General features: G+C 43.7%; 7 protein-coding genes, 3 long non-coding RNA genes, 3 other non-coding genes and 2 pseudogenes across 40 annotated transcripts; 6 read left to right on the forward strand and 9 right to left on the reverse strand.

Moving 5' to 3' along the window:
* Positions 1–5001: 5001 nt before the first annotated feature.
* On the reverse strand, positions 5002–237083 carry MTHFD1L (methylenetetrahydrofolate dehydrogenase (NADP+ dependent) 1 like). Of its 4 annotated transcripts, none has more exons than XM_050786245.1 (28): positions 236731–237083; positions 227379–227463; positions 225858–225908; positions 225716–225769; positions 220709–220833; positions 217878–217978; positions 215654–215793; positions 197173–197284; positions 184593–184684; positions 180855–180952; positions 176894–177067; positions 167734–167870; positions 165933–165979; positions 160075–160182; positions 159132–159206; positions 157094–157196; positions 149760–149836; positions 145397–145537; positions 141650–141718; positions 133020–133131; positions 94525–94664; positions 90394–90435; positions 89235–89335; positions 88499–88676; positions 69330–69437; positions 66788–66940; positions 13147–13267; positions 5002–5361 (listed from the first exon to the last, which is right to left on the reverse strand). In XM_050786245.1, exons 1-27 carry the CDS (start codon positions 236946–236948, stop codon positions 13178–13180), a joined length of 2931 nt encoding a protein of 976 aa, XP_050642202.1. In that variant the 5' UTR covers positions 236949–237083; the 3' UTR covers positions 5002–5361; positions 13147–13177. The 4 variants fall into 4 exon arrangements, with proteins under 4 accessions (XP_050642202.1, XP_050642203.1, XP_050642204.1 ...); XM_050786246.1 differs by having other exon boundaries at positions 215654–215790; positions 236731–237055; XM_050786247.1 differs by lacking the exon at positions 236731–237083 and adding an exon at positions 235991–236304.
* Positions 165351–165455, reverse strand: LOC126953999 (U6 spliceosomal RNA). The gene has a single exon (XR_007725464.1). It is a non-coding gene; the product is annotated as a U6 spliceosomal RNA (small nuclear RNA).
* A 6273-nt stretch (positions 237084–243356) lies between the features above and the next one.
* Positions 243357–250762, reverse strand: LOC126953440 (endogenous retrovirus group K member 7 Env polyprotein-like; annotated as a pseudogene).
* Positions 250763–256792: 6030 nt separating this feature from the next.
* PLEKHG1 (pleckstrin homology and RhoGEF domain containing G1) lies at positions 256793–501974 on the reverse strand. 10 transcript variants are annotated; one of them, XM_050786242.1, is made up of 19 exons: positions 501854–501974; positions 483018–483220; positions 467402–481150; positions 450433–450491; positions 366987–367495; positions 331537–331637; positions 314046–314115; positions 304949–304995; positions 300017–300167; positions 296123–296254; positions 291406–291588; positions 291208–291303; positions 290950–291036; positions 282852–282885; positions 281280–281375; positions 278718–278756; positions 276275–276348; positions 268983–270606; positions 256793–260937 (listed from the first exon to the last, which is right to left on the reverse strand). In XM_050786242.1, exons 5-19 carry the CDS (start codon positions 367395–367397, stop codon positions 259874–259876), a joined length of 4209 nt encoding a protein of 1402 aa, XP_050642199.1. In that variant the 5' UTR covers positions 367398–367495; positions 450433–450491; positions 467402–481150; positions 483018–483220; positions 501854–501974; the 3' UTR covers positions 256793–259873. The 10 variants fall into 10 exon arrangements, with proteins under 10 accessions (XP_050642199.1, XP_050642195.1, XP_050642196.1 ...); XM_050786238.1 differs by lacking the exon at positions 501854–501974 and adding an exon at positions 395213–395254 and having other exon boundaries at positions 483018–493456; XM_050786239.1 differs by lacking the exons at positions 467402–481150; positions 483018–483220 and adding an exon at positions 395213–395254.
* On the forward strand, positions 437821–440004 carry LOC126951997 (uncharacterized). Its single transcript, XR_007724760.1, has 3 exons — positions 437821–437878; positions 438168–438269; positions 439835–440004. It is a non-coding gene; the product is annotated as an uncharacterized LOC126951997 (long non-coding RNA).
* Positions 501975–686743: 184769 nt separating the features above from the next.
* On the reverse strand, positions 686744–689120 carry LOC126952243 (uncharacterized). Of its 2 annotated transcripts, none has more exons than XR_007724825.1 (3): positions 689016–689120; positions 688068–688159; positions 686744–687008 (listed from the first exon to the last, which is right to left on the reverse strand). It is a non-coding gene; the product is annotated as an uncharacterized LOC126952243 (long non-coding RNA). The 2 variants fall into 2 exon arrangements; XR_007724826.1 differs by having other exon boundaries at positions 686744–687129.
* A 12934-nt stretch (positions 689121–702054) lies between these two features.
* IYD (iodotyrosine deiodinase) lies at positions 702055–736462 on the reverse strand. 4 transcript variants are annotated; one of them, XM_050786277.1, is made up of 6 exons: positions 736147–736462; positions 717669–717860; positions 714735–714894; positions 713114–713270; positions 711758–711869; positions 709499–709581 (listed from the first exon to the last, which is right to left on the reverse strand). In XM_050786277.1, the coding sequence occupies exons 1-6, from the start codon at positions 736322–736324 to the stop codon at positions 709499–709501; spliced, it is 882 nt and encodes a 293-aa protein (XP_050642234.1). In that variant the 5' UTR covers positions 736325–736462. The 4 variants fall into 4 exon arrangements, with proteins under 4 accessions (XP_050642232.1, XP_050642235.1, XP_050642234.1 ...); XM_050786275.1 differs by lacking the exon at positions 711758–711869 and having other exon boundaries at positions 702055–709581; XM_050786276.1 differs by lacking the exon at positions 709499–709581 and having other exon boundaries at positions 711010–711930; positions 736147–736431.
* Positions 736463–782052: 45590 nt separating this feature from the next.
* Positions 782053–782193, forward strand: LOC126954142 (U4 spliceosomal RNA). Its single transcript, XR_007725566.1, has one exon. It is a non-coding gene; the product is annotated as a U4 spliceosomal RNA (small nuclear RNA).
* A 75458-nt stretch (positions 782194–857651) lies between these two features.
* On the reverse strand, positions 857652–965919 carry PPP1R14C (protein phosphatase 1 regulatory inhibitor subunit 14C). 3 transcript variants are annotated; one of them, XM_050786259.1, is made up of 4 exons: positions 964970–965564; positions 893916–893999; positions 891841–891873; positions 857652–859271 (listed from the first exon to the last, which is right to left on the reverse strand). In XM_050786259.1, the coding sequence occupies exons 1-4, from the start codon at positions 965273–965275 to the stop codon at positions 859197–859199; spliced, it is 498 nt and encodes a 165-aa protein (XP_050642216.1). In that variant the 5' UTR covers positions 965276–965564; the 3' UTR covers positions 857652–859196. The 3 variants fall into 3 exon arrangements, with proteins under 3 accessions (XP_050642216.1, XP_050642215.1, XP_050642214.1); XM_050786258.1 differs by lacking the exon at positions 891841–891873 and having other exon boundaries at positions 964970–965391; XM_050786257.1 differs by lacking the exon at positions 857652–859271 and having other exon boundaries at positions 890932–891873; positions 964970–965919.
* On the reverse strand, positions 943064–943167 carry LOC126954092 (small nucleolar RNA U13). The gene has a single exon (XR_007725538.1). It is a non-coding gene; the product is annotated as a small nucleolar RNA U13 (small nucleolar RNA).
* Positions 965920–1011225: 45306 nt separating the features above from the next.
* Positions 1011226–1044456, reverse strand: LOC126952519 (uncharacterized). Its single transcript, XR_007724923.1, has 4 exons — positions 1044101–1044456; positions 1030928–1031572; positions 1030105–1030236; positions 1011226–1011331 (listed from the first exon to the last, which is right to left on the reverse strand). It is a non-coding gene; the product is annotated as an uncharacterized LOC126952519 (long non-coding RNA).
* A 487-nt stretch (positions 1044457–1044943) lies between these two features.
* LOC126952505 (UL16-binding protein 3-like) lies at positions 1044944–1052165 on the forward strand. 3 transcript variants are annotated; one of them, XM_050787181.1, is made up of 7 exons: positions 1045199–1045249; positions 1045407–1046395; positions 1047754–1047924; positions 1048560–1048811; positions 1049037–1049309; positions 1050006–1050134; positions 1051379–1052165. In XM_050787181.1, exons 3-7 carry the CDS (start codon positions 1047918–1047920, stop codon positions 1051387–1051389), a joined length of 672 nt encoding a protein of 223 aa, XP_050643138.1. In that variant the 5' UTR covers positions 1045199–1045249; positions 1045407–1046395; positions 1047754–1047917; the 3' UTR covers positions 1051390–1052165. The 3 variants fall into 3 exon arrangements, with proteins under 3 accessions (XP_050643136.1, XP_050643138.1, XP_050643137.1); XM_050787180.1 differs by having other exon boundaries at positions 1045407–1047924; XM_050787179.1 differs by lacking the exons at positions 1045407–1046395; positions 1047754–1047924 and having other exon boundaries at positions 1044944–1045249.
* A 37011-nt stretch (positions 1052166–1089176) lies between these two features.
* Positions 1089177–1102014, forward strand: LOC126952502 (UL16-binding protein 3-like). 8 transcript variants are annotated; one of them, XM_050787168.1, is made up of 6 exons: positions 1089177–1089300; positions 1092418–1092816; positions 1093042–1093314; positions 1094018–1098580; positions 1098796–1098963; positions 1099846–1102014. In XM_050787168.1, the coding sequence occupies exons 1-4, from the start codon at positions 1089216–1089218 to the stop codon at positions 1094263–1094265; spliced, it is 1005 nt and encodes a 334-aa protein (XP_050643125.1). In that variant the 5' UTR covers positions 1089177–1089215; the 3' UTR covers positions 1094266–1098580; positions 1098796–1098963; positions 1099846–1102014. The 8 variants fall into 8 exon arrangements, with proteins under 8 accessions (XP_050643125.1, XP_050643127.1, XP_050643132.1 ...); XM_050787170.1 differs by having other exon boundaries at positions 1098868–1098963; XM_050787175.1 differs by having other exon boundaries at positions 1094018–1094146; positions 1095383–1098963.
* Positions 1102015–1133777: 31763 nt separating this feature from the next.
* Positions 1133778–1139523, forward strand: LOC126952516 (retinoic acid early transcript 1E-like). The gene is given in 6 exon segments (XM_050787190.1): positions 1133778–1133907; positions 1135865–1136047; positions 1136801–1137021; positions 1137690–1137950; positions 1138211–1138486; positions 1139136–1139523. Coding segments are annotated over 4 exon segments (783 nt in total). The 5' UTR covers positions 1133778–1133907; positions 1135865–1136047; positions 1136801–1136897; the 3' UTR covers positions 1139258–1139523.
* Positions 1139524–1143742: 4219 nt separating this feature from the next.
* Positions 1143743–1147878, forward strand: LOC126952490 (endogenous retrovirus group K member 6 Env polyprotein-like; annotated as a pseudogene).
* The last annotated feature ends 5555 nt before the right edge of the window (positions 1147879–1153433 follow it).

A 1153433-nucleotide genomic window follows, 5' to 3' on the forward strand; every position in this document is an offset into this window, starting at 1 on the left:
CTTTTGTCCTAGAAATCAACCATTTTACCAAGACCTTTAGGAAGGCCCAGCACTCATCAATAGCAGTTCCCTGGACAATCCACTGACTCCATGGTTATGTACATGTATGTTTAGGACATGGTGCTCTCGTAGGCAGCATTCCACCCACAGTTGCCAAGTGGTTGGACTCTGGTCTTTCAGGAATGTACACTGGCTATTCAACTCCGTCCCATCTACCGTGAGCAATGCTGTCTGACCACTAATATGCAAGCTGTGGCCCTGTGTGAGCCAGGTCAGGTGAGAACTCCATTGCTGGGCAGCATCTAAAACCATGTGCAGAAAGCCTGGCCTCAGAGCAGGGCGGGGTGGGAGCTCAGGGGCTGGCTTGGGGGTGGAGTTGCTAACCAAGGCTTAGGCACTCCACCGTGTCCAGAGCTTCTTGTGCATCCTCTGAATCAGGCTGGGGAAACTTTGGTGGCAGTTGCTGCCTGTGTTACCATTACATACAGACCAAGGCTCTATTATAGGCACACCAGGCACGCTGGATCAGGGACCTATAGAGACGGACTGAGGTGCAGATGTAGAGGTAGCAACATTGGAGACTAGGTAATGCTGCCACAGAACCAGAACCTAGGCTGTTAGCATCTCATCTAGTCCAGGGGATTCTAACCTTTTATGTGCCTCGGATGCCCTTGGACAAGCTGGTGAAGCCCATGGATCCCTTCTTAGAATATTTTTTAAATGCCTAAATGAAAACACTTATGATTATAAAACAAATCAATGATAGTAAAATGCTTGTTTTTTTCTTTGAGACAGAATTTTGCTCTTGTTGCACACCTGGAGTGCAGTGGCGTGACCTTGGCTCACTGCCACCTCTGCCTCCCTGGCTCAAGCGATTCTCCTGCCTCAGCCTCCCGAGTAGTTGGGACTACAGGTGTGTGCCGCCATGCCTGGCTAATTTTTGTATTTTTAGTAGAGATGGGTTTTCACCATGTTAGCCAGGCTGGTCTCGAACTCCTAACCTCAAGTGATCCACCCGCTTTGGCCTCCCAAAATGCTGGGATTACAGCCATAAGCCACTGCACCCAGCCTGAAATGCAATTATTAAAGTATAGAAAAGGTACCACATTTGGTTATAGCAATGTATGTGCCTCTTTATTTACATGTGATACAAAGACAGTGGGAGATCTAATAACTACTATAATTTTGATGCAGTGAGAAGCATAAATGCTATTGTGAATATTTGTAGAAACTGTCATGTCATATTAAAATATGTGTGATTGGTGACAAAGACATAGGTACTGTTTCCCTGGAAGTCTAGTGGCTAGGAAAAAAAAAAAAAAAGCCACTCACAGTGGCTCATGCCTGTAATCCCAACACATTAGGAGGCTGAGGTGAGATGATCACTTGAGCCCAGGAGTTCGAAACCAGCCTGGACAATGTGGCAAGACTTCGTATCTACAAAAAATAAAAAATTAGCGTGGTGTGGTGTGGTGGTGTGCCTGTGGTCCCGGCTACTGGGGAGGCTGAGGTGGGAGGATTGCTTGAGCCTGGGAGGTGGAGGCTGCAGTGGGCTGTGATTGTGCCACTGTACTCCAGTCTGGGCGACAGAATGAGATCCTATCTCAAAACAAACAATAGGGAAGGAAATGCTACATTACAGCCATAAAGTTGTTACATTTTTTCCCCATTCAAATTCAGACTCCTGAATTCTAGTCCATTCTGCTGTTCTGAAGTATAGCTGTTAGAGTTTTGGGGTGTATCTGTCTCTGGCTGCATTATGGTTTACAGTGTTATATGAAGATCTGTTGATTGACTAGTTGTTTTGTCATAATGCTTGACTTTTTCAGAGGATACGGATTATAGGTTTGTAACAAATGCTGTAAGAATGCACTTGTTGGCCAGGCGCGGTGGCTCACACCTGTAATCCTAGCACTTTGGGAGGCCAAGGTGGGTGGATCACTAGGTCAGGAGTTCAAGGCCAGCCTGGCCAAGATGGTGAAACCCTGTCTCTACTAAAAATACAAAAATTAGTCGGGCATGGTGGCGGGCGCCTGTAATCCCAGCTACTCAGGAGGCTGAGGCAGAGAATTGCTTGAACCTGGGAGGCGGAGGTTACAGTGAGCCGAGATCACGCCACTGCACTCCAGCCTGGCGACAGAGTGAGACTCCTCAAAAAAAAAAAAAAAAAAAAAAAAATGCACTTGTTACTTAATTTTTACTCCCTTGTGTGAACACATTTATGAAAAAGCAATGTACAAATACATGTATGTGGATTTTCTGGGAATATAGAAGGTAAATTATGATAAAAACAGGCTGGGCACATTCTAGTTACACAAACAAACTAAACAAACCCTGGCTACCATCAGATGGGAGGGAACTAGGATTCTCTTTAAATATCTATTGTGAAAAATACTCCTTATAGCTTTAAGTGTATTAAACATACACACTCTAGTTAAAACAAACAAAATAACCCTAACAATAGGGGAATAAAAAGAATATTAATGAGGCCCAGAGTGGTGGCTCACGCCTGTAATCCCAGCACTTTGGGAGGCGGAGGTGGGTGGATGGCTTGAGGCCAGAAGTTCGAGACCAGTCTGGCCAACATGGCGAAACCCTGTCTCTACTAAAAATGCAAATTAGCTGGGCATGGTGGTGCATGCCTGTAATCCCAGGTACTTGGGAGGCTGAGGCAGGAGAATCATTTGAACCTGGGAGGTGGAGGTTTCAGTGAGCCGAGATCATACCACTGCATTCCAGCCTGGGCGACAGAGCAAGACTCTGTCTCAACAAAAAAAAGACAAAAAAAAAAAAAAAAAAAAAAAAAGAATTCTGAATGAGTGGGTTGGCTCATTGCCTTGCTGCTGTTTTCCCAAGTCCCTATGCATCTCTTCCTCAGTTAATCCCTATAGTGTGTTCTTTGGGCAGCTTTCACAGATGATTCTTCTGGTCTGGGACCTCACCTTGGCAGATGTCACTACTGCCAGTCCTCAAGCAGACGGGGGCATGATCACACATTTGTGCACCACAGTGGGTAGCTGGAGCCACTCACCATCTCTGGCCTATTAGTTTTTTACATTTCAATTAAAGGCAGAAAGAAATCAGTATCCACTCTTCTTGGGAAGATTTCTAACTGAAACCCACCACGCCAAAGGTTATGTGATTTTTCTTTTCTCATGCTGTGGCCTCAGAAGAGATGGTTGATAACTGGCTCCTCCCAATACTCCCCATAATAATACTTCTTTTTCTCTGTGAATGCCCTAAGTCATCGGGAGTTCACAAGCCCATTAATTAACCTTTCCTCGTAATGGAGACTGCATATCACCCAGTGGGAGTCAAATACACGCTACCATCAGTAGGGTAGCGAATGAGCAAAAACAAATTCATCAGAGCCCGAGTTACGACACCCAGAGGACTTTAAATGAGCCTACACAATGGGAAACAGTTTGCGGTTTCCAGCAGCACCTGGATGATAGTCCTTCCAAAGTGAGCAGTGGAAAACTCTCCCGCACTGGAATGCAGGATGCTTATTTACTTTTTGAGTTGATGAGTTGTCTGGTAAAAGTAGGTAAGGAAAGGAGTCCCCAGGCTAAAGCTTTTTGAACGGAGATTCCTAAAATATTAAAAAAAAAAAAATGTTTTCAAAAATCGAAAATTAACTTTTCAGTGCAGAGGAAAAGAATAAAAACATGAGTAGCAGAAGGCAACTGCTTAAAAATCAATTCACGGCTAGGCATGGTGGCTCACGCCTCTAATCCCAGCACTTTGGGAGGCTGAGGTGGGCAGGTCGCTTGAGCCCCGGACCTTGAGACCAGCCTGGGTAACATGGTGAAACCCTGTCTCTACCAAAATACAAAAATTAGCTGGGTGGGGTGGTGCGTGCCTGTAGTCCCAGCTTCTCTGGAGGCTGAGCCTGGGAGGTTGAGGCTGTAGTGGGTCATGATTGCACCACTGCACTCCACCTGAGCAACAGAGTGAGCCCCCCAATCTTAAAAAAAAAAAAAAAAAAGACAGGTTTCTGAGTGGAATATATAGGGTTTTCAATGTATACACCTATTTGAAGATTATAAAAGGTTTACAAATTTACTGTAAAGGGAGAGGGGTACACCCTTGATTTGGGAGTATACCTCTCCAAATATACAGTTAACTGGTGTTTTACTGTATATTTGGAGAGGTGTACTCCCAAATAAAGGGCAGGGATGGGGAAGGACACTTCAGAATTGCCAAGTGAAATTATTCTTGGGACGGACAGCTTTTGAGTGGGAGGCTTTTGAGTTCCTAAACAGTGTTTTGGGACAAATTGTGCATAAAGATGCATTATGGGCTGAGCAATGGCTGAGCAGGGTCACTGGAGGGTGTAGGACAAGAGGACGCAGGAAAGATCCTGCAGGATATGCCTGGAGGACATCTAAGATATTTATGGTGACTATTTTCTTTAGGCTGCCTAGAGGACAATCACTGCTTGTTTCTTCCTGAATCCTTGGTTTTGTTTTAACTTTTACGTAATTTTATATTATTGTAGGAAAAATTGGAAAACAAAGAAGGGTCAGGAACTCCCAGTGAGGGGAATAGGCCACAGAACATTCTCTACCATTAATTAAGGGTTGGGCAAAAGGAAAAACATTTTCCAAACACCTGACCTTTAAGAGCGACTTTTTCTAGCCCTGTGGGCCTTAGAAAGTTTAATGGCCATTGAGACTCATTCCTTGGTGGAAGAAACTAGCATAAACCCATTTGTTTTAGGTAAGAAATAGCAACTTCACTGGCGCTGGAAAATAGCATTGGATACACAGTGCACTTCATTCCAAGAGATATTACAAGAGATCCCTGACAGTCAGATTTCCCGATTGATTAGCTATTTCTCGATGCGTGTTATTGCTTTTCTTGTCACGTTTAAAAAGCTTGGTTGCCTTCCCAGTTTTCTAGGAAATCGGTGTCAGGTAACACTCCCAGCTGCCTCCCGTGAGGAGTTACCTCTAGAGGGCAGAGAGTTTTATCTGGCACTGAAAACTTGCTGGTTGCTTTTCTAGATCCATGTTTATTTTCAGTTCAAAGACAAAGTAGAAAACTTGAGAGTGGAAAATGTTACCTTTTAGTTCACACTCTTTTAATCCCTTAGTCCCCATAAAATAAACATTCTAAAGTGTAAGCAGTAGAAATAATGTAAACTCTACAGAAACAGAAATAAATTAGTTTCTTTCAGTCTTGGTGGAGGTCCTTTTGCTGAATGCCACACTCCGCTGCGAACAGAATTTATCTTGAACCAAGAAGAAATCTTTGGCCTATTTCACTGTGTCTCCAGCATTGCATAACAGACATTTTTCAAATTCAGTTTCTTCTCCAACTGCAGCAAAAAGGCAAAGAGTAGTCTGTTTCAGGAGTCTGAAAAATAGAAAAAGAACCATGTTTGAGTAGTTTAAGAATAGCTTTCTCCTCTGGTGTTAAACCGTTAACACGTTATAGCTCTAAAGTTTGAGGCCAAAAGAAAATTCAAGAGCAGAGCGATGGTTCTGTTCACTAGATAAGGCTGATCTGTGTTTGGAATATTTGACTTAGCAGACGTGGAGAATCAGTCTGCACCACTCTGGAAGGGCAGGCACAGCTACGCCATGCAGCATTCTAAACTTCCCAAGAGATTTACTTGGGGATACTGGCAGAATTCCCAGAACTTCCAAGTTTGTAGGATCCTGTGGAATGAGAATATTTAGGATTTTTTTTTTTTTTTTTTTTTTTTTTTTTTTTTTTTTAAATTTTTTGAGACAGAGTCTCACTTTGTCACCCAGGCTGGAGTGTAGTGGCGAGATCTTGGCTCACTACAAGCTCCATCTCCTGGGTTCAAGCAATCCTCCTGCCACAGCCTCCTGAGTAGCTGGGATTACAAGTGTGCACCACTATGCCCAGCTAATTTTTGTATTTTTAGTAAAGACGAGGTTTCACCATGTTGGCCAGGCTGGTCTTGAACTCCTGGGCTCAAGTGATTCACCTGCCTCGGCCTCCCAAAGTGCTGGGATTACAGGTGTGAACACCATGCCCAGCCTTGTTTAGGATTTTAGATAAGGAATCCTGTTACCTTGGATTTTGGGTTTTATAGAGTAGGCACAGAAAGCAATGTCTGAAAAATACCATTTAGGACAGCATGGAAGTTCATGGTCCTGGAAATTAGTACTAAAGTTTTGCTGCTTTCTCTCAAAGGCTATTAAGATTCGTTGCCATTCTTGAATCCTATAATCTCTTAGAAAGAGAAATAAATCAAACGACATTAAAAACAAAAGCAAAAACAAAAACAAAGAAACAAAACAACACTTAAGTCCCAGAAAAAAATGTGTTCACCACTCTAAAATGTAAATGCAATATGTTGCCTTTAATCTGAATTTATACATGGAAGGACTTATCTTTTAGGCCAAGAAAGTGCAACTCTGCTGAAATCCTGTGAGTTGGCCTCCCAGAGATAACTGAGCGGTTTGGAGCCAGATAGGGTGCTTGATTAGTTTCTAGACAGAAGATATTGATGAAGAGAGGGAACGAGGAGCTTCAAATACTCCCCTAACATCTGATTCAAGTGACGGGAATAAACAGAAAACAGGAGTATTATAAGCACAACAAAGATGAACAAAAAGAAAATATTTCAGAGACACGGCCAGCCTCACTGTAGTGGCTCTGGTATCCCTTGACTTGAGGGTCAATGACTCTGGGGACAGCAGGCGTGCTAGGGTAGAGATCACCCTTTGCTTGGCAAGGCAAGGCTGGACAAGGCCTTCCATGCTCCGGAGATGGGTGGTGGAAGACCAGCTGATTAGCCACATTACATTTGTATCCTGTGATTATGTGTCTAAAGGGGCTTAGAGTTTGTGGTCTGACTTTATTTTTTTTTGAAATGGAGTCTTGGTCTGTCGCCCTCGTTGGAATGGAGCGACGCAATATCAGCTCACTGCAACCTTCACCTCCTGGGTTCAAGCAATTCTTGGGGTTCAGCTTCCCAAGTAGCTGGGATTACAGGTACCTGCCACCATGCCCAACTAATTTTTGTATTTTTAGTAGAGATGGGGTTTCGCCATGTTGGCCAGGCTGGTCTTGAACTCCTGACCTCAGGTGATCCACCTGCCTCGGCCTCCCAAATTGCTAGGATTACAGATGTGATTACAGGATTACCGTGCCTGGCCTTTGGTCCCACATTTTAAGAAAAACAGAAGGACTGGCCAAAGTATAGAAAGTCTCATTACAGATGAAAACAATCAGAGATGCAATAGCTAAGGTGAGAATGTAAAAACGAATCTGTTGTTTATTGCTTATCATTGGAAGAAGCAATTTCAGAAGTTAACTCAGTGGGAAAATATTTTGGAAGATACCATATACGAAACATTCTATTTTGGCATGGGAATAAGAAATCAAAATGTGCTAAGAAAAAAATGTTTTTAAGGGGAATTAAGAATTTCACAATTGTTACCTAAGCTTTAAAACATTCCATTTTAGTTAGATAGGAGAGATTTAATTTAGCAACATAGGAGAGATTTAATTATCACTATCTTTTAGATGTTGATGAGGATTATTTAAGTATAAAGCTGGAGCTTCCATCCTACTTGGCCCCCGCCTGGAAGCGGAAAGGAAGAGGGCACACAGCACTCCTTGGATGGCTCAGGGTAATACATTGGCACCTCTTTTCTCGGAACACAATGGTGATGAGCAATTTTGGAATTGCTCTGTGAAAAGATAAAGTTTCAAGACTAAAACCACAGAGCTCAGGCGCCCTCCCAGGGCACTTTGTAACCCTGTGGTTTGTGACTTGCGACTGAACAAATCATGTTCACAGAAGGGCTGGCAGGCAGCAACCCAACTCAAGATTAATTTATGGTTATTAAATATCATTGAAAATTTCTGCCCATGTTTCCCTTGTATTGATACATTATATACATTTTTGAGACCGAGTCTTGCTCTGTCACCCAGGCTAGAATGCAGTGGCATGATCTCAGCTCACTGCAGCCTCCACCTCCTGGGTTCAAGCGATTCTCCTGCCTCAGTCTCCCGAGTAGCTGAGATTACAGGTGTGCACCACCACGCCTGGCTAATTTTTCTATTTTTAGTAGAGACAGGGTTTCGCCATGTTTCCCAGGCTGGTCTCAAACTCCTGGGCTCAAGTGATCCACCCACCTTGGCCTCCCAAATTGCTGGGATTACGGGCATGAGCCACCACACCCAGCCTAATATTTTATATTCTTATGGGGTATATGGGAGTGTTTATTACATGCCTAGAATGTGTAGTGATCAAGTCAGGGTAACTGGGGTGTCCATTATCTTGAATATTTATCATTACTGTATGTTGGTATCATTTCAAGTACTGTCTTCCTGTTACTTTGAAGTATACAAAATATTGTTGCTGAGTATAGTCATCCTAGATTGCGATCAAACATTAGAGCGTATTTCTTCTGTCTAACTGTATGTTTGTACCCAAAACCAACCTCTCTTCATACCCTCCTCCCAGCCACCCATCCTTCCCAGCCTCTGGCATCTACCATTTATTCTGTCTATGAGGCTAAGCTTTTTAGCTTCCACATGAGAGTGAGAACATGCAGCATTTGTCTTTCTGTGCCCAGTTTATTTCTCATAATAACCTCCACTTCCATCCACGCTTCTGTAAATGACATTATTTCATTCTTTTTAATGGCTAAATAGTATTCCACTGTCTATACATACCACATTCTCTTTAACCATTTGTCTGTTGATGCCATAAGCCAGTTTAGGAAAGAAATGAGTTTCTTTCCTAAACTTATTTCTGCATGTATAATTCAAGAAAAAGCAATTCTTTTGTAAATAACAAACATTTATAGCAGGACTGGAGTAAATCTGATTCCGTACTCAACATAACTTTTCAGAGCGGAATAAAGAAGGGAGTCCCTGAATTCTTTAGGAAATTTGCCAGACTTTATTGTGTGTTCATTTGAATGAATCTTGCCAAAGTTCAGAAATATGATAAAGTTTCGGAATGAGAAAACAGAATAGGGGGAAAAAATATCAAATCCTTCGTTCCAATAATCTTTAAACAAAAGACTCAACAGCCGGATCAATTTCACTGGGACAAACAACTTATTTTAATTAGTTCTATTTAGTTACATCCAAAAGAATGAGTCATGCCCTTATTCTAACAATAGTGAAGGGACTACAGAGAAGTCTTGGGAAGAGGGAGCAAGGAGAGCTCAAATTCTGGTGCTTTTTTGGCATATAACGTTCACCTTTGGTTTCACACGGTTTCCTAGGAGGTGAAACAGGCTAGAAAGGTGAGGAAGGGAAGGACAGAAAGTTGTCATCAACCAAGTGCAATCTTCTTCCCGAGTGGGAGGCGCCTTCAACACTTTCCTGGGGGAATAATGAGTTTGCTGCTCAGTACCTGGGTATGCATGTCATCTACGGTGTGATCCCTGAGGGAGCAAAGTCAGCAAGCCAGACATTTCCTTTCGGATGCCCACGTTTGTCCGAGCTTTAACATTTTTATCTTATGCATTTTGAACAGCCACAGACCTCTGATTATTAGTAGAAGTGGTCCCTGATGGCTACAGTGAGAGGCACAGGAAACAGACAATGCTTGCTGGGTCATTACTGAGGAGCCACCGAGAGGGAACATTTGCTTTGTATGGTGGTTTTATCTTAGGACACTGGATCTGTTTTTGATTGTTCCAGCAGGGTCAAACGATGGGTTTTGAACCACTGCCCACTTAGCCTAGAACAGTATTTAGCAATTCACAAAGAAGAAGGAGGCCTTGGATTGGGGGGTGGGTAGGGGGTGGAAATGCCATTCCATTAGAGAATTAGGAAAGAGCTGGCTCTATTATACTTGGACTAAAAAGAGTTATGACAAAATCATAGCTTTTAATACCCAAACAATCATCTTTACTTATTAAAAAAAAAATTACCCCATTATCCTCAAATACCTGTCTGTTCAAATAGCTGATATCATCTTTTGGAATGGGCCAAAGTTCATTTTGCCCGTGACTGAAATGAAAAGGGCATCTTTCGGTTTGGGGCATAAAGGTTGGGGTAATATCGAGAGTCAACAGATGGGAGTTGAGTCTTGGCTTTTGTAGTTACTAGCTGCACAACTTGAGCAGGTTGTCGACTGCTCTGGGCAGAGTTCTTGCAGCTCTTAAACAAAAACACTACCCACCTCCCTGGGTTGATGCCAGCATGACATGTGATGAGGCTGGCAAAATGACGTGTGCCAGCTACGAAACGAGAGGCAGTGCCACAGGGTGGCAAGGCAGCTCTGTAGCCTTGCAGACCAGGGCCACCCCTCAGTGACCAAGGGGTAGGCTTGGTCCTCTTGAAGCCTTGTGGCCTTATGGGACAACACTTGGCTGCAGAGGTGCTGTGACCCCCCCTGCAAAGTGCTTAGCACAATGCCCAGTGCATCGGAGGTAATTACCACAGGCCCCTGTCCTGCCCCGCAGGCCCCGTCTATAAGATCTGGAGGGATTCTTGTTAGGGAGTAGGTAATAAAGGATTTAAGGGTATGCATCAGTAAAGCTAAGGATGTGTCCCTTCGCATTACCTGAGTCCTAACTACAATGATTAAGGTATAACTGGACTTACGTGACCTACTTGGAGAGCATGTGAAAACTCACCAAAAAGCTGGAAAAATACTGTCCAAGATAGATAGGAGAATTGAACACACTTATTCTGGAGAAAAATGACAAACAGCAGAAATGTAACATAATGGGTTCCTGACATAAAAAGAGAGATTAGTTGGTATTGCTAGGCTAACTAGCAATTGGGGACATAGCAATATTTCCCCACGGCCTTACTGGGGAATGCAAGACATTCGCTACACACAAACTCACACCAAAAGACAAACAACATTTTATCAATGCTTGAGTTTATGGGTTTCTTTGTTAAACTAGTCTCCCTTACTTCATTTTCTAGAGTTTTTTTTTCCTGAAATAACAAAGATAAAAGATGCAGTTATGGCTCCAACTTAACACAGCTCCCGCTTCTCAGCAAAAACCACATACAAACACTACCCAAACAACATCCACAACCCAAAACAAACAATGTCACACCTTGTTTTAATATAATTTCATTTATGGGTCCCTTATCTTTCTCACTATAGCCTAGGTCTTTAGTGTTTTAGCAACAAAGGCTTAACAAAAAAACTTGGCCAGACGAGGTGGCTCACTTGAGGTCAGGAGTTTGAGACCAGCCTGGCCAACATGGTGAAACCCCATCTCTATTAGGCCGGGCACGGTGGCTCCCGCCTGTAATCCCAGCACTTTGGGAGGCCGAGGTGGGTGGATCACCTGAGGTCAGGAGTTTGAGACCAGCCTGGCCAACATGGTGAAACCCCTTCTCTACTAAAAATATAAAAACTAGCTGGGTGTGCTGGTGGGTGCCTGTAATCCCAACTGCTTGGGAGGCTGAGGCAGAATTGCTCGAACCCAGGAGACAGAGGTTGCAGTGAGCTGACATGGTGCCGCTATACTCCAGCCTTGGTGACAGAGTGAGACTCTGTCTCAAAAAATAAAATAAAATAAAATAAAATAAAAAATAAATAGAATACAAAAATTAGCAGGGTGTGGTGGCACACACCTGTAATCCCAGTTACTGGGGAGGGCGAGGCAAGAGAATCGCTTGAACCTGGGAGGCGGAGGTTGCAGTGAGCCGGGATCACACCGCTGAACTCCAGCCTGGGTGACACAGCAAGACTCTGTCTCAAAAAGCAACAACAACAACAAGTCCTCAGGTGGACTACTGGTAGTGAAACAAATGAAATGAGAATCCTGGATGCCTGGCTTGCAGCTGTAACTCAGAGGTGGTTGAAGAAGAGGGTCTTTAGGTCATGGAAGCTCATCTGCAAAGGCTGAGAATATGCTGGCAAGAGGGAGAGGTTCTCGGCTCAGGAACAGGAGTCAGTGGGGAGAAGGAGACGGGGTGCTTGTGGGGAAGGAATGTGTCTTTAGAATATGGTGAGGACATGTTTGATCCCTGGGGTAGGAGAAGCAGCCCTCAGTCTTTCAAACTTCTGATTAGAAGTTGTCCCCCAGGGAGGAGGTTTAGCACTGTGGTCATTTTTCTTCCCAGTGGGGAGTCAGGACAGAAGCCAGCAGGTATGGCTGCAGTGCTGTGGGGTGGACATGAATAAGACGGAGAGTTCCCAGGTCTGGGCTGCCTAAGACAGCTCAAAGTCAAAGCCCAACCTGAGACTGTGCAGACCCGAAGTCATCAAGTGGCCTACTTTCTGCTGCCCTGTCCTTCCTGGGACCCATGGGGCCCTCTAGTGAAATGGTCTGTCCTATTGCTGTGTGTCTGTCCAGGGACATGAGAGCCGAACACACCTGTTGTGCCACGGTCGAGTGTTCTGATTTGGAAGGAGGGTCTTTGCAGAGTAATCAAATTAAAAGGAGGTTCTTAGGGTGGGCCCTACCTAATCCAATAGGACTGGGGTCCTTACAAGGGTGAACAGCATGTGAGACAGACACAGGGAGAAGGCGGTGGGACCACAGAGGCTGAGACGGGCGTGACGCAGCTGCAAGGTGGGAATGCCAGGTTGTGACAGCCACCACCGGATGCTAGGAAGAGGCCAGTAAGGATTCCCCCAGAGTATCGGGTGCGGGGAGGGGGGCGTATGGCCTGGCTGACACCTTGACTTTGGACTTCTAGCCTCCAGAACTGTTTCAGACTTTCCTGTTTTAAGCCTGTTTTAAGCCACCCAGTTTGTGATACTTTGTCATGGCAGCCCCAGGAAACGGATACACCAAGATTCCTCTTTCACAGGATTCTAACTCTGTACCAAGAGATACGTGGCAGGAAGGTAGGAAGTTACTCTTTTAAAATTACAACAGATGCTGGTTTTAATCCTGGAAAAGAATAATGAGTTTACAGAGTTCTGTTACGGTCAGAGATGCTCTAAACATATCTATATTCAGGGATGACATAATTTGGCTATCACTGGACTCACGCACAGGTACACTAAGGGCTGTGTACTGAGCATCTGAGCATCCAACTCACATCCACACCCAGGAGTGAACTCCAGTCATGGAAAGTCATTTGGTAGGAATTTGAGTAACCAAGGAACGAAAGGATTTATCAGATCACTTCTGTGGTATCAGAAAAACAAGTATGACAAAAAAAGGATTCGAACTGGAAAAAAACAAAGAGAGAAAAGGTTGAAGCACATCAGCCTACCTGCATCGGGTCCTGTGAGAGCCTTGTCCACTTAGAACAAGCCTTTAACTTGTTCTGTTTCGGTATCAAGATCTATGTCATAAAAGCAGGGCCGGGTGGGCAGTCCTGGCATGGTGCTCATCTGGGGGAGAAAAACGAGTGTTAGAGATTAGCAAATGCTATAAAGTGGCCACAGCGTCTGATGACGCAAATGAACTCTATCATTCAGTACAGCCTCATAGAACTTTAGGTTTTATATGCATGTATCTCTTTAAATTTGTTATCTGATATTTCAATTTTTGTTTAAGGAAATGAAATAGAAAAGGCAAATGTCAACTTCCTGAAAATTGAGACCATTTATCTTCCCTGTGGCCCCACAACACACCCGAACTACAAAACAGTGATCTTCCAAACCTTTTCTTCTCAATAAAATCTTCATGCTGAACCCCAACAAAGACAAGCCCATCAGGTTGAAGGGGCAGCGGGTGTGGGCAGGGTGAATAATGGTCTCCTTCTCACCCGCAAGACACATTTTTGTGAAACCTACAGCTCCCGGAGCATAGCTGGAAAACTCCTGTTCAGATGCCAGTCGTCACTGCAGTCTCCCTCAGTAACAGTAACTGGTATGCACTGAGAGCTTGCTTTGTTGACGGGCACTGTGCTGCATGCTTTCCTCATTTTATCCTCTCAATAATGTAGGAGGTAGGAACTTTTATTATTTCCATTTCACAAGCGAAGAAACTGAGGTTTGGAGAGGCTAAGTCACTTGCCCCGGGTCACCCTAGTAATAAGTTGCAACACCAGAAATTTGACTTTAGTAGGCCTATACTCTCAAATTACTCATTTCACCCCTACCATACTGCCACGGCCACCCCTACTACTGCTTTTGTGACACTTGATGGACAGTCTAAGGGTTTTACAGAAAAGATCTCATTGAGCTTCCCAGCACCCTAATGAGGTAGGTACTCATTTTAACCTTACTTTACAGATGAGGACAGAGGACATTTAGGCATGAGGGTATGAGCTCAAGGACACACGGCTAGTTAGTGGTGGAGACAGGATGAAAACTGGTTCTTCACCGCTTTGCTGTGTTGGGATGAAAGATCTTCAAACCGCACACTCTCCTCCTGGATCAGAAGCCCTGTGTGTGCTGGGGCCTCTGACGCTGGCCCCCCGACGGATCCTCAGGCCCTGAAACACTGCTCCAGGGTCTAAATTCTGGGGCTCCCAGATGACCCGTTCCGTTTCCATTTCAGCATTTCCTACTGTGCTTTAATAGTGAGTGTCTCATACAAATGATGCCCATGGAGCAATGCTGCACCCAGTCGCACGGGGCAATGCTACACCCAGTCGCACGGGGCAATGCTGCACCCAGTCGCATGGGGCAATGCTGCACCCAGTTGCTTGGAGGAGACACTCGGGTTCTACTGTGCCTGCTCTCCTGAGGGTTAATGCCATGTCATGTAGAACCTCCACATGCCCTGGCCAAGACCGCCTTGGATGAGATGAGGCTGCGATGTGCCAGCACCTGATGGCATCCAGGGTTTGCCTGCTTCTTCCCACATGGCAAAAAGTTCTCAGTGTAAAAGGGACTTCCCTAAGGCCTAGAGAATAGAACTCAGCTCTCACCCTCCACTGCCTTTCAGTCGTGACTCGAGGTTTCCCTCTTCACCAGCCTCTCCTCCCCGCATGGTGTTTAGAGACTCCTGTTACTCAGATGGGTCCTGTGGGCCTGTGCATGGGCATTACCTGGGAGCCTGTTAGATATTTGGAATTTCAGAGCCCACCCCAGACCTGCTGCATTTGAATCTGCAAGTGGAGCAAGTCGCCAGGGGGTTCTGATGTGACCTGCACAATGTGGCCTCAGCCCCCAACAGCTCCAGCCGCCCTTCCTCACTTCACTGCCCAGCCCCTTCAGCACAGGGAAAGGGAAACTGGGGGTGAGGAGAGGGAGAGGAAGAATGGTGAGGGGGAAGAGGAGAGGAAAGCCTGCTTAACCCCTGCAGATGCAGCAGGTGGAGAGCAAATCTGTGCACCTGCAGGCCTCATTAACACCCCCTTCCCTGCCTGGCTGGGCCGGCTAAGAGTGGGACGGGGGGAGGTTGGGAGACCACATAAAACATTGTGATGGATGATGGCTGGTTCTTGTCTTGCTAATTGCACAGGACTGCACTTCAGGTATATAAATGGGCTCAAAAGGCTTCCGCAGCAGCCTGGAATACAGCTGCCATTCATAACACGCCCATGGGAAAATCCATTCTGGGTTCCAAACAATGAACTACAACTACACTTTTGACACAAGACCTGCTTGTAGGTGGGGACTTGCTACATGTTAAAACTTTAGGTATGAAGATGGGTATCATAGCCTCTGACGTTAAAGTTCCCAGCAGGAGGGTAACATTTTTCTCTGGTTACTCCAGTGAGTGCATATAATGGGGGAGACCCCAGAAAGAAAATCACACTTACTGTTCTACAGATTGAAACATCAAACACAAGGGTAACTGGTGGACACATATTTTTTTCCAGCTGCCTAGGTTACAACTCATACCAGGTAATTCCCCTGCCTAACTGCATTTTGAGATGGCATTTGCGGGCATCTTATGGCATTTATAGAAGGTTTTATTTTTATTTTTATTTTTTTATTTTTGAGACAGAGTCTCACTCTCACCCAGGCTCGAGTGCAGTGGCACGATCTCGGCTCACTGCAATCTCCACCTCCCGGGTTCAAGCGATTCTCCTGCCTCCGCCTCCACAGTAGCTGAGATTATAGGCACCCGCCACCACGCCTGGTTAATTTTCTGTGTTTTTGGTAGAGATGGGGTTTCACCATGTTGGCCAGGCTGGTCTCAAACTCCTGACCTCAAGTGATCCACCCGCCTCAGCCTCCCAAAGCGCTGGGATTACAGGCGTGAGCCACTGCACCCAGCTATAGAAGGCTTTTTAAGATGCCTCTGTAATCTGTGCGTAGCTATGGATTTGAAAAAGAACAAGCATTTTATAGTTTAAGAGAAAGAAATGAATAATCATATTTAGCCACAGGGATGCTGTCCCACCCCTGAAATGCACTCTCTAGGTCAAAGGCATCTTACTGGTAAGGATGTCACTGGACTCTATGGCTGCTGCAGCTTCTGAGACTGCAACACGATTTCAGTACGGATGAGGCAGTGTAAATGGAAATCTCTACTCACGGTGACAAAACAAGAAGAACCCTGAAGGCGGTGTATCTGGGTCCATCTGACCAAAGCTACCAATGGAAGATTCTACTGCAGATAACATAATTTGCTGCATGCTTGTTTACATGCACTATCTTTACAAACAACAAAACCCAATTCTCCGCCTTTATCTGCTGATGAAAGGCGGTGCAGGATTCGCGCGGTAACTGGAGCTGTATTTGTTAGCTGCAGTGGATCAGAACGTGAATCTTCTAGTCATTCTGAGTCTGTCACAAAACCAGGATCTAAACCTGGCCAGGCTGGGAGCAGTGGCTCACGCCTGTAATCCCAGCATTTTGGGAGGCCGAGGTGGGCAGATCACTTGAAGTCAGCCTGGCCAATATGGCGAAACTCTGTCTCTTCTAAAAATACCAAAAAAAATTAGCTGGGTATGGTAATGAGCACCTGTTGTTTTAGCTACTTGAGAGGCTGAGGAAGGAGAATCATTTGAACTCACTTGGGAGGCAGAGGTTGCAGTGAGCCGAGAGTGCACCAATGCACTCCAGCCTGGGCAACAGAACGAGAATCTGTCTCAAAAAAGAAACAAACAAAAACTGGCCAAGATATTACATGCCAGGAAGTGTGAAATGTCTTTCCTCTTGTTTTCAACTTTTCTTTCTTTCAGATGGGAGGAAAATGAGTTCAATCAGAAGACTCCCATGACCCCTTCCAGTGACGCAATCATCTCTTCCAAGAAGCGCAGCTACTTATTTGGGATAAGCGACAACAGACGAGAAACCACAAAGAATCCGCGAACGCGAGACTCCCTGACCTGTGGATACACAGCCATCTCCAATAAGTCTACATTTAAACTAAAACTTCTCCTGTTGAGCAAGCATAATATGGAATTATGTTAGCAAGACCTTATGCATTCCCACAAATTTTCTCCCAATAAAAAAACTGTTATCAAAGGATTGTCACCCCCGAGACAAGAGTCAATACAGCACTGCAGGGAAAAGGGAGTCCAGACAGCCGTTGGGAGTTGACCTCTGGCCACACGCCTGGGGTCAGTGGAGATCTATGTTGACTTTATCTGTGTGCCCTTTAAGGAGGCCTCCTGCTTAAAATAACTAAGGAGCCACTAAAATGTACTTACTTGTAATGCTGCATTAAATGGATTCTTCTACAAAGGCTGAAATTCATGGGCGTTTGCCCTTCATGACTGGAATTTTTACTACAATGAATCTTCTGAATCTTTACTGATTTTGGGTTAACTCTATTTTGGAGAAAGAATGAGTTCTATCAATAGCCTTTATGAGCACTAATTAAAAATCAGTACAGAGAGAATAGTTACATATTTCAAACTAGTCATTAAGAAATAAAAGAATATCCTTGGTATAAGTTGAAAAATTACTAAAGATTCTGTTTCATAAAGTGATAGAATCACAATTTCTCAACATAATTTTCTTAACTTAACATTGTACTTAGTTTTGTTGTGTTTCTGAAATAATTTATTTTCTGATTTCTCCTGAAATCTACTACCTTTTCCAACAACAACAACAAAAATCTAATTTTATTTTGGTTCAGAAAAAGAGCAGCATTTTTACACATATCTATTTTGTTCCTGCAGTTCATGATCTGAAGCAGAAGACAGTCCTTCTACACCTTTTTTTTTTTTTTTTTGAGACGGAGTCTCGCTCTGTTGCCAGGCTGGAGTGCAGTGGTGCGGTCTTGGCTCACTGCAAGCTCCACCTCCTGGGTTCAAGCAATTCTCCTGCCTCAGCCTCCCGAGTAGCTGGGATTACAGGCGCGCGCCACCATGTCCAGCTAATTTTTGTATTTTTGGTAGAGGCGAGGTTTCACCATGTTGGCCAGGCTAGTCTTGAACTCCCGACTCAAATGATTTGTCTGCCTCAGCCTCCCAAAGTGCTGGGATTATAGGGGTGAGCAATTGCGCCTGGCTGACAATATAATTTAAATAAAAAAATTTTCTTTTCAATGAAGTAATGAAAAAAATTCAAGTCTTTATTAAGCAGGAGTATTTTCTGAATTGTTAATACAGTGCCTGGCAATATTAGATCCTCAACAAGAATTTTTGGTCAGGCATGGTGGTTCACACCTGTAATCCTGACACTTTGAGAGGCTCAGGTGGAAGGATGGATTGAGCCCAGGAGTTCAAGACCAGCCTGGGCAATATGGCAAAGCCCTATCTCTACAAAAAAAAAGAAAAAAGAAAAAAGAAAAATTAGCCAGGTGTGGTGGTGCACAACTGTGGTCCCAATTACTTAGGGGACTCAGGTGGGAGGATCACTTGAGCCCAGGGGGTCAAGGCTACAGTAAGCCATGTGCACCACTGTACTCCAGCCTGAGCAGCAGAGCCAGACCCTGTCTCAAAAAAATAATTAATATTTAAAAAAACAGATGAGTAAAGATGGAGGACAATTAGAAAATAGGAAACAAACAACAAACAATTGCTCAGAAATTAGGCCTTTTCTTTCTGTTTCTTCCCTTTTCTTTGGATGTGAGGGACAGAATTGTTTATATCAAATGGCCATGTTGATAATTATACAAACATAACTCTAAGATGATGCATGAGGATAAATGGCCCAGTATCAATGTCAAGTGACCAAGGGAAAAGGAGAGAGAGACACACACACGCTATATAATGAAAATAGATTGTGCTGCTACAGTTGGAATTTCTATTTGCTTGACTTAGTAGAGATGGAATCTCCTGGGATTTCTTTGGGGTAGTTGGGAACCTGCACCACTGTGACTGCATTCCTGGTCGGCGGGGATACTCTGGGGTTGATGGTGTGTGCTCTTAGAGTATATTTCTCTCTCGTTGTGGCTGATCAACCCTACGGCGTGGACTCTCTTGAGTGCCTTTTACTGTACGAAAGTACTGAAACGGTGAAGTTCATTCAACTCAGCAACCTTTGCTAACAGCATACTACAAGGACACCCAGGTGACCAGGACCCAGTCCCTGCTAAGAGCTTACTACAAGGACACCCAGGTGACCAGGACCTAGTCCCTGCTTGTGGAGGGGCAGACTACATAAAGCAGACCCTTGGGACATTGAGGTCAAAGTCATTCTTTACTTTTCAGTTTTTTTTAAAAAAAGTTTTCTTTGTTGTTGTTTTTATTTTTTTTTGAGACGGAGTCTCACTCTGCCGGCCAGGCTGAAGTGCAGTGGCGCAATCTTTGCCCACTGCAACCCTGCCTCCCAGCCTCAAGTGATTCTCCTGCTTCAGCCTCCCGAATAGCTGGGATTACAGGCACCCACCACCGTGGCTGGGTAATTTTTGAATTTTTAGTAGAGATGGGGTTTCGCCATGTTGGACAGGCTGGTCTTGAACTCCTGATCTCAGGTGATCCAACCTCCTTGGCCTCCCAAAGTGCTGGGATTACAGGCGTGAGACAACGTGTCGGGCCAAAAAATGTTTTGCTTTCTTTAGTTTTTACATCAAAAGAATGAACAGAATGAATTCCTAACTTACAACTTTCTAAGACGTAAGTCAGGTTCAATTACTATAAAAATTACCACACTGTGTTTGCATATTGTGACAGTACCACACAGCTCAAGCTATACCAATTATTTCAGTGGCCTTGAATGACTGAACAAGTACAACTATTTCTCTTCTTTTGTGAAGAAGACTATACATTTTTTTTTTTTGGGTAGAAAGACTGTTCCTGATTAAATTTCTATTCATTTTCAAAAATTTACTTAAAATATTTTCAACATAGAAGAAAAAAGTCCTCCACTTCTAATACTGCTTCCAGAGGTAGCCTCTGCAAATAATTTTTATGTAAACTCACAGGTAATTTTTGATTCCTATATAAGCAATGTGCTTATCTAATGTATATTTCTAGAGTTATATACAGAAATTGGATAGTTCTACACGCACAGTTCTGGAGTTTGACTTTTAGAAAGATTAATATTTAAAATCAGTAATTAGGCCAGGCACGGTGGCCCACACTTGTAATCCCCACACTTTTGGGAAGCTGAGGTAGGAGGATCGCTTGAGGCCAGGAGTTTGAGACCAGCCTGGGCAACACAGCAAGACCCCGTCTGTACTTAAAAAAAAAAAAAATCAGTAATTAGGGTAATTTCTAAACAAGGAAAGGCACTGGAGAGAGACAGCGAAGAAGAGTTGTGTCACTGGGACATTATTTTTGTAAAGTCAAGGAGCCTGGTTCTTGAAAAATGAGAGATTAAGGGAGTTCTTTTAGAGGGAAAGAAAAATGTGAAGCAGGAGGCCCTGACTGGCCAGATGGAGACAAAAGTTTGAAATAAGTTCTCCAACTTTCTCGCAGCGCTTTGAGCGTAAGTTTAAGAAATCAGGTATCACAAAGGACTAACAGTTGCAAGTTAAAAGACCAGGATGCATTTGAGAAGTCTTTTCCCCAGGTAACTGTTTTATCTTTATTTGTTCGAAGGACATCATCTCCTTGGTTACTCTCACCTGTGGTTACCAGGTTCCTCCTGACCCATGACTGTTGATCAGCTACTTGGTTTCTCAATCACTTACCTGCTTTGTTTTTATTTATTACCAAAAGATACATAAAGCGCCCCCCCCATCCCAGGTATTACATTACTTCCATTTCATTCTTCATATTTTCAGACAACGTCCTGCTCCTGTGCCTGGAAGACAGGCGCGCCAGGCTTGGCTGAGTCCTGCAGCCCCAGCCATTTCTCTCCACGGTCCATGGAGTGTTGGCATCATTCTCAGGCTTGCTGACCCATGTGAGCAGTTCCGGGCCAAATATCCACATCTCGTGAGATGCAGTGTAAGAAAGAATGTCTTCTTTGACAGTACCTTTTTCTTTTGTCTTGATTCTTTTATTTATCTATTTGCAAAGTAATAAATTGGTGCCCTGGCAACTCCAACAGTGACACTTCTGAGGGAGGCATTTAACATGTAGAAAATGTAGCTATAGATGTAGCCAGGCTCAAGGAAGGTTTCTGAGGAAGTGGATTGCTTGTATTTCGGGACCTCATTTATAACTTGTGTTTGTTAAGTTCTGACCATACTCCAGGCACCATGCTAAGCACGTTGTATGCACCATATCTCATTTAATCCCGAGAACCCTGCGAGGTCAGGGTTATTGTTATTTACATTATCCTCATTTTGCTGATTAGAAAAATGAGAGATTTCCAAAATGATACAAATACAGTAACTACTCAAGCTTTTTTCTTAAAAATAACAGGCTTGCTACTCTTTCATGGCCAGCTATAAGACACAGATTATTTGTACCTATCTGAAAAGTATAAATAGGTCGGCATTATGCAATGAAGTAACCAATTTAGTCAAAGTAACATATTTAGTCAAAAATTAAAAAAAAATCAATCATAGTTATGTCAGAAATGTGCTTTGGTAATTCTCTAGTGGGTTGGCAAAATCCAATAGAGACAGTTCTAAAACAATGGCACTATTGATCAAGTAGCTGGTGTCTCTGACACTTACATGCTTCGTATTTATTCATTAACAGATAACAGAAAGGTCATCACTACAAGGGTATAAAATTATTTGTGGCCAGGTGTGGTGGCTCACGCCTGTAATCCCAGCACTTTGGGAGGCCGAGGTAGGCACATCACGAGGTCAAGAAATTAAGACCAAACCCCATCTCTACTAAAAATACACAAATTAGCCAGGCATGGTGGCAGGTGCCTGTAATCCCAGCTACTCGGGAGGCTGAGACAGAAGAATAGCTTGAACCCGGGAGGCGGAGGTTGCAGTGAGCCGAGATCACGCCATTGCATTCCAGCCTGGGTGACAAGAGTGAGACTTCGTCTCAAAAAAAAAAAAAATTATTTGCATTTCATTATTTGTATTTGGAGAGCTATGGAGATTCTTCCCTGCCTTTCCTTATTTAACTGTAATGACCACACCTGAGCCTTTCAACAACCCTGTGAGACAAGTGAGGTGGGAGAGACTTGCCCAGTCCCATCTACAGGTGCAGAAACAGGCTCCGTGCCGTCATGTGAGTTTCCCTGAGCCAGTTAGGAAGGAGAACTGCAAGTGCAAAGGTTCTACTGGAGACCCAAAGTCTGAGGGGTAATGGGAACCAGATGAAGACTTGGAGGTGTGGGGAAAAGCATTATTGGGAGACAGGGGACTCTACCCTATATAAATTGCATCTTGCTGGGTGAGTTACTTCACTGAGCTTTCACTGCTTTTGTTTTTTTGATTGTGATTGCCAAAGGTCAGCCCTGGTTCTTCATCTATAACTACAGCATAACAATATATGATGGAGTGTATTTCAAAATTCAAATGAAATGAAGGACCCTAGTTTAGTGTTTAATACACAGTACCCACTGTTGTTATTTTATTATAGAATTGATAATTGCCTGGATGAAAGGAGAGTTGTAAATTATTTAAGATAGAAATAGGAAAAGATAGCTTAAACAAACAAAAAAAAACTTCTATATCTAATTATATATTTATTTTATGGGGGAAAAAAAGGTTTCATTAGTATTATGAGATTGTTCCTTAATTTTTCTGGGTCCACAATTTTACAAGTCACACTTTCTGTAGTTCTTATTTATGGCAATCAAATGTTAAGCTAAACCAATAGCCAAGACCTAAAATATTTAAATGAACAAGGGTAGCTTGATTGAGGTCAGATAAGGCTGTAAGAGAGAAAGTTTCAGAAGCGTGACTATAAACTCAAAACAGGTGTGATTCTAAATGGCCCTTCAGTCTTTAGGAGATGAAAGACTACCAACTCTTATGCAGCCAAAGAAGATGCTGGGAAGAGCAGAAGCACAAGTTCCATTCCTCACGTGTCATGTTCCCACCTAGAGTTTTTGCAACATACTCATTCACCAGCCGTTTGACCCACAGGTGGTACACCGTGACAATCTCCACTAGGTGTGGCAAAACAAATCAATCTAATAATATATTTTATTGTTTGGAAACTCAATATTAAGTAATCAAATTCTGGTTTCTGAGAAGCTCTTCCCCTGAAAATCAACTGTGATGTTGTGGGTTGGGTTTTATGTCAAGGTCCTACTGGCAACAGAATCATCATTCTGTAGTCCCTTTAAGGAGAGAGAAGCTGGAGGAGATGGGAAGAGGAGGAAGCAGGAAGGAAGGGGTGGGGAGGATGGACAGTGCTTTCATTTAGCCGATCTGGTGTTTCTCTCCAAGGAGGTTGTTATCAAAGGCGCAGCTGCCCAGACCTTACTGTGCCATTTCATTTAGCATTTCCCTTTTGCTTTCACCCCTCTCCCTCGCAACTAGACCCTTGCCCCTCCTCACCCTGGGAAAGCTCCTCCCCAGAGATAATAATAAGCTGTGTAGTAGAAAAACATAAGACAGGGAAATTATTATTTCTGAGACAGTCTCTTTCTGTCACCCAGGCTGGGGTGCAGTGGCAAGATCTCAGCTCACTGCAACCTCTGCCTCCCAGGTTCAAGTAATTCTCCTCCCTCAGCCTCCCAGGTAGCTGGGGTTACTGGCATGTGCCACCATGCCTGGCTATCTTTTTTTTTTTTTTGCAGTTTTAGTAGAGGCAGTGTTTCACCATGTTGGCCAGGCTGGTCTCGAACTCCTGACCTCAGGTGATCCGCCCACCACAGCCTCCCAAAGTGCTGGGATTACAGGCGTGAGCCACCGCACCCAGCCCAAGTCAGGGAAATTCCATCCATTATTTAAGCTTCCCTTTTATGGTTTTCTTGGAACAGTGGCAGAAGAAGAGTTTGGAGAAGGGGGAGTCACCTCATCAGTGCTCACCACTACCCCGAAACTCGGCTGGCCAAGACTGGCTGAACTAGGAAGGAATTCAGGACTACCCTGTGACATAATTAAACTATTTTAAATACCAGAGGCCTACATTGTTCTGTAATGTTTCTTAGGTGATCCAGTCCAGATACCAGCTGAATGCTCAGGACTTCAGACTGGGTCTAGAAGTGGCTTACTGTATATTACGGACTGAACTGCATCCCCTCAAAACCCCTATATTGACGTCTTAATCCCCCAATACGACTACAATTGGAGACAGGAGGTCAAGGCTGTAGGGAGCCATGATCCTGCCACTGCACTCCATCCTAGGTGACAGAGCAAGACCCCATCTCAAAACAAAAATAAAAAACAACCCAAAAAGATCATAAGCATGGGGCCCTAATCCAATAGGACTGGTGTCCTTAAAAGAAGAGGAAGAGATCACAGGGATGTTTGTGTACAGAGAAGATGACACAGAGGGAAGACGGCTGTCTGCAAGCCAAGAAGAGAGGCCTCAGCAGAAACCAGCCCTGCCAGCACCTTGATCTTGGTCTTCCAGCCTCCAGAACTGTGAGACAATACAATAAACTTCTGTTGTTGAAGCCACCCAATCTATGGTCTTTTGTTATGGCAGCCCTAGCAGACTAACACACCTTACTTATGTGGATGTTTCCTTTCTTCTATGTATGTTTTCCTCCTACTTTAGCACCTTCAATTCCTGGACTGAAAGACTCCTGACTATGCTACTTGCAAAGGCTTCTAAACACAGAACACTCTTCTTGTAACTGCAAGGGCAGAGGCAGATAACAATGAAAGGACCAGGTGGGCACAGCTGTCCCTCCTTCTCTGCCCTCTCCTGGGTTTCTCCCTCTATCCTCTCCCTGGCTGCCCTGATACCTACAACACTGCTGGGACTCCGCAGCTGCCCTTCTTCCTCTGGATTATGCCACAAGTGCAAGTGGGAGAAAAAAACGTGGACCAAACATCCTCAAATCGTTCACGAATCACTTTTTCTTTCTGTTTCTCATAAGCACATACATATTATATTAAAAATACAGAGAAACACTATGAGACCAATATGATTTTTTTTTTTCTTTTTTGGGACAGAGTCTCACTTGTTGTCCAAGCTGGAGTGCAATGGCGCAATCTCGGCTCACTGCAATCTCCACCTCCCAGGTTCAAGCAATTCTCCTGCCTCAGCCTTCCAAGTGGCGGGGATTTACGGATGTGCACTACCATGCCCAGCTTTTTTTTTTTTTTTTTTTGTATTTTAAGTAGAGATGGGGTTTCACCATGTTGGCCAGGCTGGTCTTGAACTCCCGACCTCAGGTGATCCACCCACCTCGGCTCCCCAAAGTCCTGGGATTACAGGTGTGAGCCACCGCACCTGGCCTAATTTCTTTTTTTTAAATTTAATTTTTACCAAAGTAAATCGCATGCTGGCTTAAGAGATCACACTGCTCTTCAGGGCTTACTATACAACATGACTATTCCCATGGCCGGGCGCGGTGGCTCACGCCTGTAATCCCAGCACTCTGGGAGGCCAAGGCGGGCAGATCACCTGAGGTCGGGAGTTCGAGACCAGCCTGACCAACATGGTAAAACCCCATCTCTACTAAAAATACAAAATCAGTCGGGCGTGGTGGTGGGTGCCTGTAATCCCAGCTACTTGGGAGGCTGAGGCAGAAGAATTGCTTGAATCCAGGAGGTGGAGGTTTCAGTGAGCCGAGATCATGCCATTGCACTCCAGGGCAACAAGAATGAAACTCCGTCTCAAAAAAACAAAACAAAACAAACAAACAAAAAAACCTGTTCCCTGCCTGCCACTGCCCTGCCCCCACTGGCATTCCCACTCCTGAAAGGCAACCACTGTCAACACTCAGTGGTATCTTTTTGCCTTTCGCTGCTGTTCTGGTCTTGCCGTTCAGATGTTACCCACTGGATTTCTAATGTCAACAATGGGGACTTCGCTCCTTCATATCCTACTACCCCTGCTCCCCACCCCCTCCAGCTCCCAAATATCGAGCTGTCATGACTTTTGATTAGATCAGGATTTATCAGAGCTATGTAACCGTTCACAGCAAGGCCATCTGATTTATTGATTACACTCCTGTTCTGCAGCTTGTTTCTGCTGGAGTCTTGTATCTTTGTTTGCTCAGCTTTCTATGGAGCTGTCAATCACATACCACCACACTGGCTGAACCGTAAGTCAGCTTTCAGTATGTTCACTTATAGGCTCAGTCTTTCACGGAGCCATCCTCCTGGCACCCTGTGTCCCGCAGGCCTACTGAACAAAACGTTTAGTGGGCTCTTCCTTGACCATAGTCCTGGGGATTCCCTGCACCTCTGCACTGTGGTAGTTTCCATTCCTGGAGCCACACTGTGGTGGTGACTCCCAGTGAGTCCCTCCCTGAGTGCAGGTGAGACCTGTGACTTGCTTCTCACCAGCAGAATATGGCACAAGTGATGGGACACACTCCATCTTAGCAGATTCTAGAGAAAACCCACCCCCCCTTGCTGGCTTTCAAGAAATAAGCTGCCATGTTGCCAGTGGACGAGGCAGAAGGTCTCATGGCAAAAACCCACATGGCCTCTGGGACCTGGGTGTGGCCTCCAGCTGACAGTCAGCAAAAAGCTGGGCCCTCAGTCCTACAACTCCAAGGAATGGAATTCTGCCAAATGAGCTTTGATGAGGAACCCAGTCCTCAGATGAGACAATTTTCACAGTCTGAAGCAGAGAACCCAGCTAAGCTGACCCAGAGAAATGGAAGATAATACATGTGAGTTGTTTAAAGCCACTAAATGTGTCTCATTTGTTATGCAGCAGAGAAAAGAGAAAATCAATATTCTTCCGTGGTTTACTTGCTCATTAACTTGCAATCCTCCTACCTCATTCTCCCGAGTGAGTGGCTAGGACTACAGGCCACCACACCCATCTAATTTTCTTCTTTTTTTTTTTTTTTAGACATGGGGTCTCCGTATGTTGCCCAGGCTGGGCTCAAGCAATCCTCCTGCCTCGCTTGTTCATTTGAGTGAAATACTCCTCTAGTGGCTTCTTGAGAAAAAGGGCGCTGCGGGTAGATTTTTCTAAAATGTCTGGCTTTGTCATTATTCTTATCACACGTTATGAATGGTTTAGCTGGGTATATTCTTTTCCTTGAATTTTGAAGATATTGCTCCATTGTAATCTAGCCTCCAGTATTCCTGTTTTGTTTTTTGATAACTTTTACTGTTTTTTTTCTTTGAGGCACAGTTTCACTCTGCCACCCAGGCTGGAGTATAGTGGCACGATCTTGGCTCACTGCAACCTCTACCTCCCAAGTTCAAGCAATTCTCACGCCTCAGCTTCTCGAGTAGCTAGGATTACAGGCGTGTGCCACCAGCCCAAGAGAAAAACCATCCCCCTTGCTGACTTTTAAGAAATAAGCTATTTTTGTACTATTAATAGAGATGGGGTTTCATCAGGTTGACCAGGCTGGTCTTGAACTCCTGACCTCAGGTGATCCACCTGCCTTGGCCTCCCAAAGTGCTGGGATTACAGGCGTGAGCCACCACACACAGCCCAGTATTACTGTTGCAAAGTCTGATGCCATTCGGGTTCCAGATCATTTGCATGTTTCTTTTTCCCCACCTTTGAAAGCTTTTAGTGTCCTCTTTTTGACTCTACTGTTCTTTTTACTATTATGATGAAGTGCGTTGGTGTGAGTCTGTATATTTATTTTGCTGACCCTTTTGATTTGGGAGTCCTTCAGTTCTAGGAGAGAAAATTTCGGGCGCAAGGCTGAGGATTATTTCTCTGATAATTTCTTCCCTTCTGGCTTCTTCTGTCGTATCGGAATTCCCATTATTTAGATGTTAGGTCTCCTGGACTGACTCTCTAACCTTTGAAACTTTTTCCTCATTTTTCTACTTTTCACAACTTTATTTTGGATAAAATTGTATTATTTAACACTTTTATTGAGGCAAATGACATTCAATAAACTGTACATGTCAAAGTGTAAAGCTTACTGTATGTTATTACGAAAAAGCTGCTATGAACATTCATGCACGGATCTTTATATGGACATACACTGCATTTCTCCTGGGTAAATATTTAGAAATAGAATGTCTTGACCATAGGGCAGGTACACTTTAACTTTTTAAGAAATGACCCCAAATTGTTTTCCAAGGGGGTGGTGCTGTTATATATTCCTACCAGCAGTGTATGAGGGTTCCAGTTATTCCACATCCTTGCCAACATTTGGTATGGTTGGTCTTTTTTTTTTTTTTTTTTTTTGAGACAGAGTATCACTCTGTCACCCAGGCTGGAGTGCAGTGGTACAATCTTGGCTTACTGCAACCTCTGTTTCCTGGGTTCAAGCAATTCTCGGGCCTCAGCCTCCCGAGTAGCTGGGATTACAGGCGTGTGCCACCACGCTCGATTAATTTTTTGTATTTTTAGTAGAGTTGGGGTTTCACCATGTTGCCCAGACTGGTCTTGAACTCCTGACCTCAAGCGATCCACCTGCCTCAGCCTCCCAAAGTGCTGTGATTACAGCCGTGAGCCACCGCGCCTGGCCCAATATTTTTTTTCCTTTGGGACAGGGTCTTGCTCTGTCTTGCAGGCTGGAGTACAGTGGTGCAATCACAGCTTACTATAGCCTTGACCTCCTGGGCTTGAGCAACCCTCCCACCTCATCCTCCCGAGTGAGCAGCTAGGACTACAGGCCACCACAACTGGCTCATTTTCTTTTCCTTTTTTCGTAGACACAGAGTCTCCCTGTGTTGCCCAGGCTGCGCTCAAGCAATCCTCCTGCCTCTGCCTGCCAAAGTGTTGGGATTACAGACATGAGCCACTATGCTCAGCTGGTCAATCTTTTTAATTGTAGACATTCTAATAGCTGTGTAGTGGTATTCACTGTGGTTTAAATTTCCATTTCCCTAATGCCTGTGATGGTAAGCATATTTTCATGTATTTTTTTGGGTGAAATGTGTGTTCAAATCTTTCAGTCATCTTTTAAAAGGGTTATTTTCTCATTGAGTTTTGAGTTTTAATATTCCATATACAAATCCTTATATCAAATAGATAACTTGCAAATATTTTCTCCCACTCTCTAGCTTATTTCCAAATATTTGGAGTGTTTCCAGATGTCTTTCAGTGTTGATTTCTAATTTAATCCCACTGTGGTTAGAGAACATATTTTGTATGATTTGAACCCTTACAAGTTTATTAAGACATTTTGTGACTCAGAATATGGTCTATTCTGGCAAATGTTCTGTGTACATTTGAAAAAAATGTGTAATCTGCTGTTGTTGGGGGGAGTCAAGATGAATTGCAGCATTGTTGAAGTCTTCTAAATACTTATTGATATTTACTCTACTTGTTCTGAGAGGGGTTTAAAAAATTCCGACTATATTTGTGGATTTTCTATTTTTCCCTGTAATTTTATCTTTTTTTTTCTTCATTTATGTTGATGCTCTGTTATTATATGCTTAAACACTTAGAACTGCTATTTCCTGTACATGAAATGGTCCCTTTGTCATAATGAAACAACCTTCTTTTATATCCTTGGTACTACTCTTTGCTGTAGTTCTACTTTGATATTGATACACCAATCCAATTTTCTTTTGATTAGTATTAGCACTTTTCCATCCTTTTACCTTTAATCTACTTATGTCTTTATATTTAAAAGGGTTTCTTGTTGACAATAATAGTCGGCTCTTGCACTTTTAGCCAATCTGACATTCTTGCATTTTAGTGTATTTAGAATATTTATAGTGTGATTATCGACATAGTTGAGTTTAAATCTACTATTTTGCCATTCTTTTTCTTCTTGTCCTATCTGGTCTTTGTTCCTTTTCCCCTTTTCTGCTTTCTTTGGATTAGTTTTAATGATTTCATTTTATCTACTTTGTAGACAACTATATATTAACTTTGTGAACTATAACAAGGTTACAATTCTTAACTATAACTTTGTTGAATGACTGAAATGGTTACCTTACATTTATAGCACAGTCCTGTGTTGCTTAAAGACAGGGGTACATTCTGAGAAATGCATCATTGGGTGATTCTGTCACTGTGTGAACATCACAGAGTGTACTTGCAAACCTAGATGGAATAGCCTCCTACACACCTAGGCCGTATGGTACAGCCTATTGCACCTAGGCTACAAGCCTGCAGAGCATGTTATTGTTCTGAATACTGTAGTTGGATGTAACAGAATGGTAAGTATTTATACATCTAAACATACAATAGAAAGGGTACAGTGAAACATACAGTATTATAATCTGATGGAACTGCTGTTGTATACACAGTTTGTTTTTGACCAAAACGTCATTATGCAGCACATGGCTGTATACACATTTCACTTTGCACAGTCTACCTTCACATATAATTATACTACTACATCACATATAGTTATACCACTTCACACAGAATCTAAGAATTTTACAGAAGCATGCTTCCATTTCTCTCCTCTTACACTTTCTGTTATTGTTGCCATATATTTAGCTTCCACATGTTATAAACGCTATACTACATGTCTATTATTTTTGCTTTATGCAGTAATTACGGTATACAGTAATAGCTTTTAAGATAAACAGTAAGAACAAGTCTTTCTATCCATGTGGTTACTATTTTTGGGGTTCTTCATTCCTTTGGGTAGTTTCAGGTTTCCAACTGGTGTCATTTTCTTTCTGCCAGCAGGCTTTCGGTAACATTTTTTGTACTTCAGGTGAGCTAGGGATGAATTTTTTCAGCTTCTACTTGTCTATAATAGTCTTTCTTTCAGCTTTGTTTTGGAAAGATATTTTAACTAGGTAAAAAACTCTAGGCTGTGAATTTTCTTTCACTGCTTTAAAAATATTGACCCGCCGCCTTCTAGTGTGTCTTGTTTCCAATGAGAAATCAGCAGCCAATTTATCTTTGTTCTTCTCTACGTAATGTGTCATTGATCTTCTCTTTTTAAAATGATTTTCTCATTTTTTGAATGTATGAATTTGTAGTTTCTCTCAAATTTGAAAACGTTTTGCCCATTATTTCTTCAAATATTTTCCGGTTCCTTTTTTCCACTCCTGCGGGACTCTAGTTTTAAGTATTTTTGGCTACTTCAAATGATCCCAAAGCTCAGGGTGCTCTCTGGATTCTTTTCAGCCTTTTCCGGTTTCATTCAGGTAGTTTCTACTGCATGTCTTTAAGTTAACTAGGCTTTTCTTTTGCCATGTCTAATCTGCCATTAATTAAGAGTATTTTTTTTATCATTTCAGGCACTGCAGTTTTCACCTCTTCAGTTTATGTCTTTGTTAACATCTTTTTTTGTCTCTATTTAATATGTTAAATCCTTCTTCTAGTTTCTTAAACATATAAACTACAGTCACAACAACTATTTTAATGTCCATGTCTACAAATTCTATCATCGGTGTAATGGGTTAGTTTTGATGGACTTCTCTCATTTTAGGTGGCATTTTCCTAGATCTTTGCATGCTTGCTAATTTTGGATTGGATGTCTGGCAAGACCCTTTTTAGTGCTTCTAACCAGTGCCCCTGCATTCAGAGGTTTTCACTCTAGCTGTCGGAAACAGGCACCTCTTCTCGGCTATTGTGTGGGAGGCAGGCACTGTTCCCCTCAGTCTTTCAGGTGATCCTTTCTCTGGTGATGGGTAGTTTTCTCATGTACACACTTTGATCAGTACGCACTTGCATACTCAAGGAGGACTCTGTACATCTGCAAAGCGCTCTCTCTATGCAGTTCTCTCCTCTCCGGTCCTCCACCTCTGCAGACTAGCTGCCTTGGTTTCCCTTGATGTATTCCCAGCTCTGTCTTCAACTCAGGGAGACAGTTGAGCTCCTTCTCCTGGGTTCCTTCTCTCTACACAGTAGCCTGGAAACTTTTTCTAGATAAGGACAATTACAGGACTCACTTTTTTGTTCCCAATTTCTCAGGGCCACTGTTTTTTGCTGCCTGGTGTCCAATGCCCTGAGTGATGTATTTTTCATATACTTTGTCCAGTTTTTTACTTGTTCAAGTGGGAGGGTAAAGTAAGGCCCTGTTACTCTACCTCCTCTAGAATGCAGTGTGCTTTTAACATAACATTATATTTCAATGGGTGAGACAACATTGGTACTCTTTTTTTTTTTTTTTTTTGAGACGGAGTATCTCTCTGTCATCCAGGCTGGAGTGCAGAGGAGTCACAATCTCTGCTCACTGCAACCTCCATTCACTGCAACCTCTGTCTCCTGGGTTCAAGTGATCCACCTGCCTCAGCCTCCCAAGTTGCTGGGATTATAGATATGCGCCATCATGCCTGGCTAAGTTTTGCATTTTTGGTGGAGATGGTGTTTCACCATATAGCTCATGCTGGTGTCGAACTCCTGGACTCAAGTGATCTGCTGCCTTGGCCTCCCAAAGTACTGGGATTACAGGCATGAGGCACCACGCCTGGCCATGATGTGTACTTTTAACATAACATTATGTATCAATGGGTGAGATAATACTGTCTTATAAATATAAGTGTGAATTTTATAGGCTATGAAGATTTTTTTGGTTATTATTCAACTGTATCTAATTAAAGTATAACATTATGAGAAGCATTATATGATTACATATAATGACAGCATTCAATTTTCAGCTAAGTACTTCAAGAATAAAATTAATAAATAAAGTCCAATGACACGGTACAATGAGCTTAAAATGAAATTGCTTTCTAAACCTAGAGCCAAAATTTCATTCATTTACTAATGTCTAAAATAAATACAAGAAAAGTAATTTTTTTTTGGTATGAAAAGGTTTGCAGTCTTTAAAAGGGGCCATAAAAAATTCTGTACTTAAAATATCGCTTAATATTTACAACGTTTCCAAAGAAAGCTATCTGTAGAAAAGAACAGGAAATAAGGCAACACACATTTTCTATTTAGGTTTATAAATTGAGCAACAACAATAATAATAAAAAAAAAGAGGATTCTTTAGTTACTGCTCCGTTATCTGTCTTTTCCAAACAAAACAAGTCCGTTGTCTCTGAACTTTTAATTTTTGGGCAAGTCAGCTCCTTATTTCCTTGCTTTGCTACTGACACGAGTGGCCAGAACCATCTGAAGTTCAATGTGCTTCCCTGTGCTGCCCTCTCAGTGACCCTGGTGAATGAAAGCTTCCTATGATGGCACATTCTCAAATAAGTATGTGGTTTAGGCATCTGACAAGCGTCTGAGCAATTCTCTTGCATGTTGAAGTAGAGCACAATCAGCCCATTAGTTATTTTTCTCACAGAAATCAAGCCAACAAAGCCTCATTTTAAAAGTACATAAAACACAAATGATCAATGTAGATGCACTTTATAACAGAAAACAGTTCTGCAGCACCCCTTATATCCTGGCTTATTAGGGTGGTATCCAATTTTGACCAAAATTTCACTTTCACTTCTTCTCCTTCTTTCTATCTCCACCCCCCACAACCATTGTACCAATTGCGATGTAATTTTCTATAAAGTAAGTCTGGAGCTTACACAAAAGTTAAACCTCAAGCACATACACCTACTAGACTTGGTAGGATTACAAACAACATTTATTTCATTTGCTGCTGTGTTTTAGAGTTGATGCAAAGTGACCTGGAGCAGGGCTTAGAATTTCCTAAATAAATGGACTGGCTGGCAGCTTCCAAACTAGTTGCTTCTCCTCCCCGTAGGCAGAGGGGATTTCCACAGGGAAAGAAAGAGGGTTGGCTATCTGCTTTAGGGAATGGCATGCCTGGCGCTTTTCATCTGATTCCCACCAGTACTTGGGGATACTGGGAAAATCGTTCCCAATGAGGAAAAGGTTAGGGATTCCTGAGATGGTTTTGTGTGTTTATTTTATTACCCAAACATTACACAAAACTCTTTTCCTCTAGATCAGGGGTTGGCAAACGAAGACCCACACAGCAAATCTGGCCAGCTGCTTATTTTTATGAAGTTTTAGTGGAACACAGCCACAGGGTCATTCATTTATATATTGAGTATGGCTGTCTTTGTACTATAAAGGCAGAGTTGAGTGGTTAGGACAGAGACCGTGTGGTCTGCAAGGCCTGATATATCTACTATCTAGTCCATTAAAGAAATGTTTGTTGACCTGTGTTCTCAAAGACAAGGTCACAAAAGCGTTTACTAAAAACCAAAAGGCTTGAAGAACTTGAGAAGAATGTGGGTATTTTACAACTTTCCCTAAAGACAACAAAAACTAAACAGTAAAGTGCAGATGGCAACTGAAAGAGAGAGGCTGGTTGGTGATGGTGTCCGAATCTAGAGTAGATTTATACATTTTCCAAAAGTGGAAGGTCAGATATCAACCTGGTGTGGTTTCAGTATTTTTGGGGACTTCTAATGGAGAGCAACTCTCAGGTTGAAAGTTATTTAAACATAAATTATAGTACTTTATAGTATTTTAACTTAGAATCTACTTTGTGGATTATCATTTGCCAAACATAATTTATAAAATCTAATTTGCAGATCCTAAATAGAAGTTATATGCGGAATCTAATTCTCCATGATCAGAAAAACAACCGAGTTCTTGCAGACGTGATGTATCTTGCACCAAAGGGCATGCACAACTGTGTGGTCCACTTGGGCCAGAGGTGGTATGTGTCAATCGAAACTTAAAAAAAAACACACCTTGCTGATGCAGAGTCAACACAGGTCCTCTGTGTCAACATAAAAGCAGCACATACTCATCGACGTCTAAGAGGTAGCATTTTACTGGGTGCTGAAATAGAAACACATAGCTTCTATGGCATGTTCGGTGTCTCACTGGGATTTGTTGAGGGATCTGTAACCTGAGAACTCTGAAATGGTGGCTGGGGTGATCGAGCACTTGGACCTGGCTCTCTGTCACCTGGAGTTGTCTGGCAAGTAGCCCCAAAGGTACTGCTGAGCTCTGAGATGAGGGTCACCAGAGAGCTCCCACCAGGGAAGTGATCCGTGGACAGGCTGGTAAACAGAACCAAGGACACCTGATGATAACTACAGAAACACCAAGGCAAGCGGGAAGAAGGAGCGTTGCCACAGCAACATGGTTTAGCTAATAATGCAATGGGAGCACTTTCTTCTGATGAAAGTCAAAGTATATCCAGCAGGGAGGACTGCAATAAGAAAATAACACAGTCAGAAATTTGGTCAAGGGTAAGGAGGGGTGAAGAGGAAATTCACTCTATGGATTCTGTATTTACTTTTTGCCATGATCAGACAGCATCCAGAGGTCCTCTCGCCCACTGAGTTATCAAGAGGGTACCTCCCTTGTTTTTAACAATACCTTACCCTTCCTGGCTGTACAACCTGGAGGATTAGGGGCTCCCTATGAGAGACAGACAGACAGAGAGAGAGAGAGAGAGAGAGAAGATAGTTTTGGGCCTTATGACTGTGGTCACTTTCGAATGAAGTCGTGGTTAAAAAATCATGAGGTTGCAGTGGCTGCACTTATGATATAAAAAAAGTACTCACTGCATTCCATCCCTCTTGCCCCCTGGACCTGCCTTCCCCAGGCTCCCAGTCTGAATTCCTCATCTTTCACCAAGACTGCTCCAAATTATGATTGATGTGAGGACTGCCATAAAACGATACCATAGTTTTAGCTCTTTCCAAAAATGTAATGAAACCGGGCAAACTGGCACTAGTCTATAGAAAAGGAATCAAAGTGGGATCCCATGATCAATGCTTCCAAGAAATTGAGCCAAGTTCAAAAGAAGTCAGGCTGTACACGAGTACTGCTACTATTTTTGGGATATTGATGAGTCCTCCAATGAATATGTCATTGCTGACTGTGCTGAATGTCAGAAAAATGGTAAAGTTCGTGCCTACCGAAGAAAGCGCTGAAATTTACTAGCTTTCAAATACTCTCAAGTTTAACTGTCTCAAGTTATAAGTAAATGATTTTTAAGTTAAAAAAACTTATGCAATTCATATCAAGAAGTTTCTAATAAATTAGCTTTTGAAAAGTAACTGGGCTATGTATACTCAGAATATTTACAGAGTCTCCTGAGATTAGTGGATGGAAACATTAAAAGCCTGAAAAAGTACTGAAAAAAAGAACAAAGGTCAGAGAGTCGGCTGGAAAGCATATGGACGTTGTAATTGAACCCTCGGTTCAAGCAGAATCTGACCCACAGCAGCTACTTGGAGCTATGAGGAAATGCCTCAGCATTTGAAAGATTTGGCAGCATTATTAACTATGTCCAAGAACAAAAAGTGAAAAACGATACTGGAAAATCCTGAGGTGTCTCCATCTCCATCACTGATAAGATCTTGGCTCAAGTTCCTCTTAATGGGTCACCAGACAAAAGGCTTCAGGCCCGCAAAATCACAATGTGGCTATTCCACTGCAGTGTGGTCAGGCGGGCATGCCCTTGTTGCTACAGATAGGACCAGCAGAAACTTTTCTTTGTCATCTTTAGACTGAATCAAAACACACTGCTGTGATCAGATCTGCATTCTAGCTGTTACTTTGCTTTGTTTACCCAGAAGTCTCCTCCATTGCCAATGGCGTGAATGAGAATTACTGTTCTCATCTGTTTGGCATTACTCATCTCTTTCATGTAGCCGTGCCTGAGAATAAATTTGTTATTCAAATGCTACTTTCAAGTCCTCTTGCTTTTCCCTTAGAGCCTCACTAAAAATCACAAATGTGCAATCAAGAATAACCACCCTCTGTTTACATGCACCAGAGTCCACATGCATTACGTGAGACACACCAGAGTTTATTTGGCTGGTGTCCCCATGACATCGGCAGGGGAAGAAAATAAGAATTAATGGCAATGCCAAGCTGGCGGGCTGCCACCATGTTTCAATTCCTGGAGAAGAATGAACCATACAGCGAGGCAGGGTTACCGGGGTGGAGAAACGTCACTCTCTGGGTAGAGGAGATACACATTTGTATACATGGTTACCCATCTACATTTATGTTTAACACACAATCTTGTTTCTGGCACCTACTACTCATGAACGGAACACAAATTGCAATTTAAAAAAACGATTAGCTGGCCACAGTGGCTCATGCCTGTAATCCCAGCACTTTGGGAAGCCAAGGCACGTGGATCACTTGAGGCCAGGAGTTCGAGACCAGCCTGGCCAACATGATGAAGCCCAGTCTCTACTAAAAATACAAAAATTATCTGGGTGTGGTGGCGCACACCTAGAATCTCAACTATGCAGGAGGCTGAGGTGCAAGAATTGCTTGAACGTGGGAGGTGGAAGCTGCAGTGAGCTAAGATTGCACCACTGTACTTCGGCCTGGGTAACAGAGCCAGACTCTGTCTCAATAAATAAATAAATAAATAAATAGATTAAATAATCTGTGATGTTTTTAACTGGTCAAACTAATATAACCTGATTTTATAATAATCAAATTGATGGCCGGGAGCGGTGGCTCATGAGGTCAGGAGTTCAAGACCAGCCTGACCAACATGGTGAAACCCCGTTTCTACTAAAAATACAAAAATTAGCCAGGTGTGGTGGTGCATGCCTATAATCACAACTACTCAGGAGGCTGAGGCAGGAGAATCCCTTAAACCCGGGAGGCAGAGGTTGCAGTGAGCCATGATCGCAACACTGTACTCCAGCCTGGGCTACAGAACGAGACTCTGTCTCAAAAAAAAAAAAAAAAAAGAAAAAAAAAGAAAAGAAAAATCAAATTAATACATTTTTACACTTACTAATATGGACTACAGAGACCTACAAACTGCTTTAATGAGCTGAATATGAAAGGAAAACGATGAATAACTCTAGGAATTTGTGGGAATAAGATGACAGCTTATCCTTGACAGGACGCAGGTTGGGGGTTTCTAAAGCATCAGGGAAAGGATGGCTCTTTGGAAGAACAAACAATAGACTAAAGGGCACTTTTCCTGTGGTTCTTTTTTTTTGAGACGGAGTCTTGCTCTGTCATTCAGGCTGGAGTGCAGTGGCGTGATCTCAGCTCACTTTCAACCTCTGCCTCCCGGGTTCACGCCATTCTTCTGCCTCAGCCTCCTGAGTAGCTGGGACTATAGGTACCTGCCACCACACCAGGCTAATTTTTTTGTATTTTTAGTAGAGACAGGGTTTCATGGTGTTAGCCAGGATGGTCTCGATCTCCTGACTTGTGATCCACCCACCTTGGCCTCACAAAGTGCTGGGATTACAGGCATGAGCCACCGCACCCGGCCTCCTGTGGATCTTTGAAGGCCAAAACATTGTTTTTAAAAGCCCAAAGCTGTTCAACGTTTGTGAGCATGGAGACCACTTTTGATGAAGAAGATGAATTCCCATGGGGGCAGAATCCTATCAACATGAAAATACATAATGAGAAGGAGCTACTATAAATTTAGTTATGCTTCTAAATAACTTTGTATTTCATGGACTCCAACATACACCTGCAATTAAAGGAACTGAAGAGTAGTTTTTGCCTGTGGGAGACATTTGGTTCTTCCACTCTACAGGCCAGGTATGGTCTGAGCAGTGGCCCCTGGCGTCTGGCTTGATCAGCACTCCTGTCCTGGTCTTGTGGTCACGGCAGCCACCGCATGTGGTGCAGGTGGGTGTGCTATTGCCCTGTGCACAGGATGGGCACGTATGGCCACCCCTGGCTAGGCACAGTGGTGGATTAGGATGGGGCACAGGAGGCCAAGAGAGCCTGGCAGGGGATTCCTGAATACTGCTGTGCAGATGGTGGGAGAGAAAAGGTTCCTCTTCCTCTGGAAAGGGAGTTTTGAGTATGAAGCAGACCACATTGTGAATGGAAGGCCTCACTCCCAGGGGGGGCAGGGCTGAGGAAAGCAGCACAAATGCCAGAAGCCTGGATCCAGCTGTGGCTAAGGCCAGATGTGGCCTAGCACTTTTCTGTTATCTGGGTCAACCCATCCCGTCTTTTTGAATAAGCTCGAGTTGAGTTTCTCTTACTTGCAGCCACAACCACAAGAGAGTTCTGACAAACACAGCGAGCATAAGGCCCCATTGTTTGGAGAAGAGGAAGAGGCCAGGGGAACAGTGAGAGGGAGCCTGGGGCAGGGAGTCAGGATGACCTGAGTCCCTGCCAGGCCTTCCCTTTGGATAGGAAAGATGGTCAGCATCGCTATGATCACCCACTCACTTGAAAAATGCCCCCTTTGCTAACATGCCCCCAGCTGTCAGACTGGAGTGGCATTCCAGATATTCCTAAATTAAATGTCATCACCAGGCACAAAACTACAGAGATGTACAGAAGGTCATTTAAGAATAGTGACCAGGCACAGGGGCTCACACCTGTAATCTCAGCACTTTGGAAGGCCGAGGTGGGCAGATCACTAAAGTCAAGAGTTCGAGACCAGCCGGGCCAACATGGTGAAATCTCATCTCTACTAAAAATACAAACAAATTAGCTGGGCATAGTAGTGCGCTTGTAGTCCCAGCTACTTGGGGAGGCTGAGGCAGAAGAATCACTTGAACCCAGGAGGTAGAGGTTGCAGTGATCCAAGATCACGCCACTGCACTCCAGCCTGGGCGACAGAGGGAGACTCCACCTCAAAAACAAACAAACAAACGAACAAACAAAAAACCAGAATAGTAACTCATTTTAAGATTAGCAAACACTTGCTACCTTGAAAAGTTATAATCTATGAGTTAGTTGAATATTTTAAGTTTTTTGGGAACAATAGTGAATATTAAACCAATCTTTAGTAAGTTGTGGGACAATTATTTCTAACAAGTTAAAAATAATTTAACACTGGCTGGGCACAGCGGCTCATGCCTATAATTCCAGCACTTTGGGAGGCTGAGGCAGGCGGATCACAAGGTCAGGAGTTCAAGACCAGGCTGGCCAAGATGGTGAAACTCAGTATCTACTAAAAATACAAAACATTAGCTGGATGCAGTAGCAGGGACCTGTAATCCCAGCTACTCGGGAGGCTGAGGCAGGAGAATCACTTGAATCCAGGGGGCGGAGGTTGCAATGAGCCGAGATCACAACACTGCACTCCAGCCTGGGCGACAGAGTGACTCCATCTCAAATAATAATAATAATAATTTAACGCTTCAAGAGTATTTATCAGGAATTAAAAATGGCATAAAAGCAAAACATTTTAGATTTATGACATACACAGTACATTTTTTGGAAGCAAGCTCTATAAGTGAAATCAGAGATTATAAAGAGACAACTTTTCAAATCGACTATTTTTGCCAAGTATTGGCCGATTTTCATGCTTTGATTCTCCAGAACTTTAAAATAGCATATTTTAAAAGACAATTTGATTTTGCATTTTGAGAAGCTCTCAATCTGTGAGTTCATCCAGGAGTGGCCTGGCCCCAGTAGAAAGATTCATGGCAAAGATACACTGAATGTCTTTTAAAATTCTAAGTAGCATGTGCTGAAAATAAGCACTTCCGGAAATGCTCATAACTTCCTGCAGCAACTATAATATTATACTCTGCTTTATTCAAATCTGAAAAAAAAACCCGAAAGACAAATTCACGTCTTTGATTTTAAAGGTATATTTTCAAACACTTCATTAACTTCCAACATGAGGCCAGTTACTTGTTCCTTTCCTATTCTTGACATTTGGATGTTTAATTATTTAATTCTTACATTCCCTTAACAGTCCAAATACATTTGCATAAGTTTGCAATCGTATCAGATGGAAGGCTTCACGAATGTGTCAATATTATTTTTGGCTAGCTTAATGGAAAAGAAACATGCTATGCTAGGCTAATAGCATAAAATTTTGAACAGGGAAATGAGCAAACTGCCCTTACATTTGCATAAGACATATTTGTTAGTAAAGTTGAAAAGAAAGATGGGCGTTTAACTAGATTACTCATCAAACAAAATATTCAGCCTTTTCCCTTTGCTATGCTGCACAATGTCAATTAATCATGTTTGAAAGTTGAAAGAACAAAGACTGGTTAGATGACAAATGAGGCAATAAATGAAGCTGAGACAGGAATAAAGAGTCAAGAAGGAAAAGTTCTGTTTCTTTTAATATATATATGGAGAAACTATACAAATGACCCATAACTTGTTTTAAAATTTACAGTCTACCATTAAGTTTAACTTGACACCTACTTGTTGATATCCTCCAAGACAACGTAGAATATTGCAAAGTTGCCTATTATTATTATGGGTGGGATGTATGACTGCACGAAAAGCAGCCAGCAAACACATGTAAATGTATCCACTCTAGTCCTAAAAAGGCTGGAGTGAGCATCAGGGAAGGTCAGTTCTTTAGGTATCAGAGTTAATACCAAAGACCAAAGCCAAATCACATGTGCTGAGTGAAGTGGGTATCTTAAAGAGCAACAGCTGTATATATATATATATATATATATATATATGGCTGTCTTTTTTTTTTTTTTTTTTGAGACAGAGTCTCGCTCTGTCGCCCAGGCTGGAGTGCAGTGGCACAATCTCAGCTCACTGCAAGCTCCACCTCCCGGGTTCACGCCATTCTCCTGCCTCAGACTCCTGAGTAGCTCGGACTACAGGTGCCCGCCACCACGCCCGGCTAATTTTTTGTATCTTTGAGTAGAGACAGGGTTTCACCATGTTAGCTGGGATGGTCTCGATCTCCTGACCTCATGATCCGCCCGCCTCGGCCTCCCAAAGTGCTGGATTACAGGTGTGAGCCACCACGCCCAGACTATATGGCTGTCTTGTACCCTTCCTTCCATCCAAGTTAGAGGCCATCCAAGACCGAAATCCAAAACTGGAGAAATGTGTAGCAACAACTTCATTTTACAGTTTGCAGGTTTCACTTTATCTTTTACCAGAGCTTCAAGCAAATAATAAACTTGTTTTGAGTTTGATTTATTTTCATTTCCCATATCCAAAGGGTTACTCTGCCTACTCCTGTCCCCAACACAGTCCTAATAGATAAGATGTGTTCTTCATCTATCTCTTTCTTGGCTTTAGAATATAAGTAACTTGAGGGCAAAGACTTTGTCCCATTTATCTTTTTATTCCTAGTGGCAAACAGAGTGCCTGCTAACATAAAAATGTGTTACACAGACACAAGAGCAAAGAGGAGAGAAAGGTCTTAATGATTCACTGTTCTTTGTAAATCAAGGTGGACTGAACGTGAACAGTTGACTCAGAGGCTGCCTAGAAATTCCTTCCAGGTAGAGGCCTTGATGTGATCAGCTCTCCTTTGGAGGGTCCGAGGACCAGGATCTTTGGGAAATAAGTTGTATTAACCAAACTTACAAGGGCCTGATTTATAGCCTAAATGCCATTTTGTTCATTTATGAACAATGTCTGACTTTGTCACTTTGTGAGGCACTCTGGTATGATGGAAGGAGTCACAGACTTGAAATAGAAACATGTGCAACCAAGCCACATCACTGGGGACTCAGTTTTCTCATTTTTATAATGTGAAGAACTAGATGGTCTCTACGGTGGTTTAAAGGAATACAGGGTTAGACTCTCTCTCTAGAAGACCTGTTTTAATGACCCTTTAAAGAGCTAATGACTCCAGAAACTTTCATTGACAGCACAGATGTCTCCGGTGAACCTTAGACTCAATACTAAACTGTGCAGTGGACATCTTCACTGTAAATTATAACAAACGCTTCAGATCCAACATGTTAGTAACCAAATTCATTATCGTGTAGGAAAGAAATAATGTAGCAGGCCTGAGTCTGAGAACTTGGATTGTGGGAGGGTTTCAACTATCCTCTAACTATAAGAGGTGCTCACTGTGCCTAAATTGTACAAACAATACAGTCTATGCTGAACATTTGCTTTTGTTCTGAGAGACTGAAATTTGGTACATGACCATTACCCAATAAAAACCTTGGGGACTGAGTCTCTAACAAGCCTCCCCTGCAGACAATATTTCAGGTGTCATCACAGTTCGATGCTGGAGGAATTAAGTGTATCTTGTGTGACTCTGCGGGGAGAGTACTCTGGAAGCTTGCGCCTGAGCTCCCCTGGTCTTGACCCCACGTGCTGTTTCCTTTTGCTAATTTTGCTTGTATCCTTGTGCTGTAATAAATAAATCATGGTCTTGGGAGCTCCCAACACCACTATCTTCCTCCTAAAATTGTTTCTAAGTTCTTTATCGCTCATCTAAATAAATGGCAACCCCAGTCACTCGGGGAACAAGTCAGAAATCTGAGAGCCATTTCTGCATTCTCTCTTTCCCGCTCCTGTTCATTGAGTTTAGTTCATTCTAGCTCTGTAATCTCTCTCATCCCCACCTCCCGCCTCCACCTCAGGTTAGGCCCTGGGTATTTCTTGCCTACTACCTTCTAAAAAGGTCTTCATGACTAATTTCTCCTCTTGCCACTCCACCTTCCAGACTGCTGCCTGAATGATCTCTCTGAAACATGAACGTCATTATGATATTGCTGTACTTAAAATCCCCAGGCCCTGCAGAATAAAGTCCCGACTCCTAAGCTTGACACTCGAGGCCTCGCAAGACCCGGCTCTTGCTTTCCTGCCCAGTGTCATAGCTCATTCCAAATCTCCTGTTTCCTCCCCATGCAGGGGCCATGGTAAAGGCTTCTAGCAACGTTCTCTCCTGCCTTCACGCTGCAGACCTGCTGCCTCCCTGTCCCTCGACACCTGGTGAGTCTGTTCTCATTCTTCATGATCCGACTTAGGTAACCCCATTCCTGGCCTGACTTCCCTATCACTGCCAGCCCCCTGTGGCGTCTGCTCCCTGGCTCCCGTCTGTCCCAGACATCAGCTCTTTCAGCTGTCTCTATATTTAACTTGTGTGCCTCTCTAGCCATGAACTCCTCAAGCGCGAGGTCCAGGCCTCTGTTGTTGTTGTTTGTTTTTCTCATGGCCTAGTACCCAGCACTCCTCAATAAATATTCAGCAAGTGAATCAGAAATGAGGCATTTGCGTGGCTGCACAGTGATGCGTCCATTAAGCTAGAATGGCCTAATGAATCATCTCTGTTCGCCTGAGGATTGTGTATCAAAAGGGGGAGGGTTAGGCACTTACAAGGACACAGCTCTAGCACCTGGACTCTCTTGGTGACAACAATAAAATCTCATTCTTCAGGGCTCCCTTTTCTAAATTCCGCATGGTCCTATACCTTCTGGCGTCCCTATTCCAGCCTAAGGCAATGCAATTATTTACTATGTAAACGTTAACTGAGTTGTTTCCGGCAGCAGCACTGCTTCCCACAAATTCAGTCCTGTTCATCTTGCTGACCTTGGCCTGCACTGCCCTTCCCTTAAATCCCAATGTCCTTGCTCAAGTCTCTCTTGGACCTGCTCTACATTACAGGAAGGGTTTGGGTCTGGAACCAGGCAAAGCCAAAACCCACTGAAAGCATCAACTTGCTTGTAAATGAAGCGGGCGACTCCCTAGTGCATGGTGTAAGACACCGAGTTGGCGCCTTCCCTCACCATCCTGTAACTGAGCAGCACAGACCCCCCGTGCAGAGAGCACAGCCACCCTCCAGACTGCGGGTAGGAAATGCAGCATTTTCGAAACTGCTCGGGGAAACGCCAGTCTTCAGGCAGCTTGATTAGCAAGAATACTTCATATCACAAAGAGTGTTAGGAACAAAACTTATTTAACAAAATGGTAAGAGCAGAGCCTCAATACTTTGGGAAGGACCTGATGGCTTTTAGAGCATTTTACTCCTTTGGTAGTTCTCATTTCTCATCAAAAAATAACATTTTCAAATTTTATATTCTAATTTTATAAAAACCACAATCACGGCTGGGTGTGGTGGCTCACACCTGTAATCCCAGCACTTTGGGAAGCTGAGGTGAGCAGATCATCTGAGGTCAGGAGTTCGAGAGCAGCCTGGCCAACATGGCAAAGCCCCGTCTCTACGAATACAAAAATCAGCTGTGTGTGGTGGCACAGGCAGGAAAATTGCTTGAACCCAGGAGGCGGAGGTTGCAGTGAGCCGAGATCATGCCACTGTACTCCAGCCTGAGAAACAGAGAGAGACTATATCTCAAAATAACAACAACAACAACAACAACAACAACAACAACAACAACAACCAGTTTAGAACTGTAGCAGCCTGGAGCTAACAGGGCCTGGAGAACCTCATTCCACCTCAGGGGGGAAGGGAGCTGCTCTGTGGCCAGGGCAGGACTTTGGGCCCAGAGAGCCCTACTCCTTCAGCGCACTCACCACTGCTCCATCCTGCCCCTCACTGAGGCGCTGCCTCAACTTTGATTAAAAAAACCAACACACTTCCTTTAGAAGCTTTGTGGGCCAGGTGCGGTGGCTCACGCCTGTAATCCCAGCACTTTGGAAGCTTTGTGGGCCAGGTGCGGGGCTCACGCCTGTAATCCCAGCACTTTGGAAGCCGACACAGGGTGATCACCTGAGGTCGTGAGTTCAAGACCAGCCTGCCCAATATGGTGAAACCGTGTCTCTATTAAAAACACACAAAAAATTAGCCTGGCGTGGCGGCACATGCCTGTAATACTAATGAGATGCTATCAAATAAGTTAAAACAGTAAAAAACAACCCTTGGTCCATACCACAGGGTCCCTGACCGATGTGCACGTGTCCACAAGACTCACGTGGTCAGGCCAGGCCAAGCCACTCAGGCAGGGGCAGGAGTCCTGGAAAAGGAAGGCGGCATGGGCCCGCCTGAGCCATGGCTGTCCCTTGTCACAGAGGCAAATTACACGGACTCCCATAAATAACAGTCTTCACCATACAGCTCCACCTCAGGGGTTAAATGGGTTTCTGTCGGCTAAGTGCCATCTCTCATACTGAAAATCTGCAAATGGATATGGAATTAATAATTCTGGCTGGCTGTCAGCCAGTAGGTCATCCTTCAAAGCAAGCAAAACACATTTCTGCACAGTGTACCCACAGCTTTCTGAAAGATCAGAAATGCAGCCTTTGCCAGGACAAATGCCAAAAACGGATGTGACAGAGCCTGAGCATCAGTGCTCCCACACCACCTCCTCCACTCAGAGCCCCGGCATGGCCCCAGCTGGCCCTGACGCACCCAGAGGGTCCCGCTGTACTAGATACTCCTCTTTCTTATCTTTCTGTTGAGAAGCTATTTATATTTCATTAGAACGTCAGTGCAGTAAACCAGCTTAAGCTCTTGCTAGGTGTGGAAATGAGCAAGAGAAAAGGCAAAGCTCAAGCCCTCCATGGATAACCCACAGGTTCTCTGAATAGCAGTGAAAATAAGGTTTCCGGCTGGGCACAGTGGCTTATGCCTGAAATCCCAGCACTTTGGGAGGTGGTAGCAGGCAGATCATGTGAGGTCAGGAGTTGGAGACCAGCCTGGCCAACATGGTGAAACTGTCTCTTCTAAAAATACAAAAATTAGCTGGATATGGTGGCGTGCACTTGTAATCCCAGCTACTTGGGAGGCTGAGGCAGGAGAATCGCTTGAGCTTGGGAGGCGGAGGTTGCAGTGAGCCGAGATGGCACCACTGCACTCCAGCCTGGGCCACAGAGCCAGACTCCGTCTCAAACAAACAAACAAAAGGTCATGCGTACCGCTCTCCTCGAAGGTAAGACTGTTCTATGAAATGTTTTGAGAAAGAAAAGGTAGAAATACTATCTTATTGTATACGTATGTGTTTGTGGATTTTTGACAGGGGGTGTCTAGGTCTCTTGGGTCTTTTTGTTTTTGTGAGACAGAGTCTCACTCTGTTGCCCTGGCTGGAGGGCAGTGGCGCAATCACAGCTCACTTCAGCCTTGACCTCCCGGGCCCAAGCCTCCTGACTAGCTGGGACTACAGGTGCACACCACTGCGCCCAGTTAACTTTTTGTAGAGATGAGTTTTCGCTATGCTGCCCAGGCTGGTCTCAAACTCCTGGGCTCAAGCAATCCACCCACCTCAGCCTCCCAAAGTGTTGGGATTACAGACGTGAGCCACAGTACCTGGCCGGTCTCTCAGCCTTAAAGCAGTCTGAGGTACTGCCATTATTATATTTTACCTCCAATTTTTTGTTATGTCCATTCCAGAAAGGGGAGGTTGATTTCAGCAAAGAACATGGGCAGGTTTGCCTTAGAATGAAATTTAAAAATTAGATTGACAGAAATCAGGATCATGGAAAATACATAATGGAGCAGAGTCAAGATTCAGTTAGAAGGCAGGCACTGGGTCCAGCAAGCCTACAATTACCAGAGCTGAGCTGTTCATTAGTGATAATCAGAGCAAATAACAAAGGACAGGACACTCAGCCTCAGCCCCAGCCCCAGCCCCAGCCCCAGGATATGCCTGGTTCATATGGAGAAGGCATTTTCATTCCCTGGGAGAAAAAGCAAAAAACCCGAAAATACAAACAAAACAGACAATAACAACAAAGAACCCCAACATTTATCATCAGGATTGAAAGAAATTCATTCCACAATTGGAACCTACTGTGTGCCAAGTGCTAGGCCTGGCACTTAGGATTCAGAGATGAATAGGATTCCGTCCCTTCCCTCCCAGGTCAGACCACCTTGTGGGGAAACGGACAAGCACACAGGCTTGTAACTGGGGCTGTAAGTCTACAGCAGAAGTCCTGCTTGCAAAAGGAGCAACCCGGAAACCCACTCTGTGAGCTTTCCAGAGGGGAGGGCACGTGAGAGGACAGGGCCCTGCTGTTGCATATTGGGGACCGGGTGGCTGTGGTCCACAGCACCAGTGTCGCTCAAAAGGTGACAAGAACATAATGTTATAGGACACGCCGCCAAAAGCAATTCCACACAATATAAATGCACTGCTCTAAGAGGGTCAGCTTGGTCTGGGGATAAAAACTAGACCATCTCCAGAGGAACGGACAGACTGCGTTCTGTCCATACACCACTCACTGCCCAAGCGGGCCTTTCAGAAAAAGCCGGGTGGCTGTGGTTCAAAGTCCTATTCTCTGGCAATGGCATGGAGTGAATCCACTCTGCCATGCCGATGGAGTGTGCTCCCATGCCCAGCACGTCAGTCACTCGGCCAGCAGGGTTGACAATACTTCAGTGAAACTGTGGACCCAAACCAAGTCTCTCACCTAAAGAGGTGATTAACCCACAAACACAGAAACAGCAGCCAGTGTGTCTCTCAGAAAGTAGTTCGAGACCTGCTTCAAGAATATGAACCTAACAGATGACAGAAAGTCCAGGATCCACACCATGACACGTGGTGGGCCGTATCTGGTTTAGGAGAGTTCCAGAGTGCAAGTGAGGGGTCAGCCAGAAAAGCTGTAGGGAAATCTCCACAAGGCACAACAGATATGTTCCCCTTTGAGCAACACAGTTTTCTAACAGCCAATAGGAAATAACAGTTCGAAAATTTATCCTAAAATTTACTAAACTTTTAAAGGTTATGTGGAATTAATGCATTATCAAGCAAGAGTAGATAATTGGAAGCTACCTTTTCTTATTCTATGGTTCTCGGAATCAAGTTACTTACAGTAACTCATAGGATGTGAAAATAAGACTATAGAATCAGCACAAAGGCCAGGCGCGGTGGCTCACGCCTGTACTCCCAGCACTTTGGGAGGCCGAGGCGGGCAGATTACCTGAGGTCGGGAGCTTGAGACCAGCCTGACCAGCGTGGAGAAACCCCATCTCTACTAAAAATACAAAATTAGCTGGGCGTGGTGGTGGGCACCTGCAATCCCAGCTACCCGGGAAGCTGAGGCAGGAGAATCGCTTGAACCTAGGAGGCAGAGGTTGCGCTGAGCCGAGATCGCGCCATTGCACTCCAGCCTGGGCAAGAAGAGCAAAACTCCATCTCCAAAAACAAACAAACAAACAAACAAACAAACAAACAAAAAACAAAAAGCATCAGCACAAACATGGTGTAATATTTCTGGGGTTGAATCCTGGGTTTGCTACTTTCTATCTTTATGAGGAGGGAAAGTTCCTGAAGCTCTTTGTGCTCTGGTTTCCTTGCATGTAAAACTGAGATAGAGATTTTAACCTACCTGAAGAGGTGCTGGGGACATTAATGAGTTAATACACACAAAGCACTCAGAGCACTAGCCGGCACCTAGTAAGTGCTCAATAAATGTTCTAGTTATTTTGTTTGTTTGTTTGTTTTTTTCTTGAGACAGAGTCTCTCTCTGTCACCTAGGCTGGAGTGCAGTGGTACGATCTAGGCTCACTGCAAACTCCACCTCCTGGGTTTAAGCGATTCTTCTGCCTCAGCCTTCCGAGTAGGTGGGATTACAGGCACCCACCACCATGCCCAGCTAATTTTTGTATTTTTAGTAGAAATGAGGTTTTACCATGTGGCCAGGCTGGTCTCAAAATCCTGACCTCAAGTGATCTGCCTGCCTCGGCCTCTCAAAGTGCTGGGATTACAGGCATGAGTCACCAGGCTTAGCTGAATTACGGTTTTAATTTTTATCATTGTAATTTATTTAAACATTCCTTTATTCCTGCTTACTTTCTATGTATTTTTACATTGTTGACATTATGCTCTACTAAATCTCATTTTTCTCCACTCAACACACTACTTCTTCAAGTCATTAAACATTTTAAACATGTAATCACTGTACATGTACATATTTAGAGACAATCATTCCGGTCCTGAAACTACCTAGGCATTGCTATCTTTAACTTCCTTTTGATGAGTCTTTTTTGGATTACCCATTTTATTTAGGGGAAAATAACTGATTATTTGGGGGTAGAAAGATGTCAGTTCATGTGCTCCATAGAGAAGATGCAGGGGAAAAAAATAACAAGTCAAGATCTTTGAAGATGTACTGAACTGCTGCTGGCCGAGTTTTTGTTTTTAAAGTAATGATGTAGAGAGCAGTGACTGCATGTTGATAACACTTCGGAGAGGGGCCGGGAATGTCAGAGTCTGCTGCAAAGGGGATTCGTGCACTTCGGATGAACCGGAGCACTCCATCACTGTCCTCAGCTTGACTCTATGATCACAAAGAAGTGCTAGAGAAGGATTTATGGACGCGTGTTTTTTCAGTGCTGCAGAGATCACCCATCATGGTTTCCCTGTACCATTAACCATTTACTGTCCAAGTAAGATTTCCCATCGGAAGCTCTAATTCATAAACTTAATTTTATTACTCTTCATGAAACCTTCTGTTCTCTTTCGTGATGCTGTTGTAGCAATCATTTCTTTTTTCTGTCTGAAATACTTCCTACTCCAAAAAAAGATATAAGTTCCAATTCATGCCTCAAATGAAAACAATGCTTCAAAGATGCTGAATGAATCTCCCCTTGGAACCTGGCTGTTAGGTGGTTTGGTGTCTCTCTTCTCTCTCCCTCCCAAAATGTTTCCATCTCAAAATAGGAGCACATTCCTCTTTTTATGACAAACTTATAAAGTTAAAATTAAAAGTTAAAAATCATAAAGTTATCAAAATTAAGATAACCTCCAGATTCCAAACCAGCTTTAACAAAAAGTCAGTTACCATTATCATAAAATAATAAAAGACTGTACAGCTATCTGTGCAATGAATAAGCTTTTTTTTTTTTTTTTTTTTTTGTGAGACAGAGTCTTGCTCTGTCCCCCAGGCTGGAGTACAGTGCTGCAATCTCAGCTCACTGCAAGCTCCGCCTCCCAGGTTCAAGCAATTCTCCTGCTTCAGTCTCCCTGGGAGCAGGGATTACAGGAGCCCGACATCATGGCTGGCTAATTTTTGTATTTTTAGTAGAGGGGGGGTTTCGTCATGTTTGCCAGTTTGGTCTTGAACTCCCGACCTCAGGTCATCTGCCTGCCTCAGCCCCCCAAAGTGCTGAGATTATAGGCATGAGCCACTGCGCCTGGCCAGCGTTTTAAACTATACTTTTTTAGATGGCACAGAGTATTACAAATGAATGAAGTGCTAATTCAGTATGTATTTACTTGGGAGGGAACACCAAGAACAGCATGGACCTGGGAGCTAGACGGACCGCCCTCAACTAGGAGACCTGACCTGTTAGTATTTTCAGGCCCAAAGTAGAAACTGTCTGTTGCTTTGAGCATTGTAGTTGGGAATTACACTTCTCTTGGATGCTAAAGTACAAAAGAGAACTTTTCACTCATCATTGTGTTTTATAGCTCTGACGACAAGTTAACTCTTTGCTACTGGACGTAGTGTCAACCATGCCATAAAAAAACGAGAGCAAAGATAATGGAAACCAGGCTGCTGGTCTCCATGGCCTTATAATAGTTGGGATATAGCAGCAAGTAAGTTGAAAGTGGAGGATTCTCATGGATCAGAAATATTTGTACAAGTTGGACAGATACTGCGTGGCATCTCAAACAGAAGAGATTACCTCCTTTATTTGCAGGACAATTCTATTTATCTGTGTAATATAGTTTCAAACAACTTTTGACCTGTAGCAAATAATAGCCCATTTAGAAACCAAATTATTGAGGCTTAATGACTAGATGGGTATAGACTTATTGTTTCAGCACCCCAAGACGGGCAATCTCAGTGCAGTAATGCTTCATTTGTCCCTTTATTCAGCCTGGAGCTACCTCTTCTGACACTTCAGGCCTTCCTGGTTACCTAGGCTAAGATCCATCCTGGGGCTGGGCTCAGGCTCACACAGTTCGGGTTGGGGGAAAGAGCTGGGAGTTTTGCTTTTCTGCATTAAAGACTGAAGAATGGCCCAGAGCCCTTACATGGTAGGCACGTAAGAGGGGACCATCATTCACACAGGCTGCTAGTAATGGTGCTGCTGGAGCTATGCAATGGTCTGATCCCCTTATTCCCTTGGTTCCTGAACCCTAATTTATGGCTCACCCTACTGCCTTCAGGGTCCAGCTCAACGCCCAGCTGCAGGCTCTAAGGCGCTCTGGAGTCGGGCTTCTGCCCACTGCCATCTGGAATGTGCCACCCTGCCTGAATCATAAATGCTCCTCTTTTTAAGACACCTCAGGGCACTCCTGGGTAGAGAAGCAACCACACTTCTTCTGTGTCCCTTTGCATCCTGGCACCTGTGAGCCTTTGTCTGCATCTATCAGCTTGTCTGCCTCCTGCCAACACTAAGCTTCCAGGACAGGGATTGGGTCTTTCCAGTCTCAGTAACCTCAGTGCACAATGCACAGCAGACACGCAAGAATGTTTTGAACTGGATGGAAATGTAGAGACTGTATATCACTCCCAATGTAAACAACTCCCCAATTTTCAACCCTGGCCTCTCTCCTGAACTCCAAAAATGATTTCTAACTGTCTGATGGCCAACTTGGGAGGAAGTCAAATGTCGGCCTCAGTGCAGGGCACTCGCAGGTCAGTCACTTCACTGCCGTGCTGGTTTGAAGTCGTTGCTCTCTCTGGGTCCATCCTCCGAGGTCCCCAGGACTCACTTGGACTCCTTCCTCACATCCCATCCCTTGTCAGTTCCGGCGACTTCCACTCCACTGCGTCTCCTGGCACACATGCCATCCTCTCCACTTCCAATGTTATTGCTCCCACTGGAAGCTCCTTATCAATGAGCCCCCAGGCTCATGCACAGGCCTCTCCAGGCCTCCCACCTCAGTCCCTGCCTCCCTCAGGAGGGCGCAGCCAGGGTGATGGGCCTGCAGTGTCTCAAATGCCCCAGTTTCACCCCAAGCCCCACTACTTAGCCAGCATTCTTGGCCTACCCTGCCCACTGTGGTCTCTGCTGTATCTGAACATCTACTGCATTTAGCACTTATATCTTTCTTTTGGCAAAGGCTGCACTAACTGTACTTGCTTTAATTCTCCAGGTGTTTATGCCTTATTTATCCGAACATCCTGCTGCCTCTGGGGGGTGTGGCAGCAGGTTTTCACTCCCCTGTGATGTGTCTCAGTGCTCAGCATGCACGGCCCTATGAGTACATGCTGACTGACCTACCGAAAAGAAAAGCCAAGATGTTTAAAGTCCAGTTATTCCTGGGCAAAGATCCCATAAACCATAGTATCCACAGAACGCTAGAACTCTACCTCTTATCACTGACTATGCTCCCAGGGTGAGTATGGAGAGTAATGAACTAATCCATACAAAGCATTTGGAAGGTATGTGACCTTTGCTAAGAACAGGTGATGGTGATGATGATGATGATGATGATGCAGCCTGAAATAAGAATGGCAGTGCATGGGTGGAAAATATGGTCAGGCAGCTTCCACACTAAAGGCTGTACAGCCCCATGATCCAATCTGGTGGGTGTGCTATCATATGAAATATATTTCATCTTTGTCCTTGGTTCCAGTCACAGGTTTCCTAAAACTCTTGAACTTTCTGGTAGGGGTGTCTTTTGCTCTATTCATAAGGAGCTGCTTCAATAACACCTGAGCTTAAGGTAACGGAGTGACGGGGTGGGCCTCCAGCCAGCCTCAGGATGGAAAGACTAAGTGAGTAGAAGATTGGAGGGCTGGAACTTTCAGCCCCACCCATCAACCTCCAGGAAAGGTGGAGGGCGGGGAGTGGAGATTAAGCTCTACAAAAGCTTAAACAAGACTTGATGAGTTTCTGGGTTGGTGAAGGCATTCTTGTGCCAGGAGGGAGGTGAATCCCAACTCCACAGACCTCGCCCCATGCATCTCTTCATCCGATGTTCATTTGTGTCTTTTATAATAAACCGGTAAACATAAGGGTGTTGGGAAAAGCTCTCCTCAAACTGTGTTTTCCTCTTCTGTCACACCACAACAGTCATCCACACAGAAGAATTCTGTGACCAAATGTGTAGGGCGTTTCCCCACACACAAGCAGTGGACACCAGGTGAGGTGGTTTCCAGTTTAGTTCTAACCCTGTCTACCCAGAGATAGTGTCAGATCCCACAGGGCTCAGCGCCCCCCACCATACCAGTCGCAAGTCTGGGCCTCTGGAACTTCTGACCAAGTGGTTTCAAATTGGGGTTCCTCGGACTCCCCTCTTTGAGTTCAATTTGCTGGAGCAGCTAATAGAACTAAAGGAAACACATGCTTAACATTTCCAGTTTGTTATAAAGGATACTGCAGGCCAGGCACAGTGGCTCATGCCTGTAATCCCAGCACTTTGGGAGGCCGAGGTGGGCAGATCACCTGAGGTCAGGAGTTTGAGATTAGCCTGCCCAACATGGGGAAACCCCATCTCTACAGAAATACAAAAACTAGCCAGGCATGATGGCAGGTCCCTGTAATCCCAGCTACTCAGGAGGCTGAGGTGGGAGAATCACTTTAACCCAGGAGGTGGAGGTAGCAGTGAGCCAAGATCGTGCCATTGTATTCCAGCCTGGGCAACAGATCGAGACTCTGTCTCAAACAAACAACAAAGAGATATTGCAAAGGACACATATGAAGAGGTGTGTAGGGCGAGGTATAGGGGGAAGAGACACAGAACTTCCATGCCCGATCTGGGTGCCCTGCCCTCCAGGAAGTTCCACATGTCTGGCTGTCTGGAATCCCCTTGAACCCTGTCCTCTTGGGTTTTTATGGACGCTTCATGATATCCACATTCTTTCCCACAAGGTGTAGGGTGGGACCCTCTCATGGGAGGTTCTTAAGACTCACAAGCAGAAATGGGGGAAACATTACAGTGGAAAGAGGGCAGGGAAGGTCAGAGACCTGCCCCTGAGGCGTGACACCCCCAACATTACAACAAAAGGCTGTAAGAAGGGTTACGGGAGTCAGGAGCCAGGAACCAAGGATGAAAATCAATATATATCATAACACCTTTGTAAATAAGTATTTCTCTGAGTTCTGTGAGCCATGCTAGGAACTTAATTGAACCCGAGGCTCATGCGAACCCGTTTTTTGTTTTGTTGTTGTTCTGTTTTGTTTTGTTTTTTGAGATAGAGTCTCATTCAGTCTCCCGGGCTGGAGTGCAGTGGCGTGATCTCAATTCACTGCAACCTCCACCTCCCGGGTTCAAGCGATTCTCCTGCCTCAGCCTCCCTAGTAGCTGGGCTTATAGGAGCCCGCTGCCACACCCAGCTAATTTTTGTATTTTTAATACAGACGGGGTTTCACCATGTTGGCCAGGCTGGTCTCAAACCCCTGACCCCAAGTGATGCACCTGCCTTGGTCTCCCAAAGTGCTGGGATTACAGGCGTGAGCCACCGTGCCCAGCCGTGAACGCGGTTTTTAGCCAGGCAGTCAGAAGTATGTGTGGCCTGGACTTGCAATTAGTGTCTGAAGTACGGCCGGTCTCATGGGACTGAGCTGTCAATCTGTGGGATCCGACACGATCTCCAGGTAGACAGTGTCAGGATTGAATTGAATAAGAGGAACACCCGGTTGGTGTTTGTGAGAAATGTTTTGTGTGTAAGAAAAAGCCCCCACACAGCCAGCCACAGAAGTGTGCTGTTGTTGAGTGTGAGAGTACAAATGGAAAAAGAGTTTGATTTTTTGTTTTACAGTGGGATATTTGATCTGTAGGTCCGTATCTAAGCACATGAATAGAATGTGTTTGAGCCTGGTTTTTTAGTCTTGCTGGTCAGTAACTGGTTCGACAAGAAAGACTAGCACACTGATCCCAAAAGGACTACGCCAAGAGCAGATATGATTTGCGGACTCTTGAGCCTCTTATTAGCCCCTTAAAAGATGTACTTTTCTAGACTTCTTTGGAGCCTGTGACTCTAGTACTGGTGAGTTTCCACTGGCAGCAGACTCCCTGAAGATTCCCTAGCCCTCTGCAGAGTTGGCAGGCCACTAGCACATTTAGTTGGCTCCTAGGGTATGTTCTACATTGGACTTCCCATTGTGAGAAGGCCAAGAGAACGAAGACACAGTCTCTATTCTGGAGGTGGAAAGTGGGAGAGATGGTAACTTAATTCACAGTAGATGGTGGGTGAGGCAACTAGGTAAGGTAAGAGGACACACAAAGGAAGTAACTGCAGTAAACCTTAGCTGGTGGCACAAGTGCAGAGGTGTGCTTGAAAGAGAAATGGAGTGTCTGGAGGTGGGCGAGTATATTCTGGTAGATGTGACAAAGGCACCATTCCTCCAACACCAGTCCTGGGAAAGGCACGTGATATGGTTTGGCGCTGTGTCCCCACCCAAATCTCATGATGAATTAAGATCTTCAGGGTTGGAGGAGGGGCCTGGTGGGAGATGACTGGATCAAGGGGGTGGATTTCCCCCTGGCTGTTCTTGTGATAGTAAGTTCTCACGAGATCTGGTTGTTTGAAAGTGTGTGGCACTGCCCCTTCACTCTCTCTCTTTCCTGCCACCATGTAAAGATGTGCCTGCTTCCCCTTTGCCTTCCAACATGACTGTAAGTTTCCTGAGGCCCCCCAAGCCACGCCTCCTGTACAGCCTGTAAAACTGAGTCAATTAAACTTCTTTTCTTTATAAACTATCCAGTCTCAGGTAGTTCTTTACAGCAGTGTGAGAACCGACTAATACACGATGGGATCCCAAGTAACTGTGCACTCAGAGAAGAAACACAGATACATCTGGGAACTGGATGATGGAAGCTACAGGGAAGCACAGTAGGTAACTTTCGTGGGTCCTACACTCTACAACATATTCTTGGGGTTGGGATGAGTCAAACAGGAGACTGACGTCCAGGATGGAATTGGCTCTTTATGTTCCCAGCTGTAGGTCTCTTCCTTAACAGATCACGGTACCTTCATTACAAATGGCCTGGGAAGCGTACTTAATGCAGAAACCCCAGCAAATTCTTACAGGGGTTGGTCGTGCAGTTACACATTTTCTTTCTGGGACTTCTAGGGGTTTAATAAAATTCCTACATTGGATCATTTAATCCAACAAATTATTTCCCTTCACCTACTTTATACTTGCTCCCTGATTTTATACCAGTGAGTATAGCCTGATGTAATTAAACATTCTGAATTTTCAATGATACCCAGAGAAGAGTATGTGATAACCAATTCTCTCAAAAGCAATTTACTCAATGCAAATATTTTCATTTACAGTAAGTCCTGACTTAACATTGTGGATAGGTTCTTGGAAACAGTGACTTTAAGCCAAATGAGGTACTGTGTGGCTTCATAACTCAACTCTTTCTCCTATCAATTAGACTATGTGAAAACTGGTTTCATATGCATTATGTCCTTTTGCTTACAGTGGTAGTTTCCAAGAACCTATCAATGACATTAAGTGAGGACTTACTGTAATCTGGTATCTGCGGGTAGATAATTTAAAGAACACATACATACATAGTTAAGCCTGTAAACTGCCATGAGTTCCAGATATTATCAGTTATATTTCTCCACAATTACAATTCCAGTTTTGGGGTTTCTTTTTACTCATTAAATTTGAAAAGCCAATTCCAGTTTTAAAGCTTGATCCTTTTCTTAAAAGTTTAACTTCTCTTTTTATTCAGGCTCCCCACTAAACCCTCAAACTGACTCTGAGGGTGGCCTGGCTATCTAATTTACAAACCCGGTATCTTGGTTTGCATTCATTTTATTTCCCTTGCATACATTGCTTAGCTGCTTCTGATTATATGCCTCTTAGCCACGGCTGGGATAGAAAAGTGTAATAAGAGAAAATTGTAACTAAGAGACACAGAAGAAAGAGAAACTCCATGAGCACCAGATACTTTTATGGGTATCTTTTGGAAGCTCTAAATTGAGATGTATCTTTGTTGTCAATTTATGCTATGAATCCAAAGGAAAAATGGGGGGAAGAAAACAAGTAGGCTGTAGATGAAAGTGGAAGAAGAAAAATGAGTCTATCTATCTATCTATCTATCTATCTATCTATCTATCTATCTATCTATCTTACCAGTGGTATGAAAGTATATGAGTCAATATTTCATCAATACCTAGAAAACGTAATAGATCAATATGCTGATTTTAGGGGTGGACACAAAAGTGTTATAAGCATCTTGGATCTTTTCTTTTTTCCCCTCCTTGACTCTGAAGAGAAACACCATTTTTCTATGTATGCAAAGAGTAAAAAGTCAGAACTAATACACGGGGATTAATAGCAGTGAATTACAAACTCGACTCAGTGGTATAGTACCTGGCAACATTATTACTCAGCATATTTCCCTGGCTGAGGCTGATTTCATTTAAAGTAGTTTTATACTTGTGCTAAAAATAAGTGTACATCACACTAGAGGGGAGAAGATCCCCTACACAAATGGATTGGACCTAGATAACCTTATGTACCAGAGAGGAAAACATCATTCTCATGAGTCACAAAGCTTTCTTCTTCTTGTCAATATGATAAACAGTTTCTGGAAATTGAGAACGACGCCGGTCACTTTCCTTCCCCCTGAACACGCCACACTGAGAAAACAGGGATGACTCCTTCCCTATGGGACAGACACACATGTAGCTTTCCCTGGGTTGTGGAAGAAGGCATGGCCACACCACCACTGGGCAGCCTGCTGCAGGGATGAGAGGAAGCAGTGGATGCCCGGGCTAGGGAAATGCATATTTGGGAGAGAGCAGGAAATTTTGATGTAGAGATAGGGAAGAACCCTGGGGAAAAGGACCTAAGCTGGGCAGGGAGGAGGAAACCACCAGGATCCCAGGATCGGAGACAAAGGACACAGGGACACAAATAAAGTGAGGCCAGACGGGGAGGGCAGGCTCATGGGGAGGGCAAGCTCATGGGCAGAGCACGAGCCAAACCTGGCTTATTTCACACTCATAAGAGAGATTGCACAGATGGGGCCAAACCAGGGCCCAGGAGCATCGGAGAGAGGAGGGCCATTTCAAAGACGTTTGTAAAATAAGCTCAAAGTTTCTTTGTTTATTTGTGGGTGTGGGAGTAGAAAAGCAGGGAAAGTGGAGAATGAGGGGGGAAAAAGGGATGGGTGATTTTGTAGGCAAGATGCTGCCTGCGGAGGTCCTGGCGGACCTGCTGTGGGGAGTGGCGTTCCGCACGCTCTCACATCATGGGGAGCGCAAGACTACATTACTGCTTACACATCTCCAAGGGCAGCTTCGGAGGTGAATGTTTAATTGTCTCACTGTAACTGGCCGTAAATCTCTGGAAAATGTGAAGGGTCATGCATTTGATTTAAACCTATGAGGTCTGAATGAATTCTCCTCCATGCCTAACCGAGTGAAGCAAGTGTATAACCCTAAGTAGGGTCGGTACAAAGGGGAGGAAACACCTCCCCACTGGGCTTGCAAAGAACTTCATCACCGACCTGAATCAGATCCAGCAGGAAACAAAACACTCAGTACATACTTTTACAGCAGAGGGAGGGGGACGGAAAACAAAGCGAGGGGGACGGAAAACAAAGCGAGCTGAACTGAAACGTGAGAAAGAACAGAATGGCAGTGAGTCCACGGGGCGGGGCCACAGCTTGCTTTTCTCATGGCCCTCAGTCCAGTAACCCCACCCGGCATTCGTAGCGGGTGACATCACTGATGCCCCAAACACGCTCCCGCAGTTTCCTGCTTTCCCGAGTCCAGCCGAGCGATGATGTCAGTGGTGCACCTGGGTAAAGATGTGGTAGGACCGGGTCACAGGGAGTGGGGACAAAGGCCAACCCAGTTAAATAAACTGCTGGTCTTCTAGGGCCTGGTCCCTGCGCAGGCTTCCAACATGAGACAGGTACAGCCCAGGCCAATCCCCACAGGAGGAAAAAAAGCATGTACTTGGCCGGGCGCGGTGGCTCACGCCTGTAATCCCAGCACTTTGGGAGGCCGAGGCGGGTGAACCATGAGGTCGGGAGTTTGAGACCAGCCTGAACAACATGGTGAAACCCTGTCTCTACTAAAAACACAAACAATTAGCTGGGTGTAGTGGCGGCCGCCTGTAATCCCAGCTGCTTGGGAGGCTGAGGCAGGGGAATCGCTTGAACCCGGGAGATGGAGTTTGCAGTGAGCTGAGATCGCGCCATTGCACTCCAGCCCAGGTGACACAGTGAGACTCCGTCTCAAAAAAAAAAAAGAGAATGTACCCATGCAGTGACTCCTGTCACCCTCTGCCCATAAAGGGCACGGGGGCCAAAGTGAAGGAGTTACAGGAAGACAGAGGGAAGGAAACCGCGCAGAGGTAACCACATGGGGGCAGGCCCTAAGCTGCTGGGACCTCCACAGTGGACCTCTCTCCTCCGACTGGGAGATGGAAGCACCAATGGTCTTTCTCTACAGTGCCAGGAGCCACCATGTCCCCAGAGATGCCCTACATGGCACTGACTACCATATAAATGCTTCTAGATAGTTTCATTCCTTGTAGGTGATATTCCAAATATTATCAGTTGTATTTCTCCACAATTACAATTCCAGTTTTGGGGTTTCTTTTTACTCATTAAATTTGAAAAGCCAATTCCAGTTTTAAAGCTTGACCCTTTTCTTAAAAGTTTAACTTCTCTTTTTATTCAGACTTCCCACTAAACCCTCAGACTGACTCTGAGGGTGGCCTGGCTATCTAATTTACAAAACCGGCCAGGTTGACTAACCCCTATATTCCAGCCCAGAATGTTGTCATAAATAGCTGTCAAGACATGCCTCTATGTCCCATGTTTGCCAGTACAAAAGGGTTCATATTCTAAGTTCTTCAAGTCTCTCTCACTGCCTCAATGTGAAGCCAATGGAAAACAGTCAAATACACCAAAAATTAACTTCAAATGGATATCTGCTATGAATTCCAACTTGGTCGGACACCTCTCCAGGCCAACTGTTGTTTTAAAAAACACTGTGAAAGACGGTCGGGCGTGGTGGCTCACTTGAGGTGAGGAGTTTGAGACCAGCCTGGCCAACATGTTGAGACCCCAGTCTCTATGAAAAATGCAAAAAATGAGCCAGATGTGGTGGTGTGCACCTGTAGTCCCAGCTACTTGGGAGGCCGAGGCAGGAGTATCACTTGAACCTGGAAGATGGAGGTTGCAGTGAGCTGAGATCATGCTACTGCACTCCAGCCTGGGTGACACAGCAATACTCTGTCTCAAAAAAAAAAAAAAAAAAAAAAAAAAAGAGAAAACACCGTGAGAAGAAAGAAGTCACTCACCCCCTCTCCAACCCCCAACACAGTAAGCAAGAAGGGCCCAGGAACAAATTAACAGGGAAAAACGATCTTGCATTTGCTTAGTGAAATCTTGGGGTTTGCACACATTAGTCAGAGCTAGACAAACCATACTGAATACACTTCTTATAGAAATGTTCTAGCTCTTATGGCCTTTCTTCGCTGTCCCAACTTTTGAGGTGCAAAAACACAGCAAGACAGCCAGGACCGGCCAGGTGATGGCACGGAGCCCACTCCCACAGGCTGCGTGTGTGTTCTCACTCTCTTGCCACGGCCTGAGTTATACATTCTCCCCAAGCACTTGCAGTTTATCATCGCCCTATTTACTGCATTTTCATGTTATAAAAGTGATAGACGCCCAATGTAGTAATTTGATCTATACGGAAAAAGAGAAGAAAAAAAGCTACTCATAATATCACTGTCTAATTTAAGGTTTTGGTGGTGTCTTTCTAGTCGTTTTCTATATGGAATGTAATTTACTTCTCAATAATACCATTTCATATACTTTGCTTACATATTAGTATTTTTGTCATGAAATTTATGCCAACTGATTAAACAGCCCTTGTAAATTATACAAACTTAAAGACAATATCAAAACAACGTGACCACAAGACAAAGACCACCTACTACTAAATTATTTTTGGCATGCGATTATTTTTTGAGAAGTTTTATAAACTATTAGGTTTATTGAACACTATAAACCATAAGCCTTGGAAGAATTTTGGAAGCATACCACAACAGGGTAATTTGTAGCAGAATATAGGGTTGGAAAACCTCAAAAAACAACTTGCTTGTTTCTTCCCATGTCGAAGATTTGTATTAGAAAAACTATTTCTTACAAAAAGATGTACTAAGTGGTACTATGTCGGTCAAGAATCTTGTATTATTTCCTAGCTTCCAATAATACATATAATGTCATAAAAAAGAGGGAAGAATACATAAAATACATACGAAGCTTACTAGGAATGAAGAAAGTTATTTTAGGAAGGAAAAATTGGCTACCATAAAGGAATATGGAAAACGCTAGCAATGCACGTAAGAATGAGCGCAAAGGTCTTAGATGCCCACGAGCTGGGAATGCTTGTGCTGGGTGCTTCAGTTACAACAGCATGGGGAAGTGAAATAGACTAGTGAAGCTGTTACACCAGTTAATAGTATTTATTACTATTTGTGGTCACCAATGTCAATTAAAGCAATAATTAAATAGAACATGATGAAACAATTCAATGGTAGGAAAAAAAATCTGGCCCACAAGGGAACATGGAAAGTAAAAGTAAATATTTAGAAAGCAAAATCTGGAGGGGAAAAAAGCTCCAGCATCTCACCACGGGGTCTTCCGAAGCCAGCAATGCTGGAGATGTTTATTGTTCAAGGACGGACTTGCTTGGGTTGGGATTCTCCAACTAGAGCCAGAGGGGAGCTGCTCTGCCTCCCTTGAGGACATAACAAGAGGGGCTTTCTGCCTTTGTTATAAAGCCCGCCACATTCTGTGCCTGTATGGTTTTATTTACTGGAGTCTATCACAAGGCCTGTGAGGGAAGGGATGAATCTTTCTCATAGCCACGGGGCTGATGGCCCTGTGTGCCGTAGGCATTTAATAATTCACTGAGTAAATGAATGAACCCTGCAGGAGAATGGGAGCCTTTCTGATCTTGAGGTCTCAGTTTGGACTATCTTTCTGGAGTGGATAGATGAATATGTATTTCAGCAGCACTCTAATAAGCCCACACTGGGTGACTAAGCAGATGAGTGATTCATTTTGCTAGAATTTTCCCACCTGCAGGAGCCAGTCCCCCTGGTGTCCCCATTCTCCATCTCCTCAGTCATCTCAGCAGGAAATTACTATCCTGTCTCCCACACGGGTGATGAATGTTCAAGGCATTTCAGCAGACTGTGGCAAGGCCCAGAATGGGGTCAAGTAAAAGTAAATACCAGCCCTTATTAGGAGATCCTGGCCCCTCTGGTACGTGTGTCCCAGTACACATGCAGCTTCCTGCTCTGTCATAGAAAGCAGCCCTCTAGGGCCACCGCCTCCAGTGACAGTTTCCTGACCTCCAGGAACTTCTGTAGTCAGGCACCACTCCCTTCCTCATGCCCCACACCCGATTGTTCCAGATTTCATCACTATGCACTGACGCTCACCGCGACCCCGCGTGTGGCCACAGGAGGAACTTGGCTGAGGGCTGAGAAGACCAGATAATGACACAGAGGGCTCACTTCAGGAAACCCAGGGAGCTGCAGCGGCTTCTCCAGGGCCATTCCACACATTCATTTTCTAACAAGTCATAAGTCAAAGAGTGACGTCAGGAGCGGACAGCCTGGTGTCCAGGCATGAGCCATGGCAACAGATTCTGATTTTCCAGAACGACTTCGGTCGTTACCTGATGTTGGATATGGTGGTGTTAGCTGAAGTGGGAGGAGATTCATATTGTATGTTTGTTTAGTGACTCCAAAGATTTTAAATTATATTGTGGTTTTTATTATTTTATTTCATTTTTTTAAGAGACGGAAGTCTCACTCTATCTCCCAGGCAGGAGTGCAACGGTATCATCATAGCTCACTATTGCCTCAAACTCCTGGGCTCAAGTAATCCTCCCACTTCAGCCTCCTGAGTAGCTGGCGCTCCAGATGCCTGCCATGACTCCTGGCTAATTTTTGTTTAAGTAGAGACGAAGTCTGCCTATGTTGCCCAGGCTGGTCTCGAACTCCTGGCCTGAGGCAATCCTTCTACTTGGCTTCCAAAAGTGCTCAGATTATAAATGTGAGCCACTATGCGGGCCCTGGTTTTTATGTAATGGCTATTAAATGCTCAGAAGTGAATTCAGGTTTCAGTTAAATGCACAATTTTTATATCAAACTATTTTCTTTGCTAATTCACTTCTATCTGCGTCTACCAGCTGTAAATTGCCTGAAGCAGAGAAAGCTTCTTTAGGTTGGGGCTCCCTGTAGCCCCAAGCTGAGTGCCTTATGCAGCACTGGCTGAGTGAATTTGTTGGATGAACTACTGCGGGGTTTAGAGTCTGCAGAGGGTAGGACAGGGCAGATCGTGATCGCAGCTAACCTTCTCAGCTACTCCACCATTTCATGTTCTGTTTGGGCACCTCCGTCACCCCTCACCTCCCCTGATGGTCCGGTCTCTCTGGGCCTGCACTGTCCAGCCACCCCCTCTTATCCCTAAGCCAAGGCCTTCACCAACTAAAGCTCAGAAGTAAAGTGGCCATCACTGAGGCCATTCTATATATGTATGTATGTATGTATGTATGTATGTATGTATATATGTATTTATTGAGAGATGGGAGTGTTGCTCTGTTGCCCAGGCTGAAATTCAGTGGCGTGATCTCGGCTTACTACAACCTCTGCCTCCTGGGTTCAAGTGATTTTCCTGCCTCAGCCTCCCAAGTAGCTGGGATTATAGGCGCCAGCCACCACACCCAGCTAATTTTTGTATTTGTAGTAGAGATGGGGTTTCACCATTTTGGCCAAGCAGGTCTCGAACTCCTGACCTCGTGATTCACCTGCCTCATGATCCGCCCGCCTCGGCCTCCCAAAGTCCTGGGATTATAGGCATGAGCCACCACGCCCGGCCAACTGAGGCCATTCTAAGGAATATAAAGCAAGCTCTTCAGTGCTGATTTTTGTTAACTGAGGTATAATTAAATTATACACAGGCCCGGCACAGTGGCATGAGTCTGTCGTCACAGCTACTTGGGAAGCTGAGGTGGGAAGATTGCTTGAGCCCAGGAGTTTGAGTCCAGCCTGGGCATCACACGTGTATAGGTCTGTGAGTCTGGAAGAATGTATATAGCCATGGACTCACTACCACGTCAAAACATAGGGTATTTCCATTATCCCAAAAAGTTCCCTCCTGCCCCTCCGCAGTCAAACACTTCCCCTCCCCCAACTCCTGGCAACCACTGATCTGAACTGTAGACCCGAAAATGTCATTCAGAACCCATTTCATCTGGACCCTTCTCCCTGTGTCAACGCTGCTGCGAGCGGTGTCTGTGGGATTTTTCTGGACGTTCTCTGCCATGTTGCTGCTCCTTCCTTCCCACCTCCTGGAAGGCACCCCTGCTAGGAGTCGACTGCGTTAACATGGGTGTTTCAGGGATGTCTTCCTTTGCTCTCTTCTCACTGATTTCTAGCTATCCCTGTGTGTCTCCTGTTTAACGACTGCCTTCACCCATATCCTGAAACCCACCAGGGTGACGTTCCTGCCCCTTTCTTTGGAGCGCTGTGTCTGTATTTCCAGTGGAGGCACAGACTGTTCCTTAGATCCCGTTAACCCTCCAAGCTCTCTCTACCCAAGCCAGGCTCATTTCTGGCCCCGCAAATCTGCCTCCTCCTGTGTCCTTTCCGTGACCGATGGCATCACCAGCCAGAGTCACCAAGCTAGAACAGTCCCTTCCCCCGGTCCCCACGGTAGGAGGATACTTTTAGAGTACGTCTGCAATTCACCCCCACTCTCCATATCTACTTCTGTGGCTGAAGTACGGACCTTCATTGCCTCTGGCCCCAGCTGAATTAACCCACCTCTCTGGGCCTGGTTCTCTTTTCACTAAACGTTCTCCACATTGCTGCCAGAGCTATTTTTCTAAAATACACATCAGACCACATTCTTCTCCTCCTCATTTAAAAACAAAAAAACAAAAAACCAAGAAATAAACCAAAAAAACCCCATCCTACTGTGGCTCCCCAGTGTGTACGAGATCAGATTCAAGTTCCATGAGATGGTCTTCAAGATCTTTGGCCATGTGGCTCTGTCCTGCTATCCCAATCCTATTTCCATTCCCATTCCCATCCCCAGCCTTCCCACCTCATCCAACTCCAGCCACACTGGACCACCCCAAGAGAGGATGTCACGTATTAGTACTCTGGTGCCTTTGAGTCAAAACTCACTGTTTTGCCAGTTCAGAGATTGAGCCCTTTTTGAAGAATCCCTTCTCCTTCCACATCCCGGGTAAATTCTGCCCCAGGCATAATAAGCTGTTACCCCCTGCGCTCTAAGGGCATTCAGAATGCCAACGCAGTGCTCTCCAGGCACCTCTGTGCTGTTCAAACCTATGCATCTCACACCTGCTCATCTTAAAATCTCTGTGCCTCACATGCAGGAAGAATTAAAAAAATGCTGATTGAAAAAACATTGTGTCCAGTATTAGATTAAGTATGTAAATATCAAGGTAAGAATCTGCACTTTTTGTCGACCTATTGCTTGTTTGCACAATAAAGCCACATGGTTTATTATAAAAAATTATTATAACGTACGCTGTTTAAGCTCAGATCACTTTGCAATAATGATGATGATAATGATGGGTTAGAATATTTTTTTCTTTGCTTGCCATGGGATCTGCCAGGTTGTAAGAATTCTTTTTTGTTCTAAATCAAATTCAGGAACACTCCCAAAGACAAGAAGTCGAATTTAGGCCACAGATGGTAGCAACGGAAGGTTATCACTGTGTAGCTGTACCAAATGAAGCCCATCTTCATGGATTTTAAGCACTTCGATAAGCTTTTATTTCTCTGCTCATCTCCTTTACCCCCATAGATAACACAAAATAACAGCATAATCATCCAATAGCAGCGAAATCCCATCACAACAACATCAAAAATGAGAACTCATGTGATTCACTGATTTCCTAAGCCAGAGCTTCCCACCTGATGTGCTGGGGAAGTGGGAGAGCGAGAGGACTGCTTTCCTCAGCCCTTGCGGTGACTGGGCAGATCCTGTCTGGTGTGAACAGTAAACGCCACTGTGGTACATCATTTTGGGTGCTATGTGTGATAAAGGTTGACAACCACTGTCCTAAGCCATTCTACCGTTTAAATAACAGGCTGAATTCTCCCAAGTTATGTTCATACTTGCCTTAGGAAGGAAATTAGTATTATGACTCTAAAGATCCTGAGCACATGATCTAAAAAAAAGAAAAACCCAAACCACAATGGCAAAGGTAGGTGAGACAGAGTGTTTGGAAAAATAGCGAATACTGTACTATTAATTACTCCCTAATTCTCCCTCATCCATGATTTTTAAAGAGTGGGTGGAGCATAACGATTTGAGGCACCACGGCAGTGCAGAATGGGGCGGGTTTTTGGAAAATGTGACTCACTCACCGTTCCGACCAAAGGGTAAATGAACCCAGCGCCTATGCTGGCCCGGACATCACTGATAGGTAAGATGAAGTCCCTCGGCACACCTTTTTTGTCAGGTTCGTGAGACAGAGAAAGGTGGGTCTTTGCCATGCAGATGGGCAAATTTCCAAAACCCTGTAAGAAAGGAAAGAAAATGTGTTCACTGACGCAGATGTTAGTTTCCTGTGTTTTTCTGTTTGCACTTTATACAGTCTCGGCCAGCAATGGTATGCCGGCTCAGATTGAGGCACATGCAGGAACTGCCGGTTACTACTTGTTCATTGAAGAAGCAAGAAGGTGAGGATAAAAACTCATCTCCGTGGGATCACTGTTTAGCAGGTCAAGGGTGACTGTTGTTTATTTCGGAGGTTCTCTTTAAGAGAAGGCAGTGTTATGTGCATGTTTGGGGAAAGCACGGCTATTTTCAGGCAAAGCAGCGGCTGTAGAAACCACTTTCCAGGACTATTAATATCCGGGACCCAGCAAGGTAATCTGGAGAAAGGCTCCTCAACGAGGCTGTTAGTCATGTTGTTCACTCATTCTGGAGTCGGCCAGGAAGCAAAGGGCCCCTTTGTGTTGGTTTATGAATCATGGCTATTTGATCTGCGATTACATTATAAGAACTAAGATGAGGTCACTATTTAAGCTTCTTGTTTTTAAGGACCAAAGTCTATGTCTGACCCAGAGTCCCAAAGGTGAAAGAGCAGGAAGTCACATGTGGTGTCTCACAAAAAGGACAGTGTCCTCGAAGCCTGGTTCTGATTAAATGGCACATAGTGTTCCTTTAGAGGCTTTGCTAATTCATTGCAACCACATACTTGACACTAACTTTAAAAAAAAAATAAAAATAGAGATGGAGATTTTGCTATGTTGCCCAGAGTGGTCTCAAACTCCTGGCTTCAACTGACCCTCCTGCACTGGCCTCCCAAAGTGCTGGGATTACAGGTGTGAGCACCGTGCCCGGTTGACACAACTTTTAAGCAATGTTTCCTTGATAGACAGAGATAAAGGGAAAGAAATCTTTAGTGAAATTTTCATAAGACTTAGCCTAAAACTATTTGGAAGATCTTAGAGTCTTATCAACTCAGGGAGGACGTGGGCTTGGGGCCATTTTCTTTTTGAAATCTCCACTCTTCTATACTGATAAGAATTTTGCTGGGCGACAATCACAACTGCCTTTCAGAAATGGTGCCAGAATTTTGAATTTCAGACATGATTAAATATTGAAGTAATTTCTATGAACTAATAGACGTTTGCTAATGTAAAAATTTTGTCAGTAGGCATATTAAAAAGACACAAACAAAAACCAACCAATATGCCATAAACTGTCACCAGATTACTTCATAAAAGAAATGACATTGTAACACTGAAGGCAGAAAAGACTTAATATGAGAATAAATGATAGCCTTAAATATCAGTATTAAAAACTCATGGGAAGAAAAAAACCAAACCAACCTCATGAGAACGGCCTTACTTTACTTGGCTTATTGCACATGAATGAAAATTTCACCACAATGCCTGTGCACGGAGCAGTGCTTGGAAATCCTTTTGGTAAAGGATAAGCCAAGAACATACAGGGAAAATTCTCAGAAGTGAGAACTTTCTGAGTTGCTGACTATTTTACCAAACCTAGGAGAATAAATACCCTGGCTGGCAATGGTAGCATTTAACAAAATTTCAAATGGGTTTACAAGAAAGAATAAGGAGTTGGAGATTTGTTTTAAAGAAAAGGTCAACACACTACCTATCACGAAGCTCTTTAGCCAGCAGGCTCTTAAAGTGTTCTGACTTCTATCTATCTGGTTACGCCAAAGTAGGAGGGATACTCGAGGCATATGGTCCTTTTGGTGAAGGTGGCTGAGCCTCCTGGAATGGAGTTGATTGATCATGACTGTCACTGGACTAGATGGTGACGCATGCTGTCAGATCACAGCCACCTTCCCAGCTGCTTGCCTACTTGCCTTTGTCAGTGGCTAGAGGCAGAAGATGATGGAGCCTTCAACCTCAGTGGACAAGCTCAGTAAAAAGCCACTGAACTGCTTATGTAAGAAGAACACCAAATATTCCCATCTTTATAGGGTGCACTCCTATCTGCCTACCCCGGCACCATGCTAGCATTTTTAAGGTAGTAAGAGGCCTGCAAGGAAGAGGAAGCATTGCAATTCATCTAAATCTGACTCCGCAGCTATACTCCAAAGGATAGTTTCAACGTTCTGGGCTGAGTGGGAGGGATGAAAGATCACACATCACCTACAAACAGGGATACCACCCATATCAGACACATTTATAGTCACAGAAGTAAATGATGCGTGGATCAGAGGATGTATTTCTCACCATAAAGTTCTAAATATAGTCTAATATATCCGAAAGTAATATCCCGAGGATATTACTTTCATCTTTGTTAACCATAAAATAGATTAAGCAAAGGGTAGCTAGTGAGACAAGTACAAATACTCAAGTCAAGTTGAGTATTCTGAGAGCCTACGGTGGATTTTTTCTTTTCCCCTAAAAGTACAACTTTTACCTGTTGAGTGTAACGATCTATTTTGGCTTGTGCCTCAGGAGAGAGTTCAATATCTTTGGCTCCATAGACAGCCTGGGCAATGGTTCTTATCTTGTCCACAACTGGAAGCTGGAGAAACACAAATTATAACAAAATCGTATAAGTTTAATGTGGTTAAAGATTTTTTTTAAAGTTTAGTGAGATTTTCTGTAATTGCTTAAAATTCTCTATCAGGGTACCCCCTCAGCAACTACAGGATTCCTAGCAAACGCTCTTTTTCCCTTTTAGCATCCTAAAGCAATGAAATTTTCAGTGTCAGAAATAGATCAGATGTCAACTAGCAAATAAACCTTAGGTGTTCAGGCAGTTTAGAGGCAGCTTATCTAGTTGTAACCATTTTTATCCATTGTCGCATTTAAAAAAATGTAGTTTACTATAATTTTTCTTTCTTTCTTTCTTTTTTTTAGACAGTATAACTCTGTCACCTAGGCTGGAGTGCAGTGGCACAATCTCAGCTCACTGCAGCCTCAACCTCCCAGGCTCAAGTGATCCTCCCATCTCAGCCTCCTGAGTATCTGGGACTACAGGGATGCACCACGACTCCAAGCTAATTTTGTTGTCTTTTTTTTTTTTGCATTTGTTTGTAGAGACTGGGTTTCACCATGTTGCCCAGGCTGGTCTTGAACTCCTGGACTCAAGCAACCTGCCCACCTTGGCCTCCCAAAGTACTGGGATTACAGGCATAAGCCATCACGCCTGGCCTGTTTACTATAATTTTTAAATAATCATATATGTTAGGACTGGAGCCTCCCAACGAAATTGTGAGTGCCAGTTTTTAAGTGGGTCTGAATACGGGTTCACAGTATTGCTACAGAAAAAGTAGCAATACTAAAAACAAGTATTTTTTCGTGAGCAGTAATGGATTGAGATTTTAACATAAATGCTGATGTGATCAAACACCATATTGGAAAATCAGAGGTTGAACCCACTGTCACTTTAGCAAATTATGAGAAATCATGTGGCATGGAAGAAACGTGAGAAGACTAGATACAGGCAAATAAGTGTGTTGGGGGAGATGATTTCCATAATGTTAGACTGAAGACTTGGACACAGACTACTGGTAGCATACAGCAAGGGATCTTCAGAAACAAGAATGATTCATTAGGAAAGGAATCTTCTACAGATAAAGTAATTCTAAATTTAAGAAATACGTTTGGCAAAATTATCCACAATCTTTCTGTGGGTAAAAAAGCCTATGTGGCCAGGTGCGGTGGCTCACACCTGTAATCCCAGCACTTTGGGAGGCTGAGGTGGGCGGATCACTTGAGGTCAGGCGTTCAAGATCAGTGTGGCCAACACGGTGAAACCCCGTCTCTGCTGAAAATACAAAAATCAGCTGGGTGTGGCAGCTCACGTCTCTAATCCCAGCTACTCAGGAAGCTGAGGCAGGAGAATCGCTTGACTCTGGGAGGTGGAGGTTGCAGTGAGCCGAGATCGCGCCACTGCACTTCAGGCCTGGGTGACAGAGCAAAACTCTGTCTCAAAAAAAAAAAAAAAAAAAAAAAAAAAGCACATGCATGATGCAATTAGTGGATTTACTGTTTGGTGAACAACTGCTGAACCAAATGCTGATGGAACAGATGTGAACCAAGGGGAAGTCTCCTGTGGTATGCCTCAAGGACTTCGCTTGACAACAGCAAATGTCATATTTGTATGAAATACTGTTGATACAAGAGTTACCCAAGAGAAAATAAATAAAAGCCAGCACTCTTCCCCTCCCAACCCTGATAGCACCCAAAACTGCTTTAAAACGTGTTTTTCATTACTACAGTTTTTATTACTGTAGAGGTGTTCTGTGGTCTGGAACTTAAATATTGAATGTTCTAACAAATAAAAAGAAATGAAGGTGCAAGCCTTATAACCTTTCACTGAGGGACATAAAAAGAGTCTGAGTCAATGGAGAAAAATAGTTTGCTCGTGGATGAGGAGACTTAATACTGTACAGACGTCACTTCTCTGAAACTTACTCAGTTCGATGCAAGTCCAATAAAAATCCCAAGCTCATTTGTGGTTACTTGGCCTATTAGTTCTAAAACTTACAATAAAGGGTTGATGTGGTTTGGATGTTGGTCCCTCCAAATCTCACGGTGAAATGTAATCCTCAGTGTTGGAGGTGGGGCCCGGTGGCAGGTGTTTGGATCATGGGGGCGGATCCTTCATGAATGGCTTGGTGCTGTCCTCATGATAATGAGTGAGTTCTCACTCTGAGTTCTCGAGAGATCTGCTTGTTAGCACCTCCCACCCCCTCTCTTGCTCCCGCTCTTGCCATGTGATGCACTGGCTCCCCCTTTGCCTTCTGCCCTGAGTGGAAGCTTCCTGAGGCCCTCACCAGAAGCCCAGCAGATGTTGGTGCCATGCTTGTACAGCCTTCAGAACCATGAGCCAAAATAAATGACTTTTCTTTATCCATTAAACAGTCTCAGGGATTCCTTTATAGTAACTTGAGAGTGAACTAACACAGGGTAATGGCATAAATAGTCAGATAACTGGCATACATAGTCAGATAACTTTAAAAATAAACAAAACCGGAAGAACAAAGAAACAGGACTCTTCTACTAGCTATCAATCATACCCCAAAACTATGCTAATAAATTCCATGGGTATTGGCACAAGTATAGACAAATTAATCAATGGCAAAGAAGAAAGAACCCACAAACACACCTCAGCATGTGCAAGATAGCATATGATAGAGGTGACACAAATCAACAGAGAAAGGCTGACTACCATCTGACTTTTGGCTGGAGAGAAATAAAATTAGATTCCTACCACATACCAGGCCTCCAAATAAACCCAATATGGAACAAAGGCATAAACTTGAAAGTTCTAACTCTAAATGTTGGAAGAAAACAGTGGGAACTCTATTATCCTGAAGTAGAGAAAGATTTCTTAAACGAGGTAACAACAGAATAACCCATAAAGGAAATGATATATAGATTTCACTGCAGCAAAATTTAAAACTTGTTTTAAGAAGACATTATAAACAAGGTCAAGAAATAAGAGACAGACTGGGAGAAGATACATGCAAATATTTATAAAGTCAAAAGATTAGTAATCTTCAAAGACCAACCTTTGTTAAAACTCTCTGAGCTTTCTAAGATCTATCCCAAAGGCCACCTCCTCCACGAAGCCTTCATGGATGACCCTTAGGCACATGTGAGCATCCTCTTCTTTGACATCTAGATGCCCTTGAGGTGCTCCTACCCGCAGCTTCAGAGGACAGGGGTTCACTGGGGCCTGACTGTGAGGGGCTGCCAGCAAAAGCTCATGCACTCTTGGGGTGTGTGAGTGGAGCCCGAGTGTGTGAACAGTCACACAGACTCAGCAGCACCGCACTGACACCGAAATCTCTTGGAGGGCAAGGGGCCTTTTGTAAACCATGCCATATGAAAAATCGAAAGGAGGGCAGAATGTGAACCAAGGGACCAACGTTAGAAGGAAGTAGTTGTTTTGAGTGCAGTGTTTAAGGAAGAATATAATAACCAGAGCTCTCTCACTTAGCAGTGACCTGTCCTTGCCTGGAGGGTTCTATAAAAGCTGAATATGGTGCCAGGAATGTTGTACAAAGAGTTACTGCCTAAGTGCAAAGTTGAGGCTGGGTTAGAGAGAGAAATGTAAGGGTAACTTTTTCTAAAATTTATTTTTGGTAGAGATGGGGTCTCACCATGTTGCCCAGGCTGGTCTCAAACTCCCGGCCTCAAGCAATTTTCCCACATTGACCTCCCAGGTTGCTGGGATTATAGGTGTACTCTGCATAGGCAACTTCTAATGTAAGAGATTCAATGTTCATATTAGCTGAAGAATGAAGAATGGCTATAAACTCTTTAAGGCTTGGGACCATCTCTTATGTACCTAGAGGCAGCCCCTGGAATATATACAAGGCCCTCAATATACAGTTGAACAAATGAATATTTCTATATTTCCTATTGACTAAGCTTGGGTTCCATGTGGTTCAATAGTCACACAAGCTGATAAGAAAATTCAGGTGTTGATGTGCTGCAGGTAACAGCGGAGAAGACGTTTTCCATGAATCTTAGATCATGAACAACCTGTGTTGCTGGGCACTCAAGGGCTTGCTGCCAACATTGTACTGAAACTAACATGAGCTCCTCCGCTGGTCAACCAATGCCTGGCAAGGAGCAACCTTTTTAAGAAATAAAAGTTGGTGGGACGCTGGAAGATACTTCTTGCAGGAAAGAAGACACAAGGCAAGCCCAAGGACCATGCTTTGTCAGAAGTCAGCTCTCAGAAGGGTGTGCTCCCCAGGCAGTAGAACAGCAGTTCTGGGAAGCAGGCAATGTTCCGGTTGCATGCAGTCTGTGGCCTGCACCTACCTCAGCGCGGCCACTCCAACCCTCCATGGGATCTGCACAAAGGAGCTTGGTGGCTATGTGAGGTAGGAGGGCTCAGAGAGAATGCAGCCTCTCCTTATGTGTGGTTAAATCATATAACCTCCCTGAATTTGTTTCCTCATTTCTAAGATGAGGATGTGAATACTTCAGTATACATCACTGTACTGCACACATTGAATCAGTGTAAAACGCAAGCACGTTGCAAATGTCATGCTATACAAATCTTAAGTAATGTTATTATGGAGTGAGAATGGTAGGGAGGACTGAAAGAATTACATTTTGCTTGGAAGTACAGCAAAACAAGATACTGTTACTCATAACACATTTAATGAACAGAAAAATGCATTCTTTACTGAACTCTAGATCATAATTCAAAAATAAAGAGTGTGATTTTTCTGTTAAGATAATAATTTAAAAAACTCACATGGGAGCAAAGTAATAGCAAATGAATGACTAGTGAATAAATTAATGCAAGTGGGTGGCCGATTTGTTATTTAAAATTTTCTTTTTTGATACAGAGACTCACTCTGTCACCCAGGCTGGAGTGGAATGGTGAGATCTTAGCTGACTGCAACCTCCACCTCCTGGGTTCAAGCGATTATCCTGCCTCAGCCTCCCAAGTGGCTGGGATTACAGGCATGTGCCACCACGCCCGGCTAATTTTGTATTTTTAGTAGAGACAGGGTTTCACCATGTTGGTCAGGCTGGTCTTGAACTCCTGACCTCAGGTGATCTGCCCGCCTCGGCCTCCCAAAGTGTTGGGATTACAGGCGTGAGCCACTGTGCCCGGCATGATTTGCTAAACTTGAAAATGTTTTACAAGAAATATACATATGTGTGTGTACATATATATGTCTGTGTATATATATGTATATACATATGGGTGTGTGTATATATATGTGTGTATATATGTGTGTATATTTATACATATTTATGTATATATATATAAATATATATATATTTATTTAAGACAGAGTCTCGCTGATGCCCAGGCTGGGAGTGTAGTGGTACAAAATCTTGGCTCACGGTAACCTCTGCCTTCTGGGTCAAGCAATTCTCCCTTCCTCAGCCTCCCGAGCAGCTGGGATTACAGGCTCCCACCACCATGCCCGGCTGATTTTTGTATTTTTAGTAGAGACGGGGTTTCACCATGTTGGCCAGGCTGGTCTCCAACTCCTGACCTCAGGTGATCTGCCTGCCTTGGCCTCTCAAAGTGCTGGGATTTCAAGTGTGAGCCACTGTGTCTGGCCTAAAATACATATTTTTAAGAACTTTAATTTTAGTAAAATACACATAACATGTAATTTACCATCTTCTTTTCTTTTTTTGTGACCCAGGGTCTCATTCTGGAGTTCAGTGGTGTGATCACAGCTCACTGCAGCCTCAACCTCCGGGGCTCAAGTAATACTCCTACCTCAGCATACGGCGTAGCTAGGACTACAGGTGCATGCCACCGGCTAATTTCTAAAATTTTTGTAGAGATGGGGGTCTTGCTGTGTTGCCCAGGCTGGTCTTGAACTCCTGGGCTCAAGCGATCTGCCTGCCTCGGACTTCCAAAGTGCTGGGATTACAGCCGCAAGCTACCATGCCTGGCCTAATTTACCATTTTAGCCATTCCTAAGTGTGCAATTCAGCAATGTAAAGTCCATTTATGGTGTTGGGCAACCAACTTCCAGAACTCTTTGTATTTAGCAAAATTGAAACTCTACCCATAAAGTAGCAGCTTTCCATGCCCCTCCCCTCGGCCCCTGACAACCACCATTCTACTTCCTGTCTATGAATCTGACTGCCCTAGACCCCCTACAAGCGGAGTCAAGCAGTATCTGTCCTTCCGTGTCTGGAGTATTTCATTTAGCATAATGCCCTCAAGTTTCATCCGTGTGATAGGAGGTGTCCTTCCCAAGGCTGAATAATGTTCCATAGTATGTGTGTGCCATATTTAGCTGATCCCTGCTGACAGACAAGGGGGTTCCCACCCTTCAGCTACTGGGAACAATGCTGCTATGAACAGGGCTGCACGAGTACCTGCTTGAGTCCCTGCTTTCAACGCTTTTGGGCATAAGGCAATGTATATTTTTTTGTTAACAACTAAACTTTCTTCCTTTCCAATGTTTATTGGAAAGTGTTTTGGGAATTCCAAGGAGGTGCCAGGCTGACTGTGTGAGCTGAGTAGTCGTGGTTTACTTCCTGTAGGACAAGTGCGACCACCCACACGTGACGGTACTGTGAGGGGCCAGTAGTACGAATGAATCCCAACAGGGCGGCCCTGCTTCCCTGCCTCAACCTCACTGCCAGGGCTGTGTGCTTCCCAGCAGGCACTGCTATCTATCCAGCCCCACAGCTTCCCAGCACTCAGCACTTCTGATGCCTGGCCTCAGCCTCGCCACCACTGTAATAGATGAAGGTGCATCCTGGCAGCTTCCAGGGGTAGGATACTGCTTCCTGGGACCTGAAGAGAATGCACTGTCTAGAACCTGAGCTACAATCCTGCAGCCACGTGCTGAATAAAGTGCTTCAACTCACAGCTCCAAAGCCCATGGCCAAAGTGCCATTTGTAGTCTTGGGACTCCTGCTACAATTTTTGTTTTTCACTCACAAGTACAAATAAGGAAATAAAAATATCTCAGTTAACATATCTTTTGAGTTTAGTGTAAATACTAAAATCTGCTCTGATAAGGTCCTTCCCCTTGCATGCAATCTATTTATATTGTGTTAGCAGGCAAGGAACTTCCTATGGTTAATCTGCTTGATTTGGGGGAGAAGTGTAATCTTTAAAGAAAAAAAAAAAAAAAACAAGCTCAGCCCAAAGGTCTTGATCTGAACTTGATATTCACTGGTGCTTCTCTGTGGTAAATGATAGCTTTTATAAACAAATAGAATGGCCAAACAATTTATGACTGTTCATGTGTTAATTATTGCTGGCTTTCTCTTGGTTCTGTAAATATTGACTAATATATTTACTTGCCACATTGTGCCTTGGAGAGTGGTCTGCATGAAGTAGGATCCCACAGGCATCTGCTAAGTGACCAAATAACCACCTACGAAGTCCTTTCAAGATGTCAGGGCGTGGTTCTAGAGCTTCAGGGACTTTGTGTACAAAGAACTTCTGATGGACTGGGGATAATGAGACACAGTAAACAACTATGACAGAAGAGAGTGTGCAGTCAAGACTGTATAAACATACTATTAAAGTCAAGAGGTCACAGGTTGCAAAGGGAGGCATGAAAATCAGCAGAAGCTGACAAGACATTAAAAAAGAGCTGGAATAGTGCATTAAAGAAAGGACAGGAGGCTGGGTGCAGTGACTCATGCCTGTAATCCCAGCACTTTGGTAGGCCGAGGTGGGCAGATCATGAGGTCAAGAGACGGAGACCATCCTGGCCAACATGGTGAAACCCCATCTCTATTGAAAAAAACACAAAAATTAGCTGGGAGTGGTGGCGCGTGCCTGTAGTCTCAGCTACTTGGGAGGGTGAGGCAGGAGAATCGCTTGAACACGGGAGGTGGAGGTTGCAGTGAGCCAAGATCATGCCACTGCACTCCAGCCTGGTGACAGAGCAAGACTCTGTCTCAAAGAAAAAAAAAAAGATAGGACAGGAAAAATGTCAATAGGCAAAGAAGGGAAAGAAAGGCAGAAGCCAAGGTGAAATGGTGTCAAACACAGGGCTGAGTGGGGACACAGTGAATATTCTGTCTATATTATGCACAGCTGTTTAACATATTAGCTACTTCAAAAGGCTGGTGTGTACACTTGTATCTTTGGTCATTTTTGAACTAACATTATGTTAAATCTTCATATTCACCAAAAAATGTAACCCTCTTCGTACTCTATACTAATTCCTTTCCAAACTTCTTAAACACGTATTTCGGAAACCGAAATACTCTAGAACAGAGCTGTGCACTGCCACTTCCATCACAATGGAAGATGTATCGTGTGTTCACTGGCTTCATGTGGCTATTAAAAGCATTGGAAGTGGGACTGGAGCAATCCAGAAACTGAACTCTCAATCTTAGCCACGTGGGATATTGGGCAGTACAGCTCTAGAAAATAACCGCGACCAATGGTTATACTGGTGGCACAGTCTCTCGCACAGAGCAGGCACAACATAAACACTAGCTGGGTGACTCCACGAAGAAATAGTAGAGGATTTGGTGACCTTCATGCTTTAGTAAATTCATTTTGTAGGTGTGGTGGACCGGGGTCCTAGAAGCTAAGTCACTCAGTCAGACAGTATAGCCTTCTTGGAAAGGCTCTGGAAATGCTCACTAGAATTCTTCAATTAAATTATTGAAGTCCTGCTTTTTAGTGGAATAAAACTGTTCTGTACATTCTAGGAAAGCCGTTACATTTTAAAATAATTTTTTGGTGACAAAAAATGGACAAAAGAAAATGAAATGGAACAAAAGTTTAAAAATGAACTGTTAGAAATAAAGATCCATGAAGGCTTTACACTGTAGTAGGGATGTCTCATCTTACTTAGAGGCCAAATTCTGAAGTCAGCAACCCTGAAAAATCTTTTAGAAGACCCATGAAAACACTATATAATACTCCATTCTCAATACCCTGGCGTCTCTTAATGAGGCCCCGCTGTTGTTGAAGTATTGGAACACACTGCCATTTCTTCAGCCCTGCACCAAATGAAGTCATTGGCATGCATCGGGGGCCACAGTGAATGAAAAATACATGGTTCTTTCCTTTCACCAAGGCCACAGAGTTGAATTCACATGGGTTAAATCTTCCTACGCTGTGATATCAGCAAAGTGTATTCCAAGGCCCGTAAAACATGTGAAGAGAAGGATCAATTAATAAACTCGTACGTTGAATAGACATTTCCGGATACACAGTAATTATTTCCATTTGTATTTTGTATCTTAAATGAAGCATAAATTTTAAATGATCTACAAATACAGTTTGGCAAGCAGCCTTTCCTGTACTTCAAATTAAAGTACAACATGAAGCTGTCGATATTAATTTATACTGACCACACCACACTAGGTGCAAGGGCTTGCATTACCAGCACCACCTGGAGTCCTGGGAGCGGCTCTGCCCTTGCTACTGAGAACAACAGGCCCCTGTATCGCTGACACAAAGCATGTCCTTGGCTGGAAACCAGCACATCTGAGCTACGTGCCGACTTCCACGAGCCTGCTCAGTGGGCATGGAGCCCTGTGGGCTTGCTGGCCCTGAGCAACAGGTTCACTCTGAAGACGCCTACATGTAGAGAATCTCATCCTCCTACAGCAAACCTGGGGTGCGGTGAGGGTAACCGGACTCTGGGAAATGGAAGAAAGGCTCGCCGCTAGAAAAGCTGCATTTCTCCACATGAAATAGTAAGAAATTCACATGGGTAATCTTTTATTACTCTCAAATAGAACAGTGCAGCAATGCCAAAAAACGGAATATATGGGAATAAGTGATTTTAAAGATCGCATCTCACCCAAAAGAGGGGAAAGGGCTGACTGGTTCGAGCACTCTGCTGGACCCAGGAACACTCATGTACAGTGTTTTGTTTTGCTTCCTTTGAGACAGAGTCTTGTTCTGTTGCCCAGGCTCAAAAAAAAACAAAAACAAAAACAAACCAGGCCAGGCACGATGGTGTGCAGTGGCATGTTCTCCGCCCACTGCAACCTCCACATGCCAGGTTCAAGTGATTCTTGGGCCTCAGTCTCCAGAGTAGCTGGAATTACAGGCATGCACCACGATGCCCGGCTCATTTTTGTATTTTTATTACAGATGGGGTTTTGCCACATTGGCCAGGCTGGTCTCTAACTCCTGACTTCAAGTGATCTGCCCGCCTCAGCCTCTCAAAGGATTGGGATTACAGGAGGGAGCCATCGTGCCTGGCCTGTTTTTTTTTTTGTTTTTGAGCCTGGCTCCGTTGCTCGGGCCGGAATGCAGTGGGGGTGATCTTGGCTCACTGCAACCTCTGCCTCCCAGGCTCAAGCGATCCTCCCACCTCAGCCTCCTGAGTAGCTGAGACTACGGGGCATGTGCCACTATGCCTGGCTAATTTTAAAAATATTTTTAGTAGAGACAGGATCTGCCATGTCACCCAGGTTAGTCTTGAACTCCTAGATTCAAGCGATCCTCCTACCTTGGCCTCCCTAAATGCTAGGATTACAGGCATGAGCCACCGCCCCTGGCCATGCACAGTGTTCTCATGATGCAGCTGCTCATTCCTCTTCTACAAATCTGACTTAGGAACATCAATGTGTTGTAAGAGCAAAATGAATGAACACAGGTGCAACGCTGGTTCCGTGTTCACGTTCAAGGAGCCCTTGTACTTTACTCAAAACATCGCCCCCCAACCTCCGAGAGACTGGGGAGACTGAAAGCCTGTGCTGTTTGAGTGTTTTTTTTCCCTAAACCCTAAGGTCGTAGTTTTCTCTCTCTCTTAAGTGGTCCATTAGTGTGGTACCTTAATGTTTGTTCCTGTGATCATATTTAATGTTCCTCATGAGCTTGCTTTTAGATGAGAAAGTGGACACTCTCTCCATTGCAATGGTCTCATCTGATCTAAATTTAAGTCAGAAAGCCTGGGGAGGGACGGAGTGAGTGGTAGAAGGCAGCCGGCCAACATGTAGTGTGACTTTGATAGTTCATCATTTTACCTTCTCTCATAATTTCAGATGAAATAATGCATTGCTAGAAACTTCCATCATAGTGACAATCATTTTGCATGCTAGAAGACAGCTTTCAATGACACTACAGGGATTCTTGTGACATGTGCAAGTGTATTAAATACAGGCCACTGTTTTTTTCGCATTGTGTGCTATTTCAACCATCGAGGAAAGAAAGCTGGGGCAGGCTTTGCCAGAATCACACAGGGATGAGTGGGATGCTTTGAGAAGGTGGAGCCCGTGCTCACGACAGGTGCAGATCCCTCGAAACTGTCTCACACAGCTGAACGACGTGCCTGGCAGGCTGGGAGGTGGGTTATATACTGCAGGCCAGCAGACGTTTCATAGAGAATCTAGAAGCCAGTGTTGGAGAAGCATCTAGATTTGAGAGGGATCTAAGTGTTTACAGAAGGTCTGGTCAAGCAGGAGGTATCTGGGGCTGGGTGCCGTGGCTCATGCCTGCAATCCCAGCACTTTGAGAGGCTGAGGCAGACAGATCACTTGAGGTCAGGAGTTCGAGACCAGCCCAGCCAACATGGTGAGACCCTGCCTCTACTAAAAATACAAAAATTTGCTGGGCATGGTGGCCCACACCTGTAATCCCAGCTACTAAGGAGGCTGAGGCAGGAGAATCGCTTGAAACCGGGAGGTGCAGGTTGCAGTGAGTCGAGATTTCGCCAGTGCACTCCACCCTGGGTGACAGAGCCAGACTCTGCCAAACAAAACAAAACAAAACAAAAAAACCGCAAACGTAAAGAAAGCAGGAGGTATCTGGAAATTTGGGGTTGGATCATGGAAAGGAGGCCAGGGGAGAAGAGGCTTATGGGAGGCTTGTTGAAGCCGTTCACACACTGGACGATCAAAGGCTGTTTAAAGGCAGCTCAATCATAATTAAGAAAGCAGAATATTAAAGAGCATGGGGGGAGAAACAGGTTTATGAGTGAGATACATAACTGACTGGAAAATTTAAGGAACAGCTTTCCACAGAACACTCCAAACATTCTAATGCACAACAAGAGGAGAAGAGAGCGCTGAAGAAAGGGCTATGGGCTCAGGCTGAGATGGGAGGGAGAGCCAGAGGAGGTCAAAGGCCCTGAGGGGGAGACAGCTTTTCCAGGGACAAGGACAACCAAAAGAAGGGACAGCCTTTCAACCTAGAGTGTGTTTCTTCCTTCTAATTACTGTGAAATGTAAAAGCCAACAGAGATGTGCATCAATACCTTTTAAGTTTTAAGATCCTATTAATTAAACCCTATATGTACAATGTGAATGTACTTAATGCCACAGACTATACATGTAAAAATGATTACCGGGGAAATTGTATGTTATACATATTTTTACCACAATGGAAGATTCCCCCACTGTATATCCATAGATATGCATTTTTTAAATGTTTATTTCAATGTGGAGGCTCGGGTTGCAAATGCTCCAAGTCCATGTAAAGGATAGCTCCCACACCCCACCAACAACTGGTGTAGGTTCCAGCTGGCATTTTCAAAACGTAGAAAATAATTTCTTAAGAACCAACCAGAAAAACAGTAACAACAAACATCCTGCCTTAAAAAAGACCAGCAGAGGAGGAAACACCCCTGGCCATCTGGGCAGGGAGAGTGTGAAGTTCAGAAGTCAGCAGAGCTGGCTGCGGCTCCAGCCTGTCTTCGTGGTGTGTTTTGGTCTTCCTTCATCCAGCCCCCACTGGGATCAAGAGAATGGCTCCACGCAAGGAACAGGAAAGACCTTTTAATAAAAACAAACACTATCCTGTCTTGCTGTCAAGGCTATACCTCAAAATGTTTGCAAGGCTAGAGGAAGGATACAGGGATGATTTTCAACCTTAACTCCTCATTTAACAAACAATATTCAGACTGAAGGCCAAGCTGACTTCTCGGGGTCATACCTCCTTCTATGCAAAAATGACTGACGTTTTATGGTATCACTAAGGGCTCCCAATTCTCATGGAGAAAGAAAAATGCCAATGCCTTGGTTTAGTTTAGTAGTGCTTTAGGAGACTTGGCTTCTAATTCCTGGTTTTAACTCAGTGCAAAATAAACCAATCTTGAAGTTTGACAAAATTACCTTGAGTTACAGGAGAATTGTTGAAGGTGAATTCAGGAGGCCCACTCTCTTTCGAAAGCGAACATGACAGGAGGAAGAGCTAGCACTGACTGACTGCTTCCCCCCCCCCCGCCTTTTTTTTTTGAGACGGAGTCTCGCTCTGCCAACCAGGCTGGAGTGCAGTGGCGCGATCTCGGCTCACTGCAAGCTCCGCCTCCTGGGTTCACGCTGTTCTCCCTGCCTCAGCCTCCCAGGCAGCTGGGACTACAGGCGCCGCCACCATGCCCGGCTAATTTTTTGTATCTTTAGCAGAGATGGGGTTTCACCGTGTTAATCAGGATGGTCTTGATCTCCTGATGTGGTGATCCACCCGCCTCGGCCTCCCAAAGTGCTGGGATTACAGGCGTGAGCCACCATGCCTGGACTTTTTTTTTTCTTTTTGAGACAGAGTCTAACTCTGTTGCCCAAGCTGGTGTGCAGTGGTGTGATCTCAGCTCACTGCAACCTCCACCTCCCAGGTTCAAGCGATTCTCCTGCCTCAGCCTCCCGAGTAGCTGGGACTACAGGCACGTAACACCACACCTGTCTAGTTTTTATATTTTTAGTAGAGATGGGGTTTCACCATGTTTCCCGGGCTAGTCTCGAACTCCTGGCCTCAGGTGATCCACCCACCCAGCCTTCATTGCCTGCTTTCTATGTTCCAGCATTCTACTCTGGGGCATTTCATTTGGGTCTCACAGCAACTTGGTGAAGTTGGTGTCACTGTCAGACACCATTGTACAAATGAGGATGCTGAGGCTGGAGAGATTAGTCAGTTTCCCCAAAATGCGTCCATAGTAGGAGGCCTCCTCAAGGTTTAAACTGAATTTACATGATCCCAAAGCTTTAGCCTGTTAGCTCTATGTAATATGTTCCTTCTCCTATCAAGTATCCATTTCTTATGGACAAGTCCATCACCTTCCCATCTATAATGCAGAGTTGAGCCCACACAGCAGATGGAATGTGCAGAGGCAAGCCTGGAAGAATGTATGGAGGAGGGATTTCTTAGCTAATAAAGTGCGCATGTAGATTAGTGTTTCTTTCAGTCATCATATTTCCCTGCGTCCCTGCAGACATGGAGATATTCTATTAGTGAACGATAAAGATATAATTGTCAAAAGTCACATTAGAAGAGGAAAATTCAAAGAGAAGATGATTTTGAGGGGGACTTTTAACAGTTCTTAAAAGGGATTGCAATCACCCTCAAGAGTCGAGAGGAAATGAGCCACTGTAATTCAAGTTTAAACACATTCATTTTCACACAATAAAACTTCTTCTGAGCAATTAGTCTACTACACCTTATTCCATATTTTTCAATCTTTATTCTAAATTATTCATTGCTGCCTCCACCCGGTACCGTAATTAAAAGTTGCCTACTCTTGAGTGAGAAGTTACTCTGGCAAAAAGAGATGCCAAATCGTTCTCTAGACAGCAGTTGCTGCTGAAGTCAGTTTTCTAAAAAGTTCAGCAGAGACTCCCAAGTCAGAAGTGCAGCCTGTTTCTCCCTTTACCTGTAAGCTCGCCATCAGGAAGTCCAGCACGGTGCTGTCTGGCTGCACAGCGCCTCTGAGAGCCAGGTGTCCCACTCTCTCCAGCGGAACCACTCTAGTGGGGTTCTGAGACAATTTCTACTTCACACTCAAATGCAGTCATGCCCTGGACTCTAGCACTATTTTCCATTACCCTAAATCATCTCCGGTGTTTTCCTTCCACACAACTGGGGTGGAGAAAGAACAGCCCACAAGATGCCATCAGTCTTGTACTGAATACATTCTTGGGGATATAAAGTCTGGGGAGACACCAAGGGGCACACAGAAACCCAGTTTGCTTTGAGAAGCAAAGGTGGGAGAGTGCCATATGCAAAGCACTTACAGCTTCTTTCTCCTGTAGAGCAATGCCACACCTTTCTCACTGCCCAGCACCCAAGGGTTGGTTGTGAGGGTGTGGGGCTGTGGGGGAGGTAAGAAAGGGCTTCCAGAAAACCATTACTTAGTTACTAAAGTTTTACCAGCACCAACCAATGCAAGAAATCAGGGGGAAAGAAGGCTTGAGCTCCATTACTGACTGCACCATTGAATTCAGATTTTTACATGGTGACAAGACCGTAAATGGTCTTAGAGGATCTAAATCTTGCCAGTGTGAGGAACATAGCTAACAGGCAGACAGTACAAAGAGAGCCAGCAGCAGCAGCAGCTCTTTTCATGAACCGTCATGCTGCAGTAGGCTGGGAGGCTGATTATCTAACAAATAATTATGCAGCTCAAATCGAATTTCTGTTACAAGAAGAGCAAGAAGTGTGTTGGCAAAGGAGGCAGGGATACTGGCCTTGAGGTCACCTATCAAATAGAGGACTTTAGACCACATTATTATTAAACATTTTCCTCCTTTCAGAGGAGAGCTGACATTTTAGCAGCATTATCTCCATGAAGAATGGGAATGCAGAAAAAAAAAAAAAAATAATAATTGAAATATCAGTGGAAAGGAAAAGGGTTCATCTTAGGGTTAGTGCATGTCTGAGACAGCGTAACTCAGAAGCATTTCTCCTGATTACTGACCTCTTTTTCACCTGGGCTGTTTTCCTTGAAAAGAGCCACACTTCATGAAATCATTCATGAAAATAACTGCTTTTGCTACGTAGAGTTGGGTGGTTCATGATCAGATGGCAAGATGGTCTGAGGCACACTCAACAGCAGGATCTGGGGGTGACTCTCCCTACAGTGGTTTATGTAGAAAGGCCCTGGCATGTGCCAAGGGTTGTAGGCACCCTGGCGAGCCTTACTCAGGACCAAGGAACAGGAACCCAGGGTCTCCTTGGCCACCCGCCATCTGAGTTGGCTTCAATGCCTGACTTGCCCACAGCAGGGCTACATCTATTTTGCGCTGAACGCCTCTAGGTCTGAGAACTCAAACTTCCAACTGGAACATTTTTCTTTTCACTCATCCAAAATCTTCTCTCTCAATTGATCTCTACCACCTCTGTAGTCCAGAATATTCTAGTTCCTCATTCACAAAATGGCCTCATAAAAATGACAAACCTTTTCTGAGCTAGCCTCCAATTCATTCCCTGTGTCCTTCCTTCCATGAACACTGACTGCGTGCTGGTGATGATGTCCCCTGTGTGGCATGGAGTCTATGCCTGTGCCCATCACTGTCACCCTTCCTCTTCAGGAGGGTCACTCAGTCACTGTTCCCTTTAACTATGTCTCCCCCCAGACCTCCAATACACACACACTTTTGAGCACAGTACTTAGCTCTGAAGAACAGAGCAGGATGATGACCTCAACCATCTGGACATTCTTTCTCCCAGCTCTTCCTCTTCCTAGCTATGGGACACTGAGCAGTTGACTTAGTTTCTTTGTGCTTTAGTTTTCTTGTATGTAAAATGGGAAGATATCACCAGTTCTCACCTAAGAGGGATGTTAGGACCACAGAGGTGAACATGTGCAAAGCGCCCATATACCTGCACACAAACAACTCCTTAAAAGCAGGAGCTGGGGTAATATTAAATATTGATACATCAGCCCCACGCTCTCACCACTGTGACTCCAGGCTTATCAACAACGCTGCTAAGCTCTTGCTTCACTGATTTCTTCTTCAACTTATGCTACTGATTTATGCCACCGAACAGGAAAGAAGAGTGACACACCAATGGAATATGTGAGGGATGAAAGAACAGGAGAAGCAGCAACCAGCTTGAAGCCTGGGCGCCCCACAATCACGCACTACCCCTGAAGACAAATCCATCAGCCAGAACCGGAGCCACAAAATTCAGAATGGAGATGTCAGAGGGCTGCAAAGACAGACTATCTGAGGAGGAGAGTAAGCCCTGGGAAGCTCAGGTCTGACTGAACCATCAACATGTGCTTAAAAATATCCTGGAGGACCCAGCAGTCCCACTTCTGGGAATACATTTCCAATTGAATTGAAAACACGGTATTGAAGGGATATTTGTACATATGCCATAAACAAGCATGCCCATACAGCATTACTTACAATAGCTGAGAGGGGGAGCAAGTGTCCATCCACAGATGGATAAAGAAACAAAATGTGGGATATCCAAAGAATGGGAGTGTATTCAGCCCGAAAAAGAAAGGAAATCCTGGCCGGGAGTGGTGGCTCACACCTGTAATCCCAGCACTGTGGGAGGCTGAGGCAGGTGGATCACGAGGTCAGGAGTTTGAGACCAGCCTGACCAACAGGGTGAAACCCTGTCTCTGCTAAAAATACAAAAATTAGCCAGGCGTGGTGGTGCATGTCTGTAATCCCAACTACTCGGGAGGCTGAGGCAGGAGAATCGCTTGAACCCCAGAGCAGAAGGTTGCGATGAGCTGAGATGGTGCCATTGCACTCCAGCCTGGGCAACAAAAGCGAAACTCCATCTCAAAAAAATAAAAAAAAAAAAAAGGAAATTCTGACACGCTACAACATGCAGGCACATTATGCTAAGTGAAATAAGCCAGCCACAGTATGATGCTACTTACATGAGGTCCCTAGAGTTGTTACATTCATAGAAACGAAGGAGAATGGTGGCTGGCAGGGGCTGTGGGGAGGGGCATGGGGAGTTGTTCAGTGGGTACAGTTTCAGTTTTGCAAGATGAAAAGCATTCTGGAGACTGGCTGCACAACAATGTGAATGTACTTACCACTACTGATGTGCACTTAAAAATGGTTAAGATGGGCTGGGTGCGGTGGCTCATGCCTGTAATCCCAGCACTCTGGGAGGCTGAGGCAGGCGGACTGCTGGAGCTCAGGAGTTCGAGACCAGCCTGGCCAACATGGTGAAACCCTAGCTCTACTAAAATAAAAAAGAAATTAGCCAGGCATGGCGGCGTGTGCCTGTATTCCCAGCTACTCAGGAGGCTGAGGCAGGAGAATTGCTTGAACCCGGGAGGCGGTGGTTGCAGTGAGCCGAGATCGCGCCACTGCATTCCAGCCTGGGCAACAGAGCAAAGTTCTATCTCCCAAAAAAAAAAAAAAAAAGGCTAAGATAGTAAATTTTGTTATATATATTTTACCACAATGAAAAAATATACATACATATATATATGTATATATACACATACATACACTAGATTATAGTTCAATAAAACCACAAGAGAAAAGAACCATAACAGGAATGAACAAGCAGAGGCCAGGTGTGGTGGCTCACGACTGTAATCCCAACACTTTGGGAGGCCAAGGCAGGTGAACCATGAGGTCAGGAGTTCGAGACCAGCCTGTCCTAGATGGTGAAACCCCATCTCTACTAAAAATACAAAAAATTAGCCGGGCATGGTGGTAGGTGCCTGTAATCCCAGCTACTCAGGAGGTTGAGGCAGAGAATTGCTTGAACCTGGGAGGCAGAGGTTGCAGTGAGCCAAGATTGCGCCACTGTACTCCAGCCTGAGCAACAGAGTAAGACTCTGTATCAAAAAAAAAAAAAAAAAAAAAGAGAAATGAACAAGGAAAATACCTCCCATGGTTTCCCAAGCCTGGCGAAATTGCTCTTGTTCCTGTGCAACTCCTGAAGGTGTCAGCTGTCAAATCCTGTTCACTAAAGTACCTCTTCACTTAGGCCTGTGATTTGGGAGTCTTCAAAAGCACAGGCTTTGGGATAAGGAGCTAGGGTCTGCACTTGGAAATGTGACTTTGTGGCTTAAACTCTTCTACCTTCTTGTTTGTTTGTTTGAGACAGGGTCTCACTCTGTCGCCCAGGCTGGAGTGCAGTGGTGTGATCTCAATCTTGGCTCACTGCAGCCTCCACCTCCTGGGTTCAAGCAATTCTCCTACCTCAGCCTCCCGAGTAGCTGGGACTATAGGTGTATGCCACCATGCCCCCCTAATTTTTGTATTTTTAGTAGAGATGGGGTTTCTCTATGTTGGCCAGGCTGATCTCACACTCCTGACCTCAAGTGATCTGCCTGCCCTAGCCTCCCAAAGTGCTGGGATTACAGGCGTGAGCCACTGCACCCGGCCTACACTCTTCTATCTTTAGTTTGCTTATCTGCAGGGTTGTGGCGATAACTGAATGGGACAATCCATGCTAAGGTGTAAGAAATGTGAGCCATTGTTTTTACTAGATCTTACCTGAACATCATACAGGAACTGGAATCGGCTTCTTTTACTCGCAGCCTCTCTCACAGCCCGAGCCAAGTCCACCGACCCCTTTCCACCAACCGACCAGTGATAGCAGGGGACTGCATCAAAGGCACCAGCCCGCTTTGCAAGCTCACACACCAAGTCAATCTCAGCGCGGGTGTCGGTCCTGGTGAAGAAAATGTTTGTGGTTTTGCATCTGTATCCATTTAGCGATGTTTTGAAAGAAAGACTAACCATTTATACAGAACTTCGCTCCCTAACACTGAATACATTTTAAACATCAAAAGTGGTCACATCGTGTTTAAATAAATCAGACTTAAAGAAAAGCATGGAAAAAAAAATCCTCTCCAAAGTGACTCAAATATTTCAAGTTGTTAAGGGCGTTATCAAGAAAATTCCATAACATATCCTTTTGATCACTCACAGTTTGTTTCAGACAAAAATGCTGGGTAGAATTACAAAAAAAAAAAAAAAAAAGCCAAGGAGATAGTAACTCACTATATATAAATTTCACTTCCTTAATAACATTGTGAGAACACATTTGCTAAAATGAAACCAAACCAAATAAACAAACAGAAAGAACTGGGTATTTCTGTATACTTTTAGATGAAGCAATTCTAAATTCTAAAAAATTTTAGAAAGACCAAATACCCCAAGACACAAATATCGTTCACAGGGTGGCCTAGTGATAATGCCCACATTTAAAGGAGGAGGCCGGACTTACTTGAAGACATTCAGAGCCACCACAACGGGAACCCCAAAGAGCTGAGCGATCTGAATTTGCTTTTGGAGGTTACAGCAGCCATCTGCCACCAGCTGGATGTTCTGTAAAAAAGAAAAAAGCAAAACCCAGACCCCTGTGTATTGCCTCCCACCAAACCTGCCAAGCTAAACTGGCAGCACCTCTCTGGCAGGATTTGTGACATCTTTTTTCATTTTTTCCTCCAAGAAAGATGGCTGCAAGAATAAGGAGGTTCGTCTGCAAAAAAATTTCTAAAATGATTCTGGGTCCAATGGCATATGTGTGGGTCTGAAGCCTGGCAGCTCATACTGCTGCGGACAGGCTGCAGGGTCTACGCAACGTGCCCATGCTCTGCAGGTTGGGGCCTGACAGGCATAAGGCCCCAGGTGGGTGAGGAGCTCTATCCAGGTATTCCTGGCTCAGATCCCTGGCGCCACCTGTAGGAGCTACGAGGTACTGCTGCCAGTAAATCAAAGTCTATTTACAGGAAAGTGTAAGCCACTCCTGTAAGTCATAAAGCCAACTGTATATAGACCTTCCATGACAAAAGAATACAGAATTGTAAACTTCATATTTGTTTCTGACCTGGAGACCTTGAGTTCCTGCTCTGATGGCTGTCCTGGGGGTAGACAATAGTAGACAAAGCCTATATCCATCTTTTCTTGATATTTAAGAGTTAATTGAATGAATTTTATCCTTTCACCCCACCCATTTCCTCTTGGATTCTTAGAACAGCACTTTTCTTTTATTTTTTTTGAGACAGAGTCTTGCTCTGTTGTCCAGGCTGGAGTACAGTGGTGCGATCGCAGCTCACTGCAACCTCCGCCTCCCAGGTTCAAGCAATTCTCTTGCTGGGACTACAGGCGTGAGCTACCATGCCCAGCTAATTTTTGTATTTTTAGTAGAGATGAGGTTTTGCCATGTTGGCCATGGGTTTTGCCTGGCTGGTCTTGAACTCCTGGCCTCATGTGATCTGGCCGCCTTGGCCTCCCCAAATGCTGAAATTACAGGTGTGAGTCGCTACGCCAGCCAGAACAGCACTTTTCTAAGGGATCACTGAAGGATGGCTCATTCACTGAAAGCCAACGAGTCACCGGATTTGAGAGATTCTTCACATAAGTGTCTAAACAGCTCCTCTTACCTCCTCTGTATATTCTTTCTTAAGAGGAACACCAGCGGTTACCTGAAATAAGGAGAGAAAACGTGAAGAATAATCCTATAAAAATGCTTACACAACTGATCTGAAAGAAAGAACACCACAATCACATTCAGTTTTTAGAAAGGTACCCCTACATTTTGTCCTTTTAAAACAGTAGCTGGTGGCACTGGCTGAACCTAAACTCTTGTGGGAAGCTTTTCGAAAACACTGATCCCTGGGCTCCACCCAGACCAATGAAAGCAGAAGTTCTGGGAGGGAAACCTGGCATCCGTAACGTTTAAAATCTCCCTGGATGATTCTAATTTGAGCCAATGGAACAGTATGAAACTTCGCAAACATTGGTTCAAATTAGAACATAAAACTAATGATATGTTTAATACCTGATTTATACAGAGTACATCACCATTTGAAATCATTTTACGGTAACTGCCACAAAGCTCTGTTGTCCAGGCTGGAGGGCAGTGCATGATCACAGCTCACTGCAGTCTCAAACTCCAGGGCTCCAGTGATCCTCCTGCCTCAGCCTCCCCAGTAGCTAGGAATATAGGTGTATACCACCACACCCAGATAAATTTTTATTATTTTGTAGAGACAAGGTCTCGCTATGTTCCCCAGGCTGGTCTCAAACTCTTGGGCTCAAACGGTCCTCCCACCTCGGCCTCCCAAAGTACTGGCATTACAGGTGTGATCCACTGTGCCCGGCCTGGTGGTTAATCTTATGTGTCAACTTTGCTGGGCCAGAGGGTGCCCAGTATTTGTTCAAATATTATTTTGGGTGTTTCTGTGATGGTGTCTATGATGAAATGAACATGGAAATCAGCAGCCTTTGAGTAAGCAGGTTGCCCTACATAATGTGGCTTGGTCTGAGCTGATCAGTCAAAGGCCTTTTTGAGTATAACAGAAAGACCGGCCTCCCCTGAGTGCGGGAGAATTTGCCAGCAGACTGCTGCCTGCACACCGCACTAGCACCCCTGGCTCTCCGGGGTCTTCAGCTTGCCAGCCCACAGTGCAGGGTTTGGACTTGCCAGCTTCTGTAATCATGTGACCCAATTCCTTAGAATAAATATCTTTCTCTCTCTATACACACATCCTATTGATTCTATGTGTGAAGAACCCTGATTCATACAATGGTTAGTTTAAAGAATGAATTGTGAAAGAATCTGTGGATCCCAAAGCATAGCAGAATATTAGCTGTTGGATTGCACAGGGAATGGCCGAGCACTTTGGGGGACAGGATGTGAGTTTAAAATGACTGAGGCTAAAATGGGCAAATTCAAGGGCCACAAGGTTTTCCACTGTACAAATTATGGAAAAAAACCAAGCTGAATAAACATAAGAGGCAGCCATGGTTATTTGTGTAATGATCAAAAGGAAGTCGATCCCAGCACAGTATCTGTAGCAAAAAAGAAAAAGAAAAAAAGAAAACAGAAGTAGAAATGAATAATCATGGCTCAAAAATACAGAGCTATTCAATAAGAAGGAAAGACACCGAGATGAGCACTATGGAATAGAGGATTAAGAGGATGAAAGTTCATTTATCTTGCCGTTATTGAAAACACTCCCTACATACAGACTATGCCAGACACTTGGAACATACCAGTTAATAAGACACAGTCCCTAAACTCAAGGAATTGAGAATTACATAGGGAGACACAGAGCAAGGCATTCATGAAACAATATGAGGCAGAAGGTACTACCGGAGCCCAGGAGAGGGATGCTTAGCTTCACCTGCTTTTTGTTTGTTTGTTTGTTTGTTGTTGTTGTTGAGACAGAGTTTCGCTCTTGTCACCCAGGCTGGAGTGCAATGGTGCGATCTGAGATCACTGCAGCCTCCACCTCCCGAGTTCAAGCGATTCTCTCGCCTCAGCCTCCCAAGTAGCGGGGATGATAGCTGCCCGCCACCACTGGTCTCGAACTCCTCAGGTGATCCACCTGCCTCAGCCTCCCAAAGTGCTGGGACTACAGGTGTGAGCCACCGCATCCGACTGGTTCCCACCTTTTCTTATCCTCCAACCATAGCTGTGCCTACTAACCCTATTCCTTGTTACCACGATCACTGGCTGAGAACCATGACATTAAGCAGGAGTGGAAGAGACACAAAGGATTAATGTGGCACAAAAGTGCAACCGCTGAAAAACAGAGCACATATGTTAAGATGAATGAAATAGGATTGTAAAGCATGTAGAGAATTTTTACAGCACAGAGACCAGAGTCTGGAAAACTATGGGACTGGCGTCGGGAGACCCGGACTGCAGATCTGATCAGTCCCTGAAATAGATGTGAGATATCACACAAGCCACTGGGTCTCTCTGTGCCTCAGAGATTTTCTCTTTATAAAGACTGAATGAGATCAGACAATCTCTAAGCCCTTTCCATAATTTTCAGGGTGGCAGGGCAGGGAGGGAGAATTCCAAATGCATCCTACATGGGCAGAAGTAGTTTTTGGAAACAGAAGTTGTTATGCAGACTCAATGTCTAAAATCCAGGAAGGACTGTAGCAACAAGGAGTGTTTTGAGTAATGTCAGAATTCTTTATGATTTACTACTTTTAATCTGTATTATATCATTCTTGCATTTGAAATGATGATGAGCCGGGCACGGTGGCTCACGCCTGTAATCCCAGCACTTTGGGAGGCCGAGGCGGGTGGATCACGAGGTCAGGAGATTGAGACCATCCTGGCTAACACGGTGAAACCCCATCTCTACTGAAAATACAAAACATTAGCCGGGCGTGGTGGTGCGCGCCTGTAGTCCCAGCTACTCAGAGGCTGAGGCAGGAGAATGGCATGAACCTGGGAGGCGGAGCTTGCAGTGAGCTGAGATCGCGCCACTGCACTCAAGCCTAGGTGACAGAACGAGACTCCGCCTCAAAAAAAAAAAAAAAAGAAATGATGATGAAGCTTTAGGCAAAAATGAAATGAAGTGCTTAAGTGTCGGGTACTAGGAGTGGATTTGGATTTAGAACACTTCTGCCCTTCATTAACATCCAGCTCTGCATGGTGGACATAGTAGATTTAGATCTGAAGTGCTCGGCACTCTGCTGGCCTGCTGACATTGTCCACATTCCCTAAGCCTATCAAACCTCAGCTTCCTTATCTGTAAAATGGTATAAAAATAAATCCACTTCTCCCAGGACAAAGAATTGCTTTATAGCGTTTCATGATGGCAAACCTGCTTCTTGTTTTGACTATGTAATAATCACTGAATAGATGACTTTTGTCACATACACAGTACAGTATGCCAATTAAGAAATCAGATTTGGCAGTTCGTCTCATATGTGAATATTATAATGACAGAGAAATTTTATTTTATTTTATTTCAAAATGACTAATCAGTATAAAATGTCTTATTCTACACTTTGAAATTCCTAAAAATGAAACAAACGAACCACAAACAAACAAACAAAAAAACAAACCCCCAAAATCTACGCACAGGTTTTCTGCAGAAAGGAATATATTTCCTTTATAATGTCTGTAATTGCTATATATATTAGGATAGGTAAATATCAAAAGCCTTTAAAGAAGTTAAAATCGAATTTGTGTTTTCCAAGCAAAGCTCTCTTAGAAACAATCCAGTATTATAACACAGTTACGAGAAGAAATCATAATAAACAGAAAGAGAAGGAAAATAGTTTTAGATGAAATCTGATGAGTTACAGCATCAGTGAACCGAAAAACTATCTGTACAAACAATGAAAAATCTCAGTCATCAAAGAACTCACTCTAATCCTCATGTTCTTCGTTCAGGGACAAGAGCCTCTAGCCGCCCATTACCATATGGTTATACAATCTTGGCCTGAGTATCAGATGTGAGGCTTAAGATTAAAAAGTGGTTGCATTATGCTCCTTTCCAAAATGTTGTTTAGGAAAGAACTGTGGGTGTTACTGTTTACTCGAACTTACTAAACTCAAAGTGCCCTATGGTGGCGTTGGAAAAAAAAAAAAAAAAGAGTTTTAGATGTCCACAAAGGAGGTCTACAGGAAAAAAAAAGTTTTAGAAAAAAATACTCTAGAAAACTATAGTCATTAAACAGGCAGGAATTTTTTAAATGCTCAATTCTGTTTTAACATAATGCAATTTCTTTGGTATTAGGAAGGCGGTGTGGGCACTTACACTTGGCCCGCCTCCATGCATCTTCAGAGCTCGCACCGTTGCCACCAACACAACCACGTTGGGCACCAAGCCGGAAGCTCGGCACTTGATGTTGAAGAATTTCTCCATTCCGATGTCAGCACCAAAGCCAGCTTCGGTCACTGTGGAGAAGCAAGTGGAATATGCGCTATTATCTTCTAAAAACAAAAGTAGGTTTTGGCAAACACCACTATGATTCGAGCTCAAAGGACAGCTGACATTCCTTTTGTTTACCAACACAAAGGTGAACTGATTTCCCCACTGTCATAGAAAGGTTCTTCATTCTCTGCCCTAAAGAGACTGCGCCCTTCTCTGCTTGACGCCACCAGGCCTGAGGGATTCCTTGTGGTGACCAGGTCAAGACTTTTCTTCCAATATCAAAGCTCACAGCGAAGCTTTTTTTTTTTTTTTTTTTTTTTGAGACGGAGTCTTGCCCTGTCGCCCAGGCTGGAGTACAGTACAGTGGCGTGATCTTGGTTCACTGCAACCTCTGCCTCCCAGGTACAAGTAATTCTCCTGCCTCAGCCTCCTGAGTAGCTGGGGCTACAGGTGTGTGCCACCACACCCGGCTAATTTCTTTCTTTTATTTTTAGTAGATATGGGGTTTCACCATGTTGGCCAGGCTGGTCTCAAACTCCTGACCCTTGTGATCCACCCGCCTCCCTCCCAAAGTGCTGGGATTACAGGTGTTGAGCTAAGGCGCCCGGCCAGTGAAGCTTTTCTTCATACAGATGGGGATTTTTAACTTTGTAATCAGGTTCCAAATTGTATCAAAGGGTAATGAGAGTATGATTACAATAGAAGATCCTTTCTTACTCTTTTATTTTATTTTATTTTTTTTGAGTTGGAGTTTCGCTCTTGTCCCCCAGGCTGGAGAGCAATGGCGCGATCTTGGCTCACTGCAACCTCCGGCCTCCCGGGTTCAAGCGATTCTGCCTCAGCCTCCCAAGTAGCTGGGATTACAGGAACCCACCACCACGCCTGGCTAATTTTTTTTTGTATTGTTAGTAGAGACAGGTTTTCACCATGTTGGCCAGGCTTGTCTCAAACTCCTGACCTCAGGTGATCCGCCCACCTCGGCCTCCCAAAGTGCTGGGATCGCGTCCAGCCCTTTCTTACTCTTTATATTAAGAATAATTTATTTTAGTGCCACCCAGTCATTTCTGTTAACTTACAAATTTCAAGTTCGTTGAAGAGCATAAGGATACTGATGATCAATCTGGATACAAGACAGCAGCTTTATTAGAGAAACACCAGAAAACACTCATTTCTAGTCTCCACCCCCTCAGTTGCTAGAAAAGGTCACAGCTGCCTTTCGAGAAAGCGAGGCCCTGGGTCAGCAGCATCTTCTTCACACACAGAGAGCTCTAGGGCCTTGCTACTCAGTGTGTGGTTCATGATCAACAGCATCAGCGGTTCCTGAGAGCCTCTAAGAAACGTGGGATCTTGGGCTCCGCATAAAGTTTACAGAATCAGAATCACATTGTTACAAGATGCCCAGGGCAGATGAATGTCCATGAAAATCTGGGAAGCAAACCACTCTAGGAAGGGAATACTACTGATTTAAGAAGAAGTAAATGTTTATGAAATACATACTTACACGCTGATAGTACGAACAGTACACAGATAGGAATTGGGAGAAAAATCGACTAAGATATCAGAAACATTTAACATGATCAGTTTCCTTGCTGTGCTACAAACTTTCAAAATTTTACAATTATAAGTGGCATCTTATAATTCTGTAAAGTTGCTGTAGCAAGATTTACAAAATTGTTCCCCCTGTTACGGAACATTTGGGTTGTTTCCAATATAAACGATGCTGTACTGAAAATATCTGTGCCTATGTGCTTTAATCTCTTTCAAATTATGTTCTTGGAATAAATTCCCAAGGGTAAAGTAATAGGGTCAGAGGATATAAAATTTTTTATGACCATTGATATGCTTTTGACAAATTTTAAAAATTACATTTAAAATGTTCAATTTGGGTAAATATAGCTACAAGCCATTTATCCTTTATTATGTGTTACTTGAACAAACTATGTGGCAGAACAATTTCGAGAAATAAAAGACATTCTTTTTTATATAGTATTTGGAACAAGTCTTGTAATTTTATTAGTAGCGGTCAAAATCAGAGAAAATCACTTACAGTAACAATCCTTACCTCAGTGGTACCCCCTGGTAATGCATTTGTTAACTTTAGCATGTTGGTGGCATCATGGACCCCAAAAGAGGGATAATCCAGGTGACTTTTGTCAGAAGTCATCACTGAGTGGGCTCCTGGAGGTGGAAGGCTGGACAATAAGGCCCCAACGTGGGGCTGTCCTGCAGGTTAGCACACAGATGGGACCTTGGATCCCTCCCAGCTGTGCAACCTTGGCAAGTTCCTTGTTGGAAGGATTAAGTGAGATGGCACAGGTACATTACTGTGTCACTGGGGTTTTTCTTGGTGCATACTGAGAACTCACAAAAATAGTTCACATCAATGTAACCGAAAGGGTAATTCTCCCACTTGCTAAAAACCGTATTGAATTCCTAAGCATTTGTGGGAATTCCTGCTACATCGAGGCATTTTTCTCACAGGTAGACGCTCACTTTTAGGGTCACTACCCTGAAGCCCTGCAGGGAAGCGGGAGAGAGAACATTTGTTATTCAGTTAGAGAGAGCTGGAGGACAGCACACTGGGAGGGGCAGAGTTTGCCTGGGAGGTTCGGAGAAACGGGGTGATGGAGTCAGGCTCTGAGGATCAAGTAGGATTTTTCCAAGCAGAGAAATGCAGAGTTGGGTATGGCAGGCAGAGGGCAAGAGGAGGAAGGAGAGGGAGGAAAGAAGACAGTCACAGGTAAAGGACAGAGCCAGGGAGGGAATGGTCAAGATGACGGGAAATTATCCGTCATGACCGTGGAAGTCATTATTTCACCAGCAAGACTGGTTCACTGGCCTGATCAGTACTGGGGAGTGGGACTGAAGTAACAAAATGTTATGCATTTTTTTCAATGCCATGGTATTTTGAAAAACTGTTTAACGTCACCCTACAGTTGGAGGTAGGTTGTTGCGTACATTTTACATAATGGGGGCTGATCAAGTGATCTCTAAGTTCTTTCCAACTGGATGCATACTTATGTGTTAATCTACCCTTTTAGACTGCAAGCTCCATGATGACACGGACCATGTGTTTGAGACATTAACACGGGAAGACACATAGAAGGCCCTGAAGGAAAGTCATCATCTATCTCCAAACAAAATAAAAAGAGAGTAGCAGAAAAGCACATCTAAAAACACTTGGACACAAATATATTAATGAAAAGTTTCATTTGTAACCATTGAATGCCCTTGAAAAATTGCAAGCTCAAATTCCCTTCAAAAACCTACCTCCTCCCCACTTCGGTGTGCCTGTGTAGTCACCATGTTCTCCTATCTTCACTGGTTCCTGCTTCCCTAAAGTGCCTTAATATGAAAGTCAAGGCCGCCCTCATGTAAAGTTCCTTCCCCGACCTTCATCTTCCTCCACACTCCCTGCCTCAGACCTCATGCCTCTGAAATATCAAGCTTCCAGCACAGCCCACAAATGCTATGTTACTTGTCGTCACCTCCAGACCTCTTTTCCCATGTGGAACATTCTTCTCTCCCCTCTCTGCCTCTTTAACCCGCTGTCCAAGACTCAGCTTGGATGTGCCATTTCCTGGAAGCTTGTCCTGATGCTTTCAGGCAAAGTTGACTACTCCTCCCGCCCGTCCCATCCTCCCGGTCCTGTGGTGTGCTCCCTCGCAGGGCCCTCATCTGTCACCACATGCAGCATCCTAAGTACACTGATGTGCCGTCTCCCATGTGGAGGATGGGACCATGCCTTATTCATCTTGTAGCTCCACTTCCTTAACACAGTACCTGGCACAAGTAAGTCAATGAAAAAACAGGATAAGACTTCGGAGCCAGTAATGATGTCAAGGCCACACATCAATGGAAATAGACACATAAAATAGAATTACATAAAAGTACAAATATGTTCTTAGTCCTCCTTATACTTTCCTTTTTTTCTTATAATACTAAAATGGTTTTACTAAAAGGCACAAATGTCATATCTGACAAAGACGTGACCATCTAAAACATCTACACAGGCTAGCTAAGCTTAATTTCATATTTTTATTTATTTATTCACTTATTTTTGAAACAGAGTTTCACTCTTGTCGCCCAGGCTGGAGTGCAACGGCACGATCACAGCTCACTGCAACCTCTGCCTCCTGGGTTCAAGTGATTCTCCTACCTCAGCCTCCCAAGTAGCTGGGATCACAGGCACCTGCCATCATGCCCGGCTAATTTTTGTAGAGACGGGGTTTCACTATGTTTTATTTTTAAAAAGAGACAAATTGGAAACAAAAAAGTAGTAATAAAGAGAACTCCAGCTAGGGGACGAAAATAACATGCAGAAGTAAAGGTTCGAGGACTCTGGCTTCCAAATGCAAAGGAAATAGACAAAGAACAGGAAGAAAATAGAAGAAAGTGCCAAATTCTTCCACTTTGAAAACTGTCCTGAAATGCTGCATGTAATCACTTTTATGTTGTTTGTATTCAAATATCAGGCTGCCAAGGAAAGAGAACATGGATAAGGTATGCTGATGTGTAATCAGTAATTGTGAAAGTAAAAACTACTTTCATAAGGTGCCACCAATCACTACGAACTTGGACACGGTGGAGTGCTGTGTTTCTGTGCCTTAGGGGGCCTTGACAGGAAGACCCACCTTGTGAGAAGGGGACAAACCACTCTTGGTGGAAGGTTCCATTTCCTAGGTACTTCTTCAGAACTGCCAACATATATAACCTGTAGGTTAAGTTTTCTTAGTGACTTGAAATAAACAATTTATTACCTTATCATATTTGCAGTTCTTAACGAAGCTTAAAAGAGATACAGGCCAAATAATTATTTAATGTTAAATTCAACATAGACTTGCTCTTAAGTCATGAAGCAAGCCCACATAGTAGGATTTAGCTTTGCTGAAAGGCACATCATGTAGACTTCTGAAAGCTGCATATTTAATAAGGCTTGCAATAAAATGTTTGCACAAGCCGTAAGAATTATTTGTCTTGGCAATCTCTTTCCCTTTTGTTACAGCTATTCAACTTACAATATGAATGAAAACAGGAAATGCTGACTAATACTCTTATTGTGCAAGCACAGAAGTTACTAGATAGTGATTCTATAGCATGGCTTGATTCAAACTTAAACCCATAATCAGCTGAGAAAGGAAGGGTCAGTGGGTATGAGTTGGGAGGGGACTGACAATTTGGATAAATACTGGAGCAACCTGCACAGGAAACAGAGCTCCGGGTTCAGATGGACAGTCAAAACCAGTTCTGGAAAGCCAGGCAGCTGCCTTTCCATGATCATCCAAGGTGCACCCAGAGTCGTATTGTAAGAACGAAGCAGAAACAATGACAATGGCAGAAACGAAAACATCAGAACAACAGAACACTCCTGGCAGGCAAATGTGGTATCCATGAAATAATTCAGGGAAGGAGAGACGATTTCTACATCTTAAGTTATTCTGTATGTCCCCAACTTACTGCACACATTAAAGAAAGCTGCAGCGATAATTAGGACTTGGATTTTTTTGTTCCTTTTTGAGATGGAGTCTCATTCTGTTGCCCAGGCTGGAGTGCAGTGGTGCGATCTTGGCTCACTGCAACCTCCGCCTCCCACGTTCAAGTGATTCTTCTGCCTCAGCCTCCCAAGTAACTGGGATTACAGGAGCATGCCACCATGGCCCACTAATTTTTGTATTTTTAGTAGAGACAGGGTTTCACCATGTTGGCCAGGCTGGTCTTGAACTCCTGACCTCAAATGATCTGCCTGCCTCAGCCTCTCAAAGTGCTGGGATTACAGGCGTGAGTTCTGGCCAGGACTCAGATTTTAAAGTAATCACTAATCTCTCTCTCTTTTTTTTTTTTTTTAAAAAGGCATTAACATCCTCACTTCACTAGAAGGCCTTTTAAAATACGGGTTCATAAAACCCTACAGCTACATGGGAACTGTATGGACAATGTACTCCAACTGCCTCCTGTGCACCAGGCCAGTTCCTTTCAGGAGATAATGACACAAAGCCCAGTGTGGGGTCCCCGGTCCCTCTGATGCCCAGCCCAGAGTTCTGTCTGCTACATACGGCGTTCCGCTCAAAAACATGATTAAACACGCACATCACATAATTCAAGAACAACGTTTCTTTCTTCTCATTCAATAATTACTGAACCCCTACGATTGTGCCTAGTGTTTACACACAATCATCTGTGTGCCAATGTCTTAATTTAGTGGAGAAACAGCCGCAGGCACATTTTTAACATGACAAAGATGGGAAAGACTAATTCATCACCCAGTGAAGAAGAATGTCTTTCTGACCTTCCCCCCCCAACCCCGTTTTCTTTTAATGATAGGGAGTTTCGCTCTTTTTGCCTAGGCTGGAATGCAATGGTGCGATCCTGGCTCACTGCAACCTCTGCCCTCCAGGTTCAAGTGATTCTCTTGCCTCAGCTTCCCGAGTAGCTGGGACTACAGGCGCCCGCCACCATGCCCGGCTAATTTTTGTATTTTTAGTAGAGTCGGGGTTTCACTATGTTGGTCAGGCTGGTGTCGAACTTCTGACCTCAGGTGATCCGCCCGCCTTGGCCTCCCAAAGTGTTAGGATTATAGGCGTGAGCCACGGCACCCGGCCGACTTTTTCGTTTTCAATGTGTTTTTTTTTTTTTTTTTGAATTGTTTGGTACTTTCAAAATTGTGTTTATTTACCTGTATCCAGGTAAATTTGAATTCAATTCTATGCCACACTGATTTTTGGATGTTCTCATGCTTTAGTGCATTCACAGAACCCATTTCTACAGAATCACAAATCCTAAGTACAGTTCAGTCCTTCTCCACCGGAGGCGATTCTGCCTATTCCACTCCCCACCTGGACACTTAGCAAGGTCTGGAGGCATTTTTGATTGTTGTAAATGGCATCTAGGACAGCTGGGATTCCCCTACCACCCCCCAACAAGGAATAATCCACCCACAGTCTCTATAGCACTGAGGCGCAGACAGCTTGCTGTGGCTCACGCAGGACAAAGGAGCTTGGCGCTTCCTAGATGCCTCCTCTGAGAATATTACAAACGCACTACATGCTAGGCAGAAAGATTGTGCAAGATCATTATGCTAATCGTTGTAACCCTATGCACTATAAGATCCTGGAATATGAATTATCGCAGTAAAAATTCCATCCAGCGTGGTTGGGATGTGCTGAATCAACAGTGTGGTCACTACAACCCAGCCCTCTCTGGAGAAGAAAAACAGTGATGAGGTGATGGCTGAACTAGCTTCACAGGGAAGAAGGGAAGGTCAATAGAAATGCTCTCAACATGGGGCAGCATGGGTGACAGCAGCTGTCCGCCTTCCCACTCAGTGTGCACATGATGGGGAAACACTATTCTAAGAGACCGAGGCACGGGGAGAGGGTCTGAAGTTAACATTTGTGAAACGTTTTCTACGTAGCCAGGCAATGTACTAGGTGTCCTGTCTCATTTCACCTTCAACATCTGTGAGGTATCTTTCTCCTCTCTTTGCAGTTTATAATACTAAGGACTGGAAAATTTTATAATTTTCCCCAAGGTCACACAGCTATTAAGCGATAGAGCTTGGACTAAAACCAAGGCCTGTCTGCTAGCAACCTCTGCCAAAATCCCTACTCCATACCCCTCATCAAACCATCAACTGATCACGTAGCATTTCCCTCGCTGAGCTGCTCGGTCAGTTTTGCTTTCAGTGAAAATCTTAACCCTTGGTACTTCAATAATACTTCAGCATTTAACAAGTAGCTCTAAATTATTTTCCTGAACTGAGAGGTGTGTCCAGGCTTTTGTTCTAACTGCAATAAGGCCCTGCTGTGATTACCAAAGTATGCAATCTAGAATGTTCTTTATGATCCTCCTTCCTTTCCACCCACCTCCCTCCCTTTACTTAAGTCAGAGAGCTTGTTGTCTGTTTCAGAGCAATTCATTTAGCGATTATAAATCACCTCCTCTGCTAGTTCTTGGTCCATGTGTCAACAGTGATGAGTTCTGGGGCAGCAGCAGGGAATATTTCTCGTTGACAAAGAAACACTTCAGAGAGAGGACGCTCCAGGGACCACTTCCACCTGGACTTGGTACCCAACCCCAGGCAGGAACAGGCCACACAGAGAACACTGGCACTGTAGTCCGGCCTCCTGAGGTCCAAGTATTTTACCCCCTCCCAGCCGAGTGATCAGACCCCCAGACTTGCCTTCCTAACGTCCTCCAGCCAGGCACCAGCTCTCCCTTTGCTGGATGGGAAATGAGTGACTCCAGTGCTCTAGCCTGGGTTTTCTTTTCAAACAGTACTTTCTGATGTCAGCACGTGTGCATGGAGGGAAAAGAAAAGGCAAGAACCGCTTTAGATCTGAAATTCTCATTTCTGCTTTTACACTGGGGAAAACTCTCCTTGGACTTTGAAAAAGAATTAAACTGAAGTGCTGAGATAATTTTTCCTTCAAGTTTTCTTAATTTCTACTTGAAATACCTGGATGTTGCCACCAGAATTGCAAATTAAACTTCTGCCTTGCTATGGCGCTAAGGGGTCCTTTATTCCATGGTTACTCAGAAGATAAAGAAATTAGAACTGTCAGATTTCATAGCTACTTTACAATGGTAACAACTTTTCTCTCCATGTGTGCAACAAACATATATCAAATATACAACATATTGAGTTCGCCATTACGTCTGGACGCGAACTTGAATTTATGGACTGCCAGAGGTCTCACAGAAGAACTAGTCCTTGCAACTAGCTCAGCTCAAAATAGGTTGAGATACGAAATATGAGCGCACGGGGCATATCTGGCTAACTTAATCATCAAAAGAATTTCTTGTAAATAGAAAGAAAAATAAAACTGTAGCTTTCATTCAAGTAAAGGCTATACTTTGCTTCCTCACAACAAATCAAAAACAAAAATAGAAGCTTTGTAGAGCTTCTACAAGCAAGGTGTAGGCTGGACGATACCTCATTCTGAAGGGCTGTGGGTGTTAATTGCCAAACAGTGCTAAAAGAAATAGAGAGTAGAATCTTCAGGTTGCCCCTTTCTGCCCTATGTAAACACATGTATTCAACGGCAGGCTGTCTGCAGATAAACTCCAAAAAAGTCACAGAAACACATGAATTCCGAACTTGAATTAAAGGGGAGACAGTGAGGACCGTAATGACTTTTTCAGCGAGTACCAGCAGACAACACCAGGATAAATCATTCAGTTAGCTATAAGAGAAGTTCGGCATTATTACTGCAGCTTCAAAATAGAACTTTGTTTAGAATATATTAATTTTGAGGATCCAACTCATCTTAAGTCTATGAAATTTCACTAAATGCTAAATCCTTTCTGCTCTTTAGGATTTGTCTATTTAACATATAACCCTGTTTAGTTTTATTAAATATCTTAGAGTCAAATTTACAGGAAGTATATAGAACTAACTAGACACGTATCAGGAGACCTAAAGGAAAAAGAAACCGGTACAAACCTCAATTTTTTTTTTTTTTTTTTTTTTTTTTTTTTTTTGAGACAGAGTCTCTCTGTTGCCAGGCTGGAGTACAGTGGCACGATCTTGGCTCACTGCAACCTCCACCTCCCTGGTTCAAGCCATTCTACTGCCTCAGCCACCCAAATAGCTGAGACTACAGGTGTGCACCACCACGCCCAGCTAATTTTTGTATTTTTAGTAGAGACGGGGTTTCACCATGTTGGCCAGGATGGTCTCAATCTCTTGACCTTGTGATCCACCTGCATCGGCCTCCCAAAGTTCTGGGATTACCAGCGTGAGCCACCACACCCAACCCAAACCTCAATATTAATATTAGCACGTGCCCTTCTTCCTTTCCACCTCTTTGGTGATGGCCAAGTTCATATACATGAGGGGAAGATTGGAGGTGGTGCACAGAGCATGAGGAAGTTACTGGAGATGTATTTGGGAAAAGCAACAGAGAAAGTAAGCAGTGTAAAGAGGAGACAGGTACACATGAACATATTTTTGGTTGCAGTAAAAACTTTGAAAGTATCAAAACCACTTCGATGTGCTTTTGTGTCAGAACTCAGAATTTCCTTCCTCCAGAGCGTTAGTTACAGACAATGGTTTACATTATTTAGAACCATGATGAGTCACCATGTTTTGTAAGATGATTTTGACCAAAGTGAAATTTAATTTCTGAAAAGAAATGTTTCGATATTATAAATGATACACGTTTAAAATTATAATGTATGATTATACATGTAATAAATTATATAGGGTTATTTTTAGGTCCTTTATAAAAATTCAACAGAATTAAATTCATAACTCCATTATCCAAATAGTTCCCATGTTCTTGTAGGGAACAAGAACAATTTGTACAGTGTCATGACTATGACCAGAGCGTTAAGCCTTCTGCTCTTGGCCAACAGTGGTGTTCCCCAATCCTGGCTAGAGGCCGGGGATTTTGGATGATTGCATGGGGGAAGAGCTCTATTCTTGCAGCTCCTGAGAACTGGACACCAGGAAGTTAACTCAAAACAAATGAATTCTGACAGGCTTGGCCACTAACATGATTTAGCCCAAAATAATGGAAAGATGACACAGAACACTTTTTACTGAGCAGTTACGAAAACAAACCCAAAAGGGAAAGAACTACAGAACTATGCAAAATGGTTGCAAAATGCAAAATGGAAAACGCAGTTATGCAAAATGGTTGGTACCAGACTGAAGTGATTTTTGGCTTTTAAATTTTTTCAGATTTTGTAATATTTGCATATACGTAATCAGATATCTTGGGTTGGGACTCCAGTCTAAACATGAAATTCATTTATATTTCATATACCCCTTATAGACATAGCCTATACTATAAACACACACACACACACACACACACACACACACACACACACACACACATATGTATTTTAAGACAGGGTCTCCCTCTGTCTGCCCAGGCTGCAGTGAGTGGCGTGATCTTGGCTCACCGCAACCTCTGCCACCCAGTTCAAGTGATTCTCCCACCTCAGCCTCCCAAGTAGCTGGGACTACAGATGTGTGCCACCATGCCCAGCTAATTTTGTTTGCTTTTTATTTTTATTTTTTGTATTTTTAGAGGAGACAGGGTTTCACCATGTTGCCTAGGCTGGTCTTGAACTCCTGAGCAAGTGATCCACCTGCCCTGGCCTCCCAAAATGCTGGGATAACAGGTGTGAGCCACTGTGCCTGGCCCTGAACATTAGTTTTAGTAATTTTGTGCATATATGAAAGATTTAACCGCATGTTGATGGCAACCCATCACATGAGATCAGGCGTGGAATTTTCCACTTGTGGCATCATGTTGTCACTCAAAAAACTTTGGATTTTTGAGCACTTCTTTGGAGTTTGGATTTTTGGATTAGGGATGCTTTTACCTGTGTAAACAATAAAAGGTAAAAACATTTTGCTTTAAAACTTCCTAGGAAAGAACAGTTTCAAAAACCATGCAGTAACTTTTTTTTTTGGTACCATTAGTGTAACTTGGCAAGAGAAACTATGATTACTGAATCCACAAACAAAGTAAATATGCCAGCATTCCTGGCAGGACAACTGAGATTACAGAATAAATTAAGACAGACAGAAGGAAAATATCTTAAACTTTACAATTATAAGATCGTACAATGTAGTAACTCAATACAAGCAGGCCGATCATGGACTTTTGAACCAAGATAGAGTCCTAGTAGTTGTCATTATGTAAATTTACAGTTTCAACCAACATTAAAAAGAGGAAATAAAATAGGATAGAAAATATTAGACTACATCATATATAGTAAATAGTATTGTTTCACAAGATTTTGATTCAGTTTTTGCACACACACGATGCCATATAAAATGCAATTGCTGCTCTGGATTTCAGTTAAACATTCAAGAGTCGCAGGCACAGAGTCTACTTCTGGCGATTTCTTATTTAAGAAAGGAAGAGATGGACCTGCCAGCTTTGCGGTCATGCCTAGACCTACCAGTTTCTCACAAGCAGATCGATTTAATGATTACTCAGGCATGGCCTGAAAAATCCGCTCAGTTTTGGTACAAATAGCAGAGGCAGCTCCCATGAAACAATGTTGCTGGTGTTATTAGTCAATGTGTGTATTTTTTTTTTTGCTTTGTTTTGTTTTTTTGAGACAGGCTGGAGGGCCGTGGTATAATCATAGCTCACTTCAGCCTTGATCTCCAGGGCTCAGGTGATCCTCCTACACCAGCCTCCTGAGCAGCTGGGACCACAGGAGCACACCACCACACCCAGCGAATGTTTGTATTTTTTTGTAGACATGGGGTTTTGCCATGTTGCCCAGGCTGGTCTCGAACTCCTGGGCTCAAGGCATCCGCCTGCCTTGGCCTCCCAAAGTGCTGAGACTACAGGTGTGAGACACCGTGCCCAGCCTCAATGTATTGACATTTAGGATCACAAAGCACAATCATAGCCCAAAGATGAAGAAAAACATCTTTACTGTTACTCGTACTCATCCTGTGACCCATTGTCACGGACTTGGAGCCGGAGAGCAAAAATGTAGCACGAAAACAAACGATGTAAAAAGAATCTTCAGTCAAGCTCTGTTCAGTTTGAACGTTACTTTGTAGAATATTGGGAAGTTGTTTTTTAGAGAGACCTACACCCTTGTCCAGGGCACAGCACAGTACTAGCAGTGTACTCATCAGTTCAGGCACTCAGCCTGTGGCCCTCACTGCCCTAGAGGAAACACAGGTCCTGGTCCTCAGTATGGATAAAGGAATTGAGCCCTCGGGACTGCCCGGGACATAATGCTGAGAAGCTGGGACAGCCCCCAGGAGAACACGTCAGATCAGTGACAGCGGTAAGAGTCAGGTGATTAAGTGATAGGTTAAGGGCCCCTTTGGACCCCTCTCAGCCCCTGAGGTAGTGAGTCTGGGATTCGGTCATTGTTCTACCCTCTCAGTGGCCCCTGGGAGCACAGGTGGCTCTTTTCCCAGCTTTCTCCACCGCACCTAGAAAGCAGGCGAATTCAAGGCAGAGATCCGTTATCTCAGGATCTTCCAGAGATAAACGGAGGGCCTCTGTCATCAGAGGAACCTGCTTCTGCACGCTTACTTTCAGGGGTCTGCAGGCAAACCTCTATCTTGGAATGTGAGAGCCCAGTTCCCCAGCTTAGGTCTCCAACCCAGCCAGAGAAATGTTTTGCCTTGTGAGGAGGTCATCTTGAGGCTGAGGGTAACTTGGCCCAGCCGGCTGCTCAGGCCTGGGGCCGTAGGCTCAGCAGGAACCAGGACTGAACTGCAGAGTTTGAGAAGAGTCCACAAATGTAATACATGGGGAGAACAAGGGAGTGGATTTGTGTAGAAGACATAGATCAAGGAGGAAATTAACACTGAAGGCTAAACAGGGGGGTTTTCTGCTGCTGGAATGGTGACAAGCACCAGGTGTGATGGCTCACACCTGTAATACTAGCACTTTGGGAGGTCAGGGCAGCAAGATAACTTGAGCCCAGGAGACCAGCCTGAGCAAGACAGTGAGACCTCACCTCTGCAAAAAAAAAAAAAAAAAAAAAAAAAAAAAAAAAAAAAAAAAAAAAAGAAAAGAAAAAAGAAAGATGACCTGGGTGAGCAAATAGTTGATCAAGTCAAGGTTTCCAAACGCAACCCATAACACCTGCTATTTCCTACCCCACTGGTGTAGTGGTCCATTTTGGGGCATGGAGACAAGAACAGTCCACACTATCTTCCTTTTCCTGGGTCCTTCTGGTGTGCCCAAGAAGGCACCCTGCTGCCTGTTCAGCAGTACTGGATGGTAAAAGCATTAACAGAAGCAATGAGGACATCCTGAGGAGGCTGGCAATTCATATTTACATTTGATAAAACCTCAAACTACAGATAATAGCCTTGAAAAGGAGGGATGAATATTTTTTGTTTTGGCTTATTTCCAAAATAACTTCTGTTTATCAAATTAATGTATTATTAGAAATATGTTGGCTGGGCACCGTGGCTCATGCCTGTAATCCCAGCACTTTGGGAGGCCAAGGCGGGTGGATCACAAGGTCAGGAGTTCAAGACCAGCCTGGTCAACATGGTGAAACCCCATCTACTAAAAATACAAAAAATTAGCCTGACATGGTGGCAGGTAATCCCAGCTACTTGGGAGGCTGAGGCAGGAGAATCACTTGAATCCAGGAGGTGGAGGCTGCCGTGAGCTGAGATTACACCATTGCACTCCAGCCTGGGCAACAAGAACAAAACTCCGTCTCAAAAAAAAGGAATATGTTATTAGTGATATGTTATTGGAATATTTAATGTAAGGAAGAAAACAAAAAATCATAAATCATTTTCACTTTAATCTATGTCTCAGGTTATCTTTTTACTGTTGACAGAGGAATAATGTCCTTGAGATGTCCTGGTAAACATATTTTTTTTTCTATTTTGAGACAGAGTTTCACTCTTTTTGCCCAGGCTGGAGTGCAATGGCGTGATCTCGGCTCACCACAACCTCTGCCTCCCAGGTTCAAGCGATTCTCCTGCCTCACCCTCCCTAGTAGCTGGGATTACAGGCACGTGCCACCATACTTGGCTAATTTTGTATTTTTAGTAGAGACAGGGTTCCTCCATGTTGGCCAGGCTGGTCTCAAACTCCCGACCTCAGGAGATCCGCCTGCCTTGGCCTCCCAAAGTGCTGGGATTACAGGCGTGAGCCACCGTGCCCGGACCAGGCATATTTTACAGGACAAAAAGTAACAAAAATCAGGAATAATTCTCATGTCCCCATCTCCCCACCTCTCCCCCATCCCTAGGTCCAGAAGGAATTTGTTATAATTACCATCTTGTATAAAAGAACAGACCCTCAATTTGCCACCTTTCCCTCCTCTTGAGATGTCCTCAGCCTGACAAAAATATGATTAGTTGTATTATACAGGAAAATACTAAAGATATATAAACATTTAATTATTATGTTTATTATACTGGCAAAAGATATGCATTAAAAACAAGGCTTCATTATGCCTAATTGGCTTGCAAATCTCGGAGAAAGGTTCCTGAAGAGCAGTTGGTTTGGGGCTCTCCCCAACAAAGATATCATCCTCTGCCTACATGCTTTATCTACAACGTAACGACGCCGTGCTCTAAAGATGGTTCTGTATCCCGATCGACTCAACTAATCTAACATGAAGCTTTTCTCCAGGACGCTAACTACCACATAATCTTCTACTGTTAGACTGAGTCCTGATTTATAAAACTACACTCTTACTATTGGATATGTCCTAAACTATTTTTCAAAAATGATCCATGATGCACAGAAGAATGAAAGGGTGGGCTGGTCAGTTTGGTTGATTTAGAAGATAATCCTAATCATGTCTGTGTAGAGAAGTCATAGGTCTTCTTGCCTAAACCCTGGCTGACCACCTGGCAGATGCTGTCAAAACGGAGATGATGACACAGATGACTTGGGATTAACTCGACTCTGCGTCTAGGAAAACCTCTTGAACTGTGGTCATGCTGACAGTGGATTGGCAACTCACCTTTCTATTTCAAGAAGAAGAGGTAGAATCTGAATGTCTTCGCTTGTCTTGCAGCTAAGTATGGCTGTGTGACTAAGGTCACTGATGAGATGTAACCAGGAGTGTTGTATGTGATTTCCAGGAAGCCTCTTGAAAAGGGGGTATGCCCTTCTTCCTTTTTCTTGCTGATTGGGATACAGATGCAATGGTTGGGGCTTGTGCAACCATCCTGGACTACCAGGTAGCACAGAACCCACAATGATCAAGGAGTTGCTATATCAGCCCAGACTGGCTACCCTGAACTTCCTTGATGTGAGAGAGAAATAAACTTCTATTATAGTGTTGGGTCACTTTCTTTTTCTTTCTTTCTTCCTTTCTTTTCTTTTCTTTTCTTTTTTTTCTGCTGTTGTTATTTGTGGGTAAAACTAATCCTAACTGACTCATTTGCAAATAGAGAGGCTACTTAGAAACATCATAGCATTTTTCATTTCTATCACTTCAGTTTGCAAACTGCTTCAGCACTGGGCAGTGTTTTCTTTTTCTGCACAACGTTAACTCTGAGACTAAAGTCAAGGTTACAACTCTAATTTAGAAGAGGTGAGACTTGCTTAAAGTTTTGCTGAGGAATAAGCTAAACTTTCAGAGGCTGAGATCTTGCAATAGCTCTTATTGACACCCCCAAAATTACACCACAGAAGGAAACAGAGAGGAAGGATCATAAGCTCCAGACACTGAGTTAAATCAAGACAGCAGAAATCGGTACTTAAGGCACTTTGGAGGGACACAAGATCTATGTGCAGGAATCTATGAGCTTTCCTGTTCAACTGTCCTTAAAAACTGCTTTTACACTAGGCTGGGTGTGGTGGCTCATGCCTGTAATCCCAGCCCTTAGGGAGGCCAAGGGAGGAGGATCACTTGAGGCCAGGAGTTCAAGACCAGCCTGGGCAACATGACAAAAACTCGTCTCTAATATAAATACAAAAATTAGCCGGACGCGGTTGTGCGTGCATGTAGCTTGAGAGGCTGAGGCACAAGAATCACTTGAGCCTGTGAGGAGGAGGTTGTGGTGCGCCGAGATCGCGCCACTGCACTCCAGCCTGGACAACAGGGCAACACTGTCTCAAAAAAAACAAAAAACAAAAAACAAAAAAAAAACCCCACCACTTAAATTCTCTAAATTATCTCACTAAATTACTCTAAATTCTGTCTCATTTGTTTGTGTATGTGCCAAACGAAGAAATGGTTTTTTGGAAGAAAAAACTATTTTCATAGTTATTTAAAATATTTTTAGAAGTTATATCATGAAATTGTTGCCTGTCCCTGAAAAGTAAAAACAATCTACTCTCAACCAAAACATCTATGCAATTTCATAAAACAAACAAAGAAAAAGGGACTAAACAATACAGAGAGAGAAATCAAAAGAAGGTACTCAGATTGCTGGTGTTTACAATTCAGCAACTTTGTTTGCATAAACACTTGAACATAAGAAAAAACTTAAAACCTCATTAAAACCTAACCGAGCATCTCAGTGCTGAATCAGGAACATTGGGTGAGTGATGAAGGCCATGCTCGCTGCCCTTGGAAAGCAGCCTACATGGGAAACCACTGAGAAATCTCAGCACAGTTCATGTCTCTGAGTTTGGTTTGCAGAGAGTCTTAGCCCTGCTCAAGTCAGGTGATTCACCCAGTCACCTACTGCCCGCATCCCTACCATTCATCCCAAGGGAAATGCAGGAATTTGTGCAGCCTCAAACAAAAGCCACCAGTGCTGCAAGAAAGTAATGTAAGCTCCTGGCCCACTAACCATGGCCATTAACATCCAGATTTAGTTCTAAAAAAAGTGGAGATGTAACCACATACTCATCACAACTGCCAATCTTGGCTCTGGCCTCAACCTCTCCTAAATTACAGACCTAAATTTCCTTTCCCACCCCCGAAACTGACAAACGTTAACATTTTACCATGATTGCTTAAGATCGTTCCTCTTTCAGAAGTAAAGCAACATAGCTGAGTTCAGTACCCCATGCGCCCATCCCACCCCTCTACTTCTTCCCATGGTCATAACTCCTGTGAACTCAAGAGCTTATGCAGATCAGGTTTTCAGACTTTTTCTACATAAGCACACATGCGTAAACAGAATATAGCATTGTGTTGTGTGTTTTTCAAAAATGTAACAGATTGTATATACACTTCCACAACCCGTTTTTTCATTCTGCATTTCTGAGCTCCAGCCGTGTGGACACACCCAGAAGTAGCATTGTTGGTTATACCACGTGCACATCTCTTACTGCCGAAGGAGTCCTTTTCTGGGAGGCAGCTCCATTAGATAACAATTTGTCCACTCTTTCCCTTCACTTATTGGACTTTAGAAAAGTAGAATAGCCGGGCGCGGTGGCTCAAGCCTGTAATCCCAGCACTTTGGGAGGCCGAGACGGGCGGATCACGAGGTCAGGAGATCGAGACCATCCTGGCTAACACGGTGAAACCCCGTCTCTACTAAAAAATACAAAAAACTAGCCGGGCGTGGTGGCGGGCGCCTGTAGTCCCAGCTACTCGGGAGGCTGAGGCAGGAGAATGGCGTGAACCCGGGAGGCAGAGCTTGCAGTGAGCTGAGATCCGGCCACTGCACTCCAGCCTGGGCGGCAGAGCGAGACTCCGTCTCAAAAAAAAAAAAAAAAAAAAAAAAAAAAAGAAAAGTAGAATAACTTATCTGATGGGGGGTTGGAAAGAAACAGCATCTTAAAATACAGTCCTGGCAAAATCATTCAGGAAGTCCTCATGGATTAGAAACTATACTGACTCTTCTCCATGATTTTTAAAGACACTGAATGAGACTCCAGTCTATCTGCTTTACCCTGTCTCTGAACTAGCAGAACTATTTTGATTCTTTGAACGCAGGCCAATCTTTCTCCCCTCTGGCCTTCTTCAAGGCTCGCCTCAGTGTCATCTTCTCAGGAGAGCCTTCCTGAAACCACTATTTCAAAACTGTCAATTTCTCCTCACTGGTAATTGAAAGCATAATATATCAGATTAGCATTTATTCCCCCTCCAGAATATGACTTCATCTAATGATGAAACTCATCTCCCCCAGATGTCTTAGACTTTAAACTATGCTCACAATCTGCTGACACTTGTCAGCTACAGTCACATGCCTGTCGTTTGCTCTCTGCCTCGAATGTAATTCTCCCTGTGTCTACATGTCAAATTACTTGATTTTTCAAGTCATTTTTTCTTTTATAAAAAAAAAAAACTACAAAAGTAATACATACTAATTGTAAAAATTTCAGAATGCCAAAACACAAGGCGTGAAGTGAAAATCACTATGATTCCATTACCTCCAGGCAAACAAAAATAATCATTTGATATACTTCTATATCTCTTCATTCCATATACAGATATAAATCTCATACAAATTGGAGATATATTATTTTACAACCTGATTTTTTAAACTTTATATTTTGTGAACGTTTTCCTATGTTCCATATATACATTTATCTTTTCTTTATACTAGTCTCGATAGGATATCAACAATAATTTTTTTTCTTTGCTTTTTCCTGGAAGCTTTATGTTTAATTTGCACACTAAAAAGTAAAAAGTTACTCTATCTTTATTTTGACTACATTGTGATACAAAACTCTATGGTTTATATTTTGGCTGGGCATGGCTGCTCATGCCTGTAATCCCAGTACTTTGGGAAGCCGAGGCAGGTGGATCACCTGAGGTCTGGAGTTCGAGACCAGCCTGGACAACACGGCGAAACTGTGTTTGTTTCTCTACTAAAAATACGAAAATTAGCCAGGCATGGTGGCATGTCCCTGTAATTGTAGCTACTCAGGGAGGCTGAGGCAGGAAAATCACTTGAACGCGGGAGGCGGAGGTTGCAGTGAACCGAGATCGCACCTCTGCGCTCCAGCCTGGGTGACAGAGCGAGACTCCATCTCAAACAACAACAACAACAAACAAACTCTATGGTTTATGTTTTAAACTTATTAGTCAAATGTTCCAACATCATTTAATCAGTATCCTATCCATTCACCACTAATTTAAAATGTCATCTGGCCAGGCGCGGTGGCTCATGCCTATAACCCCAGCACTTTGGAAGGCCAAGGCAGGTGGATCCCCTGAGGTTGGGAGTTCGAGACCAGGCTGTCAACACGGTGAAGCCCCGTCACTACTAAAAAATACAAAAAATAGCTGGGCATGGTGGTGCATGCCTGTAATCCCAGCTACTTGGGAGGCTGAGGCAGGAGAATAACTTGAACCTGGGAGGTGGAGGTTGCAGTGAGCTAAGATCACGCCATTGCACTCCAGCCTGGGCAAGAAGAGTAAAACTCTGTCTCAAAAAAATAAAAGAAAAGAAAAAAATAAAAATAAAAATAAAATGTCATCTTATCAAATTACTACTGGAAGAAGTCTATCTCAGGACACTCTAGGGTATTTCTCTGCTATTAACTGTTTTGCTATAGCATTATCTTGTTCTGATATTTACAGTTAGGTAAATCATCCATCATGGTTCTTGAAAAACCTTTTTTTTTTTGAGACAGAGTCTCACTCTGTCGCCAGGCTGGAGTGCAGTGGTACAATCTTGGCTCATTGCAACCTCTGCCTCCCCGGTTCAAGCAATTCTCCTGCCTCAGCCTCCCAATTACAGCTGGGATTATAGGCGTGTGCCACCTCACCCAGCTAATTTTTGTATTTTTAGTAGAGATGGGGTTTCACCATGTTGGCCAAGCTGGTTTCAAACTCCTGACCTCAAGTGATCTCCTCATCTCAGCCTCCCAAAGTGTTGGGATTACAGGCGTGAACCACCACGCCCGGACTTGAAAAAGCTTTTAAATCTATCCTCATGAACCCATTCTTGCAGAATCTAGACAAATGCTATGATTAATTTAACCACGAAGTTCATTTTCCTCTGCAGTTTTTACAGTAAATACAGTATAGTGTGGCATGATATAGTATAGTAATTTTATAGTAATTTATGTGTTAGTTTGACAGAGGAAGGATGATTGTTCAATACCAGTCATTCCCATCCAAGAGTATGTTATGTGTCTCACCATTTATTCAGGTCTTGTTGTTCATCTTTCAGTGAAGTTTTATAGTTTTATTCTATGTGCTCATTTCTTGCTAAACTTATTTCCTAAGTATTCTATCCTTTGGGGGGACATGTATAAGTAGGACATTTTCTCCATTACAGTATGTATTTATGGCTAACAAAAAAAGAAAACTATTGACATTTACATATTTACATTGCATCCACTAACAAACTAAAACTTTTACTACTTAAAATAAATTGTCAGTTGCCTCTCTTGAATTTTCTAGTTATATAATTATTCTGTACATAATAAAATTTGTCTCTTCCTTTCCAATATTTATAATTTTTGAAATTGTTCTTATTTATGCTTCAGAATAATGATGAATAATAATGGTGCATATAGGTACTGCTGTCGTATTCCTTATGTATTGGATGTGCCTTCAGGGTTACACTATTTAATGCCATTATCACGTTAGTTTCAGTTTTTCAGTTTTACTTAAATTCTTCTATTGCATGAAATCTTCCTTTATCATTCCACTTAGATACCTCTTTCATTCCTAAAGTTACTTTTTTGCTCTGCTTTATTTTGATCTAGATACCCAAGCACTTTGTAATTTACATACTACTTTTAAGTCTTAGGCAGTTTTTAAATTGATATTATTTATACTGAAGCATTAATGGTTAAGACAATATTCACAGCTATGGCTAGCAAGAGGCTTGCAGCTTTTAGAAATCCCTAATAGGACAGGCGTGGTGGCTCACGCCTATAATCCCAGCACTTTGGGAGGCCGAGGAGGGCAGATCACCTGAGGTCAGGAGTTCAAGACCAGCCTGACAAACATAGAGAAACCCCATCTCTACTAAAAATACAAAATTAGCCAGGTGTGGTGGCGCACACCTGTAATCCCAGCTACTTGGGAGGCTGAGGCAGGAGAATTGCTTAAAACCGGGAGGAGGAGGTTGTGGTGAGCTGAGATTACAACATTGCACTCCAGCCTGGGCAACAAGAGTGAAACTCCGTCCCCCAACGCCCCCCAACTCCCCAAAAAAGAAAGCCCTAATAATCTGTTTTTCACCACCCCACAAAAGATATTAAGAGGTACATAGAAAGATACACTAAATGCATCTTCCTTTAGCAATGGCTGGTTTCCCAATATTCCTAGCTCAAAATTCTGTTATGTTTTCTTTGTGTAAGAATAGCACAATATTGTAATTATACCAAACATTGCTAAAAACTTTAAAACGACCTCATATAACTGCAATTTCCTAAACTATAGCTTATATAAGGAAGGGGTAATTTGACTCTTTTTCAGTACCCTCAGGCTGAATGCTCTTGGCCAAGATGGGGTAAGATAGCAATCAAATACCGTAATTTTAAAGTTATTATGTAATGGATATTTTAAAAAATTCTCAAAAAGCTTATGCATTTTATGAATTTCAAAACTTCAGTTTAACCTCTGGATCACATTTTAAAATCATTTAATGTTAACTTTCATAGCACTAATCTCTGCATGACAATGTTTTGACAAGGATCTTATTTTAACTCCACATTTTATGATGGTAAGCAGAACTACATTCTAAGCATATTACTTAGAATATATATAAATCATAAGCAGGGATGGGCTGAATATCTCATTGAAAATCAATCTGTATCTTAGAGCACATAGAAAAACAGCCAAGGTCAGGTTAGACATCCCTAAAGCTCAAAGCTCCTTCCAAAACGTTTTACCTTTTAAATTTAATTACTCTTGAACCTTATTTATTTAATTGCTGCTTCAACATAGCACATGGCAAATATGCCTATGTTCACCATAAAAAGCCTAGTGGCCACGAAGACAGGTTTACCAGTAGATAAGTCACTCAGCTACCAGAAGTGTTACTAGTTTTTCATTCAACAAATGTGCACTTCGTGTCATGCACAGGGCTGTATCATGCTGCTATGGAATGAAAGTGAACATTCAGAGGTGGTAAAGCACAGTGGTAAAAGCAAGGCCAAGGCTCAGATTCAAATCCCTGCTCCCCCTTACACTAGCTGCTTGCCTTTGAGCAAACTACTAACTCACTCTGATGCTCAGTTTTCTTACCTGCAAGATGGGGGTAATTCTGGTAAACTACTCATTGTGTTGTTTGAACAACTGAATGTGTCACAATGTATAAAGCGCCAAGCAGGGTGCTCAGCACATAGCCAGGTCCTCACAGGAGGTAAACTCTTAAGACTGTTAGCAAAGCTTCATCCATGCCGGGAACAGCACCATGCGCATTAGAGAAGTCACTTCTGCTGGCCTCACACTGCCTTGTATGTCAGGTCGTATTATTTCCCACAGCTTTACAGACAAGAGAACTGGGGCAAGGAAGGGCTCTCAAACCTCTATAAAGGAGTCTCGAACTTCTAAAATGTCTATAAAGAATGGATAAATACCCTGCTAGATGCAACTACCTGAATGACTCATAGAAGCCTAATTAAGTGTAAAAGGCAGGTTAGAGAAGATCCTATACACAATACTATATTATTTTGCAAAACTGAAACATTTTGCCAATTTTAGTAGCAAGAAAATAAGACTTTAACATTAAAAGCCGGCCGGGCGCGGTGGCTCAAACCTGTAATCCCAGCTCTTTGGGAAGCCGAGACGGGCAGATCACGAGGTCAGGAGATCGAGACCATCCTGGCTAACATGGTGAAAACCCATCTCTACTAAAAAAAATACAAAAAAACTAGCCGGGCGAGGTGGCGGGCGCCTGTAGTCCCAGCTACTTGAGAGGCTTTAGCAGGAGAATGGCGTTAAAAACCCGGGAGGCGGAGCTTGCAGTGAGCTGAGATCCGGCCACTGCGCTCCAGCCTGGGCGAGACTCCGTCGCAAAAAAAACCCAAAAAACAAAAAAACATTAAAAGCTTGTTTCTGTTTTTCTTCATAATGCATTTGGCATGGTAAGCATACTAGAACAGAGGTCCCCAGCCAGGCACGGTGGCTCACGCCTGTAATCCCAGCACTTTGAGAGGCTGAGGGGGCGGATCACTTGAAGTCAGGAGTTCGAGACCAGCCTGGTCAACATGACGAAACTCTGTCTCTACTAAAACGACAAAAATTAGCTGGGCATGGTACACGCCTGTAGTCCCAGCTACTTGGGAGGCTGAGACAGGAGTATCACTTGAACCCGGGAGGTGGAGAGTGTGGTGAGCTGATATTGTGCCACTGCACTTCAGCCTGGGCAACAGAGTGAGACTTGATCTCCAAAAAAACAAAAACAAAAACAGAGATCCCCAACCCCCTGTAAGGAACTGGGTCGCAAGTGAGCATTACTGCCTGAGCTCCACCTCCTGTCAGATCAGCGGTGGCATTAGGTTCTCATAGGAGTGTGAATACTACTGTGAACTGCGCATGTAAGGGATCTAGGACCGATGCCTTATGATCTGAGGTGGAACCGTTTAATCCCAAAACCATGGAAACGTTGTCTTCCATGAAACCAGTCCCTGGTGCCAAATAGGTGGGGGACCAGTGTATTAGAACACAGCACACACAGTAGGTCAGATGTAGCTCTTGGGGTTCCCTATGACAGTTGGAATTTAAGGGTTATATCACAATGCAAGTTAATTTAGAGTTAATTCTTTTTTAAATGAAAAGTCCTTGATTGGGCCCTTAGACGATACCCTGACTTAATAAGATTGGTTGTAAAGCAAACACATTTATAAAAGTTGCCCAAGTTCTGCATTATTGACTAGCACTTTCATTAAAGGAAAAGAATTGAGAGTAGAAATCAAATTCACTATATGAAACCATAGACTGTACTTGGCTGGGTAAAAGTAACATATACAAAATGACTTAGCTACTCCATTTTTCAATAAAGTTTGCCTCTGGTTTCTCTCCCCTTGGTACTGATGATCTTTCCCAAATAAGGAGTCAAATCCCTCAAATTTTGCTTAACATCCCTTTTGGCACCAAGAGTATATTTGAGATGTCAAATATGCCAGCTGAATTTAAGACCATGTGTCTTTAATTTTAATGTTTAATGCCACTGAAGATTCTCTGCACTGTCTGTAGACAATTTTCATGTTGGAGTTTCTTCTACTTTTTTGCATTCCAGAGTGCAAGGCTGAGGCAAGACAGGCAAAGGCACTGAAATGGCATGAGGCACCAGTGATGTGCTATTTCCCAGTGCTTCCTGTTTTCTCCCAGGTAACAAGGAAACATTTTAAACGAGCCTTTCTAGAAGGATTACCTGAACTCAAAGGAGAGTTTTCTTTTTCTTTTTCTTTTTTTTTTTTAGGCAGAGTCTTACTCTGTCACCCAGGCTGGAGTGTAAAGGTGTGATCTTGGCTCACCACAACCTCCACCTTCCAGGTTCAAGCAATTCTCCTTCCTCAGCCCCCCAAGTAGCTGGGATTAGAGGTGCATGCCACCAACCCCAGCTAATTTTTGTATTTTTAGTAGAGACGGGTTTCATCATGTTGGCCAGATCAGCGGTGGCATTAGGTTCTCATAGGACTGTGAATACTACTGTGAACTGCGCATGTAAGGGATCTAGGACCGATGCCTTATGATCTGAGGTGGTCTCAAGTGATCCACCTCCCAAAGTGCTGGGATTACAGGCATAACCCACGGTGCCCAACCTCAAAGGAGAGTTTTCAAAACAATCAGAGCCCCCCTGATTTCTCAGATCACCTCTATGTATAATGGTCCCAGACATCTTTGTAAGAGGAGGACACACAAGCAGCAGTGTTTCCCGTTGTCAGAACTCAAATTCCTCAGTGAGTTTCATTTACCAAAAAAAAAAAAAAAAAAAGACGGAAAAAAGTATACTCACAGAGGTATTCAGCCCTTTAAAGAATGAATTATGTTTTTGAAACCTTATCCTATAGGTGAAGATCCTTGGCATCCTACAGTAGGAATAGTAGCTGCCAACCCCTGACTCTTCTATTTGTGCCACAGACCGTGCCTTCTCCATCATCACTGCACTCTAGAACAAGCCTGGAGACAGGTATTGGAGAGACCTAGATGTGGGGGAGATGAAGTGACCCACCCAAGGTCATAGACAGCACATGGCAAAGAGCAATTCAAAACCAGGCAATTGGAGTCTGAAACCTCATATGCGCGGCTACTCAGAAGAAAATCCATCTCCATTATCTGGATTTTAATTGTATTATAGTGGAAAATGACACATGAATTACATTGGCATCAAAATGAACTCGAAAAATATTACTCTAACTTAAGTCCACTGAAACTCTGAAAGACAGATTGTAAAATGTATTAGTACTATGTTGATCTTTAAGAAATTCTGTTCCTAATTTTATAAAATATTTTTAATTTTACAAAATATTTTACTTATACAGAAGAATATGTGTAAGTTCAAAAACATGAACATCATCAATATACAAAATTCAGGATGGTGGTACTTTTTTACTTTTACTTTATTTATCTTGCTTTTTTTTCTTCCTTGTCTTTGGTTCCTGTGTTAAGGATGGTAGGTACTTCTAAGCACTGACTTCTAACAGCTTACTATTCCCAAAGCACTGTGTAGAAAGACAGAAACCAGGCTTTTCATTGAAAGTCTTCAGTTACTTTATCGGAATAAAGGGGGGAAAAGGCTTTCTAGCTACTTAATTCTCATTTGTTTTGCATTTTTCTTCTGAAAACTCAATTCTAAAAAATTGCTAAATCACGTACTCCTTTTTCTGCTGAGCCAGGCCATACAAATCTTTCCATTTCTATTATCTTGACAGGCGAAGGTTCCTCTCTTCATGTCATAAACATCTTTCCATTACTTTCCTATTTAATGAACATACTAGCCATACATACAGGACCTACCTGCCTCTAATCCAGTAAGTACACTGAAGGTATTCCAGGTAAAGACATTTTATTCAAAGAATTTTATAAAAATATTAAAGTCAATAGACAATGTAGAATTTGACCATAAAATTAAATCATTTTGGATGGGCGCAGTGGTTCACGCCTGTAATCCCAGCACTTTGGGAGGCTGAGGCAGGCGATCACTTGAGCCCAGGAGTTCAAGACCAGCCTGGGCAACGCAGTGAGACCTCGTCTCCACAGAAAATTGACCAGTTGGCTGGGTGTAGTGGTATCTGCCTGCAGTTTCAGCTACTCAGGAGGCAGAGGTGGGAGGTTCGCTCGAGCCCGGGAGGTGGAGGTTGCAGTGAGCTGTTAGCCTGGGCGACAGAACGAGACGCTGTCTCAAAACATTAAAAAGAAAAGAAAACGAAAAGAAGAAAATTAAACCCTTTCTTTGGTTTTCAAAGTTTCGAGGAAACTTCTTTTATGACAACTGCTCGGAATTGTACCTAACAGTTCCTAGGATTGACTTAGCAAGTAGGAAGTCAAGAGAGACTCTGACTTTCCTGAGGACTGTGCACCCATGTCAGGGGAAGCTCAGAAGGAGCAGGTAAAGGAGAGATGACACTTTTGGAAGAACAGCCGGCCCCAGCTGCACTTGCCTTGGATGCTGCAGAACCTGGGACAACGGGAACAGCACTCTCGGCTGCCTTAGATATATGGAGGCCCGCCGGCCCTTTTCATAGGGCTGGGCTGACAACCACTGATGCACGTATCACCAGGGCAGAAAAGTCTCACAAACTGTAAGAGTTAAGGAAAAAAGACCATTATGCAAACAAATTCTAAGATGATTAAAGGCCTCAATGCAAGAGACAACATTTGTAAGGCAATACAAACGATTATAACCTCCCAAAGCAGAAATTATAAAGAAAAAGGGTGGACAAGAAAAGGTACATCAAGCATATTTAAAAGATAAGCCATACAGGGAGAAGATATTTGTAACTCATAATGGCAAGGTATTCGTATTCGGAATCTATAAAGGATTTCCATTAATTAGTGAGAAAAAGGTAAACAGCACAATACAAAACAGACAATTCACAAATGCCCAGAAACAGCCATAAAGATGCTTAACCTCACAACTATAATGAACTACCATCAGATTAGCAAGAGCTAAAAAAATCTAACAATAGAAGTGTTGAGCCGGTCATGGTGGCTCACACCTGTAATCCTAGCACTTTGGGAGGCCGAGGTGGGCGGATCACCTGAGGTCAGGAGTTCAAAACCAACCTGGCCGACTTGGCAAAATCCCATCTCTGCTAAAAATACAAAACTTAGCCCAGTGTGATGGCGTGCACCTGTAATCCCAGCTACTTGGGAGGCTGACGCAGGAGAATTGCTTGAATCTGGGAGGTGGAGGTTGCAGTGAGCTGAGATCATGGCACTGCACTCCAGCCTGGGCAATAGACAGAGACTCTGTCTCAAGAAAAAAAATAAAAAATATCAGGACAAACGTTGAGAGGTCAGAAATCTCACACACACAATTGGTAGTGATATAAATTGGTATAATGTTGCAGAACAATTTGGCTTTATCTATTAAGTTGTTGCTAAGCATACTTTCAACCCTCCAAATCTCACTCCTATATATAGTCCCTAGAAGACGTGTTGGACTAAATCTCAGAGACATGGACAAGAATATTCCCTGTAGCATTATTTGTAACAGCAGAACACCGGAAGCAATCTGAAAGCCCCTTGACAAATAATGCACAAATGCACGTGCTATATGCACGCACGGAAGACGAAACTGCAAGCAAAATGAGGCTTTTTGGATCACAGCAACATAGACAAATGCAAAACTGTTATGTTGCACAAAAATATCAAGTTATAGAGCAGAGGTTGGCTAGTATAGCTCCCAGGACAAATCCAGGTGTCTCTGAGTTTTGAATATGGTCTGTATCCTTTTTTTTTACATGTTAAATTATTAAGTTTTTAAAAATTATCCTTTTAAAAAGTGTTCTTTTTCTTTCCCTTTCTCTCTTTCTCCTTCCTTCCTTCTTTCCTTCCTTCCTTCTCTCTCTCTCTCTTTCTTTCTCTTTTAAAAAGTATTCTCTCTCTCTCTCCTTCTCCCTCTCTCTCTCTCTTTCTTTCGAGACAGGGTTTCACTCTGTCATCCATAGTAGCTTACCAAGTTGCTAGGTGTGATCATAGCTTGCTGCAGCCTTGAACTTTTGGACTCAAGTGATCCTCCCACCTCAGCCTCCTGAGTAGCTGGAACTACAGGCATGTGCCACCATACCTGGCTAATTAAAAAATTTTTTAAATAGAGATGGGATGTTGCTATGTTGCCCAGTCTGGTCTTGAATCCCTGGGGTCAAGCAATCCTCCCACCTTGACCTCCAAAAGCAGTGGAATTACAGGCATGAGCCACTGTGCCTGGCCACCTTTTAAAATGTTGCCAACCATATCAGAAGAGTATTATTACATGTGAAAATTATATGAAATTCAAATGTTAGAAACCATTAATAACATCTGTTGGAACACAGCCAGACCCACTCCTAAACATGTACTAGTTTCTGAATTCATGCTTTACCTATGGCTGCTTTCTAAATTGAGTACTTGGGACAGAGACTCTGTAACTCAAACTATTTATGATCTTGCCATTTACAGAAAAAGTGCACTGACGTCGTTATAGAACAATGCAGTCAGTTAACATCTATTAATATATAACATTTGAAAACACATACTAAATACCAAGAAAAGCCGCACATCTGTGGTTCTAATGTGCAATGAGGTGCCGTGAGGCATTGCAGCAAACTCAGAGGCACTGTGGGATATTTTAAATTTTTGAGGGAAACGCGGCGATACAGGACATCATTGGACACTGCAAATACTACTCATATGAGGTTCTTCACTGCTTCAACAATAGTGCTCTACATCCCTTTCAATGACATCATATATTTGCAAAGCAAAGTTTTTGGCAGGTACCGCAGCAAAATGCAAAAATCGTGTGAAAATAAACGTGGAGCAGGAAATGAGGTGCGGGTGTCAACTGATTACAAAGGGTCAGAAGTTGTCTGGTGCCTGACAAGGACACATATCTCATTCATAACGTATGGTGGTAATTTAAAAATGAAACGATATAATTTTTTCCTTTGAATTCATATGTATTTTTTTTTCAGGCAGCTACTAAGTTGTAAGGACATAAATATTCATTAAGTTGTTTGGACCTAACTATTTAATAAATGGACATGTTAGGTATTTCCTTTGCCTGGGGTACCATGAAAAAAATTGCTGGGCCATTAATGGTCATAAGCAGAGAAAGTCTGAGAACCTCTGCTACAGATCTTTAGTGTACATATATATACGTGGACAAAGTAGAAACATACACCCGGAAATGATAACCACTCAAATCAGGAGAGAAGCAGAAAAAAGAACGGGATCAGGAGGGTCCACAGGAACTTCAACTGTGTCTCTAATATTTGATTTCTTCTCTTCTCTCTTTTCTTAACTTTCCTTTTTTTTTTTTTTTTTTTTTTTTTTTTTAAGAGACAGGGTCTCACTCTGTTGCCCAGGAGAATTAAACTGTTGGGCTTAATTGATCCTTCTGCCTCAGCCTCCCAAGTAGCGAGGACTACAGGCATGGGCCACCATGCCCAGCTAAACGTATCTCTTTAAAAAAACAAAAAAACCAAAGGACACACAGCGACATGTTAAGATTTTGATGAAATAGCGTGGTGGGAACATTGGTGTTTGTGACATTGCTCTGCATACTTTCCTGTTTCGTGTATATGCAGAACATTTTGCTTTTTTATTTGTTTTTAAAGGACAGAGGAGCAGCTTGAAAGAGGGCTACTTTACACAAAAGCATGGAAAGAGAAAGGTGAGGTAGGACAAAGGCCGAACAGGCAGTGAGGGGAGGAATGAGCTTCGGCACCAAGCCACATAGGAGAAATGGGAGCTTTGGAGACGACACAAAACAACCCTCCCCGAGAGTCAGGCCTTCCTGAAGACAGGGGCTGAAAAACACGACCCGTGATTAGCAGTTTCCTGAGTTAGCACATGACCTTCAGCCAGAGTCTCTAATAAGCCAGCACTTCTCATCCTTGATTTAATTATGAATAAATTTACTAAGGACAAAAAACCTGAAAGTATCATAATAACAAAAGTGGAGCCCAGGCTGAGATCAGTGTTTTTAAATAATGTAAACAGGGCAAGGTCTGGGAGAATTAAAGCTTAGAGCTGTAGGATCACTTGACGTCAGATTTTTTTTTTTTTTTTTAAAGAGTGGATGAAATCATGAGAATGTTTAGTTTTGGTCTGGTTTTCTTCTACCAAACTGATGGGATATTTAGAATTTCAGGGCAATAAAAGTGGAAAGAGAGAACAAGCCAGTAGCTGGGTATAGCCACCAGCAGAGTCCTCTGAAGGCCAAGAAGATTGATTATAAAACGTCCCCTAGGCCGGGCCCGGCGGCTCATGGCTGTAATCCCGACACTTTGAGAGGCAGAGGTGAGCGAATCGCCCGAGGTTAGGAGTTTGAGACCAGCCTGGCTAACATGGAGAAACTCTGTCTCTACTAAAAATACAAAACTAGCCGGGCGTGGTGGTGCGTCCCTGTAAGCCGAGCTACTCAGGGGGCTAAGGCAGTAGAATCACTTGAACCTGGGAGGCAGAGATTGCAGTCAGCCAAGATCGCGCCACTGAACTCAAGCTTAGGAGACAGATGAGACTCCGTCTCAAAAAAGTAAAATAAAAAAATAAAAAAAACTGTCTCCCAAAAATACAGGTTGAGAGGTAGGGCAAGGAAACAGAGTGGGACTTGATAAGGTCATCTTTAATCAGTAACCTACTTGGGAGGAAGGAATGTTAAAGTAGGAGAGAGAAAAGAAAAAAGGACCAAAGTTACCCACCACTGTTGGCACACATTACGATATATTGGCACAATATAGTTATATTGGTACTTCCTGTAACTATGACCATCTGCTACGGACAGCTCACCTGAAATTCTTCTTAGTTTTTTGAGACAGAGTTTTGCTCTTGTTGCCCAGGCTGGAGTGCAATGGCGCGATCTCAGCTCACTGCAGCCTCCACCTCCCAGGTTCAAGCGATTCTCTTGCCTCAGCCTCCCTAGTAGCTGGGATTACAGGCATGTGCCACCCCGCTTGGCAAATTTTGTATTTTTAGCAAAGACAGGGTTTCACCATGTTGGTCAGGCTGGTCTTGAACTCCGGAACTCAAGTGATCCACCCATCTCAGCCTCCCAAAGTGCTGGGATTATAGGAGTGAGCCACCGCACCTGGCTGAAATTGTTTTTTAACAGGAGAGGATGGCAACCAGGTAAAAAGCATTGAGAAAAACACTGAGAGCAAAATAGCCGCCTGATCACCCACAGGCTTTGGCAAGAGGGAGCCCTCGGGTCACATCCTCTGTCACTTATTCTGATTGATCGTGGACATGTATAATCATCTCGCTAAGCTTCTGTTACATCATCTGTAAGATGAGGATAGTAACACTGATCCCATAGACGGTTTTAAGGATTGAGTAAGAAGGTATATGATAGTCTCAGCACCGGTCTAATGCTCAAGAATGGCTTAGAAAATGGGGGCATTTTTAATGAAAATATTAACAAGGCTTTGTTTCCCAATCCCATTCAATTTGTCTTGGAACTGCTATGTCTATTCATTCTGATCTCTAAATCCTAATCCTGAAATGTCTGAGGCAAAGATCACCCTGTGTTTTAATTGGGCACTTGTCTCATATTTCTCCTCTGCTGCATGAGTGTTTATGCTCAAGTACCCAGGAAGTACCTGGGGAACACAGCCGGGTCTGTGTGATTCTCTACAAAGAGCAAGCAGCAGAGTTGCAATCGATTAGGTAGCTTTTTTTTTTTTTTTTTTCTGAGACGGAGTCTTGCTGTCGCCCAGGCTGGAATGCAGTGGCACTATCTCAGCTCACTGCAAGCTCCGCCTCCCGGGTCCACCAGCCTGGTCAACATGGTGAAACTCCATCTCTATTAAAAGTACAAAAATTAGCTGGGTGTGGTAGCCCCTGCCTGTAATCCCAGCTACTTAGGAGGCTGAGGTAGAATAGCTTGAACCTGGGAGGTAGAGGTTGCAGTAAGCCGAGATAATGCCACTGCACTCCAGCCTGGAAGACAGAATGGGACTCCATCTAAAAAAAAAAAAAAAAAGGAAGTATATATATCCATATGCATGAGTCTATATTTAATTATGGGAGGAGTTGTAGATGTAAGTCTATCCATGAGTCCACCAGTGACTGATGACCCTCAGTTAATGACACCTGCCTATAAGGATACACAACTGCATTCTGCACTCCCCTGCAAAGACAAGATCTTTACCTGAAAACCAGAATCAAAACCAACGGAGAGAGTAGAAAACAAAATAAAAAATCCAAAGTTCATGGGTAAGTTTGAAATTCCTACAGTTTAAAGATGAGATAATAATGTTTTTAAAATCCAGGAACTCAATATTGCTTTTTCTTTTCTTTCTTTCCTTTTGCTTTATTTTTTAAATGTAATACATGATTAGAATTCAATGCCAAATATCTGTTTGCCTTTACAGCATGTAAATGGAAGTTAGGTGGACTCCCATGAAGACTGCTGACTAACGGAAGAAACAGCCACAAAGGTGATCACAGCAGTTTTTGAAAAATTCTCATAAAGTGTTTTGCAAATTCATGCAATTATTTAAATAAATGTCACTCTGTTTTAAGTCTAAATGAACTACTGATTCCATTATCTTAGACTAATTATTCAGAATCGACAAAATAATTACTTCCTTGCATGTGCTTTTTGTTAGAACAAAAATTAGACTAAATCAGCAAAACTGGTAATATGGAGACAGTTCTATTTAAGAGATGCCCATCATTCTTTCAAATTCTTAGTTAAGAACCTTAACTAATATAGTACTTAATCAAGTGCATTGTACTTACCACTGAAGTTCTAGTCTCTCACATCACATCATCAATTACTGGGTGGCAAGAAACCTGTCTTACTCATCTTTGATTCCCAGCTCCTAGCAGATAGTACTTGACGTACAGCAGAAGTTCAATAAATGCTCATTAAAAGGGTACTGAAGTCAATTAAGTTTCAAAGGACTTAAATATATTTCCGATTACTTCTTTTCCAGAGTATACATAGAAGTGAAATTGCTAATCATTTGTTCATTTTCAGTTCTACCTAGAAATTCCACCAAATTGCTTGTTTGCTGCGAATCACCTTTTCAAATTCTCTATTTTTGTATTGGATTATTTGTCTTTCTCTTATCAGTCTTTAGTCTTTAGTGTTTTACGTATTCTCAATGCTAATCATTGTCTATTATCTTTGCAAATGTTTCCTTCCAATCCGTCACTCGTTTTTTAACCTCGTATCTTTTATCACATACCGTTTACTTTTTAACGCAGCCCAAATTACCAATATTTTTCTCTTTGGTTTGAGCTTTTCATGTTTTAAGAGATCCTTTCCTGTTATGAGATCATAAAGATAGTCTACTATAAATGACAACTTTCTAGAGAACATGAATTCCTGCTCAGACTTCAGAAACACCTCAGATGTGCCTACTGCATTTAGCTTCTGTAGAAGGATGTTGAAATCAAGGTCCTTTTGTCTCACTTTTGTTTCAGGCCTCAAATTGGTGTCAGTTTGCGCACATGCCAAAGGATGGTGCTGGCCGAACTGGCAGGGTTTGCAAAGCAGTTTGAAACAGATTTTGCATGCCTTAGCCCATTGAGGCTTCAAAAGGGTTGACAGGTTAGAACCTGGGAAAGAATTTCTTCAAAGAAAGTTATCAGTGTGCCACACCCAGCTCCCCTCCCAGCGCCCAGTGAAGAGGATGCAAAGCTACTTTCCCCTTTTCTTATTTTTATTTTTATTTTTATTATTTTTTTTGAGACAGAGTCTCTCTCTGTTGCCGAGGCTGGAGTGCAATGGCACGATCTCAGCTCACTGCAACCTCCCCCTCCCGGGGTTCACGTGATTCTCCTGCCTCAGCCTCCCAAGTAGCTGGGCTAACAGGTGCCTCTTACCACGCCCGGCTAATTTTTTTTTGTTTTTTTTAGTAGAGATGGGGTTTCACTGTCAGGCCTCTGAGCCCAAGCTAAGCCATCATATCCCCTGGGACCTGCACATATACATCCAGATGGCCTGAAGCAACTGAAGATCCACAAAATAAGTGAAAATAACCAGGTCCTGCCTTAACTGATGAAATTCCGCCATTGTGATTTGTTCCTGCCCCACCCTAACTGATACAATATAGTCTGCCCTGCCCTTAAGAAGGTACTTTGTACCATTCTTCCTGGCCCTTAAGAATGTACTTTGTACCCCTATCCCAAATCTATAAGAACTAACGATAATCCCACCACCCTTCGCTGACTCTCTTTTCGGACTCAGTCCACCTGCACCCAGGTGAAATAAATAGCCTTGTTGCTCACACAAAGCCTGTTTGGCGGTCTCTTCACACGGACACACATGACATTCACCATGGTGGCCAGGCTGGTCTTGAACTCCTGACCTCAAGTGATCCACCCGCCTCAGCCTCCCTACTTCCCCCTTTTCTTTTTCTTAAGCCACAAGTGAGGACCAGAAGACCAGTTGGCAAGGCTCAAGGTGTGTCCCCAGCCAGAGGTCAGAGGTCTCTGGTACCCGAGACCAGGTGTGGAACCAGAGGTAGGAAAGTCTAAATGAGGTACTGCTCAGAGGGCTTCTGCCAAAAGTGTGAGGACCTCTGCTGGCAGAGGCTACATGGGCACCATCTCATGCCAAAGCTTCAACCTAGGAGGGGCCAGGGCCAGCCTAAGTGCAAGAGGAGGGTGACAGAGAAGCAAGCAGCCACTTTCCCCTTCCCACTGTCAGCCAGAGGAGGCCCATGTTGGGGAGGAGAGGAGCTCAAGTCTGAGAGACACTTGTGGAGTTTTTGGTTTTGATATAAAACTGGATGTGCATTTTTAATTTTAGGGGCTACTCTTATGATTGAAAGTGACTACAGGAATTAAAAAATACATATGTTAGAGGGACTAGATATTAACTGAGAATGAGGGGAAACTGTTATAAACTTCATCCAAGGGCAAGGAATGAACCAGTCCCACACTACAGGCTTGACCAAGTAATGAGGAAAGAACATTGTCTCCTGACCATGCCCCATTCCCACTGTCCAATACACTGGCTTTGCCACCAGCATTGCAATAGAGCCACAACATGGACACACCACCTTCAGGAGAGTTCAACATTACAGGGCTAGAGTTCCATGGTATGTATTTACGAATATAAGTCATTGCCATCACAAATTTAGACATCATACAGCATGAGTTTTAGACATTAAAATATATTTGTACATCCATGTTCATAGCGGCATTATTCACAAGAGCCAAAGGTGGAAACAAGTTAAATGTCCAACGAGGGATGAGTGGATAAACAAAGTAAGGTCTATCCATACGATGGAATATTATTCTGCCTTAAAAACAAAGAGAATTCTGACACCTGCTGCAACATGGATGAACCTTGAGGACATTATGCTAAGTGAAATACGTCAGTCACAGAAGGACAAATACTGCATGATTCCACTCACATGGGGTATCCAGGAGTCAACTTCATTGAGACAGAAAGTAGAAGACTTCTGCCAGGGGCTGGGGGCAGGGGAATGAGGAATATTTAATGGGCATGGGACTTTGGTTCTGCAGCCTGGTTGCACAACAACGTGGGTGTACTTCGCTACTGAAAGTACACTCAAAAATGGTGAAGATGGCAACTTTTATGTTATGTGTATTTTATAACAACTATAAATAAAATCATCCAAAAAATAAAAGGATCTAAATAAAAAAGAAAATGTAACCTTCATCAGTAGTGTATCAATAGTGGGGATAACAATGATAGCCAGGAGTGGCCAAGAAGGATTGAGTCTTACCATGTGTCAGGTGCCAGGACTCAACCCTGTGATCTCATTCATGCCTCATTTCAAACCTACCAAGTCCTTTCGAGAGGGGAGCCCTGTCCAAAGCCCTGTTTTACAGGTAAGGAAACCAAGGAAGAGAAGCGTTCATGTGCCCAAGGTTATCTGAAAGCAGTTGAGGTTAGGGCTTGCCCTCTGAATCATCTGGCAATGGACAGATTTCATCCTCATGAAAAATTCCCCCTCTTAGGGCATCTTAGACTAGATGAGATCATAGAAAGAATGAGTGTAATTGCTGACCTGCACATAGTTCAGATTTTACAAAGCATTTTCTCACTTGATCCTATTCATTAAAATACTGCAGGTAACACAGGTATTCTCTTTTTATTAAATAAAAAATTGAGCCCTAGAGAAATGAAAACACACTGCCAGTCAGGGCTCCAATTCCACAGCGTCTACCTCTGAGTCCACAGCTACACGTCCACATCCAACTCCTCATCTGGTCCAACTTCTCATTTTTCAGATCAGAATGTCTACAAGGGACACACCCAGAGAGGCTAATGGCTTGTTCAAGGTCACACAGAGAGCTCATTTATTTTGTATACATCATCGTTTATATCTTTAAAAATATTCTGCCATGATAACATGTATTTTATAAATATGTGTTTGACAAAGTAAAAACTGGTACGGGCAGAGATCTCTATCACATAAAATAGAGTGCTTCCTCCTAGAAGCTACTTTATTTGCAGAGCTGATGCATCAGAACCACCACTTCACTTAAGCACCCAACTTTCCAGTGCCCGCCCTGACCCAGCCTCCTCATCCATTAGCTCTACAATTAGGCAGCGATCAATTGAGCAAATTCACTTAGACAGCACATCTAGCCACTCTTGCAGTGGATTTGCTACTGAAGCAGCAAAGTACATGAGAGCTGCAGAATACAGATTGTGGAGGAATGGAACTCCATCAAACCTCATCTGATCCTGACTGCCGGTCCACGAGGAATTCTTAAAAGAGTCTCAATAACCCTGAATGAACTTTGTGATGTCTGAGCATAAAATGCAGTGCTAAGTTCTTTTGTCCAGCATACTCTTTTCTAATAAAATAACTCTTTTGAGTTTGATCCAAAACTGATGACAAGAGTGAAGAAGAGATTGCTATCCCTGATTATAGGCATACGTAAGGTTAATGGGAATTATCTGTTAGCACGGGAAGTCTGCCAATGCAATCCCTCATATGTCAGATTAAGGGACTCCACCACGAATGCTTGTATTTTGGTTTTGTCCTTTGTTTCCTTGCTGCCTTAGTATCATGGGTGAGACTGGGGCTGGTACTGACTTAGTAAACTCTGTGAGAGTCACCCCTTCTTTCTAGCTGGAATATGCAAGAAAAGCCAAAGAGGAACAGGTTCTACAAAGAGCTTGACAGCAGCAAAAGGTGTGCAGTCCTACCAATTAACATTTCTAAGTCTACTGGTTGGGAATCTCTCCTACATTAGCTCACAAAAAACAAGGAGAAACTGTATATGGAAATAAACCCATGACTTCAAGTTATCAGTACTACATAGTAAGGGTAGTAATGGCTGACAGTCAATGAGCACTTTCTCTTATTAAATTACCATTAGACAGTACACTCCACAAGGGCAGGGGCTAAGGCTGGTTGTTTTAATTTTATTTTTTTCACAGAGGCAGGGTCTTGCTATGCTGCCCAGGCTGGACACAAACTCCTGGGCTCGAGCAATCCTCCTGCCTCAGCTTCCTGAGTAGCTGGGCTTAGAGGTCTATGCCACCACGCCTATCTCTTTTGCTTACCACTGGATCCCTAGCTCTCAGTAGCATGCCTTCTAAGTGGTATCTTCTCAAAAAACATTTGCTGAATGACTAAAGTATCTCATTTAGTTTTCATAACAATCCTAAAAGGTTTGATACAATATTGTTACCACAATTTCACATATAAGAAAACTGAAGTTCAGTAGTAATTAAAATGTGTACAATGTCACTCAGTTTGCAAGAGTCAGAGTTTATACTCAAACCCGTATGGACTTGATACCAGAATCTATGATTCAAGCACAAGCATAATTCCGTAGACCAGACCTTAGGGCTTTTCCATTACTAAAACCATTTATGAAAGAGGGGGCCTGAAATAATAGATTTTATGTCAGTATGGATATCACTCCATTCTTGTCATCAACTTTTAGATTTCTTCAATATTCTACAACAACTAAATTTAAAAGAAGTAACTTACCTACAAATCCTTCTTCACCAACCAGTTTCAGGGCAATTTTATCAGCCAACACTGAAGAGTTGCCGTGAGCAATGTTAGCAAAAGGGCCCGCATGCACGAACACAGGTGTCCCCTAGAGAAGTGAAAGAGCAAATCAAAATCCCAAAAGACAAATAGAAGCATGGAAACCAAGATCAATTTGGGGCAAACAGGCTAGGAAAGCTTTTATGAATACTGCATATTTAATGCATAAAATATTTCAAAGACAGTCAAAACACCCTGACTCAATCAAAGGACCAAATCCCCTCCGGATTCTAGAAACATGTTATTCAACATTTAATGAGACACAAAACCTGAGACACAAAACTGTGAGAATATAGTCACTTCCTTCCAAAATATTGTTAAGCCATTTTGTTAGTTGACTCAATGACCATGAAATAAATTATTTACCTTATTTTATGTTGCTATGCACTATATTTTTCAAAAGAATGAAATTAAACCCTGATAGTATAAGAAGTGTATTTATTTTTTAAATTAAGAAATGATTCAATTCAACAAAAGGTAACCATAAAAATCAATACAATTGGCTGGGCGCAGTGGCTCATGCCTGTAATCCCAGCACTTTGGGAGGCCGAGGCCGAGGTGGGCAGATCACCTGAGGTCAGGAGTTCAAGACCAGCCTGGCCAACAGTGAAACCCGTCTCTACTAAAAATACAAAATTTAGCAGGGTGTGGTGGTGTACCCCTGTAAACCCAGCTCAGCTACTCGGGAGGCTGAAGCACAAGAATCACTTGAACCTGGGAGGTGGAGGTTGCAGTGAGCTGAGATCGCACTCATTCCAGTCTGGGTGACAGACCGACTCTGACTCAAAAATGAAAAAAATAATAAATAAAAATAAATAAATAAAACCCAGGGACACATGTTTATGAATACGTAAATACGTATGTTTGGTGTTTATATCTCTGTCTTATCTCGCTTCTATCTAGATTAACCTTTTAAGTGTTCTGAAGAAAGTATTTTTAAAAAGAACTTAAGTCTCCATCCCCTCCTAACCTTGCTGGTCTTCTGATGTCCTTGCCCATAATAAGCTAGTGGAGATGGTCAAAGTTTGACGAGGACAAGGTCACAAACTCCGCCCTGGATGGGCAGCTGGCTTCACTCAGCTACAGGCTGCCAATTGTCTGAGAAGCACCCAGCTTGGGTCTCCAGGGGACAGAAGTGGTGGGGGCTGAATCCGCACAAGCACATTGCTCTTCCTGGGATAACCACCCCAAACAGCTACTAGATCCTCAGCAACATTTTAATTTAAAAAAGCAAAGGACTTTTATCCTTTGTAGACTCTCTCTTATTTTTCAGGCTGGATACTAACCTATTAGCGAAAGCATTTTTAATTTGTAATTGATGAATAATAATTGCACCTATTTATGACGTACAATGTTCTGTTCTAATACATGTATATAGCATGGAATGATTATATCAAGCTAACCAACGTATCCATCACTTCACAGATTTATCCATTTTGTAGAGAGAACATTTAAAATCTAATTTTTTAACACTTAAAACATGCACAATGCTTTTTTCTTTTCTTTGAGATGGAGTCTTGCTCTGTCACCTAGGCTGGAGTGCAGTGCTGCCAACTTGAGTCACTGCAACCTCTGCCTCCTGGGTTCTAGCGATTCTCCTGCCTCAGCCTCCCCAGTAGCTGGGACTACATGTGCATGTCACCACACCCAGCTAATTTTTGCATTTTTAGTAGAGATGGGGTTTCACCATGTTAGCCAGGCTGGTCTCAAACTCCTGACCTCAGGTGATCTGCCTGCCTCAGCCTCCCAAAGTGCTGGGATTACAGGTGTGAGCCACCACGCCTGGCAACAATCCACTTTTATTAACTATGGTCACCTTGCTGTGTAATAGATATTGAAAACTTATTCCTCCTGTCTAACTGGAATTTTGTATTATTTGGTCAACTTCTCCATCCCCCACTGCCTCTGATAACCACTATTCTACTCTTTACTTTGCAAAAGCACTTCATATTTTTGTATAAATGTAGCTTTAGCTAGAAATCACAGAATCAGATAATGTTGAGAACACGAAGAGGCCAACTTCTTTATCCAGAAAGTTAAGGTCCAGAGAGGCTAAGGGAATTCTTCAAGGCCACGGAGGAAATTAATAATTAAGTCAAGATTAGGGCTCTGGTTTTAAAACTCCCAGTATGGAGTTCGCGAGAAAAAAATACTGGAACGTCATTGTTAGACATCCAAACACAGGTACACACACACTTGCACACTCAAACATGGATATAGCTATAAGATACAGTACATCGAATTAAACATGTTGCTTAAAAAATTCTATGACTAACTCAAAGGCATACACACATTTATCTTGAGTTCTGGGTTTTATTTTATATGCAGAACACTTAGGAAAATAAGGCAGGAACTGTTTTGCTATGAATATTCTCCACAATGGCCCTTTCAAACATTTCATAAGATTAATATTTCAATTACTTGTTAGCTTACCAGAATTCTAAGCACTTAAATGTGAGCAGTAAAAAGTAAATAAATAAATGCACAAATAGAAATGTGGCTAACATGACTGAAGAACTGAATTCCAAATTTTATTTAAATACAGGTAATTTAGGTTGAAATGGCCACATGTCCAGTGGCCACCATATTGGACAGTGTGCTCTTGCATGTGGAGTTTCCATCAATGCCACACATGGCTAACCTCTGGGAAAATGTTAAAAGCTCTCATTGTTTCTTGTCTTAAGTCTTCCTCAGTCTGGCGATACATGAGAAGCACTTGGGGTACCCAAGCCTTATCCCCAGACATTACGTTCACTGGGTCTGATGGGGAGTCCGGCATCAATCAATATTCTTAAATCTTCCCAGGAGCTTCTCAAGTGCAGTCAGGATTAAGAACTACTGGTCTCCTGGCAACCTACAGTGATGTAGCCCTTGATGACCTCTTACCAGACTACAACCAGCTGTGTTCAAATGTGAGCAGGAAAGCATAATCTACAAACTAGTCAATGATTTTTGGATTACCTGCTGAGATAGATTCCTAGTCAATGATTAGATACATGAAACCCAGAGTGACAACATAGGATCAGGGTACAAGAGTTCATGTTGCAAATATTTTAAGTGAATGTAATGTTTTATTTTGTAAAAAGGTCCTTATCTTTTAAACTAACCTTAAAACAGCCTATGCCTTAAATGAAATGGATGACATGGAACATCCTGAAGATGGTATCTTCATTTGCCAAGTGACAGATTCAGAAACAAAACCCAAGTCCATATAATCATCTGGCGAAAGTGGTTTCTCTATGGAAAGCTTTGTTTGCTTCCTATAAATACATGCTTATTCTTTAAGGGATGTATTATAGTTACTGTGGATTTCTCTGTTTTCTGACCAACAAGAAACTTGTCTGTGTACCTTCATACTTCGTTTAGGATGAGGAGTTCTTGTGTCCTTGTAGTTTGGAGAATTTCCCCTTCTCTCCCTAGCAAGCCCAGTCCTGTCCTGTATATGAACAGTTTGAGCACTTGTTTTTTTTTTTCCTTTTTTTTTTTGAGGCAAGGTCTCAATCTGTCACCCAGGCTGGAGTGCAGTGGCGAGATCTCGGCTCACTGCAACTTCCGCCTCCTGGGTTCAAGCTATTCTCCTGCCTCAGCCTCCTGAGTAGCTGGGATTACAGGCGTGGTCCACTACGCCCAGCAAATTTTTATATTTTTAGTAGAGGCAGGGTTTCACCATGTTGGCCAGCCGGTCTCAAACTCCTGACCTCAAGTGATCCATCCGCCTCGGCCTCCCAAAGTACTGGGATTACAGGCATGAGCCACCGCGCCCGGCCTGAGCACTTTTTGTAATACAATCTAAACTTGTTATTTCTGTGTTGCCTAATAAATCAGAGATTCAGAACCCTTAAAAAGAAAATAAAAGTCAGGGCAATAAGAACTGCTTGGGGCAACAAATCTACTAATTCATTCATTAAATGGAAACTAGACTTTCCATTTCCTAGGTTTTCAGAGTGGGAAATATCTCAGAAGCGCGAATGATTTCTAATAGAAAAAAGAATTATTTACGCTGGGCACGGTGGCTCACGCCTGTAATCCCAGCACTTTGGGAGGCAGAGGTGGGCGGATCAAGAGGTCAGGAGTTCAAGACCAGCCTGGCCAACATGGTAAACCCCGTCTATACTAAAAACACAAAAATTAGCCGGGCATGGTGGCAGGTGCCTGTAATCCCAGATGCTCAGAAAGCTGAGGCAGAAGAATTGCTTGAAACTGGAAGGCAGAGGTTGCAGCAAGCCAAGATTGCACCACTGTGCAACAAGAGCGAAACTCTGTCTCAAAAAAAAAAAAAAAAGAATTATTTAAAACAAGAAAATGATTAGCACTAATAATAAGTATTCATCTTTGAGGGAGAAGTGTTATGAAGGAATATCACATCACTTCATATTTTTTCTCTCTTATTCAGTTATTTATTAATAAATGTGTATTTTTAAGAGAATGTAGTAAAAATAATAAGCATTCACTTAATTAATCAACAAGTCTTTACTGAACCTCTAATAGGTGTCAGGCACTTTCTAGAAGCTGGAGATATGGTGGTGAACAGGATGGAAAAGGTCCCACTCTCATCCCTGTGGGAGGAGAAATACAGAACATGGATAAGGAAATAGGAAGTTCTCAGCATTCTGTGCTATGCACTGCAATGACAGCAGACGGATGGGGGTTGTATATTCCTGTGGCTTCTCTGAGCAGTTGATGCTTACATGACATGAGACCTGAGGGAGGCGAAGGAGCTGGACAGGAGAGTATCAGGAAGTGGCCCAGGTAGTGGTGTCAGCCACGCAAAGGGCCCCCAGAGGATGAGAGATGAGGATAAGGGAGGAGGGAGGGATGAGGGCCAGATCCCAGGGGCTTTTCAGACCAGGAAGGAAACACGGAAGAACTCGAAGCAGGAAGGCAACAGGGCTTGATTAGGTTTCAGTCTCTACGACTGCTGAGGAGAGAGAGTATTTGGGAAGAAGAGTAGCAGCAGAGAGACTAGTTGGGAGGCTGCTGCACTGCTGCAGGTGGGGCGGGCTGGCGGCTGAAGCCTGAAGGAGGGAGGCATTGAGCGCCGTGGACAGGGCAGAGTCATGTAACCCAGGACGACTTGGCAGGAATGGAGACAGGAAGTGGGGAAGGGAAAACAGGCCTCAGGATCATCCCCGGGTTTCTGCCTTGAATGACTGGGTAGGTTTCAGGGAAGTATCGAGCTGGAAGGAAGTAGGAGGTGGGTCCTGGTTTATGTATGAGTTTGAAATGGCTTTTACCCACCCACATGGCTCCTGGTAACTACACCTGTAAGTCTGAAATTCCAGGTGCATGATATTCCAGACAAGAGTTTGGGAGTCATCACCCGGCTAATCCTGGAGGAGAACGGGGTGAGAAAGGTGAAGGGTCATCAGAGAAGCCAGCAAAGCAGAGGAGGAGCAGTGAACAGGCCTGGGGAGGAAGGGACCCCAGACGCCAGAGAAACCAGATGCTCCCGAAGGAAGACAAGGGCAGCTGTGTCAAACTGCTGAGCTTCTCTGAGGAGGGCAGAGCAACAAAGACTTGGTGTCTCTGAGGGACAAGTGACCTGGACAAGGGCAGTCAGGAGAGGTGGAACCCGAGGTCAGTTAACATGGGGACCCCAATGACAGACAAGAGCCAGGCAGGAGCTAGACGAGGATGCAATAGGGCGGGAGGTTTTTGAAATGTTCTTGTTTGCTTTTTAAGATGGCCTACCTTTGAGGACACGTGCCTGCTGGCAGAAGGATCAGGGGAGAGGAAAGATGGGAAGGACAACCTGCTGCAGGACGGCGTGGCCTTGGCACCTACGCATCCTGCACCCCTCCCCTGGGGCTGCAGACACCTGTTCAAAGGTGTTCAGTCCTCCCTTCCTCAGCTCAGGGGACATCTTCAGGCTGCACCCTCACTGGACACCTTCAGAAATGGTCCCCCCATGTCTTTCTATTCTCTTTTTTTAAAAGACAGAGTCTCGCTCTGTCACCCAGGCTGCAGTGCAGTGGTGCAAACTCAGTTCACCGTAACCTTCGCCTCCTGTTCAAGTGATTCTCCTGCCTCAGCCTCCCAAGTAGCTGGGATTACAGGTGCCCGCCACCATGCCCAGCTAATTTATTTTGTATTTTTAGTAGAGACGGGATTCACCATGTTGGCCAGGCTGGTCTTGAGGCTCCTGACCTCAAGGGATCTGCCCGCCTTGGCCTCCCAAAGTGCTGGGATTACAAGCGTGAGCCACCGTGCCTGGCCAGTCCCCCCATTTCTGTCATATTGGTTCTGATATGGTTTGGCTCTGTGTCCCCACCCAAATCTCATGTCGAATTATAACCTTCAGTGTTGGAGGAAGAGGCTGGGGGGAGGTGACTGGATCCTGGGAATGAGTTTCCCCCTTGCTGTTCTCATGCTGGTGAGTGAGTCCTCATGAGATCTAGTTGTTTAAAACTGTGTAGCACTTCCTCCCTCGCTCTCTCCTGCTCTGCCATGTGAAGACCTGTCTGCTTCCCGTTTGCCTCCCACCATGATGTTAAGTTTCCTGAGGCCTCCCCAGCCATGCTTCCTGTACAGCCTGCAGAACTGTGAGCCAATTAAACCAATTTTCTTCATAAATTACCCAGTCTCAGGTAGTTCCTTACAGTAATGCCAGAACAAACCAATACGGGTTCCTAACCAGATCCTCGGTTCTTTCTGCCCGAGATTGCAAAACACATTGCTGCCCAAGGCCTCTGCACTAAAGGTAACCCTCTGTCCAAATGCTCTTCAAGACACATGCATGGCTCACCCCCTTGGTTTACTCAGCTCTGTGCTGGTACTGCTTTAACAGGCGGGCAGGCACAGACACACACACCCCACGTCACTGTGTCCCTCAAGGCATCTGATTTTTCTTCTCCAGACCTTACCACCAACTAACATGCTGTGTGTTTCTTGGCTTGCCTTTGGCCTGCCTCCTTCACTGAAGTGGAAGCTTCAAGAGGGCAGGGACGTTGAATAGTTATTTCTCTGCTGTGTTCTTTGCCCCTACTATACTGTACTGGTCCATGTGATGCTTTAAATAAATATTTAATCTTCACTGTCGGGTTAGTTGTTGCTACTTTCACCATTTTACACGGGAGAAAATTGAGGCTGAAATACAAAATAACTTACCCCAAGTCATGGTTAGTACGTGGCACAGCGACCATTCAAACTCAGCTTTCTATCAGCTGAATGAATGAATAAACGGATGGCTATTCTGCTGCCTTGCTGCTGCGTTCCCCCAACATACTTGCCTTCTGCTCACCTCCACCACCTCCCTTTGTCCCACTGCAGCTTGAGGACAAATAGGCCATTTGTACCACTTGGTGGTGCAAATTTTCCCCCAATTCCCATGTTTATTTACTGAGATGGAAGGGAGCCAGAGGACTGGCCATGGTGGGATCATTTATAGCATGGAAACTGGCAAATGCTATAACCCAGGAATTCTTTCCCCAGAGTGCTGACTGTTGAACACTCACCAGGACATCACTGTCTCCCTAGTTCCCTACCCCTACCCTTCCATTAGTCTCCACTCAATTTGCCCAGAAACTGCCTCTTTGTTTGGGGTTTGGGCCCAAACCCTGAGGTCTCACTAGCTAGGAGTCGGGAATTAGACAATTACTAAATCAAAGGAGTATGACTAGAAAACCAGATTGAAATGGAGATAACGTGACAAAAAATTTAAGTTCAGTGAAGACAAGAGCAGGGCACGTCATGTACAAAAACAATAGCCTTATACAGTGGAATGCAGTATGCTTTCCTGGAAAGCATTTCTTGGCATTTACTGTATTTTGCTTGGAAACAAATAAACAACAATACAAAAGCAAACCAAAAAATCCACAACTCAATGATGATGAGAGATTAAGGGAAAACAGAAACTGTATTGTAAACATGGCCATACAACCTATTGAAATGTTAGACAGACATTGACATTCTTTTTTTTTTTTCTTTTTCTTTCTTTTTTTTTTTTCTGAGATGGAGTCTCGCTCTGTTGCCCAGGCTGGAGTGCAGTGGCGCAATCTCAGCTCACTGCAACCTCTGCCTCCCAGGTTCAAGCGATTCTCCTGCTTCAGCCTCCAGAGTAGGTGGGACTACAGGCGCGCGCTACCACACCCGGCTAATTTGTTTGTATTTTCAGTAGAGACGGGGATTCATCATATTGCTCAGTCTGGTCTTGAACTCCTGACCTCATGATCTGCCCACCCTGGCCTCCCAAAGAGCTGGGATTACAGGCGTGAGCCACCACGCCCTGCCTCAGACATTGACTTTCTAAGTTTCTACTCGGGTCAATTAAGCCAAGACATAACTCATATTAAAGAAGCTATGAATATACTTTAAACTTTTTTTTTTTTGGTTGGCCAAGAAGTTATTCTGATGCTTCTTCATAAATTACCCAGTCTCAGGTAGTTCCCTGTAGCAATGTCAAAATGGACTAATACAGGTTCCTAACCAGATCCTCACTCTTTCTGAGATTGCAAAGCACGTTGTTGCCCCAGGTGTGCTCTATGCCTGCCTCACATTGGCTAAAAATGTTCACACTGTGTGGCAATTCAGTTAATACAAACAATTACTATAAGAAGAAAACCACTTACTTCCAGGGTCTGCATCAGGTTTGGTTTTATTGCATCTTTCATCAAAACTGTCAAAGCACCTGTCACCCCCTACAGGAGAGAGAAAAACATTAGAGTCCCGACAAAAGATCATCCTGGCAATGGCTAACCCCTTGGCGCTTCTCTCCAGCCTGCTTCTTGGGTGGGCGTCCCCACAGGCAACCCCGGGCCACAGGGGACAGTGCTGCTGTCTCTGTCCATCCCTCCCCATCAGAGCTGAAAACAGATGTCAGTCATACTAAGATGTGAACGGTGATAGGGAAATAGCATTTTGAAGGACATTTGACCTTCTTCCGAAACCTTCCTTGATGGTGTTTATGAGATTTTCCAGAAAACAAATCTTTCAGTGCAAGAAAATGGACTGGCAATTTATGGACTGTGTGTTTTCATAATCAGAGGCTTTACTCTTGCTCAAAGAAATAAGGTGAAGAACAGAAACAAGGCTCTGTACAGAGCGGGAATGAAGTAGGGTAAAGGGAAATGTCTAAAATCACCCACTCTGATTTCTCACCATCTCTACATCAGTCATTCCAGAGAGAGAATAACTCAACAAACCACCACATTTGAAAGCTTTCTAGTTTAGATCTGAAAGGCTTCACGCTATCCCTCTTCCTATAGTCAAGCTGGTGCCACTTATACATGAAATAAGGCGGCTTCCTTCCAATCCTAGGAAGTATTGGATCGGGTTCCTCCTAAGTCCTCTTTCTCTATTACTGGATGAAGAAAAGACAGAGAAGAGAGAGAACAGGGATGATGCATGAGAATTAGCGGGAAAAATGTGCCAAAAAAAGGCCACAAGGCTAAAGTTTATTATTACTTTTTAACGTGATGTCACTATTCACATTCTTTTCTTTTCTTTCCATTTTTTTTTTTTTTTTTTTGAGAATGGAATCTCTCTCTGTTGCTCAGGCTGGAGTGCGGTGGCATGATCTCGGGTCACTGCAACCTCTGCCTCCAGGGTTCAAGCGATTCTTCTGCCTCAGCCTCCCCAGTAGCTGGGACTACAGGCACGCACCACCACACACGGCTAATTTTTTTTGTATTTTTAGTAGAGATGGGGTTTTACCATATCGGCCAGGCTGGTCGCGAACTCCTGACCTCATGATCCACCCGCCTTGGCCTCTCAAAGTGCTGGGATTACAGGTATGAGCCACTGTGCCCGGCCTTTTGTTCTTTTTTTTCCAGTTCCATCTCGCTTTGTAAAGACCTTAACTGGTGTCTTGGTGTTTTCAACATATTAGTTATTGGAAGGCTATAACATGAGCAAATGCCTGTGATGGTAGCTCTAGCGGGGAAAACAGGGTGCCATCCCTTGCTGTACATAGCATCGGAAGACAGTGACATTTTCCCTCAGTATGCCACGGCGCTAGCAGATGCAGTGGCAGCATCCAGAGAATCTTCATCACTCCAAAGTGCATTACATTCTCCCTGTACTTTTATCACCAACAGTAGTAAATGTTTCTCGCATGTGATTGCTTTCTATTTTTACAATATTTAATCATTTAAAAGGTGTAAGAAAATCCAATCTATTTTCTTCCTTAACTTCAAATTGACAGATAAAGCTGTATGTATTTATTGTGTATAACATGATGTTTTGAAGTATATATATGCTGTGGAATGATTAAACCTAGCTAGTTAACTTCTGTATTACCTCACGGTTATCATTTTGGTGGTGAGAACACTTTATATCCACTCTCTTAGCAATTTTCAGGAATACACTGTTATTAACTATATTCCTATATAACTGAAATCTACCTCACTGTATAACACACACATGATATGAATACAACCCACTCATTATACATACACGAAGATGGTTCACTATGAAAACTTCAGGACACGCTGGGCATAGTGAAATACACCCTGTAATCCCAACACATTTGGAGGCGAAGGTGGGTGGGTCACCTGGGGTCAGGAGTTTGAGACCAGCCTGGCCAACATAGCAAAACCCCATCTCTACTAAAAATACAAAAATTAGCCAGGCGTGGTGGCAGGCACCTGTCATCCCTGCAACTCAGGAGGCTGAGGCAGGAGAATTGCTTGAACCTGGGAGTTGGAGGTTGCAGTGAGCTTAGATTGCGCCACTGCACTCCAGCCTGGGCAAAAGAGCAAGATTCCATCTCAAAAAAAAAAAAAAAAAAAGAAAAAAGAAAAGAAGAAAGAAATCTTCAGGACAGGAAGGCTCAGTGAGAGTTGTCCTGTTGTGCTAATGCAGAGCAGGTGAAGAAGAAGAGCAGTTTTCCTACTTCTCTGCACACTATCCTTGCTTACACTTCCCAACCAAATAAACTGATTCAAAAAACTAAAGGAGGAAGGAAGTTAAGAGGGATGTTTCTGTTGGATGTCTCAGGTAGGTTTCTACCTGCTCATCTTTCTGGGACACATCTCAGCACCTGTGCTGTCACGTGCAGGGCAAGCTCTGCCACCCTTTGTGTGCTGCTAGCATTCCACACTCTGTGTCCCTTCAGGAGGGCTCAGACCATTCTTCCAGGGTATATCAGAATCATGCATGTGGCAGAAACCTTCAGCAGTTCCTAAAATCCTCCCTCAATTTTCTATGGGTGGCCAACTCTCAATAGCTCCCACTGGATGAAGCACAATTTGAATAAATTAGGTACCTTTTGCAAACAAGAAACACAAATGATAACTAAAAAGAGTTTATTAAAGAGATAAATAAAGAGTTTATTTAAAAAGATAACTGAAAAGAGTAATCTTTGGGTTTCTTCCAGATCCAAGATTTTTACCATACACTCACACAAAAATACATTTAAGGGCTGGGCGTGGTGGCTCATGCCTGTAATACCAGCACTTTGGGAGGCTGAGGTGGGCAGATCACCTGAGGAGTTCGAGACCAGTCTGGCCAAACTGGTGAAACCCCATCTCTACTAAAAATACAAAAACTAGCCGGGTGTGGTGGTGGGCACCTATAATCCCAGCTACTTGGGAGGCTGAGGCAGGAGAATCGCTTGAACCCAGGAGGCAGAGGCTGCAGTGAGCTGAGATCGTGCCATTGCACTCCAGCCTGGGCAACAGAGCCAGACAGTCTCAAAAAAAAAAGTTAACAGGAAAGGTTGTTATTACACTACAAAGAGGAAGAAGAAAAGAAGATTAGCGTGCCAATTCGAAAAAGCACTAAAAAAGGCAACGGTGTTCCATGAAAGCTTTACAGAAAGCACCACAACTACTCAAAGGGGAACTAGAAAAGCAAGACTGATTGAGGTAGAGATTTGCTTTTATAATAAGAAACCCAAATCTAAGGCCCCAAATTAAATAATAAGCCAAGCTGGTGCCAGAAATGTGCCAATTTTAACTTTACCTTCCTGTTCATGAAAGCAGAGCCACTTCTTTCTGTTCCTTGAAAAGGTGATTTGCCCTCAATTTCAGGCAGGTATAGAAGGTACATTTTAAAAAACTTGCCGAGTGACTGCAGGGGGATGACTCCTCCCCAGCCCAGGCAGAAGCAGAGATCAGGATTAGCAAAGACGGAGGAAAGCTCCTGAAAAAAATTTCACGTGTTTTGGTTGCAGCCAGGTATAAGCATGTCATGTTTGACTATGAGAACATTAGGAAGCGGTCAGACAAACATGCTTGTGAGGAAAGAAATGTGTGTAGAAACTTTTTCTGTATCTTCATTACACCCACTGAGAAAAGGAAGAAAGCCTTTCTTTTTCTGGTAACAAAGAACGAGGACTGCCCACTCCCTGAAGCTTCCGGGTTGGAAATACTCACCAAATCATCTGCTGTCACAGGCTGCCCACTTTTGTCACTGGCCACCACCATCCTTCCCAGCCGTGCCTTCATGTCCGCAAGGCTGTCCGTCAGGGCCAGCACCGCCATGATCTCGCTGGCCACTGCGATGTCAAACTGCGCCTGAACCAGCCCAAACACAGGTAGCAGTCAGTGACAGTGCCAATGGGATGGCCATTTCCACAAGGAGCTGGACTTCAGTCAAGGAGCAAGCGCAGGCCCAGGGAGTCTACCCTCCAAAGGCCATGCATGCAATTCCATCAGTTTTCTGCATGTCTGGACCATGCAGGGTTCGTGCCTGGTGCTCCCTAGGATGGCCTCCCACGGGCAATGTGCTCTTTGTCATGCTCTGCTCAGCAAGGGGTGGGCTGGGTTAGGACCCCTGTTAGTACTACCTGTTAGACCCCTGTTAGTACTCACAGCACTACCACATGGTGTGCTATTGTAGCATGTCTCAGACTTAATTGATTACTAATGTCATTATCAGTTCTAGTGTGGTCATTATCAGTCTAGTGTGGTCATTATCAGTCTACCACTGGACCGCAAGCGCCATGAAGGCAGGGACTATATTAGGCAGGTTCACTTCTGAATCCCCAGCATGGAGCTTGAAACCCAGAAGACATGCAATATGCATCAGATGAATTAATGACTAGCCTACGGACCACCTCCCCGTTAGTAATAGGTCTGTCAAGAAGGCTGCATTGTCTGTCTGGCGCAGAGATGAGGGGCGGTGAAAGATGCTGGCTTCCTACATGTGAGGCTACTTTCCCAGAGATGGATCTGAACACAGCAGGGAGGGCACCCCAGTCAACTGGTGGCACAGACTCAATTTTCAGCTGCCCGGGAGGGTATGGTGACATCAGATCTTGAAGCTTTCAGCAGTGAAAGCTAGAGAGCAGAGACTTTTTGCAAAAAGTTCTAGGACTTCCTATTCCCATCTCTTGGCTCTGGCTCCATTGTTGTACAAAGTCCAACATGAAATAAAAGGGACACAGGAATGTGTACTTCCTCCTCCTCATAATTCAGCCACTAGGAATGTTTCTCTGGACAGAACCACTTCATTACGCCCCAGCTTAATTCTCTTCTTCCCAAGGGGAGTGTGAGCCAGACAAGTTCAAGCTTACGCAGAGAGAGAATGGCCATGCCCTGGTGGGATCACCTTATGAGACATTTTATTATCCATTTCCGTCACTGACAAGTAAGGAAATGAAGGAAATAAGGAACTTTCTGGCTACTTCCTGGTTGAGATTGCATTAGTCACTGATTTAGTGAAAAAATATTACCTGAAAGTCAAATACAACTATATTCAATTATTACATTCTCAATATAACTCATTCCAAACATAAGTGGTTTTTCAATGTATGAAACTTAGGGTTCTCTATACTACCATTCCATTATAAACAGTCCTTATGAGAAAATGACTAATACTGAGATTTTCTGTATAAAACACAAGACTAGATATATTCTTAAAATATTAGCTGTGTAAATAAGAATAATATATAATCCATATTCAAGCTCTTCATTTGTAATTGTTACAATTACAAAATTTCACATCTTGAGCATACAAAAAATGAAACCAACTGGGTCAATTGAGGTATCACTGTTATTCACTTTAACGATTAAATGACATGCATAGCGGAAGGCTGCTCATTTTTGTTTTGCAAATAAAATATTTCAAAAATCATATAAAGATACAAATGAAATTTTTATTGTTTATCAGATTATCATACATTTATTGATTTAGTATTTACCTTTTCATTTTGTAGGTATATAGTAGGTGTATATATTTATGGATTGCATGAAATATTCTGATACAGGTATGCAATGCATAATAATCACAATAGGGCAAATGAGGGATTTAGCACACATTCACACAAAGGCCAATATGGGATATTGGCAAGGATGTGAATTGATATGAATTTCCTAGAAGGTAATGTCAAAACATATGTCAACATTGGAAATTTGTATCCTCTTTGACTCCGCAATCACACATCTGGAATAATATCCTAAGGATATTATCAACAAGTATACACACAAATATATGTGTATACTTCCTACAGCTTACTTGTGATGGCCTGAAACTGCAAACACTCTACATGTTCATTAACAGGGAAATGGTTGAAGCTACTACGGTACCTCTATGAGATATGATGTGGCCATTAAAAATGAAGATACAGGTCTACCTTTATTGACCTAAAAAGATGTCTTCACTATAGTCTTATGATAAATAAAAAGCAGTTAAAGCTCTTAAATACACTATAACCCTTTTTTACTTAAAAATATCTATGCACAAAGCAACACAAGATATAACCTTGGGCAAGTTTTTTAACATAACATCCCAATTTCCTCATTTGTAAACAGCTTTACAAATGAAATGTGCTAATATACATAATGGAACTGTCAATACAATGCACAGAGTAGGCACTGAAATCAAGGCCACTGTGAATCTTCCATCTCTCCAGTACCTAAACACTACAAAACTATGCAGAGAAAGGGCCTTTTTCATTACACGGGCAACTAACGCCAACAGTTGGTATCCATCTTTCTACTTTTCATTCTAGGCACGTATGTACACAAGTAAGTTGTAAGTGCCTATAATGTAAGTAAACATGCTGGGTTTTTCTTAACATAAACAGGTTTACACTATTAGTATTTTACTTCGAATTTTTAAAATGGGTTTTACAGCCTTTCCAATGTGTATGAGAGCTCTCTACTCATGTCATGACACCTATACACACATTTATTAATTTCAACTCTCCCATGGGACAAAATAGCAAACTAAATATATGCAACCATCCCTACTGTTGGACGTTTGGATTGTTTCCAGTTTTCACCACTGCAAATAATGGCACAACAAATATCCTAATACACAGAATTTTTTTCTGCACGTTACACATTTTCTTCTTCTTTTTATTAAAATATTTTTAGTTCCAAAGTTGTAATTGTTGGGTCATTTCAGATTTTAGTAATAACAAACTCATCCAAAAGGGATTTCCACTCCCACTGATGCTGCATAAATGCCCCCATTTCATTGCATCCTCACTAGCATTTAGTACCTCCTATTTTCACTTGACAAGCTCCTAGGTAAATGATACTCCATTGTTTCAATTTGCAGTTTTATGATTACTCATGAATATCTTTTTTATGTTGGCATTTTAGTTCTGTATGCATAAATTGTCTTTTACTTATTTTACTCACTTGTTCAACAGATATTTACTGAACACCTATGACTATATGTAACAAAGTTCTGTTCTGAGCATAGGGAATACAGCAGCAAACAAAAAGGGGAATAACCTCTGCTCTTACAAAACTCCCACTTTAGCAGGAGAGGCTAAGAACATGAAAAGCAAGAATGTTTGTTAAGGATGGAAGTCCACCACATTTTGGGCTGTCCTTTTATTCATCAATCTAATTTCATCTTTCTATTTTTCAGAACTTTCTAAAACTTCATGGCAATGATTCCAGTTTGCTAGCATGGGTATGTGAAATCTGTTTGTGTGTGTGTAAGTTGCAGGACTGGGAGGAGACGAGGTCCACGAACTTAGTTTCTCTTCTTAATCCAATACCTATATTCACTTTTTAATTCAAGACACTTCAAAAGGTCCCAAGTCTATTCGGTGTAAGGATTGGTTATTAAAGTACAAGTGACTCTTTTTTCACTAATAAAAACTTAACATAAAGGACATAAATCTAAAACTGTACTAAAAAGCATAGTTTCTAACCAATTCAAAAGAAAAAAAAAACACAACACAATTTAGAAGCCCACTGTGCCTGGATGAAAAATCATAGGCATTAATTTGTATTCCCTAAGTGCCATTGATGCACATCCAATATCTATTACAGTGAAGTCAGACATCATAATTTTTCTTCTGCATTATCTGTATTTTATTAATAACCCATTTTTGTATTAATAAGCCATTATCCTTTAAAAAAATCCTCATGCTATTAAGTCTAATAACTAGGTGTTTGTTCCTTGATATATGAAATTTGAGTAATGTGTCTGAGATTTTCATTTATCAGTTATGCAGACGTAGTATTACCTGGCTGGGTTCCCAATAAAATAAGTAAGAATTTATATTCAAAGAATACCCTGAGTGGCTCTTCCTAGAAACACAATTGGAAACATACATGAAAAAAAGAAAATGAAATAAACATACATAGAAAAGATGGTAAAAAGACACTGGAGCTATGTCTTCTGATCCTCTCCCAGCCCTGCTGAGAGCCCGAAACAGTGAGAGAACCACTGGCCACAACAGGTTGGGGATGAGACAAAAAAGGCAAAGAGTGAGCTCCCAAGCCGGTGGAAATGAACATAAGAACAGAGAGGGAAGAAAGTACCACCTACCTGCCGGGAATAGCCCTTCTCTGTGTTTCCCTGCCCAATGGTTATTTTTCGTAGAAATCGGTCGTTTGTATCCAGTACTGAAAGAGAACAGATTAGTTCTTCAGTCAACAAATATGGACCAGCCACCTGGTATGTGTCTGGCATTGTTCTGACGCTCGGGAAGTTGCAGAGGGTAAAAGAGAAACGGTCAGGCTCCCCCAAACTGACCATCTAATGGGTAGACACAGAGAAAGAATCAAATAAACAAAAAAATATCTGCTAGAGGCCAAGCATGGTGGCTCACGCCTGTAATCCCAGCACTTTGGGAGGCTGAGGTGAGCAGATCACTTGAGGTCAGGAGTTCGAGACCAGCCTGGCCAACATGGTGAAACCCCATCTCTACTAAAAACATAAAAATTAGCCAGGCATGTGCGCACCTATAATCCCAGCTACTCAGGAGGCTGAGGCAGGAGAATTACTTGAGGCACACTATAATCTCAGCTACTCAGGAGGCGGAGCTTGCAGTGAGCTGAGATTGCGCCACTGCACTCCAGCCTGGGTGACAGAGTGAGACTCTCTCTCAAAAAAAAAAAAAAAGAAAAGAAAACCCAACCAGCAACTTCCCTTCTTGGCATTACTTGAAAGAACCGAAAGGAGACACTCAGATATCTGTACATCCATGTTCATAGCAGCACTATTCAAAATAGTCAAAAGGAGGAAGCGACCAACAGGTGAATGGATAAACAACATGTGGCACAGACAGGCAATGGAGTATTATACGGCTATAAAAGAAGGTCATGTTGATACATGAATGGATGTTGAAAGCACTGTGCATAGTGAAATAAGTCAGATACAGAAAGGCAAGTACTATATGAATCCACTTATATCAAGCACCTAGAATAGGCAGGGGCAGAAGAGGGGAATAATTATTTAATGGATAAGGAGTTTTTGTTGGGGATGATGAAAAGGTTCTGGGTATAGACAGTGATAATAGTAAAATCATTGTGAATGTATTTAATGCCATGAATTGTGTGCTTACAAATGGGGAAAAAATATTATGTTACATATATTTTACCACAATTTTAAAAAGCGAAAGTAAATAAAGTAGTATTGTGGGGGGTGGCGGGGGGAGTCAATGGTGATTAGAGCAAGCACCAGTTCTCTTTATTTTCTTCACTGGCTTATTTGAATTTTAGTTATTGGCTGGGTGTGGTGGCACACACCTGTCATCCCAGCACTTTGGGAGGCCGAGGTGGGAGGATCACCTAGGAATTTGAGAACAGCTTGGGCAACACAGTGAGACCTTGTCTCTACAAAGAATACAAAAATGAGGTGGGAGGATTGCTTGAGTCTGGGGGGCTGAGGCTGCAATGACCATGATTGTGTCTCTGCATTCCCATTTGGGAGATGGAAGTGAGACTTTGTCTCTCTTTTTTTTTTTTGAGACAGAGTCTTGCTCTGTCACCCAGGCTGGGGTGCAGTGGCGCGATCTCGGCTCACTACAACCTTCGCCTCCTGGGATCAAGCGATTCTCCTGCCTCAGCTTCCCAAGTAGCTGGGATTACAGATGCCTGCCACCTGCCTGGTTAATTTTTTGTATTTTTAGAAGAGATGGGGTTTTGCCATGTTGGCCAGGCTGGTCTCGACCTCCTGTGAGACCTCATGTGATCCACCTGCCTTGGCCTCCCAAAGTGTGGGGATTACAGGCGTGAGCCAAGGCACCTGGCCAAGACCCCGTCTCTCAGAACAAAACAAAACAAGAATTGCAGTTATTTACATTTTGTGAAAATTAGGTTTGGTTTAGTGAATACCAATACAACAAAACAAAGCCAGGACACTGACTTTGTTAATTTATGCAGCTTCAAATAACAAGCTGTCCACGTTGACAATTTAGATCCACTTTACTCAATGTATACAATATAGCACTGATGAAAATGGTGATGGAAATTACATATTTGGGACTGCAGGCATCGGTAGGATGAAGAAAGTTAACCTTTGCTTTCACACGCAAAGCACTAGCAGGCCAGCTTGCCCTCTTGGCTTGTGGCTACTCCCTGACTCAGCTGTTGTTAGTCTTTATAACAAGCTCCCTCCCTCTCACACACACTCAGACATACTCACACCCTCACACAAACACCAACTGACACTCACATAAACACACAGAAACCTTCTTTATGAGTTTTCCAGCTATAAGCGGAGCATATATAAAATGAAAGGCCTGCTTTTCAACAGTATCGTCAGCCACGACTATTCTTCTCAAGATGTACATGGGGTGCAAAGTCAATCAACTAAAAACATCTTTCCTGCTATGTAGTATACAAGATCTTGGCACCAGATTGAGGGGATCTTTTTATCAAATTTCTTTAAAATCAACAAGAGAAATTCAGCTGTTTTTTATTTAGCAAAGAGAAAACAAGAAAAAAAAATGTCTGGCAAGATCACCTAGAATCAGTGGCCTCCAAAGACTACCTGTGCTTTTAACATGGCCCGGTAAGCGATGCATCAGTGACACATAAGAAATGTGGAGGTTAAATTCCAGTCCATAAGAAAGATACTGGAAAGTAACCCTAAGTTAGTGATCCAGAATGGAATTCCTGGTCTCTGAACGATAGAACTAAAGGTGGAATAAGAAACACTTATTCACTCCTGGAATATGTATTGAGGGGCTACTTGTGCCTAGTCCCGAGCCAGCTGTACAGAGATATAGCGAAGACAGTGCCAGCCTCTGATGTAAGGCATGCTAGGACAGTGCCAGTGGGTGTGGGGGTGGAGGCAGCAGGGGGAGATCTGTTTGCTTATTTTTTGCTTGGAACCATCCCTTTTAGTACTACAGTGCTGACTATACTACAGTGCTGACTATGTCGTAAGGAACATCCAGAGTATGCCTAATGGCTGAAAAAACAGCCAATACTGGCTGAGAGCCTGGCAGTTCAAGGTGTTCAATCAGGGGCAGGTCTACTGTTTCGGCTCCAGTGGAAGACACGGTACTGATTCCCTAGAGGGCTGTTGGGGCAAGGAACCAGCCACTTGATGGTTGATTCCCTGAGGCTGAGGAAGGCTTGTGGGCCCTTGGTCCACGGCCAGGAGATGGGCATGCAAGGGAGATGGAGAGACGGCAAGCCTGTGAGGCCCCGAGACTCGGATGCTCGGAGAGGCAGAGGCTCATCTGTGCAAAATTGTGCTCTGTAACAAAATGGCTATACGTCTACATTTTCTTCTGCTTATGTTAAGCATTTCTGGAACGGTCTGTGGGTTCCTTGTTCCACTCTGAGTCCAGGAACATGAGGCCTTTAAACTTTCGGTATGAGGCATAAGATGCAACAATCGGCCGGGTGCAGTGGCTACGCCTGTAATCCCAACACTTTGGGAGGCCAAGGCAGGTGGATGACATGAGGTCAGGAGATCGAGACCATCCTGGCCAACATGGTAAAACCCCGTCTCTACTAAAAATACAAAAATCAGCTGGGTGTGGTGGCTCACGCCTGTAGTCACAGCTACTTGGGAGGCTGGGGCAGAAGAATCGCTTGATCCAGGGAGTTGGAGGTTGTAGTGAGCCGAGATCACACCCCTGCACTCCACCCTGGCAAGAGAGTAAGACTCTGTCTCAAAAAAAAGATGAAACAATCAGATTTTGTACACAGGCTGAAAGGAAGGGGTGGTCATTAAATGGCACAACATACATATGGCCTGAGAAGAGGGTCTCACTCCCACCACCATGTACCCTGACTGTCCCGCTCTAGTTGTCAAATCAAATAAAGATCCAATCTCATCACAAGGGTTACATTAGTTCTAGGTTTAAGCCAAAAAACTCTACTAGCAAATGTTCTCAATTCTTTTGATGATATTAATTCATGGTCATAAGAGCCAAACTACTTATTAAATGTCATTCCAAATTCCTCTGACCCAGGTAGCTTGTCCACAGCAATAAAGTTTTCTTTACTTCAGTGCCCTGAACAATAATGGAATTCAAATCTTTTTCTGGAAAAATTTTGTAAAGTTGTCACTTCCATTAAAAGTGATTCACAACCACAAAACACTTCAGTCCTTCCTGGCTCCAGGGAGAAACCAACTGCATACCAGCCCCAGGTATAAAAGATGATGTAGCCTTTCTCTTCCAAGATCCATGTCTAAGCCATTGCCCTGTTTCTGATGACTGCTCAGGCTGGAGCCCCGAAGCAGATACCGAAGAATACCAGTTGGCATAAAACTTTCTCTTTTAGCACATCCATATGCTTGGTTTAAAATACACTCATTTCCACCTTCGTGATTTTCCTATCATCAGTAAACCTCCAAAAAAGTTTTGAAGAGTAACACGAAATCACAAACGCCTTGGAAAAAAAAAAAGATGACAATACATTTTGGACAGGATGACATTTTAATAATAAACCTTCCTAGTTATAAAAAATTTCAGAGAAAATATGTAGGCTTCTCAATAAAATGCTGAAAGTATTCATGTTCATTATTTAAAATGCTATTGGTGTTTTCAAGAACTAAGCCTTGCTTAAGTAAGTTGTGGTTCATCCACAAAGGAATATTCTAGAGTATTTAAAATGGCCATTACCACAAAGAGCTAACAAAATACAAAATGCTTATGATATAAATGAATGAAACTCGTAGGATATAAAATCTATACACTTAAGTTATAACTAGAGTTATACCAAAAAACTAGATGCACACAAAAAACTATGAATAGTTTTATTAGTATAGCAAGGTTTTTAAAATTCTTTTGAGACATTTCCAAAATCTCTATAATGTTATTACTTATTTCAAAATGAAAAATACATCCTTAAAAGTTTCTAGGCTGGGTACAGTGGTTCACGTCTGTAATCCCAGCACTTTGGGAGGCCGAGGCAGGCAGATCACTTGAGCTCAGGAGTTTGAGACCAGTTTGGGCAACATGATGAAACCCCATCTCGACTAAAAATAAGAAAATTAGCTGAGTGTTGCGGCACGTGCCTGGAATCCCAGCTACTCGGGAGGCTGAGGCAGGAGAATCGCTTGAGCCTGGGAGGCGGAGCTTGCAGTGAGTAGAGACTGCACCACTGCACTCCAACCTGGGTGACAGAATGAGGCCCTGTCTCAAAAAAACAAAAACAAAAACAAAAAAACCCCACAAAGTTTCCAAGGAGATTTTCGTTTAGTTTGGGAAACAAAGACACTCAAAAAAACTACCCAAGCCAGGCACAGTGGCTCACGCCTGTAATCCCAGCACTTTGGGAGGCTGAGGTGGGCAGATCGTTTGAGGTCAGCAGTTCCAGACCAGCCGGGCCAACATGGTGAAACCCTATCTCTACTAAAAATACAAAAATTAGCAATGTGTGGTGGTATGTGCCTGTAATTCCAGCTACTCGTAAGGCTGAGGTAAGAGAATCGACTGAGCCAGTAAGGCAGAGGTGGTACTGAACCAAGATCATGCCACTGCACTTCAGCCTAGGTGACAGAGCAAGTGAGACTTTGTCTCAAAATAATAACAAACAAAAAACTCTACCCAGTACAGCTGTCACCACAGTGACTTCTGATGATTGTGTGGGCAGAGCTTTCAGGTCTGGAAAAGATGCTCATGTTTCAGTGAAGCCTCCCAGCAAGGCAGCTGGAATTATGATTCCATTTTAAAGATGAGGAAACTGAGTGAGCAGTCTGTCCAAAGTTGTGCAGCTCATAAATGGCAGAGCCAGTGCTCAGTCTCTGGTCTTTGACTCTCTACCTCATGATTTGTGGAAAAACACTAAATTCTTAATGGACTGGCTGGGTGGATTCCCAGAAGGGAAGCTCCCTTAAGGGACAAGACCTGGGTACATCTTGGAGGGCATGACTGGCCTAGGCAGGAGACAGGATGGAGACGGCCCAGCTAGGGCTGGCAGCAGGATGGAGGTTGGCCCTCCTGACTAGAAAGCAGGCAGGGAGCAGAGGGAGGGAAGCCACTGCGGGTATCCTGAAGGCCAAGCTCTGCGATGGCAACTGTATCCCCCAGGATGTGAGGAGCCACCGGAGGCCTCTGATCACAATGGGATATCTCTGTTAATGTGCACCCTCTGAACTGGGGGATGGAAATGGAAGCAAGGTAATCTATTAGTCAGGAACTGCTATAAAATGTGCATCTGATAAATATGTTTCAAATGTGAGTATAAAGAGGTAAATGAGGGCACAAGTATGAGAATAATCCAGGAAGGATCAGGGATCCATGCCATCGAACATTTCTTTTTTTTTTTTTTTTTTTTTTTTTTTTTTTTTTTTTGAGACGGAGTCTCGCTGTGTCTCCCAGGCTGGAGTGCAGTGGCGTGATCTCGGCTCACTGCAAGCTCCGCCTCCCGGGTTCACGCCATTCTCCCGCCTCAGCCTCCCAAGTAGCTGAGACTACAGGCGCCCGCCACCACGCCCGGCTAGTTTTTTGTATTTTTAGTAGAGACGGGGTTTCACCATGTTAGCCAGGATAGTCTCGATCTCCTGACCTCGTGATCCACCCGCCTCGGCCTCCCAAAGTGCTGGGATTACAGGCTTGAGCCACCGCGCCCGGCCCGCCATCGAACATTTCTATAGCCACGTAGGGTTCATAAAATGTGGTTGCCGTGTTTCTGTGCAGCGTATGTGACCATCTCCATCTCCATCTCCAACGCCAAAAACATGCACGAGACTTGCTCGAGGTCATGCAGTGAGTCAGTGGCGGGGGAGACACACATGCAGGGCTCCTGACTTCCCGTTTAGTGCATTTCCCTCTGTCCCATCCCATAGTGAGTGATAAGACTGAGGGCAGTGTGGGAGAAGGAAGGGGATGTCACAGCTGAGAGGGAAGCAGGGAAGTCGAGGTGGTGGGGAGCTCACGGGGAGTCCACCCAGCTGCATTTGAAGTGGTGGAGGGATGCCTCATTAAGTGGGTGAAAGCACATATCAGATTTGGAGGAAAATCCAGCACTGGAAACACAGAGAGCTGCCAAGAGCTGGCAGTAAGGAAGTGAACGGAAGACGGCAGGATGGTGGGTGGAGGAGCAGGACAAAGCCAGGGAGGCGTGATCTTTAAAAAAATGTTGTTTGATTTTTTTTGGTTTTTCTTAATATAGAGACAAGAGGTCAAAGGAGAGAGCAACAGAAAATTAGGTAATTTTCCTTGGAAATTTGCAAGACATAGGAGTAGATGGGATTGAGCCTGAACAGAATTTTTGTTTTAATCGGAGGCAAGGATAAGGGAGGAGGGTGGTATGATAATAGTAACTGAAATAAATGGTGGGAATATGAAGCACAGGCTGGGAAGACCATTGGACAGGATCAAACTGTGAGTTTCTGAATTTCATCTAAGAGCTTTGGCTCGAACACGCCTCCCCACCTGGCCATCAGCCTGCTGGCACCTCCCCAGCACCCACCTCTCTGCCACGTGATGGTAGACGGGTTGATGTCGAGACGGGCAAATTTACTCACTTCCTCTTCTGTCAGTGTGCTCGGATCAGTCTTATTTATTCCCAGTTTCTAATGATTAAAAAGAAAAAAGGCGAGAAGTTTGAGAAGAAATAGAAAGCAAAGGGTCACCAAAATTATGCCTCTAATTTTATTTTCTCCATGATTAGTAAAGCCTTATAACAAACTAAACTGGCACTTTGGGAGGCCAAGGTGGGCCTATCACCTGAGGTCAGGAGTTCGAGACTAGCCTGACCAACATGGATCAACCCTGTCTCTACAAAAAATGCAAAAATTAGCCGGGCACAGTGGCGCATGCCTGCAATCCCAGCTACTTGGGAGGCTGAAGCAGGAGAATTGCTGTAATCTGGGAGGCAGAGGTTGCAGTGAGCTGAAATTGTGCCATTGCACTCCAGCCTGGGCAACATAGCGAAACTTCGTCTCAAAAAACAAAACAAAGCAAAACAAAACAAAACTAAACTGGGTCAGGCGCGCTGGCTCATGCCTGTAATCCCAGCACTTTGGAAGGTCAAAGCAGGCAGATCACCTAAGGTCAGGAGTTCGAGACCAGACTGGCCAACATGGTGAACCCTGTTTCTACTAAAAATACAAAATTAGCCTGGCGTGGTGGTGCATGCCTGTAATCCCAGCTACTCGGGAGGCTGAGGCAGGAGAATCGCTTGAACCTGTGAGGCAGAAGTTGCAGTGAGCCGAGATCGCGCCATCGCACTCCAGCCTGGGCAACAGAGCAAGACTGTCACCAAAAAAAAAAAAAAAAAAAAAAAGTGATTTTTAATGATGAAGCATAAAAAAGTTCTGTGAGACAGAAACTGCATGTTGTTAGAGCTGCCGAGGATGGAATTACTCACTACTTCAACACACTGACCTTGGTTCAGTAAGAGGCAGGAGGTGAATTTTTAAAACCATTAATGCCAACCAGTGGCATATATCATTTAGGGTTATTTTTTAGTCTCTGAAACAGAGCCAGTAGCAAGTAATATGATTAGAAGACCAGAGGCAGCAAATGGCATCAGAAAAAAAGATAAGACAGGTTTTAAGAATTAAGATGGCATACGCAAGTATAATTGTAGTGTTTGCTGCAACAAAAACGCAGACGAGGCTGGGCGCAGTGGCTCATGCTGGTAATCCTGGAGGCCAAGGTAGATGGATCACCTGAGGTCAGGAATTTGAGACCAGCCAGGCCAACATGGTGAAATCCCATCTCTACTGAAAATACAAAAAGTAGCTGGGCGCAGTGGTGCATGTCTGTAATCACAGCTACTTGGGAGGCTGAGGCAGGAGAATCACTTGAACCAGGGAGGCGGAGGTTGCAGTGAGCCGAGATCATGCCACTGCACTCCAGCTTGGGCAAAAAGAGTAAAACTCTGTCTCAAAAAATACAACACAACAAAACACAAAACCATAAATGAGATAGATGAGTTTTCAAAGGTTATCTTATAATTTCCTAGAAATTTAACAAATTTCATAAAAATATTTCACTTTAGAAAGAGAAGGACTCACTAAAAATCCTAATTTGTTATTTTTTTTTAAAAGATGGGATCTTGCTGTGTTGCCCAGGCAGGCATGTAGTGGCTATTCACAGGTGCCATCACAGTGCACTATAACCTTGGCTCAAGCAAGCCTCTCACAAGCAAGCATCATGAGTAGCTTGGACTACAGGTATGTATGTGCTCCTATGCCCAGCTAACTTGTCAGTTGACTAGGGTACTCATAAATTAGCAAAACAGTCCTCTCATTTCATAGATGAAGAAACTGAGACCGAAAAAGGTTAATTAATTTGTCCACCTGGCTCTTTCGAGTAGAAGGGAGTCAGGCTTCGAACACTGTGCTCTCTTTGCTCTAGTGTTCGGTCTCTATAGAGTTTAACACCCAAAAGGATATCTGAAAACCAAAATCAAATCAAGTTGAAAATTTCAGGCTTTGACAATCTTTCTGATGTGCTTCTAGGACCTTTTGTTTTTAAAGAACTGCTAACTGGAAACTTACTTTCAGCCGAGCAAGTTGAATTTCTGAAAATTCTCTGACACCATTCACTAAAGGAACCAGTCGATTATACAGAGCCTAAAAACACAAAACAAAAATGAGACCACACAAAAGTTAATCGTCCATGAACTTGGACAATTCACAGCATATGACAAAAATTCATTGCATTTATAACCAAACTATTTAGATAAAAGACCCTATTAAAATGTGCGGGCTAATATAAACAATGTTGACTTAAATTCTGTCATTTTCATAAAACTGACGAGATCTGAAATAACACACATTGCAAAGAGTTGGCATAAATATATTTCTTGATCTATATCGCTACAACTACCAAATGAAGATGTATCTGGATTATGGAGCAAAGACTCACTAAGGAACTACTTTAAGAAAGTGAGGACCCTTGTTGTAAAACATGCCAGAAAGTACCCCTTTTATCTATGTCCCATGTCTGTGAGGAATTAGCTTCTGGTGGGCTGTCCCCTTTGGGGGTGTAGTTTAACTCTTAACCTACATGCACATGAAGCCCAGTAAGGGCCCCTGCCATCTTTTCAGCACATCTAAAATAGCTCCACATAACATTAGTCTAAAAACGACATCTGTCCAATCCCCTTAGAATAGATTAGAGATTGGACCTATGACCAGAATGAAGAGAACCAGTCTACCTACCATCTTTAAAACTAAGGCCTCATCTCAGAGAATGTTCGGCTTTTACAACACACTACAATTCTCCCAATAACTTGGCAGTGCCCATAAACCCATTTGAGAATCTGACCAAACGATGGCTCCTTCTCCTCAGGAAATAGGGACATATGTAAAAATCACAAAATTGAATTGAATAACATTTCAGAGTTTGCAGACACCTGAAATCTTTCCACAAACTCCTTAAGAATCCAGGAATTCCAGGATACAATACCCAAAATGGCTAGCAAGGCATCCTTCTCACCTTATCTGTTTGTGTGTTTTCATGAAGAATCCTTGTGTCGATGGCGGCAGCCAGCAAGTTATTGGCAGCAGTGATGGCATGGATGTCTCCAGTCAAGTGAAGGTTGAACTAGAGAAATAAGATATCTATTTACTTATTTTCAGAAATAGGGTCTTGCTTTGTCACCCAGATTGGAGTGCAGTGGCGTTATCATAGCTCACTGTATCCTCAAACTCTTGGGCTCAAGCAATCCTCTCACCTCAGCCTATTGAGTAAGCTGGGCCTATAGGTGCACACCATTGTGCCTGGCTAATTTTTGAATTTTCTGTAGAGACAGGGGTCTTGCTATGTTGCCTAAGCTGGTAATGAGCTCTTGGGCCACTGTGCCCGGCTAAGACATCTTCCTATTTGTTTTAAACAACTGTGGAATTTAAGGACTGAATAAAATAGCACGCAAATTACATATCCCTATGATGAGCTGAGTCTATAGGAACGCCTAAATCAGAAAATCAAGGTCAAAGTCTTCCACGTGACAACAAAGAACCTTTGAGCAATCGCTCAGATCATAAATTCTTCCATCCTCAGGTTAAGGCAAAACATTCTGATGAATTTAATAATGAATCTCCTTATAGTCACTCACTTTACGTTTCTTCCTTGTTTTATTATCTAGAAACAGTATCATATCAAATATACTTTGGAATGAAGCAGGGCATAAAATAAATGGTAACAATAAAATAATATGAAATATCACAGAATTTTGGAGAAATAAAGTATTTTACCCTCATGACTCTACTCATTTTGTTATTTTCCTTCCAGTCTCATGAGCACACATGATTATCACGTGTAGAATCAGCTTCCTACAAACTTCCAAGTTTCCTTTTTCACAAAACTTTTTCTATAATAATCTTGTGTATAATTTATAGAAGCTGTATATGGTAGATGTACCAAAAGTTTCAGGCAGGATACATACGCTACTACCAAATGTTCACTTTTACAAGGAATGCCACAGTTACAAAGAATACACACAAATAGCTTTTCCTTTTTGTAAAAAAATTAATTGCTAATGAGTAATATATTTTCAGGAGAGTAGTTACTAGGTTAAAAGAGCTCTCTTTCTTTTCGTTTTTTTTGTAGAGATGCAGTCTCACTATGTTGCCCAGGTTGGTCTCAGACTCTTGGGCTCAAGGGATCCTCTTGCTTCAGCCTCCCAAAGTGCTAGGATTCCAGGTGTGTGCCACCACACCCGGCCCTTGGGATCTTGATAATATCACCAAATTGCTTTTTGAAAGGGATGAAGTATTTTTGTTTTATTTTATTTTTTTTGAGATAGAGTTTTGCTCTTTCACCTAGGCTGGAGTGCAGTGGCATGATCTCGGCTCACTGCAACCTCTGCCTCCAGGTTCAAGCAATTCTCTTGCCTCCTGAGTAGCTGGGACTACAGGCGCCCGCCACCATGCCTGGCTAATTTTTGTATTTTTAGTAGAGATGTGGTTTCACCATGTTGGCCAGGCTGGTCTTGAACTCCTGACCTTGTGATCCACCCGCCTCAGCCTCCCAAAGTGCTGGGATTACAGGTGTGAGCCACTGCACCTGGCCATTGGGATCTTGATAATATCACCAAATTGCTTTTTGAAAGGGATGAAGTGTCATCCACAAAACACTAGTAGTAGATCAGTTACTTCAGAAATAAAGTAACTTTTAGACTAAGAAATAATTTAATAGTTGACAAAGTGTTATTCTTTTTAAAGCTGCATTTCCTTAATTTCTTGGAAGGTTAAATATTTTCTTGTTAAAATTTTACTTTATAACATAAAATAATGCTAACTGGAGAAAACATGAAAAATTACATATGTGTATACATATATTTTATAAATATATATTTATAATTTTAAATGTTGGAATCATAACACCATAACAGTTTACACTTTAGCTCTTCCACTCTCAATATAGCTAGCATTTTTACATCATTAAATAGTCTTCAAAATATAGTTAACTTGAGGTCCTATTATTATCCCCCCATTTTTTAATGTTATAAACTATGTGAGGGTATATTTAATTTAAAATGATCTATTTTCTCATATATTCATTTTTTCCTTAGGGTGCACTAAAAATGAATTTATTTGGGCCAAAGGATATGCACGGTAAAGTACTTAATATGTATTTCTACCCTTCTCCCAGAAGTGTTTTTATCAACATACACTTCCCAGCAGTGTGTGGGAGTCCATTTCAATTTCTTTGCCAAAATTTGGTATCATAACTTTTTTGAAAAATCCAATTTTGTCAACTTGACAAGTAAAATGGTAACTGATAGTAGTTTTATTTTATTTATTTATTTATTTATTTATTTATTTATTTATTTATTTATGTATTTATTTAGAGATGGAGTCTCGCTCTTGTTGCCCGGACTGGAGTGCAGTGGCGTGATCTCGGCTCACTGCAACCTCTGCCTCCCAGGTTTGAGTGATCCTCCTGCCTCAGCCTCCTGAGTGGCTGGGATTACAGGCGGCTGCCACCACACCCAGCTTATTTTTGTATTTTTATTACAGGCGGGGTTTCCCCATGTTGGTCAGGCTGGTCTCCAACTCCTAACCTCAGCGATCTGTCCACCTTGGCCTCCCAAAGTGCTGGGATTACAGGCATGAGCCACTGTGCCTGGCCTGATAGTGGTTTTAATGTAGATTTATTTACTTGATGATTGGTGAAGATGAATATGCATTTAGTTAATATTTCTTTTCCGATGTTTCTATTGAACCCTTTGGCCATTTCACAACTGGAATGTAAGTTTTTCTTTCCATCTACTTGATGTCCACCTGCATGTTTCATAGGCCTCTACACTGACTCCCTCCTTCTGACTACCACCCTCCACCACACCCCACACTACACAGTTCAAACCTCATACCATCACTCTCCTGTTCTCTGCCTCAACAAATGAGTCTACTGAGTTGCTCAAGCCAGTACCCTGGATGTCATCCTTGAATCCTCCCCTTTTCTCACCCCTAACATCTAATCCTGCACACATCAGCAAACAAATCTTAAACTGTTTTTTCCTCTTTTCCATCCTCACTACCCCATCCTAGGCCAAGCCACTGCCATCTTTCCCTGGGCTACTTCCATAGTCTTCCTCCTGGATTCATCATGTCTACTGAGAGGCCCCTGGTCCCTTCATCACACAGAAGAGAGGGTGATTTTAATAAAACTCAATCTGCATTGTGTTATCTGTCAAGATCCCTTCAATGGCTGACCTTGGCACTTCAAATAAAATCCAGGTTCTTGGCTACAAATTGCAATTACCCAACAAAGCTGGCGCCTGCACACTTCTCCACCTCAACCCCCCAACTCCCGCTGGCCCACGGGGCCCCAGCCAGCCTGGTGTCCTCCACTTCCCTGAACAGGTCACACCCTTTCCTGCCTCAGGGCTTTCCCACCAGCAGTTCCCACTGGCTGAATGCTCTCCCTCATTCTTCACAAGGCTGGCTCCTTCTCATCCTTCCAGTCACAGTGTTTTCACTTTCAATTCCTCAGTCCATCTGGAATTTATTCTAACATTTTCCCCTACGGTGATTTATTATGTTCCGTCCAGTACATATTGTCTGTGCCTGGCACTCAGTCAACAAACATCCCCTAAGTGTCAGGCATAGTGCTCAGAGTTGGGAGGATACAGACGAAGAAGAGACTGGAGGCACTCAACTTCAAGGAACAAACTTGCCCGAGTGTGTCTGGCCCACTCCACCCTCATAAAGTAATCCTCTTGGCCAGGCGTGGTGGCTCACGCCTGTAATCCCAGCACTTTGGGAGGTGGAGGCGGGTGGATTACCTGAGGTCAGGAGTTCAAGACTGGCCTGACCAACACGGTGAAACTCTGTCTCTATTAAAATACAAAAATTAGCTGGGCATGGTGGCAGGCACCTGTAATCCCAGCTTCTCGGGAGGCTGAGGCAGGAGAATCACTCGAATCTGGGAGGCAGAGGTTGCAGCGAGCCAAGATTGCACCATTGTGCTCCAACCTGGGTGACAGAGCGAGACTCCATCTCAAAAAATAAAATAAAATAAAATAAAATAAAAAAGTAGCTCTCTCCTCCAAGCCACACAGCTGATGCCTTAAACCAGTGGGACACCAATGTCCTTCCAATTTGCTGGCTAAACCCGAGCCATTCCCCTGTGTATGCCCCTTGTATGCCACCTCTAATTTGGCCTCCTGGTTCTGGGTCTGGCTTGTGAATGTACCCATCCCCATTCTGACCTGAGGCCCGGGACGATTTTTCTCAGCAGTGCCTCGGACTACTCTTTCTCACTGCTACTCCCAGTACTTGAAGTTTATACTGATTTTCTCTTTAGCTTCCCTGACACTCAGACCTCCCTGGGTAAATACTTCCATTCCTTTAACAAAGTCAACAAATACTTTCTAGTGAGTTCCTACTATGTGCTGGGTACTCTGCTCAATGCTGGGACCTGAGACCTCAAGAAAGGCCCACGACTCGCCACAGCCAACTGAACCAGATAGCCATAAACACAGAGGGAGTCTGTGGGGTAGAGAAGAACCTTGACAAAACTCCTAAGCTGGGTAAAGAGGACAGAAAAGGAAGAATGTTCCAGGCATGGGAAAATCCTGGAACCGAGAGAGAACAGGAAAAGAGTCTGCAAGGGCTGGGCACGGTGGCTCACGCCTCTAATCCTAGCACTTTGGGAGGCCAAGACCAGCGGACTGCCTGAGCTCATGAGTTCGAGACCAGCCTGGCCAACACGGTAAAACCCCATCTCTACTAAAATACAAAAAATCAGTCAGGCATGGTGGCAGTTGCCTGTAATCCCAGCTACTCAGGAGAATGAGGCATGAGAATTGCTTGAACCTGGGAGGTGGAGGTTGCAGTGGGCCGAGATTATGCCACTGCACTCCAGCCTGAGCAACAAAGCAAAACTCTGTCTCAAAAAGAAAAAAAAAAAGTCTGTAAGGAGCTTGACGCGGTAGAAAGAAGGCAGGCGGGGACCTGCGGACAGGGAAGCAGGAGCAGCCGCCCACGAGGACCTCCTGTGCTGTGCTGGAGGGTGACAGGCAATGGCAGAAATGACAGAACAGGAAAGTGACCTGCTCAGATTTGGGTTTTGGAAGATTGCCCAGGCCCTGAATGATGAGGTGGATGCAGACAGTGGAAATGAAAAGAACTGGTCCCTGGTTAGTTACAGGCGACAAAGAAGAGGTTATGCGGAACGAAGGGGGAGTTCTTAGAGAAGTGGGAATTAACAACGTCAGGTCTTTTTGCCCATTTTCCTCTGGAACTCTTTTATTTTGGAGTCTTTCGTTTTTAATGGGACACTTCACAAATTTGTGTGTCATCCTCGTGCAGGGACCATGCGAATCCTCTCTGTGTCATTCTAGTTTTAGTATCTGTGCTGCCGAGGCACACACTGGAGCCTGAACTGACAGAGGGGAAGCGTGAAGTCTTCGTGAACTCGGCAGTACAGCAGATGATCGAGAGAGGCACAGACCCACATTCTCTCATCCAGACCCGCAAGACCAGCAGGGTTTTAGGGTTCAGAATATTTTGGAGTTTAGGAAGGCAGTATGATTTACATGTAGTTTATTTGGAAAACACCCCAAGCAGGGGCTAGGTCAGCACCTGTTAATCAAAAAAAATTTTTCTACAGCAATGTATGTGAATATTCACGCCAAGTAGCACATACAAAATCCATATAATTATAGCTCATCACAGTCAATACTAGGGTTTGCCACTGCGTGAGTTATGCAAACATTTTGGGGTTTCAGAGCCTTAAGGACTTTGGGATCGTGGAGGAGGGTCTGTGGGCCTGTGTGGATGGGAGCGGAGACAAGATGTCAGAAGGAGACACAGTGATAGCTCACCGGCATCTCTTCAAGGTCTTACCTCCTCCATGGGGATGACCTGGGCGTATCCACCACCCGCGGCTCCTCCTAAACAACAGAGCAAGCGGCATTTCAAACGGGTCACCAAGTACAGCTGCCACGATGGACACAGCCCAAGGGACACAGCTCCCCAAACCCAACAGAGAGGCGTCACACCCAAGATGAAGTAACAAAAAGCAGTGAGAGACACTAATGGTTATATCCAAGCAGAATAGAAAAAAAAAAAAAAAGTTGACACTTTAACTATACCTCTGTTTCTTTGCTTAAAAAAAAAAAAAGGTAAAAATAGAGCAGATGTCATTACTGTAAAACATACCAGGATATGAGAATATTTTGTTAATTTATTATTAGATCTCTGTGACTATACTTTATCTAAATCAATTGTACATGATTTCATATCTGAGAAAACTTTGTTTAAAAAAAATACACTGTAGCTGGGCGAGGTGGTTCATGCCTGTAAACCCAGCACTTCAGGAGGCTGAGGCGGGTGGATCACTTGAGGTCAGGAGCTCGAGACCAGCCTGGCCAAAACAGTGAAACCCCATCTCTATTAAAAATACAAAAATTAGCTAGGCATGGTCACGGGCGCCTGTAGTCCCAGCTACTTGGGAGGCTGAGGCAGGAGAATCACGTGAAACTCGGAGGCAGAGGTTGGAGTGAGCTGAGATTGCACCATTGCACTCCAGCCTGGGCGACAGAGCGAGACTCTGTCTCAAAAAAAAAAAAAAACAAAACAAAAACCCACCGCATAACCACCTCAAATGAATAAATTATAAGCTTCAATTTATTTCAGATAATAGTATGTGAGATTTGTCATGCTGCACAGCCCTAAAAATGTTGGTTGTTAGAGTAAAAGGACTCCTCTTTCCTAAAGCAGTAACAGCACCGCCCATGTGTGTATCATTTGGCAGTAGCCCTCATTCTTTACCTGCTTTCTCATTTGATCCTCTCAACAACTGGGTGAGCCTGGTGCCGCTCTCAGCATTTTGGACTTTTAGAGATGCGGCTCCGAGAGGCTGTGACTGGCTCAAGTGGTCAAGGGTCACATCGCGGTAGGAAACACAGCTGTGACCAAAACCTCAGCCTCCTCACCCCAACCCTAGTGTTCATTCCGCTACACGAAGCATGACACTCTGAGTTATCAGTACTTAACGAGATACGTTTTTAATATGTGTAACAGTAATAGAAATATAATATTCTTAAAAAATCATGAAGTGCCAAAGACAAACTGTAATTGCAGCAATAAATACCATTGTAAAGTGAGTTAAGGAATGATTTCATGATAAATCAAGGAAGAAAGAGTAACAAATGGGAAAGTGCCAGATCCCAGCCCAACCACAGCCAAAGAGGAATTTCATCACAACTCGCCGTCCACAGCCAGTCCGTCTCCAGAGAGCTCTGCGGGCCCCACACAGCAACTCCAGTGAGCCGAGACTAAAGCAGAGGGAAAGACCTTTTCCGAGACTGGGATGATCAAACACTGATATGGATGGCCGTGTTTCAAGATCACTTGGCAAAGAAGGTCCTGATGAAATGGGAGACTGCACTGAGGTGGGAGCCTTGAGCAACACAGCCTCAGGAACCGGCTCCCGAGGCGTCCAGTGAAGCCCTGGCAGCTCCCACTGCTCACTTCCATGCCAGAGGGACCAACGTGGGGCGACCACTATGTACTGAGTGCGCAGCGAAGAAATGTATCAAGTCCCCTGAAAAGTCTTAACTCTTTATCTGTTGACAATGTTCTTTTTACAATTTGCTCCCCCCAACTTTGCCCTGAAAAGTACACTAGTTGTTAAAGACAGTACCTTTCACTCCAAACGTTGGTCCTTGGGAAGGCTGCCTCAGACAGGCAAAGGAGTTGACATTCAGGTGTGCAGTCAGCGCCTGCACAAGCCCAATGGTAACTGTGCTCTTCCCTTCTCCAAGAGGGGTGGGTGTAATCCTGAGTCCGGGAGGAGAAAGTGAATTTTATAATATTTCCCAGACAATCAATGCAAAACCAGCCTAAGACACTAGAATCAAATCTGGGGGTGCTCATTCCAAAATGCACTCCAGAATTTAATTTCTCAGGCTATTATGGTCTACCCCATCACACAGGCCAGGCATAAGCTAAAGTCAAGATACAGACACACCTTTACCAAGAGACCAAAAAGGAAAAGTTACTGGGCAGTGCTAATAACAACATCAATTTCAAGAAAGGCCATAAAACCATTTGTCAAAATGGTTTAAATAATTAAGCTGATGGTGGCATATCTTGCCAATGAGTATGTAGCACTTGTTCTTCCTGAGCCATTTATTGGGGCAGGGTGTGGGCACAGGGCCTATGGTGTGGGCACAGGGCCTAGCTCAATGGTCCTTGGGTGAGTAGGGCACTGCCAGACTCTCAGGATTAGAAGGGACCCTGAAGTCCCCACTTGTCCTTCTCCTTCCAGATATCCCTGCCCAGGGCTTCTCCCTGCCATGCTTGAACACACATGGTGATAAGGTCATGACCTCCGGGGTGGCCCACTCATTTCCAGACAGCTGTTATAGTTCGAAAGTTCTTTGTTCTAAAGAGAAGGCATCTGCATTCTTGTTGTGTCCTACCTCTTGGAGTCTACACACTAAGCCTGATCCCTTTCCATATGACAGTCCTTCAAATAGTAAAAAAGTCCACAGCCCCTGTGCATACTACGGCGGAAACTTCTGCTCTTGAGAAGCTTATTGCTGATGACAACACTTTGCAAAACCAAATGTTCCCATGTTCATAACATCACAGTATTAGGTGTTGAAGAGAGCCTATTACATTAGTAAGTAAGGCCTCATAAAATTGTTCTTTAGAACACCATAAGCATCGTTAAAAATTTTAAAGCCTGTCATTTAGGTTTGCAATTTGGTCTTCCATGAGTTACTGTGAGCCACGCTGTCAAGGATACCCAACCACAACAAATCTAATAGAGTTTTCTAACCTACAAAACCTAGGGATGTAACCGCAAAGAAGGAATGTCTTTAGAGGCGTCATCGCACCCTGCAATTCCATGAGTCATTCATTCAGCAAGTATTTATCAAGTACTGCTATGTGCCAGGCACTGAGCTAGACCCTGGGGACACAATGATGAGCCAGTCAGACTCCATCTCTACCCTCACAAGCTTCCAGCTGATCTGAATACATCAGCAGTTATGATAACTGTGACAAACACTAAGACAGGGAAATAGGGCAGTCAGACTGAATTATGAGGGGACATGGAAAAAGGATCTAACTAGATTTGAACATCTGGGAATGTTTCCTGTAGGAGGTAACATCTTAGGTGAGACCTGACAAATTAATAAATGTTAACCAGATAAAACTCAGAGTGGATTGGGGCAGTTAATAGGAGAGGTGATACGCTTCATATTTATGGGGTTAATTATTTGTACCCTCACTTGATAGATGAGGAAACTGAGGCACAGAGTTTAAGCAACCTGCCCACAGTCACACAGCTAGTAAGCAGCAGAGCTGGGAGGCAAAGCCAGCCATCTGACTTACCCAGGTTCTCCATGGATGGAAATCATAACTATAATTAGCCATTTAAAGCATGGAATGGGTAAGATCACCCAAGGACAGTGCAGCAAGTGACAAAAGGGATAAGGACAGAAGAGTTCAGTACATTTGCTTGTAATGAGTTGTCAGAAGAAGAGAGTCCAAAAGGAAACTAGGAAGGCATAGTATAAAATAAGAGAACCCGGCTGTGTGCAGTGGTTCATGCTTGTAATCCTAGCACTTTGGGAGGCCAAGGTGAAAGGATTGCTTGAGCCAGGGAGTTTGAGACCAGCCTGGGTAATATAGTGAGACCCTGTCTCTAAAAATACAAAAAATAAAAAATAAGAGGACCCTGGAGAAGAAGGCCGAACATGATAGGAAGTCTCAGAAGGAGGCCAAGGATAAGACTGTTTCCAGAACAGGAAACTCAAACGCCACCGAGGCAGGAAGCAGGATGAGGACCGAGAGTGGTCGGTGGATTCAGCAAGAAGGAGGTCGCTGGTACCTGCTGTGGCCAGGAGCTGGTGAGCCTATCCTGACACCGCTGCATGGAAGAAACCTAAGACTCCTGAAGCCACACGACCCTGGCTTATCAGTCACCTCTGCATCTGTCTAAATAGCAGATTTGCAGTGGGGTCCACGTGAAGACTGAAAGTTATACAAAGATATTAATACTTCTGCTCGGGGTCAACTTTCTGTTTTCTTGGATACAACATCAACAAGGGCAGTTAAAAGCCCACAGGCATCACAATCTTAGAAGAGTCTGAAAAGAAATTGTGGCATCAAATATGGTGTCATTTAAGTACTGTACTGAGCATTTGTTGTTTGCAAAGGACTAAGTGGTTTACCTAAACTGTGTCACATGAAGGATTACATTTTCATTCCCAAGGATATGCAAGCATAGCTGCCCAGGAAAGCCAAAAGCAGACACGCCCAGAGATGACCTCCTCAAAACTCCAGCTAACCATCCAATTCTTAATTAGAAACACAGGACTGCTCAGCTTTCGGCCAACTAATACAATTCGGGAAAATCACAAAGTAGGAAGTATTTATTGGGAGCAATAAAAGGAGAGCTACAATAAAAAACAACTAATTTCACCTCCTTCCTGCGTTTGGAATCAAAATTTGGTTCAGTTTTTCCCCCAGTATCTTTAGCTCAGATTCCAAATCATCAACAGTGATATAGAAAAGAATGAGCACCAAGGTAATCTAATTTCTCTTTCTTTCTTTCTCTCTTTTCTTTTTTTCTTTTCTCCTTTCTTTCTTTCTTGCTTTCCTCTTTCTTTCTTTATTTCTCTCCTCTCTTTCCTCCTCTCCTCTCCTCTCCTCCCGTCTCCTCTCTTCTCACTGCAACCTCCACCTCCCGGGTTCAAGCAATTCTCCTGCCTCAGCCTCCTGAGTAGCTGGGACTACAGGCATGTGCCACCACACCCGGCTAACTTTTGTATTTTTAGTAGAGATGGGGATTCACCACGTTGGCCAGGCTGGTCTCAAATTCCTGACCCTGTGATCTGCCCGCCTCAGCCTCCCAAAGTGCTAGAATTACAGACACGAGCCACTGCGCTGGGTCCTCTAATTTCTTTTTCTATGGGAGCTTAGAGTTCATAGAGATGGAACTGTGATTTTTGTTCATTACCTTCCTCCACTTCTCCCGGCAGATTTCTGTACTCCCTCCCTGATATCTAGAGCATTGATTACTTGATTATTCTAGAATTTTTCAGATGGCTTCATGATAAGCGTTCTGACGTGCCTGTCTCACCTACCAGGCCACACACTTGCTAAGGTAAAGGACAATGCTCACCCTCTTTGCACCCCGATCACATCACCTGTTCAGGGCACAGACCAGCAAAAAAGGGTTAATGAAATGACGCTTTTTTTTTTTTTTGAGATGGAGTCTCACTGTGTTGCCCAGGCTGGAGTGCAATGGTGTGATCTCTGCTCACTGCAACCTCCGCCTCCCAGGCTCAAGCAATTCTCCTGCCTCAGCCTCTTGAGTAGCTGGGATTACAGGCACCCGCCACCACGCCCGGCTAATTTTTGTATTTTTAATAGAAACCAGTTTCACCATGTTGGCCAGGCTGGTCTCAAACTCCTGATCTCAAATGATCCGCCTGCCTTGGCCTCCCAAATGTTGGGATTACAGGTGTGAGCCACCATGCCCTGCCAGAATGATGTCTTTTTTAAGATGAGTATTATTTATTGGCAGCTACAGAAAGAATTGTCAAAGTACCCGTGACCATTTGGACACAATCTGAAAACAAGTTTGTAATTTACTCAAAGGTCAAAAAGATGGCTTATCCAGAGAGAAGTGGTAAAACTTTGAACTATTCTGAAGACCCAGAATCTTGTTGAATGGTACCACTGCCATTAGCCATAGGCCTAACCATGCACTCCAAAACATATGCTCAAGTAGCATATGAACATAAATCATCCATTCCAGGCAGCTTTAGGGTCTAGGAGGTTTTCAAAGCCTTTTATTATCTAACAGTAAACCCCATGGTGCATTTGGTGATGTTTCTCATTACACTTGACTTAGGTAAACGGTTCAAAGGCCCTGTGGGAAGTGGTTTCTTCTAAATACCTCTGTTTCGTTCTGGAAATAGCACAAATAAAAGAAAATCTCACAGATATTTAAATAGTTACTCAAGGCAGGAAAGCAAAATCTTAGAAAAGTCAGATTATTTTTACGTTGTACCAAAATAAAGGGTTGGTTGAAACATTTTTTAAAAAATCCAATCAGGTATTTGGCCCTCTGCAGAAAAAAAAAAAAAAAAGATGAAATGATGTGAATGATTCAAATTTTTCCTTTTCTTTAATGTGAAATTCAGTCTATTCCGAGATCAGTTTGGGCTTCCTTTTTAGCTGCTCTGTCCAACCAATTCAGGGAAATTCTAGAAACTTCTGCACAGAAATGGGTGCAGGCCTGATGGAGACTGAGATTCAAATGCCCTGCAGCTGCACTCCAAGTCAAGTTCTCAAACAAAATTCCTTTTCATTAGTGTAACTGGGAAAATATGTAAAACTCATGAGTCCCTAAGATTCTTTTGGCGTATTTCCCTGAACAATTCCCAATACTTTTCATTTTGTCAGGCAAAGCAAATAAAGTGATGTGTAGGTGTAAATACCATGCGATGTGTAGTTGATGAAACGCAGATGATTCTGACTGAATAAGAAATCCTAAGGTTTGAAGAATGGCTTTTTAAAAGACTTAATCTGTTCTGCATTTGAGTTATTAATAATAGAAGATTTTTTAAAATCTCATTGTTTTATATTTTAATCCCATTGGTGATATATTTAAATCATATTTCTATATAAATTCAAATATATAATAACAAATATATTGTTATTTAGTTTTATTTAAAAATTACTTGGGTATTTGAATTCTTCTAAAGCATGGAAAAAGATTTATAGTGTTCAGAAAAAAGGACAAAAATGGTATTTATAGCATGATCTCAAAGTGTAAAAAGATGAATGTATAAATAAAATATTGACTTCTGAGAGACTTAGCTATCTCCTTTTTACTTTTCTTTATGTTAAATTTTTTACAATAAGCTAATATTATTTTCAGAATTAGAAAAGACTTATAGAAAAAGGAAATAATTCTCCATTTAAAGGAGGGGTCATTTATATTTTTAAAGAAGTTGCAACAGTGCATATAATGGTTTGATAATGTCACTTCCCCCTAACGCTTGATCTGGTCAAATGTAAAAACATGAAGGTGATTTTTATTTCAAATTAACTTTTCACTTTAGATTACAAATGTTGCTTTAAGCCAGCGCTGCTTTTTGCTGTTTGTTTGTATTTTTTAAAGATCTATGCTGCTCAGACTGGTCTTGAACTCCTGGCCTCAAGTGATCCACCCACCTCAGCCTCCCGAGTAACTGGAATATAGGCACAACCCACCATGCCAGGCCCACTTTAGACTATAGATAAAATATTTGCCTGTGGTCTGAACTGATCTCAATCATTCAGCTATTAAAGGATTAGATACTGATGACAGTTTACAGCCCTAAAAAATATATCATTTGTTGTGTTGGGGAGAAGGAGCTGTTCATTCTTCCCTTATAGAATCCAGTACGGCTATTTCCTAAAACTCTTCAAGCTCTGTCACGAATGCATACATATATCATAATCTTACAAGCACGGTTATTTTTTCCCAATATAGTTAAAAAAAAAAGAAGCCATTTAATTTTGTTCCTTCAAAGGTCTTTGTTAGGTAAAGAAACTTCTATCAGAATTTCAGAAAAAGAATTGTTGATCCCTTGGTGTTTACTCTGTTCTTGAAAATTCATGTTTAATCTTCTTTTTTATTTACAACATGGCAGGCCAATTTCAGCTCAATTATACATATTAATGCTAACAAAGAGCCAATGTGGAGAAATGTTCTACTGGCCATGGACCGCATTGGCTGCAACCCCAGGCAGCCGTGCTAGCTAGCATTCTCCAGCATGAGGCTGGAGGCCCAGCTTTGTTTACAAGTAAGGAGCCTGACAACAATACCATCACAGATTTGTTTTAGAAGTATCAGTTTTGTGTTCCAAGGTAAGGTCAGGGCCATCCATGTCTGGATTTCTGATTTTATTGACAAGCCCCAAATGGAATAAAGCAGAGGGACTGGATAAGAAAATCTGCTGCAGGATTCTTCCTTCATAAACAGACAACACATCCCACCAAGTTTTCCTTAAGTGTTCCTATCTAGACAGGGTGAGAAATCCTGCAAACCCACCTACCAAGATCACCCGAGGCCGGGAAGAAGGGAACCAGTTCCACAAATCAAATGCTGTGTAAAGGTCTTGTCATGGCCACGAGTTTGTTTATTCATTGTAAACAAATATGCATCAAGCATACTGCCATAAAAGCAACCCTGACTAAACTGTGCCCCATACTCGGAGACCCCAGAGCCAATCTAACCAGAGGCAGCTCCTTGCAGGGTTTGGGCCCAGAGGGTGCCTGCAGGTGGAGCCAACCCCTCCCCTCAGCAAGGAACTTTCCCACACTCGATTATGGGGACATTAAGTTTGGGGTTCTAGGATGGAAAGGGCCTCAGGAATCTAACTGCAGTGAGCCTGGAAGCCTGAGGGAGAAGGGTGAAGCCACAGGCAACCAAGGTGTGCAGCAAAGGATGAATTCCTTACAACGCCAACTGCTGAGGGATTCTGAGATGCCCTGGCTGTCTGTCCCTCTTACAAAAATATCTACAGAAGCTGGGCAGGATGGCTCACGCCTGTAACCCCAGCACTTTGGGAGGAGGAGGCGGGCGGTTCCTCCTGACCAGCTGAGGCCAGGAGTTCAAGGCCAGCCTGGCTAACATGGCAAAACCCCATCTCTATAAAAATACAAAAAAAATTAGCCAGGCATGGGGGTGCATGCCTGGAATCCCAGCTATTCGGGAGGCTGAGGCACAAGAATTGCTTGAACTCAGGGGGTGGAGGTTGCAGTGAGCCAAGATCACAGCAGTGCACTCCAGCCTGGGTGACTTTGTCTCCAAAAAAAGAAAAGAAAAGAAAAGCTACACAAAGAGAAGGAGAAAGAGGAGAGGAAAGTGGGAAAGGAGGCAGGAAAAGGGATTTGAAGAAATCACTATATCATTAAAGAGGTGATATTGTTTTGGATGATATTTTTGCTTTATTTGTAGTTATAAATAATTGAACTCACCTCTGGAGATTTTTCCTAAGGAGATAATTAAGCAGATGCACAAATCCACATGCCCAAGGTTGTTAATTCTAGCAGTTTAGAATGACAAAAATTGGGAACACTTTAATTGCCCATCAGTAGAAAATTGGTCAAATAAGTTGTGGAACATCCCTATTCTATGTTCAAATTATTTTTCTGCATCAATGCCCTTGAACGATTAGAAACACTCAGTACTACCAGTGGCTGAGCCAGGGCAGCACTTATTGATGGAACTAGAGGTACCAGAAGATGTGTAAGATGGGATCTCCACCCTCATCCTGGGCATTTTTGCTACTCCCCCAGCCCCTGCTTCCCCAACACGTTTAAGAATCTGGGATGTGGCCAGGTGTGGTGACTCATCCCTGTAATCCTAGAACTTTGAGGGGCCAAGGCAGGTGGATCACTTGAGGTCAGGAGTTCGAGATAAGCCTGGTCAATATGGTGAAACCCCATCTCGACTAAATATACAAAAATTAGCTGGGCATGGTGGTGCATGCCTGTAATCCCAGCTACTCGGGAGGCTGAGGCAGAAGAATCGCTTGAACCCGGGAGGCAGAGGTTGCAGTGAGCCAAGATCACGCCACTGCACTCCAGCCTCGGCAACAGAGCGAGACTCTGTCTCAAAAAAAAAAAAGAAACTGGGATGTGAGTGATAGAATGTTATGTTGTCATGAAAAATGGTAACATAGCTCAATATTCACTCACATGGAGCTCAGTATGCCACATATGCTCGAATAATCAGGTTGCTTACAGAAGAGCATGCGAGCTTGATCTCATGGCTGAGACTCTAGCAGCATCACAACAGTCCTTGCAGGTCAATAGTTGTTTCCTCTGAGTGCTTGGGTTTGGGATGTTTTACTTTTTTACTTCTGTTTTCTGAATTTTTAGAATATTTTTACAATGAAACTACATTGTTTTTATAACCAGAAAAAGAAATAAAGAAAAAAGCACTTATATTAATAATTAAATATGTAAAAACAAATTACCTAGGAGTCAATTTCGGTTACAAGAAATGTCTCTGCCTGACAAACAGGTTTTTGTGCCTGAAGCCTTGGCCTATACATCATAAGCAATAGTCACTGAAATGAAATTTCAAGGCAACAAAGGAATTTATATGGTCTCACGATGTTCCCTCAGGTCACATTGAATAAATATTTGAAATCCCTTGCTTTCTATCATCTTTTCAGCTAGTGAATGTACTTCTTTTTTTAAAAAGAAGAGGAAAAAAGCAAACACTCCTTTTCATAAAAACTATGAATTTGTTTTTTATAAAATAACCAACACAAGTGAAAATGGCTCAACATTAGTTCTGAAATGCAGAAGAAGGCAAATAATGAGCTTTTGTAATGTGAATATATCAGTAAGATCAAGGATATTAACAGGAAAACATGTTTCATACGATTATCTGTACCTTTTCCATTAAAATATTTCAAGTAGAATGCACAAAACAAACTGCTGAGTTCAAAATATTTTACTTTCAATTCCTATCTTGATTTTTATAATGAAAAATGAAATTAAAAAAGCCAAGGGGGAGCAGGGGTAATAACAACATAATATGAGAAACAAAAGAGAAAGCACTGCAACTTGTTTGACTTTATATTTTGTAGAGTTGACTAATTTGCTCTGCACTGAAAATAAAAACTTACCTCACACCAAATAAAGAAATGCCAGATTAAATGGACAAAATGTCAAATGTGAGAATAGGATGGATTGAGGGGTACAAGGACAAGGGTACAGGGAAGAGTTTTGTAAAGATGTCTGCTTGGTCAAGTGGATGTTACATGGTGTCTTACCCAGCAACTAAGACGTATTTCCCATCTGCTTGATTCTTTAACCTTTCTAGCACGGACAAACGTACTTTGGCTTTGCTTTTGCCATAGATTTCAATTTCATCTGCAAGCAATCCAATCTCCTTGGCAAGGACATCCACAGCTTTTGGAGTTTGTCCTCTTGAAATCTCAATGTCACTGAGGGGAAAGACAACACAAAAGAGAGAAGAGGCTTCTCAGCTTAGGTGGTCGTAACTGGAGTGAGAACAGCCTCACATCATGCCAACAATGAAATCAATGCAATTGCTTTGGGGTCCTTTCTCCCAGGCAGTAATAAGCACAACTGCTAACAATTAATGTGTATGAGAAAATGGTGCCTCATGGTAGAAATGCAACTCCAAAAAACTCACAAAGATCTTAAACTTGTGTCCAGGTGGAAGTATAACACCTATGGCATACAGAGAAGAACTGTGTCCAAAGCCCTCCTGCAAGTGTGATTCCACTACAGAGCAAATGCTGTGTGGGCATCACGGTATTCATTAGCCATGAATAGAGGGCCATTGCATAATAATCTCCGACTGGGCTGGCCACATGTTTCTCTTGGCTATTCAAAAATGTGAACACTACTATCACATTAGAGATTAAGTACAAAAAAAAAGAAAAAAATGTGGAAATGCTATTTTGTTTTATCTATGTCCACACTTCCCCTCTCTCTATTTACAGTCTAAAACCATATTTCAAAATATTTTATTAATTACATAACTGTAGGTAAAAGGACCTAGTGCCCTGAGCCCAAGTTCAGACAGGAAATTGTAGGCACTCCAGAGTGTCACTGGGCACCTAACTGAACTCTTCTATTTTACTGGCCACCACTGCTTGTCTTACAGGAGTGGTCTGGATACCAGCATGTGTAATGCTCTTCAGGAAGAGCCCCCTCTGGGGCTCACGTGCTCATTTATTTGCTGAGGAGTCAGGCCCTTCATGTGTCTGAGAGTGAGAGATGGAAGGCACACCTGTTCCCTCAGCAGCAAGACTGACCCAGGGAGACCACGCAGCAGGGAACTGCCCTTAAAGGTTGCATCAGAGAGGACAGCTATTCCTTCACTCACCCCAGGACACTTATTTTTGTTGTGATCTGCTTTCTTTCGGTGGGCAGATCAACCCCCTCAGTGGACTTTAGTCAGCCCCTTGGCCCTGTTTCTGTAGCTACAGCAGGCAATCTACCCTCAGTGTGCAGACCACCCTAGACTCTCCTCCAGGATCCTGTGGGGGCCTGACCTGGGGTAAGAGGTAACAGCAAACACACCTCCACCCAGATTTCTCCAAAGGGCACCACAGAAACTAGGAGTTCAGGTAATCCCCCCCACGGGCCGCTGAGTATCCCTTTCCAGGCCTCCACCCATCCAACCTTTCCTTTCTAGCCTCCTACTTTGTTTTGCCTTCCTGGCCATAACTTTTTTTCTGTCTCTCTCTTCCCACAATCTCCTAAATTGAAGAGCTTAATCTTGAAAAATGTGTAAGCTTTTGGCAGGCCGCAGTGGCTCACACCTATAATCCCAGCACTTTGGGAGGCCAAGGCGGGAGGATCACTTGAGTCCATGAGTTTGAGACCAGCCTGGCCAACACAGCAAAATCCCGTCTCTACTAAAAATACAAATAAATTAGTCAGGTGTGGTGGTCGCACCTGTAGTCTCAGCTACTCGGGAGGCCGAGGCAGGAGAATCACTTGAACCCAGGAGGTGGAGGTTGAGGTGAGCTGAGATCACACTACTGCACTCCAGCCTGGGTGACAGAGGGAGACTCTGTCTCAAAAAACAAACAAACAAACAAAAACAAAACAGGCCGGGCATGGTGGCTCATGCCTGTAAGCCCAGTACTTTAGGAGCACAGGAGGGCAGATCACTTGAGATCAGGAGTTCGAGACCAGCCTGGCCAACATGGTGAAACCCTGTCTCTACTAAAAATACAAAAATTAGCCAGATGTCCTCGCTTGAACCCAGGAGGTGAAGGTTACGGTGAGCAGAGATCAAGCCACTGCACTCCAGCCTGGGCAACAGAGCAAGGCTCTGTCTTAAAAACAAACCAAACCAAACACCTGTAAGGTTTCCTTTTTACTAAAGGGTCATAGAGACACCATCGCGATTTTTTGGGTGATTTATAAACTACTCAGCCTGCTTCTGTTTGCCCAGTGGGTCTAGAAATCAATGATTTCAAAGTAAATTCTTCTTGGGGGAGAAAAGGGTTTAATTATTCAACCAAATTACTGGTTAAACAAGATGAATTTACTTTGAAACTTTGGTACACAATTTGGTGAAATCTATCTTAATCTTTTTTACCACTTTGTAGGTAGAAATTATTGATTTGCTTTCAAAATCTAAGGTCTTATAACAACATAAATAACTCTAAAATAAGATATTTTATGAAACAGATTGCACAAGCCCAGGGATGATATTACAGAAATAACATTCCTCATTGCAACTTACATAATTAATGAATACAGAACATAACTGAGATGTTTTGTCTATTGCAGGGATGAAAACATGTCCAAGAGGGTCACACCCTCCTGGTGGGTAGAATTGAACCAGGGTGTTCATCTGACTGCCCAAGGAAATGGAGTTCAATTCTATAAAGCAACTGGTTATCAGGCAAAAAATGAGTCAGGCTCGGTGCGGTGGCTCATGCCTGTAATCCCAGCACTTTGGTAGGCCGAGGTGGGTGGAATACCTGAGGTCAGGAGTTCAAGACCAGAGCAAGACTCTGTCTCAAAAAAAAAATAAAAAGAGTCAGTTACCAGAGGGATTTTATCTCCTCTGCACTGTGTGCATTCCAACATTGCTAGATGAGATTACCTGGGGATGCACACCTGGCACTATGCACACCTGGATAATGGGGGTGGGGCCAATTTCTTGGAGTGGGACAGACACAGATGACTCATCATCAGGCTGGAAAATGTGGCTGTCTATTTCAGATGTCATCCCTACCCAATCCTTCTAAACCACATGCTGAGACTATGACCTACAGTTTATATTTCCAAATTTACAGATAAAATATGTAGCTTAGACTTCATCAAAGAGCACGCTGAGGAAAATACCCACCTAGACGAACACAGACTATCCTATCAGATTGTTCTGAAGAAAGCTGAGCTCAGTTGCCACGTGGAATGTTTGGTTTGGGTGATCATTTATCCCCAGAGTAGAAACCTACATGGCCCTTAAGACCAGGCGGATATATATGCGTTGGGCATTTCTGACACAGAAAAGCATATTCCAAATATTACATTACCATATTTTATCAGATTTAAAACCATGACTTCATGGACCATTAAGAAGAAAAAACACTGCCAGGCCAGGCATGGTGGCTCACGCCTGTAATCCCAACACTTTTGGAGACTGAGGTGGGCAGATCACCTGAGGTCAGGAGTTTGAGACCGGCCTGGCCAAAATGGCGAAACCCCTGTCTCTACTAAAAATACAAAAATTAGCTGGGTGTGGTGGCGTGCACCTGTAATCTCAGCTACCCGATCCGGGGGCTGAGGCAGGAGAATCGCTTGAACCTGGGAGGTGGAGGTTGCAGTTAGCCGAGATTGCGCCACTGCACTGCAGCCTGGGCAACAGAGCAAGACTCCATCACAAAAAAAAAAAAAAAAGAAAAAACCCACTGCCATTAAATATAGGAAACATCATTGAAATTAAATTAGTTAATATAAATTAGTTTTAAAACATCATTAAAAAACTGCCATTTAATATAGAAAATATGGAAATTTTTAAAATATGCCTTTTTAGAACTGACAGAACACAGTAATACATTCATTAGATTTAATTTTGGAGAATTTACAATAGAGAAAATAGGGTGGCAATTTAATGAATAGAGAAAATTATCTACTATCAAAACCACAGTAGCATGAGTTGTGCTTCTCCCTCATGACTAACTGGGTCTAAGGCACTGTGCTGAGCTGACATCAGTATAAATAAATCACCAGTGTTACCTTGGCACAGGGGAGAGAGGCTGAAGTTTCAAGCAGTGAAGTCTCCACCGCCTGTGCTGCTGTTCACGAAGCCATCTCCTTCCACTACTGACCATATTCTTCACAGGGAGAGGGAGGAAAACATGTCAGAATTGTAAAAGCTGACAGGGCACGCACTTAAACCATGGAAATACTGTTTCTGGATGTTACAAAACAAGATTTTCCAGTTGTACAATAAGCCAAGGGGATATTAGGAATATTTTTATTCACTTGTAACTAGGTTTGTAGGTTTTTCTTAAAAAGGAAAATGTGAAAACCTGCATGCCTAGTTAGAATATACAACTATTCAATACCGTACTGAAGAGTTTGATAGTATTAAAAGAAGCTGCTTTGTTTCTTAAATATGAACGCATGAACTGGATGATCCAGCTTAATTCTATAGTTCCCTTGCAGACTATTAGCTCTTCATACTTACAGCAATGAATCTGAGAATGTTTTTTACAATGTACGTCCAGGGTTATATCAAGTCACAGGCCAGAACTTCTGACTATGTTCATTGTTTTTGTTAAATTTAAAAAAGAAAAACAGGAAAATGTGAGAAAATACACTATTAAAAAATCCAGGTGTGGTGACAAGCACCTATAATCCCAGCTACTTGGGAGGCTGAGGTGGGAGGATTGTTTGAGCCCAGAAGTTTGAGGCTCCAGTGAGTCAAGACCACACCACTGCACTTCATCCTAGCTGAGATTCTGTCTCTTTAAAAATAAATGAATAAAGAGGCCAGGTGAGGTGGCTCATGCCTGTAATCCCAGCACTTTGGGAGGCCGAGGTGGGCAGATCTTGAGGTCAGGAATTCAAGACCAGCCTGGGCAACATGGTAAAACCCTGTCTCTATTAAAAATACAGAAATTGGCTGGGCGCGGTGGCTCACGCTTGTAATCCCAGCACTTTGGGAGGCTGAGACAGGCGGATCACAAGGTCAGGAGATCGAGACCACGGTGAAACCCCGTCTCTATTAAAAATACAAAAAATTAGCCGGGCGCAGTGGCGAGTGCCTGTAGTCCCAGCTACTCAGGAGGCTGAGGCAGGAGAATGGCCTGAACCCGGGAGGCGGAGCTTGCAGTGAGCCGAGATCGCGCCACTGCACTCCAGCCTGGGCGACAGAGCGAGACTTCATCTCAAAACAAAACAAAACAAAAAATACAGAAATTAGGCCAGGTGTAGTGGCTCACACCTGTAATCCTCTTTGGGAGGCTAAGGCAAGCAGATCACCTGAGGTCGGGTGTTCAAGACCAGCCTGACTAACATGGAGAAACCCCGTCTCTACTAAAAATACAAAATTAGCTGGGTATGGCGGCGCATGCCTGTAATCCCAGCTACTCCAGAGGCTGCGGCTTGAACTCGGGAGGTGGAGGTTGCGGTGAGCCAAGATTGCACCATTGTGCTCTAGACTGGACAACAAGAGTGAAACTCCATCTCAAAAAAAAAAAAAAAAAAATTAGCCAGGTGTGGTGGCATGTGCCTGTAATCCCAGCTACCCAGGAGGCTTGAACCTGGGAGGTGCAGGCTGCAGTGAACTGAGATCGTGCCACTGCATTCCAGCCTCGGTGACACCTGTCTCAATAAAATAAATAAATCAATGAATGAATAAATAAATAAAATAGATTAAGTGTTCACAAAAGACATCATGTACATGGATAAACTTATACTGAATAGGTTCGTCATCTGATTTAGAAAAGAAAAATGAAGAAAATACAAGACTGCATGAATGATCAGCTTGGATGCTCAGCTTCCAAATACCATCCTTCTGTAGTTGGTATAAAAGAACAAGCAAATTGAATTACTGAATAGTGCTATGTATGCATATAAATTATAAGTAAATGAAATAAAAATAAATAAAATTTGGCTTTGATGGAAATGTAATTTATAATCCTTACAAAAATGTATAATGACCCATTTTGAGGTAAAGAGTTTCAGTTGTGTATTACCCTGTACAGAAGAAAGATATGAATTAAATGTCACTGCCAGAGGCCACCGTTACTGCAGGCTCCAGCACTATGAGAACACTCAGCTTACATGGTGGAACACTGGTGACCTTCGCCTTTAGGTCACACAGGTGGTGATGGTTTGAAAATGCCTACAAATACTTTAATACTCCTGTCTTGAAGAGGTGAGGACAATTCTCCTTCTCTTGAATATGAACCGGACTTAGTGATATACTTCTAACAAACAGGATAAAAGGAAGTGGCGGCACATGATGTCAGAGCCTAGGTCATCCATACTGCAAGACTCCTTCTGGATTGCTCATACTGGGGGAAGTTAGCTGCCACACTGTGAGCAGCCCTACAGAGAGGTGGACATGATGAGGAAGCAAGGCATCTGCTGATGGCCAATGAGGAATGAAATACACATGCCCACAGCCATGTGAGTATGCCATCCTGGAAACAGATCCTCCAGCCCCAGTCAACCCCTCAGATGATTGTAGCCCCAGCTGACATCTTCACTTCAAATGCATGAGAGATCCTGAGCCCAAACCATCTGATATAGTTTGGATGTGTGCCCCTGCCCAAATCTCATCTTGAAATATAATCCCCAATGTTAGACGTGAGGCCTGGTGGGAGGTGATGGGATCACAGGGGCTGGTTTCTCATGATGGTTTAGCATCATCCCCCTTGGTAGCATCCTTGTGATAATGAGTGAGTTCTCATGAGATCTGGTCATTTAAAAGTATGTAGCACCACCCCCTTACTCCCTGTTCCTGTTCACACCTTGTGAGATGCCTGCTTTCCCTTCACCTTCTGCCATTATTGGAAGCTTGGAGAGGCCTCTCCAGAAGCAGATGCCTGTGTTATGCTTCCTGTAAGGCCTGCAGAACTGTGAGCCAGGTCAGGCGCGGTGGCTCATGCCTGTAATCCCAGCACTTTGGGAGGCCGAGGCGGGTAGATCACACAAGGCCAGGAGTTTGAGACCAGCCTGGCCAACATGGTGAAACCCTGTCTCTACCAAAAATACAAAAAATTAGCTTGGTGTGATGGTGCGTGCCTGTAATCCCAGCTACGCAGGAGGCTGAGGCATGAGAATCGCTTAAACCCGGGAGGTGGAGGTTGTAGTGAGCCAAGATTGCACCATTGCACTCCAGCCTGGGTGACAAAGCGAGACTCCATTTCAAGGAGGAAAAAAAAAAGAACGGTGAGCCAATTTAATCTGTTTTCTTTCTAAGTTAACCACAGTCTTGGGTATTTCTTTTCTTTTCCTTTTTTTTTTTTGGTCTCCCTCTGTCACCCAGGTTGGAGTTCAGTGGTGCAATCTCAGCTCACTGCAACCTCTGTCTCCTGGGTTCAAGCAATCCTCCTGCCTCAGCCTCCCAAGTAGCTGGTATTTCTTTATAGCAATGCAAGAATGGACTAACATACCACCTAATCTGTTAATCTACTGCCAAATCTCTGATTTGAAGAAACTGTGAGAAAATAAATGCCTTGCTGCTCCAGTTATTAAATTGTGAGATAATTTATTACACAGCACAAGATAACATACACACAGTCCCCAGTATGGATCCCCACCCCACACATGCCATGTGATCACAGGCAACTCACTTCGTTTTTCAAAATCACTATTTCTTCATTTATCAAATGGGCCTAACACTCTGTGTATGAAGTGTTTAACACTGTACCTGGTAAACAGAAACCACTTGTAAACTGTTAGCAACTATTAATCAAACTTCCAAACTCAAGGTTTCTCAGACAGCCATGTCGAACAAACCTGAATTCGCAGAGCTGCAGCAAGGAGACTCACATCATCTTCCTCAATGAGTCCACCAAAATGTATTCTCGGAGAGCCACACCCAACCTTCCCTGTAAACAATTGGAGGGAAAAAAAGACTTTCAGCACATTGTCATTTCTAATCCATTAATCCTTGCAAACAGCCAGCACACTGAATAATGGGCTCATTTTTCATCAAGGAAGTTAGGATGTCAGGGCATGGCTGCAGGTTGGTCACCTCTGGTACAGCCCTGGGACCCTCCACTGGGCCTGCTTCACATTTTACATTAGAGAAATGGCCATCTGGCCAGGTGCAGTGGCTCACGCCTGTAATCCCAGCACTTTGGGAGGCCAAGGCAGGTGGATCACCTGAGGTCAGGAGTTCAAGACAAGCCTGGCCAACATGGCAAAACCCCATCTCTACTAAAAATACAAAATCAGCTGGGCATGGTGGTGTGCACCTGTAGTCCCAGCTACTTGGGAGGCTGAGGCAGGAGAATTGCTTGAACCTGGATGGTGGAGGTTGCAGTGAGCCAAGATCATGCCACTGCACTCCAGCCTGGGTGACATAGCAAGACTCCATCTCAAGAAAAGAAAAAAAAAAGTCATCTAAGTTATTAACCTGCGATAAATGGATTTTAAAAATGTAATGAAGCACACCACGTGCTTTGGAAAATCATACCTCACACTGAGCCAGGAAGAAACATCTAGACACACTATCTCTTCACACAAGCCCAAGTATCACTGTGATTTTTAAAATATGGCATAATTAGAGATAGAAATAAATAGCTCAAGAGAATTCATAGTGAACATTTAAAACATTTAATGTGGATGCAACATAGACTGCAGATTAGGCCACAGAATTCAGAGTCAGACTTGCATTAAAAGCATAGCTCTTCCTCTTGCTAGAAATTGTGATGTTGGGCCTGTTAATTAATGGGAGTAATATCAACCTCCTAAAATTTTGTGAAAATGAAATATGATAAGGTACATAAAGTTCTTGGCATATAGTATGTAGTTTAAACTATTAACATGAGAATAGGGCTCAGAAGAAAGGAACAGGGATGTACATTCCACAGCATAATCTGTCAGAATGACTTCATATCCTAATCTTTAGATTTTTTGACACAGTGGGCTTCATCTTATTAGAATGATCTATTTTTTTTTTTTTTTTTGAGATAGAGTCTCTCTCTGTTACCCAGGCTGGAGTGCAGTGGCATGATCTCAGCTGACTGCAACCTCCGCCTTATTAGCAGCTGGGATTACAGGCACCTGCCAACACTCCTGACTACTTTTTGTATTTTTAGTAGAGACGGGGTTTCACCATGTTGGCTAGCATGGTTTGAAACTCCTGGCCTCAGTGATCTGCTCACCTTGACCTCCCAAAGTGCTGGGGTTATAGGTGTGAGCCACCGTGCCCGGCCCAGAAGGCTCTAAAATCTTTACTGTACAGTATGTAGAAAAATAGAAGCACTTTCACTAGTGGATGCAAAGTGTGAGAAGGCGGATGAAAACATTCATAGGGTAAGACTGGTCAAAGTGTTACATGAGAAATCAGACTTTTTCGATAATTTAAAAATTCTCTATCATAGAAGTGATAGAACCGGCTAGGTGCGGCGGCTTACGCCTGTAATCCCAGCACTTTAGGAGGCCGAGGCGGGTGGATCACCTGAGGTTAGGCGTTTGAGACCAGCCTGACCAACATGGAGAAACCCCATCTCTACTAAAAATACAGAAGTAGCTGGGCATGGTGGTGCGTGCCTATAATCCCAGCTACTCAGGAGGCTGAGGCAGGAGAAATGCTTGAACGTTTCTCTTGAACATTTCTCTGAGGCAGAGGTTGCAGTGAGCCGAGATCGTGCCATTGCTCTCTAGCCTGGACAAGAGCAAAATACCATCTCAAAAAAAAAAAAAAAAAAAAAAAAAAGAGAAGTGATAGAATCAATTTTTCATCAAAACTAAAAAATTGCATTTTAGGGTATTAATGTTAGGGACTACCTGATTATCAACATAGAAAGATGTTGATAAGAATTCCACTTCTGGCAGGGCATAGTGGCTCACGCCTGTAATCCCAGGACTCTAGGAGGCCGAGGTGGGAGGATCACCTGAGTTTAGGAGTTCGAGACCAGCCTGGCTAACATGGTGCAACCCCATCTCTACTAAAAATACAAAAAAAAAAAAAAAAAAAAAAAAATTAGCTGGGTGTGGTGGTGCACATCCGTGATCCCAGCTACTAGGGAGGCTGAGGCAAGAGAATCGCTTGAACCTGGGAGGTGGAGGTTGTGGTGAGCCGAGATTGCACCACTGCACTCCAGCCTGGGCAACAAGAGTGAAACTATCTGGAGAAAAAAAAAAAAAAAAAAAAAAGAATTCTACCCTCACTTAGAAAATTTATAAAAGTAAACACACATGTAAAATGCTTTAGCCTGCATCCTCCCTTAGAGAAAAGAAATATTTCTAACAGCAACATTTTTGAAGACACTATTTTCTCCTTCTTTGGATCACTCTACTCTTAAATTGTATTAGGGTGTTGGGTAATCATATAATCATATCCCTTGGGTATTATTTAAAGATTAGAAACACTTCAGCTTTATGAATCATATTTAGGCAAAAGCCAAGAGTCTAGAGGATGAGAGAGATTTGCTGTGTTTTGTTTTAATCACTAGAGATCTGTACTTAAGATCTTGTCCAACTACTACATAAAACAAACAGGCCTCTCTCATTCCTCTATTTTAAGTGATGGAGAAATAAGAAAAAGCATCTGAATGCGGTGGCTCACGCCTGTAATCCCAGCACTTTGGGAGGCCCAGGCGGGTGGATCACTTGAGGTCAGGAGTTCAAGACCAGCCTGGCCAACAAGGTGAACCCCGTCTCTATTAAAAATACAAAAAAACGTTAGCCAGGCATGGTGACAGACGTCTGTAGTCCCAGCTACTCAGAGGCTGAGGCCAGAGAATTGCTTGAACCTGGGACCCGGAGGCTGCAGGGAGCCAAGATCATGCCACTGTACTCCACCCTGAACAACAGAGTGAGACTTCATCTCAAAAAATCTAAAAAAGAAAAAAGAAAAAGTAACATTCCAGAAGCTGGTATTAACTTATAAATGCATATTCCCAGAATTTAATCACAAATACCCTTGTGAATGAAGAATATTTCACTTCCAAGTTTACAAGATAAATAAGTCCTGGTATCGTTTCAGTCACTTACGTAGCATAGAACTTAGCAAAAGTGTGGATATTTTATTTTGAAAAGCTATATGATTCCTGATACGTCTAAAGCTTTCAGGGATGTATAATCTTTTGGCTTCCCTGGACCACACTGGAAGAAGAAGAATTGTCTCGGGCCATAGCCACACGTAAAATACACTAACACTATGATAGCTGATGAGCTAAGGAAAAAAAAAATTGCAAAAAAAAAAAATTTCATGTTTTAGGAAAGTTTATGGATTTGTGTTGGGCTGCATTCAAAGCTATCCTTGGCTACATGCGGCCCACGGGCTGTGGTTTGGACACGCTTGGTCTAAACCATCTCACAAATTTCAACAAGCATAATGAGCCACGTAAGAAGATATAATTAACAAAACCAACTCTATGAAAGGGTCTAGCTCAAGATGGCAGGTGGTACACACAACACTACCCTCTATTTCTAGTCAAAAGTCCATTCAAAGTGAGTAAAAGATATGTTAAAATCAAGCAAGTCCATAAGAGTTAAAAGGGTACCACAAATGACATTTGAGAAATTTGTGGAAGAGACAGGTAAGTAGGGTCGGATTGAGTAACCATGGCAGAGGAATTTAAAACGCCCCAAAATAACAAAAGCCTGAGATGAGGAAGAACCATTTCTTCTTCGTGGACCCTGGATAAGCCTAAAGCTCACAGTCAACAAATATCGAAAGCAGGAATGAATAAAAACTAGGTTCTTGAAACACCAAAGGCTGTCCACCGGCAGCTAGGTAAGGTGACTTCATTCACATACAGTGTTGCTTTCTGATTATTACTGTTATTATTTTTTGAGACAGGGTCTTGCTCTGTTGCCCAGGCTTGAGTGCAGTGATGTGATCATGATCATTGCAGCTTTGACCTCCCAGGCTCAAGCAATCCTCCCACCTCAGCCTCCTGAGTAGTTGGGACTGCAAAGGTGTGCCACCACACCTGGCTAATTTTTAAGTTGTTTTATAGAGACGGGGGTCTCACTATGTTGCCCAAGCTGGTCTTGAGCTCCTGGGCTCAAGCAATCCTCCTGCCTTGGCCTTCTGATTTTTATGTACAGTAGGCTAAGGTTCGCTATCCGCAAAGTTAACTTTTGATCCTTTTAGTTACTTTTTTTTAATTACAAGCAATTAAAATTACAAGTAATTAAAAACAATACTTTTTTTTTGAGATAAGGTCTGGCTCGATCCCTCAGGCTAGAGTACAGTGGCACCATCTCAGCTCCCTGTAACCCCTGCCTCCCAGGCTCAAGCCATCTTCCCACCTCAGCCTCCCAAGTAGCTGGGACTACAGGCGCATGCCACAATGCCTGGCTAATTTTTGGTTTTTGTTTTTGTTTTTGAGATGGACTGTTGCTCTATCACCCAGGCTGGAGTGCAGTGGTGCAATCTCAGCTAACTGCAGTCTCCGTCTCCTGGGTTCAAGAGACTCTTCTGCCTCAGTCTCCCATGTAGCTGAGACTACAGGCACATGCCACCACGCCTGGCTAGTTTTTGTGTTTTTTTTGTAGAGGCAGGGTTTCACCATGTTGGCCAGGCTGGTCTCAAACTCCTGACCTCATGATCTGCCGGCCTCGGCCTCCCAAAGTGCTAGGATTACAGGCATGAGTCACAGCACCTGGCCTTAATTTTTGTATTTTTTGTAGAGGCAGTTTCACCATGCTTCCCAGGCTGGTCTTGAACTCGTGAGCTCAAGCAATCAGCCCACTTCAGCCTCCCAAAGTGCTGGGATTACAAGTGTGAGCCACCAGGCTCGACCAAAAACAACACAATTTTAAAACACAACTTAAAAATAACTCTGGCCTGGACTCAGATTTTCTAATTCAGTTTTAAGATTGCATTGAAGCTGGGTGCGATGGCTCACACCTGTAACCCCAGCACTTTGAGAGGCCAAGGCAGGAGGATTGCTTAAGTCCAGGAGTTCGAGAGCAGCCTGGGCAACTTGGTGAAACCTTGTCTCTAGAAAAGGTACAAAAATTAGCTGGGCATCGTGGCATGTGTCAGTAGTCCCAGTTACCTGGGGGCTGGGGCAGGAGGATCACTTGAGCTCAGGAGGCAGTGGGCCTGTAGTTGCGCCACTGCATTCCTGCCTGGATCACAGAGCAAGACTCTCTCAAAATATAAAATAACATAAAAATAAGTTCTGAATCCAGAGAATCTGAAGCAATAAGACTGGCAACTCAGAATCAGATATACATTTTTAATAAATTTCATGGCTAAAGAAAATTGAGAAAGGGAATCATTATTTCACTCCCTGCCCGTGTAGAGGCAGGACTCCATCTGAAGGTTGTCTACAGTCTGGGCCTGGGTAATATCCTGGGATCACAGTCCAACAAGGATCTCATCCCAAACCGTGGATGGGTCTTTTCACTTCCCAGTAAACACTCATCTAACTCTTGATTTCTCTAGGGACAAGTCAATGAATCACTTTAAAAGATGGCCATTCTGGCCGGGCGTGGTGGCTCAAGCCTGTAATCCCAGCACTTTGGGAGGCCGAGGCGGGTGGATCACGAGGTCAGGAGATCGAGACTATCCTGGCTAACATGGTGAAACCCCGTCTCTACTAAAAATACAAAAAACTAGCCGGGCGTGGTGGCGGGCACCTGTAGTCTCAGCTACTTGGGAGGCTGAGGCGGGAGAATGGCGTGAACCCGGGAGGCGGAGCTTGCAGTGAGCCGAGATCACGCCACTGCACTCCAGCCTGGGAGACACAGTGAGACTCCGTCTCAAAAAAAAAAAAAAAAAAAAAAAAGATGGCCATTCTTCTAACAATAAACTTTCTGCAAAAAGAAAATTTAAGGCCAAAGTGTTATCATGACTTCCTCAGAAATCAGAACCACCCTTTCACTAACATGAGCAGTGCTGGACCACCCTGGGAACTTTGCCAGAACAATCACGGCAGTGGGAGGGATGCAGCAGACTCTTCAGCCTTCCTGCCATCTTGGCTCTGTGGAAACATCTCAGCTTCTATGCAGTCTGGCCAAGGGCATCCTTCTTATCAAAAAACCACTCTCCAAGCCCACAGCCTTAAATATTTTCTTCCCATCTAGGAGAACAAATTACCCCCAAATGCGAGGTTTTAAAATCAGGAACAGTTGAAAATTAGAAACCAGTACAGGTAGAACTTAAAAACAACAACAACAACAAAAACCACTGGTAGCCAGTTTTTGAGTTAAATACATTGACTTTGTAGGATATAAAGTAAAATGCAATAAATAAAATGAGTATCATGATATGGTTTGGTTCTGTGTCTCCACCAAATCTCATGTTGAATTATAATCCCCAGTGTTGGGGGTGGGGCCTGGTGGGAGGTGACAGGATCATGAGGGTGGCCCTTCATGAAAGGCTTAGCACCATCCCCTTGGTGCTGTTCTCATGATAGTGAGTTATCCTGAGATCTGGTTGTTTATAAGTATGCAGTGTGTACCTCCTCCTCTGATATGGTTTGGCTGTGTCTCCACCCAAATCTCATCTTGAATTGTACTCCCATAATTCCCACGTGTTGCAGCAGGGACCCGGTGGAGATGATTTGAATCATGGGGACAGTTTCCCCCATACTGTTCTCATGGTAGTGAATACGTCTCATGAGATCTGATGGTTTTATCAGGTGTTTCCACTTTCGCGTCTTCTGTATTTTCTCTTGCTGCCGCCATGTAAGAAGTGCTTTTCACCTCCCGCCATGATTTTGAGGCCTCCCCAGCCATGTGGAACTGTAAGTCCAATTAAACCTCTTTTTCTTCCCAGTCTCGTGTATGTCTCTATCAACAGTGTGAAAACAGACTAATATGCCCTCCCTCTCTCTTGCTCCTGCTCTGGCCATGTAAGATATACGTGCTTCCCCTTCGCCTTCTACCATAACTGTGAGTTTCCGGAGGCCTTCCCAGAAGCCAAGCAGATGCCAGCATCACACTACCTGTACGGCCCATGGAACTGTGAGACAATTACACTTCTTTTCTTTATAAATTACCCAGTCTCAGGTGTTTCTTTATAGCAGTGTGAGAATGGACTAATATATATCATTGGGTAAAATTTTTGTGACAGTGTTCTCGAGAGTTACACTCCTACTTTAAATTGTTTGAATCTTACTGTCAAATGACAGCATATCACTAGTTTTTAAAAGAATGCAATGTAAGACAAGATAAAAAATATATAATTAAAATATTAGTAAACTGATACTAATAAGCTATTGGTAATAATTTAATTTGGACCACTGAAACCAAATTAACAAGGAAATTTATACAGTGCTGCATGAACCTTTACTTTTTTTTAAAAAAAGCAAAAAATCAAATATATTATATTGAGAACTAATTAAATTGTGCCAAGATGCAGTCTGAAAGCTGTTTCGTGTGCAGTTAACATGGCAACAAGGAAGTGGAGGGAGGAATGCAGGAAGTGGACAAGCATTTATTGGCAGCTACCATCAAAGAGGAACTGCCCCAAGGTAGCATCTCAGTCATTCCTCTCAACAGCCTTCCTCCCAATTTACCCACAAATAAATTGGGAATCTTATTAATTCATCAGAGATCTTATTTCCTCAAAGTCACATAGCCTGTAAGTGCAATACAATTAAGAATTTTTTTTTTTTTGAGACGGAGTTTCGCTCTTGGTGCCCAGGCTGGAGTGTGATCTCAGCTCACCACAACCTCCACCTCCCGCGTTCAAGCGATTCTTCTGCCTCAGCCTCCTGAGTAGCTGGGATTACAGGCATAAGCCAACACGCCCGGCTAATTTTGTATTTTTAGTGAGACAGGGTTTCTCCATGTTGGTCAGGCTGGTCTTGAACTCCCTACCGCAGGTGATCCGCCTGCCTCAGCCTCCCAAAGTGCTCGGATTACAGGCATGAGCCACCGTGTCAGGCCAAGAATTTTTTTTACACAAACAACTCCCTTTTCCTTGAGTTAGGTTAATCCTGACTCCAAAGTCCATGTTCTTTGCACTACATTTTTTTTTTCTTTTAGAGATGGAGTTTTGCTCTTGCTGCCCAGGCTGGAGTGAAATGGTGTGATCTCGGCTCACTGCAACCTCCACCTCTTGGGTTCAAGCAATTCTCCTGCTCCAGCCTCCCAAGTAGCTGGGATTACAGGTGCCTGCCACCATGCCTGGCTAACTTTTGTATTTTTAGTAGAGATGAGGTTTCACCATGTTGCTCAGGCTGGTCTTGAACTCCTGACCTCAAGTGATCCACTGGCCTCGGCCTCCCAAAGTGCTGGGATTACAGGCGTGAGCCACAGCACACCCCGCCTCCAGTAAGTTCTAATGTCTCCCTTCAGGGCCATAGGAGGGAAAGTCTCAAGGTCCCTTGGGGGCTCCCGGCACATCAGCATCCCAGGGCTCTTGCCCTCTTCTACACTAAATAGAAATATATTAGCTTAAAATGATGCTATAAACTACTCTGAGCCACAGAGTTGCTGTTTTGATACTATTCTCTGAGCCTAAGATAGAAGAAAAGCTTTTCCTTGGTCCCATTTCGTACATCAGTAAGTCCTAATATTTAGGGTACAAAATAGTTGTGTTTATGATGAAATCTGCTGTTTAGCAAGCAGAGCACTACAAGAGCAGTGTGTATTTCTTTCATTTGAAATAAATTTTTTAGGCCAGATATGGTGGTTCACACCAGTAATCTCAGCACTTTTTGGAGGTGGAGGCGGGAGGACTACTTGAGGCCAGGAGTTCAAAACCAGCCTGGGCAACACAGTGAGAACCCTGCCTCGACAACAAAAAAAATTATTTTAATTAGCTGAGGAGGGAGGATTGCTTGAGCCCAGGAGTTTGAGGCTGTGATTGTGCCACTGTACTCTAGCCTGGGCAACAGAGCAAGACCTTTTCTAAGAAAGAGGTTTTTTTGGTTGTCTTTTTTATTTTTTTTTAAAGTAGTTACTCTTATAGTTAGAAAACAGAATGTTGAAATTTCCTTGTTTTAAAATCTAAACATTGGACTCATGCAATAGCAGAGTGAACAGAACCAACTAGCTGGGTGTAATTGTTTTCTGAGCTCTGTGTCTGGGATATCAGCCATCAGGAAAATCTCTCCTAGGATTCCATACGTATTCCATAAAATGCCTCTACAGAATTATCTCATCATAAATCACAACATCCCATCTATTTTTACGGGGGGAAGGAGGAGGGACCCTGTACCATGAAGGTAAGAATAAAAATTGCATTATAAAACTCTGCCTTCATCCAGCCACAAGTTTATTAAAAGTTCTTCTTCTCATCTTGAGTTTAAATAAGAGCTCTTTTCTTTTTAATATTTCAAAAAGTTTATTCATTTCTTTACAGTAGTGGGATAATGAAAAAAAGTGGGGGAAAAAAACCTTTCTCCATTATTCCTAGATCAAATTTTCATACTAAAAAAGTTGGTAAAATTAAAACTTGTAGACTATTTAGAAATGTGCTATTATGGACAGCACCACCCCGAAACTGTTCATCTGTTTCATCAACATAGCATTCCTCATCTTCATCTCAATGACTGCCTAGTTGGCCCCATTTTTTTTTTCTTTCCTTCTTTTTTTTGTTTTTTTGAGGAGTCTCACTCTTGTCATCCAGGCTGGAGTGCAATGGTGCAATCTTGGCTTACCGCAACCTCCGCCTCCTGGGTTCAAGCCATTCTCCTGCCTCAGCTTCCCGAGTAGCTGGGATTACAGGTACCCACCACCAGGCCCAGGTAATTTGTTTGTATTTTTAGTAGAGACAGAGTTTCATCATGGTGGCCGGGCTGCGTCTCAAACTCCTGAGCTCAGGTAATCCACCCGCCTCAGCCTCCCAAAGTGCTGGGATTATAGGTGTGAGCCACCACGCCTGGCCATCAGCCCCATTTTTAAGTGGGAGACAAGTTCAAGGAAATGTTTCTAAACATGCCACTAACTTAAAACTACAAGCAGAGTACAATTCTGAGTCATGCTTATTAACTTGTTAAACACTCAATATTCACAAAGTTAACTGGGCCCGGTGGCTCACACCTGTAATCCTAGCACTTTGGGAGGCTGAGGTGGGTGGATCGCTTGAGGTCAGGAGTTCGAAACCAACCTGGCAAACATGGTGCATCCACACCTCTACTAAAAATACAAAACAAAAATTAGACGGGAGTGGTGGCAGGCGCCTGTAATCCCAACTACTTGGGAGGCTGAGGTAGGGGAATCACTTGAACCCAGAAGGCGGAGGCTGCAGTGAGCTAAGATCGCGCCACTGCACTAAAGCCAGGACGACAGAGCAAGACTCCATCTCCAAAAAAAAAAAATTCACAGAGTGGTTACTAAGTGTCAGGTACTATTCCAGACACTAGACATTCAAAAACCAACATGAAAACTATTAGAGTTGGGCCAGATAAATTTCAAATAAATTCTACTTACAGAATCATTTTGAAATACACAGACCATCCCTGATTTACAACCTTTTCGCTTACTATTTTTCCACTTTATGATGATGGGAAAGGGACATGCATTCAGTAGAAACTGCTTTAAATTTTGATCTTTTCCCAGGCTAGCCATACACAGAACAAGGGTGTCTTGAGGCGCTGGGCAGCAGTGACGGCAAATCGCGATTTCTGGTCAGGCATGCAATCACAAGACCAAACAACCAATACTCCGCAATGTACTAAGCTGCCAGCATTTGTGGATGTTGTTTTGTGTTTTCACATCCCATCCTATCTATAAATGCCCATTTTCTACTTATGATATTTTCAACTTCTGATGGGTTTATCTACGCATAAGCCCGAGGAACATCTGTAACGCCTTGGTCTTCTTTCCCCCGGAGAATCATTACATTGAAATCTAATGTTTCAGGGAATACTTTTTCCAAAAATAAGGGTCCTAAAAGGAAACCTTATTAAAAATAAAGCACTTTCACTAACAAAATATATGTCACTGTCATGTAACCACAGAGCTCAAAGGGATTCCAGGAGAACATCAAAGTAGACTCCTAACCCTAGCCATGACTGTGCCAAAACTGTCCTACATGAAAACTTTAATAAAACACAGCAAGTAAATATTACAGCAAAGCAGCATTCATTTACAAGAAACAAATGTTGGAACTGATTTTCCTAATCTAACTGGGATTCTGAACAGAGGAAACCCTGTCTACTATTAATAGGTTAGGCATTGTTTTTCTCAGGGAAAAAAAAGTTATATGAAGAAACTACATATATTTTAAAAATGTTATTTAGCACATGCTTTCTGTTTGTTAAAAAGAGCCGCTAGGGCCACAGTTCTTAATGCAAGAGCTGAGCTCTGGCTCTTTCCTTGGACTCTGATCCATTCCACCCTCTCCAGCCCCCAGGGAGTTTTTAATCTGATCCGTCAGTTCTGGCAGGAGCTACATTTCCTAGAGAGGAGGGTCAGTATCAACCTCTGGCTAGGGCTCACGCTTTTATGGAGCTGCCTATAAGGTTTCAAGATTTCAACCTCAAGTATGGTCCTAGTGGAAGTGAAGGAGAGCAGAGGCTGCCAACCGTGGTGCATGTTCTGCCCAGCTTTAGGGTAAAAGCTGCCCCTGTCCTCCAGCCCAGCTCAGCATAGTCCTCTCTTCTGCATGAACATTTGGAGGCCAAAGCCAGAAGGAATCAGGAAGGGGGGCTCTCCTCTGCCTCCCTGTGCCATTGTCTCTTGCTCACCTGTGCCATTCAGGGACTTGCTGAGGGGCTGGGTGTGGTCCAAGGCTTTCTTAGCCTCAGTCCTTCTACGAACTGGAAAAAGGAACCTACTCTGGGCCTGCTCCTGCTGGATCCCGGGGCTGCTGGCTGCCCTGTTGCGGGCACTGCTTGGGCTGCCCCCAAAGTGGGCCTGGTGTGGTCTTGAGTATTCCTGGATACCTTGGCAAAATGCCATCAAATAGCAGGACCAATCCTAAAACAGTTTCTGCATCTAGTGGTGATTTTCATACTGTTCTGACATGACTCTGGGGCTCCAAGGATGTGCTTCATGGGTCAACACAAGGGGAAATCAGGGAGACACAGAGACTGATCCTATTCCCATCCCTCCCGACAATCTGGCTCTCATCTGCTTTTACATAGTGAAATTCCATGAAGATTTCTTTGGAAGAAAGGATTTTACTAATTTTTAAGAGACTGTGAAAACCGCTATTTCTAGTTTACCTCACACACATACAAATCATCTACTTAAGGTCACAACTAACCTGACTGCTAGAGGCCAGTAGGGGGCACTTCACTGTGGCAGCAGACACCTCAACCGCCATCTTGGTCTCTCTTTGCTCAACAGCATGGTTCTATCAGGTAGCCCACAGTCTAAGTTTCCTACCCTATATACTAATGTTGACGACTGCTAACATTTCAGAAACATACCCTCTTAGGAAAAGGTTAACATTTCTTCGAATGATCTGACCTAATCAGTGGCTCAACACCAATGTGAAGACATTTACCTGACAGGAAGTCATGGGAGCAGTTGAGAACAGTAATTCCTGGTTGTATCCAAGTAAGGGGAATCTCTTCTGGCTTACGTGAGCCTAGGACCACAATGTCAGCCTCATGAAGCTAAAAGGAGAAAGAAAAAAACATGCACAGTTTGATCTGAGGCATAAAGACACAACTAACCACTGATGTCAAATGAGTTCAACACAATCCCAGATCCACAGCTTTGTTCCAAGCTGCTGACAAGGATGGAGTCGCTTTACTAATTCCTTTCAAGCATGTATTAATACAAACAGAAAATGATTATCATATCCTAGAAAGAAAAGAAAATAGGACTTAAAAAATATCTTCAGGGTAGTCACTTCAGCATACATACTGCATGTGGAGTATTATCATTTACATGTTTTCACCACTAACTATAATATCAAGAAAAATGATGGGGCAGCCGGGCACAGTGGCTCACGCCTGTAATCCCAGCACTTAGGGAGGCCGAGGCAGGTGGATCATGAGGTCAGGAGTTCGAGACCAGACTGGCCAACACGGTGAAACCCTGTCTCTACTAAAAATACAAAAATTAGCCAGGCGCACTGGCAGGGGCCTGTAATCTCAGCTACTCAGGAGGCTGCGGCACAAGAATCGCTTGAACCCAGGAAGCAGAGGCTGCAGTGAGCCAAGATCACACCACTGCACTCCCACCTGGGAGACAGAGCGAGATCCTATCTCAAAAAACAAAAAAGAGGAAAACAAGGATGAAGGCCATGAGGTCTGGCCCACGCAGTGGGCTTGTTGGCCTGTATAATGGCACCATCACAATGAGACCCCTATAGAACTGTTACTATACCCATGGAAGGATTTTCAGGAGCTTGAGAAAGAATTTCACTTTCTCTGAGGCCCTGGTTAGTCTCTTGTCCAACCGTTCATTTTTTTGCCCTGAGAAAGTAGAAAGAATGCAACCACTCCAACAAAATGCATTGATCATGTCCATCCTATTTGCATTTTGATCATCCAGTACTGGAGGAACAAGTCTGGTAGGAAGTTGACATTAAGACAAAGAGGTAGGCAAAGAGGTTGGCTCTGACTTTAACCAAAGAATAGCTCCCCAAGCCCCACTGAGCAACTGATGATTTCAAACTGGATCCCTATGCGGAGCGAGGGGTGAATAGGAATATTAGACTTGCAGAAGAGAATAGCTACAATTGTACAGGTCAGCTAGGTGTTGTAAGTATTACCTCACTGAATATTCCAAATGAGTGAGATTGGTGTTACCATGCTCATTTAACAGACAAGGAAACTGGGGCTCTCAGACACAAATAGCTCTATGGTATGTCCTGTGTCTCCTAGTGAATCCAGTCTTAGAGATCCTAGTGAACCTAGGCAGAAAGAGGGGACTGACAGTCCCTTCCCCCACTGTCTTTCCTGTGGACTTTGATGTCCTGCAACTAACCACAGAGTCTCTGGGGTCAAACAGACAGAGGGGCAGATTATGGAACACAAAAGCATCTCCACTGCCACTGCCCCCACCAAACCACCAAATAAACATGCTGGAGACACCCTTATCCATTCTCAGCTTACAGGCTGATCATTATAGATCCTGTGGAAGAACCAGGACAGCTCCTCAGCTTGAGGACGATTAACACTATTTGGGCAAAGGGTGCATCAGCTGATGCCTTTTAGAAATCTTGGGACAAGAGATGATAGTGGGAGCAAACCTTTGACAGTCCTACCTGGTTTATGAACAGAAAAGCCAAGATCAAGGGTAGATCCAAGTCCCCTGACAGAGGAGGAGCATGATAAAAATGTAAATGCATGTCTTTTCATAGAGCTGACAAAGCCAACTTTAAAAGTTAACACCTTGGAAATATTTGATCAATTTGACCATGTGAATAGTGAAAAGTGTATTAACATTCATTGATTGTCCATTAATAAGCCAAACAGTATTCCCTGCTTTTCAGCTTCTGACTGTATGAATCTACTGTATTAATCACCTTAAAAAGAAAAGAGAAAGCCCTACTAAAACATTTGCCTAGGCCAGACATGTTGGCTCATGCCACCATGCTGGGTAATCCCAGCACTTTGGGAAGCCAGGGTGGGAAGACTGCTTGAGCCCAAAAGTTTGAGAACAGATTGGGCAACATAGGAAGGCCCTGTCTTTACAAAAATAAAATAAAATAGAAATGAGCCAGGTGTGGTGAGGCATGCCTGTGGTCCTAGCTACTTCAGAGGTAGAGGTGGAAGGATCGCTTGAGCCCAGGAGGTCATGGCTGCAGTGAGCCGTGATCAAGCCGCTTCACTCCAGCCTGGATGACAGGGCAAGACCCTGTCTCAAAAACAAAACAAAACCAAAAACAAAACACATTTGCCTAAATAACCATTCTTCTGTGCCACAGGGCCAAAATACCACCAAACCTCACCAAGAACTTTGCAGCCAAATGAGAATCGCTTGAACCTGGGAGGCGGAGGTTGCAGTGAGCCAAGATCGCACCACTGCACTCCAGCCTGGGCAATGGAGTGAGACTCTGTCTCAAAAAAAAGAATTGTGCAGCCAATATCACCAGCAATCTAGTCCCTTAAGCCACCATTGTGATGGTGCCATTATACAGGCCAGCAAGCCCACTGTGTGGGCCAGACCTCACCTATCTGAAAAACAGCTAGAGTTCCTGGTGATGGTATATTTAGGGAGAAAGAAGTGTTCTAGTAGAAAGAGGATTTTAAACATCTGTATAAAAAATTGTATTTCTTCATTTATATATAGTACTGTCAAAAATTCAACCACAGTAATCCTCAAGAGAAATGCAAATGTTTAAGCTTTGTCGCAGTTCTGCAGAAAAGAAACACCATTTTGCTAGATTTTCAGGCAGAATAGCAGCAAAACCAGAACATGGTAAAACAACTGTAAAAAGGAGGTTAATATGAACACGGCTGAAATGTTCATTTTGGAGAAAGCCAAGGATCACAGGTTCACACAAGTCCCCTAAGAACAGTTAGTTTCCTACACGTGGTATCTTTGATACAACCTGTTCTTTTCATTACCTATAAATCTTGGAAATCTCATTCCAACTCCTCAACTCCATACCTACACACAACTCTAAAGTGGGATGTGCTCATCCGCAACTGGGGAACAGCTAATTCCACAGAGAAAACACAAAAATCTCCTCGCTTAGCAATGATTGCATCGTAGATGTTAATTCTTTCTGGAAAGGAAAAGTGCTAGATGCTTAAATCAGTAAATACCACGCCGAGGACAAGGTAAGATTTTAATGAGCTAAAATTCAAGGAGAATTTTCGTCTCACTTGCTATTCCTACTCTCCTCCTCCCAAATGGGAAAGACCCCGGCCAAAGCTTGGCTTAAAACTCTACCTCATAACAAAGTATTGCTTTTTCTGCCGAGAAGAGTGGAGCAGCTTAAAGCAAACCACCCCATTCCCCAGGCAGAGAACCGAATTTTAAAACAACAGCAAGACGCAGATACGCAGACACTTAACAGGGAGCGTGTGGGGGTGCAGTAGTTTAGATAACACGAAGATGAATTTTCTCAAAGTCATGAATTTTTAAGCTAGAGAGACAAGCATCTGAATATAAAGAGACGGGGGAAAGGGAGGACAGATGGAATTTGGAAAGTTATATAGAATATTGTAATTTTGTATTTAGCAAATAAAATGCATTAAAATGTTTTAAACTAAATACAGCCCTACCCTCTTGACTAGAAGACAGTAGGTATCTTCTGCTATCAATGTGTTTTGAAACAGTTCATATCAATAAGAATCTCAGGTATGAGATCTGTATATACTTCAAAATCCAGAATGGGTAAAACAAAAGATATTTTCTAAAGAACTGTGGTTTATATCACTTGAGACCTATGACAACTGTTTCTATGTCCTTCAAACATTACCAACAAAGTTCAGAAAACCAAGTTCAATTCCTCATGAGGGTCAGTTGAATAAAAAAGAAAGAAAACAATGTTCAAAATGATGGACATTACTTTTAAAAATTAACAGGTAGGCGCTTTGTCCAGCAATGATGTGCTTCTAAAATTACAACTGAAGACATTGGCATTCTCGACTAGTGCCTGAGTGACGGCTGGTCAATGGTCAGACACAGAGAACAGAGCAGGGTGTGGAGGGCAAGCGAGGGGCTCTACCACGCCGAGGTGGTCCCTTGCTTGATTTTCACTCTAATGAACTGGGACATACTGTAGTTTGTGTGCGCCCAGTTAAGTGGATTTATGGGTTACATTACGCTCCACTGCAGATTCTTCACAAGACTTTATGTAATTAGTTATTTATTTTTGGAGACGGGGTCTCACTCTGTCCTCTAGGGTGGAATGCAGTGGCATGATCTCAGCTCACTGCAGCCTTGACTCCTGGGCTTAAGCGATCCTCCCACCTCAGCCTCCAAGTAGCTGGAGCTATAAATGTGCTCCACCATGCCTGGTTCATTTTGTTTTTTAAATGTTTTTTGTAGAGACAGGGTTTCACCATGTTGTCCAGGCTGGTCTTGAATTCCTGGGCTCAAGTGATCCCGGCCTGGGGCTTCCAAAGTGCTGGGATTACAGGCGTGAGCCACTGTGCCTGGCATACAGTACTTTATGATCAGACAGGGCATGTCCATGAAAATCTTAGGTAGCAAGGGGACTCCTAGACTACCTTGTGGCAAAGTTTCTATAAAGAGTTAGAAGTCAGTTTTCTAAGAAAAACATCACTTTTATCAGATGTCAAAATGTGTGCACTTTTTCTTTTTCTTTTTTTTTTTTTTTTTGAGACAGAGTCTTCGCTCTGTCGCCCAGGCTGGAGTACGGTGGCACGATCTCGGTTCACTGCAAGCTTCGCCTCCCGGGTTCACGCCATTGTCCTGCCTCAGCCTCCCGAGCAACTGGGACTACAGGTGCCTGTCACCGCGCCCGGCTAATTTTTTGTATTTTTAGTAGAGACGGGGTTTCACCATGTTAGCCAGGATGGTCTCGATCTCCTGACCTCGTGATCAGCCAGCCTCAGCCCCGCAAAGTGCTGGGATTACAGGCGTGAGCCACTGCACCCAGCCACACTTTTTCTTAATATAGAAAAGAAGCTATCAGGTTGGGCTACAGTGTGTGGCTCACACAGTCAGATGTGTTTTAGGAATATTCCTCTGGAAGCTGGATTGAGAATGCCTTAGAGGAGGTAGGAAGAAAAGCAAGATACTGAGGAGGCATCTGCAGGAAGCTGGGTGCCCAGGTCTGGAACTGAGAATGGCCTGGGAGCATGAGGATGCGGGTCGGGACACACAGCATTTAGGTGATGGTTAAAACCAGAAGTGTGGATTCCCCAAGGGAAACTGGCAGAATGGGAAGGAAAATGGGTTAACAGACATCCTTGGGGAGCACTAATCTTCAATGGTTAGAGATAAGGAACACATGATGGAGACCATCATGTCCCGGTGGCCCAGGAGCTAGGAAGGGGCATTTTCATTCAGGCCAAGGGAAAAGGGTGTGGACAACAGGTTGATATGACAGCCGTGGTCAAGCAGGATTAACGCAAAAAATACACTTTTGGCAATTAGGAATCACTGGTGACTTTGCTACAGAAATGGGCATTAGGAACCATGCCTGATACAGTCCTGCCATTTCTGTAGAGTGTGTTGCCTGCAAATGGAGATTTCATTCAGGCAGACTGCCTGAGCATTCATGAGCAGATGCCCTGTTTATTCATTTATATATATACACAAAATATCTAAATATATAATGTTATATAGTATATATAATATATATTTTGTGTGTGTGTGTGTGTGTGTGTGTGTATATATATATATATATATTTTTTTTTTTTTTTTTGAGATGGACTCTCACTCTATGGCCCAGGCTGGAGCGCAGTGGCACAATCTCAGCTCACTGCAACCTCCACCTCCCGGGTTCAACGATTCTCCTGTCTCAGCCTCCTGAGTAGCTGGGATTATAGGCGCCCACCACCACACCCGGATACTTTTTGTATTTTTAGTAGAGATGGGGTTTCCCCATGTTGGTCAGGCTGGTCTCAAACTCTTGACCTCGTGATCTGCCTGCCTCGGCCTCCCAAAGCGCTGGGATTACAGGCGTGAGCCACCATACCCAGCCTATTCATTAATTTTTTAAACTCTAAATGTCTAACTTTGTATTTGAAATTAAATGAACATTGAGCATAAGATTATTGCTTCGAAGCTATGAATCCATATCCACCTTTCTCTGCAGTATTAAGCATACCATTAAATAGGAATGTTAAAATAATAGTATAACTACTCTAAACTAAGAATGTCAAACCATCTTCATTCAGATGTTGTCATACTTTGGCAAGATAAGGGGATGACAATTGCAGCAAAAGGTATTTTACCCACTTCATGTCCACCCAGTGATCTCATCCTGGGAGAATTTTTTTCCTTTCAGGAATTGGGTGTATTTCTTTTATTTCTGTGATTAGTAGAACAAATTATTGGCTTTTAAAATTTTAAGACATTTCTTATGATTATTTCATAAATCAAAATGAGTACAAGCCAAATGGACATCTGGGAATTGGGAGTACAGCATTTATCTGCCAAATTTTTCCCCTAAAAAATAGTAAGCGACCTTCCTTTTCCTAAATGTTCCTAAGTTCACCTCTAACTTCACCATTCAACTTAATTTACTGCTTAACATATGAGAAGAAAATATCAAAGATATTTAGTTGTATCCAAAATGCTGGAAAAGACAATTCTTCTGGAAGTAAGCTTCACACTTAAAAAAGTCGTGACAGATGATAAAAGGAAAACTGAAACACCATTCTGGGAATGGATATACTTTAATGACTCATCAAAAATAATTCCCTTCTGCAGGAGAATCACTTGAACCCAGGAAGCAGAGCTTGCAGTGAGCCGAGATCGTACCACTGCACTCCAGCCTGGCGACAGAGCGAGACTCCGTCTCAAAAAGAAAATAATAATAATAATAATAATTCTCTTCCCTATACTTTAGGAAAAACATAAAATTCAAAAGTGGGGCCAAGAGAGAATGTGTGTGTAGATGGGGGGTGGTAACGGCAAGTTCCCTTCACATGACAAAGACTTAGAACCAAAATACCTTATTTTGGTTCCTTTAGTACAAAAACTAAGGAAATGCTCAAGTTGCAGTTCCCAGGGCAACACCAGGCAAGCCAGGCTCCTAGAGGAACAGCAGCCCGAAGGATTCATGCCCGAGCCGCCAGCCACAAACTTTCATCCATACAGCGTCTTCGCATTCATGCAAACTGCCGTTGCCAGGGCAAATTCTGCTTTGCATTTCCTGACATTTATGCTTTTCAGTTCTGAGTCTCACATTGCACATCAACAGATTTCTGCATTCCATTTCCTTTCAGAAACTCTCCAGGCCTCCGCTGCCTCCTTTGAAAAGTGAGGAATTGAGGTGCAGTGGGAGAACACCATGGGTGGAGTTCCTGCGACCTGCATTCAAGTCCAGACACTGCTCCTTGCCAGCGACAATCAGGGTCAAGGCTCTCTGGTAAGCATAATGTCCAGTTTGCAGGGTTGCCAGGTGAGTGCGAGGCATATATGAAAAAGCCGTGAAAAGGAAATCTCCACACAATTATAAGGTGCTTCATTGTTACAGGTTATGTTTAAGATGTTCCCATTAAAAGATTCTAATACTGGCCAGGCGCGGTGGCTCATGCCTGTAATCCCAGCACTTTGGGAGGCCGAGGTGGGCAGATCACCTGAGGTCAGGAGTTTGAGACCAGCCTGACCAACATGGAGAAACCCTGCCCCTACTAAAAATACAAAATTAGCTGGGTGTGGTGGCACATGCCTGTAATCCCAGCTACTCAGGAGGCTGAGGCAGGAGAATCACTTGAACCCGGGAGGCGGAGATTGTGGTGAGCTGAGATCATGCCATTGCACTCCAGCCTGGGCAAGAAAAGCAAAACTCCGTCTCAAAAAAAAAAAAAAAAAAAAAAAAAAAAAATCGAATTCCACGTCCTTAAAAAGCATTCACATTGGAGAAGGGGTGGAAAAGGAAGCCAGACTCTGCTGATGGTGCAGAAAAGCAGATGGGAGATGACCCACCGCCAGTGGGCTGAAGGCGATGCTTCCCGCCTGTTCTCTGCAGGACACAGGCCTGCGGCCCTTCTTCCAGAATTGGGGTAGGCTCTCTTTTGTGCAGTCTACACCTCACTTTCCCATCTGGCCCCTGATGACCACAAAGACTTATTTGTGGTTGGCCACAGGTGACTGCAAAGTAACAAAGACCCCATGGAGGCTGAAACTTACCCCACAGCTAAGAAGTGAGTTAAAGCTTCAGATGAAGTTTCCCACAGAAAAATCGGAAAGGAGGTCTATATGACTCCACTGCAGTGGAATTGGCTTGGCAATCCCATGACCCTAACTCCATTTATACTATTATCTCTATGAGAAAATACATTCCATGTTCAGACCAACCTTCAAACATTTAGAACACAATCCACTGAGACTGAAATTAGAATATTTTGCCTATAAGGTATGGGAAGGGCATCATAAAAGGGAGGTACTTTTGGGAAAAGTGGAGATAGATGGTGTTTTAATTGTATTTTTACTCAAATATTTGGTATAAGAACAATACATCATTTCTTCTCAATTTCAGTTTCTCAGCTTAAATTCTGAACCACCTAAGACCAATCAGTCTATTAATTACATGACCCACTCCCACCATGCTTGTTTTTTGTTTTTCTTTTTGTTTTTGTTGCCCAGGCTGGAGTGCAGTGACATGATTTCGGCTCACTGCAAGCTCCGCCTCATGGGTTCACACCATTCTCCTGCCTCAGCCTCCCGAGTAGCAGGGACTACAGGTGCCCCCCACCACGCCTGGCTAATTTTGTTTTTGTTTTTGTTTTTGTTTTAGCAGAGACAGGGTTTCACCGTGTTAGCCAGGACGGTCTCCATCTCCCGACCTCGTGATTCGCCCGTCTTGGCCTTCCAATGTGCTGGGATTATAGGCGTGAGCCACCACACCAGGCCACACAGCCCCTTCTTGGTCTTATGCCCATTAGTTTGAATATATCATCTCACAAATCCTTCTCTCAGCACTGCTAAGTATAATGGCCTGATTTTTTTTTTGACTTTCCAAAAAGTTCTATTCACCTTCTTCCCTGGTATTAATAAACAGAGCAATGATCAGACAGAAGCAAGAGGGGAAAGTGGGGAGCTGACCCCCTAAATCTGTCAAACAAAGCTCAGGGGCCGACACTATCCAGTGCACTTAATTCCACTCTACTGATGACCTGGGTTACTGGTGACCTCAGTCACTCACTGAGCATGAGGCTGTGATGCCCAGGAGGGTCCAGCGCTTTTATTCTCCATCTCACCCACAGCAGGCAGGGGAGGGAATGAACTCGCATAACTGAGGCTGTCTTGTGTGCTCACCCCTGCCCTTTCCAAAGGTGCTCACCATCCCCTCTGAAAGGGGAGCCTGGATAGCTGGTGATGAGCCCCAGGCCTCAGGGAGGGGACAGCATTCAGTCTACTTCAGCTCAACTCTCTTAACAAGCATGGCTCTGGAATTACAAACATCAAAATAAAATAAGAGTGAATTCAACACAAGCCGAGTGTCTAGGGTCTTGGTCTCTCTCATCTGAGGTGGCAGGTGATTTTTGGTTTTCGAGATTAGAGATTAGACTTTATGTGATGATCTAGAATAAGAGCTGCATGGGACAGTGTTAAAAATACAGGCTGTTGTGCCACCGCTACCATCTTTTAATCACATGATCTTTGCAAAGTCTCCTGAGCCTCAGTTTCCTCATCTGTAATATGGGGAGGATGACAGTCCTGCCTAACAGAATAAGTGTGAAGACCACTGAGATAACAGGAGTACAAGACAGTGCCTGGTTCAGAGTAGCCATTCTGTCAATTAACATTAGCTGTCATTACTGTCACAATAGCACATTCCTTTCAGTGCATTCCATCCTGTTCAAAGGAGAATTGTCATGTAACTCACTAATCTAGTGCAGTTTAAAAGCTAGAGTTCCTCCCTTCTCCTGTTTGAAATAGACATTATTCTTTTTTTCAAAAAGTCATCCTTTCATATGTATAATACAAGTACATTTAGAAGTTTCCAATTCACTTTTAAAAGCCGTTCATGAGCCATGCCATGCACTAAATTTAAACTAAAAAGAACTTTGTGATAGTTCAGCTTTGCTCAAAAGAAAAAAAAAAAAAAAACCTAGACACTTTGATCCTTTAAAGATGAAAAAGACCTATATTTTTTCCTTCTGTGAATACCAGGTTTGAGGATCTCTGTGCTCAGGAGGAGAGGGAGAAATGAGATCCTCTGAGAAAAACAAAATAAAACGCTTCTCTGATTTCTAGGTTATTTCTTCTGCATGCAGCTGAGGTTTACCTCATCTCCCAGCTGGAGACCATTTCAGCATTGTCCAGCTGTGCCCTAACCACAGGTTCAGAGGAGACTCCCGAGGGAGCAGGGCCCCGCCCATACCTGCCTACCTCTTCCTTCCATGCCGAGGGCACCACTCCACCTTGTAAACACCAAATGCAAAACCACGCCCACCTTCAGACTGGTTTTGGCATCAGAGTGAAATCATCGAGGTCAGGAAGAGGTTATCTCCAAATCTAGATTCATTCCTGAGAGTGATACCAACAGTGTCATTCCCCTGCAGGGCCCAGGACGCTGGGTGTGGGGGCCTGCGTTTGGGTGGAGGAAAGGCCGGGGGGGTTCCCTAGCCCTGCCCAAAGGCACTGGCTCCACTGCCTTGGCTTCCTGACATGTGACACTCCACAGCATATGGCTAATTTGGACAAATGCCCAGGTGTTCTTCCCCTCCCCACCTCTAGGGTCTCCGTGGAAAAGCTCAATGCATCTCCAAGCCTGGAAAAGATGCTCAGAAACAGAACAGGAAATTTATTCTCAATTTTCAACTATACACCCCAATAGGCCTAAGTTACAAAGCTACCAAACACAGAAGTCTATTCTGGTTTCTGTGGAACCCTAAGAAGTTCAATTCTTCATGCTCAGGCTCCATGGAGATTTTATACCTAATTAGTGTCCATAAAATATCCTTCCGACTGGGCGCGGTGGCTCATGCCTATAATCCCGGCACTTTGGGAGGCCAAGGCAGGCGAATCACAAGGTCAGGAGATCAAGACCATCCTGCCAACATGGTGAAATCCCGTCTCTACTAAAGATACAAAAATTAGCTAGGCATGGTGGTGTGCACCTGTAGTCCTAGCTACTCTGGAGGCTGAGGCAGGAGAATCATTTGGACCCGGGAGGCGGAGGCTGCAGTGAGCCAAGACTGCACCACTGCACTCTAGCTTGGGCAACAGAGCAAGACTCCGGCTCAAAAAAAAAAAAAAAAAAAAATATCCTTCCGTTTAGATAGACGGACAAAGAAAGGATCGATTTCTATTTGTAACTAACTGGATGTAACTATTCTTTAAAACTACAGAGCCTGAAAGTAATAACTGGCCCATCAGGCATCAGGGATCTCCAGCCAACATGTTTGGAAGTAGAGTGACTTCCGAGTAACAAGAGGCATGGGAAGGAAGAGGTCCACAGTTTTGGAGGAAGGGACTCTGTGACATCACTTAAAGTTGATAATAATCTACTGAGGATTGGAAGATGAGCCTGACTGGCCAAAGCTGGCACCTGCTCTGGTGAGTCCCTCCTCTTTCTGGGACATTGTCTCCTTTGTTTCCTGGTAGTCTTGCTTTTGGTTTCACTCCCTTGGCCAATATTCTGCTGGGAGACCTCACAGACAGAGAGCTAGAGACACTTTCTCCTTCCCCTACCCACACAATGGAAGCATGTAATACCAGGCTTCCAGTGAGGAACCCTAAGTCACACTATTTTACTAGTTTATCTACTTATGATTTGAGTGATTTGCCCAATTGACCCACATTTGCCTAATGGGCCCATATATTTCTTTTCCTCCAGCCTGCACTCCAGGGAGTGCAGTGGTGCAATCTCAGCTCACTGCAACCTCGACCTCCCCAGGTTCAGGCGGTCATCCCACCTCAGCCTCCAAAGTATCTGGGACTACAGCCACCATGCCTGGCTAAGTTTTGTACTTTTTGTAGAGATGGGGTTTCACCATGTTGCCAGGCTGGTCTCAAACTCCCGGGCTCAAGCAATCTGCCCGCCTCAGCCTCCCAAAGTGCTGGGATTACAGGCGTGAGCCACTGCACCCAGTCCCCATTAGTATTTAATTTCATTCCCACAACTGCCCCATAAAGTAGGAAGTATTATTATTATTATTATTATTATTATTATTATTATTTGAAACAGAATCTCGCTCTGTAGCCCAGGCTGGAGTGCAGTGGCGCGATCTCGGCTCACTGCAAGCTCCACCTCCCGGATTCACGCCATTCTCCTGCCTCAGCCTCCCGAGTAGCTGGGACTACAGGCGCCCGCCACCACGCCCGGCTAATTTTTTGCATTTTTAGTAGAGACGGGGTTTTACCGTGTTAGCCAGAATGGTCTTGATCTCCTGAGCTCGTGATCCGCTCGCCTCGGCCTCCCAAAGTGCTGGGATTACAGGCATGAGCCACCGCATCCGGCAATAGGGAGTATTACGATTGCCATTCTACACGAAGAAACAGGCTTAGAGCAGCAAAAGCTAAGGCTTGAGCCCAGAGCTGTGTGTCCCCAAAGCCTGCGCTCTACTGCTTAATGAGAACACAAATGTTGTGCCCGACTGGAAACCTTCAAAGGCAGTTCTGAGTGGTTGCAGCAGGCTGCCTGGTAACCAGAAGGTCAGCCCACACCGCTAAGACTACCTATAGTTTAAGAGATGGTAGATAGAACTCTAGTGTTACACAGTCATACCCGATGCCCAGACCTTTCACCCTTAGCTTTGGAATTCCCCAGCCAGATGTCCCACAGCAGGGATGTGTTGAGGGGACCGGCAGTCTTGTTCCATGTCAGGTATAAATAAGCACATCAGAAATGCTTGTCAAAGATAACGCCCTTCTACTTAGTAGCCATAATCCTAAGCTTGTTCTCTTCTTTTCTTAACTCTTTTACCATTGCCAATAAGGAGAAGAGACTATAATCTTAAAATGCACTTTTATTCTTGGTTCATTAAACTGGACAACAAAAATCCCCATCTGGGCTGGGCACAGCATCTCAGGCCTATAATTCCAGCACTTTGAGAGGGCCATGTGGGTGGATCACTTGGGACCAGGAGTTCGAGACCAGCCTGGCCAACATGGCGAAACTCCACGTCTACTAAAAATATAAAAATTAGCCAGGCATGGTGGTGCTCGCCTGTAATCCCAGCTACTCAGGTGGCTGAGGCATTAGAATCGCTTGAACCTGTGAGGCAGAGGTTGTAGTGAGCCGAGATCGCGCCACTGCACTCCAGCCTGGGTAACAGAGTGAGCCTCTATCTCAAGGGGGAAAAAAATCCCTATCTGTTGTTAAAATTTTTACTTTCAGTGTTTTTCACAGTGAAGCTTTTCCAAGGGTGTGCCAGGTGTGGACAGAGTCTGTCCCGATTGGGTGCCCTAGGACACTAACCCATGCCTAGGTAGCTTTTTGCACCACTATGGCCTCCAGACAGCCATTGAGTGGTACAATCCACATATTACCATGGCTCCACATTACCACGACTCCAAGGAAGGCTGGAATTCCTACTCAGGAAATGAATGGCAAGGGTTTTCTGCCCCATACACTCTTCTTATAAAATTACAACACAAGAATAGTGACAATTCAAATGTCAGGCAGACACAGGGAGGCATATGGGTTATGGGGAGGTATGTGGCTAGTGAAAGACTAGCTGCTAACATGAAAGACACAGGCTGTCGTTTGTGGTGGGACAGGAGCCTGACATAGGCAGGTAGGCCAGGTAGAGGGGGGACAAGTATGGGGTGGGGCCATGAACATTTCTTCCCATGTTTTTGGCCACAAAGATGAAGCAATAATAAGAATGAAAGTTGACCGCCTCTAACATTTGCAGTGGTGCCACTATAAATACCAAGGACTTAGGGGAAAAAAACGTGTGTGCAACATCACTATGAAAGAGAACCTTCTGGTACATATGAAAACAAGAATGTTACCCAATGACTAGCTTCTCCAGAAAGTGAAGTCACTTAATCATTCTCAAAGTTCGGATGAGATTCATCCCAAAGTACAGAGACAAGGTGATTTATTCCCGTAATAAAAAAGTACTTTGAAAAATGTCTTTGTTTTTCAAAAATACAGATACAACTAGCAAAAGTATCTGTGACAGCTGCGAAAACATTCAATTGCCAAGGAAGGTATTTTCTCTCTTCACCACAGCTGTTCAGTGCAGGGCAAGGTTTATTTTCCTCTTCCACTGAGCTTCCAAATAAAAATTTCTAGGCTCTCAAGAGCAAACTATTGCCCTTGAATTTTCTTGGATAGGCTGCCACCACGCGGTGACTGCTAAAAACGCACACAGGTTCAGGTTTCATTGCAAGGCTGCCTTCCTGAGCTGTTTTAACCCAAGCATTACATAAATTAGATCCACCTGCCATGCAAAGAGTCCAAATCTGCTGAGACACCTGGCTTCCCTGGCAGGATTACAATTTACTCCTCATTTCCATTCTCACTCTGCAACATGAGGAACATGTATTTTTAGATCACGTTCTGTAGTAACTGATTGTACTTAATGCATTCATTTAAAACTTCACTTTGCTTGAAATCTGTGAGCTGTACTGTCATTTTTAAAAATGAAAAACAATCATTTCAGACATAAAAATGGAAAACAATATTCTAACATACCTAGACAACACCTATTGCCCAGTTTAAGAAAAAAGGTGTGAAGGTGTCTAGGTTTTCTTTCCATCTATATCCACATCCTTGCTTCAATAAATGCTTTTCGGATTTGGTTTGCAGTTTGCATTATTTCTTTATATTTTTACTTCATTTGCATGGAATCCTAATATACATATATTAGGATTAAATAATTAATATATAATAATATAATATATATTATATATAATCCTAATATATATTAAACAGTGATCTAAATGTCCTGACCTAAATATATATATTGATTCTATATATATAAGGATTATATATAATACATATTATATGCATGTATGTATTAGATTACATATATATATGCTGTGTTGCTTTCAGACATATATAAATGGTGTTATATGAAATACATCCTTCTGCAGATTGGGTCTTTGTTCACTGAACAGTGTTTTAAAAATTCTTCCGGCCTGGGCACGGTGGCTCATGCCTGTAATCTCAGCACTTTGGGAGGTCGAGGTGGGCAGATCACCTGGGGTCAGGAGTTCCAGACCAGCCTGGCCAACATGGGGAAACCCCGTCTCTACTAAAAATACAAAAATTAGCTGGGCATGGTGGCGCACACCTGTCGTCCCAGCTACTCAGGAGGCTGAGGCAGAAGAATCACTTGAACCCAAGAGACAGAGGTTGCAGTGAGCCGAGATCGTGCCACTGCACTCCAGCCTGGGGGATAGAGTGAGGCTTTATCTCAAACAAACAAACAAACAAAAAACAAAATAAAAAAACATGTTGCTATCTACAGCTCTAGTTTATTAATTTTCACTGCTTGTATATCATTCTGTTTTAGGAACATATGTCTATGCATACTCTACGTGCAACTATACTGATTTATCCATTCACGCTGATGGGCACTTAGGTCACTGTTTAAAGACTTGTTGCGGTGTACTTGGTTTTGCAAGTTGCCTGCTTGGCCCTCTTCCAAGTTGTACTTTCCTTCTTTCCCTTCCTTACTGTTCTAGAGCTTTTTGCTAGACTTTCCGTCCTGCTCTGAAAATTGCCTCAGTCTCTCCTTCTATCTTATGGCCCTCAGTCCAATTCTTTCGTCTGAGGAGGCAAGAGCTGAAGTTGCTGCAGACCTGTACGGGTACACCAGCACGAACTCGGGATAACTTGAATAGCTACCACCGGTAACATATTTGGTGCACGTGACTTTGATACACTCCCTAGTGGTCATCAAGCTCCAGAAGACGCTCAGGGAGGGATACCGTCCTCTCAATATTCAAGAGTCACCGTTCTACAGGGGACCTGTGGCCTGCCCATCAGTAAAGGCGAAATCCTGCCCCCGCCTCCCTTGCACCTGGCTGGATACTGCTTTCACCAACTCAGGGAGCCAACTCAGCCCTGACAGCAGAAAGGGGCCAAGACCCACAGAATCACCACCGCCCCTCTGTCTTAAACAAACAAACAAAACTTTTTGCACTATAAACATGCTGCTCTGACCATTTGTAAACACACCTTTGTATATATATGGGCAAGTTTTGTCTATGATGTTTACATATATACTTTTGATTATTATTATTATTATATTTTGAGATGGAGTTTCGCTCTTGTTGCCCAGGCTGGAGTGCAATGGCGTGATCTCGGCTCACTGCAACCTCTGCCTCCCAGATTCAAGCGATTCTCCTGCCTCAGCCTCCCGAATAGCTGGGATTACAGGCATGCACCACCACATCTGGCTAATTTTGTATATTTAGTAGAGATGGGGTTTCTCCATGTTGGTCAGGCTGGTCTTGAATCCCTGACCTCAGGTGGTCTGCACACCTCAGCCTCCCAAAGTGCTGGAATTACAGGGGTGAGCTACCGTGCCCAGCCATATGATATATATTTAGAGTGAAATTCCTGGGTCAAAGAGTAGCTGAAACTCCATTAAACTGCTTTCCAAAATGCCTATTTCAAATTTAAACTCCTGCCAGCAATATATGAATTCCCAGGGCTCCAGACATTTGTCAATATGTCTAACTGGCACTTTTTACCTACTGCCAATATGACTGGTGAGCAAAAACAGTAGGAAACCAGACAGCTTTTCACGTGTCTTTTAAACCTCAGATTCCTCATCTGTTAGTGGCCTGTCGTGTGTCCGTTTTTCTAACAGATTGTCTTTGTCTCACTGATTTGTAGGAATCTTTTATAAAATACTAATTGCTGGCTAAATGTTTGTTGTAAATATCTTCTACACTATAGCTGTCTTTTCACTTTTTTAAGAACTTCTTTTCAGAAAGAAAAACTTCGGGGTTTTTAAAAATTTGGATGTAGTCAGATTTATGTATCTTTTCTTTAGCAATCTGTGCTTTTGGGGTCTCTTAAGCTATCCTTCCAATGCCAACATCTTAAATGCATACGCCTGTATTTTTTTCTATAAATTTTACAGTTTTGCTTTCCACATTTAGGTATTTTAACATAGAAGTGATTTTTTTAATATGTAGTATCAGGTTAGCAATCCTATGCTAGACTCATATACATAACTAGTTAAGTCAGCATGATTTTGAATAGTTAATGTTTTAGTTTTTTGTTTGTTTGGTTTTTCTTTTTTTTTTTTTTTTGAGACAGAGTCTCACTCTGCTACCCAGGCTGGAGTGCAGTGGCACGATCGCAGCTCACTGCAACCCCTGCCTCCTGGGTTCAAGCGATTCTCCTGCCTCAGCTTCCTGAGTAGCTGGGATTACAAGCTTGCACTGACATGCCTGGCCAATTTTTTTGTATTTTTAGTAGAGATGGTGTTTCACCATATTGGCCAGGCTGGTCTGAAACTCCTGAGCTCAAGTGATTCGACCAACTCAGCCTCCCAAAGTGCTGGGATTACAGGCATGAGCCACCACGCCCGGCCTTTAATCGTTAATCTTTTCCCCACTGATCTGCAGTACCTGCTCTCAAGCTTCCATATATGCATAAATTTCCACTTTCTTCTGTTCTGATAGTCTGTTTGTCTACCATATTATCCTAATTACTGTAAGTGCTTAATAATTCACACCATGTGGTTGGGAATGTCTCCCACCTAGTTTTTCCACAAAATTGTCTTGACTCTCTCTGTCCTTTATGCTTCCATTTGGATTTCAGAATCAGATTGTCAAATTCTACAAAAAATATGTCAGGAGTCTGCAGACAATTAATATCTTTAAGACATTGCATCTTCTCCATGAAGATGATACTTCTGCTTTTATATAGGTCTTCTTAATAATTTTCATCAAAATTATAATTACTTTCAAAAGGTCATAATGAATACTAGATTTACCAAATGACTGTTCTGTACTTACTATGGTGAGAATTTAGTTTTTAATCATAATGTGGTGAATTACAGTGATAGATTTTCTCATGTTCAATCACCTGGGAATCCTAAAATAAACCTAACTTGTGCTGTATTTGGTGTTCTCAGATTTCGCTCATGATTATTTCATTTATATTCACAGCTGAAACTGGCCTGTTAATTTTCCTTTAGCATCTTGTCCTTGTTTGGTTTTGGCACTCATAAAGTCTGTTTGGCCATGTTCCTTCTTTTTCCATTTGCTAAAGAAAAGGATTGTGTTAGAATGATCTGTTCTTTGTTTGATAGAGCTCATTTATAAAACCACCTGTTGCCTTTTCTTGTTTGTTTGTTTGGTGAGTAGATTGATTCAATGTCTTTAATGGATATGGGTCTATTCAATTTTCTTCCTCTAACTTCTTGAATTAAGCACTTAGCTTAGACATTTCTAGACTTTCTTCTGTTCTAACATAAGCCTTCAAGATGATATATTTCCAACATGAAATTTACCTTCCTTTGAAGCTGGGGTGTTTTCCACTGGGAACTCATTGTCATGGACCCTTTTCTCTGGAACAGGCATTGTAGAGCAGCTTCCAAAGACCCATGGGCCCCTACTACCAAAATCTTCTTTCCATCTAGGTTGACACCTACTAACCAAATGAAAATTCGATATTATACTCAAAACTTCAGATCTTTCCTTTCAAAACTTTAACTTGACAAAAAAAAAACCCTTTTAGGCTAGGTGCAGTGGCTCACGCCTATAATTTCAGCACTTTGGGAGGCTGAGACAGGCAGATCACTCCAGGTTAGGAGTTCAAGACCAGCCTGGCCAACATGGTAAAACCCCGTCTCCACTAAAAACACGAAAAATTAGCTGGGCATCGTGGCACATGCCTGTAATCCCAGCTTCTTGGAAGGCTGAGGCAGGACAATCACTGGAATCCAGGAGGTGGAGGTTTCAGTGAGCCAAGAGGGCGCCACTGCACTCCAGCCTGGGCAATAGAGCAAGACTGTCTCAAAAAACCCTTTTAAAACTTGACCTTTTTCAGCACCAACCTACAATGACAATGAACTAGGAGTGGGGTGTTATAATCAGCAAAAATTATCTATTCAAACCCTTCTGGTTCCAATTCCTATTCTTTCCGCAATATATAACTATAATTTACCAGCCTAATTTACTCTTTTCTTTGAGTACTTTCTGATGAAGTGGCTCAGAATCTTCATCTTGATCATCCATGTAATGAAAAAGCACTTTATATATGGATTATTTCATAGATTTGAGCTTAATATTACTGCCCAAAGGGCATATATATCCTGAATGTTAGCTTTTAATAAAACTTTGCCATCTATTTTTGAAATTCTTCTTTGATTGTTGCATGTTCAGGGGTAGGAAGGGGCATTTGCCTCGTTTCTATTCAAATTGGAGTAGAGAAAAATATTTAGTTAATTGAATTTTTTTTTTTTCCAGATAAGCTCTTGCTTGTTGCCCAGGATGGAATGCTGTGGTGTGATCACAGCTCATTGCAGCCTTGACCTCCCAGGCTCCAGCAATTCTCCTACCTCAGCCTCCCGGGTAGCTGGGACCACAGGCACATGCCACCACACCTGGCTAATTAAAAAAAAAATTGTTTTTTTGTAGAGATGGAGTCTCCCTATGTTTCCCAAGCTAGTCTCAAACTCCTGGGCTCAAGCAGTCCTCCCACCTTGGTTCCACAAAGCACTGGGATTACAGGTGTAAGCCACTGCACCTGCCCAGTTAGTTGAATCTTTATGTTCTCAGCTAGAAAGCCCTTAAATATATAAATACTTGGTAGTAATTTACTCATTAAATTTAACGATGAAGAAAGAGAAAATATTAATTTCTATTTCATTGACATAAAAATGCCAAGTCAAGGGGACAACAATGGAAAGTAAGTCCTGACTACTGAAAAGCAAGCTGCTCACCAATAAATCCCAACCTAGGTTCCCATGCCCTAAACTACATCTATTGGCTTCTTCATTTTTCTCTTTTTTTTTTTTTTTTTTTTTTTTTTTTTGTTTTTTTGAGGCAGGGTCTTGCTATGTCACCCAGGCTAGAGTGCATTGGTGCAAACATAGCTCACTGTAACCTCAAACTCCTGGGCTCAAGAGATCCTCCCACCTCAGCCTCCAGCATAGCTGGGACTACAGGTGCACATCACCATACCCAGCTAATTTTTAAATTTTTTATAGAGATAAGGTCTCACTATGTTTGTCCAGGCTGGTCTCAACCTGCCCTGAAGTGATCCTCTCACCTTGGCCTTGCCTAGCACTGAGATTATAGGCATGAGCCACTGTGCCTGGCCTCATTGAAGTCTTCAATGTAAATCTTATCTAAGCCTACACATTGACAGATTTAGTAAGCTGCAACTGGAAGCATATTTTACTGTGGTTATTTTGAACTGTTTCACGAGAGAAACTGAGCATGTTTAAAACAGGGCTAATCATTTATCTCAACTAATTTTTCTTTTAATTTATAAGATAGTCTTACTAGAAAAAGTTTCTAGGTATTCATCTGTATCTCCCAAAAGATGAGAAAAATAAAGTCAAAGTGAAATAGCACTTCTATGTTCAATTAGAATCTTCTAGAAACATCTTAAAAGGATATCAGAATAATAATTTAAAAAATTTAATTCTTCCCCAAACAAATCCTTATTTTAAAAAATGTAAATACCAATAAATAGAAAACAGCAGCATTTCTCAAGGAGCATCCTACCTGATTTTTCAAGAAGTTCAATTACAGCTTTGGCAACAGGTGAAACAAAACATTCATGGGCATCCCCTCGCACCAGCTTCCCCAGGTTTATGTCTGTTACTCTAAATCAGAAAATAAGGGAATAGGTTAGGTCAAAGTCCAGTCAAAAAAATCACTCACATGTAATGTACATATATTAACCCCAAATAACATTCAAGTCAATGTTTGATAGAATACATAAAAATGAATTAAAGACGGCCAGGCATGGTGGCTCACGCCTGTAACACCAGCACTTTGGGAGGCTGAGGCAGGTGGGTCACATGAGGTCAGGAGTTCGAGACTAGCCTGACCAACATGGCGAAACCTCGACTCTATTAAAAATACAAAAATTAGCTGGGCGTGATGGTACGTGCCTGTAATCCCAGCTACTAGGGGACTGAGGCAGGAGGATCACTTCAACCTGGGAGGCAGAGGTTGCAGTGAGCCGAGATCATGCCACTGCACTCCAGCCTGGGCAACAGAGCGAGGCTCCATCTCAAAAAAAAAAAACATAAAAAATGAATTAAAGAGAAAGCAGGCAATAAAGGTCATTCATTTTCTAAGGTAGTACCTTAGAAAACTTCACCCTGGCCCTGACCTTGGGTGTCCTGGTTCTGCCAATATACCAGGACACAGCCTAAGGCCATACAGGGCTTCACTTTACAACTCCAGGGAGCTCCTTTCAACGGACCCCAATGGACTAGCATCCCTAGAGTTACACAACAGCACGGTCCTGCAGTTCACCAAAACCCAGAACCAATCCTATAAATCTGGAGTGACCCAGTAAGACCTGGGATTGAGGCACAGGTCTGATTTCAACTTGATCTCAATATTTATCTCCTTGAGAAGTCGGGGTGGGAGGCGGTGGGAAAAATGAGAGACCACACATCTTCTGAAGGGTTCTGCGCCTTTCCCTATTCAAATGTAGGACAAAACATTCCACAACTATCTAGCCTAAACTGAGCACATCAATCCCAGTTAGTAACAGAATGGAGACATTTAGAACCATTTTCATAGTTGTCTCCTTTTACTCTCTGTTGTTGTTGTTTGTTTGGTTGGTTGTTTCCTGGCTGGGCCTCAGCATGAATTCCTCTCCTTTTATGAAAGACTTGAAACTATGTCCTGGGACCTTCAAGTTCTGAAAGTTTTCTCATTGATTAGGACTTCTTCTCCTTTTAAAGTTAGTCTACGACAGGACTGGAGATTGTTGTTGTTTTTTTTAAAAAAATATTTAATTGTTTACTTAAAAATAGAGACGAGGGGCCGGGCGCAGTGGCTCACACCTGTAATCCCAGCACTTTGGGAGGCTGAGGCGGGTGGATCATGAGGTCAGGAGATTGAGACCATTCTGGCTAACACGGTGAAACTCCATCTCTACTAAAAACACAAAAAATTAGCCAGGTGTGGTGGCGGGCACCTGTAGTCCCAGCTACTCGGGAGGCTGAGGCAGGAGAATGGCATGAACCTGGGAGGCGGAGCTTGCAGTGAGTCGAGATCGTGCCACTGCACTCCAGCCTGGGCGACAGAGCAAGGCTCTGACTCAAAAAAAAGAAAAATACAGACGAGGTCTCACTATGTTGCCCAGGCTGGTCTTGACCTCCTGAGATCAAGTGATCCTCCCGCCTTGGCCTCCCAAAGTACTAGGATTATAGGTATGAGCCACCCTGCCTGGCCAGGGCTGGAGGTGTTCGTGACACCTTTTCAGCCTGTGTTTGGGCCTACTCAAGTCACGATAAAAGGCTAGAATGGAAGATTGCTGGGTGTCTCAGGGAGGTGGCAGCCTCCCCATCCAGCCCCTGCAAGGTCTACTGGATCTGGAATCTAACTTTATAAATCTGCTTACAACCTATAACCATAAACACATTGTGTTCTTTTTGGCCAGAGTACAAAATACTTGCTATATTTCCATGGAGTAAAATGGGGTTTTTAATCCCCAGGAAGCATGCTTATCCCCCACTGGAAACGGCCGGTATCCTTTGTTCTATGAAGCTTATGTCACTCTATGACACGAATCACAGCCCAACATTACAGCACCCAATAGTTATGATGTTCCCCTCCAAATTTCAAATAAAACCTGTGTCATTAAGAAAAGTATTTATTTTGCTTTTCTCAACTGGCCTGGGACTAAGACAGAATATGGTACTGCTGGGGAATCCGGTTTCTAAGTTTTTTTCTCTGGTCTGGTAGAATTACCAAGGAAAAATCTATTAGAAGAGTAGAGCTGGCTAAAGATTGTATAAGTCAGACCGGAACTTATTAAATGAATCTGATAGCATAAGATTACATGGCACCGAAGCACTATAAAAGGGCTAATGTATTTTCCAAAATATATAACTTTAGCATGCAGAATTTTAAAAGCCTACAGATGGCCAGGCACAGTGGCTCACGCCTGTAATCCCAACATTTTGGGAGGCTGAGGCAGGTGGATCACGAGGTCAGGAGATTGAGACCATCCCGGCCAACATGGTGAACCCCATCTCAATAAAAATATAAAAATTAGCCAGGTGTGGTGGCGCATGCCTGTAATCCCAGCTACTCAGGAGGCTGAGGCAGGACAATCGCTTGAAACCCAGGAGGCGGAGTTTGTGGTGAGCCGAGATCACGCCACTGTGCTCTAGCCTGGGCAACAGAGTGAGACTCCGTCTCAAAAAAAAAAAAAAAAAAAATTTCCTATCCTGAAATATTTAAAAGAATTTTTTTCATCTAATTACTGAGAGTTAAAATAAATAGGAGAAATTTAGAAAAATAAAAGCAGGCACAACAGAAAAAGTGATTTAGCCATAAAGGTGGATTATTTGATTTTATTTTCTTACCCATCCACATCTTTTTCTGGTTTCAAGGCATTGAGGACTTTGTTGCTAAACAAGTTCTCAGAGATCTGAAGGGCAAGGCCATGTACTCTGGTATCTTCATTAATCTTTAAGATTTCATCTATAATCTAAAGAAAAACAAAAAACCAAAATAAAAATAGTTTTGTGAAAATGAGACACAACAAAGGAAGCTTTATATAAAAAGTGGATTCATGAAAATGCATCTGTTAAAGTTTGCTGTTGTTGTTTTGCTCCTTGTTGAAGACTTGGTGTAAAGCTCAAAAAAAAAAAATTAAAAGGGTTGGCTGAATTTTTTTAGTGACTTCTCTGCCTTTCTATGGCTCTACTCTGTGCCAGAAAAAGACAAAACAGAACAAAACCAAAGCTCAACAGCTATTAACGTTTACATAGACAAAGGATACTTCTCTGTCAACAAGCATACTTTAAGCCAACACACTGCCAGTTTTCATGAAGGATAGGAAACACGAATCTGAAGCCTTCCAACCTGGCCCAGCTAAGCTTGTGTGCTTCAAACACAATGTGTTCAACACAGGTCACTAATCATGACGTCCAAGTGGTCACAGAGGCCCTCGGGTTATCTGGACCTCAGTGACACATAAGAAGCCTTTCCAAAGGCTTGTGCTAGAAAAATTCTTAGCATGCACAGCTCCTTTTATGGGAAACACTAAAATAATTCACTATTTAGGAAAAAGACCAAGCTACATTTTGGGGAAACTAATGAATGTCTGGGTGTGTTTCTAAATAAGCAATGCTTTGTCCTCTCTGTCTATTTCATGCCAGGAGATAAGATCCTGATTCATCTCACTTAACAAAAATATTTGCTCATAAGTGAGAAGATACTTATCTTTGCCTATAGATCTCACTCAGAGGCTCTGAGGAAGGGTTGGTTTACCTTTTTTTTTTTCATTGCCTAGCAAAAATCACTACCTGTTCAGGGGCAGGGGAAACCATTTGAGGTACAAAATCAGAAAGAAAGCTTTGTTTCATTCATTTGGCATTCTTTCATTCATTCAACAAATGGTTTGAGCACCTACTCTGTATCAGTTCTAAGTAAAGGAAATACAGCTATAAACAAAACTGTCCTCATGGATCTTATACTCTAGTGGAGAAGGGAAGTTCCTCCCTTCCAAATTGTAATAATAATAATAAAATCACTGGAAAGAATAAAGGATATGCAGAAAAATAAAGGTTCAGTGGGGTAAAAGGCTAACAGAGTAATGGGTGGAGGGGTGGTCAGAGGCCACAATATCCAAGCAGAGACCAGAATGAAGGAATGAAGTGAGGAAACTATTGTCACCTGTGCCAAGCATTTGGTAGAAGCAACAAATGTCAATACAAATCTTAATTAATACATTGAGGTACTTATTCTTTTTCAATATAATACCATACAAATTCACTCTATTAGAATTTTCCCAAAGAAAAACAGGGAATAAATAATTCCTTGTCAAAAAATAAGTCAAGGTGAAGGTGCTAAGAACACACATTGTGGAAAGAGAGATTCTTCAATAAATAGCGCTGGGAAAACTGGATATACACACACAGAAGAATGAAACTAGGCCCTCATTGCTCACCTTCTACAAAAATCAACTTAAAATGAATTAAAGACTTAATATAAGGTCTCAAACAATAAAACTTCTAGAAGAAAACATAGAGGAAATGCTTCATGACATTGGTCTGGACAAGGTTTTTTTGAGATAGGACCTCAACAAAATAGGCAATGAAAGCAAAAATACACAACTGGGATTAAATCAAACTGAAAATATTCATGGGAAAAGATGTGAACAGCCATCTCCCAAAGGACATACAAATGGCCTGCAGGTATATGACAAAACACTCAACACCACCAATTATCAGGGAAACGCAAATCAAAACCACAATGAGATATCAAGCTAGAATGGCTATTATCAAAAATCACAACAACAAATGCTGGCGAGGATATGTGGAAAGGGGAGCCCTTATACACTGTTGGTGGGAATGCAGATTAATACAGCCATTAGAGAAAATCGTATGAAGATTCCTCACAAAATTTAAAAAAAACTACCATATGACCCAGCCATTCCCACCTCTAGGTATATATGCACGGGAACTGAAACGACTATGCTGAGAAGCCGTCTGCATTCCCGTGTTTATTACAGCACTATTCACAGTAACCAAGAGATGGAACCAATCCAAGTACCCATTAATGGAAGACAAAGAAAGTGTGGTTTGTATACACAATGGAATATCATTCAACCATAAAAAGGAACGAAATCCTGTCATTTGTGGCAACATGAATGAACCTGGAGGACATAACATGAAATGAAATAAGCCAGGTGCAGAAAGGCAAATACCATAGGCTGTCACTTGCATGTGTAATCTAGGAAAGTTGATCTCATAGAAATAGAGAACAGAATGGAGGTTACCAGAGGCTGGAGAGGGATGGAGAAGGGGAAATGGGGAGAGGTTGGTCAATCAGTAGGTACAAAGTTACACTTAGATAGGAGGAATAAATTCTAGTGTTCTATTACATAGTAGGGTGACTATAGCTAATGACAATGTATTGTATATTTTAAGACAGCTAGAAAAGATCTTGAAAGCTATCACCACAAGGAAATGATAAAGGTTCTAGGTGATGAATGTAACTAACCTGATTTAATCATTATACAACATACCCAAGTACTGAAACATCACATGTACCCCTCACGCATGCACAATTATTATGTGTCAATTATAAACAACAACAATGAAAATCAAGGGCTATCAATACCAGTGGCAAGGCCAGATGAGGTGGCTCATGCCTGTAATCCCAGCGCTTTGGGAGGCCAGGGAGGGCAGATCACCTGAGGTCAGCAGCTCAAGAACAGCCTGGCCAACATAGTAAAACTCCGTCTCCACAAAAATGCAAAAATTAGCCAGGCATAATGGCAGGTGCCTGTAATCCCAGCTACTTTGGGAGGCTGAACGGGGAGGAGAATCACTTGAACATGGGGGGTGGAAGTTGCAGTGAGCGGAGATCGCGCCATTGTACTCCAGCCTGGGTGACAGACTGAGACTCCGTCTCAAAACAAACAACAAACAACAACAAAACAAACCAGTGGCAAAACAACCTAAAGAAAAGCAAATTGCAGCTTGGCGCGGCGGCTCACGCCTGTAATCCCAGCACTTTGGGAGGCAGAGGCAGGCCATCACCTGAGGTCAGGAGTTCAAGACAGCCTGGTCAACATGGGGAAACCCCGTCTCTACTAAAAATACAAAAAAGTAGCCAGGCATGGTGGCAGGTGCCTGTAATCCCAGCTACTTGGGAGGCTAAGGCAGGAGAATGACTTGAACCTGAGAGGTAGAGGTTGCAGCGAGCCAAGATTACACCACTGTACTCCAGCCTGACAGCGAGACTCCATCTCAAAAAAAAAAAAAGAAAGAAAAGCAAATTCCACTGCAGACAGTGGGTATCCTGCAAGTGAACAACAACCTCCTTTGCATGCTGTCACTGCTGGTATCACAGGTATTTGTTACATATTTAACACTTCATATTTGTACCATGCTCCAATGGCAAGTGTGGCAAACACTTATCGCCCAATATACAGTTTCCTTTCTCAGTAATAAACTCTTGATTTTTAGCTTGCTAATAAATGATCTAAGGCTTCCTGGTATAAAAACTACACTTCCCAGGCTCCCTTGCAGTTGGTCAGGCAACTAGGTAGAGTACAACTGAATGGATGTAGAACTGCGACTTTCAGGAAATGTCTTTAAAGACAGCAGGGGCCTGTCTTTGTCCTTCCTTTTTCTTGTTGGTGACAGTGAAATTTACCTGAGCCCTGTGATCCTAGAAAAGAGGGAAGTTTAACAAATCCCCTCACCCTCTGTGTACTGCAAAGAACTGCCCTTCCCCATAGGACTCAGATGCCCCCTTGTTTACACAGTACAAGGTCAGATACAAACTCTACAAATTCCCATTCTTTGTCTCACAAATGACTAGCAGACCTGCTGGGCCTCACTGATCAATCAGAACAAAGTGCTTGTTAACTAAACCACAAAGGTGGCAAAGCAGACGGACGGGAGCCCAAGCTCCTACGACTTGGTGATGTCATCAACCAGGGACTGCCTACTTCCAAACTTTATTCATGTCCCGGAAAAATACACTTCCAGGCTGGGCACAGTAGCTCACACCTGTAATCCCAATACTTTGGGAGGCCGAGGCAGGTGGATCACCTGAGGTCAGGAGTTCAAGACCAGCCTGGCCAAAATGGTAAAACCCCGTCTCTACTAAAAATACAAAAATTAGCCGGGCGCAGTGGCTCACACCTGTAATCCCAACATTTTGGGAGGCCGAGGCGGGTGGATCACCTGAGGTCAGGAGTTCAAGACCAGCCTGGCCAAAATGGTGAAACCCCGTCTCTACTAAAAATACAAAAATTAGCCGGGCGTGGTGGCACGCACCTGTAATCCCAGCTACTTAGGGGGCTGAGGCAGGAGAATCGCTTGAACCTGGGAGGCGGAGGTTGTAGTGAGCCGAGATGGCACCATGGCGCTCCAGCCTAGGCAACAAGAGTGAAACTCCATTTCAAAAAAAAAAAAAAGAAAAAGAGAGCGAGAGAAATAAACTTGTATGTTATTTAAGATGCCATTATTTGAGGTTTTCTATCACATGAAGCCAATAGGAAGAAAAGCTAACCACAGAAGGGCTGGGCCCTGGCACAGGGATCTGTGGCCCGAGGCCTCGTTTCCTTGCCTCAGCCTGACAATTTCCACTAGATGACGCTGCCACAGCAGCTGAAGAAACACAACTGAACTCAACAAGTCGCAGCTCAAGTCTTCGGTAGAAACATACAAATGACAAGGAACAAGGATATCATGAAGCATTTACCCTAGAGAAAAAAAGTGAACTCTTCCCTCTAATTCAGCCACAAGCAAAGGTTAGATCTGTCCCAGCTACCACTAAGAGATGCCAATGGGCCTATCAAGTCTTAAGAGGAAAGAAGCAGCAAGAGTTTAGAGCTCTGCCATTCTTACCTCGGCTTCACTGCTATCTGGAGGGAGGCAAATGTGAGCGATGTTCAGACCAGTCTGAAAAAGGAACACAAGGTTATTCGTCACTATAAAAGAATGTATTGTTAAAAGTTATAATGAGTTTTTAAAAAGCAACAGTCCTCACCTCCTCAGCCAAATTCTGGTTGATTTCCTGCATCAAGTTGTCGTCACCTGCCTTAGGAGAGTAAAAACAACATAACAACATAAAAATAGCTTGAAAAGGCACAAAAGATAATCCAGAGATGAATTTTGTGATTACAGATGATCTAATTACAAAGATAATAAGGAAAGTGCAGAAAAACAATCTTGCTGCTTATAAAAAGGGACTCGTGGCCAGTATTTAACAGAGTAATTCTTCAGGCCTTCAAATTATATCACTTTTTTAAGGAAAATAATATCCCTCCTGTTAGAAGACATACATAGTCACATAGCCAGCTTCCCTCTCTAAAAATGAGGATGCTGACTGGGCACAGTGGCTCATGTCTGTAATCCCAGCACTTTGGGAGGCTGAGGCTGTGGATTGCTTGAGCCCAGGAGTTCGAGACCAGCCTGGGCAACATGCTGAAACCCCATCTCTACAAAAAATACAAAAATTAGCCGGGTGTGATGGTGCATGCCTGCAGTCCTAGCTACTCAGGAGGCTGAGGTGGGAGGATTGCTTAAGCCCAGGAGGTCAAGGCTGTGGTGAGCCAAGATTATGCCACTGCACTCTAGCCCAGGCAACAGAGCAAGACCCCATCACAAAAAGAAGCCAAAAAATGGGAACACCAAAGGTAGGAGTTGAAATGGTTTGCCTTTGGATGGAAAGGCAGGGAGTCAGCAGATTCCCAGGAGGCCCGAGTCCTAATCTAATTTTCTTTCCATTGTTCTAACTTGCCTTTCTTTGTAATGAGATGTGGATACAGATCCCAGAGAATGTAAGTAACTTGAGCACAGCTCTGTCATCCTGAAATACGCAGCACGGCAGCACGATGGAACCAGAGGCTGCTATTTTGATACCCTAAGTGCGTGCCAAGCCCCGCGGTAGCAGCCCAACTGTCGGGCTGTGTTTGCTTCCAGGCTTGGCTCACCTCGTTATTTCTCGGCACCTGCCATCACACAAGTGTGCCAATCAGGATGGCAACTGGGGCCAACTGTGGCTCAGAACCAGGGACTGCAGCCAAAAGAAGTATGTGGAATGCAAAGTCCTTTTGACAGGGTAATGACTTTTGTCCCATTAAGTTTACGGCAGGTTTTAAAAGATAGAGTAAAAAGATTACCAAATACTCATGTTTCATCTAGCATCTGCCTCCACTGAAACAAAGTGGGACTTTTTCCCCCAGCACCTTCAAATCACATTTGGTAAGCATTTGTGAGCACACATGGACCACGATATATCCTGTGTAATGCAATGCATGTAAGTACCTATCTCCTAGACCTCTGAAAGCTACTCATATCTCAGAGAGGAAAGTCACACAAGAAGACACTCTGAAGCAGAGCAGTACTTCACCCACGACCCCAAAGAAGCAAAAGACCAAAGAAAACAGCATTGCCAACTGAGCCCTCTCCTCTTTGGCAAGAAATGCAGGTGTTCTTTTGCATACAATCATTTTCTAAATTGAAAAGCATCCTAAAATAGTAGGACTGAACTTTGTTCTCAGCTTACCTGGATAATTGCAAGAACCGGCTTGAAGGCAGGGTTTTTTTCTTGCAATAAACTTAGAACTTCTTTTGAATTCTGAATGACTTCTCTACATTGAGAAAGAAAAACAACATTGTGATTTCTTGGTTAATGAGTAGAAAGGACTGACACGACACAGTTTCTCAGAAAGTTCGTTCCTGCAAGTGAAAATAACTAGACCACAGAAGGACACACTCCAAGTGTACAGTATGGAGTGGGCAGGCAGCATAACAATGAAATCAAGACACTAACTCAAGGTAAAATGTGGCAATCCAGTTTTTAAACTATGCAGAGGGAAACAAACCAGATGTTTACAATAATTTTCTAGGGGTGAATTTTTCTCTTGTATTTTAAAAGTTTACTATAATAAAAACTTTGGGTTTCTACTTTAAATAATCCCTCTCCTCCACCATACTCCGCTGCCATCCTCCCAAAACCCTGAGTGTGGGTCCATGGGGAAAGCAAATAAAGTGGGAAGAGGGAAGTGAAGACAGGGTAGATTAGCGGGGTGAAGACAGGGGGCTTGCTGTTGGAAAAAAAGTGTGGAGCCAGGATAAGATCCAGGTCCTGGAATTTAAAGAAGGAATTAGGTAAGGAAGGAAATGAAGGAGAGGAAAGTTCCAGAAACACTTAAGATCCACTTTGGTAACACTATTAAAGCCTCCTAGGGGGAGAGAGAGAGAGAGAGCGCTTCTCAGTCCTCTGAGAATCCACAACATAGTCTGCACCTGTATCTCCCAAATGCCCAGCAGCAGCCACCTTCACCTCCCACCTCTGAGGAAGGTGCCAGCCTGGGGTGAGCAGGCCTAGGTAAAAGTGATAGAAGGCCTGGCATGATGGCATGCACCTGTAGTCCCAGGACTTTGAGAGGCCAAGGCGGGAAGACTGCTTGAGGCCAGGAGTTTGAGACCAGCCTGGGTAACATAACAAGATCCCATCTCTATAAAAAATTTAGCTGGGCGTGGTGGCACATGCCTGTGGTCCCAGATACTTGGGAGGCTGAAGCTGGAGGATTGCTTGAGCCCATGAGTTTGAGGCTATAGTAAGCTATGACTGTACCACTGCAGTCCAGCCTGGGTGGCAGAGCAAGACTCAATTTCTTCTTTAAAAAAAAAAACAAAAACAAAAACAAAAAAAAAAAAACAGGGCCAGGTGCAGTGGCTTACGCCTGTAATCCCAGCACTTTAGGAGGCCAAGGCGGGCAGACACAAGGTCAGGAGTTCGAGACCACCCTGGCCAATATGGGGAAATCCCATCTTATCAGAAATACAAAACTTAGCTGGGCGTGGTGGCAGGCACCTGTAATCCCAGCTACTCGAGAGGCTGAGGCAGCAGAATCGCTTGAACCTGGCAGGCAGAAGTTGTAGTGAGCCGAGATCATGCCACTGCACTCCAGCCTGGGCAACAGAGCAAGACTCCATCTCAAAAAAAAAAAAAAGAAAGAAAGTGTTAGGAGCTCAGCTCTTTCTGGAATCTTCTGGGATGAGCGATTGCAGAGGTTAACTTCACCACCACCCTGTGATATGTTCTCAGCAGCACATGAGCACTGGGAGCTGGCTTTTTCCCCTCTCACAATAGACCAAAGGTGCAGCCACAGCAGCCCCCAGGCTTCAGTGCTAAGACCACCCTTACATTTTGTTTTCAGTCTCCGACAGGGTCTTCCACCGCACCTAACAGAAATGCAGGGCGAAGAAGTTCCAGGCAATGCCATCAACAGTACATTGCCAAGAGCAGAAAGGCATTGGGAAGCTTCCCCCAGTTTTCAGAGACACAGCTGACAAATGGAACCGGAGGCACTGCAGTTCCCAGACGGGGCTTTAGAGGAGAGGGCTGCTCAGACTCACAACCAGGACCAGCCTTTCTACTGCCAGCTGGGTTGGAACAGATGGACTGGGTGCAGGCAACTGTCTATAACCTGGGAACATTTCAGTTAGTTTTGTTTGGAAACACTTGGGATAAAGCTACTTCATTCCCAGGGAATTAATTGTATTATTGTGCTGAATACATGTGACCATATGGGAAAGTTTACAAAGCACCTTATAAATAAGCACTAAAATCCATCCATCCAATAATGGGTTACTGAGGCCCATATGCCATGCTCTTCCCAGCCTGTTGTGACTGTTAATTTGGCTACGCCAGGTTCTTATTTTTGTCTGGGTCCAGGAAAGCACTGGAGTGTGGGTCCCAAGCGGCTCATGGTATAAGGATCACCGGAGAGTTTGGTAAAAATAAAGGTTCCAGGCCAGGTGCAGCGGCTCACACCTATAATCCCAGCACTTTGGGAGGTCAAGGTGAATGGATTGCTTGAGGTCAGGAGTTCAAGACCATCCTGGCCAACATGGTGAAACCCTGTCTCTAGTAAAAATACAAAAATTAGCCAGCCATGGTGGTGCACGCCTGTAATCCCAGCTACTCAGGAGGCTGAGGCAGGAGAATCACTTGAAGCCGGGAGGTGGAGGCTGCCGTGAGCCAAGATGGCGCCACTGCACTCTAGCTGGGTGACAGAGCGAGACTCTGTCTCAAAAAAAATAATGGTTCCGGTGTTTCACCCCAGAAAGATTGATTCAACGTGTGTCAGTGGAGCCCAGAAATGCGCATTTTTAATAGAGTTCAGGTAGTTCTGAGACACCAAGTGGAAATACAACCCAGGACTGGTACTGGGCATTTCGTTTACTAGCGTGGGCAATAGTTTCTAAGAGCCTCAGTTTCCTCATCTGCAAAACAGGCATACTACAATGGCTCTTTCCCTTTTTTCTTATAAATGTACATGTTTGTTTTTTTCTGTGCCCCAAAGCTACCCTTGAACACTAAAAACATTCATACTAACAGCAATAATTTTCTCAGAAACATTCATAGTCTTGATCCATTCATAGTTGACGAAAGGAACACTTCTTTTTATATTTCTGAGACAGTTTTACTCTGTCGCCAGGCTGGAGTGCAGTGGTGCGACCTTAGCTCACTGCAACCTCTGCCTCCCAGGTTCAAGCAATTCTCCTGCCTCAGTCTCCCGAGTAGCTGGGACTACAGGCACACGCCACCATGTATTTTTAGTAGAGACAGGATTTCAACATGTTGGCCAGGGTGGTCTCGATCTCTTGACCTTGTGATCCACCCACCTTAGCCTCCCAAAGTGCTGGAATTACGGCGGTGAGTCATCTCACCGGGCTGAAAGGAACACTTCTATAGGTAAGTTGGCAATCATCAAAAAGTAATTAGACTTTTAAAATAGTTGGGGGTGGGGGCTGGGTGCAGTGGCTCATGCCAGTAATCCTAGCACTTTGGGAGGCTGAGGTGAGAGGATCACTTGAGCTCAGGAGTTCAAGGCCAGCCTGGGCAAGAGAGCAAGACCTGGTCTCTACCAAAAAAAAAAAAAAAAAAAAAAAAAAAAGGCGTTGGGGGGTAGATGTGGATAGAAAAAAAAGTATAGGCATACATCATTTTTTGTGCTTCACTTTATTGCAATTTACAGATATTGTGTTTTTCTACAAATTGAAAGTTTGTGGCAACCTGTGTTTTAAGTCTACGGGAGTCATTTTTCCAATGGCATCTGCTCACTTTGTTCACATTTTGATAATTCTTGCTTTCAAACTTTTTCATTTTTAGTATGTTTGTTACGGTGATGTGTGACTGACGATCTTTGATGTTACTATTGTAATTGTGTTGGCTGAAACGTGGCCATGATGGTTCATGATAGTGTGTGTTCTGACTGCTTCACTGGACTGGCTGTTTCCCCTTCTCTCTTCCTCTCCTCTGGCCTCCCTATTCTCTGAGAAACAGTATTGGAATTAGGACAATTAGTAACTACAATGGCCTCTAAGTGTTCAAGTGAAGAGTCGCAGGTCTCTCACTTTAAATAAAAACCTAGAAATAATTAAACTTAGTGAGGAGGGCGTGTTGAAAACCAAGACAGGTCAAAAGCTAGGCCTCTTGTGCCAAACAGTTAGCCAAGCTGTGAATGCGAAAGAAAAGCTATTGAAAAAATTTAAAACTGCTACTCCCGCGGACACACAAATGATAAGAAAACAGCCTTATTAGGCCGGGCGCAGTGGCTCACGCCTGTAATCCCAGCACTTTGGGAGGCCGAGGCGGGCGGATCACAAGGTCAGGAGATTGAGACCACGGTGAAACACCGTCTCTACTAAAACTACAAAAAATTAGCCGGGCGCGGTAGTGGGCGCCTGTAGTCCCAGCTACTCAGGAGGCTGAGGCAGGAGAATGGCGTGAATCCGGGAGGCGGAGCTTGCAGTGAGCCGCGATCGTGCCACTGCACTCCAGCCTGGGGGACACAGCGAGACTCCGTCTCAAAAAAAAAAAAAAAAAAAAAAAAAAAAAGAAACTGCCACAGCCATCCTAACCTTTAGCAACCACCCTGATCAGTCAATAACCATCAATATCTAGGCACAATCCTCCACCAGCTCACTGGCATATCTTGGCAATAAAGTATTTTTGAATTCAGGTATATATCTGTACGTTTTTTTGTTTGCTTGTTTTTTTTTGAGACAGAGTCTCGCTCTGTTGCCCAGGCTGGAGTGCAGTGGTGAGCCTCCCCATAACCTCTGCCTCCCTACAACCTCCACTTCCTGGGTTCAAGTGATTCTCCTGCCTCAGCCTCCCAAGTAGCTGAGACTACAGGCGCACACCACCATGCCCGGCTAATTTTTGTGTTTCTAGTAGAGATGGGGTTTCACTATGCTAGCCAGACTGGTCTCGAACTCTTGACCTAGTCGTCTGCCCACTTCAGCCTCCCAAAGTGCTGGTATTCCAGTCATGAGCCACAGCGCCCGGACTTATCTATGGGTTTTTTTTAGACAAAATGCTATTGCATACTTAATAGGCTACAGTATTGTCTAAACATAGTTTTTGTATGCACTGGGAAACTACAAAATTTGTATGACTCGTTTTACTGCGATATTCCCCTTATTGCAGTGGTCTGCAACTGAAGCCACAATATCTTAGGTGTGCCTGTACAGGTGTGTAAAGGAGTTCAATGCTATTACCACCCAAGCGAATAAAACAAAATAGGTTCATGCTCACCACAACTTGTTATATGTGTAATGTTTCATTCTTTGGGGTTACTCATTCCTACAGTGACAAACAAAGCTAGAAAGAAAAAGGAGTAATTAGGCTCAATAAATCCAAAAAGTAGCATAAATGTTTCTAATCAGAGATTTTCGTGTCCCTGGGGGAGAAAAATGGCCTTGTGAGCTTCCACTTTGAGGACAGTGGGAAGGAATGTGAGCGCTCTAGCTAGGCTGCCATGTGTAGCTAAAACTCGGAACTAAGCCATCAGCAGCAGCTTTGTTATTTTCACCATTACTGTGACTATTATACGGAATGTATTGTTACTGGCCAGGGGTAGTGGCTCATGCCCGTAATCCCAAGACTTTGGGAGGCCAAGGTGGGTGGATCACTTGAGGTCAGGAGTTCGAGACTAGCCTGGCCAACATGGTGAAACCCTGCTCTACTAAAAATACAAAAATTAGCTGGGTGTGGAGGCTGAGGGATTATAGTCATCTAGTCTCATCACCAGGAACAACAGGTCACTATGCTTCTGAGGGAGCTCATTCTTTAACTTTTCTGACCTAATACGCTTCGGCTCCTGGATCTCTATTCCAGGTGACTTCTAGCTGACTCACGCCCCCACCCACTTTGCTCCAATCCTCAGGGAATCAATTCAGGGCTAGAGAGTTTTAGTAAACCATGCACATAACTCAACTGAAAGGTACAACATAGCCAGGCGCGGTGGCTCATGCCTGTAATCTGTGCACTTTGGGAGGCTGAGGCAGAATGATCACTTGAACCCAGGAGTTTGAGACCAGCCTAGCCAACATAGTGAGACCTCATCTCTACAAAAAAAAAATTGCAGCCATAAAAAAGGATGAGTTCATGTCCTCTGCAGGGACATGGAAGAAGCTGGAAACCATCATCCTCAGCAAACTAACACAGGAACAGAAAACCAAACACCACACGTTCTCACTCATAAGTGGGAGTTGAACAACGAGAACACATGGACATAGGGAGGGGAACATCACACAGCGGGGCCTGTCAGAGGGTGGGGGAAAGGGGAGGGAGAGCATTAGGAAAAATACCTAATGCATGCGGGGCTTAAAACCTAGATGACAGGTTGATGGGTGCAGCAAACCACCATGGCACATGTATACCTATGTAACAAACCTGCACGTTCTGCACATGTATCCCAGGACTTAAAGTAAAATAAAAATTTTTTAAAAAGTTATGTTTACCCTATACTGTCATCTATTAAGTGTGCGATAGCATTATCTAAAAAATGTACATACCTTAATTAAAAATAATTGCAAAAATAAAAAATAAAAAGGTCTCACTCCATTGCCCAGGCTGGAGTGCAGTAGTGCAAACTTCACTCACTGCAGCCTTAACCTCCTGGGCTCAAGTGATCCTCCTGCCTCAGCCTTCTGAGTAGCTGAGACTACAGGCATGCACCATGCCCAGTTAATTTTTCAAAATTTTTTGTAGAGATGGGTGTCTCACTATGTTGCCCAGACTGGTCTTTAACTCCTGGGAATGCACGTGTTCTCTCACATAATTGTTTCCATAACTCTCAAAGTGCTGGGATTACAGGCATGAACCATGGAGCCTGTCCTAAATTTGTCTTTTCTCTTGTTATAAATGTACCTACTAATAATTTTGATTTTGCTTCTAGGCTCACTAAACCTAAAATACTTACTATCTGGCCCATTATATAAAAAGTCTGTGGACCGCCGGCTTAGTGAATTGTAAAAATATTGCTGGGCGCGGTGACTCACACCTGTAATCCCAGCACTTTGGGAGGACGAGGCAGGCGGATCACGCGGTTAGGAGTTTGAGACCAGCCTGGCCAACATGATGAAACCCCGTCTCTACTAAAAATACAAAAATTAGCCAGCCATGGTGGTGTGAGCCTGTAATCCCAGCTACTCAGGAGGCTGAGGCAGAAGAATCGCTTGAACCCAGGAGGCGGAGCTTGCTGTGAGCCGTGATTGTGCCACTGCCTTCCAGCCTGGGCGACAAAGTGAGATTCCATCTCAAAAAAAAGTAATAGCCACCATTTCTTGAGGAACTTGTCTTGTATGTGACAGTCCTAGGCTATGTATTTTGCACGTGTTCTCTCACATAATTGTTTCCATAACCCCTTGAGGTAGGTACTGTTACTCCTCCCATTTTCCTGAAGGAATTGAGTTTGGGGAACCCAGTGCAGGCCCTAAAGCCCGCTACTAACCTCTCTACTCATCTCTAAGGCAGTCATGGCTTTAAACCTAAAAGTATGCATAAATAGGCCAGGCATGGTGGGTCATGCCTGTAATCCCAACACTTTTGGAGGCCGAGGCAGTCGGATCACCTGAGGTCAGGAGTTTGAGACCAGCCTGGCCACCATGGTGAGACATCCTGTCTCTACTCAAAATACAAAAATTAGCCAGGCGTGCTGGCGCGCTCCTGTAACCCCAGCTACTCGGGAGGCTGAGGCAGGAGAATCCCTTGAACCTGGGAGGTGGAGGTTGCGGTGAGCCAAGATCGTGCCATTGTACTCCAGCCTGGGTGACAGAGCAAGACTCCGTCTCAAAAAAAAAAAAAATACGTATGAATAAAACCCACAGATGACCCCACATCTTGATGCATTTCTTCTGTAACCATTTCACAAATGCCTATTACATGCTGGGCACTCTCTCCAGGACCTAGGACCAAAGAGACAGCTGTCTTTCACGAAGCTCATATTCCAGGTGGGTGAGACAGACAAGAAATGAGCAAACAAGGAAGTTTCAGGTAATAATCAGTGTTACCTAGAAAATAAAACAGCATGACGGGAGGGGGTGTTTTTTGCCGCCTATCCTGGCCTCAGACTAACTGGTAAGACGAGTCTCAGCAACGTGCAGGTTAAAACCTAATGACCTGGCGTGTAATTAATCCCAGCGCTTTGGGGGCGGGGACGATGACTTGAGCCCAGGAATTCCAGACCAGCCTTGGAAACAGAGTGAGACCCTGTCTCTACAAAAATAAAATAAAATTATCCGGGCACGGGAGCGCACACCTGTGGTCCCAGCTACTCTGTGGCTAAGGTGGGAGGATCGCTTGAGCCCAGGAGGCGGAGGCTGCCCACTGAACTCCAGCCTGAGCAACAGAGGGAGACTCCATTTCTAAAACAAAAAGAAAAAGAAGACAGAGAACAGGGCAAACTAAATGAATGCCCCCTTAAAATCAACCGCCACATAATAAAGAGCCTAGGAAACGTATTTTACTACTGAGGCAGGGAAGAAGGGAAGTGGGGAGGAAAATGGGAGAGCAGAGGGAGGAAGGAAAGACAGAGAGAAAGGCAAGCAGGCAATGACCTTAAGAAAGAAGGCTAGAGGGAAAGGGAAGAGGATGTGAATGGAGGAGGTGGGCCGCTTGCTGGGGAAACCGCATCCTGGAATTCGTTCCTAATCCCAGTTCGGAGGGAGGCGGAAGGGGCTTTCTCGCCACCTCCAGGTTGTCCCGAGGGGCTCGCCCTGCAAGGCCCGAGACCTGGGCGCCCCTCTCGGCGAGGGCGGGGAAGGCTGGGGCCCAGGGGCTGGGACCGGGACGGGAAAGGCCCGGTCCAGGGCTACCAGTTCGCTCTGGGTCCGCAGAGAACTCTGCAAGCTCAGCTGCGCGGCGACTCCGTGCGCGCTGCGAGGCGGAGCTGGAAACCAGCGCTGAGACCTCTCCGACTACCCCAGCGGCTGCCCCGAAGGCCCGGCTCCACCTTTGCCGTTCCGGGAAAAGCGGACGTCAGCCACAGACCCCAGCCCAGCAGGAGGGGCGGCGCGCGGGGAGGGGCGGCACGCGGGGAGGGGCGCACAACACCAGGGAGGTTCGCGCGGGCGGCGCTGGGCCCGAGCCCGCCTCTCCCGAGCTCCGCATGCCCGCCACGAACCCCAGGCCAGCCGGCGCGCGGAGCCGCAGCCCCGCCCTCCGTCTCCTTCTCGCCCCCTCCCCCGGTTTCCGCCCCAGCCGCACCGCCCCTTTACCGTCTGGGTCGCGCCCGGCGCCATTGCATCAGAGCCTGCGGCCGGCTGCGCACGTGGAGTCGGGCGTGCGGTCCATGCCGCTCGGCGTCCATCGGGGATGCCCATGCCCGCCTGCGCCGCGGGCCGCGTCGGATCCTGGATCCCCGGTTCTCCGCCAGCGCGCCCGGCCGCCGTCCCCAAGCCCGCATTTCCCGACACACCGCCCGGCGCCCCTAACGAGTTGGCACCAAACACTCGCAGCCCAGCGCCCCGATCCCCACGGCGGCCCCGGGCGCTCCGCCCCTGGGTCGGGGCCGCAGCCGCTGGAGACTGAGCCAGGGGCCAGACCCGACACTCACCTGACGATCGAGTCCCGCGCCGCGGGCGTTCGGCCGCCGGGGCTGCGGCTGCTCCGGGCCTGGCCATCCAGCAGCCGCCGCTGTCCGAGCAGGTCCTCCCGGCCACCGCTGCCGCCGCCGCTGCTGGCGCGACAGGGCACACGGAGGCGGAGCGGCGGGCCCGGGGGATGGGGCCGGCGGCGGAGCTGGCGCAGGACGAGCGGCAGGCGCGTGCCCATGGCGCGAGGCTGCGGGTCCTCAGGGGACACGGAGCTGCGGCTGCAGAGGGCGGCGAGGCGCGTGCCAGGCGAGCTGGCGGCGGCTGGAAGAACCTGGCGCTTCCTCCTCGTCCGCAGGGACCCCTAGGGGGCACTGCACCCGGCGGCCGTGACGTGCGGAGGGCGGGGGCCTGGGAGCCGCCGGACGGGATGTCACGGCTTGGGGCACTTTGGTTTGGTTGGCTGTACCAGACAGAGGGTGGGGTGCGGAATGGGGCTCAGACTCTGCCCTGAGACTTTGCCTCCCTCCCTTCAGCCTGAAAGGCCGAGGTGACTCTTGGTACTCAGTGCGGCAAGTTTAGACGGAAGGGCTTGGATTTACTGTACTGGAGGTAGCCTGAGGATAAGAGGCTTTGCAACCTTAGGTAGGGGCACTTAATCTCGGTGAGCTTGCGGGGCTTCGTTAGTGCTCTCTCTCGTCAGAGCACAGAGGTAACAATGCTCTTCTTAAAACCTTAAAAGGATTTTATAGTCCTGATTGGTTCTAGGGCCCCTCCAGGGGAACCACGTCCACAGATGCTCAAGTCCTTGGTGAAAAAAAAAAAAGAAAGTATTTGCATATCACCTATATTCCCTAGGTCCTCACCTAACATTGTGGAGGGGTTCTTGGAAATTGAAACTTTAAGCCAAATGACTGTAAGGAAACCAGTTTGACCACAAGCTAATTGATATGAGTGAAGTTCCTACAACATATCTGTGGTCACAAAATCGCCCCTAAACTTCTAAATAAAGACCGAAAGCCTTCTAATATTAAACATTGAAATAAGTGTGAGCCATGCATACATTTAAGAAAGGTTTTTGGCTCACACCTATAATCCCAGCACTTTGGGAGGCTGAGGTGGGCGGATCACTTGAGGCCAGGAGTTCAAGACCAGCTTGGCCAACATGGTGAAACCCCATCGCAACTAAAAATACAGAAAATTGGCTGGGTGTGGTGGCGCGTGCCTGTATTCCCAGCTACTTGGGAGGCTGAGGCAGGAGAATCGCTTGAACCCAGGAGACAGAGGTTGCAGTGAGCCAAGATCATGCCACTGTACTCTAGCCTGGGCGACAGAGCACAGCTCTGTCTCAAAGAAAAAAAAAAAAAGTTTTTCTTTTTAAAAAGCACTCCCTATCCCCCTGCTTAGAGAAAAATAAAGATTAATAAAAGTGAGATGATTTTTACCGGCTTATTCCAACTCAGGGCACCAGGCAGGGTAGGACACCATGCCTCACAGGGTGCGCTCACACACACCCACACTCACACTCGGACCATGTAGATGCAATTTCACCTGAAGTGCACTGCACGGCTTTGGGATGTGACAGGAGACCGGAAGACAGAGAGAAAAATCCACACAGACATGGACAAAACATGACAGTGGACCCAACCAGAAATCTATTTTTTTCCTCATCATTATAAGAAAACCACTGAGCAAAATGATGAAATGATGTTATTCCAGGACCTGCTGTACTTATAATACCTAATACAATGTAAATGCTATGTAAATAGATGTTACACTGTACTTTCTTATTTCTATGATTATTTTTAATTTTTCCAAATATGGTCAGTCCCAGGTTGATTGAGGATACAGAGGGCTGACCATAATTTCCAAGTAAAGTGGATATCAGATTGTAATTTTGTAATTCCCAAGTGAGGGTCAGATTGTTAACTTTATATTTTTACAGTCTTATAACTTTACATTCCTATAATTCCCAAATAAGGTGGGAATAAAACTAGTCCAAGTTACAGAGATTGGTTTTCCATTAGCCAAGCACCATACTAGGACAGCACTGGAAGGACCCCTCATCCAATCCTAACAAATGTAGGGAATTGAGAGCTATTGTCTTGATGTTCAACTTCTGGAAACTGGGGTCCAGAGAGGCCCATCTGTTTACTGGCAGAGCTGGGAGATTGAGGCTGCAATGAGCTGTGAGTGTGTCACCGCATTCCAGCCTGGGCAACAGAGTGAAACCCTGTCTCAAAAAAAAAAAAAAGCTTCCTGAAGAAGGCAAAAGAGGTGGCACCTGGACGCAAGACCTTAGCAGTTGAGCTAAGGGAAGGTCAATGTTGGAGATGAGCTAAGGGAAAGCCAATGTTGGAAAAGTGGGAATGTTGGAAATGAAGGAACCACATGAGCAAAAGTCTGGAGCATGATGAATTCGAGGTACTGAGAGCTGTTCAGTTGAGTGGGGAGGGCGGTGCATCCGGAATTGGTTCCTTCCGGTGGGTTCTTGGTCTTGCTGATTTCAACAATGAAATCAGTGACCCTCACGGTGAGTGTTATAGCTCCGAAAGATAGTGTGTCCAGAGTTTATTCCTTCAGATGTTCAGGTGTGTCCAGACTTTCTTCCTTCGGGTGGGTTCGTGGTTTCCCTGACTTAAGAAGTGAAGCTGCAGACCTTTGCAGTGAGTGTTACAGTTCTTAAAGATGGTGCCTCTGGAGTCTGTTCCTTCAGATGTTCAGATGTGTTGGAATTTCCTCCTTCTGGTGGGCTCGTGGTCTCGCTGGCTTCAGGAATGAAGCCACAGACCCTCGCTGTGAGTGTTACAGCTCATAAAGGAGTGTGAACCCAAAGAGTGAGCAGCAGCAAGATTTATTGTGAAGGGCAAAAGAACAAAGCTTCCACGGTATGAAAGGCAACCCAAGTAGGTTGCTGCTGCTGGCCCAGGTGGCCAGCTTTTATTCCCTTATTTGGCCCCACCCATGTCCCGCCAACGGTCCATTTTACAGAGCGCCGATTGGTCCATTTTACAGAGCGCTGATTGGTCCATTTTTACAGAGTGCTGATTGGTGCGTTTACAATCCTTTAACTAGACAGAAAAGTTCTCCAAGTACCCATGCACCCAGAAGCCAAGCTGGCTTCACTTCTCACTGGCACTCACTGTGGGATTTTGTGGCACCTAAGCTGGGGCACTCCAGCAGCCCAGAGGGAACTCATCCCAGACAATCAAGAGGAAAAGAAGGGAAGCGAGAAAGAGATGGAGACCTGCTATTGTGGCCAACGATCCCACAAAGAGGGAAAGGCAGTCCACACATGGGATTCAGCCTCCGATCAAGCCCAGCACTCGCTGGCCAGGGCCAAGTGCTGGGCTTGCTGAGCCCACACTCACCTGGAATCCAGGCTGGCCCACAAGGGCCACACGCAACCCCAGCTCCCGCCCGCACCTCTTTCTTCCCACTTCCCCGAGAGCAGAGGGAGCCGGCTCCGGCCTCGCCTAGCCCTGGAGAGGGACCCTTATAGTGCTGCAGTGGGCTGAAGGGCTCCTGGAGCGCGGCCAGAGCAGATGCCGAGGCGGAGAAGGCATGGAGAGCGAGCGAGGGCTGCTAGCGCCTTGTCACCTTTCAATCCCCACTCTAAACAGGACACCCCAACTGCTGTTGGGAATTGGGTGATGACCGCTCTAGCTAATTCCTGCTGGATTGGGGTGAAGAAGGGGCCCTGCAGTTGTAGCGTTCTCCAGAGGAACTCTTTAGGCCAGTGGAAGGGCCAGCAGTTCGGTCCAGGGGTCCTCTGTAGAAGTTGTTGGTTGAGCTCATTTGGGGTTCCATTTGTAAGACCATCCGTAGCTTGATGGCCTCGATTCTAGAGGAAACAAATTTGACGAGGTTAAAAATACAGGGTCCCAGGTGTGTAACAGCAAGATGGCTGCCATGGGACCTAGAAAGGGGAGAAGCCATGCTGCCCAACTCCAGAGGTTGGTATAAGACTTTGAAAGGTGTTGTCTGATTTCAGAAGCTTTTTCCTGTATTGCCGGGCAGCATCTTGTACTATCCCTGACTGGTTAGTGTAAAAACAACACTCTTCCCCTAAGAAGGTGCAGAGTCCTCCTTTCTCAGCAGTGAGGATGTCTAGGCCTCAGCGGTTTTGGAGAGTCACTGCTGCCAAAAAGTCTATTTGGGATTGTAGAGTAAGGATAGATTTCGTTACTTCTTGCAAACTGTCTGAGAAATCCTTTGAGAGTGTGTGGTAGTAGGATAATGAAGTAGATAAACTGGCTCTTCTGGTTCCTGTAGCAGTAGCCATCCCTAACCCTATAAGTAGAGGTATTAGTTGTATGGCTCTGCGCTGACAGACTTGAGCTTTGAGGGGTACTGATAGGGTCTGATTGCCACAAGATTAGAAGTTAGGATAATATACGTTTACACTGTTCACTTTTAGCGAACTTTACTTTTGTTGAAAACCTTGTAAGTTTGGGATTTCAATTATTCTTTGCTGTTAATAAGACCTTGTTCAGCCCATATTAACTTACAATTGGTATAGATGTCTCCTTCCTGATTCTGTGAGTACTTTAAGGTTTGGCTGAGTACAAACAACTGGCACATTTGAGTAGACCAATTACCAGGCAATTTTCCTAACTCTGCTTCTACAAGAGTTTCCTTATTTACTGAATAGCCATTGTGTCTTTTTTCCTTAATTGCCAGTGAAGGAACCATCTATCCTCCTGTCCTGAAGGGAGCTCCTCCTAGATCTGGTTGGACCTTTGTATGGGTAATTAATTAAGATTTAGATCCCCTGTTAGGAAACCTGCTGGGTTAAGGATTTTTGATTGGAAGGCTACGGGTTGTCAGTGGCCTCAGTGCTTTCAGGTTACGCCCTTGTTTACACTGACAAGGTGATATTGTTGTGTTATAGGGTTACAGAGAAGACCTTCAATTATCAATTATAGGTTTTAAATGTACCCTGGCTCTTAAAGGAATAGGGCACACTGTTTTTTCTTTACTACTTCCATCTCCCTTTCTTTCTCTTTGACTTCTTTGTCTCTTTCTGACTCCCTCTTTGTCTCTGTCTCTTCCTCTCTCTGTCTCTCTCTCTGACTTTCTCTTTCTCTTTCCTTTCTGCCGGTCTGTGCCTGCCTCTGCTAGCCACTTAGGCTGCTGTTCTCCCCTCTCCTTCCCCTTTTTGATGGCTTCGGCAGTGTAAGACTGCCACCTCCTTGGGTTTTTGCACCGCGTGCAATAACTCCATGATTTCCTTGTGGCATTTAATGGGTGTTCCCCCAGAGGTTAGGAACTCCCTTTCTTTCCATATTGCAGCATGGGCATGTAGGATTAGATAAGTATACTTCTATCTGTATACATATTTATTCTTTTTCCCTTTCCCAGTTCTAAGGCTTGGGTACGTGTCACTAGTTCTTCTAACTGGGTGCTGGTCCCTAGCGGAAGAGACTTACTTTCAAGTACAGTTACATCACTAACTGTACTTCCGGGTTCTCAGGACCAGTAACAGGACTAACTTTGTTCGAGGTGATGAGATTCACTTTTCACTCCATTCCCAAGGGTAGAGAGACTCTAACGTTTTGTACTTATTTTTATCTAAACCTTCTGTTAAGTCACTGTTCACAGTTGGACTCACATGTGCACTGGGACACGATTGAGTTTGTCCTATGCAAACTCAATGTCCTATGGCATAACCTGCCCTTTGTATCCCATTCTCCACAAATGAAATTCCATCGGTATATAGGTTAGGGTCAGGATTAGCTAAGGGGACTTCTAAGAGATCATCTCAGGCAGCATAAGTCTGGACTATAATTTGTTGACAGTCATGCCCGATTGGTTCCCCATCCTCTGGAAGAAAAGTGGCAGGGTTGAGGGCTGCACACGTTCATATTTGAAGCACTGGTCCCTCAAGGAGTAGTGCCTGGTGTCTAAGCAGGCGGTTGTCTGATAGCCATAAACTTCCTTTGGCACCTAGTAAGCCATTACATCATGAGTAGTCAAGGAAAGGTACTGTGCCTGGATGTGCATGTAGGCTAGATTTATGTTTCCCTTTACACAAACATCTCAGTGTAGCAAAGAGTAACGTAGCAGTATTGCTGCCAGCGTATCTCGCCTCCAGCCACAGGGCGGTTTTCTCCTATCTCATGGTCAGCTTTACACTGAGACATTTCATTCCCAGGGACGAGCAGGAGACGGAAATCTTCCCCTTATCTGAACTGCAAAGAGGCCTCCCTCTTTCACTACTCCTCCTCAGCACAGACCCTTCACGAGTGTCAGGCTGGGGGATGTAACGTCTTTCCTTTCCCACGAGGCCATATCTCAGGCTGTCTGTGTCAGGGGAAACCTTGGAAAATACCCAGGCTTTCTTGGGCAGAGGTCCCTGCGGCTTTCTGCAGTGCATTGTGTCCCTGGTTAATGGAGAATGGAGAATGGTGATGACTTTTACCCGGCATACTGCCTGCAAACATACTGTTAACCAGGCACATCCTGCACTGCCCTAAATCCATTAAACCTTGATTCAATACAGCACATGTTTCTGTGAGCACAGGGTTGGGGCTAAAGTTACAGATTAACAGCATCTCAAAGCAGAACAATTTTTCTTAGTACAGATCAAAATGGAGTTTCTTATGTCTTCCTTTTCTACATAGACACAGTAACAATTTGATCTCTTTCTTTTCCCCACATTTCCCCCTTTTCTTTTTGATAAAACTGCAATCGTCATCATGGCCCATTCTTGATGGTCGCTGTCTCTTCGGAGATGCTGGGTACACCCGCAGACTAACAGCAGACAGAACAGGCACACCAGGATTAATACGAGATTTACAATAGTGGAACTTCTGATAGTTTTAACCCAAGTGACCGGGTTAAGATTTGCGAGGCCATCAGCAGCTTCTGCGATTGCCTCAGTTCCTGGCACCAAATTTAAACGGGCTTTTGATGCCTCAAAAAATTTGTTCTTTTAATTTTGAAATGTCTAAAGTAAGATTATCTTATCTTCCTTGTAGATGGCATCTAACCATGTCCCAGGGATGCTCAGACTCGTTATAGGCTTGGGGTGTAGTAAAAAAATCTGACGTATTCCAGTCACACTGTAACTGAAAACGATGTTCCAAGATCATGAGCCTATCTCCCATCCAAATGACATTTTGTCTAAGATCATTAATCTGATCTGCCAACTTTTTGATCAATACCAGGTTGTGAATTCCACAATCTTGTAGAATATTTTGCCAATTGTTAACAAAGTGTACTGTTTGAACAGAAGAGTGCAATGCAACTCCTGCCACAGTGGCCATAGCTGTGACTGCAATTAATCCCATAATCACTGCAATCAAAGTAAAAATGAATCTTTTGGATCTATTTAGAGTGCCTTTTAATACTTCAGTCAAAATATGGATGGATGGCGAAGTTGCCCATGGTTGGTCCGCGGACACAGGGATCCACGTGCCCTCTCTTGCTCTAGAATACAGTGCTGCCAATTAAAAGTTGAATCAATGCAAGTAAACAATCTACAATTTTCACAGGTTATAGTTTGGGAATCTGAGTTAATAACTATTTTACCTACAACTAGCATATAAGGGTGCTTTACACAACTTTGCAAAGGAATTATCAGACTGGAATTTAGGTCGATAGCATATGATGGCTTATGGTCTCTTGTTTTTATAGCTTGATTTCCAGACCAAATTCTAGTGTGGTGTGAGGCCACAGTAAGCTTCCAAAGTTCCGGGTTCTCAGGACCAGTAACAGGACTAACTTTGTTCGAGGTGATGAGATTCACTTTTCACTCCATTCCCAAGGGTAGAGAGACTCTAACGTTTTGTACTTATTTTTATCTAAACCTTCTGTTAAGTCACTGTTCACAGTTGGACTCACATGTGCACTGGGACACGATTGAGTTTGTCCTATGCAAATGCGGTAGAATTGACCTCGAGGTGCGCACTCTATAATGGTTCCGAATTCATCGTTTTGTAATATCGCTGCACTATCAGCCACCCATTCTTCTCCAACTAAAACTCCTGGGCCTTTTGATCCTTTGGGAATTTCTTTGGGGCAAGGCTTCCCCTTAGGCCTAGACTTTAATGATCTTTGATAAGAAGGGTCCTGCAAATAATTCACCTGTGGCCTGAGTGACATTCCACTTACCATGTGATAAGTAAATCCACTGGTGGCACTGATAGTAGGTACTTCTACCAACCAATTCAGGGTTGCAGGCATTAAGCAGCCTGGTGCTCTCCCTAGGCAAATAGGAGGATAACGATACCCAGTGGAAATATTCATCATCATTCCTTCTTCCTCGGGTTGGGCAGGGCCACGATCATCCGTGGGGCCAGATACCCATGCACTATTATTAACATATACTTTAATAGGATTATCTACCCATGTAACTGCCCGAATTAAGGGCGGGAAAGGCACATAGGCCCTGTAAGTATAATTAGCTGCAGCTGCTCCTGCAGACATGGGGAGATTTACCACCGTTGATACAATCATCAAAGCTGCAAGCAGCATATTCTCTGGAGTTCATGTCACCTTTGTGAATGCACTTAATGCCACTGAACTGTATATTTAAAAATGGTTAAGATGGCAAATTTTATGTGCATTTTACCACCATCTTAAAAATCAAGAAGGAGGTGGAGAAACATCTCAAATTGGTGATCTAAGTTTGCTAGAGTCAATTTCTATCGTTTACAACAAAGCCCTCTGTTGTTTTGTACAGTGGTTAAAGTGAATGCAGGTGAAGGTCACTGGCCATGAGCAAGTCAAGAAAATAAGAGGCTGGATGTTGGGTAGGTCATCCATCGAAATATCCATCAAATACGGATTTTCTAGATATTTGCAGGATGGTAGTAGTATATAGGGGTGGAGAGTATAGGATAAGAAAACTGACTCTGAGCTGTGGGCTTACCTTCACTGAATGAGATCAATTGGTAAGAAGGTCATTGGATGATAGTAGTCAGGTGACACAAAGATTTGCATTCCAGTCTGGGCACAGTGGCTCACGCCTGTAATCCCAACACTTTGGGAGGCTGAGGTGGGCGAATCACCTGAGGTCAGGAGGGCGAAACCAGCCTGACCAACATGGTAAAACCCCCTCTCTACTAACAATACAAAAATTAGCTGGGCGTCGTGGCATCCGCCTGTAATCCCAGCTACTGGGGAGACTGAGGCAGGAGAATTGCTTGAACCCGGGAGGCAGAAGTTGCAGTGAGTCGAGATAGAGCCATTGCACTCCAGCTTGGGCAACAAGAGCGAAACTCTGTCTAAAAAAAAAGAGAAAAAAAACAAGATTTGTATTCCAAATAGCCACCATGCAATAGTTCATTCATTCATGAGGGCAGAGAAGGAATGGTCTCCAGCCACAGCATGAATCCATGAAGCACTGACTCCACCTCTTGAACTTGAGATATTGTATTGTGGGAGAATGAATAGACTTACCTTTTTAAAAAAAATTTTATTTTTATTTTTATTATTAGACTTTAAGTTCTAGGGTACATGTGCACAATGTGCAGGTTTGTTACATATGTATACATGTGCCATGTTGGTGTGCTGCACCCATTAACTTGTCATTTACATTGGGTATATCTCCTAAAGCTATCCCTCCGCCATCTCCCCACCCCACAACAGGCCCTGGTGTGTGATGTTCCCCTTCCTGTGTCCAAGTGTTCTCATTGTTCAATTCCCACCTACGAGTGAGAACATGCTGTTTGGTTTTCTGTCCTTGTGATAGTTTGCTCAGAATGATGGTTTCCAGCTTCATCCATGTCCCTACAAAGGACATGAGCTCATCCTTTTTTATGGCTGCATAATATTCCATGATAGATATGTGCCACATTTTCCTAATTCAGTCTATCATTGATGGACATCTGGGTTGGTTCCAAGTCTTTGCTATTGTGAATAGTGCCGCAATAAACATACATGTGCATGTGTCTTTATAGCAGCATGATTTATAATCCTTTAGGTATATACTCAGAAATGGGATGGTTGAGTCAAATGGTACTTCTAGTTCTAGATCCTTGAGGAATTTCCACACTGTCTTCCACAATGATTGAACTAGTTTACTGTCCCACCAACAGTGTAAAAGTGTTCCTATTTCTCCACATCCTCTCCAGCACCTGTTGTTTCCTGACTTTTTAATGATCGCCATTCTAACTGGTGTGAGATGGTATCTCATTGTGGTTTTGATTTGCATTTCTCTGATGGCCATTGATGATGAGTATTTTTTCATGTATCTGTTGGCTGCATAAATGTCTTCTTTGGAGAAGTGTCTGTTCATATCCTTTGCCCACTTTTTGATGGGGTTGTTTGATTTTTTTTCTTGTAAATTTGTTTAAGTTCTTTGTAGATTCTGGATATTAGCCCTTTGTCAGATGAGTAGATTGCAAAAATTTCCTCCCATTCTGTAAGTTGCCTGTTCACTCTGATGGTAGTTTCTTTTGTTGTGCAGAAGTTCTTTAGTTTAATTAGATCCCATTTGTCAATTTTGGCTTATGTTGCCACTGCTTTTGGTGTTTTAGACATGAAGTCCTTGCCCATGCCTATGTCCTGAATGGTATTGCCTAGGTTTTCTTCTAGGGCTTTTATGGTTTTAGGTCTAACATTTAAGACTTTAATCCATCTTGAATTAATTTTTGTATAAGGTGTAAGGAAGGGATCCAGTTTCAGCTTTCTACGTATGACTAGCCAGTTTTCCCAGCAACATTTATTAAACTGGGAATCCTTTCCCTATGTCTTGTTTTTGTCAGGGTTGCCAAAGACCAGGTGGTTGTAGATGTGTGATATTATTTCTGAGGGCTCTGTTCTGTTCCATTGGTCTATATCTCTGTTTTGGTACTAGTACCATGCTGTTTTGGTTACTGTAGCCTTCTAGTATAGTTTGAAGTCAGGTAGCATGATGCCTCCAGCTTTGTTCTTTTGACTTAGGATTGTCTTAGCAATGCGGGCTCTTTTTTGGTTCCATATAAACTTTAAAGTAGTTTTTTCCAGTTCTGTGAAGAAAGTCATTGGTAGCTTGATGGGGATGGCATTAAATCTATAAGTTACCTTGGGTAGTATGGTCATTTTCATGATATTGATTCTTCCTATCCATGAGCATGGAATATTCTTCCATTTGTTTGTGTCCTCTTTTATTTCATTGAGCAGTGGTTGGTAGTTTTCCTTGAAGAGGTCCTTCACATCCCTTGTAAGTTGGATTCCTAGGTATTTTATTCTCTTTGAAGCAATTGTGAATGGCAGTTCACTCGTGATTTGGCTCTGAGTTTGTCTGTTATCGGTGTATAGGAATGCTTGTGATTTTTGCACATTGATTTTGTATCCTGAGACTTTGCTGAAGTTGCTTATCAGCTGAATAGCCTTCCTTTAAGAGGTCCCCAGGAGAAACATCCTTAAGGAAGAGCTAAGTGTTGGTTTAAAAAAGAAATGAGTTGGCCGGATGCGGTGGCTCATGCCTGTAACCCCAGTATGTTGGGAGGCCGAAGTGGCCAGATCACAAGGTCAGATTGAGACCATCCTGGCCAACATGGTGAAACCTCGTCTCTACTGAAAAATTAGCCAGGCGTGGTGGCACGCGCCTGTATTCCCAGCTACTTGGGAGGCTGAGGCAGGAGAATTTCTTGAACCAGGGAGTTGGAGGTTGCAGTGAGCTGAGACTGCACCACTGCACTCCAGCCTGGTGACAGAGGGAGACACCATCTCAAAAAAAAAAAAAAAAAAAAAAAAAAGAGAAATGAATTGAGGGAACTGCTTCCATTAAAATATAGGGATGTAGAGTTGTTCAATATGGGACTTAAAGTGATCCAGAGCCTGCAGAGAGATGTGGGAAGAACAGCAGCAGTGAGAAGGTGGGTCAGGAGAGAGAACGCAGGGTGGAAGACTAGCCAAGAAGGATGGTCAGAGGAGCAGCAACCTAGGGTAATGGTGTGAAGCCTGGTGGTTTACGTGGCCCCTAAAATGCCAAGGACACAGACCCAGCAAATACTGGAAGGCTACAAAGGTAGACAGGGCACTTGGATAAAACAAGGGTCAACACAGTTTGCACTTCTATGGGATTTTGTTCTGTGAAAGGGCTGTATATAACACAGTAACCCCCAAATGCAGAAGGAGCCTGGAAACCAAAGGAGGCAGAGAAATCCAATGTGTGGGTTTTGGGTGATTTATTAAGGTAACTTACAAACAGAAATGTGGTCTTGGGCAGCTACAAGATAGGTAGGTCTCTGCACCACAATCCCCCAGACCCAGGGCTTATATCTTGGGGAAAATTATACGTGCTTTGGAAGGAATGTGTAGGTGGCTACCAGCGTCACAGCCTATGATTTCTGTAACAGTAACCAGGGTTGTTTTGAAGGAAACTTACAGTGAATGAGTGTTTCCACATAAATAATAATACATCAACTCAACATTTTGGAGGCATTCCCAGACTCAGGATTAGTCAGTGGATTGGTATTTAAAATAAAGTCACTCTTGTCCCCACCAAAAGTTTTCCTCTTCAATGAATGAGGAAGCCTTGTGTAGCAAGCAAAAGTTCCTCTTCAACCTTTCCCCTTTAATTCACACGTTATTGATATCTTTTCTCAAAACTGTTTCTTATTTTATGGTAATAACTCTGTTAAGCCTTATGTAGCAAATGTAACAGAATAAGCCTACTCTGACTTCAGTATCTATGTTAAACATGCTCACAGACACGTAGTACATTCTATGTCCTTGTACCTCAGTCAAAACATTCGTGCTGGACGTGCCCAGGCATGTCCCAGCTTGCAGCCTACACTCCTCTCTTATTTGGGAATATTATTACTTTTCTAAGTCCTTTCATAAGCAACTTCCTTTTTTTTTCCTTCGTTCCTCACTGCCTTTACCTATTTAAAAAATTTAGAATGTTAGCCAATCGGGTTTTAGTTTACATTGTGAGGTCTGGCTCCAGCCAATGGAGTCAGGACACAGCAATAGGGACCTCAGGTGTAAGGCAAAAATAGTCTAGTATCTTTTTTACTTTGTGGGTACTCCCAGCAGGATTGCTGACAGGCACCAACTTTTCTGCAAAGAGTAAAAATCGCCTTGTTCAGGAAACTGTTTGTCTAATTGTGAATTCCTCTCTGTGACAGTAGGGAATAAGCATTTATTTCCAACACTTTGGGTCTCCCAGCAAGTGTGTCCGGAATTGGTGGGTTCTTGGTCTCACTGACTTCAAGAATGAAGCTGCGGACCCTCGCGGTGAGTGTTACAGTTCTTAAAGATGGTATGTCTGGAGTTTGTTCCTTCTGATGTTTGGACATTTCTGGAGTTTCTTCCTCCCGGTGGGTTTGTGGTCTCGCTGGCTTCAGGAATGAAGCTACAGACCTTCATGGTGTTATAGCTCATAAAGGTGGTGCAGACCCAAAGAGTGAGCAGCAGCAAGGTTTATTGTGAAGAGCAAAAGAACAAAGCCTCCACAGCAGGGAAAGGGACCCATGCAAGTTGCCACGTCTGGTGCTGGTGACCAACTTTTAGTCTCTTATTTGGCCCCGCCCATGTCCTACGGATTGGTTCATTTTACAGAGCACTGATTGGTTCATTTTACAGAGTGCTGACTGGTCCATTTTACAGAGCGCTGAGCGCTGATTGGTCCGTTTTTACAGCGTACTGACTGGTACATTTACAATCCTTTAGCTAGACAGAGTGCTGATTGGTGCATTTACAATCCTTTAGCTAGACAGAAAAGTTCTCCAAGTCCCCACCCGACCCAGAAGCCCAGCTGGCTTCACCTCTCACTGGCACTCACAGTGGGAGTTCAGAGCACCAAGCCCGGGCATTCCAGCAGTGCAGAGGGAGCTGGTTCCAGACAATCAAGAGGAAAAGAGAGGAAGCAAGAAAGAGAGGGAGACCTGCTGTTGTGGCCAACGATCCCGCGAAGAGAGAATGGCGGTCCACGCACAGGATTCAGCTTCCGATCAAGCCCAGCAGGCGCCGGCGCTCACCTGGAACCCAGGCCAGCCCGCGAGCAACGCGCGCAGCCCAGCTCCCGGCCAGCGCCTCAGCGCCTCTCTCTTCACACTTCCCCGTGACCAGAGGGAATGGGCTCAGGCCTGGCCAGCCCCAGAGAGGGGCCGTCATAGCGCAGCGGCGGGCTGAAGGGCTCCTGGAGCGCGGCCAGAGCAGACGCCGAGGCCGGGGAGGCGCTGAGAGCGAGCCAGGGCTGCTAGCACGTTGTCACCTCTCAGAAGGACTACCTGAGCCATGTAGTTTGCTGGCTTGGGGAGAAGCTCGGGTTTGATGCAGCTTTTTCCGAAGCTCCCAGGGAGTGCAGTCTGAGCCTGGTTTCTGATTGTTTAGGTGGGAAAGCGTGGCCCCGGAAGCTGCAAGCCTGGTCCCTAGGAGTGTCGGTAGCATACACACCAACAATGCTTGGCAAAATCTGTCTTATTATTAATAACAACCATTGTATGGTACTACAGGTGAGGCATGCATGGAGACATTTGATACATAAATCTTTAACAGCAGCTGAATTTATTCTCTTAAATTCCCGGAAGTCTAATTACTTGCTCAAAGAGGATGAATTTTTAATATTACTGGTTCATATTGCTAAATTCATTTATAATATTCTATACCAATGTATATTCTCATTCAATTGGGTTTAACAGTCTTTCTCCATCCTTAATCATATTGCGTAAAAATTAAAAAAAATTTCTTTGTCACAAAATTAGCATGGTTTTGAGACCATTCTTTAGGGGTTTCCTGATTTTGTATTTCTTTTTTTTTTTTTTTTTTTTGAGACGGAGTCTTGCTCTGTTGCCCAGGCTGGACTGCAGTGGCCGGATCTCAGCTCACTGCAAGCTCAGCCTCCCGGATTTACGCCATTCTCCTGCCTCAGCCTCCCGAGCAGCTGGGACTACAGGCGCCCGCCACCTCGCCCGGCTAGATTTTTGTATTTTTTTTAGTAGAGACGGGGTTTCACCGTGTTAGCCAGGATGGTCTCGATCTCCTGACCTCGTGATCCGCCCGTCTCGGCCTCCCAAAGTGCTGGGATTACAGGCTTGAGCCACCGCGCCCGGCCCTGATTTTGTATTTCTTAATGTCTTGTATTATTCTCTTACCCCAGACTATCAATTCAAGTACCTTTATAGAGCATACAGTGTTGGAAGATAGAAATAGTGTCTCCCCTTAGGGCAGAAGGCAGATTTGTTTGCCTCCGTAGAATAAAGATAATGTCTCCCTCCAGGGGCAAAGGTTTGGCAGATTTGCTAGTAGCTTCTTTTAAGTTTGGGGATTTCTGAGCTCAGGGGTCCTCTGCTGTGGAATGAACCACTGTGTGTACAACAACCCCCTGGGCTGCTCTGAGACTAGAGCGGCGAGGGGAAGCAATGCATATGTAAAGTTCGTACTGCTGGCTGTGCTGTAATCATGTCCTTCATCTCTTACCCTGGAGTCTTGTGTCTTCTGCCAGTGTTTATGAAACTGATGCAGGTTACCTTGTTAGCTTGCAAGCTGGGTAAAATCTCACAGTTCTTGGCAATCATTTCTGAGCTGGGTTTTGAGGACTCATTTCCCTTTGGATAGTAGGGGAAGGGTATTGCAGGCAGAGGGAGCAGCTCCTATTCATATAAAGGGAGAGACAGATTGTGGAGGGCTTTGTGGAGGATTTTTTTTTTTCCTTTGAGATGGAGTCTTGCTTTGTTGCCCAAGCTGGAGTGCACTGGCGTGATCTCTGCTTACTGCAACCTCTGCCTCCTCGGTTCAAGAGATTCTCTTGCCTCAGCCTCCTGAATAGCTGGGATTCCCGGCGTGCACCACCAAGTCTGGCCAATTTTTGTATTTTTAGTAGAGATGGGTTTTCACCATGTTTGCCAGGCTGGTCTCGAACTCCTGACCTTAAGTGATCTGCCTGCCTCTGTCCCCTAAGGTGCTGGGATTATGGGTGTGAACCACCGCGCTTGGCCCTGGAGGATTTTATTCTGTGTTTAAAACACAGAATAAAAGACAGGAAGTGGGGAAGACCGTGGCAAGACAACCAGTTAGGACACTGTTACAGTAGTCCAACAAAAAGACTGCAAACTAGAGGAGGAGCTTCTGAGGAAGAAAGGAGTCATACATGGGGAAAAATGACATCAGTTTCGGACAACTCAGGTAGAGATGTCCTGCAGGAAAAATCTTCAATCCTCCTGGCACTCAAGAGGGGAGTTTGAGCCTAGAGATGGTGTTTTGGGAAACAGCGTATAATATAGTAGTGAATTCAGGTGAATTCATAATATTAAAGGAGAATGGAGTGGAGATGATTTAGTATCACAAACCTGAAGCCTCTGGAGGCTTCTAGAGGACAGGCACATAATACAGTATTAACTAGGGAAGTGGACCAAGTGTAAAACTTCCTCCAAAGCAGCAATACGTTCTACAGACTTTTGTGACTTATGTTTATTTTACCTTAAGAGGAGAGATTTCTTATTTTCTACCTAAAGCGTCTGTATTCAAGTGTGCCACGGCTGCTTTAAATTTGTTGACCAAGTCCATAATGAAACACAAAGGAACCATTTCCCCCAAAGGTCAAAGCAAGTGTCCGCCTTTTAGGGTGACTTTCACCTTTAGATCCCCTCCTTAGATCTCACAGCATTGGCCTCACCAGAACCCAGATCCACACATACCACATTTTTTTTTTTTTAAGAGGTGGAAATTTGGATTTTATGCTTAAGCCTTTCAAATTACACAAGCCTAGGGCCAGGCATGGTGGCTCATGCCTGTAATCCCAGCACTTTGGAAGGCTGAGGGGGGGGTTGGATCACTTGAGCCCAGGAGTTCGAGGCCAGTCTGGGCAACATGGTGAAACCCTGTCTTTACTAAAAACACAAAAATTAGCCAGGCGTGATGGCACGTGCCTGTAGTCCCAGCTATTTGGGAGGCTGAGGCAAGAGAATTGCTTGAGCCCGGAATGTGGAGGCTGCAGTGAGCTGAGATTGCGCCACTGCACTCCAGGCTGGGCAACAGTGCGAGACTGTCTCCAAATAAATAAATAAAATTGCACAAGCCAGATTGAGCCCCTGGGCCAGCAGTTTGCAGCCTCTGGTTTAACTGTGCTCTAGTAGAAGGAATCGGCTTACTCCGTGGTCTTGATGGTTCCATGAGAACTATGTGGAGAGGCATACATTGCTATGTAAACAGGAGGGCAAACTGGGGGCTTATATTTGCACCTTAGAGCAGATGATTTGATCACCATCCAAGCCCTGTTGTTTTATATTGAACTGAATAAACATGGTTTTGGAACCAATGAGGTGGAACTGCCTGTCTTTCTTTCCTATTGTATGATGCATGTGAATAAGCCATTGTCAGGAAAATAAGACTCTTTTTCGTAGATACATAAAGTGGACTTTGCTCCGTGGGTGTGTACTACAGTTGTAAAGTCAGCAAGTGTGTTTTTTGGCACCTAAAATCTCAGCATTCTGGGCCTTTTCCTTCCACCTCATCTGACTTCAACCCCACATCACGTGCTAGGGTGCTCTGTGCTCTCATCACATCATCAAAAGCAGTTACCAGGACAGGCACTGGTCTACATGGAATTTTGAGGAGAGTCTGATAACCCCACCCTCCTGTGCCCATATAGATGCTTAGCCTAAAAGGTTACTGGAAATCTGCAGAGTAAATGTCTCTGGAATTCTATCAGCCATGAGATGGGAAAGGTGCAGAGTCTTTCCAAAACGCCACCTCCCCTGACCTAAATAATAGGAGCGCTAGAGAAAGTTGATGATACTGGATTTCTGAGTGTGCTGTGAATTTTTTTAAAGCAACTTATTTGCTGTTGTTATTTCCCTCCTTTGTGTATCTGGTTTGAATATGTTTTTCACATGCTTTGGGCTCAGATGAGTTTTTAACTCTATTCAATGATTAAAATGTATGGGGCACTACAAGTTGCCCAGCAGTGTGCGGAGCTGGTAAAGCCATTTCTACCTCAGCCGGTCAAAGCAGACAATGGTTGCATGTGCTAAATTTTAGAATATTATTTCTTTTCAAGATGGAGTCTTGCTCTTGTTGCCCAGGATGGAGTGCAATGGTGAGATTTCGGCTCACTGCAACCTCCACTTTCTGGGTTCAAGCAATTCTCTTGCCTCAGCCTCCCGAGTAGCTGGCATTACAGGCGCCCACCACCACGCCCAGCTAATTTTTCTATTGTTAGTAGAAACGGGGTTTCCCCATGTTGGTCAGGCTGGTCTCGAACTCCTGACCTCAGGTGATCCACCTGCCTTGCCTCCCAAAGTGTTGGGATTACAGGCGTGAGCCACCATGCCTGGCCTAGAATATTCTATCAAAAATGAATTTTTGATCTTCTGTTAAAGAGCTTTCAAATATGCTATACACCAGACATTCCAAATTTTATTACTTTACAGTTATATAGGTTGTGCAATCATATTTTGCATTTAAGCTTTTTAATACAGCATAATTTCCACAGTATCTCTGTGGAGTAAGCATATATATATATATATATATATATATATATATATATATAATTTTGTTAAGCAAAAACATTGGAAAAAAAGGGTAGGCATGATAGCTCATGCCTATAATCCCTGCAGTTTGGGAGGCCAAGGCTGGAGGATCACTTGAGGCCAGGAACTCAAGACCAGCCTGGGTAAGTGAGACCATATCTCTTTAAAAAAACACCAACAAGGCTGGGCATGGTGGCTTATGCCTGTAATCCCAGAACTTTGGGAGGCTGAGGCGGGAGGGTCACCTGGGGTCAGGAGTTCAAGACCAGCCTGGCTAACATGGTGAAACCCCGTCTCTACTAGTAGTACAAAAATTAGCCGGGCATGGTGGCGCACACCTGTAATCCCAGCTACTCAGGAGGCTGAGGTAGGAGAATTGCTTGAACCCGAGGAGACAGAGGTTTCAGTGAGACCCTGTCTCAAAAAAAAAAAAAAAAAAAAAAAAAAAGAATTGAGTGCAGTTATCACAATCCATCCGGATAGAGAAAGTTATCAGCATTAGAGGATCTCAGAGTTCTTGAAGTAGTAACATTTGCTCTTTCAAACAGAGATTTTTTTATTGTTTTTACATCAAATGAAACTTAAGAGACAAATGTTATCAAGTGTTCATGTTCAACAGCTGTATTTATAGCTCATTATAAGCCTGCTCATTAAAATTTTTATTTAAGGACTGAATTTATGTTTATCATTTGCACAGGGCATGGTTCTTCTGTCATTTGTTTCTCTAAACTGAACTTGGAGCGAACCCATCCATTTTCCACCTCAAAGTGGAACAGGAAGGTGAGGCAGATCTGAGGGCTCCTCAATGTGAGGTTGGAAACTCTTCTCTCTAAAATACACTGAAAGCTGAAGGCTGTTTCTTCAGTGTGAGGAAAGTCAGGTAATCCACATTTTCATTATAATGGGGTAGAGCTTTTTGCTTATATTTGGAAAGAGTTGCTTTGGAAAGTGTCTGTAATTATCAACTTATAGCAGTATATTTTTGTTCCCTGTAAACTTTCTATGAAAGAAAATTAACATGAAGTTATATTAAAAAAACCTCAATTTGTGCCAAAAACTTCTATAGTAATTTTTTTTTTTTTTTTTTTGAGACAGAGTCTGTGTTGCCCAGGCCAGAGCACAATGACATGATCTCAGCTCACTTCAACCTCTGCCTCCCTAGTTCAAGTGATTCTCGTGCCTCAGCCACCTGAGTAGCTGGGATTACAGGCATGCACCACCATCCATTTTTAGTGGAGACAGGGTTTCACCATGTTGGCCAGGCTGGTCTCAAACTCCTGGCCTCAAGTGATCCACCCACCTCGGCCTCCCAAAGTGCTAGGATTACAGGTGTGAGCCACTGCGCCTGGCTATATTAATTCTTTGATTCAATAATAAAACAGTTAAAAGAATGTCTTCTGCTACTTACTGCGAATTTTTTAAAAAGGTAATTTAGCAACTGATCTAATTTAGCTGTCTCTCAAGAAAACAAAAACAATCCTAGACACCAAATTCACTGTTTCAAAAGTAATCCAAAGATGTTGAAAATGGTCTATCATGGGCCACTGAGACATAGTTAGATCATTGTGACCCTGAGCCAATTTCTCCATGGTTCACAAGGCAAGGAAAAGTATTATAGCTAAATGTAGTTTGGAAACATCTTGATGTTCTAAAACACATTAACTCACGCTATAAATTACTTTGTACTTTACAAACTTTATTAAATAATGGGCGTTACTAACTTTCATTATCTTATATACAGTATTTAAACTATGTTTTCCTAGATGCATTTTTTTTTTCCCCACAAAGAATAGAGCAGGTGAAAAGTAAACTTATATAAAAAAAAATTGAACCTGCAGTACAGGAAACTAGTAAGAACTTGACATACTTTAAAGTACATATAACTTTTCCCCGTTATATACATCCCCACCCCACCTCTAAAACAAACTATTTTAAACAAAAACAATTGATAACTTTCAGGAAAAAAATACAAACATGATTATATATATACACACAGCTCTCAAAACCTGTGTCCTGGCCAACAGAAATGATCTATAAATCTACATTTGTCCTAAAACCTAAAGCCATGTAGACATTTTATACAGTAAGATACCCACTTATGTGCAGTGAGGTGTATTCCTATGGGTGACATCAAAGTCATGCAACAAGACTCTGGCGTGAAGAAGTAATTTCTGAGAGTCAGACAGAGCAGTAATATGAACTATATAGAATTGGATAATACTAACCAAAAAGCGAAAATGCGAAACAGCTTTCCTGGGACAAGAGTCAGGTGATTTTGCTCATAGGTACTACAAATGCACTTACACACACCTCTAAGAACATACTTTCTTGGCCGGGTGCAGTGGCTCATGCCTGTAATCCCAGCAATTTGGGAGGCCGAGGCGGATGGATCATGAGGTCACGAGTTTGAGACCAGCCTGGCCAACATGATGAAACCCCGTCTCTACTAACAACACAAAAATTAGCCAGGTGTGGTGGTGGGCACCTGTAATCCCAGCTACTCAAGAGGCTGAGGCAGGAGAATCGCTGGAACCGGGTAGGTGGAGGTTGCAGTGAGCCAAGATTGCACTCCAGCTTGGGCAAAGAGTGAGACTTGGTCTCAAGAAACAAACAAAACAAACAAACAAACAAAAAAACTTTCTTGTGGTACTTATTTTTGATTGTTTCATCTTGAAAACTCATATCATGTTCAAATAAAGACAATAAAGAAGGAATGTTTCCAGACCATGCCATTCAATGTGGACTTTCCTTTATAAGCTATAAGAAGAATACTTTGGAGAAGCAAGAAACTTGGGTTATTTTTTGTTATTTAAAAAGAAAATCAAATGCCTTAGGTACCTATTTGTAAGATAAAAATGCTCATATTTTATGTTTTACAATTAAGAAAAAGAGGCATAGGACTTACAAAGAGAAAGAATTATGTCACTTACTCAATATTACTGCTTACCTTTAAATGAAGAGCCCAGGCCTCTTTCCCTACATATATTATTGTATCTTTTAAAATAGAAACTAAGAGCATGGTAGAGAGGCTGTAGAATGTACACCTGATTAAAATGAGAATACAAAGGCCACTGCTTGAGAAAGCATTCTTGCTGCATTAACTGCAATCTTCAATAAAATCGAATATGTTTATAAAGTCACAATTTATCTGCCTTCATTTTTCTTTTTAGCTGCTTTGATTTTGCTTTTTATTCAAAATGTCTTATTTCTGTTTTTTTTGTTGCCTAAGGAGTTAGATTAGTACACAGTGTCACAATGCAATGTCACAAATGGTCAGAACATAAAAGGTGTTAGTCAGCACCTAGTAACCAAAGATTTCATTCTTTTATATACCTGAAAACAATGAAAAAAGGCTCCCATGTTATGTGTGGTTTAGGAAATAGATTCTTGCCCCATTCCTGCAGCCAATGACTCCTCAGGGCCAGGATCAAGGAGGTCATTTGGCAGAATCCCAAACTCAGGAGGGTGCATATGCAAAGCTGCTCTGGAAAGGGTAAGTTTAAAGTGCTTTGTCTGATTTTAGCTCATACTTAACTTTGTATTGATTAGAAACAGGCACACAACATGGTCTGGTGGGATTTCAGTTTTGTTTTTTCTCTTTCAACTGTCTGTCATTTGAAGAGGTAATCAAATGGTTCCCAGAAGGTCATCCCATCTTTTTTTTTTTTTTTTTTTTTTTTTTGAGACGGAGTCTCGTTGTGTCACCAGACTGGAATGTAATGGCATCATCTCAGCTCATTGCAACCTCCACCTCTTGGGTTCAAGGGATTCTCCTGCCTCAGCCTCCCGAGTAGCTGGGACTACAGGCAGGTGCCACCATGCTCGACTGTTTTTTGTTGTTTTTTTTTTTTTGTATTTTTAGTAGAGACGGGGTTTCACCATGTTGGCCAGGATGGTCTTGATCTCTTGACCTCGTGATCCACCCCCCTCACCCTCCCAAAGTGCTGGGATTACAGGCGTGAGCCACTGTGCCCAGATCATCTTTTCTAATAGTTAAGTCAGTCTGCATCTTATTGACCTTGGTTTTCTCTAAGTCATTAAGGAAATCATTCATTTCACCCCAGAAATTATGTATAAACATGATGAGCAGCTCATTCTCTAGGCCTTGTCCAGGAATAGTGGTAAGGGGTTTTGCGTACAGAAAATGGGTCCTGCTACATTTTGATTTTCAACAGTCACACAATTTCTGCATCAAAATGAAATAAAAGAATACCACCACAAAAACTCTAAAATGGGCACCTCAGACTACACACCAATTACAGATCTCTGGCTTACGTTATCCTAAGGTCTTGCCACAAATATAACCAAAATGTGAGATAAAAGCATAATTCTTTCAACAGATTTCGTTGCCTTTTAAAACGTGACAAAGTCTCCTTGCTGCCTTTAAGTCACAGGATAAAACTACCTGGGCCTTCTGGATAATAGGAAAGGATTATTGCATTCTTAAGGTGTGGGCACTATTGTCAGGTTATGGCCATCGTGTTAAGTCTAAAAAATTTCAAGTAAGATTGACTTACATGAAACATGAAGACACTCAGCATGAGAAAATATACTGTTGATGCCAACATGTGCTACAGTACAATCCTGGCTGCATCGTCAGCCATTTCAAAAAGTTGTGCTGTAAAAGAAAGTATATTTTACACCTCTGGTTCTTACAAAATTGTTTTAATCTGGTACACATAAAACACCTCATCAGTATCTATAATGTTTTATGAGCAAAATAAGAAGTTGATTCAGGCAGTTATTATGAAGAACCTTAAGCAAAGCTGCTTGAACTGAGACACTGAAATTTTTCCCTTAGAGACTGGACAATATTTTGTTGATTGGGAGATGGCCCCCTCCAAAGATAGTCATTCAGTTTGTCAGAATCATTATATGGTGTCAGATATGGTGAAAGCTCAGGTTTGCTGTTAACTGGCTTTTTTGGAGTGCGCGGACTATTCAAGGAATGCGATGTATTGCCGCTGCAGACATTATCAGAAAAGTCAGCATCCACAAACTTTGAGTCAGATTTCCTTCTACGATTGTGAGATGGCTCCAACTCTGACTCATCTTCTTCTGACTTGATTTCCACATAGTCATCTTCATCTCCATCAGTCTCTTTGAAATTGGAAAAATAGTTCTGTGTTGCAATTTGGGCATTTAAGGGTAAATTTCTATTGACCACCACAACTTTCTGTGAGTCTTGGAGTGTGAGATCTGAGTTTTTTTCAGTGTCCTGTGGATGCGAGTCAGCAATATCTGGCAGTAAGTCCTGGTGACTCTCACACCTTGAACTTCTGTGTAAAGACAGCAGCTGCTGCTTTCCCATGTCACTAGGGTAGTTGATGGAGTCCATTGATTTGTTTATCAAGACGGAGGAAGATGACTGGGACCTGTGATAAGGCTGAGATTTTGCACTGATCCCTTTCCGACCTAAGGAGTTGTAAAGATGGTCCTGACACCAGTTCTCTTTGCTGGGCTGACTTACTACCACGCTGCATCTCTGCACAGAGCCCAGCAGAGGGTCGGAGGTTTGAAGAGACGGTACAGAGCAAGCTGCGGACAATTGCCTGGGAGTACTTTTTGTGTTGATCTCAAACGTGGGATATCTTGACCTCAAGTCTTGCTCTGGTGGGAGACAGAAATCTGCTAACTCTCCATTACTATAGGTTGAATGCAGAAGCCAATCTTCACTACCATGGTGGACCTGGGAAGGTGACGCAGACCTCAGGAGGGAGGATTCTTGAGGGCTGGCCCAGGCATCCTTCTGAATTTTCAAGGGAGACTCTCTGAATACAATCTGGTCATACAACTGGGAATACTCAGCAATCCTGGCACCTGGAAGGCAAATATTGAAACAGTAAATACACACAGGATGATTCCTATATGTGAAGATTAAAAATAAGAGAATAATATTCTAACCAACATATTTTAAAATTTTGACAGTGGACAAGACTAAGTGATGTTTAAGGATGAGTAATCATTGAACTCTAAGCAACACACACACACACACACAAATCCATGTTTAATATAAATAAAAATGCCACCTAAAAGTTCATTTAATTTCATCTAATTCTCCATTATTCTGTTTCAACAGTAGGTCTGCAAGCGTCCACTATATAGAATGAAAGTTTCTAGTGTTCTTTATAAGCATAAAACAGTGTCAGTGCTGAAAACATGCATCATAAAAATAAGAAAGTCAGCACTTCAGCCTGGTCAATGAAAAATCATTCAAGCAGTGTTTAAAAGCAGCATCGCAGGGCTGGGTGTGGTGGCTCACGCCTATAATTCTAGCACTTTGGGAGGCCAAACCAGGTGGATCACTTGAGGTCAGGAGTTCAAGACCAGCCTCGCCAACATGGTGACACCCCATCTCTACTAAAAATACAAAAATTTAGCCAGGCGTGGTGGTGTGCACCTGTAGTCCCAGCTACTTGGAAGGCTGAGGCAAGAGAATCGCTTGAACCTGGGCGGCAGAGGTTGCAGTGAGCCGGTATCATGCCACTGCACTCCTGCCTGGGTAACAGAGCGAGACTCCATCTCAAAAAAAAAAAAAAAAAAAAAAAAAAAAAAAAAAAAAAAAAAAAAAAAAAAAAGCAGCATGACCACAATCCACAGTGCAATGGCTACCCCTGGCTTCCAATCATTCTTCTTTGCTCTCAGACAACTGCTCCTAGAGGAGTTGGCTCCTGGCTGTTCCTGTACTTCTTGCTTCCAGACAGCCCTTCACCGCCATTGTCTGGGGAACCAATGTCTACTAAGGAAAGTTCTCCCCTCAAGTGCTTCAAAACCACATGTATTGACTAACTCACATCTCATTTCACATCCCCAAGAAGCAGAGCACTAAAGCCTAGGCCGCCAAGACATTAAGAAGGAACTGTCTGTGCATGTACTCAATAATCTAATGCCCTCTACTATTGGTTCAAGAATAGGACCTAACAGTTACTTCCACAAAAGCTTTTGCCACATAAAATTAAGCCACAAGTCCATTCTCCCCTTTGCCCTGATTCTGAGTACAGATATTTCTAAATATTAATACACTAACCATGCTATGGGTAGGAGATTCTTTTCGGCTAGCAATAATTTAAGATGGGAGCCCAGAGATGTCAATTTCAAGATCTGCCACCTTGCCCAATCCAGGTACCTGCACAACCAGCCTAGAGTCAAAAAACTCTAATGCAGGGGTGTCCAATCTTTTGGCTTCGCCAGGAGACACTGGAGGAAGAAGAACTGTCTTGGGGCACACATAAAATACACTAACAGTAGTGATAGCTGATGAGCTTTTTAAAAATCGCAAAAACAAAACAAAACAAAAAAACCCTTAATGTTTTAAGAAAGTTTACAAATTTGTGTTGGGCCACATTCAAAGCTGTCCTGGGCTGCATGCAGCCTGTGGGCCATGGGTTGGACAAGCTTCCTCTAATGCATCCTGTGTCTTGCTCAGACCACATTGACACAATCTCTGTGGAGGAAATGTATCCTACATATGACAACCAGCAGTTAATACTGTTTTCTTCTTCTTCTTTAAGCTATTTACATATTTAATGATGTGTTATCAGTAAACTATTTCTTGAACTTAAACTATTAATAAATATTCATTTAGGTGAGTTTTGCCATTTCTTCTGAGTCTATCTTCTATGAGGAGAGAAAACAACCTGTTATTGTTTGACCTTTAATTGTAATCCCAATCCCTCGCCCCCTATTCCCTGCGATCAAGGTAAATAGTCTAACTTCTCATTACACACCTATACTCAGATCCTTTGAGTTTTCAACTCCAAATTCCTTGGAAGAACAGAGATTATTAGTGTTGAAATTTCTGGTTACAAAAATTTGAGAAATGATTCCTTAAAAGGCGCAGTAAAGACTCTTAATACTAACTAGGGTTTAGCAACATCTTAAGAGAAAGAATGTAAAAGTCTCCACAGACACCAGTGTGCCCATGGTAGCCATCCTGAAACCTATAATATTTCATTAACTATGAAACCCAATCAAAAACATCTGGGCCTTTAATATAGTCATTAGTTAGCAGACCTGCCTGAAAGGTAGATGGTCTGCTCAAGTCATTCTCACATATGGCATAGCCCTGAGCCTGATCCCACAGCTGTATCAGGAAGGCTTTGAACTTCTACAAGTTTCCAAGAAGACGACAATTTTGGAAAATGTAGCAAAACTTTAAAAATTCAAACAAACTCTTCCAGTATCAAAATTTAACCATCAAGTTTTGTAAGAACAATCAGATCTTGACTTTAGCCCAGATAATCTGAAATCACATACCATCTAAAATATCCACAGTATTTCCCAGGCCTGTGTCTTCCTTATTATATGCTCCTTGACCTTTGCTTAATCAAGTCCTACCCATCTCTCAAGATTTTCCATAAGCCCTATCCTTCTCCTTACTTGAATCATTTTCTGATTTCTCTTCTCTGAAGTCTTTTTTTTTTTTTTTTTTTTTTGAGGCGGAGTCTGGCTCTCTTGCCCAGGCTGGAGTGCAGTGGCCGGATCTCAGCTCACTGCAAGCTCCGCCTCCTGGGTTCACGCCATTCTCCTGCCTCAGCCTCCCGAGTAGCTGGGACTACAGGCGCCCGCCACCTCGCCCGGCTAGTTTTTTGTATTTTTTAGTAGAGACGGGGTTTCATTGTGTTAGCCAGGATGGTCTCGATCTCCTGACCTCGTGATCCGCCCGTCTCGGCCTCCCAAAGTGCTGGGATTACAGGCTTGAGCCACCGCGCCCGGCCTGAAGTCTTATACAGTGTATACCTAGCTGTTGCCTATGTGTGCATACACACACATGCAGACACACACAATTTGTATTGCTGTGTTGCTAATTTGCTAATTATTTTATGTAGGTTACTTTATGTAGGTTATTTTCATTTTAGGTTTTTTTTTTTTTTGGGGGGGGGGATGAAGTCTCACTCTATTGCCCAGGCTGGAGTGCAGTGGCACGATCTCAGCTCACTGCAACCTCCGTCTCCCCGGTTCAAGTGATTCTCCTGCCTCAGCCTCCCTAGTAGCTGGGACTATAGGCGTGCACCACCATGCCCGGCTAATTTTTGTATTTATAGTAGAGACAGGGTTTCACCATGTTAGCCAAGCTGGTCTGGAACTCCTGGCCTCAAGTGATCCATCGGCCTTGGCCTCCCAAAGTGCTGGGATTACAGGTGTGAGTCACTGCGCCTGGCCATTTTATGTAAGTTACTTTATTAGTCCTTGAGCTTTTCTTTTCTTTTCTTTTCTTTTTTTGAGACATTCTGTCAGCCAGGCTGGAGTGGAGTGGTATTATCATAACTCACTGCAGCCTCAAACTCTTGGGCTCAAATAATCCTCTTGCCTCAGCCTCCTGAGTACCTGGGACTATAGGCATGAGCCACTGTGCCTGGAAACTTTTAATTTTTAAATTTTTTGTAGAGATGGAGTCTTGCTATGTTACCCAGGCTGGTCACAAACTCCTGAGCTCAAGTGATCCTCCTGCTTTGGCCTCCCAAAGTGCTAGGATTACATGTGTGAGCCACCTCGCCTGGCCTCTGAGCTTTTGGTCTGGGAGAATAATGCTGTACATTTCATTTAACTCCCTATATATCACCTAGCCTGGTTCTAGACAGAAACTGGTCTCAATAACTAATTCATTACTCAGATATTTTTTTCACTCCCTCCTTTATTTTACTTATTGTTCTGACTTCTGTTATCTCTTATTTTACTTATTGTTCTGATTTACTTATTGTTCTGATTTCTTTTGAGACAGAGTCTTGCTCTGTTGCCCAGGCTGGAATGCAGTGGCGCAATCTCAGCTCTCTGCAACTTCCACTTCCTGGGTTCAAGCGATTCTGCTGCTTCAGCCTCCAGAGTAGCTGGGATTACAGGCGCCCAGCACCACACCTGGCTAATTCTTTATATTTTTAGTAGAGACAAGGTTTTACCATGTTGACCAGGCTGGTCTTGAACTCCTGACCTGGAGTGAGCTGCCCACCTCAGCCTCCCAAAGTGCTGGGATTATAGGTGTGAGCCACTGCGCCCAGCCTCCTCCTCTTATTTTAAGCCTAGTTTTAAAAATGGATGCACTTTCCTGAGACCATACCATTGGGAGTGGAAAGGTGGCCTGGAAATCAGGTCATAGCAGAAAAAGGGGAAGCAAGAAGACAGCTAAAATGCTTCCTATAGATAACTCATAATGGGAACAGTTTATCTTTGGATGATAGAGTTGACCATTTATCAATTTTGAATAAAAGGTATCTCACTAGTAGGCAATACAGGTGTGAGTCACTGCACCTGCTGATCTAAGGGGGTTTTTTTGTTTGTTTCAACTTCACCTTCTAAGAGAGTTTACAGCTTGTGTGACATCTATGTGAACAAGAAACAAGCTTCCAGAGCTCCAGCTGTAATTAAACAGATTCTATTAGCCAGATGTATAGGGGAACAGTGAGTCTGAGATGACACCTCTGGCCTAAAAAGCTTCATATTAGCTGAGTTAAGGCTCCCCCATATCCTTAGTTCTAGTATTAACAGCTTGTATAGAACATATACGTTATGATTACATGATAATCGCAAGAATGTCTCTGGTTTATTGCCTTTTTTGAGATTTGAAAGTTGGAGTTCTTATGATCTCAGACAAAAATTTAGAATAATCTTTGCCAAGGGAAATATCAAACAACATTTTAATCCTCCAGACAGGATTAAAATCAATGTTTCTGATGTTGCTCGAGATGCAGACAGAAGCATAAAATTGTGCCTTCCCTACTCTACACAAGGAGGAAAATTTCTCAAGCCTGTATGGAGTTTTCTCCCATGTGAAACGTCACCAAAAAACCCAGAAACCCAAAGGCCTCCTTGCTGTCAAAGACTATCAGGAGGGAGGTCTGGTGGAACAAGATGACCAGCATGCTATGACAGGCTCTAAGATGTGGGAGCAACTGGACCTGGTTGGGTGATTTATAGGCAGAAATCTGACCCGGGGCCTGGAGACCCCGGCTAGAGAGTTCAATAAAGATGCTCGAGAGTTTCAGCAGGTGAATAAGGTGCTCCTCCTTCCGCACAGCACCGAGAGCAAGCTCCTGGCAAAGCGGCAAGGCCCACACGGAGAAGTCTGGAGAATCGGTCCATTCGATTACGACGTCCTGTGCCCAGATAAACAAGAAAGAGAAAAGGAGTCATCATGTCAACTGATGGAAAGCCTAGTGGGCACAGGAAGTGGTCTCGATCACCCAGCTGGAAGAGGTGTGGATATAACTCGTCAGGTCCTAGGGACGTGCCCCTGCCAGATGGCGGGGAAGACAGCACTCTCAGAAGATGACTTTGGAGAGATTTCCTCCTCTTTGCTGGGGAGAATGTCGACAGGAGCCCACCATGTCAAGAAAGGACCCAGACGCAAAGCTGAGAAAAGATCCTGAGGCATCCCAAGACACACCAGCAGGCAAAACAAAAAGGAGAGCCAACCGGAAGTGAAAAGAAAACCCCAATGTGAAATCATTTAATACTTAAAAGGTGGGTAAAAAAGAAGACTATTTAAGGTAGTCATAGGCCCTAATGATTTGGTATCAAAGGACATGCTTCTATCAAGATTGGAGCTTTGTATTTTAACAGGTGGTCCATATTCAAAACGACCTGCCCCAGAGAATTACTACTTTTTCAATGACAGTCTGTGGGCATAACCCATCATCATAAAAAACTCTAGCATTATATTTTCTCTTATTCTGAGGAGCCCCAACCCAGACTTAGTCAGTGCTTGCAATTGCCAATATACAACTGTTTCTAAGGCCATATATATTCCCCTACCCCACCAAAATTGTCCTCCTGCAGCTGGAACTCAGTCACTTTCCCTGTAACAGCAAACCAGTTTAGCAAACGCTAGCATCAGAATAGGGACTTGAATTACTCATAGCGCATCACGGCAAGGAGAAAAATACATGCATTCTGGTCTCACATGCATACAAAACCTTCATTTGATTAAAAAGAACTCAGAGTCTGCGAAATCCTTCAGGCATCAATTCCAGGACTTCGTTTTCCTATCTGTTAAGAAACTGTACTGAAGATTTAAACTTTAGACAATTCTTACTCTCAAAATTAAAAAAAAAAAGTTCCCTACAGATTCTTGTTATGTAACTTGTGGATTCATTTAAGATTTGGATATCTCTTTCCTATACTTCAGTTTCCATGGATGTCAATAAGTCAGTCCCAAAGACAGCATTTAATAGTCAGTGGCATCAACCTGCCCCAACGTGCTGATAATGAAGCTGATGATCAACGCTTGTCCTGATACTAAGCCATCACCCAGCTTTCACTTCTAATTACAGAATAGACTCCTCTCATTTGATACCAAGGTGGTCCTTTGTGAGAAAATCTGGGGCAGGATTTCTTAAAATACGATGAAAAGGGCATACTATTTGAAATGCATATTCCTGAGCCTGTAGTCAGAAATCTCTCTGCATCTGGAGGTAAAAGCTCCTCAGGTGAGAGCCACTACTCTTGGACTTTTCTTTCCATGACAATCAGGGGCTTTATTCACACACAGGCTCTTCCCCAGAGATCAGTGTTAAATTTTGGCCTTCAAAAAAGCCTAACCATGAGCATCTCATTCCCATAGTCCTCATCCTACAATATCACACCGAAGATTCTGGTTTAGTTGTGCTCCACAAAGGAGTCTAACTAAAGCATTAAACTCAGAAGCATATATGAAAATACTAAATGAGATAGTGTTGAATGCATTACAGCAGCTATTTTAAAAAACCGAGTAGTAGGCCAGGTGTGGTGGCTCACGCCTGTACTCCTAGCACTTTGGGAGGCCAAGGCGGGAGGGTCACTTGAGCCCAGGAGTTTGAGAGCAGCCTGGGCAATATGATAAAATCCCATCTCTACAAAAAAACTACAAAAAAAATTAGCAGGGCATGGTGGTGCACACCTGCAGTCCCAGCTACTAGAGAGGCTGAGGTGGGAGGATCACCTGAGCCCAGGAGGCAGAGGCTGCAGTAAGCCATGTTCATGCTACTGCACTCCCGCCTGGGTGACAGAGCCAGACCCTATCTCAAAAAAAAGAAAAAAAAATTGAGTAGTAATGGAAATATGTGAGGAAACAACTGATTTATAGTGTGAGCAACTAAGGAAAGTATAATGGCTGGCATGGTGGCTCACGCCTGTAATCCCAGCACTTTGGGAGGCTGAGGCAAGAGGACTGTTTGAACCCAGGAGTTGAGATCAGCCTGGGCAACATGGTGAAACCCTTTCTCTACAAAAAATTTAAAAAGTAGCTGGGCGTGGTGGTTAGTGCCTCTGGTCCCCATTCCTCAGGAGGCTGAGGTGGGAGGATTGCTTGAGTCTGGGGAGGCTGAGGCTGCAGTGAGCTGTGATTATGTCATTGTACTCCAGTCTGGGTGACAGTGAGATCCTGTCTCAAAAAAGAAAAAAAAAAAAAGTATGCAAAAAAAAAAAAAAACAAACCCCTCTTTTTGTTAGCATGAGTTGGCATTTTTGTTGAGATCCTGAAGCAAGAAACAATGTTATTCTATATGCTTCCAAACCTTAGAAGATTACACACACCCCTCCTCCTCCTAAGAAATTACTGATGTACTGGAAAAATTGGAGATATCACAGTTAAGTTAAAACTGATTGCTTGTTTCATACTTTAGATTACCTCAGAGAAAACTCTTCCTTAAAACATTATCTCTGTAGTTACAATGTTACATGCACACCACCACCTGCCGAGGCCAAATCCTGCTACAGTGTGCGTAATTCATAGGGGGTGATGTGGGAAAGGCCAGGATGGCTTTGTGGTCTTACTTTGAGATGACAAAGTGTGTCAGTGTTCTCACAGGTATGTCCTTTTAAAGGACATCTGAAATCTGAAAACCGCTCTCCCCTCTTACTTTGGAGAAGGAAGAAGGGCAGGGTGCACATACCAATGGCGGGCCCTCCTTGCTTCTTCTCTTCCAAGATGGCAGCCAGGTCTTTGTGCACGGATTTCTGATGCTGACTGGCCGGCGGCTGCTCCAACTCTGGACTTTTCACTTTTAAAAGTTGATTTGCCTTCTTAATCTTCTGACTGTACTGCCGAGCCATCATAAACACCCTGCTTTTTGTCTTATCTGTGGCCTCCATCCCCAGGTCAGGGTTTTCTGGGTCTGTTTGAGACAGGCCACTGTTGGCCAGGTCATAGGGATTGTCCATGAGGGGCAATTCACTGGCCAGAGAAAGCCGGTTAAGGCTCATAAAAGAGCCTTCTTTAGAAATCAGGTCTTCCTCAAAGGGGCAGTTGGCATGGCTGGCTCTGCCGGCCCTGCTCTTCACTGGCGTGAGAAGAGCCTGGCTCTCGGGCAGGGATAGTGTGGACACAGAGTGCCCTGCCTCCCGGCTCAGCTCAGGGGTGCTCTCTGCGTACAGCCTGTCTGGCACATCATCCTTGCTCACAGGAAATGCTGCCAGGAGACGGTCTCTGGCCTTGTCTTCGTTTTTCTTGATGTAATTTTCCAGGTCATTCCAGATTTCATCTACTTCTTCGGACAGTTTATCAGATACAGGCTTATCAGGCATAGACAAGTTACAGCTGGGAGAGTCGTACAGCAAACTCAGATAATCATGATCAGGGATGTCCTGATGGTAAGGGGCTTCGTCCTCACTGAACTGGAGGCTGTCTTGGGAAACAAACGGCCTCAGGCTGTCACAGCACACGAAGTCAGCCTCCAGTCCCAAAAAGGTGCTCCGCTTTGCACGCTTTAGGCTGCTGCACTTAAAACCCAGCGACGGAGGATCTGGGAGCCCTATGGTGTCATAGATGTTCTCCTCAACCGCTTGGAGTTCATGCGTGCTTTGGCTGGATGCCTCCCCACCTGAGAGAGTGCCATCTTTTTGTGCGTAAAGAGAGCCCTTACTGTGGCCAGCTTGCCTCTTTGTGAAGGCTAACTCTGGGGTGCTCTTGGGGCGAACAGAGTCCCTGGCTGATTTAGAGGGCGTGGATTCAGCTTCTTCCCGCTTAGCAACCATTAGTTTTAGGTCCTCATAACTGATGTTATCATAGACATGGTCAATGTCATCAATGGTCAACTCGATGGATGACCCAAAGGGAGCCATTTCCTCCTGCCCTCCTGTTTTGGGGCCGTTCTGCAGTTCCCTAGTTCTGTCACTAGGTCCTATTTCAGGAGGGCACGTGTTGCTCTCCCCAGCACTGCTGGCCCGCCTGACAATCCTGTGACCAGAGCTGGAGGTCTCTGTGGACTCCATCTGTCCCATGTGCCAGCTGCAAGGGCGACTAGAAGTGCTGTCTTCACATAGTCGGGTAGAGTTCAGATCTGAGGAGGAAAAGGACGGCACGAACATCTGATAATCATCTTCGTCATCCTCGTTCTCCTGCGGGGACCGCCGGCTGGGAAACAAGGCTTGCCTGATCTGGTGATCGGTCCAGATGTTTCTGAGGGCTCCACCCGTTCGAAGCACGCTGATCATGGCGGAACTGCTGGGCTGACTGTTTCTCTGGGCAGGAGATGGCCTTGCTGAAGTCAGCTGGGGAGATCCTTCCTCTCTAGAAACCTGAGGAAGATGGAAACATATCAACTAAATCACAGCACCATGGAGAAGACACATAACTCAGGAATTTCTCCTGTGTTTACATGCTGCCTCCCCCACTAGGCTTTAACATTCTTTTATTTTTTTTTCTGAGATGGGGTCTTGCTGTGTTACCCAGGCTGATCTCAAACTCCTGGACTCAAGCAATCCTCCCACCTCAGCCTCCGAAGTAGCTGGCACTACAGGTGTGAGCCACTGCACCTGGCTGAGTGTTTAACTGACTTGAAAAGCACTTCAGATATTTTCAAAAAAGGAAGGACAGGAACTAATATATACTTAGGAACTAGGCTGGGCAATGTGCAGACATTCTCCAAACTTAATATTCACAATCATTTTATGAATTAGATATGATCGTACCAATCTTATAGTAAGGAAATCTAGGTTCCTGAAGCTTCAGTAACTTGCTCTAGTCAGTAGTAAGGCTGGTGCTAGAACCCAGGTCTAACCCCAAACCCCTTGCCCCAAAGCACGATATAAGCTAAATACAGAAAACTCTTAGATTCTTCAAATAAGTCTGGTGTACAGTTGGCAAATATTCATTGCATAAATTAATATATATAGAAGTGAAGGGCTATGCTATCTGGTTTCTATTTGAGCCTTTCTAAGAAGCTTTAGAGCCAGTGCTTGTCTCCCAGGGGTTTTAGCGTGGTTTCTGGTATACGAAAAGCCCCTGCTGCTGACCTGACCGCACACTCCAAGGATTTCTCTTAAATCTGCAGACCCACCAGGAACATGGCCAGCACTACCTTGGTTTATAGGTTCTAGGCAAAGAGTTTTTATTGTAGGAATGTAATTTAATCCTCTGTTGAGTTAACGATATTTTTACTTATTTCAAAATACATTTAATTAGCATTTAGTTGCCTATAAGGAAGAAAAATAGGAACAATATTAATAATTTTTTAATTTTAATTTTTTTCTTTGAGACAGAATCTCACTCTGTTGCCCAGGCTGGAGTGCAGCCTGGGTCACTTGGCATGATCTTGGCTTACTGCAACCTCTGCCTCCTGGTGTTCAAGCAATTCTCGTGCTTCAGCCTCTGGAATAGCTGGGATTATAGATGCCCACCACCATGGTTGGCTAATTTTTGTATTTTTAGTAGAGACAGGGTTTTGCTGTGTTGGCCAGGCTGGTCTTAGACAAAGTCCTGGCCTCAAGAGATCCGCCCACCTTGGCCTCTCAAAGTGCTAGGATTATAGGCATGAGCCACTGCACCCGGCCAAATTAGTGATTTCTAATCAAATAAAACAATGGGTCTTTTATAACGTGGAACCCTTCTGGATGGAGCTCGGTGGTGCAGGCAGGAGCAGATACCCTCTGATCCTATTCTGCAGATAGAAGGATTAACTTCAAAGGCGTGAAAGGGTTAAGACCTAATTAGTGCCAGGGACATATATTCTAATAAAACACTATAGTAACCTACTGGAAATGTCAAATAAGCAAGAACTTTTCATCACATGTCAATGAAAATGGGATATATGTTAATTGGAATATCTATTAGGGAGGGAAGAGAGTAGAGAGACAATAATAAAATTTCATCCTAAATGTTATTTTTCTATTAAAACTTAAGCAATTGAATTAGTCATTTATTTCTTTTCACACATACACACACACACAATATTTATACCTAATATTTGTTCACATATATGTTTTTCACATTATTTAATATACCTTCTTCTTCACCTTACTCAGACTGCACTGTGTAATGTTACAAAAATACAGGCAGTCAGTAACTACTTTTTATACAGTAAAACAAGGTTAATATTAACTAGTTAAATTATGACAAAACACTTTTAAAGTGTAACAAAATTATTTCGTGTTTCTCAGCCAAAAGTGATCCATCCCAGAAAATTCCCATAGGTTTTAGAAAATTAGGAGACCTGAATTGTTAATATTGAAGTTATCTTTTTAAGGTAATTACACTTGAAATGAAAATAGCAGTTTTGGCCAGGCACAGTGGCTCACACCTATAATCCCAGCACTTTGGGAGGCTGAGGCGGGTGGATCACCTGAGGTCGGGAGTTCAAGACCAGCCTGACCAACATGGAGAAACCCATCTGTACTATAAATACAAATTAGCTGGGCGTGGTGGCACATGACTGTAATCCCAGCTACTTGGAAGGCTGAGGCAGGATAATTGCTTGAACCTGGGAAGCAGAGGTTGCAGTGAGCTGAGATGGCACCATTACACTCCAGCCTGGGCAACAAGAGCAAAACTCCGTCTCAAAAAAAAAAAAAAAAAAAAAATAGAGCAGTTTTTTGGAAGCTGTAAATTTACATAGAATTAATCATTAAGAAAATTGAAGATGCTCTTAAATTAAGAAGTAATCATCCAGGCACGGTGGCTTATGCCTGTAATCCCAGCACTTTGGGAGGCCAAGGCAGGCAGATCACTTGAGCCCAGGAGCTAGAGACCAGCCTGGGCAACATGGTGAGATACCCCGTCTCTACAAAAAAAATTTTAAAAAGAAAGAAAGAAAGAGAGAAAGAGGAAAAGAGAGAAAGAGGCAGTGAGTGAGAGAGAGAGAGAAAGAGAGAGAAAGAAAGGAGAGACAGAAATAGGGGGCGGGGAGAGAGAGAGAGAGAGACAGACAGACAGACAGACAGGCAGGATGGACACAGTGACACACACCTGTAACCCCAGCACTTTGGGAGGTGAAGGTGGAAGGATCACTTGAGTTAAGGAGCTTGAGACCAGCCTGGGCAACATAGTTAAACCTTGTCTCTACAAAAAATGAAAGAATTAGCTGGGCGTGGTGGCGCATGCCTGTAGTCCAGTTACTTGAGAGGCTGAGGTAGGAGGATTCCTGAGCCTGGGAGGTGGAGGCTGCAGTGAGCTGAGATTGTGCCACTGCATTCCAGCCTGGGTGACAGAGTAAGACCCTGTCTCAAAATAAATAATTTTTTTTTTTAAAGGAAAGAATCAGCATATGGTTGGTCACAATATTGAAAGTCATGGTAAAAACCGCACTTACTTTTGCACCAGCCTCATAATTTCAATACCTCAATTTTACCACAGCCTGAATGAACTTTTTTCCTATCCTTCCACATTCTCAGCATTTGAGCTATTTAACAATGATATTAGCTATCATGTTTTTATTTTTTGAGATGGAGTCTCACCCTGTCACCCAGGCTAGAGTGCAGTGGCACGATCTCGGCTCACTGCAACCCCTGCCTCCCGGGTTCAAGCAATTCTCCTGCCTCAGCCTCCGGAGTACCTGGGACTACAGGCGCATGCTGTCACGCCTGGCTAATTTTTTGTATTTTAGTAGAGATGGGGTTTCACCGTGTTCGCCAGGCTGATTGTGAACTCCCGAGCTTAGGCAATCCGCCCGCCTCGGCCTCCCAAAGTTCTGGGATTACAGGCGTAAGCCATCGTGCCTGGCCTATATTAGCTATAATTTATAGAACACTTGCTTTGTGCCAAATATTCCATTAATAAGCACTTTTAAGAACATGTTGCATTTAATCTTTATAACAGTTCTGTAAATTAGGAAACCAAGTCCTGGTAAGGTTAAGCAATTTGCCTGCAATCACACGGTTTATAAATGGCAGAAATGGATTTGAATCCGTGTCTTAAACCACAGCTTACACATGAGCTTAACCGCCTCATACACACATGTACGCAGTCTCAGAATATATATTCTGGGAGAAATAGTAAGCTATTATTAAGAAATATTTCCTGTTATAAACTACTTATTTATTTATTTATGAGACAGAATCTCACTCTGTTGCCCAGGCTGGAGTGCAGTGGCACTATCTCAGCTCACTGCAACTTCTGCTTCCCGGCTCAAATGATTCTCCAGCCTTGGCTTCCCAAGTAGCTGCGACCACAGGCACAAGCCACCACACCTAGCTCATTTTTGTATTTCTTTTGTAGAGAGGGGGGTTTTGCCATGTTGCCCAGGCTGATCTTGAATTCCTGAGCTCAAAGTGATCTGCCAATCTTGGCCTCCCAAAGTGCTAGGATTACAGGTGTGAGCCACCTGTATGACATGCCTAGTTGTTATAAACTCTTTCATTACCAGTAAATCTGATCTCCTTGAATTTAATGTACCTTCAGCACATTACTATTAGGAGATGGAATTTTATCACAAAAAGAAAGCATGGGTATTTTCTTTCTTGCCTTCTGATTGTATCAGGTTTGGTTATGCCCATATGGACCTGGCTTGAGCATTGCTGTAGAAAGTTTCCAAGCAGCTCCTGAGATTGAATTTCTAGAACTCTTTGACAGGGAGATTCCTTCTTTTAGCACTGAGAGGGGCACGGCTCCACAATGCTACTATGGCTGCTTTGAAGAGCAGGGAGCCTTCTGCAGTGACCCCACTTATGAAATCAAAACCTTATGCCATATTTCAGGACAATGAACCAATTAATATTAACAAGTTTCACACGTTTCCAAACAAAAACATCTATTACCTGAAAAAAAATGCACACGCCTCAGCCATGACAATCACTTAAAGGTAAGACTATGTTCGGCCGGGCATGGTGGCTCACGCCTATAATCCCAGCACTTTGGGAGGCCGAGACGGGTGGATCACCTGTGGTCAGGAGTTCCAGACTGGCATTGCCAACTTGGTGAAACCCCCAGCTCTACTAAAAATACAAAAATTAGCTGGGCATAGTGGTGGGTTCCTGTAGTCCTAACTACTAGGCTACTCGGGAGGCTGAGGCAAGAGAATTACTTGAACCTGGGAGTCAGAGGTTGCAGTGAGCCGAGATTGCACCAGTGCACTCCAACCTGGGCAACAGAGTGAGACCCAGTCTCAAAAGAAAAAAAAAAAAAAAAAGACTACGTTGATTTTTAGACATTTTCTTGGTTTTAATGGAAAGATACAACATTTATCAACAGGGTCACTTTGTTTCTGTGCTAAGCCATGGTGGAAATGAGATTGTAGGGATAGGTTTTCATAGCCATATTCTTCTAGATACAGAACATTAAACAAGGAGCCATGATTAGTTCTCTAAGAATTGTTAATTAAGCCCACTGCTCAGTAGCCACACTGGACAAACCACTGAGGTCAGGAGAAATTACCTATTCTTCATAGGTAATACAGTTGGATATAATACCTTTCAATACAGTATACAATTCTTATTCTCCCTCTCCTAAGCTTTTGTCAGGGGAAGAAAAATCAAAACTTGATATGACAGGGTCTCATTCGATCATATGTCATCATCTCTTATGTCAACAGCAGAACCATATTTTTAGAAGGGGGCCCCTCGCCCTTGTGAATGAAGGCTCGCGCTTGCAGGAGGGGTTATATCCAGGAGGCAGGGGCCTTGGTCTTACACCGGTGGAGGCAAAGGACAAGGTGAGGCGGCTCACGTGAGCACCGGGCAGGTATTACACCCTAAGATAAGGTTACAGCCTCTGAGGTGTGATGCGGGGCAGAGGATGAATAAATAATCACCATGGTTCTCAGATGTGGGCTGGGGGAATGGAAGAAGTTGATAAGGATGAGTCTTTGCTTAAATCAAATGTAAATAATTCAAAATGTAAAATACCAAATTTCCAAAATGTAATATAACTGTTGACACTTGCAATACGGGCTGGGGCTGAGAGAGATGGGGAAGCGACACCTATGAAGGGCGTCTGAAGCGAACATTTCCAAGTAAGAAATGGGATAGAGCTTACCTTTTGGATGTCTTGTGCTGTTTCTGAAAAATAGAAGGTTTCTTTTTTCAAGTTGGAGAATGAAAATGTACCTCCTATATAAGTAAGCACTAATATTTTATAGAACTTAGAAACTTATTACTAGTAATTGAAACCCAACAGACTTCTGGGCCCTATACATCTAATTTTCAGAAAATCCCTGTCAGCTCTCCCAGCTGCATACCCCCACGCTACATCAAACAACTTTAGATGCATCTGAGCGCTAGGTGTCTTCATTAATCCCTGACAGCCATTAACTAACTAGTTCATGCTCAAGATGTTTCATAAGCTTCCGAACAAAAATGTGTTGTTTCCCGAAAAAAAAAATGCACATGCCCCATTCCATGACAATTATGTGAAGATGATACTGCTTCTGTTGATTTTGCAACATTTTATTGGTTTTAACTGAAAGATGCAGCCTTCTTGCAACAAAGGGGTGTTGCCAGTGGAGTTGTGGGGAGAGATTTACATAGCCACATCTTACAGAAGACACCCTTAGAGCTAGCCTAATTATGGTGTCTCCTCTTTAAAGATGATCACAGAAGCATATGAGGTCCTTCCCTCTCCACAGATCCCATCCTCCGAGGAAACAACAGTTAACAGCTGAATGTTTATCTTTCCAGCTCTTGTACTACCCCCACCCCACCACAATAACGGTTTTGCTTTTATTTTTTATTTTTATTTTTTGAGATGAAGTCTCGCTCTGTCGTCCAGGCTGGAGTGCAGTGGCACAATCTCGGCTCACTGCAGCTTCTGCCTCCTGGGTTCAAGTGATTCTTGTGTCTCAGCCTCCCCAGTAGCTGGGATTACAGGCATAAGCCACCACACCTGGCTAATTTTTGTATTTTTTGTAGAGATGGGATCTCGCCATGTTGGCCAGGTTGCTCTCCAACTCCTGACCTCAGGTGATCCACCCTCCTCGGCCTCCCAAAGTGTTGGGATTACAGGCGTGAGCTACCACACCCAGCCTGTTTCACTTTTAAAATAAGGATTCAATATGCAACTTTGAATATTCTGCTAAATATATGTGGACACTCTTGTGAATAGGTAGAGATCTGCTTTATTTTTGACAGCTGTAGAATATTCCATTGTGTGTATGGATGTTCTACAATTTCCTTAAGTATATTTCCGACTGCATGGGCATTTTTATAGTGTCCTATTACAAATACTGCAAACAACAAACTTGTAGATAAATCCGTCTACATGTGGGTAAGTACATCTGTGCAGGTGAAACTGTTGGGTTAAGGGCAAATGTACATTTTAAATTCAAACGACTATTACCAAATTTTGCCCCTGAAGCATTGCAAAAACGTACACTCCCACCAATACTTTTGGAGTGACTATTTTTCTATATGTTTTGGCCAAGCTCATAGTTTTTTCCCTTCTATTTATTCCATTTAAATGTATGGATTTTCTGATTATGAATGTGGATGGCCATTAAAAAATTTTATTGCCAGTTTGTGTTTTTGTGAAACAACTGCCCAATTCTATTTTTTTTTTTTTTTTTTTTTTTTTAGTCCTTTGGACTGGGTGCAGTGACTCACGCCTGTAATCTCAGAAGTTTGGGAGGCCAAGGCGGGTGGATCACCTGAGGTCGGGAGTTCGAGACCAGCCTGACGAACATGGAGAAACCCCATCTCTACTAAAAATACAAAATTAGCCAGGCGTGGTGGTACATGCCTGTAATCCCAGCTACTCGGGAGGCTGAGGCAGGAGAATCACTTGAACCCAGGAGGTGGAAGTTGAGGTGAGCTGAGATCGCGCCATTGTACTCCAGAATGGGCAACAAGAGTGAAACTCTGTCTCAAAAAATAAAAAATAAATAAATAAAAGAGTCCTCTGTCTTTTCTTTTTGATGTATGGAGTTTCTTTATATAATAGGAATATTAATATTTTTATGCCTGTCAAATATATTACAAGTATTTTATGTCATTTGACTGTACATTTTATTTCAAATTTTATTATTATTATTATTTTTTGTGACGCAGTCTCACTCTGTTGCCCAAGCTGGAGTGCAATGGCGTGATCTCAGCTCACTGCAACCTCTACTTCCCAGGTTCAAGCGATTCTCCTGCCTCAGCCTCCCAAGTAGCTGTGATTACAGGCACGAGCCAGTAGGCCTGGCTAATTTTTATATGTTTAGTAGAGACGGGGTTTCACCATGTTGGCCAGGCTAGTCTCGAAGTCCTGGCCTCAAGAGAGCTGCCTACCTTGGCCTCCCAAAGTGCTGGGATTACAAGTGTGAGCTACTGTGCCTGGCTTTGACTATATATTTTACAATGGGACACTTTAATTTATAGAAGTTAATCTTTTTGTAATCAAATCAAATCTGCCAATCTGTAATTTATCTGGTATTTATTTTTGTGTGATTTGATTTAGTGAATATCAACAAGAATGAAACAAGAAAATATATTTTATTACTTACCACTAGTCTTCAAAACTTTATGTGATCGTGAGGAAGGTTCTGGGAGACAAAATAAAGCCAGCATCATTTGCAAAACCAAATCAAACCTTTGTCTTTATTCTTTATAAAAGGATTATGATTCTACTGACAGATTAACAGAGCTCTATAATTTTTGTATCAAATTTAACAAAATCCCCTTTGCTCAGAGATACATAGGAGCAAGACATTCACTCTGCTAAAATGGTAGAATAAATGTTATGCTGTGTTATCAGGAGTCACCCAATAGAAAAGCAAAATCTGACTTTGTCAATCCTGTCAGTAGCAGAGCAGCTTCCTCAGCTTTCACTAACACCTACAAGCTGATGACGTTCAATTGTACATTCTTTTTTTTTTTTTTTTTGAGACTGAGATTCACTCTTCTCTCCCAGGCTGGAATGCAATGGTGTGATCTCAGCTCCCTGCAACCTCTGCTTCCCGGGTTCAAGTAATTCTCCAGCCTCAGCCTCCCAAGTAGCTGGGATTATAGGCACGCGCCACCACACCCAGCTATTTTTTGTATTTTTAGTAGAGACAGGGTTTCACCATGTTGGCCAGGCTTGTCTTGAACTCCTGACCTCAAGTGATCTGCCCGCCTCGGCCTCCCAAAGTCTTAGGATTACAGGCGTGAGTCACCGCGCCCGGCATCAATTGTATATTCTTATGCCAGACCCTGCCCCAAGTGTCAGCTTCAGCAAACTCAACATCTCCATCCCAGCTCCCCTGTCTCCCCTAGATCTGCTCCTTCATCTGCATATCCTCTCTTGGTTATCGCTGACATCACCCTCCAGGGTTAGTGACCAGGCTGTTATTCTACATTTCTCCTGTTTTCTTCCATCACAGTCTTGGGGGTTCCCTGTAATCCTTTCCCTGAGTCACCCCTCTCTTAATCCAAGCCTTCATCTCTCAACAAGATGAGCACCACAGCCTCTTATCTGGTCTCCCTGCTCACTTCATTCTCCGCACACAGCCAGAGTTATTTCTTGACAAGGAAATCGTTCTCTGAGTTCACTGCTTAAAATCCTTCCACAGCTTGCAGGATCAAGTTCGAACCCTATGCATGACATACTGGGCCTCCAGAATCAGGCCCCCATCTGCGTATCTCTAGCCACATCTCTTTCCATTTCATCTCACCCACCTCTTCCTCCAGCCCCCAGCACCATCCCACTCTCTCCCCAGGCTGAACGACTGGCAACAGATGTCTGTCCTAAAGTACGCTGGCTCAAGCCTCAGGGCCTCTGCATATGCTGTTCCTGTTCCATCTGCCTCCCCTGCTGCCAGATTCTGTCTTGGGTACTGGTTCTCTGCTCTGTGAAGCCTTCTCTCTCTTCCCTACAGGGTTAATTTCTCTCTTATTTCTCCTGTTTTTGTCTCTCTGCTCTTCCTTCCATCCAACCAACCTCTGGCACTTCCCCATCACACGGACTAGTATTTATTTATTTATTATTTTTATTTTTTGAGACTGAGTCTCCCTCTATCACCTAGGCAGTGGCGTGATCTCGGCTCACTGCAACTTCTGCCTCCTGGGTTGAAGTGATTCTCCTGCTTCAGCCTCCCGAGTAGCTGGGATTACAGGTGCCTGCCAACACACCCTGCTAATTTTTGTAATTTTAGTAGAGACGGGGTTTCACCATGTTGGCCAGGCAGGTCTCAAACTCCTGACCTCAGGTGATCCTCCCGCCTCAGCCTCCCGAAATGCTGTGATTACAGGTGTGAGCCACTGCGCCCAGCCTTATTTGCATTTTTTGTCTCTGGCACCATGAGCTCCCTGCAAGCAGGAGTCACGTGGATTATTGATCCTTGCATTCCTAGTCCTTAGCAAAGCATAAAGGGGGTAATGAATAAAGACTGCTTCAAATAAAACTCCCAACCTGTCTGAACTATACTTCATGGAGTCTGGTGCAGCAAATATGAATTAAAATTTTAGCTTTGGATAATCTTTTGTGTGTGGAACTCATAGGATGTGATTTTTCATTAGCAACAGCAAATACAGTTTAAGTATCTGAATGCCAATGGTAAGACGTACAAAGCAAAATTAGTTGACTGGCATGCTTGATAGTCATGGGAAATATTAAGTAGAAAAGAGGCTTTTTTTTTTTTTTTTTTTTTTTTAGACAGAGTCTCACTCTGTCACCCATGCTGGAGTACAGTGGCACGATCTTGGCTCACTGCAACCTCTGTCTCCCGGGTTCAAGTAATTCTCCTGCCTCAGCCTCCTGAGTAGCTAGGATTACAGGTGCCCGCCACCAGGCCTGGCTAATTTTTATATTTTTACTGGAGATGTGGTTTCTCCATGTTGGCCAGGCTGGTTTCGAACTCCTGACCTCAGGTGATCCACCTGCCTCGGCCTCCCAAAGTGCTGGGATTACAGAGAAAAAGAGTTTTAGATCAAAAGCTTGTGAGTCCCATCTTAAGGCAGCCGCAAATGTATTCAGACCAGCAGTGAGCTGAGAAACCAGATAGAACATGCCCTTTCGTCAGACTCAAAGGGACTTTCATTTCCAGTCCCCTATTAGTATTAAATTTTTATGACAAAATCCTATTTACCAGATTTTCTTCTCAGCCGATACGGAGCAGAACCTTCTCTAGAGCCATACAGTGCTTTCGTCTCTCCCTCAGGACTGTAACAGAAGCCTGGATGATCTGTAAAGATAACCACATGCATCAGTGGGACTGCGCTGTCGGGGGCTTCTCAGAAAATGGTTATGGCTAGCGTAGATTTATATGGATTTATTATTATTATTATTTTGAGATGGAGTCTTGCTCTGTCGCCCATGCTGAAGTGCGGTGGCATGATCTTGGCTCACTGCTGACCTCCACCTCCCAAGTTCAAGTGATTCTCCTGCCTCAGCCTCCCGAGAAGCTGAGACTACAGGTGACCGCCACCATGCCTAAGTTTTGTATTTTTAGTAGAGACGGGGTTTCACCATGTTGGCCAGGCTGGTCTTGAACTCCTGACCTGACCTCAGGTTATCCACCCGCCTCGGCCTCCCAAAGTGCTGGGATTACAGGTGTGAGCCACCATGCCTGGCCTATATGGATTTATTCTTTTTCATCTGACATGGATATGATCCTTCTCCCACAATTGGTGCTGTATATGTATCTCAGGGCTTTTTGTTTACATTGGGACTTGTAGGAGTCTGTTAGCTGGGATGACAAGCTTGAGCCACCACACCCGGCCAAAAAAAAAATAATAAAAAATAAATAAATAAAAAAAATCTGAAGGCAATTTCTGCTGGCTGAAATGTTGAGGTCTAGAGAATACAGCCTAGCACTCTGCTGGGGTGCTCCAGGCATCATTTCTCAGGTCTGTTGGATGGGAGATGGGAGCCTCAGCTGCAGCGATGGTGGGACTGCGCCTGTTTCCACTTTGCTGATGCTGCTTTTCCCCCTGGGGAGTTAACAAGTGCCAGGCTGGACGGAAGGGAATCAACGTTTGTACTTGATTCCGCAAAGTAAGGTATTATGAAAGGGTTAAGTAAAAGTAGAAGTGTTTTCAGTGCAAGTGTCCAGAAGACCTGATTGCATTTAAAGCCATTGTTTTCTCTTTTAATTCTATTTAATCTGAAAAATAACAAAGACGTGATAAATGCTGTTGAATAAGGTCTCATTTAGTAGGAAGAACCTGGAATATTTCTTCTCTTCTGCTTTTGTAAGCCTAGAAATACACTCACATATGTGGGGTGGTTGTGATTTTAGAATTTTCTGCTGCATCAGGAAAACCAATACTATGAAGCGATTGAGATTCTTGCAGATAATCAATATTCTGTTAGGGATGAAGTGAGAAATGCATTGTGAAGCCCTGGTTTTTGGTGGTGGTAGAGGTTGGGGGTGGGTGGGGGTAGAGTTGACCCTGGAGACATAACTGACATTGTTAGTTGATGCAGAAACCCAGACTGTGGCCAGCCATCAAGGGACTCAGATAAACCTGGGAGAACCAATGTAGAAACAAGCCAATGAACTAAGAAGGGATTATACTGTCCAACCAATTTGTGAAAAGAGTGAATAGAAAGATATTATTTTCTAACAATTGACATTTTCATGAACTTTAAGATAGAAAATGTGATAGATACAAATAGACAATGAAATTTCAAATTGTGTTAAGGAAATAAAACTTACGAATGGCATCCATTTCAAGGATTGCTTGCTTGGCCTGAAAGACAGAAAGTGGGGCTGTAATTCCAATTGCTTTGTTTTTCTTTAAACTCCAAATCTCAACACAGATCTTATCCCACCTGAATAAATAGAGTTTTAAAAACGTTTAAAAACTCGCTATTTATTTTAAGCATTTACACACAGTTCAGGGAATTCAAGCAGATGAGCGCCCTCATGTGGGCAATAGCTGCTACACCATCAAGGCACCAGAGCTAAGACTGCACCACCAACCCTGTGAAAGAGGACGGAGGGAGGCTGGTTCCTAAACCCGGCTGATCATTAGCACTCATTGGCCAATTTATTAAAAATGCAGATTCTCGGCTGGGCGCAGTAGCTCGCACCTGTAATCCCAGCACTTTGGGAGGCCAAGGCGGGCAGATCACAATCACAAGGTCAGGAGTTCAAGACCAGCCTGGCCAATATGGTCAAATTCCATCTCTACTAAAAATACAAATATTAGCCAGGCAAGGTGGCGGGCGCCTGTAGTCCCAGCTAATTGGGAGGTGGAGGCAGCAGAATTGCTTGAACCCAGGAAGCGGAGGTTGCAGTGAACCGAGATTATGCCACTGCACTCTAGCTTGGGTGACAGAGCAAGACTCCATTGCAAAAAAAAAAAAAAAATGCAGATGCTTGCCACCCAACCCTGACCTACTGACCCAAAAACTCAAGGCATGGAGCCTGGTATCTTTATCACCAGCCCTCACCACGACTCTAGGGCTGTGTAACTACTTTGAGTTAATTGCAAAATGGCTGCTGGAAGTTTCCTCTCATTGTTGTCTTTCCTCCTGCAGAATGCTATGTGATTATTATGAGTTAAGTCTCTCTGTTACCCCAACTCCCTGCACCTCTCATCTCTTTTATGTGCCCCAGAGTCTCCCAGAGTGGGACAGCCCTGAAGGACAACGTCTGTGATCCCAGCTCAGGCACTTCACTAGGTGGGTGCTCTCCCATCCCAGAATGTGCTTCCTCAACTGGACAGTGGGATCATGGAGCCTCTCTTTCAGAACAGTCATTAGGATTCAATGATCAGCTCAACTGGTGAGTTCCACCCACCCACCCTCATAGGCAGGGGTCCCCAACCCCCGAGCCATAGACTGGTACTAGTTCATGGCCTGTTAGGAACTGGGCCGTACAGCAGGAGGTGAGTGGTGGGCAAGTGAGAGAAGCTGCATCTGGATTTACAGCGGCTCCTCAAGGCTGGCATTACAGCCTGAGCTCTGCCTCCTATCAGATCAGTGGCAGCATTAGATACTCATAGGAGTGTGAACCCTACTGTGAATTATGCATGCGAGGGATCTAGGTTGCAGCACTCCTTATAAGAATCTAATGCCTGATGATCTGAGGTGGAGCTGAGGCAGTGATGCTAGCACTGGGGAGTAGATTAACGTTAGCAGAGAGGTTTGACTGCTCAGAGATCATAATAAATCAATTGCTTGCAGATTCATATCAAAACCCTGTCAGTGAGTGACAAGGGGCAATTAAGCTGCATCTGGTGGCAGGCTTTATCGTGGCAAGTGAGTTGATGTACTTCAATTGTACGGCTGCATCCGGTGGCCTTAAAAGTATGTTCGAGGCCGGGCATGGTATCTCATGCCTGTGATCTCAGCACTTTGGGAGGCTGAGGCAGGCAGATCACGAGGTCAGGATTTCAAGACCAGCCTGATCAACATGGTGAAACCCCATCTCTACTAAAAATACGAAAAATTAGCTGGGCATGGTGGTGTGCGCCTGTAACCCCAGCTACTCAGGAGGCTGAGGCAGGAGAATTGCTTGAACCCGGTGGGCAGAGGTTGCAGCACCGCTGCACTCCAGCCTAGGCAACAGAATGAGACTGCATCTTAAAAAAAAGAAAAAAGTATTTTTGAGACAACTTCCAATGTCCATACATTCTGGACTAAAGTCCAGGCGAATAACCTGAGATTGCCACAAAAGCACAAAAGCCTGCTTCCATTTCCAACATCCTATCTTTGTAAAGCAGGGTTTTCTGCAGTGACAGCCACCAAAATAAGATTAGAACAGATTGTACATAAGCAACACACTTGGGGTGTCGCTGTCCCCCATCACCCCCAGATGGGACCGTCTAGTTGCAGGAGAACAAGCTCAGGGCTCCCACTGGATTCTACATTATGGTGAGCTGTATAACTATTTCATTATATATTACCATGTAGTAATAGAAATAAAGTGTGCAATAAACGTAATGTGCTTTCATCATCCCAAAAGCCTTCCCCTGCCTCTGTCTGTGGGAAAATTGTCTTCCACAAAACCAATCCCTGGTGCCCAAAAGGTTGAAGACCACTGTCCTAGGGGATTGTAGCCTTTCTTGCCTCTTTAAAGTCATTTTCATTTTTTAAGGGTAGTATAATTTAACCTAGAAAACACTACGCTAAAAATAACTTTTAAAATAATTTTACTCTAATTTGCTACCATCTGTGATATCACAGTACAAATATTTCGGCTAAGTGGTGATCATATTTAGTGAAAAAGCGTGGGGCTGAGTCACCTTAGAGGAAACAAATGCTTCAGTTTTTGTAACACTGATAGCTATCTCTCTTGTACATTCAGCGTCTGAGATTATGAGTTGAAATTAATTACAAACACAAATGTTAGCTTAGTCTCTGGGAAGTGCAATTACAGAACTATACTAATATATAAAATGCAAAATACCTTCATATTTATTCTCAATTAATTTGGAGAAGGGTTTAATTTATTTACCACATATACTAATGGGCAATATGGCTATTTCCAAGAAGTTCCCTGGTATCTGTAGAGCTGACTTCAAGAATGTATTTTTTAAGTCTTGACATTTAATTTTTAAAGTACTGTTTCCAGGTTTTCCACTAGGTGTCAGCCAAGGACCATCATTGAATTAAAAGAACGGACGGCAGCTGGGAGGCTGTAACTAATGAGTTTCCTACAGCTGTGTTGATATTATTAGACTGGTGATACATTTCTTGATTTTAAAAATTTCCCACTATGCATTTATTTCATAGAAATAATAGAAATACATTTTGAAAACTTTAGGAAAATAAATAATCTCAAGGAAAGATGTGGAAAGTTCACTTTAATAATAATCCTGCTTAAATAGAAAATTATGATTACATTATAGTGAATAAAGTATATTAAACACGTGCGTTTGAGGCTGGGTATAGTGGCTTCTGCCTGTAATCCCAGCACTTTGGGAGGCTGAGGCGGGTGGATCACTTGAGGCCAGGAGTTCGAGACCAGCCTGGTCAACATGGTGAAACCTTATCTCTATAAAAATACAAAAATTAGCCAGGTGTGGTGGTGCGCACCTGTAGTCCCAGCTACTTAGGTGGCTGAGGCACAAGAATACTTGAACCCAGAAGGCGGAGGTTGCAGTGTGCTTTTTCTTGTATGGAGACCGCGCCACCGCACTCCAGCCTGGGTGACAGAGTGAGACCCTGTCTCAAAACAAAACAAAAGAGAAAAATGTGTTGTTATTGCCAGTGGGAACAATGTGGTTAGGATGCTCTTTGGAGCCAGATAGACCCAGGTTTGGATCCAGGCTTGGTCATGTACTAGTTTTACAAACTTGGGCAGTTTATTTAATGTCTCTCCGCCTGTGTTTTTATTTTTTCTAGAATGGGAAGAATAAGAAGTACCTCATAACATATTTTGGTGAGGCTGAAATAAGAATATAAGTACTCAGCACAGTGTGTATGCTCAATAAGTTGTAACTGAAAAGATGTTTTTAGATAGAAGGGATCGACAACCTGGGGAGAAAGTATGATGTTATACTGACTATATCAATCATTTCAGTACTTAAAGGGAACTTCCTGGGACACACACACCTACTGTGGAGAAAGACAGGTATGTAAGGTGGTCTCGTTTTGTAACTGCCTTTCAGAATCTTGTTAGCAATTTTGATTTTCCCACTAGACAGGTAAACAATAGGTGGGGCCCATCAAAGACGCTCTGCCATTGCTCAGAAGGGCGTTCTAAGGCAGCAGGCCAGCAACAAAATGACTAATCATAAAGAAAATGCAGCCCCTCTCTGCATGAGCTCCCTTTCATCTCATAACACCCTGATGAATCGAAAACTCATGCTTAGGTCCCAGTCCACACCTATGCACATTCATTTCCTGAGGACCAAATCATTGCTGGCAGTCCTGAGAACAAGCTTCAAAGATGCTGTCAAAATACACAGAGAACAAAACAGACTGTCCCCCTTTCTCAGAAATCTCAGCCCTTCTTATTTTCCACCCAGTTCAATTTTCATAATCATCATCCCATTGTCTGCTCCACCTCACTCCTCCCAGCCTCAGCTTGGACCATTTCACCATCCATGTGAATAATCCACCCACCACCCTCCCTCTAGTTCCTTGACCACTTTATCTCTAATGACCTTTCCTCCACTCCAGAGCAGCAACACAGAATCAGAGCCACCTCCAGAACCTGATCACACTCAAAACCGCCCCACCTCTAAGGCAGGACTCCAAAAGTCCCTTCTTCAACCACAGATTGGTGTATTTCCTTCTCTCCAACATTAAGTCCTGCTGAACCAGGCTTTATGACAATACTGCAGTCCCTCAACCCATGCTTCTGTTGCCAGCTGGTTTTCCTCTCCACTCAGCCTGATATCATGCCCAATTACTGCAACTTCGTGCTCACTGGCACCCTCCCCACCCCCGCCCTGGGAACCTTCCCCTACCAGCTCTGCCGGTTCCCAACCTGGAGGAACCCACACGCACCAGTAGTTTCCAAGTTGCTGAGCAGATTTTGAAATGACGTCATCACACTGATTCATGGGGGCCAGCTTCAGTTGGGTCTTCAATGCCTTCCACAGATCATTCTAGTCATCTCTAGTGACTGGTCCATTTTCTTTCTTTCTTTTTTTCTTGAGACGGAGTCTCACTCTGTCACCGAGGCTGGAGTGCAGTGGCGCGATCTTGGCTCACTGCAAGCTCCGCCACCTGGGTTCACGCCATTCTCCTGCCTCAGCCTCCTGAGTAGCTGGGACTACAGGCGCCCGCCATGACGCCCGGCTAATGTTTTGTATTTTTAGTATAGATGGGGTTTCACCGTGTTGGCCAGGATGGTCTTGATCTCCTGACCTCGTGATCTGTCCGCCTCAGCCTCCCAAAGTGCTGGGATTACAGGTGTCAGTCACCGCGCCAGGCCTGGTCCATTTTCTTTAGCAAGTGTTCTTCTGATCCCTTCCACTTTCCCTCAGACACCCCTGATCTCTGCTTCATTCACCCAGCAGATGACTTTATCACCTGCATGAGTGAAATCAAATGCTTTGTCTTCCCCCAAGTCTACCTCAAAGCTCCTCTGTCTTTCATCTTTTTCTCCCTTGGCTCAAGAGAGATGCTTCCGGCCCTTTCCAAGATAAGCCCCTATTCCTCTGTGTCCCATCCTCTCCCTTCCCACCTCCCCAGGCTCCCTTCCAACAGGAAGTGAGCCACTGTCTCCTCTCCCATCTCCCTTCTCCTGCCGTGCCATCCGCTCTTGGACTCAGCATTCGACCCAGGCAAGGAGTCTTGCTTTGCTCTTGCCTCTCTCTCCAAACTATCATTTTTTTTTCCTTTTGTGAACTTTACATATAAAAAAGTCTATACGCATTCTGTTTCTTCTTAATCCCCCTTTTTCTTCAACCCACTGTGACCTTTCCCTTTTCTCTTAGTTGCCAAATCTAAAATTTGCTTTTCTGTTTAAATCTCCTTGACCTCAGCAGCCTTTGAGACTGTGTCTCCCCGCCGTCTCTGAGATGTGCTTTTTCCTGTTAGCGCAGCGCCTCCTCCTCAGGCGTCCTCCCTGCCTCCTCTGCTACTCTTTCCATCTTTCTTTGGCTGTTCTCCAAATCCCCCCACCTGCTTGCGGATAACTTAGATGTTAGGATTCCCAAGGGTTTGTCTTTCCTTTGCATATTTTTTTGGGCCATCTTTTTAAACCTTTTTAAACCTAGGGCTTCAATTACTGCCTCTAGCAAATGTCTCCTGATCCTTAGATTCCAAGACCTGAATTTCCACCTGTGGCTGACCTTGCCCAGCAGCACGGGTGCCAGTGACAGCAGAGGGCTCCTCTCTCTCACTCCCATCTCACGGGTTCCTCTCCCTTTCTGTCTGTCTCAGAACCCACAGTACCATGCTCTCCTTCAGCCCGACTCAGCCTTGACTCTCAGTGGGCAAAATCCTGCCCTCTGCCTCAGTGGCACGTTCTGCATTTGTCCCCTCTGTCACTGTGGCTCCACGGCAGCACTGCTCAGCTCCTTTCTAGGCCATGGTGGTGGGTTACCATCTTCTCCAGCCTCCAACCTCACTCCTGCCACTTATTTGTCACCCTGTCCCCAAAGTTACACTCTCAGAACACAGGACCGACCATGCCATCTCCCCTTCCTCCAAAGCCTGCAGTAATTTCCCAGTGCGAATGTGTCCAGACTCCTCAGAGTGCATGCCCACAGCCCTCCAGGGGCTCCTGCCCTTCCCCTCCCTGCCCCAGCCCCTGCCTCAGCCCCTGAGAACTCAGTCCTCCCATCCCGGCACCATCTGTGCACCCTGAACACACTGCATTCATTCTTTTTTTTTTTTTAATGCAGGTCTCTAGGTCTGGTTTCCTTAATTCCTTTTTTTCCCACTTATAAAAATATTACTAAGACTGGGAACAGTGGCTCATGCCTGTCATCCCAACACTTTGGAAAGGCTGAGACAGGCAGATCACTTGAACCCAGAAGTTTGAAACCAGCCTGGGCAAGATGATGAGCCCACACCTTTCTTTACCAAAAATACAAAAATTAGCTTGGCGTGGTGGCACACGCCTGTGGTCCCAGCTACTCTGGGAGGCTGAGGTGGTGGGATCTCTTGAGCCCAGGAGGTCAAGGTGGCAGTGAGCCATGTTTGCACCACTGCGCTCCAGCCTGGGCGACAGAGTAAGATCCTATCTAAAAAAAAAAAAAAAAAAAAAAAAAATCTCATCCTTTAAGACCGAGGTAAAAGATGTTTTCCTTCCTCTCTCCACTTAACTGAACACTCTATTCTTCCACAGCATCTGTTACGTCTTCATGGTTGGCAGATGGTTCGTGGCATCCTCTTCTAAGCCCCAAAAGGAAAAATACCACCACTCCACAGAGCCCGCGACTCATGTGAATCTTTTTTTTTTTTTCCTTGAGATGGGATCTTGCTATGTCACTCAGGCTGGAGTGCAATGGCAAGATCTCAGCTCATTGCAACCTCCGCCTCCTAGGTTCAAGTGATTCTCCTGCCTCAGCCTCTTGAGTAGCTGGGACTACAGGCATGTGCTACCACACCCAGCTAGTTTTTGTATTTTTAGTAGAGATGGGGATTCACCATGTTGCCCAGGCTGGTCTTGAACTCCTGACCTCAGGTGATTTGCCCACCTTAGTCTCCCAAAGTGCTAGGATTACAGGCGTGAGCCACCATGCCTGGCCCCATGTGAATCTTTTCAATGTTAAAGGCTGGTTTAGCTGAGACATAGTTCCTACATTTCCTACCTCTCAATTTTCTTTCTTTTTTTTTTTTTTTGAGACAGTCTTGCTGTGTCACCCAGGCTGGAGTACAGTGATGCAATCTCAACTCACTGCAACCTCCACCTCCTGGACCCAGGTGATCCTCCCACCTCAGCCTCCCAGAGTAGCTGGGACTACAGGTGCGTGCCATCATGCTGGGGGTGAACTTTTATATTTTATGTAGAGACGGGTGTCTCACTTTGTCCAGGCTGGTCTCAAACTCCTAGGCTAAAGTGTTCCGCCTGCCTTGGCCTCCCAAAGTGCTGGGATTACAGGCATGAGCCACCATGCCAACCTTTTTATTTTGAAATTGAACATTTATCCTATCAGGATGCCTTGCTGGGACTTCATTAGTAATTAGATGATCTGATTAATGGTTGTCACTCCCAGAATCTAATTCTAAACATTTTTTTTTTTTTTGACCCAGTCTCTTTGTATTTTTTTGAGACAGTCTCATTCTGTCACCCAGTCTAGAGTGCAATGACGCGATCTCGGCTCACAGTAACCTCCACCACCCAGGTTCAAATGACTCTCCTATCTCTCTCTTGTTTCACTGTGCATTATTCAGTGTCCTACCTTAGCTGGGATCTTGGCTGCATGATTCTCCAGAATCAGTCTCTTTAGGTGCAGAACCCAGAGGCGTTTGTCTTGCTGGGATTTGGCCTGCCAAGACGAGATGTAGACAGTCAGACAACTTGATACCACCACCCACAGGACCCTCTGATGAGATGGGAAATGACCATGTGGCCAGAACCCTCTCAAAAAGCTGCCTGGTACACAGCACTCATCATTACACAAAGGGGCCTTGCGGAGAGGCCAGGGCCTGGCCGCTACCTGGACTGTGTGCTGCAGCTTGGGATTCTTGTAGTGGAAGACGCTGAAGCTGAGCGGCTCCTTCGGAATCACCTCCACGAGCATGAGGTTGCCACACTAGAGCAGAGAGAGCAGAGAGAGCAGAGAGGGTGAGGCACACTCAGGAGGGAATGGAACTGGGGATCTGAGTCCCTGCCCGTGGCCAGCGTGCAGACCTACCAGGATGTGAGCTTTGTATGTAAACGTGTCGTCTCTCTTCTTCGTGATGAGCAGCAGCTTGTCGAAGAGGAAGAGTGTCCGCTCATTCTTGGCTCGCTGGATGCGGAACGTTCCCTCAAGCACCAGTTCCCCATAGCTGGTCAGGTCTGGCCCCTTCCAGTTAGTGAGCAAACTCTGTATCTCCTGAGAAACGGAATGGGCCATGGCATTTAACAGGAGGCAGAAGCCAGACACCAAAGGCTTGATGGCCCATCTTTTGAGCCTCAAGAATGGTGCCAAATCGTCCCCGATGGGGTCTAACGATCTACGTGGTATCTGATGGTCTATTACATGGATCTGCATTTACAGGTGGTGTCACTTAAGGGCTAACAGAAATGAATCAGGCTGTTAGTTGATGAGCTGCTACTTACTTATTTCCATTCCTTCATCATGCCATGCTGTGGCTCACAGCAGCCCTTACATCTTTCAAAAGCCAGGTCCAGGGGCCACCAGTATGGGACCCTCTCAGATAGGCCTCCTTCACTTGATTTTCTTTGTTTTGTTTTGTTTCCTTGAGACGAAGTCTCGCTCTGTCACCCAGGCTGGAAGGAAGTGGCGCAATCAGGGCTCACTGCAACCTCCACCTTGCCGGTTCAAGCGATTCTCCTGCCTCAGCCTCCTAAGTAGCTGGGATTACAGGTGCCCATCACCATGCCTGGCTAAATTTTTTAATATTTTTACTAGAGATGGGGTTTTGCCATGTTGGCCAGGCTGGTCTTCAACTCCTGACCTCAAGTGATCTGCCCACCTGGACCTCTGAAAGTGCTGGGATTACAGACGTGAGCCACTGCACCCAACCCCTTCCCTTGATTTTTCTCATCCCCTCTTCTCTGGGGAAAAAACCCTTCAGAGTTGTTGACTTGAAGACTTTCTTCGAGATACCAAAGTTCATACCACACGTAAGTAATTCAAAACTAAAGCCTATATAAATCATCCACGTCATTTTCTCAGAAATTTCTTGAGTTTAAATTTACTTACTCAGGGAAAGGAAAGGAACCTTTCTTTGCCCCTAACTTATGTTTCAGTACTTTTTTTGTTAAAATTTTAAAATTTTATGGGTTCACGGTAGGTGTATATATTTATAGGGTACACGAGATATTTTGACAGGCATACAATGCATAATAAACACATCAGGGTAAATGGGCCTCCGTCACCTCCAGCATTTATCATTTCTTTGTGTTATGAACATTCCAATTACACTTTCAGTTATTTTATAAGTTGTTGTTGACTATAATACCCCTGTTGTACTATCAAATACTAGATCTTATTCAACATTTTTTTTTTTTTTTTGAGACAGAGTCTCGCTCTGTTGTCCAGGCTGGAGTGCAGTGGCGCAATCTTGGCTCACTGCAACCTCTGCCTCTTGGGTTCAAGTGATTCTCCTGCCTCAGCCTCTCAAGTAGCTGGGATTACAGGCACCCACTACCATGCCTGGCTAATTTTTGTATTTTTAGAAGAGATGGGGTTTCACTATGTTGGCCAGGCTGGTCTCAAACTCCCAACCTCGGGTGATCTGCCTGCCTCGGCCTCCTAAACTGCTGGGATTACAGGTGTGAGCCACCGCATCTGGCCTAGATCTTATTGTCTCTAAGTAAAGTTTTGTATTCATTAACCACCCCCACTTGCCCCACTCCCCGTTTTAGTGCTTTTAATGGAAATTGATAAATATAAACTAATAACATGACTTTGACTTTTCTGTGGAATTTATTGTATATCAATATCAGTGTTTTTAAAGGAAGTTGATTTTATTATTTTGAAAAACGAAAATAGTCACAAGCACCATTTAATTAAGGAACCCACAAGACAACAAAAACTTTACTGGTTGAAAACAGAAATGGAGTATTAGTTTGAGCCAGAGTCTGATTCAGTAATGACCTCAGAATGTCAAGCAGCTTCACAGAGTATGAAAAACCAGCCATTTAGACATTTCTGAATACAGTAGTCCCCCTTATCTGCAGGGGATATGTTCCAAGACCCCCAGTGGATTCTCAGAACTGGGGATAGTATCAACCCCTAAATATACTATGTTTTCCCTACAAATACATACCTATGATAAAGTTTAATTTATAAATTAGGCATAAGATATTAACAACAATAACTGATAATAAATTAGAATAATTATAACAATATGTCAGCATCACTGCTCCGTTTGGGGGCATTATGAAGCAGAATAAGGTTGACTTGAACACAAGCATTGCAAAACAAGACAGTCGATCTGATAACCAAGCCAGCTACTGAGTGACTAACAGGTGAGTGGCCGTAGGCAGTGTGATTGGACAAAGGGGTGATTCATGTCCTAGGTGGGAGGGAGAAGGGCAGTGTGAGATTCCATCACGCTACTCAGAATGGTGCACAATTTAAAATTTATGGATTGTTTATTTCCAGAATTTTCCATGTAAAAATTTTTTTTTTTTTTTTTGAGATGGAGTCTTGCCCTGTTTCCCAGGCTAGAGTGCAGTGATGTGATCTCAGCTCACTGCAACCCTGTGTCCCGGGTTCCAGCGATTCTCCCACCTCAGCCTCCCAAGTAGCTGGGGTTACAGGTGTGTGCCACCATGCTCGGCCAAATTTTTGTAGTTTTCTTTTTTCTTTTTTTTTTTTGAGACAGAGTCTTGCTCTGTCACTCAGGCTGCCGTGCAATGGCACGATCTCAGCTCACTGCAACCTCCACCTCCTGGGTTCAAGCAATTCTCCTGCCTCAGCTTCCCAAGTAGCTGGGATTATAGGCATGTGCCACCACGCCCAGCTAATCTTTTATGTTTTTAGTAGAGACAGGGTTTCACCATGTTGCCAGGCTGGACTTGAACTCCTGACATCAAGAAATCCACCTGCCTCGGCCTCCCAAAGTGCAGGGCTTATAGGTGTGAGCCATCACTCCTGGCCCTCATTTAAAATGTTCTAACCTTGGTTGACCAAAGGCAAATGAAACTGCCGGAAGTGAAAGTGCAGATCAGGGGGAAGACTGTATTCAATGGATTCTGATATTATGTCTGCAAAACACTTGTATGATAAAGCATTAAACTTTTGTTGCCGTTGCCAAAAAAAAAAAAAAAAAAGCAGCCTGGAAGATTAGAATGTCATCTTCCTCTGAGTTTTGATAGTCAATGACATCACACCACACTCTGGCTGCTTATACCTGAAGCCTACAGAGTTTGTTCTGACTTATGAGCCAAATAAGGCATCCTTTTTCTCGAGTTAGGCAAGGCCACTCTGTATAGCGTGGAGTCACTTTGGGCTTTTCTCTCTCACTCTAGGGATAGCCAGGAGCCTGGAACTGGCCTCTGGGCCCACGCAGCCTCTTGTTTTGTTTTTCATAGTGCATCTATTGAAGTCCCCAAGGCATGATCATTGGCCCAACATCTGTCAAAAGTTCCTTAAGATTTAGGGCTCAAAATGTTTGTGCTGGATAGGCCTTTAGCAAACTTCTCTGTCTTATTTTAAAAATGAGGAAACTGTAGGGCGTGGTGGCTCATGCCTGTAATCCCAGCACTTTGGGAGGCTGAGGCAGGTGGATCATCAGAGGTTAGGAGTTCAAGATAAGCCTGGTCAACCTGGTGAAACCCCATCTTTACTAAAAACAGAAAATTAGCCAGGCGTGGTGGTATGCCCCTGTAATCCCAACTACTAAGGAGGCTGAGGCAGGAGGATCGCTTGAACCCGGGAGCCGAAGGTTACACCGAGCTGAGATTGTGCCACTGCATTCCAGCCTGGGCAACAGGAGTGAAACTTCGTCTCCAAAAACAACAAAAAAAGGAAACTAAAATGACACGCTGGAGGGTCACGTCCCAAGTGACGGTAAAGGAGCTGGTTCAGCCTTGGCTCCCCCTCCTCTGCGTCCCCTGCCTATGACCACCCACGCACCACCTCATGATTTTGCAGGAACTGGTGGCAGAGGAATAAAGGCTTAACAAGTGTTTATATAGTTTAGGGAAAGTTGCTTTAAACAAGAATTACTAAATTTGCAATTAATAGAAGTAGGAGACTCAAAATTTTAACTTAGATCATCAAAGGGGCTATAAGCAAACAATTAGCTTAAAAGTTATAATTTTGGCTGGGTGTGGTGGCTCACGCCTGCAATCTGCAATCCCAGCACTTTGGGAGGCTGAGGTGGGCATATCAACGGAGGTCGGGCGTTCGAGACCAGCCTGTCCAACATGGAGAAACCCCGTCTCTACTAAAAATACAAAATTGGTGGCTCATGCCTGTAATCCCAGCACTTTGGGAGGCTGAGGCGGGTGGATCACCTGAGGTCAGGAGTTCGAGACCAGCCTGACCAACATGGAGAAACCCTGTCTCTACTAAAAATACAAAATAAGCCAGGCATGCCTGTAATCTCAGCTACTCAGGAGGCTGGGGCAGAGTAATTGCTTGAACGCTGGAGGCAGAGGTTGTGGTGAGCTGAGATTGTGCCATTGCACTCCAGTCTGGGCAACAAGAGCGAAACTCCATCTCAGAAAAAAAAAAAAAAAAAAAAAAAAAAAGTTATAATGTCACTTTCTCTTAAATAGCCATACTAGACAATGGTCAGTATTACTGATGTCCTGAACTTTTTTCAGGGAGAACTACACTGAAGACCGTGAGTGTAGTGCAGTACTTGCGCAGTCTTAATATTTTATTGGGAAAACAGTCAGTCAGTACACCTGCAACCCTGCTGGGCACCGACACCTCGCAGGCTCACCTGTAACCGGACCGCGTGCTCATGTTTCCGCTTCATGTCATTGATGTGCCAGGCGACTCGCTGCATTGTGTCTATAGCATCAAGCACCACATCATAGCCTTCTGTGTCCTTATCAAGGTGATTTTCTATTTCCTTAAACAAAAAAGAACAATTTTTTTCCCATTTTTTTCATACAGCCAGTGAAACAAATGCCACCTCTATGATTAGTTCCTTATATTTTATTTTTACTTATTTATTTACACACTACCAGCTGGGTGTGGTGGCTCACGCCTATAATCCCAGCACTTCGGGAGGCCGAGATGGGTGGATCACCTGAGGTCTGGAGTTCGAGACCAGCCTGGCCAACATGGTGAAACCCTGTCTCTCCTAAAAATACAAAAATAAGCTGGGCATGGTGGCGCATGCCTGTAGTTCCAGCTACTTGGGAGGCTGAAGCAGAAGAATCACTTGAACCTGGGAGACAGAGGTTGCAGTGAGCCAAGATTGGGCCACTGCACTCCAGCCTGGGTGACAGAGTAAGACTTTGCCTTAAAATAAATAAAGAATTAATTAATTGATAAAATATTTACAGACTACCATCATTCTTTAAGATTTTGAGGCTGGAAATATCTACAACAAAATGGTAAGACAAGGAGAAAAAAAAAAAAAAGGATAAGAAAGATAAAAGTAGAATAGAATTCCAGGATAAACAGGATAAAATACAACATGCATGTAGCCCACTGAGTATCACAGTGATATTACAGTTATTACAACAGATGTGGGAATTGATCTCATAGCTGTAGAGTTCTGAGCTTCCTGGTGGCCAATGTTAAACAGTTCTCAGTAATATAGTTCTCACTCTTATAAGATAAAACGCATACTTATTTTTTCCCTTATTTATTTAGGAAGCAAATGTTTCACACAGGACCTTAATATTTAACAGACTCAAAAATATAGTGAAAACTATCTTTACAAAACGATCTCTATAGCAAGTAGGCATTTTAGCACATTTTCCTATAGACAAGGTTTTAAAGGCCAAATGAAGTGGACTAAAGACAATCCTTCAGAGTGTTGAGAAGGATCTCATGGTTTCAGCACTCAATTCTCTGATGGTCAGAAGTATGTTACATTAGCAATCATCTTACCACTGGAGGCCCACAATCCCAGGAACATGAGAGAGGGACAGGATCTTTGTTCTAATTCTTTTGAGCACATAGGACACTTGTCCCTTGATCCTCAACAGTCTAAAGATAGAGACTATTGTATAGAGTTCCTTTGATTCTTTATCTCTCCTCAGTGGCCAGCAGAGAGCTGGGTGGCAAATAAGTGCTTATTAAACTGAAACTATTGCCTTCTTAAAAACAACAATAACAGTAATCCTATATTAGTGCCTAAAACAGTAAGAAAACACTAATCAATTAGATCGTTCTTGTTACATTTATCATACACAATCAGCTAACAGGTAGAGGTTAAATGTTATAGTACAACTTGAAGATTAGTCCCATTATTTTATAGTAACGATGTAGATCTTTGTTTACTTTTACTGAATACTCAACTTTTTCATCTAGCTAGAAACTGTATAAGAATTTACATTTTCTTTCCATGCTTGGACTCAGCTGTTAACAAGGTCCTAAACGGCAAATTTAAAAACATAATGATTTCTTCTTTTAGCCTGAGAGACAATTGTGCTCATCAGTAAACAGACTGGGAGGTACAGAGGATATTTCTGTGGGGATTTTCATGGATGGCTACATAACTTTGAAATGACGTGAATGGGCTGGGCGCGGTGGCTCACTTCTGTAATCCCAGCACTTTGAGAGGCCGAGGCAGACAGATCATGAGGTCAAGAGATCGAGACCATCCTGGCCAATATGGTGAAACCCCATCTCTACTAAAAATACAAAAAATTAGCTGGGCGTGGTGGTGCGCACCTGTAGTCCCAGCTATTCGGGAAGCTGAGGCAGGAGAATCGCTTGAACCTGGGAGGCAGAGGTTGCAGTGAGCTGTGATTGTGCCACTGCACTCTAATCTGGCAAAAGAGAGAAACTCCATCTCAAAAAAAAAAAAAAGATAAAAAGAAAAACAAAAAGAAAGAAATGATGTGAATGACATAGAGGGAGCCCTCTAATCATCTATGAAAACAGAAAACACTTCAAAAGCAACCAGAAGTCAGTTTTGGATTAATCTAACCACTTTTTTTTCTTCATTGCCAGCCCTTAATATGCAGGATAAAGGCTGTTTTTCCTGTTAATTAACTTTTTGTAAGGATCTTGACTCGTTGTCTCACACGCTTAACTGAGATCTTAAACTTTCCTTTCGATTAACGGCCATCTCACTGTCTAGAAGACCACATTAGAGATTTTTGGGACACACACATCTTAGACATTATATTAACAGAATTCAGCAGAGATGTGTCCTGAGACAAATCTTATTTAAGAGTTATTTGGACACTGATTTCGCAAATAAATCCCACTAAATCTAAGAGGTCATAAGGATCAATTTAAAAATTAAAATAATATCCCCAATGTGACTTCAGGGAACATAAGATTCTCCAAAGATAAGCCACCCAGGCAAACAGACGAAGTTAAGAAATTGCTAGTAAAGATGGACAAAGTTCTTGAAATTTTAAATATATATGAACCAAACAAATCTGGAATAATTATCCAAGTTAGAAACTTGGAATCACTTAAAAAGAGATACCTGTAAACTGCAGGCCTGTTGATGTGGAGAGGAACTCTGAATTAAAATTCCTTTAAAAAGGGGATTTTAATGTATCATAAAAATAATAAAAAACAATAGCTTATTTTTATCAAATGCCTGTGAGTCACAGTGAATGTGGGCAATTGATAAGATTTAGACCCAGGCAGTCTTTCCCAGAGCCCTGTTCCTAACCACTCCACTGTACTGTCTTTCTCCTGCTACAAAAGCAAGCAAGCCCTACTTACAGAATGAAAATTACCTACTATCATAGGTTTTTGTTTTTTTTTATTTTTTTTTCATTCGCATCAACTGTTTTGGAGGGTAAGAAATAAGAACTTGAGGCCAGGCGTGGTGGCTCACGTCTGTAATCCCAGCACTTTGGGAGACTGAGGCAGGAGGATTGCTTGAGCTCAGGAGTTTGAGACCAGGCTGGGCAACATGGTGACATTCTATCTCTACCAAAAATACAAAAAAATTAGCCGGGCATGGTGGTGCACACCTGGAGTCCCAGCTACTCAGGGTGCTGAGGTAGGAGGACTGCTTGAGCCCAGGAGGCGGAAGTTGTAGTGATCTGTGATTACACCACTACATGCCAGCCTGTACAACACAGCCAGACCCTGTCTCAAGAAAAAAAAAAAAAAAAAAGAAAAGAAAAGGAAAAACAATTTAAGAGATATGATTATCTTTGTTTCTAAAGCCTTCTTGAATTTTGTAAAAGTAGTGGAAAATAATATAAGAGGAGAGACACCTGAAGTGACGCTAAGCCCAGCGTGGAGGTCACTTATGACTCTGCTCATCTGTTCTCTCCCTTTTTAGCCCCATCTCCTTGCTCTCCATACAAAAGCCAATCTATGACAAATAGCTTTCCTTTCCAATTGCCTACTGAATCGGGGCTGATGGAAACATTACAAAATCTGTTTTCCATTTGCATGATAGCTCCCTGCCTGAAACTGTCAGTGCACAGGGCGAGGCACTCCTAAGCCCCATCAGAATCAGAGCTAAGATTAATCTCTTCTCTTGGCTGTTGTCAATGGGGCTACGGGCCTAGAATATAAATATCTCCAAATCCTCAAAGCAGATTAGTCAGTTGTGAAATATGAGTGTGGGAAATGTTTCCATATGTCCACAGCATTTTCTGGTATTTTCCACCAAACTTAATATATACACACAAAACTCCCATCCCCTGGAAAGTACTCACGCCAGGCAGAAACTTACATGCAGAAGGAGATGATACTTGAGAATCCGCTGCACTGGTTTCAAGAGATAGGACCCCAGAGGCAGCGAGTGCTTCAGAGTTTCCTGACGTTCCCTGAAGAATTTGGCCAGTATCTTGTTCCTCATGCACTCTGTTAGCACAGCCACGGATCTGCAGGAAGAATCCATGTTTTTATCTAAATTGTAATGCTTTATGTGGATATTCAAGTTTTAAATGCCATTACAAGTGTAAATGCTCTAAAATGGGTAGGGTAGTTCCAGAGCTGCAGCCAGATCAGCACGCCTTTAGGTGAACTGGAGAAAGGGGTCCCTCTGGGCGGGTGAATTAGAAAAAGGCACTGGACCCAGTGGCAGTGGCACCCTGGACTCATGGCTTCTAAGGAACAAGTTCCTTCTTTCTAGGAGACGCAGCCTTGTGCCAGGGCCCATGGCTTGGCAAAATGAGTGGGATTTTAGCCCCTAGCTGTGCCCTATCTGGGTATCTCTGTACAGTGCTCACACGGCACGTCTGTATTCCATTTCCACAGGTTAGATTATAAAGACTAGGCAGACTTTCTTTCTACTAAGAAAAAGGAGTTCCTTCCTGCTAGGAGATCCAGCCCCCTGTCAGAGCATTTATCACCCCCTCTGCCGGCCCCTTTTATATGATGCACAGACTGTGACCCTATGTGGTGGCCTTCCTTAGAGATCTCTTCCCTTGGGGGAATCTTCGCACAGGTCTCCCTTTCCACCTCCAAATTGTTATCCTTACATATAATACAGCTTCTGGGAAAGCCAGAGAGTCTTGCTCCGATAGAATGCACCTCAGATCAGGGTGTTCCAACAGTCGGTTAGAATTCCTTCAGCCCAGATCCCCCCGAGGTGCTGGGCATAGACAGCCCCAAAACATCTTAAGGCAATGGTTGAAACAATGCTCATATCACAAAGCAAGCTAATGGCTTGTGCAGTCACACACACGTAAATTAAAAATCTTTTGTTCTCAAAATGTAGAAGGAAGCAGGTGGAAATAATTTCAGCCCTTTTCTCCCTAAGTCAGTAATATTTTTAGGATTAATTGAGAAAATCAGATAGAGCCAAACAACAAAATAAGGCTCTGAAAAAGTTAAATGGAAGTTTCATAATTAAACCATTAGAATCCCTTTTGTGCCAATCTACTTTGAGAAAAATCTATTCACACTGATTTATTTTCCCCTTGAGTCAAGATTTCAAAACTCCATCATGTAACCTAGGAACGCTTCTAAGGTTCTTTAGAGTCAGAATCGGCTGCTCTGTAGCCCTTTGGCCACCTAAAGGCTTGGGCTCTTGCTTAAGGGTAAAAACCTGCAACAAATTAGGAGTACGCTGAGCTCCAGGTTCCTGGAAGTCTTGGGCACAGGCAGGCATCTGAGGACAAGGACCTGGCCGGGTTTGAGCCCCTCCCTGGGGAACAGAGTGTGGGAGCTTGTGTCTCTTCACAGTAAAATCACTGAGGTGTGACTGGTATGAAGATAGTGGACACTGTCAAGATGTGCCTGCGACATTTAATATCATCAGCCTGGCTCCAAAGGGGGAAGGAAAATTGTCAGATGGGCTGAAATACCTGGCACTTTTGGCTTGTTAAGTGGGAGAAAGGAACTTCGGGTCTCAGAGAGCAAACTGATTGGATACAAGCAGACAAGTTAAAATATTTCTCCATGAATATGAAAACCACACAATTGGGCAAGAAATGGACATGTCTTCTTCACTGAGAACAACTTTTGAGTACCTCTCTGCTAACATGTTTCTTCAGAGTCAGACTCAATTTTTTTTTTTTTTTTTTTTAAGACAACTGTCTCACCAGGCACGGTGGCTCATGCCTGTAATCCCAGCACTTTGGAAGGCCGAGGCGGTGGATCGCTTGAGATCAGGAGTTCGAGACCAGCTTGGCCAACATGGTGAAACCCCATCTCTCCTAAAAATACAAAAATTAGATGGGTGTGGTGGCACGTGCCTGTAATCCCAGCTACTTGGGAGGCTGCGGCAAGAGAATTGCTTGAACCTGGGAGGCAAAGGTTGCAGTGAGCTGAGATCACACCAATGCACTCCAGCCTGGGCGACAGAGCGAGCCTCTAACTCCAAAAAAAGACAACTTTCTCCAGAAAATTATCCTTAACCTTGAGCTTTTATTACACATTACTGAGTTTGTCCTGTGTTAATTTATATTTATTTGATTTTCCAGAACGTGCTCTTTCACCATGGCATTTAGTTGCATCTGACCTTCAAAAGAATAGAAACTGCTTGAAGGCAAGGGTATTGTTTGCTATTTCCTGCCAACTTACACCAGGCTTGGGACAGTGCTCCATGAATGACAAGCTCTTAAAAATGTCCTTGCGCAAATGATTTTGCCTTTTCCCTGGCTCTGAGGCAGCCTAGCATATATAGAGAGGCTGTTTTTATTTTGTACTCTTCTTAGTAAATCACAAAATCTTCTGAATTTGCAATTTTGGAAGTTTAAATTAAGAAGTTATTTCTTCAAATGATATGTTTATAATGAAATTTACACAAACATAATTCCCCAAACAAGCTCCTGTATCGTTTTAGATTCTCATAATTGGGTCCGGAACTTTGTTGATTCTTCAGAATCTGAACGTTTATTCCTTCCCTGAGGAAGAAGTTTTGTGGAGAAGTTGAGGGCCGATTCTGTGACCCCTCTGAGTTAGGGTGTGAGGCACGCTGGCTTTTGGTTTACAATCATGGGATTTAGCTGGGGCTCCTGATGTTTTCAGCATTAAGATGGAAACAAATCCTTTAAGAGAGAAAATTGCTTAAGTGAAACCATGTAAATTAGCTATGGGTGGGTCTACAGATAAGGATGTATAGTAAATGTTCTAATATGCACGTGGGTCTATTTATTTATTTTTTGTTTTGTTTTTTTAGGGGAAACTGGGGAAAGCAAGGATCCTCCAAGTGAAAATATTTGCCATGAGTAAGTTGAGCCTCTGAACTTCTGGCTTCTCAGGTTTTTTTTTTTTTTTTTTTTTTTTAAGACAGAGTCTTTCTTTCTCTGTCAACAAGGCTGGAGTGCAGTGGTGTGATCTCAGTTCACTGCAACCTCCGCCTCCTAGGTTCAAGGGATTCTCCTGCCTTAGCGTCCCAAGTAGCTGGGATTATAGGCATGTGCCACCGCGCCTAGCTGATTTTTGTATTTTTAGTAGAGACGGGCTTCTGCCATGTTGCCCAGGTTGGTCTCGAACTCCTGACCCCAGGTGATCTGCCTGCCTTGGTCTCCCAAAGTGCTAGGATTACAGGCATAAGTCCCTGGACCTGGCTGCTTCTTGGGTCTTTAAGATATAGGATCTTGCTCTGTTGCCTGGGCTGCAGTGCAGTGGTGCGATAATAGCTCACTGTAGCCTCAAACTCCCGGGCTCAAGCTATCCTCCTGCCCCAGACTCTTGAGTAGCTGTAGAACTACAGATGCATGCCACCACATGCAGCAACATCCTGGCGGTCTTTAATCTACACTGGCTTTCCGAGGTTACTCCTGACAGTGGGGAGCAGGGGACCTATTTATTCTTCCTTCCAGAAGTAACACTCAGGGCTCAGCCTGTTGGCTTCTCTTCTAGGTGGATCCCACCATCCACTTTATCATCAGGGACCTGTCTACCAAGACTGGCTACAGAATGTGTAAAGTCTCCCTAGCGCTCTTCTTCCTGGCTGGTCCTTAAGATAACTCAAAGTCTGGCAGGGCGTGGTATAATTGCAGCTACTCAGGAGGTTGAGGTAGGAGAATCGCTTGAACCCAAAGGTAGAGGTTGCAGTGAGCTGAGATCGCGCCACTGCACTCCAGCCTGGGTGGTGGAGTGAGACCGTCTCAAAAAAACAAAACGAAACAATCCATAACTCAAAGTCTGCTAATCATGTGGAAAAAAAGGAAAATTAAAAGGCAGGGGGAGAATCACAGTTTCAGCAACTTTTACAAGGACATATTCATAGTAGCACGAGGTCTTAGAAGTTGGAGAAGAAACCCTGGTTCAAATCCAGGTTGGGGCATTCATCAGCTATGCACCCCTCAGAGAATCACCTTACCTAGCAGAGCCTCAGTTACTTCATCCATGAAATGGGGAAGGGGCAGGGATGATGATGAACTAGCACTTATGAAGAACCTAGGAGGGGCCAGGCACTGGGATGGGTGCTCTGCTTTAAAAAAAAAAAAAAAAATCCCTCAATGTCTCTGGATTGCTTTGAAAAGTTAAATTTAGTATTTTGTATGTACAGCATTTAGTACAGTGCTTAGGAATTAGTAAGGGCCCAATAAATGTCTTCTGGAGAAAAAAAAGAAATTCCTACAGTTGTAGCCCATCATCTTAGGCCCAACTCTCTTACTGAAATGGTCAATACATTGTCCAAGGATGCTTCCTACACGGCCCTTGTGACATTGATTTCCAATGCAAGAAAAACTGAACCAACAACCCAGGCGAGATGATGAAGCCCCTCTTCTCATCTAGGCTTATGATGATCTGTCCTTCCTCTGAACTCCCTTAAACTTATATAGTTCGTAAAATTTATTTGGAAAAAATAGAACCTGTTCTCTCCCCACCTAGATTATAAAAACTCATCAGCAATGTTTCCAAAATTCTTAAAAACATGACACACACAGAAAAGGGCTAGCAGGCAAGACTTACCCTGATGCGACAGCTTGCTTAGTTTCCTTTTGGAGATACCTAGTCACCTTTTTGGTTTCTCCATAGACTTTTTCAATTTTTCCCCACACTGGCTCTGCAGGGAGCCCCAAAGCCCAGATGGATCCATATCTGGGTACCCCTATAATCTGTTCTCAGCACGTTTTGCATTCTTCCCATATTATTCAGCACAAGGCCAGGCACAGAACACCTAACAACCATGTGTACTGCACCAGCTGACTTGAAACAATGTGAAAGTGAGCAAAAGTACTCTTGTCCCATTCTTGATCCATACCTTGGATAGTTAGTGCAATACTGGGTATAAATGTGGAACTCTTCACTCTGCAAGGAAACAGAAGACATTTTTATAGGAAACAAAGCACAGACACATTCATTTGAAAACAATAAAAAGAAATAGCATTTGGGCCTTGACATTTCTACATATATATATATATATATATATTTTTTTTTTTTTTTTTTTGAGGCGGAGTTTCGCTCTCGTTGGCCAGGCTGGAGTGCAGTGGCATGATCTCGGCTCACAGCAATTTCCGCCTCCCCGGTTCAAGTGATTATCCTGCCTCAGTCTCCCGAGTAGCTGGGATTACAGGAATGCGCCACCATGCCCGACTTTGGTGGATTTCAATGTCTTTCACAATTTTTTCCTAGACTCTCAAAGAAAAGAGGTATGTAGACAGGGAGAGGAAGTGGCCGGAACTTTTGATGGTAAGACCGTCAGTCAGAATAACTAATTCAAGGCCAATGAATTCCTAGCTCTTGCAAAATCTAAAATAAAATTACTTTTTTTTTTTTTTTGAGATGGAGTCTCGCTCTGTTGCCTAGGCTGGAGTGCAACGGCACGATCTCTGCTCACTGTAGCCTCTGTCTCCACCTCCCCAGTACAAGCAATTCTTGTGCTTCAGCCTCCCGAGTAGCTGAGATTACAGGCATGCGTCACAACGCCCAGCTAATTTTTTGTATTTTTAGTAAAGATGGGGTTTCGCTATGTTGGCCAGGCTTGTCTCTAATTCCTGGTCTCCAGTTATCCGCCCGCCTCAGCTTCTCAAAGTGCTGGGATTACAGGCATGAGCCACTATGCTTGGCCTTGAAATTATATTTTGAAAAAGAGCCACAGATTATTTTGGTGGGGTTTCATATTCTGCAATTTTTTTTAACTTTTACTTTCTTTTACTTTTTAGACCACTTAATGCTAGATTCACATGTGACTCTAAGTGCCTATTTTTCTGGCAGCTTTAATGCTTTAATTTTTTAAAATTCTAAAATCTCTACTTAGAATCCTTCCTGTTAACCTCAACTGGAATTAGGTTAAACTTTTTTTTAATGGAAAGTTTCAAGTAGAGAGAATGGTATAATGAATCCCCAAGTTTCCATTGTCCAACCTCAATAATCATTAACTCCTTGTCTCTGTCCCCCGCCACTCCCCTGCTTCCCCATCATCCTGAATTAAATTCTAGACATCATTTTGCTTGTAAATAGTTTAACATGTATCTCTAAAATAAGGACTTTATTTTATTTTTTGAGACGGAGTCTCACTTGTTGCCCCGGCTGGAGTGCAGTGGTGTGATCTCTGCTCACTGCAACCTCTGCCTCCTGGGTTCAAGCAATTCTCCTGCTTCAGCCTCCTGAGTAGCTGGGACTACAGGTGTATGCTACCACACCCAACACATTTTTTGAATTTTTAGTAGAGATAGGGTTTCGCCATGTTGGCCAGGCTGGTCTTGAACGCCTGGCCTCAAGTGATCCGCCTGCCTTGGCCTCCCAAAGTGTTGGGATTATAGGCATGAGCCACCGTGCCCAGACTAAAATAAGGAAACTAAACAGAATACCACTGTTACACTTAAATAATTCCATAACATCATGAAGTTTCACCAGTCACTATTCATATTCCCTTTTTTCTTTTTAAAAGATTTTGCCTGTTTGATTTGCAAATAAAAATCACACAGAGCAGTCCGGGCCTGGTGGCTCACGCCTGTAATCCCAGCACTTTGGGATCACGGCAGGTGGATCACGCGGCCGCGGCAGGTGGATCACGAGGTCAGGAGATTGAGACCATCCTGGCTAACACGGTGAAATGCCATCTCTACTAAAAATACAGAAAATTAGCCAGGTGTGGTGGTGGGCGCCTGTAGTCCCAGCTACTCGGGAGGCTGAGGTGGGAGAATGGCGTGAACCCGGAAGGCGGAGCTTGTAGTGAGCCGAGATCGCACCACTGCACTCCAGCCTGGGCGATAGAGTGAGATTGTCTTTTAAAAAAAATAAAAATAAATAAAAATCACAGAGAGCAAATGGTTGCTATCTCTTTAATAGTCTCTTTTAAGCTTTCAGTTCTCCCCTATTTTTCTTCCTTTTGCAAGTGAGTTGAAGAAACCATACTGTTGTGCTGCACAGCCCCAGTTCCAGTATTACTGATGACATCCTTAGAGTTTCCTTGTTATTTATGTTTTTGAGATGGATTCTCACTCTGTTGCCCAGGCTGGAGTGCAGTGGCATGATTTTGGCTCACTGCAGCCTCTGCCTCCCAGGTTCAACTGATTCTCCTGCCTCACCCTCTCAAGTAGCAGGGATTACAGGAATGCGTCACCACACCTGGCTAACTTTTGCATTTTTAGTGGAGACGGGGTTTCCCCATGTTGGCCAGGCAGGTCTTGAACTCCTGACCTCAAGTGATCCACCCACCTTGGCATCCCAAAGTGCTGGGATTACAGGCGTGAGCCACCACGCCCAGCCTGGTTTCATTTAATATGCCCTGTCCATTATAGTCGTACTGGTTTAGTAGAGACTTGCTCAGATTTAGGTTCCATACTTTGGCACGATACACCAGTGGCTATTTTGTGCTTCCTCTAATGGAAGTACAATGGAAGTCTAATGGAATCGGGAAGTCCAATGGACATAAAGTCTGGTTGTCTCTCTTCTGTGATGCTAACAACCATTGGTACTTATTGGCTAGATCTATTAATTTATTAGGGTTTGGAAAATGGTGGTATTTCTAATACTTTATTCCTTATTTATTAGCTGGAATCTTTCCAAAAATAGAACCTCCTTATATTAACTCTTGGTTACTCTGCAGTTTATGGTTTGTATGGGAAAGGCAGAATAAATGCTTAATTCTTTCCTTTTCAAGACAGGATCTTGCTCTGTCACCCATGCTAGAGTACAGAGGCGTTGTCATGGTTCATTTCAGCCACAACCTCCTGGGCTCAAGTGATCCTCCCACCCCAGCCTCCAGAGTATCTGGGACCACAGGCATTGCCACCACCTCTGGCTAAGTTTTAAACTTTTTTATGGAAACAGGGTCTTGCTATGTTGCCCAGGCTGGTCTCAAACTTCTGGGCTCAAGTGATCCCCCTGACTCAGCCTCCCAAAGCGTAATGGATTACATGCATAAGCTACCACACCCAGCCAATTCTTTCCTTTAATTTTCAAAATAATGCATTGATTCTCCAGTATCATGCAAATGTGATCAATTTGGTGTTTTAATATCACTGCAAATTCATTAATATGGGCCTATTTAATGAGTTTTCATTGTTTTCAGTTAATTATCTTCACTGATGCTCAAATTATCCCGTTTTTGGCTAGTAGGAGCCCCTTCTTGAGCATTCATGACCTGGCCTATGGTGTTTTGTAGCTTGTTTCCTGGTGTGACAAGATGTTCCAGACTATCGTGTATATTTCGTGCCCTACAGTCATTCTTCATGGAGTCCCTATTCCTTCTGGCAGGAAACAGTGTTGGGAGACCACAATCTGGGTATCAGGGACACTCTTGCTGTAGGGTAATCATCATTTCTAGGATTTCTCAGCAGACAGAGGTAGGAAGTGGTGTGTGTTTTTTTGTTGTTGTTGTTGTTGTTTGTTTTTGAGATGGAGTCTTGCTCTGTCACCCAGGCTGCAGAGCAGTGTTGTAATATCGGTTCACTGCAGCCTTTGCCTCCTGGGCGTGAGCCACCAAGCACAGCCTGCTCTGTGTGATTTTTATTTGCAAATCAAACAGGCAAAATCTTTTAAAAAGAAAAAAGGGAATATGAATAGTGACTGGTGAAACTTCATGATGTTATGGAATTATTTAAGTGTAACAATGGTATTCTGTTTAGTTTCCTTATTTTAGTCTGGGCATGGTGGCTCATGCCTATAATCCCAACACTTTGGGAGGCCAAGGCAGGCGGATCACTTGAGGCCAGGTGTTTAAGACCAGCCTGGCCAACATGGCGAAACCCTATCTCTACTAAAAATTCAAAAAATGTGTTGGGTGTGGTAGCATACACCTGTAGTCCCAGCTACTCACTACGGCCCAGCTGATATTATATTTAAAAAATATAATATATATATATATATTTTTTTAGTAGAGATGGGGTTTTGTCATGTTTGCCAGGCTGGTCTCAAACTCCTGGCCTCAAGTGATCTACACACCTCGGCCTCTCAAAGTGCTGAGATTACAGGTGTGAGCCACCGCTCCCTGCCTCCAAAGAAGCCTAATCTCTATTCTTTTCCCTTCTAGTCTGTTCCCTCCATTCCTGTATCAATTTTTAATCATTTTTAACCTACTTTTTATTATCAATTTTTAATCTTACAGGCTTTCATCTCCTAGATAAACAAATGTTATACCAGTGATCCTCAAACTTGAGTATCAGAATTACCTGGAGGGCCTATTAAAACATAGATTGCTGGGTTTCTGATGTAATAGGTCTTGGAGTAGGGCCTAGGAGTCTGCATTTCTAACAAGTTTCCAAGTGACGCTGATGCTGCAGGTCCAGGACCACACTTTGGGAACCACAGTGCTGTACACACACTTTTATCCACTCCCTTCGCTGAGGAGTGTAAAAAGATTTTTTTTTTTTTTTGAGACAGAGTCTTACCCTGTCGCCCAGGCTTGGAGTCCAGTGGCGCAATCTCAGCTCACTGCAACCTCCGCCTCCTGTGTTCACGTGATTCTTCTGCCTCAGCCTACCTAGTAGCTGGTAATACAGGTGCCTGCCACCACGCCTGGTTAATTTTTTGTATTTTTAGTAGAGATGGGGTTTCATCATGTTGGTCAAGTTGATCTTGAACTCCTGATCTCAGGTAATCTGCCTGCCTCGGTCTCCCAAAGTGCTGGGATTATAGGCGTGAGCCACCATGCCCGGCCAAGATATTCTTTACTGTTATTGCTTCACAGTACTTCATTATGTGGATACCAAAGTTGATTCAAACTGGTTCTTGTTTAGGGACTTGGCTGTTTCTAGTCTTTTGCAGTAACAAACATTAAACAGTATTATGCTTACATGAATTTCTGTCAGTGTATCCTTGGAATAGATCTCTCGATGTAGGACTGATGGGTGAAAGGGTGAATTCAGATGCCAGATACACAGCCCAATTCCTCTCCATAGGGGCCGTGCCATTTTCTTTTCCTACGGTTGTGAGAGTGTCTGTTTCCCCATGGCCTTGCCAACATTTCAAGCATTGTACCAAATTTTCAAGCACGCTATTTTAAAAAGTCTAAATTAGTTGCCAACTTTTAAAAGTTGAAAGATACAAATATTTTTATTTCGACCAGGCACGCTGGCTCACGCCTGTAATCCCAGCACTTTGGGAGGCTGAGGCGGGTGGATCACTCCAGGTCAGGAGTTCAAGACCAGCCTGACCAACATGGAGAAACACTGTCTCCACTAAAAAAATGCAAAATTAGCTGGGTGTGGTGGCACATGCCTGTAATCCCAGCTACTCGGAGGGCTGAGGCAGGAGACTTGCTTGAACCCGGGAGGTGGAAGTTGTGGTGAGCCGAGATCGCACCATTGCACTCCAGCGTGGGCGACAAGAGCGAAACTCCGTCTCAAGAAGAAAAAAAAAATATTTCAATTTCTAGCTTCTCCTGAAGAAGCATAAGACCCACCAGCCCTGGGCCTGCCGTTTCACACAGCAATGACCATCTCCAGGAGACCAGGCAAACACCTCGATCGCTACAGATTCTACCTGGGCCCCTCTATGCACCTGAGTTCGCTTATGGGTTCTTGAAGCCAGCTCTGGCTCCATGGATGAAAATGCCAGAGTGACTTGCCCAAGGTCCGTGAGCAAGCTAATGTACCAAATGGGGACTTTTCTCTGATTGGCTCATACTTTCTGAGTTTCTTGCTTTTTCTTTCCTGCCACTTGCTATACTCAACCTGGAATAGAATAATATCAAGTTGACTTTCCTTACAATTTGGGACCTGCAGGATCATTTAAAATACAAATGAGAAAACAATGGTTTCAATGAAAGTAGGTGACATTGCATAATATAGTGACCTACTTGTACCCAGCTATCATAAGACCTCATGACTTATGCACGATTGAATTTCTGTGCATTTTGTGATATCATGGCTCTATTCCTATTTTAAATTGGAGGGTTTTGATTTAAATCAGCTATATGTCCTTAATTGGAATTAAATGCAAGTTTGCCCTTAGGTTTGTGAAGCTCTGTGGACCTTAAAAATGACGGTTTCACATAAAAATCAACAGTTCCTAGTTAGATACCATTATTTATTAAATATGCCACCCCAGATCTGCTTAGAAGGATTTAGGGGAATGTGTTATACAAATATATACAAATTACAAGAAAATATATTCCTTCTAGTTTTTCAAATCTTTCAAATTGTAATTAGAGATGACACAGAAATGAGACATTTAATTATGAAAGAGCCAAAATATGATATAATCAGTGCTGACCAATCAAGCACATGGGTCCTTCAAATATTGATTGAATAGGGAGCCAAAGTAAAGCAATATGTATGATTTTAGGGTTTCTTCTGCCACAGGGTCCTCCTCTCCCTGATTCCTGAGAAGTTTTCACTGGACACTACAAGAAAGACTGAATATGTAAATAGCATACGGGAAAGGTAACTTTGACTTAAATTCACGCTAATCATATGACTATCCAATATCCACACTTCCTTGAGGATAATTTTAGAAAGTGGGTGGTACATGTGCATGCTTTCGTGTGTGTGTGCATGTGTGTGTGTATATATGCGTGTGTGTGTGCACACACACTTCCTGGGCTCTAAAAGGAAGAAGACACAACACAACGAGGGAGAGTAGGCAGCTAAGGGGAGGTTGAGGCTCTAAAGACAGACTTTGTCTCCCTCCTAAATGTTGCCCTGGGTCAGCCTTGCTGCCAGTCAAGAGGAGGGATGGGTGTGAAGGTGGAGTTTGTAAAAGCAGCAAAGTGAGCCATTCTAGGTGTTTCCAGGGACCTAAAACAGCCAAATGTTTACTGGAAGAAGGTTTGGCCTGCCCAGTAGGAAACTTTAATTTCCGTCCTTCGAGAGAACTGTGGGTTCATTCTTCTATGAGCATCAGGTAAAAAGCGACCATGTTCTCCATTTGTTGATAAGGACTTCTGTAACCTACACATACCATGACAGTAAGCAAGGTCAAAGATGAATCTCTGTGCAGGCCCCAGTGGTTCAGATAAAAGCAGAAGTCAACTGTCAGCTTCACCTCTTTCATTAATGGCCTCCCAATTAAAGCAATTTTCCATTCCTCCCTAGAGTTGAGCAGCTGGTTGTGTTTCAGAAGATGTAACATCTTCTAAATGTCAGGGTGCTGAGTGAAAGGCAGGCAGTGCCTGAGCCCAGCACTCCCTCACGATTCCCCGTTACCATGTGAAAATGCAGAGTGCTCAAGTCAGTCTTCTAATTAAACTTGGCAATATTACAATGAAAAGGAAGATTTGGGAGTTGGCAACACGGCACATAAACAAACTTTTATGTGAATAATTAAGCGAGAGCTAAGCATACGCTGGAACATCTTTAATCAACTTGTGATTACAGTTACCAGTAAAAGCCCAAACATTTCCGAAAGCTTCTACGTTGTTTATGTGCTGTGGTTATTCTAACATATCTCCTTTGATATACTCAGCATATCTTTTTACCCATTTCGCCTTCTTTCATTTTTCTTCTTTTTTTCAAATCCCTGTCCAATTTTGACACAGGCAACTGTGAAAAGGATTGTAAGTTTAAGCTTACACATGGGTAAACGTGTGTGCACAAACATTTTACATGTGAACACACACACACAAAGTCAGGAGAGTTTTATATACGAGCCCATGGATTGCCTTTAAGGAACTTTGCTCCAATAAAACCCAGGGTGTTGTGTTTGGAAGCCATCCGGATGGATCTGCCGCCATCAGAAATGACCCTGTGGAACAGTCCAGAGCCAAGTCAGACTGGAACCACGTCTCCCAGTTCACACCCGACTCCGGAGCTCGAAATACAGTGCTAATTCCCAGTGGGTCTCAGAGCGCCATCATGAACTTTTATTAAACCTTCGTGCATTTCAAACTACAACTGCAGAAACCACATGAAAGTCTGCTGCAAAACAATTTCTGCTAAAGGCTTTCCAAAGCTGTTGAATATTTAAGATAATTTAAACAAGACAGGAATCTTTATATACTAGGTAGCATGCTGAGAAAGTAATGTAGGAAAGGCTCGCCGGGTAGGTTTCAGAATTCCATCTCCTATTCCAGTTCAGAGCACGAGCTCACTGTCATTTAAGCTTTGAAAGTCAAATCCTTTCCTTGTATTTTTTTGAAACCATTGATGCAGCTTAAGAAAACAGTGGAAGAGTACATTTTTTAAAATGCAGGAGATTAATTCTGCGTCTCTCTATCCCTCAAAAGATAATTATCTATATTAAAGATAATCACAGAGACTAGGCTAGTGCCACATATATTATACGTAAAATATTTAGATTCTCTTGGACTTTCACTAAAACTAACCTTTCACTTTCACTAAACTAAAACAGTTTAGTGGTGTTTTATATTTTTCTAACATTCATCTTCTTTTTTTTCTTTTGAGACAGAGTCTTGCTCTTGTCACCCAGGCTGGTGTGCAATGGCATTATATCGGCTCCCACTGCAACCTCCACCTCCCGGGTTCAAGTGATTCTCCTGCCTCAGCCTCCCGAATAGCTGGGATTACAGGCATGTGCCACCACACCTGGCTAATTTTTGTATTTTTAGTAGAAACGGGGTTTCACCATGTTGGCCAGGCTGGTCTCGAACTCCTGACCTCAGGTGATTCGCTCGCCTCAGCTTCCCAAAGTGCTGGGATTACAGGTGTGAGCCACCGTGCCTGGCCTATTTTTCTAACATTCTTCTACTCCGGGCTGTCCCCTCCCAAGCTTTAAGTTTTTCCCAGCAAAGAGTAACATTATTCAGTTACTATACAAGTTCTAGAAAAACTACGAGATTAGCGTCTCCCTGGCTCCAGGAACAATACATTTTTGCTACTCAAACAAACAAACCAGAGAAAGATTAGTGGCTAACTCTATCTGATATGAAACAAACCAGTCATTTTAACTTTAAAATGAAAAATTCTGTACTCTGTATCTGTCTCAGTTGGCCCAGAAGGATGAACCCTGCTTACCTTGGACACAAAACACTCTGCTATGGCCACAGGATCATTTTCACAGTTTTCCAAATCTTGCAGAAGTTCACTAATAAAAAAATAACAGCCAGGAAGTATTAGATTGTAGTCTTCTGGGTGAGTATATTTCGTATAATTTAAAAGTTTAAACATTTCCATGGCATTTACAAGGAATCATATAATTGGATAACTGAGGACCTGCTGTCATTGTATCCAATGATACAATGTTTACAATGATACAATGATACAATGTAAGGGACTTGCCCAAGGTCATGCTGGAGCAGGGGATTAAACCCAGGTGGAACCCGTAGTTCTCCCACCAGAGCTAAGCCCTGCCTACCTTTAAGTTTTGTAGACATTTGTCATCATCTACATGAATGCTCATTGATGCTCATTCAGACATCAAATAGCTGCCTGGGTACCAGGTACAGTGTAAAGGATTAGGAACACATCAGTGAGCAAAGTGAGATATGGGCTCTCGGGGATCCCCAACCTTTTTGGCACCAGGGATCGGTTTCGTGGAAGACAACTCTTCCACAGACTGGATTGTGGGGATGGTTTTGGGATGATTCAAGCATATTACACTTATGGTTAGATTCTCATAACCTAGATCCCGCGCATGCACAGTTCACAGACTGGTATCGGTCTGTGACCTAGGGGTTGGGGACTACGTGGCTCTGGTCTTATGGAGCTTCCAATCCACTGGAAGAGTCAGGCATTCAATGAAATATCACACTAATGATGGAGCTTCCAATCCATTGGAAGAGTCAGGCATTCAATGAAATATCACACTAATGAATACAAAATTATAATAGAGATAGTGCTTTAAAGGAGAGATATGTTGGGGAGGGAACTACCTTTCCTCAAATGTAAACCCACTTTTTTTTTTTTTTTTTACTGGGAGTATCATTATTTTAAGTAACAGCATAATACTTCATTGTGTGACTGTACCATAATTAATTCAATGAATCTCACACTGTTGGATAAAATTCTATATATGGTATTGATGGGTCAAAGAATATTCTTAGTGTAAATGTTAACACATTTCTAAATTGCACTCCACATGAGTTATATTAATATACACTTTACTATGCTAAGTGTTTATTTTAATGAGCCATATGTTATATATTTAATAAAAAGTGAAGTAGTTCTACAGGAATTATGATAAAAACAAGCAGTTTCTGGTTCTCTGCTTCTCATTCTCGATGGGCACTGCCCAGAAGCATTTCTGATTCTTTAGGCTGTTTCTGCTCTAAGAAGGTCCATGTCTCTAAGCATGCTGATAATGTGTTCTCATTATTTTTCAGTTTTAGATATTATTTACTTCTCAGTTTCCCCAAACTTACCCTTTTGTCTTCTCAATAGTTCTAAGATTGTCTCTCTCTCTTTTTTTTTTTAAATTTTAGAGACAGGGTCTCACTCTGTCAACCAGGCAGGTCCTCCTGGGCTCAAGTGATCTTCCTGAAGTGTTAGGTAGTGTGAGCCACTGTGCCCAGCCTTCTCAACTAGTTCTGTTATGTAATTTGATTCGATTAAATGTCAGAATTTACATCTTTAAGACCATGTAAGTATTATGCCCTGTTAGCCTTACAGTATACCATGATTTCATTTCCTTTCTTAGAGAACCATGTTTTCCCTGGAGTTAAAATTGTTTCTCTTTTTTTTTTTTTCCTTTTTTCAAGATAAACACTTTTAATTTATTAGCAAGTTGTGTGCTAGAAGTATAAGTCTTGTCTCACTGTGTTCAAATATATATTCTATGGTTTGCATTTCTTTCTTGGTAACCTCTGCTCCAACCTGGACAGGCTGCTCTCCAGTCCTGCTGGTTCTTTCATCAACACCTTCCTAATGCTAGCCTTCGCTAGTCTCCTGTATTGCCATTTCCAATGTATTCCTTCCTTTGGGAGATTATAAAATTGAGCAATAGCTTTCTGAGTATGAGTAAAGTATGAGTAACAGGAGGTATGCTTTCTGAGACTCTTCCCATTTCAAAAATGCTCTCCCTTCACACTTGGCTAATAATGTCAGTAGATATAAAAGTCTTGGTTGGAAGTAATTTTCTTGGAGTATTCAGGGAGCTATTTGTCTACCTGTTGATTTATAGATTCTAACGCTGCTATTGAGATTCCAGTATCATTCTGATCCCCAGCCCATTCTGAAAGCTTTCAGAGTTTCTCTTAGTTGACATAATTACAAAATTTTGTGATAACAGGCTTTGGGTGGGTCTTTTTCATGCACTGAGCCAATGTACAAATTTGGGAAATGATCTGGATAGCAGTTCTCCAAGTGTGGTCTAAGGACCCCTGGGGTTCCTGAGACGAGACCCCTTTAGGAGGTCCACAAGGTTGGACCTCATAAAAAATACTGGGACATTATTAAATTTTTAAACTTTCATTCTCTCATGAGAGTACAGTGAACTTTTCCAGAGGCTACATGACGTGTGATATCACAACAGATGGAAACTTGAAGCAAAAATGAGAATTCAGTTGTCTTCTAGTAAGTCAGGCAGTAAAAAGATCTGTGAAAATGTAAAACAGTTCCAAAACAAACAAAAAAATTTACTGGAAAAAGTAGTAAAATTATTTTTCTAGAAATATGTGGACTTGTTTCTTTTTTAGTATTAAATAAATAGATATCTTAACAGGTTCTCAGTTTTCGTTTCTAACGTGGCAAACAAAACATAATAAAACACAAACAAAAAAGCTTTTTGGGTCCTTCATAATTTTTAAGCATGTAAGAGATCCTGGACCAAAACACTTGAGAATCTCTGCTCCTGGCTGGGTGTGGTGGCTCACGCCTATAATCCCAGCACTCTGGGAGGCCAAGGCGGGCATATCACCTGAGGTCAGGAGTTCGGGACCAGCATGGCCAACACGGTGAAACCCCATCTCTACTAAAAAATTCAAAAATTAGCCGGGTGTGGTGGTGCACACCTGCAGTCCCAGCTACTCGGGAGGCTGGGGCAGGAGAATCGCTTGAGCCTGGGAGGCGGAGATTGCGGCGAGCCGAGATTGTGGCGAGCCGAGATTGCTCATTGCACTTCAGCCTGCATGTCAAAAGTGAGACTCCATATAAAAAAAAAGAAAAAGAAAAAAAAGAAAAATCTCTGCTTGTGAATTATGTCTTTGATATTTCCTTCCTTCTAGTTTTAAAGTTCCTATTATTCACATATTGAATATCCTGGTTTAATATGCTAATTTTCCTTATTTTTCCTCTTCTATTTTCTATCTTCCTGTTTATTGCTCCATTTTTTTTGGTGGGGAGAGACCTCCACTTTATTTCCCATCTATTTTTTCCCCCCATTTCTTGTATTGACTTTTTGTTTGTTTCAATCATCAGATTTTCAATTTCAAAGTTGTTTTTTTTTTTGAGACGGAGTCTCACTCTGTCACCCAGGCTGGAGTGCAGTGCCACCATCTCCACTCACTGCAAGCTCTACTTCCCGGGTTCACGCTATTCTCCTGCCTCAGCCTCCCGAGTAGCTGAGACTACAGGCGCCCGCCACCACGCCCAGCTAATTTTTTGTATTTTTAGTAGAGACGGGGTTTCACCGTGTTAGCCAGGATGGTCTCGATCTCCTGACCTCGTGATCCGGCTGCCTTGGCTTCCCAAAGTGCTGGGATTACAGGCGTGAGCCACCGCACCTAGCCTCAAAGTTGTTTTTTTTTAAACATGCTTTTTGGATGTTTCTTGCGTATGCTTCTGTTCTTATTTCATGGGTGCAAAATCTTCCCTTATTTCCAAAGATGCCATGATGATGATAATGATTTTGTACTTTTCTTTCCTGTTCTTTGTTTTCTGCTGAGCTCCCTTTTTGATGATTTTAGCTTCTGTCATTCATATTAGATACTGCTCTCAAATTCTGAGTATCTTCATTTGTCCTTTCATATTTGAAAATGAGCCACAACGTCAATCATGAACTCTTCACAGGGATGGAGTTTATCGTGTGGTGTTCCTCATTCCAAGGCAGTGGTTCTGAAACTTTTGGCGTCAGGACCTGTTTATACTCTTAAAAAATTTAGTGAGAAGAGTAGCATTATTTCCCATTTTTGCAAATTTTTAATCTCTAACTTAATAGAACATAGCTGGATTCTCATAGCTGCTTCTGCATTCTATCTGTTGCAATCTGTTGTTCTGGTTGAAGTATATAGGAAAAAAAAATCCAGCCTCACACAGATATGTCACTAGAAAAGGAAAGAGTATTTTAATGGCCTTTCCAATTAAGTATGGATAGTCCACTAATATCCTTCATATTACACTGAAACTCAGCAAGCGGTAATGGGTTAAAGACCTGTTTGAGTCTGACACCACATCAATGCACTATACTGTTACTTTATTTTATTTTATTATTATTATTATTTTTTTGAGACAGAGTCTCGCTCTGTTGCCCAAGCTGGAGTACAATGACGTGATCTCGGCTCACTGTAACCTCCACCTCCCGGGTTCAAGCAATTCTCCTACCTCAGCCTCCCACCATCACGCCCAGCTAATTTTTGTATTTTTAGTAGAGACGGGGTTTCACCATGTTGGCTGGGCTGGTCTTGAACTCCTGGCCTGAAGTGATTGGCCTGCCTCAGCCTCCCAAAGTGCTGGGATTACAGACGTGAGCTACCACACCTGGCTACTGAACCATTAGTTTAAAATCCAGTGGTCTATCTTGTATTTAGAAAGGATCTTTTAATACAGTCCCAATTCCAAACATTTTTCTCCATATTCCTATAAAACACTCCCTTTGTAAGATCAGAAAATATAGTTCTGATATTTATATCATTTTCTTTTATAGAAAGATGGGTGTGATTAAATTAACTCTTTTCCCATTTAGAAAAAAAAGTTCAGCTCTCTGCCAATACTCTCTTAATTTTATATAAGCATGCTCTTTGAGGCTGAAGCTAATCTGACTGGTTTTCTTTTCTTTTCTTTTTTTGGAGATGGAATCTCGCTTCTTCACCCAGACTGGAGCACAATGGCACGATCTTGGCTCACTACAACCTCCACCTCCCAGGTTCAAGAAGTTCTCCTGCCTCAGCTTCCTCGTAGCTGGGATTACAGCCTTGTGCCACCACGCCCAGCTAATTTTTGTATTTTTAGTAAAGATGGGGTCTCACCCTGTTGGCCAGGCTGGTCTCGAACTCCTGACCTCCAGTGATCCACCCACCTTGGCCTCCCAAAGTGCTGGGATTACAGGCATGAGCCACCGTGCCCGGCCTAATCTGATTTCCAATGTGAAAATAAAATATAAAAACTGTTCTTGGCTGGGCGCAGTGGCTCATGCCTGTAATCCCAGCACTTTGGGAGGCCAAGGCAGGCAGACCACGCGTTCAGGAGTTGGAGACTAGCCTGGACAACATGGTGAAACTCTGTCTCTACTAAAAATAAAAAAAATTAGCTGGGCGTGCTTGGTGCACGCCTGTAATCCTAGCTACTCAGGAGGCTGAGGCAGGAGAATTGCTTGAACCCGGGAGGCAGAGGTTGCAGTGAGCTGAGACAGTGCCACTGTACTCCAGTTTGGGCGACAGAGTGAGACTCTGCCTCAGAAAACAAAACAAAACAAAACAAACACCACCAACAACAAAACCTGTTCTTGGAGTTATCTCTAAACAGAACATCACAATCATCTGAATCATCAGAATCATCTATTTCAGAGAAATTGAATTAATCAGTTGAATCTTTGGCCAACAACCATTCAAGAACGACATTAACATCCTGCGTAGGAATGCTGTGTTTTCTAGGATTTGACATTTTCAGCAATCGAGAATAACTATATTTTGTAAATAGAAATACCACTACTAAAAACAGAATGCTATAAAGAGAATGATGTCTTTTGTTTCCAAAGTCGATATAGTGGAGTGATGTGAAAATAATAATAAAAGCGAGGTATGTCATGGTAAAGTTATCTCGGGGTAAACGCTGCACCTGTGAGCACCGCTGTCCAGTATTCTCAGGGCAAATAGGAAAAGGGTTTAAGGAGAGTTGAAACTGCATCATTCTGACCTGAATACTGGATGAGATAAGACAAAAGGTCTAAGAAAGTAATAGCCAGAGGACCGGGTGCGGTAGCTCATGCCTGTAATCCCAACACTTTGGGAGGCCGAGGCGCGCAGATCACGAGGTCAGGAGTTCGAGACTAGCCTGGCCAATATGGTGAAACCCTGTCTCTATTAAAAATACAAAAATTAGCCAGGCATGGTGCTACTCGGGAAGTTGAGGCAGAAGAATCACTTGAAACTGTGAGGTGGAGGTTGCAGTGAGCTGAGATCATGCCACTGCACTCCAGCCTGGGCGAGAAAGTGAGCCTCTGTCTCAAAAAAATAAAATAAAATAAAATAAAATAAAATAAAAAGAAAAAGAAAAAATAAGAAAAAGAAAATAATAGCCAGAGAAACATTTTTGGGCCAGTATTTTCCATTAGTAGAGGATTGGGTGCTCTGGATGTACTGTATCCTGGTCTTTCAGCGTAGGCCCTCTCTTAGCAGGGAAGAACTGTGAGCAGACTCCATCATGTTATTTCTTTCTTTTTATTTTTGAGACAGAGTCTCGCTCTGTTGCCCAGGCTGGTGTGCGGTGGTGCGATCTCGGCTCACTGCAACCTCCACCTCCCGGGTTCAAGCAATTCTCCCTCAGCCTCCTGACTAGCTGAGACTACAGGTGCCCGCCACCACACCTGACTAATTTTTTTGTATTTTTAGTAGAGACAGGGTTTCACCGTGTTAGCCAGGATGGTCTTGATCTCCTGACCTCATGATCCACCGGCCTCAGCCTCCCAAAGTGCTGAGATTACAGACATGAGCCACCGCGCCCGGCCTTGTTATTTCTCATAGTACAACAGAAACACTTCTTGGCAGGCCAGGCATGGTGGCTCACACCTGTAATCTTAGCACTTTGGGAGGCCGAGGCAGGTGGATCACCTGAGGTCAGGAGTTTGAGACCAGCCTGACCAACATGGTGAAACCCTGTCTCTACTAAAAATACAACAATTAGCTGGGCATGGTGGCGCACGCCTGTAATTCCAGCTACTCGTGGGGCTGAGGCAGGAGAATCGCTTCACCAAAGAGGCAGAGGTTGCAGTGAGCTGAGGTCGCGCCACTGCACTCCAGCCTAGACGACAGAACGAGACTGTCTCAAAAAACCAAAACAACACAAAACCTTCTTGACAATCTTTAACTCCCTATGTTTTAAACTGAATGTTCAGATTGCCTCCAAGCCTTAGTTTCATCTCATGAGAGGACGTGCTGGTAGGAGGCAGTGTCTCAGGGGACCCAGCCAGGCTCCAAGTGTACCTCACCTGTGAATGAATGCCTGGCACTCGTTGCTCAAGAATCACAGAGCTGGGAGGGCACTCAGATACCTTCAGTTCCGACCCCTAATTTCTTTCTTTTTTTTTTTTGAGATGGAGTCTCGCTGTGTCGCCCAGACTGGAGTGCAGTGGCGCGGTCTTGGCTCACTGCAAGCTCCGCCTCCTGGATTCTCACCATTCTCCTGCCTCAGCCTCCTGAGTAGCTGTGACTACAGGTGCCCACCACCATGCCCGGCTAATATTTTGTATTTTTAGTGGAGACAGGGTTTCACTGTGTTAGCCAGGATGGTCTCGGTCTCCTGACCTCGTGATCTGCCTGCCTCAGCCTCCCAAAGTGCTGAGATGACAGATGTGAGCCATGAAGCCCGGCCTCGACCCCTAATTTTAAGGTGAGGAAACCATGGCTTGTTAAAGGAGGTAGCTTACCTTAGGTCACACTGCTAATAATGCATGGCCACAGCCATGGTTAGATTCACGCCTTCTGAATCCCAGTCCCATACTCTCCTAGAAACACATCTATTGAAAGAATTGTTTGCTGTTCCACTCAAGGCTGAGGGCCAGACTCCACACTGTCATATCTTCAACATGGTACTGCCTACCAGACAGGTCTTATTTGAGTTACCTGGTCAACTTTCCTTTACAACCCTTTTCTAAAACAGGATAAACACAATAAAAATGGGACCAGTAAAGAGGAAGTAATGGCTTTCTCTCATGCTCTTGTCACTGGGGCTATCATCCCCATGAAGCTGTTCCTATCCACTTTGTTTGCTTGCTATGTAATACGCAATTGCTAAAAGACTGGATGTCAGGCAAGGAGGTTACAGGGGTAAAGAAAGTGGACAAAGGCCCTGTCCCATGTGTTTATGTTCTGACCACAGGCGAAAAGTACTAATAAGTGCAAATAAACAACATAATACCACATTGTACTATGTGATATGAAGGAAACAGAGGGTAGTATGATAGAGAGCAACTGAGGCTGGGCAAGGGTGAAAGAAGGTTAGGACAGTCAGGGAAGGTTCTCTGAGGAGGTGATATTTGAGTGCAGGAAGACTTGGAAAAGAAAGTAATTTAAGAATGTGATTGCAGGCCAGGTACAGTGGCTCATGCCTATAGTACCAACACTTTGGGAGGTCGAGGTAGGTGGATCACCTAAGGCCAGGAGTTTGAGACCAACCTGGTCAACATGGTGAAGCCCCCTCTCTACTAAAAATACAAAAATTAACCAGGTATGGTGGTGAGCGCCTGTAATCCCAGCTACTTGGGAGGCTGAGGAGGGAGGGGCGCTTGAACCTGGGAGGTGGAGGATGCGCTGAGCCTAGATTGCACTACTGCACTCCAGCCTGGGCAACAGAGAGAGACTCTGTCTCAAAAAAAAAGAATGGGATTGCAAACCAGGATAGAATGAGCTTGGTGGGTTCTCCTGTGAGGTATACAAAGGAACCCACAGTGGCTGGAATTTGGTGGGCAACAGAGAGTGTGGCGGGATAGAGGAAGACATCTCGCTATAAAAGATATGCAAACACACAAAGTACTATGGGAGCACAGTCAGGGCCCGGAATGCAGTGCATCAGCCACTGAAGACACTCCTAAATACCAGACACAGGACAATTCTACAGTTACAGTCTCAGGGGGTGGAGACTATGGATTTCTCATTGAATCAGTCATGTGCACTAGGATGTGCATCAGTGTGGCTAATGTGCAACTGCACATGTGTACCAGGACTGCATCAGTGTGGCTAATGTGCAGCTGCACATGTGCACCAGGACTGCATCAGCGTGGCTAATGTGCAACCGCACATGTGCACCAGGACTGCATCAGTGTGGCTAATGTGCAGCTGCAAATGTGCACCAGGACTGCATCAGTGTGGCTAATGTGCAACCACACATGTGCACCAGGATTGCATCAGTGTGGCTAATGTGCAGCTTCACATGTGCACCAGGACTGCATCAGTGTGAGTAATCTGCAACTGCATATGTGCACCAGGACTGCATCAGCGTGAGTAATGTGCAATTGCACATGTGCCCCAGGACTGCATCAGTGTGAATAATGTACAACTGCACATGTGCACCAGGACTGCATCAGTGTGAGTAATGTGCAACTGCACATGTGCACCAGGACTGCATCAGTGTGAGTAATCTGCAACTGCATATGTGCACCAGGACTGCATCAGCGTGAGTAATGTGCAACTGCACACGTGCACTAGGACTGCATCAGCGTGAGTAATTTGCAACTGCATATGTGCACCAGGACTGCATCGGCATGAGTAATGTGCAACTGCACATGTGCACCAGGATTGCATCAGTGTAATGCGCAACTGCACATGTGCACCAGGACTGCATCAGTGTGGCTAATGTGCAACCCCACATGTGCACTAGGAGTAGGAAATAACTCACAGATTGTGTTTTGTATTCAACGAGTCATCTTGCCTTCAGGATTTGGATGTTTTCTCTTTTCCTTGAGTAATTATTTTAAATATTTTCTCCTTTTTGAGTAGGACTGTTAAAACAATTATAAAATTTCCTATTTGAGCTCAGGTCCCTTAGTTGGGTGGGAAATGAGAGGAAACACTGTTCTCTTTTACAGAATATATCCCATGTGAAGCTTTTCTGACCCCTGATGTGAACTTTGAGGCAGGAATTGTATTATGACCTTGAATCTTCTATTGCTTTACACTGAGAGAGATTCAAGGATGTGGTCCCTCCCCTTCCGGTCTGAGCAGCACTTCCTTTTCCCATTGCCTAATCAGCTGGCATTTTAACCCACTGCATCCACAGAGACACATATGCACGGAAAGAGAAATTACTGCAATAATTTCACTCATACTTTCCAGGCACTGTTCTAGAAAAGTCCAGTTGAAAAAAGTGTGGGCAAAAATATCTCTGCCATTGTGCAGAAGTCAGACATTTTGGTGGTATGAAAATGCACTAAAAAAGAAAATGATTCCACCTTCCTTTGCCTTGCTGTTGTACAAATCCCATGATTTCACTCCCTAAATTACATTGCAAGGGGAAGAAATAGCGTGGCCCAAAGAATTTCTTTTGTCTTTAGACATGTATTAGTTGCTCTGTAAAGTTCCCCTCAGACAAAATTAATTGCACATTCCTCAGCATTCTCAAAGCATTCTGTTCCTTCCTTGATTATGTGGCTTATTGCCTCTGTTGTACAATGGTGTCATTCATCCTTACACTATTAGACTAGTCCAGGGTTTCATGCAGACTAATGACTCAACATAGGTATACTGAATAAAGAAAAGAGTTGAAGGTAAATGGAAGGTTTTACTCTGATCTCCTGAGGGAAGGAGAGAGCTTAGATGATTTTAATCTCCTAAGAAACAATTGAATGTCTAAAATCAGACATTCAACATGGAGGAATGATCTTTATTTCCTCAGTCTTCATTCTTAAAGAAAGGCTCAAATTACCATTTAGGTAACGTTTCTGTATTCCAAGAGAGGGGTACTTTCTTTTTAAAACTTGGCATTTCTTTTTTGATTTGCAGTAAAACACGTTTTTGGATTTTTGGGGGCTGACTCAAATGAGGAAAGTGGTTTCTTTTGACTAACCCAATTTCCTGACCTTGTGGTTATTTATTCCAGACACCAAACCAGAGACTTAAATTTCTAGGTTATCATAGGGATGGTAAGAGAAACAGATATTTAGGTATCAAAAAGTACACAAAAATAAATTTTCAATTGTACTCCAAAACATTTCATGATGGAAAATTTTGTGAAATAGCAATTTAAATCTAGACATATACCAATACTGACCAAAGATAGGACAAGGAAAGAAATTATATACTATTGTCATTTATGAACATACCTGAAAAAATTATTTTAAAAATATAAATAAATTGGGCTGGGCACAGTAGCTCCCATCCCAGCACTTTGGGAGGCTGAGGTGGGTGGATCAAGGAGTTCGTGACCAACCTGGCCAACACGGTGAAATCCCGTCTCTACAAAAACACAAAAATCAGCTGGGCATGGTGGCATGTGCCTGTAGTCCCAGCTACTTGGGATGCTGAGGCAGGAGAATCACTTAACCCGGGAGATGGAGGCTGCAGTGACCCAAGATCGCGCCACTGCACTCTAGCCTGGATGACAGAGTGAGACTCTGTCTCAAAAAAAATCAAACTAATCAGTGCCTAAATATACAAAACATCGTGACTGGGTAGGTTTATTCTAGTAATGTTACATATGATTCAAATCACATCCCCTATTAATATTTACCACATTATGAATAGAAAGAGTAAAATCATATGCTAACTTTATTAAAGGCATACTAAACATTGAATAAAATTCAATATTCACAATAAAATCTTAGCAAAATAGGAAAAGTGTTTGTCTAAATCCATAGCAAACATCACACTTAAGGGCAAAACATTCCTGCTAATGCCAAAAAGAAGATAAGGATGTCAACATCTGAACAATATTGTATAGGAAGACTTGCCCAAAGCAATAAGACATGAAAAAGACAATAAAGGGTAGAAGAATTGTAAAAGATGACAGAAAAGCTTCCTCGTTTTCAGACATCATTGTCTACATAGAAATCCAAGAGATCTATGAACCACTCTTAGAACAGGAAAGTTGAGAAAGTTTGTTACAGTTTTGACATATAAAAATCAAAAGCTTGCTAGATGAGAATAATAGCCAATTTAAACAATAGAAAAAATGTTCTAGTCCAAATAACATCAAAAGCTATAAGCATCTAGGAATAAAGTTTTAAAAGTCACATGTATTAAAAAAACATAAAAGTTACATGTATGAATGTGATGGAGAAATTATAAAACATTAAAGAAAATTTTAAAGGCTTGCTTGAAGACATATGTTTATGGATGGGATGACAGTAATGTAAAGATGTCAATTCTGTTGAAATTAATCTATAAAATTTAATGCAATTTCAATAAAAATCCCAATAGAGGCCGGGTGCGGTGGTTCAAGCCTGTAATCCCAGCACTTTGGGAGGCTGAGACGGGCGGATCACGAGGTCAGGAGATAGAGACCATCCTGGCTAACATGGTAAAACCCCGTCTCTACTAAAAAATACAAAAAAACAAAACAAAAAAAAACTAGCCGGGAGAGGTGGCAGGCACCTGTAGTCCCAGCTACTCAGGAGGCTGAGGCAGGAGAATGGCGTAAACCCAGGAGGTGGAGCTTGCAGTGAGCTGAGATCCGGCCACTGCACTCCAGCCTGGGGGACAGAGTGAGACTCTGTCTCAAAAAAAAAGAAAAAAAAAATCCCAATAGAGTAGTTCAAAGAAATAACAAATTAAAAAAAAAAAATTCCTTGACAGTGCAGAGTCAAGAAAAGCTAAGCCAGTGTTGAAGAAAAGCAACGTATGTGGGCTTGATGATCAAAACAGTGTGGTATGGGACAAGAATGGGCGGCCCAGTGGAAGAGAATACAGACCCACGCATCCATGTAAGTCTTTTTATTTTTATTTTTTGAGATGGAGTCTCACACTGTCACCCAGGCTGGAGTGCAGTGGCAAAATTTTGGCTCACTGCAGCCTCTGCCTCCCAGGCTCAAGCAATTCTCCTGCCTCAGCCTCCTAAGTAGCTGAGATTACAGGCGCTTGCCGCCACACCTGGCTAATTTTTGTATTTTTGGTAGAGACAGGGTTTCGCTGTATTAGCCAGGCTGGTCTCAAACTCCTAACCTCAGGTGATCCACCTGCCTTGGCCTCCCAAAGTACGGGGATTACAGACGTGAGCCACTGCACCCAGCCGAGAGAAGTACTTTTAAAATCAGTGGCTAGCCACATGAAAATAAGAGTTTAGATTTCCTACCATACACCATGCCTCCATCAGTGTTAGGCACATTAAGGACAAACGTGAAAGACAAAATTTTAAGACTTTTAGAAAAAAATAGAGTATATTATGCCCTGAGATTGAAAGGACTTAAAAAAAAAACACACACACACACACACACACAACATAGAACCTACATACTATAAAAAGTATACTTAGTGTAGTCGAACTTACACATTATACAATTTATTTTCAAATAAACCACAATTAAAGTTAAAAGGCATGTCTCATGGTAGGAGATATTTACATCTCACATAATCTGCAAAGATCACTAGCCAGAATTCATCAAGAACTCCTATATAACAATAAGAAAAAGAAATATCCCAGTAGAACAACGGGCAATGGATATGAGCCAGAAAACTGCAGAAGAAATAAAAATGGCCAACAAGAAAAGATGCTCAATCTTAACGCAATTGGCCAAATGCAGAGATAGATCATCACCAATGGATAATACATAGCAGTTAAATGAACTAGAGCTATAAATCCCAAAAACAATGTTGAGTGAAAATCACCTATAAGTTGACACCATGTATGCCATGTTTGAAATAGGTGCATGTGACTTCTTTTATTTTTTTGAGACAGGGTCTTGCTCTGTTGCCCAGGCTGGCGAGCAGTGGTGCCATCATAGCTCACTGCAGTCTCAAACTCCTGGGCTCAAGTGGTCCTCCTGCCTCAGTCTCCTGTGTAGTAGGACCACAGGCATGTGCCAGCACGTCCTGCCAACTTTTTGATTTTTTGTAGAGATGGGATTTCGCCATGTTGCCCAGGCTGGTCTCAAACTCCTTGGCTCCAGCAGTCCTCCCACCTGGGCCTCCCACAGCATGTTACACATTTTAAATAAATACTCGTATATATAGTAATGGCAACAAAACCATGCTTGGGAAGGAAACACCAAGTTTTGGATGGCAGTTCCAGCACAGTTGTGTACTAAGCCAGATTCCACTGGCTTCCCTGAGCCAATTCTGCACATCTCTTCTTAATTCCATGTTCATGATGTTGTGTTAGTAATTTGAAATCTGCTGTGATGGGAGTGTTTATACCACAGAAATCAAAAAACATTATAAATTCCAGATCCTCCCTCCCCTTTCCCCATGCTGGAGAACTGGTTTACCAACACATCAGTGTGCCATTCCTCACGGAGCGGAATGTGACTGGGGAAGGGGATATAACTGGATTCAATATTGTTTATAATGTCTTTATGCTTCAAACAAATTTTAAAGCAAATAAGGCACAAAGAAAGGAGTAATATGACAGACTCCCATGAGCCACGCCCGACTCTCTGACAGAATGTCTTTCTGTGCTTTTCTGTATTTTGGAAATCTTCGCTGAAAAAAGAAACCTAGTCAGTTGAATTTTTCAGGCCAGCATAATACCATTTCTTTATGCTCTCTTTAATTTTAGATTTAAGTCTTCCCTAGTTGGTCACAGTATTATTATATTATTTTGAAAAACTTGGACCTGAACTAACAGAAGCTGAAAGTTATTTCAAGCCCCAACCACAGATTTGCCAGATAGGTGTATCTTTGAAATTGACACACCTATCGATTGGTTGAACCCGGGAGGTGGAGGTTGCAATGAGCCGAGATCGCACCACTGTACTCCAGCCTGGGTGATACAGTGAAACTGTGCCTCAGAAAAAAAAAAAAAAAAAAGAGAGGGAAAAGAACAGAGACGTAATTCAGGAATGTAAATCTCAGTCACCACCTAACTTCTGCAGATTGGGGTCCACTGCAAAGATCACTTCTTGCTAACTCGTTTGTTTGTTCGTTCATTCATTCATTCGAGATGGAGTCTCACTCTGTCATCCAGGCTGGAGTGCAGTGGTATGATCTTGGCTCACTGCAACCTCCAACTCGTGGTTCAAGTGATTGTCCTGCTTCAGCCTCCCAAGTAGCTGGGATTACAGGCATGTGCCACAATGCCCGGCTAATTTTTTTTGTATTTTTAGTAGAGATAGGGTTTTGCCATGCTGGCCAGCCTGTGATCTGCCCACCTCGGCCTCCCAAAGTGCTGGGATTACAGGTGTAAACTACCATGTCCGGCCTCATTCTTATCTTTCTTTAAATTAGGAGACACATAGAGATTTATACTCCAGGGATTGGGAGCCCCTCCTGGAGTAAGCCACACTTCATGAACCAGAGAAGCAAGGCTCCACTCTGGCAAGAGGGCACGTGGCTGAATGCCTGGGGTTTGGAGTCAGAGAGGCTCAGATAATGCATATGAAATGAAAATGCATCTAAAGCTCTATGGCCTCTGGTATGGAGCAAGCACTCTATAAATATGCCTTACCATCAACTCACAGCCAAACCACAGAAGACCTAGGCCAGGGGCCTCCCAGGATCTAGCCCTCTTGCTTCCTTCTGGGTTACAGGGCCAGCAGTGGGCTCTGGAAGGAGAAACTATGCAGGGGCTCACAGGATTTTATCATCAGTGATTGCACAATGAGGGCTGGCTTTCACACCAGCATGTTACTAATGAACATGTAGACTCTGGATTCTCCAATTCAGTTTCCTCGCCCTCTCTCTATTTTCTTTTTATTTTGTTTATTTTATCTAGACTGTGTATCTCAACCATGGCTGCACATGAAGACCTTTGAAAAATTCTGATGTTCTGGTCCCACCAACAAGTCAGAATTTCTGAAGGTAGGATCCAGTTTCCCAGGTGATTCCAGTGGGTAGCCCAGGTTGAGAAATACTGATGCAAAATACACAAACTGTTTTTCAAAGTCTGCATCAAATGAAAACAGTTCTGTGGTAACATTGACACTTGCTACAACCTAGGCTTTCAGAATTAAAGGATAAGCATTTCAAGTCAAGCAACCTGTCTCCCAGAGGTCAGGCTTGTGCTAGGTGTTGGGATTCAAGGGTGGCAAAGGAGATCCTGCCCTCAAGGAGCTCACATTTACCAACTATAGTAAGCCAAGATGGGTAGGCCTGAGCTTGCGTTTATAGCTGAGTCATAAAATGACAGGACATTGCAGAACTTTATAATGGGATTTCACTATCGCAAAATCAAGAACATCATGGGCTTATATTTTGGTACTTCCTTTGTGCTGGCACTGTAGGTTTATCAGTTCACGGGAGCTTCACCGTAACCATATGAGGGAGATTTTCCTATTATTTCCATTCCTTCCTTCAATACAAGTTTGGATGCCTCCTATGGGCCAGGCACCATTTTAGACACTTAGACAGTAACAAAACAGACTCCTGTCCTTGTGGAGTAAGTGTTTTGTGAGTCAGGGTGGAGAGGAAAGAAACAACAGGCATAGTATAAAAGTTGATCATATAGTATGTTAGAAATTGAGGAGTGCCATGAGGAAAAGGATAAGTGGAGAAGGTAAGGTATGTGTGGATACTCAGGGAGCCTCAGCGAGAAGAAGGAGTTGAGTAAACACCTGACATACAGGGGTTAATTTCATTCCCTTTAAAGATTCACCCAACACATACAGGGGGCTTTGCTGGGATGCAAACTCACGTATGTTGTACACTAGCTTCTGTGCTCTTAATCAGACTACTAACTGTGTCTTTCCCTTTTTTTTTTTTTTTTTGAGATGGAGTCTTGCTCTGTCACCCTGGCTGGACAGACTGCAGTGGTGCAATCTTGGCTCACTGCAACTTCCACCTCCTGGGTTCAAGCAATTCTCCTGTCTCAGCCTCCCGAGTAGCTGGGATTACAGGTGCGCACCACCATACCTGGCTAATTTTTATATTTTTAGTAGACATGGGGTTTCACCATATTGGCCAGGCTGGTCTCGAACTCCTAACCTCAAGTGATCTGTCCACCTTGGCCTACCAAAGTGCTGGGATTACAGGTGTCAGCCACCATGTCTGGCCCTAAGTTTTCTTTCAAGCTGCATTAATAAAATAACTTATTTATTCACTCTCTGTCTTGTTTACTATTTTAATTTTCTAGCCCAGTGTCTGCTACATACTTACATTTTTAATTAAACTGATTATTTGAAATTATCAATTCAATTGCATTAGTATGTTATGACTTGAAGTATGTATTGTATGTTTACTGTGTCCAGCCCACTCCCCAGGTAGAAGAAAAGTTATAGAAAATCCAGTGTAGCTGGGATCCTGGAGACTAAGCAAGTACATATTCTTGGATGTCCTGTTCATGTCGTATTGTGGAAGAAAAGATGTCATTGCCCCGCCAGGGCAAATAGGTTTCTTCTCTGAGCCAGGAGGATGGAGAGCGAGAGAATATGGAATACATGTGAGACTCATAAGGAAATAAGGATACTTCTAAGTAGAAAGCTTCATGACATAATAGCCCACAAAAATGTATGAAGCTGAGTCAGGGCTTACAGGTAAAGTTTCTCAGGCTGCATTCATTTGAGAAATGTTCATAATGTTCCTATGGGAGAACGATCTTTTGAATATTAACTTACCTATTGAAGTGGTAGATATCCTGTATGTTTCCAAAAAGGGCTGATCTTTCTTCAGTCCCCAGGGGAAGTTTTGTTTGGTCCCTGATGCAGTCAAGGTAATCCTGTGAGATCAATGAGAAGGATGCCTTAAACACTCCTGTCCTTTCCAAGTCACCTTTAATTATGCCCAGTGAATCTTTCATATCTGTTTCAAGTAATTATCATACTATTATGCTCATTAACTCAGAGTACACAGTTGCTCTCTTATTACTGGCCCTAATACTCACCTATTTATAGAACGAAGAGTTTTAGCAAAGAGAAAGAGTATGGTATACATTCTATCTACCCCCTAAATATATTAGAGCTTCCCTAGATGGGGCTACAGGGGACCACAGTGCCCATAACGTCAGTTTTGCTATAACCACATCGTCCACTGTTTCTTTGACTGATAGGTATGATAAAAACATGCTCTAAAATTCATATAGTGAAAAGCCAGAAATAAAAATTCTGAACTGACAGAATTGTTTTAAACATAACCTTTAAGTCACAAAACTATCTGTTGTTAAACTATAGAAGCAAATTCTTTTTCAAATACCAACTTATTTTTTTTAAGTGAAAAAAATAAGCATATAACTTACTTATGCTCTCTACTATGCTGTAATGAGCCATGAAAAACTCTCAATTGATTTTGTATGTTTTAACATAGAAACAGCTCCCAGGCAGATCTGCTGTGGATTCAGACCCACAGTGGGTTAAACTGACATGGCTTAGAAGAGATTTGAACTGCTGAGAAAGATGAAGGCTGCTTTCTGCCCCGTGTGTGCTAAAGAGTTCATAACTGAGTGTTCCCCTTTCCCTAGCAAGACTTGAAAAAGGATTCTGTAGGAGGCAGGAACACAATAAAGAAAAAAGTGAAAACAGCTGAAATAACGTAAAATAAAAAATAAATACAGTCCTTGCCCTAGGCTGAACGATGAAGTATGGCTCCCTCCCAAATGCAACATGGCGATCTGCAGCATTTAGAGGAAGTAACTCTGTGAAAAGTCAAGCAGACCATGAAAATCCCAGCACCAGAGCCGCATTCCAATGTCCAACAGCAAACACTGTTGTGTTTAGATGCAGCTAGAGAAAGGAGAAGCTGAAATATAAGAACCATTAGATAATTGTTTCTTATACCTTTTATTAATCCACCTTCATTCTCTCATGTTCTTTAGGTTCCTCCAATGCAAAATAGGCAGGGCTTTCATCATTAACTTTCTCAAACAGCACATTTCACAGTTTGCATCAAATTAGGTTTCATTCTAGTTCTTTCATACTAAAATCACTGTCATGCATAAACCAATGTTCATAAACTTTTTTTCAAAACAAGCTCTGTGGTAACAACTTTTCTTCTTAAGAAAGTAGTCACCGGCCGGGCGCGGTGGCTCAAGCCTGTAATCCCAGCACTTTGGGAGGCCGAGACGGGCGGATCACGAGGTCAGGAGATCGAGACCATCCTGGCGAATACGGTGAAACCCCGTCTGTACTAAAAAATACAAAAATCTAGCCAGGCGTGGTGGCGGGCGGGCGCCTGTAGTCCCAGCTACTCGGGAGGCTGAGGCAGGAGAATGGCGTAAACCCGGGAGGCGGAGCTTGCAGTGAGCTGAGATCCGGCCACTGCACTCCAGCCTGGGCGACAGAGCGAGAGCAAGACTCCGTCTCAAAAAAAAAAAAAAAAAGTAGTCACCTCAATAAGAAAGTAGATTCAAAAGATTTAAAAGTAGTTGGCATTAAAATCCCCAAATAGCTTGGCCTATTCTCCTTACTGTTTTTTTGTTTTTGTTTTTGAGACGGAATCTCGCTCTGTTGCCAGGCTGGAGTGCAGTGGCACAATCTTGGCTCACTGCAACCTCTGCCTCCTGGGTTCGAGCAATTCTCCTGCCTCAGCCTCCCAAGTAGCTGGCACTACAGGCGTGCACCACCACACCCGGCTAATTTTTGTGTTTTTGATAGCGACAGAGTTTCACCTTGTTGGCCAGGATGGTCTCGATCTCTTGACCTCTTGATCTGCCCACCTCAGCCTCCCAAAGTGCTGGGATTACAGGCATGAGCCACCACGCCTGGCCCTCTCCTTACTGTTATAAATGGAACAATCATAAGAGCTTGAGTACCTGCATAGGACAGGCCCAAAAAAGACCCAAAAAGAAAAACAAATGGAGGCCAGAATTGAAAGAATGGTACATTTTGAACAACATATAAACCCTACACTCCCTCAAAATAAATATATTCATCGATATTTCTGTTAAATTACATATGGTCCAAAAGGAGGGACTAATACTCAATGTGCAGTGACTGTTTGTATTTAATAGCAGCTTAAGAGTTTGCTGGACATTTTGGAGGGCATATTGTACACAAAATTAAGAAGGTAAAACAGAAGGATGTAGATAGGCATGAGCCACACCAGCATGGCAGGATGAGGGGCGGGGCAGAGGTGGCGGATGCAAGCCACATTCACCTGGCTGAATTCAGAGGCTCCGCAGTGGGGCTTAAAGAGAGAATGAACAATCCTTTCTCTTACTTCAAGTGTTAAGCTTGCTCATTTGCAGAAACCTGATACTAAATTCTTCATGTGAGAGAAAGATTGAGTTAAGGGGCTTAAAGAATTTCATCTGGGGTTACAGACAAAGAACCGTGGCCTGCATCCAACAACCGATGGCCCATCGCCAGCTCAAAGAGTTTCAAAAACCTCAGAGTCCATGACAGAGAAACTAAATTTTAAAAGTTGCTTGTTTTCAGAAATTATTGAGAAAACAGATCGTGAGGAGTCCACATTTTTGTAGATGACTCTAGAAAACAGATCAAAGTTGTATGGTCATAACTAGTTCCCCCTACTGATCATAAGCACATCTTTTAAATATAATACTTTAACCCTAGACTAGTTCCTGAAAACTATGGCAGCATGCCCTGTATTCGCAGCTGTAATCATCTGTAGCCAAAATGAGTGGTTTGAAGCTTGGTGATAATAATAGTTCATTCTGCGCCCGAAATGACAGAGTAGGGACACCAACGAAATTTATTAGAGCCTGTCATGCTGCTTATTAATTTTATTGGCTTGATGTCAGCACCTATGGCTACCCTACTGTTAACAACTATGAAGGATCAATTTAAAACTTTTGTACTGAAAACAATTATTCTCCAAGAGGATCAAAGAATTTACTTTGGTGAGGGAAGGAGCAGAGAGTACACACAAAAAAGGGCTTTTCACCATTTGAATGATTTTCTGTGATCTAAAATTTCTCCTATTTATTTTCTGATCAGTTTATGTCCTTAAGATCTCTATCATTATAAGATTTGCACCCGAGCATCCTCCTCTAACTTTTTCATTCCTTGTAATATCTGTTATTGAAAATATCCAAGTAGATATCCAAGTAGATCTGACTTGGTCCTATTCAAAGTATGGGAAGTGGGCAGGAGCCAATTTGCAAACTGTTTGCTGCTGATCTAGGAGATAAGTACAGACATCAAGTAAGCATGCAGAAACTTTTTACAGTAGTTTACAGAATGATTTAATATCAACCTAATAATAAATTTGTGCTTGTACTTTGTACATCTTATTCTTCTTCTAACTTTTCTGGTATTCTGTTTTAAATTGTATTTTGCAAAAGAATCAGTGTGTGATCGATGGAAAGAAAACACACACACTTGCCCCTCACCATGAATAGTTTGAGAAGCTCTGATCTATATAACCATTCAGCAGGGACATGCTATAGAAAGAAGAACTGAGACAGAAGGCAAATTCAGCACCCTTGGGAGTTTACCTTATTTCTATGAGATGCCCAGAAATAGGTTAGTTTATGGCTCCTCCACTTCCCTTCTTCCTCTGATATCACATTACAGTTTTTTGTTTTGTTTTGTTTTGTTTTGAGATGGAGTCTCGCTCTGTCGCCCAAGCTGGAATGCAGTGGCACAATCTTGGCTCGCTACGCCCTCCACCTCCCAAGTTCAAGCTATTCTCCTGCCTCAGCCCCCTCGAGTAGTTGGGATTACAGGCATGCGCCATCACGTCCAGCTAATTTTTGTATTTTTAGTAGAGACAGGGTTTTGCCATGTGGGCTAGGCTGGTCTCAAACTCCCGACCTCAGGTGATCCACCTGCCTTGGCCTCCCAAAGTGCTGAGATTACAGGTGTGGGCCACCGCACCCGGCCCTCAGAAATAATCTTTTTTCATTTCTCCAACCCCTCTACCTTTTCTAGAAAGTAGTCTGTTTATCCAAAAACTTGCCTTTCAAATTTCACGTATTACATTGGGATGCCTCTGAAACTAGAATAACTTACATGTGTATAGTAATTTACAGCTTAAAAGCACATTAACATTCATTTATACAAACCTTCCTCCCATCTTTTTATTTTGAGAATGTAAGAATATGTGCCAAGTGCTGTTTTACAAGTTAGGAATTAAAAAAAAAAATGAATAAAACATGATCCCTTCCCCCAGCAAGCTCCCTGTCTAGCTGAAGAGCCAAGTGTAAACAAATAAATAGAATACCGCGTTTTGGCAGCAAGACTGATAAATATTCAGTTCACAAGAGAGGGCAGGAAAGGCAGAAGTGGTCAGTTCCAGGGAAGGGAGAGGCTTCATAGGGAAGGTGAGGGTGGAGCTGAATCTTGAAGGATGAAGTTTCAATACAGTGAAAGGAGGAAGGAGACAACATCCAGGAGGCCAGAAATGGGTAAACAAAGGCACAGGGTAACAAAAAGGGCACTAAAAGGAGTTGAAAAGGGCTAGATTTCAGGCCATCCAGATGTCAGGGCTGAGACCAGCTGGACAGAGCGGGGCGTGTGCCTGAACACACAGACCCTTGAGGGTGGGCCTGCACTGCTAGATGAGGCTAAATGGGGGCCGGGAAAGGTCACGCAGAATCTTCCATGCTACATAGCTGGTGGTAACCACTGAAGGGCGTGGTGAGATTAAAGATGGTTTCATCATCAATAAAGAAAACAGGGCCAGGTGCAGTGGCTCATGCCTGTAATCCCAGCACTTTGCGAGGCAAAGGCAGGTGGATCACCTGAGGTCAGGAGTTCAAGACCAGCCTGGGCAACATGGTGAAACTCCATGTCTACTAAAAATACAAAATTTAGCGGGGCTGGTGGCAGGCGCCTGTAATCTCAGCTACTCAGGAGGCTGAGGCAGGAGAACCACTTGAACCCGGGAGGCAAAGGTTGCAGCGAGATGAGATTGTACCATTGCACTCCAGCCTGGGCAACGAGAGCTAAACTCTGTCTAAAAAAAAAAAAAAAAAAAAAAAAAAAAAAAAAAAAAAAAAAAGAAAGAAAGGAAAAGAAAATAGGGGAGAAGCTATAAAGCTGCTGGGGAGGCTGGTTAGGTGATGCGTGCAGCAGCACATGTGTGCACAGACCAACTCCTAACCCTGGGTCAGGTGGACAGGAGAGGTATTTAATGGGATGGTGACAGCACGGTTGAAGTGACTAATCAGCCATGTGGGCTTTCAGTGGAAGGAAGTCTGGGGCTCCTCTCTCCCCATCACTTCACACCCTAAGGAGGAAGCTGCTGTTTCTCCAGCTCCCAGGAAGGATGCTTTCTCATCCACTGTGGCATGAGTGAGTTAAAGTCAATGAGTACATGGGGACACATCTGTCTCCTCTTCCTTTTGGCTGTAGCATGGAGACAGCGGGGCTGCTTCCTCCGGGGAGAAGGACCCATTGGTTTCTGTTCTCTGATTTTCCTTCCTAGGTGGCCGGTGAGGTAAAACCAAGCCAGGGCCAGCTCCAGCAGGCCCCATCTGCAGAGGCCTGGGCAGGGCTATTCCAAGGTTTGGTACCCCCCGGACTGGACTTCTTCAAGCCAAGATGAAATGTTGAAAGGCATCTCTGGGGGTTTGTGGTGAAAGGAGACAGTTCTACTTTTGGCCTAGTTAATCCAGATCGTAGATTTCCATGTGCTCAGACTGGCTCGTTTTGTTCTTGCTAGGGCCCAAGCTCTAAGAAGAAATAGGGGTTTGATTTTCCAGCCACTGTCTTTTGCACAAAGAGTGCCCTTTCAGAACATCGTGACTGATAAGACATTGGTTCAGGGCCGGGCGCGGTGGCTCACGCCTGTAATCTCCACATTTTGGGAGGCTGAGGCAGGTGGATCACCTGAAGTCAGGAGTTCCAGACCAGCCTGGCCCAGCATAGTGAAACTCCATCTCTACTAAAAATACAAAAATATTAGCTAAGTGTGGTGGTCGGCAGCTGTAATCCCAGCGACTTGGGGAGGCTGCGGCAGGGGAGTTGCTTGAACCCAGGATGCAGAGGCTGCAGTGAGTTGAGATTGCACCATTGCACTCCAGCTTGGGCAGCAAGAACAAAACTCCGTCTCAAAAAAAAAAAAAAGAAAGAAAAGAAAAAAAAAAAAAAAAAGAAATGATGAGGATATGAGCTTTATCCCTCTTGTAGGTGCCCAAAGGAGAATGAGGGAGAAAAACATGTAAAAGAAGTTCAGAGTTTGACTATTTAAGTGCTATAAGAATTATTTACAAAGTACTGTGAGAGTACAGAAGAACACATTCCAAATGAAAGAAGCCCTTTATCTTTCTTCCAAATAAGCCACTGAACAGGGTATAGTAAAATGTCCTGCGGTAGCCTATAGATAAAAGAATCAGAAGTCTAACCTTCCAGTGAATCTCTTTTCTTTCCCTGTGCACATCTAGGGAGGAGGAAGGTACAGCCAAAGAAACGGGATCTGGGGAATCGTGGTCTCTGGCCACTGCATTAGGCTGGATACAAAAAAGCTCTTACTGTGGGGACAGTGTTTTCCCTGGGTCCATACAGTCTAGACCCCACACCACAGAGAAATGTACTGAAAATCCAATGTAGAAGGAATGGGACACAATCTTTCTGGCAATAGCTTTGGGCAGGGGGAAGGAAAGGGAAGAAAGAAAAAGAGAGGGTTGGGCCAGGAGCAGTGGCTCATGCCTGTAATCCCAGCACTTTGGGAGGCCTAGGCAGGCAGGTTACCAGAGGTCAGGAGCTCGAGACCAGCCTGGCCAACATGGTGAAACCCTGTCTCTACTAAAAATACAAAAAAAATAAAAAGAAAGAAAGAAAGAAAGAAAAAAAAATTAGCCGGGCGCAGTGGCGGGCACCTGTAATCCCAGCTACTTGGGAGACTGAGGCAGGAGAATTGCTTGAACCCAGGAGGCAGAGGTTGAAGTAAGCTGAGATTGTGCCACTGCACTCCAGCCTGGATGACAGAGTGAGACTCCAAAAAAAAGAAAAAAAAAAAAAAAAAAGGAAAAAGAGAAAGAGAGGGGAAGACAAAGCGGGAAGAAAGATATGATATAGAGGCTGATCTCAATGTGTGGAACTCTGTTAATGGCTCTGAGATGTCTGAGTAAAAGAATAAAAAATTGGGTGGTTTCAGCCTCATTTACCATCTATAATACTTGCAGTACATAAACCATTGGTAAAAAATGTCAGGAATGGCCTCTTGTTAAGCTGTGACAGATGATACAGGCGCCTATTCAGTCCCCTCTATTGTTTTCCTACTTCCTCCTGAAAGGGGGTGAGCTGGGAGCTTTCTCGTAGTGAGGCGAGGGCCAGCCAGGCCTAGGAAGGGGCAGGAGGTAGCAGCTCTCCCCAGAAAAAGAAACTTGGAACAGGAATTCTGTCAAAAAATAGAAATGATGAGTAGAAAGAGAAATACATCTTTGCTTGAAGACAATTAGGAATATTTGTTTGGTTTTCCCCTAAAGACTTTAAGCAAAAACACATTTATGAACAAGATATTTAGAAATAGAATTAGTATTAATACGTTAAAGTTCTTAAAACAACTGGATGCCCATCTTTTCCTACACTCTGACAATCATTACTGAAATCAATTGTCTTAGGCTCACCCCTGCATCCCAGCACTTTGGGAGGCTGAGGCAGGTGGATCGCCTGAGGTCAGGAGTTCGAGACCAGCATGAAATCCTGTCTCTACAAAAATACAAAAATTAGCTGGGCGTGGTGGCACACACCTGTAATACCAGCTACTTGGGAGGTTGAGGCAGGACAATCGCTTGAACCTGGGAGGTGGAGGTTGTAGTGGGCCGAGATTGCACCACTGCACTCCAGCCTGGGCAGATCACAAGGTCAAGTGATCGAGACCATCCTGGCCAACACGGTGAAACCTCGTCTCTACTAAAAATACAAAAATTTGCTGGGCTTGGTGGCACGTCCCTGTAGTGCCAGCTACTTGGGAGGCTGAGGCAGGAGAATCGCTTGAACCCAGGAGGTGGAGGTTGCAGTGAGCTGAGATCATGCCACTGCCCTCCAGCCTGGGCAACAGAGTGAGACTCCATCTCAAAGAAAAAAAGAAAGAAAGAAAAAGAAAAAAATCAATTGTCTTTATTTACTTCAGAGTGATGTCATTTATTGACTTCATGTGGATGTGTATAAATGTGGTGAAACCTAAAAAAGTCATAATAATGGAAAAGCAATTTGGTATAAATATAACACTAAAATTAGTTCCTTATATTACCTTTTGGTATAACAGTTAGAAAAGTCCTTATAAGAGGCCTTTTTACGGTAATAATGTAGCAGAAAAACTTAATTTTCTGTTGCCTTGTTAAATATTTATTTTCGAAATTGCACAGTTTCCAAATTACATTGACAATATTCTCATATGCCAAAGTGCTTCTAAAACAGAGAGAGGTAGACAGATGGCCATGATGAAGTCCTGTTGCATACTGAAATATCTTTCCAGACCTATTTGCAACCTCCTATTACTGTTTTTTCTATAGTGTAAATCCTATCATTATTTGTAGCTACCAAAAATAAAAAAAAAAAAAAAGCAAAGCATTTCTGAAATAATCTATCTGCTTTTGAATGCATGTAAATACAGTCTTTGAAGACTTTGTATTTTAAAGTCTTCAAAATGGGCCAACACCCCGTTTACCAGAATCCCCTGGAGTAAAGCCCAGTATGAGGCTGCGGTAGGCACTCACTAGACAGAGATTTGAAGTGAGTTTATTAACCACTTTTTTGAGAATGATCCCCCCAGATGACTTCCTTTCCTACAACTCTGTTTTCCTTGTCATCAGGTTAACTTTACACAGCTTTTTGTTTCTTTTTTAAATTGCCTTTTTACTCTCCAGGTCCCAGGCCAGGTAAGGAAGCAGACAGACACAATTAGACGTGGCTATAATCCTTAAAGTGGAAAATGGGAATGGCTGGTGAGGTGGTGGAGGGATGCAATGTCTTGGCAACACTTTAAGCATCTGAAAATAAGAAACTGATTCATCTTAATTATAATCAGAGGACTACTGGTGTAATTTGAAACATGGTGATTAAGGAAAATTAAGTAAAGCCCAAAGGGTTTTTAATATGGGGAAAAAATCAGTAAAATAAATGTACATTATTACCTAATCTGAATTTTAACTCCTCACTGCTATTTATCATTATTGGTTTTTCTTTTTTCTTTTTTTTCTTTATTTTTGTTTAGAGACTGGATCTCTGTCATCCAGGCGTGAACACAGTGGCATGATCACAGCTCACTGCAACCTGGAAATCCTGCCTGAAGCAATCTCCTGCCTCAGCCTTCCCAGTAGCTGGGGTTAAAGGCACACACCACCACACTGGGCTAACTTTTCTATTTTTTTTGTAGAGATGGGGTCTCACTATGTTGCCCAGGAGACTCCTGACCTCAAGTGATCCTCCCACCTCAGCCTCCCAAAGTGTTGGGATTATAGGCATAAGCTACCACACCCAGCAGTCATCATTGTTGTTATTTTAAAGTTTACTGCTAAGCACTGAGCTGTCGGCTTTATATGCATTCTCTCATTTCATCCCAACCCTAGGAGGTGGGTCCCATTAATCCCATTTTCCTGGAAGCTGAGAAAGGCTCCATCACTCCCCTGAGGTCATACAGAGAGTAAATTCCTCAAGTCATGCTCAAACCAGGATCTGCTGACAATAGCCTGGGCACTGAAACCCTATACTGTCACTTCAAAGGTTTTATACCTTAACACAGTATATTTAAACAGGAGGAGGGGTTTGCTGATGATTAATTTTGAGAGTTAAAGGTAATTTTTATCAGGTGTCAGGTAGGAGCCAACCAAAAATAGCCACCCTGATTGACTAGGCATCTCCTACCTGCCAGGATCATCACAGGCTATATCTGAATTAGGATCAGTCCCATTCACACGCAGTACCCACTGCCTTCATGTTTTCATATGTATACATCGCATGACATGTTTTCCATCAGCCAGGCACAGCAGCTTTCAACCATCTGCCACGTTCAAGACTGGCTCACGAGTTCTCGTCCTTCCTTCTCACTAATGCATGGCTTTACACTCCTGTAAGACATCCCATTTCCTGCCAGCCACCCACAGTGGGTCACTTGATCCCTCTTTAGGGACAAGTCTCTATATAGCTCTTCCCACAGAAACACACTCCTTCCCCAACCAGTCACAGGGAGTCAGTGCAGATGCATGCGATCAGCTCTCTGAGCACCATACTACTTTCAAGTAATACGAAATCATGACACGATGGGGAGCCTGGAGAGCAGGGTGTTTTAGCTCTAGAGAATTAGGAATCATTCTGAAATGAAGATAAATCAGAAATGAAGAGAAAGATGCAAGCTCTGAAGGAGCCTTCAAAGGAAAATGCTCATGTACTGAAATGGAAACGTACAAAGAGGTTCAGGACCTGTGTAGAAGAGTATCCCTATCATGGCCAACATATGAAAAAAAGCTCAACACCACTGATCATTAGAGAAACGCAAATCAAAACCACAGTAAGATACCATCCCATGCCAGTCAGAATGACAATTGTTAAAAAGTCAAGAAATGGCCAGGTGTGGTGGCTCATACCTGTAATCCCAGCACTTTGGGAGGCCGAGGCAGGCGGATCACCTGAGGTCAGGAGTTTGAGACCAGCCTGACCAACATGGTGAAACCCCACCTCTACTAAAAATACAAAATTAGCCAGGTGTGGTGGTGTACGCCTGTAATTCCAGCTACTCAGGAGGCTGAGGCAGGAGAATCACTTGAACCTGGAGGCAGAGGTTGCAGTGAGCCAAGATCGTGCCATTGCACTCCAGCCTGGGCAACAAGAGTAAAACTGTCTTTAAAAAAAAAAAAAAAAAAAAAAAAAAAAAAGTCAAGAAACAGATGCTAGCAAGGTTGCAGAGAAAAAGGAACACTTTTCCACTGTTGGTGGGATAAATTAACCATTGTAGTGATTCCTCAAAGATCTGGAGGCAGAAATAGCACTTGACCCAGTAATCCCATTACTGGATATATACCCAAAGGAATATAAATCATTCTATTATAAAGATACATGCACACGTATGCTCAATGCAGCACTGTTCACAATAGCAAAGACATAGAATCAACCCAAATGCCCATCAATGATAGACTGGATAAAGAAAATGTGGTACGTATACACCATGGAACACTATACAGCCATAAAAAGGAATGAGATCATGGATGGAGAAGGAAGCCGTTATCCTCAGCAAACTAATGCAGGAACAGAAAACCAAACAGCAACGTTCTTACTTATAAGTGGGAGCTGAACGATGAGAACACAAGGACACAGGGAGGGGAACAACATACACTGGGGGCCTGTTGGGAGGGGGTGAGGGAAGGGAGAGCATCAGGAAGAACTGCTAATGAATATTGGACTTAATACCTGGGTGATGCGTTGATCTGTGCAGCAAACCACCATGGCACATGTTTACCTATGTAACAAAACTGCGCATCCCGCACATGTACCCTGGAACTTCAATGCTGAAGAAGAGGCAGAAAAAAAGAATCCCTATTACTATGGCTAGGTGACTGTGGCAGGTGTTCTAACACTTCACACAGGGGTGTGTGTAAGGAAGAAGCTTCTTAGAGGAACTTCTGACACACACACACACACACACACACACACACTTGTGTGCACCACAGACAATCTGCGTTTTTATCAGGGCTGTTCTCACTTCATCCGTGAGCTCTGCGTGCCACTTTAATACACTGATGGCTTAAAAGCCTTCACCAAACATCAAAATGGCAGTTGGTTATTGCAGGAAAACATTTCCTGTTCACAAATCAAGTAACAACCCACACTTTACCTGAGGATTCTTAATTCTAGAGAATAAGAAATTCTGAAATAAGAACACCAAGTAATGGCCCATTAAAACAGGTACAGCAGGCCGGGCATGGTGGCTCACGCCTGTAATCCCAGCACTTCGGGAGGCCAAGGCGGGTAGATCACCCGAGGTCAGGAGTTCGAGACCAACCTGATCAACATAGTGAAACCCTGTCTCTACTAACAACACACACAAAAAAATTGCTGGGCATGGTGGAGGGCACCTGTAATCCCAGCTACTCAGAAGGCTGAGACACGAGAATCGCTTGAACCTAGGAGGTGGAGGTTACAGTGAGCTAAGATCGTGCCACTGCACTCCAGCTTGGGTGACAGAGTGAGACTCCATCTCAAAACAAACAAAAACAGGTACAGCTTTTCCACATACACAGATTCAATTATTCACTCTACTTAAACATGTGTTAGACAATAATTACCTATATAAGTTGGAACACTTGCCCATCTAATTTTACTGAGACAGGAACAGTAGTATAGATGATCTCACAGCAACTGATCTGTATACAGTAGGTACTCAAATAGCATTCATTTGGTGGACAAGAAACAAGGCCTTAAAGACAAAAGCCTTGACTTAATTTGTGCTAACGACTTGAAACTGTAACCCTGAATCAAAATGAAATTTCAGCCAGCTAAAAAAGGCAGGGGTTACCTGGATGATATTAACTGGAAAACGCTGGAAGACGTTAGCTCAACTTCTCACCTCCTGAGTCATGGAGACTGGTAATGACCCTCAAAATCAAGCTATTCTACTTGGAAGTTGCAATGCAGTACGGTTGTATATATTAAAATAAAGAATCTACACAAGGATCGACCTCCTTACGGGCGGTTTGTCAAGGCAGATGAATGTAATTCCACCCTGGTGGCATGAGGTAATCTGCTGCTAAATACGGAAACGTATGGCTCAGTTATTCCATTCATTGTACCAAAAACAATGAGGATCCCTTAGGATAGATCTGATTGTCTCGCTGACTAGATTGTTGTTGATCTCATCACAGAAAAATCTTAGCCGAAAGTTACGTATTGATACAGAAACAGTCACAGGCTTGAGGATCTGCAGGGGAGCAGGCAGAGGCACCGTGCAGATGGAGGTGGAGGGTGTCAGCAAGGCGCGTGGGCCAAAGTGACGGGATATTCCCCAGAAACTTGACTTTCTCAAAGAGCATGGGGCCGGGGGTAAACACGAAGATGTCCTTCTGTCATACTGTCCAGGAGGCCTGGTCCTAATTCGTGCCCACAGGGTGAAAAAGGTGATGTGGGGAACATTGTCTCCCCTCTTTAATCGAAGAGAGTGGACTCTTATGGATGAGGTTTCCATAAGTGATTTTTCAAGGGAGATGAATTTCCACAGCAGCAATTTTACCATCTGAACAGAAGTGCCCTCTGCTTTTTCTTGTAGTAAATGCAGTTTCCATCTACTACAAGATGGAAAAATTACATTTTATTAAAAATTATATCTTTAATAAAAACATTACGTTTACTGTCCTGGCAAAGTAAACTTGGTTTCCCAGGACAGATTTATCTGAGGACAGGGTAGGGCTGCCGGATGCAACACGAAGGCCTCAGCTGCAGAGCTGGCTCCAGATGTAGCGAGGTGGGAAACACATCAGCCTCAAGGTCAGGCAGTTTGGGTCTAGGACTCGGACCCTGGGCGAGTTACTTCCTTGCTGAGGCTCCGTAGCTTCCGCATTAAGCAGAAAGAATACAACCACCAGTGCCTCCTCAACATTCCAGGGGTTAAACTGCATACATGGTCCATTCGAGGCAGCTCGGCACACACGTGCAGGTGTCGGTGGCTGCTGTGTGGCCGTCCAGGTCCCAGGTTCCTTCCCAGAGAGGCAAGGTAGGTCAGATTGGAGCCTTTTTGGGTTCAAAAGTAAAAGAACTCTATATGCTGATAAATCATAATAAAAAATTATCCCCCCACCGTTCTCTGCCACTGGCAATAACAGTGCTGTAGGAAGGATAATTTACTTAAGCAGCTTGTTATTAGCCATCAACGTTGGCAGAGAGTCTGGAGATTACTGTCGGGAAGACATGTGCATAAAAAGTCCTGGATGGCGGCCAGGCGCAGTGGCTCATGCCTCTAGTGCCAGCACTTGGGGAGGCAGAGGCGGAAGGACTGTTTGAGGCCAGGAGTTCGAAGTCAGCCTGACAACAAAAGTGAGACCTGTCTCCACAAAAATATTAAAAAATTAGCCAGCCATGGTGGCATGCAACTGTAGTCCCAGCTACTTGGGAAACTAGGGCGGAGGGTCACTTGAACCCAGGAGATCAAGGCTGCAGTGAGGTATGATCACGCCACAGCACTACAACTGGGATAACAGAGCGAGATCTTACCTCGAAAAAAAAAAAAAAAAAAGTCCTGATGCTGGCTGGGCGCAGTGGCTCATGCCTGTAATCCCAGCATTTTGGGAGGCCAAGGCAGGTGGATCACCTGAGATCGGGAGTTAGAGACCAACCGGACCAACATGGAGAAACCCTGTCTCCACTAATAATACAAAAAATAAGCCGGGCGTGGTGGTGCATGCCTGTAATCCCAGCTACTCTGGAGGCTGAGGCAGGAGAACTGCTTGAACTCTGGAGGTGGAGGCTGTGGTGAGCTGAGATCGTGCCATTGCACTCCAGTCTGGGCAACGACAGTGAAACTCCATCTCAAACAACAACCACCACCACCACCACCACCACCAAAGTCCTAATGCCATCTAAAAGTTTCCAAGACCCTTCCCCTCTTGCTATGACCACCCAGACAATAAATCCCACCTCTCCTCTCCTACCTACATCTTTTTTGAAACTGACTTGTGCTCTCTCTCATTGCTGCCTTGACCTTGTTCTTATCTCTCTCCTGGACTCCTGCAAGGACATCCTAACCCATCTCCCTACTGTGGGTCTGACTGCCCACAACTTTTCAAACCTATCCAGCATGATTTTCTAAAACTCAAATTTGATGTCGTGCCTCCTGGGTAAAATCCTTCAAGGACTCTTAAATCCCTCCCTACCTTCCTGGGCTCATCTTTGACCACTTTCTTGATACCCCTCAACTCCCTCACCTCCACCAACACAGGCACTCACTCACTGCTCTTTCAGGAATGTCCCTGTCCCCTGCCCTCTCATGCTGTTCCATTATTATCTATTCTTTTCCCACTGCCAGTATTGGCTCTCCTGCTCATCACCACCTTCCTGCCCCCTGTCTGGGTCAGGTACTCCAAGTCTGTATAACTCCATGATAAAGGAAGCATAGGATCATCATCATGTAGTGCTACAAAAATATCTTTGTCATTCCTTCTCTCTCTGAAACTGGTATCAACAGTTAGTAGGCACTGTGCTTCATCTTTCCCAGCAATGAATGAGTGTAGACTCAGCAACCTCATGGAGTGAACTCCCAGAAACGAGCAATGTGCAGAGCCCGGGAAGGCAAGGGTTAACGGTGCCCCCCGCTGCTCCCTCTCTAGCTAAAAGGCGAGGGCTGTACAGAATCTTAACCCAGCTCAACATTCTTCCCTTGTTCCGGGCCTTTGTCACAGGGACAGCATTTTTTTTACAACACCACCTCTTGAAGATGACAAAGGTCCCTAAACTATGCATTTCATTTTTAACTCTCTTCCCACCCACCTCACTCCCGCCTTTGCACAAGAAAAGAAACGCTTCTCTAATCAAAAGTAGATTAACTCTCACCCTTTTCTCTCTGTGCATTTGCATTTGGAACAGCATTTACGAGGCCATAAACAGACCCCCGGGTTGAGTGATTTAGCCACCGCTTTATGGAAAACCAGACAAAAGCAGCAGTCTTTTCAGCAGCTGTGTATTTATGGTCAGCCGCTGCTGGGCGGCCAGCTCGGCGGGTCCCCTCCTCACGAGGCACCCACTTCAGGCTTTCTGAAAGGTTAAGGGCATCACTGTAAGCCCCATTATGAAACTGAAGGGACACCTGTAACATTCCTTGTGGATCCAAAGAGATAAAGGCTCTTCTTCAAAAGACAATATTTTACAGTATAAAGGGATGGCTCCCCCTGCCTCCCCCAACACACACACATACCCACCCCACAATGTCCTTTGGGGTGATTCTGCCCCAGTGAGATACTGCCATTTGAAACAGCAGGCTCTCTCCATTTTTAAACTGGCCTCCTTTACCGGGGTGGGGGTGAGGAGTGTTGGTCATTAGGAATTAATTTATATTAGTTCAACAAAACAAAGAATCTTTCATAAACATTTTATTTTTTTTGAGACAGGCTCTGGCTCTGTTGCCCAGGCTAAACTGCAGTGACACAATCATAGCTCACTGCAGCCTCTACCTCCCAGGCTCAAGCCATCCTCCCACTTCAGCCTCCCAAGTAGCTGGGACTACAGGCAGGTGCCATCATGCCTGGCTAATTTTTGGCTACTTTTTGTATTTTTTTTGTAGAGACAGGGTTTTGCCATGTTGCCGAGGCTGGCTTTTTTTTTTTTTTTTTTTTTTGAGGTGGAGTCTTGCTCTGTTGCCAAGGCTGGAGTGCAGTGGCGCCATCTCTGCTCACTGCAAGCTCCACCTCCCGGGTTCACGCCATTCTCCTGCCTCAGCCTCCCTAGTAGCTGCGACTACAGGTACCCACCACCACACCCGGCTAAGTTTTTGTATTTTTAGTAGAGATGGGGTTTCACCGTGTTAGCCAGGATGGTCTCGATCTCCTGACCTCGTGATCCACCCACCTCAGCCTGGCTTTTAAGATCCGCCTGCCTCGCCTCCCAAAGTGCTGGGATTACAGGCGTGAGCCACTGTGCCACGACTAAAACAAAGAATCTTAACATTCAGTTTTGCTTTGAGTTGGACAGAAGCTGGCAATTTCTCATCATGTCTGCATTATTTTCATAAATCCTCCTCCCCTTACAGAGTAAGGAGGATTCTTTGTTTTTATAAAGTGTCATCTCACCTTGGTTAAGGGATCAGTTATTGTACAGGGATCTTTCCTAAGTATTAAAAGGTAATTCTATTTAGTTAAATCCTGATGCATGTTGCAACATGAATGAACCTTGGAAACATGCTAAGTGAAATGAGCCAGCCACAGAAGGACAGATCCTGTAAGGTTTTGCTTACATGAGGGATCTAGAGTAGGCAAATTCAGAGATAGAAAGTAGATTGGAGGTTGTCAGGAGCTGGAGAGAGGGGAATGGGGAGTCAGTGTTTAACAGGTACAGAGTTTCTGTGTTGGGATGATGAAAAAGTTCTGGAAATGGACAGTGGCCATAGTTGGGCAACATTGTGTGTCTACCTAATGTCACTGAATTATATATATATAAATGGTTAAAATAAGTTTTAAGTTATGTATGTCTTCCCACAATGAAAAACCTTTATGAAGTTCATTATAATTAAACACTTACTTTTTTATGAAGGCCAGCCAACAGACAATATATTTTACTTTTATTTTTATTTTTTTGAGACAGAGTCTCGCTCTGTCGCCCAGGCTAGAGTGCAGTGGCATGATCTCGGCTCACTGCAACCTCTGCCTCCCGGATTCGAGTGATTCTCCTGCCTCAGACTCCCGAGTAGCTGGGATCACCGGTGCCTTCTACCATGCTCGGCTAAGTTTTGTAGTTTTAGTAGAGACAGAGTTTCACCATGTTGGCCAGGCTGGTCTCGAACTCCTGACCTCAGGTGAATCAACCGCTTCGGCCTCCCAAAGGGCTGGGGTTATAGGTGTGAGCCACCTCGCCCGGCCACTACAATATATTTGAGATAATACAGCAAACATTATAAAAATTTTCCTTGCTATTTAGGCTCATCCGTAAGGATTTCAGTAATGCTCTGGGCCATAATTCACAAGTAAAAACTACCAGGAGGATCAAGGTGAGTCCTCGCCCTTCCAAATGGCCTTACATTAATTAGACTACTAAGGAGTTCTTTCCTCTGGCTCCTCGGTGCTGTCACCTCCACCTCCTCCTACCCCCTCCATTTGCTGTGGGCTAAGAAACCAAATAATTAAGCTTATTTTAAACATGTAGGGTAAATAGGCTCTTAGTGAGAGCTCGGGGCCTCTCCCTGGGGAAAGACACAGGCCTCACTGTTGGGCATTTGAAATATCTATTTTGGCTGCTCAAAGGACTTACTTATTTCCTGGTTGCATTTTTGAGGGCTGAGGCTGGTGGAGATGCCATCGCTAGTCATCAGTAGACTTATGCTTCTTGAATTAGACTCATTTACAGAGGATGAAGCTGAGGTCAGAATGGTTATTTGTCCATGGGCATACAGCTGACTGTCAGCATGGGTCTGAAGCCCAGACCTGTGTGCTCTGTCCATGAAATTAACTCCAATTTGACTCAGCTCAGACCAAGATTCTGAAAAACAAATTATTCATTCCACCATTGCAGCCCTCTATTATAGTGGAAATGAATTCCAACTACCTGAAGACATGTCAGGTAAATTAAAAATTGCAACAAAATATCTTTTTTATTTGTAAAGTTAAAATAATTTTCTGAAATACCTTAACATAGATTAGGAAGCATAACAATATTATAATATTTTAGAACATACCAGAAATTATTGGTCTTGCCCAACTATTATATGAATAATAATATCTCTTATTTGAATGCTTACTACACCTAGCATTGTGCTCAACATTGTACACGAATTATCTACTTTTTGCAACAATCCTATTATTCCCATGTTACAGATGAAGACACTGACAAATTGAAAAGCTTAGTAACTTGTCCACATCAAACAGGGAAATGGCTGGGCCAGGATCTGGATTCAGCTCTTGGAGATTTTAAAGTCTGTTTTCTGTCCTTTTGTTACATTCCATGGGGATCAGGAGATAAGTTGTGCCGCCTTTAAAAGTTTGTTTGTTTTACTAAAAAAGAAAATTCCTGTTAGGATACTAAGTCTCAATACTGATTGTCTATTGGAAGCTGCAGAACTTTAAGGAAAACTGACCCCAGCCCCAGAGACTGGGATTCTGCTAGCCCAGGATGCAGCTTAGGTGGAGGGAATTATACAAGCTCCCCAGGTGACTCTCATGTGCAACCTCTGCTTTAGAAAGATTCCTTGTTTTCAGCTGTTCCTCCTAACCAGATTTCTTAGGCAACAGCCTCTAGTCGCTTAAATAATAGTCCCTCTAAACCGGTGTATATGAGCTTCCTATCCTTGGTATTACTATAACTGATGACCAGTTAATTGTGTATTTCTCACAAAAGACATTATAATATTTTCTTTCTTTATTCCTCCTTTTGAAGTAAGAATGTTCTTCTAGATCTTTTTTTTTTGAGACAGAGTCTTGCTCTGTCACCCAGGCTATAGTGCAGTGACATGATCTCGGCTTACTGCAACCTCAGCCTCCCGGTTTCAAGTGATTCTTCCGCCTCAGCCTCCCGAGTAGCTGGGACTACAGGCGCCCACCACCATGCCTGGCTAATTTTTGTATTTTTAGTAGAGATGGGGTTTCACTATGTTGGCCAGGCTGGTCTTGAATTCCTGACCTCGTGATCCACCTGCCCCGGCCTCCCAAAATGCTGGGATTACAGGCATGAGCCACCACTCCTGGCCCTTTTGGTGCATTTTCTTACCAAAAGTAATCCTTGAACATTCTAGATAAATCTGAATACAAGTAAATTTACGTATTTTATCAGTAGTCTTCTTTTCCTCATCCCTTTTCAAATAGGACCTGAAACTTCAGAACCAGCTCCTACTTTAGAACAGGAGATGGCAAAATCAGGTCCCAGACTATCAACTGGTCTGTTAATTACCACATGCAGATGAGTCCAGAAAGTCTCTCTGGTCTTATAGGACAGTGGGTGCCAATTTCTCACCCTCAGAAGGCTACCTATATTTCTGCTAGGGGAAAAAAGGGTAACGTCACAGATTGCTTTAGACTCATCTCAAGACATTACTAAGGAAGTGACCCTAATTGTTCCCTTAGCACAGATTTCCCCTCTGTCTCAAGGCTCTGGTTTTGTCTGAACCATGTGGCCGCTGGTCATAGATAAAATGTCCAGCTCTTCCCTTTACACCTGCCCAGGCTCGATTTCACTCTGGTCGGTGGCTGAGATGCAGACAACTGGGCAATCAAGTATGTTTCCAGAAATTTTCATTGATAAGTTTGTTTGAGGACCCGCCTTACCTGGCACGTAGGAGGCACTCAATAAAATGTTTCAGGGTTTTTCCAGTTGTCTCCAAATGAAACAGCTGGGAGGCAGGATTAGGATGCATCCCGGCACTGCCAATATTTAGCTGCAAGATCTAGGGTGTAAGCAGCTATCAGCTGTTGAGTGTTTATGCTGTGCCAGGTCAGTGCTAATGACTTCATGGGCACTAACTCACTGAATCCTCACACCATTTTAAAAGGAACACAACATCTCCCCCATTTTAAGATGAAGAAACTGCAGGTCACAGAAGGAATTGTTCAACATCAAAGACAGGTCAGGTGCAGTGGCTCACGCCTGTAATCCCAGCACTTCAGGAGGCCGAGGTGGGTGAAATCACTTGAGGTCAGGAGTTCGAGACCAGCTTGGCCAACATGGTGAAACCCAGTCTCTACTAAAAATACAAAAAAATTAGCTGGGCGTGATGGCAGGCATCTGTAATCCCAGCTACTCGGGGAGGCTGAGGCAGGAGAATCACTTGAACTGGGGAGGTGGAGGTTGCAGTGAGCCGAGATCGTGGCACTGCACACTCCAGCCTGGGCCACAGAGCAAGACTCCATCTCAAAGAAAAAAAGGTCAAAGGTAGTAAGTGAGCGCCAGGATTTGCTTCCATTTGGAGAAATCACTGGCATCTCTGGATCTCTATTTCCCTGTGTATAAAAATGACAGCAAATACTAGAAAATTTACTCAGCAAATGTTTATGAATGGCCTATTAAGTGTCAGACACAGTGCTGAGTGTGAGGAATATAAAACATATATAAAATTTTATAAAATATCAAAGTTAAGTAAAACACTCCTTACTCTTTCAGAATTTATGGTCAGATTTAACTGAGTTATTTCCAGTTCTACAATTTGGTGTGGTTCTAGTCAATGGAAAATCCCATGCCATTGGAGGTAACCTAAGAGTGCGTCAATGGATGAATGGGTAAACAAAATGCAGTCTACACACACAATGGAATATTAGCCATAAGAAGGAACACAATGGACACCTGCTATCACATGGATGAACCTTGAAGATAATATGCTAAGTGAAGTAAGCTAGTCACAACAAGACAGATATTCTGATTCCACTTCTATGGGTCATCTCAAGTAGTCAAAGTCCTCGTGACAGAAAGTAGAAAGGTGGTTCCCTGAGGCTGAGGTGCGTAATTTCAGTTTGGAGGACGGAAAAGTTCTGGAGATGGATGGTGGTGGTGATGGCTGCACAACAATGTGAATGTACTTGATGTACTTGGTACCACTGAATTGCACGCTTAAAAATTTTTTTTTCGAGACGGAGTTTTGCTCTTTTCACCCAGGCTGGAGTGCAATGGCATGATCTCGGCTCACTGCAACCTCCACCTCCTGGGTTCAAGCGATTCTCCTGCCTCAGCCTCCCGAGTAGCTGGAATTACAGGCGTGCGCCACCACGCCCGGCTAATTTTTTGTATTATTAATAGAGATGGGGTTTCACCATGTTGGCCAGGCTGGTCTTAAATTCCTGACCTCAGGGGATCCACCCACCTCGACCTCCCAAAGTACTGAGATTACAGGTGTGAGCCACCACGCCCGACCAAAAATTGTTAATTCTGATCTATATGTTACCACAATTTAAGAAAGGGACTTAAAACATTTCATGAAAGCTGCGATCTAGAACAATTACCATTCCCTTCAAGTGACAAAACAATCTTAGTGGGAAGAGGAAAAATCAGAAACATAAATGATCAGAAAGCAGTTAACTACTAAGTTATGTAGGTGAAAAAGTCATGAGTTAGTCCAAGCTGTCTTTCCTGTTCTACGTGTTACAGAACAGGGCTGCTTGGACTGTCACACTAACTCTCGGCTTATCGCATGACCCAGGTAAATATTCCATGTGATCAGTTTTCCAAGGTGCAAGTAATACTTCACTTTGGAAGAAATTTCTGGCCATGGGAAACTTCTCCCAGCTGAAGGCTGGTGTGTTTAGAAGATAATTTTCTGAATTCTATAATTTTCTACCCACTTAGGATAATTGAATATTCAAGATGGCACACACTTAAAATGCAGCGTGATTCTAATCCAACCAAACGGGACCTGTTTTAGCAAATCTTCAATAGAATTTTGCCTACAGGCAGTCTTTGCAATATATGAGCAGTTCTTCAGCAGACCAGTAATAATAGCTACTCAATCACCTGAATGAACTGACGTTTTTAAAATGCCTGTTCATTAAAAGTCAAAATGTTGCCTTAAAAGCAAAGCCTAAGAGAATAAAAAGGAATTTTACAGTTACAGGCATTTTTGAAAGTGTTTGAGCTTGCAAATGAACTGAACACACCTAGTTATGTCCATGAAAAGAACAGTTATCTATATATTCTACTTCCCTCCCATTACACTGTCTGTCCTCTCCTTTGATACACTAACTCTGAATCTACAAATGTAGGTGGAAATTATTTTAATTTTAGCATTAGAAACTCACTGATATGTTAAGTCTCCTTGGCATACTAGAGTTTCACATTCATAGCAAATGCTATAGTTTATGCAAGAATATTTGACCAAATTATGCAAATCCTTTCAGTAAAAAACTTCCTACAACTATTTACAAGTAATCACGCTAGTTTTCAGAAATATGAATCAACTCACACTACTAAGAGTTTAAAATTCTTTCAAACCATTTTTTTTCTTATAAGGTGGAAATAAAAAGTGAATTAAGGATATCTGTGGCAGTTTTTTTTAGTCTTATTTAACATTAACGGCAGACCATGTTTTTTTGGCAAGGGTCGTAGAACTCTTTAATCTTCCAGTCTGAGAAAAGGGGAGGGAGGAGTGGTGAAACGTATTTGTAACAAGTCATAATACTCCAAAGAATAGGTACAGTCAGTTCTGCTATGATGTTTGTTTTGAAAACATGAATTTGTTCCCACGAGATTAATATGTTAGGGAACAATTTGAACGTAATTCTCATTTCTGAATTTTGCTTCTACACGATTTCATCCATGAGAAACACTGGGTGGATGCAGAATATTGCACCCAGTGACAGCAGCATAGGAACAAAATCCACGCAGGCTCCTGACAACCTAGAAGCTACCTTGGTCTCCCCTGAGTGCATTTGGAACCTGGCCCATTCACATCAGTCTGTCAACTCCCGGTCCATGGCACGTGACCCTCCCCCTTGACAAGGCATAAGCTGCAGCCCTGCCCACAGCCTCCCCTCTCTAATTTTCTCTTTCCTCTCAGTCTATCTTATCTTTTTCTTCTGAGTTCTCTGTTCATCTTTTTCTCCCTCTCTTGCTTCCTTTTGTTCTCCAGGGTGGCCGGTGTGGGCACCTGGTGGCTTCCATACACAACTTCAAATCTTTTTGAAGGTGAGTTCCACATTTACTATAGCATGTATGTAAGTCTTAACCATTTATTATGTATAAAACTATGCCTCCATTTTTGATTTTTTTTGTGTATGTGTCATGGATGAAGTTTTTGAGTGTTATTCTTAGTACCCCATTTTTCTCCCCCATGTGATTTTGCTGAGTGATTTTTTTTTTTTTTTTTGAGATGGAGTCTCAGTCTGTCACCCAGGCTGGAGTGCAGTGGTGCAATCTCGGTTCACTGTAACCTCTGTCTCCCAGGTTCAAGCGATTCTCATGGCTCAGCCTCCTGAGTAGCTGGGATTACAGGTGCCTGCCACCATGCCTGGCTAATTTTTGTATTTTTAGTAGAGATGGGGTTTCAACATGGTGGCCAGGCTGGTCTTGAACTCCTGACCTCAAGTGATCCACCTGCCTCGGCCTCTCAAAGTGCATAAGCCACAGGCATGAGCCACTGCGGCTGGCCAAAGTGTGTGATTTTTGAGAACACATATGTTATGCGTCATAGAGGTCACACATCAGAAAATGACGTTTTGGTCACTGATGGACTGCAGATATGATGGTCCCATGTGATTACGATACTGCATTTTCACTGTACCTTTTCTATGCTTAGATCCACAAATGTCATTGTGTTTTAGGTGCCTACAGTATTCAGTACAGTAAGATGCTGTATAGGTTTGTAGCTCAGAAGCAATAGGCTATACCATATAGCCTAGGTGTGTGGTAGGCTGTACCATCTAGGTTTGTGTAAGTAAACTCTATGATGCCTGCATAATGGTAAAATCACCTGACATTTCTCAGAACGTATCGCTGTCATTCAGTGACACATGACTATATTACTGCAGGACTGATCATAGACACGTTGAAACTCATTTAGCTCTTTCCCTCTATCATCTGTACTCTCTTTCTTGGGTCTTAGACATTTGATACGGGAGTAAAAACAATCCCTGTGTATAATATATTCTCAGATCATGCATTCTTGCAACCGGGGAAGAATGGCCTACAAAGCCTGATTTGGGACCTCATATATCCCGGATTTCCTTGGACTGACTCAACTATTCATCCCAGCTCCAAGTGGCAAGAAGCCAGTCAAGATTGTCAGGAATTCAAGGGTGACCTTGCCCTTATCTGAGATCTAGTGTTTCTCAGGGTGACATTGAGGGATGTCACCACATCCATAATTATCATACCAAGAAGTGATTACACTATTGCCACAAAGTTCTTGGTAATTTGAAAACTGTACCACAAGTAAAGGTTAACAATGTAAATTTGTTCCCTAAAAGTCCACCTCTGAAAAGATGTGAGCTGACTTCAATTTCTTATGGAAAAGCATCCACAACAACGTTGGTTGATTTGGGGAGTGCAGGTCTTAAAAATGCAGTAAAAAATTTTTAGTAATTTGTTTTAATTGCCTACTTTTTCTTCCGGTGCCCACGTTCTCATTTTGGCTTATTGGAATGGCTACAGAAATGAGGTTAAAAGAAGGGCAGGGTCCAGGCACGGTGGCTCACGCCTGTAATCCCAAAACTTTGGGAGGCCGAAGCAGACATATCATGAGGTCAGGAGATCGAGACCATCCCGGCTAACTCGGTGAAACCCCATCTCTACCAAAAATACCAAAACTTAGCTGAACGACGTGGTGGTGGGCGCCTGTAGTCCCAGTTACTCGGGAGGCTGAGTCAGGAGAATCGCTTGAACCCAGGAGGCGGAGGTTGCAGTGAGCAGAGATCGCACCACTGCACTCCAGCCTGGGGACAGAACGAGACTCCGTCTCAACAACAAAAATAAATAAGAAGGGCGAGACAGTACAAGGGAGGGCATTCAGTTTTCTTACAGACTTTATCAATGTGGCGATGAACCGTCAGCTTCCAAGCATCGTTCTATTAGGTGTCTGATGGCTTTCATCCATTACCCTTATTGGTTCCCTCCCACTCACAGGGTTTTCAGAATGCTACCAAGATAAGCACAGTCCCTGCCTTTGAACTAGGCTAGGCCCAGTATTTATTAGCCTGAAACATTAACTATGGTGCTAAATAATGTCACAGAGCCTTACTGGCAGGTCAAATGAACTGGAATGAGTAGAAAAAAAAGGAGGGGGTGGGAAGTAATCAGGAATGATGGGAGAAAGAGTAGGGCAAAGGGGTGGAGACATAGAAGAAGGGAGGGAGGAACAGTAGGCGATACACTGGTCTGAAGCCTTAAATAAAGAATGCATTTAAAACATTCTATGAGGTTATTTAGTAGACAGTAGTGTTCATCTCAGCAGGTAAGCACCACCAAAATCTTTCTTACTTTCTTCCTTATTTATTTATTTTTTGAGACGGAGTCTCACTCTGTTGCCCAGGCTGGAGTGCAGTAACACAATCTCAGCTCACTGCAACCTCCACCTCCTGGGCTCAAGTGATTCTCCTGCCTCAGCCTCCTGAGTAGCTGGGACTACAGGCACGTACCACCACATCTGGCTAATTTTTTTGTATTTTTAGTAGAGACAGGGTTCCGCCATGTTGGTCAGGTTGGTCTTGAACTCCTGACCTCAAATGACCCACCTGCCTTGGCTGTCCCAAAGTGCTGGGATTACACACATGAGCCACCATGCCCGGCCTCTTCCTTTTTATTTTAAGTGAGGGTGGTGGGGGATACACCATCACTAAATGATAGGTTTTACAATGAAAATGCCTTCGTTATACATAATGCATGCCAGAAACTGCCAGTTGTTTACAAAAGTTGTTTCCTACCTTCTTTGGACACATGGCTAGACTGCACCGCCCTTTCTCCCTTATAGTTTGGTGTAGCCAGGTGACAAGATTCTCATCGGGAGTTTGAGAAAAGGGATGTGCATCAATTCTATGTGTGTCTCAAAATCTTCCCTGTACATATCTCCATGTCTCCTTGCCCATCTAGTTGACTGAGATGGCAACCCTGGAAGCCATATGCTGAAGACAGCTAAGCCTCCTCAGCCTGGGTCCCTGAATGACTGCATGGAGGAGAGCCGCTCCTCCTCACTTGAACACTTGCAAAGGACGGTTACAGGAGAAAGAAAGAAACTTGGGTGAAGTCACTAGATTTGGAGGTCTGTATGTTACTGATATAGTTTGGATCTGCCCAAACCTCATATTGAAATGTAATCTCCCATGTTGGAGGGGGGGCCTCGTGGGAGGTGACTGGATCATGGGGGCGGATTTCTCATGAATGGCTTAGCACCATTCCCTTAGTAACGTCCTCAGGATAGTGATTGGGCTCTTGTAAGATCTGGTGGTTTGGCCGGGCGCGGTGGCTCAAGCCTGTAATCCCAGCACTTTGGGAGGCCGAGATGGGGGGATCACGAGGTCAGGAGATCGAGACTATCCTGGCTAACATGGTGAAACCCCGTCTCTACTAAAAAATACAAAAAACTAGCCGGGTGTGGTGGCGAGTACCTGTAGTCCCAGCTACTCGGGAGGCTGAGGCAGGAGAATGGCGTAAACCCGGGAGGCGGAGCTTGCAGTGAGCTGAGATCCGGCCGCTGCACTCCAGCCTGGGCGACAGAGCGAGACTCCGTCTCAAAAAAAAAAAAAAAAAAAAAAAAAGACCTGGTGGTTTAATTGTGCGGCCCCTCCCTGCGCTCTCTTTTTTTTTGTTTTTGAGATGGAGTCTCACTCTATTGCCTAGGCTGGAGTGCAATGGCGCTATCTTGGCTCACTGCAACCTCTGCCTCCCAGGTTCAACTGATTCTCCTGCCTTAGCCTCCCCAGTAGCTGGGATTACAGGTGCACACCACCATGCTCAGCTAATTTTTGTATTTTTAGTAGAGACAGGGTTTTACCATTGGCCAGGCTGGTCTTGAACTCCTGACATCGTGATCTACCCACCTGGAATCCCAAAGTGCTGGATTCCAGGCGTGAGCCACTGCACCTGGCCACCATGTTCTCTTCTGACATGTGCCATGTTCGCCTTCTGCCATGATTGGAGGCTTCCTGAGACCTCCTCAGAAGCAGATGCCACTATGCTTCCTATAAAGCCTGCAGAACTATCAGCCAAATACATTTCTTTCTTCATAAATTACCCAATCTCAGGTATTTCTTCAGAGCAACACAAGAATGGCCTAATACAGTTACTGTGGCTTAGCCTATCCTTAATGATACACTATGTGTTCCAAATATTTAAAGCTGATATTTAATATTTACATATTTAAAGCTGTCATTTTCAACCAGGGACAATTTTGCCCTCCAGGGGATACTTGGCAATGTCTAGAGACAATTTTGTTTGTCACGAGTGGGGATGGCAGTGGTTCTATTAGCTTCTAATGGACCGAAGTCAGGTTTGCTGCTAAACGTTCCTACAATGCACACAACTCTCCCTCACAGCCAAGAACTACACAGTCCAAAACGTCTATGGTGCTGCTGGTGCCTGCTCTAGAGAGGTTAAGAAGAGGGCTGAACTTTGAACCTTCTGTTCCAGTCAAAGGGGAGGTATGCAGTGAAAGCAGTGGGCTTTGGAGAAAGGGCTGCTTTTCAGTTCCAGCTCAACCACTAGCCAACTGTGTGACCCGGGACAAGTCACTTTGTCCTCTTGTACATTCAATATTCTCATGGTAAAATAGGAATTAAAATAGTACCCACATGATGGGACAGTGAGTGAGCAAATTAAGTGCCTAGTGGCTGATACATGGTAAGTGCTCAAATACTAAATGCTGCTAATGTTATTTTTTAGTGTTTTTGTTTTATTGAGGCATCTATCTAGAAAATTTAGAAATGGTAGCTGAATAGTATGTTTATAGCTGTGGGAATCTATCGAGGTGATGGGGATGGTTACAAAACTTAAGATGTCACAAGACACTCATTGCCTACCATGCTCACAAGAGAATCTGACCAATACAGGTACTGTAAATTATTTTCCTAAGTTTTGACTCAAGATCTGGCCATAAAAGTTTGGAGCAAATAACCCAACTTGACATCAGTCACAAAGTACACATGAACTCTTTTGTTCAGCCAACAGCTACTTTTGCAGAGCAATTCTGCAAATCTCAGCTCATTTTGCTTTCACCAAATGCTGCCCACCTTGAACTGTTTTCATGGGTCATTAGCAATCAAACAGCAGGTATTTATATCACATTCAAAATGGGCAAACCCATTAGAAATGAAAAGAGGTGAAAGATCAGTTCTCCCTGCCCTCCTTCCCAGATCAGATTGCAGTATGAAGACATGAGCACTCAAAATCACTCACTGTTGCTACTTTCTAAGTTTGTGCTGCTGTGGTTGAAGTGGTGAAAGATGAGAGGGAGGTAAGGTAAGGTGGGGAATAAGGGGTTATAATAATAATAACAACAATAATAATACAGATATGGCAATATGTAGTCAAAGTGAGATTTTTGGGGATTCTGTACAATGATTAGACGTACTATTTAAGGAATGACTCCTAAATAAGCAGAAAACTAACAGGTTTGTCTCTAAATTATCATAGATATTAAATGGTTTTAAGAAAGATCTAATTCACCCATTACAATAAAATCCCTTGGAGGAAAAAAATAGACACATTCACATAAAAGTGCTCAAATGCCTCATTTAAAAAGTACATAAATGATGCCAAGTACTACAGTGTAAGTTCTTTATTAAATCCACCCACATAACAAGCCTTCATTAAAAACAATCCCTACCAACTCCTACACTCAAGCATGGAACACATTTTTCTCCCTTGGTATTTAAAAACCTTTAGTCTAAGAGAACCTTGTAAAAAGTGTCTAATAAATGTTATTTACACTAGAGGGAAAGTATGGAGAGAAGATATCTGTAAATAAAAACACAATAAAAGCTGTGACAATTCCCCTCTTCTCAACAGTCTTCTTTCTTGGTGCAAAACCTGATTCTTTTAGTCCAGCATCCTAGGCAGGTATGACTGGGCCAGGGAATGCCTATGCACAACCATTCCATTATGGCTAAGGAAAAAGAGTAACAGACGCACACTGCCCTTTTCATACCAAACAATTTTGTCTCTCCAGCAGGATCAATGGGAAGACAGGCTTAATCAGAAACCACCTCCACACTTGACAGTGTTGTCCTCAAGGGAGGGGTGCCCCCAGGACAAAAGCCAACTCAGATTCCATTTCATCCAAGTCATAGACATCTCACAGGGCTAAGAGCTAAGTGTCCAGGCAGAGTATGTGCTGAAATCACTGCAGAAGCTCTCTGGACCTGCGTCCTGGATTTCCTTCTTTCATTCTGCACACATTTTGGAGAAGGTTTGCTTCCCCAGCATAAGATAGTTCTTCAATTAATTGGATATCACCAGTACAAAGAGAAGCCTCTTGTAGGCTATGGCAGTGGGGAGAATAGCGTTCAATGTGTTTCAGGGCGCTAAGTGTGTGAAAAACACCCTTCTCTCTTTTATCTTCCCTGACACTGTCTGTACGATCACTCAATAAACAAAGAGTCCACAAAGACTAACGAACACAGAGCTAGGGGTTGGTGATCACCATTCGAATCCTTGTTTAGCTTCAGCTTTTGAATAATGCTGAATGCTTCCAATAAAGATATGCTTATGCTTCTGCTGTTTAAATTTTGAACATAAAGGCAAGAATACTTAGGGTTTTTGTTTTGTTTTGTTTTTCCTGGAGTCTCACTCTGTTGCTCTCTGGAGTGCAATGGCGTGATCTCGGCTCACTGTAACCTCCGCCTCCTAGGTTCAAGCCACTCATTCTCCTGCCTCAGTCTTTCAAGCAGCTGGAACTACAGGCATGCACCACCAATACCCAGCTAATTTTTGTATTTTTAGTAGAGATGGGGTTTCACCATGTTGGCCAGGCTGGTCTCAAACTCCTGAACTCAAGTGATCCACCTACCTCGGCCTCCCAAAGTGCTGGGATTACAGGCGTGAGCCACAGCACCCGGCCCCAATACTTAGTTTTTGTTTTTTTTTTTTTTAAATACACTTTATGGATAAAGGTGCATGAAAAGGATTTTAGCTCTCTGACATATAATAGAAAAAGATAAAATCATGTTATAATGAACAATTCAGCCGGTTTTTTCACTAAATACACGTGTCCTCAATATCACCAAATACGGCTTAATTTAGTATCTCTCAGAGGTCAAAGATGCCATTTTGTAGTAGAAATGTAACTTCTAATTACACAGCATTAACATGATGAACTATTTTAAAACTTTACTAACAGGTTACAACAGGCCATGAACTATATCTGAGGCCAAATCTTAGGAGGTTCTCAAAGGCTCTTTTATAGATCATTTAGAAAGATTAAAGAAACCAGCCTACCCATGACAGTCCCTGCCCAGTCAATCGAAGGTCCCATTAAACATTAAAGAGACCCTGATTTTCTGCTTTCCAATGATGGATTTCTATCTCTCCACAAATTGTATCATCGGAAATTTAACTTTTAAAACTTGCTTTCCTATTTATCATCTCATTTATCTGTGAATGCTATTAGAGGCATATATAAAATAGAAATAACGGCTCCATTGTTCCTTTGACTACGGTTCACAGTCAAGATCTTACCTCTTTCTCTAAAATGTCAAGTGTACAACAGTAAATGACTAGGAGCAGAGGATGGAAGAGCCACAGCTGGGGAGGGGACAGGGGTTGAGAGAGAAGGCTCTGGGGAAGAATGAAGAGCAACAGGAATAAGAACCACCACATTTTGGGGTTCAACTTTCAGAAAGCATTAGGAATTCATTTCTGAATTCCTAAACGGCATAGGAAAGAATATCTAAATATGTGAGATTATTTTAATACAATGTCTCCACATCTGGGAAAGAAAGGCATACCATACTCTTTACATGTGTAACCAACATCTGGGAATCCTATTGTTCAACTGCGGTCAGGAGGATCTCTTCTTCGAAATAAGCTGCTCTGATATTTGGGACTGTGTTGAAATGTCAAATCATCATTCCTGCTCATGTTTTTTAACTCAATGTATATAGATCAATGATCTTTCACAAAAATGTTGCTGTTCGCAAGTCCTAAAAATGAAATAGAAACTTGAGTGGTAAGGATTATGTATCTATACAGCATGTAGATAAAATGCACTACTAATGGGGGTAATTAAGCTGAGAGGAGATTCAATAAAGCAGAGTGTACAAAGTCAGAAATCACGCTACTGTAGAAATTAAAAGTGACTTCAATTAGACAAGCTTCTTTTCCCCCAGAAATTATTTTTGCTTGGAAAGAGCCAGCTAAGGTTGGGTGCAGTGGCTCACACCTGTAAGTCCACCATTTTGGGAGGCTGAGGCAAAGGGGTCTCTTGAGGCTGGCAGTTTGAGACCAGCCTGGACAACATATTGAGATCCTGTCTCTACAAAAATTAGAAAAAAAAAAAAGCAACTTAGTAAGGTGTGGTGGTGTGCACCTGTAGTCCTAGATACATGGGAGGCTGAGGCAGGAGGATTGCATGAGCCCAGGAGGTCAAGGTTGCAGTGAGCCATGATCATGCCACTGCACTCCAGCCTGGGTGATAGAGTGAGACCCTTATTCAAAATATATAAATAAAGAGCCAACTAAAAAAACAGTCTGTCTTTTAGTCAGGGTAAAAGTTTTATAGGCTGTCAACAAGCAGCCTTTTTCTTAATTTAAAATTCTGCATTTGAAAAATGGAGAACATTAGATAACTCATTTACAACATTATACAAATAGGTTAGAACTAGATCAAGGAAAACAGATTTTAAAGGAATTGATATTTTGTGTTTTAAAAGAATACCCATATGACAGTCTTTTATTGGGTAGAGTTACTGCAGGCTTGACAATAACTGTTTACTTTCCATTAAGAAAAGAACTGGATAAAAGTGGTCTAGCCACTCTGATAAAGTTGTGATCTGGAGAAACAGCTGTGGTCTCATAGCCAAAATAGATGAAGAGGCTTCAACCAACTAATCTCTGATATGAAACAATTGAAAGTTTTCTAGGAGAACAGGGTAAATGATGTAAAGCATTCTAGTGACTTCTGGAACAGGGGAGCATCTATCTCTTCCTGCATGGATCCCTCCCTCTTCATTTGGGACTCTTCCTCCCCAGGCACCCTTCTTTCCAATACCCACCCCCTTCTGCGCCTCTCCTTCCCCTAATTTCCACCTCAGATTTCCAGTGGGTTCATTAGAAATAATCAAAATAATAATGGTAAAATCACGCATTAAGGTTTTTTTTTGTTTTTTTCCTCTAATTAAATTTCTGCTCTAGTGAATTGGCTAATCTGATTTTGTTTTTTTTTTTCTTTTTTTAAGATGGAGTCTTGTTCTGTCATCCAGGCTGGAGTGCAGCGGTTTGATCTTGGCTCACTGCAGCCTCCGCCTCCCAGGTTCAAGCAATTCTACTGTCTCAGCCTCCCAAGTAGCTGGGATTACAGGCATGCACCACCACGCCCAGCCAATTTTTGTATTTTTAGTAGAGATGGGCTTTCACCATGTTGCCCAGGCTGGTCTTGAACTCCTGACCTCAGGTGATCTGCCCACCTTGGCCTCCCAAAGTGCCGGGATTACAGGCGTGAGCCACCGCATCCAGCCTAATCTGATTATTTTTGTGAAAGGCTTTAGGTAAAACATAGTATACACAGTGATCACTCTCAGCTAGCAAACTTAGGAGAAGGCTGGCAATAGTGATGAGTGTAGTTTCCATTTACTAATTGATTACTATGTGCCAGGCACAGCTGCAGAGCTTTTTATACCTTATCTTACACAATTCTCATAATAACCCTATGAGGCAGGTCCTGCTTATTAGTCCCATTTGACAGTTGATGAAACATGGAACAAACTTATAGCCTAAGACAGGGGTGAGCAAACTGTGGCCCTTGGGTCAAACGAGACTCTAAAGAGGTACTGGCATGTTCAGGCCCCGTTATTCACAGTGTATGTGGCTGCTTTTGAGTTTCAATGGCAGAGTTCATCAGTTGTGACCAAGACCTTAGGGCCCATAAGGCCGCAACTATTCACTATCTGGCCCCGCCTAGAAAAAGCTCACCAACCCCTCGTGTAAAACACAGTTGATTCATGAATAAAGAAAAAAGGCAAGAACATTTGGACAGCTTCACATAGAACTTACATTGAAATTTTCTTAGAAAAAATAAATTCTGTCTTTATCTGTTTTCTTTCATTCATCTGTTACCTGTTTCTTCTCACCTAAGGTTTATCAACTAGCCTCAGGAAAAAATAAAAGTGTTAATGGAATACCAGTTCAGTAATTAAAGGTTTCTCTCCATAACGTGAGTTTTGATTAGGTAGAAAAGTTTCCAAGAAGGAAAGGAAAAAAAAGCATAGACCAAAGAAAGCTTGAATAACCATATGTTTCCTGAGAGGCTGTAAAATTTTTGGCTGTTTTACAGGTATTTCTTCTCAAGTACAAATGACATCATTGTTGAAAATTTTTAAAAACAGGCCTACTTTATTCTACATTTGGTACCACATATTGTTTCAGTTGACCATCAATTGACTTTTCTATTTTTACTGGGAAGGTACGTCATAACTATTTTTAGTAGATAGAGTCTGGTAGTATCATTTGTGGATCACACATAGTCATGCTTTAGAATTCTTTTTCTAAAGCTATGAGAATGTATTTGGGGGAAGAACATGCTCACTGGCAATATTCTACTGTACTGTGAAACATACTCTAGAGTCAATGTCTAAAACAGGAAACAGGTATTAACAAATGAAAGAACCTGCTGTATTAGTAGGCTGCAAAGCAAGTGTAGCTTTATAACATACAAATCTGCCCTTGAGGCCGGGCACGGTGGCTCATGCCTGTAATCCCAGCACTTTGGGAGGCTGAGGCGGGCGGATCACCTGAGGTCGGGAGTTCAAGACCAGCCTGACCAACATGGTGAAACCCCATCTGTACTAAAAATACAAAATTAGCTGGGCATGGTGGTGCATGCCTGTAATCTCAGCTACTCAGGAGGCTGAGGCAGGAGAATCGCTTGAACCCGGGAGGTGGAGGTTGCAGCGAGCTGAGATCATGCCATTGCACTTCAGCCTGGGAAACAAGAGTGAAACTCTATCTCAAAAAACAAAACAAAACAAAACAAAAACCTGCCCTTGAGATAGTAATATTTTTAAATATAATTGGGAGTGAGTTAACATCTGAGCTTCTCTGATAATTCATGCTTTATCCTTTAAAACAACCCAGAAAATAAAAATCAAATAATTGAATTTCCAGAGGATGTGACCTGGCACATAAGCTGAGCTCAATTCCCATGAAATAATTTGTGCAAGTAATTTATAATTATAATAATAATATATGCAAAATAATTTATATAGGATTACTCACTGTAAACAGTGAACAGAAAGGAGACACTTGAGACAAGACAAAGCCCATGACTTTTCTCTACCTTTCAACCCTTTCCCCAAACACCAACCAATACAGGAGTAGCACAGAGCAGCGGCTGCAAACCTGTCTGCACATTAAAATCACCTGTGCATCTTCCACAATTCCACCACCCAAGCCCCACCCAGGCCAATGAAATCACAGTTGCTGAGTGTGAGATTCACGTCTCAGTAGTTTTGGAAGCTCCCAGACACCAGTAGAGAGTGGTGATTAAGGTAAGGACAGCTGAGAGGTTCAGTCATACACCTGCCACTTATGCTGCAGGAGACCTGAGTCCTCCTCCATCCTCACCTGCCCCACTGTGTGTGAGTCACTCTGACATCTTGGGTAGGATTCATTAACACAGCATCCTGCTATGGACACTGTATCATCATCTTGGGTAGGATTCATTAACAGCATCCTGCTATGGGCACTGTATTATCATTCTTGCTCCTCACTCATAACTAATTTGTTAATGCAAATATTAAGAGGATGTTAACACAGTGAGTTATGGCCTTAGGGTTTCTCTTAAAAGTTACTCTCTCTTTAAACATTCACATCCCTTCCGCCTCTTAGAAGACATCCCCTACACTTGGCTTGGCTTTGCCGTCTCTTTTGCAAGCATATTTCTCCTGCATGTCGAACATTAAAAGGGAAGTCGGCCTTACCTCTACGATGCTTTTTAAATCTTGCACATAAGTCCTTTCGGTCTCCAGAATTTCCTGAACAACTCTATCCACATAGAGGAGCTTGGGGCTGGTGGCCGAGTCTGTGGTCATCTTGGGTGTCCCGTTCGAGTCCACTCTCCACTGCGCCCTGGGCGGCCTTTCGCTGCCTTCGTCTGCGTTCTGTTGCCCGGCGGCGGGGTGGTCCCTCTGCAGCTCACTGCTGGAAAACGGCCTGGCCGGAACCAGCTCCAGTTTTATGGCCCCTACCTCCTTATCCTGGTTAAACAAGCCCAAGTGGCTATTTGAAACTAAGGTCATTCTGCTGCCGAAGGAACCATGGCTGTCGCGAGAAGAGGCCGAGGACGACGTGGAACCGAAGCTGACGGGTCGGTCACTATCAGAGAGCTCCATCGTCTTCAGTTCTTGAGGGCAGGAACGCCTGGTTGTGGTCTTGGGATCTGGAACTTTGGTTACAGCTGATGGCACTTCAAGACGCAACTGGTGCCCATCTATATGCATTAAAGAAAATAAATAAAAAGGACAAGATAAGCAATTCTATCAAGCAGAGGGTTGAAAGGAAGTAAAAACCTAGCTCAAATAAATACAGTCAATAACAAGGTGTCCAGTTATAGAAGGGAATGCAAAGGTACCTGTTGGTGGAGCAAGATGCAAAATCAGTGTTCCTAAAGCATCATCTGGGTGCCTGTTAGAAATGCAGAGTCTCGGGCTCTGACCTCGACCTGCTGAACTTGAATCTGCACTTTAATAAGATCCCAGAATGACTTATAAGCATTAAAGTTTGAGAAACACTAGACCTGTTGTCTCAAAAGTGTGACCACCTGGAATGACTCTTATGCAAATTAGTCTAGATTCACTAAATTAAAGACTCAGTGGTCAGGGCACCAGGAATCGATCACTTTAACAAGCACCACAAGTGGTTCTTATGAACTTAAAAGAGACCCGACGTGACTCCTATGGAATTTTGAAAAACCTTGTTCTAGATTTTAAGTATTTCACCATAATTCCACAAAATTTTAGGCTAGCATCCTGGAGCCACCACTAGTTGATTTAAATAATGCTGGCAACTTTACATTTTACTTGCATACAGCATTAAAGGAAGTGTCACATAGACAATAATTTTCTAGTACTAGGCAAGAAAAAGATATAGTCATACACAGCATAATGATGTTTTGGTCAACAATGAACTGCAGGCTGGGCGCGGTGGCTCACGCCTGTAAATCCCAGCACTTTGGGAGGCTGGGAGGGGGGGAATCACTTGAGGCCGGGAGTTTGAGACCAGCCTGGCCAACATGCCAAAACCCTGTCGCTACTAAAAAATACAAAAATTAGCTAATCGGGAAGCTGAGGCACGAGAATTGCTTGAACCCCGGAGGCAGATGTTGCAGTGAGCCGAGATCCTGCCACTGAACTCTAGCCTGGGCGACAGAGCGAGACTCTGTCTTAAAACAAAACAACAAACCGCATATATGGCAGTGGTCAGAGCAATCTGCCATACCATCCAGCCTAGATGTGTCAAGGGCTATGCCATATAGGTTTGTGAGAGTATGCTCTGTGATGTTCATACAATGATGAAGTTGCCCGACAACGCGTCTCAGAATGTACCCCCATGCTGAAGTGATGCATGACTGTATTAAGACTCACACCCCACTGAAAACTTATCCTCTTACCACAGCACTTCTCCAGATCACTTCTTAAAAACTGGCATTCTATTTGTGGCACATATGGAGTTATGATACTACTAGAGAGTATGTTTGATTAACTACAACACTCCACAAGTACAGTTATAAAATCATGTAATTATATGACGAACCTAGGAACTAAATTATGAGAACAGTTATGAGAAAATGGTGCTGTCTTGTTTAGAAAAGGGCAAAAAGAAAAACTGTCTGCAAAGTCAAAAGGTCACGTAATGGTGAAACCCCGTCTCTACTAAAAAAAAGACAAAAAAAATTAGCCAGGCCTGGTGGCAGGCGCCTGTAGTCCCAGCCACTAGGGAGGCTGAGGCAGGAGAATGGTGAGAACCCAGGAGGCGGAGCTTGCAGTGAGCTGAGATCGCACCACTGCACTCCAGCCTGGGCAACAGAGCAAGACTCCGTCTCAAAAAAAAAAAAAAAAAAAAAAAACCAGTCACTTAACACCTACAGCATTTAAATATGATGTTAGGCCCCAAAAGGACCCACGTGAAAATTAAACATTCAGAAGCTATTTGGGTAAAACACTCAAAATTCCAATCTTCCTCATTTCTAAGGCAGGGTCAACATTTCTCCCTCAAATAATGAGATTCCACGTCTCATTATTTCATAGAGAAATTTTGTTTATAGAAACAAAATGTCTTGTGATATAGAATGTGATTAATGAAGAAATTTGCTTCATTTTGCTAGGTTACCTTACCACAAAAACATGCTTATAGGTTTTACTAGAAAAATGGAAGAGGGAAACTTATGTTTGGAAGGTTACAATGTGACAAACACAGTAAAAAGAATACATAGTAATGATCATTTTTCAATAGTAATGGAAATTTGGTTTGATTCTATAATAAAGATCACTAAACAGTTGGTACTAGTATTTTTAGAATATAAAGTATCCATCAAGTCTCTCCTTCAATGTACTGTTTCTAGATAGTTTATATTCACGACAAGTATTACTACAAACTTACCATGCAAATATTAAAGTTATGAATAAAAAATGAAGGAACTAATTCTGAGTCAAGAAGGAGTGGTAAGACATGTAGGAAATGAGCAGTTTATCTGCGAAACCACTACCACATGCTAGAGTTTGCCACAAATTTTTAATGCTTTTGCAATATTCTTTCTGCTTGGTCTATAACAACTTTATGGCCTATAAAACATGAATTGGTTATAGTAGTTAAAATGCACTTGACCTAGAAAGCCTGATCCAACTTGAGTGTGGCAAAAATCCAAGCAGCAGCCATGCATTTAGGCATGCTTGCAGCAAAGGACACTTGCTCACGTTTGGGAATGGTATTGAGAAAGTCATGGGCAGTCCAAAGTAGAGGCAGACATAACAATGTTTTCTTTCTATTCACATCCACTATAACCAGGACCATCAGGCTGATCTCATTGTAGGAAATGGGCACTCACTTGGGAAGTATCTGAGGATACTTTGGGATACCAAGGGTCCAATGAGGCTATGATTTTGGGACTAAACATAAGTTGGATATATTCTTTTTTTTTTGAGATGGAGTTTTGTGCTTGTCACCCAGGCTGGAGTGCAATGGCATGATCTCAGCTCACTGCAACCTCTGCCTCCCAGGTTCAAGCAATTCTCCTGCCTCAGTCTCCCTAGTAGCTGGTATTACAGGCATGTACCACCACGCCCAGCTAATTTTTATATTTTTAGAAGAGACAGGGTTTCACCATGTTGGCTGGCTGGTCTCAAACTCCTGACTGCAGATGATCCACCTGCCTTGGCCTCCCAAAGTGCTGGGATTACAGGTGTGAGCCACCACGCCCGGCCAAGTTGGATATACTCTATAACAGGGGTGCGGTACCTGTCCATGGCCTGTCAGAAACCAAGCAGCACAGCAGGAGGTGAGCAGTGGGTGAATGAGCATTGCTGCCTGAGCTCCTGTCAGATCAGCAGAAGCATTAGATTCTCATAGGAGTGTGAGCCCTATTGTGACCTATGCATGCCAGGGATCTAGGTTGCACACTCCTTATGAGAATCTAATTCCTGATGATCTGAGGTGGAACCATTTCATCCTGAAAGCATCCCCACTCCCCTACCCCCACCAACTCAACCCACCCTTCATCCCTCGAAAAACTGTCTTCCATGAAACCAGTCCCTGGTGTCAAAAAAGTTGAAAGGCCAAGGCATCTGGAAAGGTCTACCCCCCATAGATCTGTACATACTGTCTCCAGGGCAAATTCTGATTTTCTAACCGGAGACGAATCAATCTCTCCAGAATAGAAAACTGTCTTTCACACAGTTACAAAACTCTTGGCACTATATTCATGATCAGGACTAGTGAAAAATGGACACAACAGAGAGACACATTATTTTCTTATATCGTTTCTTTTCTCTACTTACTTTCACTTTAAATTAGATACCCAATATTGGGACAGAAGGATTAAAGAGGAATAAAAGCTGCTTTTAGAGGACCCTAGGTTGGGCTGCTAGAAATGACAATGTCTTTAGAAATACTTTCAAAGGTGGGAAAGAGTGGGATGTAAAACGCAGATCAATAGGGACCCCTTCATGGATAGATCTTAAATAGCAGCATAGATTGGGCACCGCTGCGGGGACAGCTTCAAACGTTCCAATGCCAGTCCACGTACAGGCCTGGCTGCCAACCAGGCACTTTCTAAAATAGACCATTTCAGAAGTTTGGTGTCCATAGTATTTAGCCAAGCTTACCACCCCAAACTAAAGACCTTCCAAAATTACCAATGATAGAAGTGAAACATTTAAAGTCAGGTCATATAATAGCATGTAATATGAGACCGCACTTGCTAATGGCTAACATTTTTTATGTTGATTCATTGCTTAGAAGATAATTATAGTTTCCTCATGTAGGAAAATGCACCTCTTAAAAACTGTCTAGTCTTGTTCTCACTTTCCTCAAAATAATTTAAGATTTCCACCCTGTCTGGCCTATTCTAATGCAACTCACCAATTATTAATATTTATCTCTAGAGCTGTGTTGCTCCACACAGTAGCCAGTGGCCACATGTGGCTACTGAGAACTTGAAATGCAGCCAGGCTGGGCACAGTGGCTCATGCCTGTAATTCCAGCACTTTGGGAGGCTGAAGCAGGCAGATCACTTGAGCTCAGGAGTTCAAGACTAGCCTGGGCAACCTACTAAAACCCCATCTCAAATACAAAAAATACAAAAAATTAGCCGGGTGTGGTGGCATGTGCCTGTAGACCCAGCTACTTGGAGTCAAGGCTGCAGTAAGCCATGATTGTGCCACTGCACTCCAGCCTGGGTGGCAAAGTGAGACCTTGACTCAAAATAAATAAATAAACAAATAAACACAGTCAGTCTGAATTGAGATGTAAGATACACAACAGATTTCAGTAACTTAGTATAAAACTAAAAACATGAAATAAAATACCTCATTAATAATTTTTATATTTGTGTATTGAAACAGTAATTTGGATTAGGTTAAATAAAACATCTCATTGAAATTATTTTCACTGGTTTCATTTTACATTTTTTTTCTTTTTTGAGGTAGAGTTTTGCTCTTGTTGCCCAGGCTGGAGTGCAGTGGTGCAATCTTGGCTCAATGCGACCTCCGCCTCCTGGGTTCAAGCAATTCTCCTGCTTCAGCCTCCTGAGTAGCTGGGATTACAGGCGCCCGCCACCATGCCTGGCTAATTTTAGTACTTTTAGTAGAGACGGGGTTTCACCATGTTGGCCAGGCTGGTCTCGAACTCCTGACCTCGTGATCTACCCGCCTCGGCCTCCCAAAGTGCTGGGATTACAGGTGTGAGCCACTGCGCCCGGCCTACTTTCTTATTTTAAATTTATTCTTATTTTTATTTTTTGAAACAGAGTCTCACTCTGTCACCCAGGCTGGAGTGCAGTGGCACAATCATGGCTCACTCCTGGGTTCAAGCCATCCTCCCACCTCAGCCTCCCGAGTAGCTGGGACCACGCCACCATACCAAGCTAATTTTTACTTTTAAGTTTTGTAGAGATGAAGTCTTTCTATGTAGCCCAGGCTGGTCTTCAACTCCTGGGCTCAAGCGATCCTCCCATCTTGGTCTCCCAAAGTCCTGAGATTACAGGTGTAAGCCACTGCCCCAGCATCATTTTACTTTTTTATATGGTGGCTACTAGAAAATAAAAAATTACATATGTAGTTCATATATATTTTAGTCAGACAATGCTGATCTAGAAGTCTTTGATATAATTACATTATTCTTGAAGGTTTAAATTTACCTCTTTATCAATCTTTGCTCAAATAATAGTGAATGCAGAGATACATACAACTCAAAGTTTGCATTTTTGTTTTTTATTCCACTTATTAATGCACAATATTATTAAAAATTAGCAAAAATAGAGTTGGGAGGTCATCTCTGTGTAGCAGATATTGGGCTAACTGATTTTCCATGACAAACTGAAACATCCAGATAAAAAACTATAGAGCAAGAAAGCTTTTTCGTTTGCCCTGAGTGAAAGATGTTAGCATTTGGGTGAGCTGCTGCTTTTCTTCTCATAACTTCTGTCTATTCCAAAATCCAAACACAGGGCTAATAATGTAAGAATTTCTGAGAACTTCCAGCCAAACCTTGCTAATGGCTTATATGAGGTATATCTCTTGACCCTAAGACAAGCAGGTTCCACCCACTTAGAGGATTGTGATCAATCTCACCCTTCGTAAACCTGGAGGTGGTGGGGGTGGAAGTACCCACAGAGGAACCTTAGAGACTTACTGAGTCTCACAATGAGAAGCACCGGTTAGCCTAAAAGCCATCCAGATAAAATACTCTTTTTCTGTGTGCCATCCTCAATAAAAGGAAAAGATGCCTAGATAGCTTCTATGTAGCTAGGCTTTCATACATTTTACTTCAAGACAAATCCCTCTAATTTTTTCTAGGTGAAAAAACTGGAATTCCAGGGCTTTTCTTTCTTTGCTCTTCCAACTTCCATTATATTAATTGCTCTGTTTTGGAGTATCACTGCCAGAATCAAAAGCAATGCTTCTCGGCTCTGGTTTCTTAGGCTGATTTAGGTTTCATGCAGAACGTTCCATGGCTTCCTGTGACCATATTTACATGGAGAAGGGGGGACATTTGATGGGTCCTACAGCCTACAATTCCCAAGGAGAAACTTAGGCAGGACAGAAATCCTACTCACAGCAGGGATTGAGGGGTGATCAGGGTTTCCAAATTCTGCTCATTGCTATTCTAGACAACAAATACCTAGTCTGAGTTCCTTGGCAGGACAACCATGGAAATCAAGAGAATGTGTTGTGTTCAGTACCAACGAGTAGCTGAAATTATGTAGTTCCTTATTACACCTCCTGTGAATTACTCAGAGGGGAGGCCACAGAAAGACTGAAGTATACAGAAATAGTTACTCTATCAGCTAGTGATGTTCATTTAATATACAGCAGTTTTGTTAGAGCCTCAACGTTGTAAACATTTTTTAAAGCATTAAGTCAGTTGTTTAAGAGTCCAAGTTAAAAAATACACATTTATATATTTCAAAGATGACACTAGATATTTAAGGAACATCTTTTGTTCCCCCACACCAATATGGATTTTCACTTCTTGGTTTTCTAAACTATCATACTTGATTCCTGTTTAATGGTAGGGCCAGGACTATAATTCCTGATGTTCTCTAGTGTTCAGCATGTTTAATTCAGGGAACATGATTTTCATATTTATTTGTAGTTATTTGGTGATGAAGAACCAAAGAGTAAAAAAAAAAAAATCTTGTTAACATGTTAATTTCTTAGTTTTATCATGTAAATTTCTTAGTTTTTAACCAAGGTACTACAATTACACAAGATGTTAATGTTAGGGCAAGCTGAATGAAAGACATATGGGAACTTTGCACTGTCTTTGTAACTTTTTTATACACTTAAAAAATTTTCAAAATAAATAGCTCAAAAATGTTTTAAATTAAAAAATGTATTTTATTGAGGTATGATTAAATACAAAAAGTTATATGTATTTAATGTATAAAACTTGAATTTGGAGTGAAACTATCACCACAATCTATGCCACGAACATAGTCATCACCTCCAAAAGTTTTCTTATGCCTCTTTATTATTATTAAACATTTTATAATAACAACACTTAAGACCTACCTCCTTAGCAGTATTTTAAGTATACAATATAGTATTGTTAGCTATAGGCACTATGCTGTGCATATTTCTTGGACTTACTCATCTTGCATAGCTGAAAATTTGTATCCTTTCACGATTACCTCCCTGTTTCTCCCTCTCCCTACTCCCTGGCAAGCACCACTTTAGTCTTTTCTTGGATGAGTTTGATTATTTTAGATTCTTCATAAGAGCGGTGTCATACAGCATTTGCCCTTCTATGTCCAGCTCATTTCATTTAGCACAACAGACTCCAGGTTCATCCATGTTGTCACAAGTGGCAGGATTCCCTTCTTTTTTTTTTATGGTCAGATAATTTTCCCATTATGTGTATGTGCCACATGTTCTTATATCACATGCAAAAAGAATAAAAATGAACCCTTATCTTATACTCTACACAAAAATAAACTGAAAATACATTCAGACCTAAAAATACAACCAGAAACCATAAAGCCTCTAAGAAAAAAAAAAAAAGAAAAAACCTAGGGGAGAAAAGCTTCATGACATTGTCTTGGCAATGAGTTTTTGGATATGCCACCAAAAGCACAGGCAACAATAACAAAAAGCAAAAACAGACAAGTGAGGCTACATCAAACCAGAAAGCTTCTGCAGAGCAAAGGAAATCATCAGCTAAGCAAGGAGATAACCTACAGAATGGGATAAAATATTTGCAAACCATGCATCCAACAAGGCTTTAAAGCACATATTTGTACAAGAAGATCAAGAATGAGAAAGATATTTTGCAAAAATATTTTCATTCAAACAGGAGGTGAGGGGTTGAACAAAGAGGAACAAAGATTCCTTCAAGCTGTAAAGTCAAATACGAAATACTCAGATAATTTACCGATTGATTCCTATATTAATTGCTATGGTATGAATGTCTGTGCCCTTCTCAAAATTCATATGTTGAAACTTACTCACCAAGGTGATGGTATTGGGGGGGGGCTGTTGGGAGATGATTAGGTCATGAGCGCTCTACCCTCATGAATGAGATTAGTGTCCTTATAAAAGAGGACAGAGGGAGCTTGTTTGCTCCTTCTGCCATGTGAGAACACACAGGAGGCACCATATAGGAGGAACAGGCCCTCACCAGATACACAATCTGTTGGCGCCTTGATCTTGGACTTCCCATTCTCTAGAACTGTGAGCAATCAATTTCTGTTCCTTGTAAGTTACCCAGTTTAAGCTATTTTGTTACAGTAGCATAAATGGACTAAGACACTAGTCAATGGAAACTAAGAGGTATAATGGCTACCTCAGTTGAGTAGGGATTAAGCAGCTACTTGAGGCAACCTCAGTTGAGTAGGGATTAAGCAGCTACTTGAGGCAGCTAATGCATTAGATAAATTGCCTTAGCTAAGGGGTGCCTCTGGACCAGTCTAGTGAAAAAGAACCTAAAGAAATTCCTTAGGCCAGGCGCGGTGTCTTATGCCTATAATCCTGGCACTTTGGAAGGCAGAGGCAGGTGAATCACCTGAGGTCAGGAGTTCGAGACCAGCCTGGCCAACATGATGAAACCCCCATCTCTACTAAAAATACAAAAATTAGCCAGGTGTGGTGGCAGGTGCATATAATCCCAGCTACTCAGCAGGCTGAGGCAGAAGAATCACTTGAACTCGGGGAGTGGAGGTTGCAGTGAGCCGAGATCGCACCACTTCACTCCAGCCTGGGTGACACAGTGAAACTCCATCTCAAAAAAAAAAAAAAAAAAAAAATTCCCTAAAGGCTTTTTATGCAAATGCAGCTGTTTTTACTTTTGTTGTATGCTTTTTGTGTGTGTGTGGTGACTTAGTGTGGGGGATGAAGGAAATTATTTGGGGCACTCTAAACCATCCATTATGTTACCACTTAGAAAGGGACTGTTATTGTCTACCAAAATCCACTCTACCCTTTTCTTTAGTGATAGAGTTTTCACTGAGCACATTTCCCAGCCTCCTCTGCCTTTAGATATTGGCCATGTGGTCAAGTTCTCTCGAGTAGAAATGATATATGCCCCTTTGGGGGTCTATTTCTCAAGACATTAGATTTTATTACTCCACATTCTTTCCTCTTCGTGCTGGAACCCAGATGTGGCAGAAACCTTGCCTCGACTCTAAGAAGGATACTAGTGCCCTAGAGTATAGCAGAGCCCAAAGAAAGGCAAAACCTTGCAGTCACTGGTGCTAGACATAAAGTCTGGTTATCCTGATTCTGCCACACTAGAGAAACCACACGATGAGACCGCAATGATACGCAGAGGGATGCCCAAGGAGCCCCGGCTGTTGCAGCCCCTGCTGTGAGTGTTTCCAGCCAAGACATTGGACATGTGGATGAGAAGCCTCTCAGATGACCCCAGCCCTGTCATGTCTGAGTGCAATTTCATGACAGTCCCCAAGTCAGAATCACCTAGCACAGCCTTTCCTGAATTCTTGCCTCACAGAAACCTTGAGCAATTATAAATGATTGTTGTTTCAAGCCAGTAGGTTTCGGGGTGATTGGTTAGGCAATATGAGATAACCCAAACAGTTTCTATTTTAACAGATGAGCCTTATTATGATACAGCTGCTACAATTCTGTGTCAAAATCACCCTTAAAAAACCCCCAAAACCAACCTCAGTGGTCTTTCATGTGTCTCATTACTTTTTGAAAACTGTATAGATGGGGAAAAAGGAAAGCAGAGATTACATAACATCATGCTCAAAGTTGAACTATGAATCAGAGACTACACTTTCTAACTTCTAGTCCATCCTTCCTTGTACTCATAAAATAGCAGGGTAGAAAAGGAACTTAGACATCAGGAAATAAAAGACTCAACATAAGCTGCTTGTCTAAAGCACATGGTACCATATGCCAAAAGGGACTACCCAGTGTGTGGCTATGTGTGCCCAGAAATGCATATATCCACAACCCTCTGTATAAACCCATTTCAGAGAACCAACCAGAAATTAAATCATGTCCTAATACTCCCTTTTGGTCAGAGGATTTGCATGTCTGCCCTGGCTCTGTACCCCCCAGGTTTATACTGATCTTTGCGGCTCTGGTTTCCTTGTATGTGAGGCAGCTGGATTAGGTGACTTCCCCAAGTCTCATCCAACCTTTGGGCCATGACTCCAATCCTGAAAACCCAGCAAACCACTGGCTGTCACAACTGCATGGCCTCTTCCCAGCTGGAGGCACAGCACAAGCAGTGACCCCCTAATAGCAGTTTCTTCTACATCCTACGAATGCCAGGTCTTGGATGATGAAAAACTGTATCACTGAGACTGGATTAAGAAAATGCGGCACATATACACCATGGAATACTATGCAGCCATAAAAAGGGATGAGTTTGTGTCCTTTGTAGGGACGTGGATGCAGCTGGAAACCATCATTCTCAGCAAACTATCGCAAGAACAGAAAACCAAACACCGCATGTTCTCACTCATAGGTGGGAACTGAACAATGAGATCACTTGGACTCGGGAAGGGGAATATCACACACCGGGGCCTATTATGGGGAGAGGGGAGGGAGGAGGGATGGCATTGGGAGTTATACCTGATGTAAATGACGAGTTGATGGCTGCTGACGAGTTGATGGGTGCAGCACACCAACATGGCACAAGTATACATAGGTAACAAACCTGCACGTTGTGCACATGTACCCTAGAACTTAAAGTATAATAAAAAAAATAATAATAATAAAAGAAAAACTGTATCACTGAGTTTTTTAAAGGCTAAAAAAAAATCTCTATTTTTACTTTAGATTAAATAATAATCTATGCTCCAGCTTTGCTTTGAATAGTACCTTCCTGTTAGTGTAAAATTATCAGTCTCAAGGCAGTAACTAAACAATGACGGTTATATACACAAGCTCCATCTGTATGGAACACACTCAGTTCCAAAACATCCCTGCACAGCTGGGAGGGAGGCACCAAGAGAAACCACATTTTCTTAAAGAAAAAGGAGGAGGAAGAAGAGGCGAATTCCAAGTGACTAACAATAGCACTCCGAACAAACAAATCCATCCATGAAGTACATTAGACATGTTCTTTTAAAAAAGGAGGAAGAGGCAGGGCGCAGTGGCTCACGCCTGTAATCCCAGCACTTTGGGAGCCCAAGGCGGGTGGATCACAAGGTCAGGAGTTTGAGACCAGCCTGGCTAACATGGTGAAACACCGTCTCTACTAAAAATACAAAAATGAGCTGGGTGTGGTGGCGCGCCTGTAATCCCAGCTATTCAGGAAGCTGAGGCAGGAGAACCGCTTGAACCCGGGAGGTGGAGGCTGCAGTGAGCCGAGATCGCGCCACTGCACTCCAGCCCGGGTGACAGAGCAAGACTCTGTCTCAAAAAAAAAAAAAAAAAAAAAGGAGGCAGAGAAAGTAAAGTGCCTAGTAACAGAGATCCAAGTATTGAATAAAGCCATCTAGAAGGTACTGTGTAAAATGATTAAATGTCATGTCTTTAAAAGTATAGAAAATGGTCATAATATACAATGAGTAAAATGGGTAGTTTAAAAAACATATAATACGATCCTAATTTTAAATTTAAAATGCCACTTCTTTATTCTCTACATTAGAAATAGATTGAAGGAATATATAATAAAATGTTAACATTGGTTTTACTGAGTAGAATGAATAATTTTGTTCCTTTCGTATTTATCTGTAAACATCTCTTTTCTTCAATAGGTGTATTCCTTTTATAACCTGAAAAAATTATTTAAGGCAATTAAAATCACAATGTCAATTGGTGTCAGATATCTAAATATTTTAAATTAAAATAATTTTCATATTCAATATGTGATTAAGGAATGCCTTATATATCTTTCAAAAATGTATCATTAAATTCAAATAAGAAAGCCAAATGAAATCAGATTCCAATGGACAACAGTATTGAATACAATCCACGCCTCCTTTGCCCCAATCATTGTTCCTCACAAAAGTATTTCCTACCAAGAAACACTCAAAATGGAAACTGCATTTTCTTAGGCAACTTTGGTTGCCGCTAGACTCAGACTAAATTTCATCACTGCAGTTGCTAAGCATACATTTGCAAACATTTATTTGGTTCCTCCAACTTTGACTGCATATGAACCTCTAAAAGAAAGCATATTAAAATGCTGGGCATTCGGCGCGTGACCACTGAGGATTTCAGAGTTCTCCCCAGAGTCAGAAACATCAGCTCTCTAGATATTTCAACCTCACTTTAAGGAAAGAGCAAAATCAAATGAAACTAAGACAAAACCTATTTGAGACAGGCTGCAGTTCAGACGGGAGGGGGAGAAAAAATCATCTTCTAGACTTCAGGCTATCGCATTTGTAACAGAAGAGTTTTCCTTGATCCAGCCAAGCTTCCGTCCCCGCACACTTGTGAAGAAAGCCCCCCCTGCCACCCTTTCTCACCTCGGTGGACCTCTCTGGCTGCTCCCAGAGGGAAGGAGCGTTTGTGCCGGCATCCTTTCTTCGGGGACACTCACATTAGCACCTACCTCTGCTCCACTCAGGCTTAAGCACATCGTCTGCCTTCAGCTGATGCGGTGACCTCAGTCAGGTAAAAGAAACAGCCTTTGCTAGTCTGTGCAGCGCCTTCCGTAGAAATATTGCATGAGTCAGCTTTTATCTCCCAAACCCAACACACAAAGGCTTTGCAAAAACCTGATTTGCAACTTTCTCACTGCCTTTTTCCCCCTAGTGTGCAGACCACAGACTTCAGCATCACTAAGAGCCTTAAATGAAACATGACATCATTCAATTGAGAAACAGGACAATAGACACCACTGTGGGTAACTTGAAAATGCACACTTCACTGAGCAACACCCTACCACTTCCATTCTTTTGTGAACATCAAATACAACCCACACTCGCCCAAAGCTGCTGGGCTTCACCTTCCTGGCTCTGGCCACGGTTCTCATTAAACTCTAGAAAATAAGCAAGATCTTTGGAACTCTGATAGTTTTAAGTTCACTTCCTGAAGCATGGGCTTGTTTCAAAGTAAAGGGACCTATGTTTAACTTTCAAAGTAAACGGACACATCTTTAAACTGAAGTTTTAAAATGCAGGTTGGGGTGGGGGTGGGGTGGTGAATAACAACCAGTGGGAAATAGTTTGGATAATTAGCTTCTGTTAACAAGACACTTAATAGAACTTTAGGTGAACAAAGTTTAAGGAGAAAACATTTAAGGCCGACATTTAAAAAACCTATCTGAAGACAAATATCTAAAATTGATATGCACACGCATTTCTTTGGAGAACAGTTAAGTTCTGTGATTTTATATTCATAAATACTAAGTAGTAAAGACAGAATGATCTAGTATTCCTACAATACTTTAGTGAGACCTTCTAATTATTTTGGGTTTTTGATTTCTCTAAGACCACCGGTCCTTCTGAAAATGCTGTATCTATTTTTACAGAAAGATTCAGAAGGCGTATATTTGACAAAGATCTTGAGTTCTTTAAATGAAGGTCTCCAGAAGTACAAAAATGCTATTGAAAACTGATACCGGCCGGGCGCGGTGGCTCAAGCCTGTAATCCCAGCACTTTGGGAGGCCGAGACGGGCGGATCACGAGGTCAGGAGATCGAGACCATCCTGGCTAACACCATGAAACCCTGTCTCTACTAAAAAATACAAAAAACTAGCCAGGCGAGCTGCTGGGCGCCTGTAGTCCCGGCTACTAGGGAGGCTGAGGCAGGAGAATGACGTGAACCCGGGAGGCGGAGCTTGCAGTGAGCGAGCCGAGATCCAGCCACTGCACTCCAGCCTGGGTAACAGAGCAAGACTCCATCTAAAAAAAAAAAAAAAAAAAAAAAAAAAAAAAAAAAAAAGAAAACTGATACCACTGCACTGTGGAACTACAATTCAAAATATGGATTATGTCCTTGCATAGACATCTAAAACTGAACTATATCAAAGGATTAAAATCCTTTAAATAGAAGTTCCATTTAAAGCATTCATTTGTGGTTATGGAAAACACCATTAGCAGATCATCCTTAATATAGCTATTTCTATCATGCCTATTAAGTGATTTTAAACTAACAACATAATAGGATAATTTGTTTTAACGCTGATTTCCTTTCAAATCAGGCTGAACATACACATGGCTATTTAAATAAATGATTTTTAAAGGAAATAGTTCGGAAGACAACTTGTTGGAATTTCTCACCCACAAAATTCACCGGTTTGATGGAAATTAGTAACTCCAGGATGCTGAGAAGGCAGTGTGAGAGGAAGGGTCCTCCCTGGGCTGTGGAGACTCTTCATCCTCTATTCTGGCCTCCACAGCAACCCCTTCGGCCTCCCAAATCATGTCTGTCTCCCATACCAGTGCACGCTGGGCTCTTCCTTTCTGCTCAACGAAGAGCCAGCTCAGATCAAGCTCCCACTCCATCTGCTACAACCACTCTAACCCACCGCTCTTTCCACTAGTTTAACAGCTGTTTATTACACTTAGAGTAAGGATCATGTGGTCTCGTATTTAATTGTTTTCTAAGGGTCTCTCTCCTACCCTGCATGGTAGCTGTTGGGGGCAGGGAACCTTCCTATACCGTAGATTTGATATTCTTAAGGCAGATACGAAGATCTAAACTCTTAGACGGGATAAAATGCACAGAGGCTCTAGGCTTCCTAATGACTCATCCATTGTGCATAGCCTCAGATCACAACACAGCTACTTTTAACTTCCAATAAAATTACATTGTACTTGGATTTTTTTTTTTACTTTTTGCCAAGAAACATGTTTCTAAAATGCTATTTCTGAGAGATGCCATGTATGTTACATGTAAACAAAAACAGCAAAGTTGCTGTGTGTGTGGATGGTAGGCAGTTTACTAAGCTTACCCACCAGAAAAGTGACAGTCCTGAAGGACAGCTTTAAAGTGACAGCGGGGGCCATATTGGGTCCTACAGGACAGTCATTTATTAGTTCATCCATGGTTTCTGCTTTAGCAAAATCATCAACTTGTGTAAGTAAAGCCCTCTTATAACTGGCAAATAAGTGAAACCACCTATGCTGCATCTACAAATATCAAAGATTTAAAGAATGTTGAATTTCATTTTTTAAATAATAAGCTTTTTCAGAGCAGGGGATACACACACACACACAAACACATTTTTTTTTTTTACCTTTATATTTATCCTAGTACCAAGCATTTGCTTGAATAAATTAACCAATGGATAGCGCATGAGGCCTGGGGAGGGATAATACATTCACATACTAGCAGGAAGGAAAAGAAAAGGGAAGAAGGCCAGGCAGGAGGCCGAGGCAGGCAGATCACGACGTCAGGAGTTCGAGACTAGCCTGACCAACATGATGAAACCCCGTCTCTACTAAAAATACAAAAATTAGCCAGACGTGGTGGTGCACACCTGTATTCCCAGCTACTCGGGAGGCTGAAGTAGGAGAATCACTTGAACCAGGTAGGCGGAAGTTGTAGTGAGCCGAGATCACGCCTCTGCACTCCAGCCTGGGTGACAGTGAGAATGTCTCAAAAAAAAAAAGGAAAGGAAAGGGAAGAAACGCCTCCATTTATTGAGCAACAGTCCAGGTTCTTTCACACCTGAGAGCAGAGGCGCCTTCTACACTTCAGGATTTTCTTAAGACCCTGGTTTCTCCCCATTCGGCTCTGCAGTGGTTCTGCGTTCCAGTGCTCCCCACCACATATTCCACACACTGGACACACTGAACTGCTAACAGTTCTTGGAGGTGTGCTGCTGGTTTGCCACTAGACTTTTGTTCACGCAGGGAAAATGAACAATCTTAAGACACACAAAAGGCACAGATGCTAGTATCCTTGCTACTTTTTGCTGTATAATTTATTTGCCAATACTAACACTGGGTGAAAATATTATTTTTGCTCAGCAAAATTTAATTTTTTAATTAATTTAGTTTTTCGAGACAGAATCTCCCTCTGTCACCCAACCTGGAGTGCAGCGTCACTATCTCAGCCCACTGCAACCTCTGCCTCCCAGGTTCAAGCGATCCTCCCACCTCAGCCTCCTGAGTAGCTGGAACTACAGGCATGTACCACCACGCCCAGCTAATTTTTTGGTATTTTTAGTAGAGACAGGGTTTCCCCATATTGGCGAGGTGGGTCTCGAACTCCTGACCTCAGGTGATCTGCTCACCTCGGCCTCCCAAAGTGCTGGGATTACAGGGGTGAGCCACTGTGCCTAGCCCCAAATTTCTTTTTAAATGATAGAGTGGCCACAGATAAAATGCACATGCATGCCTTGTTAGGTGATAAAGATAACCTTGCTGGAAAGCAGCTTTGTTTACTCCCTGCAAGCACGGGTTACACAACCGGGAAGTTCGCATTCCATTCCCAGTGTCCCCACCTGCAGTAGAGAATCAAGGCACAGAAGAGCGGCACCCACAGGATGTAACTATAGCAACCAGAACACAAACCAGCCATCAAGGAGGTGCAGGTGGCCTTGTGGCCTAATTGGAGGAAGACCAGAAAGTCCCCGCCACATAAAAAAATCCCTTCCCAGGTTGGGTGTGGGGGGGTCACATCTGTAATTCCAGCACTTTGGGAGGCTGAGACGGAAGGAAGGATCACTTGAGGCCAGGAGTTCGAAACCAGAGTGAGCAACTTAATGAGAATCCATCTCTACAAAAAGACAAAATTTAGGCCAGGCATGGTGGCTCATGCCTATAATCCCAGCACTCTGGGAGGCTAAGGCTGAGGCGGGCAGATTACTTGAGGTCAGGAGTTCAAGACCAGCCTACCCAACGTGGTAAAACTCAGAATGTACTAAAAAAACCCCACAAAAATTAGCCAGGTGTGGTGACACGTGTCTGTAGTTCCAGCTACTTGGGAGGCTGAGGCAGGGGAATCATTTGAATCTGGGAGGCAGAGGCTGCAGTGAGCCAAGACTGCGCCACTGCACTCCAGCCTGGGCAACAGAGTAAGAGTCTGTCTTAAAAAAAAAAATCAATCAATACATAAATACAAAACTTAGCTGGGCAGGGTGGTGTATGTCCATAGTACCAGTTACTTGGGAGGATGAAGTGGGAGGATGGCTTGAGCCCAGGAGTTTGAGACTGCAGTGAGCTAGGATCGCACCACTGCACTCCAGCCTGGGCAACGGAGCAAGAGCCTGTCTCAAACAAACAAACAAACAAACAAACAAACAAAATCCCTTCCCAGAAGTCTGCCATAGGGCCTGGAATTCCAAATCTTTTTGGTTTAAGGTAAAAGTTGTCAGTTAAAACCCTAATCTCCCCTGGGAAGGGCGATGGAGTCACTGCCACAGTAGTGTGAATTAGCTTCATCATCCTTCCAAGGAACTATCCAGGTTTTCTGGGAATGAGACCACAACGGGGCTGTCTAGGAGGGCTGGGGTGGGGATGAGGGCAGGAAGCACAGACAACACACACATCTAGGGACTCGGCAAGGCCTGAGCTAGTTGAGGCATTTCGCTGAACTGTGCAGCCAGGCAACAGCTCAAAAAGCTGGGCAAGGAAGGAGGAAAGGGCGGCCCAGAGACAGGAAGACGGACGGGCAAAGGCATGCAGACATTTTTAGGTTCAAGGAAATATTTTGCTTCATATAATCAACATTGGATAAGGCAGGTTTAGAAAATAATCTTAAATTTTCATATGCAAAGATGCTACAAGTGAGAAGGGGTATTTGAAAACAAAAATACTATTTTACACAAGGAGCGTAACAATTTAAGCCCCGGAGGAGGTATGGCCTGCTTATCTTGTAATTTAAGATCTTGCCATTGTGGCACATTTTTCAGGGAAAATGGTAAAACCAACCATTTTTGGAAGCACAGGCCATTGACAAAAGACTCTTAACGTATTTTTAGGCTATTAGAAGTTTTTTCTTTGAAAGAGTAAGGCATGTGATCACATTTTCTATGAACACATCACAGCATAAATGTGAGGGGCCGGGCACGGTGGCTCACGCCTGTAATCCCAGCACTTTCGGAGGCCGAGGCAGGCAGATCACCTGAGGTCTGGAATTCGAGACCAGTCTACATGGCAAAACCCTGTCTCTACTAAAAATACAAAAAAATAGCTGGGCGTGGTGGTGCACGCCTGTAATCCCAGTTACTTGGGAGACTGAAGCAGGAGAATCGCTTGAACTCGGGAGGCGGAGGTTGCAGTGAGCCCAGATTGCACCACTGCACTCCAGCCTGGGCCACAAAGCAAGATTTCATCTCAAAAAAAAAAAAAAAGTGATAAACGTTAAAGTCAATTGCATGCCAAAAGATGTCACACATCCATATTGAAGCCCCTTAGGAAAACACACTGACCTTCCCCTGTGAATAAGAGCTAACGTACTAACACCATTCTGCATTGCAGCTGCTGTTATTTATCAAAAATCTATACACATTCTTCCAGACTGTCTACTCTAAACCCAGAAAATATCACCAACTACAAATTCTACTTTGCTATTGTTATACAAACCAAATTACAGACTTTTTCAAGCAAAAAAAAAGCTAACCCCTTTTTCTTAAAACAAATGATTTCTAAAGGCCTTTTTTCAAAGTGAAATAATTTTACTGACAAGTGAGTTTGTTTTCACAAATTAAAAAAATACCTGTCAGCAGGCCAGGTGTGGTGGCTCATGCCTGTACTTCTACCCCTTTGGGAGGCTGAGGTGGGTGGATCATTTGGGGCCGGGAGTTCGAGACCAGCCTGGCCAACAGTCTCTACTAAAAACACAAAAAATTAGCTGGGCATGGTGGTGCATGCCTGTAGTCCCAGCTACTTGGGAGGCTGAGGCACGAGAATTGCTTGAACCTGGAAGGTGGAGGTTGCAGTGAGCTGAGATGGCGCCACTGTACTCTAGCCTGGGTGAGAGTGAGACTATGTCTCAAAAAAAAAAAAAAAAAAAAAAAAAAAATTCTGTCAGCAAAAGACACAGGTCTAAAGCAGACAAAAGCACTCAAGTATAGAAGAAATTAAGTGAAGCCATTTTTCATTAGTCCTGGAGTACTGAATCTAACAATAGAAACCAAACTAGAAATACTAAATAGTTACCAGGACTTCAACCATCCAACTGAAAAGGTAGTTTCTCAGCCCCTACTGCACTAAATGTCAGTACGGAGGCATGGTCCTAAGAATTTTAGAAAACAAACGAACAAATAAAGCCTATTACTCACCACACTATTTTGCATGGCCTGCCTTTCCCTTGCAATCAAGTTATGATTTAACATCTCCATCGTCCTTTCAACAGTCGGCCATGACATGAACTGAGATGGCCTTCAAGGGCACACGTTCCAGACTCTAAAATCTTGCTGTTTCAAGCATTCCTCCCTGGGATCATTTTTCTGCGTCTGTGACAATCGTTAGCTCAATTTGTCACTCAGTTCTTTGATTAGGATACTTGGTTTTTCTTTCCCAGAGACAATACAACCAAGTCTTAGTTATTTTTGAACAATTTTTAGATATCAAGCAAGCAAATATGTTGCAAAGAGCCTCTTGCTTTTGATAATCTACCAGTCCCATCTCTAAGGACACCATCGGAGGACTCGCTGTGCTCAGCACAATGAACTAATTATCCGTGGAAGAATGCAGTCGGCTTCCAGACACATTTTTCTCCAGGAGATAATACACATCTAATCCATTCATAAGTAAAGGCATTCAACACAATCTATACTTTTGAAATACTCTAAAAAATGCACTGGAAGAAAAGGCTTGGATGCTCTGTGAAATCTTACAGCAGAATGTATTTTCCAAAATACCAATTAAAACAAGATTATCTTATAGTTTCAGAGTAACAGCCATTGAGACTTACATCACCTTTATGGAGGCTTGCAAAGGAATTTCTCATCCTGGCAGAGGAGAGAGGGAAACTCCAGTTGCTAGCCTTTCCTCCTCTTTTCTGGACACAAACCCACAGCTGCAATGGAATGAAGGGGAGGGCTCAGCTCAACCTGGCCAACTGCCCCCTACCCCTTCCCATAGACCCAGGGGTGGTAGGTTGCGAGAGGTAATTCTCAAGAGCAGCAGAGGAGGGAATATAGCTTGCTGGGGATACACAGACAAGCTTCTGGGAGCAAACAGGAATCAATCTCTGAACTGGTTCAGACTCCCCCCACCCCCTCCCGACCTCCAGCAATTACCATCCTTGGTGTCATCACAATCGGTCTTCTTCCCCCACTCCTAAGGCTACGTTCAATGTCATAATAGTTGACAGCTTAACCTCTAAGACGTAAGACCTGTGAGCAAATGATTTATCTCAGGGTAGCCTATATGCTTTCTAGAACTGAAGGGGAGTGGTTTGTGCTCATATTCACTTGGTCTCCTGCACCAAGTCATGGAAACAATCCCATTGACGGAGATACTTGTAAAGGCCAAATATAGATTCCACTCCAGGAAAGCAGAACTCACTTCTCTCTCAATGAGTTGAGATGACTTACTACTTTCCAGGATGTTTTTTTCAACTAAAGAAGGCAATGGAGTTCACTGACCTGAATATATTGGTGTTACAATGGCCTTGAATACCCTCTGTTGCCATAAAGTTCTGACCTTTAGCTTTCAGAACTTCCAGGCACACGGCAACATCCTGCTGATCTTTCTTCCTTCACACCTTCTCTCCACTTGAACTGGCAATCACCACTTACTCACCCTTATGTACCAGACCTACTGAACGTCAGGCCTCATGCTGGGCACAGTGAATGGACATGGGCTTTAAGCCTCCAACAAAAAATGACAAGTATGATAAGTGCTGTGAAGCAGCGTCCCACACTGCCGATGTAAACTAGCAACAATTGTGTACATAAGCATTTGCACTATTTTCCTAAATTCTCTTTCCCCTTAGTTTCACACTGTCCTTCAATTAAAATTAAAAGTGGATAGCAACTTTATGTTGACAGTAAAATCAAACTACATGAGGCTGCCTTCACTTATGGTTCACTTTCCAGTCTTAGAGAATAAGCCCAGTCGGACTCATCTTTCATCTTATATTTAATGACTTGGTATCCAAGCTGACAGCCAAACTCGCTGAAAGTTTTTGAGAGTCTAAACACTTGCCTAATTCCCCGTTCCCACAGAGGTACATGAAGTAACTTGTTTATGTTAACACAACAAAGGAAAGGAAAAAGAGCTCTCTGTTCCACTGCAGGTTGAATCGGAATTAGGTCAAGAAACAAGTGTAACCAAATTGATTTCTGTTTATTCTGAATAAACATTACTGAATCCTTTACAAGCAAATGAAAGAACAGAAAAAGGAGGAGGAAAAAGCTAAAACATGAAGACTGCTGGTTTGATCTCTACATTTTCTTTAATGAATATGTATTATCTGTATGATTAATATATAAGAAAAACAGAATGAATTTACATGGCAGGTCTTGTTCCTGCCACACCCCCAGCCCAGTCTTTCCCAGTCTTGCTTTGTCTGAAGGTCTGCACACTCCGCTCCCTGGCTGGCTGCCTTCCAGGTAGGTTTGGCTAGAGGCACCAATAGTTTGAAGCAGGAAGGGAGGGAAATAGGGGCATTTCCTCTACTCCCTCATTGATTTGGGGTAGGTCTTCCATGGTTCCAGCCTTTCTTGGGCTCCCTTAACTCTATGTTGTCCCCGGTCCCTCAGGGATCCCTATAGATTGTCCCAAAAGCAGTGGCTAAGGCTTCCCACTGTTGTCACTCTTTGCTTCACATACACCCTTCATTTGAACCAGCTGAGCCAATTCAGTTTCTTGCCAGGTCCCTGGCTGATGCAATGTCACCCTAACTCCAGAATCATTGGTCTAAAATGCTGATAGCAGTTTGACTTCATATGCGGTCAGAATATTGGCCTGAGCTTTTTACTCGGTGATACAATGCCAAATTTTAGCCCCGTTTTGACTTATGGCCTGCTTGATCCAGGTCAATGAAATAAACACTTAATTAGAGTCTATTCTATACCAGAAAAATATTGTGAATTTGATATCTGCTGATATATTCATTTACTCAATATTTATTGAGCAGCTACTATGTGCCAGGCACTGCCTTGGGCACTAAAGACACAACAATGAACAAAACAGACAAACACCCCTGCCTTTATGACACTTATTTTCTAGGGGGAGCTGTATGGACTAAAAAGAATCCTATGATAACAGCATGTCAACATTGGAAAGATACTCTGGGGCTTTCTAATCCGGTGTTTCAATTACCACTTACAACATCTCACCAAGTGTGTCCGGTCTCTGTTTAGACACTGTTAGTTACCAGACATCCCAACCCTACACAAATAATCGATCATACCCTGGAGTGCTTTAAAGACCACTATAGGAAAACACAGGAGAAATCACACCTCACCTCCATTTTGTAGTTCCTTAATTATTTGAGCTGTCCTATCAGTTTCCCATATGTATTTGCATCTTTGTTCAACTACTGATGGAATAACTACCCTAAGGGATTCCTGGAGGCAGGGTTCAGTGATGGGGGAGCGGTGCAGAGAGGTCAAAGGGGAGAGCTGCCCCTTGTGGCTGTGGGGCTCATGGGGTAGAGCGGACTTACCGCTGTCACCACCCTCTGATCACCTTCTCCTTATATGTCAAAAACATGCTTTCCTACTGCTTCTACCAAAGTGGCTTCAGAATTTTAAGTCCTCATGCCAACTTACTATTAAACATGTTAAGAAAGATATCATTTTTGGAGAACATCCTCAGGGAAATAAATGTTCTCCCCACTCCTCCCAAGTCAGACTTTTAGGTACATCAACATCGCTGTGTCCTCAAAAGGCACAGAGTTTGGCCAGGCAGACACACTGAAGGATCATTCGAACAGGTGACTGATGGCTGTGTGATGTGCACACTGGGCTGGGAAGGCACAGGCACTATGGAAATGTGTAAAGGGGACCAGGCCTAGTTTGGGATGGTCTGGGAAGGCTTCCCTGAGGAAGGGATGTGTGGACTGACATCTGAAGGCTGAGAAGAGGTCAACCAGGGGAAACCAGCCAAAGAGAAAAGACCATCCAGGCTGCTTTACTTCCCACTGGCATAGACTGCTGGTGTACCTGGCATTATACCCACAGTGAACACCCAACCTAGATTTTTTTTTTCTGGGCAATCTTGTTTGCAAATATACTGTTACATACCACAATTAATAACTATGTTTACTCCAACAATGCTCCTTTATTAAAGTAGGTACTACTTTCCTTCTCCACTCTGGGGTAATCCCATTCCTTCACCTGCATATATCAGTCTTCTCTAGTCTCACCTTTTCTTTCTCCTCCAGACAGTGGGCAGAGCTGCTTGGGCGGTAACTATGACTCTGTTCTTGCCTAATAGCTTTGACTAGGTCCTTAAAAGGTGTGGTTCCAGTGTATCACAATGTAAACTTCCCTGCCCAGCATTTCCATCTGGGTATTATCAGATTAAAATGAACATCAAAGGAGCCCCAAAAGAGGGGGTCACAAAAGGACAGACTGACGGCTGAGGGCAGTGGTCAGGCCACTGTTTGTCTTGCTACTTCCAGGGGCCTTAAGAACTGACCATGTGCATTTGAGCCTTGAGCATTTCCCAGGATCAGCTGGACACCTTTCCTGGGGCACCCAGAACCAGGGACAACCGCCTGGTTGCCAGTACAGATCAGATATAAGATATCTGTTTAAGAGTCTGTACAAATTAGGGCATAACAAAATGGTAAACCTAATGAATTAAGCTGCTCTAAGAGTTTTGAGGAATTATGTTTTCATAATGACTATTGGTTATCAGCCTAGTAATTTAATAATAAAAACCATCCCCACCAGCCTGGGCAACAGAGTAAGATCCCGTCTCTACGAAAAAATAAAAAATTAGCTGGGCGTGGTGGCATGTGCCTGTGGTCCCAGCTACATGGAAGGCTGAGGTGGGAGGATCACTTGAGCCCAAGAGATTGAGACTGAAGTGAGCTGTGATTGTACCACTGTAGTCCAGGCTGCGCAACAGAACAAAACTATCTCAAAAACAAACAAACAACAACAAAAAACACCATCCCCAAGGCCAAATTTATTTTGTTCAATCTAAACCATCACCTACGGCTCATGAAATGATGTGTGGAAAGGACAGAAGATCTGAAGTTGAGATGTGTAGAATCTCAGCTCCCCCAGACAATTTTATCTTCTTGGGCAAGTTACTAACCTCTCTGTGATCCAGATTCCTTCTGGATTAGTAAAACGAGAACTCTGGAGTCTCTGACAGTTAAGAAGACTTTCCAAATCTAAGAATCTAAGGTTCCATGATTTGGGGTGAGGGTCCCACCAATCCACTTTTTAACTCCATAGACTGTCTCTCTTGAGGCTATCAAATAACTTTAGGATTGTAAAACATGGTCCCACCATTATGGTCAGACAACCACAGGTCAATGCAAAACCAGGAGCATGTGGCCTTTGTACAGGGAAACTGCTTTTGATTCCTTGTAATTCCTTTTTTTTTTTTTTGAGACGGAGTCTCGCTCTGTCTCCCAGGCTGGAGTACAGTGGTGCAATCTTGGCTCACTGAAAGCTCCACCTACCCGGTTCCAGTGATTCTCCTGCCTCAGCCTCCCGAGTAGCTGGGACTATAGGCATGTGCCATCATGCCTGGCTAATTTTTTGTATTTTTAGTAGAGACAGGGTTTCACCGTGTTAGCCAGGATGGTCTCCATCTCCTGACCTTGTGATCCGCCTGCCTCAGCCTCCCAAAGTGCTGGGATTACAGGCATGAGCCACCGCGCCCAGCCCTGTAATTCCTTCTGTGGCAGAATTTGTGATAGATGTGTTAACCATGATCAATAAAAAAACTCTCTGGAAAATTTTTCGATGACATCATCTGACAGTAAGCCAATGTCTAGCATCCAGGTCATGCTTTTTACCTATTCACTGACATCGTCTCCACTTTCTGCAAAATTGCATTCTGGAACCAGGTTATAGAGTAGATTATGAAACAGCTCATTTTACCACAGGGGTATTGTCATCATTTGTGGTTGCATCCCAAACAAGCACCTGCCTTAATATATCCCTGACAAAGCAGTAGCACAGCAATTGAGCTAACTGTACACCTGCAAAAATTATGCTCCTATAATATACAGATAATATACAGTTAGTTCTGAATTATTCAAGGAACTCTTATACTTTAAGTTTATATACAATTACGATTATTAGAACAAATTCACTCCAGTGAGATGTCCTGGATGAGCCTCCATAGAGACTGGGTGAGTGAGACTAGAAGGGTCTTTGTAGCTATCCCCTAACCCATTTACTTATTTTTACGGAATGACTGACTGATTTACAAGGGGCCTGTCTAAGAGGGATCCTAGAAAAAGTATTCTAACAGTATCTAAAACTAGGATTCAGATATTTTCAGGCATATGGCACAGATTCTATGTGGGGAAGGAAGGTGGGGCTGGGGCTGAGGTCTGATGGCCACAGAAGCCTTGGTGACCCTGGGAGAGATGAGGGGAAGGAAGTCTGGTAGGGCAAGTAGAATAAGCAGAGGGCCATTCTTCTGGTGAGAGGAAGTACTGGTTTCTGATTTCGTATGTGGCAGGTAATCAGACTGGCCTCACCTAGCCATTTGGACAGCCTGCGAATGACCTGACAAAGAGAGTGGGTGGCCGAAAAACCAAAACCAAAACCAAGAGAATTCACAACTGTAATATGCCAGGCAACTTGGCTGTGAGATCCTTCTGTCTAACAGAAGGAAACACAAGAGGAGAGGAATCCTTTTCCCATAAAGAAAAGAACAGGGATTTCTTGGCAGCCTGGGGGCAGAGGTTTGGGTGGCCCACTAGGAGAATTCCTACAGGGAGCTTGGGAATGCTGAATATCCCGGGGCAGGGGTCCCTGGAAGGATCAGTGCAGTGCGGGTGGAAGGGCAGTGACAGGTCAGGCAGAGGAAAGGGGAGCCAGGAGGTGCTGCCTGGGAGGTCCTATCTTTATGTCTGTGTGAAGTGACAGCTGAGCTGGCCAAGTCAGATCTTTTAAAGTGACTTCACCTGTACCCACAGGGCTGGTGAGGCCTGGTGGAGCTGAGGCTGGTTAGACAGAGTGTGACCTGTGGACCTGTTGTTTGGTCAACACGGGGTTTAATTTCTTTGTATTGATGACCTAAGTTTAAATAATCAGGATACTCTGCATTAAAAAAACAGATTTTGGGGGGGCTTGGGGTTGGGGTGCCAAAAAATTAAAAAGGGATAAACATGGGTTAACACTAGTCTAATGCTCTTGCACAGCAGCAGTGGGTAGAGCTAAGCTTGCTCACATCACCCTGGCTGTGCACTTCCCAGTGTGCCCAGTCCCCACATCCCCTTTCGTATTACACCTGTCCTCCGCCACTCCTTTATATGATCTGCCTGGCCCTTGAGGTGCATGACTCTGGATTATACACACGGGCACATCCGGACACTGCACTGTATATTAGGTTACTAGTCCTAGAAATTACCAGACTATATGATCTGACAAGAACAATTTATTCCTCCCATGTGTAAGCCATATGAAAATGAAACATAGGCCAGGCACGGTGGCTCACGCCTGTAATGCCAGCACTTTGGCAGGCTGAGGCAGGTGGATCATCTGAGGTCAGGAGTTTGAGACCAGCCTGGCCAACGTGGCAAAACCCTGTCTCTGCTAAAAATACAAAAATTAGCCGGGCATGGTGGCACGCACCTGTAATCCCAGCTACTCAGGAGGCTGAGACAGGAGAATTGCTTGAACCCAGAAGGCAGAGGCTGCAGTGAGCCGAGATTGTGCCACTGCACTCCAGCCTGGGTGACAGAGCAAGACTCCATCTTAAAAGAAAAAAAAAAGAAAATGAAACATACACTAGAAGACCACTCTTCCCATCATGGAAAAATCTGGTGAGGGAAGGGAAGAAGGTTTACAGTGGAGGGATGGGGAAAAATTAATCATGGGTCAGGAAATGTAAATTGTCTTTGCCATTTATCCGAATTAACTCTTATTTTCATTTTTTTGGTCTCTTTATATTCAAAGTATCTTATCCTATCAGTTCTTTTGCAAACCTCCATTTAAATAAAACATTAGAATTTGGTCAGGGTTTCTACGAAGGAATTAAGATAGAAGAAGCAATTAATGCTGCCAAACCAAACAGATAACTGGTGTCATAGTTCTTATTTTTTGGTTTTTGTTTTTGTTTTTTTTTTTGAGACAGAGTCTTGTCCTGTTGCCCTGGCTACAGCAAAGTAGCATGATTACAGCTTACTGCAGCCTCAACCTCCCAGGCTCAGGTGATCCTCCTGCCTAAGTCTTCTGGGTAGTTGGGACCACAGGTATGCACCACCATGCCTGGCTAATTTTTTAAATTATATGTGGAGATGGGGTCTCCCTATGTTGCCCAGCTCGTCTCAAACGCCCGAGCTCAAGTGATCCTCCCACCTCAGCCTCCCAAATTGCTGGGATTACAGGCATGAGCCACCGCACCACGCCTATCATAGTTTTTGAAATGGAAAACTTGCTGGAACATCAAGACAAACCACAGCCCCCAAAGAATGACACACTGGGCTCACTGGAGAGACTCAGGGGTTGCTACCATCTACTCACCCTTATGAAAGTATTGAAGTGAGGATTTGTTTATGAGCTCTTCTGAAAAATAAGACAAGATCTAGTATAAATGCCAACATTTACGTAACACATCCTAATCTCAGAAACCACTTGTTTTGTTGGACCTTTTCAGAAAATAATAGGACAGGAGTGAAGACTTAGAATTGGAGATTCAAGTCCCATCAAAATAAACAATGACTATAAAACTGGATTTACGGGCAAGGAACAAAGAGGAATAACTTGGAAGAGCGTTTGTGCATTTTGACATTGATCATTTAAGACGGCACCTAGAGGCATGAGTTCATCAGCAGCATTTTTCCTAGAAAGGGGAAGCCCTACCCTGCATGCCATCCCAGTGTTTCTTTCTTTCTGAACCCCAGAGATAAAACTTTTAATACACCGAGGCCCCCAAGAGGATTTGTAGACATACCTAAGTCTTTCTGAAGAAGAATTGCCTCTGATATGTGATATCTTCCCTCAGGAGCATGAGGAGGAGGGAGTGGGTGAGGGGGACAGAAAAACAAAACCAGCCATTTTCCCCTAATCCTCATGTGGAAGAAAAAGCAGAAGCTAAAAGCTTCCCCGAGGGAAAAGGCTACTTCAGACTAGAGGTTGATGGAGCAAGTCTAGTAACTTGCTTCGTTTATGAGGCCACATGCTTGTTTCCAGTACACCCCCTGGCAGGTGGGGCAACTGGGCTCAGGAGACTCTGTGCATGGGCAGTGGTGGCTGGAGAGGGGCAAGGGCTGAGTGGGACCAGTGGTCCCCACCGCTTTCCATGTTTCTCTGGAAACCCCATGACAAAGTGTCAGAGAACAGGGAATTCTTGTGCTTTTCTGCATGGATAAATCCCATCCCAGGATTTTATTTTTTAAAAGTTCCCCTGAAGATGAGATAAACCATTTATAGCTTATAAAAATGAGTGTTCCGATGGCATATCTTTGAAATATGCCTTACATTTCATTCTTCTGCTGACACTTAGAGATTTTAATCTATTTAGACATTTTAATACATCAATTATCATAATGGTATTGTAAACCAAAAAACTGGTGATTGTTAGTATACACCCTAAACCATTATTTCTCCAGGTGTTACCTAACACCTCCTAAATTACTGCAATGGACTGAATTGTGTCCCCCTGCCCAAATACATATGTTGATGGTTGAAGCCCTAACCCCCGAAGCGACTGTATTTGGAGACAAGTCCTTTAAGGAGGTGGAGTTAAATGAGGTCATAAGGGTGGGGCCCTAGTCCAATAGGACTGGTGTCCCTACAGGAAGAGGAAGAAATACTAGAGATCTTGCTCTCTCTCTCTATACAAAAGCCCATGTGAGAATAGAGCCAGAAGGCAGCTGTCTGTAAGCCAGGAAGAAAGGCCTCACCGGACAAGAATCCCACTAGCACCTTGATCTTGGACTTACAGCCACCAGGACCATGAGAAAATAAATGTCTGTCATTTAAGCCACCAGTCTGTGTTATTGTTATGGCAGTCCAAGCTCGCTAATAATCATCATCAGCAAGATTTTCAACAAGCAACCACATTGGTGGGCCCTGCCCAAGAGCACAACATCAGAATTTTCAGGGACAGGGCCCAGGAATGGGCAAAGGTACCTGGACTCTGGGTGATGTAAGGTTGAGAACCAGTGCTCCATGGAGAGCTCAAGGCTGCCTGCAGCCCCTTACCCCACCCGCCTCAGCCTTCCCCTAGTCCATCATCCCAGTGAAAAACGCTTTGAGGGGGTCAAGGATGAGAGACTTCAAGGATTAGACTCTCCAAAGGAGAAATAAGGGATTATGAATAGAACTAGGCGGAATCACGCTGGGGTCCAGGATGAGGTGTGTTGTAGGAAAAGTCAATTTGTCTCTGAGTTCAGAGGGGGCTTGTTCAGAAGGGACAAGAGGGGCCCTTGAGACCCATGTGAAATGCTGCCAAACTCCATTGGAAGGAGACCAGAGGAAGGTTTATGTCTGAAGCCCAAGGCTAATGACGAGTGCGTCTGTGCTGACAATTCCCTGCCCTCAGAGGACAGCACCAGCCAAACATCTCCCCCTCACTCCAAAGAACCAACTAAGATTCATTTTCACCATGCTAACAGGTCAGTCGGTCGGACCATCAACCATCGAAGATACTGTCAACACTGAAACTCAGCGCCAATAGAAAGCTATTATTTGCAATTGTCTATTATTTGCACTTTGAATCTTTTTGTAAGTCCTGATCTTCACCAGAGTGAAAGGCTCTACTATGTCAAACTGAAAAGACTTAAAATTAGTTCCATTGTCAGTGATAATAATATATAAGCAAATTCAAAGGCACCAAGTACATTCAACTATGTAAAAATGCCACAAGAAATTCTGCAAGTTTTCAAAAATCAAGGTGCTAAACAGCAATCAGACACTATTTTAAAACAGCATATTCACTGGAGGGCAAGACCAGAGTATTTTTTCTTGTGATTCCTATGTGTTGCCAGGGTAGAGAGACACTACTGTGACATAAGAATGTTCCCTACTTCCAAATTAAGGTACAATTGAACAAAAAAGCAGAATATATTCTAGACTGATTTTTTTTTAATACTGTAGGAAGTAGCTTTTCAAGTAGAAAAAAGTTTTTATCTTTTTTTCAGATGGAGTCTTGCTCTGTCGTCCAGGCAAGAGTGCAGTGGCACAATCTTGGCTCACTGTAACCTCTACCTCCTCGATTCAAGTGATTCTCCTGCCTCAGCCTCACGAGTAGCTGGGATTACAGGCACGTGCCACCACACCTGGCTAATTTTTGTATTTTTAGTAGAGATGGAGCTTCACCATGTTGGCCAGGCTGGTCTCGAACTCCTGAGCTCAAGTGATCTGCCTGCCTCAGTCTCCCAAAGTGCTGGGATTACAGGCCACCATACCCGGCCAGACAAGAGCTTTTCTAATGGACTGAATAAAATTATATTTTAAGTATTAAGCAAGTCAGAATCTAAGAACCCTTGGTAGGCAATCTGTGTATCCTAATCTGCTTTCATTTTGATAAACTGACAGGAAGGAGTCAGGAAAGGAGAGAAGTGGGAAGGGACTTCATGATTTTCTTTATTACGAGACTAAAACCTGGGTCTGGCTCCCCTGCCTCCCTGGCATCTCGTATCTCTCCAAGTACCTTGGCCATTTTTTCATCTAAAGGCCTAGGCAGATAAAGGGAGAATGACGGAGATGAAAACGCAGGCCTTGCTGAGGTGTTTTGATTTTTGCAGGTACAAAATTAGAAGCACTGGCACCACTCAGCTGTGCCATTACAGATGCAGAAGTGCCAGGCTACTAGTCCACGGGAGGAAGTGGCTGCTTCCTCGTAAGGAGGGAACACAGCAGGTCATCAGCTACAGAGCAGGAGGACGTCAGCATTTAGAACAGCCCTGAGGCAACAACAAACAAGTCGGAAGTTGACCCATTATGGAGACTGCCAGGTTCTAGATTGATTTAGAAAGTATCTTTGTTATTGATGGTTGTCTTTGGGGTTATTATTTCCCCATCAGCTTGTGCTTCTGTTTTTTATTTATGATGACAGAACAAAACATAACTACATGTTAAAGCATTACACTAGGTGATTTAAATAACTGTTAGAGGGTACAATTTGGGTACCAGATACCATATATATAAGTGTACACACACACACACACACACACACACGACAGTCCAAAACAAAATGAGAAGTACTGTTGATGGTGACAGGTTCCCAATACACTTTATAACACACCCCACACATCAGAACTCTTTTTTTTGAGACGGAGTCTTGCTCTGTCACCCTGGCTGGAGTGCAGTGGCACAATCTTGGCTCACTGCAACCTCTGTCACTGGGGTTCAAGTGATTCTCCTGCCTCAGCCTACTGAGTAGCTGCGATAACAGGCATGTGCCACCAGGCCCAGCTAATTTTTGTATTTTTAGTAGAGACAGGGTTTCACCATGCTGTCCAGGCTGGTCGTGAACTCCTGACCTCGTGATCCGCCTGTCTCAGCCTCCCAAAGTGCTGGGATTATAGGCATGAGCCACCGCGCCCAGCCTACAACATAACTTTAACAACAGCTGTGTTGTCCAGTTGTGTTTTGAAGTGGCAAAAGATGTTCATGTCTCGTTTGTTGAAAATTTAGTTTTATATTTCAAAACTATAACAGCTAAACTAGTGATACTAAAGGGTGAATTATGGAGTGAGATACAAGTTTCCAATCTCGGACCTGTGACTTATTGTATGATCATAGATTTTTAACTTCAGTCGATCTCGGTCTCTTTAAAATCAAGGGAACCACCTCATTTGACAGAATTACCTTTTGATTTAAATGATATGAGACTTGGTGAACATTCATCATGGTACATCCGTGGCCCCTAAAAGGCACCCATTCATATTAATTTCCTTCCTATGATGGATAGACAAGCTTCAAAAGGCTTAAAGAGTTCCAAATACAGGTAAGTCAAAACGAATTTTCTTCTTTTTTTTTTTTTAAGTTACAGCATGGAAACAGTCACAGGTCTCACATATATCCCCATCACTAGATTTGTAGGAACATTCAATGCCTTCCTAAAGAATTACCGCTTATTCTTTACAAATTCAGCTTCCAGGTCATCTACAGATACAACCCAATGTAGGGCCTTCCTATAAATAGTTTTTTGTTTTTCTTTTTGAGATAGAATCTCACTGTCACTCAAGCTGGAGTGCAGTGGCGTGATCGTGGCTCACTGCAAACTCTGTCTCCTGGGTTCAAGTGATTCTCCTGCTTCAGCCTCCTGAGTTGCTGGGATTATTGGCGCCTGCCACCACACCTGGCTAATTTTTGTATTTTTAGCAGAGTCGAGGTTTTGTCACATTGGCCAGGCTGGTCTCAAACTCCTGACCTCAAGTGATCCACCCACCTCAGCCTCCCAAAGTGCTGGGATTATAGGCATAAGCCACCGTGCCCAGCCTAAATATAAAATTTTAACACCAGTGATTTCTTATTTCTTTAGCAAGTGTTTAAGAGCATTTTAAATATATAGCCCAAATATGACAAACAAAGCTGTACAAGCTATAACCCCCATCTTCAAAGTTTCCGAATTCTTTAGAGGGAGTGAAGTACGCAAACCCTAACCCTAGCTAATGTGTGAGTACTTTCTAAGTGCCTGGTGCTGCTTTGCCTGTATTAGACTAATTCCTCACAACTCTCTCCTAGGACAGAGGTGCTACCGTCTCCACTTTATGGATGAAGAGCTCAAAACACAGCAAGTTCAGCAGATTGCTTGGATGTGCAATGCTAGGCAGTGGAGGCCCCAGAATTTGAACCCAGGCAGTTAGATTTCAGAGCTTAATCACTATTCAATACTGTCAGATATGTGTGTTTATATCACAGATGTATAGAATTAGAGAATCTGGAATATGTGATTTGGGGGTGAAGGGGGGGCCCTAGGTAAATATGTTTAACCAAACTCTTTCCTTTCATAGACTCTGAAGCCTGGAAACGGGATCGCCCCAGGTTCTCTAGCCCAGGGGTTCTCACACCTTAGCTAGCCTGGGAGTCCCCTGGAGGCTTGGTAAGACACAGACTGCTGGGTCCTAGCCCCAGGTCTCTGATTTGGTGGGGCTGGAGTGGGGCCCGAGGATTTCTAGCAAGTTCCCAGATGGTTGAAGCTGCTGGTCCTGGGGACGCATTTTGGGAATCAGTGACTTCCTCAGTCTGTGGCTGCTCCAGAATGAGGCTTCTGCATGCCTCACTGTGCATCTTCCAGATCAATGGTGGACACTGCTGCTTTGTAGCAGTAAGGGGCTAAGGGAGGCTGGTCGGCCTGGCAGGGTCTCCTGGCCTCCTTCTCTCTCTGTAGCTGAGACATACAGGAGGCTTCTCTCTGGCAGGTTCACCCCGATTCACTGTAATATTGGGTCCTTCCATATGTCCCTCTCCATCTTCCCCGGCGCAAAACCAATTTGAAGCAATAGGAACCCACTGTCTGCTGAGTAAACATTAGTCTCACTATGAGCTATTTACCGAAACCAGTGATCTAAAATTTGGCTCTATCGATGCTAAACATAGCAGGAGTTAGCAAAAATAGCAGGGGCCATGGATAATTGCCAGTCTTTATCCTCAGAAGGGAAGGACGATCAGACAATTTCAAAGTTTTCTTTTGTTGACATTGTAATTCAAAAGAAATTTAGTTTATTTGTTTAGCTAAGAGGATCCATGGCCTTCATTGAGATCCCTAATAAACTATTTTGAAAGTAGAGACACCACTGAATTATTGTTTAAACTTGCCCTGTTTAAAATGGCTTAATTTTCATGGCCTCGTGTGGTGTTCTGAGGCTTAAGTGATTTAATAGGCCTATGGCCTGACTGAGCCAGACACACACTAAGGGCTCACAGAACATCACTTGTTCTCAATGTCACTGTTCCTAATATTTGGGGGAACCCAGGGCTTGGCCACCTACCTGGACATATAGGTAGGGCAAAGGGTGTGACCTGAGTAAGTAGAGACCTCAGAGTGTAAAGTATCTCTTCCCCATTAGCAAGGTAGTTTGGGGACAATGGCACTCAAGAAGCACTTCTGGAGCACCAACATCTACAAGACAGTATCTGTTGCACGAGGGAAACCTCACAGGACTTAATGCTTGGCAGTCACTTAAGGTTGAATCAGAGTGTCTTTTCTGAATCCCTGCCAGGCACCAGAGACTTCAGGTAAGAGTTCTAGAGAACAGTTACTTTTTGTTGTTTGCACTTTTTATTTTGAAATAAGTATAAATCTATAAGAAACTACAAAAATGAAACAAAACCAGAAACATACAAGGGGCCCTCCTGTACCCTTCACTCAGTTTCTCCCAACAATAACACCTTGCATACCTATAGTATAACAACAGAAACTGACATTGGTACATTCAGATTTCACCAGTTTTAAGGACAGTTATATTTTGGTTGTGAAGACGTAAAAAGGTAATGGAAAAGCAACAAACAAAATCACCAATTTCATCTCATTTAATGGTACTTTGAAATATACCTTTGTACCAGCTATGAGAAAACAATACATGTTAAGCAAATGCATTGTATAAATACAACTCCCTTAAAAAAACTTAATTGTTTTTCAGAGATTGAGCTTAACAATTATAATCAAATCAACCTGTTTTTGAATCATTTGCAGATACAAATGTTTACGAGTGAAGACACTTGGCGTCTTTTAAAGAGGTGAACTGGAAATTTAAAATACATAGATTCTACTAAACCCACCTAACCCTGCCCAGACATACAAACAACCTGCACAATTGTTGGAAAAGAACACACAAGGAGAGCTCTAGAACCTTATAGATGGTCTAGCCTACAGTTGCATTATAGGAGGTACTTGTATTTTGTTTGACTTCCCCAAATAATCTTTAGCAACTCCCGTTACTGCATTTATTATAGTGTAATCAATTTATTAAAAGTGTCCAAAATAGTCTTCCTTGAGCATACTTTTTCATGTACGTGTGTGTGTGTATAGTGTATACACACACAATCAGGTTAGGTAGTCAAACCCTTTCTATGTTAACAACTTCCTTAACTAACAAAATTGTCATAACATGATCAAAATTGGTATAACCCCAAGTACCACTTGAGTATCCCTAATCCAAAAATCCAAAATCCAAAATGCTCCCAAATCCATAACTTTTTGAGCATCTACATGACTCCCAAGTGGGTAACTCCACACATGGGAAACACTACATGTAAGTACTTAACAAAAAGTTTGTTGCGTGCACAAATTTAAAATATTGTATAAAATTACCTTCAGGCTACATGTATGAGGTACATAGGAAACCTAAATACATTTCATGTTTAGACTTGGGTCCCATCCCCCAAATATCTCACTATGTAAAGCAAATATTCCCAAACCCAAAAAAAATCTGAAACCCAAAACACTTGTGGTCCCAAGCATTTCAACCCGTACTTCACAATTGATCTACTTGTTTGATGCATGAGCCAACATTTGGTCTTTATCCATAACATTCTTTAAAAAAAAAAAAAACAACAATCCCACCAGAAGAACAAAATGTCTTGAGAAACTCTTAAGCATATTCTTCAGGATCTATCAAAGAGGACCAGAATCACTTTCTTAAGCAGGTAGTGATGTGGGGACATTTGTGATTCCTCACCGTAAGAAAGCTGCTCTGGTATTAGGAAACAAAACACAGCATCTTTCCTTTGCACAGCATGGGACTGTCTGTGTCAATCTTCCAGTAGGAGGCTGGCCAGAGTAAACAGATGTCTCAATATGCGGAGAAGCCAAACTCCCTTCCAGTTGTACACAAAGAGCTGATGCCCCTGCTGGGACCATCTGAATTCTGAATGACCAACCAAACTTCTGTAAAGGGCTCCCCTCCCAGGGCCGGCCCTCAGCGAGATTCTGAAATAGGAGACGCTTGTTCAGGACCACACCAGGGCCACTTACCCAATTCCCAGGCACCTAACTTACTTCCCAGTTGCCTTGTCCTTAAATCTCCCCCACTCAGGGTTCGCTTCTTTAGTGCCTTAAGCTCCCCAACCTTGCAAAAATTCCAAGGAAACTTCAAGAGCTAAGATAGTCTTCCTAGGCACAGGCCTGAGTCCAAGCTCACTGCTCTCTCCATGGCCTACAGCATGACAAGCTCTTTGGTAGGTCTCAGCAGTGGAAACTTTACCATTTTATCCACCTTCTTAAAGCTTGGGAATTTACAAATTGTTTGTAATGTTTCTACTCTTTCAGAATCAAATCATCATATATATTCTATCTCCTGGGGAAATTTTAAAATGCTCAGAAGGATTCATGTATTTAAAAGTACTACTACTTCTTCTTCTTCTTTTTTTCTTTGGACAGAGTCTCACTCTGTTGCCCAGGCTGAAGTGCAGTGGTACCATCTTGGCTCACTGCAACCTCTGCCTCCCAGGTTCAGGCGATTCTCGTGCCTCAGCCTCCCAAGTAGCTAGGACTACAGGTATATGCCACTATTTTTGTATTTTTAGTAGAGATGGGGTTTCACCATGTTGGCCAGGCTGGTCTTGAACTCCTGGCCTCAAGCAATCCACCTGCCTTGGCCTCCCAAAGTGCTGCGATTACAGGCATGAGCCACTGCGTCCAGCCCTATAGTTTGATTTCTAAAACCACCAGACCCCCACCAGGGGATTCAGTCTCATGCACACCGGAATACTTTTAAAATATACTTACCTTGAGACATTTTCCCTCTCGCAAATAATTTCTGGTATCTCAAGACTTTAAAAAAATCACTTGTAAAATTATGCTCATGAACCAAGTATTCATTTCCAACTTCTGGTTGGTTGAAGATTCCTTTTGTGCAGTTTGCATGGAGACGCTGTTGTTATGAAACTCACCCACAAAGTCAGATTAACGGGGCTGAAGAACAGACCGCCAGAACCAATGCTAATGCATCCTTGAAGAAGGGAGAAAGTGCGTGCACGTGCCGTGTGTGTGTGTAATGAGATATTCAAAGTGTTTAATGCAAGATGATCAAATGTCTAAGTGTCATCCTCTAATCTCAAATGGAAAACTGCAGATTTTCTTCTGAAGCTGGCAGCCTGCCATCACTGCAGGCCCTGAAGTGGCTTTGGGCTTCAGGGAGAGGGGGAAACAGATGTCGCTCAAAGAGCCCTCTGCTTGTCCCTGGCTGCGGCTCTACCCTGGGTCTCCTGGTCTTAGGACGAGTTCCTCTGCCAGGCTTCCCAGGGACTTTCAACCTAAGCTGTCAAATAAATCATTTAAAGGATATGTGGACTTTAAGAACTATCGACAGAAGGAGGACATCCTAAAATAGTCTCTTTGATCTCAATTCTTCCTCATCACAACCTTGACATAGAGTCGGGGTTTTGGACACCAGTCTTCTGCCCCCTCCATGTAACTTCTATAAAGAATCTCTCTCCATTTCATTAGACTTGTTGTGAAAGTGGCCAAGAAAGTAAAAAATTAACATTTTTAAGGTAAAGATACTAAGTCTGAATTATTTTTATATTTACCTGCCCTTTCTTCCCGACGAGTATGACTTAACCACATCTACTTAGTCACTTTACAGCTATTTACAACACAAAATCTTCCTCCATTCAAGGAGGGCCCATTTTGTTCCAAGAAAATATCAACAACCAGGAATACGGTTCGTGAGAGAAACTCTGGAGTCAGACCTCTGTGAAACAATAATAATGGACATTTGGGTATACATGGCTTTTTGTTTGTTGTTTTTCTTTTAACTTTAAGCAACTGACATGCATGTTCTCATCCAGTCCTCAGGAGAATTCCATTGCTCCCTTTGAAAGATGGGCAATTCAAGGCTTAGGCAAGCTACACAAGTCCAAGATCACACAGATGTTAAGTAGAAGAGCCAGGATTTTAGTGTTCTTAACCACTGCTCTATACCTTAAATTTTCAAGGAAAGCAGAATCTGCTCTTTTCTCTATAAGGAAGATACACCCAGTACAGCCTAGGATCCTAGTTTGTAGAACACAGATATATTTCTAGTGAATTCCTAATATTTTCTATACCCTTATCTTAAAACCAAATTGAGCAGCTCACTACCTAAAAATCAAAGGACAATGTGCTAGACTTGGAGCTTTTAAGAAGATTTGCAAAATTACCAAATATGAAAAACTGTATTGGCAAAAACATCAAACAAAATTCAAGTTCTAGAAGCATAAACCATTGAGCAAAGAAAATGGAAACCAGAGTAGGTTTTCAAGTAGGACAAATATTGTTCTTTGGAATAGAAACTTGTTGCTGAATCTCACCATGGAGCAAAAGACTTATAAACTTTTGAAAAAACAGGGTTCACATGGAAACAGAAACATAATAGGAACTACGATATCGAGACTGACAGATGCCATGTGTCTTCCTAATTCTTTTAAAAGCCATTCTTGGCGATTAAAATGTCAATGTAGGAATAATAGAATACCATTGATTCTAGTGTTCCAGGGGGAATGTTTATGCAGAGGTTTTAAAACTTTAGATGTATAAAAATTTACTAGCACAGAAGGCAGATATATTGATAACCCTAGCTACTAAGAACTGCAGCTCCAGTTACTAGGAACTGACTAGAAAACACTTAAAAAGAGGGTAATTACACAGTCATGAGGACTACTTAATAATATAAATCAATTATTATAGCTAACATTTTTTGAGTACTTGCTATGTGCTAGGCACTATTTTATTTTATTTTTTTATTTTTATGTTTTTGAGACAGAGTCTCACTGTCACCCAGGCTGGAGTACAATGGTGCCATCTCAGCTCACTGCAACCTTTGCCTCCCGGGTTCAAGCAATTCTCCTGCCTCAGCCTCTCAAGTAGCTGGGACTACAGGCACCCACGACCACACCCAGCCAATTTTTGTATTTTTAGTAGAGATGGGGTTTCACCAAGTTGGCCAGGTTGGTCTCCAACTCCAGACCTCAGGTGATCCACCCGCCTCAGCCTCCCAAAGTGCTGGGATTACAGCTGTGAGCCGCTGTGCCCACCTAGGCCCTATTTGAAACATTTTCTCTTTAAATTAATTCACTGAATGCCCACAACAATTCTAAACGGCAGATGTTACTATCATCCCTACTTGAGAAAAATGAGGCACTGAGAGATGAAATAATTTTCAAAGTCACACAACTAGTAAGGAGTGAAACTGGCATTTGAACCTAGACAGTCTAAGTCTGGGACTGGAACTCTTACTCTGTATGCTATAATAATTTCCAGTAGCAGAGTCCTGCATGCCAGGACAGGGACGGTCCCCACCTAACAACTAATGGCAGACATAAAACAGAAAATTCTGCCATGTTCATTGTCAAAGGTTCTTATAAACTACATCTGTGCTGCATGTCTTTGAATGGATCACAGTCAAGGATTCAAAGCCTCCCATGTAAACTCCCAGAAGCATATACAGAGATGAAGATGAGGGAAGCAATAACTATATACAAAGCCTATACCAACTTGGCTGGGAATGACTTCTAAACTATCATGTGACACAGTTTCCATTCTCTTGAAGCGCTGTTTGCATCTTTTGCCATTTTGCCCTGCCTCTCAAGCTAGTCACGAGGTCCCTGCATCCCGACCTGGGTCACTCACAGCTGTGCATTCCTCTCGTAGCCTTGTGCAAAGGAGACACTCCAGAGATGCTGCTGTATGATTTATGAATGTAACAACATGGGCCATATATGCTTTTCCAAGAGCTGGGCATCGAGCTGGCTCTGGAAGGAGGTGATGGGTGAGGATGTGCAGAGACGGGATGTGCAAAGCAGCCAAGTGTTGGAGAAGAGAGCCAGGCCAGGAGAGACGAAACACATGCGGGAGTGGTTAGCCTGAACGAAGCAGCTGTGCTGCAGTGTAAACAAAGAGAGGGTGGTTAGTGATGCAGGACCTCAGAGTCTATCCCAGGGAATTCAGAGATTATTCCAATGGCAATTTGAATCACTGGCTGATCATACAAAGGAAGAAGGAAGATGCTGTGGGCTTTGTTTGCTGACATAAGAGCTTCCAAGTCCCAGAGTTAGAATGATCAGAGAGAAGCCAAAAGTTGAGAAGCAACTTCCAGGAAGTAGAGAGACACCAAATAAGTCACACACAGGTTTTTTGTTTGTTTGTTAATTTTTCGAGACAGAGTCCTGCTCTGTCACCCAGGCTGGAGTGCAGTGGCATGATCTTGGCTCACTGCAACCTCCACCTCCCAGGTTCAAGTGATTCTCCTGTCTCAGCCTCCCAAGTAGCTGGGACTACAGGTGTGCACCACCACACCCGGCTACTTCTTGTATTTTTAGTAGAGACGGTGTTTCACTATGTTGGCCAGGCTGGTTTCGAACTCCTGACCTCAGGTGATCCTAACGCAGGAACAGTTCCCTGAGGTCTACAGATCAAGTCCAAGCTCCTTATCTTGGCATTTAAGGCCTTCTATGTTCTGACCTGGAACTTCAGCCATATGGACATCTCAACCCCCAAATGTCATTTGCTTTCATTCCTCTGCGCCTTTGCTCATTGCTAACGCCTGCCCTTGGATGGCCTTTCCACTGTTTTCTACACAGAGAAATCACCAACGCACTCACTCTGACAGTATAACTAATTAATTTCAGTTTGACTTAGTAGAAACTTCATAAGTTAAAAGAGACTGAAAGTGTGACAAAAGCAAATATTTACTTTCTCTTGGCCCAAATTTCAGGGTTGAAAGTATCCTCAATGGTTTGGAAGGCTCCATTCAAATTCTACTTACTGGGGAAACTCTGTATCTCCCTTAAAATTAGCATTTTTTCCCTCTGATATTTATTTACTACTTATTTACTTCAGCCTATTCATATTATACTTGTAGCATTTCTTTAAATTTGTCTTCTCTAGATCACAAATGCTTTTTTGAGGTCAAGGACAAGCCTTAGGAAAAATTCTTTTCTTTCCAGCATGCCATTAGTTTTCCACATAGCAGCTGCTCAGTGAATATTTATTGAGTCATTAGCCCATGATCATATTATTCTAATTAAAATAAGAGTCTTTTATCAAATGATAATTACATAGTTAATTATGAAGAAATATGGGAAAAGAGTTGTATTATTGATCTGAAGTAAAATAAGAGTATGAGAGTCTATTAAATTCCATCAGAAAAGAGTGACAGATACAGTAAATTATTTTAAACCATTATAGTCATTACCATTATTTATACAATGGGGTTAATTTTGAGTTTATAAACATAAAATACTTTCAGTACATAAACACAACAAACATTAAGTTGTGATGTGCAATTTCCGTCTTTATTTTACTCATACCTGAAGTTGTTAGGCCTTATATGGGGTGAGGTTAAAAATTCCTCACCCCATATAAACAGCGACTTCAGTTGGGATTGACAATGCCTAACCAGGCTTCCTCAAACTGCTCCCAGGCCTCGCAAAGGAAATGGGCCATGTCCCAGCTAGACAGGAACCTGGATCCACCCCTGGTCTCTTGTTCCTTCAAGCCTAGGCTGGAAGTGAATGAGGAAATAGAGTTCGGGTAGAATGTACAGTGGTTCAGTCATATTCTCTCCAATGGCTCCCCAAAACTTTTCCCAAGTCCTCAGTAAATATTTGGTGATTAACTGATTTTATCATCTGACATTTCTCCCAACATAATTGTTGAAAAAGAAAGTTGGCTGAGATTTACAACGACCTCTTCTCAGAAGGTGGGTGGTTGGACTTGGGAAGGAATGAGAACCATTCTATTGATAGAAGAGGCTCTTCCCCAGCCGACATAATGACGGAAATGGTGGTTTAGAAAAAATCTTAAAAATTGCTCAGAGATGATTACAGGCTGTCATTAAGAAATGAGGAAGGAAGGGCTTTCTTTTCGACTACAGGGTGTACAGCTCTACAGACAGAAATTATTATTTTATATTTAGGCCAATGGTAGTCTGTAGGCCTTTGAAATGTAAAAAGCAATAATAACTTAAGTATCTGGTTTGGCCTGCAAAGCATCAAGACAGATTACACAGGCCATATATAAGAACCAGGCTCTGTCCTTTATAACGTCTTGTATTTCAGTTTTCTGAAGTCACTGCTATATTCACTGTGTGCCTACTCTGTGTAGGACACCCGCCGTGGGGGATTTAGAGAGTATCAGGCCATGGAGATCTAACTGGGTTCATCATCCAGATGAGGGAGGACTATGGGGAAAGTGAACAATGCATGCGCTGGGTTGCAGAAGAACAACACAGCCCACAGGCCATTCAGGTGTTCACGGCAGGCAGGGATCTGTGAGCTGAAGCAGCTTCCCAAAAGCAGGAGTATAGAATTCCTGAAATCACACAGGCATGAAAATAACCATGATTCTACTCAACAAACCAAATAACTTGTTTGCAACATAAAATGTGCAAATGTTTGTTCCTGATTAGATCTTTGAGAGAGTGCGTGGGAAATCATCTCCAGTAAAGACATCCTACAGTAATTTTAACTCCTAATCCAGGGTTTCATTTTGCACCCTTCCTCTCACATCCTCCACACCTTTTGAAATAGCTGAAGCCCAGGAAGGGCGTGTTTTAGTGTGCTGAATGGCAGACTACTCATATACAAATACATGCATGCTTACTTTACTTGGAGACAGAACCATTAGAGAAGTATAGTTACATTTGATATTTGGAGGTGAAATCTATGAACCACTGAAATAAACCTTTGTGTTCCATTTCCTTACTCTAGTGAGGTGTGAAAAGTCTTCTTGAAGTAGTAGCAGCTTCTGTTTTGGCTTGACTGCTGTCAGTTCCTGAGCCCAGCACTGAGAAAGAGTAACCATGTTGGTGGGGCCAAGATTTGGTGCAGCGTATGCCCCTCGGGTGATGGGCGCACCAGGATCCCACAGATCTCCACTAAAGAACTTACTCATGTAACCAAATACCACCCATACCCCCAATAACTTATGGAAAAATAAAATTAAAAAAATATAAAAATTCCAAAATAAAATAAAATAAAAGAGCAGTTATGAATTTAAAGGACCTATCTCAAGTCACACTGTTGAGCATCCAGGAGACTCCCAACACCCTCAGTAATAAACACCAACAGAAGGTCACTAAAGGCAGGAACTAGCCATTGTCAGATTTCCTGAGTTCACTTTTGACATGGCACAGTAAAATGCTTATATTATTCAACACATGACCATTTTATATTTACCAATTCTATGGAGTGGGAAACAATTGCAACTATAAATTTTTATATCAAAAGAGAATATTATTCCAGAGAATACAGAACTAAAGCTCAAAGACCATATTACTTCTTCTTCTTCTTCTTTTTTTTTTTTTTTTGAGACAGAGTTTCGTTCTTGTTGCCCAGGCTGGAGTGCAATGGCACAGTCTTAGCTCACTGTAACCTCTGCCTCCTGGGTTCAAGCGATTCTCCTGCCTCAGCCTCCTGAGTAGCTGGCATTTCAGGCATGTACCACCATGTATGGCTAATCTTTTGTATTTACTAGAGACAGGGTTTCACCATGTTGGTCAGGCTGGTCTCAAACTCCTGACCTCAGGTGACCCATCCACCTCGGCCTTCCAAAGTGTTGGGATTACAGGCGTGAGCCACCATACCCAGCCAAAATCTGTTTTCTGATACTTAAAAGTAAAACCTTAAGAATCATCCATCTGTCCATCTCAGGATAAATTTGTTAAGTATTTATTCTATGCCAGGGCCTGGACTAATTGTTGAGACAAAAATATTTTTTTAACAAAGATTAACATATGGCTCCTGCCTTTAAAGAACTAACTGAAAATAAATACCATCCTAAGAGTCTCTTCACACTTAAGTTGTATTTAAATAACTTAAATATAAAAATACCAAAAGATTGAAAAATACTTAAAGGATTTCATGACCAGGTTGGAAATTAAAGTGTATTAAAAGGAGAGAGAATGAAATAAAAGGGAATTAGAACAGACCATTTCATTAGTCATAAGAAATGAACTTCCGATATGGATGGGTCTTGAAAATACTGAGTGAAAAAAGTCAAACAGAAAAGGATAAATATTAGATAATTCCACTCATACAAAATATCTAGTAAATTCCCAGAGGAAAATGGGCAAATTCATAGAGACAGAAAATAGATTAGAAGTTATTAAAGACAGGACGAGAGGAGAACAGAGTTACTGCTTATTGGTTACAGAATTTTCGTTTGGGGTGATAAAAAATTATAAAAATACTGGTGATGGTTGCATAACATTGTGAATATAATGCCACTGAATTGTACATTTAAAATGGTTAAAATAGCAAATTTTATGTTATATATATTTTACCACACCTTAAAAAGTAAATAATGTAATATACTAAAAACCATTGAATTGTACACTTTAAATGGTAAATTGTGTGAATTATATCTCAATACACTGTTTTTTAAAAAATCTTTTACATGTTAGCATAGTTTTTACTATGTTTTTACTTTGTTACTTTGCAAAGCTCTGGATATTGTTACAGAAATTTGTCAAATTTTTCAGGAGAGTATGAGATAAGAGAGAAAATGTTAGATTAAATGGTTGGGCTTGGTGGCTTATGCCTGTAATCCCAAAGAGAGAAGGCCTCTTTGGGAGTTCAAGGCAGGTGGGTCGTCTGAGGTCAGGAGTTCAACACTAGCCTGGCCAATATGGTGAAGCCCTGTCTCTACCAAAAATACAAAAATTAGCTGGGCATGGTGGAGCGTGCCTGTAATCCCAGCTACTCAGGAGGCTGAGGTATGAGAATCACTTGCACCCGGGAGGTGGAGGTTGCAGTGAGCCAAGATCACACCACTGCACTCCAGCCTAGGTGACAAAGTGAGACTTCATCTCAAAAAATAAAAAAATAAAAAAAAAAAAAAGAAAGAAAATGTAAGATTAAGAGTCTGGGACATGTAATTCCAGGCCTGCTTTGCCACTTCATTGGTTGTGGTGCCTGAAGTTCAATAATCAACTTCCCTGGGCTCTGTTTTCTCATCTGAGAAGCAAAGGATCAAAATCAGGTGATTAATTTTTTAAATACTGTGATTTGCACTTCTTACTGAATGCCTAGGTTTTACAAATAATCACTCGTCTTTTGGCAGTTTAGAACATAGAACAGCCTTGTCTCTTTAGGATACCTGGTTAAATGACAAATATACTACCTTGCAATGAATACTTATCAGGCTATTTTCAAAAGAGTTTCTTGGCTGGACTCTTCTTGAATATAGTGAGCCTGAAAAGTATGGCTGGAAACCACTGTCCAAACAAAACAGATGATAACATTTGTTTTTTACACCTCTTAAAAGTAGATTAGCTATAGATCAGAGCATGTCACTGCCTAAAAAAATGTGGTATATATTTGCTTGCAATACATATTTGTTGAAAGGCAACAACACTTGTGTTTACTCCCTAGGAAACTCTCAGGGCGTGGGGTCAGAGGAGAGCGTGGAGGGGCAGCAGGCCAGCTCCGACAGCCCTGGGAGTCTATGACTTCTGGGCTCAGACTTGCTTCCTCAGCTGGCACTGTGTTCCTCCCATGGGTTGATCATCGGCAAGACCAAAGAGCTCCCTTCTAGTAAGTACCATTAAGGAGTCCAAGGTCCAGACAGAAAAGAATGAGGTCAGGTATTTCCAAAGTATTTCATTCTAATGAAAATTTATTTCAGAAAAAGGCCATAATAACCCTTTGAACTAAGTTAACAAGAAAGCTACATTTTTGTCACTAGTTCTATTGTTGCCTCAAAACAATAGTAACAAAACAGAAAATAAAAAGAATTACTGGGAAAAACCAGAAATTAAGTACTCTCCCCATCTCCCATTCCAGACATAATAAAGTGATGTGATTTAGACTAAAATTTGCCAAAAGCCAGTACACCCTTTTTATCCCACTAGGCAAACACAAATACCGCAGAACAAGAATTCCATCTTAAAATAACAGCTCTGGAAAAAAAGAAAGTAGTAATAATCTTCTACTATGTGACTACTGAAGTCTGATAGGAAAGGAAAATAGACCTCCCACAAGTAAAATTAGTCACAATTTATGATAACCTGAGAAGAAAAACAGATTCTGGATTTGTCAATTCCATTTGAAGGTGGAGAAAAGCTTATAAGCCCATGATCACCCTCTGAACCCTTTACAAAGGGCCACACAGCCACATCCAGGTGTCAAACATACCCTGAATTGGAATTCCATCTTGGCTCGGTGGGATAAGAAGTTTTGACTCAGCCCTTCGAGGAGAACTTCGATTCCTCCATCCTCTGACCAGAGCCCCCACCATGGCTGCTGGCAGCATGCTCCCCGGGTCGCCGTGGTCCTGCCTTGGTGGGTGGGGGGGCCCGGTCAGGCTGTCACCACAGGAGAATCATGTTCTTGCAGGTGCTACACCCAAGCCTGACAGGTCTGGGCAGTTCCTCCCACCCTCATCTCCCGCCCACATTCTCATCCTTCTTGTGTTGTCAGACCTCCCTCGGGAGGCTCAGGGAAAGAAAGCTTGGGAGGTGAGACAAGAGAAAAACAGACAACAGCAAAAATAAAAATGAAGAATAGGAATAAAGTCAATCAACTGAAAAGAATGGCCAATATTATAAAAGCACAGTCTCCTTTATATGAGGGATCATTTTTGATGCTTCTTTTTTTACTTAAAGTCTAATTTTTCAACAAGCAAAAATGACCATGTGTGGGAGGGCTGAGGCGGGGTATGTAACTGCATACCTATTTCTCTTTTCTCAGACTATGTTCCTTGCTAAATTGGAAGAGCTTTCAGGCAATTGTTTTGCAAAGAGAACCATCTTCTACATAAACAGAATTTGTTTACAATATAAGAAAAGTATTTCTAATGTTTGGAGTGTTCACAGAATTACACTGGCATTTGAGAATGAGGAAAGTTGGTTAAGAGATTTAATAGAAATCCCAATCAAGTACATCACAAAGACTTTAAAAAGATGAATCGAATCCAATGACCTAGTTAGCTCTCCTACGGAGCCCAGGTAGAGGTGCCTCATCCTGACCAGCTGGTGCCTGTGCTGCGCTCATATACGACGCTGCTCACATGTGCCCCCTACTGGTCAGGTGCCAGGGGCACACTGGGCAGTGACCAATGACTGCAGTAAAGCAGGGGGAGGAGCAAGTAGCTCTAGAAAGTTCTAGACTCCCTTGTCATTCAGCCTAGGTGGTAGAAGTTGAGATTGAATTAGCTGTAGGCCGCCTGAGAGGTTTTGGTATTGTTTACTGTTGTTATGACTTTTATGGGTTATACAGATGGAATGATCCATGCCTGATTTCACTCTTTTTCTCCCCTTCCCTAGTTACATCTTATTTAATTTAATAAGATCAAGATAGTTTCTGCAGGAGGTGGGCAAATTCCCCGAATCACCTAAAACTGATCACATTTAAATAAAACTACAATTTACCAAAGAGTATTTCAAGGATACACACCTTACATACTCATTTTGTTGACATTTACCTTATTATTTTGACCTTTCCAAAATTCAGAAAACCTTTGGTATCACTGTGATCAGAGGCAAAGTCAAAATGCAGGATGGGATTTTAAAATGGTAGAAGAGTAGGAAGCTATTGGCTCTATTCTCTCCATACTCCAATCTCAGGGCGGGATTCCTGCCGCACCATCTCGGAGGGGCAGCCCTTGATGAGAGGCATGTGTCCTGGGCCTCCTTGTGGGGTGCTTCTCCTTCCTCACTGGAGTGGGATTCCTTTTCCACGGGCAGCTCCTTCTGCCACAGAGGGCTGAGCTGGGCTCTGATAGGTTCCGGGGAGAGCTGCTCAGGGACAAAGCCACCTACTCTCTAGGGAAAAGGGCAAAGAGGCCTTCAAAATCTCTGTTCCTGTCACACCCAGAGTCAATAAGACAGGCTGAAGCTGTCTTCTGCTGGGGTCAGGCCCTGTGGGAGTGGGGTGGCATCAGGGAAGAGAGCAGGGGAGCCCAGTGCTCAAGTGTGGGGTTTGGTCTTGTCTTGGAAGATGGGGTTAAGGAGAGATCTTGAGGAATGACCCAGTGTCACTCACTGGAGACAGGATCAGGAGGCGGGAACACAGCTGTGCATTCACCTGGAACCATCTCTTTGGAACTTCGTGTTCCACGGTAGGAGACTGCGTGGGCTGAGAATTGGGAGTGGTAGGGAGTTGAAGAGAGCCTCTATCAAGACAAGCAGAAGGCAACTTTGACCCCATCCTTAGGGTGAGGTGGCAGGGAAAACGCAGCAATGCTGAACGCACACACGTGCTTCCTTAACCGGACCTGCTGCGGGTGAACCACGCCTTTCCCGGAGATGCAAAGGGAAGCAGCTCAACAGTGTGCTCATGAAGTCATTTCCCCCAGAAACCTGTCTGATTATAAGATACACCCCCTGCCCGCGCCATGAAAAGGGACACACTGAGAAAAGAAACACATCTAAAGGACGCAGTATTGAGGCTATCAAAAATCTACTAACACCCTCCAAATGGCGCTCTTCTTGGAGGCCTCGATCATTACTGCTGCCACAGATCGAAAAATCCCCATCCCTCATGGGCCAATCAGAAGTCCAAGGGGAGACACAGGTAGGCCAGAACCGTTTCGGAAGCACAGCAAACTGCCCAAATTCAGACACTGAGACCCCTGCACAGCTGCTGCCATCAGCCACCAGACAGGATATGGAGGTATGTGAGAAAGTAGGTGGATGGAGCTGGTTGAAATTTCAAATACAATTCCCCAACCCCACACCTGAATTTCCCACCTAGGGGAACCTCCTTTGTGCATTCGTCATTCCCTGAACAGCCAATCACAGTACTTTTCGCACTCTGTTGAGATGATTTACTTGTTAGAGTTTGTCTCATGCAATTATCTATCCCCAAGCCTCAGGGGGCACTTAAGGGGATGCAGATTCCCAGGACTCGCTCTGAAATGGCTGTTCTATGAGGTCTAAGATAGTGCCAGGGAGCCTGCACTTTCTAAAACTTTCCACATTTGCTCACATTGTCAGCCTGGATCTGATCCAAGGATAGTATGAAGATGCCAATTTACTAGCCTGAGGGCTTCTGAAAGTCATGGATCACAGCCTTCTTTGTGCCCAGTATAGCGTATGTACCCAGCACATAGATTGCTGGGTGAAGACAGTCCCGGAGGCCAGGGACATCTACCCGTGGTCTCCACCCGAGGACGCTGCCTGATACTTTTATCCTTCCATGAAACCCACTGCTTGCCACTGCCCCTGCCACCACCCTGGCTGCAGGTGCCATACCATAGGATCGCCTCATCTTACCTCCACCCCAGGCCCCCTCAATATTCCCATATTTCACTCGCCTGTGATGCTCTGGCCCAGAATACGATTTGTCCAAGCAACAGTTTCCTGCCTCTTCCGCCCCACCAAGAACGGCTCCATCTTTCCTTCAGAAGTCCTATGCCCTGGATACTAGCGCAGAGCGGTCCGTGCGTCAACTCAGGGTTCAAGTTGAACAGCATCATTGAACACTCTGTCATCCTTAGTTTGCCAGTTATAGCAGGTGGGTGCACAGTGTCCAAGGTTTTCCCCAACAGGAAGCTGAGCGATGACCGTGACTGCAGTGGGAACGTGGTCAGGAAGAGGAAGAAGGGTAATGTCCTGTCTGGGAGGTCAGCGCCACCCTTCCACACACACACGTGCTTCCTTCACCGGACCTGCTGTGGGTGAACCACACCTTCCCCTGAGATGCAAAGGGAAGCAGCTCAACACTGAGCCCATGAAGTCATTTCCCTCCCAAACCTGTCTTATTGTAATATACAACCCCTCTCCTCTCATGAAGAGGGACACACTGAGAAAGGAAACACATCTAGAAAACCAGAATCATCCTGAAGGCTGTTTAAAGGCCAGCATGGCTCACAACAAACTTTCATTCATGGGTGTTTGTTGCTAATGTCCTATCGTGACAAATTGACAACTATCCTCTAAATTTCATAAACATAAATACTGTCCCCATCTGCCCTCTACAGAGGATGAGGCTGAATTGGGCCATGTGTTTCTCTGGAGTCTCTTAGGGCCTAATGTGGTTCTGAGCACACAGAACGCATGCTAATTGAAGTAATGTGTGTCAAGCTGTGATGATGTTGTTGTCAACTGTTAAGATGCGCACAAAGCCATCAGCATTAAGTACGCTATCCAACTCTGTAGCAAATACTTGACCTCCTACTATAATGTCAGGGAGGAGTCATGGGGTGAGGGTGGGGCTGTGTGTGGCATGTTTCAACCTCACTCCTGATGTTCTCTCCATCTGGGTGGTCCTCCAGGAGCTCCTGGTCTCTCTTTAACCCCCAAATGCCTCTCTTGGGGGCAGGACTCAGGAATTAGACTGGCATGCATAGGAAGGGAAAACTGGGCAGGCATGATCGGCTGCACTCCTGCTTTCAGGGCACAGAGCTGCCCACCAGTAGCACCCGCTTTGCCTCCCCCTTGCAGGTGCAACGTCTGCTCCTGTGTGTGAAGGGCTGCTCAGGTCCGCCTGTCGCCTAGCAAGATTCTGATTCTGAGTTCGGTACTAACTAAGATACCTACAGGCCCAGACATGAGACATAATCTCCAATGTCAGCTTATTAGCAATAAAGGTGAGAATTTCTAGTCTTCCTCTGTCTTCCCGCTTGGTTTCAAATTCTCAAATTGGGCAGAACCTGGCTGGGTGACGAGGGTCTTCACTGCCTTTTCCCCAAGCCTCCATGTCTGGTGGACTGGCTCAGGGACATGGCACTTGAGAAACAAAATGATCCTCAGAGATGGTGGCTTCTGACAGATGTGGCACGGTGGGTGTGGGCCCACTGGTTTCTCATGTGGCCACTCGCAGCACGGTGTTTTGTGCCACAGTTCGCTTCTGCAGTCTTGCAGGTGGCCTTTATCGTGGCCTGGTAAGCAGCTTTAGTGCACTTTTTACTGTGGCAGCTGACTCAGCTGCTGACAACTTTGCCACAGGTGGTGGCTCTTTCTGGAGTGTCGTTGGGCCTGCCAGCACGAGGTCCGGACATGCAGGCTCAGGCCTCACCATGCACAGAAGCTGCATGGCTTCAGCAAGGTGGTCTTAGCCTAACTGTGGGGGAAGGGGGGACTTAGGGAGCAGGCATCAGGCTTGCTGCTCACCAGATGTACTGAGGCAGAGTCAACTGTAGGAAAAGCAGAGTCTTTATGTTAATAGGTTTTTTTAGCATCAAGGGTGGAGCCATATTGCAAAGCAGCATGCTCTGTGCACACTATAGAATGGGGTTTAGCTTTAAAGGACCACTGCCTGGCCCATTCAGCCGTACTTCATCAGCTGCTGCAAATTCCGTTCTGTACTCAAGGCCAAAAAGAAACTGAGGATCGGCAAAGTTTGGGTTCAGGAAGCTCATTCACAGGTTTCAAGGTCTCCCTGAACTACAGGGCCTCAAGTTGGCTCTGGATTGCTGGGTTCTCTCAGACACCACCGGGACTCTGCTCCAGGCTGCATTTAGGGAAGGATAGCTGTGCAAAGCTAACGACTCCAGGGGATGGGGAAAAAAGGTTTTCTAAATTTGGAGGATGCAGAACCATCTGTGTATATAGAATTCTCAATACAAAGAACATGGAGGAAATTCTACAACTCTTTTTTAAAGACGGGAAATAAAAAAAAGATGATCCACTATTATCCTTTCTTTTTTCTTTTTCTTTTTCTTTTTTTTGTTGAGATGGAGTCACCCTCTGTCACCAGGCAGTGGCATGATCTTGGCTCACTGCCACCTCTGCCTCCTGGGTCCAAGTGATTCCTCTGTCTCAGTTTCCCAAGCAGCTGGGACTACAGGTGCACACCACCATGCCCAGCTACTTTTTGTATTTTCAGTAGAGACGAGTTTTCACCATGTTGGTCAGGATGGTGTCGATCTCTTGACCTCGTGATCCACCCGCCTCAGCCTCCCAAGGTGCTGGGATTACAGGCATGAGCCACCACACCCGGCCTGTTATCCTTTCTTTTCTCAAAGTGATAACCACTACCCAGGCTGAACTGTTCTGAACTGGATGTTGCACAGAATTCACCTGAGCGCTCGCTAACTCCCATGCTGTCTGTACGGCCCTCAGCATTGCGGGGGCCATGTATATGAGAAAAGCAGTGGAAACACCAATGCATGTATGGTTTCTGCTAAAATAAGTTAATCCACAAAAATGCATTTGTAAATTCATATAGAATTTGGACTCTATATGAGCATTACTGCCTAGAGATGTTCATTACTTCCCAAGGGCACCTCGTCTCTGTCTGTCCTAATGGTGGGAAAATGTGCTCAAACTTGCCCATCTAAGGCAACTTTCCCATGATTCTCAGCGTGTCCTCCTCCAGCTGTAGCCCTCTTCTTCCTTCAAGTGTAAAAGCTACAAATGGGTTATCTATCTGTACTCACTGTCTTCATCTCTTCCCCAGCTCATGCCAATCTAGTCTCTTTCCTGCTTCACCACACACCCCCCCAACCAAAACAGTTCTCTGTAATATGATGCTGCTTAACCCAACTGGTATTTTATGTTTCTTCTGCATGTAACTTCTTGGAAGCATCTGATACTTCTGGCCACTGTTTTCATGTTAAGCACTGTCCTCCCTTGGGGACCATGGCCCCTTAGAATCCTGGTTTTCCTCCTCCCTGTACCAACATCCCTCTTCAATCTCCTTTGCAGGATCAGCCAATGATGCATTTATATTTTCAGCCCAAACTTCTGAGCACCAGACCAGTATATCCAAGTGACTATTTGATAGCTGAGCTTTGAGATTTCACAGGAAACTGAAATGTAATATACCCAAAATGAAACACAACTTCCCTCCCAAACTGGGCCTTCTTCCAAGGAATGTCACTATCATTTGTGGGGTTCTGCCAACCAGAAATGTCAGAGCCATCCTCTCCACCTTTTTTTCCATCACTCCACACATTCAAATCATTACCACCTCTAGTCAATTTCTTTACTTCTTAATTCACTTGCATGTCACTTCCTTTTCTCCATCTCTACCGTGGTCATCTTCCATCTGTACTAGTATAACATTCTACTAAATATTCTCTGGAGGGGAGCAGAACTATAGTGCCATGATCATTCAAATGGCAGACCTGATGTCACCCTATCCTTACCCCATCAGCTGAAAACTCTTTCATGCCTTTTCATTTCTTCTAGGATAAGGATCACAACCTGTATGTAACCTGGCCTCCAGCACTCACATGTTCCCATCCTGGCCCCCTTGCTGACCTTATTGGCCTTCTCTCCCACACCATGCCAGATGCGTCACTCATCTCTAAGTTCCTCCAGAGCTCACTGTCTCTCTACATCGCTTTTCTGCCGCCACCTCAGTTCCTGCTCACCTGTCAGATCTCAGCATGGTGATCACCACCTCATGACAATGCCTACCTGTATTTTTTTTTTCCTTTATGGCATTTATAATTTACAATGAATATCTGGCTTATAGCCATCTCTCCTACTGGTCTAGTTTAGTATATTGATGGGGTGGTGGGGAAAGCGCATGTGTTTTTTGCCCGCATCAAATTCCCACAGCCTGAAACAGCACCTGGCACAGAGTACATACTTAACGAATGCTTGCTGAATGACTGAATGAACAACTATATGGCCCTGAGAACTTTGGTATAATTAGTGTGGGTGATATTTCTATCACAGCTGTTGTAATTTATAAAAGTATGCCATTGCTTATAATTAGGTAAAGAAGCAAGCCTGTAATTATGAACTCATTCCCATGGGAAAACATGATCTGCTTTATGATAACTACTTTATTTTATGGATTCTTCAAAGAGAACACTTTGGTGAAAAGTGAGCTGCTTGTATTTCTCCCTTACTTACATTTAATATTCACATCTTCTCTGCCCTGAGAAATGCTATATTGCTGAACATAGCCATGAAGTTTGACAAATTTAACAAATAACTAAGTATCTCTTTGTAGCTTAATACTTATTATATGATTACAACCTAGGTTGAATTATATTAAAAACTGTTATTAAGAACAGAGCCACCTAGAAAAGTCAAGGCAATGGAGCTTTCTCATGCCAAACCTTTAAAATCCTACAAACATGATTTCTGTATTTATTTTCTCCTCTATATCAAAGCAAGGCAAGGCTACCTTAAGTCGTTATGGCAGTTTAACTCACACACACAATTTAATAAGAGTTTAAAATTTTGATTTTATAGAAAATTGCTCATTAATATTGTTGGTTTTTTCAGAGATTACTTATTTTCTCAGCAATGAAAGGAAATGAATTAAGGCTGATTTCTAGTTTATAATTAATTGATACTCAGAGATTTCATGTTTTAAAACTGTAATATCAGTGATAACTTAATATGATAAAAACCCAGGTTTTCTAATCATATTTAAGAATCACCTAGAAATATTTTGTCTTTCATTCACATATTCATCTGCTCATGATTGGTTAGAACCAGTTCCTAAGAACACCTGAAGATTTGGCCATTGGAAATAACCAACTTTAGGAAAGGCTTTGTTATTTGTAATTCAACCCTGAAATGTGAACCCTATAAAATTTTAGATAGAACTCTACATTAGACTGGTGCAGAACCTTAAGCCACAGAGTGTGCCAGCATTTCTTTCTCTATTTTAAAGGGTACATGGATTAATTACAAGGTGCCGACTGACCTGGATTAGTCTTTATCCCTGCCTGCACAAAATTAATTCCTACCATTTACATCAATTAGATTAGGTCAAGATGGGTAATTCAGGCTGAACCTAATATAAAAACTCCTATTTACTAGGGCATCTGAAGTTAACACAGATCTATTGAAACCGTTCCTGTTTATATATTAATGGCATAAGGAGTTAGATTTCTCCCTGCTCACTTTGTAGAGTTATGAAAGCTATTCAGGCACTGCTTAAATTTAGGTATTCATTGGGAATAGTTTTAAAACACTCAGCTATGGTGGAGGGGCCTGGGTGGGAAAGGAGAGATGTTGATCAAGTGGTCCGAAGTTTCAGTGGGAGAGGAGGAACAGGCTCTGGTGATCCATTACACAGCATGGTGACTGCAGTTAATGATAATGTATCGTAGATTTCAAAAGAGCTAAAAGAGTGGATTTTAAATGTTCTGACCACAAAGAACAGCCTGATTTGATCATTCCACAATGTGTATATATGCATCAAACCATCACATTGTATCCCATATATACAATTATTATCAATTAAAATAACACTAAAAAACACTTTGCTACAAAAAGTGAGGGAACACATTGACCTTTTTTTGCTGCATTTTGTCTTTATGCATTATATAATATTTGTACTGACTTATTTATTTATTTTAGAGATAGGGTCTCACTCTGTCACCCAGGCTGGAGTACACTGGCATAATTACAGGTCACTGTAACCCTGAACTCCCAGGCTCAAGTGATCCTCCCTCCTCAATCTCCCAAGTAGCTGGGACTACAGGTGTGCACCACCGTGTCCAGCTAATTTAAACTGTTTTTTTTTTCTTTTTTAGAGACGGGATCTCGCTATATTGCCCAGGCTGGGCCTTGAGTGATCCTCTTGCCTCAACTTCCCAAAGCACTGACAGCATTCTACATGAGGGGTATGTATCAGGTGTGTGAACATAAGTGGGTCTCCTGAGTCTTGTGTCTGCATGTGTCAGGTAGGGACCTATATCATGAAGATGTCCCTAGAAGGGATGACATATGAATTAAGTCTAGAAGAACAAACAGGCATAAATAGGAGTCAGCCAGCCTGGAGTCATGGGATGGGGTGAGAAGCCAGCATAGGCTTTTAAGGAGAGGGAGTGCCATGTGCAAAGACCCATGGTGCCTATCCAGTGGAAGTGCAAGCAATGCAGTAGGGTAGAAATTGGTGTGTGTATGTGTGTGTGTGTGTGTGTGTGTGTGTGTGTGTATAGGGGAAGAAACAAGAGACAAGACTGTAGAGGTAAGTAGGCACCAGACCACATAGGGTCTTATATATCCAGTAAAGAGTTTGGACTGAATGTTTTAAATGGAGGAGTACCATAATCAATCATATCTGCATTTTGAAAAGACAACTCTCAATGAAGTTGGAAAACAGACCAGAGGAAGAAATAATGCAAGCATGGACACCTGCTAAGGAAGAGGCGGTGGCAGCCTGGATAAAAGCACTTGCAGGGAGAATGCCTATAGTTTGAGAACTCATTGGATGGGGCTGGGAGAAGGAGGAAGGAGGGAAAGGCTGAAGCTTGTGGTTAAGGCACCTGGGGGCTGGCGTTGCCATTGAGTCTCAGGGTATGCATAGAAGAACGGGAGAGAGTTGGTTATGGGGTGGTGGGTGATTCCGGAAAATAATGAGTTCTCCATTTTTAGATATGTAGGCTGTCACTAAGTATTTGTTCTCATTATAATTAATTCCATGACGACATTTTTGAACGTGAATTATGTTAGTGCCTTTGAGTTGCACCAGCTCCACCTTCAGGGTAGAACCTGTCTCTTTCATCTCCGTTTCTCACAGCTTCTAGCACTGCAGTTGCTCAGTAAGTTCTTGTCTCGTGACACCATTGGGATAAATTGCCAGGAAGGAAGAGATACAGCAGGTTCAAAGGGTAAGACTGTCATCATTCTTATTATATACTGTCAGGTTTTCTCCAGAAGGATTACGTAGTTTACACTATTAACAGTAATGCATGAATATAACCTGTTTCCCCACAATCTGTCCCTTGTTGATTTTTGGCTTCTGTTTATTTGATAGGTGTAAAATGTTTCCATTTTAAAATGTATTTAAGTTGAGTGTTATTTTCAGATTTGGTTCTATATGTTTTCCTTCGTGTGAAATAGCCGGTTTTATCCTTGGACCACTTATCCAATTAGAATCTGATATTGTGCTCACATTTATATAAATTATTGTGTGTGCACATGAATTAAGTCTCTAATTTTTGCTGTGCATATTTTCCCATTTTGTTGCTTTCTTACGTTTTAGTTTTAAAAGGTTTTAAACTTCATATCAATACATATGTCCATCTTTGCCCTTTTCAATTTTCTCTTCCTTCAAAAAAGATTTCTTCTTTACAGCTGAAACTGTGCTACTGCAAATCTATAATTCTTTAGTTTATTGGGAGTTCACTGTGATATATATTATATGGCTTGTGGTCTGAACCTTGAATATTTTTTCTTTTGAATTATATCTTGTATTAGTAACTATTTTTACTCGCTTTTTACTTGTTTCATCTATTTTTATAGGTATTTAATGATAACTGCAATAAATGTTTATACAGTTTCTTTTTTGCTACTTAATTTCATCTTCTTAGATTTAAATAATCCTCACGCTTTTTCCCCCACTAGGAAAAATAATTTTTATCGGTCAGGTGTGGTGGCTTATGCCTGTAATCCCAGCACTTTGGGAAGCCGAGGCAGGTGGATCACTTGAGGTCAGGAGTTTTGAGACCAGCCTGGCCAACATGGCGAAATCTCATCTCTACCAAAAATACAGAAATTAGCCAATCACACCTCTGCACTCCAGCCTGGGCGACAGAAGGAGACTCTGTCTCAAAAACAAAAACAAAAATAAGTTTTATCATTAAAGACAAGAGGCCAAAATAAAACTATCTTAGGAAGGGGATAAAAGACCCTCTAAATATAATTGAAAGACAAGGTTGTAGGGAGGATCTCCCTTTGCCCAGCTTTCTCCACTAATCCAGAAAGTGTGAGAGAAAAAGCAAGAATGGATGAGCATGTGTGAGGAATGCACAGGAGACAGCGCATACAGCTGAGGGCACGCATTTTGGTGTACAAAAGATCTGGGTGTGAGTCCTGGTTCTGCCACTTATGAGCTGTGTGTCTTCAGGTAAACTTCTCAATCATGCAAGTTTGCCCATCTGCAGATTAATAAATGGTGTGAACAGAGAGGGGACTAAAGGGGGAAGGAAGACTAATCAGCAGCTCTTATTATAGGTGATACAGGAGAAATGATCATGTTCATGCAAAGAACTTGCCCTACACTGTCTGCTGGCATATGGTGAGCTCCCAAAATGCTGCCTGTGGTTATTAAATATTTCTTGGCTAGGCCACTACATCAATCCATACCAAAGTTTTGAATGTATTACTACATTTTCAAATAGCAAGCAGTTTGCAATTTGTGTGTGCCTTTTTACAGAAATGTTTGAGGTGGCCGGGCATTGTGGCTCACACCTGCAATCCCAGCACTTTGGGAGGCTGAAGCAGGCAGATTATTTGAGGTCAGGAGTTCAAAACCAGCCTGGCCAACATGGCAAAACCCATCTCTACTAAAAATACAAAAATTAGACAGGCGTGGTGGTAGGTGCCTGTAATCCCAGCTACTCAGGAGGCTGAGGCAGGACAATCTCTTGAATCCAGGAGATGGAGGTTGCAGTGAGCTGAAATCATGCCACTGTACTCCATCCTGAGTGACAGAGCAAGACTCCATGGCAAAAAAAAAAAAAAAAAAAAAAAAGAAAAGAAAAGAAAAGAAAGAAATGTTAGAGGTGTAATCTGGCATTAAGGAACTTGAAATAAAAGTGAAACTCAGGTGCCATAAATGTAGGTCTATAATAACTGATAACAATGCTTTGAACCTGGCCAGCTCTCTACTCTTCATTTAGGTGGATATAGTTCTTAGAAGAGTTTATATCACTTCCTGATTGCAGGTTAATTCTCAGAAAGAGAAGAGAGCTTGGACTCTGAGGTCATTCTTTGTCATTAACAGTAAAGAGCAATTATCCAAATTCCTTAAGAGATGAAAAGTTCTGCCTAACTGAACTTTCTGTTAACTTTAGGGTTAACAATAAAAACCTTTTTCAACGCTTGTTAATTTTTTTTTCCTAAACTGGGTCATGCACATCCCTGCCTTGATAGGTAAAGACGGTATACAAACTATAATTTAACCTTCCCCGATGATTCAGATTGTTGCCTGCCTCAGGGTCGAATCTATAACAGGGAGCAGACTAGGAAGAAGGTGGAGGAGCTAGGATTAATAAACACGGATAGGCTGATGCACATTCAAAGATTCTTTTTTTCCTTAAATAAATTCCTCATGTCTTTGTGTGTGTGGTGTGTGGTGGAGTGGGAGGTCAGGCTCTCCTCTACAAATTGAGCTTAGAAAAAAACAGTTCATAGGCTGAGCGCGGTGGCACACACCCATAATTGCAGCACTTTGGGAGGCCAAGTTGGGTGGAATGCTTGAGCCCAGGAGTTTGAGACCAGCCTGCAGCAACATAGTAAGAGCTTACCTCTACAAAAAATACAAAAAAATTTAGCCAGGTATGGTGGCTCACGCCTGTAGTCCTAGCTACTTGGGAGGCTGAGATGGAAGAATCACCTAAGCCAAGGAGGTTGAGGTTGCAGTGAGTCATGATTGTGCCACTGCACTCCAGCCTGGGTCACAGAGTAAGGCCCTGAGAAAAGAGAAGAGAGAGGGGAGGGGAGGGGAGGTGAGGGGAGAGAAGGAGAGGGGAGGGGGGGGGGGGAGGGGAGAGGAGAGGAGAAGGAAAGAAAGGAAGAGAGAGAGAGAAAGACAGGAAGGAAGGAAGGAAGGAAGGAAGGAAGGAAGGAAGGAAGGAAGGAAGGAAGGAAGGAAGGAAGGAAGGAAGGAAGGGAGAAAAGAAAAGAAAGAGTTCATTAAGGGTTTTGGCTTTCCTGAGTTGTACTTGACTACAAGTGTACACAATGCTGTAGAATCTGGTGAGCTGAAAAGTGTTCTTGAATATATTTAAGGATTCAAAAGCAAGCATTGCCTATAGACAGGCAGAAGAAAATGAACTTTGTCTACCAGGATCTTCAGCTAAACACCTAGGGATCCTTCCACGTCTGGCTTGGGGGCTGAGTTAGCTATGGCTCTGCAGAGGTCACAGATTACACGGAATATTTTAAAGTAACGCAGTACTAGAGAGATGTGTATTTGCTTGAAGACAGAAAAATCTTTTACTAGAAGGAAGCTTACCTTAAAAGTTTTTTTTGGAACTTGTAGGCATGATGATTTGCCCTTTTAGAGAAGATGCTAAAGGTTAATTTTCTATGGCATAAGAACTGCAGATACATGCCAAAATTCTATTCCCAGACCTAAATTATATAATCAGAAATAGGGCATCCAAACTGAACATCAAATAGTCTTGCTTTCCAGCCGACTATGAAAAAAATCAGTTTCAATGTTTGAAGTAGTATTTGTTTATATAATGCAACCAACCATGACTGCCAAACACAGTAATTAAATGCTTTTACAAGTGAGAAATCTTGCCAGAATATGCAATTTGAAGGGGGAAATAAGCAGAGAGTTGATATGCAGTAGAAAATGCTGAATTATTTATTTCATTCTGCTCAGAAGTAGACACTCATGCTTTGAGTCTACCTGCAAAAATACTGAAAGAGAAATGAGAGCATCAGAAGGGGGCAGTTACTTTATTTAATCTTATCTTTTTTATCTATAAGTGGCACACTTTCTTCTCACTCAAACTTGAAAAATGAGGACTTCTCATCTTCCTGTCTTTACAAAATGACCTGTGTGGAAATGAAATTAAACATCTACAAATAAACAATAGATAACCCCATTTTTCTTTTTCCATTCATTTAATTATCAACTAATTTTTTCTATCCTCTGATTTCACCTAAATGCTCCTACTGGCGAAATAAAGCATCAATTTAATATAGGCTAATACTTAGAATGAGCAATTAATGAAATATTTTCAAAGGATTCCACTCTAAGACAATTGTGAAATCATCCTTAATCTCGATTTTCACTCATCTCCATGATAAAACAATATAAATGTTGTCTGGCTTCCCCTGGGAACTTAAGGGAACCTCAAGGAAAGCAGAGGAGGTAGCAATTGCTAGACTTTGCACTGAACTTCCAAGCACCTACTAGCATTAATTTATTCATATGAACATCCATGGAATCAGGCTCTAATTTTCTCCACAGTGTAGAGAGGAGGGAGTACTTGCACAGCAGATAAAAGGTGAGTTAGGTGGAGGAAATATTGGGATTAAGACTTATGCATTTTCTTTTTCCATTACCCAAATAGCAGTTCTTTGATAACACCTGCACATTTTTTGTGTGTGTCCTGGAGAATAACTTCTCTATTATCAGGGACCCCTTGGCCCAAGGGACCACCAGCTCTTGATTGGCCTGCAGCACAAGGCTCCTAATTTGTCATCCCTTTACCACTGCACTTTTGGCAATTCATTCTCCCCCAATAGCTAGTGAATTTTCAGAAAGCTGAACTGGATTCCATCACCCTCCTGCTTAAAACCTATAAATATAGTCCTACTGCATTTAGAATAAAAACCAAACTCCTGAACATGGTCTGCAAGGCTGTGCAGGAGCTAATCCTCATCTCTCTCTCCAACCCCATCCCCACTGCTCACTGCCTCCAGCCTCACTGGTTTTCCATTCATTCATTCTTTCATTCACGTCCCAAATTCATGTAGGCCTTCCCTAATCTCCTCCTGTGACTAAAATGTAAACTCTTACAGCATCCCGGTCTCTTCATTCATAGCACTGACCACAATTTAAAATAATACACTTACGGTTTTTAAAACTGTTATCTTTCAGCTCCACTAGACTCTAAGCTTCTTGCAGGTGTTACTATCAATGTAACCACTGCCTCCTCAGCACTTACTAAAGTGTCTGGCATATGGAGTCCTTCCATAAATGTTGGCTCAGAGTGAGCAAGTGATTTCTGACTTGACCAATTCCTCAACAGTCTGGGGCATTGGTTCCTTCTTACCCATAATGGCTCTGCCCTTTCCTCTTTAAAGGAATATTCTAGGACGGAGGAAAAAGAAGCAACATATGGCGTGGATGCAGTGAACAGGAAACACTTCTACACTGCTGGTGGGAATGCAAACTAGTACAGCCACTATCGAAAATACTGTGGGCTGGGCGCGGTGGCTCAAGCCTGTAATCCCAGCACTTTGGGAGGCCGAGATGGGCGGATCACGAGGTCAGGAGATCGAGACCATCCTGGCTAACATGGTGAAACCCCGTCTCTACTAAAAAATACAAAAAACTAGCCGGGCGAGGTGGCGGGCGCCTGTAGTCCCAGCTACTCGGGAGGCTGAGGCAGGAGAATGGCGTGAACCTGGGAGGCGGAGCTTGCAGTGAGCTGAGATCCGGCCACTGCACTCCAGCCCGGGCGACAGAGGGAGACTCTGTCTCAAAAAAAAAAAAAAAAAAAAAAAAAAAAAAAAAAAAAAAATACTGTGGAGATTCCTTAAAGAACGAAAAGTAAATCTACCATTTGATCCTGCAATCCCACTACCAGGTATTTACCCAGAGGAAAAGAAGTCATTATTCAAAAAAGATACTTGCACATGCATGTTTATAGCAGAACAATTCACAACTGCAAAATTGAGGAACCAACCCAAATTCCCATCAATCAATGAGTGGATAGAGAAACTGATATATATATGGACTACTATGCAGCCATAAAAAGGAATGAATTAACAGCATTTGCAGTGACCTGGATGAGATTGGAGACTATTACTCTAAGTGATGTAACTCAGGAATGGAAAAGCAAACATTGTATGTTCTCACTGGTATGTGGGAGCTCAGCTATGAGGACGCAAAGGCATAAGAATGATACAATGGACTTTGGGGACTTAGGGCGAACAGTGGGAGGGGGGCAAGGGATAAAAGCCTACAAATATGGTGCAGTATATGCATGGGTGATGGGTGCACCAAAATCTCACACATCACCACTAAAGAACTTACTCATGTAACAACAACAACAATAAAGTAAAATAGAAAAAGAAGCAACATAAGCACTAACATTATGTCATTTCCCTCAGCCAAATGGACTACTATGTGGGGTCGGTAACCAACAGACCCTTCAGCTATCTATGTATGGTCATGTGGCCCAGGGTTTCTCCACTGTTCCCAGGATAAATAGGGAACCACAGAGTTCTGCTGAATGAACACAAGAATGCAAAAGCATTTTTTATTATTCTTAGTTCTAGGACTGACATGTTGGTACAACTCCAGGGGACACCCACGCTCAGATTTGTGACCAGCACTGGTAGAGCCAGCTGCGGCTGTGTAGCGTAGGTGGCCGCCCTGCTCAAGGGCTTCGATGTTGTCCTTCTGGCTTAGCCTTCCATCTCTGTGCCCTGTTCTTAGGTTTACTCGTTATTACAAACGCAACATTTATCTTATACGTGGTTTTAACAATATGAACAAATATGAACAAAATAGAACATATTCCTTATAAGGTCAATGAAATAAAGGTCAGTGGAAGGCTACGAAAAGAAAAACCTGTGTAAGTTGATTTTTTTATTAGAAAAAAACCCCACAATGTTACTGATTTTTGAAAATTGATTCCTCATTGTTTATTTACTTTGAAAACATAAACACATGTGAAAATACTGTACAATCAATATTTTTCTTCTATCAAAATCCATGGGACTTATGAAAAAAATAAACAATTATCTCATTGAGGACCAAGGGTAAAAATTAATAAAGCCACTGTTTTCTTTAAATACAAAAATCCCTTAGTTATCCCAGGAATGGTTTGAAAAGGAAATTAGAAATACATTTTAGGATCAAAATCTGGGTTACAGCAACATCCACATGAAGAGCATTTTTGGTAAGGAACTGATTGAAATTTAAAAATCATTCTTGGCCAGGCGCAGTGGCTCACGCCTGTAATCCCAACACTGTGGGAGGCCAAGGTGGGTGGATTGCCTGAGGTCAGGAGTTCGAGACCAGCCGGCCAACATCGTGAAACCCCGTCTCTACTAAAAATACAAAAAATTAGCTGGGCATGGTGGTGGGCGCCTGTAATCCCAGCTACTCGGGAGGCTGAGGCGGGAGAATCGCTTGAACCCGGGAGGTGGAGGTTGCAGTGAGGTGCAATCACGCCACTGCACTCCAGCCTGGGCAACAAGAGCAAAACTCCATCTAAAAAAAAAGAAAAGAATAATTCTTTACATGGCTTCACAGGATGATGTCGAAAGGACTAAATACACGGTTCCAATAACTCTGACATCGTGTAAGGTATTAAAAGTAATTTAGGCAAAAATTTAACCCCAAAGAACATCGCATGATTTTATCCATTAGCTAAAGTGTTAACTCTCCCCACAGACTGAAGCCTTATGGGTTCAAGCTGATGCAATTATAAGGGAGTTAGACATCAAAGTAGGTCAGAGAATGACCTCGGTAGGCAATCAAAAACCATCTCAGAAGCCTCTTCAACCCCCCATCTATCCAGGCAAAAGTCATCTTTTCTCCTCACTCCTACTCATTCTGTACAGCAAAAACACATCCCAGCTATCTACAGTGATGTGTCTTCAAGGCTTTCTTCCCTCTCTGAGGGCTAGCTCTAAGTCAGGAGACTCCTTTTGTCTTTCCTGAATCCACAGTGGGGCTGTGCAAAGGTTTGGGTTAAAAAATGAACATCAGCGTTTACAGGGATCTTATTTTAGGCTATCCTCAGAACTAAGTAGGGGAGAAACAAAGAAAAGCCTGCAAAGAAGGCCCAAGTTAAAATGTTTAAAAATAAATCCAGATGAACAATGGCACGGAGTCATCAATGCAATAAAATGCAACGATGATGGCCAGATACATGGGCTACATTGCTCACAATAATTCAGCTGCCATTTTATTTACATTTAAGGTCAGATAAGACAAATCTTGCTTTGTATTACTTTGTACAAAGCAGGGGGACTAGAGAGAATTTTATATTTTGTATCATCAAAAGACTAAAATATTTTTCCAGAAACAAATCAAAATTTAAATAAGTGAAACACGAATTTTTTAACCTTTACCATACTCAGCCCTACAAATAATCAACTTATTTTCAGTGATTACACATTAAGCATTCCGGTTTGAAAGTCCTTTGTGCTAAAGTTTCAGGTCCGGCCTGATTAGGAACACTGCGCCCAGCTGAGTGGAATGTGCAACTCCTACTTGGTCATCGGCCAGCAAGACACCATGGCAACCACTATGTTTCCACAGATCAAAGGAGAGTTGAGCACTCAGGAATCGTCTCAGACTACCCAATAATAGACACCACACTTAATATGAGTACACCTTCTCAAATGGACCATTAAATTTTATTGTAGAAGAACTCAAAATATCATCTACAAAAAATCCAGAAACTTACAAAGGGAACTGTTGGCCCTCCAAGAAAACCATCATTCCTTTTCTTTGGAACTGGACTACAGGGAGTTGAAAAATCTTTGAGGGAACGACAAAGAATCCAACCACTTTGCACTTTGTTTAGATGGTGTTCTAGCTGTTGAAAGCTCCCATGATAATTCTGTGTTCTGTTTTTAGCAAAAGTTACAGGTAGGGCAGCCAATGCTTTATGTCTACTTTTGGCAAGTTCAAGCAACAGTGAGTTTCTCACTTCAGGCTATGTGTGGGCACATGAAACCTTCACTAATTCAAAGACAGCTCTCACAGCCAACAGCAGCCAGCTTAGAAAAAGAGCAACGAGACTTTCGGCATCAATCTTCACTTTCATATTCCTGGCAGGATCTATTTGTACGTATTTTAGCCACCCTCGTATACAAGACAATCTTCAAACACTTCTGCTCTGAATGCTTTTTTATACACATGTCTTACAAAAAGACAAGAGGCCTTGAACATTTTTTTTTTTTTTTTTTTTTTTTTTTTGAGACGGAGTCTCGCTCTGTCGCCCAGGCTGTAGTGCAGTGGCGCGATCTCGGCTCACTGCAAGCTCCGCCTCCCGGGTTCACGCCATTCTCCTGCCTCAGCCTCCCGAGTAGCTGGGACTACAGGCGCCCACAACCGCGCCCGGCTAATTTTTGTATTTTTAGTAGAGACGGGGTTTCACTTGAACATTTTTATACCTGCTGATGGACTGGAAAAGTTTTTAAAGGAATAAGGAGCACTCTACCACAAGAAGACACTATTTTTACTTGTGACTGTTGATGGATTCACTACCCCTTGCAGTTCTAAAGGAGAGTCACCTCTGCTGTTCACTGTTTCATTTCTTTCCAGACTTCTGAATTCAACTTTTCTAAAAGTCCTCTAGCAGCATAGAGGGTGTGTGAGGAAAACCAGGTAATATTATTTCCTAGGCAGCTTTAATGCAAATTCAATGCAGGAAAATATTCCTGCTTGAATTAATAAAACATTGTTTAGCCAAATCTGTTGCAAAATGGAAAAAGTAGACAGCTATTAAAAAAAAAAGTGATAGACCACAGGAGGCTGTCACTGGATGCTGTACTTCAGACTACTATTTTCCAAGATAGCTTACAAATCTAAATTGTAACAAACAGAAGCATATTCTGCCTCCAACACCATTTTAGTGTCATATTAAGACAACATAATGCTGTTTAGTACATATATGTTGAAAACACAAGACTTGGTTGAACAGATAACAGAAACAGCCTTTAGGTCAACCCTTAGTCAAACACTAAGTATCCATAAAATCACATGTAGAAATTCTTTTTTAAAAATTTATATCCACAGCAATATAATATTTAAAAAGACTGGTGAGCAAACATTTTAGGAATGCTAAAAACTTGAAATATTAGTAGTTAGATAACTAAAGGTGATGCAGACCCAACCCTAATATACGTTTAAACAGGCCCAGTTTTCACGCTATATGATTTAAATAGCTTGGCATCCCTAAGCATTGCGCACACACACACACAAATACACACACACCCCTTTTTGGAGAAAATTAAAAAATCTTATCAATGTAGCTGGTATGATGGCAACTGTATGAAGCTGGAAGACAAGATATCTTGATTCCAGTTCAGTCTCTGACATGAACTTGCTGTGCACGTTTGATGGTACTGCCAGCTCTCTCTGGACTGCACTTTTCTCATCAGTAACATGAGATATTTAGGAGTAGGTCTTCTCTGTGTCTGCAATGAACACCTAGGTACTGCAGAGGGGAGCAAAGGGAGTGGTGGAGACCCTGGGCTCATTGGTTACCTGATCCTGCCCCAAGCAGAGAAGATGGAGCAAGCTGGCAAACAATGCAAGTTAGCAGTGAACGGACCAACACAGCCAAAGCAGAGGGAGTGTGGGATGGTGACAGGAGCTGCAGCTGGACAGTCAGACCATGGAAACCCTTGAGGGTAGGAGACAGTGTTATCCTGTGGCGACCTCAGTGTAATGAGAGGAAGGCCAAGTTTACGCTTGTTCCTAAACTCTCTTCCCTGGGCGCCATTCCAACCTGAATGCATCAGTTGACTTCAGACAACCACAACTCCATTGGATTGCAGAAAGTGGAACATCTGACCCTTTTAATACATTTTGTCCAGGAAGCTGCATTATATTTATAGAACTTGCCTCTTTTCATCCAGAGTACTGCTAGGGTAGAGGAAGGACTCAGAAGAAACCACGGATCTCTGTTGCTATGCTTTTGTTTTTTAACAGGAAATTTTTGTCTAAACAAGAGCATTTCCAATGTGGAAAGACATGAGGGGGACATCAGACCATCTATCGGATAACCATTCCACAGGAGAGGTGGAGGCAAGGCCCCATCGTGGGTAGATGGCCCAGTGAGGCCAAGTTTATACATTATGGATTCCTTTAGCCTTAACTGTGCCTTCCCCTTATGACTGAGCTCCTGTGGGCTTCCCATGCTACCCCAACCAACTCCCCTGGTTGGCCAAACCATAGGGAATAAAGGGACAAATGCAAGAAGCAACTGGGAATTTTACCACTGATTCTACAGTTGGCAGAAACCAGAGCATTTCCCCAGCAACCTGTGCTGGTGCAGTCAAGAAACTGGGGGTGGGGGGGAAGGTCCCCCTGTTCAGCCTTGACATTAATATTTTTATTTTTATTTTGTTTTTTTTTTTTTTGAGACAGAGTCTTGCTGTGTCGCCCAGGCTGAAGTGCAGTGGTGTGATCTCGGATCACTGCAACCTCAGCCTCCTGGGTTCAAGTGATTCTCCTGCCTCAGCCTCCTGAGTAGCTGGTATTTTAGGCACGTGCCACCACACCCAGGTAATTTTTTGTATTTGTCGTAGAGACAGGGTTTCACTGTGTTAGCCAGGCTGGTCTCAAACTCCTGACCTCGTGATCCACTTGCCTCGGCCTCCCAAAGTGTTGGGATTACAGGTGTGAGCCACGACATTTATTGTTAAATCAAATCATTACTGCTTTGATACAGGCAAGAAGAAAAGTTCTATTTTTTTCTATTATATTAGCTTTCTCTTCTAATGACATAGTGTTTTGGGGAAGAGTGGCTGACAACAGAGGGAGGAAGAGCGGTAACTTATTTAAGTAACTTGCAACCTGCAAACAGATTGTGTTCTAAATCATTTTGAGCCCAGACTTTAAGTTTGGAACCCAGTTTCTCACAGACCACGCATTATAAAGGATAAATGTGTTCCCAGATCACCTATATTGGTCTATTTATCTTGGGCACTAAATACCCAAGGAGCCTGGCCTCCTGGTTACAACCTGTCTCTACCCAGCTGTCCTCGCCAGCAGCTTGGAAGTCATTCTCAGTAGCTCGATTATTGGCCTTAGTGTCATCTGGCTCTGTTCCCACAGCCTATGTCTGAATCCTAAAGACAAAGGAGTGGAAAGCAGAAAGTAACAGAGTAATTTGATAGAGTAATTGTCATTTAAAACTCCCTGAGACAGAAGCATCTCCCCCGAGTCTGCGCTGAATGTGGTATGATTCTTGCACTATCCCAAAGAACAAAGCCCCAATTGGCCCAGCGCGGGCTCTCGTGCTTGAGTGATTCTGGATGGCGGTGTCAGCTGAACTGCCAGCACCTTCCAGTCAAGGAGACTCAGAGACTTGGATCAGAGATGAAGACACCACCACGGCCCTTCACAACACAAGGCACCCCCACCACGGTGCCACAAAATGCCTTGAGGGACTCTGAAGAAGGAGGGAGAGTGTGCAATAGTGTGTAGGGATAAGAGCCGGGGATTCACAGATTATATTCAGAATTTGTTTTATTTAGAGAATAAAAAGAAAGCCACAATGAAGTACAATGGCCCCATTTTAATGGCACTATTGGTTTCTTACCCAGCATTGGTTCTCTCCTTCTCCCCAAGGTAACCACTTCCTTGTTTCTTCTACACACAGTCATATGGCATAGCTAGAGCTAAGCCATCCCCAGCTCTAGAGGTGGATCCTGCCGGATCTAAGCCCATCAGTGCGGGCGTTGAGTACGGTTACTGCCCTTCATGATGTAAGTGGCCACATCAGATCAAAAGAAGGGATGATATGTATTAAATGGCTGTGAAGAGGTTTCTATCTCCTGGTGCACATGGACAAGGGAATCTCTTATTCCATTTGTGGCTAGTAGACATCTTGTTGCCACTTACGGGAAACTGCCTGAGAAAGAAGCCAACCCCAAAGATGGTAGAGCAGAGAGATGGGAAGAAACTGAGTCCTCAGTGATGTTTCAGAGTCACTGAACCAATGAGTCTTAGAGGCTGTACTCCTTCAAGAGGAATTTATTCATTTCTGTTTGTTTTACCAAATTTTAGTAAGAGTTGCTATTACAGTAGAAAGTGTTCTGATAAAGTACCAATGAAAGTATCAACCTGGAGATGGGGAGTGGGAGATAAAAGGTGTGATAGATGTGAACGTGCTTTGAACATTAGTATAAAAGTGCTAGCTGGGGCGGTGGCTCACACCTGTAATCCCAGCACTTTGGGAGGCCAAGGAGGGCGGATCACGAGGTCAGGAGATCGAGACCAGCCTGGCCAATATGGTGAAAACCCGTCTCTACCAAAAACACAAAAATTAGCTAGGTGTGGTGGCGCGTGCCAGTAGTCCCAGCTGCTCAGGAGACTGAGGCAGAAGAATCATTGGAACACAGGAGGTGGAGGCTGCAGTGAGCCAAGATCATGCCACTGCACTCCAGCCTGGCAACATGAGACTCCATCTGAAAAAAAAAAAAAAAAAAAAAAAAAAAAAAAAAGAAAAAGAGAGACAGAGAGGAAAGCAAGTGCCTGAAAAATCTCTAATCCTTTCTTCCTGCAAATACACTGAACTATAAAAATAAAAGTTTGAACTTTAGAGTATGTCTTCATTGCACTATAAATCTAAGATACAAAAGATGCACCATTTGCTCTAAATGGTTCATTTGTGAGCCACATTTTCCTGAATCAAGAGACTACATTATTTAACCCATTTGCTAAACAACTGCTCAGTGTACGAGAATAAGCAAAACTAAATAACTCGCCTTTAAGGCTAAAATCTGCTGGTGGGGGGCAGAGAATGAATTCTCTCTATATAGAAATGTAAACATTTAATGTTTAAAATCAATATTCTCAAAACATGGATAATTTGTTTAATTGCAGGTCTGAATGAACTTACAATAATTGGAAATAATTAGAAGAAAACGCCTTCTTGGCTGTCTTTCAGGATGGTCAGAAGAACGATCATGGGGGAAGAAAAATAATGTGTTCAATATCTCACAGCAGGTCAGCAGGTCATGTCAACAAACCTCTTCCCTTCTGTTTTCTTGTGTATTCTAAAGTGACCCCATGAGTATCATCATAATTTTCATAAGTGCTTTAAAGTTCTTCAGACAGAAAAGCTCATGTTCATAAAATATCATAAAACATAAAAAGCTTTGAACTTTTTTGTCTAAAAAATACATAGTTGAGACTCGTCTCTAGGTGTAGGAAGTGGTAGAACAGTTCATTGAGTTCCAGAGGAAAAAGCTTTGCACCTCCGTGAGAATGCAGCGTTTTACTATTCTCTTCACAGGCTCACCGGATCCTGCAAGCACAGGCAAAACCCATTTAAAGATGGAGCTTGGGCCGGGCGCGGTGGCTCACGCCTGTAGTCCCAGCACTTCTGGAGGCTGAGGTGAGCGGTCAGGAATTCGAGACCAGCCTGGCCACCATGGTGAAACCCTGCCTATACTAAAAACACAAAAATTAGCCAGGTGGGGTGGCGCACACCTGTAATCTCAGCTACTCGGGAGGCTGAGGCAGGAGAATCGCTTGAGCTTGGGAGGCGGAGGTTGCAGTGAGCTGAGATCGTGCCACTGTACCCCAGCCTGGGTGACAAAATGAGACTCTGTCTCAAAAAAACAAAACAAAACAAAACAAAAGATGGAGCTTATTCCAAAACACTCTTTGTAAATGGTTGTTTATTTCCACAGGAAAATCTGTTCCGGGTTCCAATGCTATATATATGGTTCCTAGCCTTGCTTAAAAATGCTTTCTAGCTCAACATGTTCCTCAAATGCGGGAGCTGACCAAAGGTTATGAATGTTTTCTAGAAGAATATGTTGAAGATACCAGAAGGAAACCATGACTGGGAAGATTAGGAGCTGACTGACAGGAGGAGGAAAAAATTTCCTTATCCCCTGCCTTCTTCTCTCCTTCAACCTAACATTATCTGCAATTTGGGTTCTCGCCTTGGGATATATGGTGAGGGTAGGATGGTCCTGTGGTCCATGATACACTCCTCTGAACTACTGGCCTCTCCCTCCTCTCCCTCAGACCCTCATTCTGATCATCTCCTCATCCTTCTCTCAGGATTCTGGCCTCTACCTTATTGTTTATTTCAAAGCATTCCACCTAAGCTCTTGCCACAAAACAAACAAGAATGCTCAGGTCTCAGAGTTTCAAAATTAAAATGGGGATAATACATAAATGTTTAAAATGTTCAAGTGCTATATGCTCATAAGGTGCTTCTGTTATTGCTCTGATATACACATGAAGCCCCCCTGAATCATTCTTCCACATGGTTACTCATTTCCATATCACTATAGTTTCACAGCTAATAGGCATATCTCTAAACTCTAATATCAAGATACATGGCCTAATAAAGAATGTTTACACCACATTCTCTAGTTGCAAGAACCACTCCAGAACATGATTTTTGTCCACAAATATTGGAATTTCAGCATTTTTAGGAACAATGGGAAGAACGTCAGTAATGGGAACTGGCTCCCAAATGGCCCTAACTGTGTTTCAGGCACAGGATGAGTTAAACAGGCTCTGTGAGCCTGAAGACTTCACATGCATAGCTTTATGTCTAACGAGGAAAGAATTCACTCCAAAATGTTTTTCAAATGAACTTTTGGGAAAAAACCCTGGCTTAAGTGGAAGATTGCCTGCATATAACATCTGTTGTATATATGCATGGTTTTACCGACTGAATCCTGATTTGTTCTCAGTCTTTCTCTATAAAATCCTAATCTTGAAGGTTCAAATGTTCTTAAAAACTTTTTGAAGATTGACTTCAGAATTTTGCTGAGAGAGACATTTTGCTAGATTCTAATGGTAGTGAGCACTGGGCCAGCCTACGCCCTACACTGGCTGAGGCTTCTTCTAGCATCACCATGTAGACAAGGCGAGTGAGACAGAGGGCCCAAAGCAACACATTCAAATTCGCTCACAGAACCATGCATTCCATTCCAGGGGAGGACACCTTTCCTTAGCTGAAGGATCCAGTTTCCACTATTCACTCCCTCTCCTTGACCCCAACAAGGAAGAATGCTATTCTCCTTGGAAAGGGCCCTTCCAGGGATCTCCCAGCACAGTTGAATTTAGCAACATTAAGCTTGGCAGATAAACGAGACATCTTTCATCCTTAGGTAAGTATTTCCACAAACACCTTTTTCTATATAGGCGAAATACTGCCAAAATTAATAATATGTCTTTTGTTTAGAAATATACTTTGTACAAATACTGAAATGTGATCAGGATAAAACACACACGTTGGCAGGTGAGACTTATCTACAACTTGTTCCAAATAATTTTTCTTTCAGCAATACCTCTATGGTTTAAGAAGAGGCCTTCAAAGCTCCAGTTGGAATTATAGATAAAGTATGGAGTTTTAAACAACTGGCTCTGAGTATGAGGTGCTTAAATAAATTAAGAAGCCCATACTTAATGAAATTATTTTGTCAACTGAAAGATGCCACATTTTTATCTCTAGAAGAGCCCTTCTTCAGACATATTTTTAGAGCATCATCCTCTCCATCAGACTCTCCAAAGGAAAAATTTGGTAGGGAGGAGAGAAGAATTTACCTGGATTGGGGAGGCAGGAGAGAAACATGTAAATCCACTTGAGGAAAATTTACACGTGGAAGATAATCATCACGAAAAAATTAGAATGGTTCCTCATTTAGTGTGTGAACTCTAAGAAAATAACACATGTTTCTATATACAGGCATGTTTTAAGGTTTCTCAGAGTTTAAAAGACAGTTTTATCAAACATATTGGAGAGTAAAATTACTTAGTTATAAAATTTACCCTGTAATATTCTTCACATTAAGAATTATGAACAGGCCAAGCGTGGTGGCTTATGTCTGTAAGCTCAGCACTTTGGGAGGCTAACGTGGGCAGATCACTTGAGGCCAGGAGTTCGAGTCCAGCCTGGCCAATATGGTGAAACCTTGTCTCTACTTAAAAAAAAAAAATTATGAACAAAGACATTTGGGCTAATTGCCAATGTACATACCTTCCTGGGAACCCTCTGCATCTGAAACCAACTTAGCTCATTTTTACTGGTTTCTTATGAATGTATGTGACGTTTCTTAATTTTGGATCAAAAAAGTTTGTGAATAGTTACATGTAAGGCATTGGACTGCATGCCATGTGTAAGACCTAGTCCTGCCTTTAAATTACTTTAGTCCACTAGAGCAGGAATTAACGGCACTCAGGAAAAGCAACCAAGTGGGTATTTCAAGAAGGGTTTTTAAGATCACAAAGCAGTGTCAAGAGGCAATATATAATTAAAATTGCTAAATGAATTGTTCAGAGGCTAACTGATACAGCAACTTAGAGGCAGGGGCAGATAAAATCAGGTTGCAGTAATTTAAAAAGGAGAAGGAATCTGAATTGAGTTTAAAAGGATAGATAAGGTCTAGATAATAATATTACTGCCGCTGCTGCTCCATAGCTCCATTTGACAGTCTGCCAAGGGCCAGGCACTCACTATGGCAGGCATTGTATACATACGCTCTGCTATCCACAACTAAACTGAAATGAGCTTAGCATCATGCTTTTGTAGATAAGGATGGCAAATAACTTGCCTGAGGCCTCCCAATGAAGAGGTGAGCTATGATCCACATCCAGGTCTAGCTGATCCCAGAGCCCACTGTGTTCCTTTCACACTGACTCCAAGGAGCAGAGAGAGTTCTGGTTGTACCCAAAATACTTTTGAGAACACTTGAATTAAAACTGAAAAAAAAAAATACCTTGGAGCGTACAGAGCAAGCAACAACATGTCATTGTAAGTTTTAGACCAGACACCTGACATAATTAACTCTGTACTTTGAGTGGACCAGCCTGGTGGACTGAATGAACAGGAGGTTCATGAGTTCAGAGAAACAAGAGAGAGAGAGAATCCAGTCCCAACACGGGTGCACACAGCATGGCTGGGCTGCGTGCACATTTCATGGCTGTGAAGATGACACTAGACTTGGAGTTGTAGTTGGGTATTTAGACCTCAAACTGTTTCAAAAAATGCCAGTTGCATGAGTTATGCAGTGACTTAGATTTCTGCAAGCTTCAGGTTCCTAATCTGTAAAATCCAATTAATGATAACTGCACAAGGCTAAAAGAATTAAGAAATAATATACAGCATGTAGCTTACCATAAATGTTAGTTTTTTACTTTCTGAAGGCAGTGGAAATGAAAAAGCAGAGATGAGACAGATGGTAAGGTAAATTTAGTGAGATTTGCTGACAAATCTGATATTAAGGGCAGGGTGAGGAGCAGGGGGGAGGAAAGGAGACAGATGTCAAACATGGCTTAGAAGTGATGTGGCTGTACTAAAATCCCTTCATTTCCTCAAACAGGAGAGTTAGGAGGTAGAGGCAGCTTTAAGAACACGTGATCATAGAGGTGACTGGAAGTCTTCAACTGAAAACCCCAGAAAAGGCTTAGAAATGAGGGCAGGGGCTTAGGAATTAAAGGGAAACCAGAGAGAAATGATTTGGCAAGTGTTTGACTAAGGGTCTGGTTGTTATATTCAATTTATGAGGAGCTGGGAAATTGCTGAACTCCGCTTCTCTTTGAATGACTATGCTTTAGAAATCAAATAAGTGTATATGAAGTTACAACACTGTGAGAAGCTAGGCCCCACATTTTTTTTTTAAGACAAAGAATATTAAAAGAAAATACTCGCCTTAAGACGGGACTTAAGATCAATTGCAATTCCATGTCTTTCTATTTTAAAACACAATGATTGCTTTAATACCCTACTTAACTCTAAAATGTTTTTATCACAAATGTAATCTTCCTCTAGAACAGGCTTTCCTATGGCACAGAAAAAGCATGATGGTATAACGCAATAAAACACAGATTTCTGAAGTATGCCTACCCTGAACAATGCAACTGAAATGAGGATGTCTGGTATCTGGGATGAGACAGGAAGAAAGGAGACAAGGCGGAGGGGAGGTAAGGTTGGCTGTAGCTCAGTCAACATGAATGCAGGCTTTGATTACCTAAAGCCTAAAGGTGGGTAATTTTGTTTTACCAACTTCTTAAGCTTGGGGAATCTGGCCCAGTGCTTCTACAAGTTTTTCAAATATTATAACTAAATGTCTGTTCCAGACACTGGATTCCTTATCTACAGCTGCTAAAAGCAGATCTGGTACTACTGGGCACATCTGGTCCTTTTGACATTTTAGGTGACAGCCTTTCCGTGCCTATTAGAATGGTCCCTGAGCAAGCCCCTGATGGGTATCTCCAAGTTGATCATTAGCTGCAGATGTTAAGAACATGAGACATCCATGATTCCATACTGCATGGGCTATGATATTCTATCTGGTTTTTAAAGTACAATAATGATCTTGTACCTAGCTTTGTAACAAGTGAATAACTTGCTAACCATTATGTATCTAAAACATAGCCTTGAAACATATTAAGGGAAAATTGATACAACTAAAAGCAAAAACTGATAATCCACCAACAAAAGGAGAGCTTTAAAGCAGCTCTCTCAGAAAATGACAGATCAAGTAGAGAAAGATGTTGATGATTTGAATAACAATTAAACAATTTTGACTTAATAAATAATTGTACCCAACCAACAGAAAACATGCAGTATTTTCAAAGACACAGTCCTTTCACAAGCGAAGCCCATTTCTTCTGATCACCTTTCTAACTGCTTTGGTACCATAAATTTCAGATTAATTTCTAATTTATTGGCAGAAGCCTTGTATAGTTGCCTTCATATCCTTCACAATACTTAGCTCAGTGCTTTCTACAAAGCAGAAATTCTTGATCATCCCTCAGAGGTCACTTTTAATGAAGTTATCAATAACAACTTTGGCTAAGTAATTTTATGCCACTTCTCTTTGAACCATGTGTTGCCTAAGGAGTCCATCAGGATCTGTTAAGTCTTATTAGATTGGAGGTAGCTTGATAGCAAAAGGTCTAAACAAATTTTCACCTTAGAATTTGAGATGACTGAAAGTCATTCTTCACTGGTCCTGGAGCCAGTGCTGTAACTAAATGTTTTGGGATGCCCTATCACTTTTATGCAGGAAGCACAGAGTCAGCCCAACAAGACCGCAGAAGGCCACAGGCTCCCTAACTAGCAAACATGAGGGTTGGTGCCATCACAAGTTATCCAGCTAGAGTGCATGGTACTATTGTATAGAACTTTGTCCTCCAAATGGTCTTTCTCTGAGCTCCTCCAACAGGGGCAGAATGCAATTATTGCTTCAATCCATTCATATTTCTTCCTGTAACCCATTTCTGTGTTTGTGCTGGCCACTCCTCTTCACCATAGTTGACCTTACATCTGCATTTACCAAACTATCTTCCACAGAACAATATCGTAATAGGTTTAAAAACTAAAGTAGTTTAAAGGAGTTTTTTTTTTTTGGGGGGGGGGGACGGAGTCTCGCTCTGTCGCCCAGGCTGGAGTGCAGTGACCGGATCTTGGCTCACTGCAAGCTCCGCCTCCCGGGTTCACGCCATTCTCCTGCCTCAGCCTCCCGAGTAGCTGGGACTACAGGCACCCGGCACCTCGCCCGGCTAGTTTTTTTGTGTTTTTTAGTAGAGATGGGATTTCACCGTGTTAGCCAGGATGGTCTCGATTTCCTGACCCAGTGATCCGCCGTCTTGGCCTCCCAAAGTGCTGGGACCACAGGCTTGAGCCACCGCGCCTGGCCCTAAAGTAGTTTTTAGTAGTTTAAACTACTAAAGTAATTTAAAATTAAAGGAGTGTTGGCATGAAAGGAGGTGTTCCATGCTTAATGAAGTTTGGGAAACCCTGCCTATAACACCTCCTTGTTGAACACATGCCATTCAGGGCAGCATGTAAGAGTCTGCAGCATCATGAGCTGATTAACCTTACTGAAATCGCAAACTTATTTGACCACAATGTCCCCTTCCCATCCTCATTTTCAACAGAAAACTATTACCATAATTCTACAAAACTGAGGACATACTGTCCAAGAGGCTCCTAATTGCCAGTTCCAAGGACAGGAACAGGAGCTAGTTCCTTCCTCGCTCCGAAGGTCACCCCTTTGAGAGAAAACAAGTATTGTTTTTGAATCTCATACCCTTTTTGTCTCAAGAATAGTTAGGGAGCCCCTCAGATTCTTCACCAGCTATAACTAAAGGGTCTATAATGACAAAGTCTCCCCCACAAAATGTCTAGTCCCTATACCACCTTAAGGTATTCAAACTTCTAGGAGACTTTTTTTTAAATTGTTTTTTAAAATTTTTAAATTTTTTATTATATTTTAAGTTCTGGGACACATGTGCAGAACGTGAAGGTTTGTTACACAGGTATACATGTGCCATGTCGGTTTGCTATACCCATCAACCCATCATCTACATTAGATATTTCTCCTAATGCTATCCCTCTCCTAGCCCCCCACCCCCCAACAGGTCCTGGTGTGTGATGTTCCCCTCCCTGTGTCCATATGTTCTCATTGCTCAACTCCCACTTATGAGAACATGCGGTTGTTTGGTTTTCTGTTCTTCTGTTAGTTTGCTGAGAATGGTGGTTTCCAGCTTCATCCATGTCCCTGCAGAGGACATGAACTCATCCTTTTTTATGGCTGCATAGTATTCCATTGTGTATGTGTGTCACATTTTCTTTATCCAGTCTATCATTGATGGGCATTTGGGTTGGTTCCAAGTCTTTGCTATTGTGAGCAGTGCTGCAATAGACATATGTGTGCATGTGTCTTTTTTTTTTTGAGACAGAGTCTCACTCTGTCGCCCAGGCTGGAGTGCAGTGACTGATCTCAGCTCACTGCAAGCTCCGCCTTCCAGGTTCACACCATTCTTCTGCCTCAGCCTCCCGAGTAGCTGGGACTACAGGCGCCTGCCACCACGCCCAGCTAATTTTTTGTATTTTTGGTAGAGACGGGGTTTCACTGTGTTAGCCAGGATGATCTTGATCTCCTGACCTCGTGATCTGCCGGCCTTGGCCTCCCAAAGTGCTGGGATTACAGGCATGAGCCATCACACCTGGTCATGCGTGTGTCTTTATAGCAGAATGATTTATAATCTTTTGGGTATATACCCAGTAATGGGATTGCTGGGTCAAATGGTATTTCTGGCTCTAGATCCTTGAGGAATCGCCACACTGTCTTCCACAATGGTTGAACTAATTTACTCCCACCAACAGTGTAAAAGCATTCCTATTTCTCTAGGAGACTTTTTTAAAGCAAAAGAGATGTTCAATACTTAGGCAGACTTAATCTGCACACTTTCCGAATGTTGTAATTCTGTGCATATTTTTGTAACTACTATATTTGGTTTGTATAACAATTTTAATCTTTACATATTTTTAAAAATCATTTTTATAACACCACCAAGCCAGGTGATAATCAGGAGATTTTGCAATGGAAGAATCTGAAGGAAAGCACTTCAGTGACTTTCTAAAGATCAAACACTGCATTTCCATCCCTGTCCTCTGGCATTCTGCCAAGAATTCCCCTCGATGGTTATATTCTTAGCAATGTCTAGCTCAGTACAACAAGTTACTTATTCATAATGTGAATCATTTATGCTATAGCCACCAATCATTCTTCTATTAGCTGCCTTACAATAAATCCATCAGCCCCGAGGAAAACACTTACAGGGCCCTGGGACACAGTAGCAAGGTCACCTAGAAGACATGTGAAGGGCTGAGCAGTGTTGATTCCTTCTTGGGCATGCCTTCACCATATTATTTCTAAGTCTTAGAGGTAAAAAGCAGTAATATTTCAATCCCACAAGGCCTTCAATGTTGAGATTATACAATACCAAGTTACCACAAAGGTAGCTACTGACCTGGGATGGGCTCAGTGTGGTGCTCCTGCACCTGCTCATGAGAGGGCAGTGTCAGTGCCTCAGTCAGATGGGGACGGAAGAAACTGGAGGGTGATGCCTACCCTCCAGAGAAGAGGACTGCCTCACAGTAGGGCCACAAGGCACCATGGATTACAGAGCACAGCTGTGCTGAGCAATGGCAAAATCTAGGCTGGAAAACATATCATTTCTAATCTTTGGTGTCTTTAATAAAAGGCACGTCACTATCCTGTTATCCCACTCACCAGCACAAGAGGCTCAGGAAATGCTAGCAAGAACAGCAAAGATCAGGGCGCCCTCAGCACCCGGTGCCTGGACGTGAATTTGCATCTTTCTGTCACCCGGGCAGTCCTATGCTGTGTACCCTAAGTGGCAGCTCTGCCCTGATGCCCTTCCATCAAAGAACCAGGGTAGCTGAAACCTTGGACAAGAAGGCACAGAGAACAAAATGTGGGGACAATTTTGTTCAGAAAATTATCTTTGTATCTATCCATCTAGCAGTTTTTGTAGTACCGAATAAATTAGTCATATTACAAAGCAAACAATATCAATGAGTGTGGACAGGGAAATATTTATTTGATTTTAGGAAAACAGAATGAACAACTAGAGCAATCTAGCCTAACAACATGCCATTTCTTTCTTCCTTTGTTGATATAAGCATGCATCTCTCTTATGAGCAGATATATCTATGGACTCATTTACAGAGAAGATCATCATTTCTAAAACAGAAAATATTTACTCTTTTTCTTTCTTTCTTTTTTTTTTTTTTTTTTGAGATAGGGTCTCACTCTGTCACCCAGGCTGGAGTGCACTGATGCAGTCTTAGCCCACTGCAACCTCTGCCTCCTGAGTTCAAGCAATCTTCCCACCTCAGTCTCCTAAGCTAGGACTACAGGAGCTCATCACCGCGTCCAGCTGATCTTTGTATTTTTTGCAGACATGGGGTCTCACCATGTTGCCATATTGCCCAGGCTGGTCTCGAACTCCTAGGCTCAAGCGATCTGCCAGCTTTGGCCTTTCAAAGTGCTGGGATTAAAGGCGTGAGCCACTGTGCCCGGCCTGTTTACTCTTTTTTTTTTTTAAATGCATCCAAATGACTGAATCTCACACACACGTGGGGTGAGCCTGACCTATAACACAGGTGGGGCCCCATGTTGACTTTTGTGGGCCTTGGACAATTTGGCCTTTGTGAGCCTCTTCCTCCACGAAAAAAATATTAAATTAAATTTTACAACTGCATTGGTATAAAGACAAATATAATCCAAGCTAGGTTCCATATTATATGTTCCTTATTACTATGTTCATTTTTTTCTTCTGTTTTAAAAATAAAGTTAAAACAATTCCATGGGCCACTGAAAAGTATCACGGGCCCTGAGCACTGTGACTAATGAATAAGTCAGCTCTACGCCAGGACCTATTGATTTTCAGGCTACTCAGCATTCTAGTCATAAGTTAGAGAAAAGAACTTCTGGGACTTTCTTGCCAGTAATAAAGATCTGCAGTAAGAAAACCATTGTTTTACCAGTTAGCAAAGCACTGATGAACTCTGACACAAGCAAAGTAATCTCGACTCTATTAAAATACTATTTGTCTTTGTAATAACTTTGAGTACTTCGAGAACAGTTCAGTGTTTTAAATATTTATGTCTCCAATAAAGCAGTATTATTTTGCGAGTTAAAGGCAAGGCTCTAACCCATTGTTGCACTTAAGCTTTTAATTGTTTTACATTATTGCTTGGTTAAAAAAAAAAAAAAGAGACGTGGTATAAAATTGAAAGTATAAGCTTTTCTTTTTCTTTTTTTTTTTTTTTTGAGACAGAGTTTCACTCTCGTTGCCCAGGCTGGAGTGCAATGGTGCGATCTCGGCTCACTGCAACCTTTGCCTCCCAGGTTCAAGGGATTCTCCTGCCTCAGCCTCCCAAGTAGCGGGGATTACAGGCATGAACCACCACGCCTGGCTAATTTTATATTTTTAATAGCAAAGGGGTTTCACTATGTTGGCCAGGCTGGTCTCAAACTCCTCACCTCGTGATCCACCCCACTCTGCCTCCCAAAGTGCTGGGATTACAGGCATGAGCCACTGCACCCGGCTGAAAATATAAACTTTTTTATCAGTAAAAAGTGATACCACTGTGCTTACCAGACTAAATTTTTTCATCTATTCCTAACACTCTAGTAAGCATCTGATGTATGATTGAGTAGCAGTAGTTTACCATCGCAGGCCTTGACAAATAGTTGATAATGTGGTCAGAGCCTGATAAATTAAAGTACTTAGGAAAGAAACAGAGTAAAATAATTGCCTGGACCTAACAGAAAGGCATATCTCCTCTTCCTTCCTTTCCCTTTTAGTGTCACTGTGGTTTTTCAAGAACCACCACCACCAAATTAAAATGAGATTTTCAATCTTAAAGAAAAGTAAGTTTAAAAAAAAAAGCACAGAACTTTTCTAGCCAATGAAAAGGATTTAAAATATTACCTAAAGACGAATTCAATAACACCAGAAGGCCAGTGGGAAGAAATGCCTCTGAAATGGGTCATGAGCAATTACACTGATTCCATTGTGAGTCTTTGTGTATGTTAATCTGTAGTAGGCAGTTTCTTTAATTTTTTATCCTTTGGCAACAATATTTGTCATTATTCTATACAAAATAAAGACTTTTGTTTTGTTTTGTTTTTTTGAGAGAGAGTCTTGCTCTATCCCCTAGGCTGGAGTGCAGTGGTGCAATCTCTGCTCACTGCAACCTCTGCTGCCCTGCTTCAAGTGATTCTCCTGCCTCAGCCTCCTGAGTAGCTGGGATTACAGGCAGGTGCCACCACGCCCAGATAATTTTTATATTTTTAGTAGAGATGGGGTTTCACCATGTTGGCCAGGCTGGTCTCAAACTCCTGACCTCAGGTGATCCACCCACCTTGGCCTCCCAAAGTGCTGAGATTAGAGGTGTGAGCCACTGTGCCCAGTCTAAAGACTATTTGGGAATAGATTTTTCTGTTTTAAAAAAGACTACAGGGCTGGGCGTGGTGGCTCTCACCTGTAATCCCAGCACTTTAGGTGGCCGAGGTGGGTGGCTCACTTGAGGTCAGGAGTTCATGACCAGCCTGGCCAACATGGTGAAACCCCATCTCTACTAAAAACACAAAAATGCGCCACACATGGTGGTATGTGCCTGTTATCCCAGCTACTCCAGAAGCTGAGGCAGGAGAATCACTTCAAATTGAGAGGAGGTTGCAGTGAGGTGAGATTGCACCACTGCACTCCAGCCTGGGTGACAAAGCGAGACCCTGTCTCAAAAAGAGAAAAAAATGACTACAGTAGCTCCTCTAATAGGTCATTTCACTTTCTGTAGTTTCAGTTTCCTGCAGTCAACTGTGGTCTGAAAGTATTACAGTATTTTGAGAGACAGAGAAACCATATTCACATAACTTTTATGATAGTGAGTTGTTATAATTGTTCTATCTTATTATTCATTGTTGCTAATCTTTTACTGTGCCTAATATAGACATGAAATCTTATTATAGATATGCATGTATAGGAAAAACAGTTCATATAGAGTCAATACTATCCATGGTTTCAGGCATCCACGGGGTGCTTGGAACATATCTCCCACAGATAAGGGGGACTGCTATACTTCAAAATCGAAAAATGTGACTTACAGAGCACACTTATACAAAAATACCCAACAAACTGAAATTATGAATACGTTAGGCTTTTAACATGTTTCATACTGAAGTGGCAAAAAAATGAAAAGAGCTCACTTGTATAGTTGAAACCTTTTCAATGTCTTCACCCACAGACTCTTCTCATCAGTCTTCACCTGCAGTAAAAACAAAAAATAAATTGCTGTTTACTTAAATATTACTTTTTCAGAATTCTTTTAATGGAACATGGATGAGCTATCACGGCTAATTTTAAGTGGTTTAAAAGGAAGACTAGATGCCCAAAGGCCAGGATTTTCATAGGAAAAGGCCATATCATGCTACTGGACTGTAATAGGCCTATAGCAATAATGATAAACATTTAATTCAAAAATGAAAAGATTCAAGGATGTGGTATTAGAAAGTTACTGATGTCCTATCATCCTTGATTTTTCCCTTTCCCTTGAAATACTCTGATAATTCAAAAGGAGACGTGAACATACAACAGCTCTGTAAACAAAGGAGTTCAGTGACTTGCCAGAAGCCAGGAAGAATTTCCTTCAACAAAGGAGAGAGAAAACTCGAGGCCATGAAGCAGGGAATGGAAGGAGAGGCTCTGATTTCAGTCCTTGTCCACCGCAGCATCCCTAGCTCCAAAACACAAGTCCTCCAACAACTGCCTAAGGCCACAGCCACTCTTCCCTGAGTTCTCACTTTCCATCAGTGCAAGAGAGTTGAGGGGTCAAGCTCATTGGGGTGAGGCTTACATCTGGTGAAATTTGGGACTGCAATTTTTCTGGTCACTGTTTTGGTTTTTCTTTTTTTTTCTTTTCTTTTTTTTTGAGACCAAGTTTTGCTCTTGTCACCCATTCTGGAGTGCAATGGTGCAACCTTGGCACACTGCAACCTCCACCTCCCAGGTTCAAGCAATTCTCCTGCCTCAGCCTCCCAAGTAGCTGGAACTGCAGGTGTATGCCACCACACACAGCTAATTTTTTGTATTTTTAGTAGCGTCAGGGTTTCACCATATTGGCCAGGCAAGTCTTGAACTCCTGACCTTAGGTGATCTGCCCGCCTTGGCCTCCCAAAGTGCTGAGATTACAGGCATAAGCCACCGTGCCCAGCCTGGTCACTGTTTTTAAAAAGAAAGAACCACAGACATTTCAACATTTGCAGAGTTTTAAAATTTAAAAAAAAAAAGTGCTTAGAAATTTCTCAGCAGGGTATCTTCATGAAAAAAAGTTATTCAAATATATTCCAGTTGATTGAGGGATGAATCAAAAGAAAAACTTCAGAGTGAAATGGTAGCTACTCAATAGCACTGGTAGGGAATATTAAAGGCAGGCACAGAATGTGCTATTATTATAAAAACAGCCCAATTAGAGTGCTGGCTTCCAAAATTTTTGGAAAAAAATAAAAACTTAATAAAAAGCGTTACTATAATTAGCTCCACCTAGGGCTGAAACCCTAGCTCAAATCATCAAAAATGGGGAAATGGGTGGGGATAATGAAAATTAGCTAATTTTATTCTGCATACGAGGAGTAAAAACAATGCAGTTTCATTTGTAACACGAGTACTTTTTCATTGAAGGGAATAAAAAAATTAAATGTTTAAGCTCAGTTAAGTCTGAAATAAATATGATATAGGCAAGACAGAAATAAAAACAAAAGCAAGATTCTGTGATTTAAATATTTAAAAACCAGTAAATGGTTCATTGCAGAACGAAATACTTCATGGGCAGATTTCTGACAAATTTGGTCTTAAAAATCCAACACAAAACTAGAATTATTAGGGGACTATATCACAGAAATGGAAAGGATGAAAAAAATCATGAATACTATATAAAAATATCCTGTGAATAAATTCAAACATTTCATTGGAAACAGTTTTATAAGGTGATATTTAATTATCAACACTGAACCAAAAATATAAAGGCTAAACAACTAATACATATGGTTTACCTCAAGGATTAGATAATTCCCAAACGATATGAAAAGCTTTCAAGATAGAGGAAAAATGAGGCTCCCCAATTTGATAAAGCCAGCACAAGTCTGGTAAGGTACAAAGAGAGAAAAGAGGCATGTTTGACTTAGATAAGATGTAAGAGCCCTAAATTAAGTGCTCAGAAAACTCAATTTCTAGTATACAACACATCTACATAGATAAGATTTATTCTATAAATATTATATAAATAGATCCATTACGCCCTATCAATAGGTCACAGAAAATCAACACCTATTCTTATCTTTCAAAGATGCCAAAATGGCATGGGGTAAACTCAGCACCTACATATGGTCATCTCTCAGTGCATGGAGAAATAGGATAGTTTACCATGATTTTTAAGAAGACCTGAAATCAACAGATATTTTTATTAAAAGTCAGGAATAAAAGATGTTCACTGGTCAACAGTGAAAGAAAATGAACTGCCAAATTACCTCCATCAGCAGGTGACAAGGTCGAATACCTAGAAAGATACCACAAAAGAAACATCTTTTTAAAACCTATTAGAAATAGTAAAGGTTAAGATCATTTAAAACAAGCTATTTAAAAAGCACTGGTTTTTAATCCAGTGGCAGAAATGATGAGTCATAAACAAATGAAAATGAAGACAGTCTGAAAATAGATCATATTCAGAAAAATAATGCTTAAAGAATCTATATAGAAGACATTTAAAGTAATCTTTAGACAATGATTCCCTCCTGAGAAATGATGAAAAATGCAAATGTATTTTTTTTAAAAAAAGAAAACAGCATCGTCTAGTCAGGAAATTCAATATGAGGTAAACCAATGAATTTATAATTTTGGTTATTATAGGAATATGAGAACAGCAAGAGGGCTTTTACAATCAGCAATGTTTATTTATAGGCGAATACTTGAGAACCTCAGAGGTTGTTCTATAAATTCAAAATAGGATTTAAAAAAAATTAAGAATATTTGATTATCTGGCCTTAAGTGCAAAATCCACTAATATATTATACTCAGGACATTAAATCCAAATAGAATTTCACGTCAAAACAAAACTTCATTACACTTCTGAAGGTTGGGGAAGTGTTAAAAATAGCCATCAGTGTTATATTTGTGAAGAGAAAATACTGACTGCACTTCACTGAATCACGGTGAAACAGGTCACATTTTATTGCTTTTGGCCAAAGAACAATGCTAAACTCATAGTCCACACTATAAGCAAGGTGATGTTTAAAATAAGTTATATGGGCAAAACACAACTCATGTGAGTTTGAGTATAAAAATAAATAAAATGTCAGGGTTGATTTTGTAAAAAGGAGACGAATGTATCACCATGTCCTTTTAACTACAGTGTCTAAAATAAACTTACCTTTAATTTTAGACAACAGACTCAAAGCTATGTGTTCTGACAATAACTGTGGATCAATTCTAGTTATTCTAGAATGAATGTTAACAACAACTACCCACGAAAAAGACCAACCTTGCTTTTTATATGCAGGACAAAATAAAACGCCATTGTTATTCTATGTGACTAGGTAAAGTGGCTTTTAATGGTCTGAGTTAGGCGTGGCTTAAACAAGAATGATTTAAAGTCATGTCTGATAATAACACTTCTAAATATGATACTGACTATGCAAAGACCCAAAGCATAAACATTTTCCCAAAAATGTCAATTGTTTGATATATAGGAGCCCGATACATTTGTTCATAAGCACAAAATGTGTTATTTCTTGAGTAAAACACATGAACTTTGTAAAAGAAACAAAGTGAGGGGAGAAATCCATATAAGGGGCTACCAGAAATGACAGGACTTCAGATCAGTGTCAAACTGTAATAATGCCAAAAGGGTAAATCTATCAATGTTCCTCCCATGAGTTTCCAGAAAATATGATTTAAGTCAGTAACAAAGATGGTCAAGTACACGAAAACAAAGGGAATATTTTTGAGGGGATATAAAATCTGATCAGGTAGATCTCAAAATAATCTCTATTTGGAATAGATCCATGCTGCTGCTCCTACCTGCCATCCTGAAGAGCCATGTCACATCTGTCCCTTCCAATCTGGGAATGTCAGCTAGGTAACTTATGACTCTACATCCACTGCAACATAAAAACCTCTTTCTTGCTTCTACCTGCCCTTCTTTGAGCTGTTTCATTTCATTCATAGACATCAGCAAGTAACAATGGCTTGTGTAATACAAACTGGCTTCTATGAAGTGGGTGGAATAACATCATCTGTTGGTTTTGAAGCCTGACATCCATCTACCCTCCTTCTGGCATTCACACCAACATTTTCCTCTCCTTTGCCCTACTCCCAGCCCATGTGCTCGGAATGACATTAATTAGGCTAAGCCATTCATCATGTTTCATCCCCCTAATTACTGTGATTAGTTCATGGATTGGCACATGGCCCACACCAGACCAATCAGGGCCACCGAGATCTAATTTTTGGGTTTTATGAAGAAGGAAACAGAACTTTTCCCCACTATTAGATAAGAACAAGAGGGAGGAGAGCTGCTGCAGCCATCCTGCAAACACATAGGGTTCGAGGATAAGCCAACATGGAGAAACCCCATTCTGATAAATTTTGTGTGCTTTTGAACTGTAAAACAGGCTTGTACATACACTATTGTGACTTGCTTTCTCTCACTCAATATTGTGTGAGATCTCCCCATGTTATTTTGCCAATCATGTAGTTCAACTGTTTGTACGGGTGGATAGTATGTTATTGAATAATTTGTGGTATATTTATATGTTCTAGTGTTTGGACCTGTACACTGTATCCAGTTTGGGTTTTTTTCCTACTAAAAGCAATGCTGTACATTTCTTCTGTATTCATGTGCTGGAGATTCTACATTGTATTTATCTGAATTGAAAGTGTTAGGCTGTTCATCACACACATGGTGAACTTTACTGGTAATGCTAAAGTTTTTCAAGAATTATACTAATTTACACTCCAGCCAAAGTGTGTAAGAGTTCCACTGGCTCTACACTACATTATGGCCAACACTTGATGCTACAAAATTGTAATTATAGCTATAGCTATTCTCCTGGGTGTGGAATGGTATTGTTATGGTTTAAATTTGCATTTTCCTAACTACTAATGAGGTTGATGAGCATATTTTCATATGCATTCATGTTTCCTTCCCTGTGAAAAACCTGTTCATGCATTTTGCCCATTTTCTACTGAATTGTCTTTTTCTTATGAATTTGTTGGAGTTCTTCATGTATTCTTCAATATATAAATCCACAGGTCTGTTATGGATTATGATTTATCTTCACTCTCAACAGAGGATCTTAAATATAATGCAGTTACATATGTCTATGGTTTAATGATTTTTGTCTTGTTTAAGAAATTCTTTTCCTATCCCAAGGACATGAAAATATTCTTATATATTTCTTTTAAACACTTTGTAATTTCACATGTAAGTCCTTGATCCAGTAGAAATTGATGACTGTATATGTGTGAGGCAAGGATACATTTTCATTTTTTCCATAAGGATAACCAATTACCCCAGAGTCACTTACTAATTTATTCTTTCCTCTTATTTGCAATGCACATCTGTTACATATTAGGATTCTATAGAAATGTGGGCCTGTTTCAAGACTACTATTTTATTGGTCTAACTGCTTATCCCTATTGGCAAAATCACACTGCCTAAGTAACTATAATTTTGTAACAATATAAATAACATTGGTAAATCCTTCTACATGCTTCTTCAGAATTATTTTGGCTACTTAAGAATCTTATCTTTGTTCTATATAAATTTTAGAATTAACCTAAGTTCCACCAAAAGCATGTTGAATTTGATTGGAGTTGCATTAGATCTACATATGAGAAAATCAACATCTTTATATTATAATAATGATATTGTCTATGAACATGTTACCTCTCCACACTATTTAGATCCTTAAAAATAACTTCCAATGAAGTTAAAATTATTCCATTTTCTACATAAAGGTCTCATGGATCTTTCATGAGATGTATTTCTAGGGATCTTTTTGTTGTTCCTGGAGAAGTTATCTTTTAAAAAGTATCCTGATTTTTTCTAGAAAGGATATTACTAACTTAAAAGAATATATTTGGAAATACCAAGAAAAGTTGCAAAAATAAGAAGAATACAAAAAACACTGTCGGCCGGGCATGGTGGCTCATGCCTGTAATCCAAGTCAATTTTAATTTCTAATATGATATATGCAAATGGCCATTTCTTCTTTTGAAAGAAAAAAAAATACAGTGGGTGTCAATCACTTAGGGGGAAAAATCCTAGAATTTGGAAGTGGAAACCACACAGGAGAGGTACAAATCTTTTGGTAACTGCTATTTCTTAGTCTCCTAACCAGTACATATACAAGTTTTACTCATCATTTGATTCAATTATGTAGTGAATGCCTGGTATGAGCCAGGCACTATGCAGGCATGAGGAATTGTAAAGTGAATGAAGTATGGTATCTTCAAGAAACACAGCTCACATTTTAGAAAAGCTACATACATCAAGCAGTTTTTAATCCATTGAATTGTTTTCAGTGGTGCTTTGACAGATATATTAGGAAAGATTTGTCAAAAGAAAGGTTCTCCCCACTCAATCCAGATATTGTATATTACCTTTGCCTGTCTCATCAGGCACCACATGCTACATGTAAATACAATTTATGAAATGAGTTGAGCTTTTAAGATGAGTTCAGTTTCCAGTTTGTATCAATTCCTAGGTTCCACAGGACACACACCAATATGAGGCAGGATTGATTTGAGGTTCTTACTACATTATTAAGATGTGTTACACTGAAAACAGATGCTTCTAGAATCTGGGCTAGATTTCATGGTAAGTTGACTGTGAGCTTTTAAAAAGGAAACTAAAAGCAGACAAACAACAAGAACCCAACACCAAATTTTGACGGTCCAGACCTTAGATTTTTACTATTTCCTATTTTTTTTTAAACAGACTAAAAATTGGCATAGTTAGCTGGCAAAGGATAATTAATTCTAATACTTAGAGATGAGGCATTCCAGTAGGTGACCTCTTCCTCATATTCCCTGGTATGTCTCTCTGTTTTTCATACTTACAGCAAAGATGGCCTCTTAATAAAGAAAAGCTGGCCAAAGAACTGGGAATTCCGTCACTATTTTCCTTGAGTTTTTAAAGTTGGAGGGGATGCTGGGCAAAAATGTAAAAAGTAGGGAATGTTTCTTCAATGAATGAGCTTCACTTAAGTACTGCTACTATTACAGGTGCTGTTATAGACAGTAGGGTTACATAGAAAAATACTAAGCCACTGCCTAAGACATCAGGTTCTTGAAGGGATACATACCAGGACACAAACTGGATAGCAGCTATATCACAAGTGCTGTAATACAGTTATCAACGCTTTTACTTGAGCAGCCTGTGCTATCCTAAAATGCCTTGAATGCATCCAACATTTGAACACCAACAGCATACCAGTGCAGGTGCTAAAGATGTAGCCATGATTGGGACAGATTCAGTCCTTACTGTCACGGGATCTTTAGCCAGTGGGATGGCTGGCACAGCATTAAAGACAATGCCCAAAGGCAACTGTAGTTATACAGTAAATTTCTGAAAGCATAACAAAATACAACTTTGATATTAAAATTTGGGTCTTGGTAGCATACTGGTGGAGGAAAATTATGGGTAAGACAAGACTTTCCAGAGATACTCAAGTCCAGGCATAAATGGGGAAAAGGAAGGCGATTATGAAAGTTAGCAAGGTTTTGGCAGATTCTACACGTAATAAAATGGAGGAAGCCACAGAAACTGAGCAACATTTTCTAAGCAGAAAATATTTATAAGCACCACCTTTGATAGAATCCAAGAGCTTCTTTCAATCTAGGTCAGTAACTTCAAGCAATTCAGAATGTGTTAACAAGCAGTGAAAATGAATGTTAATTAAAATAATAAAATTCCCTCAAATGAACAGAATTCAGATGGCTGTGGTTTCCAAAGTTGTACTGTCTCACATGTCAAACAGATTTGATAAAGGGAAACAGGATATTAGATTTTTTGTGCCACTTATTTAATAAACTAATATTTTAGGAGATAACTTTAAAATCTGAATATGTATTCACCTATTTATTTAATGGTGAAGCACAATTTTTTTAACCAGGCTTCTGTAAAAATATACTTTATTCAGGCAACATATGGAAAAAAGTGTTACATCACTTGAAAATGTTCTATTTAGAAAGGTAATTTCCTTTTGCTTTTTTTTTTTTTTTTTTTTTTTTTTTTGCCTTTCCAATCAGTCAAGTAAAACAGGCTTTGACATATTGGTTTTTAAAAAAGAGAACTTCCAAATATATCACAGAGTTTTTACTTAACATCTATCTTGAGGCTATTTCAATGAACTTTCAGTTTCAGGGGAGGGAAAAAGGAAACATGAATACGAAGGGCTGGCTTCCAATAAAACGTTTTACAGCTACTACCAAACGGTGATTTATTCATCCACACGTTCCACGGCACTACAGCCACTAGTACTTCCTGGAAACCTTTGGTTTTGCTAACATGGACCATTTTTACTTCTAAAAAGACGGTAACTGTTAAAATTGAATAATGTAGCACATGAGGAAAATAAGAGAGAGACAACTGACATATGCAAAAACACCTTGCCATTTTCAATCTGGACTTGAGAAAACTTTTACTTTCACTAAACCTTCATTAGCATATCTAACATGTGCTTACACGGTTATTTTGTTGATCTTAAAATGGTTCAAAACTGAATATGATTACCATTTCAAAAATCTTTCATAGAATCTGAACCTCACAGATCATCTCTTCTGCATAATATTTTCACTTTCCTTCACGGAAGCCATTAGGGTTTTCTTCAATCTATCTTGCCAGTTTAGACTATATTAAACTTGTTTATTTTAGAATAATTTTATTTAGAATATAGATATATACGGTTTCTAGTTTCTAACTCCATGAACAGAGTAATATTTCTTCAGATTCTGTTTATGCGCATGTTCAGTCAAGGTATCTTGACTACATAAAAGGTAAAAGAGCCTCTAATAGTGGGGGCATTTGGCTGTGTGTACAGTTAAACCCAGATTAAAGGGCAGGACACTCATAGTGCACAGATGATAAGCTAGAGCATTCTCTAGCCACAAGTTTTTCACTATGAAACTGACATTTAGTGTCCACTAAAAAACTGACATATAGTACTCCTGCCATAAAATTAGTTAGATTTGCACTTTCTGATCTAAATATTCAGCAACTATAGGTATTTCTTTAACATCTGTCCCCAACATTAGACCACAGGAGACCCCATTTCTCTGTGTACCACAGCATGCCAGATGCCCAGCACATGGCAGATGCTCGCAAATAATTGTTAAATGAACAACCAAGTAGAATGTGCTCACTGGATTTAGTAGCATGAGGTCAATGAGAGCAGTTTGGGGAAATTGTAAGGGCTAAAGTGGAAACAGTTCAGGGCGATGAGTGAAACACCATGTATCTTACACAAGGCCTGAGGGGAGGGAAGTAGAAAGAGCTATTGTGGGGTAGGTATTCCAAGCAGGGTTTTACGTTGAAGAGTCCGGATGATATATAAATAGAGACAAGACAGACCTTTTAGAGAGGAAGGGGTTGAAAATACTGAAAAAGGAAGAGTAAGTCAAATCATCCCTGAAAAGACAGGAAGAACGAGGACCCAGAGCCCAGGACCCAGTGTTAATTAAGATGGGGACACACTTGCTGTTATGACAAAGGCAGGAACATGATGCTTCTTGGTAGATTTGGTGGCAGGCCACGGCCCTGTGTGTTCTCAAGTGATTTCTATTTGTTCAGAGAAGTAGAAGTCAAGATCATCTTCTGAAAAAGTTGGGCAAGGCTGCGCATTTGGGAAGAGTTGGGAAAATTATAATGAAGTCATTTAGGAGAGTCAGTCATGAGCTGACTAGAAAAAAACAGAAAGTCTGTCAATATCACATTCTGCACCATCAACAATCAGGTGATAGGTCCAACTGGCAGGATGCTGGCCTGGGCATGTGCTTAGCAGACAGCAGGTAGGGCCAGATGGGTAACCCTACAGGGAAAGCGGTGGCTTTGGAATCGAAAGATTTGGGCCCAAGGCCAAGATCTGCTATTAATGAGCTGTCTGACTTGGAGGAGTCATTTCACTTCCTTAGGCTTTTACCATTTACAAAATGACAGTTGCATAAAAACTTCCAAGGTCCCTTCCAGCCCTAAAAGGAATCTTTATAAAATAACCAGCAAATTAGTCTAATGGCAGCACCACTGATACCGGACAAAGGTTCAGAATTGGACAGGAACCATAATTCCTGCCTGGTCCATGGCTCCACTGCTTTCTGACATGCATTACACAAGACCTCCCCTCTGCTCTGCCTCCTAGTCTACTTGCACCCTGCCAGCTACACGATAAGCATGATCATATGGAGTTCTTTGCTTCAATCCTTCCAATGGTCCCCATCGCTATGTAGATGAGCCCAGACGCTTCAGGCTAGCCCAGGAAGCTCTTGGTCATCGGTTCCCACCCACCTGCCTGCCTCATTGTCACTGAAATACTAACTGCAAAACTGTTTTTCAAAAAAAAAAAAAAAAAAAAAAAGGATAGGGAGAGATTTGTTAAAGGACATAAAATTACAGCTAGACAGGATGAATAAATTCTAGTGTTCTATATCACCACAGATGACTGTAATTAACAATAATATGTAGTTCCAAATAGCTAGAAGGATATTGAATATTCCCAACACAAAAAATGATAAAATGTTGGAGATGATGAACATTATTATGTATTCCATGAGTATGTTGTCAATTTCTTAAAAATTAAAAAAGAAAACTAGAGAAATACATAGCATTGTAAAAAATTAAAGCATTAATAAGGGTTATTCAAATCCTTTAAACATACCCATCCTCTATTCTAGTGGCATATATATTGTCTTGCTATTTTAAGACAGTTCAATTTTAAAACACTGTACTCAGAGATTGGGGCCAAGCAGGTCCCAGCAGCAACAGTGAAAATTTTGTGGCTGGGTTAAAATATACTAAAGTGAATTCTTTTCACTTTCTAAGGTGAGTACAATATAAGTTAAAGCCTTCCCAAAAGAAATGGGCTTTCCAGAGGAAGTGAGGACAGAATATAAATAACATTCCCCATTCATTAAAAGAATGGTATTCAATGATGTTTACACATGTGGTTCTCACTCTTTAAACTTAAGTCTAAATATACTTTTAAAGCTGTAGGTAAAGTAGTAATTTACTGAAGCCAAACCACAAAGAAATTTCAGGAATGCATGCAGGTTATATAATTCCATTCCCTGCTATATAAAGAGAATTCTAATAGCTTCTATTTTGGTCATCTATTCACTAATTTTGACTTAGAACTGAATTTTGGAACATAAAATAATTTGAGAAATTAAGTTCCAGTCTAATCAAGTTTCTAGGTAAGAGGTAGAAATGTAAGCTCCCCACCACTGAACAGCAATTGTTACACAAGAGGTACCTGGCAAGGGGGCTGCTACCCGCCCCCAGAATTCTCCATCCTCTCCCTCTCATGGTTGGGAATTTTCTTGTCCTCTTGACACCCTTATTTACCTTCACTTCAGAAATTCTACACTAGCAGGAGTGACCCTGGCAAGAGAGGGAGGGGCAACGAGAAGAAAGGTTCAAGCAAGGGTCAATGAATGTTAGGAGAAAATCAGCTTCTGGCTGAGTGGTGCGGGGGAGGGGTGGCATTCCAGAACCTTCTGTGTACTTGAGGTGGAAGGAGGGCAATCGGACTAGCTTTTATAGAAGACTTGGGAGATGGAAGGAAACACATTAAAAAACGACGTGAGAGTGCAGGAGGTAGGAAAGACTAAATTGTTCCAAGGAGCCATAAGATACCTAACTTAGCCGGAGCTGCGGCCTTGGTGGAAACAGAAATACATTCTATCTAAAATTTAATAAATTCAGTATGTGCTTCTCATGCTGGAAAATAAAAATTCTAAGCAATCCAAGAAGATCATCATTGAAGAACAATACCTTCTTAAGGGCCAGGGCAATATCCATAGACATTCACACTTCTTTCATGGAAAGAATAACGAGAATGAGAAAGCGCTCAGATTTTAAACAAATAAGGGCCAAAACATAAATCTAATGGATTAAATAATGGCATTTATATGGCTAAGCCCTCATTCAGTAGGCTGGAAAATTTAAGCCAAGAAAATCTCCAGAACATACAACAAAAAACAAAGAGAAGGAAAATAATAAAGGAAGAATCGGTTCCAAGAGGTCTAAAATCCACCTACTCGATTTCTAGGTGAAGATACATTAATATTAGTGAGGAGAAAATATCCCAAGCTAGAGAAGACTTCAGATTATAAAGCTCAAAAATAAAAGGACTGATGACAAAAAGATAATGATGAAATTTCAGAACTAAGGATAAAGCAAAAAGTCCTATATGGTTCAAAGAGGTAAAAAGACACACACCCATGCACACACACAATCAACTATGTTGTAAGTCTAACATCAGACTTATTGGCTACACTAGATTGTAGGTATCAGAGGTGCAATGCCTTCAAAGTTCAGAAACAATAATTTTGAATCTAGACTGAAATAATCAAGTGTGAAAACAAAATCAGACATTTTCAAACATGCAATAACAGTGCTTACCGTCTACGCATATTATACATCAAAAGTTATTCAAAGGGAGTAGCCTACCAAATGAAAAAAGGAATCTAAGGAAGAGGACGACATGAAATACGAAAACAACAAAAACAAAAACAAAAAAACTCCGGAAAAGCTAAATATAACCCCAAAGCAGAGAAATGTCTATAAAGAAGTGAAGCTGGCCAGGCGCGGTGGCTGAAGCCTGTAATCTCAGCACTTTGGGAGACAGAGATGGGCGGATCACGAGGTCAGGAGATCGAGACCATCCTGGCTAACACAGTGATACCCCGTCTCTACTAAAAATAACAAAAAAATTAGCCGGGGGTGGTGGTGGGTGCCTGTAGTCCCAGCTACTTGGGAGGCTGAGGCAGGAGAATGGCATAAACCCGGGAGGCAGAGCTTGCAGTAAGCTGAGATCCGGCCACTACACTCCAGCCTGGGCAGCAGAGCCAGACTCCATCTCAAAAAAAAAAAAAAAAAAAAAGAAGAAAGAAGAAAGAAGAAAGAAGAAGAAGAGAAGCTACTGGGTAAATCTCCTTCAAGTGGCGACATTTCATGACCCATGATGGGAGTTCTTTCTCTATGGATCTAATTCTATTACTTGTCTCCACAGTGAATAATATTTGCATAATGGCTTTAGGTTTTCAGAAGCCACTCAGAGACAAAACAAAAAACATATTCATAGTTAGGCTATAGAAATAAGAAATAAGTGTATTAACTGTGACACTGTAATAGTCAGAGTCTAGCTAATTGGGAGGTCACGGGTAGGGTAGGTCCCTCTTGGGACCAAGGGGGTTCCCGCATATGGGACTTTCAGAGCTAAAACTGGGAAAGTCCTGTGTAAACCAGGACTAGTTTGTCATCTTAGTAATAGGGTAGAAGAAATGAATAAAGGATGCTAATATCATTTTTCAGACCAAGGTTCAATAGAAGCTTTAGAAAAGATATAAGTTGGTGACAAGACAAATATAGCAACTGTTAGCAGTGACTATACTTGAGGAATGAGGTTTTAATATTTGATTTCACCCTTTCCAAACTTTAGATTTTTAAAACAATACATCCATTTAGAGCACAATGGGTCATCTCTTATTCACGAGGCATCTAACTTCTAACAAAGAGAATATTTCAAAATTAGGACAACCTAGAACTCCAAACATGTGAAGCCAACTAAAAATGATTAAATAAGAGATTTTTATCTAAACTCTGATATGAAAGCAAGGGTATAAACAAACCAAGGACAGGAAGATCTGCTCTCCTGTCCAGGGGCCATGTCTGTACTATTGTGAAGGATGAATGATCACAGAAAAGGACAAGAAGAAGACCCTAGTGAACCAAAAAAAGAAAAAAAAGGTGGGGGGGAACCAACTGAGCCATGTTAATTATAGTAATAAGCCATTTAGATTCCACATTGCCACTACAGCTACTGCTGGAGAAACCAGAGTTCATCCACATCAAAATGGCTCAAAAGACACAGTGCTGTTTCTCTCTCCCTCTCTAAAGGTGTGGCTGCGTGTGAGTGTCATGTATTACACTAGCTTTTTAAATAAAAGTCATGAGTTACGTACAATGATCTGGCCATTTTATGGCAAAACTGTTACTTATAGAAAAAATTCAAAATAAGGGTCTTTTCATAAGCATTAATACTTTGAAGTTTGTGTAATGACCCTGAAGAGGTATCTATAAATACATTTTTTTTTCTTTAAAGAGAACTCAAGTCTTAGGTATGCTGACTCCACAATTATTTGCACAGGAAGCCATTAACTTATCTGCAAATAATAACTCACCATAAAGATAATAATTGTTTCATACCCTTCAACTCAAAAATGCCTCTGTTAACACCCAAAAGATATGATGTTTATTTTCAATTCAAAATAGAAAAAGCCCATAGTCGTGCTTTCTGTAAGCCGCTAGTTACCAAGCATATAATCAACACCCATTATGAGTGTCGTACAGTGCATGAAACCAGGGGCCTTAATATATTAAACTGCTTAAGGAGTCCCTGCCAGATCATTGCACATCTATCAAGTTTCCTTTTTTTAAAGATACACAGTGTTTTAAAACCATACCTGAAATCAGGATGTAGCTCATAATTAACATGAACATTTAACAGTTTATTTATGCTCCTTGAAAAGTTAAATCAATTATCTGAAAAACCCAGAGTCTAGCAACTAAGAAAACCAAAAAAATGCTACATACACAGCTCATTGGAAATGCATGTGATAATAACTAACATAACTGAACTCATGAAAATAATTTTTTATAAACGTGGCTCCAGGTAAGCTGAGATAGTGTCCTATAAGTGAAGACAGCTGAAATTAGAACCATTAAAAAGAACAAAATTAGCCCAAAGTAGATGCTTGTTTCCCCATTTTCAACTACAATTTACACTTAGTGTATCCACAAATTCCCAAACAAGAAACAACAGAACTACACTCCTAAAATGTCCACCCATGACTTCTCTATTTTTCATTTTAATTACAAGACTATTAAGATTCCCATTCAGTTATTTCAGGGCATTAAAAACATTTCAATGTCCTTTATCAAGAGCAAAATTTGCAACACACAGTCTCCACAACTCCAAAAACAAAATTTAAAAAGAAAAAAAGTCTGTGAAAGCTGCAATTTACTTGCTCTCCAGGAAGCTAATTGGAATGTGCCAGAGTAAAGGTAATGAAATGATGTAAAGCATTTGTGTGAAAGTCAAAGCATTCTGTGATAAGCCTGTTAAGGGTAGGAACCATATCTGCCCCTCATTTTCACTTCCTTTGGTTCCTGGTGATAGCTCTATTGAATATTCAAATTAAACAGATTTAAGAACTAATTATTTTTCCAGAAGAGTCCCTTAACTACTTTAACACCTGGATTGTTTTAAGTTTCTACATCCCCCAAAAATGCTCCCAACTCTTCTTGGAAGAATAACATCCTGTAAATTCCTACCCACTCCTACTCTGAGGTCAGCTACAAACCACAGCCTTGTAACTTTCAGGCAAAGATACTGGTGTCTGTATGAATCCACAATCATGAAAATGATGATGTATCTCCAAGCATTTGTTCTATTCTCTACAAAATCAAGCTTTATTGTTCATTTGTTTTATTACTTCATTACTTTAATGGGTTTTCTTTCAGAATTAGGCTTAGAGCCTGGAACTGAAAGTTAAATTTTTCCATATGTCTGAATTTCAACCATTGGCTCTAATGATGGGGAATCTATTTTCTCTTTCAGTTGAAGTATTTTAGATGTTGATTTTTATTCACTTAACTCTTTACAAAAAATGCTTTATCCCAAAGTTGAGTTTCTGACCTCTATGCACTTTTCAAGTTAGTCTTGAGTGTGTGTTTTTTTTTTTTGTGGAAGTCAGTGTGGCACTGGATAACATACTGAGGGCATACGATTTGCCTCCTGAGCTTCCCATCCTTTTTCTCCCCAACTATTGTTTTAAAATTTCACCAACTCCATCAAGCTCTCCTAGCCTACCCTAGGCCACACATTTTACTACACCATAAAACCATTCTCACATTGTTTTCTACCTCCCATGTGGCTGCTTGATCACAGTTTTTTTTTTTTCTTTTTTTTTTGGGGGGGGAGACAGAGTTTCACTCTTGATGGCCAGGCTGAAGTGCAATGGCTCAGTCTCAGCTCACTGCAACCTCCGCCTCCTGGGTTCAAGTGATTCTCCTGCCTCAGCCTCCAGAGTAGCTGGGATTGCAGGCACCCACCACCAAGCCCGGCTTTTTTTTTTTTTTTTTTTTTGTAGTAAAGACGGGGTTTCTCCATGTTGGTCAGGCTGGTCTCCAACTCCTGATCTCAGGTGATCCGCCCACCTTGGCCTCCCAAAGTGCTGGGATTACAGGCCTGAGCCACCGTGCCCAGCCTCAACATCACTCTTCTTCCCCTCCTCCCTCAGGTACAGAAGAGGGACAGTCAGAACTGCAGAAGGGCAACCTGGTCACCAGCACTCCCCATCTCGGCCATACACTGCTGCCTCCCACACATCCAAACTCACCCTCTGCACTGGCTCTCAGCTTCCACGTAGGATGACACAATTGATCATCCCTAACAAGCTTCCCCTTTAGAGTCTACGTTGCCTCTCTCCTCCCCTCGGCCATTAGTATCTTCTGCCTCAACCAAATTGGTTTAGGATCACTGTTTGTGACCCTCTCCTTCCTCATCTCTGACCCCAGTCAGGCTTCTAAGCCCTGCAACACCTCTGAGATGACTGACGCCCCCATCGTCAGAGGCCCCTGCATCTTTGTCTGCAGCTGCAGCCAAAGCCTCCAGACTTATGTTTCCCAGTGCCCAGAGAGCAGCTCCATGACAGGCTCTCGGCTAACCCTGTTCCATCTAAAGCTCCGCATTCTACCTGATCGCCACCAGCTTCACCTGCAACTCGGGCAAGTCTCAGGATGCACGGGCCAGCAATACTGAGCTGTCTGGAACCATTTCTGCCCAGACTCCCCCTTCCCTGCTGCCCTGGACTGACTGGGTCCTTCCAACCCATGTTTACCTGGTGACTCCTCTCACCCTGCGAGACCCACTTCCAGCATTCGTGACCTCCATCTGGATGGCATCCCTGAGCCGGCACTTCCAGATGACACTGTTGCCCTCTGATTAGACCAGTGATTTCCTCAAGTGCAGAAATTGGGTCTCAACTTTGAAACTCGAGACCCATTGTCATTATTCAAAAATGTTTAACTGAATGATGAGTCTTCAAAGGAGAGCAAATTCGTTATTTGGTTGCTCCCAGACATAAAGTGTGCTTTCAGCTTAGTACAAATAAACAAATGGGGTTTTAAAGAAAGCACTGCATAAGGTATTTTCATAGAACAGTTTAAAAGCGAAAATACAGAAGTCATTAGCAAAATACCAGCTAAGTTAGAAAGGGGAAATTCACATGAAATCATACTAGAAATGTATGCAAATTTTAGTCTTTGATCCTCAAGCTTGTTTCCCCAGAAACTTTTTGGCAAATTAAACCAGTGATTAGTGACATGTATCATTTCATGGCACAAGGTCTTACAAAGTGTTCTTTAAAACATCACTTGAAGGTAAAGTTCTCCTCAGTTACCCGCTCCTTGTCTTTTAACTATCCGTATCCTTTCACCAAGACTGCCCATGTAAGAATAAATGTCTGTGAAATTATTCTCTCCTTCGTTTTTTGCTCCTGAGTAATGGCTCTAGGACATTTGTTACCAGCCTGCACGTGTTCCTGCCATCCTGTTGAGAACAGGACATGGAGGAAGAGGGAGAGACCAGGTAGAGGGGTATGGCCAATGCAGGCAACACTCGCCTGGGGGCCTCTGCAACCTGCCCACCTTGCCCAGGACCAAGGCCCAGGCCACCAAGTCTGACTGTCCTCCATAGGCACCCGAGGCCGGCCCTGAGAGCAGCCCTCTGTGTGTCCAGTTGGCCAAAGCTGATGATAAAAGCAGACAAAGAGACACGCTTTGGAAGAACTCTTTAAATTTGCTTTTTAAGTTATAAAAATAATAACTCCTCACTGTTTTAAAAAAAAAAAAAAAAGTCCAGAGAATAAAGAAAAGCAAGGAAAAACCATCACTTGTAAGCCAGAGACAATCATGGCCCATACTCTGGTGATTTTTTCCAGCTTTGCTTGTGTGTTTATAATAGAGAATGGAGATTAAACAATTTCGTGTACTCTGACCTTTTTCTTTTTTCACTGAACATTACAACATGCACATTTTTAGGAGCAAATTTTAAACTGTTGACCTTTCGCTACTTGTAGGAAAAATTCTTCAGAAAATGTCAAACGCTGCCTGCTTGTTGTAGGAACCAGAGAGTCCTGAAGTTGTGAGACTGTTCTGACTCTCAGAAGGCCAGAGAGCCAAGAAGCTCTGGTGGACAGGTTGATGGCAGTGGCCGAGGAAGCAGCCAGCCAGCCCCTGGGGCAGGACAGCACTAGCAGGAAGCGGGCCGCTAGAAAGCCCTATGCCCACTTCCCCGGGGCTTCCCCTTACTCGCTCACAGCCCTCCACTAGCCCACATCCTCTTCTCCTCCCCCAGGTCTGTCTTACCCTCTGTTCTCCTCCTTGGGAGCCCAACCATGCTCTGAAGCATCCGTAGGTGGGGAGCGGTTGCCCCAGCACAAGGAAGGGGAACCCCCAAATCCACTGTAGCAGGTAAAGAGGAGTTCTGAAACACAAGGTTAGAACCTGTATTTTCCTGCAAGTCTTACTGCAAGTTTTCCTACAGGTAACTGAACTGCACAGTGTTGTTCAGTTACTTCCAGCATATTGACCTACAAATGCTTCTGTTATGATCAGTGTCCAAGTCACAGGACTCTGTCCGACTCCACTAGGTGTAAGGTGTGGCTGTCATGCTGGGCTTTCAAGGTCCTGATACTCCCTGTGTATACGGGATGGGGTGTCCCCAAAAGGACAACAGCACCCATTGCATCACTCCCCACGGTCCTGTCTGTCCATCACCTGAAAAGCTGCCTAAAACGCAGACCTGGGAAGGAGGGTGCTACATGGAAAAAAGGTAGAATTGGTTTTGTGGTTTTAATTCAAAGACACACACACACACACACACACACACACACACACACACACACACACACAGAGACACTGAGGTGATCAGCCAGAGACAGGACTTGCAAAGTTGGAGCTGCTGTGTACATTTATTTCAAACAGGCTGGAGGATCTAGAAGCCTTGAGACGACAGAGCCACAGAAGATGCAGAAACCGCTGCTCCACAAGTGAGCTTGTGGATTCCTGGGCATAGGAGATTTTCTTGGCTCTATTACGCTTCCACAGTATTTGCTCAAATCTTCGAGAGCTTCAGCTTTAGCATTCTCTTCTAAGAAGGATCATCAGGCTTTAGCCCCCTCCACTCCATCGAAACAGCCACCAATGACCTTCTCACTGTAAAATCCAATGATTGACTCTCCTCATCTTACTTTACTTTTTGGCTGCTAGGATGCACATTCTCCACTGAGCTACTGGAAGGCCATGGGCTCCTGGCTTTCCTCCCTTGCTGGCAGCTCCTTCCCCATTTCCTGGGCCTAGTCTTCCAAGTGCTGGGGTCCCCTGAGATCAGCCACCTGACCTCTTCTCTGTCTGCATTCTGATACCTCATCTAGCCCAGTGACTGTAAATATCGTTGACTTGCTGATGGTTCTCAGGTGTGTATTGCCACACCAGCCCCCTCTCCTGAGCACCAGGTTCACACATCCACATACCTACCTGGCATCAGCACTTAAAGTTGAGCTGCATCTTCCAGACTCAGCATAGCCAAAGCCTAATTCTGTTTCTCCCCCTTGCTAACCTGCCTTTCCCTGCATTCACAACCTCAGAAAATGGTGTCAACTGCACTCAGATATTCAGGATAATATCCTTGGCTTCCTCCCTTATCTATTTCTTTCCAATGCCCCACAACTGAGCCATCCACAAACCCTGTGGGCTGCACTCTCAGCAGACACTCGACCATGGTTCACCACTTCTTCAGTTCTCACCCTGGTCCCTGATCCCACCAGCTCTCAGCTGGACTGCTACAGTCACCTTCTGGCCACTGATCTCTTTGCCTATATACATACCTCCCAGCACTGATTCTCCACACAGCAGCTAGAGTAATTCGCTCATATACAGTATCATAGCACTCCTGGGTTCAAACTCCACCAGGGGCTGCCCATCACAACTGGAGTAAAGTCAATGTTTTAACCAGGACCTATTCCCCAGGTGCCATTCTTTCCATGTACTGGCCTCCCTGCTGAACAAGGTACAAACTGCTTTAAAGACAGCACTGTGGGCAGTACTGTTCAAATATAAAGAATGGCATCATCAGTAATCCCCTGTTAAATAGCCTATGGCCTCCATCACGCTTGCTAGGAAAGATAAATATCTTTAACTTTTACTTTATAAATAAAATATTCTTTGTCTAATTGTAGAAACTTGAAAAACATGAAAATCTCCCAAAATATAAAAAAGTATAAATAAAATAAAAATCAAAGTATGAAAGCTCAAAGATAACTAATTATCATTATTATTTTGGTCTAATTTCCTGCCATCAAAGGAAATACATAATAGAAAATCTATGAAGTATTGACTTTTAAAAAATGGATGATTCAGCCAGGTGCAGTGGGTCACAGCTGTAATCCCAGCACTTTGGCAGGCCGAGGCGGGTGGATCACGAGGTCAGGAGATCGAGACCATCCTGGCCAATATGGTGAAACCTCCTCTCTACCAAAAAACACAAAAATTAGCTGGGTGTGGTGCCACGTGCCTGTAATCCCAGCTACTTGGGAGGCTGAGGCAGCAGAATCGCTTGAACCTCGGAGGCGGAGTTTGCAGTAAGCCGAGATCGCGCCACTGCACTCCAGCCTGGGTGACAGAGCAAGATTCTGTCTCAAAAAAAAAAAAAAAAAAAAAAAGGATGATTCCTTTGTCACATGTCTTAAAGGTTTTAATTTTACCATTGCTATTGGGAAATCTTAATTGCATATAATAGTTCCTTGTATGAATATTCCATAACTTATCCAACCCTCTAGTGTTGAGGCTTTAGGTTTAAATGTTGCCGCAATGTAGAATCTGGTGTACAGAAAGGTTGATTTCTTTAGGGTACATCCTAAAAATGAGTCAGAGTACTAACATTCAAGGCCTTGAGAGATACTATCAAATGGCTTTGAGAAGCATCACTTCAAGCAGCAATGTTTCCCTGTGTCCAATCCTTTATTTCAGACTGGCGGAAGTACACATCACCTGTGTGTACTGAAGTCATCTCTAGCTCTAAACTGGTGCTGGTGAATCCTACCCTTTACATCCAAACAGGCTCCATGGCTGGTTATTCCACTGTGGCCAATGGAGGCCTAGTCTTCCAGGCTAGAATCTCAGTTTCTTCTCTCTCATCAGGTCCCCTTCCCCAAATCCCACATGTGCACACACTCACTTGCTCATGGATGAACTTCTCTATTTCCATTGCATTCCAGTCCTCTGCAAAGCCTCATCATCTTTGCATGTAGATGACAGCACTACATTCTTACCTGGAGTAGTGCTTCTCTAACCAGTGAATTACCTGAGGCTATTACTACAATACAGGTTCTTATTCTACAGGATAGTACAATGAATATTGTAATCTGTGCAATTGTTTATCCTCTCTGCTAGATTATAACATCATTGATAGTAGGGACAGAATATTAACCAATTCCATTGAACTAAATGAATTCAACCCTGAGTCCTTTCACTCAAGTCAAGTTAATACTTAATCCAGATACAGAGGGTTCATCACAGCAGGGCAAGGATGGTGTGTGTGTGTGTGTGTGTGTGTGTGTGTGTGTGTGTGTGTGTGTGCGTTTTCCTACCTACATACCATCCCAAAACAAATGTCCATTTGCTGAGGACTCTTTGAAAATTGATCTCAAAGGAATCTAAAGAGAAACCAGGATTGCAGTCCCATGTGTGGAAAGCTGCCACTTTCTGCTCTTCTTACAGTGAAGGGGTTTTCTACTGGGTCAACATCCTCTTTGAAATTTATACCAAGAAAAATATACACATATTAAACAGCAGCAGCAATTTACAGTAAAACAGAAAATTCCACTCAGGGCAGAAAACAACCAGAAACATATAACATTTCAAAGCTCTGGAAGTGGGAGCTCACATGCTTAAATCATTGCTTCATTGCCAGTTTTACTGCAGCAACAGCCTTCCCTCTGACAATCATGTCAGTATTACCAAACCTTTAAAACATTCACTTGGAGTTCAATCTGTTGCCCATATGTCAGATATAAGAATAGTTGAATTCACAATATTTATTCTGCACAAAAGTGGGTTCTATTTTAAAATCCCATTATCATGTGGTTACAGGATATCATTAAAATAAATATTAATGTAGGCCCATATCAGTTCTTAAAACAGAATGAAGTCTGCATCCCATAAAACTCCCTGCATATTACTCAGCAGCACGTTTGGAAGACAAGGCAGCCGTTGTTTATTATTATCTATGTAATCTTGGATTTCAGTTTCTAATGATCACAGATGGCAATAAACTCTTCCACTAGTGCTCAAGGCAAGAGGGTGATGGAAACCTTTCCTAATTGTGGCAAACATATTTTGACACGGATATTTATATGCAATTCTGCCAGGCAGGATACATTTATATCCAGTTTTATTATCCTGGTGATCCTAAAAAACAAAATCTATGTGTCAATGTCGGATTTTTCAGGTATGCAGTCATTCTCTTAACTTCCTGCTTGCAGACTAGTAAATACTTTTCTTTTTTAAGATTAAGATTATGGTTAAAAAAAAAAGTGCAGTTTCCCAGAAGAAAACCAGATGTTTAAGTTTTATTCTCAAAAATGATGTTGGTGTTGATTTTTTTTCTTAAAGGTCACTGCTATTTGTAAGCTCAAGTTTTGTTTCTCTTCACCCTTAGGATCTGTGGGAACGTCCACCCTTCTGAGTGGAAGAAACCCTGAGAACCTTATTTTTGAAGAAAAATGTTCAATCAGAACAGAGAATATTACAATGTTAGCAAAATTAAGGAGTAAAGTGATGCTTTTGAGTCACTCATACATATATTTTAAGAATAGATTTTGCAGCTTTTAAGTACAGCTTAGGAATAAAAATGATAAAAAACTTGACATCTCTGACTGCCACAAAAATGCCTTTTAAGACCAAATATTTTTATCTTTCAAATAAATATTTTGTCCAGAATTTGACACAGTATAAACAAATATGTCTGATATGGACTTGCTGACTTAACTTGTTGTGTCACATCTCTTGAAACAGGGTTCATGAGCAAATTCTTCTTCCCTTGATCTATCACAAGAGATCGCACCACACCACGGAGTGCCGGTAGTGGCCTTCCCTCGCCCCTTCTTCCCAACATGTCCCATGCACTATAAAGAATGGTTTAGTTGCTACTATTTTTCACAAGCTTTCCTGACTTTACTAATGGTTGAGCACAAAGATATTTAACTTCAGGTTATAGTTTCAGGTAACCTAGACCTATAGTGGGGGTAAAAATATAAAACACACAGACACACACATACAGACACACATATACACACATATGCACAGTGTGGGGATGCAAATGGAATGGAACTACTCTTAACTGTTGGTAGGATATTGTCCTTCATGAATCTTCATGGGCTTGAATTGTTTGTGTGCCTTTGAGCCTTCTGAAAAGGAATTTATAAGCACCTCCTCTAAGAGCTTTACTTATCTGGGTGGTGTCATGGCTGAACCTTAGAAACAAAAAATGCTTGCCAGCAGCGTATATCTGAAGCCCTTGCAGGGTCAGAAAATGTGAATTAACCAGCATGGGTGCAGCAGGCCGGAGATTTCTCCTTTGCTCCAGAGAGCCAGGCAGTAAATAGAGACAGAGCACATGTTCTGGTGTCCCTAACGCCCCTTCGCAGGCAGACACACAGATCAATATGGACTCCTGATCCCGAGGCATCAATGGAACGTCCAAGGTCAGCATGGCGAGTTCTCCTTTGGGAGAGACCACACTGAAGCTCAGCTGGCCATGGAACTCTGAGCCTTCACCTGAAGGCCTCTGAAGATAACTCCCTTTCTTTGGGCAAATCTACAGTGCCTTATTATCTCTCTCTATTCCTTAATGGAAACAAAATATGAGCCTTCTTACAGATGCTTTTTGTCTTGCTTACTGGCCCTCAGGAGATCTTATGCATTTTGTACAGCAGACTCCCCGCCCCCTTGCCCCACAATGGCCTATGTTGCATAACTTACTTGCCATCGTGGTGCCTTTGCAGTTTTTTCATCACCCTCACAAACACTTCTGCCGGTATGGAACCTTTGAAGGTAACGTGCAATTCTCTATCACTCCTCATCCCAACATATTTCATCATGCATCCCCCCATGATATCTTCCCACAGAAACACAAGCCGTTATTATACCTGAAAAAGTACCAATAATTCCATGATGTCATCTAATATCCAGCTGTGTCTGTCATGGGCTGAATTGTGTCTTCCCCAAATTCATATATTGAAGTCTTTGCCCCCGGTACCTCAGAATGTAACTTTATTTGGAACTAGGGTCTTTAAAGAGATGATTAAATACTGAGCATGATGGCTCATGCTTGTAATCCCAACACTTTGGGAGGCTGAGGCAGGTGGATCACCTGAGGTCAGGAGTTCTAGATCAGCCTGGCCAACATGGTAAAACCCCATCTTTACTAAAAATACAAAAAATTAGCCAGGCATGGTGGTGCATGCCTGTAATCTCAGCTACCTGGGAGGCTGAGTTCAATCAGAATTGCTTGAACCCAAGAGGCAGAGGTTGCAGTGAGCCAAGATTGTGCCACTGTAATCCAGCCTGGGTGACAAGAGCGAAACTCTGTCTCTTAAAAAAAAAAGAGAGAGAGAGAGATGATTAAGGTAAAATGAGGTCCTTAGGATGAGCCCTAATCCATTATGACTGGTGCTCCCATACTAAGAGGAGATCATGACACAGACACACACAGAGGGACCACCACGTAATGACACAGGGAGAAGATGCTATCTGCAAGCAAAGGAGGCCTCGAAAGAAACAACCCTGCCAACACCTTCATCTTGGAATTCCAGCCTCCAGAACTGTCAGAAAATAAATTTCTGTCATTGAAGCCACCCAGGCAATGGTACTTTGCAAATAAATATACCTAGCAAATAAATATACTGTTCTAAACTTATTTTATAGTTTTTAAAAAATCGTTGTTTTTTTGTTTTTTTCTTTTTTAAAGATGGAGTCTCACTCTGTAGCTCAGGCTGGAGTGCAGTGGCACGATCTCAGCTCACTGCAACCTCCGCCTCCTGGGTTCCGGCGATTTTAGCCTGGCTAATTTTCATATTTTTAGTAGAGGTGGGGTTTTGCCATGTTGGCCAGGCTGGTCTCAAACTCCTGACCTCAAGTGATCTGCCCACCTTGGCCTCCCAAAATGTTGGGATTACAGGTGTGAGCCACCATGCCTGGCCTAAAAAAAAAATCATTAACCAAATTTTATCCATTATACTCAGTTGTTATGAAAAAAAGTCACAGGCTTTTATTTTAGCCAAACTGGATTTCAAGTATGAAATTGGTACAAGGTGCCTTTGAACTGAATTCCTTATTTCTGGGCTTCACTTTCCTCATCAGAGACACCAGCCAATGCTGCCTGCTGTTGTTGAAGTGAGGCCAACTGTGGAGACAACTGAGGGAAAAAAAATTATATGAAAGTGTTGGTGCATAGAAAGTTTTCAGCAAATGTCCCTCTCATTCCTTAATCCAAACAGAAATCTACAAGTCTCTGTTAGAAGTAAGGATGAAGAACTGATGGCTATGCCTCCAGGAGCCATCATGATGATAATCGTCCCCCTATTGTACTTTGCAAACTAAAATCGTCTGGTTGAATTTCTTAAGAGGCTGTCCTATAGTAGTCACATTGCTAGGTGCTCCATAGGATGAAAGACCTCCTTTTCCCATGAAGAGTTAGAGAGTCTGAATGGGGGTGATAGGCACACGATTAAATCATTTTTATTCATAATCGAAGCTAATATTTAAGTACTTCTTTTGTTTCAGGCCCTGTGCGAAGCACTTTGGAAATTAACTCATTTGTTCTCCACAACAACTCTATGAGGTGCTGTTTTATCCTTACAGAGCCTAGCAAAGAGGAAAACTGGGGCTCAGGTGTTGAGGGTGTGGGAGGGAGAAGCAAGGTTGCCTGCAGTGGGAGTCCCTTGTTGGGGAGGGGAGGATCCTGGAGACAAGCAGCAGAGATAGGCAGGGTGGGAGGGCCCCTGAGTGAAGGAAGGCAGCAGCACCCCCAAGGCCCAGGCACCTCCAGACTGCCTGGAGCACACGGTTTTGAATAGGCCAGTATTGGGAGAAAGAGCTGGAATGGGAGTAAGGGTCTTATTCAGGGATGAGGCTCAGAGGGAGAAATGTGTAATAAATTCTACAGCACCATGTAGTCACCGCAGGATCTTACATGAGGGTTGTGCCTAACATAGATGATCCTTTTCAATTAGCCACCGCTATGGTTCCAGAAGCTTAAGCAGCCTACAATCTAATACATTAATCTGATAAGTTGTTATTACTGCATCTAGCTCAACTGCTGTGACATTCTGTAACCACTGTGCACAGCTTAATTGGAGATTTAAGACACATTGAAGATTCTGTTTTCCTCCTTGAGTAGGTGTTTTTAGGTTGATACAAAACTTCATCATACATACACATGCACAGTGACCTCTCTAAAAGCCCAATACCACAGGGCAGCACAGTGAACAGGTCACTACAACCTCAGATGCTCAGACAGGCAGATGACAAACGTGTGGGTCTGGCTGGGTGAAGACAGAGGCAGTGGCAAGGCCGTGCGATCCAAGGACACATACCCAGTGAATAGACTGAAAAAGAGCACCACACTTGTACAGTGTACACAGGGAGGGCCTGGGGCCAACTCTGTGCTGTCCGTTTGCAGTCTGCGCAAGGGCTGAACACGGGATTGGAAGGGAAGAGAACTAACTTCTAGTTCTGCTTCTACTACTTACTAGATACGTGAGTTTGAGACTTTGAGTTCCCACTGGAAAACTACAGAGAATGCCAGTTGACCTGCCTCATCATCTGATCATTACTGGCTGCATGAGACAGGCATGACTTGAGACATAAAAGGCAGGCAACATTCGTTATTTGCGTGACGTGCTTGCCCGTTAAAAGGGTGCTGATGGAGGACGCAGGTGCTACCTCCTCATAAAACACTACTGAAGAACCCAACAGCCAAGCTCTCACAAAACCAGGTCAAGTGTTTTCCCCCAAGGTTATTTAACTTGCAAAATGAAACAAAACAAGACTTCCCATCTGTTTTCCTCTTTCTGGCTGCACCTGTGTGGTTGAAGGCATGATAACATCAGATGTGATTTCAGTGTCATTTGATGAATTATATTCAAGTGAGGTCTGGGGTAGGGAGAAGTGAAACTTCAAGAATGTGTCATTGACATACAGGATACTTAACACAAACAACAGAAGCAGAAGTGGCCTCAACAAGCTTCTGCGCTCATCTCCTACAGAGAAAGAAAAAAAAAAAGATGCTCATTAAGAACCCATATCTATTGGACACAAAAGGAAGTGTCGCCTCTTCTCTTCTCTAATAGACTGGCTCAAACAATGCAGTTAACCAAGTCTTTTTCCTTGGGAAGGGGGATGCCACTACAAAACTCCCTCTTTTTCTATCTTCTAAAAGGGTCTTACATGGTGTTACGAACTCAGGAGATCTTGAGAGAAACATTTGCTGATTTTAAATTTCAACTTATAGAAAAATTGTCCAATCTCCCGCAGTGGCAAAACACCACCAACACAATGAAATGAAGCTAGGGCAGAGGATGCCTAGATGAACACATCCTGTAGAAGTAACTTGTCCTTGAACAAAACTTGTTGGAGGTGACTAGGGGATGCGTCAGAGGTTCCTACTAATTCTGTCTACACTGGGAGGGGGAGGCTGGTGAGGGGTGAAAATGGCATCTGAGTATTGTCTCATTACTGAAGGGTGGGCTCCAGGGTTCATCCCAGTAACCTAACTCAGAACAGTGCTACGGTAGGGAGAATACTGGAGGTGGCTCTATGCTGCCTGAGAAGCTCTGGCACCAAAAGACTACCCATGGGTAATGGGGTGCAGGCACAGGATGGGTGACCCACCAAGCTGCCCACACACTAGAACACAGCCTGGTGTCTCTAGTCATTTTGATTTTTGCAAATTAAAAAAAAAATAAAGTCTGGGAATGTTACCTCTTTGTTATTGAAAGTAGTATAACATACTAATTTATTATTTTTTACCTTTGGGCCAAAATTACCACTCACCACAGCATGTAGAAGAGTGCCTGGAATACAATAAATGCCCGTATAACATGTTGGCTTTTATTGAGATTCATTCACTTAGCAAAATTATATACATCTGAGACCTCACAGGATGATAGACTCATTCAGCTCTCTGCTTCCTTCCGTCTGATATAACATGAAGTGTTGGCTGGCACAACCAAGCTGACCCCAGATGTGGACAGAGCTCTTGGAGGAGGAAATGGTGTTAGGGAGAAGTAAGGGAATCAGAGACTCAAATATGAGTTGGGTTCAAATGTGCATCTCTCACCTACAGCTCAAGGTTAATTGCACTCACACAACAGTGCTGGATGCAACACGGTAAGACCAGGTAGTGAACTGTAATGGGTTCAAGTCATAAGATGTTACCTTAGCAGAAAACAGATATCAAAGTGAACAGAATGAGAATGAGATGTGTAGCACAAATGACAGATGTACATTTAGACAGCACTCATAACCATATATTCAAATAGGTCACTAATGGTCCCTGTTACTCTCAATAACAACATCATCTACCCTCATTTAGTATTTGCCAGTTTTCAAACTGTGTGCTTATATTGTTTAAATTGATTTGTGCCGGCTGGGCATGGTGGCTCACACCTGTAATCGTAGCACTTTGGGAGGCTGAGGCTGGAGGATCACTTGAGGTCAGGAGTTCAAGACTAGCCTGGCCAACATGGCGAAACCCCGACTCTACTAAAAATAGAAAAATTAGCTGGGCATGGTGGCACAGGCCTGTAATTCCAGCTACTTGGGAAGCTGAGGCAGGAGAATCGCTTGAACCCAGGAGGCAGAGGTTGCAGTGAGCCGAGATTGTGCCACTGTACTCCAGCCTGGGCAACAGAGTGAGACTCTATCTCAAAAAAAAAAAAAAAAAAAATCGATTTGTGCCACAAAAGCCTGTGAGGTGGCGCAACTAATAGGATCCCATGTGTCAAAAAGGGAAGCTGATATTCAGAGAGGTTGTGACTTTTATTATCTCCCAGCAAAGCAACAGCCCCAGAGTCTGACACTCTGGAACATGGCCTTCTTGCACTGGACCCTCACTGACCATCATTCCTATACATAATTATATCAGGTCCTACTACTTCTACTTGTCAGGCACCAGTCTAAGCACACTGCCAGTATTAATGACTCTTTGCAACAACTCCAGGAGTTTGTGACCATTATTAAATTCATTTTAAAGGTAGAAAACTGAGGCCCAGAGAGAGTAAAGTCAGGGACTTAGAGATTCAATCCAAGACAGGCCAAAGGTTTTCCCTTGTTGTCAGAGGCAGGATAAATTGCATCGCTTTATTTCCTTCTTCTGGTTATGAACAAATGAGTTTTATTTGGGTGTTCCTAAGAGAGACCTCTCTCTCCAGTCTCAATTCATTCTCTCCCATTCTTCATGGCACTGATCATTTCTCATAACATCTGATGCTCCCTTGTTTGTAATGTCTCTTGCAGAGTCTGCAAACCCCACGACGGCAGAGCTTCCATTCTGTCTCCCCTATATCCCAAATGCCTGGTGCAACTGATTGATGCCTGGCACCAAACAGGTACAGAGATATTTGCTGAATGAACACACATACAGACATAGAGTCCTGCTAACAACAGAAATAGACAAATTTTTGAAAATAGGTAAGTTGAGTCATTAAGATCTGGCAATTTAAAAGACAAGCAAAATAGAACACACAATTGGCTCTGTTCACCCTCCAGCTGGAATAAGTGGGTGTGGAGGGCCCAATGGCCATAGAGGGAGTGACAGTGTTTACATAGAGCCCTTCCCCTCTTGCACAAATACTGAAGGGGTCTGGGGGGACAAAGGACAGGCCAGGTTGCTGCAGCAATCTCTTCCCTGATCAAGACCCACTAGGTCTGGCTTGGGGGCAGCCTGGAGTCAGCAGAGCTGAGGTGCTTCTGAGTAGCGGTGTCTTCCTTGGAGAGAAACACTGTCAGGTCTCCCAGTATTCAGGGCTCCCGGCTTAGGGCCAGTCAAGGACTTTGGGAAACACAGGCTTAGAATTAATTCTAAGGATCAAACCGAAATTAGTGTTTTTCTTTCCATTCACCCACACGAAAATTCCCTTTCAGATTAAAAACACAATAAAAGTTATAAAAAATATACACAAGAAAATAAACATAACAAAAACAAACACAAAGACAAAAAACAAAAATACAAAATGTGTAACGATTGTGTGATTGTGATCAAATAAAGGATAACACATAGAGAAAATGCAGCAGCATAAATGTTGGTGTTAATGAGATAACAAAAACATATGGACACACTCTCCTTAATTCAAAACACACCTTTTAGGAAAAAGAGATCCATTTATGCCCCCAAACTATAAGCAGTCAAGTAGCAAATGGGCTGTTGTCTAAAAGATCTGCCATCTCAGGCAGAACTGAGAGCTGGTTTTTCCCGTGTGCTCCTGTGAGGAATGGAGCAGCGCCATCCTAAGCCCTGGTCACTGGAGCTGTGAAGAACATAATGTGGAAAGGTGAAAGAAAAAAGAGCATTAAAAAAAAAAAATGCCTTATGTCTGCAAAAGCTCCCTGCTCCCAAACTGCCTTCTATGCCCTTCATCATCTGTTCCGTTGGCATGGAGCATCTCAGTGGGTATCAGGAATAAAGCAGTCAACACTCAATTAATTCAAATGAAACTGTGTCGGAAAAACATCCATGACCAGTTGTATGAGCTTCTATTGCCCTCTAAGGGAGTAGGAATTTGGAGAGTCATTGGTTTCCTGAGCTGGATGATGGACATCAGGAAGACACAACGATGAAGAATACTTTAAAAAGACTCTACAAGGCAGAAGAAGGGAGAATGAAAGAATGTGACAGCATTTATGGGACAGAGGGCAGGGAGGTGCGGAGGTGGGAAAGGGGAATGCAGGCAGGGGTGCTAAAGTGCAAAGGAGACCACTGGAAGGAGAAACTGAGTACAGAACTCAGATGACCTTTGAACGCCCTCCCCTAAACCCACATGTCTCTAGCTCAAATGGATCTCTCGTCGAATTTTGAGAAAGGGCCATCATTTGAGTCAAATTGTCTAGGATCTGTTCCTAAAGTAAATCTGAACTGTTTCTTTTCTTTTTTTAGAGACAGGATGTTACTCTATCGCCCAGGCTGGAGTGCGTGGTGCAATCATAGGTAACCACAGCCTTGACTTCCCGGGATCAAGCAATCCTCCAGCCTCAGCCTCTGGGGTAGTTGGAACTACAGCTACTGCCACCATGCCCAACTAATTTTTTTTAAAAATTTCTTTATAGAGACAGGGTCTTACTATGCTGTCCGAGCTAGTCTTGAATTCCTGGTCTCAAGCTATCCTCTCCATCTTGGCTTCCAAAAGTGTTGGGATTTTGAGGGAGAGCCACAGCACCTAGCCTGTTTTTCCCTTTCCATCATTTCTTCCCTTTTATTTCTGTACCAACTCTTAAGAGCCAATTGTTAAATGTCAGAAATTTTGTAAGCCAGGTGTTAAAGCCATTATTAAAAAGTAAAATAATACACATTTAAAATTAAATAAATCCTAATAAAAACAAAGGTATAATGCCCCAAACTCATCACTTCTTAATTATTTCCCTGCATTTTACTATTATCTATGCTCTTAGGGTTATTTACATCTATTGCATCTATGTGGTAGAGATACTAGACAAACGGTGCAATACTGCACATCTCTTCCCCACTCTGAATTTAATGTCACACTGGCAGCTTGATATCAGCCACAGTGGGAATATTTCCACCATGGATATTGGCAAACATTACGAATCAGGCCCGGAGAACATGTTAATAATACAGATTAAACACAAAAATGTGTTGTGTCTGTAGCCACCATGTTGTATAAATAGCACACACAGAAAAAGCCAAAATATTCGTCCAGCACTCAAAAACAATCATTCAGTTCAGCAGAGGATCACTCATGTCACTGACAAATGAGTAAAGTTCTGACATCTTCATTGTTTCACTCTTGTCTTACTCATTCATGTAAAAGAAAATATCAAACAATATTCGTGTCAAAACTACATTCACCTGTTAATAGGTCGGTTACTAACATAAAAAGTTTGCAAACATCAACAACAGCTTCTATGAGAATCAATATAAATTATTATTTGCAAATTGTTATGCTGATTATTCTATCAGCATAATTTATAATAAACTTATATGTATATGTGTGTATATGTAATGGCTCATGTGTGCATACACACACGCTGAATCTCCCACCTCTATTCCAGTAGGTTGTTAAACATTAACCAGTACACATCATATAAGCTTTCCACTGCTCCTGTGTTTCAATGTATTCTTGCTCCCCTTAAGACCTGTTCCCACACCCCAGGCCTTACACAAAACAATGGCTGCTGATATGCCCATCAATAAGCTGCAATAGGTTTGTCTGTCAAACTTCCTCAAAGAATGGAAGGAAATCCTCTGCATTTTAAGCCCTGGTGAAGGTTCTCTTGCCTGGCTTCACAAGCTGACTTAGAGCAGTTGGCAGCTGTACTCACCGCTCACCATCAGGATCACTGTTCTCAACTTTCTTCGGCAGCTGGAAAGAGATAAACACCTTCAAATTAGCCCCAAACCTTACAGAGCTCTATGGGAAACAGAGCCAAGGAGATTTGGAGGTCTCTACTTCCAAAGGTTCATGACATTAACAGTCTTCTTCTAAAAGTCTCCAACCTTTTGAGGTCATTAAAAACATTTAAAGGTACAAGTGCATTCTGCCACACTCATAATTAACTGGTTAATTACTTCTCATCAATTTACTTTTAAATTTCACTAGGACATCAAGTTTGATTTTGAAATTCCAATAGAAACAACAATTCCGTTGACTCAACTGGAGGATAAAAGCGCTGTCTTAGCAAAAACTTTTTAGAAAGGAAGTCTCTTAATTCTTCTCTGGGCCTCCATGAAAACAAGTGTGATTAAAGTGATTGTTATTCTTCAAACTCAGTGAAGCATAATGGATTCTATAATCTTCACCAGAAGCATACCACCAAATGAGTGTTTTTTTAACTTAACAAATCCTCCAAACTCAGGATACCCTGTTACAAAGGATTTCCTGTAATTCTCTGGGAATATGCAATGCAAGAAAATTCACAGAATTTAAATATCTGAAAATACACAACTTACATTAATTACACTTCTTCAAATTCTTAATGGTGGTAAAAATCATTATATTCCAAGTTCTTGATTTTCTTTTTAATCTTCTCAATATTTAAATCACATCTCCTTCAACTGAGGTCATAATTCTAGAACTTCAGCATTTACCAGTGATTTTTATCATAATAGATTGAGAATATTGCAACCTCAATAATTTCTTTAATAAATTCAGTCTTTCAAACAGGAGTCTGATTAGTACATTTCTTTGTGAGATGAACATGTTCTTACAAGACAGTAAGCTGAAGCAGGCAAGTAGTGCATATTAGTTTTCCAGGTTTCCTGATGTCACCATGAAAGATTGATAACCTAAAGACTCACATCTTTAGAAGTTTCCTCTCCAGAGGAGAATGCTTCTGAATTTTTCAGTAAACAACCCTTGCCAAAATGAAATCTTTCTTGGAAATGCCCAGTTGTTAATTAAATACTAGCTCTAGTATTTATTTGTACTTAAGTGGGGCATTCCACCAAAAGTTAAAACATTTTAAATACGGCTTTTCTCTCTAGAGAAGACACCTCAATAGTTGATCAAGTACTTTAGTAGCCAATGTGAGCCCCAGCTTTGCAAGGCACATGAGCAGCACAGTTCAGCAATGCTGGCCAAAGGCATCCTTGCCTCCCTCCCAACTGCCACATCTTCTAATGGTACCTCCCTTTTCTCTTCCCAAGTGAGTGGTCTGCCAGCTAGCTACTCTTTCCTTCCACAACAATACCATCCTCAATTTTAACTAGGTATGTAGCTGCCTGTAACAAAGATGGCATGTTTCAGGGCAATAAGATAAGAGAACTTGGTCTCTAACTGTAGAGAACCACCTATACTAGCTTTTATACTAGCCCTGGAGCTACTAAGATCTGTGGGGCAAAAAAGGGAATTTCTCTTTTCAACCACTGTTTGTTTTTTTCCTCACTTGCAGTCTTAGCTCATAACACCATGTACACTATGAGCTTCAGATCTGGGGCCAGTGTGTTGGGCACCGATCCCAACACTGCCATTGATTAGCTGGGTGTCTTTGGACAAGTTACTTCATCTTTTGCTTGCCTCAGTTTCCTCATCTGTGAAATGGAAATAACTGCATATATTCAAAGTTCTTGCGAGCATGAAATTAGTAAACATATGCCAAGCCTCTGGAACATCACCTGGACTAGTAAGTGCTCAGTCAATGTAAGCTATCAACACCACTGTACCAATCAGTAGAGCATCTGCTACTTCTTAGTACAACAGAAAACTGCAAGGCAGGAGGCTAATGGGAACCAGAGGTAAAGCTTCCTAACTACCTCCTCCCCTCTCTGTTACCCTCATTGTCCTCATATCCAGTCTGCTTATTCCTCGGTAGAATTTCCATTCTACTCTTTAGAGTAGACTCAGCCACTGAAATCCCTCCTCAGTCTGATTCTTCTCGCAGGAAATTCTAGCCTATGTGATTTTACATCTGTATGGTATTTTCTGTTATGAGAATTTAAATCAATACATGTTATAAGATTTATATTGGGGAGATTTAGAAAGATGAACGGGCTGCAATGCAGGAAAATGAGAAATAAACTAGGTGCCGGCTTTTGGAAGAGTAAAGAAGGCCAAGGGAGAGTTAACAGAGAACTCTGGCTTTGGGGTGCATTTGAGGGTAGGGCCACAGACATACCAGAGAAGAAAGCTCAATGGTGTATGTTCCAGTAGAAAGTTATCAGAGTTGGTCTAATGCTTTGAATCCCTCTGTGCTATAGAGGGGGACTGAGCTCTGCTGAGGTTATAGGTTATCCAGAGCTTTATTCATCTCAAATACCAGATAATCTGCCTCAGACCAAGGTGTGGTCCTGGAAATACAGAGCAACTTCTTCAAACCATGAAGTCGCAAAGGCATTTCTAAGCATCAGATGAATGCCAGATGGGAAAAACAAACCTTCTATCTAAACTGATTTAGAGAAATGATTTGCCAATGTGTTACTGATGACTACGTGTGACCTCAAAATTTTATTAAGGAGCCCAATGTGCCTGACAACAATTTCACCTGGATATGAATCTAAAGGGTAATTCAGTCATTCATTTGGGGGTTTTTAGGAATACAGCTCTAATTTTAGAGAGGTGATACAATCCTCCAAACTTACAGGATAGCACAACATCTGATTTTCATGTGACTGATTTTCCCTAATATTGACTCAAAAGAGAATATGTGTTTGTTTAAGTCTCCTCAATAGCAGTACAAACTGTCCAGTAAAAACTCTCAGAAGGGTGGTGCACTGACCATAAGTAAGACTGTAACACAACTTTTCCATTCTGCAGGAGACCACAGCAAAAGTGAGGAATGCTGCAGAGTCAACCCTAAAGAGTGAATGACAGAGAGTGAGGGAGAGTGAGGGAGAGCCAGGAGTGTGGACAGAGGGTCTGGGAGGCCTGGGGAGATGTCAGGACCAGCTTCTGCTTGGTAGACCTTTGACCCAACCCTCGGGGCCTTCCCCTGTGTCTTGGGAACTCATGCTTTGGTTGCAACAACAGTGACTTGGTGACAGTGGAAAGACCACCACTGTCCATAAAACTGCTACTAAAGGCCAAGCACTGTGCAACACTTTCTCCATTATTATTACATGTTCATCATGATCCTGTACAGTAGTTATAATTATCCCCCATTTTATGGATGAAGAACTAGCTAGTAAATAGTACGGTTCCTACTCAAAAGAGTCCCTCCAACTCTGTGAGTGTGAACTATGTGACCTTCATTGCCTGTTCAAGAAGGGGAGGAGAGGTGGGATTTCAGACCCTTCTGAGGCAACAGAGTCAGGTTCAAAGATAGCTTAGGCCAAGTTAGAGCTCTCAAGGTGTTAGCTCTATAGCACTCATAAACATTAGAGCTATCATACATCTCTGCCACATTATGAGTCAAGTGGGTTTTCTTTTATGAGTCCAAGATCACAATCAGCATTTATAATATTTTGTAGAGCTGACTTCCAAAAATAAACTTTCAAAATACAACCCATTCATTCATCCATTTAAATATTGCAGTGCCTATTATGCATTTGGGGTATGCTAGTGAACAAAATAGACCAAAATCCTTTTTTGGTCTATTTTTATTAGAGGTGTTAATTGTGTGGTAGTTATAAAGAAGATTTATCAGTTGGAAATACATGTTGAAGTATTTGTGGGCAAAATTACATGGCACCTGGGATTTTTTGCTTTTAATACTCCAAATCAGAAGAGCAAGGTGAGTGGGGAAACCAATGGAACAAGATTGGTAAGATGGTTATAACGGTTGAATCTGGAAGATGGGTATGTGGGGGTTCATTATGCTATTTTCTCTACCTATGTTGATTTGGAAATTTCCTTCATTGGAAGATGAATTCCTCCCTTCAAGGAGCTTAGAGAGATATTGAACAAACAGTAATTTATGGCATGTCAATCAGACAGACATAAGTGCTATGCAGAAAAACAGACCAGGAAAGAGAGGTGGACAAGGCTAAGAGGTGGGTGGATAAATACAATCTTTCTATGTGCATGTAATATTTATTTTATATATAAAGATGAGGCACAGATGGGTTAACCTATATTAGAGAAGGAATTAATATTACAAGTAACTGAATAAAATGGTAATTAAAGGATACATAATTTTCTAAGAAGGAAGAGAGTAATTTGAGCTTCATGCGAGATGTGACTTTTAAAGAAACTCTGATGAAAATAATGGCTAACATTTACCTAACTTTTTCTATATGTTAGTTAGGACTAGGTTCTGCAAGCATGTTAAAGAATGATTGGATTTAATCCTCATTATAACCGCAGAAAGTTGGGCTGTTTCCATCATCTGTAAGATTATGCTCCTAGGGTTGGAGAGACTAAATAACTTGCCCACAGTCATGAGAACCTTAAATGCTGGAAGCTGACTTGAATCCACCTAGTCTGGCTCCGGAGTCTCAACGTTTAACTATCAAACCATACTGCCTACTGTGATGGATAAGTAGCATTTGGATAAACCAGAAAAAATGCAGACCTAAATACACCAGTGGCTTGATGTTTTCTGGTGTCTGCCATTTGTGAGATGCTGTTTGGTGCTGGAGGATACTAGAGAGGAATAAGGCAGAGTAAGAAGGAGTAACCTGAATGGAGTAGAGGGCAGATGTGGGGACAGCGATGAGTAAGGCTTTCTTGGTAGGATGGCACTGGAGAGCGGACACTGAGGCCAAGAAGCCCGGCGGCCCTCAAAGGAGGACCTCACGTGGAAGCCTCTTCAGAAGCCAGGAGAGTGCTGGCAAGGATGGAAAAAGAAAGTGAAGGTTCTCTACTGCTTCCCCTCGCACCCACAGCACTTAGGCTGCTGCTCTCTGTTCTAGAACTTGGTATCACAGAATCAGACAATCATAACTTACTCAGATCATGACAGGGCAATTGCCAAAGTGATGTTTATTTAGTCAACAAGCGTTTCAGCCTTTCTCTGCACTGGGCACTATTTTAAGGCACTGGAAATATCATAGCCACACAAAGTCTCTGTTTTCACTAAGCAAATGTATCCTAGGTTAGGTGTTGATACATGTTATACATAAAAGTGAGTGGGGTAAGAAGGATCTGACCTGCAAGGTGCAGGGGTTTGCACGTTATAAAGTATGGTCAGTAGGACTTCTTTGATAAGGGGACACATGGGCAGGGAACTGAAAGAAGTGAGACAGCAAGACACTGATATCTGGGAAAGAACATTCCAGGCTGAGGCAATAAGAAGACTCTGATGCTGGGACTTGTTTGGAGTACTCGGGAACCACAGAGAGGCCAGTGGGCTGATGCAGAGTGAGTATCAGGAGAGGGGCAGGAGATGCGATCAGAGAGAACCAGACAGCAGAGCAGGGGCCAGAGCGGGGAGGGTCTCACAGGCTAACCCATGGACTTGCTTCTGACTCTGAGATGAGAAACTAGTAGAGTGGATTGAGCTAACCGACATATGAAAGGATTGCTCTGGCTGGTAGTAGGCGAGGTCTAAGTAAGGAGACCAGTTAGGAGCCTACTGCAATAAACCGGGAAAAGAAGACAGTGGACTAGACCAAGAGGGACCTTGGATCGAGGACCATGAGAAGTTGTATAAATCTGGATGCTGGAGGTAGAGCCTATGAGGTTTTCTATGGATTGGTGAGGTATGAGAAACAAATGTGACCAGGGAAGCCCTAAAGGGACTTTGATCTCTACCTTAAATTCCACCCTCACTTTTCCCTTTGGGTTGAGCTGTTAGAAGAAGTGTTCATTAAAACACATTCAGGCCAGGCGTGGTGGCTCAAGCCTGTAATATCAACACTTTGAGAAGCTGAGGTGGGTGAATCACCTGAGGTCAGGAGTTTGAGACCAGCCTGGACAACATAGCAAAACCCTGTCTCTACTAAAAACACAAAAATTAGCCAAGTATGGTGGCAGGCGCCTGTAATCCCAGCTATTTGGGAGGCTGAGGCAGGAGAATCGCCTGAATTCAGGAGGCAGAGGTTACAAGGAGCCGAGATCATGCCACTGCACTCTAGCCTGGGCAACAGAGAGAAACTCTGTCTCAAAAACAAAACAAAACAAAACACCCCACAAAAAAACACACATTCAATGTCAGGTTCATGTTCTAGTTATTAATATATCAATTGACACTGGCTTAGCAGTTCTTCCAAAAGTCTAGGCAAGAGGTAAGAGTCTGAAAGGTTGGGAAGGAGACTTGAATAAGTGAACACAGATTGAGAACTATTCAAGCAATTATTGCTAACTGACTGGACAAGGCAGGAAAGGGAAGGAAAATGGCTTGCTGTGACCACTGAATTGTTGTGCTATTAACTAAGAACTAGAAAAGGAGGGGGAGGAAAAACAACACCAGGAAGCTGAAAGTAGGTCTGGAAATAGAGATTATGAGTCCAGTTACGGGTGGTGACTTTGAGTCAATTGTGCAAAAGCCAAATAGATAAATCCCCAACCCTATTTCAGAGTTTTTCTCTTGACTTATTTTGAAACACAATAGGGCCTCACTATTTGAGCAGAAATGTTAAATCAGCATATTCTATGAGAAATGTCATTATTTTCTTTTTTCTTTTTTTTTTTTTTTTTTTGAGATGGGAGTCTTACTCTGTCACTCAGGCTGGAGTGCAGTGGTGCGATCTCGACTCACCTGGTGGCCCCTGCCCCCATGCCTGGCTAATTTTTGTATTTCTAATACAGACAGGGTTTCACCATGTTGGCCAGGCTGGTCTTGAATTCCTGACCTCAGGTGATCCGGCCACCTCGGCCTCCCAAAGTGCTGGGATTACAGGCGTGAGCCACCATGCCTGGCCACCATTTGATTATTTTCTAATAGGCACAGTAACTAAAACTAGGCCACCAGAATCCATTCCTTTTCAATATGAAGGGGCTCTTTGGAGATCTGTCTCAATAAATTGGATTTACAATCGCAGAGCAATTGTTGTACCACTTCATGTTCTACAATGCAGTTTAGCTATTTTTTTGTTTGTTTGTTTGTTTGTATGTTTGTTTTGGGTCTTTTTGCCACAGGAGTGCTACATTCTGAATATGAGCATAACGAACACAGACTTCTCAGACTTTTTTTTTCATTTCTAAGCTGGTAGACCAGAAGTAAGGTTTTCATTCAGAACCCACACAATTAGCATTGAACATCAGATCTGCAAATTCCACTATACAGTAGACATAAAGAAGTGGTCTGAAATTCAAGTCAAACAACTGGTTAAAGGTCAGTGGTGTGCCAGTTCCCATGCTCTCTAGTGGGAACAGAAGGATGAGTATGGCATGATCTATGTGCCCAGGTGATTCCCACCTTACCCAAAGGTCTATGATGCCCTGCCAATACATCAGAAGGTACGTTTGCAGGCTTGGAATAGGGCTGATATCCTATTTAGAAATGCCTAACACTCAAATGGTTTGGAATATGAGAGACTTCTTACCTCTACAATTTATTTGACAGTTGTATCTGTTTCAGAATAAACACAATCCCTGTTGAGTTTGCAACTCTACAATAAACCAGTGAAAGGGAAGAAACATAGATATTACACAGCCCCACATTTATTACAGACCTATAAAACCTTTAAACCAATGGAGCTACTCGACTCCCATGACAGAAAATCATTCAAACAAAAACACTTTCTAAAGAAACCTTTTAACCCAGGGCCCTGTTGAACTGCTCCAGCGGGTTTCTTTTTCCTTTGCTTTCCTTTTCTTCCTCTTCTTTTTTTCCTTCCTCTTCTTTCCTATTTAAATATTTAGCTACCTACTCAGAATTACTATTCTTAATTAATTTGTGATTTTTTTAAAATTTAAATTTCTTAAAGCTAATTTCAACTAGTAAAAAGAAAAAAAGTTTTGTTCCAATGCTTGCTATCAAGGAGCTTGTAGTCTAGTGAGGGAAGGTGGACAACGAAATGGTTACAAAAAAATACCACATAGAAAGTGCTAGAATAGGTCGGGTGCAGTGGCTCACGCCTATAATCCCAACACTTTGGGAGGCCAACGCAGGTGGATCACTTGAGGTCAGGAGTTCGAAACCAGCCTGGCCAATATGGTGAAACCCCATCTCCACTACAAATACAAAAATTAGCCAGGCATGGTGGCAGGTGCCTATAATCCCAGCTACTTGGGAGGCTGAGGCAGGAAAATCACTTGAACCCAGGAGGCAGAGGTTGCAGTGAGTTGAGATTGCACCACTGCACTCCAGCCTAGGGCGGAGGGGAGAGAGAGAGGAGAGAGAGAGAAAGAAAAGAGCTAGAATAGAGGTACCCAGGATGCCAGGGAACTGAAAGGAAGGCATACCTGCTTTATAGGTGCATATGGGGAGGGGAGCTCCCCCCGCATTGCTTCACAGCATCACCAAGAGCCATGAGCTGCTTTGGGTACTTTTCTTGGGGAACTAAAGGAGAGAGGATGCTGGAAGTGGGAAACAGAGACCGCAAACAGGTGGGGCAGAGCCAGCAACAGTAGCTACGCTGTCCAAGCCCCACACGTTCTTTCTCCTGGGGCTGCCTTGTCTTGGCCCATATGCCATTTCTGAACCAATGCATTTTTCACCACCTCCTCTGCTACCATCCTCCCTCTCTGTACCAATGCATGGATTCCCAACAGTTCTACCTGCTTCCAGAACTTTCCATGACAGCTCTTTCCCTGCACAGCAGGCAGAGTGGTAATTTGGCATCCATCAGGTTATGTCACTCCCCTGCTTCAAACCCTCCTGTGGTTTTGCATCGCACTGCCAAGCTGTGGCAAAGGTCTTTGATGTTATAAAGACCTGCATAACCCAGCCATGCCTGCCTCTCCCACCTCATCTCCTGCTTACTGCTCCTCCTCTGTGCACACGCACTGGCTGCCTTGCTTTTTCTAGAACTCATGGAGCTTATTTCTCTCCAAGGCCTGCCCTACTTAACTCTCTTCCTCAGTCTAGGATGTTCTTCCTTTGGATCTTCTCAAGATCACTCCTTATGATTTAAACCTTGGCTGAAATGTTACTTCTCCAGATAGGCCTTTCTGACCACTCAAGCAAATACAGTGCCCCACCCCGTTTCCCTGTGTAATTTTCTTCAAAGTACTTGTTATATGTAGGATTTCCTCTTCATTCTAGGTTTGGTCTGTTTTGTTCAAGATTGAATCTCCAGAACTTAGAAAGGGACATATGTTGAATAAACTAATTCTAATCTCAATTCCCAAGTGTAATGAACATTGGGTCTCTACTATAGTCGAGCAAAAATGTGTTCCCCTTGCCCCCTCTCACCCTTGACTTTTGCCTCAGGAAACTTAAAGTCCTTCTTCTAACACCTAGACTGCTTTTCCCCATTATTTTCATGTTGGTTTATTATTCCAGCCCTCTAGTAACAGAGAATAAAACTTATGTGTGACAATCAGTAAACATAATAAGATACCCACTATTTATCAGAGGCTTCCTGTGTACTAGATGCCATCCATATATTAAGAAGTTAAACCTCACAACGTCTTTACTGTATCATCTTATCCCCATTTTAGAAGGCATTTTCAAGTAACTTCCAAATAACATACAGAGAATGCCTAATTTTTACACTATTCCCGCATTTCAACTGAGTATTCAGATCTTAGAAAAACCAACTTATCTTTTCCATGTGCAAAATTTTTTTCATAATATCCCAGAAACCAACTTGAACTAGTACTATAATAGATAAGCAAATAAAGAAAATATTAGGTTCAATTGCTGTCTGTATTATGCATATTGAAGCATCAAGTAATAATTTCTCGTTAAAGATATGGCATATAGTTTCTGAACATTTGCCAAGCATATCTTCTGCATATATTAGTAATCCAAAACCAGGGAGATTTTTAGAATAGTTATTGCTAGCTGTTATGACTTTAGCTAGTACAGAAATGTATTCTCTTCTTTACTTCTGTAAGAAGAATAAATACCTGTTCACTCCCTAGTTAGAAATGTCTTAAACTATAGTATTGGACAGTATCACATTCTGATACATGACAGATCATAAGGCAAAACCAGTCTCCTTCTGTTCTTTAGGGGCTTTCTGGATTTTGAAAGTCATTGCTGTGATGGAACTCATCACAGCTCAGTGCTCAGAACTTCATAATATTTGCTTCCATTTTCAGATAAGTTCTAAAAAGAAACAAAGAAAAATCAGAGTGTTTCATAATAAGGATGCTTTTAGAAGCCATCTGAATTCTTTTTTTTTTTAAATTAATTTATTATTATTATACTTTAAGTTCTAGGGTACATGTGCATAACGTGCAGGTTTGTTACATATGTATACTTGTGCCATGTTGGTGTGCTGCACCCATCAACTCATCATTTACATCAGGTATAACTCCCAATGCAATCTCTCCCCACTTCCCCCCTCCCCATGATAGGCCCCTGTGTGTGATGTTCCCCTTCCTGAGTCCAAGTGATCTTATTGTTCAGTTCCCACCTATGAGTGAGAACATGCGGTGTTTGGTTTTCTGTTCTTGTGATAGTTTGCTAAGAATGATGGTTTCCAGCTGCATCCATGTCCCTACAAAGGATGCAAACTCATCCTTTTTGATAGCTGCATAGTATTCCATGGTGTATATGTGCCACATTTTCTTAATCCAATCTGTCACTGATGGACATTTGGGTTGATTCCAAGTCTTTGCTATTGTGAATAGTGCTGCAATAAACATACGTGTGCATGTGTCTATATAGCAGCATGAAGCCATCTGAATTCTAAGTGGCTAAAGGTAAAATACTTCATTGGGATGGGACACACCTGTGGACCACGAGGGTTCCATGTGCACAAAATCATTATCTTCATATTTCTGTCCTTGCTGCTTCAGCTTCAAGGTCAGATATCACTAAGTATTGCAATGAAATGATATTCCTTTGAGTTGAATCTAAACAATTGTCAAAGGGGGAAATAGCATTTACCTTATATAGACAGTTTTGAAAAATGGAAAAAAGCCAAGACCACCAAGGTTTTCCTCCATGAACTATGTTCCCAAAGCTTCCAAATATTTCCCAAAGTGCTTTCCTCAAGAGAGCCAATACTAATCAGCCCATCCATGCACCCATTTCCCATCTGCTCCCTGACCGTCTCATTACCCTGATAGCCCCACCCTGCCTATTCCTCATCAAGAAACTCCCTAAAAACTCTCACATATGTTGGGAAACGCATAATGTAAGGAAAAGCTTTTCCTTTAAACAATAAACCTTTAAAGCCTGCATCTCCTCTAATATCCCCACTACCACCCACTCAGTAATCCCAGATCCTTGACTCTGACCTTCACATGGCATCATTCACCTTTAGTTGTTTCCAACTTTAAAAAAAGTGGGAGACACCTGAATATTGAAACTGTAAGCTGTTTCAGAACAACAACCATATCCTCCTTTGATGCAGTTCTGATAGTTTAGCACGACATAGATGCTTAAACTAATAGTAGGTTACACGGTTAGAGGGAACACACAGGATCGTATATTTATGCCTCAGATTACAGCTTTTCCTCTCTCTGCAGCACACCACAGAAGTGCAGATGTCAGTGTTTGAGGCCTGTCTGTAATCACACAGCCATGGAAAGCTGAGCTCCGTGATGGCCAGGGATCAGCCTCACCAGCTCTTCCATGCGGCCTCACCTTTTCCCCATACTCCCTCTGCTGCAACCAGCTTGCTAGTCACAGGTCAGAGATGGCCTTAAATCATCCTGGCTAAGGCTGGACCATGGTTAATATGCATCCCTGGAATGCTTACAAATGACTTCTCCTTTGCTTCTACTTGTTTCCAAAGACTCCAATTTCAGCCAGAGTTGGTGTCTGTTCTGAGGAACTCTTAAAACACGAGGGCCTTTAATCACACGAGAAGTTAGAGGGAAGAAAAACAGGTCCATGCTTTGCTTCCTTCCCTCTTGGCCAAGTGCTGACTGACCCTCCCTGTCAGACAGCGTGCAGGAAGGGGACTTTGCTCTGGCTTCACCAGCAGAGTTGGGAGAGGGTGGGAGGAGCTGAAGAATGCCCCAAAGGAACAGATTACAGAAGGGCCCAATCACCATGTGAGCCAGCATGCCCCCGAGTGCTGCTGAGTGCCAGGGGCTTGGGTGACATGCTGAATTGAAAATCAAAACAGCATGAATGCACACTTTATTACAGCCAGAAACAGCCAAGCTTTATCAAGATTTCCACTGAATCATCCAGAAACTGAGGAGTTAAAGGGAATTTGGATAGGAAGAGAAAAGCTAGAGAGGGTCAACAGGCTCCAAAGTGAGCGCAGAAAACAGGTCTTGACTAGGATTCAGAGTTTAGAGGGTGGTCAGAAAAAGCAAAGACTTCAGCAGTATTTTACTCTCTAAACAGGGAGGAGGGTGGGGAAATATTGGAAGAGAACCCAGCTTGGAGTGTGAAAAGCTGGAGGCTTGCCAGAGCTGGGAAGGGGGTTGGATCTAAACGCAGCCTCCTCCATTTCACTGTTCCAAGGGACCTACTGGGTCACAGGGACGTCAGCCCGTGGGATAGGGAGGAGAGAAGGAGTATTTATGTTAAATTAAATCTAGAAAACAGAAAGAAGACTGGAGGTAATGCCTTTGTTGCCCTTCGGATGGCATTTATGTGCATTAAGGTTTCACACATCTCTGCCGACAGCTGCCAAAAGGAATTATCCGGCTGCAAGAGCTGCTCAACTGCACTCCTACACAAGTTATGTGTAGGCCAATTTCACATAAACAGGATTCCCTGACACACTTTGGCAATCAAAGTGAAGGTTTCGCCAAAGCAAATGTTTTAAACTATTTTAAAAAATATATTAGATGATAAATGCCTTGCAATACTTTTATGTAGGTACTATATTATTATTTTTCTCAGGTCTAAGTCAACACCCCAGAGCTAAGAAACAGAGGAAAGAAATTCAGTCACAGTGTGGTAGCAGAATGTTGTATGCAACCAAAGAGTAACACTCATATACTCAGTGGGTATTTACTGAGCACAAATACAATGAACACACTTCATTGACGCTAAAACACATTTTTCACAACTTATGGATGCAACTTACAGTAGATGGTGCCAATTTTATTGACAGTAGTTTTTCTTTCTTTGTGGTACATTCTAAAGTGGTACATTTTAAAATTGTATATTTCATTAAAAATTGAAATAATTCAAAGGTATCCTAGATCTGATGAAAGAGGAACTCATCAATATCATCAAGGTCTCAGTTTAAATGTTGCCACCTCCTCCTCCTGGAGACTTCCTGGACCACCAATCAAAGGCAGCCCATCCATCATTCTGAGTCTCCACCACCTTACCGATCACATCTCCATGGAGATCATCTCTTGTATTGGTCAGGAATTATCCTAGGCATAGTATGCTCTCAATAAATGCTCTGGAATGAATACAAGTTACCATTTATTGCACAATTACTACATGTCAGACCCTGAATTAAATGCTTTACAGAGGGAAATCCCATTTATTCCTAGCAATTGAAAGGTCATTCTTACTCCCTACTTTACAGATAGGGAACTTGCAGCAGGTAAGTGGGAAAGCAAAGAACTAGAGCTCAGCTCAGCCTGACTTCAAAGCCCACACACATAGGTACTCTGCTACACTGTGTATCGCGTCCAAAGCCCTGGAATTATTTTGTGCTTGATTCTCTGGCTGGTTTAGAGCTGTAAAGCAAGATGAAGTTATTATACAAAGAAGAATACAACTGTTCCCCCACTTTTGAAAGGTAGTATTTGCCAATGGGGAATTGTCACATTTCTCTAGACCTCTAAGTGCTTCATTTATAAGCTCCTGTGCAAACATAGAGATGGAGGTGCCGGCATCTCTGTCCAGTAAATGAGGAAGGGCTCCAGGGAAGAGACAGATATTTAAACTTTGTGTGGAATGACCCCACCACTGGTGAGAGAGAGTGCGGCCCACCCAGGGCTCTGCAAGTTATCTTGAATGGCAAGGACATAGGGTATATATGAAGAGGTATCGGGAGAAGAGTAGGTACAAGGGCTGTGGGTGCCTTGCTCAGGGGTTTGGGCCTCATTTCATAGGAGTCATCTGTGGTCTGTGTCAACATGGGCTTTATCCCAATCCAGTCCAGCTTCTCTCCCCCATTCAGCATCTAACTTGAAGCAGAATGTTGACGTTTGGCTCTGCCATTTCTATGTTAACTGATGGCTGTGTTTAACAGAGACTTCTAGCCCAGGGCAAAGGGAAAATATAAAAAGGTGACTAGGAAAGTGAGGGACGAAGTGATCTTGATTATAAGTCAGTCTATGACGAGTCAACGTAGATAGAGCCAATGAAACTTGTCATCTTGAGTCTCAACAGAAATACTGAAGGACAACAAAACAGAATAGTTCATTTAAAACAGAGCCAGCAAACTATAGCTGCAGACTACATCCAGTCTGTTTTTGTATGGCCTGCGAGCAAAGACTGGTTTTTACATTTTTAAAGGGTTGTAAACAAATAAACAACCCTCATCCCAAATCAAAGAGTATATGACAGAGACATGTGGAGCCTAAAATGCTACCTGGATTTTTACAGGAAAAGACTTGCCATCCCCCACCTAGGACTTTATATGTCCTTTTCAATGTCTAGACAGTCACAGACCATTTAAATTGGTGCTCAATGTGACTAGACCCAGAGAACTAGATCTATTCACCTACTTCAAATATTAGAGCTCATTTTATACTATGATGATTTATGGATCAATAACTCCTCTTATGAGAATACTAAAGTTCTAGCTATTATTAGACTCATGCTTATCTTAAATTTTTCTTTGATGTTTTAAAGAAATTTCCTTCTTACACATCAACAGGCTTGCTAGCTTTTGGCCAAATGCTATAACGGCAAAGGGTTTGCCCTTCCTAGTGCTGGTGCTAAGAGGCCTCACAACACCCTGGTATTTAAAGCTTACCAAAACAACTTTCTTAATTAAAGACCTAGTGAAAGCCCTGACTCTCCTCCCATCAGGTTATTACAAGTGGGTGTAGATGGAATTTTTAAAAATCTTAGCCTACCATTAACACTCTTCAAATTGCCTTTCCTCTAGGACCATGAGGGGAGGGGAAAAGAAGAGGAAAGTTATGGATTTGTGGATCCATGAATCCAGCAGGATTTAGCTTTCCATCAAACGGTAATTCAATATTTACCAAAGAAGGATGTTTAGATGTGGAAATTTTACTTTGGCTTGTATCTCATCAGAAAAAGTGGTCTTTTTTTTTTTTTTTTTTTTTGGTAACCTTATGTTTACAAATTGAAAAGATATGTACTCAACTCAGACTCAAACATGAAAACTATTCTAGATACACAGTCAACTCCTGATCACTGGAATGGAGATCACCCAGGCATACCTGAAGCTGTTTTGCAGCATTAGATACGCTATGGCCCAGGTATTCCATAGCAAACCTGGGCCCCATCGCTAGGTGATTAGCCATATACTTCTATCTTCTCGGCTAAAGCATCTGTTGCTTTTCATCAGCATAGACAATATAAAGCTGAAGATGTAGTCATCTCTTAATCACTTGAAAGCTGGCTCTTCTATCAGTAAATTCTACTTGGCACAGACTGCCCATGACTCTGAATGACCGAATGGATTGGGGTCAGCTTTTCATTTTATCAAGCAAGATTGATGCAAGCCTGTGATGAAACATTAATATCTGAGATGCCTTGCCACACACAAGCATGAGGTTGCTTAGAGAGTCTTTGTCTAGAAAATGTTTTCATTCCTATCCCTGCCTGAATACACGAACATTTTGCATTAGAAACCATATTTTTCCTAAGTCAAAAGAGACAAGTGATTATTATTTTTTCTTAAAATACATTACATTTCTTAAAATACATTACATTTAATTAAAAATACATCTCCATGCAACCATCATTTCTTAGGCAGTGCAGTTCAAGAGGGGCAGGGGAGACAGAAGAGAAGACAGTTAAATCACAGTTCTTACAGTCCAGAGCTATGTATAAACTTCTGCAGAATCACGGAAGTTTATACTCCTGGGACTTGGTTTATCAACAATCATCTTGAAAGCACACCTTATGTGCCAAACACTGATGCGAATCATTTCATTTAATCCTTGGCATAACTTGAGACAAGGGCAGAGAAGAAAGGAGGAAAGGTGTGAAAACGAGGAAAGGTGAGAAAACCGACAGACACCAACTATGATTTTTACTTTCCCTGGTTATGAAATAATCCACATCTGAATAATTTCCTTAAAGAAGTGAAGGTCTCAAAGCTACAGAGACACAGAGGTGAGCATCACCCAAGCGGGCTAATTCTAGATCACTGGATCTTAACCAGACTTCCTAAATCTTTAAGATGTAGGACTGGACTAGGACATCCAAGAGCCCTTCTGAGTTTAATATTCCAGGGACTTAATCATGCTGCAGGAGGATTAAAAGATGTCAAATGCTTGAAAGATAAACTGCCAGCAATGAAAGGAGTGGAGAGGAGAAGAAACCTACAAAAAAGTGAATGGCCACCATTAAGATAACAGCTCCAGGAATTGCTTTTGGTTGATGAAGGGCTCAAGAGATTTAGTGCTACTCAAGCACTTCCCATATTTATGGAACAGACTATGAACCATTCGATCTTAATTAAATCACTGAAAAATCCGCAAAGGGGGAACACAACATAGGACTGATTATTCTTGGTTTTCAAAAATTATGTTGCCACTTCCTCTTGTTTTAAAAATGACCATTTAACCTCTTTGAACTACAGCTTGAATCCCTCACTGAAATATTTAAGCCTGTATTTGGTGACAGTCATCTATATTAAAGGCACTGAAGGAAGCTGGTGCCCCGAATTCAGGGTGCCCATTTAGGGTAGAGGAAGCAGGAAAATGCCACCAAGGACAAGCAGAATCGGGGCAGTTATCTGGCATCTGATCGCCAGGTAACTGTTTATTCTTGCTTTGCTTTGCCCTTTAGCAGAGGACTTGGGGGGCTGCTACACAAGGATGGGGAAGGTCGTGCAGCCATTGCCGTTGACTGTGGACTGCTACTGATGACCTATCTGAGGATGAAGCCAGGGAGGTGGGAGAACTCTGAATAAAAAAGTTTCTTTAGTCAGGTGGTTTGGTGGCTTAGACTTGGGACCTCAAATGAGACAAAAAGTCAAGTCAGGAATTGAGAAGCCAGACTCGAAATGTTAAGACAGTCAAACATCTACCCATTACTTTTCTCTCTGTCTTAAATATTGTAGACCAAATTACAGGGGTAGGGGCTTGGGAGGGGGATGAGGAGTGAGCAGGCGGCCGTAGAAGCTATCTGGTTCGTGCGCACTGCTTTATAAGGGAGGCAGCCAAGATGACTACAGGCGAATATCTTGCCCAGGGTCCCACAGGGCAAAGCTAGAGTTTGAACAGTTTTCTGATCTCCTGAAATGATGAGCTTGGAAACGTTTTCACAGCAATTTAATCAAAATCCAAAATCTCTACATTTTTTAGAAGTATGCCATCTACAGAATCCGAGAAGCCAGAAGATGCCGGTTTTAATACCTGGTTGTTATTGTACCGCATCACAGGATCTATCTAGGCCCGGAATTCTGTTAGATGACAAACTGGACCTCGAGTTAACATTCTAGTCTTTCCCCCGGTCTAAATACAAAACACAAGATAGTTCTATACCCAATCTGTTCAAAACTCCAAACCCCCACACTCGGTGATTTCGAAAATACATGCAGTAGCCTGGGCCACCTGCGGGTGGTACAAAGGGCGCCTTGAGGACCAGAGCTGGATGAAACGCCGGCTTACAAACCCCACTCCTCCAGCACATTCAAGTCAAGGATCCAGCTCATTGTTTCCGAGGAGCGGAATGAATTGACCAGCTGAGCGCAGTTCTCCCAGTTAGAGAGTCCCCAAGCTTCCGGCTTCGGAAGGGGCTCACCGCAAGGACACAAAAGGGGCGAGCTCGGGCATCACCGCGGATCCCTGCCGCCCTCCGAGGCCAGAACGCTCGCAGAGTCGCGGCCGCCCAGGTGTTACCGTTTACCCCGTGACGGAAGAGCCGCAGGCTCTCGACTCCCCACCCCCCGAAAAGCGCGTCTGCAGAATGGGGGCGCCCCCAAGCCCTGAGCGCCGCAGCTGCTCGGCCGCCGCCGCCACCGCGCGTCCCCGGGTCCTCGGGCTCCCGGCTTCGCTGTTGGGGAGCTGACGCAGCTGGCTGGCCGTGGGGTCCCATTCTGGGGCTGTTCTGCCGAGTCGGGGGTAGGGGAGCGGTGGCCACAACTCCCGGGTGCTCGCAGAAATTCCTCTGTGTGCTGGTGTTGCAGCCGCTGTGGCTGCGGGGAGGGGTAAGAGCACCGGGAAGTTGGGGGCGCGGAACCCCGAGCGGGGCGGCGGCAGGCAGCATCCCCGACCTGACCCCGACCCCCGAGACGCAGCACCCCCAAGTGCCCTCCGTCCCCCCGCGCGGTGCCCCCAGCGCCCTCCGTCCCCACCGCGCGGCGTCCCCCAAGGCCCTCTGTCCCCACCGCGGAAGGGCGCGCAGGGGGTCGGCAGGGCTTGGGTACCACGCTTCGCCCGGCCCCACCTGCGGATGTGGGGCTCCAACTGGAGATCCCCGGGTCCCCCCTCCCATCCCTGGAAAAATCCCCGGGGCGTCCGGGACTGACCGGCGCTTACCCGGGAAGGAGCGGCTTCGCAAGCCCGGGCGGCACTCGCAGGTCGGGCGGGGAAGGTGCAGGCTGCGCTGCGCCGGCTCGGGCTGCCGGAGCGCCCTTCAGCCGCCGTCGGGCTCGGGCTCGGGCTCCGACTTCCTCTTCCTCGGGCTCTGCCCCACTGCTCGGCCGCGCCCCCGCCCGCCCCTCCCCGCGCCCCGACGCCGGCTTCGGCGGCCAGAGCAGCGGATCGCTCGTCCCGCCTCCCCTCTGCCCTGAGGGCGAAAAAGGTGGAGAGGAGGGGGCGAAGAGAAAAAGAAATTAGGGACTTGGCCTTGTCTCTGGAGCCTTGCCAAAGAGAACAGTCAAATTACAGCCTCGGAGGGAACAAAGTTTTTTTAAAAAGATATTCTGCTACTGTTTTCGCAGACACATCACTTTTCTTCATTTTCCGAGCTCTTCAGATTTAGCTTTCCTTTGGACGTAATAATTTACTATGTGAGTCCTTTAAAATAATACCCAAAATCATGGTTTTAAGTGAACATTCTAGTTTTACATAGAAGCTTTGCCGGTAATCACGTAAAAAGAGGGGGAAGCCTGGTGTTCTTCAGGCGTCATTACCCTAATCACCTTGGTTAAAGCACCAAGCGACCTTTGCCTAGAGAAAGTAAAAGTGGAAAAGGAGGTAAAGAATAACTGGTGACAGCCAGAGAGATGTTTAAAGGCACCAGCTCTGAAGTAAAGTTATGACTCCAATCAAAGGTGCCTGCAGCGACAGTTAAAGGCGTGTGAAGTCATTTCTTAACACTGATCTCTCGCCAAAGTCGGACGTATCAGTTTCGCCTGTGAACCCCCTTAGGTTTGGTGGTGGATTTGATTGCACTCTTAGTTGTTAACAGACCTTCAGCCTTACCACTCACTAGCTTCGTGGCCTTGAGAGAACACTTTAACCTCTCTGTGTTCTGTGTCTGTTTCCTCATCTGTAAAATGGAGATGATGATGATGATGATAGTGCCTACCTCATAGAGTTGCTGTATGTGATTTAAATAAGAGAATGTGCTTAGGAGACTGTCTGGCACATGCTCTAAAGCCTGAATAAATGTTAGCTATTCTTGTTGATTTTTCCCTTTTATCTGCTTTTATGCATATATATGATTATGGAAATTATAATAAAGACTGGGAACAAAACAAGGTTTGTGCAGTAAGGCCACACAGCATCACGGTTCTCTACCACGTGGAGTTTATGTTCTGTTTTATAATTTATTTGAGTCTCCACAACTGACTTGTATTACTAAAGCTATGGGACTGGGCTATGCTTGGAATACATTTACCACGGTAGATTTGCAATGGGACTAAAACAGACATTGGCCATCTTCAAAGCATTGTTTCTGTTGGCCTTGGAATAACCTTGTGAGGTTGACAGGACAGGTGCTAGTTGCCTTTCACAGACAGGAAACTGAGCTTAGTTAAGACCCTGCCCAGCTTTTGGAGCTCACACAAAACCATGCCTGTTACCCCATCTCTCTATGTTGTGATTTGTGATAGAAGTGTACAGTATGTTTGTGAAATAGTACCGCATTAATGGTTCCATCAACCCTGTGAGGTAGGTGCCAGCCCTTATCTGACCCTCAAAGCATCTAGGATTCAAAGAAGCTCATTGATGAGTGTTTGTGGCTGAGAGATAAGGATTTCTGACAACTTGGAAAGGAAGGGAGGATAATTGAGGATTCCTGTTCTCTGCTGTCTCCTCCTTGGCCCCCAGTCACGCATCTCTTTGATTGATTGATTGATTGATTGATTGAGACAGGATATTGCTGTTACCCAGGCTGGAGTGCAGTGGCACCAATCATAGCTTATTGTAGCCTGGAACTCCTGGGCTCAAGAAATCCTCTGGCCTCAGTCTCCTGGGTTGCTGGAACTACAGATATGTGCCACCATGCTGGGCTTACTTTGTAATTTTTTTGTAGAGACAGGGGTCACGCTGTTACCCAGGCTGGTCTCGAACTTCTGGCCCCAGGCAATCCTCCAGCCTCCACCTCCCAAAACACTGGGATTGCAGGAGTGAGCCACTGTGCCTGGTCTCAGTCACACATTTCTTAGCACATATACTGCGAATGAAGCAGTCGATGAAGCACTGTGATCTGATGAAAAGACTGGACCAGCTACAGATGCTGCTGCTCAAGAGCACTCACCCTTAGGCAGATAACTCTTCTGAATTTAGTACTTTGCTTATGGGATGGTTATAATATTTCCTGGCCAGCCCGCTTACTTCACCTCAGTTTATTAATGAGGTGGGAGGTAGAAAGTGGAAACAGGAACAAGAAATTTCTTTTTTTTTTTTTTTTTTTTTTGAGATGCAGTCTCACTCTGCCGCCCGCTGGAGGTGCAGTGACCCGATCTCGGCTCACTGCAAGCTCCGCCTGCCGGGTTCACGCCATTCTCTGCCTCAGTCTCCCGAGTAGCTGGGACTGCAGGTGCCAGCCACCACGCCCGGCTAATTTTTTGTATTTTTCTTTTTAGTAGAGACGGGGTTTCACCATGTTAGCCAGGATGGTCTCGATCTCCTGACCTCGTGATCTGCCGAAGTCTCTTATTGAGATTGTATGCCAAGTACAGCACTAAGCACCTAACTCCCGTGATCACTCCTGATTTCCAAGTAAATGAACTCTGCCCTTTAGATCTTTAGAATTTGAGCTCCTTGAAATCACCTGGCCTGACACATTGTGGGTCTAGTTTGTGTGCCCAGCACTTAGTTCAGCTCCTAACACACAATAGGTATACAATATTCAGTGTGTGGGTGGATGGATGGATGAATGGACAACATAAGAGTTGTGAAGATGCTATATAGCTTTCCCTGTTAGTAATAGTCTACTTTCCCACTTTAAGGAAAAGGACCCAATGGAATGGCTTTCTAATGTTGCACCCAGTATTGGGAAAATTCTTTTGGCGAATGGTCTTCCTAATACTGCTCTAAAACTACTCTATCAGTCAATGTCAAACAAAGGGAACAGAACCCAGTTCAAGTATTTATAAAAGAGGGACTTTAATGCAGGAAATTGGCTCTACAAGTGGTGGAAGAATCAAGAATCCAAAAAGAGACAGTGAGGCAGTCCAGAAATTAACAACAGCAGAAAGTCATGACCACTTCTAGACAGAGGAATTCAGAAGACACAGCTTGAAGGGGTGTTCCCCCACCCATCCCCATAACCCTGTGATTCTGAATGGGAAAAGAACAAGAAGAGGCTGGGGGCAACAGGCCCAGGCTTAGCCCACCCTCAAATTATACCTTTTCCTTCTCAAGTAAAAGTGGGTCTATCAATTAGATTTCTGTAGAAGAGAAGTTCTTGCTTTTTAAGATGATTGAACGTCCTAGGTGATGGGTTGATGGTACAACAAACCACCATGTCACACATTTACCTATGTAACAAACCTGTACAACCTGCATGTGTATCCCAGAACTTTAAAAAGATTATTAAATGCCTCCTATGGTGTCTCATTTCTTCCTCACACAGATTCAGTAAAGTAGATACTATAATCCCTAAATTATGCATAAGGTCACAGCTATTCAGGAAAGTTTGGTGACTTGCTCAAGGCCACAGAGCTATGCAAGGCAGAGCAGAATGCAAACAGCTCTGCCATCCAGTTCTTATGCTCATCTCACGAACTCAGCTGTTCGTCCTGAAAGGCAACACAATTGCATAGTTTTGTGCAGTGTCATATTTCAGGGTCACCAATCCATGCACATATTCCCGGGATCTAATGTTTGCAAAACTTACAGAGTTAAAAGGCTCGATCGCACCCTGCCTTAACTTTATGACATACGGTGATAACTTTTATGATGCGAGTAGTGAATATACTGAATTTTTTATTGCACAAGATCAGATATATGTCCACTGGATTGTAGGAGAACCTGAGGAAAAAAAAAAATAACAGGTAGCGTTTATCCCTTTTTTGGCAGGGGGTGGGGAAGCTATTTCAATTTCAAATTTGGATGTGTGAAGCTTAAAAAATACTCTCCAGAATGTCCTGACCTTATAAGAGGGATTAGGGTAAGAGACGGTACTCACGTAGGAAAAAGTCTCATGTAGGGAAAAGGAAGGCCAAGAGCATAAGTAAGTGCATATAGGATGACACGTGTCTTCAAATTCTCTGAAGCCAGGAGTGGCCATCAAAATCTACATTGGTGCTGCTGTTTCTCTCAATCCTCTAATTAGCTAGAAGATTTAAAAGTTGAGAAGCTGTACTAAGCCCAAAGAGTGAAAGATACAATAAGAACTGTTCATGATTATTAGTGTCTAGTTGAGTTGGGCCTAAAAGTGGGTAGAAGAATTTGAGGCCTTCTGGAAATCCTGACACTTCAGAATATCCCCATTGCTTGCTTGAACAAGAGTACCTAAAATCTCCATCACTAGCGACTTAGAAGTTTAAGACCTGGTATGCAGGAGGCAAGTGCAAATTCATTATCCATCAAAGATAACATAGTAAAGGATTAGATTCACATGATCAGATTCGCATAGTAAGTGCATCAGATCTTCTTAAAAACCACAGCTCACTGGCAAAGGAGGCCCTGGCACAGGGGACGGACACCAAGTGTCGGCCAGGGCAAGAAAGAGCAAAGGGACCAAGAGATGGAAAAAGGAAATGTAGCCAGGTAACAGATGTGTGAAAATAAGTGTAAATAGCTCATGGTCAACATCATCATTTTACCTGCCTATGTTACCTTAATTTTGACCAATATAGTAAAATAAGCTGTGTATGTACCTGCTTTACAAATATTGATATTTGCAAAAATAAGAATTCTAGAACTCAAAACTTTTAAACTTTGGGGCAATACATCTTAGATACAAACAAAATCCAATATTAGGCAGATATCCTGGACATCTTGATAACCGAACACATCTTTCATCGTATTCTACTAAAATATAAAGCAACACTGGCCAGTTTATACTTCTGCTTCAAAATTAACTTTATTTTCAAGTTGATAATAGAGTATACCTTTGGATGCTTTTGAAATTTAGTGTATTTTTTTGAGCCATTTTCTTTATGTTGGATGTGCTGGGGGGAAGAGCTACTTCCAAATTTATTTCTCAAAAACACTATGTTTAGAAGTTATCCCCAGAAGTAGTAGAATATTAGGAGATGTGTGTGTGTAGTGGAGGTGGTGAGGAGGGTGTTGATTGCCACGTGGAAGGGGGAACCTGCTAATATTTCATGGTAGAGTACGAGGGTTGCTAAACTTTCTGCAATGCACTTGTTCTGCAGTCTTGCACAACAATGAGTTGTCCCATCCTAAATACCAGTAGCATCTCCTTAAGTGCACACTGTGAGTAGTGCCTTTAGATGGGGTTTCTCAAATTTAAACGCTTTCAGAGGCCAGGCCAGTAAAATAATTTGGTCAGCAGTTCCAAGTTGTCAGGATGTGGTACATACCTGAAGGCATATGAATTCAAATTTTCTTAAGCATTGTTTTGGCCAAATACAAATATTCCCTGAAGCCAGATTCTTCTTGTGGGTTTCCAGCTTGCTCCTCTTTCACTCTCAATTACTTTTGGATAACTTTTCAGACAAAAATGAAAGAAGGAATCACTACGCCCTGCTCTTTCTCCTCCCTCTTCTTTTGTAGTCCACTGTGTGAGTAAAGATGGATAGAAAATACTTTTCCCCTCCCTTAAAATTCAGTGTCATGAATGCTAGAATTAAAGGAATAAAATAACCAGGAGGTAAAAAGGACTATTTCACCCATGAAAAATTAAATTAACTGTTAAAAATATTAAGCAATAAACTGATGGCAGAGGCCTCAAGCATGTTCCTTCATTCCTCTTCTGTATCTCTTCTCTTTTCCAGTTTTAATGATGTAAAACAAGATACAGTTGGCCCTCCGCATCCATGGGTTCCACATCCATGGATTCAACCAACATTGGATACAAAATATTCGAAAAAAGTAGTGGAATCTGTACTAAACATGTACAATTTTTTTCTTGACATTATTCCCTAAACAATACAGTATAATCACTATTATTTTTTTTTTTTTTTTTTTTTGAGACAGGGAGTGCAGTGGCATGATCATGGCTCACTGCAAACTTGACTTACCAGGCCCCAGTGATCCTCCAACCTTAGCTTCCTGAGTAGCTGGGACTATAGGTGCACACCACTACATCTGGCTAGTTTCTTGTATTTATTTATATACTTATTTTTGTAGAGACAGATTTTCGCCATGTTACTCAGGCTGGTTTTGAACTCCTGGTCTCAAGCAATCCCCCTACCTTGGCCTCCCAAAGTACTGGGCTTACAGGCATGAGTCACCACACATGGCCTGGAATAACAACTATTCACATAACATTTACAATGTATTAGGTATTATAACTAATCTAGAGATGATTTAAAGTATACACAAGATGTATGTAGTATATGCAAATACTATGCCATTTTATATTAGAGGCTGGAGGATTTTGGTATCCTGGTCAGGAAGGGGTTCCCCCGGGAACCAATTCCCCACGGATACGGAGGGACACGTGTATTTACAAGTTAGTAGACGTAATGATTGCTACTGGTGTTTGAATACCTACCATATCCCAACTGTACATTACATGCTCTGCATGCATTATTTATTTAATCTTAACAAGTAGATTTTTTTTTCTCCATTTTATAAATGAGGCTACTAAGGGTTAGAGAGTTTAGGTAATGTGGCCAAAGTAAGGTTTTATAATTGGTAAGGGGCAATGCAGGAATTTGGAACCAGCTTTGTGACCCCAAACCTGTCCCCTCATGTACCATGCGCCATTGAGGTTTCTCAGTAAATAGTGAGATTCTACATGAGCCAGCCATCTTCATCTCTCCTGGTCACCTTCTTCTTTGACTGCATGACCACCTGAGTTCTTTTGAACAATAGTTCATGGGAAAATGCACACATATGCTCTGGTAAGATACTCTATACAATAATCCACAGTCTTCTATCCTCAGTTCTAAAGTCCAACAACCCTGCAAATGGGAAGTTTTTTTTTAAATCGTTTGTGGCAAAGCCTGCCCTGACCTGAATTCATTTGGCAATAAAGCCACACCTGCAATGATTTGAGACTATTTGTAGTTTTAAAAGAACTTATTTAGTTGAATCTCCACTAATTTAAATTCAGAAATATTAAGGTATTTGATTTTGGGGTATTGGCCCAGACTCCTGAACAACTCTTGCATAATATGTGGTATATGCACTGTATGACCTTTCTAAAATCCCCCTTCAGAAAACCCATAAAATATTGAATTAGGAATTATGAATCTGAGATTTGAAAGACCCCATGCTATACTGAACAGATACTATCAAAACTATGTTTTCTGAATGGTAAGAAGCAGTGGTGTGTTGCTGCTGACTTGTACTAGTTTATAAGAGCTGGTTGTTAACATTTTTGAACTTTTGTACCTAACTGACATCACATTGGTGGCTTGAAATCAGCCATGGTGGTGATATTTACACCACAGAAATTGGCAAACACTCCAAATCAGGGACTTGTGTCCAGTTCCCCTACGTCCACACCAGCTGCTTATTAAAAATGTCATATTGTGAGCTCTTCCTATTTACCCTTCCCAGCAAGTTGGAAGGGCCAGGTCTCAAGCTGATTGGTGCTAAGGGAGGATCTACAGCAGAGAAAGAGCAATTGTCAGCTTGGTTTCACTGACGCGCAAACCACTTTTTATAGACTTTTATCTTTTTGTCCTGAGAGTAATTGCATGAGTGCCAGAACAGGATTGTCTGATGCATTTAAGCTTATCAGGAAACTAAGGCTCAGAGAGTTTAGGTAATGTGGCCAAAGTCTGATAATTAGTAAGGAGCAGTGTAGGCATTTGGATAGAATGAGGAGCTATCGATTTGAGGTATGTGTTATAGATAAATCAATAAAAATAGGCCCTGTGGCATTGCCTTAGACTCTCTATCCAAGTCCTTGTCTCAGAATTGGGTGTTGCAAAAAATTGTTGGTGCCATGATGAGCATGATCCCAGTTTTACAACAGTTGTGAGAAAGAAAGGCTGAGATGTGAATTTCCACCCCCACCCCCACCCCTTTAAAGGAAGACATGAAAAATAATAAGATTAAAGTTTTACTGTGCAAAGATGGTTCTCCAAAGGATACCGGAACCACAGGCACTCGGGAATGTTGGGCAGAGGCAGAGAAAATGACCAGTGAATGGTGCCACCTTCAGTGGTCCTGCACAACCCTGGTGGTAAGATGCATGGACCTTATTTGTCAGCTGGAGTGCAGGGGCCGAAGGAAGAGTGCAGGGCAGGCTTGATCAGTGCAGGAACAAATACAAATTGGAGGGAACAAGAGTTTTAGTCCACAGAAACCCTCCCCCTTGTATGTGGCTACCTTCTGATTAAGTTTTGTGATTGTCAAGTTCTCCTTTCTTCTCTGCATCTTCACATAAGGCTCTTCTACCTGCGAGGAAAGAAAGTTTACATTCAGGATGGGATTGAAAGCAGAAAAGTGGGGACTGAATCATGAGTGAGAACAAAGCAATCAGGGGAAAGGAAAAAAGCCCCATGATTATCCTCATTCATTAATGCCAAATAAAGGTCTGTGAGACTGCAAATTGCCAGTGTTCTTTCAGACACGACATCATCTTAGAAATAATTACCAAGGGCCATCGCTAAGGTATCTATAGCAACTCTTCAGGAGCTGCTGGCAAATCTGAAGCCTTGCGATGGTCAGCACTCTTTCTTTTCCATTTCCATTTCAAATGGTGGCAGGCTATGTTTCACGAAAAATAAAAAAGATGCCTTATTTCAAGCAAAAAGCTCCAAAAGGAAAGGTTCCAATGAAGCCAGGCTTTAAACGTTATTCTCTCATCAACTGCAAAATGTTGTCTAAAATGTTTGGAATTGGGCATGAAATGATCTAGACCTGGGTTTTCACATTACATGTTTAACAAGTTAAAACATGAACTTTGAAGTATAGTTTCATATAGTTCACCCCGTAAGAAAAATGCTAACTTAAAAAAAAAGAAATCTCATACAACTCTCAAAAATAAAAATGAAAATTCATTTTGGATGGAGAAACATTGATATTTGAAAATCTGAAGACCTGAACCTTAAGCAGAGTTTATTATAATAACGAAGGAGGCAGTTATCAGCAGGATCATAAACTCAGTCCTGGAAAAACAGTGTGACAATATTGGGGAGCAGAGGGGAAATGAGCAGGGAATGGAGAAAATTCCTCAGATAACTGAATTTCTACTTTGTCTCTGGAGGTCCCTGAAGCGAGAACTGAGGGTGACATCATTATGATCCCAATATACTTTCTTCAAGTTAGCATGATCAAACTTTCTGACTTGCTAAAATATTATGGGAAACTGAGGGGTTTTTTTTTCCTATGTGCCAATTTATGATAAAATACCTTAAACTCATTCTCTTTTCTCCAAATTCGTTGTTACTAAACTCAAGGAAATTTTATTCATTACCTCTAGCACCCAGATTCTATTAAAATATTCTGGATAAACTTAGAAGTTATTAAGAAAAAATTGGAAAAGAGAATAAGTGAAAAATGTGTAATGGATATTAATTCTTCAATGTTTGCTCAGTGAATACACCCTAAATATTTAGAATCATGTTTTGCATCAAATACTGATGAGATCACCTTCTCGACTTGGATGTATCACTCTCTTCAGAACAAAAATAAAATCCACTTCCTCATCACAATCACATTTGCACACGTATTCCTGTCTCTCTACACGTCTATCCTTCTAGCTTTCCTTTTTTTTCTTTTTAATTTCCGAGTCCCCTTCCCTCCAAAAAACTCAACTTTATCAAAACTCACATTATCAAAGTCCTTGTTCCTATTACCATTTTCCTTCCAGCCTAATTCAGCAAAACCTGATTATGTAATATCAATACATTATATATTAATTCCAAGATGCTCCACATTTTTCTGGAATTTTGCAATAGAATAAATTAAATCAGAACCAAATAAATGTCATGCTTTTTTTCTAAATGTCTCTTCAAAAATCTTTCTTATAAAAATTGATGCCTTAATTTTTGTTATTCCCCTTCAACTTATTCACCATGGTTGGACAAATGACTTATGTATAGATAAAAACTGCCTACCAAATATCTAGACAGAAACATGAGAGAAGATTGAAGCCCCACGAATCACAGGGACTCAGCAGCCTGTGTACATTGGAGTCCTTTGTAACATGATTAACTTCAGACACACTCAGTATACTGGTTTCAAAGTAACTTTTTCTGTAATTACAGAAGGACTTCAACCAGGAAGAAACCAACTTCATGGTCACTTTCCAGCAACCAAATACCTTCCTGAGAGTTGACTCCCACATTCTCAGCAAGATGTTTTGAGCTCCTATTTCCTTTAGGAAACATATCCTTCCAACTTTCAGGAACAGAAGGGATCTTTTAAATCTATTCATCAAGTTAAAAGAGAAAAAAAAAAAAAAAAAAGAAGAAGAAGATAGGCCAGGCGCAGTGACTCACACTTGTAATCCCAGCATTTTGGGAGGCCGAGGTGGGCAGATATCTGAGGTCAGGGGTTTGAGACCACCCTGGCCAACATAGTGAAACCACCTCTGTACTAAAAATACAAAACTTAGCTGGACGTGGTGGCGGGCGCCTGTAATCGCAGCTACTTGGGAGGCTGAGGCAGGAGAATCTCTTGAACCTGGGAGGCAGAGGTTGCAGTGAGCTGAGATCACGCCACTGTACTCCAGCCTGGGCGACAAAGCGAGACTCTGTCTCAGATAAATAAATAAACAAAATTTTAAAAAGAAGATAGCTTTGATATGGGCTAATTAAATGAACAAACATCTCCTGTAATCTTACAATGAAAAATCTAACACGTAAAGATGAAATGACCGTATACCTTCTAGGAGTTCTAAGGTCTATTTCCTTCCTTCCTGTCCATCTACTCCGGCCTTATAGTTCAAGTCCTCCTCACTGAAGCCTCCGCCTGGGATATGCCCACTTTCAGGCTCTTATGCATTCTACATAGTGCTCTACCAGCCTGGTCTCAGTGGGATACTGTTTGCATAGCTAACAACATACAATGGGCCCCTAAATGGCTAAAAGCGCAACCAAGCTGTGTGGCCAGAGAGAATTTTGTGATTGTGATCCAGAAAGTAAGCGAAGAATCAAAGACTTATGGGTAGTGGGGAAACTGGGCAAGAGGCCTACAACCTGCATATCCTCTCCCTCCAGCTAACTCCCAGCCCCTGCTCTCCGGAGCCCTGGTGTATATAACCCTTCCCACGCTGCGGTGCTGTCCAGAAAGCAGGCTGGTCCTCAGGCAGTCACACGGAACTGGAGCAGGTGGTTTTGCTGGGTGCACATTGGAGCAGAACACATCTAATTAAATGTCAGCTTTGTCCAGACTTGCTCAGGGCTAAGTGGAAACAATGTGGCTAGAGTTTAGGATTAGAGTTGAGGAAGACTCTTTACTTACACACTCAATTTTGAGAAATTGCAAGCTTGATTGGGAATTGCTTCTCTGAATTTTTTTCTTGTTTTACCTCCAATGCAAGGAAACAATCAATCCATTGTGGATTAGCATGGAATGTGGATCAGTTAGATACCTATAAGGATCACCAAGTTAACCTAAATTAGAAAAATGAAAGAAGAAGAGTTTGATAGGCCTGGGACAAAAACATTTCCCTTAAAAAAAAGTGATGGATGTGAGTCCTTACAATACCAGTTAGTCTTATTTGTTTCACAAATTTCTAAGTAAGAAGGGCTCAACACTTATTGGAATATCTGCGTACTATTTGAAGTTTTTTTGTTTTTGTTTGTTTGAGACAGAGCTTTGCTCTTGTCGCCCAGGCTGGGGTATAGTGGTGGGATCTCGGCTCACTGCAACCTCTGCCTCTCGTGTCCAAGTGATTCTCCTGCCTTAGCCTCCCAAGTAGCTGGAATTACGGGCACTGTAATTCCATGCCCAGCTAATTTTTGTATTTTTTAGTAGAGACGGGGTTTCACCATGTTGGCCAGGCTGGTCTTAAACTCCTGATCTCAGGTGATTCGCCCACCTCGGCCTCCCAAAGTGCTGGGATTACAGGTGTGAGCCACCGCACCTGGCCAAAGTTTGTGTGTATATATATTTAATTATATTTATTGCTTTAAAAATTACGTATAGGTCATTCCATAAGGTGGATGCATTAATTTTCAATTAATTTCTTGTTAGTTGACTTCATAAAATAATGTACTCAAACAATCTCTCAGGATTGTTAAAGAAAGATACTGGAATCAGGGGCACCTCACTCTCAACTTGATACTCTGAGTGTGCAGAAAAGGTAAGGAACACCTGGCCTTCACGGAAGAAGCCCTGACTGTACCTCATGTATACACACATCAGCCATCCTTGGAACACCCTTCATTGATTCCCTAGTGTATAATCAAGTTCAAACTCCTTAGCCTGATTTCAAGACCTGTTCATCTAGCTCCTCTCTGACTACCATGGCTTCCATCATAATCATCATCATCATCATCATCATCATCATGATTTTTATTCTACCCAAAACTTTCAGTTAGCCCAATCTACCAATAAGTAGTATTTCTCAAGCATATCATGTGAATTTCTCTGTCTATGGCAGGAATGTGCTTTCCTGTGTTCTTTGAGATGTACCCTTCCTCCAAGGAGAAGTTCCAGCACCACTTCCTATGTTAGGTGTACCCCAATCATCCCTGGGATATGTTCCTCCTCAGAATGTCTAAAACCACACATTATCTATCTGTCCTTTTCTGCCCCGACTCCAACAAGGACCAAAATACTTTACCGAGTGTGCACTCAAACTGTGACTTTTGGTAAAGATAGAATAGGGTCAGTGAGATACACTGAATTTCATAATGGTCAGACCTGTGTGGATACACTTTTTTTTTTTTTAAATGTCAGCAAACAAAATTGGTATAATTGAAGGTAATTATGCATATAACAAAATGATTCATTGGCAGGTTCTTTAAAGTCGCAGCCTCTCTACTATAGTATTTCTTAATAGACTGCTAAGTTCTTGGCAGAAGTGTAGGGAATAAATGAGCTGAAACTAGATTACAGGGAACTTCGGTGCATTACTTACTATGTCTGAAGTGCAAAACCAGCACATCTCAGACCAACAGCATTTTTCAGAACTGGAAAGGAACTCAGTGCAACTTTTCAAACAATTTTCTAAATAGCAATTGTCAAGAAAGGAAAATAAAAATGCCAATTTATTCGTGAGTGGCTAACACATGGCGCAGTTGTTATGACTGAATTCTGCGGTGAGAAGGAGATGGACTCAGCCGCGGGAGCAGCGTCGGCACAGTAGCTTCCAGGGGGTGTCTTGGTGAGAGCCGCCTGGGAAGGGGAGAGGCTCTTCATCAGCAGATTGGGCAACAGAGCTGTTAGTGGGAGGAGGTGAGAAATAGCTTCCGTGCCAGTCCACGGAAAGGGGAAGTGTTCTGGTGGTGCACGGCGCTTTCCAGTCAGGCCTGTGAAGGGATCCTAAGGGACTGGGGATGTTACGTTTTTACTGGAAAGGTCCTGCTCTCACTTCATGGGTTTGGTGTAGGGATGGTGGAGGTAGAAAGAGGAGGTCCGGTATTGCCAAAAGAACCCCCACAGGCTGGCCACTTGGATAGGCTGTCCTTGATGTAATGGCCAGCCTACCAGAAGACTAGCTGTACTGCAATGCATGAGTGTGTTCACATATATATGTATATATATATTTTATATATATACATATGTGTGTATATGTAGTGTATATATACATACGTGTATATATACATATGTATATATACGTGTGTGTGTGTGTGTGTGTGTATATATATTTTTTTTTTTGAGATGGAGTTTCACTCTTGTCTCCCAGGCTAGAGTGCATGGTGTGATCTCGGCTCACTGCAACCTCTCCCTCCCAGGTTCAAGCGATTCTCCTGCCTCACCCTCCGGAGTAGCTGGGTTTACAGGCGTGTACCACCAGGCCCAGCTAATTCTTGTATTTTTAGTGGAGATGGGGTTTCACCATGTTGGCCAGGATGGTCTTGAACTGCTGACCTCGGATGATCCACCCGCCTCGGCCTCTCAAAGTGCTGGGATCATCTGTGTGAGCCACTGCACCCAGCCAAGTGCATTCATTAAGTCATCCATTATTTGCTGGGTCCCACGTATGGGCCAGGCCATGCGAGGCACAGGGAACACAGTATGAACAAAAGAAACACTGATCCAGTCCTCATGGAATTGCCACATAATGGAGGAAATCAGCGTCCATGACACAATACCCAAATCAGTACAGTTGTGCGTTGCTTAGCGGGGGGTGGGGGTGGGGTGGGGTACATGCGATTTTGTCATTGTGTGAACATCACAGAGTCCACTTACACAAACCTAGATGACATAGCCTACCACACACCCAGGCTATATGGTACAGCCTACATGGTACAGCCTTCTAGCTCCTAGGTTACAGACCTATACAGCATGCTACTGCACTGAAAGCCATAGGCAATTGTAACATAATGGTAAGTATTTGTGTATCTAAACATAGAAAAAGTACGGTAAAAATATGATATAAAAGATAAAACATGGTGCGCCTTTCTAGGGCACTTACCATGAATGGAGCTTGCAGGACTGGAAGCTGCTCTGGGTGAATGAGTGAGTGAGTGGGGAGTGAATGGGAAGGCCTGGGACATGACTGTACACCGCTGTAGACTCTGTCAACACTGGACACTTTGGCTACACTAAATTTATACGAACTTTTTTCTTTCTTCAATAATAAATTAACCTTCGCTTACTGTAACCTTTCAATTTTATCAACTTTTAATTTTTTAAAAACTTTTGACTTTTGTAATCACATTTTAAACACACATTGTATAGCTCTACAAAAATATTTTATTTATTTATATCCTTATTCTATAAGCTTTTTCTATTATTAAATTTTTTAATTATTTTATTTTGAAATTTTTTTGTTAAAAACTAGGCACAAACACACACATTAGCCTAGGCCTACCTAGGGTCAGGATCATAAATATCACTGTCTTCCACTTCCACATCTTGTCCCACTGGAGGGTCTTCAGGGACAATAACATGCATGGAGCTGTCATCTCCTGTGATCACAATGCCTTTTCCTGAACACCTTCTGCAGGACCTGCTTGAGGCTGACTTACAGGTACCTTTAAACAACAACAACTATATATATATATATATATATATACACACACACACACACACACACACACACACAAATATATATTAGAAGGAGTACACTTTGAAATAACAGGCTGGGCCCAGTGGTTCATGCCTGTAATCCCAGTACTTTGGGAGGCAGAGGTGGGTGGATCACTTGAGGCCAGGAGTTTGAGACCAGCCTGGCCAACATGGTGAAACCCCCTCTCTACTAAAAATATAAAAATTAGCCAGGCATGGTGGTGGGTACCTGTAATTCCAGCTACTCAAGAGGCTGAGGCAGGAGAATCACTTGAACCTGGGAGGTGGAGGTTGCACTGAACTGAGATCGTGCCACTGCACTTCTGCCTGGGTGACAGAGGGAGACTCCGTCTCAAAAAATAAAGTAAAATAAAATAGCATAGTATAGTAAATGCAAAAACTAGTAACATAGTCTTTTATTATTATCAAGTATTGGGTACATGATTGTATATGCTAGACTTTTATACGACTAGTAACACAATAGGTTTGTTTACACCAGCATTGCCACAAACACACGAGTAATGCATTGTGCTGTGACCTTATGATGGCTAGGATGTCACTAGGCAATAGGTATTTTCTAGCTCCATTATAATCTTATGGGACCATCATCATATATGCGGTTCATTGTTGACTGAAACATTGTTTGACTGTGTAAATTGCCAACTGTGTAAAGTAAAGGATACTGTGAGAATGTATGTAAGAATATTCAGCTAGTCTAGGGGTTCAGAAGAGTTGCCTCTAAAACCATCCTTTGATCTGGGATCAGAAGAACGAGTAGGAGTTAAGATGGCAAAGAGAAAGGGGAGGAGGCAGAGTGTTCCAGGCAGAGAAGCTTTGTAGCCAGTCAGAGGCCCTGAGGCAGGAGGGCAAAGCCCCTGCGAAGACGGCTCATGTAGCTGGGGACTTGTGTGAAGAGGAACCCCAGCCAGAGGGCTGGTGCTTGGAAGAAGGCTGTGGTGCTGGAGTTGAGCTGTGGGCTCCAGGGGGAAGAGAAGGTAGGGTCAGATGACACGGAGGAATTCCAGGTTGGTGCGTGGGGAAACCAGGAATTGTGAGGTCAGTGGGTACGTGACCCACTGCATGCTGCTCCATTTCTCTGAGCTTTGGCCTCTTTTTTTTGTTTGCTTGAGACAGGGTCTCGCTGTGTCACCCAGGCTGAAGGACACGATCACAGTTCACTGCAGCCACAACCTCCCGGGCCCAAGCAATCTTCCTGCCTCAGCCTCCAAAGGAGCTCGGACTACAGGTGTACACCACCACATCCAGCTAATTTTAAAATTTTTTGTAGAGACAGGATCTCACTTTCTCTCACCTCAGTCTCTCAAAGTGCTAGGATTACAAGCGTGAGCCACCACGCCCAGCCTGGTTTCTCAATAATCTCAAGGGAAAGATTGTACTTGGAGGAAAGCCAGAGTTGGTTCCTGGCTATCCTATTCACTAACTTGGTGACTGTTAGAAAAATTAGCTAACGCCTTGCTCTTCACCTTTTTCAACCAGACAGCAAGGATAATTATTCCTGTCTAGTCTGCTTTGCAGAGTTGTTGTGAAGAGAAAATGAGATAACAAACCTGAAAATGCTTTGAAAAACTGGGAAGCATGACCTGATGAAGGTAACAGTAATGACAGGAATGCAATCGTGGTGAGTAGAGGTGCAACAGCAGAAGCACAGGTGTTCCTGAGGATGAAGTCAAGGACTGGGGTGGAGGTGAATACCAAACCAAGAGCTCACTTTGCTAATCTGCTTTGGAAATGATTTAGTTCTTTATTCTGTATAACCTATTTATGTCAGTTTTGTGATCAGGCCGGAAGTTTTTTTGTTCACTTGGTTGAAGCCAAGTGGAGCTGCATTTGGATTTCAGCTCTTCCACCTCCTTGCTATGTTCGTTTTCTATTGCTGCATGACAAATCCCCATAAATTTAGTGGTTTAAAACAACATCCGTTTTAGGCTGGGTACAGTGGCTCACGCCTGTAATCCCAGCACTTTGGGAGGCCGAGGTGGGCAGATCACCTGAAGTCGGGAGTTCAAAACCAGCCTGACAAATGTGGAGAAACCCCATCCCTACTAAAAATACAAAATTAGCCAGGCGTGGTGGCACGTGCCTGTAATTCCAGCTTCTCGGGAAGCTGAGGCAGGAGAATCGCTTGAACCCAGAGGCGGAGTTTTCGGTGAGCCGAGATCATGCCATTGCTCTCCAGCCTGGGTGACAAGAGTGAAACTCCATCTCAAAACACCAAAAACCAAATCAAACAGACAAAAACACCCCTTTACTATCTCACGACTGCCGTAGGTCAGAAGTCTGGTGTGGCCCAGCTGGGTTCTCTGCCAACAACCTAATGCTCAAGGAGTTGACTGTCTGTAGCTCTGGGAAAGAATCTACTTTCAAGCTTGTTCAAATGGTTGGCAGAATGCAGTTTCTTTGGTTGTGGGACTGAGGTCCCTGTTTCCTTGCTTGGGGTCATTTTCAGTTCCTAGAGGCCTATCTCTTATTCTTGCACATAGACCTTTTACCCTTTATCCTGGAGCCAGCAAGCGACATCCATCAAACCATTTCATGCTTTCAATCTCCCTGACTTCTTGAGTAGCAGGCAGAGAACACTTCCTGCTTTTAAGAATGTCTGTGATTAAATTAGAGCCATGGATAGTCTCTTTATTTTAAGGTCAACTGAGCCGTATGATATAATCATGGGGGTGATATTGTATTAGATTCACAAGTTCTGTGGATTAAAGCATAAAATCTTTGGAGTCATTTTCAGAATTCTGCCTACCACCATTGCTCAAGGTGACCTTGATGAGATTGTTACTTAACCTCTCCTGGTCTTAGTTTCCTCATGAATCATACCTTGAACCATCATTGTGTTGATAAGTAAAATAAGATAGACATTGTACCTAAAACATGGCAAATATGTAGCGAATGAGATGCCTTTCCTATGCATCTCATATTCAGTGTTATGCAGTGAGAACCCAGCTAGCCCCTAATACTTGAAGACAGCTTCTGTAGAAAGTAAGAATGAATCCTGTCCCTTGCAAGTTCAGATGTTCTTTAAGAATTTTATGCCACTATATGACATCATCAGGATTTGATTTCTCCATAGTAGCTGTAAACTGATGTATGCACACTGTATGCCAGCATAAATTAAGAACTTGGACAAAAGAACTTGCCAGAATTCAGCCTTGGAGTGTTCATGTCCAATCAAAAAAAAAAAGCCACATCTCACACACACACACACACACACACACACACACATTATGTCTTGGTGGTAAAAGTAATTTCTTGGTGCTGGTGGTGACGGTGGGTAAGAAGAAAACAGGGCTTTAATATAATTGCTGGAGTTTAGTTTGTCCTACAAATTTTGTGGGTAAATTCCATCAAAGCATGTTTGCTTTTAAGACTGCAAAACCTGAAGAAAGAAAGCATGGTTCTACTCTACTTCTTGAGCTGTCAAGACATAATAATCCTTGTGCTGTGATGCTTCATAGATTCTCTCCATGCAACAGTAAATTTTTATACAGCCCCCTTCTTTATTAATACGAATTAAACAAAAGAGCCAACAGCCCTTAAATCCATCAACTGGCCATAAATCTATGGAAGCAGCTGCGTTATGAGTCACTCAGGGATCAGCACAGTGAATGGGCTACTGTGCTTTCCCCCCGGGAGATGGAGCACACCCTCCCTGAAATGGTCATTCTCCCCTAAGTCAGTTATATTCAGTTTAAGGGGAAGTCAGAACTGCAGCTCTTTGCAAACCTTCAAAGGCAATGTGATAGCAAAGAGGTGATGGGGCATCCACAGACCCAAATTCTGGTATTAATGAGACAGGAGTAGCTCATGTTGTAAATTTCAGTGGCCCCTCAGCTACTTACTGCCCCTCATTTCTCCAGCAATCAAAGGCAGTTAGTAAGTTCTGCATATTAATATTTGCTGCATAGAAGTATTTTCAGGGTTAATGTAATAGTATGAAAAAATGCTCTAAGTGGAGCATATTATCTTGTGATTATATATTTTATGTTCCCTACTCTGAGGCCTAAACCATAGATAATGACTAATGACATGGTCTTGAAGGAGTACACAGGAAAAAGAATTGTGATGGATGCCAGTTCAACCACACACAGCCAGAAATCTTGCAATCCACAGACGCTCTTCACCCACTCAGTTCAATCAAGTCTGGATAAAATAAAACCTTGCAAAATAGGGCATTTTGGCTCGCTGAATTTTGGGATCACTAGCATTCCCTTTCCTTTGCAATGTATCATATAGAAAAGCATTAGGAATATTTGTAACTTAAAAGGTCTTTTTGAAATAATTGGGTCTTGGCCAGGTGCAGTGGCTCATGCCTGTAATCCCAACACATTGGGAGGCTGAGGCGAGCGGATTACCTGAGGTCGGGAGTTTGAGACCAGCCTGACGAACATGGAGAAACCCCATCTCTACTAAACATACAAAATTAGCTGGGCATGGTGGCACACGCCTGTAATCCCAGTTACTTGGGAGGCTGAGGCAGGAGAATCACTTGAACCAGGGAGGCGGAGGTTGCAGTGAGCTAAAATTGCACCATTGCACTCCAGCCTGGGCAACAAGAGTGAAACTCCATCTCAAAAAAAAAAAAAAAAAAAAAAAAAAAAAAAAAAAAAAAAATTGGGTCTTTTTCTCACCAATACAGATCTTGTAGTAGCTCAGGTTAATCTTTCTGAGTATTAATGAATTCTTATTGTGTAATGTGGAGGGTGATCCTGTTTAGAGCAGACTGGACGGACACTGAAGTCTCAGCATGGAAGCCACTTTTAAAAATACACTGCTGCTCTGTTAGGTTATTTTCTTTTAGTTTATTGCTTTCTGCATTAATGGAATACCTAGGATTAATCTATTTAACTGATTAACCTGTTTAGTATCTGAATGATTGACATGTGCTCTAACATGCTATTAGCACATTTTCATAACTTGAAAAATGCACAAAAGTACATACTCTGTGCTATAGGATATGTAAGAGAACATGGGAGGTGGAGAGGAAACTTCATAACAGCTGCTATGTATTGAGAGATTCTGTGTTGCTAGATAGTACCAAGTGGTTTACTTATATTATTTCATTTAATACAGTAAAGGACCCTATGAAAATAATATCAACATCATCATCATCACCTCCTCTGTTTCACTGATTTACAAAATGAGGGACTACAGAAGTTGCAAAATTTGAACAGTCCTGTCCAGCTAGCTGGAGACTAAATTTGAGCGCAGTTCTACTTGACACTGATGTCATCATGCCTGTGACTTAGGTGCTATGCCATGGTATGTAACCTAATGGCATCTAATAGCCTCCTGGTATGACGGAAGCTGTGCTTAAGATGCAGGCTGAACTGACTGAAAGGCCTTTTCTTCGGAGTGGGAAACCCTCACCATATGGACAGGTGACACACAGAGACCCTTGGATGGGGCTTGGGTGGGCCCCCAGCTCCTGATGAGGTGCGACTGCACAGGCCCTGTCACCCCTGGCTGTAGGCACTTGAACAAGGGCTGTCAGGCAGCCACTTAGGGGAAGCTGCTGGGAACAGGGCGCTCATGCTTCCCTTCAGCCAGGCAAGAGGAAGGGTGGGTGGGAGCTGCGGGGGAGGGCAAGCAAGAGCTTGACTGTACTGCCTGGGAAGGAGCTGTAGAACCCAAGGTGAGGATGATGTTCCTGGAGACACTGCCACACTGCCCTTTCTTGGTGCTCCGAGAATGACAGCTGGGGTCAGCACAGAGTTCCACTGTTGGTGTGTTCCAGAACACTCCCGGGGCTGTGCTGGGTGTGCTTGTGATGCACTCTGAGGCATCATCAAGAGATCACCGAACCCGCCTGTTTCCTTCACTCATGGGACTTACAGTCCACTGGAGAGAACTGTTTTCATGTAAATCTTTACCATTTTAACATGAAACTTTAAAAAGTAAGCAAAGCTATAGTTGAATAGAATTGGTATGTTGTCACTTGCAGACTGGAATCACAGCATACGATATTTTAGTGCAGCACTATGTTCTCTCTTTTACAATATATTTTCTTAATGCTGCATGTTAGATCAGACCTCAGAATCCCACGTCTGAAGTGCTGCCTTGCACTCACTCACATGTAAAAGAGCAGCTCCAGGAGCCAAGGACCGTCTGGCGTCCAAAGCCAATGATGTCTTTGGCAGGCCTCAGGGATACTGTCACCAGACATGACCCATGTATTGCTGAGGAACCATGCTTGGTGGCAGGCAGAGATGTGTCACTTCATGGCATAGAAAGACAGTGGAGAAAATTGCTCTTGAGGATTATAAAAATCACTCCAGAAATAAAATATTTGAGGAAAGTTGGAAGGTAAATTCATTTTTCTTTCATATAACAAATCTCAGCATCTAAGACCTCCAGATGTCAATGGAAATCCTTTAAAAGAGGTGGCAGAGGGCTGGCCACAGAGGCTTATGCCTATAATCCCAGCACTTTGGGAGGCCAAGGTCGGTGGATCACTTGAGGTCAGGAATTCGAGACCAGCCTGGCCAACATGGTGAACTCCCATCTCTATTAAAAATACAAAAAATTAGCCGGGCGTGGTGGCAGGTGCCTGTAATATCAGCTACTTGGGAGGCTGAGGCAGGAGAATCACTTGAACCCAGGAGGCGGAGGTTGCAGTGAGCCAAGATTGTGCCACTGCACTCCAGCCTGGGAGACAGAGTGAGATTGGCTAAAAAAAAAAAAGAGGTGGTAGAAGGAAACCATTAGGCACAGCTGTCCTGTCAATATTACTGAGCTGTGATAATACCTATGCAGTAACCTGTGGATGGCCTCATGACTAGTGGAAAAGAAGCACCTGGAACTCATTAGAGGTGTTCATCATCTTCATAAAACCTGAGCCCAAAGCAATTTATAATTTGTCCTTACGATGAAGGCAGAAGAAATTTTTGCAATGTTTGATAATGACCAACATGGCCTCTAAGTGCCACATGGAAATAAAAAGGAAGACAAATTATCAGGGGAGGATGACATGGCCTTAGTTTGCCCTAATGAAATGATCACGTATCAGGTTAAATCAGTTGTGTCACTTTAGGAAGCAGAAAAAAAATCAGTAGTTAATTCACCCAGAGTGAGAGCTGATCCTCGGTAACAGCTGACATGAAAAAGCAGTCTAACTTTCTAAGTTTCACAGCATGGGAGTTAACACTTAAGAATTTATCTGCACAAAAGGTTTGCTTTAGCATCTGAGAGAAGAAACCTTTTCTTTCTTTCTTCTTTTTTTTTCTTTTTTTGTGACAAGAGTTCAGCTCTGTCACACAGGCTGGAGTGCAATGGTGTGATCTTGGTTCATTGCAACCTCTGCCTCCCAGGTTCAAGCGATTCTCCTGCCTCAGCCTCCTAAGTAGCTGGGATTACAGGTGTGCACCCACCACATCTGGCTAACTTTTGTATTTGTAGTAGAGATGGGGTTTTGCTATGTTGGCCAGGCTGGTCTTGAACTCCTGACCTAAAGCTATCCACCCACCTTGCCATCCCAAGGTGCTGGGGTTACAGGCATGAGCCACCATGCCCAGCCAGAAATACTCTTCATTCCTAAATTTATTAATAATTCACCTCGATTTTTCCAGTCTGTGAATTGTCTAAGCAGCTTGCTTGTCTCTTTCTCAGTAGGAAGCCTCCATCTGCAAGGCTCTGTGTTTCCTGGAATTTTGAGCTAAAAGAAGGCAACAGAACTTGCACAATGTCTATCGAACTACAGATCTGAGGCAAGCTATGGGATGAATTCCCGCATCCTTGGGTTGTGGGATACAGTTTCGTGTTTTTTAAATTGAAATGGTTGATGCAAGCGTCAGGAGGCCCCAGTAGCCAGTGTCCTTCTGGCAGTATGAGGGGCTGGTGGGTGTCCACCTCTGGCTGAGCAGAGTGGGTGACAGCCTGCCGTGCTTGCGTTTCTCCATCTACGTATTCTTGGTAGGCTTGCGAATGATTGTGCGAGGAGGGTTATCTAGCAGAGATTTCCAGAAGGCGCTAAGGCATCCAAGCAGGAAAATAAAAGTGTAACTTTCTCTTTCCACATCTTCCTGAGCATGGAAGGAAAATACAAACAAGAGCTTCTTATTTCCACTTCATCAGGTACTCTGTGTTCTCTTCATTTTCTGTCCTCCAGCTTTTAAAACGAGTTCAAAACCACATACGCAATACATTTAGGTATACAAAAATACGAGTGCAATGCTGGAGAGCAGTGATGTGATCTCAGCTCACTGCAGCCTCCACCTCCAGCGTTCAGATCCTTCTGATCCTCCTGCCTCAGACTCCTGAGTACCTGGGATTACAGGCATGCAACATCATGCCCAGCTAATTTTTGTATTTTTAGTAGAGACAGAGGTTTCACCATGTTGGCCAGGCTGATCTCGAATTCCTGACCTCAAGTGATCCGCTGGCCTCGGCCTCCCAAAGTGCTGGGATTACAAGCGTGAGCCACTGCGCCCAGCCACAAATATACATTTTCTAAATTTGTAAATACATAGAAATAAATTCTGGAAATACAGACGACAGACTGATATAGAAGGTCCACTCCATAGAGAGGATGGGGGAGGATGCGGGGAGGGCTGAGGCTGGATCAGGGGTCTGTCAAAGGGGACTTTAGCCTTATTTGTAATATTTTAATATTTTACTTGGCGAATAGTTTGTACTCAATTGCCTTATTCCCAGAATCCTCCGCGGGCTTACCAGTGATTCTTACACTTCACATTCCCTACTTACGCATCCAGTTGAATCATTCAGGTTCTGGGGGTGCAGTGTGTGTGTTCTGGACAAAGGACTATGCTATTAACAAAAGAAAGCAGCCCACTAAAGTTTGATGTAATTAGGATGGTTACAATCTCCATGGAGTCTTTCCACAAATAGGTAACAATACCTTCTCTCCCTCCTCTAGGAGAGTGCCTTCCCGGAGCCCGATTTCTGGTTCTGAACGGAAAGCCATTGTCCTAGGCTCCACTCAGTCTAGTGCAAGTGCAGATCGGAGGCTAGGAAAGTCCCCTCATCCACTTCACACAGAGGAACTGATTCTCGGAACCAGAGGAGAAAGGCAGGAGGGGAAACACAGAAGGCAGGGAGCCCCTTCACCCTGGACTTCCTGCTTCCCGCCCCAGCCTGGCAACACCCTCCTCCCAGCCCAGCCCCAACACCGCACTTTCTCGGGGCCCTGTCGTTCTTCTGTGTGCACCTCGTGCTCCAGCCAAAGGAAAGTTCCTCCTGTTTCCAGAACATTCGCATGCTTTCCTGCAGCAGGTCTTGTTCACGCCTGTTCCTCTGCCTGAGGTAATCCTACCCATCCTGCACGGCCCCCTGTAATGGTGTCTCCAAGAATGTTTCGTCTCCCTCAGTCTGCCCACCAGATGTCCTTTCTTTGTCATCCAAACCCCCTCATCATCTGAGGCCCCCCCATTTCTCGTGAGAAGTGCCCTTGTCTCCTCCTCCCAGAGTGTAAGCCCTGTGAAGGCAGGGTGGTGCGTGACTCATCCATCCACCCTTCCTCCTTCCCATATGCCAGCCCTTACTCTAGGATTTGGAGATGTAAAAATGGACGAAAGATTGCGCCTATTCTCCTGGAGCTCATCTTAGGGACTCAGATAATTACCAAAGTCGGGGAAGGACCGTGGGCCCCTAGCCCCCAGGTTGACAGCTTCTGCCTACTTGAGTATCTCGAGGAGCATGCAGACCCGGCCTCTTCTTTGCATTCACTATATCTCAAAACCGAGAGGAAGCCTCATTCTTCACAGTGCCAGGGCCCTGGGTAGAAGGTGGGAGGGGAGCCTACCTTTCCAGTCCAAGAGGGAACGGAGGCCCATAAATTACACAGAGATGGACCGTTCAGTCACATCAGCAGAAACACCTTCCATCTTCCTCGTGTGGACACTGGGGAGAGGCTGAGTCACTACGTGACTCCGTTCCCTGGGTGTGTTCATGTGTGTTTGTGTGTGTGTGCATGTCTGCATGTATGGGCATGTGTGTATGTGAACAGGTACATATGTCTGAAGAGAAGCAGCTGTTGCAAAGCCTCGGTGCGACAAATTGTCACCCTGTGTGCCTTCCTGGGAGAGTCAGAAGGGTCTGGCTCTGGCCACAGGGCCACTGGATCCTGCTGGCCCTTCCCCATTGGTGGCTTTAAGGACTGCTTCTATCTCAGGGTGGAGGGGAGTGGAGAAGCCAGTGTCCCCTGGCTAAATCCTTGCTGTGGGCGCTCCCAAAAACATCTGTGGCCTTTGGGAGAATGAAAGAGAAACGAGCCGCAGCCATACCCCGGGGCTGGCAGGATGTAGTTCTGGCTGTGTCAGTGTCCAAGAGGGACACTTCTGTGGGCTTTATGTAACCACTGCACAGGGGACTCAGCATCTGACTAAGAGAGTGAACCCCTGGAGTCCGAGGCCCTGAGTTCAAATCTTGGTTCTGTCATCACCTGGCTGAGAGTGCTGCAGCAGCTAATTTAATGGCACAGGCTTCAGTTTTCTCATCTGTGAAATGGGAATAGCAACTAGACTTCCCTCAACGAGTTGCTGTAGTGCTTAAATGTAAAGGACTTTGAATACTACTTGACACAGTACATATCCGAAAAAAGGTAGCTGGGTTTTGTTGTTGTTGTTTTGTTTTGTTTTTGACTCAGAGTCTCACTCTGTTGCCCAGGCTGGAGTACAATGGCATGATCTTGGCTCACTGCAACCTCTGCTTCCCAAGTTCAAGTGATTCTCCTGCCTCTGCCTCCTGAGTAGCTGGGATTACAGGCATGTACAACCACGCCTGGCTAATTTTTAATTTTTAGTAGAGATAGGGTTTCACCATGTTGGCCAGGCTGGTCTCGAACTCCTGACCTCAGGTGATCCGCCTGTGTCAGCCTCCCAAACTGTTGGGATTACAGGCATGAGCTACTGTGCCCAGCCTGTTTTTTTTTTTTTGTTTGTTTTTTGTTTTTTAATTAGAGTAGGACACAATAAATAGGAGATGGCACCTCCTACTTGTCTGTCTAATACATACAGACCAAGTTCAGCCATACGTGGCAATAGCATTAGAGAACATCCCCCCTGACTCGGCAGTGCTTTCTCTTCCTTTGAGGTGACTCCACCTCCTCCACCCATCTCCCCCCCGCAGGTATCCAGCACCTTCTGTTGTCTTCTTGGCTGGCCAGGTAAGGCACTCTTACTGTACCTGTCCAGGGAAGCCCACACCAGACAGAAGCCCGACTCTGGAGTAAGCCTGACTAAGCGTGCGCCTTCAAACCTCAGAAACTCTTTGAGGTCAGAAGCAGTGTCTAACTGCTTCCCTCCTCCTTTTTGCTCACAAAAATCTTTTAACCGCTCCCTCTGCTATGTCAGGTGCGTAAATAGTTGTTCTCTTCTGTACTATCTTCTAGAAAGTTGTTCTAAGGTGGACATGAGCTAGAGTTAAATCATGCCCATGAGTGAACATTGCTTCTCATTCTAGCCTGGGACTCTTGCCTTATTTAATTGATGGTGGCATTTTAGGGATCAAAAGTAAGCAAGAGAGAGAAATTTGGGGGCAGGAGGTGTAAATTTGGTGTAGAACAATTCCCACTCACGCTTAGAATCGCCTCACAAAGCAACCTGGGACCCCACTTTTGTCAAAGCCACCCATGGTGCTTAGATCTGTCGAAGAAACATCATTTCCTGCACCCAGCAGAGGCGATCTGACACAAAATCAGTGTGACCTGTTTCAACCGGTTGTAAGTAATATTTTTATGTACTAAAGCAAAATATCTGTAATATCCTGAAATTTTGAACAAAAATAAGATTTTGGTTTCGGTTTATACACATAAGCACAAAGCTATCTCTTTTCAAGGGTTGAGCCTTTATGTTTGGCTTAATTGCAGTTTTACAAATATGATTTGCCCATATTACAGCAGATTTTTAAAGGGGCAGGTAAGCAAAGCTGAGGAAGACAAGAAATAAATAAGCTGGGAGGCTAAAGAAAACTAACATCAGTACCGTATGCATGATGGTTTAGTAGCAATTTTTCTTAAGCATTTCATTTGAGGCAGGTATTCTCATTCTACAGATGGAGAAATCAAGGGGCAGGGGGGTTATATGGCTCTTCTTCAGAACTTGAGGGTTTTTGGATACCACACTTAGTGCCTATTCGTACTGCCTCTTGTGGAAGGGAGTGAGGGGTAAGGGTGGGGAAGAAAGGGGTGCAGATGAACTTGGGGTAAATGCGGAAGACTGCTGGCACTGGGTCAGCAGGGGACAAAGCCAGAGTAGCTCTTGCAAGCGCCACCACGCCTCCCGGAAAAGGCTGATAGGGCAGCCACCTGTGCACTCCTGGTCTGCTCTCAGCCTGCTCTCTGTGAGCTCATCCCCGCTGTGTGAGCTGATTTGACCCACTCACCAGGAAACACCTCACTGCTGTTGCCTCTGGCCCCCTTGCAGAGAGGCCCCCTCTACCACTGCTCCCTCCTCCTGCTTCTTATGTTCTCTGAGGCCACCACCCAGGACTTTGCAATACAGCTTTTGGTTTGCTCTGGGATTGTCCCTAACCCCCCTGCCTGGGGCCCTGCCCGGCTCCTGCTGGCTGACATCGCTGGCCACTGCTCCCTGAGCTGGGTCAGCACACAGCCTGGAGTGATCCCCGATGACGCTGGGAAATGGACCTATGACCCCTGCTTATGAAGGGTCAGTGAACTTTCTGGTGGTGCACAAGGTGTCAGAACAATGTCAGCAGGGCCAGCGGGGGAAAGTGCTGACAACCGTGGGCACGGGCAGGACCAGCTCCTCCCTCGGAAGACTGCAAGCAGCGATAGCCATCTGTCCTTATCTCCGCCCCTCCAGCCTCCACACAGCCATCCAGCTGACTTCCAATAGACAAATGGAAGTCGAGGGTGTCTGACATTAACCAATCATCTTCTCCAGGCCATTTTCTCAAGGAAAGGGATTAACCTAAAGAAGGATGTGTGTTTTCTGGAAGGATAATGAATCTCTACTCCTCTTGGGTTTTTCCTCCATTTTTCTCTTCCTTTTGTTACTTACACTCTCGCACCTATTCTAGGCTTTTTAACTTATATTTACTTTTCTATTTATACATTGAATTGAATACACAATTATACTCTCATAATGTATCACTAAATACAACTCTATTCAAATACTATGTGTTAAAGTCTGTGCCAGGCACTGTCCCAAATACAATGAGAATTGGATCTGGTACACAAATAACCTCACTACAGATAGAGGGCAATAAATGTCATAAAAGGGATACAAAGACATTGCTGTTGGGATGTAGACAAGAGTAGACTACTAGCAGATGAAGTGATCAGAGATGGTCAGTAAATATGACATTTAGCTGTGCAATGAATTGGGTAGTAATAGGCAGAGTACAGCATTGCGGTCTTTTGCAGGATCTGGTGCAAAGTGGACGTTCCACAAATTCTAGGCAGAAAGAGCAGCGTAAGTAATAATGTAGAGACAGCAAAAAACAAGCAGCCTTGTTTTCACTGATGAACTGATTTGTTTGGCAAATGTTTGCTACTGTGCAGCAAGCATGGTTCTCGGTGTTAGGGATCTAGGAATAAACTGAGCACAAAATGTCCCTGCCCTCAAGGAGCCTGTGCTTTAGCAGCAGGAGAAAGACACTAAACAAATAAAACTATAATATGCCAGGTGGTGTTAGGCACTGAAAATAAAGTTAAATCTGGCCAGGTGCAGTGGCTCACGCCTGTAATTCCCGCACTTTGGGAGACCGAAGCCCGCGGATCACTTGAGTCCAGGAGTTCTAGACCATCCTGACCAACATGATGAAACCCCATCTCTACTAAAAATAGAAAAGTTAGCCATGTGTGGTTGTGCACGCCTGTAATTCCAGCTACTCGGGAGGCTGAGGCAGGAGAGTTGCTTGAACCCAGGAGGTGGAAGTTGCAGTGAGCTGAGATCGTGCCACTGCACTCCAGCCTGGGCAGTTGAGTGAGACTGTGTCTCAAAAACAAATAAATAAATAAATAAATAAAAGCAGGATAAGGGGCAGAGAGTGACAAGGGATATATTTTTAAGAGGGTCATCAGGGAAGCCCTTCTAACAACAAAAATCTTCTGGAAGTGACAGGGGCCACCATGCAGGTGTTGGGGATGCAGCACCACAGGTGGAGGGACTAGCACTCTTAAAGGGCCTGCAGAGGGAACAGCAGAGTGGATCCAATGGACACAAATGAACCACCGTGGCAAGTTACCAAGCAGGTGAATTATAGAGATGAGGTTAAAGAGAACCTCGGGGCCGGATTATGTGGGGATTGGTGCACCACAGTAATGACTTGGGATTTTATCTTGAGAATGTAGAGCAAAGCATGCACTCATTCACGTTGCTGAAGGACAACTCTGGCTGCTGCAAGAATTGACTATAAAATAGGTTCAAGCTGGGGATCAGCTAAGAGTTGTAGGGGGTACCTTTTCCTGGAGAGTGGTACGTGAATCCAGTACATAAGTTTATTTTTCCAGGAAATAAATCTAGAGAAGTAGCTTGGAACCAGACCATGAGGGTTCCATCTTGAGAGCCAGGTTAATAAAATCAGACTCTGTTTCACTGACAGTGAGGGTCCACTGGGAGATTTCAGCAAAACAAGATGATCATTGTTTAGTTTCTGAAAGATACAAGGGAACTCTGGGCTCTGCCCCTGCGACTTGAGTGATGTGAGTCCTGCTTCTACCAGTCATCAGCTCTTAAACCTTGGGCAAGCATTGAACCATCCTAAACTCTAGTTTCATTATCTGTGGTTAATTCATCATTCCTTTGCTCGTTATACTGCACAGGGCTATCGGGAGGACAGTGTGATAGGAATACACATGCAGCCTTCAGTAAACTGACACAGAATTAGGCTTCCAATGCTGGCCACTCGGACTATGCTGTATCCTGCAGCCTGGACAGGAAGACTTGTGAGTCCTCTGGAGAGGTTATAGATGCTGCTCAGGCTGCTGCAATTCTAGGAGGGGTAGGTGTGGGAGACGAAAGACTGCCGTGGTATAGGAAGAAGCAGTAGAAGGAGCACTGTTGCAGGAGACATGGAAATCTCTGCCAAAAGGAAAGAAACCATATGAATATCGCAGCTGGGGAGGGGGCTAAGAAAGGCTATACCGAGGAGGGCTGTTGAAGTCAGAAACCTGACAGCTTGGATATTACAACTGAGGAATAGGAAATAATCAAATGGTAGGGTTTTTCACTTCAAAGACAGCAAGCAGGATGAGTGATAACAGATAGGGGACTGATGGGAAGGGAGGTCATTTAGGAGGGAAGATACTAAGCATCGGGCATTTCCAGCCCACAGCACCACCAGGACAGATAGCAAGAGCGATCTCATAGGCAGCTGGGCACGGGGGTTGGCGCCCAATCCGTGTTGAGTTTAGCTGAATTGACTGTAGTCACATAAGAAAGTAATGCTGGAGATGATGGTTTAGATGGCATCACAGAGTAAATGAAGGGTCTTGCAAAGAAGATGGGGGAAAAGGAAGAGAGCTAAAGATAGAGACATGAGGGCCAGCTGCGGTGGCTCATGCCTGTAATCCCAGCGCTTTGGGAGGCTGAGGTGGGCGGATCGCCTGAGGTCAGGAGTTCGAGACCAGCCTGACCAAGATGGAGTAATCCCATCTCTACTAAAAATACAAAAGTAGCCAGGCGTGGTGGCACATGCCTGTAAACCCAGCTACTCGGGAGGCTGAGAGAGGAGAACCGCTTGAACCTGGGAGGTGGAGGTTGCGGTGAGCCGAGATCACACCATCGCACTCCAGCCTGGGCAACAGGAGCAAACCTCAGTCTAAAAAAAAAAAAAAAAGTCAAGATCAAAGAAGGGCTGGAAAGAATGAGATGTCAATTAAACACCTGAATTTGAACTGGGGAGAGAGAACAGGCAGAGAGCAGAGGGGAGAAAGCTGGGGAAAGTGAGAGAGAGAGAGTGAGGAGGAAGAAGAGGATCAAGAGGAGAGAGAAGGAGATCAGAGAAGCTTTTGAAAGTGCAGGTCCCATCCAGAGGTGGAGGTGGGAATTTCAGGGATTGAAGAAGGGAATAAATGGGTGAAAGAGTGGGCACTTCAAACACAGGCTTGAAGACTTGAGCAAGAAAACGACAGAGCAGGAGAGAAGGCAAGTAGCTACGGATATAAGTTTAAGCAAGGGATAGCCTTTTGGGATCCCTAAACGTATTGACAGAGAAAGAGAAGAAAAGACTGGAGCCGTCCAGCAGCAGCTGGCAGTCCTGAGCATGGAACTGGCCGTCTGAACTCTACGCAGGGACTCCCTCCCTGCAGGCTCTTGTATCTCTTGGTGTTTTTGACCTGGGGCAATAATAAATTATATTAAAATATCTTATGTGACTAAATGTTCCCATTAAGGTAAACTGACATAAATAAATACTGATTTATAACCAGAAAATGAAAACCTTAGCATCATGAAATAATCTTTCTTTCATTCATGTGCCTCCATCAGCTGCTGACAATTCCCAGGACTTCATCACAGACCTTTGATCCCAGCCACTAATCTTAAATGGTTCCAGCCTCATTCTGGCACCTCATTCTTCATAGTTTTAATGAATTGGGGCCTCTTGACATCTCTTGGATATATGGCACCATAGATCTCCCCCTCTTCCAGAAGCAAAGCATTTTGTTAGCAGTATCAGCTGATGAACGAAGGAATTGACTTCCGAGATGAATATACCCACACACACTCACTCTGTGTTGATTTGGAATCAACAAGCTCTCCTGCTCAATGCTAAGGGAAGTAATCACATTTTTAGAGTCTTGCAGTCTAAAACCATGAAACTATAACTGCAATACAATAAAAACCATACAGTTTTTCCCTAAGGTTATGTAAGGTCTTTCAGGGATGCCCTCCCCTGACCTATGTTTCATAACGTGAAAAATCCACAATTTTCAGAGATTCTGGCATATCAGTAAGTGTTCTGAGAATGGACTTTATTGTATCTTAAACATACGTTCCTTTTACTCAGTTGCAGTCAACGAAGGATTCCTGAGATGAAGTGCATATGTAAGTCTACACATTTTTGTTTGTTTGTTTTTAAGACAGGGTCTTGCTCTATTACCCAGGCTGGAGTGCAGTGGCATGATCACAGATCACTGTAACCTTGAACTCCTGGGCTCAAACAATCCTCACACCTCAGCTTCCCTAGTTGCTAGGACTATAAGCGTGCTCCAGCAAGCCTGGCTAATGTTTGTATATGTGTAGAGACAGATCTTGCCATGTTGTCCAGGCTGGTCTCAAACTCCTGGCCTCAAGCGATCCTCCTGCCATGGCCTCCCAAAATGCTGGGATCACAGGTATGAGCTAGCATGCCCAGCCATACACATTTTGAAAGAAAGCTACACATTCCTTTCATGGCTTAGTGAGAAGGACAAACAACAACAAAATTATGGACTGCATTGCTTACCTACACAACCATAGACTTTTTTCCTTAAACTGATGTGAGCTCATTAAGATGCCTGATTCCTCTGGGACTTCGGGTCACCAGCTAATCACATCATATTTCAGTCCAACACTAGAGACCAGTCTACAATTTCTAATCCCAATCTGCAAGTCCCTCTCCACACAAGGAAGCCCTGCAAAGGAGTCCACAGGCATCAAGGGACTTTCTGTCTGTGATTTGGAATACTTATGCCTGTCTATGACGCTGGCACCATGTCTCACTCCTGCTGTGAGATGGAGCCTCCCATCCTTTCACCAGCTGGCATGGAAAGACCGCTGTGCCTCCTTCCCAGGCCCCAGGCCTGTCAACACGTCTGATGATAATGAACGGGCCACAGGTGAATTGTGTGCCTGCCTACTGGATGACAGCTTCTGTCAAGTCCCCAAAGGGGGAAGGCCTCTGCCATCATCCCTGATCCACAGGACAATTCCCTGCAAGATGGGGGGGCAGGATGTCCCTGCCTGGGTAGGACTCCGCCCTTTTGCTTGTTGATATGTGCAGTGTTATATGGTCCTCCATTAGAAAACAGAGAAGTGTTGGTTTCAAAAGGATTTATTTGCAAAAGTTTCTCTCACCTATACATACAGATCTGGGAATAATTTAAGTTCACATACACAAGATAAAGCAGAGAAATGAAGCAATTATCCAAGGGGGAAAAAGATACCGTTTGTTTAAAATGCTCAGAAATTGAAGCCAAAATATGTATGTGGGGAGGAAAGGGCGCACTTGAATTACAAGGATAATTGCCTCAATTCACTGCGTTACTTTGTATGTGTAGACACAAAAGTGTACAGTATTTAAAGGATCGGTTATCCTCAGAAATGCAACCCCAGCCTTTGTGAACTCACTTTATGTTAAGGAGCAGTGTTCAGAAACCCTGGAACTCCGCCAGCACCATTGTTTGCTGTCCATTTCAGTGTCACTGAAGTCAGAGAGAAATTTGTTTTAAGGGTAATGTACTATGTTTTTATGATAGGGCTTCCACACTGAGGCGTGGGAAGTTGAGATTTCATGTTATTCATGACAAGCCTTTAAGCTCTGTCTTGTGAGAAGAAAGAAGTACATTAAGTGCCAGAGCAGTGCCTATAAAACAACTTTCAAAGGATTGCAGCATTTTAGTTTGTAGTATATTAGCACAAATCTGTGACTAAACATAGTATATTAATCTTTGAACTAAGAGTTTGAACTCAGACAGACAAATTCTCCTATATGGTCAACACTATTCAAACTGATAAGGATTATATCTACAATGGAATCTTAAGAGTGTCCCTTGATAGCATAGAAAAGGCTGTTGTAACTGTTAACTTGTTTTTTAAAAAATCCTGGAAAAAATGTTCTGAGAAGAAAAAGGGAAATAACTCTTTAGAAAGGGAAAACAAACCTTCTGGGGCAGGAAAATCAATTCTTTAAACATCTCTTTCTTCAGATGATGAATTTCTTAAGAAAAGCAAGGGGAAAAAAAGAAAAAATCTTTTTTTGCAAATGAGAATCAATCCAACAGAGCAAGATAAGATACATAAAGGTAAAATACAGCAATCCAGCAGAACAGGGTAAAATACATGAAGATAGTTTTGTGTTAAAACCAGAACTATAGATCCTGGAAGAAGATGAAAATGATCTTTCAGGAGACCACTTATCTATGAAAATGGAATTTGCTCTCCATTTTTTAAGCTTCCTAATACTTATACCCAGCATTTAAAAATGATTAACCACTTCTCAAGGCTGAGTAGGAGAGACAGAAACATTAGCACACCATTGAGCTTCCAAATTTGGAGCATCGGGGTTGACTCATGGACAAGGAGCTGTTGCAGGAAGTTGGATCCCAACAAACAGATTGAGTGGAGGCGAGAATTCTGCTTCTAGACAGCATGTAGCACCTGGAACCAGAAGAAAAATCAACATTCAGAGCATCCCAAACCATGCTGAAGGTGACTTGCAAAAGTAAGATTTTGAACTTGGACAGGAAAACTCAAAGACAGAGATGTTGGAAGCCAAGCCAATGCCTGTTCTTGGGGTAATGGTTGCAAATGTGGTTTTGAAGCCCAGTTACCTGGATTTGCATCCTGGTGTGCTCACTCTCTAATTCTAAGTGGGGTGATTTACTTGGCCTCTGCAGATCTCATTTTTCCTGCCTATCAAATGAAAAAATGGAAACCTAGCCCAGATATTGTTGTGAGACTCAAATGGGCTAACACATACCAGGTGCTTGGAACAATGCCTTATACATGATAAGTGATCAATACTGGCCAGCTCTGATTAGTTTATACTTACCTGGGTGAGAACCTGACTGTGGGATGAGCTAGGGCTGCTGAGCTCATGTCTGGTCTACGAAGGTGCCATGTGCTCTTGATTCCATCCTGGGCTGAAATGAGAGGTGAACTCAGCTAACTAAGCTTTTTAGTTTAACTGGAAATCAATACCAGCAGCCACTGAAGGTCATTAAACATGGGCACGACAATATCTAAGTGTTCTGTTAGAGAGACAGAAATAAAAAGAAGAAACCAGAGGCAGAGACTCCACTGGGAAGATGTTCCAGGAGTTATATTTTCTCTGCTATGGCCTCCATTACAGAAGACAGAAAGAGGAGTGTTAGGTACATGAAGATGGTGAGAGGAGGAATAAAACACAGTCATAAAACAGTGACTTCAAATTCTCATGCTCGGGTATCTGGGAGAATGATCATGCCAATGAACACAGTAAGAAATGTGTAGTTTCTACATTTAGTTGAACCCTTAATAGGACTGAGTTTTTCATTCATTTGTCTGTAAGCAGCTGCCCCTCACTTTCCTATGGTTTATGTGCCTCCTTTGGCCACTCTTTTCTTAAGATTCCAAACCTGATCCACAGCCTCTCAGCATGTGGCTGTGCTTTGTATCAGACCACAGACTCCCTCAGCAGTTTTTCTCAAAACTTCCCATTCTTCCTTCATGTTTTCATCAGTTTCCTGTGTGGCTCCCATCATTATGTTCTTTTGTTGAGACTTAGAGGAAAAAAAGCCAATCTTGTATAAGATTAGGACTTCCACAAAAGCCCTCCTCCTTTCCCGTCGGAGCCCCTGCTTCATAGTTTTGTTTTGTTTTTCTTTTTTTTTGAGACGGAGTTTTGCTCTGTCGCCGAGGCTGGAGTGCAGTGGGGTGATCTCAGCTCATTGCAACCTCTGCCTCCTGAGTTCAAGCGATTCTCCTGCCTCAGCCTCTGGAGTAGCTGGGATTACAGGCACATGCCACCATGTCTAGCTAATTTTTGTATTTTTAGTTGAGACGGGGTTTCAGCATATTGGCCAGGCTGGTCTCAAACTCCTGACCTCAGGTGATCCATCCGCCTCAGCCTCCCAAAGTGCTGGGATTACAGGCGTGAGCCACCATCTCTGGCCCCCTGCTTCATAGTTTTTTAAAAACAGTATTCATCATTTAAATCATTTATTTCCTATAGTGTTAGTCTTCTCTTTCACTGACTTGAAAAATCAGAATATGGGCCGGGCACAGTGGCTCACACCTGTAATCCCAGGACTTTGGGAGGCTGAGGCAGGCGGATCACGAGGTCAAGAGATCGAGGCCAGCCTGGACAACATGGTGAAACCCCGTCTCTACTAAAAATACAAAAATTAGCTGAGTGTGGTGGCACACACTTGTAGTCACAGCTACTCGGAAGGCTGAGGCAGGAGAATCACTTGAATGCAGGAGGCAGAGGTTGCAGTGAGCCGAGATCGTGCCACTGCTGTCCAGCCTGGCAATAAAGAGAGAGACTCCATCTCAAAAAATAAAATAAAATAAATAAAATAAAATAAAATAAAACATCAGAATATGAGCATGCTCACATCTTTTCTAATCCAAAAAATGTCTTACAGTGGTAGTACTACATCACAAGCTTTCTTTCTTTTTGCACCTTTCCACTCAACAGCAAACTTACTGACAGAAAGCTCTAGGCTTCTTCTACTTCCTTGATGTCCATTTACTCATAAATCCCTTATTATTTAAAAAAATGTTTTGTATACATGCATAAAGCATACACACACAAAAAATGCACAAACCGGAAGTGTCCCACTCAATGAGCCATTGCAAAGTGACCACACTCTGGTAGCAACAGGGGTCATGAAATAGAAAGTTCCCAGCCTCCCAGAAGCTCCTTTCACGCCGCTTTCCTAGCTCCAACCCTCCCTCTTCTTCTCTCTTGACTTCTAACACAATGGATTAATTTTCCATATTTTAAATTTTTATACAAATGTAATCATACAGTATGTAGACTTTGTGTCTGCTTTCTTTTGCTCAATTTAAGATTTGTGAGACTCACCCATGTTTCTTGCACATAGAAGCATTCATTTTCTTTGCTGTATTCTAATATACGAATATATTACCAGTTATTCATTCATTCTACTATTTGTGGGCCATTTGGTTGCTTCCAGGTTTTAGCTATTGCACACGATGCCACTGTGAACATTCTTTTGGTGAATGTATGGACACATTTCTGTTAGGTATGTACTTTAAAAAGGAATTTCTGTGTCAAAGTTTACATGTATGATCAATAATGCCAAATGGCTTTTCAGAGTGATTTTTATTAATGTATACACTAATCAGCAGTGGATAGGATCCTTTCTTGCTAACACTAAGTAATGTCAGTACTTTTAATTTTAGCCATTCAAGTAGTTGTGTAGCAATATCTCACCGGGTATTTTTCTTCCTTTTAGTCCAACCTTATTGAGTTACAATTTACCGACAATAAAATGTACCCATTTTCAGTTCCATGTGTTTCAAAATGTAGATACCTGTGTAACCACCCCCTAATCAATGATGATGTGATGTAGAATATTTCCATTGCCTCAAAGTTTGTTCATTTGTTTGTTTGCATTTGCATCCCCTCACAGTGAATTCTTCCCATTTTTGATGCCAGGCAAACACTGATCAGCTTTCTGTCTCTATAAATTAGTTTTGCCTGTCCAAGGTTGTCACAAAGTAAAATCAGAGCACATACTCACCTGTGGCTAGCTTCTTTTGCTCAGTATAATATTTGCAAGACTTATACAAGTTGTTGCAACTATCAATATTTTATTGTTTGTTTACTGCTGAATAGTGTTCCAGTGTCTGAATATATCTATATATCATATATTGTTTTCTTATTCATCTGTTTGTGGACATTTGAGTTGCTTCCACTTCTCAGCAATTATAAACAAGGCTTCTATTAATATTCATGTCCAAGTATTGTTGTAGACATAGCATTCATTTCTCTTGGGTAAATGCCTAATGGGATTTATGGTATAATGTAAGTGCATGTTCAACTTTCTAAGAAATCACCAACTGCTTTCAAAAGCCATTGTGCCACCTTGTACTCACCAGCAGCAATGTATGAAAGTCCTAATTATTTCATATACTTGCCAACATTTGGTATTGCGTTCCTTTTAAATTTTAGCCATTTTGCCAGTTATATAGTAGTATCTCATTGTGCTTTTAATTTTCATTTTTCCAGTAACTGAAAATATGCATCTTTTCGTCTGCTTATTTGCTATTTGCTTATCTTCTTTGTGACATGTTAATCAAATTTTCTGTCCTCTTTTTAAAAAGCAGGTTATCGCCTTATTGTTAAGTTATAAGAGTCGTTTACATATTCTGGATACAAGTCTTCTATTAGATACATGTCTTGCAATGTTTTTTTCCAGTCTATCTTGAATTTTTTTTTTTTTTTTGAGACAGAGTCTCACTCTGTCACTGACGCTGGAGTGCAGTTACACTATCTCGCTTTACTGCAACCTTTGCCTCCTAGGCTCAAACGATTTGTCATGCCTCAGCCTCCTGAGTAGCTAGGACTAGAGGTGTGTGCCACCACACCCAACTGGTTTTTTCTATTTTTAGTGGAGACAGGGTTTTGCCATGTTGCCCAGTCTGGTCTTGAACTCCTGAGCTCAGGCAATCCATCCACCTCGGCCTTCCAAAATGCTAGAATTATAGGCATGAGCCACAGCACCTGGCTGTGTCTTGAATTTTTATCTTCTTAACCGTGCATTTGGATAGTCAAAAGTTTTAAATTTTTATTAAATCCAATTTATTATTCTTTTTTCTTTTATGGTCATGTTTTTGTGTCCTATGTAAGAGATCTTTCCTTAACATAATGATTTTTTTTCCGTTTTATTCTAGAATTTTAAAAGTTTAACTCTTATACTTAGATCTATAATCCATTTCAAATTAATTTTTGTGTATAATGTGAAACATGTGTCAAAATTTATTTTTTTCCCCTTGTGAATATTCAGGTTTTCCAGCACCATTTGTGGAGAAGACTTTTTTTTTCCTCATTGGATTCCCTCAGTAGAATTGTCAAAAATCTACTGACAATACATATGCGTGTGTGATATTCCTACACTATTGTATTCCATTGATCTATTTGTTTGTTCTTATGCCAGAATTGTTTATGGTTTTGATTACTGTGGCTTAATGGCAAATTTTGAAAACCCATTATTATAATTCCACTACCTATGTTTCTGTTTTTCAAAATGTCGTGTTTATTTTAGGTCCTTTGCATTTCCATATACATTTCAGATTGAGCCTATAAATTTTACAAAAACTTTGCTGGAATTTTGGAAGCAATAACGTTAAACGTATAAATCAATTTGAGGAAAACTGATATGTTAAAATATTAAAACTTTCAATACATGAATATATTTCTCTGCCTATTAGTTCTTCTAAAATTTCTCTCTGCAAAGTGCTGTAGTTAACAGTGCACAGGTCTTGTTCATATTTTGTTAAATTTATCCTGAAGTATTCTATTTTTTGGTATTGCTTTTTTTTTTATTTTGGGAGAGGATCTCCTTCTGTCACCCAGGCTGGAGTGCAGTGGTGGTACAATTATAGCTCAGTTCAGCCTCGACCTCTTGGGCTCAAGCAATCCTCCCAGCTCAATCTGCCAGGTAACTTGGACTACAGGTACATGCCACCACATCCATCTAATTTTTGTATTTTCTGCCTAATTTTTGTATTTTTTGTAGAGATAGGTTTTTGCCATGTTGCCCAGGCTGGTCTTGGACTCCTGGGCTCCAGTGATCCTCCCACCTTGGCCTCCCAAAGTGCTAGGTTTATAGATGTGAGCCACTGCACCCGGTGGTATTGCTCTCTACGTTACATTTTCCAATTGTTTGCTGCTGTAATATAGAAATACAGTTTTCTGGATATAGTAACTATCTCTCATATGACCTTTTGAAATTCCTTTATTAGTTATTTATTTATAGGTTTAATAAGATTTTCTATATCATCTTTGAAAAAAAGAGAGTTAAAATTTTTTCTTTTCAATCTAATTGACTTTTGTTTCTTTGTCTTGCCTTACAGCAGTGGCTAGAATATCTAGTACAATATTGAATAGCAGCTGTGAGAGCAGACATATTGGCTTTGTTCTTAGTAATAGGATCGAAGTATTCAGGTTTTTACCATTACATTTGATGGCAATTGCAAGCTTTTTTTCTATATCAGGTTGAGGAAGTTTCCTTCTGTTTCTGCTTTGCTTAATTTTTTAAGACTGTGAATAGGCATTGCATTGTGTGAAATGATTTTGCTGCATCTACTTATTGAGCATATGATTTTTTTCGTTTATTCTGTTACTATGATAACTTACATTGATTTTTAAATGTTAAACCAACTTTGCATTCTCTGGAATAAACCTCAACTGGTCATGATATATCATTATTTTCATATTGTAGGGAATTGATGTGCTAATGTTGTGTAAGGAATTTTTGCAAATATGTTTGTTGTATTTTTCCTTTTTTTTTTTTTTTCTTTTTGAGATGGAGTTGCCCAGGCTGGAGTGTAGTGGCGCAATCTCGGCTCCCTGCAAGCTCCGCCTCCCAGGTTCATGCCTTTCTCCTGCCTCAGCCTCCTGAGTAGTGCCCACCACCACACCCAGCTAATTTTTTGTATTTTTAGTAGAGACGGGTTTCACTGTGTTAACCAGGATGGTCTGGCTTTCCTGACCTCGTGATCCGCCCACCTCAGCCTCTGTATTTTTCTTTACTTTGATCTTGAGGTTTGTCTTGGGAGAATGGCTATAAACTAGCTCTGCCCTGACAGGGCTCTGGGGAATTTGGTCATGTATGTTTACAATGTGCCTTTCACAGAATATTTGTTTATCCTGGTAGATGGCCTAATGCCTAATTGTTTGACTCATGATCAGGTATTGCTCTCACAGGAAACTTGTTTATATTGGCAGATACCACTGTGGCTCTTATCTGACCTGTGTCCAGTTTATTCCTGCCAAGATAGCCACTCTCTAGAAAAGCCTTGACTGGGAGAAAAGTTAGGACTAGATGTGTTGGTTGGATGAGACATAGAGGAGACAACACAACCAAAATATTTGAATAACAGAAGCAGTTTATTACTTACAGGTCTCTGGGAGAAGAGGGGTACTGATGGGGGCTGATGGGAAGGTTTCAGGGGCAATGCACTTACCAGCAGGTAGGGAGTGAGAGAGAGATGGACCTTTATTGAGGTCTGGGGTGTAACCCTAGCGGTTTCCCTTAGGGAGTTCTAATTGGTGGGTTTAGAGCAAGGGGGTGCACATTCTGTAGGGTCATGCTGTGACTGAGAAGTGGTAGCATATCTGCGCAGTCCATAAAGAGTGTGAGGATCAGTGGTGGTGGTGGTGGTCACCAGGAGGCAGCTGTTAAAGGCAGACATCTGGATGGACTACATGGAGGAACTAGGAGGACTAAGCCCTGCTTCTGGCATGAGAAAGCAAAACCTATTTTACAAAGGATGCTGGGGTAGCATAAGATTATAGAAATTCACTACAATGTTTATGAGGGATATCTGTTTGTAGTTTTCTTTCACTGTTAAATTTTTGTCTAGCTTTCATATTATGGCGATACTGGCTTCATAAAATGAGTTTAGAAGTTGCTATGATTTGAATGTCTTTGTCTCATCCAAAATTTATGTTGATCTGAATCCCCAATGCAACAGTATTGGTAGGTGTGGCTTTAGGGAGGTGATTGAGTCATGAGGGCTCTGCCCTCATGAATGGGATTAAGCATCCCTATAAAAGTGCTTGCTAGGCTGGGCAAGGTGACTCACATCTGTAATCCAAGTGCTTTGGGAGGCTGAGGCAGGTGGATCACTTGAAGTCAGGAGTTCAAGACCAGCCTGGCCTATGTGGTGAGACCCCATTCCCACTAAAAATACAAAAATTAGCCAGGTGTGGTGGCAGGCGCCTGTAATCCCAGCTACTCGGGAGGCTGAGGCAGGAGAATCACTTGAACCCAGGAGGCAGAGGTTGCAATGAGCCGAGATTGCACCACTGGACTCCAGCCTGGGTGACAGAGTGAGACTCTGTCTCAAAAAATAAATAAATAAATATAAAAAATAATAAAAGGGCTTGCTGGAGGAAATGCATCCCCTTCTTCCCTTTTCCCTTCTGCCTTCTGGAGGATGCAGGGTTTGAGGTGCTGATTTGGAAGCAGAGACCAGACCCTAACTAGATAACTGAACCTGCTGGTGCTTGACTTTTTTTTCCTTGTATTAGATAGGATCTAGGTCTGGCGTTTTCTTTGTGGAAATGTAAGTACCAAATGAATTTCTTTTACGGATCTAGAGCCTTTCAAGTTTTCTATTTCTTTGTGAGTCAATATCAGTAATTTATGTATTTAAAGGAATTTAGAAAGTAAATTTTCCTGTTTATCTAAATAATTGTGTTTAGGACTGTTGAGGGAGGAGTGTTAAAATCTCAAACTATAGATTTAGATTTATCTATTTCTTTCTTTTTTTTTTTTTTTTTTTTTTGCCTCTGTCAGTTTTTGCTTATGTGGTTAGAAATTCTGTTACTAAGTACATACATATTTATAATTTTTATCTTTTTAATGAATTGATTATTACATCATTATGAAAAGTCCCCTATGTAAGACTACTATCTTGTTATTTGTTTTCTATTTATCACATCACCTTCTTTGTTGTTGTTTTTCTTATTTCTCTTCCTTCTTTTGAATTCATGGTATACTCAGTAGGATTATTATTATTATTATTATTATTATTATTATTTGAGACAGGGTCTCACTGTCACCCAGACTGCTGGAGTATAGTGGTGTGGTAATAGTTCACTGCAGCCTCAAACTTCTGGGTTCAAACGATCCTCCTACTTCATCCTCCCAAATAGTTGGGATTACAGGCATGTGCCACCATGCCTGGCTGACTTAATTTTTTTTAGAAATGGGGTCCCATTATGTTTTCCAGGCTGGTCTCAAACTCCTGGCATCAAGCGATTCTCCCACCTTGGCCTCTCAAAGTGCTGAGTGCTGGGATTACAGGCATGAGCCACCATGCCTGGCCTTTTTTATTCTCATCTATTGGAACATCAGCTATATCTGTTTGTTTTTTAAAATGATTTTTTGTTGTGAAGATTTCAATATGTATCCTCAACTTCAATCTGCCCTAAATTAATACCACACGCCTTTACATGTAAGAATCTTAAAACAGTGTATTTCCATCTGTCTCCATCTTTTGTTCTATTGTTGTCTTACATTTTTCTTCTTAATAAATCCCACAATATGCTGTTATTATTTTTGCTTTAAATAGTTCAGTTATCTCTTAAAGAAAATGAGAAAAGAAAAATTAGGTATAGCAAAGTTACTCTTTCTAGCACTCTTCGTTTCTTCACGTAGATACGCATTGCCGTCGAATGGTATTCACTTCTAGCTAGAAGAAATTTCTTTAGTATTCTTGTAGTGGACTTATGCTGGAAACAATTTCATTCAGCTTTTTTTTTTTTTTTTTTTTTTAAATCTGAAACTGTCTTATTGCTTATTTTGGAAGACATTTTCTTTGGGTATATTATTTAAGATAACAGGCTTTTCTTCTTCTTCTTCTGACATTATAGTGATGTTGTACTATTGCTTCCTGGTTTTCACTGCTACTGATGAAAAGCCAGCCCCTATCTTTATTGCTGTTCCTTTGTATGCAATGTTTGTTTATTCATTAAGGGCTTCTGTGTGAAATATTTGCTTAGAACTGTAGACAGCACAATGAAATATTCACTTAGAGTTACGACTTGCAAAAGATTGAAGCTTTTAAATAGTCTTTGTATTTTTAGCTGTTAATGAACTCAAAGTGGTGTTTCCCCCAGTTTGGTTGACGTGGTGAAAGTTTACTGACCGTGTCTAAAGTGATCATTTAGGATTGATTCTAGTTTCAAAACACGTTGAAATGCTTGAGTTGGTTTCAAATGAATGATGAATGTGTGTGTAACTATTTATATGCATATAACATTGGTATAAGAATAATGGCTGCTTCAGAATTGTTTGTACAGTTCTGTTGCATAATGGTGGTTTCAAGAGCGGAACTGAGCATTATTCTCTGGTTCAGGTGGAATGTTTACATTGAGAGAATACTACTACCCAAGATCCGGACTTTTCCCAAATCCCTAACCATACTTCTACAAAGGATTTTGATGTACCATAATTAATCAAACATAAGAGGCAAGTTAAAGTATTCAATGGAAATTAATATAGTTATCCTAAAAACAAAATCTCTATGGAACTGGTACAGACATTTAAAATTGCCTGATTTTGAAATGCTACTAGGCCAGCAAAAAAGAATGCAGTCATGTCTTTTGCAGCAACATGGGTAGAACTGGAGGCCATTATATTAAGTAGAACAGCTCAGAAACAGAAAGTCAAATACCGCATGTTCTCACTTATAAGTGGGAGCTGAACAATGTGTATACATGGGCATACAGAGTAGAATAATAGACACCAATGTTGGAGTCTATTATTCTACTCCAATAGAATAGTATTGGAGTGGGAGGGTGGGGGTGCTGAGGGATGAGAAATTACCTATTGGGTACAGTGTTCACTATTCAGGTGATGGTTACACTAGAAGTCAGACTTTACCACTACACAATATATCCATGTAACAAAAATGCGTGTGTACCCCCAAATATGTAAAAATAAAATAAAATAAGCATGAAAATGCAAATATCCTAGAATAACCAAGATATTCTTGAAAAAGAAAAAAAAATGCCAGTTTTGAGATAACCAGGAAAAATTGAACAGAAATTGATGGTATTGAGATATGTTGGGGTTTGGGAAGTCTGATAATGATACTGTAGTTGTGTTAAAAAATAAAAGTCATATATAAAAATATTTACAAAATGAAATTGCCTGAAAATGTTTAGGATAGGACAAACACAATTTCCTTAACTTTTGTTGCAGACTACCTAGCTCCTTTGGGATTATGATTACTAATCATGATTATTAATAATCTCTAAGCCCTTTATCATGCAAATTCAAAACTGTAATCCTCCCCTTTCCTTCTGTGAGTGAAAACAACTACTTTCTGTAAATTAAAGGAATTTTCAAAATAAGATCTAAAGCCACAGAGTAGGAGAAAATATTTACAAAAGACATGGCTGATGAATGACTGTTATCTAGAATATACAGGCATACCTTGGAGATATTACAGTTTCAGTTCCAGACCACTACAATAAAGCTAATAGTGCAACAAAGTGAGGCATACAAAATTTTGGTTTTTCCAGCGCATATAAAAGTGGTTTATACTATATTGTAGTCTATTAATTGTGCAACAGCATTATGTCTAAAAAAAAAAAAACAAAACAAGGCACATACCTCAATCAACAATACTTTATTGCTGAAAAATGCTAACAATCATCAAAGTCTTCAGCAAGTTATATTTTTTTAGCTGGTGGGAAGTCTTGCCTTGTCGTTGATGGCTGCTGACTGATCAGGGAGGTGGTTGCTGAAGATTGGGATTGTTGTGGCCATTTCTTAAAATAAGACAACGATGAATTTTGCCGCATCAATTAACCCTTTCTTTCACGAAAGATTTATCTATTTCATGTGATGCTGTTTGATAGCCTTTTCCCCACAGAGTAATTTCTTTTAAAATTGGAGTCAATCCTGTCAAAATCTGCTGCTGCTGTATCAATTACATTTATGGAATATTCTACATCCTTTGTTGTCATTTCAAAAGTGTTCACAGCATCTTCAACAGGAGTGGGTGCCATCTCAAGAAACCACTTTCTTTGCTCATCCATAAGAAGCAACTTCTCATCTGTTCAAGTTTGATCACTTGAACTGCAGCAATTCAGTCAAATCTTCAGGTGCCAGTTCTAATTCTAGTTCTCTTGTTATTTCTACCATATCTGCAGTTACTTCGTTCACTGAAGTCTTGAGCCCCTCAAAGTCATCCATGAGAGTTGGAACCAACTTCTTCCAAACTCCTCTTAATGATGTTGATATTTTAAATTCCTCCCATGAATCACAAATGTTCTTACTAGTATCTAGAATGGTAACTCCTTTCCAGAAAGCTTACAATTTAGTTCGTCCAAATCCATCAGAGGAATCACTACCTATGGCAACTATAGCCTTACAAACTGTATTTCTTAAATAATAAGACTTGAAAGGCAAAATTACTCCTTAATCTAAGGGCTACAGAATGAATGTGACTCTAAAAATATTCAGTAAACTATGCTATAAAGAGATGTGCTGGCTGCACACAGTGGCTCACGCCTGTAATCCCAGTACTTTGGGAGGCCAAGGTGGGAGGCTTACTTGAGGTCAGGAGTTCTAGACCAGCCTGGCCAACACAGTGAAACCTTGTCTTTACTAGAAATACAAAAATTAACTGAGTGTGGTGGTGGGTGCCTGTAGTCCTAGCTACCTGGGAGGCTGAGGCAAGAGAATTGCTTGAACCCAGGAGGCAGAGATTGCAGTGAGCCAAGATTGTGCCACTGGACTCCAGCCTGGGTGACAGAGTGGGACTCTGTCTCAAAAAAAAAAAAAAAAAAAAAAAAAAAAAGAGAGATGTGCTTATAGAACACAGGAAGAGTCAATTTAGCATAATTCTTAAGAGTCCTGGGATTTTCAGAATGGTGAATGAACACTGGCTTCAACTTAGTCACCAGCTGCATTAGCCCCTAACAAGAGAGTCATGTTCTTTGAAGCTTTGAAGCCAGGCATTGACTTCTCCTATCTCTGAAAGTCCTAGATAGCATTTTCTTCCAATAGAAGGCTGTTTTATCATGGTGAAAATCTGTTGTTTAGTGTAGCCACCTTCATCAATGATCTGAGCTAGATCTTCTGGATAACTTGCAGCTTCTACATCAGCACTTGTTACTTCACCTTGCAGTTTTATGTTATGGAGATGGCTTCTTTCCTGAAACCTCATGAACCCACCTCTGCTAGCTTCAAAATTTTCTTCTACAGCTTCCTCACCTCTCTCAGCCTTCATATAATTGAAGAGAGTTAGGGCCTTGCTCTGGATTAGGCTTTGGCCTTAAGGGAATGTTGTGGCTTTGTGGCTGGCTTGATCTTCCATCTAGACCACTTACATTTCTTCAGATCAACAAGAAGCCTGTTTGGCTTTCTTATAATTCATGTATTCACTGGAGTAGCACTTCCAATTTCCTTCAAAAACATTTCCTTTGAATTCAAAACTTGGCTACGTGTTTGGTGCAGGAAGCCTAGCTTTTGGCCTATCTCAGCTTTTGACATGCCTTCTTCACTAAGTGTACCGATTTCTAGCTTTTGGTTCAAAGTGAGAGATACGTGACTCTTCCTTTCACTTGAACGCTTAGAGGCCTTTGTAGGGTTATTGATTGGCCTAATTTCAATAGTGTATGTCTCAGGGGTTAGGGAGGTCTGAGGAGAGGGAGAGATGGGGAATGATGGGCAGTGGGGCAGTCAGAGCACACACATTTATTGATCAAGTTCACCATCTTATATCGGTGCAGTTCATGGTGCTCCCCTAAAATTATAATAGTAACATCAAAGATCACTGATACAGGTCACCATCACAAATAAATAATAATACATTTTTTTTGAAATATTGTGAGAATTACCGAAATGTGACACAGAGACATGAAGTCAACACATGCTGTTGGAGAAATGGCACCAACAGACTTGCTCAAAGAAGGGTGGCCACAAGCCTTCTATTTGTAAAAAATGCAATATCTGTGAAGCACAATAAAGCAAATCACAATAAAATACCTTATACCTGAAGAAAAAAACTCTTAAAACTCAACAATAAGAAAACTAACTGTTCAATTAAAAAACAGGTCAAAATACCTCACCAAAGAGAATATACAGATGGCAAATAAGCATATGAAAAGGCGTTCCACATGACATCATTAGGGAATTGTAAATTAAAACAATGAGGTATCACTGCACACCTAATAGAACGGCCAAAATTCAAATCACTGATAACATCAAGTGCTAGTAAGGGTGTAGAGCAACAGGAAATCTCACTCACTGGTGGGAATGCAAAATGGTACAGACACTTTGGAAGACAGTTTGGCATTTCTTACAAAAGTAAACAACATACTCTTACTATATGGTCCAGCAATCACACTCCATGATATTTACCCAAATGAACTGAAAACTTATGTCCACACAAAAACCTTTACACGGAATTTTATAGCAGCTTTATTCACAATTTGCCAAAACTTGGAAGCAACCAAGATGTCCTTCAGTAGGTGAATGAATAAACAAACTTGATATATCCAGAGAACAGAATATTAATCAGAGTTAAAAAGAAAGAAGCTACCAAGTCATCAAAAGATGTGGAAGAACCTTGAATGCATACCATATGAAAGAAGCCATTCTGGAAAGGCTAGATGCTGAATGATTCCCACTGTATGACCTTCCGAGAAAGGCAAAGCAATGGAGACAGTAAAACGATCAGTGGTTGGCGGGGTTAGTGGGGAGGGAGGGATGAATAGGAGGAGCACCAGGGATTTTAGGGTAGTAAAACCATTCTGTATGATGCTACAATGGTGAATGCATGTCAGTAGACATTTACCTATACCCATCAAATGCCTGACGCCAAAAGTGAACCCTAATGTTAACTCTGGACTTTGGGTGATTACGGTGTGTCAACGCAGGTTCACTGATTGTAACAAATGGACCTCTCTGGTGGGAGTGGCTGATCTTGGGGGCTGTGCATGTACAGAGGGAGGGGGATATGGGAACTTTCTCTTAATTTTGCTGTGAACCTAAAACTGCTCTTTAAAACAAGTCTATTTAAAAAAATTAATAGATAAAAGATTAGATTTTGAAGAGTTCTAAAGGATCCTCAACCGTATCTAAAAGCTCCTTGTTATTCTCAATTCTTATAAAACTTCCTTTGTCTCAAGTCCTAAAAACAAGCAGAAGGGGCTGTGATGTCAGGTGACTGTTGGTCCTGGGGATCCATGAAAGTGGGAGAAGTGGGGAAGAGGCATCTAAAGCCAGTCACACATCGGTCACCTAATCCACTGAAGTAACACAAGTCTCTCTGGCTTTACACATTGTCATATCCTGCCCCCTACCTCCCCCCTCTTTTTTTTTTTTTTTTTTTTTTTTGAGATGGAGTCTTGCTCTGTTGCCAGGTTGGAGTGCAGTGGCACCATTTCAGCTCACTGCAACCTCTGCCTCCTGGGTTCTACCGATTATCCTGCGTCAGCCTCCCGAGTAGCTGGGACTATGGGGTGCACCACGCCCAGCTAATATTTTTGTATTTTTAGTAGAGACGGGGTTTCACCATGTTGGACAGGATGGTCTCTATCTCTTGACCTCGTGATCCACCAGCTTCAGCCTCTCAAAGTGCTGGGATTACAGGTGTGAGCCACAGCCCCCGGCCATATCCCCTTTTATAGACAGAGGGGTGGCCTTAGCTCCCAGCGTGGGCCACTGTTTACCATCCTCCCTGTAGTCCTCCTGACTCTGTGCATTCTTCCAAGGCTACTTCCCTTTCTGTCTTCCTTCCTGGCCTCGTCAATGTGCCCTGCTGTCTCTGAGTGGGTGACTTCTGTGGCCTCTGGGCTCGTTGACCTCCGTGGGTGCCCACTGCTGGTTCTCCCACTGTGGCTTTAGAGAGTTCATACATCTCTCTCTTGTCATTCCTTCCAAAGCAGGTCCTTCTCTAATTCCTCACTGAACAGCTGAGATCTGGAAGAAAACTTAAGACTTTCTGGAAGGCTTGAAGACAATGGAAGAGAAATATAACAGAGAAAGTGACTTCAAAGCACCACTCATGTGGTAGTCAGGACCTATATACACATCACGAGCATCAAACCTACCATCTTGCGTAAAACCCCAAATCACGTTGGGCATCTCCACTCCAAGTCTGCGGAGGTGGAGAGCCGGCTGCTCTGCATTCCTTTCACTCAAACCCCACCTCCTCTGCAAAGAATCCTGGAACTGCTGCACGCTACAGCAACAGGCAATGATGAACAGGCACAGCTGAAGGTAGGTTGGAGTGGCTCAGAACAGGCTAAGGCGCCCCATGTTCCCCTAGTCCGTTACAGGTGTTATTTCCTTTGCTGGGGACATCCCCCCTCCCGCTGCCACACTGGACTGACATTTTTTTCTTTCCTTTTTTTTTTTGAGACAGAGTTTCGCTCTTCTTGCCCAGGTTGGAGTGCAATGGCACCATCTTGGCTCACTGCAACCTCCGCCTCCTGGGTTCAAGCAATTCTCCTGCCTCAGCCTCCTGAGTAGCTGGGATTACAGGCATGCGCCACCATGCCCAGCTAATTTTTTGTATTTTTAGTAGAGACGGGGTTTCTCCATGTTGGCCAGGATGGTCTCAAACTCCTAGCCTCAAGTGATCCACCCACCTCAGTCTCCCACAGTGCTGGGATTACCAGCGTGAGTCACTCCCTGGCCTTGTTTTCATTCTTTAGGTCTTCACTTTCCATGAGCCATGAACACTGCATCAAAATCCATCCTCCTCCATCGCTGCCCATCATTCACTCTGTTTCCTTCTGAGCAATTAAATATTTGTTTGGGGCCGGGCGTGGTGCCTCATACCTGTAATCCCAATACTTTGGGAGGCCGAGGTGGGCAGATCATGAGGTCAGGTGTTTGAGACCAGCCTGGCCAACATGGTGAAAACCTGTCTCTACTAAAAATACAAAACTTAGCTGGGCGTGGTGGTGCACACCTGCAGTCCCAGCTACTTGGGAGGCTGAGGTAGGAGAAGCGCTTGAAACTGGGAGGCAGAGCTTGCAGTGAGCTGAGATTGCGCCATTGCACATATATATATAAAATGGTTGTTGTTTGGTTGCTTGTTGATTGTAATTCTACTTTACTTACTGCAAGCTTCAGGATCACAGGGACTCTGCTTTGTGATAAGCCTAGAAATGAGGATAGTTTTGGCATTTAATCAATGCTCAGTAATTGTTGAATAATTGACTTAATGAACTAAAATGGCCCTGTCAAGCAACTTTTCCCATAAAAGGGACATTCCAAAGTAAAACCTGAAGTAAAAGCAAGCCTTAACATTAAAAGCAGAATCTGCTTGCAACTTTTTGGGGAGCAATTTTGCTCTAGCTTCAGAAAAATCTCAAGGATTGTTCTCCATGGGACACACTGATATACCAGGAAAAATAAGAAAGAACAATTTCTTATCTGGAGGACACTGAGTGACAGATTTCTTGCCTTAAAGGCCATTGGGAGGCCCTTTGGTTGAATTGCTCATTCTTACCAATTAGAAGCTGTCATTAATATCAGTTAGGGCTGGGCGTGGTGGCTCACGCCTACAGTCCCAGCACTTTGGGAGGCCAAGGTGGGTGGATCACCTGAGGTCAGGGGTTCGAGACCAGCCTGGCCAACATGGTGAAACCCTGTCTCTACTAAAAATACAAAAAATTAGCTAGGCATGGTGACGGACACCTGTAATCCCAGCTACTTGGGAGGCTGAGGCAGGAGAATCACTTGAACCTGGGAGACGGAGGTTGCAGCAAGCGGAGATGGTGCCACTGCACTCCGGCCTGGGCAACAGGAGCGAAACTCTGCCTCAAAAAAAAAAATATATATATATATATACACACACACACACACACATTTTTTTATATATATATATATGTATACATACATCATTTAGGCTCCAGGAAGGAGTACAGAGCCCACCTTGGCCCCTACGGAGTACTGTGGCTGTACAGGATGGTGGGTATGGCGCCCAGGACATCCCACTGAAAGGTTTCACCTACCTTAACACACTTGCTTCTTACCTGCGCTAGCTTCTGCCCATCTGGCTTGAAGGAAGCACCATCAGAATCACTTATCTGGGTTAAACAACAAAATGCCCATGTGATGAATGCGCATTTGATAAGAAGGCCCTGGGCGCGTGTGTGCAGGCAGGCAAATCACACCCTTAACTGTTACGTTTGATTCAGAGAATGGGAGAGGTAAAAGGGCTTTAGAGATTGAAAAAACCAATCTGTGGACAGGTTAGAGGTCAAAGGCCAGCCATTTGGGGGAACGGGCCATATGCAGTGGAAAAAAAAGAGGGCCTGGGAACAAGTCACATCAGAGGACGCCAGGCCTGGGCAACAGGGCCTGGTTTCGGGAGATGTGTCCCATAGTGTGTGGCTTCACTGGGGAGCCTGGTCAGCCCAGGGCAGAGAGGGGAGGGGAGCAGCAGGCAGTTTACCTTTGCTTTCCTTCATAACCCTCCTTCCCAGCCCACTCTTCCAGACATGTACGACAAACAGGTACAGTCACTGGAGAAGAATTTTCCAAGGCAGCAGGTGGCTCAGGAGTGGTGAGCTTTATTAGAGAGCTCGTGATCTGGCTTCTGATCATGGAATCGTGGAGAATTTTGGTATAGAGTGTCATGAAGAATTCTCATAAACAGACATCCTGGGAAATGAGGTCATTTATTCAAAGCAAGAGAATGCAAAGACAGCTCAGCAGAAGTTCCAGGTCCTTCCTCCCTCTCTCCACTCTACAATCTTGCCTGATCTTTGCCCGTTTCTTACTCCCCACCGTTTCAAAATCTTTTGCAAACAGTTGGAAGGGGAGAAGCTGAGGGAGAAGGCGAGGCAGTGGTAAACAGAAATGGGAGAAGGAGGGATAAAGAGAGGGACAGGAGGAGGACGAGGGCCAAGAGACAGAGGGAAGGGGGAGGGAGCATGAGAGAGGCACTGCCATGTGGCAATCCTGTGACACACCATCCAAGCTAGTGCAGCACGAACAAAGCGCCACAGGTACTGCTTTGGTTGCAAAGGACATTTTCCTTAGAAAAACTCTGGAGAGTGTCTCCTCAGGGGGTCTGGCATGGAGGCCTGGCATGGGGTCTGTTGCAAGGGGCTATGGACCTGGCAGAACTGTACATCCTTCAGACATCCACGGAGGGTCCCCTGGCCTTCTCTGATAACAGCAGGGGACATGACCAGCACCCGTGAATAGCAGTGCAGGCTGCAGGTGGTGCCATGAGGTAGATGGACTTGTTCTGCCTTCCATTCAGGCCATGGGATAAGCCTAAATGCATGTCCATCTGCTCTGTGGCATAAGAGCAGAGATCCTTTCTGCCTCCAGGGGCACCAACGGGGGCTCCCCTAGGACTGAGAGCAAGGCAGTGCCTTGGGTTGTCTTCCTTTGCTCTTCTAGGTGCATTCTCATTCTCATCCATCCTGCTCTGTGCCTCCGGAACTGAACTTTATGGGCTGCACTGGGGAGCTCCCTTGCTCGCTGATACCCACTGGGCCTGGTCAATGGGCGAGGCTGGCAAGAATAGAGAATGAGATCTGGTTATGGTGCAACATCTTCCATTTATCCCTCCAGATCCAGAATACAACTTTATAATGTTACATGGTAACCAGTCGCACATATCCTAAATGACATGTGTCAGCCTAAATTAATCAAAAGGGTCAGGATCTAATTCAAAGAGAGTTTATTCAAGGGCAAAGTGTGAGGGTGGCTGTCTGGGGAGTGGAGTGACGCTGGAAAAAGGTGATCAGTGTTCCCTGCATTGGGTAAAATGACGATCATTTATGTAGGCAAAACGGAGGTGCTGAATAGAATCACATTTTCCATACAAAAGCTGACATACAAATGTAAGATTTGATTGGCTACTGCTGATTGTAAACTCTAAGAGGGTTGTTTAACATTTTATTGTAAAGAGGTAGCCATCACAAGGGTCTCTATCTCCACATCATTTAGCCCAGGTTTGAATGAAGAATAGAGTCTGGTTAATGTATATAACATCCCAACACAAAAGTCAGACAGCAACGGTGGCCACGCACCAGAGAAGAAAAACAGCCGTGTTCCCTGAGTCAGTTTCCAGGTCTTAATTATTCCCTTTGGCGTAATAAATTCAGAAGGTCCTGAAATTTTATTTTCTTTTTACGTATATATGTGTGACCCCTACAACATTGACTCGGGGAATTCAGGAAGGCTCATTTGAACGGACTTGGACAGGCACCTTTGAAGAATTCTATTGGGCCTGTACTAGCTGCCCTCCGTTTTTCACTGTCAATGTGCTTTAGGCAACAGAGTTAGAGATGTGGGTCTTTCTGGGGACCTGCCTGTCACGATCCCTGGCTATGCCTTCTTGTCAAACACCAAATAGTCCAACTTTTGATTTTTCGCCTGACGGGGATGCCCCATTGTCAAGGGGCTTCAAATTTTGATTTCAGTTGGAACTATAGTCAAAGGTATGTGGTGTGGCCTTTGAGCTGGAAGCCACAGAATCAAGGGTCTATTCATTCCTGCCACAATTCCTGCACCGAACCTCCTACCCGTAACCTTGGCCAGGGCTGTATATTTTCTGCTTCTCAAGGAGATGCAAGGATTGAAGGGAAGGCATTCCTCTTACGTCATGACATTCCTTTCCCAACCAAAACACCAGTTCGAAGTTTAGTTTACCAAACTTTTCCCCAGGGATGGCCTTCAGGGTCAGTTTCCAGCCACATGGAAAACTAGTTCCTGACATTCCAGTCACAGAAACACTCTGTTGGGCTTCCTCTCCTTCACTTCTAGGGACTTCATGCTCCTCAATCCACCCAGCTCCCTCCTCCCTCCCTTTCCTCTTCCTCCCTCCCTCTTTTTTCTCCTTTAGTCTCTCTCCCTCCTTGCCAGCTGCCTGGACACAGACAAGAGCATAATAGATACAAGTTCCATAGATACAAGTTCCACTAAAGTCCATGCTGAGAGCAGGACTGAAGGGCTCGCCCAGCTTCCTCACAAGGGGCAGCACTTCCACAAGCAGACCGATGCATCTATTTCCCTGTGTTGCAAAATGTGCATGAAAATGACTGTCTGAGAGCAAGAAATCAAATCCTTAGAGCATTAGGAGGGAGCTCCTGGAAGACCATTCTCTCTACTGGTAAGATGCCTGCAAAAAGCAACTTCCAGACTGAAGGGAAAGAGAATCCTGGACAAAGCATGAGGCAACAAACATGCAACAAACCAACATAACACGTTTCATCCCTTATGCAGGGACTTTGTCTTCAGAACGGACATTTTCTGGGCCAGATCACAAATCTGCGCATCCACTGGTTGTTGAGTCTGCCTGTTCGCTTTCAGCTAATCCTCCATCAGGGCTGGGTAGGTGAAGCAAACAACTAGCCACACAGTTTTCACTGCTAAGCAAAGACACGGGAAAAGAATAACAAGTAAGAGCTTAGTTATCGGTTGTAAATTACTGACATGAAAAGCTGCCTTGGAGGTGTTTGGAGACACCGGAAAATGTGTTGATGCCTGAAATCCAGCGGCTTGGTAGCTTTTTACCATGGTCAAAAAGCTGCCTCTCAGAAATGTCCAATCTAAAAATCAGATGGTTCACAGACGGAACTGCATTTTGTTTCCCTCTTTCTATTGGGATGGAGATGTTCTCTTAAGGGGGTTAAGTTATCTTTTGGCGGCCCACGTCAAGAGCGTCAATGTCAGGAAAAAACAATGTTTGTTTCCTTTGTATTCTAAGATGTCCTATTTTTGGCATTCTTCCTTGAGGATGGCTTTATCTCGATGCAGAGACCAGGAAGTCAATTGTGTTGGCCAGAGCATCCTCCTGGCCAAGCTTCGTCCAGAGCTGCAGACAGCCCCACTTAGCCTGTGGCACCTCCTGCACTACTTGCCCAGGGCCCGCTCAGGCTTTTGCCAAAGTCCATGTTTGCGGGGCCCAGATGGCTCACAACGCTTCCACCTTGTTTGTAAAATATTAGTTTTGTTTTTCAGATGAGAAGATTAAGCTTCATCTTATTCCATATCCTTTCAATCTGTCTCTGTTTCTGTGGCTTTCTTAGCCAGAAGTGGGTGGATGCTAACATTTGTGCCCCTGCAAGCAAACAAGATTTTCTCAGTTTTGTTACTAACAATAGAACAAATGACATTGTGAATGTCCAGGGAATTTTTGTGGCATCTAGTAGCAGTGGGTGGAGGGGGTGACGGGTGTAACTAACATGACTGCTTCGTTTTATTCTCCAAACTCAGTTGTTGCATGAGGATTTTAAAGAAATGTTACTCTTATTAAAATAACTCAAAAAAATTACATCTTTTTCTTAGGGCTTATCTATGATACATGAATATTTCTCTCAAATTTAGCAGTTCTTCGATGTTAAAATTTTGACCTTTAGAATGTTTTCTTATTTTTTAAAAACATTTTAAGTTCTAAAAATAATGCATAATATAATACCCGATACCTATTTCTATTGCCCAGAAATATCAACTTAATTTTTAATATATTTGCTTCTAGCCTTTTTTCCCCCCTATTTTAAATAACTAAAGCATCACAGAGGTAGCTTAGGTTCACTTCATCCTTGATTCCACCAACCTTGGTTCCTCCCACCACCCCAACTATGCAATTATACTGTGAGTGTGATGAGTTTGGTGTGTATAATTTAAGATCATTTCCACATTTTACATGTAATATATACTCATGAAATATAGAGTGCATTTATATGTGTGTTTTGCTTTTTATTGAAGCAAAATGTGTATGTAAAAAGCATACATATTCAAAAGTTACAGCACAGTAAATAACTATACAGTAAGTATATCTATGAACCAAACACCCAGATTTTTTATCTCTGTTTTTTTAACAGAGTTATTACCAGCGTCCCACCTCATACCGTAACTTTGTATGTTCATTTTGCTTAATTTTGAATTCTATACTGTGTTATATAATCTTTCGTGTCTGGCTTCTTTTGCTCAACACTTAGGTGAAATTCAAACGTGCTTTCGCATATAGCTGTAGTTCATTAATTTTCATTGCTGTATAGTATTGTTAAAAGAAAAACTTTAGACAAATCATATTTAACTGAGTTGAATTGAGAAAACAGAGATTAAAGAACTGGGCAGCCCTCCACCTCCCAACCAGAATAGGTTCAAAGTGATTTCTGCTGTGTCGTCGGAGAGGATTTATGGACAGAAAAAGGAGAGGGAGGTATGGAAATTGCTGGGCTGGTTACAGCACAGTTTGAACCGTTGGCCACCTTTAATCACCTGAAACTCAGTGATTGGTACAAGAGTAGGTTACATAGTGTGCTTATGCATCCAGTCAGGTTACAGTTCACTTTGTATGGAGAAACTTTTATCCTGAACTTAAAATATGTAAGGAGGCAGCTAATATGTAATTAGGCTAAACTTAATTTAACAGCATTCAATCACATTAGCATACTACAATTTATTTAACCATTCTTCCAGAGATGAACATTTGGGATGTTTCCCAATTTCCAAAGTTTCTGTTTATTATGAGTAGTGCTGCTATGAACATTCTTGAGCGTATGTTTTTGTGTGCACATATGTTTCTATTGGGTACGTAATGAGGAGTGGAATTGCTGGGTCATCTGATATGATTATAATGAACTTCAGTAAGCCTTGCCAAACCATTTTACAAAGTGCTAATGCCAAATTATATTTCCACCAGTTTGTATTGTTTCTGAAATGTGCTGAAGAGCACCACACAGTGCTTACAATATGAAACAGTACCATATATCGGTCTGCATCTTGTTCTTTTCACCCAGTTTTTAAAATAACCCATTCATATTGACATATAGAGCTATGACTCTAAACCACTATGACTATTCCATTATATGTGTACCTCACATTTTATTAATTAATTCATCTATTGATACACATTAGGTTGTTTCCATCATTTTATTTTTGCTAAGAATGCTGTATTTAGCCTCCTTTTACAAGTCTTGAATTAAGGGCCAACAATTTCTTTACTTCAGTGTTTCCAAAATTTGTCTGATAATGAGAATCACCTGTAGTATTGTAGGACTGGTTAAATATTCAGATTCCCAGGCCTTTTCCCGGGAGCATCTGAATCAGGTGGTCTAGGGGCCTGCAGGCATCTGTGTGTTTCACCACCATTCCAGGTGTCCTTTTAGTCAAGGAGGTTTTGGAAGGGCTGCCTTAGGTTATATACTCAAAAGTGGAATTGTTTGATCGCAGGCTGGGCACATACTCAATTTTATTAGATACTACCTCATTGTTCTCTGAAGGCACTGTTCCACTGAATCATCACACCAGCATTGTAAAATAGGCATTTTTTCCATATCCTTAATGTTTTCTGTTTTCAGACTTAAACTTGTTTACCAATCTGAAGGATGAAAAGTGGTATTTTTAAGTTCTAGTTCTCTGATTACCACCGATAATGATACTTGCTAGCATTTGTGTGGCACTTCCTATGACATCCGCTGTTTCAAGCAGCTAACTTGTCTTAGCTCATTATATTCTCCCAACCCTAGGAGTTAGGGAACAGTTTTACCAGATGAGAAAAACTAGACTCTGAAGTCAAATTAACTTCCCAACGTCATTGACCATTCAGATTCCCTCTGCTGTAAATTTCCTATTATTTTCCATTACCCATTTCTTCTATTGTGTTGCTGATCTTTTTCTTATTGCTATCTTGGATTTTTTAAAAATATAATATAGATACTATTTTTTTCTATTATACGTGTTGCAAATAACATCTCCCGGTCTGCCACATATTTATAGAGCTTGTTTATGGTGATGCTTTCACCTTGTCTAATGCACTTTCACAGATGATATTTCCACCATTCATTCATTTATTCTTCCATCAAGCATTCATTGCTCGCAGTGCTTGGGACTATTTGAGTTACCAAGATTACAGACATCTCTGCCGAGATAGGGCCCATGGTCTAGTTGGAGATGACAGAAAATACACCAGCAACAAATAAAGTGCAGGTCAGCTGGTGATAAGTGCTATGAAAGATAAAGCAGAGAAAGGGATAGAGACTACTGAGTGTAGGGGTAGGGCCAGCAGGGAAGGGGGAGGGTCATTGCTGTTTTATATGGGTGGTTGGGGAAAACCTCACTGGTAAGCTGGTTCTTGGGTGACCTGAAGAAGTGTGGGAGCAAGATTGTGGATGTCTGGGTGAAGAGTTGCTGTTCTAGGCAGAGAGGAGCCAGAGCAAAGGCCCTGGGGTGGAAACACCTCATGTGTCTGGGAAATAGCAAGAAGGCTAGTGGAGCTAGAATGGAGTGTGCCGTGGGAACAGTAGAGGAGAGCTGAGAGGGTAGAGGAAGGGTGGGCTCTGAGGGATCATGAGGCCACTATAAATACTTTGGCTTTGACTCTGAGCTACATGGGAAGAAAATTGAGGTTATTTAATGTTCACAGCCTCTGGGAAGTTCCATAAATTGCCAGGCTTATCTGGTAAGTGGCAGATCTTGTCTTGGACTCAGGACTTCTGACTCCAGCATTACTTCTACCACATCGCAGCCGTCTGAAGTCCTCAGACCTTTTTTCTTCACAACAGGAAGAAACATCTGCTTAGGGTCACCAACTGTCTGTCCTGATTTGCTGGGGACTGAGGGGTTCCCCAGGAAGTGCTAACACTGGGCACTTCAAGTCCTATGTCCAAACACTGGGCAAACAAGGACAGCTGGCCACCCTAACGCTGGCTGAAAATACAGCAGCATGTACCAATTGGCTGCTTCAACCCCTGGCATCTCCAGGGCCTTCTGTGCTGCTGCTGGTAAGGCTGCCCAAGCTCTGGAACCTTCCCAAACCAGCCTCAGATGCAGGACTCAGGGTCATTCTTGGTACTACTCTTTAGACTTCACTGGAATTACAGAGGTCACCTCTGGGTGATGGGATTATATGAGTTTCCCCCCCTCCTGCTTATGTACTTATTTTTATACTTTAAAATTTTTACCATGAATATATATTACGTTGATGCTGAAGAAAAATATAATATGGTAAAATATCAGTTCATCTTTATTGTCTTTATCCTGAATGTTTAGCTCAGTTCCTAGTATAGAGTCAGGGCTCAGTGAAATGTTTTGAATCACAAATTACATGTATAGAGCAAAACACTTTATTGAGCCAGCAATGTGTGTGACCTCTGAAGGACCAACACTATCTTAAAAGTTTCCAAACTTCAGTGCACTTGGATCACCTGGAGGCCAGATTAAATTATAGGTCGCTGGGCCCACTCCCAGCATTTCTGACTCAGTTGATCTGGGGCGGGGGCTCCCTAATTGCGTTTCTAACAAGTTTCCAGGTGATGCTTTTGCTGCTGGGTGGGAGAAAACCACGCTTGAGAACAGCTGATCTATATTAATCAATTACTTAATTGGTTTTTGGTGCTAGCATGGTCATTTAACCATCAGGTATAATCTTGTTTCATTGGAAAATTTGGTTCAAATTCTAAACTGATTTATACCTGAATTCATTCATTCCCTCATTCAGCAATTTGCTACCCTCATTTGCTACCCTCTTTCATTAAGGACTGGTGTCACCTAAAGATGAATGGAACATAGCTATTGCTCTTTAGGTTCTGAAAGACGTCAAGAAGCATTAAGTCATTTTTTTTTTTAGTTAACTGCCAAATAAGAAATTGAACTTAGAAAGAAAATGGAAAACTTTAAATAGAATACGTTGTTCATTGTCAATTCAAGAAAATCGACTGGCTTTGATAAACATTCTACAAGCTTAAATGCAGGGTTGTCCCCTATGAATTCAGCTGTTGAGAGCATAGGGCAAGTGAGGCCAGCTTCATGGACTCAAGCCAGCCACTCAAATGGAATCATGGGTGGAAACAGGAATAAATGTAAAGTCCTGTGTTTGGGCTTCAGAAAAAAAAATCAGTAACTCAAGTGCAGTTTATGTCAAAAAGACCTGAGAGTTTTAATTGGCTTCTATCCAAAATCCATGTACAGCAAATCAACTTACTTAGTTTCCGATGTATACATTTTACAACTAGTTTATGTTTGAGGGTTAACCAGGAAGTAACATTGCTTAAAATTAGATTTCTATGGACCCTTTGTGTGTGTGTATATATATATATATATATATACACACTATATATATACACACACACACACACATACACACACACACATATACATACACATCTATGCACAGTGAGCAATTGGTATGCTTTGCTCTGAAAAATTTTCTTGGCAAAGTTATCACAGCCATACCCTGTGGTCGTGTTTTTTGGAGTGTGGTCTGTGAACCACTAGGATAAGCATCACCTGGAAAATTTGCTAAAAATGCAGATTCCTAGGTCCCACCTTAGGCTTTCTAAACCAGGAGATGGACCCAGCATCTGCTGGGCAATTCTTTTGCATGCTAAAGTTCTAGAACTCCTGATCTATGTCCAAAAGCGAGTCTTTTCAGAAAAATCTTGGGCTTACCCGTAGGTATGGTTTCAGCACACCTATGGTTTTTCTTGTCTGCTAATTAGGTTTCTTAATTTCCCTAAGAATATGCCAAGTATTTTTCTTCCCTCTTCCCTCTCCCTTGGTCAACCTTCAAAGAACATGGACTTGCTATTAACCATTGACACAGAAAACCTATGTTCCTGATTTTCTTATTGCCTTTGCTACTAGGGAGCTCAACCTCAAATTTGGGGTCTATTAGAGGCCATTGTCTGGGCATTTATGGCAAATTTTTGTGTTCCAACCTCGCTCTTGGCTTCATCTTCTTTTTCCAGAATTGTTTTTCCTTTCCCTCATCTCATTGAAAATTTCTATTGTCCTGTCTGCATTTCTGGCAACCACCTCAAGCACTTTTGTTTGGAGTGAAGTAAGGTAAAAAGAAATAATTTTTTAAAATTAGCACTTATATTGTTTTCAGGTAGACATTATTGAATAAAATAAGGTCTGCTTATTGTCAAAAGAACAAAGAGTTACATTAAAACCAAGGAAGAAAAATATTGTGAGACTAGGACCTGTATTCATCTAACACATTCGCTTTTATCTTCATTTAGCAGTTAAAGATAAAAATGAAACTACATTAGGAGCCCAAGCAATGGGCTTACCCTTAAATCCGATGCTGTTGACATTTCTAACTTGCAATGATATATATACACTATATATTCTACATACAAATTTTGTTATGGACTGAATGCTTGTGCCTCCACTCCAAATTCATGTATTGAGGTCCTAACTCTCAATGTGACTATATTTGGAGGTATGGTTTTATAGAAGTAATTAATGTTAAGTGAGGCCATATGGGTGGGGCCCTATTTTGATAGGATTAGTGTCCTTTTAAGAAACACCAGAGAGCCCTCACTCTCTCTCTTTCTTCACCCTGTGAGGACATAGTAAGATGGCTGTCTGCCAGCTAGGAAGAGAGCCCTCACCAGAACCTGACCATGCTGGGACCCTGATCTTAGACTTCCTGGTCTCTAGACCTATTTGAAAACAAATTTCTGTCGATTAATCTATGCAGTCTGTGGTATTTTGTTATAGCAGTCTGAGCAGACTAATACAATGTTTTTAAAAACAGACAAGCAAGTATGAAAGATAAATAATTATCAGCTCTTTGTTACCAAAGTTCAACTCGATCTTTCAACAAAAGAATTAGGCACTTATTGAAAGAAAATAAAACCAAGAGAAGAAGAATATACTATTTGGAACACCTCCTAGGAGTTCTGGGTTAAAGTGAAGATTTACTAGTAAAGCGAAAATTTACTATTCTTTCCACATCCAGGAAATACAAAGGCAAAATAATGAACCTATGCCTTCTGTTTAGCAACCTGCAGTCCTAATTCAGCCACCTGCTTCAGTTGAAAGGCACTACCTTTGGCCTTTCCAAGTGAAATCTGGCATCTATCTACCCTTAAATGCCAGTTAACCAAAATACATATGGAGAGGTGATTGCGTGGAATTAATTTTCTACTTTTGATATGGGAGTCAGAACTAGAAAATGAATCCTGTATTGAATCACCCACTAAGGCAAAGAGTGTCTCCAGGAATGCCGGTTTCTCAGGTCACTCCAAATGCATCAGTCCAGTCGGAGACACTAATTAGGTCTCTGGGACAGTCTCAGGCTTAGAGCATTTACCTGCAATCACAGTTGTATGTGCTGAGATAGATTGGAAAACTACCTGATGAATCCCTAGCATAACAGAGACACTAAAAATCTTCCCAACAAGGAGACCGGGGCCATATAAACTGAGAGAGGGATTTCTTCCAGGAGCTATTTAAATAACTCTATATAGATGCCCTAGTATTCTTGTTCCTAATTAAAATTAGTTTAATATGCTCCCCTGGGTGGGCAGTTGTCCTTAATTCCTTTCCTCACTCCACAAATCACTATGCCATAGAGACGTGTGAGCCCCCACGTGAGACGCTGGAGAAGTAGCTTAAGGGGCTGGGGAGCTCTGGCCATTGAAGTTTGTCTCTCACCTACTTTGAAGTCCTGGGACAGTACTAGAGTCTGAAGAGGAGAGAGATGAGTCCTAGGAAAGAATGAATTAAGATGAGGTTTATTGATGATGCAATGAAGGGAACTGCGTTTAGGAGGGAAGAAGCATTTCACTTTTATACTATTCTCTATAACAGGTTCTTATTATAGCCAGTTACTGATGCCCACCCAAACTACCTCTATGATCCTAGGTAAGTGTTACAGAGAGCCAGTCCCTATTTTTAAGATCCTGATAAAGGCAGTGATCTGCTCTTAATTCATCACTTATTTTGCCACCTAATCAGGCCTCCTCCTGTTTATGATCTTATCTCTTCTCAATTTTAATATCTGCTTCAACACCTTGTCGCTTACATCTCTCTCACACTTCCTGCCATTTCTAGAGTCCAGGACTTTCAGCTCCTCCCCTTTGCAGTCACCCACAAGAAGCACCCATATCAATTAATGCGATGGGGTCCTGGCGTTATGCTAAACCTTTTGCTTACATTATTTCATATGCATTAAACAAATGCATGACAGGGGCTACCCTTTCCCCAGTTTTACAAATGAAGAACCAGGGTTGGAGGGTGACTTGCCCAAGTCACAGAGTGAGGCATATGTTGACTTTGCTGTGCCCTCCCTCACTGTAGCAGAAGCACTGCTTCATTCTGGATTTCTGAAAGCACCAGGCATGTCACCTCCTTAGCATTTCCTCTACTCTCCATCCTTCCCTGAAAAGTCAGAAAAAAAGAGAGATTTCACCACTAGTCTAAAATGGACCCATGCCCTTTGCCTTGATTCTATCCCTTTCCATTTTATAAGATTTTTTCCCTTCCATTTCGTTTTCTGTACCTTTAATCTTTCATTATCCACTCATTCCTTTTCATGAAAAAGCTTTTGTCCATTCATCTCCCTGTGCAAAATAATATGGAACTTGAGTAGGAAGTCCTTCTCAATGATTGACATGGCAGAGTGCTGACCTCAGGAAGCTCAGGCACTGAAAGGAGAGACAAGGTATAAGTAAGTGTTGCATGAACATGAGAGATGCAATCATTGTGACTAGAGTTCAGGGAAGAAGGCATTCATCATCAGCGAGCTGGTAAAAAGGTTTCATGGAGGGCCTGGGCTAGAAGGCTAGGTCTAGGAGGATTGCTGCAGGCAGAAATTGGAAAGGGGGCACCAGCCAAGGGGAATAGCATAAGAAAAGGCATGGAGGCAGGAAAGCCTAGAGAGTATCTGGCAAAGAGATTTTCCAGTTTTGGGGGGCACATGGAACATCTAGGGAGTAGTAGAGTATAAGGTATATGGCAGAGGATTGTGAATGCCATCCTAGTGTAATGTCTTGTAAGTAATGGGTAGGAAAGTGACATCGTGAGAATGTGAGTTAGAGAGTTTATTCTGGTGGCAAAGTTCAGGAGGGACCAGAGTGTGGTGATGTGAAGGCCAGAAGAAGAGTTGAGAGGCTGTTTCTGAAGTTCAGGTTAGAACTGCTGGGCTCCTGTCCTGTCCTTGGGTGGGAGCAGCAGAAATGGAACAAAACAATTGTTTGACATATTGGAGGTGAACATTGCTATTGTCTTGAGTAAAGGAGAAGGGAACATCAAAGGTATCTTTGAGCCTGAGCTCAGGTACTGAGAAAATGAAAAATGAGAAAAGGAGAAATGGGAAGTGATGAGGAAGACTCAGAAGGCTGAGAGGGGTAAGACGTGGGTTCAGTTCTCATTATGTTGATGTTTCAAGGTCAGTGGCCAGTGGGACAGTCAGAAGAGGCTGGATCCAGCTCGTGCATTGACATCTGGCTGAAGGCTCTGGAAAACAGAGTTGGAGATAAATGGTTGAGAGCATTTTGCCTGTGGGTGGAAGCTCTTCGAAAGTGCACAGCTCTGGCTGGGGCGCTGGCTCATGCCTGTAATCCCAGCACTTTGGAAGGCTGAGGCGGGAGGATTGTGTGAGGCTAGGAGCACAAGACCAGACTGGGCAACATAGGGAGACCCCACCTCTACAAAAAATTGTTTTTAAAAAGTAGCCAGGCATGGTGGTACATGCCTGTGCTCCCAGCTACTCAGGAGATTGAGGTCTGAGGTTAGAGGATCGCTTGAATGTGGAAGGTTTGAGGCTGCATTGAGCAGTGACTGTGCTACAGCATTCCAGCCTGCGTGACAGAATGAGACTTTGTCACCAAAAAAAAAAAAAAAAAAAAAAGAGAGAGAAAGTGCAGACCTCAGTGAATAGGGGCAATGATACTGAGCAGAAACCAATTATATTGACCTTTTTAACCCAACCCTATTCTGGCTTGTGATAGGTGCTCAAAACATATAAACATACTGAAGAAATGAATGAATTATGAGATGCTCAATGTATGTTTGCTAAATGAATAAAGCAACAAATGAAAAAATGACAGATGATGAATTTATGGAAGCCCGTATAGACAAATGAAAACAGAATAGGACTGAGGGCTCACTATTAGAAGTATCATGTGAAATGTATTTTTACAAAAGTTCATGAAGGACTTGAAAACATCTTTGTTAGACAAGTAGCTGGAGGCTGTGCTGCAAGCATGCTTCCTTGCATAGAGTAGCCAATGTGCCCTCTCTCTGCTCTGTGGGGATTTCTGGGACATTGCAGAGGTTTTCTGGCTTCTGAACCTCTGTTTCCTGGCTGCAGCTGGGTTCTGGGCCATCTTTTGTTTCACTCAGTTTCACATCAGAAGATCCTCTTGGATGTTGGCTCTCAGTTGGGAAATGGAAACTATTTGTGCTGCCATGAAGGAAGCTTTCTGCATCTGGCAGGGTCTCCGGACTGGAACCAGCATAAAGAGAAAATTAGGAAATAATCAAGCAGGCTGTGGTCTTGGTGTGTTTTATTGTTAGTATTCCAGTTACTGGGAGGATGTCTAAAGCTCTTCCCGGTTTACTGTCTTGAAAATTAAAAGAAAAGACTAGCAACACTCCATACAGCTCAAACTCATCAGCATAAACATCCCAGCGAGAAGGGCCATAAGAATCTGTGAATAAAGCAAGATGGCCTGGGTGATCAATGCGGGCTGGCAGGATGGTTTTCCATTTGCTCACTGCTTGGCTGGCACAGGCTTGCAGCAGCAGAACAAAGCCTATTTTGTGCTTCCCAAAGCACCCCTGCTGTACTTTCGAGGGTTTTTCTTTTCCCCAGACGCCTGCTTTAGGGACCTTTAGCCCTTTCCTTCAAATTAGGCCACTGTTTAGCTGACATTTGGCATAACAAGGGGCCATGTCTATTTGATACTTATAATTTTTGCATGTCCAGTGGGGAGGTAGAAACCCATGAGATATAATTTAAGGATATAGAGCACTCCCTCCACAGCGAAGAGTCCCACCCAAAGGCTAACGTATCTGAAATCCTTCCAGAATATTTTTATAAAGCAGAGCTGGTCGATGCCACTGCTCCTGCTCTAGGGTCCCTTCTCTATCACCTCCAGTGAGTGGTGACCCCATACGGCCTGAAGACCTTCAAGGACAGGATGCCAGCCCAGGAGGCAGCCTGCTGCATGAATCAACAACGCTCGCTCCTTATTTCAGAAAGTTCCAGCAATGATTGAATTAAAATCCACCTCCCTGGGTTGCATCTAATACTTCTTCCACATAACAGTTTTTTAAATATTTGAAGAGAACTAGTGTGTCACCATTTGCCAAACTAAATATCTTCAGCTGTTTCTCATTGGTCATGATTACTAGCACAGATTAAAGCCGATATTGTCCTCCTGCTCTTCCTCCGTCCCACTCACTCCTCTTTTAATTCCCACAAGTATTTTTGCATCTACATGTGCCAGAAACTGTGTTAGACATTGTTTCCCTCCATTATATAACATGTACACTTTAAAGGGAAGTACAGAACTAACACATAAGCCGTGTGAGGTCATGAAAGAGCCCATACTTCAGAGTTATGTAGATCTGAAGGATCTCAATTCCAGTCTCAGTGTGTCTTTCCTTTGATTTGATTTGCTTAAAGCTTTTTCTTTATTTTTAGTTATTATGGGCACATAACAGCTGTCCATATTTATGGGGTACATGTGATATTTAGATATAAGCATACAATCATAATGATATGTCCTTCCTTTTAGCTGCAGGATCCTTTCAAGTTTTTGTTTTTGTTTTTGTTTTAAGACTGAGTCTCGCTCTTATTGCCCAAGCTGGAGTGCAGTGGTGTGATCTTGGCTCACTGCAACCTCCGCCTCCCAGGTTCAGGGGATTCTCCTGCCTCGGCCTCCTGAGTAACTGGGACTACAGGCGCCTGCCACCACGTCTGGCTAATTTTTGTATTTTTAGTAGAGATGGGGTTTCACCATGTTGGCCAGGATGGTCTCGATTTCCTGACCTCGTGATCCGCCCACCTTGGCCTCCCAAAGTGCTGGGATTACAAGCATGAGCCACCACGCCTGGCCCCTTCAAGTTTTTTAAGCAGGATGAACATCAATTTCCTTATTCATAATATGAAGGCAATAATCTATCTCTTTGGAGAGAATGTGTGCAAATTGCCTGACACATCACCTGGACTGAGCGGGAACTCAATCATGGAATGATTTGGCCCATTAAACCACACCCTTACGTCAAATAAGAGCATGGAATAGTCTTGATCATCAAAATGTACCAGCTACAAATCGACCATCTGTGAGCCTGTTCAGCATGCCACCTGTGTTTTCATTCATGTTACTGATAAAAGTGTTGACCAGGATGTGACCTGGGAAAGAGCCCAGTGGCCCTTTCCAAGGACACTACTCCCTTGCACCTTTGTTTTGTTAATAAGTATTTTTTGGTCAAGGGCACTGAACTGATCATAAGCAGAACTGGGTTCTTTCCGGTCTATATTTCTCCATCTCTTTCACGTAGATATTGTGAGAGCTTTTGTCAACGGCACTGCTGAAATCCAGATAATCTATGTGTATATCATTCTCCTGATACAGTAATCAAAAGATTCTGTTTTTCTCCCATGCATTCTCTTTTGAAAGGTAAACACCTCCGGGAAGGCTAACATGTTGTATTAATCCACACTAAAATGTTAGTGGCCTAAGAGAGCCCTTTCCATCTGATTCAGGTGGGAATGGGAAGGTTACTGGATCCTGGGGGAGGTGAAGGGGGTTTGTTAATATAAAGGCAAAAAGTGCATAGCCACAGCAGAATGGGGAGTGGAAACAAGTCTTATTGACTCAGTAAATGAGCTCAAGAATTAGCCCATGCACAGATCCACATTTTACATCGAGAAAAAGATGTGTAACTGATGACATAGCCTCTGAGGATTCCAGGACACACTCACAGATATGTACTTCTCTCCCTTTCTGTTCTGAGAATCACCACATTCCTCAAGTGTCAAATGTACCTTACATCCCAGCCCCAACAAGAGAGGTGGTAAGTCCCTATTGCGACAGATATCCAAGTTCAGCGTAAACCTAAGATCCTCATTAACAGTAAAAATAGCAATCAGCATTTACGGGGGGCTCACGATGTTCTGGCTGCTGTGCTAGGCACTTTATATGCATTACCTCATAATTCTCACAATAAACCTATAAGGGAGGGATCGTTATCATTCTTGTCTTACAGTTGGGGTAACTGAGGGTCAGAGATCCTAAGCAATTTACTTAAAGCCACACAGCTACACAGAAAACAGAACCAGGGCCCTGTCCCAGTACGACTTAACTCCAAAGAGCTTTTAAATCTTTAGACAAATTGTGGCTCCCAGTCTTGTTTCAGGATTTATTATTTGACAATTGTGGCTGCACTAGCATGGACTCCAGGGTTGGCCCCAGAGAGATGCTGCCACTGGGCCGCTTTTGGCCCCCCTCCACCTGCTCTGTGGCAGCTCTCACCTCCTGGATATTGTGTGCTACTATGGTCCTCCTAGGTGGCCTGGCCACAGCATCGATGGCCGTGGTGCTGCCCCAGTTCAACTTGCAGCTCACACCCAGGGAGACATCTGCTTTCTGGACCTCTGCTCTTTGGAACTCATACTGCTGGGAAGCCGCCCTCAAAATTGTTTTGGAAATGGGCGGTGGTGTCTTGGAACGGCCTGACTGGGGGCTGAATCTCATTACTGACAGAATTGTGACCTTTCAGCAGAATATGGAAAACGGCATGGATATAATATGCAAAAATGATGTCAGTGCTGTGATATGGGAGGGAAAGGATGGCCCATGTGGGATATTTATTTTAATGATATCATCACTATTTGTTATGTGGTTTGAATTAAATAGAAGTCTTTGAGTCTAAACCCCACCAGTGATCTCTCAGAACATTCCCTTGTTTTGTCTGGTGTCATTTAGCTCTCAATCTGCTGCGTTTCCTGGATGAACAGAGCCCTTGGTATGACTTCTTTGTTCTGATGTCTTAAACTCAGAAATAAGGGGGCCTTTATTTTTAATCTAATTGTACCCATATTGATCCAAGATACAGGCATTCTTTAATGAGAGCAGGAAGGAATGTGATGTTTAAACTAAGGAGACAGGCAAGATGGAGCCCAAATTCTAGACAATCTGCTGAGAGTTGGAACACACACATACTCCTCTCTCTGTTTTTCTCTCTCACTCATGTGCCCTGAAGTGGAGATGAAAATGTCTAGTGACAAACAGATTACAAAAATACAAATGTGTTTACAGGACTTTTTTGGCAAGTTTTCAAAGGAATGGCTGCCTGGTTGAAGCTGAGGGCCCTTCAGTTCTACCAGGTGACTGAGCTGCGTGAAGCAGATGCCCCTTCTGGGCTCCCAGCTGCTGTTCTGTCCGAGCTGCAGAACTAGAGAAGGTTTGCTAATCATAGCCCTAATGGTAAAGTCAATACGATAGCCCATGACCCCACCTTCCATTTACAATGCATTTTCATGCTTTATGTATATTGCTTCGTTTGATCTTTTCTATAGGGGTGAGAAAAAGACTTGTCAAGGTTAAGGTCACTAATGTCTCCATTTTATATATAAAGAAACAAACCCAGAGTGAGAGCCTTTCCATAGACACACCTGTAGCTAGTGGTAAACACTAGAAGCCTAGGCTCTTGAGTGTTAGGCCTGGTTGGCCATCAGGACCCAGGTGATTACATTCTCACCAGAGGCAGAACTGGGTTCAGGTGCTCTGCACAAATGGCCCATTGCAGAAAATCTGGTGAGCATCCCCACTGCAAAGGCCAGTGGTACACTGCTGCGGGAACTAGCCATCACTCTGGGCTGAGCTCTGCGTGAAGCACTTCGGGCACTTGAGGGCAGAGATGGGGAGGGTGGTCATGTGTGAGGGCTGCCATAACCCAGTACCACAGACTGGAAGCTTCAAAACAGAAATTAATTGCTCACAGTTCTGGAGTCTAGAAGTCCAAGACCAAGGTGTTGGCAGGGCCGGTTTCTTGCGGCCTCTCTCCTCGGATCGTAGATGGCTACCTTCTCCCTCTGTCTTCACTTGATCTTTTCTCTGTGTATGCCTGTCTCCTAATCTCCTCTTTTCGTAAGGACCTAGGCATTGGATTAGGAGCCCACCCTAATAACTTCATTTTAACCTAATTACCTCTTTAAAGACCCTATTTCCAAAGAGGATTCCATTCTGAGGTACTGGGGATTAGGACTTCAAGATATGAATTTTGGGGAACACAATTCAGCCCCTAACAGTTAACAAGAAGTTTATAGGGTACGAGGAGATTCAGAAGGTACCCAGGGCTGTGCCAGGTGCATTCATTCCACAGCGCTGCTCTCTGCCCAGCCCTGAGCTCAGCCAACCATCTGCCCCATCACAGCCAGGCAGGGCACCTCGGGTGCCATGCAACCTTTACAAGTTCCAGCAAATTGTCACCAATGCTGGTCCACAGGGCTGAGAGAAGGAAGACAGCCTAGTTTGTTCTCTTTGGTATGCATACAAATCCCTTGGAAACCTTGTTGAAGCCAGATACTTGGACTTCATCTCAGAGATTCTTGGTGGCTCCAAGAATCTGCACTTCTAATAACCTTCCAGGTGAGGCTGATGCTATAGGTCCACGGACCACACTTTGAGTGGCACTGCCATAGACACTCTGGGAAATTGTCCTCCTTAAATCCAGCTCCACTTTATTATTTAGCAGCCTCTGAATGATGAATAATGCGTGTTCTAAAAGCTGTCTTCCTCAGGTTAGGCCAAGAGTGCAAACCAAAATCTCATGGTTCATTTTACAGACTTGGGTGCTGTGGTTGTACAAAAACCACATCCAGTCCATTCTCCTAAAATGTTTTTAGTCCTCCTGTCCTTGTAGAGGAGAAGACCATGAGGAGTAGAAGAATGCTTGTCTCCATGAAAACAAAGAGCATGTGACCCACCACTCTCTATTGCTGGGTACTTTCATAGTTATACTTTTGCTTTTATACGATAACAAGACAACATTGCCAATGAAGGAAAACATCGTGGCGCTGGTGGGACACACTTCATGAGTGCTTAGTCTTGAGTATTTGTAGCTAAAAGAAGGGTCTGTGTTCTGAAATTTCATTTGAAAGGAGGTCATTTTGTATTCAGAACAACTCTTCCAAATAAATAGTTATAAATAGTCATTTCACAAAAGCCCATTTAACCTATAATGTGACTGAAGTATTTACATCGTTCCTAACCACTCTGTCTTGGAGGAAAGTACATGCCAAGTTTCAACTGAGAATACCCAAAGCAAACATTTCCCTCAATGACTTAGATGGGGGAAGGGAGAAGAATGAAGCAGTGAGTAGAGCTAAGATGCTGGGGAGTAACTTGTGAGAAAGCAGGAACGATTACAAAGCAGAAGTCAGGACTGTGGGCATTAGACTAAGTACTTTGGACTTATTCCCTTGTTAGAGCTATTTATTGTATGTTATTTCCTAACAGAAATTATATCATTTACTGCTGTGCAATTCACGTGTGTTAATCTTGTCTCCTCAGCCAGATTATGGTCTTTACAGTCTAGCACTATGTATGATATCTCCATTGTCTTTTGAGGGGCCTCTTGAAAATCAATGGATTACCTTTTCTTAGGCTGACTAGGTCCCAGCAGGGCTCAGCAGCCCAGTTATAAGGAGCAGTGGAATCAGATTGTAAAATTGGAGAGGTGTCTAGAAACAGTTTTATTCACCTTTTTGTGTGGTACCAGGATAGGTTGATGTAGGACCATGGAGAACAGTCAGTGGAATTACTAGAGATTCCCACATTGAATAGGTCTGGTGCCCATTCTGGGAGCTCCCTGGAGATGTGATAGGCTGAAGCTCTAGTGGAATGAGTTGGGTTTATCCAGTGAGGCCTCCCTGTGTTTGGCTTGACTGTGGTTGCCTTGTTGATGGCATGACTTGCAAGTTATTCAACTCCAAAATCTCTGAACCTCATGCTCTCCCTAACTTCAGGAGATAAAAAGAAATTGTCCTAATTATATTCCTTCTTTGCAAAGACTTTCCTGTAGGAGATAGAGCACTAAACTAGCAGTTAGAATATTTCAGTTTTAATCCCTGTTTTTGCTTTCAATGTGTGGCATTAAGGTATTTAATTCACCTCTTAGTATCTCGACCAATGGCCCTCAAGATTTCTTTCAGCTGTAATCCTATTATTACACTTTGAGCTAACCAGAAAAATAATATTATGGAAAATAATAATAGGCAAATAGCATTATTTGAAAGAAGCAAGTGCGCCCATCGTCACCATTTCTATCCAACATTAACCTGGAGGTTCAAGCTGATGCATTGAGGGATGGTAAAGAAACAGAATGTACAAATATTGAAAAGGAAGAAATAGGCCAGGCATGGTGGCTCACTCCCAGCACTTTGGGATGCTGAGGCAGGCGAATCACCTGGGGTCAGGAGTTCGAGACCAGCCTGGCCAAGATGGTAAAACCACATCTCTACTAAAAATACAAAAATTAGCTGGGCGTGGTGGCTCATGCCTGTAATTCCGGCTACTTGGGAGGCTGAGGCAGGAGAATCGCTTGAACCCGGGAGGCAGAGGTTGCAGTGAGCTGAGATCACACCACTGCACTCCAGCCTGGGCAACAGAGCAAGACTCTGTCCAAAAAAAAAAAAAAAAAAGTAAAGAAAAGAAATAAAACTGATGACATTATGCAGATATATGGAGGAGTCCAAAAATATTCAACAATATTCTCATTAATAAAGTGAGTGTAGCACTAGCAGGACCTTGTGGAGAATTACAAAAACCAGAAATAAACAGAAAATGTAATTTTAAAGATTCTATTTAAGTCATATCAAAAATATGAAATAGGAATAAATCTAACAAAGATGCATAACACTTCTTTGCACATAAAGAAGCATTAAGATAAATTAAATCTAAATCTATTGGGGGTGGGAATACTGTGTTCATATATTATCAATATTGTAAAGGTGTTAAGCTCTCTCCAAATTGATATATGTATTCAATGCAATTTCAGTTCCACTAAAACAACCAATTTATGAAGAAGAAAAAATGTGGAAAGACTTTTTCTCTCGGTTACCAAGACCTGTTTTTTTTGTTTGTTTGTTTGGCTGTGGTTTTTTTTTCTCTTTTTTTCTGAGAAGCAATCTTGTTCTGTTGCCCAGGCTGGAGTGCAGCGGTGCCATCTCGGTTCACTGCAACCTCTGCCTCCCAGGTTCAAGTAATTCTCCTGCCTCAGCCTCCAGAGTAGCTGGGATTACAGGCGCGTGCCACCATTCGCCGCTAATTTTTGTATTTTTAGTAGAAATGGTGTTTCGCCATGTTGGCCAGGTTGGTCTCGAACTCCTGATCTCAGGTGATCCGCCCGCCTCGGACTCCCGAAGTGCTGGGATTACAGGCGTGAGCCACCGCGCCCGGCCCAAGACCTGTTATAAAGCTTGACATTAGCACAACTGTAGTCAAACAGCAGGCAACAGCACAGAGCCCAGGAGCAGACGCACGTGTGCTTATACTACGGTATTTATGGCAAATAAATACTATACGCAGTGGGTAAAGATGGTCTTTTCCTAAACAACGCTGCATCAAATGAATATCCATGTGGAGGAAAACAGATTCATCCATTTCTCTCACCAGAGAGAGAAGTTCCAATTGGATTGAGATTTAACGGGAATGGCAAAACAATTGAGCTTTACAAGATAATATAGAATAATATCTTTTTGATGTCAAGATGAAGAAAAAACTGTTAAACAGAACACCAAAAGCACTAGGTACAAAGAGAATAGTGATAGAAAAGGAAGAGAAACCAGGACAGAGGCCCAGTGCACAACAATTGAAGTCAGAGGAAATGCAGCAGCAGTTTTAACTGAGAAATACGAGCGAGTAAGGAGAAAAGCCAAGGAACTGTGGAGTGTGAGAGGCTGAGGGAAGAGACTGCTGTCAGGAGGGAGTGTTCGCAGGGCCACATGCTGCGGGGAATTCCAGTACTATGAGGTCTGGGACGTGTCCGCTGGGTTTAATGAGAGGAAGGGCCGCTGGTGAGAGCAGGCGGAGGCAAGTGGAGGATGAATGCCAGAGCCGACTGCAGGGGCTGAGGGCGGAGGGAGGCGGAGGAGGAGCCCAGAGTCGAGACGATGCTTCCAAGCTTTTAGCCTTTGCAGAGGTGGTGAGAGACGAAGTCATCATTACAGTGGCGGGGATTATTGTTGATGTTGTTGGGTTTTTTTCTTTTTTCTTTTTCTTTTTTTGAGATGGAGTCTCGCTCTGTTGCCCAGCCTGGAGTGCATTGGCGCTATCTCGACTCACTGCAACCTCTGCCACCCGGGTACAAGCGATTCTCCTGCCTCAGCCTCCCGAGTAGCTGGGACTACAGACGCCCGCCACCGCGCCCGGCTAATTTTTGTATCTCTTGTAGAGATGGGGTTTCACCGTGTTGGCCAGGTTGGTCTCCAACTCCTGTGTTCGTGATCCGCCCGCCTTGGCCTCCCATAGTATTGTTGTTTTTTAATGAGAAAGTCTTGTGTGTGCTTAATGCTGATGGGAGGGATTAGAGTGAAACTGGGGTGAGACTTCAGATGTAGGAGAGAAAGAGCAGGAGGTTATGGTAAGAGGAGACACCTGAGAAAGCAGGGGTCATGGGACTTCTCTGCAGCACACAGCGGGAGGCACTAGCCTCAGCCTGAAAGAATCTCTCCTTTCATGATAGGAGGATGGAGGAAATGATATGAATGAATCCAAATTAGTGTGTACGTTTGGTGTCAGGAGTTGAGAGGTTTTTCCAATTGGTAGAATTCTATTTTTTTCCTTGATATTACTACTAACAATTATTGATACTTGCTAATAGGTTCTACTCTATTGCAGGCATTCTATCTATATCAACTCATTTTATCCTGGGAACAGCCCGGCTGTCTCTGTTTTATAGGCAAGGAAAGAGAAACACGGAAATAGGATCAGTAATCTGCCCCAGGTCACAAGGAACCCAGAGTCACACCAGGGAAGCCTGGAGCCCCCGTCAACCACTGCCTCACCCACAGTTTGTCTTCATTCCCTGAGAAGGAGAGGATTCGATGATAGAAGACAAGGGAGAGTCCCCTCTATCTAGGGAGACTCACAGAGCTTTCCAGGCGGGGTCAGGGGCTGGAGGGAGGCTGGGGACTATGCTTCATTGGCCCCAAGGAGAAGATCTGAAAGTATTTTAGGTCAGCAACAACCAGAACTCAAACTGGCTTCTGAGCAAAGGAAGAGCTTCAAGGAGGATACAGCACTCCTCCAAGTCCAACCGCAAGAAGTTGTTTAAAGAAGCTACCTAGTGCTGCCTCTTGATAATTATATCACTGTTTCTTCCTTTTCTGATTGTTTTTTAAGGAAAGAATGTGTTCTTCTTTAGAATTACCCTTGGAGAAAAGGCTAGAGGGAGATTCCAACTCCTAAATTGTCATTTGAAATGGGTAAATGATGGATAAACATAGTAGACCTGTGAACAGAGGAGGTGAAGCCAAGCCATTAGGAAGAGGTGGAATGAAATTCTGGACTTATTGACCAAATTATGGAACTTTAACTTTGTAGGAACACTGTGCTTCATAGAGAACTGCTGAACTGTCAGTGTTATTTATATCCCTAGGCAGGCACTCAGGGGCACCCTGTGAGCCAAAAACGATGACTCAAACTTCCAGTCTCCATAAGCCAGACAGACATAAACACTCCCCTGATCACCACACTCCCCGGCACGTTAATGCACATTCTCAATAAACTCCAGTTGATAGACTGGTTGATCAAATGACTGGAATCTTTCTCACACTCAGCCTAGATTTTAAAATTTGAAACAAGATTGGAACAACCTAAGAAATTGTCATATAAAAGCAAAAGTGCTCTAGGAATTTTCAAAGTGTGCAGGGAGTACCAATCGTGTTTATATAGTCAGATGTTGATCACATGGTACTGAACCAAAAGATCAACAGGGACTCAAAGATTGGCCAGAAGAGTAGTATTGAGTTTGCATGTGGTTAGATGCAAGTGAGTGCATGCAAGGGAAATGAACCTGTCTTGTAAATGACTATGAATCAAAAGTATCTGAGACAAGCCTCAATCAATTTAGAAAGTGTTTTTTGCCAAAGTTGAGGATGTGGTGTGACCCAGCTTCAGGAGGTTCTGATGACATGTGCCCAAAGTGGTTGTGGCACAGCAGAGCATAGCTTGGGGGGACTATGGGGCGTCTATGTCATAGGTAAATAAGACAGTCGCATTCTTTTGAGTCTCTGATTATCCTTTCACTGAATATACAATTTACATGTGAAGGGGGGTTAGAGGAATAGTCACTTTTGCCTTAGTCTGGCTTAGTGAATCTGCATTTTTTACCTAAACATAGGGCAAATGAAGCAATCAGACATGCATCTGTCTCAGGTGAGCAGAGGGATGACTTTGAATTCTCTCCTTTGTCCCGCACTTGTGAAGATCAGCTATCAATTTACATTGCCAGGGTGAAATTCAACAGAACTGTTTTAGGGTAACCATCTTGAGGCCCCCAAGGAATTTCCCTGTGGAAAAATTGTGATGGAGGTATGTGGCTTTTTAATCTTTGTAGCTGTCTTATTTAGGAATAAAATGGGAGGCAGTTTCGCCTGACACACTGCCCATCTTGACTTTTCCTTTCACTTAGTGATTTAAGGGTCCCAAGATTTATTTTCCATTCACATGACCAACATTGAAATAATTGTCACAACCTAGGAGAGGGCTTAGGAATCGCCTATAAAATGTTCAACCCATTGTCCTGCTGGAACCGGAAAAAACAGCCAAATAGTAAACATTTCTAGGAATGGTGTTTAAAAAAAAACAGAAAGATTGTTCTATTCTGCATCATTTCCTAAACACTTGAAATTCTACAATGAATAAATTGTACTCATTATCTCCGGGAAATAACAGAATCCATTTTTACAATTTGTATGGACCGATTTCTACAGGAAGGGCAATGATACACAGTATGGGTAGGAAGGTCTAAAGCGGAGATAGCTTGAAAGGGATTTCTTGAGGGAGGGTAGCTAATTTGGGGAACCACAATCTATGGAAAGGAGACAAGACATGAGGTAGATGAACTGGTGTAAAAGAAAGTAAGAATGGAAACTTAAAAACCTCATCCAAGGCTAGGAGTCAAAGGAAGGTTGGAAAGGCTTGGATGAAGGAGAATGGCTGAGTGCTAAGGCCATGGGCTCTAATTCTTTTATGATACAAATGTGGTGGCTGAAAGGACAGGGGATTGAGAAGGTCAGGCCCATGCTGGGTTGTTAAGGAAAATGGGCACTTTCACTTTATAATGCTAACATTTGAGAGATGATAACGATTTCTTTCTACAAGATGTAATTTGTAGTCTTTGTCAGATACTAAGCCCTGAACTGGCTGAAACAAGGCTCTATGCAAGTATGGAAATTATTATGTGAAATTCACTCAAAATGTGAATTTCTGGAGACTAAGACACACCCTTATTTGAATATAGACAGAAAACATCTTTGAAATCATTGTGAATTATTTGGCTCTGCATTTGTTTAGATGCTTCACATGCTTTCTTCATAAGAGCAATAGAAACAATGGAAAATCATTTTCCCTTCAAAATGATCACACGCTTTTGCCATCTCACATGAAGAGAGAAATATTTTCTCTTTTTTACTCCATTGAAGAGTTGTTCATTTGTCCCATCTGTCCAGTTTGTGGTGAATCGTATATAAAGAGAACTGATGAAAAGGCTAAATTGGATCTAAAAAGCCCACACAAAATTCCTCAGATGGACATCCTCCACTAGAGGAACGGGTCATCAAAAATGATATGATATTTTATTTAAAATCTTCTGTGAAATAACTACCAAATATGATGGCTTTAAATTATTTAACAAAGGTCTCTGCCTTATGATTAATTTCTTCTGCACATTTCTTTTTGTAAGCATTGCTCATTGTCAAACACTATAGGGAAAGAGTCCTGCCCTTTTTGAAATGTCCCCATTTTATTTTTGCCTCTCAATTGTATTTGAGAGTCAGAGACTCTTTATTGTCTCTTCAGTTTCAGAGTAGCAGCTATTTCTGGATTTTATTTTATGTGTTATTTTTAGTAGGAAGACTATTTGATGGTTCCTTATTTTTATAGAAAGAAACAATTTTAATATTTTTTTCCAAAAAGGAAAATGACTTCTCTCAGAATGCATATCTACTGCTCAAATCTGGGGGAATCTCATGCCTGATGGCATGTATAGCTGCTTTTTCATATATATTTTTTGGAACATTAGAGTTAGTGGAAATAAGAATCTTGGGGAAAGAAAATGATTACACAGGCTTTGTAGTATAAGACCACAAGAATAGAACTGAGAATCAGAGTCAATTTTCTGAATAGATTTTATATGAAAAAAGAAAGTTGCTCTTTTGGAAAGAAGTAATCCAGGTAGAGTATCTCTGCCTTGTGTGGGGACTTGAGGGCTATTCCAAGTCCCCACACCTCCTATATTCCTTGGAGAGAGAGAGAGAAGGGAGCTACCTGTGTGGTTTAGTTCACAGTGGAAATTTTTGAGGTATAAATAATTACAGAATCCATTTGGGTCTGGATGTCAGATATAGATGAGGGCACAGGCACCTGTTACACTCAGTGGCATACTTCTTATATGAAATCTGTGTGTTTGGGTTCTAGGTCCCCTTCTGGTATTTGTAGTTACCAAGGTAAACCTGCATTGACTACGAATAACCTACCTGCCCTGTGTGTTGGCTCCCAAAGCAAGATTTCTTTGGAGAATGGAAGATGTCTAATGGGGGGTATTAGCAGCCTTGAAGAAGAGAGGCTGGGGCCTCACGCCCTCTTGCTGGGGTGGGGAAGAAGAGGAAAGGTGGGTGCTCCTTGGAGGACTATGAAGAAATATGGGGTCTCAGGGCTAGACTAGTCAAAAAGAAGTGTAGACCCAGGATGTTAGTAGAGCAGGTAAGTGGGAACAAGCTTCAGAACTTAGGCCTGAGTTGAGACCATGAATAGAAGAATCATTAAAAAGGGAGCACTGTGGTGCCAGGGACCAAATTTGAGTATGGTAGGTATTCTAGGTATTCTGGGAAACAGAAAGTGGACCCTTGCCCGTAATATGGGAGTCAAAACTAATACAAGACAAATGAGACACATTTGAGAGCATAGAGCACAGTCTCTTCTTCCTCTTTTTTTCTGATTATACTTTAAATTCTGGGATACACGTGCAGAACGTGTAGGTTTGTTACATACGTATACACACGTGACATGGTGGTTTGCTGGACCCATGAACCTGTCATCTACATTAGGTATTTCTCCTAATGCTATCCCTCCCCTTACCCCCCACCTCCTGACAGGCCCTGGTATGTGATATTCCCCTCCCTGTGTCCATGCGTTCTCGTTGTTCAACTCCCACTTGTGAGTGAGAACATGGAGTGTTTGGTTTTCTGTTCTTGTGTTTGCTGAGAATGATGGTTTCCGGCTTCATCCATGTCTCTGAAAAGGACATGAACTCATCCTTTTTTAATGGCTGCATATTATTCCATGGTGTCTATGTGCCACATTTTCCTTATCCAGTCTATCATTGGTGGGCATTTGGGTTGGTTCCAGGTCTTTGCTATTGTGAACAGTGCTGCAATAAACACATGTGGAGCACAGTCTCTTAAGCGCCAGATGATATGTCTGTGGTTTTGTTTTCTTCTAAAGGTTTGCTGGACTAGCATTGCAAAGCCTGTCCACCCTGACATGTACAAGCAGGTTAGCAACTCCTAGCAGGGCCCATGCAAGAGCCTCTTCATTTAAACCTCTTCTGGACATAGGTCTAAATTTTTTCACCAATGAGATATGATTTTTCAGACAATAAAATGCTGTTAATTAAGTACAAAGTTTGTTAAAGTTTCTAATCATTATATTTACCTAGATCATCTATGTAGAGAAAAATTATAAGAAACACCCATCAAAGATAAACTATTATTTAACTTTCTGATTTTCTGCTGTTATCAATTACTGTTTAATATAATCACTCTTAAATGTGTTTAATGGGTTCTAGAATTTCCTAGGATTTGTTCCTGGCTCCCAAATTTGTGGGACCTCCATGCAATTTGGCTCCCAAAGCACTCACAGAAACCTTCCACCTGCATTTGCCATGGGTCATGAAAGACCATAGGTGTAGACTTGTCAGGGGAAAGACCTCATCCACTCTCAATTGTTTTTTTGTTTGTTTTTGTTTGTTTGTTTGTTTGCTTTTGGTCTAAGAGGAAGAGAAAGGAAAATTTCAGTCTTGGAAAGAAAATCTATTTTGTTGTTGTTATTGTCACTTAAAACAAACATTTTATCTCTTAATTCATAGCAAACCTCCTCCATCCCATCAGCTATCTAGAAATACTGCTCATGTCCTTAACAATGGCTCTCAGAGGGTCCTGGTACATAGAGAGTTGGTCAGGTTAACCTGATTTCTATTAGGGTTTTCACGTTTTAATTTTGTTATTTTTGTTTTGTTTTGTTTTCGAATTAGAGATGGAGTCTTGGTTTTGTTGCCCAGGCTGGTCTTGTCCTGAACTGTTGGGCTCAAGCAATTCTTCCTCCTCAACACCCCAAAGTGTTGGGATTCCTGGCATGAGCTACCACACCCAGAACTAAAATTTGCATTTTAAAATCACCTTTATTGAGGTATAACTTAGCTAAAATAAAATGTACCCATTCAATATGTACAGCTTAATGAGCTTTGACAAATGTGTGCCTGGGTCACATGATAGGAGTGTGGACTCCTATCAAGGTGTAAATCATTTCCATCATCTCAAAATGTTGCCTTTACCCCTTGCAAGATTCCCCAGAATCCAGAAAAACCAATGCTTTTTGTCACTGGTTTGCCTTTTCTAGAAGTTTATAAAAATGCAATTGTGGAGTATTTACTCTTTGTGTCTGGCTTCCTTTGTTTAATATACTGTTTTTGAGATTACAAGGCTTTATAATATAATTTTAATTTTAATTATTAGAGTACTATTGAGAAGGAAATTTTGAAAATCAAAAAAATATTTATTAATCATTTGGTTGAAATATAGACAGGTAAGCTATTTTTCCTTTTTCAACAAATGTGTAAATCTAATAGGGGTAAAAGACATGTCCAGAAAGAACTGTAACAGAATTATAACAATTGCAGGATACAATCAAAGAACCTGCTATGGAAGCTCACCAGGGGTGAGAGTTGACATTTGCTCTTGATCTTAATAGAAAAGCAGAACTTTCAACAAATGAAAGAATTGAGGACATTCTGGGCAGAGTTAAACTGCCTGTTATCAGGAGCTTCTCACATGTCACATGGGCGAGGCATGCTGCCTCAGGTCCAAGGGCCACACAGCCACCCACACTCTTAATACCATTTTCTCCAATAGATTGTGTCATTATCCCTTTCTCTCTTATGCCTTTAATCCTTCCCACTCTATTTTATTATCACTTTCTTTTCAGCCTTTAAATGTGCACAAGGATCTTGTCTTAGTCCTTTTGCGTTGCTGTAAAGGAATATCTGAGGCTGGATAATTTATAAAGACAAGAGGTTTATTTGGCTCACAGTTCTGCAGGCCACATAAGAAGCATGACACTGGCATCTGTTCAGTTTCTGGTGGGGGCCTCAGGCTGCTTCTACTCATGGCAGAAGGTGCAGGGGAGATGGCCTGTGCAGAGATCATGTGGCCAGAGAGAAAGCGACACACACAGAGAGAGGGAGAGAGAGAGACAGAGACAGATACAGAGAGATCGGGAGGAGAGGGTGCCAGGCTCCTTTTAACAACCAGCTCTTGTGGGAACTAATAGAACAGGAACTCACTCATTATTGGAAGACAGCACCAAGATGTTTATGAAAGAACCATCCCCATGATCCAAACACCTCCCATTAGGCCCAGTGTCCAACAATGGGATCAAATTTCAACATAAGGGAGGTTTGGGGGACAAACATCCAAACTCTAGCAGATTTCCTATCCTAAAAAGATATTAGGTGACATTTTGTATCACTCTAGCTATAGCCCCATGTCTCCCATTTTAAGTTTCTTGAAAGAGTACTCTATGTTCTACATTGATTTTGTTTCCTCATCTTCTTCCTCTTCAACCCTCTGCAATCTAGCTTCCACCTAATCACTTCATGGAGATATCTTTGATAAAGGACATCAACAATTTCCAAAAACAATGGATATTTTCTATCTCCTATCATCCTGGCTTTCTCTGCCACATTTACTCCCAGTGACCACTTGCTTCTTGAACTCTGTTCTCCTGAGTCCTGGGACCCTGCTCTCTCTTGATGCCCCTCCTTCCTCCTGCTTAGAGTGTCTATCTCCTTTGGGGCACCAGCCTCCTCTGCCCACTGTAAACTCCAAAACCATTTAAAGGCCCATCACCATAGAGCATCCCAGACAGAGTTCTCTTTCACCCCCTTATTCATCAATAATTGATCCAATCAAGGAAATGATTCTTGACCCCACTCTCTCCTCTCTAGCCTGATTCCCTGCCTGGTCATCATGATTTCTCATCTAGATTTTTGCAGAAGCCTCCAGACTACCACCCTGCATCCTCCCTTTTAATCATTTCTCCACACAACAGACAGTGTATTAAGAAGCCATTCTGACCTCCTAGAGGCTCCCATCACTGTACAATGTAATGCAAGCTCCTTGTGGTGTGGTACGAGGTTCACTATGTATGGTGGCTGCTGTGCTCCTAGCTTGACCACTCCACACACCCTCTTGCTCACAGTGTGGTCAGTAGAGCCTGCTGACTCCAGGTCTCTGCAAACACCAAGCTGGTGCAAGCCCTGCACCTCTGCTCAGGTGTCAGCTCTGCCTCAAAAGCTCATCTCACCTTTCTCCAACAAGCATGTCCCTATCAATTCTTTATGACTCAGCTCAAGTGTCCTCTTCTTAGGGGGCTTTCCTGACCCCCAGTTTGACCTTCAGGCATCCCTCTATAGGTGATGTACTCTGTACCTATCCTACTTGTCAATTATATTGAGGTATCAGCTTCTCCCTGAAGATATAGTTTTCACAACAGCAAGGTCTCTGTCTTATTTGTCACTGCATCTCTGCACCCAGCAAAGAGTAGTTGTTGACCTGAACCATTCCCAAGTCATGCAGTTGGCCCAGTCCTTGGCTGCTGCCTCACTCATGTGGCTCACTGGCCCTGAGTGCCTCCAGACTCGTAGTGCAAAGGCAGCTACAGTTGAACCAGGAGAAATCTGTCATCTTCCTAGTGCCTCAACCTGGGACTCTACCCAGGGGACCTTTGGACATGATCCTAAGGGTAAGGAGTCAGGGGCTTCCCAACTTCTACCCCTGAACCAGACCTGATCCCCACTGCCAGTAGGCTCTGGGGAGGAATAGAGTAGAAAGAGATGGGAAATTGTAGTCAGACCTGTGGTTAGACCCCTATTGCTATTTGATGGGGCTCAGTCAGCTCACCCTGTTTCCTATTTGGAGTCAGTTAGTTAGTAGATGCTGAAGTCAGGAAGATGGCACTCAAAATACCAGCCTTATTACTGAGAAAGGCTAATTCGAAGGATCAGGGTAGGGGTGTGTGCGTGTGTGTGTGCGCGCACATAACAATGGCTTTCTTATTCCAGTCTCCAACAAGAGGCAGACTCAGACACGCACAGTTACAGGTAACACTGCACCATAACCCCACCCAGGGCTAGTATCTCTGCCCCGCCCCACCCCACCCCACCACCTCTATTTATGGCACAGAGCAGGATGATCTATGCAGACAAGGCTGATCCCAAAGAGAGACAAACTGAACTGGCAGGCCCGATCCCAGGAAGTGGGGAGAGACCCAGGATATTATTCTAACCCACCCACTTGGAAAGAAACATCAGGGATCCTTGCCATTTGACTGCCTTGCCAGGCCTCAGCTTCTTCATCAATAAAAATGGGGATACTTGTGTCTATTTCTCTGGGTTGTGGTGAAGCAGAAAGGAGAGGCCCATGTCCTCCCCAGGCCTCAGACACAGTGGAGCCTCTTCATCACTGGCCACACCTCAGGATGGGGGGGCCTTCAGAATGTCTCCCTAACTCTAGGAGTCAATTTCACCTGGAATCCAGAAGAATTTCCTGTGCTATCTCATTCACTCCCTGTTACTGTTGGTATGGACTTCTCTCTTCCTCATCATATCTGGCTGCTAGATGCTGTGCCAAGCGCCCCCCACCACCATGCACTACTGCACACTAACAGGTGCAATGAGACCCTTAGAACCAGTGCCTTCCTGTGGAGTATGAGTAGGGCAATTGGGAGGTAAAAATCCTACCAGGCACCAGGCATGGTGGCTCATGCCTGTAATCCTAGCACTTGGGGAGGCTGAGAGGGGAGGATCCCTTGAGCCCAGGAGCTCAAGACCAGTCTGGCATAGTGAGACCCTGTCTCTACCAAAAATTAAAAAAAAAACATAGCTGGGCATGGTGGCATGTGCCTGTGGTCTCAGCTACTGGGGAGGCAGGAGGACCCTTTGAGCCAAGGAGGTCGAAGCTGCAGTGAAACATGAAAACAGCATTGCACTCCAGCCTGGGCAACAGAGTGAGACCCTGCCTTTAAAAAAAAAGAAAAATCCCACCAGGGGATAGTATAGGTGAGGAGTTAATACGTATGTGGATATGCAGCTTGGCAGTGGGAAGAGAAAAGAGGAAATAATTTTAAGGGATGACCCAGGGAGGGGCTGAGAAGACTTGGTGACAGAGGGAAGGGGGCCCAAGGTGAGGAGGTGACTAAAGAGATGACAGCCTTCCCACGATTGGAAAGTCAGGGTGGGGAGTTGCTTTGAGCACTGGTTGAGGGCAGGGATAAAGGGTTTGGTTTGGGTTGATTGGATTTTAGCAGTCAGCAGAATGAATGAGTGAAGATTTCCATCAACTATTCTGAGACACAGTTCTAAAAGTAGGGGAAAAGATGGGTCCTGTGGGAATTTGGAAGGCATTTCTTTAACATTTCTGTCTGAAGTGACGTCTTAGTCTACTCAAGCTGCCATAACAGAATACCACAGAGAGGGTGGCTCAAACAACAGAAATTTGTTCATCATAGTTCTGGAGGCTGAAGTCCAGCATCAAGGTGCTGCAGGTTTGGTTTTTCTCAAGGCCTCTCTCCTTGGCTTGTGGGTGGCTGCCTTCTCGCTGTGTCCTCAGATGGCCTCTTGAGGCCTCTTTCTCTTCTCATAAGGACATGAGTCATATTGAATGAGGGCCCCGTCCAGTAGGCCTCACTTTATTTAATCACTTCTTTGAAGGCAGTTTCATCAAATGCTAGAATTAGGGCCTCCCCATGTGGCCTCATTTAACTTTAGTCACCTCCGTAAAAACCGTCTTTCCAAAAATAGTCAAATTGGGGGTTAGGGCTTCAACATAGGAATCTGGGGGGACAAAATCCCATTCGTGTCAAGTTATCTTCAATGTTATGTCTCTAACATAAATGTAACCTGAATCCCTCTCCAGTTTGCAGGACTTATCCTTTTTAAAATTCACAGCAGAATTCCAACTGCACCCCTCAGTAGCAAGCCCCTCCCAGCTCGCTCCTGAGCCTCCTCCAGGACTGCCTGTATGTTCCCAGCAGCTACCTGGTCATCATGGTCATCTCTTGCTCAGATATCTGTGCCTCTGTTAGTCAGATCGTGTGTATCTTCCTCAAGTTCTGCCCTTCCCCCCTCCTTGATTTACCCAAAGCATGAACACAGCTCCTACCCCAATTCTGTAAAATACAGCTAGCAATAGACTCAAGTGTTCAAAAAGAGTCTAACAAGGGCTTGGCTCTAACGTGATGCAGGAAAGACATCTTATTATCTGTGTGACCTTGAGCAAGTTACCTGATCTCTCTGTACCTCAGTTTCCTTTTTTTTTTTTTTAAAGGAGTACATTCTTTTTTTTTTTTTAATTTATTTATTATTATTATACTTTAAGTTCTAGGGTACATGTGCATAACGTGCAGGTTTGTTACATATGTATACTTGTGCCATGTTGCTGTGCTGCACCCATCAACTCGTCAGCACCCATCAACTCGTCATTTACATCAGGTATAACTCCCAGTGCAATCCCTCCCCCCTCCCCCCTACCCATGATAGGCCCTGGTGTGTGATGTTCCCCTTCCTGAGTCCAAGTGATCTCATTGTTCAGTTCCCACCTATGAGTGAGAACATGCGGTGTTTGGTTTTCTGTTCTTGTGATAGTTTGCTAAGAATGATGGTTTCCAGCTGCATCCATGTCCCTACAAAGGACACAAACTCATCCTTTTTTATGGCTGCATAGTATTCCATGGTGTATATGTGCCACATTTTCTTAATCCAATCTGTCACTGATGGACATTTGGGTTGATTCCAAGTCTTTGCTATTGTGAATAGTGCCGCAATAAACATACGTGTGCATGTGTCTTTATAGCAGCATGATTTATAATCCTTTGGGTATATACCCAGTAATGGGATGGCTGGGTCATATGGTACATCTAGTTCTAGATCCTTGAGGAATCGCCATACTGTTTTCCATAATGGTTGAACTAGTTTACAATCCCACCAACAGTGTAAAAGTGTTCCTATTTCTCCACATCCTCTCCAGCACCTGTTGTTTCCTGACTTTTTAATGATTGCCATTCTAACTGGTGTGAGATGGTATCTCATTGTGGTTTTGATTTGCATTTCTCTGATGGCCAGTGAGGATGAGCATTTTTTCATGTGTCTGTTGGCTGTATGAATGTCTTCTTTTGAGAAATGTCTGTTCATATTCTTTGCCCACTTTTTGATGGGGTTGTTTGTTTTTTTCTTGTAAATTTGTTTGAGTTCTTTGTAGGTTCTGGATATTAGCCCTTTGTCAGATGAGTAGATTGCAAAAATTTTCTCCCATTCTGTAGGTTGCCTGTTCACTCTGATGGTAGTTTCTTTTGCTGTGCAGAAGCTCTTTAGTTTAATGAGATCCCATTTGTCAATTTTGGCTTTTGCTGCCGTTGCTTTTGGTGTTTTAGACATGAGGTCTTTGCCCATGCCTATGTCCTGAATGGTACTACCTAGGTTTTCCTCTAGGATTTTTATGGTATTAGGTCTAACATTTAAGTCTCTAATCCATCTTGAATTAATTTTCGTATAAGGAGTAAGGAAAGGATCCAGTTTCAGCTTTCTACTTATGGCTAGCCAATTTTCCCAGCATCATTTATTAAATAGGGAATCCTTTCCCCATTTCTTGTTTCTCTCAGGTTTGTCAAAGATCAGATGGCTGTAGATGTGTGGTATTATTTCTGAGGACTCTGTTCTGTTCCATTGGTCTATATCTCTGTTTTGGTACCAGTACCATGCTGTTTTGGTTACTGTAGCCTTGTAGTATAGTTTGAAGTCAGGTAGCGTGATGCCTCCAGCTTTGTTCTTTTGACTTAGGATTGTCTTGGAGATGCAGGCTCTTTTTTGGTTCCATATAAACTTTAAAGCAGTTTTTTCCATTTCTGTGAAGAAACTCATTGGTAGCTTGATGGGGATGGCATTGAATCTATAAATCACCTTGGGCAGTATGGCCATTTTCACGATATTGATTCTTCCTATCCATGAGCATGGTATGTTCTTCCATTTGTTTGTGTCCTCTTTGATTTCACTGAGCAGTGGTTTGTAGTTCTCCTTGAAGAGGTCCTTTACATCCCTTGTAAGTTGGATTCCTAGGTATTTTATTCTCTTTGAAGCAATTGTGAATGGAAGTTCATTCATGATTTGGCTCTCTGTTTGTCTGTTACTGGTGTATAAGAATGCTTGTGATTTTTGCACATTAATTTTGTATCCTGAGACTTTGCTGAAGTTGCTTATCAGCTTAAGGAGATTTTGGGCTGAGACATTGGGGTTTTCTAAATATACAATCATGTCATCTGCAAAGAGGGACAATTTGACTTCTTCTTTTCCTAACTGAATACCCTTGATTTCTTTCTCTTGACTAATTGCCCTAGCCAGAACTTCCAACACTATGTTGAATAGGAGTGGTGAGAGAGGGCATCCCTGTCTTGTGCCAGTTTTCAAAGGGAATTTTTCCAGTTTTTGCCCATTCAGTATGATATTGGCTGTGGGTTTGTCATAAATAGCTCTTGTTATTTTGAGGTACGTTCCATCAATACCGAATTTATTGAGCGTTTTTAGCATGAAGGGCTGTTGAATTTTGTCAAAAGCCTTTTCTGCATCTATTGAGATAATCATGTGGTTCTTGTCTTTGGTTCTGTTTATATGCTGGATTATGTTTATTGATTTGCGAATGTTGAACCAGCCTTGCATCCCAGGGATGAAGCCCACTTGATCATGGTGGATAAGCTTTTTGATGTGTTGCTGAATCCGGTTTGCCAGTACTTTATTGAGGATTTTTGCATCGATGTTCATCAGGGATATTGGTCTAAAATTCTCTTTTTTTGTTGTGTCTCTGCCAGGCTTTGGTATCAGGATGATGTTGGCCTCATAAAATGAGTTAGGGAGGATTCCCTCTTTTTCTATTGATTGGAATAGTTTCAGAAGGAATGGTACCAACTCCTCCTTGTACCTCTGGTAGAATTCAGCTGTGAATCCATCTGGTCCTGGACTTTTTTTGGTTGGTAGGCTATTAATTATTGCCTCAATTTCAGAGCCTGCTATTGGTCTATTCAGGGATTCAACTTCTTCCTGGTTTAGTCTTGGAAGAGTGTAAGTGTCCAGGAAATTATCCATTTCTTCTAGATTTTCCAGTTTATTTGTGTAGAGGTGTTTATAGTATTCTCTGATGGTAGTTTGTATTTCTGTGGGGTCGGTGGTGATATCCCCTTTATCATTTTTAATTGCGTCGATTTGATTCTTCTCTCTTTTCTTCTTTATTAGTCTTGCTAGTGGTCTGTCAATTTTGTTGATCTTTTCAAAAAACCAACTCCTGGATTCGTTGATTTTTTGGAGGGTTTTTTGTGTCTCTATCTCCTTCAGTTCTGCTCTGATCTTAGTTATTTCTTGCCTTCTGCTAGCTTTCGAATGTGTTTGCTCTTGCTTCTCTAGTTCTTTTAATTGCAATGTTAGAGTGTCAATTTTAGATCTTTCCTGCTTTCTCTTGTGGGCATTTAGTGCTATAAATTTCCCTCTACACACTGCTTTAAATGTGTCCCACAGATTCTGGTATGTTGTATCTTTGTTCTCATTGGTTTCAAAGAACATCTTTATTTCTGCCTTCATTTCATTATGTACCCAGTAGTCATTCAGGAGCAGGTTGTTCAGTTTCCATGTAGTTGAGCGGTTTTGATTGAGTTTCTTAGTCCTGAGTTCTAGTTTGATTGCACTGTGGTCTGAGAGACAGTTTGTTATAATTTCTGTTCTTGTACATTTGCTGAGGAGTGCTTTACTTCCAATTACGTGGTCAATTTTGGAGTAAGTACGATGTGGTGCTGAGAAAAATGTATATTCTGTTGATTTGGGGTGGAGAGTTCTATAGATGTCTATTAGGTCTGCTTGCTGCAGAGATGAGTTCAATTCCTGGATATCCTTGTTAACTTTCTGTCTCGTTGATCTGTCTAATGTTGACAGTGGAGTGTTGAAGTCTCCCATTATTATTGTATGGGAGTCTAAGTCTCTTTGTAAGTCTCTAAGGACTTGCTTTATGAATCTGGGTGCTCCTGTATTGGGTGCATATATATTTAGGATACTTAGCTCTTCCTGTTGAATTGATCCCTTTACCATTATGTAATGGCCTTCTTTGTCTCTTTTGATCTTTGATGGTTTAAAGTCTGTTTTATCAGAGACTAGTATTGCAACCCCTGCTTTTTTTTTGTTCTCCATTTGCTTGGTAAATCTTCCTCCATCCCTTTATTTTGAGCCTATGTATGTCTCTGCGTGTGAGATGGGTCTCCTGAATACAGCAGACTGATGGGTCTTGACTCTTTATCCAGTTTGCCAGTCTGTGTCTTTTAATTGGAGCATTTAGTCCATTTACATTTAAGGTTAATATTGTTATATGTGAACTCGATCCTGCCATTATGATATTAACTGGTTATTTTGCTCGTTAGTTGATGCAGTTTCTTCCTAGCCTCGATGGTCTTTACATTTTGGCATGTTTTTGCAATGGCTGGTACCGGTTGTTCCTTTCCATGTTTAGTGCTTCCTTCAGGGTCTCTTGTAAGGCAGGCCTAGTGGTGACAAAATCTCTAAGCATTTGCTTATCTGTAAAGGATTTTATTTCTCCTTCTCTTATGAAACTTAGTTTGGCTGGATATGAAATTCTGGGTTTAAAATTCTTTTCTTTAAGAATGTTGAATATTGGCCCCCACTCTCTTCTGGCTTGGAGAGTTTCTGCCAAGAGATCTGCTGTTAGTCTGATGGGCTTCCCTTTGTGGGTGACCCGACCTTTCTCTCTGGCTGCCCTTAAGATTTTTTCCTTCATTTCAACTTTGGTGAATCTGGCAATTATGTGTCTTGGAGTTGCTCTTCTCGAGGAGTATCTTTGTGGCGTTCTCTGTATTTCCTGGATTTGAATGTTGGCCTGCCCTACTAGGTTGGGGAAGTTCTCCTGGATGATATCCTGAAGAGTGTTTTCCAACTTGGTTCCATCTTCCCCCTCACTTTCAGGCACCCCAATCAGACGTAGATTTGGTCTTTTTACATAATCCCATACTTCTTGCAGGCTTTGTTCATTTCTTTTTCTTCTTTTTTCTTTTGGTTTCTCTTCTCGCTTCATTTCATTCATTTGATCCTCAATCGCTGATACTCTTTCTTCCAGTTGATCGAGTCGGTTACTGAAGCTTGTGCATTTGTCACGTATTTCTCGTGTCATGGTTTTCATCTCTTTCATTTCGTTTATGACCTTCTCTGCATTAATTACTCTAGCCATCAATTCTTCCACTTTTTTTTTCAAGATTTTTAGTTTCTTTGCGCTGGGTACGTAATTCCTCCTTTAGCTCTGAGAAGTTTGATGGACTGAAGCCTTCTTCTCTCATCTCGTCAAAGTCATTCTCCGTCCAGCTTTGATCCGTTGCTGGTGATAAGCTGCGCTCCTTTGCCGGGGGAGATGTGCTCTTATTTTTTGAATTTCCAGCTTTTCTGCCCTGCTTTTTCCCCATCTTTGTGGTTTTATCTGCTTCTGGTCTTTGATGATAGTGATGTACTGATGGGGTTTTGGTGTAGGTGTCCTTCCTGTTTGATAGTTTTCCTTCTAGTAGTCAGGACCCTCAGCTGTAGGTCTGTTGGAGATTGCTTGAGGTCCACTCCAGACCCTGTTTGCCTGGGTATCAGCAGCAGAGGCTGCAGAAGATAGAATATTGCTGAACAGCGAGTGTATCTGTTTGATTCTTGCTTTGGAAGCTTCCTCTCAGGGGTGTACTCCACCCTTGAGGTGTGGGGTGTCAGACTGCCCCTAGTGGGGGATGTCTCCCAGTTAGGCTACTCAGGGGTCAGGGACCCACTTGAGCAGGGAGTCTGTCCCTTCTCAGATCTCAACCTCCGTGTTGGGAGATCCACTGCTCTCTTCAAAGCTGTCAGACAGAGTCGTTTGCGTCTGCAGAGGTTTCTGCTGTTTTTGTTATTGTTTACTGTGCCCTGTCCCCAGAGGTGGAGTCTACAGAGACAGGCAGGTTTCCTTGAGCTGCTGTGAGCTCCACCCAGTTCGAGCTTCCCAGCAGCTTTGTTTACCTACTTAAGCCTCAGCAATGGCGGGCGCCCCTCCCCCAGCCTCGCTGCTGCCTTGCCTTGCCGCGATATCGCAGACTGCTGTGCTAGCAATGAGGGAGGCTCCGTGGGCATGGGACCCTCCCGGCCAGGTGTGGGATATGATCTCTTGGTGTGCCTGTTTGCTTAAAGCGCAGTATTGGGGTGGGAGTTATCCGATTTTCCAGGTGTTGTGTGTCTCAGTTCCCCTGGCTAGGAAAAGGGATTCCCTTCCCCCTTGCGCTTCCCAGGTGAGGTGATGCCTCACCCTGCTTCAGCTCTCGCTGGCCGGGCTGCAGCAGCTGACCAGCACCGATCGTCCGGCACTCCCCAGTGAGATGAACCCAGTACCTCAGTTGAAAATGCAGAAATCACCGGTCTTCTGTGTCGCTCGCGCTGGGAGTTGGAGACTGGAGCTGTTCCTATTCGGCCATCTTGCTCCACCCCCCCCCTCAGTTTCCTTTTCTGTAACGTGGATATACTAAGAGGACTTAGAGCTGTGAGGGTTAAATGTGCTCATTTATGTAAAATTAACAGCACTTTATAAGGATTAGCCTTTATTATCGTTGTTGTTGATGGTGATTGTGTAGTATTTCAGGAAAACTTAAGTCAAAATCATATATCACTACCAGAATCCATGAGCCATGCTTCTCCCAGGGGTCTCCTGTTGGCCGTCATTCTGTCGTGTTTCCAGAGTGAATATCTTAAAATTGCTGAAATTGAGAAAGCTGGCAAGTTCTCCAGTGGAAGTCCCTTGTCCCCATCCTAGCTGAATCTCTGCCCTGCTTGAGTCCAGTCAGACTGGACTCAGCATCCTCCTAATGTCTGCAGATGTCCCGCTCTGCCCACAGGTCAGCACTCGCTGTCTCAAACACCTGTGCCCCTTGGTCAGGTCTTTCCCCACCACAGAGTGGGCTCTTGCCTAACACCCTCATGACCAAGAAAACAGGTTTCCTTCCAGAGCAAAGGGAGGGAAGCTAGTTCGGCCTTTACCCCAAAATGCAGAATCACTTGCAATCTCTCAAATGACAGTTTTTCCAACTTTGACAATTTTAAGATACTCACTCTGGCAACAAAACAGAAGTTTTCCTGTGTGTATTTTTTTCTACCACCCCAAGCACCAGGAGACAGAAACAGAACATTTTATCCATTCCATCATGCTGCAGGTGTGTGTGTTTACTTCTGGTGAACACACATAGGTCCTGAATTTCAGCAGTAAAGAAACAAGGAGTTGATGAGAATGGCCAGTGCAGGCATGGGGGAGACCCAATTCCCTTCACACATGACAAATGCACTGCCATATTCTGGGTGAAAACTCTGAGCTAAAAAAGGATTTATATGTTTCTCAGTGATAATATTCTGTATTCACTGAAGGTCTGCTATGAGCCAGAAAGTGTGCTACACTGTGAACGCATTTCATCTCTGAATTTCCCAAGAGTAGGCATTTATTATCCTTAATTTACAGGTGAGGAGGTGCAGAGAAGTTAAGGAAGAATGCTCAAAGCCACAGAGATTATAAAGGGCTGACTGAGAATTCAGACTGCTGTCTCTCTGACTGAGAAACCTTCCTTTTTCCTGGTACATAATATTGCTTCACCTCCCATAAATCAGAGTGGAGCCACCTTGGACAAACGATGACTCTGAAGATGTAGAAGTCAGTGACAAAGATTGAAGAAGACAGACATTCCTTCCAGGATTTTTCTTGCAAATTTGAACAGCATCTTAGCTTATCTTTGCGTTTACCTTTGTTGTGTCTCCTTGGGGACAGGAGAATTAATGTTCCCTTTCCTCCATGCATGTAAATGTTCCCTAATCAATTATACTTGTTGACAGTCTGAGAGAAAGTCTTTCATCATCCTACACAAGTTTGCTTAGGATAAAGCCACTAAAGCAGTTCACACAGAGTGCACTGTAGAGGGAGGTACAGGTTTGATGGTTGCAGGTTTAAATGCCATCTTTAGGCAGATGATATGCAAATTTTCAGCTAAGACTTCTGCTCTGAACTCTGGATCGTATCTCTATCTGGCTCTTTGACCCCTCTGCTTGAATATTTCACACTACCTAAAATGTAATGTGTTTGAAATGAAACTTCTGATTTCATTCTTCCCCCTCCATAAACATGATCCTCCCCATTTTTTTTTTCCTAATTTTAGCAGCTGAACCACCCTACACCAAGGAGACACTGAAGAGTTTTTAATGACATGACCAGATTTATTTATCATCCTGGCAACAATACGTCATCAGGATTTTCATAAATGAGAGGAGAGAAGTGAGTTGGTGGCTATTAAGAAGGTCAATCTGTAAGGCTTTGTGACTGATAGAATGTCTTTTTAAAACTTAACAAAATATTGTATGTAAGTATAAGATAATGAAATGTGTTTATAGAAATTTCTGACTGGGTGCGGTGGCTCATACCTGTAATCCCAGCACATTGGGAGGCCAAAGTGGGCCAATTACTTGAGGTTAGGAGTTCGAGACCATCCTGGCCAACATGGTGAAACCATGTCTTTACTAAAAATACAAAAATTAGTTGGGCGTATTGGCAGGCGCCTATAATCTCAGCTACTTGGGACTCTGAGGCAGGAGAATTGCTTGAACCTGGGAGGTGGAGGAGGTTGCAGTGAGCTGATATTGTTCTACTGACCTCCAGCTTGGGTGATAGAGTGAGACTCTGTCTCAAAAAAAAAAAAAGGAAAGAAGAGAAAAAGAAATTTATATTAAGTCTGTCCATATGAAATAGTTGTTTATAAGTCAACAGAGACTGAAAAATGGCAATTTAATATGTTATGGCACAACAGACAGGCATCTCTGTCTATCAAAATTATTAAAATACCTAGTTTTGGTAAAAGCATCAGAAAACAAACATAATCATATGCTGCTGGTATAAGTTGTGGAAAACTTTCTTTAAGGCAATCACATTCAAAGTCTTGGAAGGGCATAAATCTACAGTGTAATTTTACATCAGACAATATGAAAATATCAGTGTAAAAGGATATTCATTGCAGTGTTATTTGTAATAGGAAAAATTGGAATTAATCCATTGTTCATCTACAAGAGACTTTAAATAAGAGTCATCTGTTCCATGAAATAGCTTAAAACTATGAAGACAATAATGTAGCATTAAATTTCATGTCATGAAAAGACATCCACAACATACTGATGAGCAAAAGGGCAAGACAGAAAACAGTATGTATAATACGATATCATTTTACTAAAAAATATAGGATTCTATATCTAATTATTATAATATGCAGAGAACATTACCTGAAGAAAGGTATTTCTAAATGTTAACAGAGGCTACATCTGGGTCCTGAGATTTTAGATCTTTCTTTATATATACTTTTTAGCATTTTCTAACAATTTTGGGACCGTTTACATTATTTTTGTAATCAGACAAAAGCTACATTCAAAAGAAAAACCAACTAGCTAAAAAAAAAAAAACCTTGAGAAGTATTTACATACATAGAGGAATGATCACTTGTTAGGGAAAATACTAGGGTTTAGATGAAACTCCCTAATCTTTGATATTAGCAGCGATGACACCTTCCTACATTTTTCATGATGCAAACATTACAGACACTGAGTATGTTCTTCTAGAAGACATTCCGTGAGTGAACAATGATCGTACCACAGGTTTACACCAAACCCAACTTCTAATGACCTCTGAAGATATCCGCGGGTATTTCCATTTTCTCACAGATACAAATATCTCTGTGGGTTGGATGCTCCGCTGTGGAATCTAATACCATTAAACATCAATTCTAAGTTCTGAAGAAAGGCAGCTCTTTCCTCAACAATTTGTATTTCTTTGATTCCTGATTTCCTAATTTCTAGTCTAACAGCATGTGACATTGTTTGCCTAACTTGGGATTTGGGGGCTGAGTAGATCTAAGAGTGTGAGAGAACCTTTTGTGAAACAAAAACCAAAAAAAAAGAAAACAGGGTTTCTTTCTGTTGCTCAAGCTGGAGTGCAGTGGTGCAATCATGGTTCACTGCAGCCTCCATCTCCTGGGCTCCAGCAATGCTCCCACCTCTGCCTCTGGAGTAGCTGGAACCACAGGTATGTGCCTCACCCCCAGCTAAGTTTTGCATATTTTGTAAAGATGGGGTCTTGCTATGTTTAGGCTGGTCTTGAACTCCTAAGCTCAAGTGATCCATGCACCTCAGCCTCCCAAAGTGCTGGATTTACAGGCTTGAGCCACCACACCTGGCTGAGAACCTCTTTGAATGTCAAGAGTATGTGTCTCAAATAGTCTTATTAGTCCATATCACCAACATTTTCTCACCAACATTTTCTCTCCTTTCTGTTGGCAAGGTGGTGTATATGGTGATGAGAGGGCATCTCCATGGCAGTTCTCTCCAATAGAAATACAAGAGATACACATGTAATTGAAATTGTCCAGGAACCACATTACAAAAATAAATAAAAAGAAATAGATGGAATTAATTTTAATAGTGTATTTTATTTAACCCAGTATGTCCAAAATGTTAGCTTTTTTTTGTTTTTTTTTTTTGAGACGGAGTCTAGTTTTGTCACCCAGGCTGGAGTGCAGTGGCAAGATCTCTGCTCACTGCAACCTCCGCCTCCCAGGTTCAAGCGATTCTCCTGCCTCAGCCTCCTGAGTAGCTGGGATTACAGATGCCTGTCACCGCGCCCAGCTAATTTTTGCGTTTTTAGTAGAGACGGGGTTTCACTGTGTTGGCCGGGCTGGTCTCGAACTCCTGACCTCGTGATCCGCCCGCCTCGGCCTCCCAAAGTGCTGGAATTTACAGGCGTGAGCCATTGCACCCGTCCCCAAAATGTTAGCATTTCAACATGTAATCACTATATGCAATTATTGAGATCGTTAACATTTTGATTAGCTTTATGTCTTATCCTGCCATTACTTTAAACAATAGGCAAGCAAATACTTATAACTGTTTAACTCCCCTTCCCTTCTTAGATAAATGGTGGCATGCTGCCGCATTCTCCACATCTGGCTTTTTAACTTCATACATGTGGAAATCCCTCAATTGCAATATACAGACATCTTCATACTTTTTTATAGCTGCAGAGTACAGCATTGAGTGGGTGTTCCATTTCAACCAGTTTCCTATTAATGAGACTTAGGCTGTTTTCAGTCTTTTGTTACTACGGTAGTTTTACAATAAGTAGACTTAAACAAATGTCATTTATATTTTTGTCAGTATATGATAAAGACTCTTCAGAACTTACAACTTTTGGGATTCTATGCCTACTATGTAAAGGATCTGAAAGAAATTCAGGATGTGACCTTGACTCTCCAGCAGTTTATCAACAAAAAGAATAAAATGATGACATTTACACTTGTGTTTTGCATGAACTCTTTTCGCTGTTTCTCACCACTCAGAAACAATCTCAATAGGCTGGCATCATTTCTAACAAACTGTGGGAGGATTTGCTCTAGATTTGCCCCTGTGAAGCTGGTAGGTCCTGGCCAGGCCTTCTGAGTGCAGTTTCTTCTTTGCCTTGAAAGGATTGTGCTCCTCAGATGGGCCACCACAAGGTATCACAAGGGAACTGAGCATGAGTAAAGACAAGCCGTTCTTCCGTAATATGTGGCCATCCAGTGCTGTGGCAGAGAAAAAAATTGTTTTTAAACGACATCAAACTGGCTTGCCTAAAGGTAAGTGTGCTGAAGGTCAGGGAAATGTGGTTGGGAATAGTAGAGTCTTAGACATTTCTGAGTTTGGGCAAGGCCTCACTGTGGCCATCACCACCATCCAACCATATGGTGGGCCTCACTGTGGCCATCACCACCATCCAACCATATGGTGGGAGACTCAACTGGGGAGACTGGAGAAGTCATCTCACTGAGCATCCCTAGGCCTCTTTACGGCAGGTCCTGCTGCCATGGTCTCCTTTCAGACTGGTGGAATAGCATATCAGTTACACCATATGACTGTAACTGATCATTTTCACCACCAAACCTTAAATCCAGTACTCTGGAACCACTGCAGAAATCTCAGCACATCACTGGTTCTGGAAAGTTAATAATAGTAACAAAATCATGGGCGGTATAACTTTACATTAAGCAGGAATTAAATTGACTTAACGAATCCCGAACAGTAGCAAATTTTTCATTGCATATCCCTCTAAATTGAAGAACATTTGAGTATTTCCCAAATCTGACAATCCTAGGCAGAGGACACTGGCAGGGGAAGAAAGTTTTGGCCAAGTGTTTCTCCATTATTGCAACAACCCTCAGAAGACACTAATCTCCCTTCCAGAACATCACACCACTGAGAAGGGAGCCAGTGGTTGCTTGGAGCCAATAAAAGGATAATTCTCCCTCTGTCTGATTTATCTTTACTCTAAGCTTTTGAAGGGGAAGGAATTCTTATGATCCTGGAAAAGCGCCACTTAGGACTACATTTTAATTCTTTAGGATGGTTTGAAGTAAGGACCTCAAGGGTTGAAATAGCTGTCTTTATGCACTAATTATAGTTAATAGTTGAGAGGAGATAGGCTATTACAGCAGTGGAAGCTGGAAGACAGCCCACAAACAAATTTTTAAAAGTTCACACCACTGCACTCCAGCCTGGGTGACAGAGCAAGACCCTGTCTAAAAAGAAATAAATGAAATGAAAGTTGTTCATTGACTCTTGAATAGGTGGAGTTTTTTCTTTTCTTTTCTTTTTAAGTTCCTCCTGAGCTCAGATTTTAAAATAAATTTCCAGGTATATCTCAGCTAGTCCCAGCTCTCTGCTTGTAAAGCCACATGGCCTTGAGAAATGTCTTGGTACTGGAGTTGGTGGGAAATTTCCTTCTTCTATCTGTGAGATGATTCGCGCTGACTTTGGAGCCCAGGTGGTTTGCGTGGTTTGAGACCAAAAAGACATGTTTGAGTCTGTGAACTAAGGTAAGTAGTCACGGGCTCTAAACATGAAAACTCCAGAAGGTGCTGCCATCTTTGAGGAAATTTGCCTATAGACCAATACGCCGAGAGATCCTTTCCCAAGAGGGTCTCTAGCTCGGGGCAAAGGGAAACTTTTGCCAGAGGAGATGCTACACAAGAATCCGAGAGTCGCCTCTGCTTAGGTTTCTACCAGAATGCACTTATTCAGTAAGTATTTCCAAAGTGAAGTCACGATATTAACATTTTGGCCTTGTCTAGTGTGTTGTCGAAATTTGGCTAGAAACACAAGAAACAATATGTGCCTCCAAGTGTCCTGGCTCCCTCGGTTGGAGGGTTCTTGGCGCAATGGGTAAGCTGTTTTTGAATGTGCCCAATCTGCCAAAGGACAAACAATGGATGCAAATGTAATAGGAGGTACAGCATAGGATAGTTCTGCCTGTGGTATAGGTAGGATGTGGACAATTTTAAAGCAGACAAAGGGCGAAAATCTACATCATGGCGGTGCACCCTTCAGGAGACATGTCCTACCTCTCATGGGAAGTTCATGGCTATGGGGGCTTTGCAAGCACCCATCTAGGAGAAATTTATGGAAACATTGCATCTTGACCCTTCAAAACTTCTCATGCACCTGCTGAGGGGAATAATAACCCCAGAAACTTTGTAAAATATTTAAAGAGGTTTATTCTGAGCCAATAGGAATGACCATGGCCCATGGAACCATCCTGATTAAGTGTGCCCAAGGAGATTGGGTTACAGTTTAGCTTTATACATTTCAGGGAGTCAGGAATTATAGGTAAAATCATAAGTCAGTATGAGGAAGGTGTATTTTTGTTCAGCCTAAAGAGGCAGGATATCTTTTCTTGAGCTAAGATAAGGGGAGTTATGGTGACCAAGGCTCTTGTTATGTAGATGAAACTCACAGGCAGCCACCTGCAGAGAGAATAGATGGTAAGTGTCTCTTTTTGGACCTTAACGGTGTCACACTCTCATTTTTAATCTCCTAGATCTGGGAAAGGCCTAGAAAGGGGACATTTGGCTGCATTAATGGAGATTCTCTAACAGATGCAAATTTCCCCCCACAAAAGATGGCTTTGCAGGGCCATTTCAAATATGTCACCGGAATTTATTTTGGGGTAAAATATTTTAATTTGCTTCAGGGTTTGCTATCTGTCATGTGATGTTACACCAGACTCAGGTTGGAATGTGGCATCTTATTACTAAGAAGTCTGGTTTGTCAGCCTCATGTCCTCTGCGTTAACGGTAATGCTGGTCAGCTATGCCTACTTTCCAAAGGGAGGGGTACAACAGCACATGTCTGATCTGCCTTCCTTTCCAGGACTGGGACTTCAGTTTTTCAGGTTTTTCTGGGGTCCCCTTGGCAAAGAGGGGGGTCTCTTCAGTAGGTTGAGGGGTTTAAGATTTTATTTTTGGTTTACACACCTAAGTTCACTGGACTGGCCGATGCTGCATCACTTTGTGCAGACATAGGCTCTAAGAAGGCACGTGCACCATGGTGCTAGATCTTTGCAGAATTGGATGCCCGGGCGAAGTGGATCACATCTGTAATCCCAGCACTTTGGGAGGCCAAGCCAGGTGGATCGCCTGAGGTTAGAAGTTCAAGACCAGCCTGACCAACACAGTGAATTTTTGTATTCACTAAAAATATAAAAATTACCCGAGCATGGTGGTGTGCGTCTATAATCCCAGCTGCTCAGGAGGCTGAAGCAGGAGAATCACTTGGACCTGGGAGGCAGAGGTTGCAGTGAGCCAAGATCGCATCACTACACTCCAGCCTGTGTGACAGAGTGACACTCCTTCTCAAAAAAAAAAAAAAAAAGAATCGGGTGCATGGGTGCCACCTGTTCTGTCTTTTGATGATATTTCCCAACTCCTGAAGAGTAAGGAGCACACTTAAAAATTTTTTTTTAGTTTTTATTTTTGTGGGTACATAATAGGTGTATGTATTTATGGGTTACATGAGATATTTTGGCACAGGCATGTAATGTGTAATGATTACATCAGTATAAATGGGGTATCCATCACCTTAAGCACTTCTTTTTTGTGTTACAATCTAATTATACTCTTCCCGTTATTTATTTATTTATTGAAACAAAGTTTTGCTCTGTCACCCAGGCTGGAGTGCAATGGCACTATCTCAGTTCACTGCAACCTCCGCCTTCCAGGTTCAAGCAATTCTCCTGCCTCAGCCTCCTGAGTAGCTGGGATTACAGGCGTGCGCCACCATGCCCGGCTAATTTTTGTATTTTTAGCAGAGACGGGGTTTCACTATGTAGGCCAGGCTAGTCTCAACTTCTGACCTCAGATGATCCACCTGGCGTGGCCTCCCAAAATGCTGGGATTACAGGCATGAGCCACCGTTCCTGACCTGTCTTTTAATTATTTTTAAATCTACAATTAAATTATTTTTGACTATAGTCACTCTGTTGTACTAGCACATACTGGGTCTTATTCGTTCCTTCTAACTATATTTTTGTGCCTATTAACCATCCCATTTCCCCTCCCCTCCACTACTACCCTTCCCAGCCTTTGGTAACCATCTTTTCACTGTCTGTCTCCATCAGTTCAATTCTTTTAATTTTTAGCTCCCACAACTAGGTGAGAACATGCAAAGTTTGGCTTTCTGTGCCAGGCTTATTTCACGTAACATAATGTCCTCCAGTTCCATCCATGTTCTTGCAAATGACAGGATCTCATTCTTTTTATGGCTGAATAGTACTCCATTGTATATATGTACCACATTTTCTTTATCCATTCGTCTGTTTAGGAACAATAAGGCTGCTTCCAAATCTTAGCTATTGTAAATAGCACTGCAATAAACGTGTGAGTGCAGACATCTCTTTGATATACTGATTTTTTTTCTTTGGGGTATATATGTAGCAGTGGGATTGCTGGATCGTATGGTAGCTCTACTTTTAGTTTTTTGAGGGAACTCCAAACGGATCTGAATAATGATTGTACTAATTTACATTTTCACCAACAGTGTGTGAGGGTTCCCTTTTCTTCACATCATCAGCAGCATTTGTTAGTGCCTGTCTTTTGGATAAAAACCATTTTAACTGGGGTGAGATTATATCTCATTGTAGTTTTGATCTGCATCTCTCTGATGATCAGTGATGTTGAGCACCTTTTCATATACCTGTTTGCCATTTGTACGTCTTTTTTTGAGAAATGTCTATTCCTATCTTTGGCCCATTTTTAAATTGAATTATTACAGTTTTTCCTATAAAGCTGTTTGAGTTATTTATATATTCTGGTTATTAGTCCCTTTTCAGGTGGGTGCTTTGCAGTCTTCCTCTGCTTCTGTGGCTGTGTCTTCACTTTGTTGATTGCTTCCTTGGCTGAGTAGCACACTTCTTTTATCATGGGCCAGCAAGATGGGACAGCCCCAGTGTTAGTTTTATTTCCTTAAACAATGCCAGCCTCTGGCCATCCCAGAGGAACTCCACTCCTAGGAGAACACTCAGAAGAAGTGCTCAGAAAATATGGATTTTGCAAAGAAAAACTGGCCCAACTCCATTCTTCAAGAGTCACTGAAAGCAGTAAGTCAATAGTTAATCTAGAATATTTAACTGTAAAATAAATCTGTTTGATGAGTAATCCGATAAATTTTAATTGATGTGTAAGATTTGGGGAAAGTATAGGTGGTTTCGTCTGGGGAGAGTTCATTTCTATGTTAAGATAAAATCTCATGCTTTCAGAAAATTTAAAGACTGTTGGCATGTTTTAGTTTTTAGCCTTGTATAATTTTTATATCAAATACTTAGAGGTTATATGTATTGTCATTATTCCCATTGTAACCCCAGCCAGTTCTGTATTTGATAGCTATTATATGTGAAGTAGTTTTTAAAAAATTGTCTGGGGTCTGGTAATTGACAGAGGTTCCTACATGATCACATTTAAAAAAATCACTAAACTCCATGCTTTGGGTTTGCACTAGGAGAACACAGAGGACACAATTTAAAATGTAGTCATTACACACAGTGTGTTTCAAGGTGGGGCAACATGGAAAGATTACTACTAGGTGGTCACACTTTAACAATATACATGAAGACCCCAAATCCAGTATTGTACTTTGCAATGCACCAAGTTTTCTGTGCATATAATGAGTATATGTAGGTTTTGCTTTTTTTTTCTTAGAGGGTAAGCTGCCTCCTTCCTTTCCTTTCCCTTCCTTCCTTCCTTCCTTCCTTCCTTCCTTCCTTCCTTCCTTCCTTCCTTCCTTCCTTCCTTCCTTCCTTCCTTCCTCCTCCCTCCCTCCCTCCCTCCCTCCCTCCCTCCTTCTCTTTCTCTCTCTATTTCTTTCTCTTTATTTTTCTTTCTTTCGTCACACAAAATGATTTCATCTCGCAACAATGATCTCTTCTTTTGAAATAGGTTTTTTTGGGGAATGTGCCTGATATAGTTTGGATGCGTGTCCCTGCCCGAATCTCAGATTGACATGTAATCCCCATTGTTGGATGAGGGGCCTGATGGGAGGTGATTGGATCATGGGACAGATACCTCAAGAATGATTTGGCACCGTTTTCTTCGTGCTGTCCTCGCCCTAGTGAGTGAATTTTCTGGGGATCTCATTTAAAAGTGTGTGGCACGCCCCTCTCACTGTTGCTCCTGCTTGCACCATGTGACGTGCCTGCTTCCCTTTTACATTCTGCCACGATTGGAAGCTTCCTGAGGCCTCCCCAGAAGAAGATGCCGCTTTGCTTCCTGTACAGCCTGCAGAACTGTTAGTCAATTAAACCTCTTTTCTTTATAAATTACCCAACCTTGTGTATTTCTTTATAGCAATGAATGGTCTGAGGCAGTGCCTTGCTTTATTCTCTCCATCCCTGTGGATTTTTAACTTTGCTGCCATGCCACTGTTCTGAACACAGTTCAAGCAGACAGACTTCTTTTCCCTCAAAGTGCCTTCCACTTTTTATGAACTATGGAAATTTATATAAAGCTTCAGTAGATTAACGCATACATTTTTTAACAAGTAAAGTTCATACACTGGATAAACTCATTTTTGTTCTGCACCAGAAACACTGAAGGGGCACAGGCCTGCCTTTTGCAGACTAATGTGCTAACATGGTCCCCTGCCCTTGTAGCCCTGAGCCAGGGCATTGCTCCCTCATCAAACAGGCAGACAACTGAAGATATTCACCATTCAGCCTCATCTCTTTTAATGTTAATCAGCTCAAAATATACTAACACTATTAATACTAATAACAATATTAATAACACTATTAGTATTAACATTATTAACAACACTATTAATATTATTATTAATAGTATCATTATTAATAATATTAATGTTAGTGTTAATAATATTTAATATTAATAATATTTAATATTACATTAAATGTCAATAATATTTAATTTTTAGTTAAATAATATAATAATTATATTATATATTAATTTTATACTATTAATTATATAATTATATATTAATTATATAATATGAATATTATAAGTATAATATAAATATAATAATTATAATATAATTAATAGTATTAGTAATGACATTAATAATATGATTAGTATTAATAGTATTAATAACACTGTTAATAGTATTAATAACACTATTCATATTAATTAATAGTATTATAACACTAATTAATAGTCCTCATAACATTATTAGTGTTAATAGTGTTAGTATATTTTGAGCTGATTAACATTAAAAGAGACAAAGATGAATGGGGAATGTCCCAGTCTTCTCCATTAACAAAATTTCTATTTATTTTTCTTACTCTTTCTTTAAACCAGCTACTCTGTGTGTGTGTGTGTGTGTGTGAGAGAGAGAGAGAGAGAGAGAGAGAGAAAGACAGAGAGAAGGAGAGATTAGGCAGCAGACAGGATAAACATAGAAATGGACTTGTAGAATTGTGTACAGGTCCAAGGAGTACCAGGGAGGAAGTTGTCAATTCTCCTGGGAGGGAAAGATGTATCATCTGGAGGCTGTTGAGGATGGACTCTAGTGTATTTTAGAAAAGGAGTGGTTGTATTTCCTGTCAGAAGGAATAACATGGGTAAAGTCCTAGAGGTTGAAACAAAGTGGCCTTCATCAAAATAGGATTATATGATACATAATATCACTTTTTTCACTGAACGGTGTGTCATGCAGTCTTTCCGCCAAGAGTTCAAATAGACCTGTCTCTTTCTTTTTAATAGTTGCACATTATCACATTGTGTGGATATGCCATAAGTTGAGTGCCCAATTCCCTATGGCTAGACTTTAGGTTGCTTTCAATTGTTATAAACAATTGATCATTTAAGAAACATCCCTGGAAGAGAAATTGCTGAGACACAAGGTACCCACATGCTGAATATATTTTGATATATATTGCTGATGGGTCTTCACAAAAGATATACAAATTTACACCTCCCTCAGTAGTACACGAAAGTGTTTCTTTGCATGCCTACAACACTCTGAATGCTATCTTTATCTTTGTCAATCATTTCAATAACGATCTTTATTTTGCTTTTCTTTAAATGTGTTTTTCTAGATTACTGTTGAGATTGAGCATCTTTTCATGTTTATTGAACGGTGGTGTACTTCTTTTAGGGAATTGGCCGTTTTGGACTTTCGTCTATTTTAAAATTAGAATGTCATCTTTTGATTGTTTAATAGAAACATTTTGTCTACCATATATGCTGCTCATATATGGTAGACAAAATTTCATATATTTTTTTCAGTTTGATCTTTTTCTTTTGACTTTGCTTATAGAATCTTTTACTGTGCCTAAATTTAAAATGTTTATGAAATCAATTCTGTAAGCATTAAATAAAAAAAAATAACTTCTCACCATAGGAAATTGCAAAAATGGCTACAGGTTTTCACTCTCTGTATCCATGCCCTGTATTACAACTTTGCTGCTTTGTCCATCAAAAGATGCCACCTATCTCCCTGTATGTGGCCTGCATTGACCAGTGGTAGAACTGACAGTGTGCACCATTTGCTGTTTCCAATAAGCCAGCCTGGATTTTCATGAGGCACCGCCACTTCGACCACATTCCATTGGCCAATGCAGACTGACTTATTGGAAAATAAAAGGCATGTGACCCAGTCATTCTCATGCCAGTATCCAGCCGACCAGAAGACACAGTAGGTTAGGCCATCCTAGAACCCTGCTGACCACATCCACCTGCTGACCACAGCCTTGTGAGCAAGCCCACCTGAGGTCAGCCCCATCTGACCCAGAACAGCAGAACTGCCCAGAGGACCTGTAGACCTGTGAGCAATGATAATTATAATTGTAAAGCACTATGTTTTAGGGGAAGTTTGCTATGAGGCAGTAAATAACTGATTCATCTATATTTTCTTCTAACATGAGGTTTTATTTTGGGATTTTTGGTTCTTAACTCTTTAACCCACATGAAGTTTATTTTTGTGCATGATGTGTGTATTAGTCCATTTTCACACTGCTGATAAAGACATACCTGAGACTGGGTCATTTAAAGTAAAAGGAAAAAGAATTTAAAGGACTTAACAGTTCCAAGTGACTGGCAAGCCCTCACAATCATGGCGGAAGGCAAGGAGAAGCAAGTCACGTCTTACATGGATGGCAGGAGGCAAAGAGAGAGAGCTTGTGCAGGGAAACTCCACTTTTTAAAACCATCAGCTCTCATGAGACTTACTATCACAAGAACAGCATGGAAAAGACCTGACCCCATGATTCAATTACCTCCAACTGGGTCCCTCCCACAACACATGGGAATTCAAGATGAGATTTGGGTGGGGACACAGCCAAACCATATCGGTGTTTTAAGGGGTCTTTATTTCTTTTGCTAAATGTATACCCAATTTTGTCTTAATGTCTTTTAATTTTATTTTAGGTTCAGGGGTACACATGCAAGTTTGTAAATACGGGCAAACTTGTTTCCCAGGGTTTTGGTGTACAGACAATTTCGTCACCCAAGGCAAATTTTCTCAACACTGTTGATTGAAGTTTCTTCTGCAACCAATTTGAAATGTCTTGGTTTTCATGAGCTGAATTCCCATATACACAAGGGTTTCCTTCTAGACTCTGTAATATGTTCCACTGATTTATTTTCTTATTTTTGTGCCAATAACACAATGCTTAATTACTTAATTTTAGAGTATGACTTGATATCTAGAGTCCTCCTAGGGAATAATGTAAGAAGCCAATTGTCATAATTCAAGGGAAGGGCTATCATCTTAAATAGTTTTGTATTCCCCCCAGAATCCAGCTAACTTGTGTGAACATGGTGGTGATTGCCAAATATTTTTTGAAAAAGGAAACATTTGGTCTCCAATATCCTAGAAATAAATCCAGGAGGCTTGTGGTTTACAAGGATGACATTTATAGTTCTTATCTCTTGTTATCATCACAACAACTCTGTAAGTATAAAGTAAGCAGCCTGAGAAAGGCTACATCATCATGACCATGGAGGAGGAAGAGCAGGAGGAGGTGAAAGCTAACGTAACTGAGTGTTTACTCTGTGTTGGGTTCTAAACACTGTACATGCCTTACCTTATTTAACTCTAGTTACAGATATATGAGGCTAGTACCATCTTTATATCCATTTTTCAGAAAAGAAAGTGAGATTCAAAAGAAGTAGCTAGACCAAAGACATACAGTAAATGAGAGAGTCAATTTTTTTTTTTTTTTTTTTTTTTTTTTTTTTTTTTTTTTTTTTGGAGATAGAGTCTCCCTCTGTTGCCCAGGCTGGAATGTAGTGGCTTGATCTCGGCTCACCGCAACCTCCGCCTCCCAGGTTCATGCCCTTCTTCTGCCTCAGCCTCCCGAGTAGCTGGGACTACAGGCACCTGCCTCCACACCCGGCTAATTGTTGCATTTTTAGTAGAGATGGGGTTTTGCCCTGTTGGCCAGGCTGCTTTCAAACTTCTGACCTCAGGTGATCCACCTGCCTCAGCCTCCCAAAGTGCTGAGATTACAGGTGTGAGCCACCGTGCCCAGCTGAGAGAGTCAATATTCTAAATTCTTGTGAACACAGAAGCAAACACACAAAAATAACAGTGAAGGAGAATACTCCTACAGGTCAGCAGTGGCTTTCTGTGGACAGTGGAATGATGGCAATCTATGTTTTCTTCTGGATATTTTTTCTGTTGTCCAAATTCACCCCAGAGCTTTCTTTCTCACACTTAGCCTGGCTTGGTTGGGGTCACTGAGCTAGGAGAAGTGAGCAAGAGTCCATGTGAGTAATCTCCATCCTGCTGTATTATTACCCAGCCTGCATCTTTTTGTCCTCCTATGTGCACTTTGCACAGAAACGTTGCTCCCCTGTGTGGAATCCTACCTTGGGGTGACTCTAGTCCTTGCCTTTATAGGGACAAATCCAGATCAACAAAAGAGTTTCATCCAAAGAGGCATTAGATCCTAAGCAGCTGGCAAAGATGTTTGGAAGGCATAGAAATAATTCATTTTTACCCCCTTTTCCTTTTCTGCTCCTCAGCCCCTCTCTACTGCATGTGTGTGAACAAGTCTTAGGCATCGATGTTTTCTGGCTACATTAGTTTTATTGTAATAGTAGGAAATAAGGGTTGGATTGTGACTATAGGGACAGGGAAGGTAACCTCTAGTCAAATGGTAAAGCAGAATAGAACTTCTGAAAATAGGAAGAAATGGGAAAGAGATAATAACTTAAGTGATTCAGGGGAAAGAAAGAAAGAAAAGGGAGGAAGGAGAGACTAAAAAAGTGAAATAAATAAGAGTCATAAATCAATGGAAGGAATAATATTCAGCTTTTTGGTAGTTCCATTAAATGTAAATGGGCTGAATTATTCTACTAAAGGATAGACCACAGCAGCATTTTTTGTTTATAAAAACCACATGTGAAGTTTAGGGAAAAGCAGAAAATAAAAGAATAAATATACATGGTGCACATACACATATGTGCACCATGTATATTTATTCTTTTATTTTATTATTATATATTATTATTATTTTGGCATTATATATTATTATATATTATTTTATATACATGAAATAAAATATTCTTTTATAAAATACATGAAATATTCTATATACATGAAATAATATGAAAATGTTATTTAATATATACATGAAATTTTTTTCTATTTATTTCTATATACATGAAATAAAAATTTATTTCTATATACATGAAATAAAATATTCTTTTATAAAATACATGAAATGTTCTATATACATGAAATAATATGAAAATGTTATTTAATATATACATGAAATTTTTTCTATTTATTTCTATATACATGAAATAAAAATTTATTTCTATATACATGAAATAAAATATTCTTTTATAAAATACATGAAATAAAATATTTTGTATACATGAAATAAAATATTCTTTTATTTCATATGTCATATATCTGACATGTATGAAATAAAATAATATATCCATATTTTATTTCATATATATTTCATATATATATATATGGCAAGTAATAAAATTGCCACTCGCATTCAGTGCTGATGAGGATCAGGAAGAAATCACTATCATACATAGCAGGTGAAAGTATAAATTGTTACATTTCTTTTGAAAAGCAATCTGGCAAGATAAGCAAATAGAATTAAAATAATTGGACCAGCACACAATTCTTTATTTATGAATTTGCTCTATAGAATATACACATAAGGCCCCCAGGATATACGAGAAAATATGTTGAAGCATTAGCTATAGTTGCAAAAGAGTACAAAAAGTTGAAGTACCATCAATAGGAAAAAGATTGAATAAACAGGGACATATTCATGCCATAGAAGCTATTGAAAATGCTGGCATCTTCACAATATTTATTGTGATGGCGTTCATACTGGTGAACTCTTTGAAAACCATCTAAAACTTTAATCATACGGTTTGTAGTAATTAATTATGTACAGCCAACAAATAAAACCCTCTGTAGCCATAAAAATTCACTGGACATAGTCCCAGCAACTTAGGAGGCTGAGGTGGGAGGACTGCTTGAGCCACTCTGGGCAACATAGCAAGACCCTGTCTCGAGAGAAAAAAAAGGCATATAAGTATAACTATTTTCATAGAGTGTTTAGAATGTCTGTTGTTAAAGTGAAAATCAGTTGACAAAATAGCAGTTATTTTTATTTAAATCTCAAAGTCTTAAAGGACTATCAGATGCTGTATAAATATAGTGAAGACTATTAAAAATCAATCACAATTTAATCCTAAATAGTATATTCTTAAAATCATTTCAATTAAAATTGGGCAATCAACAGAAATGCTCCTTTTTATCAAAAAGATCCAACACTGTCTTAAGGTTCTTAGAAATGTTTAGTAAGATAAGAAAATGAAATTACATTGTAAACATTGAAAACTAGTGCTGATTATAATACCATGTAGCTATAAACATCTGAGACTAACAACTGAATTAATAAAAATCATGTTAGGTTTTTAGATATAACCTAAATATTCAAAATCAATATTCCCCCCACCTCCAATTTAATCAAAAAGCACCAAAAAGAAGTGGGTAAAATATCCCACTTATCATGCAGACAGAAACCCTAACACATACAGAAGTAACAAAATACACCAGATTTAAAAGAAGCAAACAATAAAATCTTATCAAAGGACATGAAAGAGTTTCCAAACTAGTAGAAAAATGTTACATATTCCTGGGTGGGAAGGCTTATTACAATAAAAATATTGATACCCCCAAATTAGCATTTGGACATAATGCAATTCCAGTTAGAATTCCACCAAATATTTAAATTAGATTAAAGGATCTTAAAATTTGTAGAGAAGAATAACTATCTGATATTGGTCAAGATGCTTTTGAAAAATAATAGCCTTACCAAATATGGGAAAACTCTAAAGCATTGTAATCAAATCAATAGGGTATTCATATAGGAATAAATAAGAGTGAGACAGGAAGAAGAATCCAAAAATAAAGGCAAATAAATAGAGTATAGGTAATAATTTAGGTGAGATTTAAATTTAGTGGGAAAATAATGGATTATTTAATATAAGCACTGCCACTATCTGGAAAATAAAATTGGACACCTACGTACTTCATATAAAAAATAAATTCCAGATGTCTTATAGACCGAATGCCAAAATAAGTAAATAAATAAAACAAGCAATAATTTCTGCAGAAAAATCTAAGAAAATCTGTCTAATATTGGGAAAGGAAGATGTTATTAACAAAGACTAGGAACTCAGAAGGTAGAAAATTAAAAAGACATATTTGACCCACGCAAATTGTACATGTTTAAAAACAGATAAAACAGCAGATCTGGAAAAATACTTGTAAGGCAGAGAACAGTATCTGACAATATTTGCAATATACTAAAACTTCTCAGGAACTGATGAAAAGGGAAAGTGAGCAATCTAACAGAAAAGTGAGTAAAGAAGATGAATAGGCACTTCACAAGAATAAATCCACACAGCTAAGATGAATATGGAAAATGATCAAACCACTAATTATCAGGGGAAGTCAAATTATAATAACAAGTCACATTTCATCCATACAGGCATGTTTATGTGTGTGGGTGTGTGAAATTAGATAAACTTAGAAAAATATGGAAAGATAGTTATGAGGTTATCCGAGTAGTTCATATGAGATGATAGGGTAAAACGTGGGATAGAGAATCAAAGGAAAAAAGTAAAGAAAAAAAGATTAAATTTGAAAACACTGCATTTAAGTAAATTACATCCATTTCTTGAATAAAAAGTGTTTAAAGATTAAATCAATAAGCGTCTCTAAGAAGTGCAGTGTTAAGGCCTCAGGCCCTGGCACCAGGCCCCTTATTGACCTTGACCCCTCGTGGTCTATGTGACCTTGGGCAATTCATTCATGCAATAGAAAATGGGGATAATAATGGCACATATTCATTTGATTGTTTTTAGGATAGGATGAAATTATAAACTTAATTGACTTGTCACAGTTCCAAGTACTGTGTGTAATAAATGCATTGCAAATGTTAGCTATCATTATTACCAAACAAGTGTAATCTTGAACAAAGACTTACTGTATTTCTTAGAGAAACTTACTTGATAAAAGTTAGCATATATTTACAAGTTCTTTTCTCTTCCATCAAAGAAATGAAGACTGAGGACTAGAAATATATAAAAACTAAATGCTAAGACCCGCCACCAATTGTAGAATTCACATAAATGATGACAAAACTCCTCCAAAATTATAATGGAAGTCAATGAGAAGATAAGAGAATAAAAACTTAATTTTCTGCAACTTTCCAAAATGATAACTATTTTTTAAAGTAAGGAACATCTGCTCAATACTGAAAATTATAGTTTCTTTTAACAACAGAAATTAGTACGGTATTCTATCATCATTAATGCTTCTGTAAGCTCCTTCCCTGTCACCTGGACTGCCTGACTTGCTGGCACCTGCTATTTATGCCCCAGCCACTTAACTGCTTAGCAGTTTCCCTTACTGTAGAAGCACAAGAACCCACTGAGCACAGCCCAAACCTTCTTCATTGTGTGCAACAATCTCATGGCATCTCTTACAAGTTTCCTAGTTATCCCAAATTAACCATTTATCCATAGACGGTGTCAGTTCTCAAGCTTTAATAAGAATCATCTGGTAAGTGTGTTAAATACAGATTCCTGGGCAATCACTGTAAACACTGGATTTTGTAAGTCTGTGGTGGAGCTCAGGAATCTGTGTTTTTCAACAGATCACCTACAAGATTCTCATACAGGTGATCCAACGACCACACTTTGAAATGACTGCACTGCTTTAAGAATAGTGTAAACCTTGGAGCTTGTTACACATGCCGAATCTGGGGCCTTACCTAGGACCTGCTGAATTAGAACCTACGTTTTAACAAGATCTCCAGGTGACTCATGCGCCTGTTAAGTTTTGAGAAGCACGTTAATTTTGAAAGAACACCCTCATTGTCTGAAATAACCTGGAAGAGTAAGTACAACCTTTCAGTTCCAAAGGTGTTCAGTTCAGTTCTAAAGAATCACACAGAAGAAATATATGGACCACATATTTTAGGAAGAGTTGTATCATTGCTTTGAGGCTTTAATTCAGTTTTACAGTTCTTACTGAGAAATACCATATACCAAACCTCATTCTCCAATTTGGTTGCCTTCTCGAGAACATAAGCATTTCTTGCTGAGCTCTTTTTATCCTCTGTTTTACACAATCATTTTGGGAGGTTGCTGGCTCACCAGGGAAATCATGTGCTATTTTCTATATAATATAATTTTCCTAACTCTACGCTTAACATATCAGGTTCATGCCCTCACTAAATTCAAACATTTTATTTGTTTGCTTAAGCAAGACATTGGGGTCATCTCCCAAACAAGCATCTCATCTGATGAAATCAGGAAGGTGCTTCTGGTGTCAAAGCGAAGTGCCTCATCTCCAGGGAGGGACTCCAACTTTCAGCCGCGGGGAGCAAGAACATCTGTTTCGGTCGTGATCCATCCTGTTGGCTGAGCTGTTGGCGGAGGTATTTGGGATGCAGCCCTGGACCTTTATCGGAAGACACTGCTGTGGTCATCAAAGGATATTTGCCGTGGAATCCAGGACACACCCATAGGGAATAAATACACAGTTATGAAAAAATGATTACCAATAAAATAGTGACCTAGAAAGGCCCACAGGCTGGCGCAGGCCCTGGCTTTTTCTCCCCTCTTCTATTTTTACTCATTGGAAATAGACTAGAACATTTCAGAAAGAACATCCTCACTGTCTGAAATAATCTGGAAGAGTAAGTACAGTGGTTCAGTTCCAAAGGCGTTGTGGATACTCCATGTGTATTTTCATCAGCTGGTAACAATTTCTTAAAAACAGGACTTGATATGTGGCATTCTGCTCCTCAAGTCCATTTTAAATTCTCCGTCCTCTCACCTAACAGGTTATAGGGAATACCCAGGAGGCTGTAGATATGAGGAGAGACAGAGGCCACAGTAACTCAGAGATCAGCCATGTGGGGTTGTGAGGCACTGTATTAGTCCGTTTTCACACTTCTGATAGAGACATACCCAAGACTGGGAAATTTACAAAATAAAGTGGTTTATTGGACTTACAGTTCTACATGGTTGGGGAGGCCTCACAATCATGGCAGAAGGCAAGGAGGAGCAAGTCACATCTTACATGGATGGCAGCAGGCAAAAAGAGAGCTTGTACAGGGGATCTGTCGTTTTTAAAACCATCAGATCTCGTGAGACCCATTCACTGTCATGAGAACAGCAGGGGAAAGACCCGCCCCCATGATTCAATCATCTTCCACTGGGTCCCTCCCACAACACGTGGGAATTATGGGAGCTACAAGATGAGATTCGGGTGGGGACACAGAACCAAACCATATTAGGCAACTTCTCTTGTAGCTTACTTAAGGAAATTCCCTTTCCACCTCGCCCATCCACACACCTTCTCCAACCTGATCCCAAATGAAGCCTTTCCGTAGCACCATCTATTGCAACTAGCCTGAGACCTTATGAATCAGTGTACCTAACATGCCCAGCTCACGGTCAGGGACTCCTCTTTGCTGGGACCTTTCTCATTCCCACTGAAATTTATGTATCCAATATGAATCTATTTTCTAAACAATATAGCCATTGACCTTTTCTCTTAGGAAAAGAACAATTAAAAACACAAAAATCTGCTCAGGCCAAGTAAGCTGATTGTTCTTATTAGATGGGAGGTCACAGGACCAATTTACTATGCCAGAGTCCAGTGTGTCCAGTGGCTGCAACACCCACCCCCTACAATAACTACCCCCTCCCCCTGGTTGTGCTTGCCGAAGCCACAGGTTCAGGTTTCTTTCTTTTGCATCTCCCCCTATGATTCCAGATCTCTTATGGGATAGCCTTGTGCTAAACCTGAACTTATTTCATCAGGTCCCTTGAAGTGTTAATCAGAGTAACCTGGAAGGCTTATGAAACACAGAATGCTGGGCTCCACCCCCAAGATTCTGATGTAGTAGGGCTGGGGTGAGGGCCTAGAGTCTGCATTCCTAACAAGTCCCCGGGGGGGCTGGCTGCTGTGGATTTGTAGACAACACTTGGAGGCCTGGGTGACTATTCATTCAACAAATATTTATTGAGTTTCTACTCTGTGCCACATACTATACTAGGTGCTGGAGATAAAACATGACAAGAGAAATGGAATTGCCAGTGTCACTGGATAGGTGGATGTTAAAGAAATAGTTGCATACATAATTATTTTATTACAATCATGATGAGGAAAATGACTATTATGCCAGCAAATAACAGAGGACTTAAGTATGTCAGGAAATATCTCTCTGAGAAATGACATTTTAACTGAGTTCTGAAGGAAATATTTGTATTTTTAATTCATTCACTCACAATCCCCAGGCAAGTAAATAAAATTTCCACATTGAATATAGCCCTCAGGAAATACCCTTGAGCTTTAACCAGTGCACATACAGTCACTTGGTGCTTGCTGTAAAGGAATTTATAATGGGAAGACAATGTTCCCCAGGAAACTGTTTTACTTTCAGACACGTTATTAGACAAAGGGAATAGAGGAGAGTCAGGGAAGTGAGCCAAGAAACCTGCGGGGCCGAGGGCTGCATGACTGAGTCATCCTGTGGCCCTGTTGTGCCAGTCCGGCAAGAGTGGTGCGATTCCCTCACATCTGTGCCTGTTCCGAGGCAGAGACCCGACCTCCGGCAGACATCCTTAGAAGGGGGCCTGTGCAGGCTTCTCATTTCACAGAGGAGTAAGGTGAATTTCGAGTCTTAGGGGACTTGCAGGGATCACCCTCGCAGCTAATGATGGTGCTGGAACCCTGTGCCACCAGAGGCACAGAATGTGGGAAGCCATGCAACCACAAGGGAGGAGGATGGAAGGACCTGAGAGGTCAGTAAGAAGGTGGGCCAGTGAGAAGGCAGGGCCAATGAAAAGGCAGGTCAGTGAGAAGGTGGGGCCAGAAAGAGAGTGGGGCCAGTGCGAGGGCAAGTGCAATGAAAAGGCGGGTCAATGATAAGGTGGGGCCAGGAAGAGGGTAGGGCCATTGGGAGGGCAGGGCCAATGAAAAGACAGGTCAGTGAGAAGGTGGGGCCAGAGAGGGAGAGGGCGGGGCAAAAGAGAGGTAGGGCCCGTGGAGGGTGGGACTAGTGAAGGGGTGAGACAAGTGATGGGGCGGACTAAAGGCTTTATCTCTTATGTAGAAAAACCATCGAATTTTGAACAGGGATGTAAGGTTACTAGCTGTGAAATTTGAAGCACATCACCTAATGTCTCCAGTATTACCTGGAGCGGGCAACATCTTTTCCATCTACTAAACTTGGAACTTCTCAAGGGAAATTATGAGTCTTGGGATGTCATAAATGTCCACATACGAGGTGATTATGGCACTCAGCCCTTGCATCAGCAGAAGGGAGTCCCATCACGAACCAACAAGTCATCCTCCCGGGGCCATTTCTTCACTTACATACCATAAGGGTTGGATTAAATGAGTTATGAGATCTTTTCCAATTCTGAAAAAAAAAAATTCTGATCCTGAGGTAACTTTTCAAACTTTATTTTTAATTATTATACATTAAAAAAAAAAAAAAAAAAAAAAAACCACGAAACATTTTGCTCTTCAATGGAGAGGAATCAGGCCAGACAGCTGCACAGGAAAAACAGATGTTTAAAAATACATTTTATGGATAAAGTGTATTTTTTTTCCTTTTCCTGGTTCCTTTTGACCTGTGGTTTTTTGGTTTGACCCTTGTTGTGAAAACAGAGCTGGATACACATGTGTTTCTTAGGCTTCTTAAACTCCTGAAATAGAGCAGCGCAGGAACACCTGCTGAGAAGGTGGGGAGGGGCCGGGGGCTCAACCTTCCGCACCCAGGGAGAAACCAGGCTGAGGCTTCTGTTCTGGAGCCATTAGTGACCTCAGCTAAACATGTGAAGCACTTTTTCAAACACCACTTATCTCCCCTGTCCAGATGGGACTTGGGGTCTTCAAAGGTTCAGGAGAAGCCCAGGTTAGAGCTCAAGTATCCACATTTGCCCAGGGTTAGCACAGGGTCCATATTATTTCTATTAAGGAGATAGTTTCAGCTCACTTGGCAAACTTGGTTAATGACTAACTGGGTTAAGTGACTCAGATAAAATCCCCACATCCTGACTTGTGGTTAGACATTTGACTACCTTTATCTCAAATAGTTTGAATCATTTTGTTCCTTGTTGAGGGTTTTGTAAAATAAGGTGCAGATAGTGCACTATTTTACCCATCTTGGGGATAGTGAAAGAGTCGTGGAGCTAGTGTAAAGGGTACATTGAATGAACTGAATTCAGCACGATGTCAGCCAAACCCTCTGGGCCCCAGTGTAGTCAGTCTGGACCAGTTGCTCTGCCTGCCTCTGGACTGAAACCTGGCCACACCACCTGGGGAGGGGAAGGGAGGAAGGAACTCTGACCTGCCATATAGTCTCGATGGAGCCTCAGCTGACCCCAGAGAGTTCTGAAGCTGGGATGACCCTTCAGAGATGTCCCCAGTTGGCAAGGGGCCCAGGCCTTTATTCTCTCACATCTGTTGGCCAGTGGCTGCTGGCCTCCCCAGGAAGGCAGCATGGCCTCTAGAAGCTGATAGCTGAGGGCTCTGTGCAGGCAGCAGTCCCAGCAGCAGGGCACCAACCCTTCATCCTGCTTTAGGACATCCCAGTGTCCACACAGGGAACTGGAGAAAAAGGGCACAATCCTTAGCTGGTACAGGTGTGACCTGCCATTGGAACCTTCCAGCAGATGTGCAAGTGCAAACTGGTCTTCAGTGAGGAGCGTTTGCGGTTTCCCTAAAGATCCTTCCAAGGACCTCTGACTGCAGTTCCTTGCACGGACAGTGCTTCTCCTGCCAGCTGCCGTGGCCTCACACAGGCCTGGAATTTTTATGTGCACTCCTCTGTGGGATCCCTTCCCCTCCCAGGTGCTCCTTTAGCATAGGAGCTCCTTAAAGATGACTCATGGCTAGACAATGTCCCCACAGTTCAAGTCCTGTTCCTTGGAAAAAGGTACCTTTGTCTCACTCTCAGTGACCAGCTATGCTGGTTTTTCCAGGACTGTCCTGGTTTTAGCACAGAAAGCCTCACCTCCTAGGAAACCTTTCAGTCCTGGGCAAACCAGGGTCGTGGGTCACCCTAGAACATATGGACCTGAAACAGCCACATCTCTGCACTTCAGCCGCAGTGTCACACTGCTAGGCTTTTTGGGTGTGAATTAAATACTATTTCTTATGCTCATCAAACTCCAGGGACTTATGGAAAGCCTTCCAAATGGCCAGTGCAGCCCTTCCCGGAGGCTTGCGTGGTAGGGGAAGTGCACAGGCTGTGGCCCTTGAAGTGGGAAGAACGGAACACGAGGGCTGATGCTCCAAAGCAGGCCTGCCTTCTCCCAGAATCCTCAGTGTCTCCCGACACCTTCTTTAGCCTGGAAGTGGGTTATGGGAGACAGTTTACAAAATCTGTCTCAAAACCTGCTGGTCCATCTGCTGGGGGTGGAGTGAGGTGAACTCTCTGGGCATAAAGTCCCAGGGGAACATGTGCTCAGTGGGAAACAGTTCCTAGAGGGGCTATTAACAATCTTCAGGAGGGAGGCTGGGCAGGAATCTGCTTCTTAGCATCAGCATTCATGGCACCCTTTTTTCCTTCAAATTCTTTGGCTTTAGGTCAGAAACTTTAGAGAGTTATGTATATAAAAATCATCCAAGGATTCTACTAAAAATGTAGCTTCTCTGTTCTTAAACATTAAAAGATCCTCAACCTCATTTATAATAAAAGAAGCACAAATGAAAACTATAGCAAGACAATATTTCTAACCTGTCAAATCAGCAAAACATCTGGTACTTTCTGTTGGTAATGCTATGGTGGAAATAAACACTCTTAGGCATGGTTGGCTTTGTCCCTGAGGAGAGGCATCTGGCAATGCCTAACACAGTTATAGGTGCATTTCCAGAAGCCCCCATCTGATCATCTGTACTAAAGATACACCTGTACATAGAATAAATGACACATGCAGACATTGTCTCATTGTTTGTAACAGCAAAGGGATAGGAAATAATCCAAGTGTAAAGCAATAAGATATACGTAATTAAACCATTGTAGATCCACACGAAGGAATTTTATGTAGTATAAAAAAGGCAATGAATATTTACCTATATACTACTAATATGAAGAGATCTTTAGGATATAGTGTTAAATGAAAAAAATTAAATCGCAGGTTGTATATATATGTATACATATATACTTAACTTTTGCAACAAAGGAGGAAAAATATATATTAATATTTATGTGAATTTGCATAAAAAACAAAAATAACGAACAATATAGGGGATAAGAGAGAAGGAGGGTGACTGGGGACAGGACCTTAAGGATGCCGTCTAAATGCTTTGCTGTATGTATACTTTACACATGGATTTTCAGACCATGTAAACTATGAGCTACTCAATAGAACAGTGTAGAACTATGTAGATGTCCAAATCCCTTTTCTTGAATTCTAATTTACTGATTCCAAGGCAAGGCTCAGAATTCTGTACTTTTATAGAGCTTTGGAAGAAAACAAACCAAGGAATATACACTGAAAAACTCCTTCTCCTACATTATTTTATTGGCATTTTCACCTGAGCATTCCATTTGACTGAATTAATAAATATTTTATGACACATTGGGCTCTAGGAAAAGTGACTGGAGAGGGGACCAAATGGAGGTGATTGGGAGGACCCTAATGGCATCAGCGGATGCATGCAGCAATGCAGAGTCAAGTCAGAGGCCTTTCTAGAAAGTGGTCTTGTGGCAAGGATGATCATCCCAGTGGTAGACTGTCCACAGGGATGTGTGCTACCATCTCTCCTTAGAGTCCGATAAAGTTTCCTGGGAGTGTCTGCATTCTCAATGTTATAGAGGCAGCAGATCTGAGGCAAATTAGCAAAAAAACAAGTGTTGACAGCTGGGATGGTGTTGGGGATTGAACTGCGTCTCCTGAAAAGATATCTTCAAGTCCTAACCCTTGGTACCTGTGTATGTGACCTTATTTGGAAATAGGGTCTTTGCTGATGCAATCAAATTGGAATGAGATCACACTGGATTAGGGTAGGCCCTAAATCCAATGACCGGTGTCTGAGAAGTGGGAAATTTGAGCACTACAGAGCCACACAGATACACAGGACAGAAGGCCAAGGGACGACAGAGCAGAGACTGGAGTGACGCACTTGCCAACCAAGGAATGCCGAGGACAGCTAGCAGCCCCCAGAAGCTACGAAGAGGCAGGAAAGACCCCTCCTTAGGGCCTTCAGAGGGGACATGGCCCTGCTGACACCTTGATTTCAGACTTCTAGATTCTAGAACTGTGATAGAATAAATTTCTCTTGTTTTAAGCCATCTAGTATGTGGTAACTTGTTATGGCAACCCTGGGAAACTAATACAGGTAGTGAGAGAAGGAAGTAAAGACACAAGTAACTCCAGGCCTGAAAAGCTGGAGAATGGTATGGTTGAGACACCAAAGGTGGGATGGGGTGTTTGTAGGGGTCAGGGAGGATGGGAAGCTCAGTTTTAACTCTTCAACTTTTAGGCACAAGTGGGCATGTCAGGGAAGATGTGTTAGAACTGGTGGAATCTCTGAGTTGATACTCATGACGTTATGAAGGGCATCAGTGTACATTTGATGCATCAACATCTATCACGCCTATAATCCCAGCACTTTGGGAGGCCAAGGCAGGAGGATTGCTTGAGTCTAGGAGTTTGAAACCAGTTTGAGAAATGTAGTGAGACCCCTGCCTCTACAAAAAATAAAGAATTAGCCAGGCATGAACCTGCGCCTATAATCCCAGTTACTCAAGAGGCTGAGGTAGGAGGATCAACTGAGCTTGGAATCTGAGGCTGCAATGAGTTATGATTACACCATGGCACTCTAACCTGAGTGACAGAGCAAAACTTACTCTCAAAAGACAAAACATAGCAAAATCTATTAACCAAGTGCTCCTTAAAGCCTTCTAGTTTCACAGCGCTGAGTCTCTCAAGATGCTAAGCAGTAAAGGAATAAAATTCCACCCCCCGCCCAGAGAAATTTATGTAATATAATTGAGAGCTGGGGCTGGCATATGTGAATAATAATCTTGAAAGCAAACAATACATTGCAAATGGATGTAAGTTTAAAATTTTAGAAGAAGAGATTGTACTGGTAAGTGTTTAACCACTGGCTTTCTAAAAAGAAAGCCCTGATTTGTATTGTTTGATGATTTCTGAAGTGTAAATATCCCCGACAGCCAATTCCAAGCCCCCAGTCTGATGCCACTGAACACGGAGTAGGAAGATATGCCACCAGCTGGCTCCTGCGAGCTGTGTCAGTACAGTACTCACTCAGTCAGTACAAGCTGGCTCCAGCATCCCACCAAGGGTGAGGGCTGGGGAAATTAGGGGTTCAGGAAGAAACTGAATCTCAGCGGGTTCTAAAAAGGGGACAGATTGGGAGGAAGGAGAGGAGCCTTCCATAGCAAAACAGCCTGAGTGAGAAGCAGTAGAAGAAACAGAGAAAGGTCATGGAACCAGATGGAGCGGAGTTGGCATTGCAGCTCAGGCACTTGTGAGCTGGGTGAGCTGAGCCTCAGTTTGCTCCTCTGTAAAGTGAGCATGTGTCGTGCAGGATTATATGACAGAGGCATGCTACTCAGTACATATTACTCAGAAATGCTAAGTTGCCCTCAGCAGTGAGCTGAATAATTTTGTTGCAGTGTTGGTGTACGGTGTAGTGGTAGGTAAAGCTCTAAACACATACACACACCTGTTTATATGTGTACATATACATGAACATACACACAAGTACTAACATATGTATATGTACACACACACACACACACAGAATCCTCTACTTAAGACAAAGCTACATGGTCAAGCATAGGGAAGTATGTTATTCTCCCTGAACGCAGGTGAGAAGGCTTCTGGAGCATGACGTCATCTCTGTTGAGTTATTCAAGGACATCTGAGGGATGAGAGGTCCAGATACTTGGGAGAGAAACATCCTGCGAGAGCCTTTGAGGCTACAATCAACCGCAGTGGGACCGGAAAAAGTGCTCACATGGACTGGTTCCTTCCAGACTTATTGACAAAAGGGATTTTAGGTCAGTGTTTTTCCTTCAGGAAACAACAAGGCAACAGGACTCCTTCTGCTTTCTGTCAAGGAGGTGAGCAACCATTTCAGAAACTGGCGCAAATTCCTGACGTTGAACAAAAGAGTGTCCCTGGGGATGTGACTCAGTGAGGCAGGAGCATCTTGAATGTGTCTTTTTATTAAGGTTGAGTCCCTGGGTAGAAGGAGCTACTCTGTGTTATGGTTATTTCTTCTTTAGCAACTCAATTCTAAATTAAACTATTTGGCTACAAACTCAACTGTGCACCTTGGCTCAGTCAGAATGGCTCTGGACCTGTCACTGCTTGAAATCACCCCTAGATACACAATGATAATAGTCTTACGTTTGTAATCACATATATGTATATTCACCTTGTGAGTTCAAGGAATTTAAAGAAGCTTCTCACCTTTGCATGGCTAGTTATGTTGAAATTTGTAATGACTGGTTGTCCCTGAGATGGTGCCAGCACTGCTACCAGCCAAGAATGATCTGTGATAAGAACGAATGGGAAAATCAGTGCACAACCAAGCCATTGAGGCTGTTCCCAGTAAAAATGAGGCAAAATAGTGCCTAAGATATGGAGGGTTGATCAGGAAAAGCAGGCAAGTGCAACAGGATTTTGAAGGACACATAGAAATTTGGGGAGAAGAGTAGACCAGGCAAGTGGCATGGTCTGAATAGGTAGAGAGCAAAGGGCTCCACCTTGTCAGCCTGTGGAGTTTAAATTCTGTCTGACCAGCAACCTTCCTGTCTAAAAAGGCAGTTACTGGTCAGACAGGAAGCCAGACAGGCTGCCACTATGGCTTCCAAGCTTAGCACTGTAAGCTCCTGGGTGGGCTTGACACAAAGGCCACACCAACGCAGGTGCTGGCCATGGGATACTATCCAGCCATAAAAAGGAATGAAATCCTGTCACTTGCAGCAACACGGATGGAACTGGAGGACATTATGGTAAGTGAAATAAGCCAGGAACAGAAAGTTACATATTGCATCTTCTCAGTCATATGTGGAAGCTACAAACAAGTTGACCTCATAGAAGTAAAAAGTAGAAAAGAAGATACTAGAATGTGGGAAGGGAATCAGGTGGGGGATATGAAGACATTTATTAAAGCAGGGGTCCGTAACTGCTGGGTCCTGGACCTGGTCTGTGGCTTGTTAGGAACTGGGCCACACGGCAGGAGGCGAGTGCCTGTGAGTTCGCATTACTGCCTGAGCTCTGCCTCCTGTCAGATCAGTACAGTGAGCTGCACATGCAAGGGATCTGGGTTGCATGCTCCTTATGAGAATCTAATGCCTAATGATCTGTCACTGTCTCCATCACCCCCAGATGGGATTGTCTAGTTACGGGAAAACAAACTCAGGACTCCCGCTGATTCTACATTATGGTGAGTTGTATAATTATTCCATTATATATTTCAATGTAATAATAATAGAAATAAAGTGCACAATAAATGTAATGCGTGTGAATCATCCCAAAACCATCCCCCACGTCCTGGTTCATGGAAAAACAGTCTTCCATGAAACCAGTCCCTGGTGCCAAAAAGGTTGGGGACCACTGTGTTAAAGGATACAGAATAACAGCTAGGTAGGAGGAATAAGATCTAGTGTTCTGTAGCACTGTGGGATCACTATAGTTAACTGTAACGTATAGTTTCAGATTGCTAGAAGGAGGATATCGAATGTTTCCAACACAAAGAAATAATAAATGTTTGAGATAATGGATTTGCTAATTACCCTGATCTGATCACTACACATTATATGTATCAAAACATCACTATGTACCTCATGAATATATACAATTATGATTTGTCAACTTCAAAATAAAATTAAAACAAGCAAGCAAAAAACAGGCGTTAAGGCCATGTGTAGACCTCATGTCACTGGCTTTCCACCTGGGATATGGAGGGAGGCAGAACTAAAACTTGTTCATGAGGTGGAACTAACTAGAGCAGAAAATTTATGTGGGGAAAAATTAAGAGAGTTTGGTGGGATGGGGCCAAAGGCAGGACTGGGGCTCAGAAACAAAGCAAGGGAGGCCGGGGGAGAGTTTGCAAAGCTGACAGGTTATGGAGATTTCTGTATCTTTGGTAGTGTTATGCTGAAACTGCGTACTTAAAAAGAATTGTCTTTTCCAATAGAAATGCATTCAGATCAGCAGGGCAGGATAAACGAGCCGGACTTTGGTGCTCATATATGTATGTCTGTGAGCAATGAGGGCCTGATTTTGTTATTAATTATGGCAGGAAATGCCTGGGGTGGTGGCTTCTTCTGAATTCCTCTGACTTATTAATCTCAAGTGTTGTATACCAAAGAAAGACCTCAAAACAAATGAACAGCTGGGCCTGGTGGCTGGAGCCTATAATCCCAGCAAATCGAGAGGCCAACATGGGAGGCTTGCTTGAAGACAGGAGTTGGAGATTAGCCTGGCCAACAGAGCAAGACCCCCTTCTCTACAAAAATAAAATAAAATACTAAACAATTAGCTGGGCATGGTGGTGTGTGCCTGTAGTCCCAGTTGCTAAGGAGGCTGAAGTGCAAAGATTGCTTGAGCCCAGATGTTTGAGGCTGCAGTGAGCTATGATCACACCACTGCACTCCAGCCTGGGTGACAGAGCAAGATCCTGTCTCAGAAAAGAAAAAAAAAAAAAAGAAAGAAAAGAAAAAGCAAGAAAAACTACAACCAACCAACCAAAAAGTTACCATGGACTATGGACATCCCTGGTGCCTATTTTAATGGCTCAATTTTGACACAAGGTCATTAGAACGCAAAAGAGTTGAAGCCCTTTCTTTGGGAGAAACAATTTAGAGCGGGAAGGGAAAGGAAATTGTATTTATTATACTTGTCAAGCGCTACTTTTATTCACTATATATTTTAAATTATTTCATCTAATAGTCACTGTATTTTTTTTTTAATTATGGATAAGGAAACAAAGACTCAGTGTATTTTAGAAATTTGCCAAAATCACACAGTCTCTGGCAGACCAGGTCATAGAACTGAAGTGGTCAGAGCAGAACTTTCTGAGTCATCACAGAAGCACATGGTTTTGTTTGGACCTTTTGGGTTTTGTCAGGACTTGATGCTGTCAAAAAGGGTAAAAAGGTGAGTAATCACCTTTACTCAAAGTCAACTGATTGTACATGTTAACCACATCTACAAAGCAACTCCTAGATTAGTGATTGATTGAATAAGTGGGTGCTGTAACCTAGCTCAGTTGACATAAAACTAACATCATCCTCCCCCAAACCCACATAATTCTAATTTTATGATACAATAATACAAACATAACCCTGACTGAGAAATCAAAGAGAGTAGAAAGTAGCGCTTTTTTTTTTTTTTTGATGGAGTTTTGCTCTGTCACCAGCTGGAGTGTAGTGGCTCGATCTCGGCTCTTTGCAACCTCCACCTCCCAGGTTCAAGAGATTCTCCTGCCTCAGCCTCCTGAATAGCTGAGACTACAGGCTCCTGCCACCAAACCCGGCTAATTTTTGTATTTTCAGTACAGACAGGGTTTCACCGTGTTAGCCAGGATGGTCTTGATCTTTTGACCTCATGATCTGCCCGCCTTGGCCTCCCAAAGTGCCGGGACTACGGGCATGAGTCACCGTGCCTGGCTGAAAGTAACGCTCTTTTCTGATCTCAAGGATTCCCTTTGGGATCAGGAATGATAATTGGCTTCTTGCCACTTGATGTGAAGGATGGATCCTTGTTGTGGCTTAGCTGTGACTTTGCGGTCCATGGCCCAACCAGGACCAAGGCTCCTTATGTTGGATTTTTAAAGAGACGGTTTGCAAGTCTCCTGGTATTTTACTCCCACGACGATTTTAGGGGATTGATTTGGCTCATAAATGAGTCCATAACTCTTGGTTTTCTATCACTGGCCCAAATGGGAGCTTCACCAATCAGAGTCAGGAATTGTCAGTTGGCTCTAAAGATCCTGTGATTCTTCCTAGTTGCTTCCCTCTTGTAAACACTCATTAATAAACATGATTTTGTGTGGCTTCATGCTCTAAAGACCTTCAGGAGCTTTAAAGCGGGTCAGTGATTTAAAACACTAAATGTGTGGCCCTGAGAACACTCATCATGTCAGCAGGCTAGCTTGTCTATCTCATAACATCGTGTATTCTGCTTACTTATAAACTTTCAAACTATTTTCTAATGGTGGTTATGTCCAAGAAACATCTGTGAGCAGTGCTAAGTTAACGCATAATTCTCCCTGATAAATTGTTGCCATTCTAAATGTGAGTGTACTTAGACATATAGTCATCAGGCAAAAACTAGTGTGTTTTTTTGTTTTTGGTTTTGTTTATTTATTTGTTTGTTTTTTTTTGGGGACAGAATCTCTCTCTGTCACCCAGGCTAGAGCCCAGGGGCGTGATCTCAGCTCAAGGCAACCTCCACCTCTCAGGTTCAAATGATTCTCCTATCCCAGCCCGAGTAACTGGGAATACAGGCACATGTCAACATGCCTGGCTAATCTGTGTGTATATATGTGTATATGTTATATGTGTATGCGTTATACACATATATACACACACATATACATATATACATATATATGTATATACACACATATACATATACACACATATACATATATACATATATACATATATATATATGCTTTAGTAGTGATGGGGTTTCACCATGTTGGCTAGGCTGGTCTTGAACTCCTGACCTCAAGTGATCTGCCCACCTCAGATGTAGTGTTTTTATTTTGTGTTTTGTTTTGTTTTGTTTTGTTTTTCTTGAGATGGAGTCTCACTCTGTCATCCAGGCTGGAGTGCAATGGCACAATCTCGGCTCACTGCAACCTCCGCCTCCCGGATTCGAGTGATTCTCCTGCCTCAGCCTCCCAAGTAGCTGGGATTACAGGCGCACACCATCACACCCGGCTAATTTTTGTATTTTTAGTAGAGACAGGGTTTCACCGTGTTCGTCAGGCTGGTCTTGAACTCCTGACTTCATGATCCGCCCACCTTGGCCTCCCAAAGTGCTGAGATTACAGGCATGAGCCACCGCACCTGGCCTATTTTGTGTTTTTAATGTTGTCTTTTTTCTTTTCTGACTTACTCCCTCTCTCTTTATCCCTACATTGCTTATTGTTTTCCCAGTCCTGGTTTTGCTCTTAAACAATTAAACTCTCCAGTTATCGCAGATGTGATAATATTTTTCCGATCCAGACTTTCTGATAAAACTTTTTCTTGTGGTCACTACTTTCAATGCTGCCATAGGCAATGATATGTTGTCTTTCATCAAAGTGTCATCTACTCCTTCGAACTGATGATAACAATGATGGGTTGGGATGAAGGATGGTGGGACAGGGTGTTGTTTATTTTATTGATCTCCTACCATCAGGTCTGGAGCAAGGCATAGTATTTAGCACCGAACCAGATAGATCTGACCCCTGCCCCCCACACCAGTTGGTCCAGCCAGTCTTCCTCTTATTCCCACTCCTGGTCAGGTTCTTGTTGTTTAGAATCTTACATTAAAATTTTTTGTTGTAACATAATAATTATGTACATTTATGGAGTATATGTGATATCTTGATATATGCATACAATGTGTGATGATCAAATCAAGATATTTAGGATATCCATCATCTCCAACGTGTATCATTTCTTTGTGTTGGGAAGATTTCAAATCTCTTCCAGGTATTTTGAAATATATAATATATTGTTGTTAACTGTAGTCACCCCACTATATTATTGTACTCTAGAACTGATTCTTTCCATCTAACTCTATGTTTATACCCATTCACTGGTTCTCTTCATACCACTCCTCACCCTTTCCAGCTTCAGGTAACCACCATTCTACTCTCTACCTCCTTGAGGTCAACTCACATGTGAGTTGAGTCCAGACTCACATGTGAGTGAGAACATGCGATATTTGTCGAATAAAGAATGAAATCCCATCATTTGCAGGAAGATGGATTGAGCTGGAGGTCATTATGTTAAGTGAAATAGCCATGCATAGATTCTTACATTTTAAGAAGGATGCCATAGAAAATTTAGAGAAAATGTAAAAGAATGGTATATTGCACTGATAAAAAGGTAAAGTCTTTGAAATAATATTGAAAGCTAATATAATTTAGGTATAGTCATGTGTTGCTTAACAACGGGGATACATTCTGCATCGTCAGGCTATTTAATCTAAGTGCGAACATCAGAGCATGCTTACACAAACCTAGCTGGCATAGCTTACCACACACCTGGGCTGTAGGGTATAGACATTGCACCCAGGCTACAGACCTGAACAACATGTTAATGTACTGAATACTGTAAGCAGTAGTCCTCTCCGTCCTTCCATGGCAAATTTGAAGGACCTGAGTTCCAGATAGCAGTCCTCTAAGACTGTCAGACTTGCCCCAGACTGAAAGGTGAGTAAGCAATACAAATTTCTCGTGTTAAGTCACTGCAGTTCCACAATTTATTTGGTACTGCAGTATAGCCTATTTTGTCCTGACTAAATTCATACCCTTGTCTAATTCCTTTGAGTAGATTGCCCACTGAAGTCTAGGATATATATACATTTTTGTATATCCTGCAGCAACAAGGATAATGTCAGGCTTATAGTAGTCTTCCCTTAAAGATATTTTAGCATTGATATGGTTTATGAAAGTCACAAATATTCCAGGTTGAAAGAGAAACAGATGGAAAATTTCACTACTCTGGGTAGTTGAAGCAACTCCAAGAGAACCAGTTAAGTAGTTTTAGCTTCAATTTCCCACTCCCACTTTATGGCCCTCATTCTTTTTCTCAACTTGCTGGAGTTATTTTTCTAAGCCCTCAGAAAACCAGTGTTTTAACTTTAGCAAACAAAATGCAAAACAAAACATGTAAGAAAAGGTTAATGATTATTTATAAATAAAATATTGTTGCCAAATGAGTCCAGTATTCACAGTTGAGCTCATGGAGTGTAGATTAGCTACATTCCTGAATAAGCAGAGCCAGTGTGGAGGCCCTCTGTGGAGTAAGCCTGCCAAGCTATAGAGGCTCAGATGAACACATGGCTTCAGACACGAAAACAGGAAATGGAAGCAGGAGGTTTACTAGGGCAAGTGGAAGAAATGAAGACAAACAAAGCCAGCTTCCCCAAAGCTGGAATCCTCCAATTTATTATTTTGCAAAATGTCATCTGAACATTGTGTTTTCTCTTCACTATGTGTGCATGTAGCAGAGATATCAGTGGTCCCCAATGTATATTTTCTCCTTTTGCTTCAGTAACAGGATCATCAATACTTAGCTGGGCATATGGCCATTCTAAAAATAAACTGTATTTCCTGGTCTCATTTGCAGCTGTTTGTAGTCACAGAACTAGGTTCTGGCCTAGGCAGTATGGAAGAAAGTGATGTACATAAGTTCCAGGACAGGTCTCTAAAGGGGGATGGGGAGAATGGAGGCCCCTTTTCCTCCCCTTTATCCATTCGGTATTGTAACATAGATATGATGGAGCACCATGAGAATGAGGACCAGACTCGTGTTGGTTAACAGAAAGCTGGATTCACCTGGGCTCAGATAATCATGGAGCTGCCGTGAAAGCTCTTGACTGCTCTACACTCAGACTTTTGCATGACAGAGAGTGCACTCTATGGTCTTCCATATCTTTAAGCCACCATGATTTAAGATTTTAAAGTTAGTGGTGAGTTGGGTCTAACTCATATGGTGTGCAAATTTCTAGTTTGTTTAAATGTGTTGTTTATTGTCTAAAATGCACACACTTGGTCCATAATGCAGACACAGGCAATGATGTATGTATGTCAATCTGGTTCACATTTAAAAAATATGGTGGGAGGGTGTTGTTAAGTGCTGAGAACTTTGTGTTGGGAATCCTTCCACTGAATATTTGTACCTGAAATGGTGTAAACATATGTCAAACTCACAATCCTTCATGGAAATAAATAGTTTATACTGTAATCAAAATTTTAAAAGAATTGGAGCTTGTGTAAAACTAAAAATTGGGTCATAAATTTGTGATCTTCCTTTTTGATGTAGGCTGTAAACTTCCCTCTTAACACTGCTTTTGCTATACCCAGAGGTTTTGGTATGTTATGTCTCTGTTTTCATTTGTTTCAAAAAAATTTTTAATTTCCATCTTAATTTCATCATTCAGGAGCAGGTTGTTTAATTTCCATGTCTTTGCATAGTTTTGAGCATTCCTCCTGGTATTGATTTCTAGTTTTATTCCACTGTGGTCTGAGAAGATACTTGATATGATTTTGATTTGTTAAAATTTATTGAAACTTGTTTTGTGGTCTAACATGGTCTATTTGGAAAATGTTCCATATGCTGATGAGAAAACGTATATTCTGTGGTTGTTAGGTAGAAGGTTCTGTATGCCACACCTCAACAAACTGAAAAAACAAGAACAAACCATGGCCAAAGCTAGCAGAAGAAAAGAAATAGCAAAGACTAGAGTAGAACTAAATAAAATTGAGACAAAAAATATAAAAAACCAATGAAATAAAAAGTTGGTTATTTGAAAAGATAAAATTGATAGACTGCTAGCTAGATTAACCAGGAGAAAAAGAGAGAAGACTCAAATAAGCACAGTCAGAAATGAAAAAGAAGACATTACAACTGAATGTGTCTGATGCCACAGAAATACAAAAGACCGTCAGAGACTACTATGAACATCTCTATGCTCACAAACTAGAAAACCCAGAGGAATTGGATAGATTCCTGGAAACCTGCAAACTCCCAAGATTGTACCAGGAAGAAACAGAAATCCTAAACAGAACAGTAATGAATAGCGAGATTGAATCAGTAATGAATAAAATCTCCTCCCCCCCCCAAAAAAAAAAAATGCCCAGAGCCAGACAGATTCACAGCCGAATTCTACCAGACATACAAAAAAGAACTGGTGTCAATCCTACCGAAGCTGTTCCAAAAATTGAGGAGGGAGTCCTCCTTAACTCATTCTACAAAGCCAGCATCACCATGATACCATAGCTAGGCCAGCACACAACAAAAAAAGAAAACTACAGGCCAATATCTCTGATGAACATAGATGAAAAACCCTCAACAAAATACTACAAACTGAACTCAACAGCACATCAAAAAGATAATACACCATGATAAAGTGGGTTTTATTCAAGGGATGCAAGGATAGTTCAACATATGCAAAATCAGTCATTGTGATTCACCACATAAACTGAATTAAAAACAAAAACCATGTATTCATCTAATAAATGCATTAAAAAATTTGATAAAATTCAGCATCCCTTCATGATAAAAACCCTCAATATGCTAGGCATGGAAGGAACACACCTCAAAATAATAAAAGCCATATATAGCAAACCCATAGCCAACATCATACTGAATGGGGAAAAGTTGTAAGCATTCCCCCTAGGAACTGGACCAAGACAAGGATGCCCATTTTCACCACTCCTATTCAACATAGTGGTAGAAGTCCCAGCTAGAGCAATCAAGCAAGAGAAAGAAATTAAAGACATCTAAATTGGAAAAAAAGGAAATTAAGTTATCTTTGTTTGCTGATGATATGATATTATTTATGCCTAGAAAATCCTAAAGACTCCTCCAAAAGACTCCTAAGTTTGACAAATGACTTCAGTAAAGTTCCAGGATACAAAATCAATGTACAAAAATCAGTAACGTTTCTACACACCAATGACAATCAAGCTGAGAACCAAATCAAGGACTCAATCCCATTTACAGTAGCTTTTTAAAAAACCTTAAGAATATATTTAACCAAGGAGGTGAAAGATCTCCACAAGAACTACAAAACAATGATGAAAGAAATCGTAGATGACACAAACAAATAGAAAAACATCCCATGCTCAAGAATTGGAAAAATCAATATTGTTAAAATGATCATACTGCTCAAAGCAATCTACAGATTCAATGCAACTCCTATCAAATTACCAACATCACTTTTCACAGAACTAAAAAAAAAAATTCTAAAATTTATATGGAATAATAAAGAGCCTGAATAGCCAAATCAATACGAAGCAAAAAGAACAAAGCTGGAGGTATCACATTACCTGACTTCAAATTATACTACAAGGCTACAGTAACCAAAATAGCATGGTACTGGTACAAAAATAGACACACAGATCAATGGAACAGAATAGAGAATACAGAGATAAAGCTCCATACCTACAACCAACTGATTTTCAACAAAGTTAACAAAAATATACACTGAGGAAAGGACACCTCATTCAATAAATGGTGCTGGGAAAATTGAATAATCATGTGCAGAAGATGAAATGGGACCCATATACCTTGTGATATACAAAAGTCAACTCAAGAAGAACATTGGCCTAGGCAAAGAGCTTATGACTAAGACCTCAAAAACAAATGCAACACAACAAAAAGTAGACAAATGGGACTTAAACTAAAAAACTTCTACACAGCAAAAGAAATCACCAAGAGAGTGAACAGACAACATGCAGAATGGAATAAAATATTTGTAAACTATGCATCTGACAAAAGACTAATATCTAAAATCTACAAGGAACTCAAAACAACTCAACAAGAAAAAACAAAACAAATAACTCCATTAAAAAGTGGGGAAAGGACATGAACAGACATTTTTAGAGGACATACAAGCAGCCAACATACATATGAAAAAATGTCTAACATCACTAATCATCAGAGAAATGAAAATTAAAACCACGGTGAAGTATCATTTGACACCAGTCAGAATGGTGATTACGCAAAAAACAACAGATGTTGGCGAGGATGTGGAGAAAAAGGGCCACTTATACAGTAATGCAAATGAGTACAACCTTATGGAAAACAGCAAGGAGACTCTTCAAAGAAGTAGAAATAGAACTACAATTTGATACAGCAATCTCACTACTAGGTATCTACACAATGGAAAAGAAATCATTATGTAAAAAAGATACCTGCACTCGTGTGTTTATCTCAGCACCATTTACAACAGCAAAGTCATGAAATCAACCTAAATGTCCATCAACAGATGATTGAGTAAAGAAAATGTGGCACATGTATACCATAGAATACTACTCAGCCATAAAAAAGAATGAAATTATGTCTTTTGCAGCAACATGGATGGAACTGGAGGCCATTATCTTAAGTGACAATGCAGAATGGAAAGCCAAATACTGCATGTTCTCACTTATAAGTGGAAGCTAAACAGTGAATACACACGGACATACAGAGTAGAATAATAGACTCCAAAAGATAAGAGGGTGGGAGGGGGTGAAGGATAAGAAATTACCTATAGGGTATAATGTACACTATTCTGGTGATGGCTAAACTAAAAACCCAGATCTCACCACTACACGGTATATCCATGTAACGAAAGTACACTTGTACGCCCTCAATCTATTTAAAAAATAAAAAACAGGCTGTAATTTTGAGACTATAGAAACAAAAGCATCTTTGCCCTCAGCACTATCTGGTTGCTTTAGTTGTTATTAAATTAATGCTTTGAAGACAAAAACAAAAGATGAATAAATCAAAGAGTGAGAGTTTCCAAACACAAACTCACATCTACACACACACACACACACACACATACACATGCACACTTAAACAGTTTGTAAAGGTATTAGGGTCATTTGTATTCCTGGTTAAATAGTTCCAATTCAGAAAAAAGGAAGATGAAAAGATTTAGGTTTGTGACAGTTTTACTTTACAAATTCAGAATGACAAATGATACCAGCACAAAAGTGTTGTTTGAGCCCAATGTTTGGTGACAGCAAAAACATGTTTTCTGGGAGAATAAATGTGTGCATATCAGCCTGGGTTTGTTTCCCTTTCTTTACACCAGAGTAAGATTCAATTAAATAAAAAAATTAATTCAGTAATCATTCATTGAATGCCTACCTGTGTTAGGCTCCATGCAAACCTCCAGTGACATGAAGATAAATGAGACGTGGCCTGAACATCAAGAAATGCACAGCCCAGTTAGGGAGCCAATGAAATGGATGGCCAGGGTATGATACACAGAACTCTTTCAGTTCTAAGCTCACATGATGAACGAAATGCTCTAGAAACACAGAAAGAAGCAGTTAATCCTACCTGGGATGAGAAGAGATGCCTAAGGAAGTCTTGCAGGATGAATAGAATTTCTTCAGGCATCGGAAGTACAGGAGATATTCCAGAGAAAGAATACCAAGTGCAAAGAGTTGGAAACATGAAAATCCTGCTGGTTGGGACCGAGCTGTGAGACTTCAGCAGCCAACACTTTTGGCAGCCACGAGAATGTGTCTTTCAGTCCTGAAGTTAGGATCTGGGCAGCCCATTTCGGCACACAGTAACCCCTTCGCTCTTAAAATGTTAGAAAGCGCTGTTTTCTGTTTGAAGCTAGTGAGAGGATAGAACACATTGCTTCCAAACCTGTAAGTTCTCCTCATTGTGTTCAGGATCAAGTGTAATCCCTTAGTGAGCCCTTCAGTTCCATTAGCAACTTGTAACTAACCTACATTTCCAGTCTCGTCTTCTCACACACTCCCTCTCTTCATGCTCCAATTGCAGCTGCAATGCCAGATGTGTTTTATTTACAAGAGCAGATTCACACCACCTCAGGTCCATGGTATGTGGCCATTTATTTCCTGAACACTTTCTTTTCTACCCCTGTTAGACAGAAGGCACAGAAATAGTTCTTGTTTATATGGGACAGACAAGAGTATATATTCACAATGTTGCCCCAGAGCTGTGTTAACTCTCTGGATATGTTATGCACCACCTGGATATCCTGTAGAATATCACACTAATCTATTATACCAATTACATTATCATATGATGATACTATGTTAATCTTATGTTAATTATGTAGCAAGAAGCAGCTAGTACATTGGAGGCCTCGGAATGCTCCATAAAAGTGGCAGGTAAACTCCATGAAGACTCAGGGCCCTATCACATCAGTGAAGTGTTTAGGGATATGCCAGAACATCCCATCAAATTAAAGGACAAGTTATTACATCTGTTGCTTCTTAGCATTAAGAAGGTAGCACAATTCTCAGTGGGCCTCTTCTTGCTCTAGAACCTGCATACTTCACACGTGAGAATGACCCATTTACTAAGTGCTCTGGAAGGTTTCAAGATCTGAATCAGGCCCAGAGCAGGAAAGGGTTCTGCATAAGTCAGACAGAAGTACAAGCCTCCCTGCCACTCAGGCCATTTGATGCAGCAGACACTATGGTACCAGAGATGTCTGTGGTGGGAAAGTCACTATGTGGAGTTTGTGGCAAGCCACAGTGGAAGAATCTCAATGTAGACCCTGGAGTTCTGGACCAAAACCATGCCTTCTATAGGAGAGAATTCTATATCATTCAAAGACCATCTTTTGGTGTGCTACATGCCTCTGGTAAAGACAGAGCATTTAACCATAAGACATTAAGTGGTCATGTGTTTAGAGCTGTCCATCATGAGCAAGGACTTGTTAGACCTACCAAGTTAAAAGTTGGGTGGGCCCAATTGCAATCCATTGTATGACAGGGTAGTGCATTCAGGACTGGGAAAGAGCAGGACCAAACAGTGTAAGTAGGCTGCACAAGCAGGTAGCCCAGACCTCCATGTCTTCCTCTGCTATTGCATACGTTTCACCCTCTGCGCATGCTTGTGGCTGCATCAGTATGTGTATGTGGGGAGGGGAGGATTCTTGTCACCAGCTGATAGAGGAGAGAAACAGCCGAGTTTTATTAGAGGTGTGTGGGCTTGGCATGTGGGTGGAAGCCCAAAATGCACTACTGATGCAACTTTGCCCCACTCAGGGGTAGCCCTGAAGAGCAGGGGTGAGGGGAAATCCTCCCAACTGGCAGATCTTTGGGCAGTGTACCTGGTCTTCAACTTTGTGTGAAAGAGAAGCGGCCTGAGATAAGAAGATAAACGGGCTCTCGGGCAGTGGTAAATGCATTTGCTGTTGATCTGAGGTCTAAAAAGAGAAAGTTTGGAAGATAGAAGAGTCCTTGAAGAGGTGTGTGGATGGCCCTATGGGAGTGAGCCCACCATGGAAAATGCCCTGAGCAGCCAGGAAGACCCAATGACTAAGCCAGCTGATTTCAGCCAGGCCCTGAGATGGCCCACTCTGGCATTTGGATGATGGATCCATGGACACAGTAGCCACGATAGCCGAATGGAAAATACCCATCGGCACATTAGCACGTGCTCACACTCACAAAGGCTGATCTAGCTAGTTTACTGCCTAACATCCAGCCTGCCAGCAAGAGACCTGTAATTAGTCTCTGATATATTACCCCTTGATTTGGTGAGAAATGGATTACACTGGAAGGAGCAGTAGTTCATCTGGGCTGTGATTTATGTATAGTCCATGTGTGAGTTTGCCTTTCTACCCTGAGTGTTTCTACCAGTTCCACTAGCAGAGGACTTGCATACCACAGGATCTCACATACTATCCCTTGAAACCAAAGAACACACTTTACAGCAAAGAAAGTGGGAGAGTGGGTGCAAGACTCTAGAATCCACGGGTCCTATCACATAACACATCACCCGAAAGCTGCTTGTCTGATATAAGGATAGAACACTCTTGAAGGCGTAGCTGTAGTGCCAACTTACACATGACACTCTGAAGGGATGAGGCACCATCCTCCAGGATTTAGTGTACATCCTAAATCCACAACTGTTATATGCTGTTGTTTCCTTGAAATGCTGAATAAAATGTCTAGAAACCAACAGGTAGAAGTAGGAGTGGCTCACTTACTCAGGAACCCACTGGGAGTTTGTGCTTTCCATGACGACAGCTTTAAGCCGTGTGGCTCTAGGGATCCTGGTTATTAGTAAGAGGACATTTCCATCAGGGGACCAGAAATAATCCCTTTACATTTTACACCATGGCAGTTAGTCTACTGGTCTGAGAGAGCAGACGACAAGAATAGGAGTCTCCACGTTCTCAGTGGTAATCGATTCTGATCACAGGAACAGGTAGGGCTATAGTTACAAAATGGGTACAAGAAAGAAACAGGTAACCATCAAGTGTTCCTCTGGGGTGTCTTCTGCTACTCCTCTTCCCACTTTGGTGGGTAAATGGTTAAAAATAGCATCCATGGCCTGAGAAAGACATGGTGACTACATAGACGGTCAACTGCTTTTCAACAAAGGTGCCAACGTGGCAAAGGTATCAATGGAAGAAATTAGAGTCTTTCCAAAAATACTGTTGAAACAACTGGAAATCTATCCTTCAAAAAAGTCAAAAGAATAACCCCACATTGGTGGGGTATATCAAAGGGACACAGGAGCCAGCTGAAAGAGCTCCCAATAGCCAAAGCTGGAGTAATTTGAGCAAGAACAAATAAAGTAATATTAAACTGTAATTAAAAGTATAAAATAAACGTTCAAAAGTCTATGCTGATATAAATAAAAGACTAAACAAATTAACGAATGGGGAAGGGAAGAGATAACTTTCCTATGCAGAAGAATTCTAGGCCAGGTGCGGTGACTCACGCCTGTAATTCTAGCACTTTGGGAGGCCAAGGTGGCTGGATCACTTGAGCCCAGGAGTTTGAGACCAGCCTGGGCAACATGGTGAAATACTATCTCTACAAAAAATTAGCTAGGCACGGTGACGGTGGCTCATGCCTATAGTCCCAGCTACTCATGAGGCTGAGGTGGGATAATCACTTAAGTCTGGGGAGATCAAGGCTGCAGTGAGCCAAGATCGTGCCACTGCCCTCCAGCCTAGGTGACAGAGTGAGACCTTGTCTCAAAAAAAAAAAAAAAAATTAATTATGTAGATATCCACCCTAAAGAGAAAAGGAATAATGCTCTCCTCCTTAGATATGTTCTGTGCACAGTGACTCCCTCCAAAGAGTACGGCATGGGAAGGGAGGGGAAAGAAGAGTGCCTTTATGGTGGAGAAGACTGGCTAACACTACCTCAGCAAGGCAACCAAGGTCACAACATCAACAATCATAAATCATATTGATAATATGATATAAAATGACACTTCACCTCTGTGATCTTCCTCCCCAAACACATTAACTCCAGTCTTATCCTGAGAAAAACATCAGTCAGATTTCAACGTAGAGGTATTCTACCAGCTACCTGACCAGTACTCCTCAAAACTCTTCGAGGTCATCAAAAACAGGAAAGTCTGAGAAACTATCACCACCAGGAGGAGACTAAGGAGATATGACATGTAGAGTTAATAGGGTGGATGGGATCCCGGAGCAGAAGAAAGACATTGGGCAAAAACTAAAGATATATAAATAAACTATGAACTTCAGTCATAAGGTAAGTCAATAATGTGCCAATATTGACTTATTCATTATAACAAATGTACATACTAAAGTTAGATGTTAGTAATAGGGTAAACTGGGTGTGGGATATATGGGGACTCTCCTTACTATTTGTTCAATTTTTCTGCCAATCTAAAACCGTTCTTTAAAAAGTCTATTTAATAGGCCAGATGCAGTGGCTTACTCCTGTAATCCCAGCACTTTGGGAGGCCGAGGCAGGTGGATTACCTGAGGTCGGGAGTTTGAGACCAGCCTGGCCGATATGGTGAAACCTCGTCTCAACTAAAAATACAAAAATTAGCCAAGTGATGGCACATGACTGTAATTCCAGCTATTCGGGAGGCTGAGGCAGGAGGATCACTTGAACCCAGGAGGCGGAGGTTGCAGTGAGCCAAGATCGTGCCATTGCACTCCAGCCTGGGCAACAGAATGAGACTTTGTCTCAAAAAAAAAAAAAAAGTCTGTTAATAAATAATGATATAACAACAACAACAAAAAGAACTTTGACTCTTATTTCACACCGTATACCAAAGTTAACTCAAAATGGATCATAGAACTAAATGTAAAACTAAAACTATAAAACTTCTAGAAGAAAGCAGAGGAGAAAATCTTAATGACCATGGGTTAGGCAAAGATTTCCTAGGGCACCAAAAACATATCATAAAAAAAAATTGATAAGTTGGACCGTCAAAATTTAAAACTTTTACTTATCAAAACAAAATTTACAACTTTTACTTTTTAAAAGAAGAAAATGAAAAGATAAATGACAGACTAAGAGAAAATGCTCTTAATACATATAACTATTAATAACATAGCATTTTCAACTAGAATACAAGTCAAGAATAAGAAAACAAACACTAATTCAGTGGAGGAAAAGAACATCTTTTCAATAAAAGGTTCTAGTTAGTTAGATAGCCTTACAGAAAACAACAACACAAAAGGGTCTTTGACCCTTATCTCACACTACACCAAAATCAGTTTCAGGTGGTCATAATCCTACATGTAAAAATAAGAAAATAAAGCCTTTAAAAGAAAACAAAGGAGTCAAACAATACAATTTGAAAAAAATATAATAATTACAATTCTACTAATCAAAATTAAAAATTTCTGTTCTTCAAAAAACATGAAGAATAAAAACACAAATCACAAATTGAGAGAACATACTCTCTCTCTATACCATCCAGAACACTTTCATCCAGAATATATGAAGAACTCTTATTCAACTGATGTTTCACAAAAGACGTGTAAATGAGTAATAAGCACGTGAAAAGATGCTCAACACCTCAGTCATCAGAGAAATGCACAGTAAAACTACAATGGGGTCCTACTACACATCAGCAGAATTGCTGGTGGGAATGTAAAATGAGATACCACAGTGGAAAACGGTTAGCAATTTCTTATAAATATATACTTTCCATACCATTCAGCAAACCCACTCTTACTTAAAAGAAATGAAATGAAAATCTACATGCACATGAAAACTTTTACACAAATGTTTGTAGAAGCGTTGTTCATATCTAAAGACTGAATACAACCCAAATGTCCATCAGCAGGTGAGTGCATAAACAAATTGTGTTATCTCTGTACAACTCATCATAGAAAGAATGAGCTACTGATACATGCAGCAGCATGAATGAATCTTAAAAATATGATAGTGAGATAGTGAGTGAGAGAAGCCAGACACAAAAGCATACATACATATGATTTCATTTACATGCAATCCTAGAAAAGGTAGATTTAATCTATAGTGACAGAAAACAGATGATGGAGAGCTGAGGTTCAAGGAATTGGGAGGATTAACTAGAATGGGGTACAAGGAACATTTTGGGGGTGATAGAAATGTTGTATGTTTGTGGAGGTGATTTATGGGTGTATTAGTCAAACTCATTAAAATGCACAGTTAAAATGGGTACATTTTATTGTAAGTGAGTCATACCTCAATAAAAAACGTTATTTTTTTTAAAAAACGGTTGAAGCAGTTCATACGCCCACCAAGCACATTTTAATGTCCGTTTCCTGATAGCCTCCCTGTCACCAGTTATTACTGCATTTTTAACTTTTTGCCATTCTAGTGGGTGAAAAGCGTAATTTCCCACTTTGAGATAAATGTCTGTTGATTATGCGATAGGTATTTACAGAGGAGGCCAAACTATAGGGTTATATCCTAAAAGTTATTGCCAGTGAAGCTGTGGCTAATGAGAAAGTTGTTAGGATGATCACTTATGCTTCTTCATGTTTTCGTTTCTCAATCAGAATTGTGATGTTCCACTTTTCTTTAGGAATTTTGACATGTTAGGTGCATTCTAGTCTTGCAGTTAATGTTCAGCTTTCATTTTTTGTCATTATGTTTATTCTTACTAAGTCCTAGATTTATAAGTTTTAGAGCTGAATCATGGAAATAACACTGCAGGGGTGCTTTAGCCCCAGCACTTTCTGTCTGCACCCTGTCCTCATTTTCAGACATGGACAATTGCTGTTTTGTCAATCTTATAAAAAAGTGTTATGTCAGTCAGCAGAATTACAGCTCATCTGAAGCATCCAGATGCGGGTACCTAAACTTGCAGTTATTTCACAGGCAAAGCTTTGAGAAATACTGAAAATCCATGATATCCTGAGTTTATCTAAATGGCTTTGTCTAAAGAAAACTATGTGCTTGTGATTTTTAGGATTTCACAATGAGACAATGCACGGAATATTCCTCAATAACAGCTGTAAGGAGGGTAAACACATTTGTTTGTCTAGTACAATGATTATTTATTGGCTTAGAACAACCTTGGATTCTGACTTTATCCTGGCATAATTTTTAATAGTGCTTTCTTTTACTCTGAAAAATGTCCTAGTTTGAAAGATAAATTATATTACCACTGTAATTGCAAGGGATTTCTTACTAATAAGCAGCATTGTCCCATCTGCTTGTTTTTTATTACTAGAAATAAATGGGGAGTGTTGGGGGGGGGAATGACTTATAATTAACTTCTAAATCATGCTAGATTAGGAAAAATAGCACAATTTTCTATTTTATTGTTTCAGGAAAAAAATCTCAGCTGACTTGGTTACTCAATTTGTTCAAGGATTACCTCAAAAACCCTACTTTAGAAAACATCTAAGATTCCAACTCTTCATAAGTAAATTATACTTCTATTCTGGAAGAAAATATTTTGGCAGAATGTGGAATTAAAGCTCATCAACCACATTTAACTAGGTACACATTGAAGGGTTTGGAATCCTTCTACACATGAAATACTGTACACATGTGTTGTGCATGCATTTTTGAGATCTCTTCTTGTTACAACTTTTGGCCTAATATGGACTAAGAGGAAGGCCGAGCTTATTGCATTCTGGACGTTGCATTGTGCCAGGCAACCAGGTCTGCTGAGAGACATTCCTTCTCAGTGTGCCCCTTCAAGTCACAAAGCTCCTGAAGACAAAGAATGGTGACAGTCTTTACTCTGAAGCCCCCATTTGCCCACCTTGGTGCCTTCAACCAGGAGTTTCCCCTTAGACATTGCTCCAATGACAGACACGTTTGTTCTGCACAGACATTTATGAGGGTAAGGCAGTGTGTGAGTTTCCCAGGGCTTCCATAATTAGTACATGGACTGGGTGGTTTGAACAACAGAAATGTATTTACGCACTGTTCTAGAGGCTGGAAGTCCAAGACCAAAGTGTAGGCAGGGTTGGTTTCATTCTGAGGCCTCTCTTCTTGGCTTGCAGATGGTCGTCTTCCTGTATCTTCACATGGTCATCCCTCTGTGTGTTTCTGTTTCCTAATCTCCTCTTCTTATAAGACCCCAGTCATATTGGATTATGGTACACCTAATAACCTTATTTAAACTTAATTACCTCTTTAAAGACCCAATCTCCAAACACAGTTCCATTTTGAGGTACTGGGTGTTAGGACTTCAACATATGAATTGAGAGGTGTGAAAAACAAGTCCATAAAAATTATAGCTAGGATGTTTTCACCACCTAACACTGATAAGCATTGCCCAGTGTTGACTCGTACCCTTCTCCCTTGCCACACTGGGGAGTTTGTGCCAGATGAGAAAGATTAACCTATTGATTCCCCCATGGTACAGACAACAAGCTAGAAAGCATGATCAATTACATGTACACCATGAGGACCACAGGATGTCCTGGAACTCCACTCTGAGAGAAGAAATGGTGCTCACGGTCACTTACTCAGTGCCTACTCATCCTCTAGGATGAGTTGCAAATGCCATCTGAAATGGTTTGGATCTGTGTCCCCAGAAAATCTCATGTCAGATTGTAATTCTCAATGTTGGAGGTAGGGCCAGGTGGCAGGTAATTGGATCATGAGGGCAGATTTCTCATGCACCATCCCCTTCCCACTGTCCTCTAGACAGCGAGGGAGTTCTCATGAGATCTGGTACTTTGCAAGTGTGCAGCACCCTCCCTGTCACTCTCTCTTGCTGCATCTGCCATGTAATAACCCTGATCTGCGTTTGCCTTCTGCTATCATTGGAAGTTTCCAGAGGTCTCCCCCAAAGCAGAAGATGCTATGCTTCCTGTTCAGCCGGTAGAATCGTGAGCCAAATAAACCTCTTTTCTTTATAACAATGACTCAGTCTCAGGTATTTCTTTATAGCAATGTGACAACTGACTAATACACCATGTCTTCCTGAAAGATGCCCTGATATCTCCCCTTCCCAACTTCTGCTGTGTTCTGCCAGAGGCAGGAGAGGTTCTCATAGCTTCACTCATATATAGCATGCTTGTCTGGTTTCATAGTTCTTCTCATATTGATACAATTAATATACTTTATTTCTACTTGGTTCTCGTCTCAACCAGGCCATGGCCTTCCTTTTCCATGTCCATAGGGTCTGTCCCAGCATCTAACACATGTAGACAATGAATACATGATTGAATAAATGAATAGGTAACTTGCCTTTCCAGTATTCCTTCTCAACTTCAGACCACTCAGAGAAGACACACGTGTAGACAGAATGTGCTCACTAACAGGCCTACATCTAGTCACATGATCATGTGTGAAGTTGTTGGAAGAATTAGAGAACATTCAAATCTCGTTCCGCACCACTGCTCGACTCTGTTACACACAAGCAGTCCTATACCATGCCAAATGGTCAAGTTGTTTGTTTGACTGTCATGGTTAAGCCAGGCATGAGAATGGGCTCTCAAAACTGCAGCTCTACATCCTCTCCAGCACCTGCTGTTTCCTGACTTTTTAATGATCACCATTCTAACTGGTGTGAGATAGTATCTCATTGTGATTTTGATTTGCATTTCTCTGATGACCAGTGATGATGAGCATTTTTTCATGTGTCTGTTGGCTGCATAAATGTCTTCTTTTGAGAAGTGTCTGTTCATATCCTTTGCCAACTTCTTGATGGGGTTGTTTGATGTTTTTCTTGTAAATTTGTTTAAGTTCTTTGTAGATCTTCGATGTCAGCCCTTTGTCAGATGGGTAGATTGCAAAAATGTTATCCCATTCTGTAGGTTGCCTATTCACTCTGATTGTAGTTTCTTTTGCTGTGTGGAAGCTCTTTAGTTTAATTAGATCCCATTTGTCTATTTTGGCTTTTGTTGCCATTGCTTTTGGTGTTTTAGTCATGAAGTCCTTGCCCATGCCTATGTCCTGAATGGTATTGCCTAGGTTTTCTTCTATGGTTTTAGGTCTAACATTTAAATCTTTCATCCATCTTGAATTAATTTTTGTATAAAGTGTAAGGAAGGGATGCAGTTTCAGCTTTCTACATATAGCTAGTCAGTTTTCCCAGCACCATTTATTAAATAGGAAATCTTTTCCCCATTTCTTGTTTTTGTCAGGTTAGTCAAAGATCAGATGGCTGTAGATGTGTGGTGTTATTTCTGAGGCCTCTGTTCTGTTCCATTGGTCTATATCTCTGTTTTGGTACCAATACCATGCTGTTTTGGTTACTGTAGCCTTGTAGTATAGTTTGAATGCCTCCAGCTTTGTTCTTTTTGCTTAGGATTGTCTTGGCAATGCAGGCTCTTTTCTGGTTCCATATGAACTTTAGATTTTCCAATTCTGTGAAGGAAGTCATTGGTAGATCGATGGGGGTGGTATTGAATCTATAAATTACCTTGGGAAGTATGGCCATTTTCACGATATTGATTCTTCCTATCCATGAGCATGGAATGTTCTTCCATTTGTTTGTGTCCTCTTTTATTTCGTTGAGCAGTGGTTTGTAGTTCTCCTTGAAGAGGTCCTTCACATCCCTTGTAAGTTGGATTCCTAGGTATTTTAGTCTCTTTGAAGCAAGTGTGTGGTAGGGGTGTAAACTAGTTCAACCATTGTGGAAGACAGTGTGGCGATTCCTCAAGGATCTAGAACTAGAAATACCATTTGACCCAGCAATCCCATTACTGGGCATATACCCAAAGGATTATAAATCATGTTACTATAAAGGCACATGCACACATATGTTTATTGCAGCACTATTCACAATAGCAAAGACTTGGAACCAACCCAAATGTCCATCACTGATAGACTGGATTAAGAAAATGTGGCACATATACACCATGGAATACTAAGCAGCCATAAAAAAGGGTGAGTTCATGTCCTTTGTAGGGACATGGATGAAGCTGGAAACCATCATTCTGAGCAAACTATCGCAAGGACAGAAACCCAAACACCGCATGTTCTCACTCATAGGTGGGAACTGAACAATGAGAACACTTGGACGCAGGGCAGGAAACATCACACACTGGGGCCTGTCATGGGGTGGGGGGAGTGGGGAGGGATAGCATTAAGAGAAACACCTAATGTAAATGACGAGTTAATGGATGCAGCACACCAACATGGCACATGTATACATATGTAACAAACCTGCACGTTGTGCACATGTACCCTAGAACTTAAAGTATTTAAAAAAAAAAAACAAAACTGCAGCTCTAACTCTGGCCACATTGCCTCAATTTGAGTCCCAGCTCTGTTACTTATGGGCAGGGTGGCATTGGGCAAGTTACCTACGCTCCCTATGCCTTGGTTTCCTTGTTTGTAAAACATAAAAATAACAACAACAATAACATACAGACAGACTTCAAAGGGCTGCTATGAGGAGGAAAAGAGTATGTATGTGTATGTGTGTATTTATAGATAAAGAACTTAGGCTAGTGCCTGGAATGTAACGAGTGTCACATAAATGTTTGCTACTATTGCATTATTATCAGTACTATTATTAACGAAAAGGTAGTCATTTAGTTAGGCTCTATGCTGCCTTTATAATTCCAGTTGACCCCCTGAGCGTGCTGCCTGTGAGGGGCTCCGCCCCGTGAGCGTGCTGCCTGTGAGGGGCTCCTCTTCACCTTTTGCCCCCTTTCCTCCTATGCAGCCCCTGGCTGGCCTTCTACCCTAGGGCTACAGTCCTGCAGCCTTGGCGTCCGCTGTGGTTTCCCTCACTGAGATTGCAGACAGCTGCTGTCCTGGCTACAGGTGCTATGGGCAACAGAGTCCATTCCTTCTGGCCCCTTGTGTGTCCTGTGGGGCTCGAGGCAAACACAATGATAACAGTCACCACCTCCCCATTAAAAAATAAAAAAGAGGAGGGAGAAGAGGGGGCATCTTGGGAAGGAAGACTTTGTGCTTTTTTTTTTTTTTTTTTTTTTTTTTGAGACAGAGTCTTGCTCTGTCACCCAGGCTGGAGTGTGGTGGCACGATCCTGGTTCACTGCAATTCTGCCGCCCAAGTTCGAGCAATTCTCCTGCTTCAGTCTCCCAAGCAGCTGGGATTACAGGCACCTGCCACCACACCTGGCTAATTTTTGAATTTTTAGTACAGATGGAGTTTCACTATGTTGGCCAGGATGGTTTCGAACTCCCGACCTCAACTGATCTGCCCATCTTGGCCTCCCATAGTGCTGGGATTACAGGCATGAGCCATCAAGCCTAGCCGACTTTGTGCTTCTTCACATTGAAGCCCAAACAGGAGGGAACAGAATGGAAAGAGGAGGTAGAGGAAGGAATGGAGGGGAGGGGAGGGAGAGGGAAGGGACAGGAGGCAGCAGGTCCTACAAGAGCCAGAGAGTGACACTCCAGGCCGGGTTTGAGAGCTTTCCCAATGACTCCCCACATAAAAACAACCCAGGCCAGGGCAGCCTCGCAGCCCCAGCTGTTTCCACTTCCTTCACATATGCTCACTCACCTAAATTGTTTACTAACTTCACATCCAGAATGTTTTAAATAGAGGAAAACCTGGGGCTTGTCTACACCAACCAGAGAGCAGAAGATAAGGGGGGAAAATTCAACAACAACAAAACAAAAAAGATTGATACTAGAGGGCCTATGTTTGACCAGAACAACACATTTTCCCTCACTTTTATGGCTTCCTGAATCAGTGACAGAACTGGTCTCCCCCATGCTGTTGTGCCAGGCTACAGAAATATAATATACTGACTTCTAGATTGAGCTGGATAACCAAGATCAGGAAAAAAGTAGACTCTGTGGACAGCAACTCGTTCTGAGAGTAGGAAAAGTACTGTATTTGAGAGCCTCACTCACAGCGAGTGGACAGTACAGTTCATAATGTCTAGTGTAGATCTCCAGCCAGATCTACAGGTTTGAATCCCAGCTTATCCACCTGGGAGCTGTGTGACCTGGGGTGAGTTACTTACCCTCTCTGTGCCTCAGTTTTATTATCTGTAAATTAGAGAGAATGGTATTTACCTCAAGAGACATTGTAGGGTTAAATGAGTTTACTTTAAAGCACCTAGGATAGTGTCTGGCATTAACACATAAAACACTATGTGTTTGCTATTTTTATTATATATGCACGTAGGCTTTCACTATTTTTAAAAACAAGAATTTATTGTTACTCTGATACCCATGGCCTAGGAATTATCATGGGATTCTGGTTTATATCCTAGGCTTGACATTCCTGAGGTACCTTCTGCCAGTTTCCATGACAATACTATTGCTTTGTCCTCACACACCCCAAGTAATACAAGCATAAAAGCTTCTGAATTTCCTGAATGTTAAGTATAACAAAAGGCCACATGCCAAAGCAGATGGAATTTCTTTTTCTTTATGTAATTAATTTTTTTTTTTTTTTTTTTAAGACATGAAGTCTCACTGTGTTGCCCAGGCTGGCCTTCAATTCCTGGCCTTAAGCAATTCTCCTACCTTGGCCTCCCAAAGTGCTGGAGTTACAAGTGTGAGCCACCACACAGAGCCAAAGATGAAATTTTCATAAACAACATCATCAATACGAATGAACTGAGAAGCTCCTTCATTCTTCTATCTTGTGGCTGTGGCCAGGATAAGTGGAATGAATTGGAGCAAGCAAATAAAAAAATGTTTACTATGTGTATGCACTAATCTTAAAATGAGAAGAAAAATCAATATTATGAAAATAATGTGCCATCAGGCAATTAGGCTAGAATTAATATGTGGGTGGTAAAGGTAAAGTGTGGGCAAATTTTACTGTAGAAGTAAAGATACAGTTGGAATAAGAACGACTAAACTAATCACCCCATTTTCCTTGGTGTATCTCCTATGGAATCCACAGTGAGGTCAGGTCAATAAACTGCCAGTGAAGTCCTTAATGGAAAAGAAGTCCTTAGACCCCCATTTTTTATTGCTTAGGCAGCAGCAGTGTCTTTGACAAATATTTAGTGTTTTGGCTACTTAAGGACTGAAGAAATATGACTAGAAATGCATCTTCTGTTCAGATTGGAAAAATAAATATTCTTTTAGAGTTTTCAACCAAATGGCATAATATATCTCAACATTTAACTTCTGTTTGATTTTGAAACTCTTATATGTTTTCCTCACAGGCATTTTGGAAGAGTGTGTATCCTGCTATAAGATTCAAGTGAGCCTCATGCAATATTTCTGATGGTTTTTGTGAATTGGATATTTCTTTGAGCACAAATCTTTGCTGCAATCGTAACTGAGAATGGCTCAGGTCTGACTGCCTAGGGCATTAGAGAGGCAATTTCGTCCTGAAAGACACTACTCAGAAAAAAGTCAATCTATCGAGATAGGTACTCTTGGAGGGGAAACCAGGGTGCCAGGTGCTTTGGGGTCCCATTGTCTCCCAACGACAAAGAGAAAAGAGCTTCCAAGTCACTGGCTCCTGGTTTGAGAGGGGTTAGGGAGTTGTCAGGGGCAGTTCAGGCAGATTCCTGGATCTAATACCAAATTCACCCGTTCGTTCACTGTAACCAATATTCATTAACGAGCTGCTATGCACCATGTACTGTTCTCAGCGTTGAGGTCATAGAAATGAACACAACATAGACACCCTCTGCCCTCCTGGACCAATCAGGGCTCAGATCAGAGAATCTCAATCAGGGAATCCGAAAATAAACAAGCAAATAGACAAATAGCAGTGATCAGTGCTTCAAAAGCAAAGCAGGAAGGGAGATGGAGAGCAAGAAGACAATGGTCCCATCATGCTCTGTTCTTCATTTTACTCGGGGCCAAATATTTATTCTACAAGATCCTACCTAATCTGGCCACCCTCCCTGTAACCTCCATGACCTCTTCTCCTACTTCCTCCTCTTACTTTCCCAGCTATGCTGGCCAAAATGCTGCACCTGGAATCTGCTGGCGTAAACTCGGAAAGTCCCAGGCAAATGGGATGAGCAGGTTACCCAATTGCCAAGAGTGTTACTGCCAGGAGTGTTACTGCCTGAGGGGTTTTGCTGCAGCAGGTCCTGCTGCCTGAGCCACTCTTCCCAGGATATCTTCTTCACTAGTTCCTTTGCCTCATTCGTGTCTTCACTCAGATGTCACCTTCTGAATGAGGCTTATCCTGAACACCCTACTTGACACTGAACCTGCTCTCCTCTCCTAAATCCCCTGCCTCCAATCTCTCTTACTCCACTTTTTCTTTTTATACAACTTATCATGTTCCTGCATGTCCCAAATATAATTATATATATATAGATATACTTTTGGTGCTTTTGCTTCTAAAGGCCCATACCGACAGTTCTTCAAACACTGCCCTCAGGCTAATAGAGCCCTTTGCCTGCTCCCACAAAGCCGTAAATACCTGGGGGTGTGTATGCCCCTGGGTGACCCTTGGCCAGTGGCTGGTAAATACAGGCCAGTGAGAGTCCAGCCCCCCGGCCTGCGGGCAGGACAAATCTGGAGTTCCGCAGGATCCAACAGAAGCCACGCCCCAAGGGATTTTGTCTGAAATTTGCACCCTTGCTTGGTTTCTTCTCTCTCCTTGTGCTTTCTCCATGCCATTCCTGGTTTCTCCCGGGAGCATTTCCTTAAGAACTGCTTCACCCAAATCCTCATCTCCGGATCCACGTCTGAGGAACCCAACCTAGAACTCGGGAGCTGGCCTTGGTGAGTTCATCTAGTGAAAAGGAAAGACAGGTATGTGGTCAGATGGGTGAGTCTAAGCACTGGAAGGTGAAAAGCATGCCTTCTGGAGGTTTCTGTGATCTCAGCCAAATGAAAGACAAGGCCTCCAGCTGGGAAGGCAGGGATGCTGAAGGACTGAGGAGAAGGAAGAGGGTAAGAGAAGGTTGTCTGGGGGAGTCAGGGAATGAATTTTCTAAGGAAATGTGAAAAGACTGCTAGACAGTGTTGACCAATATTGTGTGTTTGTCTCCAGCTGCATCAGCTGCCTGGGTGAGGCTAAGAGAAGGCAGGGAGTTGGATGCTACCAGGAGTGGAGGTATTTCCAGGTGAGTAAGCTGGAGGGAGATTAGCAGGTGTTTGGGATGCAAGAAGGGATAATTACAGTGACAAGGTATGGGATTTTTGCTTAGGGCAGAAGGAATTGAGGATGCTGAAGAGCGGGCTGGAAACGAGGGCAAAGATGTTGGATTGTGGGTTCCGGCAAAGCTCAAGGGTTGTTGGTGTAATGATCATGGACAGTGATGCTGGGAAGTAGTGAGTGATGGTGAGGAGCCTAGACCTCAGGTCTTGCAGTGACTGCCCTCGTGGTGAAGTCAGGTCACAGGTGTGAGCAGGGAGCGGGTGGCTGAGGCTGGGCAGAGCCAGGGTCACCGGCTGTCAGAGCTCTGCACAACTCAAGTTTGATAACTGATTCTTGAAATATTCCATATCTATTTCCTGTTTTTTGTATGTGTGTGCCTGATCTCTTGTGTTTTGAGATCCTAGTGAGGAAATGAGATTAGAGCAAAACATAAAAGGTCTCCCTGCCCCACTGAATCTGTGCCCTCTGTGCCCTGGTCACAGGTGGCGCCCTCCACCATGTACAGCACATGCTGATCACAGCAGCTTTCAGCTCCACAAGAATTTCTCTCAGTTTTTCTGTTAATTCCTCAGATCTGCGATCTCTAATTTCCATAGATTTCGCCCAGCGTGGTCTTAGGCAAACGAGCCATGAGCCTGTGCCTTGTTCTCAACCCAAAGAGACTTTGATCAATTACTCTCCAGGCCCCCTTCGAACAATGGAGTATGTGTACACACTTCCCCTCATGCCCACAATAGTGCAATCTTCTAGAAGGATTTCGCCTCTCCTCCTACAAGCCGGCTGGCACTGCCAGGCCTCATTCAGGTTCCCTGATGATGATCAGCCTCCCCCTCCCCACACTCTCACTAGTTCTTTCCAGCAGGGCAACACCAGGGAGGGATTAGAGCACTCTCTCCTCAGCATCTCGAAGGCAAACTTGACTCCCTGGTTTTATATATGTATAAAATATATAATTTTAAAAATGTTATTATTATTATTATTTTTAGACAAAGTTTCACTCGCCACCCAGGCTGGAGTGCAGTGGTGCGATCTCAGCTCACTGCAGCCTCCACCTCCTGGGTTCAAGTGATTCTACTGCCTCAGCCTCCTGAGTAGCTGGGACTACAGGCATGCACCACCATGCCTGGCTAATTGTTTTGTGTTTTTAATAGAAACAGGGTTTCACCATGTTGGCCAGGCTGGTCTCGAACTCCTGACCTTAGGTGATCTACCCACCTTGGCCTCCCAAAGTGCTGGGATTACAGGCATGAGCCACTACGCCTGGCCTTGGCTCTCTGATATTTGCATGCATGCCCAAGCATGTACACACACACACGCATACATGCACCCACGTATAACACATGCAAACATACATACACGCGCGTGCACACACACACACACGCACACACACATATGGCATTGTGGGTATCTGGCACAATCAAGAGAATTCATTTCCAGTGCAAAGCATCGAGCAGGATGACTAAAACATAGGGCACAGATTTAGAAGTCAAAAGAGATAGACACTCACCCTGACTCTCTCTCTCTCCTGGTTTTCTAGGTGAGGTTTAAGTCATACCATGAATCCTCAACTGCTGTGAAGTAGGAACATTCAATTTTTAATTTTTCTTGGAGTCTTGTGCATACCAGGTTGGAGGCGGAGAGCAGGAGAGGCTGGCAGGAAGTCCTTTTCTGGATCAGGTTGTCTGTAGCCCCAAGACTGAGTGCACAGGTTTCCATCGAGCCAGGCAGAAGGGCCACCAGGTGACTGCAGCAGCCAACCCCAAGGGGTCTCTGGCAGAGCTTTGGACTTCTCTGCAGATGTTGAGGTTGGATTTCTTCTTCCTGCTCTCCTACCGAGCATGTGTTGGGGATTAGTGGGGAAATGACTGTAAAGACCTCGCGCTCCCTTTGTGCATATAGCTATGTAATCTGACTTCAGGTGAAAATTTATGTCTAAGTGGTAAATGTTTTTGAAAACCCAGTGAGGATTTTGAATCCCTCTGCCAAGGCACCAGTTTCATGATGGAAGGAGTTAACACAGATCATAAAAGGGCTGACAGAGTTTCTGAGGTTACCTCTACCTTGTACCACCATACAATACAAAGTAGCCAACACCTCCATGAGTGAAATTTTTCTCCAGCAGCATCATTGGAGCTGGCAGCACAAGTTGGAAAAGATGGGGAAAACCCACTTTTCTCTTAAATGAAAATGACTTCTCCCAATCCTGTTTTGTCTCAGCACACAATATATATGGTTGTTAATTTACTACCCACAGCATCATGGACTCATCCTCTTCCCTGAATCACTTGTAAATATTTTCTCAAACTGAAGGTATTTTCCAATGTTTATCCAGGTATCTGCATATCCAACTCTTCATTGTCCCTGGTGCAGGTTAGCCGTGCTCTGCAGGGCACCTCTTTATCCCCTCAGCCTGCCCCAGGTCTCCTGCCAGTGTCCACAGTACTGTGTGTTGGATATGTAATGGTGGCCAGCCACCCCTAGAAGAGGTTAACACCAAGGGTGGGCATATGAGGGCAAGGAAGGGGTTGGTGCTGGTTACCTCCCACCTTGGACTATGTTCATTTCTCTCTTCCTTACTGCAGGTCGCTGACATGTGAACACATGCTCCTAACATGTTGCCCCCAGTCTTGCTGAAATTGCCTAGACTATATTATTTTCTTCCCCATACTTGACATAGAGCATAAGCTGAGAGGTACATAATACATGTCATAATTTATGACAGTGCTCAGGTAAAGGCAGGCAAACTCGTCTGTCATTGCCAGGTTCATTTCCAGTGGTGTTCATTGAAGGTAAGTTGACTCATTCATACAAAACAATTCCCTCATTTCCCTTTGAGCAATTGTCAAGTGTGCTTGACGCAGGCCAAGTGACCTTCAAATGCGGAGTGGGGTTTGGCCTGCAATGTCAGTGTGCATTTGGCAGCATGAATTGCTCCAAAGAATCCTGATTTCTTATGCATGAACTGCTGACCCCAGCACTGGGGCCTGGAGAGCGGGACGGGAAGGAAGGTGAACTCCCGCTGATTCAGGGGCCCTCCTGGCAGCCTTTCCATGGTGTCAGCAGTATTCACATCACTTTCCTCTCCTCCCTCTTCCGCCCCACCGTAAGTCCTGTCCCTGGAAGCACTTTTCAGTTGCCAGGAATCATGAACATTAGGAAACAATCCAAAAAAATGGGGTGGCTACTTTACATTCTGTGACCCACATGGTAACACGTGGGCCTGGTTTTAACACCGGGTCATAGGTGTGGAAACAGCCTGGCCTAAAGGAAGGAGCACTGGACCAGCAAGACAGGCCTTCAGTGACTCCAGGACCAAGCAAGCATGTGGCCTGGAGGCTGGCCTTTCTACGAGGCCTGTCTCGGTGGAAACCGAGGAATGTTCTACTGCTGGCTTTCCAGAGCACTCCTCCAGCTCCACTGCTTAGAGCGATGCTTCCCGAAGTTGAAGCTGCAGATCTGAGGACAATATGTTTCTTCAAACACAACGAGGCCTCTAGGGCAAGGTCATTTCCAGGAGATGTAATGGAATACGAAGGAAAAGGCAGGTGACATGCCTGCCTTCTGAGGATCACAGGAAACAGCCTTACTACCAATACTGGGCCCTGAGCTGGAGAAACAGCTCCTTTTTTCGTTTCAAAATATCACTAATGTTCCATGGTGTAGGACATATTTCAAATGCCTCAATTGGAAAAAGCAGGCTCCAAAAGCATCACGGTGTGCCTGTGGCTCTTGTCTACGCTAGGCAGCAGCACAAGGGCCTGCTCATTAGCTCACTGATGACAGGTTTATTGGCAACTGTATGTCAAGCAATGAGAAGGTCAGTTGTGCAAGGAAACGTCCCTCATTCATATTGCACAAAGCCTTTGTAGAGGGATAGAGTGCTGAAAACTTCCTAGCTTCTCTCTAGCTGAACATCTTTTCCCCTCCGGCTACCTCGGAACCTCTCATCCTTCCAATTCAGCTCAAGAATGCAGAAGGTGTTTGCCGACCCCTTCTGCTAGTGTCCTGTCCTTGGTAATTCAAAGACACCCCCAAGGATGGCCCACAAAGAGCCCTATGTGCATGCACACGCCCCGTCGCTGATAACACCACTGGGTGGTGAGCAGTTCTTTTCATACTTCACATCCAGAGGCTTTCCCTGTGATTTGTGTGTGAAGCACCTGTTTGCATGGTCTGTCCACCCTTATCTGAGATTCTGCCTCTTAGGCACCAGAGCAGGTTGAAGCCTTTTCCACCCACTTACAAAGCAACAGCTCAGTCCTGGGTAGTGTGTCATGCTGGTATATCCACTGTATTCCCCAGACTCACCAATAAGATCACTGACTTAAATGTGTTCTGCCCCTTACTTTGAGGAGAAAGAAGTTAGGCAATCTAAAGGAATCAAACTGATAACGTTGCTTTTGAAAAAAAGTAAACAAATAATAAAACACCTTGCAGAGTGTATTGGGTCCAATACACATTTAACCCAGTTTCTCACACTTTCCATATGACCATTTACTCAATAATCCTACGTGATGTTTAAGATGAATAATTACTGTGGGGCCCCTCATCAAACATCAGAAAGAGACCATTAGGTGCAATATTTTGCCGTAAAGCAGGAAATTGAACTAAATATCAACAGAGAGAATAACAAAGGAAGGAAGCGGGGATTGATTGTCACTGTTAGAGAAAAACTCATTTTCTGATGATGATGGTCAAGACCTTATCTTATAATCCTCATAACCATAGCCTCCTTTTCTTCACATTGGGTAAACAATATCTATTGTGACTGTTCTCCCCAGAAGCCCAGAGATATTGGTCTTTTTGCTCTCGTTTCATTGATGAGGAGACTGGAGGTCACGTGATAATTCAGCTGCCCAGTCTTATGGCAAGCGAGAGAGACCTATTTTGAACTGAGGCATGCTGGACTTCAAAGTCCGTGTTCTCGCTTTTAGGGCAAGTCACTAAAACAAGATTTTCACCAATTCTTAACAATTTATTGAGTTCAGCAGTCACTGAGCATCTATCATGTCTTGGCAGTGACAGGGAATACAGATACAAAAAAGTTACAGCCCTACCTTCACTTGAGCCAAAAATACTTTTCTTTAGGGAATCTTTAGAACAAACACTTTCAGAAAATTTTTCTAATTGAACTTGAGATGTTGACTCTCATTCTTGAAACTAACTGATTGGCTATCAAAATGGCAACACTTACAAGATAATGCTTTCTGTATTTGTTTATGCATTTAACTCCCTAACTAATGAAAAACTTTAAGATATTTTCTCCCAAAGGAGGGGATGGAAGCGTCTTTTCTTCTCACACTGTAAAGACAAGTAAACGTAATTTAGTTTCAATACAGTTATATTAGCTTTAGATAATAATGAGCTATTGCCATATATCAGACCACAAAAAAGCAAAACTAAACATTAATACAAGGTATGTTTTTATTTCTATTATACTTTAAGTTCTGGGATACATGTGCAGAACTTGCAGGTTTGTTACATAGGTATACACAGGCCATGGTGGTTTGCTACACCCATCAACCCATCATCTACATTAGGTACTTCTCCTAATGCCATTCCTCCCCTAGCCCCCTACCCCCCGACAGGCCCCTGTGTGTTATGTTCCCCTCCCTGTGTCCATGTGTTCTCATTGTTCAGTGTGTAACAGGGTTGATTGTGGCTTGTAAAAATCAGTTTCATATGCATAATGGCAATTGCTGGACAAGAATTCTATAACTAGAGCTAGTTACGTGAGCAAAAACTGCCTCATAGTTCAGGTTGCAAAGTGGGCAGCCATTATAGCCCAGAAGACACTCCCAGAAGAAATCACTGAGCTAACTTTGTATATTTATGAATATTTTTGGTATTTTCAGTCTTTCCGAAGTACCTGGTGATGGCCGCTGTGGAAGACTAGGTGGAGCATGACAAGATCATTGTCTGTAAGCACTCACTGTGCTGTTTCTAGAAGACGCTTCTGTAGGTGAATAAAGGTGGTTATTGTTGAGTCTTTCTTCACCAAAAAATGATGAAACTAATTTAATAGGCTGATTTGGAAAAAAGCCTAGTAAAATCCACTGCAGAATTAGGATTTGCTTTGAAAAGTGTCTCTGTCCTTACAGGCACACTGTTGGAGTATTTTTTGTTCTTCATGTGGTATTTGTCAAGCCACTTCAAGTCTGTTTTCAAACTAAATTGGGAATTTAAAAAGTCATATGGGCCGGGCACGGTGGCTCACGCCTGTAATCACAGCACTTTGGGAGGCCAAGGTGGGTGGATCATGAGGTCAGGAGATCGAGACCATCCTGGCTAACATGGTGAAACCCCATTTCTACTAAAAATACAAAAAATTAGCTGGGCGTGGTGGCGGGCGCCTGTGGTCCCAGCTGCTTGGGAGGCTGAGGCAGGAGAATGGCGTGAACCTGGGAGGCGGAGCTTGCAGTGGGACAAGATTGCGCCACTGCACTCCAGCCTGGGAGACAGAGCAAGACTCCGTCTCAAAAAAAAAAAAAAGTCATATGATAAGTAAATTAATAAAATGTAACTCAGTAGTGCCCATTCTCTAGCATCCAGGGTATTTGACCTATTACAAATTTATCAATAGTAAATATTTATTAAACTAATTTCTAACCTGTTATAAATTCACCCAAAGGAATAGTAATTTTCATACTAATAGAATAAAAGAGCTTTCAATGGCCTATATGAAGCTGTGTTCAATGGAAATAAAGCATTGGGTATAGCGGTGGGTGTGTGAATGAATGGAGAACTAGATGAGCAGCCTATGAGCTGATTAGCCATAGAAAAATTGGGCCTTGATTGCTACAAACCCTCAGCCCTCAGCCTGGGCCCCGTTTAAGAGCAGCCTGAGGGTAGGAGGGGCTTGATGTGTCTGAATCAGTGTGTGGTAGGTTGACAATAGATTATACTTATTTTGTAAATGCTTACATAGACTCTATGCCAGTTATGCTCTATAAGCTTTGCAGTTATTAATGCATTTCGTCCTCCTAACTCTTTATTTATTTATTTATTTATTTATTTATTTATTTATTTATTTTGAGAACAGAGTCTCACTCTGTTGCCCAGGCTGAAGTGCAGTGACGTGATCTCGGCTCACTGCAACCTCTGCTTCCCAAGTTCAAGCGATTATCCTGCCTCAGCCCCCAAAATAGCTGGGATTACAGGCTTTCGCCACCATGCCCTGCCAATTTTTATATTTTTAGTAGAGATGAGGTATTGTCATGTTGGCCAGGCTGGTCTCAAACTCCTGAGCTCAGGTGATCCACCCACCTCAGCCTCCCAAGGTACTGGGATTACAGGTGTGAGCCACCATTCCCAGCCTTTTATCTAATTTAGAGGTAAGAAAACTGAGGCAGAGAGAAGATAAGTTGTCTAAGGTCACACACGGCGAGCAGGGGAGTCAGGATGACAAACGCAGGCAGCTGGGCTCCAGAATTGTCACCTTTCAACACTGTGCCATGCAGCCTTCCAGGTAAGACAACAGCATGTTTGTGAACACTTGCAAAACTGGCTCCATTTCTAGGCAGCTGACTCAATATATCTGACCTAGGTTACCTCACCTGCCCACCTAACTCTCACTTTCAAAAGGTTCCTGTCTAGCCAGGCACAGTAGCTCACACCTGTAATCACAGCTACTCAGAAGGCTGAGGCAGGAGGATTAGAGCCCAGGAGTTGAGAACAACCTGGGCAACATAGCAAGAACCCATTTTTAAAAAATTTAATTTAAAAAAAAAAAGATTTCTGTCTGCAAGTGAAGGGAGTGTTGCTTCTGGAAGGACACTACTGCAATGGAAATGTATTAATAACTGGGAGAATAAACCCCAAGGCCATCAGTGCTCAGTGACTTTCAGTAGGGAATTGTTTTCTTCTAAGCTATGAGTCATTGGAGAGAGGTCGGGTCCTTAAGAAATGAAGCACGAGATAACTCTGTGAAGGTAAAGCTGGAAAACAGATGAGCTAAAATCAGGTCTGTTACCAGGAAGAGGTTTGGATAGGGCATCCTGAGAGGCCTGGAAAAAACCTGGTAAGATGTTAAAATTTTGCCTACTAAAGATTCATTAAAGCTTTATTTTTAATAGTGAGACAGATGGAAACACCCAAATATCCATCAATAGGTGGTTGATTAAATAAGTATTTTACATTCATGTAATGAGCTAATCCACAGTCACTAAAATATAAGGTTCTATACATTAGATAGGGTATGATCCCATTTTGTAAATATGTACAAAAATGAGTGCCGTACATATATTCAAAAATCTCAAGAGAATATAATGAAACTGAAAATAGTGGTTACCTTGATGGATGGGATTACTAGAAATTATATTTTTGTGTTTATAAATTTCAGAATTATTAGCATTTTCATAATAAATGTACATTACTTTTGTACAAATGACAAAAATTTAAAGGTTTTGGCTTTCGTTTCAGAAAAGGTAAGCCTGCTTGTTATTGGGGAGAAAAAGGGAGGTTTACAATATCATTAAAGGGCTGCATCTTGGATATTCAGAAATTTGCCCTCTCTGCCATATTTCCTTAATCTCACACAAAAAAAATCCCTTTTATTAGACTGAACTTTGATGTTATACCATTATTTCCTCTTGAGAAAAATAAGAAACGGTTGCACAAAATGTGTCACTGTATCTATTGAAGAAGGTATTGTTGAGGATGTCGTCCATTATACTAGCTTTCCCATATGAGACGGCTTTCTCGGGGCCTCCTTATCATGAAAAGCTACCTTCTTGAACAGCTGGGCATCTTACCTTAAGGACACTGTGAGGAACCTTGCATATGTCTTTGCTTTCGCTGCCGGGAAGCTTAGAGACAGAATTCTCACCTGTCTGACATCTGTACAGAATTAGCTAGTGTAGATTTGGATACACTATTCTAATGGCTAACTTTGCTCTAATTCCTTTCTCTTTTATTCTTTTGTATTTTATGTATCTTTGTCAGCTACCTCAAATAAATACATTTCAAGGGAAGTCATTGTTGAATATCAACTTAATAACAGGTGTGCCACCTCGCTACAGCCTTTTCAAAGGACATCGGTTTGTACAGAGTGGGTCACAGTCCTTTGTGCAGGTGCCATGAGGATCACCTCCACTTTGCTCTGTTTTACAGATTGGGATTGTAGATGGAACGTCCTTTAATAAAAAGATTCCATTTACTTAAAGATAGGTAAAAAAAAACAAAAACAAAAAAAAAAAAACCTCTACTATAGAAATGCAGTTGGATGTATTTTAATGCATGTACTTGAATTATTTGACATCACACATTTCAAGCATGTAGTGTTGCATGTGATAGTCTTTTGATATATTTGCCTGTCATTATGTATGATATATTGATTATTTTAACCTTGACCACCTGTATCCCTTGAGCTCATCCCATTTCTTTCCTCTCGTTCAGAGCCAGACTTCTCAAGACCTGTCTTCACCTGCTGTCTCCACCTCCTGTTCACCACTCAACCCATTCCATGTGGCTGTTGCCCTCATCATCCTATTAAAACCAGCTGCAATAATCTCCATGTTAGTAAATCTATATACATTTTTTCAGGCTCTTGACTTCTCAGCAGCGTTCAACACAGTTATTTGACTGCACGCTGCCATAAATCTCCTATTCTTTCACCAATACACCTCTGGTCGCCCTTTTCCCTTATGAGTTTTTCCTCTTCTCACTAGCCATTAACGTTGAGAGGCACTGCCTAGGACTTCTTTCCTTCTTTGCACACGCCTCCTGGATAATTCCATGTGTGCCTATGTTTTCAATTACAATATACCATTGTCTTCCAAATTTGTACCTTCAGCCCAGACCCCTCGTTCAACTCCAGACCTATGGGTCTGACTGCTTATTCAACATCTCCTTTAGGGTGACTTCAAATTCAACATGATCAAAACTGCATGATCTTCTGCTGAGCCTGGTTCCTCTGCTAAGGTTTCCTACCTTGCTGAATGATTCTCTTTCATCCATACAAGCTGGAAGAATAGAGCCTTCTTGTCCTTACCACCAATTCCTATCCACCCACCTGTATCTCACAAACTTTCCCACACTTCTTTGTTTCCATAGTCACCACTTCAATCCAAGCCACCATCATGTCTCACTGGAGTTCAATGGTCTCTCTCTCTCTCTCTCTCTCTTTTTTTTTTTTTTAATGAGACAGAGTCTCGCTCTGTGGCCCAGGCTGGAGTGCAGTGGTGCAGTGTCAGCTCACTTACAAACTCCACCTCCTGACTTCACACCATTCTCCTGCCTCAGCCTCCTGAGTAGCTGGGACTACAGGTGCCCACCACCACGCCCCAGCTAATTTTTTATATTTTTAGTAGAGATGGGGTTTCACTGTGTTAGCCAGGATGGTCTCGATCTCCTGACCTCATGATCCACCCGCCTCAGCCTCCCAAAGTGCTGGGATTACAGATGTGAGCCACTGCTCCCTGCCCTCAGTGGTCTCTTAACTGGTCCTCCTTAATCTACTCTTACTCTTCTTTAGTAATATTCTTCACAGTGCAGCCAAAGAGAAAATACGATCACACCCATCTACCAACATCTCCTTCTTGGCTTAAAACATGGCTTTTCCATTGCTCTTAAAGCTAAATCAATAACATGACCTAAAAGGCCCTCCATGGCCCATGATTACCTTGTCTGTCCTACACTTTCTTTGCCCCAGTCTCTTGAGCCTTTTTTCAGTTCTTTGAACATGCCACAGGACCTTTGCACCCACTGTTACTTCAGCCTGGGGTGTTCACTTGCCCCATCCCCTTTCCATGTTAATCTTCATTCTTATCCAGATCTCTAGATCTCTCATGTCAGGGCATTTATCACATTTTGTCATTGTGTGATTTTTGGTTAATGCTTATATCCATATTAGACCACAAGCTCCGTGATTGTAGGGAAAATGTCAGTTATTTATTGTTCATTATTACATCCCCAGCAACTAGAACAATATTTGATCTATGCAGGTACTTGAGAAATATTTGATGAATGCATTAATGAATAAAATAAACCCTGTTTGATATACTTACTAAGTATTAATCTGTGTGTCACTATACTCTAAGTCAGATGGGATTTTTAATTAGATTCTAGATTCAGTGTCATTTTGGCATGCAATGAGTTATTAGTAGTTTTGAAAAGGAGATAAAAGATATTCTCAAATTTAAGCAAATATTTTATTGCTAAGTTGTTACCCTTCAAAAAGTAATGGTAGAACTTGGATATTAGGAGTCCAGCAAAATAAGCAGATATTCAGATAAGCAATTCGCTAACATTTTTTTCTCTGCATCAGTTTTCATGTCTTTAAAAACCCAACTTCCTCCTTGCATCATAGGGAGGTTGTGGTGATAGAGCATATCTTCCAGGATCAACATTATATGGTGATTTTATTTTTGTGTGTGACTCTATTGGCTACCCAGCACCATTGTCCTTAATTCTCCTTATTTTAGTTATAGTTAACTTTTGTTCCCTAAATTGTGCCTGCTGTTTCATTTTTATTGCCATACATTAGTGACATTGGAATGAGTGAGGCAGTAAAAGTAGAAGGAGAAGATGGTTGGTTCTGCACTGAGGCTCTATCATGGCTTTGCGTCTTCTTGTTCCACTCATCCCAAGTCTTTGTCACGACTTTAACAGATGAAGGTCATATGCAACCACTACACTTTGAGTTGCTCAGTATGATTCATTCGATGGTTGCCTTTCACTGATCTGAGAAAGTGCTATCAGTGGAAAGGCAGGATGGAAACCACATGAAAGCCTGTGATCTGCCAGCTGCTGAAACATAAAACAGATTCAAACGGGACTCAATCTAGTACAAAAAGCATGTTCCATAGATGGAAACATTAAACTCCATCCAAATTAAAAGGTTCTGAAATTTTAAGAGATACTGTTAAGAAAATGAACCAGGCAAGCCACAGATTGAAAAAATATTTGCAAAATCACAGATCTGATAAAGACTTTGTGTGTAGAATGTGGAAAGAACTCTCAAAACTCAAAATTAAGCAAACATCTCAATGAAAAAATTAGGAAAAGCTTTAAGTAGGCACTGTATCAATTAAGATAGACAGGTGGCAAATAAGTATATGAAAAGATGCTCAATATCAGTCATTAGGGAAATGCAAATTTAGTGAGCTACCATATAGCTATTAGAATGGCAACAAAGCAAAACTGACAATATTAAAGTGCTGTTGAATACTTGGAGTAACTGGAACTCTCATACATTGTTGGTGCCAGAGGGTACAGCCACTTTGGAAAACAGTGTAGCAGTTTCTTGTAAAGTTAAACATACACTTTCCACATAGCCCAACAATCCAGCTTGTAGGTACTCACCCAAGTGAAATGAAAACTTATGTTCATGTAAGTGACTGTCTATGGTAGCTTGATTTGTAATTATGAAAAAGTTGAAAGAACCCAAATGTCTATGAAGTGGTGAATGTATGATCAATCTGTGATACATCTGTACATTGAAATACTACTTAGTAATAAAAACGAATGAAGTAGTGATATGTTCAGCAGCATGGATGACTCCCTTCTGTGTTGCATGTCCCAGCTGAATGGTACATCAGAAGCTCAAGTTCACCTAGGGTGGCAAATGTCCTCAGAGCAAAGCCACTTTGGTGCTTCTCATTATCACTCTAGGCGCCAGCTTCCCTTAGATTTGGGCCTGATTATTCCTTACTATCTTCTCAATGTTTTGACACTTTTAAGAAGATATTTGAACATTTTTTGTCCAGAATTTTTAGTTATCAGCAGAAAGATTGGTTTAAATTACATTGTGCACTCTGTCACCAGAGACAGAAGTTGAGTAATTGTATTTATATGTAATAGTCAAAGAAAAGGATTGGTATAGTGGGTTTCAGGCACCTAGATAGAGTCAGGAGGCGTGTTTAGGGAGAAGGGGTGCTTTCCCCATGCTACTGGTATCTCATCTCAGAGGCGAGTACATATTCATACGCTGGGTTATGGCAAGAGCAATGACATTGCCTGAAAGGATATCCTTCAGGGAACAGCATCAGAACAATCTACCATGTAGTTCAACCCTAGAGTTTTCTTTAATTCGACACCACTTTTCCCATTCCAGGTAACCATATAGAAATGGGACTTTGGGGCCCTCTCCATTGGTAACCTCAGCCTGCCACTGTGGCACTACCTCCTGGAGTGTCTCATCCTTCCCATTTCAGACTCAGTTTCCTTTTTTCTCTTCTCCAGCTGCTCTTCACTCTTCACACCTGATACCACTTTCTTCCTGAGCTTTGGCTCTCCTCCCCCAGGTCTGCGCTTCTCAAGCTTCCTGGCCCTACTGGCCCTGGGCCTGCCTACGTAGGCATGACCCCTTAGAGGGTAGCACATGACTACCTCTGCCTGAGCTAGGCAGCACCCAGACACTACATGCAGATGCTACAGCTTTCAAGACAGAGCCTTCCATCAACATTCAAATACGAAAGTTAAATAATTCAATTCCAAAACGTGTCTTCACTGTCCAGTGATCTGTTTCCAGGGTCAATGGCAATTTAACAGCTACTAGAAAGGGCAAGCTTCCATTTCTTACATTTTTGTATCCTGTATAAACGATTCATTTAAAAAGTTCCTATAGAAATTAATTATATGCCACTCTAATACGTTCTCCTGGTAGTCTCTACATCACATCAAAAAGAAAAATGAGCCACATCTGCAGAAAACATACTATTATAACCGATAACTCCTTTTTTCCTTTCAGGGATCACTCACTAAGAGAGATTCAAAGATCAGCTTTGGGGACATATAAGGATAAACAATTGGAATCATATTGTGTTGGAGCTTAAATAACCCCATTTCCCAATATCTAACATTGGTTGATGCAATAAAGATGTGTGTGTGTGCTTCATAAAACATTAAGCCAGGGAGTTGGAGGTTCTGGGTTGGGTCGGTGTTTCAGCAGTGCCTACAGGCCCAGCCTCTTTCTGCTGCACCATCCTCATGAGAAGCATCTGTCCTGGGACTTGCCTGGCACAGTCACAGGATGGCTGCCAGAGCCCCGAAGTCCCAGGCTTCACATTCTATGGGCAAGGCGGTAAGAAGGGAAAGTGGCTCTCTTCCCACCCTCTCCTCTTTTTACTGGGAAGCAAATTTCCTCATTATGCACATGGACCAGAACATGCTGTATTAATTTCCAGGGCTGCCTTAGCAAAGTACCAGAGACTGGATGGCTTAAACCACAGACATTGATGGTCTCACAGTTCTGGAGGCTGGAAGTTTGACATCAAGGTGTCAACAGGATCAGCTCCTTCTGAGGGCTCCGAGGGAAAGGTGTATTCCAGACTCTTTCCTGGGCTTGGAGATGGCATCTTCTCCCTGTGTCTTGTTACATGGTCTTCCCTTTAGATAGGTCTCTGTGTCAAAATTTCTCCTTTTATAAGGATACCGGTAATATTGGATTAGAATCCGCCTGAATGACCTCATTTTAACTCAATTGTCTCTGTAAAGACCCTATTTTTAATTAGGTCACATCCTAAGCTACTAGGGGTTAGGATTCCAACATTTTTTTTTTTTGAGGCTAGATGGGGGACACCATTCGACCCATAACACATGGCCACCCCAAACCAATCACTAGCATAGGGAATTACTATGATTGGCTCAGATCAATCAGATTCATCCCCCGAGGCTGAAAGTGGAGGGCAACTTTCCTGAGCAGTGACCGCCTGAACAAAACTGGTTTTCCATAGATGAAGGGGAAGGAGTATGGTTAGTGGGTGCCAGTTTAATCTAAATGGAGGCCCAGAGAGATGAAGTGACACATTTAAAGTCACATAACCAGCCCACGCTCCCTCTTGGACACCATGCTGAGACACATTGTGTCAGTATAGCAATTACCAGTGCTTGCTTTTCCTGGAAAATAAAATCTATCTTCCTTTTCCTTTTCTCCCGACTTCTGTACCCAGGGAATGGGGGAGAAAAAGATCCCAATTACGCCTTAACCAATTTTTCTCTTAACTCCTGGCCCAAAGTTTTTTTGCTTCACTTTATCCAGTTACCCCTGAGATGCGACTTCCCTAAAATCCTAAGTTTTGAGCAAGGAAAACCAATATAACCTTAGAGTTTCTACCTGAAACATAAAGCTTGAAATGGTCATGTCCTTGATGTCTCATAACTCAGATGAGGTAATACACAAGAGATTAACAAGGACAAGTATTGACCAGACTGTAGTATCCTGTGGCTGGAATATCTTGTGGTGAGAATCACTAAAATAAGATCATGCAATAGAGTTTTGCAAGGTGTTCTCAAAAACAAAATCTCATCATGGTGCTGGACACATGAACCAAAAAAAAAAAAGAAAAAGAAAAAAAAAGAGTTTAAGCCTGAGAAAAACAAAAACCATTTCTCCAGGAACCATATCTTGAAACCCAAATTCCAGATGAATTTGAAGATTTCAAGGTTGGTCCTTAATACACTTCCCAATACTGTCTACTAGTTTTCCTCCTCAATTTCCCCTCCTTTGAATGCTGCTTTTTCACTCAGTACAGGAAGCACATACATATACAGTTCCCCAGGCTCAAGATGGATTCTCAGGAAAACCAAACAAGATAGAATCAGAGGGCTGGCACGATGGCTTATCCCTGTAATCCCAGCACTTTGGGAGGCTGAGGCAGGCAGATCACTTGAGGTTGGGAGTTCGAGACTAGACTGGCCAACATGGTGAAACCCTGTCTCTACTAAAAGTACAAAAATTAGCTGGCTATGGTGGCACACACCTGTAATCCCAGATACTTGGGAGGCTAAGGCAGGAGAATCGCTTGAACTTGGGAGTGGGAGGTTCCAGTGAGCCAAGATTGTGCCACTGCACTCCAGCCTGTGCAACAGAGTGAGACTGTGTCTCAAAGAAAAAGAAAGAAAGAAAAAAAAAAGAAATGAGCAGAGAAATCATACACAATGTATTTATCTTTACAAGTAAAGTATAAGTACTTCACTAATGCAAGGACTTAAGGGTTTATTGAATTACCTCCTGCATGTGTGCACCTCCTAAAATAAATGGCATTTGGGTCCTAGACTATCCTTAAAAACCTTGTTTCATCTGTAATATTTCTGAAGTATAAAACTACATGTTGTGTACATATACAGTTGACAGTTGAACAATGGAGGGTTAGGGGCATCAACACCCCGTGCAGGTCAGAAATTTGGGTCTAACTTTGACTCCCCCAAAACTTAACTACTGTTAATAGCCTATTGTTCACCAGGAGCCTTCCTGATAATATGGACAGTCCACTAACACATATTCTATATGTCATATGTATTATATGTTGCATCCATACAATTAAATATACTAGAGAAAATAACATGTTTTGAGAAAGTCATAAGAAAGAGAAAATATATTTACTGCTTATTAAGTGGAAATGGATTATCATAAAGGTCTTCACCCTTGTCTTCATGTTGAGTAGGCTAAGGAGGAGAAGGACGAGGAGGGGCTGGTCTTGCTGTCTCAGGGAGGCAGAGGTGGAAGCAGGAAGGGCAGGAGAGGCAGGCACTCAGTGTAACTTTATAGAAATACATCATAATTTCTGTCTGACTTTATTGCTTTTTTGTTTCCCTAAAAGTGTTTCTATGCTACAGTGCCAATTCTTCAACCGTTTGCTTCAGTTTCAGTGCCAGTATCATGGAAGAGTCCATGTCATAAAACAAGTCAAACCAGTCTTGAATAATCAGAAGACGTCTCCCAGATTGTCTAATGTTTTCTGGCACTACTTCATCTGTCTTTCTCCTCATAGTCTGGCACTGGTTTGGAAGCACTCTTCTCCATCAAGTCATCTTCTGTTAATTCCTCTGGTGTGGTGTCTTTTAGTTCTTTAATTTCTCCAGGAACCATATCTTGAAACCCTTCACCCCCATCTTGTTTTCCATAATCTCTTTCATTATTTGCTTGATTGGCTTTGTTGTAAATCCTGCAAGGTTATGTACAATGTGTGGACACAGTTTTCTCCAACAGTAATTTCTTGTTTTGGGCTTGATGGCTTTCATGGTTTTGTTTTGTTTTTTTTTTTTTTTTTCTGTAACAATAATGGCATCTTCAATGGTGTAAACCTTTCAGACTTTCATAATGTTCTCTCTAATCAGGGATCTCTTCCATAGCGTTGACAACCCTTCCCATAGAGTACCATGTGTAATGAATTTTAAAGATCCTTATGACCACCTGATATTGAGGCTGAATGAGAGACTTTGTGCTTGGGGGAGGTAGACCACTTCAACGACTTCACCTTTAAATTTCTGGGGTTCTCGGTGGCCGGGGGCATGGTCTAATATCAAAAAAACTTTAAAAGAGTCCCTTACTGGCAAGGTACTTCCTGACTTCAAGGACAAACCATCAATGAAACCAATCCAGAAAAAAGGGTTCTTTTTGTCCAGGCCTTCTTGTTGTACAACCAAAAGACTAGCAGCTGGTGTTTATCCTTTCCCTTCAAGGCTCAGAGGTTAACAGCTTTACAGATAAGGGCAGTCCTGTTCACGAACCCAACTAAATTTGCACAGAACAGTACAGTTAGCTACCCCTGACTTAAATCCTGGTGCTTGCTTCTCTTTCTTACTAATAAATATCATTTGTGGCAATTTTCCCCCAGAATAGGCCACTTTCATCTGCATTGAAAAGTTATTCAGGCAAGTCCTTATTACTTCTTAATGGTGCCTGGGAACTCATCTGGTGCCTTTCATCAGTAGAAGCTGCTTCTCATGTTATCTTGACATTTTAAAAAGTCAACCCTCTTTCTAAAATTATCAAACCATCCTTTGCTGGCATTAAATTCTCCAACTTTACATTCTTCACCTTCCTTTGCTTTAAGGTGTCATATAGTGACTTAGCTTTTTCTCTAATCATATTAGAGTCTGTAGGTATCATTTCTTATAGCAATCCTGCAACCACATACACACAAGTTGCATTTTCAATACAAGATTAAAAAAACTGTATTTCACAAAAAGTACAAGGTTTTTGTGCCTGCTGACAGCTGCAGTGATGGTTTCACAAATTTCCTTTTCTTTCTTTTTTTTTTTTTTTTACAGTGGTCCTTACGCCAGATTAATTTATCTTGAAATGGCAGGCAATTGCAGTGGCAGACATCAACCTATGGTATACATCAAGCAATTAAGCTTTTTTTTTTTTTTTTTTTTGTAATGTCATGACTTTGCTTCTTGGGAGCACTTACAGCATCACTAGTGACACTTTCTACGAGTCCCATGATGTTATTCAAGGTTTATGGTATTGCATAAACACGATGAAAAATGCAAGAGAACTGTGAGAGATCACTTTTTACTGGTGTACACAACCTACTGGAGAGATGAACTGATCACACAGAGATAATTAGCATAATATGGTGTTTAAATGGATACTCACAACACTTGGGCTCACCTCAACAACAGGAAGTGGCTACACAATTATTACAGTAGTGCTGTATGTACTATAGCTAATTGTATGCTCTACATTTTTTTTTAATATAACTATTCTTTTCTTTAAAATGTTTATTTCAATAGTTTTGGGGGAACAGGTGGTTTCTGGTTACATGGAAAATTTCTTTAAAGGTGATTTCTGAGATTTTGGTGCACCCATTACCCCAGCAGTATGCACTGAACCTAATGTATAGTATTTTATTTCTCACCCACCTCCCACCCTTCTCCCTGGCTCCCTAAAGTCCATTACATCATTCTTATGCTTTTGCATCCTCATAGTTTAGCTCCCACTTATACATGAGAACATAGGATACTTATTCTTTCATTCCTGAGTTACTTCATTTAGAATAGTGGTCTCCAGCTCCATCCAACTCTCTGCAGTGCCATTATTTTGTTCCTTTTTATAGCTGAGCAGTATTCCATGGTGTATGCATTTTCTTTATCTAGTCATTGGTTGATGGGCATTTAGGTTGGTTTCATATTTTTGCAGTTGTAAATTGTGCTGCTATAAACATTCATGTGCAAGTGTCTTTTTATGTAATGGCTTCTTTTCCTTTGGGTAGATATCCAGTAGTGGGATTGCTGGATCAAATGGTAGTTCTACTTTAGTTCTTTAAGGAATTTCTATACTGTTTTCCATAGTGGTTGTACTAGTTTACATTCCCACCAGCAGTGTAAAAGTGTTCCTTTTCACCACATCTATGCCAACATCTGTTGTTTTTTGATTTTCAAATTATGGCCATTATTGCAGGAGTAAGGTGGTAGGTACCTCACTGGTTTTAATTTGTACTTCTCTTACAGTGATGTTGGACGTTTTTTCATAGGTTTGTTGGCCATTTGTATATCTCATTTTGAGAATTCTCTATTCGTGTCCTTTGCCCACTTTTTGATGGAGATATTTGGTTTTTTTCTTGTTCTTTCGTTTGAGTTCCTTGTAGATTCTGGATGTTGGTTCTCTGTCTGATGCAGTTTGTGAATATTTTCTCCTGCTCTGTGGGTCGTCTGTTTACTCTGCTGCTGCTGCTGATTATTATTATTATTATTATTTGCTGTGCAGAAGCTTTTTAGTTTAATTAGGTCCCTTATTTATTTTTGGTTTTGTTCATTTGCTTTTGGTTTCTTGGTCATGGATTCTTTGCCTACGCCAATGTCTAGCAGGGTTTTTCTGACGTCTTCTAGAATTTTTATGGTTTCAGGTCTTAGATTTAAGTCTGACCCATCTGGAATTTATTTTCATATAAGGTGAGAGATGAAGATCCAGTTTTATTCTTCTACATGTGACTTGCCAATTGTCCCAGTACCATTTGTTGAATAGGGTGTCCTTTCCCCCACTTGATGTTTTTGTTTGCTTTGTCAAAGATCAGTTGACTGTAAATATTTGGCTTTATTTCTGGGTTCTCTCCTCTGTTCCATTGGTCTACTTGCCTATTTTTATACCAGTACCATGCTGTTTTGGTAACTATAGCCTTGTAGTATAGCTTGAAATTGGGTAATGAGATACCTCCATTATTACAGTAGTGCTATATGTACTATAGTTAATTCTATGGTATATGTTTTTTTTTTTACTATAATTATTCTTTTCTTTAAAATATTTATTTCAATAGTTTTGGGGAAAACTATTGAAATAAACATTTTAAAGAAATGTGGGGTTTTTTTGTTTGTTTTGTGTTTTTTGCTTAGTATTGCTTTGGCTATGTGGGCTGTTTTTTGGTTCCATATGAATTTTAGGATTGTTTTTTCTAGTTCTGTGAAGAATGATCATGGTATTTTGATGGGAATTGTGTTGAATCTGTAGATTGCTTTTGGCAGTATGGTCATCTTCATGATATTGATTTTACTCATTCATGAGCATGGGTTGTGTTTTCCTTTGTTTGTGTCATCTATGATTTCTTTTTTGCAGCTGTTGCAAAAGGGATTGGGGTCTTTTGATTCTCAGTTGGGTCGCTGTTGGTGTATAGCAGTGGTACTGATTTGTTTACATGGATTTTGTATCTTAAAACTTCACTGAATTCATTTATCAGATCTAGGAGTTTTTGGATGAGTCTTTAGGGTTTTCCAGGTATACAATCATATCATTGGCGATCAATGACATTTTGACTTCCTCTTTTCCAATTTAGATGTCCTTTATTTCTTTCTTTTGTCTAATTGCTCTAGCTAGGACTATGCCATATGATTTAATACAGTATCTTTATGTTTGCTTACATTTTTTTGAATGTGAATGGTGCTGTAAGTGTGATCTGTAAGTGTGTGTGTACGTTCTGATAAATTTTAGCTTTCATAATAGATTTGTGTGTATTTTGCAGTAGTAAATAAAAAATTAGACTAGTATTTACGTATGTTTTATACATTCGTGACATAACCTCACTTAACCTTTTTCTTGTTTTTTTTGTTGTTTGTTTTTTTGTTTGTTTGTTTTTTATATTTCTAGGCTCTGGGGTTTGTCTTTGAGTTCTTTCAAATTGTTTCAAACCTCCAAAATTTTTTCCAATATATTTATTGAAAAAAAGTCTGTGTATAAGTGGACCCACACAGTTCAAACCCACTTGTTCAGGGGACAACTGTACATGTGTGTGCATAGATTATTCAGTATGTGAGTATAGAAATATGTAAGAAGCAATGCACTATTTTCAATGACTTCTCTATGGAGAAATAAATATCAACCTAGACTGTCAGGAAGCTATGCTCCTTTCTTCCCTGCTCCCTTGCTTCCCCCATCACATCCTCCCAGCCACCAGCCTTGACAGTGACTCTACAGTTTGATTCTGTACTTCACCTCATCCTGTTAGGTGGTGGAAGGAGGGCTTCCCTCCCACCAAGCCCCTACTGTGGTCCCATGGAGAGCAGGTGCTCAGCAGCCCTGACAGAGTGAGTTGGGCCAGGCACCAGGTCCTGAGGAACTAGAGAGGGGCCAGGGAGAGGACAGATGGGCACTGTTCCTGGTTCCCTTCCCACTGCCTGCCATACCAGCCATGGTGTGTGGGCACCCAGACAAGTATCTCAGCAGCAGCAGCAAAAAAACAGGGTTTCCACTCCCTCCCTGCCTCCTTCCTTCTCCTCCTCAGAGCAGAGACTTCCTGTGGTGCAGAAAGGGGGCCGTGGGGGAGGCCTCTCCTCCCTTTCTCCCTCTTCATATGACCTCAAGAAGTAAGGATTGAGACTGCTGCTCCAAAAGAGGGAGGAGAGGAAGAATTTGGAGAGGGGAACAGAGAGGAATTATAGCCATAAAAAGGAAGAAAAAGAGGAAGGGAAGGAAAAGTCCCAGGGAAATGGAAGGCACCAAGGCCGGCTCCCATGGCCACAGCAGAGATAGCTGCCTGTGTGAGGCCCTGTCAGGCCACCTCCTCTTGTTCTTTGTCCTTCATCACATCCGGTCCTGCCCTCACCTCAGTGAGTAACAGGTGAAGGGGCAGCTGACTTTCCTATCCATGTGTTGTCATAGAGCCTGACTCACAAAACCTCAGAAGAAAGCCTGTAGCTCTCTTGGCCAGGGGCAGCGGCTCACGTCTGTAATTTCAGCACTTTGGGAGGCCAAGGTGGACGGATCACTTGAGGTCTGGAGTTTGAGACCAGACTGGCTAACATGGTGAAACTCCGTCTCTACTAAAAATACAAAAATTAGTCAGGCATGGTGGCAGGCGCCTGTAATCTCAGCTGTGCAACTCCAGCCTGGGCTACAGAGCGAGACTCCATCTCAAAAAATCACAAAAAAAAAAAAAAAAAGAAAGTCAGCCTGTAGCTGTCTAGCACGTGCTGAGAGTTTTTATTTAGATGCAGACAAATGATGTTACACCTAATGACATCACACTTCCCCTCCATTATTGGTTTCATTGCCCCATTTTTCATTCCATCATCACCGGTATTTTTAATATGAAGATCTGTTTGAAGTTGCTTAAAAGGAGGATTGTCCTCAAAAGGGAGATGATATCATGAGTGCAAGTAACTGAAAATTTTTAAAGCAAAAAGAGAATATCTGTATTACATTGATATTGTCCACTTTCTTTTTTTTCTTTTTCTTTTTCTTTTCTTTTCTTTCTTTCTGTTTTTTTTTTTTTTTTTTTTTTTTTTTTTGAAACAGGGTCTCACTCTGTCACCCAGGCTGGAATGCAGTGGTGCGACTGTGGCTCACTGCAACCTCCGCCTCCCAGGTTCAAGCAATTCTCCTGCCTCAGCCTCCCAAGTAGTTGGGACTACAAGCACGCACCACCATGTTTGGCTAATTTTTATATTTTTACTAGAGATAGGGTTTCACCATATTGGCCAGGCTGGTCTCAAACTCCTGACCTTGGGATCTGCCCAACTCAGCCCCCCAAAGAGCTGGGATTACAGTTGTCCACTTTATTTCTTAAGCATATCTAGAGATGACATAAATTGATCTTTCAGCCTATGACCTCTCTTCTTTCATGCAATTTTATGAGGAAGGGAAAGCTAACAATCCTGCTCTTCTCTAAACATTTGGCAGAGGCAACACTTGCACCTTATGTTTGAACCACCTGAAAAGCCACAGAAACAAGTGGTCAATTTTAAGTGTTTTGAATTAGTGTAGAGTAGACCGGTGTATGCTGGAAACCTAGTGTATTTTACCTAGAATTTTTAATTTAAGCTGCTATTTCAATATCAGAGTTGTATAGCTTAATAGTTCATGCATGCTCACGGCTAGAAGTTCGGGCAGAGAAGTGCCCACAGATAACAGCTGAGAACTCTAGCCAGTCAGAGAGAGAGAGGTTCTTAAGTCTCTGAAACAGTGGTCCCCTAACCTTTTCAGCACCAGGGACCGGTTTCACGGAAGACAATATTTCCATGGATGAAGGCGGGGCGGGCAGGGGGATGGTTTGGGGATGAAACTGTTCCTCCTTACATCAATTAGATTCTCATCAGGAGCATGCAACCTAGATCCCTTGCATGTGCAGTTCACAATAGTATTCGTGCTCCTAGGAGAATCTAATGCTGCTGCCGATCTGACAGGAGGCGGAGCTCAGGTGGTAATGCTTGCCCTGGCCACTTACATCCTGCTGTGCGGCCTGGTTCCTAACAGGCCATGGACTGGTACCAGTCTGCAGCGGGGTGTCAGGGATGCCTGCTCTAAAAAACGGACGTGTTGGTAAATGAGGATAATGCCTTAGATAAATGAGGCCCTAAAGACCTAGGGTGGTTATTTAAGTACCCTATCTCCTCCGACTCATTCATTCATTCGTTCGTTCATTCCATACATACTACTCGAGTATCTATGTTTTAGGAGTTCTTAAAATTAGGCATGGGCTTTACCTGGGCCAGAACATATTTTGGTTCTTTTTTTTTTTTAGACGGAGTCTCGCACTGTTGCCCAGGCTGGAGTGCAGTGGCACCATCTCGGCTCACTGTAATCTCTGCCTCCCAGGTTCAAGCAATTCTCCTGCCTCAGGCTCCCGAGCAGCTGGGATTACAGGTTCCTGCTACAATGCCCAGCTAGTTTTTTGTATCTTTAGTAGCGACAGGGTTTCACCATGTTGGCCAGGCTGGTGTCGAACTCCTGACCTAGTGATCTGCCCACCTCGGCCTCCCAAAGTGCTGGGATTACAGGCGTGAGGCACCATGCCTGGCCCCCATATTTTGGTTCTTTTACTAGTAATAAGATGGAAATTTTAGGACAATGACACCCAAAGATTGTTTGTTTTTTTTTTTTTTGAGACGGAGTCTCACTCTCTCGCCCAGGCTGGAGTGCAGTGGCGCGATCCCGGCTCACTACAAGTTCTGCCTCCCGGGTTCATGCCATTCTGCCTCAGCCTCCCGAGTAGCTGAGACTACAAGTGCCCACCACCACGCCTGGCTAATTTTTTTGTATTTTTAGTAGAGAAACACGGGGTTTCACCGTGTTAGCCAGGATGGTCTCGATCTCCTGACCTCATGATCTGCCCACCTCGGCCTCCCAAAGTGCTGGGATTACAGGCATAAGCCACCGCACCTGGCCAACACACAAAGATTGAAAAACGGTTTTCATATTCTGTTTAAATCCCTTTCAAGGGCAATTAATGCCTGTACGACTTGGTGGTGTGGAGAAGACAGGGGTATGGTGAGGATGAGGAAGGGAATCAGGGGTTCTGGTTTTCCATATTCAATCTGAGATGCCTGTTAGACATCTGAGAGGTGATATCAAGCTGGCAGTTATCCAAGATCAAGGGAGAGGTCAGGACAGAAGTCGTAAGTGTGGAAACCATCAATGTACAAATAACATGGAACCCATGACAATGGCTGAAATTGCCTCGGGAAGGCTGAGGACTGAGTCCTGGAGCACAACAAAGAAGATTACAAAGGAGAGCCCAGTGAGATCAAAGGAAATTAATGCAAGTGTGGGGACCTGGAAGTCAAGTGTTTTAAGGAGAAGTGATCAACTGGTTAAATGCTACTAAGAGGGCAAGTAAGATGTGACTGAGAATTGTCCATGGGATATGGATGAAAATGGTCCAGGACATTGTCAAGGGTTGTGTCTATGGAGAGGTGTGGGTACAAACCTGACTGGGACAGGTTGAGGAACAAATGAGAGTGGAAGAACTGGAAACATCAAGTATGAAAAGTAGGGTGGATGCTGCCTCCAGGAGATGCTTCTCTTATGGGGAATGATCCTTTAATTTTCTCGTCTAAATCTGAGTGACTCTTTTCTCTGAAGAGCTTCCTCCTGTTCTGTCTGTACTGCAGCATAGATTAAGGCACTCTGAAATTCCTCTCTTTTTTGGTGGTTATCTTTGAGGTTGGATCCAAACCAAACAATAAATTCCTCCCTAGACAGAAATCTGGACACTGTGACACTCCCTGAACAAGGCTATTTGTTCATTCCCCTGCCTGGCTGCAGAGCTTGACGCTGGAGCCATTTCATCCTTCCTGTCACAGGGCCGAAGGCAAAATGGGGCTGGATTTCACACATATATATGTAGTGTTATAAACTTCCAGATTGTATTTTATGTGAATTTAAATATTTTCCTAAATTCCGTTGGAGGTAGACAGTTGAGTTCATTGCAATGCCTAAACAGAAAGTCAGTCTATAGATTTTATCTTCTAGAAATAGGGAACAAATCTGGTTGTGCATTCTACTTCAGAAGAGGACAATAGAGTCCTAAGGAGCCTGTGAATGCTGAGGGTGAGTAAGGGGTTTTTGAAGTGCTGTCTCTCCTGTGGATAAGGCAACAATCCCAAGTGAGATCCTCAGGTTTTGAGTGACAAGTCTCCCGGCCTCTGGCAGGAACCCCTGCAGAAGACAGACCACCTGGAGCTATCTCTGCCCCACACCTTCCTTTTCTTCTCCTTTCTTAAAAGAGACAGGGTCTCACTCTGTCACTCAGGCTGGAGTGCAGTGGCAAAATCATAGCTCACTGTAGTCTTCACTCCTGGGCTCAAGCAATCCTCCTGCCTCAGCCTCCTGAGTAGCTAGAACTACAGGTGCACACCACCATGTCCAGCTAATTTTAAATTTTTGTTCTTGTTGTTAAGACAGGGGTATCCCTGTATTGTCTAGGCTGGTCTCAAGCTCCTGGCCTCAAGTAATCCTACCATCTTGGCCTCCCAAAGTGCTGGGATTACAAGTGTGAGCCACTGTGCCCAGATGGTGCTTGTCCCCCACACTTTCTCTACAAACACAGTTATTAAAGATGCATAAATAAGACACTCTTCTGACTTTAGTGCTTTTGACCCTGTTAGTGTTACTGAGCAATGGGCTCACTGTCTAACACACACAGAAACCAATACCATGCAGCAGCTTATGAGAAAGAAAAAGCTTTATTGTGAATCAACTGGCAAGGACATAGGAGGCGATGCTCAAATCGTCTCCCCAGTGCAGGTGTGGGTCAAGCTTCTGTGGCCTTTCTAACTGGTCCCAGGTGATGTCAATGCAGCCCATCTGCCAGGCTGGTGGTGGTAACAATAAGAAGGTTACCACTTTTCCCATTGCACATGCCAGCGCAATTTTGGCTCTGCATTAGCTGTAACAACTTAAGCAATGGCTAATCAGTCTCAGCTGGTCCCACAGTTACACTAGTATAAACCCAAGTACTATTTAGGAGTAAAATGAAAACTCAGCCAAAAGTAAATAAAGGTGTAAATAAATAAATAGTGCCAAAAAGGAAGGTGAGAGTCTCAAATCATAGAAGACTAGTAGTTGGGGTTGGGGGGAATTGCCGTCAGAAATCATCCAGCCAAACTCCCTTATTCTGCAGGAGAGAAACTGAGGGCCAGGGCAGGAAGCCCTGAGCTCAGCCCTCCTTTGCCCCATGATCTGTCTTCCCCAGAAGGTAGCAACTAGCAGGGAAAAATGAGAAACCGGCCCAGAGAGATCTTGTGTAACCCCCTGACTGTCGTCTTTCCTTCTTTAATTTTTTTTTCAGTTGTGAAAGATATATTTTCTGAAGAACATATATAGCAGGTACGAGTAGTTTCCTCCTGCTTCTTGTTCTACATTTTTACTGTGAAAACAAAATCCTCAGCCTGGTGCAGCAGCTCACCCCTGTAAGTCCAGCACTTTGGAAGGCCGAGGCGGACGAATCACCTGAGGTCAGGAGTTCCAGACCAATCCGGCCAACATGGCGAAACCCCGTCACCAATAAAAGTACAAAAAATTAGCCGGGTGTAGTGGCACGTGCCTATAATCCCAGGCACTTGGGAGGCTGAGACAGGAGAATCTCTTGAACCTGGGGGGTAGAGGTTGCAGTGAGCTGAAATCACGCCACTTCACTCCAGCCTGGGAAAAACAGCAAGATATTGTGGGGGGAAAAAAAAAAAATCCTCCAGGCTGCAAAGAATGAGGCTTTTGAATTTCTAGGCTAGGAAGTGCGTGCTGGTAAAATGAGATGAAGCAGCATGACATCATGCAAATATTAATGCCGACCCACCCGGCTGGCCTGTGTAGAACCACCACCTCTCAGCTTGGGCTGGCTTCTGGCCGCTCACATCACTGCTGGCAGTTCCTGTGCAGGCAGGGATCAGGCCCAGGGCTAGCTTGGCCCACCCAAGCCGAATGCCCCCTTGCAGCCAGCTCAGCAGTGGAATAGGTCTTTTTGGCAAGCAGGGGTTTAACAACTAGAGGAACTGTGTCCGGGCATCAGAACCCACCAGAACCACATCCGCCAGCTCACTGCAGGCAACTTCTGCAGCTTCTATCACCCAGAGATGGGCATCACAGCCTGAGGCCTTCCTGTACTTCCTCCCACTGGTGGGAGGCCTGACTTACAAGTCCTTGTGGGGATTAACTTGTCCTCTTGCACATGGTAGAGTCTGCTTTTTTCATCTTGGGCAAACTCTCTATTGCAATGGCCTGGCCTAGGAGTGGAGGTAGGTGTGGGAATGTTTGCCCACTTAGGGCCTCAGCTTATTTTCTAGTTGGCTGCCCCTGGACCCTCCCTCTCCAGCTTCTACCCCCTACAAGAGTAGAGCTCCTTGGAGTTGTTTCTCTTTGTGGAGTGACTCCTTTGTAGCTTCCTTCCCCATTTCCAGGGCTGCTGCTTCCTTTTTAGGTCTGATCCCACATCCATGTTGACTTTCAGAATCTGAAAGGTTTGCCTTATCTACTGAATTTTGTCTTGTAGCTGAAATCACAGTTTGCCCCTCCTACTACCCTGTCGAATAACTTCAATGAGACAGTTTTCCACAGAAGCACCTAAGCAGACCAAACTTTTGAGGATAATAGCAGACAGTAGTGAATAGATTCCTACTAAGGGAGAAAAGTAAGTGAAATTTTAAGAAATGTACGTATTTTCAAAACTCCACATGCCAGTTTTTCTATACAAAGGTAATATAATTCCAAAGAGTGTTAAATCCTTCCGACATCAGCACATCTGCAAACACATGTGTGGTACTCAGGCAGGCATTGACAACTCTTCCCCCAGCATCTCACTGACAAGAATTGGTTTGAACCAATTAGACATGTGTGTTCTAGGGAAACCCACTCCTTTGCAAGCTTAAAGAAAAATTATAGACAGTTTAATCTTGTTCTACTTAGACAAGACAAATTCCTAGTAGGCGAATTAACTCTTTTAGTGTAAATTAGACACATTTTGAAAGTTGCTTTGGCTAGGCACAGTGGCTCACGCCTGTAATCCCAGCACTTTGGGAGACTGAGGTGGGTGGATCACCTAAGGTCAGGAGTTTGAGACCAGCCTGACCAATATGGTGAAACCCTGTCTCTACTAAAAATACAAAACTTCTTTGGGAGGCCAAGGCAGGTGGATCACAAGGTCAGGAGATCGAGACCATCCTGGCTAACACAGTGAAACCCTGTCTCTACTAAAAATACAAAAAATTAGCCGGGCGTGGTGGTGGGCGCCTGTAGTCCCAGCTACTCAGGAGGCTGAGGCAGGAGAATGGCGTGAACCCGGGAGGCGGAGCTTGCAGTGAGCCAAGATCGTGTCACTGCACTCCAGCTTGGGTGACAGAGCAAGACTCCATCTCAAAAAAAAAAAAAAAACTCAGCCAGGCATCATGGCATGTGCCTGTAGTCCCAGCTACTTTGGAGGCTGAGACAGGAGAATTGCTTGAACCTGGGAGGTGGAGGTTGCAGTGAGCCAAGATCACGCTACTGCACTCCAGCCTGGGTGACAGAGCAAGACTTCATCTCATAAAAAAAAAAAAAAAGTGCCTTGAACTTCCATGGGCGTGTGATCTGTGTAGTTGTGCGGGGCTCCAAACTTAGAAGGGTTTAATGCTCTGCTCTCATGAGTATAGAATTCTTAAATTTTGAACCGGGGTACCTGCATTTTTGTTTTATGCTCAGCCCCTCAAAGTAGGCAGCCGTTCCTGCTTTTAGGTGATGATTAAGAAAAGAAAGGTTCTAAGTGCACTTTCATAGCTTTTGCTGTCTGTCTAACCTCTTGTGAATTCACACTCGTGGCTAGAATCTACTTTGAGACTGGAACCCTCTTCCACAGTAAACTGAGCTTGTAAAACCTTGACTCTTTTAATTGTGGTGGGAAGGGTCATGGGAGTTGCTCTGTCTTAGTGGTTTTTCACGGCCAGTGGAAATATAATATTCCCTCCCACCTCCCCTAGTCTATTCAGAGCAGCCCACAGCCACGGGTTTATGGTCACCACTCCAGGCCTGCTTTTCACCTCTGTCCTCCCAGAAATAAAACAAACGGTGAGATTTTGCTCTTTTAGGGGAAATGACAAGTTCAGCAAACTTAAGACTGCATTTGTGGCCATGGTTTGAAAAGAAAGCCCCAAAAGTGAAGGAAAATGAACATGGTGGGCAGTGGTCCAGCCCCAAGGACAGTTAATTTGAGACGTGGGGTGGCTGGGACCTGAGACGGCCACCAGCAAACTGACTCCAAGTAAGATGAATGTGCCTTCCCTGAATCACAGGAAGACATCCCACCTCCTCATGGAAGGCTGCCTGTTAAGGATGTGGGATTGTGCTTATGAATATTTAATCAGTACCTTTTAATGGTTTGGTTTTTATCATCTCTCCTATTTAAAAATAATTCTGACTTCATTCCTCCCCCCAAATATAAATAAAAGCAAAATAGTGCTGAGAGAGCATTTGCTATGGCTTCTAATCATTTTTCTCATTTTAATGCCCAAGACTCGGTGCTCCCTGGGTGTACTTGAGGTTAGAAAGATGCTCTAAAGTGCTCCATCCTTCCTCATTCCCTTCCCTCAGTTCCTGGCCTTTGCAGGCGTCGTGCCTCTTTTACTGGAAGATTGTCCGAGTGATTAATTACCAAATAAGAATAGAGTTAGCCATGGATCTTTAGTTCCCTCACCTCCTGCAAGACATTGAGTGTAATTATCCAGAGACTTCATTAAATGCATGATAGTTATGCTAGTTCTCCCTGAACAGAGACAAATGGTGAGAAATGATTAAACTGCTTGCCTAACTAATAACTCATGGGGACAATTTTATACAGCAAGTCACATAAGGAGTGACATAGCATGAATCAAGAATAACCTCTGGAATAAACTGCAAATAGTGGTAAGTACTGAAGAAAAGACAACATTTAACCACCTAAACCGTCCTGCAGTGACCTAGCCCTAATTTTACCTCAGTCAATCAGTAACAGCTGACATTTATATGGCACTTCACTAGTTATAAGTATCTTGTAGGTACATAATCATATTTTTAGGTTCATGATCTGAGAAAATCCAAAAGGGTAACTTCCCACTGGAAATCCTCATTGTGGACTTAGACAATAAAATAACGAAGATGAGACTTTATCACAGGAACTGAGTGACTGGAAGGGCCACGGGGACATGGCAGTAGCGCCTGGAACAGCAGCACCTACATATTCATCCTCTGCAAAACTGCCCAACACGCAGAGCTTCCTCACCCTTCCTGGCTTTTCTCTCTTCTACCTCTGGGCCTCTCTCCCCTCAGCCTGTTAAATGGCCAACTTGCCATCCCTCCCCTCCTCAGCTTTAGCATTCAGTTCTTATTGCTGCATCTCCCTGCTTTCCAGAGCTCCTCATTACACAGGAGCAACATCTAAGCAAGGCCCATCACTCCCCAGACCACGTGGCCCCTTTGGTTGCCTCGGCTTCACTGTCCAGCGTCCTCTACCTCACCCTCCTTGCTCTGAGAACACTGCTTACAGCAGGCAGCTCCATGCACAAACCACGGATGCGTTTTCTCACCTCGTACCTCTGCCCAGAGCACCTTCCTATCTGGAACAAAAGTCGGCACACTTTTGCTGTCAAGGGCCAGATAGTAAGTATTTAAGGTTTTGCAGGCCACACAGTCTCCGTTGCAACAACTCAACGCACAAAAGCAGCCACAAACAATTCAGAAACAAATGAGCATGGCAGTATTCCAACACACCTCAATTTATAGAAACTGGAGTTGGAATTTCATATTGTTGTCATGTGGTGTAAAATATTCTTGATTTTTTTTTCAATTATTCAAAAATGTAAAAACTATTGTTAGCTTGTGGGCTGTATAAAAGCAGGCAGTGGGCTGGATGTGGCCCAGGGGATGTAGTTTGCCAGCCCCGGGCCTAGACTATTACTAGTCTTTCGCAGCCTGGTCACATGTCACTTTATTTGGTAAACTTCCCTGAGTGTTGAGCATTCTAAGCAAAAGGTCCCCTGTCTAGGCTCTGATGGTGTTACGGGATCTTTGGGGTGTTGCTTTTCTTGCTGGAAACCTGTGGCCGGTGGTGTCTTTGCCCGAGTTTTGCTTTGGGCCTGCTGGGCTTGTTCCGCCCACTTGGCCATGTAGGCTGTGCTCAGCTCATACTACCGGCCTGGATCCCACACCTCCCAGGGAGACTGTGAGTCAGGCATGGAGCGGCGAGGGCTGTGTGAGCAAGTGAGGGGTCCAGCCACTGTGCAGTCAGACACACTGGCTGTTGCTATGATGTGGGCAGCTCCAGGTGCCAGCATGGGTGCCAGCTCTCTGCAAGGCTGCAGCTGGACCAGGCACACCACAAGCAGCTTCCCCTGCTGGCACTGGGAATTGCAATGGTGCCCAGAAGCTTGGAGATACCAGGAACCAAAGAGAGAGTCACAGCCCTGGCTCGGGCAGCTCCCAGGTCTGGGCCCCCTGAAGGGCTACAGCTCTTCTCCCCTTCTCTTCACTTGCAACGTGGTGAGCAAGGGGCATGTTTCAACTCTGTTTGTGTTACAGTTCTTTTAGCCCTGCCATTTGATGGGTCCTGAGTTCTTGTCCTGCAACAAGGAAGAATGAGTTATGTAGAAAAGTGGAGGGTAAGCAAGACAAAGAGGAGTTTTGTTGAGCAATACAACAGCTTAGAAGGGACCTGCAGGGGTTAGGTCCTTTCTACAGCCAGGGCATCCCGATGAGTGTTCAGATGCTAGCACAGAGGAGACCCTGGAGAGAGAAGCTCCGCTCTGCAGGCAGGTCATCCCATCATCTCTGCAGCTGTCAGCAGAGAGGTGGCACTGAACTGGGTCATTCCTCTCTACATGCAGGTCATCCCATCATCTTCCCAGCTCTCAGCATACAGGAGGTCCTGGGTGGGTAGCTCCTCTTTGCAGCTGGTCATCCCAATGTCTGCTCAGCTTTGGTAGAGCCTGGGGCTTTTATAAGCCACAGAGGGGAAGAAGTGAGTGCCAACTGGCCCATGGCCATGGGTGGGCCTGGAAAATGAACCACATGTTCCCATTCCAGTCGGCAGGACTGGCAGCCCACCTCGCAGCCTTCAGGCCCTCCCTGATGTGAAGGTAGGACCCCTTCTGCCCAGGAACCTGTCTGCCTCCTGCTGATGTTTATGGTGCCCAGGCTGTAGGTGCCAAGCGGCACCTGTAGGCCAGCGCAGAGCTGTCCTCAGCGCCCTCTTGGCTTCACACCTATGCTCATTGGCATCCAAAGTCCAGAGAGGGCCAAGGTGGAAGGGGCCTGGTGTGTCAGCACTGCCCTAAGCGTGTGCACACCCAGCCAGGCTGTAACAGCACTGGACTCAGCCCTGACTTTGCTCCATGATCAGGGCAGGTGCTGACAACAGGGAGAAACTAGGCAGCAGGAGCAGGCACTTCTGAGCCTGTGAGGGCAGGGGTGGCCTTCCCAGGCCTCCAAGAGCACAGAAATGTCTAGGTCTGCAGTTTGCTTTGGGTGGCGGCAGCTGTGCCTGGGAGGGTGGGGTTCCTGCCTGCTCCTGGCCCCTCCAAGAGCAACGGGATGCCCGGGCCCACAGTCGTGGCTTGGGTGGCTGCAGCGGCACCCAGGGAGCTCCTGTCCCAACTTGAAAGGGGCGGGGCACCCGCTTGTCCCCAGTTCCCACTGGCTCCATGGAGTGTGCATACCTGGTTGCACCTCCCTTCTGCAACCAGCGTGATGGCAGTGGCTGCTCCAGAAGGCTGGCCCCTGCCATCAATGGCACCCAATTCATACTTTACAGCTCTTTCCATTAGATACTGATAATCTGCTTACACTTCTGACTGTCTACCAGCAACTGAGGCCCTTATGGGCAGGGCTGGTGATGCAGGCCTGGCCTGCTTCTCCCAGCAGCCACTGAGTGGAATTGGGCACTCTGGGATGGTGTCTGAGCCATCTTCCCTGGTTCACCTGGGGACCTAGAGGACAACAGATCACTGAGCATGAAAAAGGAGTGTGTGGGCCACAGTGGGGGCCAGACCCAGTTACCTGGTCTGGAGAGAAGGAGGCAGTCATTATGGAAAACATGTACCATGGTCTGAATGAGTGTGTCTCCCCAAAATTCACGTTGGAATCTAATCCCCGAGGTGATGGCGTTAGGAGATGGGGCCTTTGGGAGGATTAGAGGCCCCAGAGAGCTACCCTGCCCCTTCTACCATGCCGGGAACGGTGAGAAGTCACCGTCCATGAATTAGAAAGTAGGCCCTCACCAGACACAGAAGTTTCCAGCACTTTGATCTTGGACTTCCCAGCTTCTGGAACTGTGAGAAATAAATTTCTGTTGTTTATAAGCCATCCAATCTATGGCATTACAGCATAAGAGCCTGAAGGCATTAAGATGGCATAAAATGATGCTTGAAACATGAAAACTCCCAGAAGGAGAGTAGGTCCTCCAAGGGGGGAGGGGCATGTGAAGAGGAGGGCATTTCCCTGCTGTAGGTGTCTTCTAAGGCTTGGAGGCGGTTTCCTGCCTCAGAATAACCACCACTACCCCAAACCCATAGGCTCAGAATTTCCCACAGTGCCTGGGGATCTGCATTTTAAGTAGGTACACCAGATGATTCTTCTATAAATCACAGCTTGAGAATGACCCTGCCCTGCTTGAGCTCAGACTATTTGGCGGTCTCTGAAGATTAATTCAGGCTGCATCAAAGTTAGGGACATTGGGGTAATTGCCTGTCCAGCACCCATATAGCTCTAGCAGGAAGCACAGATATCCCAAGGACTCCCAGGGGTCCAAGACAACACTGGCCACCATATGGGCATCCACAGAGCAGTAGAACACAATGCATCCACGAAGGTGAGCTCAGCAACGGCGGGCAGGGCTGAAGCAGCAGCAAGACATTGGTGGAGAACAAGATATGAGGAATGTGAGGAGTAGGGATGGCAGTGGGGTAGACACTAAGCCAGCAGATATAGGACAGGCCTAGCTCATTAATCAAGCCACCTGGAAAGGTCAGACACACAGACTGCAGTCAGCCTCTCTGGTTTGAGTCCTAGCTCCACTTCTTACTAGCTGGGTGGGTGACCTTGGACAGGTTATTTCATCTCTCTTTGCCTTAGTGCCTCATCAGTAAAATAGCAACAATAACAGTTCCTACCCATGGATTGTTGTAGGATAAAATGGGTTAACACATGTGAATATATCAGAACAGTATCTGAGATGCAGCTGGCATCATGCTGCCATTGTTGTCATTGTTATTACCATCAAGAATCCACAGCCAGTAGGACCGAAAAAGCATTTATGCTACCAAATTAGTGTTTGGTAAACAGTTGTTCAACTGCACTGAACTATGCCAAGCTGCAACCTGGCTCTCTCCTTGCCTAGCATGTACCAGGCTCCAAAACTAACTCTACCTTCCTCTTGGGGTCTCGACTCTTCACAGAGAAAAATGATTGACTTCAGGTAGGCTTAGGAACCAATATGGATGAAATGCAGCTTCTAGAATTGTACTACCCTGACTTTGCCATTTAGAGTATTGTCAAAGTGTTTAAACTCTATAAGACTTCCTTTTCTTATCTGTAAACATGGCAATAACCTCCAGCATACGGTTTTTGTGAAAATTTAAATAAATGATATTCTTTTTAAGTTAATGATCTGTTCTTCTCAAAAAGAAAAGCAATCTAGCTAGGGTTATTTATATGGTAATGAACTTAATCTGGTTGAAGTGCCAGTATTTTTATAACATTGAAAAAAGCAGAAAGCAAATCTATTTAAATCATATATATTACATTTCTAATTGGTGGGATAAGATCACAGAGTCCCCTCTTTTGCCTTTTGTCTACTGTTAACCCACCACTCCAAAACGCACAACAGGAGAACAGATTGTCTGGATATACTGTGTTTATTTTAGCTGTTCCTATGGAATAAATTCCTTCTGAATTTAGTGGCTTAAAACAACGATAAACATTTATTTTCTTACATCATTTCTATGGATCAGGAAATTGGGAGCAGCTTAACTGAGTGGTTCTGGTTCAGGATGTCTCAGGAAGCTGTAGTCAAAAGTCATCTAGGGCTGCAGCCATCTGAAGGCCTAATTAGAGGTGGAAGATTTGATTCCAAGATGGTGCACTCACGTGGCTGGCAAGTCGGTGCTGGCTGTTGGAAGAAGACCTCATTTCCTCATCATGTGGCCCTCTCTGCAGGGCTTCTTGAGTGTTCTTACAATATGGCAACTGGCTTTCCCAAGAGCAAGTAATCCAAAAGAAAGCAAGGGAAGCTGCAATGACTTTAGTGACCAGTCTCAAAAATCACACTCTCTCATTTCACAGTGTCCTATTGGCTGCACAAGTCAGCCTTATTCAAAGTGGGAGGAGATGACACAGGGTGGAATATCAGCAACAGAATCATTGGGGGCCATCTTGTAGGCTGGCCACCACATTTACAAAGGACTTAAAGGCTGTTTTCTCAAGAACTAGATTAAATCAACTTTTAAAATATGCTGTTTTACTTTAAAACTCCCTTGGTCAAGACTTCACCAAGATTCTTGAGTTTAAACAAATGCTGGAAATAGGAAGTTAATTCCCAAGGCCATATTTTGCTTATTCTTGACTGGGTATGGTATGAGTGGGTGGATTCTTCAGGGGGAGTACATCAAGCAGTAAGACATGGCATTTCTCACCCTGAAACAAATAGTTTAGTGTCTTCTCAAACTTTGTATTGCTGGCACATGTGTGCTAAAAGAAAAACCTTAGACAAATTAAATTTAACACGGTTTAGTTGAACAAAGAATGATTTGCAAATTGGGCAGCCTCCCAAGCCAGAGTAGGCTCAGAGACTCCAACGCAGCCACCTGGTGGAAAAGTTATAGTAAGAAAAAGAAAAGTGATACACAGAAAACAGAAGTGAGGTATAGACACAGCTGGGTTGGTTATATCTTGGCATTTACCTTATTTGAACATGGTTTGAACAGTTGGCCCTCTTTGATTGGCCAAAACTCAATGATTGGCACAGACAAAGGTTACAGTCTGTTTATACCTCCATTTAATTTATAGTTCACCATATAGGGAGAAACCTTTAGGCTAAATTTAAAATATGTAAGGAGGCAGCTTTAGGCTAAACTTGATTTAACATGTGTGTATGGTAGATATCAGAGTATTTTGCAACAATATCCATGTTCTCTTCTTCCTGAGATAGGTCCTTGGGACTAATTCTTACCAATGGGATGTAGGCAGAAATTATGTATGTCATCTTCAGACTGAGGCGGTTGAGTGGAATGCGATTTATCCATTCTCCCTCTCTTTTGTCACCTGTTGATAGGATGCAAAGCATTGGTAGAGGAAACCATGGCACTAGAAGATGATAGAGCAACCAGTTTGAAAGAGCCTGGATCCCTGAATTAATGTACGGAGCAGAGCTCTCTCTCTGCCTCCTGAGAGATCCATGTTGAATGATGATGAGAGTGAGAAATAAACCTTCATCATACGAAGCCACTGAAATGGGTTTTTGTTACTGCAGCAAGTATTACTTGCTGTGACTAATGCCAAGTATAAATCATATTTAAATCTTTGCCATCCTGGGATTCAATTTAATTATTACAAAACTAAATTCATGTTTACTTTAATATTCATGTTTTCTCATAGAAGATACCATTTTTTAAATAATAAGAGTGCCAAGCCCCAGAACATAGCTGTAAGGTGAAAATGTATAATGTCATAACTTATTACATGACATCTGGGTCAAGAGAATAGAGGAGATGGTGGGGTTTAAAAATAAAAAGTAAATAAGGGTTATAAAAAATGCAATACTATATAAAAATTGATCCAATGTATTCAAAAATTAAAGACTCTCTATCTCTTAATAAATACCAAAGCACCACAAGATTCTTTATATACACCAAGGACTAGGCCAGTAGAAAAAACAAACAACTTTAACCTTATAATTCTAGAATGAAGGATCATCTCTAGAGTCCTCAGTAGGGCACTTATAAACAGTTCCTAAAATCTTCTCGGCACAATCAAGGGCTGTTTCTCGATCTCTTTGTATAAAAAACTAGATGGCATTCTTTTTTTGTAATTTAGACTCTATTAGTCTGTTCTCAGGCTGCTAATAAAGACATACCCAAGACTGGGTAATTTATAAAGGAAAGAAGTTTAATTGACTCACAATTCCACCTGGCTGGGGAGGCCTCACAATCATGGCAGAGGAAGAAGGGGAACCAAGCCACATTTTACGTGAAGGCAGGCAAGAGAGCGGGTGGAGGGGAACTGCCCTTCATAAAACCATCAGATCTCGTGAGACTTACTCAGTATCACGAGAATAGCACGGAAAAGGCCCACCCTCCCAATTCAATTACCTCCTATGGGGTCCCTCCCACTACATGTGGGAATTATGGGAGCTACAATACAAGACGAGATTTGGGTGGAGACACAGCCAAACCATATCAGACTTTATTCATTTTGGTTCTTCCCTTGAAGAAACTGAGTCCCATAAGGAAATGGAGGAAAAGAAAACATGGCCAGCAGTGCCGACTCTCACCCCATTCACTTCCCGCCCTCAAGGGTGTGCTGCCCTTTCCTTAGCACCACCCAATCCAGGGCCATCACCTTCGCAGAGGGGGCTCTTTGTGTTCCCTGAGTTCTCAAACTCAAGCGTTTCTTGGGGCAGCAGCGGGGGGCCTGCGCCATGGAACTCCCGGCTCCCATGAGGGCTTCGGAGCCTGCTGGCTCTTCCGGCTTTGAGCGTCCGCACGAGAAGCCCCCTGCTGGCCACATTCGTGGCGTGGGGACCCCGGGCTAAATAAATTTCATTTCTCTCTTCTCCCTCCTAAGTGTCTCCACTACTTTCCTTTGTTGGCTCTGGACTTGTTCCAAATGCAGCCCTACTAAACGTTCGGGGGGCCTGAGGGTTTCTGGCTTTAAGGGCTGCAGTGGGGCAGGGGGGTTAGAGGGGCCGGGGCTGTGCTGGAAGATGGCGTGTGTTAAGTGATCGTGGACACAGTGGTATTTACAGCCTCACTAACGTGCCTTGTCTTGCTTCCTTAGCCTCTGACTGTGAATAAAACAGTTCTATTTTTTTTTTTTTTCAGACAAATGACAAAGCTGGGTGAAGAAAGTAATCATTTACTTTGTGTCTTGGAACATGACATTTCTTTTCTAACATCTTTCCGAAAGCTGGAGTTCCCTAATGCCCTGCTAAAGAAAATGAGTGACATCTTTCAGAGGGCGAGGAAATGTATGCGCTGTGAAACAATTTCCAGGACGTTGGAGATGAGTAATTTCTCTATCAGTATGTGTACAAAAGAAAAGGGACCCAGGGCGCTGATGTAACTGTACGAAAAATAAAGAAATGTGTGGCAAAGGAATAGTAAAAATACTTGAACTGAAAACAAAGAGAAGTAATCATTTTTTATAGTTTGGCTCTAGTTACTGAACAGTTGATTTAGATGACTAAGTCTAACACATCTGTATTTACATGATCTGGAAGACATAAATTACTAACACGTAGAAAAATTTTGGAGAGAGGAAGTAAACTACAGCTTAAGTATCTGATGAAGTTATCCAGCAAGACTCATTTTTTCTTCTCTGCTGAAGTCTTGATTACATCTAGCATGACTGTGCCATCTAGTGGTTTCACAGTCACTGCCTCAAGTTGGAGGATACAGTTCGCAAAATTGCTTTGAATATCCCGTGAACTCTTGGGTTGGTGCAAAGTTAATTGCTGTTTTTCCCATTAAAACAGCAATTTATTTTGCACAAATTTGGCCCAATAAGAAAGAGATTGAAAGAGTATTTCCACGGCACCCACACGCAGCTAATTCTGAATTACTTAAGCCAATCATGGCATGAAAGGTCATGAACTTCACACAAATGCCTAAATTCAAACCACTGATTTCATCATCTAAAAGCATCTACTCGGTGTCAAAATGTGTATTGTGGCTGTATATCAAAGACACCATCAGAGTCTGTGGGCTTTGTCACTGTCCCCAGATGTTTATCTGCATCTGCAGGTAGAGAGCTGCAGGCTTCTCTTTCCTTTGTTTACAAGGTGCTAAGACATAGTGAGAATATCTGTAGCAACTAATAAGGATAGAGAAGAACCTCCAAACTCAATAGTCATCCATCAAACAGCCAAAGGCTGATGTTCTTCACACAATAACGTTAACTTCCCCATATTTCTTGCTCTGAAACATTGGGGATCTTTGATCATTTTAGCTCCAAAGTTGGAGCCCAGCCACACCAGCTTGTGCTGTGTCTTCCTCTACCTGGAATTTCCTCCTCTCTCATCTGCATTCTGGAGGCCACCAGTGCCCACCTAGGGCTGTTCCCAGCTCGCAAATGTCCCCAGTTCTGTGCAATTCCCTGCTAAGCCACTCACGTTCTCAACTGCGGGTACCTCAACGCTAACCACAGTACAAGAGCCACAAGAAACTCGGGGAAGAAAAATAAGAAAACAACCTCCAGATCTCCAGGCAATAAATAGTGATAGTTTACGTTACAAGTTGTTTTGAATAACTGTACACTTCATGTAGATCTATAAAAACGTGAAGGTACAGAGTGGTAAAACAGCTAGGCTAAGAGGGGAGCAAGGTGGGGCCAGAACCCTCTATAAACTTTGGAAATGTTAGAAAAATGGATATGTGTCATAATTTTTAAAACATAACTCTACTTTTAAAACTAGAGTATTCCGAATCATTGACAGGATTTTAATTGAGATATAATTTACATAACATAAAATTCACCATTTAAAAGAGTACAGCTGAGTGATTTTTAGTATATTCACAAAGTTGTGTAACCATCACCTCAAACTGAGTTTAGGACGTTTTCATTCCTCCTAAAATAAACCCGTATCCACAGCAATCACTCCAGATGCCCCCTTCCTGCTCCAGCCCTTGGAAATCACAAACATACTCTCTATCTCTATGGATTTGCCTATTCTGGACATTTTACGCAAATGGAATCATACAATGTATGGCCTTGGGTGTCTGGCTTCTTTCACTCAGCATGTTTCCAAAGCTCATCCATCTTGTAGCATCACGGTACTTTCTTTCTTTTTATGGCTGAATGATATTCCGTTGTATGGGTATACCAAACTTTACACATTCATCAATTGATGGACATGTGTTTTTTCTACTTTTACTATTATGAATAATCCTGCTATGAACATTCTTACACAAGTTTTTGTACATGATTTTTTTCAGTTTTTGAACATGAATATTCTCAAAATACTCTTGGGTATATATATCTAGGAGTGGAATTTCTGGTTTCCATGGCAATTCCATGATAAGAATTCTATGTGACAATTCTTTAATTCTGAAGAACTGTCCAGTTGTTTTAGGCAGCATCTGCACCATTTTACAATCCCACCAGCAATGCGTGAGGGCTCTAATTTCTCTATATTCTTGCCAACGCTTGTTATTTTCTGTACTTTAAAAATATATTACTATTATAGCCATCTTAGTAGATATAAAGTGGTCAATGGTTTTATTTTAAAGAGCAAATATTAATGCAAATACAGACTAGAAAACAAATCAATGCTCTTTGGAGATTGAAAAGACCTCATCATAATAAAGTCAATTACATACTTCTACCTCACTTAGCACAGAGGAGAATAATTACACAGCCTGTTCAGATACAGACTTTGCTACTAGGGCGTTTGTAGGATGAGAGAGTGAGTCAGAACTGTCTTCGTTCATCCCACTGATGCAAGAAGGTTCTCTACAATTTATCTGACAGTTAATCATTTCATTCATTTCATCCAGTGGCAGGAAATTCTTTTCTTACCATTTTATTTACAATGTCTAGAATGCCGTTCTTGACATTTTCAGTTTGTCATCTTATAACTTCCTGTAAATTTTTAAACCGAGTGACAAATTTTAAAGTATACCAAGCCACCTACCATGTCCTCGGCCTCAATACTCCTTTCCACGAAGCCACCTTCACATATTAACCTTTTCTATAAAGTCATAGTTTCCATTCCTATACCATCTCTGATACTTTCCTCTAGATATTACAATGTGTCAATATCCTTCTAAGCAGCTATCCCTCAAATATGAACAAAATGTGCTCTGGCCAGTGGGGAATGCTATGAGACCTTTATTGGTTGTAGTACTATGTTTCTCTTAATAATACAGTGCAAGTCTGCAGGACTTTTTGCAACTATGTAAGATAGCTCAAATAGTGCTTCCACCAAATCTGCTAAAATCCTCAAGACTTTTTCAAATGACCTGCTGTTACCCTGCTGCTCTTGGGTAGTTGGTTTTTGAAGTGTATATTTCTCCATATTAAATCTCATTTTAAAAATTTTAGTCTATAATTCCAGCTTGTTATAATCTTTTGGATTCACCCCACCATGCCAGCTTTATGTCAGTTACAAATTAGAAAGATATTTTTATTGATGTTTGACCAATTCCTTATTATGAACCATGCAGAAAGCCTCCTATCCACATGAGCATCTATTCTTGGATGCAGCATCATCCAGCAACAATGACAGAATAGCTGTTCACTTGTCTGCCTCACTATTAGATTGAAATCTCACTGTCCGTGTTAAATACTAGTCACTTAATAAATATTTGTTTAATTTAATTGAATAATTTCCCTTTCAAATGTCAGCCTAGAGCTTTGTTGATGTCCCTTGATAAAAATCCCACTCTTTAGCTATCTTAAGCCATGGAAACAAAACAAAACAAAACAAAACAAAAAACACCATTCAATGACACTTTCTGTACAGCTAACAATTCACTTCCTAATATATCCTCCTTCATCTTTCAAGTTCTCAAAAAAAAATCGCTTACATTTTTTCAGGCTTTTTTATGTGCCAGGATTTATGCTAAGCATTTTATGTAAATTAACTCATTTCATCCTTACATCAAACCTGTAAGTTCCATTTTTATTTTCATTCTAGGTATGAGAAAACTGAGGCACAGGGAATTTAAGTAAATCATCCAGGGTCACATGGTCAATTGCTTAGTAGAGTCAGAATCTGAACCCAAGTCAGTTCCAAGCCAGAGTTAGAAAGCCTTTTATGAAGTTGTGACCATCCTCTTGAAAAGGAGAAAAACTCCTATTTGTGATATCCTACTGACAGCATCCATTTTCTTAGCTACATTCCAAAGATTTCTGCCAGTAACCGATGCCTTTCATTTAAAAGTGATCCACAGGGGAGTGGTTGCCTCAGGAAGAGGAGGGAATGAATTGAAACTGAGGTAGGAGGTAAGACTTTACTCCAAACTGGATTGAAGACTGGCTGAAAGAGGGAGGAGGTGAAAGCACCTCTCCATAAGACATGTATTACTCAGGGTTCTCTAGAGGGACAGAACTAATGGAATATATATATAGGAGTTTATTAAGTATTAACTCACATGATCTGTCTAGAGAGACAGAACTAATGGAATATATAGAGAGAGGGAGAGAGAGGGAGAGGAGTTTATTAAGTATTAACTCACAAGATCACAAGGTCCCACAATAGGCTGTCTACAGGCTGAGGGGCAAGGAGAGCCAATCCAAGTTCCAAAACTGAAGAACTTGGAATCCAGTGTTTGAGGTGAGGAAGCATCCAGCATGGGAGAAAGATGTAGGCTGGGAGGCTAGGCCAGTCTCTCTTTTCACATGTTTCTGTCTGCTTATGTTCTAGCCATGCTAGCCACTGATTAGGCTGTGCCTACCCAGATTGAGGGTGGGTCTGCCTTTCCCAGCTCACTGACTCAAATGTTAATCTCCTTTGGGAACACCCTCACAGACACACACAGGATCGACACTTTGTATCCTTCAATCCAATCAAGTTGATGCTCAGTATTAACCATCACACATGTCCACCAGTGCCATGTCAATTTATCATTGCTATGGCAACACCTGGAAGTTACCACTCCTTTCCATGGCAATGACCAGAAATTTACCACCCTTTTTCTAGAAATGTCTGAAAAACCTGCCCGTTAATTTGTATGTAATGAAAAGTGGGTATAAATATGACTGCAGAACTGCCCCTGCTACTCCGGGCACCCTGCCAATGGGGTGACTCTGCTCTGCAAGGAGCAGTCCCTCTGTTGCTGCTGTGCACGACCACTTCAATAGAAGTTGCTAACACCGCTGACTCATCTTTGAAGCTTTTCCTGGGCAAAGCCAAGAACCCTCCCAGGCTAAGCCCCAATTTGGGGGCTCACTTGCCCTGCATCAAAACCAAGAAGAAACTAATGAGGTATTACCCATTCACATGTAATGCCTTGTCACTTTTATTTTTAAAAGAATGCAAAATTACAAAATGTAAATATACATTTGTTCCAAGTGCTGGATTCCTATGTGTTGTTATGTTCTAGATACTTGCCTTCATTTTTCCAGTTACCGAAATCACATTTTTAAAAGCAAATCTGCAGATGTGTGGACATTTTGATGCATGTGAAATTGCTGATGTGACTGCCCTTTTGACATAGCTAGAGGAGGTAGGTCTCTGGATTTTTACATTTTATCACAACAAATTTAACATATGTCATCAAAATGCAATTGAAATCCCTTTAGAATGGTTATAATCTTCATAGTTTCTTCCAGAAGATCAATTTACCTTACAACACGAGGGAGAAAACACCCAGAACCCCTTCAGGTCCACTGATTCCCCTCAGTAGCTCCAACAATTAGTTTCTATTTAAAGAGCAAGGCCAGGGCATTAGGGAATGGCCTAATGACAAGATCTTAGTGTATGCAAATTTACTGCACATGGTGGCAGCAGGAGGAAATTAAACAGTTATTGACAGTGATTATTTCTAAGATACAAGATCATTATGGCTTTTTTTCATATACTTTTCAGACGTGATCCAAATTTTCCACAGGAAAAGAAATTATTTTAATATATCCTGCTTTATCTTTCAATGTTTTAATTCACTTTGAAGTTTATCACTGAATGCATTGACAGCCTTAAACACTATTCAATTGGCAAGTACCCTTGAAAGTTTACTGTCCCCTGATTGCAGTGAGTGCATCTTGGCTTCTGTTTTTCTGTCTGTTGCCTACCTAGTACACAGTCAGCTTTTACATCTTTCTTTATTTTATTTACTTTTTAGAAAGGAAGTCTTACTAATATTGCTGAGGCGGGCTTGAAATGGCCTCAGGTGATCCTCCCATCTCAGTCTCAGGAGTAGCTGGGGCTACAGGTGTGAGCCATCATCCACTTGGGCTCACATCTTTCTTAATGTTGTTTCTTCCCGTTTTCTTCTTCTTCTCTTACCTTCTAAATTCCTGTTTCTGTGTACTATATGCTGGGAAATTAAAATAAGTGTGCTTTTTAGAATTGATGGTAAAATAGAGTAAGCTAACTCTGAGCAAATGTTTGAAGAATGTTTTGTTGTGGAGGATTGTTCTGCATCTTTAGGATGGGGATTGTGACAGTTATTTTAAGGATATTAGAGGGAAAAATTAGGTGGCAGTTTGGAGCATCTGAACCAGAGGGCTGAGGTTTCTACAGATCCAAATATCTGTCAAGTGAGTCATTCTGATATTGATCTAAACTCTGCATACTATTTGTTTTACCCTCGGAGAGCCTATGAACAAACTATGTCCTGCTGCTGAAACTAGTGCCTTGAAAATCAAAACTAAGACATGTGAGCCGTCGTGAAAAAAAAAAAAAAGATTTTTTTTCCATTTCTATACTTTATTACATGATTAAAATCAATCTTCGGATCTTTTCAGTCCAACAATATATTTTTAGAACAAGTTCACAGAACAATTTGTGTCCCATGGTTAAGTCACTTGGATTCAACCTTACAGACTGATTTTTGAAGAGTGCTCTGTGTTACAAAGTACAACTAATATATTATAATTATAGTTGTTGGGTTCTTAAGACACATGTTATATGATTGCTTATATTAATATTGTCTCCCAAGAAGCCAGTGATCAGATGTATTTTGTTTTGAGACTGAAGATCATTGGGAAAAGCTCTTTTTTTTTTTTTTGTATTTTCAGAGATTATTGAATTGTTTCAATTCCATTTTTACAGTGGCTATTTATTTCACTTGCTGTCCATTGAATTAGAGAGAGTTGACACTGACTCCATTTTATAGAAACATACTTTGGGTTATTTTTTAAGAATAAGAATAGCTTGAATTGAATCTCCAGTATTTCTGTTCCCACTGTGACTATCACATCTAATACGTAAATGGTGCTTTATAGCTTCAAAATATACCTGATCTCATCTGGTTCTTAAATGAACAAAGCAGGCATGGCTGATGTTACCCAAAGAGGAGGAACATGAAGGTTTTCTTCTGACTCCTGTAGAGGAGGCTTCCAACCACTCTGAGTGACTGACAGTATTAGTCTTTGAGATGGCTGGTTTTTCTCTCATTAAAGAATCTTGGCCAATATTGACCCAGCAGTTTTTATCTGTATTTGCTTCCTAATTTTTAAGTTTGATGAAGAAGTCTCACTTCAAGGCTACATTTTATGAATTAATGATTCCAAATGAGAAACAATGAGTAAGCGGGTATTACTCTAGAAATAGTGTTTACTATACTCTTCACTGTTCACTATATAAATACATAATTTACTATATAGAAGAAAGCCAGTGAGCTGTCAGAATCTCTCCTTTCTAAACTTGACTTTGAAAAAGATAGGTCTGAAAATTGGCTAAATATTCCAGATTTCTTTTTGTGATCAATCATTGAAATATGGTTTATAAAAGGAAAATGGCATTTTTAAATCATATCTACTTATATGTAAGACTTGGAGAAGTTTTAATACCTCAACGTAATTTATCATTTTGAAGTGAGTCATTTTTCTCCATGGCTATGATCTATGGCTTCTTCTATGTCTGGAATGCCACATGTCATATTAAAATTAAGACTGCAGCTTTAAGTGATGAAGAACAAACACTGGAATATTCTTTAGAAAAGCCTTTCCACACTCAGGCTATTTTCAAGTGAGCCTATGTTTAGACAACTTAATGAAATGTGATCCTCTTAAATTAAGATTTATATATTTACACACAAGAGTGCCGGAAAAAGGGAAATAGCTTGTTAGAACTTGCCGTCCTTATTGTCTTTAACTCTCCTGCTTTTTGTTTTTTAAACAAGTTTTAATAGGGCCACCTGCCTTAAGTCTTTGTTGAAAGTTGACATATTTTTAAAAACAAGAGAGATTCATGCAATTAACAAATACTCATAGTACATCAAGGATGGACTTGGCCACTGAAATGCATATTTAGATATGAATGAAGTCTTAAAGAATTAAAGCTACCATCCATTAGCTTTGATTTTAATGTCCTGTGTTAGTTTTAATTAGTGGACATCCTGTCTCTTTTAAGCTATATTTTCTCTCCAGCTCCTCCCCCACAATTTCCCGCTTCTAAGGTCACTGCCAGAGTTCACGCTGGCTCTGGTTGAGTTTCTGCCTCTAAGCTAGGAAACTCTGAGTTTTGCTTTCAACAAGGAAAAAAAAATCATGCATGGATGAAAACTGGCATAAGTTAAATCACTTAATTCCCTTATTCCTTAATTAAGGGAATTGCAGAAGTGTTCATTTAATTACATTTAAACACCTAACTGAAAATCAGAAGTCCCTTAACTTCTAAGTTCACAAAGAGTCTGTGATAAAAGTTTCACAAAGCCCCATTTCAATTTTATGAACTGAATCCTTGCTTGATACTTTGGGGGTCTCGTATATTTCATAGAACCATTTTTTGTTTCAATGGTTAATATATGTTGTTATGGGATCCCTAGCCCAATTTTCATTCTTTCAGAAATTAATATGATAACTTTGAAAGGTAAAGAAGAGACCACACAGGAACCAGGGAAAAAAGCTACTTGAGAAACCAATTTGTAGTGTCATGGGCTTTGGAGGAGCTGGCCCAACCTGCCAACCAAATGATTGGGCCAATGCACTCAAACCCCATCAAGCTCCCCTGGCCTGGTGCTGGGTGGCCACGTCACAAGCTGGCGGTGGCAGGGCCCTGATTCTGCAGGTGCAGCACGTTAACCTTGATTCGTGCTGGGGCAGCAGCTGAGCCTGGCAGTCTTTGAAATGACATTTTGAGACAAAAGTGAGGGGCTTATTTTTTCTTTCCTACTTTCTGCTTCTAGTTTAATTGAGTCCTTGCCAGATGACACTTGGCAGGATGTCAAGCCAGCACCTGACTCTTACTGGTAGAAATAGTGTGTGTTTGATTAAAAGCTAAAAATTGATGATATTTGATCCCTAAGTCCAAATACTGCCCCATGGAGGCATGCCAAAACAGGTTTTCTATTCTGAGGAGCCTGGAAGACAGCGGAGTACACAGGACCATTTAGGAATCTTTTCAAAGTCACAGCCCTCATATGTTTGCCAGGTGCTGTTCTAAGATCCCCAAATGTATTAACTTCATAATCCTTACACTGACCCCATGAAGTAGGGACTACTGTGATCACTTCCCCCTTTCTACAAGTGAGACGTACATCTCACTTGTAGATGTAGATCTTCAACAGAGGTGTTGAAACACTTGCCCAAGATCACCAGTCAGGAGTAGGGCCAAGTTGTCTGGCTCCAGGGCCCATGCTCCTACTCACTAACCACTGTGTCCCAATGTCCCACCGCACCTCCAGTGAGATGGGTTCATTTGTCTGCAGTTCACACGGGTGCTTTGAAATCAGGGAAGAAAAGGCGTCATTCCTCATTGCTGTCAGGGCTACAAGGGCGCAATCTTTTTTACTTCTTTATTTTAAATGTGCTACTCTCTTTTCTAGAGATACTGGTGAGCTCTAGAAAAATGTTCCCTTCTCTTAAAAAAAAAAAGTTTTTCTTAAAACAAAAATAGAGAAAGAAAGAAGGAGGAAGGCAGAAAGAAGGAAAGGAGGGAGTGGGGTTAATTCAGTCAATGGGAAGCATTGGTGGGAGGAAGAGAAAACTCAGGGTAGACCTCCTCCACCTCTCAGCCTCAGGTGGCGTCGTTGGCTGTGGCCGCATTGCCTACCTGGCAAGCTCTGTATGGTTCCAGCTTCCTCCAGGTGCTCCCATCCCTCTAGTGCTGGGTAGGAGGGGTCAGGGCTAATCACTCTTGCCTCGCTATCCCCCCAGTGCAATCAAATCCTTGTTTTAAATTCCCCTTCTGGAAACAATTAGGATGGTATCTCTCTACCTGACTGGATCTTGTCTGAGTGGCCCTGTAGTCTCTTAGAGTACAGCAGCATAGGGTGCATTTATTCCTTCCAAGAGCAGAAGATGGGCTTAGAAATAGCCTTTCAATTCCTTTTCCAGTCCAGAATTTCACAAAATGTTTAGTCAGCTCAATGCTACCAGTCTGTGGCCGAAACTATATTATGAACGCAGGGCGCCAAAGAGTAAAGAGGTCACACTAAGCGTAGCCCCTTCCTGCTGCCCCCGCTCCTCACACACCCCCCAACACTCCCCGTAATTACGTGGGTTGTGTTGCAACTGGTTCATCTAACTACTAAATCAGAGAGACCCAGGCACTCTTTTTTCCCAAGAGTTCTCCAGCAAAAAATGCAGAAAAGCTTTTGGAGTCTTGCAACCATCCAGTGGTGTCATTCAAATTGCAAGGATTCTCTGCAATGACAACCTTACCAGCCGATACCTACCATGGCCCCCAGCAGCCCCAGGACACAGAGTTGAGGTAGACTGGTCTCTGCTCTCTGAGAGCTGAGAGTCTAGCAGAAGGCTTGGCCCCAGGATGAGGGTGGCCAGCATCATAGGAAAGGAGCCCGGGATGCTCAGAGGAAAGAGATGAGCCCAGCCTTCCTCTTTCCCTACTGAAGTCTGATGGGAGAATCCTGCTTTGTCACTAAGAGAGTTTTGTGACCCTAGACAAGTCACAGCACCCCTCTTAGCCTGCATTTCTTCATCCATTCAACAAATATTCACATAGCAGCTACTGGCACCAGGAATAGAGAGGGGAGCATGATTGATAAGCTATCTTAGAATTTACGATTGCATTATGGAAGCTACTCAGTAAATGAGTTTTTAAAAATCACGGGGTGGGGGAAAACCTTTGAAGAACAATTTGGCAAGCTCTAGAAAAGCTGAAATTTGATTGCTCTTTGACCCAGTAAGTCTACTCTTAGGTATATATCCTGGAGAAATTCTTAAACATTCTCACAGGACAAAGAATGAATGTAAAAGAATTTAAATGACAACTCATAGGAAAATGAAAAATGTGCGATATGTTCATTCAATGGTGTAGAGCAGTGAAAATGAATGACCTAGAACTGCACATATCACCATGGACTATCTCACAAGTATAACTTCAGAATGTTGCAGAAAAATATGTAAAGTATAATGCCATCTATGCAGAGTTAAAATTGACAAATATTAGATACTATTTAGTAGCAAGAGTATTTTTTATATGCATGGGCATTAATAAGACCAAATTTGATTAGTGCTTTCTTCTGTGGAGGGAGGAAGGAGGATGGAATTGGGGAGTAATACATAGGGGATATCAACTGTATTGATAATGTTTTGTATCTTAACCCAAGTTGTGGTTACAAAGTTTTTATTATAATATTCTTAGGATTTTGTCTATATATTTTAAATGTTGCCCTATAAAATTTTAAAATTTATTAAATAATGATAAGTGCTCTGAAGAAAATAAAAATCTGAAGTGATTGAGAGTGACTGGGGTTTGGTTGGGGGTTCTGGAGATTGGGTGGTCAAGGAAAGCTTCTCAGCAGAGGTACTGGGTTGAGCTGAATCATGACTGACATGAAGGGAGCAGCCATGACAGTATCTAGGGGAGGAGCATTGCAGGTGGAGAGAACATCTAATGCCAAGGGTCATGAATTGTAAAGGACCTAAGATTTTACCCTCCTTGCAAGATAGCAAGGTAGTCTGACTTAGTAGTGTGGATGCTGACAGAAGACACAAAACTACTGGGTCAGAGCAAGATATTTTATTATTCACAGCAACAGGCAGCACGCTCTTCCTTTCACACTGCTTTTCCTTGCTCCCCTCCCATGGTCAATGTTCAGAGATAAAGTCAGTATAACTTGCTCATGGATTTGGATGTGCAGAATAAGAGAATCACAGAAATTTAAGATGATGATACGGTTTGGCTGTGTCCTCATGCAAATCTCATCTTGAATTGTAGTTCCCATAATCCCCACATGTCATGGAAGAGAACTGATGGGGGATAATTGAATCATGGGGGCAGTTTCCCCCATGTTATTCTCATGAGAGTGAGTGAGTTCTCATGCAATCTGATGGCTTTATAAGGGGTTTCCCCATTCACTCAGCGGTCATTCTTCTGCTTCCTGTTGCCATGTGAAGAAGGACATGTTTGCTTTTCTTTCTGCCATGATTGTAAGTTTTCTGAGGCCTCCCCAGCCATGCTGAACTGTGAATCAATTAAACCTCTTTCCTTTATAAATTACCCAGTCTCAGGTATTCTTTATTAGCAGTGTGAGAATGGACTAATACAGATGATTTCTAGATTTGAGGCTCTACCTCAAAAAGTATGAATTGAGGGGCCAAGTAAGGGGTGGAAAGGACTCAAAAGTAGTACTCTGAGTATGAAAAGGTTGTGGTGCCTACTGACATCTAAGTGGAGGGACAGAGAAAGCAGCTGGGCCTAAGAGTTTGGAGCTTCAGGGCAAGGTCAAGGCTGGAGGTCTAGACCAGGGAGGCCCTGGCAGATGGAAGGTGCTAACAGCCATGGGACTGATGAGCTCACCTGAGAACACTTGCCACGTTTACCATACTCGCCTGGTCAGCAGAATCACCTGGAACACACGTTAAAAACACAGGTTTCCATGTCCTTTTCAGATCTTGCATTCTAAAATTTTATGACTAGATAGAGATATCTTTCTGCACACATTCAATATGTACTGAGTGTTTATTGAGCACCTATTATGTTTCAAGCACTGTGCTTGTTGTGATTGGTGAAGCTTTAACAGCATCCTGTGGTTATGAAGAAAGGCCAAGAGAACACTTAGACTTTGGCACTGACTTCATTGAACCAATAGACCAGCATCTAATATCTACCTCCAGACTTCTCACTAGGAAGGAAAAATAATCCCTTATTTGTTTAGGTTATAGTGAGGTTTTTTTGCTTGTATTAGTTTCTGTCAAAAGCATTCTGACCTGATATACACATTTTATTATTCTACATATAAAACTAGTAAACAAATAAAATAAAACAAATCTCTTTGGGGAAGGGAGCCTTTAATTCATGTTTGATTAACTCAAGCTGAATAAGCCAAACTCCCTTAAACCATCAGTCTCAGTTACATGCTCTGTTTATTAAAATCTCTTAAACATTCTAAACTTCTTGTATAATTTATCATATTTGATTTTCTATTTTAGCACTTCAAATCATTGATATGACAAGATTATAGCCAATTAAGACAAAATATTCTCATATATTTAAGCATCTCTTGTAAATCTAATACATTACACCTATAGACATAGTAAATCTAGTCTAATACTGTAATGAGCTAAGTTAAATATTCTTATACCTTTCAACTTCAAATCACAAACTTAAAATCAATTTCATATTTCAAATTGGAGTCATAAGCTTTTTAAATATTCAAATCACTTAAGGAGCCTACACAAGATTATTCCTAAACTTAACATGAAAGTATCAATATTATGGATTTGAATTATTGCATTATTTCCATAATGAGTTCCACACATTCTCAGACTTGGAAAATCATTTACCTAACAAGGGAACAGATGTACTATTTACTGTTGTCAAGGACTCATGCCCGCAATATGGTGGACATCTCAGATGAGCAGGGGTTGCTTAGGATCTCAGGTCAGAAGACAGTACTCCAGTGCTGGAAGACAGTGCCCTGAGTGCTATGGTTACTATGGCAAGAGGAGGCTCCCAGTTTTCATCCTTCAGAGGGGTTTGATTTTTGAATCTCTATTCAAATTACCTCCTAAGTATTATTTTTATTTTTAATTATTAGAGTAGAAGGAAGTTGGTGACTCCACCTAGGTTAGCTAACAACTTCCTTTATGATCTCATTGGTTTTTGCGTTTACTTGGCACTCTGCAGGCATTGCTAACATATTTCCATCTCACTCTAACGAAATTTAAATGCTGTTGAATTTAATCCTGAACATTTGGCTCTGAGCCATGACTCTCAGGTCATGATAATAACATAAACCATTCCCCTGCCTCATGACTTTTTAGGAATTTCCCAAATGGGATTATAGCCTCTCACATTTCATTAGAACTACTGTATTTAGCTTGGCAGGTTTTTGGCTTCAGGGACTGTTCTCCCTCAAGCCTGCCCCTGGATGTCCTGGACGTCATTTGCTGAGGCCACCCAGGTAGGGAGCGGACCTGGCATCTGCCTTAGATGCGTCAGCCCATTCCCTGCAATCTCCTGCTGGAAGTTCCTTATCATTCCCACCTCCAGTTCTCTGCTATTCACCCTCTCTAAAAGTTAGATAAACGCAGCTTTTTTTGAGTGTCCAGCCTTTTTTGTGGGGTGAGTGGGGCAGGAGAAAGGAGGCACAGTGGCAGCAGAGCTAGAGCAACATTCCTTCTGGACCTCTCATTACTTGTATATATGTGTGAATTGAAAACATGATGTTACCGTTGTTTCCATTTCACACAAATTATAAGAGAGCACTCTGCTGATACCTAGCAAAACAACAATTATATTTCTCACGCCTCTCAGGCAAAATATCCACTGATAACTCTGTGTTTTTCTTCCACTTATCGATATTCCTAAAAGATGCTTACAAAATGTCTTTTCAAATATCACATCAGTTTGAATACTCTTTGGGAACTCCAATATTTAGAAAAACTAGCCTGGGTGTGGTGGTGTGCACCTGTACTCCCAGCTACCTGGGAGGCTAAGGTGGGAGGATCACCTGAGTCCAGAAGTTGGAGGCTGCAGTGAGCTATAATCACATCACTGAATTCTAGCGTGGGTGACAGAGCAAGAATAAAGCAAATAGAAAAACCAATTGGTGGATCATCTTTGTAAGGTGAATCACCCCCAGTTTGTAAATTTGGCTTAAAACCCTACTTTGTTGGGGTTTGAACATGTGCAATAACTACCCTCGATTTCACGCATCAGAGAAGTCACTCTTCCTTTCATAGGGAGAAGAAAATAAAAAGAAGTGTCCTCCAGTACTTCTTGATGGAAGCTTCCATTTTGTGGGCAGAGGCAGGGATGTCTAGGAAGAAGTCAATCTTAGTTCCACTTTATGTATGTTTGTATCGATTTTCTTTGGCCCAAAGTGATACTCTATTTAAAGCTGTATTAGACAAATACCAACCGATCTTAGTGTTTCAGAAGAAAATCTTTATGCTTTTCACTGTCCTGTTCTGATTTCACCAATTTCTTCAACTTTCCTTCTCCCCTCCTTTTTTTGTTTGTTATATCCAGTTTTATTTTCTAAATTCAGAGTTAGGTGTTTTGGGGAAGAGACATCCAGCACCTACACACTTCTGGGCCCCCTTCCTTGCAGGTGCAGGGGGATAACACTGATGACATTGCTCCACCTCCTGTGAGGTCACATGACTAATTCTAGCCAAAGGGCTATGAGAGTGAGGAGGTCACTCCTGGGCCAGCGTAGGAAGGAATTGTTGGGGTGAGCTCTTCCAGTGTTTCCTCCCCCTGCTGCCTCTAGGAAGGAGGCAGCCATGCCCTGGAAGGTGCATCCCCCCGGATTATTGGGTTACCCCATGCAAGTAATTGTCTCGGAGGGTTTCCAGGCCCACAGGGGACTTTGCCTGCCCAACAAATGAATTTTTATCATGTCAAGTCACAAGCATTGCATTTGTTGATTGCCAATGCCCCATGGTTCTCAAAATGTGGTACCCAATCACCAGCATCAGCAACACCTGGGAATACATTAGAAACGGAGCATTTGGGCACCACCCATTCCTGCTGAGTCACACACCCTGAGGGTGCAGCCCAGCAATCTGCGCTTTAACAGACCCCTACATGAGTGATGCCAGCAAATATGAGGACCATGGCTCTACCCTGTGCTGGCTAACACAGCTTTCAGTTAAAAATTCCCTCTCGGCAAAGTGGAGTCTTCAGGTGAGTCCTATCGGTAAAACACAAACCATTTTCAAGTTTCTTAAGCAAATATACTTCCTCGCAGTGATGCAATCATTCCATTATTTTTTCTGTTTTAAGGCCTCAAAACAGCAAGAGGATCTATAAGCCTGCCAGACCACTATTTCTAACTTTGAGCACAGTTGTCACATGACTACATTTATGAACACATAAAAGAAGGTTAGTAAGAGCTTGAGGCTGCAGAGAGAAGGAAGAAAATTATCTTTACTTTTCTAGACACCACTGATGGCTGGGGGGCTGTACTGATTTGCCCTGATCGTGATGCTGCAGCAGAAATTACTGTGGGGTGTGCTTGGGGCCGAAGAAGTGTCTGGTGTTTCCGGTCCCTAGAAGACCCCCATGCCAAGGGGCAGGCAGGCTGAAATGGATTTTACGTTCCTTCCCAGGGCTTCCTTCCTCTTCTTGATTACTCAGTCGGTTCCCTGCAAGCAATGTGAGCTTCTGGCCTTATTTCTCCTCTGATTCTCATTTTCATGCCTCAACCTATCCAACTAGGGGACATTCCAAAACAACCCAATGAAATAAGCATAATATCTGCACCTTCAGTAAATTGTTTAACCTAACGATGGACTTAGAGGGCATTTTTAGGCAAATTATTTATATGACTGAAAGAAATGCTTATTTACATGTATTTCCATTCAGATTTGACTGTGTTCAAACATAAATTTAAAATAAGAGTATAATGAGAACACTATCTGCTCCATCTAACATTTTACCATGTTAGTTCTCGCTCACACTCTCCGAACACACACATATACAGACACCTTCTTTTTTCCTGGAGTAAGTTGTCAATATTATGCTTCATCTCTCAGTACTTCAGCATGCATCACTCACATCACTAACAATATCACCTACCACTAGATCCACATTCAACATTCCCAGTTGTCTTTTATACCTATGAGATTTTTTCCTAAAACAAAATCCAATCAAGGCTTATGTTTTGCCTTTGGTTGTTGGGTCTCTGGTTATCTGAAACAGAGCTCAGACTTTAACAGACATGCAGATCACCTGGGGATCTTGTTAAAATGCAGATTTTGATTTTGGATGTCTAAGTGAGGCCTGAGAATCTTTGATTCTAACAAGCGCCCAGGTGGTCCCAATGATGCTATGGGCCCAGGCCCACCCTTTGAGTAGCAAGGACAGGACAGTGCCCCTCTTATTCTTCCCACAGTGACACTCACTTCTTAAAGAGTCCAGGCCTATTTCTTGTAAAATGACGCACATTTTGGTTATTCCACCATGCCATTAACTTCTTTATCCTCTGTATTTACTGTAAACTGAAAGTTAGGTGTAAGACTTGATTAGTTTCCATTGACATCTTTGGAAGGAATGCTTCATAATGCATCCCAACAGGAACACCTAATGTCAGTTATCCTACCATTAATGGTGTGCTAGGACTTTGTCACTTGGTTAAGATGATAACCAGACGTTTCCATTGTAATTTTTAAAATAAAAATTTAAAGAGTTCCTGCAAAGAGTGAGAACCACGGGGCAGTGGCAATCAACAACTCCGATGCTTCGGAAGTAAGTAACCTGGCTGCACATCAGATTGATAACTACACAGAGAAAAACATCCTTCAAGTTGGTCTCTGGTGGGGTAAGGCCGACTCCCTGCAGGCCAACTCCATCTGGCCTTGCAGCTGCCCCTGAGCCACAGGAGGGCTTCTCTGAAGAGGAGGGAGTCCCTCACTCACCCATGTTACCTTTGCTCACCTGAATCCCAAGCAGGGCTGCCTTGCAATGACAATGGTGTCTACCACAGTAAGGGCACCCACCATTTACGAATGTTAACCATGTACCAAGCAGCATGCCAAACCCTATAAAGTAGGTGCCATGGACGGAATGTTTGTGTCCCCGCAATTCATATGTTGAAACCCTAACCCCCAATGTGACGGTATTAGGAGGGGGGCCTTTGGGAGGTGATGAGGTCATGAGGGTGGGGCCTCATGATGGGATTAGTGCCCTTATAAAAGGCATGCCAGAGGCTCCAACCCTCTTTCTACCACATGAGGACACAATGAGAAGTCAGCAGCCTACAACCCAGATCGGGGTCCTCACCAGCACCTGACCATGCAGGCACTCTGACCTTGGACTTCCAGCCTCCAGAACTGTGAGAAACGAATTTCTGTTGTTTATAATCCACATACTCTATGGAAATTTTTTATAGAGAGAGTTTTCTCAAGGAAAATGAGGACAACAAGAAGAAAAGCACAGTGGAAGGGGATAAAGAGGTGAGTAGAGTTGCTTGATGAGAAATCATCCAAGCTGTAAGAGTTTGCCTCTGTATACTACACCCCTGGGAGGATGACAGAAGGTGATGGGTGAAGACTACATCTGGCATTCCCAACCTGGCACCTGTGACCCTATCAGGCTGTGCTATCATCTGGAGAAAATGGGTCAGTATGTTTCATGGGGTAGGGTAAAAGAGAAGGGAGACTGTGGGTGCTGTGTATGGTAAGTAGCACTCTTGAAGAAAAAGAAAGCAAGCCCTGATTTGTAGTGGTTGTGATGTAAATTCTCCCACCATGGGCAATTTCAAGCTATGAATGTTTAATAACTGTCTTGCAAGATTCTTGAGTATTTAGCAGCTTCTATGAATGCTACAAGTCAGATCTACCACACCACTAGGCAGTGCAACTGACCGTTTACATGCCAGCCAGGCCCGTGCGACCCAAGCATACCCTGTCCTGTTCTGTGAAGGTGACATTTTAGTAACTTTGTTTTTGTTTTTTTGAGACAGGGCCTCACTCTGTTGCTCAGGCTGGAGTGCAGTGATGGCATCTCAGCATCTTGGCTCACTACAATCTCTACCTCCCAGGTTCAAGCAATTCTCTTGCTCAGCCTCCTGAGTAGCTGGGATTACAAGTGCATGCCCAGCTAATTTTTTGTATTTTTGGTAGAGATGGAGTTTCACCATGTTGGCCGGGCTGATCTCGAACTCTTGAGCTCAGGCAATCTGCCCACCTCAGCCTCCCAAAGTGCTAAGATTACAGGCATGAGTCACTGCACCTGGCCATGTTTCAGTAACTTTGATGGTTACTTATTCAAAACTAGCAGAGTGTCCCTGAAGTTCAGTTAAGAAAAAGTAGTTCTCAAAAGCATATCCTTTGTCTAAAAGACACCAGAAGTCAGAGAGCAGGAGACCAGTTGATTAATCTAAATTTAAATTCGAGTCATCGTGTAGCTGAATTATTGGGACTATGGTAAATTTCTGATTGTCTCCTCTATGTGAGTTTTTTAAAAATACAAGAAAAAAGCCAACAGTGATTTTCTAGAGTAACTTTTAAAATGTAAAAACCAGGGCATGTTCTTTGTGAAGTGTTCATGCATTTCCAAAGTGGATAAGAAACAAGACTTATGGGACTGGAAGCCCACAGAGTGTGGAGAGGCTTCTTGACGCAGTGTGGCCACCCAAAAAGAGCAATGAGGGAACCTGACACCCGGAGAAAGAGCAGCCAAGAGACCCGAGAGGAGCAGGTGAGAGGCGCAGGGAGAAGCAGGGGCGCCGTCTCCCTGCCACTCCCTTGGGCGGCCCTGCCTACACCGTCACCATGATCTGGTCCAGAGGTTTGCGCTTGAGGTCAGGCACTGTGGCCTCCTTGCTGGGGTACCCCACGGGGAGCAGCATCAGCAGCTTTTCATGTGCGGGGCGGCCCAGGAGCACCCTCAGTCGAGGGCCACAGTTGAGAGGAGTGGTAGTGACAGTCACCAGACCTGCATTCTAAAATAAGAGGACAAGAAAGCGTTTGAAAGTCAGCAGGCAGAATGACTGCTCTCCCTTCTAACCTGGGGACCTTCTTGTCCCGTTTGTACCTGCTCTTCCTATAATTTCCCTGAAGTTGGGCAGCAAAGAGGCTGCCAGCTCAGGTAATGGTATCGTGAATCTCCCTGCCCCCATCAATCTCCCCATCCCCTCCCTTCTTTTAACCAAGCAGTGGGAAGCTTCTGGAAGAAGAAAAATACTATTATTTTTCATTGATGCTTAAGAAATAGGAATGGTTATTTTACAGAAAAATACTGTAGGAATACAACTGTAGTAAAGGAAAGGCAAAAACCACAGGGAGTTCCTTTTAGCTAAGTGATTGGTCTGTGTCCTGGTACAAGAACCAAATGATAAGAGCAGTCCACCAAAGCAGTGTACTAGCCCAAATGCGACATAATTTTCCTACTAAATATTCTTTTTTTTTTTTTTGAGACAAGGTGTGGCTCTATCGCTCAGGCTGGAGTGCAGTGGCATGATCTCAGCTCACTGTAACTTCTGCCTCCCAGGCTCAAGCTATTCTCCCACCTCAGCCTCCTGAGTAGCTGGGACTACAGGCATGCACCACCATGCCCGGCTATATTTTGTATTTATTTGTAGAGATGGGGTTTTGCCATATTGCCCAGGTTTGTCTGAAACACCTGAGTTTAAGTGATCTGCCTGTCTCGGCCTCCCAAAGTGCTGGGATTACAAGTGTGAACCACAATACCTGGCCAATTTTCCTGCTAAATATTATTTCCTGAACTCCAGTGATCCGCCTGGAATCTATGATTTATTATCAATAACTCTAATATTGGCATTTGAACCATATATATATATGAACCCATATATACATGAACCCATATGTGTGTGTATATATATCTATCTACACATGCACATATGCACATATATGAATCTAGAGTGACTTGATATAGTTTCTTGCTGAAGGTCTTTTATACAAGATCATTATATACCTTGATTAACAAAGATTTCACAATACCTGAGAGACTGTTCTCAAGAATACATGCATCAGAAAACCTAACTGATTTCTTCTTTCTGTCATTAGCTCTACTTTATCATGGTGTTTCTTCTCCTTGATCATATCTTCACATAGTATTTGAACTTGGAATGGATAAATCTTAAACTTTTTTGAGAAAATAATTACACCTTAATTTGGTGTCACTTTATATTTGGGTCCTTTTCAAGTCATAGCTTTTACTCCATACTTAATTTTGTATGTCTCTAGCAGTAGAAACCTGCAGATACACAGACCATATTAAACAATTCCTTTTACTAATATTATTAATGTTAAGTTGACTTTTATTATTATTTTATCTTTCACTCTCTCGATGTGAGTACTTTGGTCTTATTATAGGTCAGGATTTTTTAAACTGGAATCCTCAGACCCCCAAAGGGCCAAAGATTGAATTTGGCAGGTCCATGAACTTGAATTTGAAAAACAAAGTCTTTATATTCACTAACATCTAACTGAAATTTAGCAGTTTCTTCCTTTGTAAATGTAGGCAGCAAACCACAGTAGTGTTAGCAATATCTATGACTTTATCACCAATGAAATCCAGTTATTTTCATATCATTTTACAGTTGTTATAGATATTTTAAAATATCATTACATTCATCACTACTTTAAAATTATAGAGCTACTACTAGCTCTTGGTATTTAATATATTAATAAAGGCTTGTATATTTTATTCTAAACGACAACCACCACGGCAAGTTCCTATAACTACAGAGCCAACCATGGAAGCAGAGCTTCCCCACCCAGTGAAATGCTGATGCCTGTTGATGGGGGACTCAGTGGCCAAGGGGTACCCCATCGACCTCTTTCCAAGCCTCCAAATAACAAACATCTAAGTAAAAGCAATGAGGAGCTTCCAGACACTTCCCCCTCACTGCCCCTTTCCAGCTTTTCCAATCAGATCACCACCTCTAAACCTGACCAGGAAGTTCTGGAAGCTGCCTCTATAAGACATGCATGGCGCGCTTATAGGACCCAGTCACCCTACTGGAGACGGGGGCTTCATGGAGACTTTTTTCCTCCATCACTAATCGTAACCTACTCTCGGGATTATGCCTTATGAAAGCTAGGGGGCAGCAAACTCAATGGCAAAGTGAAAAAGACTGCCCACTGCAGAGGCACCCGGGCAGCCTTGCGAGCTGAGCTTACTGCAGGCTTCGCTGCTTCTTCCAGGACCCTCGATCAGGTAGCGGTGCCCTGCAGTCTGACGCCGCGTGGTGATTCCATTATTTACCTGCTTACAGATTCAGGAAGGAAATCAATGCCAGCTCCTTCAGGATAATTTTTCCAATAACCTAAAACACATTTCAATGACTACATTTTGGGAGGTGCTATTCAACATACATACTTTTCTTTGAGATAGTGAAGAGGCTCTTTTTTTTTTTTTTTTTTGAATCCATTGTCTCTTAAAAGTATGATTACTTGCTCTTGCTCTTATAATCTCGTTTTCTACGTTTATTTTATGGGTTTACCATCTCTCTCTATCCCCTACCCAGCCCCCAGTGTCTGCTAGAATATACAGTTCATCAGACAAACTATCCCCGGTTGCTCCCAGGAACTGCCACATAGAAGGAGCTCAGAGGCCGGCATGGTGGCTCACGCCTGTAATCCCAGTACTTCGGGAGCCTGAGAAGAGTGAATCACTGGAGCTCGAGAAGAATGAATCACTGGAGCTCAGGAGTAGAGACTAGCCTAGGCAATATGGCAAAACCCCATCTATACAAAAAAATGTAAAAATCAGCCGGGCATGGTGGTGAATGCCTGTAGTCCCAACTATTCAGGAGACTGAGGTGGGAGGATCACTTGAGCCCAGGAGGTCAAGGCTGCAGTGAGCTGTGATGGCGCCACTGCACTCCAGCCTGAGTGACAGAATGAGACCCTGTCTCAGAACAAAACAAAAAGGAGCTCAGAAAATATTTGTTGAGTGAATGCATTGTTGAGTGAGTGCATGAATAGTTTGAAAACAGTACAGCAATCCTGCTCCATTTCATGTTAGCACTGCTCTCCTTCCTATGCAGATGGAATTTTTGAAAAGCACGTGACCATCTTCCTAATGCAGTGCAATGCAAACTTCTTAGAAAGGGGGCTCTATGAAGAGCCCTTCTCATGGCTTTTTAGTCATTCCATCTTCTCTAAGAGCAACAGTAAACGTATCCAGGGAGTTAGCCTCTGTGACTTTTAGGCTCCAAAGTTCTTCATGTGTGTCTGCCAAAACCCTTGAAACTTCATGTTGTTACAGATGACGGCAAACACACCACCAATTTTTCTAACCTTGAAATGATGTGATAAGTGAATTCCCAACTTGTTGAACCATCGTACTCACCAATCCAGGTTTCCAGAGTCAGTTTTCACATCAGAGTTACCTCACTTAGGAATTCTACTTTAGATTAAAAAACAATTTCCAAATGTCCCTTAATTGAAAACTCAGCTGAAATGTTCTAATAAGGCCACCCTTTAACCTTTGATGTCTCAACATACCTGCAAGGCAGCTAGCAGGATGCCACAAGCAATGGAAACGCTGATCTCATTGTAGTAGTGGACTTTTTTCTTGCCATTTGCAGCAAAACCATGTACTTGTTTGAAAATGAGAATCAAAATAGGGGCAGTATCCAAGTACTCTTTAATCCAGTTGGTTCTGTGAAGAGAAAAGAGATTCAGGAGAATATTTGCCCATATTTTTTGCTCTCTTTTACTACCTTAGCTTCTTTATGATAAAAATAAAAACCTATTTACTCATCTTTTATATTTAAATTGAACAGCTGCAGAATTTTTGTTTTTGTCTCATTCCTCTTTTTCTGACCAGGATCATTCAATTTCATAAACATGTCTTAGTAAGTGCCTAGTATGGCAAGACATATGAAATGCTGAAAGATACAAGGGCAGGTCCTATTACCCACCATGCACTGGGTCAAAATTCAGCCAGGGAGAAGGCAAGGATGGCAGTGAGGTTTAGCCAAAATCACAAAATCACAGGTGGGCAGATGGTAATACTGTTCACCCAGTTATAGAAAAAAGGAAGGGAACTTCTGCGGGAGAGGGGTATCATTCATGTGAGGTAAAAATGCAGAGCTAAATTTTTGTTTTCCAGCTCAGAATATCTCTTTCTTGATTTCATTACCCTGGCCCACACATTTTGGCAGAAGTTTTATTCTAGCACAGGTAGTCAAAAAGGACAGAGAGTCATATAATCCCATATATTGGGATTTTACCTTAGGATATCTTATGTCATTCATTAGTAAGAGACAATCACCATTCATTTCATTTCTAGCCTGGTTATGCTTCCTTGTTCCAAAGCACACGAAACTCATTTGTGTATTTCTCCATGGTTCCTCTTATACCATGAACATCTGTATGTTACACTTTCAAAGCTACTTAACTGTACTTCAACCAGCTTAGTTACATTTGACTATTGTCATTTCTTTTCTCCCTACAAAGAGGGAAAATGGTAATGCTTTGGAAGAGCTGCACTGGACCTGGACTCTCTTGGCCACTGGGCAAGCTACTTGGCCTCCCATGGAACTGTTACCTCCTCTGTAATATGTACTCTTGTGTACCCAATCCCTATGGTTATTGCAAGGGTGAAAATAGTTAAAATACATAAAGTGGTTTTTAATAAAGCCAAGCATCAGAATTTTAAATCATGGAAATATCAACACAGAGGAGCCACTTGTAATCCACTTTCCTGACTCACTCCATGAACCAACACTCTCCATTCCCTCCATAGAGCACGTGGACTGTGACTTCAATGCCCAGAGCAGACCCCGAGGGCTGCATTTGTTGAGGGACCACAGTGAAACTACTTACACTGAATTCCCCTCCACTTTTTTCCTGGAGTTGAGGAAGCCAAAAAGTTAGTTTCCAGATGGGTGAAAAGTGAAGTAATTCCTCAATTATTTACTAAGCAAATAATTGAGTCAGAGCCTATTTACCAAACGCTCACATGGCGATACGGGAGTGAGCTCTCTCTTAACTTCCATAATTCCTCCCAGAGGCAGAATCAAGCTTGTCCACACTTACAACAAAGCCAGGACATGGTGGTGGTGGTGATTTTATTTTAAGAAGCCAAGGCAAACATCCCCAATTCCACCACTGTTTGTACCTCAGTTTCTTGAGATCTGTGACCCAGCGATGTCCCATCCTTTTCATGTAGTTGATCTCCTCTTCCTCCTCAATGATCTTTCGAATCTTGTGCTTCACATCTGGGTCCTTCACAACCACGAAGGTCCAGGGCTCTGTGTGGGCCCCACTCGGGGCTGTTCCTGTCACCCATTCCATTAAAATCAGAAATTAAAACTGCAGGAGAGTGTGAGGCTGCTAATTAAGGAGAGGCTTATCCCTGTAGTCCAAGCACTTTGGGAGGCTGGAGCTGGAGAATTAAAACATTTTTGCAGTTTTTTTTTTTTTAACTAGCAGAGTGTGCTGGTGTGTGCCTGTAGTCCCAACTGCTTGGGAGGCAGAGGTGGGAGGATTGCTTGAGCTCAGGAGGCAGTGAGTCATGATTGCACCACTGCACCCTAGCCTGGCAACAGAGTGACATCCTATCTCTTAAAATTTTTTTTTTCTAAGGATAAACATAATAATTCATACTTGGCCGGGCGCAGTGGCTCATGCCTGTAATCCCAGCACTTTGGGAGGCCGAGGTGGGTGGATCACCTGAGGTCAGGAGTTCAAAACCAGCCTGGCCAACATGGTGAAACCCCGTCTCTAGTAAAAATAGAAAAATTAGCCGGGTGTGGTGGTGGGCACCTGTAATCCCATCTACTTGGGAGGCTGAGACAGGAGAATTGTTTGAACCTGGGAGGCAGAGGTTGCCGTGAGCTAAGATCATCCCATTGTACTCCAGCCTGGGCAACAAGAGTGAAACTCTGTCTCAAAAAAAATAAAAATAAAAATAATTCATATTTGCTCAAAATGAAGTTAGATAATCTGGAAAACAAATGCCTGGCAGGGAACCCTGTCATGCTGCTGCCAAGTTCGTTTTGTTCAGCATCAGGCCAGCTGATCAATGATCAAGCTCTGCAGTTCCAGGGTTGTGAGAACTCCACCTCTGCTTCTCTAATTATGTGGGAGAAAATGTCCCCAAGTAACTGCACCATGACACTAAGGAAAGAAACTCAGAGGGGAAATTTTGACAGCCAGAGTTCTCCAGACTGTTGTTTCTTTTGGTATTCTTGAAAAAAAAAAATAATAAAGTTGTGAAGGTTATTGAAGAAGGCAAAATGTATACAGTAAGATGGTTTTTAAAACACTCCTCCAAAGGCAACTTAGTTATACAGTGTTTGGTCCCTATATCAAAGCTATTAGTGTGGCACTGTGAGGTTTATCCTTGGGGATGCACGACAGTTGGGGAAATTCTTTTTTTTTTTTTTTTTAATGGAGTCTCAGTCTGTCACCAGGCTGGAGTGCAGTGTCACTTATCTTGGCTCAGTGCAGCTTCCGCCTCCCGGGTTCAAGCGATTCTCCTGCCTCAGCCTCCCGAGTAGCTGGGACTACAGGTGCCCGCCACCACATGCAGTAGAGACGGGGTTTCACCATTTTGGCCAGGATGGTTTTGATCTCTTGACCTCGTGATCTGCCTGCCTCGGCCTCCCAAAGTGCTGGGATTATAGGCGTGAGCCACCAGGCCCGGCCCAGTTGGAGAACTCTCAGACATGGGTACTCAATACGCACAACCATGTGTCATTCTACTCCCAGGGAGACTTCAGGAACTCTCAGCCCACACCTTGATCAGTTCCAGTGTCCCAGGGCAAAGCTTCACAGTGCATCACCTTTGTCTAAGGAGCCTCAGTTCCCTGTGGGATTCCGGTGAGAGTAGGGGCCAGCTTCTGATCTGGGTGTCGTCCCTCGGCCCTAGAGATGGCCCACTGTTCCCGGGGGGAGACCACAGTGACTCACAGGTGAGATATTTCAGAAGCAACTCTTCCTTCCTTCCCAATGGATAGCTTAATCCACCGATGGAGGGAGGAAGGGCTGCAGACTCTTGGTGGGGTTCTTGGTTGCCACACACCACTCCCAACACTAGAAGTCACAACTGGCTTGGGAAATGTAAGTCAAAAGCTAAACATGAGGCCCCAATTTCTGCACAGAGTGATTCCAGTTAACTTTGTACCCATTTTATTTGTTTACTAAATATTTGTATCTCTAAACATAAGAAATAAAGTTTTCCCTAATGTTTTTAGTTGTGTCAAATTCACCTTCGCAGCATATGTGTACATACACATATACAAATACAGATACAGGTAAAGGTGAAATTTAGTAACTGCTGTTAGTTAGACTAAGGACTCAACAATCTAATGTGTTTGTATTCCTAACCGAAGTAAAGTATTTTATTCTTGCTTCCTTTCACGTTGGACAATAGATTAACAATGAGCACGTGAAAATTTTTGCAAATAAACTTAAATGTGGTTTATGTAAGAATAAGACTCCAATCACAGGAGATTCTCAAGTAGTGAGATTTCTCTTATTTCTCCTCCCCATTTTCTGTAGCTCTTATTTTTTTTTCCTCAGTGGAAATATTAATTTACATTAAAATGGGTCTTTTCTTTCTTTGATTTATTTTGCAAATTTACGTAAGTAAATTTTGCTAGTTAATGAGAATACTGGACTATAGCATCACAGTGTATAATATAAGAAATTTGCTTCCAAAGAAAACAAATATAACTGAGTATGCGAGTGTATGTGTGTCTGGTGTGTTTTAAGGGGAGGGAAAGAAAGAAGCTGTATCTCCTCCAATATATTAATCTAATGATGTGATCAGAAATCTTGGTTTTTAATTAAAAGATCATGAACTGAATAATTGCAGAAGTTTTGAATTATTGTCACATCTGCTTCCAAGAAGCTTGTAATAGTCAAAATGTGGAAAGTAGAAGTCATTGTGTTTCTGGCAGTCACTCAGCACTTGGGTAAGACTTTATAGATAAACGTATCACTCTAGGCTTTATTCACTGTGTTTAAACTTTGACATTTTTCCATTGTTGGAGTCACACCAGTAAAGTGGCTAACATTTCCAAAGACCCCATCTGCAAGTACAGACCTGCCGTTCTGATGACATTATCAATGACTTCCATCGGAACTTGCTCATTACTTATGAACCTGACTGACCGTCTCCTGTTGAGAAGTTCATAAAATTCCTGAGACCTCTTAACCATTTCCTTCTCAGGATAGTGGGTATGAGAGAAGGGGATGTGTTCAACACTTTCTTCTGATTCTTGCCATTCATCAGCATCTGCAAATAAGAACAAGAAAGGTAACAAACTAAATGATCTCTTGGTCATAAGGTGACCACTGGGGAGAAGAAGATAAAGTTCTCAAATGTGTAAGATTATGAACTAAAAAAAATACAATAAAATAAAAAAGAATAGATTTACAGAATCCTTACCACTGATCTTGGCTATCCTTAAAACTCCAGCTGGGTGCAATGGCTCACACGTGTATTCCCAGCTGCTCTGGAGACTGAAGTGAGAGGGTCGCTTGAGCCCAGGAGTTCAAGGCTGCAGTGAGCTATCATCACACCACTGCACTCTAACCTGGGCAATGGAAAGACACCCAGTCTCTTTAAAAAAAAAAGAAAAAGAAAAGAAAAGAAAGAAAGAAAAAGAAAAGTCCGGGCGTGGTGGCTTATGCCTGTAATCCCAGCATTTTGGGACACCAAGGTGGGCGGATCACTTGAGGTTGGGCGTTCGAGGCCAACCTGGTCAACATGGTGAAACCCCGTCTCTACTAAAAATACAAAACTTAGCCAGGTGTTGTGGTGCACACCTGTAATCCCAGCTACTTGGGAGGCTGAGGCACGAGAATCGCTTGGACCCGGGAGGTGGAGGTTGCAGTGAGCCGAGATTGCGCCACTGTACTCCAGCCTGTGTGACAGAGTGAGACTCCATCTCAAAAAATAAAATAAATAAATAAATAAGAAAAAGAAAAAGAAAAAAGAAGCAAAAACTCCAGACTAATTATAAATCAAGAAAAGAAAAATTTTACCTACAAAAAGATGAGGAATTCAAATTTCTGTTAATGATGGACTAGATTATTTGAAACAATCTCCCATCAGCTGAAAACCACTCAGATCTCTAAATAAAGTATTTTTCTTTGTTTAGAAAAATAAGTCTTTTTTGAAATAATTGAGCCTACAACATAGCAAGAAATTTGCAGGCCAAAGTGAAGAGAAAATTTGAACTCATACAGGTAAATAAGCGCAGAAGGTACATTTTTTTCCCCTACTGTATTTGCCAATCCCCACACATTTGAATTCCATTTTTATATCTGCAGGGATCAAGGGTGACAGATATCAAAGCCCAGGCCCGCACAGAATGTGAAGTCTAATAAGCTAGGACCCCAAAACTACATCCATAGGGGAAGTATGAATCATAAATAAATTATTCCTCAAGGGTTTATATCAGTTTGATGAGTCTTGCTTCAAACTTGAACTTGGAATAAACTTGTCCTGTCTGAAAGTACCCCAGTTGTCTAGCAGAAGCAAATGCCAATATACAAATAATTTTAAGTATAATCATCAGCAACCCACCAAATGCAATCAAGCACATAAAGAAGAAAACATCTTGGACAAGAAACAGCAGAATCCATTTTTTTAAAAAATAAAGTCAGATGCCCAAAAACTCCAAATTCTGGAATTATCAGACCCAGAAGATAAAACAACTATGATTACTATATTTAGAGAAAAAAGACAAACTTATATAAATCTGTATGTAGGGTACACGAAAGAATAAAAGAAAAAAAATAAAAAGAAAAAACAAAAACAACAGCAAAAATAAAGAATAAAAGTTAATATAAACAATCTGAAAAAATAGAGAACTTCTGGAATTGGAAAATAATAGAATTAAGAACTTAAATGGATGGTTAACTAGCAGGTTAGACTAACTACAGAAAAATTAATGAACTGAGAGATATGTCAGAAGAAAACACTTAGAATGGGGCAGGGAGAGGCAAAAAGATAGAAAATATAGAAGAAAGGGCAAGAAAAAATAGAGCAGAGTGAAGAGTGAGAATGTCTAATATATATATGATCATTTTATTCAAAGAGAATGTGGTGGAGGCAATATTTGAAAAGATAGCATCTGAGATTTTCACAGAACTCATGAAAAATACCAGATCTACAGATTCAAGAGGGCTGGGGCTGGTAAGTTTTTTTTTTTGTTTTTTTTGTTTGTTTGTTTTTGTTTTTGTTTTACAAGAACATTTTTCTTTCTCTTCTTTTAAAATTAGAAATGGGGTTTTGCTATGTTGCCAGGCTGGACTCAAACTCCTGGCCTCAAGGGATCCTCCAGCCTCAGCCTCCTGAGTAGCTGGGAGTACAGGTGTGCACTATTGCACCTGACTATTTTTCATGACATTAAACACAGCTGCTACAAGGGGGAAAATGTGATTAAAAAGAAGGCACCAAACTTCAGTTTCATAATTGATCCTGACAACAACGAAAGTAAATCAGGGGCTACATTAGATGCAAAACTACAAGTTATTTCAGGCTTCTCGCCTACAGGTAAGCTATGTAAATGGCATACTTTTACTCTGAGGCCTAGTAAATTCAAAGAGTTATTTTTAAAAAACTATACATTTTACAATAAAATATAAAGATATTGAAAGCAATCAGAGGAAAAAAAAAGTTACCTCGGGAAGAACACAGAAATAACTGAATTTTTAACCAAGGCAAGAATAACTACATTGAATAGAAATGAACTAAATGTTCCTGATAAAGGCCAATGATTATTTTAAGTCCAAGTATGTTGTTTATAAGTGACACACCTAAAACATAAGCATATAGAAAGGTTGAAAGTCGTACCATGCATCACATAACTATATTAGTTGAAAAAAATTAAGGCAAAAAGCATTGTTGATAATAAAAAGGGTCAGTTTATAATAACACAGTTTAATTTGCTGGGAAAACATAATTTTAAATATGTATGCAATTACATTACACGACCTCAAGACAGACTTTTAAGAAGAAATGTAAAAATCCACAACACAGTGAAAGATCTTAACACATCTCTCTCAGTAATGATAGAATAAGCAGAAGAAAAAAATCAGTAAGGATACAGAAAATTTTAACAAGGTAATTGACAAAGATAACCAAATAGACTTATATAGGACACTGCACCAAACAACTACAGAACACACATTCTTTTTAAGCAGACTTATTGGACCAGAAAATAACTCTCAACATATTTTAATGGCCCAATAGATAATGATCTCTAACTGTAATGCAACTAAACTAGTAACAAAAAGATAAGTTAAAAAAACAAACAAAATACCTTAATGAAAATTAGAAAATATTTCAAAATTAAAATATGACACTATTACGTATTGAAAAATCTATGCAATAACATTAAAATATTATATTTAGAGGGAGATTCCAAGCCTCACATACATACATTAGCTAGGAACAAATCCTAAAAATTAATGAATTGAAGATCAATTTCAAGAAGTTAGAAAAAATATCCAAATAAAACCAACGATGTAGAAAGAAGCAAATATTAAATATGACATATTAAGGAAAACAACAACAAACATCCAATAGGGAGAAACATCAAAACCAAAGCTGGTTCTCTGTAGAAACTGATTAAATTGGCAATCCTCTGGCAAGATTGATCAAGAAAAAGAGAAAGCACAAATAACAAATTTCAGGAATGAAAAAGGAGACATGACCATAGATGTTACTGTCATTTAACAAACAGTATGAGAATATTTATTATACCAATATATTTTAGAAAATTTATATAAAATAGACCAATTTCTTCAAAATATAACCTGCCAAAACTAACTTCAAAATAGAAAAACTGAAAAGTCTGCTGACTATTAAATAAGCTGAATTAGTAAGCAAAGATTTCCCTAAAAGAAAAAGCAACTTTACGTTCAGATAGCTTCATGAAGGAGTTCTACCAAAGTTTCACAGAGATAATACTGCTAAATTCTCAAACTCTTCCCAACATTAGAAAAAGAGCAAACACCCTCCAACTCATTTTATGGAATGACCACAACCTTGATACCAAATGTAAGTAGGGCATTAAGAGAACAAAAAACTACAGGCTCAATTTCCTCACAAACACGGTACAAAAATCCTAAACAAAATATGAATAACAGAATTCGGCAATGTATTGAAAAAATACATCTTGAGCAAGTTGGAGTTATCCCAGGAATAAGAGGTTAATTTAACATTAGAAAAACAATCTTTTTTTTTTTTTTCTGGCCACATTAAAAAGCTGAAGAACATAAACCACAAAAATCATTACAATGCAGAAAAGATGTTTGATAAAACTTGACATTTATCTCTTAGTAAATTTGGAGAAAGGAACTTTCTTAATCTCATAGTCTAATTATGGGGGGAAAATCCCCACCACATCCAACTATGGTAATGATGAATCGTCTAACTATGAGGAGGAAATCCCCACCACATCCAGCTATGGTAATGATGAATCTTTGAAACCCTTCCATCAGAGATTGAGAACAATAGGATGTTGAATGTTCTCACCACAATTCTAAATAGGAAAGATTAATTTTTAAAGCTTTTAGAAGAGAATATAAGAGAATGTCTTCACGACCTTGGAGTGGAGAAGGATTTCTTAAACAAGACACAAAAAGATTAAACCTAAGAAAAGAACTGTTACATTTAACTACATAAAATTTCTCATTACATCTGCCTGCTTCTGCCACTTCTTCTGTTTTCCCCATTACCCTCCTGTTCAGAGAGTTCTGCAAGCTCATTATCAGTAGTTCAAGATCTTAGAGAAGAAAAAAGTGCAACAGAAGGGTCAATCACTGAAGCTAAAAATGATAAAACTTAGGAGAAACAAAATAGCCCACAGAAGATAAGAAGGATGATGTGTCTAGTGCACTAAAAGCTTCTTCACCAAGGGCAGACCCAGTTATCTTATTTTAGAAGAAGATTTTCCAATAAATAACATTGTGAAATTCAAGATAGTTTCTACAAACAAGGGTTCTGAAGACTGTATTGTCAAATTCCCAGATACTACATTTCAATATTCTCAAAATTGTTTGTTATATATCCAAAATTTCACAGCTCTTCTGAATATTGTTTCTTCATTTCACTTGAGCTCATGAAAAGACATACTTCTGAACTACAAAGATTTCAACAGAAAAAAAATTCTAAGATGCTGTCTTCAAACACTTAAAATTATTGAGGGGAAAATGTTTGGATGGCAAAAAAAAAAAAAAAAATATAGATATTCCTTGCTTATCTTAGGCTGGTCTTGGGCTTCCAGTTGTTGTTGAGTTTTATCAATTCCTAGAACCTAGGAGGCAAAATATACCAAAATGAGGCCAGTACAGAAAGTAAACCTCAGTATTTCACATCAGAATGAATTGCTGTGAGTTGGAATTTTTTCAGTGAAATTTGAATCACATAAAGAAAGCTTCACTGAGAAGGCTACCCACAGAGCAAACACTGAAATGTTGGGATCTAATGAGTAGATGGTTCTTTTACGTAATAATTCAGTCTTTAATAAGCCTGCCCTAGTATTTGTCAGCCTGATGGGAATGGATGCAGAGAAGCAATATCACCACAGAAAGCAACTCCTACTCAGATAAGAACAGACCATCAGTCTGCCATCATATTGCTGAAAATGATCAGCACTCACTTTCCTAAAGTAACAAATTTAAGGGCTTTTAAACCATTAAAATGTATGTATGTGCATGTGTTTGTGTTCTACCTGAATCATTATTGTACTACCTAAACTGTGTCTTTAGGAAACTGAATATAATGTTGTTATACATCTTCCTCATTGACAACCTCCCGAAAACCCAATTATATGTGCTTGATATGATGTGTATCCCATGCCTTGAGCTGTGTGATGGAAGACAATAACTTGTTACTTTTTTCTTTTAGTAGATACAAATACACTTTGAGGGTTTTTTTTGGGGGAGGGTTTTATAAAATATTATTATTATTATTTTAGAGACATGGTCTCATTATGTTGTGCGGGCCTCAAACTGCTGGACTCAAGCACTCCTCACACCTCAGCCTCCCAAAGTGCTGGGATTACAGGCATGAGCCACTGCACCCAACCATAAATCCATTTTGATCTCATTGATTAGCTGATGCAGCTGTGGTTATAGTTGTTGCAATTGTGGTTGTGGCATCTATTAAAGGATTTCTACTTTTAGTAGTGGTTAATTAGAGAATTTTGATGGATGCTGTAAGCTAGAAAAACAAAAACAAACTGAAATGCTTTGTAAAATATATTTTAAAACATTTTCTCATACGCATTGGAATGCTCATCTGTTACCGTAGGAAATGACAGTCAAAGTCTAGCTGAAGGTTAGTACCACAGAGGTAGACCCGTGTTCAAACGCCCAGAGTATTATATATTTTCCAATTACCAAGAAACAGCTGTGAGGTTGATCTGAGATAAAGGACGTTGACAAAAGTCAAAATCCCAGGTCCACCCACGGCTGGGAGTTTGACAGCCCCTACACTTTAAGCTGGGACCCTGAAGGTCTGCAGTCTCACAGTAAGGGGGAATTTAAAATAAACCAGCGCTGATATGTGCTTGCAGCCTAAGACAACATCATCTGAGTGATCCAGGGAACCACAGGCTTTCACCTTAGGTTAAAGTCATCCCAGAGTATTAGTGTCACACCATGTAAGCACAAAAGTGAATTTTCCCTGGAAATAAGTACCAATATCCTAGACCTCACAAAGTTTTTATAAGTAATTTTCCAAAAGAATGACTAGCAAACAATGAAAAATAACAGTGTATTTAAGAAAACACAAAGTCATGAATAAGAACCATTAAAAAACTATGGGCATCAGAAACAGACCAACAATGACTTATGATACTGGAGTTATCAGCCACAGGTCATGAAACAACTATGCTCACTATGTCCAAAGAAGTACAAGACACATGACTTTGGTAGAAAAAAGGTGACAGCAAATTTGAAAAAAGAACTAAAAAGATCCTCTAGAAACAAGAATGAAAACAAACTAAATTAAACATTTAATTAATAGGTTTAACATCAAAGTAGGCATAGCTGAAGAGGAAATGAATCAATAGAAAGATAGTTTCTTCTTACCTATCCAAAATGTAGCATGGAAAGAGAAAGATAGAAAACATAGGTGAGAATGTAAAAGACATCAGAGGATACAGTGAGAAGGTCTAACCATTTAACTGGAGTCCTGAAAGGAGAAGAGAGAGAGGGAATGAGCCAGAGGCAATATCTGAAAAGGCAATGGCCGAAAATTTTCCAAAATTGTTGAAAAATACAAATCCGAGATTTTAGAACTCAGTATTGTCTAGTAAAATTGGATAGAGGGGTACCCTACATGTCTCTACTTAGGTTCTCCAAGAAGTTGACTCTGAGACTGAGTCTAGTGTGTGGAACGTTTATAGGAAGTATCTGGGATTAAAACCTATGGAAGGGAGAGGAAAGAAACAGATTGGGCAGAAGAAGCCAAGCTGCAATGCAAGTTGAGAGATGGCCTCAACCACAGCAAGGGCTATTTTGAAACTAAAAGTACCCATCAGAGTTGTCTCAGATTAGGCCATAATGGCTGGGTCTTTATACAACCACTGCAATCAATCATCAGATGTGGGCCATCCTCGGAGAGATGGGATCTCAGGAGAGATAGCTGTCTACAGCAGAGGCCATCCCTGGAAGAGGCCAACAGTACCCCCAGCAGTAGAGGCAGCAAATCCTTCCTCAAGGGGGTATCTGTGTGGTACATCATCAGGCCCTTCACACCATGACTCTGCAATTCCATGCATGCACCAGAAAAATCCATGTGCATATGTACAAAACTAGTATTAAAATGTTTACAGAAATAGTTTATAATAGTCCTAAACTAGAAATAGACCAAATGTTCATCAACAGTAGAATAAATTGTGATATAGTCATATAATAGAATACTATACAATAGTGAAAATAAATGAGCCTCAGTTACATGTCCAACCTGCTTAGCATTATATTTGACTCTTACAAATATAAAACAGCAAGTCAAAATAATATAAACAGTATAATTTTAATGTTTAGGAATGTTTAGTTGTCTAAGAGTGATGCAACTAAGAAGAAAAGCAAATAAATAATTTCCATAACATTCAAAATAGTAGTTACTTCTGCTGGGGAGAGAAAAGGTTGTGACTAGGGAATGACATATGGGTGTTTATGAAATGTTGGATGTGTATATTTCTTATCCTAAGTGATAATTGTGTAAGGTTTTGCTTAATAACTATTTGTTAAGCTGTTCATCTGTGTTTTATACACTTCTTCAGTAAGTACATTTCACAATTAAGAGTTTTTTCAATGAGAAGAAGGCCGTAGAGATTAATTACCAGAGGAATCAAGAATAGGTCAACTGTCCAGAACTTTTAAACAAAACTTCTATAAAAGGACAAAAGATGCTTACATTTTATCAATGCAGCAAAAGTTCAAGTTCAGCAAAAGTAGGTAAAGTCTAGATACAGTGGAAACTTAGATCCTTAGAGATGAATTTCTTGCCATGTTACCATTTTTCTAAGTATAATAGCAAAACCAATATTTTTAAATTCCTGTTTCATATTGAAAATGTCAATGCTTTCAAGAAAGATTTAGAGTTTAAAACAATGAGTAAGAACTTAAAAGTGTAAACAAAACTGGCCATAGGTACTTTTGCCTTCTGAGCAAAGTAGCATCATTTGTGAAAAATAAATTGCTCAGTTCCCCTAGCCAAGCTGATGAGGAAAGAAGATAGTGTAAAATTGTAAACCTCTGATGATTTTCCTGTACTGCCACATCCCTGGATTCCATGGACCACGCTTTTTCAGAGCACAGGCATGAGTCTTAGAGGGAGAGGAGCTGAGCATGACCAAGTGAGGGGAACAGAGTTCAGGGAGTGGAGCCCAAAGGGAGACCTACAACAGTGGTTCAAAAGACCTTTAGAAGAAAGAAGGGCTCCCTCACATGCTAACATGCCGTGTGAGAAGTTGGGAAGTGAGGGACCAAAGAAACAAAGAGAAACAAAGGTTGATTTCCACAGATAAATTGGTGTGAGGTAGAAGAAGAAAACACATAGAGGAAATCAGGAGTCCATGGGGCATGAACCTCAGAGCCAGAGGTGACTCCATGAACCCAGGTTCTGTGGGGACTCTCAAATCCTTGAGAGGGAATTGGCCTCCTCAAAGCACGTAGGATTGAGGATTCAGCCTTTTTTAAATCTTATTTTTAGTTTATTTATTTTTTCTAAATAGGATGAGCTCAGCTGACCCCTAGGTTATGTAAGTATTATACATTAGCTAAAAGAACAAAGCATGAAAAAGCAATGCAAGTCCTAAAGTTGATCTGTTTTAAATTAGTGGAACTAAACAACTTTCTTTTTTTAGACATCTGCTCAGGAAATGCCAATAGCAATGATTTTGCAATGGTTGTTGTTGTGGTAGTGGTAGTGGTAGTTGTGGTGTTTTAGGGAGAGAAGGGTGGTACAGTGGAATAAAAGTCTCTGGTGCATATGATTAGTTGTGAAAAACAAGTTTTCAGGTTATAATTATACATTTGCAAAACATACTATGTATAATGCAAATTACATTTAGTAAAGCTCTCAAAATCTTCCTGGAAGATGGAAATATACAATTCATTCAACAAGGTTTTTATTGAGACTTTGATATATATTAGTGAACAAGATAGATGTGACTTTTATACCATAGGGGTGAAGAGGGAAAGCTCCCCCTTCACTCTCTGAAGGTTCACTGAAAACAAATTGACAAAAGACAGATTAATAGGAGAAAAAGCCATACAAAATTATGCTAACATGCATAGCATGGGACAATAGCAAGAGAATGATCACTCAATAACCTAGTGGGGTCCAAATGCTTATACACCCTTCTTTATAGAGGAAGAGGAGATGGGAGGTGTAGGAGTAATGCATTTCAGGGGGAATGAATGGACCCGATGATCAGATGATGTATAGTCAATAATTCCCTTTGGGAATTGAATGGGACCTGAGAACAAACAATGGTTTATGACAAAGTTTGTCTGGGAAACTTAGGGAGGAAGCTCCTTTTTATATTTCTCTAGCAGGGACAGTTCGGGCCTGTTTAGAACAAAGTAGGTGTGATGGGGGAGTGGTAATAAACATCTATCAGCTTTCTAACAATCAGTCCTAATGAAATGCCAATGTCATCAATGTCACAGTGACAAGCCTGAACTTTATCAAGGTTTGAATAAAGACTTTCAACACCAATGATACTTTCGACACCGTTTAAGATGAAGTCTGGCAGCCTCTGTAGTTAATAAGTGGCATATAAGCAAATGCATTAAATGCTTCCTTAACTGTTTGAAAGGTAAGTTACTAACTCTTAAGACCCATTCAGCACTTGTAAAAACTAAAAGTGGTCTAAATGCATGACTTGGCAGTTTCTGCAGCTTCTAGAGTCCAAGGCAGACGCTCTTAATTAGCAGAAGGAAGCAAACTGTTGCCTCATTATCGGTGCCAGCCATTTGATCAGGGAATGGTCAAATAAATGGTCCTCATCAACTCCTGATGGGATTGTCCTGAGTGCACTCCTGGAAAAGTGTACAGCCGGGCTGCCATTCCTGGAGCCTTTCACAGGGCAGAAGGTCTATACTATGGCTGGCGAATGAGACCAGCAGGGCCAGGCCAGGAGCTCAGTGAGCTTCCACTTCTCCCCTTCCCTTGAACTCCTGACTGCTCCTGAGGAATGTGGCCCTCACCCAGAGGCAAGAGAGCAGGATGTGTAAACTCCTTTGCTTCCCTGCCTTCACTCTAGAGCAGTCAAGCCACCAGGGATTCAAGCTCTAAGGTCCACATAGTGCAAAGCAAATGTGTACTATTATGGCCTGCTTTTTGAATGTAAATCTTGTGCTGCCACACTTGGGGCTTGCTATTGATACCAACAGTAACTTGCCTTGTGTCATTTCACTGGGGGTCTGCAAACAATTCCCTAAAATACTGACACTTGGCATTTGATCTGGTGAACTAAAGAAGCACCTCCAGGTCTCCCTCTGACCTGCCTGGTCTCTGGTCTCTCTGATCCTTTTTCCTGAAGCACTGAGAGAGACTCTTTCTGGAATTTCCCAGTCTGACTAAGGACATTTCTTTCCAAAAGAAATGTAATTGGGATGGGCCCAGTGGCTCATGCCTATAATCCCAGCACTTTGGGAGGCTGAAGTAGGAGGATTACTTGAGCCCAGGAGTTCGAGACCAGCCTGGGCAACATAGAGAGACCTCGTCTTTACAAAAAGTCTAAAAATTAGGCATGATGGTGTGTGCCCATAGTCCTAGCTACTCAAGAGGCTAAGGTGGGAGGATACCTTGAGACCAGGAGTTTGAGGCTTCAGTAAGCTATGATCATGCCACTGCACTCCAGCCTGGGTAACAAAGCAATACCGCACGTATTAAGAAAAGGAACAAAGAAGATGAAGAAATGTAATTGTCTTAAGACCCCCTGCCTAGGAATCCAGGCAGACAGAGATAACCTGGGGGACTTTACCTGCATAATGAGAAGACTTTTGTTCACAGTGAAGTTCCACCCTCGCCTTCCCACTACTTCTCATAAGCTTGAGGAACTTCATCCCAAAGTATTGTTCTTTGGACCCATTCATTTCCCCTGAAAATCATTTACTCCTATGCACCCCCACCATCCCCTCATCCCCTATGGAGAAGGATATATAAGCATCTGGACCCCACTGGGTTATTGGGTAACCATTCTCCTGGGATTTCCCAGTGCTTATACATGTTAAACAAATTTGTATGTCTTTTCTTCTATTAATCTGTCTCTTGTCAGTTCATTTTCAGTGAACCTTCAGAGGGCAGAGGAGAAATTTCTTTTCATATTTCACTAGCAGGAACAGTTTTGGCCCAAACTGTATACTTTTAGTTAGAAGGAAGCAGATATGAAGAGGGAGTGCTAATACACACGATCAGCTTTCTAGCAATCAACCCCTTGGTCCCTACAATCACTTTAATGCCAAGGAATCCTTTAATTGTGCCATCATTAGGTTTAGCCAGCCAAGTAATTCTAGGTCACTTCTATCTTTTCACATTTAACATGGAGGTGTTTTTCTGGTTGTGTCTCCAAATGCATTGCTTTAGTGTTTTTACAGTTCTACTACACAGTCTTTGCAAATGGGCCACTATTTTCTAATTAAGAAACCAAGGACAATTTGTGTCACATCATCCTTGTTCCCTTCTTGCAATTTTGGGAGACTTGAAGAGTAATGTTACTAAGGAAGAGGGTGATGTAGATTTTGAAGGTGAGGATGGGAGTCACTTCAGGGCTCAGCACCTGCCCCAACAATGCCTCTTTCCCAGCTGCTTCATCATTGCTCTGCTCTCTACCTGGGCTTCTCAGTCATCCCGCTTCCTGTGAGGCCATCCTCATAGGGCTAACAAGAATTGTAGACAGAAGTACAGTTATAATCAACATTCATCAGGCTGCTTTGACCCACTTCCTTGTTCTGAAAGTCTCATAGCACTAGTAGATACTGACCTTTTGCATCCCCACTGTTCCTATACATAGAATTTCTGACATTAGAATCACAAGGCTTTTGTTTGAGATAGATAAGATCTCTCTATCAGGATCATAAGGCTTTTGTTTTAAAATTACTTAAAATGTTTTTCAAATCATGAATTCCAGTAATAGCTGATGCCAACCAGTTTGAAGACTCCCATGATGAAGTGGAATCAGCATGAGAATACAGATCCTTCATCTCCTTGTCCCATGACTTCACCCTGCACTCTGACCAATCAATGACCGCCACACTTTGACCCACTCCAAAATCCTAAAAAATCCTAGCTCCAAATTCCTCAGGGAAATGGATTTAAGGTTTCCTCCTGCCTCCTCATTCAGTAGCCTTATGATTAAACCTCTTTCTCTGTTGCAACCTGGTGTCTAAATGTATTGACTTGCTGTGTGCATCGAGCAACAGAACTATTAAGGTGACACCTGGCTGCTGTATAGATGGATTATTTCATTAGTAGCACTGAGGTGGGTGGGGATTGAGAAAGCTGAAGGGTGCCCAGACAGAGAAACCTTGAATAGGGCAATGCTATCCTAAAGTCAATGGGGTTCAGAAAATATTACCCCAAAGCATGCCAACTTCAGAGGAAGAAGAGCTTTCTTTCCTCAAGTAGGTCATAAAACCTAGGAAGAAATTTTCTGATCCTCCCCTGAGGCAGGTCATATGTCCCCCATGTAAGAGGTGCCCATCCAGAGGAAAGAGCATCCTCATCTCTGAAGACGTTAGGGACACAGAGAAAAATCTGAACGTATAGATACTGCAAAGTGATATGTTTTGGCTGTGTCCCCACCCAAATCTCATCTTGAATTGTAGCTCCCATAATTCCCATGTGTTGTGGGAGGGACCTAGTGGGAGAGAATTGAATCATGGGGGCAGTTTCCCCCATACTGTTCTTGTGGTAGTGAATAAGTCTCAGGAGATCTGATGGTTTTATAAGGGGAAGCCCCTTTTGCTTGATTCTCATTCCCTCTTTGCCTGCCACCATGTAAGCCAAGCTTTTCACCTTCTACCACGATTGTGAGGCATCTCTAGCCACATAGAACTGTGAGTCCATTAAATCTTTTTCTTTATAAATTACTGAGTCTCAGGTATGTCTTTATCAGCAGTCTGAAAACAGACTAATACACTAAGTTTCCCTAGTTTATTGCCATTAGATCACATTAGACCATAGCCCCTCTGTCCTCTTGTGTATCTCCACGACTGTTCACTTTTCACCAAACCTAGCATGAAAACACACAGGTTTAACTGTTCCTTTGGGTCTTCATTTCCCTATGAAGCCTCCTGTATCACATGAAACTTATGCTAAATAAACATTTACACTTTCTGTTAATCCGTCTTTTGTTACAAGGGCCTCAGCCATGAACCTAGATTGGGTAGAGAAAAAGGTATTTTTATCCTTGTCTCCAAAGCAATGGAGTGAAGTTGACAGGATTTGTTCTTCTGAGTCCCTTTATCTCTTTCGGTACCCCAATGTCCTTTGCTGACCTTAACTTTCCCCTAGTAGGAACCCACCCAGACTTGATCTCAAGAACAATATCTTCATTCAAGTCCTTTTCCTTTCCTACTCTTCTCTTATCTAAACCTGACTGTCTCTTGTTCTAAAAGCTTAAGGTCTTACAGGAGTCTAGCAAACCAACCTCTTAAATTAGTCATGTCAAAGTATTAATGTCTGGGTGTGTCCAAGACAAAGCTGATTGTGTTGCTTCCCATAGTAAAAGACAACTATGCTGATCAAGCACGACTCTCTGAGCAGAGTAGAATGCTGACTTAGTATAGAATTTTTGGCAGTGGTGTGCTGGTAAGCCAACTTTTTGCAGGGTGGAAGAGAGAAAGCACTGATTTATAGCACTTGCCAGTATCCACGATGTAAATAATCACACCATGGCCTGACTTCAAGCCACTAATGATTTAACAAAAAAACTCCCAAATATTTAACAATTGGTCCTTGCTAATCCCCAGAGACTAGCCCTAGTATGCTACTTGATTGGGAAGCATGAAGTTCAGGAACTGGTGGACTTTCAGGGGTGCGAGTGACACATCATTTGTAGGATCAGTGTCTTTTGGTTGAGACTCTTGACACTCAGAGGAGCTGGCCCTGGGAATGAGTCCACCCCTGGTTGGCTGACTTTCAGAAGCATGAGGCTGACACTGATTGGTTAGCTTACCAAGTTTATTCTGAAATGAGTTGTCATTGATCCACTGCTCAGGCTTGGAACCAGTTCTGAAAGCTACTTGTTATTATGGGCACATAACAATCTGTTTCTCAAGTTTGTAGGAACATTTTTGTTCTCAAGTATTACCCACACTGGATAAAAAAATTAACTCAGGCCTTTCTTAGAAAAGACTGGACAAGATGGGTCACTTATTATTCAGTTAGTGACTTCAATTAGAATAATAGCTTTTGGATGGCAAATGAAGCTAAGTACAGAAGAATCCCTCACTAACATTAAAACAGATTCATCTTGATGAGATGTGTTTCTTTTTTCTTCTTTTCCCATTTCTATGAACTTCTATGATTCTGGGCCTAACTAGAGGATTTGTGGGTAGGATTTTCAATTCATTTTATTGGGACAATCTGAGATTTATTTCTTTGAGATAAACTTCAGCAACTCTTCTTTCTTGGATCCTAACTTTGTAGACAAACAAGGTATTAGCAGGACACCAAGCTTGGCTCGTTTGCAGAGGAAGACTATACTTTACATCTAATAAGCATGGACACACAATGTTCCCTCACCACCCCCCAACCCACCCACCCACACACATGTCTAATAAGCATGGACATACAATGTTCCCTCACCACCCCCCAACCCACCCACACACAATATCTAATAAGCATGGACACACAGTGTTCCCTCACCACTCACCCAACCCACCCACATACAATATCTAATAAGCATGGGCACACCATGTTCCTTCACCACTCCCCACCCCCCCAACACACATACATATGTCTAATAAGCATGGACACACAATGTTCCATCTCCATCCCCCCACCCCACCCCTACACACAGGTGCCAATTCCCTGACCTGTGAACATGGAGTAGGAATTATTTGTGAATCAGAGCTGCAGGAGGTTAGATTGGTACCCATATTTTCCTTAACTCATGCTAAAATGTCCTACAATACTTATTTTACCATTTAGTGTCTTGTTAATATTAAAAATGGCTTGAATCTAGTATCTATTTCCAGTCAACAACACCATCTCCATGTTTCTTAAGTAAAGGAGTCCATTCTCTTCTCCAGTTATCTCCTTCTCAATCCCTTCTGGACCTAGAGTAAGATCCCCACGTAGATAATGTCCACCACCCTGTGACTGAGACTTGGGGGCTGAGAAGCCTGGGTTTAAGCATTGGTTCTCACAGGCCACCTGTGTGACCTTAGCATGCACCACTTATGTAAACAACATAAGAGATGAGGAGTAAATCATTTCATCTTCATGACAATACAATGAAGTAGGCACTATTAGAATCCCCATACAAAAGATCTATGGATGCCACACTCAGGGCATTCTTTGCCCCAGCTGCTAAGGAGGACACTAAGGCTGTCCCTTTCATTCCTCTGCATAAAGATAAGAGAAGGATGAGGATGGAAGGGAACAGAGAATGAAGAGACAAAGCACTTTGCAAAAGTAAGTGATCAGGCAGAGAGCCAGAGAATAGCCCTCCAGTTCTGCTCAATGTTCCCAGCCTCCAGGCCCAGCCCCAGGACCTGACCCTCAATAGCCTGCCTAAGCTCTCTTGTGTCCTCAGACCTCTTGGGTCTTCAAATCCAGTGGCCTTTCCTCAATGCACACTCTTTCTGGTCTCTCATTTAATGTTTGTCCCTGCTGGTTATCTCCTGCCTCCTCCATTCTAGGTCTTTCTCCCAGGGGAGAGGCAGCCCATCAAAGAGCTACAGCCAGACTGCTTGGGTCCTGTCTCTGCAATCACCTTCCTGGGCTTACCCTATTGGAGCCTCAGTTTCCTTATCTATAATATGGGGATTCTAATAGCGTCTACCTATTAGAATCGTTGTACTGTCATGAAGATGAAACGATTTACTACACATAAAATGTGACTCTGATTGCATACAGTAAGTGCTATTAATATATAAGGGCTTGTTACTGTTATGATCCCAGAGCTCCCTTTCCCACAGCTTCTCCCTTTCTCTAGTACATTTCTCTTCCATAGTTCCTCTTAACTGCACGTGTCCCCCAAGTTCTATCCTCACCCTTCTCTCTAGCAATGGTCTCTTTGTGGATTCATTAGCTGCCCAGGTTCCAAGTATCTTCCCCATACTGGTGACTCTCCAGTCAGTATCTGTGGCCTGGGCCCCTAACCTAGACCGCTCTCTCTCTCCCTTTTCTGCTCAGGTGTGTCACTGTCATCTGAAATAAAACATGTCCTTGATGGAACTCAACATCTTCCCCTTTAAGCTGGATCCTCATTCCCTCACCCACTTATAATAGCTTCCAGCTTCCAAGTCTCCCTCTCTCTACCTTTTCCCAATACCCAGTTTATTAGCAAACCCTGTTGCTCTTCCATTAACTTCACTCTGATCCACCCCTTCCACTGCATTCCCACTGCCCCCACCATCCGGGCCATCCTTACCAGCACAAACCATTATCCAGCTTCACAGCAGATGTCCCCTGGATTAAAAGTGCTTCTCTGCTGGGTAGAACTGATGTTCTGAGTGGAAGAGCTTTCAATGTAGGAGAGCAAGAGGCAGCCCTGCTGAGGGGCTAGACTCCTGTGCGGTGCATTCAGCACTACAGGCTCCTAGCACTGAGGGCCAGCTGGACACCCTGTGCCCCAGAACTGAGATTAGGACACACGCTCACGCACACATACTCTCACAAACACACGCATACACACACACACTCATGCATGCTCACACACATTAATGCACGCACACATATACATGCACACGCACACTCACACTCATCCACACTCTCATGTACACACTCACACATGCACATTAATGAACACTCACATGCACACTCACACACACACACGCACACACACATACACTCTTATGCACACACACACACACTACATGCACACATACATGCACATTCATGAACACACACACACTCACACACACTCACATGTCCAGATAGACTCTGTTTGGGGATAGGGGCATCATTAGCCCAGCTGAAGATCACAGAGCCTCTTCCAAATCAAACCCATCCCAGACAAAGCTTCTCAAACACTGATGGCTCAAGCCTCTTCCACAGTCTCTCTCTTCATACCTGCCTCCTTCATCACCTCTTCTTCTCAAGGTGGCCGTAACCCTCCCACCCTCAATTCTCTACTTCCATTCTTACCCCTTCCCTCCGCCCTCGATTCTCCACTTCCTCTCTTACCCCCACCCCAGGCCTCCCGGTGCTCCTGCTTCTTCTGCCCCTTGTTGCCTGACAGGCCTCCCAGCACTTGCTATTTGTACCCTATTCATCCTCCCAACCCAGTTTGTCCTTTCCCTGACTGCACTGTCAAACTCCTAGGCCTGCTCTAAACACCTTAGAATCAGTTCCACCGGGTCTGTCTCTTTGTTACTCTCTCTGATTCTCGTGTATCACCTTGGCAGCTGAATTGGACATTCAGTGTGTTGAGAACAAAGGCCACCCCAGTCCTTCATTTCCAGGGCCTGGCACAGGGAAAGGTGGCAGCCTCCTAGGTGATGACACTTGGTAGATTTTAAAGTTCCTGATCAAAACCTGGCCACTTAGACCCTGCCCACTGCCAGCCTGGGATGAATCCCTGCAGAAAGATTTTAACAACCAGAATAGAATTGGAGCCAGGGAAAACGTTAGCCTCTCAACAGCGTTTTCACTGAGTATCCAAAATAAAAAAGGGTTGGTCCCAGCAGGTGACAAGCTCATCACTGGAGATAGATGATCTGTCTGTGCCAGGTACTGATTCATTAGCAGAATAGAGGTTGATGCTAAAGCTGGCCTATGTGTGTTTATTCCTCTCCATAAGCCCTGCCATTGACTCACACTCATCATCAACACATACGACAGCGAAGCTAAGCAGCATAGCTGGTATATTTACCTTCTTCTGCTTGGTGCAGGTCACTGCTGTCTTTTAAGTCTTCATCCACCCAGGGGCGAGCCTTGGCTATGGCTCTAGGCTCCCCCTTCTTTTTCTCCATGTGTCTATCAGCATTTTTAAAGATCCACACAACCAAAATGCAGAGAATGGCTACCAAGATGGGAGTCAGGAAAAACATGGCCCGGAGTCTGATGCCACAAGCATGCACACTTCCTACACCGGTTTTAAAACACAGAGACAGGAGTGGAGAACGTCAGGAGATGGAAGGAATGCAGAGAGAGGTGTGCCAGGGAAGGAACAAAGTGCAGAACTCTTCAACTCTATGAGGACTTTGCAAAGGAGCAAAGATCACAGTCACATGTGTGGGGTGTTGTGGCTTTGGTCATGCACCAGTGCATTCACTTTTTAAAAGTATGTACTCTATCAATATATTCTTAGAAAACAATTGCCAGAATCTGAATAAGAACTTTCATGTGCTAGATCTAGCTAGATTACCTGAAGAACTTTTTTTTTTTTTTAAATAGATTTCTGCACACCAACTCAGATCTGCTGGAAGAAAATGTTCAGGAAAGAGGTTTGGCACCATGCGTTTTAAATGGCATGTTTGTGAAAACAGCTCTACGGTTTTGAATTTTTTTTTTATGATACCTGAGTCAATATATAGAGTAAAGAGAATATCATGTTTTGCATCAGAGAAAGACTTTGATCCAGGAAAAGTGACACAAAAAATTAAAGTGACAACTTGATTATTTATGTGATAAATTCAGTAGGGCTTTTCATTTGTTTGTCTGTCTGTTTTAGCAAGTGCCTTAGTCAGTTATGGTTGAAATAACAAAAATACTATGGACCGGGTGGCTTAAACATTAGAAATTTATTTCTCGGCCAGGTGTGGTGGCTCATGCCTATAATCCCAGCACTTTGGGAGACTGAGGGGGGTGGATCACTTGAGGTCAGGAGTTCGAGACCAGCCTGGCCAATATGATGAAACCCTATCTCTACTAAAAATACAAAAATTAGCTGGGCATGGTGGCACATGCCTGCAATCTCAGCTACTCAGGAGGCTGAGGCAGGAAAATAGATTGAACCAGGAGGCGGAGGTTGCAGTGAGCCGAGATCGTGCCATTGCACTCCAGCCTGGGTGACAAGACTAAAACTCCCTCACAAAAAAAAAAAAAAAAAAAGAAAGAAAGAAAGAAAGAAATTATTTATCATAGTTCTGGAGGTTGAGAATTCCAAAATTGAGGTGCTGGCAAGTCAGCTCCTAGTGAGGGCTCCCCTCCTGGTTTGCCAACAGGTACCTTCTTGCTGTAACCTCACATGGTGGATGGTGGAAATAGACCATCTCTCTCATCTTTTTTCTTATAAGACCACTAATCTCATTAATGAGGGCTCCACCCTCATCACCTGTTCACCTCCCAAAGCCTTAACCTCCAAATACCATTGTATTGGGGGTTAAGGCTCCAACATATGAATTTTGCAAGACATATTCAGTCTTTAGCATCAAGGCGCAAAAGTATGTATAACATGATGCCATTTGGATAAAACAGAGTGGAAAATATGATACATTTATTCAAGCTTATATATGTATTTCCTGGAAGAGTATACTCTAAACTTTAAAGAGTGGTTATATCAGGAATTCTCCTTATTAATTTTGCAATTTCTTGGGAGTCTATATTATTTCAAAATAAGGAGTTAAAAAAAACAGTGGTTACTTGTTTTGGAGGGAGTGTGGAAACTGGATAGATGGGGGACAAGGGTGAGAGAATTTCTACTGAATACTATTCCATAATTTCAGAATTTTGAGCTGTTGTAAATATATTATCTATTTAATAAATTGAATATGTGTTATTTATTTGAATAGTCATTTTGATGGTTTTATTGTATCATATATTATAATACTCCTTTTTGTGATAGACAGCTGTTTTTTAAAATGTATGTCATCCTGGTTCTCTAACTCCAGAGAACTCTGTAAAAGATAATAAGTAAAGTTTACTATGGAAGCACTGGCCTCCACAGACCACTGAATTTGGTGGTGCTGCCTGCCATGCCAACAGCTTCTGTACAGGAAAGTGCCCTCCCCTGTGCCTGCTGAAAGGGTGTCAGAGGGGACATGGTCAGTCCATGTGATCCAACCCCACACAGGCAGCTGAAAATGGCAGAGCCTGTGTTGGGGCCCAGCTTCTCTTTACATCCCACTAAAAACACAGAATAAAGGAACCACTCCATAGCAAGAGAAGAGCAGAACAAATGTGCAGAGAGAAGCAAGGCCTGTGAGGCAGCAACACCTCACAGCCCAGGGGAAAGACAAGGTGAGGGGCCACGGGTGGCAACTGCGTCTGCTCCTAGGAGGTCCCAGGCCTGGCTCGGTTTCAGCCCATGTGTCTCCTTACCTTTGAAGAATCAGAAAGATCCTCTGTGCCTGTAACTACAAAAGCACAATTCATATCAGTGTCAGGAACGGGATTAAGCCCAGGAAAAATGGGGTGGTGGAAATTGGTTACAGTGCACTGGTGGGTGAAGTCTGGGAGGCACCTCCGTCTCAGAAGGGAATACCAACAGCTATGGCATGCAGCAGCTGGCCGGCTAATTAGAGTATTGCCTGAGTCTCTTGGGTTTCAGACCACGTGCCCAGCAGAATGAGTCTGCAGGGGATTCTGAAGCCATTGAGAGCCTCAGAGGAGCAGAAACATAAGGACAACCATGCCCGAGGGCGGATTTCCATCATGTTTGGCAACTTGCAATGGGAAAGAAAAGATTCTTGCTCTCAATTGCTTGGTTCAAGACAGAGAAGAAAAGCAAAGTGACCATGCATTCCTTCATTCATTCATTCACTCATTCATTCAACATATATTTTTTGGGGATCCATGCAAAAGGCATTGCATTTGGGGCCAGACATAGACCAGAGGGCAGTAGGGGCTGCACATGCCTCATGGAGCCCGGAGCCACAGAGAGACAAGCAGATCGAATCTCACATACTAAGGCCACATTCCAACTTCCCGATGAGCTGCTAGGGAGCTGACTGGAGCATGACTGGGCTGAGTTGGTGAAATCAGAGGCTTCCCAGAGGAAGGAATGGCTGAGTTGAGGTTGGAGCTGTGAGTGGGAATCAGTCATGGGGAAGGAGAGAGCCTTCCAGGCAGAGGTCACGGTGTACAGCAGGATAATTGAGGAATCAGAGAGACCAAGGGGTTGAGGAGGAATTACTTAATTACTTAGGTGCACCAAACCAGTCGGATTAACATCCAAAGGACTGAGCCCCGAATAAAGAGTCAAGCTACCTTTTAAGCATTTTGTGGGGTGGGGGAAGATTTGTGCAGGGGGAAGCATATTACAGAAGTGAGAAACAAAGAGAGTTATTCAATTAAGACATGCATTACATTATTTCTTACTTTTCAAGGAACAACACGTTTTATGACTTGAGTTTATCTGTCTAGTGACCTTGCAGCTGCACAGCTAGAGAAACAGGGTCTTCACAATGCCCAAGAAAGGGAGAGATAAGACTCACTAGCCTCAGAAAAACAGGCAGTCAATTTTTAAAGGACTTCAGCTCTTTCTCTTCCTCAGGGGGAATTGGTTTTTCTTACATACAACTGAGCTTTTGCTTACATATTTTAAAATTTCTTTTAATTCCTGTTCCAGGTGTGGGCAAAGACCTATGCCTTGGAAGGAACAGGTACCTGTAGAGAGGATTAACAGGAGCTGAGGATTTCAGGAGGGTGTAAACAGGGGATGCAGGGAGCCAGAGAGGTAGGAAAGTGCCAGATGAGGCAGGTCTCTGTAGGTCATGCTGGTAAATGTTTTCTTCACCCTAAATGGAATGTGGGGAGGAAACAGTGACAGGTTGAGAACTGGGGACACATCAAGCACACACCACGTGGTACCAGGTTCCCTTCTTAGCACTTACGCATATTTACTCATATGTACCTCACAACAACCCTGTGCAATAGATCCCATTAGTATCTTCATTTTTCAAATGAAGAAAATGAAGTACAAATAGGCCGAGGGTCAGTGTCAGATAAATGGGCAGAAATAGGCCCTGTGTGTATCCCCTTGGAATGGCTCCCCTGTTGTTCACTTCTTCATAGCAGGCCAGAGTCCTTGGCCAGAGCCCATTGGTGCCACACCAGCCTGGTTGGGGAATGGAAAGTGGGAGGTGCAGGCTTCTTGCACTGATGTAGGAGGTACAGGTTGGCATTGTGTGGCTCCAGCTTAGCTTAGGAGAAATACAGAAAAGAGGTTTAAAAATGCATATAGCATAGAGGAAAAGAATTGGCAGCTGCTACCAGGGGGCAAAGTGTGGCAGGAACAGGTAGTGGAGAGGGGCAGGGCAGGTCATGGTGACGCCAGGAGGGGAGGCACACAGCCCTGGAGCTCTGGTGCCCACACTGCTTTATATTCCAAAGCACCTGCAGGGCCAGTGAAGTGCATCCTTCCCAGCACTCTCACTCTTGGATTTCCACGATACTATCCCTGCCTCCTTCTTGATGTGGATTCCCACAATGCTCACCTGAGCTAGACCCCCAGTTCTCCATATCCAACCCCATCTCCATGGCCAGGCCTCTCTTTCATGGTCAAGTCAAGGTAGCAAATGCCTTGTGTTCCCCACCAACCTTGATGGTAAAGGCCTCTGCTAATATCAAAGTTTCCATTTGGTTTTATTTTAGAAGCAGAGCTGTGGTTGGCGGCATAGTGTCATGCCACACTGTGGACTTGGGGAAGGCCCAACTATCTCTCTACTCTGAGTAGCTCTAAAGCACCCTGGTCAGCTTGTTTCCGCAACACATTTTCCTCATCAAGTGAGGAAAAGGGAGGAGTGCTGAGGATGGGTGCGTTGGAAGATGGTATGAGACACTTTCACACCGGTTGTGTTTCATTACTCACTTCAGATTCGTTGTCTGGTTTAATCATTTCATTTCCACTGATGACAGAAAATTTAATTTTGCTATCAAGACAATTTTGGCTAGGCATGGGGGCTCATGCCTGTAATCCCAGTGATTTGGGAGGCCGAGAGAGGAGGATCACTTGAGGCCAGGAGTTTGAGACCAGCCTGTCAACATAGCAAGACCTCATTGCTACCAAAAAATAAAAAATTAACAAATTAGCCATGCATGGTGGCCCATAGCTACTCGGGAGGCTAAATGGGAGGATCACTTGAGCTTAAGTGTTTGAGGTTTCAGTGAGCTATGATGGCACCACTGCACTCCAGCCTGAGTGACAGAGCAAGATCCTGTCTGATATGTCTGATATGGTTTGGCTCTGTGCACTCACCCAAATCTTATCTCGACTTGTAATCCCCATGTGTCAGGGAGGGACCTGGGGGGAGGTGACTGGATCATGGGGGCGGTTTCCGCAGGCTGTTCTCATCACAGTAAATGAGCTCTCGTGAGATCTGATGGTTTAAAAGTGTTGCACTTCCCCGCCCCACCCCATAAAATTACCCAGTCTCAGGTAGTATCTTTATAGCAGTGTGAGAACAAACTAAGACACTGCCTCAAATAATAAATAAATAAATAAATAAATAAATGGCAATTTTATCCCTCTGTTTTGATACAGAGACAAATAGCATTTTCTCTCTCTTGCCCTTCCATTTCCCTGGGTGCCCACAGAGTGTCCTGGTACTGGGGGAGAGAGAGGCAGGTCTTGGTGTGGCCCCATCTTGGCGGGTCCCATGGAAGGGTCTAGTCCCAGTGGTCTTAGGCAACAGGCAGTGTGCAGGCGGCACCTACACCCAGATATACTCTGCCTCCCACCACCTCTGCATCCTCCAAACCCAGACCACAGGGCCCTTCTGGCTGGTCCATCATCAACCAATCTCCATGCCCCTTGGGAGTAGTTTCCAAGTCTCTTGGGATATTTATTCCCTTGCGTTTTTGGAGACTAGGGGAAGGGGAGGAGGGTTGTTGCCTATCTCAGGCCTCTCTCACTTATATAATTTGATTTTTTTCAACTAGCATGCATTTAAATTTTTAAAAATACATATTTTGAAAATTTGGGGGGTACATAGTAGATGCATTTATCAACATGCACTTTTGTATTTTTTATTGTGGTAAACTATATATAACATAAAATTGATCATCTTAACCACTTGTAAGGGTACAGTTGGTGGCATTCCAGTTACATTCACAATGTTGTGCAACCATCACCAGTATTTCCAAACCTTCTTCACTATGCAATAGAAACTCGAGACCTATTAAATAAATAACCCCATTCACCCTCCACCAGCCCCAGGTAACCTCCAGACTGCTTTCTGTCTCTGTGAATTTGATGACTCTGGGCACTTCGTATCATGTGAAACTACACAGCATTGGTCCTTTTGTCACCAGCTTATTTCACTTAGCATAATGGCCTCGAGGTTCATCCATGTTGTAGCAGGCGTCAGAACTCTCCCAAAAGATCGCAAAAACCCTAACCTCACACAAAGGTCATCACAACCTAACACTTCCGGGAGGACATCTGCCTAGCAACTGCCTGCCCAATCATGAACTGGCGTCATTCTTATTATTGGTCCTTGTCGCCAAGGATAATTATCTCAAAATTTCGACATAGTTATTTTATTTCAAAATAAAATATGCATGCCACAATAAGCTATGTTCATATTTGGGGAGGTAAGGGAAAATAATAATAAATGAATAACATTAAAAATTAAAAATTAAAAGATACTAATAATAAAAGAAAGAAATGATTTTCCCTTACCTCCCCGAATATGAACATAGCTTATTATGGCATGCGTATTACCTTGCAATTTCCTAATCCCTAAGTTAACCTTTTTTTTTTAAGAGAGCCTCTTTTTTTGTTAAACTCTGGGCTGACAATAGAAACGCACACACACGGAGTCCCTGATTTAGGCTAAGAGGGGACAGGGCCCACAGAGGATTTGAAGCTTTTATGTAGTCTTGAACTCATTGTCTTCTGGGACAGTGCTGCTCTAGGTGCCAGTCCGGAAAGGAGCTTGTGCCAGGATGTAATCAATGCAGCTTCCTTCCTCAGGAAAGTCTTGTCCCCCTCCCTTATAAAGGCCAGTGGAACTAAACAGTGTGTATAGTGATGTGGTTGGTGTCCCTGAATTTACATTGTAGTACATGTTTCTTACCTCATTTGGGGACTGGTAACCAAGAGTCATGTTCAGAAGCCCCATCTGCAGACCACATTTTGAATAGTACTATTCTAGAAGACACAACTCCCCAAGACACACAGGTTATTTTTAACTCTCCATGCTGACATTAAATCTAATGATCCCTGTGTTCATTTTCCTTTTTGCTTTTTGAATATGTATTCACCAAAGAAGCCAAATGTGTTTGAAAAACTTTCCACAAAAGAGAATTCTTGGGGCATTGAGTGAGGTAACTGTTCTATCCATTCACACAAGCTAACTGGTGTCAAACATTTAAATCAACTGCTCATTTAGCAAGTTCAAGTTGAAGACTTGAACTAGGATGTGTCTGTGTTGTACTCCATGATCTTATCTCTGTTCCAATGTGAAGCTGGGAAAACCTAAGGAATGCACAAATGCTTTAAAACTTAATTGGCCTTATGCTCACTATATCAACCCACCAAGGGTATTTATCATACAGCTAATTGCTCAGAGGGTTTACCATGCTGACATTTATCATGTATTACCTACTGTGTGCCAGCACTGTATTAACCCTTTATCTACATTAGCCCAATGAATTCTCAGGATGAGGCATCTTATAAGAAACTCCACTGCTCTGAAAAGAAAAGCAAATGAAGAACTACCTACCGTGGCCCAGGCACAGTGAGTGAGTCAGAGCCGGAGTCCTCAGAGTGTGGTCCTGGATCAGAGCATTGGCAGCACCTGGGAACTTGATAAAATGCAGATTCCCAGGCCTCACTCCAGGCTTCCTGAATCAGAAACTGTAGGACCATGACCCTGCAATCTCTATTTCAACCGCCCTAAAGTGACTCTGATGCTGGCTAAAGTTTGAGAGCCACTGAGCTACAGGAAAGGCTCTTTCTCACATGCCCTACTTTATCCCAAATTCAGATTCTCCAAACCCAAGCCCCTACATCACCCAGAAAAGCAAATTATTCTAAAGATAAAACAATTATTGAAAATTGTTCTTACATGGTGTCTTAATAAAGCACCATTTTGCTTTTCTGCAAATAAAAAAAATCATCAGAGCTAGTAATTATTTATCACTCTTATTTTTCCTCTAAGAATAATTTATTGGGACATCATTTTTGGAAAACAAGATGGCTCTTGACAAAGGCATTGGCTGCTTAGCATTTAAGAAGATACCTGATTGCATTAGTTTGCTGGAGCTGCTGGGACAGAGTATTGTAAACTCTATGGTTTAAAACAACAGAAATGTGTACAGTGTCTTGCACATAATAAACTCCCAGTAAATGGATATTCAAAGCTTCAATAAAGAATGGAAGTGATGTTTTTAAAACTATTCTAAGGTAAAATAATCTGGTCACAAAATCAGGGGCCAATAAAAGCTGTGGCAGGAAGGTGAGTCAAAGAACCATTGCAGCAGTTCAAATGAAAGCTAATGGGGGTCTTATTTGGAAAGAAAACTGTGGAAGAGGAAGGTCTTACTTGGAAAGAAAACTGGGGAAGAGGAACTGTTTGCATAAAATTTGGCAGTGGTGCCATGGAATACTATGTGGCCATAAAAAAGAATGAGTTCGTGTCTTTTGCAGGGACATGGATGAAGCTGGAAACCGTCATTCTCAGCAAACTAACACAGGAACAGAAAACCAAACACCGCATGTTTCCACTATAAGTGGGAGGTGACCAGTGAGAACACATGGACACAGGGAAGAGAACATCATACCCTGGGGCTGGTCAGCGGGTGGGGGGCAAGGAGAGGGAGAGCATTAAGACAAATACCTAATGCATGCGAGGCTTAAAACCTAGATGATGGGTTGATGGGTGCAGCAAACCACCAGGGCACATGTATACCTATGTAACAAACCTGCACGTTCTGCACATGTGTCCCAGAACTTAAAGTAAAATTAAAAAAAAAAAAAATTGGTGGTGGTGGAAGTGACATGGTCCCAATACGGAGGACTATGGAGTGGGAATTAAAGGTTATATCCCACCTTCTCCAAGCAAATCACGTATTCCCGTCCTTACTTTGCCTTACTTCTTACTTTCCTTGGGGAAAGGGTTTTGAATTTCCCCGGCTGTATGTACTATTTAACAAGATGAGCATTTAAGTGGAGCCGTGATGGGTTTGGGGAGAGGCTCTTCATAGAAAGAGCTCTCAGGAAAAAAAGCTCAAAAGAAAATATGGGTCTCAGAAAGTTGAAGTTGGTTCTGGAATGTCATTCAAGTGAGTCTGTACCTCTGTGCCAATCAAAGCATTAATTTTGAGGTTGATGGATTTTCTAAGTGTTTCTTTTCCTTACCCAAAAAATATCTGAACAATGCTGCTTTGGTCTTGGGTAGGGGCCTAAAAAATAAAAATTATAGAAGTTCTCCAACCACCATATTATATGATCTTTTGAAATCAATGCCTTTATATAAAAAAGCTTAACCACAAACAACATGACATGCATTCAAGAAAAGAGGATAGAAACTCTGTAGTGGTATTAGTCACAAATGTTTTTGATAGGAAAATGTCATATTCCGGAGCAGTATTATGTAAGAGTTATCGATAGTATATTTGCTTCTTATGGAGACTTAATTTTTACGAAACAAGATAGTTTTCTTTAAGAGAGAGATAGGGTCTCATTCTGTCACCCAGGCTGGAGTACAGTGGTGCAAGCATAGCTCACTGCAGCCACAAACTCTTGGGCTCAAGCAATCCTCCCACTTCAGCCTCCCAAGTATCTGAGACTACAAGGTGTCTCTCAATAAAGGCATTTGTTGCTTGGCATTTAAGGAGATGCCTGATTACGTTAGTTTCCCAGGGCTGCTGTAACATAGTATTAGAGTCTAGATAGTTTAAAACAGAAATGTATTATTCTCTTACAGTTCTGGAGGCTGAAAGACCAAAATCAAGATGTCAACTAAGAGGCAGGGCTCTCTCCTGATTAAACTGGGACCACCCAGATAATCTGGAATAATTTCCCTAAAACAAACAAAGTTCCAAAACTAACAAAAAATCAGTGACTGGCCAGGCGCAGTGGCTCACATCTGTAATCCCAGCACTTTGGGAGGCCGAGGCACGTGGATCACGAGGTCAGGAGATCAAGACCATCCTGGCTAACACAGTGAAACCCTGTCTCTACTAAAAATACAAAAAAAAAATTAGCCGGGCGTGGTGGTGGGCACCTGTAGTCCCAGTTACTCGGGATGCTGAGGCAGGAGAATGACGTGAACCCAGGAGGCAGAGCTTGCAGTGAGCCGAGATCGTGCCACTGCACTCCAGCCTGGGCAACAGAGTGAGACTCCATCTCAAAAAAAAAAAAAAAAAAAAAAAAAAAAAAAAAAAAAAGAATCATTGACTTTGGTTAAAAAAATTACAAACATCAAATCATTTTATGTGAATAAAAGTATCCCAGCTCAGATGGTGAACTTTTCAAAGATTCAAAGAACAGGTATTACTCAGGCTAAATATAAAGTTTCAGAACCATGAAAAGCTTCCCAATTTATTGAGCAAAATAGTATAATCTTATTTTAAAATGTTAACAAAGATAGCAGACCAGAAAATAAAAATTAGTCTCATTTATGAATCCTACTCATAAATTTTACAAAAAGAATTGGCCATTTCATTTATTAGTGTGTTTAAAATATATCTTCTATAGTCAAATAAGATTTACCCAAAGGATACAGGATAATTAAATAAGAAGAAACCTGTTACAGGTTGAGAATCCCTAATTTGAAAATCGAAAATTGAAAACGCTCCAAAATCTGAAACTTTTTGAGAACCAACATGACACTCAAAGAGAATGCTCACTGGAGAATTTCAGAGTTTAGACTTTCAAATTAGGGTGCTCATCTATAACAAAAAACTTTCAAACCCACCAAAAATAAAAATTCCAGAACATTTCTGGTAAGAGGCATTTCAGATAGAGATGTTCAACCTGTAATATATTACAACTGTTGGTCAAATTTTTAAATTATATAATAATGTCCAAAGATTTCCAGAAGTTATCTGATATTTAACACCCACTCTGATTTTTAGAAACTTCTTTAGCAGCCAGTAATTTTAAAAATCTATCTTAAACTCAATCAACATTGTTTCTGATAAAACACAATAAGCAATTTTATTAAAATCAGAAATCAACATACAAAAGAAAGAAAGAAGAAAGGAAAGAAAGAAGGGGGAAAAACTCACTCTTGTGTTCTTGTTCTTGAAATTCTGGTCAAAAATTAAGAATTAAGTATATAATAGACCCACTATTATAATGAAATGCACTATAAGAACTGAAAATTTTTAAAAATCAGATGGCCTGTATCTTAATTTTAAATCATTTTGGAGTGGATTAGAACAGAGATTTGCAAAGTCAACTGAGGGAGACACTGGCTGGCTTTGCTTAGCCTACTGTAATGATAATTATAAAATCATAACTCATGTTTTCATAAGCATTTCCTCTGTCAGGCACTGTGATACTCACTTGACACCATTTAATACTCACTTCAGATCTACAAGGTAGATGTCAAGAAGCATTTTCCTTCCTTACTCCTTACATTCCCACCTAGAAAGAGATGTCCACTGGCTCCCAGTCCTTTCTCTCAACCTCCCCTTGCTCACTGCTTCGCAGAAGACTCCTGCAGGACTCTCGTCCCTCTGCAATCTCTATTTCCTCGAGGCCTGTCCAGATGCACGAATCATTTGTTCCTCCCAGGAGTAAGCCTACTGGAGCAGAATTGGTTGAGTTGGGGGATGAGAGAGATGGAATAAGACAGTGGTAGTTGTGAGGAGGAAGAAGGAGGAAGAATCCACCTGCATTCTTCAATTGACTTTTCCCAGTAATGAAACTAGTAATTTGGGTTGATCCATCTAACTTCTGGGTCTACATCTGAACTCTGAGGAGCAGAGGGAAAGGTGGTAACAATCCCACTCAAGCCCCATAGCGGGGACTCTTACTGTCCCTATTTTATTAAAGAAATTGAGGCCTGAAGAGTGTATTAGGCTGTTCTTGTGTTGCTATAAAGAAATATCTGAGACTAGGTAATTTATAAAAGAGGTTTAATTGTCTCACAGTTCTGCAGGCTGCATGAGAAGCATGGCACCAACATCTGCTTAGCTTCTGGTAAGGGCCTCAGGAAGCTTACAGTCATGGCAGAAGGCGATGGGGAGCCACTGTGTCATGTGGTGAGAGCAGGAGCAAGAGAAAGAAAGAGGAGGTCCCAGACTCATAAACAGCCAGATCTCATGTGAAATAACTGAGCAAGAACTCACTCATCACCAATGCAATGGTGATAAGCCATTCATGAGGGATCCATCCCCATGATCCAATACCTCCCCCTAAGCCCCACCTGTAACACTAGGGATCGCATTTCAACATGAGATATGGAGGGGACAGACATCCAAACCATATCAGAGGGGTTAAGCAACATACATGGACAGTCTTGGTATGTCTCCAAGACAGGCCACTGAGAAAGACAGGAGGCAGCCAAATGCCTAGGCAGATGGGGGCGGGTCCCTGGTGAAACCCTGGCTCCAAACAAAGACAATCTAAAGCCTGAAAGCCAAACTACAAGTGAAATCCTCGGACAAGATTGAGAACTTGTCTTCCTGTTTGGCATGCTTTCCTCTGATTGATCCCCATGCTTCACCTATTTTGCATATACCTACCATTTCCTAATTGTTTCCTATGCTGTTGTGTGCACCTTTGAGTGGTGTCTTTGCTTTAACCTTTTTTGCATACTCACAAACCAATCAGCACACACTCCCCATCCTGTGGCTATAAAGACCCCAGACTCAGTCAGTAGAGGAGGAGACGACCTGACTTCAGGGAAGAGACAACCTGACTTTGGGGAAGATGATCTACCCTTCCTGTCCCCTCTCTAGTTCCCCTCTCCATTGAGAGCCGTCTTTGTCGCTCAGTAAAATTCTCTGCCTTCACCATCCTTCAATTATCTGTGTGACCACATTCTTCTTGGATGCTGGACAAGAACTCAGGATGCACCAAATGCGAGCACCCAGAAAGGCTGTCACACTGCCCTTTGCCCTCACTGGTGGAGGACAGCTGCCCACACAATGATACAAGGGGCCAATTGATCTACTAACATGCTGCTATCTGTGGATGGCATAATTAAAAGAGCACTGTAACGCCCCCTCTTGGGCCTCAGGGTTGCAGGCACCCTCACCTGGGCACTGCTGCATTCCCCTCAAGGCGACATAGCTGGTCTGGCCACGAGCCCTGCATGGAGTTTGCTCCTGTGTCAGTGCCCAGAGCCATGGGCTGGATCCTGCACTCACTAGCTCACATGCTCCCTCCCACAAGGGGCTGGGCATAGTGGGCTGAGTAGATGGGGCACCCCTTCTGTGAATCCAGCAAAGGGGTCAAGAAAAATCCTGCATCACCACCATGTTCATACCTGCCAGACATCTGTGATGTAAAAGGCACCAAATGCACAGTACACAACTTCTTGCCCCACACAGTGGTTGCAGTGGTCCTGGTACCCCTTGGGAAGAGTGTCCTAGGCAGGGAAGTGTGGTCATAGGGTAGGCAAATACTCATCTTTACAAAGTAATACCAAGCAGGCTTCCGAAGTGTTCATCAACCTGCAGTCCTCCTGCAGTGGTCTACAATGTTGCAGAAAAATTCATCCTGACATTTGTTGGATGGTAAGGAAGACTATTCGAGTGTCAACTAAACAAGCAAACAAAATCAACGTTTTAAAGAATTAAAATTAGTTTTATTCAGAAGTCTTGAGGACAGAGACTGAGGATGATAGCCCAGGAGCATTCCTGTTAGACTTCCCAGAACAGTGTTTCAACCCACTGCTTATATAGAGGTGGCAGGATGTCAGAGTGTGCAAAAGCACATCAGACTTGCTCAGAAGTCACATTATCACAGAACTACATCAAAGTCTGGGTGTAAGAGCACATCTGGTTACAGATTACAGAGGCACAATCGCTAACGCTGTCAGATTTTATCTCCTATGTAGGAAGAGGCAAGGATTAGGGTTATTTATCTTTTAAGGAATACAGTGACTCAAGGAAGAGATGTGGGAGGCCGTGTGCTCTATCTTGTTTTGTCTTCAAAGCTGCACATTATCGCAGAGGCAGGGGTTTTGTGAAATTATGTGGGCAAGCAGAGATGAGCAAACATGGTTTCTTATGTTTGCTACTTTGTCTCACACAAGGGACTATTGCATGAGGGTTTTGCTGTAGGGGAGAGAGATTGGGCTCAACTCCAAATACAACAAGGACAAGTGGAGATTTACACTTGTCCTTGGAGTAAGGCGAAGTAGGGTGGAGGGTCAGTAGATGGAAAATTACTAAGAGGATACATCAAGGCTAGGGGCATTCTTGTGGAAAGCGGGCCAGGATGACAAGACATCAAGGGTGGGGAAGAGGAATTTGATCAGATATCAAAGATGGTCAGAAACCAAAAATGAAGTTTGAGGAATTTGGTCAGATATTGACAAAAACCTCTCAATGGAGAGGCGAATCTTAGATAAGCTGACCCAGCAGGATTCTTGCTAAAACTGGACTAAGCAGGCCAAGGGCAGAGTCTAAGATCAGGACTTAGTTGAAAGGGGGGTCCCGAGGAGCTGACTCGAGTGTGGTCAAAGAGAGAGTCTTTGTCAATAAGAATCTTTGTTAAAAGCGGTGTAGCTATAGCACATCTCAGGTCTCAGAGAGGCTGAGGTAGGAGGATTGCTGGAGCCCAGGCATTTGAGACCAGCCTGGGTAACACAGTGAGACCATGTCTCTACTATTCTTAAAAAACTTAAACAAAATTTTTTAATGAAAAAAAATGTTCAAACTCAACAGTATAGAAATGTAAATTAATAACAGAATACCATGTTGAATTACTCTAATCAGTACACCAACTCAGCCAGACTCATGGAATTATATTAAAACATAATAGTCAAGTTTGGCAAGAGTGAGATAAAGCAGTCTTTCTTGTTTCATACGCATCTGGAATATGTAAATTGATACAGCTTTTGTGAAAAGAAAATTGCCAATATTCACTAAGTATCATTTGAAAGGTAATTTTAAACAAAGAAAAATTTAGAAATAAACCTCAAAGAAAGAGTCTGAAATGAAAAGAAGCTTTTTGCATAAAAATGCTCATTTCAGCACTACTTATAATAGCACAACATTGAAAACAACAATAAACAGCAATGCCAGAAAGATGATTAAATAAATTGTGATGGACTACTAAAAAGCAAAATTCTGTTTTCTGAAATATTCAATAATATGAAGAAATAAATTGGAAATTATATAAGTAAATTGAAAATAACATTAGCTACAAAACTTTACATTCAAAATTTTATATAAAACCTATAACACAATATTAAATTTTAAAGGACTATATGAGTATTAGAAATGTGCATAAAACAACTTAGAGCATGTATCAAAATATTAATACTGGTGATCTCTGAGTCATACTTGATTTTCAGTTTTCCTATTTATATTGTTCAACATTTTTCACATTTTCAACAATCAATATATAATATTTCTATAAATTTTAAAGGTTAAAGTATATATTATTTAATACATTAAAACTCCCTTACTGGTGTTCAAGGGTCTGGAATCATTAGTGAAGAAACACAATATCGTGTAATGTAGTGCATGCTCTGGGTCAAGCTGCTTGTGTTTCAGTCCTGAATTTGCCACTTGCCAGTGGTGTGAACTTAAGCAAATTACTTAACTCTTTTGTGCCTCAGTTTTCTCCTCTGTAAAATGGAACAATAACAGTACCCAGCCCATAAGGTTGTAGTGAGGAGTAACTGAGTTAATATATGTAAAGTGCATAGAACAAGTTTTGTGAATGTAATGTTATTATTATATATAAAAAGAAAGAGTTCTCAACCAGATTGCACACTTCTTAAAAACAAGGCCCATTTCTCTTAGTTCTTTTATATCTTTACCACTACCTTCCCCCTAAAAAACCCAAAAATAGTGCTGAGCCAATAGTAATGTTCCTTGCCTATAAAACAAGATGCCAGCCCCTTCTTGCCCATTCCTGTTATTCATTTTGCTTAAGTATTACAAATGTCAGAAGGGACCTGCATGGATAGACTGTGAAAATATGGCTCTATCGTCAAATTCGTCATTGTCATATTACCAAAGCACAATATCATGATTGAACACATAGGCAATGAGATGTTAATGAAAGCAAATCTCAAGTAGCCACTTGGATTTTTATCAAAATGCTCTGCACAACTTTTGCCCTTAGAGCAACAACACCACCTCTGGCAGCACAAGGAACTGGGTGATCGAGGGCCTCCTGTGGCTGCTGAGAATGAAGAGCTATTGACTTTTGGGTAAGGGGCAAGGAATCCTAGAATGTGGCCCAAAGAAAGTCGTGGGAGAGTCTGATCTTGATTTTAGAAGTTGGCGAGCAGTAGGGGAGTGGGATCCCATTCAAGGGAAGATGTGGGCATCAGGAGAGATTGACTGATTATAAGAGCAGATTGACTTTGAGGTTGGTAATGGGAACTTAAGTAGGAAACTGAAGGGAGAGGGGAGGTCAGAGTGTAATTGCCCAACATGTTCTTCCTGCCCACTGCACCAAGAAAACCAATTCACTGAAATGGCAGTATTGCAGTAAAGAAAGAGTTAAATTAACATGAGGTTAGCCATGCGGCAGATAGAGTTTATTACCCACAACAGCCTTCCCAAGAACTCAGAAGCTAGGGTTTTTATGAACAATTTGGCAGGCAGGCAGGGGACTAGGAAATGGGTGCTGCTGATTGGTTGGGGGTAAAATCATATGAATGTGGGAAATGGTCCTCACATGCTGAGTCTGCCTCTTGATGGGGCCAAGGGACTGTCTGAGACATGAGTCAGGAGTCTGGATGGGGTTGGTGAGTTGCCAGAATGCAAACATTTTAAAAACATCTCAAAAGCTCAATCTTAGGTTCTACAATAGTGATATTATCTCTAAGATCAATTGAGGAAGTCACAAATTCTGTGACCTCTGGCCACATGACTCCTAAGCAGTAAGAGATTATAGAAACTATGCCTACATTTTAGCAGATTGCAGGCCCCTCTCATAATCCTACTCTTGTAGCCTTTCATTAATCAGGGTTTCAGCCCTGGAAGAAGGAAGGGGTCAGTTTTAGGGAGGGACTATTATCATCCTTGCTTCAAAGTTAAACTATAAACTAAATGCTTCCCAAGGTTAGCTTGGCCCACACCCAGGAATGAATGAGGACAGCCAGCCTGTGAGGCTAGAATTAAGGTGGACTCAGCCATGCTAGATTATCTCACTGTCATAATCTTTGCAAAGGTAGTTTCAGGAGAACAACAGCCACCAAAACAGAGGCAACTACTGAGCACTGGTACTGTCCACCATGCTGGAGTGATGGTTGTGAAAAGGCTGGTTTGGAACGCATGGCAAATGGTGTGATGGGGTCTCCATCTCCAGCCAGGGAATGCTGCCACCACTCACTAATCCAGCTGTCATCCCCACTAGGTCTTACTTAGTTGAAGACACACTGGGTCTTGCTCAGCATCACTCCCTCTTTCTACATCCAATTATTGGTCACCAAGAGATCCAAAGGCTTGGCTCTCTAGCTAAATCTAGACAGTTCTGAAGGTTGATCCCATCTTCAGAACTCCCTGTAGGCTGAGCTGTGGCATCTGTGGTGGTGACATCACAGCCCAATGTCTCCCTCTGCCCCGTCCTGCTTCTCCATCCCCCTCCTGCTGTGTTGACCCCAAGAATTCTCCCTGATAAAGTCCTGTGCAGTTGATAATCTTCCCCTCAGAATCTAGGACAGTCCCCTCCTGTGGCGCTTATATCCTAGTGGGATGGCTGGAAAGCAAACAAGCAAGCCAATCAATCAATACTTTCAGGAGCTAGTAAGTACTAAGAGGAACAGAAAAAGGGTAAATTGATAAACAGTGATATGACATGGCTAGGGTGATCAGAGAAGGCCTCTCTGAGGAGACAACTTTGGGACTGAGAACTGAATGGCAAAAAGCATCAGAGTCAATGGTCAAGATGAGCAGGCACTGGCAGAACAGAGAAGGCTGCTGAGGCTGGAGTGGGGTGGTTCAGGTTGAGTGCAGTAGAAACCAAAGTTGGAAAAGGGTCTCTCTAGATAGGAGCTTGTGTGCTATGATAAGGAGTTTGGGTTTTATGCCAAGTGAACGAAAGACTCTGGAGGGTTTAAGTACTGGAGAGACCTGATCTAATTTAGGTTTGCAAAAGATCCCTCTTGCTACCGGGACAAATAAATTAGAGAGAAAAGTAGAGGCAGGAAGATTATTCAAGAAAGTCTTGCCTATATCTAGGTCACTGTTTCTCAGAAGGCAAGTTGAAGCCCAGTCATGGGTAGTGAAATCAAATTCAATGGTTTATGACCTTAAACATTTATTAATGAACTAGCATAGGCTGGACTAGAATATAAAAGAAAATTGAGTGCATGGCATTCAGTAATGGTAAAAACTATTTCATGATGCTTAATGTAGTGAAAAATATTTTTGGATATGTGCATTGGTTCAGGATTAAAAGCAAACTTCTTGGCCAGGCGCAGTGACTCACGCCTATAATCCCAGCACTTTGGGAGGCTGAGGCGGATGGATCACCTGAGGTCAGGAGTTTGAGAGCAGCCTGGCCAACATGGCGAAACCTCATCTCTACTAAAACTACAAAAATTAGCCAGGCTTGGCTTGGCTTTGAAGCAGTGAAGCTTGCACTTTGAAGCAGTGTCAATCTTGGCAGAGGCAAAATACTCTCTCTTGTTTCAAAAAAACAGACCCCACCACAAGCTGGCAGGCACACACTCAGAGAAGTTCCCAATTTCCATTTGAGAGAGCAAGTTCATGAACTTGGCAGGAACAGGCCAGTTGTGCAACCTCACCCAAAAGGCAGGAGTTCCTCTTGTGGGTGGCAAGCTCCATGGCCCTCTAGGAAATTGAAATGGAAGAATAATGGTATCACAGCCTGAAAGACAAGGCAGTGATGTTGACAGTAATATTTAAGGTGAGCTGGAGAAGTCTATGAGGAAGCATTTCAGAGAGCCAAGGGCATCCTTCTACCAACAGCTTCCACAGGTCTGTAGTTCCACAGCCTTCTCTTTGATCTTTTTGATCTTTGATCTCTGGGCCTGGTGCCGTGCTCATGCCTGTAATCCCAGTGCCTTAGGAGGCTGAAAAAGGAGGAGCCCAGGAGTTTGAGACTAGCCTGGACAACATAGCCAGACTCTGTTTCTCCAAAAAATAAAAAAAATTTAAAAAAATTAGCCAGGCATGGTGGTGTGAGCCTGTAGTTGCAACTACTTGGGAGGCTGAGGTGGGAGGATTGCTTGAGCCCAGGAGGTTGATGCTGCAGTGAGCCATGATGGGACCACTGCACTCTAGCTGGGGCAACAGAGGGAGACCCCCAACTTAAAAAAAAGTTCTCTGGACACATATGTCTAGGAAATCTTGGATTCTGTATTCTTTCTTGTTATGTGTTAAATTGTTCCCCTAAAAAATATGCTGCAGTCTTAATACCCAGTACCTCAGAATGTGAACTTATTTTGAAATAGTGTCATTACAGATGTAACTAGGTAAATTAGGCTGGGTGGGGTAGCTCACGCCTTTAAGCCTGGCACTTTGGGAGGCCAAGTTGGGCGGATCATTTGAGCCCAGGAGTTGGAGATCAGCTTGAGCAACATAGGGAGACCTCATCTCTACCAAAAAAAAGTACTAAAATTAGCCGGGCATCATGGCATGCACCTGTAGTCTCAGCTACTTGGGAGGCTGAGTCAGGAGGATCACTTGAGCCTGTGAGGTTGAGGCTGCAGTGAGCCATGATCACGCCACTGTACTCCATCCTGGGCAACAGAGCAAGACCTTGTCTCAAAACAAACAAAACGAAACACAAACTAATTAGGTAAATTAGGATAAAGTCATACTGGAGTAGGCTGGGCCCCAAATCCAACAGGACTGGTATGTGTATAAGAGACCCAGGGAAATGGGTCTGGTGTTCGTATAAGACACAGGGAAACAGCTCTGTGATGGTGGAGGCAGAGATTGGAGTGATGTGTCTACAAGCCAAGGAACACCCAAGGATTGTCGGCTGACACCATCAGCTAAGAAGAGGCAAGGGAAGATTCTCTCCACGAAGTTCAGAGGGAGCATAGCTGATGTCAGGTTTCTGGCCTCTGGAGTTTGGAGAGGATACCTGTTCTTTAAGCCACCGGCTTTGCAGTGCTTCGTCGTGGCAGCCCCAGGAAACAAATACACCCTCAAGAGTCACAACTTACATGTAGCGTCCGAAAGTCTAAGAAGCCCATTGTTTAAGACACAGTGACCTAAAATAGTGCTTAGGAAAGTGAAAATGTGTTTCACTTCCTTAGAAAATGTGTTTTCATCCCAATCTTGACACTTTGGTGTGCTACTTATATCATGCTACCGTCAAGGGTCCAACCAGAAAGGAAGAGGTTAAACTCTCAGACCAGATTTCAGAGAAACCCTGTAAAACCAGAGGTTGGGATTCACAGTGCCAGGCCAGGTTTCTGTACCATTTTAAGGCCACTCAGCAGTAATGATGCTTTCACTTCCCCTTGTCACCTGCCTGCCAGGCTGTGCCCACCCCAGGTCTGTTGGCAGCAGAGAACTCACAAGAGAAGGTGCCTCAGTGGATGCCATTTGTGTCTTCATCTCACAGTCTTAATCTGGGTGGAAGAAGGGCAGGAGAGAGGTCTTATCTCTTTTCTAGGGAATATTCCCATGCACACGACAACAGGGTGAGAACCAGAGCCATCATCATTCTGGTGAATAAGTCAATCGGAGGAGTCCAGCCAGTGGTGAGGTGGCTCATGCCTGTAATCCCAGCACTTTGGGAAGCCAAGGTGGAAGGATTGCTTGAATCCAGGAGGTCGAGACCAGCCTGCTCAACATGGCGAAGCCCCAAGTCTATGAAAAATACAAAAAAAAATTAGTCAGGCATGGTGACACATGCCTGTGGTCCCAGCCACACGGGAGGCTGAGGTGGAAGGATTGCTTGAGCCTGGAAGGTAGAGACTGCAGTGAGTGGAAATCACACCCCTGCACTCCAGCCTGAGTGATGGAGCTGAGATCCTGTCTCAAAAATAAATAAAATAAATAAAGATTTTAAAAGTATATCAGAATGCAAAGTATTTCAACAAGTTTGATAGAACTGAACTGTCTATTAACTAAGAGGCCTTTGGCTCACCCTTCTGTCTGTTTAATAGAACATTCACATCAATTACCACCACTTTCCTGTAAAACAAGGAAGAGCAGAGCGATGTGTAAAGCGAAGTGGTCCCAGGAGAGGACGAGGGCATTGCTGAGGAGAGGTGGATTTCCAGGGATGCCAGGAAGTTGATGATGGTGCTGGTCTTGCCCAAACCCACTTCCTCTCATGGATTTGACATGGAGCTTATGTGATATGATGTGAACCTATTTGTTTGATCTCCCTTCTGGGGTGTTACCACGGAAATCAAAGCAATATTCAGCATTCAGAAGACTGAAATGTCATTGCCAATGAAAAAAAGTCAGTTTGTAGAGTTAGGAACACTGGCGGAAGGCTATTGAAGGAAATGCAGAGGTGGCTTCAGTGGGAGATATCAAGTTCAAAGTAACCACAACAGGGCCGGGCATGGTAGCTTAAGCCTGTAATCCCAGCACTTTGGGAGGCCAAGGCAGGCGGATCACCTGAGGTCAGGAGTTCAAGACCAGCCTGACCAACATGGAGAAACCCCATCTCTACTAAAAATACAAAATGAGCCGGGCATGGTAGCACGTGCCTATAATTCCAGCTACTCGGGAGGCTGAGGCAGGAGAATCACTTGAACCTGGGAGGCAGAGGTTGCAGTGAGCCAAGATCGCACCACTGCACTCCAGCCTGGGCAACAAGAGTGAAACTCCGTCTTGGGGGAAAAAAAAAAAAAAGTAACCACAACACCCCAAATTCAGACTCTGTAACAGCCTTCCTTGCTCACACTCTAAAAGGACAGTTTTCATAAGTGAATTTCAGGTAAAGCACATTGTTGCTCTGCAAGCCATAACGGAGATTCCTGCCATGTTGTAATTAGACGGACAGCTTGCCAGCAGCTTAGGACAAAGCCAGAGCTTAACTTCAGATTCAGGCAGCACAAGTTACTTAAGGAGGTTTGGGGCTATCGAGGGATTTTGCTAATTCCTCAGTGATTTTTCACCATATCTGTACTTACAGGAAAGAAATAAATTCTCTCTGGAATGTATTAACCTCTATTTCTAATTTCCATAGCTTGAGTAATACTGGGGAGCATTGGGAGGGAAAAATGGATAGTCACACTTCCCATCAGCAGAGAGAATCAAAGAACCTAGAGATCCCCCAGGTGACCCCAACTTCCTACTTTCCTGTTGACAAGTGGTTACCATGGGTTGCGGGAGAGTTACCTGCAGATCTGAAACATTAACCAGATCCCCAGATTCCCAAGTCAGTGTTCTCCCCGCTGAGCCCTGGAGTCAGATGACCCGGGATTAAATTTCTTCTCAACCACCTACAAGCTGTTTGACCTTGGACAAGTCACTTAACCTCTCCAATCTTATTTTTCTTACTCATAAAGTGAAGATGACAAAACCTTTTCTTTCTTCCTGCCTCACAAAGTGGTTACAAAGCTCAGGATAGATGAGTAAAGTCCTTAGAAACTGGCAGAAATGTTTACAAAGGGAAGATGTTATTAGGAATTCTCCTCCGAAGGGAAGCGTGGGACTTCCCTTCACTAATGATGAATGACAAGATGGCAGACCCCAAGGCTCCTGAGTGCCTGACAGGAAAATAACAAAAATACACAAACTTTGGGTTTTTTTTTTTTTAAAAAAATACCCTTGTGTGCAGGGTTTGGCATGGGTTAGGAATGTCAGCCTGGGACAGTAGATATGTCAGAATTGGTTCCATCAGGTTTGCAATCAAATCTCCGGAAAGGAAAAAGAAAAAGATGCCACTTCCCTTTCCCCACTTCTGGTCAGGTCTCACCTGTCACTAGTACCTGCCAAAGGGCAAAAGAGAAAGTGTAGGGGACATATAAGGACATCTCCTGTGCCGTTGTTCCCACTGCTTATCCTTCTAGCCAATCTTGCATCTTAACCTAAAATGTAAGAAGAAGAACAGTTACTCTATGTGAAGGCTAAAGCAACCCCATCTTGAATGCTAAGCCACCATTTTCTGATTAACCCAAGTTCCGGAAATGCCTCTAAGATTTCTATTTCCATGTGATTACCGTAAATCCTGTCCTTAAGTCAAAACAATCTCGATGGTTACCAGAAACCCACATTTATCAGAAGTCCTTCCATTAGGCCAATTCCCTATGGTATATGAGCCCTGCGCCTGGAGGTTGATGGTCCAGGGACACCTCATCTTGTGGCTGCCTAAGACATGGCTTCTGATCATAAGTCCCTATTAAGTGTTTTTTTTCTGTGAAACTGGATTTGTCAGCCTCTTTCTTCAGCCTCTTGGCTTCCTGAGATTTTGTATTATTATTATTATTATTTGAGATGAAGTTTCACTCTTGTTGCCCAGGCTGGCGAGCAACGGCGCAATCTCGGCTCACTGCAGCCTCCACTTCCCGGGTTCAAGTGATTCTCCTGCCTCAGCCTCTCGGGAGTACCTGAGACTACAGGCGTGCACCACCATGCCTGGCTAATTTTTGTATTTTTAGCAGAAATGGGATTTCGCCATGTTGGCCAGGCTGGTCCTGAACTCCTGGCCTCAGCTGATCCGCCCGCCTTGGCCTCCCAAAGTGCTGGGATTACAGGCATAAGCCACTGCGCTCGGCCTTCCTCAGTCTTAAGTGCTAGTTTTGCAGAGATCTGCCACCGCAGAATATTTGGTGAGCTAACCAGGAGCTGAGAAACCAAGAAATGAGTGAAGGGAATGAAGTATCCATGGGGGAAAATCCATGGGTGACAGCCACTTCTATGTGGAGTGGGGTGGTTCCTCATGTAGATGCTTATGGACCACCACATGAGTACAGGGACATTCCAAAAAATGCTGGCAGGTTTCATGTGATAGTTAACTGAGAGCCATCTATCTCACTGGGGTAAGGAAAGGCAGCTAGCAGCTGCTGCAATAGAATGGAAAATATTCTTTTATAAGAACTCTATAGTCAATAGTTGGCTTTTTCGGCACCAAGCGACCAACACAGGTCTGCATGTCCTCCTTTGTGGTGTTTTTACCTTGTTACAATTTTTTTTGAGATGGAGTCTCTCTCTGTCACCCAGACTGGAGTGCAAGTGGCGTGATCTCAGCTCACTGCAACCTCCGCTTCCCAGGTTCAAGCCATTCTCCTGCCTCAGTCTCCCAAGTAGCTGGGACTAGTTCACACCACCACCCCCGGCTAATTTTTTGTATTTTTAGTTGAGATAGGGTTTCACCGTGTTAGCAAGCATAGTCTCGATCTCCTGACCTCATGATCCGCCCGCCACAGCCTCCCAAAGTGCTGGGATTACAGGCCTTGTTATGACTTTTACTTCCTCTACAATCAAATTCCAGCGTCTTCTCAGTGCTCTACCAGGACTGTGGGCCAACCTGGGGCCCAGCCAAGGGCCTCACTAAACCATCCAATCAGCAGTAGCCATAGGCTACTTTATTTAGCCAAAGGCAAAAATGAGTCAACTGAATTCTGTTTTTCCATTTACTTCTGTCTATTTTCCCTCCCCCTTGCCACCCTCAATACCACAAGAGGGGACAAAAAGACAAAACAGAACAAAAAAGAGATTTTCTAACAGCCTGAGATCCCTTAAGGAAAACAGAAGAGACGCCGAAGTCTCCTCTTTTGGGGGGTGCGGGGGGACTTCTGTTTTTTCCTTTTTATTTTTTAATGAAACCTCAAGAGTTGTAAAGAAACAGATTCCTCTCAGATATAAAACTCTGCTCTCTTTTGTACTGCATAACCCAATCTCTTTGGCTTTTGGGGTCTGCCAGAGGTTACTTTGTACCGTTAGAGAACTCGACATTAGCGTGTGATGGCCGGTGAGTCACAGGCAAGAGCTACAGTGTTAGAGATGGCTAACAGCAGTCGTTGACAGTAGATGGTTATTACTACAGAGGGATACCTGTTTCTTTAGGCATTTTGATATGAAAAGCACAATTTGGGCACCTAGAAGCTATGGAAACACCCCTCAGTGAGGGATGAGACTCCCATGGGGGATGGGATCAATCAGATCACAGAGTGAACTGATTGATGCTGAGTTGCCCACCAGCCTTGGGGGAACGTCATTACAGTACGGTGACTATGGAAGCATTGCAGTGTCCAGCCCAGTGGCCCTTTCCTCTTTTAGGGACCCATAACTCAGCGTAAAAATGGGATCTCTGATTTTGAGACATCTAAGTGTTCTACCTTCCAACTAGGCCTGATTTCCTTTGCCCTGTCATCAAAGAGCTCGACTTTCATGCCAGTCATCTAATCAAGAAGCAAACCAAGTTGAAAAGTCCACCTATCAAACTAAATCAGTCTACATTTAGCTGGCTATTTTGATAGTCTTTGTAAAAGAAATTTACATCTGTAAAGAGATCACTATCTATAAAAGTGTCTCATTCTCTGTAGCCAAACCACTAGAAACCTTTACGGTAAGAAGACAAAGTCTTAACGTTTACATTAAAAACTTTACCATGTTTAAGATACTTTTTCTGGCAATATTGTTTTAACTGGGCTTTTACCTGTGCCTTTTGTCTCAGTAAGTAATTGTATTTAGACATAAGTTCTGTGCCTTTGAGATGTAAATGTTCTACCTTATTTTACCTAAGAACTATGTCTTTGAAAATGATTGCTAATCTAAAGGAAAGAGAGAAGCTCCTTGAAAACTGGCCAACAGAGTCTTATAAATCTTTAAGACCTGCTTCTGTCTGTGTGTCTGTGTGTCTCTATGTTGATATGTGTCATACGGATGTGATATTTTACTACCAAAATATATGAAATAGCTCCAGTAAACTGACTTAATGAGAAAGTAAGCACTTAAATCATTTTTTTTGGGGAAAAGGGAAACTAACTCCAACGGTTTTTAGCTCACATGACTTTAGGAATCTTTGGTAAATAAAACTAGTTTTAAAATTGTTGGTAAAATAAATAGGAATGTCTTCAGAATTGTCAGAACTAAATATAACTTGGACATTTTTGCCTGGGTCTGCTGGCCAAACAGGTTTAAGCTAGCTCTCCTAGACATTTTACGATCATAAACTTGACTAGGTGATATTTTCGGTAATTGTTCGACTTGTCTGTGAACTTATGTCTTAGAACCATTAGATTCCAGGCTCTAAACAAATGGCAATGGTAAGGCCTGGGAACATATGCAGAGTTCTCCCTGACCCAGCTGTGCCTCCTGGCTATGCTGCAAAAGGTCAGGCATTATCTCCACATCTCTGTTCACGGCCTCTATATCTGGTATACAATTATGATTGCTTACTTCCTAGGTTTTTCAATAAAAACAAGAGTTAATAAGAGTTAATATTGTAATTAATGTATGTAATTAAAACTACTAGATACAAGAGAAACAGTTCTATATACAGACTGTATAAAGAAAGATGTGTTTGGCTGAAGTTATAAAAAAATGATGTGGTTTTTGCTAAAGGAGATGTAATTTTGTCTAGTTTAGAGATCATTTAAAGATTTTTTTTTCCAAAATGAAGGTTAAAAAAAGATACAAATAAAGCTAAATGGATAAAAAGAGAAAGGATAAAAGGGAGCTCCCAGGGAGTTGGTTCACTGGATGCATGAGGAAATGCAAGCTAATAAGAAGTGCACTAAATACTGTTACCGGGGGTCCTTGCTCCTAGAGCTCCCAAGATGTCCGCGGGCTGCTTCCCAGATGGTGGCAAGCCTCCTGTTCTCTGACCTGGGGTTCTGGGCCTCACAGAATCCAAGGAATGGAATCTTGGGCCATGTCGTGAGTGTTATAGCTCTATTAGAAGCCATGGGTCACAGAAGAGAACCATGGAACCCAGGGACTAGTGTTCAGCTCGATTAGGACGAATCTGGGCACTTAGCTGTGCAGGAACAATGGTAAGCTTTTAGCCAGATTGGGAGCGGTAATGGGCAGCTCGCTGGATCAGGAGCACAGCAGACACCCTGCCGGATCCGGAGGGATGGAAGTCAGCAGCGGTTCTGTGACAGCGGCAAACAGCAGTGGTGGACGGCGAGCGAAAGCTCAGCTCAAGCCGTTACAAACACAGACCAAAAGAGAGTGCAGTTGCAAGATTTAACAGAGTGAAGTCAGAGCTCCCACACAAAGGGAGAGGACCCAAAGAGGGTAGCCATTGCCGCTGGAATGCCTGGGTTTATATCCCCCGATCACTGTCCCTCCTGCTGTGCTCTCAGGCAATAGATGATTGACTATTTCTTTACCTCCTCTTTTTGCCTAATTAGCATTTTAGTGAGCTCTCTTTACTATCTGTTTGGTCGGATGTGAGCTAAGTTGCAAGCCCCGTGTTTAAAGGTGGAAGCAGTCACTTTCCCAACTAGGCTTAGGGATTCTTAGCCTAGGAAATCCAGCTCGTCCTGTCTCTCAATACATGATCATTCGCTTATTGCTAACTGTAATGGCTAATGTGAAAGCGAAAGAGAGTGCTGGGTCAGGCCTTAACCTCGAGGCTGGACCAAGCTCAGATTTCAGTCTATCTGAGCTCAGGCCACTAGCCTCAAAGCCACCCATACACAAGGGTAAGATTATGCCAGGGCAACAGAAAGTACCTCAAAGCCATCCACAAATGGAAAAGTCATGCCAGGGTAATAGAAGGTACTTCTGAGACCCATAGTTACCAAGAAGGTGGTTAATGTGAAAGAAGGACAAAACCAAGTAACTATGAAAACCAGAGGGCATAATGTGAAGAAATTGTTCTACTTTGTAGATTAGTGTCATCAGCTTCCTGAGGAAACTTTAAAATGGATTATGAGAGTAACTAATTTAGGAGCAGTAACTCTGGTTTTAAGTGCTGCAGAGTGGAAGAACATATTTGGGTTCATGCAGAACCCACAGTTCGTTACTGAACAATCACAGACGGAGTTGGATGTGATCCAGACACACAGGTTATCACTGAGGTAACAAGAAGTCTGGTGTACTGGATAAAAGTCACTGTAAGGCTTCTTTACACTGAGAGGGGAGATTGCTCAATTCCCCTTATAAGTACCAATTACAGCACTCCAGATAAGCAGCTGATATGCTTTGCTCTACGCAAGCCATATGGGACTGGCTTTACGATGACAGGAATATTAATCCAATGGCTATGCCCATTATCCAGGTCATGGTAAGCACTGTGGTTAAGAGGACCCCTTCTACATGGTCACTCCATGTGACGTTCTGCAGGAATAATCCTGCAGAATTGAGCAATAGTTCAAGAAGCCTTATCAAATTAAAGAAAGACAAATGAAGAAAACATTAATGGGGTGAACTTAAGAGGAAAAAGAAAAGAGAGGCCATGGGAATCAGCAGGGTGGAAATCTTTGAATAGTTGAAAAATGGGCAGGGCATGGTGGCTCGTGCCTACAATGCCAGTGCTTTGGGAGCTGGGGTGGGAGGATCACTTGAGGCCAGGGAAATATAGCAAGATCCCATCTCTACAAAAAATTTAAAAACTTAGCATGGTGGCACTTACCTGTAGTCCTAGCTGCTTAGGAGTCTGAGGCAGGAAGACCACTGGAACCCAGGAGTTTGAGGCTACAGTGAGCTATAATCATGCCACTGTACTCTAGCCTGGGTGACAGAGTGAGACCCTGCCTCTGAAAGAAAGAAAGGGAAGGGAAGGGAAGGGAAGGGAAGGGAAGGGAAGGGAAGGGAAGGGAAGGGAAGGGAAGGGAAAGGGAAAGGGAAAGGGAAAGGAAAACGGTGAAGAAAATATATTAAATGAATTAAGTTGAAATTGATGGGATTAAAAGCAAAGGCATGATCATAGCTCACTGCCACCTCAAATTCCTGGACCGAAGCAATCCTCCTACTTCAGTCTCCCAAGTAGCTGGGACTCCAGACACAAGCCACCATGCTGGGCTAATGTTTTTTATATTTTCTTAAAATTAAAGTCTCACTAACCTTAGTTAACCAACCAACGAGGTCTCACTAAGTTGTCCAGGCTAGTCTTGAATTCCTGATCTCTAGCAATCCTTCCTCCTTGGCTTCCCAAGTGCTGGAATTACAGGTGTGAGCCACTATGCCCAGCCCAAATACAGCTACATTTATTCAACATATGAATGGGGAGGCATTCAGAGATAAGTATACTTAATATATAAGAGAAAGGAACATAAGGTCCCCTCCTCTGTGTCTCATTCAAAGGCTTGCCAGTGGATCCTTGACCCTTTGAGGAATTCTAAATAGCAAGTACCACTTATAGAGTATGATTTTCTTCATAAAATATGGTAAGTCTAATGGAAAAAAGGCAAAGTGATCTCTTTGGACCATTATGGGTGATTATTGTAAATGAAGCAATAAATAGAGAACAGATCACTCCAGTAGCAATGGACACGCTAGCAGCCAGCTAGGCTCATTCACTAGCCACAAGATTGTTCCTGCACACCAGCATTAAAGCACACCCAATGCCTAGCCACAAGCCAGTCTATCTATGTTGCTACACACCTTGGACTTTTCAGATCACTTGCAAATAAATTTAAACTCTGGAGGATACATCTGAGATAAAGGTTCATTGTATTAAAAAAAGAAAAGAAAAGGAAAATCATCTGGGACCCCATTAATAAGAAATCAATTCAACTAATCTCTTCAGAAGATGCCACTGATCAGTCAGCAACTGTATGTTGAGTCACTGCAACATCGCTGTTGCTAACTGCAGAGCAAGAAATGTGTCCTTCCCAGATTATGGATGCACAGTTCTGACACCTTCCTTAAAGGCTGGTGTCACGGAATTCTACTCCAGATGCCACAGATGTTTGTCAGCATTTTCTATTCACGTCTGCTTTCTTGTACTCTATTTTAACTGAAAAATTTGAAAACTATAATTAAATAATTGTTGCAAATGAAACATACAATCTGTACCATTGATATAGAGGTGTCAACTTAGAAATGAGAAAGAATAAATATAAATGAGAATCCTCTACCTCTTTCTAAAAATTTAAAGCAGAGTTGGAAATAGAATGAGAAAATACCATCATAACTGGAGTAGGAGTAAAATGCAAGCCAATAAAATCTCCCAACATCCTTTGCTATTACTGGGAATATAACTGCATTTACTTATCTGGAATGACTCCAGAACTTTTTCTTATTAAACTTTTAAAAAATAAGTTTAAGTACTATTCTTTTATTTTATTTTATTTTATTTGAGACAGAGTCTCACTCTGTCACCTAGGCTTGAGTGCAGTGACACAATCTTGGCTCACCGCAACTTCCACCTCCCGGGTTCAAGCAATTCTCATGCCTCAGCCTCCCAAGGGGCTGAGATTACAGGCCTGTGCCACCAGGCTGAGCTAATTTTTTTGTATTTTTAGTAAAGATGGAGTTTCACTATGTTGGCCAGACTGGTCTTGAACTCTTGACCTCAAGTGATCTGCCCATCTCGGCCTCCCATGCTGAGATTACAGGCATGAGTCACCAAATGCGGCCTATTCTTATTTAAGTTTCATCCCACATGCTCTCCTGAAAGAATCGGAAATAGCTTACTGATCTACATAAGTACAAAGACACAATAATATATTACACAAGGCAGGTGGCACAAATTTTTCCTAAAGTCATATGTACTTGCAGTCCCCAGACTGAGGCAAGTTGGAGCCCCTTGGTAAAAGCACTAGATTTTAAGTTTTCTTGTCTGCTAAAGCAAATTGAAAACCCCGCGAAAAATATACAAATTCATCTCTATCTAGCGTTAGGGTTTTCCTTTTTTTTTTTTTTTTTTTTTTTTTTGAGATGGAGTCTCGCTGTGTCGCCAGGGCTGGAGTGCAGTGGCCGGATTTCAGCTCACTGCAAGCTCCGCCTCCTGGGTTTACGCCATTCTCCTGCCTCAGCCTCCCGAGTAGCTGGGACTGCAGGCGCCCACCACCTCGCCCGGCTAGTTTTTTGTATTTTTAGTAGAGACGGGGTTTCACCGTGTTAGCCAGGATGGTCTCGATCTCCTGACCTCGTGATCCACCCATCTCGGCCTCCCAAAGTGCTAGGATTACAGGCTTGAGCCACCGCGCCTGGCCCTGGGTTTCCAACATTGATCACATTTTTGAAAATAGGTAAGTGGTACGTGTGTCACAAAACTCAAAAGTACAAAGAGCCAACGTTTATCTCCCTTGTCATGTATCCCCTCCCCAAAGACAACCACAGCCAATGATGTTTGCCTGCCTTTCCAGGGGTAGTCTATGCTTATAGAAGTGCATAAACAAAAGGTCCCTCTTCCCCCACCTCCTTTCCTCTCTATTATCTCAGTGTGGTTGCATTTGCAGGAACCACATCCCAGTTAATCTGCAAATTCCACACAGCCCATTCTGCCTTCCCTGGGACTGGATCTAGAGTCTAGGGGTCTCCCATGGTGTGTGTGGGGAGGGGTCAAGACAGAGGCCCAGATTGTCATGGGTCCTCCCGGGTCACTGCTGAAACGTCCCTCATCTTGCCCCAATGGGACCATGTGGTCTGCCAGGCTCAATGGCTCTTTCTGCTGTCCCTTAGCCATGCTGTGAGGCTGCCCAAGGCCCCAGCTGCCTGACCTTCCCGTGGGCCTTCCTCACTCCCACCTCAGCCCCCTACTCACCCTGGGTTCTCTAGGAAGAGTGGAGAGCAGGAACCCTCTCGCTGGGATCCTCAGCACCCACATCTGCCCCTTTCCTCACCTTCCTCTTCCTTCCTCAGCCCCCAAGGAACTCTTTTGAGTTTGATGGAAGGAGACCTTCTAAACATTTTTCCTGAATTGGGAGTCCCTTGCATGCCCCTAACACTTGTTTTATTTTATTTTATTTTTATTTTATTTTATTTTATTTTATTTTATTTTAGAGACAAGGTCTCACTCTGTCACCCAGGCTGGAGTGCAGTGGTATGATCTCGGCTCACTGCAACCTCCAGCTTCTGGGCTCATGTGATCCTCCCACCTGAGCCTATGGAGTAGCTGGAACTACTGGCATGAGCTGCAATGCCTGGCCTTTTTTTTTTTTTTTTTTTTTTTTTTTGTATTTTTTGGGAGACAGGGTTTCACCATATTGGCCAGGCTGGTCCCAAACTCCTGGACTCAAGCGATATGCCCACCTCGGCCTCCCAAAGTGCTGGGATTACAGGCGTGAGCCACTACACTAGCCACCCCCTAACATTTTTTTCCTGAAAACCAAAGCCCGGGGAGCCTTGCGGTTCTTTTCTGCCTTATCACATTCCTCTAAGCAGATCTACTCCCTTTCTGAGAGGAGCAGGGGAACAGAGCATGTTACCCATTCACTCCCAACACGGCCCTCAGCGCCACAGCCACACTGCTCTTCCACAGGCCCTTATACTCACCAGGCTCCTCGTGTCACTTTGTTCTCATGAGCCTTTGCTCATGCTGTTCCCACCATCTGCAAGACTCTTCTCCTCTTGTCTAGGAATTAACCCCTTTCAACCCAAGTGTCACTTTCTCAGGAGCCTTTCTGGGCCTATTTGTTCCTTTTAAAAATATTATATGACCCAGCTACCCCTCCTAGTAGCCATGGTCCTAGCTGACACTATTCATGTGCTTGCCTCTCCATCTAGGTTGAAGCTTCATTAACACAGACTCTCTGACTTTGGTATCATTCTTGCCTAGCGGAGTACCTGCACTCAAATGAATGCTGAGCTGAATAAATGAATAGACTTAGGCACTCAATAAATAAATGCTGAATGAATGAATGTGCTCCACTGCCTCCTTTCTCCTCAGCTCCCTGTTCTTCTCTCTGTGAACCCATCTGATTTATATTTTATATCTATCATCTATCAACGAGATATATGTTTTCTCCTGGGCATTAAAATAACCTTCCACGTTACATCTCATTAAACCTCCCATCTTAGCCACTCAGGGACAAAGCTACTCAGGGACTTTTTGCTAAAGTTTTGACTTACTATTTGGTTCATTTGTGGTTATTGTAATTAGTCCCTTTCAAATCATTTTCATCTTTTCTTTTGGCTAAACCTTTATTTTAAATATGAACCAGGTATTTCCACCAGATATTTTTAATACTTTTTGACCTCATGTTAGCCTGCGGTCTTGTGGTCATGAGAATGAGAGATCTGACTTGCATACAGTTTGCAACTAAAGGAAACCAACTTTTGAGTTGAGTCTGGCAGATCTCGTAGTTAAACACAATGAATGGCCTGCTTTGTTTAATGACTGGCAGGCTTGTGAGTCACACTAGAGTAATTAACTGGCTCACTCACCCAGTTGTGAGCACCTTGTCAACGTGGTATCCACTTGCTAGAAATTTCTTCAGTCCTCCAACCAGGTGATCTATAAATGTCAACACTCTTCAGAAACCAAAATTACATCACTGAACTGGGGTTGAGGAGACCTTTGGCTAACTTCTAGAAGTCCTGTTAGGCAGGATGTTTAGAGATGGTGGCTCCAAAATTTCCATAGGAAAGAGGAGCAGCAGTTGGTTGGAAGACAGGGCTTAAAGTTGCTTTGGAGTGGAAAATGTCAAAATGTAACCTTATATAATGAAAAAACCAATTGATGAAGATCATGGCTGAAAGCTGAAGGTTCCCATTCCTGACCTCTTGACACCCACTGGTATTTGAGTTCTTGTTGTCACTATTTACACCTAAAAACAAACTGCTAATTTTTCCTATTTTATTTTTCCTCCTGGAATAATAGTGACTTTTAATAATGGTGTTGCTACTTTAAGCCTTTGGAATTAAAACAATCTGCTTAACTCCCTTTGCACCATGCCTAGTACCAGGAAAAAAGGCTACTTAATAAATACATCTTGATCATGAGAATATACAGTACTTAATAGATGGGATAGCCATATAGAATGCCTTCATACATTTGGAACAAAATATCTTACTTTTGTGCTATTTAAGATTTAGTGCTTTCAAAAATAGTTGGTTTTGCGTTTGTTGTTGTTGTTTTATTGTTTGTATTCTATTAATTTTTCTCTTTCTTGCCCGCTCCTCTCCTCACCCTTCCTCGCTCTCTTCCTCTCTTTATCTCTTTCTCTCTCTCTCTCTCTCTCTCTGGTTGGCTTAGTCTAACAAAACATGGCTGGAAAAAACATTTAAAAGATCCTTTCCTCTTTAGAAATCAACTCATGAAAACCACCTAAGCCAAAAGGTAATATTTTTCAGTTTCAAAAAACAGCCATACAAAAATGTACTGAGAAGTTTCCAGGGTTCCAAAGTACGAAAGATGTCCCATTCAACAATGAGGCTGTCATTCTCTGAGACATTTAGTAACATTTCAAGATACATTTAGATTTGCAAATTCATTTTCCAAGAGGATTCACCCAAGAACTGACCTTGCAACTCAGATAAATGACCACAAGGTGGGGTGAGAGGTACAAACAGGACCAAATTGAAGCTGCTGCAAAGTTTCCATGAAATGTTGAAGTAATACATTTTTCCATGACACAATTCCCTATTAGACAATAGATCCTACATGGTCCTATTAGATTCTATCTAAACAACCACACTGTATTCTGAAGGTTTGCATAAAGGAAAATTAACATGAACCGTAGAAGTATGGTTATTTGTGCACCTACCTTCCCTGCCAGATAGGAAATCCCTGGGGCAGGACTATCTCTTCTCATCCTTGTATTCCTGATGGATTGATGGCACTATAGGAATGGAACCTACCTGCCCTAAAAGGTGCTTGGCAAATGCTTGTAGAATTGAGGTCTTGGTCACCAAGAGGAACCCCAGTGTAGCCATCAAATCCTGACGTGATCACACCTTTCCCCTCTGATTTCTCTCCTAGGTTCTTCTCTTTGGGGCTGTGTCTTTCCAGACTGACTAGCCAGGTGCTCCCCCAGGCCTTGGCTGTGGGATCCCTGGCCGCCAAGAAGAATGAAAACAATATGAACGTGGCAGTCAGTAGACCTGGAGTAGAGGCCTGCCTGGCGGGACTTTGGTTAAGTGGGTGCAGCTCAAGGACAGAGACTGTGCTGTGCCCCTTTGGCTTGCAAGGTTGCAAGGTGAAAATCCCCTTACAACCAGACACACAGGAAAAAAAATTCACCATAATAAATACAAGAAGGCCATAGACTGAGACTGGCTAAATTACTGTGACTGGTAAAGTGAGGACATTGATTAAGACAATAGAATCCTGTCCTTTGGGACAGGGATGTGTGGGAAGACCCTGATGAAACTGGGGACACTGAGCCCCTAAATTCTGATGAGTCTTTTCTGCCAGTGAAAGAGACCTCCCAATCATCACCAAAAGTGGCCTCTGCAAGCCCCAGAAAGGCTCTGTCCCCAAACCCGGAGATGTGGCCTCCCTACCCAGTAGTGATACCAGCCTTTCTGTACCCCTGTGAGGGGTTTCACCCTGCACGGCTGGAGGAAACAGGAATGGCCTCCCCTGAGGCAGTTGCCATGCAAGACACTGCTGATTCTCCTCAGAACCCGCCCCCATCACCCCTGTTCTCTTCTAGACTTATGACCAGACTCAAGTTCCAGCAGGTCACTAAAGGTGAGGGTCGAAGTGCGGCCTGTGAGGAGTGCACTACACTCCAAAGAACTACTTTATGTTTCCAATTTATATGGACAGAAACCCAGGGAGTGTGTACAGGGAGGGATATCAAGGGTGTGGGATAATCGTGGAAGGAACATAAAGTTGGATCAGGCCAACTGTATTCATGTGGGTCCACTAAGCAGGGTCTGCGTGCAGTGTTGCACACAGGGAGAGAGAAAGGGCTCTAACAGTTTGCTTGGTTGATTGACTGAAATGTGGGTCACAAAATGGCCCACCACGAGCAAACTGAAAATGCCCCATCTCCCTTGATTTCAGGTAGGGGAAGGGATTTGAGGGTTTAGGAAGATTGGAATGTCAGAGTGAATTTCCATTAAAGACCTGCTCACCTCCACTGGGAGGATCTAGAAGACATACCTGTGGCAAATGCTTTGAAAAATAAACCGGTAACGACAGTCCTTGGAGTGTCCCTGAAGAGTGCTGGGACTGCTCTTCTCTATAGACCAGAACTTACAGTGAGAACACAGCCACACAATTTGAAGACCTCAAGGCAATGAGAGTAATTGGATATCGGGTTGGCAGAAGCCAAATGGCAGCACTCAATCACAAAAGGCAAGGTGGGCATGGCCACCTCAACAGGCAGTGGAGGCAAAGCCTTAATCAGAGTAGCCTGACTCATGCACACTACCAACTCACACACACACCATCAACTCGCACACCCTATCAACTCACACACACACACCATCAACTCATACACTACCAACTCGCGCACACTATCAACTCACACACCATCAACTCATACACTATCAATTCACACACCCTATCAACTCACACACACACCAACTCACACACACACTATCAATTCGCACACACTAACAACTCGCACACACTGTCAGCTCATTACACACTACCGACTCTCACAATCAGCTTGCACACGCTATCAGCTCCTTACACACACACTTTCAACTTGCACGCACTATCAACTGGTACACACTATCAACTCACACACTATCAACTCACACACACTATCAACTCACACAATCAACTCACACACTATCAACTTGCACACTATCAACTCACACACTATCAACTTGCACACTATCAACTCACACACACTTATCAACTTGCACACAGTATCAACTCACACACACTTAACTTGCACATGCTATCAACTCACACACACTTATCAACTTGCACACGCTATCAACTTGCACTCTAGCAGCTCGCACATGCACTGTCAGCTCATCACACTATCAACTCACACTATCAACTTGCACACACTATCAACTGGTACACACTATCAACTCACACACACTATCAACGTGCACACTATCAACTTGCACACTATCAACTCACACACACTTATCAACTTGCACACACTATCAACTCACATACACACTTATCAACTTGCACACACTATCAACTTGCACTCTATCACCTTGCACACGCACTGTCAACTCATCACACTATCAACTCACACTATCAACTTGCACACACTATCAACTGGTACACACTGTCAACTCGCACACTATCAACTCACACACACTTATCAACTTGCACACACTATCAACTCACACACACTTATCAACTTGCACACACTATCAACTCACACACTATCAACTCACACACTATCAACTGGTGCACACTATCAACTCATGCACACTATCAACTCACACACAATATCAACTCGTGCACACAATATCAACTCATGCACACTATCAATTTGCGCACTATCAACTCACACACTATCAACTTGTGCACACACAATGCACACACACTATCAACTCGTGCATAGTATCAACTCATGCACCCACTAGCAACTCGTACACACTATCAACTTGCACACTATCAACTCATGCACACTATCAAGTCATGCACACTATCAACTTGCACACTATCAACTCACATAATCAACTTGTGCACTAGCAACTCATGCACACACTATCAACTTACACACTATCAACTGACACAGTGTCAACTCGCACACCGTCGACTCGTGCAGACACTATCAATGCACACACTATCAACTAGTGCACACACTATCAACTCACACACTATCATCTCGTGCACACTATCAACTCATGCACACTATCAACTCACACACTATCAACTGGAACACACTATCAACTCTCATACACTATCAACTATCAACTTGTGCACACTATCAACTCACACCCTATCAACTCGCACCCTATCAACTTGCACACACTATCACCTCACACACTATCAACTTGCACACACTATGAATCACACACTATCAACTCGCACACACTACCAACTCACACTATCAACTCACACACTATAAACTTGTGCACACTATCAACTCGCACACACTATCAATGCATACACTATTAACTCGTGCCCACTATCAACTCACACACACTATCAACTCATACACACTATCAACTCACGCACACTATTGACTCACGCACACTATCGACTCATGCACACAGTTGACTTGTGCATCCTATCAACTGGCACACTATCATATCGACTCACACATGCTATCAACTGTTACACTATCAACTCATGCACACTATCTACTGGCACATGCTATCGACTCGTGCATGCTATCAACTGGCACACTATTGACTTGCACACACTATCGACTTGCACACACTATCGACTCACGCACGCTAGCACACTATTGGCACTGGCTAATTGTGGCGCTCCTAGGATTAGATAGGATGCCTACCAAATTCTGACTTGATTTGTATAGGCAGAAAAGTTTCAGGTCAAGTGAACAAAAGTCTAACTTGAATTATAAAAAGAATCATAACCCCTCAGTCAATTCCCAGATTTCAGCCAGTTTACAGACCCAGAACCTCTTGAATGAAAGGAAGGCAATGTCCCCTCGAGGAAGGACACTGGTATACACCCAAAATGTCACTGTGGTTTCACCACTCAGAGTAGGGGCTTATGGAAGTCAGGGCATCAGTGGAATCTTAGCTTAGGTCCATCTCATAGTGGGGCCAGTGGTTCTCTGAACTTACCCTGTGTTTATTTCCCCAATTCCAGATACATCACTGGACCAGACAGCAGCTGGCAGAATCACCACATTGGCTCCCTGACCTGTGGAATGAGGGCTTTTTTCTTTTCTTTCTTTTTTTTTTTTTTTTTTTTTTTTGGACGGAGTTTTGTTCTTGTTGCCCAGGCTGGAGTACAGTAGCATGATCTCGTTACTGCCACCATCAATGACTTGAAAGATGCAAAGGTAATGATTCCCACCATGTCCCCATTTAACTGCTCTAACTGGCCTGTGTAGAAGACAGATGGATCTTCTAGAATAACAGTAGGTTTTCATAAGAACAAATGGTGGCTCCAATTGCAGCTGCTGTACCAGAGGTGGTTTTATGACTTGAGCAAATTAACATATCCCTGGTACATGGTATGCAGCTACTGATTTGGCAAATGCCCTTTCTTCCATCCCTGTCCATAAGGCCCACCAGTATCAGTTTGCTTTCAGCTGGCAAGGCCAGCAATGCACCTTTACTCTCCTACTTCAGGGGCATATCAACTATCCAGCCCTATTTTATCATTTAGTTCACAGGAATCTTGATTACCTTTCCCTTCAACAAGATATCACACCATTACATGATGACATTATGCTGATTGAACCTAGTGAGTGAGAAGTAGCAACTCTAGACTTACTGGTAAGACATTTGCATGTCAGAGGGTAGGAAATAAATCTGACTAAAATCTGGGGGCCTTCTTTCTCAATGAAATTGCTAGGGGTGCAGTGGTGTGGGACATATCCCCTCTAAGGTAAAGGATAAGTTGTTGTATCTGGCCCCCCCTACAACCAAGAAAAAGGCACAATGCCTGGTAGGCAAATTTGGATTTTAGAGCCAACATACTCCACATTTGGGTGTGTTACTCCAACCCATTAACAAGTGACCCTAAAAGCTGCTGGTTTTGAGTGGTGCCCAGAACAAGAGAAGGCCCTACAACAGGTCCAGGCTGCTATGCAAGCTGCTCTGCCACTTGTGCCATATGATCCAGCAGATAAAACGATGCTTGAAGTGTCGATGGCACACAGGGATGCTGTTTGGAGTTTTTGGCAGGCCCCTATAAATGAATCATGTGGAAGCCTTTAGGATTTTGGAGCAAGGCCCTGCCATCCATGGATAACTAACATCCTTTTGAGATACAGCTCTTGGCCTGCTACTGGGCCTTAACAAAAACTGAGCAGTTGACCATGAGCCACCAAGTTACCAGGCAATCTGGGCTCTCCATCATGAACTGAGTGATATTGGACCCAACAAGCCATAAAGTTAGGCATGCACAGCAGCACTTCATCATCAGATGGAAGGCATATATACATGCCAGGGCCTGAGCAGCCCCTACAGACACAAGTAAGTCTATCACAGGGAAGAGACTTGGACCTGGTTTACAGACGCTTTTGCACAATATGCAGGCAGCACCTGAAAGCGGGCAGTAATGGCAGCATGACAGCCCCTTTCTGGAACACTGCTGAAGGACAATAGTGAAGGAAAACTTCTCCATGGGCAGAACTCTGGGCAGCGCATATGGTTGTGCACTTTGGTTGGAAGGAGAAATAGCCAGACATGTGATTATGTACTGATTCATGGGCTGTAGCCTGTGGTTTGGCTGGATGGTCAGGGATTTGGAAGGTACATGACTGGAAAATTGGTAACCAAGACATCTGGAAGAGGTGTGTGGATCGACCTGTCTTAATGGGCAAAAAAAGGTGAAGACATTTGTGTCTCATGTAGATGCTCACCAAAGCACCAAAGGGCGACCAAAGACTTTCATAATCAGGTGGATAAGATACCCGTTCTATGAATACCAGTCAGCCTCATTCCCCAGCCACTCCATCATCACCCAGTGGGCTCGTGAACAAAGGGACCATGGTGGCAGGGATGAAGGTTATGTGTGGATTCAGCATTATGGACTTCCACTCACCAGGGCTAACCTGGCTATGGTTATCTCTGAGTGCCCAGTCTGCCAGCAGTAGAGATCAACATCAAGCTCCCAGTACGGCATCATTCTCTGGGGCTGATCACCCAGCTGCCTGGTGGCATGTTGGTTACATTGGACCATTTTCATCATGGAAGGGCAGCATTTTGTTCTTACTGAAATTGACAGTTACTCTAGATATGGATTTTCCTTCCCTGCGCATAATGCTTCTGCCACAATTACCATCCATGAACTTTCAGAATGCTTTATCCACTGTCATGGTATTCCACACAACATTTCTTCTCTTCAAGGGACTCACCACACATCGAAAGAGATAGAACAAAGGGCCATGGTCCAAGAATTCACTGTCTGACCATGTTTCCCATGATCCTGAAGCAGCTGCTTAATAGAACACTGGAATGGCCTTTTATAGACTCAGTTACTGGTAGGTGTTTTGAACCTGTTCTGGTTCAGGGGTATGACTGGATAAGAAATAACAATAATTTTTTTTTAAAAAAACTCAGTTACAGCACTAGGTAGGTGGTAATACCTTCCAGAGCCTGGGCAGTGTTCTCCTGATGGCTGTATATGCATGGAATCAGCATCTAACATATGGTTCTATTTCTCCCACAGCCAGGATTCACAGGTCCAGGAATGAAGGGGTGGAAATGATAGTGGCACCACTGACCATTAACCCTAGCGACCCACTAGCAAAGATGTTTGCTTCTTGTTCCCAAAGCTTTATGCTCGCTGCTTGACTAGAGGTCTTAGTTCCAGAAGGAGAAATGCTTCCACCAGCAGACGCAAGTTCATTGAACTGGAAATTAAGACTGCCATTCGGCCACTTTGGACTCCTCGTGTCTCTGGGTCAGCAGGCTAAGAGCGGAATAATGATGCTGACTGGGGTGATTGATCTGGACTGCCAAGAGGAAATTGGACTGCTACTTTAACATGGACATAAGAAACAGTATGTCTAGAATGCGAAAGGTCCTTTAGTGTGTCTCTTAGTATTATCATGACCTGTGATTAGGTCAATGGAAACTACAGCAACCCCATCCAGGCAGGGCTATAAATGGCCCAGATCCTTCATGAATGAATATTTGGGTCACTCTACCAGGTCTGAAGAATCATTACCGGTTGAAGTACTTGCTGAAGGCTTAGGGAACACAAAATGGGCAGTAAAAGAAAGTAGTTCTAAACACCAGCTATGACCATGTGACCAGTTACAGAAAGAAGGACTGTAATTTTTATGAGTATTCCTCCTTATTTTGTTTTCAATATGCTTGTGTGTATATATATATACCTATATGAAGTAAATATCTTTATTTTCTTTCATCTTATTCCCTTATCATGTAACATAAGATGTATTGACTTTGTATCAGTATTGAAGTATTATTAATTTTACATCATATAATTGAAGTTACAGGATATCCAAAGAGTAAAGTTTACACAAGAACTTTACTTCTTCTTCCAGGGAAGGGATTAGTGAGTTTCAGTTGTAGGAAGGATAGCTGTGTCATAGTGGGATAAATTATGACCTTGTTATTGGAGATTAATTATGTTTTAAGGAACATATGGGTGTCAGATTCCTGGTGACATTTGTGGAGGTGGATTTGTACTGGTTAATTTTGTCAACTTGATTGTGCTAAGGAATATCCAGAAAACTGGTAAAGCCTTATTTCTGGGTGTGTCTGTGAGGATGTTTTCAAAGAAGATGAACATTTGAATCAGTGGACTGAGTGAAGAAGATCCGCCCTCACCAATGTCCAATCCATTGAGGACCTGAATAGAACAAAAAAGCCGGAGAAAGGCACATTTTCACTCTCTCCCCTTGAGCTGGGACGTCAGTGTTCTCCTGCCTTCTTCCTAACTGAAGCCTTTGGACTCAGTCTGAATTACTCCATTGACCTTCTTGGGTCTCCAATTTGCAGATCATATGTCACGGCAATTCTTAGCCTCCACGATTGTGTGAGCCAATTGTCATAATAAGCCTCATCTTATTGTTTTTGTTTCTCTGGAAAACCCTGATAAATATATATATATATATATTTCTGTTATGAGTCTATGACTCTCTTGTTCTCCCCCTGAGTCTCCACCACTACCTAATAGAAGAAATTGTTAACATTCCAGTCTAGTTCAAGGGTGATTTGATCCAATAACAAAGAATCTTGCTATTCAAAGTGTGGCCTGAGCCCAAAGGCACCAGCCTCAGCTGGGGGCTGGCCAGTCTCAGATCCCACTGCAGACTTACTGAATCCAAATCTGCATTTTGTAAGATCTCCGGGTGGCCTTCATGCACGTGGAACTTTGAGAGGCACTGAGGCAGGCCCTCCAGGACAGGGTTCAGTCTCTGATAAAAGTGCTGGGTCTCTCAAGCAGTGTCCTCCTCCCCTGCCTCTCCCTTTCACCCTGGGCCACTCTGGCCACTTGGGCTTCAGGGCTGAAGACTGTCACTTATCCAGTGTGGTAGACCCACCAGAAGCCTGGCAAAACTCCCACTTAGCCTAGCTTGTGGTCCCTTGGCACAGGCTTTATGCTGCCCAGAAATAGAACCCTCCTCTGGCAGGGCCCTCAGCCAGAGTCCCAGCTATTTTTGGGCCCTGCACAGGCCACATCAGGACCTCAGGCATCCTGGTAAAATGATTCCTGAGAGCCTGCATCTGACTGCTGGGGTTCTGACTGACTCATCTGTGACATCCCTTAGCCTGGTGTGGCAGTGGCTTATATATCAGCCTCTCCAGGCCCCTAAATTAGTCAGAGGGCAAGATTTAAGCAGCCCTTAACTTATCCAAAATATCTTCTCCATGGCCAAAACCCAGAGAGGTAAAGTCAGGAGGCACACAGCAGAAAGCTTCCTCCTTGCTTTCCTGCTGTCCATTTCAAACCCTCTGTATTAGTCTACTCTTAAGCTGCTAATAAGGACATACATGAGACTGGGTAATTTACAAAGAAAAGAAGTTGAATGGACTCACAGTTCTACATGGCTGCGGAACCCTCACAATCATGGCGGAAGGCGAATGAGGAGCAAAGTCACATCTTGCATGGCAGCAAGCAAGAGAGAGAGAGCTTGTGCAGAGAAACTCCTCTTTATAAAACTGTCAGATCTCATGAGACTTATTCACTCTCACGAGAACACACAGGAAAGACCTGCCCCCATGATTCAATTACCTCCCACTGGGTCCCTCCCATGACATGTGGGAATTATGGGAGCTACAATTTGAGATTTGGGTGAGGACACAGCCAAACCATATCATCCTCCTGGCAGGTGGATCATCAGCCTGGCAGGTGGATGCCCAGAAAGGTGAGAGCCAAGCTCAGGTGTTTAGGAAGCACAAGAGTCAAGCACATTCATTGTGGCTTTCCTCACAGCATTGCATCCAGCACAGAGCCCCACAGAGAGTAGATGCACACCACCCACCATGGAAGGGTCCCTTCACTTCTCTTGGCTCTGATTTTCTTATATTTGAAACATTTAACAGCTATAACAACAAATCCTGTACCACAGGGGTGTGATGGAGATCAACTGAGATAATGAACGTCCAAGTATTTTTTTTTTTTTTTTTTTGAGATGGAGTCTGGCTCTGTCACCCAGTCTGGAGTGCAGTAGTGTGATCTCGGCTCATTGCAAGCACGGCCTCCCAGGTTCACACCATTTTCCTGCCTCAGCCTCCTGAGTAGCTGGGATTACAGGCACCTGCCATCAGGCCCAGCTAATTTTTTTCTATTTTTAGTAGAGATAGGGTTTCACCATGTTAGCCAGGATGGTCTTGATCTCCTGATCTTGTGATCCACCCGCCTCGGCCTCGCAAAGTGCTGGGATTACAGGCGTGAGCCACCGCCCCCGGCCACATCCAAGTATTTTTGCTGTAAACTGCCAGGCAAGTGTGGTTCCTCTCAGTTCTTCTGGTTTAAAAGACAATTTTGCATTTCCTGCATCAACTGACCTTTACAACAATCTTTTGAGTTGGGTAGAATGAGTGCAGCTATTCTCATTATTCATGGTAGTCATGTCCTGGAAAGTCCCTGCAAACCCTGCATGAGCACACACCGAACCCTTGCTTCAAGGTTCATTCCTGGGAGCCTCTGGCCACAATATTTTTGTTAACTGATCAATATGTAACCTTGTTTCATGTGTGTTTCTGTTTAAACATACTTTATTTAATATACAATTTTGATTCATTAGCATTGAACTCACAGCCAGCAGCACTGTAAATCACACCTGGACAAAGCTTATCTAAGAAGTGTGTTTTCTCCATAAGGCACATCCTGGCCTTCCTGTGCCAAGGAACACCTGGTGTCTTAGTGCTATGCCTGGGGGCTGGGTTTTTTTTTTTTTTTTTTTTTTTTTTGGTGGGGCGGGTGGTTGTGTGTTTGTTTGAGACGGAGTCTCTTTGTTGCCCAGGCTGGAGTGCAGTGGCGCAATCTCAGCTCACTGCAACCTCCACCTCCCAGGTTCAAGTGATTCTCCTGCCTCAGCCTCCCAAGTAGCTGGGATTACAGGCACACACCACCACGCTCAGCTAATTTTCGTATTTTTAGTAGAGACAGGGTTTCACGATGTTGGCTCGTCCCAAACTCCTGACCTCAGGTCATCTTCCCACCTTGGCTTCCCAAAGTGCTAGGATTACAGGTGTGAGCCACTGCTCCCAGCCAGGTGCTGTTTTAAACAGAAAAATCATCAAAAAAATAAAATAAAAATTTGTGGCACTAAGTGAATACCGTGAAAAATCCCTTTGTTTACACTATGAGAGCAGGAAGGAGGCAGAACATCGGCCCCAGGCCTCAGGGTGCTCTATGGTTTCACTGCTCTGCATGAGTCTGTGAATGATGGGAAAGCATCCTGAGTGCTGACCTGGGGGTCACAAATAAATGTTAGCAAGCAGATTAGTTCATAAATACAGAATCCATGAATAATGGGGACCTGTTACCCATATTTCACAGTCATTACAGCTAAGATATTGCATAAGCTGTCCAAGGTTATGTTACATGCAAATGGCTAGACAAGGGCTTGAGCCACGCCTTTTGGTCCAGCTGCTGGTTTCTCCAGCAACAAGTTCCTCCCTTCTTTCAGCTGCCAGGGCCCACTCACGAGCCAGCTGCGTAATGCAGGAGTTACCTGAGTAAAGAAACCCAAGCTCCTCATTCAAGAAAAGAACTTCTAGGTCATCTGAAACCAGCATGTGGGAGGTTCACATAAGCCCGAGGAAACCTCAATTTCTTATTTCCTCTGAGACTTCCACCAAAAAATCCCGGCTGAGTAGAATCTGTGCATAGAAACGCAGCAGGCAGCACCCACAATCATACTGGGTGATTGTCATTGAATCCTCTTCTCTCCAATTCCTAATGGAGCAAAAGAGAAATTTCCAAAAAGCTATAGTGAGGAAAATAAGCATAGAAAAATGGGTAAGCTTTGCACAGTGTCAGTATCGGAGCCAATGAGGTTTATCTGAGGCACGATTATTGTTAATTGAAAACTTTTCCCAATACCCTGCCATGACAACTTGAAATATAGTCAGCATTGGCAATTTTTGACAGTCTCTATGGAGACTGAACTTTGTTGGAATAAAAAAGAAAAATGGATAACAGTTTTTTTAAAACAGAACGGGGTAAAAAAAAAAAAAAAAAAAAAAAAAAAAGCCCTAAGAGAAGGCTCTCCCCCAGATCTCAGGTTCTATGAATTTTTACTCCAGTATTTTCTTTCTGCCATTTTATTTTTTGTTTTTTAGAGACGGTCTCACTCTGTTGCCCAGGCTGGAGTACAGTGGTGCGCTCATAGCTCACTGCAGCTTTGAACTCTTGAACTCAAGTGGTCCTCCTGCCTCAGCCTCCTGAATAGCTGGGACTACAGGCATGTGCCTCCACGCCCGCCTAATTTTTATTTTTTATTTATTTATTTTTTTTTTTTGTAGAACGTGGTCTCATTAAGTTGTCCAGTCTGATCTCAAACTCCTGGCCTCAAGTGATCCTCCCACTTCGGCTTCCCAAAGTGCTGGGATTACAGGCGTGAGTCACCACACCAGGCCCCTAATCACATTTTAAATTGGGAGCAAGTAATTATATGGCCAATGGCTTTAACCGCCATTAAACAATGGCCATTCTTGGTTCCTGCCCCAAATTCCAGACTTATTTAGGCAGCGTCTGCTCAACACTGAAGTCCTGTTGTTGTTTTTTTCCCCAAACCTGCTCTTTCTGTAGTTTTCACCATCCCAGAAAAATAGTTTCTCCCTCTCCCTTTCAGCTTTCTTAAAGTCACATCTGCTAACCCACTTTTCACTACCTCCCCTGCACCATCCTTGGTCCAAGCCAGCATCCTCAGGCACCAGCCTCCTACCTAACTCTTGTCTGTTCTTCTGTTATTGCCCCTCCTGTTCTATTCTCAGGACACCAGCTAGTATGATTCTTTTAAACATCATTTAGATGACGACACTCAAAACAGTTGGCTGGCTTTCCATCTTACCCAGCGTAAAAGCCAAAATCCTGCAAGTCCCTGCATTATTTCATCTCCAGTTCACCTTTGGAACCTCATCCTCTCCTCGTCTGTCCTCACTCCTTCTGCTCCAGCCACTTGGGCCTTCTTGGCTTTTTCCTGAAAAGGCTGGGCCCCCTCCTACCTCAGGCCCTTTGCACTTGCTGTCTCCTGTGACTGTAGGTTGACATCTCTCTGCCCTGATATCTGCAGGCTCACCCCCTTCCCTCCTTCAAGTCCCTGCCCAGTGACACCTGTTCACTATTTAAAACTGCAACCTGAAACCCTTCCAGACGTTTTACCTCTTTCCCAGCTTCCTTTTTGCTTGTAACACTCATTGCCATTTGACAGTGAGTATTTTTTGTCGGTCTCTCTCACCAGGATAGAAACTCTGAGAGCAGGAAATGCTTTTCCACTTTGTTGGCCATTTTTGTTCCCAGTACCTGGAAAGGTTCCAGGTCCCTTGGAACCTGAGGGAGCAAATGGGGAAAGGTAACTACATGTTTGAGATTGGAAGGAGTCACAGAACACCAGCACCCACATGGCTCTTTGCCCTGCCTTCCTGCTGAGCTGCCAGTGTGCCCTCCCACCCAGATGCCTCCAGCCTGCAGCAGGCGGCAGGTAGGAAAGAGAAATGGGGGCTGTGGCTTTGTGCTCCTCTGGACTCTTCAAATGTGCAAAGAAATAACTTAGCAACGAGGATGCCAGGGAACAGAGGCTGGGCAGGTCAGGATGTTTCCATTTTTGCAGCCTCAGAGAGAAGCTGATGAATGAAACAGAGTGAATTCTCCTGGGAACACCTGAGGTTGGCCATCACCAGTTGTCCTTCCAGCACAGGAAACAGGCCCTCAGCAGCTATGGGGCCCCAAGGGAAGCTGGGCCCACAGTGGGGGGTTGGAGGGTCTGACGGCTCTGGGGAGGCCTCCTGGCCTGCCCACACCTCTTTTTTCTCCCCAAGCTCCCTTCTCATTCTGCTGCACTCCCCTACCAGCTGCCGGGGCTGTCCCCAGTCTGCCTCTGGCCTCTTTTGTTTTGTTTTCTCAGTTATATGGTGTAGATCGCTTTACAATAGGAACCTGACACATACTGCTAAGAACACCAGGAAGAGCTTTGTTCGGCCTTTACATTCAGAGGGTCCCAAGATGCAGAGAAGATCTATCTACTCTTTTTTTAAATTTCATTAATTTTGGGGATACAGGTGGTTTTTGGTTGCATGGATAAGTTCTTCAGTAGTGATTTCTGAGGTTTCAGTGCACCCATCACCTGAGCAGTATACACTGTGCCCAATATGTAGTCTTTTCTCTCTCACTTCCCTCCCACCCTTCCTCCCAACTATAATGGACTTTGGGGATCCATCCACTCTGGCTGTCACTCATTCACTCAAGGTTGACTGTGGAGGTGAGTGCATTCCTCTTGAGTCACACGGTGCGGTTCTGCATCTGCAGAAGCTGCTGCCAGGAGACTGCAGGGAAGCAGCCGGGCTTTGGAGATGATCCAGCTGAGTGATCTTATCTGAGATGGGGGATGCCAATAACCAGGCCGACGCAGAAGCCCTGGGAGGGAAAGCCTCATTTGGCCGTGGAGAGGCTTTGGTCACAGAAGCCTGGGGAGGTCATCTGCCCCATCGCGCTGTGATGGTTGCTGTTTTTAGGCTTCGAGGCGATCAAAGAAGCATTACATACGGGCTTAGCATTTCTTTGACTTTTTTTTTCTTTTTTGAGATAGAGTCTCACTCTGTTGCCCAGGCTGGAGTGCAGTGGTGCTATCTGGGCTCACTGCAACCTCTGCCTCCCAGGTTCAAACAATTCTCCTGCCTCAGTCTCCCAAATAGCTTGGGTTACAGGCGTGTGCCACCACATCCAGCTAATTTTTGTATTTTTAGTAGAGATGGGGTTTTGCCATGTTGGCCAGGCTGATCTTGAACTCCTGAGCTCCAGTGATCCACCCACCTTGGCCTCCCAAAATGCTGGAATTACAAGCATGATCCATGATCCATGATCCACCGTGCCCTGCCATGGTCTTAGCGTTTCTTTGTCTCTACTTTATGTTTTGTTCACATTTGAGGTCAGTCAATAAGTTGTATAATAACTAGTGTAGCTGACATTTCCAAAGAGATTTACTGTGCCAGATCCTGGGCTTTGTGCTGCACACATGTAGTCCAAATCACCTGTGAGGCAGGCACTCGAATTGCCCCATTTAGCAGGTGAAGGAACTGATTGTCAGAACTGTCAAGAAACAGGGCCAGGAGCAAGGGGGGGAGAGGCAGTCCCTGAAGTCCCTGCCCTGCCGCCTCCGCACTCTCAGTTCCTCCTGGGCACCAGGTGTCTTTTAATCCTCCTGAAACACTCCAAGGAAGATAAAAACATACACTCCAGCCCTGAGCAGCCCCTGGGGTCTATCTGCAACGCACAATGCCCTGAAATGGAGAAAACAAGGCAGTTCCAGCCCCAGAGCACATCTGCTTCCAGTAACGAGATTTTTATCTTCAGTAGAATCACCGGGTGAGGCGAGAGCAATAGAAATATCTGGAAGGAATGTAAGCTCTTTATCAATAGTTTTCTTTCAGAATAAAAGGAGAACAAATATATTCTATTTCTTGAATTATAAATTCCAATTAAGAATTTTTTTTTTTTTTTTTTTGAGATGGAGTCTCGCTCTGTCCCCCAGGCTGGAGTGCAGTGGCACCATCTCGGCTCACTGCAAGCTCTGCCTCCTGGGTTCATGCAATTCTCCCACTTCAGCCTCCCGAGTAGCTGGGACTACAGGTGCCCGCCACCACACCCAGCTAATTTTTTGTATATTTAATAGAGACGGGGTTTCACCGTGTTAGCCAGGATGGTCTCTATCTCCTGACCTTGTGATCTGCCTGCCTCGGCCTCCCAAAGTGCTGGGATTACAGGCATGAGCCACCGCACCTGGCTGAAAACATTTTTAAGTAGAGAGAAAAATCAGCAAAGTATGAAGTATATTTTAATAAACTTAAGGATAACCCTGGCACTGGAAAGACACCGTCCCTCATCAGGTGGCGCTCAGCCACCGGGAGAGGATGGTGAACACAAAGACCGCAAGTGGGGGTCTCTGCCAGGGTCTCCTCTGACTGCAGTTGGCTGTGCCCGGGCCATGCCAAGGGCCTGCCCAAATTTCCTGTCCTTGTGACTACATCTGGATTTTAGACAAGGAGACAGCAGGTGCAAAAGAAAAACACAACACAGGGTGACTAAGGAGATTTGGGAGAGGAATCACTCATTGTCCCCTGTTGACAACCTGCTGCTGGTGTTTGCAGGGTGAGGAAAGGGGAAAGTCAGGCCTCCTGGGGCAATTTGTTCCACCGATTGGTAGCAAAAGAGTCTTAATTGACAGCTTTGAGTTTAGCTCAAAGAACAAGTCAAGGAAGCTGACTCTCAGAGCTCAGAACTGTCCCTTTTCCTTTCTCAGCTGGCTTTGCTGGGACCAAAATCTATGAGCCTTGGTTGCGTAACACACATAACTGACAGCAGCACAGCTGCCTTCATGGGTTCCTGGGCTTGCCTGTCCAATTCTCTGCCATCCCTGCGGGGTCTGAAAGTTCCAAAATGGCCTGAACCTCCATGCCCTTCATCTTCTTATCTCCAGGATTTGACACTAAGCCTAGCCCAGAAGTGTCCCAATGATTGGGTGTTTAATGAAGTAATGGATTAACACTGAAGTCCAGATTGCCCGAGGAAACGTGGAACGCATGAACAAAGGCTGTCCCTGCCTGCCAGCTTCAGAGAGATGGGGCTGCAGAAAGAGCTGTGGATGGCCCTGAATGGAGGGAATCTTGGGGGAGAAATGGAAAGGCAAGTGTCCTTCTACCTCTCAGTCTTGTCCAGGGCAGGTCCTACAAAGGAGGGTGTCCACCCACAGGGCATGGTATGACCAAGGACCCTTCACAGAATAGCCTGTGTTTCCAATGGCCTATGTCACCTCAGCAGACTCCCTCGGTTCAAAGTATAAAAAGAAAGCTCCTCTGTTCTGACAACGAAGGCCCTATTGCCATGGGGGGTCCAGAGCTAGCTTCGGGAGCTTATTTGGGCTTCACAGGAAAATGAGAGTTTCTGGGAGCAGCTACATTTAAAGAAAAATTAACCTTCATACTTAGCAATGATAGGAATGCATCCTAAGGGCTTGTGATGGAGAGAAAAAGTTTTGAAAGGACCTAATAAATACAGGATATCTCATGTCGATGGCCAGGCGGCATGAAATCTTAACCGAGGGGCGCTCTGCAGCCATGCATTCAGGACAAAACTTAAACACTGTCATCAGTCATGAAGTCCCCTGCATGGGAGGGGCTGAGAAAGTCGAGGCAAATACAGGCAGCACAAGCTATTGGGTAAGCATACACTTTTCTCATCAGGGCGACATCGCATTATTTGGGACATGTAGTGTACACATAGAAATGGGTTTGAATCCTTAAATATACAAAACAGGACACAGAAAAAGAAAGAGAACTATCTTAATATTTACCCCAAAAGTGATTTTTCTTTTGGCAACTCCCTGTGAGCCATAATTATTTCAAGATAAAAAGTTTTTAAAAAAATTCTGTCTTAGTATGGAGAATGGATGGGAGGCTTTTGCAACAGTCAAGGCAAGAAATGGCTTGTAACAGAAGTTTTACAGAGGGAGATGGATTTGAAATGCATTTCAAAAATAGAACAGGACCTCCTGACAGATTAGATGTTGATGGGGAGGGGAGGAAGAGGAATCACGGCTAACTCAGAAGGTGATAGCTTATCAATGGTAGTGATACATATTTTTTTCCCTAAAAAAAAAAAAAAAAAAAAAAAAAAAAAAAAATCCTTGGGAAAAAAGGTTCCAATTGGCTGTCACTTCAAAATAACAAACCTGAATAAATACCTTGGAAACAATGTCTCATTAGCAACATTTGATACCAAAAGAAAAAAAAAAAAAAAGAAAAGAAAAGAAAAAGAGTAGTTTCAGTCCAGGAATTGAACTGAAGTTAGAAAATCTGCGTTCTTTTTATTTTTTAGCATCAAAATGTGAGACGAGGAAATCTGGGTTCTAATCAAGGTTTTGCTACAAATTGTCTGACCCTGTTAGACTCACTCAATTCCCACAGAGCCTCAGTTTTCTCATCTGCAAAAAATGAACTAAATTGAAGAGCTCTGAAATTTTGTGAAACATGTGCTGTTAATCCTGAAGTTGGTTGACTCCTTTTTACATCCTTACTGACTTTAGTCATGGTAAGAAGCACTAATTCTCAGAACATAAGTTGTTTTTAATTTTGTATCTATGCCATCTTTGCACTCCAGGAAGAGCCCCCATGTGGCTCCCAGTCCTAGAAAATCAGCACCTTTGCAAGGTATCCCGACCAGTGTACAGGCAGTGATAAAATACACCACGGCTCCACAGTGCATTTTATCTTGCGTAAGCCTTCTGAGCTCCACATGCTGTGTGCCAGGATTAGCTGAGAGGACACGGGGAAGCCACTGCTGACCAGGCTGAAACCGTATCTGGGCTTGGGCTCAGCTGATGGATATAGTGAGTTCCTTTTAGTGTGTGGCCTGGCCCACTGCCCGGACACACAGCTACATTCAGCCTCCTCTGCTGCTGTAACTAAACCATGTACCTCACCTCCTGTCCTCAACTATAGGCAGGGTCATTTATATTGAAGGCTGTATTTTGAGTCTGATTTGATTGACACACTAAATTCATTAAACAGTAGATTTTGTCTATCCATGTCACTATCTCTTACAAAGTGCAAGGAAGGCTCTGTTTTGAGAAGGCATGGCCTCCGGAAAGACACTAGCAAGAAGCTCACATGCATGGAAAAGTCTTGAAGAAATCAAAACTCCATCCAAGTTCAAAATAGGCCTGCCACTTCTCCCCCTTTACTCAACAGACATTTGGTGATGTCCTAACTGGATCCACTGTGTGACAAGCACGTGCCAGGTGGACAGAGAGCAGTGGCCACTCGCAGCTTTGCAAGCGGTGGTCTCTGGACGGCAGTAACAGTCAGAGCACAACCAGTCTGTGGAAGAGATGTTGCCCTTGCTTCTAGTGAGTAGTGTGAAAGGAAAATGAATCTCAGGACCCCAAAATCACTAAGTCAAAGGGAAACATCAAGCTGGAATCTGCATCAGGCAAACCTCCCTCCCATTTTATTCCTAAATAAGATGGCTACAAAGATTTTTTTTTTTAAAGCTACCTACATCCCTCACCACTTGCCCACCAGGAAATTCCTTATGGGCCCCAAGATCTTTATCCTAATACAATTCTGTTGAATTTCACCCTAACAACGTAAATTGATAGCTTATCTTCGCAGGTGCAGAACAAAGGAGAGAACTCAAAGCCATCCTTCTGCTCACCTGAGACAAATGCATGTCTGATTGCTTTCTCTGATGCAAAGATGCAGATTCACGGAACTAGATGAGGCATAAGTGACTCTTCCTCTAACCCCCTCTCACCTGTAAATTGTGTATTTGGTGAAAAGATGATCAAGGACTCAAAAGAATGCAATCGTTTGTCTCTTATCTACCCAAACCTTTAAAAAATGCCTTCCTCTTTCCCCAGTGTCCACCCTTTCCCCTTTAAATATTGAAGCCTTCAGAATCATCTTTGAAGAAGGCACTGACCTGCCTCCTGGACGCGTGTTCTTAACCTTGGCAAGGTAAACTTTCTAAATTGTTTGAGACCTGTCTCAGATACCTTTTGGTTCATAGTAGAAAATCAGAATATTTGAAAAGAACTAGACCTGAATTTTTATAGTCCAAACAGTCTTACAGGAAAGTTCCTACTCATTTGCCTCCAGTGTTTTGTTTGTTTGTTTGTTTGAGATGGAGTCTCACTCTGTTGCCCAGTCTGGAGTGCAGTGGCATGATTTTGGCTCACTGCAACCTCTGCCTCCTGGGTTCAAGCGATTCTCATGCCTCAGCCTCTGGAGTAGCTGGGACTACAGGCATGCACCACCACGCCCAGCTAATTTTTGCATTTTGAGTAGAGATGGGGTTTCGCCATGTTGGCCAGGCTGGTCTCGAACTCCTGACCTCAAGTGCCTCCAGTGTTTTTAAGCTATTTTCCATATTAAATGCTTGCTTTGTGTCAGGCACTGTCTGAAAATCCGTATGTTTCAGAAATTCAGTCTGCATGACAACCCTATGAAATAGGCAATATTATTGTCCCCAGGAGAAAACCGAGGCACAGAGAATTGAAGTAATTTACCCACAGCTAGGAGGTAGTCGAATGGGCACCTCCTGCCGTGTCTATGTGTGTAACCATTAGAATGTCCTGCCACTAGGCCACAGAGCCCTGTGAGCTATGGAGGTGAGCCCAACAATTGGCCCCCCAACCTCTGACTCTAGCTGATGTGGTTTCCTAAGCCCGGAGGTAGATGGAAAGAAAAGCAGAGGGCCAGCTCAGTAGCGCTCTGGAGCTGAGATGCAGAAATAGTATTCCACTGGGGAGGCCACCAGGTGTGTCACATCCTTCGCTACATGCTCAGTTTTGTCAGGGATCTGTAGTTAGCAAACTACCAAGAGCACCAAACATGCTTGCCTCCAGGCCCTCATGTCTAGCCCCAAGGCAGAGTCCAGACTGCCACACTGAGGAGCTGGCTGACTCCAGAGCGGCTCCCACCCTGAGAGCTCGGAAGTATCAATACACGGCTGGGCACAGTGGCTCACGCCTGTAATCCCAGCACTTTGGGAGGCCGAGGCGGGTGGACCACGAGGTGAAGAGATCGAGATCATCCTGGCCAACATGGTGAAACCCCATCTCTACTGAAAATACAAACATTAGCTGGGCGTGGTGGCATGTGCCTGTAGTCCCAGCTACTCCGGAGGCTGAGGTAGGAGAATTGCTTGAACCCAGGAGGCAGAGGTTGTGGTGAGCCGAGATTGTGCCACCACACTCCAGCCTGGCAACAGAGTGAGACACCATCTCAAAAAAAAAAAAAAAAAAAATCAACATTCAGATGGTCACTGCCAGACCCTGCTATTTTCTGCTCTTGCATCATCTCCCACCAGAGATGACAGGGAAGATGTTTGGGTGGGAAGATTTGTAAATTCCTGCATTCTGTAGCAAGAAGATTTGAATTCAGTAGCCAGGGACTTCGGGAGGGTCCCCAAAAGGGCGACACCCATCGAGCAACAGGTGGTCGTACTGCTCACACGGAAGCAGGGGCAGCTGACACACAGGCCACGTTTTTCCAGCCCAAAAAAGTGAAGTTTCTAGGGATCGAGTTTCTTAACTGCAGCAACAGTCTACGGAACATGAGGTCACTGAGGAGGGGCCTGTCATGGTGAAGACCCCCCCCACCCCCTGGGGCAACTGTTCTGTCCTCCCTCTGCCAGGCAGTGATGGACCATTCAACAATGAATGATGCCTGGATGTCCCCTGACATAAGCCAACTCTGCTCCACACCCCTATCAACGGAGGTGGCCCACATCAGGAAATACAAAAGTAATCATGAGTCAAGTCAGAAGAGTTTTTAAAAATCAAACATCTGTGACATTCAAATCTTTAATTGACCTAAGCTATGGGGTCATTTCTTTCTTAGTGGTTTTATTCCAAAAGCGACTTGAACAGCCAGTGGTTTGGTTTCCCAGAAGTAGTGTGGGCAGCCTGAGTCCATTTCACTGGTGTTCATGAGCCTGAACCCAGGGGCTCTGAAGGGCCCCAAGTGCCCGCTCAGCGGGAGTCCCCACCAGCTGCCTCATCCCTGCCACATGTCCCGGATAAATCCCAGGACACCTTGGGGGGGAAATGGCCAACAGTAGGCCTCAGGAACATGTCATAAATTTGTCCAGATCACCTGTGAGGGTGGAGAGGGCAGGTCCCAATGGAGTCACAGAGATCTGGGATCTGCTTCTGAATCCAGACCTGAAAGGCAGGCGTGATCCGTCTGAATTGCTGAAGCGCTGAGACACTGGGCGTGGATGGGTGGTTACTTCAAAATGGTGAGAGCTCTCTGGGCACCCCCTTTCTTCTGCATTTTGTTTCCTGATTGGATACTCTAAAGGCTAACACTCCCCCAGTCAGTGCTCTGATTTTTAAAGCAAAAAAGGAGAAGAAGAGAGAAGTCTCAGGAGCAACTTCCTGCAATTCTCTTATGAAATCATCTGAGTTTCTATTTATAACCAGACCATTGCTCAAATGCCAGCTACCTAAAATTGCAAACATATACACATATTCTCCTTCGCCATCATCAACATTTTACTCTTCTTCTGGGCATTAGCATCACCTGGTATACCTTATTATTTATACAATAAACAATAAGAATTAGAAATGTTGCCGGCACATCACAGGTGCTCAGTAATCCCTGTTGAATAATGAATAAATGAATTAATAGATCAACAAAGATCAGGTCACCCGCAAATCCATTCAGGACCCACTTTGGGCTGGGCACTGAGGAGTCCCTTTTCTCCCTGGCTCCGTCCTCATTTTTCTCCTCCAGGGCCCATCAGCCTTGCTGGTTTTAGCCTTTGGCTCCCCTGGGGTTCCTGCACAGCTCTTAGTGACTTGGTTTCAACCTGAGACGCTAAGGCGGCTGTCTGGCTTGAGCTCTGCAGGTGGAAGCCTGAGCTCTTTAGAGTGAAATATCCATCAAGTCTCAGTGTAACTTGAATGCATTATTCATCCCACAGAGTCTTTTTTTTTTTTTTTTTTTTTTTCCTTTTAGACAGAGTCTCACTCTGTCACCCAGGCTTGGAGTGCAGTGGTGCAATCTTGGCTCACTGCAACCTCCACCTCCTGGATTCAAGTGATTCTCCCACCTCAGCCTTCCGAGTAGCTGGGATTACAGGTGTGCGCCACTATGCCCAGCTAATTTTGGTATTTTTAGTGGACACAGGGTTTCACCATGTTTGCCAGGCTGGTCTCGAACTCCTGTCCTCGAGTGATCTGCCCACCTCAGCCTCCCAAAGTGCTGGAATTACAGGCGTGAGCCACCACGCCCAGCCCTGTCCCACAGAGTCTTGATATCTTCTCCTAAAGCAAACAAAAAAATCATAGTAAATGGGGATATTTTGGTGTAGAGGTGAGAAGATGACAGACTGCCCCAGCAGGAGTCAGGATTCAGACTCAGTCTACATTCAAGGAACAAGGACTTCATCTCTTTTTTTTTTTTCAGTGGTGTGATCAGAGCACACTACAGCCTCCATCTCCCAGGCTCAAACAATCCTCCCACCTCAGTCTCCCAAGTAACTGGGACCTACAGGCGCATATCACCATGCCCAGATTGTTTGTTTGTTTGTGTTTCAGTAGAAATGGGGTCTTGCTATGTTGCCCAGGCTGGTCTCAAACTCCTGAGCTCAAGTGATCCTCCCACCTTGGCCTTCTAAAGTGCTAGGATTACAGGCATAAGCCACTGCACCCGGCCTTAGGACTTTACTTTAAGGTTATATATGGGAGTGAGGAAAACGGGATCCTTGTTTGGACCTCCTGGAAATCAGGAAAAGCTGGACCATCAGGGGCCTGGGCCCAGGGATGAGCAGTAGCTACTGGGCATTGGCCTCACATAGTACAGAACCCACAGGGTGCAGGAGGTGGCAGGAGTTTCTGATTCGAGGCCACTCTAGTGACCAGGTGGCCAGAGCATAGTAATCCCTCTTATGGAGCCAGCCCTTCACATCCTCCTCTTCTGCCCCTGGCGCCAGCAAAGAGTCCTTCCCTTGCCCACCTAGTGTGTGTCTCTCAGCCTCACCGCTTGCTTCAGCTCCCTCCTGGACCTCCTGTGCAAACTGCAGGTCTTTTCAGGCAATCCAGCATTAGCGATGACCCCATTTCTCCAACGCAGATTCCAGAGGGAGAGGTTCTGGTTTTAATCACTTTGCCCCACTTGGGTGAGGCTTCAATTCCCAGTCACATCTCAAGTCGGCAGCACAGACTGGATGCCCCAGTGGCAGGCATCTTCCCCACATCGTCATCTAGGGGATGAGGGGGAATTGAGGGTGCAGCGGGGTTTCTTGGGGGACTCTGGAGCTGTTTCCTTGGAAGGAAACTAAAGGTGACTGCATGATGAGGCCAGGCCTGTCTAGTGCAGAGGAAGTGTCCAGGTGGTCACCTGGAAAGGTCATGCTGACCAGAGGGACCAGCAGCATGTCCTAAGGACAGGCCACCTATCTGAGTTCCTTTTGGGCTCGATCTCCATGGCATGGAAATGCACCCAAGCTTCTTGGAGGAGGCAGACAAGAAACTAGGAAGCATGTCTTCCCTTTACCACTCTTTAGACATTCACTACAGGAATGTGAAATGTGAAATACTCATAAGTATCAATAAGCAGGCTTTTTGTTCTCGTTCTGGAGATACAAACTTAAAAAAATCGCAAAAGTCTGAAGGTCAGTGTGCAAAAGAGATGTGGCCCAGCAATTCCAATAGCTGCATCTCCATCCCTCTCCCAGCAAATGCTACAGCAGACCAGACCATGACTGCTGCAGCTAAGAGGAAACCTGAACCCTCTCCAGGGACACGAACACTTCCACCTCCTCTTCCTGCCAGCATCAGAGACAACAGGGGCTGATCTGATTGAAGCCACTCCAAACTCTAAAAATGGCTGTTTCAAAAAATAATGTCATGGAAATCATCCAGGCTGGGCTTCATACCTGCCACTTGCAAAAAGAAAACCAGGTCATTCTCTTTCCTCCTCCTCCCTCTCCTCCTCCCTTTCTCCTCCTCCTCCTCCCTCTCCTCCTCCCTTTCTCCTCCTCCTCCTCCCTCTCCTCCTCCCTTTCTCCTCCTCCTCCCTCTCCTCCTCCCTTTCTCCTCCTCCTCCCTCTCCTCCTCCCTTTCTTCTCCTCCTTCCCTCTTCCTCCTCCCTTTCTCCTCCTCCTTCCTCTCTCTCCTCCTCCCTTTCTCCTCCTCCTCCTCCTTCCCTCCTCCTCCTCCCTCTCTCTCCTCCTCCTCCTCCCTTTCTTCTCCTCCTCCTTCCCTCTTCCTCCTCCCCCTTTCTCCTCCTCCTCCTTCCCTCTTCCTCCTCCCTGTCTCCTTATCCTCCTCCCTCTCCTCCTCCCTTTCTCCTCCTCCCTTTCTCCTCCTCCTCCTCCCTCTCCTCCTCCTGTTCTCCCTCCTTTTCCCATTTCCTCCTTCTCCTGATCCTCCTCCTCCTCCTCCTTCTCATCTTCCTCCTCCTCCTCCCCCTCCCCTCTCTCCTTCTGCAGGTGCTCTAAAATATGAGGCAAAATCCCCAACTAGCACAGGGCATGAAGGGCATTACTCACTCCATTAATGGATCAAGCACCCAGGGACAGCCAGGGATTTAAAACTCTCTGTGTGTTCTCTTCCTGAGCCTGTAAGTCCCCATTTGTCAGCAGTTTGCTGAGGTTGAGTCTTGTCGTTAGCATTCATATCCATTTGAAACATTTTTAAGATGTTATATTTAACAAAAGCAACTTGTCCTTCATCACGAAAGAAGAAGGGAGCTGGCTTTTCTCCAGCCATTTCTTAAAAAAAATAAATGGGTAAATATCTTCTCAAGACTTCCCAGAAATGAGCTCTTAAAGTCCCTGCCGTTAAACAAAATTGCTATCCCTGGCAGAGAGAGATGCAGAAGCAGCCAGTTGACTGGGCGGAGATTCTCCTGCCATTCACTGGCACTCACCATGAGCCTGCCACTAGCTAGGGGTGCAGAGGGCATCACACATGGCTGCCGGTCTCAAGGGGCATCACAATACCATGGATAACAGCCAGCTCTTACCAAGTGCTTACCTGTGCTGGTGCCTTATAGACATTGCCCCTGAGCCTGAGAACAATCTTTGAAGGCAGATGATACACAATTTAATTGAGGAACAGGCCAAACACATAAATAATGAACAACAATATAAAGAATTGTATCTAAAGTTCCAAACACATGGCAAAGAAAATAATGTTACTAGAGTTGCACAGACGGAGAGATCAACTAGGGAGGCCCTGCGAGGTTTCCAGAAAGTATCACTGCGGGAGACGAAGGGAAAGGCCATCCAGGCAGGGAGGGGTGGCCCAGGCCAGGATTCAGAGGCAAGATTTGTGCACAGGACCTGGAGGAAGAATTTAGGGGAGTGGAGGAGGGAGGCAGTGTCGGGGAGAAGTCTCTGGTGTCTGGGGGCAGGGAGGGAGCCCTTTCACTGGGTGGATGAGGTCCCCCACATTTCTACCCCCTTGCCTCTGTGCTAAAGGGCTCCCCAAATACACTGAAGTCAGCTCAGAACCCCCAGGCCACCTTTCCCAGGCTGAGCTTCTCCCTCTTCCCCGGAAGCCTCCTGCAGCTGCTTTAACTCAGGGCATCTCTCCTCCTGACTGCCTACAGCATTTACAGCGTGGGGAGCCCAAATGACCGTGTGTCCTTTTTATAACCATGCGTCACTCTGTCATCTTTCATGATGTGCGTGTTCAGTGTCTCCAATAAGACGGCTCCTCCTAGGGGTTGGGAGCGGTGCTTCACGTTTTCCACCCTCTGCTCCCACCTCTGGCTTTGCGCGGGGCTCAACCCTTGGTCCTCTGACCCTCTCTGCATAGAGTAGTCCAGTTACTGGTTGAAGGTGTCCAGGTTCTTGGTGTTTTGAGCAAAGACTTAGACAAAACACACAAATAAAGCGAGGAAAGAATGAAGCAACAAAAGAAAAGATGTATTGAAAACGAAAGCACACTCCACAGGGTGGGAGTGGGCCCGAGCAGAATTTCCTGGGGTCTCAATACCCTCTAGAGGTTGCCCATTGGTTACTTGGTGTATGCCAAATGTAAATAAAAAGGATGAAGTCAAGTTACAAAGTCATTTACTTGGTATGCATCCTGCGGAAACAGAGAGGATATTACTGCCTGTGTAAATGGGCAGGATAAAGTGACGTTACAAAGCCAGTCACACTCCTGTCATTGCTGAAGTGTTTCCATTTGATTTCATTCCAGGAAGTCCTCAGGTTCCCTGCCTCCAGGCCCTATCGTGGACTTTTTTTTTTTTATAAATAAATCCACCACTGATTTGCAGATAACTCGTATGCCTTCTCTCTGATCTCAGTCCTTCTCTGTCACCCAGGTTGTACTCCTGAATCTCCCATTTTCCATGAGACAATTCCCTGGCCATGTCTTGTCATCACCTCAAATGTAATATGTATGAAATAGAATAATCTATATTCACTGCAAACCAGCTCCTATAATTAACGTCCTCGTCTTTGGCAAATATTTCACGATTCATTTCCATTGTATACTCCTTTGACAGAAATACAAATTATAAATGAAATGTTTATTTAATTGAATTCCTGTATACTGCATCTGACTCCCCGTGGTCAACCTCCACCAAGCGCAGTAAGAGTTCCAATGGCGTCGCTGTGCGACATCTCTCCTGCTCAGCCATCACTCACCCGACAGTCTCCGTGGCCTGGAATGCACTGAGAGGCCAGAAATCAGCGTCAAGCATTCAGGACATCTTTACTCTTATTAAGTAAAATGAGTAGCCAAAGTGATGCTAAAAAATTAATACCCAACTTTTATAACTTTGCTGCAGGAGAGCCTTTTTAAGGTCTCACTCAGCACCTATTTATTCTTATTTTACATTCAGTCCTAATGAAACTGGCTATTTGGCTTACAACTCTATGGCAGAAGTGCAAAAGTATAAGAGACACAGGAACCACAGAGGTTAGCGGCAGAAGCAGGACCACAGGGACAGGAACCACAATGGTTAGCAGCAGAAGCAAGACCACACTCTGGGAGGGAGATGATTTGAAAGCTGTGAGAGAGGCTGAAACGAATGGTGTCCTGAGACCATCTCTGATGAAGGCAGAAAGTCGTAGCTCATCTGATGGCAGCCTGATCTTAGATTACAGAATGGGAATTATATAGAATAACAGCAAGTATTTGCCTAATACTTTACATTTTGCAAAATGTTTAAAAAATTATTTTGTCTGCTTCCCTCAGGCATCTTTTGAAAGAAATAAGGCAAGTATTATTCTGATTCTTCACAAAAGGAGACAGAGACAGAGATGGAGTGACTCACCCAAGGCCAAGGAAGAAGTTAGCAGAGCTGCTGGGAGCTCAAGCCCTCTGTCTTACAACCTCCACATTGGGGTCAGATACGGGGAGAGGAGGTTGGTTAAATTTCTTTGTGGTTCTCCTCTCTGTCCTCTCCTCTCCACTCACAACAGCTCTGGAGGTCCCGCCCTCCTCCGCGGCCCATCCCCGCCTCACCTGGAGTTTTGTGAATTTCCCCCGGGGGCTGCTTCTCTTGACCCCAGTGGGCACCCCATCCCCCAAACCCAGGCTGCCAAATCAATGTTCCCCAAATGCCATCTTTTCTCAAAAGCCTACGGTGGCCTCCTTTCTCCTGAAGCTGAGTTCCTGAGCATCTGGCTGCTGAGACTCTCCAGGATCTACCCCCACCAACCCCCACACCCCCACTCACAGCCCCCACCAGCTTTGTGTCCCTCTGCTCTACCCACCCCGCCCCAGGTGGGTGGGACTCATTGCGTCTGGCTCCCCTCGCTCACGGTCTCTGGGCCTTTTTGTAAGTGCAATCATCTACATCAGCAGGCCCCATCCTTTTCGGCACCTGGGACGGGTTTCATGGAAGACAATTTTTCCACGGACTGGGAGTGGGGGGCGGTGGGGGACGGTGTAGGTGGGATGGGGAGGTGGTGAGTGGGGGAGGGTGGAGGTGGGGTTGGGAGGATGAAACTGATTAGATTCTCATAAGGAGCTCAGAACCTAGACCTTCGCACTCGCAGTTCACAAGACGGTTCGTGTTCCTATGAGAATCTACTGCCACGGCTGATCTGACAGAAGGCGGAGCTCAGGCGATCCTGCTTGCTGGCCCCCACCTCCTGCTGTGTGGTACAGTTCCTAACAGGCCAGGGACTGGTACTGGTACTGGTCTGTCGCCTGGGGGTTGGGGACCCCTGATCTAAACCACAGCCATGCTCTCAGACCCAGTCAAATTGCCACCTTTCCCCAGGAACCTTTCTTGATTACCCCCAAAGTCATTAATTTCTCTTTTCAATTACAGAACACTTTTTCTTTTCTCGGTACTTTTCAATCTTGCATTTCAGTGTATGTGATTTTGTTTTCAAGCTGCCTAATATATGTTTTTATTGTCTGTTTTATGAGATGGAAGGTGTGCTAATGACAGACCACGCTCCTCCTCTCGTGGCCCCTCCACAGCTCCTAGCACAGGCCTGGACACTGTATTAACCGGAGGATTCGCATCAGGTTCCCAAGGAACTCACAGTTATTGTTTGAGACCGGGGCTTCAGTGACTGGAGATATGAATCTGTCTCAAGTCAGTCTGAGCTGCTTCACAAGTTTAGAAAAAGTTTCCAGTTTTGCACAACTGCAGGATGATCACTATGGGCTTTGACATGCTTAGGTGGGAAACTCGCAGACAGTCCCAATCCTGCCTGCCCGCCTTCCCTCCTTCCTTCTGTCTTTCCTTTATTCTTTTCCTTCCTTCCTTCCCTCTTTCCTTCATTCTTTTCCCTCCTTCCTTCCCTCCTTCCTTCCTTTTTTTCTTCCTTCTTTCCTTCCTCCCTCCATTCCTTCCTTCCTTCCTTCTCTCCCTGCTCCTTCCTTTCCTGCCTTCCTTCCCTCTTTCTCTCCTCCTTTCTTTTCGTCCTTCCTTCTTCCCTCCTTCCCTTCTTTCCTTCCTTCCTTTCTTCCTTCCTTTCTTCCCTCCCTCCTCCTTCCCTTCTTTCCTGCCTTCCTTCCCTCTTTCTTTCCTTTTTTTCTTTCCTTCCTTCCTTCCATCTTTCCTTCCTTCCTTTTTTCCTCCCTCCCTCCCTACTCCTTCTCTTCCTTCCTGTCTTCCTTTTTTCTTTCTTTCCTTCCTTCTTTCCTCCCTTCCTTTTTTCCTCCCTCCCTCACTTCCTTCCTTCCCTCCCTCCTTCCCTTCCTCCCTCCCTCCTCCTTTCCTTCCTTCCTTCCTTCCTTCCTTCCTTCCTTCCTTCCTTCTTTCCTTCCTTCCTTCCTTCCTTCTTTCCTTCCTCTCCTCATGTTCTACACCGTTGTTTTTAGGCTGAGACCACTACCCACACCCAGCTGGCCTGGAATGAGCAGAATTCAGTTCCTGAAAATGCACAACTCATTCTCCCAGTGAAGGCCTTTCTGCAAAAGTCCTCTAAAATTTATGAGCTAAGGCACTTTACAGAAGAATCCAACCTAATAAACTATTTACTGTACTGCAAACACTCTTTCAATATTTAAAAGTGAACACATGTTTTGTGGAGCTATAATCAGGGTGTTTATGCTGTTTTTAAATTCTGGGTTTGTTTTTTAACTTAGATTATTTCAAATAGAGCATCCATATTAATCAACATTTTCACATAGCATCTCATTAGCTATCTCATATTCCATTATGTTTGGTGACCATAGTTTGCTAAGTCAAGGACATATCCTTTAAATTATATTTTCAGCATCCTGAATGAAGGGGGATGGGAGATGCCATCTGCCCTGACCCAACACAGCCTTACCAGGCAGGAGACCCTGACATTTCATTTCTCTTTCACAGTCACTGCCACAAATCTTTTTACAGTAGCTGCCTCCGGCTAAATACCAGATTGCTTTTGGAGAATGAGGGCAAAAGCTCATTTCCACTCCTGCCTTTCACCTGTCTCTTTCTGATAGAGGCTCAACCCAGGTAATTTTATCACTGAGCAAAAGAAGTTAAGCTGTTTATTTTATTTTATTTTTTTTTATACCCACCTGTGTCCCTTTGTCATAAATGTCATATCCAAAGCCTGACTGATGGATGGATTATTTTCTTCATCAGCTCCTCTGATGCTGGAACACACTAATATTGCTGTGGGGTAAAAAGATGGGGTCCACAGCATGGCCAGGGGAGTGACAGCTCCAAAGAGCTCCCCACCATTTGCCTTGTCCCACTTCTGATGCCCTAACATCTGGTTGGGGATTCACTCCTCCCCCTCCATCCCCCACCCCATTCTCAGCCACGCAGGTGGGTGGGGCTGACTCTACCCCCAGCTCCCAGGAGGCAGGGCAGCCTGAGTAGCTCATACTAATTAGCATATCTCATCTTCTTGGCCTCAGCCATTGGTTCAGGGATAGACACGTGACCCGACCCCAACAGTCACTACCTCTGGAGGAAATTTGCAGAAGCTTCTGGGAAAGAAAAATGTCTTCCTTCTATTAGAACCACCGGAAGAAGCTCTCTCACTCCCTTTGGATGTGACTGAGAATGGATGTAATTGCAGGAGCTTATGGCTGCCATCTCATGTCCTCCTGGGAATGGGCCTGCAAACAGGGAAGCAGAGGCACAGCAAGGAGAGAAATTGAAGCCTGTTACATTACATGAGCTCAGATCCAGTCAGACCTGAGGCCAGGACATGGCTGGACCCTTCAGTTGCATGAACCAAAAAATTACCTTTATTTTTTCAGCCTGCTTGATTTGTATTTCCTCTTACTTATAACATAATAATAGAATCTGATTGTTGTTTGGTTGGGAAAACTGGCAGGCAAGTATCTCGCTCTAATATGATGTGATAGGTGCCATGACCCACAGAGGTAAAAACCAAGAGGAGGAAAAGGTTCACTCTGGCTCAGAGGGGAGGGGTTATTCTATGCTGGAGGACAGAATGAGGAGTTACCAAGGCAAAATATCCCATCTCAGATGCATTCATAGGCTTCTTAGAGCCCCTAGAGCTGCAATTTTGCAGATGGGGCAGCCTGGGGCTGCAGAGGGGTGACTTGGCCAAAGTCACAGTTATATGATAAGATTGGAGCTGGAAGGGAGATCTCAATTTTTAAATGATTTTCATAATTTTAATCCAACAAGGCTTTTAACATTTTTATTTGTAAATCCCCAAAGAATAATTCATTATTTAAAAATTATTATTACCCCCTTCTTTGATGAGTCATAAATCAAGCTTTCTCTTTACTTGGACGGATCTTTCTTGGGAATTCACAGATGAGGGAACCTCCAGGCATTTTGTATAATGTAAAAACACTGTCATGAGAGCAGAGCTCCAAATTGCACTGAATCCAATCTTATACAAAATGATGCTGCTTTTAGGTGCTCCCGTATATGTGAAAAAGCAAGGGAGAAAGTCAGGTAATTTCAAGTCTCCATATCCCAGGGTAGTAAGGATGGAGGGTCTTGCAGAGTTTTGAGGCTATAAACAGAAATTGGTTCCAGTCTTGTAATTCAACTTGGAAGAGGCAGCACATATTAGACGGAAAAGGGTGGGAACTCTTATAAAGGAGTGAATCTGAGGCAGTGGAAAATTCTATATTCCTGGATAAGGTGGGTGGAGGAGGAGTCATGGGGAAGGAGAGCATAGAGTGGGAGAGGATTACCAGAAGAATGGATCAATCACCAGTGCCCAGTAAACGTTAATTATGTTCCCAGAGAGTATAACTTTGCAAAAAGGAAAGTGAGGAAGAAGAGGAGGAGGAGGAGGAGGAGAAAAACCCTGGAAATAGTATTTTGTACATCACAGGAGACAGGAAGAAAACGATCAAGAAAAGAAATTGAGAAAAGTAGTTTTTTAAAGAGGGGGGAAAAGTCCAAGTTAGGATTAAAGAAAATAAGAATGTGATGTATGGATATGCACATTGAGGAAGTGGATTAGGGCTGGGGAAACACACACATACCTCTTCTCCCAATAAAAAAAAGTTCACACCTCTTGGCTTTAATCTTTTCTTTAAGAAATGCTTTAATTTAACAAGTGAGAAGTCAAGAGTGTTTACGAGAAAATTCATGCTCTATAGGACACACGTGGGTAGGAGAATTATTGCCCAGCAAGGCCCAGTGGCCCAGCCCTGCCAGCAACTCCTCTGAAAACATCCGAAGGTGGGGGTAGAGGGTCCTCAAAACCTCCTCGGGCTCTATGATCTCAGAATTAAATGTATAAGGCACAAAACATCTGAGATCTCTTCAGAGGCTACAATCTGAGCTGGTGATAGATTCTGAACTGGATATCTTGAATGATATCTGCAGGATGAGTCCCCAGTGATCTATAGAGTTGCCTAAAAATAAAATAAAATTGTAACTTTAGTCATGCATTCCATGCAGAAATAGCCAAGCCTTTGGGAGAAGAGTTATATTTTCTAATGTTCTATGTCACTTTGCATTTAAAGAAGATGCTAACGATGTTGCATATATGCTAATAATGAAGGCTGCATGGTGCCTCAGTTTCCCCCTCCTCTAGCTTCATTGGGCCAATACTACTGCTTCAAGAGCCTTTATTTCTGGTTCCATTTTCTCAGGCATTGGCTTCTGTGATGAAGAAAATTAAAGCTGTCCAAGTGTCTTTTGATGGCAGCTGGCTACAGAACTTTAAACATCATTTCCGTTAGGCACAGAATTTGGGAGTTTTATAACTCAAACTTCCAGCAGGTTCTAAATAAGGAATTAAACCCCTTCTGTGCTAAACTGTGTAAACAAGCAGATGGGAGGGAGATGCAATTATTATCTTTAAAACCATTTTAAAAATCAACATTCTTTTCTTCCCCCCAAATACAAAGCAAGTAAATCCTTGTGATGGCAGGTAAAGGCTCAAATTTTCTAAAAAAACGTTAACTGCACCTTCACCCTTGGAGACCAGAAGGCAAATAAAATCGTCAAAAATTGTAGCATAGGCTGGGCGTGGTCGCTCGCGCCTGTAATCCCAGCACTTTGGGAGGCTGAGGAAGGTGGATCACGAGGTCAGGAGATCGAGACCATCCTGGCTGACATGGTGAAACCCAGTCTCTACTAAAAATATAAAAAATTAGCCAGGCGAGGTGGTGGGTGCCTGTAGTCCCAGCTACTGGGGAAGCTGAGGCAGGAGAATGGTGTGAACCCAGGAGGCGGAGCTTGAAGTGAGGGGAGATCACGCCACTGCACTCCAGCCTGGGTGACAGAGCGAGACTCCATCTCAAAAAAAACAAAAAAACAAAAAAATTAGCCAGGCGTGGTGGTGGGTGCCTGTAGTCCCAGCTACTTGGGAGGCTGAGGCAGGAGAATGACATGAACCCGGGAGGCAGAGCTGGCAGTGAGCCGAGATCACACCACTGCACTCCAGTCTGGATGACAGTGAGACTCCTCAAAAAAAAAAAAAAAAAAAAAAAATGTAGCATAGATGACTTCTAAGGGCATTCCAGGGCGTTCCATAACTCTTTCTATGGCTTCCCTGGTAATCAAGGAGCGTCTACTGGTGGGCTTTCTCCAAAGGTGAAAGGACTCCAAAGGTCCCTCCCTGTAGTGGCATCACCACTGCCCTTTGGCATGTTTCATATTTGTTTGGTGCTTATTCTCTAAAATATCGTTTTGCCATTCTCCTGAGCACACTCAATCGCCACATTAGCATATCAGAGTCATCTTGAGAGTCTAGAATTGAAGGTTCACATGGTTTACCCAGCAGAATTGCTAGCAACTGACCATTGCTCAATGCTGTTGGCTTTTGCTCGTCAAAAGTTGTTTGTTTAAAAAAATTGATGATGGCGATTCCGAGGTCCCAAAAAACAGATTCTGTTTTTGTTGGCCTAGGGTGGATCCAGGAAACTGCATCTTTAACAAGCACTCCAGGTAGTTGTACACAGGTAGCTCAGGGACCACAGTTGGGGTAACATTCATTCAGAGCAAAAAGCCCTGGGAGAAAATGTTAGCAAGTCAGATGGGACTGCCTGGCTGCGGAGAAAACAGCAGGAGTGGCTGGACCCCTTGTCATCCTGGAGTTGACAGTCTACTAGTTACTAATGATTGGTAAAGAAAGATCACTCTGACTACCTAAGACAATATATTTTGTTTTCTTCACTGTTTCAGAGTAATGGTTCCCCCATCTTTTCATTATGAAATATCACTTTTATTATTTTCTTCCAGACAACGTATTAATGTGATTAATAGTCAACAGAATAATTGAATGTCAGTGGTAACAGTGCTTCTCATCAGCAGGACACAACCTGTGCTTGAGAGTGACCTGAGAGAATTCAAGCCTAAAGCAAAGAATCTTGATGTCAGTGCTGGGTTGCAAACTCATATGCCAACTGGCAGGTAATATATAATAAAGCCCCCACAGGTGTGGACCCAGTGGGGCAAGAATCATGACCAATGGTGTCTGACACTGTCTTAGTGATGGGGAAACAGTAAGATGTGGTGGGGATGGCAGTAAATTGGGACAGGAGATGTCCCCTCTAAAGAAGGCTGCTATTGCTGGGCTCTGGCCATGGTTGCATGCAGGGATGTGGGCCAAGAGTAGCCCAAAATCAGACATTTTATGTGAAAAGTCCTTATTTTAAAATATTGCTAAATTTTATAAAACACAACAGTGCTGCCCAAAGAATATATGTGTATAGCCTGGATTTCACTGGACCACCAGTTTGATATCCCTTGCTGTAGTCATTCTCTGTGGCCATTTCACACACAAATCCAGTTAGATTTTGGAATTACTGAAAAGACTTGACCCAGGGACCATTGCTCTAGAGCAGAGGTCAGAAAAGTTTCTTCGAGGGCCATATAGGAAACGTTTTAGGCTCTTGGAGACCATTTGGTCTATGTCACAACTACTCAATCCTTCTGTTGTATCCTGAAAGCAGCCATATATGATTGACAAAATAATGAGTGTGTTTCAATAAAACTTTATTTGTAAAAACAAGCTGCCAACCTGGGACCACTGTTTGCCAACCCCTTCTCCAGTGTGTCTTATTCTGGAAATCTTTGACATTTATCTAATCAGTCTGCTTTATCTAATTTTAGAAAGAGAAATCTGTTTTTAATTGTTTAAGCTGAAATTCATTGTAATATGAATCTTTCAGAAATAGCCTGGCTCCCTATGTGCCATGTTGTTCAAATAATTCACACAGCTGGTGCCGTGAAAGGGAGAGTTGGCTCCCACAGGGCTCCAGCTGATCTGCCACTGTCAGTCCCAGCACTGACAGCTCGGAGACCTACTTATGAACAGCCCCCAGCTCTACTTGTTCCCTGAGCCAAATAAGTTTCACAACTCCTGTTTTCCAACCTCCACACAAAGGCCATGTTGCTGGGAACTGTTCTTAGCATCCTGCATCCGTGGGATACTGCTGGTCAACACCAATAAAGCCACATGCTAAATTTAGCACACCCCTGCCTGTGGGATCACACAGAATTGACACCCAGTAATTGCAGTCTGCAACACTTCCTAACTGCTTGATTCCTGCTGATTTTTCCTGTGTCAGGGTGAAACTCAAACTCTCACTCGCAATAAACCTATGGCGGCTGGCTTTTGATCTTTGTCCCCAGAGCTGTTGAAGTCACTGGTTTATGCCAGCCAATCCCCCATTGCCTAGGAGCAGAACCCAGTGTTTCAACTGCCACAGCTGTAGACAGGAAGAGCAACTTGAATTGCTGGGCCAAAGGGGCAATCAATACTCATAGCTATCCATGTAGAGAGCTGGGTAGAAGACTAAGTCAGGGCCACACATTTAAAGGGAATCTCAGTTATCTTGTAAGGGATATCAACTTGAAGCTGAGAAATAATTTGTGGCCAGGATTTAGGGGCAAACACCAACATTTAAGCCATCACCAAACACCCTGTACGTACACCCAAAGGGCCCATCAGCCTGGAGCAGCAGCATGTGCTGACTTTGAGGGCCCTGATGCATGAGCAGAGCAAGTACTGTTTGTGAATGACTCATATTTAAAGTGTAAATGACTCATAAAGCAAGGTTCCCTGTAGCCGCTGTTCTCCCAGCTCAGCCTTCACAAAGCAAGTCACTAATTCATATTATTCACTGTCAAGACTGATTTGACATGAACACATCTTAATGTGATTCTGAAAAGCTGACACTAATATGTTCACGATGTCTGTCAACTCGCCCTCATCCAGGGATAACCTGAAGTCCCTGTTTCAGCCCATGTCAAGGCTTCAAAGACATGGAAAAGTAAAAATATGCATTATCTAGGCAGCAACAGGGTCAGCCTGGATGGTCCGAGGTTGCCCAAGGGACCCTGTGTCTGCAAGGATGGAAGAATGGACATGGGCTCTCACCTCCTGGAGTCACAGCAAGTCGAGCTTCCAGAAATCCAGGACAGCTGCACAAAGCCCCCCAATGTCCTGAGCCAAAGACTTTTTGCACAGATCTATTATTCCTTCAGAAGGGGTTGTCACTGTTAGCAGGCTTCTACTGTGTCCTATGTCACAATGCAAAGAAGGGCTTGGGGTGTGTCAAGGCATACATTCGGAGAATCCATTAGTGGCCTAAGCAGTTCTTCTCCACCTCCTGGCCCTCAGGTCTGCTAATGAAAGGATGCTCCGACTTGTGTTGCAGGTTTAAGTGGGGACGTCCTATACTTTTGCTGGGTATGTTTTGATGAGACAGCTTATAAAGGACATAGAAAACCTTGCTGAAGAGTATAATGGAAAGACCTCTGGCCTAAGGGTCAGAAGACAGCCGTTCCAGTAGCTGATCTGTTCACTCATAACTCAGTGACTTTGGGGACACCAGTTAACTTGCTAGAACGCTGGTTTCTTACTTATAAGATGGTGTTGTTAAATGAGAATGAGCCCTAAATTCCTTACTAGCAAAAACTCTGCTTATATCTTATATCTGGTGCATGTTAATGTCACTGCAGAATACACATGGGTATGTCTGGTATGTAAAATCTAGAATACACTGGGATTCATAGGAAATGAAAAGGAATCCTTTAACACAGCTCCTCTGCTCATGATGAGTTTTAACTGAATGGTGTTTCTGACAGTGACTTACATGTGTTTCAGCCAGCACAGTCCCATAATTAGCTGTAAGTGGAAGAAGTAGGTCATTCTCAAGTTCTGATCGCTGGTGCTGAAGGCCTTTCATCGTACTCGATATCCTCTCCATCAAATTGCAAAATGTCCCATCCGGGTGTGAGCTCGTTCTTTTACATGAGACCTTTTTGTCCCCAGAAAGACGGCGGCTCAGTAACCTGATGCTCTTTGGTATTGTCTAACCTAAATTTGTCTCCTCTTCCCTCTCAGGGGCTGCCTAGATTTCCCCCTACTCACTCTGCAGGCCAGCTTCCCAGCCTACTTTCCTCTTTGCTAAGCCCAGCATGCTGAGACCTACTCTGGCCCTTGACAAGAACTAATGTTTCTGCTTAGAAGGCTTTCTTTCAATATCAAACCCCATTGTTGCCACTGGTCCCCTGATTTCAGAAACATTGCCAGAAGCTCCTCTGGAGAATTGTCTAGGTTATCTACTCCTTGTCCTATTATCTGATTTGAAATATCATCTGGGCCAGGCACAGTGGCTCACGCCTGTAATCCCAACACTTTGGGAGGCTGAGGCGGGTGGATCATTTGAGGTCAGGAGTTTGAGACCAGCCTGACCAACATGGTGAAAACCTGCCTCTACTAAGAAAAATAAATAAATAAATAAAATTAGCCAGGTGTGGTGGCAGTTTACTCGGGAGGCTGAAGCAGGAGAATCCCTTGAACCTAGGAGGCAGAGGTTGCAGTGAGCTGAGATCACGCTTCTGTACTCCAGCTTGGGTGACAGAGCGAGACTCCTTCTAAAAATAATAATAATAAATGAAATATTGTCTGACATCCTTCCTTCTCCTCTGCCCCAATATTGCCTCTTAATTTCAGGAAAGAGCAGATAATTCAAATCCAAATCCTAAGGGTCTGGTGTCCAATGTGGGCCAATGGTCCAGGGGTGCACACTAAGTGGGTGATGAGAGGGAGCAGCCCCTGGAGCTTCTCAGTAGCAGTGGTCCTTATCAGGCCATAGGGGCAGAGTTGCAGTTCAGGGAGCTCCATAGAGTTTGATGCAGGGCCCAGCTAAGGGCAGGCTCTGCTCACAAGAAGAAGAGCTTCCTAGGAACTGGGCAAAGTGGTCAGGATGCATGAGGCGCGGCTGTCCGAGGGTCCCATGGGAGGAGGTGAGAATACTAGGGGCCAGGGCAGCATGCGGGTTAGTTGGAGAGACACTGGGGTTAGGTTCTAGTACAGGCCTTGCTTCAGTGTCAGGGAGCTACAACCAGCCCAGGCCCTTGAGACCTGGGTGACAGGAAACAGCTGCTCCTCCCCTGCTGCTGAATGTCGTTTCCCAGGCTCGGTGAACAGGTGGGGCTCGGCCCATGGGTAGGTCGCCTTTTACGCCAACTTTTTACTAAGCCTTTTATTATTTCTTATTCCCGTGCTTTCTAAGCTCTTAGTTTATCTCTATCTTCTCTTCTCTTTTAAAAAATATTGTCACTCTCGATTTATGTTTTACTCTTTTGTTTCTTGTTTTATTCTTTTTTTAAAAAAATTCTAAATCTATTTTTTATTTTTTAAGACACAAAGTCAAAGGGAAAATGGAAATTTCTAAATCTCATTTTCTCTCTTCCTTTTTACTTTCTTGGTTCTTTGCTTTTTGCTTTTTATCTTTGTATTTACCTTCTACTTTTTTTGTTGTTGTTGTTGAGACAATCTTGCTCTGTTGCCCAGGTTGGAGTACAGTGATATGATCTCAGTTCACTGTAACCTCTGCTTCCCAGGTTCAAGTAAACCTCCCACCTCAGCCTCCCAAGTAGCTGGGACCACAGGTGTGAGCCATCACACCTGGCTAATTTTTTTTTTTTTTTTTTTTTTTTTTTAATTTGAGACGGCATCTCGCTCTGTCACCCAGGCTGGAGTGCTCTGGCACAATCTCGGCTCACTGCAAACTCTGCCTCCTGGGTTCACGCCATTCTCCTGCCTCAGCTTCCCAAATAGCTGGGACTACAGGCGCTCACCACCACGCCTCGCTAATTTTTTTGTATTTTTAGTACAGACGGGGTTTCACCATGTTAGTCAGGATGGTCTCAATCTTCTGAAATTTCGGCCTCCCAGAGTGCTGGGATTACAGATGTGAGCCACAGCGTCTGGCCCTAATTTTTGTAGTTTTTGTAGAGACAGGGTTTCTCCATGTTGCCCAGGCTGGTCTCAAACTCCTGGGCTCAAATGATCTGTCTACCTCAACCTCCCAATGTGCTGGGAAGACAGGTGTGGGCCACCATTCCTGGCCTTAGTTTTAAGTTTTAATTTTATCTTTTACATTTCTTAATGTTATTCTTTTTTTCTTTTTTTTTTAAGCTTCATCTTTTTTCACACCTGGCATTTACAGCCATGTAGCTTCTTTGTATAATCTTGAATGAATTGCTTGCCTTCTCTGAGTCTTGGGTTTCTCATCCTAATAAGGGGCTGTATTTTATGGCCGACTAATTGTGCTGTTCAAACAGTCGAATGAGGGCTTAACACAGTTTCTGCTATGCAGAATGTGCTCAGTAAATGCTTCAAAGTTTTTTGTTTTCTTTGGTTTTGCTTTGCCATACTGAATAAAGCTTAGCAAATATCCTCATACACATATCCTGGAATGTTAAGTCATAGGGTATAATCTTTTTAAAAATATTTACTAGGTTGCTAATAAGTTCACAAATGCTGTAATTATTCATACTTTTCTCCTTGTTGATTTATAAAAACTCTTTGTGTAAATGTAACATCTTTGTCCTCTGCATTATCATTTACCCCCAAATGTCCTGCTTGATGACTTTATGTTGCATTTCGCCATAAAAAGTTTGTATTTATTTTAAATGTTAGAAATGTCTACTTTTTTCCGTTTTAACTTCTGAATTTCCAGTCTTGTTTGGGAAGATGTCCTTATCCCCTAGACTGTTCACATGTCATGTAAGTTTTGTTGCATAATTTGGTTGATGTTTCACGTGGCAAATTCTTGCTGCTGAGGTGCTGGATCTCTGCCATCACCTATAGAAAACTTCTGACCCAGACATTGCAATTGACAAGAAAACTTGGTCTAAGGCAGCAGTCCCAGCCTTCCACAGTCCCTCTGAGGATCACAGGGATCTCTGCCCCACCTCCCTGTCTGCTGCCCCACTAAACAAATCAAAAGAAAAAGAAAAAAAGCACAGTCATATCAACATATCAACACATGCCTTTTTGCAACAGGTCAGGTGGATCACTCAGAAATAGCTCTCTTCAAGATCTTCATGAGGAAAAAAATTTTTTTTTCTTTCACACAATAACAAAGTGTGAATTGTGTTGAACTGTCATAGAAGGGATCAAGAGAGATGACAGTACCAGCAAGAATAAGCATGAGTGAGGACTTTTTTCCAGGCATGGTGTGTGGCATCCTGGATACGATGGCTGAAGAGTACAGTTTAGTTGTCCCTGTTAACCACTAGACCCTGGGCTCTGCTCCAAGAAGCACAGAGCATGTCATGTGGCCTCTTTGTTGCTATTGGCATCAAAAGAGCTGGAGAGAAAGATGTTTCCCTACAAACTGCATTTTCCAGTGTTCCCTGGGAACTGCAAAAATAGAGAAAGAGAGAGAGAGAGACAGAGAGAGAGAGAATGTAAAGAGAGAGAGAGAGAATATAGTTACCCATGGATCCTTTTTGCGAGACAGCAGTATTGCAGTAGAGAGTTTAATTATCTCAAGACTAGTCAAGCAGTATGTGAGAGTTTATTACTCAAATCAGTCTCCCCAGGAACTCAGAGGCTAGGTTTTTATGGACAATCTCATGGGCAGGGAATGGGTGCTGCTGATTGGCTGGAGACGAAATCATAAGGGTGTGGAAAAGGGTCCTTGTGCAATGAGTCCACCTCTGGGTGGGGCCGCAGAACTAACTGAGTCATGAGTCATGGGTCTAGGTGGAGTCTGTTGGTCACCAGAATGCAAAAGTCTGAAAAACATTTCAAAAGACCAGTCTTAGGCTCCACGATAGTGATATTACTAGGGAGCTACCGGGGGAAGTCACAAGTCTTGTGATCTCTGGCCACATGACTCTTGAGCAGCTAGGAATTATAGCTAACATTTTAACAGAATTCAGCCCCTCCCATAATCCTAATTTCATGGCCTTTCATTAGTTTTACAAAGGCAGTGTCAGTCTCTGAGCCAGGAGGGAATCAGTTTTAGGAAGGAACTATTATTCTTGCTTCAAAGCTAAATTATAAACTAAATTCATCCCGTGGTTAGCTTGGCCTATGCCCAGAAACGAGCAAGGACAGCTAGCCTGTGAGGCTAGAAGCAAGATGGAGTCAGCCACCTAGACTTTTCTTACTGTCATAATCTTTGCAAAGGTGGTTTTAAGACCAGCTGAATAACTAACAACCTTAAGTCTCATCTCAAATCACTTTAAATTGCCCAGCAGGATGGAAGGATGAAAGTGCAAATTACTTGGGGGTCTGGTGGGTGCCTGGGTGGTCTATATCGTACACATATGCCCTTGTTGGCTCCCAAATAATTTTTTCACAGAGTCCCAGACTTGCTCATAAAGGCCCTGCCGATGGTGTCTATAAACAGATTTGCCCTCGCACCAAATGTGAGTAATAAAAAGTAATAAAAACCTGGAAAGTCAAACCAAATATTTAAGAGAACAATCAGTTAGCCAATCTTTCCCTTGAGTTTCCATGCCAGGCTGCAGGAAGCATCTCTGTTTCAGGGTGAGCCCATCTCATAGGTTCCCCTTAGCAGCACGTGATTCCTGCAGGGCTCTCAGACGCGGTGGTCTGCCTCATGTCTACCTGCATCTGGGGTCCTCCACCATCGGGAGCATCCTCCTGCTGCTGGTACACGTGCCAGTGTCTGCTCTTTCTGCAGGTCTCAGCTCCTGTGTGGTGGCTTCTGTCAGTCCTTCCTGTCCTCGAAAGCCTCCTCCACGCCCCGCTGCTCTGCACAATTGCCCCAGACAAGCCTCTGACAGAGTAACTGCTGTGCTCTCTGTCACTGTTGGCTCACACATCTGTCTCCTGCAGGTTAAGGACTGTTCTTTAAGTTCCTTAAGGGAGGTTTTTCTGGTCTAGGCCAGCTGTGTAGTGCTGGATGGTCTCTGTGGCCTCCGTTGGGCTTCTGAGGCCTCAGCAGGCATGGTGTGGGTGGCTGGGATAATTGGGACCTCTCATCCTTCATGTGATCAACCCAGCCTTGTTCACGTGGCGGCAGCAGTTTTCAGCAGCAAGACAGGGCAGGACTCAATGTGCACACACTTTTCAACCCTCTACTTGTGTTACATTTGCTATTGTCCCATTGGCCAAACAAGTCACGTGGCTAAGGTTGGAATCATTTAGAAGGGGACCAACCAAGACGGTAAACCAACTGTGGGCAGCTGTTTACCTCCGCAGGGACTGTGCCTCTCATTTCCATATCTCAGATGGTCCTCAAGTATCTCCTTTAAATTTTTAAAATTATTTATGCATTTTTAAATGCATAAAGATTTGGAGTCAGATCAGATATGCTATACAAGCTGCTCAGAGGAGGTGAACAAGCTGGATTGGCAGAGAAGATGCCGGGATGGTCTTGAAGGATGGTGTGGTTTCTAGAGGCTGAGCAGGAAGGTGCCATACCGGTAGGAGCCTGCAGGCTGCTGAAGGGCAGATCCTTTGATTCTTTGCATAAAATGTGTGCCATTAGTCTCCCTTCCCCCTCCAGGTCTTCTACCTGCAGTTCACATCCTTGTTCTGTGCCTGGGGAATTTATAGACTCTGGTGCGTTTCAGCGCCCAGTGGGAGGTGCTGGCAGGATTCATGAGGGTGGAGGAGAAAGAGCCAGGGTATTTATATCCTCTTCCTCCATAGGAAGCCTCAGTTGTGATGGTAGCTGCTGTACTGGCCCACAGACCCTGTTTTTTTTTTTTTCTTAACACAGTCTCACTCTGTCGCCCAGGTTGGAGTGCAGCGGTGCAATCTCGGCTCACTGCAATCTCTATCTCCCAGGTTCGAATGATTTTTTTGCCCCAGTCTCCCAAATAGCTGAGATTACGGGCATACACCACAATACCTGGCTAATTTTTGTATTTTCAGTAGAGCTTCGATTTCACCACGTTGGCCAGGCTAGTCTCGAACTCCTGACCTCAGTGGTCCACCTGTTTCAGCCTCCCAAAGTGCTGGGATTACAGGCATGAACCACTACGCCTGGCCTCAGACAACAGACCCTATTGAACCGACCTTCCCATAGCTGGGCTCCCACCAATGTCATTCCTTCCTCCCTTTGTCCCTTCAGACTTGGACGAGGTCAAAACAGATGGGCTACATTATTTGCAGGGCCCAGGCCCAAAATGAAATGCAAAGATCCTTGTTCAAAAAGTATTCGGGATTTCAAGAATATGATAGCAGAGGGTTAAAACAAGCATGGGGCTCTCTGAGCACTGGCGAGTGACTGCACAGGCTGCACTCTCAGGCTTAGTGCTGGTGCTACTCCCCTCCCTGGGGCATCTCCACCTCTGAGGACCCCCATAACCCTGCCCAGACCTGTGTGGATCATCTCATTTTTAAACTTGGCCCAGTTATCTGGTGGAAGGTGCCATCTTCCCGCTGGGACTCTGGCTGATATAAATACCTGTGAGCAAGAAGAAAAATTCTTCGAAATAAAACAGTCACAGCATAAAGAAAAGCAAGTGCAAACACTGGGTCCCTTTGAAGCTACTATTATTAGTCATAATAATAACATCAGTAGAGTGATCTACCATCTACAATGTACTTTTATGCATGTTTGATCTTCACGGAAAATCTTGTGGAGTAGGCAGGACATTATGGGAAAAATAAGAAAACACTAAAGTCTCCTTACGGGGTAGATAACAGGGGAAAAGGCAGAGGAACCTGTGCAGGTCACACTCAGGCTGAGCTATGACCCTGTCTTGGATGGAGCATGTCCTCCATTCTGCATCTCTCTGGGGAGCCCTTTGGAAAGAAGAACTGGGTAGAGCAAATGCGTCCCCAAGGATCCAGGCACAGGGCCTCTCTCCCACTCATGAGGGAAATAGACAGTGGTATGGACAGGGCAGGGCCCACTCCATGGGCTGCCAGAGAGCTAAGGCCCCTTAGCATGGGACCTGTGGCCAAAGCAAGGCCTTCCCTGTTCCTGACATTCTGCCTCCTAAGTAATGGAGGTGAGGCTTTCTCACACCTCTGATGACACCACACTCTCCTTAACCAAATAGTGGACCCCAAAGCCTTTTGCAATAATTAAGGGAGATGAGCGCAAGAGGCACGGGGTAGCCTGGCACCTGTATAAGCAACATTTCCTGCCTGAGTGAGCATCGGTGAGTAATGAGACTGGAAAATCTATTTCCAGTATTGGAGGATAACTTCCACTGTGTGGGTTAGCCGGGTCCCTTCTACCCACGATGCTAAGCATCCAATGCTTAGACAGGATAAGGAGAAACAGAAGTGGCCACTTGGGGTTTCAGTAGCTCTTGTCTCTCCTTGTTTTACATGAGCTTCCTTTTGCTCTGTTAAAAATTAGATTTTTTTCTGTAGAACTAGGGCGTGAGGGTTGGGATTCAGGGCTTTCTGTGATTTTTCAGAATCCTGTAACCAGTATTATCACTTGTTATCATGAGGACAGCCCCCAGTCATTCATGAGGGATCTGCCCCCATGACCCAAACATCTCCCACTAGGCCCCAACTTCAACTCTGAGGATCAAATTTCAACATGAGATTTAGAGGGGACCAACACCCAAATTATAATCCCCATGTTTCCTGATCCTGGGGACACACTGTAGATTGCATACAAACCATAAGATCCAGCATTTCTCAAGGGCCCACTGTGTGTGAAATCCTATTAGTTGCTTTATGGATGTTATTCTGTCTTCATACAAGAAGCTGAGTCATGCACTTGTAGTCCCAGTTACTCAGGAGTTGAGGCAGGAGGATCACTTGAGCCCAGGAGTCTGAGGCTTCAATGAGCTGTGATGATGCTGCTGCACTCTCGCCTGGGCAACAGAGCAATACCTCATCTCTAAAAAATAAAAATAAAAAAAATAGAAGAACCTATGAACTTAGGGTAGTATTTGATATGGTTTGGCTGTGTCTCCACCTAAATCTCACTTTGAATTGTAATAATCCCTGTATGTCAAGGGCTGGACCAGGTGGAGATAATTGAATTATGGGTGTGGTTTCCCCCATACTGTTCTTATGTTAGTGAAACAGTCTCACGAGAACTGATGGTTTTATAAATGGGAGTTCCCTTGCACAACTCTCTTGCCTGCTGCCGTGTAAGACATGACTTTGCTCCTCCTTTGCCTTCCACCATGATTGTGAGGCCTCCCCAGTCATGTGGAACTGTGAGTTCATTAAACTACTTTCCTTTATAAATTACCCAGTCTTGAGTATGTCTTTATTAGCAGCATGAGAGCAAACTAACACGGTATGCCTATCTTGTGGATTAAGAAACTGAGGTTCAACAAAGTACAAGATTGCAAACTTAAATGCCAGCAGAGACCGCATCACGATTAAAATAAAGGGTACTGCCCCATATAAAGAATGATCAAGGCAATTGTTGCTAGGTGGGAATTCAGGCCCAGTATTGCCAGATCTTTCGATTTTTCTAAAGAAGCCAGAAATCTGGACTCATGCTGAAAACTCTGATATATAGATGTTAGTTACTGATTAAATTTTTATAAACCCTGTGTTGCCCAAGCCAAAATATATTATGCAAAGCAAATTCAGCATCAGGCCTCTAGTTTGCAGACTATGAATTGAAGTAAATTGCTAATAGGCTCACAGGTAGGAAACAGTAAGACGGTAAGACAGTAAGCAGAGGTCCATCGACCTCAGCTGTGTCTTTTCTCGCAGGACACTACAGAAGCAGCTGCACTGAATTAAATGAAAATTTGTTTAAATAATTCACCTTTTTTTTTTTTTTTTTTTTAATTTGAGACAAAGTCTCACTCTGTCACCCAGGCTGCAGTGCAGTGGCATGATCTTGGCTCACTGCAACCTCCGCCTCCCAGGTTCAAGCAATTCTCCTGACTCAGCCCTGCAAGTAGCTGGAACTACAGGTGTGTGCCACCATGCCCGGATAATTTTTATACTTTTAATAGAGATGGTGTTTCACCGTTTTGGCCAGGCTGGTCTTGAATTCCAGACCTCAGGTGTTCCACCTGCCTCAGCCTCCTAAAGTTCTGGGATTACATGCCTGAGCCACTGCACCCGGCCTAAACAATTCAACTTCTAAAGTCCTTGGTCTAAGCAGCGTGGATTCTTGCTGGGGGCTGTGGCTGGGATTTTGGCTCTATGTTGCAAATGCTATCTCTGTCCACCTCTGGGTTAAAAACCAACAGAAAGAAAATCAAGAAGCTCCTTACCCCACCCGAAGTGAATCTTACTTGAAGTCATATCTAAAACTTCCAAATGCCTGAGACCTCCCACAAGTCTCTTTTTTAGAGTGTCCTTAACACACACTCCTCAAGCAGTGTGTTTCAGGCAATACTAACAGAGGCTGAGGTTTTTGTTCAACCTGGCACCAGGATTACAGGGCCCCCACAAACACAAAAACACCTGCAATCACAATACCACTAGTTTCAATAGACTGGAGTATTTAAAACGGGAAGAATGTTTTACTTGATTTTCCACTCCGTGTACTGTGTAAAAGGGTCTCCAGAGCCAGCTGAGTGGACCATCTTACCTTATGGAGAATTCAGGGGCAGCAGCACGCGTGCCTGCACACATAAACAGCCATTTCTGCAAATGCCTGAGACAATCACTCAGTTGAATGACCCAGAACGCTGGAAATCCTGCTCATGAGTCAGACAGATCAGGGGAGCTCACAGAGGCACCTCCCCAGCTGCACGACTGGATGGCTCCCTGAAAGAGAACACGCATTTGCCAGGGGAGCAGTGGGTGTAGACATGAACAACTAAGCTCTGGGAATGGGAATGTGGCGGACACAGCCAACAGTGGTTGCTGAGTAAACCTGGGTGTGTGTACCCCAACTTCACCCCCAGAGCCACAGCAAAGGTCACATCCCCCAGTGCAGGCACAGGGCTCTCAGTAATCTTACACACAGAAACTTTAAAATGTGCTGTTTTGTGACAACCTAGATGATGACCCCAAACAGAACCCGATTTTGCATCACCTATGGAGGAAATTTAGTTTCATTCTGGTGCCAGGAGCCACCTCCACAAGAACCAGTTTCCAAAGGAAATAAAATAGGGGAGGCAGTTACCTGGCCTTTCTTTATAAAAGCAAAACAAAACAAAACAAAATTCCAACCAAGTATCCTTTTAAAATCACAGGTCCAGGGCCTCATCTAACAAAAATATCAAACGATTACCCCAAAACTACAATACTCTTCCAAATAACTCCAACACCACCCTCTTAAGCACGGTGTCACAGGACAGAGGCAAAAGGCACCATCATGACAGAGCCAGCCCAGGGCTCCCTTATCAGATTGATGGTTGCAAAGAAGCCTTTCTAAAGATGAGTATGGCAGCGTGTCCAAATAAGGGTACTTTCCACCTTTTCCTGTACTTGTTAAACAGAACCAACAAAATCGGCTGATCATTGTCTCTGGACGTCTCTGAAGTCTCCATTTAATATGATGGATGTCTTTCTAGCCACATTCCTTTGGTCCGCCCTGTCTCTTGCCCTCCCTGGGAGCAATTCCTCATGGCCTCAGGAACCACCCAAAATTCACTCCCAGCCTTGACCTTCCTGAAGAACCACAGGGCTGTGCTAGCTGCTCTACCCAGGGGTGAAGGCACCACCTTACGTGACACAGGGAAAGAAATCGGCTCTGCAATCTTGCTCATTAACAAGTCTAAGTAGTCATGTGGTCACGAAGTTAACCTGGCAATCACTACTTGATAATTTTTGAGGGAATTTTGATCAACGTCCTGATCACAACCCAGTGAACCCCACTGTACCACACCATGGAGAACACTTCTCCAGGTCCTAGAATCTCTGCACCCCCCACACTCTACCCTCACTCTCAGCTCTCCAGCTCTGCTTCTCAGTGGTTTCTGCTGGTACCCAGAGGCGTCTGCCTTAATCTTTCCAGTTCCAAAACTTTGACTCTCACTGTCTGTATTTTGAGGTGCCTCTTCTTGATGTGACAGAGACGGATATTCTAGCTTCATCACAAAGCTATATCCAAGTTAGAATTGAGGACGATGATTGGACTCACCAATAATTTGTGGATTAATAGATCTGTTCTGGCTGGGTGTGGTGGCTCATGCCTGTAATCCCAGCACTTTGGGAGGCCAAGGTGGAACGATCCCTTGAGCTCAGGAGTTCGAGACCGGCCTGGGCTACATAGTGATACCTTAGGATCCATTGGTATACACAGCTGCACGTATGCTATGATCTCAATACTTCCATTTCATAGAAAACCTTTTATAATGTAATCCAGGTTTTGCTAGAAAGATGTCACTTTTCATGCCTTTCTTCTGGGGTCACCCTTTCCCTTAATAACCAAACAAAATGGTGCAATGGGATGGAAAGGCCAGGTACCATGCAGCCAGCAGAAATACAAGTGCTTCTTATTTGTCAACAAAATGAACAATATATGTACCTTATAGGCAAAAATAATGAATACCTAATATATTTTTTAGAACTCATTGCTAGATGCCTGTAAGGCACATAGGAATGAAAAAGTAATGATCCCATCCTCAAGAGCCTTTATAATCTAGTAGTTTTCTTTCACCTTCTCACCAAATCTCCTAAGAGCACCACGCTGGGGGCAGGCAGAAGTTGATTTCTTGTAGAGGTTGAGAGTGCAAGGCCTCAAGAGGCAAATGACTACAGACAGTCAGGGGTGAATCTCGGACTGCAAGCCAAAGCTTGCTTCTCCAAAACATCAGGATGGCCTGCAGTAGGAATAACCATACAAATTCGTAAATCAGTTATCTACCATTTCTTCAGGCACCCAGGATCATGTAAACTCCCTCCCACTAGCTGTGAGCCTTCAACACATTTTGTCCACAGTAGGAGTTGGCAAAACTGTAGGCGCAACTGGACGCTTCAGAGGCATGGTATTTATCTCTGCAGGGCTCAGGTTGCCTGTGAGGAATGATATGTCTCCAACCAGCATCCCTATGAGACCTCAAGCATATCTCACTGGGTTCCTAACAAATTCCAGGTGAAATTAGGTGAAAAATGAAGGTCTAGAAGAAAAAAGAAAGAGACATCTTATGCTTTTGACAGCGGTGAATGAAAAGACAGGAAGACTCTGCTGTTGCTAGGCAACCCTTGACTCTCTGAGCTTCCAGTAGGGGCCCTGACTATGGGAATGACTTTCTTTGTTTGTGCTTTCCTAGCTGCCAAGTGTCCTCTGGCAGCTGAGATCATCCCATGTATGAGACTAGAATCTGTATCCTGATTTGTGTTACCTTAGAAATAGTCTATTTCTGAGCTTCTTCCTTTCTCAGGAACCCAAAGCCTTTCTCTGTACATCATGGATGTTATATAATCTATATGCAGGCAGTCTATATGAACACATCATATATGCAGATTGAACCAGTTCCTCAGAAGTTCTCTGTTTCTCCCCTGCCAGCTGCCAATTTTAGCAGGCCAGCTGACACCCAGCCAGGCCATTTTATTCATCACTGTACAAAGCCAGGGTTTGACCCCTCTCTTCCTAAGAATCACAGAATACAAAAGCTGCGGAGAGCTGGGGGATCCCTAGCTTTTGTCTTGACAACCCTCGCTCTTTCCTGGGGTTTAAATTAAGCATTTGACCCTAGCTATTGTAAAGCTGTCTTCCTTTTGATGGAGTACTTGTGGTTTTATTCTTTGGGGAGCACTGCAACAGTGTCCAAAGACCAGTTGGATGTGCATGAGGGAAGGCTGTCTCAGCCTCTTGGGGGGAATGTCCATCAGGACCCAGGGTTTTCATGTGGCAGAAGGGTGTGTGGTATGACATGAATGCTTTCGTTCATTTTGCAGAAAACTTATAATGTAATCCAACTGTCTGCTATCGGGATGTCAATTCCCAAGTCTTTCTTCTGGGGATTACCCTTTCCTTGGATGTTATTTCAGAAAAATAGATTGAGCTCATTCCACGTTCTTTATAAAGCCCATTGTCCCATTTCTCCTGGGAGTTTCCAAGGGATTAGGCTCCTCTTGGTGCATGCTCTCTCTCCCCTCTCTCTTCTCTCTCTCTCATCTTCCTTTTCCACTGAACTCTACATCCTCATGCCTTATCACTTCACCCTATGCTATCCCTCTTCTTTCTCTCCCAAAGCAGCACCAACACAAGATTAATGTATCCGAAAGGCATTTTAGTAAAACTTGGGAGAATGGCGGGAGAATTATAGCACAATTCAGGCATCAAAGAGAGCATGTGTATGATAAGAAAAACCAAACTGTCTGTTTTCTCCTACTACATTCTCAACACTCAACACGGATGTGTGTGTTTTTCCCCACACTGAACAATTCTTCAACAGTAACTGGGTGTCCTATAATTCAATTCAGTTCTGACACTGTTGACCTGGAGTCAGAGTGAGATCCCACAGGTTAAGGGCTCAGTTCCACGAGACCACCCCCACCCCACTTTGGATGCCAAATAAAAATCCAGGCCACCAGTACTTCTAACCAACTGGCTATAAATTGTGGGTTCTCATGAGCCCTGCCTTGGGTTTGATTATCTGCTAGAGCAGCTCACAGAAATCAGGAAAGTGCTTTACTCACTATTACTTATTTATTATAAAAGGATATCATTCAAGAACAGTCATATGGAAGAAATGCACAGGACAAGGTATGGGAGAAGGGGTGTGGAGCTTCCATGCCCTCTCAGGGCATGCCACCCTCCATGTGTTCAGCAGCCTGAAGTTCTCTGAGCCCTGTCCTGTGAGTTTTTCTGAGGTTTCATTATAGAGTCTTGTTTGATTGAATCATTGGCTTTTGGTGATCAACTCAACCTTCAGCCCCTCTCCCTTATGCAGAGGTGGGGTGGGGGGTGAATGGGAAAGTCCCAACCCTCTAATTAAAAGTTTGGCTCCTCCAGCAACCAGCCCCATCCTGAGGCTATCCAGGAGCCCTCACCCCACCAATTATGTCATCATTATACAAAAAAAAACACCACTTTGGAGATTCCAAGGGTTTTAGGAGCCTTATGCCAGGAAACGGGGACCAAATAATACATTTCTTATTATGAATCACAATGTCACAGCATGAGATGTCACAGCATGAGATATCACAGTCCTGGATTTCCCCAGCCACCACCACCCCTACCCTGCCCGGAAAGATTTTTCTTATGGGCATTCCGTCTTTTCAAATCTCCTGCCCGCTGATATTCACAGGGATCCCGTGACCCTCCACTGGCCTGCAAGCTCCTACCAATTACCTCCTCTCTCAGGCTATGATGAGCCCCTAACCCAGAAATCCTGCTTGTACTGCAGAGTTAGTTCTTTTTCTAAGCCTCTTGCACCCAGGCAAGTGAAATATTTCCTTTTGAATTAAAAATAATCTAACCAATTATTTACCCAATCTAAAAATGAGATGCATTCTCATTCCTACTTATTATATTCATTACTTAGAAAAGCCTCAAGAAAACTATTGTACAATCACTTACACAGTGAGGTGTCCTCCCTTTTCTCAACTGTGGCAACCGTTGTTTTTGTATTTGTTCTTGCTGACTTGTAACTTTCAACTACATTGTCTTAACACTAATGGAATAAAAAACCCCCTCAAGAAAGTAAGTCACTTCACTTTGCTCATGAAGTAGGGGTCCCCTCGTCTGATGAATGAAGGCACGTGGACCAAATCATCTCTAACTATCTTCTAGCAGATCCTCCATGGTTCTTTAAATGCATCTGCATCTTCCCTTGCTGGACACTTAGAGGCTGAAATGAAAGGTTATGGTGGATGGCAGGGAGTGAATCCAGTGTCTTCTGATGTCCCTGTTAGTGGCAATGTACTGGAATGACTCAAAGAATCAACTGGAGAGTTTGTTAATTTTTAAAATACAGGTTCCCAAGTCCCACCCCTGAAGATGCTAATTTAGGAGATCAGGCAAAAGTCCATTACCTATATTTTTAAAAAGTTAAATAAACACCTCCACAGGAGATTTCGATGAGCAACGAAGGTTAGAAACCACTGAATTTTTATGACAATCAACAATAATAATCAAAATGCAGGTTGAAACAATCCATTTGAATACCAAAGAGGAAAACATTACATTAATCTTCATTAATCAATTTTAATAGATTTAACTGATGTCTTGGGCACAGGACAGCATAAGATGGTTTTTTCCAAAGATGACATAAAAAACCAATAAGCTTTCAAAAGGGTGTGTTCACTAAACCTTTATTAAAATGTAATTGTGTCAGCACAAAAAAGGAAAGACCTGCAACACCTCCAAATACATAGCTTAGAATAGCAACCAGGGGTTAGCATGGTCTCTTCAATATTGATGAGTACTCTAACATAGTTCTTTAGCTGGTACTCCCAAACTAAGGCACTTTGGGGTAATTAAGGACATCTTTGCAAGTATTCTTTCTGGATTTAAACTAACCCAAACAGCATTTCCTATTCTTTAAAAAATAGTGATATATAACTTATTCCTACTTATATTACCTACTTATATCATTATCAGAAAAATCTCTTCAATGAAACTATAAAATTTGAAGCATGTACAAAGCATGGCATATACAGCACAAAGCCACTTGCAAGTCTTCATATTAGACTGAGCAAATATTCATAGTTGCTTTAGATCTCAGTTGTCCTGAAAACAACAGAAATTCCCCTCATTAGTGTGGAAGAGATCATTTGAAAATAAGGAGATAAAAACTGATTTTGAAAAGACAAGTAAAACTTTTTGTTTCAAAAAGTATTTTTCTAGCTTTTGTATTAGTTGTCATTGCTATATAATAAATTATGCCAAAAATTGGTGACTTAAAATAATAAACATTTGTAATTTCGCAGTTTCTGTGATTCACAAATCTGGGAGCAGCTTAGCTGGGTGGTTTGACTCAAGGTCTCTCATGAGGATAAGGGCTGCAGTCATCTGAAGGCTTGACTAGGGCTGAAGGATCTGCTTTCAGGTTGATTCACTCACATGCCTAGCTAGTCAGTGCTGGCTCTTGGCAGAAGGTCATCACCCTGGCTACATGGACCTCTCCATGTGACTGCTTGAGTGTCCTCACAACACGGCAGATGGCTTCTTCCAAAGTGAGTGATCCAAAAGAGAACAAGACAGAAGCAGCAAGGTCTTTTATGATCCAGCATTGGAAGTCACCTGGTTGTTTCTACAATATCCTATTCATTGCACTTCATTGCACAGGTCAGCGTTGTTCAGTGTGAAACACACAAGGGTGTGAATACCAGGAGGCAGAAATCACTGCTGGCCACCTTGGAGACTGGCTGCCACACTGCTTGAAACTAACATCCCACCAATAAATATCATATTTTATTATAGGACCTAAAATACCATGAGCTGTAAGATAACTTTCTTTCTTTCTTTCTCTCTCTCTCTCTGTCTCTGTCTCTCTCTGTCTCTCTGTCTCTCTCTGTCTCTGTCTCTGTCTCTTAGACTCTCTCTGTCTCTGTCACCCAGGTTGGAGGGCAGTGGTGCAATCATAGTTCACTGTACCTTGAACTCCTGGGCTCCAGCAATCCTCCTGCCTCAGTCTCCTGAGTAGCTGGAATTATAGGCATGAACCACCATATAAGAAAGAAAAAATGGCCAATATTGAAAGACTCTACAAATAAGTTGGGCTAACAAAGGCTATGCCTTCATTGTAGGAGTTAATGAGAAATAAATCCACTCCACAAAAAAGAACAGCAGAGGACTTCCAAGTCTCACTGGCATTGGGTGAAGATGGGAAAAATATATTCCCTGCATAGTTTGAACCCAAGTAGGTAAGACCACCAACTTGAGACAACTTTAAATAGAATTATCTGCAAATCCCTTCTAGAGAAACTTGATTTCCATCCATGTTGAATAAAATTGTAAGACACATTCCAATTTTAGAGGATGCTAAAATTTGGGAAAATGTTCATCTTAAAATCAAGAAAGTAGTCAGTCATATCAGTGAAGACAGAAAAAATGTACAGAAATAGTTTAGAGTCAGCATTCCTTAGGGCAAGATTATAAAAATGGAGTCTTATTTATGAAAAAAGAACAGAACCTCAGTCCATCTGTTGTGTTCTCTTGGCCAATACTGTGTCCTTTCTCACATTGGTTCTTTAGACTCAGCTAATTGCAGAAGCAGAAAATGAGAAAAAGCAGAAAGTTATGAAGGGAATCAGTGTAGAATCAGTAGAGATAGAATAATATTTTTTTTTAGACAGATTCTTGCTCTGTCAACTGGGGTTGAGTGCAGTGGCACAACCACTGCTCACTGCAGCCTCAATCTCCCAGCCCAACTGCCTCAGCCTCTAGGGTTAATTATTTTTGTTTTTGTAGAGACAAGGTCTTGTCATGTCGCCCAAGCTGGTCTTGAGCTCTTGGGCTCAAGCAATCCTCCTCCCTCAGCCTCCCAAAGTGATGGGATTGCAGGTGTGAGCACCACAGCTGACCTAGAAAGAATTTAGAATTAGACCCACTTAGGTCCAGATCTTTAATAATTCTGTTATCTTGGGCAAATTGCTTTACCTCTCTGGGCCTCTTCATATGAAGTCATATGACCTTCAGATAGGGTTAAGGCAACAATCTACCTTGCAGAATTGTAAGAATTAAATATCACATATATGAAACACCTAACGCAGAGCTTATCCCATTTGCTTGTCTTAGTTCATTTAGTGTTGCTATAAAGGTATAATAAGCAGGGTAATTTACACATTAAAATGGTTTATTTGGCTCTCGATCCTAATGGCTGGAAAGTTCAAAATTGGGCATCTGGTGAGGGCCCCAAGCTGCTTCCACTCACTGGTAGGTGAAGGGGAGCTGGATGTGCAGAGATCTCATGGCAGGAAAGGAAGCAAGAGAAGCAGCAGGGAGGTGCCAGGCTCTTTTTTTGAATTTGATATTATTGTATGCTCAGGCTCTTTTTAACAACCAACTCTTTTGGGAACTCACTTACCCCTAAGGGAGGGAATTAATCCATTCATGAAGGATCCACCCCTTGACCTAAACACCTCCCATTGGGCCCCACCTCCAACACTGGGGATCAAATTTCAACATGAGGTTTGGAGGGGACAAATATCCAAACCATGGCATTGCTCTACGATGATACTCAACAATGATAGTTATTTTTATGATTACTATCTGTCTCTAAGACTGCACTTCTTTTTCGAGATTTTTTTTTAATGACTTAATAGGAAACACAGTACCCAGGAGAGACTACCTCCCTCCTGCTACTCATTTAATAACAACTGTAAATATTGATGGGGTCATAGGTCTTCACTGAACATGGGTCCTGGGCTCAAGTGTTATTCCAACTGCACCAGCTAAGCAGCCCTGCCTCCTTCTTAATGAGCTGAAAAGAGAATAGAATGGTCCTTAGATGGGACTGCCTTCCTCAAACCATCACCGAGAGGAGTCACAGTAAGTCTCCATTCTGGAGGAGTCAGGCAACCCTCACTGATGGGAGATTTGGAAAGACTGGTTCTTCATTCTGCAAACATTTGCTAAGAATCTCCTAAATTCCAGACTCTGGACTAGGTTTCAGGGACACAGAGATTACTAGAACATGGCTAGTGTCCCTGAGGAACTGACCGTCCAGTGGAGGAAAGAGCAGGAAGAAGGAATCATGGCAGCCAAGAGAAAAGTCCCACAAGAGAGGCAGGTGGGGGTTGTGGCAGCATCTGGGAGGACACAGTGACTCTGCCTGGGGAGATCAGGGAGAGCTTCAAAGAGGAAGTGTTATGGGTGAACCATAAAGATGTGAAGTATTTTGCTAAGGGGATAATACTGAGGTCTTAGGGCTTCAATACATAACATCCATTTATTTCTTCCCTTCCCAAATATGGACTCAATTGAGAAATAAGACACAAAGAACAAATGGAGGTCAAAATGTCAGCTTTATTGCTGAGAAAGACCATTGGAGAACATGACTTTTGATTTTTGGTCAAAAGGGCAAGCCAAAAATGGAGGAAATTTACAGTGGAGGACCCTGACAAACACCACCTCAGCCAGGTCATCAAGCTCAGTATCAACACCAATAAGTCATGTTGACAGAAAGTACCCTTGATATGATATGATATGATGTGATATGATATGATATGATATGATATGATATGATATGATGAGAACAGCACTTAACCTCCAGGGTCTTCCTCCCCCAAACCCATAACCCCAGTCTCATCATGAGAAAAACATCAGATTAATCCCAACAGAGAGACTTTCTGCAAAACCCCTGGGTCATCAAACACAAGGAAAGCCTGAGAAACCACCACAGCCAAGACAAGGCTAAGGAGACATGATAATGAGGATGGGATCCTGAAACAGAAAGAAGGGATTAGGTAAAATCTAAGATCTAAATAAACTATGGACTTCAGTTAATAAGAATGTGTTTATATTGGTTCATTAACTTTAAATAAAGGTATCATACTAACGTGAGATGTTAATGACAGGAAAAACTAGGTATGGGGTAATGGGCCCTCCCTGTACTAGCCTCTCAGTTTTTCTATAAACTTAAAACTTTTCTTAAAGAAGTAAAATCTGTTAAAAAGAAACACATGGAGGGGGCATGCCAACACGCCCCAGCCCCACCCAAGTACAGAGTGTGGTACAGCTGTGTGGGGACTGCAGGGAAGACTTCCCAATCCAGGGTTGTGCACAGGACAGTCAGGAGAGGGAAGGAGAAGAAACCAAACCCCAGGACTCAAAGGCATGTAATTGGCCCCATCCAACTATGAGCCCCAGGCTTTGGACCCCCATTCCCTATTGGGTCACCAAGACGGCCTCCACGGAGGGTCAGAGGAAGGTTGCAAGAGGACAGGTGCTTTTCCAGAGCAGCCCTGTGGCAAAGCAGTCAGTGCCTGGGTGCTGGAGCTCATCTCTCTGAACCCCAAGCCTGGGTTTGCCACTGTCTACTTATAGGACCTTGGCAGGTTGCTTAACCTCTCTGAGTTTCAGTTTTGTGAACTGTAAGATGGAGATTGTCATAAAACCTACTTCCATGGGCTGGGAGAAGGTAAAATGAGATGCTGTGTGTAAAGTGGCTGTGGGGTACAGTAAGGATGTGGATGCCTGCTGTTATTATTACTCTTGTAGAAACATAAAGCCAGGGGAAAGGGTGCCCCTGCCCCCGGGGGCAGTCAGTATGGGAGAGGACACTGGAGATCTGGAAGCAGCTCCCAGGAGGGTAAGGAGATGGGAGGAGCAGCTGTCTGGAACTTGCGGTCATGGCTGTGGCTGCTGCACAGGGCACACGTGAGGAAATTGTGTGGAATCAGACTGCAGCAGAAGAGATGGGCTCAGGCGTGAAAGTCAATGAATGCCAGGGTTCTGGACTTTTCTATAGTGAGATGGGAATTTTTCAAAGCCGTAATAGGCAGACTTTTCCTGGAAAGATCCAGAGAGTAAATAGTTTAGGCTTTCTGGGTCAAGAGGCAAAAGGCTATTCTGTAGGTACTTTCACGACAAGAGGAAATTTCCCATTAACAAAAAGTGGATTTCCTGAAAAACAGCTGGGCAGGCATTCTTGGGCATCAGAGAGATATTTGAAAACAACTACTAAGTAAGCCTAACGTAATTGTGTAGCTTAAGCTTAATTCCATCCCATCTCAATTGTTTCCCCCTATACACCTCAGTGTAAGAAAGGGTTAAAAAATTAAAGCAAAGAACTAAGGTAAAGTGAGGAATTCTCATGGTGAAACCTCATCTCTACTAAAAATACAAAAGAATTAGCCGGCATGTTGGCACGTGCCTGTAGTCCCAGCTACTCCGGAGGCTGAGGCAAGAGAATTGCTTGAACCTGGGAGGCAGAGGTTGCAGTGAGCCGAGATAGCGCAACTGTACTCCAGCCTGGGTGACAGAGCGAGACTCCATCTCAAAAAAAAAAAAAAAAAAAGAAAAAAGAAAAGGAAAGAAAAAGGAAAAAAATGAGGAATTCTGAGAGCTACAGTCTTTAGCAAAATCTCCTCGAGAGTTGGAAGTGAATGTCTCAGACTCACTCACCACCTCTTCTTTTGTTCTCTATAGTTTAAAGTCTTTGGAAAAGCTGGTAATACAAAATAAAATGAAATGTTCTAGGACAGCATGGGCGGGTAGCACTCCAGAGGCTGTCGGTTTACAGCAGCATCGCTGCGATTTATCATGTGCAGGCAGCAGAGAACAGCGCTGAGGGTGTCACGTGGGCTCTTTCCCAGCTACTCTGCAGTTACCACCCCGGAAAGCAGCTGTGAACAACACATAAACAAATGGGCGTGATCTGTATTCCACTAAGTATTTATGGACATTGAAATTTGAATTTCATATCATTTTTACGTGTCACAAAATTCATCCTTCTTTTGCTCTCCCTCCATAATCATTTAAAAAAGGAAACATGATTTTTAGCTTCAGGACCCTACACAGACAGACAGCAGTGGACTCTATTAAAGGAGGTTTTTTTTTTGTTTTTGTTTTTGTTTTTTTTGAGATAGAGTCTTGCTCTGTTGCCCTGGCTGGAGTACAGTGGCATGATCTCAGCTCACTGCAGCCTCTGCCTCCCAGGTTCAAGCAATTCTCCTGCTTCAGCCTCCCAAATAACTGGGATTACAGGCGTGCACCACCACACCCAGCGATTTGTTTGTTTGTTTGTATTTTTAGTAGAGACAGGGTTTCACCACGTTGGCCAGGCTGGTCTCGAAGTCCTGACCTCAGGTGATCCACCCGCTTCGGCCTACCAAAGTGCTGGGATTATAGGTGTGGGCCACCATGCCCGGCCCCAAGGATGATTTTAAATAAGCAGCTGTATCAAGACATTAGCAAATTGCATACCTAAAGCATCTCTTTGTCTTGTAGAGCTCCTGGTGACATCATCTCTGCACAGAGCAGCAAGGGTTTAGGGAAGCCGTTCAGTCTCCTCTAATCCTCCCCTTTCCTGGTGCAGTTTGCAGCATTTCACCCCTGCCCTTCAATCTTGGCTGTTGTTTCAGACAGCAGTAGGGTGAAATTCAGAAATACTCTTAATCACTCTAAGCTGAGGTCGGTCGTTCTGGGCTCCTGCCACCATTAAGAGAAAGCTTCTTTTTAGCTTCCTGGCTGTTGCCAGAACTTGAAGAGCTCAATTCAGCTGCTATAATTCACTTCTCTGGCACCTTCCAACTATGCAGGTCTTTGCAGTAAAGGAATCTGTAAGCTCCCAGCCTCGTGGAAAGGGACTTATTATACACTGTGCTTGAGGAAAGCGGCATGTAAACAGCTGAGAATAGATTACCACATAGTAATGGCATGCCCACAATTAAAACCAGTTTTGATTTTGTAACTGGGTCACTTTGCATGTTAAAACAGGAGTTTTGAAATTAATAATAATAACGACAGTGCTGCGTTCACAAGCTGATGCGAAAATGAGGCCTAGGTGCTGGAGGAAAAGAGGGAGAAAAAGGAGAAAGGAAACAGGAACCCACAACTCCTTCATTAGTACAGAGCCCCAGAAATGATCTGAAAGGTCAGTCCATGTTACAGAGCAGGAGACGAGACCAGGCAGGCCAGCGGTTGCCCAAAGTTCGGTAGAGCAAAGGCTGGTCCCTCAGCCTCCCCTGGGCTGAGAATTACATGGCAGAAATATACATCTCTCCTTACTCCTCTTATCAAACTGGCCAGAGCCACAGGGTTTATCTTCATTTACACCAACAATCTCATGTTTCTTCTCTTAAGAAAGTGGGCATTAGATTGAGTGTCCAGGACAGTCTGGTATATTTTTTTGTTCAATTCAACTGCATCCTTTTCATTCTCAACATTATGTGGTTTGAATAATTATATGGTCATCCTAGGGTTTAGCCTGTCAAACAGGGTGAAGGAGTGAAAGTGTGGGGCAGGACTGCTAGCATCTGCCGGGCCTCAGGGACAAATACAAGCTAAGGTGTTCTGGGATCTGCTTTGAGACTGCAGGTCTGCATTCAATGGCTTGAAACATGTGTTAATAATGCACTGGTTTGGCCAGGCGCTGTGGCTCATGCCTGTGATCCCAGCACTTTGGGAGGCCAAGGTGGGTGGATCATAAGGTCAGGAGATCAAGCCCATCCTGGATAACAGGATGAAACCCCGTCTCTACTAAAAGTACAAAAAATCAGCCGGGTGTGGTGGTGGGGGCCTGTAGTCCCAGTTACTCAGGAGGCTGAGGCAGGAGAATGGCGTGAACCCAGGGAGCGGAGCTTGCAGTGAGCTGAGATTGCGCCACTGCACTCCAGACTGGGCAACAGTGGAAGACTCCATCTTGAAAAATAAAAATAAATAAAAAATAAAAATGCACTGGTTTTATTCTCCAAGCGACTGTCATGGGTATCGATGAAGTTCAAAGGGTCTTTTGTCCTTTGAACTCCGCAGTGATTTTCTCTGTGCACACGAGGCTCAGTGCTGGTTTCCAGTCAGAGCAGCTCAGCAGCAGCCTCAGGGCATGAGCTGGCACCTTCGGCACATCTGTACCCACCGCTCCAACAGCCTCAGGGCCCAGAGACAGTGATGCTGTGCGGTCTAGAGAAAACCCTTGCCTCCTCGGAGATACGGCTTTGAAATGGATTGTTCTGTGAGAAACAGAAAGGCTAGAAATGTTTACTTGGTGCTGAGAAACAAGGGCCTAAGTCTCACGAGAAGACTTACTCCACACACTCTTGAGTGTGACTCCAAGCATCTTAACATCTAGTTAATAAAAGGAAGAAAGAAGGGGAGGCACACATTGTGAACAGATTTCCAAAAGCGTGACCTGGGGATGGGGCGGGGACAGGGGCTGGTGAAATGCAGATTCCTGATCACCACCTGAGATCCTGTGGTCTTCAAGGCGGCATCCGTACAGATGACCCCGGGTGATTCCAGCATACACCGCACATTTGGGAGACTGACTGAGGAAGGTTTTTCAATATATTCTGACCATTCCTGTCTCTTCCTGCCTTCTTTACTGCCTCGTGGTTGCTTAATGGGCTTTCTTCCCAGAGCTGAAGGTGAGATCCTTGAGGACAGATTTTGATTAATGAAAGAAAGAAAGAATCAGTCAACGAAAGAAGGGCAAAAAGGAGCAAGGAAGGAAGGAATCAATCACATGAACATGAATCCCAAGAAGAAATTCAAGCTGCTCTCGCTCAACAGCTTCCCCCCTCTCCTCTTAGGTGATGCAGGAAATTCACATGCATCCTGGGTTCACATGATCCGGAATCACGTGTCTCCACCCTACATCCTCCCAATAGGTTCCAAGTCAAATGTCTCTGTGGCCTCGCCGTCTGCCTGCAGCCTTGTCCATATATTTCCACAGCACCTTCAGATATCTTTTTCCACTTGTGCCATGAAGTGGAAATTAGGAAACACCAAGATTATTCTGCTACAGACATATTTGCTAGCCTTCTCTTTAACTGCTTGACATGGGGGAGAGTGCTTCAGTTAGCTTGCTATTGAGTGGGACAAGAAAGCCATGTAGTCATAAGCATGTGCCTTTTAAAAATCAAATCCTACAGTCAGTAAGAGCCTAATGGATGCAAGGTCAGCGACTGCTCTGTGGCTTCTCTCCAGAAGGTGCTTTGTGTCCCCAGGCGTCTGAACGTCATAGCATTAATCGGTTCTCCAAACTCTCAATCTTAGGTCCCTCTCCTCTCTTCCAGTTTCTTTTTTTCCCGGCTCTGTTTCCTGGATGTCAGCAATAACAAGGACAAGGGTCGGGCAGGGGACCCAATGGGAGAAAGGAGTGTGGAGGAGGAGGAGAAGCGCTGGGGTGGCTGTTTCACCTTCAGCACTCGCTCCAGGCTGCTCTGATGAAAAGACCCAGGAAGGCCATTCACTGCAGACTTTTCTCACCCTGGCAAGCTGGACAGCTCGAGAGCAGAACAAGGACGTGGTTTCTCCCCTGAGACCATCATTTCAAGACCTATTTGCCGTTTGAGGCTACCCACGTTTGACCCTGGAAGATGTGTGTGGCTATATTTCACCTCAAACCCTAACCTCAGCAGCTGTGCTGTTTGGTTACTCAGCCGAGGAGCAGCGGGTGGCCTTCTGCTGTTACCCACGAAGGGGTCAAGCTAGGCCGGGCCTGCTGGGAGCCCAATGGAGATTTACTGGCAGTGATGCCTCCAACACTTCTTTTTCCAGAGTGAGAGCAACAGCAGGTGAGGCAGCCATGCCCTGCCTGTCACTTTCCTCGGAGAAAGAGAAAGGAAGCCATATGCTGACCTTTTGTGTGCAGAAGTAGCACAATCAGAACATATGTCCAGGAGCTGCAGAGATGCCGTACGCATAGCATAGCCTTTGTCCAAACACTTTTTCAAGAACAAAAAAGACTTCATTAATGCAACGCACTCCCTCATGTCCCCCAGACGCCAGCCAGCCTCTTGATGATTTCACCAGCCAGTCTCTTTGTTGTCTGAAGAAGGTTGTGGGCCCTTCTGTCTATCTTCCAGATAGTGGAGGCCAGATGGGCAATAGACTAAGAATAGGGGCTAGCACTGCAGTGGTTTTGTTAAGTTAGCTATACAAAATAGAATTATCTGGCTGGACACAGTGGCTCACGCCTGTAATCCCAGCACTTTGGGAGGCCAAGGTGGAAGAATTGCTTGAGTTCAGGAGTTTGAGACCAGCCTGAGCGACAAAGCGAGGCCTCCATCTTTACAAAAAAAGAAAAAGAAAAAAAAAAATAGCTGGGCATGGTGGTGCATACTTGTGATCCCAGCTACTAAGGAGGCTGAGGCAGGAGGATCATTTGAGCGCAGGAATCAGGGTTGTAGTGAGCCATGATTGCACCACTACACTCCAGCCTGTGAAACAGGGTGAGACCCTGTCTCAAAAGAATAAAAGATAAAAATTTGCTGACGGAGTGATGAATATTGCAATAGAAAGCAATGATGTTATCCAAGGTTGAGTCTCTGCAAGAGAATAGATTTGTATCTGCAAGATGAGGGCCCCGCTCACATGTATGTAGACGTGGACAGACAGGCTGACTCATTCTCAGATTGTTTTTAAAAGCCTGTGGCTTAGGAAGGGAAAGGACAAAAAGAAGGAAAAGTGCCCAGATTTGACCGTGTGGGGTACAAGTTTAGGTGAGTTTTGTCTTTCTTCCTACAGGATAGATTTTCCAATATTCCTATAGGATAGATTTTTCTAGTCTCCCATGGCAAGCATTTGTTACCATTATAATCAGAAAGAAGATGACACAGTGTCCCAACACTGGATATACTATAGTCTACACCATGCAAATGAATTAACTCAGTGTCAGATGCCTCACCAAAGGTGGGGAGAACAGGCATGGTGGAGTCATTCCCACAAATCAAGCAGTTGGAATCCATGAAGAAACTGTCTTCTGCAGCATCAGAGCACCTTCTACCAGGAACGTGCCTGAACTCGCCTGGCCCTGGAGGTAAAGTTTAGAAGCAGAGACTGGTTAGGAACCAACCAGTCACACTGAGATACCAGCTAAAGCCGGGTTTCCAGAAACCTCTTTAGAAGCTTAGGAACCTCAATTTTATTGACCATCAACCATCCAGTCTTAGATAAAGGGTCAGGGAGCAACATTTGAAGAGGAAGAAAGGGAGATGAATGGGCTCCCTCTGGCCCATCTGATTCTGTGGCTCTGACCCAGAAAACTGGTCATTGCCAGCTCTTCTCTTGGGGCTTGCCCCAGCCTAGATTAGCAAGACATTTCTGCAAATTGTGAATGCCTTGAGTACAGATTTGCTGGGATGTGGGGTTTGGGGAGGAGGGTAGAGTAGAGGATGTGTGTTCAGGCCTTTCTAGGTAAATATATTAAATCATGTCTGCTTAAAATAGAAAGCTAATGAGAATGTTCCCTCTTGCCAGCTTCCAGCATTGATCTTTAAGGGCATACACTAAATAAGGAATATCTAGGTCTTCTTCAGGGCAGCCAGTATTGTTACCAGGGCAGCCCTAATGAAGTCACTGGGAAAGTTCCTTTTTCTGTTTTCTTTTAGTCCCTTTATCTACAGGCACAGCTGCTTAATGAAACCAGAAGGCCTGGGATGGCACCAGAGCTTACTGACCCCTGACCAAAGAGCAGAGGAAGATAAGACCCCACAAAACCAGCACAAACCCGAATAGATGACCCCTAGTTGCCTTCAGATCATTAACATATCATTATAATGCTAAAATTTCCTCCCCCAAAAGAAAATCTCCACCATTTTGTGTACAGGTGATATATGAAGATATATATTTATGAATTAGGCATATCTGGAGTCCCGCCCTGCACATGCAAACACGCTTCTCCTGCCATGCACCTGGTCCTTAAAACCCCACACCTTCTACTGTTTGGGAAGAAGCTACCTTTCGAGTGAGAGCCGCCTTTTCCATTCCTTGGCTACTGAATAAAGCCTGATTGCTTTTTCCAGCTGGATGTTCTTTTTTTGTGACTGACACAAAGTGGTGAAAGAACCCAGTTTATCAGTGACAATATGGTGGCTCTTTATCGATCCCTACCTTCTGCTAAGGGCTTTCTTATATTGCAAACTGGATTTCCCAGACTCTCTTGCAGCTGAGGTTTCCTTTGTGACTGTGAATGGCCACCCAAAGGCACTCATGCAGCCTTGAATTAGGAACTCAGTTAAGTGGAAAGGGAGGCAGGGCTCACAGGAAGCTTTGTAGCCAACAGGTTTGGTGTTAGCTTTTAATTCCTGGATCACAGCTGGGTCAGCGTGTTCCTGGAACCAGCCATTGCAATGGCTTCTTCCTGATCCTTGGAGTGTGGCTAAGGAGTAGGACCCTGGAGCCCTGCAATGGTGCAGTGGCTTGCTGATCCCCAGATTTCTGGAGCTCCTGGTCACTGCACCACTGGGAAAACTAATCTGCCTCTTGCCAGCTTCCAGCATTGATTAACTCTAGAGAGTTAATCTAGAGATTCCTCTAGAGAGCTCAGAAAAATAAAATAGTTCTCTGGGGAGCAAAGTGGGGTTCAGAAGGCTTTGAGATATATATTTAATCCACTCAATCTCTATGTTTCCTCATATAGAGTAGTGCATTTGACCAATGAAAAGGCCTTGTCAGCAGCTGATCTGAATATACACTGAACATGGATAAATATTAATACCAAATTAGTGCAGGGAGACATATGGTTCTTAAATGAATGGAGACTTTTCTAGTTGGAATTCAATGGGCCTTGCTTTCAAAACAGACTCCTCTCTCATGCACCTGTGAGTCTTTCCCAGGGATTCTTCCTAGATGTCATTTATTCATCTGGATGCTCCCAAGACAGAAATGCCAGGCACATGGGGAAAGCATTGTTAGATCAAGTTTAGCCTAAAGCTGCCTCCTTACATTTTTAAGTTTAGCCAGGTTTCTCTGTACATGGTGAACTGTAATCTAGCTGGATGTACACAACTATAACCTTTGTGCCACGTACCGAGTTTCAGCCAATCACAGGTGGCCAAGTGTTTGAACCATGTTCAAATAAGGCATAATGCAGACCTGTAATCCATCCTGCTGTTTCTGTACCTCACTTCCGTTTTCTGTTTGTCATTTTTCTTTCTCTGTTCGTAAATCTTCTTTGACCATGTGGCTGGGCCAGAGCCTCTCTGAACCTATTCTCGTTCAGGGGCTGCCCGATTTGCAGTTTGTTCTTTGCTCAGTGAAACTCTGTTAAACTTAATCTGTCTAAGGTTTTTCTTTTAACAGCATCGCAACTCTCTGATGCCATCAGACAGTCATTCATCACATTCTGCCAATTGTCAGCCTTCAGAGCAGGACGTCGTGGACTTGCTCGTGTGCCAAGGCTGAGGTGGGCCCCATGCCCCCTGCCCCTTTAGATGTCCAGCATGCCTCCCCTTACACAGCACTCAACACACCCATAGGAGTCTCACGACCATCCCAGTCACATTACTTCCCTCATTTTTCTAATGGAAAAAAGAAATGAACTAATCAAACAACAGCAAAACCCAAGTCCAGAGTTAAATACCTTGGCCAAGGTCACACTGCAAGGTAGATTCAGAATCTGTCAGCTCTTTAGCAGCCCCCACTTCCTGCAGAATAAAGTCGAACTGCTTAACTTGTGTGCAAAGTCCTTCATGATCCAACCATCCAGCTTCCCCTCCCACCTCACCGGCACCCGCCCCGCTGCAGGCTCCAGCCCTGCTGGAGTCACTGATGTCTGAGACTCACTGTGCCCATTCTCAGCCAGACACTTGACTCATGCCATTACCTTTGCTACATCATCCTCCTCCCACCTCCAACTCCACCACCTCCTATGCCTCCTCATGACTCATGCCACTCAGCCTTCGGGTCCCAGCACCCCACTGCTTTCATTGGTCAGTCCATCCACAGGCATTCTGCTAGGCTTATTCTGTGTGCATGGTACCGAGTGCGGGGAAGGCAGCAGTGAATGAGCAGACCTGTCCCTAACCACCAGAGCTTCCAGCTCAGTAGGAGATGCAGTTAAATGGACAGCGCTGAGATGCTGTAACAGGCAATGTGATAGAATAAGAACAGGGTGTGTGCAAGTCATGGCTCTCCAGGGAAACAGGATGCGTGTGTGTGCATATAAAGCAATTCATTATAAGGAATTGGTTCACATAATTATAAAAGTGGGCAGGTCCCAAGATCTGCAGAGGGAGTCTGCAAGCTGGAGACCCAGGAAGTGTGGAGCAGATGCTTCAGTTCGAGTCTGAAGGCAGGAAAAAAGCTGATGTCCCAGTTTGAAAGCAATCAGGCAGGTGGACTTTTACTCACAGGGGGTTCAGCCTTCTGTTCTCTTCAGGCCTTCAGCTGATTGGACGAGGCCCACCTGCATTGGGGAGGGCAATCAGCTGTCCTCAGTCTCTTAATTTAGATGTTAAACTTGTCCAAAATCATCCTCACAGAAATACCCAGAATAAGATTGACCAAATATCTGGGTATCCCATGGCCCAGTCAAGCTAACATAACATTAACCATCATCGGGTGTTGGGGGGACACACAGCTAGAACTCCAACTTTGGAAATGCTTTCATGATCTCCCTGCCCCAACAAGACTCCATCCAGGGTCTTTTCCCTGTTTCCATAGCCTCATCACAGGCCATATGATATCATTTCATCGTATCATATCACATCATCATACCATATCATATATCATATCATTATACCATACCACATCATCACATATCACCATGCCATATTATATCATATATCACACCAAATCATATCATACATCATATCATCATATATCATATGTCATCATATATCACATCATATCCTATTGTATATCATACCATACCACATCATCATATATCATACCATAGTATATCATATATCATAATACTATACCATCATATATCATCATATCATATCATATATCATGTATCATCATATCATATCATATATATCATATCATCATATCATCATATATCATATGTCATATGTCATCATACCATATCATAGCATATACCATACCATACTGCATCATCATATATCATAACATAGCATATCATATATCATAATACCATACCATCATATATCATCATACCATATCATATCATACATCATATAATCATATATGTCATCATATAGCATACCATATTATCATAGCATACCATTTTCTCATATATGATACTATATCATACCATATATCATACTATATCATATCATTATATATCTATCATACCACATCATATCATCACATATCATCATACCATGTCATATCATGTATTATATCATATCATCATATATCATCATACCATGCCATCATATCATATCATATATCATCATTCCATACAATTTCATGTCATACTATATCACACCACATCATATCATCGTATATCATCATGCCATATTATATCATATTCCACATCATATCATCATATATCATCATACCATGTTGTATCATGTATCATATCATATCATATATCATCATACCATACCATCATATCATATCATATATCATCATTCCATACAATTTCATATCTCATACTATATCATACCACATCATATCATCATATATCATCATACCATATTATATCATATTCCATATCATATCATCATATATCATCATATGTCATTATACCATATCATATTATGTCATATCATATATCATTCCATACCATTTCATCATATATCATACTATATCATACCATATATTCTACCATATCATCATATATCTTACCATATCATATTATCATATCATCATACCATATCATATTATCATACATCATTATACCAGATCATATCATATATCATATCACACTATAATATCATACCATCATATCATGTCATATAATCCCAGCTGGCTTGTCTTTCTCTCCCACTGCACTGTGAACTCCTTGATGTCTTTGCAGACAGACCGACCTCGGAATCAGACCAACTCTGATTCCAAGATCTGAAGACCTTACTCTGGAATCAGACCAACTGGCTAACATCCTGGCTCTCCTGATCTTAGTTGTATACTTAAGCAACTTCTTTATGACCTGGAGCCTCAGTTCCCTTCTCTGTGAAAAGGGACAGCAGCAGTACTGGTACCCACCAGCCTCACTGGAATGTTGTGGGAATTAAATGAAGTAATGTATATGAAGCACTTACTGCTGGACCGGGACATTGTAGGTCCTCAGGAAATAGAAGGAATTGCTCTCATTCCCTGCTGAACTCCAGCCTCAGCACACCTCCCCGCTTAACAGAATCTTGATTAAACGCCCACAGCACTACTCTGTCCTGCCAGTAACTGGATGTGTCTGTACCCAACAGAGACTCAGCACTTCATCCTTCCAGAACTCTGCTGGCACTGCACAGTTCCCTACAGACAGGCTCAGGGGAAGGGAATGTGTCTGATCATGTCTGCAGGAAGAGGGTGACAAGATGGTCAGACATTTGTGGAAAGCTGGCGGGGGACTTAGAGCAGCTGGCCCAAGAACTGTTCCCAGCAGGGGCAGAACCAGTCATCTTTAGTGACCTGTGCCATCTGGCTTGATCTTTAGTTAACGGCAAGGCTGACTTCAATCAGGCAATTGATTTCTGGCCAATCTCTTTCAAAAGGAGGAGACCTCAGGACAACTCGTGGTCAGGCATTTGATCTCACTTCAAGGAGAAACATTGCAGAATGGATCCACAGTGAGTAACTCCATCTTTTCCCATCATTAAGGATTTTGCTCTCTTTCTGAGAACTTTGGAACCAGCTCCTTGAACACTCTGAACTCAGTGTTGTACACATGGAAGGGTTCTATTGTTCTCCCACGCTCTTCCACCAGAGGCCACAGCACAAACAGGCCCTGCCTCTCACTAGCCTCTAGCCTCTGTGTATCTCAGTAACTGCATCTACTTGATATAGTGACAGTTGCTTCCCTATACATTTCAGGGTGATATCTCGTGAAATGATGTTTCATCCAACGGAGCCACGTGTGAAGATGTGTGGGCGGGCATGCAGCATTCCCTAAGTGCTGAGCTGGAACGTTGCACCGAGGGACTCAGCCCGAAGTCCTTGCATAATCCAAAGTCAGTTTTACATGGAAATAAATGTAAAGAAGGGAAATAACTTCTCAGAGCATGTAAATCAATAACCATGTAATAATGCTTTGTAAAAATTATTTTGGCACTATCTCTGATATTTCACTGAGCCTCCTCTCCTCTAAAGGTAATAGTATAGTGTGCGTCATGGTGTTGGCCTTCATCATAGTTTTTTATTTCTAGTTTTCTTTCCAACCCATATTTTCCCACTAGCCTCACCAACTAAACGAGGACTTATTGTAAGATATAAAAAAGATGTTGAAATATAACAACAGCAAATGTTAAAATAACAGCACATGGCCCTCAACATCAGTCGGCTAGAGTTCCTCTGCACATAAATACCTTGAAACCAGGAATGTATTCATCAGTTAAAGGGCATTACTTTGGGCCCAAGATATAAGCACAGTTTACAGTTCACTGGGACCAGTATGAAAGCAGGGTGTTATAGGTTGAACTGGGTACATCCAAAATATGTTGAAGTTCTAACCCCCAGCACCTGTGAATAGGACCTTATTTGGACTTAGTGTCTTTACAGATGATCAAGTTAAGATGAAGTCATCAGGAAGACCCTAATCCAACATGACTGGCATCCTTATAAGAAGGGGAAATGTGGACACAGAGATAGACACTCATGGAGGGAAGATGATGTGAAGACACAGGGAGAAGACACCTCTCTACAAGCCAAGGAACGCCTGAGGCTAGAAACTCAGGGAGAGACATGGAACAGATTTTCCCTCAGAGTGCTCCGGAGGAACCAACCCTGCCAACACCTTAATTTTGGGCTCTGGCCTCCTGGACTGTGAGACAATAAATTTCTGTTGTTTAACCACCCAGTTTTTGGTACTTCGTTTATGGCAACCTGCAAACTAATACACTAGGCTACTCATGATTGTTTTAATTTGGAGGGAGTCTTTTCCAGAAGACAGAATCTTATTAATTATTTATCAATCTACTTCCAATGTGTACAATTATTCCTGGTAACCCGGGAATCTGGAAAACATCTAAGGAAGAACAATCTGTGAAGTCTAGATTTCCTACAAGTGAAGAATGTGGGGCTCAACACAAAATAATTTAGGGCATATGTGTACATAATAATAGGACTAATAGCTTACAGTTATTGGGTATTTCTATGTGCCAGGCATTGGGTGAGTTAAGTACTTCATATGAATCAACTCATTCAATTTGTACAACCACCCTACGTAGAAACAATGATCACCTCCATTTTTCAAATGAAGGAAATGGAGTACAGAGAGGGCTAGGTACTCACCTAAAGTGGCACAGTTGGAAAATGGGGAGGCGATACTTAGAACCAGACAGTCAGCCCCAGAGCACATCTCTTATGGCTGGAAAGGCCTGGAAGCCACCGGTTTTACAAGTTATGGTTAATACTATGACGAGCATCTGTGAGATAATAAGGTGGGCTAAAACATATTCCTTGGACACATGGTTACTGATGACCTACCATAGCCAGGCACTGTGCTGGGTGCTGGGATCCAAGGCTGAATGTGATGCAGACCCACCTTCAAGGGACACATTGTCAATGGAATACAGACCATTGCAGAAATCTTCAGTTTCATTCTTATCCCTCTATGTGTTCATTCTTGGTTCTGCCAGCCATAAAATTAAGATTTTTTTTTTTTTTTTGAGTCTCACTCAGTCGCCCAGGCTAGAGTGCAATGGTGTGTTCTCAGCTCACTGAAATCTCCACCTCCTGGTTCAAGCGATTCTCCAGTCTCAGCCTCCCGAGTAGCTGGGATTACAGGCATAATTAGAAATCATGCCCAGCTAATTTTTGTATTTTTGTAGAGATGGGGTTTCACCATGTTGGCCAGGCTGGTCTTGAACTCTTGACCTCAGGTGATTTGCCTGCCTCAGCCTCTCAAAGTGCTGGGATTACAGGTGTGAGCCACCATGCCCGGCAAAAATTGAGACTTTTACTAGGAGAATTTCCATGGTATAGTTGTGGTGGTTAGCTTTATGTATCAACTTGGCTAGGCTATAGTACCCATTTAATCAAACACTAATCTAGGTATTGCTGAGAAAGTACTTTGTAGATATAGTTAACATCTATAATCAGTCAACTTTAAGTAAAGGAGATTAACCTCAGTAACGTTGGTGGGTAGGCCTTATCCAAACAGTTGAAGGTCTTAAAAGCAGAAACTAAAGTTTCCCACAAAAGAGAAATTCTGCATCAAAACAGCATCATTAGCTCTTACCTGAGTTTCCAGCCTCCCAGCCTATGCTACAGATTTTGGACTTCCCAGCCTGCACACTCGCATGAGCCAATTCCTTAAAATAATATATTTTTATAAATACACACACTTGTGCCTATACAAATGTGTGTGTGTGTGTGTGTGTGTGTGTGTGTGTGTGTTGTGTCCTATTGGTTCTGTTTCTCTGGAGAACCCTGACCAATACAACCAATAGTCTGGTTAAAAAAAATCACACGATTAAGTAATTTTTAAGATTTGGGCCTGAGTCTCAGATTCATCACATACCAACTCTAGGCTCTTCAGAAATTTCAGGAAGGTCTAAAATTGTCTTTGAGCTTTAAATTCTTCATCTATAAGGGGACAATAATTTAAAAAAAAAAAACAATATTTGCTTCACCTGCTTCACTGAGTTGATATCAAATGACTTAAAAAATTTAAACAATGAAATGCCACACTAATGTCAGTTATTAAATACCAAGGGTATGTTTTCCACAGATGATAGCCAGGGATTTCTTTTTCTTTCAGAGTTTGCAAAATTGGCCTCTAAGTGGAACAATAAAATGAGGTGCTCATCTTCAGGTGGATTGAATGCAGACCACACCCAGCTTGCGGACACTGTGGGCCAGCTCAGGAGGTAGTCACTATACTGCCACTGCCTGGGCTGTCCTTGCCCCTGGCACACAGAGGACTAAGGAAGACAGATACAGGGACCCGTTCCTGTTAGCTCATGGCTGGCATGGAGACAGAAGGAAAGGAGGTATTTTCCATTTGTCCTGCAATGTCTTTAGGAGGTGAGTGACCCGAGTCAGCATGGCTGCTCCTCAGTCCTTTGGTGGAACTGTGTCCAGGACTGTGGCTGCACAGAGTGTGTGTCCGAGGCTATTCCTTCCCAGCAGCTGAGCAGGCCACTGAGTGATTTGAGAGGCGAGGAAGGAACCACCTGTACCTACCACATAGCCTGAAACAGGCCTTCAGAGATGTGCATGCTGTTTGCTGAGGTAGGCACAGTGTCATCTGGGAGAAGTGGTACCCAACTGGTGCCTCCTTGTAGAGGAAGAGACGTGGGGAAAGTCAGAGACAGATCCAGAGCACAGAACGCCAGTGGAGCCAGCAGAGCGTGTGCCTGTGAGTGTGGCATCTCATGCATGCGGCATCCTGTTAACACAGAATCCTGTGCACAAAGCATCCTGCGCATGCCCCATCCTGTGCATACACCATTCTGTGCATGCGGCATCCTATGTATGTGGCATCCTGTGCACATGGCATCCTGGGCATGCTCCATCTTGTGCATGCATGCAGGGGTGCAGGATGGAAGGGGTGGGTGTAGGCCAGTTGTGCAAAGCTGTCAAGCAGCAAGCAGCCCTCCTTGCTGTGTCTGGGACTTGCTCTAATTATCCCCTTGTCTACACGACCCAGAGGCCAACACTGCCGATTTTGCCAAGTTCCTCTGGCTGCCTGGTGGTGACTTTCCTGTTTGCTCCCACCTCATGCAGTACGGGGAGCTCAGCGGCCACTGTTTGTCAGAAGCCTTTGTGGTAGCAGCCTCCAGTCTACCCCTCCGCCTTAATGAAACCAATGACACCACACCTGTAGGGCCGTGGGGCCATGTCACATTTCCCTGGTCCTCCAGGATTCCAGGCTTTATTCAAACCAACAACTTGATTCTGAGAACAAGGTGCTTTCTTCTCTAATCCAAACAGAGTCAACCGATTCCCCTCCTGTTATTCTAATTTAAACATTGTCCATTGTGCCCAGCATGAGCTTGTTGGAGGCCCCACTGCCAATGACCTGGATTATTTCATTTTTGAGAGTTCCTGACTATATATTTTTCCTTACAAATATTGATGCTTTATTCATGGCTTTGTCAACATTTTCTTTGTTTTTCAGGACTGCCTCCATTGCCCATACATTTTCTACCCTAGATAATCATAAAAACCAGAAGCCTTAATTAGCATCTGCCAAAAGTATGCCAAAGAATTCCAGCATGCCGTGACTATGTGTTCAGCGAGAGCTGCCTGTCACGTCTGTCCTGCAAACAGCATCTGTTCTGGAGCTGAAGCTCCTGGAGGCAGCACAGTTCCCACACTGGACAGCCTGACAAGGCCACACAGGTTTCTGGAAGCAGTGATGATCTCATTGTGAAGGATTTTTTTTTTTTTTTTTTTTTTTTGAGATGGAGTCTTGCTCTGTTGCCCAAGCTGGAGTGCAGTGGCACGATCTCGGCTCACCACACTGCAACCTCTGACTCCCTTGTTCAAGCAATTCTCCTGCCTCAGCCTCCTGAGTAGCTGGGATTGCAGACACACGCCACCACACCGGCTAATTTTTGTATTTTTAGTAGAGACAGGGTTTCACCATGTTGGCCAGGATGGTCTCGATTTCCTGACCTAGTGATCTGCCTGCCTCAGCCTCCCAAAGTGCTGGGATTACAGGCGTGAGCAACCGTGTCCAGCCTGTAGAAGGATTTTAAATGGAGCGAGTGGCTCTGGCATGCTGCTCCTCAAACATAATCAATAAAAACCTGAGTTCAGGCAAGAAGTGCTTGTAGTATAAAGAAATGGTGCAATGGGCAAACTGCATGTCAAAAAAAGGCAGAGTGAGAGTGGTGGGGAAAATGGTCACAGACAACCATGGAGAAGAGGGAACTGACAGATTTTGCTGCTGTAAAATCACCTGGGAGCATTTGACAATATCTAGTCAATGTAGAGATATGGAGCATCTCACCTCAGCAATTCCCAGAGCAGGGTGAGCACACCGTGCAGGCCCAATCCAGCCAGCAGCCTGTCTTTGTATAGCGCTAGAGTTAAGAATAACTTTTAATATTTTACAGGGTTGTGAAGAAGGAGGGTGGGGAAGGGGTGACAGAGCTCGGATGAGACCGAAAGCTTAAAATATTTACCCTCTGGCCTTTTACAGAAAGCATTTGCTGTGGAGTTTCCCAAACTTGCAAGATCGTCTTGAGACTCACCTGTGGGCATTGAATGGCTCGTGGGTGGTAGATCCATCATGGAGTAGGCTCAGGGATCTGTGTTTTTAACAATGCCCCTCCCCACCCCCACCACAGGGGTCCTAGGATCAGGTGACTTTGGGAAGCACTGCCAGAAGGCAAATTCTCACTGCTGTGGATGCCAGGTGTCCCGAGGCCCATCCTAGCACTGGGTCAGGAGAGGCCAACACATCCATCTGGGAGGGATTAGGCCTCCCCCTTAGAACAGAGAAGGTGGTCACAATGCTCAACACAGAAGACTCACATGTAAAAAGCAAGGTGATCAGACGCATAAAGTATGATACTATTTTATGAAGTTTCAAATGCATAGGTACGGACCCCTTCAGAAGGAGTAAAAAGAAAAAAGATGCAAGGTAAGGATTCATACCAACTTCGGGTTAATAGTTACCTCTATGGAGAGAGAGGAAAGGGTCGGGGCCAGGTACCAAGAGGGTTTCTGTCTCATCTATAATGTTTCATTTCTTTTTTTTTTTTTTTTTTTTTGAGACGGAGTCTCGCTCTGTCGCCCAGGCTGGAGTGCAGTGGCGTGATCTCGGCTCACTGCAAGCTCCGCCTCCCGGGTTCACGCCATTCTCCTGCCTCAGCCTCCCGAGTAGCTGGGACTACAGGCGCCCACAACCGCGCCCGGCTAATTTTTGTTTTTTTTTTTTTGTATTTTTAGTAGAGACGGGGTTTCACCGTGGTCTCGATCTCCTGACCTTGTGATCCGCCCGCCTCGGCCTCCCAAAGTGCTGGGATTACAGGCGTGAGCCACCGCGCCCGGCCGTAATGTTTCATTTCTTAAGTGAAATGTCAAGCAGAGAGACAGAAATAGAGACATCTTTCAATATTATTCCCTAGATTTTTCTGTACATGAAAAATATTTTCTTATAATAATTTTTTTAAAATTACTGCTTGCCTGGCACAGTGGCTGTAGTCCCAGCACTTTGAGAAGCTGAGGCAGGAGGACTGCTGGAGTCTAGGAGTTCGAGACCAGCCTGGACAACATAGCCAGACCCAATCTCTACAAAAACATTTTTAAAATTAGTCAGTTGTGGTAACATGCGCCTGTAGTCCCAGCTACTCAGGAGGCTGTGGTGGAGGATTGCTTGAGCTCAGGAGTTTGAGGTTACAGCGAGCCGCTGCACTCTGGGCAAAAGACCAAGACCCTATCTCTAAAAAAAAAAAGTACTGAGTAATTTATAGCTCTTAATTGCAGGAAGCTGGAGTCTTTTAGGGCTAATATGTGGAGTGCTGGAAAGAAGCTCCATGTTTTCTGGTGTCTTTTTAAATGATTGTGTATAAAGTGATGAAAATTTTGTTTAAATCAACTGACTTTTGCTAATTGATTTGGAGGAAGGGTCAGCAGCGGGGACGCATCCTCTATCTTTTCTGCAAGACCTCCTCTTATATTATAGGAGGGATCATCACTTCCATCAGGTTCTGGAGGACCAGGAAATGCCAGTCAGCATCTTTATTAAATACCATGGACAGGTGGAGGCAGATTCGGGGGAAAGGTAAATATCCAGGGCTGGTGAGAAGCAGGCGGTGGTGCTTTAAGAGAGAGAACAGGCTCTGCTCCTAGTTGCAATCCCAACAACAAAGACACGTCAAGAAAGGAAAAAAATATGCACGCTGAGACAGCAGAGGAAGAAACGGTAGAGCGGGTGCTTCCAGACAAAATCGAACAGATTACAGCTACCAAAGAATGGTGAGACCTGCAAAGAAAGCCTCGGGGCCAGGAACAAGGATTCTGCTAATTGGAATACAGAATTTAAGAGGTGAACACAGCACACAGCCCCAAAGGGACTGCCTGCAGGTTTAAATAAAGATGATCTTCCCTAACTTTGTCCTTGATTTAAAAAGCAGTGTCCCTGAGAAATGCTTGAAAAAAACACATGTGCCTCTGTAGGTGGGTTTCTTGTCCTCTGAATCTTAGATATGATAGGTCATTTTTCCCACCTATAATTTGGCCCTCTGGGATGGTTATTGGATTTTGGATTCTTGCTCAACTACCACTCCCGCACCCTGGCCAAATATGACCCCAAGAGGGAGAAACAATGAAAACACATTTCAATATCAAAAAGTAGAAAGTGTAACACACAAACAACAAAGATATTAAAAAAAATTTTTTCCAGACCCTTCAAACTCTTGACTATGGAATTTGAGAGCTTGAGAATTCTGGGGTGCGAACACTTGTCCTAGGGGACGGATGCTCTAGTCCTGCTTCTAGAGACATCTAATCATGGCGTCACAGACTTAAGGTGTGCCGTCAGCTTCACTGAACTTCCGCTGGTTTCACACTCATGGTTTATCAAATCAGATGAATGATAGAAACAGCCCCATAAGGACAAAAAGGAGAAAAAGGAAGAAGGTCCTTAGTGGTCATTACTTTTCAAACTGAATATGAGAAAGAAAAGTATTCTAAGTAACTGCACGCAGGATCTTCCTAATTATGTAATAGTAGTAAGGTGCTTTATGTATCTATGCCCTAACCCACACATGAACTCTAATCTTGCTGTTGTTTACATTTTACAGATGAAGAAAACAAGGGGCAGATACCTAAGTCAACACTGGGAATCACATAGAAAGTAAAAGCAGAGCTGGAGCGAGATTCAGATTTTTTTTTTAAGATAGGGTCTCACTGTGTTGCCCAGGCTGGAGCACAATGGCATGATCTCAGCTCACTGCAACTTCCACCTTCTGAACTCAAGTGATTCTCCTGACTTAGCCTCCCCAAGAGCTAAAAGTGCAGCTGTGTGCCATGGTACCTGGCTAATTTTTGTATTTTTGGTGGAGATGGGGTTTCACCATGTTGCCTAGGCTGGTCTCAAGCTCCTGACCTCAGATGATCTGCCTAACTCGGCCTCCCACAGTGCTGGGATTACAGGTGTGAGCTACTACATCCAGCCCTAGATTCAGATTTCAAGATCACTGCTCTTGATTGACTGACTGACTGATTGACTGATTCATTGATCGGCAGGCACCACATCTTTGTAGCTACTCAAGCTTCCAAACTAATGAACATGACCTTTCCCCTGTATGTGTTTACACTGTGCCAAACCTTTACACATTAATTGCTCATTTGAGCCTTTCTATCCTGTGGAATTGTCAGGGTAAGTGTTCCTAAGTTTATAGGTAAAGAGAATCCCAAGAAGGCCAGACAGATTAAATCACTTGCTCAGATACCAGGCTGGGCTATAATAGGCCCAAGTATTCTTTTCACTCTGTCAGTCTCCTGTAGACCACTAGAGGCCCACAGAAAATCACAATGAAGATGATACCCTACTCCCCTGCCCCTAACCCCCTTGCAATGTGTTCTGGGCAAGACCCTTCCCTGCAATATTTGCATGGCTTGATTAATGTGTTCTGTGGAGGAAATATTCAGATCAGTGTACCAGAACCACAGACTGCTTCATCTAGCACCTAATTTAGGGCTTGCCTTAATACATATATTATATATGGTTTGGCTGTGTCCCCACCTAAATCTCATCTTGAATTCCCACGTGTTGTGGGAGGGACCTGGTGGGAGGTAACTGAATCATGGGAGCAGGTCTTTACTGTGCTGTTCTTGTGATAGTGAATAAATCCCATGAGCTCTGATGGTTCTATAAGGGGGAGTTTCCCTGCACAAGCTCTCTCTTTGCCTGCTGCCATCCATGTAAGATGTGACTTGCTCCTCCTTCCCTTCTACCATGATCGTGAGGCTTCTCCAGCCACGGGGAACTGTAAGTCCATGAAACCTTTTTTTATGTATAAATTATCTGGTCTCAGGTATGTCTTTATCGGCAGCATGAAAACGGACTAATACAATATACATATCACAAGATAGGAGGCAAAAGACATGATCACCCATGCCTCCCTACCCCAGGTAACAGTCTAACTTGGAGTGTAAGTTCCATGTATAAGCACTAGCTATACACAGTTTAGCTGAATTGGCTTTGTAATCAGATTGCTGGCCTTGCAATAGAAGTTTTATCATCTACTGAACGTATGACCTTACAGTACTTAATCTCTCCAAGCCTCAACATCCTTATCTTTATAATGGGAATGACAGTCCCTTCCTGAGGCAAGGGTAACTATGAAGATTCTGTGGACAATAAACTCAAGTGCACAGTACCTGGCATGGTAAGTACTCAATAAAAGGTAGCTGATGGCCCCATTACTTGCAGCTTGAGCTTGCAGATTCTTTTCTTTTCTCTTTTCTTTCTTTTTTTTTTTTGTGACAGGCTCTCACTCTCTCACCCAGGCTGCAGTGCACTGGATCAATCACAGCTCACTGCAGCCTCAATCACTGGGCTGAGGTGATCCTCCTAGCACAGGCTCCCAGGGCCTCCCAGGTAGCTGGGATTATAGACATACACCACCATGCCGGTTAATATTACATATTTTTTGTAGAGAAGGGGTCTTGCCATGTTGCCCAGGCAGGTCTCAAACTCCTGAGCTCAAGCAATCTGCCCACCTCAGCCTCCCAAAGTGCTGGGACTATAGGCGTAAGCCACTGCGCCCGGCTGGGAAGAGATTCTTGATAAAACCTGTGTGTAGTCATGTGAGCCAGACAGGCCAAATGGGTGCTGCATGGGGTCATCCAAAATTAATAGTAAGAGGGAGACCCCGGCTCTCCCTGGGCCTGTTCTTGCCACAACTGCTTTGGACCATTCTGCAGAGAAAAACTAAACCCGGCCCTTTTGTCAATATGTTACAGAGGGAAGACAATTCCACCTCAGCCCCTCATTCTTCAACACATCCTTATGGGTGTATTTACCACTCCACACCGTCAAGGGCCACCCTAATCTTTCCTGCTGGGGCTGGATAGTATTTTTGTCCTATTTTTTCACATTCCCCGTAGTGACCCTTGTAGATCAAGAGATTGGGTTCCCAGAGGCTGCGCCTCAAGCCTTGTAGGTACTGAAACCTCATCCTGTGGGGGCCTGCTGACTTCTTCACTTCTAATAATCTGAGCTTATTTCCTCAATGAGGAAAATCAGTGGCACTACAGCTTGGCCTTGGGACCACAATTTAAAAAGAGTCCGGGCCTGCACTTTGGGAGGCCAAGGCAGGCAGGATTGCCTGAGCCCAAGAGTGAGACAAGTCTGGGCAACGCGGTGAAACCCTGTCTCTACAAAAAATACAAAATTTAGCCAACATAGTGGTGCACGCCTGTAGTCCCAGCTACTCAGGAGGCTGAGGTGGGAGGATCGCCTGAACCTGGGAGGCAGAGGTTGCAGTGAGCCATGATTGCACATTTGCACTCCAGCCTGGGTGACAGAATGAGACTCCATCTCAAGAAAATAAAACTAAATAAATAAAAAGGGTCAGGGGAGAGATGGGGCTGCCACCGCATTATTACAAAAACCTGGAATGCAGCATTGTGGGCAAGCTTCATCCATCTCCTTGAGGAGACTCCTATCTGACAGCTACAGGTAATTTGAAAGCTTTTATGAAGCCCTGGGTGGAAAACCAATGAAACTTCCAAACTCAGGCAATTCAATAGAAGCGTCTGAACAGTTAGTCATAAAACATTCTTTCCTAATCCACAGAAGACATTAACATTTATTTTTCCAATTACCAATGAATAACCCTCAAGGGCTTTTCCCTAAAACTGACAACACAAAAATAATTACTCTCTTAGTAATGAAGTGAGTATCCGAGGGAGACGGTTGGGTTGATGAATTATGATCATTTTAAAGCTCCTTCATTTCTGCATGGTTTTCGCCGGATTAATCATCACTGAACGAAACACTGAGTTTATTTGTTGTTGGCAACAAAATGGGAAATTCAGCTCTTGAAGGGTTTCTGCCTTCAGGCTCTGGCCTCATTAGAAACATGGCTTTGTCTGTTTCATCATATGGTTGAGTCATTCTTCATCTCAGGTGGTGAGAGGGTGAGCGGTACTTAAGCAACAGCAGTTTCTGTTCCTAAGGTTAAATGTGCAACTTACTTTCTCTGTACGATAGCCCTAAGAAGTATCTTTAGTGTTTCTTCCAAATAAAAAGCGTAAGTTAACGAGCAGTACTTGGATCAAATGACTCTCATGATAAGACACGAGGAAAAAGAGGAGAAAGAGCAATTGCCTTCTTTCTAAAAGTTATATTTTATGGATTTTACATTTCCAGCCCAAATAAAATGCAACAGCTTTGTTTCCTTGCACAGCTATGACACAATAAAAGAATGCACGAAGTGTTTTGTCAAGGAACAGGGCATCATTCTTACTCTTCCCGCCTTCTCTTTTTCCTGGGGATAAGACGACAAAGTATAGACTTTTCTCCCATCCATTGCTCTGTATTGCACAGCAGTATTCACATGTCTGTCTTAATTTGTTTGTCTGATAGCTGAAACAAGATGATGGAGGCACAAAGGAGTGGGTTAGGGCGTTGGCAACTGAAGTTGACGTGATGCTCAATGGGTTGGAGGCAAAGCTACACCAAGGGCTCGTAAGCATGGGAACCCACAGGCAGAGCAACCCAACTCGGAGTGCATGGAGGATGGAGGGAGCTGGAACCCACCTCCTGAACAAGCCAGTGTGTGCCTGTGAGCAAGTGGGAATGGGTCCATGCAAGGCTCTCCGCCAAGCAGGCTGTTACTTGCTGCTGGGGCGGTGTCCTGGGGAGAAGTGATCATCTATGGAAGGAATTCAGCAGAGTGAATGATGTGGGAAGGAAGGAGACCAGGAAATCCAACCAAGGTGAGGGCTGAGGCTGAAGATGGGAGGCAGAACTTGACCCTGGCTGTTCTTGGGACACCCGAGCCCTGGCTCCCTGGGTGGCTGCAGTCTACTATGGGTCTGGGCTCCAAGGCTCTGGGTCCTGGCTCTTCACCTGTTCTAGGTATGGATACTTTGAGACCCTCCCACACATGTTCATGCCTGTCTGCTGCTCTCTGGCTCTCTTCCTTCCAGCATCCTGTCTTGGGATCTCCATCTCTCTCCGTTGCTCTATGTGTGGCTCACTTCAATCTGTCTCTCCTTTCTCTCTCTGTAAGTTCCATCTCCCACACAGTTTCAGAGATTATGAGGACTTCACTAAGTCCACATGAACTATAATTTTAAGACCTCCTCGATTAAAGATTTAAGTAGGGAGTTTCCAGCTCTCAAAGGAGAACAGATGTTTGAGATAGAAAATAAGATTGGGGGAAAAAAAAAAAAACCTATGCTTTTTTTTTGAAAATCAGTTTGAGAGGTTTTGGTTAATTCTCTCATTACCAATTACAGAAAGAGGTGATTCTCTGTGGCTCTGGGGTATTCTGTGAGGATGAAACACTATAGATTACACATATTGATTCCCCATGTTGAGATTACAGCCAAAAAGAGCAAGGTGCTATCCTAAGTGCTGTAGAAAGATATTTAAGAAAAGACAAATAAACGTATTTGTCCCTTATCCATGAGCTATCAGAAAGGAGGTCTGAGTCAGGAATGTTCCCTTTTAAAAATCCTATCAGCACCAAAGGAATAATTTTGTGCTACTAACAACAGAAAACCAAATAGTAAATCACTCACCCTCAAGCATCTTGTGACCCAGAGGGTGTGTTGGGTTACACTTTATGTAAATCATTTAGTGACCTGATGAGAATCAATCTGGTAGCCTCAGATATTCCCTGACTTCAATTTCTATTTTTGGTAACTGCTGGGTGGGCCGTGATACTGCAAATAAGTTCACAAAACTATTTCTAGAGATTAACTGGGGAATTTCAAAACAGCAAGTGACGATGTACTATTTATTACTATGTAGACACATATTTTAAACAGAAACATTCAAGGCAAGAGTATTTGTTTGTCCTCTCTGACTCACTCTACGGGGTAATTTTTACTGTAAACTCCTGGGACAGTCCATCACTCCATCTCTCTTTCATGAGCCTTTTCACCCCAGGCAACATTCGCTTCATGTTGCTAACAAGGAGGACAAGAAAAGATGACTTTTGTGAAAGTAAATTCTTTCCACAGAACGACCACTTCCAGGCATGAAATCTCTTTAAAGGAAACTTCTGACCCTATGCATTTGAAAATGATTAATCAAGTCAGAGTCTAAATATAAGAAAATGTATATTAATGACAAAAATGATTCAAGTCCTATTGAAAGAGATCAAGACAACTGACCATTGTCAAGACTTGTGTAGGGTCTAAGGTTTTACACTACTGTAAGCTAACAAATTAGCTTGTCAGTTTCATAGATGCTGGTAGAAGACGCTACACTCCTGAGTCAGAGAGGAAGGACAGTTACAGCAATAGCAGTGGCTAGATTATTGGCATTTCTTGAGTCCCAGTTCTCCTAGGGTGTTGCAAAGAAGGACAGATGACACCTGTGCATGCAGTGCGTCACATCCCAGGAGAGGGGCTAAGCACTTAGGGAACCCAAATATTTTATAATAGACAACTCTGCTCTGCAAGGAGATACTATCTCTAACTTCCAAGGCTGTTTGCTATACATATAAATATTCCTGGAAAGAGGGTCTGGAACAAAGGCAGTCTCTGCTCACAAGACATGCAGAAACATGAGACCCATGTAGAAATGTCTCCTAACAACTTGAACACTGAATTACGATTAAGTCTATACAGCGCCTATGTTTAGAATGCACTCTTTATCCCCTGTGCTTGCTGGAACTAATTACCTCCTAGAATCCACTGGAACAAGGTGAGCCCAAAGAAGGCCACCCCACTAGTTTCATTTACGCCCCACCGAGGAGACTGAGAGTGAAGGAAACACACACCAGACACTAATCTGCCCTTATTTATCCAGTTGACTCAATAAAACAACAGAAAAGCAAGTTTCTCAAGGACTTTGTTTGTAGCTGTTCTAGTATCAGTACCTTATTGAAACGTCTGCTAATGTGTTGTGATGGGAACACCCACAGGGCCACAAGAGGTAGAGAACAATCCAGTCTTGAAAGAACAATCCATCCCCAGGCAAGATGTGCCAGTCAACAAGAGAGAACTGGTTGGCCTTCATGGCCGCACAAGAAGGCTATTAGTGAAGCATTGCCAGCATTTGTTCCTGAGTGGGGGTGGGAGGGAACTCCAAGAAGCCTGCACTGTTCTTTCTCACTCATAGAAGACTGAGAAACCACTCCATTTTTCACAGGCAAATTACAAACACACAGTGGGTTGTACCCCAAGCCCACAAGGATATGAAACTAGTTTCTGAGGAATAATTCTCCAGGACTATTTGGGTTAAAATTAATTCAAGCAAAGAGAAACCAGTAAGGGAAAATAGTGGTATGCTTGTGTCCAATTTGAAAACGGCTTTCAGAAAGTTCCAACTACCCGATAGGAGTTTTGTTTTCATAGACAACAGACAAGGGTCCCCGCCATCCACAGCACTTCTCTCTTAGGCTATGCAGCAGCATTGAAGGGTGCTGAGTCCTTGACCCTGAGCACCCAAAGACAAGAGTCAAAGGAAGAAGTAGATAGGGGCCATAGTGGCACAGATACGACTCATGGCTATACAGGCTCACTCTCAAAGTGGCTAGATTCCAGGGAAGGTTCCCAAGAAGCAGAGGGAAGCCCCAGAACCTTTCATTCAGAGGCAAAAATGGGGTGGGAGAGTAGGGATGGGGATGTGTCCAGCAGCTGTGGGCCTGCCACTCTCTTGCTAAACAGCAGTCATGTCAAAAACAGCTTTTGTTTCCAAAAGCTGATTCTGCACAGCAGACCATCTTTTATGGAGACTTTAGGTGATTGTCTTAGGCTGTTTGTGTTACTATAAAGAAGTACTTGAGGCCAGGTCATTTATACAGAAAAGAGGTTTATTTGGCTTGTGGTTCTGCAGACTGTATAGGAAGCATGGCACCAGCATCTACCTTTGGTGAGGACCTCAGAAGTTTCCAATCACGGGAGAAGGAGAGCTGGCTTGTTACATGGCAAGAGAGGAAGTAAGACAGAGAGGGGAGGAGGTGCCCAGTTCTTTTTAACAACCAGATCTAGAGGGAACTAACAGTAAGTACTTGCTCAGTCCCAGGAGAATGGCACCAAGCCGTTCATGAGGTATCTGCCCCCATGACCCAAACACTTCTCACCTCCAACACTGGAGATCAAATTTCAAAATGGGATTTGGAGGGGACAAATATCTAAACTATGGCAGTGATAAATAAGTGAAAATCCGTTTAATTCCTGTGTTTCAGGAACTGAAAATCGCCTTGTCCTGAGCTGCTCTTTCTCAGGAAACTGATGACTGGATACTCCTTGCTCAGCTGCTAAGCCCAAGTCCAGGAGCTTTACGTTATGGGAAAAGGCAAGAGGACTCTGGACAAGAGGGCCAGCATCACAGGGCCTGGCTGCACTGCAGGCAGGGAGCAGGGAGCCCCTCCGTTCCCAGGAGTGAGGAAGAGCCCCACAGGTGGCTGGGACCTCCTCCATCCGCAAAGCCTCCACCCCTACCCTGTCAGCTCAGGGACCTGGCTCATTTTAAATGTGGTTACCAGGGTTCACTCTTGTGAATGGGACTAAGAGTAATCCCCTAAGAGTGGCAAGAAAGCCTAATTTTTATGGGACTTTGGAGCCAAATAGGTTTGGGTTTGAATCTCAGTGTTGTAGCTGTGTGGACTCAGGCAAGCTGCTAAGCCTGAGTTTATTTTCTTATCTGTAAAATGAGAATAATGGTACCTGCCTCGTAAGGTTAATGTCAGGATTAAATGAGGTGAAGTATGCACTTAGCACAGTGCTAACTTTTATTATGATCGTCACAAATGGAAGCCACTCCATGAAGTTTACATTGAGATTTCCCAATGTTCAAGTGAGCACAAAGTTGGCACTAGAAGTTGGATAATTTGGAGCCATCACCCTAGTGAGGAGACTCTGTAAGAGAAACAGCCAATGTGCTAACGTCACAGCTGCCACCTGCTGTAATAGCATAAACATGGAGAGCTGAGGTCAAGCTAATGCATCTGGCCATCCAATGGCACAAGAGTGACCCAAAGGCCCAGTGATGTGCAAGCTGGAAAGTTTGAAAACAAACACCCCAGCTCTTGTCCTAGAGATGCTGATTTCACTGGTCAGAATTGACTGAGGCCCAGGCTTCCAATGTTTTTAAAGCTTCCCAGGTGATTCAAATGTACACTCAGATCTAAGAACCAAAACTCTAGCTGGGAAGAAAACAGTGGAGTTCTTGAATCTTTTGTCATATTCATTCAATTGGCAAACACACATCAATCTCTTTGATGGGCCAAGCCTAGGACCAGATGCTTGGAGAAGTCCAGATCCTCAGCCTCAAAGATCCTAGATTCTAACAGAAGACACCAACAAATGGATAGACAACAATGATACTGTGGATGCGTCTACAATGGGGTATAGGCTGGAGCTGAGGGGGAACACACCTAGGAGGGGATCTAACCCAGCTCTCTGGACAGAGCCTGTTAGCAAAGAGGGTGTTCCGGGCCAAGGCAACAGATTTTACAAAGCATCAGAGAAGAAAATACATAGAACATGCCAGAAACTCCAAGGAATTTGGCAGAACTGGGCATGAGTACAAGGCCAAAAGATGAGGTGGGAGAGGCAGAGACAATATTTCTCATAAGGCATGCAGAGGGGTTTGGTTTCAAGCAGAGGGTGGAGTTATCAGACTATTCTGGCAACTGGGTGGAGGATGGATCAGAGGGAGACAAGCCTGGACATGGAGAATCCAATCCCAAGGTGGTGGCAGCAATCCAGGAAAGTTGGACACAGGATAGATTTGAGACATATTCACAGAGGACAAGCTGGGTGACTGGGAGCATACTGGGGAGTCAAGGAAGAGGCCCAAACTTCTGGCTGGAGCACTCACAGGGATCAGGGAATGCCGGGCCCTGACAATGGCAGGAGGGAAGGTGGTGAGGGGGTGTGTGGTGGGAGCAGAGGCCTTTGGAGGAAAAGTCTATTCTTACTTCATCTGAGACCATCACACGGGCTGGTCAATTAAGCCTAACAGAAATCCTGCCCATTCTGTATTTTTCTGACTTCCATGGTGCAAGGCATTCTAACAATAAGTGAAATAGTTTACTAATTTGAAATGTTTATGAGGGTTCTTGTCAGACGAGAAAGGGGAGTTTTAATTAAATGAAAGGCGCTTGGCCTAGGAGAGTGCCAGGCTGAGCACACAGAGCTCATCTTCTTTCTCAGCCCAAGAATGTAGCCCAGCTCCTTTGGTTTCACCACCTGATCTGAAGATGCCTGAGGAGAGGGCCAAGATTACATGCCTAGAAATACTTTGAAAATGGAAAGCTAGATAGACACAGGTGCTTGGTCTTCACCTCTGCAGAGAAACTGACAAAGCAAAACCATCATGTTAATGTGTTGCGCAAGCCACACATGTCAACAGGCTTGTAAGCAGCTCCATTTATTTGAGTAAATATCTTGTAAATAAATCATTGGTAAACAATACAAAATTAAATACATTTTCAAAAGCTTGCCAGTATACGCAAAATTCACAAACATAGTTTTTTTAAAAAAATTAAATATGTTCAGAGCACCCTTGATATAAAATGCCTGACCCCCATCCTTGGACAAGGCCATCTGGAGACATCTTATGGTAGGTGGGTTTCTGTGGGAGGCAGCAGGGAATTCCTGGAGGGAAGGAATTTCTACTCTCACCTATTACCCATCCCACATCCCATCTGAATTTTGATCCTTCTCCAAAGAGCTGATAACTGAGAGGGCTAGAACATACCACCAGGCCTAGCTCCAAGCACGGGGATCAGGGTGCACAATTAGGGCCAGGAGCACCCAGAGTCCTCAACACAAGCCATTGAGAGAAGCCAGAAATGCAATCTCCACACTTCCAAATCAGCAACGTTGGCTCCTAGAGCGACTGTCTTGAGAGAATGTGAGGCTTTCTCACCTTGACACTTAACACTCGGTTTACACCCACTGGTCTGATGCTACCCAGGCACAGAAGCTACCAGAATGTATTTCTAAGGAAGAAGACACTCGATCTGCTAACTTTCTTTTGATCTGCTTTCCTGGAGACAGAATAATACACAGTACCCGGTGGAAAGCAGACGATTCATTTCCACACAATGCTTCCTTTTTCCAATGCAAAATATCACTTAGCTAGAGTGGGCATTTCTCTAGAAATCAAGTTAGTTCTTCAAATTAAGGGTTCATACAACTTTAAAAGACCACAAATGAGACAATAAGCACATGACCTGGCAAAGCATCCCAACCAATGAAATAATAGAAATTCCATAAATTAAGCCCTTGACCAACTTAACATTTCTGTAGTGTAGCACATTAAAATAACGGATACACTGAATTCTTTCACTTTGGTGCATAAAGTGAATGTTGAAGTCAGCAGCACTCAATGAAGAATGCCTAGTGACCTCTTGAAAACACATGTGCTGGGACCTCCAGTTAAAGGACGACCACGGGTTTATTCCATCCATGTGAAATATAACTCACATCAACATTTTAACTTAGTTGTGTGTAGATATATACAAGTATGAGAAATTTGACAGCTGAGTCAAATGTACAACTTAAGAAAAAAATATTACCAAACTACTTGTAAGAAAACTATCTTCCCTGTATCATAAGGTACTAAACATCTGAGTCCTTGCAGAAAACGCAGCCTGGCACGGCCCTTCAAGTGTCCACCTGCTTTGATAACCCTTGGTTGGGCTGTGGCTAGAGTCATGATATCTTTGCTATTAAAATATTACATTAACAAAAACCTTTAAAACCAAAAATGGAACGCTCTTGAATAAATGTCTAATAGAACCCCCCACCTTCACACCAAAAAAAGAAAAAAAACAAAAAACAAAAAACGTTGTTCATAAGGACACCTATTATTTCACAAAAGTCTTCATGAAGTACAAATCCCAGGACCCTTTCTTCGTTTCCAGGAGAGTTCCACCCTGTTCCAGAATCATACAGTCTTCTTCTGTGGAGGGCTCAGTTTCCTCATGCCTCTTATCCGAGAAAGCAGCTCTTTGATAAATTCCTAAAAGAGATCAGAAGAAGTTAATATGAGGGTCACTATTAAAATTCTGTGTTTAAAAATCTGCTTAAAGTAATTGATGTCAACCACAGTTAACCTTAGTTGATGAATTTGGTTGAATGTGTTAACCCCCACTGGTATAATACAGGAGTTTTAAAAACAAGAGTACTAAAACTTCACACCACAATGCCTTCTTATTGTTCTACTTTCTTCAGGGGGGAAACCAGGCTACTTTCACTACTGACATGACCTACTTGGCCCCCGAGGCATTTTTGTTGAGATCAGAGCTATTTAACATTACCACGAAAATAAATTACCTGGTGATCTCACAGATTCTGAGTGAGCCTGTCCAGGTTGGGGTCTGAGATTCTGCATTTCCAACTAGCTCGCAGGTGATGCCAGTGTTAGTCCTTGAACCTCACCAAGAATAGCAAGGCTGGACTAGTGGCTCTCAAATTTGAGTGTGCATCAGAATCACCAGGGGGACTGCTATGGTTTGAATGTGTCCTCCAAATTTCATGTATTCGAAACTTAATCCTTGAATTAATATGTTGATGGCATTTGGAGGTAGGGCCTTTGGGAGGTAGTTTGGATTAGATAAGGTTATCAGGGTAGGGCCCCCAAGGTGGGACTGATGACTTTATAAGAAGAAGAAAGTCCTGAGCTGGCACACATTTGTCCTCTCACCATGTGATAACCTCCACCATGACATGACGCAGCAAAAAGGCCCTCTCCAGATGCCAGTGCCATGCTCTTGGACTTCCCAACCTCCAGAACTGTGAGCTAAATAAACCTCTATTAAAATAAAATACCCAGCCTGTGATATTCTCTTACAGCAACAGAAAATGGACTAAGACAGGGACTCATTAAAACACACAGTGCTGGGATCCACCACCAGTGTTTGTGATTAAGTAGATCTGGGCGGGACCTAATAAGGTACATTTCTGACAAGCTCCCAAGTGACACTGATGCTATAATCACTGGAGAATACTGCACACCACTGGTGTGGATCACACTAAGAGTCTTCGGACTTTTTTGACAGCAAACTATAGGTAAAAAACCAAACGAAAACAAAAACACACTTTATGTCACAATCCAGTACCTACAAACACATATCTGAAATTAAAACTTACAGGATACTTACTACATGCCACGCACTCTGGCATTTCTATTCTACTCTAATTTCATTTACAAAGTAATGCTAGAGAAGACTCACTAAAAGGATTTCATGACCTCTAAATTGATCAGAACCTAAAGATTGAAAAATGATCCAGAATGGTTCCCACTTTACACAATCAGGAATCTGTCATTGTTGCCTCCTGTTTTAAAATGTTTGGCCGCCAAATAAGTCATATTTATTAGGTAACAACTACCTGGTCTTCCTGTTTTACATCTGTCAAATACAAAGCTAACAGCCAGTCAGACTTTCTGATCAGCAGTGACAGTCAGTAAGTGACAGAACTGAGCACATTAGGGACTATCTGAGAGCAAAAACACCAAGAAACTTTGCTGTCCATGGAGCCATCTGAAAAAACAGCTCTCAATCTCCCTTACCAATTATAACCCTCACTCATGAGCTCCCAGACCCAATGAGCCATGCACTACTCTCTGGCTCTAAAGCACAGTAACCCTAAATATTTAATATTTTATTAGCATCAAAATTTCTTTTATGAATAATCTTTTCCCTATTATAAAAGTAATATGGGTTTTTTCTAGAAAACCTGGAAAATACAACCAGCAACAATGCAGTCCTCAAAATTAACTACTATTAATATATTTTCTTCTATGGATATTGTTTTCACCTAATTAAGATCATACCATATAAATATATCCTTTTTCTTCACTTAGCATTATGTCAGAAGCATTTTCCCACATTAAACAATCTTCCTAAAAATTAATGTTAGTGGTTATATAATCTTTTTGTAAGGATGTTATACAATCTACTTAATTCCCCCCACTACTGGATATTTGGATGGCACCTGACTTTTCAAAATTATAAACCATGCCATAACTAATGTCTTTGTGCATAAATCTTTGTCTGTAGCTTGGATTATTCCCTTGGAGAGCTATCCCAGAAGAATGTAAAGTGACTTAAATATTTTAATCACCACCATTTCTGAACTTGTACAGAATGGAATACAAGTGAAGTAAAATGGAGGCCTTATTTTAACTTTCTGAACACTGTCTATTCTGATTTAAATAATTTTCTAGGATAAAATCATGCCACGTTTTCCTATTTATATTCAATTTTCATTTTGCACATGTAAATGCATTTCCTATTGCCTCCTGTGTTATGTAGTTTAACCAATACATAGTATTCTGCACATACAGTTTCAGTTTTGTTGTTTTCGGAATCTGTTATGCAAGTGACTACTACAAAAAGTTTCAGTATTTGAATGTAAGCTTGTTTTTTGTTTGTTTGTTTGTTTTTGGGTTTTTTTTGTTTTTTTTTTTTTTTTTTTTTTTTTTTGAGATGGAGTCTTGCTCTGTCACCCAGGCTGGGGTGCAGTGGCATGATCTTGGCTCACTGAAAACTCTGCCTCCCGGGTTCACGCCATTCTCCTGCCTCAGCCTCCCGAGTAGCTGGGACTACAGGCACCCGCCACCACGCCCGGCTAATTTTTTTGTAGTTTTAGAGGAGACAGGGTTTCACTGCGTTTGCCAGGATGTTTTTTATTTTATTTTCTTTTTTTTTTTTTTTAAGCAAAGGTCAAAAATCACAAACCCTATAATTTATTTTGTTAATAACTTGTAATTTTTCTGCACTATTTTAATAACACATTTTCACAAAGTAAAGACTAAAATTACATAAGGAATAATCGACCCTACAGACCTTTCTCTTCACAACAATCAAATTTAAATTTGGATAATTAAAATCAAATTTGGTAACCAAAATCAAATCAAATTCAAACTTTCTCATAAAGCTAACCATGATGTACATAAATCTCAGAGATTAAAAAGTTTAAATAAATGCTATTTGCCTTGTGCATATGATATATTCACATTAATGAAATACTCATTTTAAATTTTATATTAACATAATTTATACATCTATATCTTAATACACTATATTGTACATAACATGCATATTTTAAACTGTTCATTAAATTTGCATAATGGGGTGTTCAGTCGAGTAAGTTAAAAAATAGCAAGACCAATATTTATTCTTCATACAGAAACTTGGCAGTATTACTTGCACAGAAGGATTTTGTTGATTACAGATGATTTGCAAAGAAAATTCAAGGATCTCTAGTCAAGAATACTTTGATGGCTCTTGGCTCCTATTACTCAAAAGCACTCTATTTCAGTAACAATGTATCTCATTTGCTCCTAAAGTACTATCACTCTGACTTGGGTTACACTTACTCATTTAGTCAGAGAATGGCTGCTCCTTTGAGGAAGTCAGCTCTGAGTTAAGACCTGAACTAACAGAGAGGGGCCATCTTGGGAAGATCTGGGGGGCCTAGGTCACAGCAAATGTGCAGAGTCCTGCAGATAAATAAGCATGGAAGTGGAAGTCCCTGGCACAGAATGACCGGGGTGACTGTGGTGGACCAATACCAAAGGGCTGGGCCCAGTCACCAGGGCCTCATAGGCACAGTAAGGTGACAACAGAGTATCGCAGTGGAAAGCTCTTGGAGGCTCTGGAGTAGGGCAGCAGCAGCATCTGATTTATGGCTCTGGAAGATTCCTTTGGCCACTGTGGGTCTTATGAAGATAACAGTGAATCACAGACCAGTTTAAAGCTACGGCAGTACTCCAGGCAAGAGACGCCAGGGGCTTACAGTATGTTGATAGAAACCCAAATGAAAACAAGTGGGTAGACCTGGGACCCATTTAGGAAGCAGAGCCAACAGACCTTGCTGCTGGACTGAGTGTGGGAGTAGGGTGTGGAGGGGAGCGGGGACAGGAAAGCAGAAAATTCAGGTCACTGTTCCGCATCAACTGGAGGAAAAGAGAGTGCCATTTGCTGAGACGTGGGATAACTGGAGGGAAAAACAGCACACTTACAGATTTGTGATGAGATGTCAGGATGACAAATATGACTTTGGACCTCAGCTCATGGTTGAAAACATTAACATGGACATCATCGGCATCTAGATCAGTACCTTTCAACTTACATACAAAACCAAACCAAAAACAAAAAACAAACAAAAAAAATCTATGTGTGAATGTGTGAGCCCTAGAGATACCAGCCTGAAACAAATATTTTGTGAAAAATAGAACTTATTTTATTCTGAAAAAATAAAAGTCAAGACCAGCAAATGTGTTCCTACCCACAGCTTGTAAACACACAGTGATCTAGACCTGGACTATTCAATATGGTAGCCACTAGCCATATGTGGCTATTTCAATTGAAATTAAATTAAATAAATAAAATTTGAAATTCATATGTTAGTCATGCTAGCCACATTTCAAGTCATAGCCACAGATGGCTAGTGGCCACCATGTGGACAATGCCAATAGAGACTCTATTATCCCAGAAAATTCTGTTGGGATGTACAGATGCTGCTGCTTTAAATTATAGGACTAGGTGGGATAACCTTGGAGTTGAGTAGAGTATAAATAGAGAGGAAGATAGGGTCAAAGGCCCTCTAACAAGTGACATTTGCTAGAGGAGTTGCAGCCACAAGAGCTAGGAGAAAAAACCCAAGAGAATGTGCTGTTCAGAAGCCAAGAGAAAAAAGTGTTTCTAGCAAAAAGAGGTGCTCACCTAAGTCAAGTGCAATGAGAAGTTAAGTAAATCAAGGACAGAGACAAATATATTGGATTGGGCAAGAAAGGGTCAGTGTGTCTTAGATGAGACAAATTTGAGTAGAATGGTTGGGGAAGAGGCTACAATATTCCCAGTGATTTTTTTTTTTTTTTTTTTTTTTTGTAAACAGCTTTATTAAGGTACAATTGAAATGCCATAAGCTGAACATATTTAAGGCAGACAACCACTGCAAGCATACTATCTGCATGATCAACATCATGGACACATCCAACACTTCCAGAAGTTTCTTCTTCATGCTTATGTGCAATCCCCCTCTCCTCCCATTCCCAGGAAAAACTGACCTGTTTTCTGTCACTCCAGATTAGTTTTCCTTCTCCAGAGTTTTACATAAATAGAATCATAACACTGTACTTTTTAGTGTGGCTTCTTTCACCCTGCACTATTATTTGGAGATTCAGCTACACTACTGCATGTGTTAATAGTTCATTTCTTTTTTGTTGCTGAGTAGCATCCATCATAAAGATGTACCACAATTTATCTATCCACCTGTTGGTAGAAATGCGGGCTGTTTCCAGTTTGGGGCTATTATAAATAAAGTTATTTAAAATATTCATGTACAAATCTTTGTATGGAATATGCTTTCATTTCTTTTGTGTAAATATCTCTGAGTGGAATGGCTGAATCACTGATCTATTTATTTATGTTTATACCCACACCACATTGTTTTGAAAAGTATGGATTTATTTATAGTAAATCCTGAAATCAGGTAATGTTAGTCTGCCAACTTTGTTGATCTTTCTCAAAATTGTTTTGGCTATTCTAGGTCCTTTAAATTTCCTGAAGAACTTTAGAGCTGGGCGCGGTGGCTCATGCTTGTAATCCCAACACTTTGGGAGGCCAAGGTAGGTCAATCGCCTAAATTCAGGAGTTCAAGAACACCTGGACAACATGATGAAACCCTGTCTCTACTAAAAAAAATACAAAAATTAGCCAGGCATGGTGGCAGGTGCCTGTAATCCCAGCTTCTCAGGAGGCTAAGGCAGGAGAATTGCTTGAACCTGGGAGGCGGAGGTTGCAGTGAGCCAAGATTGTGCCATTGCACTCCAGCCTGGGTGACAGAGTGAGACTCCATCTCAAAAAAAAAAAAAGGAATTGTAGAATCAGCTTGTAAATTTCCCTGTTTGGGTTTTGATTGAGATTGCCTTAAATCTGTAGATCAATTTAGGGAGAACTGACATCTCAACAATAATGAATCCTCTCACCCATGAACATGATTTCTCTCTACTCTCAGTTAAGAACTAACTTATCTCAGCAATGGTTTACAATTTTCAGTGTACGAATATTGTTCATCTTTTGTCAGATATACTCCTATCTAATATTGTTGATGTTATTGTAAATATTTTTATTTCCAATTGCTGCTGGTATAGGGAAATACAATAGATTTTCATATATTTATCTTGTATCCTGCAAGCTTGCTGAATTCCTATTAGTTCTAGGAGATTTTTTGTGGATTCTATTGAATTTTCTACACAGTCGTGTTGTCTATGAATGAAAACAATTTTACTTCTTCTTATTTAGAAGCCCTGTATTTCTTTTTGGCCTAACTGTACTGGCTAAAAGCTGCAATACTGTGTTGAATAAAAGTGGTGAGAGTGAATACCCTGACCTTGTTACCAAACTTAGGGGGCAGCACTCAGTCTTTCACCGGTAAGTATGTTACCTGTAGGTTTTGTGCAGATATTCTTTACCAAGTTAAGGAGGTTCCCTTCTATTTCTAGTGTGCTGAGAGTTTGTATCAGGAATACAGGCTGGGTTTTCTCTAATGCTTTGCATCTACTGACATGATTAAAGGGGTTTCTCCCCCTCCTAGTTTTTTAATGTGGTGAATTACATTGATTTTCTAATGTTAAACTAATCTTGCACTCCCGGGATAAACCCCACTTGATCATGATGGCTTTTTTACATATTGTTGGACTCAATTGGACAGAATTTTCACATCCATGTTCATGTAAAATACTTGTCTGTACATTTCTTTTCTTGTAATATCTTTATCTTTAGTATCAGGGTATTGCCAGCTTCATAGCATGAGTTGGGAAGTATTCCTTCCTCTTCAAGTTTCTGGAAGAGTTTATGTAGAGTTGGTAGGATTTCTTTCTTAGATATCTGGTAAAATTCCCCACTGAAGCCATCTGGGCCTATAAGGCTTCTTGTTGTTGTTGTTGTTGTTGTTGTTTTGTTGTTTTGTTTTGTGTTGTGTTTGAGGGGAAGTTTTGTATCAAGTAATTCTCCAGAAGACATCAACAGAGTGTCCTACGATCCTACGATTCAATTCAATTCTGACCTTTTTTTTTTTTTTTTTTGAGACAGAGTCTCACTCTGTCATCCAGGCTGGAGTGCAATAGCATGATCCCGGCTCATTAAAACCTCCACCTCCCAGGTTCAAGTGATTCTTGTGCCTCAGCTTCCCAAGTAGCTAGGACTACAAGCACATGCCACTATGCCCGACTAATTTTTATATTATTAGTAGAGACAGGGTTTTGCCATGTTGGCTAGGCTGGTCTCAAACTCCTGGCCTCAAGTGATCTGCCTGCCTCAGCCTCCCAAAGTGCTGGAATTACAGGCATGAGCCACTGTGCCTGGCTGATTCTGACACTGTTTACCTGGAGTTGGAGTTATAGTTAGATGCCACAGGTTAAAGCATCAGGCCCACAAGCCTGACTCCAGCTTCAGATGCCAATTCTAGGTCCCAGGTTGTCACCTATACTTCTGGCTGAACAGCTATAAATTGGGGTTCTCATGACCCTCTCTGTGGGTACAATAATTTGCTAGAGCAACTCCCAGAACTCAGGGAAACACTTATATTTACTTATTACATTAATAAAGGATGTGATAAAGGATACAGATGAACAGCAAATGAAGAGACACACAGGTCAGTGCTTGAGGGAAGGAGCATGGAGCTCTCATGCCCTCTCTGGGCTCCTCTCCTAGCACATACATATGTTCAGCAACCCAGTTTTCTGAACCCCATAGTTCTTCAGGGATTTTTATGTGGGCTTTATCATATAGGCATGATCAATTATTAACTCTACCTTCAGCCCCCTTCCTCTTTTTGGAGGATGGCGGTAGGGTTGAAAGTTCCAAGTTTCTAATTGTGGCTTGGTCTTTCCGGCGACCAGCATCCACTTAGGCACCCACCAAGAGGTCCCTCATTAGAACAAAAGAGACTCCTATCACCTAGGAAATTCCAACAGATTAGGAGATCTGAGGTCAAAGAACTCAGTCAAGAACTGAGGTCAAAGATGAAATATTAGAACAAAAGATGTACATAGCACCTGATTGCTCAGAAATTATAAGAGTTTTAGGAGTTTTGTGCCAAGGACCTGGAGCAGAAGGCGAATATGTATTTCTTATTATATTACAATGTTGAGGCAGGAGAATAGGGTCTGGAGGCAGGGAACCTAAGGCTGATTTGCACAAACTGACTAGAAGTGAATCAAAAGGAAAACCTTAACTTTCCACACTCAGGTAACAAAAATATCAGAGGCTATTCTCTTTGCAACCCTCCCCACTTTCTGCATTGCAGATGAAAAACGGAAGGTACCTCTGATAGGTCCCCTCCTGCAACCAATCAGACTGGTCACAGGCCTAGTCTTCATCTGCACAGGGGTGTAACTGAAAATTCACTTCAGGCTCTGATTGGCTGCCTTCTGCAACCAATCAGACTGGTCTCAGGCCACTACTTCATTTACATAGGGTGTAGCCAAGTAACCAATGGGAAACTTCTAGAGGTTTCTGTAACCAGCACTCCTGAGCCACTTGCTCCAGCCCACTCCCACTCTGTGGGGTGTACCTTCGTTTCAACAAATCTGTGCTTCCATTGCTTCATTCTTTCATTTCTTTGTGTGTTTTGTCCAATTCTTTGTTCAAAACGCCAAGAACCTGGACACCCTCCACTGGTAACAATATCATGCCTATTTCAACTAAGTTGTCAGATTTACTGGCACAAGCTTATTCATAATATCTATAGACTCTGTAGTGATGTTACCTCCCTCATTCCTAATATTAGTAATGTGTCTTCTCTCCTTATTTCCATTTATCATTATGGCTACAAGTTTATCAATTGTATTGACCTTTTCAAAGAATCGGCTTTTGTTTCACTGATTTTCTTTATTGGTTTTCTTTTTTTCTTCTTCTTCTTTTTTTGAGATGGAGTCTTGCTCTGTTGCCCAGGCTGGAGTGCAGTGGCACAATCTCGGCTCACTGCAACCTTCACCTCCCAGGTTCAAGCGATTCTCCTGCCTCAGCCTCATGAGTAGCTGGGATTACAGACATGCACCACTACGCCCAGCTAATTTTTTATATTTTTGGTAGAGATGGGGTTTTACCATGTTGGCCAGGCTGGTCTCAAACTCCTGACCCCAAGTGATCCATCCACCTCAGCCTTCCAAAGTGCTGGGATTACGGGTGTGTAATTACACTGCGCCTGGCCTGTTTTTCTGTTTTCTATTTCACGGATTTCTGTTTTTTTCCTTTATTATTTCTTTTCTCCACCTTGCTTTGGGTTTAATTTGCTCTTCTTTTCCTGGTTTCTAAGGTGGAAGTTCAGGCCATCGCTTTGTGACCTTTCCTGATGCAGACATTTACTTCTATATGTTCCCACCATCCCCCAACCCCACCAGAAGCACTAAGCATTGTTTTAGTGGCATCTCACAATTTTTGATATGATGGGGTTTTATTTTCATTCAGTTTAAAATAGCTTCTAATTTCCCTTTTAATTTTTTCTTTGGAGTGGGTTATTTAGAAATGTGTCATTTAGTTTCTAAGTATTTGGAGATTTTCCAGATAATCTTTCTGTTACTTATTTCTAATGTAATTCCACTGTAATCAAAGAACACACTTTGTATGGCTTGAATCTTTTTAAATTTGAAAATTGCTTTCTGTCCCAGAATATGCCTGTCTTCGTAAAATTCTGTGTGCATTTTATTAAAAACCAGTCTGTCTCCAAGCCAATGTTTCACCACTACCTTTATACAGCCTCCTCCCATGTAACTTGTACATGCATTGAACATGCTGAAAGGATGAACACGAGTGTTCCCCTGTTGCAGGATATTCAAGTGAAAATGATCAGTTATTTAAGGCAATTTTCTAACCACAAAGGACATGATCTTTTGCAATATTCTAAAAAGGGAATCCATTCTTTTTTGAAGTTTCAGTCCCTGGCTAAAAGGATGGGTGAGGATCAACGAAGAACTCCCTGGTGGATGTGGTTTCTGTGTGGGGATCTGACATTGCTTATGCTCGACTGCCAAAAAAAAGAAGGAAATCCTGATTGAAGGCCTCCACTTTGTGGCCTCTTTACATGTTCCTATATTTAATCCAATGTAGTAGAGGTTTTACAGTTCAAAAATACTGATATTCTAGTTCATTACAAGTCATTGCCTAAGATCACAAAGCGAATATTTGAATCCAGGCTTCTTGATGCCAACTGACTTTGATAAGTATGTACTGAGCCCACACTCTAATCTAAGTAGAGTCTATGCCAGACTCTACTCAAGTGCTGAGATGCAGAGCAGAAGGTGGCACAGGCTCTGCCTTCCAGGAGCTCCCAGGCCAGCTGGGAAAGAAGACACAGAACACAGGCCCTGCCACCATATGGCATGAGGTGCAGCTGGGGGTGCACGGGTGCCCTGAGGGCAAAGGACAGCCCCTGTCAGGCCAGTTCAGGCTCCTCCCACACTGCCTCTCACAGTCAAAGACTGCAGAAGGCAGCCAGAGCTCTGAGAGCCCTCGAAAGACCTCTGTGTTCATTTAAAGGCTACAGAATCCAGAAATGACTGCTCTGGAAGGTCCAGCTCCCTCCCCTTCCTTCCTCCCTCCCTCCCTCTCTTCTCCTTCCCCCATCACTCCTTCCAAGGAAATTTTTATTAACTGACTGCCTCTCCACCAGTTTCTAAGATCTGGCCATTCTAGCTTCCTAGCAGTTGAAATACAATTTCAGCTAACTGCCATAATTTTTAAAAGACAAACAAACATTTGCCTTGACCTAGCTTTCAAGACAAGTAGTATCTATTTTCCACACTGCCTCAGTAGCTTTTGTCCAGATATGTCTCAAAATACTACCTAAGAGGTCCTGGGTCCACACCTTAGAATCTACCTCTCAGCAGAAGCATTCTGTGGGCTGCTGTGCCGAGCCCTGGGCAGGGGCAGAACTGCAGGTGGACACATTGTCACATGTACTGCTTGTGATGAGGCTGGGGCCGTGTCCTGAGGACTATGGATCATATAATGGTGCAAGAAGGAGAGAAACAGAAGAAAAAGGTTTGCCTTACAAATATAGGAGGACCCTTTGAAACAGATGCCTAAAAACACCTAATGGGTTTGTTTCTATCAGGAAGGAGTCATCCAATCCACACATACATGGTAAGAAGCAGTGTAGCCACATGCCTACGAGAGGGACTCTGGAGTCAGATGACTTGGGTTCAAATCCTTCTGCACCACTTAGAGATGAGTCATTTTCTCCATGCCTCAGTTTTCCTCAACTATAAATAGGAGCAATGACAATAAGACCTCACCTCAAGGATGCTGTAAGGATTAAATGATGAGATGAATTTTTGTATGCTACATGTTTGGAAAAGTGCTTAGATAGTAGTAAGTGCTGTACAAGTGCTTGATACTGTCATCATCATTATCATCATCATCATCATCAGACTACACTGACCTTTCCAGTCTACACATTCAAATCAAGAATATGCTACTCTGGGCCAGGCATGGTGGCTCATGCCTGTAATCCCAGCAGTTTGGGAGGCCAAGGTGGGCAGATCACCTGAGGTTGGGAGTTCGAGACCAGCCTAACCAACATGGTGAAACCCTGTCTCTACTAAAAATACAAAATTAGCAGGGCATGGTGGCACATGCCTATAATCTCATTTACTCGGGGGGCTGAGGCAGGACAATCACTTGAACCCAGGAGGTGGAGGTTGCAGTGAGCTGAGATCACACCATTGCACTCTAGCCTGGGCAACAGAGTGAGACTCCGTTTCAAACAAAACAAAACAAAAAAGAATGTGCTACTCTGACCACAGTAAGAAAAATGTAGCGTATTTCCCCCCTGGCCCACCCCTGCCCATTTTCACCATGGGGAAGGTTTGACATTGAAGACAGAGGAGAAGTATGTTGTGTGACACCAAGTGAGACCCTGGGTGCTCAGGCTGGGGCACAGACATCACGCTGGGCGCAGCACACATGTGTGTCTTCTAAGGAAGCTGTCAGTGTCCTGCCAGTGTTTCTCCCTCAGTGATTGTCAGTTTTCCCAGCTTAGACAACAGAGGCTCTAACCGCTGAGAAAATCCACAGCAGACTCTCCATCCCGCCTGGCCAAGGGCCACAGTCCCTGTAGCTCCTTCCTCAGATTCCTGCCTGGGACCGCTCCTCCCCACAGCCTGAGCAACAGCCCAGGACCAAAATCAGCCACTCCAGAGCCACCCAGAATGTTCTACTTCCCCTCTCAAGGGACTACAAAGGAAAGCATATTTATTCTTCACATCATGAAGTGCTCGAATTGCACTTGATTAGGTGGCATTTCCCAACAGCTCCCTCCTGGCTAAACACACACACACACACACACACACACACACACACACACACACACACAGTGGCACCAACCACTTCCCTCCGCTTTCAGCTCCTCCTCCTCATGCGGGCTCCTCTGAGTCTTTGGATGTGGCCGCTGTCACACTGCAGGTGAAGTTTCACCCTCCCACTGAAAACAATGAAAAGGTCCTCTCTTCAGTAAACTCCTGGGCCCCTACCTCTCACCTCAGTCCTGAGCACTATTTTGGTATCTGAGAATGCACCACATGTACCTTTTTAATGCATTCACTCACCTGAGACTTTTCTTTCCCATGTGTGTGCATTTCTAGTTTGTTTGGCACAGTACTGTGCTCTCACGGGTACTGAATATATCTGTCAGGGATTCAGATACAGCACATACTTACTAGGCACCTTTCATGTGACAGCCACTCTCTTTATTTTCACATACTGTCTCATTTGATCATTACAAGTATTATAAACCAGGCTCAGAAGGGTTTAGAGGTTTGTCTGAGGTCACACAGCAGCTCAATGGTCAGACCAAGATTCAAACCGTAGGTTAATATAAAGGCCAAAGGGACCTGGGATCAGCGCCCTGGGGTGGAGGGCACAATTCCCTTTGCACCATGCTGCCTAGGGTGAATAGTCTTTATTATTAAGCAACTGGGTTAGGTAATTGTAGTCTAATTACAAACTAAACTAAAATGACCGAAAATGCGTTATGATAAACACAGCAATCCTTCATTTTCCAGCATTGGAGGAGGGACGAAAGACGTGCAAAGGTAAGTGTCCACAGCTAGACTGGAAATTCTCCCCTGAGTACGACAAACCTTTTCCTCCAGTTCTGCCCACAGCCTCTTCCCAAGGGGACCATAAAAATCTCCAGATCCCTCAGTAGTTCCCTTCTATTCTAGCTGTCTTATAAATCAGAAAAGAAGAAGAAAAAAATGAGGCAAAGCAGGGAAAAAAAGAAGAAAGAAGGAGGGGAAGGAGGAAAGGGAGAAGAGAGGGAGTGGAATGCTGACTTTTCTGCCCACTGAAATTCTACCCAGACGCCCCCAGAATCATCAAGGTTCTCCTCATTGGCACGTCCGGTGTGCCCAGCCAGGTCCCTTGACACTGCTAAGGACCCCTTTCTTTCCTTTTGTCTTTAAGTTATCAACTTCATTGAGGAGTAAGTTAAGAACAATAAACTCCATCTATTTAAAGTGTATCGCTGAGGAGTGGCGATGATTGGTTATACCCAGGAAATCACCATCACTATCAAGATGCAGCACATTCCCTCCCTCCAGCTGGGTGCAGTGCCTCACACCTGCAATCCCAGAATTTTGGGAAGCTAAGGCAGAAGGATCACTTGAGGCCAGGAATTCAAGACCAGCCTGGGTAATAAAGCGAGATCCCATCTCTACGAAAAATTTAAAACATTGGCCCGGTGTGGTGGTGCGCACCTATAGTCCTAGCTACTCAGGAGACTGAGGCAGGAGGATCATTTGAGCCCCAAAATTTCGAGGCTGCAGTGAGCTACGATTGTGCCCCTGCACTCCAGCATGGACAACAAAATGAGATCCTGCCTATTAAAACACAACAAAGAAAAAACATTTCCATCACCACCGAAGATGTCTTATTCCCCTTTAGAGCTCATCTGGTCCCAAACCCAGTTATCTGTCACTATAAATTAGTTTGTGCTTTACATAAATGAAATTATTCCTCTTATGTATTCTTTTTACTTTCACTCTATTTCTGAGATTCACCAATACTAGATACTATTGTGTGCATCCATAGTTTGATTCCTTTTTTTTTTTTTTTGGAGACAGAGTCTCACTTTGTCACCCAGGTTGAACTGCAGTGGCACAATTTCAGCTCACTGCAACCTCTGCCTTCCAGATTCAAGCGATTCTCTTGCCTCAGCCTCCTGAGTAGCTGGAACTACAGGTGTGAGCCACTACGCCTGGCTAATTTTTGTATTTTTAGTAGAGACAGGGTTTCACCATGTTGGCCAGGTTGGTCTCAAACTCCTAACCTCAAGTGATCTGCCTGCCTTGGCCTCCCAAAGTGCTGGGATTTCAGCATGAGCCACCACACCCAGCTGTCTTGATCCTTTATATTGCTGAGTAGTACTCTATTGTATAGCTAGACCACTATTTGTTTATTTATTCATCTGCTGATAAATGTTTGGGGTTCTGGTCATTGCAAATTAAGTTGTTATGAATATATTTGTACAAGTATTTTTATGGTCTTTTGTTTTGTTTCTTTTGAGCCCATATTCAGTAGTGCAATGACTGAGTTGTGGAATGTGTATGCTTACCTGTTTCTGAAATCCCCACACAGTTTTCTTAAGTGATTGTGCCATTTTACACTCCCACCAGCAGGGAACGAGAATTTCAGTTCTTCCACATCTTTCCCAACACTTGGTGTTGTCAGTATTTTTCATATTAGTCATTCTAGTAGGTGTATAGCAGTAAAATTTGAGGGGGAGGTTTTCAAGGAGCTTGCCTACTTCCCTCTGCAGCAGGGTCTCCAAGAACATTGGTTTGTTCCACATTGTTTTGTTATAAGGTAGGGGAAAAAATAGATTCCCCCCAGAACCACTGTCTGTGTAGGAGTTCGCACACTCTCCCCATGTCTGCCTGAGTTTTTTCCCGGCACTCTGGTTTCCTCCCACATCCCACAACTGTGTGTGTTACATGAATTGCCATGTCTACAACGTTCCAGTGTGAGTGAATGTGGGTGCAGGTGTGAGCATGCCCTGCAATGGGGTGGCTTCCTGTGCAGGGCTGGCTCCTGCTTAGTGTGTGCTCTGAGCTGCCAGGATGAGCTCCAGCCACTACCAACACTGAACTGGAAAAAGGGGGTGGAAAATAAATGAATACAAATAGTTATAAAACAAAAATCATAAAGAATATGATGATCACTCAAAGGCATGACAATAAATAATGCAGTCCAAAAGTGCCTGGCCAGGCTCCCATACTGGTTACTGATTATTTTGGAACCATGTGATGGGAGGGGGGCACGTCTTACAATTTTCACTTTGCACACATTTATTCCTGGATTTAACCCACTACCGCTATGATCACTATCACTCACAGATTCACCACAAATGGGGTGACTAATTATCAAACTTGATTTTATTAGTCTTTCTTAAATGTCTATATAGCTCACATTTATTTCAATGTTTAATTTTTTTTTTTTTTTTTTTTTTTTTTTTGAGACGGAGTCTCGCTCTGCCGCCCAGGCTGGAGTGCAGTGGCCAGATCTCGGCTCACTGCAAGCTCTGCCTCCCGGGTTCACGCCATTCAATGTTTAATATTAGAAGTGTTTGGGGGTCTTTATTTAGAAGTTTGGAAATGTTTTGAGACCAGAAATAAGCTGTAGGAACTTAACTCTTGTGTATGTCAATTAGCCTATGGGTCAAATTGGTTTTGTTTATATGTAGTTTCACTTAAAATCTCAGTTTCCAGGAACCTACTGATGATGTTAAGTGAAGACTTGCTGTACATTCTCTACCTGGGTCTCTAACCGCCCCTCCTCACTCCCCTTTTTGCACTCCCACCACCCACCAGCTGATTAAATGCTGGCCTCCAAAGCTCTGTTTCCAGGCCCCTTGGGGCACTCTCTTTTACTAGCCACACTAGTGACTCAGATCATCTTTAGCTCTGGTTTCACCCTGAGATCCAGACCCACATTTTCTGGGGCTACCAAAGATCTCCATGAGATGTCCCATGGGAAGATTGGTCTCAAATGACCAAAAGTGAACTAACTCACTGTTACCCATCCCTTCCTCCAACCTGTCCCTGCCCTTCAGGAAGTTATAGTGTCCATTTTTGTGTGTCCTGAACAAATCATCATCAAGATCTCTTCTCTCACCAAATTAACTTATACATTTAATGCAATTCTGGTCAAATACAAATATTCAAGAATAGTTAAGACACTCTGAATAAGGAAATTGTAGGCTTACTGGACCCTTATTAAGAACTTATTATAAAGCCCTAGTAATTGAGACAAAATGCAGGGGTAGACAAATAGCCAGAAGTAGTACCTACTTATAAGGAACCTTGACATACAACAGAAGTGGATTACAGAGCAGTGAGAGTACACTGAACTGACTGCTCAATAAATGGGACTGGGACAATAGGACAAACCATAATTAGATCCCTACCTCACACCATACACAAAAACAAATTCAAGAGGGTTTGAATACCTAGGTGTAAAAAAGTGAAAGTGAAAGCTTTCAAAACAAAATATAAGGAAGACTGTATTTAAGACCTTAGAGTCATGAAAGATTTCTTTCTTTCTTTTTTTTTTTTTTTTTTTTTTTTTTTTTTTGAGACAGAGTCTCACTCTGTCACCCAGCCTGGAATGCAGTTGCACAATCTCAGCTCATTGCAAGCTCTGCCTCCTGGGTTCATGCAATTCTCCTGCCTCAGCCTCCCAAGTAGCTGGGACTATGGGCGCCCAACACCATGCCTGGCTAAATTTTTTTTATTTTTATTTTTAGTAGAGACGGGGTTTCACCATGTTAGCCAGGATGGTCTTGATCTCCTGACCTCATGATCTACCCGCCTCGGCCTCCCAAAGTGCTGAGATTACAGGTATGAGCCACTGTACCCAGCTGCAAGATTTCTTAAACAAACCTTTCTTTAAAAAGCACAAGCCAAAGATGTTGTTAATAAATTTGGCTTCAATTAAAATTTAAAACTTCTGTACACAAAAGATAACACAAGTGCAAATAAGCTCCACAGTTTGGGAAAATAACTTTGCAACCTATATCAAGGTCAAAGGACTGTCTTCTAGAATATATAATTAACTCTTAAAAATCAACAAGAAAAACACCAACAACTCAAAAGAAAAGTGAGCAAAGATTTCAAAATGGAAATTTCCAGAGAAGGAAACATGAACACCCAATAAGCAAGTAGGAAAAAAAAAAAATGTCTCAACCTTACTAGCAGTCAGGAAAAATTTTGTTGAAACAATGAAATAGCATCAGATTGGCAAAATTTTTAACACTTAGCAATAACAGGTGTAGAAATCATGAGTTTAACAGGGAATTCTTATATCCTGTTGGTGGGCATGCACGCTGGTGCCAACATTTAAGAGCAACCCCATTTCTTATATATTCCTGGAGAAAGTCTTGTACACAAGGAAGGCAACAGGTCAATAATAGTTATTTTATTGCACCGCTGTTCATAATAACGAAAAACTGAATACAGCCTGAGTATCAACAGAAGAATGGATAAATACATTACAGTATATGAATAGAAAGAAATACTGTACAGTAATAAAAATGAATGAACGACAGCTTTCTGTATTAACATGGATAAATGTCAGACGCCTAATGTTGGGCAAAATACACAAGCTGAAAAAGAAAATTTGCAAAATATTCTTCACACAGTTACAGTGCATACAAAATAATCCATGTGCATACTTGTCACTCCCACGATTCCAAAAGTCTTACTCATCTTTGTCTTCCTAGCATAGTGAGTGCTTAAGAAATAAGAGGAGCTAAGGCCGGGCGCGGTGGCTCAAGCCTGTAATCCCAGCACTTTGGGAGGCCGAGACGGGTGGATCACAAGGTCAGGAGATCGAGACCATCCTGGCTAACCCGGTGAAACCCCGTCTCTACTAAAAAATACAAAAAACTAGCCGGGCGAGGTGGCGGGCGCCTGTAGTCCCAGCTACTCGGGAGGCTGAGGCAGGAGAATGGCGTGAACCCGGGAGGCGGAGCTTGCAGTGAGCTGAGATCCGGCCACTGCACTCCAGCCTGGGTGACAGAGCGAGACCCCGTCTCAAAAAAAAAAAAAAAAAAAAGAAATAAGAGGAGCTGCTCAAAGTTTTGCAGAGTAAAGGATTGTACGAATGAACCAATTAATTCCTGTAACTCTGGCATAAAAGTGAAGAAAATGAGAGAGGAGACACTGAAATTTTTAAATGTCAATCGAGGAGAAAAACTAGACAAAGTGTCAACTGGCCCAGCAACTATGAAGGCTCCAGACATGCCCCTTCGAGCACTGGAAGCTAGCCAGACTTGGGGAGTGAGGGAAGACACAGAGCATTAGGGGAGGGGTAAGCTAGGATGTTCCTTTACACTCACACACACTAATACAGGGGAGACATCGAAGAAGCAATGGAAAGACATGCAACGTTTCCAGGGAGCTTGGAAAACTGACTTTATACAACATGCTGCTGAGAGATTTCTAAGAAAGAAAGAAGTCCAAACATGTTTCTGAGGGGATCTGGCAATGGCCATGAAAACACAAGGTCCTTTCTCCCCCTGGAGTTTCTACCACATGGCCCTGTCACAGGGGCGTGGTATCACAGTGGCCACGCTCTACTCTGAGCTCTGCCTCCTGCACTAATCCATCTTGGGGCCCATGACTTTAATATTCCACCCCCAGCACCCCACCTGCTCTAGCCAGTACCAGCAGCGGCAGATGGACACACATTTTGTAATTATCACCACAGCCAGCTATCTGGTAGCCTTCCCTAGTCATTCAAAGTAATTCATCTGTTCCTCTCATTGATGATAATGTGCTGCTTTAAAAAGATGGGCCCATTGGAAAGCAGGAAAAGGGGAAATCACAGTATCAATGCAAATCCCTGTTCTGTGCATTACCTGTACTTTTGTCCTTCTTTTAAGAATTTTGAGTCATTTAAAAAGCTAAATGAGATAAATGGGTATTATGCAGTAGCCCTTGGATTGGAAGTATTTCCTCACAAAAGAAGAAATGCTTAAAATCCCTGCTCAGGAAACAGTCTCACCAATGGCAGTGATTATGTACATTACGCAAGCTCTAATAAAGGGTGCGCAGAAGAAATCCGGATGCTGACCCAGCTTTTCCAAAAACAAACAAACAAACAACAACAACAACAAAAACCCATCCACTACCTATGCAGAGGATCAGGAGACAGGGGAGAGAAACAGCAGATGAGGATTCCAAAGACTGGGATCCACATGGGTCATGCAACTTCCCATGTGTTGCCTCTTCTTTGTGCCCCTGACCAGTTACTTCCTTCAAGGTGCACATTCACAGGGGCCATCTGCCCCAGGCTTGGGGGTGGCTGCCAACTTACAGCAAATGAGTCAACTCCATGGTGAGTTTCCTGTGAAGCAGCTACCAGACAGTTCTTCCAGAAAGCCTGACATTAGCAGACGGGTGGGAATCAGGCAAAGTGTGAAGAGGGTGGTGGGAAGGGAAGAATTTCCAGATCCCCAAAGTTTAGATGAGTGAGGAAAATGAGCAGGTGTGTGTGCCTCTTGGAAAAGGTGAGAATAATACCTGCAAATTGTTCCAAATGGCAAAATGTCCTCACCCAAAGAACCAGCTAAGCATTTAAAAATCACACTGAAAACTCCTGGATGAGGCCAAACAGGCAGGCAGTTGACTCAGTATTGAAGAGCTCAGCTTTGGGGTGTTCCCCAGCTCAGAGTGACAAAGGGATTTGCTCCCAGAAGTCACAGGCATGAGTCAGCTCCACAGCAAGCCCTATCGCCCACCATCACTCACCACTGACACATTTAATTTCCCCCTTCTTCTTGGGGGGCAGGGGGTGTTTTTTCTTTTGAGAGGTTCATTTGCTGCTAGGGCACACCAGAACTTATCCTATTTTTCATTATCTGAAAAGAGGCTTATGGATCTGTTATGGGTAAGGGTTCATGGCTGCTGTTGTTAAAATGACTTCTGCCAACATAAATTCCTGAAGGTCTTAACTACATCCTGGTTTTTTTTTCCCCTCTCCTTTAACTTAAAACCACTGACACAATGTTGTCCATTTATTTTCTTGACTATCTGCCTTTAAATAGTAATTTGTTCCACTGTGAGAGAAGTCCCATTAATCTATTTTATAGATTCAGTCCATTGTTCTTGGGCTAATTTATTTTTTTACCCAAATTCCAACCTCTATTTGTATGCACCAGAACAGTTCATTAACCCTCCCCTAGATTCAATCCTACAGCATTTAATTATCCCCTCACTTACTAACCAGTGTCTCATAATCTTTACGTTTTCAATTTGGGCAATATAAAACAAAATTCACATATATCATCCAGCCACAGTAAACAATCAATAGAGTAAATTTGGCAAAATTATATCTCCCAGTTTAAATCACTGAGGAACTAAAGTATAAATAACTTCACCAAGATTCTCATTCATTGTCAATGAGGGAGCATATTATTTGCTACAAATACCTGAATTTTGCCTAGATAAAAGAAACCTATTTCCTGACTTTTGGGGACTTGTTTTTGATTATAACTCTGTTATAGACATAGAAATTAAAGTCATGTGTCATATTGTCTATATTTTATATTCTTTCTTTTGTCTAGATAAGTCTAAGTATAGGAAGAGAGTGTAGAGCTGTTTTTAATACAGGGTTGGCCACTCTGAGTTTAATGAATAAGAAAAGGCCATAAAATCACAATCAATCATTTGAAAATGCTAACCAGGTCCACTGCCCTTTAAAGCTTGTGCCTTCTCTATTGTGTCTCTTATAAAAATAACAATTATTAATTATCAAGAGAAAGAAGGCATCCAAAAGCAAGGCCCACAGGGGTTTTCCTATACTACCATCTAGTTTCTTCTGATCACCATTATTATTAGTGTTATTATCACCATCTCATGGTCATCCTGCTTCTAAGAGTGTATAGTGAAAAATTTAATTTGCCCTCACCTCCTGAGAGGCGAGTTCTAAGCCCTTAGAATATCTGCCGAAAAAAAAAAAAAAAAGCATCTTCGTTTACTTGGGGTATGGTGCCAAGTTAGATAGTCTAACAATGTGATTTAGAGTAGACACTTTGGGTCAGGTAGTACCAGCTAGAGACAAGGTCAGCCACATGGGTAGTCAACTATGTCTATGTGATCAAGCCCCAGTAAAAACTCTGGACACCCAGGCTCAGGTTAGCTTCTCAGATTGCTAATACTTTCTGCATATTGTCACATATCACTGCTAAGAGAATGCTGTCCATTCCACAGGGAGGAGACACGTGGAAGCTTCACATTTGCACTTTCCTGGACCCTGTCCCATCTGTCTCTTCCCTTGACTATAGCCTTTCCCTGTAATAAATCAGAACCATGAGTATAAAAATTTGAATTATTCTTGAAAATGATCAAAGCTGAAGTTGGTTTTGAGGACGTGTGAACTTGTAATTGGTGCCAGAAGTGAGAGCAGTCTTTTGGACAGTTCCCTAACTTTACAAAGAGTGCTGAATGAAGGCCAGGAAATAAATGCAGAGTTTTGCCTCATGACTGCATGTCTTCAGCAAGCTTACCTAACATTTCTGGGTTGATTTTCCTCAATGAAGATAATCTTAATCAGCTTTATAAATATTCTAAAGTAGAGCTTGTGCTCAATTAGTAAAAATTCAGAAAAAGGCAGTGAGGAGTTGACAGAGCATAGGATTTGGACTCAAATGTGGGTCCTATTCCAGCTCCAGCATCTATGGCTCTTTTACTTTGAGCAGATGAAGTCTGGTGCATAGAGTCCTAATGAAAGTATGTGAGCAACTGTAATAATGGGACCAAAATTCTTTGGGCTATTAAGTAAAGCTACACATGTTTCTGGCTAATAAACCTCAATCCTTTAATACTTGCCAGCCCAATGACACTAAAACATTATAAGGCTTTTGTAGCCAGTGGCTACAACCATTAAAATGTAGTTTTCATCTGATTCTGGTCTGTCTTTCTCAATTCCTTCTCTATTCAGAAACATTGTTCTAAATGTGACAACTTCTTTTTTTTTTTTTTTTTTGAGACGGAGTCTCGCTCTGTCACCCAGGCTGGAGTGCAGTGGCGCAATCTCAGCTCACTGCAAGCTCCACCTCCTGGGTTCACACCATTCTCCTGCCTCAGCCTCCCGAGTAGCTACGACTACAGGCGCCCGCTACCATGCCCGGCTAATTTTTTTTGTATTTTTAGTAGAGACGGGGTTTCACCGTGCTAGCCAGGATGGTCTCGATCTCCTGACCTTGTGATCCGCCTGTCTCGGCCTCCCAAAGTGCTGGGATTACAGGCGTGAGCCACCGCGCCCGGCCGACAACTTCTTAAAGGTGTCTTTTCAACTCAGGAATCTAGCATTCAAGCTCTGTTCCTCATCCCAGCCCAAGATTGCAGTCTTTTTCGAGGAAACCCCATGAGAGGCCAGATGAAAAGGGTCTGACATAAGAAAAGAGTTCCCCTGCCTATGGACACACACTCAGATCCACTGAAATGAATAATATGACTGCTTCCTCTAGCAAGTGCAGATGCCCTAAAAAGCGCATTCTGTCAAGCAATTTGGTTCCTAACTTAGGGAACCATCGAATAAGCTGACAGCCTGACATTTTTGTCCTTTCATTCCTAAATATTCTTTGAGCATTTAAATTCCCACCATAGTTTACTGTGGCCTTCCAAGAGGTTGCTTTAAAAATGGATGTAGAAGTTCCCTGCCAGGTCTCAGTTCCTAGATTAGTTACAGGCACACAGATATTCAATACACATTTGTTGAGCAAATGAATAAAGAAAAGATTGTAAAACACCAAGCTGTGTCTCTTTCAGTCACCACATGGTTTTTCTGTGTTGTAAACACCATTTACATTCTCTTTGCACTGTAAACAGCTCAATGCAGAAGGAATGTACCTCCATGTATCCATAAACTGAACAATGATTTTAAAAGATAGGTTTGAATGCTAAATAAATGGTTGACAATGGCCATCACCAAAGCTAGTCAGAAGGTCACAGTTGCCATGAAATCATGGCAGAAGGAAACTCTGCCTTCTTACTGCCAATATGAGAAGAACAACAGAGCAGGCCTGCCTTTTAGAAAATGCTGCTTGATTTCTACTTACAAACCAGATCACACATGGCTTTCTGGCACCAGTGCGTGACCATGACATTTCCATTACCTGGTAGATTACTGGAACCCAGAAATGCCTCTTGCCACCTACTCTCAGACTTAGTCATCCTAGGTGAATGGATGCCTGTCAATGTATAGGCTTTGATATCATTGTATAATTTGATACAATGATAGGTTCTATCAAAACCTCTAGTTCAAAAAATAAAATAAATGCATGGAAAGAAAACCGGATGTTTATCAAAGAGTAATGGCATAGGTATCTTCAACTACAAAAAGAGATTTTTTTATAAAGCTCATTGACTAGACAACTCCCCTAACAGACGGTAAGGCAGATGCCCTCCAGCCCACATTAAATCCATTTTCTGTTCATCCTCCCAGTACAATGGAGGTTCTGTTTTGTAATCCCAAAATTGGAAACTGCAAAGAAAGTGAGGAAAAGGAAAAGAAGCTCCTCCTAAGTCTGGTTAGCAGGCTTCCAGACCCCTACCTCTGATTTTTACCATGCCCACTAGGCTAACACTACTGATCATGCAAATACAAGTAATATCCAAAATAAAATTACTCTTTTGCCTCTTGCATTATATGGAAACATCCTTTTGCTACCCTTAAATCAGATCTACTTTAATATTCACTACATTAGAAATGGCATTTACTTAAGGAAAAAAATGAAATCACCATTCTTACTAATCAATCACTTATACATTAGTGAGGTGCCCACAATTATACTTCTGTGTTTCCCAGCAATCAGGAAGATTTACATGACAAGAGTTCACAGACTGAATATGAATCAGTCAGGTCAGCTATGGATTTGGGGGGGAAAATGAATATGAATCAAAATGGGGGCACACAAGTCCCTTCCCTATTGACCAGTGGCCCATATAGGATGAAGCCATAGACCCAAAGTATATGACAGAAGGTGACACACCAAAAACAGTATCACTTCTGGGAAGTTAGGAGATTCTTTAAAGTCAACTCTTTAAATTTAATAATCCAAGAATATCATTATTGGTAAACTTGGACATCTTGCATATTTAACACGTGATAAAGAAGCATTACTTTATACAGAATCAGATTCAACTAGCATACTAAGGGCCTACTATGTGTGAAGCTTTATGTCATGTGCTTTAATACATACCCTGACTTCTCCACTCATTAACTGTGTGAATTTAGGCAAATTACAGAACATACTTCTATGCCTCAAATTCCTTAATGGACTATAATGGTGTCAATCTATTAGCTTTGTTGTGAAGATTAAATGAGACTTCCTGTGTCCAGTCAGGTATGTAAGAAATTTGGAAATCGCCACTGCATCTTAACAAAAGTAAAAAGCTGAACAAACTCAAAAATCCATAACTCTTTCTAGATCCACAAGGGAAGTGAGGTCACTGAGCAAACAAATGCCCCAGAAGTAGAGGGACTGACAGGTGAATACAGAAAATCACCAACTTCCTGGAAGAGAAACTCAAAAGTAACAACCTTTGTGGGAACCAAAAGATGAGTAGAAAAACTTGAACTGGAATTGACAAATTGCTAGTCTCAGAGTGGACAAGTTTTAGAGATTAAAATTCCATGGGGATCCAGTCACGGGCAGAGGTAGGAGCATATCTTTGTAGGACCTTTGTATGAGTTTCACCTCTAAGAATTCTACCAGGTCCTCACAGTGAACACTGGAGAAGAATTCCCTTGAACTTCCAGCAGGATGAGATAAAAAGGAACCATTTTGAAATATACCAGAGCATTCTCGTCTTCTTTCTTCCTTCTCCTTCTCCTTCTTTTTCTTCTTTTTTTTTCAAAGTCTAAAAGTTTATTTAACAAGATCTGTCCTGAGGAGAAACTATTTAACCAGAGTCTAACCTGACATGGTTTTACTAGAGCCTAAGTGACCTGGGGGAAGGGAAATACCAAACTCCAGCTGGCTCTGGCTATCTACTCTACCTAAAGGGGAATGGGGGCGAACTGAGAAGCACTTGTGAAGTTCACAGTTCAAGGACACAGGCTCCCTACAAGACTGAGAACTAATCACAGGACTGTGGATGCTTCCCTTCTCCTCACACCTTACTACCACACTACTTAAGGCCCATTTACAGCAGTTCCTTTTACCTAGTTCATCATGTTCAGTTGGCAAAAAAATTATAACACACAGTAAAAGGCAAAAAAAAAAACACAGTTTGAAGAGACAGAGCAAGCATTAGAACCACTCAGATAGAGCAGGAATGTTGGAATTATCCATCCAGGCATTTAAAACAACTCTGTTTAATATGCTAAGGGCTCTGATGGATAAAGTAGACAGCAAGCAAGAACAGATGGGGAATGTAAGTAGAGAGATGGAAATTCTAAGAAAGAACTAGAAAGAAATGCTAGTGATGAAAAATACTATAACAGAAATAATGTCTTTGATGGGTTCATTAGTAAACTGCACATAGCTGAGGAAAGAATCTTTAAGCTTGAGGACATCGTGACAGAAATAAATGGAGAGGTATTCTATGTTCATAGATAAGAAGATGCAATATGGTCAGTATGTCAGTTCTTCCCAACTTGATCTACAGATGCAATGAAATCCCAATAAAAATCCCAGGAAGCTATTTTGTGGATATCAACAAACTGATTCTAAGGTTTATATACAAAGACAAAAAACCCAGAACAGCTAACACAATGTTGAAGGACAAAAAACAAAGGTGGAGGACTCACACTACCCAACCTCAAGGCATACTTGAAGCCACATAATCAAGACAGTGTGGTATTGGTGAAAGAATGGACACATAGATAATTGGAATAGAATAGAGACCCAGAAACAGATCGACATAAATATCAACTGATCTTTGATAAAAAAGCAAAGGCATTCGAAGGAGCAAAGGTAGGCTTTTCAACAAATGATTCTGGGACAACGGGAAATCCACGTGCAAAGAAATGAACCTGGACCCAGACCTTACACTCTTCACAAAAATTAACTCAAATGGATCACATATGGACCTAATGTAAATTGCAAAACTATAAATCTCCCAAAGGCAATATAGGAGAAAAATCTAAATGATCTTGTGTTTTACAATGATTTGTAGATACAACATAAAAGCCATGATCCATGAAATAAAACATTGATAAGGTGGATTTCATGAAAACAAAAATTCCTGCTTTGTGAAACACCCTGTCAAGAGAATAAAAAGAGAAGCCACAGACTGGGAGAAAATATTGCAAAAAACATGTCTGATAAAGGCCTATTATCCAAAATTTCAAAGAACCCTTAAAATTCAACAAAAAGAAAACAAACCAATTAAAAGATGGACCAGAAACCCTAACAGACCCCTCACTAAAGAAGATATAGATGACAAATAAACATATGAAAAGTTGTTCCAAATCATACATCACCAGAGAAATGCAAATTAAAACAATAATAAGATATCACTACACACCAATTAGAATGGCCCAAATCCAGAACAATGACAACACTAAATGCTGGGGAGGATGTGGAGCAAGAGGAACTCTCTTTGCTGGTGAGAATGCAAAACGGTACAGCTGATTTGGAAGACAGTTAAGCAGATTCTTACAAAACCTAAACACATTCTTCTTACAATACAGTAATCCTACTCCTTGGTATTTACCCAAAAGACTTGAGAAGTTATGTCCACACAAAAACCTGCTCAGGAATGTTTATAGCAGCTTTATTCATTAATTGCCAAAACTTAGAAGCAACCAAGAGTATTTCAGTAGGTGAATGAATTCATAAACTCTAGTATATCCAGACAATAGAATATTATTCAGCACTGAGAAGAAATGAGCTATCAAGCAATGAAAAGACCCGGAGCAAACTTAAATGCATATTACTAAGGAAAAGAAGCCAGTCTGTAGCTGTGAAATGTTGATATCAAATTTTTTAAAAGCCATTTTGGGCTGGGCACAGTGGCTCATGCCTGTAATCCCAGCAATTTGGGAGTCTGAGGTGGGCACATCACCTGAGGTCAGGAGCTCAAGACCAGCCTTGCCAACATGGCGAAACCCAGTCTCTAGTAAAAATACAAAAATTAGCTGGGTGTGGTGGCACGCATCTGTAATCCCAGCTACTCGAGAGACTGAGGTAGGAGAATCACTTGAACCCGGAAGGCAGAGGTTGCAGTGAGCAGAGATCATGCCACTACACTCCAGCCTGGGAGACAAAGCAAGACCCCACCTCAAAAAAAAAAAAAAAAAAAAAAAAAAAAAAAAAGCCAGTTTGAAAAGGCTACAAATTTTCATGCTATGGCTATTCTGAAAATAGAAGGGCTAAATACTGTATAATTCCAACTATATGACATTCTGAGAAAGGTAAAACTATGGAGACAATAAAGAGATCAGTGGTTGCCAGGGGTTGGGAGGAAGGAGAGATGACTAGGCGGAGCACAGAAGATTATTAGGGCACTGACACTACTCTGTATGATGCTGTAGTGGTGGATACATGTCATTATGAATTCAGTCAAATCCATAATGTACAGTACCAAGAGTGAATCCTAATGTTAACTGTGGACTTCGGGCGATAATGATGTGTTAATGTAGGTTCACCAGTTCTAACAAATGTACCTCTCTGTGGGGAGATAGTGACAACTGGGGAGGCTGTGTACATGTGTGAGGTGGACGAGAGTGAGCATATTGGAAATTGGTACCTTCTAGTCAATTTCACCGTGAACCTAAAACTGCTGTAAATAATAAAGTCTACTTAAAATTTTCTTTTAAAAGCTACGAAGAATTTAACAAATGTTAACATTTTTCTGGAAAAAAAGATTAAATCTCTTAATACATGAGATGTGATTAGACCAGTGCCTGGCATCTACTAAGTGCCTAGTGATTTTTTAGCCACTATCATTGCTGTTGTTACTATCACTAAAATTATCACTGTGGGCCAGGCTTGGTGGCTCATACCTGTAATCCCAGCACTTTGTGAGGTCCAGGAGGGTGGATTGCTTGAGCTCAGGAATTCGAGACTAGCCTGGGCAACATGGAGAAACTTTGTCTCTACAAAAATAACAAAAATTAGCTGAGTATGGTGGTGTGCACCTGTTGTCTCAGCTACCTGGGGGGACTGAGGCAGGGGGATCGCTTGAGCCCAGGAGATTGAGGCTGCAGTGAGCTGTGATTGTGCCACCACACTCCAGCCTAGGCAACACAGTGAGACTCTTTCTCAAAAAATAAAATAATTTTAAAAAGTTATCATAGCAAATAATCCTTACAAACATGAGGAGAGATGGTTAGTATTACCCCATTTTATAGAGGAGGAAAGGGAGACTCAGAGAGGTTGAGAACATTGCTTAAAGTCATACAGTTGGTGCTAGCATTGGCACAAGACTTTGACTCAAATTCCAGTATTCTTTCCACCACTCACCCTACCTCTGCAATGAGGGGTTATAAAATAAAAGTACCTAAATCAGCAAAGATATCTTCCTTACATTTCTAACTTCCAAGTGGCATAACAGTTGTAAGTAAAATAATTTTGACCAAAAACAGCACCTTTAGAGATCCCTACTTAGAAAAGAACACCTTAATTGATAGGCATTTAGTTCAGATAAGACAAAGTCCTATGAAGTTCTAAGCCTCTTGCTGAGTCAAGTAGCTTAGGAAGACTAGCAGATTGGAAAGAAAGAGTACAAGATTAGGCGTCAGAAACTTGGGTTGAGTCCTGACTCTCTTGCTCACGACTGTGACATTATGGGCAAGCTACCCAAACCCTCTCTACTTGAAATGACGATTGTGAGGATTAAATAAAGCAATGTATGTTAGTGCAAATGTGAACTACAGAGCTCTGGAAAAAATAAGCTATTGATTGTCATTATCACAATCCAGGTGCCAGTAAAATCTGTTTCCTAGGAACATACGCTCAAAGGCAAAAGTGTCCAGCCTTTTTGAAATGATCCATTAACAGATAAGGGAACTTGAATGAAATTCCTCAGCATTTTACATCATTTCCATTCCTAGAAACATGAGCTAAAAAAAGAACAGAGATGTTCACTTAAGGACTCCAGCTCCTTTTTCTGCTTTCAGAACTCTGAAGAGTGTTCAAATATTATATTCTTCATCTCCTGACCCTCAGTATAGAAACCAGATGAGAAATATTTTTGCTCCGGGGACAAGACCCACCATTTTCATTGAATGGCATGGCTCTCAACTAATGTAAATATTGGTTCCCCAAACATTACAAAAACTAGGGAGAGAACGGGCTCATTTCCATGAGAAAATGCAATGCATTTCACTGTTGGCTGCGAAGCTGGGCAAAAGAGAAATCTGCAAGTCCAAACTTTCTCACCCGAATAACCAAAGCATGAATTTCTTCACTTAGGTGGAGAACTGAAGAAAAAGGGCTTGATGAAATGAGTGAACGCATGTCTGCAGTGGCCAATGGGGCTTCCTCTCTGCAGCAACCCCTTCCACCCCCATATTACATGTTCATTCATCTGCATCATTCATCATTTTTCTTGACTACAATTCCATTATTCTTGTCTAACCCATCACACAACTTAAAATCGCTTTCCTATATTAATTCCCCAACTACCTATAAATAAAGAAGGTTTAGTCCCCAAAGAGCTAAATGGTAAAGTCTCCTGCCTTCTCCTCTCTGGGAGGAAATTTGAGGGTCAAACCCTAAAAATCCTGACTCTCTCCAGAGAAAAAGAACCAAACATCGACATTTTTGAGGACCCATCCCCTTCCACACATAACAGATTAAGAAAATAAATCTGGCTTGCAACGTGGTCACTCCATAGTGAGATCCAGCAATAACCAAGCAGCCCTGGCTGGGTGCAGTGCCTCTTTCTTGTAATCCCAAAACTTTGTAAGGCTGAGGCAGGTGGATCATTTGAGACCAGAAGTTTCAGACCAGCCTGACCAACATGGCAAAACTCTACCCCTACTAAAAATACAAAAATTAGCCGGGCATGGTGGCCCACACCTATAATCCCAACTACTCAGGAGGCTGAGGCATGAGAATCGCTTGAACCCAGAAGGCAGGGTTTGCAGTGAGCCTACATGGCGCCACTGCATCCCAGCCTGGAGGGACAGAGCAAGACTCTGTTCAAAAACAACAACAAAAAAACAAGCTGTTCTTATACACACAAATGCAAATCAGCTTACTGTCTCCCCATATTCAAATGTGACTATGCCACCAAAAATCAGCAAAGACATGAAAATAGGCAGAAAAAGGTAAGATTCAGAGAAAACAGAGACGATGCAGAGAGCAGAATAATTTTAAACATAAACACAAAGAAAAATTTCTCCAGATTGTTGTATAGGGGCTCCAGGAGAAAAGTCTGGGGGCAGGGGGATGGTAGTGATATGTTTGAGCAGTCAGGAAATATATTGCATGTTTGACAAACACACTAGAGAGTTCAACAAAAAATACCAATTGGTATTAGACAAAACTAAAGACAAGGGTTATGGCCGGGCACGGGGACTCACGCCTGTAATCCCAGCACTTTGGGAGGCCGAGGTGGGTGGATCAGTTGAGGCCAGGAGTCTGAGACCAGCCTGGCCAACATGGCAAAACCCTGTCTCTACTGAAAATACAAAAATTAGCCGGGCTTAGTAATCCCAGCTACTCAGGAGGCTGAGGCACAAGAACCACTTGAACCTGGGAGGCAGAGGTTGCGGTGAGCCAAGATTGTACCACTGCACTCCAGCCTGGGTGATAGAGCGAGACCCTGTCTCAAAATACTACTACTACTACTAATAATAATAACAATGACAAGGATTGTCAACTCCAAGAGAAACAAAAGGCTATACAAAAAGGAACCATGATCATATTTTACTGTTGGCTTAACAGTGAAAAACATCTGTTTAAATCACAGTATTATAAACCTTGACTACTAATTTAACAAAATACTGTTAAATAACTTTGATGAGGGTATAGATGAAAAGGAATTGTGTGGAGAGTGAGAGAGTGATCATCTTTCTCCTAAAGTCAATAAATGAAAAAAAAAATAGTAAATGCATATTTAAGAACAAAAGAATAAGTAGGCCAGGCACAGTGTGGCTCATGCCTGTAATTCCAGCACTTTGAGAGGCTGAAGCAGGAGGATAGCCTGAGGCCAGGAGTTCACGATGAGTGTGTGCAACATAGTGAGATACAGTCTCTATAAAATAAAAATAAAAATAATTTAGCTGGATGTGATAATGCATGGCTGCAGTCCTAGCTACTCGGGAGGCTGAGGAGGGAGAGTTGCTTGAACACAGGAGTTCAAGGTTGCAGGGAATTATGACTGCACCACTGCACTCCAGCCTGGGTGACAGAATGAGCCCCTACCTCTAAAAGAAAAAACAGAAAGAAAAGAGCAAATAGCAGGGAAGGGAAGCAGCCAAAAAGTGCAAAAGTGTTGCTTATTAAAATATAGAAATATGATACATAAATATAATATAAAATAGGGAAGGGGCCTGAAAGGTGGAGAAAGTCACTGTTACCTTTTTAAAATAAGCCTCAGAATTTTTTGGGGGGGGAGGGTTCAGATGTATTAGTATGTATTTGTATTACATTAACTTAAATATATATATGTATAATTTTTTTTTCTTAAGAGATGAGATCTCGCTTTGTTGACCAGGCTGGTCTTGAACTGCTGGGCTCAAGTGATCCTCCCACTTTGGCCTGGGATGACAGGTGTGGGCCACCAAGCCTGGTCTAAAAGTATATATTTTGATGGCTAAAATTAAAATTAAAAATCTCTATGACTGCAAGATATAATCAAAGCTGGAGGTTGGAAGAATAAAGCTCAAATAGGTAACTAGTCCCAAACCAAGTCACTGAAATCAGATACTTGTCAAAGCATGCTTTCCTCCCCCCTTTTAATTAGATCTCTTCAAAAATCAGAAGTCTTACCACTATGGCTTTGATGTTACAAATAGACTTCAAAACATCTGACGGATCTTATAATTTCTCCAGTTTATCACAGGAACAAAGTACTTCTCTTGCTAATATTTTCATAACTGATTAAACCTTAATTTCTACTCTATGCTGTCAGTCATGAGAGTCTACATTAAATGCTTTAGTCTAATCACATTAATACCCATTTTTCTGCTAATGTTTATACATTATACTTCATAAATATCTAAACAAAGCATAACATTTTTTTCCCAATAAAGGTAACTCTTTGGAAAGACAGAGCTGACTTTAAGCTTTTAAAAAATACATACCAATAAACTAATAGGATGTATAAACCAGTTATAAACCTAAAACTTTTACTAAAATGATTCCAAACCCTTTCACAATTTCCTTTGAAGTCTGGCTTTTATCTAACACAAGCAACACACTCTGCTCCATTAATTTTAAGTATTTAGAAATAATGAAGTTAGAGCTATTCAAACATATGCACTCATGGATAATAATTGCTAATTGGTATACACACACTCAAATCCACTTATTGTGGTTTGCTTTAAAAATAGACAAATTGATTTAATAAAAACCAGTTCAAACATGGCATTTAGGAAAAGTGATTTGTTTACCTCTGTTGGTTTGTAGCAGTCTACAAGAGCTTCCTAGAATTAAACACACAGAAAATCAGTTTTATTATCTTAAAATTCAGTATTATTTTTAAGGCAAAATTAAACATCATTTTATATTCATAGTATTATTTTATAATGGTAAAGCAAGATTTCATACTATCTAGAAACACACTTCATTTCAGCACCAGTTGGTTGTCTGAAGATACAAAACGTTTAACCTTCATAAATTCTTCAGCCTGCACACACACGTGCTACATGAAAAAATTTTTTGAACAGGAAAATATTTATTTATTTATTTATTTATTGCTACCATAGCATTGAAAACAAAACATAACCCTTGACCAGTTTTTTTGTTCGTTTTTTGTTTGTTTTTGTTTTTTTGTCTGTGTGTTTGTTTGTTTGTTTGTTTTGAGACACAGTCTTGCTCTGTCTCCCAGACTAGAGTGCAGTGGTATGATCTCAGCTCATTGCAACCTCCGCCTCCCGGTTCAAGCAATTCTCCTGCCTCAGCCTTCCGAATAGCTGGGACTACAGGTGCACACCACCACGCCTGGCTAATTTTTGTATTTTTAGTAGAGACGGGTTTTTGCCATGTTAGCCAGGCTGGTCTCAAACTCCTGACCTCGCGTGATCCACTCGCCTTGGCCTCCCAAAGCACTGGGATTACAGGCATGAGCTACCACACCGGGCCCCTTGACCACGTCTTGAATGCCTTGCTGAGGAACAGTTTCTTTTAAAGAAGGACAGGGACGCTCAAGCATCCATTAGGTTGTAGACTTCAGAGAGATCTGGACTAACTCAGTAGCTCAAATCCAGGATGGCCTTCCACAGGAACCAAATCCCCCTCTCCAGTTTTCCTTTAATTAACTGGATATAACCCAGCAAGATCCAAATGGTTTCAAACCCACTCCTCCGGTCAATGACTTTTTGCCTCCTCTGTGTGCACACACGCATGCACACACCTTTCCTTTGGCTGCCAACTTGGTGGATATTCAAGTTGAGCCAGCCTGTGCAAGATGGTGGCACCCACACTGCACTCAGAAAGCAAAGGGTTTAAGTGCAATGTAGCCATAAACTAGCTTGGGTCCTCACCTGGGAACTGGGAGTTGGGGGGTGATGATAGCTTAAAAACTCCTTTCAAGTTCTCAATGTTAAGAAAACTTTGTTATGTCATTACATTTTCTATAGAACTGATACCTGCATTATCTTTTTAAAATTTTATAACTAGGATGCTATTTTCTCCCAGCTAAATCTACTAAGAAGAACTAATTTTCATAACTCAGACTGTTCACCACTCAAGGGACACTAGTAATGACTAATGCATTAAACACATTAATACATTAAAATGTGCCCTTTGATTGCCGTAGTGGCTATTTGCCATTTGTGGTCACCAACAGCCATTAACAGTAATTATCAGTGGACATTAAGAACAATGGCAAGTCAAAAGTCAACTGGTTTTAGAAACTCCCAAATGTAGATTTAAAAATGATAGATTTGACCTACTGTGGGAAGGGAAATAAGTACTGTACTTTATTGCTGTCCACTAAAGAAATACTAGACATCTCAATATCCATCGTTGTACTGCAATGCTATGAGGTGAACACTGTCTATGAAGAGATCGTCTACTAAATAGAATTATGTCATAAGCAATCATATTTAGAAATTAATTTCATGAATGATACAGTCCACAACTGTGATACCGGAGCCCTGGGCTTGGATATTCCAGTGCTAGCTCAGTCCTTCTCTTTCTCATGCAACTGTGGGGTATCAATTTCCTTCCCTGGCAAGTGGATCTTTGGAAGCAGAATCAGCTGTTTCTCCCAAGAAAATGGGGCTGGAGAAAGTTACACCCATAAGGTACTTTGAGAACAGACTATAGTCAAGAGCTGCTTTATCCTCAGAGAGGCAGTTTAAGAGGGCAAACACTTAGCAGCCCATTGCCTTCCTCTCTGCAAACAGCCATGGCCCAGGTCCTGGTGCCAACTCCACCACAGGGCGGAATCAGTTCATGCCAAGCTCTGGAGACCCAAGTAGACTCCCGAGTATCCATGATTAGAATTTTGAAAACTGCTTACCTGTAATTTTGAAGCTCTCTCTTCATCACTGTCTGCATCAAGAAGATCATCAATGTCAATTTCTACCTCTGGCATTTCTTCTTCCTGGGGGACAGTGGGAGGATATGAAGGCGTTTAATTTAGTAAGAAACCTAACTGTACCCCACCAGTTAGATTAAGTTGAACAAACAACTAGATCATCAATTGAGAAGGGCTGACGGATAAGAGGGTAAGGAGAGGCTAGGAGGAGAGGAGGGAAGGAAAGAGAAGAAAGGGGAAACAGGATGAAGGGGTAAAGAGGAGAAGAGGGGAGAAGAAAGGAAAAGGGAAGGAGGGATGGGGACAGAGGAAGAAGAGAAATGAAGGAAGGAAGGAAAAGAAGAGTGGGGGAAAAGAAGGGGGGGAGCAAAGGAGAATTAATAGTCACAAAGCCATAAAAGTAATCTTTCAAAAAAGTGAGAATTTTCTACTTTCTAGCAGAAAGCTGCATCTGTAAGTATATAAGGGGAGACTGGCAGATGATAGAGCTGGGAGATGGTAGTTTCCTATCTAAGAGCTACTCTTTGCTGGGCGATTACCCCAATCTTTATTTGGGGGTCCACATCTTCCTTCACAGCTCTGGGTCTATGGAAAACCTGACTCCACCATGGGATTTAGGGCATCAGCATTGCTTTAGCCCCAGTTACTGACGTAAGAGAAGACACGTGGTCCAACTAAGAACTAAGGGGGCTCTGGGAAAAGGTGCTCTTTTAACAAGAACGTCCCCTTCACTCCCTCTGAACCAAAGAAGTGTGGCACCAGAAATTACCGGTGGCCACCATACAACCCTGAAGAGAGGCTGAGTTTAGGATGAGGCGCTGACTCCACAGTGGGCGGAGCTGAAGAGAATAAGAAAACAGGGCTCTAGGTAAAATCACCACATCCCTGCATCAAACCACCTCTGAAGCCTGCCTATCGGTGAGTGAGTCAACCCCTTTCATTGTTGCAGTCAGCGTGGGTCTAGTTTAATATTCTTGCCACCAAAGACATCTAGTCCCGAAAAGAGGGAAGAAGGGCCAGCTGGATTTGGTGCAAGACCTCACTAACTTGGAATCTGAACTTCAGAGGAGATCTTGGCTACTTCTCATCTCTTCTGTTACCTAAGTCTTCTCTATACCTCTCAGAATAGCATTTTAAAATGTCAAAATAAAAGAGCATTTAAGAGAGTCCTGCAATTTTGCATTTCATCAGGAGTCACCGCAATCCAACTCCTTCCAGCCACAGGGATGGCTGAGAAGCATCTGCAGGAGCTAGAGAGAAAAGTGTGCATGGGGACACTGGGGACACCTGGGCATTCCCTGGGTGTGGCCTCTCTGTGTCTTGGCTCCAAGAGCTGTTTGTCTTGGCTTCCCAGGAGAGGCTGACTTTCTGAAAGTTTCCTTCCTACTAAAGTGCATTTATTCAGTAATACTACTCAACCTCTTGCGTGTGTGTTACAACACAAAAGTGAGGACCCTAGTATACTGAGGAAGTCAAGGAATATGATACACTATCCTTGCTGACATTAGCTCCATGGACAGGCGCTCAATGGACAGGAAAATTCCAGAAACAACCTCTCTAGTGATTTATTCCTGTTTCTGTGGAGAATTTCTGTTTTGATCCTTTGCTTGGCTCTTATGGGGAAAAATCCACTTCAAAAGCAGTATTTATCAATGTGAATGTTTTAGATCTCATCTGTGCGGTTCTGCCTAATGGAAGAAAGATCTTGTACTCCTCAACATAATTTTCATATTTATACTTAACAATCCTGTAGCTATTAATAGAAGCTGATGATGTAGAAACAGGAAGTTGAAATGCTTTGATGATAATAAAGCTGAAGGATGACCTTTCGATGGCTAGGAGCATTGTTGTGCAAGCATCACAGAGTGAATTTACACAAATCTAGATGACCTAGCTTACCACACACCCAGGCTGTATGGCACAGCCTATTGCTCCTAGGTTATAAACCTGGACAGTATATTACCATATGGAATAATGTAGGCAACAGTAACACAGTGGGAAGTATTTGTGCATCTAAACGTAGAAATGGTACAGTAAAAATAGGGTCTTATAATCTTATGGGACCACTGTCATATATGCAGTCCACTGTTGACTGAAATGCTGTTATGCGGTAGGTGACTGCACTCACAAGCTATACCACTGTGGGTCCTTAAATCACAACTAACGGAGCTTGGTGTCTGCTATTTTTAAAGGAAATGAAAGAACGATTAGTAACTAATGCCCTCCTCAGAACAGCACAGCAATGGGTTTTTCTGCAAATATTATTCAAAACGTTTTGATGCCAGCCAAGTTTGGCCAAACAGGCTTTGACTTGCACAGCAGTGTAGAGCCTCGCCCTACGCAGTAGGCATCTTCAATTAGGCATCTTCCCATTAGGACTGCGCACGGCTCTCTGTTAGGTATTGCACTGACCCATTTTCCCCAGCCCCTGAGATTTGGGCTGTCCCATATGGTAAGCACATGTGGTAAGCACATTTGAATACACTAAAATGAAATACAATTCAGTTCCTCAGTCGCAATGGCCACATCTCAAGTGCTCAATAGCTACACGAGGCCAGTGGCTACTGCACCGGAGAGCACAGATGGAGAACGCTTGCATTGTGGCACAAAGCGCTATTAGACAGTGCTGCCCTGGAGTACACTCGCCCTCTGGCCCAGAAGTTGGGAAGCAAAGCTCCTTTCCCTCTCAAAGGGGCTCGACAGGAGTAAAGAAAAAAAATGCCAGGCATCTCAAGGTCGCTCTCACTACCCAAGGGCATGTGATAAGAAACCCTGAGCTTGGTTTTGCAAGCCAGAAAGCTGATGCAAACAAAGCCCAGATCTCAAGGGTTGGGGAAAACCTCAAGTGATTGAGTCATCACAACAGTCATTAAGCATCTGCGCTTTTTACCAACCTATGCTGCTTCTCAGAAATCCCACCCGGATTTATCAGAGGCATAGGAGAGGACAGGCATCGTGCTCCCAGCTCAGCATGCGCTCCAGGTGTTCTGAATGTCAGTGGGGCTGAAACAAAACCCAGGTGAGAAGAACACAGAGACCCAGAGGCTCTTGGGAGGGAGAGTCCTGGGAGGCAAAGACAGCACCTAGTACCAAGTAGAGAATCCTGTAGATTTGTACTTAATATTCTGAATGAGAAGTATGGAAATATTCTAAATTTCACTGAAGTCCTATTTAACTTTCTTTTCTGTATGCTGATCTTAAAGCAGTATCACTGAATGACCTTAGTGACAGATCAAATCACTTACAACGGAGGGAACACACCCATGGCCTACCATGATGTCCCAGAGCTTAGTTGTGTTTGGGCATTTTCCCACATTAAAGATGTGTCCCTAAACAGTGGCTCTGGTGACAAAAAGGGAAACAACCGTCTTCAGAGCTGCTGGGGAAGTTATCAGCTACACCCTGCCCCACATTAGTGAGAGGCCCTCCTATTGGTACCCATAGCATGAGGCCCTGGGTCACCTCTACACACCTTTCTTGTCGTAGATTTGTTGAGAACCCACAGTCCACAGTGAGCAAGGCGCTGTGTGTCAGCCACAGTGAGGCCCTGGCCCTGGGGGACGGGCCGTCTAAACACAGCTCTGACAAACACAATGACACGCAATGGCCCCAAAGCCACAGACAAACCTGGAGTGCTTTAGTAATTCAGGGAGGGAGAAAACTCTGCCAGCGGCAGGCAGGGAGGTTTCACATAGGAGGGAGGAGGTGAGCTGGCCTTGTGGAATGACAGGATTTGAACAGGTTTAGGGGGAAGGGAGAGAACTCCCAAGAGGCAAAATGGTAGCAGGAGGCAAAAAGACAAGATGAGTTCTAACTATGGGTGTAGAAAGGTCCCTGACCTGGAAGCCAGTCAACTCTGGGCTACAAACATGCATGTTGATGGGGGCCAGACAGGTGACAGAAATGGGGCAGGCTGAGGGGCTATACCATAGAGTGAGGAGTGCAGCAAACTGCAGAAAACACGGCCCGAGGGGAAGGAGCAGGGAACACACCATTCCCACCTCCTGTCACCTTCTAAGAATATGTGCTCAGTGCTGCTGGATTGTCTATGTTTTCAGGAATAACTGAAAGTAGAGTTTTTTAACGTAGAAAAATCCAGTTTTTAAAGCTGTCTGGCAACTTCTTAAAATATTGTGTAGGATAAACAAAACCCATTGGCCCATAGGCTGCCGGCTCCCCTTGTCCTGCAGAGACTGTCCTCACTGAAGGTTCCATGGCTCCAGAACAAGTGAGAGGAATGACAGAAGGAAGAGCTGGCCCCGCTGTGGAGCGCGGGTAACAGGGAGGGGGCAGGAGGCAGTGCAAAGGCCATGCATCAGGTGCGAAGCAACAGGGCTTGAAGATGATCCCGGCAAGAATAAGATTTTAAAACAGTGATAATAGGGAGGAATAAACAGATGGAGTTTGGAGATGAACTGGATGGGGGATGAGGGGGAAAGAAAAGGTAAAGATAAGATCCAGGTTCTGAGCCTGAGAGGTTTTGGAGAAGGACAGCAATGACAGGAGCACACCGGAGCCCTGAAGACACCTCACAAACCAACACGCAGTGCAGGCTTGGCCATCACCAGCACCCCTGCCCCAGCTTGCAAGCAGCAGCGGTACCCCACACTGCCACCACACTGGGAAGCGCTGCAGAGCCTGGTGCTGGGCATGCCACGGATGGAAGCTCAGAACAGGCTCAGGTACCAGGATGCAGAAATGCAAGCAAAGCAGAGTCCTGAAACACAGCTGGCCTGCAGTGACAACACACACACACACACACACACAAATATATACACACACACACATGAATACACAAAATTCATGCCACTCATACACTCACAAGCACACACACACAAATATATACACAAACATACACACACATTAATACACAAAATCCATACCACTCATACACTCACAAGCGCACACACACACAAATATATACACAAACATACACACACATTAATACACAAAATCCATACCATTCATACACTCACATGCACACACACACAAATATATACACAAACATACACACACATGAATATATACACTCCACACCACTCACATGCACACACACACAAATATATACACAAACATACACACACATGAATACACACACTCCACACCAAACACATGCACACACACACAAATATATACACATATACACACGAATACACACACTCCACACTAATACACTCACATGCACACACACACACACAAATATATACACAAACATACACACACATGAATACACACACTCCATACCACTCACATGCACACACACACACAAATATATACACAGATACACAGATGAATACACACACTCCACACCATTCATACACTCACATCCACACACACACAAATATGTACACAAACATACACACACATGAATACACACACTCCACACCACTCATACACTCACATGCACACACAAAAATATATACACAAACATACACATAGATGAATACACACACACCACACCACTCACACTCACATGCACACACACACAAATACACACACATACACACAGATGAATACACACACACCACACCACTCACTCACAGGTACACACACACAAATATATACACAAACATACACACACATGAATACACACACTCCACACCACTCACATGCACACACACACACAAATATATACACAAACACACAGATGAATACACACACTCCACACCATTAATACACTCACATCCACACACACACACAAATATATACACAAACATACACACACATGAATACACACACTCCACACTACTCACATGCACACACACACACAAATATATACACATACACACAGATGAATACACACACTCCACACACACTCATACACTCACATGCACACACACACAAATATATACACATACACACAGATTAATACACACAATCCACACCACTCATTCACAGGCACACACACACACAAATATATACACAAACATACACACAGATGAATACACACACTCCACACACAATCATACACTCACATGCACACACACACAAATATATACACAAGCATACACACACAGGAATGCACACACTCCACATCACTCCACATGCGCGCGCGCGCACACACACACACAAATAAACACACAGATATACACACACACTTCTAACTAGCCAGAAAGTTTACACTGTGAGCCCTCTCCGATGTCATGTTAGCTTCCAAAAAATACAAATGTTACCCCTGCCCACAGCAGTGAAGGTGGCGGGCAGCAATGTTTAAGCTAAAACTTCACCTGAAAAATGGATCATGGTCTCCAAGCTCCAGGAGACACATCTGTCTCCATCTCAAAATATGGATGGCGACGTAACATGGGATTAAACTGCTGTGCAAATTGCGGCAGCTGACAGAGAAACGTGGGGTGGCAGGGGTGGGGAGGGGCAAATGCCAGTTTATTATGACCTGTTCAACCACTCATCTGAACAATAGCCACGATTTCTTATAGCTCACCTTTCTATAGGCTTATGGGAGAAAACCGGCATAGGAAGCATATAAAAAGAACCAAATTCCTCGGGATTATGTGAGCTCTCTATGAAAACATTTACATTTCATGTTTTCGTTGTAATGACAATCCAAAATAATTCCTGTAAGCAAGCACAGTCTAAGAATAGTCTGGACAGCCGTGCTATAACCACGCTGTGCCGGGCTCCTCTGTGTTTACACATTGGCATCAAGCAGAATTATGTTAATTATTGTGGCTAATGAGAAAAAAGCCACAGGGTAGATTTAATATATACATGACTCATTCACGCCAAGTGAAGCCAAACGTTATCACTCAAAGGACACTGAGCGACGGCAATCTGTACCTAATTCCTGTGACAAAAGGAGTGAAGCCAGCCATCACAGCAAAGCGATGTTGTGCATTTGAGTTTCATTAGCTGGGTACTTCATGTTTAATTTGCAATTTGGATGTGATTTTTATAACCATAGCATAAGGAATTTATACCCAGTTTTAAGTGGTATGTATTTAAGTAATATAACATTAAATATTTAAATCAGCCCTGGAATCTGCAAAAACTTATGTTCCCACTTAACAAGGGGCCAAACCTACCCCATGACACATCACTATACAAAGTCAGAACACCGGGGATAAAGGGAGGATCCTGGAAGCTTTCAGAAGAAAACCAGGCCACACATGGAAGATAGAGAATTAATGTCAGTGGGTTTCCCTAAAGCAACAGAGCGTGGAAGCCAACAGCAAGGATTCCAGAAACCCGAGAGGAAACCATTTCCAATCTCAAGGCCTACATCCTCCCTGCTGTGGTGTGGATGTGGTTTGACCCCTCCAAAACTCAGGGTGAAATTTGGTCCCCAGTGCAACAGTACTGGGTGAGAGGTAGTGGGAACTTTCAGAGGCAATTAGGTCATGGGGGCATGCCCTCATGTGTGCATTAACACCATTCTCCAGAGACTGGGTTGGTTTCCATGAGGCTGGTTGTTATAAAGTGGGTAGGCCCCCTTTGCCCCATCTCTTTTCTCAAGCACTCGCCTGCCCTTCCAGTTTTCTGCCATGCTATGACACGGGATGAAGGCTCTCACCAGAAGCCAACCAGATATGACCCCTCAACCTTGAATTTCCCAGGCCTTGAGGTTGGAAATTGTTTCCTCTTGGGATTCTGAAATCCTTGCTCTTGGCTTCCATTGGGAAGCCTGCTGACATTGAGCTTCCTCCAGAACTAAAAGAAATAAATTTATTTTCTTTATACATTACCTAGTCTGTAGTCTTCTGTCACAGCGACAGAAAATGAACTAAGACATTCCCAATCTATCTAGAAAGAGTAGAGAAAATACGACAGATATTTTAAGACACATTGGGCCTTGCATCTTCATATATTTACCTCCTATTTTGGAAAGGAGTGCTCCAGCAAAATAGAGAAGCAAACTTTGATTTTCTTATAGCCTCTACAGTTGTGGCTCATGAAGGCCAGAGGGCATGTTCCTAAATCCAGATTGAGGAAGGTCCATGGGACGCCAGAGTGAAGAACAAAGCAGATGGAGGCTTGACAAGCTGGGGAGCACGCAAGGCATGCAGATGAACCTGCCTGATGCCAACCAAGGGCCCAGCCCCACCGGGTACCCATCTGCACAGGTGGCCAGGCCATTTAGAGTGGTTGGGGTAGGATGGCCTCACCTTGCGCCTTAGACAGAAGTAGCATGGGTAAACAAGCACATGCCTTTCCAGTGGGGTCCCATATTACCAGTATTTCCCGAATACACATTTGTTTTAAAAGTTAAACAAATGGCTAAAGCTTGCTTAGAGCCAGAGAGCAAAGTCCTCCCAAAGCCCTTTTTAAAAACATCAAAATAGGCCAGGCACAGTGGCTCACACCTGTAATCCCAGCACTTTGGGAGATCGAGGCAGGCAGATCACGAGGTCTGGAGTTCAAGAACAGCCCGACCAACATGTTGAAACCCCGTCGCCACTAAAAATACAAAAATTAGCCGAGCATAGTGGCACGTGCCTGTAATCTCAGCTACTCAGGAGGCTGAGGCAGAAGAATTGCTGGAACCCGGGAGGCAGAGGTTTTAGTGAGCCAAGATCATGCCACTGCTCTCTAGCCTGGGCAAGAGAGCAAGACTCTGTCTCAAAAAAAAAAAAAAAAAATCAAAATAGCCTGACTGAACCTGACGCCATGGTGAAGTGAAGGAATGTTTTACATAATATTTACAGGAATCGCTGTTCTTGTCACCCAGGAGAGCAGGTCCTGACCTACCTATATCCTATGAAGGTTCACTTCTGGGGCACTGACACAGACGCAAATGACAGCTGTGTGGCAGAGAGGAGAGCTCCCAGCAGGGGCCATCCCCACGCCCCATATAGAACGCCTCCCTTTCCTCCTGCTCATGAAGACACATTCCAACACAAGTGAGCAGGAATGGCAATATCTCACAAATCAACACTGTAAAACAAATACCAGCGCTCACACATGAAGATTCACATCACGTGTTATGTCAGATTATTCTAGAACTAGGCACATCTATATCAGGATCTCAGGACACCAGGCAAACCCCTGCAGCACCAATTTACTGAGCACCTACTATCTGCCAGGTGCTGTCCTAGATGCCAGGGATGAAGAATAAACAACTGACAAAAATATTTGCTCTCATGGGGATTAAACTCTAACAGGGGAAGACAGACAATAATCAAATAAGTACCATAGGTAGCATGACAAAGGGTGATAAATACTTTGCAGAAAAATTAGGCAGGGGAGAGAGATAGAGAGTAGCGGGGCCTGGAGTTTTAAATCGGGCAGTGACAGGGTAAGGTTCAGCGAGAAAGGCGTCTGATTAAAGACACTGCATCAGGGGAAAACACATAATGCCAGGCTGTGTCTGAAAAGCTGCCAGGAGCCCCAGGGTCACTGTAGCAGAGGTGGGGCCATGGCGGGGGAAGGGTCAGAGCATATGGAGACTCAGAGGACCCTGTAAAGCCTCTAACTTGACCATGAGCAAGAGAAAAGCCATTGGTGGGTTAGGACAGAGGCACGATGGGTTATGGTTTCCCTGTAAGAAAGGAAGGTATACACGACAAGACCACTTAAGAAGCCACAGAAATAAGCTAGGAAGAGATGACACTGGCTTCAGCTAAGGGGTAGCATGATATATATTTCCTTTTCTTTCTTCTTTTCTTTTCTTTTATTTTTTTTTTTTTTTGTTTGTGAGATGGAGGCTCGTTCTGTCACCCAGGCTGGAGTGTAGTGGTGCTATCTCAGCTCACTGCAATCTCCGCCTCCCAAGTTCAAGGGATTCTCCTGCCTCAGCCTCCCGAGTAGCTGAGATTACAGGCGCCTGCCACCATACCCAGCTAATTTTTGTATTTTTAGCAGAGACGGGGTATCACCATGTTGGCCAGACCTGTCTCGAACTCCTGACATCAAGTGATCCGCCCACCTCAGCCTCCCAAGCATGATATATATTTTGTTCTTACAAATGAACTCTTATCTGGGTCACTGCTGATCCAAACCTCAGAGAGCAAACGGGTATCTCAAGAGCTCCACCAGGTACTGTAGTTGGGTGAGCCACTGAGCACGTTGCGAGATGACAAGTACCAAGCTCACGCCTATGCAACAGCAGCAGCAGGCCAGTGTGATGGCTCTTGGTCCTAAAAGTTCAGTGAGGCTGCTAGACGCTGACTAAGCCCAGGCTGAACTGCCTGGGGGCGGCAGCAAAGCAACAAGGAACTAGGCTAAGGAGGTCTTTTCCAGGTCCTGAACCCACCCACCAGGCAGGTTTCTCTTTCCCACCCACCAGGGAAGCTGCCAGTATCACTGGCACCCATGGCAGGCTTCAGTCATGCCCCCAAAACTCTCTCCTACATTTAGCAATTCATTTTAGCAAACGAATATCTCTGGAGAGATTATCAAAGTGCTCCAGACATAGTTTAAAAAAAAAAAGACTCTGAGTTTGAGCCACGGTGGTGTTCTATGCCCAGCCTTGATCTCAAAGGGCTCAAGAGGCCACTTTCTCCTGTGATGGGAGGACCCTAGGGAGTCTGGTGAACAGAGCACAGCATGGGAATAAAGTGACTGAAGCCTCCGACTTCCCATGTATGCCCCAGGCTGCCCTGCTTCTCAGCACAGAGGAGGTCCCTTGGGGAGGGGCCAAGTGGTGTTGCACCCAGAGCATGGAGTTTGGAGAGAGGGAGGCCCAGGTTTCAATTTCATCTCTGCCTCTCACAACCCATGAGAGTTGGGCAGCGTAACGCATCCCCTAACCCTTAGTTCCCACACCTGTAAAATGCAGACTGCTTGCTAATTCTCAGGGCTGGACAGAAATCTGGCACAATCATGCCCAGGCATGTTGTGCAAACTCAACAAATGGCGACAGGACCTCAGCGGGTGCTAAGTTGACTGGGCACATCTGATTCCTCTTCAAATAAGTAAATATTCCATGCAAATGTCTCTTCCAGGGAATCTTGTACTCCTGATGCCTGAAAATCGTAAGTGAAAACTGATCACATTACCAACTTGTTCAAAACCACAGCATTCAAAGAGAAAAAAGGAAAAGTAAATGTCAGCAAAAAAACCCAGATGCAGAGCGTCCCAGAGACGATCACACTTTGCTCTGCATATGAACACTAAATACGCACAGCTGGTAGTTAACAATGCCCCAGTGACGAGAAAGTCAGCAGGTTGGTCCCCATGAGGAAAGTGAAAATAAGTGATGGCTGAGACAGTTCATAAAGATGGCAAGGACAATCTTCTAAGCCATGGCATAAATGAGGACACTGAGGACACCTTGAAAGCACTGGACATAGTGGCCAAATGGCCACCACCCTCATGGCTCCTGTGCTGACAGCAGCCTCTCCTCTCAGCACCCTTCTTTCCCCGTGCAGCACCTACATGAAGATCCCCGGGCGGGACAGGAATGCCACGCAGAACCTACAGGCTTGGTGCTGGTCCTGGGCTACAGGCAATGGATAAGGACACTGGGAAAGAATAAAGGAAGGGCTGGCACAACCCAAGGACAGAGCAGCAGCAGTCCAGCCTGTCTCTAAGAAGTCACACTTGCCTATGTCTTGCTTCCCATTAATTTAGGGACTGAGCCTGAACTGTCTCTGATAGAAGATGGTCCACATCCAGATCTGCAGTGGAATTCTCTTAGACTGGAAACACTCAAATTACCTGATGATGGAATAAAAGCAGTGGGCAGAAGCCTGTTCTAGCCAGTTCTTGGAGAGAAGACGGTTGCCCTGCACTATCAACTGCCCATGAACGAGGCATTCGGGGTTGCTGCAGTGTTAGATTTCCTAATACAGAACATGAAATCCAGACCGTTTCACCACCTGCCTTGGGAAGGCTCCTAGATCAGCAACAGCCAAATATGTCCAGTACTGGCAGGTGCACAGAAGCCTGAGAAGATGATATGGAAAAGCTGCTTGGAAGACACTGAGAGGAAATTGTGAATCCCATGGCAAGGCCTCAGCTGGTGAGCAGACACATTGCACTTGGGAGTATGAAAGACCATTGTTGATATGGGCCATCAAGCATAAAAAGACACGACGGACCCTTAAATGCAGATCCCTAAGTGAACGAAGCCAAACCGGAAAGGTACCCATACTGCATGATTCCAACTACAGGACATTCTGGAACAGACTGAAATATGGAGATAGTAAAACCGTCAGGGATTGCCAGGGGCCAACAGGGAGAGAGAGATGACTAAGGCAGAGCACAGGGCAATGTTCAGGCCAGAAAACCTGTATGATCTTGTAAGGGTGCATCTATGTCATCATACATTTGTCAAAACCCAATTAGAGAAAAAGGACACACAACCCCAGAACTCACAGGATGTACAACACAAAGAGTGAGCCTGAATGGAAATGAGGCGCTTTAGTTAATAATAACATAGCAAGATTGTCTCAGCAATTGTAACCAAGACACCACACTAATGCAAGATGTTAAGAAAAAGGGCAACTGGAATGGAGGGAGGAGAAAGAAAGGGGTAGATGAGAATTCTCTGTGCTTTCGGCTCAATTTTTCTGTAAATCTAAAATGCTTTAAAAAATTAAGTTATCAAATTAAAACAAAACAAAAGTCCAAGACTAATATGTTGGTGGTGGCTGAACCTGGGAAGGTAAGGGCCAGGACTTCCTGTGACTGGCTCTGCTGGTTCTTCTTACAGTCGAGGGCTGGGCAAAAGGTCCAGGTGTGAGTCGCACAATGACGTTCGGCCAACTGAGGCACACCCAGGTCCTCAGCTTCAGCCCTGAGACCAAGCCAGGCTGTGTGGGAGGGCACCACGGGGAACCTCCCAGAGAAGAGCCTGCAGGGCTGTCCCAGCGGCAAAGGAGCGGCAAAGTCAGCCGAAGCCTCTTCTGCCCAATGGGGACTCCAGTTTCTGGTTGAGAGGAGCCAGGGTTGCTGCTGACAAGACACGGGCCTGCCCCAAACCTAAGAACAGCAAGGGTGCCAATGAGAAAGGGAAAAGCAAAGCCAGGCGCCAGGACAGCCTGAGGCAAGAAGGCATGGGCTTGATCTGGGAAAAGCCAGCCGGAGCCAGGCAGTACCTCTTCCATGGGGCCCAGCCTGCGTGTCAGAGTGGGGATACAGAGGAGGGACACAGAGACTCACAGAAACTCAAGGCTGGCAAGCCTTGTGGGGGGGCTGGGCACCCACCAGGGATGTTCTGCATGAGGATGAGAAACTTGCTAGAACATTCCTTGTACTACCTCCCTCACACCACACAGGAGAGGGGAGAGAGGAGCTCAGGCTTGATGCAAGGCTACACCAGGGTCAGAGGGCAGGCCCCCTGGGCACACGGACCCAGCTGCCTTTGGTCTTAGGGAATGTGGCCAGTCCAAAATAAAAAGTCATTTAACCAGAGCTGCCTCGTGAAATGAGCAGACCAAAGGGCATGATTCTTTGTAAATTATTACCATAATCGTTTATGTGTAATGCATGTTTATGCAGGCAATGTGACGGTTCATGGAATACTCCACTCCTGACACCTCCTCTCCCTGTTCCCGCCATCCAGTCCCTCACCATAACTATCAATTCTATGGCTTAATGTCTCCTAAACCTGCACTTTGTACCGCCTCCACTGCCCCCCTAGTGAAAGCTAAATCATCTTTTGCATAAGCTATAGCAGGAGCCCCTTAACTGGCTTCCATAAACCCACCTTCATTACTCCTCCATCCCAGTTTCCACTCTGTAGCCAGAGTAGCAACTTTAAGAACACAGATCTGTCATTCACCAGCTTAGAACCCACGGGCGGCTTCCTACTAGTCTTAGGACCAACATTCTTACCTCCGCCTGGAAGGCTTCCCCTTCTGGGCTCCCAGCCTCCTCTCCGTTCAATGCCTCACCTCGATTCCCTGAGCTCTAGATCTGCTGGTCTCCTCCGATCCCTCAGGACACTCCCCAGCCAGGCCTCCACGGGGCCTTTGTACATGCTAGGTGCATGTACAGGACACTCTTCTCATTATCTCACATCAGCCATCACTTCCTAAAGCAAAATGTCTTCGCCAGACTTGTGATGAGGTCAACCTCCCAGCCCTGGAAACTCAGAATGCCCTGCACCTCTCTTTAACTGTACTTTCCACACACTTCTGATTTACATTTCTCAGTCTCCCTCCCTATACTGGAGGACCAAGAGCAGTGCCTGGGACCCTGCCTGACACACAGCCCTGATAATCATTTTGTAAATAAAATGACAAACAATTCCCTGAGGTGGGTATTATCATCATCTCTATTTACAGATGGAATGTCTGAATATCCTGCTCAGTGGGGCTGATCGCTTTCTTAGTTCCAAACCTGGACAATCTGACCTCAAAATGCATGGCGCCTACAACTTGTGCTGTGTGCCTTTCAGGATGCAGCATGGCTGGGGAAATCATTTCTCCCTTTTGACTTCCGTGACTTTTGGAGCAGCAAGGGAGGAGAGCAGAGCCCTTTCAGACATGTGGCTCCAGGAACCCAGCACTTTAAAGAAGCCCTGGTATCCACAGCCAGCTGGAGCCCAGGAAACTCCATGGACACTTAGAGGATGACAACAGCTTTCACACACTCAGGGGACCACACTCCTTGTGAGGCAGCTATGAATGCATTCAGGCTCTCAGTGAAGACTTGGAGGAAAGAAGCAAGTTTGGGAATAAGTAGCCATTTCTGGAGAACATGTTAATCCCCCAGCTGGAGGTCTGGGCCTCTCCTGTTACAAATGTAGGGTCTATGGCTGCTTCTTATCTTGCTCTTCTGCAGATCTGTTACAGAGGAGGCCACAGCTGCACCCCGGGGTGTGTCCAAAGAGAAGGGAGCCAGGGGCAGGGCCATGAGATGCATCACTGTCTCCTGCTCCGGTCTCCGCTCAGCAGTGGAAAAGGAGCACTCCCCAGACTGAGAACGGGAGCTGGCCGATTCACCTTAGGGTGAGAAGGACGAGCCTAAGTCTGCAGACTTGGTTAAGGAAACGTTTGATGCAAGATCACAAGGGAGGGAGAAAAGGCAGCTTCCCAGAGAGGCAAGTAATTCAGACCCCGGCACCGTGAGGGGTAGCCGAGACTACTGCCAATCTCCAGGGCTCAAACAGAGTCTACTTAAGATCCTGTACTTCGGAAAGTTAACTGGTTTTTCATTGTACGTCCTACAGGGGTGTGTGTGTGTGTGTGTGTGTGTGTGTGTGTGTGTGTGTGTGTGTCCTATAAAAGCCCTCAAATATTAATATATCAACTGGTTTCAATAATGCTACCAAAAACGTAAGGTGTACCACAAGGTTAATGTTCAAGTGTACCTAGGGGATTACACCAGGTGTGACAAAAATTAAAGTGTGAAGCACCCCAGGTGTAAGAAAGTGGAAATGAGACAGAGTTACCTTCCTCATTGTTTATTCCTCACCTGGAAAATCCTTCCAGAGCATGTCTGACTTAGTCCATCTGTGCTGCTCTGACAAAATACCAAAGGCTGGGTAATATATAAAGAACAGATTTTTTTTTTTTCTTTTTTAGAGACAGATGCTCGCTCTGTCACCCAGGCTGTGATATAGTGGCACAATCATAGCTCACTGTAACCTTGAAATCCTGGGCTCCAGTGATCCTCCTGCCTCAACCTACTAAGGAGCTAGAACTGCAAATGCGTGCCACTAAGCCTGGCTAATGTTATAAAATTTTGTAGAGACAGCATCTCACTATATTGCCTAGGTTGGTCTTGAACTCCTGGGCTCAAGCAATTCTCCCATCTTAGCCTCCAAAGAGCTGGGATTACAGGTGTGAGACACCATGCCTGATCATGAACAGAAATTTTTTTCTCAGTTCTGGAGTCCAAGATCAAGAGGCTGGTGGCTTCATTGTGTGCTGAGGGCCAGGTGTCTGCTTCCAAGATGACGCTTTCCTGCTGCACCCTCCAGAACACTGTGTCCTCACACAGATCAGAGGAGAGTGAAATCGAAAGCTGCATGAAGCCTCTTTTACGGGGGCCTTGATCTCATTCATGAGGGAGGAGCTCTCAGAGCCTAATCACTTTTTAAATGCAGATCCCTAAAGGGCCACCTCTTAATACTATCACATTAGCCATTAAATTTCAACACCTAAATTTTGGAGGGGACACATTCAAATGATAGCCGTGCCTCAGCTGAAAGCCTGAAGTGTTCTTTTTCAAGTTATGATTCACATTCACAAAACACCTGCCCCAGAATCACCCCCATGAGCTTGTAAAAATGCAGATTCCTGAGAACCCCTTCCAAGCCACTGACCCATCATATGGTCATATCGGAGTGAGGTGTCGCCATAGCTCGGAGCCACAGGCATTAACCTCTGAGAGCCACTGCTTCCAAAGGTGTTCAGTTTAAGTAAAGGATGCCATTCCATTACAGATGGTGACAATAAAAAAAACAAGGAAGGCCACCACTTCTGTCTGCTCACTGATTTCTGTGCATCTTTTGGAGAAACAATCGTGCGTGCTATGTTTCCTGGCTATGTTACCCCTACTGCAGGCAGGGCACTGTGCTAGGTGCTGAGGATTCAAAGATCTGCAAGACATAAGAACTACCACTTGGCAGGTAAGACAAAACCATCCCAAGTGATGATGAGCGAGGCAGATGGCTGCTACAGAAAGACACCCTGCTCCCTGGCTGTGGAAGCCAAGCTCAGCAGCATGAGTGCCGGCGGGGCTGCCCGGACTATGTCGGGGCACCATTCCTCGGCCACCACTCATCTTTGCTTCTCCTGAGCCCCTCTGAGAACAGATGGCATTGCTAAGGTCCCTCCGTGTTTCTCAGCCCCTGCTGGCACCTCCATCGCAAACAAGAGTCGAGAAAACCATCTTCCACAACTTTTGTAATCATCCAGGTCTTAACCCATAGGACGTGGCAAGACTGGTCAAAATGTCAAGGAATGCGACATTCTGGCAGGGGAACGAGTCACGCACACCCTCCGTCAGCGAGGGGCAGCTCTCCCCTCCCTGGAGAGGATGGTCACCTGACAACCATGCAGCCAGAGCAGGGGCACACAACGCCGGGCATCCAGGCCCTCCTCCACTGTGGCAGCCAGGGGCACACAATGCCAGGCATCCAGGCCCCTCTCCACCATGGTGGGCAGGGACACAGATGTCATGGCCAGATTGCCTCCACATTGGAAAACAGGAGGCGCTTTCTCTCCACCCCGCTACAGCAACCTGGATACCCACCACCAGCCTTCCCACAGCAGCCTGGAAATCAGCAATGTGCCAACCATAAAGCATCCCATTAGCTTTGACGCCACCTGTTCCCTTCTCACTAACCTCACTGACCCCAGGCCGGCAGTGAATATTCAGTTCAACTCAAACATTTCTTACCTCTCCTTGCAAGACAGGTGCCCTCTGGAGCCAGAGCTCTGAGGCCGCCTCCAGGGAGTGACTGCAGTGGGTAAGAGGCCCACAGTTTAACTTACTAGACCAACGACAGTGGCTAGAAAGTCCAGCTGTTCCCATGAATTGGACCTGCGGCAGGTGCAGGGAAGTGCTGCAGGCGGGAGCTGAGCCTCTCACACTGGGCTCCTCCCTTAGTTCTTTCCTCTTCCACAAAGACTCCCTCATCCCCCACCTCTGGGAGGCCTGAGGAAGGCAGGGGCAGAGACAATCCTTGTAACCTTCTCCATTCCTTCAACAGAGACTTCAGCCATCTCCCAAACTCGGGGATCTAAAGGGGTGAAGTAAGCAGCAGCTGGAGCCTAAGGGGAGGGTGGAAGGTTGTGTTTACTGGAGGGAGGGAGAAGGGAGGACAAGCACATTCCAGCCTTCCTGAGACCCAGGAAGTTCTTGGCATCTTCTGCAAATGCCATTGGCACTGATTAGGCTAGATTTCCACCTTTACAACAACAGCTTTGTAGCTTAAGACTCCAGACAAGTAGTGTAGAATAAAATTCCAATTAATTTTGAAAACCCCAATTTTGTTATTCTGACTCAGCCATAAAGTAGGTTTGTATTGAGGCAGTAAATTGTTGTCTCATCTACCTCTGTTGCTTCTGCTACTAGAACAGACACTCAAATCAGATCACAAGTGACGGCAGATGGACAGGGAGAAGGAGAGGCCGTGCTTTAATTTTAACAAATGAAGTGATTGAACCACATCTTTATTTTTCAAAGGAAAAACAGTGGCAAATACTAACGGGACAAATTATTTATGCTATCTATGTTTCCATTCCCAGAAAGAGATGTTAAATGGTACATGGTTAAACGGTTAAGCCTCTCCCCAGAGCTTTATTTTCTCCTGAGCAGGGAACAATTTGGATTGAGGAGGACATACTCAAAACAACCTTAGAGATTCAAAAAAAAAGTCCTTGGAAGAGAAACTAGATTCAAGAATTGGATGCCTTGCTACTACTACTTCTGCTAAATATTGACATAAAAGAAAGGAGAAACAGAATGTCTCACACCTAGTGGGCGGTCCATAATTATCTGCTAAGTGACTGACTGAATGATTTACTTTGAGTCCCAGTGGCTCTGAACCAGCAAGCTTACACAGACGCTATAAAGGCAAGCAGGGTTGAAGATTTATGGTTGCCCGGTTGCCCCCAGTGACCATAAATCTTGCCAGCTTCTAGGCTGTTCCAGGCAGTCCAACTAGAAGCTGAGAAGGCTTAACAACAGTGTATTGCAGTGACTTCCTTTGGAAGAACCTGTTGATGCTCCTATTTATAGAAAGGAGTGAGAGGTCAAGTAGGACTACAGTTTTAGTCTCTCTAACACAAGAGAGGAGAATCCCAGTTCCCCACTCACTGAGACAGGTTCTTCAGCTCAGACAGTGACCAGGCTGCACAGTGGCAGGTCTTCAATCCTTGGACACAGCAGAAGATGGGCAAGGGGCATTCAGGCCAATTGCTGCCCGTGACCTGACACTGCCTTAGCACTGGGAGTTTCCTATCCTCTGGCCTCCCACAGCTCTGTGGTCCTAGGCATATTAAAACTCATCAAGAATGGGCACAGTGTCTCAGATTGGGAAAATGAGCAAGTTCAGGAGAGGAATGGTGGGGATGGTTGCAAAAAAAATAATAAATGTACTTAATATAACTGACCTGTACACTTAAAAATGGATAAAATGTTAAATTTTATATTATGTGTATTTTACAACAATTAAAAAACAAAACAAGGGGCTGGGCATGGTGGCTCATGCCTGTAATCCCAGCATTTTGGGAGGTCAAGGTGGGCGGATCACTTTCAGCTCAGGAGACCAACCTGGGCAACATGGCAAAATCCCATCTGTACAAACACACAAAAATTAGCCACGCATGGTGGCAGGTGCTTGTAGTTCCAGTCACTCGGGAGGCTGAGGTGCGAGGATAGCTTGAGCCCAGGAGGCAGAGGTTGCAGTGAGCCGAGATCGCACCACTGCCTTCTAGCCTGGGCAATAGCGACACTCTATGTCAAAAGCAAAAAACATCAATCAAGATGTGTATCAGTTGTCTCCACTAGCAAACTAAGAGCTCCTTGAGGGCAGGAACTGCATTTCATTTTTTTTTTTAGCCCCCATGTATAACATGGTATCCACACATATACATACTGCAATTTGTTATTGAGTGAATAAACTGGAGCTCTCTGCCATGTAAAATGCTTAGGCCAAAAACTACCATAAAACGCATTTTCTGAAATGTTCAAGTTAAGAATAAGAGTAACCCATATAATTGCATGAGTATTTAACTTCCTCTTGAAATTGGCACAGATTTGAAGATGGTCATACAGGTTATATTAAAAAGGCAGTAACTAGGAACTGCTCTAAGTATGTAAGCAAAGTACAAAGCAAAAGCAGACACATATTCTTTTTATAACTTTTGTCTTTATTTATCAATTTATTCCAAACAGAATGCCTCCTAGATCAACTGTCATATTTATTAACTGAGTCAATCTCACCTTTAAATCCGTGTCAATAACTGTATTCAACATGGGTAAGTACTCAAACAAGTAGACTTCCCCTGTACTCACTGAGATGCTAAAGAATAACAAACATCAACCCCCAAACGGTGGTCAAATAAACAAAACAGGGTCTTAAACTGTGCAACAAATTATAAGAGCCTCTTTTACATTTTATAGCAGAACAAGAAAATCATTTTATCGGGTTCACCAAGGACAGAACTGTTTGTGCTAACTGTTTGTGAGTCAAGAGTAGTCAGAAGCCAAGGTGGTTTAATAAAATGTAAAATATTTTAAATAAAACACTAATCATTTTTGCATCCTACTGGTAAGCAATCAAAGAGCTACTCCTTTAATTAATGGAAAAGAATGATTTATAATTGGCATACAAATTGTGGTAGAACATTATTTGGTTCTCTTCACTAAATTACACACGCCACTTAAAATCCTGTTTACAGTATCATTTTGTACATACTCTCAAGAGACAAAACAAACAGGGGTTGCCGAACAAAGATAAATCTTGGCTCAAGCTGTGTCCAAATCCTTATAAGGGTTTTGAATTTGTTGAGTAACCATTTCTTGGGATAAGTGGAAGGTAACAGAAGTGGAAGAGGGATTTAGAGAAAAAAGGAAATAAGAAAACCATGACCACTGTATTAGTCTGTTCTCACGCTGCTGATAAAGACATACTCGAGATTGGGTGATCTATAAAGAAAAAGAGGTTTAATGAACCCACAGTTCCACACGGCTGGGGAGGCCTCACAATCATGGCAGAAGGTGAAACGCACTTCTTTCATGGCAGCAGCAAAACAGAAATGAGAACCAGACAAAAGGGGTTTCCCTTTACAAAACCAGCAGATCATGTGAGACATTCACTACCACAAGAACAGTATCAGGGAAACCACCCCCCAAGATTCAATGATCTCCCACAGGGTCCCTCCCACAACAAGTAGGAATTATGGGAGCTACAATTCAAGATGAGATTTGGGTGGGGACACAGCCAAACCGTGTCATCCACATTAGGCATTAAATAAATGCCTACTGAAGGAATGGATGAAAGCTGGGATAAGGAGGCTTAGGACAGGGGGCTCCAAAGCCACATCCTATGAATGGCAGAAGGAAATGGAGAATGAGTTTTTATCAAGAGCAGCCGTTCAAAATCAGAATGCGCTTCCTTGCAAGGACATTCCAAATCTGAGTGACCCAGCAGAGGCAGATGTCATCTCCTCCCTCCTCCAGATGTATACAGCTACCTCCCACCCCTCACTCCTCCCCTTCTCCCTGGGCCTCCATCAAGCACTTTAGCATTTACTCATTATCTGCAAGATGCAAGCCAAGTTTTCCTTCTCATTTCCTACCTCTTCCTCATCATAACTCTCTTCTTCATCTTCCTATCTCTTACTCACTCCTGGAAATTATTTTGAAAATGCAGACTCTGATACAGACATCCACACACTCCAGTTCTAATACAGAAAATGTATTTTTTTCTTGTTTTCCTGTTTTCCTGAGTAGTGTGGCATTTGGGGACCACTGACATAGCCAACTTTCCGTCTAGTGTAGGAGTCTCTGGGATTTTCCCACATATGAGACATCCTTGTCTCCTCCTCTTCTTTTTCCTCCTCTTTTTCTGCTTCCTGTGTCCTGGAGATGCTGATTAAACAAGCCTTGTGTGACTTTTTAAAGCTTCCTCGGTGATTTGGATAATAAGGAGATTTGGGAAGCACTGGTCTTGGTAACCTCTAAGCTTCCTTCTCTCAATGAATCAAAGCTTGGCCCATATCTGCCAGGAATAGCCTATACAAAAAATGATTTATACTCTGTATTTAAACAACAGAGTAAGAAAAAGACAACTGGGAAAAGAGAACTGATCCTTCAGAATATTCCAGGGTCTATCTCCCTCCCACTAAAAGGCCAGCCAAATGTGTGACTGCCATGTCATCCTCTAGCACAGGGGTCCCAACCCCAGGCCATGGACTAGTACTAGTCCTGAAAGATGAGAGGCCCTGAAAGATGAGACACTGTGTGGAAACAGAGAGGGCAAGAAAACAGGCCTGTAGGTGAAGGAACCAGCTCAGTCCGGTCTTCAGATGATTCCAGAGCCAGTCACCATCTGACTCCAACTGTGTAAGAGAGCCCAAGAGGGAACCACCCAGCTGAGCCCAATCAACCCCCAGAACCATGAAATATAATAATACATATTATGTTAAGCTACTGAGATTTGGGGGTGTTTTGCGGCATTCAACAACAGACACCTGGAGCAGATAGGTAATTTGCCAATCTGAATCTCCTTTAAAGCATAGTGGTACTGGTCCGTGGCCTGTTTGGCACCAGGCCACACAGTAGGAGGTGAGCATGGACAAGAAAGCATTACCGCCTGAGCCCCGCCTCCCGTCAAATCAGTGGCAGCATTAGATTCTCATAGGAGTGCAAACTCTATTGTGAACCACGCACGAAAGGGATCTGGGTTGTGTGTTCCTTATGAGAATCCAATGCCTGATGATCTGACATGGAATAGTTTCATCCCAAAACCATCTGCCCCCAACCCCCTGGTCTGCGAAAAAAATTGTCTCCCATGAAACCGGTCCCTGGTGCCAAAAATGTTGGGGACCACTGCTCTAGCAGACTCGAGTACAACACAAATAATCAGGGTCAGGATTTGGAGACAACAAAATAACCAGGCAGCCCAGCCGGCATCCAAATCAAGTCCACAGAATGAATGGGAAAAGTCAAAACGGGCCAGCCTAAACCTGCAGCCAATCAAATCTCATGCATAGAATTTCATGCTCTGTGAGGACCCTGAGAAGAAAATTCAGTAGTACCCTTTAGGGGGACATTGAGAAACAGAATCTGGAATGGTGCTCATTCCCAGACACTGAGTCAGCAAGCTCCAGCCTCTGCGCACAGTCGTCTGCACCTGGAACCCTCTTCTTTCCCTATCTACACCTCAAATCCCAGTTCAGAGACCACTCCGGTGCCTGAAATCATTTCCCTCATGAATAGTCAGCAGGGTAAGGTCTCCCTACTATAAAGTCTCACCTTTGAATTTCATGTCAATAACCACATTCAATGTGCATAAGTACTCAAACACACAGATTTCCCCTATACTCTCTGAGATGCTAAAGAATAGCAAACATCCACCACCAAGCAGTTAAATATACAGGTACTATATTGCCTCCAACATAAAAGATAACTTGATACTATATTGCAGATGAGACTAGAACATTTCCCCAATCTTCCACAAGGAGAGCAGAATGTTTTCCAAATTCAGTCAAGGATCTATGATGCTTAAATGAAGATTCTAAGAGCAGGTGTTATGGTCTTTGCCCCTGTCACACTGTTGCAGACGCTCTGAGAGACATACCGACATCTGATGTATTCATGTCTCTCCCAAGTTCGAGAACTGTTCTTTGCACACAGTCAATATATAAACATCTGGTGGATAAATTCACTCCACAGATACTTACTGAATGCCTGCTATATGTCAGGCATTATTCCAGATGCTGGGAATAGAGCAGGAAACAAAATTGACAGAATCTTTGCACTCCTGGCTTTTAGATGTGCAAAATAATGTTAGTAGGAGATAAGTGCTATAGGGAAAAGCAAAGTAGGAAAAGGAGCCAGAAAGTGTGGAGGCTGCTGACACTTCAACAACAGTTGATCCTAGAAGGTTCACTGGGAGTCTGACATACCATAAAGTCCTGAAAGAGGTGAGGGAGGGAACCATGTAGAACGTTCCAGACAGAGGGAACAGTAAGCTGCAGAGCCCAGAGGAGAAAACATGTGAGGACCAAGGAGGCCAATGTGGGGAGCAGAGAGAGTGAAGGGCAAAGAAGTGGGGTTTCAGAGAGGTAACCGTATGGGTAGGGTGGGGGAATCAGATCACACAGGTGGTATAGACCAGCGTAAAGACATAACCACTGTACAGCATTTGACTTACATTAACAGGATCACTCTGGCATCTAGGTTGAGGATAGGGAGCAAGAGAAGAAGAAGGGAGGGCAGGTAAGGGCTGCAAAAGTAATACAAGCAAGAGAACTTGGTGGTATGGACCAACGTAGAGGAGGCCAGACTCTGGGTCTATTTTGAAGGTAGAGCCAATGGGATTTGCTGACAAATTGACTATAGAATGAAAAATATGGTGGGCGTGGTGGCTCACGGCTATAATCCCAGCACTTTGGGAGGCCGAGGAGGGTGGATCATGAGCTCAAGAGATCAAGACCATTGTGGCCAACATTGTGAAACCCCGTCTCTACTAAAAATACAAAAATTAGCTGGGCGTGCTGGCGCGCGCCTGTAGTCCCAGCTACTCGGGAGGCTGAGGCAGGAGAATCGCTTGAACCTGGGAGGCGGAGGTTACAGTGAGCCGAGGTCATGCAACTGCACTCCAGCCTGGTGAAAGAGAGAGACTCCATCTCAAAAAATAAAAGAAGGCAAAATACAGAGATCTAGGATGACTTTGAGCAACTGTTAGGATGAAGTTGCCATTCTTGACATGCATAAAGTGGGGAGGAAGAGCCGTGGAGAAAGGAGGGTTGAAGATCAGGAGCTGGGTTTTGGGCAAACTAAGGCTGAGCTTCCTACTAAGCATCCAGGTGGAGACATTGAAGAGGAAGTTGGAGATATAAGAATGAAGTTTCATAAACGGGTCCAGGCTAGAGATATACATTTGTGATTTACCAGTACATAGACAGCATTTTAAGCCATGAGACTAAGAACCTCAAAAGATAGCATGTAGAAGGATAAGAAAGATGACATGGTTTGCCCTGGGTCAGGCATCAAGGGAGAATTTGACCAAAACCATCCTTTTCTCACCTTTAACCTAGTAGTTGGAATCAAGGACAGGCTACGTGCCTAAGAAAGCCTTGCTGAAGGGTGACCATTGGCTTTCACCTTCCTGTAGACGCCTGGAGGGGTTCTGTGTTGGGGGGTTGAGGGACAGATTTATGTGACTCATTTAAAAGAACAGAAAGGTAGTAGAAGCTGCTGGATTCAGTTAGAACTACTCAGGGTCAAGATTCCAAACTGTGGCTGTTGATGCCAAGGAATACACAGTTTTATCCAGAGGTGTGCTTGATAAGAAAGCATTCTATATCAGTCTGAAGAAAGGTTTCAAAGGTTTCAAATGGGAGCAATCCTAGAATGTAAAGTCAGAAATGTTCCCTACTGAAAGAAAAGCAAAAACATCAATGATAAGTTTAGCCATCAACAGAAAGCCTCCAACATAAAAGATGACTTAATACTATATTGAAGATGAGACTACAATATGTCTCAATCTTCCACAAAAAAAGTAGAATGTTTTCCAAATGTAACAAAGACAGCCAGGTATCTTCCTTATCCAATCAAGAGGCTAGAGTCTGGCTCAAATCCAATAACAGTGGCCCTGAGAAATGGGACTAGAATGTACAGCAAGTCATGCAGGAACACTAACGTCTGCTCTATTGCATTATGATCCCTGTCTGGGGTGGTGCTGTGTCAACAGAAATAGATTAAGAAATGGGGTGTGAGGGGTAGAGAGTGCTATCAAATAGTTCAAATGCATCACTGTTCACCTGGTGCTTTTGGGGAGAAGGAAGTACACAGGCCCTCAAGGATTGATCTCAATGCTGTCCAGAAAAAAGAACTTACAAGAAGGAGGAATTTAGTGAGTGAACAAAGGTTAATTAAAATATCCTATAAGGGACAGGCGCAGTGGCTCACGCTTGTAATCCCAGCACTTTGGGAGGCCGAGGCAGGCGGATCACCTGAGGTCAGGAGTTTGAGACTAGCCTGACCAACATGACAAAACCAGTCTCTACTAAAAATACAAAAGTTAGCCAGGCATGGTGGTGCGTGCCTGTGATCCCAGCTACTCAGGAGGCTGAGGCAGGAGAATCGCTTGAACCTGGGAGGCAGAGGTTGCGGTGAGCCGAGATTGCGGCATTGCACTCCACCTCTGGGCGACAGAGCGAGACTCTGTCTAAAATAAATAAATAAATAATTTAAAAAATTAAAAATCCTGTAAGAAAAAATGGCCCATAAGAAGGTAATTCCTGGCCGGGCACAGTGGCTCACGCCTGTAATCCCAACACTTTGGGAGGCCAAGCGGGGCGGATCATGAAGTCAGGAGATCAAGACCATCCTGGCTAACACAGTGAAACCCTGTCTCTACTAAAAACACAAAAACTTAGCCGAGCATGGTGGCGGGCACCTGTAGTCCCAGCTACTCAGGAGGCTGAGGCAGGAGAATGGTGTGAACCCAGGAGGCAGAGCTTGCAGTGAGCCGAGATCGCGCCACTGCACTCCAGCCTGGGCGACAGAGCGAGACTCTGTCTCAAAAAACAACAGCAACAAAAAAGAAGATAATTCTTGTTCTTCTGTTCCCACACCAATCAATCTTCCGCAGGACCCGCCCATCAGGAAGGCATGCCCTGAGCACAGAGGGGTCTTTTTAAAATGCCAATTCACCTTCGACCTCTTCTGAACAAAATGTATGATTTTAGAATGTGGTGTACAAACATTTGTCTGATCATTTAATTAAGCTATTACCAAAAGAAGATTCATGAAAATACATTATTTCACCATCAAACCAGCAAATCTAGAAGACTAATTAATCTAGAAGACTAATCTGTTCTAAATTAGAGATCCTTAATGTTTTAAGCACATAAATACAAAGCTAAATTTGGACAAAACAACAAATTAGAACAACTACCTAATAAAATAAAGAAATCCTGATAACAAACAGACCTTTCTCAACAGTGACTAAAACTATGTTAGAATATAATATTCTACTTCAGTTTTTTTTACATTGTTGAGTCTTCTGTGTAAGTGAAAAAATATTGAAAAGGATCAGATTAAATGTGATATGGTTATTTGGTGTAACATATATCTTTGGGTTAAAACAAATATTGTGAAAACTAATCAGTTGTAGAAATACAAATCATGCCAAGAAGTAAAGCATGTTAAAAATAAAAAACAATGATTAAGTGAAGTACAACTTAACTGGGGTCAAGGAATGTAAATCTCGTCAAGATCCTGTAGTCAAAAAATATAAATAGTTCTATTATACAGACAGTGCACGTGTATATTGACTGCAGCACTCTTCACAATAGCAAAGACATAGAATCAACCTAAATGCCCATCAACGATAGACTGGATAAAGAAAAGTTGGTACATATACACCATGGAATACTACACAGCCATAAAAAGAAAGAGATCATGTCCTCTGCAGGAACATGGGTGGAGCTGGAGGCCATTATCCTTAGCAAACTAATGCAGGAACAGAAAACCAAATACCACACGTTCTCAAAAGTAGAAGCTAAATGATGAGAACACATGGACACATAGAGGGGAACAACACACACTGGGGCCTTAAGGGTGGGAGGAGGGAGAGGATCAGGAAAAAATAAGTAATGGGTGCTCAGCTTAATACCTGGGTGACAAAATAATCTGTACATCAAACTCCCATAACAGAAGTTTACATATACAACAAACCTTCACTTATACCCCGAACTTAAAAGTTGAAGTTAAAAGCATGCAAACACACACACACACGTGCGCGCGCACACGCGCACACACACACACACACACAGAAAAGCCAAGGTGGGAGGATCACCTGAGGTCAGGAGTTTGCGACTAGCCTGGCCAACATGGTGAAACCTTGTCTCCACTAAAAATACAAAAATTTGCTGGGCATGGTGACAGGTGCCTGTAATCCCAGCTACCTGGGAGGCTGAGGCAGGAGAATTGCTTGAACCCAGGAAGCAGAGGTTGCAGTGAGCTGAGATCGCACCATTGCACTCCAGCCTGGGTAACAAGAGTGAAACTCCATCTCAAAAAAACAACAAAAAAAGACTAAGCCAGGCATAATTTAAAAGAAAAGTCAAATCTGACCGCCCCACACACCACTGCTTCCATGGCTCCTCACTGAGCTGAAAATTCTGACTCCCTGGCTTGGCCCACAAGGTCCTCCTAGTTGGACCACAGAAACTTCTCCAGCTTTGTCTCATGCTTAGCAGCCACCCCGGCCTGGTATCCATTTCCTGAACATTCTCCCCCTTTCTCCCCCAGGTTCTCAGTGCTCAGTCTTTGAGTCGGCCACCTACTGGCCCAGGCCGTTCCCAGCTTCAGGTCATCCCCCACCTCAGGCCCTGACCCCATCTTGGCCTCTGGCAAACACTGTCAGTTGGTTTCTCCCTCTCTGAGCCGTCGTGATGTTTATCAACCACTCTGGACCCCCGGAAGCTCAGGTCCTGACACAGTGCACAGAGGCGCTGCTCCCCAAAGCTTTCCATGCTTCCAGCTTCAGATTGTCAAAATCAAGTAGACAGGATGTGGAGCTCACCTATACAATGACAAGCCTATGGATCAGTCAGTATTGAAGGTCACATAAAGTCCAAACACACAGCAGGGCTCAGCAAAAGCCCAGTGGAATCATTGAGTTCGCTGAGGGCACTGTCTGGCAACACACTCCCCTCTGAGGCCCAGCTCTAAATTACGCAGGGCATTTGCTCTTCAGACCAACAGTGGAATTACATCCCTTCAAAATGGATGGGAAAATTGCTCCTGAGGGCTTCTGAAGACCATACCACGAGGAAAAGCCTGTTTGCTAAGCTTCCTGGAATTAATGTCTTTTCTCCCTGATTAAATAAAACAATTAATTATCTGAACTGAGGGTGGAGATGTGGCAAGGGGCATTCCTTTATAGAAGACCCGAGAACAGTGGGGCCCCACTCCATTTATCGCAAGACCAGGCACGAATATTCCGGTGGCCTCCTTCCAGAGACAGGGTAGGGCTGGGCTTTGCTGCCCCTCTGGAGCTGGGTGTGACTAAGGGACTTGCTTTGGCCAAGGAACTCCGACATGAAGTGATGTGTGCACTTCCTGGTAGAAGCTTTAGGAGCCGACAGGTGCCACGCCTGACCCTTGCCTGCCTTGCGAGTCATGGCCACACATGTCCACACAGAGCCTCAGCAGCCTAGGTCCCTGAGTGATGGTGAGAATAGAAACCCACATCAGCCAATATAAGCTACACAGCAAGAGTGAGAATATGACTTGCTTAGTGTAAGCCACTGAAATTTTGGGTCACTCCTGAGTGTAACATAGCCTCGCCTATCCTCACCGATACACAGAGCTGATTTGTCACTGCTTGCTGGAATGATAAATGATCATCAGCTTCCTAATAGAGACAGGGAGGCCACAGAGCTATTATGCAGAGGTAGCCTTCACTCTGTGGAGCCCTGAGCCCTGCACCCAGCAGCAAGGGTAGGCAGAAACACAGCATCTTCCAATCAAACACATTATCTGTCAGAATCTATGCTAAGTGCTAGGAATATGGTAGTGGACTGTTGCCGGAAACTCCTGTGGTTAATGCAAGGGTGGTCCCCGTGGCAAGATGAGCAGTCAGGAAATCGGTGAGGTAGTTGGCAAGGGCAAAGAGCAAAGGGCAGATGACAGGGGCCTTGCAGGTCTGTGTGACTCTTTCATGAGACACAGTCGGTGTCAGGCTGACCATTGCTACACACTTTTCTAAGTGTTTCACCTGCACTTAACCCCTTCATCCTCACAACTACCCTGTAAGAGAGGCAATACCATCGTTGACATATTATAGATGAGGAAATTGATACAGAAAGAAGTTGAGTAAATAATGGACCCATGCAACCCAGCCAAACTGAAAAGCAGGAAGTGAGAATGCTACTACATCAGAAATAGAGTATAGTTAATAACGGCCAGGAATGAAAAGGGGGAAAGACCTGTAACTAAATATGATAGCCAGGAGCCAACAACAGATGGTATGTTTAGGTGAGAAGGTCCTGGTTGCCCAACCATGGACATGAGGGTATGAAGGGAGAATTAGTCAATCCCACTGCCAACGGATGAATAAAGCCATAACCTCATGATCAAGCGTATCTCAGTCAGGCTATGCGGCTACCCATGTGTGCCCAGCTTTGGTTTGTTCAAATAGATAATTTTATTCATTCACCAACTAATTCACAAATCGTTTTGGGCACCAGCCCTGTGCAAGGCACTGTCTTACACTCCGGGACACAAGAGTAAACAAAATCGTGTGGTGGCTGCTTTCAAGAAGCCTTTCAATCAAGGGGAAAAACTAGACAGACTGGGAGTAAGGACCCACTGAGGGCAAAACAGAGGCTACTTGTCCACATTTTTGGCAGACAGAAGTCCAAAATATGCTTAAAAACTGCTGTCTCCAAGATATAGGTACAGTAATGACAAAACACACCACATGGCCATGAAGAGGATGGGATGGGGGAAGGGACAAAAGGGATATGTTCTGAGAAATGCATCCATAGGTGATTCTGTCATTGTACAAACATCATAGAGTGAACTTACACAATCTAGACGGTACAGCCTACTCCATGCCTAGGCTGTAGGGTATGGCCTATTGCTCCTTGGCCACACACCTGTGCAGCATGTGACTGTCCTACAAGATACTGTCTACCAGGAGGTGGCTGGATACCCTCTTCCAAGGGAAGTGAGGCTTGCCGAGGAGCAAGAGGAGGTGGCAATGATGGAGACGGCCCCTCCATACTCCATTTGTGCCTTGGCACAAAGACATGATTGGTCACAGACTGAGTCCCTCCTGTGTTCACATCACATCCTACCTGGGATACTCATTCTCCACGCACACTTGGATGTGTGACTACACCTGCAAATTAGTTGCTAAAGAACCCATATATTAACTTCTGAATCTATGACAGAGAAGAAAACAACATTCAACTTGCCCGATTGGCTCACGGGGTTGTCACAACTAATCCTTCTTCAAAAACCAAAAGAATCACCGACCTGCCATCAACAGGAACTCCTTAAAACTTGGGAAATATGTGAACAGTCGGAGAGTAGGTGTTACGTGATAGCAAGTCTCTGCTGTTTCTCTCAGATGTTTAAAATAAACATGCTTATAAATATACATCAACACGAGAGTCTACATAAACCACTGAAACTTTTGTTTGACTTGCTCATCTTAAGAAATGTCCCAGTTTGGGCCGGGCATGGTGGCTCATGCCTGTAATCCCAGCACTTTGGGAGGCTGAGGTGCGTGGACCACAAGGTCAGGAGTTCAAGAACAGCCTGGCCAAGATGGTGAAACCCCGTCTCTACTAAAAATACAAAAAATTAGCCAGGTGCAGTGGCAGTCGCCTGTAATCCCAGCTACTTGGGAGGCTGAGGCAGGAGAACCACTTGAACTCGGAGGGCGAGGTTGCAGTGAGCCGAGATCGTGACATTGCACTCCAGCCTGGGTGACAGAGTGAGACTCTGTCTCAAAAAAAAAAAGAAGAAAAAGAAACGTCCCAGTTTGGTGACTTGGTAGAACCCGCAGTCAGATATTAACCAGGTTCATAACAACTCTCTCTGTGCTATGACATTTGGAAGCATTTTTCTGAACACTGAATTTCCCTGAAGTCCTAACACAAAATATGTTTATTTTTTATTCTACTTCCTTTTTGTACAGGTGGAGCAATAAAGTTGAATTTACACACCCATTTTCACCAACTCATTTCCTCTTTATAATTTCAGGGCTGACTGTACTAAAGAAAATTCAAGTAAAGTTTATGACTAACATCAGCCAGAATTGCTTGCTAATAGTCCAAGATAACTCACACACATACCAAAAAAAATCCCCTTCAAATATGAAAAGTCTAATTTGCTATAGTAATCATGAAAGATAGAATTAAAAAACAACAGAATCTTTGCACTATTTGTATCGAGTGGATATTTATGGATTTCCAGCATAATAATGTTTCCACTAACAGTGGACCACATATACAACAGTGGTCCTATAAGATTATAATACCATATTTTTACTGCACCTTTTCTGTGTGTAGACGTGTTTAGATATACAAATGCTTCCATTGTGTTACAACTGCCTACAGTATTCAGGATGGTCACATGCTGCACAGGTTTGTAGCCTAGGAGTAATAGGCTGTACCACAGAACCTATGTGGGTAATAGGCTGTACCATCTAGGTGTGTGTAGTTCACTCTATGATGTTCACAAATCAACAAAGTCACCGAAGGATGTATTTCTCAGAACATATCCCCATCACTAAGCAAAGCATGGCTGGCTGCTGTACTTACTTGGTGACAATAAGTAGTACTGTGCATCTCACATGTATTATCTCATTTAATCTTCACAACAACCTTATAAGGTAGGTCCACATCTTTATTATCCCCATTTTACAGTTGAGTAAATGGAGAGTGCTACCATGGACTGACTGACTGTGTTCCCCAAAATTCACATGGTGAAGCCCTAACCCCCACAGTGATGACATTAGGACGTGAGACCTTTGGGAAGTTATTAGGCCATGAGAGTGGAGGCCTCATGAATGGATGATCTCTATCTCTCCATGTGAGGATACAGCAGGATGACCGCCATTTGCAAACCAGGAAGTAGGTCCTCACCAAACATCCAATCTACTGGTCCTGACCTCGGACTCCCCAGCCTCCAGAACTGTGAGAAACGCATCTATATTGTTCAAGCTACACAGGCTATGGTATTTCGTTATAGCAGCCTGAGGCAGTTAAAACAGAGAGGCCGAATAATTTCCCTCAAGGTACACAGCTTGGAAATAGGGAGGTCAAATTCAAACCCAGCAGGTCTGGACACAGAGTGCATGCCCTTGACCACTACACAGTCTAAAGCTGTTCTGCTGCTGACCATAACCTGAAAATCTGTAATTGCATGCCAATTTCATGAAAATGGCTGAATTTAGTCAAACGACAAGATTAAGTTTTATGGTTTTTAAATATCCTTTACACACAAGTTAGTTAGCTATATAGTCAATTAGAAATTTGGCATATCCAAAAAAACTAATTCTTATTCCACCACTGAATCCTATTTCCCACTTCAACTAGCAGCTGCTACGGACGAAGAAGAAGGGGATAAACATACTGCAAATCATTTACTGCAGTAAGTAATTCTATTTCAAGGCAAATTTGAGAAGCAATGAAAAAGAAAACCTGTCCTAGCTCAAAATCATAAATAAATCAAGTCACATTTAATGAAAGATCTTAACACATATACACAAAAGGTATGCTGTGTTTGTCAAAAAGATGACTCACACACACTCAAAGCAAACCTAACAGCTTAGCTCTGCAGCAAGGTACAACTAAGGCGAAGGACAAAGGCATCTTACTATGTTTAGAAACAAGAAGGCTAGGCGCAGAGCTGACATTTTTCCTAATTAAGGTATCAGCCAAAAAAAAAATTTTTTGAAAACATTATGTGCAAGCAGCCAATTTGAGAAGTGGATTGCTTGGGGAACAAGAAATAAAGTAAGCGAAGAGACAGGGCAGCAGAAAAGAACATTGATAGCCAACAGTTAAATACTCAAGAACATTTTTTTAATGTTCTACCAGATTATTCGAATTTCTCCTCTAAGGACAACCTGAATCCCAGAGCAGAAATGCCCACCACTGTCCACCAACTTCCTGAAAAACACCCTTGAATAATAATAACCTCTAGAGAAAGATTAGCTGGGCGTGGTGGTGTATGCCTGTAATTCCCGCTACTCATGAGGCTGAGGCAAGAGAATCTTGAACTCGAGAGGCGGAGGTTGCAGTGAGATGAGAGCTCACCACTGCACTCCAGCCTGGTGACATAGCGAGACTCCATGCCAGGAAATCCTTACCAAGAACACCTCGTAGAATGCCAGCTTAACATGAAGCCCCCAGCCACTATGGATAGACAGACTAAAGGGGGGATAAACACCACACTTTGAAAGGCAGCTCCACTAAATTTCACATTTAAAAAAAGACATCAGTAACTACTCAATTTAAATCTGACCTAAGGGAAGAGCTGTAGTTTCTCTACCTTTCTCTCATCCAAATAAGCCTACACTTTGACATTCTGTCCTTATTTTGGATGCACTATAAGAAGAATGTGGACACTAATTTTTCCAGTAACTATGTAAATTTGCACCAGATTGTCTCTTATTTTGTCCAGAGCCCCTGTTAGACCTGCTGACGTAGTCCAGGCTCATCATTCAGCAATAAAAAATCATCTCTTCAAATGACTCAGCACCAGGCTCCCTTCAAAGTCACACAATCTGAGGCTTTCACTTCACTCGCCCCCACCCCAGCCATGCTCTTAGGGAGCTTCACAGACTGCCTCTCCTGTGTCGCCCACTACAGTGCCCACAGGAAGGACCTCAAGACACACGCCTAAAACAACTCTTCCAAGAACAGCTGTGACAACATGGACATCAGAGAAAACAACAGGAGGCAAACTGAGGAGCTCATGACATGTACCCACGGGTGCAGAGTTCCTTATACAATGCTGGATGAAACATGGAAGTATTAAATCTTACAGTGCTTACATTTCATTAAACTACTTTCCCCAAGCCCTGCCATGTACAGCTCTCATAGCCACTCTTTCATGCAGATGCAACTAATATTCCCATCTTACAGATGAAGTAGCTGAGACTCAGGGTGTTATTTGCCCACAGTCACACAGCTAGAGCTGAAGTCAACTCTTCTACCAATCCATACTATTCTGTCTCAAATATAATAATAGCAAACATCCACTGAATGCACCCTGTCTACCAGACACTATGCTAAATGCTTTATCGCATGGATCATCTGAGTTAATTCTTTTTTGGTTGGTTGTTTGTTTTTTGAAATGGAGTCTCACTCTGTCACCCAGGCTGGAGGGCAGTGGCACAATCTTGGCTCACTGCAACCTCCATATCCCAGGTTTGAGTGATTCTCATGCCTCAGCTTCCTGAGTAGCTGGGATCACAGGCACATGCCACCACTCCCAGCTAATTTTTGTGGTTTTAGTAGAGACAGGGTCTCGTCATGTTGGCCAGGCTGGTCGCAAACCCCTGACCTCAGGTGATCTATCCCCCTTGGCCTCTCAAAGTGCTGGAATTACAGGCTGGAGCCACCATGCCCAGCCCATCTCAGTTAATTCTTACAGCATCCCTTTTGTCACCTGTTCCCCCAACATACACTTTACAAATGAGGAAACCAAAAAACAGAGAAACTAAGTAACTTCCCTAAGATCACACAGTCAGTAATGTGGCAGAGTTGGGACTCAAATCCCTGTCTTTCTCACTAATTCTATGCATGGATATTATTGTTCAGTTTTGTCACAGCTGTATTTGGAAAGAATGTTATTTATGTCACCCGTGTAAGACAGCCATCACGGATATTATCCAATTTTTTTTAACAGCCCATAAACCAATGGCGGAGATTTAATGAGAGACAGGTGTTTGGGGATTCAGATTCTAATGAAGGGCAAGTCTGCAGAGTTCATTTCCATTTAAAAACATAGGCCAACATGGAAAAATCTAGACACTTATCTGGACTCTCTACACCTGGGCTATCTGTTATAGATAAAGGCTTCATGAACGACCCTCCCTCCCTCCGTCCTTTCTTTCTCTCTTTCTCTCTCTCTCTTTCTCTCTTTCTCTCTTTTTCTTTCTTTCTGTTAGTGTCTCACTCTGTTGCCCAGGCTGGAGTGCAGTGATGCAATGATAGCTCATTACAGCCTTGAACCCTTGAGCTCAAGCAATCCTCCTGCCTCAGCCTCCTGAGTAGCTAGCACCACCACACTGGCAAATTTTTAGTTTGTGTAGAGACACGGTCTCGCTATGTTGTCCCAGCTGGTATTGAACTCCTGGGCTCAAGCAGCACCCCCATCTTGGCCTCCCAAAGTGCTGGAACTACAGGTATGAGCCACTATGCTTGGCGACCACAGTCTCCTTCCTCCCTGGGTCTCCCCAGTGCCTTCCCAGGTTGGTTCTAATCTCAGGACAGGCAGACACCACAGGCCTCCCTTCCTCCCAAAAGGAAATGCATTATAAGGTATTTTAGGAAGTAGAACAGAGCTTCTACAAACACTTCCCTTATTCGTAGTGACAGGGAGAGTACAGAAAGCAAGTAAGTGCAGCCACCGAACTTTCCCTAGAGAGCTCCCTTCACCTCCAGCATCTGTGTATTGAGCCGGTCACCCAAGAGCTACACAAATCCTGTCTATTTCCTCCTCTGCAGATGAAGAAATTAGTCCCCTGTGAGATCTGAAAATCTACACCTAGATGTTTCCCTATTTGAGACAAACTAAGTCCATCTCTTCACCTTAGATTGTCATTTTCATTCCAAGTAATGAAATAAACAATAGTATAAAGACCCTCGTTACTATTTCTGACGCAGTATCTTATGTCATCGTGGCAATTGTGATGACTGGGAGTAATTTTATCTTTAATGATTCAAAAAAACAAAGGGAGAAATAAAATAGTTGGAGCTATGCTTAGGTTAGAGATAAACATCTCTTTGGTTGAGATACTTCGTGTAGGTCTACAGGTCTAGAAAACAATTGTATTGACTTTACCTGAACTGAAGAAATGAAATTCAAAGGCTGCCCTGCATATTAGGAGAGGGACACAACCTCACCTGCTGTGACCGCCCTCCTCTCCAATCACACCCACCATCCCCTGACATGCTCTAGCTGGTCTTGCTCCTCAGTCGGCCCACAGAGCCAGCGTCCACTGTCCCCAGGGGCCTCTGTGACAGGCTCCTCTGCCTGCATTCAGGGTTTCCTCCAGCCTCTTACACAGGCTAGGTTGTGGGAAAGACCCGTTGGAACCCTAGGTCCAGACCTACTCCCACTGCTCCCAGATGGGCCCAAGAAAGGTCACGGTAAACCCTGCTGAGGTGGCACCAGCAACTGACGACAAGATGCAGATGGAGTAGGAGGGCACACACAAGGGCAAGGCTCTGCATAAAAGGCCTCACGGAGGCTGCATGGGGGGTGAGGGCCAGCCGCGGCTCCAGGAGACACACGCACAAGCCCTCTAGGAGACTGTAACTATGACACACAGCTGCCTGGGAACAGCACATTCTCATGCAAGGTAAAACATTAACCAGTGAACAGCTGGATAATATTTATATCCCCGCCGGGGCTAACCACACAGTGACGAGGGGAAACACACATGCCACAGGGAAGCCCATCTTCCTCGTCTGACGACCGGGCCTCAGAAGATGAGTCTGCCCTGGCCCCTTGTTGGGAGAGTTGCTGGGGCTCTGCTGCAGTCCAGACTGGCCCAGAGAAAGCGGCCCACGCCCCACTCCCACTGCCTGCCTCCCTGACAGTTGTCAGGAGTGGAACCCCAGGCCTCACAGGATGCTGAATCAAACGGGTCTCCAAGAAGGACACAAGATTGTGGGACTTTGGGGACAACAATGAGGGAAAGACGACTGACTCAGAGCTGCTCATGTATTTGCACCCACAGATATGTGTATGTTGGATCCTACCAGGGAGAGACAGACAGAGAGGGACTGAGAGGGCGAAAGGAATAGTAAGGCTATCGGTGACCACTGGATCTGCATGGAAGCTCCACAGGCCCCAAAGCCAGGCCTGAGGACGTGCTACACATGACCCTTCACGTGCCTTCTCTGCTGTCAACAGACAGGTTCCAGCCTTTTGGTCACACCAGCAAGAGTTTTCCCTTTTTATCTACCAAGATAGTTCCCTTCCCAATATAAACCTGGCCCCAACACTCACTCCACTAAGTGAGGTCCATATATGGCTCTGAAACTATCACTTCATTTTTTGCCTCTTCTCCCCAGATCCTTTCACAGAAACAACAGGAAAAGACACGGTCTATCTTAGTTTTTTCGGAATTGTCAAGGGCACCCCTGTTTTCAAATGGTCACATGGTGCAGAGAAGATCTGTGCGGCTTCCACTGAGAACAGGCTGGCTGAATTGTGCCCAGACAGGTGCTCCGTGTCCACCACATCTGCCACAGAGCTACACAGCAGGACGTCTGTCAGGACCTAGGGCCAGGCTGAGCCATGGACATTAGGATTTCTGGTATGGAAAAGGCAGCAAACAGGACGTGGAGTTAGGACACAGGCATGCTAGAAGGTAGAGAGAGAGACACAGTGGGAGGCCAGATCACTGGCGGGTGGGACCAGCCCTAAATAACTGGTTCTTCCTCGTGATCTCTCCTCCCTCTTCCTTGAGTGGCCTCCTCCGTATAAAACCCATCTCCTTGCCCACAAGGTCTCCCACATGATGAACAGGACTGTCCTGTTTGAAGCCACTCCTTCAGGCCCTCTGCAAAACCCAGACACCTGCAGCAATGGCAGGACATGGCCCTTACCTGGGCCTTACTCATTATAACAGCTTGAAGGAAAAAATCTTACTTCTGTGATCCAAAAGGGATTTGTCTGAATGTGGACTACTTGAGGATGATAACAAAATTCTTCTGGCCCAGGGACACCAATCCACAAATCCACCAAAATAGCAGTAGAAAGACGCAGATCATGAATTAGACTAACAGCAATTCCTTCAAATAAGCTAAGGACGGTCTCACCTTTATTGAACCATGAACTAATCTGGTATTTCAAATAAGATGGCAACAAGATGTTCCTTCTTTGTCCTCTCTTTGACGCTGAGACATACAATGAAGGGGAAAGTTCAGCCTAATCCTAAAGGCATTGACTGGAAGCAGGAAACAAGACAAGAGGTAGTTGCCAAGGAAGCCAGACACAGATTGTACCACGGGCACCCTGCCTCCAACTCGATTGTTAGAAGCAATTTCCAGTTTGGTAACTCATGGAAGCCATAGGCACTCCCGTTGAGAAGACAGGAATCCCTCCAGGGCTGGCCTGCCCAGATAGCCAGTAGGGCTGGCTCCAAGTGCTGCCTGGGTTCTACTGCAATGCCCCACACTCCCCCATCCTGTGGTGCCCACTAGGGCCCTTCTGTTCACCCCAATTATAAGAACACTCTCTCTCCAAAAGACAGGTAATTAACCAAGGGATAACCCCCAAGAAAGGGAAAATAACACAAGACCACATCATCTCACTATTCTAAGTATCCCCAGTGGAGCTCTGAATTCTCCTTTAGTGGAGTCATTATGACAGGTGTGGCCGGTTTACAGATCCTGTTACCAGAGAGAGAAGTATAAGATATTCAGGGCCCGCTGAAGAAGACTGGCCAACCAAACAGTGTTATAAAACACCACAGGTAGATTGGGCTTGTGGTTCAAGCTGCATTTTCCAAAACAGGCCAGTCTGGGGTATGACATCTAGGTTTTATTTTAACTGGTTCTGCTGAGAAAACACCAGCCTCATACCTAGCACAGTCAAGAGCCATGGGTTATGTTACCTGGTAACACTTGGTTAGATGCTGTCAAATGATTAAGCCTTTGACTAGGGAAATCACACAAAGCAACAGTTCTGGTAATTACCCACGTCTGTACCTGGGCTGACCAAGGCACCACCAGGGAGATGTCAAAGTAACTTCCTTGCATTTGGAAATGTCCTCACCAGCCCCATGCTGAAGGAATTCAACTTTATTTGTGCTTTTCATTGTTGAAGTAATATTTTACAAAGGAGATTATTTACTAGTCATAAAGAGCAGGGAGTTAAATATTTATAAGGATTCACAATATTAACAGACTCACTTTCCCCAAAATAAATTCAACATATCAAAGCTCTGCATCCTTAGTAAATGACCACTGTAATTCCACACACAAAAAGAGGCAAGCACTGGGTCCATGTGCTCTCTGCTGAGAGATCCCACTGAAGTAGATCCAAGAAACCCAGCTCAGACGGGGCCCCTTCCAACTCCACCACCTTCTCCACGGCTCACAGCAAGTTACTGGACTTCTTCTTGCCTGGTTCTATCCCTACAATGGGACCAGAAGTAGCATCCACCTCACAGGTTTATTAAGAGGATGGAAGGAGTTAACATGGGCAAGCCGTAGAACAGAGCCCAGCACATAATAAGCACTATGTGAGCTACTACTGTCATTGTTGTTTCTGGTTTTATTATTTGGTCAACACGGATGAAATGTCATAGTGGTATCATAAACCGTGTTCAAGCCAAATGAGCATACGTTTCAAACACGAGAGCAAAAATGGAACATCCTCTTTTTTTTTTTTTTTTGAGACAGAGTCTCCCTCTTTGTCCAGGCTGGAGTGCAGTGGAGCGATCTCAGCTCACTGCAACCTCTGCCTCCCAGGTTCAAGCAATTCTCCTGCCTCAGCCTCCTGAGTAGCTGGGATTACAGGCATGCACCACCATGCCAGGCTTTTTTTGTATTTTTAGTAGAGATGGGGTTTTACCATATTGGCCAGGCTGGTCTCGAACTCCTGACCTTGTGATCCGCCCACCTCGGCCTCCCAAAATGCTGGGATTACAGGCGTGAACCACCGCGCCCGGCCTTCACTACTTATTATTAGATTATCTTCCAGAAAATTATACTTATTTAAAACACACTGTTGAACACTGAATATCTGCCAGGCTTTCCAGAGGACACAAATATTATAAGCCAATGTTCCTACCCTCTAGGAGCTTACAGTCGAATTGAGAAGATAAAAATGCACACATGTAAGAAACCATACCACAGGCAACTATGGCAAGTGCCCACCAAGATGCCATAGCATTTTTTGTAATTGATTTATAAATACCAAGAAGTATGTAAGGTAGTAAGCGTTCTCACAATTTAGAAAACGGTATGTATGTGAGGTGATGGATATGTTAATTAGCTTGATTTAATCATTTCACAACGTATGCACCTATGAAAGCATCATGTCTGTACACTGCAAATATATATAATTATTACTTTTCAATAATACTTAATAAATCTGGGGGGGTAGGGGGAGATGTGCTGAGTAAGCAAATTGATTTCAGCCTAAAACAAAAGACCTCATGGAGATGGGGTTCAAGTTGGGCTTTGAAGGATGGACAGGACTGAGAGAGAGGAAGTTTTGAGGATGGGGGATCCTGGGAATGCCATGAGCAGAACTCACGAGGCTATCCTGAAGTTGAGATGAGAGAGTGGGGTGCCTAAGAGCCTCAGGTCTGCAGTTTTGGGCTCCCACGTCCTGGCTGAGTGACCATGGGCCAGTTCCATAAGCCTCTGCGGGCCTCAATTCCTAGCACTGGCTGGCATCGGCATTATTCTAAGACTGAACAAGATAAATAAAGCATGTAAGGAACACACAGGGAGAACTAGGCATCGTCAGGTATTAAGCAGAGTTAAAGAGACTCATCTGTCTGCCAAGAGACCCATCTGTCTGCAGAAGAAGGCTGAAATTGGAAAGTAGTGCAAGACCAAGTTGGAAAGTTACAAAGAAGGGCTGTAGGGAGCTCAGACTTCATTCAGGGAGAGATCTGAGGCCCCTGAGAAGAGTCATGTTTATGGTGGCCTCTCTGAGCAGCACATATACAGCAAGATGGGAGAATCTGGGGGAAGGGAGCCCAGGAGAGGGTGCCAAAGGCTCCACATGAGTGGAAAAGGCTGGGCCCGGGCACTCACCATAGGGATGGGAAAGAAAAAGGGTGGTGCCAAGTGTGGGAGAAAATGAGAGGAGCTGAAAATGAACTCTACTCATGCAATGTGGTTTCCTGGAAGACATGCTGGAAGAGACATGGTATTTGTGGAAAAAATGGGGAGATCTCAATAAAGATTGTCATTAGCTACCTTGTACCATTGCTGATTTCTTAGTATCGAGAAATACACAAGAAAATGTCAACATTGGAGGAAACTGGGTGAAGGGTACATGGGGAAAACTATGTGCTTTCTTTGCAAATCTGTAAATTAAAATTACTTCAAAACACAAAAAAACTCCATGTCTATTTGGGTGGTTCATCACATCATCAATGAAGAGGGAGGCCAGGCAAGCAGCAGTTTGGAGGTGGATGGGGAGTGGACTGAGCGGCTTAGAAGACAGCACAGCTGATAGGAAGACCAAGGCCTTGCTCACACCTTGACTGTGAGAGCGACCTTGTAACCCACACCCAGCCACGCGAGGCCTCTAGATGCATCCAGCCTCCTGGGGAGGAGGTGTCATCTCCTGTTACTATCCTCATTCTTTGTCTCCAGTCAGTCTCCCCACGTCAGTTACAGCACCCCTCAAACCCCCTGCTTCTGGTTTCAGCAACTCTGCCCATCAGGAGACGTGTCAGATGGCACTTCCAAAGAACCTCATTTTCAGGCTAAGAAGCTTCTGTTCTGAGGCCCACAATAAACCAAGGCTTCATAAGAAAAGAAAGAATATGCCTAACATCAGCTCTCAATATCTAAATGATGAATTGAATAAGTCACACACCTAGTGATGCTCAGAGCTGGGAGTCTGCACTCAGCTGTACCTCGCTCTCTATTTCTACCCACCTCCCCACCTGCATCACAGGGCCTCGCACAGTAGGCCAGGAATGGTCTGGTGCATTAACACACACACACAAAACCACAGCTTTACAAAAGAGCTTCGCCTTGTCATAAAAGCACCAATGCTGGGGGTTACAGAGATCTTCTAGAAAGCTGTCCAGTCTCCCTGGTCTAGGGAAGGAATCTAATGTTTCCCATCTAGAGTGACTTTAACCATTAGTTCTAAATGTCAATGCCACATAACGAATATATAGAGAGATTATCTATAACCTATCTAATGATGAATTACCCATCTGCAAAGGGTTCCCATCTATAATTCTTTATAGACAAGTGATGAATAAATAGCATAAATTCTTTAGCAAAGAAAGGGAGAGATTCTGAACACTGATAAACATTTGTTGATTTTACTTAGTGACATGGTTCTGTGATCTTTAAATTCATCCCTATTTAAATAAAATATGTCTTGTGCTAAATTATGAAATCAGAAATCAGGCTGTTTGCATGAGAATAAAATTAGAGAGGAACGAGAGAAAGCGATGAAATTCCAGTCCCGGTTTGCAGCCTGAAGAAAATCCCTTAACTTTCAAATGTGTGTGTCAATCACGGACACTGTGTGGAGACGTGAGAAATCTGAGCAGCAGTGGCCCTGAAAGATCCTTTTACCATGCTATAGATGGAGTCAGTGTGTCAGGCAGAGAAGTCAGGACAGAAGATCTCTCGGGTCTCTTTTAAATGTGAGCTTCTGGGATTCTCCTTATAATAGAGTTTAGATTGTTGTTATGCTCATACAAAATTACAGAGAATCCTGCAACTATAAGACGTTAGGTATGTGCAGTGGTATGCTAGATGGAGCTGGCTTGTACCAGCTCACTAGAGACCACTGTTAAATTTTCAGGAATTTTATAAGCCAGCTGTCAAACATGATAATGAGAGAATGTTCAGGTCAGTGGAACTCCTCTGTAACATACCATGGTGGATAAACGTCATTACACATTTGTCCAAACCCATGGAATATACAACACCTTGAGTGGACCCTCACGTAAACTACGCACTTTGGGTGATAATGGCGTGTCAACGTAGGTTCATCGATTGTGACAAATGTACCACTCCTAGGGAGTGTCACGCTGGGGGAGCTGGTGGGGAGGCTGTGTTGGGGGACTGGGCAGAGAGTACATAGGAAAGGTATCTTCCTCTCGATTTTACTGTGAATCTAAAACTGCTCTAAAAAACATTTAAATTTTTTTTAATGTATTTTGAAAAAAATGTTAAATAAAAGTTAACTTTTATAGTCATAAAAAATAATAAGACCATATCACTTCCCTGCATAAAAGCTATCATACTTGGAAACAAAATTCAAATTCCTTACCATTAAAAAAAAAAAAAAAAAAAAAAAAAAGAGTCGTACTGTAACCTCCAAGGCTCTGTTTCTTCTAACCTCATTGCCTATCACTCTTCTCTCTCATTTCCCTAGAATGTAAAACCCACAAGGAAGGGAAGTGACTTTTGTCTCTTTGGTCTACTTCTACATCATGGGTGCTTAAAAGATAACTAGCAGCCAGGTGCGGTGGCTCATGTCTATAATCCCAGCACTTTGGGGGGCCGAGGCCGGTGGATCACGAGGTCAGGAAATCGAGACCATCCTGGATAACACGGAGAAACCCCGTCTCTACTAAAAATACAAAAAAAAAAAAAAATTAGCCAGGCCTGGTGGCGGTCGCCCGTAGTCCCAGCTACTTGGGAGGCTGAGGCAGGAGAATGGTGTGAACCTGGGAGGCAGAACTTGCAGTGAGGCGAGATCACGCCACTGCACTCCAGCCTGGGCGTCAGAGTGAGACTCCATCTCAAAAAAAAAAAAAAAAGTAACTAGGACATGACAAAAGTGTAATGAATATGTGTTGAATTCAGTTCTCATCACCCATATTTTCTTATTCTTTCTTGTGTGGCAGATTGTATTTTCCAAAACTGGCTTCAACAATATTTTCCATTCCACTTCCCTTCCTCACAAGGTGATCTCACTTGACTTTCCTCCCATCAGAAGGTAAAATCTATGTTCCTTTTCCTCGAAACCTTGTTAGAACCGTGACTAGAACAGAAGCGATACTATGTGACCTCCAAGGAAAAGTCATTAAAAGCAATACAACTTCTTCCTGATTGTATTGAGATGTTTACTCCAGAGCCCAGTCCCCATACAGCAAGGAAACCGAAATAGCACATGGAAAACCTGCATGCTGAAGAGCTGACACAATGGCCCATGGCCCTAACAGTTTCCTGAATGCGGGAGTGAGTCATGTTAAAAATACATACTCAGGTCCTAAGTTTGCCATATCAATTAATTCCCCATGAGACAGAGATGAGTCACCCCCAACAAATGATGCACAAATCGGATTTGTAAGCAAAATAAATGATAGGCATTTCTTAAGCCACTAAGATGTGGGGCAGTTTGTTGCATGATATTGGTAATTAGTAAAGCTTGGTTCATTCTACTTTCATCTCCTTCCCGCTTGGGCCTTTTCATATTTGATTTCATCAGCCTAGAATTTTCTTCATTCACAATTCACTTGTCCTGTGCCTTCACCTTATACAGGTCTCTGCTTATGACACCTTCTCTTTTATTCAACCATTGGGTTTGGCTGCATGTAACAACAACAACAACCTTTTAACAGCAGTTTGGAGATGAAATATGATTTTTTTTCCGCCATATACAGAGAAGTCCAACACAGTTGGATATTGGCATTTGTTCAACAGTTCAAAGACGTCATACGTAAGTTCTTATTTTATTGTTTCTATTTTTAATTTTTTTTCCTCTTCTACTTACATTTCAAGAAGTAAGGAAAAGGACAAGTTTCCCATGACAACTGAATCAATTACCATTAAATTATTATTCAGACACTCCATGCAGTGAATTCATTTCCCTGGTCAAAATTTGTCATAGAATAACCTCTAACTATAATGGAAGGTTATATATTTTTAAGGAGTGTAAAATATCTTATTGATAATTTTATATTGAGGCTGGGCACAGTGGCTCACACCTGTAATCCCAGCACCTTGGGAGGCCATGACGGGTGGATCACCTGAGCTCAGGAGTTCAAGACCACCCTGGGCAACATGGCGAAACCCCATTTCTACTAAAATACAAAAAATTAGCTGGGCATGGTGGCACGCACCGATAGTCCCAGCTACGTGGGATGCTGAAGCAGGAGAATCACTTGAGCCCGGGAGGCAGATGTTGCAGTGAGCCAAGATTGCACCACTGTACTCCAGCTTGGGCTACAGAGTGAGACTCTGTCTCAAATAATAATAATTTTATATCGATCATATGTTAAAATGATAATATTTTTGATACATTGAGTTAAATGTTACTAACATTTTTAATTAAATTATATAATTGTATAAGAAGAGTATATAATAAAGTTGTAAATACTCAAAACATGACTTTCTAATTATTTGATGACATTTTCCTATTCTTACGCTCTTAAGGTTACTTCCATCTCCTGCATCTGTATGGAGGAAGTACTTGTCCCTGCTCCTCCCCAGGGACCTCACAAGGGTCACCTGAAATCAACCATGGTGAGAATTTACACCAAGGAAACTGGGCTGCTGTGAATCAAGGAATTTTTTTCTCTCATAAGAGCCAGTTGTTAAACTTTCACCAGCAATTCACTGCATATATGTGAACCTCAAAGACGAAAAAAGACAAAAAAAAAAAAAAAAAAAAGGACACTGTATTGTGTTAGGGAGAAGGAGTAGGGGAGAGGAAAGTAAAAGGGGAAGTTAAAACCGAAAGGGAGAAAGCAAGGTGGGGGAGGAGTGGGGGAGAGGAGAGTCAGGAGGGGAGGGACCACAGAAAGGGTGGGAGAAAAGCAAGGGGGAGGGGAAGGGGGAAGGAGAGAAGGAGAGAAAGAGGGGAGGAGAGAAGGGGAGAAAGAGAAAGGGGAGAAGGGAGACATGGAGAGAAAGGGGGAGTTATTTTATGTTTAGTATCCCAAGGAAAACAAGGGTTCTATATAGGTAAATTATTTCAACTCTTTTTCTTCAAATCTCTCTAAAGGGATTCCTCGTGTGCCTGCCTTTGGGGTCTGAATGGCTCAGGTCACTCCTATGGCCAGGCGTCCTGCCACACTGCCTCTCGGGACACGCTGCAACAGGCTCAGAGCTCTCTTTGCCTTATACAGAGTATAAGACGGCTCTGGTCTTCCAAGCTTTTTATAGATGCTCCATCCCCTCCCTTACTGTCAGGCTGTCAGCTGTCACTTCTAGATGTTCTCCCAGGATGTATACCTAGCAGCCTAGTTTGCTGCTTCTAAATCTAGTGAACTAAAAAAGCAGAAAACCAAACTTGTTAGAAATGTGGCTAAAGTAAGAGCACAGAAGCTCTACGTGGAAGCCCAAGGACCTCTGTGATAAATCAAGAACATACCCCAGCATACCCGAGAATATCATAACTCTTTAGGGTCTCAAAGCTACGCTTTCTGCTTTCTTTTTTCTTTTCTTTTTTTTTTTTTTTTTTTTTTTTTTTTTTTTGAGACAGAGTCTTGCTCTGTCACTCAGGCTGGAGCGCAGTGGTGCGATCTCAGCTCACTGCAACCTCTGCCTCCCAGGTTCAAGCAATTCTCCTGCCTCAGCCTCCTGAGTAGCTGGGATGACAGGTGCCCACCATCATGCCCAGCTAATTTTTTTGTATTTTTAGTAGAGACGGGGTTTGCCGTGTTGGCCAGGCTGGTCTCAAACTCCAGACCTCAAGTGATTCGCCCACCTCGGCCTCCCAAAGCGCTGGGATTACAGGTGTGAGCCACTGTGCTCGGCCTAATGTTTGCATTTAGAGATGAGGTTTCACCACGTTGGCCAGGCTGTTTTTGAACTTCTGACCTCAAGTGATTCGCCCGCCTCCGCCTCCCAAAGTGCAAGGATTACAGACGTGAGCCACCGCGCCTGACCTCTTTCTGCTTTCCTTTAGGTTCCTTCACTCGGTTCCAAATGACTGGAGTTACAAAATTCATGACTTCAAGGTTGGTGAGGTTTCACTAAATATATAAAATATTCGCCTGAGACAAGCTGAAAAGGAAAATGGACATGACATTAACTAAATAGAAAAGAGAATCACAGTCCCATCACGGAAGTAACATTAAGCACCAGCCGCCCTGTTCCCTTAGCAATCTGCTTCCTCCTCCTAAGGAGGGGAAGCTACGAGGCTGCCTCTCCCAGTGGCTCCAAAAGGCTTCAGAGCAGCTCAAACTGCAGCCACCGGACATGGGCAGTGGTGGACAACAAGTGCTGGTGGAGGCAGCCCCATTTTCCAACAGCTACCTCCTGGAGCTGGCCCCACTTTGAAGATCTGCTTGTCCCTTGCCCCTCTTTGTTCACATCCATCCCCAGAGGAAAGGAGGAACAAAGAGACCCTGGGACATAACCCCAGGCCCTGGTGTCACCAAGCAAGATGGCACCATGGGAGAAGCCTCTAGGGCTCTTCTGTTCCCCAGGGGGCAGTTACCAAGAAGAGCAGCACTTGGCCAGGCACAGTGGCTCACGCCTGTAATCCCAGCACTTTGGGAGGCTGAGGTAGGCAGATCACGAGGTCAGGAGATCGAGACCATCCTGGCTTACATGGTGAAACCCCGTCTCTACTAAAAATACAAAAACTTAGCTGGGCATGGTAGTGGGCATCTGTAGTCCCAGCTACTAAGGAGACTGAGGCAGAATGGCATGAACTTGGCAGGCAGAGCCTCCAGTGAGCCGAGATCATGCCACTGCACTCCAGCCTGGGTGACAAAGCGAGACTCCATTTCAAAAAAAAAAAGAAGAGCAGTATGCAGCATGTGACACATGGTATGTGGCACGCGGCCCACTCACAATGCGATCTGGTGTACTGGCACTGACTGGCACATCCAGAGTCCACACCAACCTCCTGAAAATGCATTCGTCTATTTTTCTAAACTTGGTCTTTGGTCTGGCACTAAATTTTGAAAATGAGAAAAGTACTTAACTTCTCGCTGAATTCACTGTATGAAATACTGCACTTCACATTTATTTTCATCTCTTTTTCTTTGTAGGGTTTTGTTTGTTTTAAAATAGTCTGATAGCAACATAAAAGTTCTAATTCTTAGGCCTGTTGCCTGTTTATCCAGGCTGTCACACACAAAAATTTTAAATAACTATAATAGAACGATAAAGCTACCTCAGATATGGAGGAATATTCTCAAAATTACCCTCCTTGCACTCAGTGTTTAACTTGTAAAGAAAGAAACAACAAATGTTATAAAATTAAAAATAGAAACTCCGGAAATAATCCTATTATTTCAGTTCTACTTTATGCCTACCACATAGTAGGCCCATAAAAGATATTTATTGTATGACTGGCTGGATGGTTAAATAGATGCAGTACTGCCAACTGAACAATCTGAGGTCAACCAACCTTCCCCAAGGACTTTAGCCAAAAGAGCTGGTCCAGAAACATATTTGGGCCTAGAGAAGAAATGCAATTAACTAGGCAAGTCGAGTCTTCTCTAACACAAAATCTGAGCATCTTTTCTTGGAGTAGGAGCCCAGATATTTTAAAACTCTTGCCTAAAGGCAAGTTCAGACCTGTCCACCAACTAACTGATGTTTATTGAATATTTACAGCACAGGGGCCACTGCCAGGAAATGCAGATGGAGTATAGTGAGCAAGACAGAAAGGCTCCACCTAATATTCGAACATACTCACTAGAATCTATATAGAGCCACACATATAAGGTCTCCTGTCTTAGTTAGTTTGGGCTGCTTTAACAGACTACCACAGACTGGTAGTTTAAACAACAGAAATATATTTCTCACCATTCTGGAAGTTGGGAAGTTCAAGATCAAGGTGCCACAGATCCCATGTCTGGTGAGAGCCAACTTCCTGGTTTGCAGATGGCTAACTTCTCAATGTGTTCTCCCACGATGCAGAGCAGAGAAAGAGAGCTCTCTTGTGTCTTTTATAAGGGCACTAATCCCATTCATGAGTGCTCCACCCTCAGGACATAATCACCTCTGAAAGGCCCCTCTCCCAGTACTATAATATTGGGGCTTAGGATTCCAACATATAAATTTTAGGGGGATATAAACATTCAATCTACAGTATCCCCTGATTTTTAACTACAGTGCAGTGAGAGAAGATGATCTTTAAATGAATGGTACTGGGTCAACTAGAGGTCCAAGTGGAAAAAGAATTTTTTTTTTCCAAATTCAGGGCAGATGGGTAATGTGCCAATGTCATAACAAGGTTCAAGGCTGGTACATCTCACACACGCGTGTGAATACCCAGTCATCATGCTCATGTACTACAAAAGTACAGTACTGCCAACTGAAGGACTTTAGCCAAAAGAACTGGTCCAGAAACATATTTGGGCCTAGAGAAGAAATGTAATTAACTAGGCAAGTCAAGTCTTCTCTAACACAAAATCTGAGTATCTTTTCTTGGAGTGGGAGCCCAGATATTTTAAAACTCTTGCTTAAAGGCAAGTTCAGACCTGTCCATTATACCACACATAATCTTAATCTTAATCTCTACATCATACCACACATAAAAATGAATTTCAGATGGATTACAGATCTATATATAAAAGGTAAAATAATGAAGCATCAAAAAGGTAACAGAAAAACATTTTCATGACCTTGTAGCAGACAAGGGCTTCTTAAATAGGTTGAAAATATACCAAATATAAAGGAAAAAGCTGACAAATTGGAAAATATTAAGATTAAGAACCTCTGTGCCTCAAAAGTCACCATTCAGAGAGTGAAAAAGGCAATTCACAAAGTGGAACACATATTTCCAACAAAGGGCTCTTATCTAGACTGTAAGAGATCAATGTCCAGGATATATAAAAGACAACCCAAACCCAAAGTTGTTGTTTTTTCTCTTTGAAATGGGCAAAAGAATCGAACAAGCACTTCACAAAGAGGATATCCAAAGGCCAGTAAACATATGAAAAGGGGCTGGACTTGACTAGTCATCAGCTAAATGTAAATCTGAACCATAATGCAACACCACTATATACATAATGGACGGCTAAATGAAAAAGTCAGAAGATAGCAAGTGTAGGTGAGGATGGAAAACAATCAGGACTTTCACATAGTGTCGTGGGCATGTACACTGGTGCAGTTACTTAAGAAATCATCTGAGAGTACCTAGCAATGCTGAATATATACATACTCTATAAACCAGCAATTTTGCAACTCTGTATATAAGCCAACAGAAATGCAGACATAGGTTCACCAAAAGACACATGCAATAATATTCACAGAAGCGCAATTCAGAATAGCTCAAAACTGAAAGCCTTCCAAATGTCCATCAAAAGTAGAATCAATAAAAAAACAACTGTGACGTATTCACACATGGAGTACTATGTGGCAACGGAAATGATCAAACCTCAAATGACATGCAGCAATGTGGGTATCTCACACATCTAATGTTGAACAACAATAACAACAAAAACAGACATAAAAGCTTTTAAGAAGGCAAAATTAATCAGATGACCTTGGAGGGAGGACAGGGGGCTAACAATGGGATGAGCATACATGAGGGACCCCTGCAGTGCTGGCACTATTCCATTTCCTGATCTGGAAGGTGGGTGGCTTCAATTTGACAAAATTCATCAACTGTGCACTTGCACTTGGGTTTTGTGTATTTTGCATGTTATACTACAATAAAAAGGGTTTTTTTGTTTGTTTGTTTGTTTGTTTGTTTTGAGACGGAGTCTCGCTCTGTCACCCAGGCTGGAGTGCAGTGGCGCGCTCTCTGCTCACTGCAAGCTCCGCCTCCCGGGTTCATGATTCTCCTGCCTCAGCCTCCCAAGTAGCTGGGACTACAGGCTCCAGCCATGACGCCTGGCTAGTTTTTTGTACTTTTAGTAGAGACAGGGTTTCACCGTGTTAGCCAGGATGGTCTCGATCTCCTGACCTCGTGATCCGCCTGCCTCGGCCTCCCAAAGTGCTGGGATTACAGGCATGAGCCACAGTGCCCGGCCTACAATAAAAAGTTTTTAAGAAAATACTCTCATTCACATCTTCACCTCTTTCTGTTCCTAGTCCCTTGGTCATGCCAAGATTCATCCTGCCACAGGGTGTTTGCATTAACTGAGTCCAGTATGTCCCCCCAGGGCTTTGCACACCGCTGGTGCCATCCCTCATCATGCAGACCCAGATACAAATGCAATGAACTTCCTCAAAGAAGCCCTTCCTGGCCCCATTAACCTGGCCACAGTCTCTCACTCATTATCCTATTAGCTTTTTTTTTTTTCTAGCACTACTCAGGAGCTGAAGCCATTCTGATTTACTCATTTGCGTTTGTTTTTAAGATTACAGGGACTCTTTCGCTGTTGTATCTAAGCACCTGTGTCCCTAGCACCTAAAAGTGCATGTGGCATTTTGACCTCACTAATTTCTAACATATATCCAAACAAAAGTCCACCCACAAGTGTTTATACCACGCTTACTCGTAATCATCAAAAACTGAAGCAACCAAGATGTCCTTCAAGAGCCAAGTGGATAAACTGTAGTACATTTATACAATGGCATCTTATTCAGCCATAAAAAGAATTGAGCTATCAAGCCACAAAAAATACCACACAGATGAATCTTAAATGTGTATTGCGTAGTGAAAGAAGTTAGTCTGAAAATGCTGTATACTGTATGATTTCAATTATATGACATACTGGAAAAGGCAAAACGATAGCAATAGGAAAGGGATCAGTGGTTCAGGAAGAAATGGCAGAGGTTGGGCTGGCACTGTGGCTCTTGCCTGTAATCCCAGCACTTTGGGAGGCCCAGGTGGGCAGATCACCTGAGGTCAGGAGTTGGAGACCAGCCTAGCCAACATGGCGAAATCCCGTCTCTACTAAAAATACAAAAATTAGCTGGATATTGTGGCGCATGCCTTTAGTCCCAGCTACTGGGGAGGCTGAGGCAGGAGAATCGCTTGAATCCAGGAGGCAGAGGTTGCAGTGAGCTGAGATCACACCACTGCACTCCAGCCTGGGCGACAAAGCAAGACTCCGTCTCAAAAATAAAAGAAAAGAAAACAAAACGAAAAAAAACAAAATAAAAGAAAAGAAAACAAAAGAAAAGGAGGAGGGTAAATGGGTAAAGCACAGGAGATATTTTAGGAGGTGCAACTATTCTGTTTGATACTGTAAGGGTGGATACATGACACTATGCATTTGTTAAAATCCATAGGACTGATTCCACAAAGAATGAATCTTAATGTACAATATACACAAATTTAAAAAATCATTTAGGAGATTGCGGGATCCCAGGATGGAATGTAGAATGTGATAAAACAATCTATCTATATTACAAATGTATGCAACAACCTCACTGAAGGGGATAGGGGAAAAGGGTGCTAACCGAAGTAACTAGAAATAAGTAGAGTCTGTTAAAATCAAATGCAAAAGGAGTGCACATAAGCACCATCTTCTAGTTGATAAAGTTGTTTCCCATAGGGATTGAGTTAACAATTCTGATATTGCTGTACATGTACACTACAACTGAACAATTAAGGGAATGGTTACGGGTGGTGGGAACCACAGGTTTGTGTCTGTTGCAGTAGGAGTTTAAAGACAGGGAAAGAAAGGGGACTAGCACGACCCATGTGGTAATGGATTAGAATCGAAGACATCAAATGAGCTGATGTTTAGCTTGATATAGATGCTGATGGTTACATATGGAAATATTTGTAGATATATATACACAAATTAGAATATACATATATCTTTTCTTGCTGTCATGTGAGAGATCTTAGAAACAATGGCATTTCAGTAGCAACAAGTACACCTGGCATCCCTTATGTTGGTTTTCTTGGTTACTTTTCTTTTTTTTTCTTTGAGACAGAGTCTCACCCTGTCACCCAGGCTGGAGTGCAGTGGTGCCATCTCTGCTCACTGCAAGCTCCACCTCCCGGGTTCACATCATTCACCTGCCTCAGCCTCCTGAGTAGCTGAGACTACAGGCACCCACCACCACGCCCAACTAATTTTTTCTATTTTTAGTAGAGACGGGGTTTCACCATGTTAGCCAGGATGGTCTTGACCTCCTGACCTCATGATCCATCTGCCTCAGCCTCTCAAAGATTTGGGATCACAGGCTTGAGCCACTGCGCCCAGCCCTTTTTTTTTTTTTTTTTTTTTTTTTTTTTTTTTGAGACAGAGTCTTGCTCTGTCACCCAGGCTGGAGTGCAATGGCATGATCTCAGCTCACTGCAACCTCCACCTCCTGGGTTCAAACGATTCTCCTGTCTCAGCCTCCCGAGTAGCTGGGATTATAGGAGCATGCCACCACGCCTGGCTAATTTTTGTATTTTTAGTAGAGATGGGGTTTCACCGTGTTGGCCAGGCTGATCTCAAACTCCTGACCTCAGATGATCTGCCCTCTTTGGCCTCCCAAAGTGCTGGGATTACAGGCACGAGCCACCGCACCTGGCCATATCTTGGTTTCTAATAACAATCTCTAATAAAAGGAACCAGGGGTCCTTGGAGAAATGACTGGCTCTAAATCTGGGGCAGAAGACATACAAGATGAGTATTTTATAGTGCTAGAAAGTAAAGAAGTATTAAATACACAGACACACACATGATCATGGGGGTATGTCAAAGGAACACAAGAACCAATAGAAACAGCTCCCAATAGCCAAAACTGGAATAATATGGGCCACAAAATAAAGTAATATTGAATTATAATCCAAGGCAAACAAGAAATATCCATGATCCATAGTGACATAAATAAAGCAGACTAAGTAAACAAATGAGGAAGAAGAGACAAATCTCCCATGCAAAAGAATTCCATATACATTATGTAGCTACACAATGAGGCGGAACATAACTTCCCATTACTTAAGAATGAGCTACACATAGTGATTTTCTTCCAAAGAATACAGTGTGGAAAGAGAGGGAGTAACTGTACAGTGAAGAAGCCTGACAGACACTATCTCAGCCAGGTGCTCAAGGTGAATATCAACAGGTGAATATATATATATATAAAATATGTACCTAGAAAAGAGATTCGAATGATACATGATAACTATTAGTAGTGTTTTTTAGTATCGATATGGGTAATTTATTTTGTTTATCTGTTTTGTGCAATGCGCATATTGACAGGATGTACCTTGACAGAATGTGATAAAATGTTTCTTTACCTTTTGGGTCTTCCTCCCTCAAACCCATAAACACAGTCTAATCATGAGAAAAATATCAGACAAATGCCATTTGAGGGACATTCTACACAATACCTAATAAGTACTCCACAATAATGTCAAGGTCATCCAAAACAAAGGAAGGCTGAGAAACTGGCCTAGCCAAGGGAGTCTAAGGAGACATGCCAGGTAAATGCAACGTGGTGTCCCGGATGGGATCCTGGAACAGAAAAAGGACTCTAGGCAAAAACTAAAGAATCTGAATAAAGTATGGACTTTAGAGAATAATAATGTATCAATATTGGTTCATTGATTGTGACAGATGTATAATTCTAACACGTTGCTAACAGGTAAAACCTGTTGCAGAATATATGGGAACTGTGTTCTGTCTTCGCAATTTTTCTGTAAATCTAAAACCATCTAAAACATAAAGCATATTTGTTGAAAAAAAAAAAAAAAAAGAATGCCTGGCAGAGACAGACGAAGGGACTAGTAGGTGGATATTGGAAGGAGGGACAGAAGGACAGTGCCTTGTATGATGGAAGGATGGACAGATGCTGGGATGGCTGATGGACGGATAATTGACAGAGTGGCTTAGAAAGCCGAGAGCACACAGGCCGGGCGCAGTGGCTCACACCTGTAATCCCAACACTTTGGGAGGCCGAGGTGGGCGGATCACGAGGTCAGGAGATTCAGACCATCCTGGCTAACACGGTGAAAACCCGTCTCTACTAAAAATACAAAAAATTAGCGGGGTGTGGTGATGGGCACCTGTAGTCCCAGCTACTCGGGAGGCTGAGGCAGGAGAATGGCGTGAACCTGGGAGGCGGACCTTGCAGTGAGCCGAGATCGCGCCACTGCACTCCAGCCTGGGCGACAGAGCGAGACTCCGTCAAAAAAAGGGGGGGAGGGGAGGGGAGTGGGGGGAGGGGAGGGGAGTGGAGGGGAGGGGGCTGAGAGCACACAAGACAAAAACTGGAACAGGCACTTGGAATTTAGCAACATGGAGGTCATGAACCTTCTGGGTGGAAAAGAAGGACAAGCCACACAGCAGTGGCTAAGAAGGTCACAGAAGTTGATAAAATGCGATCAAAGAATATAGACAATCTCTCTGTCAAATGTGGCTGAAGAGAGGAAGACAGAGAAAGACTTTTGTGTGTATTTGTGTTCTAATAGTCTACTGAGGTATAATCTACATATCACAAACTGCACAGATCTTCAATATACAGTCTATGACTCTTGAAACAAAGGAATAGCTGATGATACAGAAGTCAGCCCCTGAGCAGTTAGAAGGGGCTGGGCTCCAGAAGGAAGTTGAAAAGTGATCCAACCTTCCTTTTAACTTTCCTTCCGTCCTGTGGGTGGTGGTACCATCCTCATCCTCAGAGACTGTCTTTCCTGCCCCCCAAAAATGAAGACACCAAAGGAGTCTTCCAAAGTGTTATGTGTTCTATCCAAAGTGTTAAGGCTGCTTCCTCTGAAAATATAAAGAATCTAATATAAACAAATTTACTGGCTTTTTCTTCCTTATTTATAATTTTTTAAAAATTTAAAACCCATCTTCCTCAAAAAGAGAAGATGGAAAAAACACCAATCAAGCTATTCCAAACATTGTAAAGCCCTGTGGCAGGAGAGGGCTTGTGCCCCTTTCTCACCCATGACAATAAAACAGTGGGATACTCATGCCCGCCCCTTCTAAAAAACAACTTTGAAGTTATTCTCTTATAGGAGAAATACATGTGCATTGCACAAAACAGATAAAATAAATTACCCACAATTATACTAAAAAGCACTACTAATAGTTACCATGTATCATCCGAATCTCTTTTTTAGGTACATATAAAAGATACCCTATGAAAAAAGAGTTTTACCTAGAATACATGTTATCTATTATTACTTAATTCAATGTGATAGAGCTCCTACTACAGAACAGTAATTCTCTTGAAGCAATCCAACAAGAGTTTTCATTCTGGAGTGTTGATTAGATTATTTTACATTCATAAAACCTGGTGTGTGACCAAATTTGCAATCAAGGTAGAAACTCCACCAATATTCCATAATAAAAAAATCTCATAAGCCTCTGCCCCCCATTGGGTGAAAGAACAACCTTAAATTTGAATACACAGATTAACAAGGCAGAATTAGTTATAGCAAAAGTATAGTAGATGTTGCTAATAATACCTTCATAAATATTCTGAGCTTTTAGGGGGATGGTTTTTCATATTATTAATCCTCAAAATTTCTCTGAAAGGATTAGATCATTTAAAAGTGGAAATTAAAGTTAGCCAAGGAATGATGACTGACAATCACTCTTAATAAAGGTAGGTAGTGGGCAGCCTGCTCATCCTTCTAGACAGACCAAGCCAGCTCCCCTACCCCAGGAAGATGGGAGGGTCTATCTTAGGAGGCAACGTCTCTGTTACGTTTTGAATGTCCCCATCAAAAGGCATGTTGCAACCTTAATTCCCAGTGCAGCAATGTTGGTAGGTGGAAACTTTAAGAGGTGGAACTCAATGGGAAGAGCTTGGGTCACAGAGACTCCACCTTCTGGGCCTAGGTGTCTTGGCACAGTTCTCACTACAGTGAGTGAGTTATTGCTCTTGTGAGACTGGATTCATTCTGGAGGTGACAGATTAGTTCCCACCAGGCCAGGGTCTGTTTTGATCCTTCACCTGTATCCACTTCCCCTTTGACCTTCCATCATGTTATGACATGGCATGAGACTCTCCCTGGAAGCCCAGAAGCCAAACAGATTCAGTGCCATGCTTGTGGGACTCCCCAGCCTCCAGAATCATGAACCAAACAAGCCTCTTTCTTGATAAATCACCCAGTCTCAGGTATTCTGTGACAGCAACACAAAATGGACTAAGACATCCTCTCAATCAGGGCATAAAGGATGTGAAAAGAACCTGTGTGTGTAACCAGTAGGTATCTCTGAAATGAGACAATGAGACAAACTTTTTCCCACCACCAGTAAGAAGCCATACTTAGGAGCTTTTCTGTTTGTTTTGATTTTGTAAAGTGGCGCTAGAGGTAGGAAGACATTCACAAGCATGGACTCCTGGAGCAGAAGGCTGAGGTCCACACCCACTCCACCCCTCCTGTGTAGACCACACTCTCTCACATCCTTGGAGTTGTGGTTGTAACAGCTGACATGAGAATTTCATTTTACTAAATATTTTATACATTATCTGTATCTCATTCTTTGCCCTCCTTCAGAGTTTATAGTAAGGTGTCAGTAATTAACTAAGTAAACTAATTCCTCATTTTGTTCTTCAGAGTGATGAGTTAACTCAACCTTGGGATCATGCACCATTGAATACAGCCCATCACCTCTTTGAACCCCTAAAAGGGTTCTTAATCTAAGTCTAACATGGGATGTTCCCAAGGTTTAAGGCATGACTGGCAGCTAAATGCTTTGGAGTCTCTGGCTAATTTAGGTGGCAACCTTTCCATAATACAGACAAGTTTTCACTATCTAAACATCTCTCCATGTAAACTGCTTCTGGTGTAAGATTAGTAAATGCTGAACCGTAGGATATAAAAGATATCCTATGAAAAAAGTTTTTTCTTTTTGATGAAGAAATGGAATATTTTAACATAACAAAAGGCACTTGTCTAACAGAGATAGTACGTGCTGTTTTCTTAGTTTTAATATTTCTAGGGTGCTTTCATTATAGCAAGCATAATCATGTTTTAGCACCAAATCAATGACTCATTTTCTTTTGACTTGTCAGAGAGCGGCCACAACCCAACACAAACATGAGAAAAACCAGTTGACTAATTTGAATTGTTATGTAGAGTATTAGCTCATAAGAACCAAACAGAAAAGCCACCTCTGTCAATCTGAAACTCAACACCTCACCTACCTGGCTTGAAACAGATTTAATTCCATTAATATTAGCAGAAATGAATGAAATGGGCTTTGCCAATTGCACTATTGATATATAAATATAAGAGAAAAATATTAATAGATGATTGGCGGCAGCAGCTAAGGACTTGAGCAAAAACATCATTTAGCATAAGCAAACCAAGTTATTAATAGTTTTTTACATTGTACTTAGGAAAAGCATTACTTTACTTCTGCCATGTCAGTGATAATATCTGCTGCCTTCAAATATGTAAGATAAAATATACACTCGTATCCCTTGGCTTATTTAAAGACAGTTTCTAACTTTTAACCTCAAAAGGGATTCAGCATGGAGCCAATTCCATCTAAATAGATAGACCAAGAGCGCAAGGACTCCATGACCAACTGCCCATGCAAACCTGGCAAAGAAGGAAAGACATAGCTCACTCACTGGGGTGTCTACTTCAGAGATAATGGATTTGAATTTTTCTTTTTCTTTTTTTTTTTTTTTTGAGACAGAGTCTCACTCTGTCGCCCAGGCTGGAGTGCAATGGTGTGATCTCAGCTCACTACAACCTCTGCCTCTCAGGTTCAAGCGATTCTCTTGCCTCAGCCTCCCGAGTAGCTGGGATTACAGGCGCCCACCATCACACTTGGCAAATTTTTGTATTTTCAGTAGAGACGGGGTTTTATCATGTTGGTCAGGCTGATCTCAAACTCCTGACCTCAAGTGATCCACCCGCCTCAGCCTCCCAAAGTGCTGGAAGTACAGGCGTGAGCCACCGCGCCCAGCCAGGATTTGCATTTTTCTTAAGAAATGGCTGACTCCTGTAAATGGTTCACTTATGAAATAACAGAATCCTATAACTTGTTCAACTAAGATGAAGCATATTTGAAAATGTATCAAGTAAATCAAACAAAAAAGATTTGCTCAATCTATTGGCCAAACATGCTAGAATACATGGAAGGTATCTGGGGGGAAATGGTGCAACTGATGTTCACAGTTTCCAGGAAGCAAGCCTTTTAAACAGCAAGGCAGTTTAAACTTGGGCATGTTCCTAAGACTCTTGGAGCCTCCCCGTTTTCTCATTTTAAAATGGAGTAACTACTTATGTCACAGAGTCTTTATGCGGGTCAAATGGGATTATCCAATGGTGCTTTATGATTCTATCATTATACCAAATAAATATTACAAAGAGTAAGTTTTGCTTTTCACTTCCTGCCAGAACTGTCCATAAAAAATCTTAAGTTTTTCTTGTTATCCCCTCTTATTAGTCCTAAAACTAACTATAAAGCGACACTCCAGGAATAAACTCCCCAATAGAAAGTAATTTGCTCAGTATAGATTTAGTCATGCTCTTATTCAGGCTAATTTGTACAATTCACCTTGTTCAATTTTACTCCTGAAAACTGCTGTGATTTTCCCTCTCAGATGCTCATTTCATATCTCAAAACGAACCTCCCTCAAGTTAAAATAAATACCACCATTAGTTAATTAGGAGGTGCCAAGATAAAGGACAAATAATAAGAACAGAAAAGCACCCCCCAAAGTCAATATTATAGGTTATATGCCTAAAATCTTAAGTCAAACATGCTAGTTCTTAAAGGTTAACCCAATTAAATGCAAAGAAAAAGCAGCTACGGTGGCTGTAAGTGTCTGTGCTGTCAGATTCCAAACTTAACTTGAAAGCCAGTAGTTAAGGAGAGGTTTCAGAAGAGGAAAAGATGATTTTTTTAAAAAGTTCTTAAACTAATCCTTACATTCTAGTCCCTATCCAAGCCACTCACACAAGACATCATGCCAGTGCAGGATGGATACGCTCCCACTTCAGCCACAGGAAATTAGCTCTGCAAATTTGATGGCCCTTTGGTGAACTAGTCTAATCCTTGTCTCAGGTTTGCCTTGAAGGGGAAGACACTTCTATTTCTCCTGCTTTCAATATCACTCTTTCTTTGATACATCTCACTTTCGCCAGTGCAGCCCTGGCTTTAGCATAGAACGTCTAAAGGTTGGAGCTGGAAAGCCCCAGACCTCCCTCATCTTTTTCAGATGAAGAAAGAAAACCTGAAAACAAACTCTGTGACTTGCCAAGCTCCTCTAGCTGGTCAGCAGTGGCCCGACTACGACGGAACTCACAGGCAAGGGCCATTCCCACTACCTCACACTGGGAACAGCCGACTGGAATTAATCTTATAGTTGCCAGCAAGGTTCCCACAGCCACAAAGCATACATCCTGCCCTGGCTTATTCATTTCTGAAGCCCAGCTCTTAAGAGATTACTTTCTCTTACTTAAGATCTGACTTCCTATTAAAATGAAAGATAACTAAATTGTTTTTAGTCATTTGCATTATAATGTCAGTGAATTTATCATATCCTTTCCTAAATGCAGACTTTGAGTAAAGACATGTGCAGTCACTATGTACTAAATAACTGTACTGAATACACTAACACAGCTGTGAACAGGATAGAGTCCTTGCCCCAAAGAGCTTTCAATCCTATAGTCTCCTCCATTCTTCTGTCATAATGGGAAGGATTCCTTGACTTTTTCTATTTTTTCCCTTACACAGTTTAAAAGCGGTAAAGCTTCTTATAACCCCTTTCCTTCCCTATGTTATCTGTTGAACAAGTGAATGAATGAGTGAGTGAATGAATAGTCCAGCCCTCCACAGCTCCTTCCACAGTTTTCCCCATGGATTCTTTCAAAATGAAGAAGCTGTTTCTTAATCACTTTATTCCTCAACCATAAAGTGATTATTTAGAGACCCACCTACGCTCTGGTCTTCTCTTTTTTCTAAGCTTTTACTCAGTGGAACAGATTTCCAAAATGCCAGTGCTGACTAAGAAAAACCTGGTGAGAATGTATTGGCCCTAACTTTTAAGCAGAGGCAGGAATCCAGGCTTTCATTCTTGTTCTATGAAGACTTGTGTGAGCCTGTTGCTCCGAGTATTATCCACAGATGGAAAAGCACTTGCTACTTCCTTGCACAAGCATTTCTACTCGCATAGAAATAAGCAATTCCTGTTCAAACAAAATTCTTGGACATGCTGAAGACTTAAAATTATAGAGAATGGCAGTAACTCGTGATCCCTTTCTTTGAAGACTTTCATTACCCCATACATCTGTGCCTTATGCCACAACTTCCTTTTAGTTCAGATGTTCAAAGGACTCCATAGTTATAATTTATAACCAGGAAAAAGAACCATAACTTCAAGTTGACAGTGAAAGAGCAGGTTTTCAATACAGGCAGAGCCAAATTATATTCATGTGTTTAATTTTGGGAACACATTTCTGAAATGCACATCACGAAACCAGAAGATGCAGCCACTGTCACTCACTGACAGTCAAATAAATAGCACAGACTGAGTGGCTCAAACAACAAGCATTTCTGTCTCACCGTTCTAGAGGCTGGAGGTCTGAGATCAGGGTGCCAGCATCCTCCTCCTGGTCTACAGGTGGCCGTCTTCCATCTTCTTGCTGTGCTTTCATGCTGCGCCCTTGCATGGCAGTGAAAGCGAGCTCTGGTCCCTTCCTCCCCTTTCAAGGGCATTAATCACATTACAGGACCTCCACTCTCTCACGACCTCACCTAACACCAATGACCTCCCCAAAGTCCTTCCTCCAAATACCATCACTCTGGGGACTAGGGTTTCAACCTATGAATCTGGGGGGACACAAACATTCAGTCCATAGCAGGGACACCCAAGTGCAGCCAGGTGTATGAGAATCACCAGGGCTGCAAAGGTACAAGATTCTGCCTGCAGGAGGCTGCAGTGAGGGTAGGAGACAGGATTACAGAAAGAGGGGCCCTGGAAAGGCCCCAGAGCCAGCCTGACAGCAGGAGATGGATCAGAGAAGCTCCTGCGAAGGTACTGCCAAGTGCCAGGCTGAAGAACAGGTGCGAGCTAGACAGCTGGGAAGTGGCGGCAGGGGAGTGAGTGAAGGTGATTCTGGCAGAGGGGTTCCTGCTGAGCTGCCTTAGGGACTCAGCTGATAGCTGAAGCAGCAGGGCCAGGGGTGGCCAGAGACAAGTCCAAAGACTGGGGCAGGGAAACCCCTGAGCCCTGGTCACGTGCTAAAGGGCTCCTGCTTTATCCTGAAGGCTGTGGGGAACAAGATCCCACCTGGATTTTAGAAAACACACCAGCTGCAGCACATGGAGGTGGCTCTGAAGGACCATGGGGAGCTGGAGCAGGGACAGAGCGGGAGCCCCAACCCAGGAACCAGAGACCCTGCCACCTGCCAGCCATGTGGCCTCTGACGGGGAGCCGCAGCTCAAGCTCTCTGTACTTCAGTTTCTTCACCTACCTTGCAGAGCTACAGCAAGGATTAAATTAGCACCCATGAAGGACGAGGTTTGCAATCAGCACTTCTTCAATGTAGCTATCAGGAGCAATGGGAACATCATAGCTAAGTGACTTTGGAATCAGTGTGACCTTGGACAAGGACAAGCGACAACTCAGATCTCAGCTGCTTCCTCCAAAAAATGAAGACATGAAGATAATACTATCTCCTTCATAAAGCTGTTAGGAGGATTGATGGTATGAGGTAGGATGCATAAATCTCCTGGCTGTCATCTGAGAGCTGGGTTAGTCCCAGAAGTAGTAGAAACAATAGCAGCAGTGGTGGAGGGTGCGGTAGCAGGAGTAGTTGCCGTAATTTGAAAGAAACCGGACTACAGTGACCATTGCTATTAGACAGGTGAGAAGTTACAAGGAGCTGGATTAAGGCAGCAGCAGGGACCAGTGGAGACTCAGATTCCAGAGCTGTGGGAGCATCAACAAGACTTTGTGACTCCTGGGTGTGACAGCAAGGAGGAGGCAAGAGATAAGCATGCCACGTAATCTTGGGCTGGAACAACTGTGGACAGCAGCACCTGCCGCCCACTGAAGGAAGTGAGGAAGAGGAGCAGGTTTGCCAAGGAAGATGAGAAACACATTTTCAGACCAGTTGAATATGAGGTTTCTCTGGAGTACTATGTGGCACTGTCCATTTCAAAGCTGTCTGAATACATCTGGCACACAGAAAACAGATCAGGGCTAAAAATACAGAGTTACACATTGTCCGCATATGGACAACAACTAAAACCACAGGAAGGGTCCTGTCATCCAGAAAGAGCACGCAGGAGTGAAGGAAAAAAAAAACAGAAAAGAGAGCCAGGGCCCAAAGACAGAGAAATGTCGTCATTGAAGAGCAGGCAAGAGAGGAAAAACCCAGAAAGGAGGACAGGAAGGGCAGACAGAACACAAGGAGTAGACCAGGAGACCGGATGGCCCACAGGGCCAGGGGACAGGGATACAAAAGGAGAGGGTGAGGAGTGCCTAAGGCTGCTGAGGTCGAGTCAAAGAAAGGTGCAAACATGGCCATGGGATTGAGAAACAAGAAGGTCCTCAGGGAAGTCAGTTGGAGCTGACATGAGTTTGTGGTGGATAAAGGAGGAGTGTGTCCTAGGGGGGAGAAAGATCTTCTGGGAAAATAGTAAGGGAAGGAGAAAGACAGGGTGGCACGTGCGGTGGGGGAATATAGGGCGGAGGAGGGGAAGCTATTTGTGCGGTAGTGGGGGATGGTGGTGGTTTAAACAGAAGAGAAAGATTTCAACTTGTGTATATGCTGAAATGAATGGGCCAGAGAGGTTGAAAACTCAGCCAAAAAAGGAGTGTCATGAATGAAGTGCCTGGAGGGTGGCTGGTCTAGCTTGCACAGGAGGAGACTGGGAGGTGCCTTGGAAAGGCAGGTGAAGGCTTGAACTAGACCAGTGCAGGAAACAAGAGCAAGAGCGCGCACTACAAACTAAACCATGTGGCCAAAGCACATGCCACATGGAAAACAAAGTTCAGATTTGATTCTTCCCTCCATCTAGAAAGAGACTTCTTGGCAGAGAGCTGTGGGCTAGGCGAGGGAGGCCAGGGGCTGCCAGGCTGTTTTAGGCTGGGAGGAATAGGACAAACAGAAGACAGCAAAAGCACGCATGTACCCACAGAGATGAGAACAGCAGGCAGAACTAGTGTGGCACGGGCACGTTAGGAGCAAAGGAAAAGACAGTGGACAGGACTCAGGGAAGATCACATTTGCAAAAGAATTTTCTCAACATAAACTTCAAAGTCAATTGGCTACCATTACCACCTTTCAGTTCCGTTTGGAGCAAGTAAGTCAATGAAGAAAGGTGTATTTTCCAACAGCACTGACATAAAGCTGTAAGGATGCAAGAATGTGATATGACTATAGTAACAAAAACACAGATTGACTTTTTCCCTAGCCATGTCTATGATAAAGGAATACCACCAACTAATTCAGATACGAAAACATCAGTGACTTTTAAACACTTGCTGAGCATTGATCCTTTTACATTCATTCAAGCAAATGCTTAAGGGTTGAAGAACTGTGTCCTGCTACGAACTTTTAAATGATGAAAATTAAGACAGTTCCTTGCCTTCAGGTTGTTACAGTCTAACTTCCCTACACATACGTAAAAATCCACTGAAACATAGAGAATGAGGAAGGCTCTAGAAACAGGAGGAATAGTTTAGAGAATATTTGCCCATGTTCAAGTTCAAACACACGCCAACACCCCTGACCCTAAAGTAACCACATACTCTTCTCCAAATTATTGCACCAAATAGATGTGAATACCTTGTTTTCCTTCCCCCCTTTCCTCTCTCTCCACATCACAGAGAATAACCAACAGTTAGTGGCAGCTTGTGGCTCCAATAACACTGATGTGCTATGTCCTAAGTACTATGCTTGGTGTCTCACCAGTCAGTCCTCCTGACAGCCCTGCAAAGGCACCAGGATGATTTCCTTCAACATACAGAGAAAGTGGCCAGGCACGGTGGCTCACACCTCTAATCCCAACACTTTGGAAGGCTGAGGCTGACAGATCACTTAAGCCCAGGAGTTCGAGACCAGCCTAGGCAACATAGTGAGACCTTGTCTCTACAAAAAAAAAAAAAAAAAAAAAAAGGTGGGAGGATCACTTGAGCCTGGGAGGTCGAGGATGCAATGAGCCATGATAGCCCCACTGCACTCTAGCCTGGGCTCGCACTCTCTCTCTCTCTCTCTTTCTATACACACACACATACACACACATATATATATGGAGACAGTGAGGCTCAGAGGGGTGAAGGAAATTGCCTAATCACATACCCCCACTGAATGACAGGGCCACATGTAAATTCAGGTTCATCTCACTTCAAAGCACACATTGTAACCACTGCTTCCACCCCACATTTCCCTAACCACTGCTCCAAAGGGAATGTGTTAAGCAGTTTTCTTTTCTTCCTTTGGCAATTTAGAATTCTTGTATCTACTGACTTTTTTTTTTTCTTTTTATTTGAGGCAGGCTGTTTCCCAGGCTGGAGTACAGTGGTGTGGTCTTGGCACACTGCAGCCTCGACCTCCCCGGGCTCAGGCGCATGCCACCATCTTTGGCTAATTTTTGTATTTTTTGTAGAGATGGAGTTTCATCATGTTCCTCAGGCTGGTCTCCAACTCCCGGCCTCAAGCAATCGGTCAGTACTGAGATTACAGGCGTGAGCCACCATGCCTGGCTTTATCTACTGACTTTTTGCATGTGTAATTTACTCCTTAGTAGTTTACAGGTTGAGTTTATGGAGTTTTTTGGGTTTTGTTGTTGTTTAAAAGCCTGTCCTCAAATACCTGAACAAATGGGGATTTACCAAACAATCCACAAGACGAGTTCTAAGCAGCAGCTTCTACCTTCCAGCTTGGTCACTAATAAAGTAGCAAAGCCGGCTGATGCGATACCGTACCTAGAAAGTCTATGGAAATCCAGGACCTGCACGTAAAAGGAGAGGCCTCATCCAGGTACAAGAACTAACCTGCTGACAGTGTGTCCCCCACATGCACTCACATTTACAAGGTACGACAACAGCATCTGGAACACGCAAACCATGGGGTTCACATAGGTGCCAGGCTCTGTCCTGTCTCAGGAGGCAGGACAGGGCATTCGCTAAGGTGCTCCTGACTCCCTGGCCACAGCCTTGCTCTGTCACATCCCAGCTGAGAGTCCTGGGGCAACTTCTTAACTTCTCTGTGTCTCAGATGGGTCTCAGAGGTTGTTGCCAGGATTACACGAACCTTGCCTAGTACATGCTAAGTACTCAGCCAGTGCCTGCTAACTCTATTACACACGTTTAGGCTTCTCCCTTTCAGAAGCAGTATTTTTAAAATTGCAGGTCACAACCCATAAATGCATTATGAAATAAATTTAGAAAAATAAAATCATCGTCGGGCGCGGTGGCTCAAGCCTGTAATCCCAGCACTTTGGGAGGCCGAGACGGGCAGATCACGAGGTCAGGAGATCGAGACCATCCTGGCTAACACGGTGAAACCCCGCCTCTACTAAAATTACAAAAAATTAGCCAGGCATGGTGGTGGGCGCCTGTAGTCCCAGCTACTCGGGAGGCTGAGGCAGGAGAATGGCGTGAACCCGGGAGGCGGAGCTTGCAGTGAGCCAGATCACACCACTGCACTCCAGCCTGGGCGACAGAGCAAGACTCCGTCTCAAAACAAAGAAAAAGAAAATCATCATTTTTCAGAAAGTGAGGAATAAAACATTGTATTTAAACATTAATGACATTGTATTTCAGATTACTTTTATAATATTTTTCCTTAGCATACATAGTAAGATTAAGTGGTGCCCTATGACTCTCTGTTTCTATGTATCCATGTGTCAGGCAGCAATCTATACATCCAGATGTATCAGGCAGCAATCAACAGGATATTTATTTCTGTGTCACCACTAACATCTCTCAGAAGACAGTTTTTATAAAATGGGGGTAACGGGGAGTCAGGGTAGACTGAAAGGTATAGTAAGTCAGGAACCATTTTATAAAAAGCAGACACTGAAAGCAAAGGGAAAGACTACTAAGTTGACAGTCAGAACAACACAGCAAGTACCCGAGGCACACAAGCTTGTTTATGGCTAGGATGCTACGGGCATTGCAATCATCTGAGCTCAGGAACATGTTTTTATTTCCAAAGCAAATTGAATTGCAAAACTGGAAGTACAGATGTTATCTTGATGCTGGGCAAACTTGGAAATATTCATATGACTTATCCAGTAAGTCATCTTGCAGTACTTGTTAAAGTAGATATTATGCCAGATTTCAAATGCTCTTAAAAACCACCAGGGTTGGCCGGGTGCAGTGGCTCATGCCTGTAATCCCAGCATTTTGGGAGGCCGAGGCAGTCAGATCATGAGATCAGGAGTTTGAGATCAGCCTGGCCAACACAGTGAAACCCTGTCTCTACTAAAAATACAAAAATTAGCCAGGCATGGTGGCACGTGCCTGTAGTCCCAGCTACTCGGGAGGCAGAGGCAGGAGAATTGCTTGAACCCGGGAAGTGGAGGTTGCAGTGAGCTGAGTTTGCGCCACTGCACTCCAGCCTGGGCGACAGAGAGAGACTTCATCTCAAAAAAACAAAAACAAACAAACAAAAAAAACCACCAGGGTTTGGAAGACATAAAAAAAAAGTCTTTAAACAGAAATCCTTAAATGTGGATACAGATGTAGATTTGGTCTAACAGTTACGTTATAATCATATTCCTAGCTGAAAATTTACCTGTATAAGCCGTCCCATGAGAAGATGAGATGGAAAAGAACTATAAGCACATAACAAATCATTTTGGAATCCAATAAAAGCATTTATCTATGTATTCAAAAGGCTGTTTGGCACGATATTTTATAATGTTGCCCTTCAGCTAGGTAAGAGGGGGCCACATCTCCGGGCCCCACTCCTGCCACACATAACCTGTCTTCCTGAAGACTTCGTACGACAAAGTGGACCCATCTATCCAGAACCAGTGTCCCTCTACCTGGTTTTAGTCTGTGATCCAGGTCCCCAGAATTCCCTTCTCAAATCCCAAGTAGCTTCTGGGGCATGAACAAGCTCCTCCCAGATCTGTCCTGCCCAAGGGGGACATCACCACTGGTGTGTGCAGAGGCATCATGGTCAAGGAGTGGCAGGTGCATACCAAGACTGGGCGTGCAGGTGGACACAGTGTCCTTCACCAGGTACGACTATACCAAGGATGGGAAGCAAAAGGAAAGAAACCTGGGCCAGGGCAGAGTCTCCCAACTGCATTTCAGCTCATGACTCTGGGAAGTTACATTTTGATTTCAAAATGCAAACCTAGCCTTCCAGGTCATTATGAAGATGTAGCTGTCAAGATCAGTGGATAGAAGAAATTTTATACAAATGTTGTTAGTTTAACTCATAAGTTGTAAGCATTTAGACAGATGCCCTGTAGACCTTCATTTGTTCTCTTGCACGGTACAGACAGGCCTGGTTATACAGTTATACGGTGGACTCAGATTCCAGACTGGGTTCATCCCCAACCCAAACCCACCCACCAGCTACATGAGCTTGAAGAAGCCTTTTAATCCTCCCTGAGTCTTCATTTCTTTATTTACATTTAAACAAGCATAAAAAGAACATCTTCTTTATAGTGTTGTTGTGAAGACTAAATGAATTAGCCCAAAGCACCTAGAAGAGCACCTAGTCACCTAGTAGGTAGGTAATAAATTCCCCTATGACATTATTCTCATACAAAACTGATTAGTCACTGCATACTTCCAGAAAAAAACCACAGACAGAAAGTGATTCTGTGTATTTCTTCTTTCCTCTTCCTCTTTCCTTTTAAATACATTGCTTTATGCTGCTCCAAAAGATTATTTTCTATTCTGAAAAGGTCAGGTCATCTGACTGCTGACCTGCCTGGATCAAGTTCTTCTGAAATTAAAGATGTGTTCATATTCTACCCCAACTCAGCAGATAACTCAAGCCTTTGGCAGGTTTGAAGTTTGAAGCCTGGGAAATTGGCTGTGTCACTTTCATGGGCTGAACATTTGAAAGAATTACCACTTTTAAGTGTAAAAAGGACATTTCCTAATCTTCATATGCATGAGGTTCAGAGCTACAAGCCAGGGTATGTCCTTCTTGATTCACAAACCAGAGGCTGAAATACTTGAAGCTATCAACAAAGAAAGGATACTCAACAAGAGAACCCAATGCTAAAAATAGAGCCCTATCAGCAGAGAAATAGATGCAAAGACACAAGACTTTATTTGGCTACCTATTTGCCCATGTTTCTTTATTATTAAATGGAGGTACACCACCAGCACAGTGATTACAAATTGCCAACAACCTCCTAATGATTTATACTCCTTCAGCCAACAATGACTGAACAAACAACTTGAAGAGAAATACTTGCCACATATTAATAACATGCAGGCAGCATATAGCATCTTGTATTATTTCACCACAAAAAATCTCCCTTTCAAATGTCTAGCTGTTTGCTATGGGTTGAAGATTTAAAACCCAAGAAGAAAAGTACAATACAAGGAAAAGATTCAAGCTCATGTTTACCCTTTAAAATATATACCTAACCTACATGTTCCACACAGCAAACAATCAAACCTCCATTTTTTCTAATTACTCTGAAGAATTTTTTAAAATATATTGTTTATCAGTCTACTCAGGGGGAAGAGCTCTTTCTAGTTTCCCAATCTACGTCTAATTAGTCTCCCACAAAGAGCCATGCTGGAGCATTGTTAATTTCAACAATACTTTTTCTATTAACTCAAATCTTCTCCAAATAGAGAAAAAAAAAAGTATGAAATAAATGAAAATTAACTGGATTCTACAGAGGCAGGACTGAGCACATCCATTCATCCAACAGTAATCCTATCTACATCAAATAATGTTGTTTCTTTACCGAGTTTTGCCAACTTCCTATAAAAATCTCATGAGCACTTCTTATGTTTGCCAGTTTTTATTTATGCAATTAAATTGGCTTTTTGTAAGAGCTGGGTTGGAGAAACAACACATTTTTACAACCCCATTAGTCATACAGTCGAGCTTCGTTATATTATAATCATTCATTGGTAGTAAAGAGTATGCTGTTTCCTTGTGCAATGAGGGTGTTTAAGAACATGTGTCTTCACAACACGCCATGAAATGTGTCAAATACAGAATACCCAACATTAGTGGTAAAGCCTTTGAGTTCATCTGGTTGTCATCTTTGTTGAAGAGCACAACAGTTGAATGAACACAAACCTAGCTTTAGATTAGAAGCCACATCCTTAATTATTAACCCGTTCATGCTTCCACCCTTTCCAAACTCCACTCCCTTAAGAGGAGGACACTTCATTTAGAATTAATTACTGTTATTCAAGATGCTCATGAGGGATCATTTTGGCTTCAGTCGTTTTGCTCCAGTTTATTCTACATATTTATCCCTATATCAAACATATACACGTCCCTGAGACTTGTGTATGACCTTAATCCCTGGACTGTGGGAAGTCACGATGTCGTGCAGGAGAGGGGAGCTGGGAGCCTGAAGCTGGCAGATCCCGGGATCCCGCAGGGGACCCACAGGGCTCCCGCCCTTCCACCGAGGCACCCGTCGAGGTTGCCCCAGATGCTCGTTGTGCGCCCATCAATTGGAGTAACTGAGCTTAGAGAGGAAAATCTACGGCTTCAATAAAGCACAACGAGTGCAGCTCTGATAACGCAGGAACGAATTATGGAGACACCGTCGGGGCTGGCTAGAAAGGGGAAAGCGTTCCATCTCAGGATTTTCACCGGGAATTTCAGGAACCAAGGGGGCCTCTGAGATCCCCAGAACCTCTCCTTTCCACGAGACAGCTTCCTTCCTTCCCTGCTCGTTCTCCACAAAAATCAGGGCTGCTCGGATCCCAGCAGTGAGCGCTGCTCTCTTTGGTTGCTGTTTCCCCAACGGCTGCTGAGGCGCAGCTGGAGCGAGCCCCTCCGAGTCCCGCTTTGCGCAGCTGCAGCTGGAGCCCAGAGGCACCCGGAGCTGGGAGAAAAGCACTGTGCTCCACAAGACCCAGCCCTCCCCACGGCCACCAAGGGAGCCTGGGCGCCGGCAACCGAACCCAGACAGGGGCGTCCCAACCGCTGAGCCCGACGCCAGAGGGCACCGCGGGGGAGAGAAGGCGCCGCGCCTCGCTCCTGGCACTTGGTCCCGGGAGTCAGGGACGTGCGCGCCCCAGAGCTGGAGCCCTGGAGAATTCCTGCGCGGGCACAGAGGAGCTAGAGAGGTCCCCGACCCTCCCAGCCCCGCGCCCAGGTACCTCGCAGCCATAGAGCTGACCCAGCTGCTCCACGATCCACTCCTCCAGCACCAGCCGCTTCCGAAGCTCCTTACGATCGTATTTCACTGTCACTTTTCCCTGCTGGTGTCGCCGCTGCTGTTGCTGCTGAACCTGCCCTGCGGCGGCCGCCGTGGCCACAGGCGCCGAGTCCTCCCGGGAGGAGCCCGAGCCGCTGCTGGAGCTGGGGCTGCCACCGGCGCCACCCCGGGGGCTTTGGAAGAAAACCCGCGCGCCGCCGCCGCCGGCCCCTCCGGCCGCCTCGCTGCTGCCCGTAGCCACCGACATGTCTCCGCACGCCCGAGCCCGAGTGCAGCCCGGAGGAGGGGCGGGCGGAGCGCGCCCGGCGCCGCTACCACCTCTGGCCCGGCAACCGCATGCGAAGGGCTCCCCGGCACCTGCTCCGCGCAGCGCGCGCCCAGCCGCCCGGCTGCTCTGGGAAGGCGGGAGGAGCCGCGGCGGGAGGAAGGAGGGCGGGGAGGACGGCGGGGCGGGGACCGCAGCCTTAAAGACGCCGCCGAGGACCCTCTCAGTCCAGCCACCGGAGGCGGGATCTGGCGTCTGCGGGAGAGAGGGCCCGGGACGTGGGAGTCTCCGCAGGGTGGAAAATGTGTGCGCCTAGACACTGGCGGTCGCCGGTGTGTAGACTCTGGAGGGACGGGCGTGGGGCAGGGTGCCAGGAGATGCTCCTGCGCGGGTGTCCGTGGCCTCTAGTCTCAGAGACAGGAACTCGCGTTTCTCCCGCAGTCCCGGAGCGTAGGAAACGCGCCGCCTCTCGGGACCTCCACCTGGCGCAGCCCTGGGCAGGACCCGCAGCGAAGGGGACACAGGAAAGGACCGCGCCGCAGGCTCCCCTTGGAGGTTTTCCTAGCCCCACCGTCTCCTCGGTTGGCTGGGTAGTGTCCCCTCCCCTCCCAGCCCCGCCCCGCGGCTCCAAACACACATTCCTATTCATGCCACGATGGATGCCACTTCCTCTCTGGCTTGTGAGAAACATCGAAGAGGCGATGTTTGTGCAATAAGGCAGTCACGGCGCTTGAGAAATTATTTCCAGACCAGTGTTTTCTTTCCTTACTAAGCATCTGCTTAATCATAGGCAGAGCATTAGGATATCTTCATATCAAAGGGCAGAAAGCGTGACGGCGCTCAGGCAAGGCGGCTGGGGGCATCCAGACAGTAAACGTTTCTCTAAAAGGGTCGGCGACAGGGCCCTGGTTTCACATTTCTAGCGTTGCGTCCCCTGCACTGCCAGCTTTCTCTCAATCCCATTCCAAACAGCCCCTTCCACCCAGGAGGGCAACAGCACTGCCTGACTCTACTGTAAAGCATCACAGCCTAGTAGTTACACATGAAGGAGCTTATCAGAAGGGTTAGGACAATAAGGTGGGTAGGGAAGTTGTAAACAGAAAACTGCATGTGAAAAATTAGGGAGACACTAACATATTCTTCTTGTACATAACAATACATTCCTGTACAGGAACTGATAGAAACCACAGAGACGTCCGAATGAATACAAATAAGCGGCTTTTATGAACGGTTTGGTTTTGTTTGTTGAGACAGAGTCTCTCTGTCGCCCAGGCTGGGGTGCAGTGGTGAGATCTCGGCTCACTGCAACCTCTGACTTCGGGGTTCAAGCGATTCTCCTGCTTCACCCTCTTGAGTAGCTGGGATTACATGCATTCACCACCACGCCCAGCTAATTTTTGTATTTTTAGTAGAGACAGGGTTTCACCATATTGGTCACACTGGTCTCGAACCCCTGACCTCATGATCCGCCCGCCTGTGCCTCCCAAAGTGCTGGGATCACAGGTGTGAGCCACCGTGCCTGGCCATGAACGGTTTTTTTTGTTTTGTTTTGTTTTGTTTGTTTTTAATAAAAGAGCCCTAAAGGTTACTGGCAGCTACTCAAAGAAGTTTCTCAGAGATAAAATAGATACCAAGTCAATTTCCTCAGAACACTTTCCTATGATGGGGAAGATCCTGTGTGGGGTTCTAGACTGACACTTACAAAGACAGAAAATAAAAGGAAGTAACCAGCAGGTTTCTCCTGGCGCTTCAGTCTCTGCGATCCACCAGTGCCCAGCTCTGCTCTACCCAGGCTTAGGATGGACCGCCTTTGTTCCCTCAGTCTGGGGTTTTCCAGTGAAAGCCTGAATAGGGATTTTCCCAAAGTGTTCCACGCCTGTGACTCTTCACAGGGACATGTCAAGCCTCACAATGTGAAGGGGAAGGGTCTGTAGGGGTTGAAATAGGGTGGCTGGTGTGGACCCTGGACTCCTGCCATGATTACAAAGGAGTCAAAGCTGAAGGATCTCTGGCCTAGAAGAGGCCAGCTGTCCTTTAGAAGATGGGCTTTGCACCCAGCCTATCAGGAACAAGGGAGACGAATTACCTTGATTGCCCCTGGAGACCAATGACCAGTCTCTGCACCACCTCTGCCCCTCTGCCTTTAGGGTGGGTCATTGTAAACCCCGAACACACAGCCAAGAGGGTGAGGGTGACCGCCTCAATAAAATGGAACTCTGTCTGCAAGGAGGAAGGGAAGGGAGGGCGGGACCAGCTCCAGCGTCTCCCACACAGAATCAGCTTGTGTGGCTCCAGACATCTGGCTCAGTCCGCTAGCACCAGCTTTGACCAACTGCACTAATCAGGAGAATGCAAATCAAAACGAAAACAGCTTAAATGTTATTAACAAAGGAGAAACTACATAAAATCTCTGCCTCATTCTGGCCCTGGGACCTGACAATACCTATTGTTTTTAAAATTGTACCTGCCATCTTGCAGTTTAGCGAAGTCTGGGGAACTCCAACTCCTTCCTTTAAGTCTTTGGACAATGAAATCAGTCACTCAAGGACAACATCAAATAATTTATAAAAATTCACTAAGTTCTTTCTGAGAAATTCTGACGTCAATTTTTTTCTCACTGCATAAGATGCTTTTTCGTTTATGCTTAAAACTCAGTTTTTCCTTACAACTCCAGAAATGACAGATACTAAAAGACATGGGTTTTAGGCATCTTCACTTACAGAAGAATATCCAGAAAATAGTCTCTTTCCACAGGTACGCTGGCCTTCAGATGTTCAAGTGAGTCACCCTGACTGGCAAATAGAGTTGAACCAGGGTCGCTCTTTAAATCTGTTTGCTCCACCCAGTACATAATTTATATTTAAAGTGAACTCCATATCATCTCCTCTACCCCCAGACACACACACTTCATTCTAGGTTTGTAATGGCCTCATTTTGAAAGATAGAAATACTGCTTTTGCAGATTTCAAATATTGAAGCCAAAATATTTAGGAATAAAGGAATTTTTCCTAGTCCAGAGACCCCTGACATAGCTATTTAAATTCAGCAAAACCAGTGATATTTCTCATCTACAAGAATAATATATGCATTTGTTCAAGGAAAACTTTTTTTTTTTTTTTTTTTTTGAGATGGAGTCTCGCTTTGTCGCCCAGGCTGGAGTGCAGTGGCGCGATCTCGGCTCTCTGCAAGCTCCGCCTCCCGGGTTCAGGCCATTCTCCTACCTCAGCCTCCCAAGTAGCTGGGACTACAGGCATCCGATGCCACGCCCGGCTAATTTTTTGTATTTTTTAAGTAGAGACAGGGTTTCACCATGGTCTCAATCTCCTGACCTCATGATCCGCCTGCCTCTGCCTCCCTCCCAAGGTGCTGGGATTACAGACATGAGCCAGGGCACCCAGCCGGAAAACATTTTTATTTCTAGCCTATTTAGTCAAGTGTTTTTAGGTGCTGGCTAATCTAAGACAATGAAGAGTTTTCAGTGAATTGAATGGTCTGGAATGTACTTTTACCTGAAGGCAATTACTCCCGGCTATGAGAGGGCAACCTAAGGATGTTTCATTTACCAGTATCTTTTTCTTCTTAGTTTTATGTTTTCTTAACTTGGGTATGTTTTACTTGCTTCCTGAATTGGACGAAGTTGTTTGTTTGTTTGTTTGTTTGTTTGTTTAGGAATTATATAGCTCTTTTATCTCTGAATATGGTCTTTATGCCCAAAGGTTGTTAGACAAGATGGATGACTTAATCAGGAGTCCTAGAACTTTGGTCACCCCCAGGAAAATAATTAAATACACATGTTTATACTCAGATGCAAATTTCCTTAAATGTCACAATAATTATGCAACACCTGGTAATCCACTTTGACAATGTTATAATTACATCCCGGAGGCCCACAAACCTGAACATAATCTTCTTATCTTGAGTAATAAATGTCAAATGATAAGGTGCCTATATCCAAATTCTCTCCAAGATTTGATAAAGCAAAGACAAATCAAAAATAATTTTCAGTCTGGTTTTCATTACAAATGTTGAAGAAACTTATTCTGTCCTTTGGGATTCCATTGGTTACCCACAGCATTTTCCATTTTCATTCCAGTATTTCATTGTTCTTTACAGTGATAACAGCACAGCTGTTGACAGTAGATCAGTGAAGTTTTTCTTTTGGCTACTGTTTCACCCTCTATTTTTTCTCCTTCTAATTCTGGACCTTTGATTGTATCAGGCTGGGATCAATTTAGGATCGTAATTCCAAAATAATTTTGCCATTGCTTGCATTAAAAAAAAAAAAAAAAAAAGCAACAGCCATCATTGTTGCAAGTCTCAAATTTTGTCTCAGAAACTAACAGAAGGTCTCACCTCACTGTTCAGACATGTTGAAAAATGGGTGAAAAAAAAATCCATGGCTTTATCTATCCCTTTTAACAAAGATTACATATCTCTGCCCATTTCAATAAGCTTAACATGTGGGGTATATTGTCTCCTTCTGAAAAACTAGGTTCAAATTTGTTTCTAGAGGAGCAAATTATCCTCCCTTCTAGCCAATGGCCTCTTGTGCTCCTCGATTTACCACCAAACATTCTGGAGGAAGTGTCCCTTCCCCCACGTCTCTAGGTCTTCCCATCTCATTGTGGAGCCCTGCGCCCTCACTGAGGTCACCAGCCAGCTCTGTGTTGCTCAAGCGCAGGTGCAGTTTTAGCGCTTATAAAACTTGACCTCCTGCCACATTTAACAATCTTGAACCTTTCCTCACTATTCAAACTCTCTCCTGTCTTGGCTCCGGGTACCATCACCCTCCTGGTTTTCCTCTTACCTCTTTATCTATTGCATCACAGTGAGTGTTTTTTGTGAGCTCTTTTTCCTACACCCCTGCCCTCAAGGTAGGTGTTACCAAGTTCTGCCCTGGGCTCTTTCCTTGCTCATTCACAGCCTCCCCAGGTGCTTTTGCTAGAGCTCCAACTTCCTGCAGCTTTGACTCCCACCTACCTGCCACAGACCCCTCAAATAATTATCTCAAGCAGATCTAAGGCCAGAGCTTCAGATCTGTGGCATACCACATACAGTGCCAATGCACTCCACAAATGTCTTTATATTTAAAGTATATCAGTACATAGATATAGCAATTCATGAGAAAACAAAACATTACTATATATATATATATATATGTCATGGGTGGCCAGCACAGTAAATAGTACTCAAGCCCAATGTTTTTCAAACATTTTTTAAAACTACAAACCACAGGCCGGGCGCGGTGGCTCAAGCCTGTAATCCCAGCACTTTGGGAGGCCGAGGTGGGCGGATCACAAGGTCAGGAGATCGAGACCACAGTGAAACCCCGTCTCTACTAAAAATACAAAAAATTAGCCGGGCGCGGTGGCGGGCGCCTGTAGTCCCAGCTACTCAGGAGGCTGAGGCAGGAGAATGGTGGGAACCCGGGAGGCGGAGCTTGCAGTGAGCCGAGATCGCGCCACTGCACTCCAGCCTGGGCAACAGCGTGAGACTCCGTCTCAAAAAAAAAAAAAAAAAAAAAAAAAAAAAAAAAAACAACTACAAACCACAATAAATACATTTTATGCAATGACCCAAATATATATCCACACACATACACTTACCCATTGTATTAGTCTGTTCTCACACTGCTGTAAAAATACTACCTGAGACCAGGGTAGTTTTTGTAAGGGAAATGGATTTAACTGACTCACAATTTCACATAACTGGGGAGGCCTCAGGAAACTTACAATCATGGCAGAAGGGGAAGCAGGCACCTTCTTGACAAGGCAGCAGGAGAGAGAATGGGAGAAGGAGGAACTTGCCAAACACTTATAAAACCATCAGATCTTGTGAAAACTCAATCACTGTCACCAGAACAGCATGAGGTAAACCACTCCCACGAACAAATCACCTCCCACCGTTCCTCCCTCAACACCCGAGGATTACAATCCAAGATGATATTTGGGTGGGGACACAAAGCCAAACCATATCACCCATGTTTCATGTGATATACTCTGACACTTCCCACTCAATCTACTCTGTGTCTTTATGTTTAAAGAATGCTGGTCCCAGCATACTAAAATGAGTCCTAACCCACTAAAGGATTGCGACTCACTCTTGCAAAAAGCCCACTGTTCAAACCACTGCTGGCAGCCTTCAGGGCACTTATGAACATGAATCCCAGTTCTCCTTCATCTTAATGGCACACTCCAGGGTGGTTATTGATACCCTTGATATTCTGGGTTTTTTTCTTTTTAAATTTTTTTTTCTTTTTTTTTGAGACAGGGTCTTGCTTTGTCACCTAATCTGGAGTACAGTGGCTTGATCATAGCCCACTGCAGCCTCTAACTCCCAGGCTAAAGCAATCCTCCACCTCCCAGCCTCCCAAAGTGCTGGAAGTTGCACACCACAATGCCTGGCTAAATTTTTTGTTTTGTAGTTTTTGCTTTTTGCTTTTTGCTTTTAGTAGAGATAGGGTCTCCCTATATTGCAAAGGCTGGTCTGGAACTCCTGGACTCAAGCAATTCTCCTACCTCAGCCTCCCAAGTGCTGGGATTACAGGTGTGCGCCACCATGCCCAGCACCCTAGGCATTCTCATTCTACCATCATTAAGTTATTCAGGGTTCTGGTGAAGAACTTTGATCCCAAATGGCTGACCAAGGGCATGCATGTGACCTCCTGGAGGTGCCACAGAAGAACCAAAGAGAAAGCATATTCTTGACATTAAGAGGCACCTTGGCCGGGCCTCCAGCCTCCCTCAGGAAATGCCCTCCAGAGTGCCCAGAGGATGAAGATGAGAAGACAGCAACTGGGAGAGCCTCTAGCTTGAGAATAAGTGTATTGTGGTCACCAGCACAAACCCATATCTCAGCTGCCTAGATCAAATTTACCCTCTGCCACTGAAGTACGGGGTGACCTTGGCAAGTTACTGAATATCTCTGTACCTCCACTTCTCCATCTGCAGCATGATCAGTGGTGCTTGTGTGTGAGTGTGTTTGGGAGGGCTGAGTGAGTTACTGGGAATAAAGCACCTAGGTCAATGCCTTCTGTTGTCTGCTGAGGAACCACAAACACAGAAGGGAGGACTGGCTCACTATGGTTCCAGCAATTTCCCAAAGGAATTATGGCCAAGGGCACACCCTGACTTCAGGGATGGGAAGAGAACAGTGGAAACCATCTCCATGGGGGTCCTGCTCCAACTCTCTATGCAGCAAATTCAATTATTGCTCCCATTAACAAGCCCCAATAAGTGGGAGGTAAACACGTATGTCCAACTGCCTACTCAGGGGGCACTAACACCTGGATGACTGCAATCACCTCAAATTTAAAGCAACCCAAATGGAAATTACCATTGCTATGATCTGAATGTTTCTCCCAAAATTCATCTGTAGAAACCTAATCGCCAATGTGATCGTATTAAGAGAGAGGCCTTTAGGAGGTGACTAAGCCACGAGGACAGAGTCCTCATAAGTGTATTGGTGGCCTTATGAAAGAGGTACAAGGGAGCTGCCTCTCCCCTTTTGACCTTTCATCCTTGCCACCTCATGAGGACACAGCAAGAAGGCCCTCACAAGACACAAAATGCCGGAACCTTGACCTTGTACTTCCCAGTCTCCAGAACCATGAGGAAATAAATATCTGTTCTTTATAAATCACCCAGTCTGTGGTATTTTCTTATAGCAGCACAAATGGACTAAGACACCCATCTGCCCAGGCTGAATGTGCTCCTCACCTCCCTGACAAAGCTCTCCCTGATGTCCCTAGTTTTAGGGCGGTATCCCCCTCATGCTTCTTATTGGCCACCACCCCTGGCTCTATCATATCACCCACCAAACCTGTGCGTGATCTGTTCTCTGCTCAAATGTCCCCTCCACAGACCTTCTCTCTGCACCCTCTATGTTCCTGCCCTGTTTATTGCTCTTTCTCACTCTTATGACAGCTTGGAAACTATATATGCATTTATTCATTGTCTTACTCTCCCCACAGAAGGCAAATTTCATGAGGACAGGATGCCAGTGTTCACCTCAGTATCTCCACTTCCTAAAACAGTGTGAGACAAATAGTAGTACTGAGCGTCTCACCGTGGACAGAAGGAGGCTATCATCTGTCCCTCCCATTAGATTGCAAACTCCTGAAGACCAGAATGCAGCTAATTGGGTTATATGTTTAGGAAGAAGAATGATGTTTAGCACATAGCAGGTGCACCCAGATTAGTGAATGAGTGAGACCATCTTCACTTCTAGCTGCACACGTTTCTTCTCTTGAGTCTACAATACAAATATACAAAAATATAGGTCTCTTTCCTCTCTCCCCAATATAGTTCCAATCTGGGGGTGGTGGTGATTTTAAATCATAGGAAGTCACACTTTTGCTCTCTACCAAGACGCTCCTGTGGGTTTTACTATGTTTCCATAGTAAACAAAAGGACGATAGTCACCAATTCCTCTAGGGCCCTACACATGAGCAGAATCTCAGCCAGATGCAGTAGCTCACACCTGTAATCCTAGCACTTTGGGAGGTCAATGTGGAAGGATCATTTGAGTTCAGCAGTTCAAGTACAGCCTGGGCAACATAGCAAGACCTCACCTCTACTTAAAAAAAAAAAAAATTATTATCTGGGTAGGGCGGTACCTGGGAAAATGAGGCTTCAGTGAGCTGTGTGTGCCACTGCACTGAACTCCAGCCTGGGTGACAGAGTAAGACTCTATCTCAAGCAAAAAAAAAAAGAAGAAGAAGAATATCTAATCACCTTTTCCTCCAGTATTTGGTTTCAGCTTTCAATACCTTGTGAGTTGGAGCCACTCATGAAATAGTGGCTGAGGAATCAGGTGTAAAATGAAATTGTAATTCCTGCTCTACTCTCACCTGGCTGTGAGCAGTCATTCTCAGATTTGCAAACGTAGGGATGGTTCTGAAGGCTCCCGCCTAAGGCCATCTGTAGTGAAGGACCAATTTTGTTGTTTTGCAGTTCCTTGTGAAGCAGGGCGTGGTCCTAGAGCACAACATTATTGTATGGCCTGTGCCTCCTGCAACTCACCACGTGAGTCTACAATGCTCAGGCTGGTCTGAGCCCTGTTCTGTGAGACTAGTTTCACCATTGGTCTCATGACAATGTCACATTCCTCTAAAACTTTCTGAACACCTACTCTCCATTTATGAGCTTACCTCACCATGGACTAATTATAAACCATTCACCAACTGGCAGCGGTTCAGGACGAACTCTCTGGAAAGCACTGTGCTAAAAGTCTCATTGTGTAAATTTACAACTGGCAATAACTATAATAATAGCAATAATAATTGGGCATTGCCCTCCAGCTTGAGAAAATGACACACTGGTTTTAATTTCCTCCTCCAGAAATCTTTTATAAAAATAATGCTGATCCCAGTGACCCAGGAAGATGTGAACCTTCTGACTGAGGCTGTGTGGTTTTCCCACTGTTTGCCAGCCATGTGGTCTGGAGGATTTCTCAAGAATCCTTTGAAATCGACATCCTTGTTCTACTGGGTCTCTTAGGACTGTTGGGGTGGTCCACTGTATTAAGGTGCTACAACGGCCTCTGTGCCAGGGAACAGGGGGCTGGGTATCCATGAAGGGCCTAATATTGCCAGTATCATTTATCTGGAGATCTAAGAGGCCTTCTGGAAGCTGGAGCTCCTTAGGCACCAACAAGGGGAGGTGGGAGAAGCGACTTTACTGCGTGGCCTCATGATTAGACTCACAGGAGATGTCTAGACCCAACTATGCTTGTGTGTGATCTCCACGAGGAAGTTGGCCCACAGCCAGGGTGAGAAGGTCCTGAGCTGGGCTCATCTGTAAGCAGTTGACCCAGACTGGTAATAGTTAGGGTCTAGTAATACCAAAAGCTGCCCATCACTGACACCTCTTATGTGTCAGGCACTTTATTATAAATGCTAGCTCATTAAATTCTCCCACAACCCTGTAAGGTAATCCACCTGTAGGCTGGTTTTTATATTCACTTGCAAGATAAGGAATCTAAGCTACTAGAAGCTATGTGGCACCCTAACATCACCCTGAAGTTTTATGAGTAGTGGAGATGGGACCTTATTTTTAATCTGCTGGCCTAGTTGTTTATAAAATCTTACCTACATGTTTCAGCCCCTCTCAGTTCTGAGGCAGGGTCTTTAGGGCAGGGCTGTGTGTTTATGGCGGGGTATATGGGCAGGTAGCAACCCCCACCCCCCACCTTCCATTCTAGCTTGGCTTGGTGGAGTCTGGGAACATCGTAGGACAGCATCAGGGGACAGACAGCTTCAAAAGGAACGTGCGCCCTCCCCTCGCAAAGACTACTATTTCAGTCCCAATTCTGGACTTGTCAAATATTGTTATAACTAATGAAGGCAGTTTTTCCTTTCCCTTTCTCTGCTTTAAGAACTAAAACCTGGGCCAGGCGCGGTGGCCTGTAATCTCAGCACTTTGGGAGGCCGAGGTGGGCAGATCACGAGGTCAGAAGATCGAGACCATCCTGGCTAACATGGTGAAACCCCGTCTCTACTAAAAATACAAAAAAATTAGCCAGGCGTGGTGGCGGGCACCTGTAGTCCCAGCAACTCGGGAGGCTGAGGCAGGAGAACGGCGTGAACCCGGGAGGCAGAGCTTGCAGTGAGGCAAGATTGCGCCACTGCACCCCAGCCCGGGCGACAGAGCAAGACTCCATCTAAAAAAAAAAAAAAAAGAAAGAAAGAAATAAAGAACTAAAACCCTCTACAATTAAATGGTAATACTAGATGGCATCTGGCAGATGTTCAGTACCATGTCCCTTGTCACATGGGCCCACCCAGACCTATTAAGTCAAAGTCTCTGGGGGTCTGGCCTGGGCACTGGTGTTATTTAAAAGTTCCTAGAAGGCCAGGCAGGGTGGCTCACGCCTGTAATCCCAGCACTTCGGGAGGCCAAGGCGGGCAGATCACGAGGTCAGGACTTCAAGACCAGCCTGGTCAGCGTGGTGAAACCCTGTCTCTATTAAAGATACAAAGAAAAAAAAAGAAAAGAAAAGAAAAGAAAAAGAAAAATTACCCGGGTGTGGTGGCATGTGCCTGTAATCCCAGCTACTCGGAAAGCTGAGGCAGGAGGATCGCTTGAAACCGGAAGGCGGAGGTTGCCGTCAGCCGAGATTGCGCCATTGAACTCCAGCATGGGTGACTGGGCAAGATTCCGTCTCAAAAAAATAAATAAATAAACAAATAAATAAAAGTTCCTAGAGTCTGGGCATGGTGGCTCACGCCTGTAATCCCAGTACTTTGGGAGGCCGAGGCAGGTGGATCACCGGAGGTCAGGAGTTCGAGACCAGCCTGGCCAACATGGTGAAACCCCTGTCTCTACTGAAAATACAAAAATTAGCCGGAAGTGGTGGTAGACACCTGTAATGCCAGCTACTTGGGAGCCTGAGGGAGGAGAATAACTTGAACTCAAGAGGCGGAGCTTGCAGTGAGCTGAGATTGTGCCACTGCACTCCAGCCTGAGCGACAGAGTGAGACGCCATCTCAAAAATAAATAATGTTCCTGGGTCATCGCACTGTGCAGATAGAGTGGAGGACAATTGTCCCAGGCCATTTGAGGACAGTCTTAAGGGTGACAAGTGTACTCCACAAGCTCTGCCCTCTTTTCCCAGACCTCTCTCACTTGTTCCCACGCGCAGCTGCTCTCCTCTGGGCTCTGTCCCACAGAGGCCTCAGGCCCAGCAGCAGCCGCTTCCCTGCCGGTGCTTTCTCAGTCCCACAGAACACCCTCTTCCATCACTGCATAGATTTCACTCACCACTTGAGATGGATAAAGCAATTTGCCAACTGTTTTAAAATATTAAGAGTGTCATGCCTGTAATCTCAGCACTTTGGGAGGCCGAGGCAGGTGGATCACGAGGTCAGGAGATCGAGACCATCCTGGCTAACACGGTGAAACCCCATCTCTACTAAAAAAATACAAAACATTAGCCGGGCGCAGTGGTGGGCGCCTGTAGTCCCAGCTACTCAGGAGGCTGAGGCAGGAGAACGGCGTGAACCTGGGAGGTGGAGCTTGGTGAGCCGAGATCGCGCCACTGCACTCCAGCCTGGGAGACAGAGCAAGACTTTGTCTCAAAAAAAAAAAAAAATTAAGAGTGGACATTGACCGGCAGGCGAAAAAATATATATATATATCTCTTCATTATAGAATAATAAAGGAATTGGAAATTGTTACATAATTGTGTAAATAAGTGAATATCTCATGCCACCAAGAAAGTCTGTTAATTAAAAATAAAAAACCTTAACAGTACTGTATTAGGCTGTTCTGCATTGCTATAAAGATATACCTGAGGCTGAGTAATTTATACAGAAATGAGTTTAATTGGCTCACGATTCTGCAAACAGTACAAGAAGCACGGTGCTGGCATCTGCTTCTGGCAAGGGTCTCAGGAAGCTTCCACTCATGGCAGAAGGTGAAGGAGAAGCAGGCATCTCATATGGCAAGAGCCAGAGGGAGAGAAACGAAAGAGGTGCCACATGCTTTTAAACACCAGGTCTAGCTGTAACTCACTCACTATCGCTAGGACAGCACCAAGCCATCATGACCCAAACACCTCCCACCAGGCGCCACCTCCAACATTGGAGATTATATTTCAACATGAGATTTGAAGGGGACAGATATCCAAACAGCAGATGTGCCAGAAACTTGTGTAAAGAATTATGTTGATCCTATAAATTACAGTATGTTGAAAATGTAGAGAATGGAGGTGAGGTGCAGTGGCTCATGCCTGTAATCCCAACACTTTAGGAGGCCGAGGTAGGTGGATTGCTTGAGCCCAGGAATTGGAAAGTAGCCTGAGCAACATAGTAAAACCCATCTCTACAAAAAATACAAAACTTAGCCAGGCATGATGGCGCACGCCTATAGTCTCATCTACTCTGGAGGCTGAGGTGGGATGATCACTTGAGCCTGGGGAAGTAGAGGTTGCAGTGAGCCAGGATTGCACCACTGCACTCCAGCCTGGGTGACAGAGTGAGACCTTGCCTCAAAAAAAAAAAAAAGTAAAAAAGTAAAGAAGACATTTCTTTCTAGCTTTCATAAGTAAGATAAATGAAAAATCTATTGACATGTGTTGCATACAGACTGTTTGAAAAACCAACCACATTATAACATTGTATGTCATGGCACAGCAATAACGTTATAGCCTAGAAAATAAACCAAACACTAAGTGTACCTGGTGTATCTCATGTAGACAGCAAAGCACTATGCTGTTGATTCAAATCCTCAGTGCCATTAACCTCCTCTGCCCCAACGGCCCAACCCACAGAAAAAGAATATTGTAAAATATTCCACAGATGCCCTTTGGCTACCTGAGCCCTGACGAAGTTAGAAAGAGAATTTATAGTTGAAAGCCCAGAAATGTGACAGCCTGTAATGAATGAGGATAAGCCTCAAGGTGCCTCCCAAGCTGTCACTGCAGTGACAGTAGAAATGCAATTGTCATCACAGACATCCCTTCAGAAAGTAAAAAGTCTAGTAAGTTTCTGAATCTATTAAGCCAAGGAATATGGAGTCTTTCTGAAAAACAGGGTAAGAGTTTAATTTACCTATTATGCTTCTTCTTCTATTTTGTCCTTTAAAATCAGACAGGCAGCGCAAGGAACAAGCCAGACCCCACACCTGGGTAGGATCAGCTGGGCCGTCTGCAGCTGCCAATCCTGGAATGCAGTTGAGGGTTGGTTCCTGGCCTGAGATAAGCTGCGAAGGGGTGAACTGTGTCCCTCTTCCTAATTTCCAGGCCACCCACCTCCCCAGGTGCCTACTCCAGGTGCCTCGTCTTTCTACCACTGCCATTTGCCGGCAGAGTTTCCTGCGAGGCCCCAATGCCACAATTCCTCCCCTGCCCTCTCCTCCCTTTGCCAGTCCTCTTCCTGCTCCTCTGGGACCAAGGCAGCAGCTCGTGATGGACTAACCCAGTGGTGTGATGATGACAAAAGGCAAAGGCCTGGGCTGGGTTGGACAGTCCTCTGGCCCCCAGTCTATGACTTCCTGGAACCTCAGAATGTGGCTTCATGTGGAAAGAGGATCATTGTAGATGTAATCAGTTAGGCTGGGGTCCCATGGAGTAGGGGGGCCCTCAGCCCAAGTGACTGGTGTCCGCATCAGAAGAGAAGGGACACAAGCACAGACACACATGGAGGATGACTACATGACGAGGCATGGAGAGTGTCATGGGATGACAGAGGTGAGATGGGGGTGACGCATCGACAAGCCAGTGAACGTCAAGGCTGCTGGGAAGCAGCGTAAGCTGGAGAGAAAGGAAGAACCCATCCAAGGTCCTCAGAGGCAACGCAGCCCTGCAGACACCTTGATTTTGGGCTTCCTGCCTCCCGAACCATGAAAGGATAAATCTCTGTTGTTTGAAGCCACGCAGTTTGTGGTGCTTTGTTAGTCCGGCCTCAGGAACTAACACAGAGCCTTTACAGGGCCATGTGTACCTGGCTGCTAATTGTGGCCACCTACAGATTGGCGTGGAAAATAAGTTTCATTCCAAATGATAACTCACATGGCTTTGCAGGGGCCACTTAGCTCTCTGTGTGGAGAGGGGCTCCAGGGCCCGGTCCAGCGTCAGGAAAGAAGCGTGCTGCAGGCAGCGTTAGTGCTGTCTGCCATGAGCGCAGAACAGAGAGCCACAGTCTCATGGCCTGAAATGCCAGCCCCACTGGGGGCACTCCCCAGGGCCCACAGCCTCACACTAACAATCACCCGCTCTCCTACTGTGTTGAAATGTTTTCTGTTTTTCATGTTATAGGAGAAAGAGAAAATGAATACAAAATAGTGCACTTAAAATTAGGAGTAATCTTTTTCAAATGTCAGTATTCTAGAAGTCTAATTTTTTATTTAATGTTTTTTGTAGAGATGGTGGTTCACCATGTTGCCTAGGCTGGTCTCAAACTCCTGGGCTCAAGTGATCCACCTGCCTCAGCCCTCCAAAGTGGCTGTGATTAGAGTTGTGAGCCACTGCACCCAGCCTTTTTTCTTTTGAGTGAAATTATTAATCTTTCTACAAATACACTGAAGGTCAGCTTGTTTCTTATTAACAGATCCTAGGCCCAGTATGGAGGTATATGTAAAAGAATATTAGAGAAGGGTCCTGAAGAAAAAGACTGACTTATAACAGTTTAAAGACTTAAAATATAAAGTCAAAGTGGTTTCAGAAAATGTGTGGCCTGAAAAGATGCTTTGTTTGTTTGTTTTTTTGAGACAGAGTCTTGCTGTATTTTCCAGACTGGAATGCAGTGGCATAATCTCAGCTCACTGCAACCTCAGCCTCCTGGGTTCAAGCGATTCTCCTGTCTCAGCTTCTCAAGTAGCTGGAATTACAGGCATGTGCCACCACGCCTGGCTAATTTTTGCATTTTTAGTGGAGAAGGGATTTCGCCACGTTGACCTGGCTGGTCTTGAACTCCTCACCTCAGATGACCCACCGGCCTCAGCCTCCCAAAGTGCTGGGATTACAAGTGTGAGCCACAGCACCCGGCCTTGAAAAGATGGTTTTTATTTTATTTTTTATTTTATTTATTTATTTATTTATTTATTTATTTATTTATTTTTAGACGCAGTCTCGCTCTGTCGCCCAAGCTAGAGTGCATTGGCGTGATCTCGGCTCACTGCAAGCTCTGCCTCCCGGGTTCATGCTATTCTCCTGCCTCAGCCTCTCCAGTAGCTGGGACTATGGGCGCCCGCCACCATGCCTGGCTAATTTTTTGTGGTTTTAGTAGAGATGGGTTTTTACTGTGTTAGCCAGGATGGTCTTGATCTCCTGACCTTGTGACCCACCCGCCTCGACCTCCCAAAGTGCTGGGATTACAGGCGTGAGTTACCGTGCCCGGCCTTGAAAAGATGGTTTTTAAACAACAGAGTTTAGATGATGAAATCTCTGAAGAAAACAGAGAATGGGTTTGGCTTATGACATTAGCTCAGTGACCCCCGTGCCTGGCATGGTATATGGAAAGCAGAAGGTTTAGCAAATAAATACCTGACTCCACATGCTAATTTGTTTAAACAGTTTACAGATAATTGGACACCAAATGCTATTTGGGCATTAAAATATCATCTTGATAACCTGGAACTGCTCTATACTGTTTTTCCACTCAGTTTATTAAGAGGAAGACATTGAGAATCTCTTCAGCATTCTGAAAGTTGCTATTCAAGGAAGACATGAATATTGCTGCATGGGACAATGGCAATGCTTAAACAGCCCTTCCCTAATGCCAGCCCCCGTCATACCTGCTCTACATCTACTACTGTTCAGTCCTCAGGACAGCTCATCACTTTGCAATCGAGGCCATAGAGGCACTGAGAAGTCAGGTAACTCTCCCAGACACAGCTGGTGAGGGCAGAGCCATCCAGGGCAGCCCCTGTGCCATGTAGCCTCTCCTCAGAAGCCGTTCCTCCAGTCAGCATCTACGAAGGGCCCACTGTGTGCAAGTCCCCCATCTGCCATCACACAGAGACAAAGAAGCACCAAGGAGGCTCCCCAGAGAAAGCTCTTCCGGGTCACGGCCCCTCACATTCCTCCAAACCCGAATTCTGGCCCTCCACAGCCTCCTCCCTCAATCCGATCTTCACACTCAGCAGGCTCTCACTCACCCAGTGTCTCTCTCTCCCTGTGTCAGGCAGGTACAGGGAATCATCAAACTCACACGATGGGGGCAGGCATGGTGGCTCACACCTGTCATCCCAAATACTTGGCCGACTGAGGTGGAGGATTGCTTGAGCACAAGAGTTCAAGGCGGCACTGAGTTATAACTGCCACTGCACTCCAGCCTGGATGACAGAGTGAGACTGTCTCAAAAACAAAAAAACAAAAAAAGCTGCACCCCGAACAAGATGTGAACCATGGTGTAGTTGGGAACAACCTGGAGTTTTGGCTGCTCTTCCTCAGGAGGAAAGTGAATGTTCGCAAACAAATTAATTTAGCTTGTTTTAAAAGCTGAACTGCTTGTTTACTTAGACAGCTGTCTTGTCAGATGTCAAAATTCCCCTGGACATGGCTAGCATGGCTGGGATTGAAAGGAAATGTTAACCACACAAGCAAGAAGATGGCAGTGATGGCTCTATTTGCAGGACCAAGACTGATGACTTCCTGATACGGTTTGGCCGTATCCCAACCCAACTCTCATCTTGAATTGTAATCCCCATAATCCACATATGTTGAGGGAGGAACCCAGTGGGAGGTGATTGGATCACGGGGGTGGTTTCCCCACGTGGTTCTCGTGACAGTGAGTTCTCAGGAGAGCTGATGTTTTACAAGGCAGTTTTCCCTGTTCTTGCATGCTCTCTCTCTCTCTCTCTCTCTCACCTGCTACCACGTAAGACGAGCCTGCTTCCCCTTCCACCATAATTGTAAGATTCCTGAGGCTCTCCAGTCATGCAGAACTGTGAGTCCATTAAACCTCTTTTCTTTATAAATTTCCCCATCTCAGGTATTCCCGTTTTTGTTTTGTTTTGTTTTGTTTTGTTTGAGATGGAGTTTCACTCTGCCACCCAGGCTGGAGTGCAGTGGGCTCACTGCTGCAGCCTCCACCTCCTGGGTTCAAGCGATTCTCCTGCCTCAGCCTCCGAAGTAGCTGGGACTACAGGTGCCTGCCACCACACCTGGCTAATTTTTTGAGTTTTTAATAGAGATGAGGTTTCACCATGTTGACCAGGCTGGTCTCGAATTCCTCACCTCAGGTGGTCTGCCCACCTCGGCCTCCCGAAGTGCTGGAATTACAGACGTGAGCCACTGCACCCAGCCAAGGGTATTTCTTTATAGCAGTGTGAAAATGGCCTAATACACTTCCTTTAGCCAAAACTCCTGGAGGTTACAGTACATTTTCTGTGTGTACGTGAGAAATTAGAATGGGATTTAGGGAATTTGCTAATGGGACTATTTACCAGATGTGGTCAAGATAATATGTGGATCACATTTTTCATGGACTCTTGAAACTGCCCCCAGGACACCTCCCAGGCCGTAGCTAGGTAGCTGACCCTTTATCTGCATTCAGTAATATCTGAAAGCTATTCAGAAAAACCTGAATCAGCGTTTATTTCTGAATAAACATTTGAAAACCATTAATTTTTCTGGGAAATCAGTAGCAGCATCAGCAGATCATGCCCGAGTTTTGTGGGGCACTTCCCTCCATCTGGCCTGGAAGCCACATGTTCTGCTTATACACCTGCTTGTGTGTCAGCTACACAGTGTGCGTTCGTTAGAAAAAGCTAACTGCCATGGCAGAGACCCAAAATCTGTAATGGCTCCACCACCATAGAAGTTTATTCGGTGCTCACATATTAGTTCTAAATAGATGCACAGCCGTCCTCCACGTAGTCACTTACGAAGAGGCCCAGGCTCAGGAAAGCTCTGCTATCTTCACCTTTTCAAGTGGAAAACGTTCTTGTAACTCCAAGTTGAAAGTCAAGTGGCTCTCAAGGTAGCCCTGGGTGTTGAAATCAAGTCTTCAGCAAAGGGAAAGCCCAGGAGACAGCATGGGTGGGGTTTCTTAGGCCAGGTCAGGAAATGGTATCTACCCCTTTGGCATGCATTTTATTGGGTAGGAAGGACTCAGGGCCATCAGCCACTCCTATATGGCAAGGGGACCTGAAGCTCAGCCATGGAGAAACATGGATTTTGATGATCCCTTAGCAGTCTCTGCTCCATAACAAGATATGAGATGATGGATAAACCCTGAACCTTATTCCCCACTTTCAATAAAAAGATACTATCCTGGACAACATAGGCTGTAGGAAGCCATATAGTTAATATTTTTAAATTTCATTTTCAGGGATTTCCTAAACAAATAAAAAAACTCGCAGACAAAAATTGTGTGTATTGCAGTAATCTGTATAAGGCCTTGGAGTCAGATAGCCTGGATTTGAATCTGGACTCTGTCACCTTTGTAGCTGGTTGATCTGGGCAAGATATTAATTTCTCTTGGCTTCAGTCTCTTTATATGTAAATGGGTACAAGAATAGCACCTGTCTCACAGAGATGGTATGAGGGTTAAGTGAGAAGATGTGCATGGACTGTATATTATAGTGAAGAGCATGGGACCTGGCACAGAGTAAGCCCTGGGAACAGGAATCAAATCTCATTTCACTGAGATTCCAAATGACAATAGATACCACCTTCCAAAGTAAGGCATGAGACCACCATGCAGGACTTGCAAAAAGAAAGGGGGAGAGGAGGAATCAGGCAACTCTCAAACCCTCTTTCCCATTAAGGGAATGGGAAAGAGTTGGGTGGAGTTGGGGGAAGACGGTTGCTGCTGGGTGTCCCACTCTCCCATCCCCAGGAGAGGTGGGTTGGAGGTGCCTGATTTTAAGGTGGTGAGGGGATGAGGGGTGGGCGGCAACAGTAGGACTTGGGGACACAGGTAGCCTGTGTCTAACCCAAGCCTGAAAAACTTGACAAACCTGGCAGGCTGGCAGCTGTGCCAACAGAGGCAGAAGAGGCACTGCATGGGGACAGCCACCTCCCATTGTTTCCCAGGAACCAAGCGTGGAGTCCCAGTGAGAACCAGATGTGGCCGGGAGAGGGCAAAGCGAAAGAATGTCATGGATCCCAATCGAAGGGGCCTCAGGGAGGGTTCAGCAAAGCAGCTAAAGAAGGCCTTCCTGGTAACAGAGGTTATGGAGCCGACGGCAACCAAATATGAACGAGATGCTTCACCCATGTTAGAGAGCTGCAACGGAGATCCCAGTGACAGGAACTTGGCACTGGGCTGGGCAAGGGGACTTCCACCAACTCACAAAAAGGCACAGGGGAACAAATTCATCTTTCCAACCTGCCACGCACAGAAAGGTGCTGCCGATCTTTCTGTTTAATTCAGAGTCTTCCAACAAACGTTCACTGAGCACCTCCTACTACCAGGCCTCCTCTAGGGGCCTGGGACACATCAGTGAACAAACCGGAGGCCCCGCCCTGGCACAGCTTCTGTATCAGTGGGAGAAGACAGTAAACAATGAGCATGGCAAATGAGCAAGCTGTAAGGCATGTTAGAAAGTGATGTTCTAACGAGAAAAGGCAGCTGTGAACATGACCAGCTGGGGCTGCCATTTTAATCATGGAAAGTCAACTTTCTGGTTTCTCTTCCTTGCTCTTCCTGCCCTGGACTCCAAACACCAGAGGTAGCTGACTGGGGAGGAGCCCTAGAGCCAAGCATAGAGATAGAGGGTGAAGCCCACCCCACACCCCTGCCATTCCCACCACCATCACAGCTGGCAGCTCCTAGCCTGAGGCAGTCAGAGCTACAGGAAGGGAGGAAGTGTAGGGAGGAGTCAAGCTTTGATGTTACACTGACCTGAGCATATTAAGTATCGCATTGAACCTGATCAATGAAAAGTAACCAGAAAAGCTCTGAAAACGACCAGGAAAGGTTCTAGTGCTTTCTCCTTGAGCAGGGGTCAGGGGTAAGGCCACAGAGGAATTTGAGGGACACAAGAGACAAAAATGCCGCTGCTGTTTATATACCAGGCCAGGATTGCCAAATGTTGAAATAGCCACACACTCATTAATGGCAGCTGATTTTTAATGGAATGATCATAGAACACTATGGAATCACTTCTTAGTACTGTATACCACAGTGTGTGTTAAAAATACTGAAGTTTCCCTGTGAGGCAAAAACTTTAGGAGCTTAAAATGAGGTCCAGATATCTAAAAATATGGAGTGCCTCATTTTTAAAAATTGAAATGTTGACATTCAGAAAGAATTATATTTACTCAAGACAGGAAAAAAAGAGAAATACCTGCATACTAATTTCCTAGGACTCTATAGCAAAGCACCACTAACTGGGTGGCTTATACAACAGCAGTTTATTCTTGCTCAGTTCCGGAAGTCAGAAGTCCAAAATCAAGATGCCCACAGAGCCACACTCCGTCTGACAGCTGCAGGGCAGAATCCCTGCCTCTGCCTGGCGTCTGGTGGTGCGCCTCCATGCTGGACATTCCTTGACTTGTGGCTGCAGCACTTCCATCTCGGCCTGTGTTTCCCATGGCTGTCTCCCCACATGTGCCTGTGCGTCCTCTTCTCTTCCTATGAGGACGCCTGTCACATTGGATGAAGGCCCACCTAAGTCTAGTGCGACCTCATCTTCAATCATTACATCTGCAATGATGCTGTCTTAATAAGGCCTCATTCTGAGGTACTGGGTGGGGACTAGGACTTCAACATATTTTTTGGTGGGACTTCATTCAACCCATAAAAACCTACTAAGTCACTTTTTAAAGAAAATGTACTTCTTTTTAGGACACCGTAAGAAAAGAAAATTCTAGGCCCATGTCACTGATGAACATAGATCCTTAAGTTCTCAAACAAACAAAAACCATCAAAGTGTGGCGGGCTGTTCTTGCATTGCTGTAAAGAAATATCTGAGACTGGGGAATACAGTGAAGAGAGGTTTAATTGACTTACAGTCCTGCAAGCTGTACACGTGTGGCACATCTGCTTGGTTCTGGGAAGCCTCAGGGGGCTTTTACTCAAAGCAGAAGGAGAAGCAAGAGCCGGCACATCACTTGGCAGGAAGAGGAGCAAGAGAAAAATGGGGCCAGGTGCTGTGACTCGCGCCTGTAATCACAGCACTTGGGAGGCCAGGCTGGCAGATCACCTGAAGTCTGGAGTTCGAGACCAGCCTGGCCAACATGGTGAAACCCCGTCTGTATTAAAAATATACAAATTAGGCTGGGCGCGGTGGCTCACGCCTGTAATCCCAGCACTTTGGGAGGCCGAGGCAGGTGGATCACGAGGTCAGGAGATCGAGACCATCCTGTAACATGGCGAAACTCCATCTCTACTAAAAATGAAACACAAAAAAATTAGCTGGACACGGTGGCGGGCACCTATAGCCCCAGCTACTCGGGAGGATAAGGCAGGAGAATGGAGTGAACCCAGGAGGCAGAGCTTGCAGTGAGCCGCGATTGCACCACTGCACTCCAGCCTGGGTGACAGAGCGAGACTCTGTCTCAAAAAAAAAAAAAAAATTAGCTGGGCATGGTGGTGGTGTGCACCTATAATCCCAGCTACTTGGGAGGCTGAGGCAGGAGAATCACTTGAACCCAGGAGGCGGAGGATACAGTGAACTGAGATTGCGCCATTGCACTCCAGCCTGGGCGACAAGAGAGAAACTTCATCTCAAAAAAAAAAGGGGGGGCGGGGGGAGAGAAATGGGTAGCAGAGGAAGGTGTCACACACTTTTAACCAATCAGATCTCATGAGAACTCACTCACTGTCATGAGGACAGCACCAAGAGGATGGTGCTAAACTATTCGTGAGAAATCCACCTCCATGATCCAATCACCTCCAGGTCCACCTCCAACATCGTGGATTACATTTCAACTAAGATTTGGGAGGGACACGTATCCAAACCATATCACAGACCAAATTCAACAGCATATGAAACAGCATGATCAGGTGGGATTTATCCCAGGCATGCAAGGATGTTTCAACAAATGCATATCTATTAATGTGATCACCACATGAACAGAATGAAGGACAAAATCTATAGGATCATCTTAATAGATGTAGAAAACGCATTTGACAAAATTCAACATCTTTTCCTGATAAAAACTCTCCACAAATTAGGTATAGAAGGAATGTGCCTCAACACAATAAAGTCCATATATGAGAAGCCCACAACTAGCCGTGAAAAGTTGAAAGCTTTTCTTCTATGACCAGGAACAAGACAAGAATGGTGATATGGTTTGGCTCTATGTCCCTACCCAAATCTCACTTCGAATTGCAATCCCCATAGACAGAGGAGGAAACTGGTAGGAGGTGATTAAATCATGGGGGCAGATTTTCCCCTTGCTGTTCTCAATATAGTGAGTGGGTTCTCACGAGACCTGATGGTTTAAGTTGCGGCACTTCCCCCTTCTCTCTCTCTTTCTCCTGCTGCCATGCAAGGCGTGCCTTGCTTCCCCTTTGCCTTCCAGTATGATTGTAAGTTTCCAGAGGCCTCTCCAGTCATGTGGAACTGTGAGTCAATTAAACCTCTTTTCTTTATAAATTACCCAGCCTCAGGTAGTTCTTTATAGCAGTGTGAAAACAGACTGATACAGATGCCCACTCTCGCCACTTCTAATCAACACGGTGCTGGAAGTTTGAGCCAGAGTGGTTAGGCAAGAGAAAGTAACAAAAGGCATTAAAATTGGAAAGGGAGAAGTTAAATTGTCTCTGTCTATAGATGACATAATAATATATATAGAAAACTCTAAAGGCTCCATCAAAAAACTGTTAGAAATAATAAACAAGGCCAGAAGCAGTGGCTCATGCCTGTAATCCCATCACTTTGGGAGGTGAAGGTGGGCAGGCCACTTGAGGTCAGGAGTTTGAGACCAGCCTGGGCAACATGGAGAAACCCCATCTCTACCAAAAATTCAAAAAGTTAGCTGGGTGTGGTGGCATGCACCTGTGGTGCCAGCTACTCAGGAAGCTGAGGTGGGAGGATCACTTGAGCCTGGGAGGAAGAGGTTGCAGTGAGTCGAGTTCTTGCCACTGTACTTCAGCCTGAGTGACAGAGTGAGACCCCCATCTCAAAAAAAAAAAAAAAAAAAAAAAGAAAGAAAGAAAGAAAGAGAGAGAGAGAGATAATAAGTCAGTGAAGTTGCAGAAATCAACACATAATGCAGAATCAACATATGAAAATCAGTGACATTTCTATACACTATGAACTATTCCAAAAAGAAATCAAGAGAACAATTCCATTTACAATAGCATCAGACATTATTTAGAAATTGGGGCAGGCACGGTGGCTCACTCCTGTAATCCGAGCACTTTGGGAGGCTGAGGCAGGTGGATCATGAGGTCAGGAGATCGAGACCATCCTAGCTAACATAGTGAAACACCATCTTTACTAAAAAAAAAAAAAAAAATTAGCCTGGCATGGTGGCAGGCGCCTGTAGTCCCAGCTATTCGGGAGGCTGAGGCAGGAGAATGGCATGAACCCGGGAGGCGGAGCTTGCAGTGAGCTAAGATTGCACCACTGCACTCCAGCCTGGGTGACGGAGCAAGACTCTGCCTCAAAAAAAAAAAAAAAAAAAAATTTATTTAGAAATAAATTTACCCAAGGAGATGAAAGATCTGTTCACTAAATACTATAAAATATTGATGAAAGAAATTGAAGACCAGCCATGGTGGCTCATGTCTGTAATTCCAGCACTTTGGGAGGACAAGGCAGCAGGATTGCTTCAGCCTAGGAGTTCAAGACCAGCCCGAGAAACACAGTGAAATCCTGTCTTTACAAAAAAAAAAATAAAGATAACAAATTAGCCATGTGTGGTGGTGTGCATGCACCTGAAGTTTAAGCTACTCAGAAGGCTGAGGCAGGAGGATTGCTTGAGACCAGGAGTTCAGAATTACCGTGAGCTATGATCATGTCACTGCACTGCAGCCTAGGCAGCATAGTGAGACCTTATCTCAAAAGGAGTTAAGGAGAGAAGGAAGGAGGGAAGGAAGGAAGGAAGGAAGGAAGGAAGGAAGGAAGGAAGGAAGGAAGGAAGGAAGGAAGGAAGGAAGGAAGGAAGAGAGGGAGGGAGGGAGGGAGGGAGGGAGGGAGGGAGGGAAGGAAAAAGGAAAATTGAAGAAGACACAAATAAATGGGAAGATATTCTGTGCTAATGGATTAGAAGAATTTATATTGTTAAAATGCCCATACCACACAAAGCAATCCACAGAAGCAGTGCAATCCCCATGAAAATCCAATGACATCTTTCACAGAAATAGAAAAAAAAATCCTAAAATTTATATGGAACCACAAAAGACCCTGAAAAGCCAGAAATATCTTTATCAGAAAGAATCATGCTGAAGGCATCACATTACCTGATCTGAAAATCTACTACACAGCTATAGTAATCAAAACAGCACAGTAGTGGCATGAAAAAGATATATAGACCAATGGAAGAGGAAGCTCAGAAATAAATCCATGTGTTTATGTTCAGCTGATCTTCAACAAGGGTCCCAAGAATACACAATAGTGAAAGGACAGTTTCTTCAATAAATGGTGTTGGGAAAATTGAATGTCCACGTGCAGAAGAATGTAATTAAACCCTTATTCACACCGTATACAAAAACCAACTCCAAATGAATTAAAGACTTAAATATAAGACCTGAAATTCTAAAACTACTAGAAGAAAACATAGGGGGAAAGTTCCATGACATTGGTTTGGGTAATAATATTTTGTCTGTGACCCCAAAAGCACAGGCAACAAAAGCAACAATAGACAAATGGGACTGCATCAAACTAAAAAGCTTCTGCACAGCAAAGGAAACAACCAACAGACTGAAAAGAAAATCTACGGGAAGGGAGAAAATATTTGCAAGTCATACATTTAATATCCCAAATATATAAGAGACTCAAACAACTCAATAGCAAGAAGACAACCTGATTTTTAAAATGAGCAAAAGTGGTTCCCAGAGGCTAGGAAGTGCAGTGAGGGTGATGGAGGTGGGAGCACTCGGAGGTAGTTACTGGGTACAAACATTGTAGTTAGGTAGAATGAATAAGGTCTAGTATTTGATAGCACAGCAGGGTGACCACAGTCAACAATAATTTACTGTACATTTAAAAATAACAGAAAGTGGCCCAGCACGGTGGCTCACACCTGTAATCCCAGCACTTTGGGAGGCCAAAGTGGGCAGATCATGAGGTCAGGAAATCGAGACCATCCTGGCTAACACGGTGAAACTCCGTCTCTACTGAAAATACAAAAATTAGCCCAGCGTGGTGGCAGGCACCTGTAGTCTCAGCTACTCAGGAGGCTGAGGCAGGAGAATGGTGTGAACCCAGGAGGCGGAGCTTGCAGTGAGCCTACCACTGCACTCCAGCCTGGGCGACAGAGTGAGACTCCATCTCAAAAAAAATAATAAAAATAAAAATAACAGGAAGAAGGCCAGGCACAGTGGCTCATGCCCATAATCTCAGCACTTTGGGAGGCCAAGAAGGGAGTGGATCACTTGAGGTCAGGAGTTCAAGACCACCCAGGTCAACATGGTGAAACCCTGTCTCTACTAAAAATACAAAAATTAGCCAGGTGCAGTGGCATGGGCCTGTAATCCCAACTACTCAGGAGGCAGCAGGAGAATCGCTTGAACCCATGCATTTGACAACATTCAACAGGCGGAGGTTGCGATGAGCCGAGATCGCACCACTACACACCAGGCTGGGTGACAGAGCGAGACTCCATCTCAAAAAATAAATAAATAAAACAGAAAGAGTATAATCGGAAGGTTTATAACATAAAGAAATGATCAGTGCTTGAGGGGATAGATAGCCCATTTTTGCTAATGTCATTATTATGCATTGTATACCCGTATCTCATGTACCCCATAAATACACCTACTGTGTACCCATAAAAATAAACAGTTAAAATTTTAAAAATTAGCAAAGGACTTAGACTTTTCTTAAAAGAAGACATACGAAGAACCAATAGATACATGAAAAGATGTTCAACATCACTACTCATCAGGGCAATGCAAATCAAAACCACATGAGATGACACCCCACACCTGCTAGCATGGCTCTCACTAAAAAGACAAAATGTAACAAGAGTTGGCAAGGGATGTGGAAGAAAAGGAATGTTAATTAGTACAGCCATGATGGAAGGCAGTATGGAGGTTCTTCAAAAAACTATAAACAGAACTACCATATGATCCTCTTCCAGGTATACATCCAAGGAAATGAAATCGGTATATTGAAGAAATATCTACACTCCCACACCTAAGATGAATGGATAAAGAAATGTGACTTATACACAATGGAACACTATTCAGCCTTAGAAAGGAAGCAAATCCTGTCATTTGTGTCAACATGGATGAACCTGGAGGACATTATGCTAAGTGGAGTAAGTCAGGCACAGAAAGAAAATTAGTTCATGATCTCATTTATACGTGGAATCTAAAAAAGTCGAACTCAGGCCAGGCGCAGTGGCTCATACCTCTAATCCCAGCACTTTGGGAGGCTGAGGCAGGCAGATCACTTGTAACCAGGAGTCTGAGACTAGCCTGGCCAACATGGCAAAACCCTGTCTCTATTAAAAATACAAAAAGTTAGCTGGGCATGGTGGCGGACGCCTGTAATCCCAGCTACTCAGGAGGCTGAGGCAGGAGAATCGCTTGATCCCCAGAGGTGGAGGTTGCAGTGAGCCGAGATCATCCAGCCTGTATGACAGAGCAAGACTCTGTCTCAAAAGAAAAAAAAAAAAAAGTTGAACTGAGAAATGGAGAATAGAAGAATAGAATGGTGGTTACCAGGGTTGCACAGGGGGAAGGTCTGGGGAGATGTTACTCAAAGGATACAAAATTTCAATATGGCAGGAAGAGTCAGTTCAAGAGACCTATTACATAATCACCATGACTATAGTTAGTAACAGTAACGATGTAATGTATTCTTGAAAATCTCTGAGAGTGCCTAAACCACCAAAAAAAAAAAAAAAAAAAAAAAAGTATATGAGGTAATGGATATGTTAATTAGCTTGATGTAGCCCTTCACAATGTATACAAATTTCAAAACATCATGTTGTAGACCATAGATACTTGCAATTTTTGTCAATTAAAAATTATCTTAATTTTATAAAGACCACACATTTAGCCAAAGACTCCAATAGAACATACTTGCAGAGATATTACACTTTTTTGACTCAGTTCTCAAAGCATGTAGTTGAGTTGCTGCTGCCCTAGCCAGATATTTACACTGTATTCATTTAGAAGAAAAGTAGCAACAGGGAGTAGACTTCTCCCCAGAGGTTTCCAAAGCATTCACTGAAATCTGAGGGCCTCCCAGCGCTCACACCAGCACTCTTCCACCTGTGGTCCCAGCTGGCTCTGGCCCGCCCAACCAACAGTTTGCAAAAAATACTTAAATCACAGAAGAGATTCACTTCACTCCGTGTGAGAACAGTAACATTCTGATCACTTAACAATGGATGTGTCCAGTTTTTCCCACTTTCTCCTAGGAGCTCTCTCATTCACTGAATGGTTCCCCAACTTCACTGACAGTATTACATGAAATCACTCTGCTCAGAACCCCAGAGCCTCCACCAACAATTTAAGTCTCTTTAAAGTATCCAAACTCAACAGTGTCTCCTTGGTGACACAGGAGATTCTGCTTTGGTGAAGCTCTGCCAGAACTGGCTACATAATTTGGGGAGAGTACACAGGGCAAAATGACCCTCGTTGGGAAAGGATCAGTGAGTTCAAGACAGCATCAGCAGACCATTCCACACAGGCCCCAGAGGCTGGCCCTGAGCTCCACCCTCCCGCTCCCTGCACTGACTCTCCCTTGCTCCCTGAAGAGCTTCCTGAGTGATACAGCCTCTTAGTTGGTAGAAGTGTTGGCATGCGCTTCATTGTGAAACTATATTTACTCAGGTGCGGTTTGTCACTTTCTTTTGATTCCAGGCACACAGGTTCCGAGCAGAGAATCTAGACTCTGGACTCCTCTAAACTTGCACCAGGCCCCAGTTGCCTGGCAGCCCCTTGTCTATGCCAGCACTGCCTTCCCCAGGCTGGGCCACAAGGCCCCAGGCAGGGAGTGAAGCAGACGCATGCGCATGTTAAACACAGGCACATTCTTCACTTCCACCAAGAACTATTCAGATCCCACGCTGCCGGCTTTCCAGGTTTCCATGAGAATTCAGATTTTTATGTGAAAAAATGTTAAAATGTTGACAACTAAATACAATTTTTAAAAGAGACTGTGCAAGCAAAACAATGGATGGGTGTGAGTCCTATAGAGTCGTGAGCTGCAGTTTACCCTCCACAGCACCTATGCCGTCTCCAGGTGTCATTCCCGGCAGCCTGCCCACGAGGACATCCACGTGTAGGGGAGGGAAATGGCCCTTTACCCTCTGAGGGCTTCCAGCTGGGACTGACATAAGACAGATTAGCCGGAGGAAAGCACACAAATTTGATTTGTGTGTACGTGGGAGCCCTCGCAAGAAAGATGAAGACCCAAAGCAACTAGGCCTACGTGCTTATATATTACATTGGACAAAGAATAGCAACTGCAGAAAAGTAACTGAAATGTATGGGAGACTAAAGGACAGTAAGGGTTATTTTAACAAGGTCTGTTTGTACAGATTTCTCTCAGCCTCAACTTCCGTTCTCTGATGAAAAGAATGTTTCTTTTTGCTAGTACAAGATGGTCACTTTTTTTTTTTTTGAGATGGAGTTTCACTCTTGTCACCCAGCCTGGAGTGCAGTGGTGCGATCTCAGCTCACTGCAACTTCTGCCTCCCAGATTCAAGCAATTCTCCTGCCTCAGCCTCCAGAGTTGCTGGGATTACAGGCACCTGCCGCCATGCCTGGCTAAATTTTTGTATTTTTAGTAGAGATGGGGTTTCACCATGTTGGCCAGGCTGGGCTTGAACTCCTGACCTCAGGTGATCCACCTGCCTTGGCCTCCCAAAGTGCTGGGATTACAAGTGTGAGCCACCACACCCGGCCAATGGTCACATTTTATATGGGTATTTTATCTCCTGCTTCTGAAAACAAACAAACAAACAAAAAAGATCAGCGTGCTCTTCCCACACATGCTTTTTTTATTTTTTATTTTTTGAGACAGAGTCTCACTCTGTCACCCAGGCTGGAGTGCAGTGGCACGATCTCAGCTGACTGCAAGCTCTGCCTCCAGGGTTCACGTCATTCTCCTGCCTCAGTATCCTGAGTAGCTGGGACTACAGGCACCCGCCACCATGCCCAGCTAATTTTTTTGTATTTTTAGTAGAGAAGGGGTTTCACCATGTTAGCCAGGATGGTCTTGACCTCCTGACCTCGTGATCCGCTCGCCTCGGCCTCCCAAAGTGCTGGGATGACCGGCGTGAGCCACCATGCCTGGCCCTGCACCTGCTTTTTTCCAGTGTTTTTAGCGTAAAATAATTAATTGTCAGTGAATAGCAACATATTTTGGGGTGGCGCATCCTGAACTCCTACCCCTGCCATGAGGCTGAGCTTCCTCCCCTATAGGCCCTACTGGGTTTCATGGGTGCATGGAGCCACTGTTAGGATGTGTGTCCCTCAAGAGTGGCAGAGGTCTTGGGGGTGTGGCGGTCCCTCTGATTGCCACGTGGGTAGGGAGGGTCTCAGCAGATGACACCTGGAGGAGGTGAGAAGGCGGAGCGTGGAGGGTCTTGACGGGGTGGAGGAAAGCTGGCCCCTGATGCAGCCAGGTGTCCTGGATAGTTGGGGGCCAGTGGTGAGAAGGGGGTGGTTGGTGGAACAAGGGTGGTGAGAACAGTAGACCAGAGACCCTAGAAAGGATGTGCTGGGAGAGAGGCCTCAATAAAAAGAGACCAGTAAAGACAAGGCCACCCATTCGCAGTTCCACCCAAGGCTTCCCCTTGACATCCAGGTCTCAGTGGAGAACTCATCACGTTATGGCCTTTGGGGCCCCTGGAGAACAACAGCACTCCCCCCAGATGCTCCCGGTGGCTCCTGGTTGTGACTCAGAGCCGCCTTGGGGGACAGCCCCCAGTATCCTCAAGGGAAGAAGCACAAAGCGGTTTCCTGCCCTGGCAGTCCCATGGGGTTCGCCTCCCAAAGGAGTTTGTGGGATTGGCCTCCTGGGAGCCTGAGAGGAGCAAACACTTGTAGAATTTGTTCATTCCTCTCATTGTAAGTTTCTGTTTGATGAATTCCATGTTCCCAGGAAATGCCCTCAGCACTTTCAATAACATAATAGTTCTTGTTGAGGTAGGGGGTGGGGGTGAGGGACAACTTTGTAAAGCCCCTGATTGACACCATGAATGAGGAAGGCAGTTGGCACCATTCCTTCCCAGAACTGTGCTGTTACCCAGGGCCAGTCTGAGCGGGCCAGCCCTGGGGTGTCAGGGAAGCAAGACAGGAGCTGGGGAAACACACAGCTGACCCTGCCCGGCCCAGGGGCTGAACTCTAGCCTGATTTTGTGGATAGGATGTTAGGCCAGAGAAGTCCAGGCCCAGGCAGGCCCGGGGTTGACTGTGACCCTCAGAGAGGACCTGAGCTTCCAAGGAGGCTCAAAGGACTGGCATCCTCTTGTGTCCCTTAGCCCCTAGGATTCAGAGAAGTGACCAGGATTTCTTCAGACCACCTGAGGCCATTGGCAATGGACACCTAGCCACATTTAACCTGTTCACATAAAGTGAGCACCAGTAGAGTAACCCTAGGAGACTTCGGGTGGACAGTGACAAGTGTTGGACATGTCCTTATAACTGGAATTATTGACATTATCTTTCGAAAACTCTATCTGTGCAACAAGGAGCCAGGTGAAAATTTGGCAGCAGCAGTACCTTGCAGATTCAATCAAAGTAGATGAAGTGTATCTTCTTGTCTAAATAACCCAGTGTGGTTTTGAACGCTGCATCCATCAACCATGTAGATTTTTCACTTTCATCCTCTCTAAATTGTATATCTTCATAGCAAATGATTTCCATTTGAGATGACTTGTGTTCTTCAGCTTTACAGGAGAGATGTGCAGTAGTTCCCCTGTTTCAAAGTTTCACTTTCCATGCTTTTAGTTACCCACGGTCAGCTACAATCCAAAAACATGACCTATGATAGACGGCTTTGAGAGAAAGAAAGAGGCCACATTCACATAACTCTTTTTTTTTCCTCCAGGCTGGAGTGCAGTGGCGCAATCTCGTCTCACTGCAAGGTCTGCCTCCCAGGTTCACCCCATTCTCCAACCTCAGCTTCCCGAGTAGGTGGGACTACAGGCGTCCGCCACCACGCCCGGCTAATTTTGTTTTTGTATTTTTAGTAGAGGCGGGGTTTCACCGTGTTAGCCAGGATGGTCTCAGTCTCCTGACCTCATGATCCACCCACCTCGGCCTCCCAAAGTGCTGGGATTACAGGCATGAGCCACCGCGCCTGGCCCACATAACTTTTATTACAGCATATTATCATTGTTCTATTTTATTATTAGTTGTGGTTGTGAATCCCATACTGTGCATAGCTGTAAGTGTACAGTTTAGGGAAAAACACAGTATATATAGGGCCCAGTATTATCTGCAGTCTCAGGCATCCACTGGGGGTCTTGGAGGGTATCCCCCACAGATAAGGGGGACTACTGTATACACTTCATATATTTGTTCTGATTTTTAGAAACATCTTCTAGAGTAAATGAATGAATCCTTACAGCCTTTTACATGGTGTGTTTCATCCTCCCTGCCAGCAAAGCAACGCAGAATTTCTGCTAATTAACTAAGGTAGCTCTGAATACACTGTTTAGAACTGTAAAGATTAATTGTACTAATTATGCTTAATTGTGCCAGTGGGTAAAGGTGTAGAGGGGAGGAGGGGTGGGAGGGGAGGGGAAAAGTCAGTGTCTCAGCCCTCAGCCAGGGGAGGCGGACTTTCCCAGGTGGCAGATGCACCTTCTGAAACAGACAGATGTGGGCAAGGCTCCCTTTTCCAAGGCAGAGGGAAGCAGCCCGTGACTTTGCTCTAGCCAGGCCTGTCTCCACTGTACTTGTCAGAAACACTCTGCTACGTCAGCCTCTGTGGCTCTATCTCAGGCAAGTTAGCTTTGGTGGTTTCACCAGCACATTCAGACATTGAGCATCAAGGAGAGGTCCCTCATGTGGGGCCATATTTCCGGAGCTAGTTGTGTGATTACAGGAATGACTGACTCCCATTCTCACCCCTTCCCCAATGCAATGGAGACTTCACGGCTTCAGCCTTTTAGTGTCAAGGTTCTGGTATCTTGAGGCTCTGGTTTTGCACCAGTTTCAGTGATTTTGCACCCATTTCTCAGCACGTTGTTTCTACTTCTAGTATTGATGAAGCAAATATTTCACAAGGCACTTCAAAGTCTCAGCCTCCCCACTGAGGGAGGTGGTGGCTGTAAAAGGCATGGAGGTCCGTGCTGACCTGGAGATGGGTGGGTGCCTCTGAGTCTTCATGGTAGATGGAGTGCATCTGTGCGACGGGTGCTCTGTCCTGGAGAGTTGCTGAAAGGGGGAAGAAAGGAGGCTGGGGGTGGAGTAGGGAAGGGAAGCGTGTCTCAGGGCAGTTCCAAGGGTCCAGGTGCACCCGAAGCAGGAAACCAAGGCAGCTAGCTCTCTGCTGAGCATCTGATCAAACCATGGTGATCTCACTTTAAACCAACGATTGTTATTTCTACCATACACAGTCACTCACACTCTATAACTGCCAAAAATGTAGAACTGAAACCACAAAACAATGGATTTGCAAAGAACCAATAAAATCAAACTTTTTGTGCCATGTATATTAGTTACTTATTGCTACACAGTAAATTACCCCAAAACATAGTGGCTTAAAATAGATATAAACATTTGTTATCTTGTACAGGTTCTATAGATCAGGAATTTGGGAGCAGCTTGACTGGGCCGATCCAGCTTTGGGTCTTTCGTGAATTACCATCAAAATGTCAGCTACAGGCCAAGTCTGGCGGCTCACGCTTGCAGTAACAGCACTTTTGGGGGCCAAGGTGGGAGGATGGCTTGAGGCCAGGAGTTCAAGACCAGTCTGGCCTAACACAGTGAGAACTCGTTTCTTTAAAAACAAAAAAAAATCTGTAATGGCTTCAATATCTGAAGGCTTGACTGGTGCTTGAGAGCCAGCTTCAGGAGACTTCACTGGCATGGCGGGCAAGCAGGTGCTGGCTGTGGGCATCAATCCCCTGCCACACGGACCTTGCCATAGGGTTGCTTCAGAGCCTCACGACCTGGAGGCTGCCTTCCCCCAGAGCAAGTGATCAGTAGAGCAAGCAGAAGCCACAAGGCCTTTTATAATCCAGCCATAGACTGAGAAGAGGCTGGGAGGGTACACTGGAATTAGAACATGAGGGTTTGTTAAAGTATGAATTTATTCTAAAACAATGAAAACCACATTGCCAGAGTTCACATTCCAGCTCTGCACATTTAGCAGTTGTGTGAACTTGAGCAACTCGGTCACTTCTGTTGTTGACCCAGGACTGGTTCCCCTATTTAGTGTGGGAGGGGATGACACAAAGGCACAAGACCAGGAGGTGAGGATTGCTGGAGGCCATCCTGGAGGAGGGTTGCCAATCCAGGGAAAATGAATGCTACCTAAGATCACAATTAACACATACGTGTTCTTGGGGAAAATGATCAACCGATATTTTCAGAACATCCAATTTTGTTAAAGTTTCAAATCCTTCTTCCTGCATTTGAACCATATGTACTTTAGCAGAAGTGACTGAACACCACTTTTCTTTCTGTTTTCTGCCCATTTCTGCAACCAAAGCTCCATGGAATGCTCGAAGGTGAGATTTGCAGGAATAAAAGGAGGCAGGAACTCCATCCTTTTCTTTTGACTCACTGGAACGTACATTACCACATGTTTGAAAACACCACCAGGATGAAAAGACTGCTCTTAATTAATAGATCAAGACTAAGAAATAATTGAAATTCAGTGAAACTCAGTTCTAATATAAAGACTAAAGGAGCAATTTGCTAACATGACAGATAAAGAGTGGTAGCATCAAACTCAGAGAAGTGAGAGCAGATACAGGGACGAGTTAAAAAAAAAGTTCTGATATTAACAAAGTCGCTTTCATTTAGTGTGACTGGGGCCCATGTAAGAGGAGATAACATTATCTTCCCTAAAGTAGCAAGGCATTCAAGGAAACTTTCAATTAAATGCAAACAGTATTTGTAGCACAATGATTATGTGCAATGCACTGTGCTGGTTATACTTGCAGAGGAAATCTACACACAAAGAAGCATGGTCCCAGTGCTCAGGGTGCTTAACCCTCGGGGCAAGAGCTAGACAGATGCACAAATAAAAGGAGCCTGAGTGCCCACAGGGAAGCACAGGCAAGGGATTATGGGAGAGCTGAATGAAGATGACCCCAAGGAGGGCTTCCCAGAAGAGTTGGCAACTGAGTGAGGCATTGCAGGATGCACAGAATGTGGATGGATAGGGCTAAGGAAGGAAGACAGGGGATGGGAAGCAGAGCAATTCTAATGGAAGATCTTAGCAATGAGACAGAGGTAGGCAAATGTCGGCTTCGTTTGAAGACACAATCCAGACTCTAACTAGAGTGAAGGGTTAGAAGTGGACAGAGGTAGAGGGTTGTTCTTGATGGGAGAAGAGGCTGAGAGGGTATACTGGAATTAGTACATGAGGGTTTGTTAAAGTATGAATTTATTGTAAAACAATGAAAACCACATTGCCAGAGTTCACATTCCAGCTCTGCACACTTAGCGGTTGTGTGAACTTGAGTAAGTTACTTAAACTTCCATGCCCCAATGTCTTCATTTGAAAAAGGGAATGATAATAGTACCTACTTCATAAGATTATGAGATTAAATGACTTCATCATAGAAAGCACTGGAACAGTGCCTGGGACACTATTCCATCCTTGTCATCATCATCGTTGTCATCATTTGTTACGGGAGATAACCATGACAGTTCTGTGAATGGAAAGTAGGGACGGGTCTGTGGAATGTTGCAAAAATAGAATGGCAAGGACTGATTATTAAAATCAGTGCATGGCCGCACCTAACCAGCAGGAAGGCAGGGCTTTCAGAGGGAATCATGTGGCTATTCAGTGATCAGTAAGTGCCTCTGCCACAGAATGAATGTGTTGGGCAGGAAATAACATTTGGTTCTAGATGTATTAGTCGGCTAGCGCTGCCATAGCAAAATACTACAAACTGGGTGGCTTAAACAACAGCAGTTAATTATTTTTATTTTTATTTTATTTATTTATTTATTTATTTATTTATTTATTTATTTATTTATTTATTTTGAGACAGTCTCGCTGTGTCTCCAGGCTGGAGTGCAGTGGTGCTATCTTGGCTCACTACAACCTCCGCCTCCCGGATTCAAGTGATTCTCCTGCCTCAGCCTCCTGAGTAGCTGGGACTACAGGCATATGCCACCACACCCAGCTAATTTTTGTATTTTTAGTAGAGATGGGGTTTCACCATGTTGGCCAGGATGGTCTCGATCTCTTGACCTTGTGATCCACCTGCCTCAGCCTCCCAAAGTACTAGGAATACAGGCGTGAGCCATCGCACCAGGCCAGCAATTAATTTTCTGACAGTTCTGGAGACTGGACGTTCAGGAGCCACATATGGGCAGGTTTGATTTCTTCTGAGGCCTCTCCTTGCTTTGCAGATGGCCACCTTCTCACTGTGTCCTCACGTGGTCTTCCCTCTTCGCAAGGGCACATCCCTGGCGTCTCTGTGTGTCCAAGTTTCCTGTTCTTAAAAGACGCCAGTCAGACTGGGTCAGGCCCCACCCCAATGGCCTCATTTTAATTTAACCATCTCTTTAAAGATCCTTTCTCCAATACAGTCACATTCTAAGGTATTAAAGGTTAGGGCTCCAACATACACATGTGGGGAGTGGGGGAAGGGACACAATTCAGCCCCTAAAGGGTGTGTTGAGTTTGACCTAACCAAAGAAATCATCTAACACTTGCCTTAAGAATAAATCCAGCCAGGTGCAGTGGCTCATGCCTGAAATTCCAGAAATTTGGGAGGCTGAGACAGGAGGATTGCTTCAGCCCAGGAGTTCAAGACCAGCCTAGGCAACATAAGGAGACCCTGCCACTATTAAAAATAGTGGTAATAAATAAATATAAAGAAAAGAATACATTCCATTTGTTAGATATTGCAAAGTTTTACCCTAAGTAAAATGAGTCCACCCAAACTAAGGAGCAATGAGTATAAGTGTGATTTCTGTTTAGTTTTTGACAGAACCAACAAATTAAATTTCCTAAACATGAAATAAAAGGAAAATTTTCTTTGTAGACAGAAAGAAAAGTCTGACATCTGAAATATGCAAATGTGTTAACAAAGAATGAAACTCACAGCCATGAAATAAGTAATGGATTTAACCTGGCATTCGTTAAGGACATTGAGGCTACCAGGTTGATCCTATTAAAATAAAATTAATCTCAGTGTCATACAGTAAACGCTGACAACAGGCAGCATGTCCATGATTTTGTTTACAGGATTCACTAATTAGAATTCTATGTTTTGCCATGGCTCAATCTGCATATGCTGCCAAAAATTGGAAGAACAATTTAAAATTCAATCATACAAAGTAAGCAAAAAGCAAACAGATATGTCTGAGTTTTCCTCTCTTCAATCAATGTGTTTTAGCATCCAGAAAAAAAAAAATAGCCAGTAAGTAGAATTATAAGAAAATGTGCCTGAAGAACTTTCAGTGAAACTTCGATCTAGTAAAATGTTTTCTCACCATAGTACTTTTTGAAAAGTAGACAATAGGACACACTGTAAGCTGCAGTTCCAAAATAGAATATGAGCCTGGCCTCCCCCTTAGATGGTTTTCCACAATGGCCTCTCAAGGATGCTGTAGGATCTTCTTCCTTTTTTATCTTTTTTCGAGACAGGTTCTCACTCTGTCACCCAGACTCCCAAATAGCTGGGACCACAGGTGTATGCTACCACGCCAGGCTAATTTTTATTTTTTGTGGAGATGGGGGTCTTGCCATGTTGCCTCAGCAGGTCTCGAACTCCTGGGCACAAGCAGTCTACCTGCCTCAGCCTCCTAAAGTGCTGGGATTACAGGCATGAGCCACTGCACCTGGCCGGCAAAAGCTTCTCTAGCCACCTATCTATCTGCACTATACAATTAAGCAATCGGTTATTTAACCTTGTATTCGTGATTCATATATATCCCCACCCTCTCACTTTAAGGGTAATCTACCTTACACATTTTACATCTTCCACAATGCTTCTCATGAGGTGGGACATGGCTGCCCCATGGGAAATCCTTATTACTACATTAGGGAATAATTTAACATGTTATAAAATACAAGGCTAGTCTAGGTCAGTAGCTTTCAAGCCTTCACACGCTACTTTCCACCCATCACTCAATTAAATTTTCCCTCCCCTCCTCAGGGAGTGTGGTCAAAATCATCTCCCCCAACCTCCACCTGCTCCTTAAACAGCAAGGGAGACAGGAAATCAAGGCCAGGCTAAGGTCCAGGGAGGCCCTGCTGAATGAACCTGTCTTCTTGGCGTGCACCTTCCTATAGTATTTGTGGAGGTATCCTGTGTTGTAGATCCAATGTCAACCCCAGCCACCGGCAAATACATACATAATCGACTTTTGAAAAACATGGGATTGAACTGCACTGGTCCACTTATACACAGCCTTTTCTCTCCTCTGCCACCCCTGAGTCAACGAGACCAATCCCTTCTCTTCCTCCTTCTCAGCATACTTAACATGAAGACAATGAAGAAGACCTTTATGATGATCCGATTCCACTTAATGAAGACTAAATACATTTTCTCCTCCTTATGATTTTTAATAACATTTTTTCTCTAGCTTACTTTATTGTAGAACTACAGAATATAACACATATACAAAATATGCGTTAATCCACTTTATCTTATCGTCAAGGCTTCTGGTCAATAGACTAATATTAGTTAAGTTTTTGAGGAGTCAACAGTTATGTGCACATTATCAACTATGCAGTGGGTTGGCACCCCTAGCCAAGGGTCAACTCTATACAGTAACAACGGCAGCATGTCATAAATGCTTGTTTAGGGGGGATCAAGAACAGCACTGAATGTCCAAGAACCCACCTACTAGAGGGATGTAAGTGGATAAACCATGTAAAGGAAGGAGGAACAGAAATCACATCACATTCACTGATGAACTTGGAGAACAAACAAAAGCCAATTCTGGTAATTGTTATAAAAAACTTTACGTCCACCTAAATGACATCTTTATCTTGTTGGTTGAGAATCACTAGATCATGTGACTCCTCACATCATCCCTTGTCACTGGGCAGTCAGGGAAGTCTTCCCAGGGATTGGTGGAGGACAGGACTGGAGGCAGGGAGACCAGCTGAAAGGCCATTTGTGGCTCAATCCAGGCAAGAGGAGACAAGGGCCTAGAACTAAACACCACAGGGACCAGAACATAGTAACGGACAAAGATAGCAAGGAGGTAGATTTGATGGGATTCCACAGCTAGCTGGATGTGGGGAGGGGCATGAAGGAGAGAAGAGAGGAGGCAGGAATGGCTCCCTCCTAGTGTTCTGACCCTGTGGGTTCCATTCATAATACTGAGAAGGCAAGAGGGAAAGACTGTTGATTTCTGTCTTGGACAGGTTCTATTGGAAATTCCTCTTAGAAGATTCTTAAAGATAAAGTAAGTGGAGTGAGGCTGAGTGGAAATTTAGAGCTGGGAATCCTACAGATAGTGTTTAAAGCCAGGCATGGATTGGCTCTCTTGGGCTGGGTGGGGGATATTTGTGCCTTGCAATAATCCATTCTTGGCATTCAAAAGTGAGCCCTGTTGGGAACTCTTCACATGACTGAAAACTTGCATTCTTTTTTTCCAGTTCAAGCAAATATATTAAGACATCTCGGCCAGGCATGGTGGCTCACACCTGTAATCCCAGCACTTTGGGAGGCCAAGGTGGGCAGATCACGAGGTCAGGAGATCGAGACTACCCTGGCTAACATGGTGAAACCCCATCTCTACTAAAAATACAAAAAAATTAGCTGGGCGTGGTGGCAGGCACCTGTAGTCCCAGCTACTCGGGAGGCTGAGGCAGGAGAATGGCGTGAACCCGGGAGGCAGAGCTTGTAGTGAGCCGAGATTGTGCCACTGCACTCCAGCCTGGGCATCAGAGCGAAACTCCATCTCAAAAAAAAAAAAAAAAAAACAAGCAGACATCTTACATTATCACTCTATTACACCATCACACTATCACTTAAACTATCACTACTAAGAAAAACAAAAACCAAGACTGAAGCAGATGTCTAAAATTTCTCATTCTCACTCTTTCTGGCCAAAATATTGTCCCAAGGAATAACTGTGTCACCATCTGGATTGGACATCTCTCTCTTTTTTTTTTTTTACATGGAGTCTCGCTCTGTTGCTCAGGCTGGAGTGCAGTGGCGCAATCTCGGCTCACTACAAGCTCTGTCTCCCGGGTTCACGCCATTCTCTTGCCTCAGCCTCCCAAGTAGCTTAGACTACAGGTGCCCGCCACCATGCCCAGCTAATTTTTTTGTATTTTTAGTAGAGACGGGGTTTCACTGTGTTAGCCAGGATAGTCTCCATCTCCTGACCTCGTGATCCGCCTGCCTTGGCCTCCCAAAGTGCTGGGATTACAAGTGTGAGTCACCATGCCTGGCTTGGACTGGACATCTCTTATCTGCCACTTTGGATTTTTTGTTTGTTTGTTTGTTTGTTTTTTGAGACAGAGTCTCGTTCTGTCGCCCAAGTTGGAGTGCCGTGGAATGATCTTGGCTCACTGCAAACCTCTGCTTCCCAGGTTCAGGCAAGTCTCAGCCTTCTGAGTAGCTGGGATGACAGGCATGCACCACCACACCTGGCTAATTTTTGTATTTTTAGTAAAGACAGAGTTTTGCCATGTTGGCCAAGCTAATCTCGAATTCCTGGCCTCAGGTGATTTGCCTTTCTTGGCCTCCCAAAGGGCTGGGATTACAGATGTGAGCCACAGCGCCCGGCCTTATTCACCACTTTGGATCCTCTCAGCCTCTTCTATCTGTTATTTCAGCCTCCATGGGGAGGCTACAAAGGAAAAGTCTCTGGTAGGCCAATTCAAAGATTTACCTGTATTGGGGACATTTTATAGAAAAAGAAGACATTTATTGTTAGACTACTAAAAAAATAAATAAATGTTTGGTTAAACAAAGGTCACTAAATTTCTTCACTGACACTCAACTGAGTCAGCTAGTTGCAGATAATAACTGGTTTTTTGAGTAAGTCTTAATCCCATTAAAGTATATCAGAAAATTGCTTCAGTGTTTTCTCAGGAATGATCATTTCTTTCCAGAAAGTGATTATACATTTATGTCACACTATAGATTTGGGACAATCTTCCCTTTATAGTTGCAACTGAAAAACATATGCTTGCATCAGTGAAACAGAAGTCATAAGAAATAATACCTACCTTGGCCGGGCGCAGTGGCTCATGCCTGTAATCCCAGCACTTTGGGAGGCCAAGGCGGGCAGATCACGAGGTCAGGAGGTCGAGACCATCCCGGCTAACACGGTGAAACCCCGTCTCTACTAAAAAAATACAAAAGAAAAATTAGCCGGGTGTGGTGGTGGGTGCCTGTAGTCCCAGCTACTTGGGAGGCTGAGGCAGGAGAATGGCGTGAACCCAGGAGGCGGAGTTTGCAGTGAGCCAAGATCGCGCCACTGCACTCCAGCCTGGGTGACAGAGCAAGACTCAGTCTCAAAATAAAATAAAATAAATAATATCTACCTTTACTAAGTCCAAGGAGTTTGACTTTTTCTCTTATTTTCTATTTCCTAATTATTATTATTTTACTTAGAATACACTAATGATCCCCAAACTGCAGTATGAAAAAAACATCCTGCTGTGGACTATTGTGTTTGTGTCCCATAGGTAAAAATAATGCCTAAGACTGCACTTTATAATATCATTTACTTTTAAGAATAATGTCATTTGAAATTAACATTATCCCTTAAGTTTGGAGGTTTTAATTTAAATGTTTGATGTTTCTCATTATGTGTCAAAGTCATGTTTTCTACGAAACACATCTGAAGTTTTATAAAGATAAATTTTTAAAGAAAGGAAAGTTCATAGCCACTTTATTTTTAGCAGCTGAAAAACAGAAATAGCCCAAATGTGCATCTACAGTGGAATGGCTAGGACAGGTAGTAGAACTGTGATATAGTCACACAAAGGAATACCCCTTGCCATTTTACAAAAGAACAAACCACTGATACACACAACCAGATGACTCTCATAGTTATTATGAGAACAAAAGAAGCTGAACACGAATGAGAACACACTGCATGATGCTATTTTTATGGAGTTAAAGAACAGGCAGGCCAAGCGCAGTGGCTCCCGCCTGTAATCCTAGCACTTTGGGAGGCCGAAACGGGCGGATCTCCTGAGGTCAGGAGTTCAAGACCAGCCTGACTAACATGCAGAAACCCCATCTCTACTAAAAATAAAAAATTAGCCAGGCATGGTGGCACATGCCTGTTTAATTCCAGCTACTCGGGAGGCTAAGGCAGGAGAATCCCTTGAACCCGGGAGGCAGAGGTTGTAGTAAGCTGAGATTGCACCATTGCACTCCAGCCTGGGCAACGAGGGCAAAACTCCACCTCAAAAAACAAAACAAAAGAAAACAAAAACAAAAAGAACAGGCAAAAACAAATCAACGGTGGGAGAAGGCAGAGTAGCGGTTACCTCTGAAGGGGAAGGCTATTAGCTATGATGGGTCAGGAAGGAGCCTTCTGGGTGCTGGAAACATTGATTTTTCTTTTTTCAGCTTTATTAAGGTTTACTGAACAAATAAAAGTTATATATATTCTGGTGAACAACATGATGCTTTGCAATATGTATATGCAATAAAGTAATTAAATCAAGCTGATTGACACAACCATAACCTCACTGACTTATCTTTTTTTTATGGAGAGAACATTTAAGATCTACTTTTAGCAATTTTCTGGGATATAATACACTATTTTTAACTATAGTCACCATGCTATACAGTAGATCTCCAGAACTTATTCCTCCTGTCTGACTGAAACTTTGACCAGTATCTCTCCATATCCTCTTTCTACAGACCCTGATAACCTCTCTGTTTTCATGAGTTCAACTATTTTAGATTCTACATATAAGTGAGATTATGCAGTATTTGTCTTTCGGTGCTAGGCTTATTTCACTTAGCATAATGTTCTCCTGGCTCATGCATGTCACTGCAAATGACAGGATTACTTACTTTTTTTAAGGGTGAATAATATTCATTAGATATGTGCATCTATATATACGTATGACATTTTCTTTACCCATTTGTCTGCTGATTGCATACATGGGCTATTGCAAATAATGCTGCAATGAACATGAGAGTGCAAATATCTCTTCCACATAGTGATTTCCTTTCCTTTGTATCTATATGTAGAAGAGAAATTACTGGATCATATACCTGTTCTATTTTTAATTTTTTGAGGAACCTCCATACTGTTTTCCATAATGACTGCACTAATTTACCAACAGTGTACAAGTGTTTTCTGTTCTCCACATCTTTGCTGCCACTTGTTATTAAAAGAGTCTTTTTGATTATAGCCATTCTGGGAAGTGTGAAGCGATATCTCATTGTGGTTTTGATTTGCATTTCCCTGATAACTAGTGATGCTGAACATTTTTCCTTAAAATTATTGCCTCTGGCCGGGCGCGGTGGCTCACACCTGTATTCCCAGCACTTTGGGAGGCCGAGGCGGGTGGATCACGAGGTCAGGAGATCGAGACCATCCTGGCTAACACAGTGAAACCCCGTCTTCACTAAAAATACAAAAAATTAGCTGGGCGTGGTGGCGGTCGCCTGTAGTCCCAGCTACTCAGGAGGCTGAGGTAGGAGAATGGCATGAACCTGGGAGGCAGAGTTTGCAGTGAGCCGAGATCACACCACTGTGCTCCAGCCTGGGCAACACAGCGAGACTCCATCTCAAAAAAAAACAAAAAACAAAAAAACAAACAAAAAAAAACAACTATTGCCTCTATATGTTTTCTTTGGATAAATGTCTATTCAGGTCCTTTGCCCATTTTAAAATTGAGTTGTTTTCTTACTATTGAGTTGTTTGAGTTTCTTATATATTTTCTGTATTAACTCTTTATCAAATATATGGCTTGCAGGTTCCACAGGTTGTCTTTTCACTGTATTAAATTGTTTATTTTGTTGTGCAGAAGATTTCTAGTTTCATACAATCCCATTTTTTGCTTTTGTTGCCTGTGCTTTTGGTTCATAATGCAAAATTGTTTGCAAAGACCAATGTTGGGAAGACTTCCCCCTATGTTTTCTTCTAGTAGTTTTACAGTTTCAGATCTTTTGTGGTTCCATGTGAGTTTTAGAATCATTTTTTCTATTTCTGTGAAAAAAATGTCATTGGAATTTGGATAGGAATTGCATTGAATCTGTAGATCATTTGGGGTAATATGAGCATTTCAACAGTATTGATTTTTCCAGTTCATGAACACAGCATAGCTTTCCATTTATTTCCATCTTCTTCAATTTATTTTATCAATGTAAAACATGATATAGTTTTCAATGAACAGATTTTTTCTCTTTGGTTAAATTGATTTCTAAGTATTTTTATGCCATTGTAAATGAGATTGTTTCCTAATTTCTTTTCCAGATAGCTTGTTGTTAACATATAGAGATGCTACTGATTCTCACAGGTTGATTTTGTATTCTGCAACTTTTCGAAATTTATCATTTCTAACAGTTTTTTTGTTTTTTGTTTTTTTGGGGTTTTTTTGCTGAAATCATTAGGGCTTTCTATGTATAAAATCGTGTCATCTGCAAAGACAATTTAATGTCTTCCATGGAAATATTTACTTTAAATCTTGGTGACGGTTACATGTAGATAAAAATGTGTAAAAATGTGTACTTTTGTATGTCATATTGCCCAAAAGAAGGAAACAAAAAGAATGTTCCATATAGATAAGCATTTTGAAGGCCACTTTTGAGGAGTGAATTTATGATAAACTCAAGTTTCTTTGATAGCATCTTACATTTTCTAATGCTGCGTACCTTTGCAACATGGCTTTGCACATGGTACAGCCGTAAAACCTTGATCATTGTTGCTTGCTCTCATTTCAGTGTCACGATAACTCTGGTGGTGCAAAGGGGCTGCCATCATTATTTTCATTTTATAAATAAGCAAATTGCAGCTCAAAAAGATGAAGAGACTTATTCAAAGTTATACAGCTGATTCATTACCAAGTCAGAGCTGTAACTCAGATTTCCTGAATCCAATGAAATAATCATTTCATAACAACCAGCACCACCCCTTTACCTAAGAATGACTCTCAGGAAGAAGCTCATTGTGATCTCCCTTTGATTGCTCCTGGACTTCAGGTGATGGCTGATGATTACCTGGTAACAATCAATAAGTATGCCACATACAACACGCAGTGTTTCCCATTGTCACAGTGGGTTTATTTCTCTCAACAAAATTATGAATAGAAATGTCTATCCCCATCTTATATTTGTAACAGCTAAGACTTAGAGTGATTGGATAACTTGCCCAAGGTCACACAACAAGGAAATGGGAGGCCTGGGATGATTCAAACCCAGATTGGCCTGACTTCAAAGTCTGTGTGTTTAAACAGTAATGGTCTCACTTCTCTAGCAAGTTTTAACAGAAAGCAATTTTCCTTAAGTGCATGCAACTATGTCCCATCTCCAACACGTTTGTGGAGCCCAGTCCTTCAGCCTGAGGACTTGCTGCAACATAGTAGCGTCTGCGATATTTAGATCGCAGAAGAGAAAATTCCTCACTTGCACCACAAAGATGTTAATGGGGTTGGGAGGAACACAGAACTTAAGGTGAGGCTCTTGTCAACATTTAAGTAACCTTAAACCTGTTTATTTATGCAAAATTAGAGAAAACTTATGCTACTGTATTAGTAGTACCAGTTAGAGTGTTACATCTAAATGTTACCTCCATAAAAAAATGTTATGTATTAGAAACCAAATCTACACCTTAGGACCAAGGTGTTCAAAACTTGTCTCTTCACTTTGTGATTCACATATCATCTGCCTGCCTTCTATGGTACACCAGGCTGAGGTCTCCCTACAGCGCTCTGTGATACGTTGCTGAATCGGAGAAAAGCTCTTGGCAGCAGGAGCTGGCCTGGCACTCACAGCTAAGCGCTGATGTTCTGTGGGACATAATCTGACATAACATCAACACCAGGCAACAAGCACCAACCCCACTCAGGATGGAGGAAGACGAAGACAAGACCACCCATAATCACTGCAAGGCTCTTGTATCGGTTCGAACCCCAAGAGCGCGCCAACAAACACCACAAGGCAGTGTGGAGCAACACGCTGTTTTAATGAGTGCCTGGTGCAGATGGGCTGAGGCCTAAAATGGCGTCAGCACCAAATGAGGATGGGGCAGGGGCTTTATAGTCTCCTGTAAACAGGACGTGTCTCAGTCTGATGTAACTGCTACTCGGTACCCAGATGGCCTCTCTCTTGGTCTTCAGTGGGTACGTGTCTTCCGGCCAGCTCTCTTCCTGCTTCTGCTATCTTGCTGACACACGCTGCTGGCGCAAGTGGTCTTGCACCTTGGGACTGGCCCTGAGAATGGAGGAGTTATTCACCCACCACCCCCAGCTTTCAGGCCTCAGGGAAAGTCTTTCATTCACATCTGAACATGGCCAAAAATAAGAGCATTCCTGAAATCAAAATGACCAGTGTCTCTCTGTCCTGGCCAATATGAGTGGCTGCGGCTTCTTTACCCAGCAGGGCTCTAACAGCTTCCTTTTTTTTTTCTTTCTGGATAAGAATGACCAAGATACTCAATCACAGAATTCACCACTTCCTGACAGCATCCAAGGCAGAGCAAAGCTCGCCTTCCTCAAGTCCTCCCCAAAACACAAGTGCAAATTCTCTAAGTCCTTTCCTACCCTCTTACTGAGACTCTCCAAGTTTCCCCATGGTGTGTGTCCTCCAGCACTGCACTGTGTGGTGAACCCAATATGTTCAGCTCCAGTGTGATCCTGTGGGCCTTTGGCTAAAGACTGATGCCCTCAGCTACTTGCCTTCCAGTTCCTGTGTCATTAAGAAGTACATTACATTTAGAAAACAAGATGAAACATGCTTCAGTATAAATCAGTTAATCCTCCTTTAAAGACTGAGAATTCTTTGTAACTATAACACAAACCAGTGTCAGTGGTGGTCAGTGAAAAGGCAAGTGCTTTTGCCTAGAAATACAAATTTTAACGAGTGCCTGTTAAAACAGGTCCTCCTTCTAACTTCTACCTTACGTAATACTTAATGTAAGAAGAAGGCCAAGGGGGCTGATGAAGAGTGTTCATGTCTGCAAGGTCAGACCCCAAGGAGGAACATGCAGAGAGCCTGACCCACAAATGGAAGGAAGGAAAAGGCAGGCTCCCCACTGTTCCAGGCAAGAGCATAGCCATGAACCAGGCAGGCAGGGTCCTTGCTCACTGGAGGCAAGTGTTCCCATGAGAGGAGACAGCAAACAGTGAACAGGATAATTTCAGAATGTGGGGGTGGGGGGTTGGGGGGGTGATATTAGAGGATAAAGAGGAGTGGACTCATAAAAGATCAGTTCTAAATATTGCCAAAGCATTAGCAGAAGAAGATGAGCTATATCTTTTTTTCTACATGCATATATGCTGTCCAGATGCCACCAGACTTCTGGGAATTTCTATGATGAATTCTAGATAATGTAACAATACTTTGTACTTATACATGGCTGCCAACTAGGAGCTCAGCTGGTGCCATTGACCAGGAACCCAGGCTGTGCCATATTTGGACCAAGGTTGTAAATGCAGGTGCTGCCTACCCTTCCTCAAAATGAGTATAGGATGAGGACACGCTGAACTGGCACTAAGGTATACAAATATTCAATTTCTAGGTAATTCTTTTTTTTTTTTTTTTTTTTTTTTTTTGAGACAGAGGCTCACTCTGTCACCCAGGCTGGAGTGCAATGGTGCCATCTCAGCTCACTGTAACCTCCACTTCCGGGGTTCAAGCAATTCTCCTGCCTCAGCCTCCCGAGTAGCTGGGATTACAGGTGTGTACCACAACTCCCAGCTTTTTTTTTTTTTTTTTTTTTTTTTTTGTATTTTTAGTGGAGACAGGGTTTCACCATGTTGACCAGGCTGGTCTCGAACTCTTGACCTCAAGTGATCCACCCGCCTCAGCCTCCCAAAGTGCTGGGATTACAGGCATAAGCCACCACGCCTGGCCAATTTCTAGGTAATTCCTTATTGTAGCTATGGAATCGTTCATCTTGGAAAAACAATACTCAGGAACATAGATAATTGGGTAATGATGATCTGGGATTGTATTTTTCCATGTTTGCTCAAAATCGCTTCACGGAGCCTCCAGAATCCCCAGCGTGGAAGGCCAGCGTGGTGGAGAGGCAAAGCTGCCATTCAGAGCGGCCACTGTCTGTGCGGGTTGGAAGTTTGCCCGCGGCCAGGCAGTTCCCTCGAGCTTATGGGTGAGTGCGCCATCAAAGAGGGCTGTTCCACTTCCAAAGAGTAAAGGAGCAAAGCATGAGCTGGGGCCAGCAGCTTCAGAGAAAGTCCCCCCCATGAGGCTGCCCACAGGGTCAGAAGGAGCCATCGTTCATCCTTCTGCAGAGCGACCCAGCAAAGCCCTTGACTTGCATGAAGTCCTTCTCACCCATAGCCTTCTCACTAGCAGCTGCCGCTGCAGTCTGCAACAGGCTAATGGTACCTGGGCTCACCAATAATTACACAGGTGACAGTTCCTCATTTTTAATAAGCATCAGGAGAAAGGCTTTTGCTGTCACCCTCACCCCAAAGCGTCACTTGCAGCCACACAGCACTCCCCGCACCCCTGCCCCAGCCATCTGCCCACAAGCCAAAGGCTTCCAATGACTTCCCAGAGACCTAAAAATGAAGGAAGTCAAGAAACTCTGCGCCTGGGCTCTGAACTGCGTTCCAACACAATTTTCTCCCATTCCATATCAGGCTTCCTTTGATGCAGACTTTCTCCCTTCATTGAGTCTGCACTTTCTCATTCTATGCCTCTGCCCTCAATATCCTTCCCACCTAGGACGCCCTCCCCTTGGTGGGCAGGACTAAATTCCACCTGCTGTTTTTCAGGTCCTGGTTCTCAGGCTTCCTCCTCTCCAACACCTGCTTGCACCATCCCAGCGGAGAGGAATCTTGCCTCCTCTGAGCCCCTTGGGACCAGTTCTGGGCTTCCGACTTTCATGTCTCACCATCCACCTGCAATACACAGTCCAGCTCCCTGAGAGACCCTGGGGCCTCCAAGTCTCACTCATACATGCTTCATCCATAGCACAGCACAGTCCCTCGGCATGATAGGGACTTCATAAATGGCTGCGGAATGAGTGAAAGGGCGTGATGATACTGTCTATAAGACACATGAGCTTGGAATAATAATTCTGTGTTCTCCCTTTAACACTTCTTCCTTTCTTCATTTGTTTTACTTATGTATTTTTTGTCACCTGCCATTTGAATTGATCATGTCTGTTCCCAAATTTCTACCTCTGAAGTCCTCTGCCCATTCCAAGAAATGTTTTCTGTTTTTCCTCCCTTTTATGTCTTTCCATAAAAAATAAAAGTCTTTCACTAGAACAGACAAAAATACAACAAAGAATGAAAAAAACAGAACCCAGGAGGAGATGTGATTTTACCAGGGGTATGTCAAGACCCTGTGAACTTGCATAGTTCACAAGCATGTGGAAGCCCGAGGTAGGACACATAGTAGTGTGCTAGGGCCTTTCTAACATCTAACACACATAGGAGTGTGCAAGGCCTCTCTAACATCTAACACACATCGGAGTGTGCAAGGCCTCTCTAACATCTAACAGACATCGGAGTGTGCAAGACCTAACCTCTAACACACATGGGAGTGTGCGAGGCCTAACATCTAACACACATAGGAGTGTGTGAGGCCTCTCTAACATCTAACACACATCAGAGTGTGCAAGGCCTCTCTAACATCTAACACACATCAGAGTGTGCAAGACCTAACCTCTAACACACATGGGAGTGTGCGAGGCCTCTCTAACATCTAACACACATGGGAGTGTGTGAGGCCTCTCTAACATCTAACACACATCGGAGTGTGCAAGGCCTCTCTAACATCTAACACACATCGGAGTGTGCAAGGCCTCTCTAACATCTAACACACATAGAAGTGTGCAAGCCTCTCTAACATCTAACACGCATAGGAGTGTGCTAGGGCCTGTTTAACATCTAACACGCATAGGAGTGTGCTAGGGCCTTTCTCCTGCTCAGTGTCAGGGTCCTTTCGGAGACTCCTTATGAGTCTCCAGGCTTTTATCTCTTTCCCTGTTTTGGCCACCAAAAATCGGCCTTCATCTTCTCCTAACAAAGCAGCCCCTCAGTGTCCCCTAGGGCCATTCTCTCCCCATCTCCCTAGAGCCAGTTCACCCACCACCCTGCTTTCTCCTCTTTCTCTCTTTTGCTGCCCAGGAAGCAAGTGTGTGGAACCTTTTCTTTGTGTGTTTTTGACAGGAGGCAGGCACTAGTCAGCAAGCACACATCTGCAGAAGTTCCGGAAGTTCTTATGCTCATGGTTCCTGAAGGACCCAATAGACTTGGCCCTCCACTTACATCAAGCTAGAGGTTGTGGCTCACTTCTCCCCTCACCCTCTACCCTTCCCTGAAGGCCGGGAGTCCTTTCCTCCACCATAATCCTTCTTCCAAGACAATCTGGCAGGACAAATGTGGTCCCCTGTATCAAGTGGGGGACTTTTTGTCCATTTCTACCTAAGGAGCATATAGTAAGAGGTAATGTCAAGATTGTCAGGTGCAGTACTTGGATTAGCTATTAAAAATAATTTCCCCACGGTTACACACTGCTTTCAGGGAACAGAGGGATCATTGTCTTTAGGAAACTTTTAAAATCTGTAGAACCTCATCTATCTGGAATAATTCAGTATCTGGCCAAAGCTAGGGAAATAAATGGACCCGCTGCTCAGAGCCCTCTGGTCTGTGGCCACCACCATTTATGTTGACAGCGTTCTTTAATTTCTTTGAATAGTCACGCCTTCTAGCCCAAGACAGTGTCTTCTTCATCACTAATTTGTCATAACATGTGTCTAAGCAGTTGAGAACATCCCAACAGAAACAACTTTAAGAATCCAAGACTCTCAAAGCAATGAATTCGCTGGCAGAGGGGCTGGCATGTGGGCTGTGCGTTGCTGAGGAAACCGCTTTCTCCTGGAAGGCATCCCGAGAATGGGAGAAGCTCCTCACCACTGAAATGTGGATTAAAGCCTACACTTCCTGCCAGGCCAAAAGAAGAGAGGAGCCCTGTACTGAGAAAGTCAGTCTTCTCCCTTGTGAAGAAACATTTGGATGTTACTTAAAAAAAACATTTGTTGCTACTATGAAGGAACAGTAAGTTGTAAAAGGAGAGAGAGCTTCTACAGCACAGGAGTTAACAGCAAATGGTCTTTGGGCTCAGGTGGCCATGGCTTGAATTCTGGCTGTGGCACTAACTACTTTGTCCCAGTTATTTACCCTTTGTAAGTTTAACGATCCCCAATATAAATGGGAATAAACCTACAGCCATGTCACAGCACAGCTACACGGCTCCCATGAGAGGCGTCCATGTGACGTGCTTAGCACGGTTGCCTGCACACTGTCGGGGGTGGACTGAGGCTGGCTCGTGCTGCTGTTAGAATGGTTATGATGATTATTGTTTATGCATGTGATGCTCCCAGGAAGTTCCAGGTTTTTTTGTTTTTTTTTGTTTTTGTTTTTGTTTTGAGACAGAGTCTCGCTCTCTCGCCCAGACTGGAGTGCAGTGACGCGATCTCGGCTCACTGCAAGCTTCACCTCCCAGGTTCACGCCATTCTCCTGCCTCAGCCTCCCGAGTAGCTGGGACTACAGACGCGCGCCACCGCACCCCGCTGATTTTTTTGTATTTTTAGTAGAGATGGGGTTTCACTGTGTTAGCCAGGATGGTCTCGATCTCCTGACCTCGTGATTCGTTTGCTTCCGCCTCCCAAAGTGCTGGGATTACAGGCGTGAGCCACCGTGCCCGGCTGGAAGTTCCAGTTTTTGAGGGGAGGAGAGGAAAGGAGGAGAGGAAAGGAAATCCCTGGACTAAATTAGAAAGCAGCAGTGAACTCAGACACAGAAGGGGTTGTGCTGCTCAGATGTAGGTCCCTCTGGTGTCTCAGTCCCAAGAAGTTCACAGCTGGACTCCTTGGGATTAACTATACTGCCTGGTGGCGAAGGGAAGGATGTGGACAGTAGCCCCAGACCTGGAAGGGTTCTTTAAGCCTTTCCTCTCAAGGCTTATTCTGGAGTTTTCGTTTTTTTGAGACGGAGTCTTTCTCTGTCGCCCAGGGTGGAGTGCAGTGGTGCTATCTCGGCTCACTGCAACCTCCGCCTCCCCAGTTCAAGCGAATTTTCTGCCTCATCTTCCCGAGTAGCTGGGATTACAGGTGTGCACCACCACATCCAGCTAATTTTTGTGTTTTTAGTAGAGACAGGGTTTCACCATGTTGGTCAGGCTGGTCTCAAACTCCTGACCTCATGATCTGCCTGCCTCGGCCTCCCAAAGTGCTGGGATTACAGGCAGGAGCCACCATGCCCAGCCCATTCTGGAGTTTTAAAAGAGTAGCACCTTTCTAATCAAGTACCACATGTAAAGACCTGCATTTAGCCAGACTTCATAGTCTCAATAAATAACTCCACCGAATGTTTACCCCCCTGAGATGTTGTCAAGCGTCAGATAAAGTAGCTGTCTCTTTTGCCAGGTTAAAAACTAAACTCTGCTTTGTCTTATTTAACAATAACCACAAAAACCAAAGCAGGCTGGGTGCAGCAGCTCACCCCTGTAATCCCAGAGCTTTGGGAGGCTGAGGCAGAATATCACAAGGCCAGGAGTTCAAGACCAGCCAGGGCAACATAGAGAGACCCCATTTCTAGAAACAAAAATTAAAAATTAGCCAGGTGGCCAGGCTAATTATGAAGTGTATACAGTAGTCCCCCTTATCTGTGGGGGATATGCTCCAAGACCCCCAGTGGATGCCTGAGACTGCAGATAATACTGGGTCCTATATATACTGTGTTTTTTCCTAAACTGTACACATACACCTATGCACAGTATGAGATTCGCAACCACAACTCATAATAAAATAGAACAATGATAACAATATGCTGTAATAAAAGTTATATGGGCCGGGTGCAGTGACTCATGCTTGTAATCCTAGCACTTTGGGAGGCCAAGGTGGGCGGATCATGAGGTCAGGAGATTGAGACCATCCTGGCTAACACTGTGAAACCCCATCTCTACTAAAAATGCAAAAATAAAATTAGCTGGGCGTGGTGGCGGGCGCCTGTAGTCCCAGCTACTCGGAAGGCTGAGGCAGGAGAATAGCGTGAATCTGGGAGGCGGAGCTTGCAGTGAGCCGAGATAGCACCATTGCACTCCAGGCTGGGCGACAGAGTGAGACTCCGTTTCAAAAAAAAAATAGCCAAGTATGGTGTTATATGCCTGTAGTCTCAGTTCTCAGGAGGCTGAGGCAGGAGGATTGCTTGAGCCCAGGAGTTGCAGGTTGCAGTGATCTAAGATTGCACCACACCACTGCACTCCAGCCTGGGCATTAGAGCAAGACTCTATCTCTAATATATATTAAAAACTGTAGAAATTAAAACAACAGCAAGGACACTCTCCATGGGGCAGACATTGACTCCGGAGCTTCTCCTCCTCCGTTTCCCAGCCTGAAGAGAGTCAGGGAGTTGTGGACTCCTGCAGTGCCTCTCTGTGGGGCCTGGCGAGATACGTTTCCAGTTCCACATCATTTTCAACAGTGTCACTATGAAGCGCATGGGCAGATTGAAATGAAGCCGAAAACTGGTCGGCTTCCAAAGAAAATTACCATAAATGGGAAACCTGAATATAGCTATTCATCCTCTGGCTTCAGGCTATGAATGGCTCATTAATTAGGGCCAGAAAAAAGTGGTGCCGTCTCAGACAGGATGGCAAAAAGGAAATGCTTCTTAACCAGGGGCCACAGCCAAGACTGGGGTCCCCGGTGCCCAGGCCAGCTGCAGGCACATGGTAGGTGGTCCTCACATAGGGAATGAAGAAATCAATACAAGGTTGGTGTCAAAATGTTGGGGTTTAAGCCCCTGCTTCACCATTTCCAGACACCACACACCTGCAAAAATCCTTTCCAAATTCCAGATTTCCACCTCTGTAAAGCAGACAAAAAACAACACACATCTCAAGATCATTGTGAGAATTATACGGGCTAATTCCAAAGAAAAGTTTTTTTTGTTTTTTGGGTTTTTTTTTTTTTGAGACGGAGTCTCACTCTGTCGCCCAGCCTGGATTGCAGTGGAGCGATCTCAGCTCACTGCAAGCTCCGCCTCCCGGGTTCACACCATTCTCCTGCCTCAGCCTCCCGAATAGCTGGGACTACAGGCGCCCACCAGCATGCTTGGCTAATGTTTTGTATTTTTAGTAGAGACGGGGTTTCACCGTGTTAGCCAGGATGGTCTCGATCTCCTGACCTTGTGATCTGCCTGCCTCGGCCTCCCAAAGTGCTGGGATTACAGGCGTGAGACACCACGCCCGGCCCAAAGAAAAGTTTTTAAGAGATATAGATTTTATGTAAGAAAGAGAAAAAGGAAATGAAGATTCCCTTAAAACTGTATTTCACTAAGCAAACTGAGAAAGACCTTTCATAACCACTACCCCAAGTAATAGAATACAATGTGGTTTATTATCAAGTGTTCATGAATGAAGTGTTGATTGACTTACTTTATAGTGGAGGATTCGGCTGCTTCCTCCAAAGCCATCCCTGCTCGTTGGAGTGGTGGGCTGCTCCTGGACCAGTGCCGCTCACAGCCTGCTTTCCTTCCACTACCCGGGAAGAGCCGCATCCCTGGGTGGGGAGCTCAGCGTGGATGCTTGGAGCTGTAAGCCTTGCTTGGGTGGATTGTGCACCTGTACATCAGGGCCTGGGGCAATGTGACTGGCCCAACTCAGAGGAATTGTGCCACCATTTATGATAAATGCTGAGTGTGTTTAATTTATAGTAGGCTCTTTTTAATCTAGATTTTCTTGGGTAATCTGGCAGGCAAAATAAACAGGTCCAATTAACTGTTGACTAACAGATCAATAATGGACCTGAAAACAGACAACCCAGGTGGCATTTTAGGGTCAAATAAAACTTCCTCAACATCTGCTTGGCTTCCTCCTCATCTCACTGCTCCCTCTCCCTGATGTCATTCCCCTTTTAGAGGGTGGTGAGAGTATGCTGACAAGGAAGACTCCTAAACTTATGTAACAAGGGACAGCCAGTCAAGAAAGGACCCACCTATTAGCATTGCTTGAGAGCTGAATTCAGCCATGTGCTTAAATAAAAGAAATAATTTCCATTTACTGAGCATCCACCATGTGCTAGGCACTTTGCATGTGCTATGCAGGATCCCTGTGAAATATAAATTATTATCTGTATTCTACAGATGAGGCTCAAACAAGATAAACAACGCATCCAAGCCCACAGAAGTACATTAAATGATAGAATTGAAATCAAATCTGTCTGGCTTCTAATCTATGTTTTAACCAAAACATCCCTTCCATAGCCTACCCGCTATGGTCTGAATGTCCCCCAAAATTCATGCATTGAAACTGAACCCCCATTGTGTCGGTGTTAAGAGGTGTGACCTTTTGGGGAGTGATTAAGTCATGAGGGCTCCACCCTCCTGAGTGGATTAGTGCCTTGCAAAAGGGCTGAAGGGAACTAGCTCAGGCCCTTCTTTGCCCTTCCGCCTTCCACCCCATGGGGACACAGCCTTCTCCCCTTCTGCCACATAAAGACCCTCACCAGATACTGAATGCCATAGCCTTGAACTTGGACTTCCCAGGCACCGGAACTGTTAGAAATAAATGTCTATTGATTATAAATCACTGTCTGTGGTATTTTGTTATAGCAGCACAAACAACAAAGACGCCACAAATTGCCTCTCACATTTACAACCTAGTATGTGTGACTTCTGCTCTCCTCCCCTGGAAATGCCAGTAACATAAAGATTAGCCAATTTCATTCATAACAACTTGCTCAGCAATCAGTTTAAACATCTATACATATTTAATCACAGATCTGCTTGTAAATCGATTTCCCATGAAAACTTGAACTGGACAGGATTTGACAGTCACTCAGATTCTGGTCACTGCTAGGGGTGCAGAAGAGCAAACAACAGGCTTATAGCACAGGAAGAGGCCCCGTTTAAATCCTGATTCTGTCTCTTTCTGGCTGCATCAGTTGGGTTTTCAGTTGCAAACAGTAGAACACATATGTAGCCGAAAACCGCCTATTGAAAGGGAGCTTATTAGGATGACGGGAGGGCTGGAGATTCAGGCTGGCCAACTGCAGAAGCCCAGTGAGGCTGGGCCCAGCCAGGGTGATCACAGGAACATCCTAAAGGATGCCACCCTTGCCCCACTGGGCAGTCACCTTCCTGCTGAGCAGCATCCCAGACTCTCCCCACCTCTCCCTTCCAAGTCAGCATAGCAGGAGCAGCATCCAGTGGTCATGCTCAGGCCATCATCTGCTGCCTCCCTGTTGGAGGCTGAGAGAGAACATCTGCCCTGCGGGCTCCACCCTCCCACTACGGAGCTTAAGGGAGCGCTGTGCTTCACATCATGCAGGTGTCCCGTGAGTGGTAACCCCCTCCACCTCCCCCTTCCCTTCCCTCTACCACTGATGGCTGTAACTCCTCCAGTCTACCAGACCCTTGCAAACAGTCCAGCTCCTGCCCAACCTCTGAGAAACAGGAACTGGTGACAGTCATCCCATCCTGACACTTCCCCTTCTTTGCTGCTGTGGCCACTTGCTGTCCCCTGGCCAAAAGATGTGAGCTTTTCATAGAGTCCCTGTATGGTTCTATATTGCTGGTCACAAAAGATCTTTGTTTGTTTGATTGGTTTTTTGAGTTTTTGTTTGTTTGTTTGTTTGTTTCTGAGATGGAGTCTCGCTCTGTCACTCAGGCTTGAGAGCAAGTGGTGCTATGTCCGCTCACTGCAACCTCTGCCTCCCGGGTTCAAGTGGTTCTCCTGCCTCGGCCTCCTCAGTAGGTGGGATTGATTACAGGCACATGCCACCACATCCAGCTCATTTCATTATTATTATTTTTTTATTTTTATTTTTTTTTAGAGACAGAGTCTCACTCTGTCGCCCAGGCTGGAGTTCAGTGGTGTGATCTCAGCTTACTGCAAGCTCTGCTTCCCGGGTTCATGCCATTCTCCTGCCTCAGCCTCCTGAGTAGCTGGGACTACAGGTGCCCGCCACCACGCCCAGCTAATTTTTGTACTTTTAGTAGAGACGGTGTTTCACCATGTTAGCCAGGATAGTTTTGAACTCCTGACCTCGTGATCCACCCACCTCAGCCTCCCAAAGTGCTGGGATTACAGGCACAAGCCACTGCACCTGGCCAATTTTTTTTTTTTTTTTTGAGACAGAGTCTTGCTCTGTCACCCAGTCTGGAGTGCAGTGGCACGATCTCGGTTCACTGCAAGCTCCGCCTCCCAGGTTCACACCATTCTCCTGCCTCAGCCTCCCAAGTAGCTGGGACTACAGGCGCCTGCCACCACCCCTGGCTAATTTTTGTATTTTTTAAGTAGAGACGTGGTTTCACTGTGTTAGCAAAGATGGTCTTGATATCCTGACCTCATGATCCGCCTGCCTCAGCCTCCCAAAGTGCTGGGATTACAGGCGTGAGCCACTGTGCCTGGACTCAATGTTTTTATTTTTAATAGAGATGGGGTTTCACCATGTTGGCCAGGCTGGTCTCGAACTCCTGACCTCAAGTGATCTGCCTGCCTCAGCCTCCCAAAGTGCTGGGATTACAAGTGTGAGCCACCATACCTGGCCTGGTTATAAAATATCTTATTAACACTGGGCTACAAGTGAAATAATGGAAACACAGCAAATCAGTTGCAGGAAATATTCTGAGAATATCTTTTAGAAGTCATTGGGACCCCAGAGAGAGCATTTCATTTGATGACAAGTGACCTCGTTCAAAAGCAACCTCTGTTACTAACTAGTGTGACCCTGGGCCTGTGCATTCACCTTCCGGTGTCTCTTTCCTCACCTAAGAAAGGTAGTAAATAATATTTCCTGAGCAACCTGCAACATGAGAGTCAACAAGTGCCTCCCATAGAAAGAGCTGCACAAACAAAGTGCCTTTGAGAGGGTAGAAGGAGAGTTGTGCAAGGGAAGGACAGGGCTGTGGAGGGCGTCTGACCTTCCATATGGCCCCTGCTCTGCTCAGCTCAGCCCAAAGGCAGAACCGATACAGATTCCCTGGCCATGGGCACCAGCACGCCTACTTGTAGGGGCCTGTCCTTCCTACAACAGCAGTGGGTGCCCAGAATCCTGCCTCCCTAAAACTATATTCACTCTGTCTACATAGCTTTCAAAGTACATGTTCTGATGCAGTAGGTTTAAAACTCAGCCTTTTTGTATGTCTTTTCCCTTTGCTGTGGCTCTATCATGCAGGGCCTCATTGGGAACTGGCTAATACAGTTCACACTCTGTGAAGGACTTGCAGCTCATCCCAGATGACCACTTACACATTCTTACCAACCACATAAGAACAGAGGAGCATCTTGTAAAAAGACTGAACCCATGCCCTCCTCTCTTCCCCAGCTTGGACTGAAGCAGCCACATTTACAGAGGAAAAAGACATAAAAATCAGCTTTTTCAACACTCTCAGCACTATGGGTGGTTTCTTTCTAAAGCCAGAAAATTTGGTAAAAATGAAGGGCAGCTCAAATTTGACACGCTGCAGCCAAGGGAGAGACAAACGTAGTTATCCGAAGCAGTACTGCAGCAAAGTAAAGTACTATTGCGTCCCTTCTTTGAAGATATCTCCAGCCACCATTTTTCTCAGAAGTCCTAACTTTTGAATTAAAATAATATGTGTGGGTATGAATTTATATACCCACAAATATTTATAATTCCAAGATGCAACACTCATGCTTGCATTTTCTAAAGTCAAAGGCATGGAAATGTCTGTGATGCTGTGTTGGAAATCAGATAACTTGTTAGCTGCGTACCACAAAGGAAATACAAACAAAACAAAGGATCTACAATTGTTAACTTAATGTCCCCTGTCACTCAAGGGACTTTTGAGAAACACAATTTATAACTGTATTAATCTTTTCCAAACACAGACATTAAAAATAAGCAATAACCTACTTTGATAATAACTATATAGCTATGAAAAAAATCACTCATTGAATCATAATTTGATTAGTCCTCTTCCAGGAGGCTCTATGATAAAACTTTGCTTTACATACAGGATCACAGACTTTTGGAGACTGATGAAGGCTTGTTCTGTTCCCTAATTTCATATTCAGATGAGCAAAGTTGACCTGGAACGGTCAACTGGCTCGTCCAGGGTCACCCAGCAATAGTGGGCATGGGAGAGCAGAACCCGCCCACTACTCTGACACTGGTGTCCCTCCATTGCCCCACCTGTATACAGCAAGAATTAATTTATTATCACCCCATTTGCTCCACGGAAGATGAAATACACAAAAGGCACCATACCAGGACCAACAAAGCCTACCTAATGAAAAGAGACAGGTCACAAAGCATTTGGCAGGAACAGAGTCATTTCAGGTGGTGACAGGTTTTAGTCTAATTTATTTCTGAGTGAGGAAGATGCATTGATTCATTTTTCTCCCAACCTAGTCAGACCACTAGTTTTTCATCATCATACATATCCATTTGTTACAAGTTCTTACCAATGCAAGTTCCTGTTCACAAGTATTTCAAACATCAAGATTTTAAAATGTGTCTTGAATGTAAAACTATTTTTATCATCACAACCTCAACTTATAAACAGGTTGTGTTCAGAAGTCCTTTTGTAACTCATTTTTGTTTTATTTGTTTATTTATTTTTAACCCTTTTTTTTCGTTTTTGAGACAGAGTCTCGCTCTGTTGGCTGGGCTGGAGTGCAGTGGCACAATCTCAGCTCACTTCAAGCTCTGCCTCCCCGGTTCACGCCATTCTTCTGCCTCAGCCTCCCCAGTAGCTGGGACTACAGGCGCCCACCACCACACCAAGCTAATTTTGTTTTTGTATTTTTAGTAGAGACGGGATTTCACCGTGTTAGCCAGGGTAGTCTCGATCTCCTGACCTCGTGATCCACCTGCCTCGACCTCTCAAAGTGCTGGGATTACAGGTGTGAGCCACCACGCCTGGCCTATTTTTAACTTTTTGAGACTGAGCCTCACTCTGTTGCCCAAGCAGGAGTTCAGTGGCACGATATTGGCTCACTGCAACATCCACCTCCCAGGCTCAAGGGATCCTCCCACCTCAGCCTCCCAAGTAGGTGGACCACAGATGCACACCACCATGCCTGGCTAATTTTTTGTAGTTTTGGTAGAGATGGGGTCTCACCCTGTTGCCCAGGCTGGTCTCGAACTCCTGAGCTCAAGCAGTCCGCCCACCTCGGCCTCCTAAAATGCTGGGATTAAAGGCGAGAGCCACCACACCTGGCCTTGTACTTCATGTTTAGAACCTGGAACTTACTTTCTACCAGAAAGGATTCTAAAAATAGAAATTAGGTGCCCAGCCAGGTCTTCCCAGGAGTCTAACCCACAAAGCCCATAGAGGCACTCAAGCAGCCCCCCGAGCACTCAGGACCCTGGAATCTGAGCCCCTCCTCTTTCCTGCTTCTCCTTCATTCCGGTGACAAGAGTAGTAGGAATCCAGCCCTTTTCCTCTCCCAAAATCCACTAAAAGAAAACCCAGAGAGCGTGCCTGAAATGGAACCTCTCCCATGTGACTGAGAGCCAGTTCGCCCACGGTGTGGCCAAGGATTTCATTTGGATTCCTCCTGCTGCTGGGGAACAAAAGGCTCCCCCAGAGTCTCCTTCCTCAGGCCAATTGGCTGTGGGCCTTTTGCACTGGAAATTCAGGAAACTCTTGTATTACTAATCTAGCTGACAATGAAGGTTCCTGAAAATTCTACCACTCTCTTCCTAATTCTAAGAAGATAAACAGTTTATACCCACCTCAGTGAGATAAATACGGGCTTTGGAGCCAGAGGAAACATGAGTCTAAATCCCTGCCTTCCACTTTCTAGTGGCAGTGTCTAGTGTCTCTGTGAGACAGCGCACATGTGGGCACTTTTAGCCCTGGTGTCCAGTGCTCCCCACACTACGGTGCCAATCTCCCTCAGGAGTCTCTCTCCTCCCAGCAGCATTTCTGATCACCAGATGCAATGAAAAAGGAAAGAAAGGTAAAATGAGAAACACTAAACAAAGGAATGGTGATACGGCACAGGTTTCTCTTAGGGCTTAACTCTTCCCAGTGTCATGGGGTGAAGAAGGGGAGCTCTCTTTCCCAGGAGGATGGAGGAAGAAAGGAAGGCAGGTTCTGCGATCCCTGCAAGACCTGGGGCTCCCTGCTCACCAAGCCCCATTCTCTCTTGGCTTTCCCAGGTGTGCTGAAAGGAAGGATCACAAATACTTGGGAAGGTGAAAGAATAAAACACACTCCACAAGCCTGAGCTCCATCCTGCCTTTAGAACTACTGATAAACATCAGGGATTTTTCTGTGCTAGCAAGGAGGGACATAAGTCTAATCATGCACATCTGTTTTACAAAGTTATCCATCCCCTTCTCCCAGCAAACTCCTCTGATGTGAGTTGTACTGCAAATGCCAACCACCTCTGCAGGATTTCCCAAGATGCCTCATTCATTCAGCAGATGCACATTAATCACCTATGATGTGTTCATCACTGTGCCCAGTGCTGGAGTCACCAACCATAGGCCATGCAGATAAGGCAGAGGGCAAGTGTGCTAGCTTGAGATTGGACTTGCTCCTGGGCAGCCCACTTCGGTTCCTTACCAAAGTGTCTTCAATCGCTGGACTCCAGGCTTCAGGCTCCACCTCTTCACACAGCCCTTCACACTCCACTTTCACATCTCTCTGTCACTGAGGGACTGGGACATGCAGTCCCTTGCTTGAGTCACATGGTTGGTTAGTGGCACAACAGGAACTAGAATCATGGACCCTAGGTTCCTCCCTGGACCACTAGACCAGGCTTCCTCTGAACTGTCTGCTTGGTCAAGGCTGGGGTTGAAAGTAGGAAGACATAGCCAAGGTTTAATGGAAGAAGGAAGGTGTATGAAGCCCAAATCTCATCCACATATCCGGAGTTTTCTCCTTGTGCTTTAGATTCCTTGGATGCGAAATGAAATTGGTAAATGAGAATTGGGTCTCCGGATGATTCTCTTGAACTGCCCCTCCTGGCAGAAGAGCAGGAGTGAGTGTTTTGCTCCTAAGGACCAAAACCCAGCCCACAGCAGCACTCTACAAAACAGTAATTTTTTGATGTTCCTTGTTTTCACTGAAAAGGAAAATCATGTCCAGTTCTGCATTTTACTCCATAGTATAGCTAGATTTGTTTTAATATAAACAAATATTAATACGCTTATCCTGTACAAATTTTTGACCAAAATGAGTCTCCGGGGCAATGCACCAGCTGACCCTGTGGTTTCTTGCACTTTTGTCACCCATCTGAGTACTAACGGGCATGTGGCTCAGTGTGAGATGTGGAGACTTACATATCTCCTAAATCTCACCCGCACATCCTGCAGGCCTACACTTGAGCTTCAAGTAAACAGCTGGGGAGTCACACTTAGGTTTGATAATGAGTATCAAGAAGACATCAATTCAATAATGACTTTTGCATTCATATGTGCTCCATATAAATGACCTCCCCCTTGCACCCACACCAGCCTGGCCCAGGACCCAAGTGACCCTTGGAAGAGGATCAGCCAGGTGCCAGGCAGAGTTGTGGGCTGGAAAGAAACACTTGCTCCCGCTTAACAAACTAGCATATCGTGGATCTTCACAATAATGTGGAACAATGAGGGATTGCTTTTAAATGTTTAAAATCACTCCATCATTTACTAATCATTAAGAATTTTATTGTCAACTTCTTGTGAAAAGCAACCACACTTCTTCTGATAGCTCTTAGTAACCAAAACTTTTTTTTTTTTTTCTTTTTGAGATGGAGTCTCACTCCATCGCTCAGGCTGGAGTGCTGTGGCGCGATCTCGGCTCACTGTAAGCTCCCCCTCCCGGGTTAATGCCATTCTGCTGCCTCAGCCTCCCGAGTAGCTGGGACTACAGGTGCCCACCACCACGCCCGGCTAATTTTTGTATTTTTTTTTTAGTAGAGACGGGGTTTCACCATGTGAGCCAGAATGGTCTCAATCTCCTGACTTCGTGATCCACCCGCCTTGCCCTCCCAAAGTGCTGGGATTACAGGCATGAGCCATGGCGCCCGGCCAGTAACCAAAACATTTTTACAATCGTATTTAAGCACTTCCTTTTGTAGGGTAGCTAATGAACTGTGCAGGTGTCTGTTCAGATTTTGGAATTTTCGTGGATCCCTCATCCATCCACTGAGTTAGAACTGGTAAGAGTTTCCAGCCTTCCGATTTTCTGAACACGCAGTGCTGAGGTTACGATGGAGGACAGGAGTTAGTGGGAACCCTTTGTTATCTAGGAGGCTTCATTTGCCTACACTTTCATCATTTCTGAGCCACCATAGGGCAGTTTATTGTATTATGAAAGTTTATTTGCATAAAAATCTTCATTTGTTTTCTTGAAATTATGTTAACTGAGAAAAAAGAGCACATGACAGTATAAACACCTCTCACACAAACAGCTATCAAGAGATAATTTAAATGTTTTCTAGGGAGGCCAAGGTGAACAAATCGCTTGAGGCCAGAAGTTCAAGACCAGCCTGGCTAACATGGTGAAATGCTATCTTTACTAAAAATACAAAAATTAGGGGGGTGTGGTGGTACATGCCTGTAATTTAATCTACCGCGGCAAGGGGGTGGGGGTTGGGGGGGGTGGGAGGCTGAGGCAAGAGGATCGCTTGAGCCCAGGAGGCAGAGATTGCAGAGAGCTGAGATTGCCTGGGTGACATAGACCCTGTCTTAAAAAAAAAAAAAAAAAAAAAAAAATTATTTAAATTTAACATTTATGAGGGCCTTTTTCTATGAAGTTGCCTGTATTTCCCTTTCCTTCCTTCCTTCCTTCCTTCCTTCCTTCCTTCCTTCCTTCCTTCTTTCTTTCTTTCTTTCCTTCTTTCTTTCTTTTTTGAGACGGAGTCTCGCTCTGTCACCCAGGCTGGAGTGCGGTGGCGCGATCTCGGCTCACTGCAAGCTCTGCCTCCTGGGTTTAGGCCATCCTCCTGCCTCAGCCTCCCGAGTAGCTGGGACTACAGGTGCCTGCCACTACGCCCAGCTAATCTTTTGTATTTTTAGTAGAGACGGGGTTTCACCGTGTTAACTAGGATGGTTTCAATCTCCTGACCTGGTGATCCGCCCACCTCAGCCTCCCAAAGTGTTGGGATTACAGACAGGCGTGAGCCACTGCTCCCGGTCTCCATTTTTTTCAAAAAGTATATCTCTATTGGAGTTAAAAATGGTTTGATGGAATAATATAATTTCAACTAATTGAAATTATATTTTAATTATTATCCATCTCCAATATTTATTATAGTCTTAGTGTACAGTTTGTTAAGCCCATATTTTCCTTGAGGACTGAAGTCACTGTGAGTAAACTGCCACAAGGTTATTTTATTTCTGGAGGTTGTCTCCCCTAAGTACTGTGAAAACGTGTCATCTTGACGGGCTGTCAACACGGACATTTTCTCATTTACTAAGTAGGAGAATTCTGCAAGCACTTTCCATTATTTAAGAATTCATGGCCGAGCTTAGTGGCTCGCGCCTGTAATCCCAGCACTTTGGGAGGCCGAGGCGGGCGGATCACCAGGTCGGGAGATCGAGACCATCCTGGCTAACATGGTGAAACCCCGTCTCTACTAAAAATACAAAAAAGTTTGCCAGTGCGGTGGCGGGTGCCTCTCGTTCCAGCTACTCGAGAGGCTGAGGCAGGAGAATGGCGTGAACCCGGGAAGCGGAGCTGGCAGTGAGCTGAGATCGCGCCACTGTACTCCAGCCTGGGCAACAGAGGGAGACTCTGTCTCAGAAAAAAAAAAAAAAAATTCACAGCAAAAGATAAAAGCTTTTATTTTTGTTATTTATTTCTGTTTTATGAATGTGGCCCTTTCAGCTTTATAACAACAATCCAAATCAGTGTGCGAAAACCACACACAACCACTCTCCCGAGGAACACACATCCAGGTAACTGAAGCCTGAATGAAACAGTATTTTTTCATTTGGTTTTCGTGGAATTCCGCCTCAGGTAGTCCTACCGCCTCCCCAAGGCCTGTGCTCATAGCTTTTTCTAGCCCCTAGGAGACTGGACCCTGGCAGCCCGCTCACCTCTGTCTCGCTCTTTAACTGCAGCACCCTCTGGTGTACATTTTGATTTTAGCAGCCGAAGTCACTGGCCGTGTGTCATGTTGCTGGTGGGTCCTGGTGGTAGTTTTATCTTCTGTTTCTCTCAGGTAGTATCTAGAGATAAGTTAGAACGACAAGGGTTTGTAAGAAATAATAACAGTAAAAATTCGGAAAGCCAGACTCTCCAATGCTCACCGTAAAATGCTAAGGAAATAACCTCACTCTCCCCTAAGGACCTGGAGACATTGGCTTAGGAACTCACCTCATAGATCATTTAGGGCAACTCCCTCATCTGAAAGACAAGAAATCAAGGCCCGGAGGAGTTAAGTGACTTGTCAGGCTGATACAGTGAGTTGGGTTGACCACCGAGGCCTTCTGCTACCCCCTATGATGGAAAGAGCTACAATTCTCTGAGTATTACCACGAGCCAAGCACTATGCTAAGTCTATTACAGGCACTGGCTTATTTGAGGCCCACAGCAATATTTGAGGTAGGTACTATCATGATGCCTATTTTACACACAGGGAAGTATAAGCTTAGCGAGCGAGACTGAGGAAACGTGCATGCCCCATGTCACACAAACACAGGGTTTCTGACTGCAGAGCCGGTGCTTGAAACCACAACTGATCTTACTGCCTTTGTGGCAATTGTATACTTATATATGGATATGCACATATGTAGATACACGGATACAGGTGTATGGATGTACATGAATTTACACGTATATGATATATCAGTAAGCAAGATATAGTATCATTTTGCATATTTTGAAACTTAAACCAAATGGTATTATAATTGTATGTACCTGGGGGGCAGATGGGAGAAGGATAAGTCCATTCCATCTGCTTTCTGCTGTGCCTTCCTATACTACAGAAACAGGAAAGCTAAAAACTACATTTCCCAGACTCCTTTACAACCAGAGTCAGGATGTGGTGCAGATTCAGTCACTCAAATGTTGGGGAATTGCAGCAGGGGCCAGGCATCTGCTGCTCCTGCTGCCAAGCCCAGCGGGGGAGATACTCAGTTTTCTGGGCAGTGTTAGCTGAGGTCCTGGGCTCTGGTCGCTGGCTCTGAGGTGCTGAGAGCAGGGCACGTGGCGTCCATTTGAAGCTGAAAATCCTCGCAGGCACAGTGGGATCTGCAGCGGGCAACAGTGGCTGTGGTTTCTGAGGGTGGTAGGTTTCTGATTATGGATGGATTCCTTCCTTGTCTTGGTGGCTTCCTAACTGTGGCAGTAGTGATATGGTAAAGAGTCAGCGGCCTTTTGATTCTAGTGGCTCACGTGCGCTTTGGATGGCTTCATGGGGCTGTGCAAACAGATATTGGAGTCCAGAGCCTGCCAAGAGTGGGACTGGACCCTCAGAGTAAAGGTGGACTGATGGTCAACCAGTCTTCAAACAGAAGGCAGTCCGGGTTCAAGGCTTCTGAATGTCCCAAAATATCTCAATTCCTACAGCAAAATTCAAGCAATTTTATAGCTATCAAGTACCTGATATAAGCAAATGAAATTCATTTCTGGAGGAAGGAAATATCATGCTACCTTTTTTTTTTTTTTTTTTTTTTTTTTTGAGATGGGGTCTCATTCTGTCACCCAGGCTAGAGTTCAGTGGTGCGATCACAGCATACAGCAGCCTCCACCTCCCAGGCCCAGGTGATCCTCCCACCTCAGTCTCCTGAGTAGCTGAAACTACAGGTGCATGACCCCACACTCAGCTAATTTTTGTATTTTTACTAGAGATGGCGTTTTACCATGTTGCCCAGACTGGTCTCAAACATCTGGCCTCAAGCCATCTGCCCCACCTCAGCCTCACAAAGTGCTGGGATTATAGGAGTGCGTCACTATGGCCAGCCCATCCTACACTTTATATTCTATCAACAGCAATTTTTAAAACATCGTACCCAGAACGTAGACAAAGATAACCAACCACATGGGAAGATAAGATAGCCGAAATGAGAACCAGAGAACCAGCTGAAATGTACAACAGAGACAGAAAATATATGGAACCTCTAGATCAGTACTCTGATAGAAATATAATGGAAGCCACAAGTGTGAGCCACACAGGGAATTTTAAATATTCTAGTGAACACATTGAAAAAATAAAAAGAAACAGGTGAAATACATTTTTACAATATTTTTAACTCAATATGTTTTAACTCAATTTTTTTAACCAAAACTATTATTTCAACATGTCATCAATAGACAAATGAATAATGAGACATTTGACTTCTTTTTTTTTTTTTTTTTGGAGAGAGTGTCGCTGTGTCACCCAGGCTGGAGTGCAGTGGCGCAATCTTGGCTTACTGCGAGCTCTGCCTCCCAGGTTCATGCCATTCTCCTGCCTCAGCCTCCCGAGTAGCTGGGACTACAGGCACCAGCCACCACGCCTGGCTAATTTTTTGTAGTTTAAGTAGAGACAGGGTTTCACCATGTTAGCCAGGATGGTCTCAATCTCCTGACCTCGTGATCTGCCTGTCTTGGCCTCCCAAAGTGCTGGGATTACAGGCGTGAGCCACCACACCCGGCTGACATTTGACATTTTTATACTAAACCTTTGAAATTTGGTATGCACCATATACTACAGTACATCTCAATTCAAACTAATTGTATTTCAATTTCTCAATAGCCTCGTGTAGCTAGTAACTGCTGGGTTAGACCTTGCAACTTCAAATTTTAGAATTATCTGGTCAGGTGTAGTGGCTCACACCTATAATCCCAGCACTTTGGGAGACCAAGGCGGGAGAATCACCTGAGGCCAGGAGTTCAAGACCAGTCAGGCCAACATGGTGAAACCCTGTCTCTACTAAAAATACAAAAATTAGCCAGGTGTGGTTGTGTAGCAGGACGAGCCGCAGACAAAACTCCTCAGACATCGGATTAAAGAAGGAAAAGGTTTTTTATTTGGCTAGGAGCATCGGCAGATTTGCCATCTTAAGAGCCAAGCTCTCCGAAAAAGAAATTCTTGGCCTTTTTAAAGGCTTACAACTTTAAGGGGTCCACATGAAAGGTTCGTGATAAACCGAGCAAGCATGGGAAACATGACTGGGGGCTACATGCCTCAGCTAACAGAACAAAAAGTTTTACAATGCTTTTTTCATGCTGTGTCTGGAATTTACAGATAACACAAGTAGTTTAGGTCAGGGGTTGATGTTATTATTATTATTTTTTTTACTCCTAGGGCAGGGTGGTGGTGCTGAGGTTGTCTGGCTATTTATCTTACTTTGGTTTCTTTCTAACTTTTTGCTTTCTCTCTCCTCCTGTCTTGTGAACTAGGCAAGGTGTGGGGAGTAGGAGTGGTCTCCTTCCTTATCCCCCTCTTTGAGAATTTTCACTAATTAGTGGGAGTTTTATTTTTATTTTTTGAGTCTTTCTGCGAGACACAGTGATAGTGTTTTATGTAACACACTTGCGTTGAAGTTTTCTGACGAACCATGGTAGCTACAAACCCTTCTTTCATTTGAAGGAGTAAATGTAATATACAGGGGAGCAGCAAGCGAGTTTCTAGTACTAGTAATACACTTACAATGAGGGTTTTAAATTTTCTTATAGCTGTAAACTATTTTCTAAATGAAGACCAAGGATCAAACCTGTGTTAAACCTGTACAGGCACATGTACCAACTTTGTCATGTCCTAAGCAGGTTAGTTTTTTTACTGGGTCTTAAAAGCTTTTTCTTAGCGAGTAACACAGTATTTTTTAATAACAAGTTTTTAAGAGCCAGACGCTTGAACTTGGGGCATCTGTTTGGGGAAAGTGTTAAAGTGAAGTTATCTGGAGGCATGAACTCTTTTGCTTCTCAAGGCCATTGGTGTCTTATGTTAGCCTTTTTATAAATATAACACGAAGAAACATTTAGTCTGCTAGCAATGTTTACAGCCAACTGAGCAAATAGGTTTTTTCTTTTTTTGCTAAAGGAGGAGGTTCTGGTAACTTCTGGTTATAGTTTCAAGAATGACTGAAAGACTCGGAATTGTCGCTGGGCTGGACGGGTCTGGGTTTCCTAAGTAGCATGTGTACACTGGGGACACCTTATACGGGTGTTTCTTCTAGCATGGTCATGGAGGTTAACAACAACAAAACAATGTACAGCATATTCATATCCAGCAAGGACAAAACAAGTCCTTACTTGGGAAAAAGGTTGAATACAGTGACAGAACAAGAGGAAAACAGTATTACAGGAAAACTATTAATCTTAAGATTTTTAACTCCATTTACTTGCTTGATGAGTCCTCAAGCTTTGGCCATGCATACACTAGTCAGCTGCCGGTGTGTGACTAGAGCAGGGCTTCTTATCTCCTCAAGCTTCAGCCGTGTGTAGACTGATCAGCCCCCAGAGTGACCAGAGCAGGGCTGTCATCCTCAGCAGCAGCTTGGTCTCGTCTAGGGATCAGCCGGGTTGGATGATCTGTTTCCTGCTGGCTGGTCCACTTGTCCTGAGCTGCCGGTGTTAGCTGACTGTGGTGGATCCAAGACACAACACCTGCAACTTTAACAGCAGTGGGAGTGGACAAGGTTACAGTAGAGGGCCCATCCTATATGGGTGCTAGAAAAATTAGATTTTACTTTAAACAGAGTCACTAGATTTAAAGTGGTGTCAGACTTATAGGCATTTCCATTTACTCAATCATGAACACTTCAAATGGCTATTTTTAAATCCTGCATTTGTTTTTTTAAGGTTAATTCCCTTAGTTTCTGGAGGTCACCTTTAATTTGACTTATGATTTGGGGGTGGCCGACTGAACAAAATCTTATAGGGCAAATACCTAGTTTGTTTGGTGGGAGTGCATCTGACTCGGAGGAGGACCGTAGGCAAAAACCTGATTTTATCTTAAATGATTTTCTGGCAATATTTTTTTTTAGTAGCTGCTCGGGTGTCCAGTTCATGCATTCCACCTTTTCTTGAACTTTGTGGCCGATAGACTGTGTGTAACTTTTATTTTATTTTTAACAGTCTTATTAAATCTTGCACTATTTCAGCTACAAATGCTGGCCTATTGTCTGACTTTAAAGTTAGAGGTAGTCTAAACCTGGGGATAATGTCTTTTAACAGTACTTTAGTCACTTCTTGTACTTTTTCTGTCCTGGTGAGGAAAACTTTAACTTACCTTGAAAAGGTGCAAACAAGCACTAGCCTGTACCGATAGCCTCCAGCACGGGGCAGGTCTGTAAAATCTGTAAGTAGGTTTTCACAAGGTATGGCTCTTTTTCCTGTTTAAGTTTCTTAGAGGAGGGGCTCTTCTCCCCACACTGTCCCCCTTTGTAACTCTATTTAGTGGCTTAGCCTTTAGTGAGAAATTGGAATCCAGATACAGCAGAAATCTTGCTGCTTTTGACTTCTAATGTGACCATGGGCTCCTGGGAGCCTAATGGGAAGGTGCCTAGTCTGCCCTAGTCTTTACATTTTTTAGCTCCTGTCAGCCTGATCAGATCAGTATTTGGTTCCTCCAAGGTGCAGCAGCCCTTGGCTGACGGCCTCTTTGTCTTGTGGCCTTGGCCATTTGTTTTATTGCCTTTTGCATATTTAACCTTCTAGTGTCCTTTCTTTTTGCACTTCGCACGTTAATCTCTGTCTAGCCTTGTCTGGCTCTTGAATCTTTGCCTAACTTGACTTTTTTCACGTTTATATGCATGACCACCTCTTCTCACATTGCTAATGTTTTTTTATAAGAGCTGTTGCTAATAGATTGGCTTTTTTTCTTAAGTCTTCTTTTTTTTTTTTCCTGAGTTTTCCTGCTCTTAGGCCAGCTGGTGGGGCTGGGCAACGGCGCAGGCCCTGGCCCCGTGCACTGCTGTCCGTCTCTCCTGTTTTCTTCAGATTCTCTTTTTCACATTGACTCTTAGTCTTTTTCTTTTCTTTTGCTCTTTTCCAGTTTTGTCCCTTGGTCACAGTTAACATACACCTTGGTGGCCACTTTTATAGACTAGGTGGTATTCATGCCCGCAGCTTCTGCTTGATGTTACCCTGGGCTTGCTTTACAAATGAAGTATTCACTATATACTGATTTTCAGCAGCCTCAGTGTCAAATGGGGTGTAAAACCAGAATGCTTTATAGTCTCTTATAAAACTGACTTAGGCTCTTGTCAGCAACTTGAAGCATTCCTGAAATCTTTTTTATATGACTTGCTTTTTTCTACCAAGTTTTAGCCTCTGCAGAAGTGCTTCTCAGTACCTCTGCAAATGCTGAAGCTGAGTTGCATTCTCTGCGTCTTTTTTCCCCTTTTTCCTGGAGTTTAACAGGCTCTTTTCTTTATATAATGTTCCATGCACTTGGAGGGTTAAACAGGCATACTGAGAGTCAGGTAAATGTTTACAGTCTTACCTTTACTGAGGAATTTAATTCTAAGGCCCGAATTAAAGCAATGAGCTCAGCTTAACGGCAGTGTCCAGGGTTACCACCACATATTCTGCACTTCTCTCTCCTTGTGGGTTGATGAAGCTGTTCTCGTCCATGTATAGCTCCTAGTCTACTGATGCCCAAGGCTGGTCCTGGAGGTCAGGTCTGCTAGAGGAAACTTGAGTCCAACACCTCTACACAGTCATGCTCTACAGGGCTCTAGCTGCCAGGAGCAAGGTGGCGGGTTCAGGGTGTTTTCAGTTTAGTAGATCAATGGTTGAAACGGCTGATAGATGAAAGTCTGTTGCCTCCCTCCCCTCCCCACCCCCTGGATGTGGGCTTGGTCATTATAATAGACAGGTCCTCCGTCTCCCTGAGAGGCATTTACATAGCTCCAGCAAGACCAGATCTGAGACAGCCCACTTGACTATCTTGACTTCCTTCCTTGGCCTCTGGAGGCTCCAATCCTCCCCTTCGAGGTGAGACCTGGGGTGTGTTAGCTTCTGAATCTCATTTCCGAGGGGGCTGTTGGCCTTGGTAAAGCGGGGTAGTGGGCTGGGACACATGGAGAAAGACTTTCTATTATCTCTGGTGACTCCTGCAAACCTGGCTTCTCTTGCTGTTTCTGGGACTCCTTTTTTAACTCTCTGTCTGCTGGTGAAGCTGCTCTTACTTTTACTTTTGGCTTTTTTGCAATAAGCTGTTAAACGGGGCTAAATTTATGCTGGTTTTGTCTATGTTATATTTAACCGTGAGTCAATATAAAGGAATTTGATCTAGGTACACTGGCTGTCCTCTGACCCCTGTCACCACCTTAAATACATGGCCAGTTGTTCTCTGTCTATAGTTCCTTCCATGGGCCATCCAACACCAAAAGAGGGCAGTTCTAATTCACACGGAGTTCTTAACCTCTAGGAGGTTAACTTAACTCTATAATCTCCTGCAAAACCTTTCTTAAGGTTCTGTAACGTGCATTTTAATAGAGTACGTTTTGATGATTTGATGACTTTCTTTTTTTCTTTTTGAATTTTTTTTAAACACAGTTCCTAGTGGAGTGGGCTTACTTTGTGTCTGACCTATTTTTTTCTCAAGACAAAACAACATTCACACTGTAAGAAGTAAAGGGTAAAAGATCACTCACTCATCTAATTCACACTAAATCAAAATCAAAACTAAAACCAAAGTGTCAAGCAAGTCAAGTCAAAAACAAAAACCAAAGTGCCGGTACAGGCACGCCGTGGGTGATCAGGCCACACTTCCACTCAAATGGAGTGAGCAAGTTCCAAAGACCAGTCTTACCAAGTTTCAGATGTCTGGACTTAAAGTGCCAGTTCCTTCCCGGTGTTCAGTCACTGCCTTGATCTTCCGTGGGGGCCTGCTGTGTACTGCTCTGACGAGGCGTTCCACCAGGGCAAATGCCTACCTGGGAGCGCTCTCAGGATCCGCATAGCTCAAGCTGGCCAGCGTCCCCCACAGGGATGCTCTACAGGGCAGGCATAAGCTGCCTAAGGGGCTGCTTCGACAGTTGGTTAATCACCTGGCTTCCCAGTCAGGGAACCAAGAAATGTAGCAGGAGAGCTACAGACAAAACTCCTCAGACACCGGATTAAAGAAGGAAGACGTTTTTTATTCCGCCGGGAGCGTCGGCAGACTCGCGTCTTAAGAGCCCAGCTCCCCCAAAAAGAAGTTCTTGGCCTTTTTAAAGGCTTACAACTTTAAGTGGTCCATGGGAAAGGGTCATGATAAATCGAGCAAGCATGGGAAACGTGACTGGGGGCTACATGCCTCAGCTAACAGAACAAAAAGTTTTACAATGCTTTTTTCATACAGTGTCTGGAATTTACAGATAACACAAGTAGTTTAGGTCAGGGATTGATGTTATTATTATTATTTTTTTAACTCCTAGGGCAGGGTGGTGGTGCCGAGGTTGTCTGGCTATTTATCTTACTTTGGTTTCTTTCTAACTTTTTGCTTTCTCTCTCCTCCTGTCTTGTGAACTAGGCAAGGTGTGGGGAGTAGGAGTGGTCTCCTTCCTTAATTGGGCATGTCTATAGTCCCAGCTACTCAGGAGGCTAAAGCACGAGAATGAATTGAACCCAGGAAGTGGACGTTGCAGTCAGCCGAGATGACACCACTGCACTTCAGCCCAGAAGACAGAGCAAGACTCTGTTTCAAAAAAAAAAAAAAAAAATTAGAATTATCAGGCAGGGATTTAAAAATAACTATGCTTACTATGATTTAATAACTTAAAAAAATGAAAAAACAACAGAAAAAAATCATTACTTCAAATGTAAGATATATGCACTATGGAATAATCTATAAGTATAAAACTAAATAACTGGAATGAAGAACTCAACAGATGGCTTTAATAGCAAATTAGAGCTGAAGAGAGAAGTGTAAGCTGGAAGGTAGGTCAAGAAAGAGAAATCCTTTGGAATGCAGTACAGGAAGACTGAAGAGCGGAAAAATTTAGAAGAGACAGTAAAATTCAGAAGCCACAGCTGCTGTGGCAGACACTGTGGAATGGTTCACCCCACATTTAATTGGAATCCTAAAAGGACAGGTAAAACAACACAGAAGGCATATTTTGAGAGACAATGGCTGCGAATTTTGAAAACTGGCTAGGAGGCTCTTGTCAAATTGATTGTCTTTCCTATGGATTATATTTTATCAATAATTGCTTTTAAATTTTTCCCTTTTAAGTTGTTCTCTTCAAACATACTTTTCTTGAAGACAACCTTTAAGATATTCTCCAATTTCATCACAATGCACCTAGGAGTTAATTTATTTTTATTTATTCTAATTGAGATTGGTTATGTTTCCTAAAATTGAGAATCTATGTCTTTCATAAAATCTGAAAAAGTTCTTAGCCATTAGCTCTTTGAAAATTTACTCTCCCTCATTTTCTTCTCTGCTTTTGGAAGTCCAATTAGAGGCAGGTTGGCCCTTTTCCTTGTACATCCATATCTTTATACTTCTCTCTTGCAGTTTCAGCATGAAACTCTCTCTCTACCAAATTTTGAATGATTTCTTCAGATCCATCCAGGTCAGTGACTTCATCTTATATTTAATATGCTGCTTCTCAGTGTGTTGAGTTTCAAATTTTAATTAACATATTTTTCATTGCTGTAAGTGCTGCTTGGTTCTTTCTATTTCAGATATAACTAGTCTTTTTGACAATGTCTCAATGGTTGCAGTGGGTTTTATTCTTTTATGTCTTTAATGATTTAAGGATACATATTTTACTATTTTCTTTTTTTTTTTTTTTTTTTTTTTTTTTTTTTTTTTTTTTTTTTTTTGAGACGGAGTCTCGCTCTGTCACCCAGGCTGGAGTGCAGTGGCCGGATCTCAGCTCACTGCAAGCTCCGCCTCCCGGGTTCGCGCCATTCTCCTGCCTCAGCCTCCCGAGTAGCTGGGACTACAGGCGCCCGCCACCGCGCCCGGCTAGTTTTTTGCATTTTTTAGTAGAGACGGGGTTTCACCGTGTTAACCAGGATGGTCTCGATCGCCTGACCTCGTGATCCGCCCGTCTCGGCCTCCCAAAGTGCTGGGATTACAGGCTTGAGCCACCGCGCCCGGCCTACTATTTTCTTTTTAGTTCTAATATCTGTAGTTCTTCAGGGCCAAACGTACTCTGTGGGATTGGCTCACTCACTTACTGTGATTTGACTCTTGATATATTCTGCAGGTTTCTGAGCTTTTTTGTGGCATGGCTTTTTTACTGCAGGAAGCCTCTGCTGCCTACGTGAGGTTGTGTTCTGCAGAGATATTATCTTGGATTCTGTTCAACGCCTGTGGATCTCCACAAGCCAGGGATCATTTTTGTTCATTTTTTGGCTCGCACATTCCCGGAGCAGTCAGGTAGAAAACATTCTAACCCTCAGGACAGCTGCAGTGACGAATCCTCAGGGCAGAGTGCTTTACTGGATTTTACACATGCAGTGCTGCTCTTGCTGGGCATCATTGTTGCTGCTGTGGCTCTTTGTTAGTTTCTTGGGTAGAGGAGGCACCTTAGCAAAAAAGCTTTTAAAACAAGATTTGAAATAACTTTATTTTGAGCAAAAGATATTCCTGGTTTTCTTGCTCTGTTGTTGCTATGTCATGTGGTGCCTGCCAGTTAGAGCTAAACTGTCAGTTTTGCTGTTTCTAGGCAGAAAAATGCTCAAATCACAAGTAAATATCTAGGCGTCCCAGGAGGTGACTCTGGTAGTGTGTATTTTCATTGCTCATTTCCACTCTTAAAGGTACAATTCTCCTGATGTTTTAACATTTTCTAGGGTGCCATCCTGTATGTTAAATCCAAAATTGATGATTTCTTCTCAAAGGCAGTGTTAACATAATTGACACAGTTTAGATACATTATAAAAAAGTATTGAAATCTATTCAACATTGTTCATTAAGCTTCTGTTAGGGTCATAAAATATCTTGTCATGTCTGATTAATTCAAGTAAGTTCAGTTTTTAAACGACACTGCTGTTCTACAATGTGCTATTTATTGTTAAAGCCTAGAATTTATAAGTGTTTCCAATAACCGAAAGAGACTGGGTGTTTTACTAAGATATCTATTACAATTATCATAAATTAAGACTGTGGGCCGATTTTATGAAATCTATAAAATATAGAAATGATAGGAAGTAAAAATGAATTTAATGTAGTTCTAGCCTTCATTTTGTCTAAAAGTCAATGTTCAGTGAAAACATTGCTGTTTTTCTCTTCACAAACCTGAAGCAAGCACTGCTAGAAACGTGATTTTCTACAGAATTGACAGATTGGTAAGATGATTCATGACTGAAGTAATATCATTCATCTGTTTAACGTTTATAGCCTGGGAACACATCTTATAATATGGCCAAATGCCTATGTATTTCAATACGCTCCCAAAGATAAGAGACTTTAAGCTCCTATGTTCACAAAGGAGTATTGTCTGTAAATTACATCTCAGTAAGTTTCATATTTATAAAATAGGAGGAGAGAAGACTAGCACTAGTCGAATAAGAGAAAAACAATAAGCTTGTACAATCTACAAATGCATCTGTGAAAAGGTAGGTTAAAGTAGAAACCATTCTCCACCTCCTTGAGACTGTGACTAAAGGCCTAGAACAGTACAAATCCACTGGGTGAAGACAGGAAAGAAGCTCAGGCTTCTGGCTCCCTTTCCCAAATTACCCCAGGGAAACAATGGAAGGAAGAAGGAAACACTTGGCCCTCAGGCTACACAACAACAACCCTGGTTGCAAGATAACAACAGAGTATTCTTTCTCAAATATGAAGAAAAAGAACTTGAGCCTAGAATTTTATATCCAGTCCAGTTCTCATTTAAATAGGAAGGTATCTTTTCTGTTGCAGTGATAACAAATTGCCACCCACATACTTACCTGCTTAAATCAGTACATCTTTATTATTTCATATTCCTCTAGGTCACAAGCCTGAGATGGCTTGATTGGTTTCTCTGCTCCCAGTCCTCAAGGTCAAGGTCAAGTTCAAGGTGTCCACCAGCTGGGCTTTGATTGGGAGGTTCTGGGAAGCATTTCCTTCCAAGTGCATTCAGGTTGCTGGCAGAATCCAGTCCTTGGACCTGTGGGACTGAGGTCCCAGCTTCCCTGCTGGCTGTCAGCCCTTCCCTAACTCCTAGAGGCCCCTCTCCAGTCTTGCTCATGGTCCCCACATCTCAGAGCCGGCAACAGTGCATGGAATCCTTCTCATGCTTAGAATCTCTCTGACATTGGACGCATCTTTCTTGGCTCCAGCCTGAGAAAATTTTCTGCTTGTTAGAGCTCATGTGATGGCACTGGGCCCACTCAGAGAACCCAGGAAAATCTATTTTAAGGTCAACTGATTAGTAGCTTTAATTATGACTGTGCAGAGCCTAGACTAGCGTTGCCTAAACTCACAGTACCTAGACTAGCGGTGCCTAGACTAGGAGCAGCTGGTTTCTCTAGGCCCCTCACCCCTTATTCTCTGCATCCCCTTCTTCCTGGCCCCCTTTCCTTTCCCATTTCCATTCCCACTTTCACACACATTCTTTCTTTGCTTAAAATACTGGATTTTCCTGCCCCTGGTGTGCTCCAGGCTTAAACAAACAGGCTAAGACAGCAGCTAGTTGTCCTATCATCAGTGTTTTCTAGAACATATCGTTCTAGAAACAGTACAGGAAACTTGAAGGGGCAGCTACCGAGTCCTGCCCACCACAGTGTTTTAGAAATATTCGAAACACAGAAAACCTGAAGGATATTTGCCTCCTAAAAACCAAGTTGGAAAAATAGTTTAGAGGAAGGTACCTCAATAGCAAGAGAAACACAGGAGATGTGACAAGAGAACCGAGGAGGACAAGTGACCAAAGAATCTGTTCCAGATTACTGTTATCTCACAACAAGGGAAATGTGAAGTTAGAATTACAGAAAGAAGTGTAGCTAAGAATAACCGAGAATTACAGCTAGGAAAGATATCAGGAAAATGGGGTTGGAGGTGGCACGCAAAAGGAATAGGAAAACATGCTGATACTTCTAAAATTAGGAATAAAATGAAACCATTAATACCAATAAATGTGATACTGATTGGTATGAGTCATAGGTTAAGGACGGCCACCCTGAGAAGAAAACTAGAATGTATAGCTTTCAAACCAACCAAAGAAAACCTCAGTATACTAAATGGAACACAGGTATGGAGGGGATCACGAGACCAGCCTGGCCAACATAGTGAAACCCCATCTCAACTAAAAATACTAAAAAACTAGCCACGCATGGTGGGAGGTGCCTGTAATCCTAGCTACTCAGGAGGCTGAGGCAGGAGAATCGCTTGAACCTGGCAGGTGGAGGTTGCAGCAAGCCTAGATCACACCACTGCACACCAGCCCGGGCAACAGTATGAGACAACGTCTCAAAAAAAAAAAAAAAAAAAAAAAAAAAAAGCAAGAAAAAAGACAAGATTTTCCTGGCCCTGGTGCACTCTAGGCTCAATCAAACCAGCTGAAGACAGTAGTTTGCTGTCCGTCATCACACTATGTTTTCTAGAAGATTCTATCCTGATGAAGCACTCCCAGACTGGTTGAAAACCAAAGTTACTCTTCCTTGGAAAATCTTTGTGGACACCAGGTGGAGACTGAAATTTCCAAGTTGGTGCCAGGCGCAGTGGCTCACGCCTGTAATCCCAACACTTTGGGAGGCCGAGGCAGGCAGATCACCTGAGGCCTGGAGTTTGATACCAGCATGGCCAACATAGTGAGACCCTGTCCCTACTAAAATTGCAAAAGTTAGCCGGAGGTGGTGGTAGGCGCCTCTAATTCCAGCTACTCAGGAGGCTGAGGGAGGAGAATCGCTTGAACCCGGGTGGCAGAGATTGTAGTGAGCTGAGATCGTCCCACTGCACTCCAGTCTGGGCTACAGAGTGAGACTCTGTCTCACAAACAACCAACCAACCAAGAAAACAACAAACAAAACCCAACAACTAAAAAAGGAAAAAAGGAAAAAAAAAAAAAGAAATTACCAACCTCCATGCTGCCACCTTCAGGCCCCTGGGGGTTACAACCTCCGCTCCAGCTCCCCTCTGCACCTGTGCTGTTCATCTGAGCCCCATTCACTTCCAAAACTCTCTCATTCATTCACTGGTTCACTCAGCCTCCAACCATCCTTAAATCACGTCAGGCTCACCAGGTGATGGAGAGAAAAATCATCCTCTGTGGGTCTGAAAAACACGCCTGAGTCCTGATGGTGGGTCTTGCTTTCACTTCCACCCCCTTACAGCACCCCCAGGACCATGAAGAGGCCACGGCCTGGGCTCAGAGCTCCAGCTGTCCTCAGGGTGGGCCTGGCATTTGCTGACTTCAGGGAGAGCGGGAGACCTCACAACTGAAATAGGAAACCCGCCCTAGGCCCATGGATTTCGGTGTAGTTGGCCACAGATGAGTGTGCAGCTAAGTGAGCCCCACGCATGCGTAGACCCCTCCCTCGGCTTCTGCTCTCCATGGAAACACAATTGATCACATGATGACTGATCACGGTCGGCCACTAGGACTTTCTTTTCTTTCCTTTTTTTCCAGAAGTCATAAAGGCATGTAGAATATACTCAAAGACCGCCTCAGCTTTTAGTGGAGAGGCAAAGAAGGTCCACTCCGGACTGGGAAGCGGCTGCGCCCTGGACGGAGAGGGGCTGGGACTCTGGGCGCAGGCTGAAGGAGGGCGGGTGTCGCTGACAGAGGCGGTGACGCGGCCGCCACTGAATATCCCTGTGCAAGTTTCTTCGCTTTCCTGTGCATCAGTGGGTAATAATAAATGCTGTGTTAAAAAATTAAATGAGGCGGTCAAGAAGGAACCGTGTCCTGGCCCGCGCGGCGCCAGGGGTGGAGAGTAAGTGTTGGCTAGAGGGGGCCGCTGTCAGGCCACGAGCCCGGGGCGGCATGGGGCGGAGCATCCCCAAACAAGAGCAGGCTTAGGCTCCCCGGGTCCCAGCCCGGGGTGGGGCGGGGAAGGGCGAGACGGGGCGGGATAGGGCGGAGCAGCCGTCCAAACTTGGGCAGGCATAGGCTCCCCTGGATCCCTAGGCGGGGCGGGACTGGAGCGGGCGCCTGGGCGGGACGGGACGGAGAGGGGCGGGACGGGACGGAGAGGGGCGGGCCGGCCTATTTAACCACTGGCAGGCATGGGAGGGTGGAAGTGATTCATCCGCCGGTCCCCACATCGACCGCTCCTCCAGTCAGCTGCGCTCCAAGTCTACAATGGCAGTGGCCGCCAGCCCTGCGATCCTTCTGTGCCTCCTGACTCTGTACCTGCTATCCGACTGGTCCGGGACGGGGCGGGCCGGTAAGTTTGGGGATGGAGCCTCAGCGGCGCAGGGGCCAAACCTGGGGGGCTGTGGACTGCAGCGCGTTTCAGAGGAGGGAAGGCTTCTAGAAGGACCGGCGCGATCTCCCCGGTCTGCTCCCTCGCTCAGTTCCCATTCGCTGCTCTTTTTCGCCAGGTCCGCTTCCTGAGGCTGCTGCTTGCCCCGCAGGGCAGGAGGGGGGTCAAAGAAGGCGAAAAAGGAACCGCAGGAGGGTGGAGGGGCCAAAAAGCTGCAGAGGGCTAGGTGGGAAGGGGATCCCTTGGTGGAGCCCCGCAGCCCCACTCGCCCTCGGGAAGGAGAAACCAGAGCCCCTGGAACCCGAGCTGGGGTCAAGACAGGGGTGAAGGGGGGTTCCACAGAGACGCGATCACTGACACCCCAATCAGCCACAGGTCTCTCTGCTCTCACCGGCTCTCTACCACACAAACCCTCCAGCATCCCCAGGGCTCCATGCCCTGGAACTTCCCCCTGCGCTTTGTTGCAGACACTTAACTGCCCCCAGCGGCTCAGCAGACACTTCCTACTCCTCCCCTCACTATTCACTTCCACTACTCAGGACGCATCTTTTCACTCCCCATCTCAGCCCAGCCCTGTCACCCCACAGGCCTCCCTCACCTCCCCATCCAAGAAGGGGCCCTTAGCACCTCCTCCACCAAATAACACCTTCACCCCCTTTGCCTGATCACACACCCCAGCGGACACACCCCAGCAAACACACCCCATGCTTTCCACAAAACCTAATGCAGGGGGGATGGGAAGTACCATGTCCCCCAGGATGACCCTGGGAGCGCCCGTGGGTAGAGGCGCCCACTACTGCCCTTGGATCCCAGACCCGCCTGTTCTTCCTACTGGGGAGCCAGCGTCATATAGAGTAGTCACTAAGCAGACAGGTATCAGCAAACCCTTTCTAGAAAGGAAAAGCTGAAGGCACTTTGGTCCTTGCTGGCCATGGGTACTCTGTGTCAAGTCCTGTCCCTTTGTAGAGGAACAGCAGGCAATGGCAACTTGCAAATAAAAGGGAGACCAGATGTGGACACCATCCTAGGTTGCTGACCCCAGGTGAAGGCGCATGATGTGTCCTGGCAATTGCTGCCCCATCCCCTGGGGTGTCATCTCCAAGTGGTGTAAGTTGAAGAGTCACAGGTGTGTCCGACCCTGCCTGTGGCTTCTGGGTGGTGTGGGTGTGATGGATGCGAGTGGAGGTTCTATGGTTCGGGGTCAATGCCCCCCTCCTTTGCTGCTGGGGGGCATCATCGGTCCCTTGGGGCGATCAGGGACCCTCCCTGAAGCCTCAGGTGTGAGCTGAGGGTGAGGGGTACACCCATGTAGTGTCCTGGGGATCGGGGCCAACTGCTTGTGCAGCTTCTTGGTTCCCTGTGGCCCTGCTCCGGCCCATCCCAGGAGACCCACCTGCGTCTTCTCACTGCTGGGCCTACCTTCCTAATGACCTAAAGGGTGAGGAGCCCACCGTGTGATGGGCAGCTCTGAGGCTGTGTGGTCACTGCCCTCCCATAGATGGAGGCCCATCTCCACCAGGGCCCAGGACCACACCTGGAGCCACTTTTAAGTGAGGGGATTTCATTGCTGTGAGTGGCACAGCCTTGCTTCTGAGCAGTAGGGGACCCTGTTGTGATTCCGTGGTTGGGAATAGCCATGAAATCCACATAGCACCTTTTCCAACCACACATGCCTCTGGGATCTTAGGGAGTCCAGGGTCAAATAGCCATAGTGGCAGGTCCAGCAACACTCCTCATGAGAGTGTGTATGGCTGCATCCCAGCTACCAGAGCAGCATTCAGTAGTGACAGGGGATGTCATATGACCAGCACAACCTATAATAGTTACTACATTAACTACAAACACTAACCATTCCCGGTAGAAATCCAGGAAATGTGAAATTACCATCGAATGGGTCTATGAACCCAGCACATCCCTCTAAGCTGGACCTGACACAGGCGTCCATCTGTTACTTTGCTCCAAATGCACCTCATGAGTAAGAGGGGAGCAAGTTAATGCTTCACATCTCAGGGAAGAGCTCAGATCGCACACTGTGTCCACTAGGAGTGTCTGGGTATTTGCTGTTTCATGGTGTACAGTTACCAGAGTGAATGTCCTTCTTGCTCTGTGGGGGAGTCTGAAGGAGTCATTGCAGTTGCTGTGGGGTTGAAGGGGCCCACCAGGGGCTCTGGGCTCTCCTTCTAGTAAGGGACTCTGCATCTGAGATGTGGCTCAGATCTCAAAGCTGGGCAAAGGAGCTCAGTTATTTCCTGGGGTGGCAACTTTCAGCCTCCTGGTCATCCATCCTTGCATTTTGTCTTTGTGGTAATTATTTAAATCTAGTAGTATCCGGGTGGAGTCTCCCTCTCTTTTGGATCTTGGACCCTTTTTTTCTATGGGGCATAGCTTTGTAAGACTGAGGTCCCCAGCTGGCATTGTTACTTCTCTAATTATTTCCATCATTGCACCCTCCTTCCTGCTGACAGTTGACGGCCTCCTCTTGAGATCTGTTATTTCAGGATTTTCCACCCCCATTACTACCGGGAGCCCATTTCAGGAAGAGCATCTCCTACCCCTGACCCTGGCCTTCAGCAACAGGCATCCCTGAGCTTCTTGACAGTCTGCTGCCTTCTCCTGGAGCCTTCTTTATATGCTGGGTAAACAGGAGTCTTCCAGGCTTCCCTTGAGCACAGAGGGTGGACATTGTTCTGGATTCCATACTGCAGTCACTGTGGCATGGGCACTTCTCTTAGTCTTTTGTTCCTTCCTCTACAACCTGCCATGTAAGACCTGGGTTTTCTGTTTCATGCGGTGTGGGTCATTCCTTTCTCCAAGGTTCCAAGGGCAACCTCCTAGCAGATGACCACATTCCAGGGAACTTACCATGTCTTGTTACCCATAATAAATGAACTCACCCTTATCCAATGTTGACTACATCGTACCCACTGCACCATGCTCCAACATCCTCAGGGTGCCTTCCCACACTCTCCCGCCTCCTGCAGTCCACCTGGGCTGCTCCTGAAGATCCTGCCATCTAAGTCCTTCCTCCTGTAGCAGGCCTGCCACCTCCCTGGCAGGGTGCTGTGCTGACGGATGTGAGTATAGGTCTGGGCACAGTGGGGAGATGGACATGTTGGCGACCCATGGTTCCTCTACAGGCAGAGACCACCGTCGAGGAAGAGAAATCCATGCTCTGCTACCCCAGCCCTTCAGGAAACCCTCTTGCTGTCCCAGTGTTTGGGGTCGTTCCCCCACACCAACACTCTCCGGTGTTTTTTCTTTTTTTCCATAGATGCTCACTCACTCTGGTATAACTTCAACATCACTCATGGACAACAGTGGTGTGAGGTCCAGGGCCAGGCTGATCAGAAGAATTTCCTCTCCTATGACTGTGGCAGTGACAAGGTCTTATCTATGGGTCACCTAGAAGAGCAGCTGGATGTCACAGATGCCTGGGGAAAACAATTGGAAATGCTGAAAGAGGTGGGGCGGAGGCTCAGAATGAAACTGGCTGACAATGAGCTGGAGGATTTCACACCCAGCGGTGAGTGGAAGAGACCAAGGACAGAAGGGAGCAGAGTGTGGGCTCAGGGGCTGTACTTTGTGTGGGTAGAATAAATTAGACATGGGACCTCCATGAAGCCCAGCAGCAAGGGCAGGACTTGGAGGAGACAACAGGACCAGGTGAGAAGGGTCTCAGCATAGGAGGATGTGGGACAGGGAAGAGAATGTGTAAAGACCAGAGCTGATCTCTTTCTGATTGGGGCAGGACCCCGCACGCTGCAGGCCAGGATGTCTTGTGAGTGTGAAGTCAACGGACCCATCCGTGGATCTTGGCAGTTCAGCTTCAATGGACAGAAGTTCCTCCTCTTTGACTCAAACAACAGAAAGTGGACAGTGGTTCAGGCTGGAGCCAAGCGGATGAAAGAGAAGTGGGAGGACAGCGAACTAACCATGTTCTTCCAGAAGGTCTCGATGGGAGACTGCAAGAGCTGGCTTAGGGACTTCCTGATGCACAGGAAGAAGAGGCTGGAACCCACAGGTAACTGACAGGGGAGCACTGGGAGCACCCTGGAGATGCCATAGAGTTACACCCTTGTCTGTGAGTGTCTGAGTATGGTGGGTGTGGGTGTATGGGTGTGAGTGGGTGTGAGTCTATGTGTGTGTGTGAGTGTGTCAGTGAGTGTAAGAACATGAACCCCTCATGGGGGGGCTCCTCCTTGGGGTGGCTGGGCTCTCCCATCCTCCTCTTCTCTCTCCCTCCTGACTCCTCTTCCTCACTGCACTTGCTTTTGCTCCACTCACTGTGGATTTCTCGCCAGCCTCGAAACTGTAGGTGTCATTGTGTTTCTGGGCCTTTCTCCTTAGATTTCCCTCCACCTAGGATTACTTTTCCTTTCCTCTCCCTTGGTCTCTTTCTAGAAATCCATCAAAACCACCTCAAATGCCAGCCCCGAGACTCTCCTGTCCCTGACCCTGGGGCATCACCTCCTCTTCCACCAGAGCAGGAGGGTGGGCTGTGCTGTCACCTTGCTTCCCTCAGCAGCTATGTGAGCTCCCTGAGGACGGGGACACCCCCTCTCCCTTCCTACCCCAGGAACTGTCACAGCGGCTGCCCCACAGCAGGGGAGACAAATCCTCTGCCTTCCAGGATGACCTGGGGCAGCAGGAGCTGAGGAGGCATCTCCTCAGATTTGGGGCATGGACAAGGGCTGTCACTCCTGTGTTTCTGTTTCAGCACCACCCACCGTGGCCCCAGGCACAGCCCAGACCAAAGCCATGGCCACCAGCCTCAGTCCCTGGAGCCTCCTCATCATCCTCTGCTTCACCCTCCCTGGCATCTTAGGAGAGTCCTTTAGAGTGACAGGTACTGTAGGCAAAACTGTGAGGGGAACAAGAGACAGATAGGGGAGGTGGGAGGAAGGGAAAGGAGAATTCCCAGAGCCCCACCCCTCCCCATGGCCGGGACTTCTCATCCTGACATGAGACAGATGAATGAGACCTGGTGTCGCCTGTTGGCAGTGACCTGGGTAGCTCAACTTTGGGTTCTGATGGATTCTCACCATCAGGGCCAGAGGGAAAGGGAGGGGCCCATACCAAGCCTCAGGGCCTGTTGAGTTCAAGAGGGTTTAGACAATTCAGGCCTGTTTCAGAGCAGGTTTCTATTCGGGAAGGGTAGTGGTGTGTGACCTGCAGGCAGCAGGAACTCAGGCATGGGCAGTCCGCACAATAGGAGAGGAGCAGCATGGCCACTTCACCTAGGATGTCAAGGGAAGGGGCATCCCTGGAAGAGGCTAAGAAGAGAGAGACCTGGGGGAATTCCAGGACGAGGGGGCTGTGAGGGCCTTGGCCCACCCAGTTCCTCCCAGTTCCTAAGGCTGCATTCCCAGAGAAAGCAGCTTGAGTCCCAGCAGTTAAGGTGGAAGGTGAAGAGTAGAGCATGTCCAGGACGAGGTTTAGGAAATGGCCAAGCCCCTTGGACCCATGGGATTCCTGGCCGGGCCCTGGGGTGATGCCCCTGCCATTCTGCCTCCTGCACACTCCAGATCCTGAGCCAGCTGATGGCCCTGCCTGGAGCAGAGTGGACTCAGACAGGGCAGCTGAGCTGCTGCTAGAGGTCCATGGTTGCCACTGAGCTTGGCTGGGAATGAATGGGGCGGGGCAGGGGCAGTCCTATTCAGAGCTATGGGTGCAGCTCCCGGGGTGAGGAAAGGCTGAGAGCAAAGGGGAAAGAAGGAGGTTTGCCTGCAAGCCCACCCAAGGCCAGGGAACATGGATCCAGAGACCTCTCTTTGAAGAGAGCTCCCCCAGGTCCTCTATACCCTTCTATGAGACAGAGGATCAGGCCCTGAGTGAGGGTGCAGACCCCTCATTACCAGCCTCAGTTCTGAGCCCCTGAGGGCTATAACAGGACCTGGGCTGGCTCTGTGGTGTGGTGAAGGAGGGAGGAGGTTGGGACAGGCTGCAGAGCCAGGAGTAGGGTTGGAGGGAAAAACATGTTCCTTATTTGGGGAAGAAGCTCCAAAATGGGGAGGGTCTGGGAGGGATCACCCAGGAGAACAGACACAGGTTTTTCTCAGCCACTTAAACCAACACTTCATCTTTCCCAAGGTGGAAGATGATACCAGGAAGCCTTTGTTAGCCTCGTCTGGTTCCCGCTCTCCCTTCAGAGAAGGCGCCTGTCTACTTACCACGGTGCCTTACTGGACAGCCAGGAGTTCAAGCCTTAGCAAGCCCACCGGCCCCCAGCAGATGACGAGGACATTGTAGACTCAACATCTCATGCCACTCATTACCTTTGCTGATGATCCTAGCAGCCATTTTTCTTAATATCTTCTGCCACTTTCTTTTGGTGCTAATGGATGGAATTCCTGTACAAGGTTTAACTGAACAAGAAATCTCAGCAAAAAGCATTTTATTTCTACTTCTTTGATTGTGGAAAAGCAGACACTTCTCTGAAGCATGACCTTATTCTTCTAAACAGTATTGCTATTAAAATAGCATGGTGGACTTCAGGCCTCAGGGATCCTTTCCATGCACTGACCAAGAATCGTATTAATCCTTTTTATTGTTATGGTTTTTTGTTTTTTTTTTTTTACATTTTCTCATTCTGTCAACCATATTGGAGTGAAGTGGCATAGTCATCACTCGCCGTAATCTCTAACTCCTGGGCTCAAGTGATCCTCTAGACTCAGCCTCTAGAATAGCTGGGACTACAGGCGCATGCCATCATGCCTAGCAATTGTTTTATTTTTAGGTAGAGATTGAGTCTTCCTACGTTGCCCAGGCTGGTCTTCAACTCCTGGCCTCAAGCAATCCTTTTATCTTTGCCTCCCAATTGCTCTGGGATTACAGACCTGAACCACAGTGTCTGTCGTAGAAATTTTTAGTATTTAATATGTAGTATTTAATATGAAAATGTATTATATTCATGATTATTTTATTTAGTAATTTATTAGACTGTACTTAAATAAAGATATCTATTTTCAAAGAACCTTATTGACTGGAATTTTGGTTTGTAACCCAGTAGAGAATTAATGGGATTTCATTCTTCTGCCATGTTATGTTTAGTAATACACCCAGGGATGTTGCTAGATATGTTTTGGAGACAGAGACTTTAAAGATCACTCTTAATTTACAAACAGCCTGGCTGTCAGTCTTCACCACTGTCCTGATGCCCTGGGGGCTGGCAGGTATTCCTGCCTCTATCCCTGCTTCCAGAATGTGATGCTTTCTGGTTTGTCCCCAGCCCACTCCACGCTTGGCAGTGGCTTTTCTCACCATTCTTCAGCCCTGACCATGCTCACTTCTAGTAGAAGAAATCCTCACCACAGATACATTTCTGTTTTTAAAAGTAATGCTATTCCCCCATAGACAAAAAATCAGAAGCAGAATATATAAATAAAATGTACCTAATTCTTGGGCAAATGTCATGAGCAGTTCAGAGATGCTGAACAAACCTGTGAAAGCTTTTATATATCTGACACAAGAGAACAATGGTCTACCCCTGCACACCCTTCCTACTGACAAATGTTTTTAATCTGTCTCTACTAATTGGTGGATAGGAAATAAAATATCAGAGACTTCTTCCATTGTGGGTAGGAATCCAGATTGAATCACTTCTTTGATGTCTACTCAGGCAGTATCCAGGACAGTGGACGCTGTGCTCATCCCACTAACCAGCAATCCCAGAGTCAGTTCCAGGCCCCAAACATGTTCCAGAGAGTATGGAGATACTAGACTGCTGACTGTGCTATTCATTGTCATAGCAAAAAGTTGGCCGTGAAATATTCCAGTACAGTACAGGATGCTTTTCAATGTTGATGAGAGATTTCTCTTTCGCTCTACATTAGACTACAAAATCTGAACTAGCAAAAATGAAACCATCCAAATGCTGGATGAAAATGTTAAACTTTTCCAACATGTTAGTGAGGATTTCTCATTTACACATAATAAAAATAACCACATCAATCCAGATCGCTTTCCATATTTCCAAAAATATGCAGATCAATCAATGGGACAAATAGAGCACCATAACGTATGTATTTAGGAAAATGAGGGAGTAGGAAATGCCCGCATCCATCAGCTCCCTGGATAATTGCTGAACCCTGAGTGGCATCTGAGCATGAGATGGTCATAATGTCTGCAGTGAAATCTAATTTGGAGTTTGTACAGTGGTTATCTGGAGAGTGTCCTGGTTTGCAAGGAAACCATAGTAAAGTATGGGGCATGAGGTGGCATCTCTAAGATGGGGCGTCAGTGTGACAGCTCACTCTCAAGTAGTGCAGGAAGAGAAGTTCTCTGTAATGTGCTTGCAACCACTCTGTTCATTCTGCTTGTTTCATTTTCTTTTTTTTTTTTTTACTAGTTGAAAATAGAAATTGAAGAAAAACTTACTTTTCAGAAATTGATATGAAGGGGTGAATACCTCCATAAATGCAGCACAGCTCCTCCTCCTCCTGCAAAGCCAGGGCCTCCAGGTGTTCCCCTCTCACCCTTTGTTCTCAGCCTCAGGCAGCTTCTCCTGCCCCCTCCTCCCCTGCAGGCAGCCCCCAGGCCCCTCTAGAGAATGAAGCAGCTCTACAGAATGAAGGCCCAGAGTCCCTTCATCAATTTCTAGATACATGACCTAATCCAGATGAGACTGAGATCTTCGAAGTGTTGGATTTCCATGGGCACAGGAGCTGAGGGAGGGTTCTCCTTCCATCTAGGGCTCACTTTACCACACAGCCATCAATGGTTTCCCAGGCCTGAGTCTGCGGCTGTATCCCCTCTCCATTCGGCTCACCCCTGCATGCACCTACAACTGAGGAATCCCCAGCACATCCTCTTCTCAGTCACTATGGAGGCATCTGGAACTGTGGGCAGAAGTAGAAGGGAGGTAGGGGGCCCAGTGGCCCCTGGCTGCTGGGGAGGGCATAGCCTGGGGTGAGGACTGGGCAGAGACCTTGAGTCCCACTCTGCCTCCAGCCACTCAGCCCTTTACCCATTAAATGAAAAAAAGATAGGCACAGACATCCCTCTCCACACAGTATTCACGTGGGGAGAACCTGTACCTGGTGACCTTCAATCCCCAGGGTCCTGAGGCTGTGGGAAAGGGGAGGAGGCCTGGGCCAACCCCAGGGCCTGTCTCTGCTTCAGGACAGGGGCATGGGATGGCACCCACCTCTGTGACTGTGCAGGGACACAAGAACCCAGAAGGTTCTGGCCTGATGCACTAAAGCCTCTATCCAGGAGAGGCCACATGGAGGGTGGTCTGGAGGACAACAGACACATGGGGATGGGCAGTTCTTACACACGGGAGGGGCAGAGCTTGGTGGGTCCCAGGATCTGTGTGTGAGAAGAGTCCCATGTACAGGGCTGGGGACAGGAGCCTAGGTTAGTTCTGAGAGGAGGCCACTGGGAAGGCCCTGGCAGCCCCACCCCTGAGGCTGGAAGACCTGGGTCAGTGACTGGGTGAACAGGAGGAAGGCAGAAGGCTGGCAGGACAGTCCTGGGCAGGACAGCCAGGTAACAGGAGGAGGGGCCTCTGTGCACACCTGGGCCCACCTGCCTCACTCCTGCTGTAGGCTCCTGGCCACCAGACTCAGGCCCACCCAAGCTGGGAATAGCAGCAGCCCAAAGGTGCTAATGGCTGTGATCTAGCAATCATGCACCTCCTCCTGCCACCAGGGGGACACAGTACACACTTATCAGGAATCCAGAATCTTTTTCAGACTCACAGAGAATGTTTTTTCTCTCCTTCATCAGGTGTACCTGACATGATTTAAGTGGTGGTTGGAGACTGAGCATGCAACTGAATGAATGAGACACTTGCAGGAGGGAATGGGGCTCAAAGGAAAACCCAGGTACAGAAGGGGAGCCGGAGTGGCTCCTGGAACTGATACATGAATTCAGTCAAGTTTCAGCATACAAAATCAATGTACACAATCAGTAGCATTCTTAGGCTCCAACAACATTCTAACTGAGAATGAAAGCAAGAACACAATCACATTTACAACAGCCACAAAGAAAATGAAGTACCTAGTAGTTCATCTACCCAAAGAGATGAAAGATCTTTATAAGAAAACTACAAAATACTGCTAAAAAAAATCAGAGACAACACAAATGAATAGAAAATATATTTCATGCTCATTGGTTGGAAGAATCAATATAGCTAAAATGGCCATACTTCCCAAAACAATTTACAGATGAAAAGTTATCACTATCAAAATACCAATATTGGTTTTCACAGAATTAGAAAAATCTATTCTAAAATATATTTGGAACAAAAAAAAAAAAAATTCAAACTCTCAAAACAATCCTAAGCAAAAAGGACAAAGCCAGAGGCATCACGTTTCCAGACTTCAAAATATACTATAAGGCTACAGTGACCAACACAGACCTACACAGTTACAAAAATAGACGCTTAGATCAGTAGAACAAATTAGCCCAGAAATCAGCCTGCACACCTACCGCCATCTAATCTTCAACAGAAATGAGCAATGGAAGAAAGACTTCCTATTTAACAAACAGTGCTGGGCTAGAAGAGAGTAGGCGGGAGAGGGTGGGGTGACTCTGCGGGCGGAGCTCTCTGGCTTCTCTCTGCCTTCCGTGCAGGTTCTTGCTTCCTTCCTCCTTGGACATCAGAGTCCAAGTTATTTGGCCTTCGGGCTCTGGGGCTTGCATCAGCAGTTTCCGACTTCCGGGGTCTCTGGGACCTTTGGCAGGGGATAAAGGCTGCCCTGTGAGCTTCCCCGGTTTTGAAGCTTTCTGACTTGGACTGATCCCTGCTGGTTTGTCTCCTCCCAGTTTGCAGACGGTCTACCATTGGACTTTGCCTTGAAATCGTGTGCACCAATTTTCCCTAATAAACTCCCTTTCATATACATATACCTATATCCTATCGGGGCAGTCCCTCTGGAGAACCCTAACTGGGGCCGGGGGGTGGGGGACGGGTTGTCCCTGTGGCACCCTCTCCCTATTTTCGGAGTTGGAGTTTCTTCTGGTTCTCCTGCCACGTGCTTCTCCTTCCCTTTTTCCCGTCCTCTCTCTGAACCTACTTTTCCACACCTCTCGGGCTTTTCTCAGCCTCAGGACGTCCATCCTGGAAGAGACCCCAGCCCAGCCGAGGAACCAAGGGCCCTTGTCCTCCAGGCGACGGGGTCGGGAAGGGGACGATTAGAAGCTCCTGACCCGACCCGTGGACCCTCAGGACCAAATGGGTCACGGGCGCCGCCCACCAGCAGCCTCAAAGAAAGCAGGAGGGGGATCCGCGCGGGAACCGCGCTGTTGGAGCTCCAAGGACCCCAGCTGGAAGGTGACGTCTCCGCAGGAGCCAGGTGTAAAGTCCTCCCCGCCCCCCGCACCAGGCTGTGGGAGGAAACCAGCAGTCACCTCTGATTTCCCCTCACCTCAAGCCCGAGGGAAAAAACTTATCCCTGCCACGATGGGCCAGTCCTCCTACGTCTTCCAAAGGCGTTTCCGCCCGCTGCCACCCGCCCGGGGCCGGGTCCCTCCTCATGCGACATCGGCTGCAGCAGGGCGCCCCCTGAGGGGTATCAGGCTAGTGGGGGCCGAGCCCGGGCACAGCTGGCGCCCAGGGAGGAGCGCGCGGAACCAGAAGGTACGCGGCGGGCCAGAACTGAAACCCCCCGGAACTAACTTTCCACGCAAGTGTTTTGCGGTTGAAATCCAGGGACGCCGAGGCGCGCAAGAGGCAAAAGGCAAAAATGACCGTAGAGCGACTCCGACCCGATTTCACCACCCACAGACACACAAAAACGAACACCACAGAGAAAGTACAAAACTCAAGCCCTGCTCTTTGTGAAACACGCATTTAAGAACATAAAGAAGCAGCGCGCAAGTGGAAGAAAAGATTTGCAAAACGAAGTGAAATGATCTCCTGGGAAGAACGGGAAGCAGGAGACACGCGGAGTGAAACGTCAGGGCGTTTCTCTGCGCTGCGGTTCCACCCGGGTGACCAAAGCCCCGGACGGCTCAGCGGGAGGCGCCGACATTTCCTCCGCGCGGTGAACAGCGGTGTCCTCGGCATTCCGTTGCAAGGTCCGGGTCCCAAAGGAGCTGACTGAGGGCCCCACGTTCCTTCATTGCGTTCTGGCTCTGCCTCTGCTGCGGGACTGTTCCTGGACCGCGCGGGCCGGTGAGTTCCAGGATTGGGTCGGAGAAAGAGGAGAGGGCGTCGGGGAGGAAGGCCTTTCTGACTGCGCCTGTGCCCTTCTCCATTCCCCACGCAGGGGCTCCTTCTGGCCACGTCGCGTCCCTGGGTTTGCTTCTCCCCGCTTGAGAAAACACAGTGGCAGAAACGAGGCCAGAAAGGAACGGCAGTAAAACAGCTCGTTGTCTGGGATAAATGCCAAGATTCTTGATCTGGCCGCCAAGGAAATCAAGGACGGGGACGTGCATCACCTAGTGAGATTGGAGCAGGAGTTTCATAGGCGAAAGGAAAGAAGAGCTGTCTGTCACAGAGAGGGGTCCCGAACGATTTGCCAGGTTATAGAAACAAACGTCAGGGTTTTTATAAATGGGCTAAGTAGGAGGGGGTGTCTTATCTCCATAGGGCCTGAAGAACCGGTTAGGATCAAGTGTGCCATCTGCATAGGGCAGAGTCTCTAGCAGTCCCCACCCCATTCGTTGATCATGCAGGCAGGCTCTTAGTTTGTGCTGCTCTGCGCTACTTACCTGCCTGTGATAAAAGGGGATGGTGAGTTTCTGTGCCTGTTCCCAGGCTCTTTCTTGAAGCTGGAGGCATCCCCACCCCATGCACGCTTCCGACTTCCCTATCTCAGTGTGCCTAAAGAAACGGACAGGGGCCAGGCGCAGTGGTTCATGTCTGTAATCCCAGCACTTTGGGAGCCCGAGGCGGATGGATCACCTGAGGTCAAAAGTTCCAAATCAGCCTGGCCAACATGGCGAAACCAGTCTCTACTAAAAATACAAAAATTAGCTGGGTGTGGTGGTGGGCGCCTGTCATCTCAGCTACTTGGGAGGCTGAGGTGGGAGGATTGAACCTGGGAGGCAGATGTGGCAGTCAGCCTAGATTGAGCCACTGCACTCCAGCGTGTGCGACAGAGCAAGACTCTGATTCAAAAAAACAAAAACAGAAACAAAAACGAACGGAATACCTCGTGTTTAGGTGTTACAAAATCCAGGCCAGACAAATCTAAACTTTAATCTCACACCCAGTTCCTAGATTAGTCCCTTCTCCAGCTCAAGTTCAACCTAAGCCTAAGGGGTCTTTAGCTGAGGGGGCAGGCACCATCTGCTCCCTTCTCCATCTTGGTTCCTCATTTTTCTGTGCTGGCTTCTCTGGGGTGGGATGCGTTAAAAAGTAGGAACAGGCTAAAGGTCTTTGGCTTTTTCGTTCTGTTGATGAATGAGTTCCAAATACTAGCTTTCTCTTGTATGATATTTCATTTATTTATTTGTTAAAAATATTCATTTAGAACACACCATTCATGTGCCAGACACTGTCCCAGGGACTGAGGATAGGGTGATAAATGAGGTAAACAAAAATACCTGCCCACGTTAAGCTCCTATTCTAGGGAAGACAAAGAAGAAAGAAAACACACGTGTACTTAGTAAAATAGAAGGTTCCAAGTACTGAAAAGAAAAATAAAGCAGGCGGGGCTCAGTGACTCACATCTGTAATCCCAGCAATTTGGGAGGCCGAGGTGGGTGGAATGCTTGAGCCCAGGAGTTCAAGACCAGCCCGAGCAACACAGCAAAACCCTATCTCTACAGAAAAAAAAAAAAAAAATTTTACCTGGGTGTGGTGGCATGCACCTGTGGTCCCAGCCACTGGGGAGGCTGAGGTGGGAGGATTGCTTGAGCCAGGGACTCAGAGATTGCAGCAAGCCAAGATCGCACCATTGCACTCCAGCCTGGGTGACAGAGCCAGACCGTGTCTAAAAAAAAAAAAAAAAAAAAAAAAAAAAAAAAAAAAAAAAAAAAGCCCAGAAAGCAGAGATGGGGGCAAGAGGCTGGGGATACAAGGTACCCTGAGCTCCCGCAGGTCTCTGTCCCTCTCCTGTCTCACTGGGCACAGGCCACCTGGGGCTTGTGGTTGTTTTGTGCCAACCTAATATCTTGTTCTTCCCAACTGTTGAAGGCCAGTTGAGGCTTCTTTGTCCTCCACAGGGAACAGCATTGGCCTAAACCTGCAGACACCAACCATTGATTGCAAAGGGAAGTCAGCTCAGGTGAACCCGCTGGTGAAGAATGATTCCAGCGTGGGGACACAGAAGCTGACATTTCTTGCTGTAGGTGATTTAATATTGTCCCTCAATATTTCATTCTCCCTGTAAGAGTGTGACACAGCCATATCTTTGCCAGGGCCCAAGGGAGGGTGGATAGACTTACCCATCCCACAGGGCATTTCTTGTGGCTGGGTGACTTTCTTATGCCAATGAGATTTTCATAGACACGGCACAAGCAGAAGCCTGGAATGTGTCAGCGCTGCCAGGCCTGCCCTCTAATGCTCTTGATTTTTCCCACAAGATGAGCGTGCCCCAGGAAACTGCGGCTCCAACTGCAGGATGAGAGGCATGTGGAGAACACATGGTTACAACCTCAGCCTGGAGTCAAGCCCAGACTAGATCAGCCTAAGCCCAGTCAAGCCATGGGTGCAGGAGTGAAAAACAAATGCTAACTGTCCATGACATTGACTTTCAAAGGGGCGTGTCATGTTATGCAGCTCATCCCAGCAACAATGAAGGTGTTTCTCTATCAGTCAGTCAGCAAATAATTATTGACAAACAATGTGCTAGGAAGGTAGAGTGATTTGAGTTGATTTGGTCCCTAATCTCACGGAGCTTACTTTCTAGAAGGGAAGACAGATGATGGATGAATAAATATAAATTATTCTATTAGGTTGGTGCAGCAGTAATCCCAGTTTTTGCCATTAAAAGTAATGCCAATAAAAAGTGGGAAGGAGCCGGTGCTGCAGTTCATTAAAAGTAATGGCAAAAGCTAAGATGACTTCTGCACCAACCTGATGGAATAATTCCGAGTGTACAAAATGCTGCAATGGGAAAGTTCCAAGTGCTAGGATAGCATCTAGCTACCTGGAGTCAAGAGATAGGCGGTCAACCTAACCAAGGTTAAATCCAAGTGATGGGGGCGGGCGGGGAGCAATTTCAGTGGAGAGTCTAAAGATGAATGGTAATTAGAAAAGTGAACCCAGATGGTGAGAGGGGAAAGTGTTTCAGGCACAGAGAACAGCATGGGCAAAGGCCTATATGGGGAGGACATCGTGTGTTCATTGATCTGAGGGGCGACCAGCAGGCTGGAGCTGAGCAGGTTGAGAAGAGGATGGGAGCCAGGGCAAGGGACCTCATGCAGAGGGTACAGAGCGTACAGCAGAGGCAAAGACCCGGAGTCAGGCCTGCGCCTGTGTGGTTTGAGGAACTGACAAAGGCCTGTCTGGCAGGAAAGTAACAGCAGAGGGGAGACCGTAAGGCCAGGGCAGCGGGCAGGGCTGTGCTGGGCACTGTGGGCTGTGGATGGGAGCTGGCACTTATGCTCAGGTGGTGGGAACATGTTAGAAGATTTTAAGGAGAGCAGTAACATTTGGGGATAATATGTATTCTGGGAACCTCAACAAACTGAATTCATAGTTTGAATGTTCATAAGACTTCTGCACAGGCAGAGAGAAATAAGATCATTTCTACAACTGTGAAATAATATAATATTAAAAAATTACTAAGTTTTTTACATTTTTATTTATTTATTTATTTGAGACAGAGTCTCGCTCTGTCACCCAGGCTTGAGTGCAGTGGTGCCATCTCGGTTCGCTGCAAGCTCCGCCTCCTGGCTTCACGCCATTCTTCTGCCTCAGCCTCCCGAGTAGCTGGGACTGCAGGCACCCGCCACCATGCCCTGCTAATTTTTTTGTATTTTTAGTAGAGACGGAGTTTCACCATGTTAGCCGGGATGGTCTTGATCTCCTGACCTCATGATCCACCTGCCTCAGCCTCCCAAAGTGCTGGGATTACAGGCGTGAGCCACCGCACCTGGCAAAAATTACTAAGTTTTTAAAGGTCATTTCAAATGGTTGATTTCTATCTTACATTTGAACATAAGTAGATTGCAAGGTTGGGGAAAGCAGAAAAGTTTCCTGACTTGTGTGAACATAAAAGAAATATCAATTTGAAAGCAAAACATGTATTCATTCACTTCCTCTGCAGTTTTCTTGACTGCTGAACTTCATAAGAAGGGATTGTTCATGAAGGTCATGGAGCTGGGGACCTGGGGAGGACTGGTGTTCTAGTTTGAGGGTCATGGAGCTGGAGACTCGGGGAGGAGCTGGTGCTACTGTTCTAGTCTGAGGTGCTGCTGTTCTAGCCCCAGGAGCCCTGGGAAGGAACCAGTGCTGCCACTGATGTATTAGGGTCTTGGAGCTGGAGATCTGGATGGAGCTGGTGCTGCTGTTCTAGTTTGAGGGTTGAGGAGCTGGAAACCCAGGGAGGAGCTGGTGCCACTGCTGTTCAAATCTGAGGGTGATGGAGCTGGTGGAGCGTTGGGGAGGAGCGGTGCTGCCTTTCAAGTCTGAGAGTCACTGAACTAGGGGTCCAGGGAGGAGCTTATGCTGCTGTTGTAGTTTGAGGGTTGTGGAGCTGGAGACCCGGGGAGGAGCTGGTGATGCTGTTTTAGTTTGAGGGTTGTGGAGCTGGAGATCTAGGGAGGAGCCGATGCTGCCGTTCAAGTCTGAGGGTCCTGGAGCTGGAGGCCTGGGGAGGAGCTGGTGGTGGTGTTCTAGTTTAAGTGTCATGGAGCTGGAGCCCTGGGGAGGAGCTGGTGCTGCCACTGATGTCTTAGGGTCGTGGAGCTGAAGATCCGGGAGGAGCTGCTGCTGCCATTCTAGTTTGAGGGTCATGGAGCTAGAGATCTAGGGAGGAGCCGATGCTGCCGTTCAAGTCTGAGGGTCCTGGAGCTGGAGGCCTGGGGAGGAGCTGGTGGTGGTGTTCTAGTTTAAGTGTCATGGAGCTGGAGCCCTGGGGAGGAGCTGGTGCTGCCACTGATGTCTTAGGGTTGTGGAGTTGAAGATCCAGGAGGAGCTGCTGCTGCCATTCTAATTTGAGGGTCATGGAGCTGGAGACCCAGACAGGAGCTGGTGGTACCGCTGTTCAAATCTGAGGGTGTTGGAGCTGGAGTCTTGGGGAGGAGCTCAGGCTGCCTTTCAAGTCTGAGAGTCATTGAGCTAAAGGTCCAGGGAGGAGCTGGTGCTGTTGTTCTAGTTTAAGGGTCATGGAGCTGGAAACCTGGGGAGGAGCCAGTGTTGATCTCCTTTGAGGGTCATGGAGCTGGAGATCCGAGGAGGAGCCGGTGTTCTTCTAGTTTGAGGGTCGTGGAGTCGGAGACCCGGGGAGGAGCTGGTGGTGTTGTTCTGGTTTGAGTGTCGTGAAGTTGGAGACCTGGGGAGGAGCCAGTTTTGTTCTAGTTTGAGGGTCATGGAGCTGGAGACCCAGGGAGCGCCGCTGTTTTTTTAGTTTGAGGGTCGTGAAGCTGCAGACCCAGGGAGGAGCACTGCTGTTCTAGTTTAAGGATCGTGGAGCTGGAAACGTGGGGAGGAGCTGGTGTTGTACTAGTTTTCGGGTCGTGGACCTGGAGACCTGGGGAGGAGTGGTATTGTTCTTGTTTTAAGGTCATGGAGCTGGAGACCCAGGGAGGAGCCGTTGTTTTTTATAGTTTTAGAGTCGTGGAGCTGGAGACCCAGGGAGGAGCCGGTGTTATTCCAGTTACAGAGTCGTGGAGCTGGAGACTTAAGGAGGAGCTTGTGTTGTACTAGTTTGAATGTTATGGAGCTGGAGATCCTGGGAGGAGCTGTGTTGCCCTTGTTTGAGGGTTGTGGAGATGCAGACCCAAGAAGGAGCAGTGTGGTTCAAGTTTGAGGATTGTAGAGCTGAAGAACCAGGGAGGAGCTGGTGTTGTTCTAGTTTGAGGATTGTGGAGCTGGAGACCTAGGAAGGAGCTGGTGTTTTTGTTCTACTTTGGAAGGAGCTGGAGACCTAGGAAGGAGCTGGTGCTGCTGTTGTAGTGTGAGGTGAATGGAGTGGAGACCTAGAAATGAGCATTATTGTTTTAGTTTGAGAGTCGTGGAGCTGGAGACCCAAGGAAGAGCTGGTGTTGCTGTTGTTTAAATTTTAGTTTATGGAACTGGAGAACTGGGGACGAGCCGGTGCTGCTGTTCTAGTGTGAGGGTCATGGAGCTAGAGACCCAGTGAGGAGCTGGTGCTTCTGTTGTTTAATTCAAAGGGTGGTGGAGGTGTAGACCAAGGGAGGGGCCGGTGTTGTTGTTCTAGTTTGAGGCTCGTGGGGCTGGAGACTCAGGGAGGAGCTGGTGCTTCTGTTCTAGTGTGAGGGTTGTGGAGGTGAAGACCCAGGGAGGAACTTTGTTGTTCTAGTTTGAGGGTTGTGGAGCTCGAGACCTAGGAGGAGCTGGTGCTGCTGTGGTTTAAGGCTGAGGGTCATGGAACTGGAGACCCAGGGAGGAGCTGCTGCTGCTGTTCAAGTCTGGGGGTCGTGAGCTGGAGAGCGGGGAGGAACTAGTTCTGGTGTTCTAGTGTGAGGATCGTGGAGCTGTAGACCCAGGGAGGAGCCACTGTTGCTGTGTAGTTTGAGGATCGTGGAGCTGGAGACCTAAGGAGGAGCCGATGCTGCTGTATAGTTTGAGGGTCATGGAGCTGGAGACCTAGGGAGGAGCTGGTGCTACCACTGTTTAAGTCAGGGGGTCATGGATCTGGAGGTTGTGGGAGGTGTCCATGCTGCTCTTCATCTGTGGGTAGGATCCGGTGCTTCAGTTGAAGTTTGAGGGTTTGGGAGCTGGAGATCCAGGAAGGAGCTGGTGATGCCGTTCTATTTTTAGGGTCGTGGAGTTGGAGACCCGGGGAGGAGCCTGTGCTGCTGCTGTTCATGTTTGGGGGTTGTATAGCTGGAAACCCAGGGAGAAGCCAGTACTACTGCTTTTAAATTTTGAGGGTTGTGGAGCCTGAGACCTGGGGAGAAGCCATCGCTGCTGTTCAAATGGCTCCTCCTTGGGTCTCCATTTCCCCAACCTTCAAACTAGAACAGCAGCAGCAGCTCCTCCCCAGGTCTCCAGTTCCATGACCCACACTAGAACAGCAGCCCCGGCTGCACCTTGGGCCTCCAGATCCCCCACCCTCAAACTAGAAGAACAGCAGCAACTCCTCTCCAGGTCTCCAGATCCATGACCCTCTAACTAGAACAGTAGCACTGGCTCCTCCCCGGATCTCCAGCTCTTCCACCCTCAGACTTGAGGAGCTGGAGACTCAGGGAGGAGCCAGTGCTGCTATTCTACTTTGAGGATTGTGGAGCTGGAGACCCAGCATGCAGCTGCTACTGCTGTTGTAGTTTGAGGGTCTTGGAGCTGGAACTTTGATGAGGAGCTGTTGCTGCCTTTCAAGTCTGAGAGTCGTTGAGCTGGAGATCCAGGAAGGAACCAGTGTTGCTGTTGTTGTCTGAGGGTTGTGGAGCTGGAGACCCGGGGAGAGGCCGGTGCTGCTGTTCACGTCTGAGGGTCATGGAGCTGGAGATCTGGGGAAGAGCTGTTGCTGCCGTTCAAATCTGTGAGTCCTGGAGCTGGAGCCCTGGGGAGGAGCCTGTGCTGCCATTCATGTCTTAGGTTCATGTCGCTGGAAACCCAGGGAGGAGGCGGTGCTGCTGTTCTAGTTTAAGGATCAGGGAGCTGAAGACCCGGACAGGAGCTGGTGCTACCGCTGTTTAAATCTGAAGGTTGTGGAGCTGGAGCCTTGGGGAGGTGCTGGTGCTGCCTCTCAAGTCTGAGAGTCACTGAGCTGGAGATCTAGGGAAGAGACACTGCTGCTGTCATAGTTTGAGGATCGTGGAGCTGGAGACTGGGGAGGAGCTGGTGCTGCAGTTCAAGTTTTATGGTTGTGGAGCTGGAGACCTAGGGAGGAGCTGGTGCTACCATCATGTAAGTCTGAGGGTCGTGGAGCTACTGGCCCTGGGGAGCAGCCAGTGCTACAGTTGAGGTTTGAGGGTCAGGGAGTTGGAGACTTAAGGAGTAGCTGGTGCTGCTCTTCTAGTTTGAGGGTCTTGAAGCTGGAGCCTTGGGGAGGAGCCACTGCTGCCTCTCAAGTCTGAGAATCATTGAGCTGGAGGGGAGCTGGTGCTGCTGTTGTAGTTTGAGGGTTGGGGAGCTGGGGAGCTGGAGATCTTGGGAGGAGCCAGTGCTGCTGTTTAAGTCTGAGGGTCATGGAGCTAAACGTGGAGCCAAATTTGGAGAAGTAGAGAGAGAGAGGGTCACAGGATGCCACTTAAAACTGTAGATGTAGCTGTACCCCAAGCAAGTTAAGCTTGGGAACTTCTCAATTCCAGTGATTAATACATTCTTTTTCCTCTTACACAGTTTGGATTTGTTTTCTGTCTCATGAGACAGAAAGACAATGATTAATACCCTTAGGAATTGAAAAGCTTAAAAAAACTAAATGATGTTGCTAATAATAGTAATAGAAATTAAACCGTCATTATCCTGACTGACAGAGACAAAATTACACACACACTATATATGTATTTTCAACCAGTTATTAAAATTAAAAATGAATTGAAAAATAGACCAGCAAAGCTGTAAAATCTTGTTTCATGGAGAAGCAATGGAGGACAGAGATTAATCTGAGAGTTGCTGTTAATGGAGAAACTGAGAACTTACCATTTTTCCTGTGAGGTGTTGGTGCAGAATGATATTCTATGTGTTCTGGCAGCTGAGTCACTTTGCATGGCCTGGTGATGCAGTAGGTGTCACAGAAGGACCCTGTCCCAGCTGATCCTGCCTCTCTGCTATGATGAGTGTGGCCTCTGATCCCCGACAACTGACCAACTGACCGTGTCTTGAGAGGAGACCAGGCCCATGAGCACAAGGGTACCCATGATGAGGTTCCATGGATGGAACATTATGGATGTTCCTGATGTTCCTTCCTGATGTGGATCTGCCATCTTGCTATTTAATGGATCTTGTTTATTACTGTCTTCTAAATACTGAATAGAAAAATGTATTTGTATAATATGGATAAGGTATAAAGAATATTGACGTGTTGGACACCCAGGACCTCCACCAAGTTTAGGGGAATAGAATCTGAAGAGACTTAACTTTGGATGCTCCCTAGAGGCCCCTCCTGAATCCCAGTCCCTTCCCTTCTACAGAGGGAATCATTTTCTGCTTTAGTCTTTATTATTCCGGTACTTTTCTTCATAGTACGTCTCTTTCACCATGTATGTGTACATCCCTAAACAATATGCCATTTAGTTTTTGAACTTTCTGTTGTCTTTGAGACAGGGTCTTGCTCTGTTGCCTCGGCTGCAGTTTTTGAACTTTGATGTGAAGGAATTCTTTTGTGTGAATGCATTGGGTCTGAGCATTTGCTCGATGTCTATTTTTGTCCTCCATTCTCTTCCTGAGACCCATCAACATTGACGTGATTCATTTTCATTGCTGCGTGATCTCCCGTGCTATGAGGGGAACATGGGAAATGTCTATTTTCCTGTTGATGAGTGTTTGGCCAGGTTGGGGCCCTTAGGACTGTGTTGCTAGAATGTTCTTGAGCATTTCTTTTATACACAAGTGAGTTTCTTCTGGTCAGTAACTTTCAATTTTTAAAATTTCCTCCCTGGTAATAAATGTAATTTTCCTCATAACCCACAACACACATCCTTTCATATACAAGAATACAACAACAACAAAAAATTCATAATCATTCTTAGCAGCGGCTGAACGCTCTTGTTGCTTTCCATTCTCCCCAACCGTTTCATTTACTGGGTTATGGGATTTTTCCAGTTTGGTGGGTGTCACGTGATACCTCATCCTGTTAGGCTGAGACCCTCTTCATGTTTTTATTGGTCATTTCTTCACATTTCCTCTTCTATAAAGGGCTGGTTCAACTCTATTGCCCATTTTCCCTTTAGTTGTCTGAATTTTTGTCTTTTTCTTTTATTATTATGATTTGAGACGAAGTCTCACTCTGTCACCCAGGCTGAAGTGCAATGGCACGATCTCAGCTTACTGCCACCTGTGCCTTCCAGGTTCAAGCAATTCTCCTGCCTCAGCTTCCAGAGTAGCTGGGATTACAGGTGTGCACCCAAACTCTCCTGACAGCCTGTCCGTCACCCACTCCTCATTTCTAGATCACCAGGAATTCAAGACTTAGCAAATCCAGAGGCCTCCAGCAGATCAAGATGATGCCATAGACTCAGCATCTCATGAGATTTAATCCCTTTGGCAATAATCCTATCGCTGGAATTTCTTAAAATGCTTTGCCATTTTCTCTTGTGCTACCTGATGGAAGAATCCCTGCACTTAAAGTTTTAACTTAGTGAAAAAGAAATCTCAACCAAAAGAACATTTTCTGTCATCTTCTTTGGTTGTGGAAAAACAGATGCTTCTCTAAACTATGATTTTGTTCTTCTAAAGTATTGCCACTAAAATACCATGGCTGACTTCAGAACACCAGGGATTCTTTACATGTCCTGAATCAGAATTTTCTAATTTGTTCATAAGAAAATATAAAGCCATGATTCTTTCCTTTAGTAATTTATCTGCTACTGATATTTAGTTAAAAATCTCTATTTTTTTGTTTTTTTGAAGGACGGAGTCTCGTTCTGTAGCCCAGCCTGGAATGCTGTGGAGTGATCTGGGCTCGCTGCAAGCCTCCTGTGTTCCTGCCATTCTCCTGCCTCAGCCTCCCGAGTAGCTGTGACTGCAAGCGCCTGCCACCCCGCCCTGCTAATTTTTTTTTGTATTTTTAGTAGAGACGGGGTTTCACCGTGTTAGCCAGGATGGTCTCGATCTCCTTGACCTCATGATCCGCCTGCCTCTGCCTCCCAAAGTGCTGGGATTACAGGTGTGAGCCACCACACCTGGCCAAAAATCCCATTTTCTAAAATATTTATTGGCTTTCAAATTTCGTGTTATAATCCAGTAGAGAATTAATGGAATTTCATTCTTTCCTCATGTGATCGAGTAATGAACTAGAGATTCCGCTAGACTATTTGGGAAGAAGGTAACCTAACGATACTTCTAAACTAGAGATTCTGCTAGACTGTTTGGGAAGAAGATAACGATACTTCTAAATTACAGGTCCTCTGACTGTCAGTCTTGAACATTGTCCTGATACCCTGGACAAACATCAATGCTCCTATTCTTAAAAAACATGACTGGCTGGGCACAATGGATCACGCCTGTAATCCTAGCACTTTGGGAGGCCAAGGTGGGTGGATCACCTGAGGTTGGGAGTTCGCGACCAGCCTGACCAACATGGAGAAACCCCGTCTCTACTAAAAATACAAAATTAGCCAGGCATGGTGGTGGGCACCTGTAGTCCCAGCTCTCCAGCTACTTGGGAGGCTGAGGCAGGAGACTCGCTTGAACCCCGGAGGCAGAGGTTGCAGTGAGCTGAGATCACACCACTGCACTCCTGCCTGGGCAACAAAACTCTGTCTCAAAAAAAAAAAAAAAAAAAAGAAAAAGCAAAAAAAACTGACTTATTCTGGTTTGGCTCCAGCATACTACAGCCTGGGCAGTGACGTTCCTTGTCATTCCTCAGCCCTGACCACACCTACTTCTATTAGAAGTAATCCCCACATCAGATTAATCTCTCTTTTTAAGAGTTATTTTATTCCCCTGTGGACAAAAGATCAGATTTGGAATGTATAAAAAACTGCCACAAATAAATAAGAATACATCTAATTCTCCTAAGACTGGGCAAATGCCATGAGCAGTTCAGAGATTCTGAAGAAGCCCATGAAAGATTTGACATGTCCCACATAATCAAGATAACACCCATGAAAGAACAATGGAATGCCCTCTCACACCAATTCTGCTGACAAGTGTTTAAATCTGTCTACACCAGGTGGTGGGCAGGAAGTGGAGAGACCTCTTCCATTGTGGGTAGGAGTCTTTATTAAATCATTCCTTTGACATAGACTCAGGTGGTATTCAGGACAGGGGACGCTGTACTCATTTCACTACTCGGCATTCTGAGTCAGTTCCAGGCTCCAAGCACGTTCTAGAAAGCATGAAGATATTTGGTTGTTTACTTTACTGTTGTTTTCATAATAAAAAGTTAGCAATAAAACATTCCACTGAAGTACAGCATGTTTTCTCATGTTGGTGTTCGATTTCTCTTTCTATGCCAGACTAGAACATCTGAACTAGCAAAAAATTAAGCAACCAAAATGCTGGATAAAAAGATGTTAAATCTTTCAAATATATTAATGAGGACTTCTGAGTGACACACAATAAGAAGTACTGCATCAATCCAAATCTCTCCTCATATTTCCAGGAATACAGAGGTCAAATAATGGGGCAAATAAAACACCGTGATCTATATTTTCAGTAAAATAAGTAGATAAAAAATGCCTAAATCCATCAGATCCTTGCCTGTAAAACAGATAATCAAAACAACTGGTGAATTTTGAGTGATGTCTGAGCATGAGATGGATGTAATGTAGGGATGTGTGAAATCTGTTTTGGTGATTGTATTGTGCTTATTAGGAGAGTGTCGTGGTTTGTAGGAAGAACACTAAAGTATGGGGCATGAGGTGGTGTCATTAAAGATGAGGAATCAGCGTGGCAGCTCGCTCTCAAGTAGTGCAGGCAGAGAAGTTCTCTGGATTCTGCTTACAAATACTTTGCAATTCTTGCTTGTTTCAAATTGTTTTGTTTTGTTTTTTTACTAGTTGAAAATAGGAACTTAAGAAAAATGTACTTTTCAGAAACTGACATAAAGATATACATACCTCAATGAATCCACTATGGTTTCTTCTCCTCCTCCGAAGACAGGGCCTCCAGGTGTTTCCCTCTCACCCTCTGTTCTCTGCTTTAGGAAGCTGCTTCTGCCTTCTCCTCTCCTGCAGGCAACTCCTAGGTCCTTCTAGAGCCTGAAGCAGCTCAGCCCAAAACAGGAGCTGGGGTCATTCAGGTTCACAGGCCTTGACCCTCACTTGAATGCAGGAGCTGGCAGGAGGTGAGTCAGAGAAAAGGCTTAACAGCTATTCTGAGATTAGATCAGCTGTCTTAGCTGCCTAGGTGTGTGCATGTGTGTGCACTATATGTGTGCACGTGTGTCTGTATCTGTTTATGTGTGTATGTAAGTTTCCATGGATTTTCTGCCTGGAACTCACGACTGTAATAGGAATTTCCCACACATCCTCCCTGTCCCTTCTCCCTTCCTGACATCTCTTCCTCTCTGATCCTCTATGGTAAAACCCTCCTGGCCTACTCCTGGTACTATCTTCTTGCCTCCAGGCTTTCTGTTCTGGCGCATCCTCGGGAGAGAGAGAGAGAGAGAGACAGAGAGAGAGAGATGTTATTAGAAATTGCCTATCACCAGTATGCAACTGGCAAGCCAACAATCTGCAGTGTGGGCCACCCGGCTGGAGACCCAGGAGAGCTGATGGGGCACGTGCAGTCTGCTGGAGAATTTTTCTTTCTTGGAGAGGTCAATCTTTTAGATGTTTTCAGGACTTCCACTAATTAGATTCAAGCTGACCTCTCTTACAGGGGTAATCTGCTTTACTCAGCATTCACCAATTTAAATGTCAATCTCATCCAAATCACCTTCCAGGTTGACACATGACATCACACCTCCCCAGGCTAAATTATTTCCCCCTCTTGTGTCCTGAACCCATAGTGAGAGGATTTCACTGTGTGAGATTGGATTGAATGAAGAAAATGTGGTCCACACACACCATGAAAATCTATGCAGCCATGAAAAACAACAAAATGAAGTTCTTTCCAGCATCATGGATGGACCTGGAGGCCATTATCATAAGCGACCTAACACAGAAGTAGAAAACCACATGCTGCATGTTCCCATTTACAAGTGGGAGCTAAACATTGAATACATATGAATGTAAAGATGGAGACACTGGAGATCACTAGATGGGAGTGGGGGAGGGGAACATGGGCTGAAGAACCACCTGTTGGGTACCATGCTTACTGGCTGAGTGATGGGATCACTGGGGCCCCAAGCCTCAGCCTCCCACAATTGACCCATGTGACAAACCTGCATGTGTACCCTTTACGATAAGAATTGAAATCAAAAATGAATAAATAATTAAAATAACATGAGGCCAAAAAAGTAATTAAGTGACAGGAGCGAGAGAGCACTGCACTATGAACTCTATGCCTGCTCTAAAAATACACACTCTAGTCATTTAAAATAATTCTAAGGTGTATGATCATAATTTTATAAAAATTACATATGATTGCACCAAAATCCTAACATTGAACACTGCATGATGGAATTTCAGATGATTTCCACCTTGTTCTTTATACCTTTCTTTTTTGTCATATTTTCCGGTGATATTGTTTATCCTCTGGAAGTCATTGCTTCCAAGCGTCCCCTTCTGCACCCACCCCCTCCTTTTCTACTGTCCACATCAGCCCTTCCTCTGACCTGGGACTGTGGCTTCCTTGGCAATGAAGGCACAGGAGCTGACTGACTCCTTCCCCAATCTGCTTGGCTTAGCAGCTGAAGACCGACGCTGCCCGATCACCTTGGAAGCCCCCTGGACCATCACAGATGCTGAGCTTTGGGTAACTCTCACAGTGGAGGGTATGTCCATCCTCTGTTTAATCGATACGGGAGCTACCCACTCCACATTACCTTATTTTCAAGGGCCTGTTTCTCTTGCCCCCATAACTGTTGTGGGTATTGACTGCCAGGCTTCAAAATCCCTTATAACTCCCCAACTTTGGTGCCAACTTGGACAACATTATTTTATGCACTCCTTTTTAGTTATCCCCACCTGCCCAGTTCCCTTATAAGGCTGAGACATTTTAACCAAATTATCTGCTTCCCTGACTATTCCTAGACTACAGCCACATCTCATTGCCACCCTTCTTCCCAACCCAAAGCCTCCTTCGTGTCTTCCTCTTGTATCCCCCAACTTTAGCCCACAGACATGGGACACCTCTATTCCCTCCCTGACAATTAATCACACGCCCATTACTATCCCATTAAAACCTAATCACCCTTACCCCACTCAATGCCAGTATCCCATCCCACAATAGGCTTTAAGAGGATTGAAGCCTATTATCACTCACCTGCTACAGCATGGGCTTCTAAAGCCTACAAACTCTCCTTACAATTCTCTCATCTTACCTGTCCAAAAACTGGACAAGTCTTACAGGTTGGTTCAGGATCTGTGCCTTATCAACCAAATTGTTTTGCCTCTCCACCCTGTGGTGCCCAACCCGTACACTCTTTTGTCCTCAATACCTCCTTCCACAACTCACTATTCTGTTCTTGATCTTTTTTTTTTTTTTTTTTTTTTTGAGACGGAGCCTTGCTCTGTCACCTAGGCTGGAGTGCAGTGGTGCAATCTTGGTTCACTGCAACCTCTGACTCCCAGGTTCAAGCAATTCTCTGCCTCAGTCTCCCGAGTAGCTGGGATTACAGGTGCCTGCCACCATGCCTGGCTAACTTTTTGTATTTTTAGTAGACACGGGGTTTCAGCATCTTGGCCAGGCTGGTGTTGAACTCCTGACCTCATGGTCCATCCACCTTGGCCTCCCAAAGTGCTGGGATTAAAGGTGTGAGCCACCACGCCCGGCCCGTTCTTGATTTTAAAGACACTTTTTTCACTATTCCCCTGCATCCCTCATCCCAGCCTCTGTTTGCTTTTACCTGGACTGACCCTGACACCCATCAGTCCCAGCAGCTTACCTGGGCTGTATTGCCACAAGGCTTCTGGGATAGCTCTCGTTACTTCAGCCAAGCTCTTTCTCATGATTTACTTTCTTTCCACCTCTCTGCTTCCCACCTTATTCAATACCTTGATGACCTTCTACTCTGTAGTCCTTCCTTTGAGTCTTCTTAACAAGATACCCTTCTGCTCCTTCAACATTTATTCTCCAAAGGATATCTGGTATCCCCCTCCAAAGCTCAAATTTCTTCCCCATCCATTACCTACCTTGGCATAATCCTTCGTGAAAACCCGTGCTCTCCCTGCTGATCATATCCTGCTGATTTCTCAATCCCCAACCCCTTTTACAAAACAACAACTCCTTTCCTTCCTGGGCATGGTTGGATACTTTCGCCTTTGGATACCTGGTTTTGCCATCCTAACAAAACCATTATACATACTCACAAAGGGAAACCCAGCTGACCCCACAGATCCTAAATCCTTTCCCCACTCCTCTTTTCCTTCCTTGAAGAAACTTCTAGAGACTGATCGCATACTAGCTCTCCCTGACTCATGTCAACCCTTTTCATTACACACAGCTGAAGTGCTGGGCTGTGCAGGCAGAATACTTACACATGGACCGGGACCTCGCCCTGCAGCCTTTCTGTCCAAACAACTTGACATTACTGTTTTAGGCGGCCATCATGTCTCAGTGTGGTGTCTGCCACTGCCCTGTAGTTTTAGAGGCCCTCAAAATCACAAACTATGCTCAACTCACCCTCTACAGTTCTCATAACTTCCAAAATCTATTTTCTTCCTCACACCGACATATATACTTTCTGTTCCCCAGCTCCTTCAGCTATACTCACTCTTTGTTGAGTCTTCCACAGTTACCATTGTTCCTGGTCCAGACTTCATTCCAGCCTCCCACACTATTCCGGACCTGACCTCCACATCTGACCTCCATGACTGTATCTCTCTGTGATCCACCTGACATTCACTCCATGCCAGCCGCCAAGTGATCCAGGGCTTGCTTTCCAGGTCCCCAGTTGTAGCAGGCGCCAGCCCAGCGTTCCTTCTATGCCTCCACCTCTGCTCCTGCTGTCCCCCTGGTGCGGGCAGGTGAGTTCAGGAATGGAGCCTAAACAGGGCGGGGGCCAAACCTGGGGGGCTGTACACTGCGGGCTTCAGAAGAGGGGAGGCTTCTGGAAGAATCGGCACATCTCCCCGAACTGCACCCCCGCTCAGTTCCTCTCTGCAGCTCCTTCCCGACAGATCCACTCTCCCAGCCTGCTTCTCCCACCAGGGGAGGAGCTGGGCAGAGAGGAGGCTGGAAAGGAACCTCGGGAGGGTGGAGGGGCCAGGGGGCTGCAAGAGGGCGAAATGGGTCGGGGATCCCTAGCACAGCCCAGCAGTCCCAATCACCCTCGGGAAGGAGAAGCCAGAGGCCCTGGAACCTGAGTTGGGGTCAGGACAGGGATGAAGGGGGGTTCCCAGGGACACAATCACGGATAGCCCCACCAGCCACAGGCCTGCTCTGCTCTCACCCGCTCTCCACCACACAAACCCTCCAGCACCCCCAGGGCTGCCTGCCCTGGAATTTTTCCATGCACTTTCCTGCAGACACTCACCTGAACCCAGGAGTTCAGCAGACACCCCTCACCCCTCCCGTCACCATCCACTGACACCACCCAGGTCACATGCTCTTACTCCCCACCTCAGCCCAGCTGGTCACCCCAGAGATCTCCCCATCCATGAAGGGACCCTCACCACCTCCTACACCATGCGGCAACTTCTGCCTCTTGCCTGAGGACACACCCCAGCAAACACACCCCAAGCTCCACACAGAACCTGTGCGGGGGGATGGGAATCACCATTCCCTCCAGGAGACCCTGGGAACTCTGGTGAGTAGAGGCGCCCACTTCTGTCCTTGGGGCCCAGACCCGCCTGTTCTTCCTATAGAGAATAGTCACTGTGTAGACAGGGGTCAGCAAACCCTTTCTAGAAAGGGAGGAAGGACGCCCTGTGATCTTTGCAGGCCTTGGATTCTCCGTCTCTGCGTCAAGTCCTGTAACTTTGTAGAGCAACAGCAGGCAATGGCAACCTGCAAATGAGGGGGACCAGATTCAGACCCTGTCCTAGGTTGCTGACCCCAAATGAGGGGATTACAGTGTCCCAGTGAATAATGCTCCATCCCCTATGGTGTCATCTCCAAGTGGTGTCTCAGGTATCAGTTGGAGAGTAGAAAGTGGTCCAACCTTGCCTGTGGTTTCTAGGTGGTATGGATGTGATGGGAGTGGGAGTCCCATGGTTCGGGGCCTACTCTCCCCTCCTTTGATGCTCCTATGTTCCATGGGGGCCATCAGGGACTTGCCCTGAAGCCTTCCCTGAAGCTGAGGGTGAGAGGGTGCAGCCATGTGGTGTCCTGGGGATTGGGGCCAACTTGTGCAGCTTCTTGGTTCCCTGTGGCCCTGCTCCTGCCCATCCCAGGAGAACAACCTTCGTCTTCTCACTGCCGTGCCTACCTTCCTAATGACTTAGAGGGTGAGAACCATACCTGTAATGGGCAGCTCTGAGGCTGCATGGTCACCGCCCTTCCATGGCTAAAGGCCCCATCTCTGCCAAGGCACAGTACTCTACAGGAGTCATTTTTTAATGTTGAGATTTCCTTGATGTGAGTGGCGTTGCCTTGCCTCTGAACATTCACACGGAATCTATATTGCGATTTTCCAATTAGACATTGTAACCACATGTACCTCTAGGATATTCGGGGGTCTTGGGTCATTCGGCACTTAAGGCATTAATCCCTTAATCCCTCATCATCCATGGATTGTTTATGGCTGCTTTTGAGCTACACCAGCAGAGTTGAGTAGTCACAAAGGAGAACGTATTCCATGCACACCTTTATATATTTACAAAATTGCCCTTCACAGCAAACTCTAGTGGACATAAATATCTTTGGAGAAAGCCACAAAGAATATTTGCTCTTACTGTGCGGTTAAAGGGTCCTTCCTCACTGGAAACTGGTGTCTTCTTGTAGTCATGGGTTCAGGGTATGAGAGGTGACTTAATTATGTAAATTGGGCAAAGCAGCCTTGTTCTTGATGGACTGGCTACTTTCAGCCTCCTGGTCATCCATCATTTGTTTTATCTGTGTTTGTTGTAATTACTTAAATCCAGCAGTATCCGGGTTGGGTTTCCATCTCTTTGGGATCTTGAGCTCCTTTGTTCTATGAGCCATGGTCAAAGCTTTGTATGGCTGAGGTCACCAGCTGGCATTGTGACTTCTCTAATCATTTCCATCACTGAACCCTGCTTGTTCCTGACAGTTGACAGCCTCCACCTGGAATCTGTTATTTAAGGATTTTTCATCCCATTACTACTGGGAGCCCATTTCAGGAACAGCATCTCCTACCCCCAACCCTGGCCTTCTGCAGTAGGCATCCCTGAGCTTCATCCCATTCTGGTGCCTTCTCATGGGGCCTTCTTTATACGCCAGGTAAACAGGAGTCCTCCAGGCTTCCCATGAGCACAGTGGATGGAAATTGTTCTGGATTTTCACACTCAGACCCCTCTGTCATGGGCTCTTCTCTGAGCCTGTGAGCTCCCTCTACTATCTGCTTTAGATTTTCAAATTTTCTATTTATTGCTGTGTGGACCATCTCTTTGTCCAAGGCATCCTCATTTCAGGAAGGCATCCTCATAGCAGATGAGCACTTCACCAGGGGCTTTGCCAACATGTTAAATTCTGTGACAATGAAAATTAACTCTTCTTTATCTAATTAACCCTAGTTAGTTAGATTTTCCATCCTCAGTCCATCCCACCATGCACCAGCATCCTCAGGGGCAGCCCCCACACCCTCTCCCACCTCCCGCAGCCCACTTGGGCTGCTGCTGAAGATCCTTTGCCATCCAGGCCCTTCCTCCTCTAGCAGGCCTGGCACCTCTCTAGCAAGGTCATGTGTTGACTGATGTGGACAGAGGGGCAGTGGGACATGTCTGGGGACATGTGGTTTTCTCAACAGGCAGAGACCTCCTCCTCCTCCTCCTCATGCAAGGGGGGAGCACTCACCTTAAATTTATGGACACCACAGTTCTGGAGGGGGCACTCCTTTCTGGGCCAGCCCAGCCCTCCAGAGGCATCCTCTTGTCGTCACAATGTGGAGGAGGGCTACATAGGGCTCTTTTTCTCCCCACCCATCCCTCACCTGCCTTTCTCCACAGACCCTCACTCTCTTTGCTATGACATCACCATCATTCCTAAGTTCAGACCTGGACCACGGTGGTGTGCGGTTCAAGGCCAGGTGGATAAAAAGACTTTTCTTCACTATGACTGTGGCAACAAGACAGTCACACCCGTCAGTACCCTGGGGAAGAAACTAAATGTCACAAAAGCCTGGAAAGCACAGAACCCAGTACTGAGAGAGGTGGTGGACATGCTCACAGAGCAACTGCTTGACATTGAGCTGGAGAACTACACACCCAGGGGTAAGTTTCAGATGGCCCAGGACAGGAGGGAGCAGATACAGTGGTAGGTTAGAGGCATTTATAGTTTTTATGTAAAAGTACAAATGGGAAGGTCATCTTACCCTGCAAGAGGTGTAGAGGCAAGGCCAGGATGTGGCAGAGAGAGTAAGGCCAGGAAATTGTAAGGGGAACAGGATGGGGCCTCAAAATGTGTCAAGACCAGACTTGATCTCTCTCTTTTGATGGGGGCAGAACCTCTCACCCTGCAGACCAGGATGTCTTGTGAGCAGAAAGCTGAAGGACACAGCAGTGGATCTTGGCAGTTGGGTTTCGATGGACAGGTCTTTCTCCTCTTTGACTCAGAGAACAGAATGTGGGCAACGGTTCATCCTGGAGCCAGAAAGATGAAAGAAAAGTGGCAGAATGACAAGGATGTGACCATGTCCTTCCGTTACATCTCAATGGGAGACTGCACAAGATGGCTTGGGGACTTCTTGGCAGGCATGGGCAGAACCCTGGAGCCAAGTGCAGGAGGTAACAGCAGAAAGAAACGGGGATCTGGAATGAGATCAGAAACGGTGATCTCGAGAAACTAGTTCTTGAGTTCAGCTTCAGTCATCCCAGTGTACACATTTATGTTAAAATGACCCCCTTGTGGGGGGCTCCTCCTCGGGGTACTGGCGTGCCTGTGTTCTCCCATCCTCCTCTCCCTTCTCCCTCCTGACTCCTCACTGCACTTGCTTCTGCTGTCCGCACTGTGGATTTCTCACCAGCCTCAAAACTACGGGTGTCACTGTTTTAAGACCTTTTTCCTTAGTGTTCCCTCTTTTGAGAATCACTTTTCCTTTCTTCTCCCTGGTCTGGTTCTGGACATCCATCAAAGCCACCTCAAATGCCAGCCCCGAGACTCTCCCCTCCCCAGCCCTGGGGCATCACCTTCTCTTCCACCACAGCAGGAGGGTGGGCTGTGCTGTCAGCTTGCTTCCCTCAGCAGCTGTGTGAGCTCCCTGAGGACAGGGACACCCCCTCCCTTCCTACCCCAGGAACTGTCCCAGGGGCTACCCCATAGCAGGAGGGCACAAAACCTCTGCCTTCCAGGATGACCTGGGTCAGCAGGAGCTGAGGAGGCGTCTCCTCAGATTTGGGGCCTGGACAAGGGTTGTCACTCTTGTGTTTCCATTTCAGCACCACCCACTGTGTCCTCAGGCACAACCCAACCCAGCGCCATGGCCACCACCCTCATTCTTTGCTGCCTCCTCATCATGTGCCTCCTCATGTGTCCCAGGCACAGCCCAACCCACAGCCATGGCCACCACCCTCAGTCCCTGGAGCCTCCTCCTCATCTTCCCCTGCTTCATCCTCCCTGGCTGCTGAGGAGAGTCCTTTAGAGTGACAGGTATGGGGGCAGAATTGGGAGGGAAGCAAGGAGCAGGTGGGTGAGGAGGGAGGACGAGGATGGAGAATTCCCAGAGTGCCACCCCTCCCCATGGCCAGGATCTTCTCATCCTGACATGAGACAGGTGAATGAGACCTTGCGTTGCTAGTTGGCAATGACCTGGGAAGCTCAGCCGTGATTTATAATGGATTCTCACCTTCAGAGGCCAGAGGGAAATGGAGGGGCCCATACCAAGGCTCAGGGTCTATTGAGCTTGAGAGGGTTTAGCAAGTTCAGTTCTGATTCAGAGCAGGTTCCTATTGAGGATGGGTGAGTGTATGGCTTGCCAGCAGCAGGAATTCAGATATGAGCAGTCAGTCCTCTTAATTGGGTCACGTGCATCGTGTAGCTTTACATGAGGTGTGAAAAGGGAAGTGAGATTCCATCTCTGAGGTTGAGAGAGAGATATGGGTCTTATCCCAGGAGGAGGGGGCTGGGAGGGCCTTGGTACACCTAATTCAAAATGAGGAAGTGTAGGACTGCCTTCCCACAGGAAGTGGCTTGGGTTCAGGAATTAAGGTGGAAGGCAAAGAGTAGAGGCTTCTCTTGATTAAAAACCTTCTCAGTCAGTCCCATGGAGCCATGGGGTTCAAGTCTGGGCCGTGAAGCAGCTCCCCTGCCATCCACCTTTTGCACACCAGATCCTGAGCTGGCTGATGGCCATGCCTGGAGCAGAGTGGACTCAGACAAGGGGGAGCTGAGCTGCTGCTGGAGTTCCATGGGCACCGCTGGGCTGGACCAGGAATGGATAAGGTGGAACAGGGACTGTCACCTTCATAGCTATGGGTGCTTCTCCCAGTTTGAGGAGAGGCTGAGTAAGAAGGGGAAGGAAGGATGTTTGCCTGCAGGCCCACCCAAGGCCAAGGGCACAGGAATACAGAGCCCTCTCTTTAGATGGGCTCCCCCCAACCCTTACCACATTTTAGGCCCTCTTGTCAGACGGTAGAGAGGGCTTTGAGTGCAGGAGCAGGCCTATCACTGCCAGCTTCAGTCCTGCAGGACCCTCCACTCCATCCCCTAGTCAGGTGCAGGGCCTGGGCTGCCTCTGTGATGTGACAAAGGAGGAAGGAGGTTGGTCCAACCTGCAGGCACCAGGGTTGGGGCTCAAAGGAAAAACAAGTCCTTTAGTGCAGGGGGCTCTGACAGGTGGAGTGACTAGGGAAAGCTTGCCCTGGAAAAGTGATCCAGGTTCTCCTCCACCTCTTTAATCAACATTTGTGTCCTTTCTGAATGTCAAAGATAATACCAAAAAGCCCCTGTGGCACAGTCTTGATCAATCTTACCCTTCTGGCTGGCCACCTGCTCACCACATACTGTGTATGTCCAGAGGCCTCCAGCAGATCATGATGACACCATGGACCCAATAGCTCCTTCACTGCCTTGATTCCTTTTGCCAGCAATTTTACCAGCGGTTATTCCTATCATTTTATGCTATTTTCTCTTGGTGCTACCTGATGGAATTCCTGAACTTAACATCTGGCTGACTAAACAAGATATGTCAGCATTTTCTTTCTTCTGCTTTTGTTTGGAAAATCAAGTACTTCTTTGAGTGATGACCTCTTTCTTACAAATGATATTGTCAGTGAAACAATCATGTTATAGTTCAGACCTCCAGGGTTTCTTTCCGTGTCCTGAAAGATAATTATTTAATTATTTAATAAGCAAAAATTATATTAATGATTGTTTTCTCTAGTAATTTATTGCTCTGTACTGATATTTAAATGAAGGGTTCTATTTCCCAAAAAACTACTGAGTTTAGAATTTTGTTGTATCACCCAGTAAAGACTTAATGTTATTTCATTTTTCCTCCATGATATGGAGTAACAAATGAGTGATTCTGCTAGATTTTGTGTGGAAACAGAGAATCTACAAAACATGGCTGAATAAAATCAGAGACAGCACAAATATATGGAAAAATATTTCATGCTCATGAGTTGGAAGAATCCATATAGCTAAAATGGCCATACTTCCAAAAGCAATTTATAGATGCAACACTATCCCTATCAATACCAATGTCATTTTTCACAAAATTAGAAAAATCTAATCTAAAGGTTATTTGGAATTAAAAAAAGAGCCCAAATAGCCAAAACAATCACAAGCAAAAAGAACAAAGCCAGAGGCATGACATTGCCTGACTTCAAACTATAATATAAGGTTATGGTGATCAAAACAGAGTGGTACTTGTACAAAAATAGACACTTAGATCAGTGGAACAGAATAGAGAGTGTCTATTCACCCAAGCCTCCTTGTGCCTTCCTCTCTCTTGAGTTCCCCTGCAGTCCCTTTACGTGAGTGTGTACTTTTCCTTTTACAATAAATCTCTGTCCTTTCTCTGTTTTCCCACTGGTCTTTAAATTCATTTTCCCGGGCGGTGTCTAGAGCCCGACAGCGGCTGGGGTCGCCGTCCCACTGGCGTTTGGGGCCCTCCCTTTGCCCACTGGTATCAGAAGAAGAATGCAGGCCGGGCGCGGTGGCTCACGCCTGTAATCCCGGCACTTTGGGAGGCCGAGGCGGGCGGATCGCCTGGGGTCAGGAGTTTGAGGCCAGCCGGACCAACATAGAGAAACTCCGTCTTTACTAGAAAGACAAAAAATTAACCAGGCATGGTGGCACACGCCTGTAGTCCCAGCTACTCTGCAGGCTGAGGCAGGAGAATCGCTTGAACCCGGGAGATGGAGTTTGCGGTGAACAGAGATCGCTCTACTGCACTCTAGCCAGGGCAACAAGAGCGAGACTCCGTCTCAAAAAAAAAAAAAAAAAAAAAGACGAAGAAGAAGAATGCAAATGGCAGTGACCCCAGGAAAAGGTGCTCAGTATCCGCAGTCCTCAGGGACATGCCAATTGCACCCACAAGGGGACGCCTCACCCCGCTGGAATAGCTGACCCCAAACACATTGAGGGTAGAGCGGGTGGGGCCTGTATTCCTTACAGGGCAGAGAGCAGGAGATGGAGAGTCGGTGGAGTGCGGGTGCTGTATGTATGTCACCCTCTCCCCATTTTCGTGGCAGGGGTTTCTCCCCGTTCTCTGAGCCTACCTGCTTCCTTCCTCTCCCTTTCTCCCGCCCTCCCTCGAATCCTTCTGTCCACCCATCCCAAGTTTTCTCCGCCTCACGATGTCTATGCTCGGGGCCCCCAGCCCAGAGGAGAAACCAGGAGTCCTGGACCGCGAGCGGCCGGGGTCGAGGAGGCAACAACGGGAAGCCCCGCCCGTCTCGGGCGCCCTCTCGCAGCAGCCCCAAGGCAAGGGGGATGGGGAGTACTTTTGGGGGCTACACTGTTGGAGCCCCACTAATCCGAGCGGGAAGGTGACGTCTCCACACGGAGCCGGTGGCAAAGTCCCCGCGAGGATGAAGGGGAAACCTCCTGCTCCTCACCACACCAAAACCCCACATTTCCAGGATCCTTCCATCGCGGGAACCGCCTGTCCCTTGCCGCGACAGCCGAGTCCTCCCAGGTAAGGCCGTTTTGTCCGGAGGCTGTGGACCCGGAGGCCCTGGCGCATTGGCCGGCAGCGGGGCACCCGCTCCGCGGTCTCCACCGGGCAGGACCCGGGTCCAGAGCTCCGGCGTAGCGGGCGACCTGGGAGGAGGGAGCAGAGCCCAGAGGACGTGACTGGGTGGAAACTGAAACCGCCAGGTGCGAACTTTCCCCAAAATCATCTGTGGTTGAAATCAGCAATCACCTGTAATATTTCCCCTGTGACAATACCGTTGGGTAAATATCTATAGCCAGTGCCTCGTCACTGCAGCAGTCCCGCATGCGCTTACCTGGGTTCCGAGTCCCTGGAACCTCGTGGCCCACAACAGATCTGGCAAGCCCACCCAGTGACTGTCCCCAGGACTCCGGGCCCCATTTTTCCTTACTTCTTTACCTCCATATAGTCACCTGTTGCAGGATGGAAACCATGAAAAGTCATGTGCAAAAGACTCCCCGACCCCTGCCTGCATCCACTCTCATTGGCCACATGCCCAGGACAAAACTTTATTGGATTCTTCTCATCTTTCCAGGGAGTCTTTATGCCATTTCAAACGCATATTAATACATATTCTTAATTCAGACTTGGATATTTTTGACCCTTGATGAGCCCTGTCACCCTGTTCTCCAGGAAGCTTGTACTAGTTACCTCTCTCTCTACAGTGGATGTTTCACCATCCTCTGCCCAAGCTGGGTCTTCACAATCACAGACAAGAGTGTTGCCAGCATTGCCATTCCGTGACGTGAGACGCTTTAAAGGTGCATTACTTTGCACAGCAATTCTGTGTCTGGAAATCTATTCTATACAATTGAATTGAGACTCATGCAAGCACAGTTTCTGCAGCATTTCGTGTCTGTAAAAGTAACTGACTGGAGACCATCTGGATCTTCATACACAGACACTGGTTACATTTGTTGTGATGCAGTCTTTCTATGCAATATCATGCAGAGATAAAAAGGAAAAGAATCTGTATGTGCAGATCTTGGAAGATCTTCAAAGTGTGTTATTTTGAGATAGAATCTGCATGCAGCAGAGTGCCTATGGGTTTATGTTTATTTCAAAAACCAGCACTGATAGGTGTACACATCTCTACTTTTAGTAACGAAAACCGTATTTCCATAACTTATTGCCAGTCTGCTTGTCTGTTTTAGGAAAAATCAATGTAGCTGAAAAGCCACGGTTGCAGGAACTGGTCATCACCGGCCAAGATTCTACACAGTCCTACACATCCTCCCAGCTGAGGATGCCGGAGGAACAGGATGTAGAATGCAGTCGTGTTTTAGAGAGGAACCTAAAGTCAAACTGGACCAGGTATCTTGTCTTGATCTCTGCCTCTTCACCCAACCCCCACCTGGTCAGGCAGTGACCCTGGAGGGGCTGGGATGATGCTTGGAGGGCAGTAAGAATGGGGAGCCAATGGTGGGAACATGGTGAACAGGGAAAGCAGGGACCCCACAGCAATGGGGGAGGAGCTGGTGTGATGCTGGTGTAGCAGGACGAGCCACAGACAAAACTTAGACACCAGATTAAAGAAGGAAGTGGTTTTTTACTCGGCCGGGGGCATCGGCAGACTCACGTCTTAAGAGCCGAGCTCCCGGAAAAGGAAATTCTTGGCCTTTTTAAAGGCTTTTAACTTTAAGGGGTCCACGTGAAAGGGTCGTGATAAATTGAGCAAGCGTGGGAAACGTGACTGGGGGCTACATGCATCAGCTAACAGAACAAAAAGTTTTACAATGCTTTTTTCATACAGTGTCTGGAATTTACAGATAACACAAGTTTAGGTCAGGGATTTATGTTATTATTATTACTTTTTTTAACTCCTAGGACCAGGTGGTGGTGCCAAGGTTGTCTAGCTATTTATCTTACTTTTGTTTCTTTCTAACTTTTTGCTTTCTCTCTTTCCTCCTCTTTTGTGAACTAGGCAAGGTGGGGGTAGGAGGGCAGCAGGAGTAGTAGTGGTCTCCTTCCTTAGTGGGAGAAGAGAAGACTAGCAGTAGCTGAATAAGAGAAAAACAATAAGCTTGTCTGATCTACAAGTGCATCTATGAAAAGGTAGGTTAAAGTAGAAACCATTCTCCGCCTTCTTGAGACTATGACTAACAGCCTAGAACAGTACCACTGGATGAAATAGCTCAGGAAATAAGCTCCTGAGCTTATTAAAACCTGAAGAATATTTACCTCCTGAAGATCCAAGTTGGAAATAGTTTAGAGGAAGGAACTCCAATAGCAAGAGAAACACAGAACATGTGACAAGACTACCAAGGAGGACGAGTGATCAAAGAATCTGTTCCAGATTACTGTTGTCAACAAAAAGGGAGAATGTGGGACGGGCGTGGTAGCTCACACCTGTAATCCCAGCACTTTGGGAGGTCGAGGTGGGTGGATTACCTGAGGTCAGAAGTTAGAGACCAGCCTGGCCAACATGGCGAAATTCTGTCTCTACTAAAAATACAAAAAATTAACTGGGTGTGGTGGCAGGTGCCTGTAATCCCAGGTACTCAGGAGGCTGAAGCAGGAGAATCACTTGAACCCAGGAGGTGGAGGTTGCAGTGAGCCGAGATCGTGCCACTGCACTCCAGGGTAGGCGACAGAGTGAGACTCCATCTCAAAAAAAAAAAAGGGTTGGTGGGGGTGGGAAATGTGAACCTAGGATCACAGAAACAAGGAAGTGTTGCTAAGAATAACCGAGAATTATAGCTATGAAAGATATTAAGAAAATGGGGCTGAAGGTGGCACACAAAAGGGATAGGAAAATGTGCTGATACTTCTAAAATTAGGAATAAAACAAAACCATTAATACCAATAAATGTGATACATATTGGTATGAGTCATAGGTAAAGGGCAGCCACCCTGAGAAGAAAACTAGAATATATAACTTTTAAACCAACAGAAAAAAACCTTCAGTATACTAAATGGAACACAGGTATGGAGGGCAAATACCAGCAATAAAAAATACAGTAAATACATATGGACCAGGGAAAGTGGCTCACGTCTGTAATCCCTGCAATTTGGGAGGCCGAGGTGGGAGGATCGCTTGAGCTCAGGAGTTCAAGACCAGCCTGGGCAATATAGGCCGACCCCATCTCTGCAAACAAATATAGAAAATTAGCCCAGTGGGTGGCACATGCTTGTAGTCCTGGCTACTCGGAGGCTGAGGCAGTAAGATGGCCTGAGCTCAGGAGTTAGAGGCTACAGTAAGCTATGACCACGCCACTGCACTCCAGCCTGGACAACAAAGGGAGACCCCATATCTTTAAAAAAAAAAAAAATGACAGAGCTAAATCCTAAACAGTAATAACAATGAAGGTGAATTACTAAACTTATCACATAAATCACTGAAACTCCCAGGTTGGATTTTTAAATATTGAATAATATACATTGTTTTCAAAAGGCAATGATAAATGTAAAGATTAAAAATAAAATGTGCTGTATCTGCCAAGAAAGGCTACTTTTGTGTGTGTGTGTGTGTGTGTGTATTCGTTTATTTTAGTGACTACAATATGCTTTATTGTTCTTGGAAAGGTCTCAGGGTTTGCTTTTAAATCAGACTGTGCGCTTTTCATCAGTTTCACATCTCTCTCCCCATGCCAGGCTGGCTCCAGCTAGCAATGCCACATTAAATTCCAGGGAGACCTTCAGAAACTTCCAGAAGCCTCCCCTCCTCCTGACCCCCATGTAGTCCAAGACCCCCTGTGTTTGCCCACAACCCCTGCTTAGGGTCCAGCCCCAGAACTCAACTACCCGACTCGACTCGGACCAGCCTGGCAGCAGGAGCAGAGGCTGGAGGCAAATGCCCAACTCTGCACCAGCAACTGTGCCACTGGGGACCTGAAGCCCAGGGCGTGACACACCCGGAGGAAGCAGAGGGCCCTGTGCATGAGTCACCCAGGCCCTCAAGGCTGTCACAGCTCCGTTGTCCCCGCCCCGCCCACTTGCAACTAGAGGCCATGGGGCCCTAAATGCTTAGATCCTTGCTCCCTCTCAGATCCCACCCCTTCTTTTCTCCTCTTTCCTCCTGGCCCCCTTATCTTTTCCCATCTCCATTCCCACTTTCAGACTCATTCCTTCTTTGCTTAAAAGGCAAGATTTTTGGCCAGGCATGGTGGCTCACATCTGTCATCCCAGCACTTTGGGAGGCTGAGGTGGGTTGACCATGAGATCAGGAGTTCGAGACCAGCCTGGCCAATGCAGTGAAACCCCATCTCTACTAAAAATACAAAAAATTAGCTGGGCATGGTGGCAGGCACCTGTAATCCCAGCTACTCAGAAAGCCGAGGCAGGAGAATCGTTTGAACCCAGGAGACAGAGGTTACAGCAAGCCGAGATCGCGCCACTGCACACCAGCCCAGGCGACAGTACAAGAGTCTGTCTTAAAAAAAAAAAAAAAAAAAAAAGGCAAGATTTTTCTGGCCCTGTTGCACTCTAGGCTCAATCAAACCTTAGCTGAAGACAGCAGTTTGCTGTCCACCATTACACTGTTTTCTAGAAGATTCTATCCTGATGAAGCACCCCCAGATTGGTTGAAAACCAAAATTACTTTTCCTTGGAAAATCTTTGTGGACACCCAGATGGGCATTCAAATTTCCATGTTGTGGCCGGGTGCGGTGGCTCATGCCTATAATTCCAGCACTTTTGGAGGCTGAGACAGGTGGATCACCTAAGGCCAGGAGTTCCAGCCCACCCTGGCCAACATGGTGAGACATGGTCTGTACTAAAATCGCAAAAATTAGCCCGGCACAGTGGCAGGCGCCTGTAATCCCAACTACTTAGGAGGCCGAGGCAGGAGAATCACTTGAACCCGGGAGATGGAGGTTGCAGTGAGTTGAGATCGTCCCAGTGCACTCCAGTCTGGGCGACAGCGCGAGACTCTGTACGCCGCATCCCCACAAAAAATAAATAAAAAACACCCAACAACCAAAAAGGGAAAACAGGGAAAAAAATATTACCAACTTGTGCCAGCCACGAGGTCTTCAACCTCGATGCTGCCACCTTCAGGCCCCTGGGGGTTACAACCTCCGCTCCAGCTCCCCTCTGAACCTGTGCTATTCCTCTAGCCCCATTCACTCCCACAACTGTCTCATTCATTCACTGGTTCACTCAGCCTCCAACCACCCTTAAATCATGTCAGGCTCACCAGGTGATGGAGAGAAAAATCCTCTGTGGGTCTGAAAAACACGTCTGAGTCCTGATGAATGGGCCTTGCTTTCATTTCCTCTCCCTCACAGCACCCTCAGGGCCATGAAGAGGCCTCGGCCTGGGATCAGAGCTCCAGCTCTCCTCAGGGTGGACCTGGCTTTTGCTGACTTCAGGGTGGGCCGCAGGGCTCACAACTGAAATAGGAGACCTGCCCTGGGTCCTTAGCACGTGCAAGGACAGAGTTTCTTGTAAAATTTGTCATTTTCCACATGCAGACATCCATGCCCAGAAAGCTGAAGAACTTTGCACGGGAATGCCACAATATCAGCTGACTTCCATGTCTGAATACATGGTCTCTAGATCATGGCCATTACAGTCACTTTTGAACCACTTCTGTCTCCATCCTGGGCTGGATCTTCTCACACACAGATCCCCAGACCACCAAGCTATGCCTTCACAAATCTGAGAACTGCCCACCCCCATGTGTCTGTTGTCCTCCATACCACCCTCCACATGGCCCCTCCTGCACAGAGGCTCTCGTGCATCAGGCCAGAACCTTCCAGGCTTCTGTGTCCCTGCTCAGTCACAGAGGCTGCTGCCATCCCATGTTTCTGTCCTGAAGCAGAGACAGGCCCTGGGCTTTGTCCAGGCCTCCTCCCCTTTCCCACGGCCTCAGGACCCTGGAGACTGATGGTCAACAGGTGCAGGTTCTCCCCACATGAAGACTGTGTAGAGTGGGAGGTCTGTGTCTATTTTTCTCATTCAATGGGGAACCGGCTGAGTGGCTGGGGGCAGAGTGGGACTCAGGGGTTCTGCCCAGTCCTCACCCCAGGCTAAGCCCTCCCTTGTGGCCAGGGGCCACTGGGCCCCCCACTTACCTCTGGCTTCTGCCCACAGATCTAGATGGTTCCACGGTGACTGAGACGAGGATGCACTCACGTTGCCCCTTTGAGGATGGCTGCAGGGACCATCCAGGGACTGAGCAGAGGTGTGGGTGCAGCCATGGATTTGGGTGTAGTTGGCCACAGATGGGTGTGCAGCAAAGTGAGCCCCATCAAGACGTAGACTCCACCCTCGGCTTCTGCTCTCCATGGAAACACAATTGATCACATAAAGATTGATCACGGTAGGCCTTTAGGGCTTTCCTTTCTTTTTTTCCCCAAAGTCATAAAGGGATATATAATACACTCAAAGACCTCCTCATGCTTTTAGAGGTGAGGCAAAGAAGGTCCGCTCCGGACTGGGAACCTGCGGCGCCCTGGACGGAGAGGGGCGGGGATTCTGCCCTGCAGGCGGAGGGAGGGCAGGTGTCGCTGGCGCAGGCGGTGACGGAGAACACCGCCGCCACTGAATATCCCCGTGCAAGTTTCTTCACCTTCCTCTGCATCAGTGTTTACACTGGGGTAATGATAAATGCTGTGTTGAAAAATTAAAAGAGGAAGGAACTGTGTCCTGGTCCGCGCGGAACCCGCGCACGCCGCCACCAAGTCGCAGGGGCGGGGTGGACGGGGAGGGTTCGCCCGACCTGGCCGCTGTCAGGCCAGGAGCCGGGGACAGGACGGAGTGGAGCGTTCCCCAGAGGAGGGCCGGCAAACGTTTCAGGTGGATCCCAGCCTTGGACTGAGCGCAGCGGCGGGGCGGGGTCAGACGGAGGGCACGTCACCGGCCTGGGCGGGGCACCCAACAACCAATCGGCTTGGGGTTCTCTTTGCAACTCAACCGCGGATCTCCGCTGCGACAGCGATTCCGGTGCCTTCCGCTGCAGATCCCCCATGGCAGAGGCCGCCAGCCCCACGTTCCTTCTGTGCCTCCCGCTTCTGTTCCTGCTGTCCGGCTGGTTCGGGACAGGGAGGGCCGGTGAGTTCAGGGATGGAGCCTAAGCGGGACGGGGGCCAAACCTGGAGGACTGTGGACTATACCGGGTTTCAGAGGAGGGGAAGGCTTCTGGAAGGACTGGCGCGATCTCCCAGGACTGCGTGCCCCCTCAGTTCCCCTGCCAGGCTCCTTTCCTCCGGTCCTCTTTCTGTGGCTACTGCTTGCCCCACAGGCCAGGAGGGGGGCGGGGGGTCAAAGAAGGCAGACAAGGAACCGCAGGAGGGTGGAGGGACCAAAGGGCTTGCAGAGCCCAAGGTGGGGCAGAGATCCCTGGTGCAGACTCGCAGCCCCACTCACCCTCGGGAAGGAGAAACCAGAGCTCCCGGAACCCGAGCTGTGGTCAGGACAGAGGTGAAGGGGGTTCCACAGGGACGCGATCACTGACACCCCCACCAGCCACAGGCTTGCTCTGTTCTCACCCGCTCTCCACCACACAAACCCTCCAGCACCCCCAGGGCTCCTTGCCTTGGAACTTCCCTGCCCTGGAACTTCCCTCTGAGCTTTGCTGCAGACACTCACCCGCACCCAGGGGCTCACCAGACACTTCCCACCGCTCCCCTCAGCGTTCACTTACACTACCCAGGTCACATTCATTCACTACCCATCTCAGCCCAGCCCTGTCACCCCACAGGCCTCCCTCACCTCCCCATCCATGAAGGGGCCCTTAGCACCTCCCCAACCAACTAGCACCCTCTACCCTTCTCCCCAGCAAACACTCCCCACGCTTTCCACAGAACTTAGTGCAGGGGGGATGGGAAGGACCATTTCCCCCAGGATGACCCTGGGAGCGCCCGTGAGTAGAGGCGCCCACTACTTCCCTTGGGTCCCAGATCCGCCTGTTCTTCCTACTGGGGAGCCAACGTCATACAGAATAGTCACTATGCAGACAGGAGTCAGCAAACCCTTTCTAGAAAGGAAAGGCTGAAGGCACTTTGGTCCTTGCTGGCCGTGGGTTCTCTGTGTCAAGTCCTGTCCCTTTGTGGAGCAGCAGCAGGAAATGGCAACCTGTTAATAAAAGGGAGACCAGATGTGGACACCATCCTAGGTTGCTGACCCCAGATGAGGGTACATGTTGTGTCCTGGCAATTGCTGCCCCATCCCCTAGGGTGTCATCTCCAAGTGGTGTAAGTTGAAGAGTCACAGGTGTGTCCGACCCTGCCTGTGGCTTCTGGGTGGTGTGGATGTGATGGATGTAAGTGGAGGTTCTATGATTCGGGGTGTACTGCCCCCCTCCTTTGCTGCTGGGTGGCATCAGTCGTCCCCCAGGACCTTCAGGGACCCTCCCTGAAGCCTCAGGTGTGAGCTGAGGGTGAGGGGGTGCAGGCATGGGGTGTCCTGGGGATCAGGACCAACTGCTTGTGCAGCTTCTTGGTTCCCTGTGGCCCTGCTCCGGCCCATCCCAGGAGACCCACCTGCGTCTTCTCACTGCCGGGCCTACCTTCCTAATGGGCAGCTCTGAGGCTACCTGGTGACTGCCCTCCCATTGCTGGAGGCTATCTCCACCAGGGCCCAGAACCACACCTGGAGCCACTTTAAATGAGCCTTGCTTCTGAGCACTAGGGGACCCTGTTGTGATTCTGTGGTTGGGAATTGCCATGAAATCCACATAGCACCTTTTCCAACCACACATGCCTCTGGGATCTTAGGGACTCCAGGGTCAAATAGCCATAGTGGCAGGTCCAGCCACACCCCTCGTTCACAGAGTGTGTATGGCTGCATTACGAGCTACAAGAGCAGAGTTGAGTAGTGACAGGGGAGGTCATATGACCAGCACAACCTCTAATAGTTACTACATTAGCTATAAACACTGTCCATTCCCGGTACAAATCCAGGAAATGTGAAATTACCATCAAATGGGTCCATGAACCCAGGACATCCCTCTAAGCTGGACCTGACACAGGTGTCCATCCATTACTTTGCCCCATTGCACCTCATGAGTAACAGGGAAGCAAGTTAATGCTTCAGATCCCTGGGAGGGGGTCGGATCACACACTATGTTCACTAGGAGTGTCTGGGTATTTGCTGTTTCATGGTGTACAGTTACCAGAGTGAATGCCCGTCTGGTTCTGTGGGGGAGTCTTAAGCAGTCATTGCACTTGCTGTGGGGTCAAAGAGGCCCACCAGGGGCTCTGGGCTCTCCTTCTAGTAATGGACTTGATCTGAGATGTGGCTCAGTTCTCAAAGCTGGGCAAAGGAGCTCAGTTATTTCCTGGGGTGACAACTTTCAGCCTCCAGGTCATCCATCCTTGCATTTTGTCTTTGTTTGTTGTAGTTATTTAAATCTAGCAGTATCCAGGTTGAGTCTCCATCTCTTTTGGATCTTGGACCACTTCATTCTATGAGCCATGGGCATAGCTTTCTATGGCTGAAGTCTCCAGCTGGCATTGTGACTTCTCTAATTATTTCCATCATTGCACCCTCCTTCCTCTTGACAGTTGATGGCCTCCACTTGAGATCTGTTATTTGAGGATTTTCCATCCCCATTACTACTGGAAGCCTATTTCAGGAAGAGCATCTCCTACCCCCAACCTTGGCCTTCAGCAACAGGCATCCCTGAGCTTCTTGACAATCGGCTGCCTTCTTCCAGGGCCTTCTTATATGCTGGGTAAACAGGAGTCCTCCAGGCATCCCTTGAGCCCAGAGGGTGGCCACTGTTCTGAATTTTCATACTGCAGCCACTCTAGCATCTGGACTTCTCTGAGCCTTTTGTTCTTTCCTCTACAACCTGCCATGTAAGAGATGGGCTTTCTATTTCGTGCACTGTGGGTCATTCCTTTTTCCAAGGTTCCAAGGGCAACCTAGTAGCAGCTGAGAAGCATATTCCAGGAACTTACCATGTCTTCTTTCCCATAATAAATAAACTCATCCTTACCCAATTTAGACTACATTGTACCCACTACACCATGCTGCAAAATCTTCAGGGTGCTCTCCCGCCTCCTGCAGTCCACCTGGGCTGCTGCTGAAGATCCTGCCATCTAGGTCCTTTCACCTGTAGCAGGCCTGCCACCTCCCTGGCAGGGTCCTGTGCTGACAGATGTGAGTATAGGTCTGGGCAGAGTGGGAAGATGGACATGTTGGCGACCCGTGGTTCCTCCACAGGCAGAGACCACCATCGAGGAAGAGAAATCCATCTCTGCCAGCCCAGCCCTTCAGGAAACCCTCTTGCTGTCACAGTGTTTGGGGTCTTTCCCCCACCTCAAAATTCTCCGGTATTTTGGGGTTTTTTTTCCATAGACACTCACTCTTTCTGGTATAACTTCACCATCATTCGTTTGCCCAGACATGGACAACAGTGGTGTGAGGTCCAAGTCCAGGTGGATCAGAAGAATTTCCTCTCCTATGACTGTGGCAGTGACAAGGTCTTACCTATGGGTCACCTAGAAGAGCAGCTGGAGGCCACAGATGCCTGGGGAAAACAATTGGAAATGCTGAGAGAGGTGGGACAGAGGCTCAGACTGGAACTGGCTGACACTGAGCTGGAGGATTTCACACCCAGCGGTGAGTGGTGGAGACCAAGGACAGAAGGGAGCAGAGTGTGGGCTCAGGGGCTGCACTTTGTGTGGGTAGAATAAATTAGACATGGGACCTCCATGAAGCCCAGCAGCAAGGGCAGGACTTGGAGGAGGCAACAGGACCAGATGAGAAGGGTCTCAGCACAGGAGGATGTGGGACAGGGAAGAGAATGTGTAAAGACCAGAGCTGATCTCTTTCTGATTGGGGCAGGACCCCGCACGCTGCAGGCCAGGATGTCTTGTGAGTGTGAAACTGACGGACGCATCCGTGGATCTTGGCAGTTCGGCTTTGACGGACAGAAGTTCCTCCTCTTTGACTCAAACAACAGAAAATGGACAGTGGTTCAGGCTGGAGCCAGGCGGATGAAAGAGAAGTGGGAGGACAGTGGACTAACCATGTTCTTTCAGGTGTTCTCAATGGGAGACTGCAAGAGCTGGCTTAGGGACTTCCTGATGCACAGGAAGAAGAGGCTGGAACCCACAGGTAACTGACAGGGGAGCACTGGGAGCACGCTGGAGATGCCATCGAGTTACACCCTTGTCTGTGAGTGTCTGAGTATGGTGGGTGTGGGTGTATGGGTGTGAGTGGGTGTGAGTCTATGCATGTGTGAGTGTGAGTGTGTGTGTGAGTGAGTGTAAGAACATGAACCCCTCATGGGGGGCTCCTCCTGGGGATGCCTTGGCTCTCCCATCCTCCTCTTCTCTCTCCCTCCTGACTCCTCTTCCTCACTGCACTTGCTTTTGCTCCACTTACTGTGGATTTATTACCAACCTCGAAACTGTGGGCGTCATTGTGTTTCTAGACCTTTCTCTTTAGATTTCCCTCCACCTAGAATTACTTTTCCTTTCCTCTCCTTTGGTCTCTTTCTGGAAATCCATCAAAACTACCTCGAATGCCAGCCCCGAGACTCTCCCCTCCCCAGCCCTGGGACATCACCTCCTCTTCTGCCAGAGCAGGAGGGTGGGCTGTGCTGTCACCTTGCTTCCCTCAGCAGCTATGTGAGCTCCCTGAGGATGGGGACACCCCCTCTCCTTTCCTACCCCAGGAACTGTCACAGCGGCTGCCCCACAGCAGGGGAGAAAAATCCTCTGCCTTCCAGGATGACCTGGGGCAGCAGGAGCTGAAGAGGTGTCTCCTCAGATTTGGGGCATGGACAAGAGTTGTCACTCCAGTGTTTCCATTTCAGAACCACTCACTATGGCCCCACGCACAGCCCAAACCAAAGCCATGGCCACCAACCTCAGTCTCTGGAGCCTCCTCATCATTCTCTGCTTCATCCTCCCTGGCATCTCAGGAGAGTCCTTTAGAGTGACAGGTACTGTGGGAAAAACTGTGAGGGGAACAAGAGACAGATGGGTGAGGTGGGAGGAAGGGAAAGAGAATTCCCAGAGCCCCACCCTTCCCCATGGCCGGGACCTTCTCATCCTGACATGAGACAGGTCAATAAGACCTGGTGTCACCTGTTGGCAATGACCTGGGCAACTCAACCTTGAGTTCTGATGGATTCTCACTGTCAGAGGGTAGAGGGAAAGGGAGAGGCCCATACCAAAGCTCAGGGCCTATTGAGCTCGAGAGGGTTTAGCCAATTCAGGCCTGTTTCAGAGCAGGTTTCTATTCAGGAAGGGTAGTGGTGTGTGGCCTGCAGGCAGCAGGAACTCAGGCATGGGCAGTCCGTGCAATAGGAGAGGAACAGCATGGCTGTTTCACCTAGGATGTCAAGGGAAAGGGTGTCCCTGGAGGAGGCTAAGAAGAGAGCCATCTGGAGGAATCCCAGGACAAGGGGGCTGTGTGGGCCTTGGTCCACCCAGTTCCTAAAGCTGCATTCCCAGAGAAAGCACCTTGAGTTCCAACAGTTAAAGTGAAAGATGAAGAGTAGAGCATGTCCAGGATGAGTTTTAGGAAAAGGCCAAGCCCCTTGTACCCAAGGGATTCATGGCCAGGCCCTGGGGTGATGCCCCTGCCATTATGCCTCCTGCGTACTCCAGATCTTGAGTCAGCTGATAGCCCTGCCTGGAGCAGAGTGGACTCAGACAGGGGAGCGGAGCTGCTGCTGAAATTCCATGGTCACCACTGAGCTTAGCCAGGAATGAATGGGGCAGGGCAGGGACAGTCCCATTTAGAGCTATGGGTGCAGCTCCCAGGGTGAGGAGAGGCTGAGAGGGAAGGGGAAACAAGGAAGTTTGCCTGCAAGCCCAACCAAGGCCAGGAAACATGGATCCAGATACTTCTGTTTGGACAAGGCTCCTCCAGGTCGTCTAGACCCTTCTATGAGAGGGAGGAGCAGTACCTGAGTGAGGGTGCAGACCCCTCATTACCAGCCTCAGTTCTGAGCCTCCCTGGGCTGTAACAGGACCTGGGCTGGCTCTGTGGTGTGGTGAAGGAGGGAGGAGGTTGGGACAGGCTGCACAGCCAGGGTTAGGGCTGGAGGGAGAAACATATTCCATATTTGGAGGAGAGGCTCCGAAATGGGGAGGGTCTGGGAAGGATCACCCAGGAGAACAGATCCAGGTTTTTCTCAGCCACTTAAACCAACACTTCATCTTTTGTTAAGGTGAAAGATGATATCAAGAACCCCGTGTTAGTCTGGTCTGGTTCCTGCTCTCCCTTTAGGGAGGCCGCCTGTCTACTCACCACTGTGCCTTTCTGGAAAGCAGGAGTTCAAGCCTTAGCAAGTCCACAGTGTTGCAGGAAGTCAGGGACCACAAATGGAGGGACAGGCTGGAGCTGTGGCAGAGGAACATAAGTTATGAAGATTTCATGGATATTTATCACTTCCCTAATAATACTTTTATAATTTCTTACGCCTGTCTTGCTTGAATCTCTTAATCCTGTTATCTTCATAAGCTGAGGATGTACGTCACCTCAGGACCCCGTGATGATTGTGGTAACTGAACAAATTGATTGTAAAACATGTGTGTTTGAACAATATGAAATCTATGCCCCTTGAAAATGAACAGAACAACAGCGATTTTAGGGAACAAGGGAAGACAACCATAAGATCTGACTGGCTGTGGGGTTGGGAAAAAAGAGCCGTATTTTTCTTCTTGCAGAGAGCCTATAAATGGACATGCAAGTAGGAGAGATATTCTTAAATTCTTTTCGTAGCAAGGAATATAATATTAAGCCCCTAGGAAAAGAATTGAATTCCTGGGGGAAGGTCTATAAATGGCTGCTCTGGGAGTGTCTGTCTTACACGGTTGAGATAAGGACTGAAATATGCCCTGGTCTCCTGCAGTACCCTCAGGCTTATTAGGGTGGGGGGAAAATCCCACCCTGGTGAATTTGGGTGAATTTGAGGTCAGACCAATTCTCTGCTCTTGAACTCTGTTTTCTGTTGTTTAAGATGTTTATCAAGACAATACTTGCACAGCTGAACATAGACCCTTATCAGTAATTCTAATTTTGCCTTTTGCCTTGTGATCTTTGCTTTGCCCTTTGCCTTGTGATCTTTATCCCCCTTTGAAGCATGTGATCTTTGTGACCTACTCCCTGTTCGTACATCCACTCCCCTTTTGAAGTCCTTAATAAAAACCTGCTGGTTTTGCTGCTCAGGTGGGCATCACAGACCTTCCAACATGTGATGTCACTCCTGGCAGCACAGTTGTAAATTCGTCTCTTTGTACTCTTTCTCTTTATTTCTCAGACCTGCCGACACTTAGGGAAAATAGAAAGAACATATGTTGAAATATTGAGGGTGGGTTCCCCTGATACCAGAGCCCCCCCACCAGCAGATGACGAGGACATTGTAGACTCAACATGTCATGCCACTCATTTCCTTTGGTGATGATCCTAGCAGCCATTTTTCTTAACATCTTCTGTCACTTTCTCTCAGTGGTAATGAAAGGAATTCCTGCACACGTTTTAACTGAACAAGAAATCCCAGCAAAAAAAAAAAAAAAAAAAAGAGTTATTTCTGCTTCTTTGATTAAGGAAAAGAGACACTTCTCTGAAGCATGACCTTATTCTTCCAAGCAGTATTGCTAGTAAAATAGTGTGCTGGACCTCAGATCTCAGGGATCTTTTCCATGCACTGACCAAGAATTGTATTAATCCTTTTTACTGTTATGCTTTTTTACAGTTTTTCATTCTGTCAACCATATTGGAGTGAAGTGGCATAATCATCACTCACTGTAATCTCCAACTCCTGGGCTCAAGTGATCCTCTAGACTCAACCTCTAGAATAGCTGCAAGTACACTCACATGCCACCATGCCTGGCAAATTGTTTGATTTTTGGGTAGAGACTGGGTCTTCCTATGTTGCCCTATATAGAGAATTAATGGGATTTCATTCTTCTGACATGTTATATTTAATAATAAAACTAGGGATGCTGCTAGATATCTTTTGGAGACAGAGACTTTAAAGATCACTCTTAATTTGTAAGCAGTCTGGCTGTCAGTCTTCACCACTGTCCTGATGTCCTGGGCCAGCAGATATTCCTGCCTCTATCCCTGCTTCCAGAATGTGATGCTTTCTGGTTTGTCCCCAGCCCACTCCACGGTTGGCAGTGGCTTTTCTCATCATTCTTTAGCCCTGACCGTGCTCACTTCTAGTGAAAGAAATCCTCACTACAGATACATCTCTATTTGTAAATGTTATTATATTCCCCCATAGACAAAAGATCAGAAGCAGAATATATAAAGAACTACTAGAAATTAATAAAATCACCTAATTCTTCAGGAAATGCTGTGAGCAATTCAGAGATCCTAAAGAAACCTGTGAAAGCTTTCATAGCTCTGATACAATCAAGAAAACAATGGTCTACCCCTGTATACTCATCTTACCAACAAATTTTTTTAGTCTGTCTCTACCAATTGGTGGACAGGAAATGGAATATCAGAGACTTCTTACATTGTGGGTAAGAGTCCAGATTGAATCACTTTTTTGATGTCTACTCAGGTAGTATCCAGGAGAGTGGATGCTGTGCTTATCCCACTAACCAGCAATCCCAGAGTCAGTTCTGGGTTCCAAACATGTTCCAGAGAACATGGAGATACTAGGATGCTGACTGTGCTGTCCTTTGTTGTAGCAAAAAGTTAGCAATGAAATATTCAAGTATAGTACAGAATGCTTTTCAATGTTGATGAAAGATTCCTGTTTTGCTCTACATCAGACTACAAAATCCGAACTAGCAAAAATGAAACAATTCAAATGCTGGATGAAAATGTTAAACTTCTCCAACATATTAGTGAACATTTGTGATTTACACAAAATAAAAATAACCACATCAATCCAGATCACTTTCCATATTTCCAAAAATATACAGATCAATCAGTGGGACAAATACAACACCATAGTGTAGATATTTAGGAAAATAAGGGGGTAGGAAATGCCCACATCCATCAGCTCCCTGGTGATGAAAGACATTCTTAGAACAATTGCTGAACCCAGAGTGGCGTCTTAGCATGAGATGGTCGCAATGTCTGCAGTGAAATCTAACTTGGAGTTTGCACAGGGGTTATCTGGAGAGTGTCCTGGTTTGCAAGGAAACCATAGTAAAGTATGGGGCATGAGGTGGCATCTCTAAGATGGGATGTCAGCGTGACAGCTCACTCTCAAGTAGTGCAGGAAGAGAAGTTCTCCGTAATGTGCTTGCAACCACTCTGTTCATTCTATTGTTTCATTTTTTTTTTTACTAGTTGAAAATAGAAATTGAAGAAAAACTTACTTTTCAGAAATTGATGTGAAGGAGTGAATACCTCCATAAATGCAGCAGATCTCCTCCTCCTCCTGCAAAGCCAGGGCCTCCAGGTATTTTCCTCTTAACCCTCAGCCTCAGGCAGCTTCTCCTGCCCCCTTATCCCCTGAAGGCAACCCCCAGGCCCCTCTAGAGACTGAAGCAGCTCAAGCCCAGGGTCCCTTCATCACTTTCTAAATACATGGCCTGATCCAGATGAGACTCAGATCTGTGAAGTGTTGGATTTCCATGGGCACAGGAGCTGAGGGAGGGTTCTCCTTCCATATAGGGCTCACTTTACAACACAGCCATCAATGGTCGCCCAGGTCTGAGTCGGTGGCTGCACCCTTTCTCCATTCAGCTCATCCCTGTGGTCACTTCATCCACCCACAACTGAGGAACCCCCAGCACATCCTCATCTCAGTCACCATGGAGGCATCTGGAACCATGGGCAGAAGTAAGAGGGAGGTGGGGGGCCCAGTGGCCCCTGGCTGCTATGGAGGGTATAGCCTGGGGTGAGGACTGGGCAGAGACCATGAGTCCCACTCTGCCCCCAGCCACTCAGCTCTTTCCTCATTAAATGAAAAAAAATAGGCACAGACCTCCCACTCCACACAGTCTTCACGTGGGGAGAAACTGCACCTGGTGACCTTCAATCCCCAGGGCCCTGAGGCTGTGGGAAAAGATGGAAGGCCTGGGGCAAGCCCAGGGCCTTTCTCTGCTTCAGGACAGGGGCATGGGATGGCAGCCACCTCTGTGACTGAGCAGGGACACGGCAGCCTAGAAGATTCTGGCCTGATGCACTAGAGGCTCTGTCCAGGAGAGGCCACACAGAGGGTGGTCTGGAGGACAACAGACACGGAGTTAGGCAGTTCTCAGACTTGGGAGGGGTAGAGTTTGGCGGATCCCAGGATCTCTGTGTGAGAAGAGCCACCCATGCACAGGGCTGGGGACAGGATCCCAGGTTAGTCCTGGGAGGAGGCCACTGGGAAAGCCCTGGCAGCCTCCAGTGGCTTGAGGCTGGGTAACCTGGGTCAGTGACTGGGTGAACAGGAGGCAGGCAGAATGCTTGCAGGACAGTCCTGGGCAGGACAGCCAGGTAACAGGAGGAGGGGCCTCTGTGCACACCTGGGCCCACCTGCCTCACTCCTGCTGTAGGCTCCTGGCCACCAGACTCAGGTCCACCCAAGCTGGGAATAGCAGCAGCCCAAAGGTGCTAATGGCTGTGATCTAGCAATCATGCACCTCCTCCAGCAACCAGGGGGACACAGGACACACTTATCAGGAATCCAGAGTGTTTTCTAGACTCACAGAGGATGGTTTTTCTCTTCTTCATCAGGTGTACCTGACATGATTTAAGTGGTGGTTGGAGACTGAGCATGCAACTGAATGAATGAGACACTTGCGGGAGGGAATGGGGCTCAAAGGAAAACTCAGGTACAGAAGGGGAGCTGGAGTGGCTCCTGGAACTGATACATGAATTCAGTCAAGTTTCAGGATACAAAATCAATGTACGCAATCAGTAGCATTCTTATACTCCAACAACATTCTAGCTGAGAATGAAAGCAAGAACACAATCACATTTACAACAGCCACAAAGAAAATGAAGTACCTAGTAGTTCATTGACCTGAAGGGATGAAAGATCTTTATAGGAGAACTACAAAACACTGCTAAAAAGAATAAGACAAAACACAAATGAATGGAAAAAATATTTCATGCACATGGGTTGGAAGAATCAATATAGCTAAAATGGCCATACTTCCCAAAACAACTTATAGATGCAAAGGTATCTCTATCAAAATACCAATATTGTTTTTCACAGAATTAAAACAATCCATTCTAAAACTTATTTGGAACTAAAAGGAAAAAACAAAGTTCAAGCTGTTGAAACAATACTAAGCAAAAAGGAAAAAGCCAGAGGCATCACATTGCCGGACTTCAAACTATATTATAATGCTACAGTGACGAACACAGACCAACGCTGGCACAAAAATAGACGCTTAGAGCAGTGGAACAAAATAGACAGCCCAGAAATCAACCTGCACCCCTACCGCCATCTAATCTTCAACAGAAATGAGCAATGGGGGAAAGATCCCCTATTCGAAAAATAGTGCTGGGATATCTGGCCAGTCATATGCAGAAGAATGAAACTGAACCCCTACCTCTCACCATATATGTAAAATAACTCGATATGGATGAAAGATTTAAATATAAGTATTAAAACTGTAAAAATCTTGGAACATAATCTAAGAAATACAAATGTGGACATAGGGCCTGGCAAAGATTTCATGGAGAAGACACTAAAAACAATTGTACCAAAAACAAAAATTGACAAATGGGATCTCATTAAAAGAGCTTCTGCACAGCAAAAGAAACTAGGAACACAGTAAACAGCCTGTAGAATGGGGGGAACTATTTGCAAACTCTGCATCTGATGAAGGTCTAATATCCAGAATCTATAAGGAATTTAAACAATTTGACAAGCAAGAACAAAAAATCCAATTAAAAATGTGCAAAGACATGAACAGACACTTCAAAAGGAGACATACAAGTGGCCAAGAAACATGACAAAATGCTCAATATCACTATTCATGAGATAAGTGCAAATCAAAACCACAATGAGTTACCATCTCTTACCAGTCACAAAGTCGGAGATGGTGGTGAGGCTGCAGAGAAAAGGAAACAGACACTGTTGGTGGGAAAGCAAACGTGTTCAGCTGCTATGGAAAGCAGTTTGGAGATCCTCCAAGAACTTAAAATAGAACTACCATTCAATCCCACAATCCCACTGCTGGGGATATACCCAAAGGAAAAGAATTCATTTTATCCAAAAGACACCTGCACCAGTATGTCTATTACAGTGCTATTTTCACTAGCAAGGACACAGAATCAATCTAAGTACCCAACAACACTGAATTGAATGAAAAAAACAAATGTGGTACATAGACACCATGGAAATCTATGTAGCTATGAAACACAGCAAAATCGTGTCCTTTTCAGCAACATGGATGGAACTAGAGGCTATTATCTTAAGCAACCTAAGGCAAGAACAGAAAACCACATACTGCATGTTCCCATTTGAAAGTGGCAGCTAAACATTGAATTCACATGAACCACAGATGCTGGAAATTACTAAACGGGGGAGAGAAGAGGGGCACCTGAGCTGAAAAATGACCTGTGGGGCACCATGCTCACTGTTTGGGTGATGGGATCACTGGGACACAAAGCCTCAGCCTCCCAAAATCTACCCATGTAACAAACCTGTATGTGTACCCTTTAATGTATAATATAGGTTGAAATTAAAGATGAATAAATAAAAACGACATAAGGTCAAAAACCTGGAGTTAACTGACCGGAGTGAGAGGATTCTGCACTAAGAACCCTAACCCAGCTCAAAAAAATAAACTCTAATCATTTAAAATAATCGTAAGTTGTATGATGATAATTGTATAAGAATTATACATGGAAGTGCCAAAACCCTAAAATTAACACTGTATAATGGAATTACAGATGATTTCCATCTTGTTCTTTATACCCTTCTTTTCTTTCCATTTACACGTGACATTTTTTGTTTATCCTCAGGAAATCCTTGCTGTCAGCCTTCTCTTTCTGCACCCACCCCTTCCTGTTGCACTGTCCACCTTAGCCTTTCCTCTGGCCTAGGACTGTGGCTTCCTTGGCACTGAAGGCACAAGAGCTGCATTCAGCCTCGGGAGAGAGGAGGATGCAGGGCCGGTTGTGGAGGTGCTCTTGGCATTGCAGAGGAACCTAAGAGCTCAGGCCCTCTATCACAGACGGCTGCGTTTCTCCACCAGGTTAGCTACAACCAAGCCAACCTTGCCCCTTCCTCATTGTTTTTTTTTTTTCTAATTCTTACCAAGTACATACTTGAAAATTTTTATTCTTCCTCGTACCATTTCTTTCTGTGTGTGGTCTGCACAATATATCCTGATTTATTGTGCCCAGAAAACACTGGACTCACCATGTCAGTGACAGCTGCAAGGCCACAGTCTCCACTCGCTGGAGGGGCACCCTGGGCTTGGAGCCCCTCAAAAGCCCCAGCCCCAGAGAACTCTATTTGGCCTGTCTGGGACTCACTGGAAAAGCCCCATTCCTTGGGTTTGTCATTGTTTGACCCGCTGAGGTCTCTCTCTAGGGGAAAAGCCAGAGCCTCAGAGCACTGGCTAGAAGCAATCACTGAAACTGTACATCCTCACCGTTTGCATGTGGGGCAAACAAGTGGCTACTGGGGGAAATTGAGAGAAAGATTTGGGGAATTAGATGAGCATAGCGGCTGGCATGTGCCCAGGAAGCACCTGAGAAGGCCACATCTCTGACCTTTGGCTGACCTGGAGGTTCTGTGCAGGCAGGAAGTAGAGCTGCAGTGGTGACATCAGCTGCCCGCCTGAGTGTGGCAGGGGTAGGAGTGCACCACACACACAAAGCCCTCCACACCAGGGAGTGTCACTCAGTGTCACTCCGAGGGGATGACAGTCAAGAGGAGACTGTGGGGAGAAAGCTATCCAGCTTCCTCATTTCCATGGAGACAATACTCAGCTGAGGTGGTACTGGTGACTGAATGTCTATGTCCCCCCAAACCTAATCCCCAACATGTGCTAGGAGGGGGAGGCTTTGATAGGTCATTAGGTTACCAGAGAAAAGCCCTAAAGAATGGGGTTGGAGGGCCAGGCACAGTGGCTCACACCTGTAATCCCAGCACTTTAGGAGGCTGAGGTGGTCAGATCACTTGAGTTCAGGAGTTCAAGACCAGCCTGACCAACATGGTGAAACCCCGTTTCTGCTAAAAACTAGCCGTGTGTGGTGGCAGGAGCTTGTAATCCCACCTACCCGGGAGGCCAAGGCAGGAGTAGGGTTTGAACCCGGGAGGCAGAGGTTGCAGTGAGCCAAGACTGCACCATTGCATTCCAGCCTGGGGAAGGAAGGAAAGAAGGGAGGGAGGGATGAAGGGAGGAAGGAAAAAGGAAAGGAAAGGAAGGAAGGGAAAGAAAGAAAAAAGAAAGCATGGGCGTAAATCTGTATGACTTTGGGTCTGGCTAAGGCTACTTAAGCACTGTATGCCAAAGCACTATTTTTTCTTTTTTCTGTTTCTTGTTTGTTTGTTTGTTTGTTTTGGAGCTGGAGTCTCGCTCCATCGCCCAGGCTGCACTGCAGTGATGCGATCTCAGCTAACTGCAACCTCCACCTCCCAGGATCAAGTGATTCTCCTGCCTCAGCCTTCGGAGTAGCTGGGACTACAGGCACACACTACTACGCCCGGCTAATTTTTTGTATATTTAGTAGAGACGGGGTTTCACCGTGTTGCCCAGGCTGGTGTCAAACTCCTGAGTTCAGGTGATCCACCCATCTTGGCCTCCTGAAGTGTTGGGATTACAGGCGTGAACCACCGCTCCCGGCCCCTGCCAAAGAACTATTGACAAAAGAAAAATAGTTTGATTTGATTTATTCCAAAGGTAAAACCTCTGTGCTTCGAAAAGAATGCCATTTAGAAAGTGAAAAGACAACTTACAGCTTGGAGAAAATATGTGCAAATTATATATCTGGTAAGGGACTGGTATCCCGAATATATAAAGCACTCTTACAACTCAATATTGTAAAGAGAAATAATGCAATATAAATATGTGGAAAGGTTTTGAATGAACATTTCTCCAGCGAAGTATACATTGGTCACTAAGCCCATGAAAAGAGGCTCAACATCCATAGCCGTCAGGGAAATGCAAATCACAGCCACAAGAAGATGCCACCTCACACCCAGAAGGAAGGTTGTCATCATAATCACAGGGAGGACATGGAGAGACTGGATCCTTCACTCCTTCCAGGTGTAGAGCGCAGAGAGATGGAGTCCAGATTGAGTGTGGGCGAGAGTGTGGCCTGCAGGACTGTGATGCTGACCGCAACCCGCTCCAGGCCCTGTCCCTCCTGCTGGGACGGCGGCGGCGGCGGCCGAACGCCCCCTGCGGGGCATCCGGCAGGCGGAACCTAGCCTGAGCTCTGGCGCAGCGGGCGCCGCTGGAGGGCCAAGAACCCGGAGGGACGGGGCGGGACGGAACTGAAACCCTCGGAAGGAACTTTGACAAAAGGTTTTTGCGGTTGAAATCCACAAAAGCCTTTAATATCCTCCCTGAGGCGAGCAAGAGGCAAAAATGACTTTAGAGGGACTCCGACCCGATTTCACCACCCACAGACACACAAAAATGAACAACACAGCAAAAGTACAAAACTCAATCCCTGCTCTTTGTGAAACACGCATTTAAGAAAATAAAGAAGCAGCGCTCGAGTGGGAGGAAATATTGCAAAACAATGAAGTGAAATGATCTCCTGGGAAGGATGGGAAGCAGGAGACAGGCGGAGTGAAACGTCAGGGCGTTTCTCCCCGCTTCGGCTCCACCCGGGAGACCAAAGCCCTGGACGGCTCAGCGGGAGGCGCCCACATTTCCTCCGCGGTGAACAGCGGTGTCGTCTGCATTCCGTCGCCAAGTCCTGGTCCCAAAGACGCTGGCTGAGGGCCCCACGTTCATTCATTGCATCCTGGCTCTGCTTCTGCTGCGGGACTGTTCCTGGACCCCGAGGGCCAGTGAGTTCCAGGAATGGGTCGAAGCAAGAGGAGAGGGCGTCCGGGAGGAGGAATTATCTGACCGCGCCATGCCCTTCTCCATTCCCCGGGCAAGGCTCCTTCTGGCTCTGTCGCGTCCCTGGAGTTGCTTCTCCCCGCCCGTAAAAACACAGTAGCAGAAATGAGGCCAGAAAGGAACGACAGTAAAACAGCTGGTTTTCTGGAAGAAATGCCAAGATTCTTGGTCTCACGACCAAGGAAATCAAGGACGGGGACGCACATCCACGGAGTGAGATTGGAGCAGGAGTTGTGTAGGCGAAAGGAAAGAAAGCTCTCTGTCACAGAGAGGAGTCCCGAATGGGTTGCCAGGTTGTAAAAATGTCAGGGTTTTTATAAATGGGCTAGTGAGGAGTGGGTGTCTTATCTCCATAGGGCGCGAAGAATCGGTTAGGACTAGGTGTGCCATGTGCATACGGCAGAGTCTCTAGCAGCCCCCACCCCATTCGTTGATCATACAGGCCAACTCTTAGTTTGTGCTGCTCTGTGCTAAGTACCCGCCTGTGATAAAAGCGGATGCAGAGTTTCTGTGCCTGTTCCCAGGCACCTTCTTGCAGCTGCAGGCATCCCTACCTCATGCACGCTTCCGGCTTCCCTATCTCAGTGTGCCTAAAGAAATGGACAGGGGCCAGGCGAGGTGGTTCACGTCTGTAATTCCAGCACTTTGGGAGGCCGAGGCGGGTGGATCACCTGAGGTGAGGAGTTCGAGATCAGCCTGGTCAACATGGCGAAACCCCGTCTTTACTAAAAATAACAAAAAGGCGTGGTGGCGGGCGCCTGTAATCCCAGCTACTTAGGACGCTGAGGCAGGAGAATCGCTTGAACCCGGGTGGCGGAGGCTGCAGTGAGCCGAGATCGCGCCATTGCACTTCAGCCTGGGCGACAAGAGCGAAACTCGGGGGAAAAAAAAAAAAAAAAAAGACAGAAAGAAGGAAGGCAGGAAGGAAGGAAGAAAGAAAGGAGAAAGAAATGGACAGGAATGTGCTCATTGAGACCCACTGTTTTTGCGGGGGCCCACTCTATGTATGTGAAGGTTGGTCATTACCCAGCAAGCTCCTCCTTCCGTGCCCGAGTCGCTGATCTGCGTTTTATAGCCTGATCTTCTAGGCTCTCTTTGTAAGAAGAGAAGTGACTTCTTTGAAGTGCTTGAGGTTAGAAAGGGAGCGATTTCTGAGCTGCTTTTTGTTAAAAGGAAGTTTTTTTTGCCTGGGACTCTCTTTACCCTATCTACCTAAATGAGTTCTTTCTATCTCCTATAACAGAGGTTGGGAGGGAAGAGGATTAGAGGGGAGGAGCGGGCGTGGTGAGACTCTCTGGTGAGGCTGGCACCTCCACTGCACCCTGGGGCGGAAGGAGCCTGAGCTACCAGGACACAGACATGGTCAGGACCAGAAGTGAGGCAGGGGATCTTGCAGAAATGCAAGCATAGACATCCCAGACAAACACAGATGCTCTTTTCTCACTGGCTCTCCACCACACAAACCCTCCAGCATCCCCAAGGCTCCCTGTCCTTCAACTTCCCCCTGCACTTTGCTGCACTTGCTCACAACCAGGGTCTCAGCAGACACTTCCCTCCCAATCCCCTCACCTAAACTCCAACTTTTGAGAATGCAAACGACATCATTTAAGAGCTATTAATGCACAAATTAAACCGATGGGTGCAATAAAAACTCATTACCCTTCAGACAAAATATTACAATTTTATAAAGTTCACCCCTTTATCCTCCTTCCAGGTGGCCAGACTTATTTTACTGATGGCTCTTCCAAAGGCTGAGCAGCTATTTATGGACCTAAGCATACTCAAACAATAGAAACCGCTAGAGTTGCAGCTCAATGCTCAGAATTCATGGCAGTTATTCAGGTTTTACAGCTCACCGCTTCAACTCCTATTAGTATTGTCTGTGATTCAGCTTATGTTGTAAATGTAGCCAGTCACATTGAGAATGCCACTGTTGAAAGCACCCTAGACCCAGAACTGTTTAACTTGTTTTTAAGGCTTCAGCATGCTGTTCACTCTCGTGCTGCTCCTTTCCATATTTTTCATATTCACTGTCACACACAATTTTCTGGGACTCTATCTCTAGGTAATGAGAGACCAGATGCATTGATTAGCTCTATATTTCAACAAGCTCAAGCTTCTCATGCATTACTGCATCAAAACACTTCTGCCCTTACTTGTATGTTTCATCTGCCTCACAGCCAGGCTGGAGCTATAGTGCAAGCCTGCCTCACTTGTCAACATGCCCCTGCTGTTATACCTGTGGAAAGATGTAATCCACGAGGCTTAGCTCCAAATGAAATCTAGCAAATAAATGTTACACACATAGCAACCTTTGGAAAACTTAGTTATGTTCATGTGAAAATAGACACTTACTCTCATATGATACATGCCACATGCCAAAGGAAAGAGGTGGCCATATCTGACAACACTGTTTGTCATCAGTTGCCCATATGGAGGTCCCTAAACAAATAAAAACTGACAATGGACATACTTATGTTAGTGATACTTTTCAACATTTTTTAGTTATGGGCAGTCACTCATAAACAAGAATACCTTATAATCCTAAAGGAAAAGGCATCATAGAGCAAGCACATCAAACATTACAACGTATGTTAAATAAACAGAAAGGGGCAGTAGGAGACTGGCTGTTACCTCAAACAAAACTACATTTAGCTTTATTTACATTTTTTAACTCCTGGTACAGATAATAAGACTCTGGCAGAATGACATTGGCAAATGTTAGAGGAAAAAAAGAAAGTTTACCCAAAGGTATTATGGAAATACTCAGAGGAAGAACAATGAAAAGGCCTGGTGGATTTACTGACATGGGGATGAGGGTATGCTTGTGTTTCATAGATCAAAAAAAACCACACAGGAAACTGAGAAACTACTGGAGCATGAGAGTCAGGCCAAAACTCCTGACTCCATGTTTATGGCCATGCTAGCAGTAATATCCTGTGCGGTATGTTTTCCCTGTGCAGAGGCGAAGACTTATTAGGCATATATGTTCCCAACCCCCCAGTAGTACGACCCGTACTGTGGAGTGACATTCATCCGGACCTATATCATGATCAAGGAGCATGGGCACCAGGACCCTAACACAGAGCAATTAGACTCTCAGAACAATGGTATTAATTACACCGCTCCATTGGAAGGACTTCCTATATGCATCACCTAGAATACATCACTCAACCGCAGTTGTCTTACAATTCAATCCCAGGCATGGTTGAGTTACCACGAAAAATGTATGTACCTATTGGGCCTTAGCTCTATTAATATTACTGGTGTAGCTACTAATCACTCCTGGCCCAATCGCCCAGATTGTATTAATCATACAGAGTGAGCTCCCTCTAATAATTCTAACCCTCCTCCTTGGACCCAGTGTCTTGGCTCCCTAGCTAGACAACAGTCCATGCCAATAGGAGACTTTATTGACTGGGGTCCCCGTGGTTATTTTGTTGGGGGAGATGAGCATCAAACCTCATGACATGAACTTTGCTGGCACTAGTGGCAAAACTCTGACATCTCTTTGCCCCATCGCATTGGGAGTCAATCCCAATCTGCCCCACAAATTGCTCAGTACGGTACAGGCTTTAGCCCACCTTTACCTCAATGGCATTATCAAGGAAAAAGAGGTCCAATTCAGAAATCGATTTGGAAAGCAGCATTCCCATTTATGGATGGCAGCATTTAAGTTGAAGCATTATTCAGTAATAGTGACAGAGCTAAATGCAGTTTTAATGTTACTCTTGTAGAAAATATTACCACTCAATTTACAATTTGTGTTTTTAATCCCTATGTTTTTCTAGTAGCAAAAGAGAACCAACTCCAGATGGATGATGCCCAGTTGACTTGTGATTCCTGTCAACTGTATCACTGCCTTAATACTAGCACCATACAAACACACAGTATATCTACCCTAATAATTCTAGGTCACATTCCTGGCTTATGAATTCCTGTAATTTTGTCTGAGCCTTGAGCGGCCACTCCCACTTTAGGTCTTATAAAACTCCTTTTTTCTCAGTTTACTCATCATGCTCGTAGAACCTTGGGCGTGATAATTTTTGCTATAGTCTCCTTAGTTACATTAATAACCTCTGTTGTGGTGTCTTCAGTAGCAAGGCACAATCTCCATTCAAACAGCTCAATATGTAGAAAACTGGACACGTACAGCCGACCAGGCATGGCTATTTCAAAATAAAATTAACACTGAGATACAAACAGAAGTGGCAATGTTAAAGACTACTGTTCTGTGGCTAAGAGAACAAGTACAAAGTTTGTAGTTACAGCAGCAACTGCATTGTTGTTTTAACCATACCCATATTTGTGTATTTGAAATATAATCAAAGTGAATATCCATGGAGCCTTGTAAAAGCCCATTTACAGGAAGCTTTAACATCCAATGTTGCTTTTGATATTAATGATTTACAAAGTAAAATCCTTAACCTAAATAAGCAGACTCAAGCGTTTCAGCCCTCTTTAGAAACTTGGGCAGAATTTCAGCAAGGTTTGGAGAGCCTTAACCCTTGGACCTACTTCAAACTGCACCTCAATGTCTTTTTTTTTTAAATATATAACTATTGGATTAATGTTATTATGTTTCTGTTTTCTGTTCATAGTCTGCAAAATCAGCTGGACCACCAAACAGCAATTGAGAACTACACAACCTGTGATTACCTTTATCCAATTATGCATAAACGAAAAGGGGGAGATGTTGCAGACCCAAGAAAAAATGGGGGTCATGACCAACTCAGTACACCACTGGAGGCTATATGAGTAAACGGAAAACTGTTCTCGTAAAAGCAGAATGTTGGAAAGCTGACAAACTGCATCTGCTGCCAGAAGGATTGCGGAGGGTGCTCACTCGCCGCAGTGCAGTGTTCCTCGTGACTATCTGTAGAAACATCTGAAGCCTGTTGTACAAAGAAAACAATTTTGTATACCTGTGATAAATCAAACAGCTGACCAACTGTTACCTCTCCCTCCCTGCTCTTTCTACCTAATAAAAGTGAAGGGCTATAAAAGCTCAGGGCCCTTGTTCACTAGAGGCAAAGAGCCTGCGACCCCTTCTTCAAAACGTATCTTCTTGTCTTTGTCTTAATTTCTGCATTCGTCCCCCTTCATTCATCCAGTAATAAATGACAACAACACACTGCCACCAAATAGGTCACACACTTTTACCTTCAATCTCAGCCCAGCCCTGTCACCCCACAGGCCTCCCTCACCTCCCTATCCATGAAGCAACTCTCACCACCTCCCCCACCAACCAGTACCTTTTTCCCCTTGTTGAGGACACATCCCAGTAAACACACCCCGAGCTCCCAAGAGAACCTGTTCAGGGGGGGATGGAAAGTGCCATTTCCCTCAGGACGACCCTGAGAACGCAGGTGAGTAGAAGCATCTACTTTGGCCCTTGGAGCCTAGATTCGCCTATTCTTCCTATTGGGAAGCCAGCGTCATATAGAAAGGTAGGCAGGAGTTGGCAAACTCTTTCTAGAAAGGAACGCAGGAAGCACTTTGGTCTTTTCAGGGCATGGGTTTTCTGTCTCTGTGTCAAGTCCTATCCCTTTATAGAGCAACAGCCGGCCAGGACAACCTGAAAATAAAAAAGGGCCCAGATTTGGACACTATCCTAGGTTGCTGACCCCAGATGAGGATACACACAGTGACACAACAGTTGATGGCCCATCCCCTAGGGTAACATCTCCAGGTGGGGTCTCAGCTGCAACTCCAAAAGTCAGAAGCAGGTCCTAGCCTGCCTGTGGCTTCTGGGTGGTATGGATATGATGGCAGTGGGGGTTCATGGTTTGGGGCCTACTCTCCCCTCCTTTGCAGCTGAGTGGCATCTATGGTCCACCAGGACCATCAGGGTCATCCCCTGAAGCCTCGGGTGTGAGCTGAGGGTGAGGGGGTGCAGCTATGTGGTGTCCTGGGGATTGGGGCCAACTGCTTCTGCAGCTTCTCGGTTCCCTGTGGCCCTGCTCCTCCCCATCGCAGGAGAAGCACCTGCGTCTTCTCACTGCCGGGTCTATCTTCCTAATGACATACAGGGTGAGGAGCCCACCCCGTAATGGGCCGCTCTGAGGCTGTGTGGTCACTGCCCTCCCATGGCTGGAGGCCCCATATCTGCCAGGGCATAGGATAAAACGAGAACCACTGTTGAAGGGTGTGATGTATTTCCTGCTGCCAGTGGCATGGCCTTCCTTCTGGGCACTAGGTGACCCTGTTGATTCTCCAGTGAGGAATTGTTATGGACTCTACACAAAATGTTTTTTGACCACAGATGCTTCTAGAATCTAATGTGTACTGAGTCCTAGGGCCCTAGTGACAGGTCCAGCCACATTCATCACGCATGGATTGTCTGTGGCTGCTATCAAGATACCACAGCAGAGTTGATCAGTGACAACAGGGACTATGTTGCCAGCAAGCCCCTTATATTCACAATACAGCCCCTCACAGCAAGCTCTGCGAGCCATGCGTGTATGTGGGGAAGTCGGAAAAGAAGCTTTGCACTTGTTGTGAGGTTGAAGGGTCTTTCCTCATTGGAATGTGGACTCTGCTTCTAGTAATGGATCCTGGGTCTGTCTGAGAAGTGGCTTAGTGCTGGAAACTCGGCAAAGTAATACAGTTTTCTAATGAAATGTCCACTTTCTGCCTCCGGATGATCCAGCTCTCGGTTTTGTCTTTATTTATTGTAGTTAAAGTCCAGCAGGATCCGGGTGAGTCTCCATCTGTTTTGCCTCTTGGTCCCCCTTGTTCTATGAGCCATGAGCGTAGCTCTCTGTGGCTCAGGACTCCAGCTGGCATTGTGACTTCTCTAATTATTTGCATCATTGCATCTTCCGTGCTCCTGACAGGTGACAGCCTCCACCTGGGATCAGTTATTTCAGATCATTACTCCCGGGAGCCATTTAGGGAAGAGTATTTCCTACCCCCAACCCCGGCCTTCAGCAACAGGCATTCCTGAGCTTCTTGACAGTCTGCTGCCTTCTCCCAGGGCCTGCTTTATATGCTGGGTAAACAGGAGTCCTCCAGGCCTCCTATGAGCACAGAGGATGGACATTGTTCTGGATTTTCACACTCAGACCTCCCTGGCATGGGCGCTTCTCTGAGCCTGTGATCCCTTCCTCTACACCCTGCCTTAGAAGTTCTAGATTTTCGGGGCCAGGCGCAGTGGCTCACGCCTGTAATCCCAGCACTTTGGGAGGCCAAGGCGGGTGGATCACGAGGTCAGGAGATCGAGACCAACCTGGCTAACCTGGTGAAACCCCCTCTCTACTAAAAAAAAAAAAAAAAAAAAAAAAAAAAAAATAGCCGGGCGTGGTGGCAGGCGCCTATAGTCCCAGCTGCTCGGGAGGCTGAGGCAAGAGAATAGCGGGAACCCAGGAGGTGGAGCTTGCAGTGAGCCGAGATCACGCCACTGCACTCCAGCCTGGGCGACAGAGTAAGACTCCGTCTCAAAAAAAAAAAAAAAAAAAAAAAAAAAAAAAAAGAAGTTCTAGGTTTTCCACTTCTTGCCCTGTGAACCATCCCTTTTCCAGGGTTCCAGGAATGCATCCTCATAGCAGGTGGGCATGATGGCCAGGGGCTTTGCCAATGTGTTAAATCCTGTGACTATGACAATAACCTCTTTTTTAATTCAAGTTGGATTCTGTCTTCACCCCATCCACTGTGCTGGAGCATCCAGGGCATCCCCCACACCTTCTCCCACCTCCCGCAGTCCACCGAGGCTGCTGCCGAAGGTCATCCTCATCGAGGCCTTTTTCCTGCCACAGCAGCCCTGGCACCTCCAGTGATAGGGTCATGTGCTGACTGATGTGGGCAGAGCCCAGGTGGGATATGTCTTGGGGGGGACATGTGTTTTTTTGGCTGCAGGGAGCATCCTCGTCTTGAACTCACATAAGGGAGACGCTCTAGTCTTTAACTAGTTGACATGACAGTCCTGGCTGGGGCACATCTTGCTCTGCCAGCCTAGCCCCTCAGAGTCCTTCACTTGCAGTCACCATAAGGAAGAGGAGGGGTCTAAGGTTCCACTTCCCCCCACACCAACCCCCTCCTGTGTTTTTCTTCCACAGACGAACACTGTCTTTGCTATGACTTCACCATCACTCCTGAGTTCAGACCTGAACCACAGTGGTGTGAAGTTCAAGGCCAGGTAGATAAAAGGCCTTTTCTTCTACTATGACTGTGTTAACCATAAGGCCAAAGCCTTTGCTCCTCTGGGGAAGAAAGTCAATGTCACAAAAGCCTGGGAAGAACAGACTGAAACCCTAAGAGACGTGGTGGATTTCCTCAAAGGGCAGCTGCCTGACATTTGAGTGGAGAATTGAATACCCAGCGGTAAGTTAAAATTGTCCAGAACAGGAGGAAGCAGACAGGATAGTAACTTAGAGGTATTTATTGGTTTCATGTAAAAAATAAACCAGAAGTTTGTGTCACACAAGAGGCTGAGAAGCATGGGCAGGATGCAGCAGAAAGAGCAAGTCCAGGAGCCAGGAAAGGAAGCAGGGCGGGGCTCAGGACTTATCAAGATCAGAGCTGATCTCTTTCCAACGGGGCAGAGCCCCTCATTCTGCAGGCCCAGATGTCTTGTGAGCACGAAGCCCATGGACATGGCAGAGGACCTTGGCAGTTCCTCTTCAATGGACAGAGGTTTCTCCTCTTTGACCCAAACAACAGAAAGTGGACAGTGCTTTATCTTGGCGCCAAGATGAAAGAGAAGTGGGATAAGAACAAGGATGTGACCATGTTCTTCCAGAAGATTTCAATGGGAGACTGAAACTTGGCTTGAGGAATTCTTGATACACTGGGTAAAAACGCTGAAGCAAGTCAGTGAGAAGAAAACAAAGGTCTTGAGTTCAGATCTAATCAGCCAGGTGTGTGTGTGTGCATGTATGTGTGTGAGAGAGAGTGTGAGTGTGTGTGTGAGTGAGTGTGAACATAACCCCCTCTTGGGGGGCTCCTCCTCGGGGAGCTGGCATGCCTGTGCTCTCCCATCCTCCTCTCCCTTCTCCCTCCTGACTCCTTTTCCTCCCTACACTTGCTTCTGCTCCCCTCACTGTGGATTTCTCACCAGCCTTGAAACTGGGCAACATGGTGTTTCCAGAATTTTATGCTTAATGTTCCCTCCTCCTGGGACCACTTTTCCTTTCCCTTCTTCTGCTCTGTTTCTAGAAATCCAACCAAACCCCCTCCAATGACAGCCCTGAGATCCTCCCTTCCCCTGCCCTGGGGCATGACCTCCTCTTCCACCACCGCAGGAGGGTGGGCTGTGCTGTCACCTTGCTTCCCCAGCAGCTGTGTGAGCTCCCTGAGGACAGGGACACCCCTTCTCCCTTCCTACCCCAGGACCTGTCCCAGGGGCTGCCCCACATCAGAGGGGGACAAAACCTCTGCCTTGCAGGATGACCTGGGGTGACAGGAGCTGAGGAGGCATCTCCTCAGATTTGAGGGCCCGGGCATGGGCAGTCCTCTTAGTTGGGTTAGGTGCATTTTGGTAGCTTTACACGGGTGTGACAAGGGAAGTGGGATTCCATCTCTGAGGCTAAAAGAGAGATCTGGGTCTAGTACCAGGAGGTGGGGTGCTGGGAGAGCCTTGGTACACCTAATTCAAAAGGAGGAAATTCACAGCTGTTCCCACAGAAAGTGGCTTGAGTTCAGCGATTAAGGTGGAAGGTGAAGAGTAGAGGCTGCTCATGAGAAGGTTTTTTAAAAAGTCAGTCCCGTGGACCCATGGGGTTCGAGTCCGGGCCATGAGGCAGCTCCCCTGACATCCTGCCTTCTATGTACTCAAGGTCCTGAGCCAGCTGATTGCCCTGTCTGGAGCAGAGTGGACTGAGACACAGGGGAGCTGAGCTGCTGCTGGAGTTCCATGGGCACCACTGGGCTGGACCAGCAATGAATAATGTGGAACAGGGACGGTCACCTTCGGAGCTATGGGTGCTGCTCCCAGTGTGGAGAGGCTGAGGAAGGAGAAGGAGGGATGTTGCCTGCAGGCCCACCCAAGGCCAAGGGCACAGGAATACAGAGCCCCCTCTTTGGATGAGTTCCTCAACCTTTTGCCATGTTTTAGGCCCTCTCATCAGAGGGTAGAGAGGGCCTTGAGTGAGGAAGCAGGCCCATCACTACCAGCTTCAGTCCTGCAGGACCCTCCACTCCATCCCCTGGTCAGGTGCAGGGCCTGGGCTGACTCTGTGATGTGACAAAGGAAGAAGGAGGTTGGTCCAAGCTGCAGGCACCAGGGTTGGGACTCAAGGGAAAAAACAGGTTCCTTAGTGCAGGGGGCTCTGAGACGTGGAATGACTAGGGAAGGATTGCCTGGATGGTCTGTGTTCTCCTCCACCTCTTAAACCAACATTTGTGTCCTTTCGGAAGGTTGAAGATGATACCAAAAAGCCCCTGTGAGCACGGCCTCGATCAAACTCGCCCTTCTGGCTGGCCACCTGCCCACCACCTCCTGTGTATTTCTAGACCAGCAGGAGTTCCAGACTTAGCAAGTTTAGTGAAAGATTTCTGTTTTAGTCTACATCAACCTAGAAACTCTGAACTAGCAAAAATGAAACCAAAATGCTGGAAGGATTTGGAAGTCACAAATATACTAATGACTTCTGAGTGACACATAAAAATATTAACCACATCAATCTGGATTTCTCCATGTATGTTCCAAAATGTAAAGATCAACAAATGGTACAAATAAAATACCATCTCCTGTATCTTCAGCAAAATAGGGAGATAGGAAATGCCTCATCTCTCAGATCTCTGTCTGTGACAGACATGACGGAAACAATTGGTGAACCTTGAGAGGAGCATGAGTGTGAGACGGTGTCACGTGTGGATGTGAAATCTGCTTTGGCAATCATATTGTGGTTATTAGGAGAGTGCCCTGGTTTGGAGGAAAAACACTGAAGTATGGGTCATCAGATGATGTCATTAAAGATGAAGGGGGCACCAGGGCCTGAAGTGGGCAGAAAGAGAAGTTCTCTGGACTGTGCTGCAGCAACTGTGGTTCTTGCTTATTTCATAATTTGTCATACTATTTAAAAAGCACATCCAAAAATTCAAGAAAACTTACTTTTTAGAAATTGATGTGAAGAGGTAAATAATTCCATAAATGCAGCACAGCTCCTCCTCCTCCTGCAAAGCCAGGGCCTCCGGGTGTTTCCCTCTCACCCTCTGTTCTCAGCCTCAGGCAGCTTCTCCTGCCCCCTCGTCCCCTGCAGGCAACCCCCAGGCCCCTCTAGAGACTGAAGCAGCTCAGGCCCAGAGTTCCTTCATCACTTTCTAAATGTATGTCCTAATCCAGATGAGACTCAGATCCGTGAAGGGCTGGATTTCCATGGGCACAGGAGCTGAGGGAGGGTTCTCCTTTTGTCTGGGGCTCACTTTAGGGCACAGCCATTGATGGTCGACCAGGCCTGAGTCTACAGCTTCACCCCCTCTCCATGCAGCTCATCCCTGTGGTCACTCCACCCACCCACAACTGAGGAATCCCCAGCACATCCTCGTCTCAGTCACCATGGAGGCATCTGGAACTGTGGGCAGAAGTAGGAGGGAAGTGAGGGGCCCAGTGGCCCCAGCCTGCTAGAGACAGCTTAGCCTGGAGTGAAGACTGGTAGAGCCTGAGTCCCACTCTTCCCCCAGTCACTCAGCCCTTTCGCCATTAAATGAAAGAAATAGGCACAGACCTCCCACTCCACATAGCCTTCGTGTGGGGAGAACCTGCACCTGGTGACCTTCAATCCCCAGGGTCCTGATGCTGTGGGAAAGGGGAGGAGGCCTGGGCCAAGCCCAGGGCCTGTCTATGCTTGAAGACAGGGACATGGGATGGCAGTCACCTCTGTGACTGAGCAGGGACACAGGAACCTAGAAGGTTCTGGCCTGATGCACTAGAGCCTCTGTCCAGGAGGAGTCACGTGGTCTGGAGGACAACAGGCATATGGGGGTGGGCAGTTCTCAGACTTGGGAGGGGCAGAGCTTGGCGGGTCCAGGGATCTGTGTGTGACAAGAGTCTCCCATGCACAAGTCTGGGGACAGGAGCCCTGGTTAGTCCTGGGAGGAGGCTACTGGGAAGGCCTTGGTAGCACCACCCCTGAGGCTGGGTGACCTGGGCCAGTGACTGGGGGAACAGGAAGAAGGCAGAAGGCTGTCAGGAGAGTCCTGGGCAGGACAGCCAGGTGACAGAAGGAGGGGCCTCTGTGCACACCTGGGCCCTCCTGCCTCACCCCTGCTGCAGACTCCTGGCCACCAGACGCAGGCCAGCCCAGGATGGGGATAGGGTGGCCACAGGTGACTGTAATGGCCATGATCTAGAGATCACACATTCATAATGGAAGTTAGCTGACATTGTGGCTGAATATTCTTGTGTGAGGTTCTTCAGCTTTCTAGGCATGGATGTCCACATGTGGAAAATAACAAATGCTATGAATACAGATGACGAAATGAGTAGATCATGCCAGGAACCCTGTCCTTGCACATGCTGAGGACTCAGGGAAGGTTTCCTTTTTCAGTTATGAGCCCTGTGGCCCATCCAGAAGTCAGCAAATGCTAGGCCCACCCTGAGGAGAGCTGGAGCTCTGAGTCCAGGCCGTGGCCCCTTCACAAACATGGGGTCTCTTTGAAGAGGTAAAAATAAAGAGAGAGAAAAAGTAGGGAGGGAGATCCAGCAAAGATGTGACCACAGACACCGCTAACAACCACACAGTCTGCTCTCACACACTCTCTACCAAACAAGCCCTCCAGCACCCCCAGGGTTCCCTACCCTTGATCTTTCCCCTGTACTTTGCTGCAGACACTCACCTGCACCCAGGGGCTCACCAGACATTTTTCACCCCTCTCTTCACCATTCACTGCCGCCACCCAAGTCACATCCTTTAGTTCCCCATCTCAGCCTGGCACTTTTACCCACACAAACCTCACTCACCTCCCCATCCATGAAGGATCCTCACCACTTTCTCCAGCAACCAGGGGGATCCAGGACCCACTTACCAGGAATCCAGAGTCTTTTTCAGACCCACAGAGGATGATTCTTCTCTGTATCACCAAGTGAGCCTAACATGATTTAAGTGGTGGTTGGAGGCAGAGGGAACGACTGAATGAATGAGAGAGCTGTGAGAGTGAATGGGCTCAGAAAGAAAAACCCCAGGTGCAGAAGGAGAGCTGCAGTGGATGCTGTAACCCCCAGAGACCTGAAGGTGGTGGTACCGTGGTTGGAGACCTCCAGGCTGGGCAGAATTTGGAAATATGTGTACTCGCCTGGGTGCCCAGAGAGTCTTTCCAAAGAGGAGAAACCTTGGCTTGCAACAGGTATAGAGCTTCATCTGCATGGAATCTTTTAATAAACTTGTTGATCACAGAACAGGAGACTGCTCTTCAGCCTATTTGATTGAGAGCAGAGTGTACTGGGGACAAAAAAATTCTAGCCAGAGCAATCGGCAAGTGAAGGAAAGGCTTTCAAACAGGAAAAGAAAAAGTCAAACATCTCTCTTTGCCAATGATGTGATTCCATATATAGTAAACCCTAAAGACCCTGTCAAAAGGCTCCTGAAACTGATACATCAATTCAGTAAAGTTTCAGGATACAAAATCAATGTATACAATCAGGAGCATTCTTATACACCAATAACATTCCAGCCGAGAATGAAAGCAAGAACACAATTGCATTTACAACAGCCACAAAAAAAAAGTGACATGCCTAGTAGTTCATATAACCAAAGAGATGAAAAATCTTTCCAAGAAAACTACAAAACATTGCTGAAAAAAATCAGAGACAGCACAAATAAATGGAAAAAATATTTTATGCTCATGGGTTGGTAGAATCAATATAGGTAAAATGGTCATACTTCCAAAAGCAACTTATAGATGCAATGCTATCCCTATCAAAATACCAACGTCATTTTTCACAGAATTAGAAAAATCTAATCTAAAAATTATTTGGAATTTAAACAGAGCTCAAATAGCCAAAACAACCATAAGCAAAAAGAACAAAGCCAGAGGCATTACATTGTCCGATTTCAAACTATAATATAAGGCTATAGTAATCAAAACAGCATGGTACTGGTACAAAAATAGACACTTAGATCAGTGGAACAGAATTGAGAGCTCAGAGAGAAACCTTCACACCTACAGCCATCTAACTTCAACAAAATCAATACAAATAAGCAATGCAGAAAGACTCTCTGTTGAACAAATGATGCTGGAATAACTGGCTAGCCATGTGCAGAAGAATGAAACTGAACCCTTGCCTTTCACTATATATGTAAAATAACTTGATGTGAATTAAAGATTTAAATGTAAGTCCTAAAACTATGATAATCCTACAAGATAACATAGGAAATACAATTCTGGACATAGCGCCTGGCAAAGATTTCATGATGACGACATCAAAACCAACTGTAACCAAAATAAAAAATCGACAAATGGGTCCTCATCAAACTTTTGCTGTGCTGAGCTTCTGCACAGCAAAAGAAACTAGCAACACAGTGAGCAGCCTATAAAATGGGAGCTATATCTGCAAAGTATGTATCTGACAAACATCTAATATGCAGAATCTACAAGCAACTCAAACAATTCAACAAGCAAGGACAAAAATCCAATTAAAAAATAAGAAAAAAAAAGTGAACAGACACTTTTCAAAAGAAGACCTACAAGTGGCTGACAACATGAAAAAATGCTCAATCTGGGTAATTACCAGAGAAATGCAGATCAAAACCACAGTGAGCTACCATCTCATACCAGTCAAAATGCCAATTCTTAAAAAGTCAGAAAACCACAGATGTTTGTGAAGCTGAGGAGAAAAAGAAACACTTAGGTCATGGTTGCTGGGAAAGCAAACTCTTTCAGCCACTGTGGAAAGCAGTTCGGGGATTTCTCAAAGAACTTAAAGTAGAACTATGTGACCCGCAGTTCCACTGCTGGGGATATACCTAAATAAAATAATCTATTCAATCAAATAGACCCATATTGTTCATTGCAGTGCTCACTAGCAAGGACACGGAATCAATCTAATTGCCCAGCAACAGTAAATGTAGTGAAGAAAACGTGGTACGTATGTATTATGGAAATCTATACAGCCACGAAAGACAACAAAATCACGTCCTTTTCAGCAACATGGATGGAGCTGGAGACCATTATCCTAGGTGACCTACCACAAGAGTAGGCAACTGCATACCGCAGGTTCCTGTTTATAAGTGGGAGCTAAATATTGAATACACAAAATGTAAAGATGGCAACCACAGACACTGGAGATCACTAGACAGGGGAGTGAGGAGGAGCACATGGGCTGGAGAACCAATCACTGGTTACAATGCTCATTGTCTGGGATCATTGAGACCCCAAGCTGTAGCCTCCCACAATTGACCCATGTAACAAACCTGCATGTGTACTCCTTAATCTATAATGAAAATTGAAATTAAAAATGAATAAATATTCTGATGAGGATGTGGAGAAATAGGAACGCTTTTACATTGTGGGTGGGAGTGTAAATTAGTTCAACCATTGTGGAAGACAGTGTGGTGATTCCTCAAGGATCTAGAACCAGTCATACCATTTCACCCAGCAATTTCATTACTGGGTATATACACAAAGGATTATAAATCATTCTGTTATAAAGACACATGAACACGTATATTTATTGCAGCACTATTTACAATAGCAAAGACTTAGAACCAACACAAATGCCCATCAATGATAGACTAGATAAAGAAAATGTGGCACATATACACCATGGAATACTATGCAGCCATAAAAAGAATGAGTTCTTGTCCTATGCAGGGACATGGATGAAGCTTGAAACCATCATTTTCAGCAACCTAACACAGGAACAGAAAACCAAACAGTGAATGTTATCACTCATAAGTAGAGTTGACCAGTGAGAACACATGGGCACAGGGAGGGGAAAATCACACATTGGGGCCTGTCGGGGGGTGAGTAGGGGGTAAGGGGAGGGAGAGCATTAGGACAAATACCTAATGCATGTGGGACTTAAAACCTAGATGACAGGTTGATAGGTGCAGCAAACCACCATGGCACATGTATACGTACGTAACAAACCTGCACGTTCTGCACATGTATCCAAGAATAGTAAAATAAATAAAAATGAATAAATTTTAAAAATGACACGAGGCCCAAAAAAAGTGGGTTTAACTGACAGGGGCAAGAGAGAACTCTGCACTATGAACTCTAACCCTGCTCTAAAAAATAAATTCTCATTTAAAATGATTTAAAATAATTTAAATATTTAAAATGATTTTAAGTCATTTAAAATAATTCTAAGGTGTATGATCACAATTTTATAAAAATTACATATGATTGTACTTAAACCCTAACATTAAGCTGTGCATAATGGAATTTCAGATGATTTCCACCTTGTTCTTTATATCCTTCTTTTTTTCCCATACTCAAGTGACATTTTTTCTTTACCCTCAGGAAGTCATTGCTGCCAGGCATCCCCTGCTGCACCCACCCCCTCCTTTCCCACTGTCCACCTCAGCCCTTTTTCTGGCCTGGGACTGTGGCTTCCTTGGCCCTGAAGGCACAAGAGCTGCATTCTGCCTCGGGAGAGAGGAGGACACAGCGCAGGTTGTGGGGGTGGTCTCTGCATTGCAGAGAAATCTAACAGCTCAGGCCCTCTATCACAGAAAGCTGCGTTTCTCCACCATGTTAGCTACGACTAAGCCAACCTTGCCCCTTTCCTGAGTTTTTCTTCTCACTCTTCCCAGCTGGGAATTCATATTCTTGAAAATTCATATTCTTCCACCTAACATTTCTTTCTACTTCTTGTCTTCACTATATATTCTGAGTTATTGTGCCCAGAAAACACTGGTCCCACCATGTCCTACGTTACTATCTAAAGTGTAGTGAACAAATGAACAAGAAAGAGGCCCCTGCCTCAATCACTGCCTCTCATTTATTCACTCACATGGCAAGTACAGCCTCAGCACCAACAATGGACTGCTGTGGATGCTTCTCTGAAGAAAACAGACAAAATCCTTGCTCCAGTGGGAACAACAGGTGAACATAATGAGCAGGTGCATTGCATCGGACGTAGGAAGATGACAGATGATTCAGGGGGTGGGGAACAAGGTTGTGGGGAGGAAGAGCGGGAAAGGAGCCCCCAGGTCCTCAGTAGCCTGAACAGGAAGGTCTCTAAAAAAGGTGACATGTGAGTCCTGACTTCATGGGGGTGAGCATTCCCGCAGGAGGCGGAACCCTCAAAATATGGTCTGAACAGCAGAAAAAGGCGGCTATCATCTCTGCTGAAAGTGACTCCAAGGCTCATTCTTCAAATATTTCAGTAATCCCAGAGTGTTTTCTCACAGTGAGTTTGTGCCAAGCTCCTTGTCACCCAGTTTGTCCCGTGCGCGTGTGTGCCTGTGTGTTTGTGTGTGTGCATGTGTCTGTAGGTGTGTGTGTGTTTGCATATATGTGTTAGCATGTGTGTGCCTGTGTGTTTGTGTGAGTGTGTGTGCATGTGTCTGTAGGTGTGTGTGTGTTTGTGTATATGTGTTAGCGTATGTATGCTTGTGTGTGTGTGCATGTGTCTGTGTGTGTGGTAGCATATGCTATATGTATATGTATGAATGGTGAATTGATTTACTGGTTGATTTGCTGTGGAGGGAGACAGGGACTCCAGGGAGTTTCCTGTTCATCCCCCTAACCTATCCTCCCTTCTGACATTCCCTCCTCCCTGTGGAAAGAGTCTACCCCAGTAACTGAGGGTTCATTATTGCAGACTTCTCACAGCTCCCCAAACTTCTGTGATATTTGGACCCCCAGGCCTCCTCCTCATGATTGTCCCTCTGCCATGTGCCCTGTCTTCTCCCATCTGGCCACGCTGTATTCTTCCTATTCCTACAAGAATAGTCTGAAATGCCACCTCTCAAGAAGCCTCCATGCAACTCCCCAGGCAGAATGAGTCACCCCCTCTTCTGCCCTCTCAGCCTCAACCACCTCAAGGACATCACATCAGCAGCAGCAGCCACCTGGGTGTTTGTTTCTGTCCCTGGATTCTAAGTTCCTGAAGGACTGGACACATCCATCACCCACATGTAAACCCAGCACCTAGCACAGTGGCTGCCTTACAATAGGGTTTAAGACACACAAAAGGAATGCAAACATCAGACTACCCTACAGCTGCTAGAACTCAGAAAGGGATCCCCATCATTTAAGGGATTGGACAAAGGTCTTCATTTCTGTTCTTCCCAGCACCAACCTCCATGGCTGCACTCATCCCTACTCCTTCCTCCTGTTAAGATTGGCCAGTCAGGAGAGGGGTAGGGGCAGGAGCAGCTACACCTGGTCTCCTCCACCACCCATGGTGGGGTGCACCCTTGGTGGGACCTGGTGAGCATGACAGCCCCTGGGCCTAGGGGACTTGGAGCCTCCGCAGCCCCACAGAGGAGGAGCTGTTCAGCCACTTGCAGAGACAGCCAGAGAGTGCTTCAAGGACTGCAGGGAGCTCTGGAGAAGCAGGGAGTTCAGGACCCTCTTTTGTGGGGCGTGAGAAATTTAGGCAGGATCATGTCTATAAAAGAGGCTGTCACTTTGGGTTATCAATACTTTCACCTCCCTACGCCTTCCAGATCAGAGTGCACGCTTTACTTGTTTTTATGGATTATTGTGTCAACCAAAATGAGAGGTCAGAATCACCCTAAAGATCTGAAACTTCTTTGAGATTTGACAAATGTACAACATTTTAATGCCACTTCTATTTTTAGGAAGCTGTGACTGAAGAAAACATTTTATTGTATAGCATTGCCCAAATTATTTATTCAGTATTTTCTAAATCTACATAATGTCATACAACATGTGAAAAGTAAAAAGCAAGAACTTTTTGGGCCGCGAGTGGTGACTCATGCCTGTAACCCCAGAGCTTTGGGAGGCCAATGCTGGAGGATTGTTTAAGACTAGGAGTTGAAGATCAGCCATGGCAACAGGGTGAGACCCTGTCTCTACAGAAAATTTTAAAAATTGACCAAGTGCAGTAGCACGTGACTGTAGTCCCAGCTTCTCAGGAGGCTAAGGCAGGAGGATTACTTGAGCCTGGGAGTTTGAGGTTGCTGTGAGTCATGGTGGTGCCACTGCACTCCAGACTGGGTGACACAGTGAGAGCCTGTCTCAAAGAAAACAACAATAACAACAACAACAGCAACATAAGAAATAATTTTAAAAAATTAAACACCAAAAAGCTAAGTTGACAGAAGACTTGTGGGACCCAAATGACCAAATCATGCAATTTCTTACTTTTGATTTAGTAAGAGGTCTGCCGAGTGTCAGTATTCCCAGAATGTTCCATCTCATGAAATATCATTTCCTGTGATGAATCCACTCCTTAATCCAGGTCCTCTGAGAAGCAAGTGCCTACATGGGATTCACATGAGGGGATTTCATTGGGAGAAACCCTGGGAGCACTTCTGATGCACTTCTGACTCCAGGTACAGAAGATAGGGACAGGAGGTTGGGCAGGTGCATCCTACACTACAGTGAATGGTGTTGGGACAACCGGATGCCACATGCAGAAGAATGAGGCAGACCCCTTCCTTACAGCACACACGAAAACTAGCTCTAGATGAATGGCAGATGTCCACCTAAGACATGAAACTATGAGAGTCTCAGAAGAAAAAAGAGCAGTGAATTTTTGTGACCCTGGATTTGGCAAAGACTTCTTCTTCTTCTTCTTCTTTTTTTTTTTTAAATACGGATTTTTCCTCTTGTTGCCCAGGCTAGAGTGCAATGGCACAATCTTGGCTCGGCTCACCGCAACCTCCGGCTCCTGGGTTCAAGCAATTCTCATGCCTCAGCCTCCCCAGTAGCTGGGATTACAGGCATGAGCCACCATGCCCAGCTAATTTTGTATTTTTAGTAGAGACCAACATGGTTTGTCCATGTTGGTCAGGCTGGTCTCAAACTTCCCACCTTAGGTGATCTGCCCACCTCAGCCTCCCAAAGTGTTGGGATTACAGGTGTGAGTCACGGCGCATGGTGGCAAAGGCTTCTTAAGTACCGTATGCCAATAGCACAAATGGCAAAATAAAAGGTAGTTGAATTTTATTTCATGCAAATATAAAACTTTTGTGCTTCAAAAAGAACTACATTTCGAAAGTTAAAAAAAACCTACAGAATGGGAGAAAATATCTGAAAATCATATATCTGGTAAGGGACTGGTATCCTGAATGTAGAAAGAACTCTTGCAACTCAATATTATAAAGTGAAAATAGCCCAATTTAAATATATGCAAGGAATTTGAATAGACATTTCTCCAAAGTGAGACAGGTAAACTGCACGGTGGTCGCAAATGAATAGAAAATTTTTTTGTTGTTTTTTGTTTTTTTGTTTTTTTTTTTTTTTTTTTTTTTTTTTTTTTTGCTTTTTTTTTTTTTTGTTTTGAGACGGAGTCTTGCTCTGTCCCCCAGGTTGGAGTGCAGTGGCGCGGTCTCCGCTCACTGCAAGCTCCGCCTCCCGGGTTCACGCCATTCTCCGGCCTCAGCCTCCGGAGTAGCTGGGACTACAGGCGCCCGCCACCACGCCCGACTAACTTTTTTGGTATTTTTAGTAGAGATGGGATTTCACCTGTGTTATCCAGGATGGTCTGGATCTCCTGACCTCATGATCCACCCACCTCGGCCTCCCGAAGTGCTGGGATTACAGGCGTGAGCCGCTGCGCCCGGCATGAATAGAAAATTTTAGGCAGCTGTTTCAGGTGACTAGCAAAAGGAATCTGTTGAAATATCTGCAGAGGCTCTGGGCTGACAAGATGCTGAAAAACAGCGTGTGGACCAAGCTGTGTAAGAATGAGTGGACCCAGCATGGCCCTGAATGTGACCTAGGTTTCACCTAGCACCTCATTATATGCTGGTTAACATACTAAACCCACACCGGCCAGCCCGCTAGCATTTCCCAGAATACCCATAATTGGTGTAAAAATGCGGGCACCACAGTTCTGAGAAATCTCAACCTTCTCCCAGGAATTTTCATGAATATTCCACTCCTAGGTTAAAGAAACCCAGAAAGGTGGCAGCCCCAAACCCCCTTGCACCTGCCTGCCTCTTGGGTCCTCCCGCACTCCCTTTACTTGAGTGTGTACTTTTCCTTTTACAATAAATCTCCGTCCTTTCTCTATTTCCTACTGGTCCTTGAATTCACTTCCCCGGCAGTGTCAAGAGTCTGGACACTGGCTGGAGTCGAGGTCCCACCAGCGTTTGGGGACCTCCCCTTGCCCACTGGCATCAGAAGAAGAATGCAAATGGCAGTGAGCCCAGGAAAAGGTTTTCAGTGTCCACAGTCCTCAGGGAAATGCCAATGGCACCCACAAGGGGACGCCTCACCCCGCTGGAATGGCTGACCCCAAACACGGTGAGGGTGGAGGGGGTGGGGCCTGCGTTCCTTACAGGACAGAGAGCAGGACACCTAGAGTCGCCTTCTGTTCCATCCAGCCCAAGGTTTTCTCTGCCCTACGACTTCCATGCTCGGGGGCCCCCAGCACAACGGAGAAACCAGCAGCCCTGGACCGCGAGCAGCGGGGTCGGGGAGGCGACAACGGGAAGCCCCTGCCGTTGGGACACTCAGGACCTAATGCGTCCCGGGGGGCCGTCCCGCAGCAGCTCCAGGGCAAGGAGGATGGGGGGTCCTCGCAGGGGCCACACTGTTGGAGCCCCACGAATCCGAGCGGGACGGTGACGTCTCCACAGTGAGCCGGTGGCAAAGTTCCCTTGAGGATGAGGGAGGAACCTCGTGCTCCTCACCCCACCAGCCCCGCATTTCCTGGCTCCTCCTGACACGGGAACCGCCTTTCCCTTGCCGTGACCGGTGAGTCCTCCAGGTCGTTTTGTCCGGAGGCTGTGGACCCGGAGGCCCGGGGGCATCAGCCGGCAGCGGGGAACCCACTCCGGGGTCTCCACTCGGCAGGACTCGGGTCGGGAACTCAGGCGCAGCAGGTGCCCTTGGAGCAGAACCCGGAAAGGAGGCAGCGGGATGGAAATTGAAACCCCCAGGGGTAACATTCCCGGAAAATCATATGTGGTTGAAATCAGCAATCACCCGTAATATCCTCCCTATGACAGCACAGTTGGGTAAATATCTAGAACCAGTGCCTCGTCACTGCAGCAGCCCCATGCGCCCTTGCTCGGGTTCTGCATCCCCGAACCCTCTTGGCCCCCAACAGATCGGGCGAGCCCACCCGGTGACCGTCCCCGGGGCTCCCGGCCCCTCTTTCTTACTCCTTCACTTCTATATTTTCACCTTTTCCAGGATCGAAACCATGAAAGGCTCCCCGGCCCCTGCCTGTGTCCACTCTTATTGGCCACATGCCCGGGACGAAATTTGATTGGATTCTTCTCATCTTTCCAGGGAGTCTTTATGCCATTTCAAACGAATATGAATACATATTCCTCATTCAGACTTGGGTATTTTTGACTCTTGATGAGTCCTGTCACCCTGTCCTTCAGGAAGCCTGTGCCAGTTTCCCCTCCCTCTACAGTGGACTCTCCTCGGATGCCAAGTAGAATGAAGAAGAGGATGACGATGAGGCTTCAGGAACTGAGGCTGGTGGCCATGGTTTTGGGTTGGGCTGTGCCTGGGGCCACGGTGGGTGGTGCTGAAATGGAAACACAAGAGTGACAGCCCTTGTCCAGTCCCCAAATCTAAGGAGCCGCCTCCTGCCCTCCTGCCATCCCAGGTCATCCTGCAAGGCAGAGGTTTTGTCCCCTTCTGCTGTTGGGCAGGCACTGTGACAGGTCTTGGGTTAGGAAGTAATAGGGGGTGTCCCCTGTCCTCAAGGAGCTCACATAGCTGCTGAGGGAAGCAAGGGGACACCACACCCCACCCTCCTGCTGTGTCGGAAGAGGAGGTGATGCCCCAGGGTGGGGTAGGGGAGAGTCTCAGGGCTGACATTGGAGGTGTTTTTGATTGATTTCCAGATACAGACCAAGAAAGAGGAAGGAAAAGTGGTCCTAGGAGGAGGGAACACCAAGGAGAAAGGTTGAAACACCGTGATGCCCACAGTTTCCAGGGCGGTGAGAAATCCACAGTGAGTGCAGCAGAAGCAGGTGCAGTGAGGAAGAGGAGTCAGCAGGGAGAAGGGTGAGGATGGGAGAGCACAGGTACCCCCAGGAGGAACCCCCACGAGGGGGGTCATGTTCACACTCACTCAAACACTGACACACATACACACACACTCACACTCTCCACATACAAATCTACACTCACCCCCACACACACATTCACACACAGTAATGACACACACACTCAAACACTAATGACACACTTACACACATTCACACACACTGACACACTCACACTCACACTGGGGTAATTAGATCTCAAATCAAGACAGCTCTTCTCAGTTACCTGCCAGCTCCAGCCTTTTCTCCCTGTGCATCAAGAATTCCTCTAGCCATCTCTTGCAGCCTCCCAGTGAAATCTTCTGGAAGAACATGGTCACCTCCCTGTCCTTCTCCCACTTCTCTTTCATCTGCCTGGCTCCAGCATGAACCACTGTCCACTTTCTGTTGTCTGAGTCAAAGAGGAGGAACTTCCATCCATCGAAGCTGAACTACCAAGATCCAAGGATGCGTCCATCAACTTCTCACTCACAAGACATCCTGGCCTGTAGAGTGAGGTGGTCTGACCCCATGAGAAAAAAATCAGCTCTGGTCTTGAATATCCTGAGCTGTGAGACCTCATGTCTCTACAAGGCCAACCTGTGAAAGCAGCCGGGAGGGAGGCTGTACCCTCATGTCACTTGTGTCACTTGTTGGCAATGACTTAGGCTGAGAGTAGAGCACAGAATCCAGAGAGGATGCAGCAGGGTGGAAACTGAAACCTCCAAGTGCGAACTTTCCCCAAAAGTCATCTGTGGTTGAAATCAGCAATCACCTATAATGTTCCCCCTACAACAACACAGTTGGGTAAATATCTAGAACCAGTGTCTTGTCACTGCAGCAGCCCCAGGTGCCCCTGCTGGATTTTGGATTTGCATGAGGCCTTTAGCCCTTTCGTTTGGTCAATTTCTCCCAATCGGAATGGCTGTATTTATCCAATACCTGTACCCGCATTGTATCTAGGAAGTAACTAACTTGCCTTTGATCAACCAAATTGGAAAACCTTAAGCTTGAATGACTAGGAAAACAGCGGAGGGGGAAAACTCAAATGACTAATGCCAGGAACAAAAGAAAAAACATCACTACCAATCTTACAGAACAAAAAGGACTAGAAGGGAATACTATGTACAACTGTATGTCAATGAATTCAAGAACCTGGATGAAATGAACATCTTTCTTTTCCAAGAAACAAAAAGGACTATAAGGGAATACTATGTACAACTGTATGTCAATGAATTCGAGAACCTGGATGAAATGAACATCTTTCTTTTCCATTTCTTTTCCATTTATTATTGAGCCACTTTTGATTGTATCCTCCCCTCTCTACCAGAGAGGACAAAGATAGATCACCAAAGACAATTTTAGACTCTTGTCGGGCTAGGGACAGCAGCAGAGGCACAACAAGCTTCTCTGATGCTACAGATTGGCCTTCTCACGATCTGCCACTTCTCCAGACATTTAGTGTTTTCTGTTGAAGATGCTGGAGTTCTAAACCAGCACTCTAAGGATGATTCATTTTTTCCAGGTGTTTCCTGTGTATATACAAGAGATGATAGAGAGACACAGAGGAGAGAGAGAGAGATGTTAATAAACTTCTGTTTGTTTTTCTCTTGTTGATTTGTCTTTTGTTACAGCTAAGAACTCAGAAGAGTTGTGAAAAAATCATTTTTCCTCTCGTGCAGTACAAAGACTTATCAAGTGCACACTAATGAGCAGCTGATCTGGCTCCTCCAGCCGATGAGCCCTGTGCTTGGCTCTGTTTGGGAACACACTGAGAAGTCTGGCCTCTTTGGCTGCCACAGGATGCATTTCCAGAAACACCTGTTAGGCCTCTGTGGGTGACTCACGCCTTCCTACCTGAAGCCTTATTGGCTCCTGCAACTGCTAAAGAAACCCCTGGGGACAGGCTAGGCTGCCTGTTCCTACTGGATTTTAGGCCTGGAGACTTCTGGTGAGGGCAGCCCAGGCAGGGAAATCAGGAGCTGTGGACAGGGAGTGGAGGAGATCAGGAGGGGATGGCAAGACCCCCAGCCTGACCCCAGTCCCCAGTGCCCTCTAGAAGCAGAAGTAGGAAAAGGAGGTTGAGGGCAGGCACTACTGCAACCTCCTGTGCTGAGCATACAGCTAGGTCCAGCCTGGTAGCCCCGCACCTGCAGATTCAAGGCAGCCCTGCCCTGCACTAACCCTGCACCTCCCAGGCCCACTACTCTCCCACTGTGACCCCACCCGGAGACTGGTCTATCCAAAGACCAGGGCATTGGCCAGCAGCCCAGTGCTCCGCTCCATGGCCTCTGTCGGGCAGGACGGAGCTGGAGCCCAGGCAGAGATGAGGACAGGGGAGAATGGCCCTTGTCAGCCAGGGATGTTCCGTCCTGCTGGGCCCGGGGCCTGTCTCCCAGAGAACCTACGTGATCTTGCTTCCTCCACTTTCCTACCTCACAGGCCCTACATATTTACCAGAAACCACCTACATTCCTAACTCTTTGCCAGGTCTGCTTTCTTGGGATCAAAATGGCACAATCAACACAACATCCAAGGCATCATAGGCAACAAACAATAAGAAAATATTTGCTACCTTCTTCCTGGGCAGGGGCTTCCTGGAAGACTAAAGCTCTCTGAGGTGTCAGGGGCCAGCAGCCAGGGGGTAGCTGTATGGCAGAGCCCCTGTGACAATAGCCAAAGAAATTCAGGAATTCCCAGAAAGCAGAGGGTGCTGGAAATCCATGTGGGAGATCTTCTCCTTGCACCAAGATTTTCCTCAGAGGCTCCTTCTACAGTGCCCTAAGCAGGGCCAAGCCTGGCGAATGTTAGAATTTCTGCTGGGCTGAGAAAACAATAGCAAAAGAAGAAGCAGTCTTAGGTGTGACTTGGAGGTGGAAACTGGGTGTGGCCAGAAAAGTGGGTGGAGTCTGCAGGCCAATGAGTGCCCCACCCTGGCAAGTCAGAGCAGGACAGGGCAGGGGACCTAGGCACAGAAGTGGGCCCCTTGTAACCTGCACAACCTGCAAAAGAATTTGTATTTGTATTTCATGTACCCATTGGGTAAGGTGGCATATATCTCCAGCTTCCTTGAGGTGAGCTCAGTTTAGGAAGTTTCTTTTCTACTGAACTGTGTGAGGAATCTCGCCAATGCCTGACGCTGCTCACCACATCTCTTTTGCTGCTGTGACAGCTGGAACCTGCCTGGGAGGCCCCGGCTGTGAAGGCTGGAGACCCAATGAGGCTGCCCTGATACCTCTCCTCGTTTCCTGAGCCAGGGGGCCCATCTGAGCCCCTTCACCCGTGGGGAGCTGTTTTCTGTGCCTTGTATGAGGTTTGTGTCTTCATAGAAATGGCATTCTAGTAAGAGATAGAAATTTTAAATGGATAGACATGTAAATTATATGGTATGTGTGTTGGGCAGAAAAATTCCCTCTCCAACCCCCAGGATGGCAGATCCAGTCCCTGGAACCTCTGTGTTGGGTACATGGAAAGGGCGGTGAAAGCTGCAGATGGAGCTGAGGTGGCCAATCAGCTGCCCTGGGAGAACCAGCAGGGAGGGGTGGAGTTCTCATGTGAACCAGGACTCAGCCTGGTGGAGCTGCCTTTGAAGATGAGGAAATGGGGCCCTGAGCCATGGATGTGGGCAGCTGGAGCAGCTGGAAAAGGCGAGGAGGAGACAGGTTCTCACCAAGAGCCTCCCGAAGGAACACAGCCCTGACAGCACAGTGACGTTAGCCCCGTGAGACTGTTCAGACTTCTGAGCTCCAGAATAGTAAAGGAATGAATGTGTGCTGTTTTAAGCCACTAAGTTTGCAGTAAATTGTTGCAACCACAATGAAAAGTTAATAAGGTTTGTTTGACTGTTTGTTTATTGGGACAGAGTCTCACTCAGTCGCCCAGGCTGGAATGCAGTGGCTCCATCTCGGCTCATTGCAACCTTCGCCTCCTGGGTTCAAGTGATTTTCCTGCCTCAGCCTCCCAAGTAGGTGGGATTACACGCACTGGCCACCACATCTGGCTAATTTTTGTATTTTTAGTAGAGACGGGGTTTCACCATGTTGACCAGAGTGGTATTGAACCCTCAACCTGAGGTGATCCACCCACCTTGGCCTCCCAAAGTGCTGGGATTACAGGCAAATGAGCCACCAGGCCTGGCTTACTAAGGTATGTTTTAGAGTGGTCGTTGCTTTAGGGGAACAAGTTCAGGTGAAGAAGGTCCATGATGGCCCCGGCAGGCAGAGGTCTCGCATTATGAAATAGGGGCCTTTACATTTAACAATGTTAAGATGAAAATTTTTATGTTACATGAATTATACCACAATTTAAAAAAAAAGAAAGAACGAAAGAAATGAGGACAAGGATTCCAAATGGGAGGGGCAGGGAGAACCAGGCATGGAAGGGTGTGCCACCTGGGAGCAGGTGTGGGAGTGGGCCGGGCAGATGCCCGAAGGGCAGTCCACGCTGAGCAGAGGGCAATGCAAAGTCCTGAGGCATGGAGATATCTGCAGGGCTCTGAAGACCAGCGAGGAGGCCGAGGGTGGGGTAGGTGCTGAGCAAGCCAGGGTGTAGATTGGAGGACAGCTGGCCAGACTGCACAGGACTCTAGGCATCTGTAGTGACTTGGTTTTACTGAGAGAAAAGGGGCACTTTTGGAGGGTTTGGAGCAGAGGAGGGACATGAGTAGCGAGGTTCTGAAGGATCACTCCAGCTGCTCTGTTGTCAGGAGCCATTTGGGAGGTGGGGACAGGCACAGTGGACCAAGTAGGGCAGGACTGCAATCACCCTGGCCAGGAGGACGGTGGCCTAGAACCAGGGTCGGGTACTAGATGACAGTGTGGTCAAATCATAGATATTTTATTTCTAGTCCAAAGAAGAGATAGGAAAGAGGTCCTGCAAATAGGTGATTTTTTTTTTAATTCTTCACAGCCTTACCACACAACCTCTAAACCTTCAGTAAAGTTGGCTACATTCACAAGTAGCTGGTGTCACTTTGGTGGGGGCTTTGTAAGGAAGTGGGCAGGGTGTCTTTTAAGGAAGACTCAGGAGAAGAGCTGGTCTTCCAGTTGCGGAGGGAATGAAGTTGCAAAAAGAAAACAGCAAGGTTGAGCGACACACAGTGGGAACAGGAGCTCAGCGGGTAGGAGCTCCAGGCCTCCAGAGTGCAGGACGGTAGTGCCGTGTTCGCACAGAAACCAGGCAACAGAGGGCGCCAGCACCCACCAGACACGAGGTAGGGCCACTGTCACAGTCAGGCCAGGACCTGCAGAGCCCTAAACCCTGAAAAAAGGCGGGGCCCCCCACCTACATATTAAGGAAAACATATGTGTGCCATTACATGCTGGTCTCCAACAACTGCTAAAATTACATTAAATCCTTTCTAGAATTTCGTGGCTGGGACTTGAGCCTGGTCTTGGTCTGTTTACTGATGACGAATCTAGTACTGAACTGGACCCAGTTCCTGACGAGGAGCCCTGTCCTAGAATCACTCACACGTGACAGTTGACAGGTGGCCCCACCGGGTTTGCATGGTGGACGGGTGTTCTGCTAGACCGGCCTCTCCACGCCCAGGAGGACTGGACTGAGCTGGTTTCTGCTCCTCAGAGAGTTTGCCCAGAGACTCTGAGGAAGAAAGCAGTCACCTCAGGCCTCTCCATCCTAGAGACGGCAGAAGGACAAACGTCTCCTGCTGGCACAAGGTAGTGGGGTGGAGGGTGGTCGGTGTTCCAAACACCAGTGCAGAGGGAACGTGTGTGTGTTTGGGAGTGAAGGAGGAAAGCAGGGGCTCGAGTGGTGAGAGAACCAGGGGCAATGAAGTAAAAGTGGCGTTGGGGGAGCTGCTGGGGGTGTGGGGGCGGGGACGCTGGATAAGGCATGGAGGACAGGGGTGGCTCTGCGGGTCCTCTGCCTCCACACCAAACACTCAGGGATCCGTGCCTCCCGCCAGTCTGGAGTCCCAATCGCCCCTCTCTCCGATTTGGGGGACAGGGATTTCTCCTTGTTCTCCTGCCATAACGCCTTCCTTCCGACTTCTCTTGTCCCATTCTCCCTCAGATCATCCCCTCCACTTATGCCAAGGCTTCCACAGCCTCGCTCTGCCGGGCCTTGGCATTCCCAGCCTGGGTGTTGAAACCATTGGCCGGGATCGCAAGGCAGCTGGGCAGGGAGAGGATAACTAGAAGCCCAGGACACACTGCCACAAAAAGGCTGTGACTCATTTTCAGGAATTAAAAAACGCAGTCCAATTCATTTTAAAACTTTTGTCTCTCTTGGGACTATAGGCTGAAAGTTCTTTATAGCAACGGGCTTCCAGGGACTACATGTAATTATTGGTTCCTCTTTCCTTATCATCTGCTTCTTATGTCAATTAAAACTCCACTTCAGCCGGGTGTGGTGGCTCACTCCTGTAATCCCAACACTTTGAGAGGCTAAGTAGGGAGGATTGCTTGAGCCCAGGAGTTTAAGATCAGCCTGGGCAATGTGATGAGACCCGTCTCTACACCAAAAATTTAAAAATTAGCTGGGTGTGGGGGCTCACGCCTGTAGTCCCAGCTATTCTGGAGGCTGAAGTGGGAGGACTGATTGAGCCTGGGAGTTCAAGGCTGCAATGAGCTGTCCTCATGCCACTGCACTCCATCTGGGCAACAGAGCAAGACTTGGTCTCAAAAAAAAAAAAAAATTCTACTTCATATGTAACCATCATTTCGGTTTGGAAGCCACTGCCTAAAGCTGACATTTTGCAGTTGGAATATGGCTATTCCTTCCCATCTTCAGGTTGGCTCAGGCCAACCTGGGATTCAGGACCACAGAGGACAACAAGGGTGGAAGGGCCCCTTTCTCCTTTCTGTGTGTCCTTCCCAGCCTGTCTGCAGCTCTTTCTTTGTCTTCAGTGTTGGGTCTACATCCCAGATGTCAGGACCCATGTACAGGCCTGGTGTGCTCCTTCCTGTGATTCATCAGACTTGTAGAAAATATTGGCAAGGAGCTACTCCATGGTCATATCACACATGCACATGCACACACATGCACCCACACGCGTGCGTGCACACAGACACACACACACACCGACCTTGGCCCACCCCCGTTGGTGTCCCCACAGCAGCAACATTTGTAGGGCGGTAGCACTGAGTCCCCCTCTGTGCACTCTTAGGTCCTGGGTGTGTACAGAACAGGCTCCACTCAGGACAGATTTGAGACCCCTTCTCCAGACCAAGAGGCGGAAGTGCACCCTCAAAACTGGGGTGCTTTAACCTTAGCAACCAGAGAACCACATAGGGGATGTGTAAAAAATGTGCATCCCTGGGCCCCTTCAAACCCTTGACCCACTGTCCTCTGAGCAGACAACCCCTTATCCCCCCCAGCCCCAGAGAGAGCCCTGCCCAGAGTCCACGGTTAGTTTTTTTAAAGTCTGTTCCATCTAGTTAAGAAAGAACAGTGGTACAGACCCACTTACCAGGCATCACCAGAGTCCCAGCATCTGAGTCACAGGAAATCACCCTCTGAGTCTGACATGCACTTGAATTAACTGGCATACTGCCTGGCACACAGAGGGAATCTAGATGTGGAATGGATATGGGTGATGTTACACGCCACATGTTTGCCTGCCCTCCAAATTCATATGCAGAAATCCTAACTCTCAAAGTGATGACATTTAAGTCATTAGTCATGCAAGTGGAGCCTTGTGGGATTAAGAGGTGACAGGAGAGTTTGCTGTCACTCTCTGCTCCCCACTGTGTGAGGATACAACAGGAAGACAGCCATCTGGTGAGGAAGAGAGGGCCGTCGCCAGATACCGGACCTGCTGACACCTTAATCTTGGACTTCCCAGCCTCCAGGACGGTGAGAAATAAATGCTTGGTGTTTCAGCCACCTGGCCTATTCTGTTGTGGCAGCCTGAACTGACTAAGAGAGCGGGGTCTGATGATGAAATGGCACAGGTGTAAAAGTGAGGTGGGAAGGAGGACTACAAATACTAAGTTTTAAGAGGAAACCTTGTGCAAAAAGTGGCTTGAGAAATTTGAAAATGACACAAAACTTTGTTCTAAGACAAATTTTCAGAATTCAAAACTTAGAGCCCCAAGACTTTTCCCAATGATAGACTTGACTTTCCTTGAGGTCTTGGCCCCAGTAGGACGGCTGGGCTCTATTATAAAACCCATCTGTTATGGTAGACCAGTTGCTGCCTGTTCGCAGCTAGTTTAATTAACATTTGGGTGTGCTTGGTAAGAGAAAATCTCAACCATTTAAGAGAAAAGAGTTTGAATGGGTTAGGGATATGGGAGAGGGGAGAAAGGAGATGGGAGAAAATACAGGAATGGGGAGAGGGTACCAGAAAGAAAGGGAACAGCAAAAGAGGCAAGGAAGAGAAGGGAAGAGGAAATTGGAGGAAGGGAGAAGGAGCTCACATAACCTCCAACCATCCTGCTCACACCAGAGGGGTTTTTTGCAGGGGCCATGGGGATGGCAGAGGAGAGTTTATTCAAAGTTAATTTTGTTTTTAAATGTCTTCTTTCATTTTCAATAAGTAATTATATTCTGAATACTTGGAAAACACTCCCTTCACAAAACTGTTATTTAATGTGGTCTCTACAGGCCTGCCCTCAGTTGTTCCAGGGTAAAGAATTGGGGCAGTGCCCGCACCCACGCTGTTGGACATTTCTTCACCATACCAGTGAGGGTGTTTGTGTCCATGCCCAACGTCCTGCCTGTTACTCTCCACAATGTGCCAAGAATGCCCCTGACTTGTAGCCCAGTGCGCCTTCTTTTGCTTCTACTGTTGCTACTAACAGCCTTGGAGATCATGGTTGCTGAGTGTCCTGAGATCTCAAGACCTGGCTGAGAACAAGAAGGAGGAGGGAGAAAGGTGGGGGATAGGCGACTGGGGTCTCATGCAGGCTTCAGGCAAGCCAGTATCTGCTCTTAAGGATGAGGTGAGGGAGAGGATCCCTGGGATGTTACCCCCAGTTCATGGGAGACCCCAGCCGGAGGCCCTAGGCCAGGCACGGGCTCACAGGTGGCAGCTCTACAATGCTACCCCCCACCTTCTACTCCAGGACACTTTCCTGAACGCCCGGGACCCCAGAGGAATTCAGCGTGTGTCTCATGATAAATGCCTCTTTTTCCTTTCTATTGAATGTCCTGTGTGTTCAGCTAGATTTTAAGTCTCAGGAGGTCACACACCGGTTTGTCTGTTTTGTGCCTCGGAACTTAGTAGATGTTGCTAAAAGTATTTGTGACATGAATCCTCCTGTTAACACCATTAACACTAAGTACACCCCAGGGGTCCCTGGTATCATCAAGTATCTCACCCCAGACAGTCAGGGGGAGATGGGAGCAGGGATCTGGAGGGTTGAGGGAGTCTGGGATGGAACCGCCCCCTCTGCCAGCCTGGCCTGGTCCAGGGAGTCTTGGGTCACAGAAGCACGGGTTCTAATGGGCCTCTTCCCCTGTCCTGGACCTCACCTGCATCTTTCTCTCACAGGTGCTCACTCTCTTTGCTTCAACTTCACTATAAAATCATGGTCCAGACCTGGACAGCCTTGGTGTGAAGCACAGGTCTTCATGAATTAAAATCTTTTCCTTCAGTACGACAGTGACAGCAACATGGTCAAGCCTCTGGGCCTCCTGGGGAAGAAGGTAAATGCCACCAGCACATGGGGAGAATTGACCCAAATGCTGGGAGAAGTGGGCCGAGACCTCAGGATGCTCCTTCTTGACATCAAACCCCAGATAAAGACCAGTGGTAAGTGTGGAATGGGGTGGGGAAACAGAGGCAGGCAGCAAGAGAGGGGAGGGAAGAGCACATGTGAGGAGGGGCTTTAGGTGTATTTGTGTATTGATCGTTGGCCCAACCATAGACACACATGGGACCCAACGGGCGGGAAAGGGCAAGTCCAGACAGAAAGAATACAGGCCCCTAAATGTGCAGAGAAACACTTGACCTATTGGAAGACGATGGACCTCTCAAGAGTGGAGGATGACGGCTTTGTGCCTGGATTGCAGGTCCTTCCACTCTGCAGGTCAAGATGTTTTGTCAGCGTGAAGCAGAACGATGCACTGGTGCGTCCTGGCAGTTTGCCATCAATGGAGAGAAATGCCTCCTCTTTGACGCAATGAACATGACCTGGACAGTAATTAATCATGAAGCCTGCAAGATCAAGGAGACATGGAAGAACGACAGAGGGCTGGAAAAGTATTTCAGGAAGCTCTCAATGGCAGACTGCAATCACTGGCTCAGGGAATTCTCAGGGCACTGGGAGGTGATGCCAGAACCGACAGGTAACTGAGCCGGGCGGGAGAATGAGGCAGCTCCCTTTAAAGGTCAAAAGCATTCCCTGTGTGGGTGTCAGCATGTGTGCAATAGAAAATTTGATTGACTTCTCTGTGGGCTTCTTGACTGGAGAGTCAGTGATGGCCATAAGGATTTCCCACCATCCTCCCTTTCCCATCCCACCTCCCACTGTTTCTTCCTCAGTATAGAAACCCCTTCCCATTAACCAATGATCCAGTCACCAATGACCCGCCACTAAATGGTCCCAAGTCTATCTGCATCATTGCAAACATCCAGGCCTTCTCTTCCTCTATTGTAATTACCCTTCCACCAGCTCTAATGACACTTCTTAGGAAATTCCCCACACAGAATTGAGCAAGACCCATTGTGTCATCCTCCAAACAGTTCTAACCACAGCAATCATCTGAAATTGTGTGGTAATCAGATGGACATTTGCTACCTCTCTCAGCAGAAATCTGAGCTCCATAAGGACAAGGCACAACACCATTCATCTTCATGGCCCAGGGCCTGGTAGAGTGGCTGACACATGAACCAGTGATTATGTGGGGCACCATGTGTTCCTGGGGAAAGCAGGGGCTGAGGAAAATGTATTTTTAGGTGTCACAGGGCTTGTGCTTTGTTGTTGTTGTTGTTTACTGTCACCAGTAAATGCTTCAGATATCCACGGGTCTTCCTCTAGCCTACCAGATACATGGCTCATCCTGGGGGCATTCATCTTGACAGTCTTAATGGGAAATTTTCTCATCTACGTCATGTAGGGAAAAGAAAGAGCAATCAGACTGCTATCGTGTCTATGTAGAAAGGGAAAACATAAGAAACTCCATTTTGACCTTTACCCTGAACAATTGCTTTGCCCTGAGATGCTGTTAATCTGTAACTTTGCCCCAACCTTGAGCTCACAGAAACCTGGGTTGTATGGAATCAAGGTTTAAGGGATCTAGGGCTGTGCCTTGTTAACAAAATGTTTACAGGCAGTATGCTTGGTAAAAGTCATCGCCATTCTCCAGTCTGGATAAACCAGGGGCACAATGCACTGAAAAGCCGCAGGGACCTCTGCCCTGGAAAGCCAGGTGTCGTCCAAGGTTTCTCCCCATATGATAGCCTGAGATATGGCTTCGTGGGATGGGAAAGACCTGACCGTCCCCCAGTCCGACACCCATGAAGGGTCTGTGCTGAGGAGGATTAGTAAAAGAGGAAAGCCTGTTGCAGTTGAGATAGAGGAAGGCCACTGTCTCCTGCCTGACCCTGGGAATGGAATGTCTCGGTATAAAACCCGATTGTACATTTGTTCTATTCCGAGATAGGAGAAAAACCGCCCTATGGCAGGAGGCGAGACATGTTGTCAGCAATGCTGCTTTGTTATGCTTTACTCCACTGAGATGTTTGGGTGGAGAGAAGCATAAATCTGGCCTACGTGCACATCTAAGCATAGTACCTTCCCTTGAACTTATTTGTGACACAGATTCCTTTGCTCACATGTTTCCTTGCTGACCTTCTGCCTACTATCACCCTGCTCTCCTACTGCATTCCTCTTGCTGAGAGTGGAAATACTAATCAATAAATATTGAGGGAACTCAGAGACCTGTGCCGGTGCGGGTCCTCTGTATGCTGAGCGCCGGTCCCCTGGGCCCACTGTTGTTTCTCTATTCTTTGTCTCTGTGTCTTTTTTCTTTTCTCAGTCTCTTGTCCCACCTGACAAGATATACCCACAGGTGTGGAGGGGCTGGTCCCCTTCATCTGCCGCCCAATGTGGGTGCCTTTCTCTAGGGTGGAGATACGCTAAGAATGTGAGCATTGAGGACAGTCGACGAGATTCCCGAGTACGTCCACGGTCAGGTCAGCCTTGCGGCAAGCTTGTGCACTAGGAGGAACCCGGGGTAACAATGGGACAAACTGAAAGTAAATATGCCTCTTATCTCAGCATCATTAAAATTCTTTTAAGAAAAGGGGGAGTTAAAGCTTCTACAGAAAATCTAATTACACTATTTCCAAAAATAGGACAATTCTGCCCATGGTTTCCAGAACAGAGAACTTTAGATCCAACAGATTGGGAAAAAATTGGCAAAGAATTAAAACAAGCAAGTAGGGAAGGTAAAATCATCCCACTTACAGTATGGAATGATTGGGCCATTATTAAAGCAAATTTAGAATCGTTTCAAATAGAAGAAGATAGTGTTTCAGTTTCTGATGCCTCTGAAAGCTGTGTAATAGATTCTGAAGAAGAGGCAGGGATAGAATCCCAGAAAGGAATGGAAAGTTCACACTATAAAAATGTAGCAGAGTCTGTAATGGCTCGGTCAATGCAAAATGTTGACTATAATCAATTACAGGAGTTAATATATCCTGAATCATCAAAACTGGGGGAAGGAAGTCCAGAATTACTGGGGCCATCAGAGCCTAAACCACAATGGCCATCAACTCCTCCTCCCGCGGTTCAGATGCCTGTAACGTTACAACCTCAAATGCAAGTTAGACAAGTGCAAACCCCAAGAGAATATCAGTAGAAAAGGATAGAGTCTTTATCTCTAATTCTATCTAAAGGATAGAATCCGGCGGCAATGCCGATTCAGATACAGTATCCACAATATCAGCTGGTAGAAAATAAGACCTAACCACCAGTAGTTTATCCATACCAGCTGCCAGCCGAGTTTCAGTATTGGTCGCCTCCAGAGATTCAGTACAGACCTCAAGCAGTGTGTCCCGTGCCAATAGCATGGCACCATGCCAGCAATCCACGGCAGTGGTGTTTAATCCTACATCACCACCTAGTGGACAAGATGGTACACTGCATGAAATCATTGATAAAGCCAGAAAACGGAGATCTTGAGGCATGGCAGTTCCCGGTAATTTTACAACCGATACGGATACAGGCCGGGGAAAGGGAGTCAAGCAGGAGCATCTGTCCGAACTGAAGCTAGATATGGATCTTTCACCATGAAAATGTTAAAAGGTATGAAGGAAGGAGTTAAACAATATGAACCCAACTCCCCTTATATGATAACATTATTAGATTCCCTTCCTCATGGAAATAGACTTATTCCTTATGATTGGGAAAATTTGGCTAAATCTTCCCTTTCACCCTCTCAGTTTCTACAGTTTGAAACCTCGTGGACTGATGGAGTACAAGAACAGGTACAAAAAAATCAGGCTACTTATCCTGCTGTTAATATAGATGCAGACCAATTGCTAGGAACAGGTCCAAATTGGAGCACCATTAACCAACAATCAGTGATGCAGAATGAGGCTATTGAACAACTAAGGGCTATTTGCCTCGGGGCCTGGGGAAAAATTCAGGACCCAGGAAGCACCTACCTTTCTTTTAGTTCAATTAGACAAGGCTCTAAAGAGCCATATCCAGACTTTGTGGCAAGGTTGCAAGATGCCACTCAAAAATCTATTACAGAAGATAACGCCTGAAAAGTGATTGTGGAAATAATGGCCTATGAAAATGCAAATCCAGAATGTCAATTGGCCATAAAGCCATTAAAAGGAAAAGTTCCAGCAGGAGTTGATGTAATTACAGAATATTAAAAAAAAGAATATGTGAAGGTTTGTGATGGGATTGGAGGAGCTATGCATAAGGCAATGCTAATGGCCCAAGTAATGCTTTAGGAGGACAAGTTAGAACACTTAGGGGAAAATGTTATAATTGTGGTCAAATCGGTCATCTAAAAAAGAATTGCGCAGTCTTAAATAAACAGAGTAAAAATAAAGAGCCACCCGGCCTGTGTCCAAGATGTGGAAAAGGAAAACATTGGGCTAATCAATGTCATTCTAAATTTGATAAAAATGGGCAACCATTGTTGGGAAACGGGAAGAGGGGCCAGCCTCAGGCACCGCGGTCCCGCAACAAACTGGGGCATTCCCAATTCAGCCGTTTGTTCCTCCGGGTTTTCAGGGACAGCAACCCCCACAGGAAATACCACCACTTCAGGGAGTCAGCCAATTACAACAATACAGCAGCTGTCCCCCACTGCAGCAGGCAGCGCAGCAGATCTATGTTCCACTCAAATAGTTTCTTTACTTCCTGGAGAGCCCCCGCAAAAGATTCCTACAAGGGTATAAGGCCCGCTGCCAGAAGGGACGGTAGGCCTTATTTTAGGGAGATCAAGTCTAAATTTGAAGGGAGTCCAAATTCATACTGGGGTAATTGATTCAGATTACAAAGGAGAAATTCAGTTAGTGATCAGCTGTTCCCCGGAGTGCCAATCCAGGAGATAGAATTGCTCACTTACTGCTTTTGCCTTATATTAAAATTGGAGAAAACAAACCAGAAAGAACAGGAGGGTTTGGAAGTACCAACCCTGCTGGAAAAGCCGCTTATTGGGCTAGTCAGGTCTCAGAGAACAGACCTGTGTGTACAGTCACTATTCAGGGAAAGCAGTTTGAAGGAGTAGTGGATACCAGGGCTGATGTTTCTATCATCACCTTTAATCAATGGCCAAAAAATTGGCCTAAACAAAAGCCTGTTACAGGATTTGTCAGTGTGGGCACCGCCTCAGAAGTGTATCAAAGTGCCATGATTTTACATTGTCTAGGACCTCATAATCAAGAGAGTACAGTTCAACCTGTGATCACTTCTATTCCAATTAATTTATGGGGCCGAGACAACAATGGCACACAGAGATTACTATCTCAGCCTCCCTATACAGCCCCACGAGTCAAAAAGTCATGACTAAAATGGGATATCTCCCTGGCAAAGGACTAGGGAAGAATGGAGATGGCATTAAAGTCCCAATTGAGGCTGAGGGAAATCAAGAAAGAAAAGGAGTAGGGTATCCTTTTTAGGAGTGGCCACTGTAGAGCCTCCAAAACCCATTCCATTAACTTGGAAAACAGAAAAACCTGTATGGGTAAATCAGTGGTTGCTACCAAAACAAAAGCTGGAGGCTTTACACTTATTGGCAAAGGAACAATTAGAAAAGGGACATACTGAGCCTTCATTTTCGCCTTGGAAGTCTCCTGTGTTTGCAATTCAGAAAAATTCCAGCAGACGGCGCATGCTGACCGACTTAAGAGCTGTTAATGCCATAATTCAACCCATGGAGGCTCTCTAAGCGGGATTGCCCTCTCCGGCCATGATCCCCAAAGACTGGCCTTTCATTATTACTGATCTGAAGGATTGCTTTTTTACCATTCCTCTGGAAAAACAGGATTTTGAAAAATTTGTTTTTACTATATTAGCTATAAATAATAAAGGACCAGCCACCAGGTGTCAGTGGAAAGTGTTGCCTCAGGGAATGCTAAATAGTCCGACTATTTGTCAGAGTTTTGTAGCTCAAGCTCTTCAACCAGTTAGAGACAAGTGTTCAGACTGTCATATCATTCATTATGTTGATGATATTCCGTGGGCTGCAGAAACGAGAGACAAATTAATTGACCGTTACACATTTCTGCAGACAGAGGTGGCAAATGCAGGACTGACGATAACATCTGATAAGATTCAAACCTCTGCTCCTTTCCATTACTTGGGAATACAGGTAGAGGAAAGGAAAATTAAACCACAAAAAATAGATATAAGAAAAGACACATTAAAAACATTAAATAACTTTCAAAAATTGCTAAGAGATATTAATTGGATTTGGTCAACTCTACGCATCCCTACTTATGCCATGTCAACTTTGTTCTCTATCTTGGGAGGGGGGTCCAGAATTGAATAGCAAAAGAGCATTAACTCCAGAGGCAACTAAAGAAATTGAATTCGTTGAAGAAAAAATTCGGTCAGCAGAAGTAAATAGAATAGATCACTTAGCCCCCCTCCAACTTTTGATTTTTGCTACTGCACATTCTCCAACAGGCATTATTGTCTTGTGGAGTGATCCTTCCTCACAGTACGATTAAGACTTTTACATTGTACTTGGATCAATTGGCTACACTACTTGGTCAGGCAAGATTACGAATAGTAAAATTGTATGGAAGTGACCCAGATAAAAATCATTGTTCCTTTACACAAGGAACAGGTTAGACAAGCCTTTATCAATTCTACTGCGTGGCAGATTGGTCTTGCTGACTTTGTGGGAATTATTGACATTCATTACCCAAAAACAAAAATCTTCCAGTTTTTAAAATTGACTACTTGGATTTTACCTAAAATTACTAGACATAAACCTTTAGAAAATGCTCTGACGGTGCATTGGAAATGCACCCAGCAATGGAAACATGGCTTACATCAGGCCAAAAGAACGAGTCATTGAAATTCAATGTTTGGTTGCTGTCATTTCAGTGTTACAAGATTTTAATCAGCCTATTAACGTTGTATCAGATTCTGCATATGTAGTATAGGCTACAAAGGATGTTGAGACAGCCCTAATCAAATATAGTATGATCAGTTAAACCAGCTGTTTAATTTGTTACAACAAACTGTAAGAAAAAGAAATTTCCCATTTTATATTACTCATGTTCGAGCACATACTAATTCACCAGGGCCTTTAAAGCAAATGAACAAGCTGACTTGCTGGTGTCACCCGCCTTCATGGAAGCACAAGAACTTCACGCCCTGACTCATGTAAATGCAACAGGACTAAAAAATAGATTTGATATCACATTAAAACAGGCAAAAAACATTGTACAACATTGCACTCAGTGTCAAGTCCTACACCTGCCCACTCAGGAGGCAGAAGTTAATCCCAGAGGTCTATGTCCTAATGTGCTAGGCAAATGCATGTCACACATGTACCTTCATTTGGAAAATTGTCATTTGTCCATGTGACAGTTGATACTTATTCACATTTTGTATGGGCAACCTGCCAGACAGGAGAAAGTACTTCCCATATTAAAAGACATTTATTATCTTGTTTTGCTGTCATGGGAGTTCCAGAAAAAATTAAAGCAGATAATGGGCCAGTATACTATAGTCAAACATTTCAAAAATTCTTAAATCTGTGGAAAATTACACATACAATAGGAATCGCTTATAATTCCCAAGGACAGGCCATAATTGAAAGAACTAACAGAACACTCAAAGGTCAATCGGTTAAATGAAAAAAGGAAAAAGACAGCAGGGAGTATAACACTCCCCAGATGCAACTTAATCTAGCACTCTATATTTTAAATTTTTTAAACATTTATAGAAATCAGACCACTACTTCTGCAGAACATTTTACTGGTAAAAAGAACAGCCCACATGAAGGAAAACTGATTTGGTGGAAAGACATCAAAAATAAGACATGGGAAATAGGGAAGGTGATAACATGGGGGAGAGGCTTTGCTTGTGTTTCACCAGGAGAAAATCAGCTTCCTGTTTGGATGCCCACTAGACATTCGAAGTTCTACAATGAACCCATCGGAGATGCAAAGAAAAGTGCCTCCGCGGAGACAGAAAACCCGCAATAGAGCATCATCAACTCGCCAGGTGAACAAAATGGTGATATCAGAAGAACAAATGAAGTTGCCATCCACCAAGGAAGTGGAGCCGCCGACCTGGGGCCAACTAAAGAAGCTGACACAGTTAGCTGAAAAAAGCCTGAAGAAAACAAGGGTCACACACACTCCAGAGAACATGCTGCTGGCAGCTTTGATGATTGTATCAATGGTGGTAAGTCTGCCTGTGACTGCCAGAGCAGCTGCAGCTAATTACACTTACTGGGCTATGTGCCTTTCCCGCCCTTAATTCAGGCAGTCACTTGGATGGATAATCCTATTGAAGTATATGTTAATAATAGTGCATGGGCACCAGGCCCCACAGGTGATCGTGGCCCTGCCCAACCTGAAGAAGAAGGAATGATGAATATTTCTATTGGGTATTATTATCCTCCTATTTGCCTAGAGAAGGTACCAGGATATTTAATGCCTACAACCCAGAATTGGTTGGTAGAAGCACCTACTGTCAGTGCCACCAGTAGATTTACTTATCACATGGTAAGTGGAATGTCACTCGGGCCACAGATAAATAATTTACAGGATTCTTCTTATCAAAGATCATTAAAAATTAGGCCTAAGGGGAAGCCTTGCCCCAAGGAAATTCCCAAAGGATCAAAAGGCCCAGAAGTCTTAGTTTGGGAAGAATGTGTGGCTGATACTGCGGTGGTATTACAAAACAATGAATTTGGAACTATTATGGACCGGGCCCCTTGAGGCCAATTATATTATGATTGTACGGGCCAGACCCACTCATGTTCACAGGCCCCATCCGTCTGGCCCACTAATCAGGACTATGATAGTGATTTAACTGAAAGGCTGGACCAGGTTTGTAGAAGGTTAGAATCACCCTATCCATGGAAATGGAGTGAAAAGGGAATCTCATCACCTCGACCAAAGTTAGTTAGTCCTGTTACTGGTCCTGAACATCCAGAATTATGGAAGTTTACTGTGGCCTCGCACCACATTAGAATTTGGTCTGGAAATCAAGCTATAGGAACAAGAGATCCTAAGCCATATTATACTATTAACCTAAATTCCAATCTGACAATTCCTTTGCAAGGTTGTGTAAAACCTCCGTATATGTTAGCTGTAGGAAACATAGTTATTAAACCAGATTCCCAAACTATAACCTGTGAAAACTGTAGATTGTTTACTTGCATTGATTCGACTTTTGATTGGCAGCACCGTATTCTACTAGTGAGGGCAAGAGAGGGCGTGTGGATCCCTGTGTCCATGGACTGACCGTGGGAGAGGCTTCCCCATCCGTCCATATTTTAACGGAAGTATTAAAAGGAGTTCTAACTAGATCCAAAAGATTCATTTTTACTTTGATTGCAGTGATTATGGGTCTTATTGCAGTCACAGCTACTGCTGCGGCTGCTGGAATTGCTTTACACTGCTGTGTTCAAACTGCAGAATATGTAAATAATTGGCAAAAGAATTCCTCAAAATTGTGGAATTTTCAGACCCAAATAGATCAAAAATTGGCAAACCAAATTAATGATCTTAGACCAGCTGTCATTTGGATGGGAGAAGGCTCATGGGCTTGGAACGTCATTTTCAGTTACAGTGTGACTGGAACACGTCGGATTTTTGTATTATACCCCAAGCCTATAATGAGTCTGAGCATCACTGGGACATGGTTAGACACCATCTACAAGGAAGAAAAGATAATCTTACTTTAGGTATTTCAAAATTAAAAAAAGAAATTTTTGAGGCATCTAAAGCCCATTTAAATCTGGTGCCAGAAACTGAGGCAATTATGAAAGCTGCTAATGGCCTCGCAAATCTTAATGCGGTCACGTGGGTTAAAACTATCGGAAGTTCCACTATTATAAATTTCATATTAATCATTGTATGTCTGTTCCGTCTGTTGTTAGTCTGCCAGTGTATCCAGCAGCTCCGAAGAGACAGCGACCAGTGAGAACGGGCCATGATGACGATGGTGGTTTTGTCAAAAAGAAAAGGGGGATATGTAGGGAAAAGAAAGAGCGATCAGACTGTGATTGTGTCTATGTAGAAAAGGAAGACATAAGAAACTCCGTTTGACCTTTACCCTGAACAATTGCTTTGCCCTGAGATGCTGTTAATCTGTAACTTTGCCCCAACCTTGAGCTCACAGAAACCTGTGTTGTATGGAATCAAGGTTTAAGGGATCTAGGGCTGTGCCTTGTTAACAAAATGTTTACAGGCAGTATGCTTGGTAAAAGTCCTCGCCATTCTCCAGTCTGGATAAACCAGGGGCACAATGCACTGTGAAAAGCCGCAGGGACCTCTGCCCTGGAAAGCCAGGTGTTGTCCAAGGTTTCTCCCCATGTGATAGCCTGAGATATGGCTTCATGGGATGGGAAAGACCTGACCGTCCCCCAGTCCGACACCCATGAAGGGTCTGTGCTGAGGAGGATTAGTAAAAGAGGAAAGCCTCTTGCAGTTGAGATAGAGGAAGGCCACTGTCTCCTGCCTGACCCTGGGAATGGAATGTCTCGGTATAAAACCCGATTGTACATTTGTTCTATTCCGAGATAGGAGAAAAACCGCCCTATGGCAGGAGGTGAGACATGTTGGCAGCAATGCTGCTTTGTTATGCTTTACTCCACTGAGATGTTTGGGTGGAGAGAAGCATAAATCTGGCCTATGTGCACATCCAAGCATAGTACCTTCCCTTGAACTTATTTGTGACACAGATTCCTTTGCTCGCATGTTTCCTTGCTGACCTTCTCCCCACTATCACCCTGCTCTCCTTCCGCATTCCTCTTGCTGAGAGTGAAAATACTAATCAATAAATACTGAGGGAACTCAGAGACCCGTGCTGGTGCGGTCCCCTGGGCCCACTGTTCTTTCTCTATACTTTGTCTCTGTGTCTTATTTCTTTTCTCAGTCTCTTGTCTCACCTGACGAGATATACCCACAGGTGTGGAGGGGCTGGCCCCCTTCAACATCAGGTGGCAAAAAGGTGAGTGGCAGGCTGGTCTCTGGCCCTTGAGGATGTCTTAGTCTGGTAAGGACTTGAGAGAGGTGAGCCATGGGTCTCACCCAAGCCCCCTCCTCGATCCATCTCCCTCCATAGAAATGGTGCACTGCCTTAGTCTTGAGCCCCCACACTACACAGCAGGGCTGGCACCACAAACATGCAGTGAGAGGAGGGACGAAGCAAACAACTCCTGAGGAGGGGCAAGGTCCAAGATCTGGAACACCTGCCTGGGGTATTGTCTCCTCGCCATCCACCCCAGGGTTCTCCCAGCCCTTTGATGGAAAGTTTGTTTGCTGTCTGCGTTTAGCATGACTTAGCTCAGCAAGGTTCCATCCCCTTTTCCCATTCACCCTGAGAAGACTTGCTGGTGGCACTTGCGGCTGCAGCATTTACTCCCAGATAACACACAAGGTGTGGTATAAGAAATCCTTTCACCACCCTCTAACCATTACAGCTCTGAACTCCTACAACCTGTTCAAGAAGGACAACCCTAGCACATGATTAGCCATGTAAATTTCAGACTCACGTTGATTGAAAGAATGCTGGAAAAGCACCACGGCCGGGGCGGCAATGTCTTCGAGGTCGCCTGTGCTCTGATGGTGTCACACCCCTTGGCCTATCCAGAAGTTTTTTTGGGGGTTTTTTTTTTTTTGTTTTTTTTTTTTTTTTTGCTTTTAATACATTCCTCAAACACTTATTGGGCACCTACTATGTGTCAGGCACTGTTCTAGGTACCTGGGATACATCAGGGATTCTTGCTGTCCCGAGGTCAGAGATGAGGAATTCCATGGGATGAGTCTTCTGTTCTTAAACCCAGTGTAAAGACGAGGCCGTCAGGGAGGAGGGAGTAAGATCTGGGCATCGGAGCCCCCCAGCTGCTGCTCGTGGGGGTGAGGACACCAGGCCCCTGACTGTGCTCTGGCCTCTGTCTCCCAGCTCCCTGCCCAGGCCCACAGCTATGGCCATGGCCCAGGAGCTCAGCCACCTCCTGCCCAGTCTGCGGCAGGCCATCCAGGAGCCTCAGCCATCTCTGCAGCCCGAGCCTGTCTTCACCATGGACAGAGCCAAGGTACCGCCGCTTTTCTGGAAGCTGTACTTCTACGCGGGCTACCGGCCACTGCATCGGACCTGGCGCTTCTACTTCCGCATGCGGTTCAGCCGCTGCTGCTGCGGCTGGCCCTCCTTGTGGGGACCATGGACTTCTGGGGAGACCCACACGCCCTGCCCCTCTTCATCACTGTCCTCGCCTCTTTCACCCACCTCTCCTTCAGTGCCTTGGCTCACCTCCTGCAGGCCAAGTCCGAGTTTTCAAAAAAATACATCGAGCGGACTATTTAAGATTTTTGCATTATGTGTAGTAAGGTTGTCACATTTCAACAAAAAAAAAAAATTTAGAAAACTAGAAGTAGAGGTTTCAGTTTTCATTATTGTTTTGACAAACTGGTGGCACTCCCCGTCAGGTATGTACTCAGTAATGAATTAAATTAGAAATACATTATATATTTTTTTCTAGTGAGAATCTGATACACAGATATGCACACATTTTTTTTTTTAGACGGAGTTTCCCTCTTGTTGCCCAGGCTGGAGTGCAGTGGGGAGATCTCAGCTCACAGCAACCTCCGCGTCCCGGGTTCAAGCGATTCTCCTGCTTCAGCCTCCGGAGTAGCTGAGATTACAGGTGTGCGCCATCATGCCCGGCTAATTTTACATTTTTAGTAGAGATAGGGTTTCTTCATGTTGCTCAGGCTGATCTCAAACTCCACAGGCAGAGGAAGTGAGAAGGAGCTGAGAGATGGAACTAAGAGACAAACATTTGCAGCTCCCAGCCTGATTCTGCTCTGTGCCAGCGCCTGCAATGGGCATTGTGGGGGTGTTAGCCGAGGCCAGCTGGGCAGCTCCCTGCCCCACCTTCAGGAGCCAATGATGGAGCATTCTAGAGCCTTCTCAGAGAACTGTGGCCGTGGGGAGCGGAATGTACTAGGCACCGAAAGGGAGGTAGCCAACCCCAGGGGTCTGAGCTTCCAAAGGCTCTCTCTTGGGGTGTAGGGCAGTGCAGTGAGGGAAGGCCTGGCTACTTCCTTTACTACATCTACAGAAGGAGAGATGATCAGAAAAGGCCAGAAGAGTAAGACATGTTCCAAGTACCCCATCTCCACTGGCAAAGCACTTGAAGACCCTTCCTTGTCCTCTCAGATAATTTTGATCCTCTAGTCTTTAAAATAGGAGTTACAATCTCCATTTTAAAATAGAAACTGAGGCCGGGCACAGTGGCTCACGCCTGTAATCCTAGCACTTTGGGGAGGTTGAGGCAGGTGGATCACTTGAGGTCAGGAGTTTGAGACCAGCCTGGCCAACCTGGTGAAACTCCGTCTCTACTAAAAATACCACACACACACACACACACACACACACACACACACACACCCCTTAGCTGGGTATGGTGGCACATGCCTGTTATTTCAGCTGCTTGGGAGGCTGAGGCATGAGAATCACCTGAACCTAGGAGGTGGAGGTTGCAGTGAGCCAACATCACGCCACTGCACTCCAGACTGGGCAAAAGAGCGATACTCTGTCTCAAAATAATAAGCTACAATAAAATAGAAACTGAGGCCCAGAGAGGTAATGAGCTTAGCCAGAAGACACAGCCAATGAAGAGTATCACACAGAAGCTGTGTCTCCCAGCTCCTTGCCCAGTTGTGTGGAGACCCTTGGTTTATGCTGGAGGTGGCAGAATTTGGGGGGTTCTGACCCCCTCTCTCCCCAGTAGGCAGCTGCACGTGGCCAGGCACAGCTCCAGCCCCATGGTGGCTGGTGGGCAAGCGGAGGCTCTTTGGAACACGTGTTTCCACTTCACTGGAGATGGGAACTAATAGCAGAAAATCCTGTGAAGCTGCTAATGGGATAATGGAGAAAGTGTTTATTTTTCGAAGGAGGCCTGTGAGGATCTGGGGCAGGCCCAGTGTGAGGCCACGGAGGCAGGAGGTCAGTCCACTGTTAACAGGGATTAAGCAGACACCGTGGAATGAGGGGGTTTCCAGAGCAGAGGCTGAAGGCAGGGCCTGGTCTGGTGCTCTCAACATCTGCTCTCCCTTGGGACAGTAAAGCTGGACCCGAGGACTCCAATCACTTCTAGGTAGGGGGCTCCATGCTCCACGCTTTCCTCTACATCTGCTTCCTTCTATCCCGCCCAAGGTGCAGGCGCCTGGGGCGGGGCGGGGCGGGGGGAGGGTCATTACATGGGTCTCCTGTCCCCAGGCAGTGTGACCCCTTCAGCTTCCTGAGGGATGTCTGGGTAGCTGCCTCCCCCCCATGCACAACTCTGGGAGGGAGGTGGTTCATATTGCACCTTCGCCTGGAACCACAACCACCCCCGGGGAGCTAGTTCTCCTTGAGAAATGTCTTCATGAGCAAGGCACAGTGGGTCTACCCTCCCCTGTCCCCATTAGGTAGCCAGCTGTCTCTCCAGCAGATAGCACTGCCCTTGGACCTCCCAACCCTAGCCCACTTGGAAGCTCCTATTAAGCTTGAGGGCCAGAAGTCCCTTAGCAGTCCGCAGTGCGGTGGCTCTCAGGCTGTGGGTGTGGGAGAGGCACTCAGGGGCATAGGGGAGGCCAAGCTGGCAGGACCCCAGGCTCCCCTGCTCCAGTCAGAGCAGTCCCGCCTTGTTTTACATATTGACATTCCTCACATTTCTCTCCAAACACTAAAGTTTCTACTTCTTAAAAAATAAAAATAGGCCAGGCGTGGTGGTGCACGCCTGTAATCCCAGCACTTTGGGAGGCCGAGACAGGTGGATCACCTGAGGTCAGGAGTTCAAGACCAGCCTGGCCAACATGGTAAAACCCCATCTCTACTAAAAATACAAAAATTAGCTAGGCATGGTGGCGCACACCTGTAATCACAGCTACTTGGGAGGCTAAGGCAGGAGCATCCCTTGAACCTGGGAGGTGGAGGTTGCAGTGAGCCAAGATCGTACCACTGCACTCTAGCTGGGTAACAAGAGTGAAACTCTGTCTCAAAAAAAAAAATAATGATAAAAAATAAAAAGCATTTAAAAATCTTTGCTCTTTCCCACTCTATGGAGGTGAAATAACTCAGGACTCAGAGAGATGGGACTTGCCAAGGTCACGCAGAGCTGGAATCTGGCTGCAAGTCACTGGCCTCCTGGCCAGAGGTGGTCCCACCACCTTCTGCTTAGAGTAACCAGTGAGACTTCAGGAAAACCAGAGAGAGGCTAGAAATGGTCCTTTAGGAAGTAGAGAGGTGGGAAGAATTTGGTTGGTGTTCCCGGAGCCCCTGGAAAGTTGTTTCATCTCTCCGGGCCCTGTATAAGGCCTGCATGGGAGAGATGGCATTGAACATTGAGGATGAGGGCAGTGAGGATGGCAGGGACCTGTGTGCAGTTGGGCTGGAGGGCCCCTGCCTTTGAGGCTGACCCAGGCTGCAGATGAGGTCCTTCCTCCCTGCAGGGCAGCCCTGCTGGAGGCCTCTTCTTTCTGGCCTGCCCAATAGTGAGTAGCCCTGGCCCAGGCTGCAGGGTCCTTTGTTTGTCCAGGCCAGCCTGGGTGTCTTCTCTCAACCCAGCCCAGGAAGGCTAAGGGTCT

The sequence above is a fragment of the Macaca thibetana genome, chromosome 4 (genome assembly GCF_024542745.1).
Source record: "Macaca thibetana thibetana isolate TM-01 chromosome 4, ASM2454274v1, whole genome shotgun sequence".
NCBI classification, from domain to species: Eukaryota; Metazoa; Chordata; class Mammalia; order Primates; family Cercopithecidae; genus Macaca; species Macaca thibetana.

What these genes read in the sequence shown, in the direction of transcription:
- MTHFD1L (XM_050786245.1), bottom strand. Translation starts at nt 236,948, where the DNA reads ATGGGCACGCGCCTGCCGCTCGTCCTGCGCCAGCTCCGCCGCCGGCCC. An exon ending in CTGCAGCTCTGCGAATTCAG is followed by an intron (nt 180,953 to 184,592) that starts GTTTGTTCGACA and finishes CTCCCTGTGAAG; the next exon opens with AATATGGTCAGTAGTGGAAG. An exon ending in TTCAACTTGCTCGGCTGAAA is followed by an intron (nt 157,197 to 159,131) that starts GTAAGTTTCCAG and finishes TTTAATCATTAG; the next exon opens with AAACTGGGAATAAATAAGAC.
- PLEKHG1 (XM_050786235.1), bottom strand. Translation starts at nt 416,958, where the DNA reads ATGGAGCCGTTCTTGGTGGGGCGGAAGAGGCAGGAAACTGTTGCTTGG. An exon ending in TCTGGGCCAGAGCATCACAG is followed by an intron (nt 367,496 to 416,879) that starts GCGAGTGAAATA and finishes TAATGCATATAG; the next exon opens with ATGGGCACCAGTTGCGTCTT. An exon ending in AGCACGCGGTCCGGTTACAG is followed by an intron (nt 291,589 to 296,122) that starts GTGAGCCTGCGA and finishes TCCGTTTCTCAG; the next exon opens with GAGATACAGAGTTTGCTCAC.
- IYD (XM_050786277.1), bottom strand. Translation starts at nt 736,324, where the DNA reads ATGTTTTTCCTGACTCCCATCTTGGTAGCCATTCTCTGCATTTTGGTT. An exon ending in TAATGTCATCAGAACGGCAG is followed by an intron (nt 714,895 to 717,668) that starts GTCTGTACTTGC and finishes AATGGGTGACAG; the next exon opens with GAACAGCCCCGAGTGGGGCC. An exon ending in TCCTGCTAGCTGCCTTGCAG is followed by an intron (nt 711,870 to 713,113) that starts GTATGTTGAGAC and finishes ATCTGTAAGCAG; the next exon opens with GTAAATAATGGAATCACCAC.
- PPP1R14C (XM_050786257.1), bottom strand. Translation starts at nt 965,275, where the DNA reads ATGTCGGTGGCTACGGGCAGCAGCGAGGCGGCCGGAGGGGCCGGCGGC. An exon ending in GTCAGCTCTATGGCTGCGAG is followed by an intron (nt 894,000 to 964,969) that starts GTACCTGGGCGC and finishes ACTGTCCCCCAG; the next exon opens with GAAGAAGAAATGCCAGAGGT. An exon ending in AGAGAGCTTCAAAATTACAG is followed by an intron (nt 891,874 to 893,915) that starts GTAAGCAGTTTT and finishes GTTTAATTCTAG; the next exon opens with GAAGCTCTTGTAGACTGCTA.
- LOC126952505 (XM_050787179.1), top strand. Translation starts at nt 1,045,165, where the DNA reads ATGGCAGTGGCCGCCAGCCCTGCGATCCTTCTGTGCCTCCTGACTCTG. An exon ending in GGAGGATTTCACACCCAGCG is followed by an intron (nt 1,048,812 to 1,049,036) that starts GTGAGTGGAAGA and finishes TGATTGGGGCAG; the next exon opens with GACCCCGCACGCTGCAGGCC. An exon ending in GAAGAGGCTGGAACCCACAG is followed by an intron (nt 1,049,310 to 1,050,005) that starts GTAACTGACAGG and finishes TTTCTGTTTCAG; the next exon opens with CACCACCCACCGTGGCCCCA.
- LOC126952502 (XM_050787169.1), top strand. Translation starts at nt 1,089,216, where the DNA reads ATGGCAGAGGCCGCCAGCCCCACGTTCCTTCTGTGCCTCCCGCTTCTG. An exon ending in GTTCGGGACAGGGAGGGCCG is followed by an intron (nt 1,089,301 to 1,092,417) that starts GTGAGTTCAGGG and finishes GTTCCTCCACAG; the next exon opens with GCAGAGACCACCATCGAGGA. An exon ending in GAAGAGGCTGGAACCCACAG is followed by an intron (nt 1,093,315 to 1,094,017) that starts GTAACTGACAGG and finishes TTTCCATTTCAG; the next exon opens with AACCACTCACTATGGCCCCA.